Consider the following 1,115,822-nt stretch of genomic DNA (forward strand, 5'->3'; position numbering starts at 1 on the left):
TCTAGTTGCTCTTATAATATAAGTTATGGCGGTAACTGTTGAGATTGACTGATAGAGGAACAAGTGAATGAATTTGTAATAGAAAAATATATTGAAATAAGTAGAGGTATAAGTATAAGTACAGGTATAGTGTATGCTGATCCAGATCCTTACTCTTACAGTGTTACAATACAATGAGGAGAAGAATGATAGGGAGCACGTTCATATATTTATAGCAAAGGACATTACCAAAAAGTTAACCTTGGTGTGTAGCTCTAGCTAAGGGCTAAAAGAAACAGCAATAGAAATCTACCTATAGCTTTTTTATTTCTAGATCTTGTAATCCAAAACAAAATTTATATTCAAGGGCACAATAATATGGACCTCTCTTTATTTTCAATTTCTTCACTAAATTCTATTTTCTTCGTAATAGCGGTCTCCAGGTCACGGATATACAAAAGAAAAGGTGTAGAAATTTTCTTGAAGTAATTACTTCAACAATAACTATTTTTAATACACCTCATTCGTATCCCACAATGAATTGTTACAAAATATATTATGTACATAGAAAATAGTTTTTATTACAACTGTTGTTTATTTTTTCGTTTAATATCTTTCGTGAACTTTAAAAATATTTTATAACATGTGACTTACTAATATTAGAGAAATAAGAATCAGATTATGTTGTATTATTGATATTATTTGAACAGTATTATTTATATATAATTACAGCCGTAACCTACTGCTTCAAGATTTAATATAATTACTTAATTGTATAAAACATCATTTATTAATAGTAAGTATACTTAATGTTAATGCATTTTTTATTTCATACATTTCTTGCAATGAACATTGCAAATATTGCTATCTTGAACGCTTCAATCTTGAAAATCTTCAAGTTACCGACCTCTAATAGTACCTGTTTTCCTTTATCTAGTTTATTCTTTGGTATCGACTACAAGACAAGTTATGCCGGTGGTAATATTTTCACAGTAGGTATTATTTGAATTTGATAATGTGACACCGTTAATGGAATTCCATCGTTCTGTGTTTCATCAAACCAGTTGTTTGCTCTTTAGCTTATTAGGTATACTTGAGATTACTTAAACTAGTAGTAATTTTCCTCTTACCACGATGTTGGTTCAAACGAACTAGCATTCCAGTAAAACGAATCGCATAAGGATATCAATATCTGAATGCAACGGAAGATCCAGAGGTCCTGAACGCTTTTGGCAAACATAGCGATAAGAAAATTGATGGTGATCATTTTCATTAGTTTTATAGTAAAATATGCAAATATGCATGTTTATAAAAATTCATATTGTATAAGTTTTTGTTCTTGTAATAGAAATATATATTATTAGAGGAATAAAGGCATTCTTTGTGTGAATGAGGAATACAAAATAATCAATTTACTGGTGTAATAAAAGTAACTATATATATAGTGTAAGGTACCTCATAAAAGGGATAGTTATGCGAAATCATAAAATGAAAAGGAATATAAAGTTTTTAAATATAACTGCTGACTGTGAATACAGTAGAACCTTGTGTATCCAAAATCTTCATTATTTTATTGCTTTGATATGTATTCTATTATTCGAACAGAGTGTCTGGTAGTTACAGATACTTTCGTCTGTTATTAATATCAATATTTGATATTATCATATGCATTGGAGAATAAACAGCAAGTAAAAATAATGAAAACGTATCTTACGCCAAAAATTTATATAGTTCAGCGGCCAACAAAATAAACATACTTCGTTATTAAAACAAACACGTTCCTTGATCTCTATTTGAGCAAATAAAATTTAATATTAGAAAGGTATAATATCAGAATTCTTCTATTATCTCAAAATTCGATTGCCCGAATAATTTTCTCCTGTAATTTTCCCTCTATGAGTTCGGATATGGAAGACTTTATTGTATTACTATAATATTTAGTGATAGTGCAAGTATGTACTTGATATTATCACTGATAACGTTACAAGATTATTACTAAAATTATACTTATAGATACAGATAATCTGTAATATTTATAAATATGTGTAATATTATCATTTATATAAAAGGATAAAAAAGTTTAATTTTCATAATGCTTTTCTGATTTACTTTTTTTCATAATTTCTTGAGCATAAACTACACTTCAATTTAATTCTGCTCTAACGTAATCTTGTTTATTTATTGTTAAAAAATTGTTTAACTTTGAAAAAGATATGCAAGACTAAAGTACTAAAAATCTTATTGTTTATTGAAACCAGAACCATACTGAGACATGAACCATATAGATAATCAATGTTTGTAGTAGATTTCAAAGAGTTAGTTTCAACGAATCGAGTGAACTAGAAATTTTTTTCTAAAAGATACGTTTAACATCGTCTTCATCATACTTCTCAACGGTTTTAATCGTTCGCTTCATTTTAGTTCAACTTTGTTGCGGGAGTGCTTATTAGTGTAAAGTGTAGCCTGAAGCAAAATTGTCATGTTAAACGGAGCTGAAACAAGAAACGAGAATACATGTAATTTCTCCCCAGATGCACGCCTTTCGGTTTTTTCAATTTCACAGTACCTCCAGCTTGTTTCGCAAAATTGCAATCATATATATGTATATGTAATGAATGTGTGTTATTTTTGTATTTCGTTCATCCGGTGAGCAGCGAAATCGGGTCGATAAAAAGATGTATAATCTTGTTGGATATCGTGACGTGTAATTTTTTTAATTCCATTTTACACGATTCCTGCAAATTCTTGGACGCGCTTTAATTTCTGCGCGCGATAAGTCGCTCCGTGTAGTCCATGATGGAAAGTATGCGATACCTGTTTGCTGAAGTTTCAACCCAATATGAGATACCTACTCCGAGTGTTCCAAAAATAAGTAGGTAGACTACTTTAATATCGTATGCAATCTCTACTGATAAGAAATGTTGACTTTCTTCAAATATACTTCATTGTGTTTAATCTGTGATAAAATATTAATGACTATTATAAATATTCTATATGTTTCTAAATATCTCCAACTCAATTTACTAATACTTTAAATAAAAAACTAAATTTTTTGATAAGACATTTCGAAATAATCCTAGACGACCAAAAAATATTTCGATTAGTAAAAAAGATTTGGTAGAACTTCATAATTCTACAAAAGGATAGATGTAATTGCTCATCTGAAATAGACCTCATATAAAAATTCGAATGTTCAATAAGAGAGAATTGAAAATACCACAAGTAAACCGCGGATGTTTTTGCAATTTTATGTCCTTATGGATATAATTAGATATAGATAATATTAGTTAAATAATAATTAGAGAAAAATTTACACCTTGAAATTTTCCAAAAATGCATAAACATCCGCGGTTCGATAATAGGAATTTAAGGGCGGTCCTATTCGAAAACAAATAATTTTTATGTTTTATTGCCAGATTCTGTATATTTCCATAATGCTAGGAATGTTTTTTCGTGGAAGGCTGCAATCGAAAGTGTTTACAAAGAATGATCGATATGTTAATTGGAACGATAGTGTAATTTATTCCAGTTCGTTTCAACATTATTTTACTCATCATTTATCTCAAAAGTGAGATTTTAGCCGAGTGCCAGGTCAAAAGGAACGAGTCTATAATATATTCCGCATCGTCCGCTCTTCCCTCCTGCGGTTCAGTCTTCTTTCCTTCACCCTTTCGCAATCACGTTTCGCTGCGCCGCCAACGTGTACGCGATGCACGCCTGCATGCCCGTTAACTACACCCAGTCGAATAATTAAAAGCAAGTTCTCCGTTTTAAAACTTTTGAAGTTCTATCTGTACCTCGTGCAATTTCTACCGTTAGGTCAGAAATTACGATCAGGGAGAATAGAAAAATGAGGTATATATTAGCTTTGATATTGACTACAAGTTCTAAAGAATTAATATTAACGTAAGATTAAAAATATTAGATGTTTGCAGTCGAAATTTTATTTTGAGCTTTGCTCACTTCTTCAATTTTGCTAATGTAAAAGTAAAGACCGAGATAAATTATTATGTATGACTCAAAATATTCTTATCATATGTGATCTGTAATAAAGTGTCATAACTTGTTATATAGCATAGGAGAACTTCATTTTAAATAATCTTAAAATAAACAGAACAAGTTACTCAAGGATGAACGTTATAGGATAAATGTCTTCATATGCACTATATATTATAACGATGTCGGACAATTATTTTGTTCATATCTTATTAATTACATACATATTAACTTTAAAATTAACATGTAGATTGAAAGTGCTTATTAGAATGTAGGAAGTAGCAAGGATCTGTTGTAATGTATATTGTTATTATATTTGTGGCAATTAAGTTTATATACAATCAAATTATAAGTTTGTAAGATACATTACAAATTGTAGAAGTTAATGAGTATAAATGAATTCTAGTAAGTATGAGTATCAACATAAATAATTTGTTTTAATTTTTTCTGACATTACAAAGAATGATTATTTTCAAAATGTGTTTAAATTACTGAATTCCGACAATCAATAGAATTATTTCTGTTAGCACTTCCTTGTCTAATAAATTACCTTTCATTTAGAACAATGTTTTCTTCAAAACCATTAATAAGATTATAAAAGTACTCGTGTTTGATAATAGTAATCGAAGGAATCAATAATTTTTCAAGATATCGCAAATTATTTGGTATAAAATAGTTAAAAGAAGTAATATATTTAAAAAATGTAAAGAAGAGATAAGTATTGGAAATTTTATATAAATTAACCAAATTTATAAAATGAATATAAATCAATATAAAGAAATTAAATATGCATTATATCAAAATTACTACGTTTTTCTTCGGTTAATACGTTATTTTAATATATTTATATTAAAATATTATTACTCATCACTCATCATGATATTATCACTCAAATAATATTATATGTCGGAGATGAAAGGACACCGGAGCCTCCCCTCTGGAATTCCGGGAAAATCCATAAAATTGTAATTAAAGTCTAAGCTGTAATTAAACAACTTGTCGTCATTCTACCCAATTGTATTTATTTGAGATTTGTGACAATGAGCTTGGGCTCAAGGCGACAATCAGTCGCCGAAAGTAGCCGCGGTCAACGGGACGAACGCTCCGTCTAACAAAGTATAGAGTAATAATATATCATTAAAAGAAATACCCGTAGAAGTACTCGACAGTAAACATTTCAACGGTTCAAACGGACAAGCAGTCTTTGTCCCAAACTGACCAATTAACAGCAGCGTCAATTTCCCTCACTTCCCGAATGAAGACATCTCTCCACGAATCCGAGGATTTCGTGCTCTTAGACACACCCCATCATAGTTTTCCTCGACAGCGTCACCGTGACGGAAAGTCACTCTCGCTGGTGTACGAGCTCTTGGACTAGTTAACTAACGTCCTGCTATCTCCACGCTAGGTATCAATTCCAACTTAGACTTCGACGAAGGAATAAGCCTACTAACCCGTTGACCGCGGATTCGTTGTTGGACCTAGGATCATTGTCATTAGTTTCTCGAGTGTCTGATTACCGCGGTTACTTGTCAAATTCTGTATTAGTCGTATTTGCACTATTCAATGTATTCTCCATTGTATAGCAACCATGTGTAGTTCAAATGAGGATTCGTTTCACGCCCCTAACCCTAATCATAATGAGAATTATATTATTTGTCTCAACAATCTTCTTTCTTATCTTTGACTGGACTTCATAGATTTTTCCTACTTTCAAATGTATTGTATTAAAATATTTTTCTTACCCATAATGTAACGTTAAAATAAAAAAATTATCAAAACTGATCTTGTCATGTTTTTCCTTTAATCTTCAATTCTGTACTTAAATTCCATTTTCATAATCACATTTTTAAAAATATGAATTTTCGTAAATATCCGCAACCTGTTTATAACAGTTTAATTTCATTAAAACAAAACATTCTTTTTATTATTATTTTGCTTATATTAACAAATAATAAGTTTCACATTTATTGCACTATAAAATTGAGGAATTAAAGTAGTATAAAAATTCAAAACGAATTCACGAATAATTCTTGAAAATTCACTCTTTATTTTTCATTCGTCATTCGAAATAAAATTTTGCCAACTCTACCTATTCAGTGCAGATATCGCGCCGCACTACAATGCAATAAACCCATCGTCGCACACCTTATGCACCGTATGGTTCGGGTTAATAAAATCGTCATCTCGACGGCCGGAAGCGATTGTGAAAAGCATCCCTCAGAGATGTATAAAGAAAATCGTGACACACAACGTTTTATAAGCGGCCCTCGCGGGCGGTCGTCATTCCTTTCCACTACGATACCATTTAGTGAACTCGCAGCAGCGACGAGTTTTCCGAGAGTTGAATGGAAAGCGGGAGGGAGAAAGAAGACGGAGCGATTCGAGAATAGAAGGGATACAGCCCATGCTTGTACGTTTTACAAATTCGCTACGTGTATCGTGGGTGGTCACGATGAAACGGCTTCCTCAGGGAACACGCCGGAATCCCTCTGGTTTCGGAAGGAATTCGACGCGCGACTGCGAGAGATGCCGATCGAAGATACAATCGAGATGCTGACGATCACCGGGAATACCGGGATCGCCGTTGGCGAACTTGACCAGTCGTTTCACTGGCAGGAAGACATTTACGAGCTTGAGACAATGTACTATGGATTCCCTTACTACAATTTTTGACCGATTTAATTATTACACATTGTTCGAATTAACAAAGAACCAGACAAATTCAATTTAATACAGTGTCTTGTACTTTGGACGAATTGCATCATTAAAGGTGGCATTTTCTTTATCCTACTTGTCTTCGTTCATGTTAGTTGTACAGAGAAATGTGCCAGAAGTAAATTATTCAATTATTTTGGACGAATGTGTAAATATTTCATAACTGTAGGGAATAATATTATCTAATTTTTGTAGCTACTTGTGTTTTTTCATATTACATAATATATATATATATATATATATATATATATATATATATATATATATCAAAAGATCTATATATATATATATATATATATATATATATATATTTGATATATATATATATATATATATATATATATATATATATATATATATCAAAAGATCTATATATATATATATATATATATATATATATATATATTTGATATATATATATATATATATATATATCAAAAGATCCTTTCCCACATACTTTCTCGTACAAGCCTAAATATAGTCATTCTAAAATGTAAAAGCAAGCAAAATAAACGAAATACTTTGTATGATATGACGTTATAAATTAGCATCCTATACAATTTCTTTTTCTTTTATTTTGAAGAAGAAAAACTGTAACGAGAAGGAAAGCTGTCAAGTTATTTCTATCGATACATAATGGCATCAACATTGAAGATATTTTAAATTGATACATATACACTATCAATCAAAAATATTGGACCACTTGTTTTTGATAGAATGTAATTTAATTACAAAAGTTACAAATGGGTGGATCTGCAATGATTTCAAAATTTGTATCCTTCATTGTTATACCTTGTAGAATAAGTTTTATACTAGAAAAAAGTTTTATCCTCAAATTAATTAGTTGTTAAATTATATGTCAGATAGATTTTGGTATTAAATAAATAAACATATTTTAGCATAAATACATTCAAGTCTTGATTTCTAAAATAGGTAATTCGATGAATATTTGATTTTGATATACTTTTGTATGTATCATAAGTGTTTTTAATAAACAATTTACATTTATAGAGGCAGTAAAGTTAGTAAATAGGTATATGCAGTTCCTAATCATTAACTTGTACTATTTAGTAAAATTCAGAACATACTTTTGTTTCTACAAATTAATCAAAGTATTTGAATACGTGCAAACAGTAGTATATATAGTCGATCGTACAATTACGTGTACTTCAATAATTATTTCATCTAACGTCTCAATTCCAAACTTCAGAAAATATTCCAACACTATTTCTTATCTCTTATTATGAAACATAGTACCTACGGAGTACTTTGCCCATAGTACTTTACCCTACGGGAAAAATATTTGCAATACAAGTTCATATAGAGTTAAAGCAACAACCTTGATTCGACCATAATTAAAAAAAATGACTTTTTGGTAAAAATTAGACAAGTACTTCCGTGCTTGAAAACTACATTTTAATATGGTAAACTTCATTGATTCATATTTACTTAAACTATATTTTTTTCTCCATAATCAACTATATATGTTTACTTATCTCTTCCATTACAAAACAATGTATCAATATATACGTGTATGAAAGTCTGCATCTGGTATAAGAAATTGAAGTAAGACATCACACAAAAACGTCTGACCACATTTCCACATTGAAGATTAGAGATAGGCTCCACAATACAAAGTGAAAGATAACAAGATCGATACTCTAGTTTCTGCTGTACAACTAGATGAAGAATCTCCCGCGGTGACCACCTCTCACGTAAGACTCACACGCGCCTCCGCCAGTAGATGAGATCGAGTAGCCTCGACCATTTTCTCTCAAACAAGAGACAAAGGTAAAGCTTTGTAAATAACGTCCTACTGCGGTCGATCGAATTTCATGAGATGACCGATGACCCATTCGCTCGACATCAGCCATGGAGGGTTTCCAAGACTTGAGGCAGTACCCGGATAAAATCTTTGAAACGACATCTTTCTAACCCTGCCGGGTTACGAGCAGAGCTAGCGTTGCTGGTTGGATTGTGGTGATAGTGATTTAAGTGACGAAGATGGAGATTATCGCCAGTATATCTGTCTTGGCTAACGATAAATGTCGTGTTCGCAATGTTATAGTCTGTTACTAAACTTAGGGACACATCTGATAAATATGATCCGATGTTCTCATATTGGTATTACTGTTCTACATACACTCCTCGTCAAAAGGATAACCCAGGTGAGTTATCTTTAATTTCTCAATGACGCGTGCAAAGTTTTTCGTCTGTAACGTATGATATTAAAACATTATGTGCTCAGGATATGTGGTTCGTTGAAATAATTAAAAATCTTGAGGTTCAGTGTATAACAAAAAAGAATTGTTTCATTTTAAGAACGAAATGATAACACATGTACAATAAGAAAATAGTAATCAACATAAATTGTAACTAACAATAATTACTTATCAAACATATATACTTATTTAATAATAGGTACATCCCCCTTTATTTTCTATTACATTTATTGTACGATTTGGTATCGATTTATATAGTTTCTGGATATAATTTTGACTTAACGTGTCCCATTCGCGTACAATTGCATTTTTTAATTTTTGTACGTGTCGATACTGCTTTCCATTCGCGTATACGCCGTGAACAAGTTCTGTCCAGCAATTTTCAATAATATTATGGTCCGGGCAGCGTGTAGGCCAAGGCAAAATAGATATATTATTTTCATTAAAATATGATTGGACCAATCTTGATGTGTGTACAGATGCATTATCTTGTTGAAAGATGTAATCAGGTCCAGAAAAGCGTACTGCATGATTATTTATTTGTTCTTTAATTAAATTTATGTATCGGACACTATTCATTCTCTCATTGATAAACTTGATACTTGTCTTGCCGAAATAACCGATGCCGACCCAAACCATCACGCTGTCTCCTCCCATTTGTCGTTGAATTGCTGACATTGTCTCTTTTCTTATGTCATGAAAATAATATTGGAATCCATCAGGACCATCCAAGTTGAATCTTTTTCGTCTGAAGATAGTACCCTTCTCCATTTCTTTTTCCAATGCATTCTTTCTTTTGCAAAGCGTAAACGTTCTGCTTTGTGTTTCGTTATTAACGAAGATTTCTTTTTCAATTTTAGCCTCTTAATACCTTTGCAGGATAGTAGAACTCGACGAACACTTGAAACACTGGCAGTAACACTAGATTTTTCCATTATTTGCTTCGTTGTTAACTGCGAGTTGGAAGCTACACGTAAAATTGCTCGCTTATCACGATCGGATAACGATGACAGGCGACCAGTACTTTTCTCTTTGCCATAATCTTCAACATTTTTAAAGAAATTATGTATTACTCTACGACTTCTTCTTATTACTTTCAATATTTTTGCTACTGATAACTGTTGCTGTTTTAGTTCAAGAATTTGCTTTTTTTCAGACTCGTTTAATTTTTTTCCGCATCCCACATAGTTACAAATTTATATAATACTGTACTGTAATCTTTACTCGTTGATAGATCATGAGCTACTGAACAATTTCTGAACATATAAACAGAGTGTGTTATCATTCCGACCTTAGTATGGAACAGTTTTTCTTTGTTGTATACAAACATCTACGACATTGTGACTTAATTCTAGCAAGCCGCACATCCTGAGCTCATAATGATTTGATAGTATACGTTACAGACGAAAAACTTAACATGCGTCATTGAGAAATTAAAGATAACACATCTGGGTTATCTTTTTGACGAGGAGTGTAGTTCTATATGTAATATATGTCTATATGTAGTTCCAATATATTATTTCTTGCGAAATTATTCGTAACCGCGCCTTAATTGTTCATTTTCGAATACTTTGTGTATTGTGTATATGAAATATACATAAATATGTTGATGAAATGATACAACGACGATGATGAAATTTTTGTGGTGGGACACGTTACGACGAAAATCTACAGTAATATTAATTATACTTTTCGCACTTAAACTTATAAGTGAACGTAAAAGTATAAAGTATATATTATTTGTAGGTAATATCTTGAGTGGTTCGCTTAATTTTATTCAGTGCGTTGGTAAATGCTTAGAAAATATTACAAAACACAGGAACATCTTTTTATAGTAAATTATATTTGTATATTTCATTTTTCTATCGCACGTCACATACACATATAGGACGCTTACAACGTGAAGTTATACTATCATCCATAAATATTTGAATGTATGAAATATTTAAATATGGAAAATATACTTAAATAAATAAAACTCTTTAATTTAATACATATACAGTCGGTCGTTGATTGTATTTTGCTTGGTAAATACGAATGTTTGCTGCTTTAAATTACACCGAGAGAAATAGATAGGAAGGTTTCAGTAAAATGAACGAGGGACTTAAGCAAAGTTGTGGTTGTGGCGACGTGAATGAATCGAGGAACGACAAGCGATTTTGTAAACGGAATAGGGAAACGATGGTGTAGAGTCTGCGGATTTCTCGTAGAAAAATGCCAGGATGACTACGGTATGACGACATAACTCTTCGACACGGTATAAACTCCAGCAGAGCCATTGTCTGTCGCCCGAGGCAACCGTTCAACGAAGAGCGAGCTTCATTGTCATGATCCCGTAACCCATGAATGGCTGGCTATCTCGTTTAACTTCAATTACCATGGCTTCCCTTTCATTTCATTGCTAGTACCGTCAGTAGAGTGGGGACACGGCATGAATGTTCTGTCTTCCTTCTCTTTTTCCTCTTTCTTTTTTCTCTGTAACCTAGACTTTTGTTGCGGAAAACCATCTTATGCGTCGCATTACCTGGGCTCGTTAAATTCTCCTTTAGACAGATCTCGTTCTAGTCTAGTTCAATGCACAACAACAGAAACAAGACTCCATTATAATACAGTTTTTCTAAGTAATCATGTGTAGGTATCGGTTCTTGTACGCTATCCATACAATAACAAATAAAATGTCATCGTTTGTTGTGCTGTGAAATGAATCATTGGAAATTTGTAATTATTCCACGAGAATATTTTGCACGTTCCTGTAGAAATGAATATTATTATTTTGAAGACAAACATTCGATTCAAATTCGAACTTTAAGAATTTGGCGTTTCAGCTTAATATTTTTTATATTGACTTCGGAAAAAAACAAAAGTATCTGAATTCAACATGTATATCTTTCTCTTGTTTCTTGACATTAGAAAAATTTTTTGGTCATCCAAAACTATTTTTTTTTTCAAAAAGCTAATAATTTTATGGCTTGACCAATCAAGATAATTCCTTTTCGCGTCTCGTAGAGTGTATTCTCCCGCTGACCCAACTACAAATTCTTTGCATTTGTTTTTTATAAACTGTCTTTTTTGCAAAAATCCAATTTTTATGTACGTTCATCGACTAGTCAAGTTTGGATTGAGCTATCAGTACGGAACCCTTTGCATTTTCTAGAGATAGTAAGTCACCGATCGGTTATGCTTGCAAAATTTCCCCTATTTGTTCATTGTTAACAATCATTATTGCAAGGAATTTGTTGTTCATCAATTTTATTTACGTGTGTTCAATGATTGCTCTGCAATTTTTGGATTGATATTGAGGTGATTTCAAGGCAGCAGCTTTGGCCAACGCTTTAAAATTGCGTTTCTCAAACTTCAACTCGTATTTCCGTCGCAGAAAACATTGTTCTGCGAATTCGTTTTCGAGCATAAATCTACTTTCATTGCGAAATGATATGTGATACACTATTAATTATAGAAATATCCTTCTCTATCTTATTCTTACCTATAGTATCGGTAACGGAGTATAACTGGTTTATTCCTTATTCGCATGAGGGATTGGACAGCCCATACAATTTTTTATTCACTAATAAGAACTAAGAATTGACATAAATAATAAATAGATGGAAATAAGTTACCGCCTTATTAAATACATTGAGTGCAATTTGTATCCGCACGGATACAAGCGGCGTTTTTCAATTTGGTCACTATTAAGTCATGTTATTGGTAATTTTGTTATAATATATTGCAATTAAATGCAATGAAATATGAATTCGTTGAAATTTTTTTCTGTATTACAAGCATTTTACGAGATTTTGCGCCGCCACTGAAAAAGTTGCAATATATTTAGTACGCCATTTAATAAGTAAGTGGGTGATCTATGTATGTATGTGTGTCTAAATAAAATATAAATAAAATAAATATTGTTCCATAATTTTTTGCGCTTTTTGATGTCGATAATATTTTTTTTTTCAAAAAATCTTTTATTACTTACATTCTAATTGCCTGAAACACCTGTTTAAAGCTTTGCTTCGTTAAATGTTTAACATAAAAAATCTCACAAATTTTTGTTTAATGAATGCAGTGACATAAATTTAACACAAAATATTACCAATGTATTTTAATTATTCTAATAATTTTGTCACTTTATTCATATGACTTTACTTGCTTAGATATAACCGATCGTATCTCAAAAAGTTTGAGCAAAACCATTGATAGACATTTGTTGTAGTAAAGGAATAGATTCAAAGTAGATTTCTAATGCGTTCTTTATGAGATTCGGTGTATGCATAGATACGTTTTGGCATAAATATATATGCATATTACATATTTTTAGAAATTTCCATAATTTTAAGAAGTATGAGATTCTCAGCATTGAAGATAGCATTATGGAAACGTATTAATGTTAATATCGATTGAGATTCTAAAGAGAAGTGTTTACTTTGCATGCAATTTCCAGGGTCAAGAATGGCATGTGAAATTATTACAAAAATTAAACGCATAAAAGTCAATAAATAGTAAAAGACAACAAATATGATAAAAATTTGTGATTAATGGGGTGTTTTTCTCCGTACGATTAGAATTAAAATCGTTATTATGGTGTAATATAAATTTTAATGAGAAATTTGATGAGGATTAATGTCGAACAATTCCAACGCTTATAAATATGCAGAACTTTGCTAAAAGTGATGTTTATAAGAAATGTTAAATTTAGTTCCATTATACGCCTAGTTTATTTTTGATGTAATGATAGGAAAGATAGAATAATCTCGCTCAAAACGTTCATTCTTGTCATTCCTTTTAAACCTTCCTTTTACTATTAGTTGGCAAACTCAAGTGTAACATAAACTGGTTTCAAATAGGTCTATCATCGTGCAACAGTTTTATTTCGATAATAAACATTACGCTGAATATAATTTTACTTTATAGTTGCTCACGTACACATACGTATAATAACACTATAATCTAATGCAAAGCAGTAATTCAATAGGCATTATTCTAATTATGTAAATCTAGTCTTAAAGGATTCGTGAAGTTATAACATAACTTATTTATAACCAAACCATACATAGTATTCCTAAACGTTACTAATCTCTTATTTTTATAATATAGGTATTTCAATCCAAAAAGAAAAAAGAAAGCTATGATATAAGCAATAAGAAACGATAAAAAAGTAAGCTAACGTCGTTTAGAAAACAAACGATGTATACTATGTTAACCCTGGAAATTATTTTTTAAACGGTTCCTGGGCAATTCATATTTCTTCCACACAAATATGTCAGAATTATTAACGAGATTCGTTTACCTTCGATCGTGAGAAAGCAATTCAAGGAAAACAATAGGATCTCCGGTGGAATATAGGTAGTGACCGCAGGGGGTCCAATTTAACGATCTACAATCGATTGAGGCGTTAATTGCTTCCTAATCGTTATATTCGAGGTCCGTATAAAAAAGAAAGAACAAAAGAAAATAAAAGGAGGAAAGTCTAACTCCGTTGAAAATAACGTTTTTCATCTTACCTTTTCTCGTTCTATCGGCCGCTCGATCTCGATTATCATTTTTGCCGATATGAAACCGGCATATCACTGTACCGGATGGAAGAAAGTCAACCTCGAGACATACGGACCACCTGGGTATCTTCCTGGGAGGTCGCAAAAACTGGATATATTAAACAACCAGAAAAAAATAAAAAAGGCTTCGAGTGAAAAGAATCGTAACTTTCGGAACCAGGAAATAAACAATTAAAATAAGGAATCTTATCTTTTTAACGATTTGTGATGTTGTAACGATAAAACTCTTAAGTGGTGTTTTATACACCATTATATTATGTTACATTATATTTGATTGTCTGAATGTTGATACTCGGTGAATTCTTTTAATTAGAGGTAGATAAGTACTTCATACTTATGATAGCAATGTACAGGATGTTCGAAAATGATTTGTCGCAATCACTATATCGTTATTTTACAGCTCTGAATCGGTGAAGATTTGCAAAAAATGTAGGCGCAAAATTGGCCTTGACGTTAAAATTGGAGGTCAAATTTTTTTTATTGATCATCGTATGAGATTCATCGTAGGGTTAAAAAGTCTCATAGAAACCATGTATCGCGACTCAATCGTCTTCTTGGGAAAAAATATTAAGGTTTCGCTAGTTTTCGAACTCACTTTATTTGCAATGTACTTTCATTTTACAGTCAGATACAGGTAAAATAGCATCTATTATCGCATATAAATAATTCACTCAAATCCATTATATTGGTATATCACATATCTTGCTTTCTATCTTTCTTGTCTCTATTCAATTATTCTTATTTTTTATTTCATTTTTGTATTTAATTATCTTTTTATCTTTCTTCTATTTGAGCAACCTCATATTGGCATTTCTGCGTTCCGACCAAGTTTCTTCCCAAGAATACACATTCAGTTTAGGAGACAAAAACCATATTCAATCCGATGTTTTAATTATTCAACGGATGTAATATATTTACCCGAACTATGAACAATCTCTTTTTATTGCTGCGTTCTTATTGCGTTATTATCGTGTTATTTTTGACTCGTGTTTTACTACTTTAATACAATTTCTTGAGTTCAAAAAATATAGAAAAGAATCGTTGTTAATATGCAAGATTTCTCTCTTCAATCCTATACTGAAGGCTTTTTTTAAATATTAAGATCTTGTCATTTGTTGAAACAAGAGCGAGATTGGGACATAAAGATTCATGAATAAAATCAGATATAAATTTTTTTAATAAATATTTCATTTGTTTTAGAGTTACAGGATGAAGCTTATGATGCTGATCAAATTTCGCTTTTTTCATAGGTCTTCCACGGTAAAAACGATTTACCGTGCGTTGATCTTTCAAGATCATTTTCCTACGTCTATATGCCGGAATCCCACGCCTGTGAGAAACTTCCAAGGCAGGAAGTGACTATAAATATTTGCCTAGCTAGCCGTCTTTTACGATTACAACGCGATTCAGCTTGACTGGAGCTCGATTGTACTCATGTGACGCAATGTTCCGTTTTGCCCTGTGGTCGGCATTTACAAGTTAAAGAAGAACGATTTGAAGTCGCAAAACGATCACAAAGAAAGCTTTATCAGTGTCACTTTTATATTTGAAATTATTGTTATGGATAAATGTAATTTTGCATTTATTAACTATGGTTACTGTCTATATTTCACCAACTTGTTTTTAAACTATGTAAGACCTTAAGTATTTCGTGAAAGTTATTGACAGCTCGTTATTAATATTTTAATTAAACTCTTCAGTAATTGAATATATATAAACGAATAAAATAAAGAGTAAGATAAATTAAAGCATTATATATATGGAATTATAGCATTTTTAATTTCTGTTCAAATACATTTCAAAAATAAAATATTTATCATATATGACACCTGTAGTTACACAGCAGAAGAACTGTATCTAATTGATTCATGAAATTATAAATGTTTCATTTCATAAGTCAACGCACAGATCATTATAATAATAAATTATATTTTAGTATTTATAGGGAACTTTCACTAATAAATTATTTTCCAATATAATTTTCTGTATTTTTTAAATACAGGAAAGCTACTTTTTACAGGAATTATTTTTATACCTTTCTTATATCAAGAATCATTTATTATATCTTTTCATAGATGAATAATTTCCATAATGTATTAATAAAATTTCTACTGGAACCTGCTTATTTTATAAAAAGTAACTCGACATGTACAAAATTATAAATATGCATATTCTTTTTGAACTTTTTAGAAAGCTCTATATAGATTGTAATTTTATACGTGTTATTTTATTTTAAATTTTAACAACGATATCTGTTTTGGATTGTTAAAGATCATAAATATGGAAAATATGGAAACCTATAAAGGTAATCTAATATCGGATCTGATAAAATTGCAACTACGATTCCTCAACTACCTACAAGTATATAAGAAATTCTTGCGAAAAAGATCAACATTAGCAACCGGAACCATAATAATTATCCTATCAATCCTGTATAGCATGAAGAAATTAGTCATGCTTCTGAAACCATTAAAGGTACCAGGAGAAAAAGATAGCCCATGGTAAACGCAGAGGCTCCAGTTGTTAGTTGCATTACGAAAGCAATATATTCAAGTGGCGTTAATAAGCAACCGTATAGAAGTTGGCAAGACCTAATACCAGCCTAAATATACACGTCGGCATGGAAGTTTAGGAGGGGTCTTGAAAAGGCTGTGCGAATTAAAAGAAAGCAACAAAGCCTACTAATCTGCCTGCAAGAATTAAAAAGATATACTTCATACTGCAGCAAAGTCGAATCTACCCATCTTTTATCGATTTCTTATACATTTTACATCCTCATCTTTTCTTATTTTTTTCTAACGTTTATGGTCTGCTTAATGTGTTGGAACATCAGCAGGATTTTCGCGATCAATAGCGATATCAAGAACATCACATCGTTACTCGTTCATTCTTAGAGGATATATGCGTGAAATTTAATTCTTTAACGGTTCTCTTAATTAAAAAACTATCCAATTATTAAGTATACGCATATACCTGTGTCTATGAAAATGTGTCATCGACAGACTACATATTTTTATACAATTTCATATTTTTATTAACGTAACTAAAAAAGTGGAACTTATATAAAGGTTTGTTTTACTCATTAAATCTTACAACATATATCACACCTTGAACATTTTTTATATTTCTGCATATTACGTGGATTTTTCAGGTACATTTTTGCAGGTTTAATTTAATATTCCCACAAATATATGAGATGGTATTAACGTGTTAGTTTATTAAAGAGACGAGTAAAAATGTAATAGTCAGTGTATATTAAAATCACTTTAAATATAAGTACAGAGATAGTATATGTCAGTCGTAACTGTCGCTCACTCAACTCTACCGTATAACTCGCTATAATAATTCGCTATGATGATCGCTATACTGACTCGCTATGCTGCTCTAAAGACTCTCCTTCCTAAAGAGAATGTTCGTCTATTTATATCGACTAGTGGACTTACAAAAAGTTCAAATGTGATTCTGGTTGACGATTATTCATAACGGCGATAATGTTTTTGTACGGAGTTCGTTTATTCTTGAACTTCATAAATCAAAACAGCGTTGACACTCTAAGGCACAGTCCGATGACTCATGTGGCGCTACATATATAAAAATCCGCAGGCTGGTTATCAACGATCATTTTCATGACATAATACTACCAAAAATCTAAAATTCGTATTCTTTCTTTACTCCGTCACAAAGATCGAAAGATTTTCTCGTTCTACAAATTCTACAATGCCAATCTCTTATTCGATTATCAAAGAAAGTTCAAGTGATTCTTTGTTCAAATATAGGCAAGACCCGACCGATGCTTCTGAATAGAGCTAATAGAATTAGCTCCTGAAAATATTTATTTTTACGAAATTACCTTAAGAGAGGGGCTGCATACTTCGACGCATGATCGACGCACGAGAGGAAAGGGAGTATGATCGAGGCTCACGAGGGTCGGGTCATCGTAACAGTTAATCCGCCGATGAAAGAATCTAAAAATGCTCGGGATACGCAGCAAGGAAAACGAGATCACAGGACGAATCCCCAGAATCCATACGAACGTATCGAGTTTTCATAGGCTCCTAGGAAAATATTATCACAGTAGTGGTAGAAGAAGGGGAGGCGGCGCAATTTCCAAGCGAGGAACATTTTTACGGCGACGCGACGTCTCGACCTCATCCCCGTCCATTTTTCCTCGGGAATCTCTCCGTTCCCTTCCACAGGTACCCTTAGGTCGACTAACTTTGCCTCGTTTGGAGCCCATTCTTTCCCATTCACCTCTCTGTCGTTTTCTCTCGAGGACAATCCACGGTGTCCTGGGGTCTCACGCCTCGGCATTGACCGCTACCATTCACTGCTTCATTCTCTTCCTTCGACAGCGACTCTTTGTCACCCCCCTCAGAGATACGGAGCGCATCGGAGGGGGAAAGAGTGTCGGAGAAACCGTGAAAAATAAAGGAAGCCGAGTTTGCGGTGGAAAAATGGGGGAGATGGCTCGAGCCGCGGAATTATGGACCGTGGAGACGGGCTTCTCTGCGGTATTCTATTGAAATCACGCAGAATACTGCTGCGATTCGAGCTATTCTTGCTGTCGATGCTACAGCCACTTTGCCGAAATCACGCCCTCCTTCTCACAATGACATCAAGATTTATCGGAAACCTGGTGGTTCCGTATCGTGATTTTTGCGCTCGTGTTTCCATTCTTCCCTTCCTGCGATTCTTCCAAACACAATACTTAGACCTGATTGTGTTTTATTAAATCGACTTACCGTCGTTATTATCAGTGAATGCTGAAAATCAAGCTGCTATAGCGTTGTATATCGAAGTATCTTTTAACCAGAAGGACCAAACAATAAGAAATTATAAATAACAAGCAATAGTTCCTCATCGATAATATCGCATCTGATATAAAATATATAATGAAATTTGTATAGAAATGAAAAATATACGTAGAAATTTTTCTTAATGTTAATGTCTAATTGTTAAATATCAAGCAGATCAGTTTGAACAAATTCAAGCAAATCGTGTTTTGCTAAACATTCAAAAGAAAGATTGAAATATTCCAAAATTGAAATTTTCCAATAAAAGCTACGAATATATCTCAATACTTATGACCGACAGTATAGATACATAATTTTCAAATAATTCTTTAATGGTAAAAGTATTTCGTTATTTTATTTATTTTATATGTTATTGTATTAGTTTCGAAAAAGATGTGAGACTTATTTTAGATATACCGTATTTTATAGTTATAATTTACATAACCCTAATCATCAATCTTGGCTACTATGTCAGACTCTACTAATAGCAATATTGAACGAAAAAAGTTATGCAAACAGCTTAATGTAGCGTGAAAGACAAGAATAGAACAGCGAGTTAATATTTATGAATAGTCAGATATTCCTAATCGAGAAAGGATATCTGTATTATTCAAAATACTCCAGTCATCCCATCGGTGATAAAACTCATCATCCCAGCAATTAAACTCGAATGCAACAGCACTTAGTCACTCTACTTCGGACTATCGATTTACGATACTGTTCCTACCAATTGTGAAAGTATAAATGATAAAATTAGCATCTGTTAAAATATTGTGATCTGAAGTTTGAATCAAAGGTGGCAGTTTTCGATGTCATTATTTAAATCGATAAAATTGTATCATTACCTATATTTATTGTCGCAAATATCATTTTTAGAGTTCACAAGGCTTTGTAAAAATTAAAACTATAATTGTAATTCTTTGTAACTTCTGAAATGAAATCACGATATTAAGTAACATGTATATTTCTTTTATTTCCAATTACATTGTAAATACATTCACATGTATTGAAGGATAAAACGCTTCGATGTCCGTCATAAATCATGATCATGATATCTCGTCTTTAAAAAAACTTTCAATGTGTCTTTAGTATGTATTTCATAATTTAGCTTGCAGATTTGTGCCAACATCATAATATCAGAATATGAGAAAATTCATATTTCAACAAACACATTTTCATTTAAATTTTATAGTCCATCAGCGAATATCATAGGACAACATTCAGTACAAGATTCAAATATTTAAAAAGAAAATAAAAGATTAAACAGACAAATAAAATTCGTGTACTTTGTGAGAGTTTCACATTTTTAATCAATTGTTGTCGTAACCAAAGAAAAATGTTATCTCTAAAACTGTAAAACATAAAGTTATGTAGCTTTTTCATTCACAAAATTAAAGAAACTATAGAATTTGAGAAACAAATAATTTAACAGCCAGAAAAACCAATTTTATAAATATCTCTCATGTTTTGCCTAAATATAAAGGTTCTTTGTAAAAGTTTATTCGTAAACATAATGCTAAAAAAGAAACAACTGCAGTTATCTTTTTTTTTTATATAGTATCAACTGCGCATATGTACGTGTTAACGATAATAGTGAGGATTGAAAATATTATGAGGATCAGATTTTGTTATATAACGTCATATCTTTTTTTAGTAGAGGTTCTTTGATCTGAAATTTAGAACGAGACTCTTTATATTTAAGCCAATCCAAAAAAATGTATTTAACGTTAATTTGACAATTGCAAATATCACAAGTTGTTGAGTTAGATTTAAAAATTAGATGTGCACGTGTAAATGTAATGTAGCCAATTCTAAATCGCCGTTTTAAATTAACCAACCACCTAATCGTTCTAAATTATTTCTTGATTATAGTTGAGATCTACAAAGGTCCGATCATTATTGAGAAATTACAATTATTGTTTTTAATCAATCCAGAATATTCATTCTACGCCACTGGTGCCACGTTCGTTGTCATAAAAAGCACGTGCTCGATTTTCAGTTGGAACGAGGGAGAGAAGCGAATTCCGTGTGTAAAGCCGTAGTATATTTGTGTGGTATTCAGCGAGTGGATCCAAAGAGAGGCTCCGACAATTACGAGTACCTGGACGAGCAGCCTGTTGCTCCTCCCGGCGTACTCTGCGCGAGTATATACCGGACAGGTTTCGGCGGCGTAATTATTAATATAAGAGAGAGAGAATGCTCAAGGTGGTCCCGCTGCTAGAAGGGCACGGGGCAGCTTTTTTTAATCGAGTCCTCGCGTGTAGGATCGTCCGCGCCTGCATACACGCGTGCACGCACACGCGCGTGCGACGCGCCGTGCCGAGCCGGGTGCGATACGCGACGTATCATAATTACTGGAGGACCAATTAATGGGTGACTGGACGTCCTCGGTAATTTCGACAGGAAGCGATTTGTCAATTACTTATCTAATCCCGTCCATTTCTGCCTGTTTAGCTATCTACTTTTTTACCTTGGCGAAACATGATTATTCTTTCTGTGTCGTTTAGTTTCTGGAATCCAAAGAACCGTATAGGTATTTCAGTTAGGTGAAAAATTCGATGCATCGAAAGGAAAAGAAACTATACTTTGTGGAGGATTAATTGAAATATGAATACTTTCGATTCGAAATAATTATACATTCTCTGCTTCATAACGTATTTCGCACTAAACAAGAAATTGTAATAATAAAGTCAACAGGTACTTTAATGTATCTTTTGTGAGAAATACGAATATTTGCGTTATTCTCATTACAAAATAATTAAATAATAATATTTATAATTAGCGATAATAATATTTTTATTTGAAAATTAGTTAATGATCGACGAATATGAATACAGGGGTAGTTAGACTTTTTAACAATTCTAGGTAAGTAGATTTATCAAATAAAAATTGAATATATATAATATTGCTAGAATCGTGATTTGCAGTGAAATTTACATAAATACAGTAGTTAATGTAAACCTATACAGCTGACAAGTTATTACAGGTACGATTTTTAATAATTTACCAATCAGTATCTTACATTTTGAAATGTGAGGAAAAAATGGTCCACATCTATATACTGACACTAAATTAATTAGAAGTCCTGAATTTTATCTTCATTTAAATATATGAACTACTGTATTTATTGTCAGGCATAAAATACAAACATATTATACAGTAACAATATAATTTGTATTTTTTATATTAGCGTTTCCAAGCACATAATTTCTTTAAGCAATCAAATGCTACATTATTAACACTCACAGCGCCATGTATATAATGTCATATACGTGCATGTAAAATAGACGAATAGAATATGAAATTGACCTCCCCAAACCAACGATTAAGATTAAGAGAATTAATTACTACGTTCGCACCAAGTCGTATAAAAGTTCCATATAACTGGCAATTAAGGAATACATGTTTAAACAAGACGACACCAAAAAGATATTCAGTTATCTGCTGGCAAGAACGAAATTAGAAATTCAAATTGACATCCGATGAGCGTCCTCGGTGGTCGATATATATAAAAGACGAAGAATAGAGAGGTGAGATAATATCGTTCGAAACGTTCCTCGAAGGAACACAGTGAATTTGCCGAATACGAGTCAGATAACATTGCAAGATCTAACCGACGGTTTGTGCATGCAATTTGTGCGAGTGGATTAACGTGTAAACTCACACGAGAGCCTGTGGGTATGGTCGGAACGTGCGCGTGTTCATGAGTGCACGCATACTTTCCACGTAAAGGAGCCTACTGGCCCCGTGGCACACGAACCTACAAACCGAAGCCAGCGCTCCCGATCATTTTGGGTCTGACCAGAACAAACCGTCAAAAACCTGTAGCTCCCTTTTTCGTGGTTATACGTGTGCACGAGCGTATGCATTGCGAGAATAAACAATACCTCCGCTCTACTACCCAGCGATTCCATAACGAGCCTTTTGAAATATTCAGTGCATCGTAAGCGTCAGTCGAAAATTAAAAGTCGGTTCTGTACCAATCGTGCCGCCACGACGAATCGAAAGCAACGCTCTTCGTGCTTCGAACGATTCTCCCCTTTCATTTTTTTTCTTTTTTTTTTACTAACTGTTAAGAAGCGGATACCATTATACGCAGTTCGATGTAATTTCCGTATTTCAGCAGGTTCTCGTGAAAGTCAGTAATCTTGGCTGGTAAGAACATATCTTGAAATTTTCTTCATTCTTCGGACACCTTACACAATTAATTCTTCATCGTGCACACGATGGATGCACGCTCGTAATGCACGGAACGACTATAATGTTCTTCACGATCGAGTGAAGTCAAGCTCGATGACACCGAGCAACACCTGTTCAACGATAAGTGTATGTGTGTACGCGTGTGCATACACTTAATTCGGGCAGGCTTTTTGCGCGACTTCTTCGAGTTTCAAGGAGCGCACGAGCGTGCGCGCACTCTCAAGGCCCATAGGCGCGCGCGCGGCTGACGAGTTGTCGATGCAGCGTGGTAACAGTTACCGAACATGGTATATACCGGTTCTTCATCGTTTTCACCGCGTTCCAGTGGCTTCAATGTAGCCACAAGGCGATATACAGGAGCCGTAGTACTCTCGGTACCGTTGTAATCGTTACAAGTAGGAGCAAGCGACTCGTTTCGAACCTGCCGCCAAGTACGGTAGCGTTTCCTCGATACTTTTTTGCAATCCCCCAGAGAATGCTGTAACGCGCGTGCCACTGTCCCTCTTCAGCGGCTACGCTTCTGGGTCGTCCAGGCCCTTTCGTTTCACTCGTCTTTCTTGCGAGCATCGTCCCGCCGAAACGTTTCTCCAATAGACCTTATTATTCGGGGACGTTTACCCTCCACGCGGCACTTTCTTCCAAGTAAAAAAGACGTGTAAAGGTGGACAAGTACTTTTTTGCCACGTAACCAAGGTCCTTTGAAAAGATTAGTTTGTGCTTAGAGTCTTTGTTAATTCTGTGATGCAAATAATATGAGATAAAAGGTAAGGAACGATCGCGAAATATTTCATCTTATATAGAATAATGTAGTAAAATAAATTGATGTCGTAATCGAACATGTATAAAAGGATATGTTTTAATTGCTGCATTATACGAGAAACGTGTAGCAAAAAATAGCAATAATATCAGAACTACAATAATATTAAGTTGAAATATTTTATAGATGCGATGCTATTAACTAGAAATATGAATTAGAAGTATCAATGAGGTGCTAAAATAAATTTATCGATTCTTACATCGTTTCGTGTTCCGATCACCGTGCGTTCTATATTGCCTACAGGAAGAATACTTTAAAATAATTGTTCTATATCATTATGTACGTTTCCAAAAATACATAAATGGTACTCCAGGAACAATATACGTGAAATTTTACATACATATTAATTTTCTTTAAATTTGATCCTGATATTGCACCTTATATTCTTTAATAAGTTCTTGAAACGTTAGGTGTATTATTCTTAAATTTCATTCACTAGATTAGATTTCATTTATTAGATTTAAAAAAATCTTTTGTTACTTTGTGCGAGAAATATTTTAGTTCCTAGTAAAATTACATGTTTCGTTTTGGAAAATGAGCATTCGACATACGAATGTATTCCAAAAAATTAATTGTTCGATTATACAACGTACGAAATTAGCATGCGATTAATCCGTTGATAAGGGCGATAAACCGCGACTGACCATGACGATAGTATACGCGCATGCGCAGTTGCTTACTCGCCACGCGACCGCCACGCTCGCTATCTTAAAATTTTATCTCACTTCCTCCTACTTTCGTTCTCACCAATTTTCTCTGTCCCCCTTCCGCTTGCTATCAAGAAATACCGATTAGTATCTCGGTTCATCTCCACCCTCTCGTAGAAAGAACATCTCTTCTTCCCTTCCTTTATTTTCTTTTATATTTTCTTAGCTCTCCTTCTCCTTCCCTGTCTTCTTCTTGTTCTTCTTGATCTTCTTCCTCTTCCTCTTCTCCTTCTCTTCTCTCGGGCGCCGTCAGATTTACTCGCCTTCTCGAGTTGCTTCTTTCAGTCTCAAGCGCTTGTAGTAGGTACTTACTCGAGGCAACGTGCACTCACACTGCGTGGCTGCATTCTATTCATGTTGTCTTCTCTGTTGTTCTCTGCCAGTGATGGACTACGTGTGTACTAGAACGATTTACATAGTTTGAATTGTATTTATTGGCAGACGTTAAAAGATTTACATGCGTATAGTCGAGGGTAAATCGATGCTATTGAGTAACGTTTAAGTTTTGACGCAATGAGTGAAATAGGAAATGTTAGGTGGAAGAAAAAAAAAGAACCATTACTTCCTCTTTTATTTTACGTTCTTCCCTCGATTTATTAGATCTTTATTATGATCGTTCGATTATTTTAATTTTAGAATCTTAAGTTTCAGAAATATTGAAAGTAAGATAACTAGATTTATATATTTAGATAGTATCGAATAATCTCGAGAACAATTTAATAATAACAAATGCTACTAAATCGTACAGACATAAAGTTGCAATAGAAACAATGAGAGAATTATACAATCCCACTGAAAGAGAAACAACTCTAAAGCATTTTGTATAACATTACAAATATGACTTCATCAGCAGCATGAAAAATTATATTAGACAAGATAGAAGACAAGAAAGATATCAAAGGATCATCGAGAGAAAAGTACCTTTTAATTCGCCATTTAGCTCTTAATAGCAGTTATTTGTTGCTAACATAAACACTTTTCAAATTGCTATTCCTTAAGTAACATAGAAAATTTCCTACAAAATTTCTTTTTATTCGAGATTTCGCCTAAAATGCGAAATAAAATGAAGGCCAAGGCAACGCAAACAAGTAGTATCATGGAATCCATTGGAACGTCAGACAATGAACGAACGCGGTGAGTTTGAAACGTTTCGAGGGCGATCGGTGGCCATCGCTAGAGCGACGATGGGAGCGGGAGCGGCAGCAACTTCTCGGGTTCCCACCGAACCCGGGTTCTTCGTCTCTGTCTGACCCGCCGCGTGGCTGATCCTTTTCTCCAACGATGAGCCGGTGTATCGTGAAACGCGCTCCCGAGGCGGCTGCCTTTTATTTTCTCGGCGTGCGTGCACCCTCCGTTCAGCGACTGAAACACTGTTGCCTCGTGAAAATAAACGAGCTGGAGGTGGAATCGGCACTAAGAGAAGCTACAGAAAAACAAAATAGACGAAGACATACACGTAACTCATTTCGCGCAACGCCCCCTTTCGCGTACCTTCCACAAACTGACCGCAAACAAAAACGATTTAATAATAATTTAATCAGCTTCGCGACAACCGATTACTATTGCTGTTCGCGTATCGAACTTCCATTTTATTTATTCCATTTATTTATCTGTTTTGTTTAAGTCACTTTCGTTTAACTCAATCAAATTAATGAGATTAGTAGAATACCGTTAATAAAAGTCGTTGGTATTCGCGTAATCTAGTTTCAAGAGGATATCCAATGGAAGATAATAAGGAAGTACTTACTTAGTTACGTATATATATGCTCGTATGCATGTATGTACATGAAATGTTAACTATAATAATTTCAATAGAAATATTATGTAAACGATCGAAATATGACTAAATATACGGTTCAAGAAAAGTTCAGTTGATTTAGAGCTTCGATGTCAGTAAGTACGAAACTGGAAATAACATTTGAAGATAACGTTACCTAGCAACTGCTACTTCCTTTCAAATCAACGAATAATTAAAAGGATGACTACATTTGAAACTCGAAAACATATTTCAACTCAAGTAAATGACCATTTCTGTTTCGATCTATTTTTTTACGGAGAATCTTACCCTGCTTGATTGTGTTATACTTCACGAAACACTCTAATTATTCCTATAGTATGATGTTTCACTCTGTTGCATTTTGTTATTTAATATATAATATATTTGCGAACGTCGTACAATTTTCGCAAAACTTTTGTGCATTGAACGAAATTAGTTAAATTATTGATATTCCTTGTGAAATTAATAAAAATAATAAAACGTATGCGAAGATGCGTTATACAAGGTTCTGATATATGTATGAGCGCATTTCTAACGTATTTAATTTAGTAAAAATTCTAATTAAAATAACTAGTTTAAATTCGTTAAAGTTGTTGTAGTGATATTTAGATCGTAATCAACAAAAAGAACTCTGAACCATGAAAGTATAGACATTTTTAAAATGACTTTTGATGATAACCTACATGTGTGTATTATGCATTCATTATTTACGCGAGTAAGATAAAATATATGAAATGACAGTGGTATTCTCGGAATAAGACGCCTTTATAAAGACTGTTCTGCACAACAATCACCTGTCTCCGAAGAATACCGCTGCATTCAGCCCCTATTTTCAGGAAGTTCATGTACCTTTCAATTGCCAATTGAATTATTGTCGCGTGATGAAAATAAGTTGGCGTTGAAATAAGCGGGAAAGTAGTTATGCATAAGGAAAGTAAAGTTAACTTCGTCTTTTTTGAAATTCAACCTCGAAAGTTAAAAAAAGAAATACATACATTCATATTATTACATACGTTATATATGTAAATTGGTATAATTTAGAAATATAAGAAAATATTGAAATTGACATATTATAAATAACATAAAATACATAAATATTACGTTGAATATAACTGTGGAAAGTATGTACATTATATTCACATAATTTCTCAAGCTTTCCAATAATTTCGTTTTTCGACTTAATATCCACTTTCACTATGCAATTTATATTTTATGTTTTATTCTGAATATAATTTATGTATTTACGGAATTGATAATGCAATTATTAATACACTATAAATATAGTAATCCTTTAATTAAGTTTTAGTAAATAATTTATGTTTCAAGTAATCCTTTTCTTATAACACGTTCTTCATCGTGCAAGAATTAAAATTCTACTAAATTATCAATAGCCATTAATGAAATGTCAGAAAATAAACAGTAAAAATCTGTATTCTGTATTCTGTATTCAAGTTACAAAAATTGCAGGGAATATCTAATTAGTTTTTTATTAGTTATTTTATGAAAAATACAAAAATGAATATACTGTTCTTACAGTAAAAATTTGCTGTAAAATTTCATAAGATTATTCGATATCGTTGATTAAATAGTACATGCTTGGAAATTGTTAAATTACATAAATAAATAACAATGTTTATTCATTCTTAAAAGTATATTTCATTTGAAACTCTTGCGTAAATGAAATTAATTTTAAATGAAAAATACAAAATTACGCTATTACTATAATTAATAGTTATTCATCTATATCAATGAGTTATTGTTATCGTATCAGTCAATCACGTGTAATACATTAAATACATATGTAACCGGTAAAAAATTGAGTTCACTAAAGCATCGAAAATTTCTTGTCACTGTAAAAAATTACGCAATGGTAGTTCGTATTTTTTTTAGTACAATTCTCTTATTGCTCCAGGAATGAGAAAGGAAAAGATAAAAAAACCGGGTCCTGCCTGCAGGCGATTTCACCGATACTTTTCGAAAGAGCTTTCGCGAACAGCGAATGGATATTTATCAATCGATCGGTAATTTGGATCGATGATCACGGAACTTTGTGTTCTGTACGGGAAGAATATGTAAGCAAAGTTATGACGTATATTAAAAGGCACTTTCCAAATTGTTTATGGCGATGTATGCAGGAATTCATTAATCCTTTCCAGGAAATTCTTGCTTTTGAAATATATTCCTTTATTTATATTTTCAATAATTAATGGTACTATATAAATGTCATTGCATCGACAAAATGTTACCATTATGTCTTGTCTTATTAAAAATTATCAAATAATTTAATAAATGTAAAGTATACAGTTACGTTGGTATATTTGGATATATTTAATAAGATAGAAAACATTTTTGTTTTTATTTCTATATTTCAACTAATGAATATTTCTGTCATTTACTGTGACTATAAATTTCTTTATATTTGTAGATTCGTATTCAGTAGTTTTGCGGATATTATCAAACAAGTAAGGAAAATAAGATAAGTGTGCCCATGCAAGCGATTCACGCAACATTATACATTTATAATTATTGGACAATTAATAAAGAAAATATAAGTCTCCTAAACAAAATAATACACGAACAAAAATAATTATTAAATGTCTCTTAACATTAAAATAGCTGAAGAAAGGCCTTATCGAAAAGAGATATTTATTATGCAACACTCAAATACTACGATATTTTATTTGTTTTGATCAATTTTTCTTTAATATTATTTTAACGTCAAATAAAGGCTAAAGCATTTCTATACATTTCTATATCGACTACCGAAACATTCAATAACATTAAAATGGTAAAAATAATACAAGTAATCGCCGCAATATAATACATATGGTGGAACATTTATAATTTCTAGTAGAGTAATAAAAGAATTCGAATTTCAAAAGTCGTGACAATACAAGTCAGTTATATTATATCATGTACTTTCAATACTTGATACAAAATATGCAAAAGCCATAGAAATAAGTTTTCTAACTATATTGCGGAGTACATTTGAAAGATTCACTATATGATTTTCTTTGTAATAAATGTACAACTAACAAACTATAATTCCGCGTTAAGACAGCTTAGAAGACAACTTCATTAGCTGAAAAAGTAGTTAGTCCAAGATAATAAATGCCCAAATAATTGAGTTTCCATGAAAAATGAAAGGTTACTGAATCTTTCTGGAAGTTACTGAATCTTCTGGAGGATTTATTTATGGAATGCCGTAGGTAGACGTGCATTATAACCTGCATGGAAAATGCGCCGAATTTTATTTAAGGATTATATATTAAAATAACTAAAACCTGTATAAAAGGTACCAAAAAATTGTGATATAGAAAATATTTAAAAATTTGAATAAAATAGTACCCAAAACTAACTTGTTCAGAAATATTTACATGTACAAATATTCTCTGCCACATTGAAGTATCTTTCTTTAATATTTGTACTATCTATAATTTGTATCTTTTTTCCTGGCTATAAGAATGTGTAGTTAACTAGGCATGAAAAATATATTTCTTATTCTACTTTCAGTTTAAATTTTGCTAAAATATCTCTATAGAAAGCGTTGAAATCGTCAGAATGCTGGAATTCCAAAATTTATATGTGATTGGAGTGTATTAATTTTAAGATATAAATTTAAATATGTTTGATTAATTATTTATATAATTGTTTCAATTTTACACGTTGAATTTTATTTACATAGAAAATACCAGATAACGTCATTTAAAACATTAAATTATCTTTGGGAAATAAACTTTCCTTACTGTATTTCATTCATAAATATTTAAAACGAACTACATATGCCTAATTTATTGTATTATAAAAAATTTTAATTGTATTATATAAATATACATAGTGTCGCATACGTCATAGTGAAACTTACACAAGTGTCCTGAATTTCGAAGACGTATATTAATTATTTTGGCACTATCATAAACATTAACTGGCGAAATTTGGAAAACCGTGAGCGTCGTTCCCAAGCTGAAACACGCAGCCATACAATTACGTATTGGAATTGGCGAGCGGTGTTCGTAAGAAACGAGATGGAAAGTGAACTTCTGTTGAGACAACCGGCCAAATAATAATATTCTACTTATACGAATAAGTGGTTTGAAGGAGAATACACAACGAGACAAGGTTGTCGCCCCGGTTGATTGAATTTTCGGCAGCAGTCGAAGGATCGATTTTGCGGCATAATTTGTAATGAGCCGTAGTCACGTTTTCGGGAGAGACGGGCGAGTTGGCGTCGTCGATGCAATTCCGCGCGAGAGTGTCCACTTGTTTTTACCAGCAGGACCAGGCAGGCCTGTTCGCTGGATGGTGTATCATTATGGATTCGCGTGCGCTGCCCCCCGGTCATTCTCGTCTCATCTTGAGCAGGTTTTCCTCTTCTTCTATCCGCCAGAACCGCCACCCTACCTCGTCACTTCCTGTGCGAGCGTGTGCGTGCGCGCACGCGTACACGGACCGACGAATCTCCTCTTTTTTCGCCGCTCACGGAGAATTGACCTAACGTCCACCGAGAATCCAGTCAGGTATCAAACACCATCTGATCATACGAGAACTTTGCAAACCCATTCAAGAACGGGCCACCATGTCACACTTTCGTTTGGAATACCGTAAAATGAGGTGAATAGCAATAGTTGATACATTTTACATACATTACATATAAAAGTAAATAATTTATTAAAAGTTATTTGACAGATACCATCTTTAGAAAATCTTTATACAAAATTTGTAATAAAGTTGGATGTGGATATTTTATTTGATCTTTAGGCATATAGGTGTTATTTATTTCATACATCTTGTATACTTAACAAGCTTTGTATGCTTTGTTAAGAATGTGCAAAAACGTATTGTATAAAGCATGATATAATAAAAAATATATTAATATAGGTTTACAACACTTATAAAATTCAATACTATTTACTATAAACTGCAAGTACACACGTGTGTGTACACATATCGCGTATGTTACCAAATAATTGTTATTAACCAATTATAATATATATATATTATATATATATAATATATATAATTATTATATATTAAACATATATTAAACATATAATTATTATATAATTATTATATATATAATATATTATATATATAATATATATAATATATATAGTATATATATACTATAATTATTAAATAATATAAAAAAAATGAATAAGTTAATAATACGTATTATAGGAAATAGTAAAAAATATACTTACTACAATTCAGAAAATATTTCATATTCTGTGCACATTTTAGTATATTTATATATTTCTGCATATGTTCATATGTAAGCTGTGAATATTTACACATTTCAAATATATTAAAATGTAAAATACGTGAAATGTGAAAATATTCACAGTTTGATTAGCTATTTTTATATCTTTTTGAGATAAAACAAAATTTCACATTTCTATATCAAAACAAAGGGGATAAATTGAAGCTTAACGTGAATTTTGTTTATTTCAGCAGTTGAAGGTTTTACTGTAAACTGAAAAACCGTAGCAGCAAGTGCAGTTCTTGAAAACCAGAATTGCGAATACCGGTTTTATCATCAAAAAGAGTGATGAGAGTTTCTATAATTGATTTGTAAAAATCAGTACATTGTCGATATCATAAAATGTGTACAATCATTGCTAGGTTTTTGCAAGACTAAATTCACCTAAAAACTTCAGGCGAAGATTAAAACATTGAACACTGATATATTCTTTGACCGAAATTACTTTCTGCAATGATTTCATGATATTTTGTTCTCTGTTGGATAAAGTTCCATTTTTGAAGTTAAAAAATAGTTTTTCCCAAAACATTCTATCACTGTAAATATAACTATATGATATACCGTTAACTGTTTCTATTCACTCCACAAGATATATTAATAGACCTAATAGCTATTTTTGTTGTAATATGTATTTTGTTTCATTTTTAAATGCAAAGATAAATTAGAAAAGGGATGGTATTAAAATCTAATAAAATTAAAATTAAAACATAACAGAATCAACCAAAAATCAGGTTTTAGCATCCACAGTACAATTTTGTTTTTTAATTGATATATGTATATGAATAATTTGTATAGGAAAAATTATTTTTTGTAGAAAAGAGATTTGTTCACACTTCGCATTTTACATTTTGAACGAATAAATGAATTTATAATGAACGAATAACGCGAGAGGTAATTATCGAAATTAGATCCATCGATGCATTTTCTTTTAAATAATTTTTTCACTTTCCACGCATTCAATTCGTCACATTGTAATGACAAATGCGATACGCAAGATGTAACCTATAACGAAGCTTTTAACACTAAATAGAAACCGATATGTTTATTGTGATGAATTTAATTTCCTTTCCATTTACTGCTGGTGAATTTCAGATGAACTGTGTGATAATAATCAGGAACGTGTAACGTGAGAAGCAATTACTGAAAGTAGATCGACGAAACGGCTTGTTTCAAATAATTACACCATCTCTGGTAGAATGTTATTTCTTGGTTCGTGTATTCGACCTCGACCATTCAAGGTGTTATGTGAATTTCGATGTAGCTTTTAATCAACTTTCCGTAATTTGACTCCTAATGAGATCTTGTTGTCAATTTTTTAAGTATACATAGTTTGAGTATACATAAAGTATTAAAAGTAATACACGTATTAAATTTTCGTTTCTCTCATTCTTTCGTTTTTTGAAATAAGATGTAACTTTATATATGTGCGAATAACATGATATAACTACCTATAATTATCGGAGGGAAATGAAGGATCAAATCGTTTGTTTTATGTAACCACTTTTTCCCTCTTTCTTCTTTTATTGAACCTAAAAGGAAACAAACTCCTCAAGAAGAATTATTTTAGCTTTATATTAGCTTTTGCATAAATTCTTACATTATAATTTACTATTTCTCAATATACATAAGGTTTTAAACTCCAATTGTAGAAAATTTCAAAGAAATTACATCACTTAAGAAACCGGTAAGTATACATGAAAACACGTTTCAATATCTGATTCATAAAGTAAAAAGCTCGTGTTCACTGGCGCGTACAGTTTATGTTTCCTTAAATTTTTTAATAGATTAATCCTATGGGTATTAAACAAAAAACGTTACATTTTGCATCACTTATAATTTCAATACGTAAAGAAGATGCAAGAAAATATTGGAACGATCTTATCAGCAATTAATGCATAGGCACCATTATATTGCAAGAGAAAATTCATCTCTGTGCTTTAATTCCTTGTACTATTATTATTGCTCAAAATCAAATTTAAATCTGAACATATTTTCAAAAAATGAAATCTATTAAATTTTGACTGAAAGATTGTAACTCGAAGAAAAAGAATCCGTAACACGACTTATCGTAAAAAGAAAAAGTGATTTTATCTGAATCCGCGAATAATAGGTTCTTTCTGAAAAGAGTGGGATCGGCGGAGAAACGGCGGGCGCAAGGTACCAAATTCAAAAGGCTCGTTTGGATAGAAAATAATGGGGGGTTGTTCCATTCCTTTATGTAGCTTCATTTATTAAATTCACCGTTGTGTCTTTCTCTGGCTAGACGAAAATCACAACGATTGGTTGATCCTTTTTTAACCGGAGATCTTCAACTTCGATAAATCCTGTATGATCTACGAAGTCGTCGATCTTCCTTTACAATTTACAGACTACTTTCTGTTTCTGTCGTTGATTCAAAACTTAATCTCTCCGAAAGTTTGTGGATCAATCTTAGAAATGATCGATCATTTAATCGTGGCTGTTATCAAAGTATCGCATTGTTGCTCCTGATATATTTGTAACTACTTATTCAAATATACGAGTATGTATATGTCTTAGTCCGTATCAGTACTAGCAAATTATACATGTTTAAATATTTATATCGTAACTTTGCCCACTTACTTCCTCTGTTGATTTATTACTTACGATTTAGCATAAAATGTATTCCTTAACTGTGAATCTTCATGCATTTATGCGGAATTTAAAAATATAGCAATGCACAGAACGTATATATTATTCAAAAGCGCATAAAATATCCAAAGCATAGTAGATATTCGTCATAGTTTTTAACAAATAAAACAAGTCTATTTAAGTTCGATTTCTTTAATTGTCGTCTGTAATTCATCTTATTTTGAAATTTAATCGATTCAACTATATCGTAACAAAACAGCTCGAATGAATGTAGGAGTCAGGTTTTGTTAACATAAAATTAATATATTATTATGTAAATAATATAAGTTTCTAACAAAGTGTCTGCCGTTAATTAATTTATACGTCAACGAAAACTGATACAAATAACATGTGCGAGTATACACTTAGTAACAGTCTGAGTAGCAGAATTAATCTTGAGAAACAATAGAAGAACAATGTGGAAGACAAATTTTCCTTTCCATTCGCTGGCAGCCCTCAAATAGCGCTATACTCCGGTAGGAAGCACATGAACATAGCGAAGATCCCTTTCAGTGATAAATCGAACACACTTTCAGTATGTACGCTGAGGAAAGATGAGTGTAGGCCCAACCAATAGGGTTCCAACAACACCATCTTGATAATAATACCCTGCTGTTAAACAATTTAACAACGAATTTGTCTTCGGGGAACATACTGGTCAGCTAGCCACTATTTTTCAATTGTTAGCTAGTGTCTAGTTTTTCTAACGAAAATAATGTTAAAAGAAAGAACTTCCTTGTAAAAAATGTAAAGTAGTCAATTTGTGTTTTATTAGTAATCGTTCTGTTATTTTTTTATTTATTATATTATTTTGAGCATTATTTAAAATGATACGACTTTTATCTGACATTGTTCCATTACAACATTTTGATAAAGTTATTATTGTAAAATTAATTAAAACTAAGTATTGCAAAGTAAGTAAAACTTTCATACCTTTCTGTGAATAGTATTGAAATGCGTTTTGTTATTAAATATTTGTATTAAATATACGTTTAAATTGTCTCAGATACTATTGTAAAATGTATTATCTAAATGTTTGGCACGTGGCATTATAATTTCATTTCGCGATTATTAGATGTATTTTATTATCATATTTTAAAGAACATTTAATAAGTTACTACAAATTTTCATAATATAAACTGTATATTTTATTTTAAGATTAGATTAAAATTTGTTATATTCAAGATAAATTTCGTATTCATGTATGGAAATAGAGCAATCCTAAATCAACATTCATGTTTGAGGGAATTGAAATGTGTACTGATATATCTATACTTAGTACGGCATTTGTATACATGTAGTTGACTTTTATTTATTCATAAGTTGTTTTAAACCACATGTGGTTTATGTAGCAAATACAACATGGAGTAACTTTCTGTTGCTTTTCCTGTTTCTTGAAAAAATCTCCACTTGTGACCAAATGTTGTTCCAACATGGATAAAATATTTGTATAAGTGTTTGGTAAAGATATTTTGGAACATGCAAAAAGAAGCTAAAAGTTGCTTCAGTGAAGATGAGAAATACCATCTTCACTTTTGTTGTATTCGTTGATATGTTTAACTGAACCCATTTGTAATCAGAAGCATTCATGTCTTCGAGTTATCCTCAGATAAGGCCTCTTTGGTCACTAGCGGCTATCGTCACTGTCCTTAATGGAATTGATTTGTATATATATCCAAACAACTATATATTCGTGCCACTAAACTACATAAATTGGAAAAGAACAATGTTTAGTTTACAGAAACATCAGAGTGGCTCGACGGTTCGATTTATTTATAAGACGCATAATTGTATTAATTTTTAAATATTTTGTTAAAAAAATAAGAAGAGTATTAAATAACTTTATACTTTAAATAATATACTTTATATACTTTATATAATATATTTTATATAATAACTTAACCAAGAAATTAAATAACTAAATAAATAAGTTAAAAATATTTCATTGATTTTGCATTTTGAGTTACTCATTAAGTAAAATGAAATGAATAATTGACATTGTTATTTTCTATTATCTCACGGGATTACTTAAACGGAATAAAAGATAAATAGATAATAAAATAAAGAATATAAAAACTTTCTGTTGAAAGCGTAATATACGTTATTAGTTAATATTATATAAGTATGTTAACAAATAAGCGAATACATCGATTCTGATCTCAAATATTGTGTAAAAATATTTACATTAAAAAATTCTAACATGAAAAATAGATATACAAAAGGGTACGTAACGCCTGCGATATAGGCGCGCCCATTTCTTTGGTGTGTAGCGGTGCAATCATCATTCCGGCGTCGATAACTTTCTACAAGTTTGAAGCAAATGTTGCCCAAACCAGTTTTCATACGAAATAAAATTTATTATGATCAAGTGATATTATCGCTCTGTCTATATATTATCCTTTCTTTTCTTAACTCCCCACAGTATCGTCATCTGTGACTGCATGTATTACAATTAACATACGAGTATCGACATGGTTGTCTTATACACATAAACGTTAGATGTAATGGCAATGTCTCGTATATAGCAGTGTGACATTATTAATTTAATAATCTGCCTGTTTATGTTATTAGTATTACTAGGTAAATTGTTTCAAAATAATAACCTAAAATTACTTTCAAAATTGGACGAAATATTGTCTCATAGAAGGTTAATGAATTGTATAGAATTATAATTTCTACGAATCTGACATTTAAGGAGTAGAATATACAATAAGACATAAAAAATACTAGAAATTTATTACAAATGCAACAAACAGCTAATTAATTAATTTGATAATTTAGCAAAGTAAAACATTAGAAATATATTACGAACGCAATAAATAGCTATTAATTACGAAATATATAACAATACAATTACAAATTTGGTCATTATGGTAGAAACAATAAAAAATTAATGACATTAACATGATTCGGAATATCAAAAATTTACTATGATGGAAGTTTTATAAATTAACACTACCTGGAAATGCATATGGCAGAAATGGAGACCGCAAACAGGACATCGTATTGACAACAATAAAATAATGATAGTAATGGCAGCTTATTAAACGTAGAATATAGTAAAAGAAAAATTGTGTTAGTAAAGTAATTTCAACGATTTCTCGGGAAGGCCACAATTCCCCAAGGCATCTGCATATCGTGCAGGTCGCAAGAGCAATTCAAACGATTATTTCGGTGCCACGTGCCTCGGACCTCTTCGTCGTATGGTTGTTGCTCTTCGTCGGCCGTTCGTTCTCGTTATCGGACCGGTGGACAAGGATGGCTGGACTTCACACGTGATACGTGAAACAAGGACAAAAGTACGAGATGCACCTGTCTGTCGCGAAGGCAAGGTGCCAGGCCGAAGGCAACACTCGCTCGCGCCAACCGCGATAGCGAGCTAATGAGCCACAGCGAAACCGCTATACGTTTTCTGCCAGCACCGACTTATGTATGCGGCGTACTTTAGGCACCACGATGGATTGGCACACCATCGAGATAAAGACGGAAACCGCGAAAGTGATCCTCCAGTTTTATCTTTTTTAATTACGAGTGGCCAATGGGTAGGAGCGAACAAGAGGACCAGAGACTGGGTAGTTCGTTTTCTCGGTTTTTATCCATAATGGCTTAACAGCCAAACCTGCTATTAACTGAGGTAAGTTCTCACAATATTGGTCTTTAATTGTCCCGTGGACTGCCGCAATTATCGGGCAAACGTGCTGATTTAGGTAAATGCCGTGGACTAAAGAACGAATTAAAGTTATTGGATTTTCGTTAATACGGCCGATTTTTAATTTCGAGGAATTTCATACCTTGACGCTTTAATACGATGAAGATATAAATTGCGAATTCCTGCGTATGCTCTTTTTAAATGTTTCCAATTGATTTCCATCCTTTTTTTTTTATATATTTTGAAATGAATATGAATTCGTAAAATCCATTGTGATTATGTATATAATGAATTTCTTGACTACTTAAGTGACATAAACCGGGTTTCGAAGCAACAACGGAGTTATATTATGTATAATTTGTTTTAATTTGCGAGTTTTTAATTTTAGGCTTTATTATTACATCAAAAAGTTACTTTATTCAGTGCAAGTGTCTATCAGATATGTAGCTTGCTAGCTATCAAATTTAATTCTTCATGATCATAGCCAATGCTTGTCCATCAATCATCATGATGCATTTGAATTATGTAACCTGTTTATTTTTCTCCTCTCGTTATCTTCTATCGTCGTTTATCTTATTATTAACGTTGACTGATTGAGAAATACGTCATGCTAACCTTTATTATGAATGATCTAGCGCAATAGGAAGGATTTAATTATAATGGGATGTAATGGCTCTAATATCACATCCTGTCATTTTCGGCAAATAACAAGCAGCTCATGTCATGAATCACCCTTCTATATAATGAAATTGCATAGCATTATATCTGAAGAAATGAGATTACTTTTATCTTCAGGATAAACGCTGTTGTTGTTTCCCTGCATCCTAATTCCTTTATGCCTTTATGAGCTTATCATTATCTGTTATTTGACATGTTATGTTACTATGACAACTTTTTAAATTAATAAAAGACTGCAATAATGTTTTACCAGATCTTTCATTCCGATCTTGTTTTATCAGATGTTTTGAGCCATTAATATATATTAGCGATTTTAGTATGAAGGCAGAATCGCATCCGTTGCAATTACATAATGTAAGAATCCTTAAAATGGAACCATTAAAAGACTCTTTACATGTACCAGCTTACAGAGTCCATATGAAAACCAAATTACAACTTCGAAGGGATTATTTGACAGGGCTGCAATCTTGTTATGAAAATCAAACAGAAAGCAAGCCATTTAATTTTTTAAAAAAATCATTTTAAGGCAGTACAAACAATTAAAAATACCAGAACTATCCAAAGTTTTGTACCTTAATATCAATATAATTATCATTGCCGTATCTCATTACACTGCTAGAGAAAAGTTCTTCCTCAAAAAGTTTTGTATTACACACGTAATATATTCATAAAAAGTTTGTATAAGTGTTTAAATAGTTCCCTGAGACACTATATAATATTATGTTATATTAATTATTATATTGCAATATAATATACAGGGTGGTTGGTAACTGGTGATATAAGCGGAAAGGGGGTGATTCTACGCGAAAAAAGAAGTCGAAAATATAGAATAAAAATTTTTCGTTCGAGGCTTTGTTTTCGAGAAAATCGACTTTGAATTTTCGCTCGGTACGCGTGCACTTTATCACGTCTCGTTATAATGGATCTCACTGTAGATCGTTGTCTCGATGGAAAAATTAAAACAAAAAATTTTTATTCCATATTTTCGACTTCTTTTTTCGCGTAGAATCACCCGCTTGTACCACCAGTTACCAACCACCGTGTATAATATAATTATAATATTAACTATAAACGATTATGTACAATTTCATATGGCAATAATGAAATACCTTCCTCAAACTGACAGCTTCATTTAACATCTTATCAAAATTAAGAGAGTCGAACATTTCTAAAAAATTTACTGCAGCTGACTACAACTGGCAAAACTCCGATCAGTTTTTATTGCCGGAAGTATATGTATATTATTATATTGTATGGTGCGAAACGATAGAATTAAGTCATCGGTATTAAATTCCTGCTGAAATCCCAGGCAATCATGCACGGCACGAGAGTACGAATTTACCTGTGCCGTAATAACAATCATCGACCTTAAAAAGCCGGTAAGTATGAACGCAGCCTGATATTGGGGTAATTCACAAGCGGATTGCTGTATCGAACAACGATTCCGTCTAGATTGAGCGTCTTTTCATACTTAGTGATTCAACTATTACAAATTAGTAAATTCTTTTGCAAGACAATACCGAATGTGGTAAAACAGGCGAAGTTTTGCAAGTAAACTTTGCAAATTACAAGATACCTGATTGCCTTATTTGACACGAAATCGTAAAAACTATCCGTACAATAGAAGTCTGTACTTGTTACCTGTTAACTGTTAACTAGGAATTCAATACTAATTAATCCAAATATTAAAGATTAAATCGTCCTTAAAAATATCACTATGGCTTCTTTAATTTTTTTGGGAAGCTGAGATTTGCCGTTAATTACGACGGAACTCGAATGGGGTTGACACGAGAATAATGGGTCGACAAGAACGATCATCCATGAAAAAAGAAACCAATAGTGGAACGAGGAGGAAAGAGGAGGAAGAAAGAAGTTGGAGAAGCGACGGTTTTCATGAAGAGGTCGTACACCTGCTGTTCGCACGCCACCGACTTCGTTCTTCTTCCTTCTTTCTGTCTTATCCCACCCTTCATCTTCCTCTGTGCGTTCGCCCCGTGCACGTGCTACCACAGTCACTTTCGTCCATCCTTTCCTCCTTCCCGTAAGAGAAAAACCAAACAAGTGGTAGGAGATCTGGATTAATCTACGATGTCGCATCGTTTAGGGCAATAAACGAGTGGAACGAGTCGCTGTACAGAACTGCTACTATGTTGACTCTGATTGAACTTAGAGTTCTTTCGGTGATGTTTCATTCACCTTAATTGACTCTTCGAAGATTAGCAGTGTCTCGGTCATCGGTTCAACTTCCCTTTTTACTTCGTTACTTGTTTTTCTCACAGTTAAGCGGGTCATTCAATTCGTTTTTACCTTAAAACACGCGAACATTTTTATGAACGAAATATTTTGGCATTTTTGTGTTGTACAAAATGTACGTAATAAAATTTTGATACGAACAAAATATTCTGAATATTCGTAAACATGTTTCAAAATATTGTATGATTTTATAATTATGCCAAAATGCAAGTAATTTCTGGTTAAGCAATTTTGAACAAATCTTTTTCTTTTATGCAAGAAGATACATATGAATTATTCATCTATTTAATATTCTTTCATTTGATAAATTTGTAAAAGGATGTATGTTAGACCAACTAATGTAATAATTAATTAATTGATTAAATATTTCACCATTGAACTTTCATACACGTGTTAAGAAGAAGAGCGTACCAATATGTGATATAGTTATTGAACCTTTCGGGTATCCTGTAATCAATAACCGACCAAGCAAAACCTATTATTAATAGATACTATAAACATAATCTTTTATAATAACGAAATATCAATTTTGATCACGTTTGTAGAGACTGGTGTCAGTGAAGGATGCGAGCGAGGAAGAAAGTAGAATGTTGCAAAGTAGGGAGCCGAACGATTAAAGAAAGGGAAGGAGAGGCAGGGCGCGTGCCGTGCTTATTAACTTTTTTCCTTTCTGACGTATATATTGGGTCTTTTTATTCGTTTGTCTCCTTTTATCAATGCTTTCGCAACGCTTTTTCGAAAGGAGAGAAGACAAGTTGGGTAAATTCGTTTTCTTGCAGGTCGACGCATCCGACCGTTGGAATTCTTGTTACAAGGACGTTTAATGAAAATTTATATTATCTTATAAAACGTATGTGTAGCAGTTGAAACGACTAAATGGTTTTGTTCGTTCAACCACGAACGTTCAGCAAACTTAATAAGGTACGTTAATAATTCGATTTGTTTATTTTTGCTCCGTTTCTTTTTATGGGATGTACGGTTGATTGTATACAAGTGTTTTCTGTTCTTACGTAAACTTTCTACCTTGCACTGCTTCACCAGAGAAATTCACTTCTATCTGAAGCAAAAATTTCACCTTCTCCTGTTTTATGACGGTTACGTTATACATTAAAGTTTATGTTTCGCGTCTCACCTTGTAATAGGTATTCTACGTTCTACATTTTACATTACGTGTTTCATACAGCGTTAAATAATTGCGGAGTTTCGGCCGGTATTCCGTGCACTCAATACTTTTTTTATGAATCCATACTCATATATTTCGATATAGTACATGTTTAAACCGCACGCATTTATGTCCGTATGACTTAACAGTTATGCCTCTTCATTGAAGTATCTCTAAACAGAAAAAGTAGAAATTCGTACTACATAGTTATCACCTTCGAAACTCAACGATGTTTTATCTTTTTTCTAATGACTTCACTGGATTCCACAATTTTTGCAGTTTTTATGTAGTCACGCTTTATATAGCACGCGTGAAAGAGATATTAAGCCTTGTACTTTACCGTGCAGTGAAACTTTTACAGTGAAACATTTTGCAACCAAGAATCGTGTTTCGAAAAGAAAGACGTTACAAATGTTTATAAATTCATTTATATAGTTTCCTTGTTCGCTTTTCCATTTCGTGTTAATTACTGCTTCCTCGGTTTATATTATATTGTAAGATTATGGTATTTTTTCATACCGCTTATTTTTTTAAGTTTTCTTTTCTTATAAATATATAATTTTTTTAAATTAATTCGCGAATGAAACGGAATTTATATTGAAAATTCTTGGAAATATTCAAACTTTGAAAACATGTAATAGTAAAAATAGTAAAAATAATGAGATAATAGAAAAAATAGTGAGATAGTAAAAATAAAATATAAATAAAATAGGATTGCTTGCTTTGCTATATTGTATTTACTTTCCCCGCGTTGTTGCCCACCATGTTTATCATTATTCGCAGTGTACACGCTTATTTTTCTTCATTTAGTTCGGTTCTTTCAGCGGGTAGTTGTCTCCCTCTCCGTTCCTCTGCTTTTCCTACTCTGTGTACGTACGTGCGCGCGCGCCTGCGGACTTTTTTCATGTTTTTATGCACTGCTCGTTTTTCCCTTCCGAAATATAATTGGCGGTGCGATGCACCTGTCTTCCCCTCTCTCTCAACCCCCCGCCCCCCGCCCCCCTTCCGACCGTCTTCTGACCACTTCTTGTAGTGCAACTTCTCTCCAGCTTATCCCATGATACCGACTTCCACGTATTCCGGCGCGTGCCACACTTACTCGAAATACGCTTCACAAGGTTGTACGGTGCGTGGAGGCACGCTAACAGAAAATTAACATGATAGAAAAACCTCGAAAGAGTCATTAAGACCGCGGTCTCGATCAATACCGATGCTCCCACTAATTATGTTAATCTTTTATCACATTCAAATCACACGATTCTACAAATTTAAGAAAGGCTTCATCGAACGAAATTAAGCTGAATTACATATTCCTGTTCACATGATTTTGTTTATACATTTTATTATAAGTTGTACAGTGTGAAACGATCTTTTATTAGTTTGATCACGTTTACATTGGCGAGCGAATCACTTTTTATTTCTATAGTGATAAATTTATTATTTTAACTTGGGTATATTCGGTCTTGAAGAATCTCGCATACGTTCTTCTGGATTAAATCGAATTTCATTCGTTTGTTATTATAACGTTGGATGCTACTGAAGTAATAATATTAAGCTTCAAATTGAATTTGCTAAGAATAATTTGCTAAGATATCGAATTGTAAAGGAAGTGTTTTGGTAGAAACGTACTAACACGTTATAGTACCTATAAAAATTTGATAAAGTAGGGAATTTCATGAACTATGCAGTCCACACATACAATTATAAACTAATTCTCCTGATAATTTCTTAATAATTAAATATCAAACAATTTTTTAAACCTCTATTTAGTCATCTAGACTCTGTTGCATAATTAAATTAGTTATTAACTAATGTTAGTGGTGAAATTTAACAAATTACAAATTAAGAGTTAATTATAGAAATAAAGTTTCTTACATAATAACAAATAAACTGTACAAATTACAAATTAGCTGAATGTCCTATTTAACATGAAATTGGAAGAATTCTTTATGCATTAGAATCAATATTGAAGCCTTTAACTTGCAACCTGTCACTTGTCCAATCACTAAATTGTACAGCAGGTATTTTCTCAGACGGCACTTTTTCACTATAAGATTAATGAATCACTAGAAAAGCTTTATTGAAGTTTTCATTTGCTTGAAGTGCATTAAAAAGAGACATAATACATTAAAAGTAACAGAGATGTTAATATTCTACAAAAATAAAGTTCAAAAATTTCTAACTTGTTAACTTAAATACCTGCTAAACAGAATCTTACTACTCTTCAAATTATGAGTAATTCGAGTTTCAGTGCAAAGAACAAACGATGTATTCGCCTGAAATTTATATACCGTCGTCCGAGTTAACTAGTATCTGACTTGGCAACACAGTATAAGTTTTACTACCTAATAGATTTTGTGTGCGATAGCTTTCAAGAAACGAAATCAAAGGCAAAGGAAAGAGAAGCGTACGAATATAAATTGTTATTTTATGTTACAATAAAATCCGGACAGCAGCGATATCGACTTTTGGACGATTGAAAATTTTTATGCCAACGGACAGCTGGACGTTTAAAATTGCAACCAGTTCAAATAAGGAAAGTAAAATTGATACCTATAATCTTGTTTCTCAACACTCGATTCTCTCGTAAGATTGGTAGCTAAACTTGACAAATCACGGCCGAAGAATATCTAGACGGCAACGGAAGTTGATTCAGCTAAGCAAGCATCGTCCTTGCGGATTAGATCGAATGAAAGAAACGAATCGACCTGCGCGAACTTCTTCGATCCCTTCCTCCCGCCCCAGTAAATCTCAAGTTCAAACATATGCTTCAGAGCTCGTTTGGTAAATAACGAGGTCGATATATTATTTTGTAGCAATGATTAATTATTTGAATACTTATTATAAAAATCTTTTATGAATATATGATATATAAAGTATTTTGAAGTTTTATTAGCACTATAATGAAATACGACTGCAATGACTAAATTTTTTAGTAAAGATTGAAACTAGTTCAACAATGTATATAGGAGTTATAAAATAATTATTGCACATGTGAATAGACTTTTCAGAGGTCACAGAAGCATTTGGACAGAGAACAATTCATTATAGGATTGTAGTAAACTTCTATATGTTTTTGTAAGACAACCTGTATTTCTAGTTTTAAATTGACTGTTCACATTATATTATATTCTATAGCAATAAACCTTATTTTATATTATTAATATTCATATCATAAATTACTTCTATGATCTTTACGAAATGTATGCACTTCTACATTTTACAGCATTTTTCAAACTTTATCGATATAATGATGCTAGTTGTACCTTATTATAATGCTGACTAAGTTGAAATTTAAGAATCATCTACTATCCCTAGTATATCACATATGTACGATATATCCACAACATTTTTCTATAATAATATGCTTTGACCCTGCCATCAATTTCCTTATAGCGCTTACGGTATCAATCGAATGGCAGCCGAATTGAACAATATTTTCTTCTTTTCCTTCGAAGCAGAGAGAAGAGAAACGCCGAAGGGAGTTCAGAACGGGCATCGGCCTCGTAGAGAGTTCCTCTTCTTCTCCTTCGAGGGAACTTCTTTGAACAGACGGATTCGAGACGACCCCTGTGCTACGAAGAACGAATCGCTACTTCCAGTAGTTTCCTCCTCTTTTTCTGCCAGCCTATCTTCTCTTTTTCCCTCGCTCTGTCGTTTCATTTTCTACCCTCAACGGCTCGTGCAGGATTTCTTTTATAGCGAAGTAGAAATCATTGGGTTCCTTTTTCCTTCAACCCGGCCTTATCCCCTCCACCCTTCTTTCTCTTTTCGTTTCTATCACCCTTCGTCCCCCTCTCTGGTTCCATAACATGAAAGAGTATTCTTCCATGGTTTTTCCATAGAAGAACGTCGATCTATTCCGCCTCGTGTCAGATATGGAGATTTATTTTCACGATTGGGACGTCTTTCTCTTTCAGTTTCCCTAGTTCTTGGTCGCTCGTCGGATAGTGAGGGACGTGAGATTTTATTGTTCAGATTCGATCGTGTCATGCCGATATCCATTTCTTACGGGAAATCTCCTACCTTTCGTCGAATTTTGACAGCGAGATTTCGCTTTCTTTCATTCGGGTGCTTGGTATACAATCTTTCTGGTGTTTTTCGGTACGAATATTTCCAGGACTGTTTGCACCCAATATCTGCACTTTGCATGTATTTACAGATATATAGCACAAATGTCGGGTGACAGTGAGAAAACAAGCAGAAGGATAAGTGCTGTTAATGAAACTTAACAGAGTTTAATAAAGTTCATCATTGTGTAATGGTTTCTATTTAACAATTTTAATTAGCTCTAATTTGTGAGCAAATTTTGTATTATCAATTTTAAACATATACTCGTGTTTAATCCTTTAAACTCTATAGCGCAGTTTACGATGCAATACGGAGAACCTTGCTAATTTCTATCGCGACTGACACAGAACAAGAAACATAAATAGTTGTTTCAAAATACTTATAAAAATTCTTTCTTTTTATTTTTATTAAAAATTATTCTTTTTTATCGTGAGTTACATTATTAAGAATGAAAAATAATTGGAAAATAAACATGACATTTGTCGATGGAACAAATTAATTTAGCAATTCTAAAACTGCGATAATTCTCGAATGATTTCACGGCATGTACATATACCTACTTTAACACTTTTTGGTAAAAGTCTGGAAATTACATGTATCAATTAACGTAACCAAACATATCAGGTTTAGAATAAAGTTACGATGTATTTTTTATATGCGTCGACGCATGAAAATACATAAAATTAATTCCAGAGTATACTTCATTTTATATTATTTTCCTTTGCCTTGTGACATTTTTCTTATCTTTAATGATTTTAAAAACAGAACTTGCCTCTGTTGTGGAAGCTTTCCTATAAACAGAGTGTTACTGAATAATTAATTCGAGCAATAAAGAAATAAGTAACAGTAAGAGAAAAATCGTATAGTAACTGTAAAATGAAACCACATTTGACTATATATTCTTATTTTTTTATACCTTGTACAAATTAGTATCTTATATCGTATTATTCCATTTCACTTATTTATCTATTATGGGCCTACTTATTCCTTCATGCGCAAAGTTGAACTTACTATTTTCAAGATAATTGTGGGTTCAATACATTTTAACAGAAATAATATTCGCGACCAATTAGTATCTTTCACTCAAATATAGGTCATCGAAAGGGAATTAAAATACTGAATTTAAAGATAGATGTAATAAATATGGTGAACAGTCATTGCTATTATTTTTGGTGATACGATCAACATAACATTCGGTTGAAGCAGACCGCAGGCCCTTTTCCCATATCCACCAACAAAACCGTGAATTATGTATGCGTGCGCACGTTCAAACGGCCGCCTGCATATAGTTATTTAATATTTCCATTAATTCAGTCCTGACACAGTCGAGCACATGTGTATCCCTTTTCTGATATGTTTATGATTTTACATTTTCTATTTTACATTTTAAAATGTAATTCGTAAATCTTACAAAGTATCTAACTCATAACGGATATTAATATTCAATGTACACAACGTTTTTAGTGAGTTCAGAACATTATAAATGTGCTAAATCTAATTTAGCGATATAATAAATTTAATTTATTGGATATTTGTGTGATAAGTAATAAAGAACCAATAATTTAAAATACAGTTTCGTTCGCCAACTAAAGTGATAAATTAACGATATATCATAGTTTGACATTTGTAAAATACTAAAGGCGCTATACTTCTCTGTTATTTTTGTCTCAATTCTTTTTTTTCTAACGTTAAAAATTGTTATTAGTGTCTATGATCCACGTTTCAATTTTATGTTAGACATAGATCTCCTTGGGATATTAAAAGCTTTATTTGTTTATGAAAATGAAAGTAAAATTGGAATATATAAAATCGAAAGTCAGAACAAGACTAAGTAAAAAATTAGCATAGATACTTTCTGGTGCTATAATATAAAATTAATAAAATATAATATTTTACACATACTAATAAATTTATCGTTACCAGACGTCATAATTCTTGTAAAATATTTACTAAATTAGAAAAATTGAAATTTTGTGAATTCTATTTTGTATGAAAATGCATATTATTCAATGAATGAAACTTATCACAATTACAAGTCTCGATATCAATATTTAATTCTAATGTCAATGTCATACATGAGTATATATGTACACATTGGATAAATTGATACAATCTCTTACATATTAAATGAAAAATCGAATAACACAGCGAATCTTTACTTTGGTATTACTCTTTTGAAAAATTTTTCATTTTCAACTTGTAAACATTTTCTGATTATTAATTTGATAAACGAATAAAATTGATGTTTCTCCGACTTCATGGTTACATTTGATATAAAACATTAAAATAAGATGATACAAAAAGTAAAAACACGTCTCACAACGAGCTGTAAGTACGTTACTTTACGAACGGAAAATAACTCATCGCGACAGGATATTTCATACTGGAAAGCAAGAGATACTGGAAATACATCATTTTATATACACTTCACCTATACTTATACATACTCTGTTGCACGTAAATAGCATATGTACCTACGTGTACAGACGGTTGTACTATTGAACAAACCATCAAGTCTGGACGAAAATAAAAAAGGAACAAGAAATCCTTTCAGTCGTATCGGCGCATAAAATGATAAATTAGATATGCATACGCGACTAATGCATACGCACGCAATATGCAGGCATATCTGGGCGAACCGGCATGGTATCGGCAAGGGCTAATCCCAATTTGCATCCCCGAACTTCGACTTGATCCAGAAACCTGACTGCTCCCCTGATTTTCGGCATTCAGGTGGCATATGTCGCCCCTACCAGAACTTACGGCCGAAACGTATGCCGATACGAGAACCGTGATCCGGCATAACTGCACTGATCTCATGTGGTGATACAGTGATCCTCAATCGAATTAACTGCGTTTTATCTTTCGTCGATATATTTTTTATTAAATGACGGTAACGTCAAGATACTTTCACACAAATTTTAAAAACGGGAGCAACAACAAAATGTCTAACTTTGCACTTTATTTCTATTTCAATTATCGCTTTTAATTATTTATCGAAACATGTTAAAGACGATTCTTCGCGTTTTATAAATTTTTCATCTGCTACGAATGCAATTTCGTCGCGTGTTTCCGTATAAAGTTGTTAGTTTACGAGCGTCTGACATGCACGATTCCACCCAAAGGAGAATAACGCGTAGTCAATCAAAAAGTTTGATACGGCATAAAGAAACTGCTATATTCAATTTACATAAAAAGACGGTTCTCAGCTAAATCTACGGGATCAGGGGTTATAATTCAGCTACGGTGAACAATGCCAAGCACGAACGGCATCGCTAATGACGGAGGAACGTTCGCAGGAGCGACGATCAGATTTCGTCGTGCAAAAATCATTCCGCCTTGAATGGAGTATCATTAGGCAATCACGTAATGCCAGGATTTAAAAAATCACAGACATTTCTCTAACCGTTAATTGCTTGAAAACCACTGGCCTCGTGCGAACACGCATGTGCAGGCACTCGCCGAGATAAATGGAGGGTTGCGTGGCACCCCTGACGCACGAGCGTGCTAAACAGAGGAGGACAGACGCGGGGAAAGAAAGAAATATGAAGTGGAATAGAGAGAGCGAAAGTGAGAAAGAGAGTGAGTTGGTGGAAAAGGGGAGATAGAGCAAAAGAGTAAGGAGAATGGCGCTGGTGCGAACGCACGGGGTCGAAGACACAAAAGAATAACGTCGCATGCCACGGGGCTGAATCCACCCCTAAAATTCACTCTCCTGCGCTTCTCTCACGTGTGCAAGGTTGCCTTAACATTGCAATGCACGATTCTAGTCAGCGACTGCAAGTAGACATGCAGCGGAAAGAAAAGAAAGGAACTCGTTTACAGACAACTTATTGATTTTTCATATCGGTAAAATTGTTGGTGTGTTAGAAGTTTAAATTCCATTCGTCAAGGATACGTTCAAAATGTATTGCCTTCGAGGTGTATCGATATCATTTGAAATAGATACAATGTTTGTTATATTAGGAAAATGTTATTGAATGTACGTGACAATCAAATATGTTGTCAACTTCATTATCAGCTTGTTAATGATATATAATTTGACTACAAAGCTAGAATTTTTCTACAAAAAAATCTATTGCGCTATGAATTACTGCATCCTAGAAATAGTGCAATTAAGAAAGAAGTGGAATCTATTAAGTTATATATTGTTTACTTTCAATTGCTATACAAATATCGCTATGTCTATCAAGTACTGAAATATTTTTTGATATTCTTCGACAAAAATATATAGTACTACTATAAGTATACAAATACGTATAAATGACCGCGAGAATAGTGCAACAGTCTCCAAACATTATAAAAGTTTCTGATAAAAAAAAACCATTTTCTAATTGGGTTTCGTCATAGCGACACTTAACTTCCATAGAAATACAAAAGTTAACCAAAATGATTGGAATGGTCAACGATATGATAATGTTAATCACCGCATCGCCGGAAATCCACGTAGTATCAGAGATGCGACAATACGCGAAGATATATATAAAAAGCGAGACTCTACGACTCTACAAGTGGTTGTCAGCGAAGGAGAGAACCACTGTGCACGTGGCTGATGGGTGCACAGGGTGGTTGGATGAGTCTTGGGATATTTTTGGGGTGGGCAACAGGCAAGAGCACTCTACGTAGAGGGTGCCCCGGGCTTTTTTGGATCGGGTCGCTGCGCGTACGATTGAACGAAGGGAGACAGGAGGAGGGAAGCAGAGAAAGAAAGAGCGCGGCAAAGAGAAATAAGAGAGAAGGAAAGGCCAAAATCGAATGTGGCCAGGTTTGGTAGAAGGGGGGGGGGGAATGGAAGAGGGCAGAAACCATCTGCCCGCATATGTTATGCTCCATGGATATTGGACGCAAACCATAAGAAACAACCGTTCATTGGAAACCAGGAACCGACTATCTGTCCGGCTAGCAGAGGAAGTCGGAAGCCGCGAACCTTCCCCCTCCCCTTTACGGACACTAGGAAACGGGTGTTTTCTTAATTAAGAAACGTGGTTCGAAGAAAAATTGGGGATTTTACACGCCTCCAAGGAAGGCTGGTTCCGTTTAGGTTTCAGTGATTTTTAGTTCACGCTCACTCAGATTTCACATAATACCGGAACAAGATTATATCATTATATTGATCATAATGTGAAACAGAAGGCGTTTAAACATTAAAATTGAGAGGGAAAAGGATAGTAACTTCTAATTCTTTCTGTATTACACGAAAAAGTCGCGAACTATGTTAATTATTTTCGATTGATTCGATCATGCGCTAATAAATGAATTATATAAATCGTGTGTCAAGTAACAAAATCTGTTACGACAAGAAACGCGATTATTTAATTATTTAATTCTTTTGGCCGATTGCATTTTCGATAGAACGTCGATTCGATTGTTGCTCGGTATTGGTTAATTTCGATGTATCCAGGTGCAAGTAGCTCTCACCTGCATCGCGCTGAGGTACCTGCAAGTCACCGGCTATGAAAGTGCACATCGCTATCGACGATGCTGATGAGTAAACCGCCTTCAAATCAGTGCAAAATAAGTCGAACGTTAATGAGTATTGCGTAAGGTGGAACATATTTATAGCTGGTTCTTTCATTGTTTGCGTACGATGCTTTAATGCTTGTTTTTTTTACGGGATTACATTTTTTAACTCGCACACTAATTTAAAAATTTTGCTTGTAAGTAAATTCTCTTTTGTAATTAATACATTATTATTAGTTAAAAACCAATAATATAAAATAGAGATTTTAATGTAAGCGTGACGATGTGGAGGATTAAATTATTTAAAGCGTAATGGAATAACGAAATCGCGTTATTTTCGTTAATAAATATATTTGCGATAAGTGACTTGTTATAGAGTATACACAGTCCACAGGTACAAAATATAAATACGATTCAATGATCTCTCCGAGAAACTTCGCTTATCTCCGTAATCTTCTATTGCGTATCCTAAACTCCGTCCGTCGTGACTGCGTCTGCTTATTTATATCGGTCGGGGGGACAGCCGGAAAATTTGAACTCGGCTGCGTTTGACGGTTGTATGTAGCGGCGACATTGTTTTGTTCGGAGTTCGTTACTTTTTACAATACTTGTGACCTAACGGTCTTGCTACTCCGAAGCAAAACAACAACACGATTTGAATTGTCCTGTTCGCGTTCCGCTACATTACCCCCCTTCCAGTGATAACGTTTAATAATTTATTTGTTTTTCGTTTATTGCATGTAGGTACTAAGGTAAAGAAATGTATATAAATGTAACCTTAAATTTAAAAAATATCTACGATGTATAAACATCGTTTAGAGAAGGAAAGACATATGTAGTTATATTTCTATATTAGACGTATTTTCTGTCTATGAGATTCGCAGATATTTTATTCGGTCCAATTCAACTCCGTTCGTACAACCAATCCACATTGAATGCATGGAACTGTTGTATCATGTTCTTTAGTCATGTTCTTTAATCGTACTGCAACTTACATTTATCTCGATTATCAGTCATATCTCCTTAACGAGGGCGCATGTGTCTTCCGTGAGCTGTAACCGCAAAGTTAATTGAAGTGAACGTAATCTGTCGGTACGGTAGCAATTTCGTGAAGCGAGACGTTACACACAGCTTTCTCGCTTAAACAATTCAGAAAACAGCGTATTGTCGATCAGATGTTTCCTGAATGACCAAGACCAGCACACCTTGATCTCGACATCTCGTTCCCTTTAAACTCCCGAAGAGGAGGACGATCATCGTATTGTCGTGAAGCAAACGAGATTCCGTTTGGTCGAAACAGCACGCCAAAGGGCAGCTGGTCTCACGTCAGACGTTTCAGGCACACGAACGAAGCGTGTCTGAAACGTCTGTCTCTCTTTCTCCCTTTCCCTCCTCCTTTTCCTCCGACGTCTGGTCGCGTATCCTACTCGAACATACAACACACGGCGGCCGTTCCTTGTTTCACTTTCTTGTTCAAGCGGCACGAAGCATACGCCATTGAAGGAAGAGGGATGATATGCCACGCTTCGGCCACGCGACTCCAATCGATACGGGAGTCTCTCTTTCTTGTACCGTGCGGTTATAAGTCGTCAGTGGACCCTGCGGCACTAGGCGATTCTCGATAACAGTTGACCCAAACCTTCGTGATAATAAACCGGATGAAATACCGTTCCTTTAATATACGTTAAAGTACAAATACGCGTGCGTGTGGTCACAAGTCTGCGGACTTTATAGGTGACGTACATATTTCAGTTATCCAGTAATGAAACAAACTTTTTCATGTACATATACTTTTCTCTTCGGGTCGAATTGCCTTGCAATTTATATTCCGTAATATCTATTTATGCACTGTCTATTTTCATACATATATAAAGGTACAATACGTATAAAAGAAGAAACACGATTGATATGGTATATAGATATATAAGTATGTGGGTGAGGTATTCACACTTTGAATTTCATTTTGAAATGCGAACGATTAAGCATGCACAAGCAGACATTTTAAAAGTTTAATTACATTAAATAAACGAGATTTTAACTACAATTTATTTATCATATCACCTACAAAAGTTAAATAAATGGTAGTTAGCACATAGTAACATCTCTAATTTTTATATTATAACAGATATGAAAGCATTAATAATTACAACAATTTTCACAGAAGTTTTATATCTAAAGCAAAGAGTAAAATAAAATTTTTATGTATAAAATAACTGATCTTTATTATCATTGCTGTAATTTTTACGTTCATTTTAAACAAAAATTTTGCCTTTGTAAATATCATTTATATGAAAAAGATTGTGTGTAGAATAAATTATCAATTATATAAATTTGTAACATTCCCGCGTATGAAATTGAAAACGATCTACATTAAAAGTAGCTTGAATGATTTCCAGTGGTGCGACTTTAGACTGGAACTCTTGATTATTATCATTAGTCACGTACCCTTGCAGAATTTTGTCGCACATGCGTCATGGCTCTTCGTAGAACTCCAACTTCTGCTTCGCGGTGGTATTTTCGCTGGAGGTGTAAAAAACTCGCGTTAGATCCGTTGGTGCGGATTAAACCGTATAGCTCCGACTGCATCGAGCAAAAACGAAAATTTCTTCTGCTCCTTTTGCGGTCCAACAAATTCTGAGACGGGAAACGCCTCAGATTTTTAACTTCTGCGTGTTCAAATTGTTCGAACAAATTATTTCGTTAAAATAAAGTATCATATACTTGTGCGCGTTAAAGCCGTACCTACACATTTCATCAGTTTCTGTAATACAATATTACTAAGTATAAGGATAAAAAACAAAACTTATAATTCTGTTTTCGTCTTCATAACGTACGTGTTCATAAAATTAACTTCTTACTGATATCATGTACTATATTGTGATATAATAAGTTCACTTATATTTTCCAAGCTAAAATATTTTAAAATTTTATTGCTTATAAGGAGATAATATATGTAATTTAGAAAGTTTATATCATGAAGAAAGTAGAATTGATGAATAAAAACATAAAAATTATGAAATATATAAATTTAAATATACATTTATCTCAGTAAAGTTTTCATAAAAGGGGTTTTTATACAAATAATATCGTTATACAATATAGCAGTTGAATTTATTATAGGTATATATTTACTGTCTTTGAGTTATTATTATTTTTTTAATTGTATTATAATTATAATCTAAATTGACGGTGGAAACAATAATTACCTTTTATAATTACCTACAGCTGTAACGATATGTCATAACAAAATTTAATCAAACTGAATTTCATGTAATTGTTTATAAATTTATTAGTTATATTATTTACTACTTTTACAATATATATGTAATGCATTGTCTGAAACATAGATTTTTTGAAATCCATTCTGGTGTCCATTAATCCGTCCCTGATTCGCAACGTACTTACACACAATTGTCTGCAATTCGTCCTACGTACCTACGTAGGTGGGTTCTATTCAACTAGAAAAATGTAATTCTAGTCTCCCCTTTGAACTGCGAACCCTGAATAGCTTTTACACATTGCACAAAATTATACGATCACCCTGCTCAGCTTACGTTCTTCTATCTGCGAAACTAATCCATTCCCTTTGATTTTCAGCTCAGATTTTCTATTGTAAACGATATCGTTCTATTTTTTCTTCCCGAAACAACAAAAAGGATACCTACATAGAATTTGTGAAAGGAAATTATTAAAATACTGGATCGAAAAATTTCATAAATAATTTATCATATATTTCTTTCGAACAAAATTTTGTTTCAAATTATGAAAAACATAAATGATTTATTAAAGTAAAATTTTTTAATGCGGTGGGAAAGATAAAACAGAAATTTCAATTATAAGCTTTTTATTTTATAAGATTTTCCTGGCATTTGCTTTGATCTCTTAAACTTGAAGTATAGTTTGAATATATTCATTTATCCGTATGTTTTAAAATATACATTCTATATTAGTACAATGAATATTTTAAAAGATAAACGAAATATATTATTAACTAAGATATATAGTTATATTATTAACTGTAAAAATTATAATACTACAACTTCGAAATAATAACGACAGACGAATATCTAAATATATTAAGACGTTTAATTGTAAATAATAGGTACTATAAATTCGATTAAATGATAAACATCATCTTCCAATTAAATGAAATTTATGCTATCATAACTAAATGATATGCTATTCGAATCATTTTTGATTAGTTAAGAATTTATTTTTAAAAAAATCGTATAATATTCGTTAATATAAAGTAAGTATATTAATCGTCGGGTGATTAAAGGTTCGGTGATCGGACGAAATCCAATGCCGGATCACGTTTGATCCAATATAAGATTTCTTTTTCTATGCATCAAAGAATCAATTTTCTCATCAACCTTCTAGTCACGCAAACAATACGGATCAAATAAGATTCAGCTTCGTCGATGAACTATTATACATAATCTAAAGGAAATCATTTCGTTTTCTATTTTTGGAAAAGATTAATTTTTACCTGCATGTCCTACTACTTCACTAAAATGAGTATTATTTTTTACTTCATTTTCATAGGATAACTTATCATCTTGTTATACCGAATCATTTTTGCGAAAAAGATTTTTATAGACAACCGATATCCGTTTTTCCATCCCGTGAAATACTTGTTGCTCGCGTACAGAAGCGAAGTTTCGCAGCGGTGGCAGCGGCGATTTGGAAAATTTATGGCTTCGAAATCCGCCCCTGCATCATGGCACAGTGCGTAACAGAAGTGCGTAGGCATTGGCCGTGTACACGTGCAAGGGCACGCGTCCTAACAAAGGGCCCGCACCGGCCCACCCCCTTTCTGCCCCACTTTATCCATCCCTTTTTCCCTCTCATACGTGCCTAGGACCCTGTCGACTACTCGCGTCGGCCGCTTGACACGTTGTTAGTTGGAACTACTCGTTGCGTTATTACGGCTTTTTCATCGTTCAGCCTCCCGCGGCGCTTTCCATCGCGACCATTTTCGTAGTAAAGGAGGCGCAAATTACGCTACTGGTAAGTCGCCGTTCAATCCTTAACAATTACACAAAATGATCTTGAAAATACTTTACCGATATTTACAGGATTATCCTTTGCGTTAAGAGATTGCCGCCTCAATGTTACATCGATAAAATTTATTTCATGCAGATGATAAAAGACAGAATTTTAAATGAGATTATTTGATGGTATACGCAAGTGATGTTTGAATTTTATGAGTGACTGAAATTAAGTTTCATGTAGTAGTGATTTCATTAATTTTAAGATAATCAGTGATGATTCATTTTAAGCTAATTTTTCTTCTTCCAATATTTCTTAAATTTTTTATTAATTACTAATTAATTATGAAACGAACATTTAAATACTTCCATTCATGTATATTCTTGTTACCGATCTAATAGTTTCAGTAAATTATTATTTCGAAGGACATAAATCACTTTATATCTCTCATCAATACCTAAAAAAGTTATAGAAACCTTTTGAATGTGTCAATGTTTGGAATTATGACATGAAGTTTGTTCATTTCTATTTTTGTATTGTTGCGTACTTAAGTTGCATATAATTAAGCTGTCGTGTAAAAAGTTAAAAAAGTTATTTTCATTACAAATTTCATACTTATCGATCATGTTTCTATCATCTTTTCTATAATGATATAGTATTCCAATAAAAATTAAATTTAATGATAATTGAAAATTGCATTATAGATACATACAGTTTGAATGATAAAACATTTTTATTCTAAATAAGTTAGTATAACTGCGTGTGTGACACCTTTATAGAAAAAGTTCATAATTTTAGGACCATATTGGATTCATTCATGTAAAACGTCTTCCATATGGTATTTGTTAACGGAACACTTTAATGTTCGTAGTGATAGTGATTTATGAATAAACGGTCGCAACAGTGATCTTCCTACTTCCGCTTACTGTTACTTTTCTAAAAACTTTAGTTGATCCCTACATGAAGAATGTTGACTTCATTAATATTAACTAAGGGGCACGCCACTCATCTATATACAACCTTGATTATAAGAAATAATCATGATACACGTTGTTCAGACAACCAAATTATTTGTTTTCATATTTTAAACACTACTTAAATGTTAATATTAGACGGAAACAAAAACTTGTAAAAATAAATGTAAAAATAATTTCTTGCAGTTCCAACATTGTCGATTTTTAATTTCTGGTACAGGAAATTGTCTTGAAATTTTCGATTAACCAATCGATATTTGATAATCTATCATCAACCGATATTTCGAAGGTCTACTATAATTACATTCCAGATATTATAATTTCTAATATCCTTGCCGTTATTGTTCGAGTAATTGGTGCTTATGTAATCGCCTCAAAGTTTTATGCTCGTTCAATCACATCTTTGATTAGTCTGTCAAGCATCCTAAACTACCCAACGATTATGGAAATTTCTTACTTAGCGAATCAACAAGGAATTTGCGAATTACATGTGCCGAAGGTCGTACTACCGCAATACTAATAAAGCTACATAATATGTTGATCCGGCGTTGTAGATCCAACAAACAAACAAACTGAAAAGTTTTTAAAGGAGAAACCGACTAATTCTTGCCACCGTAGATGTCGAACGTCTGGCAATGGAGAAAAGATTCTCAGAAGGCAACAAGCAGTCATGCAAAAAAGGGTCTTTCAATAAATTATTATCATCCGGATTTACGTATCCAAACAAACGAAATCGAGAATCCGATCGGCGTTTCACGGCTAAGATCTCGTTCACACCACGTATATATTACGGAATTTCGGTATTATACACGATACGAGTATCGATACGATTATTTGACCATTTCGAGTTTGATAACTTTATATGTTTATGCCATTCCTGGTGCAACCAAGCTTCCATGAAAGTATACGCGGAGCCCCACGAAGCTGTTGTGGTTCAGCTAACAATGCCAACTAAGGATTTTAAAATTTGTCGGTGTGCATAATCCTTGAACGATGCAACGTCGTTTCTCGTACGCTCGTTTCTCTCGAGCGGAGATTAAAGATTTTCTTGTGAGGGTCTATTGGACCCGAGTCTATATATTTTGTATTATATATTCGCCGAGCTCCCCATTTTCGTCGTAGAATCTATTTAGTCTCCCTAGTTTAGATTCGCAGGGCATAAGACTAGATACAGAATCTAGATCAAATCTCTGCGGAGATCTCTAAGTGCTTTGGGTGCTTTGAAAAAGAAACTTGCTGGCTATTTTACAAAATTTGCAGGGGAGATGTATTATTATGTAACATCCTGCAAAATGCAAAATTGGCATGGTAATATATTCTAAAAGAATGTATTGTAATGGTAGTTATATCTATCATTTATCATTCTTTCAGATTACTTTACTATGAAAAGTTATATTTTAGAGATTCCTTAATAGAAACATGATTAACAATATGTAATTGTTGTTAATAATTTAGGTTGCAGTAAGAAAATAAATTGTTGTTTAACATTTATTTTATTTTAATGAAACATTTTATTTTACATATTTATTTTAATAAAATTAAATATAGTGTTAATATAACAAATAGTGTTGCATTAATGCTATAAGCGGTAGGCTACTTTGAGATTTAAGAATTAGACAGAAAATAAAGTTTTGCCCCGATTCGCCCAATACCTTTCTCTCTATAATATAAAGCTTGCAATTTAAATATACAATTCTAGAAAAATATACAACAGAATGAGTTTAACTGGTTGTCATTTTTCAACACATAAATAATAAATGATGGTAATAAATTCAATTTTGGTTTCAGTTTTTCAATATCTTTGTTTTACAGTATTTTGTTCATTACTCTTCAATTAGAACATTAATGTGGAGTTTTTATAAAAACAAAGGAAGTTTCGTTTTTGTCATATAACTTCTTTCTTAAATATGTTTACATTATCAGAAGTGTTCTAGAAATATCCTGTATCGTGGATTATAATTAAAAAGACTCAGTTTGGCATAGGAATAATTATTTCAATTTCATCTATGGGACAAAGGATCTATTTTCAAATACACGAGCTGAATACACATAAATTCTAATGCTTAACCCAGTCGCAAATTATTATTATAATCAGAGATCCGTAAGGGATTGCACGTCGTCCGTATGTTTCACACTATAAATTGAACCGTGCCCCCCATTATACGGGGTTGGCCTGCGTTCTCAGGCCTAGGTATACAGAATATAAACTGGATCTAGGCCAAATCCCTCTGGACCTTTCGTTCCTGCGATACAATCACGAACCCATGGATGAATTGTGAGAAAATTTATTTGGAGTTTCGTTTTTTGTTCATATTACAATTTACGAGCAGGAAATGCCGTTACACTGTACTCTTGTGTAAGAGTCACTTGTGTATAATTGTTTTAATCGTTATGGTGACCGAAAAATAATTTACCTTCTAATTTATCTTCCGTGTGCTTCAACTCAAAATTTTATTAGTGAAATTCAAAATCAAATTTTTACGGTACAAAAAGGCATATGCTATGATTATCTTTTTATTTGAACAATATTGACATTATTCTTGAATAATGTTTAAATATTAATACAGTGTTATGTAAATAATCTTGACGACATTATACTAACAAATAATTTAAAGTGCTTTTGTATATAATTGAATATTATTATCTATTGCATTCACTATTTTACTTGTGCACACTATTTATTTTAAATTTGAAATTTATTAATTACTTAGAGATTTTTTAAATTACATTTAAAAAACTTTAACATTATTGAAATACAACATGGGATTATGATATTAATAAGCGAGTATACTATAAAGAATTATAAAATGTGAATTATAAAAACATATAATATACACATAACATACATGTATAATATTATATGTATGTTATTACATATAATAATACCATAAAATTATATAGTATAAAACTATAAACTAAGATATAACTTTTACACAGATACATGTTCCTTATATACACAAAATAAATACATACGCGTAATTTACTAGCTTTAAATATATCATACGTATGTACTTTATTAAATTCACTTCTGTACTATAACAATATAGGTTATTATTTATCGTTTGTTTAGTTATTACTATGTGTTATGTTAAGTTAAAATCACGATATCACGGAAAATTAAAATTTCCTCGAATATGGTCAAACTTTTAAACATCGTAATGGAAATTCTATTTTAAGCTTGGAACATTACCGGCCTTCGCGAGTGCACCGCCCCGAAACACGAAACTTCCGTGGCAAACCGAATGTCGTGCTTCCTGTTTTGCACCGTGCAACACTTAGCGCAGGAAAATGAATTAATTCATTCAGTGGACCTTTAATTACGAAGCTTTCACAATCTCACATAAGATTGTTTGAAATATATCTAAACTCGTTTCAGTGGAAATAAAAGAATTTAATCTGTAAGCGAAGCTACAAAGATATCTTTCGGTTCGTTTTGATTGTGAAACTATCGACCATCTGCAGATGCACTGAAAAATTGTTTTCATTTCGTTATATACAACCGACGTTGATACACAAAGGGATGGAGGAAATCGGATCAGCGAAATAATCCTTTCTCTCGTCTGAAATCTTTTTGAGGACGGAAACTTGATATGTAAACTCGGCTAAGTGTAGTCAGCTTCACTACTCGGAAACATAGATCACAAAATCTGCTTCCATAGCTTAAATATCTTTTCGGAAGATTTACATAATCCACGATGAACAGAAAAACCAGATTACGTCAAAGCATATTTTTCAATGTGATTAGCCCAAGTGTGTAATTTTGTAGATAATGATTTTTGCAAGATAAATCAGTAAATATTAGTAAGGCTGCAGTTGCATCGTCTTATAATAATAAATACTATAAAGGAATTTGAAGGTGTGCAAATAAGGTACTTTAAATTCGATTTTACGTATACATATTCTATATTTTTGTTTCTAACATGCGTGTATGCACATTTGAAATGAAACAATATTAATAGGAATACATCTATGTGCATCTAATTAAACAAGCTTTCCACGTAATTGTTAGCATTATCTGTCGTGAAGACTGTTTTAAAGTAAGTACATATATAAAACGTAAGGTCAGCTCTATCTTTAAGGACGTAACTTAAATATTCATTTGTGACTAAATCTAGATATCTACTTGCTTAAAACCAACAACTGAGGAATAATATAGTTTTAATGTTAGCACCCGAATGAAGCATACTTAAAAATTAAGTTAGAATAAATAAGAAGATCCCAGGCAAAGTATTTTTTTAATAGACTACTAAATAGACTACTAAAAAAAACCACGCATGTATACAAACAATAATGTTGTTGAACACGATATAAGTAATGATTTTTATTTTTGCTTCGTAACTGATCCTATTGAAATATATTTAATTGTATGAAGTTATTGCATCATTTCATTCTTTTTCTAAAGCCGAAATGGTTGAAAATCCTAAAAAGCGGCAATATTCTATGTTATTATTCAAAGAACATTTGATATCGTGTAAATATAGTCCAGTTTTGAATGAAGAAGATTTATAGGTTTAAAATATATGAAAATCATTCTTTTACATGTTATGGTATATAAGTCATCAAGATCAACGTTTTCATTATTAATCATAACATACTTTCGATATGTCTATAATTTAATGTTATCCAAAGCATAATATTCATTTAAAAGGCTCTACGAGTTCAAGACATATAATTATTTTAATGTATTCACTGTTTTATTATAGAAAATAAATTAATGGTATAATATTTTTACTGTAATCATATCTGTAACAATTTCGTTTAAATAAATTATATCATACAATAATGTCATCGAGTTAATAATATGTACATATTACCGTTAACATTGGGTAAACTCATTTACTCAAAATTCTTACGAACGAGCAACATAGATGGTATTAAATTCGCTATACTGATTCGTCGAACCACCCTCGCAAATTTCCGGAACATTTCTTTTACAGTAGGTGCCCTCGGATTCACTTTCGCGTAGCTCTCGAAATAACAGGGTCCATAGTAGCTGTAGTCAAGGATCAACGGGCATGAATGTATGGCGCGCGCGCTTTCGTTCTCATTGCTCGCCAATAGATTCCTCGAGCGCGACGCCCGTTTACGCACAGTCTCATAGACACAGACCCATACGTGCATAAAGTACGCAACTGGCACACGCGCTCCCCCCGGCATATGGCGCGTACGGTCCCCCTTTTCAGTTCCGGGGGAGAAGAAACGAGGGGGCTGCGGCGCGTGCTCAAAATCCCCACTACCTCTTCCTCTTTGCACAACACGCGTTTCCCTCGCGTGCTTCTTGCTCGCTCTTTCGCCTTCTTTCTGTCCCTCGTAAACCCTAATTCCCCTCGCCCCCTGCACAGCGTCTCCCCAGAAACCAGCCCTCGGTCTCACTCTATGGTGCAGCAAAATGCTGAAACCTAACCCATCTATCGGATGTCCGCGTTCATTCTCAACGCAGACGCCATGCGGTGCGTAGCACGGAGGTCTGATCAGAAACGAGAACTGCCATTCGCCGGGAAGAGCTCTGTGAAAAAGTGACCGCTGACGAATGCCGAGAAATCATCGGCCACAGTGTCAACGAAATCTTGATAACCCGAAGGAATTTCGGACTGAGCTCTCGCGTGATTGTTTCTTTCGATCGGTTCGATGGGATCGAATGGTTTTAACGAGGAACCTCATCGCGAGTGAGTTCGAACGTGAGTTCGTGTTGGTAGAAATTCGCCATTCAGTGTGAGTTCAATATTTTTACAAGTTGAAGGTTGAATCGAATTTTGTAAGTGTGAAGAAAACGGGAACGTTTGTAAAATCCTGTCGTAATTGACGTTCGAGATTATTAAGTTGGTTTCTTTGATTAGACCGGCATTGGCTACGGCGCGTGCTTACAAAACCCCCCACCACCTGGTCCCTTTGCTACCCCTTTTTCTCCCGTGCGCGCTACTGTACATAAGTACGTCCATGTCATTCCGTGGCGTAGTAAAATATTAGACGGGATCTAACCTCTTGTCGAAGAGGTTTCCACGCTCATTTTGTAGTTAAACGCTATGCAGTCCGCGACGCGGTTTTGTTTAAAACGATGCTACTCTGATCGGTAGCGAACGCTCGGTGACAGTTTTATCGCCTGAATGGAGTTATATTTGTGTAACGTATGTGAATTTCGACCACTTTCAAGGAAGCAGAATTGCGACTGTAACGTTCGTCTTGAAAAACGTAATCGACCAAAAGAATTGTTAATGTTGAAATTACGCCAAAGAAGAAAATTTGTATGGTGCTCGAAAAGTATTAACGACCTATACCGAAATATTGATCTCAGGATTCTTGACCATTTGAATTACTTAATGGATTTGTGCCTTAAATTTTTAGTAGCAAGTGACCTTAGTCCTACAGATAGAGGAACGAAAATTGGTTACAAGTGCCTTAATAGCCGAAATAGATAAATCGATTCGTAATAAGTGTTGAAACACGAACAATGGTTATTTGTACCGTTATAAATCATTAAGATCGTTTCAATGCTCTATTTGAAGTTATTAAAGTGCTTTCCTTCTAAATAAGAGCATTTAACTGGTGCTATACAATTCCTTCACTCATATTGTGATAATACGATTCAAAGATCTCGATTCTAATTGAGACGTCACGCGACGTTTGAATGATATTCTACAATTTCAAAAGTTACTGTTTCGTAGCAAGAGATACGCGAATGAAGAGTTGAACGTTGACAATTGTTTTTGATATTATTAATGTTTTTGAAAAGTAACGAATTTAGATTCCGAAGAATAATTTCCGAGGAGTCGACGACCGTCGTGGAGAAGAATAGACGGTGACCTCATGCTTTACTTAAGCCGTTGTGACCGACAACGAGACAATTGGATCTTGGTTCGGGTCATCAGCTTCATCATTTGGTAGAAAAAAGGCCTATGGCCTATCGAAAACTTTGGCAAAATCGCTCGTTTAGCAGAGATCGTAACAATAACAGCGTTTTATTAAATATCTGTTTATGCTTACCAATTTTTCAACAAGAAAGTATACGCTCTCGTACCTGTTATGTTATAAGAATCATAAATAATTTCAATCATTTTTTTGTATAAAAAGGATATATAATCTGTCGTTACTCATTGATACATAAAACGAAAGAAATGTCTTAGAAATAAATGGTACTGTTATTCTTGTAAAATAAAAAGTGCAAATTAGAAACTCTTAAAACAAAACCGAATGATACACAGGAGTATACCTTTATGCTGGAGTGATATTTTTTAGTATTAAGGAAGATATAATTCTAAAAAGAATCATTGTCAGGCAACTTTGATAATCTTCAAGATTTTAGTCGTCAAAAGATATTCTGATCCAAATTTAAGTATCAAATCGAATAGTCGTCTAACCGTCTGTATCGATAAACATCTTTGTCTTCGAAGGGAGAGCGTGGTTTATTTATAAGTCTATCAATTACACTCGTCCTCGAAAGGCATTAGAGTCGATAAGTTACTCGTTCTCTTCGCTATTCTCACAATATAAGCTCGTTCTGCAATCGCCACGATTCGAGCTTGTTATTTTTAAGAAAGAGCATTCTGTATTAAAATTACATTGAACGATTTTGCGTTCATGCACTTGAAAAAGACTGATGATAACAGACTTTACCAACGATTGTTTCGACCACGTTGTAACGTTGTATGTATTCGCCCAGTGAATCAAACTTTTTGGCTTGGCTATTAAAGCAGAAAAGTGATCAAAATGACGACTATGGGAGTTACTGTATTTTGTAATAGGGTACAAATAAATGGAAATGATCAAGAGCAACTAATGTTGCTAAGAACGTTGCAAGATAACGAAAGCAACATAATCGGCAATCAAACTCATCTGATAGTCCCCAAAAATAATAATAATACTAACGCAACCGCTTCTGCAACCGTGTTGCCGCCCTACGATCCCTCTAGATTGAAGAAACACGGAAAAAACGGACAGCCGCCGCCAGTTGCGGTTGCACGAAGAAATGCACGCGAAAGGAATCGGGTTAAACAGGTGAACAATGGATTCGCAACTTTAAGACAACACATTCCGAGTCACATCGCTGCAGGTTATGGCGATAGAGGCAAGAAATTGTCGAAAGTAGAAACCTTGCGAATGGCCGTGGAGTACATTAGGGGACTTCAAAGGTTGCTCGCCGAAGCTGATGGGGTTGAATACGATTCGAATGTTGGTGCTACGCAGTGTATGCCTTCGCCCACCAGCAGCGTTGTTTCATCGAGTCACAACGGTTCTGGGGAGAGACTCGTCTTGGAAGACGATGTTCTTGCTGCCGAAGACGATGATGGCGAACAGCTAGATGAAGATGAAGAAATTGGGAAACAGAAAACTACATCCAAGTAATTCTTTTGTTTTACATTTTATATTCTTATGTTGATCAATATAGCAATTTATTTAAAATGGCCCAACTTAAAATTTAAAGTAAAAGTAAAGTATTGCCAGTAAAACGGATTGAAGTAATAACAATGTTTATATTAATGATTTTCAGATTGTCACCAAATCGAACTGCAGTTACATCGCCTCGTGATTACTACTCATCCTCGATAGGGGATGAAGAGAATCTCGAACCAAGGACTCTATCAAACACGCAGAATTTTTCCCGACTCTCGCCTAATTCGGTAGCATCTCCACCTTCGGAATATTATGGGCAAAATGAAGAGAACCTCGAGCCTCAAATTCTATCGCCGTATAGTGGCGCCGGAGATAGCGAAGAGGGTGCAGCCACCGTTTATGCGGCAAGTCCGGAAACCTTTTCTGGAGCCCTGTATTATAAGCAGGAGATCACCGAATCCGGTGAATTCATGGACGTCGTAAGCTGGTGGGAACAAGAGCAGGGTAGGCTAGTACATCAGCAACATAATCAACGCCTCACACACGTGTAGTAGGAAGGTTCGTACTTTACGTTTTTTTATAAAATCTTTCCCATTTACTTTACCTCCCATTTCTAATAGAGAGTTTATGAATTTCATAACTGATTATAATTATTAGATTGCGGATACTTATGTAAATTCGTATTTTTATGGACGTAATTGAAGAAATGGAATCTCAACAGAGATTTATTTTACTTCATAAATATTATAAATACTATATTTTGTATATATTTATATATTTTTTCAGTTTTGCAAATTGTTTTACCTTTCAATTTCCCATACATAAAAATCCGTAGTCTACTGATTACACGATTACGTATTTACTAAAGTAAAGAAATCCAAAATACATATTTTGCATTCCTTATTTACAATGTGGAATGATTACAAATTATCGATCTTTAAGTGTATATAATTATATGTTCAACAGAATATATGTACTAATAAGTGTTTGATACCTATACTATTTTAAACAAAAGATATACAAAACAAACAAGCATAAACCAAGATTTAATTTTATATAAATCATTCATAAATAAAATTATATTTGGTTAAAAGAATTACAATTATACATAACGAGGCACGACAAAATTATATTTGAAACATGTTTCTTCTTGAATCTTATGTCACAAATTATTCACGAGTTTAATAGACATCTTATTAGGATATAAATAATTACATCCTTCAATATCTATATTGAGCTATAACATATGTTAAAAATATCATTTGATCGTGAGAAGCATTGATGAACAACGAGCGTGAAGTAAAGCTGCATCATTATCAAAATTCAGAAAAGTTACACGTGCGTTATAGTCATGCATCAACGAACCGGATGAGCGACAATAGAGAGCCGCGTAATATTGTTTTACGTTCGTAAAACTCGCATGGTCCGAGTAGAAGAGTGCTCATTGAAGTACTTTAAGTGGCTTGAACCGACAGGGCTGTTGATCGGCGCCGCGCACGTGACAATTACTCCGAGGAAGCGTCGCCAAGTGGAAACTCGTGTACTGCGTTTCCTTTCGAACACGTGCTCGAGCGTCGATGCTCCCAAAAATAAACTTTACACGTTATAACCACTTTGCGAAGTATGTGACGACGTGACATTCGAGTACACCCTATATGCACTCCAATTTCGAAACAATAAAAAAAGAATGTTGAGTAAAAATTTATTTACAAACGACGATATGATATTCTGTTTTAAAGTTTATTGCATTTATATAGTGGGCTCTTTGAATTGTTTATATTGAACGTAATCATGCATATTAAGGAAAAATGGAAAATAGTAGATAAAGAATCAGCAAAACTATTGATTTGAATCAAAGTCTCATAGCTTGGATTAAGATTAAATAAAACTACATAATTATTTCCTTCAGAAAAAGGTAGTACAAGAACATACATTTAAATGAATCGATATTTTATGAAATGTTGATACATTGAGCATTCTTATATGCTTTAGTTGGTGTATAATATTCACGATTAATGTTCTACTATATTACATTAATGTTCTATTAAATTATACATATATAATTTTTCTTCGTGAAATTATGATTTCCTTTGAAACAGCACTTGCAAAAAATTAGTATTTAAAGAGTGATAGATTTTTAATATATACATATTACAATACATACACTTTATATAAAATATTAGATTATAACACTCCAAAAATTACTTTCTTCAGTTGAAGTAAATACAAAATAATCTGAATAAACATCACAAGCTAATTTTTCAGACACCATTGCATGGAACCAATTTATTTCTTTTGAATTATATTTCCAAGGGAATTGTTAAATTTATTTTAAACGGAAAGAAATTAATTTCTCTTTTTTAATATTAATATAGAATCGGATAACATTTAGATGGAGCTTGTTCTTTTATTCTGTGTAGTTCAATAGTTATGACGGAAACTCTAAAGTACTTTTGGAAACGTACAGGTATTTTATTATTGTTTTTACAAAGATAATCTTTTAATATCGTCATAATTCTATACAAAATAAAAAAGTATTTCCCCATTAAAGTGCATGGGAAATATATGTGTAGTTGACTTTTAAAGTACACCTTGAAATTAGAAATAAATATTTCTAATCTCATTCAATAAAATATTTAAATGATTTACAAAATATTCAGAGTTAAGGTGTTTCAGTTGTCAGGTTCATTATTTGATTAAACATATACGTATCTCTTATAAGTTATTTACAAATTGCAATTCTTTAATATGCTTGGTTATTATATACTGCGCTTTTTATAGAAAATTATAAATTTCATACATTGCATATCAATCGGGGATAATTCCACAATTAAGAGGCACATTATCTTGCGATAAAAACGACCCACTTTGTCACTTAATTTTATACTATGTAGTATATCTATTACTTCGTTCATTTACTTTTTCTTCAGTTTATGTAAAATATATATTTAGGTTATTACTAGAACAAGATAAATCAAGAAATACTTTTGTGTTTACATTATTCTATTTTTCTTCGTATTTATCAACAATTTGACCTGTTTGCTTATAATGTAACGTATCGCATATCTTTAAGAACTTATTAAGTTATTAATCGATGAATGTATTTGCTTTCGATAATAATGGTGTTAAATTTTAATGCATTGTGTCTCTTCTCTAAAACTACCAGAAAAAATATGTTCCTATTATTAGTACTCTATTATTAATAATTGGTAAAGAAAATATTTTTTCTACAGCACAAAGTAATTTAATCTTAAAAGGATTAAAACATGCCAAAGTTTTCCTACTCTTTAGTGTACAATATTTTGTAATTTTTTGTTCATGATAGTTACACACCTTCCACTTTTCTCATATTTTTGCTACGTTAACACACATATTTTATTTTTTGTTCTTTTCTGTTTTTAGGAGAACAGAAGAAAATTGCATGCTTTAATGATTTTAGTTGGTTCAACAAAGTGAAGTAAATAACATTCATTTGTATTCTATTTCGTTTCTTCGTTTCGTTCATTTCATAAATGCACAGTACTACATAGTAACTTATATCTCGTGATAAGATTACGCTAAAGTGTACTTACGCCAATACCATGAAGGCAACTCTTTTGCTGTATAGACGTATCAGGTATACGAACAAACGCGCGTCAAGGAAATTTCAAGTTCATATCAGCTTATTCGACTGGTCGGCTCGTACGTTTCGAAACCCTGCTGCCACTGTGGCATGTAACATCAAAAGTGCGCTCCCATAAACGGAAGTAGTTTACCATTTTACCATATGTTAGCTATCCTCCTCGAAAATATCTCTCGACCAGACCTTTCTCAATCTTCGTGGTTTCCAATTGCTCGACATTGATCCGTTTCTCTTCGCGTCGCTCACGCATATGCTCGCCTTCCTAAGTTAAATCGTATTTTATGTTTTTAGTTTGTTTCAAAGATGTAAGACTTTTGTCGTGTAATGAATTTGTTAATAGAAATTTCATGTTACGCGATGGAATAGAATTTTACAGTTAATGTATACGTGCATTACATAAGCAAATATTTAACTAAGAAAAGTATTATTGTTTATCAGGTGTTGCTAGTTTTTGTAGGTATTGATTAGTTGTATTAAATAAGTTGTTCTTTGTCATCACTCTATAACAATTTGTTACGGAATTACATTTAATGTTAATACTGTAGAATATCCCGTACAATAATTCCGACTTTTCAGATAATTACTAATGATTAACATTAGTTCTAATTTCAAATATGCAAAGATTGATTACAAAATTTAAGTTACATGAGTTATTTATCTTTCCTTAGTAATTAGATGAATGATTACCGATTTTATGTGTTAATAAATGACATTTAAATAAGATAATTATTATTAACTAAGATAAGATATTGAAACGTTGACTGTTTTATTAAAATGTGTTACTTAGTATAACGTAAAATCCTGGAACAAACGATAGAAATATTTTTGTATAAACAGATGTTTCCAGGCAATCTAACTTTCTAACACAAAAATTAAATTTTATAATAGGATAAAAGTTAAAAAGGAATTGATGCAGTTATATAACATATTAAAAAGGGGGTTAATTATCATGGAAATAAATTAAAAACATTTTTCAATTTTTTCGCATCTCGGTATTAATGAAATAAGCGTCGATGGAGATGCAATGCAGAAATCGAGTTATAGAGAAAAGAAATCAGCTTGCTGTGCAGTCGAGTTATAAATAGAAATCATGATTTCCTTAAAAACATTCGTAACCCACGTGCCATATACTAAGTCTGATATAATTTTTGATACATGTGCACATATCGGTACTCAAGGCGGCCATAAGGCGACAGAAGCTCTTCGTATTTTTAACATATGGGTGGCAAGAGGACAGTCGTTAAGTAAGGAATACGGGAGATAATTTGGAAACTAAAATTCGAGTTTAAAAACCGGAACAAATATTTATTTGTTTTTTCGATTCCTTTTTTTGGATAAAAATACCATATTTCTAAATTTGTTTTTTAAATTTTGCACAATTAATATGTATAAAATAATTCTATATATAGCTAATTGAAATAATCTTAAAATATTATAATAATTTTATTAATCGACTGGTGGAAAGTTATATAATAATTATGATATAAGTAAATTTTTTTATTTCAACTCTTAAGTTTCATAGACAACTATGTTAGTTTTTATATATTATTATAGTTGTTTTTTACTTTCTCTCGATAGGAACATGTTTTAGTAACTTCGAAAAATATATAAGGCTTTTTATACGTAAAATATCATTTTATTACAAAATAGTATTAGAAAATGATATGATTCTTAGTTCACCAATCGTAAATGGAATATTTAAACATAAGATTTGTAGTGTAGACGGGATTTTATACAATAATATAAATATTGTAGATGTTAAATGTACTGTAACTATTGTGGGTATTTTTGAGGGTGTAAAACAAACAAATATTGTTCTTATAATTAACAATTTCTCAAAACAAGTAAAATATGCCTTCTTATTGAATAAAAAATATTAAATTAGGTCAACAGTAACTAGTTACGCAAAAATATACTCACACGTGTGTACACATATGTATCTGCATTTACTTGCAGTTATCGGTATATAATTATTGCACGTATAAGGATTGTTCTAATAATTAAAATTTGTAGTTGAATAGTAGAAATATACTAACCTTTTAAAACAAAATTTAATATGTGTCTATGTTAGCAGTTAACAAGTATGAATAACGTTGTAAGATATTTATAAAAAAATATAACATTCATGTTTTATAATGTCATTATTATTTATAACATTGATCTGTTATTTTTAACTTACTTGAAAAGTGCCTATTTGAAACTGCTCATCATATCTAAATACATTTTTTGAAGATTATTTTTCTTAATAACGTAAAATAATGGAATCTATTTTGGAAATGTAAATGGAGAAATCTTTCATATAATATACTAATTTCAAAACGTATCATATATTTACTGATTACAGAAGAACAACTAAAACGTTTCCCTTAATCCTTTGTATTGTGACATTATTATCTACTGTGAGAAAATACATTAAATGTTTATAAATATGAATTCTCTTATACTTAACTTAAACACTGAAACCCTCGAGTTTCAGTGCCATATGGGTAATAGCACTGCGATTAAGAAGCTTTAGCGAAACGACTACCATATGTCAAGTAATATATTTGTGCATACCCGCCTTCTTTCCAATTTCTCATTTTGAGATTGCCAGTATTGAATCAACTTCTAAAACGTATCATTATTGAAAGATCATATCGATTCTGTAAGCATTGTAACCTTGCTACGTGCAAGGTACAATGTCGAAATTTTTTGATAATTATTAGCGACTTTAGCGAAATGACCGATATTAACTTTCACGTTATACGCAATTTAATTTCCACTCGTCCTACTGGCCAAAGCTTTTTTCACAAGGTTCACCTTTAAAAGAAATCATTAACGTGTTTGCGTTCTTACGGTCCTTATAAAGTCTCTTTTTCGTTTCTTACGTCGTTCAATTACCTTGGCCTTAAAACGAATTCCCCGCGTCAATCATACAAATTAAAATGATCCGCTTCTGGCAATAAGCAGTCCACCAGTTTCGATTTTTCTTTTTTCTTTCCGGTTTTTACGATACTCGACGCGGAGGCCTGGTTCACGAGAAATTTCTGAATACCGGAGGCGTAGTTCTCGATGAAAGTAGCAATAAAATGTGTATCCTAGGGAGTAAGAAGTTCCACGCGAGAGTCGGGCCGAACGAGTGGACAACCAAGCAAGTAATTCTCGACAATTATAAAGTGAGGTCATCTACGAAATTTACGAGATGCGTCGCCGCGGCAAATTAATTTAATAAATTCCTTCCTTGGCTCCCGGTCACGTTGATATCGTCCCGTTGCGCGCGAGCCCATCGGCCTTCTTTCGGCTTCTCCATTTTACTCTGCTCCGCACTACTCTCTTTTGACCTCTCCTTTCTTCTCTTTCATTCTTTTCTTTTGTTTTGTTTCGTTCTCCTCTGTCTGCACTGTTGTGCTCGTAACGAGCACGCCGAAACTTTAACCTTGCTATAATCGCGACTATTTTTCTCCGGCGACCGTACGAAAAGCCGGAAGCTGTTCGATGAAATTTCTTCTTTAACTAATGATTATGCATCCTCATACGCCGACCGAAATTTCTTATGGTGGGTAAAGGTACGCCGACATCGGTAGCGTTTTAATCCCGCTGTTAATCGAGAGAATTTTTCTTCGGGGCGCGTGACATACAACGTGCGATTACGTTTAGTCGTAAGTGATAGGTACAAATGTTATTCTTGCGAACGTAAAGGATGTTATTGCTGGAAAGTGTAGTGGAATAGCGACAGTCTGTTAATCTTTGTCCATCGTGATCACAAGAAAAATATGTTCGATTAAATTTCACGATTGGGCAATAATCAAGCTAATTTATATTTCGGAGTTTTATGTTGCTGAATACATTATCGTTGTAAAAATATATTAATTTATATTTATAATTGGGAGAATATATGACTTATGTGCAGAATTAATATATTTACGTAATAGGACTTTTTAAAAAATAAATAGTTAGGAAGAATTACCTATAAGATATTAATTATAAAAGAAGTTACAGGAAGGGCAAGCAGATGATTTCTTTGAATTATTTAGTATTTGCTGAAGCCAACTTAATAGTGTACGTATCCAGTATTTCCATTTAAAAAACAAACGTAGTAAGACGTGCGCAACTGCGTCATAAAATAAAATGGTAGTAACATTTATGCAAGCCTGCTGTTGTTCTTCTCCTTCGACTTGGTGCGCCAAGAACAAAAGAATTTAAAGGTTTGCCATGCTGGTAACCCGCATGTTACCTATCTTATCAATAAACATTACCAGCATGACAATGTGACGGCGTTCGTATCGGCGACGGTTTGCAGCCGATTATGCTGTTTAGAAATTAAACCTTTTCCGCGAACGAGATCCGTGTTTTTAAAAATTGGAATTGTTTTATTTATCTTTTAGAAACATTTTAATATATGTGTCTAGTATTACATATATATACCATTAATTACAAGTCACATTGTAACATCAAAATAATTTTTTTTACTGATTTTTGCGACTGTGATATTTTCACATATAATAAAACACTGATATTACTAATTTATCATGTACATTATATATTTATAGTGTATCAAAACAATGAAAAAATAATTTTCAAAATTATTTTTTTATTTTGTTACCGAATGTCCGCAATAGACATACATTATATATAATTAATTCCCAGATTAATTATTGTAACTAGACTGTTTCCTTATTATTGTGAAAATATTAATTACGTACCTTATTCACTGTGTACTGTAATTATCTACAGAAGTTTAGAGTAAGTTAAATATAAAAAGAGACAATAGAGTTACAATTAAAACACACATTTGGAACATAGAGATATATAATAAGATAATAGAATAAAAGATAGATTATTCTTCGTCTTATTATATCTATTTTTTACACATTAAACGATTTTTATTTAGAATTAGTAATACGAATATTCGAAGTTTAAAAATTTAAACAGATCATATTGTCTACTTAGTACATACATACACTTATCTGCATACTAACTACATATTAAGAAATATATTATTAAAATTATGTATTTAAGAACTAGAGAGAACTTAAACAAATATAGAATAAATTAATGCGATTATTGTTATCTGAATAGTTACAGTAGGAAAATAAGTATTAGTCTAACAAAGAAGATATATTATTTATTATACTATATTGAATTCCACAATACTGTTAAATTCCTGATTATGAATATGCCAATAAATTTGAATAAATTTGATACGAAAAAATTAAGTCAATCAAATAGGCACATAACTTTCATAATACAAATAATAATAGTACATAATGAAATTTATGCACCGAGTATTAAAAAATTACTTATCATGGCTTTGACAGGTGATTCTACACCTTTGGATCGGCACTGTGAAGATTTATTTAAAAAAGTATCCGCAAAATTAACTTTGATATCGGATTTTAAAGTTAAATTATTTTTCATTACATTATGTGGAATTTGTTGCCAGATATAAAAGTCGCAAAGGGACCATGAGTCCCTCAACTCAATCGTTCTCTTGGAAAGAAAATGTTAAATTTTCATTAATTATATATACTAGCTAAAACTAATTTTCTTTATAACATATTTGTTTAAAAGTAATATATTTGCCTTACAGTTAGATGTAGGGTAAACCTCATCTATTGTCGCACGTGGATGCTCGGATACATCATTCGATATTCCATGTTTTCCTTTTTGTCCTGTCGTATCTGTGTAATGTTCATGTCTACGTGGCAACTTCTACATGGTCACTACTGTCGTTTAAGCAACCTCGGACACGCATTTCCATATTCTGCCTAAGTCCCCCCAAGGTATTATGTGAAATGATTATACATGATGGAAGGTATATTTAATCTGATGTTCGAATTGTTCAACGGATGTAATCCATCCCACCGAACTGAAATCCATTGAATGGTCCAATCGTTGAAAATCACAACGATCTGAAATTTTTTCTGAACCGCAGCGGTTTTCCATTGTTGTTTGCCGATTGTCGATGTATTTCACGTATCAAAGAATAAGTGTTACTAGCTTCATCAATAGCACGCTATGTAAATTCTACCTGACTGCGAGATTTAACGTATTATAACCAAACTCAGTTCTATGTGTTCTACGTCCCTTGTGACATGACTTACACGATGTAATAAAAAAATTTGAAATTTAAGATCAAGATCAATTTCGCCGTTGCTTCTTTAGCTCTCTACTACGCCTACGTTTTCCACTAATGCGATAAAATATGATGTGCGATAAAATGAAAATGTTCCAGACGCTTTTCGGTCAAAGAACCACTTTCTGTGGTTCTTTAACATTTCAAAGTGTTCCTCTTAAAAGCAATTTCAAGTCGCGCCCTGCTACTGATAAGCAAATGTCCTTGCAGTGTCTTTCTCGTTTTTTTTTTGGTTTTATCTGGAAGCGATACTCTTCAAGGATCGCGACTTTATATATAATTAATGTAATTTATTTGTTAGTGGTAATATAGCATGTGAAATTTTCCAGTAGAAGTGCTATTGATGCTTTTATTCTAACTTCACTGCATTTATGCCATTTACATGAACAATATAGCGATATGTTCCCTAAATATTCTTTTTTACTATGAGTTTCCGTGAAATGTAACACATTAGGAAATTATTAAGACTCATAAAACTATTATAGAAATAATATTTTTTTGAACATATAAAATTTTTAGTATCAGGTAATTAGTTGAAATCAATAATGTTATTCCTGTAAATAAATTGTTTAACCATAATAATCGAAATTGTCATAAGATAAAGAGTACCATAATATATATTATATAATCTTAGATTATTTACGGAGAGACTGTACATCTTGTCTAATATTGCATAGTTTTTGTAAAAGATCATATAGAATGATTTATTAAATAAAAAACATACTGCATTCTCTAAGAAGCACTTTCATTAGTTAATCATGTTTTAATTAATATTTGGCAATTTTTATGGAGATTCGAGTAGATTATGATTGATTATGAATGAAGTTAGCGAAATGAAACAATTGCTAATTGGTACTATGTAAATATTGATTTGTAAAATTAACTTAATTCTCTCCATGAATCATACAATACAAATTTTGGCGAAGAAAAGTATAAGTTCCTTTTGTCATCAAGTGATGGGTACTTCCGTGAATTCTCTCCCAAATGCGTATACTTTTCCCACGATCTCTGAAGTTACAACAGGGTGTCTCTAAAATCCGTCTGTTCGTTTCCGTACTTAATTCTCGTTGATCCAGGTAAATAAGGATCTTCACGATCGAGCTGAAAGAAATACAATGGCCAGGTGGGATAGTATCCCGAGGTTATATAGGAGTCTTCTTCCTCTTCCCGTAGAAACTTTTAAACCATTTGGGGAAAATATAGAAACTGATTTCTGAAATAAATCACTCAGGAAGAATTTGAGGGGTTCCATTAAAATAACGGTTTCTCACGAGAAAAAATTATCTTAATAATATGGCTATAGCTAATCACTGTCGTATTGTTTCTTTTTCCATGTCCACGATGGCATATAATAAGTAATTATGTAGTTCATGGTAAATCATAATGAAGGAAAACGTTTTCATGTAGACCTGTATACCGGAAGGAAATTAAATTACAAGTCAAATATATATCATATTAAAAATCACATTGATTTCATGACTATAACATAATAAGTAGCATAATAAAATATAGTAAATAATAGAATTTCAATCTAATTTAATTGTTTGTTTTTTAAAAAATATCCGTTCTATGCTATGTTAAACATTAGAAAGTACCAATAGTTCCTTGTTATACTGGAATAAAAAGATTATACATCTCTTAAATTATTTTATGTATAATATATTTTCTACTGCTATAAATAAATACTTTTTCCTTAATTTTTAATCTTTTTGTAATTTTGTCTCTAAATTTTAATCTTTTGTAATATTGCTGTTCCATCATAGTTTCATCATAATTCGTATTAGTAATTTTTTTATTTCTTGTATGTTACAGGTCTCATAGAAAGTCTTAGACACACAACTCGTTTGAGTGATCTCACGAACAGTTGCTTCGGAACCAAATTCCAATCGATTTTAATGTGGCAGTAAGAATAACGACAAAACCTGTACTTACCGCACAAAGTACTTCCACAAAGACACCACTGCCTATGATGTCTTTCCGCCTCGGTTTTATCATTTTTATTTGATAATACATATAGAATATGTGTGATCCAATTCGATAGCAAAACGTTTCTCGCTCGAGTGCCTTAATACAATTGTTTCAACTATGAGCAAAGTGATTTCTGCATTAATTAGAGTAATTCCTTAATTCGTAATATGTGTGTTTGAATTACGAGGAAAGATTGACAAATTTATTAAATTTTTATAAATTTAAGTATGAGTAAATAAGTTTTTGAACGACCATAGTGAATATTTAAATTTTTTTAAAAATTCAGTGTATCTAAGTAGATACGTAAATACTGTGCAGAGGTAAGAAATTGATTAGCAGAAGAAATTTTTGTTACTACCATATTTCTAAACTGCGGATGTATTTTGCATTCTTAGATTTCCCGTAAATACATAAACATCCCGATTCTACATACTTCAAATCAAATAATGTATGACATCGCGTGACGAAGAGGACAAGTAGGACTTTTTGAGATCGAATAAGATACAAACTTCAGAGTATTCTGTGGATCCAAAGTAATTATCGTTAATACAAGGTAAAGAACAAATCAACAAGGTGGAATATAATTATCCCTATCTATCTCTGTGCTGTTGAAAATAAAATAATGAGACTTTCAAATGTACTTTATTTTGCTTGTGTGCCATTTCACTAACCATCTTCTCACTTCTGCATAGTACTTGCATTTATACATTTTGTTGTCTTTCAACGTGATTCAGATATAAAGATACAGCTGACGAAAATTTATATCTTATTTATAAAACAACTGTATGTATACTAAATTTCAAATTTCTAAAATATTGCATAAGTACACGTTCTATGGTTTGCATAAGACATAATAGTTATATACATATGATATTTTAACGAATTTTTAATTATGCTTTTCTCGTCACTCAATACCAATAAATATACGATACCATTTAAGATCTCGCAAGCAAAAAATTTAAGTATTTGTAAACCATAAGCAAGAAATAACAGAGAAATTTCTGTTTCTTCTTTCTTTTTTTGCCATTTAATAAGATTTTAAGATATCTACGAACAAGAAATTTTGTAGATATCGTGAAATATAAATGGTAATGAATTAGTTTTAACAAATACTGTTGTCCATGTTATTTATACAGGCTAATTGTGAAATCGTGGTACAATGGAAGTGAAGATGACTTCTCACGTAAAACGATGTCATAAATATAAATTAAAATTGTTTCATATAAAGTTTCATTTTCGAGAAAATCAAATTTGAATTTCGTTAAATACGGTTCCACTTTACTGCTAAATGCAATCTGCTTCCTTTACTCAATTGGACTAGTCGTCACCAATCATGTTTGCGTTAACAAACAATATCAGACATTCAAAAATTAATAAACAGCAATATCTTTTTTATTTCATTTACATTTTCCATCCTGATAGTCAATTTTGGCTATAAATAAAAATCCTCGCTGTTCATTATTCTCTACAGTCCTATTAACTTCTGACTGATTCGATATTATTCTGTAAACGGAATATAGTGATAACAAGCAAAATTGAGAGAACGAAACAAGATGGAACAGGTGTAGGTACTTAGCGAACGTTTGAATTAGGAAAATGAAAAATATGAAATTTTATTTTACTTTCAAGTTAATTCTGCGTGAGAAATCAACTTCCGGTTATGATTATATTACGATTTTACGAACATTCTGTATATGCGAAACATATTTTTGTTAAATAAACATATTTTTAGAGAAATACTGAAACTTCAACAACAGAATATTATAGTAAATTAGAAATATGATTCACAAACGAGAGGCGGTACTCTTATTACTCATAAAATAAAAATTCTTATTAAAGCTGATTTATTACCACCAAACTTTGACGCAATGTTAGGCAAAGCAATAAATTTTCCGAAAAGGTGATGTAGTTTCACGTCCAGGATGTTATGTTTGACCTCGTACTAGTATTATGCGAATTATCATTAGACTAAAGACAATATAAGAATGAAAAGCGGTACAGTAAAATCGAAGAATGTGTAAATACGGAAGTGCCTTAAATGAAATTGAGGGGAATTGTATTTTTTCTACTTTAACTTTTTAACGAGTATTTAAGAAACGTTTTAATATTTATATTTACAACGTTGTCCACTCATTAGGAATTAATTATAATACATAAGGCAATACGCTTCGAAAAAGGGAAAAAAAAAGTAATTTCGCGTGCCAAAAATGGAAAATGTTACTCCCACGATATTATTTAATTACTATTAAGTCTTGGTCAGTATCTGTTATGTTAAGAAAAAGGAAAATTTAAACGAATTATTATACAAATTATACTGGTTCTTGATCGTTCGGTATTAGGAGTACATAATATTAATCAATTAAATGAAAATTGCATATCTTTATAAAACCTAACTGCGAGTTTACGATCGGATCCATTGTAATTAGTTTATTCTTATACAAGAATGTTACGTGAGTTACAAAATCATTGGAATAATTACAGTAAAAGTATTGAATATATGAAAAATTAATCTGAAATTTTTATAGTTACATATATTCAGATAATAAAGATTATATTTAAATAAAATTTGGAAATATCTATTATATAAATATAAATATACAATATTTATGTAACATTTACCATAGAAATTTATTCAATTGATAAATTGTTAATATATTAATTATTATTAATTGAAATTTCGTTGATATAAAATTCGCATTTGATACCAAATATATTACTTTTTCATGATTATCGTAGCTAGATACATAAAATCATATATTAAAGTTCATGAGAATGCTTTTCTAGAAACTTTTTATACAAAACATTTTGAAATTTCATCAAAATTTTACTATTATAATCACGGTAGTCGTATTTTATTAGAGTGCTAACTAAATTTCAAAAAGTACGTAATATATTCATAAAAAAATTCTATGGTAAGTGTTCAAATATTTCCCTGAGCTGCTGTAAAGTAGTAAAAAATTTACCAATGAAATTTTAGGATCCTACCAGATCCATTAACATATTTTATTACAGGACAATGAGATAATTCAATCTTTTATTAAAGGCTAGAACCCTATTATATTCAAACGTATATTCGAATGTCTTTGTAATTCACTGTGTATCATAAACTTTTTTTTTTGTATACTATATGTATGTATTTCATTGGCACATTTTTCACTATGATGAAAAATATCGATTTGTTGTAAATTCTGCATTAGCCTAAAGTACTTGTTTATTTCTATTAATTTAATCAAATGCGAACTTAAGTTAATAACGATGTAGCAATTTCTCCCAACTTAATTATAAAACGCACAGTATGTACGTCCAATTATATAGAAGGGAGGAAGTTTGCACAGAAGTCTTAAATTATTTTGCGTTCGTACGATACGATAAAAAAATCTTTGTAAATACAAGTGCCTTAAATATAACTACAGTGGTAGGAATTTTACTGGTAAGCTGTCTTCGATATGACGAAAAGCTGGGATTTTCGGTTGAGTTAGTTCCACGCATAAATTCATATAAAAATGTAAAGATATTATAATAGAATAATTCTTATACAATGAGATTTGACAATACAAAAAGATTTTTGCTCTCAATTCCAGTCAACGACTGTCCTGCGTGTAATTTTTTCTTATTATTATGAGCGAAATATTCTGTACTGAGTGGCGTATTTTCACTTCATTGCGTGTATTAGAAAAATTATAATGTAAAGTGTATGTATCCCTCTGATGTTGGACCTGTAGGACAGTGGAGCAAGGAAAGAATTTTTAAAACAGAAAAATTCCATATTTTCCACACAATATATACTGAAACTTGCACTTTTTCTATTTTACTACCACTGTCACTCAGCCCAATCTATGTAAATATTCCCAGAACACATTTGATCACGTTCACGATCTTGGGTGATTGATCATCTGACCATACATGTTAAATTCGTAGTCTAATTTCAAGTAATCGGTATCTTCCTCGCATTTTTATCGTTCGAAACTCAGCTACTCGCTATAAACATTTATATTAAATTCCCAGTCCCGTACTGTAAGGATTTTTTAATTTGTATCTCCTGTAACAGTTTTTATGAAATATTTAAAATACATTTTATTATTTATACAATTCGATTGTTATTTATTTATTATACCTTCATAAATGATCGTGGAAGATTCGTTAAAGTTCGTACGATTATAATAATGTTGTTTGTTTAATTAATCTTCAACGTAATGAAAGAATTTATTTATACTCTCTTTCCTTAGAATTTATAAATCAGATTTTATAGTAAATAGAATCTCGTACATTTCATTATTAAGCAATAATTTCCAATCTTATTATTACCTGTTAGGCAGATAAGAACTATAATTCTAAAATTTTGAGAATAATTACCGATATTGATTGGTGTTTAATACCTATACATGTGGATATATGTGTAAGTATCATAAATATTTTCAATTCTCTCTATTCTTAATCCATTCATATATCATATAGTATAGAAACACTTTGTTATTTCTCTTTTTTAATTTATTTCATTTTTTATTCGCGTTACAATGGAAACTCAAATACAAAATTCTGCAAATATCATTTTCAAGATTATAAGATGATAATTTCTAGAAGATGCACTAACCAACACAAATAGTACTTTTATTCACGACATTTGTAAAGTATCGTTTTTTCATAAGAAAACTAACTAAACTAACCAAACATTAACCGGAACATTTTATAACACATACATATGTATGTATACCGCAAAAGAGGAAAAGAAATTATTTTTCATTATAAATGATATATGTGACATAAATGACATATGTGATAGAAACATATGACGTCTGGTATTCATTATAGTTTCAATACGTTTACATTCAAACTGAAATTCAAATACAGTATTTGCCGATTATGTCCGCGTTGAATAATAAATATTGTTCACCTGCAATTAAAATAAATGACTCACGTTTATATATTTATACATGTACATAAAATTTTATTTTTATTTACATTACTGACATTTTCCTTTAAATGATCTCTTTATGTCTTTCGTATCTTTTATTTATTATATTTTTTAAATATAGATTTTAGTAAAAATATAATTTGTGTAACTTTCCTAAAAGTATCGGTTATGATATCGAATATTAATTGAAAGGTGTTTAGATATAATGACAGAATAAGATTAAAAATGTCTGAATTTTATGTTACTATAGACATATCTCTAATCATCAAATATTTTTAATTTTCGTATATATATATAGAAGTATTTAATGATATTCTGTATCTAATAACCATAATTTTACAAATTTACATAAATGTATAATAATAAAAAAAAGCGATTATTTTCTATAGATACATAGATATGCATAGTCGACTATTATGACGTGATAAAATTAATTTTTACAAATGAATACACATGTAATAAAAAAATTAACATCTGCCGATAGTTAATCTTATAAGGTTGTTTACATGTTTCATTATTATTTATTATTACTATTACTATACTATACTATACTATTAACAAGCTTTTTTGATACATAATTTAAATCCGTAATACGTGATAATCGATTATATCATTGGTATGTTATTATTCTATATATTCTAACTCCATTGGTGTGTTATTGCTACAATTCAACCAAAGTATCTAAATATTTGTAAACAATACTATTTAATTAATGTAACAAATATCGTATGACTAGATTATACGAGTATGAATACAATACAATAATTCTATAATTTTTATTTCTAATCGACATCGTTTATTTGCAACCCACATCGTATTTATTTTTATTTTGAAAAAATAATTTCAAAGAATATATTGTGCATTTGATGGGTTACAAACGTATTTTCATCGAGGCGTGTCAGTCGCCTGGTTGTGAACAATTCGGTTGGTCAGGAAGTAGCGCCGGTAGTAGTAATAAAGGGTGGTTGATTTGGCGTCCATCGATAATTTTGTAATTTCGTGAAATTGGTCCCGCTTAACCGAACTCGACGAGGGAAAGTTCCTTCTTCTCGCCCCCCTATTTCGTACCTTTTCTATCTATACAACCCTCCTCGTTGTTTTTTTATTATCTTACAGGGTCGATTTCCGGACACGTACCATGTAGGGGGTGATCGGCAAGTTGCTACGTCATTTCCGGAAGTACTTGTTTCCACATCAACGGTCTAGCGGTTATTGTTATAATCGTCTTTTCATTTTAAGGTACGTGTATACGTGTATGTATAGCATATTACTTACTTACACGTAATGTAATAGTTAAAAATGACTATACCTTTCAAGATTAGCATTTTTTTGATTTTTCACCTTTTAAAATATAACAAACTATAGCTCAATTTGTTGAAATTAATCTTTGTTTCGCACATCTGTATTCACGTCTTATTTAAACATTAAAAGTAAACAAACGAAATAAAAAGAAATAAACGTGTTGCAGAAGGATGGCGCAAATGTAAATGAAAAGTATAAAAATCTTCCAAAAATGCATTATGTTAGAGATGATTTAGACGATATCGATGAAAATGATATTGGTGAAAAGAAAAGATTTGCTCTCCTGGATCTTTTATTGGAGCTTTCAAGAAATGGTGCGAAACTGACCGATCAAGAAATTCGAAAAGAAGTAGATACTATAATGTTTGAGGTAATAGAAGTAATCCTACATTCCTTCCAAAAGTTCTTAAAATAAAGTATATATATTTAAATAAACTACGGTTTAACGAAAGTTTCATATGTAAAGCAGTTCAATTGATAATTATTTATTTATAATATATATAGAAAACCACGTCGCTTAATTTTATGCTAAACTAAGCTAAGTGAATTCGAAACATGCTTTCGATTGTATGTTACTTTCAATTGTCCGGAAAATCATGTAAATAATTAATCTTTTATACTTCGTATGTAATATGTCATAAGAAAATGTTTAAACTAAATTTATTCTATAAATTTTATGCAGAAAAAACATTTTAAATTGAAAATGACACTATTTTACAATGTTTAGTACAAAGTTATAGCTTTTTGTTTTAAAAATAGAAGCTTATAAATTTTTAGATGTTACATAATCTCCTTTTATCAAAAAATTTCTTTCGAATAAAACAGAAAATAAATATAAAAATGCTTTTTTCGTATAATGAAAGGACGTTACATACATTTTAGGGTCATGACACTACCGCTGCAGGTTCTAGCTTCGTTCTTTGCGTGCTTGGAATTCATCAAAACATCCAGGTGAGTAGAGTATTAAAATATGGTGCATTAAAATATGGGCAACAAATCTAACGAGTCATTTTTTTCTAATTTTGTTAATTTATTATTTATTTTATTTGTTTATTTTCATCGAACTAACGCTAAGAATACCTTATTTTGGTCACTGTACAAAATATTTCACATAAGTAGATGCAATTTTTCGAATTTTCATTTCAACGTTGCTAAGAAAGCGATTATATCTCTACGATCTTCCGCTTTTTTAATACCATTGAACATCATTTTCGTGCCAGGGATAAATTGCTTCGGAAATTGTAAATATTCGTTTAAAGTGTTCTCGTCCCATACAACACCTTTTTTCTTCATCGCTTCGGTAGATTTAAATCCAGGTACAGCTAAATTTATAATTTTTTATAAATGATTTTACATGAACTTTTAGCAAATATGATACTTATAAAGCGATAAATTAAATAAAAGGAGGTTTTTTGCTCTCTTAGGTATTTTTTTACATTTTGTTAAACAAACATTTTATTATTTATGACATATGTATTAATAAATGTACCTATCGTCTGAATGTGTGTGTCGATATAATTTAGGTATACGAAGATAACGAAAAAACAAATAGGAAAGAATTTTTTCATAATGAGAAAGATGGAAGATACTCCTATTTTCTTAATTTAATTTAATTGGAAACTAAGAGAAACATATATGTGTAGCATAGTAACATTTGTATATTCATGATCCACATATGGTTATATTAAGTTAAATGTATATTTTAGAAATAAAAGTTAATAAAAATGGGATAGTGTATTGTGAGAATGGAATTTGAATAAATGATATTTATAAGTAAAATTATCATATGAAATTAAATATTACGTCGGTATGTTTGGAATATAGATTGAAGACATAGTTTCTTATATTGTACTTATATATAATGTTAAATACGAAACGAAAATAGTATTTAGTTACCATTCATATATTATATATGATTGTTTTGTATATGTCCCTACATAAATCATATGTATATTTACTCGTATCCTATATGTACGTAATATACATATAACATACACAAAACATATTTTTTCGTATTTCAGTGTAAAAATTAATTAATATACAAAGATAATATATACATACTGCCACATGTTTTGCCAAATATTCCAAAAAGGTTAGGACCTATCTTATGTCGCTCGTTTTTATTACACGTATGACACATGCCACACATTCTGAGAAATAAAGTTTTCCCATGTACTGGATCTCCCATTCTCGCACAAAAATTTCCTCTCGGTGAAAAAGGTTACATCGATTATCTGTGTAATAATTGAAGGTTAATGTTTTATCATTCCTCTAAGTCCTAAGTTGATGTTGATCGATTACAATATAACTTGAAGTTTTCAAGTAAGGGATATCTTGATGAATTTAGTTTTTTATGGACATGAATCTATTTGTCTTTCTCAGATCATCTATAGTTTTATTTTAAACCTACCATTAGACGATCGTACAGATCGTAAGAAAAATTGCAGTTGAGTTAATCAGTTCATGAAACTAATCGATAATTACAGATACTGGTAATTAACTTGACGCTGATTAAAAACATTAATTATCAATTACAATTTAATTAAAACTTTATTTGTTGCTAAAGGACTAAATTACTAATTTAATTTTTGATTTAATTGATGATTACTTAGTAAACTATTTCAGTTGTAATTAAAAATTGTTAAACGTATTAAATATTATTCAATCGTGTAAAACATATATGATTAATTGTTAATATATATCTTCGCTTATTTTAATAAGAATGTATTGCTTTTTACAACAAGTTCTTCTTTTATTGCTTTTAACAATCATCGTTACTAATTTCAAATAATTTATTTTATATGAAAATAGGTTATAAGAGCAAACTATTAATCTTTCATTTATTATATTTCATTTAATTATCTATCTTGTAAAGCTTAATATTTTCTGTATTTTTATTATCTGTAAAATACAATAATTATTACAGGAACGAGTATTCGAAGAACTAAACGAGATTTTCGGGGAATCAAATAGGCCTTGCACCTTCCAAGATACTCTAGAAATGAAATATCTCGAAAGAGTAATTTACGAAACATTAAGACTTTTGCCACCAGTTCCCGCCATTGCAAGACATCTTAACAACCACGTCAAAATAGGTCAGTTTTGTATTTTATCTAACAAACGAATATTATTTGTTATTTATTTTTCCATAATACACAATACATACAACTAGAAGTTAAAATCTTGCTGCCACATTTCCAGAATTAATAAACATTAAATAATAATTATTTTACTATACTCTTCATTATTGCAAAATAGATATTATTATAAACTGGCATATTTCTATTATCACTTAAAATAATTTTTCGAAATGTCCCCATTGGTTTAAAATCAGATTAAAAATATTAAAACGTACAGATTAATTACTTTGCAATTTTAATTTATATAAATGATATTAATGTAAATAATATAATCGACTACATTTTTAATATGAGAGATACCACTTGGATATTGGTTGCTGATAGTTTATGAAATTTGTACAGAAATTAGTTTTTTGGAAAATATTACGCCTTCTTCTATCAAAAATCATTCATAATTAAATCCGTTACAAATGAACAGGTTTTGTCCCACGAACAATTCTGTCAATGAATTAACATTGCCTGAAAATGTATAATATTTATTCAGGTTACTCGAATGTCTTTGTAAAAATTAATTCTATCAAAATTCTCAGTATCAATGATTGCTAGTTAAAATATTGTTTAAAGTTCGACTCTGTATTATCGATAGTTTATTGGTTAAAACCGTATTAAATAGAATTCATTTGATGTATCTTACGATTCTTTTACAGTGACGGAATTATTTATTACCAAAAGGTTGTACGATTTTGATTCTAGAGTTCACCGATTGAAGGAATTCTATCCAAACCCTGATGTGTTTGATCCTGATAACTTTTTGCCGGAAGAAATGCAGAACAGACATTATTGCTCGTTCATTCCTTTTAGCGCAGGGCCAAGGTATTTCTTTTCTTCATTTTCGCATCAATTCATTAATCTTATCGTTATGTTTATCATTATTCTTATCCTTATATTTTATATAATTGTATAGGCATAATGTGAATTAAGTAATTAAAGTATGTATACAAAGTTGCCTTTGTCCATATAATGTCAGCATTACGTACCATTGCCTGACAAAGTCCGACGAAATAGTTGAATAGCGAACATGGGAGATTTATAGTGGATACATTGTAGATAATGATAAATTCATACGGCCACCGTCGCGCTAAGTTGTTCCTGTTTCATTCGTTTCAGTCATACCGTTCCTTTTATAACGAAGTATCGATATTGGGTTATGCATATAAATATTTCTTCTAAAATTTATACGAAGTAATGTTATTGAATAATAAACATCAGTCTCTAGAAATGAATAAAATAGGAACAACCTATCACTCACTGACCGCACATTTTTATATACCTATCGAAACTCACATGACTCTAATCTGATCTATTTCTGCGCTTAATGACAATATTATTTGTCGGTGATTTTCTAAATTTTCATCTAGTATTACCAACCTTAAAAGCTGCAAAAGTTTTATAAAATTCAAAACAACGATGTTTTCCGAAAATATATAATGATAAAAACAACAGAAATAATAAAAATATAATAAAAGTAAAAGATGTACAGATACTAACTTCCATTAATAAATTTACTTTGATGGAAAGCGATAACGTATTTATGTTAACACTTTACCGACCGATAGCCTATTAATCGGTTTTTGTCGCCGACGTTCACCAACCGATAGCCTATTAATCGGCTTTTTGTCGCTGACAATCTTTCTCATTGTTTGAGCAATAATTTGTTATTTAGTACTAAGGTACCTTACTCAGTTGCGTCGATTGCGTTGCTTTGTAAGCTCCCACAGTTTTATACCAATTTGAAAAATTTATCGTTCGCGATGAACGAAAAGAATGGTATTGGAGAGTCTAAACCGAAACAAAGCCGGCGCCAGTGAGAATCTGCGCCTGAGATGCCGGTCGGATGTGCGTATGCTGTTGAATCGCTAGCGGTTGGTAAAGTGTTAATTAAAGAAAACGTTTCATATGTCAGAAGTAGACTGTGAATATTTATGCATTTATGGAAAATTTAAAGCTATAAAAATGTACAGAATGCATGTAATACGCAAAGGTATATAAAATACTCAAAATATGACACTTGTTATGATACTTATTGAGTAAAACAAACCTCTGCGAGGTTTCATTTCCGCTTTTTATAAATGTGATCGTGTCTTATGTTATTATATTGCGTTTTTTTTTTTTAGGTGATGCGTGGGAAGGAAGTACGCGATATTGAAGTTAAAGGTTTTATTGTCGACGATCCTGCGGAACTACAAGATCCTGTCGGATCTCACAGAAAAGGGCTTCCGGCTGAAGGTTGACATTATTCTCAAAAGAGTAGACGGCTTCTGAATAAAAATCGAGCCACGAAACAAAAGCAATCAGGAGGTTCTTGTTTAAATGAAGTTCTCATAGATGATTCGTACTACATTATTAATGTTAATAGTAATAACATGTTCAAAATATCTGCACACATTTTTGTGATGCACTTATATCGTAATGTGTGCACACATTATGATATAAGTAAACATTATATTAGGTATATATAGATATGTATAGGTATATTATAAGAAAAGCATTCAGGGCTTCTTATATGTGTGAATAAATTATATTTATATACAATGATTGCATATACTATAAATGGCACAAGTGTTAAAATTATATCTAGGTTTAGTAATAAAACTTTGCATAACATTTTTTGTTTTTTGAACTCTTGAAAAGACGTAGAATACTTAAAAAGGACCTATTTATAGCATGTTGCATAGAAATACAATTCCGAGATAATAAAATATTAAAGTAATAAAAATTCATTTTAAGGAACTACCGGTTCACGGTTATTTTAATCTTATACTGGCAATCATCATCTACTGACCATGTTATCAAATTACCTGTTGTCCCTGTAGACGTGAACAATATTATACAAAACTGTATAAAAATATGTGTAATATTAAATAAAGAAGTAACTGTCATTAAATACCACATTCTAAATTCATCTTTCGTTTTTTATAGTGACTATCGCTATATATATATATATACTTACATATATGCTATATAAGATATATTATTATATATATATCATATATTATCCTCCAATTTTTCTTATTATTTTTCATGAACCACATTTAATCGAATTTAACAAATTATGAATTAATATATAATTAAAAAAATTAAAAACAAATTGTTTTTAAAAGTCATACACAAAGATTATTATACAATGTTCTCTTCATTTATTTCTTATTTTTACATTTAATAATAATTGTCACGATAAGTACAACAACTTGAATATAAAATATTCGTTTTAGTGTCATTCGCGACAGACTTAGAATTGGATACAAGATTTGTCTATGTACACCCGATATGATATTATGGCTTATACTTAACAAATTTAAATTAATTGAAATTTGTGGTTTTCCCGATTGTTCGTAAAGCATTTTACGATAGGATATGTGAAAAGTTTAACTGATATGTATGATCTGAAAAATATAAATGACTACATATCGTTGTAAAGATCTGTACATTGTATCTCACACTGCAATAATTAGCGCTATGAGTAGTAACTCCCAATTCACAACAATTTCCATTTTACGAACAAATACATTTTGTAAAAAAATATTTTTAATTGCCGTAAAAAAATATCTAAATTTATTTTTGTACAAAAGAGTTTCTACTATCAAATAGTAAAGACGTGTGTTACACACAAGGCCTTTCTCCCTCTCTCTCTCTCCTTTTGCATCAATCTGTAGAAAAGGAACCGGAAGTTTGGGCAGCAATTTTATCCATCCGTTCCTTCCTCCTCTTTGGTAGATCTACTGAAAGGAACTGTACTGCCCATGGAATAACGAACAGGACGTTCATTAATATAAGGGCAAGCTGGCAGACTACGAAACTGTTGGTCCAGTCTTTCAGGAATCCTGAAAGAGATCATTTATATTTCAAAATTCGCTTTCATCTCCTTATAGTAAATACATATGCTTTTTACATTTCGTTCGTCATTAATATTTGAGTAAAACATTGATTTTGAGTAAAAGTGATTAATAGTGATAAAACATTTGTATTTACAATATTTTTATTTTTACGACCGAATCGTATTTTTCTATTACTAGAAAATTTTTTAAGTTTGAGGGAAATAGAAAAGAAACGTTATCGCGCGTTTCAATTTTACGTTAAAGATCTTTTTAAAACATTAAAAGTCTTCCTCTCGACTGAAGCGGAAACGAAACTGAGACGTAAGAACGTCGGAAATCGCAACAAAGTAGTGTAACTAAAGTTACCATTCATTTTTAAGATATTGTTTTCAGCAGATTATGGTAATTTTACTTACCAACAATTGGACCAAATAATATAGAGATCACTCCGTTAATAGCGCCAGCAATTCCGTATGCTGAAGCAAATTTATCAATACTGATATCTTCTATAATGGCCAATGGCTGAGGAACCAATAACCATGATCTAACCATTCCTATAACTGTTATCATCACAAATGTACCGATCAAGGTATCATTGTACAACAAGTATCCTGAAAAATAAATTCAGACTTTTAGAGGTATACATGTTTTTATGCAACGCGATAATAGCTTGAACCGAAACAAAAAATTCTTTATAATTTTGAGAATATGTAGTAAATTTCCAATCTATGTTTACTAAGATTTAGCAAATATGATTTACTTTCAAAATTTCGAAACACTTTCTTGCAGCAACTTTATAATTGGTCCTTTTGTGATTTACAATATGTAATTGTTGTATTATATTAAAATTTAATGCATATAATTTACTGACCAACTTTTGCGAACGCCATGCAGATCATAGCGACGAAGAACATGTACTTCGCTTTGACTTTTACCAACAAGATGAAAATTGTGAGTAAAATCTTGGATACCAATTCCGCGGTTGCGGAGATAGTAATCGCTTGGGCTGCTTGGCTCTTCGTGTAACCATTATTAGTTATCATCAGTGGCAAAAGATAAGTAAACGTGAAATCGCTCGACATAACGAAACTAGTGCCCAGACAAATGTTTAGGAAACCACAATTTTTTAAAAGTGAGATTTCCAAAAGTTCACCCAATATTTCTCTACAATGTTAAAAATTTTCTTATTGATCTTCGATATTTTTTAAATAAATTAGATATTATAAGAAATTTAATAAAATATGGAAAGTCATATTCAGTAATTGAGTTATTATAAAGAAATTAGAAAGGAATAGAGAGTTGAGAATGATAATGGTGTAAGTCAGTTCATTGCTCGTTTCTATAAAATAATATTCTGCATATGTTACTGCAAAAAATTCATGATATTTTCTTAAATCATGGGATCATTACGACTGAGAACATAGTTACTTAATTATAAAACTTAATTCTAAAACGAAATGTATAGTAGTTTCGAAAATTGAAATGTATGAATAAATTCAAATTTCTAAAAACTTAACTTACACCATTATGATTTTCATAATTAACAAATGCAAGAGATGTTGCAGAGTGTTTAAAGGCTAACAATAAAGAAAAGTATGTAAGAATAATTCACGTACTCTAATTGACCTTTACCGATATCCTTTTCTTCCTGCATAGAAACTTGAATTCCTTTCTCTGTTCGTTTTTCTTTAGTTTTCTCAGGATGGTGTTGCCTAGTGTCTCCGAAACTGCCAATACCTGTCACCAAATTCACTAAACTTGATGATGACAAGGTCGATAGTCGTCGTGTTAGCAACTCGCGCATTGATCCAGATCTTATTCGGTTGCATATTCTGCCCTCTAACTCCGATATCGAAGCTACCCTTTTTGCGGGTGACTGTATTTAACAGAATATGTAAATTTAATAAATAAAGTATGAAATTGAGACCTTTATTAAAAATAATTGTTCTAATGTACTTAAATAGTTGAAAAACTTATAATAGAAATGACTCGTTTCCATATCTGCATTTTTCCAGGACAACAAAAGAATACTTTGGGAACTTTAATTTTCGTTCAATACATTTCAATTTTTTAAACATAATATTCACGATATTACACAGGGTGTCCCAGTAGAATACAATCGTTTAAATATCTGCCTTCTCCATAGTTGTATGAAAAAAACTTTTTAAGACAACTGCTTTCTCTCATATGTCTTTCTTAATACGTATTTCTTCCTTCAAAGTAACAATATCAGAACAACGTATAAAATTTACTTTCAATGTTTCAATTAAAAGCGGAACCTGTTTTCCGCTTTCGCCCTTGAGACTCGTTAAGCTGCTCCATCTGGTTTTTGCAGGAGTTCGTATAACTTCACTGTAACGACGATTTGAGAATACTATACCGCGCAACTTCCGTTCTTCTCTCTCGCGCATCTTTTCCGCGCGAACTTCTTCCGGTTTCTTCGCATGCCATTCGACAGGGTGCATCATTGTCATACCGACGATGCAGTTCAAACTCATGGCACCCGTCATCAATGCTGTTCCTATAACACAGTAAAGGTTAGCGATCAAATACTCAAAATCTCAATATGTCGAAACTTTCTGTTATAGCTGCGATCAAGAATTCTCAAACCCCAGATAATGCTTGATGTAGCGGCATATGAAAATCTACTGGTCGATTAAGTGGCGAATTTTCTATTTGGAAATGTATGAGTTGTGGATTTATAAACTGGTCGAATGGTTGAAGAATTGTAGACTGAGGAGGAGAAAGTGTGGCTAAAGTTACAATGTGTCATTCGATTATATTGTAAGTGCGACAAATCGTTTCTGTTGTTAAAATGTGAAACATTCTGTATCTTGATGTGTACCAGCATCGGGGATACATATGGCTCATTGATCAATTCGTTTATACAGATTAAAGCAATTTAAAAGTCATTATGCTCATTTTCAGATTCCAAGGACGAATTAATAGAGTACTATAGTATTAGTTAACTATTATATTATTTAGAAAATAAAGTATTTAAATATCGATAGCGAATAAATTCTAACATTTTCGAATGAATGTTTCTTGAAAATGAAACCTCCAATGCAATTGTGTTGTTCTTGATTTTTGTCTTATTTTGAATGGCAGAATCTCCCTCAATTAATTTATACCACGATTAAACCTAAAAACCAAAAATGTTTAATGAGCAAAATAAGACAGATTTAGACAGCTGTGTTTGTTGCAGTGAGCGCAACATTTTTAATAGTGATGCTTCATATTTTGCATGATTGTTATGATCGAGCAAATGCAGCTTGACATGTTGGCATATGTAATTATATAGTTTAATATTAATATTGTATTAATATTATAAACATATGTTATCAATATAGAAAGAAATTTACCTCGAAACCCATACATCCTCATCATTTTTTCAATACATATAGGATAGGCGATTCCTCCTAAGCCGACGATAACTTGGGCCGCGCTCATTACCTATATAGCAAGAATTTCTCTAAAAAACTAAGAATATAAGTATGTTAACAATTATATCGGCCAGCGGCCCTGCATTTACGTACTGGTGCCCTTTTCTTTACGAAGTAAGCATTGAAGTTCGTGTTGCAAATGGTAACAATAAGACCAAGACCCATTCCTTGGAGAAAATTTAAGAAGGCCATTTCGTAGACATTTGTAACGAAAGCCAGACAGACATTTGGTAACGAGAAGAGCACCGCACCAAATACCCCCACTGGCCTCATAGAATATCTCTTTATTAGCGAGTTGGTCATTAAACCTGAAATTTAAGTTACAATTATTATATTTTATCTTCTAACTGTTGAAATCCGTGATATATTCCTTCCATAATTGTGAGATACTTTTGTTTAAAATAATTTTATATTTTTCAATAAAATTTGAAGTAGGTGTTGCAATAAGGAAATAGTTCTATTTTCTAGTAATTTCAATAAATCAACAAGAACTAACCAGGAATCAAATACTTTCTCAAACATATAAATATTAATAGTTAAATAATATTCATATTAATAAAGTTTTGCAACTTTGTATATAAAACTTCTAAATATTGAAAACTATACTAACTACTATCTACACTATCTAACTATCTACACTATCTAACTATCTACACTAACAACAAATATAACAATCACACCACCGTAAGCACTATACTTATTCATAAATCTTTAAATCACTTTTATGTGATTTACAGATTTACAGATAGGCATCGTAGCGTATTATAAAGAACGTTCAAATAAAATGTAAATTACATTAAAGTTGTCAACCGGTTTAATTATTCTACAGATAATCAAATGATTAAGTGGATGCAATAATTAGAATCTGCTGATTCATCCATTAAGTATTGAAATCCCAGTTCTGCAAATAGTCTATAGCTTCGACACGAATTCTTTATCAACATTGTTTTTTGATAACAATGAATGAAATAAAAATTTGTTTTAAATGTAGAAGTTATCAATACGAGAAATTAGATCCATAGTACAATCAAAACAGTTCATAGCATTCTGAGCTCTGGTTGAAGAATCAGTTCCACTTCAGACTAGAATCATTGTAAGAGCTATATTAGAAAACAAAATACGTTTTCCTAAACTCCTTTACACTTTTTAGCTTTATCGTATTTTTCGCTTCCTTTCTTGTTATTCAATGCAAATATTATTCAGTATAATTCAAAATATTGAGTTTGAAGGAAAATTTTATTTTAAACTTTAACATTTTAATAAGTCTTTCATAGGAAGGCAAAGAACTACTGGATTAATATATTCAAACTTCAATTTTTTATTTTGTGCAAACATTAAATAATTAATTACTTGTCTATTGTTTTGACTGCTTAACTTATTACTTGGAAGTACCCAAAATTATTGTGTTGCGTATGTAAATAAATTATATTAATAAATTATATGACATATCCAATGCAAATATTAGCAATAGAAACAAAAATGTAGTATACTTATTATTAAATTATATTGTTATTTTGCCATAAAATCGTAAACTATAATTGTTTCACAATTTCGCTTTTATCTAATAGCCGTAAAGCTATAAAAGATTTACATAACAATTCGTGAGCCGCCGTCATACGCTTATCGGTAGTGTTTTCAGTATTTAATAGTATTTAGTAGGAAACACACGATAGTCTTTGTGATAATCTAATTGCACTTATAATTATATTAGGTAACTCTACACACTACATAACATCTTAGTACTAAAATACACAGAAAGATATATAATTTGTAATGTAATACAGATTTATTTTCTAATATAAACAATCACGTTTTATTAAACAAATTTCGTTTTATTTGAAACAATTTGATAATATATAGTGAATAATGAAATTATTGAAAATTATATATCCTAATTTAATTTTGATGAGAATATTATTTTTATTTACAAGGATGATGACACCATCGATTATGAATAAATTAATGTTAAATATAATTTATATATTCGAAGGAAGAAAGAATAGTAACCATAAAAAGTACAACTTACAACATCATGGAAATAAATATTGTATAATGTGTACCTATTTTATGTTTCTTTAATTAATTATTCGATCAACTATTATCGTTATATAAACTATTATTATCATGAGATGGCATTATCAATTCAATCACTAACAACGAGAATTACACGTGAGTCTAAAAATATATTGTATCAACACGTCAGGATTTCCAAGCATAAAGTCTAAAATTATTCAGTGACGTTTATCACTTTTATGTTCTTTTGTAACAAAGCATATCAAAAAGTAAATATATCTAACTATAAAATGTAATTGTAAAGTAGATATGATTAGCTTTGTAATAGTTATTTTCCATTAGTATTTCCAATTTCGTCTGTTTTAATATTTCAAAATCAATTATTGAAAGACACATTGTTTAATATATTTCTTTTCTCGTTAAATTTCAAATCCTTATTTTTATGTTTTTATTTTAATATCTTGCAGTAACTGAAAAACTTTTAATTATACTATAATCATAATTCAATTATCTCTTTATGTTCCTTTATTTTATTGAAGTATTATATTAAAAAATAATCTTTTTTATAGAAAATTTGTCTCTGTAATCATGAATATTATGGATATCTATTATTGAACGCGTGTATTAAAGCTGTAAATTAAGGCAAGGCACATTATTTGTACGGACAGACACGATTTTCACTTCCTGGTGTCTAGACATGTTCTTTCCACATAGATAAACGTAAAATACATGTGATCAAATTGGACGAGTAATAATGTTACATCTCTTACAGTTTGAAAAGAATTCATGCATACATGTACATGTATACAGAGCGAATCATAAATATATGTCCTGTTCATGTCCATATTTCAGGGAGTGAATCTACACAAAAAAATAAGTAAGAAGGGTTTTGAGAACATATGTCCTACATATTTTAGTTTTCAAGTTATGGATAATTAAAGAAATCGTGCCTAGGCATACAGTATTACACGACATTGAGTATTCTTCTTGAGTATTCACGGAATCTCAAATCCATTTTTCATCTGTTCTGTTAAGTTGCTGTTAAGGAATATTTTTACTGTAAAAAGGAAAGAAGGAAAATTTTAAAGATTTTTTGTAATCATCCACAACTCGAAAACTAAAGATACGTGGGATATATGGTCATGCTTTTTACTTATTTTAATGCATAGATTCACCGCTTGAAGTATGGAGACATGGATATATTCATGACTCACCCTGTATATTGCACCTACCGATTCCATTGCAATGATAGATAGAATAAAAAGTGGGACAGGCTGCTTACCAGCAATTGAAAATGTAATCATAAAAACAGAATTGAAAAGTGTCATTGTTGTGCCAGCTTGACCAGTTGCTTCAAGAAAGTCTCCAAATATTATTGCAAATGATGTAGTTGGTCCAAATGTTGTAATCTAAAAAAGAAAAAATTAATTGCATATTATAAGAGTAATCATAGAAAAAAAGATGACTCTTATACAATATTCTATCAATTTGATCATTTTTAAATGTTATAAGAAATACTTATGTCATGATAAAATTTCTGACGAATGAAATAATTATTGTTCTGCATTATTTTTACTATACTATCTTAATATATGAATTACAATTACGTCTTTAATGCCTTATTGTCCCAAAGTACTAAACGCCATTTTATTCGTAAGTTAAAATTCACACAGTTAATGACATTGCAAAAATAAAATTTAAAGAATTGTTAATAATTGAAGAACAATATAATCGGCTATTAATAAAAAGATACTTTTGAAATATATCTACTCTAAATAATTTTGTATTTTCGCTATTCTTTTGACTAATAAAAAATATATATACATATTAAGTATAAAATGCGAAATATTTGCAAAAGTAATGACTTTACTGAATGGTGTACTGATATATTTTATGGTTATACATACGAAATGATACCGATATTGTTTCTTAATTGTTATAAGAAATGTGAATCAATAAATGAAATTAAACGATGAAAGATGAACCAAAAGAGAAAAATTGCAAAATTTATGTTTAATACTAATTGAACATAAATACTAACAAATACTACTATCATAGCAAAAGCTACCATCCACCCCCAGCCACCATCTGGAGCCAAGTCTTCTAACGTAATTTCATCATCATCGTCGTCATCTTCTCCTCCCTTGTAGGCTAACAAAGCGTTACTTTGAAGTTTCTTTTCATTCTCGGTAAAGACGGTCGAGGTTGGATCCATTGTGGTCGTTCCATTACTCGTAACTACCGTCATATTCTTATCAAATCTACATATAATAGAAAATATTTGTTAATTAACTGCTTTGATTATTCACTATCATATTAAGAATTGCTTTAATATCTCTCAATCTTTCTCTAACACAAACCAACAAAATTCTTTAAAACTTAAAAGGAACGTTTTTAGAATTTTACATTTTAATCCTCATCAGTTTTATATGCAAACACAATTTTAATTAACAAGTAAATAACTAAGTTGAAAACAATAAGTTAAAAATTACTGTCTTAGTATCGGTATTAAGTATTTTTAAGGATTATAAATGGAATCTAACAATATAAGGCGTCCCTGGAAAAGATATTCTTCTTAAATGAAACGAGGGAAAAGCTATCTTATACACATATGCACAACGGCATAATTAAATGAATATTATAATACATTTTCGGTATAGTTACTATCTTCGTTGTTACAGAACTGAAATCATCACAAAAGCGATCCAAACGTCTGTTGAGATACATCTAACACTTTTACTTATCATTGAATTTTACGATCTCTCTTAATATTTTCGAATGTGTTTGTTTAACCTCTCCACAATTCTATTTAATAATTCGTTAAACACTATTTATTTAATCGGATTTACATTTTTAATATTACATCGATAAGACAGCTTTTATTTTATTTTTTCAGTTTCTTTAAGTAATCTTTCTCAAGGACAACCTGTATATGCCTACATATATTTAAGCATGATACTGCAATAGTACTATATTCATAAATTCTGCGTCACTCAAAACTTTCTAAAAATTGCACATACATATAAATTAAAAAATAAGAGGAAAGACAAAATTTCTTGAATCCACTAATACCTAAAACTTGTTTACAAAAACAGTATCCATATTTTGTGCACTGATAACAATCGCAGAAGATATTTTTGAATGAATGAAAGATAATTATTTTATATATTGACACAATCGAGTGGGAAAGTATGGTACAAGACAAAGTTGAATACATAAACAAGGATCTTACCAGCTGAAAGTCTTCAATTTCTTCCAATTGATAGATAGAGGAACTGTGGTTATAATTAATAAATTTTATACAGTATATGACAGTCGGCTGGATGGTTTTTGACTGAACGAAACAGGGTACAAACGATTTCGAAGACTTTCTTATCTATGTACACAATGTCACCGTACTAAATACCTATCCTTAATAAGAATGAAATATTGCTACCGTAGCATCTGGAATTAGGAAATCATTTGAGGAAAAAATCAGATTGTAAATGAAATTTTGCAATACTACGTGCAAAACTGATTAAATCGCGAGATAATAATAAGGAAATAATAACAATACAGTAATATGTTTTCATACACATATACGGTGCTCTGCTTTTGTATTCCGCTTCTCTTATGCTTTTACTTTAGTTTATAATAAATAATTATTTCATAGTACAAGGCATAATATAAAGAAGTATTTAGGATACAAATATGTATTTACAATGATATATAAGAAGAAAATATAATGTCTCTATTAAATATATCTGTGATTTGACAATATGTATTTTAATTGTTTCAAAAGATATGTAATCATAAAAATGAAAATAACCGATGATATATTTTTTTTAGTAATTTTTTGTACATTTTAATAACATGCAACATGTGTACATTATAAACTGTAATTTTAATTAATGATTGTAATAAATTAATTTATAATTGTGGTAAAAGATACATAAAATTTTATAATTATCATGTATTATTTATGATCAAATGATTTAAACAATAATTCTATTAAAATCAAAAATATAACACATTCTCTGAAATATAAAAGTGAAATACAGATAACAAAACATGTAAGTTCGAAGCATATTACGCGTTTCAACTTCATATCTGTGCCTAAATGTGTACAAACATTTTGAAAATTTCGTTAAAGGTTTGAAATGCTAAATTGTAAATAGTAGTAAATTTTGTTCGCTCAGAATTTTTTAAAAATTACTTATTTTATTCACACATACACACTACTTTTAGACATAATTTCATTATGTACCTGCATGTTTCGACTGTTTACACGTTTATTTGATCACCGATTTTTCTGATATTCACAGTTGATCCCTGTTAAAAATATTTCATCTTTCACATCGTTAGAAATATTTCAAAAATTTTACTTTACATTTGAACCATTTTACTCCACAAATAACAACCATTATTTTTTCATGATACTTTCCCTAATAAGTTTAAAAACTTTGTTTCACTAAATGAAATCATTAACCAAAAATTCATTTCCATGTAATTTAAAATGTAATACAATGCGTTAAACTTTAAACGGTACTTCTTTTTGATCCTAACATATGCACTACAGTTTCCACTGTATAGATATGGTTGCAGGAGATAAGGCGTACGCAGACTGTAAGCTCTACGCATTGGAAGATTTGTAAAATACCAAAGAAAATCGATGATACATCACTACAATATTTACGTATTATAAGTGTTCCACCATATATCATGTGTCTTATCGCCCACATATGATACGAATATCCCCTCCAGGATAGATATAGTATATCTATCTATTTTAGAGATTTATATTCCGAAAGGAAACAATTTTGTAAGTTTATAGAAATATTATAACTAGACTACAGATATTTATATAGATCCATATTTTCATAACCATAACTAAAGAAACGGAATCCAAATAATTTGTTCTGCCTAGCAAATGTAATTTTTCATTTTATTTATATCTTTGTTTAAATTTTGTTTTGTTTAAAAAAATGAAAGAAAAAGAATGAACACATAGCAATAAAAGCTATTGAATGATTTAAAAGACAAAAAACTAAAATGGACTTAAACAATCCTATATGCAGACAATGTTATTAAAAATGAGGTGATAGACGGAGGGTTATATTTCTTGCACATTGTATATCTATGTATTACTGCACCTTCAAATTTTCTATAAATACATAAGCATACACAATCTTTTTATAGTAATCAATTGATGCTTTATCGTTTAGTTATTTTCTTATCTTGCTTCCTTAAATTTTCGTATTTTTAATCTTCAAATACTTCACAGAATTATATTTGATGTCAATAAGGATGATATAAGTAATTGAATAACGATGTATCATACTCTACTTTCTTATCGCAACATTTCAAAGCCGTTGTAGCAGTTGCAATACATTATGGATATTTAAATAGAAATGAAAGTCTAAAATATAAGTCAAATTAAAATATAAATTAAATTAAATATAATTAGAATGTTAACTCTATACGCCAATACACAGTTATTGTTTATACGTGTCTATTTTTATTCTTTTATAATTTAGTGCTCCAAATATATCGATGTATTAAAAATCATATTTTTAGTCAATAACTTCATATGCTAGATATGATAGCAGTAAAATTGCGTTTCTTGGCGCTTTAAGTAACATAATTAACGCGTTCCGAATACGTTTATCACGTTTCAACGTGATAAACTACAATACATACAGTCTTCGCACGTGATAGATCGTTTGTATGAGAAATATTATGTACACGTTGACATTATTAATATAATTCATGTATATGTACATGCCTTTCTATGTTTAACCGTATAGATAATATACCTACTGATATTTTTACTAACCAATAAATAATTTTTTGTAGCCTTTCGTAAATTTATCACCAATTATTTGAATTGACGACAAAAAATGAATTTCGATAAATCTCCTCTCATCATTTAGTTTAATTAATCTTTAAGTTCAGGGTGAATAATATTATAAATGTTGAAACACTGATTGCGATCAAAGTATATTTGCGGTGCAAAAATAAATTTGCTTTTAAACCGCAGCTAGTTCATACCGCAAGTAATTTAAACCGTTGGTAAAAAATATTCTTAGTGGTCATGTTAATTAATCCATGTAACATACAGTTACTACTGAAGCTAATAATGAATAATTTAACTGATTTAAATAACTCTTTAATGATTAATCACATTGACATTGTTGTCTATAAAATTCTGTTTATATTATTATATTTTTATAACTTTTGTATAAAAATAAATTTGTTGTTATTCAGTTTCTCCTTGCTATATATTTTATTTTTAATTTGTTGTATACATTAGAGGAATAAATTTAGCTTACACATTTATTTAACTTAACATGAATAATCGTAACAATGAAGTCATGAAAAATGCGTGACTTGTCAATATAAAGCACCTCACATTTTAAAAGTGGAGAAATTTTTTAATGTACAAACGGGGTGTTATTCGCTTGTGTTATCAATCTTATTGTAACATGTACATATGGACTTCGCGAGACATAATATGATAAGAATAATAAATAATAAGAAGATAATTGAGAAATTCTTGAAATTAGATCAGAATACAATTTTTCTTTCGTGTAACATGATAGAATAAAATAATTTTTATCATTAAAAATTCAACTAGCAAATGTAAGTATTTTCAGTACGTATGCATCCATAGTGGTTTATGTATTGAATATTCATGTTAGTTATGCTAGCTATGTTCCTCTTTTAAATATTGCCACCAGACTATAAAAATAATACTAGATTTGTATCGAAAATGTTTTATATGTAACTGTATCTATGGTTTACTCTTTGAATAAAACAAAGGTGTAAAATTCACATACTTGAATTGTTTTGAATTGTGCAATCAAAGTGTAATGGCAGTAACAAATAAAGAAATTAGAATAGTATTGATAATAGCAATAATGTCAACTGTGAAAGTGATAAAGCTATCTATTTCTGAAATATTTCATTTTGAACCATTAAATCAACATGTATTTCATTTTATTTGAGCATACCTGTTGAAAGATATAGCAATGTAAATATATTCGATATAAAATAGGCATTATCACACACACCCACACACAAATAAACAACCGGCGAATTTATATAAAAAAAAAAAGGAGAATATGAAAAACGATGTCCATTTCTTCACTTTACTCGTTCTCGTTCGAGAGAACGAAAAAAGTTAGAAAGGAGGAGGAAGAAAGAAATGATTCATGATTATGAAGAAGAAGGATCATTAGTAATCAATCCATCATTGTTATCACCGTTCCAAGCAATATGCGTGTATCTTCATTTCAGCCTAAATCGATTTAGTTTTTGATTTAAATTCCCTGGTGTGTAAATGACCGCTACGAGAAGCGTGTTTCTATTAAATGCAAAATGAAACAATATCGCGCGGCGATATTGACGCGGATGTTCGAACGTAAAGCTTTGTCAACGTCAATGCACATTCCGCCGGTAATGCTGCGAAAATCGATCTCACCACGCGCGGACAGTGTCGCACTCGGACGAAGTTCACGTAATAGAACGAGGTGTGCACGATGCAACGAGACAGTCAGTTCCGAGACCGAGTATAATAAAAATCGGCTGCGATTCGGGAAACGGAGAACAACGAAGTGACACTCGGGAAAACCAAGGTTGGATCGACTGATCGCCTGCACACTAGCCGCGAAACGCAACGAAACGAACGCGAGGCAGCAGTGATCGTGGTCAAACGAGAATAACGAGATATCGGTAATCTCTTGTGTCTGCTCCGCTTCGGGCTTTCGTTCCTCCTCGTTGTCGAACGATCTTCCTCCAGTGTATTCACTTAACACGAACTACGATAAACATAGCAGTGGAAAAGGACGTGTGTGACATTACGAAGACTTTTCAGTACGCGACATTCGATGTTCACCATCCTGGATGGCATCTGTTCATGATCATTCATAGTGAACGCGATCCGTAAAACGGGAAGACGAGATTTGTGTGCGAAAAATATACAATTCTGTGGTGAAATATGGACAATAGGACGAACTGCTTCTTTCGTCCGACTCTGGTTATATTTTTAATGGAAACACGAGTTTTTGAGACCGAATACGATTATCGATATATATCTGTTCTATATTCTGAACTGTCGTTGTAAGTACGCGTTTTCTTTTAGCTTAATTTATGCTTTTTGGACAATTGACTTCATATTACGTTATAATAGTGAAAATGTTATAATAAAATTGCGGATATGTGTTTAATACGGTGTACAATTTGCACATTTTCTTGGATTATTATTTTACGTAATATTTGGCCCTCAGAGATTCACTGAATTAATTCATTGAATCAACGTTAATTCTATGTGACGTAAACTGGCATACTTTATACAGTACATTAAGAGAAATATGGTCCTTTTAAAACGATCTTGAATTTTGTAAGATAATGAGAATAGTTTGTTTAAATAAGAGAGATAAAGAAATAAATTTCTAATTTTAAGATCATATTATAAAGTAAATTAAGAGAAGGGAAGACATCATATTCTTGTACTATCTACATTGACATTCGTTTGATATTAATATTACTTATAGGAGATATTATTGCCAAAAGGTAACAAAAATTATATTTAAATTCTTGTAAAAGTTTTAATATTTTTAAAGATTGAAAAATTCCAGAGAATCTATTTAACATTTTCGTACATCCGATCTCGACTGTTATTGTACGAAAGGTACATTGAATATTGAAAGAAAGATAATTCATCATATTCAAAATACCCTTTTTTAACTTGCATATTTTTCATAGGAAATAATTAAAAACCTTTTAATATTATTTAACAAATTTTCGATAAACATTTATGAAGTAAATTTTTCATTAATTACAAACATTACAATAGTAATTATCTTATTGAATCTATTTTATTCTTCCAATATTTTTTAATATCATTCAACATTTATCATAGTAAACATAATGATCATGTTGGAACTTTCTATTTTATTCGACATCATTTGTTTGCTTATATTTAAGTGCAAGAGAATCGTTACTAAGAGATTGACGTTTCTTATTTTACATTAATTAAACACAAAGATTAACGAAAATATTGGATTCAGAAATGTTAATTAACAAAATGCATACATTATGTGATTACTTTTATTTTTGTTTCATTTTTTTTTTTTTTTAACATACTGCCTGGTTGTATTGTTTAATTAACATACTCAAGTCTAATTGTGTGCATGGTTAAAGATCAAAAAGTTGTGTATTTAAAGCTATAGGATAAAGCTATAATTTTAAAATACATAAGTAAGTTAATTCATAACGTATATTAATATTCTATATAAGTACTAATTTTTGTAATAAATGAATGATATTAATACGACAAATTTTATAGTAAGCGTATTTTATGTTTCGAAACATTCGATCATTCTTCAATTAAAATTTTGGATAAAGATATATTGTGGTAATTTTGAAATATCAGTATATTTATAAAGCTATCAGAACTAGGTAGGACAATTATCAGTATTATATTGGTACAATTTAAAATTAACGTTTATAAAATGTTAACCTTAAAGATACATCAAAATTATCACTAATGAATGCACATTATATATTGCCAATTTGCATATGCATTAAAGATGGTGCAATTATATAACGTAATATGCGTATTATGAGTATATTTGTAATTGCTACTCTTAAATAATTCATGTTTATAACAAATAATTTGTACTATGTACAATAATTGTGTTATTGCTGTAGATAATATTGCATTTTCTTCAAATTCTGATAACATCAGTTTGATGCTAGTTCTTTAAACTTATTGTTAGAAATTGTATATAAATTAAAAATTTAATTTTTTACTTTACACATTCAAATATATTTATGTTTCCGGCTGGAACTTTGATATTCACCAAAAATTCTTTCTACTAATAGTATAACCATTCTATGCTTGAAATCCTCTGGATATCCGTTTTATATTTCGCGATCGATTTCCTGCGGTTACATGTCATTGGAGGAATACTGTGTCTCTTTCAAAATACTTCAAGTTACTTAAAAAACCTTTATTATTCTTGTTCTCGTTTAATTGTTTGCGATATTAAAGATCATTCGTTGTTTTTCTTCTTCTTCTGTCATCTTGAACTGTTAAAATGATGGGAAACGAATATGAAAAATATAAAATGTAAATAAAACGGAAATTGAGATAGAGAACTCTGCGCATTTACATATTAACAATCAACGTCATGTGCCTATGTTCGTACGCATCAACGTTTCAATGAATCTATGAGTTTCTATAATGACGTTCGTTTCTTTCGTGCTGTTTAGAAATTGATGTATGTAACTTAGTTATAATTGTACACAGTACATTTCAGATATTTAAGCAGCCAATTACTATAGATAAGAGATCTAACCTTTTTACTTGTCGTGCTCCCAATTTACTTTCAAGTTTCATTTTTGGAACACCTGTGATCTATGGAGTTTTATAAGAGATATAAAACCTAAACTGTTACGCATGATCGAAACTTAAATTCAAAATATGATATGTCAAATTTTATGTCTATAAAAAATATATATAAATTCAGTTCAACTCGTCTAAGAAGAAATAAGGGTGTTATTTTCTGTCTGCTGACTAGTACTTTCCCGCGAAGGAGCAAAATGTCCAACTTACGTAACACGTAATTATATTTATTAGACTGAAATTTCCATAATTGTTTTGATAGCAATTATAGTATAAAATGTAAGTATCACGAGTTATAATTATCTTATGATAACTTGCTGTGTAACAAGAGTGTCTCATTTGCATTTGTACACGTGTGTACAGTATAAAATGTGACTTGAAAGATGAAATAAATGAAAGTTACAAAAATATGAACGTGTACACGAAGGAGTATAATTGTAGTAATGGACTTTACAATTGTACGGATCATTACCGATCATAAGATAACTATTATATATGTATATTCTCATATGTGATTATATGTGAATATGTGATTATTTGTATAGCTGCTCAAATGAACAATTAATCATATTGTTAGGAATGATATAGTCATAGCGAAAGAAATAGAAGGTGTTATTCGATATTTTAAGTATGCATAACACGTTATCGAACAAATAATTTACTCTCACCTCTGCTTTATATTTACTTTAGTTCTATACATCACTCCACACTTCTTTTACATACATTTACATAATATAATAAAATAATAATGAAATAAAAAATAAATAAGAATAAGATGAAATAATAAAAATTTACGTAGATTAAGCAATTGAAGAAATAACATTAGTATTGCGAATGCATTCTTGAAGAATGTACCTGTAAAAAAATTTCCTCCCCACATAAGTAATGATAGCTATATACTCGCAATATTTTTCATTCCTTGAATCGCATGAGACACCAATCCATATTAATACCGTTTCATGTGAAATTATTTTCTTGTTATGAGTCCTACAAAAGGATGTAACTCGTATTTTTCCATGGCCTGATAGAACAAAGAGGGGCAAACGTGAAACGAATCGGTTCGAGATGGCATTGCAGTAACTTGCCAGTACTTAATCGAAGCAAGAAGTGATAGAAACATCGAGCCGGCCTACCAGACTACGTGTCGGATCATTGAGCAGTGAATAAAGAGGCGGTGACTAAACTATTCTGGGACATGGAATAATCAGCGTACGATCGCGACAAGTTCATTTTATTACACGTATTGCACGATATCGGTTAGATTCCTGACAGTTCATGCATGTAACTCGTTCATATGTGGGAAAATAGTTGGAACCAAACGCGATGAATTCTGGTGACAAGAAGAAGAAAGGGCTTGATGGCGGATGGGGATGGCTCGTTTGCCTTGGCAGTAGTCTCATCACGGTAATAATATTTACTTATAATTGTTCCTTGTGTTTCAGTATCAAAGATTTCTATGGATATATTATGCGTGTTCTACAAAACTTTTTGAGATTTTACCTGTATTGTAATGAAACACAACTATCATAATTATATCGATAAAATATAAAAATATAAAACAAATCTGAAAATGTATGTGGAAATTACGAAGTGTTTGTTGCAAATGTATATTTCCATTTAGTGAAAAATTAGTATGTAGTATAAACGATGGCCTTAAACATATAATTGATGCTAAAGATATTCTCAGTACATATTACGGGTTACTAATATGATTAATTGTTCAAACACTTTGACGATCTTTATGAAATGCATGTTCGTATAAGTCGTTGTATGAATATATGTTATATACATTTTCAGATTCGTTTCTACCAATATGTATAGTTATAAATGTCGTGTCTCATTACACCGCGAATGAAATTTCAAAATATGTTATGTTACATAATATATTCTTATCATAAGGCATTACATAAGAATATTACATAATATATTGATAAAAATTTACTATATATGTATTTATGAACATAAATATGCACACTATACATAAATATATTTGTAAGCCGCTGTGCATGAACTTTCCGTTTTAATTGTATATATATATACATACATTGTATATATATATATTGTATATATATATATATATATATATATATATATATATATATATATATATATATATATATATATATATGTTTGAAGTCTTAGTAACCTATTTTTTCTAGATTCTGATATCTGCTAATTCTGATATCATTATATCTTTGTTATCAAATCGATTTGCTTTTTCAGCCAGCACCTCTGCAAATCGATTTATTCGTAGTTATATGTGTTTATTTCAGCGCGACCTCTGGTGGTTCGGGACCCACCTTAACCTGTAAATCTCACGTGTCTTGCGATTGTACCAAAATCCATTACTGCTCTGCGAGTACGCATTAAGACGTTAGACTAGTAGTGTCGAAAAACAGATATTCATGTGCCCCAGAGTACTAGAGCTTTTGTACGCGAATACCACAATGTATAACTCACACAACAACTGTGTGCTGTATAAATCAAAGTAGTCGCTAATGAGCTCGCAGTTTATGCGATTAAAATAAGTAACGCAAACAAATCAACTTACCACCTTTGTGCTTTTAGTTTCGCAAATCTCATTGATAGGTAACTTCAGGGCCGGCGCAAGGTAGGTTTAGCGCGTTCGCCGGAACCCGGCCCCGTGTTTTGAGAGACCCCGCGGTCTACAAAAATTACCCAATTAAAAAACATCAATTTTGATTAACTTTTTACAGAATGATACCATTAATAGATGCAACACATTTTTTTTAGTAGCGTTGATTCAGTTTAAAGGAGTGAGAAAAATCATAAGGTTTCGGTGTAACTCCATAAAGACCTCATATCCTGGAAACTACTTTAGATAAAAAAAATCCAGGCGGTTTCAGAGAAATGTATTTTTTGGAGAAATTAAACTACATCAATAGTTTGTTGCACAAATCATACATGATTACAGATTTTCTACTTTCATTGAATTTTTTGCCCCTTGAAAACGAATTATGCATGCGAAAAAATATTACTTGGATTTGTTTAAAAAACTGCTTATAAAAAATATATAATATGTAACAGAAATTGTAAATAAATAATTCCTCGTTGTAAAATTTAAGTGTAAGGTTTGAATGTGTATTCAGGCCTCGCAAAATTTTTGAACCCGGCTCCGCAAAATGTCACGCCAGCCCTGGGTAACTTCGTGCAATTTTGTTGCATTAATGTTACATGGTATTGGCTTTAGTACCATATGAAGATACATTTACTAGCTATTATATACTATGTTGTTTAATATACATATATTATGTATGTACTAAATATTTAATTATTAATTAGTATGTACTAATTATTTAAAACTATGTATTTACAGTAAGTTACGGAAATATTCGAACATTTCTAAAAGCTATTTATGTATACATACATATGTTACACAAAAAATCTTGAAATGTCATTAAAACTATAACGAGACACAACTGTTGTAATTATATTGGAAAAATTTGAAATGGATTTGATAATACATATATAGAAAATATGTAGAAGTTGCAAAATATTTAATTAGAAGCATATATTTCACAAAGATGACCGAAGTACTTGTATAGTCAGTTATTCAGTATATCAGTAAACTACAACATGTAGTGAGATCATTTATAGCACTAATTGTATACTTAAAATTACTATTTACGCAGCGCATCAATCTTCCACTAAATGTGCATATATATATATTTGTCATAAATGTCTTGTAATTTCTATATATATTTGCGAATTGGTTTCAAATTTTACTATTCTAATCACGACAGTGGTATCTCATTATAATGCCAATAAAATATCAACGAGTTCCGTATAACGCTCATAATAATGTATCCACAAAAAAGTTTTGTAGTAAATGTTCGAATACCTTTGAGAGCTGTTGTATATTTGGCTATCTTGCTTATTTTAAAAACATCTGTATCAACAATATGATCGACTTTTCATTTGCAAATATGATTTGGATATTATACGATTGTGTATCTTTCCAGCTTTCTAGTTAAGAATGAGTACATCTTAATAATGGCGTAAAAGTTATCGTACAAATTTGAATAAATAAATTAGGAATCTCAATATTTCGGAGTATAAGTATAAATAATAATAGTAAGAAAAATTATTCTTTTTATTTTGAATATTTATTTTCCTCCATTAAAATATATTTATGTTACATAATATAATCGCGCCAAATCACTCTAAAAATATTAATAAAAGTGCGCATGCACTAGTAGTACTGAAAATGTATAAAAAAAACTCCCAATATGCATGGAAGATGATAGTTATTCAAAAGTGATGAATATTTACATGTACATTTTTATTCAAATCTACAAAACTAAAGTTACGTTTTTATGATAATTACCTTAACACAGAAAATATGTAATACATAATTTTACAAATTTGGTTTTCAGCTTTCTTTAAGATCTTTGGATCCCTCGTTTGGACTCCTTTTCCACGACCTCTTTATAGAACTTGAAATTGACTCCACAGGAGCGTCGTTCATAATGAGCATTCTTGATGCTATTGTTAATTTCTCAGGTATTAAGGAAATACGCAAATAAATCTAAATACAATATAACTTGTTTACATATAACGCCAATTGTTGTTTTATAATTACGAGTAATTATAAAATATATATAGTGTTATTTTCTACATTAGAAAACATAAATTTTTTCATTAATAATTCATAAATAATTGTCATTAGAGTGATTTCTGATATTTAATTATACCGTATGTTGATCTATAAAACAATTATATTTTATTTATTTTTTATTTAAATCAAGTTTACCATAATAAATTTAATTTATTTTATTGTAATTCTTCTTTGTTTGATTATAATTTAGGTCTCTTAATAGGACCGTTATTGAAAAAGTATTCTTATCGACAAGTGGCTTTCTTTGGATCTCTTTTAAGCTGTACTGGACTGATATTGACGTCGAGAGCTAATAGCATGTTCCATATTGTTTGCACTTATAGTGTTTTAGGAGGTATGAAAACAAGATAAGCCTTTGGATTCTAATATGCTAATTACATGTTTTTGCACGTAAATTTTATATTTACATTATATATATTTTCCTGGATTGGTCTCTCGTGTATATACATATGTATAACCATTTACATAACGTTAATGCATATGAAATACGGTTGTTTTTCAGATAAAACATCATAACAACATAAAAATTATACGTAGTTTTTTTAAAACATCATATATTTCATCAAAATGATTTTTATTTTATTATGTGCAGACTTTCCAACAATCAATTAATTTCATTATCCCGACTTTCTAAAAATTATAATTCTAAAATCCAACAATTTTTCTATTGCTACTTTTACAATTCTTTTACTTGAAAATAATGTAAGTTTAAGCAAGATTTCAAGATTCTAGTTGATTTTTATTTGTTTATTAAATGAGAGTTGTTTTATTAATAATTTTACATGTACTTCATCGATTTATTTCTAATATGTTTCTGCCGTAATTGTAGTTTTAGATTGCAGAGAATGATAATAAATAAAGAATAGTATATGACTCTCTACAAAGGAAGCGACAGTTTTGGCATACATTTTGCTTCTTCATCTTTGTCAAAATCTTATCTTAAATGTTTTCAATTGTGACACATGGTAATTTGTTTTAAAACTCGATGCTATTTATTTCTTTCAAGTTTGGTGATTACATCCATTCTGTTCAGTTTCTGTACATTAATTAACACATCTGTTTACCTTTTCTACTTTATCCTTAGTTTTTTTTATTTGAACCATATGAGGAATATCAATGGAATGACCTACTTTCATTTTATACACTTATAATACCTTGCTGTTTCATGAACTATTCCCTTATAATATGTAATTAATAATACATATAATATAATATTATATTATATTACCATTGCCTGTATAAATAATATTTCCGTAATATGCCTTATTTTCAAACGAAAAATCACTCATTTCCAATTTCAAGAATCATTGTACTAACATTATTATTATATAACAATTGTATTAACATTTATATCCATCTGCAAATCAAAAATTCTCATTTTTTACAAATTGTACGATTGTTTTCCCAATTTTAATTTCATATAAATTTAATCGTTTCTTAAAGATCGCTTATAATTAGATTCTGGTATTTCTTCTAGAAATTTTATTCGTATTTGGTATATGTATATTATGAAAAATTTTTCCCTTAATGTAGTTAATAACTTTTTAAACAATTTAAACATTTTAATCTTTTAAACTCAATATATCTAACATTTTAATGCAATTATTTATAAGGAATGATAATCAATGTTTTTATTCATAACAAATAATGGACAAATATATCTCGTTATGTTCATTTGTTGTTAAGCATTACTGTATTTACTTAATTTATTTTCATATACTTATGACAGGCTTAGGAACTGGACTGGCCATTGCATCAGCATTCGTGGCGTTGAATACATTTTTTGAGAAAAAAAGAGGACAAGCTGTTGGCTTTTCTATGGCTGGAACAACTTTGGCCATGATGATAGTACCTCAGGTACTATCATTTTTAATATATTTTCTTTACACCATATTTTATATCACATAATAGTTTTAGCCAAATTTGAAATACGACATATCCCTACAGACTTTTCTGTAATCTTTCTAAATACATAATACGATAAGTTATCTTCTATAAGAATGATTTCAATAGATGTATGATTCAGATAATTATAAAAATTATATTCATCGATGGTTTCTTTCTCTTCTTATAGTTAATTCATCTTCTTTTGAATTCATATGGATTTCGTGGAGCGATGTTAGTGGTTGGAGGATGGGCGTTGCATTCCACTATCGGCGCTTGTTTATTACGTCCATTTGAACCTGAAATTAAAAGTACAAATGCCGATACAAAGGTAAGATTATATTACTATTGAAATTTAATATTATGTTAGATCTCATTGAAAATTCAACGTAATTTGTGATGCAAATATGTACATATAAAAACAGGAAGTTTTGCACTATAAAATAAATCAGAATTGCAAAATTCCGATTCTTTTTTTTTTAAAGTATGAAAGTTTTTTTTCTTTCGAAAATACCTTAAAGTTTTGGGAGACTTAGAAATTTACTAAGCTAAATTAGATTTGATCAAAAAGATTTAGAGATATCAATCTGTTTGATTACTATAATAACACTCGAATAAGCATTCACGAAATAGGTTCACTTGAAATCGTTTAACTGAAATAGAATTCCCGTGTCATTTTTATTTTTTGATCCTATTATATCTTTCAATTCACCGTTTTGTATTTCGAGTAATTCTACTATACGAAGATTGAATGAAAGAAAAGAACAGATTAGTTGACAATGGCTTGAAAGGAGTTTTAGTGCTGAATAAATAATTCATCAAAATCACCTTTGTACTCTTTATAACATTTCCATGGAACTGTTACCGATGAATCTTTCTGCAAACAGAAATAAGTTCAAATATAATTTCGTTTAAATAGTATTTTGTTTTACGCCAATTTGAATTACTATTTCTTCATTCTTTTAATAATATTTACTTTATAAAATAATTCTTGAGAAAATTTTTATAGTTGTTAAATTACATGTTAACGATAATTAATTATTAAATCATTTTAAAGTAGTGTTGTATTTTTCCATTTCATCTCAAAATGTTGGAAAGTGAAATATATCATATTTATTAATAAGTTATATAATATTATTAATATTAAGTTTAATTTTAAGTTTAATTTTTCTCTTAGGAGTTTGTTATAATTTTGACAATTGATCAGTTATCGTTTTTTCATTGTGTTAAATTTTTTTACACTTTATATCATCTTATGGCAATCAAAATGAATAAAAATTTGTCGAGGCTGTTTAATAAATAAAGTGACTGATGTAATAGCTTCTAATAATATTTATTGTCACAAATATTTTTTTATTCTATGTAATATTTTCAACGTGCGCGACCAAATATTATCATAAATTGAAACATGAATGTCCAGTTTATTAATATGAATTACTTCCTTGCTGATGCTATTTGTCACTTCCTTAATTTCTGTTTCTAAATTGCAGCGATTACCATTCAAAGTACAAAATAAGAAATGATATAAATTATCGAATAATTGGATGATTGAACAAAATTGTATTTAAATTTCTTTTTATCAGAGAAATTTTAGGAATCCAACAACATTAGCTTCATAGATTTAGAAACACATATAAAACTTCAAAATTCTATTATCCAATGATAATTGAATATTAAATTAATATTTCACTGTCATCGACTAATTATTCGAATATGAAATATCATTTGTCGTTGTTCGTGTTAATTCATACAGTAAAGATATGGTGGGTTGACTACACGTTAAACGGAAATAAATATATATTTAATCATTTATCTAGAAACCATCGTCAGGCATTTACTCTTACCATTTTACACAGTTAATTCATCAAAGTGAAGGATCCGTGTCATCTAAGATTGACTCATATCATGATGACTCAATTATTAATGAATTCTAACTTCACGTTTGTTCTAACTCATTTCTATTCTAATTCAATTCTATTCTAACTTCTGTTCAAATTCCATTTTTCAAAAAAAATTCAATCCACGTATATTTTATTGGTATAAAGAGTACAAATTTATGAAAATATGAACCATGAAAATTCTATTTAGAAATTAACAAATATTCAACTCTAACTTCAGGCAATAATATTAAACTTCATAAACTTTGAACTCAGTATTCCCAGTTTACAAACTAATGGAGATAGAAAACAATTAAGAACTAGAGTGACGGCATATACACATATTTCATCTTATTGTTAGAAAAACTTTATTAATTGAATTATTGATTTTTTTACAATGAAAACGATATAATTATATTTAAATGATATTGGAAAAATAAAGAGCACCTTATGTATCATCGATCTGCTGGAAGCGTGACACAACTGCGAAAGGTAAATTATTATTATTGTATATTATCTTTATTCGTATTGTTTATTGCATTCTCACTTCCCCACAATAGATAGTTTGAAACATAAAATTGTTAACATTTCAATATCATACTTCCGTAATATTATGTTTGGTCAAAATTACATACGTAAAATTACGTAAAGCATTTCTTTTTCACACATTTTTCTAAAAATCAATTAGCCCTAAAGGAGCAATATATGAGATTAATATATTATCTAATATTAATATTGGGAATTTAGCAATGAAAAAATTTGTTTACTTTTAGAATTCAGATAATAATCTTTGAATCATAAAGGTCTGCAGTTATATTGTTCCTGTATTATATATATTGTTTATTATTAAAAAAGGAGTTAAAATAATTTTCCACTTGTAACATCTTTTTTGTTAAATATGTATAATTTTATTAAACATGATAATGACACTCTCATTTTGGGAAATAAATCACTTTTAGAATTAATTTTTGCAGGTATCTTAAGATTGTCAATTTTTTAATTGTGCCATTCTCCTAGCAAATTGACGATACCTTTCATTCAGTGTTCATTGAAATAAACAAATGGGGCAAAAAACTTCCTATTTTAGTGGAAATTTGTTGGAACGGATTACGTTTAGTTTCTAATATCTAGTCTTATCATTCGTAATTTTGTATTATGATCCTGAATAATATTCTCATTTGATAAATATCGATGACCTAGGCAAAAAAAGAAAAAGGAAATTAATGGACAATTATTACTTATAACAGCATAGAAATAATTCAACTAGAAGTGACATGTTATTACAAATAGAAAACAATGGAATGGTGAAGGAGGTTAAATGTGATACAAGTGATTCCGAGAATAATATGCTGGAGTATAATAAAACGGCGAAGATAAAAAAGAAATCTCAAAACAAATACCTTAGGAAGATAAAGGAAACCTTTGATTTGGACTTACTTAAAGATGGCATCTATCTAAATATAGTTATTGGCTTGAGTTTATATTATGTTGCTGAATCAAACTTCAAACTAATGACACCATTTTTTTTAACTAGCATACGTAAGTAATTCTTTAAAGATGAACTTAAGTATGATTGGTACCGTAGCAGAGGATGTTGTTAAAAACTATTGAAATTTATATAAAATGTTTTAATATCGCATTCGTTTAAATATTTAATTTTTGTACAAATAAGTTAATAAAGTAATAGATATATTAAATATTTAATATAAAGACTAGAAATATTGTATTGATAAAAATAGTAACAATAATATTGCAATATATAACACAGTAGGAAAACGTTTATGCTTCATGTAACATCCTAGCTACGGTACACAGTGGAGCGAAACCCGAAAAAACGCGACAAATGGTCAAAAACTTGATTATAGAATTTCTAATAAAATATTATTAATCTAACGGCATCATGTGTTGCGAGTATAACATACTACATATCTAATATATGTATGTTATAGTTTAAGGACTATAAAGTAATATACTATAAATAAATAAATAAATAAAAGAAAATGATATTATGAATAGAAAAGTTTCATAAAACGACTTTCATCCAAATATTATAATGAATATACCTAATCTTAGTAGTAAATGAATTAAATAATAGAGTGGGTTTAAAAAAAAAAACTGTGAAACGCCGAAATCAATTTTTCGATCGTTTATCGCGTTTTTCGGGTTTCGTTCCACTGTGCTCCATTTTTTAGGATATCGGTAGACTTTTCGAAGGAACTTGGTCGACAGGAATGAGCAAAGCGGAAGTTGCCTCTTGTTTGTCGATATCTGCATTCACCGACATCCTTGCCCGCCTTTTACTACCAACCATTTTCGATAAATTGGGATTGAAGAACAGAACCATCTTCTGGATTTTCTGTATTCTAGTTGGAATTGGACGATCTAGTATGTACTTTGCATTTATATCTACCATGTTCGTTCCACATACAAATACTCTATACGCATATAAAGTTTCTACGTTGCCATTAATAATACTTTGTATGTCAAAGGAACTCAATATCGAGAAGCATGAGAACAATAATTAGTAATGCAGTAGTAGCAAATATAATTAAATCGATATATTTTCAATAGTCAGAAAGAATAGCAACATGCCTTTTGATAAATTACATTTATGTAAAATTACGTAGTAGGTATTGGTAATGATTAGCATACTTCTTTATATATATTTTGCACATTTAAATTTTTCATAAATGCGTAGAAATTATCAATCTAATAATAATCTATCGTTAATTTTGATGCGAATTCTCAACTAAATAGAGATCGGTCAGGTTCAACCGATCGGTTGATATCGCGAATTTCGAATCAGTTAACACTCAAGGTGGAAGTAAATTGAATATATCGAGTGTTAGTATGATTTGGTACTTTATTTGCACTTTTAGTATACACGAGGAGTTTGACGTTCTGATCACGACGGTTGTACGATCTTGTTGAAACTGAATACGATGTAGTATCACACGAACGGTACGACGCTCTGATGAATAGTGTTCTAGGATGTTGTTGCTCTCTCCACCAGAAGCTTCGTCTCGTTCGTACATTCTGACTTTCCGTCCCGAGTTTTCTATGCTTTATTGTCCTTTTGTGGGCGTATATCGTCTGGTATTGCCAGCTGTTTATCTATGTCCTGATCCATCGGCACTTAAGGTGTTTTTTAGCCTCTTAATAATGTCCGCATCATAAGGTTTTGCAGCTTGGGGAAGTAAGCAATTCGGACTTTCTCAAAAAAGGGATATGTATCGTCCGAGTCATAAAGTGACGGCCACTCCAAATCCCAAACAAACTTAAAGCAATAAATAACAAATCGCTCGTTCTGTGAAACTCAATATTCTAATTAAAGGATACATATCAAAAGTGGCTCCTTCAAATTTTTTAACTTTTCAGATAGTAACACATACCGCTTTTATCAGAAGCTATATAAGCTCACAGCATGGTGGAATTGATATTACAAAAAAGATGATCTATATCTTGATTCCTTGTCATATTAAAATTATGCAATTCTAGAAAATGCTTTGGCGTGAGGTCCACATGATTTAATTAGATATAATTCTTTTGTGGTACAATTTCAGATACACTCATAAGAATTATGTAATATAATGAATAAAATTAAAATTCATTAACAATAGGTAAAAATTAAAGATACTAGAGTATCCCTTGGTTCTTTTATAGAAAAATAAACGTGAACAAACACCTTTTTTTGTTATAAGTCTTTCAATTTTCTTATAGTTCTTCTAGTATTTAGATAATTTTCTTATAGTAGAATCTTTCTTTTTATACAACTTCTTGTTACTGAAACTACATGCATATTTTGAATAGATATTTACTATTAAAAGTATTAATATTGTTCCTTCATTTTTTCTAATTTCTGTTTATTATACTTTTCAGTTATGGCAGCGCAATCTAAAGGAATACTTTTGATAATAACATTCGTGATAATAGGGTTTTTACGTGGCGCTACTTTGGTAAATTTAAACCTTACCGTTTCCGAATATTGTCCTTTAAACAAGCTGCCAAATGCCTTTGGGATGTTTATGGTATTTAAAGGTTTATTCGTTGTAATGCTGAGTCCTTTAATTGGTAGGTTTTTAATAATTTAATTTAATTGAATCCTATACGATACAGGATTTTAATTTTATACGTAATATATATATTATCTTTTACTAACCTACTATATATATATATATATATATATATAGTAGGTTAGTAAAAGAATATAAGTCGAATTTTGGATAAAATATTGTAGAATATGTACACTAATATACTAATCATTCCCTTCATAATTGAAATCAATTATAACATCTTATATGAAATCAGGGGTTTTAATACTTATAAAGGGGCATGCATAAAATCATATATTCATGAAGGAATAGAGCAAAATGTAGAGATGTAAAATTAGTTCATGACATTATTTAATATTGTAAAAAAGATATATTATATGATAATATATTATACTATTAAATATGATGGAAACTTTTTATGTTAATCAATTTTTATTTTTTTCTTAGGATACATCAGAGATGTCAGCGAAAGTTATGCTCTTTGTATACATGTTATGACACTAATGATAAGCATCACGTTCATTACATGGAGTATCGAGTGTATGTATAGGACATTTAAAAACAGGAAATCTGTTTTAGCTAAACAAGCACAAGACGTCGTGATAGAATAATTATCATTTAGGATTTAATATCTAGCATTTTCATAAGAACAGGTAGAACACAATTTTAATGAAATTCAGACAAAACTTCATCTAAATAGGTAATGGATATTTATTACGATTTGACTGGCAAATGAATACTGCTTCAACAAAATATTCTATTATTTATATATTTGAATATAATAATATTTTATCGAGCGATGAATATTCGATTACTGACGCATTATTTATTATGAAGATTTATATTAATATGTTAATTAACTTGTAAAAAATATTTCACAATACTGTCTGCAGCTTATAACTGCTTGCAACATTTGCAGACATGAATATTGTATTCAATAATTCCGTCTCTTATATTTTTTTTACTTTTAGCAGTTTAGATTGCAAGCCTTGAAATACTTTTATAAGTAATTTTACAAAAGTAAACATTGAGTACTAGGTAATGTTTTAGTGGAGATAGATGAATTTTTCGTTTACGTTACATAATCACTAATATACATCACATAGTTTCGATCTAATGCAATATTATTTTTTTAATAAGAAGCTATTTTTAACAAACGTAACTGCTTCCTTTTTATTTTTATCTTTTTTTTTCTTTTTGCTTAAGATCGCATTCACCTGTAAGTGTTATTATTATTATTAATGTATTATAATATCATTAGTATCATAGTACCTACACAGTTGCATTATATAGGCTTGCATTATACTATATTAAGTTCGTATGTCCTTAGACTATCGTAGATATGTACAATATTTACATTGTTATAACGAATATTTATGTATAATAGATGCCAATTAGGGGTGAGTGGCGTAATACCGATCGTTCTAAGTTCTTTTTGTTACATCTTGGGCTAGAGTCGGTAAAAAGCAACATTTTTCAAATGAGTTTACGGTACAAGTGGTATTTAATGAAGGGAAAGAAAAATTAATTTTATGGAATTCAATAATAAGAATAAATAATTTGCAAGAGTAAAAATGTTATGATTTGTAAAAAACGAAAAATTGTCATCCAGTACCGAACAATTATTTAATCAGTAGATTTTTCGGTCTAAATGATTAATAATATTAAAAGAAAGCATTTATATGTTAGAATACACATTTTTATTCAAATATTATCTTTACATATATCAAAAGTAAAATAATTAATATTTTTTTGGTCTGTGCATTCGACGTGTGCCCAGCCTTCACATTCGTCGTTTTTTGGAACATTGAAAGCCTCAGCGGCTTGTTTCTGGATCATTTTATTTTTGACGCTTCAAAGCATCATTCATATTCTCTTCTGTATATTTTCCTTTTCCCTACTTTGAAATATCAGACATTTTTCTGCGGGAGAACGTACAAGAAAGATTAAATGAATATCTTTTAATTTAATTTCAGTTGCTAACAAATTGAACTTACAGATAGATAAAATTTGGACCGTATTGGTCTATGGCTGATTCGTTGGTACAGGATGACAAACACGTGGAAACGTTTTAGATCATAATGTATATTTATACGTTACATAGAATTGTTATATTCATTTGTTTATACAAATAAAAGTGCTAATATCTGGTAAAAAAGGTCAATACTAATTTTGATCGCTGTATGCCGGTCGATACTACACGACTCTCCTCTACAGATTAGTTGAAGAAGGTTTGTGTCTTTTAGAAACCTGTCAGTATTGCAACTTCTACACGTGTATTCATTGTTATATAACATGCAAGCTAGTTTATCTTTGTGATATTTTAAATGTTGATATCCTTAAATTTAGTTTCGCTATATTATACAGGATACTCCACTTAGCATGGTCAGCTGAAAATTATGTTGTTGCTAAATTTATCTACATTAGCCAAATTTTGAAACTGATCTAACTATTTATATATTTTGTGAACCTCAACATAATCTCACAAAACTAATTTTTGTATCACTTAAAATAATAGGTATATTTCAGATGATCATATTAAGTGAGGTAGGCTATTCATTAATTTTTGTCATATGTTTTATATGAAATTTTCTAATATAATGTATAATTTATGTTACTTACAATATGACAATCGAATTTAAATTTTTAAACTTTATTTAATTCGTTTATTGAAATCTTATTAAAAAAATATGTGTATATGTATATTACTAACTATTTATATATCAGTAAACACGTGTAAATATTGTAACTTATCATAGTGAATTTAAAGATTAGATATTTCTTTATTCGAAATAGCCAAACAAGTCGAAAGGAAGTGCAATGAAAATCGAAAACTGATGTGATCTTTGTATTTACAACTAATTTCAAATTAAATATATTAAAGTATAACGAACACAATTAATAATGTTTATATAAATGCTATGATGTTAATCATAGATTTCATGTTATTATTCTCATAATGAGATGTACCTGACATTTTGTATATCGTAGGGATCTTTCATGTACCTAGCTTTGGAGCACTTTTGATGAGAATTTAAAGTAAAAGAATTAAGAAAAATTGTCGCAATCTATTATAATATTATGACGAAAATTAACTGCTAGTCGAAGTATTGTATCTATACATATCTTCCTACCTCTTTAGACAAAAACAGTATGTTGAATTTAAATTGTTATTGTAGTTAAAATTATACAAACTTCCTAATAAAGAAAATAAATATGAAACACACTCAGAACAAAATTTATTTGTATAAAATATTAATATTGTTTGCATAAATAAAATAACATATTCTTCGTAGATTTAAAAATACATACAATGCATACAACATAATAATATATATATATATATATATATATATATATATATACACACATAAGTACAAATACATACAGAATTATAGAAAATAATATTTCTTTTCATTCAAAATGAAAATAAAAATTCACATTTAAATATAAAGTTCTTAAATGACAATTAAAAACTCTACTTAATTGAAAAAGTCTGAGGAAGAGTATTTCTTATTACAATTAAAATGTTTTAATCTCTTAAATTTGTAAATATTTCCGGGGACACGTTTATTCAATACATTTGTATGTAAGAACTTTGAAAAATCTTACTGCAATAAAGCTCAAACTATCTTGCAATCTCTTATTAGAAATTATTCACTAAATATTTATATCAACAACATATTTATGAATATATATACATACATTCCGAAAATATTTTCTGGCACATAACAAACATGTATAATGTATTCGTCTTTGCTCTTTTAAAATATTTCTATTTATCTGTTATAATATTAGCGTAAATAATATCAAAGCTAAGCATTGGCTTGTCACATATAAAATTATTGCTTTTTCTGTTTGTCATTTAAGAGTTTTAGACATATAAAATCCTAAAATGTAAGTCTTAACTTTAGGAATCCAGCGGTTCAAAAGTTACACGTATGTAAAGCTGAGAGTTTTTAGCACGTTTTACACATTACTTTGATGCCTCTGAATTTGAATGGAGTTACTAGCGTGTATAAGTGCACGTGGCTGGTGGCCATATATGTAGGATAAGTCAAATGTTTCTATGTATTTGCATGTGTTTTGCAGATGTTTGGCTTGTTGGCCTAATATGATTAAATAATATGATTCAGTTGTCTTGCAGAAAGCAGGTAACAGCTTCTTTCAGTTTATGCAATACGTTCGGAGTGTCTACATGTGTTTTCTAAATTCTTTTGCGTTTGTTCTCATTTTATTTTCTCTCTTTTAGCTTGTTTTCCTTCTGTTATTTTTGTTGTTGTATGTTTTTATATAATACGGGATATGTAAAGTGGAATTTGTGTAATTTGCAACTTCAAAGGGAGCGACTATTATTTGAATAAACGGATATGGCCTTTTACGCACAAGAAAAAATTGATGGGTTCATGGAAAACCGATGAAATTGTATAATCGATCAGAAAGCGAAGGCGGAATTGGACGTTTTTACTTCCGTACGTTTGTAATTCCGGCTACAGTTGATTCAGTTTCCAAGAACGCGCGGTTGCCTTTAGATAAAATCATCAAGAGATTCCTCTGCTTTATCAAGTAAAACAATCGCCGCATGGTTTCACTACCGTCGAGAGATGATAGTGGACCATTTTTAATTAGGGAAATTAGGGGGAATTTCAGAATCAAGCTGTACGATTTATGCTCAAGTAAGTTATGTAACAGTTCGACATTTTCCTATTTTTGTGTTACTTATTTTTCCACCTGAATGTTGCTATTTTTATATGATTTAAGAGTCAGGAAAATTTGCTTTCTTGTTTCAATTTGGGAATATATGCTGACTCCACCTCTGCTTTGACCGATGTATATTATGGATTATAAATATTTCGAACTCATAATTTTCTCCCACCCTTTCCCCTTACACCTATCTCTACATTCACATTCTAGATTCTGCTACATTCTCAAACCCGCATGCATACCCCATTCTCTCCTCACGTTCCGTCTCTCTAATTCCCACTTTGATCGTTCCATATTTCCCTTATCAGTATTGTTCCTAATTTCTCGTGAATACAGTATCTTAAGTTAATAGTAAAGAAATTATATATTTCAAAATTAAAATAGACTGCATAAATAAGCTTAATTACTTTTTAAGAGAGATTGTACAGAGAATTACATAAATTGGATAACTGTAATCTCGACTTCAACTTTATAACAGTTGCAAATATACAATGGTGTAATAAATAATATAATATAATCGTATTACAGATTATCATATTATGGATAATATATTTCTATGCTCTACACCCTATCTCAACTAACGTAATAATTTTATTGCGTAATAATATGATTAACGATAATCACTGTTTTGGAACTTATATTTTCTTCTAAGTCTTAAGCATTTACAATATACGTGACAATGGAAAAAATTACTTGCTAATTATTCCGAATATCATTTCGCGTTTATACTTTGATTGTTCGTGCGGTAAAACACGTAGAACCGCACTTAATGCCAGCTTCAAGACGAGCGGTTTGTGACAAATCGGCAGCGTTGGAAGAACGGAGATATAAAGTTCTTCTGTCTCACAAAAGAAAGACACATACATATGTATTTCTCTGTTCTTCCAGCTCGCCATTGTTGCGGCAATTTGCCGCAAGCCTCCCGTCTGAAGCTGGCATAATGATGCACGTAAATGAAGCCACAAGTCAAAGACCAGGCTCGGCTTAGAGTCGAGTCACGAAGCCGGTTTTTATCGGTTGACTTCCCTTCATCGAGCCAGTCACAAATAGTCCGCAGCTCTGTTCGGAGTATATGTTACTTATTTTTGTGCCTCACTCGAGCCAGGACGCGACGCAGCAGCCACCGGTGAAAAGTTTCCAAGAATGCGTTCGACCAGGAAATACGGTAATTTCCAATGAATGAATACAATAGGAAATTGTATTCGTTGTAGTTTCAGTTATCTTAGTTGGTAGTTACGTTCATGAAACGCGTTTTTAACAGTGATAATAATCTAAGTGCGAATTACGATGTAATCGCTTGATGTATCGTCATAATTCAAGCAATGCAACGAGAAATGAGAAACTACGTTTTATTTCAAAGAAATTGTAAGTCTATTCTCCTTTCCATTTTCTCTGATTTCCGTTTTCTGTCATAAATTTTGTTATGTTTCTCTATAAATGGTGAGTCACAACCCAGTTTTTTCATAAATTCATGTATGCTCAAATGTTCGTGCATATACAAAATTTGTTTCTCTTTCTTTTCATTTTTGTACTGTATTGTTACTGCATCACTTGTACTGTACCGTTAAGAACACTTCTATGCGTTCACAGCAAAGTAAGTAATGATAATTTCGATTATTCCTGTTTTCCGAAAATCGAAAATTATTTTGTATATTCCTAGCTAAAATCAGTTTATTTAATTTCAGACATCTTTTTGTGTATTGTTGTTGTGTTTGTATATTATTTTATTATTGTATTGTATATATATACACAAAGTAAAATAAGGATTACGAATTTACTAATTTATTTTACATTTGTTTCAAAACTACACTGAGTCAAACATTTTACCTTATTAACAAATTAATAAATCACAAAAACTGTAATAATTTTATATACGAAATATATATTATTGCTATACATTGTTACACTTTTGATTATAAATAATTAATTTATCTTGGTTTATCTTCTTAGCTAAATAATCTTTACTTTTTAAATTTCATTTATCATTGTTTATTTATTTTATTATAATTATTATTAGTCATTATTTAAAAGAATAATGTCACGAATTATCAAGAGAATCGGACACATCTAAATGTAAGAAAGATATTAATATCAATAATAAAATATAAAACAAAAATATCAATAATAAAATATAAAACAAAAATATCAATAATAAAATATAAAACAAAAATATCAATAATCAGCGAGTCAGGAGATCCTATATGACTTTTTACAACTGACATGTCCATAACTTCCTTTCTATATGACCAGAATCTTTTATCTATTAATAATAAAATTTCATACATCGTAATATCATCGAATTTCTATAAACAAAATATGTTTAAATAATTTAAAAATTAGTATACATCTCGTTATTTCATCTTACCAATAATTTCCATAAAAATGATATACACTCGAATTTCATTTTCTTTGAAATAATTTAATTATCAATTACTTCTCAGTAATCCGTATATGAATTATACTTTTTATTGTTACTTATTCTGAAATAATTCATAATATTTGTTAAGAATTAATTATTTTTAATATCTGTTATATCATAGATTACTAACGTAAACAAAATTTTAAAAATATTTTAAACGTTCCCTTAAAATGATTAAATCTTGAACTCAATTCCTAGTAATAATGCAATTACATATTACATATCGTACGTTTTGAATTAAAAGGCCGTTCCTAAATCAACATTTATTAAATATGTTGCTAAAGAATAAAACGCATAATCCAATTCAATCCAATTGAACGCTTGAAGCTAAGGAAAAGTATTATCAAGTGGCCATTTTCACTTGGGTCAAATGCTTACCTAGTTGGACAAACTAGTAGTAACGGGGCCATCAAACCATTATTAAACAATAGGCTAAAGTAGGATACATGATGAAGAATTTTATTCTTTGTAATTGAAGCACTTGTCATTAATATCATCTTATCGCGTTTAAAAGCTTGCGTTTCAGATTTTTTCACTCCACGCATAAGTACCTATCAACTAATATATGTATAACTGTCTAATATCTATCTTATCTAATATCTATTTTAGAGATTCTGAATTTATTTAAGAAACAAAAGATATTTATTGGATCATAATGTTCTATTTTAAAATTAATAGTAAATTAAAAATTAATTTTTTAAAATACGAAGTTAAATAAATCGTATAACCAGGTTCAAGTACTAATGTTCATCAGAATTTTTTCCAATTATATTTTGTGATTATACTATTATAGACTCATAAATTTTATTTGTATAAAATAATACACTACTGCTAATGCGAAATATGCTTATATCAATGCAAATACTTTAAGAGTGTATTAATAATCTTTTTAGTACAATATAACTTTCTAGTATGTTTTCTTACATCTTTTTACTCGTCTTTACATTCTTTTTTTTGATATTACAAAGTCATACAACAATTAAGATAATAGTAAAGATTTCTTACTGCACTTATCAATTACCAAGTACTATTCTATCGTATCATCATTATCAGTATTAAAATATACATATATACTCTCAATCCCCTTGATAATTTTCTTGAGAGGCAATATTTTTTGGTATCTAATATAAGTTGTGTAAAAAGTGTTGAACTATTTCATATCTCATAAAGATCAGTGAAATACGTATTAAAAATATCATCATATACGAATAATCATATTAACTCGTATATAGAAATGTGTTTAATAAACTAATCACTTTCTACTTTGATTGTTGAATTATAAATAATGTTAAGAAGAACCATACATCTGAAGTGTTCTAAAATATAAATATAACTTCTCACAAACTTTTCCGTTATTCTGTTATCTACTATAATTTGTAGACCTTACGTTTTACAATGTCATACGAAGTATTCTATCTGTAATCAAGAAAACAATATTTTATGAATATCAAACAAAACGTTGGAGCCGAACTTTAAGACAAGTAAAAGATAAAGTATATAATATACTGTTCCTCAAACAGATACATCGTTTAATATTGTTCTTAAAAAAAAAAAAAGAAGAATAATTTGATTTTCTCGTTTTACGCTTTACAATTATACATTTTATTCGAAATTAACAATTATTTAGACAGATAAAATTTTATCAAAATGAATTTTAGTAAGCATGAAATGCAACAAAAATATTTGTTTGTTATTATAAATAATTTTTGGTTATCCAATCCTATAACGTATTTAAGTAAATATAAATTACATAAAACAAAAGAAATAAATTTAAAACATTAATTTAAATATAGTGCTTAAATTAGTGCTCGGTATATAAAGTACGCATTATAAGAAAATAACATAGATTGGACATTATAATTATTTATAGTCAGTGTTTTATTATTTTCTTGATTACAAAAAAAATACAATATTAAAACAGACATATTTCCCTCAATAATATTTAATATTTAATATTATATCGTATAGGGGAACACACACTAATCTGAGTCTCATCACAGATCACAGATTATGTATGATATGTAAAGTATTTAAGATACTTATTGTTATTATATTTGATCTCTACTTTGATTAGATTTTAAATAAAATCCGATTAATCCGGTTAGGTGTCTATACATTTTTCATTTAATAAATTTTAAAAGATCGAAACGGAATCGATCCAGAAATGGACATTACTCTTGCTGCGCGTGAATTAATGTGTATCATTTTGTACGAATATACATACTTTATTCATCGTTTGAAATAATATAAATTTTGTCCTTGTATGCTGTGTTTTTCTTTTTTAGAGTCATAAATACGAAAACTAAGTTACATGAGAGATAAAGTAAATTATTTTAAATTATGTGAAAGATTAAGATACGTACAATCACGGTAAAAAGTATTCGTACAACAATGAAATTCAACAAAAGATATCGTTCGTTAAGGAAATTTTAATAAATGAAGGATATTTACATATCCTTATGAATCTGCAGAATAATTTTCATGAAAGAAAAGACGGGATATCTATATCCTATATGAAAATATTAACAAATATGTAAAAAAATGGCAAAAATATATGCGGAATAAGTATTCCTACAGTTACGGTTTAATGTGAAAAACTAATAAGACTCATTTATTGCTCATATATTTCTACCATTTTTTAAATATTTGTTAATATTTTGACAAAGAATATAGATATCCCATCTTTTCTTTCATGAAAATTATTCTGCAGATTCGTAAGGATATGTAGATATCCTTTATTTATTAAAATTTTCTTAATGATATTCTACAATATTTTTTTTTTTTAAATAAATTACTGTACGAATACTTTTTACGCTAATTGTATGTGGATTTTATAAGTGCATATATTTAATTGTATTTATGTCTGCTTTCATCAAATAAATTCCTTAATAGAGAAACCCATCTTTTGCTCTAACGAAATAACAGAAAGGTTTCTCCAATAAGTAAAGTAAAATAATAATAGGATTAATTAAATTTGTAACTGCCTTGTTATTGAAACTTAATTTCACAATTATATCTAGAAACAATTTATATATTTTACTGATTTCAACAATTAAGATATTGATTAAAGAGATGCAGATCGACTCTTCTAAAAACATTTTTAATTAGAAACAATGAACACGTAATTACGAATACAAAACCGAGCATCACTGACTGTTCAAACAACAGTACGGTTCGATTTCTCTGTGGTTATGGAAGTTATGGAACTGTAAACAGTTGGTATATATACACATGTCTCTGGGTAGACGTCTAATACTTATCCAAGCTAGCGCGTATCTTATCATTTACCCAATCCGTCTTGTATTTGGCGACACGTTAAGTTTGCAGTCTGCGATCGACTCCAAGGCACGAAAGAAACAAAGGATCGACGCCGTACGCTTGTCATTCCTATAGGAATCGTAACGTGAAAGTGGAAGCAGTATCTCGATGATGATCGATAAAATGTCACGTGGTGAAACTGATAGAGGTTGGGCGTGGATAATCGTCGTCGGCGTGACAATCATTAATGTGAGTTTCCCCAGTGAGTTTTCTGTTTTCCAGTCTCTTATACAAGCTATAGGCATAGAGACATCACGTGCTCTGAATTGACTTACAAGATACATACATATGTACTTACTATGAGATATATTCCATACGCATGTGCTTTTGTTTAATTTTCAAAATATAAAACTTAAATGAAACAATATTATGGTTCATCCTATGTAATAATATTGATTTTGAAATTATACACTACCAACGTATCTACATTTACGGCTACATTTCATTCTATGCAAAATGATGATCATTATAAAAAGGATGTCAGATTCATTACAGCATCAATTCGAAGTGTAATGACATTAGTAATTTTACCTGGAAACCGTTGGAAATTAAAAAAATATCACCATTTTGTCAAAAATCAATTATTTTTGAATGTATGTTACAAAGCTCGATATTTTGAACAACTTTTTTTATACATATAACCGGTGCAATAAATAATAAAATGTATATATGCAAAAATATTTCACCGCTTGGCTCTAGTTTTCAAACTAGATTGAGTTAGTAAGTTAATATAGTAGTGGTTAACCCGGTGTTGCAGCGCGCCATGAAGCGATCAGCCAGCGTTGTTTATATAAATGCCAATAAGGGAATTCACTGCGCTCGGCCGCCCCGTCATGTCGTTAAATAACCGATTTGTATTATAATACTAACTCAATCCAGAACTGAATTTGAAGACTTAGGCCGGGCAGCAGAATATTTTTCCGCATAAACCGAAAACTAAGACCTTGTATGGAAAACAAACTTGACCGACTTGAAAGATTATACTAAAAGCAATTGTTTTGTCACTTCCTTTCTCTTGTGTGTTTATTTATATATTAGATGTCAATAGCGAGGATTAGTATGGAAGTATTGTACATATTGTATTGTATCGAAATATCTATATGATATAAAGTAGAAATACAGCATAAAATACATTATATAAATATTCCGTGAAGTAGATTCATAAATTATTTATGATTATTTCCCCTCAAAAATTGTAATACATAAAATATTGATACATCTATGAAAAATTCATGATTTACGGTGATATTTCTTAAATAAATGAAATAGCTTTTATAATTAAATAAAATTTAATTCAATTAAAATAATATTTAATAAATTGTAAACAATATAGTTATATGTAGAAAAATTTATGTTTGGTTTGAACTATGTTCAACTATATTCTTCATAAACACTCCAAATAACATATTCTGTTACAATATGTCAAATATGTCAATAATGTCAATAATGTCAATATAAGCTCAGCCAAAACATAACATTACTAAAATAAATTTATGACATATGAGGTGGATAAACTATTCAAGAACATTAAACAAGAAGAAGTATATACTGTTTTTACACTTGAAGCCTCAAATTATTCAATTATTTAATTAGTCAATTTATTGTTTGTACTGTACAACTCAGCTTATTCTCCTTTTCTTTTTACTGTATCACACTAAATCATGTTATTAATGCGAGAGAATATAAATGTATTTATCAATATTTAATTTGATATTAAATAAATTATATGCACACATTACATTGTTAAATAATATCTAAGTATCAAGCTTCAACATTTATTAAACTGAGATATTGGTAGAACCGAATCTAGTCCGTATTTATCAAACACGTGCAACAATTGTTATAAAAACCTGCTAAATTAACAGATTTTTGCATTTAATGTAAAGATTATACTGTTATATTATAAAATAATTTTAAATGGCTTGAAACTATTTTATTTTACTACATATGTATGTGGGAGCACGGATACATTTCTAACTACTCGGTAAAAATGAATATGTTATAGCTGGCGATACTTCCAATACAGCAAAGCTTCGGTCTAATCTTTAGGGAACGTTTTTTTTCACTCAATATAAGCGCAACACAGACATCGTTAATTGTCCATTTGAATGGTACCATTACAAGCAGTCTAGGTCTGATAAGCGGTCTAATGATGAAGAAATTCACGTTTCGAAAAGTTGCCTTTCTTGGTGGTCTTACCGTTGCCATTGGAATCTGTGCGACTGCGTTCGCAGTCTCTCTCCCCGCCATTATTATCACTTATTGTATTATCGTCGGTGAGTAATCTCTACCGGATGTTTGCTTCTTTTTTAATCCTCATAAAACAGCACATTATTCTCGTGGTGTACTTGACTTTATATCTATGACGTTGTATGTGAGAAATGAAAATGCAAGTAGATTAAAATAACATATTTCTCTCGTATTATATGTTTGCAAAGAATAGAAACTATGTACATAATTAATATCAAAATTCTGTGAAAATCAATATGATGGTGAATTTGCTAGATAATAAGTAGTCAGAGATAGTAGTAATAGATAAGAAATATCTTACAATAAATACATCTTGAAGAGTATTTAAGTTGAAACACTGTTGCAATGGACTCTAACATAATCATCTCTCTAACATAACTAAATTAGGTCTTTGAAACAAAAACTCATTAGTCTTTCCATTAACTTGTGAGAGAAATTAATGATGACTGATAGAAAAACACTTTGGGATAGTTTCTTAAAGAAGATACATTTGTAGTAAAATTTGAGATTAGTTTAACCGGAAGATATATACGAATATATCTATCTTTTTAGTTTGAGTTTAGTTAAAATACAATGTTGCTTATACGCAATATCGAATGTGAAAAGATTAACATTTTTGTAGATGTTAAACGTTATTTTATTAAGCTGGAAGGTTCTGCCGAGAAACATAAACATTGATATTAAATCGTAATTTATAGGTATCGGTCATGGTATCATGTTTCCAGCCACGAATCTCGCGATGAACACTTATTTTCGGAAAAAACGAAATGTGGCTATGGGATTGTCAGTAACTTTAACTGGTCTTGGGCCTATTTTGATGCCACTTCTAATAGCAAAATTATTGGAAAATTATGCTACCACTGGGACTCTTTTGATTATCGCAGGTATAGCGATGCATTCATTGATCGGGGCAGCGCTATTGAAACCATTTAAGGAAAGAAAAGTGAGTTTAATAAGCGTATAGAAGGATAATGTGTATGTGTTAAGAGGACATTGAACGATGTATTTAGTACTTGAAACTAGATTGTAATTTCTTAGCAATTATAGTAATTCGCCTTTCACAATTAATTGAAATTTATATCGACTATTCACTTCCTTTAAACCTATTTTTTAGTTTACTTATTTGACAAAAGGTAGCTTAATATATAGTTAAATTAGATTATTCAAAAACATTAATAAAACGCTTGATATGAACTTTGTATATAAATTTAGGAATGACTTCTGGCATGCAAATATATCTACTTTATTATATCTGCTTATCTACTTTATTATATTAGTATTGTGTATGCACTATCATTATTTAGTTGATACGAAATTTCATTTGATTTTATTGGGACTTTATATTATTATATATGTACACTGAATATTTTTTTCTAAAAGGACTGCAGAAATGACAGTAAATATAGGTACAAAACAAATAGGAAATAAAATTAAATAAATGATACATCATTGAATTATCATTTTGTTAACATATACATATACGTTTCTATATACGTATATTTTTGCATAAATCTTTTCTACTTCTTTATACAATTACATTATCAAACAGCAATACTGCGTTCATAGCAATTTTAATACAATAAATTAAAAGCCTAATCTCCGCAGTCAGACGAATAAACATGAATTATTTGTAAAGTTACAAATAGTATTCATAACTTTATGTACTAATTTCGTACGTCCAACAGTTGTGTAAATAATAATCATGTACACATGTTTTTACGAACTAATAAGTTAAGTAATACATAACAATAATATATTGATAGACAAGTAAAAAGATACTGACTATAGGTATGTATGTATATTCTATAAAAAATATTTTACGAAAATACTGGAGAATAGGTACAGAATAGTATTTTAATCTAGCTGTGTAAGATGTTATCTCTATGTATAATTGAAATCTAAAATTCTTATTTCTAACAAAATCTATTTAATAGTAGGCATATAGGCAAAGAAAAAGGGTTGGTTTTTGTTTAAGTATATATCTTTCTGCAAACATTTTTATATGCATAATATATTTAAAATGAAACTTTATAATTTTGATCGAGTTTACGAGAATATTTTATTATTCATGATTATCAAATAAAATTCATTGATTATGATTGCTAGTAATTATTAAATTATGAATGTTTATGTAAGTTCTATTTTTATATACATAATTATAAAAATGTAATTTATATGAATATTTATTGCACACAATAAATATATATTATAATCAGTACTTTACTACTTTTCGTATAATAATTTAATATAGCCATAATACATCCTTTATTGTTCACTGTCTTCTTATTACATAGAGATAACAATGATTAACGTTCACGGTCAAGTTTAATTTGTAATAGATTACAAGTATAACAAAGGACAATGACATCACGGCATCTTCCGCAGAGAGCAATGAAAACAGTATAATGAGAGAAGTCAAAAGATTAAAAATTGAAAACGTAACTGATGTCAAAAACGACGGTGCTAATTCTGAATTATTGGAAGAACGATTGGAACAAAATACGAGCAATTTTGAGCAGAATTTATCAGAAAATGTGAATAGCGAAAATAGCAAACGAGAAAAGAAGTCGATTTTGGGAAAAATAACACAGCATATGGATCTTGACCTTTTAAAGGATAGTCGTTATGTCGCCGTCATCCTAGGTAATACTGCATAAAAAATTATTTGATAAATGTGGCATTTTATCATTTATTAATTATTTTACAAGCTCATTCAATGCAATATGCAATAAGATAACATAAGAATTAAAAAAATAATTATTTCTTCCTCTTAAAGATTTCTTGTAGGTTTCCATATTTCGTGAAGCTATCTTTCTAATACGAAACATATAAAATATTATATTTTCAGCTCTCAATGAATAATATATTTTAATAATTTTTTAATGTATAATAACATTTAAGATATGAAATTTTCATCTTTTACTACATTGTGAAAGAGTTATATATCATTAAAGTTAATTTTTTCTTAAAGTTTTGATATTTTCTACAAATTTATATTATTCTCGATTATATGGAATTCGGGCAAAATATTAGAGGATGAATTTATATAAAAATTGATCCGAAAATATAGAGTAGTATCTTTTCGCACAAAGCTTTATTTTTTAATAAATCAATGTTGAAGATTGATCAAGTACGCGTATGCTTAGGTACGTACTTATATATCATCTCACAGATCAGGATTAAGGGAAGGGATATTTGGGGGACTATAGCTCCAGCTATCGGCATTCAAGAATCCTTATTTTCCAAACCGTTAATAAAAGCTGTCCAATCACGAAAAAAATTTTTAAATCAGTAACTAGTTTTAAATATAATTTATTACAAAATAAATTTTATTTCATATTTTTTTAATTTAGTTCATTTTTATCTCCATCATTTTACATTTATTTTTCTATGAATGGGATCTTCGTTGTAACTGAGTCGATAATCTCAGACTACAAAAAGGTTTAATTCGGCCCTGATCTCACTTATATCTACGTTTAACAAACATTATCGCAATTCTCCTGACTCATTGCAATACATAGTAAGAGATAAAAGACCGAACAAAAATTTTTGTTCAAGAATTTTTTATTCTTATTCCACAGTCCTTTCTATTTTCTTACTTTTCTTTCTATAAATATTTGTCCAGTTCTTGTAGTAGGAAGATGACAATTCATTATCGATTGTTTTACGCAGTCACAACGATAGAATGACAAAGACGCGGAGTGTGAATTGGGAACGATAACAAGTTATAAGACTGTTGATGTTTATAAATGTAAACGTAACTAGCACAAGTCTATAGCATATTCAAATGTAAGCATATTCGATAAATCTTTAACATTAATCTAATCAGAAATAAGGCTGTCGTTCCGTAATTTATATTTTTAATTACACCGGTTCGGAAACATCCTGTACACGCGTATTATACAAATCTTCAAAATCGATTTTCTTGAAAAATAAAAGCAACAGAATTTTATCTTAATCTGCTCATTTATCTTCGCTAATTTATCTTCTCTGCACGTAAGAACATAATCTAGTCGATTGGCCACGCTATGCGGGACTCTTTGTATATAAATAATATAAAATATACATGCATAATAAATATTTATAAAAGCAAATTTTATAAAAACATTAATATAATTTAATGAAACGTCAGGTCCTATAATTATAATAATTTGCTTATTTCTCTACCATTATCGCATTTTATTTACGACAGGTATGGGAGTGTCTTTAGTTGCTGAAACAAACTTCAACACGATGATTCCTTTCGTCCTAACCGAACTTTCTGGTCTTGAAAGGGATTCGATCGCAACCGTGATGTCTATCCAAGCTGTGTCAGATATTACCGGACGTCTTTGCATTCCACTCCTTGCGCACAAAGCTGGTTGGACATCCAGGAACCTTTACGTGTTGTCTTTAATAGGATCCACCATTGGAAGGACCAGTACGTACAGCAACGTAAAATATTCGAAAATGAGAAATCGACCCCTTCATGGCAACGAATATACGATCTGCTGGGTGGGTTGATTTCAGCTTTTTGGTAATCTGCATAGAACCAATAGAAGTTACGAATATTGGTTCTACTGAAGCATTTATGAACGAATTATTTTATTTTTCTGATGATAAGATTTTAATAATATTTTATTGATGTTTTTACTGATGTTATATATGATGTTATATATATATATATATAATATTTTATATATGTTTCTTCTTGTACTATATATAAAAATTTTATTTCATAAATCTCTATGACATTAGAACTTACATCTTGTTGGTCAGTTCATACGGAGGGTGTCTCAACTTTTTTTGCAAAACAGTGTCAGCTTATTCTATGAGTAAAAATATAATAAGTAACAAATATCGTATAAACATAGATTCATAAGTGCTTTAGTAAAACGTTATAATGAAAATACCAAATGACAATGAATCGATCTTTCATTTAGATATAATGGTTAAATGGGCATTATCCACAATAGATATCATTTTATGAAATTCATTTTCTTATTTCGTCCTATGCCAATAAATAAATCACTTATTCTTATCGGTTTAATATGTCCATTTTGTTAAGCTCTTATATAAAAGTCTGCTAATTTCAGTAAGTAACTTTCCTTTTTGTTTTAGTGCTGTTATATTGTTTTATCTTTTTTTTTTATCTTCCTTTTACTTTTTTCTATTTAATCTAGTTTCAGACGATCTACATACGTAGGTATGCTCATACAATACGTTTTTTCTTACTTTATATATAAAACATATTTACCATGTTTGACCGTAAAAAACTGCGTCAGCATATATATAACAAAAAAGATAAAGCAGAATAAAATATTTATGACTGCCAACATACGAATAAAATTCAATATTTGCAAAGAATAGATATTAATTTACAAAAAATATTAATATTAATTTAAGGCAAATTTATAAGTTAAAATAGATAAATAATAGTCGTATAAATGTACAAAATATTTACATATACCAATCTGTATATGTAAACACATAAATAAGTAAGACAAATAAATAAATAGTACATTAATAAAATTTGATTAATTAGCAGATAACATTTTATAAAAGAAATTCAGAACTAATATCGTTAATTTCAGTATTATCAACGTGGGGCAGTACGTACATAGTGGTAATCGGCGTTGCATTAATTATTGGAATCGCTAAAGGAACGAAAGCTGTCTTCCAAACGCTAATAATTCCTGACTATGTATCTCTTGACAGACTTCCAGCTGCATATGGGATGCAAATGGTTTGCAATGGTATACTATCTATTGCCATAGGCCCATTAATAGGTAAAGAACTGTGTTCAATTTCCTTATTTTATATTTATTTTTTAATACTTCTTTATTGTTCACAATCGCATCAACTATTACAATAAGCTGTTAGCGACTTTGTCCATTCCTACCTTTATTAATTAATTTGCTTTTCACAGATTCATTTTTTTGTCTGATTAAAAATTATAATTGCTACTATTCCCTGGTAATTTTTTATGCATATCGCTGCTCTTTAGAAACTTGTTTTGTTATTTTGTTACTATTTCAACTATTACTTTTCGTTATCATCAGAGATCTTTCTTTTGTGCAATAATATTATCTGTACGCGACTACCATATAAATAAACAAATTGTAGCTTCATTCATAATGAAAGTAAACGAAACTTACGAAATTAATTTTAATTTTAGACAGAAAATAAACGGAATAAAACTGGCAAATAAGTTTACACCGAGTCTTGTCTCACCTGATTTCATTCTTCTTGTGCTTTTCTTTCGCATTTTCTCATTTTGACCCACATTTTATGCCTCACCTCGATTCGCTTAGCGCGTTTTCAGTGTGTAAATCTCAATGTACTAAATACTTTTGCTTTGCTGTGTGTATAAAAATATAAAAAGGATTATTAAATTTTTACATCTTAAATATGTAGAGTATTTTCCTTATTGGTTATTCTTCGTACGATGGAAAGTTCAGAAATGCTTCACACATGAATAAAAATATAAATAAATATATCAAAGAGTAACATATGAATACTTATACAACTCGGCTACACAAAATGCTTGACTTCCAATTTCAATCAACTATTATCCCGTACGTACATTTTCCATACGATATAAATATGTAGTTTGACAAATGTTTTCGTAAATACAAAAGGCAACCCATATTTTTCAACTAAACGATATTATGTGCACCTTTTTTCTCATTTTCGCGTATTGCATGTAACCAATAGTGATTGAAAATATTTAGATTTCCATAGTTCCATGCTCCTGTATATGAAACGCAAACTATATATATATTTATAATTATCGAATCATTATCAAAAATAAAATGCACAATCTTTGCAATATATTATACGATACATTGCACAATTACTTTCATTATAAAATATTGATACATTTTTTATTAAAAATTATTAAAAATTAATTTTTTATAAAAATTTTATTAAAAATGTGAAATACAAAGCAAAGTACATCGTGTAATACAGTTTATTATATTATTAAACTTTTAAAGCTAGATACAGTATGTGACCGATGGAATGGATAGAATTTATTGAATAGAATACATATGTACAAATATTAGTATCATACTGCATCTAGAATACTTATTAATGCAACTAGAAAAATAACCTTCTGAATTATTATTAATTTTTTTGTTTTAATATTTAAGGTTTAGTACATGATCAAATGAGGAGCTACGTAGGCGCACTCCATTTCACATCAATTTTAAGTTTATCTTGTGTTGTTTTATGGTACATGGGAGGATTTTGGACATTTAATAAAAGCATTAAAAAACATAGCGCAAAAGAAGAAATGTCTCAAGCACAAGAAAATAGCCCTGAATGTAATGCATAAGCATTTACTACATACAATTGAATCGATTATAAACAGAATTTCAATCGGGAGAAAAAGTTTAACAAAATTTAACAGAAGAAATATTTAGTATAGTATTAATAAAATAAAATGGTTAAGTATCTTCCACGAATATGATGTAAAATTAAGGCTTCGTGATTTCGAAGCATAATATGGAACATTGGAATCGGAATAATATTGCAAGGTTTAAAAAGAGAATATTATTAGTATTAAATGTTTATGTTCAACGACGTGCTATTTAATATTAAGTTATTAAATCAAGCTATCTACGACTGATTCTTATATAATGTTAAGGACTCCTCAAGTGATGAAAAACTTAAATTATTTAATAGAGTATATTTGTAAAATATAGTTTTATGGTATATTACAGTTTTTTAATGAAGCCATATAAGAGACAAATTGATTAACTCTGTTAGTTTGATTTCTGAAAAATTGGACGTTAACCATCTGATAAAATCTAATACTAAAATTGAAGGTCTTTCGGAAAACGATATTTATTACTTTGTCTTTTGAATGGCTGAATTAATAATATCACATAAAGTTGTCATAAAATAGTTATTTTATTTTGCTATCAAATTTTATGCTGTACGGAGCTACATAAAAGCTCAAAAGAAGAAAAAGATAAACAGTACAATTTATCTACTAATTTAATTAGAATCTGATTTCACAAGAATAACAAACATGAAAAATTAAACTTAGAATTTTTAAAAGAATAAGAAGATCGTTCCCTTTAATATTATTGAATGTTTAAGTATAAGTATAGGATACAGAAAAAACTATGTTAATCGCGATGTAATTACTATTTTAAAAGATTTTTTCTGTATTACATAAATCTTCTATTAAAAAAGATTACCACATTATTATTAATTTGTGATTACCATTTGAAATATTTACACCGAATTTAAAAATAAAATAAAATGATGGAATAGGAGAGCTGTACTTTAAAGTTATACGCGCGGTTTTCTTAATTAAGATTAGTCAGAAAATATTTATTTTTATTATCTATAGTCTGTAATATTTTTGTTGCATTAGAAAATCTGTAATTTTTTTCATATATTAAAAATAACTTTCCTAAATTAATGATTTTAAATCATAGCCATTCCGCTTTTTAAAAACAACAATTATAAATTATAATTAAAATTTTGCTAAATTATGTTTATCCTCAACATCTAAATTCCTGTTTCGAAATGATACAAACCAATATCGAAATCTTTCATTTCAACGCTTATTATAATTTATAGGAAAGGATCTTAAGGTGATTCTTTTATTTAGTTTATATACAAGAAAGCTATAACGAAATAAATATTATGTTGATGATTATCATTGTGGTTCACAAATTTCAGACATAAAATTTTTGTGCTATTTTAAACGTTAGCACTTAAAGAAAGAAGGGCAATGATTTGTAATTGACAAATATATTTTTTACCCATTTATTTAAAGAAGCTTTATGTAATTATGTAAATAATATAGCTTATGTAAATAATATATCATGATAATAGTAATTATCATCGGCTAGATTTATACATAACAATAAATTTGCGAACTAGTATATGTAACATTCTTACTTTGATATTTCTACTTGATACTGTTTAAATTAAACATATAATGTTATGATTCGTAATGATTCGTTCGATTATTTAACAATAAATACTTTAAATTATAAGTTGAAATTATATCAATAAAACTGATATGACATCAAAGGTAAACCTGTGTTGTTTCGGAATTTATGATTTTCGATATTGAGTTTTCCACGATTACAGTTATTTTATTAGCGCGCGTTTCTGCCGAGTTCATGTAATACCGCTAATGAGACTTCATAGCGTTATCAGAAATCGTAACGTAATCAGAAATCGCTGAAGTCCGTGCATGTTCGTATGTGTACGCGACGAGCAGCTTTCTTTTCTACTGCTAGGTGAAGATGCAAGAACCAGTATCTGCGTTCACTAGCGACCGCGGCAAACTGGTATTTTGCCAACTAGTAATCGGGCGAAACGATGCTCCAATAATCCAATGCTATCCACCTAACGGAATAGTACAGTATAATACTATTACCTTAAGGCTATCGAAGGCATTAAAGATGCATCTTTTAACAGTAAAAAGTAGGAACGTGAGCAAGTAAGCAAGTGAGCATACGTAAAACATTTATGCTGGAGTTGCATGGTATCCGTGGAAAATCTATGAGTACATACGGTTCATGATTTTTTGCTTAACAAATTGCTACAAATTACATATTATTTCGTATACTCAGTTATCATGCTGTTGACAAACATGAGTTTAATCTTGAAGGAATAATTTTAGAGTTATACTTCATAGTTTTTCAGGGAAAATATATACTCCTGTATGCTATATAATATAACTACATACCTTTCATTTTTTTATAATCGCCGAATATAGTTGTGGAAAATATAGAAGTAAAAGATGTCCCATTTTAACACTATTTTATCACGATTACTATATATTATACCACGCTGTTTGTAAGACTTACTTATTTTTCTTACTATTGCAAATAAATATTTATATCTATGATTTATTATAAATATAAAAAATGTAACGAATACATTTCTTTATTTATTACAAAGATGTTTGTTTGCCAAATTAGTCATTTTAGTAAATTACAATAATAAATAGTATTTAAGAACTTGTTAAATCTATATGACTTTTCCATATGATTAAATCCACAAACAGTAAGATACTATAGAAGAACCACTAAATTATACAAAATTGTCTAAATTGTATGATAACATAGAATCGCAGTTTTTCATTTTTTTTTTTTTGAGTTGTTCTCAGCTTAAATAAAAATAAATAATGTAAAAAAAGAAATAGAAATCTATTCGTTATATTAATGTAAAACATAAGAGTTTACTAAAAGAATGCTGCTAATATCAGTTACAACTGCTTATGTTGTGTATGTTTCTTGAAATCGAATACAAGTTATCGAGTGGATATCGTGACACATACATACATACATATATATACATATGCGGTAACGAAAGCGTTGCATCTTTAGTTGCGTCTTTGAATGGTCGGTGCCTCCGCATCACACAAAAGCAAAAAAATGCAGTGAAAGAGATTCCAAGTGACAGTGGTTACGAGGTCAGTGGAACACGCAGAAAGTTTCGTTGGAAGCGTTAAACAGCATTTACGACCATACTCCGCAGATTTTTTTTCCTTGTAAATAAACAAAATGAACAAGGAATAACCACGAAATGACAGAAATTCCAAACAGAACTTTTTTACAGGTGCAGCAATTGTGCAGCATTATCTTTTATACTTTTTCATTATACATGTTAGTACTTTGTTTTATTGTTAGAGGATAGTATATTTTACATGTAAAAATTAAATAAGATTTCTATCAATTTCAAATAAACTCTGATATAATGTTACTTTAATTTCATATAACAAAATAAGATATAACAAATAAGACTGAAGCGTTAAGTTTAATAAGCATTAATTACTTAATTATTATCAATAAATAACATTGGTATAAGGGGAGCTATCCATTTCTCTGTAAGTAATCATGGACTGGATCAGTATAAACAAACAAAAATGTAAATATTCAAATTATTTATCATTATGAATATACAATTAACTATCTAACGTACCAATCAATATAAACGAGCTGGAGTAATAATCGTTATTAATTAAAGGCGAAGAAAATATAATTAGTATACTGCAATAAAATTAATTATCAGTAAAGTTGACCTATGTAGTACTTTTTGATTCTTTTAGAAAGCTGTTAACTGTTTTCATAACAAACGTTAATTGTCAATTTTACCAAACAAACGAGCATCGTAATGTTTTATGTGAGAAACGAATTAGCAAGATTTTAACCAAGCTCTAACATGGGCAATATGATAAGTAGGTTAAAATAAGTAAATACCTAGTTGTCTATATGATCTTTTTTAAAAAATAAATATGTATGTTAGGAATATTTACGATACTATTTTATTTCCTTGATAGTTACTTTTCGTCTTTCACGTATTGAGCAAACATAATTTGTTGGATTCTTTTCTCTATTACACATTTCGCATCTACTTAAACTTTAATATTTCCACCAAGCATTTCAAAATGGTGCGATCAAGTCATATCGACAAAAGACGAATCCGTGAATTTTACGAACTGACTAATACTGAGCTCTACTTTAATTACGTGCATTTCACCTATACGAATGTTACACATAGTTGTATGTACAGTTGAAATGAATCTCGCGTAAGGTTTGAAATACTTAATAAAGGAAGAAACAATTGTCATAGGGGAAAAGGCGTTTAGAAATAGAAAAAATGTCTGGAATCTCAAATTAGAAATTCGAGAAAAGAAGAGATGCGAGGTCAGAGAGGGACGCACGATAGCACGATCCATTAACCTTCCTCAAACAACTGATCGCGAGCCAAAAGATAATGCTAAAGAGAAAGGATATAGCGACATGTCCGAAATCCCACGCAAACGGTGGCCCAGAGCGAAAGAAAGAAAAACCTAATAGTACCATAGATTCGCAATATCGGTTAAGTAGCCGATATTGCGCCAGATTTCACCAGTTTCGAACAATATACATAGCTATTTCTGATGATCGCCTAAAACAATATTCCTCGATGTGAAGCGAACAATCCACGAGAGAGCAATTTTTAATATCTTTGGATCAATTAGAAAATTATGTTGCATTCGTGACCTGCATCAGTGATAGAAAGTTAAAAGATCATCATTGTTTTATACGCTAACAGGTGCTTCATTCAATACAACATCTTTATATGCTATTAGTTTTCTAACTACCTAAAGGATGCGCTATTATTAATTAAATAAAATGAACATTTTGTCACAATTCTATTAGGTCCATATAACAATTTGGGACATAAACGACCTTTTGTATTCTCCAAATTTATATTTATTGAAAGCAGTCAAATTAAAAACGATTTAACCCTATGCTCCTTTCTTTCTTTTTTACTTGACCTATCAACATTATACGCAGATACTTTTGTAGAATTTGGTTGACTGTTATATTATGGGTGGGATGAAAGCCTTTGAGGTATTGCGGTGGTGCATAATTAAGAACGATTGGGAAGAAGCACTGCGCTAAGGCTAAAGGCACGAGATACGCGCTATTAGCTACCTTTCTCCTAATTGACCGAGCAAGAAGAGGTCTGTTGCGCCAGCGCCTAGGAGGGCCCTTGCTACGTCACTGCGGGGCCCCGTGACACACATCAATGGGCCGAAATGTAACGGTACCCTCCGCGGTGACCTACTCACCGGGTGACGCGTGCTCTCTCTTCCCCGTTCCTTCCTCCTTCCTTCTCGTGTCTTCTCTCTTCCTTGCACCCTTTCTCTGTTCGCCTCTATCTCAGTTGCTTCTCGGTCAAGCGAGCGTCGAACGCGAGCGGTTCGCTGTTCTCTGCTTCCCTGCCGCTCTGTACTTTTACCGAGCGTACCCGAACCCCTGGCATTGCACGCGACGCCGGCTGATTACACGGTCAGTAATGAAAGCGTCTTTCTCGCGCGCGGAGGTGCTGTCATGTAGCCGCGAACCACCGTACCGCCTGTCCCTGTCCTTTTTTACGCCGGCAAACGTTCCTGTCAGTGAAAACGGTTTACGTCTGCGGACTAGTAGCGTGATCGCCGATTAATACTCTTGGACCTCGCTCGCCGGTCCAAAGCTTCGAATTAACATCAAACGCGAGTTATGAATGTGATTGTGCATCTCGTCCTCCAGGTGAGCGTTACTATATGTTTCACGTTTTAAACTCCTATGTTCGTCGCAAGGTTTTACTAAGTCCAGTAATAAGTATGCAGATCCCGCGTGTTTATTCATTTATTTGTAAACGTATGTTACGGTAACTTTATACCCTTAAGCTATGTAAACGTGTATTACCGATGTCCAGTACGCCTTCCTATAAGTAAAAGCTTTCTTTTAAAGAGCTTGAGAAACCTTATATAACTTCATTTGAACATTCATAACATAGAAATTATAATAATAGATTGGAAACATGTATTATCACCGCAAATCTGTGAAGTGAAATGATTAAGATATATTGTCATGATTAAAGCATTCTAAGTATTCTTTATACAAATTGTCGTAAAGGAAAAAGAACACCGACACTGTAATCGGAATGATTAAATTTACATTAATTGTACATGTTACTAACAGATTTTTCAGAATGTGACACGATATTTTTGTATCTTATTACTCTTGGGAAGGGGGTGATCGCCTCCCTGGATCGGATTATCTTGAATACAAATATGTATCTTGTAGATTTTTTTAAATCAATATATCTTTTGTAATTGTTATAGATAATTTATAATTGCGTTTCAAAAGTACCTATTGAATGAAAGAATAATTTCGCGATTGATATATATCATAAATGTATAAAGAAATATGAAAAAAGATGTAAAATAACTATTCAGAGAATTATATCAATTTTAACATTTTTCTATTTTATCAAAGAAATGAGAAGGTCAACATTATCAAAATATTTCAGACCTGTAAATGAATAGAAGATACAACATTTGAAAAATAATAAAGGATAGATTTAAAATTATCCTTATGGTAATTTTTTCCTACATATCAAAATATTACTTAGAATGTTATAAAATGTATTCTACTGGATTTCTGCTGTAGATAAACTTTCAGAGCAAAAATTTATGTAAAGAAAGTATTGTACCTAATTGTCTTTATCCAAATGGTTATCGGAGAGTAAGTTCTATTATATTTACTATGCGTTTATTTACTCTCTACAATACGTAAGTATTACGTACAATACAATAGCATACGTAAGTGTATCTAACATTAATTCGATCTTTGCGTAGGTGATCACATATCAGCTTGTAAGATGTCAAGGAGGTGGACCAAGCACCTTTGGATATGACGCATCCTCGGCTTGCAGTAAACCATATTCTAGAGCTGGCCGCGCAAGATTGGTAAATCTTCCTTGTGATTTTCGACAGCAAAACTGGTGTACAGTAGCTGGTAGCTCTTATCCCTGGTAAGCCAATAAAATCATTTGTCCAATGAAATGCTTAAATAAACCGATGTTAGCTTCTAAATAGTTCTTTGTGCAATATTACCGGCTTACTGACAAATATAGAGAACTGAAGATTTCCAATTCAGATATAACTTTCAGAGGTATATTATATTTAATATATTTCATGTATTAATTATAATACACTTAACGTGTGATACTAAATGTATTTTATTTTGGAAATGGAAGTGATGTTATGTACTTTATATATTGAACGAAAAATTTTATTTATATTATCATGATTTGTGGAAGAGGATAAAGGATCTTGAAGAAGAAAATCATGAATCATGATATTCATCGTTTTGAACTAATTAACCTTGTTCTGACGCAAGTTTTCGTATCGATAAAAGTAGCTAAGATATTAAACAATCTGAGATAAACGAAACACAAAAAATTCAAATTCGAGAATCTGCAATAATGTCCAGAAATTAAATAATCAAACACCAAGAATTTTAGCGTACTAATTAATTGAATCACAAACTGATAATATCAAGAAATGAATATCAATAAAAAGTTACGCTGAATTTGTTAGGTAGATGATACATTTACACTGTACATGTAAATGTGTGTGTAAGCGTCACAGGACGTTCAGGTCTTAGTTGAGACAAAAGACTGTTGGTAGCTGTTAGAAGCATTTAGAATAGTCTGTTGACAACCAGCGTGCGTACAAGGTTATCGAGGTCTTCAGAGTGTAATATATATATGTATAGCTGTTATGTGTGAATAAATTAAAGTATTTATTATTCCGAATCCTCTGTATAGCTCAACAGAATTCATTGACAGTAGAAAGTTAATTGACAATACAGCCAGAGACATATTCTGGGAGTTTCACTATTTAAAGGTATCATTGCTGATCTGAATTTTAAGCAGGACATTGAAGCTTCAATTATTAAAATCCTACGTGACTAAACTGTGAGAGTATTGAAGAAACGACGTACTTTTACTCTCGACAATGCGTACACAAACTTGACATGCTATAATTTCGATGGTACAAAAGGCTCCAAGTGATGACAACTGCATGAAATAATATTCATTTCATTTCACATTTCATTCCTGATTTAATAAATTTGTTATATATATTCAACCTTATTGACACAAATAGTTAATATTGTTTGTTGTAACTATGTGCATCGTTTAACTGAATTTTAGTTCAATTGAACAGATTTATTAAACGATGATAAATTATTCGTAAATTTAAACTAAAGAAATTAGAAAAATCAAAAATTAAATTTAAGATTAAAAGAATAAAGAATTTTGTTTGGTAAAAAGCAGTGGAAATACACCAGGTGTTTCAAATATAAATAAAGAAATTTAAATAGAACTTTTTTAAATAATAAATGATTTAAATGAGATAGAGATACTTAGGTTTCCAGTTTAGCAACTTTCACTGAATATACACATGTATATGTACCTCAAGGTTTAGACATTTTTATAACTAAATATACATATTTATATCTATAATAGAACTAAATATTGATAAAATACTTATAAGAAAATAAAAGTTTGCGTTGCGCTTGAACATCGTTTGTTTAACATGTTAGGTTTAAAGACGTTAAAGATTACATATTGAGCTATAGTACAATTATGCATACTTTGTATGAGTATAGTCGAAAATTAAAAATACATTTACGAAGATAGATCCACGAAAATACATCAACATATTTTGAAATAAATATTTAGACGCGTAACTGAATTATTTGAAAATATTTGATAATTACAGAACTTTTTCTTTAGATAAACCATCATATGTATATAGATAAAAGAAAAGAAAATTTGTGTTCTATTCTATAAAGCCAATAAAGAAACTATTTTTATAATGTCATTTCTCTATTTAAGAATGTTCCCAGAATATTTTGTAATTTTTAGTAAATACTTTAAATTAATAATATATTAAATTAACAATAATAATAATATTTTTTAAATATTTTATTATCTATTAATTTTAAATCACACGTTCAGTAATACATATGTACATACATGTTAGAAATTTAAGATTACCATACATTTCATATATTACTCGACGTGAAAGCAAAAGATATTGCTTTAATATTATTAACGAATAACACACTTAGATCGAATATTTTAGTAGCAAGAGAATTGAAATTTCAGTATGAGTTTAGACTACAAAATATCCGTATGAATTATAATATACCCTAAATTTATCAAGCATCAAGATGATAGAAATTCTTCTAAAAGTTATCACCGAAATCAATATATTAGAAGGAACTATCTGAAGATATTTATTATGTAATTTTAGGCATGCGGTTCGTCGTTTCGTGCAAGAAAACAAAGGATTAATGAGGCGCATGTATGGCGATGAAAGGCATATCAATGTATTAAGAGCCGAATTCGAGAGAAATGACATCGAGTTAAACTACGACGATTATTACCAGCATCTTGTTGACGATCATAGGTAAGTTTTTGAAATAAAATAAGTAGTGGTAATGAATATTATGTAATTAGGTACAACAGTCTTTAATAGAGTAAACGAATGGCCAGACGAATGTGTATTCCAGACTTAACACATTTTAACAAATTCCTTTCTTATTACATTGTTTTCTTATACAATGCGTAACCTATTCACGAACAATATTTTAGAAAATATCAGTACATGCATGACTACGAGTACTTCGAGTCCGAAGACGATTTGAAATTAAACGGCAACGAGTTCGAGGGACGAAGCTTTACGAGCAGATCCTTTAATGACAATGCCGCGAAGCGGGTAAACAAATTTCCAAAATTAAGCGAATACACGAGGCCTCATTTCCGACCAACCGAGAAGACTACTACTTCAACTTCGACAACGACCACTAGCACAACCACAGCATCGACGACTGCCGCCTCTTTCACCAAGGAAAAGACATCATCGACGATAACGTCAACTACTTCGCCTACCCGTGAAACAACCACTCAATCCACGCCTTCGATAACGAGTTTAATAGTAAATAGGACAAATGAAGAAAAAGGAAACTCCGCGGACGAAGCGACGACAAGCTCTTACGCCGTGAAAGAGCAAAATTTCAGCATCAACGAAATTCTCGAGCAGATAGACAGAGTCGACGAGGTGGTGGGAGAAGCTGGCGAAATCGTAGAGATCTCTGAATCCAGCCTCGATGAAACGTCGACGGTAAATTTGTCGGACACCACCGAATTTCCGGATGAAGTTGATGGCAGCGAGAGTCTATTTGCGACGCCGAAAGGAACAACTGTTCAGGATGAGACGTTGAGTTCGATCGACGAACAAGAGTTCAGGCCACGACCGGAATATCGACCTGCCATTAAGCCGGAAGCTTCGACTATGGGAGGACAGTTGTATCAGGACGCCGCCGCGAAAGATCAACAGGAACAACCGGTTTTGAAGCTTCGAGGAGTGTAAGTGTCTCTCGGTTTGTTTGCATTAGTTGTGAATTTATCGAAGGTGTTTCACTCTTGTTCAACACACTCTTAATACTTCCTCAACACTTGCCTATGATTAAAACAATAGAACGACATATGCTGAAAACGCGAAATTATTTTTTAAGATGATAGAAGAGCGACAAAATAGACAGGAAAAGGAGGAGCGGTAAATCAATGAATAAATTTCTTTTATGTAAGAACACGGTGTTCGAGAACTATTTGTGACGTGCATCGTAGCCTTATTCTACACCTCGCATCGGTAAAAATCTGTAAAAGAAAGTAGACGCAAAATTGTCCTTGAGCTAGAAATTCAAAGTGAAATTTTGTTGTTGCGTCGTATTCTACTCATGACGAGGACGAAAAGTCTCAAAGGAAGCGTAGGTCGCAACTTCTTAACCGTTCTCCTGAAAAAAAATATTGAAGTTCCATTAATTTCCCAGCTTGCTTTAATTGTAACGTGTTTACGTCTTGTAGTTAGATGCTGGGAAAATATCATCTACTTTCGTACGTAGTTACCCTAGATCCACCATTACATATCCCGTATCTTCATTTCTTTCTTTTTCTTCTTTTCTTCCTCGCTGTATAAGCAGCCATTTAAGCGGACTCACAATTTTATATTCCGGTCGTGTTTCTTCCTAAAACTACGCACCAATTTTAAACGACGAAAACATTGGCGAATCGGTCGATGATGGTGCTCTATCTCACACTGGTGAAATGAAATGTTTGGGTCGCGATGGGCGGTATGCAAATCTCTGCTCGCTTATGGCCTCCTCGTCGACCAGTTTTGACCAATGGATTTCTTCCTTTGGGTACGAATTTACGTAAAATTGTTTGAAAGAAATTGTTTATCGTTTGAATGAATGGGTTATATGAGTTGAACAATTGAAACATTGGATCGAATATCGTTATCATCATCTAAAGTCAATGCACGATCGTGGAGAGAAACTTGATTGGAATGTAGAAATGCGAGTTTGAGACTGCTTAAATAGCGAGAAGGAAAGGAAGAAAAAAGAAAGAAAGATATTGGATACATAATGATAGATACCTGGATTAGATACTATTTTCCCAGCATGTAACTACAAAATGTAAACACATTATAACTAAAGCGAGCTGGGAAACTAATGCCACTTTAACATTTTTTTTTCTAGGAGAATGGTTGAGTACGAGAGAATGATTGAGTACCACGGTTCCTTTGAGACCTTTGATCCTCACGATGTGTAGAATACGATGCAACCAAAAATTCAACCTTGAATTTCAAGGTCAAGATCAATTTTACGGCTACTTTCTTTTACAGATTTTCACCGATGTAGAGCTATAGAATAAGGCTATGATGCTCTTGACAAATAATTTCTAAACGCCCTATATATATATATATATATATATATATATATATATATATATATATATATATATATATATATATATATATATATATATTGATATGATCATTTATGTATTAGTTTATGTGATTAAGAAGTTATACTTATTAAAATCGAATTCTGTTACATCTTTATTTGCATTGCTATGAGTACAGTTATATTCAATACATTTCATATCATAGCATACTTATGTAGGTCATACCTACATCGATGTAAGAGTTTTCTGCATAATGTATACCTAATCGATATTGTTTTAAAATGCATATAAAATATTTCTTACCTATTTATGGTAATATTTCTTTACTTATTTATAATTAATATGTAACAGTAAATTTATATTTTATTTTAAGAAATCACTAGGACGATTAAGGTTTCTTTCCTCAAACAGTAAAATCTCATTAATGATATTCATACTTTGTAAGAGGTTTTATTAAAAAAAAAAATAAGAATAGAGAAATAAGTGTAGAGAAATGAAATTAAAAAATGCGCTGTAAAATTGCACAATTATAGTCTGTTACGATTTACCTCTTGAACTTCGCGTATATAAGTGTATATGTAACAGATATAATCTAATCTGACAGTTATAATTTATCTTCTACATATACTAAAAATATTTCAGAAATGCTTGTCCCGTAAAAGAGGAAGTGGTTGCGCCATTTTGGGCGAATAATACCAGGGGCGAGGTATTGGCACTTTTGAATCTTTATCCGTTCGAGCAATACGTTCACTGGGAAAAATGCACGTGAGTATTATAATATTTTAACTACTTTATCACTTCAAATTGTACATTCTAATTCATGCTTTTGTAAAATATTTGAAATATTTGTTAGTATAAGATAACACTAATTAAATACTTGTTGATATTATAGTATTACACATTACATCAACAATATTATACAATATCAGCACTGTAACACTTTTAAACAGGTTTTCTAAAAATGTCATGAAAAATAAGTAATTATGGAACTGTGGATATTTATGCAAATTCATATTTTTATAAAAACATATAAAGAAATAGAACTTAAACAGTTTGGTTTATCTATTAACTATTATAATAGATAAGTGTAAAACTTTGCATATTTTATATATTTTTACGTATTATATGCATTTTTAAATTTCCCATAAATGCATAAGAATCCGTGGTCTAGTAATTATAATATATATTTCCATCTGTTAGTTTATTATCATATTGTGTCGCTTTGAAAAAGAACTGTTTTGAAATCAAAGCTGTCCAATTTATTTATATTTATATGCATTTCATTCCTTTAAGTGTATCAATACATTTATACAAGTATTTCAATAAATATTTTTCAGTTTTTCAGTTTTAATTAGTTCTTAAAACACTTGTAAAAGAAAACAGTAAAATGCCGATAAAATAAACTCCATAGATCTCTTACAAAAACCTTGAAGAAAATGCTTCAAATAAGATATGTACCGCTTTAAGATTCTCATCTTCAGTAGCTTGAACAATTACGTGGTATTATTGACTATCATTTTGTTTGTTTAAAGACACGAAAACAAGCAGATGTACTGTCGAGATGGATGCAGATGCGAACAACAATACAGACTTCATCGGTTGTTAGCTTACGATCCGAACAACGAGTGTCGTGGTATCTTCAGCGATTGGTTTAAGTTCCCGAGTTGCTGTGTTTGTCGCTGCTACGACTTACCTCTTGAATTTCGCGTAACATCGCGTTCGCCTCGCACGCAGAAACAACGAATTAAGGTACGACCGCCGCAAACTCGTTAGATATATTCAAAGAAACAAATTTTGTTTCGTCGATATAATCCATTCTCGGTGTAATGCGAAAATACAGCCTGTCACTCTCTTTGATACATGTCAAAGAGAGTATTGCAAATTTTACTTCTTCTAATTACAATACCGTTATATATAAAGGAATTATCAAAATTTATTTGCTAAAAAAAGTAAAATGTATGATGTCACAAATCTTAAAAGACCTTGACAACAAAAAGATAATTACTTTCTAAGTCACTTGTTCCGAATACTTCGTTATTTTATTACATCGTAAAAGGGTTAAAGCAATTTAAGTAAAAACGGCGGCCTATTAAATATTAGGAAAGAACTTTTCACTATTTCCATCACTAGTTTAATATGAATATTGAACATTTTGTACATAATTCCATTATCAAATTTCATACCTTATTTTGATGAAGGATTTCAACGCATAGGATGAGATATAATTTGTTAATGCGATTAAAAGGGAGATAATCTTTCATGCAGAAAGAAATAAAGTTTTAATAAAAAGATGAGTAATTGCAGCTACAACGAATATTGCTAATATGAAAATTATCTTTGTATATTTCTCACGACAAATTGGGAAAGGAAATCAATATACAAATTAATTTGCAAATATTTATAACATTTTTCTTCACGAAATGTGATCCTTGACTCCAAAAAGCTTTGTTATAGAAGTACTGGGCTTTCTAGTCGATTATATCATAAAAATTTTTGCAGTGCGAAGAGTTAAATTAAAATACGTCAAATCGTATGTGTATCAAGTAAATTTTCAAAATATTTTTTCGTAAAAACGAAACAGTACAAAACAGTACATATGTTCTCTTTGCATGAAGAATTTCGTTCTTTTTCGTCTTACTATGATTTACGAAATTTTAAATTTACGAAAATTTACGAAAATTTAATGGCTCCAGGCTAGTCAAGAAATTTAGTCTTTGTTATTGTTATTTATCACAAGGAAGAAATTCTCTCCCATACAATTCATTTGCCATAGCCATTTAATGTTACGTTACTTGAAATATATGTAGTTTAATGTAAATATAAACGATTGAAATGAAAAAGTGTAATCCACGAAAAAAACATTATCAACACAATATATACTATCATTCCTTTTAATCGTTTTACAATAAAACTCAATTGTCGCAAATACCAATTGACACGATTGATAGATGTATTACATTATGTTTCTATAGATATTTACACGTAAAAGTCACTAAAGCTCGCTTAAGCAACGATAATTTATAAGAAGATACGATACTTATACAATGAAACGTCTTTGTCTTGGTATTATACACTTGAAACTAAATTTTCTTTTAAACGTCTTAAGAAAATACAATATTTATATTAGGTTTCTATTAAATTGGTAATATTATGTTTTTAAAGATTCTTCTTATACGTGACACGAAAGTTTAATTGTATTTATATTTCTTACAATAACGTGTATATACAACTTGGAAAGAAATTAGTAGATTCTTTCTATCAACATTTTACTGAACATTATTCTTCAGAAGTAACGAAAAAAATACCTTTAAAGGTTTTGCAAGATATGTATGTATTATTATTATTAATCAATATTTAGAAACTATATATCTATTACTTGTTACCGTTAATTTTATCATTACTTAATCATTTTAAAAAGTACTTTCAGATCGAACACGAATATTTAAGAAAAATTTCTTTACCGATAATTTATAAACCACCTCTTCCCATATCTTATTTTATAAAATATACATGCAACAGTGATTGTTTTCATAAGTAAGAATCAAAATTTATGTTAATGTTTCATCATTTATAGATTGTAATGTAATCTTAAAATTCCTGTAATGTTTCGAAAACTTTGAAAATTAATGTAATACTACTGAAAACTGTCGGCCATCTAAAATACTATGTTAAAATGCATAAATTTTAAAACATTTTCACGTAAGTAAAGTAACAAATAACGTGGATTAGAACACACATATGTTCGAATTAAATTCATATTGCCATAGTTAAACAGCGCTCTAAACGTTAATATGTAACATCCTGGTTAAAATATCAAAATTGTTTATGGTAAAAATAATTAAAGAATAACAAGTGAAATACAAATTAGCATAACACGAATAATACATTGATATAAGTATTATGATACTTTATGTTTCAATATTACAAAAAGTGGACGAAAGCAGATTATCATTAAGTGAAATGTTTTATTATTCTATGAATTAGTTTTTCATTCAGTTGATTCTGTAACAATTCTTTTATTAAAATTGTATATGTTCAGTATAATGTTTTTTCTTCATAGTATCGTTTATAGCATTTTCGTCCCAATGAGAAAAGATAATTAATTACATAAAAACACTTCGAGATACAAGCAAATACACATAAACACATTTATCTAATATGTATACATAGTATCATATTTAATTAATTTATTCGTTATTATAATTGTATCGGTTTTAATGCCTATATTATAGCAACTTTAAGGCTTGTTTATGATGTTTGTTAGATAATTTGTTGCAAGATACTATAAAAAGATAAGGCTCGTGAATAAAGCTATATAAGCCATGTTTTCGTTGCGTTTGTCGTTAATTAATTTCGAGTACTAGATATTACATACCTGATCTTAGATTATACACATTAGTAACATGTAGCAGACAATGGTAATGGAGCTTTGAAATGCAAAAGTTTTGTAATACTAAATCATATAACATTGTTACCCGTAATTGTTAACATCCAGTTAAGAATGTAACTATTTATTTAGCAAGTAATTACATGTTTTATGCCAAAAGATTAATGTAAAAAGCTTTTCATTCGTTGATTTTGTAACCATCGTAAGAAATCTGGGTCGACGTGATTATATATGTATCAATGTTAATTTACAATAAAGAATAAATACATTATAGTATGAGCAATTTACTTCAGCATGCTACAATTACAATTTCTTGTATAAGTAACAATCGAAAATTAGAATTTTCCCAATGGAGTAAAAGCAAACCAGGACTAACGATAACAGTAGTTTCTAAAATTTGCATGAAAGAAGTTATTAACAAAAGGATAATTTTTACTTAAATGAAAGAAAGTGATCACTAAATCTTAAAGAAACTCTTAAAAAGTTAAATGATTAAAAAATATTAGTTTTTAAATGTTCTGATTACGAATAACCATTATAAATGATCAAATATTTTTGGTTACTAGCAACCATTATCGATGAAAGACTTCTGTTTGATTACCAATAATCATTATCGATGACGAAATTTGTTTTGGTTCTGTACTTCCTCTGTCGTTTTGATCCCCAATCATCATTATCGATGACAGAATTCTTTTTTGTTACTGATAACCGTTATCGACGATGGTATTCTCTAACTTACCTTCAACCACTGTCAGTTTTTATTGATATTAATGATAAGCAGTACCTACCTACTCTTTTGTGTACGTATAAGGCCCTTACGTAATTTCACACAAAAGCTTTGAAATATTTTGATTATAATGTTATAGATAATAAGAAAATTTCAAATACAATAAAATTTTGTTAAATTTCGCATACATGTATATAAATATATGTATATGTAAAATAGTAATTGAAATAGTTCATAAAATACAAAGTAATACTTTGTGAATCAGAAGACGCTTCTGTAGAAGTTCAAACAATAGACAAGTTCTCAGAGCATTAATATTACGATCGATTTGTATAATATCATTAAATTTTATTATATGTCACATCACTGTTCTGAAATTGTTTTTAATTACGTTGAAGTTTGTTTGTATTATAACTCGTAGAAATAGTTTCTACACAAATGATTATAATTGATAATATTTACTGATAATTTGATTTATACTATAATTAGGCTTTTAGATTTATTCGTTCATATAATTTGTTTACGATGCACAAACTAAATCGAACAGTTTGGCTACACTTCGAAAATAATTAAAAATTTGATGTATTACTACCTTTTAGCTGGTTCAGAAACTTCACTTGTTAAAAATAAAACTGTTGCGTTCGATGTAATTTTCATGCTCTATAAAAAGAGGATCATAATTCTACTACTACACTATAGTAGTTCAGACTACTATTATAAGTAGTTCAGAAATTATTACAAGTTTACATTCTATTCACATTCTGTAAACTTATTATCTTAAATTAACAACCTTATTTTATTTTATAATATTCTTATCACAATCAATAATATCGATTATATGACCTACTGAGGACCTCAAGACCTCGAGTTTAAAAAACATTGCTGTTCAACACAATATTTACATGCACGAATAAAAATAACATCACGTATCGTTCGTCCATACTAATTGCTTTAAAAAAGTGCTACAAAAGACAGATACAATTATAATAATAAATTAATTAATCAAACACAATACTATACGTATATACCTATAAGATAAACATTCTTTTCGTAAAACAAATTACTAACAAATGAAAAGAATAAAAATATTTCAATGCGACTAAATAAGATAAATTACAAATTATATCTTGCAAAATAAAATTACACCGGTTTTTTTAAATAATTTAAAATTAAAAATTCTGCATTTTCATATTACGACAATATTTGAGCACTAAAAATTCGAATCATAAAATTGCAATAGGTTTTTATAACAAAATTTTAACATGTATTGGGTTATATATACCTTACGTTTTAAACAGTTTGGTATATCACAAATTATTTTATGTAAATAACGAATGTTAATTTTTTGTCATTTGTTTGCCAAACAATTTTTTAATTCCTCTTTAGTGTTTATTACGTTTACGTATTTATCTAAACTATAAAGCTTACCAGTAAAAATTGGACATTAGTTTGAATATTTTTATAATCAATCGCATGTTATAGGTCGGAAGAGAATTTTGAATATTGGCAGAAAAGCTATTCAAAATTATTTCCATACGAAACAAAAATCATCCATAAAAATTTCTTCAAGAAAAAATAAAAATTTGATTTCTCTAGAGATAAAACAGAAGAAATAAAATATTAAAGATAAGTACCCCAAAAAAACAAACTTCCGATGAAACGTGATATCAGTGACGTACGGGTGTTATATAAAACGTTATGTATATAACGTATATGCGTTAGAAATAATGATATATGTAAAACAATCACTCTCCTCTATTAATTTCTTATTTGAATAAAAGAAAATTGATGAGAGAAGCTTTCGTTACAATCGACTTTATTTCCTTGCTCTCCTACATAAGACAACTTGTACGTTTTACAAGAAAGAAGGCTTACAAAGAATAACGAACGTCGATACGTTAATATTTATTATATGGGCGTTCGTGTGTTGCTGGAACAGTCTCACAGCAATACCGATACATCCCTTATATTATACATATTAATCAGAGTGTCACATATACATATATATTATAATATTACAAAGGTCGCGTTGCAAATATATGTATGTACATATCATATAACGCATATATATATACACACACATATATTCAATATATGTATTTATATGTATATAAAGGAAATGCTTATATAAATAGAAGTATACGTATTTATAAATTACGGGCTATAACATTTGGTATCAAAACCATTGCAAAAGAAACGGAGGAAATTGAATGATACAATACAGTTTTTTATATATTGTTATCGTAACCAAGGAATCCTACGGTGATCGATAAATTAGTCGCATGAAAAACAAAGAAAACATGTTCCATGTTCATTATTCTGCTAGTAATTATAAATAGATTACGAATTACATAGTAGATTGTTTAAGAATTTTCATTCTCAATATACTGTAGTCTTGTGTTTATTATTAATTTTGATATTTTGTTGTCGTTTACAAGAGATCAATTCAAATTACGATGTCAATTATTATTACCGTATGCAAACCTATAAGAAAACTTTCTGTCGTTATTCATGAATTCATATCTTTAAGAAGCTCGTTTTGCTTTCTCATTGAGTTTCTGCAAAACTCGAATTCTATTAAGTAGTGTTTAATTGTGCCTTTTCTTCAAATTTCTTAATCATTTAGATTTCCAAAGGCCTACGAATCCATATTGTATATTCGAAATTTTTTAATAAAATTTAATTTATTATATCGGTTTCATACACTGTACGAAACTTTACCATACAAATCGTTCTGATCTTAAGGAATTGACAGTTTTATTCATACCATGTGATTTTTATTGTAATTTTTATCGTATTTGATAATTGCGGTATTTCTTTTTTCGTTATTAGGTACAATCGGATAATACTAACTGGCATCAATATGGTATTTAGTTGTTACGGTTAATAAAAGATTTTAAAAATAATTTTCACTAACCATGAAAGTAATGTTGCAGTTATAATCGTATACATTAGCATTCAAATGTGATGAAAAATCGTGAAGGTTTGGTAAAAAATATTTTCAGGGCAGTCAACGCGTGGCAGGAATAGACACAGGAAGACTTATTTTCTTTCAAGGGAACGGTGTAAAATTGGACATTTGAAGCATGTACTTAGTAGTTGTATCAGCTATAAATATTGAGCTGCAGCTTGAATTTTAAACAAAATTCAAGCAAAACTCCCGCTGTAAATCGGATTCTTTTCAACACGTAAAATCAATGTATCATCTATTTGTGAAATTGGTATAAGATGTTACGACAACATATCGGATGTGTTGCCAGATGATAACGTAAACGTATAAAATAATTGATCTCCGAAAATGTTGAATTGTTTCCTCATTACAGAATCGCACTTTTTATAAGATTATGTTACGTTTTCGTATTGTACGTAATATGTGATGCCAACAATTTTTCAAGAAATTTAAAGTCGACTATAAGAAATAGAGAAATAAAATTAATCACGTTCCATTCTTATGTATAATATTCACTTCATATTCGTAACGAATAATTAACTCCAATAACAACGAACAACCGTTCCAATAAATATTGCATAAAAATCTTGCAATTTACTGTCATAAAACGTTTTGATATTCGGAAAATTTGTCGAACCATGTACTAAGTTCTACCACTAATTTCGTCTCTCGGTACATTAAATACGATCGGCTACCGTCTGAGCATATACACCAATTCGTATAAAAAATATTTGCATCTTAGTATAATCGCAAATTTCATGCTGCTTATACGTGTCGATATATATTGATCACAGATTCTGAAATATCCTATCCGTTCGATCCTGATAACAAAAAAAAAAAAAAAGAGAAAAAGAGAAAAAGAGAGAAAAAAAGATGCTACAATCGCATAATTGTATTACACTGTTAGTTATCAAGCGCGATAAAAATATTATATTAATAATTGTGCACGCATTCACTGTTAAAGCTTACGCATACAAAGCACATTGGTGGGAAAGATCGAATGACGAATACTTAAAGGATTTATACAAATGTACATTACGTTGTATTAGTTTATCAGTAGTGTAAGTATTGGACGTCTTGATTACAACCTTCGTGATTAGAATTAAAATGCGAGAAATATTTTGAGTGATTGATAAATACTCTCAATAAAATATCTCTTCCTCCTTTCATTTAGTTTGTTAACCATTCTCCATCTATACGATATAAGTATGAGTAAATCATATAAAATTCAATAGAAATATAAAATGTAAAAATATATAAAATCTTTGTATTTTACGTGCAATAAACAAAACGATTCAAACATGCTGGATAATTACTGAGATAACAAGAAAACACGTACTCTGAAAATAAACAGACAAGTTTATTGCTGACTATGTAAGAATTTAACTATAAATAATAAATAGTTGAAGATGTAATAACTTAATAAGGGCACTTGTTGTGCGGAGTTTCGTGTGAGTAAATAAGATTTCGGTATTTTCTTTATGGAAGCATATGGAAAACTGCGTTACCAATCAAAATTAAAATGATCCTTAAAGCTCACTTAAAGTAATACGAAAACTTTCTCTTTATACAATCCATGATACATTACGCACAAATATGCTACATATGTATATACAATACATTTATAAAACATAATATTATATCACTATAATATTACTAAATAATATCATTTAACATTATTTCAATAATATTGCATTAATATAATATTATTTAACAAAAAATCATTTACAATCAAATCTCTTGAGTTTCTTCTTAACTCAAACATCCGTTTATGAACAATAAGTTTTTACAAGACGATTTTCCCACCACGATGCAAGTTATTTATCTATCTTTTCTCCATAACACGTTTCATACGTATATTTTTATTGCATTGCAAATATTTAACCTTCTCTATGCATTAGCAGTATAAAGAAACAAAAGTTAAATAAATATTTGGCAGTGAATGCGTTTATAAACAAACGATACAACCATATATTCCGATTTTTTCTTGTAAATGGAGACTTCAACAACCTATGAAGCACAACGTTTTCTTCTTTTAGTTATTCAAATTGGTAAATTGATCAATGTGTCATAATTCTATCACCGACAAAATAGACACAAATTTGATGATTGATTATTTTATAAATCAGTCTAGGTTTATCTGCACTTAGTAACTATGTATACAATTCCATTTCAATAATGCACTCTGTGTGTGTAAAAACGTAGAAATGTGATTATCAAAAAACTAGAAACGTCATTCTGTAATCTAACTTTTATAAAATTTGATTTAATCTGAATTTCTTGCATCCTGATATTATGTAGTCATTCATTTTGTAATTGATTAACGCATTTCTTTTTAACAGCCATGAGTAGTACATTTTAAGAGTCAGTATTGTTTGTTTAGTTTTTCTTAACTCTCTGATCGCTGAACATTTCACTGTTTTCCTCTTGAAAAGTCATTTCTTCAAAAACGTTTTCAAACAATGGAAAAGATCAAAAATTTATACCATGAAAAATATAATAATATAATCTATAAGTATTTCAAAATTTACAAAAACTTTATCTGTACACAATCAAAGAGTTAAATATAAAAATTAAACGTTATTATCGATAAATACTCTTCACTGAAAAATACTCAAATCTAATTTATCTACGCTCGCAACATTGTTACATTTGTATTTATACATATTATACGTTTCCTTAGTCAAAAGAAGAATAAATTTTACTACTGATAAGGTAATACTCTGATTCAAAGACGGTTCTACCGATGAGGAGAGACGAATAAGACACTTTGCATGCCCAATTAATAAACTTTTCTGTTGTTCATCAATGAATTCTCTTTAGATTCTCTTCGAATTTACCGAAATCGTAATAATCTTCATTATCTCAATAAGAATCAAAATACATACGTATGTTAACAAAAGATGTGAATACACATACAGATATAAAAATTTCAAACCATCCAATATCATAGTTCCAGGATATGCACAAGTGCTTACGATCGCATTGACTGATAAGAGAATATTCTTAATATATGTGTATAAAAACTAGTGTAAGAAATGTGTAAGAACAAACAGCACCAAGTTGATATTATTACATTATACATTCGCGAGCTCTATTCGCTAATTTTTCAATAAGTATAAGAATTTTATTGTTTCAAAAAATATGCTGATTAAGAGGAAAGGCTACAGACAAATTAAGTGTATTTGATTAGACAATAGATTTAGATCTATTAAAAATTTTGGTATTTGTTTTGATAGCTATAATCACTTTTGTAACAAGATAAAAGATTCGTAGAATACTTGAAAAATATACAGATATGGTAGAAGTTTAATTAGAATCGTTAATATAATAGACTCATATGTTCTCATAAATTACAAATTTAAGATAAGTAATTTGTTTTTTGATATTCATCAAATTTATATAACCATATTGATTGGGTGATAACGATTTACAATTGTGGAAATTTGGAAGACAGAAGCAAACAATGACAATACTTCTTATTATAGTAAGTCGTTTCTCTATATTTCAGCATTTTGCGTTTCAAAAGTAACATTTTTAATTGAATCTGAATTAAAATTGAGATTTAATTGAAATTGAATTTTTAAATAAAAAAAGAGATAATTAGAGTTTTTCATTTTTAGGAACTTTTATATGATAAAACATCTAAATTTGTTAACTTCGAGTTTAATAGAAAATATTTGAAACAAAATAAAATCAGAGAAACGAAAGAAATAAAACATAAAGTCAAACGTGCTTTTAGTTAAGTTTAGAATAAACTCTTTTCAGTGATGATGCGCAGTGTAATTGTTACGTACATCGTTATTGGTTAAACAAATAGTGCGATACAAATAGAATAGGAAACCTATGGGGAAATAGCGAATATAATGTCGGACACAATGATATCAAGACGATAAAATTTCAGCTGGAGCATACAAGTTATACTGCGAGGAGAAATTCGTTATAGAAAATAGAATACTATTGAAGACTAGTCGCAATTGTCGTTTGAACAAATCGCTATTAGAATCATAAATCATCGATCTATATCGCGCATTTTTCAAACCCAATCGTCAGGCTTTGCTTCTTGTCTAAGTAATATATCACCATAAACGCTTCAATGATTGCCAGTAATTAATGCTTCTATTATCGTACATTTAATTGTTTGTTAGTGCACCACTCAGCACGTGTGTCAATTACGTCTCAAATATTTTTAGAAACATTTCGAGTGAATAATACTTACAAACATATTTAATTTATTTCCTTAATTAGACAAATTCAATTACGCTCTTTTAAAAATACATTAAACAACAAATGAATAAATGAATAGTAACAATAAATAATAATAAATTTCTTTGTTTCATAAGTTCAATGATCATTAGAAATAAGTAATTTGTAATCTGAGATAAATAAAAAGATATTGCATTCTAGTTTCATTTTAGTCCGTTAAAAAGTAATAAATTTAAATTTTTCATGAAAAACATACTTTTATAAGTTTTATCCTTATACATTTTTAGATAATATATCGAAAATATCTAGAATTTTTCATTCAAATTCAATCCACTCGAAATTCTATCGAAAAAAGTGTACATCATACATCCTTCGTTTATTACGGATGTATTTGCGCGCACTAGTGCTATGTATGTGGGTATTGAATGGTTCAGAATCACGTGCTTATGAAAAATAGTAAAAGTGCGTAGTTAAATATATATAACATTTATGTATATGTAAGTATTGCCCAAAATATGTATGTATATTTGTAATAGTAATGTAGAAGGATTGTGAAATTGATATGTTATCAAAGCTGTAATGTTATATGTATCACAGTGCTGTGATTGAGAATAATCATAATACAAAATTAATCTTTTCTCCCTCCTCTTTCGATACTGTTTTCTTTTTTTTTCTTTCTCTTTTTGTTATTTTTGGCATTTCACTTCGCCCTCGACCTATCTTAATTTTTCCTCTTGCACCGCACAGAAATTATGTTTAATTTAAATATCAATAGTTTCTGCTTTTTAAAATAGGATAGTTGTAGATGTATCAAGCTATGGGAGAAAACAAACCTTTTAACTCTCCACAAACGAATCTTGCCCGTTATACAAGATTCTTATGTAAGGTGAGAGTTTTATTGTTTCGTTTCATTTAAAAGATTATTCAATACGACACAATTGCAATAATTAACAAAATTTTATGAAGTTACGGTTTACTCTTCAGTTACATTATACTTAATTTTAATTAAGAAATATATTACTCAAGGCGCGACTTATGATTTGGATATTTTTTTAGAGTTAATATCCATTGTAGTTTTATCTTTAATATAAATTAAATAACGACGCGTGCTGTTTTCATAACATACCGAGTCTTATGTTATATTTTGCACTACATTTGTCGTAGATACTATACATATATTAAAAAAAATATCTATACATTAATATTTTGCTATTTTCTTTTTAGAATTAAGTATCTCAATCGTGTTCTCGTCAATCCAACATTGAAAAGAAAATTACTGCCTTTCTTACAAAAAGTAAGCAGATTTGTTGTATTTTTCAATTAGAACAATGCCAAAATAAATTAGGAACAATAAAATCGTTATAAAAAAAAATATAATGTATTACTCTCATAAGTATTGTACGTTTGTAATATCATCATGTAAAATATAAATAAAATTGTCGATTTAAATAATTTACTTCACCCCACACATGTATAACGTTCAAGATTCATATGTGTGTACAAATATATGCAATATATAAACGTACACACACATATATTATCATATCCTCTCTACTTATTAAAAGAATAAGAATTAAATATTCTTTCCCGAAAATATTTTGTTATATTAGTTCGCTAGTAAATTCCTAATTTTAACGCCTAGATTGTCCACGATAGCCTTTTAAAGAGTATTTACCTTGGGTGCGAAATACAATAATTCCTTGTTATTATAAGCTGCCAAGTGTGTACGGCACTTTTTATAATTTATAATTTTTTCCCTTTTTCTTTCTTTTTGAGCCTTTTTTATTACGAAATTCGTACCGATGATTTCGCAACGTATCAAAAAGTATATATCTACACTTCCGCATTAAGCATATCGACGCTAACGATACGAATAAATTTAATTGTAATCCTTATGAATTAGCATAATATTCTTTTAATTTTTGGTCTCACTTTGATAACTTACGCCTAAATATTGTCTTGTTAGAAAACTAAATTTCTGTTTTACAAAAAGCAATGTTTAACTTCATTTGTTTGTCTTCCACTCTTACTGGATTCTTTCTGTACGTACAAATTGTTATTAAACTTGATATTCGATATTCATCGATATTATTAAAGAACGTAAGCCTCTTTTGAAATTAGAAAGGCTTCGTTTCGAACAAAAAAAAAAAGATTATGTATTTAAGTATCGAAGCATCGTTACTAGACTTTTACGATAACTATTTCTTTTAGCTATTTCATTTAATGTACTCTTAATTTTTTCTGATAATATGTATATACGAAACTTGTATCTACATCCAGATATTGAAAACAATATAAAAGATCCCGCTATATTTATCAAAATGTTTAAGAAGAAAGTAAGAAATGGGGCAATTTAAATATAATTTTTAAGATAATAACAGTAAAAATTATTTAAAAAATGTATGTCGTCCTTATATTTAAAAATGTAATAAGAAATATGTACTGAATTCTGAATGTAGATACATAATGATACGTACTCGCATTTTAAATGTGTTCAAAAATATGACTGCACCTTACAAAGCGTCTTAAACTCGATTTAAAAACATTACAGTATAAATTCGTAAAATAATTCGAACTACAGAAGTAAAAAAAGCAGTAACATACTCCATCATACATTTCGTTACGAGCGCTTTATATTGAGTTTCTCTGTGTTGCGGATATCTACTGCTTATTATCATTTCAGATATTTACAAATTTAAAAAATGGCAAAAACAATCCATTTTTTGTCAATTCCGTATTCAATTTTTCTACATTTTTTAATTCCTCGACATACAACATTAAAATTTTAACCCCTCAAACCAATTGCTACGCAACAAATGGATTATAAACAGTTTTATGAAACAATGACTAAAGTATCACTTAAATTTAAACATACAATTAAAGGATTCATCTAAACTAAAAATTAATAAACATATAATCCATAAGTTTCATAAGTAAATTATATACAAATAAGTAACCTCCTTTAATTTATAACATCCTCTGTACAATAATACTAATCACGCAAAATTATTCTGTACAACGAAGTGATCTGAGGGGTTAATAACATCAGCCAAGAACTGAATGGCTGAGACTTATTCACTAACTAATGAACTTTACATTTATCCACCAAATCTTTTATGGGCCACAATACGATGAATATTTTTACTTGCTACATTAATTCATTTATGGTCTCACGCCAATTGTAATAGATAATTTTCACATTGTTGCATACCTTATTGGGAAATTATGATCGATCGAGGTTCGAAGCAGCAAGCAAAGTTTTCAACTTTTATGAAGCATGAAGAATAATTCTTGCACATGTCTGTTGATTTAAGGGAAATTAAAGTTGAAAGTATAAGATAGAATTCGTATAAAACGTACTGTTTGTTTCTCTTCTTTTTTAATATGAATGTTGACTGCATGATATGTTTAAATATTAAGATTTTTATATGAAGTCTTGTTTATCTCATAATATTTTATAGGAAATGTCAGTGTTGTTTAAATAGCATCAAATATTTGCTGAAATAGTGAAATACTTATTAAAATACTTATGACAAAGCTTATTAAAATAAATTGCATAATTTGTATCAGACTTCAAAGTAAAAAATAAATGAAAAAAGGAAGAAAGACAAAAAAAATATTAAAAACTTTGCATAATTGCATTACAATAAGGAAATAAATAAAAATAATTAAAAAGATCGTACTAATGGAACCATGAAAAGAAAACCCGAAATTCCTGCATACTGTCGTGACAAATAAGAGACCATAAATAAAAAAAATTGTAACAATTTTACAATCGTACGACGTAAGGGCCCCCTGGTGGAATTTAGATTGATTTCCACTGTGGTTTGTGGGGACCCCCCCTTAAATGTCAGGGAGGTCCTCTAGGAACCCACAGCGCTTTGCTTTGTTCTTCATCTACTGCAGCTTTTACTTGAGTACATATGTACGCGACATTTACTCCAGCTGGAATTACAGCTGAAATGCGTGAAAGTCGTATCAACAATAATGCAACAAATTCGCAGTAAGACATAAAGTTGCATTTTTATTTTATACATATTCTTACCAGAAATATAGTGTTTATACTCAGCTTCCAATTTTAATGCTTGTTCATACATCTCCTTGGCCGCTTTCGCACTAACTTTATCGCTTGGGTATCTGGAATCCTTGACTTCCTTTATTTGTTTGGTACTTTTAAATTTAATCAACAAAACTATAGGATAGATCTGATGTCGATGAAGTCGCTCGATCGACGCAATTGATACATCCAATATGCAATGAGTATTCTATAAATAAATATGTATCAACAAAGTTTTAATAAAAGGTAAAAAAGAAATAAAAATAAATTCGCAGAATTATATAAATTTTAAATGATCTACTTTTAGGTATTTAACCTAGTGTTTATACGCTTACTATAAATAACGTTATCAATATTGTATAGGCATTGGATAAAAAAAGATACCTTCTCACAGATGTCCTTGACAGCTTGTACTGTGGTACACTCGAAATAGCTTCCTTTTTTTCTATAGTCCACATAAAGCGAATCGCGCAAACCTTGTTCGAGCGTCGCTTGAGAACAGTGCATAGCTTCTGCGAGACACCTAGTGAACTGTCCTGGAAATTCTTGTAATAGTTTTGTCACTACACATTCGCTTAACGGTCCAATGATCAACACAGGTCTTAAAGCTGGATCTGCATGAAAAAAAAAAAGTATAAAAACGAATTTAATATTTCGATAGGATGAATTAAATAATGGTTAATGATAAGTAGTAATAACTGCGTATTAAATAAATATTTGATGTAACAAATATTTACAATCCAATCTTTCAACACGTTGATAACTTGCTGGAAGAGTTTCTTCATTTAGTGTTCCACTATCACTATACCAACCCAAATTTACTCCCGTAAGATGTGATAATTCTTTACTATCCCTACTAGAAGAACGTTGATGTTTCTTTCGACGAAAAAAGCTTCTTCTTGCGCTTGTGCTACCTCTTCTAGTAGTATCTGTTTCTAAATCGCCTAATGAACGTCGTAAAAGCAGTTCTTCTTCGACCCTAACGATATTATGGATATATATGAGATATAATAGAAATATAAAACATAATCTTAAAAGAGATTAATTCAATATTTGATTTACCCAACATACTTGAATTTGCTCGGAATTATACCACAAGTTTGTCTTCTTCCAGCTTGATCAACTATCCAAGCTCTCCAATGACCCGGAGTACCATTAAACATTGTATTATCGACGTATAAAATATCATCTTTACTAAACCTAAGTTGTAGGCTATCTCCAACTTCGCCTACTCGATCGAACATTGCCTTCACATAAAAACTGTCTCCAGGTTTATCCTTTACTTCGTTATACCTTTCAGGTACATATTGAGCAATCAGCGTTACTTTATCTGCTGGTCTAGCCAATTCTAAAGCAGCTTGTTCTGCGGTTGCTTGTCTGAGATCAACACCATTATATTCCAGGATACGGTCACCGGGACGTAATCCTGCATCTTCCGCGAGGCAACCTGGTTGTACCGAGTGTACGAATATTCCGACACCATTACCACCAACAAGGGAAATACCTAAATTCGAACACTTCCTTGTTTCGATAAAAAGATACCTCGGTTCACTCGGTGGTGGGCTTTTACGATTTTGTTCTTCTTGTGTCGGACTTCTTACAGTTGCATTTTGTCGTTGCAACGTGGTCGCTGCATTAAGCTGTGCGCGTGTAAGAGTATTAGCAGTACCACGTAATGTATCAAGAGTTGCGGAATTACGCATATTATCTAATGTAGCTGAACTACGAAGTTCCGGCTTTCTGATATTAATATCCAAAGATGCTGATGCTCTAATTTCTCGTTCTCTCTGTTGCGTACTTGGTACTTCCAATGAAGCAGAATTTCTGATATCTCTTTCTCGAATTGTACGAGGTGGTTCTAAAGTATTTGAAGTTTCGCGCATAATAGTCAAGGTATTGGAAGTATCGCGTATTGTACTTAAACTAGTAGAAGCGTCACGTTCAGGTTCTGAGCTTTCCAATGATTCAATAGTTGTTTTTCTAGGAGCTTCAGGGCTATTACATGGAGTGGGTGATCCACTACGACTACCTCCTTCAGCACCACCAGCTTCTGATGAACTCGAAGAAGCAGAGCCTTCTTCTAACTCATTGTATTCTAGCAAAAAGAAGTGACATATAAGGGTGATGTTATATCAAAATAAGAACCATGCAATAATGATAAATAATGATCACGTTTAATAAGAAAGGTGCAAGAAGATTTGTATAAAGTGCAGCTTGTGATAGGGATATTCTACTTTTTCTAACAAAACACTGTACTCACTGTCTGGACTGTACTGCACCAGCATCGTAATGGAATTACCGCACTGACGTAACACATTGGCAGCAAGTTGATAAGTAGCACTCCTCATATTGATACCACAGACTTCAAGCAACTGGTCACCGATTTGAAGACCGACTTGAGATGCTAAGCTGTGCTCGCTAACGGTGGAAACGAATACACCGCCGCTCTCTAAGCAAGAAATCTGGATACCTAAAGGTTCGACTGACTTGTCTATGTGAACTCTGCGAAGTTCTCCAGGTGCTGGCCTAGGTTGAGAGTAGCAATAGTCCGGCATGCTGGACCGTTTATTGCCACTACTTCCTCTGACAGTTCCACCAGAGCTATTTCCGCTACCGCTACCAGGACTAAGTACTTCCACGTGGAATGTTGGCATCGGACTGCCTCTTTCTGAAGTTCTTTCTATACTGCCCGTAGATAATTTACCCACGCTGCTTTTTGAAGTCACACTAGGATTTGATGGTATTCGAAAACGTTGATTTTCCTTTTTTCTTGGAAAAGTTCCACCTTCGTAGCCATGTGTGTACGCTGGTACGTCGTATGTAGTGCCAATCGGTGGAGCGCGAGATTTGTGGTAATGCAAATCTACAGAGGGTGTGTGCAAATGCCCGAATCCTGTTTGCGGTCCGGGGCTATATGAAGGTTCGAAACAATAAGATCGTGCATCGGGTAGTCCTATTGACTCCCCGGACTGTGCAGACGGCAAAGACGGCGGGGAAGGGTATCTCGAAGGTAAAGAATTTTGTTGATGGGGATGCGGATGCGAATGCGTATAGGGAGGAAATGAAAAATTACCAGTCAACTGCTGTCTCGTGCCGCTAGTCGACGAAGTTGATGATCCAGCCCCGGAATAAAGTTGAGATTGCACTCTATTATGCTGTAGTGTGTCTACTTGACTCTCGTTGCTAGGAGTATACTTTTGTGTTCTTTTCTTCGAGAAATATTCTACATCTTTTCCCGTATTTCCAGACTTCACGGAAAAATCGATGCTAGTTTCAGATGGTGTCAGCGTAGAACTGAGTCTATTTTCCGTGTTCTCGAATTCGGTTGCTGGTTTCTTATCTATCGGGATATCTTTGAACTGCACCACTGGAGTAAAGGATTTCTGACTAAATAACGGTCCAGTTTTAAGGAAATTTGGTAATGGTTTTTCTACAGGTTTATAAACCGTATGCCGATTGTTCATATTGGAAAAATTGGTTAAGGGTATAGGATTAGAAATACGATTATAATTATAACTTTCATACTTTGGTGGTTGATTAAGGAGTACACTTAAGGGCAACCTTTCTTTTGTCTTACGTGGATGTAAAATAGTACCAGTACCATTTTGAATCAGAGGTCCACCTCTGGCTTTCGGCCACGTACCTCCATTTTTCTCAACCTTTTCGGTTCCGCGTCGCTTACTTCGTTTCAGTACTCCATTATTCGCTTTCTTGTGGTAGCTCTCTATTACTGAATCTAATTCCGCTATTGCATCTTGCTCTTGCTCAAAGGTATTTGGACTCGAGTTGCGGTGTCGTTTCTTCTTCTCCTCCCGATCTTTGCTATGTTTACGTCCTCGTACTATATCAATCTTCTCTCGTATATTGTCCCAAGCATTGCTAATTCCACTTGGTTTTTCACCACTAACGGATTTTGAAACTTTGTAAACACTTCTATCACCAAAGTTCGAAGCAACGTGTCTTCTTTCATAATCGTCCGATGGAATCTTTAACAATATTCTTTCTTGTTCTGTTTGAGAACAACTATTCACCATTTTTTGTTTCTCAGTACCAAAGCTACCATCAATGGTCATAGTTTCAGAACTAGTTGCCGAAGGCAATGGTATTCCTTTCAGGGTCGTAATAGTTAACACATCCGTACTTGTATCATTCAAAGTTGCCATCGCTTCGTGACTGGAATTAATGCCTTCCATTGGTTTACTGTTAATCTATAGAAAAAAGAACTATATTAATATTCAAGATGAATAAATAAATAAAATCAATACAAAATATGTATAAGACATACATTTAAAACTCTATCTCCAACAGCGAGGTTGCCATCTTTAGCAGATAAACTACCCGGTGAAATCTTCGAAATGTATACTCCAAGCTCCAAAGAAATACCATGAGGAACTGAACCAACAGGCAATTGTGTTGTCCTTAATGACCTTCTAGTTAAACGCCGTCTTCTTATCGTTAATGTAGCTGATCCCACCGAACAGGTACGTAAAGTTTCCATAATTACACGCGTAAAAACAGATGTACAATCTACATTGTTTACTCGCATAATGCAGTCATTCACTCTTAATTTACCATCAACAGCACTTCCTGATGTTACTTGAGCAACATAAATTCCTGTATCGTTTGGATAATATGGATTATCACGACCTCCAACTAATGTCAATCCCAAATCACGATCAGAATCTAAGCAAACTCGACTAAGATCCAAGTGAATAGTAAGAATTTCCCAGTCACTAACATCAGTATCGATCGCCGAATCATGTGCATGCGCTAAGCTTTGTGCAAATTGACTTGCTCTTAACGCATGATCACCAGATTCTATCTTTTCTTTGAGATCCTTTAATTCTTTCGATGCTTCGTTCCGTTGCTTTTTAATATCATCAGAATCACGTAAAGCACCCGCTAGTTCCGAAACAGCACGATCACGCTCTTTTCTTAATCTATCGCAGAGAGTTCTAATACTTTCCCTTTCTAAAACTATTTTATCCCTTTCACTGAAAGCCCAATCTCTTCTTCGTTTTGATACTTCTGCTTCTTGGAGAGCTTCTTCGAGTTCTGCTTGCAATTTATCGACAGATTTTCTAAGTTTATCCAATTCCAAGTTAGCTTGATCCAAGTTATCCATACGTTCCTTATCCCGTTTAGTGTAATCTGTAGTGTTATTTTCTCTTTCAGCTTCTTTGTTCGAATTATCTCGTTCACGATTATATGAGTGTAATTCCATACGATTTTTATAATCCCTGTTTGAGCCTTCAGAATAATCACCAAACTTTTGGCGTAATTCGTTACATTGTTTTAAAGCATCGTCTCGATCTTGTAAAGCGGATGAAATTTCTCTTCTTAAAGTTTCAATTTGATAGGATAAAGCTTTTTTCTAAAAATAAAGAAAACAGATATTAAAATACAGAACATTAATTTAAAAATAGTACACGTAGTAGCAAGTAATGTGCAGTGTATAAATAACTAAAACCAATACAAAATCTATGAGAAGAAAGTAATAATGAGCCGATTATTGTACTTAGTAATTTCTAATTATATTATACTGATATTGATATCATGTTTTATAGCACATTTAAATGGTTAAGTAATAAATAAAGATATATATATATATACATATTATTATTATTATTATTAAATTTAATAAAGATAAATTTATCATTGAGTTATTTACATGAACAAATTAATTGTTTTTTAATGACTAATTTAAGAAAATTTACCTCTTCCATAAATTGTTTATTCTGATTCTCTAAATGTGTGATTTTTGTATATGCTTGTGTAAGATCATCACCAAGTTTTTCCATTTCTTTATGCACTGTATCGCGCTCGCCCATAATTAAACTGTATTCTTGTAATGCAGCATTTCTTTCTTCTGTTAATCGTTTCATATCCTTACTAGCTTTCATGCGTAGTACCATTGCATGATTAATTTCCTTCACTGCTTCTTCGTGTTGTTGCTGTACTTTGGCTAAGGCTTCACGATATTCATTTCTTTCCCTTAATGCAATATCCCACTGTCTAATGGCAGCAGTACACTGTTGTTTTAAACCATTACGCTCACGAACTGCGCTATTACGTTCTTGAACAATTTCATCATATTGTTTTTTTAACCTGGCAGCCTCTTCTTGAGATAATTCCAACTATATCAAACCGAATATATAAAATTTGCATTACAAATAACTCTTAATATGTGCATATATGTTTCAACGTTCTGTAAATTAATATTTTGTACATACCTTATTAACGGCCGATGAATGCGATGATATTAAATCATCGTACCGTTTCCTAAGGGCATCGTACTCGTCTTTAACGGCTTCATATTTTCGAAGCGCAGATAGATAGTGCTGATTCATAGTGTCACTATTACTAGCATCAGAAACAAGAACTTCTTGATTTTGACACCTTAATTCAGACACTTCCTTTTGCAACGCTTGGACTTCCCGATCTAAGCGTTGCTTGTCATTTACTAAATCTCCATATTTGCCCCGCAGTGCGGAACTTTCTTGTGACGTTGCCTCTAATTGATTCATGACTGCTATATGTTGTCCCCTGTAGTATTCCAATTCCTTCATAGTATGTTCACACCTGCATTTTAAAGTACTTCATTAAATAAATGTATAATTATTTAAATTATATTTGCTTTGTACAAAACATCAAACACAATATCACAAACAATTAAGCAATACCACATTAAACAAAACCAAGACAAACCGTCTTATAGTATCGGAGTGCTTATGCCTAAGTAGCTGAAGCTGATGCATGGCTTGATCACATTGAGCTTGCAAACCATCATAATCACTACGACATTCAGGCCCACCAACAGGACTGCCAACACTGCCATAGCCTCCACTATCTCTTTCTGCATGCCATACACCCAAGTTATATCCAATAATGCAAATTGCAAAACAATAGATACAATGCAATTAAATATAATTTGTGTATTTCTACATATAAAAGTAATATCAGTGCAACAAAGTGTGCATTAAATTGAAAATAGCTTATATTAAATGCTTTTGTGTCAAAATTTATTGTATGTAAGGATATAATTTTAATTTGCTTCACATAAAGGTATAATCTGGATTAAACACACATCTTAACAGAATACATAAAAAAATAGTAATATAACTTGAATACTACAGTAAATGAATAGTTTGCACATTTTAGATAAATTCTCTTGATACAAAATAATTTGTTACACAACACAATTTGATTGACATTAATTTGCACTTTCTTCACATATTAATCTTACCCATATTGAGTGCTCCATCTGCAAAAAAACAATGAATAAAAATGTAAGTAATTGTAAGTATAATATATGATCCACTATAAATATAAAAGTGAAATGACTATATTTATACAAGTATACACTGTGTTGTTACAATTGGTAGAACAATATAATCAGCGGTCTAGCTAGCTTTCACCAGGAAAGAAACTCTATGTCACGCATGTAAGCATCATGATTCACTGTTTTTTGCAAGGTGAAATTATAAATACTCTAAGTATCACACACCTACAATGCTCCATTTATTCAAGAACTATAAAACTATGTATTTAAATTATATATTATGTTATTTGTCCAAAATAAAATTTGGTACTACTTTCTGGCAATGAATTTTTGTAAAATGATATAAATATATCAAATATTATATTATATGAATGTTTACATAAGACTGTCTTTTTTCCATACTTAGATATGAATAGAATATTGTTGCTTCCATTATTGTTTCTTTTGATGTAGAGTTTAAAAATAAAATAAATCATTTTTTAATAGCATTGAAATTATTAGATCAAACTTTCCATTTAAATCTGTACCTATAAGAGTGGACAACTAATACAAACATATATTAACATGTAACATAGAAAACTAAAAACTATACTCACCACTACTTCCAGCACTATCCAAGGAAGACGCACCAGAAGCCATACTCTTGATTCATCGAGGATCTACCACAAATATTTCTCTAGCAAGGTACGTGCTAGGTATTGCCTGGAAAGTATCCATGCGCTGTACTTCACGGAAGAGTGAACCCTTTGTGAATTACTAAGAAGTAGCCTTCGGGATGACATTATGGCTATGGTCTAAACGGTGCATGGCTCTCATCAGAGGGATGCAACAGTGCACCTGGCACACATACACACAGAGTAGCTCTTACTCCAATACAGACACGTGCCTGGTAATATCGAGACTTTTCATGCATCACTTTTTTCCGCGCGGTTACTGATACGGGAGAAACAACGGGTAGACGTATGTTTTCTGAATGGACGTAATAAATTAATCTACGTTTTGCTGATGTGTCTCAATCTTTTGAGACCGCGTCGTATCCGTTTCTTTTTTTCCTGTCAACTGCGAGGTTATTGATTCTCGTACGCAAGCGAGTCCAGACAAGTATCGATCACCGGCTAGCTCATATCTAACAAACTGAAAACTTGTTATCACTGTAGAAAAAAAAGGAGCCAACAAGCCTTTCAGCAGTAATCTCGATCGCGCACCTCTTCAGATAATCCATTAAGCCGCTCGACAACACTAAAATCGACACAATTTTCACTGATTTCGACTGTTCAGATCGCTACAAACTGCGCACCGTTCATCCCAAAGCGACTAATGTCTTGATATTAACGATAATTGATCGCTCACCTGCTACACCAACGAACCTGACAATTAGCCATTTTCATTCCGCCACTACAGTCTGTTTCGCATTGTCGATAATAAACATACTTTGTGGACGAGCTTGTTACTTGTGGCGCTAGTATCCACATGAAATCAGTCGATTATGTCGTTTAAAAAGGCTCATTCTAGAATACTCATTCTATTAATGCATTCCTAAATAATTTTATTCAAGACATGCAATATGATGCAGTACTTTATTCATTTTATTCACGAAATGATTAATTCATTTATATAAAATATCACTTTTATTATACCACTATTGTTGTTGTTAAAACTAAGTTATCTTAGGAGAGAAAATTTTTATTTTCACTTATATGTATTCACTTATAATTAGAAGAAAAATAAATATCTATGTATTATTTTGAGATTTTGAAAATATAACTAATTAAAAAAATTTTTTTAGCAAAATTAATATGAAATTAATTAATTAATACGAATTTCAGATGTTATATATTTAAAGCAATACATATATGATAATATTTACTCCGATATCAATAAAATGGAATTTGTAAAATATGTATGTATATCCATACGTACATACATAGTTACTGTATAACACCATATTAACCATCGATCACCTCATTTTCTTCTGTAGCACATTCTCAGCCGAAAGAAAGAATTGCGACGTCGATTATTGTATGCAGAAAAGCATCAGTGACAAAAAGGAGATACAAAAGCTACTGAGATTTTAAAAAAATACAACCTATCTTCTTCAAAAACTATAAATATTGTCTCTATAGATTAAGTGATTGATACGACTTAAAATAAATAGATGACAGAAAATTAATAAAAAAAACCATATAAAAATAACTTTCTGATTATTTAAATATGTTTTATCATAACAAAAATATCATAAACGATTGAAAAATTTTAATTAAATTTATCGGCAAAAATTATATTTATCGGTTTTATATTCTACTAAAATATTTTATCTATTTTTATATGATAACGATAACTGATAGAAAATCAGTAATAGATATATTTAATCCTATATTAAGAAGTATTTTATATACATGTAATAATTACAAACAATTGGTTTAAATTATTTTATTTATTGGCGAACATCATTACCACTGATTTTCAAGTTGACAGTTGTGCATAGAAAAGAAAAAAATATTATGCGAATACTTACACCAGTCATAAGAAATATATACTTTCGTGTCATAGTGTCAGAGAATAATAGTATTCGCAGTTTTGTTAGATAGATTTGGGCGATTAATATTAAATACAAAATATATATTTATAGCAGTAATATTTTATCTCTCTCTCGTTCGCACTCACACTCTCTCTAGTAATATAATAACACATATCTCTTTGTAATATAGATAATCTTTCTTTGATTTTGCAAGGCCAGCATAGAAATCACACTAGAGAATGGTAAACACAGTTTTTTTCCTAAATTTTAGACAAAGAGACGCTCTCATCAGATTATTTAAACGCAATTCACGTTATGTACATACATTTGTAAAAGTAATCTCGATTAATTCCGAGCTCTTCATACGTAAATATCAAATTTAATACGCAGTAATAAAAGTTTTTGAGTACCTGCACTGATCTTTGACAGTGAAATACATTCTATTAAAATCGCTTTTATGTCCTGTAGCTTCAGATTTATTTATCGTATGTATATGTGTATGTATGTGCGTGCTTTCTTCAAATTATTGAATGTTTATGGTTTATAAAGAGATATTCTAAGATTCAAAATAATTGTAATGCACAGTTTCTGATATTTGAGATGTTTTGAATATTTTGCTCTATAAATTTCACAAAACCAAATATTCGGCTGACCTACTTCACGCTCATTCTAAAAGAACTTTGTAAAAATACATTGATCGTAAACCGTATAAAATATACCGTGTGTGCTCATCTTTACGACAGTTAAAAATAGTACTACTGGAAAGTGTTCGCAGCGATTGCTATTTCTTGTGTATCTTTTTGGAAGCTTCATTTTCCTGAAGATCTCAGCCGGCATTACAAAGATCATCATTTCAAGTAAATTCGAACGTAAATCATCATAAAATATGTTTGGAGACGTAGTTTGCTCTTTATAGTGACGATTTATCGATGAGAAATCTTCATTTATATACCACGGTTCTCTTACATATGGGATAGAGATTTTCGTGGATAGAAGTTTTCCGAGATAAGCAATGTAAGTAATTGAAAAAATCGTATCGTACCGCGTAAATTGCAAACCAGAAATTTCGTTTAAAATGGAAAAATGTGATACACTCCAAAACGACATTATACAGGCAGTGATAATCGTAATATGTCTGCAAAGTATTTGTAAAGACATACAAAGATTCATTGAAATTCAGAAGAAAACTTGTACTTGTAGAAAAAACGTTTGCTTGAGGAAAGTATATGCTATTTTTATACGCAGGTTTTAGAGGCAAATATCGTATGAAAAGGAATGTAGAAAACTAAGAGAAGTAGATTTTACTATGATAAACTTTGGTATTATATATGAGTGAACTTTCATGTCCCTCTGTCCTTTCTTTCACAACACCCTCGATCTTTCTGTGTAGAAAGATAGTCAATTATTTACAAAAGAAGAAAGAATGCTATAAAGTAAAACGAGATTAATAGTAATAATAATAATGATAATAATAATAATAATAATAATAATAATAATAATAATGTAATAATAATATAGTAGTTGCAATAATAATAATAATAATAATAATAATAATAATAATAATAATAATAATAATAATAATAAATCATACTAATACCATTGGTGAAAGATAATGAAGAAAAGGGTGCATAACTAAGCAAATGAAATACACTTAGTTTACTTTGCGTATTTTAACAATGAATGATACGTGTCTTACTCGCATGTTACTGACACATCGATACATCATGTGTTATTAAACAATTTGGTGCATTTAAATCATTATAACCGTTAAAACGGCTAGAAAACCTAATCTTATTCTAAGTCGGCTAATGATGCCGTAAGATTAACTAACGAGGTGTTCTCATGTTTCCTAAAGTTGTTTTGAACTAATACTAAAAAACTAGTAATGGTTTCGGCAAATTCACCGCGACGAATACTGTAACTAGCGATACATATCCTTGTTTCAATGTGAGACGTCAGAAATATATCGATAAAACACATATTTCTATAGCCCATAAGCGTGTGGACACTTATACCAGTCACTTTAGATCGTTTTATGGGACAATACGCAGTTGTCTCATTTGAAGACGGTACGAGAACTGTAACTGCTGCTTTATATATACATACACACACACATATATATATATATATATATATATATATATATATATATATATATATATATATATATATATATATGTATATATATACATATATCATATATATTATATATATCGATCTCGATTTATGCACATTTAATTATTACAGATAAAATATGTTATATTAATTTCTGTATATTTACTCTTGATTTCGGAAACTAAGTCTAAAGGCCATTTTACTTTTTATTCTAATCTATCTATTATATAATGACAAGATGTACCTACTTTTTTAAACATTCCTATTGATATTTATGTGTTGCGTGTGCTTGTGTGATCATTTATTTGTATCTATATTGACTATTAGAGATTAACTTACACCTACTAATAAATTAATAGATAAATAATATTGTTAAAAGTCAAACAAATATTTCTACAAGTAACAATTAGCGTCTACATTGCTAATATTTCGAAAGACGCATCACTATAGTTATATCGCAAAACATTTCCTCTAAATATTCTTCACTGACCCGTCCTTTTGTAATATACAGCGTTTGTATCAATTTCTACCTAAAGAAGTTCAACCACAATGTTACAACATAACATAAAGCATTTCTCAACTGCGAGTTTCAAACTCTTTGCAAACTACTTCGGAAAAATTTCTTTAGAAGAAGCAATTCCGAAAAAGTACGATGTATAGAGTTTTCAACTACTGCACCTAACTAATTATTAAAATCTAATAATTGCAACGGGAAGTTTTATTCGCCGACAAAGGCGTATTAAACGTATCTCAAAGAGATCTTTAAACGGTAGACGTTTGCTGATTATTGTTATCCAATGGAATACTCGTCGAACATTCTTTCAACATTGCTCGCAATCGAAGAATTTCTTTTGAAGCAGCTGCAAGGTCGGATTGCAACTGAAGTTCCTTTTCTCGTAGACGTTTTATATCACGTTGGCAAGTCTATAAAATAAAATTATACTTAAATCATCGCAAAAAAACATAGAAAATTTTATATCTTAACATACGTACCACATTTTGCCTCAGTAAATCTAACTTATCGCATTTAAGCCTAGTGACTTCCATTCGTAAATTTTCATTTTCTAAAGCGCCATCCTTAGTGGTACATCTTGCTGTATCATGAGTTTCAGCTGAACTCATTGATTCGAGGCCTGTATCGCTGTCGGGATATACAGCTTGGTCTAGCTCCAGCTCGCTATTTAATGAGCTATCGTCACTTTCCGAAATAACACGCTGTGTTGTTTCTGTTTTCTCGGATCGCTCTTGTTTTCGTAAATTTTCGTGAGTCAGTCTTTGAACAGACGATACAGAAGTTTTGTCCACCAACGTCGTGTCATTGCTAGCACAAATTGAAGTAGTGGATTCTCTACGATCAACTTCATCTTGTTGTAAGGTGGCCAAACTACTATCTTGATTGTCTGTATTGGATAAACTACTGTCCTGACTTCCTAAGCTAGGGCTTCCACGTTCTGAATCTCTTCTAAGGGTTAAATCCGGAGAACCTAAGGGACTCGAAGGTTCTACCGAACGTTTGCTACTAATTTTCGTGGTCGATTGTCGATTGCTCGGTGGACTAGGCTCTGACTGGCCCTTTTTCGATAGTTGTTGTGGTACGCTCTCCGTCGAGGCATTTCTAACACGCGATATCAGCGCCTTTCGAACGGTATCAATAAATCTAGAACCACTTCCACCGCTACCAGATCCTGATGCATCACTTGCTGTTGGACTTACTGGGCAATTTCCTCCAAACCCCATACCGGTAGCTCCTAAGCCGATCGCTCCACCGAGAAATTCTGCAGTCTTTGCTTGTAATTCTTCCGTTAAAGATTCTAACAGAGCTGACCTCGTTCTTAGCTGTATGTTGAAAAATTCTATTATTAGTGTTTGATTTTCACTATTTAATAATTTATAGCTATCATCAAAGCTATTTTTTTTATATTATCATAATTATTCTACTATGGCTAAGAATATACTTAATAATTTTGTAAACGTGTGATAATTACCTCAAGTTTTGAAAATTTCTCAGCTTTATACGCCGCATTCTCAGCGTTCACTAATTTCGTCAAAAGGAATTCCTTGAAATCGACTCCCCGCAAAAATACAGCTGGTGTTGGCAAAGCTGGACCAAACCAGGGAACATCGTTTCGTGCCGTTATACTGACCTTGTACCTACATACGGAATTTAAATGAGTGTCTACAAATTATTTACCACTATAAAAATTTAATATATGAACGTGTTAGAACTTTGATTAATACTAGATCATTAGATTAATACTTTATTAATTGATAAAAAAGAAAACCTATCTTCTGTACCTGAGAAAACGCAACATTTAGCGAACTAATTTAACCGGATGTTTGTTCAAAGTTAGGAATAGCGATTTCGTAACTGACGCACCCGGACTTTATACGACCTTACTACATAGACATGGTTCATACAAATCTAAGAATATACCTTGTATTAGGAGTGCAGGGGTCAACGACTTGTACCACGATGAATGCATGTAAGAAGTGACTGGCGATCATATCTGGACTGAAAGGGGTTGGCTCCTCTTGGAATATTATCGCGACGATGTCATTGCCGATGTGTCTTTTACGCTGCAATTGCTGAGAGTCTCCTGGACTGTATGGCAACAGAGAAGCCACATGAAACAGCACTTCTCGACCTCGAAATACTTCGTATACCGCGGAATCTCCGGTCTGTCCATGTCGAGTATCCAAACCTCCGCGGTATCTATAAACATTGATACACATATTTGACCATACAGTAACGTAATTGCTTTCAAAAGAGGCGAAAAATAAAATTAAGGACTGATATTAGACTATATATATAATATGGTGATTATTACCTATATATAATATTTAATTTTATACCTGAATTACATTTTTAATTAATGAATTTCTTGTTAAAGTGAAAATATTTTTTAGTGAAGTGAATTCTTCAGTAGATGTAAAATTACAGGATATTTAATTCCAAATTTCATTAAATTCACTAAATTTGTTAAATGGGAAACAAAATACGTAATGATAATTATTAGAAATGTTAACCCGCAATGTGTAACTAGAACACTAATAGTAGAATATAGTTTCTTTAAAAGAATTGTTCGAGCTTGTTTTAAAATTAAATCAAAATGGATTGCATTATTACTATTTAAATATAAAAATGATTTTGAAACTTTTGTGTCGATGTATTTTTAACAATTATTTATGCAAACATTACATAATGTTACCCAACTTATATACAGTAACAGATTTTGTATCGCAATTTTTCATTCGGGCTGCGTTTGTAGCAATAGTGTCTACATTTATTCTATACATTATATATATATATTTTACAACTGGGTACGATATATGTCTTAAGAATAATGCATTTTTTCTTTTTCAATATACAAAATGCAAAGTAACGAAACAAGTAGAAATACAAATATATAAAACATTACAAAATTTATCAAATTCATAGATAGTCTTATTTCGGCTTTTTTAAAAATATGTCTAAGTTAAGATCTTCGTTTTAATAAATATATAATAATAAATATAATTCTTTATTAATAATAAATAATAATTTTATTTAATAATATAATATAATAATAAAAATAATAAAATAAGATAAAATAATAATATTTTATAATAATAATTTTTTATGATAAATCATATATAAATCATGGAAAAAGACGTTATTAAATATATAATGCAAGAAAATAAAATTCAATGTCTAGACATATGTACACATAGCGACTAAAGCTTGATTACTATACTACCCTCTTACATAATAATTATGTATCTATTAGTAATATTACGAAATGTTTTATGATTATGTACCTTGTCAATATATCAAATAGTCTGATTGAAAATCGGTCTATTACCGATAGCACATGCAACACAAAACGTGTTAACCATATGAAACATTTTATAAAAATATAGGTTCTTATATTAAATAAACAAGTTTCATTTATTTGTCAGCCATAAAATCGCATAATTTCATATTAAACAATGTATGTATTACCGCTCAGAAGTATCCGGATACATTGATCAATTTGTCTTAATAGTATTGAATTTTAGCGAAGTCTAGAAGTTAATGATGAATTGGTAACTGGAAGTAACATTTGATACTTTTTTACGGAATCATTGACATACCTATTAGAACACATAACAATAATATATTTTACTATTTACTGTATACAATACTATTACGTGCATTTACTATTTAAATATCATTGACATTATTAAATATCATTGATATTATTAACATTGGCAGTGTATCAGTTTAGGTATTTAGAAGATCCTTATTAATCTGACTTCTAATTTAGAAATTAAAAGATCTATGGACAAAAAGCATGTTAAATAATAAAATAGTTTTATAAGGTTTGTCAATTACAAATACCGATCTTATCATTGCATATTGTCCTTTAAGAACTATATTAATGATTAAAAAGGACTATAATGATTATAAAGAATAAAATCGTTGCAGTTTGGATTATCCATAATTATATAAATGACATACATCATGTAGAAAATAAACAAGTGTCCGGATACTTTTGAGCGGTTGTGTATGGGTATTTATTATTTTGTGTGTTATACTATTTTTGAAAATATTTTTAATCAAATATCTTGTAACAAATGCTACTAACCCTTTGTGATCTTTCAAGTCGATTTTCTGACCCAATAAGTCAAGAAACTCTTGGAAAGCTGGTGTAATTTGTCTATTTCCAAAGAGTTGTTCTTCGGTAACTTGGCCGGCACGTTGGTGAAGAACACCGAATTTAAACCTCGATACCAAGGCATGTTCGTCATACCGTGCTATCAGTGTACCAGCACCGGAACAGACAACCGGCATCAGCGTGCTCACGTTCAGGGATTCGTTGATCGCCTGTAAAAAGAAACTACGTCATGCTCCACCGTGCTGATAGATTACGGTCTTTTTCTTTTACTTTGGGAATGTACATATTTGCAATCATTTTCTCGCATGGAATTATAAATAAATCTGTTAATATTATATCTTGAAACTTTAAGTAACTTCGAGAGAAAGTTCGAAAGAAAAATAAAAAATAATTTGTACCGGACTTTTCATGTGATACATGTGGCAATGATTCAGCTTATGATTAAAAGTTAGCATCTGGTTCTCTTTTATTGACCATGACAGTTTTAAGCAAAATCGTTGATAGTATTAAACCGTTTTATTCAAGACTTATCTGCTGTGCATTCCAGTCCTATGCATTGGCGTGAAATAGTTAACAGATAGAATTTTAAACCTTTGCATATGTTATTAATAGGAATGATATAGTAACTTGCAAAAAACTGGAAATCTAAAAATAAGTAATATAAAATTAACGGATTCTCTATTTAAATCTGTTTAATTGAAATGGAATTTATAAAGTATTTATGTAAAATCGGAAAGTTAATTTTAATTTAATGAAAATATAGATCATCTAGAAATTAATATAGTAAACACTGATTAATAAATCGGCGATATAATAATATTTAATATGATAGAGATATTTTTATATTAAAAAGATTAAACAAAAGTAAATTAAAATTTTTTGTATTAAAAAAATCAAACAAAAATGGGTACCTAACATATTTATTTCCCCAACTAACTTTTATTAAAATTACAAGCAAATAACATTGAATTCACAACTTGAGTGTTACTTCTTTTTTCAAAACGAAAAAAGCTTTCGCAACACTTGCTCATATGAAATGTAAATTTATGAAAAATCATTTGAATTGAAAATAAGTAACAAAATTATAAACAGTAACATTTTTCAAGCGATATGCATAAAATATGTACATATATGTACATATTTGCATAATGTAACATACAGCCTTGCAAATCTCGACAATTGTTGCAAATACCAGGAAGCAGAGACTAGAATTGCTACTTTATGGGTTTAAATTAAGGACAATTAGAAGCCCACAATTAAAACGCAGATTCGAATCAAGTTCTTGCAGTAAACTATTGAAACATTTATAAACAATTTCTATCGTAAAAAAAGAAACAAGAGATTTTTAAAATTCATAAGAAACATTATTATACTGCATTAAACAATCTTTTCATTACTATATGAAAATCTACTTTCAAAATGTTTACTAAGATACAAGACCTGTTGCATTATTGATGTGACAATAAATAATAATATAAATTTATATATATGTGTGTTATTACAATAACAAAGTTTCTTTCGGCTTTTCATACTTTTCTGATTGCGTCAATTCTCAAAGTGAATTTACTGTCTGGGTGCGTCAGCTTTTGTTTCAGTTTTAACGATTTTCAAAACAATAACTGTTTGAAAGTTTAAAACCCATAAACCCCTGTCTGAAATTTTCCATGATCAATTTATAAAACAGTTTTAAAATACCTCTAATTTCTATTCCTTATTTTCTTTGGAACTGGCACTAGTCCAAGTACATAATCATGAGAAAAGAAAATGCCAGACACACTGCTGTCGAATTAGTATCTGATTATCCTCACAGATAAAAACAAAAGCATTGTGCTCGAAAAATTAAATAATGCAAATTTCTTTTTGCTGTTGATAAAAATTTTTCAGATTAAACAGCTAATTGCAAAGGATACATATTTATCATGCAGAGTAATGTAAAAGCATGCTTAATATTTTTTTATTTGTACGTTCATGTGATTAATAAATTATATGTATTAGAAATTCTGTCATACATAATTATTGTCCTTCTTTATTCGTAAAAAATGAATGTTACAAATTTATTCGACCTGAAAACTCACTCGTTTCGATATCGATATGCAAAATGAGTTTCCTTAAATCTCATCTTATCACTCTTGTTATAATCTTTATAAATTTTTATTACAAAGTTTATTTACAATTTTCAAAGATATTCCGATATGCTCATTAATAACTTCCTACGCATTTTATACATACTTTTTAAAAATATATGACGTAGAATGTTAAAACAATATCTATCTTATTACTCATAATAATCGCTTACTGTCAGCATTTCTCTCGGTTACTTGACCTTCCATCACAGGCTCCTAATCACGAAAGGGTAAACAGTGCAATTTATCTGCTCGATAGATTCTAACAAGCGTAGGGAAACTCTGTATAATGGTAAATACTCTAAAAGGAGAAATTCGCGCTCGGTGAAAGCATTAGACCAAAAGGGGTATTCGAAATTCCGAGTTTTGCTAAGGAGCGGGTTACTAAAAAGAGATGAGAAACTTCACCTTGACCATTTTCGCAGGTGATGGATTCGGGCCGAGATTCGCGGCCGGTACCAATTCGTGAGTCGAACCCGCTCGCAATCGCAACAAGACCCTCCAATGCTCCTGTCCAGCAACCGTCTCGGCCTTCACCGAGACGAGGACCGGCCCGTTCTCTCCGTCCCTTCCCACCAGATTCACGTGCTCCTGTAAAAGAAAAAAGTTCAAGTTGGTTGAAACGAAGCGGGTCTTTTTACGATCGAGGCCGACCATCGAAAGTCGCAGCAACTCGTGCGAAATGCACCAACCGCTGCTTTTGTCGGCCGGCTTTGATGCCCTTCTACGCCGAGTACGTACACCGGTGAAAGGTGCAACATTTTCGTGGTGGCCCAAACGGCGCACTTAAGGGTGCACGTGTCTTGAAAAGTCGAGAGAGTTACGATCAACGTATCGATTCCTTCACTTCGCTTCGGTATCCTTGTATAAAAGATTCTGCCACACCGTGAAAAGCATGGTACGATATATGAAGAACAGAAGAGAAAACACAGAAAAATGATAATACAGAAAGATATATAAAATATCGAGAGCACAGTACTCATTATGATATTTAGTAGATATTTGAAGCCAATATTTATCTAAGCTTCTACTTCAGTGTTCAAAGAAATAAAATTTCGCATAAAAAACTGCGGTCATTACACAATATTTTAGTATGACATAATTCAAAATGAAAACAACGTGTGACGTTCAAAAGGGAGAGTTTTTTAAAAATAGATAAGTGGATGATGTTTTTTAGAAGCTAAACTAAAAATAAACAATGTTTTAAACATTTTTAAGGGGATTATAAACACACGTTTAACTCCAAAATTAAATAGAAAATCAATTTTGATGACATAGGATTGATTGACAAATATATTAAATTTTAAAACTGCGTCTCTGTCGAAAATGGGAAATTTGATTTATCATGTCTTCCCCCTAGCCTTCTCATGCATTTATTGAAAGTATAAAGAGAATTTACAATTGTCAAGATTGAAGTAGATGTTATAAACAAAAATTAGTCAGTACTTTAATAAAAACTCAGACTCGCCTTTACTTTTTAAATGGTAGCACGTAATTCTTTTATCCAGTATTGTAGGCTGCATCATTATAAATTTAGCAATGTCTTATGTTTCTTTTAGAGTACTTTGACGAGGAAGGCATTTTGAAATATAATAAAACTCCTTACTAAGACGTAAGTCACATATGAACTTATAAGATATCAAATGCATTGAGAGAGACAGAGAGAGATAAGAAACCTTAAGGAACCTTATATTTTCAAATGATCTTCTAAGCAGCTTATTCAAAGAAAGCGACTAAATGAGGCATCCTTGAAATTAGCCCGATATTACCTAAAAGAAGCCATACATATTTGACTCCCCATTGAACAAATTTGATGGTATTATAGTATTTTGATTTATTGTTGATTATAATATATATTTGTTAGATTACTGATTGAAAAAGCGTAGTGACTGTTACAAAATATATACAGTGATCTGGCAATAAACCGATCAACTTCTTCAGCATATTTCAGAAACTATTCTAAACAAAAAATATTATATAAGCGATGAATCATATTAATTCCTCTAGCGGGTTATGATTCAAAATACTAATATGTACTATTACATACTACTTTGAAATCGTTGTACTATATCCTCATTCTGATTGAAATGAGCTATTTCCTAGAGTATTTATAGTTTGTATTGATAAGAGTAAAACATTGGTTTAGTTGATGACATCCAGTTAGAAGACAATGATGTTAACACATAATAGCATTGCTTTGTTAAGGCTTGTTGCTTGATGGATAGGCAGCGGCCGAGCTGAAACATAACTCCCACGGTTAACTATCCTATTCTTCTTAAATTTTATTGTGATGATGCAAGATATTTTTATATTATACGAAGTTTGGATTATCTTTATTGAGTTACTTTGATAATTGAAAAAGTTGATATTTGACAACCAGCGTGGAATAATTAAATCAACGTATATCGCGACAGAAAAATAAAAGACGATCAGTTTTTATCGATATTCCAGATATTGATTAAAGAAAAAATATTAATTATAGAATAGTCAGACGTTACCGAAACTTTTTACAAAGTGGACTGAATTATCTGAATAATTATTGCGTAGTGATATATTGTAAATAAGAAGAATATGAATGAAAACGAGGTTCGATCCCGTAAGAATATTTTTAAATGTAACATATGTATAATATGTAACTGGCAATTTGTTAAACACGTGCAGCATTTTTTGACCAAAATAGTCCGGTAAAGAAAGAAAGAAAGATATCTGAAAAATTTTTCAATGATGGTGTAAAATTTAAAGAAGCGTAGAAATTAATGATTGATAAAATATTATTCGACGAGCATTTACATATATTATAAGAGAAGAAGTAGGAATTCTAATAACTCAAGACGTAATTATGTGCTTGGATATATAAGATGTATGTTAGATGATATGATGCACCGTGTGTTTTGCGTTACATAATATGCACTACGGCGTAACACGTTGCAGTATCTCATTATCGTACGTTAGGGTAGCGCGTTACATTATATTACAGCACTTGAAGAGATACCTATGTCACTGTATCACGAGATAATAGAACCTATTAATAAAGATAGACTAATTAATTCTCTATATTCTCATATAGCTTAAGACCTATATTTTTTATATACTGTTTTATCTATTCACTATTATACCACTATATTTTAATATTATATTATTATATTGTTAAAAAGCGATCTGTTTATAGCAATTATTAGTTTCTAGCTTTTTATATTAAATGGAGGAATTTTAAGATTAAATTATAAATTGAACTTCCTTACTCAATTTAATGGTATACTATTCATTTCTGGTTTATTTACATTATTAGTATACTACTATAAATTAATGTAAGTAATGTCATTAATGTAATTTATTTCATGTATCTTCAAGTATCCTGGTCCTACTTTCGACTGTCTTCAAAAATGTACCAGCTATAGTACTTTTGGTTATCAGTTGGTAAGTTATAATGAAATATATTAACAACATCTATTTATATTATCTCTTAACTGGTATGATACCAGTTAAGGTTGAATCACTGGAGACCATAATAATTTAGGGTTAGATTACTTAATTTTTGAATTTTTAATTAAACTAATATATTAGTATTGATCTCTACCATAGAGAATGTAAGATACAAAATCAAATTAAATATCCTACATTTCCATACTCTAATGTAAATTATGATAATCATCTATAAGTCAATAATATTATTTGAGGATTACATGTATATTTGGAAAATCATTATCGGTATGATACTTACAGCTCTACGAGATGAAACCAGCATAGTTCATAAACTATTGTTTAATTTTATTATAGTAACATTTAAAAAATAAAAATCAACAAACCAAAATTCAAAGCAAATGAATCTAGAAAAAACAATAATAGTGATAATCTTTGTGTATGTCGTCACGAAAAATATAGCGTGAGCTGCTTGAGTGAAGGTTGAGTATAGTGTATAAGATGTGGTGGATAAGCACACAAAGGGTACACCATCTGGAGATCCCAATAAACTAATAATTCTCAATGTTACCCTTGTCAACTTAGATATCGTGCAGTGTATAGGGTTTTACTCACTCCACGTGGCAAAATCAGTAAAAGAAAAGATTTCCTTTTATCGTCCATTTTTCTTTTTTATTTTTATTAAGTCTTTTAAATCATTTTTAAATATTAGTTTTGTTATTTGATATTCATTATAAAAGAATTTGGTAAATATAATTTATCTGATAAAGTGTGAAGTTATAAACATATATAGAACCTTAAATATATTGTATTTTGTATATTTTCTTATTTTCTTCTGTATACCTTACACTGTATACAGTTTCTCATAATTCCTTGTTATAATTTCTGTTATATCGTATAATCGATATTTTTCTCATGTATCTTAAACAGCAGATTGACATACAATGCATTATATTGAATAATGTACATAAGAAAGTACTAACATCAGAATCTCATGGGAGATCTAAAAACTTAAAAGGAAAAAACGATTCTTGAACCAATATTAGCTATTGTGATAGAAGACATCAAACAGGTTATTTTCAAAGTGAAATTCTATTTAATTTCTAAACAAAGACCTGCTGCATTGATGTACGTTTTGAAAAGATGTCTCACGACTTCGAATTTTTTCCTAAGACCGATTTGCGACTCATGAAAGCGTTTCACCGTAAATATATTGTGTACTCTTGCAACGAGAACAGGATGCGTGCACGCATGCACGCACAATGAGCCCACAAATCTACGCAGTGACGCAACCATCAAGGAACTCCTATTGCATGTATAAAACGATAAAAATACTTAGTTACTTATACGTAATTCGATCCAGTCGTCACTCGTGATTACTTTGCATAGAATATTCGAAGAATTCATAATTTTAATTTGGACGCACGTCTAATCAAATATCTAGTGTCGGAAATATTTGATAACAGAATGCAACCCATTAAATTTGTGTTGCGTAAATATTATATTATAATAAATATTAAATATTAATAAAAATAGTTTCATAAGTATCGTTAATTCTTTATAAGCAGAATTTTGTTTGCTTACAAAGAAAGAGATTGTAATTGGCTAGGAGAATATGCATGTTTATGTATTTGTTAGAAACTTAAGAGTGATGTGACATGATATTATAGTATTGTAATGTGGTAAGTAAGAAATATATTTTTATTTATGTTCTTTTGCTTTGGTTGCCCCTCACGAAAATACAAATTTGCACAAATGTACACAATCTGTTGATTAACAATTTTTAATCAAATTTGAAATTTAGATACCAATAAATAAATCGTTTAACGCTAATATGGTATATTAATGAAATAGGATAATATCTATATAGATGAAATAAAATAAAATTATTAAAATACATATGGATATATACATGTAGTTAGCGTTACAAAATCAAATCATACAGCTACTATAGCGTTCATAGATTGTTATGTATCTAAAATATTTTAGGAATTTTGACAAAAATGTCTTTATATTAAATTATATTCCAATTCTATAGAATATCCGTCTTTTATTCATAAATTTACTTATATTTATTTGCAATATAAATTTGTATTATAATAGCTGTAAAATCAATAATTTAGAAAAAATAATGTCAAAGGAAAGAGACAGAGTAATCATAATGCACAAAAAATAAGATAATATAATGAAATATACCATATGAATGTTAATTAAATACAATTATACATAATTGCTTGTTTGCATTTCTATAATTTTCTATATAAATGTAATAGGTGCTGTACGCAAGATACCAAAGATAATTGTAAACTTTACTATTGTGTAATTGTTATACAAACAGCAATAAAATAAACTTCTATATTAAAATGTGCGAAGTTTACAAAGATGGAGTTATATTTAAGAATAATTAAGCGGTTGTTGAGAAAAGCTTTTATGTTCAAACATGGAACTACTGATAACGCTATCTTTAGCCACGATAATATCGACAAGGTACTGCGTTTCCTTTTTCACATAATTAACTATATTCAATCGAATTCTATTGACATTCACCTGTATGTTTCTTTCGTTTCTGTTATTTTTAGCAATTTTATTACGCAGATAGAGAACGAATTTGATATCAAAAGACAGAATAAATAAGAACAGTAATCGACTTTTGAGGGAATTAATTTTCATCCACATCAAAATATTACATAATTTGATTTCTATAAATAAAATTCAAGATTAACTATTTAGTTGAACTATTTATTTATTTCTATTTATATGATATTTCTCTGCAAATTTGATCGTTTATAGAATGTAAAGAAATTTTATGGTAAGAATAACATTACTTCTATTTCTACAATTGCTTCGTATCATATTTTGCATAATATGTTACAAAGAAATAGTAACAAATAATTTTTATACAGCGCAAATTATACTTAAGAGTGCAGATCAGCAAACATGTTCGTCAATAAACTATTTCACAAACTTCATTCCTTCCTTCATTTTCAGATCTTATCACAAATGTTACTTGTAACAAATATATGACCATTCCTCTCTCGCGTGATTTTTCAACCTCTACATGAGCGACGTATAAATATAAACAATGCGTTAATGAACTTGAATGACTAATACATTGTTTAAATGTATTACTGTGAAAGTGTATTACTGTGTATATTTACACCATTTAAGTATGTTTAAGGGCGTCTCTTGTATTTGAATGATATCTACTAATGAATGTTGGAGAATTTCTGTGTTTGATATTTACTCCTCGAGAGTTGGAAAATGTCTGTTTATGTCTTTTACTGAGAGCGTCCCGAACCTTGCTTTGTATATTCAGGATGCGTGCTGATTGATTGTCGTTAAAAAAGTAATTTTCCAATCAATAGCACCCTAAGTGACGTGATCGCTCTCCACGTGTTCTTACTACGCCTTCTACTATGAGTGGAGCTTTATCTAAACTGATGCAAGACGTTCAGTTTTTCAGAAAGGTTCCAGGTCAGAAACTTCAGCAACTGCTACCGTTATGTATAAGTACATATGTGTTTCTAAATTTCCCTCCGGAAATACCAAGTATATAACACATCCCTTACTACTAAGTACGAAAGAAACTAACGATAAGATTCTAAAGAATATGCGGTTTATTACTCTATAATATATGTATATATTAAGATTAAATTAAAAAATGAGCATTTTTTACGAGCACGCTACAGTATTTACTAACGAGACTTCACGTGTTTCTTTCGTGTGTTCCGGACGGAATAATAAATTTTCGAAACTGGCAAAAACTGGCAAAAGTTTTGGTGAGAATGCTTCAGAGAACTATATTTCAAGGAACATGCTCACGTACATTATGCAAAAAGTATTCGTTAAAGTCAAGTAATGCGTAAAATGAACAAATAGAAGTATATATGTAAATAAATAGATACTATACAGTGTTTCAAGGAAGTGGACCAAGTTATAGTTTTAAATCAGTAGAAGATAAAAAAGATTTTGCTAGCCAACACGAAGATCAAAACAATGGATTCGAATATGTCAGCTTTGGAAATGGATACGTTTCAATCAATTTGTAGGTCGCTTGTATTTCTTTAAATGTAACTACATATTTTTAATGCACTGATACGTTTCCTCATTCTTTATAAAAAAATGTTAAAGTACTTATGTATCTTAAAACGATTACACAGTTCAAAAAATATATGGGTATGTTAATTTTAATTTAGCAAAGTAGTATCTGAATTAATAAGCACCTTTTCAATTAATGACTGAATTTGTTAATAGAACTTAATGTCTTCTTACAAAGAAAAGCCCATCAAAATTCACGTTGCTTCATGGGAAATTCCCTATCTTTTATCGTTTTGGAAGTATGACTTGATCCAATTACATGGGATAATCTGTAACTATATACATATATGTATACAAATGACATGAAAATATTTAGCTTCATAAAGATTAGTAGCATTAAAACATACGGAAAAGAAGTATTACAGAAAGAGACACGTTTGTATCGAATTAATCATTCGTAATTACAATATCTACTTCCACGAGTTCAACAACCGTAAACACTCAAGGCAAACCAAGGTTACGTACGATATTTCTACAACTCTTATCAACAGCAAAGCGTACAAAAATTTAACGTTAATACTAGCTAACTTATATGCACATTCTGTTCTTAATCAATATTGCTTCGTCTCGCTATCAACGAGTTTAAACATGAGCAAAATTTCACCGCATTCCAGTTCGTAATAAATAATTTCGGAAAGAAGTTCATACGTATAATAGTTGAATAAACTCCATGGCAAACGGGATGCCTTAATAATTTGCGTTATAATACGCGTCGCATTCGAGCGAAAGAGTTAATTAGGTGAACGATATTTTATACAACGGATGTATGTACATACATTATTAACGGATTGGTTGGCGGGTAGAGCATTCTAACCGACATTGTCCTAGGTCTTTCCTATATGAAAGAAGAAGAATATGTGGCATGTTCTTAGATTCGAGCTAATGCAATAGCACGAAATATTCCAGGAAGTAGAATAATAGCAATCTTTTTAATTATACTTTTAATTGAATTAATCAGATTTATCACGAACAAAGTCCATGCTGTGTGGTTTCTTTTCTTTCACTCCTAGTATCGTGTATCACGTAGCTTTGAAGGATTATGCTATCACTCATTTCTTTGCATCGTGATGTTAGTGTCTTCGTAGATTCGAGTATAATCTCCTTTATGCGTTAAAAAGTTGCATACATATTTTTTCTTTCTTTCTTTTTGCCACTTGAATGTGGAATTGGAGCGTTATAAGAGAAGTTAAAGTACGTACATACTCCATAAAATATACCAGAGAATGTCTACACTTTTCGAGAATGTATTTTGCTTTCTGTTCTTCTATATACAAGTTTATTTAATAATATGTAGCACGAGGAAATATACGAGAAATACTTTTTAGATTCTGGCAAAATTGTATTTTGTATTTTAAATGGTACTGAATTCGCAAGAGAACATAAATATTTATATTTCTCTATTATTTATTACATCCGCTAGAGTTAATTGCCAATAAAGCTTACAACATACAAAAACGAGTCGTATTACACTATGCGCTCATTTTCCTGTAACTAGATACAAGAATGATTTACTTTTCATAATTTCCTTATTATACGTAAAAATACACCTTGTATTTAAATCAAATAACTTTTTTGATACATATACCTAATACTCTTACATAAGTTTTTGATTATTTTGCTACGCAATAATGGAAAAGCATTTGTGTAAAGAAAACATATATATATGATGCAACCGTTAAAACCGTTAAAATAGAATATAATTCCCTATAAGGTAAAAGTTATAAAGTTAAAATTGTATAAGATGTTAGTACTACTGTATTTGAAATGAATAATACACAATATCAAACAATTTCTTTGCTGTTACTCTTAACTCATCTGTCAATTTTTGAATTAAAGCCATGTTAAAATTTAAACACCAAATAAGCATTTAAATTAATATATATCATGATATAATATCTTCTGTAAAGCTAAATAACTGTCATTAAGTAAATTGTTTTCAAAGTTTCATAACTCTAAAAATATCCGAATGTTAGTAGTTATCAAACCTGTTTACGTAATAGGATGCTAGCAAACATGCATATCAATGACGAATTAGTAAAAATAAAACCGAATATTATACTCAATGCTAAGTCGTGATTAGAATAAAAATTGAACTGTGGTTGTCCTTTTTTCTCTTAAAATTTTTTCACAATATATGATCATTAACATTATTTTCTTATCTTTCCGGTGTTAATAATTGACCTACCCGATATGATTCGGCCATTACTGATAGAAGCTACTTTGTCAACATGCATAAAAAAATATCTCTTACTCCCCATTTTCTCTCTCGCATGTGCCCCTTCGATTCGGTTATCCGAGTAAACTACGGTTATCGTATGTGGCTGATATATTTATGATGATTCTCCAAGCGCTTTACTATTAGCTATCGAGACCCGGATACTCGAGGAAGATAGATAATGGGAGTAAGTAATTGAAGAAAGTCTTAATAATCCTAATGCTTTTAGGATTTTTTAAAAGAATCTTCGTTGCTTCATTAACAATACGACAAATTATGATCTAAGAATCTCTTGCAAGATAATTTTATTAATTGCTTTCATTGCTTTATTGAATTTAAAAAATATTTAAATACGATGTGCTTCAGGAAACGGTAGAAAAGTCGATAAATATATCCTATAGAATACATGCGAAGTATTCAATGAAACAAATAATGTTTGACTTTGTCAGATACTGTATTAAAGTTGAAGAAATTATTACCAATTACTATTTTTGTATCTTCCCTTTCCCATCATACAGACATATATTTTTCTTGAACGTTTCAATTTTAATCATAATTAGACAATTTTGCGTCACCAAATGTAGAAAGCAAGATATTAAAAATAAATAAGATAAATACAAAATCGTTGCATCAGATGTGCATTGAAAGAGATGATAGTAAATGAATGGTTGGATAAAACGGAATGGAAGGAATAGCGTTCATTATTTCCTAGAAGAGTAGAACAGTAAAACTGGGAAAGAAATAAACATACCAGTAGCTACAATGCACCATTTCGTGTACTAATTGGAGAAGAAAATTGATCTAACCATTCTCCTAACAGTTCTTTATTCATCACAATTCGAAGTAATTTCCGCGTTACTTTATGGCAATTACAGGCAAATATTATTATATTGATATAATTGTGTAAAATTATAACTGGATATGTTAATTAGTAAAAATTAAAGTGACTATAAATGCATTTAATAAGAAAAATTAGTATATTTCTTATTAAGAAATTGAATTTAAGCAATGTTGTAGCTGTTGTTTTCAATTAAAAGACAGTTTTTGGTTAAGCACAAAGTGAATTAATTAAACAATTAAACTAAATGGTATAACGTACTCACTGATTCGGCAAACAGATAAAAACAATTTCATTTCATTAAAAAGAAAGGAATGTACTTTAAGGTAATTCCTGAAAACACTTCCCAAAAGCACAAAGTTGTTTCCTCATGAATTCCGTCTTCACGACTCTATGAAATTTACAATAGCTTAGAAACTTTTCCTCTTCCTTTGTCCGCTAAATTTATGTATGAAAACTTTGCCTCCCTTTATTTTTAAAAACGAGACACTTGAGAGATAAAGTATGCTACTTTATTTATTTTTATGAATTTTAATATCAAACTTTCAATCTATGTTTCCCTGCGTGGCAAGCGAAAGTAATATTGTAATTAATACTTCGATCACTTCTAGAATAATTACATTAATGTAATGAATAATTAAAAACTGCTTTTTAATTTGAATTTATATTAAGAATTATTTTTCTAGAAAAATGTCCTTATGTAAGAATAACCCACAAATAATAAATCTAAATAATTAAACCGTTTGTATATAATACATCAACTTTCATTCTACTAAATATCAATTTAATAATTCGAAATATGTATGATGCGGAAAATATCTATATTATTCGAACAATAAACTATTTTAATAGATGCACGATTAGGATTATGAGTGAAAATACTCGGTTATATAAATTATTGCAATAACAGTTTCAGTGATCTACAATCAACGAGAATACAATTATGTGTACTGTACAAAAAATAAACGAGAGATCTAGTAGTACAATTTGTAATAGATCGGAAATTTGATAATCGAAACTAGCATTAACTCCAACTTCGAAATAAACATGTTTCTCATTAATTTGTAACAGTAAAGATAAATCACTATACACGCATGAGTCTCTCGGTATTCTACAAACAGAAACGCCCAACACTTAATTATACTTTATTAATTCCTCATTATACCTTATTAAATAGAACGTTTACTCGCGATTTCCGATATTCTCACGTCACAGAGGAACGATCGGCGCACGAAAGCCCATTGGAAAGGTAAAGAGAAAGCGAGCAGTTATATCCTTCAGAATTCCGCGCGGTCTCCCGACATTTCAATGAAAACCGCACAAAGCTATAAAAGAAAAACCCCGGAAGAAGCGGACAAAAACAACGCAACTGAAAGAGCCTGACCGTAGCGTAGCCAACGCAGAGTTAGTATCTACACAAATAATTCTGCGTTGGAAAATGAAGGACGAGGGAGGAGGATGACGAGCAAGAGAGCAAGCGGAAGAAAAGCGAAGGCACCTTAAAAGCAGTTAAGGATGAAAATCAGGGATGTCGAAGAGAGGAGGCGAGGTGAGTTTCTTCTTATATAGGTATTGCTTGTAGACTATGAGAACGTTCCCACTCCCACGCCCGGAGTACTCTTTTCCTTTACCTGCACCTCTTTCCTTCTCCTTTTCTTTCTATCTCGCTTCATCTTCCTTTTCTATCCACCTTCATGATTCCTACGTGTGTAGAACGCTCGCATTCGCAAGCCGTACTACAGGGTGATTGTAAAGTAATCTCGCGTTTTCTTATATTGCGCAGGAATAAGATCGAGATTGTAAGCCAACATAATAAATCCATAAAAGAAATCAAATCCGTAAGATATTTATGCAAAATCCGTAAATACGTAAATGCCCGGATATTTGTGTAGTGTAGATATATAAGAAGACGAATGAAAGTTGGTTCTATGTTAAGGTCGATGATACTTATCCCAGACTGGTACACTGCAGCTGTCTTTTATCAAGATGAGACACTTCTTACGATACGGAGTATATCTTTTATTTTTTGTGTGGAATGAAAACGAGAAGTTTCAGATACTCACTAGAGTAACTCACAACAGCATTCCTGTACAAGTTTATTTGTCTGCTTTTTAGCTTAACCCTCTTTCTCTCTTCATTAATTATGTAATTTTATTAACGTTGTTATTTAAATAAAATATGAACAAACTAATTTCAGTGATTTAAGCTTGCATATATTTTGTAACAGAGATACATTTATACTCTCTATGTTTACTTTATCAATATTGTATTACAGGAAAATAGAGTGAAATAAAACAAAGTTAAATACAACGAAATATGCAATATCACACACAAAAAATAGATTAATATCGTTACGTTATCATTACGTTGTAAAAAAATGATGCGAGTAGATGTATTTTTTTATCTAAGGATCGAATTTATTTTCTAATCACCCTGTATTTACCGAGAGCCATCATGCTTTGCAGCACGCATAGTGTTTTACATATGCATGTCTTGCCCATTAACCGTGCTTGGAGCAGTTGCAGGAGAAACGGCAGAAATTAGTTCTTCGCGTGATATTTTTCAAAATGCGTGCAAATTTTGCAATAAAATTAGAATTATTCGGTTCAGCGATCGACGTTATCAGTTTTTCCAATTTATCTTTAACGACTTTATAACCAAAGGAATTAAACAGATTTAATAACTTTGGAATGTTAATTTTAATGAATGAATAGTGTCGTAACACGACCGAGATAATTAGCACTTAAAATAATTCGCTTAATTGTTATTCAAATAAGTTAACTGGAACTTAAAATCTCGGTTAAACGAACTGTGAAACGATCACTCGGTGAAACGATATCAGTCGAATATATTTTTCACGTAAAATCTAATTTAATTTAATTTATATATTTTATTTTCCATTTCTATCGGAAAATGTCAAAGATGCTATGCTATTTTTATATGTTTTTTATTGATTAGGCTTAGTAATGTAATATGTAGTAGAAAATCATCTTGCAAAATCACCGCGAGCCGTATGAAAGCCGTGCTGCTCATTGAATTTCAAATTTTCCATTTTACAATTTTTCAATCGGGCTGCTTCTTCGGAATAAATTTCGATACTCGTTTCCGTAAGTTTGATATACTCGTACATACAAGTATTTCAATGATTTTCCCATTGTATATGCATCTTTGATCAACATTCGCCTCTTTTTAATCAAACTATGTAGATATATTGTTCGTTCCCTCAACTGTATTGGGTGCATTTACGCTCATAAATATAAGAACGTGTTTCCATGATTCTGTTTAAATAACGCCATTACTCTTGGGTACAATGAAGTAATTAGCAAAAGGATACAGACGGTGATGTTCACAATCATCAGTGCTTGCTTCAACCTGCATATCTAGGCATTGTTTCAGAGTAGAATGACTAATCGGCTCAAGGTACACTGGCTAATCGTTATAATCTTATAATTTCTTCTCAACACTGCCCAATCATTATGGATTTACAATTTTAGTAGCTACTCCAAAGCGATTTCGTACAACGTGTAACCATAAAATGGTAGTAAAACATACACGATGGAATTTATATTCGACTAGTTAAACTAAGGGGCTAATTAATCTACAAGATCGAGCATCTATCGAAAGACATATACAAATTAATGCAAATTATTGGACAACGAAGCTTTATCGGTTCGTAATTCCAACGAGATACGAAACTTTCAGGAAATCGGTATATCTTGATACATTTGAACACCATAGGCATCAATCGATAACCAATATTGAATTCATGTACGCAATACAGTTTATGGAAACCTAAACACGTTTCAATTTTGCATTATTCGCGTATCGTAGTATTAATTAACTTCTGTAACGTTTAAAGTTACTGTAACTTTACGGAAAGAGAAATTTATTTTTTAGGTATGCAGATGCATATATTCGCTATAATTTTACGAAAAAATACAACAATATACGACAGTATAATTATAACTTCTAAAGCCTCCGTATTTTAGGGGATGCTTTGCGAGGAATAAATATGTATAATAAATAATGAAATACATTAAAAAATTAGAATTTTATTGCAAAAAGAAATTATTATATTTAAAGCAATTTATGATTAAAATAAATTACCTATGATAAGCGTTCGAGTTCTGTTAAAGTATAATATAATAGCAAATATCAACTAATATGTTATGTAAGTTTATTTGAAATTATCGGATATTTTAAGGAAACTAAGTGATATTTTTATATTTTACATTTGCAGATATCACATGAGAATTAAGTATAACGACTAATCTTTTTATTGATCAATGTTTCGTAAGAGTGCTCGTGAAAATTGTGCGTTTCTTAACGCCACAGATTGGAGTCGTTGCTATTAAAATTCTTAAATTTATTTTTGATTTAATAGTATAAATAAAATATGATTCTATTAAAAAAATAAAATAAGATACCTTTGGCAATTTATATTTATGAATAAATATTATAAGCATTCTTCTTAATACATTATATGTATGATAGTTAAGAAACTTCAAAACACATTATGTTTCAATGAAATTGTATAAGAAAGCTCTATTTTCGTAAAAAATGCGATTAAATAATGTCATAATTGTAGTTTAAACAAGAAACCTTTCAGATGTTTTATATATAAATTAATCTCGTTGTACTTCCTTTACTGAAACCTATTCAAATTCGTCATGTGACGAAACATAAAATGAATATGCATAATGAAAGTAATGCATATAAAATTGTGAACATTGTACTCCGAACGAAAAATAATTTCATAAGACCAATTTTCAATTCATATTTCGTTAAAGTAATGTTCAATTAATACTTTATAAGACTTTAATTTTCAGTTGTAATTTCATAAAAATAGTTTCCTACGCTCGCACTTTCGACAACAGTGTAGTTAAAGTGTCATTTTTAATTTTCTATCAATAATTTATTTCAAAAACAATTAATTTGGTCTGTTATATATCGTACAAAAAAATATAAAAAAATTGTAATACTTATTACACAATACTAGCAGATTCTACACAATCTGAATGAAAGTTCAAACGGACGATGAAATACTATAACGCAACTGAAAAATTGAAATTAAAAACATTTTTTTTGTACGTAACATAATCATATTATATAAGAAAACATTTATATTTACAAAATTGTTTACATTTCCCTTTCTAAATTTTATACCATAAAAATGAATAATTGATGAGCTAATATTATTTTCAATATAATTAAAATTTAACTGGTTTTGCTTGTTTGCAAAACTTACGTACATATTCCAACACGAAAGTGGTAGTAAATTACAACTTACGCTAGAAGTCGTTAGTAATAAGCATGTAGCGTAGTCTGGAAACCTGTATCTTATTAAATAGTGAAAGAAGTATTTGAGTACATACATATATAAGTATACTCAACATCTGATATTTAAGCAACGCCTAGCATTTAAGTTTCATAAAAATAAAAGTGAAATGATATATAATAAAATTATTATAAGTCTATAATCACATTTTCTCTCTCAGAAGATCAGAGAGTTAAAAAATTATTTTCCTGAATCCTGAATTAATAATAACATATATCTTTCAGTACCTAAAAAAAGCAGATATTTACTTTATATCTTTACAAATACTAAATAAACACCTAAACAAACATTGAATATCTCTGTAAAATGTAATTTTACGAAAAATTAATTTAATTTATACTTGAAAATCTAAACACCAATTCACCACGTACAAATTGTTTTTGTCTTCGTGTTTAGTTCATTGAAAATCATTTTCTTACATTTATACATTAAAATTATTTTAAAATCCTCGACTTTTTAACACGGGCATTAAATGGAATTACTCTCTATATTTCATACTTTTCATTGTTTACGTTGAGCTTTTAAAGGTATTAATGGTGTTTTAGTAATTCCTCCAAGAATGAAAAGAATTTCTAAATATAGGAAAAAAGCTCCATAATTCACATTAGAAGAAGCTCCACATCAGTCCTAAATTTAATATTTAGAAAATGAAATAGGTTAAAGTTTTGTAACTGATATATTCATTTCAATTAATATGCATACTCTACTTTATTCAAAGTAAGTATTGTTAAGTAATATTATTAAATATAATATTACTAAATTTATTATCATTTTTTAATTTATTTTTTAATTTATTAGAAGCCTGACTTGTGGTCTGTAAAATTTCACTAATAATGGTTCAATCGTGCAAGTCAGCCCAGGAAGTATTTCAAAACAGTATGAACAAAACAGAATCTGATAAAATGGATATAAAAATAAAATTCACGATTACTATGTTAAATGTCGAAGAACATATTAGAGAATATACTCGTACATAATTTACATACCCTTCCAACGAAGAATCGCCTATAACATTTGGCTGTATCATCTTGGTCTATCCTGGGTTGCCATGCAGGCTGCGCCGGAAGTAACGCCCTGCCAGCTGAGTCCAGGGCGTGTCGATGATCGGTACCGTCGACCCAGTATCCAGGCGGTGTCACCACAAGAGGTGGCTGAGTTCCGGAAGTGGCTTGCTGAAGCGCAGCCTCCATAAGAGCCCTGCCAGCGGGTGCATCGCCAACTGGTGACGGGGATGGCGTGGGTGTGTGATTATTCTGATTACCAGGACTCGACGCTGCCCTGTCCTCCCTCGGGGTCTGTAATCACGGCAGGCCAGTTCGATATGAGCTCAAATTCACCTCCAATGTAGTCTATCTTTTAAAAGCCCTTTCAGAATTTTAAATTGAATCGTTAAGAGATCTAGAACTTTCCACAATTTAAGCCACTCTAATAATTGTCATTTTAGCATTTCGCTATCTTTAATAATACCCCGAAGAAAAGATTAATGGTGCAACGACTAAAAAAGCTTTTATACCAGAATATCACAAATATAGAATCAAATATATATGAAGCATTTTTTAACTTGCGGTAGTTCTTATATCAAAATTCTTATTATTTGTGTTATTTAAATTATGTTGGACATTGTGACTTATTAAAGAAACGCATGTGAGCAATTTTTCGCGTTCTTTCTCCTACCATTCTTATTAAATCTATGAAGAGAATCGTTTAATTTATGAAACCAATTAACCAATTAAAGCGCATAATACAATTCCGCGCATTGTATTATAAGATACAGACATACAAGACCTTAAATAAGGTATTAAAGATATTAAATAATTTCAATTATGGTATTCGTTTATTCTTCTTATACATATGGCTGCAGAGGCTCACAAAAGTATTTGAGCACTAACCATAAAAAAATTTATATACATTTTTAAATAAATTTTATTTATATGTGTGTTGTGTAAACACCGTCTTCAATATATCATAAATTTTTTAAATGATCTAAATACTCCAGTTTATTAATATTAACAGTATTTAATTAATATAATGTTTTATACTACATACATGTAGTTAATATGACTGATCGTTTAAATACTTTTGTAATCTTTGGAAAACATACACTTGCGCTAAATATCCTGTTGCTTCTATATATATATTTAGACTTGTTCCAAACTTTATTAATAGTTTAAAATGTTAAAAATGTTTCGTATAATATAAGTACATAATATATCCATAACAGGTTTCTACAAGTGTTCGAATCGGTTCATAAGCAAATATATATGTATGTACGCACAAATATGCAGTTCTAAATATGTATTCAATCGACATTGAAGAAGAATATTCATTTATTTTAGGATATACGACGTAAACTAACTGTACATTACGTGTACTTGCCATAAAATATTGCTGAACGGTTTTGTTGGCCGCGGGGGAAGCAAGCAATTATTTTTCTTTCTTCTCGCTTTCTTTTTAACTATTATTATTAGAGTACCGTGGCTGGCGCTTATACTTCTTTATTACATATGCGCTTTTTAATGAATTTCATTTGGCATTGTTACCAGCAATACATGTTGGTCCTGTACCATTAACGTATGGAACTTCTACACTCGCTTTCTATGTTTCTTTATCGTGCCACCCCTTTTACGGAACTTTGAATAGTTTCAGTTACATAAAGAACCAGAATAGGATGCAGTCAATTAATGCCAACTACATATTCAGTGTAACAGACGCGAGCAAATGATGTAACAAACTAATTAAAAACAAATTGATGAAACTCCATTTTATGCTGTTCTGGATTCATTAGTGAATAACATTCGCTTGATACGTGTACCGTGTAGTAAATATATTACATATATTACATTTTGCCGAATGAAATTTTATCGTGTTGCTCGTTTTATAATGTTTTTGACAGTCGATACGTTCTGTTCTGTATATGGTGAGAATAGAGAAGAATTATTTGTTATGTACTTTTGTCAAATAACGTTGAAATTGAAACACTGAATTTGGACAAATGCTACGTTAAGTTGGATATATTAAACGTAGTAAAGAAAAAATTAAAGAAAAAATCCGGAATTAGTCAACAAGTACTATTTTTTAATAAGACAATATTAGACTTTGTCTTATCGACAAAGTGCAAGCAGACAATTCTAGGTCTTAACTGGGATGTTCAATCTTAATTGCCTTACTCATCGCGTATTTTTGCATCTACGAATCTTTTATCATGACAAGAAATCAGATACTCTAGAAGTCTGTAAAAGCTTCAAAGAAACCGCTAACGGAAAAGATAAGTTAAGTGCAAAATATAAATAAAAAACATTGATACTCGTTGTACTATTATTTCGAACCAAATTATGTTCTACGTACAGTGACTCAAGTTAATAATATTTTTAAAATCGAGTAATACGATTATGACTGAAGTGTAAACAAAGAGAGTTTACATATCTTACTATATAAAACAATTTTTTTTATTAATCCTAGTCTAATTCACAGCGAGCAGAAGCGATAGTAAGTAACAGTAGGAAACAAGAGAAACTTGGGTTGAATGTAATTTCACAGCAATTACTCAACTTTTACTCAACTATGTAATCGCTTTAAATTCCTAACGTATGCAGGGGCTCGCGTTACTATCTAGTATCCTGTTTCATTCTGCTTTAGCTGGTGCGTTACATAAATAAAAGTGCACTTTCATACAATTTCAATCATGTCGCAACGCTGGCACTGAAGCGATCGATCGATCCACCGGAAGGGAAGAGGCAAAAGAAATGGTCGTATTGCAGGAAATCGGAATGTCTTCGACAATTCCGCATGTTCATGAAACCAGAACGACTGAATGGTTTCTCGGATTGAAAAAGGAAGCGAAGTAACTGCATCGATGAATGTCAGTTAACATAAATGTCGAATACATAATGCAAGGTGTGGATGAAAGTATTGTTCAAACAAACAGAAGGTGATTCGTTATGAAAAAATAAATCAAAAATGTGAAATAAACATTTATCATTCGACGTTTAGTTTTCCAGAGAAGCAATTCTAAAAAACCGTTGCGTATGTACACACTAATAGTTCTATTTCTCCTCTTTTAAATCCGATAATTCATGAAAGTCATGTAAACGTTGCATTAAAAAATTTAGATATTATATTAGAAGTATAATAGATATATTATTTGAATTACAGAATTGCTCAGCGAGCCTTACTTTGGCTATATATACACTACTGAAAATATTTATTGTACGATTCGATTGTATGATACTAAAAGTGCAATAATCTCATACGAAATTCGTTTTCTGGCCGCTTGTACATTTGCCTGTTGAACAATCTGACCCCAATCATACGCAGATTTCCTCCTTGAAGTATTTCTGATCGATTAAAAAATGTCGTATTTATTTCGAATTAAGAAAAAATTGATCGATCAAACAGATTTTCCTTTTTATAATTTTCTTACTAACATTTTTTTGTTCTGCTCTATTTTGGTACAAATACATTGTGATAGCTAAACTATGGATGTTTATCGCAAAGGATATAAGCATTATATACGCAAAAATGTACAAAATTCATCAAATATGAAAAGATATATAAATATTCAAAGCCAGCTACTTCTCATAGTATGAACCGATGAAATTAATTTTCATTTAGATTCCTATCTTTTTTTTCTTGGTTAGGTATACCTGTCCACAAAAATATGAATCTGCATAAATATACGCAGTTTAGTGGCAACGTATATGTATAGCATATAAAATATGGCTTCCAGTCGACAGTAAGTTATTGTTGTTAAGTTTATGGAGAAATTATACGCGGATTTTCAATTACGTCGTCTCAGATCTTTGTGTCGTTCAAGGGTCTGCTGTACCATATTTTCAACCACACTCGGTACAAATATTCGGTCTGTATGTAGTTTGTAGAGCAGTTATGCTGTTATTTAGAATGTTATAAACTATTTCTAATTCTAAGGCAAGATAAAGACTACTGTTATATGACAAGATAAAACGAGTTATAGTATAACGCTTGTATTGTAACGCTATAGAACGAGGCTATATAACACTACAGTATGCTCCATTTACAAACGATACACTTTTAGTTTTACCCTCAATTAGATTTAATAAGTAACGTTCTGTTAGACTTGTTACACGTATGTATTCCTTTGTTGTATTCTTTTCATGAAAAATAAAACCATTAAATGACCTTATAATTACATATGTGAAATTAAGGTCGATATTAAGGTAGATGTAATTCCTATACGTTCTTCTCATTATGATATAATTGGCGATATGAAAATTGTAAATAAGAGAAAACGAATAATCGAGTAAAATGCGTAGCGATACCTTGCGAAAAAATATTTGATGAAGCAAATAACAAGTTATTGTGTAAGTACGTAGTATCGCACAATTCCGTAATGCACAAACAGCTAAATACATTGTCCTAAATTGGTTATATACATGTGTCTCGGTATACAAAATGTTATTCGACGTAATTACCCCATCTTAATGCAATATGCAAGTTTACTTTGATATGGAAACAAAAAAAGGTGTTTATCAAAACTATGCTTTGTTTTTCAGCAAAAATATTCCTTTCGTGCCAACTATTTGTTAATATCTAGGACAATTTTTCAAGTAGCTATAAAATAATCAGTATCATTTGAAAAAATTAACGACACCAACGTCGTAAATAATACATTCAGAAGCAATATCGTAACGTTATGAATCACAGATGGTCTCGTCGCGATCATAATCGTAAATTTTCATCTTTCGATCTGCTAATTCCAATTAATTGCGCCATCTAGCAGAACCTATAGTGCGAAAACGACAGTATACATCTCTACCAAGCAAATTGGATCTTAACTATTTATGAATCTTCTGTTCAAGTCATTCTCAACGCGCAATAGAGCTTTATAGGTTTATTCTTTAAAAAGTCAGAACATTTTGCCCTTCTCGTTTCACACATACATACATATATAATACTTCAAAACCATGCTTTTTGCAATTCTTCTTTATGATATAATATATTATATTGTGTCAATATAATACAATACAATACAATATAATGTAATGTAATGTAATATATGTATATTATATTCAGTCGGTCATAAAGTCTGAACATTTTGATTGATTTGTAATAAGAGTGAATTTAACAAAATCGCAGATATTGATGACAAATTAATAATCATGAGTAATATTGATTATTTTCTAATGAAATCAACAGAGCATAGATTATAATTATCCATATACAGTCCTACTAGTAGTATATTACAATTATTAAATAAGCAATTCACGTTGATGTATGCATACCTACTAATCTTATCTAAATTATACATAGTTTGAAATTGAATAATCTGAAGATAAGAAGCTTCCTATAGTTTCAGTTCCAACAATAGCTTTACAATATTTAAAAATTACAAAAGCTAAATTCCCTGTTACATACATGTTAGCATTTAAAATTCAATCGTATTGTATCATAATATTCTACTATAAACGGCTGTAATCACTATGAAGTATAAACTGGTTGAAAACCTTTTATTCGCAATTTTGTAATTAAATTGTACAGTACAAAAAATGAGAAAGTACCTGAGTATTTTTTAATTATAGCATATACATATGTGTATGTAAATTAACACTATATTATGTATCAAGATAAATGATATATAGAACTACATTAATCGAGGAAGCACAGATAAATACAAAATTGAAAAATACTTAATATATGCTCCTTGTAATATGAAAATGCAGTACACATACACATGTACATAGATATGTCTAGTATGTGTCTCTGTTTAGTGAAAAGTCTTAAGTTTACTTTCGATATTTACTGAAAACTAATTGTGAATAAAATGTAGTTTGGAGAATACTTGGAGCTATTAAAGTTTGAACGTATATATACAATAACAATTCAATCAACAATATAACAACAATAGCAATTCAATCAACCTTTGTTTCTAGAACGATGCCAAAAGGAATAACAAATTTATTAGACTTTTCAGTCGGAATATTTTCGAATTGAAATAGGAATAGAAAGTGTGGATCGAAACAAATTGAAATACCGCATGAGAATTCTCTAAAATTTTCATTTGTACTTCAAAAAGAAAATAAAAGAAAGTCTTGAAAGCGACAAATAATAGAATTTTAGGAATATAGATAATAGATGAAAATGAATTTATCAAATACTGCATAAGTAATTTTTATATTTAATAAAGCAACATTATGTTTCAAAAAGGAATTTATACACACGTCACACGCTTATAGAAAATTCTTCCATTTTCACGTGCAGTAGATTATAAAACGAAGTATTAACAATAAGCACTGCAATGAAAGCAATGCAAATTCATCATTTTAGGAAATAAACGAGTAGTACGATCGTTGAGTATCAGCTTTTGAAAGAGAAATATACCTATATGAAAGTATTTACGTAACAGTCTTCCGCCGATTCAATGAGAATTTAAACAGTTCCCGTAGGCACAGAAATTCAAATTGGAATATATTCACATGTCAAAACGGACGGTGTGTACACACATCTACAGTTAACAGCGTTCAGGATGCTCTAACGTACATATACGTACATATATGGTAATAGATACGGACAACCGATAGAAATACCGGTAGTTTACTTATCAGACATCACATTGAAACATCGACTCGTTTGTCGAAGTACTTAGCATTTGCGTAATAATATTCCAACATGATCAAATATTTCCTCCTTCGCCCCCTTTCTCTCTCTCGTAAAACTGTTGTTATTATTTAAAGCTGAAATAAACTTGGCTCTCCAGCACCTGCACATCAAATTTATATAGTCTACCAAAAGTTTTCTTTTATTCTTTTACTAATATCACTCCTCAAACTGTTATACTTATATTATCTTAAACGGATGCGCATAAATTATAGAATGACTCTTACGCAAAGTTATATAACATTTAAATTCCAGAGATTTAATCACAGTATCCAGAATTTTAAGTTATCTAAAGTATTATAATATTTTCCATCTCATATTTACAATGATATGTATGTATTTTATATATATGTGACATATGTATTATAATATTTTGCTTATTTTCCTTTTTAACTTAGGAAATATTTAGGAAATTATTAATCGTATCACGTTAAGCACGATTTCAAATTAAAACTACATTTAACTAGTAATTTATTTTAAGTACCTGGATAAAAAACTAGGAAACATTTTTCAAAAATAACATGAAGATCATGTAAATACTATAGGCAGAAAAGAATTTGGATGTCTTTGTGGGAAATATAAAAATGCGAAGATTCAGAGAATGCATACTATGCATATATATAATGCAAAGATATATATACCAAATACATATATCACTTGTTATAATATTTAATGAATAAAACAAATCTTTGCTTAGGTTTTATCTCTTTACTCGTGTTCAAAAATATGAATTTGTATAAATATCCGCGATGTAAAAATTATATTATATGTTAAAAGGATTAAATATCAGTATTGACATGACATGTTTAAAATACTAATATTTTATATTTTAATATTTTAAAGACTATAATGATTAAATTATGCCTGTTGGTCAGTGTTATAAGCTCTTGAAGTTTCATTATTTTTTTTAAATAACTAATAACTTCAAATTAGTACGTATGAATGAATATATTAATTTTAATTGAATACATATGTATGTTAATATATCTCAATAAAGATATTGATATGAAACATTTTTATTAACTACTGATAATACCTTCTATAAAAAATAAGCGAGGATAAATGTTCCTGATAAATTATATTACACAGCTGACAAAATACGTACATGTACAACGGGTATAGCGGAAGGCATACGTAATGTAGCACATACGTTGGAAAATGCATCGAATACATAGCGTTGCAAGCAGGTGGCATGTGCTGCCGAAATATCAGCGGTTGAACGTTATCATGTGTCACACGAAATATCGATTATTGGAGACCGATTTTCAATGCAAGATGCGCCTTCGATAATTTCTCTCATTGTTTCTCAATACTCGATTAACTGTTAGTGAACTAGTTATTCATAAAGATAACTACCTATTGATTTTAGTACTTATAAGTATAAATCCAACATATTATTTTAAGTAATAATTTTTCGCCTGTTTTTAAAACTGATAGTATTGCAAAACATTAATTGGTTTTAATTTGCAAGTTATCGGAATGTATTCAGGTTCTATTTTAAAATATCATTATCTTTTAACCTAACATTAATGTTGATAAATTATCTACAACCTTCACCTTAGAAACTTCTAATTAATATAAAACATAAAATTATTAAGGAAATAAAGAATTATGCAATGGGCAACATATAGAGCTTTACAATAACATATTTTGTTACAGAACATAAATACTTGTTATCTTTGTGTCCTATTAGTGCTAGGAATATAATACGAAATTACACCAAAATATTTCCTATTTATGTTTATATAATGTCTTTTTCATAAAGCTAAAATTTTAGTTATGATTGAATATCGCAATTCGACTAAATTTTCCATTAAATAGAATGAAAATATCAGGAACAGATTACGCATGAAATGATAATACAGTAAAGAATGTTCAAAATAATTTAATATTTCCTTTCCATTGTAAAATTAATCAAGCAATTGGATTTGATTATCGCGTATGAAACGATTTTAATAAAACCGGCTGGTTAAAATAACCTAAAGCCTATGGTTGTAATTGTGAATCGACTGTGACTCGAATAATTTGATAAAACTTTATTTTTTCCATGAGAACTGAAATTTTTCGTATTATTTATAGCGTGTAAACAATTCATAATTATAAATTGCAATGCTGAGCACGTTGCAGGTAATACATGACATCGTTGTATCGTAATATTCCGAACAAATGTAAACGGGTGCGGAGCAATAAAATATCCAGTCGCTGCCTTATTCTAATCGTTAATTTAAACGACTTAAATTTCAGAAAAGTTATCCTTGTCCTCCACCAATCTATCAGAAAATCGGTATCTATATAGTATATAATGAACATTTTCACGCACACACTTACAATGAGAGTGCAAACGTTTCCTATGAAAATCTTCCAAATTCAAATTTTAATTTAATAACGTGTATGTTAGACCAATTAGTTTTATAAATTTAATGAATTCTATACCATTTCGACTGTAAATTGAAAAAATTAATATTAAAAAATCCTTTACGCGCTTGATTTCTGGATGTGCAAAAATAGGAGAGAAAAGATTTTCAATTTCGTAGCAGAATGGGCTGCGTAGCAGAAGCTGACTTCTCGTTCTAGAAAGAGGGAGTTTTGTTATTTCGTACAACGATGTAAGCACGATTTTCTTTTTTCTCATACACGTATACCCGGACAGAGATCCTAAGAATAATGAAAATTCATAATATCCAAAATAAAGTATATAAATACTTCGATGGATTACATTATCCCAGTAAATTAATTTAATCGGTCTTAGGTCTATTCGCGCAAGTATTGTAAGAAAAACCGAAATATTCCAAATTTAACTAAATTTATTTCGAAAAATATGCAGATCATTTTATTTTTTTATCTTTATACATCTGTAGGCTACACTTGGTATATTTATAAAACATTGATATAATTGAATTTCCTAATAATGCAACTAGACATTTGGAATATTGTGGAGGATATAGCTCATCAAAAAATTGATTTTGATACAGAGTATAGAGAATTTGTGTGCCGGGATTTGCCCACTCAATGGATTGGTTGTACAGTGGATCTCTAGACTATTACAACGTGAAACGTTGAAAGGAAGCGATTAAGAATTAAGAGAAATTAAGTTTGTTAAATCATTCGTATTGAACGACACTTCGAAGCCCTTTTCCAGCGAAGTAAGTTGATTATGCGACTTCGCCTCTCGTTCGATGGAAAATAAACTAACCGAGAATAGCAATGTTAACGTTATTTCAGGGAACTAAATTTCGACCATTCTATCGAAAGTACAAATAAAATGTATTCGACGATCAGGTAATAAAAACGACATGTACTGACCATAAAGAATAGTGAACGCTAATAATAGGAACATATGGTGTTGCGGCAGGTGATGCTATAATATGAACGACTACTCGTGAATATCAGTATTCGCACGATATCGAGCAAGCAATCAGTTATTTCAGTTTCCAGCTGGCTTCTCGCGCACCAAAGCGACGTGCTGGCCTTTTCTCGTTTAAAACATTTCGTAAGCAAAAGGAACGATTTCGTTCCTGGTCTCGGAGAATGGCACTTCCATTTGGATCTCGGGTCTAGACGTGCAAGTGAACGTCGTCCCTATTTCGATTTTACATACATGATTCTTATTTCTCACGTATTCGTTATTTTGTCAAGTTCTACGACAATAAATTGGTTCTTCATTGTTGTGAAATATTTATAAGCTTGTAATTCTTAAGTGAAAAACGGAGAGATACAAACATACTTTTGTATACAATTCATTCACATAAAAATTTCTAATGGTATAATTTCATATAAATTATTTGTATAATTACATATGTTTAACTTAATATGTTTTAGTCAATTTTAGCTTTGACACGCGTAAATATAACCTACAGTTAATTTTTAAAGAATAGGGTAGCTATAAATATAAAAAGTATATGTTACATCCAAGAAATTAACAATCCGAGTGACCAGTTAATTTCTCTTTCCCGGTTAACGGGTCGACCCTAGTCCGTTATTAAATTGACAACATTTCCACGGTAAATCCTTCCTACATAATCTTCTAATTTCTACGTTAGGTACTAAAAACAAGTTGGATCTCAAAATTAGATACCAAAAAGAACCAGTTTAAAGGAAAATTATTTCAATATAACACAATTTTTTATTCATATATGTAACGTGTGTCTACTCGTTAACTGGCTCATTTTTGCTATTTTGTTAATAAATTAATAGCATTTAATGATATGTAAGCAGATATTGATTTTGTTCTTGATAGAGAATGAAAAATATGTTAATTACGAAACTGGCAGTAAAATAATACAATAACATATGATTAAATATCTCGCGTTAATATTTTATCATTTCTCCCTTCAAATCCAAGCTGTATAAAGTAGATGTGTAAAATAAATAATTAAACGATTATTCAAGCATGTGTCGGAAACACATTTGCTCCCGTTAATTAAACAGTCGTCGCCTGTTCCTGGCCGACACTTTAACAGGCCAAGTATTCGCTTCGACCTTGCTGCTATTCATTTCGTTTCCAATTATACGTAACAAGATTGCATTCTCGTTAATACACATCTGAATAATTTGGTTTCCTGTTTGAAGTTACGTCGATTAGTTACCGATCAACCCCGACTTATGCCAGCCAATAGTTGACAAATATACAACTAACCAAAGAAGTTTGCCTTTAAATAGAGTAAGAATATCTACACTGTAGTAATACCATATCCTAATAATCGTAAATATATTTCTGAACACTGCCCATAATTTATAGGTGTACATGTCAGGAATATAATCCAATTTTAATGTAATGTACAATTTCCTTTATTCCAAATACTCGAATCTATTGCACTGTTTTAGTGTAACTTATTCGAAAGCATAGTACAAATGCAATTTCTCTTGTTCTCCCGGACATTGACGAACTTCGCGAGGTTGATTAACTAACAATTAATTCATAAGTTAATCTCGATAAGTTTTCGAATTTTTAAGAGGTAATTTTTTCCAATTTTACCTTCTTTTAATCCTAATTATATCTTATGATAATTAGGCACGTCGAATTGTATGAAATAATAATTACCAAAACGATAATAAATTCCTTTGAATAAAACTTTCATTGATAACAATAAACGAAATTAAGAATTAATAATACAAATATTTGAGGCCTTTAGAACTAAAAAGAATTCAGTCCTTAAACTAATTAACAGCAAAATTAATTCCCCTAATATAAAAACATTTACATGGAAAATAATACAAAAACGATCAATGATTTTCTGTTGAACAATACCACAAGCTATTTCCCGTCTAATAACTTAATATTTATAAATAGGTATGTTTTCCATTCCTCGTGTTTATGCTTTCAGAGCATATACATAGGTCAACCTACTTCAAATTTTGCAAATGCTTCGATTATCTCAAGCAACGGGATTCCCCTGTGGAATCGGCCGATCTAAAGATAGTTGAATAGAAGTCGCGATGGAGTTGCTGTCACTGTTTAACTTTTTGTTCCACTTCCACGATCCTTTCCCCCTGGTAGCATTGCTTCTTCTTCCCCAAAGCTTCGAACGGCTCCGGTTTATATTTGGCAGTGAAGGAAAGGGAGCGAAGAAGCGTAGAATGACGGCGAACCAAAAGATCATCGTCTCTTTCTTTTCGTTTTTCCACTAGACCATCTCGTATATGGTTCATCCTTTTTCTTTTTGTTGCTCGTTCCCTGTCGTACACGAATTTAGAGCCACTTAAATTAGTGGTCGAAGGATAGGGGGAAACGGGCAACGAGTTCTTCGACAACGAATGGCACACGACTCGGCATCAGAAACTACAGGAAGTTAAAACCAGACGAAGACTTTGAAACGTAATCCGAGTACCCACATCCGCATTACTTTTAAACTCCACCGTGTCTTTGCCCCTCCTTTTCATTGTCCCTATGAAACCGGCTACACTTCACTTTCTTTTCCTTCAATATAATATTTTCCTTCTTTTCCAATACCTTTCGTTTCTCCCCCCCCCCACCTCCATTTTCAGCCGTGTTCCACCACTCAGTCTTGTTAAAATCCTATTCATTCTTGAAATCCGTTGAGATGGAACCGCACAGAACGAGAAAGTTTCGCGTCTACGTGCTTGCACGCGCATTAATACACAACTGAACTAACGGTAACTTTTAAAACGCTCTTCAACCAACAGATTAACCGTAAGAACGAATTTTCCACTGTACGAAATTTCGATTTTCCAGAACGAAGATTGTATGTCGCGTATAAATACGCATGACGCTTTTTTACTTATTGTTTAATTTGTTTTTGTAACTATTGAGTAATTCATTTTTAAATTTCTGTCTAACGTATAGTAACGAACAATGCGAATAATACGAAACAAGACGAGCGATGAATGCTTAATAATTTCGTAAAATATCGTCGAATTTACATAACTTTCGTATATTATACAAGATATGAGCCATAAATCATCGGAAAGGAATTTCTGTATGTCGTCGACATACATATTTTAGGATAAAAGTATATTTGTTCGGCTAACTATATTCTGACACGCTAACGTTATTGAAATAATAAAAATTAATTAATGTTCCTACTACGTAACTTTGATTATAGAATATTCCAAAAATAATATTTGGCGAACTAATTAACTTTCGCTTTGCATTCATTCGAAAGTGCCTTATCGTTTTAAATAGAAGTGCTTTGAACGCTTTATTTCTTTCTTCATTAAAACTATTCCTAATGTGCGTTTCTCGGTGGATAGGCGATGGAAACGGGCATGAAATGGGCAGCTCAATTACGAAATTTCGTTTTTGCATTTAATTAATGCTCGGAACGAGTATTCAACACACGTTGGTGGTCCTATACAGTATACGCAAATAACATTAGTATACCTATAAACCGCATAATATTTCGCAAGCAATTGGATAATTTTGCGATGCGTTGCATTCGACGGTAAGCAAGCAAACGCAAATATATATGTGTGTATGATTAGAGAAAGGGCCGAAGTGAAAGAATTTCTAGCGGCAGCTTTCTTTTTTGTGGAAACTGCGCCGTGGGAAGACCGAAGAAAAAGACGTTCCACTTGCGTTTAACGGGTTAGAAATTATAACATTCGTGTTCTGTTCTGGGAGTTCAAGAACGATGAAAAACAATTGCTATTATGGCTGCTTTTCCTGGCGATTTTCAACGTGGTAGAGTAGATAGGAGAAACAAACGAGATGGCCTTAATCACGATTTAAATATTTAAACATGACGCCACGCGCTATGTATACCTACAAAAGTACGATTTCACGATGATACGATAGAGAACTACCACTTTGTATGCACATCCAGCGATGTTGTATTCGTGAGAATCCGAGTGGCGAGTTCTAGAAGTCAACTTTCACAAATTTTCAGAATTTTTTCAAATCCTCTTTGACCAGCTAAGTGTCAAAATGAATTAGATGAATTATTAAATACTATTAAATAAATGAGAAATACACCGTGTCCCATAGCTATGAAGTAACTAAGAAGAAAAAATTTTATAACAGGAAGGAATAATACCGAAATACATACAGAAAAATATAGCTTTATTTATTAAAATAATTACTCTTCTTTTAATAATTGATTTTTACATTTTTTGCGTTGCATTTCTACATTCTTTCTTTTCGTCTATAAAAAACTACAGAACTAATGTAAAACCTAATATGTTATGTTATACCTATATTTTTATATGTTAACGTGATAAGGTACGAAGTATGTCGTGTCTGACATCATACTGAGAAACAATTTATCCTCTTCTCCTCAAAAAGGAATAAATTATATTCACTGATAAAAAGAAAAACTAGTATATTCCTTTTGTAAGTACAGATAAAACGTAACAGAATATTTCGTTACACAAAAATTGAATTCAGACTACAATGAAGTAAAATTGGAATGATAACCCTTATAACTTTAACTGTTGGGTTGTACATTCTTCAAGTCAGTATTTATCATGTTACATCTTGTACTCTGTATATATAAATTGAAAATTTTTAAATGACTTTACAGTTATCAGTCGCAGTGTGTCATCAGATTCTCCTTGTTTCTATTTATATTAATCAATGATTATTTACTTATGGTATTACACCATTTATTTATATTAAAATTACTCTATAAAACTGTATACATAGTACAAAATTATACTTGAGTACATATACATGTGTATCACAAAATTTTCAGTATTAAGATGAGGCTTAAAAGTTGATACAACCTTCCTATCGAACGGAACGGGTCTCGCTGCAAATATCAAGCTAGTATTTAAGTAAATATCACCTATCATCGGTTCTGTGTTACTAGGTAAAAGCTATTTCCGTATAGTGTGACGTAATGATGCACAATTTGTCGAAAATGTCTAGAGGTGAACGCAATTTATAACCCGCTCATATTTACATGTAGTTATTATCAAATCGCAAGGATATTTGAATTTGAAACATATACATATTCTCTGTGTATTGAAAAATTGTTTCTAATTAATAATAAAAATCAGTTATAAAAGGTACAGTGAATTTTCACTCTACGACATTAAAAGAAAAAGAGAGTTCACGTGCTATTAAAAAATTTCTTTTTTAATTGGAGCTTTTGAAGAAAGAATAATTTGGAGAATAGAAAAGATTAATTTCACGACGTAGAAGTTAAATGTCAGTCTATTTAAAGGAACATTTAATTCAATTTTATGTAACTAATTAATATATGGCTAATAAATAACTATATTAGCTTTTACACGTACCAGCTTCGGTTCATTATTCACAGCCAGCTACAATTTTCACGATTATATCGTTAAGCAAAATGGTAAATGGTAGTGTTTGAACGAAATGATCTACACGGAGAGAGCAACTGATAAATTGTCGGCAATTACAAACTAAGCATCGAATGTATCGGCTTCCCAATTTACATTCGTTCATACAAATGTTACGGGTTAAAAAATAATGTTTATCGTCGTGTCAGCGCACAAACATATGTTTACTTCACACGCTACGATGCAGAATAAATCGGTCACATCGTACAGTCTGTAAAGCATATGTACGTGTATATTTCATTGCAAATGAACGTTTGATCATTGACATGTTTTATTTGAACCAAACAACCAGGCAAACCAAATAAATGCTCTCATGTGAGCAATTTTTCCATAACACTGTGCCTAAAGTCAAAATCTGAACAAACTATCCCTATTTAAATAAGTCTTAAAAGATTTTAAAGGATAAAAAATAGCTTCAAGTATCTTTATATTAATTCAAGAAAACAAACCATTTGCGTTTTGTGAATGATTTAAGACTCTTGCACAATACCGTATATTATTAATATATTCCAGTTTACAAGAATTTCAATATTCCACCAACTCTTTTGTAAATACCTTTTACGTAGGTATTATATTAAATGTACTCTAACAAAACTTTAATATGTCTATCCAGAATATTTGTACAAACATTAATATCCCTCTTTTTCTATTATATACATTTAAGTTAAAATTACAATTTCAGAGATAACTGTATCAAAGAAAGCAAGAAAAACAATTGCGTTTATTTTAACTCTCATTAAATTTAAATTTCCCTCTTTTCGATTTTAATTACCTGCCATTTCAAAGTGACGACGCTTCAATTATGTTCTCCAGTTTTCAATAAATCGACTTTCTGGCAGAATTAATTATGCAATGGATATCAACACCACAATTGGAAAATATGTTTCCTTCGACTGGTGACATTGAAAAACTGTTGTCAATCGCGTTTATGCAACTTCAGGTCGACTTCGTTGGTCTGTTTCGTTGCGTAATATTCGCTTTAAAATATCCAGAGCGATAGACGTGGCCACATTTTTCATAGATATACGTCGAGTTAACTGTCTATCTGCTTAGTTGTACGGCTGTTTCGTAACAAAACTTTAAGGGAATTTGAAAGGCAACGTATTTTTAAAGCACCAGTATTTCATTAAATAATACATGTACTTCCTCTTTCTTTGTATTTTTTGCTATTTATCGACTAGCTCCGCAATTATTTTTTCGAAAAACGCTCGTTCTCAGCAATACATTTTTTTTAATAATTACAAATGGAATAGTTAATTTTAAAAACGCACGAAATTTTTTAGAACTTAGTGGCTGATCTTATTGTTTGTACTTCGGCTTAGAGCTTTAAGCTTGTTAAATATATTACGACTATTCTATTATAAACTGGAAAATTGGATATTAAAGCGAAGCATAAAGTAAAAGTAAATTTTTAAATACGCTTTTATGTTTATACCCTTAAACATAATGGTGCAAAGGCCGATCGTAATATCGATACAGATCAATTCAGAAAAGCTACAAAATAAATAATCTATCATTGCTGAGAAAAATCTAGATTGTAAAATGCAAAGATCAAGGATAAAAACCTTAACTGTAATGATCATAAGCTCATCTTGTATTCAAGATGTATGAGAATTAATTATTATATTATGACAAAATATTTTACCATGAATTCGATTATTCTTATATAACGTAACATAAAAAGCTTTAAAATAAACTTCCAACGTTAATACATCTTCAAGCAAATGTTGTATACGTGACAATCCTTACGTTTGAAAGATCGTCACGTGTCCGTCGGGTAATTTTTTAATGCGATAATGCTAGTTCCTGTTCCGACCACTATGTCGATAATGAACACATAATTAACCAACTTACTGCGATGTAAAACGTTGACCGTGCGCAAGCGATAGCGGCGATTACGCGCGTGAACGTTGATTACTCTCCTTGCATAATCGCGACCGCGAATTTTCTATATGTTAATTGTGATACTTATGCTAGCTCATATGCATGAGGCCATTCTTAGAATTCTAACGATGCGATATTAATCAAACGACAGACGAGAGCAACAGATTGTGCTAGACGATTATCTTAAAATAATTGCTATTCGAGTATCGTTCACAGACAACAACCTGACTTAATTTCTAAACAGGAAATCTGCAAATCGCTGAACTGAAGAAAGCTCCTGGCTGAGACTTCATAACCGGGGAATTTTCTCTCTAAGGGAATTTTCAAAGAAAGCCATTACCCTTCTAACCGCCATCTATAACGCAATACTGAAAGTTAGCTACATACCTATCTCTTGGAAAATTGCCCAGATTATATTAGTTCCAAAACCAGTTAAACTTACGGAAAACGTTCAATCTCACCACCAATAGCCTTGCTACCAACTACATCAAAAGTATTTGAAAAACTGCTTCTGACAAGACTTTTACCCACACACTGAAGCAACAACGATTAATACCGGAACATTAATTCGGGTTTAGGCATAAACACGCCACTACTGAACGAAATCACAGAATATCCGACAAAAATCGTGAAAGATCTAAATGATAGGAAGTATTATTCAGCTGCTTCTATCGACGTATCGCAAGCTTTCGATGAAGCATGGCGCATGGCTCTGCTAATTAAAATTAAACAGCAACTTCCCTATCCATATTACCTCTTTTCGAAATCGTATTCCACCGACAGACTTCTCGAAGTAAAAATTCAGTACACCATTTCCAACCTGTATTTTATATACTCTGATGTTCCACGAGAGAGAGTGCTCGGCCCAGTACTCTACACTCTCTTTACCGCCAATCTACCGACAAAAAGCAATACGGTAATTGCAACATATACTCACGATACAGCAATCTTAGCCACTGACGTTAATCCAGATGAAGCCCCGGAGAAATTACAGTCACAACCCAACGAAATCGCAGTCTGGTTGAAAACATGGAAGATGGAAACTAATGTCGCCAAGTTAATACATATTACTTTTATAACGAGAACTAAAACTTGTCCGGCAGTCAGTTTAAATGCCGGCACGGCATCGCAACAGGATACGGTTAAATACTTGGACGCACACCTCGACAGACTCACATGAGAAATAAACATACAAAAACCTATGGTGAGAAAAAGTCACATCTTAATACTACAAATTATTATCACAAAAAATGATTATGAAACCAATCTGGATATATCTATTTGAAGCAAATTGATATTGCTTGTTTAATAAAATTATCCGTAGATTTTAATATTTTACAATTTCCAGAAGTACATATGTATCAAGATTGTAAAAAACTCATCTTGAAAGTTTATGGATCATGTAAACGAATTTAAACTTATGAAAATATACAATCATGTATGATTTGACGTTCAAAAGAAACAAAATTTTATAGCGGAAGATAAATCAAATTATTTCGATAAATTTTAATTCTAAATTTTCTTTCTACTAAAGACTTACAAATACAAGAACGAAATAAGCGCCGAATAAATCTACTTAAATGATCTAAATTCTTTTTATTTAAACATAGTTTGAGTGCTCATGTCAACTTAACCGGTGTTCCTTAAGATATGAAACTTTCTTTCATAATCTTAAAGAATTACTCAGCGTCTGTTTGCTTTAAACAGTAATTTATGCTTTCAAAGTGTCAAACTATTTTCCCAACACTTTGCATTACCATTTACGTCCGGCAATGTGTTTACTTTTTCATCATAGCCCTATTATGTCGCTTAAAAATGTTAACAGAAAACTGTTAAACACCTGTGAATGGGAGTTAGGTATCTAGGACAGGTTGGCCAGAGTTTAGAGTCTTTAAAGATTAAATTCTGACGAGGACGTGTCTCTCGAGGCAATAGCTTTCGTAACATACGTACACGTACATACACATACTTAGATATATATTTTATAAAAAAAGAGAGGAAGGTAGAACCACAGGAAATACTTTGCTTTCATGTAGGCAGAACCAAGAATGAAATCGCAATGTGAGCATCGCTCTAACAGGTCATAAAAGCGGAACTATAATACCACACTATCCGATTGTTACCAACCTGCATTTTCAATGAGAACAATGCTCCTCGACGTACTTTGTTAACGTATTCTGAACTGATACATGTTATTTGCATTTCTAGATATTTTTACCGCACGCTAAACATATACTCCTGATGTAGAAAAGTGTTGCATCATTTTCCAAAGTGAATTACATGCAGTGCTATTTATTTTCTTGTAATGAGTGCCTTAATGCACTGATAGATAATCAAAGATATGCAAAAAAGTAATTGTCCTGTAAAGCATAATGGCAAGTGTATCTCAGAATATCCGGAAAAAACCATTATGTATTTCAGTGTAGAAAGAAAAGAAAATGTTGCAAGATAAGTTTCCGGTAATGCTACCAAAATTAAGAAAAATGATTATTAGAAAATAATTATTAATTATAACATACCTTCATATATTATATGTACATAATATGCCTATTTTTAAATAATACAAGAAGAATAAATAAATAATAGTAGTTGATTAACAAGTTACTAGTTGTAGGTTTTAGGCTTCTTTAGAATCTCATAATTTTTCCTCAAATGGATAACATACAATTTGTAAAATTTACTTATAAAATTCAATTTACTTCATTTGTTTTACTACCAAACTTGTTAGTGTCATGTAAAAATATTTATTAATGGCGAGAACTTGTAACTTGTAATATTTCTCTAATAATATTAATCAATTTAGGGATAAAATAGATAGAACATATACATTTAACTTCATAAAAATGTCCAATGACATTAGACGCGACACTGTTCTGAAATGCTGAATAATCATTTATTAATAAAGTTGAGCAATTGTTCTTCAATTACTTCAAGCTGCAAGGAAATTACATGGAATTTTACACGGTTTGGTCAAAAAGGCCGAATGCAGTAAAAAATCATAGCTTAACTGTGTTTCGGATAAAAGTACGACAGGTCTAACGATTCATTGATTATAGAGATTGATGGGGGTAGTATTCAAGGTTGTAAATTGAAATTTGATTTGATTTCGCAACTGAAATTTATGATTCATCTATTGTATAACTGTCGCCCAAACGAGTTAAATAAATAGCAGTAACTCAACACAGAAAATGACAGATTTTTAGTAAGGCTTCTGCAAAAAGAGAGTTAGGTAATGTTATTTTGAATTTTTAGATAGAAGATATTTTGAAACAAACATTAGTTTAATAGCACTTTAATGAATCTATGAAGATAAAACATGCTTGTTTGCAAAAGTGTTACATTTCATAGAATTTTCATCATTGCTGAGAAGGGTAAACGAAACTTTAGTATAAAACTTTACTTCTTTATTATGAGACAAAAAATTAGATTGCGTTAATTTCGCATTTGAAGCTTCTCAAACTTGGATGATAGACCTATTGCATTACATAATTACGGTGTTTCATGGATCATCAAATGCCATATTATAAAGACTAAAAGTGCAGCTTTAGATACCTCAGCTTTAGAAAAATATCAATGCATTTTATGGCCTTAAAAAGTTCAGAGGGAATAGAGGTTACTGTATAGTTCAGGATATTTTCAAAACCAACGCGCTTTAATAATAATGTTTTCCAATAAAATTAAAGAGCGCACGAATTTGTCTTATGAAATCCAACGTACACTAGTAGATCGATAAGCGTGCTTTTAATATTATTTTTTTAATATCGTATTAAATGTTACTACTTTCATATAAAATTTACAATATCAGAACAGACTGTATTTCTTTTTATTCTATTTTATAATTGTTTGTAAGCGTATTAAGCAACTTGTTTATTTTACCTCTGTAAAATGTTGTCTTTTTATCGAACAATTGTGATACGTTTAATTATACAATCCTAAAATTATTCAACGATTTCGCTGGAAAACCATTTTTTAGATTTTGGAAAATTAAAAAATTAAATGAAGGAAGTTTCGATAAATGTTTTGGTATTTCTATGTATCGTAAATTCAGACCGAATTTTTATAATTTCGTCATGGAAGGAATATGCTCAATAGTGACTGGACATATCATTTCTACAATCCTTTATAAACTTCACGCCTATAAGTTCGTTTTAAAGGTATGTAGGTATATTTCGGCGATCACTTTGACGAAAGTTTGTTCGATCGATGATCGGTGAGCCTTAACGTCTTTTTGTGACATTTTACACATGCCAGAAAAATTAGGAAACCTTTATCCCTACCACGCTTTCCTACAATTGAAAAAGTTCAAACACATTATAAAATTGTGTAATACCTATTGAATTAACGTTTGTCCCGTTTTTATATCCTTCACACAATATTCACAATCTTGCGGCATGTTTTTGGTCTTTTGGTACTAAAAAAGCAAAAAAAAGGTAGTAATATGACAAAAATGTTCTCTATTTCTTGGCACATTTAAAAATTTCATAAGCAACAAACATAGACAACAGATTTTGATCATTATGTCCGCTAGGATGTAACTTTAAAAATTGTATATAATATTTGTAGGCGTGAGGTTGGTAAAGGATCATGAAAACGATGCGAAAGCATCAAGCGGAGAAAATAGGACGCATATTACAACTTAATATTATGTATCACAGTTAATTATTTTAAAAAAGAAACTTCTGTCCAGTAGAAATTCTTTTCAAGTAATCCTTGTAAAACATACATTTTACGTATGTACACCGCATACTTGGAAATTTGGAAATTATTTGAAATTTTTTAAATTTAGTCTTCAGTATATTTATCCACTATAGTAGTAATATCTTTGTATTATTCCTTCAAATGTGTACATTAACGAAATATGAACATGTTATTCTTCAACTTATGAAACAATCCATATTGTTTCATTTGTCTCACGAAAATATTCGAACATTTTTAAGAGCTTCACATGTTGTATTATATAAAAGATTTTGAAATTCGCAAACACTATAGAGAGACACGGCTATGAAAGTTACCAAATATTTATTGGAAGCATATATATACTTCGCAAAGATCACGGAAATATTTAAACAATCCATTATTTGCTATATATATCAATAAGCCACAATATTTAGTCCGTCCAATTTTAGTATTAACTGTATGCTTAAGATTACTGTTCATGTTGTATACTAATTCTCCTCTAAGAGTATGTTTGTAATAAATATCTTGTAACTTCTACATATATTTTCGAACTAGTTTTAAATTTTACTATTATAATCGTGATAGTCACGTCTCGTTACAGTGGTAACCAAATGTCAAAAAGTATCGTATAATGCACACAATGTATTCGTACACATTTTCTACGGGCTACTGTATATAATATTTTAATATCCAATATCACCCAACTTATACAATATTACGAAGCTTCAGAAAACTTTAAATTCTTAATTTCGATAGGATGTTATCGCATAATTTAATATTTTCATTAGATTCTGCTCGAAAGAACTCGAGCAAAAGTCATGAGAAAATTAATCAAACACTCTTTCGTTCAACATTCTTTGGCTTTCACGTTATTATCTCCTTTCTGTTTATGGAAAATAATGAAATTGAATTGCAACAATGAGTGAAAATGCATGGTTGAACGATAATGTAGAGTAAAACAAAAATATTTAAAATATACATGTGTAATACACATTTTGAACCAATATGTTGTCAGAAGACCATTTTACCTAGAAAAAATTGTATTGTGTGACTTCAAGTTTTATCATTATCAACACCCTATATACCAGAGAACTGGTTGTAAAGAGTGAAGACATTAGTTACAACTTACAATAAGACACCTATGACATTTATTAGCTTGAAAACACAATGTAGTTTTATTTGAATCTCTCAATTTGTTTTGCATGATTTTATGGAGGAATGTGATACTATTTAAATACCTTTAGTATTTCTTAATGCTATTATCATTGTATGATAATTTACTAACATAATATAGATACAATCAATGTTTTATAACATTATTATTATTACTACTTTTATTATCTAAAATTGTTCTAGTTCGATACTTTCTGAACATGTTCAAGTACGTGCAATTATCAACAAAGTAATAATTCATTTCAATGAATTATTTGTACTTGTTATTATAGTGTATTAAATATTCAACGTATTATTAAATTAATACTATAAATTAACATGAAAGAATATAATTAATAAATATATATAAATACCTGGCACATTTAAATGGAAGAAAATATAGTAAAAAGTTGAAAATTGGTAAATACAGCAAAAAATAGAAAAGAGATATTAAAAAGGATAACAATAAAAGTTGATAAGAAAAAGCAAATAAAGAATTTCTCTGAACAAATTGTAAAAATTGGCACATAGTACTTCTTCGAATAAAGATAAGTCGAGAACGGCAGGAATACAATTTTTTTTGTTTCAGACTTCATTTCCGAGAACATCGACTTTGAAGAACCGTGGGGTATCTGTACAATATACATGCACTCAACTATTTCATGATTGGACACATTCGGCGTAGCTGTCGATAGTCAACAGTGTCCACGACTCGTATTTTAAACTTGATTTTCTCGAAAACCAGACCTAAAAGAAAAGGTTTTATTTTACGCTTTCGACTTATCTTTAAATGCAGAGTAACATTCTACACAATCCTTAGTTATTGACAGTTGGGAGTTATAGACGCATGCTGTACTATATGTACAGTAGCGTGCAAAAGTTTCCAGTCGGATATTTCTCTACTTTATTTTTTTAAAGCGATACGTGAGAGAAATTTAACTAATATTGGGTAAACATTTGTAACAAATGAAAGAAAATAGCATGACAAATAAACAGTACTCCTTATGAATTTTTTTACAAAAATATCAAAAGTACGCGTTCAAAAGTTTTCAGCCACGCCATTTTACAAAAGAAATTCGAATTTTAACTTATTTTATTTTAATTTTTAATTCTCATCGTTATGCTTTTTGCTTTTATGACTGCAGGACAGCGGTGAGGCATGGATTTGATTAATGTTGAAATATAGTCTGAAAAAATTGTATTCCATTCTCTTTTAAGATTCTCGAATAATTCTTTCTTGTTGGAATGTTTAAATTTTGTTAACTTGTCGTTTTACCTATCTCCATAAATTCTTCATTGGGTTTAGAATTATGCTGGCCGGTCTAAGTCCTTTATTTTTCGGGCGATAACTACGGCTCAACAAGCTTTGAGGTATGCTTGGACTCATTATCATGTTGAAATACCCACTCCCTTGGCATCTATCTTTCTGTGTAGTCTAATAAATGTCTGTCTAAGATATCTTAGTACACGACACTGTTCATTCCCTTGATTTCCACAAATCATTTGATGTCCACAAGCGGACCAACCACTTGAGCAGAAAATACCCTCCAAACCATTGCATTTTCTCTATCGTGTTTTAATCTTGATATCCAATGTAAGTGTTCATTCGCGAATCTTCTATTCAGGCCTTCTGATTCTTTTTACTAATGAAAGATCTTCTTGTACCTGATCTACCGAAAGGACCTACTTCGTGTAGATGTCTTATCATAGTCAAGTGACTAATATTAGCAAGTCCTTCCTCGTGTAATTCGTGGGCTATTTCAGAAGCAGTCTTTTTTATATCTACTGCAGATTTTCTTTTTATTAATTGGCCAATTCTTCTAGTAGTTTTTCACGGTCTCCCACTTCGTAGCTGGTCTTCCAGACCTTTTTCAGAACGATATCTTTTTATAAAATCATTTACCATGGATTTCTCGATTGTTAATATTAGCGATCTCGCGAGTAAACTTCCTAGTTTTTGACAAATCAACTATTCTCTCTCGACGATCGATGGAAGTATGTCGACCTGTGTTAGAGCTTTGGCGAAGCATCAGTAACTAATTCTGATATGTTGGCATTCATATGCAACATAACTAGAGCGTAATAGACTTTGAATACATTGGGAGACACGACCGACCGGAGACTTTTGCCCCCATCGTATTAACAATTTTGCAAATATCTATATAAAGGGATAACAAAACGTTGTTATTTTGTGGTTCTGTTTTCTTTTAGTTGCCATACCTGTAACAATTAATATAGTAATAGTTAGTATTGATCTACATATCGCTTTTGGGAAATAATATGAAAAATATATCTGGTCAGGAACTTTTGCACACTACTGTATACGTATATTATATCTATAAATTTTCGAACCTAACTTTCTTGGCAGCGAGACCTTAAAAGGCTTTATTCTTTACTTTCGACTTATTTATGTAGGATCTTTGATTTATGTAGGATAAATGATCTTTGGTCTGGTTGTATTAACTTTTCTGAGACACACTATACGTATGGCGACAAATATTATGTGATAATATTATATAATATAATTGATTTACTAGAAATATTTACTCGCACTTGATTATAAATATATCCAAAGGCCTACGGCAAAAAGAAGTAATTCTGGTAAAATTAACTGAAAAATCGATCAAAAGAGTACAAAAAAGCAGACTCAGTAAGCTGGCCGAACGACAAGCCCGAGGCGAACGAGAGATGCGACGGGCTGATAGATACAGATAAAAATGAAATAGAGATGATGTATAGAAATATACGTACGAACTTCGATATAGATAAAAGCAGAATTGAACACCGAAATCTACGTAGAGATAAAAAGCGATATACATACAGATATATACATAGAAGGATTAGTATTAAACTCGATAGCGGCTAAAGATTCTTCTTATGAAGCAAAAATAGGAAACATAACAATAAAATATAAAATAAGAATGAAAATTATTTTCATATTCTTTTAGGTAGTAAATTTGAAATATTTTCAACTGTCTGAATATCAATATTTATCTATTAATAATATTCACAATTTATATTTGTTTTTCAGGCAATGTTTATGATTTCTAGGAAATAACTGGAACAGTTGCTGTTTTTTCGCGTGTTACGTTAAGAAGGAACAGGACTCATCGTAGAGCTATACGCAAATCTTTCTATACAACATCGTTTTTTAGAAACATGAAAAATTCAGGGATTTTTCAGCATTTTGTTGCGACGTACATTCAGAATCGTCGCGACGCGTCAGCGTGAACCTTATCGCGATAATTTACAAGCACCTAGACTTATTCACAATAACTCCATTATTTCCTTGTTTATATTCAGGGAGCATAATGCAGCGAATGCGTGTCATATTGAATGTATGCCACCCTATACACCAATGAGGAGGCGTATCCACTTGAATTATAAATAATGACGTGTGACTGACAAAAATATACGCATTGGTCGTACTCTAGACGCGATGGCTGAGCTAGGAAATTGAAAGAAATATGGAGGAACAGGCGAGAGGAGGAGGGAGGTGAGAAGACGACAAGTAGGAAAACGAGGAAAAAGAAACGAACCAGGCATCGGAATCGAGACCAAGAACAGAGAGGGGACGAAGGAAAGAAAACGAGGGAATAAGACTTCAGCAAGAGGCGCGACGCATAACCATGGTGTACGACGTGACTCATCGAGTGGCAACCGTAGAAAACCCTCGATTGCATCGACAAGGAGGAATACGAGAACGCTATAACTCGACGGAGGACTGCATGAACTTACGGAATGGATGGCAGAGCGGGAAGCAGGATCGAGAGCAAATGTGGGAGCATTTGTGTTTAGGAGAAAGTTCCCTCCACAAGTTCAGAGATATATCACTCGTTCCAATACATGTGTACACAGTGTCTTCAACGAAGATACCCTCTCACCAACTAGTTTATAGTTCGCGATCTAATTTACCCAACAGTTTGAATGACTTCGAAATTGCTATACTAGTCGGTCAATGCAGAATCGGTTGACTCAGCTAATTGATTCGTTGAATAATTAAATATATCGTATAGCTCCCTGATGATAGTACGACTCAAAAAGTGAAAATGTATAGGATACACGTATTTAAAAAATTTATATGCTAGTAGAGCAAGGCTACTCAAACTTTTATGGACCGAGATCCACTTTCGTAAATGGCGATCTTCTGCGACCCATTCGAAGATTACATAATGTATAACTGCTGTCAAGAGTTTATTGATAAAGATTAGAAAATTTATTTGATATAGATCTGTGAACTGGCAGAGATTAGATAGAAATATTAATTCTCATGATCTTTAATCGAACCGACTTTGAATTGTTTATCAGACGATTCTCGATGAGTAAACTCCTCCACACTTTAGGAATTAATGTTATAGAGTGTGAAGCATTGAACTTTTTATAACTTTTAAATCTATTAGTTTAACATAGCATACAATAAATGGTATATGTGTAAATATATGTCACTAACTTTGTAAGTTCTGTCACTTGCATATTATGCTATTACGAAATTACGTGATTTTACAATCACTTCATTACGGTTACTCTTTGGCGTGAAAGAATATGTATCTATTTGTAGATTCTATGTCTTATTTGTAGATATTGATATTAATACAAAAAGCAAATATGATTAAATTTAATACGATTAACTTTATTATGATCTTCGAATTATGTCTCAATCTCGCACCCATTTCAACAAGCAAGAAGATCTTTAAGAAAAATTGTAACATGAAACATTCTTTCATATTTCCCTCGAGCTTAAAAAATTGTTATTGGTTGAAAATAACGAATAAGTAGAAAATATCTGAAAAAATGTAGCGTGGTTAAACGCACCTTTTTGTCGATTCGACGTTTAAACTATAATCTTTCTCTATACGAGAATGAAAATATTTTTATATAAAAGTATATGAAAATAAAAATACTTTAAAAATAGAAATTCGAGGGTCACGCGAATTCAATCCGACATTGTTTTCTTTTAACCAATCAAATATGTATTGAAAGTTTGAAATATAATTTGTACGCTGAAATATTATTTCATATAAATATATTATGATAATGAATATTTACTACATTCATATAAAAATTTAAATATGCAAACGAAATGTAAAATATTTATGAAAGCGATTAAATCTTTTTTTATTAAATTATTTTAAGTTTGCAACTGACACACAATAAGTCATTTAGTAAACGTGATCTACGTCAGCATGGCGTGTGAAAAGGTACACGCAGATTAATAGTCCTTCAGGAATAGACTTACTGTAATTAATTATTTCACATTAGATCCTTGGGCTTTGTTCTATTTATCAAATATAAATTTAAATTATGTAAATTATAAATTATATCTATTAAATATAAATCCTTGCGACTATCTTGAACATTTCAAAAATAATTGTCATAACATTATGCTATAGTTTTGTTATAAAATTGCGTACGTTCATCATCTACCTCTAAAAAGCTTATTTTTTTTTTTTTAATTTAATAACTGTGTAGGTACCTGTTATTAGTAGTATATTTACTATATTATTTACTATATTAAAGTACTCTCTTAACTCTTTCCCCGTGGGATTCTTAATTAATATAATTTATATAACAACAACTATAACATTTGAATTAACGTGAACAAAAACTGTAACTTTATTATTGTATTGTATGTCTATACAAGCAAAATCACTTAATTAGTCGATCTTTTTCTACAAAATCTAGATTGAGAGTATCAAATACGAATGGTTGCGTCATTGGTAACGAAGCAAACATAGCAAAGGGAGAGATACCCTTGGCTACATCTTAGTCATATCTCTGTTCCTGGAATTTTAGGGGAGAATGCAAACGACCGTAAGGGGAGAAAAAAAAAGAAAAGTTTCGTAGGCAAGGACAAGTATTAGACGGCTCCACCCACCCTTCGATACGGTTCTTATATGCCAAAGAAACGAAAGAAGAGACTAGCAGCTCCACGAATCGATTGAACCACGGGTAGTCACGATAAGAAGCCAATTTCGTGTCTGACTCATGTATTGCTTGCAATACCGATGTCGAATTTATTGAAGGAGCATAATACTTTGATAAAGGCCGATCGCCCCGATCACAGAAATGTGTTCCGTGCGAAACTCAACTGAACAAACCTATCTCCAATGCTGTTGTTTAACTTGTTAGAGACCCAATGAATTCTTATCTCTATCAGAGCTATTTTTCACAAGACGTGTCATGAAAGACCATAGAAGAAAAGCAGTATATATACTGTCTTATTGATTTTCCTTTCACTTGTCTAACCTTGTAGTTTTTTTGTCACGTTGTAATCTACAGTTTCAAATATTGAAATTTCCATTGAAACCATGCGTACACCGCGATTTAAAAGCTTGGACTGAATTATTTGATGAGAAGGAAAGCTGGAGTTTTTAATGTGAAAAAGAACGAATACACGCCCCAATTGTTCTATAGTTTAAATTGATACGTTTAACAACATACAGTAAAAACGTTATTTTATAATTATCAGTTCATACAAAATGTTTTAACCATTCGATTCTTGAAACGACGTGTATTGTCAATTCTTTCATATTTAACGTTGCTTAGTTTAAAATATTGAGTATCGTAAAAAGTTAATTATCTAACGAGGACACGAAGTGCCATAGATTTCTCTTACAATGTATTAAAATAATTTCGAATTGGAGAATTCGAGGTACATGAAATAAACAAAAATATAGTAAAATATTATTATATACTCGCAAAATTAATACATATGACAATACAAGAAAAGCTACAATAATTTATTAAAGACAATAAATAATGAATTATGTTAGTTTAGATTTCATTTTCTTTCATGAACCGTGAAAATTAAAAGTTATTCCAAGGTTTCGAACAATAATATTTTGAATTTCATGTTAAAATATAAGGCACTCACTCAGAAAGACACACGGGAATTTAGGAGTGAATGTACATATTAATAAAACATCTGAAACAAACATTCAGACAAAGTTAAGGAAATTAAAATCGAATGCAAAGAAAAGCAATTCTAATGTGACAGAATAAAATAAGGTTTTCCGTTTCAGAATTGAAAGTACCGAGCTACTTTTAACCGTCGCATGCTACGTGAAAACAAAGGCTTGTCATTATCAGCGCAACCACTCTTATTACCCTTTTATCTGTATTTTTATAATAAGATACTTTACACGCTGTCGTGCCGTTCTATTTTAATACAGCTTTGAGAAAAGGTCCAGTTTCAATGAGTTTCGTATTATGAAAAATTACTCCTTAAATTAAGTTTACTAAATTTTTTGTTACGATCAAAACCTTCCTTTTTGTTACGAGTAATGATTAATCTGCACTTTCTTCGTGATTATAAGTCTTTCATCTATTTATCTATTTTATCTATTTGTGTATTTATATTATATTATTAGTATTGTTACTACTATATATCAGTATATACATTATATGTATTATATTATATTTCTATCTATAAATATTGATTTTAGAATAATGAATATTTTACAAAGGAATCTGTCAAACATGGTTTATGAAAAGTGAAAGATTTTTTCAGACACCAGAAGATTATAACAATGAGATAATAGTGCTTTAAGCTTATTACTTACATCCTTCTTAATTGCAAGTTAGGAGGTAGAAGCTCTTAAGTAGGAAATGTGACGCAATCAATCGTAATTGCAAAGTATATCACAGCGAGGAAAAGGATCGAAGTTAATAATATTCTATCGTACAAGAAATAATATTTGCAATTTAATGTTACAAATGAAGTGTAACGTGTTTATCAAAATATAAAGCGTGAAAAATTACATCGACATAATGCATAACATCTAAATCTACATTATTTTTACTGTACATAGTACCTGCAATATTTGTTCAATTTGTTTTGAGTAACATGAACTATTTAACATTTTCAACAGCATCTACGATTATATGCGTTAAACCCCGTTCTCTTGGTCTGTGAACATGTACTCTATCACTCATAACCATCCGAGAATTTTGATTGATATGTAGTAACAGCATGGAAGTTTTATCAAATTATACATATTAATCACTAAAAGTAGCATTTACTACCTTGTGATAGACTCAGCAGTTTTAAACTATCGAACTGTCTATATAATTTAACCCTGCAATGTTCTTCAATAAACTTTCATGTTCTAATCTTGTTCTTCTTCGACCAGTAAAGATTTTTAAAGTTTCGAAAAAAACATTAACATAAATCTCAAATAACAACTGGATAACTATTTTGCCATATTTTCCTCAAATTTAGTGAAAAATTTCCTTAATAATCGAAACACGTAATTTAAAATAACGTTAGAGCGGAAATGAGCAAAAGGTTATCCTATAAGTGCAAGAAGACGTGATATTTATATAAAATATAATATATAATTAATATAGTTGTTTCTATTATTTGAAAATAAAAAATTACTTGTTGGTATTTGACCACCAATGCATTTTCGCTTATCATTTTGCAATTATTCATCTTTCTCTATTAAGTTCTCTATTCAAATTTCATCACGAGTTGCATTAGACTAAATTCATCTCTTAGAAAAACGACATTATTTATGCCATGACTTAATCCAATACATCAGAAGAAATGCCATTGACATAAATATAGCCTATGAATCATTCTGTGTGTTATAGTATTGATGCTTGTTTTGCATTATTTATTTACAGTTTTCATTAAAAAAACCAAAAATGTATCCAATTCACAAGCATGGCATAAAAAGTAATCCATGACGAAGGGACAAACACTGCTTTACGAAATATTGCCAGTTGATATTAATCAAAGGCTTCTTAATAAGTAGTTGCCGTGAATTGTCTCCGAGTATACTCATCCTTAAATAATGCAGGACTTTCTAATGCGTAGGCGGAGAAGGCAGTGGGTATATGACATGCTTCGAGCACGTCTTCCACATCTATGATCGTCATAGAATTTCAAATGTTTCTTTTAATGAAAAAACATTCGTTAGACGAGTTAAAATAACGTATATCCGAACGTTGGTATTCGACGTAGACGAATCGGTAGGTCGAATGAGTTTCGCGCAGTGTGCCGTTGCGGGCAGAGTTGAAGCTAACCGAGGAACGACAAGAGTAAACAAGAGCGTAAAAGAAAGAAAAAGGGATGAAAGAGAGAGAAAAAAACGGAGAAGAGAGGGATAGGTAGAAAGGCGGGAAGGAAAAGGCTGAACGCAACTCGCGTATTAATAACGCAAGTCGTGAGGGCGAGACGGAAAATCGGCAAAAAGAGAGGCCTTTTTAACCCCTGACAAACCGGGGAGTTTGCTGCATTATCCCTCGACCCTAAGCAAACTGCGTGAGTGCAGATTCATCGTTCTTCCTTCGTTTCCTCTTTCTTCCCCGTTCCCTTTTCTCATCGTGTGTGCGTACCATCGCTCATCTATGTGGTCGCATAAACGCTACGGCGCACGGTGTGACTCGTATTTACGTACCTTTATGCCAGCCACTTCTGTAAACGTAGCTGCACACCCCCGATTTGCACAAATCTGCGATTCTCCGAGAAAAGTCAAAGACTAAATCACGCCCAGAATATAATGCAATACCGATCGGCGAATGCGATGGGCGCGCCATCGACTTTGCATAGCATCGCCTTTGTGGGTATACTCAAGTCAAACATTTCTACACGTATTAGTGACAAAATTAAACTTTATCTGGTCTTAACCGGTTCAAAGGATCGAGAGAAACGTCGTTTTCTTACCTTTACCTCACTTCGTCAACAGAATTAACAGACACTTAATGCTTTCAGAATGGATATTTTGTTCGCTATTATTTTTCAATCCAGTAGCCCAGTGCGTTTTTTTATTTGTTGATAAACCTTTTTCTCAATATCAAAAGGATTAGCTAACAAACGTAAAGGATTAAATAATGGAGATCAATCAATTACCTAATTTAATAGAAGTAACAATCTTATAGATCGCTGAATGTTATATACTGATAGAAATGAAGATTGTTATTTAATGGAGAACTTGCAGACTTACTCAGAAAACAAAATTACCTATGACTTGATATAATATATGAAAACGTACTCCGTGAAATCCTGGTTGAAAGGATACTCGAATAACTGTAAAATTTCAATCTGTTCCAGAAATATTCATATATAATTAAGTGAAGTACGCTCATGCTGATTAAACAATTTTACTAAGCAACAAATGGCAGTCATCTTTAAAATACATTAGTAGCGTTAAAAAAATAATGATATTTAATTTACAACGTTTATTATATCGTGCATTGCCGATACCGTGTTATCAATTTTTTTGTGACAGACAACTTACGATTAATTATACTCTATACTCAGACAATTTATGAGCATTCGTATAACGAAACGGAAAATTCAATATGTCGCGTGTCATATAAATTTAATAAACCTCGGTGAAATCAGTTTTATTGGATTTTGATAGATGATTTGTAGTCTCGAATAAAAAAACGAAAGTGTATGTCAGAGGTTGATTCGTTGGCACGTGTGAGTGACACCGTACAATGGACGTAAATGCGTCTGCAAATATCCTCGTGATGCTCCGTGATACCGACGTACATACGTGTTGCATATGCAAAGTCACACCCATCCGAGCAAACGCGACGCTGTACACTGTACACATATATAAGTGGTTACCTATGGGGATTGTGGTATAAAATGACAGAAACAGGTAGGCAGACGGAAACACGGACAGAAACTGTCAGACGGAGGGGATATTTATCATTAGAATACGAACCGCGGAAGAATAAGTACTAATGGTCGTTTCAGAACACGCGCGGTTACTGAAATAGGTACGGTACTTGTACACAAATGCTCGCGAATAGTATTACAAAGCAACCTATAAGAGCGAAAAAATTACTTGAAGATTATACAAAACTTGCTAAAGCATAACGTATCCCATTTTGTCGGAACACTTATTACACGCTTTACACCAACCTTACTATTTTCCTTCTACGCACCGTTAGAAGGAAATTTAATTTCCATAAAACGACTGAATGGGAATGAAAAAATATGCCGCCTAAACCCGTAGATTTGGAATTAACAGGAAAAAGCAAATGGAGGCAAAAACGAGAGACAGTCAGAGATGAAAATAGTGAAATACAACAAATGTTAAAATGTTAATTCATAAGCTCTCATGGAAATAATAATGTGCATAAGTACAGTAAAATGCCCTAGAACACATACATCCCAGATATATTCTGCGTTATACGGCACTTATAGCATAAAAACTAAGATAAATTCTTTTTCTGTAGTAGTAACACAACTAATTCTGTACTAATTGTGTACTAATTCTATGCAGAGACAACTGTCACATAATACGTAAAAATCTCCTTGTCATACAAAAGTTAATTCATGACCACGATCTTCGAGTCAATTCAAAAACGCACACACTTGCATGAAACGAATGAATCAAGCTTGCAACAGCAACAGAAGGCAAGCGCAACAGATCCATTACAAATATATACCGTCGTTGTTTACTTTGTATATTCCAAGCAATCATTTTGCACTTTTAAAATTTACTGTCACATGCATAAAATTTTTTTAAGCAATTTTGCAATAGCGTTATACAAGGTCACGGTAACAATTTTCTGATCCTGTTGTACGAGTACCGCGTTCTACGGGTTCCTACTGTATGTATATATATACACGTGGCTCGAAAAATATCCATGCGCTTACATGCATGTCCAGTTACAACTGTAAAAACCTAGTCATAGAATATACATATGTATGCGTGTACACGTTACATACCAAAGAATGCTGCAGCTTAAACCAGTCGTAAGCGATGATGTAACAAGGGGAAACGAAGCAATTATGTCGCGTTGGTAACTCGCGTGAGATTCATCGTCACCAGGATTTTGAACAGTCCCGAATATAATTGCGCAAAAAGAGAAAAATTAACAGAAAGATAAAACTTCTTGCGTATCTACGTTAATTGCGTCAGTGATTGACTACGTACCGATCACGCGCGATAATTAATTCCACTGTAGTAACTACACGGTGCTGCATCATCGATCGGTAATTAATCTTATAGGTTCTCGGATAATTAGTATCGCCGATCTCTGTCTCTTATTCTCACTTTCATGGCAAAGTTTAACGCCATTAAACAACATCGTCTATCGCATAGGGAGGATTTTAAAATTAAATATCGATTTATGATATTTTATTTCACGTACCTGTTGTTTCAAATAGCATCGAGTGTTCTTTAGTGTTTGGTATAATGAATACGCGTGATATTCGAAACATCTTCTTTCATTTTAAACTGAGTTGTTTCACGAGCATATTAACTATAATATTATTAACGTAGTTTATGAAGAGATTTCTATTCAAAAGTCTGTCATCGCTTGTTGGCTTCCTTAATTCTCTTTTAGCGATAGCAAATAAAATCTCGCAACCAGTCTCAAGCAACCTCGAAAGAAAAGAACAAGATTGGTGTGCACAGATTTCATAAAATTCAGTGGGACAATATTTTTCGGGAATAGCAGCTGTCAAAAATATCGTAGGTATACACCTTCACGGTAAAAGTGTATCAATTCTAGTACAGTATCTACTTGAATTTAACAAATTTACTATGATGAAAGGGAAAATTACATTTACTTTAACCAAAGGAAATAATTATTTCGCATATACGATCTAGTATTTATTTAATCCAATATCTGGATTATTATATAGATAAATATACATTGTTTATTTCTCGACTAGATTTTATTTTTCTGGTATTCTATTTATTAAGAAAGATAAATAAACGAATTCAGAGAAGGATAAATAAAAAGCGTTCTTCCACAGAATGATAAAAAAATTTCAGCCACACCGCTATAATGGCCAGTATCTTCGTTACTTTCTTTGGTAACAGAGTTGCAGCAAACAAAAAACATAAATTGACTGCATTCACAGAAGAAGACGTCACGTCGCGTCAGTCCTACAGTATACCTATATACAAAATCGCTTTCCTACCTCGCAAAAAATGTTTATGAAGGCAGCGATATCCGCGATTACACTAAACGGTGCAATGTCCACATTTCATGCTCGTTTAAGTGTTAGAATTTTCTGTCATAAAAATTTATTAAGTCACCGCACAATTCCTCAATATCTTCGACGAAAGACGCTTACGTACGACGGAAAATTTTATGAACTCATTATAGCGACATTGCAAGTCACTTCTTCTCAATTCAGAAGAGCGAGCATTACGAACAAAAAATTGGAAATATGTTTTGCATAAATAACAATAGAGGTGGGATCAACATAAAATTGAAAACCGTGCTTGATGGAGGTACTTAGTATTTACTGCGCATACGAATGCAATAGAATATTGAATATGCACATATATTAAACATTTGATATTCTGAGCTTTAGCAACGTCATTTATCATTTTATGAATGGACGAAGCTATGCTGAACTACGCGAAAACTGCAAATATCGTTCGATTTTGTTAAATCGTAAAAATTATGAATTTAAAAAATACAATTAGGAATATAAATATTTTAACGCTTCGCACAGTTAAAATTTCATTTTCTGGTTCATTTCGGTCAGGTATGTTATACCAATTTTAAAAAGCTTTTAACTATGTTAAATGGACGAAGAAAATTTATCATTTCTTTTAAAAGTCAAGAAACGTATCTCTCGATTGTGACAAGAAAGTAAAGGAATTTGGATGCAATAACGCTTTCGAGTGAAACGTATCTTTTCGAATCGGTTATCTTGACACGAAAAGGTAAGAAAGCGTTCTTTTCTTCGGGAATTTCCTGGGAATTTGGTAGGAAAGAAAACAAAACAGCTTCGACAAATAGAAATTCCAGCCGAGAAATCCGTTGTTTGACGGAGAAGATTCGCGAGGAAAATCAAAAAAGTGATTCTGCTCGAAGAATTTCCAGAATATTTCGCCAACTAAACGGCCGGATTTCCTCTTGGCCAGATTGTACGTCCGAAAAAAATGTAGATAGAAGAAAAGAAAGGAGGAAAGTCGGGGAAAAAGGAGCCCTCTTCTCTCGTCCGATACGGCAGAGAAGGAGAAAGAAACAAGAGAAACGCTGTCTCCCGCGGGAATGAATAATTCAGTACGGGCGCGCATAGTTGGACGCGCCCATGTACAGTCTCGTATATACATAAAGCAGAAGGTGTGCCAGGAATGAAATTGTCGTCGTGAACCACGGTCATTTCCACTAACAACATCCAATCTATACCTATCCGTGCGTACCACCGAATGTCACCAAGTCGAAGATGCTCTCTATCTTTACAAGTTACAGCTTATGCTTTTCATTTGCAAAATGAACCACTTCCGTCCTGCGTGTAAACTACGTGTCGTTTACGCCTTCTGTTCCGTCTCATCGATAAACAGCGGAGGAAATGTTACTTCCTTTAATCATCGTATACCGTTGGCAAAACAAAACCTTCCTGCCTACAGCTTGATCATGATCGAGTATCCATCTGTTGCAGGCATGAATCATCTTTGTATTAAGTTCAGAATTTATTTTAATTCGCTTGTGTAATAAGGTCATTCGCATTTCTTTGAAGAAGCGTCTAATATCGTTACTCCTAAATAAGATCCATTTAATTGACTTCAACTTCCTTAAGTGGATTAATGCTTAACTAAATTATTTAGCTTATGTTTTCAAAGTATCTCGTTCTTTTATCAAAATGTGTTCCAGTAAGAATATTTTATCAAAAATGTCCAATACAATAAAGTAAGAATAACAAGAATAAATGATTACCTGCTTGTGAGCAAAATATCCCAAATATTAAAACAATTGATGTTTCAATGTTAATAGTAGAGCAAATAATCTCAATTATGAGTAGTCAGAACGACAATGTAATAATTTTTGTTGTGTCATAAAAGAAATTTGTAATCTGATCTATATATCCATAGTAACAAACAATTTTTTTACTAAACATTTATAATATTTAGCTTTATTTCATCGTTGACGTTAGGTTATTAAGTTACAAGCAATATTTATCCATGCGTCTTGTTATAAGCGATGTCTTTTCATTATTTCTTAATAATGTAACACTGCAAGACGAACGATCTTATTACATGATATAATAGAACGAAAAATAGAACGTAAACGATAAATTGCAGCTTTAATAAAAAGATTTACTTCTTAGTTTAAAAGCTATCTACAATATCAGCAAGCTAAAGATGTTTCCCTTTCCCACAAGCTCCTATAACTCTCATAAAGTTGTAATTTACTATTCTCTTAATATGATCTCAATTTTGTAGTAAAAAGTTATATGGCGGCATTTTTATAGCAAAGTTTCATTGAAGGAACTATTACTTTCTAAGAATATAGTTTAATTGTCTATCTATAATACTGTCATTCACTAACATCTAATTCCATTTGAACTGTACATATATATCTATGTGTCTCAATTTAATGTTGTACACTATGTTTCTGATAGTATGAGAGAAATATTAATAGCAATTCTTTTCTATACATAACAACGAAAATATGTGCTTTATAAATCAAAAAGGATAATATAAACAATAATATAAAAATATATAAAATATGACGCGTACAATAAATGTTTGTTTATCATTAAACTTGGAAACTGAGAAAAAAATTTAACGGCAAAAAATCCATAAAATGCTATAAGAAGTGGTTAATACGTAAAATGATAAAATTTGACAAATAAATTAAAAAAGAAATTAAATTAAACAACGTATTTGAAACATACGTGCTTGCATAATGTCTAATTTTATGCGATTATTAATAATGCCGCGTAAACGATACGCGATAAAACAAGCATGTTTCGCGATATGAATTTGAAATAAAGATTTACTAAAGAAATAGAAGTTTCATGCCCACCATGAGTCATTCTCCGACAAAGCGAACTATCAGTTTGATGTTATATAATACTATTTTCATATTACGTTTCGAATCGCTCTGAATGCAGACCTATAAACAGAATGAGCAGAGAAGAATACTCTTGAATTTCGTGAATGCAATTGATTATTTTCAAATTGTCTTTCTGTTTTAAAAATACAATGTTTTCAGTTACAGGAATTTTTATAATACCAAACAAGACCAAAACAATTTTCTAGTATATCACGTAACATATTTTTAAGTTCAAAATTTATATACTGCAAAATTAACATTAAATAATTCTTAAGATTTGTGTTTTCAAGTTATATAATATTTATAAAGATAGATACATTTAGCTCGAATAATTGATAAACATTTTGTCGAATAATATGTATGCAAGAATTATAGAGGAAGCTGTGATTATGATTGTTTCTCAAGAACATCCGCTAGGAATCTGGAATGATTAATTATGTTATTACAATTTGTTACACATTCTACAACAATATTTATATATTTTTGTCTTTTATTAATTGTAAAATGTTAGCATTTCTATTATTAAACAGAGAAAAATTAAGTTCTTAAATATCGCAATAAATAAATTTAACAATAGAAACCAACAAAAGGTATTAATAAACTTGCGAAATGTAGACAACGGGAATTTTCATAATAATTTCCTAGAATATTCCATAGTCCCTTCTGAACTTAATCATTATTTAATAAACTAATTCTCTCTGGAACTAAAAATATATCGTCTGAAACTATCCCCGATGGAAAATTTACGGGAGAATATCTTGAATGCAGCTATTCTCTGCACGGCGGACGATGAAATTTGTATTATCCTCATGTGAACTCTAAAGTCGTGAGATTTACTTGTTCCCTTGATATCGACGCTTAATGTTCTCAAGCAAAAAGATCAAAATGATAAACCTAATGCTTAATAGGGCACCAATCAAACGCGTATAATACCAATTAACGCTTCAGTGTTCGTTAGTCATTAGAGATTAATGAGCTCACTATCGAGCGAGTGGCATTTAGAATTATAAAACCACCATCTGTCCGACTATCCCAACTAATTATGGTGCAAATATAATATGGTACTATATAGTTTGATCATTTACGAAATACCTACTAAATAATAGGTTTTTTTCTGTTGTTCCTATTTCGATGAGTTACATACTTGATGCTGATAAATTATTTTATTACGAACTTCGTAATTTTTACATTTAATTTGATATTTTTGCATTTTTCGTGAGTTTATTCTTCAAACTTATGCGCTTAAAAGCTTGTTAGATTTCCTACTAAAAACCTAATTTGCCCAAGATGTATTTTGACTGCGGAGAAGCAGTTTCTTACGTCCAAATACTTATTCGAAAATGATATCTTTATTTATGTATAATTAGAAAATTTATCATGAATCATTATAATATAAAGCTTAATATATTCATAATAAACGTTCAATTAATTAAAGCCTTGATCTTAATACTTACTTGGTGGCTGTTTGAATATACAAAGTTGATATTTTTTAAGTCTCTGCCCAATATAGATAAAAAAACTCATTAAAAAACAATTTCAACTTCTTTTTCGATAAGCACGAACTTACATCATAACGAACATAACTCTGATATCCTTGAAAATTATAAAAATTGGAAAAAGTATGAAGGAGCCATAGATTCAAAAAGCTTGACACACATTTACGAAAACTTCAAGGTTAAAAAGTCATTAGGATATTATCACGTTAGACTATAAAGAATCTATATTTAATATTAGAATAATGTTTTCATAAACTTGATATATATAATAGAATTATATACTTTTCTCTTTTGTTTACATCTATCTACTATTTTGATGACATCATATTATTAACATTCATATTAGTATTGTATTTGTTGTAATTCGGTTGTATGCATACCATAAGTGATTTTGCAACACATTTTTAAATTTTAGGTATACTTTTGAAAGTTTCGTATTCAATGCAACTCAAATTTTTGCAATAGAATTTATGTTAGAAAACTAACACGTAATTATTATATTTTACTATGTTTGGCAAACAGTTTTAACAAATTAATTGTTTCCTTGATAATTTAGATTATTTATCATCGATTTATTTTACATGAAACCAACAGTTGTCCTAATACTTATAAACGGTAGTATACATGTATAATGAACAAAAAGGAGATACATATAAAAGAAACTCCGTTTATTCGAATTTCTCCCACTAACCTAATTAATTCTATCTGACGCCGGATGAAAATTTGTATTGCGTTTATTGTCCTTTGTTTTGAAGGAGACAAACGTGTCGTATACTCGTTTCGAAAGGAGGTGAAGGTCGATAACGTGAAATTAGTGGCTACACAAACGATCACACGATCCATCGTAAACATGGTTACATTGTATTAGAACATCAAGCTGTTTTCATGTCAGTGAATGAAACGTTCAATACCAGATTGCACGTATTCACTTGCTTTTTAAGCTAATTCGAGCGTATTATCTTTCGATCCAACTACGATAACCTTTCGCGAAGCTCTCAACGTTCATTTGAATTCCACGATAAGATCGATAATTACACCGATGTTATACATCATCGTGTCACTAAAGAAAAGAAAGGCATCGAAAGAAAGAAGTAATTGGGTCGCTAGAACAATTTTTTGTTTATAGAAACATGTAACTCTGACCAAAGCAAAAATAATAATGTAGCAACTAACAATTTCCTTTTAATATTTGCAATTCATTAGTGAATATAGAATTTAATTCCGGTATTAACTTTTGTCCATTCACATTAACCTTTCAAATAAATCCAAATATTCGAAGAATACGTTCGTTTGATGTAAAGAGGAATTTATATTTATGTTTCATTAATTTTAAGCCTGTGACCCATGAGGAATATTGAGCTGAGACAACATATGAGAGAACTGACTTGCAAGGATGCAACGTCAACATTCCATTTCAAATAAAGAAACTTTCAATTACGTGAAGGTTGACAATTCTTTATGAGCTAAGAAAGGAATGTATCGAGTGCTTGAAAATTTACAATTAATTTATTGTACAATTGCTTTTATACTATTATCAACTAATTGTTAATTATTAATTGACAAATGCCAAATTTTAATATTTCAAATACCATATATGTATGTAATTTAGAGAAAATATATTTTTTGTATTGTGGAATGATGTACTGTACTGCTAATGTATCATTGCACAATTAATAAAATGAATCTGTCTTAACGAATGATGATTGTATGTCGCATACTAATTCTTAATATTATCAGTGTGTATTAGTGTGTAATAATATTTGTTTTGTGAAATTCATTTTTATTTAATAACAAACGCTGGTATATTGCAAAATTCTATTCTTTGTTCCAATTTTGATTTATTTTTTACATTACAATGAACCGTATGATATCAGAAACTAGATTAATATTGACTCTGCCAACATTTTCCAAATGACAGCATAAACAGCAATTCAGACTATAGTAAACGTCTTTCAATTAATAATATAGTCTGTAGTAATGTCTTCTTTTTTTGCATCACTGATAATTCAAGCGATTTTCAAATCTACTGTTTTTCAATTCTTCTTCATGTATCACTTCATATGCCTTCAGATATCTTCTTCTCAAATTTTCAAATACTTTATTCATGAAAAGTGTAAAATGCACCAAAACTAGTAAAATATAAATCTATTGAATACTAAAAGCAAATATTTAAATCTCGAGTCCTTGAGAAAAATAATAGGATGGAAAAAATTGAAAAATGTAATGAAATTTAAAAAGGTGAACATCTTTAATTAACTGATTATCAAGCATATACTTATGGCGTGTGTGAAAATGTGTTTATTTCTATTCTAAGCACCAACAGGCAATTTCTTCCACTGACGAAATTCGTGTATGCGTGTATGCGTCACATCAGGGAGGATATTGACGTTGCATATGGGTTAAAGGGTAATTTAGCGTATCGATTTTCTGGCCGCTCAGTGGACTGCACATACGCTAGGCGAAAGCTCGATTCCGGTCTAGGATGGATCGATTTTTCGCCGTTTCGTTAGTCAGTAAGCAGACGGTGTATGGCAGCTGCGATACCCTTTGCACCTGGCTATCTATATGGCGACCGAGCAAACGTGTCGTTACGATGATGGCGACTCACTAAATCTCTCTCTCTCTCTCTCTCTCTCTCTCCCTCTCTCTCCTTCTCTCTCTTCTGAAGCAGCCATAGCCTGCGTATACGCGAATCTCCACCTTGGCTTCGGACCTTATACGTCAAAATAGGGAAAAAAGAGGAGAGAAGGAGCCGTACGAACAGCTGTGCGGCCCCTTTTGCGAAGCGCCTTTTAAAACGAAACTGAGCTACTCGTACGACCGACCGGCTTTTACGGTTCAACTACACACACTTCTTCCATGCTCGTATTTTGCTTCGAAGAATGCAGCGGTTAATATGTTGATTACAAATGAGATCTTTGCCCTCTCTTAACGTAATCGATTATTTCCATGCATCGATTATTTAAACTTTTTCTTAAATGTTTAAGGTGGAATGTGAAGCCATGAAATTTCTGCACAGCTTGAAATAATGAGTAATAATATAGTAAATCTTGTTTTTTTTCATTCTGTTACGTTCTTTGGCTTACTTTCGTCCTACTAACCGCATTTCTGTATTTTTAATAAACTAAGTTCAAGAAAAATATAAAGGAACGGCTCTGAATACGTGGGATTTCTCATTTTCTTTTTCTTTGAGGTGTTTCTCTTAAAACGTTACAAATCTTTTTATTTGTTTGAACCGAAATGTGACTGAAGGACAAAAACTCAAGAGTTAAATCAAGATTAATTTTTTTTCAGTATTTTTTGTCAAATAACCTTCCTAATTAAACTTTTTAGTTTAGTCAAATGAATAAATTTCTGCATCTTTGAAAAGATTTCCGAATAACAAATTCAAATTAAGGAACTGTAAAGGAGACAGGAGAATATGTAAGTATGTACATACTTTGCTATTCCAACATCGCTGGAGTTAATTTTGCGTAACTCTATTTCCTCATTTAAATGTAAATAATTATCAACGAATAAAGTTGCATCATTTACTTAAAGACGACCAAAGAAGAGAACTGCATATAGATAATTTAATATAGGAATATCCACTCGTTACATTTATTTTATTTTATTTAATATTTTGCATAACAAGGTACGTATGATGTCAGTGAAATAATTATAATAAACTAACTAGAAAATAGATACAAGTAGAGGAAAGCATTCAATTTACACTAAATATCAGTAAGAATTTTAACACTTATGGTTGATAGTGTATACATATGGAAATTGAAAGAAAATGTTTATACAAAATTTCACAACATGAAGTTCAAATGTAATCGTTTAAATTTTAAGTATAAAAGCTTTTAAACCATTCTGTATGTTCAGTGTCGTTTTTCTAAAAGAATCTCTATGTAGACTAAAACAGTGGTGACGGAGAGAATATAAAAAAGGCTCAGCGCTGCTTTTTAAAAATGCATTCGATATACATAGTATGTATGCCCGCATTTGTAGTCACGGAAAGTTTTCTCTTCTAGAGTTCCGTTTATCTTACAATACTTCCGGGAACAATATTTTTACGCATTACACACGGTTGTAAATTTTGAAATTCTTTCAAGAAAACTTAAACATTACACCTGTATCATGATGGGTCTTCGTATTTTCTAGTTTAACGTTAAAATTATGTATACGGTTCCATCTCTTTCAGTAAATTATTTATTTATGAATGTAAACACATAGCTATTAAAAACACTGTACCTATGTGTTCACAAAATGAAAGTTTTTATTTCATTTGTTGAATGATCGATCATAAAAGAATGATCGATTCTAAAAATTTCTGATTTTATCTAAATTGTCTTTATCTTCATTAAAAAAAAATATTATGTTATATTTTTATTGTGTTAAACTTATGTTCTAATTTAAAACATTTTTAATTATACAATCTTCAATTAATTTTTCATTAATGCGCTATAACACTACGCGACTTGACAGTTACACGCCTATATACCTATATTTCCGAAATTTTATTTTATTTACTCAAGATTATGATTTTTAAATTATTAACAGCTGGATTTCAGGAAAACTAAGAAACTTATAATGATTTATAATCTTTTTTATCATAAACGGACAAGAAGTTATGGAGACTTCTAGATGTATATACATCAGAAAAATTCTTTAAAATATTCTTGAATAAACTTAGTTTTACTGGACAAATTCTAAATGAATTATTTGTCTCAAATGGTATGTGTTATATGTATATATATTTATTTCCTTTAAATCACATAGAATGACACTGAGCTCGATGTTTTCCATCGACTTCAAATCCATTTCAACTCCATTTCAAATATGGTACAAGTCCGCCGGGAGTAGGTACTGTCATACTTATTTCGTGATCGGTAAATCGATAAGTCACGTGTATCGATACAACGAAGGCCGTAATAACACAGTAACCGTTTCGAAATATTCACCATACGAATTTATGTCAAGAAAATTGATACACGTAGCTCATGGTGTTTTTACTAGATGAAATTATATGTAATTATGATAAACCGTTAGTTACACGTAACTGAGATTAAAACAATTTATTTCGTATGTTTTGCACAGGATGTCTCTATTATATCGAAACCAAATTCACCCGTAAAAACAGATATTTGTAGAAAAACGCTAGCAATTTTTTTCACGATATTTCTCTTCGAACTTCGTATGAAGAACAGCGTTACGTACTATTGTAATAAACCGTTAGCTGCTTGTAATCGCTTGTAGAATATATTTCACGCTTGCAAAATATTATTCCTACCATAGGCAGTCAGTATAACGAAAAGAATTCGAGGAAACGAACTAAAAAATTTTCTGCAGCATTTACTTTTTCAACGATGCCTAACTTTTAGATGATTATTAATGTAGAAATACGAACTTCTACTGGCTCAGATATATACGTATAAGATGTTCCCTAAAAAATTTAAGCATGAAATAGTGGGCTAAAAACATGGTAATTTACGTCGGTCTTCGTACTACTTTTCATAACATTAACTGTAAGATATTCATATGTTTGCAGCACGAAACGTAGATCAGTAGAGAGTATTAAAACCTAAATTGATTATGAAACTAAATGGATATACGCTTACAAATTCAAAAAACATTAACTCAAATTCCTTCGAGTTAACCTTTGCATGGTACCACTACGCTTGATAGTATTACATGTTCGCGGATTGGTTACAATTTTTTAACGAAGCTTCAAATAACCTATGTTTATATAACACATTTCTTTAACTCATATTCAGAGAATATATCAATAAAGTTCAGCTAAGAAAAACTAAAACATAAAAACTCATTTAAGCGAGCAGAAAATGATATAGAACCTTATTATTTTCAATATCTTTAAAAATTTGCACGTTTTAAAATACGAACGAGGATTTCTCAACGCTGGATTTCGTATCATTCGGGATAATAACGTCCCCCTATAACAAAACATTGAAAATTATACGATTCCCGAACGTGTAATTCTTAATTCAGAGAACGCGATAATAAAACTCAATGTGGAAAAAAAGATGCATGTAAAACCGGAGTATATACGATTCCTTTTAAAGTTAGTCCTCGCTTTCATGGCTGCAACAAACGTTCTCTTCGTTGGCCACGTTTCTGCCCGCCGATACAACGCGGAATTTTATCTTTTGTAACTCTAACATTCCTCACCAGTGTCTTACAATATTTTCTCTTAATATTTATCACGTCTAAAAAGTGGAAAGAAAATATGGAAAAATATGGAAGCCAACGTTTTCCTACAGGGAAATGCAAATGGAATATTTGATATCGTACGAGAATATGAGAAGTTACAAAAACTACAGGATAACCTTATTTGCTCACTGTATCACGATTACTGTGGTACAAGGTTCCACAATTAAACTACAACTTTTTATGAGAACATAAGTAAAAAATTATACTTGATACGTTTGAAACACTTTTCTAAAGGAATATTACGACATAATGAATAAATAATAGAGTTTCTACTTATTAATCAAATAGTTTTGTTTCTGTATGCATTCTGTATGATATCTGAGGCATTGATAAAGATATTTCTAAATATGAATATCTTATAAGTACGATTTTACTCTAAAAGTAACCGCAACAAATGTATTACTATAACAGGTTTTTCTTGTTTTCTTATCTTAATTCTAGCATAAAAAAGTAAGAACTATTCACAAATTATTTATATTTTGCAACTCCAATTCTTTTCATTTAGATAAGAAATATAAGTTTCGGCAAAACGTATTTTTCTCCCTCTTAAATGGAAAAATAATATTCAAATAATACATAATATCCTAATTTCCAAATATTTATAACAAGATTTTATAATATATTTCATTCTTATGAAATATGTATTCTTAGCTAAATACTCGAACTTCAATAGAGAATTTAATGAGATATACGAATTAAACAATACATATAAACATTAAATTAATTAATCCCGTTATTTCAGTCAGCTTAACGAATTCAAAGAAAATGATTAATAATGAGGGGAAAATATAAAATATTACTTTCAATACTATAATCTTCAAATTAACGTGAATGTAAGTATGACAATTTATCCACAGCGTCTATAAGTAACTATTATCGCTTAATTTAGTACCATACATACATTTACATATATCATTCACACCAACTACCGAAAATATATATATATACCCTTATTTTGCAATGAAACAATTTTTTATCAAGTTCTATGCATTTCATCTTCGTAGTATAAAGTTATTTTAGTTATATGAAAGTACTGCAAAACAATACGAAATTTGATAATATTTATATCTAATTAATTAGTAGTATGTGTTATAATACAATGGTATGCAAATATTTTTTGGAAACACTGTTTTTTCCTTCTGTTATAATGAATAAATCAATAAATTTGTATTAAATTCCAACATTGTTTCCTTCTATATATTAATCGTATATTAATTTCACAGAACTAAATATAAAAAATTAGTTTAAATACTACTCAATTTTTCGAATGTTCTTGAAGTATTAATAAAGTATAATAAGAAGTATTAGTATTTTATACAAATATTTGATGATATTTCATTACCACAAATATAAAAAATCTTTTAATTTTAATTTTATGTGTATTGTGTAGCTAGTAACAACGTACTCTCACTTCTTCTGAATGTTTGTTTTACTTATAAATTTTTATTTATATTTATTTGGAATATAAACGTGCGCCATAATAGGTATAAAATGTAAGCAAAATCACATCAAAGGAAGAAGACAAAGCAAATGCGATACACAAAACATAACACAAATAATATTCAAACATATCATATAAACGTTAATCAAACAATATGATATGTACTATTTGTAATTAGTTGTTTGAACTTCTACAAAATAATAGCTTTCTCGGCAAATCTGGCGCCGGTCGAAATGTCACCATGACAGTCAACACATTAATATACATGTATGCGTATTACTGAACAACGCATTTCTTTTATATCAACTGTAAACGATGATGTTTTCGTAAAACCCGAAACAATTACAACTAACCAAGCAACCACTTCCATAATGAAACCAGTCGTTTTGCAATATAAGTTACGACGACAATTTTTTAATAGGCTGTTGAGAAACGGCGAAGTATGAATAACAGTTTCACAGGCGACGTCCGGGCCTCAATCTTTTACCACGCACATGCAAATGAAGAAATTTCAACGGGCGAATCCAGTCGTAGCTATTTATGAGTCACAACTGTTTTTTCGCGAGGCATTGAAGGCTACTCCGGGGTTACGAGAGATGAAAGCAACCCGCGGTTTTCAAAAGGAAATTTGAAAGTGAATGGAACGTCGATACAAAATGCAGCTACGTGGGGCGTCGAGAGTGCACGCGAGAAAATGGAGGATTTCATAGAAAATCGAATGAGCCGAGGTTCGAGTGGAGCGTGTTTTACCTGCAAATTGTACCCATCGCTTTCGCAACGGAATAAACTATTGGATTAACAGTTTAATCATTCGAGAACACGTTTGTGTATCTTTCGAAAGATTTAAGTGGACGCGAATGTCATTAACACTGCCACGCGAGTTGGAACGAGGCAACTAGGGAGATATAAAAATAGAAATTTCTTTATGTAGGAGATTAGTCGTAAAGTGCTAACGAGCGACATAACAGAAGATCGTTCTTACTAGTTAACTAAAAAGGAAACCAGAAAATGCTGGCAACACTTAAGACGTATGTATTCGCATACGAAATGCGACCAGACAAAGGTAGACACGATTTAAATCACTAACGCGTACAGGCTGCGAGGGAAGATTGTTAGCTAAATTACAGCCAGTCTATTACGTAAATTATTATCGATCTCAATGTCATACTAATGCGAAGTGGGTAGAACCAATGAATCATATCGAGGGAATCGACTATTTCGAAGGCATGACGAGTTCTTTGTCACGAACCTTCCAGCGTTGAAAGCTTGCTCATTTATTATGCAAAATTCAAGAATTTATCTTAGGTCATGTTCTAGTTTCCCTAAGAAAGAAACCTGCATGCTTCATCGATCACGTGCCAGAAAGTGCTTAAATAATTCATGAATTAAAAAGTCTTAGCGTTATGAATAACAATTATCTTCTATACTTATTAATCGTTCAATTAAAATAAAACATGGCTAAACCACGAGAGAAAATTTGATAAAATGGACAAATTTCACGGTACTCGAACTTCACATTAATATGTACATTATTCTCGATGATATTAGGATAAAGATATATCAAGCTTAAACCGTCGATAAAGTGATTATCAATGTATTACCTGCAACACTTAGTAAACGTCCTCTATCAGTAAGTGACGTCATCGTCGAACGAAACGACGTGCCAAGATCTTACATTCGAATCGTATTCAGTTATTAAGCGCTGAACGAGAGATCCTTGCCAATGAAACTAGTCTCAATTTCGTTCTTGTCAGGACAGAAATACAATCTGCTGATGAACATGTGCTGTTCTACTGTCACACGTGTTATACCGCCAGGTTCGTGTTTAATATAATACATTAAAACAGGAAGATCAAATTACTCATTAAGAAAAGTGAAATTTAAAATGTTCGAAAAATAACATTCGTGAAAAATTGATTTTAATTATGTTCGACACATGTGTAGTGTACCGAGAATTGTTTCTTCACAAACAATTTCTCAATAATTCTTGCGTTACGGCAACGTCGTTTTCAGTTTGCATAAATTGCAAACACAATCGAATGCAACAAAACAGTGTATTAAGAGAACCGAGAAATGGAATGTGTATAACAGAAAGCGACTAAATGAATTTTAGTTGTTTTAGATAAACCCCACTGGTTTTTGTGGCAAACCATTTTGCATCGAAATACATATGTACATTCGATGTTATTTGTCGAAACTGTTGATTCTCTTTTGGCTTTTCGTAAAGTCCCAAAATTTGTAGCAAAGAATATTATTTTAGATAGACATTTTTCTCTCAGTATTAGATAAGTATTTAAAGCAATTTTCAATTTTACAGGCAAAAAATAAAATAAGATAAGGTTTTGATTAAGAAGATGGAAAATTTGTTTATTTATCCCAAAACATGAATAAAGTCATATAACCAGTTGCTATTACAAAGTTTATAATAGCATTATGTGTTATATAAAGAAATCATGCCAATCTCTTGTTGTGAAGAAAAGGAAATAAAAAGAAAACGAGAAATGTTATATGCTGTATATTTACTCGTTCATTTTCAGAATTAGGAGGTAATAAAGAATGATGGATCCTGACGTACCCTGATGTTTGCCGATAAATTACGAAAAGCAATTAGATTACCTATTCAAACAATGTTATCGCCCGATAAAGAATACATCTAAAAAGTCTTAACATGTCATATAAAATGTTCCAACTTCTTTTGGAATAACTTATATCTATTAACGGGTGTTTTAAAAAAACAATAATAATGAAAATAAATGTTTCTTTTTATAACACAAAAGCCTGCAATAATAAGTCATTTAAAACAGATGAAGTATATCAACATTGCAAAGAAAATATGTTTCAATCTTTCGGTATTAGTACACACGTGTATAGGCATATATATGTAGAACCGAAATCCTTGAAGATGTAAATTCCTTTTTAATATTCAATATTATTTTCAGTATATTAATAGGAAATTATTTAAATCTCCAATATAAATACTAAATTCTGTTTAGTAGTCAAATCAAATATTTCTTTTTTGAAAGGTAGTATAATTTCGAAAAGAAAACCTAAATATTGTATAATCTTTACTTTGCAACGTGTTTCCATTTTGCGCTACAAATATATCTTTGGTTCTTCTCGTGGCACAGATTTATCTCTCGAAACGTATACGTACAATCAACATTTTACTTTCTCCTATGTAAATTTGTCAAAAAGTTATTAGTACAACGAATTCATAACGCTGGCCCCGAAACATTTGGCTTTAAATCAAATTATATTGGCACGTTACACAATTTCGAATTTACACAATACTAAATTGCGTTATTCGCATGCACTCAAACAAGCAGAACCAAACAAATACCCGTAGTTACAAGATGGTAGGAACAAATGCAGAGAGCTAGGCATATTTTACAATCGGAATTTGCCAATTACCCGAGCAAACCTAAGCAACTCAGCAATGCGTACATGGTTAAAGGGTAGATGGCAGGTAGAAGAATTCCTGTATTCGACCCTATGCATAATAGGACTATCGGTGAGATCAAACACAACGAAACAACCAGCAAGTACCGTGCACGTCATTAATAAGTCTCGCTTTCGTGATCTTTAAACAAACTTTAATTCGCTTTAGACGACGACAAGTGTAATTCTTGCCAATCAGGGCCAGTTCGTCTTCGGCAAGAATTAAAGTGCCTGTCGTCGAGAGCACGTGCTGGCAAGTCGTTAAAAGCGAGCCTTTAACTCGTCGGGCAGTCGTGCCGAGGCCCGTCGAGTAATTACGCGAACGTATAGGTTTTCACGTGTAGGCGCACAAAGCGTAGAAACTCATATACACGCGTATTAAGACTGATTCAGACAGTTGTTTAGTTAAGTAACAGGTAAAGCCGAATTTACACTGTTCACTTTAATTCTATTCACTAAACGAGGATGAAAGCGACGTTTTTCGATGAATCAACAGCGTAAATTCGGTTTAATTTGCTATTTGACTAAACTAATGGCCGTGTTTGAACCAGTCTTTACTGTCAAAACGTATCTTGAACGGCATCTAACTGTCTAAAATTGTTCGCAAGAGAAGCAGCAGCGTGATGCTACAAGTTGTGAACAGTTTATAAGTAAAATATAATTGATTATAGAATTATTACAATGTCCATATATAAAATTATTGTAACTTTCAATTGATATCATTTAGCCATCAATGACTACAGTAGTTTGGATTAGGTTACTGAATATTTTTCAAATATTATATATTCAATTAATTAATTATTTATTTAATGAATATATTTCAAATATTTATAATATGTATCTTTATCTTTATCTCTATCAAATAAGGTACAAAATATAAATTGAAATTAGAAATAAGTGAATTGAGATATAATATATGTATATATCTAATATATAATATTCGTTCGATATTGATGAGTGGTTGTTGTTAAACAAATTAAATTTTGGTATTTAACCTTTCAAATAAAATTCCATTCTTGAGTTTCTTTCCTTTAGATTTTTACTTGAAAATTTGATTGTACAGCGAAGTAAAGATATTAGTAAGTATTCTAGAATTTCTTCAGGATTTAAAAAATGTAGAACAGTAAAAGATTAGACTTGAACAGAAACGACTCAGTTTATCTGCGAAGCGTGAAAAATAAATTTGCTCTACACAGAGTCAAAGGAGTGTATAAACAAAAATTCTTGCCCGTATCAGCTATATACACAATAATATAGATATAGCGTCGGATGAAAAAGAGAACATCCTAACAGAAGAAATATACTGACAGAGAAAAGAGTTCAAACGAAGAAATATATATTTCTGATAGAAACTAACACAGCAATGTTCATTTTATAACCAACCACCAATCACAGATCGAATATAAATTGCAAATTGACAAGACAATAACGTGTTGCATCGTATGTTACACACGTTCTAATAATGATCTCGCAAACTCTTGAGCGAATATGTAGTCGCTGGCAAGTTTATAAGCTGTTCACGAAAGTGACCACATTGCTGGCAAACAAACTTCAGAATCTGTTTGCGAGCTGATTGTGAACTTCAGTATGAACTACAGATGCTGCTAACAATTATCGATACATTATCGATAACTTCTACATACATATTAAGATATCGATAATATCGTTAATTATATCGACTAAAGTAAAATGTGACATATAGATAATATATTTATTACTCCCTTATCCCCTTTTGTCTTATTCAAACTGATTGTTGGCATACCGTAACAGTTGCCTTATTCTCGCCTTAAAACGAATTTGTCCTATTTTTAAGAAATAATTTGTTAATTGGAATAGCTATATCTATTAGCAGTATACATAAATATTTAAAATACAATCATAAGTAAACTACAAATATTTATATACATTCAGACTTTTGTGAATATACCACCAATTAAACAAATGGAATCCAGATAGAAAATTATTTTATGTATTAAATATTATTATAAGTACTCTACTTTGGACACTTTTGCATAAGATATGCATCCTATGCAATTTATATCTTCAAACTTCCCACAAATGAATAAAAATCTGCAAACTAAAAATAAGCTTGAGAAATTTTTAACTTCTTTCGTATTTCATTATGTCATTCGATCATATACATTTGGATAATCATATCATATAGATCATATAGATCATATCGTCTTGACAATACAAGTTTTCAAACAAGGGACACACCTCGTTTGAAATTACTACGCGTGCACGTAGTCAGTTATCGATATCGTTAGGATATTATCAATATATCGAGTTATCTTAATACGTCGAGATAACTTTTCGATACTATCGATATTTATCGATAAGGTTATAACAGCATCTCTAACATTACGCACACATAACCAATCAGTCGGCCGGTCATGGGAAAATAGGACTTTTTAAAGCGTCTCGTAGCGCAGAACGATGGAGTAACGGGTTGTTAGAGGAAAATTACCGCGAAGCTGATCTTTGTGGTTACAGTTACCGGGCTCGTTTCTCGCTGCTGCTCCTTTTCTTTCCTTTCCATCTCCCTCCACCTTGGAACCTTTCTTTTGTCTGGACGCCGCCGTTACAGCGCTGCAGCTAAAGTTTTCTGCTACTTTTCCTTCCGACTGGTTCAAAGCTCGTCAAGCTTGCGCGCAAAAAGCGTAACAACGGTGTTATATACGTTTTCTCTGTGGCCCGGCGTGGACGTACCACGGCATTGCTCAACGTATGAAAACGAAATACGCGGAAGCGTACTTGGCATGCGCGACCAAAAGGAATTAAGATCGCGAACGGATCATCCGGGAATGTGCGAACCACGCATCGAGCTGTTACGCGTTCCTACCGCTTCGGCCATCATTGCGTTTACCGGTTCGATCGACGATTCTCTACATCACAAGACAATGACAATCGGTTGGTATAATTACTGCTTGGTGGATTCAAGTATATACATCGCAAATAGATTCGAACATCGGTCGAATTCTAGATTCGAATTCTCTATGAAAGTTATAGAGAGTACACTTTCACAAGTGTATTATCAAGTACGCTCGAATCTAAACGCAACAGATCCAAGACTCTACGAATACTTTGCCAAATAAAAAATGCATTCCTAAATAGAATTGGACGCTGCTCGAATTTACACAATATTTCACAAATTTATCGTTCTTAAACAGACGCAAGTGCAGACGTTCAAATAAATTTTTAGGTATCTCGTTTATTGTCTATGGATCTATGGAATTTTATAAATGATTATGCCTTTCTAACTGTTGCAATTCGATTGCTATTTGCAAGAGATTCGATTCTTTCGAATATCGAAATAGATAGTTACAAGTAGATTTTCGAAAGTTGCGAGTGTTCGCGAAACTAACCATTAAACTAACGAACCATTATATCTCACAAGTAATATTCGTACCCTATGAGGCGAAACTTGGATATTGGATTTGATTCGGATTTATAAGTTACATATTGAACTTGATCCTATCACTAGTAATTACTTCAAAGCATCCGTGGAAGCACGTCCGTCGTGGAATTTCCTCGTTATTTGTGAAACGCGACGAGTTATTTCGGTCAGATCGTTTAGATTTCGTGGATAGGTTTATATCCAACTGCTACGCTTGTACCTCTGCCAAACGGCCGAAAGTTTGGGTGAGTTTAATTTTGCCAGATGCTTATTTCGTGTCTTTGTTAGAATTCTCGAAATTCCAATTCTATATTGTTTACGAAAACTAACCGGGTAAACAATATGTTATCCAATGGTTAAAGAAAATATGTCGTAATTGTAATTGTATTGCATTTGCAACTATAACTTACTTTGTAATTTATAAGGTATGATGTACCGCAAAATAATCTCTTTATGGAGGTTTAAATCATAATAATAAAGGAAAGAATAATCACTAAATCATTGTAAATTATTGTGAAAATTGTAAATAGGAATTATTCGATAATTTGTTAAATAGAAAATTACAAAATGTTTAGCAATTATATTTTATCTGGCTTTTGAATCGATTGTACGCATACATCCAATTCGATAATAACCTAAAATAAGAGATTTGCAACTTCCTATCTTCTTTTTCTAACATCTTAATGTAAGTAACTTGTTGAACAAAAGCTAAATTAAAATAGATAATCAAATAGAAAGGTACTAGAAAGTACCATTTCACAATGATAGATCTTACAAAAGATCTTCTCATGGAACATATGTTCCATTCATAAAACGAAAGGATGCCAGTAAGCCGTATATTTTCCTTTCATAGATCGACATCTGTCGACGATAAAAACTCGGCCCCATCAGATCTGATCAAACTGATAACCAATCCCTTGATTTTAAAGAAAATCCATCTTATTTCTAAACCTCTGGGGTAACGGGATAATGGGAAGAGAAAAATAGAAAAAGTACAGAAGTTCGTAAATTAGTTCCTGTCCGTTCGATCGGATCTAAGCTCGATACTTAGAAAAAATTCTCGCGAAATAGCAAAACGACTAATGAAATAATCGAGTGATCGCAGTGAATTTCCGTGAGCGCGGGAAAAACTCACCTGTGATATAAGTTTCGGCAGTGTGTGTGTATGCGCGTGCGCATGATTATTGTGTCCTGTCGAAGACCGTTCGCTGTTGGGCCGTTGCTGCTGCTGTTGGCCGGCATCCGATCTAAGATCGTGCCTCCATCTCAATACACCCATCATAACCGCCTACTGTATCCTCTATTACGTTTCAAGACTCTACCAAACGCGTATCGTATCAACGTCCGCACTAGGGGAACCAGTTCGATCTCGACGCTTCGACCTAACCTAACGCGAGTGTCCTGTTGCACCCTTTACGAGGCTATGCTGATCCTCGAAACGCCAGACACCTTGACGTCGACGTACTGTAGCAGAAATACGACTCTATAGAAGTTGACGTACGCTGCACCAAAATTCGAGTGAAACATACGTGATATGTTTCGCACACTCGTTTTTTTCTTTAATTGAGAAACGCGCGGGAAAGATTTTCCGAAATATGCGTAGGTAAATTCTTTTGTCACGTATTCACCGATAAAAATCAGGATTTCAACAACACCAGACTACACTCTATCTTTTAGTAATTTCCGATTAAGGCGTAGGTAACTCAGCACTGCGTACCTGCTGACATTATTTTCGTTTATATCATATATACGCTCACCAGAAAACTAAGAACCCACTCGATCCTTCACTACGAATTTGATCGTGTGATTGTTCGTTTGGTCACTGAAGTTCACTGTCATTTTCATACTTCGATCTCGTAATCGTACGATGGATCAAACGCGCAGGATATCACTTAACGGTGCGTGTCACTTTTTCCTGGCTATTCTAGCTTTGTTCGTCGCCCACGTTTCGATCAACTAAGCGAGGTCAGAGTAGAAAGTGTTTACACCGTGGGCGCGTTCGGCAGACAGGATCGTGTACACACATACATACATACATACGTACATACGAACGAAGAAACACGTAAACGTGCCAGAACGAACGCGTACTAACTCAGTTCGGTAGCGTAGAAGTGCAGGAGCGCGACTGGCACTGGCATCGAGACCGTACGGTTCGAGGCTTGCCTCGTCTGCCGTCTCTACTTCCCCACCGCCACCTCCTCTCGCTCCTCTACGCCCCGCGGTGCTCGTAGCTTGAACGTCCTGCTGTTCTTAAAACTCCCACCACCCTACTATCGTACCGTGAACAAACGTTGCCATGGTCGCCATCAAACGCGTAAACTTGGTTTCACGCAAACTTCCATCATTCTCTTTCCTCGAGATTAACGATCGATCGATTCAATCGAAGCATTTTCAAATTGTCTTTCTTAGCTAACGCCATGTCACTTTTACAACAGCTGCGAAAACGATATACGTTATTTAATAAATATTTCTTTTGGTCTAATGTTTTAACGTAACCATCGAACGATTTTCTTTTGAAGTATTCATCTTAGTTTGTTGCCTGTTGTTTGACTATTGCCAAATTTAAGATTTTACAAATTTATTTAATTGCTTTTTGTTTATTAGAACGTAGATCAACGTAAAATATAAAATGGCTACAGAAAGTATTGGTATATGTGTGAATATAAGGGTACGCCCTTATATTCCAATGAAGTATTTCTTCTATCAGGATCTGCGATATGTAAATGATACGTAACTTAATATATTTGGACTTAATTAGTTAGAATATAATGTTTGTGGCCATTTTATGTATGTACCTATGTACACTTCGATTAATATTTAGCTGATTCCTGTTTTAAGTTCTTCGTGTTTAACCTCTACAGCTAAGTAAAGCTTCAAATTTCTCTGCAACGATAATCATATATTTTTTCGAAACGTTCGAATCGAGAGTAAACTTTCAATTAATGTGCATTGTAGCCTTCGGTATTAACCCTTTGTTAGTATAAAGTTCTCATGGTGAGAGATAGTTTTGAAGTGTACTTGTTGATTCTTGCAACTTAATTATTAACAACCAAGTACATAATCCCGTCAGATGTTTGTACATGTAATACCAAAAATTAAAGGAAATGATTCTATGATAACAGGAATATTTTTAACGATCGAAAAATTGTAAACCTTTTAATGATTACTATTAATCGCCTAAGACTCCATATAATTTGGAAGTTATATATCTAAGTACTTACATATTTAAATTTTTTAAATTTTATTTTGTTCATCTATTACTATAATATACTATTGTATTTTATTATATATATTAATTAGATATTTCCAACGCATATTTTTTAATATGCAGCTATACGTATAATCGAAAACTTTGTTAGTAAGCGATACACGAACATATTAGAAATAAGTAATTAACGATTGGTTAATTCAACAGGCTGTGGAATATTTCAAAATATTTGTATTATCCTACATCCAAATACTGTAAGAATTACGTAAATCCAGGCATTGTACGCATGAGCGATATGCATAAATTTTTCGATATTCCTGATAATTTTATTACATTCGTTAACTGTTTGCTTTTTATCGACAATGTTCAGCGTTTTAATTTTTTCCGATGGAAACACTGAATATTAGAATAAAATCAAAAAAATAAAACACCGAGCAAAAACAAAATATCGGGACGATATCTGATGCGTTTCGAAACATTAATTATTAATTTTGTAATTGTGCGCTAATACTCTTGTTAGAATCGCTGAAATTTGCTTGGATTGGATAAAAAGAACATTGTTGTTTTTATTTAGCTATTATACGATCCTATAATATATTTAAAACGTATAAAGGCAAGTGATAAATTATCAGTAACTACACCGATGATCAATCCATGATATGTTTTTTTAAGTATTTGCTCACTGTTCACATAATTAAATATAACTCTTTAATTGTTGGATAATATCAAGCATCGTGAATCAGATATAATAACTTACGATAATCGTATTTTAGAATTCAATTTTCAAGCAACAAAAGTTGGCCAACTCAGTATCATAATTAAGTTACATATTACAATAAATTAGTTCCCAATAATTATATTTCGTTCGTTTAATTCTGAGAATGCTTACTGTTTAATTTCAATAAAAAATTTTGTTTCTTAAATCACGTTACTAATCACTGACGTTTCTAATTTTGAAGAAAAGAAATTATTTCATAAATACATATTTCCTATATAAATATTTCATAAGAAACAAATACAAGAGCTTAAAACTGTTTATAGAAAGCAAAAGCTATTTAAGCGGTAGGAAAAGTTAATAACATAATTTCGCGAAAACATTTTTTCACAATGACTGTGTTGATGTTGCTAATATGTAATTTATTGTCTTATTGCGATTCTGTGATATATCATCATCCATGACTGTATGAATATTATAAATTATGGTACATTTTAAATTATGATGAACTTACACTGTTTCTCCCCTGTATTATAAATTACAGAATGTCATCGGAATTAATGATACTAGATTTGTTTCTCTGTGTAACAAGCTTACTGAACTTTATTTGCTCGACCTATTTTGTAGCGGGGGATCATGTTAAAAAGTATCATTAATATCGAAAAGACTATTTTCGAATGAAATGACGATATAGTGCCGTGTGCATAGAATGTTATTGATTTAAATTAAAACTGTACCTCATCTTTCTTTTTAAACGATTTTATATTGGAAAATATGTTTTGGTTTGTCAATAAGACACCCACGCTTTTCATAAAACGAAACATTAATCCTTAAATAGCATCGTTAGATGACTATAATGATTTGTGATAGTTTATTAAAATTTGGAGTACTTCATTTCATTTCATACATCACATTCTTCGTGATAGAGATCAATACAAAATTAAAATAAATTAAAAATTCTAAAATTAAGTAGGTAATTTAAATTATCATGGTCCTCGGTAGCTCAAAGGTACCAGTTAAGAGTTAATACGTTTAATATTGAAATGATTAAAATTGATACGACGATGGAAACTTTGTAAATCAATTCCTTCGAACGTTTGCTCCGACAACTCTAACAAAGAACAACTTAATACTAAAAACATGACGTTCCTTCATTCGTAGAATGGGGAGCAAGGTGTCCGCAATCTGATTTAAATAATCGGAACGATGCTCGACGAGAAGAAGTTCTCAAGCAGTGACGATGATCAACTCTAAAGGAGCAAACCGCAATTCAATCCTGTCCGAGTCAATTCGTTCGAAATGTATTCGGTCCAATTGTAGCAATTTGCAAGCATGGACGGAGAATAAGTCTTACATGGCGAAAAGAACGCGATCACATGGTAAAGCCGCACGCTTCCGTTAAACCGAAGAAATCAAGAGACAAATTCTTTGGTATTCGAGAAGAAGTTAACGACAGGTGGAGGGAAGTTGGGGGGAAGGTGAAACCAAAAGGAAGCAGACTGCCATGGCAGCGAGAGACTGGCAGCAGAGCGGATGTCATTTCGTGGTCGACTTATTTCGTTACCGGTAGGTAGATAGTACCAAGGCTTCCCATTCCTTTGTGTCCACCTCTTTCATTATTTTACCCAACTTCCTGCGTCCGAAAGCGACAGAAGACACAACAACGCGCTCCTCGGTTACGAGCATGGATCGTCTCGCGATGCGGTCCCCCTCTTCGCCACTTCCTCTTTCGATCCGTGGCCCGTCGTCTCTCCTTTCCTTCACGGTCGGCCCATCCTTTCCCCCTTTCACCGTTTCTTCCCGCGTATCTTCTTCCACGTCGCGCGACTCTTTGAAAATGCTAACCTTGTTCCATTCTTAACGACTGCTCTTCAAGTCAAAGACATTGGGCAATAAGCGTCGACCGAACTCCAACTCGAACTCAGACCCGCTGTCTCGATGCGTGGGTAGACGTTATTTTCTATATTCTTCTCGAACGTCGAAGTTTCTCTCTGAGAGAATAACTGGTCATAGGGTAACGGTGAAGCTTACTTTACGCGTGAAAATTTGTGCTATGATTTACGGCGATAGGCTGAGCTGCAGAAGTCTCGGAGAGGAAAGACTGCGACTGTGCTCGACTCAATGAAAATTATATCGGACAAAGCGAATAGATAGCGATATCGGCTTCCTTTTACCCGTTTCTTTCTGTTTATACAGAACTAGATTCGAATTTAAGATAACAAACAGGTGCGCTCCGGTTAAATTACAATTGTTGAGGAGCAACGTGTCGAATCACACGTATCTGTCGATACACGGATATTTTATTTCGGCTATGTTTGACTAACCGGATGTCTGTACTTTCTCTTTTTCAATCACAGGCTTCTTTAGTAACTTTCATGAAGAGAGAAGAAACTCGTTTCAAAAAAACGATGTTCTTCCGTTCAGAATATCAGAATTTTAATGCTCGGAAAGAATTATCGATAATAACTGGAACGTTGAAGTTTTATTAGATACGGAAAATTGCAATTTAATTCGACGAAGATAAAAGATGTAGTTAATGATGCACGATGCCACGTGGGCACGAAATGTATTACGCAAATAAATGCCACTTTACAATGTTTCTTTGTGTCAAATTAAGAGGGTATTCTATTGTTGACACAGAGACAATTAAAATTAGGTAACAGAAACGAGAATTGTTGATTATCACGACAATACTTATTCACACGTCTCACTTTTAGCACCGATGAAAACTGAACGACCTCGATTAAAAAATTTCCTCATATCTCTCTTCCCTCTCTTTCTGCAAACACTACAGGCTTCCTTCTGCTTTCCACCATTTAAATACTGATTTTAAGAAAGATATCCTTACATCAACATCAATACTAGAGACTAGTAGAATTTTACGATTCTATAGATTTATCTTGTTTCATCAAATTCGTTTATATGAATATTTATAACATCGAATATATTATAGCATATTAAAATTAAAATTATTTTTATATTACGAAGGACAATTCTTTACTGCGATTTCCTCTATTTGGTAGAAATTTTCTTTACAGTATTCGTAACACGGTCCAATAACATTTATTTAACAATAAGCCTCTACTTTCAGCAATAATCTTCGTATAACGACGAGTTATACATATGTATTGTACATACCTAATTATCTTTTTAATTAAAAAAAATTACTTTGAGCTATCTTTTCAAGTATAAGAAAGAGGAATAGCTTAACCTTTATTTATGGTGTTAAACTAATTAATTCACTAGTCATGTGTTTTATGCATCACTTACAAATAAGAGTTTAATACACACGTAATATAATAAACACGTAGTATATCGTGTTACAAACAAACGAAACTATAAAATGCAGAAAACCTGATGATTATACTAGACGCAGAAACGTTTTCATAAAGTGCTCAAAGCGTAACGATGTCAAGTTCGGGCTCTGTTTGCGCTAGTTTCGGGGTCATTCCCACGTGAAACCAGCGGATACAATAACCTGTTGTATACTGTGAACGTCGCCAAACTTGGATCTCTGATCTTCACGGGTTGCGAGCAGACAGAAATCAGAAAATCTTCCCGGCCATTTGGTTAAAGCCACACCATGACGACCGGTCGTGGTGGTTCAACCGACACTTCCGGTGTGCGTACCTGCACGGCCGGAAGCGCGCTCCTCCCCCTTACATCCTGAGAGGATCATATATGCACCTTGCTTTACCAATAACAACAACCCGCATTTCGAACATTTCGGCCGATGCCTATACCATTTCCAGTAAAACATAAAACCGATTTACAGCCTGTAACTTTTATGTACCTGCTCCTTTGTCGAACGAACGTAGAATTTTAAAGGTTTCAACGCTTCGAGTGATTCAAAGAAAGAATGATGAAAATGTGTCGAATTAGTGCCCTTCTGAGCAAGTAAAATTTTCATAACCGCAATATAATATAATATATAGGTATCCTAATATAATATAATGTAATAGATATCCTAAAATACCGCAAAAGTACAATTACTTATGGCAAATGTAATGGGAGAAAAAAATGTAGAAGTTGGTGAGTGCTCCGAAAGACGAATTGGAACTTTCTGATTTCAAATGATCGTAACTTCGGAATGAATGCATGAAATTCACATTAGAACAATAAACATTCGAACGCTATTTCGTAAAGGAAAATCGATATTTATGTAGTATGTGAAAACATATCGTTCAACTCGTTAATAACAATAAAACGCGACAAGTTAAGGCAAGGTACGATACAAATTTATTCTGTGAAATATGTTCGTTATTATAGCATAACTCACTTCCAAAAGAAGATGAAATGCATTGAATACAAAGAATTATTGTTATATTTCATCCTTTTCTTTCTTGAGCAGTTTTTTAACAAAAGCATCACTAACCACAAATTATGCAATATTTTTAACTTTAATGGAATTTTAGATGCATAAATTAGGTACAAATTTGATACTTTTTGATCATCCTTTTGTCTCATTTTTAACTCTTTAAAAAACTACGTTTTTATGTAAATTCGGCTTATGTAAATTCTGTTGTAAAATTTATAAAGTTAATTCTCGTTTTTTCTCGCTACCGACTACAAATTTTATATAATTATTTTTAAATGTTTATTAATTTGTTTTCAATAGCCTTAAAATCTCTTAATTGAAATTCACAGAATAGAGTCAGTTTAGAACTTAAGATAAATTCAAATAATAAAATAAATTTTTCTTTGATAAAAATTCATCTAGAAAAGTATAAATACTCGTACTTTGAAAATTAATTCAATATTCGTATACTTGTTTGATGCTTGCAATTAATCTAATTTATTATGACCTATATTTCACTGCAGAAAATGTGGATGGTATGTTTGATGATGTGAATAATTTGTTCATTATCAATAGTCATCCGTATTGCCATCATTGCTATGAATTTATATCCGACAACATGTACGACAAAAAAGAATAACGGGCAATGCAGACAGGCATCTCCCTTGCGAAAAGTCAAATTTATCTAAATATGTTTAATAAACGAAATTCATTTCTTTATATGTCTTTAAATTATTTTAACTTATAAATAATAAGCAAATCATTCCGAATGTTCATAGTAAAATACAATACACGGAGTAGCTATAATACTACGTACACACGGAGACTTATAAAATAAAATTAATCATTTTAAACCCTTGTCCTCCTTGTTTATCATAAATTCCCTTACGAAATAATTATGTGCTTATTTGTTTCTTTAATACTTAATAACATCAAGGATTGTATTGCTTATATTAATTTGAGTTGTCATTATTGCCTTTTTTATGTATTATTTTATTAATATGTGTAAATATGTATACATAAGACAAATTAACATCCTGTAATTTTTTCGATTTGGCTAATTGGATATGGCATTAACATATCGATAAGAATATTGATACATTGTTCTGCTCTAAGTTTATCTGCTATAATTTACTATTATCTGTTCGTAAATTCTTTATATATTATATTTTATTGTTAAAAAAATATTTAAACCTGTTGTTCAAAAACTAGGAAAACATTGCTTTGTTTTATTAAAATCGGATAATTTTTATCTACTACTTTTTATTTATAAGTAAAATTTCCTATGCTTTCTAATTTTCGCGGAAAATAAAACAGATTTCAAACAAGTAAACCTGAATTGATCACAGCGAACAAAAAAGGTTTTATACTAACCAATTGAAAGTGTATCAACTGTCGGTAAGTTACCTTTACTTGTTGCACGTACTTATCATACGTCGCTTTCTCCGTGACAAAAGAAAACTACTATACCGATACACGGTATAGTAATTGGTCAATCGAATAAATTTTTTCAATACTCAGAAGCAGGAAAGATTAAAAGCTCTTGCGAATCCAAGTTTCTCACGACATCATTGTCACACGTGTTATACACATGACTACGGGCTATTGCATTTGGAAGCCATATGAAGTAGAGATACAAAAAGGCAGATGGGATGTACTTGTCATTTTTATTTTAACCTGTGTAAATGAGAAAAAATTTAGATTCTTAACATAAGGTAAGCACACTTAAACCTCTATAATATACATATAGTTTTATAGTTTCATATTTATATGTCTACATTATAGAAATTTTTATTTTACTATCATACTATTGCATTGCCGCCAAATTATTTTGTGTATGTTTTATAATTTTTCCACACTTCATTTACAAGATTCATTAGTATCAATCGCTCAACTATTCCTGTCAGTTTCCAACACGTTGCAAACGTGAAAAAGGGTAGACTTCCTTATTTTTCACAAACCTGTGTCAACAATTTCTAGCCAGAAAAGATACCCAGTTCTTCTTGCCTCGTCATTATATATGTCGAAGATGAAAGGACATCGGAGCCTCCCTATTACACTACGATGCCAAAAATTTGTCAACCTTTATCTTCGTAAACTCACGTTAATCTCCCATCAAAGTTTTAGTTTCGTTGTTAAACAAAGAAATAGTCTTGTCGTTGGGTTTCATTAGATAATCGCGGTTCAAAACGCCCCAATGAACGAGTTCCATGATCATTTTCGTTCGCGCGGAGTCTCCAGTTGGAACGGTTTAACACGTGACTAGCAAGATCCTCCCCTAGGAATCGACAGACCGAAAATTTTATAGGCACTAGAAGGACTAGAAAGGCCGGCAGACAATCCTGATTGAAATTCAAGCAGCGCGTGACCAAACGATTCGTCCTAAAGCTTTTTGCTACTCGCACCGTGGATGATGACGTTCATTTATCTTCGAGTCATTCGTGGCAGACAGATTGAGATTCCGGCTGCACGTGGATACTGACCAGACAAGTAAGCAAGCGCACCGTTCCAAACCGATTCTGCATACGAACAGATTTTTCAACCACAATAGCGTCTTAACTACTTGGGCCCCTTGCCAAAGCCTTTGGTCGTGTGTTTCTTCTCTTTCTACCGGATAAGATATACATTTGATTCTTTCAGCTAAACAACGGCAGAATGGATCTCTGATTAAACAAGGTAAACTAAATGGATTGAAATCGAGGTACATGATTGGTCTTTCGATGAAAATCATGAAAGTGTGCTTACCATTATTAGTCATTATTTACTTTTATTAATTCCTTTCGATTATTTCTCGATGCATACGATTAAATGACGACCGTTCAATAAAATTTTCTATTTAATTCAATTGAAATTTTTAATTTGATAAAGTTTTATAAAATTGAAAGCTACGAGTATTATTTTAACATTAATTTATAAATGTGTAAAGTATAATAATATAATAAATGAATTTAATTAAATATAGAAAGTTCTAGATCTACCTCGTAAATAAAATAGTTAATTACATAAATTCGTATTATTTCATAGAGATTATAAATATACATTTAGAACTTAAATGTTATTCATTATCTTATTGCTACGTGTTTTAAATGAATTTAATTCATGTGTAATATTTAATAAATTTAAGATTTTTATACTGAAAATGTATCAAATATATAGACTGGAAACTCCCCTAATTATATTGGTTGTTATCATTAGCTGTTATTCTCGTTATTAGTATCGTATTGTTTTCAATTTTTTGACTTCAATATTAAGAATATTTTCTTTCATACTTTTATTATTTAGAAAAATATTAACCTCTAGAAGAGATCACATAAAATAAAAGGAATATATATCTCCCTACAGAAGTTTCATTATTTAAACAATACAACATGAGTCCAATGAGAAATCGCCAGACAGTTGCTAATTTAAGAAATAATGTTTATTAAAATAAACCTTATTATGTATTTAATTTTCTACCAAAACCAGTGAAAATGACTGGTCTTTAAAAAATACGTAATAATAGAATATTTTTATATTTATTGATTTATTACCTTTTTACAGAAAGAATTCCATGTTATGTAGTACATTCTTGGTATTATTAATCCATCTGGGACCATGACCCCTAAACGAGAGCTGACATATTTAGAAAATTGTACAAGCAGTCATTTTGACTGGTGTGGTATTTCTAGTATTAACGCGTGTCACTTTCAATTTGTTTTGTAAAACAAAAAGTTTTATTACGTACATTTATTTACATCCTAGATGTACTAAATGCCCAATAAATTGTGCAGCAGCATCAGGAAGAAAATGTATGATACTAACTGTCAGGACGAATGGGAAAAATACTTTCAAAGTTAGAAAACGATAAAAGGATCGTGAAAGTGGCAAAAATATACAACGTTGAGGGCATTTTCATGGTATTTGACAAATTATTTCCGGTATTAGAGAAGAACACGATTAACACGTAAATAAAATGCTGTTCAAGTTGGCATCATAAAATTTGTGTAATTTGTTTCATAACAAAAGATATGGGACTGATAATGAATTAAACAAATATATTACGTTACCTTACTTTTTCCTAGTACGTGTTTGCTACTATGCCATTATTTTTTTTTTTTTTGTTGTAGATAAATATTTCTCTATCAGGAAATACCCTTATGCGAACGACGATGCTGCTATGCTAATCCGTAGACTGGGATTTCCACTAGAGTGCTTATACTAACTACGCCTAGTATTATATTTGGATCATGAGTGGAAACGTTAGATATTCATATCGTGGATAACTTAATCCAATTGTGGTTATACGATGTATCAATTAATTAGAATTTATGCATTGATATTGATAGTAACATGTATCGGAGTGAAATAATTTGTGTCTGATTAAGCTATTCGTCTCTTACAAGCATTAGAAAACTAGTAGCTATATTTCTAAAGAAAGTATCCCATTACGGTACATAAATATATGTATTTTTTAAAGCTAAACAGTAATTTGAAATAGTTTTCATACGATGTAATTTAGTTATAGACTATGGATATAAGGAGTTGTAATAATTTTATTCTATATTGTCATTGCAAAATACTATAATATAAGGAAATAAATTTTGAAATTAAAAAGTTAATTCCTAGTAATATAGGATAATGTAATTTTTAAGTTGTAGATCACAGACAAAAAGCGAAGATTTTTTCAAGCTTCATTAAATTTATAACAGTTTTCATTTCACTTGATTATTTTACTCTCTACTAATTATTAGTTACTGTTATAATAATGTACAATTAAAATGATAATTATATGTCTGACGGATATTTTATTAATACCTATCTTGTTGTTGAAAGTGGATATAAATAGCCTTGCTCCACTTGAAATCCGATCAGATCATAAAATTTAATCATTTGATATAATGAGCAGTTCGATTATATTTTTGTCTTTACAATTCTCATTGTGGGAATTTTTAATTACGATGAAAATCATATATGTGAAAGGCAAAGCAACTTGTTACACGAAAAGTAGATTATATAATCCTTGAATTTCAACTAGTTATATATCGACAGCAATAAAAGTACCTAAGTCCCTTAACGAACTTTAAGAAAGTCGAAGTTGAACAAAATAAAATATTTCAATGTATCTGGTAGGACGATTACAGATTATAATGATTATTAGCGAAAGATATTAGCCTTCGTAAACTTCTTAATGGAGCATTTTAATCCAGCCAATCTTTCTAGAACCAAAGCTTCTGGAAAGCATGGATTCGACTCAGCAGAATGGAACATGAATAAGCATCTTAATGTGTCTCTTACCTGAGAGAAGTACGGTGGCAAAACGCATCGTTGATCATCAAGACGCGAACACTGCACTCTTTCCAGCAATTCGAATAAATCTTGCGTAGTACCCTACAGAAACAGAAAACCATAACGTTGACACGGCTAGTTCGAACGAGTTTCCATCGCAAAATCAGTCGCGACATTTTGGAATTTTTGGTAGAAATTGTTAAATCTACAGTAAGCAGAAGAAGTGTTCATACAGTAGTTAATTTCAACGGAACGAATTTTGTAAAACTACTCATATTTGGGACATTTTAACTAATAAGAAATGTGTACATATTGTTAAGAATTTGGAAAATGGACTTCATTAAAAAAAAATATTATTTCTCGTTTATTTCGAGCACAGCCTTACCTTTATCTTTTCCTGGTTGGCACCTTGAATATCTTGTCTTTCATCTTCGACAGCGGTACGCCGGGATTCAGCCTCACAATACACCGATTGTTCAAGCTGTTGTCTCCTAGAAAAAAAAGATTAAACGTTTATATAGAGATTTCGTATATTAAATTGTAATGTTATACTATTATTTATTATTGCATATTATTATATACTAATGATATACAATATCAAATACTACAAATGTGATTCGCAAAGCGTAACATCGATATTCTTGTTATTTTAAATTATTTTAAATTTCCACTGTGTGTTATACTGCATTAAGATTCAAATTAAGCTTTCTGTAGAAAATATCTCTTTGGACGAAAGTGCTTAAAAACTTCAAAGAGAGAATCTTTCTTCTCAAAGATTATTAATCTACAGCCGCAAGTAACAATTAACGTACAGAGTATTAGAAAATACGAATTTAACGAAATAACAGATGACGAATCTTTATTAAATCTTGTTAGGATTTTATATAAATTATCAACATCGTATTTTACTTCTATATGTATCCTTTCGTGTTACACTCCGGTTTACAAACTGCTCTAATCGAGTTCCGTTCTATTTTTGATACCATCCATCACTCTTTATCGTATCGAACGGTTAAGACACTAGGCTATTTAGAAGTGAAATATCAAGAAGCAGATGGGCCAGAACATGGAGTTGTTAATGGCTACTCTCGACGTTCCCGAAAAAGTCGTGAAGATCACCTAATTCGAGCCTCTCCTACGAAGATTCTCCGAAACAACCGCGCATCTGGTAACAGCTGCTGATTTTTAAGCCATCGCTTTATGTCTCACTATCGAATCTTTCTGTCCGTTTAATTTGTTCTCACATTCTTCTAATTGCAATTACCAGGAAAAAAATAACGTTGATCGACTCGTATCGGCGAAGAAAAGAATTGATTTTTTAAAAAATGCAAAGAAATATTTCTGAACGTAACAACGCACCACTTTGTCGATGAAATTTGGCAGCAAAAAGAACGATGCTCATAAAACGCTATATTTGATGTAGTTCGTAATTAGCGAAAACTAATTTCAAATTACGATGCTAAGCGTATATTAGGAAAAAATTGTTTGGTTAAAAATAAACCCAAACTTTCACTTTCTTTTTTTTTACACTTTGTAATTTGTTTATGTTGTATGAACACATAATATTATAAATACATGATCACCGATAACCTTTAAGCACTATGCTTAATGAGTAAAGGGCAGTCATTTGATTCTACTAAAATTTTATATCATAATATTGCCAAGCACGGCTGATTGGTTGGCTTTTATTAGTTACATTTTTACGCATCCTGAGCATCTAAGTAAAAAACAGATTTTAGCTGCCTCTGTTTCAAATTATTTTAAAATTTTGTTTAAAATAATCGATACTTTGAAAATATCTAATATAAGCATTTTGTGAAATTTAGAATGCGCAAACGTTGGATTTGTCTTATCATAATCGATCATTTCATATTTGTCATTATTTGTTTGCCAAGTATTTGTGTTTAAATTCAATTATTACAATTTTAGAAAATTTATAAATATATGAAGCAAATTTAATGTATATTTAATATATATTATAAATTTTATATTTATATATCTTATATACATATACGTATATTTTATATAAAATGATACATTGTATACATATATATATATATATATATATAATATATAAAACAAAATAACAACTTACGAGTAATGGTATTTAGTTTGAAAATAATAATATATACATGGAATCATACACTCATGTATCTATATTTTTTAAATTTTTATTGACCGTTGTTCTGTATTTAATTTAATTAGTATATATACTAAAACTAAGCGCTATCTTTGTCACAATTATTATTTTTAAAAATTAAGACAAATATGAAAAAGTATAATCTTTTTCTCGTAAATAAATAATTATAGTGGGCTATTTCGAATAAAAGAGGTTTACGTGTTTGTCAAGCAATAACGAAAAATATGAAAATTTATCGTAAAGAAACGAAGAGTTTCTGGTTATAAACTATTAACGAAGAACTTGTAACTCCTGAGGAAATTTTCAACATTGCTTCGTGCTAAACAAATTAATTTCCATTAAATTCATTGTAATCTGCAATAAATTTCAAATAACCTTGCACCGCAGCGTTAATCTACTCAAGTATATAGAAGTATAATTACGTTGTAGACGAGAGAGAAAATTTACTTCCATTTACAAATAAATTCCATTGCAAAGTAGAAAAGTGCATTTCTTGCTATTGAATTCCTTCTAATATAATAATTTATTCTCTTGATGTTAGAAATGTTGTTTTAGAAATTTCTTTAGAAAACATTAATATTTTCTACGATTTGTCACTATTTTCTCTTATCTCTACTTTCCTGTGTTACTAGACACAAATGCACGCATCTATTTACAATAGGTCGCGAACAACCAATTTAAGTGTGAATTCAAGCTGATATATTATGCAAATTCAACATCGTCGGCGTCGACCTCGCTTTCAACCAATTCTGCCTTCGAAAAATTCGATAGTACAGCTCAAACGTACAAAAGCAAGAACGTTCGAATCTCTTGTTGTAAACCCTGCGAAGTATTGATTCGGAGGTTCCAATCTTTTCGACAATCTAGTTTAGCTGTGAAAAATGGAAAAGTTACAGAATCGCTTAAAGGTAACTGGGTTATGTTACGTTGAACAGGATACATATATTTTACGTGGTTCAAGTATAATATTACCAATAAGAGAATTTGCAATCATTTTATCCTTTAACAAATATATTTATAAACATATATTTATCCCGTACCCTTAAATATAGCTACATATATAGTAGAATATTGTAGAATGATAAAATTGGGTTTTGAAAATGTACAATATATAGTGACGATATTGGTATCTGTAATTGTCAAGAGCTACTTGAATATCTAAGAAAGCGTTAATCTTTAAGACGTTTAATTTCTAAGCTACATATAAGTAAGTTAAAAAAGATTTTTCTTAACTAACAAAAAGGTTATTATGATTATTTTAGCAGTGATATTTACAACTAATGGACATACATATCAATGTATAGTTGCTAACTGTTTTATTAATCCCAAATTAGTGTTACAAGAACTGACTTCCTTTTATTTTTATAAATTTTTATTGAGAAAGATTTCGGAGATAACAGACTCTTTAGCTGATTTCACAATTTCATTCTTCTTTTATATCCTTCCAGATTTTTTTAATTCTTGCGAAATTAATACACAGAAATGGATGACTCAATGATCGTAAAATTCGACTGGTAATGTAATTTAAATGTATTATCTACTAATTCCATGACAAAGATAGTACGTGGTATTGATTTATTATTGCACAAGTTATTAATTTATTATTATATGTTGTATACTTTGGTAAAATTCAGATGTTGTTACTGCAAATCGATCGAAATACTTGGATACGAGCGGTAGCATTTAAGTAGTATTCCTTAATTTAAGTTAAACAATGAAATGAAATATCAGAGGCTTCGTAAATTTACTCGGGCAGAGAATTTAACTGTTTGGGATGCAAAAATCTCGTATTGCACTCGGCGACCGTAATATGGAAACTACCGTTAAAATTGTATTTAAGCGAGAAAGGAAATCAGAGCTCGATGCGAGACGAATAATGTAATTTTCGCGTTGTAGTTGAAATTCTGGGGAAGAAAGGCATATTTATTTCACAAAGCTGTAATGCGCTCGACGATGCTAAACTCGATTAGGAGAAACGAAGCGCTGGTGTTCGTTCCAATCTCGGTTTCACAGTTTTAGCAGAGAATTGTTCCATTTTGATGAATAAATTAAAATACCAAACCAGACTGGCTTTATAACTTTAAACAAAACAACCTAAACACACTTTACTTCTTTCTCGATTTTTGAATTGCAACAAATATTTTATCGTTCTGATATTATTCTACAGGAACAAACTGAAAGGATTGCGACAATAGGAAAATAGTCCTACTTTATACATATATCGTATATTAAATATCTTATCTTGTAAATAAAATATGATCATTCGCTTAATTATATGTATATCTCATCTTGTGAAGAAAGATAATAAAGATCAAGATCTTTCATTTGGTGTAAAAGGAGCACGCTTCGAGCGATAATTGAGACTTGGTAGCAAAAGAATAATTATAAAACCGTTTTCAGATATAAATTACAAATTATAAATTATTAAATTATAAATCGATTATATAATTGAACAAAGCGATATGTGGTTTTGTAATAAATGAATTAGAAGGTACAGATAACTTGAGATAGTGTAATTTAGGCAACATGGGATGTAATTTGTTGCGACAATTATATAATGCATTTTAAAGGTGACTTTACTCTTTAAATTTTTTATTTCATTACTAAATTTCCTTCGCGACTTAGTGCGTGTAGAGCTGGAGAAAACTGATATTTTTCCTATTTTTTTGTTTGATATTATAATACTTCTATATAAACTACAAACTTTAGTTCTATTACTGGTAAGAATTGATATTGATTTTTTAAATTTCTTTTATAAACTTAAAAATAAACCGATTACGTATAATTACCGGTAAGAAAAATATTCTTTTCTTAGGTTGGGCCTAATTGAGACAGACGTTATTGTGTGATTAAGCCGTTGATGGAATCAACCACTTGCGAATAATTTTTTATTCGTCGCTTGTCACCATACATTCTCAATGAATAACCAAGTTTAAACTAGCTCTCGTTTTTATTTTCTACCATAGGATGAGCCCCAAAAATGTTGTCTCTACGACGTCGTTTTCTTCGACGTAATAATAGAAGCAAACAACAACCTTTTCTCTTCGAAATTCATTATGTTCTTAGGCTTGTAGTGTGGTTGTTTGTCGTCGGTACGGTCTTCAAGCGACCAATAAAAAATGGTTTGTGAGTGGTTGATTCCACCGACAGCCCAACCACATAATAACTACAAGCAACCACCGTTTTGTGGTTGTGACGTGTTCTAAAGTGGTTCGCCTGAGTTAGATCTTAGACCTATACCCACATACCACTCGACTATCAGTCGAGTGAGGTGCAATCGTGCGGTGGAAACCAGGCTGCGTTAATTCAACTTGAGTCGCATTCATGCTCACGATTCGGTTTTCTGAGTAATAAAATAATGTCTACCTGAAGGAAATGTACTTTCGCTTCTAATTGTGTGGTGAGAGAATTATGCAAATTCGTTGAATAGTTTCTGAGATTATCTCCAACATACATACATACCTTTTCTCTTTATAATATTAATGATATCATATATAATATATTAATATTTCTAAATACACACACACAAAATACAATTACAATCATTTTGAGCGTTATTACTAGATCAACTTAAAATTGACTTGCAAGAACAATTTAACTGCCAATAGACATTTATCATTTTCTTCCAAATTGTTTTTTCATCTCGTTCAATTTTAACTTCGCCTGCTTTATGCTTTGTTATAAAATGTATACATTACCCAAACGTCTGTAATAATTATCGGGCATTATAGGATAACATCAGCAGTTGCAACGTAAGCGCAAGCATCATAATACTAACAGAACTTTCACGGTCGAAAGTGTTAACTGCAGTACTCTTAACTGTTCGAATGCTCCAAATTGCTCGAGCAGATGTGCGTTCCGATTTGAAGTGTCCGCGGCCAAAGGCCAAGATATTTCCGGCAATATGCTCTAACATACGGTGCCTTCGATGTAACTCTAACCTTGCTTTGTGACACTTTAGATGACTGTCCTCGAAATCGACCGAGTGGGAGCGGTACCCTTCCATTGATGGAAGAGTCGATCAACTGACTGATCTTGAAAATTTGTTTAAAGAGAACTTTAATATTCAATATTATTGTTGTAGAACAATAACTGAAAAAATTGTACAGTATCACATCCGATTGTCGTATGAAGTAAAATAAAATAACATAAATAAATCGGTTAAACTCACGAAACTTACACATTCGTGTAAGTCTATCTACAGTCAAATCATTGTGAAGTAAATACATTCTTTGAAGCTCCTATAATGTCACATGGATTGAAAGCTACATATTGTATCTATATCTATGATTTATAAGTATTATTTTATACGTTTATTACTGTACAATTTTGTCTTATTACTATATCATTGCTGTTGAGCAATCTGTTTATCTCTTTAAAATCAAGTCTTCCATTTGTAACACGTATAATTGCCAAATAACCCTCTTTAGCATCATGTGATTTGAAAATCACCTACGTACGTTACATGCCTATGTACGTTTATACTTTGTTATTCCGCTTCGTCGCTATATTATTGCTATTAAGCATTCTGTTTATAACGATTATTAGTTTCCGTTAATCATAAACGGAAACAACAGAAATAATGCTAATAACTCTAACAAAATAGACGTAATAAATAAAAGTCACATTAAACTCACGTATTCACACCTACTTTCTAAGACCGAATGTCTCATTTGCAACGTGTATAATTGCCAAATAGATCTCTATAATCTACAGCATGACATGATTTGAAAATTACATACTTATGTGTATCTATTATACCTTTTAAGTATTAGTTTGTACGTTTATTACCTACTCTACACTATTTCCTTTTATTACTATATCGTTACATCGCAATTACGCAATGTAGATGTAAGAGTTACTAGTTTCTATTCCTTGCCTCAGAATGAAAATGTAATCAACCGTAATAGTAGCTGCCTAGAAGCGCGGAAAAATTCGATTACAGAGTTTAAATTGCTCAAAGTAGATGTACTAATTATATACTTCGTTGTGTACCTGTTCTACTTTCCAAATTAATAAAACTTCCAATGAAAATTTCAGAGTTCATAAGCAATTATTAAGAGTATTCTCTATCTTAAGAGATTTAATATTTTATATACTTATAGCTTGAGTTCCTCTAACTCGTGATGCTTTTAAGTGAAAATTTTCAATCTTTATTCATTTTAATAGAGCTACACTATCGTATTAAATAAAGATAGATTAACATACTTTATTAAAAATTGTTTACATACGCGTATTAAAAAATATTCTATAGGAAAATTTAAGTTCTCATACAACCGTGTTAATGGATAAAAACATTTAAAGATCACGGGAAATACGCGGGATAAGTTCATTTTTATGGACTTTTCTGATTTTAATATCACTCCATAATTCAAAAGAAAAATGGCATATTGAATCCAAGAAAGGAGAAATTTTTAAATAGTTACAGGCTCACGAAATTTTTCAAGAGATCAGCGTATTTCTCATATTACGGCAAACAATATTTCTGAGATATAATAAATAAACAAAAATAAGCAGTATCTTGTTTGTTTTGTAATTGTCGCTTTTTTTCAATTACTTGAAAATCTCCAATAAGAAAGAAACGTATATCATCTTCTTTATTATCATCTAGTCTTTATTTGTTTTGATCCTAATACTCATCAAAATGAAAAAGATAGAAAAAGGTCTACAATTAATTGGTTTTTGAAATTAATCAAATAAAATATACGACGTATAATACGATTTCGTGTGACACCTCGATGCAAAGGAAATCGTAACTGTTATGGGCCAAATAAATGACGCGATCTTATCGTTAGCAGCGGCTGTTCGTCACCTCGTGGCGAGCAAAAGACATGGGGGAAAAATAACAACGACGAGTCGCTGGATTTCTGCAACTCATCCAGTTGATCATCCATTCGATCGCGATTGACCGAGTCGTATTCTGCGAGAATCGTGGATCGAGGATCTCTCGCGGCGCATCTTGCCGGTATTTCGTAACACCATCGCAAGAGATAAAGAAAGAGCTGTCCTTTCAATCGCAGAGAAAGGAAGACTGTGTGACGTGACAGTAATTTAAATAACCTAACTCTAAAGAAGCACCGTATCGACGTATCCCGTGATTGCTTCTTATTTTTCTGTCATTTTGATTACGATATAAAACGACCGGGTCAAATAAGACCCTGGCAATTCTGTCTTATTATTTTACGTTCTATTGCCTGCATTCTGTTTGTGTTTCGTTGCGATTACATTGTATTCGTCTGTAATGCGTCGTTATTAAAAAAAAATCGGAACATATTTCTTTGAGATTTGATCGTCTGTTTACTAACAGATGCAGTTTAAATTTAAATTAAATTAAAACAAATATATGATTGCGATTATTAAGCCGCGGATATCTAAGTAAATCCAAATTTTTGCGAATATAACTAAAAAGAAGACCTAAACAGAGATTTGTTTTATTCGCTAAATATTATAATGATTACTATACTCTGGACATTTGACGTATTTCTGTATTATTAGGCGTATTAAATGCATAAACATCCATAGTATAATGACGATTTAAAACTTCTAATTAAGAAATGTACCTAACGTATTGAAATAAATTTTTATTACAGATTTTGTTTCATTTTTACAAGATAATTGTTTCTTCTTTTTTTTGCAACGTTAGTGTTAATTTTTAAGCAAAATCCATTATGTTCCTGCTCAATTATAATTTGCTATTTTTCGTTCCTTTTCTCGATTCATCAAAATCACTTTTACTGTGACGATCATTTCTAGAAAGAGAATGAACCAGAATTACTACACTCAATGCTAAGCTCTTTTTAGAAGAGCTTACACAATCGCGAGCAAAAGCTCGTAAAACTGTCCATTCGACCAATCGATGAAACATTAAGTCCTATCTGAAGTATAAATTTACATGTTATTAAATCCGTTCGATTCATGCCACTCATCAGCTTTCATAATAAATCCATCACCTTGATCAACGATATTTGGATCATGGGCGAATCTGGATTATCTTCAACGCATCCCTGGGCAAGATGAAAGGACGATTCGTTCCTGTCGAAACGCTATGAAAAGCGTTCGAAAATTCCACGTGCAACCAGCATGAAATCGCGAAATCTCGTTCAATAAGGAAACGTACACAGTTGTTGCCGAGATTTTCACGCAGGATTTAGAGATTCAATAACAACGCGTGCACGTAGCCGACGATTGAACGTTGCGAAAGAAGGTCGAACGAGCGAGAAAGCGGACAGCCAGGCCGGTCTGCCTCGACAAGGCAAATCGGCGAGCTTCTAAAACGAACTGCAATCATTCTGCGACTGGCATTTATCGTCGTATCTGTCGATAATCGCGCATTCCGCCTCGTCGAGTGCCATAAAGGAGCAGTGGCATAGCTCGAGTCGCGGGGTGTCCTACCATAGCTGGCTCTCGCCACTCGAAATCGGCACAGACTAAGAAAAAACTACGGGAAAAGTAAATGTCCCGGTAGTTATTTCACCGTGATAGGAATAGCTTTCCGTTTTCTTTGCAACGTTTAAAGTGTTTCGGATAGCTCGAGCTTTTCCCCTTCTCGCTCATCTTACTCCTTTGAAACAAGTTTTCATGTATAAATTGCTTTGAAACGAAACGGTATTGTCACCGATTATTCCAGTCTTTTTAGTGTGCACTGAACACAGACTGAGACCAAGCTTATGTTATTATGTCATTTCACAAATTCTGTCGCCTTTCCATTAATAATTTTTAATGAGGTATTGATCGAAGTCTGTTGAAATCATGTTGTTTTGCAATTGTATGCTCTTTCTTAACTAGTATTTATTTTTTAGCAGATGTAAATAGGTAAAATTGGTAGAGGAAAGAATGAGAACCGAAAGTCGAAATCGAAATTATTTGCAATAACACTGTATCCTTTATCAATTTCGTAAAAGGACGGAGCAGCGGTGGAAATCGAAAATGTTGATTCAATTTATCCGCAAACGTATAAGAACACACTGAAGATGGTATCCGAAGTTTCAGAAAGGAAATTTTTAGTACAATATTTTGAGCAAATTCTGAATTACGAAGATTTTATAAGTTAGAGATCAAAAGTTAGATTTTAAATGGAAAAGGATAAGGGAAAATGCATCGGTAACTGAACTGGATTCTTTCTTCTAATCTCATGTTAAACTTTGATTAAAACTTATTAAGTGATCTAACGTAAAGAACGAATAACACGAATATCACAAATCCGAGTAAATTTCAGTATCTAAATTTCTTTCGATAGATTTGAAATATTACTTGATGCAGTAACGTTTCAATGATTATGTGTACATACTTGCAGTGAATTGTTAGATTTATAACTGGTTGAATAGGATTGAAAAATTTCGAATCTTATATATAGATATCTACCTTAAAAAAAAGTGGACATCTTTAAACAGACTCGAGATAACTTAACGATTTGTAAGTACTTCGAGAAATGTAAAAAATAAACAGATAAGTACTTTTACTAAGCTTCTTATAAGCACTTCATCCATTTTATTTTATACAAATATGTAAATAGTACAGACTACGGTACTCTTGTGACAATTTACTGATAACAACATTGAATTCGAACGAAATCAAATTGTAAGTGCATAACACTTACGATATGTAGTTTCTTGTCTTCCAGAGCACTAGTTTCATGAAATTAGATTTTTTCAAATATCATAGTAAAATACTCTTTCCATTTGCCAAAATAGATTCGTATAATTCGAGTACTTTCTAATAATAATAAGTACAAAAAATGAAACATTGATTCTCGTGAGTAGAGATCGAATCGTATGAAGCAAAACATTTATATTAGAAGAGATTTGAACTTGTAAGTTCATATTGAAATTGACCTCATCCCTAGTAAGGAGTTATTTCACATTGGTAATTGGTCGTTATGACAAGAAAACGAAAGGAAAATTACTTTGCTTATTCTGTTATTTAAAAATAACAAAGAGAAGAGTATTTATTCCTGATAGTATAATTAGCGCATATTCTACATAAACGAGTTTAAGATAATAAATACTTAATTGTGTGGCAGCAGACCAGTATGATAGCGACCTTAAGCTGTGTTATTTAAATTATGAAGGACATGGTATCGCTGGTTAACTTTTGCTGCAACGTGGTTACGAAAGGATCGAACCTAATTTGTAAAAGGTATAAAAAACGTTCGATGTTTGCAACACGAATGCAGCCCGTAGATATACTGTTAAAATGATCATTTAGCGATGTTGATATCTTTTTATAGGTATTAATTACGAGTTAAACGACTAGTCAATCATCACAAGCTTATCAGAGATAATGTAATTGCAGCTTTCACAAATTATCTTCGTATTTTTTGAATAGTACAAGTTTCATATACTTGACACTTTGAATGGTTTCATAGTTAATTTTCATGTTGTTTTTAGAAAAAGCATTCAGTTATTATATACTAAACTTCGAATCCCTTCTATTTATATAAATAGAAAGATAGCACGCTTTACATTTTACTCCATTGTAATATGTAATTTTAATACCTTATTTAATTCTCAACTATTTAGTATCACCGGGTCATAAATAATTACAATAGTCAACATTAGAATATTTAATTCTTTTCGTAACTATTCTTTGTGAATAAAACACGCGTATAAAAAGTAGCCGATTTTAATCTATAAATGCGAATTATTAGTAAATTATCTGCTGTACGAAAAAAAAATTCAGACAGAAGTTGAATGATTTTAAGAGTGACATAATTTGGCGTAATTAGTTTTTCTGTAGCTAAACGCCTATCTAGCTGAACGAGCTCATATGAAGGTGACATATATATGTTCTTAAATGGAATCATATAATTTTCAATGTACTAGCCGATCAGTCTTGACATTTTCTATAAAAATTATTAACCTATTCATGTCGAAGAAGTATTTAGCTTAGCAGGTACTTTAATCTTTTTGAAATTAATGATTATTTATGTAACAATATTTAGAATACCTCCAAAAGTGTCACTCTGCTTATTAGCACGAATCAACAAATACTTAAAACATAAATCGAAACAAAATAAAAAGCATTATACGAGTAGAAAGCAAGGAATCTCTAACGTACTGTACTCTTTCTTGTTCAAGGATATAAATGTTTGATTGTTGAAAAAGAATTTTTCAAAAAGTGGTCCCTGAGAAATGATATTTTCATTCTTCTATTAATAACAATTTCTCAAATATCTTTAATATGCAACGATAAAAACTAGAAAATACGAAGAACGTAGATCAAACTTTTAGAGGGTACATTTAATGCTAAAAATTTTCTATTGTTTACGAAAGCAAAACGGCACACATATTTCAGCTTTACTATGTAACTTTAGAACCTATCGTCACATTTGAGGGAATTGATACAAAATTATGCGTTTCGTCAAAGCAAGCGGTAATGGCCACAAACTGTCGGAAGCGATTATTTGCCTTTAAAAAAGCATAGTCGCCCTTGATATTGCATTAACTAAATCTTCCAGTTTACAATGTCAGATAAACACAGACTCGAGCCTAGAACAAGATCGAGCGCAAAAGAAAAGCTATAACGCGTATCCTCTGTCGTAACACGGATAATGTGTACGCTATCTCGGAGTAAAAATGTACTCGATAATGAAAAATACTTGCTTCTCGATTCTTGTAAACGCGAAGCTTCCTATATTTAACTAAAAAAGAAGAGGAGAAGGGGTAAATGAAAAGAGAAAGAAAGGAAGAAACGTGAAACGAAAGCAAAGAACAAAAAGACGAAAACATCAGGGAGAACGCGATGATGACTTAATTTCTGGAATTATCCCGATCATAACGGACGAATGATACGCATCGACGCATAATGCTTGCATCCTATCGATGTAGAAGAGGGCTGTCGGCAATTAGTTTGGAATTACGGTGTACCACTTATGCGAGACGGATGAGCGGCAATGAGCGCGTTTTCGATGTACCTCGTCCAACTCATTGCCAGCGACATCGATCAAAACGAACAGCAAGTAATAACAGTCGTTAGATGGATACTAAAACTAATCAAAGCGCGACATGGGATACAGTTACACTACCTATCCAATCGATTTAGCACAGATCGATCGGCCCAGATCGCCGTCGCTACAACCGACTCGGTCGTTCATATGCTTTGTGTACACACTGACTATCGAGAATTTCTGCTTTCAGCATCTGGGAGGAGACTAGTAGCGGTCCATTCGGAAGAATTTCATATTCAGCACCGTTCTGCCACTGCTGTTACTGCATGATACTCAGCTCGTATCGCTGGCAACGGAATATAGAGGTAGCGGATAAAGTACAATCGCCGACCTAAATAGCTATGATTTTTGTAAATTTGACAGTTGCTTCGTGCTCGGGAACTTGGAGTCGGCTGATTACGGCGATGAATTTCTTCGTAACATACAGCAACCATACGAACCACACGGACGTAAAGAGAGAGTTACATAAAGGTTTCATATCTGTTGTTTACTCTCCAGCTAATACTCGGTACTTTCACTGCATGCAGGAAATGCTTCATTGAAGTACAAGTACTGTAAATCTGGTCGTCTATTTGAAAAAAGTGACATTTACTTTTTATTGTTAATCTCAATTCATTTCTTGAATAGAAGGATGTATCGAAATGATGTTAATATATGTAGCTGGACATAAAAATGTATTGTCTGAAATTATAAATCGTTACTTTTGTAAGGAAATCTATTTTCTTTGTGTAGCAGATGAAAAGAAAAATCTTTCGACATAATACAATTCGTATTACGATCGGTAATATTCGGTAGCTTTTTTCTTGTCCTTTATATATGATAATCCATTCAAATAAAGACGCCCTAAAGTTTCCCTATTAGGCTGTTTTTAGAAAGAAACTTCATTAATAGCGCATATGTAAGTAATTAATTTTTCGAACAAACCTGTACCTTTTCAAATTCATAAATAAATCATACGAATATGTATTTCTTTCTAAATCAAGATATTGTGACAAACTTTCCATTTTTCCCAAAAGTAATATAAACTTATTCCTAATACTAATGCAAGATCTTTTCGTTGTATTTATAATTGATACAAGATTCGTTAATTTAACATTAATAGTAAATTTTATAATAAACAGAAAAAATTAAAACTCCAAATATTTTTTGAAAACGAGAAACCCATTTACAATTTGCAGAGAATGTAACTTACCAATTTTTAATTTGTTGTAGAATTCGTTTAAAAAATGGATTTAACAAATTATAATACATAAAATATTTAGCAACAGCATTAAATATATGCATTAAAATTATAAGTAGCAGATTTTAATCAAATATATTGCTTTAAGGATACAATTATGTGAAACCATAGGTATTAAAAAGAAGATAGATTATAGTAATTATACTTTTTAAATGACTAGTTATTTACAACTTAGTTAGCTCTCCTTAATTCCGACTACTATGCTATTATTATACCTTTACACATTTCCACTTGAAATATATTATTTGTCACTGTAATTTCACGTAAGAGTAGATTCTCATTCCAATTTAATGCTCGTTAATTTTATAAGTGATATACTGAAGACGACAGTATTACATGATCGTTTAAAGATAAACCCTATTCAAGCCTATTTATTTAATTACGAAATAAGATGTTAGAAGAAGTAAATCACATTTCATTTAGAAAAATTGTCTTTATGTGATATTACCTCCATATTGTCTATCTTCTCATTTATTAAACTAGACAAGAAATGTAAATATAGAGACTACAAATTATTTTAATTAGCATACTTGTCAAATAGAAATCTAAAAGACTTTATAAATGAGAATTAATCTTCATTCACGTGAAAAGTTGCATTTGAGAAAAACTCAAAATAAGATTTTTGCTATTTTTTTTCCGAATTCACCAACCATAATATAATGTATGTTTCGTACAACCTTACAATTATTTCACTAATTACACATTAGAAAGCGGAAAATTCTTGTGTAAATAAGACATTCGTCTGAAACAATAGCAATCTAGTAACGAGTAAACTCGTCTTAACAGATAAAATAATCTAATTGTCTTCTTTTATATCTTACAGTGGTTTTGTTTGTAATTATGAGTTATTTTATATATTGAAATAACAAGAAAAATTGATACACTTTGTTTCAAAGAAGATAATTCGTTAATTCGAACATGATTCGGAATTCCAAGTAGCTTGGTCGTTATGGTCCTTCCTATCGATAATCACGCATTCCTTTTCGTCGGCTACCGTAAAAGATCGGCGTGCTTGAGTGTCACGGTATGTATTTCGTGCACGTTATCGTCTTACGTGGTTGTAAATTGAATTATACTACACTAAATACTGAATCTTATCTCGAGTGCATTCTCACCTCAGTTTTAACGAGTTTTACTCTGCGTTTCCGATACACACTCACGCGTGAAATTTGAAATTCTCTCGTTTTTTACGTTGTATTTCTCCTTACTTCGATTTACAAGTATATTGTAAACTTATAATGTAAGTCATTTAAAGAATTTTATTACACCTTGTTCGACTAATATTATAATCAACCGTAAATTATTCTCGTATGTTTTCTATGACTATAATTATGTAATGTATCTCGTCTTCAAAATTTTTACGTTTTTATAATAAACGCAAAAGTACTTTTATAAAAATTATATTTATTATGTAATGCTAGGTAACATTACTAGGTATCACAATCGTAATTTCGATATTATCAATCTTTATATTCGGTAGTGCTTGACTTTAATCAGTACTACTTTCAAAATATGTTAAACGGCAATAAATAAATCCTTTGAACTCAATTTATTAGAAATTTCTTAGAAAACTTTCCACAAGACATCATTTCTCGTTTTCTAAACAGGGCAACCATAAAGATAAGTTTTTCCTAAAACAAGCATTATGTAAGAATCTTGAATGCGATAATAAAATATAGTCTTCCCATTAAACGTATTTATTCGAAACAAAATACTTAGAATTCTAATTGTATTAAATGTTTAAAACATGTTTAAAGCTAATATTTATAGTATTCTACAAATCCAATGAATCAATTTTATCAAAATAATATGCAAACTTCTGTTTGAATAATCTAATACAAATAACTGAAATGGTATTTTTTTTTCTTGTTGTAGCATGCAGAGTTAAAGCTTGTTAAATAAAAAATTGATTAAAACGATTCTTTCCAAACCACGTTAATACAATATTTCACTTGCAATATTTTTAGTCAATTTACGTTATTGGATTCTTTTCTTTAATACTGCGATTAGAAAAGGTAACTGCAAGAATTTGTTTAATATTTTTGTTGCTTGATATTTCTTGTTCTACCTAAATCTTACAATTATATACAATTATGTTGTATACGTATATATGTTGTATATGTATATATACGTACAATTATATACAATTATTAATAGTATACAATTTTATGAAGTTTACGTTCACGCGACTTTTACGCATTACATATTTTCTTGCTTTGTCTTTAATGAATGAAATGTATCTTATCTTAAAAGTCAAACCATTTCAGCATGAACGTTTGAATTCTAAAAACGTGCTACGTATTTTGTCAATCTATCGTAAAACGTGTCCATACCGTGTGACTGGCAAAACTAGCAAGCTGTTCTTCAACGAAGCAACTCGCATTTGGAAGTTGGAAATAGTTCTAGCTTCGTTCGAGGTAGTAAAAGAAAGAAGGGTAGCACATAGGAGACACGAGGAAACTATGGAACGACGTTCGTTCTCATAGGAATCAGGTTTCTACGGGAGCTGCACGTGCGGTCGCTTGGTGAAATAAAAGGACGGGTCCAATTAAACGAGTTAATTTAATAAGCGCTCGTGACGAGGCGTACGAGAGAATAGGCGCGGTTAGGCCGCTAGGACAACGAACAAAAAGACCATTTACGCACGCCAGGTTGAACTTCCTAATAGATTTCTTATTTTCGAACACATCGTGGCGACAATTGCAGTAACACTAAACGCCGCTTCTCATTTTACAGATCATTTCATGAATTTATGCCATGATTGGTTCATATACTTCACGATATGTTTTATTATCTTTACCTCCACGTAATGCAAAACAACTAGTATTAAAGGTAATCGGAAATGAGAAGAAGATTTAATGCGACAACCGCAGAAGAAATCGATAATGGATCAAAAAAGAAAAAGATCTCTTACAATAATGAACAAAACTCAGCCTATATACCTGTCAAGTTCTTTCTATTTGATGGAAATTTCAAGTTAAGTATTTTTCACGATATTATACTATTCAATTGCTTGTACTTTATTAGCAATTAATATTTACTATTAAACATTTAATTTTGGAGAATATTTTAAAATTATTTGTTTTTAGCTTCCGAAAATGTTCCAAGTTTGATTGCATGTTGTTTGTTGATTTCTTTACAATTATAATTATCAATAATATCACTTGAAAAGTCGTCCATTTTATCTACAACTGTTTCTTATATTTTTAGTAATGTGATATTAGTTTGGTGCATTTTGAAAATCGTATTATCCCCACAAATATCCATATTTTCATCGTCACTTATTGTCCCAGATAACTAATACACAAATTATTCTGTAATATCACTAATCTCTTTGGCTCATTCTACATATAAATATATTTAGAACATTAAATTCTAATAACTATTGTCGATCAATAAAAAGAAAATACAAGATACCTATCTCGTTACCCATCCATTATAAATTAAGAGGAGCAGGATTATATTTCTTCGTAGTACTTATCTTTCTCATATATTTACAACTCCCTAAAGTTTGTTTTCGTATATAACAATGTTATAACTTGTTAAATACCTGCTTGTTTACATGGTAATTCTAAGTCTTACTCAGTGTATGCAAGCATCTAATTGAAAATTATTACTGTCCATGTACGCAGAGTACATTGAAAACATTGTATTTCAAGTACTTGTACATACATGACATTAATAAATTACGGAATAATATTCCAAATGCACGGCCCTAAACGACAGAATAAATGCTAAGAATTGTTGAAAAAGAATCTAAAAATCACATAACTAAGAAATATATTATTTGGAGTAATGGAAAACCTGTGGTTGGAACATTTAAATAAGAATTTATTGATTAATTGATAAATTCTATGAGGCAAATGAGAAGGTTAAAATATGTATATATCCAATGTTGAGTCAAATATGAGTATAATATACAATAATTGATATGATCGGTCTTAGGGCGAAGTGATATATGTCGAAGTGATATTGTCGAATTGCGTAACTATTTTATCTTACGAAAGTTATCACACCGGCCGTTTAGATCTAGTGGACTGAACAAGTTTATTAGTTTCGGGGAAAGTTCTTTTGGGTTAACGTGACCTCTGCTATTGAACAAGGTACGCAAACGCTCTGATCCGCCTTAGTTTCTGACTGCGCGGACCTTTCAGCTCTCGATTGAAAACCGACCAATTCGAACGCGGTGGTCTCGCGCATATTTCACGTACTCGAAATACAATCGCGTTTCTCGTTTTTCTCATAAAACACTCGTATTGAAAAATAACTATCGTGCATGAAATGCTTAATGCTACTGGTTTTCTTTGTACATTTATTTTCCCTTATCCTCTTGATCCTACATTTTTATGATATAGTATTGTCTTAGTATAATGAAATTATTACAGTAGCATTGTTATTTATATTATCAAATATCGAAAAACCTATTATAAATACTATAAACAATTTTGTAAATAACAATAAATAATTATGTGTACCATTTTTAATTAAATACTGTATCAATATCTTAATATTTTACTATATGTGGAGAAAATATGTGAATATAAAATATCTTTTTTAAGTCATATTATCTATATTTTTAAATATAACTTATGCCAAAAATTAGTTTTGAAGAGATTTAGAACATTTATTTGTGTATCTTTACTAAGGATTAGACACATAAAATTCAGCTGAGTAATAGACACGGAGGAGACATTTTAAGTTAGTCCGTGACAGGCGTAATATTAGAAAAATACAAAAAAAATACGTAAAATTAGAAAAATAATGCTACAATTATCAAATTTTTACGAACAAAATCACCGCCAGCGAAGGTAATTTTGAAATTATATTCAAAAACAACAAGACTTTGTTTGTATTGAAATTAAAACTGTGTTAACTAGTGCTCCAAGTTTATACGTACAGAAACTAATGAAATTTTACAGGAATGTGAAACAACTACAGCAGCATACGTAATCTAACGTAATGTAATATGTATCTAACCCCTAATAAATTCTTAATTAAATTCCGGATGAAGCTTAAAATTAAATTCTGTTGCATGATAGGAATCTTAAAGTAGAGATATGAATATTTAAAATCTAAAATAAGAATTAAACGTAAATATGTATAAAGTAATGGAAACTAAAGTAACAATACGTTGGAATAGATTATTGAATGTATGGAGCTATTCTAAGTACATAACTTTAACGCTGTAATTTTATTTTCGACATTAATGCTAATTTTCCTTTAAATACTTATTTTTCTGGTAATTTGCAACTCACTTTACTTAATCCCTCGCTAAACAACATAATTAGCTTGCCATTTACTACAGCTCGTTATCGTAATTATTAACAACACTTTTACACGCATATATATGAAATATGAAAGCGTAACATAATTTCTGTAACATTCTTCACTTTTTCCCAAGCTAAATACCAAGCATCACTGAAACAAAACTAATAAAAAATAAACACATATCTATTCCATTGTCAGTTAAACAAAAGGTTAAATAAAATTTAGACCCTCATCTCGTGTAAATTCCAATCTACTCAGGCTGGTTGTCAGTGCTAATTTTCTTATTTAAAATCATCAATAGTCGTATTAGTGACCCCTCTATTTCAAGACTGATAAATTGCAACCGTAATTTGTAAGTAACGTCATGATGTTCCTCACCGTCCATACCGGAGTTCGCAAACAGGTTCGCAAATAGTGCAAGCTACGAATCCTCTATTCGTGAAACTGTTCGCGAACAGTATGCGAACTGGACCCAAGCGTTTAATTACATATTTCGACATATCCTATGATGTCCTTGGTTTGTTCGAAAGCTATTCGTAGTCAGTTCGCTTTCAGGGCGAACTTTCCGCGTACACTTAACGAACACAAGAGAAAAATACATTTGGGTATCCTGGTTACAATATGTCTACAATAGAGTAAAAGAATTTACTATATTTTTTAATATATTAAAGTGGATATTGTAATTGGTAAAAACATTTACTTTATCCATTTAATTACTTCAAAACATTAAAAAGCACAATCAATTCTTTTACACTATTATAAACAGGTATATTCAATAATAATAATATCTTGTACACCACGGTACCGAAAATTAATGTGTATCACTATATATTTTTGGCTATTTATTGAAACCAGTTATGAAATGATCGTACAGGATAAGGATTTTGGGGTAGGTATAACGTCTCCTTTGTTGATTTCATATTATCGATGACAATTACTTTATATAGATAAAGGTTTTAGACTTTTGTGCGCCGTTCTTGATGCTTTAATGACAAATTATAAACCAGAGAGGCCCTGAAGCATTTCTCCAACGTACGATGCACAGTATTCTCGAATTCCGCTTTTCATGTCAAATAGCCAATGTCATTGCCAAAAGTCAATTTTTCAAATTTAATATTTTCTAAGAAGCTGCAACAGAGTGTACAATAATGGTGCCCGTTTAGTTAATAATGCATAGGTCCGAAAGATCATAACCGAAAAATATAATTATTTTATATTTTTTATTATATCACTACGAAGTGGCCTTCTATTGTAGTTGGATTCATGAGATTCGTAAGAAATGACCTGACTTTGTCGTATTTTATTTCACTTCGCCTATTCTGCTTCACTCGCACTGTCGAGGTACTTCTCGCCCCGAGTGTACGCACGGCGTTTGAAAATCTAAGGAGGTACTTGGACAGGTCCTTAGAGATACATACCTCTGTTTGTATACCTTGGTGTTCGGTAACTATTCGTCATCTTGAACAAGCATGTTCGCGAGAAATCGACTAGCGGCTGTAACAACATATTTGCGAACTGCTCGCAAACATGTCTTCTAACGTGACCCCCATTTTAATCACCTCGTACACTTATCAATTCAGAACTAATCTCATACGCATATTCTACTACTACTAAAATTTGTTCAACTAACAACTTATTATCCTACTTTTACTCAACTCACTTTTATTGGTCTTTATACAAATTATAGCCAATTATATACAAGCTCTCCAACTATTTAAATAGTTTTATGTTATTAATAATTAATATTAACGATATATTGTTCACTATAGTAATGTAAAATATCTAAGATTAACATGATAGAAATTCCTAGAAATCCAAAAAAATAAGTGTACTTTTAGAAGCAAGAATTCAATAATTTTAAATTTGCAAGATTTTCGTACTGTCAATATATTGCACGATATTACTATGTTTATCTTCTGTATTTCATTACTGAGTTCATAATAAGTTATAAATAATGATATTATTTGCAAAACAAATAAATTTATGATTACTCATTTGATATTAGAATGTACGCGTATGCGTAGTGCATAAATTCCAGTTCCAATTATCAAGGAAACCGTAACGATAAGAAAGTGTATCAGCAAAAGTACCATAAAAATCCAAACACAAATATAGCCAGTCTTCCGTCACAATCATGTCAGTAATTATAGAAATAATTTGAACTATACAGGGTGTTTGCAATATATTGAACTGGCATTTTTATCGAAAATAGCAAGTTTGTGAAAAGAAAGTGGCGGAGGGAAAAGTGTAATGTCTTTTATGGGGAACATGATAGCCTGCATGATTTTTTTCATATTTGCAAAATGATTTCATCGTCACGGAAATGAATTGGAAAAGCCATTGTCGATTCGTCCGAGATTTCGTTCCGGTATAGCGGTTTCCATTTAAAAAACACGTAACAGAGAACAGAAGGGTGCAAGTTAGAAATTGACGGACAGACAGATGCGTCCAGAGAGCATGTATCCTCGCAATGTCACGCATGAATATGTTAATGCATATCAGCCATTGCTACATGACCGACAAGCTTACTCGATGATGGATTACAAAGCTCAACCGTGCACGCACTTTCTCTTTCGTCGTTCCTCTCATTTTCCATGGTTCTCTCCCGACCCTTTTTCTCGCTGACTGTTAGTTACGAGAACGAGCACAACAAGGGAACACACCCGACTCACATTGTTGCCTCCGATTACTGAATTTCACCTGATCGATCGATCGATCGATCGATTCGCGGCCTCGTCTCCAGCACCGTAATACACCCGACAGCGACTGCTCGATGATAAATGCATCGCGTTTCTCTCCGTGATCACTTTATTACGGGGTACGGTTCATGTACACGCGTCGATATTTAACATCGACCAATGACGCTTTGATGTTGGTTCAACACGAGAGAGAGAGAGAAAGAGAGAGAGAGAGAAAGAAAGGGAAAATCGAAGAGACTATCAGTTAAGAGGAATGAGCCGACTCCAGCAACGTACATCACGACCATGAAATTATTAGCGAGTTTGGGCTTTGTGTAACAAGAGTGGATCAAGAGTAGAAAGTTCCGAAATGTACAAAGCGGAACGACAGTTCCTCGCAAACTTTCAACCAATTTTGGTAATTTTATCATGCTATTAATTAACGATCTACCTGCTCCTCTGTCTGCTGCTCCTCTTCGTATCACGTTTCTTTCGATATCGTTTTTCACACTCGCTTTATTTGTATATTTATTTAAAATCGTAAACTAGGAGGTTACTTTCATGGGAATTACAAAGGATAGAAAGAAAACCAGCTGTCCTGCTTATTTTTATTCGAATCGCATATTTTTATCGATGTGATATGCAATATGGCTAGTAATTGTGTTATGTTCCAAAGCTTTTTATTAATACTATTATAAAAGTGTACAATGATTGAAACGATGCAATATATAGTCCCATAAATGGTCCAATAAAAACACATCGATGTACAAGATATTTAGAATATATAAAATATAATTTATCATTTGATTGAGACTAAGAAAAAACAAAATAAATATCAAATATTTCTTGTAAAAGCAATATACGTACAACAAGAATGCATACATTTTGAAGAAAGCATATTTTTTAAATATTCACTATCCCTAACTAAACAAAGGAGATTGTCAAATAATTAAAGCTGATAAACAAATCTACGAATAATTTCTTTTGTTCTAACATGTATCGTGATTTAGATTTCACACACTTATTTCTAAAAAAAATATATAATTACTTCTAAATTTTAGTTATTTGTACATTACAGTAATAAATACAAATTGATAAAAATGTTTAACCTCTGAGCAGTAAAATTTTAAATCGTTAAAAAATAAATAAACTTGATGTGAAAAAGTAAGGCAAAAAATCTTGCATTTCTTAAATTATCCGATAGCATAAAATACAATATCATATACGAGAATAAAGGAAATTAGGAAATATTATACCGCAGTTTACGACGCGTAGTCAAGCCTCGATTACATTATGAAGCAATATCCTGTTGCGCTTATGCGTTTCATCCCGGAAACCACTACTGTATCGCACGTAAAACTCCGCGACGCCAAAGAAATTTTTACGATCCGCCTCGCAAATCAAATTCCAGCAGAACTCGCCGAAAGAGTGCAATTAATTGCCGTTGACAAATTTGAAAACACTCAGGAAAATACTTAGTTCGTGCGTGCAGTCGAGTTGCTTCTCAAAGGGATCGATATTTGTCCGGATTCGACACCACGCAAATATTTGCCAGGCACGAGATGCATTGGTGTCGATCAATCACCGAAACACGGTACTCCTTCGCAAACTACAATGATCGGCGCGACAACTTCATTACGATGCATGGAAAATCAACGAATCGATAGGACGATGCGTCAACGCCAACGGGCGTTACCCCATTGTGATTTATGGCAGGCAAGTTTGCCAATATTAACGACACTGTCTCCGCAGACGAGGGGCTTCTGAATAGCTCCGACGATTCGTCCCGGTTGACCCCTGGTCTCTTTCGTTCAACGATCGAAAGGGACCGATTGTTCCGTGAAAACCGCGCGATACTTGCGTAATTTTCTCAACGCCCACGTGCTTTACGTCGAAGAACCTCGTGAAAACACGCTCAAGTTCTGGACACATGCTACTTCTCTTTTCCATTTACCGATGCCAAATCGAATAAACTGGCGAATATATTGACCCGTACGCTGGACGTTTCCAAAGGTTTAGCCGATCTTTCTCGATCCTCCCGTGAATTTAAATACATGAACATTCCATGATTATATTTCTAATGTATTCAAATTTCGCTGGCTGGCGCGCGAAATGTACGTCCAGGCGAACACGCCTGCGCGGTTTATTCGAACAGTTGGGCACGAGCAAAGCCAGTTTATTGTATAACAGATTCTTGAATTAAAATTATAAGCATCAAGCCTAAATATTTTAGTCAAATATTCTATTGTGCTTAAAATTACAGTTGTGAGAGTTTATCACGTTTTGTGGCTGGAGGAAACTTTATAGCCGAATTTGAAATTCTAATAAACATTAAAGTATTGAATTTAAAGAAGTAGCATTTGTAACATATATTTTGATCTTCTGTCATTTCTATCTTTTTTAAGCAATATCTTTATTCGTTTAATGAAAATTTTATTTTCTCTAATTTGAACTACTGGAAACCCACAGAGCAAAGAATTCATTAAATGTTTAGATATCATATAAAACTTTATTTATTTTTATTTTATTTTGCATATATATAATGAACTAAATTATCCATATCTCGCAGCACAAATTGTCTTTATTTACAACATAGTAAAAATCGACTAATTTTATTTAAATGCACAAATTTAAATAAATTTGAATTTTATTATTCATCTAACTGAGAGAATGATCAATTATAAGAGCACGTTAGATCATTGACAAAAATGCAAACTGCGAGACTTAATATGGTATTAACGCAATAGCATACACAGTGATTACGCTGTTTCTTAAATGTGCAGCACTCTATATGTTACATAAATCAAGGGTTAAATCAAAGTACAACAGTGTATCAAGTGCACGGGCATTTATCAAAACAAGGCGCCCCAATTATTTTGCGCGGCATATCGGTTATTCGTGCTGACAAATACGGACGCGACCTGCTTTTAACCTTGATTCGAAACAAGCTCTACAATTTTTTTCCGAACGTACCCTATAATTTGTCACGTAAGTGACCATGCAACGCACCACTTAAACATCGTCCGATATCAACATCGTTGATATCCTTGCCCATGTCCTTATACATGTCCTTCGTGTTTGCTCATTGGCAACAACTGGCACGCAGCTCGTTTATAACCAAGCAGCAAAACAATTAAACCTCTCGAACGGATACGCGTGACACGAGGAGAAATAAAAGAAAGACCGGAGGCGTCGAAAAATAGTGTTACCATAGGACGCCGTGCGGAAGGATTTGTTTATCTTGAGACGATTAAACAAGAATTAACATGGAGCCGCGAAAACATCGGTCGAAAGATGCATCGACATCGCGCGCGCCGTATGTTTAGACAGAGGGTACCGACCAAGGAGATGAAAGAAATAATAAACAGTGGCCCCGTAATTTCGGGGGTTCGGCCGCTCGAGGGGTTGACAACCACGTGATATATGCGCAACCCTACGTCGAGCATATGTCGCCTCTACCCATAGCCGCATGCCTTTAATCTACACGAGAAAAATATGAGACTGCTTTCCCTCTCTCTCGTCCTCGTTCTTCCTCGTTTTCACTTTCGCTTTATCTCTCTATCGCGCTACTGTCACCGAGCTTCTCTACCATGTCCTGTCTCTGCAGACTCGTCCTTGCATTTGCATAGCCCATATTTCTTTCTTCATTACCATTATTATGAGTATTTCGGTATTGTGCATCGAACATAATGCGGCCTGCCGTTCTCTCCCGGTGACATTTGCATCCCGACAAAGAGAGCATTCACGCCTCTTGATGGCACCCTCGAAATTCTCTGCTCGAGAGACTTCTGGATCCTTGATATCGCTCCTCGTCGAAACACATTATCGAACGTTTACGCTTATGCGATACGAGCCCCTGTTCAATGCGATCCGACAAAGCATATCGATCATGGAACGCGGCGTGTCTGCCAGAGACGTAGGAGGAACGATGACTTCCGTCTATAGAACAGGCGCTGTAGTCGTACTGCATACGAATTTACACGCGTTAAAGATAGTTTTTAAACACGAGGAGGTGTGAGGTATTGAATTTGTCATGGGAAATTTGTCATGGGAAATTTGTCATAGTTTAAAATCTAGTACAGGAACAGAAAGCTTTGATTTTTACATCGAGTCTTTTACTTTGTTACTATATCATATGGAGATAATTATCTGTATTTTTATATACAGCGGTATGTTATTTATTACTTGAAATAGCTTTGTAATCTTGAAAAAGACGTAGAAATTCAAGTACGTACTAAGTTAATTATTCCAAGCTATTAGGAAATTCAAGAATAATTAACTGTGACACTAAAGACAACAACAAGAAAAATAATAGTATTAAAACATTTTTATTATTGAAAATCGTTTAATAGAGTTCAATATAATTTAAAACATTTCGATCCAAATGTCTATATATATATATATGTATATATATTGACAATAATATAATGGATATGTGTGAACGTATAAAAAAAGCAATTATTTAAATAATTTTTAATTAATACAGTTATGAAGAATATTCTTAATATGTGTTTAATTTACGTTTACATATTTCAGTCCAATCAGAGAGAATTAATGAATTCTTCAATACAATAATTATACTATGTCATTGTATCGTATTAATTTTGATCAAACTAATTTAAATAATATGAGAATTGCTTCTATGTAAGCTTGTGATACATGTGTCCATACTCATTTGAATACCACATATGGTTGTTATATACACTATAAAATTTACATTTAACTGGCAACCGCTCTCACAATTGGTTCCATTATTGCCTAAACGTATAATAAAATGATATTTAATTACACATAATTTCCCTTTGTATCACAAAGCGTAAATTATTACTTTCAGCCGTTTTTTAAATTCTTGATATACTCAAAGAACCTGTGTTTTAATTACAAAAAAAAACCTTCCAACGTTTCTCCACGGCAAACACGGAAAGCGCATAAAATGAGACTCGCAGCTGCTACTAAGATTTCCCTCCGGAACATCCACAATCCACAGAGTAATAAGTATAGGAAAGGAAAAGAATTCGAATTCTCGCAGGAGACTATAACGCGAGCCTAATTAAAAGAGAAAATATCATAACAAAAAGAGACGACTGTTCTAGGTCCACACTCTCGTGAGCTCGGTCTATTATGACGACGGTCATAAACGAGGGACGACCGCGCTATTATAGAATTCATTTGTATGCATCTCGATGCAATGACACGAGCGTTCAGATCTAAATCTTATTAGGCTAGTTTCCAAAGCAGATGACGGTCGAAATACGAAGGTCGTGACGATTGCACACGGTGTGGATTACGTATCTCTATCCTGTATCGAGATAGAATCGCAATCGTGTCGTGTACACGCGTGCTCGATGCATGAGGCATTTACAGGCCCACGTGCTCGAGGGCCTTGGCTGGCGTTTTCATTTGGCCGACCACGACGCGGCACGCGATTCCAGCGATTGCTTCGACACCAGTTCCGATCGGCCAACACGCAACGATCGGCGTGCCAACGGAACGTCCATATGCCGAGAGACCATGATTCAACCTAGAATATATTATTGCGCGCCGAGGAATTTCATGTAATAACGCTGTGTACGATATCGTGTTGTGTCTGCCTCATGTTCCGTCAGTAATTACCTGAAAGTCTCGAAAGCCTGACAACAGTGCGCTGGAGCCGTGCATGAGAAACGATGGAACTACACATCCAACCTCAAAGTTCTATTGCATTAAACCAGGATACTGTCAAAACTGTACAACAATTTAAATCCTTCATAGAAGTAAAGTGTAATAAATTGGATATTATTGTAAAAATGTTTCTTATGCAGTAAAATTATGTATGTAATAGAACTCAGTATCTGCATAAAATTCCAATCTTATGTAGATTCTATCCAAAATTACATAACGATTTTAATTCTCCGTATAAATAAAGTATAAAAAATTGTGTATTACATTGCGAAGTTCTCTACTGGACTAAAATAATTCGATGCACATTGAAATACGAAGTTCATTATATTTCTTCGACAAATTTTTAAGATTTTTAATATAATAATTTTTTAATATTTGTGATGGAGTTGGTTTATTTGAAAATGGCTTATGATGAATGCAATAGAAATGGATATACAATTTTCTAGGTAATTTATCTGTTGCATTAACTAGTTTCAAGCAACAGATAGTGGTAATTGTTATAAGAGTCACTGGTCAGTTGATTACCAATATTGGTTTTTATATTGACGTCATGGAGGTCATTGATAACAGGCGATACCGGAAGTAATTATAACATTTAAATGAATGGTTATAATACAATTTTCAATATGTTTAATATCACAGTGGCAAAGTAATAACAGGCTAGATGTACCATAAATTGCTTAAACACTATTAATGCGAAATTAATGTTCTCACAATACGTAATCTTTACTTGTGATTCTTTCATTAAATTATGTACTGTCAAGAATAAGCAAGTGTCCATACACATTTGAGCGATAGTACTATGTACGGTATATGTTGCGCCCTGTTTAAGCTAAGAAATATGGTGTCTGAACCTCTGCGTACTTTGAAATGTCGCACATAATTCTACATGGTAAATACTTTACACGCGAAGGAAAAACTGTTTGATGTGGCGATGATTCGACATGCACCTTATTATTTTACAGAGCATTTATGTTGCTGGTTTCGCGATGCTAATTCGCCTTATTACTCGAATACGTTTCACGGGGCGTGCCCGATTGACACGCTAAAATTCTCTGTTCCGTCCAAACGCGACAGAAGCGACCGTCGCTGTTATTAACGGTTGCCACGTGTGTAATCCCAAGTTATTTACGCCCCGTTATCCCCATATGTTAAATTACAATATCAGTTTACCGAATGGTATTTAATAAATACACCGTGACATGGATATGACAGTTTGGATAACGTTGCAGAACTCGACAACTAAAAAGATGCTAATACCCATTGCTTTTAATTAACCAATGTCTTCGTTCTGTATGCCTCCACAGTCCACACACGCTTATCATCAACGTTTATTAACGCGTGTCATCTCGAGGATAATGGATACAGCACGGTGTTTAAAATGCGTGAAATTCCTGCAAATCGATCAGACAAATTTGTAATTTAGAACGACAAAGGAAAATAGATAAAAAAATAGCGATAAAACGCGTGAAAGTCTTGTAAATCAGGCAGATAAATTTGTAATTTAGAACGATAAAGCAGATACCTAAAGAAACAACAATAAATTGTAAAAGGATACGGCATCTACATGCAACATTATGTTCGTGTTTAAAAATATGTTTTTATGAAAGTTTATTATTAGTATATACCTGTTAATATGCCAAAAAATTAATTCGAAGCTTTTCTCACATTTTATTTTTAGAAATTAAAGAGTAAAAAATATGTCACTTTTGGTTAATCCATTATTGTTTTGTCCTTTAAATTACAGCATATGATTTTCCATTCATATATTATATATAATTGAATACGTATTACATTCTGCATATCTGCTGTTCGGATCTGATATTTCGCGTGACCTCTTCAATTTACTGCGAAATACGGATTTCAATTTTGCGGCTTGAAATGCTTGATTATAAATTGCACAAATATTCCGTAACTGGATACCTTCGATTTGTCAGATATTATTAATTAACATGTCAACGAGACGTGTTTCGATTGCTTAAGTTTGTTTATAGGTGACACAAAATTTGATTTAAAAAAAGCAATCGAAGAAAATTCATCTGTCTTAAACTAATTTCTGAAAATTTGAATAAAAGACAGTATTATTTTTGTACGTATGTCTTGGCAATTAATTTGTTCCAATTTATATGTCTCGAAATTTTTGCATTATAATTATTTCCTGCGTGATAATTCATTTAAGGATGGTCTAGATAGGTATAATATTTTTCAAATTACATAATTATTAAGTACGCATTAAATGCTGTTTTATTACAGTGAATGTAATCGAGCGCGTCTGTGAATTTTTCATCATATTTCGATAACGTTTTAACAAAAATCAATGCTTTTTAGTATAGTATATAGTAGAGAATATATCTTTTACATACATATTTATTAAAGCTTATTTCATAAGAATGCTGTCCGCACAGCGCAATGATATTTATAACCATAAATATTGCAAATAAATTAAAAGATATAGAATGCATATATACGTAATATAAAGTGCTGCAAGATCTTGACAAATAACCAATAACTAACGATACAGCTATATTGGCTTTTGAAGTGCAGAAAAACAATCAGACGTTAAAAGAGAAATATTTTTATTTTCGAGAGCATCTAAAAATTTCGAAAATACGAGGAAAGTTATTACACCTTTTAGTAGAATTGAATTCAAAAATATTTTTTTCGTACGATCTTTATCACGAAAAAAGATATACAGATACATATTTATTTTTTATTGCGAATTACTTATTACAAACTTTTTAAAAATAATCTAGCAAGGTGTATAATAATAATTACAGGTATACTTAGTAAAAAGTTTAATTTAATAAAAGGTTTTAGAAAAAGTTTGAAGAAAAAAAAATGAAATTTCAACTTTGATCAAAGATACACCATAAAGTAATTTATCTTTACAACTTATTTTTTTAACTTCCCGCGTTTGCTTACCTTCATTCTAAACTAAAACAAGTTCAATGTAGTATATATAGTACAGTACCAATATAGAAACTGCTATCAACGTTCACGGTATCGTTTCAGTGACTGGTTTATCGGTTTACTAGCCATCACCTTTCTCAATTATTCCATCGTGTTCACGCTGCAACCAAATTTACGACGTGAAAATTCAACGCGTGTATATAAACCAGCGCTTGGCAGTTAATCATTTTTAATTGCTTGTCGATAAAAGGGGCTGCTTTCAACGATCGAGAAATTCCTCGGTTGAAAGGGAAAATAACGCGCCCCCGCGTAGCGTCCAACGTCTGTTATGCATCGCTGCGTAACCACGGACGAGCATTTCGTGAATTCTTTTCGATTGTCTGTGGAAGATTAATTCCTCGCGTGGCTTTCGATATTATCGATGAAACCATCAGTAACGCACCGCTGCCTCATCGTAACCTCTGCTTACAATAAAGAGTGGTTATGAATATCTACGCTACTCTGTTATTTGGATGCAAGGTATACCAACAATTTAATACCGGCAATAATTCTCGATCGCAACTGCTCGGCAAATTTTCTTCTGCGGCTTACTCGTGGCCAACTAAATAGACGCGCACGACTCGATCGTATACGATGCATGCGTGCGTATATATCTCTTGTTTTTCCCGCAACCTGCTACGAATCGAAGTCTCAATAAAATACGAACGCGTTTCATGCTCGTACCAACCATGCAGAGTTAATGTATTCACTGTACATTAGATTTTTATTACCTATAAATAATTTTCCTAGTATTAGTAAAGCCTCAATATTAGAGTGCGGATTTGTATGAATTTATGGGAAACTTAAGGATGCAACAAATATTTGTTACATCTAGTAGATAGAACAATTCTTTACCTAAGTTTCATATTTTTTGATTATATTTATAGAAATATGAATTTGCATGAGAATCGTATATCATATGTGCTTTACATATTTTGATATATATAAAATATGCAATATATTAAAAGCATTAATACGTATGTTGAACAGATACAAAAAGTTGATTGATTGAGAAATGAAAAAATGGAAGAGACTGGCTGATTAAGATGGAAAATCGAACTAGTAACATAGAAAATGCAAAAAAAGTTGAAGATTAAATAATGTTATTCTAAAATTTACACCTTTAAGTAAAATTAGTCACACAATATCAAGGTCAAGGTCATATACAAGGTCAAGTGAAACTATTTTTGTTATTCAAAAATTATTACATATTTCAAGATGCGTTCAGCGAAGTTTATGAAGCCTATGCGAGGATGATAATTTATCGGATATCTCTGTGCATAGATGAACATCAACAGTGCAGTCAGGCGAAGTAACGGAGTACCCATCTTACCCCTATGTTGCAGTACCATCTCAATTTCTCATCTGTGCACAGTACCCGAACTTGATATTAGCCTCCGATGTTTATAAAAATATCCAATAAATCATTTTTTAGACCTATACTTCGTACAAATTCAGGATAATAGAAATATGTATGCATAGGCAAAAAGACGATATTGAAATCTCAATATAAAGGATTAAACAAATTCGAAAATTTCAAATATTAAGTTTCTTTTGCTAAAGTAAATAATTTCATATGAAAATTTTTAGTAAATATTATTACATTATTCTATATAAGTATTTAATAAGTCTCGTTGCAATGGCAGTTTTAGGGGAGATGAATAAAAAACTATTTGGTATATATACAAAATCTAAAAATTCACTTCTATGTATATAATACTATGAGAAAATATTTCTTAGGGATATAATACTACGTGAAAATATTTCTTGACGATATGACTAGATTGCTATCTCGGTTGACCTAAGACTTTTACGTAGTACTACTGTATACATATGCATGTCTTATATATAGGAATGTAAAAACACCAAGAATACGAATGATGTATGAGTGTATAGAAAACAAAAGAAGGAAGGTTGGAGGTTACTACAAGAAGATATATACGCGCAGGAAAGAAAGTTCGTCTGACAGCGAAAATGCGTGTTGTACGATCACATGTTTTATATCCAACATATATAATATTTCATCTTTAACAAATACAGTATTAACATTTTTCTTGTTTTCTTGGGTGTACTCTAGGTTGGACATTCAACAATTACTGTTGAACTTAATTAGTAAATCTAAATATTTACTAAATATTTAATAATACCGTGTACGTGTAAAATTATACCGGGTTTATGCTGCCAATGATCAGAATTTCATCGTTATCTCGAAAGCATCAAATTTCATGAAACTTCTAGTCGTGACGTAGCATAGCTAACAGAATAAGTCCAATTAGAAAGCACGGCCACATTAATGAAAATAGAACATCATTAAATCAATTTTGTTATTACCGTGAGATTATTTTAAAATAACTTTTAATTAGTTTCAACACGATAGTTGCTTCTTGCATGTCTATAATAATATACTTAAATGATATGTTCAACAAATTTTACATATTTTCACAGATAATCTTTTATTATATATTTATGAACATGTGATACTTTTTAATAGGCTTTAACGTCGCACCAATTGCACATATGTGATTATTAGCGACAACTTTAATATATAACATTAAAGTTTTTGTTATGTAATATCACGTCTTTCAGAAAAGTCATAACTTCTTTGTATTACTGACTTGTTTTATGTGACTGAGATTTCTACTTAATTTTCTTATCGCAATTCACAATTCTTTTGTTGTATATTAAATTTTCTTACCTGCAAATATAATATATAAATTCTTGTGTGTCGATCACAAATTTCATGATACAGGAGTTACTGCATACAAAAATATGCTTATTATTTTCATACGAAAGTTTTACGAAAGATATAAAACATATCGTGTTTTGATTATGTTACATATAGCTAATGTAGTGTAATGTAATAATTTTCATATATACGTTATGTACATAATAATTACTTTTAAGGGTCTCTTTTCTACTTTCTATTATTGGGCCATTCAAAAAGACGATGGCTAAGTTTTAGTTAAATAAAGAAATTACTTTTATGCTAATCAAGCTTGTAAATAACAGCTTTTAATATTTTTAGCATTTTTGCTAATTCTCGTTCAGTACGTTGTAGATTATTTATAATTAATATCTTGATTTTACCATGATGAATAAAGGACGATCTTCCAGAGTGTTCTTGATCTTTAACATCCAAGTTGCTGTCCCTAAACTTCGTAAACCATTTATGAACAGTTCCATCAGATATTACACCTTTCTCGCAAACATCATTTACTGTTTCACTGACACACTTTCCACTTTCTGATCAAAGAAAAGCACTAAATATGTCAAATGTATTATATCTTTCCTTATCTTTAAAATATTATAACTTCTAGAGAAACGAACCAAGTTTAGAGAACCAAAACCAAGTTTGAAACTTTGGCAAAGGAAATGTTACACGATAACTTTTAAAACTATACCTATATGCATATCATACGCCCATTCGTTTTCATTTATTTCGACTCAGTCAATTGTTATACATTAAATATATTGATACGAACTTTTCAAACAATAGGTACATCATAAAATATTAAAAGTTATTAAAGCAATAATATTTATTGTATTAATTAAAAATCTGTTTGTATTATATTTTATCTGAGACTTAACTAGAAATAAATTAAAAATTATTCGCAGAAATATGACAGCATATAATGAAAAAGAAATTCTATATTTCTACAATTTTATGTAATTGGTGTAAAATTTGTTATTACAACGAAATTTAAATAGTTATTTAGCAAAATTACAATTATTAAATCGCGAAATAAAATTTAGCAACGAAAATTGGTATATCAACGTTCCTCGGTGCACTGCGACCATCAACATTTGCTAAAATCAATGTTTCCGATTCAATGAATTCTCTTTACACAAAAATTGATAAGTATATAATTCAGTTTCTAATAGACTTATCCGCTAATCGATTACAGGCTCAACAAGCCAAAAGAAAGAAACAAGAAAAAAATGAATCGCGTAAACTGAATTGCCGACAATGATGATCCCTAGGGCTGTTGCAGCGGATGATGATGCATGACTCACAAAGTGCCCACTGTGCCGTACACATTGTCGATTATCATTACCGTACGACTACAATGGGTCCAATGACCAGTTTCTACCATTCGTTGCGTAATAGAACTCATATTTCACGTATGAAAACGTAATAACGTAAATAAATCAGCGATATTTGGCCTAACGCGGGTACTGTTGTATGCCCTCTGTTCACATTATTCAACAAAAGTGATGGGAATATATAGTTAGAATAGAATAGAACAATTTAGAATATAGTTAGTTATAGTTATAGAAAATTAAAAATATTGTTGGAACGTTATAAAGAAATAGTTATAAATAGACTAAATATTTATGCAGGTTACAACTACGTAAAATTTTAAAAATGTGGAACTCAAATAAAAATTTTCTTCGTTTGCCAAATATTATAACATTTACTTAAATTTACTTTGGATTGGATTTAAAATTTACTTTGGATATTCTATATATTTTTGCATATTATATGCATTCTATACAGTTTTGTATATTCAAAATATCCCACAAATACATAAACACCTACTCTCTAGATACAAAATAATTGTATATTAAAAATAACTCAAAGGTAATAACATAAAAATAAAAATCTCGCAAATATCTCGATTTATTAATAAACATAATACTAATTTCTGCTTACTTCGTTCGTTCTAATATGAACGCACTGCAAATGTTAAATTATGACATATGGCGATACAAGCTCGTTGCTCCACCCATTTCCATTATTGAATTCATTTTATCAAAGTCTATCAACCGCATTTCAAACGCCTGCCTGTCCAAAACGATTCGACAGCTAGCGAGCGCGTTAAAAACGAGATAAAAGCGAGATAAAAACGAGACAGAAAAGAAAAGAAAACCGAGGCTGTGCGCCTGACATAAGCTACCAGCATCCCATATCATGAATCGTATTTAAATAACAATCGGTCACTCTCGAGTTTGTATACGACAGAGCGAAGTGCACGGAGAAAGAAGAACAAATTTCACATATAACTGGCCAAGATAGAATAAATACGAAAATGATAGGAAAGGATATGAAAGAATAGGATGATAGAAAAAGAGAAAAGTATCGAACGCTTCCCGCAGGGGTCGTCGATGATGATCTCGGGAGGGGTGCATCAGTGGATGACGCGTGACTCACAAAGTGCCCACTGTCCCGCACACCCTACCGATCTCGTGGTATTGTCGGAGCCCTGACCGAGCAAAGGGATATACGCAGTCCCTCCTCGGTATTATAACCACGCTTCCGTATACGCCGGAATTGCGGTTACGCTCGACGACTCCATTCACCAAGATTACGTGCTCGATAACGTCTGTTTTGTGCAAACATGACTCCCTGGTCCGGTATAATCGGATTGATTTAATAAAACGTTGATGCGAGGCGCGGAATGTCGATGGCACGTTAGCGATGATTACGTCTGCGACTTTAAGGCAACGGTTTTCTATTATATATGGTAGGACCATAGGATGCTGTACATATTCGTATAACGCGATTAGAAAATTGCTATCGTATTTTCGTGATCATAAAATCCCTTAGAAACTTTATATATGTATATGTAACAGCAAATTTAAAAAATGCAAGAGCATATTATTGCCTTAAATATACAAGGTAAATGAACCAGAACAATATTTGTAATAATTTGGTATACTCCCCTTCTGTGTTTTCTTGCGACTTACTCATTTCTGGCAGACGAATGTATATATTTTTTAATCGTTTCGAAGATCATAGTTGCGCATGAACTTTTGTACAATAAGAAGGACTTTATGCATTGTGCGACAGTTATTTGTACACATAATTAGTTTTGGTAATTTGGAAGAGAATTTATCTCAGTTTTTACTTCGTAGATCTTCTATAACACAAAATCTCCTACTGTAGTTTATAGAAAATTACATTTATAGAAAAACTACAAGAAGTATTGCACAATTGTACTTATTTTAGCATTTACATGCTAATTAATTAGGCAGGATAATATTAAATTTCATATCACGTAGTTATACATGTAACATTCTCATATAACTACAAAAATTTGATATTATAAAAATGAAATGTAAAACCTGATAAAAAAATGTTTCATTGGAAAATGAAGATATGTGGTAAATACTTTTTGTAGTGAGTAAAGATGTAGTGATTGTATTGTTCGATATGCAGAACTGTGTGAAAGCGAACTCTAGGTACGCCACAGCTGTCAAGTATCGTATGGTCATTCGGTTAATGGCTCTGTGTTTGAGAGCTGTGCGTGCTTCCTTCTAATACCGTGTCATCTACGTGGGATGTGTCTTAATCCCATTTTGCTACTACAAGCAATGACTCTCGATACTTTTGGTTTGCTTTTATACTCTAGACGTAAAATAAGTTTAATATGTTTTGTCGAAACGTTTAATGAATGCTGAATTAAAAAAATATTGTATTATAACATTTTCTTATATGTTTATGTATATATAATGAAAATAAAATTAATGTAATAATATATATATATAAATAATTATTATAATTTATTGTAATTATTAAGAATGTAATAAAATTATTATAATAATATATATTAGTATAATTTATCTAATCTCAGATAATGGTATAATAATGAGATATAATTATTAAGTAACGAACAAGTAAAATAAAGTTTTAAATATAATAGTACATGACTATGAAAGTACCAAGTTACATGTAATTATAGAAAATGAAACAAAAAATCTATTTCATATGTATTCAGATATAATAAATTCAATTAATTTATCATTATAACAAATTTTGTATATAATCGTCGTATTGTAAAAATAATAAAAGTACCGCTATAATATAAATACAAATGAAGAGTTTAAAATAATTTAAATAGTTTTAAAGAATTTTAAAGTTCTCTACCAGAAATTTCTAAGCATTTACAACTTAAACCAAAAATAATTATGTTTAATAAAAAAACGTATTTCACGTCACAACAGAATAATTTTATGTTATTTCTACTTGATTTAAGGATTCATCGACCAGTGGGTTTACGTAATTCAATCTGTTTATCTTGGTTAGATCTCGCAGATATGGAATCTCCTGGAACAGATTTTCCGTAATTCCACCGGATTAGATGGTTTTATCGTTCCGTTGCCGATCGTTAGTTCTGCCTCGTTCACTAAATTGCGATTGATTTTCATGCATTGACAATCACGTTTGCTTAGACCATGGATGAAGTAATGTGATTTGTCAGAAGGAATTTACCGCATAGTAATCCGAAAATACCGACATTTAATTACTGATAATGAGTGATAGAAATAATTGAGTTCAGCGACGACATTGGAATTAATTTCTGCATATAGGGGATTCTTGACGTTTTAAATGCTACTAATGTGATGGCAATTATTTTCGTTTAATTACATAAATGTATCTTTATTTAAGACGTTTTATTTAAAATGTGTCAACACTGATAATAAATACTTTAAATGTATATTTATAACTTCATTAATGCATTTAACTTTTTCATTTAATATACTCGCTTTTGTATACAATATATATTCATTATCATCTATATTTATTATTACCTAATTTGTTTATATAAATAAATTATTCTCAAATATTATAATTCTAATAATTCTATTTTCTCTACGTAATTGTAGTAGCAGTCTTTATTTCGAAGAAACAGTTTATTAAAAATTATGTAATGAATAAAAAATCTAAAAACGTTAGATAAAATACATTTTGCGCAATTTCTTAAACATGTTATATTTGTCATGCTACTTTTTATTTTTCGTACAGTCAAGTTCGTATGATTGAAAATCTTCTTCTTCTGACTTCTGACACAATTGTAGGACAGTCAATATAATGTAAAAATAAATAGTAAAATTTGCAAAACCTTTTTTGGGGTATAAAATACATTGTTTACAGATAACAGAAAAGTTATATATATATATATATACAACATATAAACTTTTTACGTTCAATATATCGTGCCAAATTGGCGCAATAAATGGATGAAGGTTAAAAACAATTTACTATCTGGAATTAAACACAAACAAACTTTTTATCTACAATTCAATCGAATCTTACTCGAATCCCGTGTAATTGTATCACTCAATGAATCAGAGCCAATTGAAAACTCGAAATTCCGATTGTTTGCTCTGTTTGTCTAGAAATATCGCTGGCCTCGTCTATCGCTATTCAAGAAATTCTGGTTTCTTAACGACACAAATGTTAGCCTGTGTTTCACGAGCAAAGTACCGTGACACGTTCGACGCACCGCGTAAAATACAAGCGCACGACCTGGCTAGTGGCGCGAAATTTGTTGCAAACATAAAATCAATGCTAGACAGATTTATCATTGACACCCGGTGCGAGCAGGGACAAAGAACGCAGAGCAAGAGAGAAAGAGAAAGAAGAGAAAGGGGGAGAAAATTCTTACGGCAGCCAATAAACGGCCCTTGGAAATTCAAAACCGGGACGCAAGAAAATTTCTTATCTCGTGCAAGCGATCTACGTGGTAAATCAATTTTACACATCTTCGATTATTCGATTTCTCCCGGTGCACAGCTCCAACTAAATCACCGATTTTATTGCACCTGGATCGGAGAGGGTCCGTAAGCATAGTCAGAGATCGGCTCTTATGGCATTCCAATCACGATCGTTTTACAGAGAGCTCGTGCTCGCTCGCGCACACCACACGGTCTCGCGCCAATTCGTGGACGAGTTTACGACCTCCTTTTTCTTTTTCTCTTTCCCTCGCTTTGTCCTTCCTCTTTGCTCCTAGCTACCCTTTGCCAGCCGAGGGCCAAGCTGCTGCCTTGCATGCTACTTCGTCTCTTGTGTGAGATAAGCTTGCTCTGGCCACTTAATTGCTCGTTTCCTGTCCAGAAGCGAAACCAACTGAACGCCTTTCCTGCACCGGAGTCGGAACTACGAGACCCGGCACCTCTCATCGGAACCACCTCGCGATACATCGACCAATTAACACGGGAATCGACTCGCCTTTCGCGAGATTCTTCGACCGTTTCTCTGATTCTAATCAGATTACAAACGCATCGCGTCGTTACAGGCCGACCCTGTAACATGTCCAATCCTCCCGCCGCGCCGCAAGATCAACATCTGTGATCGCGTTCCAATCAAGGTGGTGTAATAACCACTGTTATCAATGCTAAACGTTCTGCGATATACAACACGTTCTGAAGCAGAAAAACTCGAAATATCATTCGCGTTTTCTATTTGTCAATCGAGAACAGTTATTACTCAGTATCGAGTTAGACGTTGTTCGATGATTTATTACAGCAATCAGTCTTCGTTAAAAACCAATTAAACATGGAGATTGGTAACAAGATTGATCAAATTATAGAAACATATGCAGACAATTTTTTTGAAAATACCATGATGACGTCGATGATAAAATTTTTGAGAATAATTGACTTTTACAGTTTAGAAAGTAATAACACGGTTATACAATAAAGAAATTTTGAACAGTTTGAAAGAAAATAGTCGACGTTCCAAATGATATTGATGATGATTGTAGTTGCGATAAAATCAATATAAATAAATAAAATGTGATAGAACTAAGAACATTTTTAAAATAACGGATAAGAAAAATAAAAGCATGTACTATAATTTTGAACTATTTCTCTGAATTAATATTTGACATGTCGATAATGTTTAGCAACTGTCAAACCATAAGAGATTTAAAAATATTTGACGCAGAAAAATAATTAATCACCGAACGCAATTACTGGAACAATGAAATAGACCGCAATGTATATATATTATGTATTAGTATACAGTGTCGTAAGTTAATGAAAATGCAATTAACAGTGAATGCGTTAATATTCAAATTAAACGAACGATAAATTTGGAATTTTATTAAAGAATATAATGACTATATTTAAATACAGATCTATAGTTAGAAAGCAATGTTGTGTAAATTAAGCTATAACAATTTGTCACTGGTACATTGGGACTTGAAAAAGAATGTCAATAATATTTGTGTTTATCTATTTGTCCAGTTGATTGCAGAGGACGTTAAAGATAATATATGGAACTTGCATCAGAAGGAACTTACATATAGGTAATTACTTGATCTTTCATGCACGAAACATATTCATACATTGAAATGGAATGGTAAAAGTTATTTTTTAAAAGTCTATTATTGTACATATATTATTATAGAAGCGTGTGCAAACTTACGGGCATTGCAAGTAATCTACATACATTGTCCACGGATATCATATGTGGGCTATTACACTGAATTATATGTATATCCTGTGTCGCATAGTACGTATGTATGTAGGTACATACTTGTTTTGTGTTCATATTTTACAGAATTCTGTAGTCTGGACAGTTTATTGATATCCTTATATGTAATACGAATATGTATCTGCAATGTCTGTAACTCCATGCACGTCTTAAATGAAGGGTATTTTTAATTGTTTATAACTTACTTTGTGTAGTTTGAAAGTGACAAATCCACGATGAACTATACTTTTTAAATACGTTTAAAATACGTACTTTATTTTGTTCTTGCGTTATTGCTTTATCACTAAGCAATTTGTTTATATCAGCCATTAGCTCTTACTTAATTTTTTTCACTTGATATATATACTTATTTCATATATATATAAATCTTAAAATATTCCTATAAAATTCAAAATGATCTGTGTACTAAAGAACAAATCTTTCAATGATTCTTAATATTCAAACTTTGTACAAATTCCTAGAGATATTTCGATAATATGCATACTGAGCATATGAATTATTTAATTCCATTACCCTCTCATATATATAGTACAATTTCATGAATAGTGCAACAAGTTTCAAATATAGTAAACGCATAATAATTGAACTCCTCAACTGGCGAGAGGCGTAAGTCAATGTAATCGCGTAAGACTTAACTCACTTGTCAATTAAGGAGCTCGATATTCCCGCATTAGGAAGCTCAAGTTATCTTTCAGAATCTTTCTTTTTTCCTTCTATAACGAAACCATAATTAATAAAAATCTCTTTGACAGAATTACATATATACTTATTTATTATACTTTAAATATATTTTTTAAATCTTTTGAATATTAATATACTATAGGACAGTTGAAATATTCAAATGTTTTAATCTATATATGTGCCTATGGTTGATAATTGTACTTGAGAGGTTTGTCTAAATAATGTTTAATCCAGATTATATTTATTTACATATTTTGTTATATTTCGCGACGAAACTATTCGCCAGTATAATTCTTTAATTAGTAAAAAGATATTTTAATAAATTTATTTAAATAAAAAACAATTAGCATACATCATTCTATGCAAAATCCAAATTTATCTGAATGTAAAATTTATTTTCAGAATTCTGAATGAAATACATTATTTGTGAAAATACTGTGTTATGAATAGCTAAACTTGGAATCAGTGCTATTTGTAAATGAATACATTCGCCATTGTACTTTTTTCCGTATATTGTTATCATAGGAACAAGAGGAGTCAGAAAAAAATTACTGTCAAATAAAAAGCCCAATATTACGTTCTTCCTTTGTTATCTCGCTCTTGGAACAATGCATGAGATATAATAGTAAGAACAGCCTGTTTTATTCAGGAGTATGACATGGGCAGCATTGCCTTAAATGAGTGAATACTTGGATGTCGTCCAACAGTGGATCAAGTAAATAGTGCTATTTAGGCTAATATGTACAAAGTTCCTATTATAAATATTCTCCAAAGTAAAAGTAGTCTCCTGAATATGGCACGAGGAAATGCTAATTTCTCTACCTCATCAGGTGGCTCCGTCATTCTAAATGACGACAGTAATATCAAAAAAAAGCTTGCATACTTATACTAACTGTAAACTACACGTACTTTCACATTAATTTGTTCACAAGAGCCGCTGTACGTCCCACGTACTTTTAATTTGTACTTTGAATATTTGATCTTTCACATCATATTATATTAATTATACCGTTATTATATTTTAACATTTCTAAGGCAGGTTTATTTGAATCAAGGTAGTTAATTTAGCTTGTAAATGATGAAAACAGGCTGTTTAACTCATTATTAACGTGGCATGGTGAACGATGAAATACATCGTACATTATAGTACGTAGAAATACAAATACATAGTCTTGTACGAGAATATAATTTCTACTCATCAACGTAAAGAAGATTATTCAGCTATGTTAATACTCTCAATTGTAATTATCATAATTCAGTAGCGCGTGTTATTGCTTCATTTCTAAAAGTTATTTTTTTATTTATTTTATTAGATTTTAAGTAATACCTTCTCACTGACTTAAATATCCTTAACACACGGTTGTTAAGATCATTTTCTCGTTTTTGATATTTTTTTCTTACGTTTTTTTTTTTTTTTTTTTGACCTGAAGTATACGATATTTTCTTATCTTTTCGTTATTATATTAAAGACTAATAGTGTCATAATATACAATAAATTTAATTATTCTATGTGATGTTCCATCTTAAATTTTAAGATGATGAAGTTAGCTGACTAAAATAACTCCGTTTTACTATATGTATCATTTTTAATTTTATTTACAGTAATGAAGATACGAATGTATTTAGCATATTTTTACAATCCTATTTGATTTCTGAACTCGTTAAGCCATTAATGTAAAAAGCCTTGTTTATTCGAAGCTACAATGACAGTTCTATATGCAAAACGAATACAAGCTGTCTACATTCATTTTCTCATTTCAAACCATATATAATTATATTTCGTCAAATTAACTTCATCCTCACTACTGAATGTGTCTCCACTATAAAAAAATATACATTGCCATTACATAAAAAATATGCCAAAAATACGTTGACATAAATCAACTCATGCGAATTATATTGTTTAAAAAGCGCAACTTCTACAAGTGTTAATAGAAAAGAACTGTATAATGGAATTTTTGAAGATTTTTCATGTTATTCACGCGGTAAACTACATCAACGAAAATTCCTGTGGTTGATTGCGTTTAATCTTGTAATACAAATAAATTAAACAGTACTTTTAGTGACAAAAAATTCTATGAGAACGAAGTTAGTATATTCAGAATGACGAACATTGTGATTCACGACATTTTCTCCTTAATGGTTTTTCTTCGAATTTTCAAGATCATCGACATTTTCTTTCAAGCAAGCTACATATCTTTTCGTACATCAACCGATGTCTATAAAAGAATGTTTCATTTTCAACTCCAAAGAACTTCGTAATTTTCTTTGCAAGTTCCACACATTCCATCGACATTTTCCACGCAAAACGAACATCTACGATGCAACTTACACAGCGTTAGTGTTACGAGAGAGGAAGCAGATGCTTAATTAATTCCTCACTGCTCTTAATGGTAAAATACGTTTCGTCTGATCCGGCAAGTGGTGACGCAATACTTTGAAAAACGTTCTTTTTCCCGCGATCAACGAGTCCTCGTCTGTCTGGATCTTTGACCCGGCTTAATTTCGTTCAATTTTCAGAAGCGTTCCACATTCCTGTCGGATCGTGTCACTTCTTCCGGTCTGTGTCACGAACGATGATGCAGCAAAACAAAAGTGAAACTTTTCTGGGAAACTTTTCGCTCTTCCACTAGCCATTATAAACGTGACTTCTCTGCATTATAACCTGCTTTCAGTTCTTTCGAATGTCTTGAATATTAAGATAGGCAAAATGCGAGTTAGTTGGAAAGCGCGTTGATACAAGTTGTGCGTTGTGGAAAGTTTCTAAATAGATAGGAAAAAGAATATAGTAGGTACGCATCTGCCTATACATATATTATTCTTAACGAAAATTTCGATACGTGTATCAAGTACTTTTATACAAATTTTATAGAATCTAATTTCAAATACAATAAAATATTATTGTGGCTTAAATAAAGATAATATTACGGCGTCTTTTTATAAATGTACAATTGAATTTAATCCTTTGTATTGAAAACTTTTTCGAATATTTCCTTTTTGGACTTTCACCATAATTTAATTTTACGATATTCCTGGAACGTAATGTACCTATTTGCCAGCTGTCAGCTGCTTTTTTGTATTTTGTCTACTGTTTTATGGAAAGTGTTGTAAAAAAGAAAACCTATTTCATTTTTGAACAATACAAAATGGAAAACACTGTAATAATTGTAACTGTAATAAAACGCTGTATAATTTTCTACAATATCTTCTCAGTGTGTGTAAGACGAGCGCATATGATAAACTGATCACAAAATTTGGATACATGAAAAAAAATAGCAGAAAGCATGAATAATAAAAGGTCGAAAGAAAGTACAGAGCAAGAACATGTGTTCTTTCGTTTCGGCCTAACAATTTCGAAAAATTGCCCATGAAATCGAGAAGACCCGACTAAATTTGTGTGTAATTTCCCATAACCAAAAACCTAGGACTAAATTTAGAGCAAATGCCAACGTCACGTAATAACTTATACCTCGTAACCGTATCAATAGTTTTAAGAAAAAAATGAATGCGACAATCCGGAATTTTTTTTTTTTTTATTAAACTGGATCTTGTCAGTCTATGATTTCTAATTACGAAGCAAAACATATAGTGTATATAAACTGAACATCTGTCATTTATGAATTATTTAAAACATAACTAATTAAAAATGAGATGTTGATATATTTTAAAGAAGACAGTTACATTCAAAATTATTATCTTCAAACTTATTATCAACGAAAATCGCGTTTATGTTCCCCAAGGTGCAACTCCATACATTTTCCTTTTTACTTTAGATATCGATAAACTCGAATGTACGCGATTAAACGTTTTATTATTATTCGATATTAAGTAAAGAATAAGAAAGTAATTGCTTGCAAATGATTATAGATACATTAAATAACATCATTACGAGCCGATAATATTAAAGTAGAATTAACATAGGCTAAGATTTCACTAACAATCGCCGTTAAAATTTAATAACTGTTAATTACATTCGACATACACGTATAATTATTCTAAATATAGCTGAAGTACTCTCACAGTACTAATGTTGATAAATCGCTCTAAAGCAGAAATGCAAATCCTATGAAAAGTTGATCGTAGTTTGAATTCGAAAATAGAATGGCGACATTGACTAAATGTGGATCGAGCAAAATCCCGAGAAATCAATAAATATGCGTCAGCTAAATATACAAGGTTGTAATTTGAGCGCGTAGGATGTAAGTAGGAACATGGAGACTAAAGTGCATACATTAGAACGCGGTGTGATGAATCCGACAGAGCGCAGCCGGCTTCATGAAAATGTTGGGGCTTCGTCACCCCAGTCCGGTGACTTAAGCGCGTGCTAATCCTCCCTCGTGATCCGGATTTTCGAATCAAGGGTCGAACGAAACCTCCTGCCGTAGACGTGGGGACTCTTGGTCGAAGAATGATTTAGTGTTTGGTCCTCTTTTAAGGGGAACGAGCACTTCTGCCTTCAACCGTGTGACGAAATCACTAAAATTGAATCGTTATTCACGATGTTTGTTCTAATTAGGATTCATTCTAAGAAAAGTTTCCACTTTTTTGAGGCGAAGGTCGAACAAAACGTAATGCCCTCAATTTTATAATTAATTGATTATTTAACACGTTCTAAATATCCACTTTGCTGTTGACATACCTATAGTAGAAGAAAGACACAAGGGATTATACAGCTGTAGTTCATCGATCGAATAGGAGAACTTTGATCATGGTATCTTATCCTATTTTCTAATTAATTATACAATTGTGCTATAATCTGATTTTTTAATTCGATCGTTTTGTGATGGCTTTTTAAAACTTGTCTACCATTGGAAAAAATGTGGGATAAAAACAATCAATTATTATAATTACGTCCACTATGAAAGCATCTGAAGACCAAACTGGAAAAATATCCTAAGCCCATTCTTGTTAATTTTCGGGCTTCTGTGTCGCTTGATGGTTGAGAAGAAGTATTTTAATATGAAATAATTGAAGAAGAGAAATAATCCGATCGATTCGAAGATATACCTACATCTTTTGAGAAAATTAATAAATGATATTTTGTAAGAGACGAGTAACATTAGTTTATATGTGACGTTAATTTAACTTAATTAATATTAATCTACAAACCTTTAATATTATTAATATTTTTTTATAGAATTAAAAAATTACTCTTCTATAAAGGTACTTACTTACCATGTTTCTTAACCCTTTTATTTGATAAATACAGTTTTAATTGCACGTAAATTAGAATCTTAAGCACCTATACTATTTTGTACGGGTTTCCCCCATATACAGACTTGCTTAATGATTGTTCATTAAAATACGAAATAGCTGCAGCATGGCTGAACTTTGGTGATCGGAGGAAAGCTATTGTGAATAACTTCGCACTGTAGCATGAAAATTCCCAATGAAGAGTAACACACAGGAATAGCGGGTATAAAGTGTAATAGCTCCTATCGAGACTATCCCAAGCATTAATGCTCCATTAAATGACTTTATACTGTAGCTGTAAAGTGAATGATACTGATTGCGTTTAATAGAAATAATCAACGCGATGTGTTTCTAGAGATGCTACGAAGAAACCAAGACACATTGTGAGACCGAATAAAAGCTCAATTATACCACACCACAGACATCCGTAACAGCAGTTGAATACATTTCATACGGCGGGGGATTTATTCAATGGCATACGGAACAATTAATTGATTGTATTTCTAAACATCTCGAGAGAATAAATTATATCGCATAGAAGGCATTTGTTTTCAATTTTGATAGCGGTATATTATTCCTTATTAAGGGTAATATTCTATAATGAAATACTACTACGCAGATAGATTAATATTTTAATGAATAGATATGTTCATTATAACGATGATATTCTACTTCAATATGAAATTATATATTAATTTTTATACACTGACATTAAAACTTGATTCATTGTTGCTTTACTTGTAATACTAGCAACGTCTAATATGAAACAATTTGCAATAAACTGGGCCACCCTTTCACTGCTTATAAAATTCAATTTCTTTCAGCTCTTCATAAAGAACGTACTTTGATTGTTCCATACAAATAGTATACGTATAAATTACATAGCCCACCGTAAAAATCTTTATAAAACGTAATCTTTGGCATTTTAAAAACGCGAATTTAAAACTGACCCAAAGGCGGTTTAAGGCGGATTCTACAAAATAAATTTTAGTGTCTCAACTGTTTGCTTGCTCTATCCAAATCCTATTTCACATATTTCATAAATCTTCTATACGTGTAGACATCGTAAAATATTTATGAAATACTGAAAAATAACGCACACACATAAAGTTAGACAAGCGTGTAAATTGAACGAAGTAAAAGGCGTAATCTATAGCTGGATGATCTAAGGATTACTTTCTGTAAAGGGAATATTGCAGCGCGGTTTTTCCATCCTATAGAAGAATTACTCACTTTTGCTGTACGAATATTATAAGCTGGAAATCACATACTTAATTGGATTCGTAATTCTGGGAATCAGGCTTGAGGAATCGTCACTGCCATTACACAATGAACCATTCTATTCCATTATTCCTCGTTTCCGCGAAAACCACCGAGAGATACGGATATCGTCGCAATGCAATAAAGTTAAGAACGAGGCGCCTGCACGCATGCCTCGAATTAATGAATGTAAAATAGGCCAACGTTCCGGACGTCTTCCGGCTTTTATGCAAAATCAAACTTCTACAACTATGACATCACTCTTTCTTCTACACTTTTTTTACTATAATAATACACTCATCTTGTGACGTACAAAAAATTCTCAAGTATGTATCTCTACTATAGCATATACTTTAAGGGTTTGCTTGTTAAATTGTTGAAAATCGCAAGACAATCAAACAATTATAGATGTACTTACATTAAAAAATAAAGTAAAAATTAAATTATATAGAAAACTAACTTTTACATTACAAAATAAAATAAAAATATATTAGGATTGAGTGTTAAATAATTTTATAGGAATACCAATGGAGCGCTATGAAGTACTGTAGGAAATTAGTTGATCAGCTTATATAATTGTCGCATGTTAGATTTTCTTTCTCTATTCTTAGCTTCAAAATACACGTTCCTTATATTTGGCATTGCACTTTATTCAACCGTATCACGGAGGTGACCTAAACTGTGCTTGCAAGATATAATTTTGAATTTCAAACGACCATGTACTCGGACGGACTAACAAAGAACGTTGATAACATTTTAGCATAGATAAAAATCGACTACATTTGAAACTCGTTTCTTATCGTTAATTGTAAATATGTAGTATGAAAACGTATTATCTAAATGCCCCGCCAAATGGACAAACCGAATATTACACTGATCTACGTATTGTAAAATAAAACGTTTTGAAAAAAAACATATATCGCTATTATTTCTACAGCTTTTACAGGATGGTGAGTTAGAAAAGAGCTAAAAATATATTATTCGCATAGATGAGGATCGAAGAAGTAGTTTCAGTGAACTTTAACTATAGACAATAAAATTGATAGTAATTATTTTTATATCATGGCATACTTTACCAATTTTAATGATCTTGAAATATGTTGTCAAAGTTATTCTGAACAATTTTCCTCAATACATGTTACCGGCCTTAGTTTTTGCGATATTCACCAAGATCTTCAACTAAATCTAGTTCCATTACACTTCATTCTGGTATATATAAAAATGCATCCGGCTACTCCAAAATAAAATGTAATCGTAAATTAAATTCTATTGAGGTTTTTTGTGAATACTTTGAAAATTAAGAACAGGGGCGGTAACATGTATCGGGAAAAATTGTTCAGAACGATGATCTTGACAACATACTTCAAGATCGTTAAAATCGATGAAGCACGCCCTGAAATAAATAATTAACCAAGCTTAATGTTCAAATTGTTCAGATAATGTATCTAATAATTTAGAGAATGAAAAAATTAATTTCTAATTTTTAACAATGGAATTATTATGATTTATGTATTTAATTTCCCAGTTGTCAAATAAAATACTAGTTTTGAAATAAAAATAAAGAAAATATGTAAAATTGCAGCATAAACAACGTAACGCAGACAATAAATCCAATTTCTTCGGGCTATTAAACATCCAACGAGATTAAAGGCAGGAAATGCGAAGTTTTATGCAGATGAGTTTTGCGATAAATCAGCCGGACTCGGGCTGTCCTTCTTTTCTAATTGCCGCTCGAAAGTCTTCGATCTCTAGAGAAAAAGTGGGAAAGAAGAACAGGAATAGTCGATTTGTTTTCAGCTTGGGTCACCGGGTCACGTTTTATATTCGACGTGAAATAAGAAATTTATGAAATAAGCGAGAAAGAAGGGAAAACGCCGATAGTTCGTGATTTTCTTCGAGAAAAATTTCACTCCGACCTTCACGAGGCTTTCAGAATCGATACAATCCGCGCAATGTCGATGATGCTAATAAACCAATTAGTCAACTACTTACAACGTCATTACGTCAAATCGAGTAAACGCGATAACGCAATGCACACAAAATTTAATTATAATATTATCCTCTCTTACTCATTTAGCTGAAAAAAATATGAAGACTATATTTCTTACGTAATTAATTGGCGTCATTTCTTTCATTTCTCTTCTTTCTTTTTCTTAGTTTCTTTGAACAACATACGCTAGCAAGCAATTTGTGTAATTTCTTATCATTTTATGTAGTTTTTGTATTGTAAAGTAATTTCTTCTTTTAACTTCAAGAAAATAATCAATATAATAAACAATCCTTAAGTATAACGTTCGTATTTCTGTCATTACCAGAGTCATGTATAAAATGACAGAAACGTTAGAACTTCTAAATTTCTGCATTAATTGCAAGTTGTGGTAGTGAAGTAAAAATTTTAATTCTTCTTAAAATCGAGTGTTTTGTACTTAGTGTCAATATAAACAACAAATTAGTAATCAACATCGTACTCCACCGTGTCCATTTAGATCATCTCCAATTTTTTCATTAAAATATATCATTATTATATTCTCAAGAAAAAGGCTACATGTATCTGTATTATAATTAAAACTTACTGAAACTCAAAAGGGCGGCAAAAAAGAAAAGATAAGTAACTTCTTGCGAATAAATTTTATTCCAATTTTTATCCAAGATATCCTGGATATTTTAATTAAAATATGCCAATTATCACATTCTCTAGAAAGAAACTGCGTTGGTATCTTATTGTCACTGTAATTTGATCTCGCTGAAATTTAAAAGCGGGGAAAAAAGGAGGAGATAGGTAACTTTGTACAATGAAACTTCCCTCGCGAGAATCGAGTGCCACAACTAGCCACAGTTTAACGTTTGCCGATATACCAAGGAACTGTCACGAACAGCTCTCAGTGTTCGGAGAAAGTTCCGATTCGACGAGTTTAACAACGCACGGTTTCCTTCGTGCGACTGCTCGACCGATTGAAAATTCGCTGAATACCGTACGAGTCACAGTGGTTCGATTCATCCTGGAGGATTGAGGGACGGAAAGGGGTGAATAAACGAAACAGACTTCGCACGAGACGGGAAAAAGGAACGACAGGCGTAGAGACGGAACTCTGGCAGCTGCGACCGCGAAGAAAAGGAAGGATCGAGGAGAGAAGCTGGTGAAGATATCACGAACATACGGTCACTTGTTCTCTCGACTTACATGTTAATTTATATCTGTGTCCCAGCCTTCGCGACTTGTACTACGGGTCCATACAGATATTCTCGCGAACGATCGCGAATATACAAAAATGTGTCCAACATTTCTTAAGTCTAGTGTCCCTCCGCAGTACGCGCCACGTGTAAATCATCTATTGTCATCGAGGTAAGCGCGTTCGAATATCTGCTGGAAGATCTCTTACCTACGGTTAAAAGTGCGATCATTCATCTTAGTTAGCTTCTTCTACTTGTCTCGGGATAAAACTTTTCAATATAATATGTACTGCGTGATCTTTGCTGTTTCTTGAGTTATGTGTGCTATAGTCATCGAATCTGATATATGAAGTACAGTAACGAAGTAAAATGTAAGAGTAAAATGAAGAAAAAAAGAAATTATTCATTTTACATAAGAAATACAAAAAGCTTCTTTTGTTTAGGTATATATTTATTAAAAGATTTATGAAAAGATGTTCCAGGTTTCAGGATTACCATATCAATATATTTATTCTATCCATTGTTGCAGAAAGGGAGATTAAATGGAAATCTTTACCTAATACAAATTACAGCTCCTCGCGTTAAATTTATGTTTGCATTTTTTCAAACTTTAGTTCGTAATGTTTACATGTGTGAATTTCATCTCACTTTATATTCAAATGGTTTTACACGTTTTATGTTAAGCTTGCGTTATTTTCCTAGTAATAGGATATTTATACTCGATTGTAGATAGGTATCGAGCAATGCATGAATTGGTTGATATCAGATCATATCTTTTTCGCCATATAAAAAAATATTATCTTTTATTCAAAAGCTATAAAGAATTAAATTATTCAATGTTACGTTTGATATTTGTAAGGCAGAACACTAAAGTTCTTGTAAGTGAATTTGAGATCATATAATATATTAATAAAGTAAATGTTTATTTTAACATAAAAGAATAGAAATTAATTTAATAATAAAGATTTTGCATAATTGGGAATTCGATAATATTAAAGATATGATATTAAGATTTCAACGAAATAATACAATCGTTTAATGATTAAGAATAAGATATGTTTTAAATGGTTACATATATACGTACAAACTTCATATGAAAATTTTGGCAAAATTTAAAAATAATAAGGTAACGTTTACTTTAGATCTATGACATTATCATAATATTTAATATGTACAAAAGTATTAAGATTCTACGTTTTACAAAATTAATTACCAATAAAATAGCCGCATAGTTGGAACAAAATATGTAAAATGGATAATCTTAACATAATTCACTTTAGTTTCAATCAACATATTTTGTGTATATGTAATTTTCTATGAATCTATCGTGTCCTATAATTTCATGTAAAATTATAGCATTTTGTCTGCTGTATAGTGTATAAGCAATGAGCTTATAGTGTATAACCAATTACCCGCAGCACAATTTTTTCAACATGGATGAGTCGTATTATCCCTTTTACTTGAGCAAACTAACATTTCCTATGAGATTCTTGATATATCGTATACCCTTGACCAACCAATAGATCTCCGCTGATGATAAAACTTGTTGCGGGTTCTGCAGATGAAAACGATGATGAAATCCAATAAGGCGATCTCAATAACAACGATGATTGAAAGGATAACGAAATGGTTGGAGACATTAAGGTCGATATATCCTTCTCGGCCGTACATATATATAAAAAAAAAAATACTAATCAAAAGCACGTATGAATTTATAAATCGTATAGAATTTCTATATAAATCTAAGTACTAAGTAACTATGTTAAAACTTTTTTACAAGACTTTTTTTATAACAAAAAAAAATAAATGTACTGAACTGAAATCAATTTACTTCTAGAAATTTCAAATAGCGATAAATGCACACTGGCCAAATGAATGAAGTATCAGTGAACAATAAACTTGAAAAAGATACTTTAGAAAATAATTCCTCATTCCTATCACATCAACTGATTCTCAAATTTGACGTTATATTTGACAATATTCTGACATTGATTGAAACGTAAATTCCATTGTTGTAAAATACCAAACGTATACAAAGTAACAGTAATAGAAAATGTCAATGTAAAAATAAAAAGAAATTCCAGTTTCGAATTTTTTTATATAAATGATTTTCCTCGATGCAAAATATGATATCTACAACTTACGTAGATCTAAGTAATTTCCGTAAATACAAAAATTTATGAAGTTTCTTGAAAAATGCTGCTGTGATATATACTTTTCCACTTCCTTCGGAAAAAAAGCTTTCAAACGTTTCAGTCGAATTATTCGATATATGTATACGAATTAATACATTTGTAGACGTAACTCCTTCATATTCTTGCATATAAGGAAACAAGTAAAGTCGACGAATTCATATCCATCCTTCCGTTACAGTTCATCTATACGTTCAATTCCTGACGATCTCGGCGCACATTCAATTGGAGACCTTAAATAATGTCTGGTGTGTGGCTACTGTTACCCACAAAACGTTTTATTCGTGGAAACAATTGTGTACATAAAATATATGCCGCAATTGTGTATTACAGTTTGGTACACTAAACTTTAACATTAACTCAACATCGAACTTTTATTTCAAATTTATAAATTCCAACTTTTACCAAAAATTAAAATCTGGCTGATAATTAGCTAAAAATTTCGTTTTTTCTTCGCTAGTAAACGCTTTTGTCCTATCGATAATTGTAATATCGATAATATCAAATTAATAATATTTAACAAGAAATTAAGAGACGTTACAAAAAGTGTATTTTATAAAAATCTACGATAGAAGGAAGAAACAGACCGGGCGTATAAAGAAACATATAAATATCTACATACTACGGAATTATAATAGATCCATTACGAGAAGCGGAATAAATAATATTTCGGAATCAAGGATAAATGCATCGGTAATATATTTGTAAGAGTATGCTGTACGTAGGTACATGAGATATTTCGTGTTAAATAGAACTTCAAAGGGCACTCGCGTTGCCGCGATGTGCATTCGTAACGAAAGAAAAGGGTCAGGATTTATTGGTTCACCGTCGACTTAACGCTGACCGGCTTAACAGACTTTTCAATGAGTAGACACGCGTTACCGAAGGAACATGTATTACATAAAAGGGGTGCACGGACGATATGTATTTGCCGTTCATACCTGCACGCGCCCCAACTATCCCTTTTCGTCTCCTTTCAACTAAATCTGTATTAATGTCAATAATTCCCGGGGGTTTAACCGCTCCATCTGATGTCATAATTTTCATGACGATGTAACGTGTCGGTTAATTTACATCAACGATATATTTCCCTTGTACGTTGCTCAAAGGAAAATTCAAGTCATCGAATCGGTTAGCGTGTTCGAATAAAACCGAACACATCGGCTTGATAAAGGGACCTTTATATTTGCTAACCGTCATGAAGCACGTGTATGTTAGGAATAGAGAAATGCAGAATCATAATAGGACCATCGATATTCATACTAATTGACATATTCGACTGTTCTTCAAAGGGAACTTTCATGCAATATAAAACTTGATCGTTTAATATCAATTTGATATGATCTTCAAAATATTGTACAGTATATGTACATACATAATAGATACTATTGTAGTATTTGAAAAGAGTTCTTTAAATTGTCTTTTTGCGTGGAGAAATTTGAATGAAAATACGTATCTTTGCTTTTTAGTTAAAAATGCTTTCCAACGAGGAGCTAACACGTCATTTATGTATTTACTTGTAACGAAAATTCATGTTCATTGATAAAACCACACTTTTTATATTTCTGTCATTTGTGAAATACTTGTTTCCTAAAAAGTTGTTTAGATCTCTAAATAAATGAAAATCGGTTAAACAAGTTTTATGAAGGAAAGCAGTATTTTCTCACTATAAACATCGACTACAATTTTTTCAAAAGGCAAAAAACAACCAGTTCATAGCCCAGACGAGTCCAAATAGTTATCAGCCGAAACCAGGGCTCTTCAAGATCTCCCGCTCTTACCTTCTATGAAAAGAACCAACCCAACAATACGAAGAGTGTAATACACAAATAACAATAGACCACCTGATTTTGAACTACCCAAAGTACAATATGCTGTGCGAGAAACACAGATCGAAAACCTTTCTCTAAACGAGGGAAGGTTTTCCCACCATCCCAAAGATAACTTGAAACGCGAAAAAAGTCATGACTTATTAAGGTTTATCACGGGAGCTGGGCTATTCAACGAAATAGCGTAATGTAAAGTACCATACCATCTCTCTCCATGGTTTGGTTTGTAACTGCGCAGTTGATGCGACTGTAAATCTTAATTTAAAAAAAAGTTCTATCTTAGAAATGTTTCATGGTTGAATGAAATTTTGTAAACCAATTTCTGACTGAGCTACCAGAAATGGTTTTTTCTTCTAATTGATCTTTAAGCTAACTTTACTGTTTCAATTGTATTGATTCCACTGTTGAAACCACAAAATGTACATAAGTAATTATTTTATTTTGATGCTAATCTATCTGTTCAAGAGTAAAGAGAATAATAAGATTGTATGTAATATCTCTTACTTGACTCTATTTCTTTCCTATGATTCTTTTATGGTTCTTGAAAGGCAGTTATTCTTCTTGATAATTGTTATTATATACTTTCTAACTAACTACCACTTCAAACTGAAAGACTTACGTATACACTGCTCATTCAATACGAAGAGATTTTGTAGCTTTCCTACGGATAAATCATGTACTACCGATGTATTTAACAAGAGAGAAATAATTTTGCACACGACATTGAATAAGAGTGTTCGAAAGCGAAAACAAATATGTATGACATAATTCCTATCTCTAAAGTGCACTTCTGTACATCCATTGCAGAGACACTTTCTTACAACAAGGTTTTAATATTTCCAATTTGGAAGTAGCATTATTACGCTAATCTTACTGCGAATAAACTTACTATGAATAATATATTGTTTCATTGTTGAGTCAAGCATAATAATGCATAGAATATTACTTTAGTAATCACTGCTGTCCAAATGGTTTATTCGCACAGTCATGTGGATAGATTTATACTAACAATAAGTTATGCAGGTACTTACGCAGGTCTCATAAACGGAATGTTGTAGAATGTTTGTGATTTAGAATAGGTAGAACATAATATTACGAAAGAAGAAGGAGCGTTTAAATCGAGTATTGTTCGAATAACGAAAGTCCTTGTTCACCCATAAATTTCGACGTTTAAATTTTCCACCTTGCTATTTTTAATCGGATTTTAGTATCTTGATGATTCCATGCAAAGCACCTTATTTTTTACTGCTTGTCTCCGGTTTACTCCCTACGTTAATGGCGACGTAAAATTTCCGAAACTGTAGTCGAAGGAAAACCGCGCGCGCATGTTGACGTTTTATATATTTTAAAGCTTTGTACACTTTTTAATGTTATTTGCATCTCATGCCAAGAGAACAAAACAAGTGGAGTTAAAACGTAAAAAAGATAAAAATACACGACAGAGTGTTTTTAATCGGTGCGTATATAATTTGAAGATAAGTATATAAATATTTTTGATTTTCATTACTTTCTATTCTTTCCGGAAAACTGAAACAGCAATTTTATTTGTTGCAGTATTTAATAATTTCTTTAATTACATAAATCTCTTTGTACATGTAATTGAAGGAAAATGAAAATAAATTTGAAAATTATTGTTGATATATGTACATATTGTAAATATTAGCATTAAGTCAATAATTGCATTACGTTTTACAATCGTAACTTGTCAGTAGTAATAATTGCATCAATTGGAATATTTGTTATATCCTATATACCTCGTGCATTAATGCATCAGTTTAATATAAGCTTAACGTAAGCTACTAAGTTTTAATTAAAACAGGCCTTTTACCCGGGAGAAAAATAAATAATTCTATTTGAGAAAATGCTTATTTTAATGAGGACATTGTTTGCAGGCCTCATTTACACCAAGAAACTATTCACCTTTTGTTTCGAATATCTTTTAAGTTTCTAACGATAAAGGAAATAATTTTATGTATTCCTTTTTCTTAAGTACATATCCGCTAATTTCTAGGAATAACATGACACCTTCCGTCAGTGTGGACATTTCAATTACATCGTATACAGGAAAGAAATATAATTCAAAAAGGACATTTAGCGAAAAACGAGCAACCATTCAGCAAGTTTGTAATAATTCGTGGCTTCTATTACCAACTTCAATAAGTATATTTAATTTGAAGAAATTAATTTGTAGGCTAACTTATATTAAGATAAACTAAATATACTAAGATATATAAATGCTGCTTTTCCCAAGTTTTCTGTACATATACACAGGTAAACAGCAGAAACAAAAATAATGTGAATCATTTGAATATTATATTACATGCATTTATCACTATTATTACCACTGTATACATTTATGCTCTAATTGTAACAAATATTTATACTTAAAATATGTTATTTGAACAATATTCAAATAGAGCAAGGATTGTGATAAAGAGTTACCACAACATACTTGTTTCTTTTTGCTTTAACTACAATCTTAAAAAATTCACAATATGTTGCATCTTCTTTAAGGTTTGAATTCATCTTCACGATATTTCTTACTCATTACAAAACGACAAAACCTGTGTATATTTACCATTTTCTGGATTCAACTATGGATTTCAATAGCGCATTAAAGGAACATCAGACAAATATTCTCCGTGGAATATTTACCGAACCATCTGTAATTAATTACTCGACAATTTTCGATGCAACCACACCGATTCATTCGCAGGGCGCGTTTATATTTTTGCCCATTTCCAGTGAAAAGGATCCTCGAGTCATCAAGGTGGTTATCATATTCAGTCGTAATCGGATACGAAAAATTTTCACCAAGAACCATTCGGAATTCTCAATTCGCTCGTATCCGCATCTATGTAAATAGTTTAACTGCCTGGTTCTGCATATGGATGAATATTTATGGCAACGGTACACCGGATCTTGGTCCTCGAAATACCATAATTTTACCCACGATGGTCGTTGTAATATTTCATATGTCTGTTTCTTAATTTTAATGAACGTTTTATGTAAAATCACAGGACTGGAAAATTCAAAATAACATTATTTGTATATTTTGTGTATAAGTATGTATAATACCATTCATAGGTACTATATACTCTAGCGATGGACATTAACAATAAACAGAGCTTACACCGATCAATGTAATTAGTAAAACGTTAGGAACACTTTCTAAATTTTAGCACCTTATGTCAAAGTAAGAATAAACCAAGAACCGATCCTGACTGTAGACGAACAATATCAAGTTTAAATATACCGTTGCCTTTGTAAAAAGTTGGGTTGATTTAAGCAACAACTATGTATGAAATTTTATAAAAGATTTGTTTAAATATTTTTAAATAAATACAGGAATAGACAGAATAATAGATCTAAATCTAGAGAAGTTAAAATATAAAAAGGTCACATTAACCCTATTCCATTTTATGAACTTAGTAAAGAAGGCGTTAATCGGGCGATTGTAAAATGGATACTGTAAAAGTGAAACTTGTCGATAATTCTTATGGCTCCTGAGACATAATTTATTCGCGACGATTCGTCAGTGAATTTTTTCGCGGTTGTGAAGACACGTTATTGCGAAACCGAAAACTAACGGGTAGATCAATCTGGCGAGAGCACGGGCGGATATGTCTGGAGTTATATTACTGGTATCCCTCTGTGTGGTTTCTTTTTTTAGTTCCGGTGATGGTGTGCAAGGATGAAATATAGAGCCCTGCATTTGACTCAGAACGGGTCACGCTAACGAATATTCGATAAAAATGTCACACGTTTCGAGAGACCGGGATTTAACGTTAAACAATATTAATCAATGCTTAAATAAAAGATGTCTAAATGAAATTGCACGGGATAGATTTATTGCGCTGTACGGAAAGTTCTTGCATTTTTTATCATATTAGATCCCGCTATATTTTATACGTAACACGTGAAAGTTACGTTTGAATACTTTTAAATACATTAGATTTTTTATGTTATCAAGAAATATATCGTTTCTATGCAGCATAATTTACATAAAATTGAATTTTTCTCTCTTTTTTAATATTGATAAAAATGTCATTAATACTTATTAGTGCAAGTAATATAATAGATACGAAAATTATATAACACCGAAAAACCACCGTTGTGATATTCACTGAATTAATGAACTATGCATATCCAGATCAACTCACAACAAATGATAATTTAGTGGGTCATTATTGGTATAATATATCATAATTCTTTAAAGTAAAAAGGAATTTTACTTCCAAGAACTGATGGAAAAACTACATAAAATATTTCCAAATTCAGGCAACATAACATACGTTGTCTGATTCTATAAAACACAAAATAATACTTTCTAAAAGTATTGTTTATTTAAAAGTATTTATTTTATTTAAGTATTATTTTATATATAATTCGGACGCATTATATTTCGAATATGAAAGTGTGTCATTTACAGTGGCACGTACTTGCTTCAAGTAACAAACTTAACCTGGTGAAAAATAAAAGCACATTTATATTTAGAATCGAAAACAAATTTTGTTTTTCATATACATGTGTGCTACAATCTAACATTATGATCTATAATGTAATCTACATATGTTAGCCTCTATTGTTACTTTTTAATGTTTCACTATCTCTTTGTTTTCTTCTGCATAGATATTTCTTTGCTTGGGCATAAGACAATTAATTTTGAACAGCGATATTGACTTTCGCGTACACTTTGAATTTTTTCAATTCAAATGATTCTTTAACTATTTGCATGAATAATAATCAAATAACGCTTAGAGTGAATAATCAATTTAGTTCTATTATCTTCTTGAATTGTGAGCCATAAAATTCGCATATACTCGATCCTTATGCCGATAGAGGACGACTTCTTCTACGTTAACGAGATTTTCAGAATACAATCACAGCACGTAATAGAATACTAGATAAGGTTATGAAAACAAAACAATAACTACGAACGGATTATTTATAGTAGCATCCCATACAAAATGCAACGAACTTTCGTTCAGCTAGATATAATTCGTTTCATAGTATTCATTACAATACTATTCTTCAAGTATGAATTTTTTATTTTTCTCCATAGGTAGTATATACACATATAATCGATATAACATTAATAACAATAGTAAATAACAATAATCATTAACTAATAACAACTACCACTTTATTCGAATTGCAATTAATATTTTATCTCAGTTGGTTTATAATTCAATAAACTATGTTGGTACTCTTCATGATCTGGCTGTATTTTCGTATGTTCGTCGGTCGTAAGCATTGGTGTATATATATATCATATATTTCAATTAACATTAGAACTATCGACCTCTAACACGTACCTACATTACACATAGCTAATTAGAATTAATCCAATATGCAAGAATGAATAAGTATGTATATGTAGTCATGTTTATGTTTCAGTAAGAGCAAAAAGCAATGTTACCAGAAGTACTTGCATCTTGTTGTTAATTACGAAAAGAAAAAATCTGTTATCAATCATTTTAATTGGTTTGGCAGTTCTAGAGTTAAATTATATTACAACGTAAAGAAGTGATATTTTGTATGTTATAATTAAAAGAATCGAACAGACTAAAATATCGTCTCTCTTCAGTCTTCGACATACGACCAAATAAGTAATATAACCACTACCAATCAATATTATTTTGAATAATTTTAACTAAAATGGTGTCAAAATGATGAAATTCAAGTTAACGATTTTGCAACAAAAAGCTGCACCGTTTAAAAATGATGAACGAGACTAACCACTCAACCCAAATTTCCAATGTACAAGAATTAATGCGGATATTAATATGAACAATTTTATCATTCTTGACGTTCAATTTATTCTCCAGAATCGGATACTTAATTTCTCTCCGAAACGCGAGATCCTTTAATTACTTCAACAAGCGTAATTATAGCTATATCCATTACTCCGGCCGAATTGATATTTAAAACGACGCATAACAGTGATATATGTATACCTCATTTCCATTTAAATGAATTGCCCAAGAAATCGCATTTTTTCCTGGCTGAATCTTACGCGAAATCTCATGGCCGCCGAGTGAATCCTTTTAACCCGATAATGTGAAAATTAGACGCTAGAATATGCATCTGTTGATATTCAAATGGTTGCAAACGCGCATTTATCGTCGACGATAAAAGTTGCAAAAGTCAAGTTATTTAACTGAAACATGGAATATAGTTGTAAACTTTTTCTGTACATCGAATCGTCGTGTCTTGAAAGAATGTTCAATTTAGGACATTTACCGTAGTATTCTACTGTTGTGGTTAGATTGCGGATTCTTATGCATTTATAATAGATCTAAACACGCAAAAATGTATTAGGTTGTCCGAAAAGTTTCTTTCGTTTTATAAGGAAATAATAGATGAACAATGTTTTTTGTTTTATATTAGTTTATTGAATTATGCATGAACGTAATAGTAGAAATACAACGAAATGGATCATACCTAATTCAATAAAATAATATAAAACAGAAATTGTTGTTCATCTATTATCACCTTATGAAACAAAAGAAACTTTTCGGACAACCTAATACCTACAGAATGCACAGAATATTCACAAAAGTGTATAAAATAACGAAAGCAACGTACTTGTAATATTTAAAGACTGAAACAAATTTCGATCTATGCTCCATTACTTTAGTGGTATTCACAAAAATATGAATTTAGATAAAAATCCACAGTCTAAATGCGATATTCGTAAGCTTTGTAATATCTGTATTTATAGAAACTAATTGATTGTAATCTTTACTTTTGGCTTCGTATGTTTCTTCTGAGAATTCATCAATTCTCACAAGTCATTTATAGTAGTATGTACCTAATATGATTGTGGTAACATTTATACTCTTTGATACGCTGTTCATACGCCGTGTAGTGCCACTTGACAGTAACTATAATACTTCAACTGAGTGAAATCTGATTATTTGAGCTGAGAAATTACACAAGTGACGAACTACTTATAAATGCCTAGAATGACTAAATAGAAGGATGTAAATAGAAAGATGACTGTAAGTTGTGTGTATGTTTTTGACGATTGTAAACTTTACTTTTCGTCCTAAATTTTTGTCAAATTTTCTTATTTATATGTATCAATAATAAATTTAATCTAAATTACTGTTAAATCCCTAGCTTTTTCTGAATGAATTGCTTTCTTGAGAAACATTGAGTGCAAGTAACGTATTTATATCTACTGATACCCGCATGAGATAAAGAAATCGTAAAACAAGATAGAGATCAATCCAATTGCCAGTTTCTTGGAAACTAGCATAAAGTAGAATTGTTTGTGGCTTTAGGAGAGGAAAATTCCTTCTTTCGTATATGCTATCAATTACACCCACCACAAATGATTACAATTTTTTTTTTAATTAGCATAAAGTTGAAATTTTTATTACAAACTATGTTGTCCAGATAAATACTGTTATTATTTTATATTATAATATTAATATAATAATATTAAAAGGATCGTTAACATGACATTATGGATTTAATAGGATTTATATTTATATACAATAAACTGTGTGATTACTTTAAAAAAATATTATATCTCCCAAAATAAAAATAAATTCGAAGTGCGAGAATCATGGTATAAGCTCATAATAAGCGTTTAAGTGTTGCGATGTTTTGACTCTTCCGACTTTGAATTAAAAGCGAATATTACAAAATACAGTTTATCATGTTATTATCATATACCATTTACCGTATCTCAACATTGAGATATTCTTTAACGTTAAAAAAATACTACTGAATCAACCGAATTAACGATACGTTTAATCACTGATATTTCTGCGTTTGTAAAATTAATCATTTCTTAGATGTAATTTTCTCTCAAAAAATATAACCGCTCAAATTTCCAACATTACGGAAATCAAGTTTTGATTACCGCTGGTTTGTTTTATCCGAATGTATTTTATGGTGAAACAAAGAGACAGCTTGATCGGCAAGCATTCGAAGACAATCGCTGTTGTAACGTAATGCGTCGCCATAAAAAATCGCTCGTGTCCGCGCAGCGCATCGAAAAACAAACACGTTTCCGGGGAACGTGGTGCATCCGCATGTATCGCGTTACAGCGTGCATTCCGATTTTCTGAAACGCCGCCGAGCCGAGAGAGTCCTCCTCGTCCCCGGAATTCAACGCGACTCGCGTACCACGTATACACACGTACTTAACGTATGTACGTACGTACGTACATAAAACGTGAACAGTGATTACAGTTAAGAAAGGGGGCGAGGAGCGTCAAGACAAAAAAACGCCGAGTCGATCAAACCTGTAATCACAATTTACCAACGAAATATTTATGGACTGTCATTTTGTAAATTACCGCGAGATTACGGCTCGTTACGTGGCTTCATGCAAACTTCACGGTGCTCGTACGCTCCCGTCCAGGATGTAACGGACATGCTCTAAACTCTTAACGACATACACCGTAGGGGAAGAATACTTGCATCATGCTACCCTAATTCGCATCCCGAGTTGGGTGCTGGATGCGCAGGATAGCCAAACTGAAGTGTTATCCTGAGGACATCGCGCGTCGTTTTAAATAGGCTAACGTGATCACTCAGCGTAAGAGTAGATCGGACAGTGATAGTCATAGCGTGTGCTTTTGAATTAAAAGCAATGTACAAATGAAATATTGATGATAATTATTAATATAATGATAATCTTAACGAGTCGGGCAGATAACTGTGAAACATAGCGAAGTACTAGGAACTAGAAAAAAGTTTTATCGCGGAGAACACTATCCAAAACTTAATGGATACTTCTTGTTACAGGTAAATAAAGAAATATTCGAAATATTAAAAAATTAAAAACTATTAATGTTATTAATTTTCGTCCTTTCTTTTTTTTTTGATATTTATTGTTTGCAACAATAAACAACGATTAATATGAAATCTATCGTTACTGATTCAATTGTACTCTTTACTGGCGATACCCAATTCGATATAATTTTTATCATAATCAAAAAGGTATCTTTTATTAGTAGCACGTATTTTTGTGATATCAAATAAACAGAAATGAACATAAGTTTCGTTTCCATGAAACGTTTAAGATTTTCAAGAGAATCATAAAATTTATACTTGGAAGTTCTCGAGATTTATTTCGATAATTCAAGTGAACTATTTAATGTTTATATTCTAAATTTGAGCAAATAAATACAACAGCAGCGTTCTATGATAATCTTGAATTTACTGTTAAATCATATTATTTTCAGAATGTTAATACCAAATAAGGACAATTATTAAATCTTTAAAAACTCTCGTGTAATGCGTGATGTATTATTGGAATTCAAGCTCCTGAAATGATACGTTTTTAGGATAATACGTATAATTTATTGCACCAAATTGAGCAAATTATAACTCTATATTTGGAAGCTATGAACAGTAGTATTATGTTAGTATACATTGAGGAAACTGTCATCCCTTAGCACTTTATAACAGAAGATTTAAGGCCACTTCAAATTCATGTAATTTACATACATTTTTCGTAAACACGATTCGAAGATCAAAAGAACATATATTACTTAAATTCGCTCACAAGCACTGTATATTACTAAATAAACATTTATATTTATAATATTAACTCAGAAGTATTAAAATGTGCAATTTACTATTTCATATAAAATGTCTATGCATATACCGTATGTATTTTGCAAATACTGTGAGTTAAATCTGTGTTAGATGTTGTCATTTTAAATTGCTATTATTTTTTATATTATCATATTATTATTATTTATATGCAGAACGATATAAAGAAGGAACATTGTTATGATTATTAAAAAAACAATCATAAAGAAATACAAGTTACATCATAAGAAAACATATATGTCATGAAATGCTAATTACGAAGAAGAACAAGTTCTTTAAAATTGCAATGTAATAAATTATAAAAATTTTCTAAAAAGTCATTTTATCTGACCTTTTCCATTTCACTGTAGATTTAATATATGAATCAGAACAGATGTTATAGAAAGAGATTTTTATAAAAAAAAGTTATGACGAAACTTGGTGTTGTCTACATTTTTGTTCCGCGATATTAAATAGTCAGACATCGATAAATTACAGAACTGCTTAAACGGGGACAGCGAATACATTCATCGCAACAAGGCTAATATGTGGTAAATTGAGTAAATCTATTTGCTGCCATTCAAAAACCAAATGTATCAGGTGTAACCCATTAATTTAAGCATTTACATTATATCTTTCCACATTATGTGTCATCATACTATATCAAAAGTTTCCGGAATTAATACTGGTAGCAATGACTCATTGTAATTAGAAAAAAATTAAAAAGTAGGCCTCAGTTATTTATTAGCTTGTCCGAAAAGTGTCTTTCTTTCGCAAACGTGTTTTTTACAACAGTGCACCTTTATACAAACGTGAAATCAAGTCTGTGAAATGTCGCGGTGTTTATCTCGACAGAACAAAATGTATCGTACGTAATTCGACAAAATGATATAAAACAAAAAACGTTATGCGTCTATTATTTCCTTATAAAACGAAAGAAACTTTTCGGACAACCTAATATATCGGTAGTTTTGTCTTTGAGACAATAACAGTTTTTAGACCTTCAGGTTCCCAAGGTTATAATTTACTTTTCAATATACTTGAGCGAGGGAGTCGTAAGTCATGCAAAAATGTAATAGATTATTACGATATTAACAAAATAGTATGTATGTATATCGTAAAATATCATTCTCGCTTAGCGGACAATACGCGAAACTTCTTTTCTCGTTTAAGATTCAAGATTTATAAAAATTAAAATATACATATACCCATGTATTTGAATTAAAGACTCCTAATTTGTAATATTAGGATTGGCTCAAAATTTTTATTGCTTTAAAACACGTTCCACGTGTTTCGTCTAAGTAGACGTATCTGTTTAATACACGTTCACAACTAATAGAAACGCAGTTAACCTATCGATGTGTAACACCCTCTGCGATTTCTATGATTTCAAAGTTTCTATGATTGCACAGCTCAACATTCTGAACAACTGTTTCTTGTACATATAACCGGCGATCGGCCTTAGTTTCCAATGTTTTCAATCTGGTATGTAACATTAATCGGGCCGCCGCGCCGCACGGTCGGCCCCATGAATCTCCTTATCAATATATCGCCTCTTGGCATTGATAGTGGCGCAACTTAAAAAATGTAAACTCTAGAGGAGAGGCTTTATTGATATAACTGCCTTCTGACGGAAAACTGATAGAATTATAAATATGCCGTTTTACATGATAAAAATAGAAACACAGCGTAGACCTTGTATGCAATAAAAGCATATACGAAATTTGTTGAGCTGTGTCACCATCATTGTCAAGCAGCGATATTACTATAAACAGTGCGTAGCGACCGGATATTACTACATACTACATACTAACCCAATTTAGCTTGAAAACTAATGCCGAGCGGAGGAATAGTCTTGTATATAACTGGAAAACTATAGCCGATCGCCGGTTATACGCATCGGAAAAAGTTGTTCAGAATGTTGAACTTTACGACATATTTGAAAATCATGGAGGTCGGGGAAGGCGCCACATATCGATAGGTTGACCAAAAACAAACTATTACAACTACAAATGGAGGAAGAAGTATGATAAATTACCGTTTCTTGGATAGGAGCGTGTACGACTCCTTGGAGCCGGTGCAAAGTCTCATCCGCATTTTGCGAGCTGCCCTATCGACACTTCGCTTCTTAGCTACACCACCCTCTAAAACTGGCATCCAGACCAATTCGACGCGCGTCTACAAACAACAAGATGCAGAACAACACTACAATGATCATTGAACACCGCCCACGACACACAAGATACGCACCACTCCCACGCACCTTGCGCCCTGTGCTTTCGCTTAGTGTTTTTAAAACTGACCGATTCACAGGGTCCGGCCGGGAATAACCGAAGGTACGATTAATCGTTTTCCACTCTCCACGCACTAGGTAATTATTTCGTCGGTGATTTTTCCTAGCCAACAGTAATATAATTTACTGCTGATAATTCTTGCTTGTTGCTGGCCTTATCGAGAAAAGAGCTCTTGCTTCTCCACCCACGATTCTCTTCGATACGTACTTGCACCACCTCCTCTTTCTCAATCCTTTACTTCCTTTTCTCTCTTTTCCTCTCTCCCTTTCTCTCTCGTTCTTCTAAACAACTATTACCGCGATAAGTGAACGCCGCTTCCAGCCAAAAGCCTATATACTCTTCATCGATAGATACTCACTCGTGACACGTTTCTGTTCTCACAACCGTAGCGAGAATCGATTTTCAGATCGCAGCTAATGCACCGCGCGAAACCTATCTGCCAGTCTACACGGCCGCGCAGAAAAAAGCGTGGACCTCATAAGTGGCCTTTTTGTTCGACGATCGAGGCAGAGGCTAGATAAGCATAAGTGCAGTGGCAAGAACTCGCTCGCTTCCCGTTTCCTGCCGAGATCAAAAGCAGCCTTGACAGTAATGTCTTTCGGTTGACACCGCGTGGAATTGTATCGCGTGCCTTCGATATTTTTCTTGCCGCGTCACTGTCCCGTTGAAACGCTCTCTGTTTACTCTTTCGGCTTAAATTTTCTTCTTCTCTCGCGACCTTACTGCTCAATCCGCCGGAAACGAACACGCCGCACCACAACCAACGATCACTTTCGAGAGTTCAGGTACTTGTCGAGCGTTCACCGCGAAAACGATAACGTTGTCCGCTTAAAGGATGTTTGACACGCTCAAGAATACTCTCGGTACGGGTAGTCATTCCTCTCGCAACGCGAGAAATAAACGATAGCGACGATACGTGAGTGCACAAGCAATTCATCACCGCGTCCCCGGCACAAAGAACCGCTCACGCGCTTTATCGCATCGACGAGGATGCCTCGTGTCCGCGATTAAACACAATCCACAACAGACGGCGCTATATACTTATTTTCCGAACGAGCCGGCGACAACGCAACGACAACGACACGCACGTTCTCGCACTTATCGCGCTCAAGATGTTACACGCGGTCGAGTTCCGATTTGTGAATGAAACCGACGACACCGTCAACTGTTCGAGATCGTTAAATTTCAGTCCGGTCGAGTCACGCTCCGTTCCGCTTGAAAACTGTGTCGCTCTCTTCCAGTCAAGAGTCCTTTCAAGAAACACAATCATGCACGAAATGCAGCTTCCGAATGTTCGCGAAGGAACAAGACGCTTGTAACTTGTGGATCTTGTAATTAGGGATATAGTTGGAAACGCTTTGAGTCGCATAAAAGCGGAAAACTTCGAACGAGAATACTTTCTATTTAGAACATTTCGCTGGATGAATTGACAAATTAAAAAAAAATTAAATTTAACATATATCGCTAATGTTTAACAACAAATTTTCCGTTTAAGCTATAAACATTCTTTATAAGTATATAAAATATATAACGTAAAGCAGAGATAGTATAGGCAATTTTAATGGAATTTCACGACACGATATTAACCTTCTGCGGTCTGAGCCACATTCTACGTTTTATTGCGATCGTTTCATATTTAATATATTAAATTCGATGGTATATTCGAAATTTAACTATAATTACAAGTGTTTATAACTAATAGTATCTGTACGTTAATTTATTTTTATTGAATCCAGTTTTGTTCGATTTATGATTTGGAAATCGTGAAAGGTTTAACTTAGTTCACAATTCACGCAAACGTCTTAAACTTATCTTCCTCTTCGAACGGAACGATACTCCTGTCGGGTTAACTATTTTTACACGAACAGTCCGATTAAAATATACACGTAACGCGAGAAACACGTGAACTACTATAAACAGCAACTGTGAAACGAACGCGATGCTTGCATCGCTACGTATGGCGTGCCAATTGCAGATTGTTGGACGATCGTGGGGCAGAGTATGTCAGCAAAAAGAGGGGAGCCAAGAGTCCTCTAAGAGCCCGATGGCAAAAGTCAACAAGAGTTCTCGTAGGCGGCCGCGAAAAAACTTGAAGACGTTGATAGATACCGCGATGTTCCACACCCGCAACCTCTGATACGCGTGTAAATATTGCGTGAATATCAGTGAGTCGTTCTCTGTGTGACGTCACGTGCCGCCGTAAGCAGACCAGGGAAACTCGTCAGCGTTTCTTGCTGTATTCGTCTGTTTTATTCGAACCGAATTAACAGTTTGAATTTTCTAACCATCTCGAGTTCAAAGAACTTCACACGTGAGATGTGCGCGATGAATCCACCCGTATCGTCTTCGCTCGGACGTGAAACGCAATCTGCACGTGTGCGCGAGAAACGGAACAAACACAAAGGCAGCAGGGTAATCGTTAGACCATATTATCACGAACGAAGTTGGAAAACGAGATTCGAAGGTGTACTTCCAACAAGCAGAATTCTACGATTTGTTATGTTGATAGTCAACAATGCCGGTCGAAATAGCAACGGAGAAAAAGTATTCCCGCTTATCGTTCAATGTCTTCTTCGAACACTTCCACTTCCACGAACAATGTAACGTCTTGACAAACACGCACGTGCCACGTTGTCCTTCACACTCGCGAACCCATATCCGGCCGATTCGTTCGCTGTAATTTTCGATTACGTGAAAAATACATACAAGAAGGCGGTATGTTCACAGCAGGGATGAGAAACAACTGAAAAACCGAGCTTCGTATCAGCCGGCGCAGATTCTCGGACAAACGCACAGCCTAGGCTAAGGAAGGATTCCCGCACGTACACTTGAATGGGCCTCGGTAAAGAACGCACGTGCGTACGCGCAGCCCGACGAAGCGAGTATGAAACAAGAAGGCATGCGTCACGCTCTCGTAAGGCCCCGATCCTAGTGGCAGTGGCACAACTGCACCGGAGGGGGCACGGCGCTCACTAGGGGAACGAGAGGAAGGGAAAATCGACGAGTAGGCCCCCGGGGAGGAAATATCTCTCCCCCTCCCGGCTTTTGCTTCTCTCTTTCTCACTTCTGTGGCCTTGCGATCTTGCTACTTGCTATCTCGTTTACGCGATTATCTGTTTCGTATTTCTACTGCTGTATGTTCCCCGTCTTTCTCCATCTGCTGCTTGGAGCTGTTTCTCATTTACTCGTGTCGTCTGTTTCCGCCCTCATGATTCTTGCGAACATAGTACCATCGATTTTTCTTGACTTTCTCTCGACTTTCTTAAACACGTTTAGTGTTTGTCATTCAGCTTTATATGCTGGCACGCTGATTCACACGCGTTAATAAGATTCATCCATTTTTGTCAATATGCGTGGTTGCGTAGCTATGTATGGATATTACGCTCGTATATGCATATTCGTTCTTAGATCTTCGTTATATCGATTTATCTTTGGAATCGAGCAACGAACGCTATTACATCAAAATAGAATGCGTAAGGCAATTGGTAGTACAAGAAACCAAAAATCGATGTCTTACGTACCACACATGTATTCCATTTCACTGGAAAATTCAATTGTGTAATTTTACTTATTTCTTCCTCACATCTAATCTGAGTAGTATTAGCTTGTATTATTAGACAATCAAGTTAATATTATTAGTGAGATTTTATAAGTTGTAAATTACCAACTGATTGCCCTACTTGATGAAAAATTGTAAGGTTATCGGGACAATAGAATAGAACCACACCTTGTTATTTATTAATGTTATTGATCATTCGTAAATTATTACGTGAGACTTTATTGCTCAGCATGAAACTAATACAGGAAGAAATACACAATTTCACATGACAAAAGATCTGCATTTATGAAGCTCGTGTTTACAATAAATATAAAATAGATTTTTTTAGTTTATACTATACATGATAATCAATATAAATTTACTATAAGTCAAGTTCAGTATAAATCAATTTAGTACAAATTAAATGTACAAATTTTAGTACAAATTTTCTTTGTTCGCTTATTTTATCATAAATTCATATTTTCATAAAAACAGCTAGAAGAGTAGACCGCAGGCAGAAATTTCTTATATTTAATATTATTAAAACGAATGCCGTAGTTCGTATTTATATATTTTTCCATATTATATACAGTTTTTTGGATTTTTGCACCTTCGTATGTTCCATAAATGCATCAACAACCGCAATCTAATTATAAACTCGCTATTTTACTCGCATCATAAATATGTGCCTTATCATGTAAAATACTGAATAGGGTAAAAGTCTTTTTCCAGTAACGAGTACATAGATGTTTTAATATTTATGACTGGCAGTGTATCTTCTCATTTCGTGCTCCGGAATTTCGTCCGCTTCTTTAGGATTCGTTTCTCTCCGTTTTCCGTGACCTCTGCTCGTCTATTACTCTCTGTAGGTTAACTCCATGTCACGCGCTCTCTGCAAGCACTGTGTGTGCCGTTATGTGTTAAATATGCGCGTGCATATGTTTCCGTGGCTGTTGGCAGCGAGGTTCAAGACTGTAGGTGGTAATCACCGATGATGTAAATCGAGGAGACTTATGACCACCCACGACCTCTTTTCCCATCTCGATGTCGTGACGGTGTGTCCTGCTACTTTTAGGTGATATCCGAGATAATTGGTTTTACTTGTAAGGAAATTGCGAATAATTCACTTCTTTTTATAATTCGATTCATTCGTCAGCAATTATTTAATAATTGCATGCTTATTTCAATGCTGTCAATAGCAATTATTGTAATTTGTATTTCAAACGACAGACTTTCTGTGCATATCATTATGAATATATATGATAATTTATTCCTTCGAGCAAATACACTTTATTTATTGTATTTCATTTATATAAACGAGTATTATGATCTTTTTCGTTATATTTCCCTCGTGGGACATTATTTAAATTAGTATAAATAAATAACGCTTAACGAATTTAGATATAATAAAATCATTCAATTTCATGGAAACATCTATGAAAAGAATATATCGGACAATTTAATTTAATGAGTTGTAATTGCATGTAGGACGCTATCAAATAAAATTTAGAAGAGCGATGTTATGAAAATATATAAAATGTAAAAATGTAAAAATACATTACGTTATTTGCTTAAAGCGAAAGATTGGAAATACATTTTTCTACACTTCTTTCACTCTTTTACGATTTTTATTAACGGAATATATGTCATTCGTTCGTCATTTACTAGTTTATTAAGCGCGTTATAATTTAATTTTAAAATATTCATGACTAATAATCTAAAATGTCAAACGATACTTGTTTCTGTTTTCGTTATAATGACAAATTTACGCGGACAAACATAATTGCAATGTTTTCACAGGATTAATAATTTAGATATCACCACATAATTATCTGTTTAACGCAATTCTCATATTGAACAAATGTGCAAAGCATCGTAGTATAAACTCATTACGAATGTTTTGCTTTCCATAAATACCTATTTCGTTTATATTTTATAGAATCGATTATTATTGCAAAATACGATAAGCTCTTGTCTGAATATCCGGATTAAGCGAAGGTAAAACTTGAAGTGACATGTATAATATTGATTACTCTTAATATTATTACTATCACTGTTGTAGCGAATAAGAATTAATTAAAGGCATTAAATGACGATAATCTTCAAATCATTTTAGCATCAGAAAAACAAACACGCAACGTGCATAACGAACATGGATTTAAATGCTAATAGCAAACCGCCGTTTAATTTTCTTTCATTGCTTCTTATTACAGTTATTCAATAACACGCGCGATAAGAAGCACGGTTTAGCTTGAAAACAGGGTCATATTAATTATACCGTTTCGGCAGTAGCAAATCAAAGGAAGCACGCGTCTCGTACAATTACCTGAACAAATTTCCATTTATGTAAATGAACGGCGAGAACAGGTGCTAATGTAAATTATCATAGCTTTCACAGACTCGACTTTTCATGCGTTCCAGCGTGTACGCGCGCATCATGCCGTTAAAATCCTCTCGAGATGGTCGCAAAAGGGAATGGCTGCATAGGCAGACTCATTTTTCCACTGCTCTGAAATTCAATGACGTTTTGGCTACGCTCCATTATCCACGATCCATAAACTTCCACATAAGTGGAAAAATGTGCTGCGTTTCATGAACCCCTTCTTCCATTTGACGAAGGTAACCATTCTCACGGGAATTCGATGATGGCACGCGACATATGCACGCCACGGTCATTCGATCCCGCCAATTTTCGGGGGAAATTGATGGGAAAGCGGACCCGGCCGCCGCGAAACCGCGTAGGAATGAAAATTAAACGCACGCCCATTGTTATCGATAATCGACGATTCGCCGAGCCGTAAGTGATTCTGATTCGAGCTCGTCGAACGTTTCGGTCAGAAATCATTATGCGTCAATAGGTCTAATTCGTCGGCGAATTGAATCGTTACCACGCTTAATTATTCAAGCGCGTTTTACCTGCGGCTACCGTTTCGGTCCTTTATGCTGGCTGTTCATTTGCGGGATCATGGGCTGCGTAATTTCCGTTCGTTCTACCAAACTGGATTCCTTTATTAACTTGAATCTTTTTCTTATTCTCTTCTTTTCAAAGCCATTTCTCATTTCTCATCAAAAATTAATACTCAAATATTTCCGCGAATTACTGTATAAATAAATAGAAATAAAGCGCTGTATAGCGAAAATAAATAAATTATATGTATGTAATCATATTTCTATCTCAAATAAAAATTAACATTACTTTTTTCAAAAATACTTATATATGGTATTCTTAACAATTACAAAAACAAAAAATTCGATACATATTATTTTGATAGTTTTGCTAATTCCAGAGTTAAGTAATAATTGATAAACTGTCTGCATGTAGGTACAATAGTGATAAAATGGAACAATGCCTGTATATTGATTAAATTCAATACTGTATTTATTTTGATTTGATAATATTGACTTTGTACATATGTTATCGGAGAATAAACGGTTTCTGATATAATGTTATACAGATGATTGCGTAAATTAATTATGATTATACAGTTTCTGTTGACCAATCTTTCCTATTTTGTGCTAAGAAATATATTAACGCTTAGCTATTATAATGAAATAGATATACAATAACTCTTTACTAAGATTTGAGGTATCACAACAATGAATTTTATTGAAATCTGGACCTACAATGTATACATAACAATAAGTTATCATCACAGATTCAACGATATTATCTCGATACTTTCGAACGATAGTGTAAATGTTAATAAAAAATCATGTGATAGAGCTAAGAATAGTACAAAGTAACAATAAGTAAAGATAAAGAGAAAACGAAAGGAACAGAACTATCGATGCTTGTAACTAACGAAAGAAAAGTGGATTGCTGGAATTGACACCAATGTCACGATGATGATTTACAGGTTCTTTCACAGCTGACGTCGAACAGTGTCCCAATGTGGAAAACACGAACCAGTAACATACAGGGCAGCATCGAAGCATATGTGCGGCACTCGTAAATTACACAAGCACAATACTAGTCTTTTGGTCTGATTACTATTGTTCCAAACGTGAACAAACAGAATGAAAGTCAGCGATCCTATAGCATTTGATAGTTATACCGCGAGAATATTGTTTATGTAGGAAATGCATCGTCGGGAATACTTTTGTACCTTGCTTACTTGTAAATCGATTCATTCAAGTGCACGCAGAAGTTTTGACACGATGACTTTTACAACTTCAGAAAGCTACAGACTTTTCCGTGTCGCAGTGTTTCATTGTTATTTCGTTTATAAATATTTTATTTCTTCATCGCTTTTGTTTCAACAAAATTTAATATGTTTTATGAAATCACGATTTTGGAGTTTCATCGTACAATTTTTTCTTTAGATATAATATCTTTAAGGAAAGAAATATTGTTTATTTCTCCAAATTAATGTTAAATCTATTTGTTTAAATAGTTTAAAAATTGTCTCATATCGATTATGGTAACCTTGTGAAGTAAGACAGTAATAATATATTTGACTATATTCATCGAAAATAATTAAATCAAACGCAGGAATAATTTTATATAAATTTTCAGCTGGTAAATTAACTCTCAAGCTTTAATTATTAAACTGTTAACAACATATACATATTTTACAATCGTGATCGGAAAATATTATTCTTCAATCAAATATAATACAATTAGACAGAAAATATAGTTTCACGAAATGCGCAAGGTACATTCTACAGAACGATGTATATTTATTCAAACGTGGAACTTTCTGAATAAACGCACGATCATTACTTTCGTGTACAAAAAAATGCAGGTACACGAAAAAATCAACACTAAACAAAGGATCGGGCGTATCAGACAAAAGATCACTTTTTAAACTGATAATAACTGATATTATGGTATGGATGTCTATTATTCGACTCGGTAGCTGCATCCTGTGCATTCATTTCAATCTCCGGGGTGGCACGTGTGCGTCAATGTGCGCAAACGTTCCCTCTACCTACACGATGACAACCGCTTGCCCCAGCTATCTGCCTACCTACCTACCTACTCACCTACTCGTACATATCCATTCACCCAACCTGTCCCGTTTCTGCAACGCTTTGCTCTCGCTTAATGCGAGCAAACTATGCGAGTGTAGTATCATAGTATCCCGTCTGTGGTAGTACGCACTAAACGGGCAAGAACTTTAAAAGCGGCTTACATACTGATAACATTTCCGATACCGCGATTAATTCGGATAAGCTCGAATTTTTTCACATTTTTCGAAGTAATGTCATTTTGTTTTTATTCGAGATTTAAATCGAATCTGTCTAAATATATCAAACTTGACTTTTATCAATAAGTTTGATATAAGCTATTTATTAAAAATTTATGAAAAATTTGATCTGAATACAACGCTGCTTATTCTGAATATTACATAGGAATTATGAAAGTCGTTACCACACGTTTGTTACAATTGCAGAGATAAGGGTGATAATAAAAGAATGCTGATGTAAGAGGATCATTTAGAAACTGAATGTAAATGAATATCTAAATGGAATTAAATTAAACGTGAATTTAAATTCACGAGGTGACTATAATTCCAAATGTATTTTACGCTTTAATTAATGTCATTCCGTTCGCTTCTCGACATTTTCAGCGCATAGCTATTTAAGCGTCGGTCAAGGTACTATAATTTGAAAATCAATTCGATATTAAACGCTCTCGTATTCGTATAAAACGAAAATTTCAATAGCGTTTGATATGAACGTGCTAGGGACGCTTCTACCGCGTTATTGTCGCAGAATATTTCCCTTAAAATTGCTCGATAGTGCCAGGCTCAAATTTCCAAACTTAACGCCAGAACAAGCTCAATTTAAATATTAATTTCAATATAAACTTTAAAGTGTATCTTGTACATTGACGTCTCAATACCTTGTAACTCTAATTTATGAAAATCTTTTAAAAGCTCTTCTTTGCGATAAGTATAATGCATATTATACTGGTAAAAAATTGAACTAGAAGCAAAGCAAATGTTTAGTAAAGTGAAATAGCGAATGAAATAGCAAATGTAGGTAAATGTTAGAAATTTTCCTTATACCTTATCTCAAGATATCAAAATCATTTTCTAGAATATTAGACAATGGCACATTAATATTATATTAACAGAATTGCTTGCTGACTATGAGTACAGTTGTCTGTTCATTTACAAACAATGCAGTTAGATCTCCAATTATTTTACCTTCATTAAAATTTCGTGCTCAGAAGGGATAAACAACGATATATAAACTTTCGAGCCTATTGAATGATTAAAGATATATGTATACAACGGGAAGGAACGGAAATTCTGAAGTAAAGAATTGCACTTAGAAAGGAACATCTAATCGAACATCAAGATCGCTACGAGGGGTGACGCTCGAGCCCATTGTTACAAGACCGGAAGTCAGGAAACCCGTAAAAATCAGAATAACACGAATCAAGATAAATGTTAGGATAAAATTGTACGAACTAAGAAAAAAATTAAAAATATGTTAAAATTTTGTTTCCTTTCGTTGATGATGTCATTAATCGTTTAATTTTTAAACTTTTTATAGGTGTTTTCATAACATTGTTTGTATCTTTATCTAAAACGTTTGGAACAATTCCTATAGCTGTTTAACGTGTTTTTAAGTGCACAATCAGCGCTTATACAAGTATGTGTTTTACTTTCCTTTTACTAATATATAAATGTTGTTCGTAAATTTGTTTTATTACAACATCGAGTACATATTTGACAAATCTTTAAAACCAACATACTTTCTTTTTTAATATTCCTTTCTTCAATAATCCTTTTTATTGCCTGACGGCTATCGAGATTATTGAGAATAGATCAAATAAAATATTTCAATTAGAATTAAGCAGTCCATTATACTTGCCTATAAATGTAATATGTCGTGCATCATAGGTATAAACATGTTGTAACCGTAAGAAGAAGTCCCATTGCTATGATCTACGTAATAATCGTCTTTCATTAAAAATGTATAATATACTTGAAATCTCTTTGTAATCATTCTTGTATACATATATCATTCTTGATCACACTTTTAATAACTTCTATATTATTTATTTACAGCCTATTTAGTGTTCAGGAATATATTCAGACAACGAACACGCCTTACCATCTTAAACATTGTATCAATGTCGATGTATATGATATAAAACACAATTTATACATATACATATATACAGGGTGGTTGGTAACTGGTGGTACAAGCGGAAAGGGGATGATTCTACGCGAAAAGGAAGTCGGAAATATAGAATAAAAATTTTTTTTTTAATTTTTTTTTTTTTTTTTTAATTTTTCCATCGAGACAACGATCTACAGTGAGATCCGTTATAACGAGACGTGATAAAGTGCACGCGTACCGAGCGAAAATTCAAAGTCGATTTTCTCGAAAACAAAGCCTCGAACGAAAAATCACCCCCTTTCCGCTTGTACCACCAGTTACCAACCACCCTGTATATATGTATGCATATACCTATACTATCGTCAGTATAAATCATGAGACACTTATAACAATTAGTACCTACGCTTAAGATAGGCATACATATATATTGCAATTACACATTTATTTTAATTATTATAATATTAATATTTTTCATAAGGAAACTATGTTTTGCAAATTTTATCCCTGGAATTTCATTTTATTGAAGCTTATGTTTACAATTAAGATGAGAATGTGTACAAGTACTTAATAACATTTGTTTGTTATATGATTTTGTTATTTAGAGATAGAGTAGTTGTCTGTTTCTTTAGCTATCGAATGACGTAATAGAATTTCTTCTCGTTAACTTTAATTTTTGATTTCATAAATAAATTTCGAAGAACGTTTAAAATAAAACGTAAATTAAAACTTATGCTAATAATCGTGCGTCATATATTACAATTCTTGATTTTTCGCTGGTTCTGTTACGGTCTCATGCAATTCCATTGCACAATATAACCAATATAACCGCCCGTAGCGTAACTGCCTTTGCTTTCTCACAAACGTGCAATAAAAGAAAGGGACAAAGTTGCAAGCCAGTACGTTGTAACGAACGTGCAGTGGATTTCGTAAACAACGAGATTAGTTACCGACACGACGCAATAGTGATAAACGAAGAGGCGTGGACGCGACTACGCTCGCCACGATAACGTAGATGCCGTAGGCGATAACCTGTATTATGAATCACAGCGTTCATTAATATGAAAATTGTATTCGTTATTCCTCTGCGATTCCTTTATCGCGCAAGAAAGGACAATGCACTCAGCCGAAGAACCTCGGAACCTGTCTGCGGAAAATGCGCTTGTTCCACGCGGGAAAGGAATAAGCACAGTTACGTAATGAGTCGCATGCGCCGAAACATGTTGCACGGGCGTGCGTTAAGAAAGACTAAGATAAGGTTCAATATAAAAAGACTAAGATAAATAACGTGTCGGTGCAAGATGTAGTAACGTAGGATTATTTGAGCCATCTAGGCCTAGACATCTCAAAATTCAATTTTGAACTTTGCATAGAATAATGAAACTTGTTGTATATCACAAGACGCTGTTACTCTGTAATATAATAACGGAAGAATGAGGCAATATCGCGTACTTTACGTTCAGCAAGAAAATATATCAAAAATGAGAAAATAAGTATAATGTCATACGGTTATTCGAGTCAGCGAGAAGATATCGTATAAGAAATTTTCAAATAAACAACAAAGTAACTTCCAGAAATATTATAATTATATAAAAAATATTAATATTAGCTGAACAGACTTTCCTTTTCATGAATAAAAGTTATGTTCTGGTAGAAAACTATGGCCATCGATCTAGGTGTTACTCACTGTTTATCACACCAATAATAATCCATTTTCAAATATAAATTGGTTAAAAATTGTTCATAATCGGATTTGACGAAACACAAGGCAAATTACTTAGCTTGACTTAAATATTCTTCAGAACATATCCTATCTTACCCTACTGCACGATTAGTTTCACGTTTTCCGTCTTCCGAAAGCGTACGGAGTTCGAGTTGCCGTTAAATCTGCTACGATGTTCGAGTTTTTATCTTTCAGTGTTATTTTTGTTTTAATAAGAAAGTTTTAAATGTTCTATGAACCTATTTATATTTATTCTTTCATATTTTCTTCAAAATTAGATTTCTGAACAGTAACATTAGTGAAGGTATTTAACTGATTAGTCTTCATAAATACCTTCATTCATTGACTTAACAAAATACTCTGATGAAAAATTGACACTGACTCGTTATAAGCCTATGAATATCTTGTACATTGTGAGAAATTAAAAGGGAAAGTCTTTAGTTAAAGAACTTTTTACCTTCTCTTTCTCGATTTTGGATCGTTTTATTATACTAACTGTAACTCATTGTTTTTAAAGAAAAATATTGCTGATTTCAATAACAGTAAGTTTATTGCAAACCATTAGTTCCATCTTAACTCATTCTTTATGTATATATATTAAAACTAATTGTAGAACATGTGTTCACACTATCTTTTTTATTTCTGCAATTAGATGCTAATTAAATAAGTGGGTTGAATTGCCAATTTTCATGTAACTATATTTTCGCAAATAAATTTCCTCGTAACTAACTTACTTTACGTTGATTACTTTTTAACGCGATACAAAGAAGGTTGAAAATAGATCTAACTAAAAGAAAAATATAGTGTACACAGATAATAATTTGCGTATGCATTGCACATAACTTTCTTCATAAACTCTATTTAGTATATCCATAATAACAGCTCGGAACTTTCAATTTGGCTTACTACGTACTCTATCTATTAAAATTTCTCGATAATGCGGGTTCGGTTAATTCTAAGATTAGGTAGCTGTGCTATTTCGCGAGAATAACTTCGAACTGCGAGCCAGCAAAACCGAATACCAACAGGAAAACAAATAACGACGGCGGTGAGTCGTTGCAAACGGAACTTTGAGAGGAACTAGATTTTCCCTTGTAAATCGAATCTGGAATAAACGAACGGGATAATGGTAAAAAAAAGGAGGAAAAAAAACGTGATGCGACGCTAGAAAAACGGGAAAACAAAAGGCGGGTGGAAGGGGTAGAAGCCCCTTTGGCATGAACATCATCGTTTTGACAGGCCTTGACGAATTTTGACAGGAGCCACCACATGGCTGCTCGGTTTCGAAAAGCCTCGCCAATGGTATCCTGTGGAGGAAAGAAGGGGGCACGAAGCGTAGCGAACAAACAAACGAAATAATAATGTAACGCACACTCGATCGTTTTCGCTTCACCGTTGCATCGTATCGCGTCGTTTCGTAACAAATGGAGCAACTGGAGTTACTGGAGCAACGACATTTGGGATGTGCAATCGTATTTAGATAAACGATTCCCAGTGCGCTTCATAATTCACGGTTCTGCATGGGCTGCGAACTCGAGATAGCAAAATATTATCAAATTTTGTAGAACACCTGGATGGTGTAGAACAGCAGCAAAGGAAAATGCAAGGCCGCGAAGAGAATACGGAAGAATAAATAATAATAATGGCGTTATTATTTCAGAAAATGTATAATTTAGGAGAATAATTTTATGTTTATTGATTAAGCAACGAGTAAGGTATCTGTTTCTAATTTTCAACTTCAAGTATCTATCCCATCAATTTACTGATAAAAGGCTTCAGAATACACCAGTCGAATTATTCGATTATTAAATGGGTATTCGTGTCATATGCTTTTGTAAAATAGATGTATCTTCAGTGATATACTTATTATTACTATTTTAGGTAATTATTACAGTTTTATGTAATATTAAGGTCCATCTATGTACATTGGAGAGCTGCGAAATAAGATTCAGTATTTTATTTTCTAGGATTAAAATATCGTTGAAATAATCTTTTGAATATTAAAACGAACATTATTTGATTCGTTTGAAGCGTTATTGCTATTGCTGTTTGTTGTAGGTTGGTTTTAGTGATATTTCTTGAAAATATTTTAGATTTATTTTCAGTAATACTTTTTATTTTATCTATATAAATCCCCTATTTTAAAAAAGGTCATTCGATGAAAAATTAGAAAGGAACTAGCAAAGAGAAGAAAGACTTTGTAATATAAGAAGAATATTGTATGCTAAAGGTAGATAAAAAAACTAAAGAAAATAAAAGAATGATAATCTTCTAACACATAGATAATAAATGTAGTCAATTCAATAACAGATATAAATTATGAAAAATTATAATGAAGATAGCGATAATGATACGGAATATTAATTTTTCAACGGCAACTATAAACATGATAATAAAGTAGAAAAGTGTGCACAACATGTTGTTGTATTTCTTGTTTTCATTAGAGATACGAAGAATTACATACGTCCAATGTGTACAAAAGATAGTAGAACAAAATAAATTTTATAAAATGAAAACTATTCGTTTATTGGTCTGTTTTATGTAAATAAATATTAATTTTTAGTAAGAAAAATAAAGCTTTTGAATTTTCTTTACAAATTTTCTATCCACTTTCTTTACCGTAATTTCAAAAAATTTGCAACTTTATATATTTTATTAGCTAAATATGAATATCTATTAATTTTGTCGGCTTATAGTATTTTGTTTCTTCGGTTATTTATGATCGTATTAATTACCTGAATTATGATTATTAGTGACCCAAAAAAAAAAAAAAATTGAAAAAATAGGATTATATATTACATAATACTAATAATAATAATTTGTATATTGATTTATGATCTTTTAGATTGTATCGTTTCAATTAGAAAGAAATATTTCTTTATCTTTGTGTAAACTTTCACAATCAGATATTTCATATTATGTATTTACCCTGCTTAAAGGAATATCACACACCATTAATACCTTAATATTCGAATCTCAAAATACCGATAAAAATGCGAGCATTTCCATAAATGACACGTGCGCGTATGTACAGCACCCAACAAGGGATACAAAATAATTGGAACGCGTGCTTTGAAAATAGGGTCACACTGGAGGGGAACACTAGCCATGCGGTGGAAGGAAGACGAAGGGTGTCCTATAGAAACCTGTTACAGCCATGGAACCTATTTCTGTGCCGTTTATCCGACCGTCACACGCGTACGAGCCAGCACCAGTAAAGATCATCAGACAAAATGATGCGCGTGCGACAGGCAGACGTATTGCGTTATTGATGACGACGAAGGGCCAGTTGTTTCCGAACAAAACTTCTATGGCAGAAAAATTTTCTCGCATGTACTCCTGTCACCCTCTTTCATTGGGCTTTGCATGTTTCCGCGCGCTCGTGCCCCATGCTGAGTGTCAGAGTTCATTTTTTGGCGAAATTACTCTCAATCCCATCGTATCAGGAATAGGGCGTTTTCCCTGGAGTTCCGAATTACCACCATTTATTTTCGTACTGCGTAAAAAGATGAATTTGAACGTGACCATCAATGCCCCAATCACCACTGCAAATGTATCCGACATCAGTGAATAGCCATTCATTTCATTCACCGTTTCAGGTTGACAGCTAATTTATTTAAACGAAACATCGTGCATGATAAGCATTGGATATAATTGTTGGTAAATTTTTATTTCGAACATTTTGTTTTATTCATACGATGCAGAAATGAAATTGTCTCTGTTCCTCTCTCTCGTGAAATGTACGTGATAACATAGTGGTTATAGAGAAATTTCAACTATGGTATTTTTCACGTAATTTTATGTAAAAATCAAGTTACATTTAAATTAATGAACAGAACGAACTGATTGCATATGTATTCTATGTGTAGATTATGCTTATATAGATAAAATCTCAATATTATTGAATACCGATAATGGTTAAATAAACTCTAGCAATTATATAATAATCGTAAATGCTATTTGTTGCTTTCACGGTATGAATGATTCGTTTAATTAAATTTATCAGCTAAGTGCTGATTGCAAATTGATTATTCATAGTTTAACATACTTGCGTTAATGAATTAACAAGTAAGCAACAAAGTATATAATAACTTTTGTCTCATTCCCAAATCATCGATGGTGACGTGCAATGATAATTTAAGCATATTATTATCTTATGATAATTTAGTTAACGCGATGTTTCGCGTTTTTGCGTACCATCTGTCAATTCGTATTTGTTTCTATGAATCTTTATTATTTAAAACAGTTGTAATCGCGTGAGCGCAAACAAAAATGGATATAAAATTAAATCGATATTTTTATTTAATTTATTATGTAATTTATTAAATTTATTACTTAATTGACGGCATTTAATTTAAGAACTGATTCTAATTACATAATCGACATGATGATAATTTACTAAGCAAATGTATATCATAGACTAGAGGCGATCTTACAAATTTGATAAATAGAACTAATTAAATAGAAATATTAACTAAGCGTAAAGCGTAATTAAAAATTATTAATTGATAATGCACACAATGCAAACCACGTTTGTATTTTAGAAATTGCGTTTAAACACAAACAAAATTAAAATATAATTAAGTATAATCTATTTATTGCATTTTAATGTTACTCAAATTTATAAGAACATATTAAGTTATTTATAAAGGCAAATAAATTCATATTTTCTGTCTGTGCCTTAAATGATTTTTACTATGAATTTCTTTAATTATAAATAATATTTATAAGTATAGATATTTGTTAAATTGTACCATGTTAAATTTTATGTAATAACATGTTCTCAAATGTAACGTATTTACAAAATTAATTATTGTAATGTAATTGTTATTATCATAGATATATTTCTTAACGAAAAAATTGCCAGTATGTATATAATTATTAATCTAATAACATAATTTAATAAATTATTTTAATAATTTATTATTATTATATATAATTATCGTGTTTCTACATATGTAAGTTATTAATTTAGTATTGTTATCATATCCATAATAAAGATAGTTTCGAATAATTTTGTGTAAAATTTAAATATTTGTTCCAATATAATTAGTTTATTATATATAGTATAGGCACATTTTTTTCTCCCACTAAAGAATCCTACGTCTTGATATAAATTAATTTATATGCGTAATCTACCTGACAACAGTTAACACGACTGTAGTTCAATGAAACGTGTTCCCTCTATAGCTAATGTTTAATTTCGTTTCTCCCAACGATGTTGCTGGCGACGCGACGTGCAATACAGGCATAACGAGGGTCAACTGGTGTGACACTAGAACGACACCATCATTCGAATCACGTTTCGCCATCGGCATTTGCCCGCTCTCGTTTCCGACATACGGTTTCCGGTAAATTAAATCTGCGTTAGCGTGCGCATCGAGATCTTCGGGCACCACGAAATTTCTTTCCTGTGCGACGTAAAGGGCACTTGCATCGAAAGGCGGAAGCGGAAACGATTTCCTAGATTCGAAATCTGCTTTCTTGACGGCCATTTCTTCCTTTCATTCCACTCTTTTACATTAAACGGTAATCATGATTCGGAAAGTGATTGCAGGAGCTTACGATTTCTATCGGTGAGGAAATGAATCGAAAGTCCAAATTAAGATGTAATGATAGCGCCATATAATTGCAGGTTGCCGTACGTTAGAATCTTGTTGTGATATTCTTCTAGAGTAGTAGCTAGTTAATTAGTATCGGACATGCTCGAAGGAATTTTGAAAAAATGTGAAATAATAAAAAAAGAGTCATAATTATTTCGAGTGATTATTTCAGAATTTATTATTAATGAAATGTAATGTTGATGTTGAATATACTAAAATTTTATGCGCAATACCATAAAATAATACCATACACCATATAACATACATACATAGGGAACATACATATACAATATAATAATAACTATATACAGTATAATAATAACTTATACAATATGCATATTTTTATTTATTATATATGTATATATATTATTTAGTATATTTATTTATATACTAGATTTACTTTCCAGAATTCATAGCTAAAAAATGTACATCAATCATACACGAAATTATGAAGATGATCAAGTACGAAATATTTTATTAACTGTTTCATTATAAGATGACACGTTTTGTGTCAAAGAGAATTGAGGAACTAAGAGGGACCGCAAATGTAGATACCTAAAAAGGTATAAAAAGATTTAAATTTCACGCGGATTATAAGCACCACAAAGTGTCGCCTATGGTTGAAAGAAATGAAAGTATAACGTAAAATAAGTGAGTTTAATTAATCCGACATATTTTATTCTCCTTCTGAATCTATAAAGATAATAAACGCTGAAGCTCTATATTGTTCAAGTAATAAATTATGTATGTATGTATTAGATCGTCCAAAAGTTTCTTTCGGGACAAAAGTTCTTATAGGGAAATAATGGATGCACAACATTTTCCGTTTTATATTATTTTATCGAATTACGTATGATCCATTTTGTTCTATCAAAATAAAGATCACAACGTCTGACAGATTAGATTTCATGTTTGTATAAAGATACATCGTTGTAAAAGACACATCTGTAAAAGAAAGACACTTTTCGGACAACCTAATATATGATGAAAATACGTCTTTTGTACTTTTTCTACTCAGAATCTTTGATTCAGAAACTTCTAATATTTGTTCAAAACTGAATTGTTTATTAGTGTTTAGTGCATTTTTAGTGCAATTGTTTATTAGTGTGCGTGGCGTAACAAAAGTTACTGGTAACATTAAGAAAAGAAGAAACGACCTTCTAAAGTTAGTATAGAGGATTTAAATAAAAATGAATCACCTGGGTAAGAAATAGAAATGATTGATAATGATCAATTAAAGACTTTAATCGAGTTGAATACACATCAAAGCGTATCTAGCAGAAATTGCAGATAAATTACGTATGCATTATGCAACAGTTTCTCGTCACCTTTATAAGCCATACAGAATACTAAACAGTTAGACAAATGTGTTCTCAACGATCAAATGGATGTACAGAAGCAATGATGGCTAGTTCTAGCACGAAATCAAACTCTTTTCTTATATAAGATCATCATTTACGATGACAAGTCTATTATGCTTTCCAGAATTTAGATCACATCTTAGTCGAACAAAAATTTAGCAACGAATAGTATAAAATACTTCCAAAGACTTTCTCGTATTTGGAAACGTAAAGTTATTAAGTAAAACTATTTAAAAAGCCTTGTTTTACGAATATCAGAAGCCGGCATATTAAACGAGCATGTTAAACAGATAGTGTTGTTAGTAAATATTTTCAGTGAAATAATAACTTTAAACATTTTTTTTAAATTTTGATTACTTAATTTGCAACAAACCAATTTTTAAAAATATTATGTCCCTTTAGGAACTATGAAAAGTTTCATAACAGATATTTTTCTGTGTAAGTCCGCTACAATCTGCATTATCTTAGTGCAGAATATAAGCTAAAGTTCGTTTAATCATAATCTGTGTTAGACAGGTAACTACAACAAGAAGTCGCTGTTCAGCTCAAAGAAAGTTCAGCTTGTAATACAGGGCCAGAGGCAGTTAAGCTGTAACTCATTCTGTAGCCAGATCGGAGGTTAATAATAGTTTATTGAATTAACGCTTAACAGACACACGTAAATATAACTTGGAGTAATACTTGAAAGAAAACTAATCAATTAGTGTGTGTTGCATAGTGATTTTTATTTTGCAAAAATCACGAGTCTTCGGATCTCTTTTATGAACTGATGGAAGTACATACGATTTTAAATGAATAAAACAAAAACAAATTAATCAATAATGCCACGTTCTAAACAACAATAGCTTTAATCTCAAATAAAAAAAAATAGAGAAATTATTACTGAAAATAGAAACTTTCACTTGATATAATTGATGTAATGAACATATTACATACTCGTAAGTATTCGCGCTTATTTTAATAATAGTTTCTAACGTTATATAAAAAGTAGTTCATGGTTCATTTAGAATACATAATAATAATAATTTCTAGTAAAGAGACTTATACCTTTCGATTTATTGGTGTGTTCCAATAATAAGAAAGTAGTAGAATAAATATAGGTTTGAAAATATTTTATTATAAAATCGTATTAAAATTACCAATATACCTACGTATTTCGCTCGATATAATACAGTAAAACTCCGTTTATCTGACACCGTTTATCTGTTTATCTGTTGGGGGACAAGACGTGTTGGATAACTGGATCAGTCGGATAATAGGAGTCGGATAATAGTTCTCCCTTCCCTTGCTGTTTATCATTTGAAGTTAATCGGAGTTAATTTTCATGTAACTGGCTTTTGCTAAGCTGAAATTTGTAAATGCTGAGGCAAAAACCTTTATTTGCCTAGAATCAGATAATAGGTAACATTTTGATATATAAATACAATAGGTATACCGAACTGATATCATTATAATACTCGATTTACCGAATATATTCCTGAAGTTTTATTATCTTATTTTTAAATAGTGATTTGATATTAATGAAAAACTGAAATATTACAAATTTTTGTTGATTATCCTTCGTTTCAACGAATCCATTATCAATTGTTTATATTAATATTAAGCCATTATGTAAGTTATTTTGTCTCAACGTTGATCTCAGAAGTAATAATATCGAATTAAGTTCAGTTAAACATATTTATAGTATATAATTAGTTACGACAGAAATTTTAATAATACATTACAAGCACGGACTTGCATTCTTTTTTACCAAAATCTCAGGGCTGTAGTAACTGAAAATTTTCACGACTAAAGTATCGATCCCATTCGATTTTATCTCTGACAATGTTTATCAAAATATTGCGCTAAAGGAAACCACTTCATTCTTATTTCGTATGCATATACTGTGTATATGTTTTTTAACAGAGTATTTATAAGTCGACGTTTGTAAAATTTTGTTTCGTATTTTCCCTCGTACAATAACGGACGTCATTTGACAAGAAAGAACCTAAAACATCATGTATACCATTTATACACAGTAGGAAAATAATATTACAATAAAACATTCCTTATAATTGATGAATGAACAAGAATGTTTAATTAAATAGACTCGTTAAGAGCGAATTCACACCTTCGCTTACATGGTATCGCGCGAACTGGTTACACATTCTTCATACTATGTTTTCAGAGTTCGTTTAGAGGTCCATCAATCCTTTGATAAGTCTCTTGAAAAAATACTAGACAGAATGACACGCGATTGGAAAGGCCGTGCGAGCGGTACATTATTTCCCGCCTTCGCTCGCACTTGTGGATAAAACGAATGAGTATACTTGATCCAGGATGGAAATCCTTCTTCCTGTCGGCGGATCGTAAATCGACCTGACGTCCGTTTTCTCCGAGACAGTGACTAACGAGGTGTAAAGACACTTGCCGAGGCCCCGTGTAAGTGGGATATGATGATGGAAAGGAACGCGAATCGGAATTGGAGAATGACGCTCGCTTCGTCGCTCTATTTGCTATTTTTCCTCCTTTCCCTTAATTTGTTATGCTATGCTAATGATCATTGATAATTTCAAACAAATTGATTTGTCTAACGCGATAATAAAAATCACGTTTAATCTTACACGGCGTTGAGATGTATTTTAAGTAGCGACGAGACGATCGAAGCTTCGAAACACTCAAGCTTCGAAGCACTCAAGCTTCGAGATTTAAAAAAGTTTTGAAATCTCGTCGTGTCATCTAAACATTCAAAACTTCGTTCTACGATTACAAGTTTCACAGATCCAGTACTGGTACGTTATACATTTGTAAGCATTATCATTTGTGATATTAATACGTTCATTTATTAATATTAGTGCGTTGAATGTAAATGGCAAATTAGGTTTTTCAACATGCCCGGAATCTAATGATTCCTCTTACTGAGTAATAGGTATCATTTATGTTTTGTCCTCGAACGTTTTATATAAAAAATGTAAAAATTTTGCAAAAAGGGTGCGACAGATGGCCTACTTTATAATACAATCAAAAATAGATTTCATTTTCTACATATAAAATAACAAACTGCGAGTAATATTTCTCTATCACTATATATCTTTTGCGAACAAGCAAAAGGATTTTCAATATTTTAAGAAACACTTTAGCATACACTTACAACGAGAAACCACACATATCAATAACGTTTTTTCATACTTTCCTCTAGCTTAAAAAATTAATTAAGAATAGAGAAGTATTTCTGATTGAGTGTAAAACAATCCAAATTTCTAAGAGTAATTTGTTAAGGATATAAAAAGTACCCAAAACATGTAAAAAAATGTCTAAAATGATGCAAAGAATGCAACAAGGTTAATAAAACGATTTTCGAAAAGGTATCTCTTTCACAAAGAAAGCGATTCTTAAGTATTTTCCGATTGAGATTCGTCGCGAAACGATTTAATGGCATGCAGATAAAAAAAAACGTATATACATACACGATGTTTTATTGCTTCAATATGTTGTACGTCGTATCGTTGTGGTTTATCAAAAGATGCGAAAACGACGGAACGGAGGAATAGCCGTATCGTTGTACGAGAAAAATCGCACAATACGCGCAGCAGAACAACACACCTGTTGCACGCACGCTGACGGTAAATCAATCGAGCTGGCAGTAATGCGGTTTGCGGGAAAGCCGTAAAAGCTCAGTTACGTCTTGGACCTTCTTTCGTTTGATCATTTCGCCTATACGTACGTTGCGTATACCTCGGTCGTTTTGCGTAATATAACCTGACTCGTTACGCGTAACAATTGTCACTGTCATGCGACACCGCGTGTAACATCTTATCGCGCAATCTCGCGCCTTTTGTACCGGTTTATAACAGATAAATCGCTTTCACTTCTAAACTCGTGTTGTCCGATTTTTGCTCGTCGCTGCGAACGCTCGGTGGAAGCACAGACATAAGACTTATGCGAGAAACCGGTGGAATTCGGTCGTTAATTGTCAAATTTATTTATGCATTACCGCTTACTGTATTTACCACTGCCAGTGGTAAATGATCAAAATATATGATGACGGACCATCTTATTTAATGAAACACAAGTATGTAATCTTCGTATAATGTAGTAGTTATAGAATGCGGTTCCGATATAACGCGTGTAATATGAAATCGTCTATTTTACGTTAATCTAACAAATAGCCAACGGATATTTGGGCAATTTCATATTTTTATGAATATAACTGAAGAACCTAGATAAAGGAATCTAAATAGAAGTTTGTTTCAAATATTATGATACCTTAGTTTGAGCAGTGCGCACATTCTATACATTTTTTGCACATTTAAATTTCCTATAAATACATAAAAATTCGCAGTCCACTCATAAATTTTCTTTCAAGCAGTATGACGTGTCTCTCGCTTGTAGAATACACGTGTACAGTTACACATCACCAGCAGCGAATTTTATGTATCGGAAATTCTCTTTTTGCATAGACCTTAATAATAGCATAAGTCGCAATTGCGTTTTTCAAAATAGCGCTTAGTTAATTAAACAATTACCTCTTCCCGATTCGATAGCTAAAGTTTATTCAAAAGAATCGTTCTTCCAGTGTAAACTCATTCTTTATATATCTTTGTACTTTTTTTATGTCCACTTTTCATACTTTTGTATGTTATATATTCTGAGATAACGATAATTGGTCTTTAACATATTGTAGAACGTTGAAAGCTTAGGTGACTCAAATAACCCTATCTTGCTATACACATATGTATATAATTATGTACAAGTGTCTCCTGCTATAAAATCTCATTATTAAGATTTTTGTTTTACCGTTTTTGAGATCCTGTATACACGAAGTACGGTTCAAGACGCAACAAACACTGCTTTCGTTTCTTTCCACAGAAATGGTGCGCCTATTTGTATTGGGTTGCCTGGTTTTACATATGCGGCCAAGTATATACAGCAACAGTGTTTCTGCATATGTTTCCAGATTCAACGATCATTTCTGCGCGCACCGGTGAAAAGTAAATTCTTGCGGGCAGTTCGCGCACAACTCGATATACCATAACGCGGGCGTACGATATAAGGAAAGAGAAAGAGAGAGAGAGAGAGAAAGAAAAAGAAAGAGAGAGAGAGAGAGAGAGAGACGCTGGTGCGTGAAGCTAACAGCCGAAGCGCTTGTGTATTGGTGGCCGACGTTCTCGTTGCTGGTGTCAAGGGATTATTGCTCGAACTCACGAGCACGTCGGGTCACTGTACACTTCATAGATATAGCCTCATTCACAAGAGGCCGCTCACTTGTTAGTGGCTTTGTTCGAGAAATTGTGGTCTGTACGTGCACGTTTGCAGTTGCGCCCCGTGGTAATAGCCTAACGATATTTCGTCGTGCAAAAGGAAAGGATGCTCCCTTGCTGCGCAAGGCATCCGTGAACCATCTTCGAGAGATCCTACTATGGAAATTAACTGCTGCATTGTATTATACAAATTGACTTTTTGTTTACCTTGAGATTCTTCGGCTTTAAAAGAATCTCAGGCGCGCGTTCAATACACGTGTTAAAGCGCCTGTAATAATTTCTTTGAATATGATAATAGCGCGTTAAGGAATTATCCAATGAATGAACAGAACGGTACAGTGTAATTGCATATTTTAAACTTCCAAATGCACGCTTTACAATGTATAAATTATTTTTATTTAACGAAGTTTGAATTTATGAGAATCTGTAAAGATTTCCGCTAGGCTGATATGACTAAAATTTTGTGACACGCGACAATTCGCACAGCAGGATAAACAAATGAAACTAGTTTTTGTCAGATAGTCTTTACTTCATTTGTTTGTTCAGAGATATTAAATTTGACGTTAGGTACGTTGAAATTGTTCAACGACAATTCTCTGGCTTTTAATCGGCGATATCACAGCCTATAGACACGTTGAATTTATAAACCGAGTTATTGTGTTCTAAAAGAATAATAACCCACCCTTAAACGAGTGAACTTCCTACTTTTACAAAATTGTTGAATACGTAATACGACAAAGCTTTTTTCTATTATGATCATATCGTAAAGATCTGTGTTATTGTGTAACTTTCTGTTATTGTGACGCGTTATTGTCTTAAACAAACCTTGCAGAGTTATAATTAATGATTCTGTAATTAATTCAATATAAGTATTCCACTGTAAAAAATGCATTTCTTATTTGTATTAAATAAAGCAAATAAATTCGCTACATCTATTCTACAGGGTGTTTGAAAATGATTTGTCACGGGCATCGTAGCGTTCACCAAATCTGGAATAAAATATTTGGATCATGGTAGATAAGATGCAGACCTGCCCTGCACTTGTGGTCTCCTCTTTCACTAGTTTTAGCACAAGTGGATTTCTACCTCTGGAGAGTTATAAAAGAAATTTATAATTCGGGTGAACAGATTACATCCGTAGAACAATTTGAAACTTCGGATTAAATGTGGTTTTCGTCATCTATTTCAGTGAGTAATCTTGGGGAGAAACTTGACCGGAATGTAGAAATGCGAGTCCTCGGTCGCTTAATTAGCGAGAAAGAAAGAAAAAAAGAAAGATACAGGATATATAATGGTGGATTTCGAGTATTCACGTGCGACATTAGATGCTATTTTCCCAGTATCTGACTGCATAATATAGGCACATTATAAATAAAGTTAATTCAAAAACTAATGGCACTTTAACATTTTTTTTTAAGAGAATGGTACAGTTGTGACCTACGGTTTCCTTCAGGCTTTTGATCCTTCTAACGAGTAGAATATGCTGGAAGAAAACAAAATTTGATCTTGAATTTCAAAGTTACAATTTGTACATTTTTCTGATACAATTTGTAGCAAATCTTCGCCGATTCAGAAATATAGAACAACTATGCTACAACACCCCTGACAAATCATTTTTCAATCTTAATGTTCAATATTGTATTTTATCATTTATATATAATTCTTAAGTTTCTCTGATATTTTTTGTTATAATTAAATTCTTGATATTGAATGAAAGGAAACTTTAAACTTAAAACTATTCGACATTTTCCTAAACGTTATATATTGAATCATAGAAATTTGACCATCGAGCACAAACTTTTAAGATGTTTACCATGATTACATACACAATACATGCATCGTTGGCTATAAATACTAGGGTACTTAGCCGTTGCACATTTATTAGCAATTTTTATCATATTTTAGTTAATTTAGAATCTTATATCGTAAGATACATATGATGTGACTGAAGTAAAAAATTTATGATAAAATAATAACGAAATAAGAACAGTAAAAATCCTTCAATTTGTACTAACTGTAAACTGTAATTAATTGTTAAAATTATAATAAATATAAATTGTATTCAAACACATCAGATATCTTGGTATTTACGGCTAACAGTATACATGCACACATTCGTACTCTACGTTTATATGTATATGTACTCTATACAATTTATACATTATCCAAAAATTATTTTTAAGTAAATGTTTATATCGGTTACTCTTGCTTTGACTTTATTGGTACAAACTAACGAAAAAACTGAAATTAAGAATTGAAATTGTTAAAGTCAATACCTGCACAAAATTCTTACTTTATTCCTATTATAATAATCACACAAATTTTGGCATTAGGTATCTTACGATCTACATACACTGTTTTGAAAATGTTTCCCTCGTTTTCTTGGCAATATCACGCACGATCTCGGATAATAAAATATCCCCTGCGTTATTGCTCAATATAGCATTTGATATATCCGTCCTTTCTACGGAAAGCGCGTAAAGGAAAAAGGAAACGCACGATTTGCTTCGATGAATAAATTACTGTTTGCACGGAACTGAAAGCCGATCGTAGCGGCACATTAGACTTTTCACAGAGGGGAAACGATACGAGAGTGACACTGGGAAAAATAACATGACGAAATCACTGGGACGTATTATCTAATTCCATCTTATCTCCGGTCTTTTACTTTTCGTCATGACTGGTTTCAGGACTTTAGTGGACACTGCGTGCAGATTCGTGCCACGTCAACCTCTGTAATTATCTTGACACAGTTTAATTCAGTGTTTCCCAACCATTTTCTGATCGTGCCTCAATGTCTCGAAGATTTCGATGCCTCCTTGCTACTACTTAGTATAATAATTAAACAAATTCTAAAAAAAGTACGATATAAATGGATAATTCAAATAGAAAAGGAGCAGGAACATAATAGGTAAACTGTTTTTAATTTGACTGCCTTTGATGAATAGAAATCTTTAAAATATGAAAGATTGTGCTTATGTTTTCAACTGTTAAATGAACCTAATATAATTGTAGCAAAGTGTTCATTTTATTTAAATTAATAGTAGCGCAACTTCTAGGTAATCCAACATCTAATAACATATAGAAATGTTACATAAAAAGAAAACGCTTGCTGGTATAAAAACAAATTCTTTACTATGTCGCTGGTGAAGGTGATGAATGTAACATAATTTTCTAAGTGTCCCTGAAATATTAAAAATTCGGGTTTACGCGCCATGTTGGGAAACACTGATTTAACCGAACACTGTGATCCATAAGCTTTTTCCCTGTGCAATTGTGCCTATACGTTTAAACGTGATTCCAAATTACTATCCTTTACTCGATACGTCTAGTAAAAAGTGACGCGGTTGAAAAGGGGTACGCGTAATTGTACATTTCAAACACGGGGCAATTGAACGTGTGTACAGAGCCTGGTGTAAGTAATATTAATAGGTCAATTATACTGAAATCTTGAAGTGGTTGGAGAATCGATTACGCGTTGCACGATTTCATAATATGCGTTGCTTTTATTTTCTGCGAATTAAACGTGTCAATGTATTCTAATCAATTGATATATCGTACCCGGGTCCTTGTGCACAACAATTTACTAACTAATAACGTTATCGAATTGATGGTGACAGACAATGACAGGTGATAATGTGTCATTTATAAACTTCAGTGGGTTAAATGGTTTTGTACGGTTTTGTGAGTTTTATTTGTTTCAATAACGTGCTTATTGCTGTTACGCATGAGAATTTATTGGAATTAGCATTACCCAAATATTTGAAATACTTGTTACACATCGGTTTAATGTAATCTAAATATTAATCGATTCATTTACATATGGAATTTAATCAAAATTAATATTAAAAATATCGGCTTAATCGTATCAATTATTATCAGATTAATTTTCCACTTCTACATTTCATCGTTCGTATTATATTTTTTTAAATTATACAGATATACTGATACTTGTATAGAATTATTTTTACCATATTTGCAACTTTATTAATTTATTAATATAAATAAAATGTTAAGCAAACACGAAGAGGTAAAATTCTGTGAAACTAATGGTTTCCTAAATCAATAAGAATTAACATCTGTTCTTAATTAATACAAAAATATCTCTAGATATAGAAAACTATTTTGTAGAGCTTTTATCGTAAGTTATTATATCTTATTGTAAGGATTATAATATAGTGGAACAGAAGAACAGCGAATACGTTTCTCGGTTAAAATCAATTTCTTTTGCTTCTCAAAAGAATTTTTTGATTAAGCTTCTCAAAGAGAAACTTTTGTACTTTAATACAATACAAAAATAGAATACAGTTTTTAAATAATGTTATACGCACACACAGCACATATGTCAACATTTTATATTATATTTGTCTAAATACGTGTAACAAATACACTTTTATAGTATAATAAAAATTTATTAATCGTAATCATAATCATAGCTTAAACTTTGTCCAAACTTTTTTCTCATCAAAGTCCAAGCGTACTTACGAGACACAAGTTTTTTAAGATCAAATTGAAAGGAGCATCCCCTTTTAATCTTCTTCATATTGAAGTAGCGAAATGATCAAAGTGTAACCGTCCCATCGGAGATCGCTGCGATTCTTTCAAAAGATTTCCCTTACCAAACGAAACTGGTCGCCGGATGTAATACGCCTCCTTCTTCGTTGCAACTTCCTTTTTAACCGGGCATAGATCGTGCACGAACAAAGAACAGCAGGTTCAGCAGGTAAAGGGCCAGTTTGTACCCCATTTTCATCGCTGTCTACGATACGGTGAATGTATTAGATTCAGCCGAGTACCTGGCAAGTACACATTAATTCGTGTGGACCGTTTCAACGGGAGGCCTCTTTTCAACCAGGATGTAAGGCGAGAAGAGCGCAAAAATGAAGTGGGCGTGCATGAAAATATCGGTAGGGCTTCTGCGCTAAGAGAGAACACACCATGAGAGCTCGCTGCTTAATATTCCAGAGGTGGAGAACTTTTTATGACCAGGTGAGTGACGGTTGAACAGATTTCGCATCTCTGCACGTCATTCGAACTACAATGTTCACGATTACATGAGAAAAAAATGCGACAAGGTTATTAAACCACGATAATATCGCCGGTGTGACGCTATTAAATCTTGTTCCGACCTCGAGCTCCTTCCGTATCCATTCAAAAAAGAAACGGCGCAGCGAATCGATATTTCCCTTTACGCATAACGTGTCGATGTAATTCCTCTCACGTGTTTGTACACGTGAATTACGTAAATACACGCGTATTTCGTAAATTGAATTAATGCGAGAACACAGCAATTCAAATAATCGCAAATTCCAAAAATAAAAGATCGTAACATCGATACCTCAATTTTGTGCTCGTGTCATCACAATGGAGATGATCAGCGTGGCTAATCCGCTTCTGAACTCAAATGTTTCTCTTGAGTTTAAATTTATCGGTCCGTTAAATTATATAACATTAAGTCGATTGTTAGCAAACCCGTTAATGAAGGAAAATTTTACCGAAATACATGCGTATTAAATACTAACAAGGAGAAGTAATGTTAGAGCCTCATTATCAACCGTTAGGGATAATTAGAATATTTATGTGATTTTTTAATATGAGTTAAAACTTTTGACAAATATCGTTTGTTGGAAACATAAATTTAACATTCGGAGAAAGTTATAAAAATGTTACAATAGTCGCGTGTTACTTGGTAATGCTTCGTTAGAAAATGAACCAAGAAGAATGCCAGAAAATATCATCGAGAATACTGTTTTGAAACAAATATTAGCGAAAATGATCCATGACATACAAGAAAAGAATTTCCAAAATGAAAGTAAGCTCTTCTACTATTATTTGTTGCTTGATTTAAGCAGAAAAAACAAAGAAAATGGAAGAGCTTAGATGAGTAGTTATGATAATCATTCTTCAAAGAAAGAAACAGTACCCGCTTCTTAAATGTGTTGTCACTTATGGTGAAAATTTTATCTACATGCATACATAATAACTAAACTTTTCTCTTTAAACGATGACATACATTTTTTAATACTTTCTTTTGTATATGGCGAGAAAATTCGATTTATACAAAAAACACATTTTCGTAACAAAGATAATACAATTATTAAATATACATCGATCATTGTGCTTACAAAGAAAATAATTTTACAAATGTAGTATTCTTCGAACCATTCATCTTTCTTGTTTAATACTATTTTCCAATTGAACTGTGAACTAACCTACTCTCGTGCAATTTTTATACTGCAATGTTGTTTCTTTATCTTACATGGCGATATAACGAAATCCAATTTATACTAAAAAACTAAAATAAAGAAATTACGTTTAAAAAGAAATTGGCAACTTTCACTATAAAATTCAAAATAGCAGCGTAAGATTTAGTAACAAAAGTAACAATTTCGGACGTGATAATAGTATTGCGATTTAACAGCAAGTACATAGCAATTTGGAGAGAAAAAAAATACAATTAATTACATCACTCAATTTTATCATCCATATAATCGATATCCATAACATGTATATACGATATATAAATTTTGAGTATAATTTGAAATATATATTTAGAGTGTAATAATTTCGAACATATAAGATAAAAGAAATAGCGTTATATGCTCATCAACGTAAGAACCCCATTATACTTTGTATCGAGGAGAATTTATATCCATAATCGAGTTAATGAGATCGTAACGATACCGAGTTTCTCAGCGCAACGTGTTATTTCGTTAATATTCCGCATAATAGCGTAATTGTTTCGCATACAATCGCGATATCTTCGTAATATTTCAACTTTGTATCCGGCTGACCGACGCGACGGTTAAATTGAAATCTCGTCTTTACGCTGCCGCGAGGATTTACATAGTTGCACCATGCGGCGGGATCACGCTGAGAAAATTGCATTCAGGTTATTAATAAGCAGAATATCGAAAAAACAATCGATTTTTAGCTTCTCTTCCGAGTGTTTCCGCACAGGTGTATCACGAACGATAAATTGCGCGAAACCGGCGTCGATGCAATAAATAATCGACAAAAGGTGTTGAGTCAAACATTAATTTCGATCGTGCAAAAGTTTCACCTTGTAAATTGTCATCTATTATCGCTAATTGCAAGCGCACCGGGACCACTTTCGAATTGTTAATCGTGTAAACGATTATGATACATGGTCGGTTATCAATCTTCGTAAACTAATAATAATTAACATCGTACTACATCGTACTACATCGTAGACATCGATCATTAACAAACGATAGTCGTACTCGAACTTCCCTCCTACAATCTTTACCTCGAATAAACGCGCACATTGATATCCAGAAAATGCCGGCATTCTGGCGAAAAGAAACTATTGAACAGCCAGACAAACTTCATATGCGAACCATCTCTGTGCATCTGCGTCGGCCGGTCATAATGCGAAATTGCGCGTTTGAGAAGCTAGAGACGAGGTTATTAAAGAGGATAATATCGGCGGCGTGGCGCGGCTGTGCAACGAAATCGAGTTTCATACGATGCATGAAATTCAATTGGAAAACGTACTTCGGACGGAGACTAACTGCGATCCAATTACCATAGTATATAAGTAACTAAGAAACGGACCTGCAAATTGATTTTACTCGGAAACTCGTATCGCGTAACGACTCTTCGCAGTTTCACCGTGGGGGGAGGATACCTGGCCGTGAGCGACTGTTCATCAGATTTCGCGGCTGCTCCCTGTTACACGAACCATCGAACAACCGTACGATTACACGTGTGAAAAGATTGCAACAAGGTTATTAAGAACGATAATATCAGGGGTGTCATGCCATTTGCATACCTTGCCGATCAACCGACGTCACTGATGTCGTGCCTCATAACGAGCGTATACATACACGTACGCATGAGAATGCCTAACAAATTGTTGCATACAATATAATCTTCTGCGGTAGAAGATGTTGTTCGTTCATCTTCTTGCTCTCGTTATACCTAATAAATCGTACCATTCGAGCGTCGAGATGAACGTGATTATTAGAGCGTCTCGGTATTTTGAAGGTCTAGTTTATTGACACAGAACGTGCAATGGAAATGCAAGCGATTGAAACAGACATCGCGACTTTAGTTTGAATGTGACAGAGTACAAAAGGATTAATTTTTCATTAAAAAAAAAATATAATGTTATTGATAAATATGAATAACTGACATGTTCTTTCGTTAAGGTACAAAAATGTGTCAGAACAATAGATGCTTTACGCAAACGTATTGTATGGATTGAGGGCATACCCGAAAATGAAAGAAACAAATTGTTAGGTATAATGCTAGTTTATTATAGCAAATATTTTAATTTTTTAATAAAATCATAGGATCTAAATGGGAGAAAATATATTAAGCAGGTCTCTCGAATTCCCCTTTATAATAGCGAACGAAATGTTCTAACGCAATATTGGTCCTTAATCAACCAAAGGAACAATGCTCATAAAATAGAATCAAATATCGATTTCGTCGTTTTATTATTATAACCTCAAAGAATCATAAAAAAACGTTTCCGTGTAACGATAAATGAAAAAAATTTTATTAACATTGCTTTATTTTTGTAACAGTGCGATACCATTATAATCAGTCTATTGTAATCGAAAGGTTTTTTAAACGGTTTAATAATGAGCTCTGTTACGATGGAAAAGTTAATATATTACTATAGAATGTTTCAGATATAGATATATACATTTTTGTATAATGTAAAAGTAGTTGTATGATGTCATTAATTATTCATTTCTTTAAATATTTAACTATAGATGTATTATAAGCAGTTAAATTCGGTTTGCATGATTACTTCGATGCAGTTATTGACGTAATTGCGAGAATACAATGTTTGAGAAGCAAAGACAATTGCTGAGTTAAGAATAGGAACATTGAAAACAGCAAAGCAGATTCATACGTATCGTCATAACTTACAATATTTCAATTCCGTCGAAATAAAGCAATTTTTTTCATTTGCAAGTATTTTTACACAAGATAATTCGTATCACGATGATGTCGGAATTTATGTGTTGTGTTTATTCATAACAAACATGACAATGGTTAATAAATATAAATATAAATTTAACATCGATTAGAACTTCCTTCGTAGCAGCAAAATTCAGTTAGAACTGAAAAATCAGGAGAGATGGACCATGTGAATGTATGCATATTTTTCAAACTACTATTACTGTCTACTACTACTGAACTACTATTACTGCGTAATATGCCAATGTTATTTTAATGAATGTATTCGCAAATTTTTATTTCTAACAAATCAACATTTTAGTTTCTAATAAAAAATCATAGGAATTTACAACTTCTATTTAAGTGATCCTCCTTAATCGCAATAATAATGGAGAAACCATAACCGATGTAACCAATTCTTTAACGAATCATAGATATATAGCGTGGCGATATATTTCATTGGACGGTTATAATTTCAATACTTTCAATTGAAATAAATCTAATCCGAAATTTCAAATGCTGAATAAAGAAGAAAACTTTTTAAAATCTAAGTTCATCTCTCTTCATCTCTGAATTATTGTATATTATGCGTATAATACCCGAAACGTCGAAAGGAAAGAACAAACTTGTGCGTCGTAATATGTATGCTCAAGCAACTGTTCATTATGCAAATATATTGTATTTAATGTTTCCCTTTGACGAACAAGTAATCAGCGCAAGTTTTGAAGATTGATTGAGGAGAGAAGGGTGTTGCATAAAATTTTGCGTTTCACGAAGGCAGCAGTCGGTCTGTTCTTTTTAATATGTGTCAAAAGAAGAGAAGTCGTGTGTGATTAAACGAGTAACGGTTATACAGATTACTTACATTGTAAGCATGCACTTGCATATAAACAGAAATTAACACGAAGCACGGAAGATAATATTTGGGATGGGAAGAGATCCAAATTTATTTCGTGCACGAAATGATGTTTGAAATTGCGTCATAAAGCCAAGTGGAAACCTCTCGAATATATGTAATAACATACAGAAAGATTCAAACTTATGACGGCTTGGCATCAAGCGATTTTCGGCTGGAAAACAGTAATCTGCCTCTGTTTGACTATCGATTATTAATTTCTTTAAATTACTGAGCCTGTGTTCTGAGAATATGCATAAAACGAGTGTGAATAATTTTATGCGTTGTATAATGTACTTTTTATATACACGTCGGAGATGAAAGGACATAGGGGCCTTCCCTTTGGAACTCTTGAGAAAATCCCCAATACTTTGGTCTTTACGATTTAACCCGATTATAATTGTCCAAGATTTGTGATAATGAGCTTAGGCTCGAAGTGACAATTAGTCGCTGAACGTAGCCGCGGTCACGGGATGAACGTTTTTACCTAACAGAGGTATAGAGTAATTGTATAGCTCTCTTTAAAGAGGAATAGTTGTAGCGGCACTCGACAGTAAACATTACAACGGTTTCTGTCTCGTGGCTCGCCATACACCCTATTCTTCGGGCAAGATGATTACCAGATGTCGATGCATCTCCACACTATATGTTCAGCTAGCCTGAGGACGCGCTATAAATCTTAAGATTTTGTTAACTAAGGTCCTCCAAACGGACAAACGGTCTTTATCCTAACAGTCCCTAAATGTATCAGCTACTGCGGGAAGATAGGGGAAATCTGCGTTTCACACGAACGACGCTTCCCGCTAGCAACTTTCTCCCAAGGGCGGTTAGCATCCTTCTTCAACCACCAACATAGAAATTAACCAACCAACAGGAACGCCCATTTCCCTGACTTTCCGAACGAAAGCTTTTCTCGACGAATCCGATGATCTCGTGTCCTTAGATACACCCCATCATAGTTTTCCTCTGCTGCATCATCGTGACAGAAAGACACTCTCTCGTGCGATTTCAACAGCGAGTAAAACGTCTACGATCAGTGAATATTTCACGTTTTTAACAAAGGATCAGACTTGGACTTTGGAGGAAAGTACATTTGCTATCCCGTTGATCGCGTATTCGTTATTGAACCTAAGATCATTGCCATTAGCATCTCGAGTATCTAATTACCACGGTTACTTGTCAAATTCTGTATTAATCATATTTGTACTAGTAAATATCTTCTCTATTGCATAACAACAATGTCTAATCCAAATGAAGATTCGTTACACGCCCCTAATTCTAATCATAAAGACAACCCGACATATATAAATGTGTTTTTTAGTATTTAATATTCCACTACAATTTACATGGAATATGAAAGCACTGAATAATGAAAAAGTACATCGGTATCAAATTTAATTTAAACATAGATATGTATTTCGGGCATCAATTTATTTTATACGATTACATTTTAATAATTCTTTACCAGATACTAAATATACCCCCATTGATGAATATTTCGTGATCTACAATCGAAATACTGTGACAATTCACTTGTATCACGTACTAGATATTTCAATTCTATTATACTAGATGTATCGCAAAATTCAATAAATTTATTTCGAATGATTTCACGTAGGGGAAGAAAAATATTGCATTTGTATCACGACCCATAACAAAAATAACCATTATATTTTATACATTCGCAATCTATTAACACAAATTGAAGCGATTTCGCTAATTGGAATGCCATGAATTAAATTGAATCAAATTTACATTTATATCATTATCAAATGAATTACATGTATCTTTAAAGAAACATCGTACTTACAATACGTTGTATTATCTATATTAATGAATTTTGAAATTATCAATTTTATTAATTCAGTAAATAAATATCAATGAAGATATCTCATTAAGTTTACATTCTTTATCTCCACGTGATCTGATGAAAAATTTTCGAAATGAAAGTTGTATAATTTGACTAAATATTTGCATGATTAAAAGGTATAGTTTTCGTTGTCTTGTTTCTTACAACTGTTCTTTTAAATCTTAGCTTACATTCTTGGAAATTTCACTGCACTTCAACTGTTCGATACAGTAATACCTAAAAGGAACGGCTGTGATTCTCTTCGCTTTTTATGGCGCTGCCAAAGAGCTTTTACATATTTGTACGTGTACCTATATACATAGAGCGTCTTCTTTTCAACAAAGAACCGAGCCTTTCAGATATTCTCCCTGTTCTCCATGCTTACTTGTCATCATCACGCTCCGAGATACGGAACACGTGATGTATACTGACATCTTTGAACATCATTTTCTGTGTTACTCAAATTTTTTTGATGTACGTACACATTCACATTATTTGTCGTAACGTTGCTTCAAGGGATTTTAATATACATTTTTAAAACGCGTCGTTATACATTCCCGTCTATTTTGCTTTTAAATTTTATCTCAAGTTATCTTTGTATGAGAAGAAATTTAAAAATATACTATTTTCTACTACATTTTCCCAAGCCAAAAGTAGAAATATTAATTCTTACACACCATATCATCGTTATCTAGCGTTTAACTACCAAATCATCATTAATTAAAGATTTTACAAACGTAATAAATATCGCAAAATTCCGTTATCAAAAGAAAATTAATTCTATTCTCTTAAGATAAAAATAATTTGACTGAAAACTAGACATAATTTAAAACAATATACTTTATTTGGAAATACTAGGAAGTAAAACTTTTCTACTAAATTTAACATAAATAATTCTATAACGATGGAGAAGAGAATTCCTGCACGAACCGGAATGATGAATGTAAAGATAACTTTTGTCTTTTTTTTTTGGCGAAATTACCCTTGCTGTTGAATTCCTTTTGCAAGGACATATGTAATTACTCGGGAAGTTAGGCGTTAATTAACGTTCCTTTTAAATAGGAAAACCAAAACGGACGCGTAACGTAACCTTGGCGGAATAAGGGTTCACATCACTGTCTTTCGAATATCATTAGCGTTGACAGATTCATTGGCTCAATTGGAACCCAATCGATCGAATTGCGCCAGGCAATTACACATTCATCTATTCATTAGAACGTGCAAGGACGACCAGAGCTACGAATAGATGATCACGTAGCAAATCAATTTATGTCGATTAAATTATAATTACTTGATGAAGTTTCGAACTGTTCAATCGATCAACGATGCGTTGTATTATCGTAGTTAAAACCACTCTCCAATTTCCTCGCCGATATATTAAATGGCGCTACAAGTTTAATTTAATTCGAAAGTTTCGCACAATCAGCGAAATATCCAGTTACTTATCAGATCTTAATTGAAAGACACTGAAAAGAACTTTGTTTGCACTCTGTACGGTACAGCATAATACAGAAACAGGTATTTAAAATGCGTTTTGTCCTTTGATTTAAGTGGCGTGAATGTTTGTGGAGCAAATTACTTACATGGCTATCTGTTAACTGTCTATGTGATAATACTTTATGTAAAAATTAATTTTGTTTAATCGTTTGTTCTGTACTTTGTGATTTAGCTTTTTAATGAAATTACATGTAGCTATTCTTCCCTTTTATTCTTTTCTAGAAATATACGTAATTTAATTTTCATGAAATATAATATTTTAGGTAAATGTAGTGTACTTGTAAAAGATGAAATGCATTTCTTTAAATCTATAATAACTAGAAATTCAGAAAAGCAAAGCTTGAAATTCAAAATTTTCCGGTATGTTAACGTGAAAAACAGGTAACCGTTCAATCTACAACAAGGTGCTGCTTGTATAATTTATACGTGTAATAATTAATACTTAGCGGTAACATATACTATACTCATATCTAATTCACTGTAGATACTAAATGTTGAAGAATATGAAATTCAAAATACTGATTTTGCTAACAGCCATAACGGTATGTTTATCTAGTATGGAAAGTATACAATTTCATAGGTGTAAAACAATTTCCACAACCAAAAAGAAAATAAAAGAGCTGAGCAATTAGACAAATGAAACATCGAATCAAAGATAAAAGTAATAACGTATGCTAATTTATATGTACGTTACAGTAATGCATAATAGTAAATGCAATCGTTTTAATAAAACAATCTGTTTGCTTCAACATTGAATTCGATATTATGTCGGATAGCGAAGCTCAAAGAAAACAAAATCCAAGAGAAAGAAATTGAAACGAATAACAGAATAATGTAATTAAAAAATCTAATATTTACTTAAAGAAAATAAAGCTGAAGAAAGGAGAAAACTATGATTAATAACAGAATAACGTAATTAAAAAATTTAATATTTGAAAATAATTCTTGCTTTTTTATTTTTAATTTTCTGTGTTAATATTTACGATATACCTTACCACGAGAGATATGATACGATAATCTCCATCAATTGTAAAAGCTAACGAATTAATTATCTTACTATAAAAATATAAAAGAAGAACATTTTTTTATCTTATTCAGATTTTATTGCAATAACAGACATCGCCGCTCAAGCAAATAAGAATTACTTCTAAAAATTAATATACGGAACATGTATTAAGTAAGTATACAGTATGTGTTAGTATGTGTACAGAAAAATAAAAAAAAAAGCTATACATACAAACGTATGCTCATAAATGCCTGCTAAAGAATTATAGAAAAAATACTATGTAGCTTATTCTTACAAATAAGATAAAAAGTAAAATCTGTCATATTTTGAATTCTTTGTTGATTTCCTTTCATTTCAACGGACTGATTATAAACTTCTTATTGCATTCTTAAGGCTTATCAATTTTTAATAAACTTTATAATAACCTCCGATATTCTATCTTTCAAAGTTTTCCACGAATAAAAATTCAATACCGTGATATTCAGTAATCTCGGTACGCGAAGAATCCATCTTCTACGACCTGGCCATCGTCGAGAATTATCGCTTCTTTAACCATTATATTGAACCAGAAAAACCAGTCTGTTGTTATTTCATATTTTTACTGTAACTTTCTAATAAAACATTTACAAGCCTACATTTATATAACATTTTCTCCATATTTTTATTCGTAAAACACACTTGCACTGTTTGTCAAGCGACACGCTATATATAATAATATGCTGTTTGACAATAGCAATAATTTCGAAGGAATACATTAAACAATGCTGCGAAGTATAAGCATTAATTACAGAAGATTAAAAAAAGATGAGTTAAGACGTAAATAATTTAAAGTGAAATTGCAATGAATTTAATAAGAAAAGATCACAGAGATAATTTTATTTGCCAAATCAGATCGAAAACAAGTATATCATAAATCATGCTCGGTGAAACAAAATGAGGTTTATAAAGCTGAAAAAATGAACATGTTATAAAAATTGCAAATCAAAGCAACGTGAAAATATTGCTTCTAGAATAATTTGTAGATTTGATAGCAGTACGTTACAAGTATAATACAAGTATATATACAAGTATAAATATATGAAACGTCAGAGATTTGTTCTTTTAGCTGTCCTCCTGTTTTAAAACATTCTGTATACCTGCGTATATAGAAACGTAGGTAGTACCTAACGTAGTTATACGAACTGGACAACCTTGCCCGCGAAGTATCATTTTCACGAATACCAACGTATCCATATGCTTACAGGCTACATATTGGTGAACAAAATAAAGGGAGTAAGGAAGAGGTATACCGCGATAGCGTGATATTTTGCGCGAACATACGCGCTACTAACCACCGATAAGTAATTAAAGCTTTAGAATCGCGCTTTTCACTTCACTTTTTAAATGTAAATTTTACTAGAACGATATTTTAATTTATCTACGATGCAAATTTTATTACGCGAGAAACTTAATTACTTGCGTAAAAAATGACGATGATGATGTCTGAAAAAGAAATCTACTATAAAATGTAATAAGAAAAGTTCTCCGCTCGACTTTTTAAATTTTACTTTTACGGAAACAATATTTTAAATCTATTACGTTGTCCGAAAAGTTTCTTTCGTTTTATAAGGAAATAATAAACGCACAATGTCTTTTGTTTTATATTAGTTTATTGAATTATGCACGAACATAATAATAGAAATATAACGAAATGGATCATATCTAATTCAATAAAATAATATAAAACAGAAATTGTTGTTCATCTATTATCGCCTTAAGAAACAAAAGAAACTTTTTGGACAACTGGTACAAATGGTAATAAGTGCCAGATGAGAACTTTTATTCCCAAGTAATAAACGACGACAATAATCGTTCTGATGTTTGAAAAAGGATAGAATATTGGGATGAATTCGAAAAAATTATTATACTTTGCGTGAGAATAAAATAGGAAAAGTAAAGTTTATATAAATGAACTTCGTTTCTTTGTATCATACGTGAAACCGTAAGCTTAAAATGCCATTAAAAAAGTCTATGTAAACGAACCTTTTTACGATTTCGTACATGATACAATGAAACGAAGTGTGAGTCGATCAAAGTTTATACATTTTACAATCGAGCAATTGAAGGTATTGATCTTTTTGCTACGTATAAACCTGGTTATCGAACGATGACCTACAATTGATATCTGTAGAACGATAAATCGAATCGTACAATTACACGCATGTACAGCAGATGTTCCATTAGAATCAATTTCCTCAAAAACAAAGCTTCCTTCTATACGATCAAGCTGTTTTATTGTTTCATAATCTTATCTTATTTTTATATAAAGTATAACTACAGAAAATTAATATGATATACGTTGTACCTGTCTTTATTATAATAAAAGTTATCACTTTTGTCGCTAAATTATTAGAAGAATATTAAAAATTTTTCCACAGCTGTTTCTAAGGTTCGATAGTAAATAAGGTCAAACTTTTTTATTATAAACAGATCTTGCAGTACACGCGAATAGAGAGTCAAACTCAACTCCATGTAAGTACAGTTCGAGCGATATGTGGTTTGAATGCGCAACGAACGACAGCCTGAATATATAACGAGTGAATTAATAATCATGAATACACTTTAATTATATTTCAAAAAGTGACTCATTCGATATACAACGACGAATATAGTAAGAGGCCGACCTACGCATCGAGAGTGTAGTCTTGCTATTGAAATACAACCGCAACTGTTATCTGAATGCTCAGCGTGTTAACAACTAATAATTTCCAGCATATTTCGCTCTCAATTAAAAGCTTGTCCACTTTATCTGAAACGTGTACAATTGCCCGACACTGATTACTATGTATCTCAGTTTCTCATTATCCGTTCATTTTTGCCAGACCGATGCCTTTCAGTTGAATGATCATTTTTCAACCTCGCTCATTTAAATAATTCTGTAACTGAATGACTATTTTGGACACTTCTTAGAAGAGAAAGTTCTTTACAGGATATTTTTGAAACTGTTAAGTCCCGTTTGCATTAATCAGGTTGTTCAAATTCTATAAACATTGAATTCTTAGTGACTTCGGTTCATACAAATCGAGTTGCTCGATTCAAAGTCGTTTCATTTTAAGTATTTAACTAATTTAATTGCAAGTGGATTACCCAGTGAACGAACGCGAAATTACAGGTAACATTATATTCTCTAGCGACTGTTGTCCGTTTTATGCAAAAGGTAATTGAACAGATTTCAGTGTCATTTGAAACTTGAAAGTTTATTTCAAGCCATATGTATCTGGAAAGGTAATTTCACATTGCTTCGATTCGGCAACTATATAATATAACCGAAACTATAATCCAGTTATTTGACTTCAAGTCGCTTGAACTGAAGCGACTGTTCCTTGCCACGAAATACGTTTTAAATGGTATAAATAATAATATATTATTTAGTACATGTATTAATACACATATAAGTGAAACAACGAAAAATTTCTAAATTTTTAAAAACTTACGAAGACTATGACATTTCATAGAATAGACAGATGCATATACGCAATATGTGTAGTGTCAAGTACCTCAGCTTGTGTGAACAGGAACCTGAAGTCTGCAAGAAGTAAACTATATACCTCAATTCAAATAGTTTCATCAACTTAAAAAGTATACTAAATGCGAAACGTGATAGAAAGATTTTGAAAGCTGTAAGAAAATGAGGAAATGTGATGATAATTAGATTCATGAAAATGTAACGCGTCTTCTTTTCATTTTTTTCAGATAATGATTCTTTGTTTAAAAAATAAGAATGAAAGAAATACCTGCTGACAAGTAGAGCGAGACTAAAATATATAGAACGACTATACTTTCCCAATTCCTCAAAACGTACATAGTATTAGTTACTAATAGATAGTACTTATTTATTAGATAATACTCGTAGATGCATAGACAAACTGCATTTCATAATATTTTTTAGGTATATCAATTCCATTTACCATATTGGTTTACGAAGAATATAAATTATCTATCTAACAATAAGCATACATATCTAAAGAATATCTGCCTAATATCAATCACTAGCAACATCATCAGGAAGATGCGTAAATTGCAAAGGATATAAGATTTCGAGTAATATCGTAGATTGAGTAATGTAGAATAAGGCTAGGTTGCCAACTGTATTTTACTCTAAATTGCTTTCTGAAGAAATCAAGAATACGAATTCTGCAATCTTGTATCCCATCTCATAACTTCCTATAGGATGTCATAGCGTTCGCCACATATCCACGATGGAACAACCGCCACGCCGCGCTTGGTCTGGATGCGCAATCGAATTTGCGAGCTTCGGCTGGTAATCGTCGAACATACATAGTCAGCGCAGACAATGTGGACAGTCCGCAAAACCGCACTCTAAAAGCCTGCACCCACTTTGTTCACTGAAAATCCGGCACAACGTATTGTCGTTTGAAAAATGGAATTTTCGTGCTGTGCCGTTTATATATATATATATATGTGTATGCATTTAAACGTAATTTAAAATTACTCGTATCTTCTATGCCTTGGATATATGCGAAATAGTTTATTTATTTATTTATTAGTTGATGTAAACCAGATACATGTACGAAATATGTCTTATTTCCTCTGAATATTATTATTTTCCAATGTTCCTATGGAATATAAACATCTGAATATTAAAGACAATACTAATATACTTATTAAGTTAAAAACATTTTACTTCTGTAATTTTAATCGTTTTAAAAAATAATTTGAAGTTTAGTTAAGTAAATAACTTCTGATTAAACAGTAGATATTGAAATATTAATTTTAAATATACGAATCGCCTTCTACCTTTTTCCGACTATAAAAACAATTCTCAATAATAAATTAACGATTTTCATTTAAAACTAAGCAAGCTGAGTGAGTATGACATTTCGAACTACTTCCTGGATATAAATGTGAATATATGATTAATAGTAATGAATCATTCTTCACAGTCCTTTCTTTCGAATAAAATTTAATGAATCTGAATATAATCTTGTATATTCTCTCTTGTATCTTCTATATCTCCTATATTCTAAAAAAAATTAAGCATTAAATTGCAGAAACGTTATTAATTTTCTAAAAATAGAATTTATGACAACGGTTGACATGTTTCATGTGAAGTACGAGGCGAGATATAAAATAGTATTTTATAATTATTTCATTTATTTCCATATCTGTTAACATTCTCTCGACGAGATGCTCTTATCATAAACAATAATATGTCATCAAGGATATTTTTAGAAAATTGAAAGAAAGATCCATCGTTTTCTTTGAATCGTATTTTATAAAAATTAATTACGATCTCACTCCTCGTAAATAATATAAGAATTGCTTAGGAAATTAATTGGCGTACCTCCGTCGTTAAAATGTTAAGGTGTTTTACGAACTTTCTGAAAAGTATTTGTTTCTGAATTTTGTTCGTATGTTAGTACAGATTAATTAGTATAAGTAATTAGACTTGTGTTAGTATTTCTACATATAATATAATTATATCGGGTGGTATGTAGCAAATACATCAACTATTATCTGACATTTAATATTTCATTTTATAATTAATAATTGTATTTTTATTCTATTGAAACACACGCAAAAACACAATTTAAGTACCATTAGATGCGAATAGAAATTCGTTGGTCTAGAATTTGCCTTTGTTTTTAATTCTGCATTTAAAATACAAACGTAGAAATCGACACTTTCCAACTATAATACGATTCTTTTAATTATATCAGGAAACTTTTGACCAACGTATAAATTATAAAGGCTAGAGCGGCTTAAAAATAACGCGTCACGAAGCGAGTGCTCTCGTTCTTGCCGCTTGAAAAAGTTTCACCGAGTGAAACCTTCTGACGCCTCTTTGCCTTCCTGTTCGAGCATCGGCGACCTCATTAGATCAATTTGCCAACATTTTGCACCCACAAACCGGCCTTTATTATATCGCGGATAAATTGACGGTGTGGGTCGTGATGAATAAACAGGAAATTAGAAACGTATTCTCGCGGATTCGCGCTTTGACCATTCCATTAACTACCATTGGAGAATTACGCCCCAAAATTAGTTCCATAGAAAGGACAATAATTGATTTCAAATGGATAGAAATATACTGTTTCAATGAACAAGTAATCACGCTTTCAGATAATTTCAATAAGCAAATTTGAGTATCGAGTACCTAATAAATATTTCTATAATTATGTGTTAATCTCATGAATGTTTCATTTATAAAGGATGACATACATGGACCTGTGTGATTTGTATGGGAACAGGTATTTTTGAAAGAGATAAACACGTGCAAATTGAAACTTAATTGATTGCATATATTTAACAGAAGCTACAAAAAAATGGAACTTAAAAAATAACTACATATTGTGTTAGCAAAATTACACTGTACATTGATAAAAGTAATATAGCTTTTTGCGATTTATAGAAAACACAGGTAACTAACAGTTGTGTTCGAGGAAACGTTTTTCGATTGTGCGTATTCACAATCATGACAAAATCGATTGAATAATTTATAACTTTCAAAAAAGCACTAATGATATAGAAAATGAATTAATAAACGAAAAAATATGTTTAACCAACTGGCACCTAATTAACAATATCTACACTAAACAAATTAAATGAAATTTTGCGAAATAAAGAATGTACTCGGTAAACTCCACATTTAAGAAAGATACCACGAACTAGTATAATAATAAATGCTTAAATCATGTGATAAATAATATCTTTCAAGATTTGTTACCTTAAAGTTAGCAATAAAAAAGCGTTGTATAACTTTAATTCTATAAGAATGATAATAATCCCTCAACTATTATACTCAATCCAATATAATGTTGGAAAGTTCTACGTCTATATTTACGCAATATAAATCTTTCTACATGTGCTACCTTCTATTCGTCATATTTCAACTACGACATACGTATGTAGATCTCAAATAACTAGACGTAAATATATCTCTTCGATTGACAAGCGTGAGTAATAACCTAACAATCATTACTCCATAAAATGTGTCTGTCCTATATAAATTGCAGTAAAAAGAACAATTTGAAGTGCCATTAAATTATTTCTTTTTGCATACCATAAACTCAAGTTCATGAGCCTTATTATGATTCCTTAAAATAAAACTTCAAAAGTATTTTCTTTTCTTTTTACTTAAATATGAAAGCTATGCTGAAATAAATTTCTAGATCATTTATACAATCGATTCAGTGAAATAAATTTATGGATTATTTATACAATAATATAACGCAACAGTACTCCAAAAATCGTTAAACAAACCGATCTTCAAAAATTTTTCTAGTATTCTTAAAGGGAGATATAAGTTCTTGGATTTCCTGGTACAATACATCTACATTCACTAGGTATATTGCATACAGATAACTGTCTAGAAGTTCTCGCAATTGCGTAAAAGGATCTTGCATTCTCTCGATAATTCAGATTTGAGTCGCTTTTCCATTTGAATATTGTAAATTCCGATACCATTGTATCGAACGACCAGGAGACCAATTAAAATTGCAAGCTCGCGAAATTAAACGATTTCCAAAAATTCTCCTAGCAATTACATCGTGAGTCTGGCTGCATGAGTAGTTACCCCATCTCGTTACCACCGAGTCTCAGATACACTGTAGTGAACTCCTTGAAAGTCGAAGTTAGCGAGAACGTCTTCGAATGGATGTTCCAGGTTCTTCATGAACGCTCTCCTGGGAACGTTCAATATTTTCCTCCATACGTACTGAACGTGGTCACCGACAGAACCCTGTTGCTGGAAACGCTGCACCAAATGACGTATCGCTAGTTTTGTCGGTTTTATCGTTAAAATAACAAGTATATGCTCTCTGCGTTCGAATAATGGAGCACTCGTTTCGAAAATAAAATTCAATTATCTTTGCTCGTTGCCCCGTTGTACATTTTTCCATTATAAATTTCCAAAAAAGAAAAACAGATTTAAAAAATCGAGAAGGAAAATCTAAAAATACACCTATAATAAAAAGAAGGTTATGCACTTCTCAGATGGGAAAGCGACTTATGGACCACTCTGTACAAACGGCAAATGTATCGACGAAGCGCCATTCGATAGCTCTTGACAAATATTTAAACGATAATGGTGCAATTACGTACGAAACAGCGTATCGTAAATTTCAGAGATTTAAGGTTATCTGGCCGTAGCGAACCTTTTTGACAAAATGAGGTCTCTGCTCGTTCTAATTTCGTCTTAAATTTTATCTACGTTAAGTACGTTGCAGAGCCGTCGTTATATTCGAAGAGAAAAAGAATATCGGTCTTGTTCTCAAGCGTGTTCATTAGTATTCCGGACGATACATTTCTAGTGGTCGGCAGCGAGACGAGTAAAATGGGTTCCCCAATCATAATTTCATTCCAAATGCAAATACCTGGTCTGTTCTTAAAAGCATGTCATGACAAAAAAGTACACCTACTACTGTGGGATTTAAGGCGTCGAAATATGCTGGCCCTCCTACTCGTTCGTTTAATTGCCCTCAGGTTAAGTAAATCGCGTTCCGCACGAATGAAAAATAATTGGGAAACGCGAGACACGACCAATGTTATATACCAACGTACCGATAGAAAATAACGAGAGGCTGTTATATGTAATTTTGACCATTTTTAGACGATTTTATCTCGCGTACAACCAGTTTTCACACTCCAAAAATCGAAAAAACCAGTTTCCCGTCGACCTTACTGCCAAATGCAACTTTCAAATTGTTTTGTAAAAGTGCATGGATATCCCCGCAGTATGGCAATGTTAAAGCAGAACTGTACATTCCATTTTTTTTCCTACCTCTTTTCGGTCACACATTTTCATTGCAGAAATAATACGTTTTTCTACTAAATTCTAGAATCTCTAATGCTTAAGTATTCTAGTATTTTGGTGCTCAAGTAATTAATTTAGAATTCAAGTATTCCACACGTAAGTAAAGATACTTTGTATGTTATAGTTTTGATGTCACGTTAAAAAATTTGTTAAACAATTTAATTAACTGTTTAATAAAATTAAACCATTAAAATAGACTATTAACGACTAAATCGATCATATAATGAGTTTTATAATTTGTTGGAAAGGATTTGCTCGTTTTAAAAATTATAATAATTCTAATACCTGATTAAAATTTGTTGTCTTTTATGAAGAACTTAATCGTCCATTTTTAAAGGAAATCATCGCGTGAAAATATGTTAATCTGAATAGTTTTCAGGAATTTCATATTCCAACAAACATTTTAAACATTTTAAATAATTATTACTTTTTCATCAAACAATTTCTCTCTAAAAAATGTCAACCAACGACATTTAACAAAATTAATTAAAACACGTGAACACAGTCGATATTTTGCGTCTTTCGCAAAATCGCCTAGGGATTACCAATTCAATCTAGGCCAAATATCAGTCTCCTTTATTAACATAAAGTAATCACCTACACGCGCAAATGAACGTTATTGCGCATGCCGAGCGACCTAAAACGAAGAATCTACGCTTCAACCCATCATTTCGCGACTGGACTATGAATGAGTCTGTTCACGCGCTCACAAAGCTACGCGAAGGTAAAGGCATCGTCGCTATAAATGCATATGCTACTTTACGTTACCGTACAGAAAGCGTAGCTAAGAGCTTAGTAAAGTAAATGCCTGCTAGTAAAAGTTCATTCTTTATGAAGATTCGAAAAGGATATTAATCTTCTCGTCTTTATGCGATCGTATCATTAACTCTTTTATCGTAAGAAGGACTAATAAATGAGTAATATACTTGATTATTTGATAATTAACCAAGATGAAAAAAAGATTAATAAACGTTGGAATAGAATTTTCAAGATAAATATAAAAATACAATTAATTGAACAGCTTTCTAAAATAGGCTTATATTAGCTATGTATAGGGAGTGTGAATTTTAATGGAAAATAATGGAATAGTAGTTTTGTATTATTAGGAACTATGAATCTTTCATAATTTTCAACGAATATGGTTTCAGGATTTGTAAATCATATATGTCTATTGAAGATAATAAAGTACTCCGTGATTTTAATTTGCAATGAAGATAGGAAATATGTAAAATATGAAAATTTATTGTTGTACAAATATACTAAAATATTGCAACGAATACGTAACGTATGCAATAAATAGTTTCGTATATTGAGAAAACGATATGATAAATATTTTGTCTATATTAGTAACAGTTAATCAATAAGTATTGTCAGTTAAAGTTATTTTATACTAATTCGATATATATTCATAGTAGATATCTAAATTTATTTCTCTTGAAATATATTTCCACAATTTTTAAATTTCATTAATTCGTGACAGAGTTCCTTGAAGTTGGATTTCTCTTCAAAATCGTATTTTACTGCGACATAATTTCTCCAACATCTTTAGCTCATCGTTAGATTTCTCATTAGATTTTTCTCGATATGTTTGTATGTGACCTTGCACTTAGAGTTTGTTCAAAGTTCTAATAAACAATATTGAATTGGATTTAATAAAAACAAATATGATAAACATATATGTGAAAAATAATAACATAATGTTAGTGAACTACTAAATAACAGATAATATAATCTTGCATAATTCCCTAAGAGACATGTACAACACGTACGAAATATGCAACATTTGCAAAATAAAAAATATACGATTAATATCTTCTAAAAGGAAAACAAATCACTATACAAGTTCCACTTCATTAACAATTTTTTATAAAAATTGTAGTCTTGCAATGAACAAGGGAACATTTTAAAACTAACGAAATTGACTAATGAAATAAAAACCATTATGTCTTAATCAATATTTTAAAAGGTTTCCGAATAGGTTTAGTTTCGTTAAACCCTTTTATAAGACAGTATGAGTATCAGAAATAATTAAAGAAGCATTATTGTTATAAAGAAGAATAATTGTCAAAGTAAAATCGAGATTCGTTATCGTTTAAATAATTACAAGCGACACTCCGGGCAATGGAACCTCGCTTTTGCTTAATGCATGCATTTTCACGCACGTCAACATAAATAGCGAAACGATAATTATTACGCAACGCACCGATTAGGAGCGCGCGTCAGGGACATAACGCTAGTTCACGACTTTTGATCTATCAAGATCAAAGCTCGCAATTATGCGTTGAAATATTAAACAAAATGACAACTATTAACTGTCGCAAGAACACTTACCCAGTGTCCCCGATGTAATCCAACATGCGTATCTTCAGCATCTCAGGGCGAGTCGCACACGAGGCAATTCCAAGGAAAATCGAATGGAAGTTGCGGCGTGAAGCAGCTCGTGGGAATCGCGAAATTCCCGGTCGTCGAGGAACGTGGACCGTGGAACGACCGGAAGGTGGCCGATATCGACAGAGTCTAACACGAAGAATCAAACGGTACCACGTCCCCGAAGCCTCGAATCGAACACGCGTGTAAATACGTGATGCTCGATACGCTCGGCACGTGTGTATGCACTCAGGATCTTTCAATTGCGTTATCGAACACTTAGATTCGACGGCAACCAGTTCGAAAAGTTCGGAAAAATCCTTTGCAGATTAACAGACGTCCAAAGTAAATCTTTCTCGTTTGCTCTCTTTCTTGATTCCTTCAAATATGTACCGAAGAACACGCAAAATGTTTATTTCATTTGCTCTTCGCGTGTATGTTTTATGCGCGATCCACTCAGCAACCTGGTGCAGTACACTTACGACGTGTAACTACGATATCCGATGATTGATTTTGAATCGTAATATCGAACGTCGTAAGAGAAGCAAATGCGTGTTCTTACGAGTGGCGTTTAATTAGACAGCGTTCTGTTCGATCAGGCCAATCGTCCTTTCGAAAATCGGCAACGTACGATTTCCGCGTTTCTCGTAACTTCTGTCGGCCTCGTGTGCGACGCTCGGCATTCGGTCGACAATCCCCTCGAGTGTTTAATCAGAGCCCTGTGTCGGATAGCAGAAAAAAGCGAACTGAGTCAGAGCGTTTCCGCTAGCCATTTGTGGCAACGAGTCGCACGATATATATCCTCATGTTCAAACGTCGTCGTGAAACTTTGATGAAGTTGCAGCATCTTTTACGGAAACGACAATCCAGTACAAGATTCATTTCGCTCGGTAGTCGATCTCTCGTTCGACGCTCGCTCGTTCCACGTCGTTCGTCGCGCTCGGACAGCACGATGAGGTTAAATCTTCCAGAAAGAACTTGTAATTTACTTTAAAGCGTAGATAAAAGCGTGCGCATCGAGAACGTTTCGCCGGCATTATCGGAAACCGGAGGCAACTTCGCCGTGCGTAATCGGTTCGCGAGCGAGAAGAGGGAGCAAGGAAAATCTGTACGTACAACTTCGAACCCCGGCGAGATTTCTATTGCAACATTTACATTTAACGAATGATCCACTTAAAGGAGTCGATCGGACGGCTGTGATTTATGCGGGAATATTCCGAACAGAATCTCAGCCTCGAGACATTTCAATTACGTTATCGTGCCACGCAGAAACGGATACCTGACCAAAGAAATTCTCGCGCTTTCGACAATTTTCTCTTGCCTCTTCGGTCACTCGGTATTTATCGGTTAACGAACGATCCTCACGAACGGTTCGAACGACAAAAAGGAACACTCTCGGGCTTCATCTTTCGGACGTTTCAATTATATTATCAACAACGTCCGAGGCTATACATCTCCGGTGGATATAAATTTCCATGCACGATATCCTTGCACCTTAATTATTCGTTGAAATTTAATTCATACGCATAATAACCGAACGTTGAATATCGAAGCACGAACCGCCGAATCGAAAGTGACTCGTTTACACGATGAGTTATTAAAAGCGAGCGTCGAACGTGTGGCGATTAAATTATTATTTTTTGAGATGACGATAATTTATTCTGCCATGATTTATTTATCTGTTGCGCGATGCATCCGACGCGCACGACCGGATTAACGTCATTTTATCGACAAAAACATCCGTTGAATTTTCGATGTGTATAACAACGCAGACTTTAACTTTGAGATCATTCCTTTTTATAGTGTAGGTGTATTTTATCGTGTAGTGTCGATGTCACATTGTTCTTGTCAATAATTTCAGAAAATACGGGACGATACTAGCAACTGTGTTGGATTATATCTCCATTCTGTAAGAGAAGTTAGAAAAATGTCGTAGAGGAAAAGTTTGCCCTGTTTAACAAGCCCTATCATCCTGTCGCGTGATGTTTCTTACAAGTGCATCGGTGAACAAGACAAGAACATTAAATACTGTATTCACGAGATATTTTATTTTTATCCGTTTCAACGTAATAATATAAAGAAGTACATGAAAAAGTTTCTCTATATTTTCCATTACATTGTTTAATTATCTTCACAACAGACACATTTCAACGATTAGAATGTTAGAATATTAACGTGAAATCAACAATTGTTATCGTGTTTTCTTCGTAACTATTGTAAAAGTATTTAAATACTTGGTTATCTTTGAATGCAAATTTAATTACAAAATTATAAATAGAAAATTTATCCAAGACAATTTTGTCCTTTGTTAGAACTTATATTCTGACACAATAAAATTTACATGACTACTTTTAATATGCAATAAAAGAATTGGAATTTATAATTGTCAGACAGTATCGAATAGTATGATTATTTAAAGAATTCATTATCCTTTGTTCGTATGGTTATCATTCTATAAATAAAATATAGAGAGACTATCACGATTATACGATATAATTCTAACAATAACATTTACGATCATATACAACACTGTCGCGTCTTTCATTTCAATCCACTACCATTTATATTCCATATGATATACATATATACAGGGTGGTTGGTAACTGGTGGTATAAGCGGAAAGGGGGTGATTCTACGCGAAAAAAGAAGTCGAAAATATACAATAAAAATTTTTCGTTTGTGGCTTTGTTTTCGAGAAAATCGACTTTGAATTTTTGCTCGGTACACGTGCGGTGCGTTATAACGGATCTCACTGTAAATCGTTGTCTCGATGGAAAAACTAAAAAAAAATTTTTATTCTATATTTTCGACTTCTTTTTTCGTGTAGAATCACCCCCTTTCCGCTTGTACCACCAGTTACCAACCACCCTGTATATATATATATATGTATACTATTCATTTTACAAAAACATGATAAGTATAATCATTAATCATTAACATTTCATTAATTCATTTAGTTTTTAGTTATTAATATAACTTTTTCAAAATACTTATATATTTGCATATGATTATGAGCGACGATATACGTACTACTTATGTTACTTTATATTTACATCTACATTTAATATAATCTTAATATGTTAGTAACCGTATGATAAAGAAAATGACGATGGCATATATAATGGGAAATGTCAAGAAACAATATCAAGGAACAAAAAACTAATCTGACTTTATAGCTTTAGAGCTTTAGTTGGAACAACTCGAAGAATTAATTTATACAGAAAAGGTTTGTATAGTTCCACAAGAATCAGATATGAAAAAAAGGTTGTGGTATAAGATGTTACAGCTCGTTGAATAGTACAGAATTTTTTCCTACCACCTTTGTCTAACTTTACTTCAAATACAGATAGAGCTTGTTCAGTTGTTAGGGTCGTTCAGTATACAGACCTGAATGTTTTATGCATTTTCGTACAATGCATTTTTGAGAAGGCGTTGCCATTTGTAGGGATCTATTTCTAAAGAATCGCCTACTTTGTCTGGTGAAAACAACATATGGTTCTGACCTGGGCAGAACAATTTAAAAGAAGAAATAAAACTAATTAATAAGTTCTGGAGTTACAGAAAATTAGAGGCGCAAGTTGTAAAGATAGTTGTTGATGATCAAAAATATTTGTAGTAATGTGCAATGTTGAAAATTCATAAAAATTGAAATGCAAGTCCTACTTTAAGGTCGCCAGGCTGGAATAAAACTATCTATCTATCTAATAAGTTCTCGTAACTCGTAACAAGCAATATTGATGAAGAAACTTGAACGCGAAGGTGTGTTTGGTTAATTTAAGAAAGACGAACAGTAAATATGCAACAATTGAAAGTTTCATTAAAAAAGATCGTTGAAAGTTAACATCCGATATCTCAGTTAGAATGAAATAAAAAATGTTACAAGAGGATACGAAGCGTTTTCTTCGTTTAACCAAAAATGTAATGTTTAAGTAAACCTTATAAATCTCGTACGTAGGATGCAACAAATTGTCGATGGAAGTTTCCAATAAATAAATTTGTACATAATTTACTGGGAATGATCTCAAGTTTATTGTCGAACGTAGATTCTGAAAACTCGATACGTTTCACTTTTCAAAGTTTCACATGGAACTTTAACACTTTCTCAATCACACATTAGAAAGTGAATGTAATTCCGACTAATTAAATTTATTATGTGTGTAACGATATACCTATTAAGACAAGCGAATATTAAACCATTAACTTTGTACCTAATCTAGATTAGAATCAACTGGTCCCTAATATTCAATCGAAATTTTTATTGAAATTATCATTTTCTAGAGAATTGTATGTTATCAAGTGCATTAAAAACTGAAATAATGGTATTGATGATTGATAACTTTTACACGAAAAAAACGCAACAGTAATGGATGATAACGATTTCGAATGTGTTAAAATTCCTTGATATTTTCTATCGCGTTGAGGATGAAATTTCAGTGTAAAATTTATTGTACGATATTTCACGTTAATTACCTTTCTCAGCAGCACGCTTTGCTGTATAAACGTAGTATCCAGCGAATGTTTAATATTCACAGTACTTGACAAGGTATATACTGCTAGTATCGTTCAAATTTAATCAATGCTTCCGCTTGGTCTCCTTTAAAATAGGATTATACTTTGCAACTTGTTCTCGATCTTCCTTTAGAAATGACACGATTCCGATAAAAGTCGCTTCTTATGCTGTCTACGGCGAAATCTGTTTTAAAGACTCGTCGAAGCTATATCTCATCGTCACGAAATTCTAACATAACGAAATGTTGAACTTGAGACTTTTCTATCGAATAATTTATTCTAACAATTATAGAAATTTAAATATCCACGAGATATTCGTCCGTGTCTTTCAACGTTTGATAATAAACGTTTAACACATTGGAGAAATTGAATTCTGGTCGAAGAGACCTAATGTATGTCAATATATGCAGGCCTCATTTTCTTTCCATCCCACAGCCTGAACTTAAGCGGCGATCCATCTTAAACCCTCGTTCGAAACTTGCTTAAACGTTGAATATACCTTTGATCCTTCTTCTCAGGATAAGCTTAAGCTCAAAGAAATTCTGTTGGCCGGGTGTTCATTCAAATTAAGCTATCCAGAAGAATACAGTTTAATTGCATAGACGATAGAAATAGCCGCTGCTCACTGGAAACTTCGCAATCTGAATTTAAACAATAATTAAATTCTCTTCTTCAAGAAGTTCCCGTTCTAATCGAGTTTACGCAAAAATGCAGTAACAATTTTCTCCGGATACGTCTTCAACTTCGCTAAGAAGAACGTAGCAATAATGATAGATTTAAGTGGAATCGTAACAGCAAACGTTACGATCTTCCAACCGGTCAGTTAATTGAAGCGTCGTAGTCCGTCGATCACTTCATAATTTTCCAGGCGAAATTTTTCTTGGATCGTCGACTATCGTGGATTTCGCTGCAGTCAACTCGTCAACATCTCAGTGACAGGAATTCCTGTTCGGCCGTTAGACGTATCAATCGGCTCGAAGTCTCAGCACGAACACACGTTGCCACAGAATCACGTTATAACAGTTTTTGTTGATCGCAAAGACGAAAGAAGAGCGTGTTTCGAGATCGATGCTCGTTACTGGAATACAATCTAGGGGGTAGGTTTACCGTTCGACTTGGTTACGTTGCTCGTTACCCGTTTCGCCGAATCACGTCTCCGCGATTACACGTCCTAAGATACACCGAGATCCCGTTATCGTTTGCGATCGATTAATTCCCTTGGTATGTTTCTTCGTCGGCATGACAGATCAAGCAGATCCACCGATCTTGGACAGGGTACGAGCGATTTCGTTTTTCTACACTATCGTATCCGCCAATGCATCACTGAGGAATAATCTTTAGTCACCGAAAAATATGAACTAACACTTGCTTGCGATCCGTTCGCTTCCCCAACTGGAGTTTGCGTACTCCACTTCCGTTCCTTCTTCTTCTTGTTTTTCTTCTTCTTCTTTTTCGTTTAATCGAATGCGCGCTTAACGGCAACGTCTTTGTTCAAATCCCGCCGGAAGAACCCACGACCCGTCCGCGACGAAGCAGCGATATAATGGTACGATACGTCTACACGAAAGGCTTTTTCACATTCTCAACGTCAGCACACTATCAAACTTGATGACACATTTTTCCCCTTTTATCTCGCACTGCGCTTGCCATCGCGAAAAAGATGTGCTCAATCAAGCACAGGGCCCCTCCCCTTATTTATCCTTCTTTCCTTTTCGTGTGCAACTCATCCAGCTTTCGAAGAAACCTCATTCACCGAATCGATAACTTCTTCGATAATTCTTGAGAAACGGCGATAAAGATATCGCGATAATAGAAGACAAGAAGAAATTAACCTACGATGTCGCCGATGTTTTTAATCACCAAAAAGCACACGAACGATTCCAGGCACGCGTTACTTTACACCTTGCAAATTAGCGCGCGGACAGAGCAAGAATAATTACCGTTAGCGATGCGGTAATTACTGCGAGCCAAGTGACTCGTTATGGTCAAGTAAAATGCGATTTTTCCGGTCCGCGGCAACCGGACGGATACGTTCAACTATCTCGCCGTTTCTGTAGATTAACCTAGTACGCTACATCAGCCGACGCTAATTAGTTGTCGTTGCAGCAATTGCGAGCAACAGGCAGATAACATTGTTTGCCAACTAGCAAACTGCTCCAAAGCAATTGCCTCGATACTTCGCCACCGTGCTAGCTCGTTTGCATAGACAACAACTAATTTTATTGGGCGCGCACGCGAACCCCGTGCATGAGCAACTCTGACCGATACTTTCTCGTTTAATAGCCATGAAAAGCTTCGTACATTTTTCTTACGAATAGATTAAATTCAATTCGTTTCTAATTGATTTGTTCAACGTCCGCAGTACTCACTGTTTATCCCAAAATCTTTGTTTCTGTGCGTGAAACGATCGTGATACGATTGGACTATTTCGCGCATTTACCGCCGTTTTCAAGAACTCGGTGAAACTTCGTCGAGAAGATGATATCGATCGCTGGTTTCCGGTGATTCGAGGGCGTCGCGCGTGGAATCGAGCAGCCACGCGATAACCTTTCTATCCGTGCACACCGAGAGACAGAAACGGGAAGGAACACGAGGTAGCGAGCGTTCGATCGATCTTGATCGTCTGATCGAGGAAAGGCAGCTTGTGCTCGGTCGGCACGCGCTACTCGACCTGACAACGGATCGAAGTGCCGGAGGACTGTTTTAGTGGCTGCTCAATGCATCGCCACTGGCAGTCACTCCCTTCTCTCGATCTCCAACATCGTTCTCTTCTCTCTTTCTCTCTTGCCTGTGGACGCCACCTCCACCTCCGCAACCACCTCCAGTCTGACAACCGGAGGCTTATATGAGAGTAAGCCGCCGGTGGAGGGAACGTTGCGCGAAACGTGCATCGGTTTAACCGCTTGTAAACCCTCAGCGCGTCACACGTATCTATACTTCTTGTTGCACGGCTTATCGTACGATCATGTCGTCGAGAATTTCGCAAGTACGCCCCAGTGAAAATGTTATTTTCATCAAGATCGAACTGCTTTCTCAGTAAATGCTACGAATTTAATTTGTCTTGTTTCGAACTTCAGTTGCACAGTAGCAAACAATAGCATTCAAAATATTATTATTAAACATAAAATGAAGATTATTTGCGCTAGGTACTGATCTTAACTAATTTTTCTTAAATCATTTACTGCATGTAACTGTTAAAAAATAACAAGTAATGTAACGTTTTAACAAGATCGTGTATGATTAACAGCCAACGAATTAGATATAAGGACATGGAAATTATTTATTTCGTTTGATATTTTCTATAGTCGATTGAATCGACTCTTGCTGGCTTAATTACGTAAACTAGTTTTTAAAAGAGTAAGCCACCTTTCGAATAGATTCCAAAAATACTCGCGAAATTTTGAAAGTTGATTACTGTTTTCCTAGTTTTCACCGTAAATCATACGTTTCACAAGAGAGCGTTATGCTTTCTGTGCGTGCTTAATTCAAGCGGAAGCAAAAATTTCTAACAGACCGTTTTGTAATACTTTTTCTAGGTGAAAAGTAAAAGATAGATAGAAGTGTTATACGCACGTGATATGTACTGTTCTAATAAACGATGTACCAATAACGAGGAATTTTGTTTGCAACATAATATTTATTATCTTTATCTATTTATAATAATATTCATAATACGACTAAAATATATTTATTGTCGTCTATTGACCCTCTATTTAATAAATTTTGATATGTTAAGTACTATTTACTATGTTTAATTACGATTTAATTTTAATTGATTATTGCATTCAGAAAACAAATTTCGATGTTCCATGTGAATTAAACTATGTATAACCTTATCTGACTCAATAATATATTTAAAAAACAATGACACTCTACATACTTTATTTCGATTGATATTGTGTTTAACAATTTCGCTAAGAAGTTAAAATATTTCAAAAGTTCTTAGGATAACGTGAAAAAATAACAATTGAAATGGAGAAACAAGTACATCGTTACATCCAACGTGCGATTATTTTTTTACTTCCAACTTCCGACAAACCCCTTCGCCGTTTCTCTTTCTCCATTATCCTCCCTCGTAAAGCGTCAGCTCTACTTTCACTTTCATTCTGATGGGAGATTCACGAGACGAGTAGGAGCATCGGTGTACGCAAGCATAAAATACAGGTTGATACATAGCTGCCGAGCGTCTGCTCCATATTATTCATTTTTCATCTTTACAGGAAAGAAGTGGTACTTCTCGCTTTTCTGCAATTCTGCAATTCTCAGTTGGTATGAAATATCGTTTTTTTTTCGTTTATAATTCCTAAGTTCCGAGAAAAGCTCGCAATAAAGAATTTTATATGAAGCTCGGTTTCCCGACTCCTCCGCACGTAATGTAATTTATATTTCGAAATGTTTATGTACGATAAATATGGTAGCTCACGAAAATATCCTAAAGCTTTTATAAATATATTATGCATGTTATGTGAAACATTTAGAAATTATCAGCGCTATAATAAATTTCGACTATCATCATTATATTGATAAAGTTTGAAACAAGTTTGAAAATACATACGGTTATACAAAATAAAAATTATTAATAAACCTCGATATTCGGTGGGACCACTTTTGACATTTGTTACATGTTTAAAATGGCCACTCATGCTGTATACTGATTTTTTACTAAATACATATATGTTTGCAATAAATATCTCGCAAAAAATAAATAATTTTTGTATACATTCCAAGATTTCAGATTTTACATACGTAACACATACACACACAATTCATATAAAAGTTTTCTAAATGTTCAAATACTTTCGTGATCCAGGGTATGTTTAAACATAACACGTTGAAAAATATAATATATGAAATTTTAGAAAATATCCTTAATTTTGAAGATGTAGTGAAATATTTAATAAAGTAAACGAGTTTAATACAAATATACAAAATGTAGTTGTAATTTTGAAAATACAGTGTTGCTGCTTCATAGTTCATAGAAAATAGTAATAAAAAAGAAGAAAAGCTTCTTTCACAAATGTTCTAGGCGAATATTGCGTGTGTAGTCTACAAACGGATGTTGTATGAATTCCACATCGTTCAACCTACAAAATTACGGAGAACGGTTTCATACGCTTTTTTCACATGAAAAGTAGTGCAGCTTGTGTAACATTGAGATTATACATTCTTTGTACAGTAATCAACTACTTGGGCAATCTGTCCAACTGTACGCTATTCACACGCAAAAAAAAGTCATTCTGCCGATAAAGAACAAGTTCTGCAGTTTTATTGCATACACGTGCGTTCTTATTTGAAAAACGTAAAATATAATCAGGAACAGTAACACGAAGAAAAGAGGAGGATTCGTTTTCTTTCATATCATATACATTTTTCTAATAGTACGAATACTTTACGGCAATATAATTTTAATTACGTTTTTTACAACACAAACAGCGTTCAATATCTCTGCAATTAAAAATTTCCGACTTTTATTACAGGATTATATTAATTTAATACACATACATATTCAGATGTATGTATAGATGTATGTACACGTGGACCGATAAAATAATCCTTTAACATTTAAAATCATGTGCAGTTTTATCATCGTTTATGTTTTCCATTTATTTTTCACATGGTTAAATTATTTTTCAACTTATAAAGCTTTAAACTAATTTTAAAAAATTATTAATTAATGTTTCTCGGTTCAAGAATCTTTGATTATCGATCTGTAAATAACAAAGTTGTATTTGCAAACTTGAAGGTATAAAACAAAATTAAAAATGTACTTTATATTTAATTAATAATTGCTTTTCATTCCTCTTTTTAAAGAACATATTTAAGATATCGTATAACTGTAATTAAATGTAACAGAAATAAATGTAATATATTACAATATACATACTTTCTGTTTTAATGACGATATAATTACAATACAGTAGAAATTATACTACAAATACCTTTTTATAAAATCCTTTCTTTCTCTCAATCTAGGTTTAAGTAATTCGCTTTGGATTAAAACACACGGTTTAGTTAACTGCACCCCGTAATTAGCAGCTATTATTACTTGATACGTTAACAACTTGCAATTAACTATGATTACCCCACATTGGTAATATACGATACACAATGGCAGGCAAAAGAAAGTTTATAAAATAAGAAGCATAAAAGGATATCATAATTTAACGAGAACAATGAATAAATATAATAAATGAATAGATATATATCACAGAGTAGATGACTATTATCAACATCGTAAAAAATTGTTAATATAAAAGTTACTAAGATTCATAGTGTACCAATTTTTATACTTTTTTTTATCCGCCACTGTGTAATTAGATACATAGCGTTATAATTACATACATTGGTATTTATACCATATATTGTTCATTATTTTCAAAATCTCTGTTTCAAGAAAAGGAACGAGAAATAAACAATTTTGATAGTAGAGACACGTAACAAGAACGAATGTTGCATCTTCATTTATGTTAAACTATAAGTTGAAAATAAACATTACTTACTCAAGTTATCAATATTTTAAATTCAGTCATTTTTTTAGGCTGTGAATTACAATCTTTTTAATGTATTAAAAATACTACGATTGTCACATTTCCATTTGAAAATAATAGAACAACTTAATTCGTTCCTATTAACTTTCAATCGCATGTGTAAAAACATTTCAGATTAAAACATGACCCAGTTAACGCACGAAATGCTCAAACAGTACTATCAGTATCATTTTATTCCGTTTCAAGTAATTTGTATGCTTGCACACCATGTATATATCATCAACATAAAATTTCCATGCAAGAAAATGACCCGATTAAAAGCAAAAAACAAATCACAATTCTTGGTATCTGGAGGATTATTATATCTACCTAACCCGTTTGCAGACAACACGTTACTTTCGCGTGAAGACAGCATGGAATGTCGAATATACGATTCAACAATATGAAAACGACAAATGAAAAACGTTAAGGTAAATATTGCATAAACTCATATATCACAACAATAATAAAATCTATTTCAATGTATCACATACCGCTATATTACAACAACAATAAGTCATATACAATTAATCTGAATCAGCTTAGCAATCAATTATCCAATGCACAATAAAAGCTCGACGGTGAAGAAATTAGAGTGAAGAAATAAGAGAAGATCCAAACATCGCTATAGTACACGAAGAAACAACTAGATCAATCAATAGATACAAAAGAGAATCGACGCACGATCAAATCACTAGCCAACAAAATGCAGGTACAGATAATTAGTAGGTACACGTAATATATAGTTCTCCTTTGAAAATTTCAAAGAACACACGCTGCACGTACTACACATAAACGTATATACATACAGGTAAATTGAATCGACAGATCTCACCAGTGCAAATGTTATCTCAATGGAGAAAGTGTCTACGAAATACTCTTTAACAAAAGATGTAACAATTTACCTCGTGTCTATACTAACAAATTGCAAAGAATACCGAAGATGAAAGAAGAGGAAAGAGAAATATTTGCAGACGCACACTAGCTGAAGGATTTCGGTTCTCGTCGAATTCATCGCCAGTGGCAATGACTCTCCTTTCAGCCCTCAAGCTGTGTATGCCTCTTTCTCGACGATCTTTCTCTTTATCCCCCCGACTCTTTCCATCTTGTTCCTGGAGAACCTCGTGAGACCGAAACGAGGCGAGGGCTCGGTAGCGTGTACACACGTATAATCGAGAGCATACACGGTGACCGGAGGTACCGCATATTTATGGTGAACATAGGACCCACACGACTAACAGCGGAATCTGTACTAACCACGTCAACGTTCATTGAATATAAGTGGCCTGCTCTCAGCGATTAACCATGCTGTATTCTATGGTCCGCTTTAGTTCATGGCAAGTAGCCGATACCAGTTTAGGAATTTATTCACTAGCCGAACTCGAGTTTTTGGAATTAATGTTACGCGGAAGGACGATCAAGTAATGATCATTCTGGAATATTTATGATATTAGCTGCCGACTTTTTTGGAGCAATTTGGTTCTATGTATTATTTCTTCGATGTATAACTCGTTTTTCTTTTCTTCTTCCTTTTAGTTCCTCGACTTAATGATGCTGTTCTTTTGATGAATTAATTAGCCGTTCCTATTTAGATTTTAATCTATGTCTGTTTCAGAAGAAATGTTAAATGGTAATTTAACCTTTACATATGATATTTCCGTGTATTATTCATTAGTAATGGAGCGTTGAGTGTTTTAATTTCTGATACAAGGTACTTTCTTTGTTCCTTCTGAAACTTCTAAATGAAGGTTATGAATATGTTTAAAAGTAATTCCTAACGATACTTAACATTTTTCATTCATAAGATCTGTGTGTAATTACAGACCTAGTTGCGAAACTTGTTACAAATTATACAAAGTAGAAGTTGCCTAAATTTCATCAAATATTTACAAACGAATAAGTATATGGATACAAAAAAGAAAACAAGACTGTAATAATATGTAGCGAAGATACAGAAATCTGTATTTTCTACTTTTTATATTGTGGATTTATATTTTAATATTTAATATGTACATATACTTCATATACTACTTCTGTTATTGTAAAAGATGCATTTATAATACCTTTTACTTTGTTATAAAAGTCACAATCGCAATCTCTCTCTCTCTCCTTTCTGATTGAAAAATTTAAATATTTATGTTGAATAAATCAAAATAGTATGCAAGGGAAATCATAAAAAATATTTCAATTAACTGGGAAAAGAAAAAAAATTTTGTATTCTAATTTGCAGACGATAAATAATAATTATTTATTAGTTAACTAAAAGATATCCATACTTTATTTTATATATATTCCACGAAAGTTTTCGAACTGCCTTATTACCAAAACCAGTCAATATCTGGCCTCATCATTGACGAATTCGAAGAAAAATCTAGTTGCCATGCACTGAAACTGCCAATATACTGCTGAACAGCCGTAATCATAAAGCCATAAACATTTCGCTTATATCGATTGCCTTGGTATGATTGCTTTGGTATGTATACGCCACAGAATAAGACGAATTCCTTCGAGGTAATATTTTTCAGATAATATAGAAGCAATTAAAAAAATAATAATAATGATAAGAATATAATTCAAAATATCTTATTTTGTAAGAAAAAGATATTGATAAAAATAGATTAATTTTAGAATAACTTTTTATTAATATTTGTAACAGAACAGAAGTAAAGCAACTATTAATAAAAATGTTATCAATTGTTTCCAATAAAAATAATATAAATAATAATATTTTTAAAGCTCATTGATAGAAAAAATGTATATCTATTTTCTTCAGTAAGTCATCAGTTGCCAAATAGAAAATTGTAATGTAATAATAATAATAATAAACGTCCTAGAAATCGATATAAATAAATATTTTATTTATGTACGATAATTATTGTTTTTTTTTTTTTTTGAAATCTCAACTTTATTATACCTGTTGGTGCGCGCCTAGTAGTATGCAATATGTATCACACATCACTGTAATACGAATGAAAGTAAATACATAGGTACATAAGTAGTCTAAGGCCTAACTCATCACTTCAAACATTTCTATTTGTGCATAACTGTCAAATTATTAAATATTTAATTTATTAACGTCATTATTATAATTACTGAAGTTGTATAATAATTTTAGTTACCCGTTAATTAATCATTTCTTTAATTTTATCAATAAAAAAATTTATAACATGGTCCAATATCCAGAATAGGATTTGACAAGTAAGTAAATTTTCTGTTAATAACTCGATCTTTTTGTTGCAGGTACATATTACAACTGTGTTGAAGATTCATCGTGGTGAATTTCAGAATGAAAGAATGTCCATTATCTATAGTTATATGTATATAATTCCAGGAAATACCCAGATTAATTGGCCGTCACGTTCGCCCGACCTTTCAGCTCCCGATTACGTCCTGCGCGGATACCTGAAGGAGTGGGTGTACTTGAACAAACGGAGTACGCTTGAGCAGCTCGTGGACAATATCCGTGCAGAAATTCGAGAGCTAAAGCTTAAACATTAACCAATGCTATCAAGAATGCAATTGAATGGCCCCGAATTTGTGAATTGGCTACTGGAACTCGTTTAAAAAATGTCATCTATCATAACATCTTTCATAGTCAAACAAATTTTCACGCGTTAAGCATTTATTGTATGTAATATCACTGAAATTAATTTATTAATAAAAAAATTATTGACTTCTCAAACTCTAATTAAATAATATAGAAAATATTTGTGATTTTCATTAGGATCAACATTTCAGGCACTTTAATAAGTGGTAAATCTCATTATGTACTTATATGTAGATAAAGGTATTCAGAACTATTGCAAATCGTAATCATAAATAATACCATTACGTTCATAATAATTAATTACTATCAATACTACCATAATACATATGTAATTGCATTACTTATAATGTATTGCAAATAAGAGCTTGTTAAATGGGCCATACTTTTTACATACGTTTTTATGTTATTGTAGTCTAACTCAATATTACAGTCATCAAAATGTTGAAAAAACAATAGGTTTTAATTATAATATATGAATATACATATATAGATATAAGTTTAATAATGAAAATATAAAGTTCGAAATTATTTACATAGAAACCTACCACCAAGGTTTTATAACCGAATTTAATACGAACAAGTGATATTTAATTGACAGTCAATTACATCAATGAAATGATAAGTCTAGATTATTCATCGATTTTTAAGTTCAGCTTTACAATCGTGCCTTAAGTGGTTCACTTATGTACCGTGTTGACCTGTGATTATCTAGCGCGTTGATGTGCAATAAATATGTGCCACTTTCTCATGCTTTCAATAAGCTCATATCTATATATACATTATACAAAGTATCCCCTTCGTGAAGTATTAAAAATGTGAAATTACATATTTAAAGTATACTACAATGTAAACAAACATTTGACACTTCAAACGATAGTGATTGTATCTAATTTGGAAATTTTAAGTAAATTAAGCATTACATATTTGATTATTTGTATGAATAACCAAAAGAGAAATTTTAAATAGTATTTTTGAAAAAGAATAAAATTATTACAAAAGAATCTATTATAACTTTACTATTAAATACATAATTCTACATGAAATTTTCAACAACATGTATAATGTTTATAAACTAGAGATTTAGAGCAGTAAGTAGGTACACAACTTCTTAATTAAAGTAAACAAGCACTGCACTACAACAAGTACTAATTACACATAATTCGCTCTCGATCGTGTTATTTTTTTTTTTTTTTCACACATTCATTTCCGCTCATTCTCTTTCTTTGGAACATTTTCGTTATTTCATTGTAATTCTATTTCCGCACTAACGATTTTCATTTGAACTCAACAAAAATTCTAAATAACACTCCTGAAATCTTTAATCAATTTTCAGAGGAAGTTACACGTATGAAAAAGGGTATTAAGCAAAATTTAAAAATCAAATCTAGCATATAAATTATTACAAGTAATATACGTCAGAAATTTTAGAACAGAATTATTAAAAAGTGTAAATTAAGCGTATGTGTGAGCGAAAATCAATAAAGGCGCAAAGGAAATTCTATCTAGGAACATTGTTCTAAGCGAAAATTTTTGTAAAACTTCATTACGTTCTAGAAGCACATTATACAGAAGCTGTTACAGCAGCGTGAACTTTTTAATTTTAGCAATCTGTGCAGCAGACCGGTTGAACTACCTTTAGTCAGGAAATAGTATTTTCTATACGATGAAAGTCGAAGAAAAATGAACTTCTGCAAGGCACAGAATTCAGCCAAACTACGTAGAACATTTTTCCAATTAATGTTCTGTCTTATATTCCAATATAGTACAGGTAGTTCTATTACAAAATGGAAAAACATTAAGGAATTCATAGAATTTTTAATTATTGAATAAGATATTAAGCTGAGAGCTAAACATTAAATAAAATAGAACAATAAATTGTTTCGATGATAAGTTGATATTTTATAAAATAATACCGATGGTATTTGTGATGATAATACGAAATGAGTTTATATGTATAGCTTGATATTTAGAGAACGGAAGGTCACACGAAATATTAATTATTTCGAGAATTAATCAAAATATTCTGGACAAATTATCAACAATTCTTTAACTAAACACTTCTCAAGAGATACAAATTTAAAATAATATCAGAATTCTCTTGTATAATGATTTATTAACTAATAATATAAATGAATTGAAAAACGATAAATTACAGGTTATAGATACCTATCGAATAACGTTATTATTTTATACTTTATTCCTATTAAAATAACACAATTACGTGGTATGTAATTTCTAAAATTGATACGCACAATATCATTTCTTTTATCACCAAACTCGTTATTGTTATATTATACAATAGAATTTCTTAGCCCTGGTAATTTGCAACCTAATAATTTAATATACAATTTAATAATTTGCAACCTGTAATTTATACAATTTTGCTAATGATATATTGATTCATTTGTGCAACCAGAGCAAGATATCGCTATATTAATTCATAAGAACGACACATTTTTGTTTAGTAAATGTTTTAAGATTTTTTGTATAGTACTGTATAAAAATAAAAATAGAAAACTACTCGTACGAAGGGTGTTGATTCAAATTATCCAGTACCGTTTCAAGAAAATATTACCGTTGACATTCGATCAATAGAAGAACTCACCACCAATCAGTCAGTCATTTCCCTTTGCTAAAAAAGATAATTTATGCGGTCATCTCGAGTCGAGTGGAATGGAGTCGAGTTCAGTATACGAGGCAAGTTATACAATTCATACTTAATGCAGTCAGCCAAAGCAATCATCTTCGAAGCATGGAGCAGAGTGTTACTCAGGTTCGGTAACACAGCCTGTTGTTTCCGTGAGTCCCGTGCCCTCTTCTCTGTGTTATTATCCCACTCGAAAATGATCGGCTTTGCCAATGTAATAATAGCTTGACCCGGAGAACTGTGGAAAAACGGGCAGTCGCGGTCGCCACGAAAAAGAAAGAAACTCGTGATCGACTCTTTGGCTATCCGCTGCGACGTTACACGAGTGTTATACGAGATTCAATTATCGCGTACATCTCGTTTGCATCTCACTACAGAATCACACGCGGTCGGGAGTCTTGTAATTAATATGTACGAGACGCGATATACACGTTGAGAAATAAATGCTAACGCAATCGGAGATCGGTACGAGACGATACAACTCTCGGTACAATCGTTTGATTGGAAGTAACGAATCCCTTTCGGTGGTGCGCGCACCGAGATGTCTTCCATATCTTACTATTTTTACTACGAGATGTATAGGGTGATTCTAGTAATTAGGCCAGACTATACTGTCGACCATAAGTATCAGGGTATTAGAACACACACCTGTTTATAGTAAGAACTCATATAACGCGGAAGATAACGCGTTATACCAGATCCACGACTCAAAATCCAAAATAAATTCTTTGTTTGAAGTGACACAACTACCTCTGTATAGAAATAAGTATCGTACAATGCGTGAAGTCTTCGTTATTATACAGAAGCTTGTGCATATCTACGGTTTTCAATCAATTCAGTAACATACATTTGCATGTCACGAATGAATCAAGTCTGCGGCAAAGCTCAAAAGAAAAGCTCAACAAATGAATTGCTCTGGTTTGTTTGCTTGTGTGTTTATAGGAATAATATGTTTTTACACCCTTAACAAATATTGTAACGTACATGTATTGTAGTCTTTTTAAAAATGTTTGTAATCGCGTTATACGAGCACTACATTATATGAGAACCTATATTTTTGGAAAAAACTCCAACAAATTTTATTTTATTTTATTTAGTGCTTTACGTACGACGCGAATGAAATAGCAGGTTTTTTTATTATAATAACTAGAAAATAAGTATGTACGAGTGTAGATTTTGCACTATTTAACAAGGTCGTAAGGAGTAGCTTATTCTTTCAAAAAGGTATAGCAATATTTCATCGTTATTTTACATTATTTAGCTATTTAGTAGTCATATGTAGAAATAAATTGCCATGTTAATATTGAATCATGATATATACATATTAATATCATATTTGTATCGTAAATATTAAAATTTTATGGAAACTCTCGTGCTCCTACATACTGTTTATGTCATTGTAAATTTGAATGAATATTAAATTCAATTAGGGATCATACGGTAACAATTAAATCACGTAGTCGAAAATAGTTTAAAAAATACAGAAAATTGCACAGAATGTAATGTTGAGATATTTAGAAAAATGAAATATCTCATAAAATACAGACTTTTTAATTGTTTACCTTTCATTCGTATAATAACTCGAAAAATGTATGCAAAAGGTTCATTTGATCTCACTTAAAACATTTATGACAAGAATCATGCCGCATAATGATATAGTTTATAAAACAATATAAAATTTTGCACTACAACTTTCCAGCTTCACTTATAATAGAAATATAATTTGCTCCAAGTGTTAGGATCATCCTGTATAAATCCGTTTGTACGTACGTATCATAGGTAAAGAACCATCGGAGATAAAGTTACTTAAGGTCATCCGGTTTCTTGTATTACTGATTCTAATGTCTTTTAAAGATTACACTAAGTATGCTGAAACTTGCAGTATCCAAATTAATGAGAAATTATGATGATATTGCATAGGATAATATCTTTATATGATATTATACATTACTTTTATATCGTTATACCTACGTTGAGGAAAAAATAACAGCGATAACATCAGTAAGCAAAGAACATAAGATGTAGTATAAATGTAACATGTCTTCTATTATTTATAGATTACACAGCTTTTTTTACTGCGAAATCGTACAAAAATTTTAATATGTTAGGTTGTGTTGTACTATGTTCCATTTATGGCTTAAACTAATGTAAATGTCCCTTTTCCAATATTATAAACGTTTCGAAATGCAGATATCCTCAACGTTATATATTTTTATGACTTTCCCCATGCTTTTACCATTTCTTCGTCTTTAAGATATCTCTCGTTTCGCTGCAACAGTTAGTATAATATCATACGTTGCTTCTCTGATGCCATTGCATATTATGGCACAACACGCTGGTAGTGCTGATACGTACAATACCAACTTCGTATTAAAATGATGAAAAAAATGTACTGTTTACATAATAGAACTTTTGATAGGGGCACATTAGAATAATACAAGACTTTGGATAGTAAATATTCAAATAATGATGGTCCTACTACATGCATTAGGTATTTAAATAAATATATTCATGCCTTTTGGTATGTTATATAGTTTACTATTGGCATGTTTTCAACTAATATTTTTATATGTTAAAAAGTGAACGATACTCGTGCAATATTTTTAAAAACGAGGTAACAAACATCCTGCATCAAATATTTTTATTATTTTCTATTTTTCAGAAAATGTATGATGTTAATGGAAATATAATCTATTACAATCTATGTTAAATGTGAGATATTTCTAAAAGATAAGACTATTAATAGTAATATACGGAGTAAATATCGTTTTTATAAACCTTTTATAAATCTTCTGAATTATTTAGTACAATTATTTATATTTCTTTTTAGCTGGACATATTCAACGTGTTGATTTCGGTATACAGTAAAAATACCTCAAAGAAGTATTCTTTCTCTCTCGATCCCTCTTGCTGGGTAATAAAATATCCGTACTGTTTTATATTATTTGTAAAATATATTTTATACGACCTCAGTTTATTGCAAACATCCATCAAGTTAAATTACAGAAAAAAGCTACGTGATAAAAGATCCGCGTACTGTTAGTCATAAGATACTTTTTACGAACTAAGTCAGTTTGCTACAAAGTTCTGTAATACTAAATTACAGAAAATTACTTCCTCGAATTAAAAGCATCAAATACTATTGCAGTATGTAATACATATAAATTGTCGCACACTACACCTAAACCACGAAAATAAATATACTTCATATTTTCAATTTTACTGTAGCACTTATATTAATATTCTGTATATTATATAAACTGTACTAAAAGTATAGTTTAGAAATAAATAAAATTGCAAAAAATTTATGATGCCACTGATCTTATTACTCAAAAAATTATAAGTTACGTTCTCTAATAAAGACACAAACAAGCAGCTGAATTACACACACACACCTTACAAAGAATTTAAAAATAAATAACACACTTTTTATTATTATTTTATTTATTACTATTACTTTAATAATTAATTAAATTTTATTAATAAAAATTTTATCAAATTTTTATTTTATATTATATATAATTGTATTAAATTCTTATTTTATTACATATAAAATTTTATTATATTATAATTTTATTATATATAGAAATTAATAACATTTATTTTAATAATTAATTAAATTTATTAATGCACACTTATTATCCCTTGTTCACTTATGTATAATAGTTATTGATAGAGCCTGTTGTGAAATAATGGCTATATATTTTTCAGAGATAGCAGAAAGACAATGATGAAACTTCAATTTTCTCGGACGTTTTGAAATTTGAGATAGAACATTTTATAGTAGTCTAATAATAAACTTGTGTTTATTCTCTCTAGTTATTCTCCGTATTAAAAAATATTAAATTATAAAATAATCCGATTTCAGAACAAACATGACGTAAACAATAACCATCGTTGCTTGACCTCTACCCCATATGGAAACATATACAACTCAGATCCCAAGCTATTTCTCAACTGTTACAAAACAGATCAAGATGAAACATAACCCATTTTCTTTCCCCGACACTAAGCTATACAACAGAGAACCCCATCAAAATCCGTTCAGTAGTTTTTACGTGATACTCATATCAAGCGATTCGATACGAGAGACAAACAAACAGACGGACAAAAGCTCAAAAAGTTAGTTTTTTCGATTCCATACCGTACAAGTTGTTCCTTGGTGATTCGTTTTTTTATTTTGTTTTGTTTTATTTATTTGTTTTTATCGTATGTACGGACACAATTCTTCTACCGTTTTATTACATGCATGCGATATAGAGACACAATCCTTCTAATTTTCTATTATGTGTATAGATAAGTCAAAAGCAAATAGCTGAATCAAACTTCAAAACGTAACGAACAATGAGCTTCTTTAATTTAAAAAGGACGCGTCTCAGTTGGTGATCATAGTCTATACGACTCAGAGGAGGGGGATAAGAAAAAAAACAAACTAACGGTCTTTCGTAACGTGTGTACCACGTTTTTCCAATCTTCAGGTCGACACAAACGAAGATACGAATGTATTTGTTTGCGGTAGATTCTCTTGGGAAGCCACCCAGAGATAACAACTCCAGTACTGCAGGAAGTTCCACTAGCCGCATGCAGGCGACATTTCTTTGCTACAACTAGACGAGCAGATAAAGCAGCCGTATACTACAGAAAAATGTTAGAAAATTACAATAGCTTTCTTTTTCCAAGCTTCATATAACGACGAGTTGTTACAAAAATTACAGTTATCCATAATTCGTATCTTATTAAATTCTTGGCCGAAATGGAGCGCCATTCTAGTCACGACACGATCGTGAGCTGAAGTAAATTGAAATTAAATGTTTCTATCCCTTTTGTATCTTCCCCTATTACACAAATGCACGCGACTTCAAAAGAGACACGCTTCGCTCTGTAACAACATTGTTCTCGAAATATCGCGTTCAAATATATTTTCATTTTGCAGCTGTGCACTCTGGTTGTTTCCATAGAACAAGAGATACAAACGTATTTTTACGTAGTGTAAATGCTTTTGTAAAATCGTCTGCTTATTTTTTTATGATTACCCACAAAGGAAAAACGCACGTAGTTTAAGGTCATTTTACTAGAAATATAAAGATATCATCGTAAAGAGTATGTATTTATATTTCGTTATTCTGTTAATTAAAACAGAGCTTTGAAGTAATTTCTTTATTTAATCACATTGTATCTGTACAACACAAAGGATCAACTAATTTTTGGAAAGTTGTGACTCGATATGAAAAATTAAAACAGAACTGTTTTATACGATTGGATGGGGGGGGGGGGTAATTCTATGTGAAAAATAATTCGAAAATATACGACAAATTTGTTTCTTACGACGCTTTCATTCCGGGAAACTCGAGTTTGAAAATTTAACAAGTATATTTATACTTCTAGTTCTGGATTGAGCAAGAGTACATAATCGATAGGAGGTTATACTGCACCTAAGAATAAGTCAAAAATGTAGAATAAAATTTTTTCATAAAATGCTTTGTCTTCGAAAAAAAAATAAATTTGAAAATGTATCGTGCGTGTGCGCTAGATCAATTTTTAACCAAACATGTTCAAACTTTATCCTCTTGAAAATGGGGCCTTAAATGGAAAAATATTATTTTACACCTTTGATTTATTTTCGCATGTAGAATAACCGCCTGCTGATTATTTACTCATACCTAACCGATACTTAGCCAAGTTTAAGTATACTCGACAAATTTCCAAACTTGATTTTCTCGAAAACGAAGCGTTATACGAAAAAATTTCGTTTGTCGTTTGGAATTATTTAAATTATTCGATGAAATGTAGTCGTTGGTACAGTAAATCTGTAGATATCTGTAGATGTAAATCTGTGGATAGATAAAATCTGTTTATAAATTAAAATACTTGAGACATATACAAAATAGTTTAGACATACGTAAACAAAAAGAAAGATCAGGTCAAGTCTTGGATAGATTTGAAATTATCGATCGATAATTGCTCGAGCGGTTCGATCAAATCAAAGCATAAAACTAGAATTGGTAATGTTACTTTTTATGCGTTTCGTTTTTGAACGTGAATCGTTGAATGTTTCTGATCACTACATACGTGTTCACATGTAATAACGACGATTTTAAGACCAGTCAACGAGAGAGGAAAATGGGAAAACATGTCTTGTTGATCACGATCAGGGATGAAACCCAAACGAACATCGTTCCTTTCAATCGCTGTTGTATTGGGTTGCCGCAAAAGTTTCTTTGTTCTATTACTACAAAATGGATCATCATAAAACGAAAGAAACTTTTGCGACAACCTAATATTTTCTACATATTTTTCCACATAGAATCATTCCTTACGGGTTGTAGCACCAGTTTCAGGACACCCTGTATAACGTATTGAAAGTTTTATAAAACGACATTTTTCTAGATGAACTTGATGTGTAAAATCACATTATATAAATGTGCTCCCACTTTTTCACAATTCCTTGATTCCATTACGTAAGTACACGATTAATGTTCAATTCTCAGAAAATGACTTACTGCTATAAGTTGGTTTATTGCAACGAGATGACATAAAAAATAGTGGATTTTACGATAAATTTGAAAAATAATCTTTGTAACATCACTGTTTCCCTCTTCTTTACAATTTACGAAGTCGTTCGATGCTTCTGAACGCTGAAAAATAGTGCATATCTTTCAACACCTTGTACAAGGCACGGTGAAACAAGAGAACAACGGTTGTACAAAACGAGAACGCGAGATATGTTCCATCACGTGGTGGTTTCGTGAAAAAAGAAGCAATTAAATCAACCGAGGAGGATAATCGTGCGAGTACTTCTAGGTAACTCACTGTTTCTTATCTGATGAGCACCTAGGGGTCTTCGCGCCTTCACCAGACCCCTACAAGGGTATTATCGGGAGAAGCCATAAACGGTTACCTCCCACCTCGTACAAATCTCTACGTTTAACCCTCTTTCTGATTTGCGCAACATGGTGAGTACGGTTTTTTCCGACGGGCACGAGGCTCCCTCGTGCGTTCGAATCACGTCCCACTCGGAGATCACTATCTCGATCTGTGGATTGAAAAATCCCATACGGTCTAATGTTGTGACACACGCTCTTGTGTACGTAAAAGTCTACGTACACCGTTAAAGTATACAATTTTGAAGTAAAACCGTTAATTCTACGAATGGCACGCCAAGACACATATTGTTAAAATGTAATACACATGATTCGTTCTCCTTCATCTTTATTAAGGAGAAAGAAGTAAAAAGAAAATATATATAAAATGCGATGTTACAAAAATTACATGAACCTGTTGTACATACGCTTAGGTACACCTGTTGTACCTGCGTGAAATCATAAAAATAGTAGTCTTAATATGATTTTATATTGTTCTCTTTACAGGTTCCTTTCTTCATCCGTCTGTAAGCATCAGTAATGACCTACAATAGTATCTCCTTGATATTGATAAAATTGAAAATTTTGTAATTTCTGATGTAATTTTAGCTCCAAATATTTGTTGGTTAAGTATTTTTATTATTTTAATGCCCTTTAGAAATGCATTAATAATTATTATATCGATTTGCAAGTGCGGGTAATTTTGTAACAGCATATTTTGTTTTGTTTCTTTGGTAGCTTAGATGCACGAAATCCAATAGGCGTATGTAGACTTTCGTCATTGACTGTACGCAAGTATTGCAAGTTTAAATAGGAAAAATGATTTTATGAGCGTGTTTAAATGTTTTTAGATTATTATTGTGAAATAGTCGAGTTAATTTAATTTAATATACGAGAAATAATCAAGAGATAGATGTACAAGTAATCACGTACGAAGTCATAAAGCAATGAGAGAAAAGAAGGAGCAGAAGTGGAAAAGTATAGAGTAAACTAAGAATATCCTGACAAAAAGATCATGCCATTCAAATTGAGCTGAACAACGCACAAAACTTATATATTTCTTTCTCTTTCATCGAAGAATGAGAGACCGAAAAATTAAATAATTCTATAGTCGACGTCAACGAATACGCGTATATTTTATTTTGAGATTGGAAACGTCGTCGAGTAGAAAATAAGCAATCGTACGTAGGATAAAAAATTGACAGCTGTTAAAATACTCGTAAGATGGGTTTTATTTTAAACCACGCACCATTAAATAGCATCGATCGTGAGGAAGTTCCATGATGGAATTAATCGCTGGAGTTGAACAAGAAGATTGATTGAACTCAGTGCTTTCATACACTGCCATCGAATTGGAAATATCAGGATTTATTTAAGAAATTTCTCGTATTCGCCTGTCAACATTAATAACACGGTAAAATTCCTTTATAGTATGTCTTTATGTATACAGCAGTTTTCATCCACATAAATTGTTCGCTATATCATATATCGCTGTATATTCCAAAAGCGATATCTAAAAGGATTTTAATTAGTGTTAGGTATAAGAGTATAACAGATAAAGCAAAATAATGCAACAAACAGACAATGTTATAGAATTAAACGATATTAGTCAAAATTCTTTAGGATATCGCATTTGGAATGTCTATCTGATCGAAAGGGGTACTGTTGCGCACTACTGTATGCACAACTTCCTTTTATTTCCATTTTTAATATATTTTCCAAACATATTATATTCCAGGTATATTCCAGGTTTTGAGATCGTTATCTTGAAACGTAAGAGAAAAATTGCAATATAAGACGAGTCATATAAAAGATTCTTAATCCAAAGTTCTTTATATTCGGTACACGGAAATGCTTGTATAAAAATGACACGGATAATAAAAGTTATAATGTCATTAGAAACACCACTGATGTTTATAACTGTCAAGTATCTACAAATAACACGGAACTTCCAAGTACCGAAAGTCTCTTCAAGTAGAGAAAAAAATGTCAGAAATTGTATAATTTCAATCCTTTAGATTTCAAAGTTTAAGTTTACCTTCTGTAAACCTATAAAGACTGTACTATGCACTGGAAAATTGCTAAAGCGTTATGTAATAATTAATATTCCAAGAAAAGTTAATAAAGATAGAAATTAAGCTTTACTTTGCAGTTTATTTTCTGTACCGTTAGTGATAAGCAAAATTTTCTTTCATTTACTTGCAAATCGGCTAGTTATCTCGTCTTCTGGAATAGAAACATCTCAAACGTAAATTATCTGTTTCGGTATTTCTTGCTCTTTAATGTACCATTTTACTTCTATCAAGAATAAGTTACATTTCATATTCCAAGAACCAAACCAATCTAATGGAAATCTGGCTTAATCAACTTTTAATTCCCTAAGTAAAGAAGCTTTCGAGAGGTAATATGTTACGATGTTACGTTATTGTTATTTTCATAAACTTTATTCAATTTACAAAAATAACATTACGATTTATATACGATGAATAACAATATTCTAAACAAAAATGCAATGATATATCGTCGACTATCATCTAACGATGCAAAGCTCTGATACAATTTAACGCAGCTTCGATCTGTTTTATTTTTCCAGTCAACGCGAATGCATCGCAAAACAGCATAACATCCCTTAATAATCCCTCGCAATAAATGAATTACGGTTAATACCTCGACGTATCTGGATCATTAATTAAACTGATCCGAAGCTTACCCGTGACAACGTTCTATCGCTGTGTTAGCCCCCGTTTCAAGCACGGACAACGATCCCCTGGATCAAAAGGGGTTTCGTGGTCAAAATCGAACGCCCTGCAACCCCTTGCTCTAATCGAAAGGATAGAAGAGAATAGAATCCTTTCGGACGATTCAATTACGGCAACTCGAGCAGGGGTTGTGATCTGTAGCCAGTATACGAGGCGAAAAAAGGGACAGGGAAGGATGGGATGCGCATTTCGGGGTGCATTTCGACTAGAATAGTCAATTACGGTTGCGTGGCGCGTGCTTTTTTCGCGAGCAATCTCATGGCATTGTGAAGGTGAAATTTAGCGGAATTATCTGGCTCCCTCCACGTTAGCCGACGCCGATCATTAATCTTTGTCGAAAGTTGCTAGTGTCCTTGAACCTTATGCCCCGCTGCGTTCATCAATTCTCAATGCAAAAATTGACGGCTGCAGCAGTGTACCCTGGCCGCGGAAACTTGGTCGGAACAAACGATATCGATTTCGAGACCGGATCGGACAGACGACGTTGATCCACTCTTTTTTGCGGCGAACCTGATAAAAGTAGAAGTGGATAATCTAGTTGCGATGTGGGCTCACGTACCGACGTGAATAGAGAAAAGAGAAGCTATATACCCTGTAGGCTGTAGGTATCGTGTTCAAGAGCTCCAGAGGCTCTTCAGAACGGAGGAACAGAAGAGACGAGATAGATCAAAGGAAAATTATACGATGAAAAGCTTGCGTTCGGTTTAATGAAGCAAAACGATTCGAAAAACGATTCGGAACACGAATCGAATATTGTTCTACGGGATTTCTAAACCATACAGATTGGCATAATAAGCTCGTAATAACTGTTCGTTAAACAATTGCAATTATGATAATAAATTGTGGTTCAGGCTGGGTTGTGCATAATAGGGTTATTAAACGAAATGTGTCCTTTTTATATGTCATACGCCGGGATATGCGCTGTTTGTGTATTGCAACATTATGTACGAAACAAAGTAAACACCGGTAGTTATCTAGATTTATAGACAAAATGTTATTTTGACAAAAAGTTACGAAAGTATTATATGAATTTTAAATCGTAAATGTAGCGGATTTATAATTAGACAATTTGGAATTAGATAACTCAATTAATATACATATAGTGTAATATTGACTGAGCTATATTCTTATACTTTCAGTATTTTTTAAAACCATTGCACACGTTCTTACTAATCATATTAATTACTATTTCAATAGTTGTATTTCAAATAACATTTACTGAGAATGAAGAGAAAGATATGTTTAGTATACAGTAAAAAAGTTTATTACCGTAAACATTAACTCCTAATATACTCACACACAACATACTTATCTATTATACTTGACTACTACTACGTAAAATGCTTGAAAAAAGACTTGATTTTTAGTTTATTCTATACTTGCAAGAATTATTAATTTTTCTATCTTGAAAGAGAACCTTAAAAAAACTTTCTTGCAATTTTTTATTTGTATTTTTAGATGCGACTTCTCTTGGATAGGTTTTAATTTTATAGCCCGTTCGACAACGATTTTAATAAGTTTTAATAAGCAATTTTAATAAACAAAAACATCTGTTCAATTTTATCATCGTGAGCGACCCAGCTTTTACGTGAATTAATATTTAATTTCCATTTCCCGCGCAATATCGACATGGAAGACGGCATCGAAGCGTCGCTTATAATGTCGCGTTACTTCGAAACCCCCTAACAAAAGCTTTAATTAAAATTCTTATAGCGCTACCGTCAATAGATTCGATTCCATCGACGAAGCGGAGCCAGTAGAAAGAGAGAGACGTGCGTTATTTCTTATTAATAAACTTCATTTATCTATAATTAGTCCTGAACCGCGTACTAATTACAAAACACAAAGCGGTCCCCATCTAACTGTATCACGGTTTCTTACATTGAGAATGAAATTCCCGAGAAACTACTTCCTGATTCGGCACGTTACCATCTACGAAGCGAAATCCTACGGACTGAAGTTGAAACGATCCTCCTCGGGATTCTCGGACGATTTCTCGAGCATGCAATTCCTGAAAGAGAGAAAACGAGATCTCCTCACGGTATCTGCTTCGAGGCGGAAACACGAGGCACCAATACAGAGAAAAAGCAGCAGGGAATGACTGGACACGCGAATGGACATAGCACATTTACCTATGTAGGAGATCAAAGGTATCGTGGAGCACGCGTGCAACCTGCTACAACCGATCCTGCTCCCCATGGAGTCGCCTTCTTTTCACCGAAGTACCGGGAAGTACGCGACATGAATAGAGGTTCAAATTACCGCTTAATCGTAACGAACGACTAAACACGATGGACTTTTGGTTTAATTCTTCTTGGCCTAGTTTAAAGTTCGAAGAGAAAGATTTCTATCCTGAACACATCCGATACGCACTCATAGTAGCAACGCAAATATTTTCAGTAGAAACTAGTTCTTTTGACAATCTATTTGACCGAGGAATTTAGTCGAATTTTATTGTCGCGTAATCATGGTACTGTTTTCGGAAGTTTTTTTAATTAAAAAAGATTACAGCAGAAGAACACGATAAATAAAATTTTATTATATAGTTTATTTTATATTTGTACGATAACAATTTTAAGATTCAGCACGTTGTCAGTCAAACCTTATGCTATAGAAATTATCCTTTTATTTGGATTTAATTAATTTTTTTAATTTGGATAATATTAAAATATTGAAGATAGTAGAATGCTACTTAAAATAATTAGATGATCGACTTTCGAAAACTTCGTCAATCTATTAGCTACTTTTAAAGCACTAACATTTTTGGATCTAACAGGTTGTTTTCTTTCTCAGTAGTGTGATATTAAAATCCTCCTGTTTGCTCATCAAGTGACTTTAAAATCAGAAAATAAAAAGAATATGATCTTCAATCGATATCGTTCGATATGATTATAGATGGAAAAAAATGTTTAACTTTTAATGTTTTAACTTTAAAGTTCTTCATGCGTTATTTGTTTGCCTCTAGATACAGCTTTGCAGTCTTATGACAAGGAATATCTACATAATTAAACAGTTTCTGAGAAAAGTGAATTTCCTTGACATTAAAATCATTTAACTATTAAAACTTCTGCCGCTTGTATCTTTCGCAAACTTAACGCAACTTTATTATTGCAAATGAATAACGTGATGAAAATGCTAGAGGTCTCTAGGATAAGCTAGATTTAAAAAATGTTTAGCATTTTAATCGTCGATATAACGATAAATCGCTTCATAGCTATATGGCTTCAGCGACGCCATAAAATTCTAATAAAATCCTATTTTTTATAGAGAAACTTTGTTCTCCTTCCAAGAAAAACTTGCTTTGCGGAATTCTTTGACTTTAGATTTAATCATTTCCGAATTTCGACGAATAAATAAATATTCACAATGATATCAGACTGATTGAATTAAACGAAAGTAAAGCTACAATTTTTATCTTTTTTTTACAAAACTTATATTTTGTATTGACAAAAGAACATGTTATGTCTATACAGGGTTATAAAAAGAGACTCTAAGACTTTACGAGTCTATATGGTCACCAGGAGGAATAAGAAACGTCGATGTTTTCCATCAATTTGGATATAAAACCGATATACCATATGTGACATTTACCTTTTTTCCAAGTGTTATATTACACGATATACATTTTCTACCCTTTATCATCAATCTACCATAATAATCGATGGATGATAAATAAACGAAAATCTGTAAGCGTCTCTGCGAAAAGAAATTCAACGAATAAAAATTGGGAAATTACGAAGTTCATTCTCATTTTGTCACCACCAGAGGTTCTATAAACTATTCTTTTTTTTAATAAACTCGTATAATTACTTAATCCTCCATCTGCATGCTGAGTCGTTTTCGGCCAGTATTTTAAGTGACTTTTCATTTTCCCCATATTTTTGTTTATATCTTGCTTTGCTTAAAAAAATAACACGTAACAATAAAAAACTATCAGATGTTATTCTAGAAACTTGGAAGAGTATTTAAGGATTTTGGGGGATTTTCTCAAACACAAAAACCTAAAAAAACAACTGCATGATTATAAACGACCCAGTATACAGAAAAAGTAAGTATGTCGGAAAAAGTAAGATTGCAGATGGAGTGTTAACTACTTAATTCACGTCGTGAATTTAAGATAATAAAACAAAGGCTATAATACTAAAATATCGAATGAAGTTAAGCAACTGGAACAAGTTCGAAGATGTCGACGCTACTCGATCTTGAGACTCCTAAATTCTGTTATTGCCTACCAATAACAATGGAAACCTTGTTCGCAAGTCGTCTGCCAGACGAAATCCGCTAGAACCGTACGATCTAAGACTGCGACATTTACGTCAAATGTATTGAAAGAGGAAAAGTAAGTGGGACGGGATGTACGAGTAGCTTGGAACAAAACGAGCAAACCGTCTCGTTCAGGCTTCCGTTTCCGACATTTCCGGACCGTAGTCAAGGTCATCTCCGTTCTTCCATCAGATCGTCCCACTTATTGGCACCGATTGCATAATCTCCCGTGTTACCTCCTGGCAAAACTAATTTATTACTCAACGATCATCTCCGCTCATCCGATCGACTATCGCCGGTGGAATGAGGATGTCCTCTATACTCTATACCCTTCCCTGGTATTTCGCTATACACGACCCCCTTGATTATGTAAAAGAACAGTTTGTGTATGTCACGCTAAATATTATACGTATACACACGTGGACCTGAACCATGTTACATCGAGAGAGCGATCATCAGACACCCGACGCGTTGTAAACGCGGCTGTGCTTGACAGCCAATTTCAAACCATTTCCATGGTCAACTAATCCAACATCAAATAGGGTCAAGTTATTTTACACTCCGTTATTCATAGTTGAAAATTATTCATCGCTTGGACCATGTTGGTGAACGTTTTAAAGTTTGTCTTAACGGAACTGGGTTAATTTTATATACTATATTATACCATATTATATTATATATTAGGTTGTCTGAAAAGTTTTTTTCGTTCTATAAGGAAATAATGAATGCACAACATTTTCCGTTTTACATTATTTTATCGAATTACGTATGATCCATTTTGTTCTATCAAAATAAAAATCACAACGTTCGACAGATTAGGTTTCACGTTTGTATAAAGATGCATCGTTGTAAACGACGAGTCTGTAAAAGGAAGACACTTTTCGGACAACCTAATACTATAGCGTGGAAGGTAATGCAAGGTGTTAATTATGATCAAAGAATCGTAAGTTATTTTACGATTCATTGTGTGTTGAAGTAATTTTTATTTTACGGTATGCGTAGAGAAAAAGAAATTCGATTTCTTTACATCGCGGTCGTAGAATTTTAGTGTGTGATTAAACGTTACGTGTTACGATTTTGTTGAAATATTTCAGATATTCGAATTAAATTTATAATTTCTGATCGAGAGATTGGGTAATAGTTACTTTGTTATAAATTGTTCAGGTTATTTCGTAATAGTATTCACATTCGAGAATTACTCGCCGTAGGTTGCAAATATTCCTGAATTAGTTATCATCCAATCTCCACCATTCCATTGTATTTATCGTTTGGAGTACACGATTTGCGGCTTTTGAGTAAATCTAGTTAAAATCTTGCTCGACTAGCAAACAACGAAGACAAATAATAAATACCTAATGGTCTTCAAACTACTAAATACAAGTTTAAACAATAATATGTTAAAACAAGGAAATTCACTCAGAGTTTCCTAAAAATTAAATATTCTACATATTCAATTCATTATTTATATAATTTATATAATTAATAATATGAATAATTTCAAATAGGAAATTAACTGCTATTTTGCTAATTATTGATTAAATTTAGTTTGTATTCTAACGAATATGTAAACGAAACTGATAGGACATTAAATCAATTAAAACTGATTAAACAATTGTACTACTATGTTTAATACGTAATTAACGCTACATATATTTAAAAGAGTTAATCGTAATAACGAGACGAGGATATAGGAATTGTTACTTTTACTAAACATCATAATCAAGAATAAATAATGAAAAACATGTATGTTCACACGCATTTTAATAATTCTGCCATTATTCTAATAAGCACATTAACAAGGTGTACCAATTAATTAGATTTTGTCGTGATAATGAAATCAGAAAGGTTAAACTGAAATGAACCTATGTGAACAAAGCAGCATTGTTTAGAAGCTATTATCACGCACAGATGACTTGATATCAGTCTTATAATCAGAATATTATTTTAGCTTTTAACTATAGGCTGCATTCCCATGTAACGAATAAGTGCTAGTTTTTACTTCACTTCCATGTGCGAACGCTGCGTTTCCTTAAGAAGCAGCAATTATTATTAAAACTTCAAACGCAGGTTTGTGAAAAGAAATCATTGTTTATAAAATCATCTATTTATCAGCATTCGTTATGTAAACTGTATCATTAATGATAGTTTTACCTCACGCTTATTGCTTTTAATTTGAGAACTCTGTCAAATCTGACATTAACATTACATTAAACAAGCAAGTATCACATATCTTAGCAGCTTTGTTTAGATATTGGAAAAAAGAGAACAAATAACAAAATATAAAAAATTGGAAATGTCCTTTCCAGACATATATTAATATCTTATTTCAATAAATGACTTGAAAATGATCGGTGGTAGTGTCTAAAGTGGAGCAATATTTTACGAAACATCCTAGAAATTTCGAAGCAACTATTATATTTTTTAAAGCTATTGTTATTTTTCTTGAAATCATTCAAAATATAGCCAATGAAAAACTGAAATCTTTAAGAAAAGTTTGTTACCTGTTCATTTCATCTACCTTTTACACATACATATATATAGCGAAATAAGAACAAGTCACTAATTCTTAATGGAACATGAATTTTATCACAATAATATATATACATAACATGTAATATACAATAATAATATATAATACTAAATATTTTGGAAACGAAAATAACGAATAAAAATAATTGAGACTACTAAAATGACTATGTTATAGAAAACATTTTCTGAATTCGATCAATCATCAACAACGCATCTGTTTCACTAGGCGGATAAAATTGCTTCTACATCACAGATACGAGAATTTTTGATTACATAGACACATAATCGAAAGTCAGGTGATTGTACTTTGTGATTATCAGATTCTCGATAAAAAGTGTCGCTTCACCATAGCCAAAATCAATAAAAGAATTTCTCAAACATATCAACCGCGCTTTTATCGAAGTTTTAATAAATGAATGCATCGTGTGTTCTCCTGATACCATCCTTATCAGGTTATCAGTAATCAAATACGCCTGATGCGTTAACATATGAAGGATCTCAAGAAATTCTAGCGGCTGAACAAATGTGACTTAAAAGGGCACAATTTTTATAATGCATCCGGCTTGGAGAAGCATTTTGGTACTTCCGCTCGAAAAAATCAGTAAAAGGAACCTTGCATTTTTCACGTTTTTAGTCAGCTTTTTATTTCCAGACAATCTTCTTGAAGAAGCCAGCAATGAAATACGATCGTGGCCGAACTGCTTCTTTTCAGCCTCATATTTATTCAACAGGTTAAACGGAACGAGTATAAAAGTGTTTACACTTGTTGAATAAGACACAAAATTAATGTAGCTTATATTTTCCGCACTTCGTCTACTTCCTTCAAGAATCAACTTCTGCAAGTAAACTTCTCTTACGTAAAAATATATAAGCATATCCATCAAATATGTACAGAATCGTTTAAACATATTATTTCTCCATGAAATTTAAATAATAAAATTAATAAAATAAAAATTATCATATGAATTAAACTTTGTTCAAACCTTTTAAGGGAATTACAGTAGTTTCTTCCATATTCGAATCTCTATATTAATTTCCTATGCTTCCAAATAGCTTTTCACTTTTTCTGGAAACCTTGTCTAAGTTGTATCTAGAATTGTATCTGAATTGTACTTTTGAAATACATGTAGGATATGTATGATATGTTTTTCATATTTGCAGAATGATCCTTACTAAAATGCAGAATCAATACTTGCGAAGATTGATCAAACATATAAGAAATTATATTTAATTTCGCAATGAGTCAACGCTTCGTTTACAAGCAACGAAAATTACATACACGTAAGTTTTACACAAATTGAAATTGCAAACGAAAATAATCAAAACGTACCTTCTTACACTAAATCATCCGAAAAACTCAGAAAAAGGCTTTTGAGGTACAAAAGAACGATTTATATTAAAAAATGTATGTAATCAAACAGCCGAAAAAAATAAAATTCTTAAATATTGAAGCTAACAATTTTCTTAAGATCAGAAATATGCTTGTTCCATTATTCGAAAAGTTTCATTATCCGGACATTTTTGTCCAACTATCAAATCAAATATGAGATGCTTTACTGCATTTATAATAGAAATATAAATTACAATGCAACAGGTTAATATTGGCAGAGCAAGCATAAGTGTTTACGCTTGTTGAATTACATATATATAAAACTATAATTCTTAAATACATGTATACATCGAAATTTGCAATCTCGTTTTAAATTATTACCATGTAACTTGCAAAATACATTTCTCTAAAATTGTTATTTTGTATAATAATATATAGTTTAAGGAAAAACTAAATGACACAGTTTCGATAAAAATTAGAAATTGTGATTTTAAATATTGTTGTTTCAAACGAATTAATATAGATATTTAAACATTTCTGTACGAGCATTTGCTTGAAATAAGAAATTGGAGGAAAAACATAACGAGTGATTTCTTTTGTAGAGAAAGAACTTTTTTTCAGTTAGAGAATAAGATTAATGGGATTTTTACTTTCCAATTTTATCCTGTTTTTCTTCCTGCAGCTTTTCTTTCTAAAATTGTGGGCAATTGTGCCTGCATGATGGATTATATCGATTCGAATGCAGCAAGCGATAAACCAGGTTCTTTCCTTAGATTCTATATTACGAAATCAATCATAGATGAAGGGTTACGCGTATCATCGAAAGTAAATAACATTGCCTTACGTCAAATGTCCCCATCGTTTAATTAAATCGTCATATATTCTCGACATTCTAATAACAGCCAATAAATTTCTGAGATATTGAAGGATATTGAAAGATGAATGGCTGATTCTACGTATAAGAAATCGTAAATGAAATTTCTGACATTCTACCTCACAGATTCCACTACAAACAACCTCGAGCTTGTTGAGTCATATATAGAACTCGTTATGTCATAAAATCTACATACTACGTAATTTTTTTTTTTTCAAGAATTAATCTATTATAACCATGATCTGTAGGAAGATCTCCTTATATGAAAAATCAACTTCCTAAGATTATAGAATAACATTTGAATATATAGGTATACTAACACGATAGATCTCATCATGTATGAATTCTGCTTCGCTTCCCTCGCATATTCGATAACATTCCGCGCAAAATTTTTGACCTTGGTCTCGTTCTAAAATCAAAAAGGATTATTTTCATCGTACATTTGTCGCTGACCTATTTCAACTCGAATTATTTACCGTTTTCGTTCATGGTACGAGTGCAAACTAGCAACAAACTTCTACGACTTTGCCTGTAGTCGTAGAGACTAGCCGAACCGGAGACACGTTATTTTCCTCAAATAATTCCAATCGTTATTGTGACAACTTGACGACGCAATAAACATTTCCACGAGACGTTCGTTCTGTCGACAAATGGTACCAACTCGAGCACCCCGCGTCATTTAGAAAATGCACCTTCCTCGGATATGACCCAAGAGGATTTGGGTCACGAAATATAGAACGCAGCCTTAATTCATGCATAAAAATATGTGCCCAAGAAAATATTCAGCTTTTTTATATTTACATTTTCGCCTCGATATGGCTCGAGATGCCACTCGTTCCCTAGGGTAATTTAATTCGTACTTGAGCACCAGATGAATTTGTGAAAAAGAAATCTAATTACATGGACTTTATACACGCTATCTAAGACATTTTATTACATTACATAAATATTAGACACAATAATATGCGTTTCTTACTATTAGTATTAGGAAACATTACATAACTGAGCAATACAACAGAATTGCAACGAACTATCTGTAAGGTGTGATTTGAAGAAATTTCTACAGATTTAACTCAGAAATTGTTTCGTAATAGTTTTCTTTCCTAAAACTCGTGTAAGTTCGTGGCCAAAGCCAAAGTATTTAAATAAAATGGAAAAGTATAAAATATTAATATTATTGTTTATCAATTCCGTTTATATTTTATCGTATATTTTTTGTTCGTAAACAAATACTCATGACATGACACAATGCTATTTCGAGTAATTTGATAAATTTGCTATACTTATCTATAAAAACATAGTTTTGCGCCTATTCAAAATTAATTGAAGAAACAGTTATATAAAATATATAGCTTATTATCTTGACTAAAATAAATATTACTATGAAAATTGTACCTAAATTTAAATTATCTAATGAATTTTATAAATGTAAGAGTGATACAAGAAATAAGTCCAAGGCCCTCTTTCACAACTGGATTAACATTAGCGAAATATCCCAAGTTATAAGTTACAATTCATCAGTATTAATAAATACACTTACGTAAAATAATAAATTTTGTAATAGAACAAATGAAATTTTACAAGTAAATTTTACAAATTATAGGTAAATTATCCGATTATCCTATTTGATGAAAAATTATAAAATCACAAAAACAGTCTGTAATCTATAATTTGAAACCTGTTAATTCAAGAGAACCCAAGAATATATATACCTCGTACGTGTCGTGAATAACGTAATTCTCCTAAATATGAAATTATTCCTGTGACAGAAGAGTGTACTAATATGTTGTTTAGTAAAGAGTGTTGAAATGGGCTAAAGTTGAAATTTATAGAGCCAGTTTTAAACTCGACGTTTGTTTCCATACATTTGATTCGTCTTTATTTGTAGACTGTAGGGCACGTTTATTTGTTTGTACGTGTATGTTTAGATGTACAGTCGGTCACAAAAAGATTCGGACGCCGTGCAATCTTAATCTCTAAGTTCTATATTTTCAGTAAATGTGCAAGGATAACAAAAATGTATTACATTGTATTATTTACTCTATATAAATAACAGTAAAAAAGGAATTTTTGAGTTAATATTTATAGTTGTTTAAATATTAAACGAAACACTGAAAAGGTATGACTTTTTATGTCACAAAAAATTTCGGACACTAATACTAATTATACACATAAAACTAAATAATTAAATTATAGCACGCTAACAACTAAAACTGATAATGGTTAGTCACAAATGTTTAATATCTAGTCGGTTATCCCATATGTTCGATCGCATGATATACCTAAACATAGGTTTTGGTACAGTGAAAATAAATTCTTTTAAATAATCAACGCTGATTTATTTCCATTCTACTTCCTAATGTTTTCTTAATTGTTTCTTAACATACACTAGGTATCATGAATTGACTTTTCCTTTTCCTAGTGAAATACATATTATACAATTTGTTCGGGACATACGGGATATGCAATGTGAAAACCCATATTATACAATACAAATATATATATATATACAAGGTGGTTGGTAACTAGTGATACAAGCGGAAAGGGGGTGATTCTACGCGAAAAAAGAAGTCGAAAATATAGAATAAAAATTTTTTTTTTATTTTTTTTTTAATTTTTCCATCGAGACAACGATCTACAGTGAGATCCGTTATAACGAGACGTGATAAAGTGCACGCATACCGAGCGAAAATTCAAAGTCGATTTTCTCGAAAACAAAGTCTCAAACGAAAAATTGTTATTCCATATTTCCGACTTCTTTTTTCGCATAGAATCACCCCCTTTCCGCTTGTACCACCAGTTACCAACCACTCTGTATATATGTATATATATATATATATATATGTATTCAAAACTCGTATCTCGACTTTTGCAACTTTTGGTTCATTGTGAAGCATTCTTTACAAACATTGTATACAAACACTGGCACTACTTAATGGCGAATTAAACTAAGAAATTTCTGAATGTTTTTTGTAAAAAATAATTTTTTGTAAAAAAATAAATAATAAATAGTCGCTCTTTATCAGTATTTCGATTAATGTTTAGATTAATGCAATACAATTTTGTTGATCCTCGTACATTTACTGAAAATATGGAGCTTAGAAATTAAAATTGTGCAGTGTCCGCATTTTTTTGTGTCCGACTGTATGTATGTAGTATACAATCTGTGGAAATGTTCAAGGTATTTGAAAGGTCGGTTTGCCTACAGGATTAGAAGATATGCAGAAATATGTGAACAATCGATATGGGACACTGATTTGGAAAAACTAAATCGTTCTAATATTTGTAGGTTGCTGTTATATATAGATTATATTCAGGTAGAAAATCAGTGAAGATAACTACATTGACAATTCAATAATTTATGAGAGAATTAAATTCAAAATAATGTAACCCTCATTTCTGTCTTTCCCTTATTCATTGCACCGATTTTCCGTTTTTAGATGAAAAATTGAGATTATCACATGTATTTTAGGATATAAATTCATCCGGCTCTATCTGCTAATCCTTAAATAAATTAAGAAAAAATTATCGGGTTTGTGAAATTTTTGTCAAAATATTTTAACAATATCATGAAATACAAGGAATGTAAAATGCCAAATGTTTGAAAGTAATTCTTGAAAAGAAGAACAAACTCATCAATTGTTCCATACAGAATTATATACATTTTTAAGAATAGCAGCTTTGCAGTAAATTCAGATATAATATACAATTACTTCATTATGAATGATTCAATTTTTACAAACATTCATTTTGTAACAAATCTTGCAACGAATATGGAAAGAAGCAGATATTTTACAATATATTAATAATTACTGTAATCTGACAAATAAATATAATTTTTGCCAGTTCTGCAACATATATATGCATACATTTAAAAAAAAAATCATCACTTATTAAGTATCCTATTGTATAAATTATAATGTTTATTACATTCATTAAAGATAAAGAACATTGTTATGAATTAGAATCCAATCATATTATGAATTAAGATCTAAAATTACTCTGAAATTATACTTTGAAACAGAAACTCAAACAAAACAGAAGCATCTAAAAGCGATATGTTTTATTACCCATTATGTATAAACCTAATCTATAATAAATATTTCTTAGTATTTTTTGCTCAAATAAATAAAACAAAACAAATAAGTAAATAAAACCCTAATACAAAGTCAAATATTTAAGTATCAAAATTTCAAAATTAATATATATCATAACTAAAGTTAATACATATTGCGTACGTCATAATACCAATTATACAAGGCGATGACTACCATAAAATTTCAACATTTAGCTCATTTAAAAACAGCCCAATATATAAGACCTATGAATTTCACTCTTATCATTTTAACAAATCACATATCATAATTTTTTCCAAAATTAACCTTTTTTTTAAACTTTGAAGAAACAAAAGGTTCCCTGAACGATTCTTTTCTTAACCACAGCTAAGTCAGTGCGCGAGCGCGGTTACCCAGAATGAGCCCCCGAAGGATGCACTGACCCGGACAATTCCGGAGCTAACCTCCCCTACCAACATAAAACGCGACTACTGCTGATCGAAATCGGCCTACCTGTGGATCGCCATTCGTGGTTCCGGTGACGTGGTATGCCCACGACATCCGAGGGCTGTCGGAACCTTGAGAAGGTCGCAGGAAGACAGATGATGCCCATATTCACGACAATTCCAGGTGTAACTGCCACGATCGTCTTCCTTTACGGATTGCTGCCTCCTGGGACCGGCATTGTCACCTGTACCGCCACCACCCTCTGAGAGATAGCGAATTAGGGGACGACGCATCGCATGAGGATTCTATTTCACCGGCACATTCGAAATACTGCCGCGCGAAATAACAAATGCCTCGATCTCTTCGTATTCGAACGAATCGACAGATATCACGTGACTATGACAATAACCTGAAGTAGTTTGTCCAACAGATCGTTCAACAGGAAAAATCCGTAGCAATTTCTGTCAAGTGTTTCTGATTTACACGGCCGTTTCGCTTGAACACTACACGTCGATCACGTTCATATTCCGGAACGACGTAATCGCGGCACGAGTCCTCGCGAGACTATGTACGTACTTCTTGCGCGAGTGTTTACGACCATACACCCCCCACCCTCCTGCCCTACCACTATTTGTCTTACCTGCCACCCACAGTCCTGAACCGTACCGAGCATCAAACGTTAGCCGGTAAGGTGGATAGCTTTAGGGGGTTGATAGTCGTATTCTGTATTATCGACTGCTTTTGTAGATGTCATTACTAGTCTTTGTTTTAATGTTTCTAATAGTATAGATAAGTGCAATATACCTATTGCGTTACTATTAAATTAATTGTGTAATAGGCGTAGAAAAGATGTTGTATAATAATATAATAATAAGTATCCATTATCTTGTAATTATTTAATGAACTATATACATAAATGCAACTTCTATATTTTGGAGTAATTTTGATTAATTTATGAAGTTAGAAAAGAAAATATGGTATTTTATATTTCAATCGTGTACTTCTTTATTTTATATTATACGTTATATATTATAGGTTACGTGAACCATGCAGTATTGATTAAGGTTTTCAAATACAGTACCTTAAATGCAAAGACTATGTTTATCACAATTGAAGCAATAGGAAATTGAAAGCAGACGCTCAGCCATTAACCTAAAAAAATTTTCATAAATAACTATTGAAAAATATACATATTAGATGAAAATTACTCTATCTTTATTTCCTTGATATTTATTTAACATTTAACATTTTCATATAAAATATTTAGCCATAAAAGTAACAATTTATATATCTATTTAGTACTTGTATATTTACCAAATTCTCCTTGTTCAGCAAATGTTTCTAATGAAAGTATATGCATACAAAATAACCAACTCTGATAAGAAAACCCACATCCGGTATACTAGAATTCACAAACTGCTTTACAAGCAGTAGATAACGAGATAAGATTTGCATTATGCTAACAAAGTATCCATATAAATAATTTTACATCGAAACAAAAGATATATTACTAACGTTATTAGAAGTATCAACATTCCATTGTTCTAAATACACTTTGATAATGGTTATGCACCTATGACATTTACGTCATAGGTTTAAAATAAGTATGTACTGCAGATGATATTACACAATGACTTGTGACATTACTTGGTAGGTAGAATGCAATAGAAGAAACATCTTATGATTTTGTTTGATACCACATTCACTTTTACGAGTATACATTTATTGCTACGCTGGTCAATAATTTAAATAACAGGAAAACTTTTAACATTATCAAAGCTGCGTTGAAAGTTAAAGGTTTTTAAACCGAATTAAAAATTCGATAGCGGAATAAATAGACTAAATCAAAGAATCACTGTCTGGTGTGTTCCAACAATAATTAGCATAATCAGTCATATATTCTTAGCGATGAAAAACAAAAATATTTATTATTTTATTTTAATTTTAATTATTTAAATTTAAGAATAAATTTCAAACCCACTACTGTAAGGAAATTACAAACAAGTTCTTCCTTTCAAACGTATCTATCTGCGAACGCGATTTAAAGATTTCAAGGACAACTAAGGCATAGATCATTACAAAGTCAATTGCAAAAATATCTTCAACGAACACATGTATTATGAAATATGTATATACATATGTATATTACCCACGTAATCGATTTTTAATTACAATGCATATAAGTGCAATAAAAAGATCAATTGCGTAGTCTATAATTAAAGCTTCATTATCATTAGATGATAACATTCTTAAAAATTAGAGCAATTATATATGGCAAAATTGTAAAATACAAAAAATATATTATTGCCATCATAATTTTTTTATTGAGAGGAAGAAGCAAGAAACATATTTCAAAAGCGAAAGGAATTAATTTTAAAATAAAGAATAAAATGTCAAAAATAATAGTATTGATCCACATTAAGCTGGTAATTTGAAATACTTTCCCCTTCTTGTTGTAAAAATTATTTTAAGATGAGATACTAAAAAATATTTATACTAATTACTTTTATTTCCACAAAGTTCCAATATTTCAAGGTTTTTATACAAAATATATAATTTAAAAAATATATATGACCATTACGAAAATGTTATGACACTCTTACCTTGGTCTATATTAAATAATTAATGTTTATAGTAGGCGTAAATTTAATTTTAGTATTCACTTTTGAGTTCAATTAAGTACTCACTAGTATATTTCTTTTTTTTTCAAACGTATACTTTTCATTATCATTCGTAAAAATATACCACGATACATCAATCATGATGGATTTTACTTGAGTTTAATTTAAAAAATAACTCATTATTTTGTGTTAGTTATCTTTGAAAATAAAAATAAAATCAATATCTGTGTTATATGTTACATCTATATAAACTGATCAAGAGAAGTGTGTTATTTTTCTCAACCCGCTTCAAGTTGAAACTTGAAACCTTCCAAACTTTCGTAATCAATGTTATTTTTAAGGTAAATATTCATAAACTTAAATGTCATTCATAGTATAACATGTTTTTTTTTTTGTAATAGAATTAAACTATTTTAATTATCAAATTAATTACGTATAAGAAGTTTAGGATAAACTATATTTAATAATCACTGGTTGTGTAATAACTTATATATTAGGAAGAAAGAAGAGACCTTCATTTAAAATGTGTTACATAAAGAAAATGGTCCTTGAGAACAGAGAGCTAACAATATGAGATCATTGACGTACGTATACATATAGACTTACAAACTTCAATCATTGTCATGCACGAATTGATGACCTCAGTGGCTCATAATCGCGTGGAAGTTATATATATATGTACATATGTTAAATTATAATTTTTAATCGAGGTCCTTAATAGCTCTCTAATGGACTTCATTAAAAATTAATAAATACTTAGCAGTCTATTGTTTTGTACTCGATATATCACACACCTTGTAAAGAATCATATCTATTCTTAACCCACAAGTGTGACTCACTTTCGTTTATTATTTCTCTGCCTCCGTATGCTCCACAAATGGTTCGTGGTTGTTAATCAATTACACTTCTTTCAGTGACTTAACTTGAACTACGCATAGTATTGCGTAGGTGGTTAAAGAAAAAAGATTCCATTTCGTCAAACTTGAAAATCAATTACAGAGTTTTCCAAGGATAGAAACGAAAGTTCGCTATAAAAACTAGTATTCTATACTAGTTGTATAGTGCAAACGAGTTCTGTGCTTTATTGGCTGGATATAAATCAATAAACACTATCTTTTGACAGAACAACGTTTTATTATTCAAAGATAAACGTACTTCTAAAAGTTCTGGTCGCAGTTCCACCACAGTTTCGCAGTAACGGAGATCTTTTCCTGGGATGTCTGTAGGATTGGCGCATAAAATAGTGAATCGCGCGTTAAAGCAAATATTGAATTTATTTGTCGATTTGCGTAGTCATAAAATATATCGATCGATATTAACAACATTGACAGATTTTCTTAACAATTGCATAAGAATAAATCGAGGAGGGGATGAAATCGGATGTAAATTAGTGATCGTAGATACCTGAAGCGCGCGCGATATTATATGCTTCAATAGGAGTAATTTTTAAGAAATAAATGTAAAATGTAAAGTTATACCAATTTCAATACGCTTTTCAGTTCTTCAGATAGAATGAAATTTAATAAATTTCAGATCGAACTAATCCATAACGAAAACATAGGAGGTAGTACGATTATTTATGTTCGTACAAAAATAGTTAATATTCACCGGTGTTAGATTGTCCTTATCCGCAAAAAAATCGATACTGTAAGAATAGAGATATAGACAGAGAAATGGAGAGAGAAAGGGGTAAAAACAGAGGAAGAAACAGACAAGTTAAAATAAAGCAACGAAAGACAGTTTGACAATGAAGGAATGTTTTGAACATAGCACCACGTTATATCCTTATCACTATTCACGTACAAGCTAAAAAACCGTATTTACTATGGCAGGTATTCGTACACGCGTGCACATGTAACCCGTAACTCCAAAGGTAAGTGAACTGAAGAAGGGGGAGAAGAGAACGTTGAGAGGATATATCTGGAATGGATCACCAGCGACGTGTTGCGACAAATTACCTCCGATTTCGAAGCTTACGCGCTAATTGATGGTTCGCAAATGACCAATTGATTAACTGGAACCCGGGACTGCGCTCTATGTGCAACGATGCACACGCGTGTATACGCACTTACAAAAACGTTTACCGCTATGCGCGTATACGTGAGAACGCGCGTATATGTAATTTCGTCTCTACATAAGTAGGCGTAACGTAACCAGTACGACGCCCGTGGCTGTTAACGTGGCTGTTATTGCGTAACGCACTATAGTTGAGCTAACGTCGGCCGTCCCTACGTTACGAACCGATCACCCTATGGATAGGTAATTCACGACCAAGAGGAAAGGGTCGTCGAATGCACCTGTACACGTGTGACCATGCGTGCAGATACGCAAACGAGCCGGGTTGCATAAGTGTAGGCGCAGGCTATGCGCTCTTATGGACACTTGACACGCAAGCGCTCACACACATACATACACACGTGTACACGATCTTTTAAAATTTTTAATTCGTTAAATACATCTATGAGTTGCGGCAAGAGGTGCTCGCTTTCCATATACTCGGCTCTAGCAGCCGATCTGGTGAAGCATCGAGGCGAGGCGGAATACACGCATCCAGGCGAACATCCCCGTCGACGGCGAACGACAGATCGCGCTCCTCGTCGACGAGCTTGACAAATTTTTGCACTCCGTCGATGTCGAGTGACACCGCGCTCCTCGATTCGGTGTCGCCGCGTCGATCGAGCAAATGTCGCTCTCCGACTTCCTTTCCTTTTGCTGCTGCTGTTGCGGCGAGTACTTCATCACTGTATCATCATTGGAACAATTAATCAGCATTGTATTTTCTCATGGTTTCCCACCTAATTCGATCATAATGATGTAACTATGGGAATCACGCGCGCGTTTCATGCAAAAATTCTATATACGCGGAAGCATTGAAGGAAGGAAGCGTTTCACCCGTCACAGTCACAGTTTCAAAGAGCTACGCTACGTGTGCTAATTATTGTAATTTATCTGCGACTTGCTTTCATTGCGTGTTTATTATCTTTGAGAGTTAATTGATCAGACCTCGCGTGCGTCTATGATGTTCGCAGTTTGTTTGATAATATAACATTCAGTTATATTTTATAAGATTTGTTACATTGTTTAAAAACAATCCAAGCATGTACCACCTCCAATTTTGACATAATTTGATAAAATAAATTTAAATAAATAGTTATTTATTAAAAGTATATGCCATTATTTCTTAATGATGCTATAAAAAAGAAAAATTTGGTATGTCAAATGAAAAAAATGTCTATAAATTAGTTTATTTGTGAAGCTGATTCGTATACAGTATAATAAAATAGAAGACACGGAGCTTGAAAATAGACTAACGATTTTATGGCCGCAGAATATAAGTTAACTATAGTATATGGTTAAGTAATGAGATTTTCCTGTATGTCACTGCACTACTTTTTTTCTCACGACTAATAATGAAATTCCTTTCACTAGCAAATCTTCTTTTGTTTAAGAAAGCCGTTTTATGCAACAGAGAGAGCGTGGCGGTGATACGAATGAGCTGCATATATGAAAACGAAACCATTCTTCTTATTATTAGATGTATTTATTTTACATCATAAAGTGGATGCGGGATGGATGAAATACAGTTTCAAAATTTCACGGCTTTTTACGCAAATGTCAGCCTTGACTATGTTTATTTGCGCTAAACTCTCACTCGGCCATGGCCAAAGATCCGTTACGTGTCATTGCAATGTGCGCTGATATGACAGCTAAATACGTGGATTACGTTGAAATTAAAAATCTCTTTTCTATAAATGAAGAAACAGAAAATAGAATTAGAGAACAAAGTATGAAGATACAATTGTTTTGAGTATAATAAAATTCTATTTTTGAACTCAAACTTTTATCTATTATATGATAAATTATTCTGTTTTATTACACCTTTTTATGTTGAGAGAGGAAGTACATATAATACTTTTATACTTTTATACTTTTTATACTTTGATTCGTGTTACTAGTGTGATATACATATATATGAACTACTATGTGAATCAAATATGCATGGCCTATATTTCTAAATATAAAATATCACTTATGTCTTATGTGGACGCACATGTACATGTAGTCAGAGATTGATTAAACGAAAGTTTTTGTAGGTTTATCAGTATCCGCGTTTCGAGAACTCTTTTTTTCTAGGATTCCAAGAGTAGGTGTATAGTGGGCGTTTCAAATGTGTTCTGCTTTTAGTGAAGCGCACGCGCCTCTTTCGGTCAGCTGATTCCCTAGACCTACTTTTTGTCCGATGATGCAGGCTACAAATAGATATAGTTACGAACACTCGTGTGTGTAAATGAACGTGTATGTACTTCTTGTTCTACTGTGTACGTATGTGTACCTACATACTTTAGGAAACACTATGTCCTAAATCATACTCTTTGCTCGAGGCCATTCTCAGACTCTCGAAAGACTGAAAGTATAAAATGCGTTTTGCTCTGTGATCACAAAGTTTTCCGAACATCACATAGAGTTCTCGCAAACGTTATATTAAAATTTATTTCAAATCAAAATTGCTTGCAAAGTGATTGAAAATAATTTCTTAGATAAACAAACAAATGATAATGATATATGAAAAAATAAAATATGTTTAGCTTCAAATAATAAAACAATTTTGAATCAGGATACATGTAATATATAGCATTATTCTGAATAATAATATTCGTGCACGTACGTACACTGGAATTTCTGTTAACAATAGTATGTGGAAAATATAGCTTTGACCATAAATAGATGGTTTGTATTTATGAAACGGATAAATTACAAATTACAATAGGTTTTCATCGCGGCACTTGAAAGAAACCGTTACATGGATGAATAAATCGTTAATGAATAAATCGTTCATGAATAACTCTAAGAATAACTCACACAATAGTTACGGCACTAGTGTTTTGATAATGCATGAATAAATAGGTAAAACCTGAAAACGAAACTACGGATTTTTAAAGCCATGAAAAAATACGTTTCGCGATTTTTCTACAGTGCTTGCATATTTGGAAGAGTCCAAGCAAGGTTTTCAATGATCCATGTTTGTATGTGCTTTGCGATACGCGCGCGCGATCACTTTGCACGATAATTTTTAGGAAATGACTTTGTATATTCTATGCTATGCAAAAGCGCGGCAATTTAATTGTCACTATTATCATTATATATTTTAACATTATAAAATACAACATATACAAAGAATTGCAATTGTGAAGTATCATATTCGAAAAAAATAATCGACTGCATAAACAGGCTACGATTGAAGGCGCAATCAGTATGAGTTTAATACATACCTGTATTTTATTCAATTCCTAATTCCCCGCGAGGAGGTAAACGCGACAACGGCCCTACTTTACTGCAAACCGTTCTACACTGGTTCGAGGCGCTTCGTGTAGTGTTCTGCGGAGCACAACGAGGTGCATTCGTGCGACAAGAAACAGAGACGAGGAGCGAGGAGGAAAGAGAACAAGAGATAGAGAAGTAGAGAGACTCTTTTCCTCTCACTCTGTCTTGCACACTGGATGGAGAAGAGGGTACACGTCGACGCGATCGTTTTTACGATGAAGAGGATTGGTGGGGATATTCGTCTTCTTGGTTATCTTCTGCAGCGCCGGCGCTGCATCGACCCATTCGCATTTTGCTACCGATGTCTGTTCGTTTCAACTTTCAACGTACCTTCAAAGTACCTATTTACTTTTTCCCATTTTTACGCTTCATGTTCACATAGATTTCTTTGTCTAATAATTCATCGAAAGCTATTTAATTTTCATTCACTTATCTGATACAAAAATTAAGATTATGTAAACGTTTGCATTTACGTACGTTAGTTTCTTGATTTGATAAGACATTGTTGACACACGACTCTTCTCTAAATAATATTTGAAAACACTATTGCGATCATAGCAATGTGTTCTTTTATTGAGATAAAAAAACTAACATTGAATGTTACTAAAACATCATCTATATCATGATATATAAAATATATATATCTGTCAAAACTATATACATGTGTCCTTACTTATAAATATTCATGCTGAGAATAGAAAGCTTTTAATAAAAGTAATCTTTAAATAAATAATATTTTTGCTTATTTGTATTTGAATTAACGTTTAAATCAGTTCGATTGTGTTTAACATTATTTATACTCATCAATTTATAAGGAACTTACCTTTCGTTGATATACCACGTTGAATAAGGAGAATGCGGCGAGGATGAACTAGTTGGCGAATTTGTAGGACTAGTATTTATAGCTGATTTTGAAGATGTATCATTTTCGAATGCACGTAACGTAGAATACTCCTTACTAAGTGAGGATAAATTCCACGAATATCTCGCTTTCATACACGGACTATCGTAACTAGGACTCGAACATTGAGAGCTCGAAATACTTAATGGACTTTTTGGACTCTTTAAAGTTCCAGAACTAAATACACGAACTAATTTAAGCCTTAATGAATTTTCTTTGTTTTTCACTATACGATGATTAGTATCACTCAATACCTTTTGCTCTTTGCAACAATCGGAATTATTTTCCATTATAACTTCAAAATTAGTGGAAGGAACGTAATTTCACGACTTGTCGAACTGAAATGCAGTAGTTCTTACTGGAAGACTGCACAAAGTCTCGAATAAGGCATTTCCTGGCGTTTTTAACCGCATCCTTCCTGGTTCTTATCAAATACAAAGACTAATCTAGATTAATACTTTTAGAGTGGATTTTAGTGTTTAAAATATTACAATTAAATGTTTGTAATTATTTAATTTATTTTACTTCCATTCATTTGTTTTGAATAGGGTTCTCAATATTTTACTATAGATACTATTTGCTCCTCCTTTGTATAATTAATACAATTCTTTTAATATCAAATAAATTTAGATTCAAATTATTGACAGGGCGTATCACTTTAGTGCTATTTTGTACTTTACCATATTTTTGACATTGATATACTTATTGTTTGTTAATATAGCAAAAATGAACATTACAAATTCATTGTTGAATCTGTATTTTCAGACTCTTGCATTACAGTTTAATAGTTCATAGAACAATTTCAACAATGTACAATCACAAATAAATAATAGTGCACAATCTACGGATGGCTCAACCACCGTGAGAGAGCACCAAAATATCTTTAGCGATGAAGCAGAGTCAGATCTAGTCCAACTCCTGTCAATGTACATAAGTTACATGCATGACACACCTACTTATAATTAACAACAATAGTTTGTCACTATTCAGACTTTGTAAACGTTCGAGTACCATACGGAGAAAAATCAATGAATGAGTTGAGTGAAATGTAGCGGGATGTTCATGAGGTTTGAGATGATATTAGTACTAAATTCCTCTATACCCGCCAAACACGTCTAGCGTGCTTTATAAGTTTTCCTAGGTATCAAGCTTACTTAGATGCTTGTTCAATATATGCAATTAGATCAGCACGTTCTTGTGGCTTTTTCAAACCAGCGAACACCATTTTTGTACCAGGAATGTACTTCTTTGGATTCTCAAGATATTCGAATAAAGTGTCCTTATTCCAAGTGATACCTACAATAGTATGTATACAATGTGAGCTTTTTTCAAACATTTAGTATTGTATTAAAAACATTTTAATAAAAGGTATACCTTTAGATTTGTTTGCATCCGTGTAACTGTAACCAGGAGCTTGGCCAGTTTTCCTACCCATTACTCCATGAAGATTAGGTCCTACTTTGTGTTTACCACCAGCTTCAATTGTATGGCATTGTGCACATTTTTGTACAAAAAGCTAACAAAAAAGATTACTTTTACAGATATATATATATATATATATATATATATATATATATATATATTCAATAACTATTAATAATTTGATAAAAATTTTATTTGAGATGTGAACAAAAATTGCATAATTATTTAATGTAATAAAACGATAAATCCATATTACCGATGAAGTCAAAATTATCGTGACGTGTAGTCACGTGTATACGTATCAACGTTTCCATACGTCATGAGAGATTAAATTATGTGTGCATTTTTCGACATAAATTTCAACTAACGAAAATTTTTAATATGTTTTAAATTGAATAACAAATCAAACAATCATTAAAATTTTATATTTTTAATTTTTACCTTTTTGCCTTTCTCTGGATCACCAGCAGGAACACCCATAGCTTTATAATCTGGGCAAAATTGTTAAAATATAATTTTTTAAGCTATCGATGACATACACATATCAACATTTTTTTGTCAATCTACTGTGCATAGAAGGTAAATTTTTAATAACTTTGACTTTCGATTCGTTTCTTGTTCGTTACGTAAGTACGAAGCATGTGAACAAGTCTTAGATTTCATAATATTCTTACATGAGAAATTTGTATATAATTTACATATTACAAATTTAATCATCGAATAGAAAGACGTAACATTTTTCTGCTGCATTGAAAAAAGACATTAAAAGACATTTCTGTCAAGAGTCAAAACGTTACGTTACATTTTCTGTTCAGCACGTGTCATTCCCAAGATGATAAGAAAGAACGTGATAATTGAATATTGTTACATAGATAATAAAATTCACTTTAAAATCCATAAGATAACAATAAAATATAATATCTTATATAGATTATAAGAACATTCGATTTAAAAAAAAATGACATTGTGACATTGACGTAAGTAGTTTGTCTAAAGGTCAAATAAGTTACATTTATATATGGGTATATGCCTAGGTGCAGCATCGCCCAGAATTCAATCTAATCTAATCGGAGTAAGAATTTTATAAATTAATACTCTAACGATTAATGAAATTCTTCATGAAATTGCACTTCGCGTTTTAGTTTTGCGATACTGAATGCCTAAGCACATTTTTATACTGACGAAATGAACACTAATGTTAAATCTCACGGAAATTTATAAAACGAAGTTTTATAAGAGAATGATATAAGTACACATTTACTTCCCAATAGCTTATAATATAATTTATAAACCCTAATTCTTTTATATTCTTGCGAATATTAGTTATTTGTGATAAGAAGACTAAATTATATTACAAGATTTAGAATTTTTTATTAATGGAAATGCAATAATAGAGTAGCAGCTCGGTAATAACCACGTTACGTAACATTAATTTTATACTTGATTAAAACAACCGAAAATTATTGCTACAGTAGAACAAAAATTTCACGATTTCGATAGCTATGGGATTTCAAGGATTCAATTACACGTGTTGTAAACGCCATGCATATAAAATTGTTGTTTAAGTTATTTAGCAACTTATACAATTTCTTAATAATTTCAATGAAAAATATTAATAAAAATAATAATTATATTCGATAATACTTTTGAACACTTAAAAAAAAAATGAGAATCGAACTTACTTTAAGTGACTAACACTCACGCGAACAAAATTTCACAAGCGTCTGAGGTCTGACCGTGAATAGAAGCTTTGATCAATGTATGTATAACTACTGATTTCCTCTGGGCTTCAATTCGGGGTATTTTAATGGCTGATGCAATAGTTCATGGACATTCGAAATGTTCTACCAGAGGGCGCTCAGGTAAAATATTATTAAAATTCTTGCTATGATTGGTAAAACATTTTGTGCAAAATTTAAACTTGCTGCATAAATTCTTTTTCTTATTGGAATGAACATAAATAAATACTGAATTTTAAATACTTATAAATAATATATTACTGCATTTGGTAATGAATATAAATAAAATATATTGCTTTATATGATATTATAATTTTACTGAATAATATAGAAGAAGTACTATTATGAATTTATTATAATCCTGTTTTCTTCATTTACGTATATGTAATATGATCTGTGAAAATATTGTTAATTTATAAATAAAATATATTTATATCAGGTTATATAAAATGTCGTTATCAACGCCTCTGTTGACGCTTGTTATGTACTAAACGAAATAATTTGAATCATACTGATTTTCTCATCTAATACTTGGAGACGAATATACTCAATGACTTGTAGTTATACCTATAAGTTCATATCTATGCTTATAATTTATAATAGTACTTTGTACTACACATGCGTGCAGACGTAAGGCAATTATGAAAAATCTAGATATCTGATCATTTTTGTGGAAGATAAAAAAGAAAAAGTCATGGTAAATGTTACGAAAGGGATTTTAGTTGAATGGTATGTATAAAAAATAAAAATTGGTTTAAATTTCAAATGTCTTTATTCTTTGTAATCTAAGTCATCAGGAATATTGAATTGTTTATTGAGACATTCTACAGATATGTCAAATTTGTTTTTACACCAACTTTGAATAGCAAAAATGTTATCTGTCCATGTATTTGTAACTTCTTTATATTTCTAAAAGATAAGAAAATTTGTATTAATTTAATGTAAATTTAAACCTTTTAATACTCTTATACCTGTACTTTTTCTCCAAGTTTAGCTATAACTTCTGGATCAGCATCACTGAATTTAGCAATTTGTTTATTTAATTGATTCTCTTTGGCTTTTAATTCTTCTAGTTCACGTAATAAAATTTGTCTTTCCTCTGTATCTTCTTTTCCTATCTATATATTTTATACCAATAAATATATAGAAAAAAACATAACCTAAGTTTTGTAATTATATATCAACTAATTTCCTGTAACAATATTACCTTTTCTTTTTCGCAAGTATCTTTCAGTTTTTGAAGTTTAAATTCTGCTTCTACTATGTTTTTTGATGCTTCGGAGATCCTTTGTTCTATCCTAGCAATATTTTCTCTGCACAACATATTTATTTATTATTACTTTTAATGTAATATTATTTTTATATAAAACAGAATTATATACTTTGTTCCTACCCTGGAAAAATCCAAAAATATACAGAAGTACCAATCTTTTCTGATCTTACTAATCCATCATCTACTAGTGTTTGAAGTACATCTTTTACTGCCTGTGCAACAATCCCTTTTTCTTTAGCTGCGATTTTTTCTAATTCTTTTAAAGTAAAAAATTCTTTTCTTTCATAAAACAGTTGAAGCAGTCTTATACGTTTTTCTTCGAAAGAAACTCCTTTACGTTTAGACATTTTAGTTAAGTGACTGTAATGAAGTAATAAATTTTAATGGAAATTATTTATTATGTTTATAGCGATGCAGCTATGAAGCAATTTCTTTTGCATTTAGACGAGACATTTGCTTTAGGACGAAAATTTATTATTCAAGATCTAGATGAGAGGCATTTATTTATCTCTGCCGATATTTTAGACACCTTACAAACAAAAGTGGATGACCTTATGGATCAAATATCATTTCCTCTAGCTGAGAAAGGAATATAAAAACTATCAAAGAATGTCTTATTTATAACCTATTATAAAATAGATTAAAAGATTGTGAATTACTATAAATTAATCAAATATGGCTGCTCGAGAATCTGGTAGAATAAAAGATGCATATCAAAAGAGAGTGCTTGATGAAGCTGCTCGTAAACGTAGACAAAAGAAAGCATTGGAGGCTTTGGAGCAAGATAATTTTCATGATGATCCGCATGCAGATTTGGGTATGTAAATACATTGCACAATTCTATTTGTTTAACAATTCAAATATAATTTTTTTATAGCATTGTGGGCGTAACAATTTATAACATTTTACAAATACTATAATTGTTTCAGTAATGAGCAAGAAAGTTCCAAAGTTTCAAGAGACTCTAGATAATAGAGGTGGTAGAAGAAAAAAGACCAGATCAGCAGAGTATTATAAACAACGATTTCGTAAAACTTTTGCTCAGTTAGTGGAAGAAGATCTAAATATTAATCCAAATCCACCTAATTATGCATCTGCTCAAGCACAACCATCCCGATTTCCAGAACGACAATTTTGTGCAGTTTGTGGTTTCCCTAGTAATTATACTTGTATTCCTTGTGGAGCTAGATATTGCAGTATGAAGTGTCTAGGTACTCATCTTGACACAAGATGTTTAAAATGGACAGCTTAATAAGTATGTGGTTATCATAAAGCTTATAGTTCAATATTATAAATAAAACATATTTTTCTTATTGTAAACATAATAAGACTAATATATGTAAGAAGAAAGTATTCAATAAAATTGTGTATTTTTATATTAATATTTGGTACTCTTTTCTCCTTTTATGATGCAATAAACTAATATAATAAATTAAAAATTTTTAATAAGTTTTAAATATATAGTAATTTTATATAATAATGGTAATTTTAAATATATTTATTGATATATAATTATGAAGAATTTGTATTTTTTCATGTACTAAAATTGTATTACATATACAACATTATGTAAAACATTATTTATTATTTCAAGAAACTACTGTTATCGATTGTTTTAAAACTTATCTCAATAGTATGTATTGTCAGATAGAAAAAATGTTTATACTTTTTCATGCATTATTAAAAAACACAGTATACATACTTATTGCTTTGTACTTTGTTTATTGTTTACAATATTACTTACGTTTTAAAGGATTATAAACAGTAATATTGCACGTCTGTACTATAATATTACGTAAATATTAACTTCTACACAAATTATTTGGATTATAATATAGCCAAAGGAAAGAGCGAAATAAAAAACACGTGTAAAATGAGCTGTTGAAACGTAGTTTCAGCTAACGTATTAACTGACTAATATAAATCTCTGAGAACAAGGCGGGAACGATTTTCATTTTATAAAAACAATGGCCCTCTGGTGGAATCTAGAAGAATCTTTGTACTGTGACGAAAGAGGCAGCAATAGAAAAGTAGAAAAACGTCTAGTGGTAGGACATATAATCGTTTATAATTATGTGAAGTTTAAATTCGTGAATGTAATCTTTGTTCCGCCTAATATACGGACGGATTCGAACGAAATTGTCTATGTGAAAGTGTTACGTATTCGAGCATACTATAGTGTTGTGGACTGGTTATTGTATAGGTTATAATAATACATAGGCATGTAAAATGTCATAGATATAACAATTGTAAAAGAAGAGTGGCTAATAAATTATTCTCCTGTTATTTCCAATAAATGTACGTATGCTTTATATGAGTTGTATTTTATGATTCTTTCGAATGCTCAAAATGTCGATTCCTAAAATGTTACAAGTTTCCTCGTATTAATTAATGAATGTACGTGTTCATACCTTGTAGAAGTAGTTAATCAGATAGAAAATTGTTCGAATTTAATTTAATTTTATAAATACTGTTTTTGCTAATATTGCAGTTTCAAAAGACGAACGAATATCACGATTTGTTGGTAAAAGCGCGAATTTAAAACATTCAGTTTTCGCAAACACATTCTGCCCTCTACCGATCTAGATGAGTACCTTAATACGATGTTTTAAGCGTCGCGCGAAATGTTTGTTCTAACTTATTTTGGTTTTCGATCATTTGAAAGAGCATCGAGAGACTGCACCTTATATATTATTCAGTGTGATGTGAATTTACCTGTGATACGCTTAATCAAAAATTTTAAATTGTGGATTTTCGAGTGAGAAAGAATAATCGAAGGTAACATCTATTTTAAGAATGAAATTATCGATATTGTAGCACGATAGAATTTTCGTTTTGTCAAACGAAAAATACGAGACATGGAAATTCTTTTAAACAATGTATGTACATGCGTAATTTTTATGTAATAATTTATTTTTATTCTTTAGGAACTTTGATATTAATTATGTTAGATCATGAATGCTAATATTAAAATTTGATATCAAAAATGTAAATGAAAATAATATATTATTTTGATATCATTTTTTAAGAGTTATTTTTGCAGGCTTGTATGCTTAATTTATAACTGTAAATCATATAGAAAAGTTCCAAATTTTTATGAGGAAAATACGAATTTTATTCGCGTTTTCTTTTATTTGAACAACGAATAATATAACGTATTGCAAAATATTATGTTGAAGCGTAAAAACGTTTGACTTTTAAAAATCATTCAGTCAGTTTAATAGTATTGCAATCTATAAGTACATATAATTATACCTAAGTAACTGGTCTGTTGAACTTCCTCATCAACTGAAATTTGTATTTATAGACGGAAGTAAGACAGCTGAAGATAATTAGAATAAGCTTCGATGACTAACGGCTGGTGGCTAAGGTGGATTTTGCAGCGAAGATAAGACCTTTGCAAATCGTGCAACCCTTTAATTGCAGAAGTAATTACTGTGTACCACTCATTGCAATAACACGATGACGACATTAGACTCTCAGACCGATAAAAGTTTATGCCATCTTGATAAGCTTTCGAACACGGACTTAGCTGAAATTCCATCCAACTATGGACTTCCTGTTGGAATAAGCCCGTTGGAATCTCGGGTAGCCGGACATCCGTCGTTAGATATCGAACGACAGACTATTGGTAAGCATCTGATCGAATTAAATGCCGCGGAAGATGAAATGCGAAGAAAACAGATTTATTGAATCGTCTCGATACTTAGTTATTTGATAAAGGAAAGTAGCAACTTCAAATGCGTCTTGGTTCTTACCTTCTCAAAGAAATAATGTTTTTCTTTATAAATCTCCCTTATTCATGCATCAATTTTACTATTTGTAGACTTTTTACACGATTTATACTTATCTTACTAACATTCAGTCGATCCATTCATTCGTTCCACTTATTCTTTCTACATTCGTTCGTATTTGTACCTCTCACTTTCACTAGTGTTCCAGCAGAGGTATTGGGCATTTGTCCAACAGATGCGATCTGCGTAGTCTCCTTAGTAGGGATTACGTTTAAGTCTAAGAAACTGACACCGATACCGAGTTCACCGATAATGTTTATTTGTTGACACGCTGAAGTCATCGACAATCACCTCATCGACATTCACTCTTGCTGGCAGTTCATTGTTATCAAATATTACATTTTCCGTATATATATGTTATCACTAATTATGTATTTATATCTAAATATTCATTTTTGCGCATAAAAAAGATGAAGGGAAAAGGAAAATGATACAAGTTATATAGATAAATATTTATAAAAACTTGGTAACCTTCGATTTCTGTAATTTTTAATACGCTGTCAAGATCATTACCCCGAATCGTGTTGGGAAGGTTTTAATGGAGGATATATGTAGTAAATCAAATGCATGGGCGGAGAAGGAAATATCTACCTTCACTTACATTCATTTCTATTTAAAATAAAATTAGATTTGGATTAGCTTAAATCCTTTCAGAATGTTGATCCAGGGGGAGGGATTCCATCCTCCGTCCACTTTTTTAATTCACTACTATTTGTGAATCATCTCTTCTACGGAAAGTCATAAGAACTCAGTTCTGCCAATCATAAGAAGTATCATTAACATAGATTTCAGTAAGAAACAGGAGCGAATGTAGATAAAGGTGCATAATCAACGATAACATATGATGGTACGTATAATAATTACCGGTAAAAAACAATGTCAGTGAAGTGATAGTTGGTGATTTCAACATATCGGCAAATAGATATTGTGGGCGAACTCGGTGTCAGTGAAATTGTGTCGATGATTTAGAGATAACCCCCTTGGTGGTGGTATCACGCAGTCTTTTACTGTCGGATTTTGAAAAGAATGATTCGCATGTCTTGTATGAGAATTATGCGTTTCTCATTCGTTTTATTTTAATAAACATCTTCTTCATACTAGAAATATGATTTAATGCGACTTTGAGTTAGTTTGAACTGTTTAATCTGGTAATAAAGATATTTTTTCCATAAATTGTATTACTTCTCCTTTATTTTGAGAATTCAACCATAAAATTGCACTGTATACCTATATAATGTCTCTTACATGTAAAAATATAGGAAAATATTATATAGATGTACATATAGGTTCAAGGGAGCTTAATCGTGATTTTAACAAAATGAGACAAATAATAATTTGTTGTTATAACTTAGGTTTGATGAAAATAATTTTTATTATTTTGTTGTGAATTTCATATTTATTTGATATAAACTCTATATAAGTGAAAGTTAAATCGTGAGAATTCTTCACGATAACATATACAGTTGTGCTACCCAAAAAAGTAAATATTGAATAATCATTTTTCCTAGTATATGTAATCTAGCGGAATATTGTGTTACGAGTTTCGTTGATAACGGTTGTGAAAAGAGTTCCAACGAGCGAGTTGCATAAATACTTTCAACTGCAATTCATGAACGACAAGTTCATACGTGATATTTATTTCATACTTATTGCTATTTATTTAATACATTATTGTAAATTTCTCGTTAAGTATTTGTGAATCTATATTTACATGGTACTTTGTTATTTTTGTTTATGAAATAGGAAACAAAAATTATTTAATTTTTATTATGTAATCAATGATGTTATAAAAGGTTAATAAATGTTGTAGGCATGTTACGTAGGTCGGACGGCCGTGTGTTTAAACCTGTTGTTAAACCGTTACTTGGGAAAAGAGAAATTTCCTTCTATGAAAACTTACAAACATCTCAAGACCCTATTATGTTACAATTGAAGAATTATGTTCCACGATATTACGGCACAACAGAGTTACAAATTTTTGGCAGACGTAAGATATCAAAAGTATCGAATTTTTAATTTGTTTCTTACATTTCTTCTTATTCCCTTAATTTCGTTCTCCATATGTTTTTCATTGTCACAATTGTATTTAAAAGTCATTTTAAGTAAATTAATATAAAATAGGCGATATTATACAACACTATTTTTTAAAACAAAATATGTAATTATTTTTTTCGCAGTTAAATTCGATAAAATATTCGAGAGAAAAGAATGTTCTTCTTTTTTATTACAGTCACTGTCACTGCTATTTTATGAGAATACATGAATATTTTACTACATTCGGTGTTGTCATATCTTTTATTTGAAAAAGATAAATGTTATTATCTATGGTTGTTATAAAATACTGTAGAATTAGAAAAATACATATCTATTGTTTCTTTGTAAAGCTGTTAGTGGTTCTAATTAATTTTAAAAGAGAATTTTACTTAATTTACGATAACAAGTCATTGGATGTTTTTTAAAATAATTTCTTTTTTATCTTTAACAATAAAGAAAATAAATAGATCTTTTGCTTCTTATGGACAATTTTGCGTAAAATAGAAGATGAGTTGTGGTTACATTGATATATATTCGATGCTTAGTATGTTATTTATTTACCATGCATGTATTAGTAATTATTAAAGAATTTACCCCAAGATTCTGTACCTACACTTAATTGCTGAAAAATCTTGGTACAGTTTAACACAATATGATTAATCGTTTTCGTAAAATATTAGGAGTAACATTCCTTACGCTGAAAGATATTACTGATGGTATGGCGGAACCGTGCGTGATGGATATAAAAATAGGTAGACGAACGTGGGATCCTTTAGCTACGCCAGAGAAAAAAGCAACGGAAGAGTTAAAGTACGCCGAATCTAAACGCACTTATGGATTCTGTATAACCGGCTTTCAAGTATATTGCGTTTCTTCCGGGAAATTAAGACAGTTTGGCAAACATTATGGCAAGACTCTTGATGCTAATGGTGTCGTGGAAGGTATATCATTAACTTCAATTATTTTATAGGGAATTATACACAGCATTATGAATTTACGAGCTATCGCTAGCTGTTATAATTCAAATGTCTTTTAATGTTTCATTAGTCACGTACGTATAGTTGTATAAGTGGTATACATATCACTATTGGATCATATGAGGAACGATTGTAACGAAACGCTGGAAGCCGTTTCCAGAACACTTTAAACAATTTACTTTTTTTATTCAAACTATTCCAAATGGTGCCTTTTCTTTCCTGCGCAGCGCTGAAAATCTTCCTGAATATAAGTCCAGAAAGACCGCCCTGTCGTCAATTGATTGTGATGCTGCTCTCTTTCTTGTGGAAGATCTTACTATTCTTTCGTATGCAGCGGTTGTTCCGCTTTTATTCTAGTTCCTTATTGGTGGCATATGATGCAAAAAGGTTGCGGCATTATCTTCGCCTAAATAACACGAACGTCAATAAATTACCTAGCCACGTATCCACGTCATTTTCCTCCACAAGTAATTATGCAACCACATCGAATGTGTTCAAACACACGAATGACGCGACGAGTAATTCAGTTTCAAGTATCGAAAGCAACAGGAATCGGACGATGGAGAAGGCACATTTTATTAAGAGGAGCATCAGCTTGAGTGGCGAGAATGATTCTTCGAGCAAAGAAAAGACTTTGAATAGAAGTGGATCGTGTAGCCCGGACTTTAAAGTGGATCGACTCTGCCGTACACATTCGTACGTCAACAACTTCGACGACGACATTAGAAGAATGAAAGAAGATTACGATGATTTGCTGAACGAACTTACCAGTTCGATGAAAGAGAAACAGAACTGGGTTAGAATTAACATGATCGATTTCACGCACGTCTTCCCAGCAGAGGATCAAAATGCTCTTGATCTAAATTATCTAGAAGGAATCGAAAATCTGATTAAACTCGTGGAGATGTTCCTAGTCTCCAAGGATACCACTGCATGAACCATATTTATTACAATATAAGAAGTTGTTACATTTTTTCTTTCAAATTGCAATACGAGATGTTACATAACTGTATTTTATATTGTTTAATAAAATTAGATTAATTTTTGACGGTAGGTTAGAGAAATCGTAAACCGGAAGTTGTAAATCGTGACAATGTATGCACATTACCGCATAAATAAAATACGAGGTCAAGAATGTTCCGTGAAAGCTTATTGGGTATGTAACACGATCGAACAGTAAAATATTTATTGTTTTAGAGCTTTCATGGAACGCTTTTTTGTACCTATAGTTGGTCATAATGAAAGCACTGAATACTGAATCTTAATTGTTTCGCACCGGATGTAACAACATTTCTAACATTCACATTCTTCGATGCACCCTCACTTGTCGATATTCCATGTTACTAAAGACCATATTTGTTGGTTTTATATACCTGGTCATACATATGTATTCGTCATTCTTACAACAATTGTTGTAATCATTGATTCCTCATACTATTTCTTTACTTATATTTTTATCGTACAAATAAGATTGTGTAATCATACCTATTAAATACGAAAATTGTTATGTTAATATAAATACAAAACATCCAAGTGTTAATGTAAAGTTCTAATATCTTTATTCCTACCCTTTTGAATAAATTTAGGATTCTGATAAAAAAAAGATATTGTGTCTTATAATCCTTTCAAATAGAAACAACGTATTGTATTTCAATGTATGGAAATACATATGTATATGCGTATGGAGAGGAACCGATCTCTTCTTCAAGAGATCAATTTTACTACCATGCTATTTACTTTTGTATTTATTTTTAATTCTAGTGTATTAAGTTAATTCGTATGTTTGTAAATATTTTATTAACGAGAATACAAAAATAAAGATAAGAATAAGAAAGCAGTTATGTGTATCTGATTAATTAATTTTTCTGTAACAATCAGATGTAATGTACGCAGTTTTTAATTTTTTGCGTTTTCTATTTTTGAAATTCAATAATGCAATAATTTACAAAGTTATAAAGATATGAAAAGTTGTCATAATCAATACTTGCAAATATGTTAACTAGCAAATGCAGATATTTGATATGAGAAGTTATTTTAAAGATATTAAAGTAATCGTATTAATTACTTTTATCACTTAAAAATTAGAAACGTATGATACGTTTTATTAATATAATTAGTAAAGTTTTGTCTTCTGAGTGCAAAATTGAAAACAACATTTCATTCACTTTGAGAAAAGTTTAATCACAGGAAATAACAAGTTATTGTTATAATAACGAGTTCAGTTATGCCCAGATAATAAGAAATTAGAAATTATTTTTCATTAATATTTAATTGTCAAGATTATGAGTATATAAAAAAATTAATTATTCATACATCTGGTAGGATAAATATAAAACAATTCATTTTTCAGATTTTTGTAATTGAAGTATAAAATTATCATGTGAACAAAATGAGAGATTTGCTAGAAAAAAATGAAAGAGAAATTAGCAGAAAAGTAAAAATACAAGATAAATTCGCTATGAAATAATATTATTTACTTGGTATTAACAGCTATTAATAATTGGAAATTATACTACATACATACTTTATTTCAATGTAGATATTACTAGAAGCAATTATAATTCTTTTGTAGATTTCGAAACTAATAATTTCGAAATTAATGTAGATTTCTAAACGAAGATAACGTTTAAATAAATTTAATATATAATTAATTTCATAAAAGTTTTGTCCAATGTCACATTCCGTCTGTGATTCCTTTTTAAATTTTTGTATAAACTATTTATTTATTTATTTAGAAAACAAGATCGATCTGTTAAAAAAAATTGTTTACAATTCCTTTTTGCAATCGTTGCTGCTTAATATTATCGATAACTTTAATAATTCTTTAAATTCAAAGGCAGATTCAAATTAGAAGAAATAATTATTAATTATAATTATTTAATAATAACTCAGTTAAGTGGTAGGTTATTAAAAAAACTTTTCGTTATTGTATATTTTATTCGCCATTCACTCGTAAACAGTTTTTACATTGTCGCTCGAATCGTCGAATCAGCGTACCGGCACGACATGTCAACTGATAATAGTTCATAATTTGCTTAATCTCTCGTAACATTTATAATAATATTTATATAGAATATTTATATTTGTATTTATATTCATATTTATATTATACATATATTATGTATAGATTGCTTGCTGATCATCGGCTGTATTTACGTGGCACATCATTTACCATAGTATATCTGCTTATACATTTCAGCGTTGTATACATCACACGTCTTACTCTTTCTCATTCTTACGTACTTACACTTTCAAGAGTTCGGTCATCTCTCGCTCGCGAGCTACAGTCTACACTGTTTACGGCATCCGATGATTTATAGGATTACAGGTCAGTCAGCTTTTCCATTTTAATGTTTCTTTTTACGCGTTCTCTGGACGAAGATAGACATAAATAGGAATTGTGTGACAAAGTGTAACAAAGACCGGAAGTATAAACGCCGGTTAATAGAAATCGAACGTGAAGAACGACTCGACTTCGTGCGATCTTTTTCATCGGTAATCGGTATCCGACACACGTGATATGTACCTACGTATGTTCGGGTATGTTCGGATTTCAATCCGTTCACCAAATATCGTCGAAGATGATATCCTAGTGCTATAAATTCTAAATCTTATAACGAAACGCCATTGGAATTGCGAGCTCGATAAATTCATGACGATTATTAGTGCCTGAACAGAGGAAACCTTCGAGGGTATCGGTACCTAATGTAATTACATACTGGGAGCGCGATTAATGGTGAGGGGTTCTGTTAATCAACCCGCAAACGCGATTACCACGGTTCAAATTGAATTACGTGTTCCGAATAGCAGGAAAGTCTCTGATAGCCAATGCGCGACAGAAACGATCGCAATGTACTACATTCGTTTATGTCACTGTACGTTATGCGACGTGTGCTACAAAGGAAATTTGATTATCGATTATACTTAAATATAACGATATATAACAAAGTAATAATGTAGTGATGACACCTACGTTAATGATAATGATATTAATATTAATAAGAAACAATGATATTCTATACCACATAGTGAACGTAGATGTAACAATAAACAAAATAAAACTATTAAATACTTATAAACTTAATATATATATATTGAACGTAGTAAAATAAAATTTAATTCCTGATTGATATAGATGTATAGGTTTGTTAGATCATACGTGTTCAATTTTTTGCTTTATACATTTGCATGAGTGTTTCATTATTCAGTCACATCTGTGGATCTTTCGCAAAATAGAAATTTTGTTTCAAAAGTAACTAGATTCAAAATTTCGTTGATTATTTGGTTAAAGAATTGGCAAGTGCGCATTATATCAAGAAACCATAAAGATTTCCTCTAACGCGATAATTTCTTCTGTTGTTGTTGCGACCTCTCAACAGGTGGTGATCAGTTAAATTGCAACTCCTCGGTTGGGGTCGCGAACCTTGAACGATATTAACGCTCAAGGTGGAGGGAGATTAAAGATGCTTGTAATTTGTATGTTTATTTGAAGTATCTTGTATGAACGTAAGTCTGGTTTAAACGTAAATGAGAGTCTTTAAACGTAAGGTGGAGCGTATTGAACACAAATTCTTATTCTCGAAGCGCCTGATGTTCATATTGTAGGTGTCAGTCTAGGGGGTGGGTTTTCGTCGACGTTTACTGTGAGGTGGGAATCTGTGTCTGTCCAATCCTGTAACTGTCGAACTGTCTTGAGCGTTTCGCAAGTGGTGCGTCTTGTGCGTACCTGGTTAAGGATGCGTAACGTAACGTCCCGTTAGTGACATCGTCTAGTGGTCTATTGTCAAGTTCTCATCTGATGTCGAAGTTTATGACACGTCGTTTGCTATTGAGCGGATCCGTCGAGCGCTTAAGATGCTAATTAAGTTGTCGACGTAGTACGAGTTGTAATTTTATAATTTGCAATGTGAGAAATTTCAACTTCTCAAAAATGACAGATGTGCTGTCCGTATCGTAAACTGAGGATAATTTTATATCCTTAACATTTGTTGACAGATTTTAAATTATTAAAAATAATTAACACAAATTATATTTATTTACAATAATTTAAAAAGATAATTCAAATGTTAAACAATACCTATATGTAATAATAATATTTTTAGGGGAATATTTCCATGGCCTATAAAGGATTCTTTTCTTAAATCATTTTCATCTTTTTATCTACAACTTTAAACAATAAGTTTAGAACAATAATTACAACAATTGTGTATACTTATAGAAATTAATTTTTTCTGTAACGAATCTCAATTTTTCAACATTTTTAGTTATTAGGTATTTCTCCTCTTTCAATTTAATTCATACATACCGTTTTTTAAACAATACGCCAAATAACAATGACAAATTCTCTGTTTTACCTAATGTCGATAATACAATTTATACAAACTAATTTTCGCTTCAATGTTTATGCTTTCGCTCAAAGTGCGTTAATGTACTCAATTGCTCAAACTCGATTTAAAAAAGTAATCAAATTTTCTAAATCTACAAGAAAAATACAAAATCGTGCAGTTACGTCTTCTTCTCCAAAAATTATACACAGCGATACGTGTAACGCAATAAAGATTGGTTTCACAACAAATTTCAACCGAATGACCGCGACAGAGATCGCGTGATAAATTTAGCATCTCGATTGCGGAAATGGAAGACGAGGAAACGTGCACCCGCGCACCCATTTGAATTCTGCGGTTGTTAACCGCATGAGAACGCGAGTTCCGTTCTTCCCCGGTCCATTCTATTGAGAACATTAACTAAAAAATTTGTTTCACGTTCCTCACTCGTTTTGCATCGTTTAACTAATTTGTCTTCATTACGTGTCTGAAGTGCCCCCTTTTTTCTTTTGAAACTTTCGATTTTGCAAAGTGGAAGGTCACGGTTTCGAATATTTTACGCTTAACTCTTCCTCGTAGTCTCGAATTGTTTTCAACTCGTCAACAGCTTTTTATACCATCGTACATATCATTTATGCATCACGTGTCATATCATAACATTGTTATTATAACGAAATGAATAAAAAGGGCATATTACAAATATCATATTTTAATAATAATATATTATAATAATAATATATAAATGATAACATAAAATTTGTGTATTCAACAAATTTGTGATTAATTCCAAATATTGCGAAACCACGTTAAGATTCTATTCATATATCGTCAGTTTTTTGTATTTTTATAAGTCTTTTGGTTCCATTGGCTACTTAGTAGCTGGTTTTGAATATTTTTGTGTTGTAACAAATTACAACATTTAACGTTTACTGCATATCATCGGTTGCTTCAGGATGAATGCGAGACATTTACGAAAAATGTTTTAAACGAATAGTATACGTAATTTAGGACTTGTTACTGATACATACGTTCAAACAATTCTTTAATTTATAATTCAGTAAATGAATTATGAGCATGTTAAATTCGATACTATTAATTTCAGAAGCTACATTATCATTCTTAATATATCTACAAATAATTAATTTCTTTTAAATGCATATTAGAAATGCTTATATTTTCAAGTAAATCAGTTTCTTTGATTTCTGTAACGTTATGAAATAAGTTTACATGTAGAAGGTTATGCAGAATATAAATTTTACGTGACACTAGTAACATGTATTAATTAGTATTAATAAAACGTTCCATATTAATTCTTGCAGTACAATCTTTTTTTGTTCGACGATATTCAATACAAGTCATACATGATAATAAAACAAATATAATCTCCAACAAATAGTATAAAAAATTTAATTTTACAAAACATGATACGTACACATAGTACATTTTCTTTTTATATATTTTTATATATTTAACAAAATAAAATATATAAATAAATAAACGCGATGATATAGTATAAGCGTGTATAATATTAATTTTGTGAGTAAATTTTGAAGAAAAGGATAACATACAGACAAATATATAAATGTCTGTTAGTCAAGAAAAATTTTCACTGATGTGGCTTTTACAAGGAAATGACTGACAATTTTGTAATCATAATTTATAATTTGTAATGAATTCAGAATGTTACGGAAATATAAATACATTCTCCTAATAATATTTTCTTTTAAAAACTGTCTTTTGAACTGAGCCATTCATTTAATCAGATAACTTTAGGAACTCCAATATAAAATTTCGATTTCGAATGTACACGTTTATCTCTTTACTATAACAAAACGTTATATATGGCAAGATCATGTGATTTATTTTTTTCCAAATATGTCGGAGCTTAATTTCCATCGAAATTGGATAAGTTTTAATGAACTTACTTAAAGTTAAATAAATTGAAATTCTATAAGTTCAGTGAAAAGGACGTATTCACAAAGTTAAATCAGTCTGCAGAAAGTCATTTACTAATTTCATATAATCGAATAACGTCGTATCCGTTGCGTATCGTATATATATGCAAATGTATCGTAAATTAATAATTCAATCGATAACTATAAATTTATTTTCTTATAAAAACATAACTTAATAACAAGCATAATGTTTTCACTAAACATAATTTAATTATTAACGAACGGTTAATGCGTAAATTATTAATCAAATATATTTCATGTATATTGTTTTAATTTAAGTCTCTAACTAATGAGTATAAATCAATGGAACATCATGTTCTAATAAATAAATTACATTTAAATATAAGCGCAAACTTAACTCATCCTTTTTCTCCAAAATATGCATAGATAATATTTATGAATAGAATAGTCATGAATTGATCAATTTATTTTGCGAGAATTTTAACTTCGTTCGGCAGCGAGTACCGTATTACAATTGCATAATATTAAATTTCGCTCATCGATCATATGTAACTTCAATCAGTATACTATAGATAAGTGAACATGTAAGATAACTAATTAGTTACACGTGTTCATTAACAATTGTAATTCGATACGTTTCTAATTCTACCAAAGCTCGCTATTTAACATAATAATACAAATACTGCCAATTCTTACAATTATCGACATTTGGAAATAATAACAAAAAATCTATTGTAAGATAATAAAGATTAGCATTAAAAGCAATTGTCAACAATAAATCTAGTATTTTGCCTTTTCTTGAACATAATATAATATGTAGGGATAAGGAGAGGAGCGATGACAATGTACGAAACCAACGAAGATGGAAAAGTCGGTAAAGGGGCCATTTACGACATTCGTGACAAAGATTAAAATTAATGAACACGCGTATAGAGCATGCTGGTCTGTTCAATGCCACGTAATAATTTTTTCTCCACGGCCAGCCAATGGACCATGTCGAGGACAGCGGCCAACGTTCAATCGAAACGATTGATCATGTAATTACGTTCAACAGAATTCTCTATTCGCGTACAAACATCGTCCAAGAAATTTACCTCGACTCTTTAAACGACCGCCAATTAACGATAAAAGATCGACGTAAATGTTGCAATTATGAGAATTTGTTTCAAAATTAACGTCTTAACGAATCAAAATTAGTTATGAGATCGATACAATACATATATTTTTATTCGTATTGAATAAAAAATTATAAGAATTTTGTTATATTTATTTCTTTTCTCTCACTTTTGGAAACAGTAATTTTCTACTGAATGCAGAATAAGCGTTTGTCGAAGCAAAACATGCGTTCGCTAAAATCAGAATACTTCAAGCGAAACACTCTATATCGTTTATATACATTTACGTAATATATACATACACAAATTTAACAATATATTATAATAAAATGAACATAATCTTTTACAACTAAATATGTTAAAAAATTTATTCCATTACTTAATGACTGTTATTCATTTAAAATATACCTATCTGATTTCTTATTCTTCGAAATAAGGTGATAGTAAACCAATTACATATTTCAAACATCAGAAAGTTTTGCACATTTTAACATTAGAAAATTTCATTATCTAATTATCTATATTTTTGTTTATTATTTAGACAGTAGAAATGCTATCTTTTCCTTTTTATAAAATTTGTTCTTTCCTAATCCAAACCCAATTCTATCCTAATCCAAACATCCACGTTATACATCCTACTATGCAGATGTACTTACATATGTACCTCGTACTCTTCTATAACAAGTGTATGTTTCACAGAGATTACAAAGGTATTTCAACGACGAATTATCCGTTATATTAGTAAGCCTCGATATTCAATTGGACTATTTTTAGCGTGATTCGATACAGTGTTAACGAAATATCAAATTCTTTTATATGACACACACAATATTCCATGTACATATATGTACAAATCTTCTGTGATAGGTGTTTAAATACTATCGTGAGCCTGTGTACCTTTCAACATCGGAATTTCCCGTAAAATTTTGGCGAAATCAGCGTCTACAGAAAACAAATGTTGCACGATGTGACTTCGATTCACTGGAACGAAATTAGCCGTGGTTCGGTGAATTCGTTCGCATAATCATAATTTTCGAGCATAGCCACGAGAACGAAGCGCGACATTTCAACCTTCGTTTTTTTGCTTATTTATTGCGGTCTACGCGGCAAATTGAAAACGGATGCGGGCTAGGTGGCAATCGATAATTTCAGGCTGTTTTCGCATCACGCTTCTCGTACGAACGACAATTTTGAAATATATATTGACCAGACGGCGAGTAACCGCTTCGATGCCATGGAAGCGTATGATGTTTGCGGCGAGTTAACACGATCGCTGTAGCAAGATGTATTGCTGGTTGCTGTGGTTCTGATCACATAGCGACGCGCCAATGCTCGTCAATCGTCGCTATTCAACCAGTAAAATTGTCTGGACCGTTCCGTCAGAACACTAGCAGATTTTTGTTTGCACCGCCTGGATGAAGCTACGGTTTCAAAGAGCTAACCATTCTACGTTTCTTTTTTGATTTGTTGATTATTTCATTCGTAATTATACCGTGAAAAATGGCCACGGTTTTGGTAGTGTACGTTGTTATATAAATACTTCCCCAATGGTCTTGTGCTTTTTTTACGTTTGTAATAGTTTTGAATATCCATATTTATCTTAGCAGTGTTCCATAATTTTTTATCCGCCATTGAACCTCATTTCGCGAAATGAAAGGCTCCGTTTGACTAGTGAACGACGTTTTATAGATGTGTAGAACGAGTGGGAAGATCAACTTCCGATTTATCTACCAAGTAACTACTCGGTATAACATAATTACGCAAGATTAATAAAGTTTTAATAGATAATGGTTGATTTCCTTCAAGAAAGTCTATATGTTAAAGAGTACAAAATTTGTAGCGATGATCCAGACCAATAAAAAGTATTTGATCGTCATAAATCATAAAATCAATATTTTGAAAATGTAAAATATAATTTTTATATCTCCTTGTAAGAATATTCGATGGAGTGGAAATACAATAATGAATAAAGAATTTGTGTATGTTAGACAATGTGTAACAATGTAATTCCATACACATATGAATGCATTCTCTATTTACCCATATCTGTGAATGTATATATTTCAATGCAACACAGGGCAAGACGCATTAAACGACACTTATAAACAGGGAAATAATATATTGCAAATATGTTGACAAATATCTATTTACATATATCGCAAACAAAAAGGTTAATTGATAAATTTTGTTCGTTATAGCAATGAAATTTCTATTCAATTTAACACTTTCATGATTGTTATTTGTTATTCATATCTGTATAAGTTATCCTATATTTTTATATTCTGTAAAATCATTATTATATTTATTTATCCTATTATTTTATTTGATAGGTAGTATAGATACTCAATATTCTTGTATACCTGTCTTATTTTTTTCGATCGATTATGGAGAAATAATTCCATAATATGCAAAATAATAAAAATTACGATAAAAACATATACAGTGAAAAAGAAGGCACAGATCTGTTTTAACGAGGCATTTTACATAATAGCAGACAATGACGATTATAACGATATAAATGTACAGCGTGTACTTTCATGTAATTATAAAAATGTTTCACGTATGTACTAAGGGAAGTGAATCATTGGAATGTACTACGCAATCATGTTGTATCCATGATCGACCTCTCGTTAAAATAAGCTCGGCAAAGATGAATCTTTTCAAACGAAGTGTGTCATCAAAGTGTTAAGAAGACAGACATTTTGTACATTTTGTACACTTTTAAAATAAAAGATCTCGTTCAGACTAATCATGTTACCTGACTATAATCAACTTGATATCACCTTATCGATATAAAACTTTTTATTTACTTAATTCGACGTATCCTTTCAAGTTTCAAATAGAGCTAAGGTAAATAATTCCTTAATTCCTTAATCTTGTATTTCGTTTTTCGCGCATCATTTTTTTCGACGTCTTTTTAGTCTATCCATATTTTTTATCAGATATCCACGAAAAATCAGATTATTTGGATTCAAGGAACTTATCAGAGAGGTTCAAAACTTGAATTCAAATAATCAATCTGACCGAGTTTGATACAGATGTAACGTTAAAAATAAGCAACAAAGCAATCTTTTATTTCACCATAATAGAGAATGTTTCGATTTCATTCCTGTGAGGACGTGAATGTTTTGCGTTCACGAAATCTTTCGCAAGACAGACGTATCGCGATAGAACGAAACGTTTCGGCGTAAGTAAATGAGACGAAATGTAATTTGACGGTATCATTTCGAGCGTCTGTGACACAGACCAGACATACAGAGAGAAAAACAACAGAATAAATGGCACGACGTTCTTCTGTGTATCGAATAGTACGGATCGATCCATGTAATTACATAGAGAACCGTGGTATTACAAATAGTAAACTTCGAAATGGCGAACGTAAAAGCGACTGTTTTATCGAGATTTTATTACGTCACAAAGAGACGCGATCGTATCGCGCAGACGATTCCTAATTTCTTTATTTCTGTGGATCCGTTTCCTGCGATCTCGAACCAGTGTCATTGCGACGCAATTAGCGTTTTTGCTTGTAGTTGGAGAGCTCGGATTAGTTTTTACGAATATTACGTGAAAATAGTTATTTGTGCATCCTATTTTAGTCGATTTTATTTTTGTATACTAAAAACATTGTCAATTGTTTGATATTGTTAAATTAAATATTTTTTGATTTTTATATATGATTTTGAAAAATTTTATTCTGAAATAGCAAAATTCATGAATTTTATTTTCAAATATTATTCGTCAGTAATCTTTGTAACAAAGAATTGTGAAATTCCTTAGGAATTATTTTAGAAATATTTAGTTATGTGTAATTCGTTGATAACGTACGTGTTATGTTAGTTGAAGGATTCGTTACAAAAATAACTCTTGTCAAACTTTTCGACTTTTTAGATAATAACGCGTTCTGTTGTATTGAGTAACATGGTGGTATCGACATTATAAAAAATCATTTGTATCTTATTGTTGAATGAAAATTAATCGTTTCTATAAAACAAATTATTGCCACGAGATCTATAATTTCATAATTTAGTTAAATGGTTAGTTAGTAACATGAACAGTTACGATGATGCATAAACATTAGGGAAATTGAAATATATATTGAACATCATTAAAGATGTTAGAGTATTGTTTTAATTTTCTACAAGAGAATAAACATGGATAAAAGTCGTTCTTTAATTTATACGTTGTAACTTTGAAGCGAAGCCTTAAGAGACGTTGAAAAAAGTAAGTGCTACGTATTTAGTCGTAATAATTGATCGGTCAAGTTTCCTAACAAACTCCTGACGGAATTTAAGATCAGAAATTAATTGTTGATGATTATAAGACGTCGATAAGATCCGTGCATTATTTAAATCTAAGCCGGGTATGTTGCATGAAAATGTATTATTACTCACAAAACAACGTAAGTAGTGATCGAAGATGATGAAGAATGCAATACGATTTATTTGATTTATGAGTTATAAAAATAAAGGGGACGAAACACGCTTTAATTTCACCTTTCAACGGCAGAGGTGATTCTTAATCAAAAGAGTCCGCAAAAAATGAATAAAAATGCGTCGATAAATGTACTTTACCTTGTTCAGCGAGGCATGATTTCTTGTCAATGACGAGAACATATACAATGACTTAAACGACGAAACATTTCTAAACTCTACGTTTTCTGATAATCTACATATACGATTTATTAAAAGTAATAATATTTTTTGAGATTGATATCAGGAACATTGTGTTCTAATGACGAAACTGTGTCGATTTCAGTACTTCGATCGATAAATTTATTTTGATCAAAGATAAATGCATATTTAATATTAACTGACGAAAACGGCCATTTCATATATTACGATCTAACGAGTAGATAACGTTATCATTGCGATGGAAAACCTGCGTATCTCTTTTGGAAATTACCTTGACGACCTTCGATTGCTTCCCAAGGAAAATATTTCAAGAAAGAATGATGCAATTTTAAAGGAGAAACTGAAGACAATTATGTACAGTTAAGTAAGTTAGCAAAGAAAATAATATACAATTTTGCGAGGAAAAGGAAACTCAAAATTGCTACTTGTACATATGACTATACGAGTATTACGTAATAACTTTCGTACTAGAAAAGTTTTCACTGAAACGTTTTACTATTGGTAAGTCATCCATTCTGCCGTATACATCACGTTTATTCATAGTTCTTGTCAAATATAATACAGTGTTGTAAAATTATAATGTCTTTTATATCGTTTACCTATCTAAACATTTTCTGTCCGTTACTGTAGGTACGTTTAGAGCTATGAAAACCAACAAACCTTTCCGACAGACATAATATTTAAGCAAGTAAACTGTAATTGCCGTGACTATTTTTACTTTTAATCGAAACTTTAATCAAACGTGTGAAGAAAGAAGAGCGGGGAGGAAGCGTGAAATTTAATGGCCGAGCTTTTTCTTCTAACGCGTGCCGTGAGAATGACTCTTTCGTTACAACGTATACGAGTATCTCCGAAAATGATAGTTCAATCAAATTCAGTCTACGTACACACACGCACACGCGCAGAGAATCCAGTTTTCAATTTTGTTTTATTATTGTCCATTCGTGTATATGTACAAACGCGAGGAGATAGACTCGAAACCTCTTGAACATGAAACGAAACACTTGTGAACTCGTTTCATCGAATTCATTGATGCCCGCTAACGCCATTGTTCCAGTTAATCATTCCAAGATTGATTTGCACTTTCTCTTTGTTAAATTTCGTTTCTCTTTCCTTACATCGTTTGAAATTACGATTGCAGCGGAATAATCGTGCTGTTGCGAAAAGAAACGAGGCAGGCAAATCGTTCAAAAGGGTGAAAGATCGAGGAGGACCGATTTTTCGTTTCAAAGCGAAACGAATTCGGCCGCGATATCGCAAGGAGCAGCCGCGTTGGAAAATGTTGCGATTATGAAGCGAGTTTCGAGTTCCATTTTGAAACAATTGGCACGATCTAGCGAACGAACAGTAGCGACGAATCGTTCATCTTCGCTTCTACGTTGCTTGTCGCGTATTGTGTCAATGTCAAAAGACAGCTACACGAGTTAACCCAATGCCTTATAATGTTCAATGACATCCATTGCGCGAATTAACAGTCCAAATACAACGATTTCAGACTGTATTTGCATCGAAGTATAACTTTTAGTTTAATTAAAGTTTAATTAAATTTCCAGATTATCGAAACGTCTAATATTATTGGGTTGTTTGGAAAATTCGTAGAGAAATTAAAAAAATATTTAGAGGTAATGTATCTACATCAAACCACCATTTTATCGAATAACGCATGCATCGTGCTTTCCAATAATTTTTGGTTATCGAGTAGCTTCATTGTTTTGGACAACAGTTAATTTTTCAACTACTTTCTGCAATATTTTGTGAACACCAGAACTTATGTAATATAATATACTGCTAGTAAATTATTATTCTCTTTATATTCGGTGTTACATACGCAACGTTATACTTCGACAAGTTATTAATTAAGCAATCATTAATGTACTTGTTTTTGGCGAAACTAAAACATCAGAGAAAATATGTGCCGATTATTAATAACTAGTACATTGGAAAGCAAAACTATTCCTATTAATCGATACCGGATATTTCTCTATAATGTTTGCATTTATTCTTCAACTTGGAAACAGAATTCCAGTCGTTCGAAATTTACAATAAAATAATATATTGATTGTCAGAAACACTGCAAACTTTCCAGATAACGTAATGGTAAAAATTATATGTATGTATTACAGTAGAACTTCATTTATTTTAACTCATCAATAGCAAACAGTATAACAATCTGTATAATAGAAGTTCATTAATTATTATATTATCTGCGATTTTTCGTTCACAGAATAAAAATTCGCATTCTACGGTAGGCTCTCTTGTACAATAATTTATCAACTAATAATATTAGTGAATTGACAAGTTACAAGCTGTAGGCTATTAGCTACGGTTTTATAACATCACAGTTTTACGTCAAATCGCTTACAATGATTCATTCCTAAAGTTTACTCGTTATTTCATATGTGTTTGCTTTATTACTGAACGTGTTACCGTTTCGCAGAAGGATTCATTGGTTCCAATAACTTGTGACTGATGACTTGTAAAATTTTCTTAATAATATTAGTTCAATCGTGCAAGAGGGCCCAAATAAGTGGATTTAATTGATATTAACCAAAATATCATTTCAATAAATGGAGTTCTGAAATGGATCATATAATTCAATTTTTCGCATCGAACGTAGCGTTAGAATAGCAAAAGGCTGACAGAATCGAAAGGCAACGGGTTGAATTACCTTGCTTACGGCATCATTATTTGCACGGTAAATTAGCGTGATAATTACGTTACGATTAATTGGTTACCTGATCGAAAATGCGTTACTTTCTCCATTGTTGTTACAATTGCTCTTAGGTCGATGGTATTAATATATATATATATGTATGTATACGTATATGTATATGTTTCTATATATATATATATATTATATTATATATATAATATATATATGTATATGTATATTACGCGTATAACATATAAATACAACACGCATTCACTATTATATACAGGCTCCCTCAGCTTCATTCTCACTCTTACTTGTTCATATACATTTTCTTTTCCCTCTCTTTTCCTCCCTGTTTGCTCACCGTAATCCTCGGAAAGAGTCCAGACTGCGCGTTCGTTCCGCGATTTATTTGTCTTACGCGTGGAAAAATTACAGGAAAGCTGCGCTGTGCAAGAAACTTCAGACGAATCCATAGAGCAGGACGTTTGGCTGTTGCGCAACGTTCGAGCTTAAATTTTAAATCGGGAAGAAATTGTTTCTTTTTCTTCCATGTGGATCAAGACGCAATCGATTATCGTGTTTCTGTAAGATACACGTAGTACGGTGAGTCATACGACGAACATCGTTTTACACGGATTAGAAATATTTAGACATTGAAGGCGATCGAGAAATGGTAATTATTTCGAAGATATAGTTTATTTTGCATTAAATTTTTAATAGTATTTTTAATTCCTTCTATATCGTCCGTTTCTTCTTGGTTATTCGCGGATTTGCTAGATATATCAGTTAACGAAAAAATATGAACGAAGAATATTTTACGGTTTTCAAATTATTATAATTCGTGTGATAAGTTATATTAACTGATTTGGAGAAAATTAGACAGATAGTTATATGATTTATACGGTAATTGATATAAATATCGGATGATGAAGACGGTTAAAGCATATAAATGGTAGATTATTAGTAAACTATTGTACATATACTCGTTAGTTGGGTCACATTTAACGTCAGTTATGTGCGTATAAGGCAGTGTTATATGTTTTATTATATTAACGTATTAACATATTTTTATATTAAATGCATCATACTTGGTAGATAAGATTATAACACTTTAATTTCAGTGGCTTTTATTTCGGTATCGTTTGGTATACTATTTAAATAGATTATTTTATTCAAATAAAGTATTTTAATAAATTATTCCGGAATAATTGAATATAGAAATGTGTTTCCCACGAATGTGAGAAATGATTTGTAAGATGTGGATTATAGGTAAGTACGTTTCGTGAAAACAAATTGAATGTTACGCAATATTTTGATGTGCTTGGTAAAAGTATAATAATAAAACATCTTATATTACATTTTATATCAAAAAGATTGTTTATAATCAATGAATGTTGTATTGAATTTATTTGTACAAAATCTATAAAATTTAACGTGTAACAATAGAAAAGTAATGAATAATTAAATTTTGTGTAATATATTCTAGAAAAATGATTCTTCTAAATATGTTAATATCATACGAAGCTATTTACGATTTGAGGCGCTTTAATATTTTCACAAGAAAACATTTTCATTGTGACATTTTTACATAAGGTGAAAATCCATTTTATTGTGGTATTTGTTATTATCCATTCGTACATATTTGGTTATCTTGCACGTTAATTTTTCAAGGAAATCGAAACCATTACTGACAATTCTCAATATGAACATCGCCGTCAAAATAAGTAAATGTGTTTCAAGAAGCAGTTTTGTAAATCACTTCTTTTTTTCTCAGAAACATAATTACTTTTGAGAAGTCTATTTGATTTAAATTAAATGTTGCCTCACTGCTTCGAAAGATATTGCTCGTTTTCAAAATTTTTCAACGTGCCTCGAATAATTGTATACTTGTGCGTAGATTGTAATTGCGCTGCTACTTTACGTATTTTCATGTGTCTCGTAAATCATACTCATAATTTCATATCGATATCAACGAAGAAGAAGAAGAAGAAGAAGAAAGAAGAAAAAGAAGAAGGAAAGTGGAATATATTATTTGATAGAAGCGATAATTGCTAAGTATCTGCAAGCAAAATGTCAACGGTTGTAAACTCGATTACTGAAAATTAAAAACGTTAACGCCCTGTATTTTTTAAATTTCTCGAATTATCTCACAGATATTCTAAATGCTGGATGATATAAAGTTTCGTTAAGACGCAAAATTATCACGTTTGCAAAACAGGATGTCTGGAAACTGAAAGCGCAATTCTCGGTTAAGCACCGGCGTTACGGGTTTCACGATGTTTTTAATGTACGTACGCAGTTTCGCATGGAATGTTGAATGATATTTGCTAATAACGTTTTAACCACGCAACATTAATAAATGTCTCGCCGTGTCGTAAATGTCATCGTATAATTAAGAGTAACCACGATGAAATTGAAGTTTTAATCGCGCGACATTTCCTCTTTACCATCGATCGTGCCGCAAATATCGGACGAAATGTAAATTAAAAACCTGAACTATTTCTGGTAATTTTAATCCATATCCGATATTTATATGTAAAATTATTTCTCGCTAAAAGACGATAGTTTGATGTTTCTATTTTCAGTCTTTATTTCTTTTTCAACTGTACGAATCGAGATGTTTATTTGAAAAAAAGAAGCATTTACGATGGTTAGCTAGAGCAGATTAAAAAGCAGAAGGTCCTTTATATCGTTTGATGGTTATTTAGCATGATGACCCAAACTAGCTATTAAAATCAGTTATTAAAATACAAAAGGTTAAAGAGTGACGGCGCGACGAGTCAATTGATCAGCGTTTGTTAAAATGAGGGATGTGACCGCTTCCGAAGCCTTAGCTGGAATGTTCCTCGAGTAATAAATTGCCGGTCGCGCGTATTTAATCCGGTTAATTAAGCTCTACTTTCGAGCAAACTCGTTAACGCTTTCACACGAGTAAACGCGTCCCTATGGCTGTATATGTAAATCACATTATACGGATACGATTTAATGTAAATTACTTCTTCATAAAAGCATTTCTATTTTTAATTCCGCTCTCGTTACGGGCGCGTTGTGGTGCGTTTAACGGTTTAGCAAATCTTATTTTCATAGCGCGAAATAGGCGCGTTTCAGACAGTGTGTGTACGTTTTATTTTTCTTTTATTCCACTTACATATGCAGTCTCGCAAAGTGTAACATGCATTTGCTGTTTTACCGTGATTAACGTAATACGAGAAACATTGAATTAGGCCTTAAATTTGTGCGATTTACGCGGTTTGCTTGTTCTGGAGTCGTGACAGTGGCGCGTTACTTTAATAGAAACACAGACACAACACAGCGCGACGACACGTAATTAGAGGGTGAGAAATTGTCTGTGCGTATTAAGTACGGATTCTGTGCGTTTCTTGCGTTTCTGTTTCGCCTCTAATTTCTACGCTTTATACTTTGTATCTGGGCGACATGCAGCTGGACGCTTGTAGCTAGACGGCTAATGTGTATCGCTTTAATTAAATTCGCCATCGGAGCTATTCAACGTTCAACGAGCCAATTTAAACGAGTACAATAAGTTCATTCAATGATCCAACCGTTCGTCTGATTCCACGTGTACTTGCTATTCGCAAGAAATAAATTTTTCTAAATTTCGTTTGCGACGATGACGACATCGACCGGTCGTGTAGATCGCGGTCAAGAAGAAGCGAGACCGTCGCATTCCAAGTATTAACACAGTTCGTTTGTTTTAAATATATCACTTTTATTTAATCGCAATTTTTTTTTATTCAGTGTAGCACCACAAAACATGTATAACAAAGAGCATTATAAATAGGTGATCGATTTCATAGTGTTTCAACGATGCTTTGATAATTGAAGCGAAACAACACGAATCGAAGGAATCGAATGTAAGGCCACTTCCTTCGTCATCGTATGTCGTGTTAAAACGACTCCATACAATTTACAGGAGGCGTGTGCCGTCAAAAGAGATATATATTAATATCTCCGCAATCAAAAGGGTCACGCAGCCGTACACGAGCAACGAGGCGAGTTTTTAGGGATCAGTTATCTCGCTCGTTGCCTAAATTCGCCCGACAAGCAGAATAATAACAATTATTCATCGAATAATTACAATTATAAATTCTAACAGTTATGTCCGAGTCGTACTAAATTGGGCTCCTCCATCGTCGCGTCGAACGTCGACTGTATAATTAATTGGACTTTAAAAGAGTGCGTGTATCGGTTCCTCAAATTCAAACGCTCTTCCTCTATATCTTTCGTGGCTGCGTTGCGTCGTAAAAATATCTTCGTTCGCTCGGAAGATACATCATCGAATTTACTTTCAATTATCACGATTTACTTTTAATCAAATTTCGTTATAATCACGTATCTTTAAAACGATTCTACGGCTTTTGAGATAACAAAGGCTCGTTGAATATAAAACGATGTTCTCGAATACCAAGCTAATTCATTCATTATTTATTTAATTATTATTAATACCTAGAACGAGTCGGATTCGCCAGCCGATTCGTCAAATTAATAATAATCCTTAGTGGACGTTCTTCCTTATTCGGTTGTTTATATAGATCAAATAATAAAAAGTGAAACGTCAATCGATAAGCGGTTTTATCTCCTGGTAGGACGTGCAAGAGTATCGATAGAACAGTTCGTGTGAAAAAATTCGCCCGATCTGTGAAGATCTCGTTTTAGCGTTTAGCAAATAATTTAATTTTATCCGCGCTGGTCGATAGACTAGTTTCTTCCGCGTATCGTACTTATCGTTCATATAGTTAACTTTATAGAAGTAAACTACGCGGCGATTGATAATAGAAAAAAAAGCCTTTCGGTCCAAAAGTCTACTTGTTACAAAGTTCGCGTCGATTTAAGTTGAAACACAGTCTGGACCCTATCTAAGACGGCGATTAGTCAATATCTTTAAGTTGACAAGGAAATTTTTCTTCTTGGCTGTTCGAACTAACGCGAAATTCCAAAAGCGTTAGTTGTTTCTTACGTTACACTAGCGGATATTTCGATCACCCCAGATTAAATCGAATTACTTTCTTTCTTTCTTTCTTTCTTTCCTTTCTTTTCTTGTCAGAGAAGAAAGAAATTACAAAAGGAGGAAAAGAAGGTCGCACGCGCACACATCGTTCTCTTCAGCATGAATGCCCTGTACAGTCGTATTTATATCGATGGCTTTCTCATTCCTTCTGTCGGGCGTGAGATGATAACACGACGTCACGGCTAGGGATATTCAAAAAGGCACTAACCCTCAAAGATCCGAAAAATCAAATGTACAAAATCAGTGCGGCCGCATACGAGTCGACGCATACGAGGTTACACCGACAGGCTCTTGTCTCCTTAGCTCTTCCTACTTCCTTACACTAGCCTAAGACGATTTTTTTTTCATTTTTCCTTTTTTTTGTTTTTAGTTGGAAAGCAAACCGCCAAAATCTAGGTCCGCCTCGAAGCTTACGATTAGACGTCTAAAGCGTTTTCGCGTCGAGGAACTTGCTCTCGCTTCGGATCGCGAATCAATTTTTATAGTTAGCGCTCTACTTCGCGTTCTTTTTTTTTCTTCTTGCTTTTTGGCACTTGACGATATCTAAATGTATAATATAGTAGAAATAGAATGAACGAAAAACGATACATCGAATTTTAGACAACTGAGTCAAAGAATACGGATGATCTTTTGCGTTTCTATGAAATAATAGGAAAAATTATGGCACTGGACAGGTGGCTACAAACAATTTTAGTACCTCAAGGACTAAAAACACAATGCTCGATAACAACGTCTACACGTTTTACTTTCTCAAATACTATCGTATCACGCTTTATCGTTATTTTCGTCGGGGTCTCGATAAGTCCACGCTTTCACTCGGCAATTTTAATTCGAATCATTCGAGATCGGGTTCCGAGTTCCTTTCCAACGATTAGACGTCCAAGAAGGAATCGCTGATTCGCTCGACTATATTCAATCGATCGTACGATCTTTTATACGCTCTTGTACGATTAATCACAGCGTATCAAGCACTCCGTACGTATCCTACTCAAAAAGTTATAAAAAGTCGAAACGATCCTCCACGAATGCTCCATCTGCGAAGAAGGAACGCACGTTAGTGGCGATTAATGGCTGGAGTGGGGATTACGGTGGCGCGGAAACGTCGCATTTGTAAAGATAGAATTAACGTCGAACTTCTCGTGACTATCCTTGGAAACGACCGTCTCGAGACGATGCAAGCGGAAGGCGACGCTCGTTTCGCGTGAAATTCGAAGTACGACCACCGGATCGCTTGACGAGAAAGCAGCTTCGGCTGCGTAACTGGCGTTTTGGCAGTTGGCTTTGATATATGGCATGCACGCGCGATATCACCGACGGGGATGACCCCGTGATTAGTCTGTGTATCGACGTCGACGACAAAAAGCGTCGCCGCGAACGAGAGGCAATTCATGCGTGACGAAGAACAGCGCAAAACGCGAGGCACAAGGGTCGGAGTCTCGTTGTTCGGCTCTGTGACTTGGTCGGATCGTTTAAAAGCCGGAACCGCTGCTACTGCTGTTGATGCTGCTACAACTGTCGTCTGATATTTTCAAAAAGGAAAGACACTTTTGATTTTCCCCCGTGCGACACAAACGCCGTACATTTTGCCTAACGGCGATTCCTCGTTGTTCGGAAAGTATTCACAGCAAAGTGAAGTATCAACGACGACGATTATTGCTTGTGATTGTAGCTTGCTCGTTCTTTCCGCGTTCGTCTCGTTCGATCTTCCGGTGAAAAAGAACATTTCCAAAGCGTAGCGTATATGTATACGTAGGTGAATAAATACGAATAACTTTTTGAACGACGAATCACGCATTTTGCACAACAATTCGAATGCATGAGAATCGTCAGAATGAGTCGTGTCTGTCTGTTTACACGGTGTCTGCCTTATTTCACTGTACAGAAAGTTTCCTGTAGATTTTTAAATACTGCAATTTCCTATGAATCACTTTTAATAGCATAAATAAATGACAAAACTTTTTACTCTCCATTCGTCCGAAAGCGCGGTATTGTTCTTTTTCACCATTCGTCGCTTTGCGTTATTATCAAATCTGATTCCCCGCAGATGTAACGCGATATTCTGCGAAGATTATCGCTGGAATTTTTTCGTCTGGCTCTAATTTCGTACAAATAGGTCTCTCTTTTTCCCTTCAATTTTCCAATTCTTCGGCAAAAAGAAGATGCGCTGCACAGAAAAGCAACCTTCCATCGTTTCGTGAAATCGCAGTGCAGTCAGTTTCGCCGGATGGCCATCGTGCTTGTTATTATGTTCCTGTAAAACAGGAAGGGACCATTTTTACATGCACGTTGCTTTTGACCTTCTGTCTCGCTTGACTATTCTCTCAACGCTCTTTTCTCACACAAGCAACTCGGCTAACTCGGCTTCTTAATTCTTTCCGACACAGTTTCACCTCGTTAAATATAATTCTTTCCGTGGTCGTTTGCGAGCAACATGACACGCGACAGATGAGAATCGGTTTTCTCGTTGTTCTTCCATGTTCAGTGCACCATTTCCAATCGTTCAAGTATTCCCTCGATCCTCGTACCAGCCATACGGTTCCGTGGCTCGATTCTTGGCAAATCGTTAAAGGCAGGACACGCCATTGCTGGTGATTTCCGCTAGCAGATACTCGACCAAGAGTCCAACTCTTTTCTTACACTTTTGTTTCCGGCCATTCGACATCAGATAATCAGATCCTATCCTAGCCTACGACGATTTCCATGCGTGGAACGATCTTCCGGAAAAATGTCTATTCAGCTTTGTATCGACACTCGTCGAATATTCAATCGCGTCGGCCAACGAGCCCAGAATGATTATTCGAACGCGAACGATTTTCAGAACCTTGCTCTCGAACTTCGAATACGAAACACAGTCTTCGTTCGATCGATCGACGCACATCGATTCTCAGCCACGAACAATAAAACAGATTCTCCGTTGTTTCCGGACATTCCTCTCAGCTGTTCCGTTTAGGCGGCACGATAAATATCTATAAAGCAGATTCGTAAGTTCCGGAATTAGATCGATCCCTCGTGTCGAGCAGGATCATCCTGTTCGCCGACGCGGGCACCAAAATCGTTTGTCTACATCCATGTCTAGGTCGTCGAAACGTCGTCCCCTTCTTTCACGCCGGCTTCCATTCAACTTAAGCGATCAGCGATGCGCAGACGATCGCCATTGTCACGGATGACAGGAGAATGCTTGATGCCCCTGCCGTGGTTGGATTCTCACGATTCGTCTTCAACATTGGATCTGCAACAATGATTAGTTTCGATTAATTTGGTGGATTAATCCGTAATTAAAATTTAGTGGCAATATAAATGGAAAATATTCGTGGTAGTGAAACCGTACGACGTCGTATTTGTTTCTTTGTATGCTGCCATTGTTTTCAAGAAGATAGAGCGTATGTTTTGTACAGAAAAATTGGAAACAATTCTAAAGATGAAGATTACAATTCACCAACATTGCGATCGTTGTAGTTGATTTATCAGATTCTTATCTGCAAAATTTACTGCATATCTGCATAATAAACTACCATACCAGATTTTGTTTCGGGTGTTTTAAAATCGTAAAAGATTTCACAATTATTTTCTCCTGTATATTATTTAATTCAGAAAATTTTAGTTTATCATACAGTTTAGTAGTAGTTTGATTATTTTCTTAAAGCAACAATGCTTTACCTTTTTAAAAGTATGATTTTTTAACTATTTTTCTTTACGAATACAAAACTTTTCATCCAATTTGTCGAGAATAACAACGAATCCTGTAAGTTCTTACCTTATTTCCATTTTACAAATTTTTATTTCAAAGCAAATTATAACCGGAACCTTTTATCTTGAAAATTACATTTATTATGTAATAACTTAACGACGTTCTGTCAAAATCATTAAAAAGAAGAAAAAAAATGCTATTTGTAGACAGAATAGCAGTATGAAGCCATACAGGATAACAGGACAAAACCATAATAATGGGTAATATAAATTCGAAAAATCTCGAATCTGTACCTGGTGTACTAGGGCCCATTCCTGATCCAGATGCCTCTTCATCTTCGTGACCATAACCACCATGTTCATCTTCATCATCGTTATCGGCATCTTCTCCTCTGCCTTTCTTCCTCCATATTGGCCTGTCACCGCTTCCTGAACCATCCAGAGCTTCGTCGGCTAGCAGCATTCCACTATCCGGTGCCGACGCCAACTGAGACTGCAAGATCTACGAAAAAGGAAAGGGAACGTTTACACATGATTGTCATCTTGGATACTAACTAAATAAGCTCAGGAAGCAGAGAGAAATTCATCGACAACTTGGATCGTTCGATCGACCAACGTTAGCGATGGCATCAAGCTCAATATGTACATATACATCCAAAGTAAATCCAATATTTAAGACTTCATAGGAATCAAACGGTACTCATAAAGGCACGTACTTACAGTCTAACAGTTCACAAACACTGTCCGCGAATAACATAACGTTTGCAACATGTTCATAAACATTTCATGTCTACTCTGTGACACGACTATGTTTGCGAACAGTATACAAACGAATGAAAAATAGAAGACCAGCTGCTCGTGAACTGTTTGCAAAAATCAGCGAGGACGCACCTTGCGATAGAGTGAATCGAAATTCGTTCATTTTACACTTGCCAAGTATTTGATCTTCAGAAACTATTTTCGCACCTCGCAATCAGTACTCGCAAGTTTCGAGAATCTACTGATAACTATTTCGAACGAATTGAATTCTTATTGTGATCTACGAAGGTTTACTAGATACGTTTTCTTCTAAATAGAAGTACATTTCTTTATGGATTGAACGATGCATGTCGAATATCGATATGAGAGTATTAAGTTGCTTATGCCGAAAGCTAGCTCAGGAAATATTATTGCTATTCGTATGTTCTCTACTTATTCACCTGCGAAAAAGTTAATGGCATCAAATCGTGCCCGCTTCGATGCAATTCAACTGTTGCTCGAAAGATTATTTTTACATAGTACGTAACTTTTTAATAATTTGAGATTATGAAATTAGATGCTTTAATGCTATACAGGATGGACTGTCTCACGCGCTAAGAAATAATTTCCAGTTTCTTTATAAATATGACGTTATTTACTTTCTATCTGACTGCAAGATGCAAATATATTATAAATAATGTCAGTGGAGCCAATGGAAATTTAACATCATTATTCAAGAGATTGGCCGGTTGCAACTTGTGGTTGCTTTGACAAATTTGGTCCTCGTGACGAATAGAATACGACGCAAGTAAAAAACATTTGCTCTTGAAATTCAAGGTAAAGATCAATTTTCCTTGGACCTCTTTTTATAAATGTCCATCAATGCAAAGGTATAGAAGCTCGCTGTGGTGGTCTTTACATTTACTTTTTATGCACTCTTCATGTGTTATTCCAAGATTGGACCCTGTGTAACAGTTACCCAGAAATGATAGATTTATAAATATATTTAAATTAGACACATTATATATTAGATCGCCCGGAAATTTTCCATGGTTTTATAAGGAAATAATGGATGCACAACATTTTCCATTTTATATTATTTTATCGAATTACGTATGATCCATTTTGTTCTATCAAAATAAAGAAAAAAACGTTCGACAGATTAGGTTTCATGTTTGTACAGAGATGCGTTGTAGAAGACGTGTCTGTAAAAGAAAGACACTTTTCGGACAACCTAATATATCATCAACGTCATAGGGAACTCCATATGCCTAACTATCTTTTTCTTTTCCATACATTTCCACGAAGAATTTTACGCCGGAATTTTTTCTGTTCACCGAAATTAACTTCAGTTTAATTGGAATTTACAGTATTCCCTTTCCGGACGGTTCCACAATGTTAATAACGTTGTTGAAAATTCCGATCTAGTTGAATTGTTTAATTAAAATCCAGCACGTTCGATGTTACGTTAAGCAATATGCAACATGCACGAATTATATGTATGTAAATCGCAACTGGGTAAACGTTTATCCCACCGGAGGAAAATAGAAGAAATAGACGATCGACCCCCGAGTATTCATACTCGACGCTGTCGCATGAACTCGCTTATAAATGATTCATGAGTTCGCACATTGTCATACGTATCGTTACGCGCCCGTCACCTTCTTCTGGCTCTGTATAATTTCAAATTGGATTACACAGGTGCGATATGCCGCAGTTGATGGGTGTGCAGGTGTCATACACGCAACGAGCGCAATCACCTGCCTGATTTCTAGACATGCGAATTAACGTGTGCTTAAGTGTTGGAAGATGCCTTGTCAAATGACGGATAACCGATGATGGACATCGAACGATTTAAAATGTTGCGTTGCACGTCACAATTGGCTGGGCTTTTCTTCAGAATTCGAGATCTTTTACGATCTCGCGACAGCATCTGTTATAGGTGAGTCGCGTTCATCAATTCTATAAATTAAAATCTATAGTACAATGCAATTGTACATAGTACAATTGCAAAAATTATATTATAATTATTTATCCTATCTCTACGTAATAATAAGTTTTACGAAAATAAAACGTTTTTTTGAAATGTTAAATACCAATTATGTATCTGGATAATATGAAGTACAGTTGATCGATTTGGCTTCTCAGATCCAATTATGGTTCGCATAAATACACAGGTACAATCGAATCAATCGTATACAGTGTTCGGAAACAGATTGCAAAATAATGTAAAATAGATGGATAACTATAGATCAACTATAGCTATGCGTAGGTGTGTATCGTTCCTTGTTGGTTTTGATAAGGTCTGATGCTGCAACTATTACATAGTTTTAAATTAACGAAGGTGGATATATTTAGTGTAGATATTTTATAGTGTATTTCCTAGTTTTAATCCTGAACATTTTGAAAAACCTAATATTTCAATATCAACACGAGAACGAATCCAGATTATGTTCTTCACTTTCTCAAGAAAGAAAACCAACCGTTTCATAAACTGTGCAACGCTATGCTCACACAATCACAGATACATCCTTCCATGCAAAAAATATTCTACCTATAGACAGCAATACAACGTGAAAGCAACAATAAAGGATAATTAAAAAAATTCTAAATACGTACAAGAGTTACTAAATTATCTAGAATGTTCTAAATTATATAGTAGATTTATAATCATAACTTTTTGTTCTTTTGCTGATTTCGTTTCATTGCTGTTAATTATAAATAATAAAAAGGAAAAAGGAACCTAATACTGAATAATTTAACGAATTATTATTCCAATGAAACTACCCATTCCAACCATGATTACAATCGCGTATCTACATTCCTTATTAATCATTCAAACGTGTATTTCGTAAACGCACGTCTCACAATTGGACGCATAAAACCCTCACTCGAGACACTCGATCGCGGCGCATTCACGAGAGAGACTCGACGCGTCGGCGTTGTCGATTTCCTACATATCAGATACCTGCCGCTTGCACCTGTTCGCCAATCACGAACAATCAGAACCGACTCGCAGCACCAATCTCACCCACGCACCTTTTAGACGGATCTTTCGCACCTTCCTCCTGTGCTCGACGTCCACGCGCCAGACGCACACCGGCTACACAACTCGCGGCTCGTATGAATAATTCCAGATTAGAAGGTAATTTATGGGTGTCTGGTGACTGTGTGTTCATGTACACGACGGTTAAAGCGACTACTTACTCGTTCGCGAGAGTATTTCCTGTGTTGTATTTAATTTTGAGACGAGCACGAATACAAATGAAACGACACACGTGTTTAACGTGACACTTAAGGGAAGTGGAGTCACGACAATGCAAGTGAAACGACACGAAATTTAAGTGTCTTTAGAGCTTAATTGAACTTTAACTATGATAAGTAGTGTTTATTAAGATAAATGTGAAGAGGGTGTTTTAATGTCTTATTAATATTAGGTCTGGCGGAAAGCTTTGTCGCTGTTATTATACAATAATATATTTAATAGAATGTTACTAGCATCGTGACGGTACCACAAAGAGAAGTTAGATTTCGCATTCCAATATGTCACTTGCAAATTGAAGAATCATCTGAAGGTAACGAAGTGAAGAGGGTGTTTCAATATCTTATTAATATTAGATCTAGCAGAAAACTTTGTCGCTGTTATTATATACAGTAATATATTCAATAGAATATTACTAGCATCGTGACGATACCACAAAGAGAAGTTAGATTTCGCATTCCAATATGTCACCTGCCAAATTGAAGAAACATCTGAAAGTAACGAAGCTGCTTAGAAATTATACGTTCCCTGAATAATGATCTGTGTTCTTGTTTCACTGATCCAATTAGCTAAGACATAGAAAAAATAAAACGCGAGTAACGTGAAAATTTATACAGATAAGAGGGATTTCAACATTTGTTGAAATGCTATCAGCCTTAAACGGACGTTGATATATTTCATCTAGCAAATCACGTTGAGACAAGTTTCCGTTCCACGAAATCAGTAATTAATGAAATCCTTATTACGTATATACGTCTTACGCATGGTTACGCGGACTAATCTAACTTTGAAACTAATTGCAACCCTTTCCTGTCCGGAAATGCGCTGAAATGTCTGTCTCCATTAGCATGCGATAAATATCTTACTAACGCTTTGCCGTCCTTTTGTTTCACACAATGGCTTGTCAGCGGATCCGGTTTACGTTAACGATTATGAATTCGCCACCGCGGATGACTGTCTTCATAAACATATAATATTTCATATAATATAAAAGGGTAGGGAAAAAGGACAAAGAATGTCACAGAAGAGCTTTATAGAGAAAATGAAGTTTTAATATCTTAGTCCATCATAAGGAAAAAGTTCAATGAATTTAAATATAGAAGCTCACGAAAATATTTGAATATTTATAGAAACTTTTTATGAATATATATTATTATCATTTGTTTTATGTAGGATATATGTATCCTAAAATTTCATTTGTAGTGGGAGACAAGATTCAATTATCATTTTTCGCATTTGAGACAAATTTGAGATTGTAAATAATATATAAATAATATCTGTTTACAAAGTAAAAGAATGTTGTCTTTCGAAATATATACATATAATGTATTTTTATATTTTGTTCCATAATTATTATGTTTTTACAGAATTAGTTAATAAAAATATGTAAATAGCGATCAACTGCCATTATGTTGTGACACCTTTATGAGGAAGAATTGACTTAAATATTAAAAATATTAATTTCTGTATTCAGAGCTGAAATTTGTGGAAAGTTATTGTAGATGTTGTAGAAATAGATACATGTTGTTGGCCAGAGTTTATCGAAAGTAATAGAATGTCAGAATATCGTATTTATTCAGCGTATTTATTCAGAGATTGCTACCAGTTTCGTTGGTGTTTTATATTTTCTGACATAATTTGGTCGTACTAATGCTATAGAACAATCAATTATATTTGCAAGAAATTCTCATAAGGAAGAAATTAAAATTAGAAAGTCGATGAGGTCATAACCTTAGTATTTTACTTAAAGTATTTATTTATTTACAATTATAGTATTATTATTCACTAAGTATTTATTTATTATTATATTGTTTTTGATGCGAAAATGAGAGCGGTAAATGTAGAAAACCTCCTGTAATCCCAAAAGAAAGAAATGATAATCTCACAATCAGTAAAATAGCTTTCAGAGAGAGCATGTCATTCGCGTTAATGGAAACGAAAAATTGTTTACTAAGACATTTTTTTCTGCATATGACGAGTGCTGTTTTTAAAATTTTCATCTCTTTTCTTTGTTGTTAGTTAAATTATTAATTTATTTGCAATGCTTAATTATTGATTATTAAATGTAATGACGGAGGGAAAACAAGTTGATTTGAGGGTTTACAGAGTAATCATGACAATGTATATAAATAAATTTGGAGTGTAGAAACAAAGAGGGAGAAAAAGCTACAATATTGTGACCATTTAATTGTTAAACATTTGTTCTCCATTATTTAAATTACCAAAATGTTATTTCTTATAATATCGATAATAATATGAATTTACTATTGCTATTTACTTGTACAAATAATTGAAATCTTCTTCAAAGATTGATTTCGCGGAAAGAGAGAGAGCGAATATCTATGATATTCTGATAATATTTAAATAAATGTTTCTTTCCGGTTATGAATATCTACTACAATATTTACAATATATATTTTGTATAATATCAATATACAGAATATTCGACGTAACCAGGACAAGCTATAGCTTTGAAACAGTAGAAGATAGAAATAAATTTCATGAAGTAAAATCAATCGAATAATACATGCAATATACGAATATGCGAATAATACGATATATCCATTCTGGAACTGATAGTACTTCGAAGATTTTAAGATCATCTATATTTTTAAAAATAGATTGATAATTTTTTTTTTAACCAGAGGTGATTTTGAAAACATTGAGAAGATGTTTAATTACTTAAAACGTTACAGCTTTCGGAACAAATACCCTATACCAGATTATAATCTATCAATCGGAACAATTCAATTTCGCATAACGAAATTTTTTTCTATCTCCTATAAGAGCTATAACTTGTTTCAGTTGCGTGAGATACCCTGTATGATATAACGTAAAAATTATTCCAGGGAATAGCGTGTACTTTCTTATATCCTGCAGCTTGTTATAAAATGTTATACATAATCTGCGAGTAATGTTAGTCTAAACTTTCACGTGTCTCAGAAGCACACTTGAACCACAACGCTTGACGTTGTCTGTGCCCGGAAGGTACATTTGGATTGCGAAGGATTAAACGCTGCTATCCGCATTTGCTTAAAGCGATTTTCGCGTTTAGCTAATAATCACGAACAAGATTACGCGAAGCTAAAGTGCAGAGAAATGCCCTGTTTCGTTCGTAATTACAACCGCGAGGCTACTATTGTATTATACCGAAGCATAAAGGCATCTTGGAGAAGGATTAAGAATGTTGGTTCGCCAACTGTCTCTTTAGAAATTGCTATACCGGACGCTGTGTTTAACGTTCTACATTTTACGGTCTTAATTTTAAATAGCTGGCTCTTCGATTCTTTTCATTGCAACTATAATTGAGATATTAAGTTTAGCGAAGTTCCTCAGTTATTTCATATATTTAGTACGAAAATTGTAACTTATATTAACATATTGCCTGTCTGTTAAATTTTGTATCTAATATTGCTTATACTGTTTAATACGATCACAAAACATTTATTGTGTAATTATTAATTAAATAATATAATTTTTATTTGACTTAATTTAATAGCAGTTAGCATTATTTAATTTATTATTGAACATTTTATAATTAGTTAATTAATTATTTAAAATATTGTATTAAGTAATAGTAACTTCTCTTAAGTGCTTTAAATAATTCCATTACTATCAGAGGTCAAACCTCGAGAATAAATAAATATTGCTGTAGTAACTATTATACCTTCTAGTTTCTTTATAACAAATTATTCTTTCATTTCAGTAATCTTTTATTGAGCGTTATTAAATATAAATACTCTTTAAAATATGAAAAACTTATTAATTTCTTTTTTAATATTACGTGTAAATAAAATTTAATAATAAATATATCAAAGAAATAAATAATAAGAAATAACAAAACATTAAAAAAATTAAATAATACTTTCTTCGTTTTGTCCGTCATTATAAGCATTTAATAAATTAATTACAACAAAAGTCGTCACTTAATTTATATAATTGATAATAATTTAATAATGTGATTTTATTTGTTTTACCGGAATTAATATTTGTTTTATGAATACATAATTTCAAGATTTGTTAAACTATAAAAAAATTTGTTTTAAAATAGATTAATATACGAACACTTTCTAGACTTATTGTACGTATAATTTGATTACACGTATTCTCTGAAAGTTCAAAAACTGGTAATATAATGTCATCAATAGACTATGAATATTTATAAATTTTCATATTTTTATATTCGTACAATTCAGATCTTTATAAATAAGAGAAAAGATATAGAGCCTAAGTAGATATTTGTTGTACATTTTAAACAACCAATACTTCCATTTATGTATTTCATATGTTTTTGTATATTATATATATATCTTTATTTCTTTAAACCCATAAATGTATAAAAATCTACAAGTTTAATTATAAAGTTGACGACCATGTCGAACCGGCAATAGACAAAGTAAGCGCATCTCGTCTACTTGGCAATCCGAAGTCGCAAGTCGAAAACAGGATGTGAACGAGAGACAATTCAATCGGAAACACGGTCAGCCAAGGCTGAGTCGAGGAACACATTACGATTGAGCGTGGACTCACCTGATTAATGTGCCTCAATTGGTCAATGAGCACGCTGGTGTTCGCGTTGCCATAGGAAGTTGTTGTCGGCGACATTGTCGTTATGGTGAACTCAGGATTGTACCTCTGCGCCATCAAACTCGAATCTGCTACCGTCTTTGTGTATCTGCGAATAACGAGAAAATATGCGAAATTAAATGGCTTGCTAATGATGATATGCACGTACATACACAGGCTCACAAAAATATTCCCACACTTGCATATGCTTTACGTGTGTCACACAAAACGTTTTGAAGTTTTATTAACGATATTATGATACTCATCTATCACGATTATAAAAGCTTGAAACAAATCTGAAAGTATATGTATGTATACATATTTAGAACAAGTATACATACATGTATATTTCACAGAGATCATGAAAATATAATAAGCAACCAATTATTCGTTACATATAACATTACGTCGTACAAAAAAATAAAAAAAGAAGAGAATTGTGCACCAGAATCTGAAAATTTCTTAGCTCTGATGATAATTTCGAAGAACCATGTATCTTTATTTTCTGTGTTATAAAAATAATACAATGTTGGCGCGACATATATTCTCCGATACGACGAAATAATTCCATAGGCTAATCCATAATACGAATAATGTGCTCGATAAGTAGGTTAAACGGAAATTTACTATTCAATGAGATATGTAACGTCGAAAGACACGTCAACGTTACATTGTTATCGCAGCGCATTTTCTCCGGAGAGAGTAGACGATGGGAACCGTTGATTGATCGCGGTGTAATTGAATAAATATCAAGCATCGGCCGTATCCGCGCGATCAAAACGTTTTGACGGCAGATAGAATCGCGGCCTTTTGCATTTTAAGCGACTGTAAATTCCGCGCGGCGACGCACCGCGTTTTCCGGAAACGTAAATCCGATTTCGCGATTTCCGTTGAGTACGATGGTAATTGGATAAATATCGAATGGTAGCCACTTCGATATCGAACGTTCCCTCTATCTCCACCCCTAGCTTTCTGTCTGCCGATAAATTCATCGGTTTAGCCGGACGTCGTGTAGATACGTTGCACGCGAATACATTTGTTGCAATCTTAATGAGGTGTTCATAGAAGACGAACCAACTCCGATTCGTTGGTCGACCGCAACAATCTCCCACCGCGAATTGGTCGACAAAAGGAATCAATGATTACGTTCGTTCTGCCACGTTTCTTTGAATGGAAAACGGGACGATTTAATTTTTAAGGTAATCGGTGAATGATTGTACTCCTATTATCGAATCATCGAATTTTTATACCCAGCACTTTGCCTTGGTTCAACAGGCAAGAAAAGGCTGAGTATTTTAGAAATGTTTTCAGTATAAAATTGTAAAGAAATTACGCATATTGATAGTAATTTTTTAATATATTATATATAAGTTAAAGTTAACTTTTTAAAGGATGAACCAGGCTAGGGAAGATTTTATTTAAAATAAAGATGAAAAATAACAATTTTAACTGTTTTATTATTTTTTGAAATAATGGAAAAAGTAATTTTGGTGCTTGTCCAAAATCAAATAAAATATTAAATTAAATTTTAAATATTGTATTTTGAATGGATAGAATCAAAGCCTATTTAAGAGGTTATTTCAGGAAACATTTACTGAAACGTGAGATATCAAATAAAATAACAAATTGTTTCACTTAACAGTTAAATAATTCAGAGAAAAATCAGTCGTTTGTTCAAATAAAATACTACAATTATTTCAAAATAACATCTATCTAACAGTCAAATAAAACAACATATTCAAATAATCATTTTTCGTTCCGAATTTTATTCAAACAATGCCGAAATTTAGGTTGAATGAAGCTTTTTTTTTATAGTAGCCTTCCTGTGATATATCACTGATTCATTTGCAACATTTTGCAGTTTGTATAATTTTGTGATTTACTATTGCGTTACTCGTTCCATTAAATGCTTCGGATTAACATATTAATGGAGTACTAATTCACGTATTTTTCCTATTAATCTATATTCTTTGTATTAGTTAAAAAAATAAATTAACATATTCAAATTAATTAGCACTTGATCGAAAAGGTCGATTTGTTTATCTTCTAGGAAATCGGTTACAAAGATCAACATCTTTTTATTAAAATTACTGACACAACGATCCGATCTATTTATATATCAATGCTCTGTGAATATCAATGCGGAAATACATAATTATATTATGGCTCTCAAATAGCTGTAACGAAATACCGTTTATAGCTTGCTGGCAATAGAAAATTAATTCGCAACGGTCACGGATTAAGATGAAGTTCTCCCGAGATTGCTTCAAGTTAAAAAGCCAAATTAAGAAAATTAGTTTATAGAGCGGATCGAACCCCCTGGGAATTGCTGACATAAACCGTGGCTCGTTAAGGAAACTGTTCGGATAATCTTAAAGACGGAACTTACGATATGATCGTGCGTCCTAAAGAAATTCAAAAACTTTCAGATGGAGTTTCAGTTTCTAATAATCTCCTATCAACGTCACATATAAAAAGAAGTTGATATTCAAAATAGTCGACGATAAAAAGTAGTTTAACATGTATGCTTAATCGTTAATTGATATCGTCCAGTTGATCCACATGCCTTTAAGAGATAAGTTACTTAATTTCAAAATACTTCAGTCCAATTTCTATTGTATATTTTACATCATAAAGACCATCCATAATATTTATCGAGAATATAAAAAACAAATATAAAAGAAAAATTAAAATTAGATACTTTAGGACTAAATATAACCAAACTCAAAATCCAGCGATAGTGATCGAGGTTTAACGACACAAAAATGTTATAATGCATATTTTTGATGTGAATGTTAGTAAGTTCGGCAAACAGCTATCACAAAGTAATAGGACAACAAACAATTAATATTATTTGACTAAATTATAATCATTTGACTAAAAGAAACAAGTCATCTGTCTTTCAAAACTTATTGCACCAGAATGACTTTTTAATAAGAAAAATTTTTTCATAGATATAAAATCATCTCATAATAAGTAGGAACAAATTTATTTTCCCCATTATGCATTTTTACTCGCCAAATAACCATAACAGAAATAAAAAGTAATACTACAGCGTATGAATGGAAGACACTATAAAGTAAAACAAATAACAAATAATAACGCATAATCCCATAAAAGTTAACCAATATTAAACCAAAAGATTGGTATATGTGCATAAATAACAGTGTTATAAATATACCTGTAGACAAAGCGTTTAATTACACACGAATAATGACAAATGTCAATATTGCCATTTTGAATTGAATTATTAAATCATCAATGCGTCGAGCTAAACTAACATCACGTCAATCGAACGTTCCCTTCCAAAATGACGCTTGGAGCAAGTGTCACGGCTAAACTGTAATTCTATTAGTACATATCATTCTGCCACAAAAACCGTTGGTCGTGATCAGTCAAATGATGCGAAATCAAGGCATTCAATGTTTTCGACATTTACGCTACGGAAATCGAGCATACGCTGGCGGCACTGAATTAATCCATTCGCGGTGTAAGTAGGATTTTAATAATGTAATTTCGTTGCGCGTTCAATGCATACTTAATTAATAACTTTGCAAACATGGAGATATAATGAAATTAAGGAGATCTATACGCGTTTCGTGCAATAATTTCGTGATATTGAACTCGTATCGGTTGTATGAGATTTCATTTACAAATTTGCGTAACAAATTTATGTGAAAAATTCTCGGTGACTGTTTCATTTGGGAATCATGAAATGGTGATAAGATGAAATCTAAAAATATATATTTGCTGTATATAATGCTTAATTATATAAAATATTATTTTATATCCAATAGGATGGATTTAGCTGTTTGCATCATTGTCATCTTTGAGTACCATTATAAAATATCTCTTTTTTTCGCTATATGTACATATATAATTATATAAAAAATGAAACTATTTGATTTCGTAATAAGATATATTTTGGTATTCGAGTTTTTGACATAGAACAAAGTCAGAATCCAGTCACTTAGTTTTGCAACTATATATTTAAAGATGACAGAACGCTTCCACAATATGTGTTTGAGGAACATTAAACTTCATCGCGAGTTGTCTAGTAGTAATGCGACGATTTATGGTAATCGTCGACTGTAAATTATTCCAACATATCGCTTTTGATCGACCAGAATGTGACACATTATCTAAATAAAAATCTCTTGATAAGAATTTATGGAACCATCTGACAAGTTTGAACCTTTGTTCTTCTCCACATATTCTACAAATGTTCTTTACTGTTTCCATGATCGCAGAGTGTTAGTCTCTTCGGTCTTTGTAAACCAGTATGAGTCGAATAAGCAGTTACCAACAGGCATTTTGTATTTAAGTATTTATTTTGAAAGGAAAATTCTAAACTCTAAAGTCTTAACCAAATATCATTAACAAAATTACAGCTATATACATATAGTGAGGGACGTTATATATACGTATATACAATGTACATGCACAATACAAGATGTACATATGTATATATATATAATACATCTGTAGTATGTTAAAAAATGAATTTCTGTAAAATAATAATTTATTTTGTTACTTTAATTAAATGTAGCTGTAAATTCTACATCATATTTCGAAAAAATGTTAACAGAAATCATTTCAATTTTTGGTAATAATAATGATATGTTATATATTCATAAGTAGACAGCGGATTTTTATGCATTTATAGGAAATTTGAAGGTGCAAAATTTCATAGAATGTACATAATACGAAAATATATGTAAAATATCAAAAGTATAGTACTCTCTATAATACTTAGTAGGAGAAACAATTTTCTACCGAGCCTGTACTTTTTAGATTATATTCCGAAAAATATAATTTTACAATATAAATACCTGCAATTGAGTCATAAGAATTAATATAAATGTCTGTATCATTTTCATAAAATGAACTCTTCTAACATGTAGCTATAATATAATTTTAACTTACAACAGTTAATTCGAATCCAATATAATAAATAAATTAATTTAATAATACAATACAACTGTTGTTAAGGTGGACCAGTAAGAATAAGGGAGAGAATGGTAATAATTAAAATTATTTAATAATTCATTATCCATTACATATAACAATTACATGGTATAGAAAATATACAGTTTGCTATAAAAACGAGTAAGCATGATATGTAATATTATAATATAATATTACAAGCATAATATTTAATATTACCAAATACTAAAATATTTAAATTTAACATATTTAAAAACAGAATCATCTTTTTCACTATCAGAGTTACCCTACTAAAAGTATCACCGAATAGATTATAAAAATCGAGCACGGAATAAATCCTTGCCAGCTTTGCGAAATGGATTTAGCTCGTTTCACGAAACTTCGCAGTTTCATGGGAAGCACGCGCTCAGCTTATGAGCTGAAAGTATCATTGAATACCGTCGCTTTATGCGAGGACGGAACGAGATGTGCTATCTTCGATGCAATAATAGCTGGCAGGGGATACGAGGAGGGGAAAATCGCGGGACTTTTTGCAATAGGGTAGCCAGGACTCGCGAAGTTCGGACAAGCGGTGCTTTGGGCGATCGTTCGCTGGCCATCATGTTCCTGCACTTATGCATGCAAATAGGGGTTAATAATGCAGCACAGCCGCGAATAATAGCACGATAATAATTACGCGAAAGCTAGGCCAGCTGTTTGGCCGGTTAAGAAAATGTTGCTATAATTGCAACAAGCTCATTACGGAAGTTGACGATGAGACATGTGCGATCGATTCACTAGTTTGTTTCCATGAAAATGTTGTTTAAGCCCTTCAACATGGATCACTGTTTACGTCACACATCAGTATCGATAGAATATCTAAAGCGCTAAAACATGTTTCACATCTGAATATATTTTTGGTTTTTTAAAAAAGTCGTGAGCAAAGTATAGGATACCGTAATACGATAATTGTATAAACTATACAATAATAATGTCATGTGGTAATAAAATAATGTAGTAGGTAATTCACCGTGGGAAAGACTATTTTGCTCTGGTGTAATAAATATGTATGCTACCGTTCTGGATAAAAAAATTTAATAAAATAATTTCACTCTGCAACTATTATAACTGCGCGTAATAGAATATTGTGGCGTGATTAAATTGATTTCTGGAAGATTTTTAACAGACAGTAATAAAATTAGTGTTTGTAATTGTCAAACTTTAATTTCTGAATTAGATATTAGATAAAAAATAATCTTCTAAACTGATAGAAAAACTTTGGAAGTTAATACAAGCAATGCTATTTAAATATTAAACATATGTAGAGAGAAATTATCTATGTAATATATTATTTAATATATAATATAATATAATATAATATATATTATAATATTATGATATAATAATATTATATTATATTATATAACGATATGTAATATATAGATATAGAGAGATACCTATATAATATATAGTAAAGTATATTATCGCTATGGTTTTAGGAAGTTGCTTCAGGTTTATATGTTGTCCGGAAAGTGTCTTTCTTTTACAGTCACGTCTTTTACAACAATGCATCTTTATACAAACATGAAACCTAATCTGTCGAACATTGTAATCTTTATCTTGATAAAATAAAATCGATCATACGTAATTCGATAAAATAATATAGAACGGAAAATGTTGTGCATCCATTATTTCCTTATAAAACGAAATAAACTTTTCGGACGACCTAATAGATTGCTGACTTCATAGGAAACGGAGCATGTGCTGCTTCTAATTATTCATTTACATTGTCAAAATTATGTGAATAAATTATATGGGTTAAAATAAAACGCATCAGTTAAAAAGTACTCCGTTTTCATATATAACACATTCGTACGAAATATGTACCGTACTGTGACCGATGTAGGCACAAATTACCATATAAATCCGTTAATTGCAGAAGGTATTGAATTTTCTAACTGAAAACTATACGAGAAAACTACGATAAGTTTACTTTGTTGATTTTCGGACTATTATGTCATTTGTTAAAAAAAACATTTTACAGTGGTTGAAAAAAAATAATCCAAAATAAATTCAAATATACATATAAACTTTATGTGCCTGCTTTATTTAATTATTATGTTTGTTAATTTAATATTCTACATAACTCCCCAATATTAACATTCTTCAAATGTTGAACAGGGTGATAGAATGTATATTTCATACTTTTATTGGATTTAAAAATTGTTGTTCTATAAAAGACATGAAACGTGAGTTAATCATATTTTTCACGTATGGCCTTCAATTGCACAAGGTGTTTGCTTCAACGCATATTTTTGCTCAAAGGAAACGATTACAGACTCTGTTGCACGCACATAAACGTTTATAGGTTACACCGATGGAATTTTTATTGATGCTTACATATAGGAATGTGATTATAGGCCAAAAGAATGGATTTTAACGTATATATGTAGGCGTTTATAGGGTCAAAAGGTTTAGAAAGAAACAGCTTATCGATCAGTTTTGGATAATTTTGTCGCTCGTTCGATAGGATCGTATGAAAACCCCGGAACTTGTGACCATGACGTGCTATAACTCCTTCCATGTTACCTTAAGCTAACTTGGTATAAAGGGAAGATTGAAAACGATATAAAGGAATATCTTGTACTTTGATATTGTACAAGATGTTTCATAAAAGTTCGCATAAATTTTGCTATCGTGTTCCAGAGTTAAAAATATATAAGAATGTGGTATAAGCAGAAGCTTTTAAAAGCATCGTTAAAAAATTGTAATAAAAATATGGGACGAGAGAAGCATGATAGTATGGTTACTCTTTGTATAATGCAAGGCAAAAGTAGGTAAGTGATGTTTGCGTTACACGTTAACAAAAAATAGAATTATCGAATTAATATTTCACTAGTCGAATAATTTTAACGATTTTAAGCTTAACTTCATATTATACATCGCATATACAGGGTGGTTGGTAACTGGTGGCACAAGCGGAAAGGGGGTGATTCTACGTGAAAAAAGAAGTCGGAAATATGGAATAAAAATTTTTTTTTAATTTTTTTTTTTTGAAAAATTTTTCCATCGAGACAGCGATCTATAGTGAGATCCGTTATAATGTACCGCACGCGTACTGAGCAAAAATTCAAAATCGATTTTCTCAAAAACAAAGTCTCAAATGAAAAATTTTTATTCTACATTTTCGACTTCTTTTTCCGCTTGTACCACCAGTTACCAACCACCCTGTATATCAATACAAGATGTTCACATTCGTTTATTTATTTTATGTGTCGCAAATCCATCGTCGTTCATATTTTTATTGTGATCTTCTAATGAAATATTTATTTGTCTGAGTTTATATGACATATAAATCGCGTTTAATTTATTTTCTTCAAATCTGAATGTATCAGTCTTTATGAATACATTACTGTGTTCATTATTAAAAGAAAAGTTCATCTTAAATGATTTAATGCTAGTAATATTGACTTTTTTCTGCAAATACCGATTCATGGATAACTATATGAATAATTTATGATATTGAAATTTAAAGATAATTAACTAATAATCATTATAAACATAATTAACTAATAATCATTATAAACATAATTAACTAATAATAACTAATGGTCATCGTAAAGCGACTGTATAATGAATATGTTGAACGAGGCACCTACAACATATGATAATAATCCATAAAAACTACAAGTATATTAGCAAAATTAGTAAAAAAAGTGTATTAGCAATTAATCTTAAATCGACTCATGAACAATTAAGTATAATTTACTGTTATAATCTTGTACCTGTTATGGTACTAAACAATTTACAGTAAATGCAAATGAAAATAAAATTTCGTCAGCTAATGGACACCACGATCTCCCATTATCTTCAAGTATTCTTCGTTCGTTTCGCTTTTACCTAATATATACAATAGATTATCGCTTAATCGCATAAGAGCATGCCATCATCCGACAACAAACTTCAAAAACTCGCAACAACATCGGAACCGTATTTTCTCAAAGAATCCCACTGAACTTTTCAACTGCATAAAGCCAGTTTCTTTTCTCCCATTCCCTCAGTCCTCTCTCTTTCTCTTTCTCTTTCTCTCTCTCTCTCTCTCTCTCTCTCTCTCACTTGAACGCTTTATCAGCCGGCGTTGTTTAACGACTCCGCTAGAGCAGTAAATAACAGCGAGCAGTTAATTAACCGTGAAACGTTCTAAAGTTGCAGGTTGCCAAGCAACAAGTCACAATTCGCGGGTATTCGGGTTCAAACGTCTGGGAAAGCAGAAACTGTACGTACGGTATTCGCCGTATCTCGTCCCTGGCAGCGCACCGTTTGATATTCCCTTGTTCGTTCGCTCGTCGAGAAGCGCGAGGAAAGAATTATCCGCGAAAGAGATAGGGTAGAGAAGGAGGAGCGACCGTTCTATTTGCGTTAGCTATTCTCAGATCATCACTTTTGAAGCGCACGCTCCCACAGAAGGCATCGCGTGCCATTCATTAACCAACCCACCACGCCGCAAATACTACCAGGGTTCCGTCTGTGTGCATCCTTTCTCCGTTTATCGTCGACTAATCACGACTTTCCACTTTTTTCGTTCTTTTTCTTCTTTTCCTTTTTTGATCCTATCGTGTCTCAACGATCCTTGGACAAACCTATCTTGCGTGTTCGATCTATCAAACGAACCAACCTTCCCCTAAATTTTCCGTAAGATTCTCGCGGAATTTTCAGATAAGAGTACGAGAAACTTCCTGCCAGGTCCCTATCCAAATGAGAAGATAAACATTATTTATCTTTGCTCCGTCATTCCCAATACGGCATCCAGTCGTTCGGAATCCACCGCGTTTAAATATAATTAGTATAAATATAGAATCCAAAAGATGGAACGGTTCAGTACGATAAATCGATTTATGAAATCATTTGCGCATTACGTGCAATCGCATTGCGTGCAATCGCGTTACTTGCGGATTACGTGGCAGTCGCTTGTTCGAAGGTTTAAGTTCGGCGATGAGAATTGAAGAGTAAAAATTGCACGAGCGTTTGATTCGGAGAAAACTGTGCTTTTGAAATCTATTGGCGAATGTGAATGACGCGTGTCTCAGAACTCAGAACGTGTCGCAGAATTCGTGAAAAGTGGTTTGCAGTAGAGTTTCCAGGCCTCGTACGCTTCCTTCCATTACGTCCTCAACGCGTTATGTCTCTGAAAGAAGTACATTGGATCTGTGTGATGTGGAGGTGACTGACACGGACGACCCTGCAGAATATTCCTCTCACACTGAATGTGCAAGCGTTAGGCGATCGATGATCAATAGCTTGATCTTTTGAAAAGTCCGTCTTTTTATTCTTGTTGTATATACTAAGTGTCTGTTTCGTTTGGGAACACGAGACAAAGAAGTTCAAAGAAGTAAAACATTAAGCTAACGATTTTTGTATCGTTTTCCAATAAAACTTTGTACGGAAAAACCTGCAATCTATATTTTCAAATTCCTTCGCTTTGCTAACATCTTGATAACAATTCGCTTATATTCTCCTCCTTCCTTACTCCTTTCTCTGTTTTGCGTGTCTCGCTGATTCGTATCTTTCGGTATGCCTATGGTAATCATAAGTCCTTATTCAACACTCGGTTTGTTGTCCCTTTCGTTCTTTCGCTCGATTTTTCTTAGGTTCGTTCCACCTTCCCCTTCTCTGTCTCTTTCTTCTATTTTTTATCTTTCTCCTTCTCGGTATGTTTCTTTTCCTTTTTCGCTCGATCTTCTCGTGTTCCGTTTCGTGAGCGAAGAAAGCTCCTGGCGACATTTTGATCGATCGCTCTTGCGGTCGGATTCGTTCCCTAGCACGCTACACGCGTGCAAATTAATATCGAATCGGCGGATGATCGATTACACTTTTCGCGCAAATCGAACAAGAAATTTTATTAACCTCGCGCGCCTCATTAGTGTTCATGGTTCGCTCGTTGGCAGGATACGATTATATATATACACGTCATTTGTTTATCCGTTATGTACTTTGTATTGATGTTCAAATAATATCGAATAACTTTACCTAAAAACGGTATGCGACACGGCATTGCACAAACATTATCTTTGTCAGTAATGAATGCATGGATACTTTTAATTCCTCACTGTACTTAAATTAAATATTAAATACATACTCTCTGAATGTAGATATATTATTGTTTTGTGAGTGTATATTATAAATATTAAAATACTTGAACGAACTTATGCAAAACCTGATAATAATTACGCGGCAAGTTATAATATGCAATATATGTAATATTGTATTATATATAGTATGTAATATATAAGATATAATATACATATATAAAATATGTTTTTATATATGTGAAGTATTTTGCAAAGAATATCAGATATGTGTATATGTTAGTTAGATATGTTAGTCATAATTAATCGAGAACCTTCGTCGATCAATTTAACATACATTTATAGTTTGATATCGTAAAATATGATGGGAATATATTTTAATATTTTGCATTCAACTTCGTAATATTTTTTCGATTCGTAATATGGAAACTGAAATGTCTTAACAAATTTGCATTTTATTTCAATATATCTTTTTCTTCAATATTTCTAGTTATACATGTATATATAATATATGGGTTCATTAGGTATTTTTCGATATCATTTCATAATTATTATGAATCGTTTAATAGGAATGGGTAATAATATTTGGATACAAAAATGGTTAAAATAATGATCGAAGTACGTAATGAATTTTATACGATTGATGATTATTCTAACACTAAACATATGAGTTCTTTACAATCTAAGGTTCCAGAAAAGACATAATAGCTCTTAAAGATTTTTACAATTTTGCAGTAATTTTTCAAAATTATTTCATTTTTTGGTAAATGTGTTGAAAATATCTATTTATGAACAGCTTAGTTTTTATCTTACAAGCAATTAGCACAGAAGCTTAAAAACTAATTGACTTTACTTATACTTTTTTATACCATCTTTTATATCTTTTTTTCTGTCTTATTATTGGAAGCTTCGATTAAACAAAATGACGGAATTCTTCTCAACTTTGAGAAATTCGTCCCTGTGAAACTGGAATAAAATATATGAGAGACGAAAATTTCTGTTAGTGAAGGGAACTTAAATCTTCACAACCTCGTCGACAGTTCATTTTAATCCAGGTCATTTTTCTAAGACAAATACAACCAGGTGTAATATAATTTGCGTGTGAAGGAACAGCTTGATAATAATTTTGAACGTTAACGTCGTGGATGTATTTGACAAGAAGAAAAAACGAACAAGGAAAAACGGAAACGTGCTGAAAAATTATAAAGATTCAGTAGGATACGTATCAACGACGAAAAATTTTCTGCAAGTATTGCGTTGCAGCTGCGCTTCTTGACGCTTCTCAATGCCAGCCATTCACGTGCACATACTCACAAACCTTTCCTGTCCTGTATTTCTTTACTGTTCTGTCTTATACCTACATTTCGTTCGTTTCTTCCAGCTCGTATTTCACTTCACGCTTTCTTTTTTTGCTTTGGAAGTAATTTTCCCATATACTTCTCCGTTGTTATTTTCTCTCTGCCACTAGTCTTTGTCTACGATTCCGCTTTTTAATTTACTTTCTTATTAATCATGTTTTACCTTTCGTCTCCTCTTGTTCTTTCACCTTAGTCTATACACAGCGTGTACAGTCTATACTCTATACAAATGCTTTCACTGGTATACATTTCCGTACTCCTTTTTTACCCGTCATCCGTCTCGTCTGAAAGCATGCTAATCAAATGTAAGGAGATCTAATTTAATTTCGAAATTTAATTACGCGCAGTCGTCGGTACGCGTTTCATTTTACGCTTTACGTCGTTCAAATATTGCTCGCTAACGTCGTTCGAGTAATGAACAGTATAAGATTATATGTACGTAGAAAATGTTGGACTTTATGAATACATATGCCGCCGATTTGCTAGACGAGTAATAAAACTAAGAAAATAAATTTGCTAGGAAATCAGTTTAAAATAGAAGATCTGAAGAAAAGAATTACCAGTTTTTCAACGATGTAGCCATTTAAAAAATTATTTTTTTAACTTTAAGCTATTGGTAACCAAAGCTGCGTTAAAACAGTATTTTATTTCCAACTTTTACTTTAGGTATGTCCATTCATACCGCGTAAAACAGATGAAAAATTACATTAATGGACAGAATTATTACCCGATATCGGTTCGCTCGGGATCTTAAAAGACTTGGTTGAATCTCGTTGGATAAAAGGCAACCACTGGGCAAATGCCGTTCGTTTTTCCCGTTATTCAGCCACACGTCGTCCTCGATGATTCTACTCGCTAATTAAGTCAATCTCCGTATATTTGAAGGATCCTCGGGAATCCCGTGGCCGCGTAAAACGAGATCCGCGCACGTCCCTCAGACTATCATGCCCGCTGTCTGTGAAGGTTTCGGGTTCGGTAAGCATTCGTTCTACTCTTTGTCTCCGTACTTTCCTATTATTTTCCTTTTCCGTTCTCGTGTCAATTCCAGTTCAACGATCGTAGTTCACGAACGAATCCACGAACCTTCCATCCATTGCACCACCGTGCTCGAGCCGTTTTTTCTCGGCCCTTTCTCAATTTCTCTGGCGGTCCTCAATTCGATTCCCTGCCGTTCGATCACCGAGGTGTCGGAGCTTCGGCCTCCGCAACGATTTCTCGCATTCTTCTGCTTGTTAACGATCATAATTCCCCGTTGATGCAATTTCGACCGTCCAGAATCGAGGACGTACGAGAAGAGAAGCGGTTCGACAAAAACTGGTTCGCTGCGATCGAAAGCTATCAAGAGTCCAGTCTCCACCTTGCTCTTTCGGTATGTGTTAGGTTTTCCTTCGTACGGTTTCCTATGGGACAGGGACTTTTGCGTACAGAGTCTTCTTTCTTAGTTTCAACGGTCAACTTATTTTTCACGTCGCGTCAAGAGATTCATCCTCCCGAGTTCTTGTCAATCGGCGCACACGTGTAAATTTCACCGAGCTCGAACGATCATACAGATCAACCAATAGTAGAAATAATATTTAGCTGGATCAACGCGTCTCTGCTTTGTCGCGTAATAAGATCTCGGTAGGCGAATTCATGGCAGGAAATTCATACGCAGCATTTGAAGTGACGAATGTTCGCTAGACAGCTTGTGAATGTATGAATTGTGGTTTTGGTACGTGTCAAACGCTTTTGTTCCTCTTTATTTGGTTTTGGTTGATAAGGGATGTGACGTCGCTAAACCGCGGATATCTAGGGAAATTTACATTTTTACGAATAAGAGAAAATCAGAACCTAAGCATAACTTTGTTTTACCAACAATATATTAGAACGCGTACTATGCGCTACGCTCTAAGGCACATTTCATTTTTGTATTTTGTTTCAATTTTCGTCAAGTAAACCAATATCCGTAAGATAATTGTGTTTCCGCGTTACTTGTCATTTTTCGCCGGTCACGCAGTTTATACGCTGTTATATGCTCGTCTATCTTCAGTTTCAGTTCGAACTTATAATAAATAAATCAGCAACTCCACCTATACACCAGATTTTAAAAAATTTTTCCTGGTTTCAGTCGATCCTGTAGCTGTCCTTAATGAAGTCATTTGTCTCAGAACCTTACGCAGCTTAAACTATAGAAGAGTTTACACTCTACAATCAACGATCTACTCCGCCTAAGGAAAGAAACCTAGTTTTAGTCCGAACTATACTTTGTAATAAAAGGAAAGTCAGTATATTTTATTCTCAACCTTTGAAAACTCTAGAATCAATCAAACATACTAAAGTTCGAAGTTATGTAATAAATAACGTAAAAATTTAGTTTTATATCTAAAATGTGATTTTAATTATTCATTACAATGTGACGCTGTTGAATGAACTCTGTAACTGCGTCTTTGTAACAGCATAAATACCGTATCATTTGATTATGTTTTTTTGCAGCTTATAGATTATAATATTAATTCTGTAATAGAGTAGCTTTATGTTACTTTTAAGAGAATTAAAAGTAAGACTGCACTTCAAATGTTCACAAGTTGAAATAAATTTTAATTAGCTGCATAATAAGTCAGATACGCGTCGTTCATAAAGCGAAGTAATTAAAATTTTAATCGAAAGGAAAGGAAAGAATGAACATTAATGTAAAATGATATTTGTAATACAGTATTTAAAAGAAAATAAATAGTAGTCAATAGTTTCATCGTTATTTCTCTTTCCATATCTCTTTATAACAATATATATATTTTTAAATATATATTTTTTTAAATACGTTTATATTTCTTTCATTTTATATAATTTGACTACAGAATTTGACGCAAGTTATTTAACAAAAGATACCTAAAATGTGGAATTGTCAAAAGAATTTCGGTACTTATTTTTATATATTTAATTTTATTAACTTTGATATTAAAACTATTTATTTTATGCTGTACCTATGGTGTAATTTATGTAATGTGCAGAATAACATTTCGAAACACATAAATATTTCGTAACAACAATGTAACATATTTTATAAATAACTTTTGTTTAATATTTCTGTATTTTGCAATATACATATGTATAATTATAATTTTTCTTATTTCATAAGACACTTCATATAAGTATAAATTAATATCATAAAGATTTATATTTTTTGTCTGCATTTGGCATATAATTCCGCGGTTAAAATATGTCGAATTTATCAGCCATTAAAATCATGTCGACGATTACGAGATTAATGTTTTTTACGTGGTCTCTCGAGAGTCGAGTTGTAAGACATGTTCAAAGTGATATGAATCTAATTGACGTGGAAAAAGAAAAATGGATGGCTTTCACGTAAAAGTTATAAGAGACGGTATACGATAATTTAATATTCATAAAAATATAAGTAGGTTAAATTACGTTAAATAAAACTTTCACCTTAAAAAACTGAATGTGTATATTTTTTTCTCCGACATTAAATAATCTTTATTAATATACATAAATGGTTGTTAGTTAAAATTACTGATATTATTATCTTCTTTTCTATCTTTTGGATTAATTTAATTTTAAATATATATTTATTTAATCGTCAAATTTGTTTCATTTATTAATAGTTAATAAACTATCAATTAAGGATTACAAAGGTCTTTCTATGCTCATAATTGTGACAATATTATACTTTAAAGTTGATTTGTTTGAGAACTCTATTATTTACAATTTCCATAGATTACAAAAATGCGAAACTGATCTTAGCAACGATATATTTAAAATTTTAATAATCGATAATTGTTGAACAAGAAAAAAATGTTACTTTTGCTATACTTTTCATTAAATTAATATTTTTTATTCATGTTATAGCAACGTAATATAATACGATACAGAAGAATATTTTAAATTATAGTCATAGTAAATAAATTGAAATTTAATATCCCTGTAATAAACTCGTGTTTTCTAATGGTAAAAGTGTAACATATTCATATTTAAATCTCTCATCTTTTAATCTATTAATTTATATTTTAATTAGAATCTATTACCTTTTAATTAGAAATTTTTATAATTATAAAATTAAAAGTTTACAAAGACAAATTAATTTCACACAAATAAGGCGATTGTAATTCTTCTAAATATAATTTACTCCGAGTACAAATGGAACACCTCGCATTAAAATATAAGGGATCCATAAATATAGGAATTATTGTATCTGAAAAATTAAAATCAATTAAGATCAATTAAAATTAAGATCAATTTTATCGTCAAGTTAATTCACCCCTTTGGATAATAGATTAAAAATCTAACTTAAATTCACATATCTGCGACTTGCATTCGATGTATTGAAAACTGGACGTACTATGCAACTTTGTACAAATGCATACACGACGATCGATTTGTCGAGGAAGTTAGAATAGCACATGCTTTACGTCGGATTAATATTTCACTGGCGTCAGTGGCGAGGCTCAGACACGTTATTTGAGCCACTTTGAAAACCCTGGATCTCCGTCTTCGTGTATAATTCAAAAGCCCTTCATTGGTTGTGGATCACAGATCCGAGCACCTCTGTGCCGGAATATTCGTGAATTAAAGCCAATGAAATTACCTTTATATGTCGATATGACATTGTGTGTCTCTCTGTTAATTGATAATCTCATAAATGTTGCGATCGATTCCATCCCTTTCAGATACGCAAAGCTACTGAAGAATTCGTTTCCTTAATGGTGTAATTTAATCAGGTATGTTTCAAATTTAATATACTTTAACGATCTTTGACATGTTTGTCTCAATCGAATAATTATTGGAGACTGTGTTTTCAAATGAATTACATCTCTAAGCAACGCATATAAGTGATAGACGTTTTTATCACACGAACGTATAGAGTTTATTTAATTTTCACGAAATTATTTTAATAAATAATATCGAACGATGTTTATCAGGAAGATACATTAATATGCATTAAAATTACGCGAAATGGTTCAGATTAAATAGCTAGAATAAAACATTAAGAATTACATTAAGGCTTAAAAGTATACAAATTTATATACCTTGTATAAGTATTCTTACTTAGCGTAACTATGAAGTCCAACTTATTGTACAGTAAATTTATTTATCTTCGAAATTAACATTTACATTTTATAAGTGTATAGATACATATCTATAATATTTAACACACAAATGAATTTATCTGAAGCCTTACCGAAAGAAGCTTGAAATAAAGATTTTATATATGTATCAGATAAAATTCAAAGAATACATCTTTAAGATCGTATATTTCTAGAAAATTTAAGATAGTTTGTCAAATATTACCGCATTATAAATTTCTTTTCTGAGATAGTTGAATAATTTAGAATATATCCGTGTTTTATTATGAAATTAAATATATCTTGATAATGGAAATATTTATGAAATTACACTTCAATACCTATGTATTTATTTTCTCTATATTTAAAAGGTATTAAATATATTACTGTAGTAGTATTAAAAATTTTATAATACATGTCTCTTCCATATTAATAATAATAAACAAGGTATTTATATACTCCATTTATAAGAAACCTGTATTTTTAGTGCAGATATTACACATAAATCTTTATATTCCTATATTTTTTTGTACTCAAAATTTTAATTGTAAGATTTAATTGAAAAACAAATATTTGACGAATCATGTTTTGCATACAAATTGAAGCACGAGATTGGTACCATTTTGATAACTTCATAAATAACGATTTTCATGATGACTTGCTACAGGTTTGGACAGATTTTTAATTTCGTTTTTTCTACGTACATGCGTATTGTATAATTCTTTTATATTTTGTAAATTATCGCTCGATATAACAGTATTGATTACCGAAACTGCAAAATTTTTTTAATATATACAGTATACAGGCAGGACTAATAATTTCTTTTTCTATTGAATAATTCAAGAATATCCATCAGTTTCGAAACAGAACTGAAAATAACCAGAAATTTCAGAGAGAAGTTAATCCACGATGTTACGGGAAATTCGATAAAATCGTTTATACATTACGATCGTACGATGCAAATACATGCATCGACATAATTCACACACCGTACTTTCTATTATTGTGCATACTGACAAATATCGAAATAAATATCGCAACACACCATTTCAACGTAAATAAATCGGTTCGTACTTTGCTCTATTAATTACCAGAGTGCTAACTGAAGTACTAAAACTGTCTTACTTAAAATCATTTACGCAAAATTATAGTTATCGAATCCTCTACATTTTCCATGCTTTTATCGGCTCAATTTTACGTCCATTTAACTTTCTAATATAATTACAGATTGTTCGTCTCTGAAATTTTATATCATTATTACGATTTAATAGAAAATTTTAGATCTTCCCGTATTTAAGTATTAATGTTTAATTATGGAAACTTTAACAAACAAAGATACGTACATTACATCAAAAATATTTTTAACATAACAAAAATATTTTTAAAACATATTTAATACGCTTTAAATATGTTTGTTCAGATATATGTATCATAGAATTATATAATTGCGGATAAATCAAACTGCAATGATTTTACTTTTTATAATCACCACAAATACGAGTAGCGATATATTAAAACTAAAATCTTATAGAAGTATTCTATTACTTGACAAACTCCTACCTACAGACAAAGAATCTTTAATTACTAAATTATTGTATACACATACGTATAAGTTAGAAATAAAAAAAATCTTCTAACATAATAAAAGACTTCCTATGTTAATAAAAGACCCAATTTTTAATAGATAATTTACATCATTATAAAATAATAGTAAACGTTGCATCCAATTATTAATTCATTATTAATTTATACACTTTGGCAAAATTCTTTTATTGTTACTACAAATCGATCAAAGTATCTGGATGCTTATGTAGTTTGTAGTTATTAAATAAAATAGTTATATCAGATTAATTGCACAATGATTTAGTAAATAAACAATATAGATACTAAATGTCTGCGATAGTTGAAAAAATACGAGCGTCTGCAATTAGAAGTTAAGAATATACGCATACAAAAACAAAAACATTAATGAAATAGATATGTATATATGAAACTCAGATTGATTATTTAATTAGCACTCGAACGTATGCCTTCCATCTGTCATTCCACACGATAGATAACAACGGATGCTGATAGAATTCGTAAATGATATTAAAATTTCTCGGTTGAATTCAAGCAGTGGTTTCCTTTAGATATAGATACATATAATATGCAAATTGCAAGTTACTTTGAAGTGTTTGATAAAACTCTCTTTAAAACATGTTGTTTATTGTGAAGTTTGAGATACTTTGCCGTGTACTTAATTCCATGGTAGTTTTATCTTCTTATTTGCACGAACAACTCGTATTAAACTTGTTCCCTCCTTAAGGGAATGCGAAGCGAATAATTGGTTTATCGAAATGCAGAGTGTCGTTGGTATTTAACTTCGTTTCAATTTTGCTCTCGTCTTTGTACGTTACCACTGATATAATCTTTCTTTCCTAACGATACTTCGTAACAATGGTTATGATTACTCTTACTCTTTTGTTAAACTTTTTACAAGAATTTATATTTTATAAGTAAGTATAAAATGTATATTGTCTTTTTTATTTTGATAATCGGATAATTAAATTTTTTCTATGATCTATGAATGGAAGTTATTTTGATATAACTGCAATAACAAACAGGAATTGATTAATAGAACAGTTTATCTAACAACGTAAGTATCAGAGCAGGTGCAATGTATCTTTTGTTAGTCTATAAGCTTCTAAACCTTTTATTGATTAAACATTGAAAGTATCTTCACTTATCTTTTAATAACTGATAGATTCTATCGATTAGGAGCTTCCATGTAAATAATAGACTTTTACTGAAAAAGAATTTTATTTAGAACATATTACCACAATAAAATAGAATATTATTTTGCAAAAATGTTTCTATCAATTTTTTCTTTTTTAATTCATTTCATATCACTGTGTTGGAGATATTCCTCATAGATAACTGAAATCCATATATTCAATACGGTATACAAACGTATTTAATTCAAGTTATAGGCTTAAAGATTATGACTCAATAGAACTCAAATAGTAAAATTTTATAAATAAATTAAAACAGATATACTTTTGTGATATTAGTCTATATGATACAAAGGCATTAAACATATATTTTTTACAGGATATCCAAAGAAAGAATCTAAGATTCTAAAGGCTCGTAGTACCTACGTACCAAGAAAAGTAAAAAAGAAATCACAAAGACAGTATACATTCTAAAAACAGTACTTTTAATACGAAAGTTGCAACAAGTATACGCATATTTTGTATACATACATATGTGCATTTTCTTGTAAAAATATTTAAAATAACGTAATTGAATTACAGCAATAACGAGAGGAAGGTGTATATAAATTAATAACAAAATGATTTGTTGATGAAAATAATTTAGGCTACCGAATAGTTTTCTTACTTATTGCACTCGTGTATTTTGCCCATACACGTGACTTCATATTTTATAGTTAGAGAAAAATATACAAAAATTTACTTTATTTGTCCGACTGTTACGCTTCTATAGATATTACAATGATTATTATTGGAAATAAATGTTTAATTTCTAATTTCCATTTCGTTTATTTCTACATATAACAAATTACAGCAAAAGTTACTCTATGTAAATAATGCAAATACGTAAATAATACATACACAATAATATATTTTTAATATCTAACTTCCCTCTTGTTATTCTATATATCTAAGTTAATCCAAAAATCAACAGAAGCCACGTATTCACAACTTATCAACATTCGCATTACAACGAAAGCTTACAAACAAACCGAAGGTCGAATTTTCAATGTCAATTTTTATCTCTCCATTAAAATAATTAGGCCGAAGCGTGGAATTAGCTTCCGTTATTTTTGGAATTAATTACCTCCCGCTCGCTTGACCCGGAAATTTCGTTTGCCCTGACTAAATTTGCATTTAAATTTTCTGCCAAAAGCCGCAGAAGCGGTATTGCCTGACCCGAGACAGTTGGAGAAAGCCAGTTCTTTCTTCGGCGTGGCCAGCCTTCAATCATTGAGATGAAAGGCATCGCCGTTGCATTTGCAACGATTGCAAAAGGATTACGGTGGGATTAGGATGCAGCATGAAAGGCTAAATCTTGGTAATGCGTTATAATAGACAGAGGAATCGAATTCACGTTCGCATAAAAGGAACATATGTTAGCTGATACGTGCTATGTACGAGATTCTCATAATGTAATAAGAAATTCAATTCGGCCAGAGTTTCGAGGTGAATCGCAGCGATGAGAGCGATTTTTCCACGACTGCCAATGTTTCGACGTAAATTTCATATTCCATAATTGAATAAAAAGATACACATTTACATAAGTACATTTAGATAAATTTACTTCACTCGTGATGAATATATTGATGATGAAAATGGATTCATTTGTTCGTAATTTATTATGTTTTGTTTATATCAGACATAGTATCTTGTATAGGATATCGTGCAAAGATTTTATATTATCGAAGTTACGATAGCAATATGTCACCTATATGTGTAATGGCTATGAAATTACTTTCATAGAAAACATTTGTGAAAGTGTTTTTATTTATTAAATTAGGATAGGTATGACATTAAGTTGAACGTTATAGGACACATGTAACTAACGGGACTACATTTTTAGAATACTGATTAAAGAATAACGGTAAATACGAAACGAGTTTATTGAAAAATTATTCCATAGATATTCAAAATATCGCTTATTTTAAATTCCAGAAGCTAATTATTAATTCTTGAACTAAACAGTTTTTAGAAAGTACTGACAAAATTAAAATAATATCAAGCACTGTTACGTCCAATAGTGAAAACAAAATACATTTTTTGCTCCTGTTTCTACATTTCGGATATCTAAAGATTCAACCATCTGTTACAGAAATGGTTGGCTAATTTAATTTTAAAAATCATATTTCAGGTAACATTTTGGCTGAAAGCTGCTTCAGTTTTAATCCACGCTCTATAGATATACATATGTATGAATCTTCACTCATTAGCGCTACATATTGTTACTTTGACTGTATTCACATATTGCACTAGTTTCACTAGATATGTTTGTCATTCAATATTACGGTAATGACATTTAATATTATTTATTTATTTGTTCATTTAAAAATCTATCGCGAGCGCATGGATTTTTTAAGTAATTCCTGATTTCTCGTATTGTTAGCGTAAAATAACGATTAATGCGTATGAATACATTAAACGCTACTGTACATCATAAACGATTTTAATTCACCTTTTGTTATCAATTTTACTCGCTGAAAATTGAAATAAATTTCCTTCGAAAGAGCAAAAATTTCCATAGCTATTCAACGGTGAATATTGAGACGTATGCATGGAAAATTTAGTTGATAACTTCGTTTAAGACGATTAACGGGCGATTTAATCTCTTTCGTGGGGCATTAAACAAATCGAACATTAATAATATGACGTAACCATTGTAATTGAAGAAGTAGCCGGAAGCAAGAGGCTGAGGCACGTTTAGCAACAGACGAGCCGATGCAATTACGCTTTCTAAGGTTCATGCAATTTCTATAGATTCGTTCAATGGAACAAAAAGTAGTAAAGGTATACGACACATGAAACATTTGTGCCTCGAGTGGCTCGAGCTTGTTTAACCTCTTGTTTAAAACTTTTGTCCGAACTTCCGTCTCTCTAATACAATTACTCGGAACAAAGAAGAGAGGAAACTGGGTATGTACGTAGGAAACTGTCGATGTATAACTTTTATTAACTATCCACTGTTAAAATTTTCCGTCGAGATAATTCTTAAAGTGGTGCTTCTTCTTCTACGTCTTACAGTATTTCTGGTATCGAAGGAATTTATTAAGAAATATAAAGCTATATTGGTTTTTTCTTTCTGTTTCTAAATATGAGTTTTTTTTAAATCGGAAAAATGTGTTGCGAATTCTTACAAAGAAATTCATGGAATAAATAAATAAATGTTATTTTGATAATAATAACGTAATAAGTGTGTCGTTTTCTAACGAGGCCTCGTTTCAGTCATATTGAAATCATCAAATATTGGACAATTGTTTCCTTTTGTGTGCTATATTATTGGAAACATCAGTTTCATTCTTTTATTCACTGGTTTAAACTTTAAATATGTATATACTTCTTTCAATTGCAACATTCTTGCAAGAAACTTGTTTTTCTGACCATTTCGAATAAACTTGATCGAAGTATACCGATACGGCAAGAGTTTTACTAGAGTTTTACGAAACTGAAATTGGCAAATTTATACAATAGTAAAAGGAATGTATCGTATAAAATCGTTCTTTTTCTGACTAAAAATTTGCATTTTAAAACATATTAGGTATATATTATTTATTGAGTTGTTTTTATCGAAATCGCTTTTATTATGCAACTAATTTAGTATTTTCAAAACGAGATGTTCCGAGACTAAATATGTCTTAATAAAGAGTATAAAAGTGCATCAATTGTGCATAAAAAAAATATGTAGTCCCTTTAAAAAAAAGAAACGAATGACTTTCAAATCTTTAGAAGACCTCCACTTTCAAAGCGGACACAAACGGGATGTTATACAAGTTGCATCATGCGACCATTGCGCCTGATGAAACTATTCTTCCTTTTGTTATTCTCTAAACGTATGGATTAACTCGTGGAATACTCTGTACATATATAGAATAGGCAATGAATGAATACTTCATTTTGCACAACCACAAAATACATGGAATAAAAACTCCGCGCGTATTTCCAATTTTATCAATCAATATGCAGGCAGTTACGTGGTGACAACAAATGTGAATTATAGGACGAATGAACAGATATAAATTCTAAATTGATATAAAGATAGGAGAGATATAAAAAAAAGGGCAGGGTATTTGGACTATACAATTCGCTAATTGAAATTTTATGCTACTTAACACGTAATGCGTATGGAAATAAAGCTGATTTTAATAATTTCTCGTTTAACGCAACGTTAACATTACAAAAGCATTAATAATTCTTGACACACAATCGCGATAACTAGCATCGTTAGCCAGTAAACGTTACACGATTCGGCATATTTTTCATTCACGTTTTCACACTTTTCCACGTATTCCCCGACTCGCCGGATAAAGCAGATTTTTCTTGAAACGGTTAATGTAATTTTAACGGCTAATATAAATTTCGTGATAAGGAATTGACAGTTCATTAGGGGGATGGCCGTTAGCTAAGAGAGCCGGAAATTCAGGTGGTTCTTCTGCTGATGCATATTTCGATGAGAATTTCTCGGTGTTGCTCGAATTCAATGCGCTTATTATATGATCGGTCCATTTCAAGAACGTTATTAATGTATTACATATATCATCATGCACAGATTCGATAAGGCACATGATCGAGCGAATTTAAAACGAATTATTCGTATCAAGTCGTTAAACCTCGTGATTGAAACTTCGCGATACGAAAACGGGGAAAATTCAACCTTATAGTATTTTAAGTTGGATCATGTAATTTTGTTCTCTTACGATTTTCGAGATGAAGCGGGGCTGTATCAGCATTTATTAAATCTTATCAACATAGATATTTGGTTGTGTACGATCTGAGAGATTGAAGAACTCCCTTGCTATTACGGAGATTATAAATATTCGTGAAGTATATTGAGTAGACATTCGATAGATTCGGAAGAGGATTTTTATGATACAGGGTGTTTTCTCCAGTTGATCCGTTACAGTGTTTATTGATGGGAAACAGTTATTCAAAAATATCAATATGAAAGTTGCAGTTCCGTTGTCATTTTGTATTTTAAAGTAATAAAATTGGAGAATATTTATAACTTTATAATTGTGAGTTACCGTCAATCGTAACTTTACCTGTAATTATAATTTCAACTTTATTATCAATTATAATTTTATCATGAATTTTGCTAATATATGTATACTACTTTCGCTACTTGCAGCTATATTTATTATAAAATATAAAAAATTTAACTAGATTGTACTACGTTATTTAACTCTGTATAAAATTTTTGAGGCGGATACTTTGTCTATTGTTGGTCTTTTCTCTCTCGTTGTTTCAAATCTGCCTTAGTCTTAGAACTAAATATTAGTACTTTGAAACTTAATGATTTTTTTATTAAAATAAAAGTACTCGTAGTTTCATGAATCTCAATTTACATAAAATGTGACAGATCATGTATAAAAAGAAATCATTTCATCTATATATTCTGTTCAGATAAATTCCGTTAGTAACTACTCAAAATTTGCTATTTTATAATAATTTGTTATTGATTCAATAACTAATTTCTTAATTATTTCAGCAGTGAAAAAGATCAATGGAAGACTATTCAATAACTTTATAAAAATTATGATACAAATAAAAAATCTCATGTATGATTAAATTAATTGCCTGAAGGGTTCTAGGTAGGATGAAACTTTAACATTCTACTATTAAATATTTAATAGTTCGTAAAATATATATAATACATTTTCACATACGAACATAATTTGTGTTCTAAGATGAAAATATCTAATCAAAACCATCTAATATGATAGATATATTTTTTATAATTATATAAGCCTGTTGATTTCATTTGATTTTTCGAGGCAGTTTGAATCAGTTTGCACATTTGAAATGATCCTAAAACCGCATGTTGCATTCTGAAAGAAGTAGAATGTACGTGCTTGCTTTAAAAGTATTGCGAAACCAATCAAGGGAATTATAAGACTGAAGAAAGACTGTAAAGAATATGTAATATAAAAAAACAAAAACAATTGTCCAGTATTAGGCGATTTTAAAGTAACTAAAATAATTGAAAAGCTCGTTAGTAAACGATATTTGTTATACAATAACAGAATAGCTTTTATTGCGGAAGTATTTCCATGCGGAGAGTGCAGGAAATTAGCTATTTAATTTTCGATCTGATTTTTAGAACTCTTACTTGAGGATGCAATTAAATTTAAATTTCCTTTGAGCGGAAACTAGACTTATTTTTAAAGACTGATCGAAAGCAGAGCACAAAGTCTCAAGTTTCGTAGAATCTGCATAGATGATGGATTCATAAATACATAATGAATGTTTTCTACTTCGAAAAAGTTGAAATTCATGAAATAGAACGTGGTTACGCCTTGCTACTTTTGAACGTGCGTGCAAGGAGTGTTTATCGCGAGCGCAGTGATTAATCTGCAAAGTAATACCTTCATTTTTGCACCAATTATAATGGAACGTGTTTACTTTTCACGTCGCTTCCTGAATTAAACGCTTTACATTAAAATGCGCCAGACGGTTTCCATCGACGCATGTTAAGCTTTATAATACCATATAAGAACCTAATTCCAAGTTATAAACTCGAAATTTTAGGCATTGATCTTCCATAAACTCGAATGGAAGATATATTTGAATTGCTAAACAACTTAGAGGGTGTAAATATTTGATGGGATTCATATGGGATTTTTGCAGGACTGATATGAAATTTTAAACGAAAATAAGAGATGTATGTACACGTTGTCGGTCCAAAAGACAATTCAGGTTTCAAAAGATAAAGAAAATTAATTTGCACTCATGTTTGATATTGAGAATAAAACAATTATTAGCACGTTTTAGTTACTTTCAGTTACTACTTAGATGTTGCAAAATGTTATTAATAAGATAAATCGTTATCACAATATTATAATAAAAATATTATTACACCGTAAAAAAGATAAAACATGTTTCTGCAATTACGTAATTGTTATATTAAAAGAATTTCCAAGATCGAGGGCTACAGTTTTCCCACACTAACGATTACATCATAATTCGTTCCTTATATTGTTCCGTTTCTGTGCTATTTACTTAATGAAAGGTTTCACATCTTCATTTCTTCGTAATCCTTCCCAAAATGTACATAACAATTGACAAAAAGAAAGAAGCATATATATATATATACTCGTAAACAATAGATTTCTACACCATTTCCGAATTCCGAGCACACATCGATACTATCCTCGTCTCACTAAGCACCCTATCTTCGAAAAACCAATTTCGCAATAACTACAGATTGCGTTAAACCGTTTCCGGGCCATTTGCAGACGAGTTGCCGTCATTTCGCCAGAACGTATCGAACCCAACACACTTCCAATGCCACCCAAGCGCGAAGACAGATCCCCTCGACCGACGGCTAGAAATAAGTGCCTGAATTCCTTTCCGTCATAATTAACGACACTCCGCGTAATTAACTGTTCGTCTTCGATCCCGATGACCCGCGCCCGGCGTCCTCCAACAGAATCCTGGCCAATGAACGAGCTCCTATACTAGTACGTGCGGACTTACGGACTACAGCCACGAGTGCCGATGGAACAGGAAAAGAGGGAGGAGGTTTGAAAGAGGAACGAGAGAAAAAAAAGAAGTGAAAGGGATGAACGAGAGAAGGGAGGAAGAAGAGAAAGAGAAAAAGAAAGAGAGAGAGAGAGAGAGAGAGAGAGAGAGAGGGAAAGGGGTGGAGGAAAGAGGGAAAAAGCGGATAGAAGAAAGTGAAACAAAGAAAACCACGGGAAAGAGGATAGATCTAGGAGGAAAAGGGCCAACCAATGAAAGAGAAGAAGACAGAGGAGAATAAAGAAAAGAGAGGGGAGCACTGTGTGAAGGCAGCTTGCGCCAGCGGGATTATTAATCAACGAGCAGGCGGCGGCTCTTTAAGCCACCGTCACACCGAAACCAACGTGCTCAGCTACGATGATTACTCTTTCTACCTCTCACGATCTTCTTTTTATTCCTTCCTACCGAGCCAATCACCCGGTGACTTGCAAGAAATTAGCCCTGCAACGCGATCGATAAGGAATGCGTTTAACTGCCGGCCCGAAAGCTATATCCGTATTTTGTTTGAATACTGATCGATAATCTCACCGTTCGGACGAGAAAGCCAGAAATACGTTGGAATTACGAACGTCGAGATTTATCTCCCGGTTACGTTCCTATCTCGATATTTGCATAGTACTTAGTGCGTCACGATAAGTCGTTGCCGATTATTTATTGAATATTGGTGCGTTCAGTAAGTGTCACTTAATCGAAGTTGTATACCATTTTTATTTATGGAAATAACATATAGGGGCAGTTTCTAATGAAAATAACTTTGAAATGAACGATTCAATATATTTTAATTTAATGTTTGATAATTTGCAAGCTGCAAGTTTAATTTAAAAATGGCAAATTAAACGCGTTTAATAAAAACGTGTTAAATATCAGGTAGAAGCAAAGCTGTAATAATTGAAAAGAGAACTTATTTCTTGCTGTTTAATGGTTGGTCATCCTTCGTCTGCTTTCTTATACGTTTTATGTAATTACAAACGTTGCTTTAATTTTATCCAGACTAATTAGTATCGAAGAACGCGAGCTAGTATTTTATCACTATAAAAACTGTAAGAGGTACAATGACGTTGCAGGAATTGTTAGTAGAAGCAGGATGGGAAACGTACTTTGAAAAAGATTCGATGCAATATATTCTATAAAATGTATGATTTTGTATTCAATAAAATAGAAAGAAAATCAAAAAAGATATAAACACTTAGAAGCATAATCCTTCTACACATTAGCAAACTAGCGCAGTTGAGATAGAAAACTATTAAAAATTCGCATGTCGAGAAATTCACAAAAATATTTTTAGTATCCTTTTAGTATTCGAAAATCTCATCCCGTTTAAGGGAAAAGTTACAGAAAGTCTGAGTATGCATTTCTGATTGGTAATACTGAAAATATAGTATCTATAAACAAAACAAATATATTAAAAAATTAGGCATAATAAATTTATACTTAAATCATTTTTTTAAATTATTTTTTTTATAGAGTTTAACGCCACATCGACTGCGCACTCTCGTACATATGCAATTATCAGAAACAATAACGAGAATTGAAAATATTATGGAGATTTATGAACAACGTTTTTATATATATGAATTATTATAAACATATTATGGAGACAATTTATACGGAAATACCTTGCAAGTAATATATGATTTTAAGTGACATTTGCTATATTTATTTTCGTGGACATGGTGAATTGATATTCCAGGATGAAAGGAAATATGTATATAATATATGCTTTTAGAACGAGGCAATTTGTTTGTATAAAGCCTTGTCTCTGGTGGTTCAATTAATGATAAATTATACAATTCGACAGTCTCTCGACAGAAGGATAATTTATGTTCGAAGTTTATTATAAATTGAATTTATTCATTGTAATAGCATTCAGTATATAAGCGCTCCCTTGAAACCGCTGGAAGCATTATATTTGTGAAGCTTTTAATGCGACGAAAATATCGTAAATGGATGAGAAATACTGTAAGTTTGAAAGGACATGTTCTACGAGCATCTACAATGTACATAAATAACGTTATTTATTTTGATATTGTAGTAGTATTCAATATCCATTAAATTATGAAAAAATTTAAAAGCTTACAATAAAAGATGTAGTTAAATTGTATAATTCAAAATGAAACTTCTATAATGATCATAAAGTGGTATAAAACTTCAAATAAAACTTAAATTTGTAGATCTTTACCTTAATGTATCTTAATGTATCTTAATGCACCTTAATGCATCTTAATGTAAAATATCTCAAGGATTATACGTAAGTTATATTAATACATCTAATGTATCTATGTATTAGATTTATTTTATATATGTATTTCAATCTTTCTTGTAGCAGTTGGAATATATTTTACTAGTATAGATTCTGAATATATATGAAAGGAATATAATTTTAGTAGATATAATAAAATTTAACATATCATACTACGTGTTTATACAAATTAATTAATTTTTCTACTTTAAACATTAAGTAATATTTTATGTTATTAATGCAAAGACCACATTCGTATTTCTGTATCTTTGAAAAATATGAATATAGTATCACAGATTAATATTGCGAGTATTGCAAAGGTAAAATTAAAAAAGAAGTGATAAATTCCTGAACTTTAATAGGAAACTCTAATAGGAAAAATGACGTTACAGTAATCAATGTTCATTTGCAAAATATTTATATGCTCATATTAGAAATACATTATAGATAGAATCATGAAAATATAAATCTCTTCTTATCGTTAAGAATTATTCCCTATCGTTTTAAATAAAAGGCACGACGAATAGAGTAAACTAATAATTTACATATTTTGCTTAAAATATAAATCTATATCTTTGGTGACATATAATTTGCGATAAATAATGTTTATTTTACATTTACCAATAAGAAAATAGTGAAATTTTAAATGCTAGTATATCGTAAAATACAGTATACAATAGCTATTGGAAGTTTCTGGAGAAAATGTAATTTTATTATGAAAGTATAAATTGATTTCTGCAAATTAAGATTTAATACGTGAGCGAAAAAGGTTTCCTGCTGTTGTTGCTTTTCTTTTGTTGACCCTTTTCTGCCGGTGGTCTGCCCCTTTTTCTTTGCTCCCACTTTGATATACATTCTAGCTTGTCTTCTATTAACCTGTCACCCATTGTCGACTTCATTTTTTGATCCATATCATTTTCTTCCTCGTTTTCCCATGTTTTGTATACAACTTATACACCCCAATTATTCTACCCACCACAAACTTACCTCTTAATCTATTACCTACTATGTGCTGTCCACCCTATTCTTATTCTTTTGTTCTTAATTTCTTTCTTCCCTATTTTTGTTTCCTATCATTATTCTTCTATCCACCTATTCCCTACCTCTTTGTCCACTTCTGACTCTGCTTCCCTTGAGTAAAGGATATATTTTAACTTAAGGATTAGATTGCAGATTTTTATGCATTTATGAGAAATATAGAGATGTAAAAATACACAGAATATATAAAATAAATTTGGATTAAAATATTTGTTATAACATTTAGTAAGTGAAATGAATCCTTTTCTTTTACGTTCCATATTTTTAGTTCTGTTCATAAAAATATGAATTTGCATAAATATTCGCAGCCTACTTATAACAAATATTACAACTATGTCAGACATTTTCTTAAAATACAACAATTTAAATTGAGAATTAATGTTTTGAAAAGATGTAAGATAACGGAATATGTTAACTAATATTAGCTTCCGTAAGTAACGATTGAACCTTATAATATCGTGAGTTGTGTAAAGATTGAATACAAAGACCGTGTAAAAATGAAGAAGAAAAGAGATATTGCGTAAAAATGTATATATTGCATACATTTCTTTAATAACATATTCCACCTCCTCGAGAAGTATTTGATAAGGCAAAAATCAGCAGTCTATTCATCAGAAACTCGATATTTCAACGCGCGAACAATTAGGAACACATTCACCGCGTTTGGTGGCTAGCCCGGTGCAGCGTAAGAATAAAATCGTTAGCCGAGAACTTTTCCAATTAATTTTTATCAAGAGGCAACTTTATCGTCTGCGTCGTGGCTTTTCCTTTTCACGCGATTATTATCTCCCTAAAATATCGAACAAATTGATGCTAAGAGCTCCAGTCGTTCGAACTGAGGGCTAAAACTGTCGTTCACGGCATTAAGCCAGCAATGTTCAATTATTCACGTATCAATGCTTTTTACTGTATATCTAATGTATCAACGTCAATGTCAATACGACGTCAATGTTATATCACCAGGATAGGAACGAGCAAGAGTCAACAATATAAAAATAAGTGGCAAACTCTATCAAGTTTTCATCAGCCATTATCCTGAAAAGAACACTGCAACGCGTTTGCATTGTAGATGGTTATTAAATAATCTTTTAAATATTATTAAATTAATTTATCTTAATTAATAATTATCTTATTATATTTTATCATACTCTAATACTTAACTATATCATCTAAAATAAATTTCCGTTGTTTTGTCGTACGTAAAACACAATAGGCAATTAGTCTGTTATTGTCGCCTGATCGGTAAGACATTTATATCGAGAATTTTCTTGCTGTCAAGGCAATGCAATGAGTGTCATTGTCGTCGTTATCGATAAGTGCACGCAGTTATATCTAAGTTATATACATACATAGTTCTGTCACAATTTTTTTACGCAATGCAAATATTATTATCTCCGACAGAGAGACGATAGTTATACTGCTATAAACATAAATAACAATAATCACTTTTGATTATATTTATCTTCTGTACAATAATAATAGAGGTAGATGTAAGAAAAAATCGCGTCAGCGGAAACAGTATCGCAGACTATCTTGTTGTAAAATGTTATAATGTTCTTATGAATGGAAAACAGACTTAAATAATATTGTGTGCGAAAGAAAATTTAGATAAAACGTTCAATTACTTTTAGATATCGTTTGTATCGCGATATTTAGACGGTCGATCTGTTTCTAAACTCACGTCAAAGTAAAGAGTAATTTCGAATAACACATAGTATTATACATATTAATAAATTCTAGTTTAGGTTCTTAACACATAAATTTTTCATTGGCTTATCGATAAAAATGATTAAGATTTTTCTATAATAGAAACCATGAACAAGAAAAATGAGTGATATACGTTTTATGAAATATAAATTCTGATGCAAGACATTACAGCTTGAATTCGTAAAATGGCTAAAACAAACAAATTATCAAACATTTGTCAATTGTCAAGGCTATGCTTGTATATATCACAAACATGTAACTAACTCATGCAAATATCTGAACACTTACCACAAAATACTTTTTGTATGAATATATCATATGCCTTATACGAAACTTTTTGAAACTTCGTTGGCATAGAAATGAAACACGATTACCGTGATTATAATAGTAAAATGAAACCGATCCGTAGATGTATATAAAAGTTACAAGATATTATCGCAAATATTCACTCAGTGAAAAATTAGTACACAGTATGAATAGTGGCCACAAACATAGAATTAGTGCTAAAGATGGTCTCACTAAATATTATGGCTTATTAATGTAGCGAATTGTATGCTATTAAATGGACGCCTGCCTTTATTCAGAAAAAAGAGAATCGATGCACCTCTTCGTGTAGTACTCGCTACATAAAGTTTCGTATTCTTTTATTATTTAGCTCGTTCATTTGTACAGTTAAATTGCGCTTTGTAATTACCATCCCGCACGAACCGCGCCGGATAAAATTTGGTCACGAGAGAATGCACATAAATCATTGAAATTACCGAACAAGACAATGGCAAGCAGACGTTATATGTGAATGTTCGTCGCGATACAAAGAAAACGTGCCATTTCAACGTTGTGAATGCTTTACGCGCCGACAACTAATGAAAATTCCAGTATCGTTTGGGAATATTATAATGAAAATATGTCAATTGGCATTCGTGTATCGCATAAATGGAAATTTCCACGCAATCGAATCAGTTGATCGAGTATATCGATTGATTAATATTGCGTTTACGTAATTACGTTCTGAATGATTCGTATGAGTTTAATGAGGTATTAATAATTTCAGTGCGATAATAAGGTTAATTACAATGCGGTATAATGTATAATTTTGAGTCTTACTAAACTTATGGTTTTACTTGACCTACATATCTCTACATATACGTGTGCACGTACATACACGTTCATACGTCGCCGGATATTTAGTTCATTCAGAGCAAGAACAAACTTTTTTTTTGTATTCAGTATCTGAAACCTAAGAAAAAGCTTATTTCAACTATATATAGATAAGTATATATTACGTATGCAAGAATTTTCTTTTAAATCGTAATTTTATAGTTTTTAAAGTTTCGTAACGTACATATCCTCAGATGTTACGTACAACTTTCCATAAAGATAAATTAACCTTACAATTATAGAACGTAATTGAAATTTATTAATTGTTCAAAGAAACAAATTTATATTGTGTTTCTGATAAATCTATCTTATAAATCCATTTTAATAAATATCCCAATAATTTCAAATTGATCGACGACATATATACGTATATGATGTGTGCAGGCAAATAACTTATTGTGGTTAAAATGTTTAAACAATTTTTACATAAAAATCTAAAACTAATTTTGTTAAAACTAAATATTAAAAAACGGTAAAATTATAATAATATATGCAATTATAAAAATAAATATCGAAACATAAATAGATAATTATAATAGTAATTACTATATCTCCTAGTATTCTTCCATTTTTGTGAAGAAAGAATATAATTTACTAAAGCAAAAGGACTTTCTATCGATTGCTTTTAGAAGTAAAATAGTATTGTTGCAAACATGCATAAATATACCTGTTTTAAGTGTATAATGTTTGGAAAACTTTTGCCTATTATTTATATGTATAAATAAATGTAATGTAAATTGATTGCGAATAAGCGATTGATTAAACACAGGATGTCAAGAGAAAAGATGGAAAGCGGCCTTTCAAGGCTCCTTCAAGGAGTAATTTTACATATTCTTTAATGAAATCAATTTTCCAGATAATAAAACACCGTAATCATAGTAATTCGCATGAAAAAATATGATATAACATTTTTACACATTAATAAATATATTAAATGTAGAAATTATTCAGATTACGCTATACGTATATAAGATGTGAGTTCTTATGCAAAAATAAATACATAAGAAACATGGAATACGATTTATTGTATACGTACGGAATAGTTTCTTAAAATCAATTTTTTTCGGAAGTTAATTAAATGTCAGATGACAAAATTTTATTCTGCAGTCTTAATTTATTTCTACATAGGAAATCACTCCTGATTCACTTGTATATAAGCAAATATCTTCTCATAAATAAGCTAATCTATATCAATTGGAATATTGAAAGTACATTTACAATTTTTGCAAACGTACATACTTAATGTATAAACACGAAGTCATAAAGTACGATCAATTAAAGTATATGAATTCTATTCTGAAATCGTAATAATAGTATCAAAGTAGTCAAATATTTGTTGAATACTTTTTATTCCCTAATACCTATATAAAATAATATCTATAAGTCATGGTCGCTATCATTTTAATATGCAATACTGAAAAGATTTCGTTGAATTACCTATATGATAAAATCGACTCATTACTGCATACGCATATAGGAATTACACACGAGCATAATCCATTTTATCACGCTATTAGCATATTTCAAAATTTTCGAACATACTCCAAATATTCACTATTCAAATTTATTCGCAAATATCGGTTTTCAAATAACAAAAGGGACATGTATAATCAAAGAACGTTCGATAATCCTAAAGAACATTCAGCGATATGTGTGGTTTCATTGAAATTTAATCGTAAGAAAAAGGAAGGTAGTATTACAGAAGACAGGAAAAAGAGACATCAGGGAGAGACCAGAGGAGCATGTAGCCACGTATATGTAAAGTCGCATTAACGGCATTAATGCATCGTGTCTAATTGAGCAAGAAACCGGCTGACAAAATGTGCGAGTCCCTTGGAGACTCGGCGGAGAGAAACGGCGGCTGTCGGAGGGGCAGAAAAAAGGAAACGCCACCTGTTCCACGGAGGTTGGCTGGCAAGAGAGAAACTAGTCCGAGAGATTCGAAAAGCTGGACTGGACAGTGTCGTATAAATCGCGGACGATTACCGCGCAGACAGGAATGCCGTTCGCATGCCGTCGAACTCAAGAGAGAGAACCTCGGAACCGACGTCTAGTATCTCACGATGGAAATCTAAATGAGATTCGATCCGTCCAGGAAGCCTCGAGCTTCCACGATTCAATCCTCGTAGCCAATCGAGGGAAAAGTGAAACCGCCTTTCTCGCCCTCCACGGTAATTCGATTCGATCTTCCGCAGGGCTGTCTTCCTCCTCCCTTCTCCTCCCTTTTCCTCCCAAACTCTTCCTCTCCTCGGTTCTTGCCAGGCTGAATGTGTGCGTTCTCTCCTTCCTTTTACCAGTTTTAGCTCTCCTTTGGTCGCGCGCAGCCTTCTTTCACGCAAAAACATTCTGGGAATATAATTGTCGACGAGCAAAACAGCCTATAAGACATTCACCAGGTGCCTGGTGGAAAACATTCTTTGCGTTGGTCAACAGCGGTGTCGCAAATTGAATGGAGAAGACGCGTCGTTTGCTGAACGAGCCTCACAATCTCGAGAAATCGTTAAAAGACAAGCCTTCGAGGAAACTGCCCCTTTCAGTCATTTTTTTTGAAATATCTATAGATTCGTTGTGAAAGTTCGATCATTTATGCAAGACGGTTTTTCCAGCTGTACATTTAATTGTTTGGGAAGTTCGCGGCGAAATTTAGAAGAGATATTCTTTTAAAGGTCTTTTTAACACGTTTTTACGAATAGTATGCTAAAAGCTTAGAACTTCCTCGGCCGGTATTCTTCATAATTATCCATGTCTCAGTCGCGTTCAGGAATTTTCCCAAAGAGAAGTAAACAAAATTGGCGTTAGTGCCAATCTTTGAATGCACTCTTTGAAAAAAGAAAACATTCTCGAAGTTTCGAAGAATGAAGAATCAAGATCATCTTTGATTAAGATAAGTTTGACTTTAAAAGTATGAAGAACAAGCTTAAATATTTTCTAATTTCGATTATTACAGAAAGTGTATAGAAATGTTTCGTTCAGTTCAATAGGAACTATCATATTTTGAAATTGTAACTATCTCAGTCAGTTTATTACGTCTATCATTACAATCGATACGGATTCACAAGAAATGAAAAATATTTAAATAATAAATAATATACTGCTGGTTGTGCTCCGTAAACAATTGCATAATACTATGCCAACAAAGCAGATTACAATACCCGCTCTGAATTCATCCTTTCGTCGTTACCCACCGTTATTCGTCTATTTGCATTTTCGTCGATAATTAGATCGAGGAACATTAGCTATCGATGGTAAATAATTATCGCGTAGCGAATGGATTGGTAACACGTTCAAGGAACGGCATTATGCACGCGAACGTTCTACAAATAATCCGACGGATTAATTCAGCTAGCAGAAATCAGGGATTGCACAGTTAACGTGACGATAGGCCATGTTTCTTCTCCATTCAACAGTTCCACTTTCTGTTATCGTCGACACTTTCCTTTTGTATAGGACGATCTCTGCATAATCTTCGAACAACCAAGCCTGTCTAAGAGATTTATCGAACGAATTGGATGGCATTGCACTCTTGCCATCGAGGAGGAAAAATATTGCGAATCGGGGCTGAGCACTAAACTAAGGGTGAGCGAGAACCTGAATAAAAGCAGGGGTGTGTCGCCTTGTATATATGTCATACATGTTAATGTGCTTCTTTTGCTAGCATGTCACTCTGCTTCTTTTTTCTTTTTACTAATGTAATTCACTTTGATAACGTTGATTGGAATGTAGTGATATAACGAAAATATTAGAAGTATAATGGTTATAAAAAGTATTTACACATACCGTTATTTTGTAATGAAGCATTTTTAAACAGGTTCTAGGTACATTTTATGCTCATAGTATTAAATTTTTATAGTCGTATTACCGCTTACAATAGTACTAAATTATACGAAATTTAATATACTTGAATTTCATTTATTTAATATGTAAATGATAAATACAATATTGTGGAACTACTTTCTGTTGCCATTGTACGCTACCACTTGAAATCGTGTGGATATTTGCTTATCTTCGACAAAACGTAATTTAATTATAAGATTAGAATTATATAATAATTTTAAGCGATTTTATCGTTTATCACACGTGCTGTTAAAATTTTGTAGCATGATAAAATTTTTTTTGAAAGTTAATATTGTAATATCATATAGGAGTATCATAAAGTGTAATATCATAAAGGAGTGTAATTTTAGATCGGTCGAAAATAGAAAAAACCGTGTATGTCGTCTTTCTGTGTTTCATTTACATTTAAGAGTGCCTATGTGACCAAAGGCACCTAGTTCTTGCAGAGGTATGAGAAAAACGATAAATAGCGTTAGAACAAAAGGACGGTTTCGGTTTTCAAGGAGAGGTGACCGAGAGGTCACAGTATGCGAGTCGAAAAGCGAGTGTGTTGCGAAGATCAGAGCTAATCGAGTCGTCGAAGAGTAGAGTCGTGAGAGTTGATCGAGTTGTTAGTTGTTAGTTGTAGAGTTGTTAGAGTTGCTGGTGAGAGAGAGAGAGAGAGAGAGAGAGAGAGAGAGAGAGAGAGAGAGAGAGAGAGTATCAGATTCGTTGTGACGAGTATCGATTTAGTTTCAATTAAACAAACGTCGTTTTCTGTCCTATTAATATTTGTATATTTAATTTGCTATTAATAAATTGTAAGTAATCGGGAAAATTTATATCTTAATTTTCCGATACTACAATATGCAATGAAGAAATTAACATCTGTACCGTCATTCTAAGTTAAAAATGCTCTATTTTTATATTTTTTCAAATAGCTTAAAATACTTAAATTTCACCATGTTTCTTATGTTTTAAGCAACAAGAGATTTAAGTGCAGCTTTCAAATGAAAAACGTACAACTTTTCGTACAAAATGTGCAATTAGATTAGAAAATGCAAGTTAAACTTTCGTCCACAAGCAAAAAGTTTATAGCTCTATAATTGTGTAGATATTACTTTAAAAAACACAGATAATTATTGATGATAATAGAAACTGTTCCAAAATTAGAATTTCCTTTCGTTCGTTCATAGAAGAAAAATTTTCCTTGTAGGTATTGAATATAATGTAAGCTAATTTCATATGAAAATCAGTATTGCTAATCTCCAAGAAAAAGGTGCACGTGTACGTATGAACATATCAAAATGTAATATTGGAATTTTACCCTCGCGACCCTAGCAAGTCAAGAGTCATAAGCCATAAAATCAGCCTGCCATTCTATTTACATATTCGTGTCAGTCATAAAAAAATACAGGCTTTCAAAGTACATTGTATTTGCTTTCAGCGAATTGTATAAATAATGTAAAAATAATCTACGATGGCTACAAAATGTATGTGCACATCAGGTTCCACATATCATTTTCGATATTAAATTTTTGTAGCTATGTCAAAGTACTAACAGAAAAAAAATGATATGAAGCTTAATATAATATAGCATTATAAATAACGAAAATCTTCCAGTGAATATGTCAAAATCAAATATCTACCTAAGTAACTCTATCTATGCTATATATTATGCTATATATATATCGTCTTTTACTTTTATATATCGTTTATTATTTAGTTTTATTAATCTTATTAACTTTCCAATCCCTAAACACATACATATATAATTTTTTATTTGTTATATAACAAGAGCCAATTTACAGCCTATAAATTCTAATGCAATTTAACAACCAGACTAGTATCCATTTTAATATGTTAATTCATAATATAATGCCATTGGCTGAATTTTTGGTTTCATTTTCTTAAAATAATTTTAGCAGATTTACCATTCATATATATATTGTGTCGTTTGATTATATTGATACTCCAGTAGTTATATACATCTAAAAACTTTCGACGCTATCTGAACACATTATACATATACTGATACGATATTGATATCTTAAATATAGTATCTCAAATATGATAATGAAAATAAACTTCTGAAACCTATCATTTTAGATGGAAAGCTATAAAGTTCCAAAATTTTATTATAATCTGAATTATGGTAATTAAGTAGTTGAATTTTAATGATAAGATAAAAACGAAACATCAAAAATGCTGCGTGACCGCTAGGAAACGCAAGAATATCTCTTAGCAAAGTTGTGAACGACACAATATTGCCTGAAGTAAAATATCGTTGCAATGATTCACGCTTACAAGCAGCAATTATTAGGCTATTAAACAAGACCGTGGGGCAGTACTCCTCGCCATCCACGTTGTTTTATCATCCCCTATCTTTCTTTTCCGCGTCGAGCTATTGCACAGGGAGATTCGAACATAATCTCTGGGACGGACGGTGTGGCTATAAGGATTTATGGAACGAATCGAAATGTGGAACGCTTCTTATATAGCAAAGAAAGGTATCGTGGAACGAGATTGAACAGCGATAAAGAAGGGAGAAAGAAAGGGATAGAGAGGAAGATCGTGAAACTCGAAAAGGATAAAGGAGAAAAAAGAAGAAAAGGAGGAAGGGAAACTGAGGACCGTGTCAGCTGATACTGATGTCAGGATGTATGGTCCGAGAATATGTTCTTGCAGAAATGCGTGACACGCTTCGGAATGTTCGTATATTTATGTGAACGAATAAAAGAAAGTTGTTGCCTGAAACACAACGTATAGGCAGTGTACGTTTCCATTTCGCGTGCTATTCTTTTTTCCCTTCCTTTTCCGGAACAGTTTTGATTCCTTCTTTTATTTTAGTAACAGTGCAATAACTTAAGGATATAAATAGTTGATGTCAATGTTTCTATGCATATGTTTCTGCATACTCAACTATATAAATTACCAAGATGCATATCAACTGGTTTTTTAGAAAAATATAGTTTTGCCCGATGCATTTAAAAAATATAAGAAATATGCATGTTATGATCATATGTTTAGAGAAATAGAAATAGTTGTAAATAAGTTGATAACTGTCGATCTGCGTCGTGTATTTTTTAACATTCCAACAATAAACATTTAATCTCTTTAGTTTTAGGTATAGGTGCGTATTAATTAATTATTTGTAGGAACACTTTTTCCGTATAAATCTATTTAAGCATAAAATGGGCTGTAGTTAATAAAAATTTATATTAGTATATCATATATGTATAAATTATTGTAAATAAATATCAATTTGCTATGAACTATTGTTAAAATTACTTTGATTGCATTTGTTAAAAATATTGCATAAAAAAGTGAAACATTGAAAATTGCAAAATGAAATTTCCATCGGTGCTTCTATCAATTCCGTCAATCATTTATATTATTTGTCTCATTATTAACCATGTTGTGGTTTTCGAGTCACTTTCCATCCAATCGTATTTTTCTATCACCAAAAATGCGTTTAACTTTGGGAAGAAATGCAATAATCGTAATAATACCAAAAAAAAAAAAAAAAAAAAAAATACTTAGAAATATAAGAGAAACTAAAAGAATATATTGGAAGTGCTTTTATCATTTTATTACTAACAGTTTAGAGATGGAAAAAGATATTCAGGGACGCGACGCCCCGCGAGTTGTTGACATCAAAATACGTCAGCGTGAAAAATAAGCCGTAAATTTTGCGAGAGAAATGAAAAGAATTTTGACGCGCCATTTTTCACATTTCACTCCTCTTTCGTATGATACATAAAGGTGTATCCGTTCCAAGCATTCGCTTATCATGTAAATTTCCACTCGTACACAATGCTTTCCGTGAAATGGAAATTAACTTATCTCTTAAAACTAAATACTGGCTTTACATGTACATAGCACAAAAGAATTGATTTTTTTTTTTTTTTTGATAATAGTAACCGTTTGTGATTTGGCTTATAAAGATAAACGTATGAAATATTGTTGATTAAATGCAATGTTACTGCTCGATAATAAGTATAAAGAAGATATACAAGAAAGATTGGTTAAAAAATTGTATAAATATGATAAGATTAGGGATTATTTATTTCCGAATTATCGAGAATTTTTCTTTACTCATATACGTGTATGGTAAGTATCATTTAAAAACATGATATTCGGTGTGCAAAATTAAAAAAATTGAAACAGTAAGTAAAAAACTGTTTAAAAGATCGAAGAAACCTATTTAATTATATATTGAGATATGAACTACATCTTTAATGAACATTTTGCATATAATCCGTTTATCTATTAGTTGAAAATAAATAATTTTGAGTAAATTATAGATTCAGTCTTTTTCGTAGATTCATAGATCTTATTTCATAGATTTTTGATAGATTTACCGAGCATCCTTGAGATTCAATAATTCTTTTAATATTAGGAATTTAACGAAAATAAAATTGTCTTGGTCTATAAATTCATTGCACTTTATAACAATCGAATAGTTACTAAATTGAATAAAGTGCTGTATAATAATTAAATTTATCGGGAAGCTATATAAAAAAAGTATAAAAGTTATAAATATTTTTACATTTATATTTTTAATGTTATTGCTTTATTGAATGATATCGGATATATACATAATTGAAGTGCTTTGCATTGAAAAAGTGTTTTAAACTTTTACAATATTTTACCGTATACATTATTATACGACAACTGAAAAAACTGCAGCAGAAAGAGAAAATATGAACTTCTAAAAAACCTTTGAATAGTTTTCTCTTTTAATGTTTTTGAATTGTACCCAGCTATGTTAAAGCTATGCTTATTGATTCTCAGCTAGTAACTGCGTTTTCGATCAATACCTAAAATGTTTGCGGTTATCTTTCTTTATCCATTATCGGATTTGGAAAGATTTTGGAAATTACATTAGAAAATTAGGTAAACATGTAAACAAATAAATATATTGAAACTAATGCTCTATTTTTAATTTAAGTAACTTGTAAAAAATAGAAAATTATATTTGATATTTATTTGATACAATTACTATTTGTATGGAACATACGAAATATTTAATTAAGCAGTCTGATAAGTATGAAAATTTTCTGCAAACATCTAAGAACATATTTTTCCTTGTTAATGTGTTGCATCAGTCATGTGTGTTAAGTACAAGAGTATCGCTTCAACAAATTATTTATTTATAATAGCGATAATAAATATATCATAATGAATGTTAGATTATTAATAGTATTTTATCATTGCTGTCATTTCTTTATGCGTACAGGAAGTGAGAAACGTTTCTACAATGCATAAAGCATAAAATTGCTTCAAACGTTTAAAGAATTACGCGTCAGTATAAATATGAAAATTTTAAAAATAGTTACAGCATTTATTATAACATTGGACGATGCAGTAAAAGCATCAGAAAAAATAAAAAGAGAAATACTACGTCGAAGTCGTTTAAAAAACCACTCTTCGCAAATTACATCAATCTATCGCAAATTTCCTGTTCTCAGAATTCGTTATAGATATTACGAGCCATCATTTACCGTATGTAATTAGATTTCCAAACGATTTTACATAATGCTATCTCCTAAATGAAATTTCTTGCAAAACGAAGAACAAACCAATCGATTATACACTATCAGGTTAAGCCAAGCAAGACTGTCGAACATTACAAGAATCGCTATCCGCGTATCATTTTTCTAGTATAAATGATACAAAACGAATAAGAAAAGTTCGATCTGCGCTTAGCATGGGATCGATCGGTTCGCCACCATTAGCTTTTGAGGAAGTTATCTATAAAATGTTAAAGGAAGTTGTAGATCTTGTTTGATGCAAATCACTTAGATAGGTTTGATACTCAAGTACGATATAGTTTGGCGCCAACGACAATTATTATCGATAATCGACGTACCATTGGCGTGGTTGGTGATTTGCATAAAAAAATGTTAACCGGCAGGTTCGTTCGATTGCCAACATTTTGATCGGGCGAAAGTTATATCGTTAAGATGCACGGTCCCATTAAATCGTCCGTCCGATCTGGCTTCAATTAAAGACTTACAATGTCGTTCTTATAATCGGGCGTAAGGGGCTGGAAAGTCCATGGAAGAACCGGCGACAAGAAAACGAGGCAGCAAGGATATACGTGTCGACTGGACGCCGTATGTACAGGTTTTTAATGGGAAAGATTCAGAAAGTGAGGATGAGTAATGGCGCTGAAGATGAGAGAGCGGATAAAAGCAAACGGTGAAATAGACTGTGGAAAAGGGGCGTGAAGAGCAAAACGTGGACGAAGCAAGAAGATAGGACGGAAAAGTTCTGTAGGCGCGGTGACTAGTTTCTTCTTACGGGAAGCCGGTCGATAAAATTAATTCCATTGATTATATTTATTTTATTGCAAGGCGACGCGACACGTTGTCACACGGATTAATCTCTGTAAGGAAATTTCGACTGGAAAATTCGCATTACGATTGTTTGCATAATGCACCTGCACTTTGATGAATAACGAAAGGTAAATAGAACGAGTAATTTATGATATGTGTGCAGAATATTTCCCCCGAACGATTCAAGTATATTAATTCTCAATATACTTAGAGGAATTCAAATTGCGTAAGTTGTTCTTTAATTCAAGTAAATAGGTCATAAATAAACATTAATTAACGTGTTAAGCTGTTCGTCCGTACAGTACTCGTGTGCATGTCTATAATTATGAAATTAAATACTATTCACACTGGAATTACAATTTCGTATAAGAATAATCAAATGAATTTTATTTCATTTGTAGTTCTACGTTGCGCTTATTTACCAAATAATAGAATCTTAGAGAAATATGTATTCGCAACTAAAAATAATTTAGGAACGAAAGAATTCAATAATCAACGGCCGGTTACTTTTTTATTAATTAAGAATTCTAATAATTAAGCAACACATCTTATCAAGTTTCTCTTATAAGAAACACGAGAATTCTAAACGATACAAAAATCTTACAGTGGCGACTTATCGATATAGATGGACATGAATAATGAAAGACAAATAAGGGAAACTGCATTGCGGAGGTCAGGATTTGACGCAATAGTAACACAGGCGAAAAAAGGTCATCAATAACTACAGTATGTAGGACGATGGATCAGACAGTCTGGCAACGAGGTCAACGAAAGTGAGCAAATAGAGCAATAAGATGCGCAAAATAGGTGACCATGCAGTGAGCTACGGAACTAGGAATCTTGAAGGCTGCATCGTGCATGCCATTATTATTAGCACGTATTTTCTACAGGCTGCTGTATCTTTCGAACTAGTACAGGTCTCATCTGTGGATGTAATGTCAGGAAGTTTGATATTTTAATGCGAGTGCAGATAAGTTTAGTAATATAATGATAAGTAAATGATAAGGTTCCATATTATGATTAAATATTCTTTCATTTATCATACGTTATTAACCATAGCAGCAACTGATAATTTTGTATACGATTTTTTTATCTTATCATTGCCTGGAAACGTGGTTAGGGTACGTACATAATTGGAAAAAGAAATATGTACTGTGTATTTACTAGAATTTTGTACCAAATATCAAACAGCTATTGCAAAACAGCTATTGCAAAATAACAAGTAATTACAAGACATAGGACCTTTTTCGGCGAGACAACAGCAGCGGCAACACACTATAACATATAACGTAATTTTCCCTGTAAAAAACTTCTATGCAGTTGACATTTGCAAGTACCATGCGGGTATCGCGACATACGTAGCTACACGTCATCCTCAAACAAGCAAATATCAAAATCGGGCTGAACGATTCCCAGGGGCGATCAAACAGTCCACAAAAGGAATGCCAACGTTAATAGCGTAATAACGAGGTTGACGCGAGGGTAACATAGTCGGAGTGCGTGTACGATCAACGAGGAAGGTAATCGCGTATCGTGATAGCATCGCGAATTAAACTTTACCCTTCGCCCTTGTGGACGAAAGGAACGCACGTCGTGGATCGATGTTATCCCCCCAACGTGTATCGCGATGACAAATGATCGCGGGAATCGAACGAGGACCGAAGGACTGTCCATCGAACGACTATCCTCTCTTCGATGGTGGTGATCGCGAGACATCGCGTGTGTGGGAAAGAACGAACAGTGAAGAGAAGAACAAACAGAGAGTTAAAACGCGACGCGGCGTCGCGGACGTTGCAGTTAGAGGCGATAAGAAATAACAAACTAGTGGTGGGAGAACTGTACGGAACGGGAGATGCGAGAGAGAGAAAATCGGAGTAGCCTGTGGGACGCCAAGCCGCCAAAGAGTCTGGCAACGAGAGCAAACGGGCGCCAGGACGCGACGACGTCGCCTACTTTTCTCTTTCTGTGTGTTACATATGCAATGCATACACGTGTACATATAATCATCCGTACGTACGGAAAGAGGAACGAAACCGAATCAAAGGAACTAACAGGGACGAAGCAACGCGATGCGGCCTGATGCGTTCGCCACGAACGTGGCAAAACGCCTCGGCTACGAGGTCACAATGTTGCAACGTTCTCCGTGCTATTTTTCGCTTCTCCAACCTTCTCGTTGCTCCTTCAGTCTATTGCTTCTCTCTTCCATTTTCTCTCCTTTTCACACCCCTGCTTTCCTCTCTCGTCATTGCATTTTACGTTATGTTCTTATGAACTCTTAAATCGATTTTGTTCCTGCTACCTCTTTGCTGGCTGACAAGGAGGTATATCGAGGGGAACGTGAACTTTCCTCAAGGAGAAAATAGATTATCGCGTTATTTTCACGGAGATGTGGGTACGGGATATAGTTTCAACGAATGGCTCGTACGCTTGTTAGAAATCAAACTTTGGAAATTATAATGACAGATCAGGGCTCTCTCGATTTTTCGCACGATTGAATTAAAATTATTATTGAAATCCTGTGAGTTGTAAATTTCCAATTGCTAGTGAAGCAAATTTTCTTGAACGTGGTGGTAACAAGCTTGGTAATAAAACGAGTTAACTTTTATAAATGAACTTTATAAATTACAGACGATTATCTTACTCGTCGTAAGAATAGGCAATTGGAAAAATTACTTGCGTAACAGAAATCTGTGTAATCTACAACATGATAGTTTTCAATTAGCTTCTTGCATAATTAAATTAGTACCAAGTATCAGGGAAATTGTACAAGTTGCAAATTCACAGTAGCAACAAGATTGATAATAGAATACTAATACAAATCTCACGTCAATTGATTGCTTTATTTGATAGTCATAATGATATACAATTATGAACAACTGTTCATTTTGCAATTATCTTGTATTATTAGCAATTTAATTCGTTGCTTACAAAATCATAAGGATTGTTTATTTAGCAGAATTCTACCTATAACTTGTGTGTATCTTCAAAAGTTATCAATATGATAGATAATGCTAATTGGAAAAAACCAAAAAAATGCAAAAAAGTATATATATAGGAGATTCATTTTTGTTTATAATATGTGTCTAATTTCTGAATAAAAGCACATAATAAAATGAATTTTCTTTTCGGTTATTAGACGTCTTCAATTTTTACATAGTTTGTAATTACTAATCAAAAACCATGGAACATATCGGTAGGTAAAAAAGTTCCGTAAGTAGATTAACCTTTTTTTGGCTGATCCAATGTAGTCGTCTGTAATTTCACTACTCCGACCGAATACATTTGCATGATTTAACAATTTGAGTCGCTTTCCGCGTAGATGTAAAACGACGCCAGTACGCTACTGCGATTCGTTAAAATACGAAATGTATCCTCTGGGTACTGGTTTAGAATTTACAACTGCTTTATCAAGACACGTACTGTGAGAGTACATACTCATCTAAAATTTGCGCAATTTGTATAGTCTGTATACTTAAAGATAATTAAGAATTAAAAAGGTATCTATAATATCTTAAAGATCATTCTGATTAAATCGTGTAATAAATTCGTTCACCTATCAGTGTTATATTTTGGGGAATAATACAAAAATATCACTTATGTTAGTTGCAGTGACGAGTAATAATAATTGAACCATTTAATCATAACGATGAAAGAAAACCGAACATTATGATTGTTTAATATAAAAATTGTTTATTACAATGCATATAAAATTATACACTTCTTTTATGACACAGCAGAAATTATTCAGTTTCGTTCTGGTTTGCGATATTACAGATTTATTGTACTATTAATGATAAAACGAATTGTTTAATCGTTTCGATATTTGGGAAATATTGTTCATAAGCGATCGCTAAATAATGTAAAATACACGTATCAGAATGTTTTGATAAAAGAAGCAAACGTCTTTGAAAGAACATCGTAATGTATTAGATAACCTAATAGTATTTACCATTACGTCAGAAGTGATATACATACGTACTGCTTGTGATAACATACTACTGCATTAAAAAAATATATGATTCCATTAAAAAAAAAAGCCAAGTTGATCTTCGTAGGTTCTCTAAACGTCCTCATGGGGAAAACTTACATCAGATAATGTGCCCCCTGAAACCATTCAATTTTTGTCTGACGCATCTTTTAGTATCGTCAACAGTTTCGACGAAATTCGAGTGTGTCGATTTAAATGGGTCCACCTATATAGTTCTATCTTTATGCTAATGAGCGGGGCTTCTTTTTAATCAAATAAAAAAAAGGCTATATACAACTTTCGTTTAAATGTTTAAGACAGACTCTCGAGTAATGTGAATAACAAAAATGCGACTTTTATTCATATATATGAATATGAATTTACTATTGTCGGTCTTAATGCTCTCTATACAATAGACAATTTTATCGTATTATTTGTATGTATCGTAAATATTAAACGGGATTTATCCCAGTAGCAGACGTTCATTCAACTTTTCATTATCTGAAATATGATGTCAACACCGTAATAAATATTTCATTTCTCTTTTTCGTTCCCGTTAAAATATGCACAATAGATCGTAAAAACGATCGAATATTTATAGAATGTGAGTATCTATATGTTAATGATATCGCGATATTATATAACGTAACATGTGGTTGAAAACGTATATCATTTATACACATTAAATACATATGTTTTATTTTGAATTTAAAGGTTTATTTTTTTAATAAAATTTATATTTTTTAGAAAATCGATGTTGCCAAGTTAATAATTGACGTAGAAACGATCAAGAAATTTCATCGGTGATACAACGATTGTTTCTCATTTATATTTGGAAAATACATTATAATTCTATCTATTATAATTGTATTTCGACTTCGACCTTACCTTGAAATGAATAACGTGACAAGTTCTCAAGTTAAAATAAAAGTGGTGAGACAAAAAATGTAAATATTTGTAGAAACAAATAGGAACGTTTAATGAAGAAAAATAAAAATAAGAATAACGATCAATAAAAGTGTTTATTAAGATTTACGTTACTGCGTTCGTAATCTCTTTGCATTTTGCAATTAACAAAAATAAATCTTTTGTAACCGTTACACGGGTTGCCAAATTTTTCTCAAATCTTGCCAGTACCTATAATGTGACGAACGACTATTTGCAACTGTCATATGTAACAATATAAATGTTTGAATTAAGCAGAGCTCGTCATTGTAATCTTTGGTAAATATTTTATGCATTTACAAATTTCTTCATTCAATATCTTGAGCAATTTCTTAATTTGCTCTCTTATATCCCGAACAATTTTAATAATTTTACAGGATAGTTTTTGTTAATTGATTTCTCTTATTGATTTATCGATTTTTTAGGAAACAGAAAATTGGATACATTTTAAAAAGAGACTTTAGAGATTATTTATAACAAGATTAATTAATATGTGCTCACTTCTGCTATGGCATTCAATTTCAGAATAAAAATGTATACTCTTCCAGTTTTTCGATAATAGTGTGTAATAAAATGCACCTTCTAATAAAATTCTAACACGGTAAAGCTCAAAATTCCTACTTTTATATCTTTCTACCAGTTCATACAGTGATTCGTGAAAATATTTGAAACCTGTTCTTTGCTTATAGGAATTTTGTTTTAATATACTATGTGTATTATGGAAACATACACATCGCAAAATCACACAATTGAAACAATCAAGTACTTATTATATTGATAATCTTTCATATTTAATGAGACCACCTTCAACATTAATTATCGTATTTCTAAGATAGCTATTCATGCCCTATGCTCTATATTAATTTTTTATTAAGTGTATGTTTGCAAAAAAACGTTTTGTAACTTTTACATGCATTTTATATGCTATAATCATGATAATCGCGTCTCGGTGAAAATGACACCTGAAAACGTTTTGTATAACATGCATATATGATAAGTGTCCGAATTATAAGCATGGATGATAAAATGGGCTGTAACCGCAGTCACAATGTCCGTCAAAATTCGACATCGCGTCCGTCAAAACATTTGTAACAAAAACGCTCATGTGACCGAGCTCTTATATTTAGCTTCCAATTCGCTTAGGTTTCCCTCTCGCGATATTTTATTAAGTATTAAGTACATCGTACAATAAGAAATCGCACGCAATGTGAGTCATTGCATTCCAAATGTCCTTGTTTAATAAACAAATAACGGTCACGTCCCGTTTTCAACTCAGCTTTCGAATCTTTTTTTATTCGTTCATTAAACACGTTTAAAATAAAGCAGTCCACATTTGCCTTTTTATTTCACCTCGTTAATTGCAGTGCTTGTATTGGAAGTTCTCACAGATACGAAGCGTACGTGATAAACGTTTCTCTTTATTTATTTATCTTCGCTGCTGAGCCACTCTTTCTTTGCTGGTCAGTTGTCAGAACGGTTTTCCTCCGCTACAAAACTTTCTACATTGTAGTTGTAAATGTTTCGATTTTCGTTCCATGTTCCTCGTTTTTCTTCCACAATTTTATTACACGTGACAGGAGCAAGTATTTCGGACCCGAGAACGAAATCTAACGTTTTCTTTCAACAACTGTGCTATTTATGTTTATCTCTGACAGTTGAGTGTCAATATTATGTTGGCTTGCAGCGTTTTAACGTTTGAGTCTCCAATTTTGAAAATGCAGAGCTCAAACATGTAACAGTTTGTCGTGCATCAAGTGTTAACATTGGCAATAGTCCACGCAAGCACAGGGAAATAAAGATGACTCGTACGAAACTGTTTTTAAGAAATTCTGCATTACTGACAAGCGAGTACACATACATCATAAATACTTAATTTTCATTACGAAACTTGAAAGCTTTTGACAGATGGATGTGCATGTAGTCAAATGAAATACTTCAGTGTAAAATAATTTTATGGATTTTTGCCTCGTTTCGTATGAGATTGTTTAAGAATGCCATTTGAAAACGCCAAACTAATGCTCTTCAAACTGATTAAATTGTATTAATTGACACGTTAGAATGCGTGATATTTCTTCTGACAAATTATAGTTGGCAAAATGCCGTTGTTCGATGATATTTTTCATTGCGATTACAAATTTAATTTCAAAATTAATTTCAATGATATCTACCGTATCATTCGGTAATTAGGGCCCGGTTTTTCGATTATGATTTCACATGCGGACTCACGAGTCACCGAACATCGCGACGATGAATAATTCATCGAAACTAAATATATCGAAAATCTTTGATATCGCTATTTTACAACGCGTTCGATGTGTTCGTTGCATTCGTTACAATCACAGAATAATAACAATATTAATTTTTATTGCGACGCTGACCACACGACCACGCTATCTCGCGTATTAATATTCGAAATAAAACCATTGGTTCGAATGATTTGCATTAATCACAGGAGAATTTGCATGCAGTTGTTGTGGACCCCTCACGAATATGCACGACTCGCGTTACATACACGGTTACGAGGTGTGCCGGATTTGACAAATTTTTTACGCATCAGTTCCCACGGTTATTATTCCGTTCACGTTTCCTTTTCGCCCGCATATTAATTGAAACGTTACATTAAAATGCGCTCACATTACTTCCCTCACCTCTTTTTTCTCCCCCACCCCAACTTTTTTTACTCTTTCTTTTCTGTTGTAATTTCGTTTTATTCTTCGGTGCAACGTATACCGGAGCACAACAAAAAATTTGCTTTGTCGATGGTGAAACATTGTAGCAGTTTCTCCTCTTCTCTCACGCTTCTCTCTGCATTCGGTTGACAGCTTCCTGTTCCGAATTTGCACATGTTTGATATTCATGCTTGTCACTCGTGATATCCGGATTGGTGTTCCTCTAAATGACTTTGACATGATACATCAAAATTTCTTCTTTTTTAATTTCCTTTTTTGTTTTTTATTTATTCTTTTATGAACATATTTCCTTACGCGTACGATACACATGATCAGAAAAAGTTGATATTCTGGTAAATTGTATGAATTAAACTGGATAGGCTGCTGGGTTAAAATTATTTTAACGATATAAAAGCAGAGACTGATTTATTCAAAAATATGTTATGAGGCTACGTTTATTATCTATTTCTCATTTATTTTCCTCTTTCTTTCATAATTTGTTTAAATTAGTTTAAAATAAGTTACGATGAATTCTTTCTTCAAGAAGCATGAAATTTTATAAACTTTCTTATAGCGACTATTAAAGGTACTAAATTTGATTAAATGAAGTTACTTTACAAACTTTCTGGATAATCTCGCTGCGGTAATTTAATTTGAAGCGACGACAAGAATTCTTTTTAAAGTGAGGTTATTCTAAAAGGATTAAGTTCTGATCTGAACATAATATTTAATCAAATGCCATTTATAATACGATATTTTATTTTTTATTAGATTAAAAATTTACTTAAATTCTATGTAGAATATTTGCTTCTAAGTTTCAAAGTCAGTATGCAATTAATAGCAGAATTTATTTACAAATTTTGATTTAAATCGAGACTCAAATTTTCGTCTCTAAATTTCCGTTTAAGACCGAAAAGTGTAAAAACCGAAAATGAACTGTCCCTGTGGTAGAAGAACATCAAAACTGTCAAGGGAGCATTGTAAGGCCTGAGAATGGAAAATTACAAAAATAATATTGGATTCTAGTTTTCTAAAATCAAGAACAGTAAACAGTTTGTAAGTAAATAATTTACAGAATTTTTCTACTTATCTCGCAGGACTTTTTGTCTTCAGACCTTCATATTAATAATTATTTATTTATTATTACTAATTATTATACTAATACTTTATAATAATTTGATACTAACTATTGCTGCATAGATTCTGCCCGCTTCTTTGCTCATATAAGTAAGACATCGATGTTACAATCGACATAATAGTCGATATAAACTGTGCTTCTAAAATTTACACGATACGATAGGCTTTTGTAATGACAAATTTGAGATTAATAAATTTTCATTTTTTAGGTATTAAAAGTTTAGACAGTGACGATTAGATACTTTTGAGGTCGTAAAAGATATTGTAAGTCTCTCTTTTTAATGATGAATTCAAGATTTCGTATAAAAAAAAATGTCACAATGTCGACGTTTGTGGAAGGTATACTCTGAACGAGAAAACTTACACAGCAATATAAGGCTTTATACTCACTGAAGAAACAATGAGCAACTTTTCGTCGTATCTTGTTGCTGTATCTACTAGCAATAAACATACACAGAAGGAACGTTAGTTTCTGTTGCTACGCATTGTCGCGTGTTTCCTATTTTTCTTTGATCTTTACTGTTCCGGATGAGAACAAGGAACATGCGACGACATTTGTTTCCGGCAACAGAAACACGAAGAAACTTGGAGAAACATTCGGTAACAAACGGCGACTTTTCCAAGATACACGGAACATCAACGAAAAGGTCCTCATTGTCGCTTCGGTGAATACGCGGCTTTAGTTATGATTTATGGCATATTCAGTAGTAACTTCGTCTTTAATTTCCTCTATTCCTAGGTCTCGATAAATATGTATGTTGGTACAGATATTTCGTACGATGGTGAACAGGCGATTGTTCGTAGCGTTTTATCTTTGAACCTTTGCGCTATTTTGAGGTTCAACTTTGTGCAGCCTCGTAATCCTATGACCCACGCGTTGTAAATCCATATGGGTCTTAATGTTATTTGAAAATTCCTACATGTTAAAGACCGGATAGAGCTACTCTCCGGTATGCATAATAGCTGTTGGACTTGACCTTATCCACCCTTATACAAATTCCAACCCTCGGAAAGGAAAAGTCAGGATAGAGAGAGGAATGAAACATTATACAGAGAAAGAAAGACTGTCGCGTAAACGTAAAAAGAAGTAGAACTGGACAAACTCGATTTAAAGATTAGCATTCCAGCTAGAGAGTTAGGTTTAAAGGCTTAGTCGATACTATGAATCGGCTTCGTTGTCCCGGGGAAACTAGGAAGGAACAGTCGAGAAAAGGTCGTTTAAAATCTGAAGTCTGGTCACGAGATGCAAATGTCGTCGCTTCTCCTCTTTGCACTTCTGACGCAGCTCATTTTTGCCTGATGTGTCTACGAAGCTGATTCTATCGCGGGTCTAAAACCGTATATCGGCACGCCACTGATAGAGAGAGGATCGAGAGAGAAACCGAGAATAGAGTAAAGGGGCAAAGAGGAGAACCGTGTACGTGCTTGGAAATCGTTTCTCAACGATGACTCGATCATTGACGAACATGTTCCACGCATACTCTCAGCCAACACACGCTTTCTTACCAATCCTTTCCGGTCCCAAACCATTTACTAACACAATCGTTCACAGTCGTGCACCTGTTCGCCGCGAATGCAAGTGCAATCGGAACAATCGATTTTTATTTTACTTGACAGTAGATAGTGTTATTGTTGCACGTATCGTACAATTCGAGATGATCAATGAAATAAAACGTTTCTAGTACGATTTCGTGTAGTAGAAATAGCTTTTCTCCAATGGCTTGTTTGAAATTTTTAGGAAACTGTTCGTACAAGTACTGTTATGTTGTAAAAAATTTAATATTTAGTTTGTTTTTTAGTATCGAGCTTCCCGAAATTACACTTAAAAAAGTGATGAACGAAATGGAACACCGTATTAGTAATACGATAGACAAAGTCACAACTATGTCTTGATGTTTCTAATTACCGATATGTTTGAAGTTTATTAAATTTTCAAAATAGTAGTATCTCAGGTAAGATAAATCAAACATAGAGATTTTGAAAAAAGAATGTGAAATTTGAATTTAAAAAATTGATCAATGACAGTTAACCAATAGCTAAATTTAACAAGTCAGATATTTTTTTTATCATTTCTATTATATCTTCACGAAGATTTTCAATTTTATTCGTTAATCGTCATGAATTGAAGCTATGATATACTAAACTAAAGTATTTTAATATACATATCTTACAAAGAATATACAGGGTGGTTGGTAACTGGTGGTACAAGCGGAAAGGGGGTGATTCTACGCGAAAAAAGAAGTCGAAAATATAGAATAAAAATTTTTCGTTCGAGGCTTTGTTTTCGAGAAAATCGACTTTGAACTTTCGCTCGGTACGCGTGCACTTTATCACGTCTCGTTATAACGGATCTCACTGTAGATCGTTGTCTCGATGTAAAAATTTAAAAAAAAAGAAAAAGAAATTTTTCGCGTAGGATCACCCCCTTTCCGCTTGTACCACCAGTTACTAACTACCCTGTATATTATAACTAATTTTCAGTGTTATTTGTTTCCTTTTCTTTTATAAAGTTTAATCAAAATTAGCGCATTAGGGAAATGAATAATATTTGTGGCAAAATCTATGGAAAATTGACAAATTCCAAGTATCAAAGCTCTAAAGATAAAGAAGAATTATCAAGCAAATTCAAAAGTTATAATAGTCCTTTTTCAAATTCCACCATTTCATGCTTTTAAACTCACTATTATCGTTCTTTTTGTGTGTCAATAAACTATGTACCTACTTATACCTGGCAAAACCATACTTCTAAAAAATGGAACCTAATATCGTTCAGTCACGAATATCCAGCCGTTTCACGGAGAATCAACGACAATAAAAGCTTCGCGGCTCGTAAAATCGTGCGAGTACTGATTCAAATATGATTTTAATGGTTTCACTGGTGAACACATAAACTTCAAGCGTGAGTCGCGGCAGAGGCGTGTCCTTTGTTAACAATTTACGGATCTCGCCAGTGTACAGTGTGCTGAAGCTAAAATGGTCGTCTGACCGCGCAAAAGTCATGGGACGCCGTGCAAACTAACATCATGCAGCGCTTAACTATTCAAGTTACTATGTACATATATTAATTCTTTTATTTATTTCTCTTTTACAGTCCATAATAATAACCCGCAGATACGGTATAGGATAGCAATTGACATAAACAAAGTACAAGCGATGTTCGTATGTAGAGTATTTGTAGCGTTCGTGAATTTCAAGATTAAAAAGCTGACAAAATAGTGCGCTTGATGTTTGAAGAAACTAAAAAACGAAATCTCTCGCCATTGTAAAGCAGCAGTGAAATTTTAACCAATCGTATCGATCCATACAATTTTACCTAAAGAACCAAGTTATACGTATTTTTTAGTGCATGTTCTTTAAAGTTATTTATCTTTTAGGTTTCTCGGAAATGTTGTCTTTGCGTAATCTTTTTTACTGTGGAACTTAGATACGTAATCTTTTTTACTATGGAACTTAGATACGTAATCTTTTACCATAGGTTTATTTTAAACGTTACCTTTTACAAACGACAAAACGTTGGTCGCAATTGTTTCAGGCAACAAAGACTACTAACGCCCGAAGCCATTTTTATAGGAAAATAATATTCTAACCGGGGATCCCCGAGAATTTAGAAAATCGAAGAAAAACAAAAGTTAGATAATCAAAGTTATGACATTTTCCTGGTTAGATGGTGGTTTTAACATACTGTGTAGCGTGGCGCGGCGTCTGGTTGAAGACGCGGTAACAAAATGGCAAATGTACTCACTCTCCGATGCGTTCGCCATTCCAACATCGTTTGTCCGGATACTCTTCGCAGATCGTGTCGGCCAGAGTGCCATAGAAGGTCCGAGACCTGACGACACTGGCCAAGAAATTACCCAGCTGCGTGTGCAACTGCGTCGGTAATGTTCGATGCGTGGTAGTCGGCGCAGCTGCGTGCATCTCCAGCCCGGTTGACGTCGACTTCTCAGTTGCAGCTGCATCCGTAACGGTCCCTTGATTCGATGGCTGTAGTTCCGAACGGCCGCACACTTTTCTCACCTGAAACACATCGCCGTCGTTTCTTTAGTTTCTTTATCCTCCATCCGCATCCGTTCATCGTTCTACTAAAAACCATGGGACCGAACGTCCCTCGAATAAAGTTTTATTTTATCGCCAGTGCCCTTGATGCGCTACGACTTTCCTCTATCGCGTCTCCACAGATGATATTGCAACATGGAAGAGGGTGTTTTTCTTGAAACGATGTCCTCGTACACAGAGAATGAGATCGCATCGTGTGTTATGTAACGGGGTTATCGATAGGTTCTTACATTTGCAAATTATCACATATATAATGAAATATATTTCTCTGTGACCTAATTTTGGCTACCGATCCAATGGTAGTACAGACAACTGTACGAATATTATAAGAGAAACATATGATAAATTAATTATGAAAGTATGGAAGAAGAAAAAACAATAAATTCAGAAATAATTGAATTAATTGAAAAGGAGATTCTGTACAGTAAATATAAAATTGTTGAAAATAAATGAATTGTTGTGTTTCTAAAGAATAGGTATTCTTATCCTATGTACGAATATACATAACTTGTTAAAATTATTGAAAATTACATGCTTTATCGGATATCGAATTGTCTGACTGAACAAGTTAATTACTCGAAAAAGCACAGAATATGAACTGAAAGAGGGAAAGAATTCATAAGGGACAATGGAATAAAATATGTAGTTGTTAAATTGATCAAGTACACGGTACGGTATAAAGTAGGATGAAAAAGATATAAAGATTTCAGTATAACATAGAATGTCGCTTATATAATTTTCCGCCACTTTGCGTTTATTCCGTTAAAAAAAAAAAAAAAAAAAAAAGAGCAAGAAAACAAAAGTACAGAGTTCACATCCGTTGTTTTTCGAAAAGTCAAACGTTTTTCATTTCAAGCATTTTCTATTCGTCATTGAAGTCCCGTTTTTGGTTGTAATAAAAACGGCCAAAGCCACGGACAGTTGAATTCGCAAAAAGCCGGTGAAAAATTGCTGCTGGAATAGATTGAACCCCTCCGCGATGAGAAATGAATATATTTATCATGTGCGAAGTTTCGTCCCCGCTTTCGCAGCGGGTACTTCATTTTTCTCAATAACAGGGTAAAATTTCGCATTCGTCGATCCGGCGCGGACAGGAAGCCGCAATTAACTTTTCCCCGCATTCGTCCAATTCGAAAAATTCCGCCGTTTCACCGGGATTTTTACATTTCTCGTGGGTGGATGTGTTGCACGCGGGTCCCTTATTTTCCGGAAATTACGGCTGCCTCGTGTTCGCCGCGAAATCGTTCATCCGTCACGAGGCCGACGTTAACGCGGCCGTTTGAAAGGAACGCCGGGGATGGCCCCGATGGAAAAGAGTTATCGCCGCCAATATCAGCCTCACAATTTCCATGTGGCCGGTGTTGCGCGCGTTTATCTCGAAGCAACGCTTTCGTATACGCGGACGTTTGCATACACGATCGTCATTAAGGTTATCGTTCGTATCTGCCAACGTACTTCTCCACGGTTTTTCGTCCTAATTACTTTTTAACGCTGACTATAAAAGGAAGTAAGCCGGCGGTCGAGCTTCTCGAACCGGCATAATCGTAAAACCAGCCGCCAGGCCTGGGCGTAATTAAGACGGCACGCGTGGGCGTGCAAACGTCGCTCTCCTCATCTTCGCCGATTTTCTTTTTATCTTTCGTGCTATCTCTCGTCCTTCTGTCCTTTACCCTTCTTTCTCAGTCTTTCGTCGATATTGCACAGCACCGTAATCCTAGTGTTCGTTTGCTTTTTAATAGTCGACTTGTAATTTTGCCTTCCACACGATGTTTTGTTCGTTCTTTATCACGGATTAATCTCGCAACAATCTTCCTTTTAGGTTCACGATACGAACGATTGAGTTTTATCGTATGATACTAGAAGGTGAAAATGTTGTTACAAATTGCTTTTAAATGAAGCATTGATGGGGAAGATACTACTTCAATGTCAATGGTTATGTTGAAATTATTATGTAAAAATACATAAAAGTAAACAGGAGAAAGAAATTTTTCAGATAAGAAAAAAATAATTGGAGAAATTGACTATTATAGAAAAATCAGAATTGTAACTGTGTATTCTATGTTATAGCCTCGATAGCTTCTAATAAATAAAATCTTTGTGAAACTGAATTCATAAATCAATAATGGTGAGAAAATGTGAAAATGAAATAAAATGTAAAATAAAGAGAAAATGTTACCACAAGATAATAAAAACTATAATTTTCTATTTGATATTAGTTTATTATCTGCAATAGAGATAATAATATCTATTTTATATAAAATATAGGTTTTTTGGAATAAAATATTATAAAATGTATTAGTTATTTCAATAACGTAGAAGAGATGATTCAGTAATGGCCAACAAGTAACTAAATATCATATGCTTTAGTTATTCTATATCCAAAAATAATTAACCGATGAAAGCGAATTCCTCGAAAGTAACGTCATAAATGACTCCTGTTATAGTTTTGAATGCGATCTGACTGTTACTTGATATACCAAACTGAAACATGCGAATTTGCTTTCACTATATCTTTAAAACAGCGATAAGATGGAGCAAACACAGAGAAAAGTAATAAGAGATGTGATGAATAACTAAACAGTATGGTTCGATATACTTTTCAGTGACCTTCTATGCTCAATGTTCACACGTCAGAAAGTTTCTACATGAATCTATGGAGTTTACTGAGTTTTTTACAGAATTAAAGTGTCTTTTTTTCAAAAATAATTATTTTGACAAACAAAATATGCGCTTATAATATTGTTCGCCATTTAGAATAATTTGTCGAATGCTGGATTTAAAAAGAAAATCTCTATTCCTAGTCTAGATAACTATATCAGTAGAGTAGTCGACCGACAAATAAAACAGTACAAAGATTTAAATTTTACCTACATTGGATGGATTAATATTTTTCCGTACTGGCAAATCAAAATTTGAAATTTTACAAGAAACGTTACAAGAAGATGTTTGTTTTATGAAATGTAATAAATTTTACAGACAGTACTTTAATTTAAATTTAAAAATTAGTATATATAGTAAAATAAGATCGATAAGATTTTACTACTATTCCTATTAATCTTTTAATTTACATTTACAGAATATTTACAATCCAATTACAGACTTGATCTCGTCTCATCTTATACGTACATCAATTTTATTCGTCTTTTCAACTTTCTCAATTGTCGTAACAGATAGACAATTTGCTATCATTTCTTGTTTCGTAATGTTCTTATCTTTACGGGTGATTAGCGCGTAGAATAGTGAAGAGTGTTGAAAGTGAAGGTATTAAAACCAGGGAATCGAGTCCAAACTAATAAAGATATTTAAAGTCGCTTAGACTTTACATCCAAGGTAACGTCTAAGATGATAATTGGAATATGCTATAGTTTGATCAAACGGAAAAGCTGATGTTACAATCCAGGGACATTGCTTAAGTGCTAAACGACGTTTAACAGTCGGGATATGTGTGTATGCTAATTTGCTCGGAATAAGAACGAATGAAAAGTATTGCATGATATTGAAATGAAGTGTGGCAGTTTCCTTTGGTTGAACGCAATAAGCACACCGCTTTTATGACGCATCATAAAAGCAATATTGTTATTGTCAGGTATATATTGCGAAGCAGATGGAAATAATTATGTTTCTATAATTGGGTTCACCTTCTGATTTGTTCGGAAAGTGAGGCATTTAAAAATCGCGCGATTCTAAAATATCTGCAAGAACTAATTCGGAGGGTGTGCTATTTATTAGGAGAGGACAATGTCTAAGAAAGAGAGAGAGAGAGAGACAGAGAGAGAGAGAGCAATTACTTAATAAAATTGTGATATTTAACAAGAACGATATCGCAATTTGAAATAAAGCCTTCATCCTCTTTCTAATATGTAGTAAGAAATACACAAAAAGAATATTTTATTAGAAATTCTTAAAATTAAAATGATCTTAATTATTTAAATTATAAACGAAAGATTTTCCACACAGATTTTCAAATAGCCGAATAATTAATAATTTTCTATTACAAAGTGACTTCTTAAAACAGTTTTGAGTCTAAATTTGGTTAATAATACAACAGTAAGTTTAAGTTTATATTACAAATTCGGAGTTGCTTTGAACCATATCCAATTTGAGGTATGATATTGCTGGTGTTAAATAAATTCTATTCTTAATGGAACTTTGTTGTAATTATCTTGTTTTATGAATGAATCACTTAGAGCTGAGTGCCTATATACATCTCTTTTATAAATAACCTGCTCTTAACTAACTTCTTCTTCTTGCATCTCGAAAATGAAGTACCCTGTTTTCCCTTATGGTCTTCATATATGATATATAAAAAATGTATTATGGATGTACTTAACATCAAACATCCCTTTTCCAATATTAACTTACATTACATATAAGTTAGTTCCAAATTTAGAATTTTGAACTGATTTAGTTTTTTTGTATTTTTACAATATAAATTTATTACATAGATATCTGTTTGCTTATTATTATAGCTTATTATTACAGCTTATAGCTTGTAATTATGTTGTTAAGAAATTAGCGTCGGCTTTCGAGTTTTTAAACTTTAACGCTTAGTATCAAGCTAATAATTCATTTCATTCTCTTTATTTTACAATATCATTTTACAGTGCAGATGCTCTTCTACATGCTTCTAACTATACTTTTGTTTTTACCATTAATTTGTTATTATTACTCACTTTACTCAAATTACTCTCAAATTACTTCGAGATGGACAGAACCTATCGACAACCGACAACCATTTTTTTCGAACACAGCTACCATTACTTACTCTACAAAGCTCTTCTTCGCTAACCAAGCTGCTGCTGAAGATTCGTCAATTCTAGCACACCGGAATTTTACGCTATTGCAATTAGAAGACTTATTTCTTGTTGGCAAAAATGTATGCGTTGCGATGCATATTATTTTGATTGGAAAAGTTTATTCTGAGTCGAGACGAGATCTGTGGTTTTGAAAATAGTTTAAAAACTGACATTAATTTCTTATCAACCTAATGTATTTTCTGAATTTTACTATCAAGAAATTTTTGTACTTATTCCGATGCGATACAATAAAATCGCCCGAATAGAGTCATCGACTGACTAGAGGAGAGAATCGTATTTGACCAAATTTTTTCCACTTTATGACGCATTAGTTTCAGTTAAGTCAAAGTAGAGCAAAGAAATATACCGCGTGTACTTTTGCAACGGCAATTACACCAACCAAACGACGAGTAATGGCTCGAGAACGATAAATGGTGACCTGTTTTTTTCCCTTCTACAGAAGACCAGCTATCCACCACGAAAATGAGATCCTGTCATTTCTCTTTGACACCCGTTTCCTCTTCAATATTTTCGATACCGGCCGCAACGCTGCAACTCGATCGATATTTGCACGCAAGTTTCACCCGCGTTTTTTTATGCAATCGACGCAATAAATTTCTATAGATCAGGTAATTTTGGAGGAAGTTAATGCGAATGAGGAATTAAACAAGAAACAACATGAAGATTTTACTAATTTCGCGTTACTATCGACCTATATTTTCGAAGCTCCAACATCTGCCAGAAAGTGGCTGCACTATTTTTTTTTTTTTAATTTGTTCGTTTTTCTGCCGAGCAAATACTTTTAAAAAATATAATCTTCAAAATATCGGCTCATTAAAAAAGTGATATAACCAAGAAGTTATCGAATCAATTTCCTGTTCAAGGTTGTAGCAATTTCGCGTTACCACTAACATAGAATATTCAATGCTTCGACGGGAGAAACATATTTCAACATCCGTCCGAAAGAACGTGTGTTAGTTACGGTTGACTTTTCGTTCTCCTCCCACGTCGACGTTGGCGTGCAAAGATGACGAAGACGCAGGCGACTCAGGACGATCTTCCGCCTCCTCCGCGTGCTCTAACTCGCGTTTACCTTCGCTTCATGCCGAAGGAAGAAAGGAGGCGGCCGAGTAGACGCGTCACCCTTGACCCGGAATATAAACGATAATAATGTGTTCCGTTTCTGCGCCGCGATTCAAATGAAGAAGATTAGAAGATTGGCGGATTATCTCGTGATAAGCGCGCACGCATACCAAGCGTCCTGCGAGCTCTTCGAGCCGCCGGTAATAATGTATGATAATGGACCGCGTGGTCGGGGACTTGAAACGATTTTGTATCTCGATAGAGTGATGTTTCGTGACACGAAGCCGCGTGGGAGAAGAATCGTTGACCATGATCGTCGTACCGTGCGAGAGATTCTCTATTCCTCTTCTTTTGTTCGTTCGAACCTTGTCTGATTGTAAGAATTTCATCCTGAGAATGAAAATTTCGTGGCATTTTGAATTTCCTTTACGTTGTATCTCTTTTCTTATCTCGCATTTTGTTGCAATTTGGAAAATAACCATCCCGAGGCAGAGTAATTTTTGCCAACAATATTTATATATTTACATTTACGACGAGTTGAAAAATATAATTCGCGAGACATTGTGTCAAATCCTAAAAATCATTGTGTCAAAATATCCTGATTACTATTTTTCGAAACTGAATAAAATGGAAGTTTTATCATTTTCCTCGAGACATCCTTGTTTTTTTGATAACAGTCTATAATATATATAGGGATTACAAAAAGTATTCGCACGTAACCTTTCATTTTTTAACGAGGCATTTTTCGACCAGTTTATGTGTATACACGTGCGTATAAATATTTCAGTTTTATAATATCAAATTTTAGTAGCCGTATGAAGGTATTTACTATTAAATGATAGGAAATTTAATACATTTGGATCCCATTAATTAATCACGGTGTGTAGATACTCGTCGTAGCCACTGTAACTGTACTTAAAAAGCAAAAAAACACGGGGGACTTGAAACAACTCGACAAAACACGGTAGACAGAAAATTGTAACCAAGCGGAGCATACCAATTGCTTAAAATATTTAATTGCTTGATAATAATTGATTATAAATAAATAATAATTGCTTGAAATAGTTAATTCATAAGCAATTAAAATCGCACGTGAGTACGCTGATGAGAACTACAAAATGATTAACGTTGATAAAACGAGCTGAGGATACAAAAATCTCTGAACAGAAGGAAAAATAAATTGCGACATTAAACGATGGAGTAAATGCCATTTCTACACAGTGTTGAACGGTTAAATGTCGAGAACACAGTCAAGTCTGTGTGGAAATAATTATTCCCCATAGTTCTCTACGTGGCAGCTCGTTCGCGATAATCGCTATTGCCACGAAATCAGAACTTTCTCGTTACGTGATCGTCGACGTGAGAAGAAAAATACAACCGAACTACTCCGGGAAATCCTGTCTAACGCGATATATGTGTAGTATATCCCCTTCGTGTATGCATACATTCATTCCATCGTCGCGTCAGGGTGGCCCCGGTGAACGATCGATAGATGGGTCGATGTTACCACGAAATCAGGCTGACGACGGGGTATCGATGTCGGATGATAACGCGATATCGACAACGAGACGAGGGGGTGAACGAACCAGATCGTCGTTTCGAGAGGCATAGCAATGTCATTAACGAGGATACTGACATGAAATCTTACTGTTCGACGGTAACGCGATATTTCTTACATGTTGCACAGGTGATTCGTTCGGAGCCTCTTCTTTACTTCCTTCCTCCCCTTCTTCCGCCTTCCTGCCCTTCGTCTTCCGTCCCTTTCTCTCTCGACTCGGTTGCCACCTACACCGACGATCCCCTCTCGCAAGTGAGTCATAGCTAAATGGTAATCGAAGATACGAATTCGACTCCGTACGAGAGCCGTGGTTGAAGAGCTTCCAGGAAAAACGATTTGGATGAACCATTTTTTTTTTTTTTTTATTTGGAAGTAGTTTACAATCAATTCTCATTGAGAATTATAAGTAAATTATTCTGGCGAGATACTATAACGTGAATAATAAGTGATTATCGTATGCTTGATTCTAGCTGAATCTAATGTTTAAATCTAGATGGTAATGTCTTTTTAGCCTGCGGATCTGATCCGTTGTGTCAAGTAATTGAGTAACTAGTGGGTTTTGGTAATTGTTAATTCCTATGTTATATCTATTAGTGAATTTGGATATTTCTTCTTTAACTGTAGGTATCTTAAGGTAGCGATGTATTGTTTCGTTGGTAACATACCAAGGTGCATCTATGAAGGATCTTAGAGTTTTTGATTGGTGATAAACTATGACAACGAAGGTACAGAACGCGCCTTACATGTAATGAAATTCTTTGTAAGGAAGTTGCTCAGGTGTTCAGTTATTAAAATGTTAATAATTCGAGATTATTGAGGCGATTAAACATTTTTAAGCTTCACAATTGGAATCGAAATTTATACGTTTGTTTGGTTTCAGTTGTTTCACTTGTGTGTATAGTAATACGTGTAAAAATATAAATTCGTACGCTGAAGAGAGGCGCAAAAATTATGTGGCGAAATAAAGTCACTTTCGGGGCCGCTTATTACGAGTTTTGATGCTGTTTTTCTGGCCGATGTCAAATTATTGACATCGTTTTATAATTAATATATGTAATTTGTAGTAACACATATTTAAACATAAATAAATATTAAAACATAATAAAATATAATTAAAATATAAATAATTTCTAGTCTTTATTATTCCTTCTAACTATTGTAACTGAACATTTCTTGATTCATCATTTTGGTAAAATACTGGAAAAATTGTTGAACAGATAAGCGTTTATAAAAAATTATGTAAATCTTAGCATAGCTTGACTTTGATTCAAGATATTCTAGGTTGGTAATTTTTCATTAGAAAATTAAATAAAACAGAAGAAGGTAAATCAGAAAATATCGTTGATAAGAATGTTTCAAGAGACATTACCTACTGCCATTATTTGCTATTACTCGTTACCTGGTTTAGATAGAGAAAATAGAGGCAATAAATTACCAAATTTGTATAAATTAAACGATACACAAACGTAGAGTTATAATACATAAACGCAAGTAGATTATAGATGAATGCAGATAGTCACGCCAAAGTATTAAATATCCATTTTTTAAATTGTACTGTAATGTGTTTATACTGCAAACGAAATTCTATATGATAATCGAAACAGTACAGAATAATGATTTAATAAAGGTAAACATGCAAAATATGGGAAAAATATGACAATGACAAATATTATAAGATTATAAATTGTTTGTAAATTTTATTCGTTATCATTTTCTATAATCTGAGAATATAGTTATAATACAGTATAATTATATTATTAAGAAATAAACGAAATACATATGGAATCAACGAAGGAGCAATTCACATTGCTGCATAAATGAAAATTAGATCGATTTTGTTTCACGATAACGTGATACTTCGTAGGCTGATAATATATTTTTGAAACTTTGAAATATTATACATCTAGTTAGATATATACATATATCAAATTATAAAGTAAAAGATATGCTCTGATACTTCTTACGTTACATAATTTGATGAATCTTGAAATTCCGTAGGATCTTATATACTACTGAGACTTTATGAATTAGAATATCAGATTTTATCACGTTCCCTCAATTTTCCTGATCCTACAATTGTGAATTTTCAATTTTTTAATTTCTTACGCAATCTTTATTTTAATCCCTCTAAACCATCAATCGTTTCGGAGTGAATGAAAAACTTGTGAATTCAGAAATTAATAACTTCATAAATAAATTATTTTTGATAAAATGATGAAATCAGTTAATCCTTGGGAAAAATTCATACGATTATGTGAGAATTATTTTAATTGAATATGTACATATTTATTTATGCATTTCGAATATATCGCAGTTCAAGTTTTCTGTGAGAAAACGACATTTTAAATGCAGCTACTTGATACTTTAAAAATATCAATCATCACTGATATAAAGATTTTTATAATTGTTATCAAAGAACACCAGCTTCTCCTGCTTATGATTATTGGATGAATAAAGTATAAAAGTTCTTACATATCTATATAATATATAACAAATATAACAATATATAAATATAACATATCAGCAATATGTAACAATATTTACATACATATACATATATTCGTTTATATCTTTTAAAATAAAATTATCATTATAGTGAATTACGATTTTTTGACTGTAAATATTAAAAGTATTGAGTTAGTTACTGAAATTTGTAGTATGAACCAAGACAATTTTCTATAAAAGTTAATGTCACGTATGTACATATACGTACTTAGATTTCCATACTCATTTTCTTTAAAAAGCGAAGGTCGTTACAGAGAATAACAAAGTAACATATATTTTGTAAAATGATAATTAAATTTACCTAGATAAGAAATTTAAGGCGTTAGAAATACTAGAAATAAATTCATCGCTTTGAAGAATAAATATTTGTTAAATATTTTCATGTGTAAATCGAATTCCAGAAATTTTATTTGTATTTAATTCGATTAACAATTAGCGGAACGATAAAAACGGAGAGATACAAATGGTATTAAGAGTATGAAAGGCTGGGTAGAGGATATGTACATATTCAATATTGAATGAAGGCTTTATGGCTTTTATAGAATTGAGGAGGATGAATAACACTTGCGGATGTAGAAATATTCAACGTTGAATAGAAAAGAACCTTCTAACCATTTTCTTAAACGAAAGATTAAATTTAGTTGAATATCTCTCAGTTGGAAAAGTATTCTCTTTTTATATTTTTATGAGTGAAAAACGTGTTAGAAAGATACATGGTAACGTGTTGAAGTACTTGTATTAAATATACGATTGATAAATTATTATATATGTTTTACTTTAAATGTATTTTAGACATTCACCATTTTTTACTGACCAGGTAAGTTTTTTATCGGCAATGATTGATTATAATACACAAAAAACTTGTAACGAAGAAAGATAAATTTATATTTTCATTCCTCACAGGCATCCTAAAAAGTTTCCAAAAGAAAAATGTTGCTTAATCTTGCATTACAAAATTGTAATTCGCAATAAAAATAATGATTAGGAATGGTTTTTTCTATTAAAAACTGTAACTAAATATTCTGCGACTCCGTGTAAAACCTTTATTTTAAAGCCAAAAGAAAGAAATTAATGACACGCAGACTAATGATATAAAATATTACAACTTTATAATATTATAACGTCACTTTTCACTATTAATTTCATATTTTCCTATATCTAAATTAAAGATGTATGTTAAAAGTGGAATTTCTTTTACAGAAAATATTTAATTCTATAAAATTTCTATTTGAAAATACTCGGAGAACATTCAGCATAGTATTTTTCAATTAATTAACAAATCTTGATATTTAATGAGATCATATTTAACACCTATTATGAATATATTTAACACTTAAGATGGCTATTCATACTGTATACTAATTTACATTATATATTATTTATACATTTATTTATATTATTATATGTTATCTATATTACTAAATACATGTTTTACTAAATAAATAACTTGTATCTTCAATATACATTTTCAGATTGGTTTCATATTTGACCAGTATAATCATGATACACACAAATGCGAATAAAAGTTTTCTATAGCAAATGTTGAAATACCTTGTTGTCAGTGTACAGCGTACACTCTAAGTTCCTTCTCCTCTGTGCTTTGAAATATACGAGGATCATTACTTTGCACAACTGGAATTTCGCCGATTGGAAAACGGTATCAGAAGATTCATCCCCTTCCGGAAACTTTCGCATGGAAAATAATTGAGGAAAATGTACATTGTTGTTCGAGTGATATAACGTGATTCCGTTCTGTTCGAGTTTATGCTTGTGGATGTTGAACGTACCTGAGAGCAACGAGGAATCCTAATGCGGATAAAAGATGTGCTCGATGCTGAAAACTTTCCCAGTAAGTATGAATCACGTCATTTCGTGGTGTCTTCTTCACCGCTCGGAGTTTTCGCTGTCTCAGTGAGATCGATTACAAAACTCTCACCAGCTTGTGATAAAATTCAGAAAATTTTTCCGCTCGAAGTTTATTCGGTTCAAGCTTGTTTGTTCTGTCTTCTATGTTTGCCTCAGTGTTAAGGTAAAAGTTTCGAGTAAAATCGTAGCCAAGTTTAATTATTTTTCTAAGAAAAAAACATTCGGAAACTGCTTCCAACTTCTTTTTTCCTTTGAAAGAATAAATCAATTGTTGGAGTACAATTTTTCGTTCATGTAACTAATTATCGATATTTGTAAAATGACAATTTAATTAGATATAATAGAGGGACTAGATTATAATATATATCAATAATTAACCATAAACAAATAAAATAACTTCAGTTTAATTATTATTATACGTCCACTATATTTTTTAAATAGCGATAAAGCGCCATTCGATCTAGTGAAGAAGAAATTTTTTTTTTAATTGTAATTACATGCATCGACTATATTCGTAATTATATTGAGATAATTACGAACATCTTATGAACTTTAACTATCTAAAATTGGTAGAAGGTTAATTAATACAAATATGTTTAAATGAAAATAATTATTACAGAGGTAAAATATAAATAACTAACTTTGTAACAATATCAACAACTGTAATTATTGTTACTCTTCGCTAAATTCGTCGATAATTAAAGTAATTAACAGAATAGTGTATACAATTTCGTTCCAAAAAAATTCTGCTTCGTTTCATGAAAAAAGAAAAAACGTACGACCATTATCATGTAGTAAACATGATGAAACCGAAACGAAATTTGTCCTGGGAATTGTATTTGAATTCCTTCCGTCAACAAGTGGAAGTCGGAATTTGAAAGATTCATACCGCTATGACAGGCATTCAAAAAACTTGTGCAGAGAGTGCAAGGCTTGTCCTCAAATACTGATGAATAACGCATCCTGCCCTACCTACGAGACAATACCATTCCGAGGGTCCTCAACTATCCACACACACGACGCCTCTATGTCCTGTCCAGACAGCTCGAGTCATGGCGAAGAATATAAAATACCATATCTATCGGAGACCATGCCTTCTACGATACGCCATATACATAACTCGTCAAACGCAGTGTTCTCTGCGCCTATGTATGCACATGCACTTACACCAGTGCCAGACCTTCTACGACTAATATGAATTTCGTCTTACAACTTGTTAGAACTGTAACCGAGGTATACTACAAAAAACCTTTTCAGTGTTTACATAGCCTTTTAGAATCATTCATAGTAAGAAGCTTAGTTGACTTATGGAAATTAGTTATAAAAAAGATCGTTAATTAGACTCAAAATATACAGTGAGCCACGAAAGTCTATGTATGTACGTCTCTCATATCAAATATTACAGGAAGAACATTAGCTGCACGTATTTTGTCGACACGTAAAAATACATATTGTTAGAATGTAACACAATTTATTCGCTTTCACCATTATCGAGGAAAGAAGTAACAAAATATAAAATTCTAAGAATTACGTACATCTGTCATATCTCCGTGAGATCAGAAAGATCATAAAAGATAAAGATTGTATTAATTTCTCGTAAATGACTTACGTAAGCATCAATAATATTCTGCTATTTTTTTGGCAATTTTGAAAAATTGATAAAGGATTTGTAATCCTTAATGTAATTTTATCCCAAAATCTTTATGAGTTAAATTTTTCAATTTTTGTAACTCCTTTTAGAAATAAATTAATAATAGTTTATTACAGTATTGAATATTTAGTATAGTATATTAATAAATTTGTAGGTAAGGTATAAATAATTTTGTCAGATATATATTATAAATTGCATTTTTAGTTTCTTTGGTAAGTCAGATCTATAAAATTTGATAGATGTAGAATTCCATGACTGAATGTACGAATAGCCTTTGGTGTGGTGTGTGTATTATGAATGGCTACGAAGATGGAGTGAAGTATAAAAGATGAGAGATGAAATGAGAATTTCAAAGTTTCGCCAATGAATTTTCTCTGGGAGTTTCGAGTGGTAGACAATTATGTATTTTTAAAGGATTTTAAGGATTTTTTATATGAGACTAACAATAAGATGTATAATCTCCAAAGAAATTCGATTAATACGTTGAGTATAAATTGTTGTACAATTATTGTACTAATTGCAAGTATTCATTTATTATATGAATAGTTCCATTTTCTGTATTCAACAATGGTTTAAACTTTGTATTTTTATACCTATATATTTCTTTAAATTACCTACCTAGATATGTTTGTTACAAAATTTGATCTTGATTTTTAAAAATTTTATTTAATCGAGCAAAATATGATTCCACCAAACATGATATACCTTACATCAAATACGTCTTATATCAAAATTATATGAGATGTTCAGTAACTATTTAGTAGGATAATCGGGAAGGGCTAATTCTATATGAAAGAATAAGTTGGTTATTTTAATTTGAAACCTACATGCTAATAATTATTAGAAAGAGATTAGTTAATAATAAGAAAATTGTCTACCAATAGAACGCAACAATAGAAATTTAAAAATGATTTAAATAAGATTTAAAAGAATGTTTAATGCGTGAGTACGTAGATACTTAACTTCTAAGTTATATGGTGTTATTAAGGGACAAAAATATAGAAAATTCACCAGAATTAAGTAATGAGGAAGTTTTAAATACAATATTAAATATTACCGATATTTTACCATAAAACACGTATCAATGCATACTAAAGTTAACAATGTAGTAGATATCTATATTCAAATTGTATAGATATATTTATGCACAACATACATAATTATCCATTTCGGACAAACCAAACGAAAAAAATAAACTAGTGAAAATATTTGCAAATCCAATAAACTGCAAGAATCGCGCAGTTCAATATCACCGTTTGCATATTGCTTCGACGCTTTAGGGTGTACAGATTGTATGTATCTATGCAAATTTTGACACGGCTAGAATCCAAGGAAATTTTGCTATATGTATGGTACATGCTGCAAAGCTGATAACTGAATTATTGTCTGAATGCCTTGGTCACTATAACTTTGTTGTAAAACAGCATATACATACATTAATTGTATGTACACATCAAAATGGCAAACTACTCTCAAAATATGCATTTTTTTTTAAATTTTAAAACGAATTAAAAGATGTATCGTTACTTTTTGATTCATTCAATTGTTTAAGTCAGGTACTCGAACAACATTTTACAAGTTGCTTACGTAAATGAATTTTTGTCAGTCAACGATCGAATTGCGAATCATTTTTCATTTCAGTTTTAATATAAACTTTTTTCAAATACTTGAATAGGATTAATGATTAGGAAGTTACATATAGAGTACCATTTATAATTCATCATTTATAATAATCACTTATTTATAACGAGCATTTGTACGAAATCTAAATTGATAATTCTTATATCGTCCAACCGACAAAGTCACAAATTTCCACTTTGTTTTATGTCGAGGTCGAGCATGAAAAGTGTTAGTTTCTCACAAAATATTCTACGACGAAGTGCAGCCGATTCAATGCAGTATAACCTTGTAAAGTAGCAGCTGCGCTGATACAATAATTTAAGTGTTTCCTACAACGTTATTTTAAATACAAATACAGCTCATACATCTATCATTACATTTAGTATGTCGTAAATTTATCATTTTAATAAATTTACATACCTACAAATGCACGTATCTACTGCATATACCTACAAATATTATACATTGCACATGCATATCTACAAATTCAACTTTTTTTAGTCCATCTCAATTATCTTCATTTCCATTCTGGTATATACACAGCCCTTTAATATTTGCATAAGTAAACAGTGCGATGCGAAAATATTAATAAATGGTAACAAGAGGGTGACTCGTTTGCGCTGTTCGCGCACGAATTCCTCAAGTGAACTGGATTAAAGCTGGAATTTGAAGGATTCCCATCGCGGCATACCGGACGTTTATTAAGGCCATGTACATGTCCTGCCCATGCCAGCAATGTTAATGCATAATACCTTCTGCCTTCTTGAAGGTGCCGTTGCGTGTTCATAAGTAGAGACAAGTTTACTTCATGACAAACTTCCATTAGCTCGATCGTTTCAACGCGAAAGGAGACAGGGAGAGTAACGCAAAAGAATCGCATAACATATTGCTCTTTCTACGATACATAGATATCTTTTCCCCTTTTTTAATTTAAACTTTTATATCTTGTACAGATACGTAGACAGGTGTTATACTTTATTCCTGTCTTACAAGGTGGAGTATTAGCTTGGCAACAACGAGAGCTTTTACGAGGATCGTCTACTGTGATAACGATGGGCTTAATTCGATTATCCTATGCAAACTTTCGATCGGCTCGAGTTCCAGAAATTAATCACTCGGTGATTGACGAATAATCGAAGTGCTGATAATACAGTCCTTTGAGTTTCGTGAAAATGAAGATAATTAAGAAAATCCGAGATCGTAAAATAAAGCGGTGTATATTTTTAAAATGTTCAGTTTAGTACATTGTTTAACTCTTTGTCCCTTATTTTCCAATCTTAATTTCCTTCTTGGTGTGGTGATAAAACTCGATGTACATAATTTCTGCATGTATTCAGACATAAAATTGGTAGTATCGTTCAGAAATAATAAAGACAATTTTTAACAAACTTCATTCTACTACACTGAAACAACAAAAATTAGAATCAATAATTATGCAATTATATAATATTATATAATGTACTATTTTACAAGTATTAAAAAAGAGGGAACAATTCAAATTGTTCTCAGTTTGATTCACAAGTGGTTTCTATTAATACCATTTATCTCGAATCGATTATATTGAATCGATTTATTATACAACAATCTATTAACTACAATTACTAAAAGAAAAAAGGGAATATATTGATTCATGTGATTCTTATTCTGATAAAGGATGTTCGTATTAGTATTAATAGCTTAGTATAATAGTAGTAAGTTACACTTATTGATCCATAGCAAAACTATATATTTGTTATGTAATAATCTAACACTATTTATCCTATCTTACATAATATACAGTCATACATTCAGTCCTCTTTATAAGACATACGCCATTTAAATTTTTCAACCATATTAACAATATTGATCAATTTTATTTCGTTCAATATAATATTAAAAAATTTCATTCTCTGCTATCATCATCAAAATCTTGATATCCCAATACAATTTCAAACGTGATATGATCGTAATGAATGTTTTTCTCAGAAATGCAAATTTAAAATTCTCCTACCTTGTTTATGGTACTTCGGTCTTTAATTCATTTGAATTCTACATATAGAAAAACGTATGATTAATTTCCTTCTATTTGCCGCAGTTGAGCTGATTCTATTATCGAGCTTAGATTTTGTTCACGTATCTTAATAGAATGTAAATGTAACGCAATAAAACTCGAGGTTCAGATACCCTCGTGCACACGAGCTAATGTTGCGGCATTTGCCCTGCGTTGCTGTACTCCAATCCTACTTTAAGCCTATTTTATTTTCTCCACCCAACTCGTAGCCTGTCTCAGAATAACACGCGGAAACCGCTGCTACGACTAATTCGGTTACCGTATATAAACTTTCCTCCGATGCACACTCAAGCGTTCGCGTTAAATTATTATTCCACCGTGCTGAACGATAATTGAAATAAGAAAATAGGTTATCCTGTACTTTTTACTGGATGGAAACGAATGTACTCGCGTGCGTTTGCACGCTGTACGTAATTGGATTACTTCGATGTAAATCGTAATGATCGTTATAATACCTATAACTTACGAGGAACAATACATAATTCATAAGTAAATTATTAACGATCGTATGAAAACATAGTATGCAAACACCTTAAGAACTTGTTAGATTCAGGGATGCTGTTGATAATTTACGTGGAAAAGGACGTATCCACTTGTTCGTAAGATCCGCACCATTCGATATCGTGATAATCGGTACAATGTTCTGTTATTACATTTGACTAGAAGGAAAGATTGTTTGTTATAAACAGACTGCGAATGTTTATTCTTTTGAAAGAGGACGGATGAAATTTATATATGCAAATATGTATAAAATGTGCATATTAGAATGCAAGAATACTCATGGAATATATGTGTATAGACATGCACAAAATACTCAAAACAAAATAACTTTATCATAACATTTAGCGGGTGCAGCAAATCTCCATCTCAATTCTATTTTTGTGTTGTATTTGTAAGAATTTAAATGCACATGGATATCCGCGGTACGATTAAGAATTTCTGTTATATAATAAAATATCAAATTTAAACAAATATCTTTCTTACTGGGATATTAAATGTAGCAATTAATACATACTCGGATGCGATTTTTTTTTTTATAATTTGATATTATTATATCACGATTCACTACGCGTTGTTAGATAAAACGATTATAATAGATACAGTATAGTATTACAATATTATATTAAGTACAGAGTACATTATTAAATACAAATGTTAAACTTTAGCTGGAATGTTCTATTTTTTTAATTTATTGGACACGGTCATTGCAGGTATCATTTACTTTTGACAAAAGTCTTTAATCGTAAAGGAATATACTAGAAAATTGAAGGAATTCATTGTTGAAAAAGGCGAAAAATTTTTCCAAAAGCGGTTCGTGAAATTATACGCCAAATGGTCAAACTACTATTTTAAAAAATGATATATATTAATTATGCGAACATACGTTGCTATTAAAATTTTCTTAAACTTTTCAATCAATCGAATATTTTCGGTTTTTAGTTTTCAACTATTACGTAACTACGATTACCTTATGTCTGGCAGAATTGGAAAAAAGTTTTCCAATAATTATCGTTAAATAATATCGGTGTCATTCACAAGATTTAGTCTCAATATAAAATCAAAATTAGTGGTATCATAATATTCATAGACTTTTACTAAAAAAAAAATATAATGTCAGTCATCATACGAAATTAAAAAGTAAATTATTTCTGTCTCGAATAAAAATGCTTTTCTGGTGCAGAAAACACATCTATTCGTCCTATTCATAGCTTCATTTAGAAAGGTAATAATTAACCGACACGGAAAGTCAAATTTATTAAGATGATGAGGGATAATGTGGAGGCGGCGGTGTTGGTTTGTCTGTCTTCGACGCGTGATTAATCCGCATGGAAAGAGCTTTACGTGGAAACGGATGAGCCATAAACGAGTTAATCTGGAACGAATTTTGTTCAAAGGAGAGTTTCAAATTCTCTCTGCGTTATAATAAACTCGATATTTCGAAATTAGTTTCGGTTGATTGCAACTTTGTGTTTGTATTACGTTATAATTGGTGATTATCTACTAATTCTATACACGCCTCGAGAAACCGTGTCCTCTATGTTTATCAAAATTATTTATTAAAATATTTATTTAAATTTATTTTCATTTTCTTCTTATTACACAGCCATTACATTATTACTTCGGACAGAAACAATTAATTCAATTTTATAGAACCGAGTACAGCTACATACATATATAGCACCGAATTCTTTCAAATTTGCAATAGTATGATATTAAACTTCACATGATCAAGAAAACTTATCGTTTGGTTTTTGTTTAATTGGTATTACATTTACAACAACTTTCGATATTTTTTATTAACTATGTCATCTCCATGGTCAGTCATATAGCAACATAATAAAGCAAAATGTTAAATTTTATCATAAATTAATCATAAAATTATAAAAAAAGTCATACTCTATTTGTGAATAATTTTCATCTTAACATTCCTAAAGATTAAAATCCTTTGTATAATTTGCTTATTTATTGTGTAATAGGAAACATGCTTTATAAATTTTGTGACTATAAATAATTTAGATTTAAATTATATATATAATATTTACTTCCTTTTTATAATCAAGTATTTGAAGGATTAAGCAATACAACAATGAATGGCTAATGTTTATCGCAAGTAAGAGAGAAAGATATTACAACTAAATATTTATTGTAAAATACAAAACCATGAATAGCAAGAACGCAAACTGTTTTGTTTCTACTTGATAATCATTAAGCAGTTGCCATCACTGAAGCATACGTTATGTCGAAGCAATTAATACCAAATAATAGCTGCTACTAATGCAACTGTTACATTTCTATATTCAGCATGTTTCGATAAAATGACCTAAAAAGTAAAATAAAGCAGTGGACAAATTATTGGAACAATCATTATCATTTAACCTCTGAAGGCTGTCAGGAATGAAAATCCCACACGAATTCTCTTTTAATATCATAGTTCCGTAATAATATCATGTGTAAACGATCATTTTTCTACCTTTTGTTTAATACTGAAGAGTAATAAAACACTTAATTCCATGTAAATTACTGATTTTTCAAACAAGGAAAAAGTCTATCCTCCTGTATAATTGAACTAATATTATTAGTTGAAAATTTTACGAGTCACAGTTTATATGTTGCTAGTATCAATAAATTTAATTGCATAACATCAAAAGTTTGGCAATAAAACAAATTAAATTCTACTAGTAAATTTTACCAATTATAAATTATCTGATTATACTATTCGATGGAACGTTAGAAAATTATGAGAAAGAAATCTGTCAGCTGCGATTTCTTACTTACCAACTTGTTATTTGTTACTTCGCTACTATTGCATATTAGCCGATATATCATCGTGCAAGAATAACCCTGATTGAAATTTCACATGATTTCCTTAACGCGATAACTTTGTAGGATTAAAATGAAGAACTGGGAAAAAATATTATATATATAATTTACTGAACTCTATTATATCTAAATTATTTATAGTCATTAAATTTATAAATCATGTCTAACAGGATGATAACCGTATTTCCATACTAACAAATATATCAAACGGGGAATGACAACTTTCTGACAAGAAATGTCAATCACTGTACAAAACGAAATTGTTCAAGGATTCTATTCAGAAATTGTAAACTACGTTCCACTGTTCGATAAACGAAGGTACAAGATAGAGGTAATACTAAGCGCGTCATGAATGCGCGTCGAAACTCGATAAGGAGAACGGAACCTAGTTTCAACGTGAAATTAATTTGTCTGTTTTAGCCCGGGCCGGGCATAGTCAAAAGGCTCATTTATCAACGTGACGTTGTTTAAACCCATTTGATTTGTGCAGGTACAAACGAGGCCGGTCCCTCCGACCAGAGGGGGATTTCAATGCGAACCGCCCGCACAAAAGCATTGCCTAAGCAGGAACTACAGATTATCCCCATTTGCAGAGGTCTGTCTCTATGTATGCATAGTGATCCAGTTAAGATTTCCCATACGTCCCGCGCAACTCGTAGGCTCTCGTATTATCCAATAATCGCAATGCCATTGTTATGTTCGGGCCAATTCCCGATTGTCGACTAACATTCCTCATCATCACTTTCGCGATTTCGCTAATTTCCTGTAGATCGCGGATACGATATTATTATTGTACTCTAAACCACAAATAACTTAAGCGTATAAAGTTAAGTTAATAGGCAGTTGCAATTGTGTATTTAATTCTGTATTTTCGCATCGTGATATATATATTTGTATTTTTCGCTAAGGACACGCGACACGGCGTGTAAGATATCAACCGTCTACGTGTACCTACGATATTGCTTCGTGTTAGCTACTCGAGCTCTGATTAGGTGTCGGTATTAGTGTCGGTGTCTGATTAGGTTCTAGCTCACGAAAATGATATTTTAATTATCTACCAATAAGAGTTGCCGCACTAGTGACAATTTGTCATGCAAAAGTTTCGTCGAGCAACAGTTTTGTGGCGCAACAGTTTCGTCGCGCAACAGTTTTGTCGCTCACGAAAAGGGCATTCATCTGTACGAACGTACGCACATTTGACGACGCGACGTGACTGCAGAACGAATTTTTTGTTTTCAAGACCTGGCATCTGGTTAACGATTGATCTATTTCCATGTCGTCGCCGGTCTGGTAAAATTAATAAATGCGCGTGCACTAGCAACGAAGCTGTCTCTCTAATACCAGTGATATATGACGTTGGAAGAAGAGATTGAATTTCTGATTGATGCATATTAATGTTACAGCCAATCTTCCGATAGTATAGCCAATCGAAATGTTGTTAACAACTCTATTGGAACAAATAACATACTCAGTTCTGCAGTTTCAATATACATATATCACAATTGTGTTGGAACAGGCATGAATTTAAAATCAATTCAAGCGAAGACCACAGTTAATATATATATAATACTGATTATTAAATTGACTATATTTATATACCCATGGTAGAGACTTTTCAAAAAGATATTGGGACAGATACAATTTTTGGAGCCCTTAGATCCTAGATCCTAGACCTTGATCCCTTAGATCTGGTTCATTGCAAATCAAGGGACAAATTGCAGTTTTATTTATTCCATAAGGATAAGGAATATATATTTTTTAAGAAAACTTCTTTGAGAATTTACTTGTATTCCAGTCTACGTTATCATAAATAGAGATTTTGAAATTTGTATTTAAAAATACAAAGATTAGAAACCCTTACAAATGATTTCAATCGTTCAAAGTCGACGATATTTACCTGACTTGCTGTAGGTATAATTTTCTCGAAAAAAAAAAAAAAAAAATGAAACCCAATTTTTACATGCTATTGCGTCATCAACTACACGATAGACCTATAATTTAATTATCCGTTACATTTTTTTTGTCTCTGGTAACGTCAGATAACGTCAGCAGTAATTAACTGAAATGCGAAAACATGAAAAGTTTGCAGAGCGTTTAGTTTGAAGGGGACTAAAGTTACGAGATAATTAATCATCTCTGGGTAACGTTTTTTTGCCCATTTACTAGGATGGCACTCGAGCCGATCAAATTCGAGCCAACGAGCATGAATAAACTTTAACACGGTCACTCGGAGTTGGCATGTGTTGGTTCCGATAATCGAACTTTCCCGTCGACTTTCTCCAAGGATGGTGTTTCGCGATTTTTCGAAGAAGCAGAAGTGCAGGGAATAGTATTTGTAAGTCACGTCACTGGTTGACGTGGTTCGAGAGAAGAGAAGAAAAGAAAAGAAGAGTTCTTTCGCAGGCTGTCGTGTAGTCGTCCCTCGACTTCGACCAACTGGATAAAGAACGAAATGCGAGAAACGACGACAGGCCGATTACTCACAAGTTCAAAGTTCAGCCAATTTAACCGAGTTGACGTCAGAGGCACTCGTTCACCAGTTGGCACACGTTCCACGGCGTAATGCAAACTGAAGGGAAAGATATCGACCAACGGGATGCGTTTCCGGAGAAACTGATGCTCGTTATTAACGATTCCATTAACCCTCGAACAATAGACACTCGCGGCTATTTCACGCCACTATGCTTTTCGTTTCTACGGCAGAGCTTCATATCGAAGACAGTTTGCTTTATCCAACTTTCTCAAAAGAATTTCTCTTTCGGAAAGATCTAAATCACGTTTGTCGTTTCGTCTCAAGTAAGCCGTTTAATCAAGTAGTTTCGAAGTTACGTATGGTCTTGTTACATACATTTTCGTCCTCATCACGTTGGACGAGATTATTCAAATTTTTAAGAACTAAGTTTTTCAAGTAGTTATCTTGTTTGGGAATCGCATCTGTAAAATTAATATAATCTGTAGGTAATCTTTGCTAGATAATATAATACTATATATAATTTATGATCTTCCAATCATTCCGTTTATTGTTATTGCATGCTGCGAATTATTCCACAAGTCAGATTTAGATACTAAATAAACTTTCTAGAGTTTTTCAATTTATCGCAAACTTTTTCGGTTAATGGGATTCAAATGATATTTTCTAATTTAGAAATCACATTGATCTCTATTAATTTGTAAGAAATAAAAAATTTATTGATGCATGATATCAATTAGAGAAAACAAAAAAAAAAAAAACAGGAGCAGGAAATAATTTTCATTATAGCATTTTAAGAGATTCTTATGTGCTGATAAAAATACAATGAATTATTCAAATGATAACGAGTAATTCAAAAGTGATAACGGGAAAGAAAACCCAATGATAACGAAAAATATGAAGGTTTTTAGAAAATTCTTCTGTACAAGAAGACACATAAAAAGCGTAAAATTCATAATGAATATATAAGTTAATAAAATTCAAGTGAATATTACATATTAAAATATTAATATTTTACATTGTATATGTGTATATTAAAAACACGATGCAGTTTGTTATATAATTGTATTAACATACAAAATTAATGTTCTTTACGATTGAACTATACTAACTTCTCCTTATTTTGCTCAAATTGGTTGATAATATTATGTTAAATTGTCTTTATTCTCAATATTTCATTATGTTTTCTTTTATCTAGAAAGAAATGGAAATCGACATATCGTTATCTACTTCATTTTTCAATCGTCGCGTCGTACGAACATTAATCTCATAAAACGATTGCTAATTCCATTTATATTACCATTATATTCTCCAGAAAAGCAAATTTCAAATGAAGTCATTGAGTTATTTGATTCAGCTGAAATTGCTTTTATGCAAATTCGTTTGGATACAACGAGAGGAGATAAATGGACGATTCGCATCATCGTTTAAATTATAATTATCATCAACAATGAAATCAGTATACAACGCCAATACCAAATAGTTATGCAAATAATAGGTATACTTTTATGATTGCAATTAAAAAAATGAAATCTTAATGAAAATCTGTATCACCTATTAAATATTATAATGAATTCTTTACTTCAGGTATCTATTATATATACTTTTATAATTTACATGCATTCTGAATACATAAGATCCGCAGTCTATTAATATATAGCAACAAAATTATCGTTTGTAAGCGTGGTTATGAAACTGTTTTATTGTTTAAAAAATTCTTCATCCTTAGATCGTTCAGATTCTAAGTTTTTCATTTGACGAAGAAACATCTTTTAAAATTGACAGTCATCATTGACTCAAGCAATAATATTCTACAATAGTCAGTACGCTAGTAAGATAATTTCGATACGTTATTAGTAATAAATGTTTCGAATCTACAATTTGTATATTAATTCCTAATCTTATAATCTATTCGTTCAAGCAGACGACACGTATTGTTTTTAATCACTAGTTTATCGTGAAATGTATACATTTTACTGACATTTACATATTGTTGTTATTACACAAATTAACCGCGGACGGTAATGTAAATGCTAATGTTAAACAGCAACAGAGCGATCGTCGGATTTAACGCGACGATACCCATAAATCTTGACAACGTTTATTCCGTCGTGTAATTAACCGCTTAATCAATTTAATGAAAACCCGGCGAATTAGATTTAACCAATTTACAAGAATCAGATGCGAGCATGCCGCCAGCGCCGGCTAGACCGAGATCATGCAAAACCTCCCGGCAGAATTAACCGCGGCCGCGAAACTTAACCGTGCGAATGATCGTCAAAGTAGTCGAGCAACTAACTTAATTCGTCTTCTTAGCGTTGAGCGGGCGAAAAGGCAAGGGGCGTCCAAGACAGGAAGAATTCCTAGGATGTAGTAGTGTTCTTGTCGAAATTTTGCTGCAGGCCACGCGGCGAATCTCCTACCCTTTACGTGAAACGACGGTGGCCCGCGAAAGGCAGTATTTATTACGCTCCAGGGACAACCCTTTATAAACAACGTAATTATGCGCGCAGTACGCGTAACGATACAAATGGTGGCTACGTGTACCTCCGTGATAACCAGAACCGTGGAGCACGGAACAGAAAGGGGAATAAAAGCGGCGGAGACGACGTTGATACAGACATATAAAGGTGATGAAAGTGAAAGTGTTTGTATTTCGTATGGGGATGTGTATGTGCATATTGAGAATGGATGCTAGCACAGGGGTGAACATGTTGGCTCCTGTATATGGGCGAGTTAGTGACTTTGAATTAATACACGCTTCATTATTGATTATTGATCTGAAGACTAAAGGGGAAGTCCAGGAGTGAAATTTCATATTTTTTACAGGGAAACAGTTTTAAAATTCACTTATCTGGTCAATCAATTTTGAAATAAAGGTGTCTTATACTCCTGAAAACTTTTAAAATGTTGCTCGATATAATATTAAAATATCGATTATATCGATAACTGTACCTTTGATTCCCATAAAATTTTCTTAACTTATCAACTGTTTTGAAAGAACTTACATCCGTGGACCTAATACGTAAAGTGCTTTCGATTTTAACTATGTGGTATTAAAATCTTCCTGCTCGAAAACAAAAGTAACATTAAAATCAAAGAATCAACGGAAATATAAATATAATGTTCTTCTCCTGTGTTCTTCATACAATATCATGCGTATTGCATGGATTACAGATTCAATTTCCTCAATTAAGAATTTAATTTCAATCATAATTGGGGAGTCGTTTGAGCAAACAGGGAGCTCCACTTTCCAGTAATTTGAATAAGCTAAGAGAAATCAGCTAAATCTAACTTTTTCAAACGTATTATGAATCTATAGTCAATTAAAATTCATAGTAATAAATTTAGGTATAGCTTTCATATTCGAAAGTATAGAAGCATAAAAGAAAGTATAAAAAGTACAAGTTATATTTTGCAGCTTCCTCATTAGAGCTGTAAATCTTTCTGTCGTAGTCTTAATTCATCAGGTTTCCCTTCTTGCCTAAGATTATTAAATACAATTATGTATAATAGCGAATAGTTAAAGCTTATTTAAATGTTATAGAAAAATTGTAAGACGAAAGAGTAAACACATGTAGTTAAATTTGGTTCGTATGAACGTGATAATTCATCAATATAAATTTAATATAAGTTAATTTACATTTAATATAAGATATATTCGCATGATGATGAAGATTAGTAACTGAATATAGAATAATTTATATTATTTATTTATATAATTATAGAATTATTTATAATTAATGTAATAATTTATAATTTAATTATTTCTGATTTATTTCAAATAGACATTGTAGCATAGAAACACTGCTATGTTTTACCTTACTTTTTAAGTAGTTATTACGATTATAAAATAGTTTACTTATTTATTTCATTTTCAGTTGTTACTCACATATGATAATATTGCAATAAAATAAGGTAGTAAAATAAACTAATAGTACAGAGGAAGATTTTCAATTGTTGCGAAGATTGTTGGAAAAATAGAGACAAAAACATAATTCAAATCTTTTACGATAAGTCACATGACTAACAAAATATAAATAGAAATAATAATTACAATAATGTATATTTTAAATTAATATAAAATTACACCTAACGATAAAAACAAAATACACAAAATAATATTTTTAAAAATCTATATGAGCGTAAAATATAATATTTATAAAATTACCGTATATTCGTAAATGCAAATTTAAATAAAAATGTTATATGGTAAATTATCATAAAACTTCGTTTTATATTATTTAATTATATCGTCGGTGATATCTAACGATAATATGAATAATCTGAAAATTTATGAATCAGGGGGTAGTGTTGTTTTTCGGATGAAATTGCATATGAGAAATTGTTATTTTGCTTCGCACTCACAATCGCATGAGAGAGCATTCATTTTTTACTGCATTACATATCGCTCTGTGCATCGCGTGTTCAATTAAAACGGAAGTTCCAAACTCAAACCATAAACATTCAAATTAGATTAGCTACGTGTATGCACAATCTGCGACAAATTGCATAGGGGATAAAAACCGTCGTCACGTATAAACGGCAAAAGCTCTACTTTTATTAGCTTTTGATCACCTCTGCACAGATTCTCTGCCCTCTTTGTTCGTAGCGTAATTTCGCGATTTTGCATTGAATCAATATCGCGTGTGCTTCAGCTGAATAAGTAGATTGCAATTTATCGGAAATAGTAAAATAAAATTGAAATAACAAATTTGCTCATATTCAAGCGACCAGGTTTTTTAATCGAACACTAGAGTGAGAAGGAAAAATATGATGGTAGAAGTATGTATATTTACTATGTATGATACGACGAAACACACTGCGAGACAGAGAGGAAGAACGGCCAGAAGAAACGAAGGAAGAAGAATTGCAGACGAGGAGCGAGGAAGATAAAAGGGGAAAAGGGAGTGAAAGGGAAAAGTATAGAAGAGAAGAAAGGAGGAGAGAGAGGATATAGAGAGAGGTAAAGGGTGGAGGAAAGAACATCACCCCGTGGCGCGCCCATTGCATTCCACACATCCTTCGCCGCTGCAAACCGCTTTGACTCGCCGACCGTAGTCGAGGATCAAACTCGAACGCTATCGATTGTACTTCGGTATTTTGCGGGACCAATGCTTCTACTCCGGTTTAACCCGCTCCTACTTTACTTCGCGATTGGGCCTCGAGGTCGAGACGATCGCCGCGCCGCGCCAGTTATACATATACCTCTCGAGCTTCATTTCCCCATCGCAGTCTCTCTCTTTCTCTCTCATCAAACGGACCGCATTCTTTCCAGATTTGCCTTTCGATCAACGTTCTCCGTGAAATCGTTAACCTTTTACGTTCTTCGATACAGTATCCTCTTTACGAGAATTTAGCTTATCATCATGCTCGAATATTAATTGGAGATTACTCGTGTCTTCTACTTACGCGTGCAGTCAACGATTGTTTGAATACGATTTGAATGATAAGCGAATGTAGTGATTCCGGAGTGATTTTTTTTCAGAATTTTAAATCAGATTCTTACCTCGAATACGAAAGATATATCTTCTTAAGTAGTGTATAGAATAATCAATTTGAAACACAACTAGAGATACTTGTGTGAAATTAATTGAGGCTGGTTGGAAATAAACTTCTTCAAACTATGATTTTCTTAGCATTTTATATGTATCAATGCTTTTTTTACGTAACATATACTGTGTTAGATTTGGCGTTTACTTTGGAATTACATTCGTTAATATTAATACGCAATATTAATATCATATACTACGATACTAATATAATATATTCGATAGTACAGTCTTTTTCCCTAATTAATTTCCGAATTCAATTATGAAAAACATGATTTAGGTTTCGATATGATGAAGTCATTATCGAATTTCCGTACGTTTAATAGTATTTTATAATAATCCTCTAATGATAGCAATTATAATAAAAAATATGATATAAAAGAAAAATAAAATTATTTGACAATTTTTCGACTTTGTTTTGAATTAATTAATAAAATTCGACAAAATATAAATATTTTTTTGTTTCATTTCTATATGTGAAAAATATCCTACATAGTACAATAGGAAATGACAAAGTGTATTTATTATTGTATGAGTATGGGTATTTGTTAACAGTTGACACATTGACATGTTGATTTTGTAACATTTCACGAGACTCGCTCGAAAAATATGAAATGGATTCCATGTGTACACATGAATTTATGCATTTAATGGAAAGAGGTACCTCGGTGTATTTTCGTTCAGTAAATTAGAGAACATAACGTTAATCTTTCTCCATTTTTCCAACCGATATATGTAATCCCATCAAAGTGTTCTATTTCATATTTGTGTATGGGTAGATGTAAAACGTAGTAGTAAAACGTAGACGCGATATAGCGAAAGCCTTTGATCAAGTATTATAAAAGTTTGCAAATAATTTAATGCAACAATGTTTATTTTATACAACGTTTCAATTCGGTGGATTTGTTCCAAACTGAGAGAAGAGAAGAATTATGTAAAAAATATAAAAATACAGTATTTACGCATACCCATATTTTTTGATGGAATATTTTTCTAGATCTTTTGTTTCTATAACATTGAACTTATTTATTCAAATAAAAGTACTATTTGACTACTTAACTGAGGTTAATTAATTAATATGCAATAGTCGTGTGCAATCACCTTTCCCACCTATAACTGTTGTATCAGTAAGTTATAAGTTGACAATGTAAGAGTTACTTCATATTGAAGAAACTATAAAAAAACATAAAAGCAGTATTCGAATAATTTAATTGTTAATTATTATTTATTTAACTTATAAGAAATTAATGACTTTTATACGTTTGGAATATTAAAACTAATTAACTGCTGTTACATAAAGATGTTCAAATAAAAATTATTTTGATTAAACATGCGCTGTGAAGAAATTGTACGTGGTTAAAGTTCTCTTTGAAAAAACCACACTTCATATGCCTAATATGCATATCCAGTTCGAGACGAAAATTCCGCTCAGTTCACGAAAGGATAGATAGCGAAGTTCAAAATTAGATGGAGAGTAGTATCATAGATGACAGAAACTAAGAGAGTTTAATCTCCTTAACATATTGTCAGTTTTACTACAGTTTATGTAATTTTATCTGAGTTGTTTTTCTTTAGATTTTAGAACGTGGAATTAGAGATCACACGAAAAAACACGTGATAAGTATATTTTTTAATTTTCGATTTCTTAATTTTGATATCATATTATGACAAAAGAAGAATATTTTATTATAAAATAATTAAAAGTACAAGAGCCAAGGACTTAGCCGACGAAGTTTTGTAGAATCAAAGGTATAATTGTTAAAACAAACGATAATTTAATATTTTTTTATCATTTTAATATTACGATAATCAATATTTCGAAAGATGGAAAGATGAAAGAAGATGGAAAAATACATGTTTCAAAATCAAACAATTTAGAAACATGGGATTAATTGAAAACATACTCAACTTTAAAACTATTAACTTTTCTTTACACAAATGGAAAATATTCTTTATCTTCTCCTCCACTGTTGAATTAGTACTTACATCGAAGTAAACTGAAATTTTCGTAACTTTACTCTGCATTTTTGCAAACATGGAAACTTGGAACAACTACAATCGCGTGGTATCGTCGCTGTTTTGCTCGAATGATCGTGCTGCAAGTTTCTTGGCTAATTGTGAGTCCGGTGAGTTGATGCAACTCGAAATAAGTCTATAGAACTGGAACAACCGTACATCGAGTTGACGAGGACAATGAAAAAATTACAAGCGGACAGTTACAGTGGCGAACTACAGAGTATAGCTTCCGTAGAGGCGGAGACGAGAATCGAATTCGAACAAGCAGAATCCTAGCAGTGTGTATCTCTGAATCGATCGTAGTCCATTGGACTCTGCCTCGTTTCCTCGCTATATTTCGCGAGTAAACCTCTTATTCAGTGTAGGTTGGTACGTTGAACTCTCATAATCGATTCTTAGAACACTTTCCACGATGATATTCCCGAGATAGGTATTCTATAGACGTTCACGATCAACTTCGTGTGTCTTGGGATAGCCATCGATCGAGCATACTAGTTTAATTTCATTTCCGAGTATGCCTGCTACGGCCTTGTTCAAATTAGTTCACGTAACATTCGTTTGATGTTAATCGACTACCATTTCAGGGACCTGTCTTTTTTCGCTCTTATGTAAATCAATCATAGTTTGAAGTTTATAATACCGAAGAACAAGAAGAACAACAAACTAATTATATAAGCGTGCATTCGTAATTTATTTTTTCATGTAGCATCGGGTTAATGGTAAATTGGCTATCAATAATCGTAAATTATTATACTGGTCTTAAAATATCGTAAATTCATTTTCTTTGATAATAATCTGTCGTAAATATAGATTTTAATGAAATTAATAGACCCATACGATGTAAATTCTGTATCAAGAAAACACGCGTTTCTAAGTAAGTTACGACTATTCAATAAGAAAAGCTGTTGCTACTTTCGTGATTCAGTACAATAAGATATGCTCTTCAGCAACATCCAATTTCGTAGCGATTTATCGTCCGTTGCGATCGCGTTAATTATATGCAAAAATAATTCGTGTAAAGTAATTAGACAATTAAAATGTTAAATGTAAATGGAAGGAATACGTGGCGAAGGATGAGTTGCAGTCGAGCAACATTGTTTCCAGAATCGATATAGCATAATTGAAGCAGCGCTGTTCGTCACTGTGGTCTACACGTAAACTGCATATAAAATAATTACATTAAGTACATGGTTATATGCGGCTACATCTCGCAGATACGAGAGATAGATAATAACTGGGCGAGTTATTACTCGTGTTAGATGTTGTTAAGCATATCGTTTGCATAGCCCCCGATACCCGTACATAATGCCATTAACAAGATACGTATTCGAATAATGGCAAAAAGGAATTGCAAAATTACTTGCCTGCCAATACACTTCGCGGTTTAAACCTTGATACTTTTATGAATGAACGACGAAACACGAAAGCGTTAGTCATAGATATGCAAAATAATCGAAGATCGTATTGTCATAAAAATTGTTTTCTTTTGAATTTTGAATGATCATACAGTATCAGAGGTGGTTAAACATAAGTCATTACAGCTCTTTCAGTTTATTTTCTTCAATTTCGATTTTATAGCTTATATTTATATTTCCCAGTTTATAATTAACTCGAATTTGCAAGAGTCATTTCTTCAATGTCTACATTATGAAATGATTTTATTGTTTTTTGCTAATAATTATACGGAATGTTTGAGAAATTTTTGATATATAGTGACTCTACTAATATATGGAAATCACGGTGTCCGAGTGATTGTTGCTTTACATATTGATTTATAATAGTGTTATTGAATTGTTTTTTTTTGTTATATTAGAACATGTATTGTACTAATATTTATTGTAATTATGAAAAATTTAAGGTCGTGAAAATATTCGTATAATGAACAAGTTATATTAAATTTATATGGTATATATTGTGTATTTTGTATACAAGGTGGTTGGTAACTGGTGGTACAAGCGAAAAGGGGGTGATTCTACGCGAAAAAAGAAGTCGAAAATATAGAATAAAAATTTTTTTTTTATTTTTTTTTTTAATTTTTCCATCGAGACAACGATCTACAGTGAGATCCGTTATAACGAGACGTGATAAAGTACCGAGCGAAAATTCAAAGTCGATTTTCTCGCAACAAAGTTTCACAAACAAAGCCTCAAACGAAAAATTTTTATCCTATATTTTCGACTTCCTTTTTCGCGTAGAATCACCCCTTTTCCGCTTGTACCATCAGTTACCAACCACCCTGTATATACTTCATATAAAATTAATATAACTTACTGGTTACTCAGATATTTTTACGGCATTAAACTTCTCCCTTATTTACTTGATCGCTTATTATGCAAAAAGCTGCGTGCATGAAATAAGTTAAATCTATGTTGCTACTAACTACGATAAGAATAGTATTGTATTAAAAAACAATCAACTCAATAATACAAACACTATTATAAACAAATATATAGAATGTAATAATCTGTCACTGCAGTGTTGCAATATTAATAAAAATCGATACATGTGTTACTGGTTTCCTTTTAAAATAAAATATACCTTTTATAACTTATAATTTCTCAATTATACATGTTACGGATAATCGAAAACTGAATTATTTTCGTACTTACTCTGAGAAATCGTTACCTAGAAAATTCGACAAAAATATTCGCTCACCTGAAACAAAGAAAATCATACACTTGAATATAAATTTCAAATACATGTAAATTCGGAAAGATTCTTATGATTATATTGCGGATGTTTGTGCACTTTTATGTACATGTGAATGCAACGAAAATAATAAAACCTGTACAAAGAACTGTTCCACTTACTAGATACTGAATACTCTATTTTGCATATGTTACATGTTATTATGTATATTCTGTACACTTTTGTATTTTTTAAATTTCCATAGATGCATGAACATCCGCAGTTTGAACATTACAATTGCTAATATTTCTAAAAGAAACTAAGCCTTTCCAAACAGTATAAAAACTCAATCTATAATTTCGATTGAGTCTTGATAATCTCTTATAGTAGTCGATTCGATTGTAAACAATCAATAAGGGAACACTTTCTTTCATTTTACGCACACACAAAATTCTTGGAATGGAACGACATACTACGTGAAACTTCCAAGGCTATGAAGGCCAAAAGAATTACCATGCAATCTTCGGTAATGGGAATCGCAATTCTAGGAAAACAAACTTCTAAGAACAATTAATTCCTGTGAAAGAATTATGTTTGCTTTGTTAATCATACATTTTTTACATAATTCTCGTTTGATGTTAAAATGAATAGTAATTAAAAGCAATTAAAGGAAATTATAAAATTAAAAATAATAGGATAATTGAATGAAGTAGTTTAATTTAATCATCAGAAGAAATGTTAATTTATCTCTTACTTAGTAATATTATAAGAGAAATGTAATATGCTATTAAAGCACGCAATACTAATTGGACAAAGTGATTTAGTTCGGAAGAAATAAGACACCTAATTATTTTCCTCAATATTAAAGGCATGGAGCAATATTCAAGATTAAGTTAAATGGTTGTAAACGATTTTTAATGTAGATAGTATCTCTTTAAATAAATCAACGCTATTCATATTTTCCAAACCAGAAAATAAATTTCTTAAGTGTAATATTTTATGTAAATGTAATCGGTATTATTACACATATAAAATTAATGTTATTCTGTTGATTTTTGTTTAGACTATTTAATTAGAAGTGTCTTCTATCAAAGAAGTCAAACTGTTCTTCGCTACAATGTTACATATTTGTTACAGCTACCAAAAGGTGTAATTCAAAGCCATTTTTATGGTTTATCCTTTACATGTGCATACATTTTTTTTTAAAGATGTACTTGAATTTTCTTATCGAATTATTATAATACTAAAACAGAAAGTAAAAAATTTTTAACAAGTACTATAAAAATATAAATAGGTACAAGTAAAGTAGCCCATAATTATTTAAAACAATAACGAGCTCTAATTTCAAGCTACATAAGTGTTACAACTCAAAAATTGTACAAATTAAATATTGACTACTAACTTTGTTATAACTATATACTTGCTTATATTCTAGTATTCGTTGGACATAAAAATTTAAAATAAGTCACTGGTTATATAAATTAAGATAAACCTGAATTTAATCTAAAAATACTTGAACTGTTCCAAAATCCTGTTCATTTCATTATGCTTCTTAATGAACAAAAGCATATCAATTAATTCAAGAAATAATTCTATAAAAATCTTTTCAAAATTCAATCATTAAGAAGTATTAATCGGTAAATCATACGAATTTGGAATTTAGTATAGAATTTTTCTTAGTATTCGGAAATTATAAATCAGTTTTTATTTCGTAGTTCTCCTCTGTCGCAGAAAAATTGTATGTTTAAAAGTCTAAAGATAATGCGTTTATATATCAATTTCTATTCAGAATTCCCCCCTTAGATCAGATGTTAAATGTTTGTATATGCAGATAGATACATATCTGTGGCTTTTATATACTAAAAATAATTATCTCACTTTATAAAGCGCAAACATTATGAAGAAATTATTGTACTGAAGAAATTATTACAGTAAAGAGATGAAATTCCTGAAGTTGTGGAGTTTTCAACAAAATTTACGACAACACGTTGTAGAATATTTAGATGCTAGTAATATTTGAAAAATATTGATAATGAAAACCAATAAATTAATCAGTGAATCACGCAATGGGTTTCAATATATCGTCGAAACCAAATAACTAAATTTTCCTTATGATTTGTTGACTATAAAAAGATAATAAGTATTGCTTTTAACCACTAATTTCTCATTAATTTATATTCATGTAGTGTTGCTACTCGACTAAAACGTACGGATATTTATGAGCGATGGTGTATGTAGGCTCTCGTTTATAAGTAATAAGTACTAGAACACCTGCTGCTTTCATACGGAACGTGGCGATTAATCTCAAATATCAAGGAACCGATTAATCAACCAGAATTTTATATTCACGCAATATCCCGTATAATATCGTGGTCCAATATATGTAAAAAATAAAAATTTGTTAAAACTGAAAGACACAATAATATAGTAAATTATAATAATTATGTGTTGGCGCCTCGACAGTTTCCTAATCTAAATCCTGTTGATAATGAATTAGATAGAACGTTTCGAAAAATCTGGTAAAAATTCGAATCTGTATGGTGAAATTAATCTATAGCATGAATGCATCCAGATAACAAGAAATAGTAATAATGTGGATGTCAAAATCGATGAAATCGGTTCAAAACAGCAGATATACATACATAGTCATACATGCATACATAGACAAGGATAGAATTCATTTTCTTATACCAAAGTGATAATATCACTGATATCGAATATATGGTTTTCTTATAGTCTACCATTTCGAATGAAACGGCCATTCGTAAAAGTTTTGATAATTTCCTAACGATTTTTCGGGTTTACCTAAGAAGTATGTCTTAATATTTAGGAAAAGGGGTGTACACTTATACAGACAATTTCAACATTACTATATAATACTATATGATGAGAATAGAAAATTTATTTGAATTTTACGTTACACGTTTGACGAACGACAAATACGGCACTTGGCTTTTTCATCATTGCCGATCAACTTTGTATTAAATTTAGCTAGACGAACGAGCTGCGTGCGTTTAGCAACAGCCCATTCGGCATCTCTTTAAGCCACGTTAAACTTTACTCGCGTTTACTCTCATTTTCCTTCCACCTCTCGTCTCCCATTCCTTCGCGACTATGAGAGCGATTGGAATCGATTGAAAATCCACTCTGCAGAATATCTCGAGTCGAGTACGTCGAAACGGCTAGAAATCGATTCTTTTTGCTCGATGAGTGTTAAGTCTCTTTTCCAAAGGACGACCAACAGGTCTGACCTTTTTTTACGTATACATAGAAGTGTCTCTATAGGCTGCACAGTACTATACACTGTACACGCGAGTAAACGAGTCATCGACCTGACCCGCGATTTTGTTCACCGTAACTGAACGAACGGATCAACGATCCAATCTGGATTAGCCGGGCGAAAAAAAAGACCGGTTTAAAGTTGACTAATATTATCCGTTCAGACACGAAATGGTAACGGGATGATTTCGTTCTGACAAAGACAGTCAGTGTTTATGGCATCAGTACATGTCCAGAGGCTCGCGAAAGTATTCGAACAGTTGTACACATATTTATGAATATATTATGAAATTAATATATTATGAACATAGGAAACATTTTGAAATTTCATTAACATTCTTATGAGACTCGATTATCATGATTATACATCGCTGAGCTCTGTAATTAATCTGAAAATATATATAGAAACTACAACATTATAAGATATTTAGTACATGTGTATATTTCACAGGAATCACAAAAATACTTATAAACATTCGACATTACAAAACCTCGATATACAGTGAGATTATAATTATTACTATGGGGTTAAAATCGCTATTCATGCTGCATACTAATTTTTTACTAAATATATATTTGCAATCAATATCTTGTAATTTCTACATACTTTCCCAAATTGCCTACTTCTTTTTGTACTAAAAATATGTAAATATGTTTATTTACATTCAAATTCTCCCCGAAGAGATGACTTTGAAACAAAAATATTCTTTGTAACGTATTCATCCCCTGATATCATTCATGTGGTATGTCATATTACATATTACATATTTTTTGTATTATCACAGTTGAGAAAAATATTTAAATGGCTATCTTTACGTTTATTGTCAAAGTCCTTAGGTAATTAGTATTATAAATAAATAATTAATCCGACTCCTGGTAACGTTTACAATTTAGTTGTTATTTACTTTTTAATGCAATGGTTCGTACACTCGTAGTTGCAGGACTAGTTTACAGAACTTATTTAGAGTAATTACAATTAATACTTATTAATAATTAATTTATACATAGCAGTATTACAATAAATGACTATCTTTAAGTTAAACATTTTGTATATAAGGAGACAGATTTAATAATATACGACAATATTTGTCGGAACGGAATCATCTCGTTACCATTCCGTGTCTGAATTGATAATATAAACCTTTATATGGTTGCTAATCCGAAGATCTAGCAAGGCAAGCTATGTCAACGGAGTTACTGCACTTGTCAATGTAATATGACAGCGTGATCGGAGACGTGATAGTGCACGCTTGGCTATCACGAGATTGAAATCGAATTGCGATAGTTAAATGTGCAGGTATCGCACCTGGAATTGCTCCCTGCTTCAGATAAGCTAGCCAAGAGTTTAGTGGGCAACCAGGTTCAGAAATGAAAATGGACGACATACAGCGAAATACTGTTAGATAGATATCGATTCTATACCGTTGCTGTCGAGGCACTAAAGTACAATTTCAGATACAAAATTTCATCTTAAATTATTTGCGAAATTCTTGAACCTCATTGACGGACTGAAGATAGCATAGTGTAAGCAAGATTTGAAGAGTTTAAATTTAATCATACATTTAGATTCTTGCAAGTATCGTTCCATAAGTTTCATAGTTAATGATGTTACACTTTTACTTCCTGCTATGACGTTTTTTCGTAATTTCAACAAATATAACGAATTTCTTATAACAATAGATATAGAACACGATTTTGTGAAAAATAATAAATTTTCATTAGAATTTATTTCACGTCAGGGAGATTCTCGTTGGAGTATTTCTCTATTGTTAGAAGGTTTTTTTAGTCTGAGAAAAATAAGAAAGGACTGGTATGCATTTTTTCATTTCGATTCTACGCTGAAGGTTCTCTGAAAACATTCCTTTATTCGAACGGTTGAAACGAAATTCAAATTGAGACATAAAAACTTCGAGGATTCTGGTTAATGTCCACTTTATAGCATTTTCTGGTTTATCGCTACTTAACTCTCGTCTAGTTATGGTTGAATCGTTTGAGACCAGAGCGTTAAACGAAACTAAAGAATGCAATTTGATAGTCTAGTACTTGGAAAAGAAAGGACGCACATATTATGCAGCATAGTTTTAGTAAATTTACAGAAACCATAATTTTTGTTACATAACATAATATGTTTAATGCTTTATGGTACTACTAGTAGTTTAAATTGAACATTTATAGTTTTATAATCTTCATATATTAGATTGTCCAAAAAGTTTCTTTCGTTTTATAAGGAAATAATAGACGCACAGTTTATTGAATTATGCACGAACGTAATAGTAGAAATATAACGAAATAGATCATATCCAATTCAATAAAATAATATAAAACAGAAATTGTTGTTCATCTATTATTACCTTATGAAACGAAAGAAACTTTTCGGATAACCTAATAACTCCATAATTATCATAGTTTTACGTCAAGGATGGAATAGTTACGATAAATAAATGTATTTTGTAAATAAAATTTCCAACTGTAATTTATTGTCCTTGTATTTTATGTAATGTAGCATAGAAGTACTTTGAAGAATAAAATAATAATATAATACACCATATAACCCTTAATAAAATAATAAGACAAACTCGTTCGGAAGAGGTAAAAAGTGGGCTAAAAACGACCCAGTCATCGTTGCTCACGATCTGTTTTCTCAAGGCTAAATACTTATTCCTTTGTTAACTCTACATTTTCCAAGAAACTTTACACCTTAAAAAGTGAATATGAACTTTTTTGCAAGTTTCGCTGACCGAGGTAAAAGAAGCTTGAAAGGAAAAGTGGTTAAAACGTTGAACGCTCGTGTCTATAACGAATGAAAAATGTCGATAACTGTATAGCGTAAAGAAAACTTTTTCGTTCAAAGAAATACAGGAGCAAATTCTATTCCAGTCTTCGACAGCTTCTTTGTATTTCATAGTTATTTCGTACAATTCAAATATCAAATGCTCTTAAAGAGAAAATAATTTTATGCTTTATACCATTTTCGTCTTAAAATCTCCCATAATCCGAATTTTCCTTCGATCAAATAAGAATGCAATTTAAATAAATAACAATGATAAAAACTGTATTTTTCCATTTTAACATTGATTAATAAATGACTCATTGTTAATCATGAGTCTTAAGTACTCAGAAGGCTTATTCCAGCAACTAAAGTGGATAACTCCACGACAATTAAGCGTGCAGTATTGTATTCTGGTACCGTGAGTCTTCAATTAGCCAACAGACCAAGCTACGATTTGCGAAACATCGAATGCCATTTTATTATCTTTTCATTGGCCAATACCATACTCCACTGATTGTCCATTGTTACGTTGCTATTAATTTTCAAAAATGATTAAGCAAGCACACATGGATCATACATATCGGGAATAATGGTCTATCGACGATTTTATAGCATACATTCAGCTCCTCTGTCTTTCATTATACTCACATAAACGATTAAATGTATTCCTCGGCGCTACCGATGACGTTCGTTCCGCGATTTAATTAATCGCACATATATTAATCACGCTATTAATTCGAAACATTTATCCGATGTTACCGACATGGCAAATGTCCTCTGTCGTTATGCGTATCATGATCCTTGCGTTTCAGAAATTAGATAATGGAAAGCAAAGAATTAAAAATGATTACAGCCGTAAGAAGTAAAATTCTCAGTAGGTGTTGGACAAAATTTTACGAACGTCGTGAAATTTGATATTTCTTTTTGCAATGGTTTTCCGAATCTTTTTACGAACTTTAAATGTCTTGTAATGTCATTCTCTGTTATTCGCAGCTATTATCTCTTGTTATATTTAATACACCAAATTACTTTGTATCTTATACAATCAAGATTAACAATTAATTGTATTTCTGTAATAATTAGTTTACACATGTTTGTGCATATACAAATTTTTCATACATGGTGTCCCAACATTGATGGTACGCCCATGGAGTTGTTAACACTGATGGAACACAAAAGAGGGAATTTTAAACGCGAAAATGTAAGTGAAAAATGTAGAGTAATATTCTTCCATTTAAGGCCTCATTTTCAAGAAAATAGAGTCTGAACGTATTTAGTTAAGAACTGGACCAATACAGACGCATGATAAATTTTCAAATTTATTTCTCTCGAAGAAATGTTATTCTACATTTTTTACTTATTTTCATATGCAGAATAACCTGCTACCGATTATCATTTACCCCTGTTCAGTCCGCAATTAACCAAGTTCAGGTACATTTAGCAAATTTTCAAATTCAATTTTCTTGAAAATAAAGCGTCATACGAAATGTTATTACATATTTCCGGCTTGTTTCTTTTGATTACGTAGAATCACCCTACTATCGATTGTATCACTATTGCTGATACACCCTATACAATTGTGGCAAGCATTCGTCGTACAGTTAAGCGTATAATTCTCCGGAGACAAAATGATTTCATCAATTTTATTAGAAATAACTCGTTCGTAAGATTGTGCGTCGTCGCGTAAATCAGGAATAATTGTCGTTCGTTGGCAAATCTATAAGTGCATCATTTAAGAAGTCTCATGTTTCAAGATTATGTTCGTTATGTTCTAAATCTCAAGTTGCTTCGATTCAAAGAACGCGCACACGGACTGATGATATTTGCTACGTGAAACGTGACTAACGCTTTAACAAGACGTTAAGAACTCGCTGTCAAGGTGCAAAGAACAGGAACGACGCAGGGATGGAGCAAAAGAACGAACGCAGAAGAAGAAATCGTTCCGGTGCAAGTGCGTCGATTGGCTGGAAAAATCGTCGTCGTCGATGTGTCCGCAGTCACATGGCAACAGCAATCTCTCGTTTGCCATTCTCCCACCTTTCGCCAACCCTCTCCCATTCAACTATTCCATATCCCATCCTGGTTTCTCTCGGTTGTTCGTCCGACCAACCAACAAAACGGACGAGGACGAAATGCTTCGTCGAACCACCGCCAAGATAAAGAACGAGTATCACGAAAAGGGAGTCTCTAATAGGGGAAAAGAGACGAACGATTTAAAAAGAAAAAAGGGAAAAAAAGAAAAAAAACGGAGACTTTCATGAGACAAGGTAAAGAGGTACGAAGAAGAGAGGAATGATAAAGACAACGGGAAGCTCCACCGGGAAGAAAAGAGAAACAAAGCTAACCGTAAAGAGAGAGGGAACACTTAGATGCGTGCAAGGTTCCTTCTGGTGTAACTAGCGATGGGCTAAAGTACGTCGCAAACTCGAAGGTAGATTCCAACATTGGCCGATATATATAGAGTCAAACCGTCTAAATATTTCGATATAAAGAAGCAGTGCTTTCAAGTGCAAGTAGACGCGAACACTCCTTATGTACTTCGATAAATGAAAAATGTACACTCGAGTAGAATCGAACACAGCTGTCGAATAAGTGGAAAATTTTTCGTTCGCTTAAAATTATTATTCATGACTATCATTTTTTAATACTTGCATAGCTGCAAACCTTCAAATAAAATTTGTTAGAATTCAGTTTATTGTCTATAACTTTGTCGAATTTTCTGAAATTTGTCTGAAGAATTCAGTGAATTAATGATGCCCTTCTGACTCTCGTGATTCCATCGCTACTTGCAAGATGTTCGATCTGTTCGAACATCGAAATACACACGTAGCCATAAATGAATTTTCGGAACTTAAGACTATCCGATCCAAGGTTCGAAATCAACTTGTGAAGATAAAATACTTGGCAAGTATAATACAATGAACGAATCATTACATATCATGTTACGAGTATTTAAATTTTGTAAAACCCAGCTTGGGAAATTTGGGTTTGACAGGAATTTATAAATACATAGATATCGAGCTTGGTCCCATCACTAGGTATAACAGGTTCGCTCAGGCTCCCTTTTTAAGAAAGGCTGTCTCTCTTTCCCTTTATATCACTGCACGCGAATGTCTCTCTCTCTCCATGCACGCGTACTTACACGCGAACCTACGCCTGTACGTGTTCCTCCTTCCTCTCTTTTTCTTCCTCTGTCCCACCGTTTGACTTTCCTTCCTTCAAGTTTCGGCGTGCCAACGACCAGGATTGGGCCCGACCCCCGACTCATCGAGACTTAATACGTGTCCTTCGGGAATTCCAGCCGCGAAGAAGCCGAGAACAGACTGGCTTCCTCGCCGGTATTCGTAACACCGGGAGTTTGTTATCGAATCAAGTCGATTTTTTATTATCAGTCCGCATACCGTGCCAATTAAGACGATCGCTAAGTGGTCCACGCGATTATTTATCGTCAACGTGGAAACTTTGTCGGTTTTCTTTGATCGAGGCTTCGATCTAGTCGCGCCGATTGAGCGATTTCATGCTTTAATATACCGGGAATCCTGATGTTTTCAAGCGTATTCGAAATAACTGATAGTCAGTGAATAACGATGCGTAATCACGGGTTCCGAATAATTCTCATACAGTAGATGAGCTCCTTTTTAACTGCGATCAGTTCGCGTGGCCATTACACTCATGTTAGCTATTATATAGGATGTCTCATTAACTATGTTACAGGATGATATCTTCGTCGCTTTTAATGATGTGAGGAAACGCATAATGAACGAACTGTTTGGTTCAAAGAGACACATATGTTGCGAAACATTTTTTTTTTTGTTATGGTCATATGTTTCGAGATTTCGATGCTTTTTTGAGGGGGAGGATTTTGAGAGAAATGGAACCTCTTATTTTTTTATAAGCTAATCAGTGCGCTTTTTTAATTCCTGTATAAGAATATTAAGGTATTTGTGTTGGAATTAATTTAAACTTGTGTCCGCTTAATTTAATAATTCAACTTTACCTTTTGTAAATCTTTTGCACATGAAAAACAAGGAACGACGTACATACATAGCAGTACCGTTGTATTTATGTTTTCCTTCCATATAGAAAGTATAGTAAATTTGCTCCCTCTTTTAGTCTTTCATATAGTAAATTTTATGAAATTTAAATTGAAATATCTTTTAAACCAAGCAGTTTCGGATCTTAGTATTTTCATTCTGACAATAAAAAAGCATATCGAATTATATATAAAAATGTACGTATAAGGTTCGATTTAAAAAAGATTTCAGAAACATCTAAATCTTGAAAAATTTTGCTACGAAAAAATAATAATTCGCATCATAATATATGTTCCTTCGAGCCAAATAATTCATTCCTTAAGCATTTATCGTTAAAATCGCATCGTATCATCAAAAGTAACGAGGATATCGCGTTGTAACAAAGTTACTGAGACACCCTGTACGTATGCGTAACGTAGAATTACATTATTACAGAACATCAGGTACAACGAAGCCTGATCTCTAGTCTATCCAAGGATGATGCGAACATTTCAATCTGAAAATGTAATAAGTTGTACAATCTTAACGTGTTTCTCCATATTATCCGACGTGCTTTCGTCGAAGCCATTTACTACAGTCGTAAAAACGATGTAAAAAAAGATCTTTAATTATCATGATTCATTAGAGTAACTTCGACCACTATGTAGTTTTCGTAATGAACGTTAGTTGGAGTGATTCAGAGGTAGGAAGTCTTATTAGAATGTTCTAGCTAAGGTAATCCAGATAGAAATGAGACGTTGGAAGAGGCGGGCCAAATCAGTTTCAGGTCATTCCTCTAATAATCTGGTCTAGTATTATGTACTTTGAATTTCTAAGACTAAATCAAACGATAAGTGCCAAATTTTGCAGTTAACTGTGTTAGAAATGTTATAAATAGAATTAATACAGAAATGATAGATATCAATGAATTCCAAGTATCTCTCTTTTTTCCACTTTACTAGAATATGCAATTGTTATAGGTAATTACTGAACTGCGAATGTTTATGCGTTTATGGAGAATGTGATATAAAAAGTCATATGACTTGGAAAGATATACAAAATATTCGAAATAAGGCATTTGTTACACCTAATATTTAGAGAATGAAAGGAATATACATATGTATATCCTATTTATGATTTATTGTCTTAATTGCATTCGTACAAATTTGAATTTGCATAGACATACACGGACTAATCATATTAGAGAAAAATTGTATTAAAATAACATAAATAACTGCGGAAATAAGTTTATTATATGATCTATCTATTAAATATTTTATAATAAATCTATTATATAATAAATCTATTAAATCTATATACATTAATTTATTAATGCATTAATTTATCGAGTTATTAATTATTTATTCATTACATATCAAGTAAGTTTGTCAACATCACATTTTTTGTGTTCATTAATAAATAATTTCTTGAATTATGTTTCATATTTATGGTATTTTCTGAGTTGCTCTTTCGCAAAATTGTTAAGAGTTAAACACAAAATGTTGTTAAATTAAGTTACTCTTTCGAGATAAAAATTTTCTAAACCACGCATCAATATGTATAGTTTATTTTGGAAAGAGATTTACAAATGAGTGGAGACAGTAAACAAGACAGCGAAATATTTTCCAAAATCCAGCGACCCGACTTCGTATATCGTTTGAAGTTTATTTGTCAGTGACAATGGTATTTTTTCAATATATTGACCAAACTATTCGATCATGAATGTTTTTTTAAAAATCAGAGTTGTTAAAACACTTGCAAATTTTATGTTTTGAAATATCATCATAGAGCTAACATATAATGTTATTTACATAAAATAAGTAACAAGTATAATCGTATAATTGAATGTTCAATTTATCTTTGAATTACGCTCATGGCAGATCAAGTTAAACGGTATTTAATTAATCCAAACACGTATATATATAATCATTTTATACAAATTAACACAAAATTCAGTAATAAAATCATTAATATTAAATATAGTGTATATATATGTGTTAGCAATATTTATGGATTATGAAATTGAATGCACCTATTAGATAATATATATATAGTACAAGCATAGTATAGTACAAGTATATAGTACAAGCATGAAATTGAATGCACCTATTAGATAATATATATATAGTACAAGCATTAGGAAATTCCTATAAGAGAAAATATTCTATCGATTTTCATTTTTGTCTGCATTCTGAGTTGCAATTAATATTAATAATTATTTTGATACATATAAAACGTTATTTCTGCACAGCTTAAAATTAATAATTAGACATTAACCAATTTTGTTTGATATATAAATCACATTGATTTATACACATTATTGATGATCACAAAGATATTTATAATAGTACACGAATTTTAGAATAACTATATTCTTAAATTTGTTAAGATTTTCGAGGTATTAGAGTAACTTTGTTATAAGCTTAAAGTTGAAAAGCGTATTGTAAAAGTTGCTTAAGGTATAAATTTGGTATTTGAAGAAACTTCTGTAAATGTAGGCATTGTCAATGTTGATTTCTGGAATTCAAGACGGATGATCTTTTGTTGGAGAACAAGCGAAGAGAAGGTCAGAAAATGTCATCGACGACAGACTTTTAAACAAAATTAGGTATCGAATGAAACTAAGCTATCTACGCTCGTTATACCGGATGTTCTGATGGACAAATTGTAAATTATCTCAAGCAAAATAAAAAAAATTTTATTCCACGCTTGACGTAAATAACTGAATTAAAGTTGAAATACGAAGAAAACCGATAAACGTGTTTTGCATAAGTTTAGTCATATCAAGAAACCGATACAGGTAGAGATAGCAACCTCGTCGTTATTTGAAAGTAATAACGGGATTCATTTTACAATCGTATTGTCATTTTGAATGAAAAATGAATTCTATGTCTAATCAAAGACATACAAAATATATATCAAAGTCATATTTATTGTTATATCTTATCATTTGAAATTACACAGCAAAAATATATTGTAAACGAATAAATAAAATGTACAAAGAAATAATAAAGAGAGATCACTCGTCGTACCATTGATGAATGAACCAATGTCAATTTTGTTGCATGATAATGCAAAGTTTCGTGTGTAATAAGGTTCGATGATTAGAATAAAATTTAGTCCTTCGATCTTTTATTTATAGATTAACATTTTGTCAATCGATGTGACGTCTAAGAGCTAACAACCAAAGAAATTGTAAAAGCAGCGTTCAAAGAATTTTTTAATTCTGTGACCGATGACTTTTACTCATATGAAGTAATAAAAATAAGTAATCAGTGAACAGAGTATATAAAATCGTGTAGAAATTATTTGAATTAAGAACATTAATACGTGAGTACATAATATGAAACATTAATTACACAGTATTACAAATCAAACTATTAATTTGAAAATTTAAAGCGCTAAGATTTTCTGCTTTTATAATAGAGATATGTATATGAATAGATAATTAAGCGGTTATTCTGGTCTAGAAATTTGAAAAAATCGAAAAAATTTTTTTTTTATATTTCCAAAGTTTAGACATTTAAGAATATATCCTTAAAAGGATTTTTTAAAATTTCAATTATTTTATGAGTTACAGCCATTTTTGTGACGCAGCATCTGCTCCGGTCTGATCGGGACCAATGTGCAATAAACGGTAGACGCTGCCCGAGTACCTACGTTTCAAAACTTTAAACGCGTTTTTCTCGAAACTACTTTTTTTGAGTTGGCGTGCACGATGTCTTAAGTTCTAATGAACCGATTTATTTTAAATTTGGTCTGAATATTCCTTATATACTCCTCTATCGTCCGAATTGCGCTCAGCTCAAAATCTTTAATATTACTATTTTTTAAACGTTCGGAATTGTAAAAAAAAACGTGCGAAATAAGAAATTTTTTTTCAAACGGCCGTCATTTTGTGAAAAAATGTTGTATTGATTTTTCCAAGGTTCAGATGATTGCGGCATCCATATTAATTAAGAATCCGTTCGCATTTTTTGTTTCAAATGACCAGAAGGGTTGATATCATGCACGCCACTACACCCCATTTTTTTGGCAGCACCCACTTTGACAGCTCATAACTTTTTAAATATTGAGTTTTTTTCAGTGAATTTTTTATATAATCTCGAAATATCAATAAACAAATGCTAAAAAGAAGGATAGCAAAAATATTTTTTGTTTCGCTTGTACAGAGCTTCAAAAATCGCCCGAAATTCATGCCTCTAGACCAGAATACCCCCTTAAACAAGCACACAACGAGTTTCAAGTCTTTTAATCGATAAAATAAAATATTAATCGTTGACAAATTTTTTCTCTGTACTATTTTTAATCTAATAATAACTCATAAGAATATAGACATTGTATATAGATTGTACATATTGTGACATAACTCAACGAACCCTATCTTACCACCAGTTACATACATAAGTACATGTATGCAAATAACAAAATTTAAAAATCAATCTTTTCGAAAGTAAGGCTCAGATGACAAAATTTTATTGCATATTTCTAGTTTACTTTTGTGTAAGTTTCCACTTTGTGCTCAGTTATAGCAATTTGGTGCTGAAAAGTCACATTATCCTTTGTGTACAAGGAAATAGTTTTAAAATTCAATATGTTGTCAATCAATTTCTTATTGCCAAAACTATTGAAATTCTTCCATTCTATTTATAACTTTAAAAATAATATTGCTTATCATAATACATATTAAAATATCGAGGGCATTATTTCCTTCAACAATTATAAATATCTTCGGCTTCTGTAAAGTTTCGCCAACTATATCTTCGAATGTTAGAGATTCTTTCTATTTCTATCTATTTTATGCTAATATTCTTTTTTAGTCATGAGGTGATATTAGAATTAAAAGAATAGCTAAAACCTACTTATTATGTAATTTTTAATTTATTTTGCGATCACCGCATATGATGATAATGTTTTATTACAAATAAAAAAAAAAAGGAAGCGAATAACCTACATGTTATGCGCATCAATCTAATAGATGCAATCTAAAACACTTCGAAGTTCAAAATCACAAAATTGTAATCTGGTACGTCATGGTAGCGCAATAATGAAATGCAAGCGAGCCTTATAATATGCAGATACGAATGTATTATCCATTCGCCACTTCGTTGTTATTAAACGTTATCATACATCATCGTTACACGGCTTTTGATCATATTACATTGTATGCCTTGCCGCATCTCCGGCCAGGTTTAACGAGCAATTGTATCATTACAAAGAATTGTGCCACGATAAATCGCGTAGGCAAACCGATATCCAAGAATCGCATTATGAAGTCGATAATAATTTTTTAAATAAAGTTACCACCGTATCGTTTCGTGAAATCATAGGCAAAAACATATTTGCCGGTGTTTCCACGATGATCGACCAGCTCAACCACATATCGATTGATATGTACATGGAAATTAGTGATCACGGTATGTGCTTCGAATCTAGACTATGCGATACACATGTATATGTGTATTTGGTGGTATTGTTTCTCTCAGATATCCGTGAGATCGTTTCATTAAACGAATTCTTGTGATGTAGAATGTAATAAGAGCAAACCAATTTTGAAAATGATAGATTGCAGCATTTAGTTTGTGAGCGGAGCATCAATAAAATTAGATCGAAGGATTAATAATTTCTATCTCTTCTTGTAGTATTTTTCATTTTAATTTATTTGTCCAAAAATGTTGTTTGAATTACCTTATTCGTTGTATTTCCAATTTTCGTGAAATCCGGTCAATGATATCAACAGAACAAATGAACAATGATCATGAAATCACAATGGAATGAACCAAAATATTGGAACGAAATTATTGGGGAGAACCGTATGAGAATATTTATAGACCCAATCTTTATCATATTTTTCTATCTAAAAGAAACAGAAAGGTCCGCAAATTTGGTATCTCCAAATCCCTCTCAAATCCTCGATACTTCTCCTAATAACGATAAAATACCTTTTTCGTATTTTAGTAGCAATAAATTATAAACGGAATGGATATCTTCATCGTATAATGAATTTTAGAAGTGCTCATTGTAATCGATCTAGTTTCTGTAATAAAAATAGCGATTTCATACATTCTGTTACTTTTATTTGTAAACCTATATTCTCCCTATCTACAGTTAGAGATACCTTCGTCATCTTTCTAACATATGCGCATATCTCCCATATTGTATCTCCCATATTCTCTGTATAAAAGCACCGAAAAAGGATTTCTCTTTGACACGTTCCATAGTTTCCTTCCTATTTCCCGTTTGAATAAAAGAACTCTTTCAAAGAGATCTTTATAATTATACGTAGGAAACGCGCGATAACTAAATGCAGCAGTCACAAAGATTTCGTAATTGCGCCCCCTTAATTCCAGGATCTCAAATTTGGTAAATTAAGGAAATACCGTAACGCGTGTAGGATATATCGTAATCCGTACAGACCGAGCATATCTAGATGAATTAATTCCAGGACACGATGCTCGGTACGTATTACCCGTGCGATGCAAATAGAACACCGTTCTCTTTACTCCAAATAGACCTTAAATAGGTTGAAGCCAACGACTGAAAGGATTGAAGGTATTCAATTCTGCATCGAGACGCTCTATATATTAGATATATCGTATAATGTGAAGGATATTTGCAGAAATTGAGTCGATACTTTGACATCTGTGTCGTTGCTCCTTCTGGTCTCACCTTCCTATCGAGAAGTTCCTTCGACTTGAGTGTTTCGGGTTTCTAACATAATCGATCTGCAATGTACTTTGAATTCCGACGTAAATCGGGGACATGTAAACGCTCATAAACTGTGTCGGCTTGTTTGCTCGAATTTTCTAGTTTGCACAACTTCTACGTACGCGCAAAGACGTTCACGCGAAAACAGTTTAACTTTGTACGATATTTGTACGTAATAATGTTTACGGCGCTACGTTTCTACTTTGACGGTTCTTAAAGGACCAACATATAAGTTGCACGTAGCTCTGTCGAAGGAACAAATTACCTTTACGCGTCTGCCTGGGTGACCAACGTGTGGAATTATTGCACTTTAACAGCTGTAAATATAATGGAATCCCTTTTTTCGTGTTTTAAATTGAAAGTTAAAAGTGTTCAATGTACCTTTTAGTAGTGGTATTCGTATCAATGGTAGTTTGTAAAAACAATGTAGAAGGGCTATAAAAATATTCGAAAATGTATATGTATGTAGATATTTGCTTTCAATGGCTGATATAAACGTATATGGGCGTACATTATGAGATAGGAAAATCTCCTCGGTGAAGCTTATAATCTGCAACTTGTTATATTATAAAAAATCTCTTACAAATAAACTTCCGTAAAAGTGAAACAAAGAATATAAGCGCTATTATTCATGAAATAAAAAAAAGTCCGGATACATTAACTTTAAAATTTGCAAGGTTGCTTGCCAATGTATGTGAAACACTTTCTTATCCAAGATTCTATCAAACTCATATGACAGAATAATTTTCACGCCAGACGTATCTTCAAGACAACGATCGCATGTTAGTGCGATAGATAAGAAAAAAAAGCTACATTTTACAAAAGACAAATTTCAGGATGTAATTACATTCTCGAATGAAAGCGAAAATATTTTTAGGTATTTGAGTACTTACGCAAATCATTGTAGATATTTAATGGACTTTTACAAATCTTGGATCCTGATATATTTATTACTTTGTGGTACCAACAAAAATAGTAAAAATAATTACAGAGAGGATAAATACAAAATAAACTAATTAATTACAAAAATTAATGATAAATTATCGAAGTTGTAATAACAATTGATATTCATACGAAATATAGCTGATTTTTAGATTATTATCTTTTTACATTTATCAGTACTACTTCTTTCATTGTGATTCCTTTACGTTCTGTTTTATTCTTTCAAAATGCCTATCCTTTTCAATGTCAAATAAGTAACAATTAGACGTGTTATGAGGTCAATATAGAAGAGAAGAAAATCATTCGTTATAAACTAATGTCGTGAAAAATATTCTATACTCTGTAACATTTAAGTAACTTTTACATAAAAAATACGATTGAAAAAAAATAAATTATACGTTATTATTATTTATTTATACGTTCCGCAGATAACAAAGAATAATAACCATATCAAAGCAACAAAGTTCCCTCGTAAAACAGAAGTTGCAATTCATGTTTGCCTCCCTTAGTCCTCATGAAATTTTACGATTGCACGAAATACACCGTTTCATACCCTGTTTCAGCTGTAAGCTCTTTTTTATGATAAGAACTACTCCATCAGGGAGCGCCGCCACCCTCCTTCTTCCTGACATTCTCATCTCGCTCTATTTACATTTTATTAAATCATAACCTACTCTGTTCCTGAAATTCCAGCATCCATATGCCCCTACTCGACACGTTTCCAGCAACTCAAAAACTCCCAAGTAGCTGACTAAAGCCGAGGACTCCATCATCCAACGATCTCGTGCGACGTTAAAGCAATTCCCAGAAATCCCAAAACTCCGATATAACCGGGTTCTAAGTCGGGCAGGACGTTCGACAGAAATTCCAGTGAGAAATTCCCGCGAAAGACGAGGGGGGGGGGGGGTGAGGAAGGAAAGCACGATCTCGGTGAGATTCGTGGCGATCAACGAGGATGTCGAGGTATCCGGTTGACGAGCCGGTTGGAAAGAGTGTAGAGTTGCGAATTTGTCGCGTATTCGCGACCGTAGCACGCAATTATTCGAAGTAGGCACCGAAAATACCGATGGAGGAATGGGTCATTGATTCCTCGGCCGGCATCGTGCCAGTATTTCTTCTTCCACTGGCTCGTTCGCCTCTTCCGTCTCGTCTTCCTTCTTTTCTTTTTTTTCGGCGGTCTCCACGCATCGTTCTTCGTGGGTCGTAGATGCCGGATGATTATATCGACCGCGTAGGAGGCTGGAGCGAAGCCAGCAAAGTCGCGGCTAAGTTCGCTATATATCTGCTCCGGCGAGCGAACCGACCGACACACGCACACCCACAACGAAAAAATATTTATTACTTGCTCGGGGATCTGGTCCCCTGATACCGTTTCACCGGAGCTACAGCAAATTCTCCCTACATCCCCGTATCGGCGACTCGGGTAATAAGTCCCGCTTGGATTTTCGAGGGCTCCGACTTTCCAGAAAAATTACGTTCAAACAAATTACCGAAACTAATTTCGATGCACGAGTATGCGTATATAAAGCAAGAACGTTCTACACATAGGCGGTTTTTATTTAAATCTGTGTTTGTCTGATCCAGATTAGTGTGAGAAATATCGGTTTCCGATGTTTCCGATGTTACGGTTGAGTGTTAGGTAGATTTGATTGGATTCGATTAGATTTAGCTTCAAAATTTGACGACGGTTTGTAGTTATTTTTAGTTCAAAGAGTTTCAAAATGTAGACTATAGGTGAAGAAGAATATGGTAAGTCACAGTTCCTGTCCTTTATAGGAAAACAATTCCTAAACTCTGTTTTATTTATATATTGTCAAGCAATTCTACGTCAAAATTATCTTTCCATTTAATTTTAGGAGGTGTTTTTAATTAAGATAATTTTTAAATTAAAATAATTATTAAAGGCAATTTTTAAACTAACATAAAAGGTAAGCTAATGTTATTCGTTTTCTTCGTTCTTTCATTCAGTTGAGTGACATAAAAATCAGAAAATTAACAAAAATACACTTATCATGTTCTCCCATATACCTAGTTTTTAAATTCACACGTTCGTACATTACGAGATAACAAAACTGTTATGGAGATTATTCAATTTCTAATTGAATGAACTACTACATGAATACTGAATGATCGTAATGATCTCTTAATAATAATCGTTCGATGATGTGAAAAAGATATTGAAAAAGGATGAAACATTTTGTATTGAACATGAAACTGATCACAAAAGTATCTGCAATTTTGCACTCAGTTCTTAACATAACTCTTCACTATACATTCTTTTTTTACTAATATAGTACCTATAGTTTTATACATATAACATATTGTGCAAAAATATCTAAGAACTAAAGAACTAAACTAATTAACTAAACTAAGAACTAAAGAAAAACTTTTGTACTTAATTGTACTTCACACAAGACAGTTAGTTTTCTTCCGTTTAAATGTCTCCACGACAAAGAAAGATTATTTTTTAATAGTTAATTGTCATTAAACTTTTACACATAGAGTGTAAATCGTCTATGAAATAATAAATAGTTCAAACTGAGTTTAGATTAAAATTCTCCACACCAGAAAATTAAACAGATGCATTTTAATATAAATTCTGACTGGAAACTCAAATAACTAATATAGAGATGTATGGTTAATCCAATTAAAAGTGTCAACGGAAATATGGTCATCACTAGTGAGGCAAAAAGAAGAAATCGTCTTTCGTTACGACAACGTTTTATTCCATCCTTTATAATAGGAACTGAACTTTATTTCAAGTTTTATTAAAGATCCCTAATGGAAAAAGGTACGAGTTGGAAAATCAGAGAAATCGAAAGTACAATCTACTTTCTCGGTTCCTTTTTATAAATGCTACAGAATATAACCAATTTTAACTCTAAACATATCTTCCAATTTCAACTATGTACTCCAAATCGTAAAAATTTTAATTAAGGAAGTTGGAAACTAGATCTGAAGAATGAGTCTACCTTTTAATTCTGATATAGAACCGTACGATTGGTAAAGACAATCCTAACGAAATTAGCTTTCTTATGGAAGAGCACGAGCTCTGTTAGGACATCGACCGAAGTTAAACGATCGAATTCAGCGAGAAAAGAAGTGGAAAAATTAGAGAAACGAGAACAACGGAGAACGAAATCGAGGCTTCCTCTTTACAGTGACTTGAACGTCGGCATCGACATTTTCCAAGAGAAGCTTGGTTATGACGTACGTCATCGAGACGCTAAAACCAAGAAGCGGGCACAGGGTCTGGACAATTTGCCAGAAGTGTAGATTATATATGGCGCCGATAAATTGTTTGCTCGGATGATTTACGGTATCCACGTAGAAGGAAAATTCGCTTGAACGGAATATCTATTTTGCATGCATTTTCTTGCCAGCCTTTCGAACCGATCACCTTTTTCTTTCCCTCGATATCGCGTGAAGAAAATATCCGATGAAAACAATAACGTTCGGTTAACTTCCTCATGGATAAATTTATCGAAGCCAGAAAGGAGTAAAATTTGAATTTTTATTTTTTCATTATAGTTACTTATAATGTAATTTAAAAATATTATTCCTCGTTTATATTATTTACATTTATTGTAATCTTTACATGCTTTTTGTTTTTGCGAACTGACAAATTACACATTTTCTTTGAAATTACTAGTTTCACAAAATTACCTTCCTTTCCTGTTTCATACCTTCTATTGATTATTATATACTATAAATTATAATATATATATTATAATATATTGTTTCATAAATGCTTCTGAACGCATTATGTATATTATACATATATACTGTATACATATTATACATATTATACTACATATTATACAATATGTATATTATACATATATACTGAATGCTTTCTATATACTATACTTTATATATATTATACTGAATGCTTTCAATAATTTCCTCGTCACGTATAAGTCTAATTATTAATGACGAATGGAGAATCGATAGCCTGATAACTAGAAAGAGTGTAATATAGTTGAGTATACTATACGATGAGTATATTTATTTTGTATAATTATAAAAAACACTACTAAATTTATTATTAATATATACAGATTTTTAGTGTTTTACAGTATACAATACATTTCAGTTTTTAATTAAATATGATTTAAAATACTATTTAAGAAAGAACGTAGTTAAAATATATTTGTAAGGAAGGTGAAAAACCAACGAAAGAACAAAGAACTAAAAACCAAACGTTGACTCGTATTTTATGAAAGCGAGAAAAAAAATAATTAATTGGAGCGGAAGCTGTTGAAAGCCTAAGTTTAGATTTTCGTAGAGATGTAGTTTCTTAAGAATGTAAAAGAAATGAAGAAAAACTAGTTCTGTGTTTCATTATTTATAACGAACTTTTGCCCTAGAAAAATATAACATGTGCTAAACAAAGAATTACAATATATAGTCTTACTTTCCCATTTCCATTTCCAACCCAAATCCGTTCGAACGGAGAATATGTAAACATCATAATAACTAGTTCGCAATCAATATAAATTTATCTTTAATATAGATGCACATTACTTAAAATTTTATTTATCAATACCACAGTCAAAGCCACGAGGCGAACACTTCGAATGTTTCCTTTAAACACCCGTAACTCGAAAACTCAGGTATGTAAAATATATATGTTTATAGTATTCTTTTTACATATTTTCGTGCATAGATTTATCCCCTGAAGACGTGCATTTATGAATAATCCTGTATATGCTGTATATACGGGGTATTACTCTGTTACTTGTAATGATAGGAAGCAATGCTTAAGAAGTGGTGTCTGGTTTGAAGGAACACATTATGGAACGAAACATTTTTCTTTCATAATCATATTTTTCGAGATTTAGGTGCTTACGTAATTTTTTCAAACGAAACTTTATATTTTCTTATATACCAGTCGATATGTTCTTCTTTTTTTTTATTCCTTGTACAAAAGTATTAAGATATTTGTGTCTGAAACAGTATGTAACGTATATATATACCGTACTTATAATTATAAAATATTAAATATTTATAATTGTAATTATAAAATATTAAATAATGCTTTCATGTTAACACAAGCACTGTCGTAAATACGTGCTACCCCTAACTAACTAAATGAGTTAATTGACTTTGTAATTTTCTACCAGCCATGTATCCGCATTAATTATTGGAATCGAATATCGTAAAGGCATTAGATATCCATTTCGAAATAGGTTTATAATTAAGTTATTGCTGCACGGAGCATGTCTGTCGAAGTGCACGAGCAAATGAATCAACAACTCCTAAAGGAATCGACTGTTTATCCGCGCATCTACCAGGCAACTAAATTGCAGTACACACGATTATCCGAGAGTATACGAGCCAGACGTATTACGTTTCACGTTTAATTAACCAATTGACTCTACGCCATGTAAATGCGCGTATGCAAATTAAGCAATAATCTCTTGACTATCGAGTTTCAATTAATTAATGAACGTTCAAGTGAGAATTGCACCGACTCGCTGATTCCTCCGCTCGATTCGGTACAGTTACTTTGATTCACTTCGATCGATTTAGCTTTTACGAACGAATTGAAAAATCGTGTTACTCTCGAGAACAAAATATCGTCCGTAATTTAGACGCTCACACGTATGTAGATCTATTATGTAAGTGCGTTATCGTCTGAAAATTACGAAACTCGAGTTTCTGTCAAGTCGAATCGAATATAAAATTTTTGCTTAGCTTCTGTGGGTACTTCTGATAAACGATCGCAAGTATTTGTACGATTTACGATCACTAAAATCACACTGCGATTCGATGTAGAGTTGCGACAATTGTTCTCTTACTTTTGGTATTCTGACATGTATTCGCTAGTGAAGATTACCTGCCAGAGGAAAATAAAGAATGTCGAGGAAATCGAGAATTTCTCACTGCTCACAGCTTTTCTGCGCTTTCTCAATATCGTTTTATTCTCTACATTTCGGGAAAAAATAAATTTCTTTGCAATACGTTTACATATCCTTTGTGGGTAGAGTAATATATTTGTTTAATCCAACATTTGATACCAAATATACTTGAAAAAACCTGATACGAGATTTATTCCAGCGGTGCAGATATTTACAATGATGATATATCGTAATACAGAAATGTAAGAAATTGGATTTGTTTAGAATTCTAAATTCTAAAACACATATCCTACTGCATTAATAGAATATTTATTAGAAAATATTGTAGGTGTTATTCGTACAAAACAATTTATCATGTAATTACGAGAAATCCTCTATATTAAATATATTTCAATACCTACGATTTTGTCTGTATTTTGGCTGTATTTTGTCTATTTCCATTTAAAATATTTTCCAAATCCAAGAAAATGTTTTTTTTTTTTATTCTGAAATTTATATTCTCTTCTTCAGTACTATAAATATAAAAATCATGACAATATTTATGACGCTAGCGATAACTGTAAGTAATTGGGAAACATAATTTGTATTTACATCACGTAAGAGCTTTAGAAAGAAATAATTCAAAAACTTTTAAGTATCTGTTCCTATATAGAGGTGATTTGTATAGAACAAGAAGTCCAATAGAAGACGACTCGGAGACATGAAAGTTGTATTACAATCGACGATCTTCTTAAAGTCTTCTTACAAGAATAATTGAGTTCGATCTTCTTTATTTGTACTATTACAAATGTTACAAAACGAATTTTTACATTTGAAGATCACACAGGAAAATCTGCAAAGCCCATTTTCATTGATTTCTTAATTCTTATTTAGTGGCCAAAAAAAAGTATTTGAATATGAAATATTGGGTTGGCAACTAAGTAATCGTGAATTTTGTCGTTACCGCCTAATGACAAATAATTGAAGGTGATAACATGACAGATACTTATTTACATGTAAGCTTTCCCAAAATGGATGGTAAATTCACAATGTGTTGTAGGAAAGAAATAATATTAATTTAGTTATTATGTCAGCACAATTCAATTAATATCAGTCTATGTGACTAATGTTATTAATCTTTTTTACACGTTCAAGGAGAGAGTAAAATATACTTATATTAAGCACAAAATCAAACGAGGAACTGATTGACAACATATCGAATTTTAAAATTGTTCTATAAAAGACAAGAAATTTGACTTGTTCACTTCACGTCTTTTATCTATAACCTTTAGCTAAATTTCGATTATGCGTGAAATAAAGATTCACAATTTTGCAAAATTATTTATTTAAATTTATTTTAATGCCACATAAGAATTACCAACATCGGAGTCACTTAATAAAACGCCTATGTTTGAAAATGCGTATCGAGAAGATGTCTTATCTAAAAGAAGATTGATACAATTGCATCGCGATTGGATTAACTTTATCTCTGATATTCATAATGATCACCAATCGTTCGTTCGCCAATCTATATTTCGCAGCTGCTTAAACGCGTTATATTTCGCCTCTATTAAATTCCGTGGAAAAGAGGACACGAGTTAAAATTACTCATCACTCACGTATAGCCTGCACGACCACTTGCACGATTACCGCTTGGAAACAGAGCTCTTTCTAGATATCGAACGAATACCTGCGGGAACAAGTTATAATTCCGCTGCTTAAGTGCAACACATTTCTCCATCTATGAATTAGCGAACGTAAAAGGATTCCGCGAGTATCAATCGATCGAAAAAGCCCACTCGACGAACATTTCTCTTCCTCTTTCTTTGCTTCTTGTTCTATCAGGGCTCGTCATCTCGTTATCGTTTGAACGAACTATGCCCTAGGCAGTTTTCTGGTAATGGTCCCTGTGTTTCACCTGTGATAAACGAGTCCGAATTTCAATCTGTGTAATTTTTAGTACACGGGTATCCGTGTATTTCTGTTTCACAGCAACCTATTTATTTCTATTACACGTGCACCTAAATGTACGTGTATAACCGTTAAACGGTTAAACGTGTAGCGGCCCCAAACGTGATTGAAAATTTATTGCTTTCTAGAAATTGCCGAGACGATAATCGAAAAACGTGTGAGTTCGATCAATTGATTTCACGATTTCGTTAATTATACGTACGCGTAAATAACCGCGTATATACGCGTTTATGGAAACATAAGATTCAGGTAAAATTATAAATCTAGAGTATAGTCAGTTAGGTAATATAGGAAAAGCAAATATTCGCTCAAAACGCCGTTCCTCGTCGTATATAAATAAGTATATATCAATGTACCAATATCCATGAACATGAGTATTTGTAATTCATACAAACGTGTATTAAGAACATAAATCTTTAATTGATTTCTAATTTTTAGGCGAATAGTCTAACTCCGATACACGCGCGCATTTTCGTATTCAATTTACCTCTGCTTCGTTCTTCTCTCGACAGTATCAGAATCGTCGATGACGACGTGACGGAATGCAGATTTTTATGTATTCGTAGAAAATTTGAAAATGCAAACACAGCATGCGCGTAATACGCAAAGATATATAAAATATTCAAAGTATAATACACGTTAGTTTATTTAGTGGATGATCCAAATTTCTACGTTCGGTCTATTTCTTTAGTCTTACTGATAAAAATATAAATTTGTATAAACATCCGCAGTCTAGAGATAACCAAACTCAAAGATAAATCTTCGTCGTGTGTACGTCTGATACATTTATTGTTGCGAAATATATTTATCTTTTGTGTTAAGCAATTGCTTTCCGCAGATGTATTTTTTATTTGGGTGCGACTCAGGTGAATGTTCGCTGATAACGCGTATATGTTTTTTGCTATGGCAAAATTCAACAAGTTATTACTTAAATCTTATAATAAGATGCCTATGCTTTTTGTTTAACACTGTGAGATCAATTTATTCGTGGAATAAAGTGACACATTATTGATTTTTCAATTATTCTATATTCATCGTTCCAATTAGTGTTATTGGATTATTGATAGCTCATAATGATTGGAATTAGATTAATCATTTGCTCTACATCCATCAGTGTTAATGTTCAATTAGTGCTATTGAATTACATATACATTTATATATACATATATAATTGGAATTAGAGTATTCAGTTTTAAAGTACTTAATTTCTATTTGTATTGTATGTTTTACGTGATAAACACTATTGCTGATCCAAAATGTGTAATATAAATTATAATTGAATATCCTAATAAAACTAAGTGATTTAAGTTAAATTTCTAACATATATATGTTGAAATATCTAACATATTTATACTAAAATTAATACCATTTATCGGATATTGTTTTCTCAAATGAAATTAAAAGAGTCGATGCTGATTTGAAAATACACCTTGAAATGCTGTAAAAAATAAATTATTCCTTTAATGTATCGGTATAAATAAATTATTCTCTTGTAAATATCAAATAATTATCCTATGAAATTATGAAATTTTCTCTGTTTTATGTATCATATAGTCGAACGTTACGATTCAATGTTAATACACATGGTTGTATGTTAATACAATGTTAATACAACGGTAATACACATAGCCACCTCTAGTTTCTGTTGATTTCATTAAAGTACGTATGTATTCTACATTCATTTTAACTTCAAGTTTTGTTTACTATAAAGCGTTCGGAAAAGCTTCATCGAATAAACTTCTTCCGTCTTCTTGCTGCACTTTATTTGCATTTTTCATATAACGAAAACTTTTATAAACTCTGATCTTTACAAGGAAAACAATTATAACAATTAATATAAAACGATTATAAATGTAACTGTAACTTTTCTCTGATTTTCAAGAAAAATTTGAAACTTTATCATCTCCTCCATAAGCTCGTTTATAACATTCTGAAAAATTATAAATTTAAAACTTACTTATTTGCCCATTTGTAACACGAAAATTTATGTATATAATTATATTGATAAATATTGTATCAAAAGATACTAAAAATATGACAGCAATTATTATCTGTGAACATAAAATCGAATTACTAAATTTAATATTACATACATATTTATTTCAATAATTTAATTATCTGATTCTATGCGTAATTTTAATTTACATTTTATAGAACTATTTGATAACATTAATTAAAAGTCTACATATATGTTCGACAAGTTATATAGAGAACAAAAGCATGTCTGTATCCCATACGCCATACGCAATACTTCTTCGCAGAATACTCTGGCAGCGTAACGCGCTAATTATTTTGTGCAGTAGAGAACATGGCAAAAAAGGAATTCAAACAGAGCACTTTGCAATATTGCCCCATTTATGCATCGAATAAAAGAGGGGAGCTAAAACGAGGAACGCCGTGTCCGAGTTATGAATGCAAAAAGCAATACAATACACGCATAAGTGTTTCACGTTACAAACAAAAGTGAAGAATGAACATTTTTTCGTACGTTCACTTCCTAGTTGAAACGTCGTAAAAATTAATCAGACAAATGAACCACATATCCAATACTTACGTTAGTGTGCTAATCACACGTAAGAAAATCATGTCCTTTGACAAACTGCAATTTACGGATATTTCGTTTTGACAATATAACTTAAATTATACATCAGGGAATTCGTAACTATTTTATTATTATGAAAATCGTTGTTATTCTAATACGATAAAAACCGATTTTTATGTATGAATTATTGAATTAATACGTAATAACGGAATTATAATTTGTAAATGTCGAACTTAATAAAACTGTTCCCTTCCCTGAGAATGTCCTTATCTTCAGATTGTTTGATAGTCGAGTCAGCAATCGACTAACAACAATTTTTCCGGGCCGACAATTTTTTCGAACCAACATCGATTCAAGTACAAATAGTATCCGTGAATGTGGAGGTTACATAAACAATTGCAAATTTCGAACTAATTTGTTCCTTGGTCTGAAATTAACAGAGCAGTAAAAGATTTATACAATGTAATGATAAATAGCCAAATATATGAACACTTCCATCGAAGTAATTTTTATCGAAATAATTTTTATTGAAATAAAAGAATGAAATTTTGGTACATTCAGACGTATAGTTACTCGTATTATCTACAATTAATAAAGCGACGTAGAGAGCATCATTGTTTCACTACATTTATTGCAACGTGTCATAAACTGAAACAAGGAACGAAATAGAATTAATATCCTACCACTGACTTTCGTAATAAGCTGTATAAACTCGTAAGCTGCAGATTATAGCATTGCTTTCGGTAATTAATTTGTCATTAATTCCTATATTTAATGTTTACGTACCGTTAATAGAACTCGAGCAAAGTGTCCGGGTACTTATGAGCGGCAGTATATCTGTTTGACATAACTAAACTTGAGGAACGTTTGTTCGTGCAAGCTATGAATATTCCAGCGCATCCAAAAGTCTCCTCTGGGAAATACAAATGTTTGCGAACGTTCTGAACCATTTCGCGTGTTCCCTATCGACGTGCACAGGATTCTGCTCCTACATTCATAATTCCTACAAGCGAATCACAGTTCCGACTCATCAAGAATAATCTATTTTCGATTATCTTCAACTTACCTTTCGTTTAACCGCATATTTTTCACGTTTTCTCTTCCCCCTCACGTTTGCGGGCTGCTTTTAAAAACATTAAAACGCGTGACCCCGTTCAAACAATGCAGATTCTACGTCATCGTCATTTCGATTCCACGATATTCTCGGCTCCTGAGCCATTCGTCACTATGAACCAGCCAACCGGAAAATCAAATCATGAAGAAATCTCGTGTCTCCTGCCATTATGAAACAATTGCCCATTCTTTTATTCCTCTACAATGTGGCATGCGCGTGACATTTGGATATCTCTGGCCTGACCCAGAAAACAGGAACAAAATATCAGAATTTCGGGATAAGACGAGCATTATAAATAGAAAGAAGATCGAAACGACGAATAGGAGGAGCGTTGCTAAAAATTCAAAAGACCCTCGCTGTGTAGCTAAGAGGACAACGAGGGTGTATCCTGCCAAAGTCCTCCACGGATTCAGATATTCTTTTCCGCGCACGTATGACGACGACACGACGTTCGTGCACCAAATTGAATTCGACTGTGGATTTCTTGACGGTTCACCGGGCAGTTCACGTTCTCGCGGAATAAAATGTCGACAACGGTGACACCGTGCCAGAACGATCAAAAGAGCTTTTGCAAAATTTGGTATAGGTCAGTCTTGAATTGCCTACAATTTTGAAACATCGTTTAAATTATATCAAGCGAGTAATGCGAGCTGAATTATTTGAGTATTATTTACTTGGTTTAAAATATCCTTTCAAATTTTTGATCTCATCAAAGGATATATTAGCCGACTTCGTGAAAATTTGCGGTTAATTTTCCCTTCAAAGTGTTCCAAAAAAGTGAAAAATTAAAATTTCGAAAAACCCTCCCAGCGTTACCTGGGGAAAACTGTTACCTAACGAATGAACTTTGATTTTTTGATTTCAGATGATCCAGCACCAAGTTATGAGCAATTCTACTTTTTTCCGAAACACGTCCGAATAATTGCTGCCACTGCCGTATTTTTTAATATTTCTCCGTGAAAATTTCATACAATGTTCTTCGAATGTCACACTTTAATGTACTATTGGTTTTAATAAAGAGATTTTAACTGTGTCGTCACAAATAATTCACAAAAACATGCCTTATTTTTGTACGAATTAACCTTAGCCCCCCCTTAATTCACTTCAAATGTCTGTATTTCAAAGTTTCAAGCAAAGTCAAGATCCTTTCAATTATTCCACGATTTGGACGGAACGACAGTTGCTACGTAGCACAGTGTTATTTCTAGATTATGCTGGTATCGATTCTTTAAACCGAGACAACCTTATGTAGACATCAATTTACGCCTGAATTTTTCATTTGCAACTTCCATTTGCAATAAGATAATTTGACTTGTATGAACGAAGTTTAAGCGATTTGAATCGAACTTCACGAAGGAAGCTTAACGAGCACAGACAACGAACCACTCATGAGGAAGATGACGCGAAATATCATGGAATATCGTGGAATAATAACAAAGAGCTTTAATTGTCACGTTTCGAACAAGAGATAAGCAAGGATACGTAGTGCGTGGGAACCGCACCACTTGGCGTGACTCTAATCGAAAGGCATCCCTTTTGAACGTGATCCGATGTCTCCGCGATTCTTCCATCAAAATACTTGGAAGCCGTTGGAACTTTATAAATAATTCATTTCCTTTTAACGATCCTTTGAGATCTAACTCGCTAATTGCACGCCAGTGAGCCTGTCTCTTTTTCTCCGACGACTTATCTCGACATAAATGAAACCTGTCCACGTCGAGATTTCGAACCGACGCTAGAATTCAAGATTCATTCATAGATGAATTTTTGTCTCTGAAAATTGATAGGAAAGATAATTTATACATGCTACTACTCGTGTGAAAATATTTCCACATTTTAAACGATTTGTAGCAATAGTATATGAATACTATATACCAGTAGTGGAACGTACCAAATTAATAATGAAAAATTCGCTAATTTCATATTGATAACTTTTATATCATAAGTCATTGTTCGAATCAACTATGGTAATTTTTTTACCACTTCAGGAGAATCTTTCTCGTTTAACATATACTTAAAAACTTTTTTAAACAACCATATGATTCCATAGAGTTCAATAAATTTGATTAATGCTTATTACGTTTATGAAATCATTTTTACTAATTTCATTATCCCATTGACTACATATGATCGATATAAAGAATCCAAAAGAAATTCAGGAGTTTTTTATACATGTGTCATTTTCTCGCAAAATTATTAAAATCGAAATCGTTGAATCAGTCAAAGATGAAAAATATCAAAGTGTGAACGGTCGTAACCGTCATGTTATGCTTATTTTTCGAAAATTGGAAATGCGCCAACGTTACCCACGCGTTACGTACTTTTCTTCCCTCCCTTTTTCGCACATGTTCACAGCCCGCAATGGGTTATCCAGCTTCCCTCGTGGATCCCTTTTCGTCTGCCGTACGAAACATTTTACAGTATAATTTTGGTACACGCTTCTAGCGAACGAGCATCAAATTTTTCCATTTTCATACACTCTCCTTGCAAACAATACCCTCGCAATTATTTCCAACTATTACAGCGAGAGCTGGTCGTGCCGTTGGAAATAGATGCAAAGCATTTCGAGGTAGCTCTTGCGCGACGCAATTAAAGCATCTTTGTTATTTGTAAAAACGCACCGCGGTGCTTAACGCTGAAAGCATATAATTAAAACGACTTATTGAAGCTGCATGCGTATGTGTAAATTGAAGCAGATTTTTCAGGGAAACATCCTAGAAAAAAGTAGGCACGTATAAATTAAAAAGGATTTCAGGCAACCGTTATTTTAATTTTAGATAACGTTCGTTCTTTGGACATACGATGCAATTATGTAGTATCTCACGGACGAGGTATACTAAACAGCACTGTTAACGAGTGGTAACAAATTTTTGCAAAACGACATTGGAAATTAATGCTATTACTATACTTTTACTAACTGTGTTTTATTGTTATCTTTTTTTTTTTTGCTAATTGTATGTTTAATGAATGATAGTTTGTAATTACTATATATTTTTTCAAATTGATTTCAAACTTTTCCAGTATAATCACAATAGTCGTGTCGCATTGCGGTGCTAATGAAGTTTAAAGAAACGTCGCTTACAATTTTTCTGTTATTCATGTACACACTGTACCTAATTATCCTCGTTACAAATGTCGACGATCTGAACGATCTTACCTGAATGAAGAAAGGTAGGTATAATAATATTATCATACAGGAGTTCGTGTGGGTTGAAGATAAATCAACTCAATCCAATTATCCAAGGTATCAATTTCAAGACATTATAACAGGTTCACAGCCATAACCGTCATTTGTTATAGCGTTAGTGGGCTTGTCTACGATCTACTACGAAAATGTAGTTAGAAAAGTATAATACAATGAGAAGCACGATTGCAAAACGTAAATGTGAAAACATTTTCAACGTTCAAGACCAGTGAGTAATCGATCGTTACTTGACAAAACTATATTTCCCTCGAGAGAATTCACCGAATCTTTTTTAGAACTTTCCTAGGAAGCGATCATTTATAACTCAGCGTTAACTCGACTTACACACCCGATATTAGTCTGCTCTAATTCGAACGCGTTTAAAGGAAACTGAATTAAACGCGTCACAATATAGGTATAACGAACGAAACTAGCTATTGCCGTATAATTGCGCAGTGAAACAAAAGGTAAGATTTCACGAGACATTAGCACGAAGGATATCGTTTCAAGAAAAATTAACTAAAACAAACGTTCCTTAATTCTTGAACAAACGAACCGCTAAGCGTTTACGAGTTTCTCGAATTTCACGATCCAGATTCATTATTATCTTGGTCGATAAATTCACCGACGCTGATAGAAACTCCAGACGACGTAGACGACGACGACGGTGGAGGAGAAGAAGAACAAGCAAAAGTCTGAGGGTACGGCTCGCGGCCGAGGGAGCAAGGTAACGCGGAGGACCTTCGCATTGTATGGAGATAAGAGCGGACGAAGAAAGAAGAAGGAAGAAGCATCGGGACAAAGGGGGAAAGGAGAAACACTAGGAATAATAATGAGGGATTATGATTCCTTTGCTGCAACCGTGGATGAAGAAAGACAATGGCTTCTTTTTCGCTCGTCCAATTACCGGAACGCTTGAGAAAAGCGCCTATAGAAGTCACTGGGCGCGATCGAGAGTACAGGAAATGAGGTCTATAGGCGATGCTGTTCCTACATAACAATGCTTTGCATGCTGTTCGAAACGGCAGTCGATCGTTGAATAACTGTTGTTGCAATCAAAGATAATTTCGCGCTGCAAGCACCGAATAAAAAAACAGATTAAAGCTTTTGCGGAATAATAACCGCCTTCCGGGATCGATTGGTCGCTCTGCACCCTGTCTCCAAATCAAACGAGATATTCTTCCGATCTCTTCAGATTCTGACTCGAGGGGTTGCATCGTCGAGCTAAATCTTCTCCTCCCGGTGGATCGTGTCTTTAAACGTGCATGATTGAGAGAAGAAATAATCTAGAAATCGCTTGCTGAGTGTACGAAACATGGTTTTGGAAAATTATTCGAACAGGAGATAGAGGAAAAAGGCAAGCAGCGCATGCTGGATGAAAAAGATAGATTTATTATAATTTTAATGAATAATCGTGAATAAATATTAATGATATTCGGTATGGCGATGATGCAGTGGTTTAATTTTCATATAGATCTATCTTACGTAGGTACTGTAATTTCATATGTTTATTTAACGAACTTTAACTTTGTTGCCAGGAATTCTAGATTCATTTAACGTGTATAGTATTATGTTTTAATCTCGCCAGTTATAAGAATTATTTCAAAACAAATCGCGAAACTTGTTGACGTGTTTTTGGATGCCGCAGAAATGATAGTTGAAGCTATGAAACTTATGAAACAAATAGATATTCATATGGGAATTATTAAGGAGAAATGAAGCCCGTATATTTCCTTCAAAAATAATAAAAATAAAGATATATTAATATTCCAAAAATAAATTAAGTTATTATTGATACTATATTAATTGTATCCTTCTTCTTTGTGTATGTATAATAAAATATATTTGAGACATCTGCTGAAAAAAGTTATAAATAACCGTATTGTTTCACAGAGATTTAGAAACAATTGAATACGATTTGTAACAAACGAAATAAATCTAAATGTTACCTTTTCTTTCACTAAAGGCACAACAAAATTAAACATAATACAATCAGTTTTTGATACTGTTTCATAAATAATTTCATATCTTGTATTTTATCAAACTATATTAAAATATCATTCAATGATATTCCAATCCTGTTCGTCAATTTTGTTAGCTTGGACAACCGGATTACATTCAGAGAATATCACGCAAAGAAGATGAGTCAAAATGTTCCCGCGGTAATATCGACATAATAATAATTCCACTTAATAATAATATTATTCAATAGAAAATGTAATGATGGTTCAAAATTGATAAGAACGTTCTCTATAAATACATTGATGAATAAAACTGCAGCAGTCTTAATATAATAACGTTTCTCGAAATTAATTTAGATAATACACTTTGACTTATATGAAATCGTGCCGATCAATTTGAGAAACGTAATTTCAAGGAAATCGTATTTTTAATTTTTCATAAAATTTATTAATATATAATAACTACTGTACTTGAAATCGTTCGAAAAAAAATCTCCTTCTACAACTTAACACCAACAAAACGAAATCTACTAAAATATCGTTGGAGAGTGAGGTCTCAAATATTTTCTTAGGTAGATTGAATTTTCATGCGAATCAACAGCAGCGACAGTCTCAAGCACGCAAGAAATAAACAAGAACGAAGAAAGAGAGGAGGAGACAGGCTCTTAAACAAGTATGCAATTATATAGAGAATTTTCAGAATTTAATATTATCCAACGTCCATACAATTTTCTGTTATATCTTCGTTTGCGTTATTAAATAAATATATATTATGTATAACAATATTTTACAACAAATATAAAGATGGAATTCTATCGATATGCATCATTATATAATCGGATAGTTTAAGTTTCAATTTACGAAACTCGAAATTCTCGAATTTCGGAATATTCATTTTTGTCATATTTTTTTAAACATATCTATATTTTAAACAAGGTTACGATCTAAATAGAAACTCAATTAAATTGCTGCTTAAATAAAAATAAATTTATATCGTGACAATATAATTAATTATACAAATTAAATTACAATTACATAATTATTTTTTATTAAATAATTAATTATTTTTATTTATTAACTAGTTATTTAATTATACAAATTTCGAACTATGAAAACGGCATAAGGTTTCGAGTTTCAAAGAATTTTAAGCGTTCCAGCTGTATATGAAATTAAATTTGAAAAATTGCTGCAACTTGCAATTTTGAAATCTATAAATTGAATCAAGTTAACAAGGAGCTAATTTGTAGCAAAAATTAAAAGTATGCAATACTTAACAATATGCGATTTTTCGTCCTTGCTAAAATATTATGCAGAGAATCATCACTAATTATGTCTAATTGCCTTACTTTACGTACTCTCGTTCTATGAGAAGTAGTCCATATCTTCCACCACTAACCTTCTCTAATGAATTAAATTATCGCTATAAATATTTTAATTACATACTGAATATCGTGATAGAATATTATTATTGTTATATTACACGTACTAACATTATTATATTCTTTTATCGGGAATCTAATTCGAAAGTGATGTTTTAGATATACTTAATTTGCAAACAAGTTGTTATTAACCACCAAGCCATTATGATACCTTATACATGTATAGAGTGCTTTTTTAAATTTGCTTAATAGACTAATTTTATAAATACAAAGATATAACACTGATAGAAAAGGAATTTTTACATTATAACTTTGTAAACTTTTCTAACAAGTACGTTATAAGAATACGTTCAAAGACATTTAATAAATAAAAATTGATATTTTTTCTTTTTCCTATTATCTTTTACACATTAGCCAATCATATTTTATTCATACCTGACAGCCTTCTCAAATCCACAAATGTTTCCTTAAATATCTTATGTTCATTAGATTTTATCTATAATCAATTAAAATGTATCGATTTTAAACATTAAATTTTTTGTGTATAGACTTAACTGAAAACTAGGAATAAAAGAACCGTAAGTTAATTTAATGAGTTCTTAGCTCGTCAAAATTCATGCATTTTTTTTAATGAACTCGGGACAACGTGAAAGAATCAGATCGAAATTTAATATGAAATTTAATTAAAAATATGATAAAGTGCTTATGTGTATTCTTTCTTTTGCGTTTTGTGTATTTGACCTCATTTTTTAATGTTATGTTGTGGATTTCAATCGAAAATCGAATAGGTATTTTGAAATTAAAGTTTTTGAAATTTTTCACAAACAAGTTAGTAACATAATTTGTTCGATTTGCGATTTACTTTTTACTTTACGTCTACGTATATTTCGCTTTCCTCCGCTAACAGAGTAAGACCGTACAAGAGGAATATTGTATAAAAGTTTTTAAATGCTTTATCACATTTAAAAGCGACAGGACTTTATGAATTTTAGAAAATATATAACACGATTGTAACATATAAAAATGTATGCTTGTTTCTAATATTTTTGTAACTCTTGTGTGTTATTACATATCACTTTGACATTTTTCATCTTCTATTTCATTTTGTCATCGTGTCATCGGATGACCTATTTGCGATAATTCCTACTTCTTTCGTCTTTATTCACGACAAAACCCATAATCAATCTCATCTATTTCGCTTTTTACTATCCGAATTTTAGAGGAACTCATTGACAACTCAATAAAATTTCCAATTACGATAGAAACATATATATTTCTCTCACGTTTCAGATTAATATACTTTTATATATGGTAAAAGAAAACATGTTTTATATGCACCTTTTTAATTACACCATGTTATTAAACGCGACAGATTTGACTGTCAACGTTATTCCGATTCCAAAATTAAATCATTTCTTTTTTTTCTTTACGTAATAATAAATTATATAATATATGCTATGTAATTAGAGTATAACTAATATAACATATAGTATATAACATATATACAATAAAACTAATATAAGGAATTATTTGGCACTTGACGTTTTCTTGAAGATATCTACTCTTCAGACAAACTGTCAATAGCCTGAAAGTGAAAGTAAAGGATGAGTAATCCACATTCAGGGTCGTCGAGACACATAATGTATCAGTACCTGAAAAAAGCCTAGTCAAAATCGACCTCGAACGTTGAGGTCAGACTTATCCTTTAGACATTATAGCTACATATATGCACATGTCCAGTGAATGTCATAAACCAATTATTATATACGATTATATCTATGAGTCTGATGAAATATCACAAATATATATCAGTAATATACTTGGAGTATATAGAAAAAAAAGTATACTTCACCCATTTTGCGTAATTTTAATAAAAAGTCAGAACAATAACTTAAGTATGTTACACACGCAACATGTGATTGATACAGTACAGTATGCGAATTATTGTGCTTGCAGTGATGATCATAGGAAATCGAATATGTGTATATAGAAAGCATTCATATCCAAACATACATATTTAGTATTCAAATTCATAACTGATATCTAGCCTGATAATCATTTCAGCACATCGTAGTACGATAACGTCTACAAGAACCTAGAGAAATGCTCGAAATTTTGCAAATAAAGTAAATTTTACTGTAGTTAATATTTCGCATCGTGAAGCGCATGTAGTACGAATGAGAGAAATGACCATGTGATGGCGAAGTAACTAGAAAATAAAAAGAGTAAAATGTATTGAATTTGCATTAAGTGTTAACCTTTTACCACACACTGTGTTTGTAAACGCTACTAAATGCAGTTCCTTGTAACGGCTACACAGCCGTAATTTGCGGCCATGTATTAAATATGAACAGATAATCTGACGCGTATGAAGCGTACTTATTATTTTGTTTAGAAAGTAATCAAGTTCTGCGCTGATTAACACGTACAAGCTAAAAACAACGCCTGGAGACTGATATCCCTCGTACTTTCCAAATTACTACAAAACAAAATCTTGCTAATAAACTCGAGCGTAGATGCCGGTCGCGCATAAATTAAATAAACTTTGCCCAAAACTCCAAGCGACAGAATGATCCAGAAAAGAAGAAATTCAAAAGAAAATATCTGCGTGGGAAACAGTACGGTAAAAAATTGCTGAAGATCGGTGTGGCCGTGGATGGTGGCAAGCGCAGGCTGATTGAATTTTCGCGCGAATTAACAAGAACGAACGTCTGCCGCGGTCGGCGAGAAGGGTCTCGAGTAACGACAGGAACCGCGAGCAGGAACGAGCAAGCACCGGAGCCATTTGCAGACAGGTAAACGCGTACGCACACATCGTCGGCAGCCAGCACACAAAGAGACGCGGTCGGTGGACGCGGGGTGAATAATAATGAGGGACGGCGGCCCGCGAGAACACCACCTCGGGCGTCTTTTCGTAAAAGGGCCGTTAAGGTGCTACCTTAACGATCCCTGAGGCCCCGCGCCGAGGTGGGGCCAAAGGCCACGTGGAATGCAGACACGTAATGCAAGCAGAATGCGCGCTCACGGCTGGCCGGCCCGGGGAATTATTACTGGATTCAAGGGGACCCATGGGACCCCCTGGGCGTGGGTTCGGAACAGGTACAGGGACGCCTGGATAGAATTCGTAGCCGCTTTCTGCGATCCACGCCAGGAAAAAAAAGTGCACATCCTGCCACGTTCATATTGCGAGAGCTGGCGTGTTGGTTGTTTGGCTTAATTAAGGGAATCACGATCGTCTATTTCTTTTTGGGTGCATCTAATGTGGACCGATTGAGATTCTAAGATGAAATATTCCAGATAGATTAATTTATTACATGTAGTAAGGAATTCTGTGCTTTAATCTTATGGTTTATCCCGGTAATTATCTATAGTATTCATATACTACTCATGCGAGTGTCTCTAATGTGAACTGATTGAGATTTTAATAAATTTGAAGTAATTTTCCTTGCTAGGTACATTTATTTATTAAAACTGTTATCTGGAATTTTACTGTGCAAAAATTTACAAGGTCACAGAAACAAACCTGAGAAGTACATTTCCGTTGATGTTTTTATTTAAACGTTACTTTATGACTAGAAGGGAATACTTTAAAGTGGAAAGGAGCTGATAGGCCCAATTATGTAAAAGGATATTTTTTAATACCTGACAGTTTGACAAATATTTTTAAGAAGAAGCGCAGAGAAACAAATATGTAGCTTGGAAGCCAAATAAAAGAATTTTGGAAGTCTATTTAAAAAAATCTTATAAAGCCTTTCCAAACCCTATTAAAAAAAGAATCCTATAAAGAACGGAAAATGTAACTTATCAGATACTTGCCCTGTACTTTTCAAATTTTAATTAAAAATTGATAGGTAAAAGCAAGACGAGGAATTACTCGTTTAATTTCGTGAATTAAAGTCAACGAGACGAGCATCCATCGCAGACAGGTTTAACGAAGCCGTTGGAGCGTGTCGCGCTAGGACGTGAATTTCCATACACGCGTTCGTTCCCGTGTGCAACGAGAAAGGGGTCGCACGAGAATGTTCGTACGAGTATAAACTTGCATCAACAGAAGAATGAGTCCCCAGGTACGAACAGGTACGCCAACTCCCAGTTCCACTTCATCCCCTGGACCGAGCAAAAAGTAGCGCTATCATCCTCTTTTCTCCAGCGTACGCAACACATGCACACACCCACGTGGTCATTCGGCTACGCCTTTGTCCCCGATTCGAAACGAACAGATCGATTCGTATCGATTACATTTGCAATCGTTACGCCGGCGCATCGGAAACGCCCGGAATTCCGAAACAATCCCGACCCGCCGGAATCTCCGCTGCATGCCCAGAAATTGTTTTCTTGCATGGAGGGTCCTTCGGCTACGACATCGTTACCGATGGAAAAAATGCCGGCTGTACAGCGTATTCCAGAATCGAAATTGAATGTCGACAAACGAAACCAGTTGAAAACAAAGTTGTCTATTTGTAGTAAGAAATATATATTTTAATAGTAGATTCATTACTCTCGATCAAAATGTAATAATCAATCGATTAAATATGTAGTAGCACGGAGCAATGGATTATTTTTATTTTAGAAATTATAGGCGAGGAAGTTATTCTAGTTTGTGTTAGGATTGAATAAAGTGTAGTCTGGCGTTAAATTAAATCAAGTAACAAATAATATAACGTAACGTAAGTAACGCAAACTATAGTTAGTTTACAATATAACATCATTTTTTTTTTTTTTTTTTTATTTGGATGAATTTTATCAATTGAATCAATTCTCATTGAGAATTGTAAGTAAATAATATAACATCATTTGCTCTCAAAATTGTTTCAATTGCAATTATTCTTGAATTGTTTGTGCGTATAAAACAATTTACAATACATATTAATGTAATATTACCTGTACCTAATAGAAACTTATGATTAGAACTTGTTTGATTTGAAAATGAAGGTATGGTTTATTCGAACAACCGTATAAAATTTTATAATTTTATACAACATTTTTTATGATAATAATATTTAAAAATGTCTAAAAATATTACTAATATATTCTTTATAATTATATTCAAATTATTATTCAAAAATAACAATTAGATTTTTTATGATATATTTTTTATAATATATCATAAAAATATTTTATATAATTTTATATATTTTATAATAATTACATTTATATTGTTTTGAAGTTGTATTTTATATATTCAGTCGTTGATAGTCACTGAAATTTATCGAGCAACTAAATTATGTACTACCGTTAATAATTACCAATTATCTGACTGGTTGATCGTCCCGTCAAAGTCATCAATTCCCTTATTGGAATTTTAAATTTTTGCATCAGAATTTTAAATTTCCACACATTTCCGATCCCGCGACGAGAATCTTATCAGAAGTCACATTATCAACTTAGTGTTGAAACTATCGTAAATTGGACCTTACGGTCTTTCAACGGTTTTCAAACTTTAAGCTTCTATATTGTCTCAAACTAGTTTTAATATTTGCATATATTTCGTTAAAAAACAAGATTAATTTTATTTTTATCGTATTCCATGTTCTGAATAATTTTTAATCTAATAATCACGAATACGATGAATCCATTTCAAAGAAATATATTTTTGAAACACGTCGAATAATTTGACATTTTTACAAGTGTTTTGATCCATAGTAAACGTAACAAATTATTAAAAATGTATATCAAAACAGTGAGAATGTAAGCACGAGCTTGATGCGATGCTTACTGAAAACAAGATTGCTTTCTAAACGATGTTTTTGCATTCAGACATGCATATTCATATCTTCTATTACATCAAGGATATTCAAGAAGCAAGATGGGGTGAAACTTGTAATACTAATAAATTAACAGGCGTGAAAGTTGTTTCAAACGGTAGTTAGATTTTTCTCATTTGAAGCGTGTGCTTTTTCTGTTAACGAACAAGAATATTGGGAAAAGTCAATAATCTTACTTCTTGATCTAAGTAAATTGCAGAGATAAGCATTATTAATAATTTAAATTCCGCATAAACGCGTTTCATAATTAAACTTTGACTATGAGATCCATAATTCATATATGATTTACAACTAAACCAGTTACTACCAGCAAAATAATTATTTTTATAAACACCATACAAAATAATTGCAGCATTACATATCGTAAATTTAAATTTGACGTAGATAGCGATATTAAAGATGAAAAAGTTTGAATCGTAAAATAAATTATATCAAATGATAATTGTGTAGTTTTATCTGAAAATATAATAATTTTGTTTAAAATTTTAATACGACTGTGGAGTACACAAAGTTTGATTTATTACAATCAAATTAGATATCTACATCAAAACGTACAGAGCGTTACAAACGAGAGAAATAAAAAACGTACAATTAACATAGAGTCTATAAAATTTAGTATACAGCATGAATACTTATCTTAAACGTTAAGTGTTAATGATAGTTCTACTAAATATTGAGATTTATTGGTAGAATGAATAATTAACTGTTTAAATACTTTGGTGATCTTTGCGAAATATATACTTGCACTAAATATTTTGTAAATTCTATGTGCATTTTCAGATTCATTTCCAATCTTCGTTCTTACGTATCTGAAGCCAATTGGATCATCTTTAACTTCGTTATATACTTAAGATGATTTTTTTATGCTCTATATTAACCTTTTACTAATTGTATGATTGCAATAAGCATTGAAACTTCTATATACATATGTTTTTGGATTGATTCTAAATTTTACCAATATAGTCATGATACACACATATGTAATACATTCATAAAACATTTCTATAAGTTTTCAAATATTTTCGTAAACCATTGTACATTGGTTAGTAGACATTTCTTACTCTTCTCGGCGAATATAATACAACAGCCTACGTAATGACGTACTTAATTATTAAACTTACTCGAAGCTCTAGTCAATCTATTCCTAAGCGTACAACACTACATCTATCAATATCAAAAAAATAATCAAAAAAAAGAAATTCTTAATAATTAAGACGAAACGCTAAAAACAAACAGAGAGATACGAACATTACGTATACGTGAAAGCCAAAAGGCATGTGATTCAACAGATTATGGCAAATGCAAAAGCGGTTTTCAACGTCTGTCTCGATGAGGTGCTCGTAGGAGTAATCTCTTGTTAACGAGCAGAGAAATTGAAATCGTGGAAATTGATTCAGCGTTTAATCGATCCGACATTATGCGCGAATATTCCAAGAACACTATTGTCGTGAAAACGGGAATCACTGTTCGTGTCATTTAAACTTTATGTTACTTGGACTAATTTACCTTCATCATCGTTTACAATGTAGAATCACGTTAGAAATAATTTTTCTCTCTCTTCCACTTACATTTTAGTAAAAGTTATTATTTTACGGCATGACAATTTGCGTTGTCCGATCGAATTATTTATGATGAAAGTTAGCAAAGCTCTTTCATGCCTGGCTAACGAAAGCGGCGTGAGTATCTTTCACGATTGAAAGTGCGTTAAACGAATAATCTGCGCTCCATGTGCCTCGCGACGCTTTAATGGGAAATTTTACTCTGCACGTGTATGAAACCTGTTACGTATTTGCAAAATGTTAAAAGCGTACGCGATAGAAAAAAGAAGGGAACTATGGAGTATCCTCTAAAAGCCATATGCAGAGTGGGGAAAGTAAAGCACGATAAGTGAATCTCTTCGAAATTATCGACAGAGAAAGTTTCATGCAATTTATTTTAGACATATATGGAACATTTTACCGAGACGTTTTAAAATTAAAAATTCTAGTATTTTTAGACATATATTGCGGTATAAAAACTCTTTTTTGTACAATTTTCATTCATTTTTATACGTATACCAAAACATTTTCGATATCGTTAATAGGGTTTTATAAGGCTTTTTCGCATTCGCTCTGTGTATAAGTTTAAAAGGATGTAAATGAAATATACGATTTTAAATTTTATGTAGAACAATGGTTGATTTGAAGCTTTATGTATATAGAACATAACTGAATACGTATTTCATAAAAACATTTCTATTTTGTACGCGTAGTTGAATTAATAAGCTCGCATGCACTGTCATTATTTTATTTGTTTAGTTTTGTAGTTAAAAGTTTTATTTGGACATGTAGTAATATATAATTCTCACCAGAATAGATCAATAGAACATAGAAACAAATTAATGTTTTACAGATAAGTACAATATTATCTCAAATGATTTTTAATTAAACAAGACAATGAAATTTAGACAATGTAGAATTTTTATTAAATAATTCGTAATTCAGCGTAGAAACGGATAGAATAGATTGTAATGCAAATTTATCGAAAAAGATAGTAACATTATCAATGTTTAACATCTAACGAAAGAATCATAACGCACAGAAATATCCAAATCGTTAATAGCAATATTCGTAGCAGACAAAAGCAAATGTAAGAGCGCTTATTACTTCTTTTAACGACCTATAATATTTCAATGTTAAAATTCTTCTTACAAACCAATCGTTCTTGAATGTAATATCGTGCGTTGACTGATAAATGCAAATTAATTGTAGTATTATGCAGCTTTATATCGAAACTAACGCAACTTCTCATTTACCGCCAGTCAATATATTTGCAAGCAATCGAGAAGAAATGAATTATTAACTACATTCGAAGCAAATTAATTTAAGAAACATATCTTCTGACTTGTAACAATAAGTAAATAACGCGTATTAAATAGCCATGTTCCACGTTTTCCTATTATTATTCGCTTGTAATTGAAAAATGATGTGCAAGAATTTCGGGAAGAGAGATAATTTCTAACAAAAAAGGACATGATCAATGCCAGTAACGATATCTGTGCCGTATATGTACCATTTTTAATCCTTTGACACGTTTGGACGGAATATCTTGCACATCTTTCGCGTTGCGGACGAATAACGAGATATCTCGCGTTTCGTATTCTACTGTCACAGACCTCTGACGAGATACCATTTTATACGTATCAATCAAAAGCAATCGTAACTCAACAGCACGTAGCAACAGTTGGCAATACCTCGAAAATGTTTTACACGAAAAGATAGCTAGTTATCGGATACGGTTGTGTACTAATAAAATGATCGATTCGCAATATAATGACATTTCGTACACAGATTCTCGGATAAAAATTACTTCGCAGATACGAGGAAATTAACGATACTACACTTACACGAAACATATTACATATTAAAAAATAAATTTTGTTTGCTTTTTTCCTTTACATAAAACAAAATTTAGTTTCAAATATTTAAAAATAGACACGCAGGGTACTTTATCGAAAGCATTGCAATACGCAAGATATCTCTGGCTGCGAAAGTCTCAATCCTGTCGCATTCTTTCGCTCATTTTTAGTCCTATCATATTTCCTTTTATCGGTAAAAAATGTCTCAAATCTGAAGATAAGCTTTACGTATAAAGATTTTTCCAAAACATAAGAAGATTTTCCGTTTGTTTTTTTTTTCTTTTTTTTTTTTTTTTTTTTTTTTTTTTTGAAACGAAAATTAGATGGAGGCACGAAAATTCAACGAGCGCGGCAGTTAACATATAAATTTCCAATCTCTGTCGTGCTCATTACGAATCGATCCGTCACCGTTAGCTCTACCTGCGCTCAATCGAGCGTAAGTTAATAACACGTAAAATATAGAATGGTGAAAAAAGGGAGAAAAAAAAGAAGGAGACTCGACTGGATGGCTCTATCGCGTAAACGGGATGCGCTTTCCATAAAGCAAACTCGAATCAAAAAGGCTGGCTACGGAATAATGCACGTATCCCGCCGTTAAAAGCCATTCCGAATAATCGTCGCAATTAAAAATGCATTGGCCGCGTAATCCCCTTTTAAACGACCGGAGAAGATATAACCGGAACGGTTGATCCATTGTGAATCGATCCAGCACTGTGCCCGTGGGATGCACGATGAGAAAAGAAATCTCTCGAAAGGGGATCGATCCTGTCGTCGTCATTTCTGCAACGCCGTTCTCTGAGAAACTTTTAATTGCGTTCCACGCGCTGCCGTCTCGTTCGACCGGTGGGAATGAGAAGGGTAAACAGAGACAGCAGGGAGAAACAGAGAGAAGAAAGTGATCAGGGATCAGGAAGATCGAGACGAAGAAATGGAGTTGCCGGAGAAAGCCAGTCAGGGGAAGCAAGTGGCCGGAGAAACGGAAAACGAGAAGGTTTGCTGGCCTTGATACTTATGCTGCACCCCCGTGACCGTGAAACGATATTGTCTCGGCAAATAAAATCGTTTCCCGCGGCGTTCGGCGTTCAATCGGTAACGCGAGTCGCAGCCAAGGGAAACGGGACAAGTGCCTTAAATCGGAAACGCTTCGAATGCACAACCACTTCGTTTCGAAGAGTCGCGTTCTAAATGTATGTGAACGTGACTGACGTGTGAAGTAGCTAAACAGATACTTATTTGTGCCAAAGTGGAATTGTTCGCGGAATTTAGCGACAAGTCTTGGGATACCCGGCCAAACTTCGCTAACACGCTCCAGTTACTTTACGATCCTTCCAACAGAGATATAGGAATCTTGTTCTTTTTAGGGTAGGTGCAGTTTTGATTTGGTGCCGTGACAGTATATGGTATTATGGGTTGCACGTAAGCAAAAGTACGTTCCGAATTGACGTTTTGAAAATTATTCGAAGCAGTTGATGTATATTTTATAATAATTATATTGATAATAATCGACAGTTATAATTAGTTTATGATGACAACTGTATGACATTTCATAATCACGATAATAATCGCATTTTTTACGATTTATTTTAGTCTTTAATTAGTAATTACGATAAAATATGATTGCGCTGTATTTTGTTATGACATCGGAAATATTGTACACTTAAGTTTGCGATTAAGGATATAGCACGTTTATTAGATATTTTTACAAACCGTGATCTAGGAAGGTTAAGTTGGTAAATAGCATGTATTAGGTTGTCCGAAAAATGTCTTTCTTTTGCAAACGTATTTTTTACAACAGTGCACCTTCATACAAACATGAAACCAAGTCTGTGAAATGTCGCGGTGCTTATCTCAACAAAACAAAATGGATCGTACGTAATTCGATAAAATAATATAAAGCAAAAAACATTGTGCGTCTATTATTTCCTCATAAAACGAAAAAAACTTTTCGGACAACCCAATATATTTAAAAATACTTAGTGTTTCCTTTTTTAATATGTATCATTTAAAAAGATACGTTCTACTTTTACGTGAAAAGTAAATAACATTTGCAAAACTTTATTCATCTACTTCTACTTAGTAAACATTTATTCGACAAATAAAACATATAATATTACGTGGCTAGTTTTATTTTACATATAGGTATATGGTAGGTATGGTACAGGTAAGTATATACATCTAATTGCATAGATATTTCTAAAGTTTTTCAAGCGCTATCTTAATTCTTTCAACCTTAACAATGCATTTAAACACAAACCTTTGGATTTTAATTATTGGTTTCATCCCGATCTTCAGTTTCAGAACGTTCCTTCAACTCATAGCAAATATTATGATCCCGTATAAGTAATCCTAATATGTACAGTAGAGTCTCGATTATCCGATGTAGAGATGAACCGAACCTTACCTCGCATAATCGAGTACTACAGAAGGGTCCATGGCTGTTAATAAATCGTGAAATAAAATTGTAAAAAATATTTTGATAATGTAATATTGTACATGTACTTAAGTTTAATTAACTACTCAATTTATTGGAAGTTTGATTAACTGTCTTAACAATACCTGACCATTTAGGGAATTCTCGTACATTTTATGTTAAATCTTTTAAAATGAACGAAGTTATGGTAAAGTTCAAAGCACCTCGCATAACACGAAACTTCGGTTAAACGGGACTCTGACTTCGTATGGTAGATAAGTTTCTAACAATAACTTCCTTATAACGTTATATGAGAGTAGGGTTATCGTTATATAAAATTCACGAAGTGATTAAAAATATAGAAATCGATAAATGGAGAAAAGAAAGGACTAGTTGGGAGACTAATTCGTATAGAGACGTAGAGACAATAATCCAAAGAGTCGATGAAAGACTATAGGACGTTTATATCATAATGAACGTAATAGAACGGAACAGAAGAGAATAGATCAATTTATTATGCGTTGAGAACGAATCGTGTACTATGATGAAATTGGATACTATCGTAACATTTAAAATGCAAATTACTAAAATATGAGTTGTAGAAATGAAAAAGAATTTATATCCTCTACCGCGTAAATTTTTCTTCACTTTGTTGATACAACGATTAAGTGTTTCTATAATAAAAAGATTTATGATAATGGATGCAATGTATTCTATCACCTTATCTTGAATCAGTAAGAATCAGTGGCTAGAATAAATAAACTTCCAAACAAATGCATCGATTATACTTATACATAGTAATCCATGCAATTGTTATAGGCCATTAATAAAGATAGTTTTCTATCATTTTACTCCAATATTCTCATACATAAAACGACGAATCGATTCGGTCCATCCAGAACGAAATATACATCTCCATTTAAGAAGATAATGCAATTGATGAATGCATGTGTTTCACTCTTTAAACCATCTGTCTCTTTTCTACCATTTTTTTTTCTACATACACCGAGGAAAGAATTATGCTTCCAACAGTTGCATGAACCATTTCGTAAGTATGTATATCAAGCGGTTAATTTTAATTCTGAGACTACATACATAAAGTAAGTGTATAATTAAAAACATATTACTTTACGGTAAGTGCAACATTCGCTAAGGATATAGTTTTCAAAGACATAATACATAGCATTTCTATCGTAAGAGATAAGCTCCTTCTTTACTGTAACAGACAGAATTTTTCGCTAAATCTTATGCAACTCGTGCTGAACCGTAAAAGAGGGATGAAAGAAAGAATAAACAATATGCTTGCTTTCAGCAGAACTTCTAAACAAGACTTTTCACTCCGAGACAGAAATTTATAAGCCCCAATTGCAAACGAGACGATTAAAGAAATAATAATACTGGAAAATGTTTCAGTAAGGATTAAAATGCCGAATGAAGAGAAGGAAAGGAAACACGAGCAAAGAATCCAATATCAACTATGAAAGAGCAAACAGCTTAACAAAGAGGTAGGAACAGGCATACGCAAATACGGGAAGAAGGGGAAAAGAAAACGATAACAGAAGGGAGAAGGTAAAGGAGTGTGTGCTGATATTCGCTCCGAAAACATACTTCTACCGAGGTATTCCAATTTAATCAACTGCCGAAAAGCTTCTAATATCGCAGAAATGCCTTTACCTATGCTGGCTAAAGCCGTTGGAAAGAAGTACGGAAAACGTAGAGGGTTGAAGAAGATAACCCGTGCCAGAGGTAAATAACATTCGGGCTAGAGGCGAATAACGGTAGCAGAAGAAGAAACGACTAAACGGAAGAAATACAGGATTTGCGGCACGATTACGCAGCGGTCTGATGAGTTTCTAAGCGCTGGCCATCGATGAAAATGCTAATCCGTCGTTAGTCCCGCTCCACGAAGCGTGTAAGTTGTTCGAGTTGTAAAATTCCCCGAGCGACCTGGATGACGCTATTCCATCGGTCGCTCCTTTGGAATAAATCACACCCGCGTGTCAATGCTGTTCCTTATGCAATACGGTGCAGGCGTTCCGCTTTGAATCGCTCTAGTCACTGGTATCTTGAGATTTTATCAATTTCTATCGGACGTGTTCGACATGAAATGTTGATTTTTATCTTGTGGCGTGGTTAAAAGCAGATCGACGCGACGTACAAAACTATCGGACTGGAGCTACGAAAAGCTAACTTTTCCAGCATATAATTTTGACTTCGTGTAATCGCTTACAAAGGATCTCGTTCGAACGTGACACATCGATTTTGATGAAATTTTACAGATACATAATATAGTCAGAAATATTCCATTTCTTCATCAGTCATCGTTGCGCTCGAAGTCGCATTTTTTTGGAATATTTCGGAAACTATTTAAGATAGAGATATGGTGTAAACGAACGAGTTTTGTATTTGGGGAATATGACTGTAAAGACTGATTTTTAAAAAGTCCATTTATTTAAGTAATGCATTGTTATCTTTTCGTTAATATCTTTCGCAAATATTTCTCGATTTTCATGTGAAGTTTTGTTTGCAGATTACACACCTACTCAAACTACGGATAAATCAGTTTTGATTTTTTACAAATTGACAAATACAATTTTCATTGGAATTTTCTTAAATGAAGTATTTTTCTACGAGCAAATAAAACTTTGCAAGTTTGTTTAGAGTGTTATCCTGCATGAAAGATATCTAATAAGCGTTTTGTTACTTCTACCGTACTAAAAATTGCTTCTACTCTGTTAAAAATGTTCATTCCAGGTGCAAAGTGCCCGTAACGCTCGTTGCCATTGCAAGCGGTGCGCGAGGTAATCATTTGTCCTAATTATTTTGTATTCATAGAAAATTTCTATGTATAATTGATTTAATGGCATTGATTTCAAATTCGCACTTAATGGTACCTGATCGACGTAATTGTGCTCTAGACCAAGGAATATCCACGCGTAATATTAAAAGACTGCAGTTAAGTCTGTCGTCCAAAGGAATTGTATAATCATTTTTCTTTGGATCGAATATCACAGGTGGTGTCTATTTAACAGTATTACGAGACGACGTCATACGAGCTCTTGCTGGCCTATTTTCAAACGAAGAGTACATATTGCTTTTAATAGAATATGGTGTACCTCAACATTATCAACTCGATATGAGACATTTTTTAATGTCACTTTATCCGGAAGATAAATGGTTCGAAGAGGAAACGTGGAAGTATACAGCTCGATCTCCTGTTTTAACACCAATAGATCGTTACCTATAGCGTACTAAAGAACGTCGTGTACGTCACCAAGAACATGGCAGAACCTGAAAAACCTAATTGAAAATACCTGTGCTGCTTTTCGGATGGAAACAGAGTAAAAGGAAAAGAAAGTAGTTCTGTTATACACAGCTGCCAGTGATGCGTTAGCGTTGTTCACATTCATTTTCCACATTTGTAATTTTCATGCAAACAATTGTAAAAGTCAGGAAAGATTAACATTTACCCATTTTACTTATTAAAATAACTACTATGACTAATGACTGAAAACTGAAAGACGCTATAAAATTGTTTACTTCTGTTCAATATATTTCTCTTAATAAGATTTTCATCATATTGCATAATTGTGGTAAGTTTATTTATAGTTATCCATAGAAGACGTTAAGTTAAATGCCGTATGTTTAATTAAATCAGGATATTATAAAATCTTGATAAAGGTTATGTTTATACTCTATCATATGGTGAATCTCGCTTTTGACTTTTGGGATAAAAGTATTATCTGAAAAATTGAAAAATTTAACAAGGACGGTCTTTGTTATGAGCTCTTCAATTGAAATAACATTCTTTTTAAAGCAGCCACAAATAGCAGTCACATATCAACTAAAATAAGAATCATCTTGTACATGCATCATACTTATATAAAACAACTTGTACAAAATCTACAAAAGTAAAATTATCTTATTTGTATAATTTAATCTTTTCATAAACTGTGACAACAATTCAAAATAGATAAGCATATGTAATAATAGTATAAAAATTGACAAATACATGTGGAACGCACTTTTTATTTTTGTTAGCAAACTATACTTTACACCTTTTACGATGTCATTCTTTTTACCATTGGTAAAGTTGGTACAGATTTGTGCGTTTAAACAAGATATAAAATTATTTGTATATATTCACTTCTTTATATGAGACTTCTATATGAGACATACATATATATGTACTCATAGTTACCTACATGTTTATATCAGAACTTTTAAACGACTTTCATTATGTTTTATTATAATAAATATTAGAAATATACGGAAACTATGTCCATACGGAAACCTTGTATTCATATAAAGAGCTCGATACGTCGCTAAGCGAAGATCTCTACGATCGATCGGTAGTATGTGAATTGAAAGATTCAGTGGAGAAGTAGTACAAGTATATTATATTTTTTCAGAAAACGAGATAAATAAAATAAATATATAAGAGCTATAAATGATCTTATCGTACATTTCTTCAAACATTTAATAAATATAATATAATATGGCGTACATAGGTGAATAAATATAATATTATAATTATGTGGGATGGTGTGACGTCAGGGAAGGACGTGGCGTGAGGGGTAATTGTTTATAAACGTTGTCAACATATGTTAATGTTGTCAAGGAGTGTTGTGAGCGTTACCAAGGTTTGTTAAGGGAAAAATGAGCGTGGAAAACGCTGTCAGAGTTGAATTTATCGTGGTCGAGTGAAGTTCGTTGTGTTGTTGTGTCGTAGAATTAGTGAGAAACGAATACGCGAAACGCGGTATTATATTCGATTTCGTGTGGGTGCAACGATATTGTATTCATCATACTGTTTTCTATTAACTTATAATGTAAACATTCCTACAATTATAATAGAATAGGTGAATAATAATAAAGTGTTTGAATGCTTAAAAGCATGGTAGTCTTTCTATGAAAGATTAACTTACAATTTTTTCAAATGAAATATATTTATCATTTGTACCACATTTCCGCTGAAGCCGTGAATCATCAGGTAAGTTATAACATAAGAAACAGTGGTATAAGTGAATTTTTTTCTAGAAACAAAAGAGATACAAAGGAAACGATATGAAGAATGTGAACTATGCGAAGGATCTATATTTATCTCGAAGATTTTAACATAAATTTCTTGAAACCTTTATGAATACAAAATAATATACTTTAGTATTTGAAACCATATCAACTTTGTTCAAAGTTGTTGTCATGTTACATCAATATTTAATCTTATTTGCAGTTTTGTCAAACTAAAGCTATTTGTCACTTATATCATATTTTTTCGAACCTCTGAGTTACAGAATACTAAGTTATAATAAGATGGAATAATTTTAGCCTAAAATTCCAGCAAAACACTCACCAGAGCATTTAATTCTATTGTTATTGATTTATCTCGAATAATTCCAATCTATCTCGCAAATTTTCTCATTAACAATAGATTGCACGCGTCAAGCACATCTGGCGCGAATAAAACGATCTACGAACTATACTTACGTATTCGACACAACGCGGGTGCAGTTATTGTATATATATATAAATGTATATACATTACGTATTCTTTTTCAAGCATGTTTTAAACCGTTTCTTCTTACCACCTCCTCGGTACTCGTCGTTCAAAGTGCATTGTTACGACGCCCTTGGTGTCATTCGCCTATCACGCGTGTAATACAGCACGGCGTGGCACGGATCGGCGTGAAGTCGGATGATCGGCCGCCGTGAAATTTATAGCGCGCATCAGAATTTATAGCGTCTATTCATTTCGTTTCTATCCGTTCCTCTTCGCCGGCTGATTTTTTCTCCGATCGGACTAGCATGCATTTCCCATTTCGACGCCGACGTGTCGATCATCCAGACAAAAAGAGTCGATGCACAGGATTGATCGACGCGTCTAACGACCGATGCGCCTGATACATTCTATCGTGAAAATGCGAAGAACCCGAGATAAGATCGCTCTATTCGTCGCTTTTCCTCGTCTGTGTTCAACAAAATCAGACGATACGAACAAACCTTGAAAAAGATACTCAAAGATCACAGTTGCTCCAAAAATTTCTTTTTAGCGCTGTTCCCTTTTCTTTCGATTAAGCAAGTTAGACCTCGCGAGAAGTTTATTTCAACAATATATTTGTATAGACTAAAAAAGTACATAACCAGATAAGTTGTTATTGTCTTAGATTTTTTCTTAACAGTTAACTTGTATAGATTTAAGAACTATACTTCAAAGTAAAAGATTATTTGGGATTAAAGCATTAATATGAATAAATGTATACAAGTTCATGATCATTTTTATGTGAAAATGTGGAATTTTAATATATTGTGAATTAATATATTGAAGTAAATAATAAACTGGTCATTAAAACGCTTTAGAATCTGTAAACTACTAATTTCAATTTTTCTAATCGTATGTAAAATTTGTAATATATTGTTTAACCTTGTCAGAAATATGAATCTTTTAATCTTGTTAAAAATTTATAAATTTGTGAACTTCCTTCACCTCTATTCATCAAAATTTCAAACTGAAACAACGATGTGAGCATTTTGCCGAATATCTACGATATTATACAAATTGATTAAATTATTGGTTTAAATATTTTCATGGGAAGTGGTTTCGATGGAACGAATGAGATATGAATTTAACAAATTTCAGTACGGACAAATGGGATTTATGAATGCAAGATTCGTATTAAACAAAATATAATATTGCAGAAACAAGAAATACAACCCAGAACCGAGCTGCTATTGATTTATGTTTTTATTTTTGAACAGGATAATCTTGTAATAGAGGCAGAGTGATTAAAGTAATAAGTATAACAAGTATGGTCAATATAATCTGTTTGTGAATTTGAAAAAGTGACAACCAATTTTATAGTATCAAGTTAGGCTTTGATAATATCAGGTGAGTTTGAAGTGACGTATTCATTATTCTACTGTTTTATTTCCTTCAGTTTTATTATTTTTTATTTGTTTTATTTTATTTTATTTTACTTTACTTTACTTTCCTTTACTTTACTTTATTTCATTTTATTTCATTTTATTCTATTTTATTTTATTTTATTTTATTTCATTTTACTTCATTTTATTTCATTTTATTATCTCACTAGCACCCAGAAATTTATAGCAAAAGTTAACCCTTTTGCTGGGATATCTTCAGAGCTATAAGCGTTTTTAATAATACGGAAAAAATAAATCATGAACATTTATACATGCTGTATATAATTAATTATCGTATAACACATAAAGATGGAGATAGAAATAATAGAAGATATACATGTACGGTTTGAACAAATAATTGCCCGATATTTGGGGACGTGCATGAAAGTACAACACATATGTATATGTGTGTGTGTATGTATGTATATATATATCTTTATAGCAAGAGGATTAGATTTTAGTTTGCAGTTTTCTACTTGAAATAAAAGCAAGCTTCTCTTGCATAAAAGAAGAGTGCAGGGGAAAACGCGATAAGTCACATTTTCCACTCTTTACAAGAGAACAATTTTTAAATTCCGTATGTTGACAATCAATTTCACGTTACTAAAATTATCTTTCTTTGGTTTTTACGTTCTCTCAATAAGTTTAAGAATATTGCTTGCCATAATATCAAAATGTTGCTTGTGATTAGCTTCTTCACTAAATTTTCTCAATCTATAAACTATTTTTAAAAACATCATCTTTGGTCCTAAACGATTCTTTTCATTGTCAACCATGCCATATTGAAACACTTCTTAGTCACATCGACACACTGAAATACAAAAATCAGAGAAAATGTACGTAGAAAAATATAAGACTCGTCAGTGAGACATTCGCCCTCTTCTTTTTTCTCCATTCTTCTCCATCGCATGTTTGCAGCTCTACAACTGGTAACCCCGATGTGATCGCGACATTATCATTACTACGCAATAGCCTCATCATTACCTGCAAATGTTGTATGGCGCATTTCTAGTAAATTATCTGCAACCATACACACAGAACAATAGCGAAGCTACTGCATAGGTGTCGGCACGCCGTGAACCTTTGGTAGCGGAGTGACCCTACAATGCATTTATCATTTTCTCCTACGATCTTCAAATATTTCATGAAGCATTAAATGAAGTAAATTCTAACATTTTCGTTGTATATTTATTCTAATTACGTATATGTATTATTTAATATCACAGCTCTCGTGCCCTTTGTAAATTCTCGTCATAATAATTTTATACGAATAATTCTTTCCACTTTCGAAATGAGATTACTTACTTACTTGGTTCCTGCTGCAATTAATCTATTCCATATACGATGAATGTACAATGTACTTATGTATAAGCTACGTAACAAAGGATATGAAAGGAAATAACGATGCGACAAATAACCAGGAGGTATATTACGTACAACTATCATGTGATACGTTTCACACGCCTTCAGACTATATGTATAACATACGACATTCCTGTTCAAACGAAACTACACTGCTAAAGAATTTCAGAAATGTTATACGCGTCGAACATGCCTCACGGCCTTTCTTTTCTTCCGTGTCGAGCACGACAAACGTTTGAGTAAGTTGTCTCTGTTTCTTACCCATATCTCTTGATTACCAAAATTGCCTTCATTTTTTAAATTGAAATATACTATATCCTTGATATATTCTTATTGTACAAATCAAACGCTTATTCGTAAAACATCTTTCCTTTGTGTTTTACTTACACGAATGTGTATTTTCATTCATAAATATTAGTACAGTTACGAGAAACTAGATGAAGTGGAATAATCATTATAAAATTATTATCATTTGAAGTTTTATAATTGTATTATAAAAAGATTGTACATTCGATATTAACTCTTCAAAACTATAGAACATTTTTTTTTTTAAAGAATATATTTCTCGATTTTGTACAAGGGAGTAGTATTAAAAATTTAGTATTTTTCTACTCTCTTCGGAATTTTAAAAATATTACTTATCATAATATTTGATTATCAAAGATATTAAAATGTCGTTTATCTTAAAAGTTACACCTTTGGTTTTTAATTCTAAGTGGAATACTTCATTAGCTATGTATATTTTTGGACCTAATTATTTTCAGTTATTTTATACTACAATATTCCTTTTCAGTTATAAAGTGACATTAAATTTGAACATCACAAAATATCTACTTATCATATTTTCTTCTCTGACCAATTATTTTTAATTAAATTAAATTCTTTACTCGTATCTTGATAACTATTTCAATCAATCTCGATATTGGTATCATTAATTATTATTATATGGTTATGAATTATTATAACTTATGATGTATATAATTCTAAGTAAAAAGTAAATAATATCTGCAGATGTAAACTTTGACATAAATCTCGTACCTAATTCACCATGATCAATTAATTCAAATTTTCTCCATGATCTTTAGATCAGGAGATTATAATATTAACACATAATCGTTAATCCATTATTTTTTTACAACCTATGTACACAATTTTTGCTACCTTTTGTTATATTGTATTTTGCATCATCGTCTTATATAATGTAATATAATAAAAAATTCTGATTGATAAATCATTAGCGATTTCGAACGATTATTATATTTCATACGAGATGATAATTTGAAATTCAGTTATACCTTCCATCTTTATTTTTGAATTATAAAAATGTGCTATCGAAGATACTTTCACAGAAGTAGCTTACAGACTAATGACATAATTTCAAAGCCAAATAACATTTACTTTCAAAACAGCTTGTGTAAAGTACACTACATGCTTTCGACGAGATATTAGTAGGTAAGTGGTTTGTGTATAAATTAAATATTACAAAATAGTTGGCACAAATCTTGCAGAAACGTGGAAGTTTTAACATATGTGATACAATTTATGTAATTTTGAATAAAACACTCGGAGATGCTTGTGAAGTGGCGTAATTGTTAAATTAACGAAATAGTATGTAACTAATGCAAAACTACTAATTCCTAAAACTTGTTAAAATTGTTATAATATCATCGACTATGTTTTCCACTGTTTTATAAAGCGATTATTCTCTTATTAGGTCATTCTATAAGTAATTTCGACTCTTAATGTGTATCTATCTCGAATTTCTAAAGTAAAATCATATGGTAGCTGTCAGAACTTATAATTAGCAATTGGAAAGATTACTAATAACATCGACACATAAATTATCGATGACAATGACTCGGAAAAGAATAACATTTCATTGCGTCAATGTTCGATCGTACGCAGCAAATAACATTAAATAACATGAGAGAGTATAATTAACAATTACTATGTCATTCACTCTATTCTCTAAATTTATCGTGAACAGATTTTTATTTATTTAAATCGCTACAAAGTTCTATAAAAAATAAAAAATTTAACGTAACGAAAAACCTGACAACAGTAACCGAATATTTTGCGACCAGATCTTAACAATCTTTCGAGAAGTGAATTAGAAAATTGCCAAAAAGATGAAACATAGTCTTGGGAAACAACGGATAACGGATTAACTGTGAATAAATACGATATTTTTAGATTTTAATATTGCATAAGTAAACATAATGTAATCACACAAACATTCCAAGTTGTGAAAATTTATGTTGCAAGTTGTACCAGCAGATAAAGATATTAGTAACGATATGAATCGTACAGAAAATATTTATTGCATGTTATTCTTTAAATACTGTTCTCAATGAATCTATTTAAAACTTTGCACGTGAAATATCAAACAAGGCATACAGCGTTACATACTTCCATAATCACATTAGTATTCAACTTATTTTCAACTTGTCTTATCTGCACCAGTAACGATTATTTTATTTTCTGCAATTATCTGTTTCTACTGTCAATAATCGTAGACATTTTTAATCAGTGGCAATGATTCATAAGTCATATTCCTCGATTATGTATACATATTAATACGCTCTGTAACGAAAATATACGTTCTAATTAATTAGCACGTTATCACTGAATTGCGGATTTTTATGCAAATTTATATTTTTATAAACGCTGCTAAACAAATAGAATGGAAATAGGTACAAGGCAACCAGTAGGATAATGCCTGATAAGAATTTTTCGCAATACGAAAGAAACATGAGAATTAATGATACAATGGTTCAAAGTTTCCAGTATCCTTAGCTATGGAGGCAATGAGGCGATTTTTTAAACTTTTGACTATGTGGCCGTTTTATTATACAGATATACATTTTGATCAGATCAATTCTTCAAGAGGAATAATTCTTACTTTTATTAGATATCGCCATATGGTTTACTCTGAATATTTTGTACATTTTTGCATATTGTGTGTCTTTTATGTTGTACATTTATACACATTGATATTTCCTATAAATACTTAAATATCCGTAGTCCGATGATCATTTATTCACGTTTATATTTATATTTCTGTATAAACGATCATACCACGTTTGGAATATTTTGAAAATAGATAACGTCAACTGGCACAATATGAAAAATCAAACTACGAAGTATCGTAAAAGTTGTTAGCATGGTTTGTTTTTTAATAATTTTTAAAACAAACCAAGGATTGCCGGTGCTTTTATATATACAATGCTTCAACAAGCTTGGGAAAAAATTTGGTAGAAACTCTATGTGTCGAAACAACAAAAAGAGTTCATAGAAATACATGTCCGTATATTATGTCCCGAAACGCGACTTTATCGAGTTAGAATTTCATAAAGCATTAACGTCTGGATTTGTATCATGTATACCAAAATAATATATATGTATATATATATATTATAATAATGCAATATATATCAGGTCTGTAAGTATGAAACCGGAATTTGCCTATAGATGGCCCTAGCTGATAATGTAGTTATCACTAAACTGCGTCATTGATGCCAAAAGTCTTTGTTGACATCTCACAAACATTTTCGACTGAGAACAATACAAGTTTCATACAACAGCATAGTTTGTAATAGCGTCGAACATGTCAAATTTTGTGCCTGGAAACTACGATTTGCGGACAGCAATCATTTTCTCTTACCATTTGAAGAAAACTGCTGCTGAATCGCATCGAATGCTTGTCGAAGCTTACGGTGAGCATGCTCTTGGTAAATCACAGTGCTTTGAGTGCTTTAAAAAATTCAAAAGTGTCAATTTTGACGCGAGGAACGAAGAACGTGGAAGACCACCGAAAAAGACCACCGAGCTGTTAAAACCTGGCGAAACCATTAATACTGAGCACTACCGACAACAAATGATCGTTTTGAATCAAGCTTTGCGTGAAAAACGACCAGAATATCAAAAAAGGCAACACAAAGTAATTTTGCTTCGTAATAATGCACCATCGCATACAACAAAACCGGTGAAGGAAACGATCGAAGCGTTCAGTTGGGAAATACTTTCGCACGCGGCTTACTCACCAGACTTGGCTCCGTCCGATTACTATTTATTTGCATCGATGGGACTTTCTGACCAGCACTTCGCTTCTTACGAAAATGTACGAAAATGGCTCGATGACTGGTTTGCCTCAAAAGAGCGACAGTTTTTTTGGCGTGGCATCCACCAATTGCCAGACAGGTGGGAAAAATGTATTAGCTAGCGATGGGCAATACTTCGAATAAAATATTTTTAATCATTTTCATGCAATAAACGTGTATTTTCTATACAAAAATTCCGGTTTCATGTTTATATACCTGGTATATTATTATAAAAATGCTGTCCGATATTTTTGAACGAGTTCGACAGTCTATAGTGAAACATGTTTATGCGTGCATTGAATTTCGTGGAAGATATTTCGGGCATTTGTTTTACGAATTCATGTCTGTGAATTTTTTCCCTTGTTTTCACATGTGGAATTTATACCTAATACTCTATTTATTAGAGTTTATATATTAAACATAAAAAGACGATCTCCTTTCTTTAAATTACGAATTTGACCTTTTTTTCTTCAGAAAAATGTTATTAATTTTTTAACGAATATTCTGTCAATTGATTTATCGGAGTAATTCTCAACCATTAAAAAACTCAAGAAGAGAAAAACAGAAAAAAGAAGAAATTAGTGGCACTGTCATTCGACGACCTGGGCGGGCAATTGATGTCACCGGTTTCGGACATTAAGATAACCTGAAAGCAAGTCTCTCGAAAGTTACATAAAGTTCGACTCGACCTTATCGCTTGACACAATTAATTTAACGGAGTTAAGGAAATTAAGTTAATGAGCTTCTATCGCTATTTAAAGAAAAACATACAAATCAATTAGGCACCAATTCCAATTTAGCCAGACCGATCGAAGATGACCAGAATGTGGTCTATCTACCAAGTATCAAGCAGGCGGGAATTCTCAGTCAAACACTTAATTATTTTATGGCTAGTCATATAATTTTAGTTTCGTATTTAATTAATAACTTTCTTCTGTTAAATCTGCGATAAATATACATATTTTAGAAGTATTGGGCAGTTTCTTACTTTTAATACAATATAATTTAATTATAGATTAGGAATTTAATTATGAATATAAATCAATCTGCAATGATTTTATCCGTAATAATTTAATAATAAAATATTATAACACAATTAAATTAATTTTTAAAAGTCAGATAGTAGACACATTCAGACGTATATGTAATAATTAGTAAAATATATTACTTCTAGCTTTGGTAATTAATTTGTTTAATTTATAGTACACTATTTCAATTTCCATTTTACGATAATGATAAAATTCATACTTATAGATACTGTAAGTAAAATCCAAATTCTTATGAAACAGTGTATATTCTTCAGTTGTACAGTGTTCCATGGCAAATCTCCTACGTGTCTCTCTATTTGCAACAGCTAAATAACGAATGATTCTATCAAAGTTGTATCATGTGAGAATGAAACCCAATTAAAGTAATGGAACTGCTTCTCAGGACATCCTGTATTTTAAAAGTATCAAAAAAGAGAAAGTCTGGTGGTAATGATATGACATTAATCATTATTTTTAATAAAAAAAAATATTTCAATGCTCTTTTTCTTTTGTTTATTTTTACTAGCGTAAAATTTTATTTTCTGGACACTGTGTCGATTTAAGAACACCTTTAGTAAGACATTTGACCAGTTGACGGGTTCAGGCTTCCAAGACATCACTAAATCTTGGCAAAATATGGTCTAGTAACATGTAAAGTCATCGAACGGCATATCAAGCGCAAACTAGCGTTGCATGTCGCACGTTGCACGCTCGTTGAATATGTCCAAACGAGCGTTCACGACGGACTGCTTTCCCTTACGTGATACCTTACGAACTAGGACATTTTAATCAGCTTTTCCTTACGTTTCTTACACGATAACATGCCACTCCCTGGTTGCGCATATCAACTTTTATCGGGATTTTTTAAATTTAGATCGCATTTATTTCCGTAGAAAGAACATCACGACATCGAGAACGATATCGGTTTAAACATCGTTTCGATCATTGATTTAATTTTAATCACGTTCTGTATTGACTTTTTGTTCATACATGATATTGGCACGTATATAATATAAAATAAAAATAACGGCTTTTGCGAATTTATGGAGTTTTGTTAACAGTTTTCCATAAGTCAGATAATTGAATGCAGTATAAATCTACCGTTTGTTTGAATAATTTAACAGCTCGACGTTTAAATATTTCCTTTATGTTGTCTACTTATCCTACTTTTTTATAAATGCTCTTAATGTAAAACAAGATTTTTATATTAATGCAATAATTATATATAATAAGATGAAATATCGAAATATGGTTATTTCAGTTATATCTGTATTATTTTTTCAAAAATATCTAAAAGCTTTCTGCAATGTATTAAAAGATCGCACATGCCACTGTACAACTTTTAATGGCAAACACTTGAAAAATAAAAACAATTTGAAATATCAAAACGATTTTAGTGAATCTTCTATAAAATAACTAGCCAAAAAAATGGATCTAAAATTATTAACATGTTTATTATCCACAAGTACATGGAAAGTTGCAAAATAATTTTATAAAATGTACCGTCTCCTCAATATATACATATACTTTATTCATTATACGTATATTATATAAAGAAATTAAACAAAAGATATTTTATATAAATATGCATAAAATTTTACAAAACAAGTTGTCGTCCGTACCAACACTTTTACCCATCAGCGCATATTCGCAGAAATTAACATTAAAATTGATATCAGCGTATTCACATTCGCAAAACCTCGTGAAAAAAATGTGTACATCTCTTTTATGTTTTATTTTCTGTATTTTTTGTTTCTTTTATTTCGTTCATTTTTTATAGCGCTTGCACCTTTTTATGTATTTTACAGCAATCTTTTGCACGCTAATAGAGGTTTGTTCCAGTAAGAGGAATAAATAATGATAAAAAGAAGAAAAAACGTTTTAAATGCACTTGCCGGAACAAATACTTTCTAAAGCCGAATGCCCTTTTGTATAGAATTTCGCAAACGGTGGAATTCCTTTAAAACGAACAACACGAACTCGAAAATTCGCATAAATTATAGGGTAAGTACCGCGTGAGTCAACAATAATGACCGTTCGAAACGCATCCTTTGGAAAGTTCGGCCTGCGACACGCATACACATAGTGCAAGTATATGCGTAGATCGGTTGGTCTGTTCCTAAATTCGAAATTAAACGAGCGAGAGTGTAGTTTCCTGAAAGTTCTCGCGATCATTTATATGAACAGCCCCTAATCCGCGACAGATTTGATATATATGGAGGCCGCAAATTGGTTCCGTCCGTTTCTCTCCTAAATAAAAAGCAAATTTATGGAAATGCATACAATGACGGCACGGTGAGCATATAATGCTCGTTCCTCGCGTTCCTTCGCCTGCCGGCGCTAATATCAATAACAATGAAAACAAAAATATAGCACGCACATGTCTGCACGCAGGTAGACGCCGTGCCACCGTAGCGATTCGAATCGGGGACTGACAAAACGATCAAAAGAATCGAAAGAATGTCTGCGCCGGTGCTCGAGAAATCGTCTGGAATGGTCCCCACAAGCGGGGACCATTCGTTTATTTTACCAAGTAAACCCGAAAAATTTCTCCAGTTTACCGCTGAGTGGTTTTACAGAATTTCATTTTTCTTGTACTATTACAACGATTAAAAATATGTCGAATCAACGTAGAAGATAAATATGAATGTTACACTTTCTGATTAAAAGGCATGATCTTACGGAAAGATCTTTCTATTTCAAATACGTATTTTTCATTCAATCTGATTGCTCTGGCACGTAAAATAAAATAGAGAGAAATAGTCGATTTTTCGTTTAAAATGAAAAGAAGTATAACAGATTTTTATATTTTTTGTCATTTTTCCTTTAAACTTTACAAATAGGTTTTAGGCACTCGAATTATCGAAAGATAATATTGCGCGCATATTTCCATTACGTAATAGATAAGGAAATTATATTATTATTAATATATAATTTCATAAGCTGATAGGGAGAACATCTGTTGCATAAACTTTTGAATATCACGTGGTAAATTATAATACATATAAGAAACTTTTTGTAAAAGTTTAAAAAATATGCTTCGTTTCAATATATTCGGTTGGCAACTAAGTGATTGCGGATTTTGCCAATATCACCTAATGACAAAATCCGCAACCACTTAGTTGCCAATCCAATACTATCCAACAAAGCAAACCGTTCAAAGTATTTTTTGTCCACGCCTTCTATCGGACCTAGTTATATCGTCATAATTAAGCAATTAGCTCTAGCTACAAAGTGACAAGAGGAAGACATCGAAAACGTGTAAGTACTTATTTGTTTTATGGCTTTTCCGTACGTGGAAACGGTTTGTAAAAGGTGAATGTTCTATCGATCGGCGTGATTGTTACAACGGTTATCAACTAAACGTGATCGCACACGGAAACTCTCGTAATAATAGAGTATCAAGAACCAAAGATCGCTATCTTCAAAATGATAATTTATCAGCATGACTGAACGAACGTTTGCAAACTACGATACAAATAATAACAAATTTCCCGGTAAACAATTCGTCAAACACGTCGTACCTGTACTATCGTGCATTGAATCAATCTCCTTCAACACTTTGCCTTATAATATCAGCCGATATGCATAGATAAGTGGCACGAATTATAATTCTGATTCAACAAAGATAGTCTGCGTTGAAGGGCTTGAGAAAAAAATGGTACAATGGACAAAATCTTTGATACGATACCTGTAGGTAAAGTTAAAGTTTAACAAAGAAATCTGTATACGTACTTTCACGCGTTAAGATATTGTGCGATACAACTACTCATGTGTTGATAAATTAATTGGAAATAATTCACAAAATTCTTTGGATTGATATGGATCTTATCTTTCACTGTATTTACTCGAATATTGGTTTTGAGAAAAATGAAATTGTACCATATTTTTAAAACAGTTTGAATTTTAATATTAATGTCAATTCTTCAGAAAAATGCACTTTTACTACTTTTCTGGTTTAGTTCGAGTTCTAACATTAATTTCAATCCTTTAGGCTAGAAATGAATAATTATAAAATATATATAATTTGTTCATATTTTCTGTCTGACTCACTGACTAAATAGCTGGCTGTATAATAAATTATAAAGCAGAAGGTAATGATGACAAAATATTAAAATAAAGTCAGCGATACACATACGAATTTAAAAAGAGGAATATAACGTCAAGGATAAGGATGATGCAAACGTACATTCATTATACGCCCGAGAGAGAAGATTCACCCTGTATATTGGATGAAGATTATACAAGTGTTCGAGTTCTTTTGGCGGATACTCACCTTCTCCTCGAGTGCAGGTCCGTTCTCCATCGCGTGCATAATGGCGTCCGAAATGCGGGTGTCCAATTGTCTGACAGCCCTCTCGGCATTCAGACCCAACGGATCCATACGACCGTCGACCGCTACAACGAGCCTCTCCACCGTTTCCACGTACCCGGACCATGCGAGGTCCAGTTCAGATGCTGGCTCTGTCAGACAACCTCTGCAATCAGATTATATATTTTCAGCTCCGATTTTCGTTTCGTTCCCTCTGAGAACGATATTTTATTTGTCGACTTTTTCCTACGACTCTTCTCGTCACTCTTTACGTTTAACAATAATATACGGCCGGCCACGAAAGTACTTATTTGAATATTTATGATAAAAAGCTTTTATATGAATGTAATATATGTAGTGTGTGTTACATAAAAGATTCTCAAATTTCAGTAGCACCAAATGAGACACGATTGTCACGATTATATTGATATTTAAAAGTAATCTGAAAATGTATAGCTGTTTACTGCTATGAACATATATTTAGTAAAAAAATAATACAAGGCACGGACAGTCACCTTATGTATGGGTCAACGTGTAATAACCGCGTATTAAAGATGTTCGCGCTGATTATTAAGGTTTATTAATATAATGGATAATTATTGTGTAAATATTTTGTCATCTCTGTAAAATATATACTCGCAGTAAATATCTTGTAATCTTTTTAACTCGACATTTGAACAATATTGTTGAGTTTTAGGAATAGTTTGGGTTTTGTTCTCAACATATAATGAGCAGACGTTATGATTTACCGCAATTTTACGTATTAACAGAGCTAATATCTTACTCTATTCGCGTTACGGTTATTTTTTCTCTTTTCTATTTACCTACATTTATCTATCGATTAATCTACCATGTAAGATAGATATCTGTGATGAAGAAAAATAAGTGCGATATGTATTGCTTATAAACATGAAATATCACCAATGGTGAAAAAGATAAGTACGTAGAGTTTCTATCATTTATAAAAATATAAATAATCTGGAACAATTATTTGTACAAACAAATGTTATGTAATGATGTTATCGATAGTTATTACTTAGAATATTACTTTAACGGAGCAACCGATCGAGTATACAATTTTATATAAAAACTGACGACACAAACTGATAGAGAAATAAAAATCGCCGGTGCAATTTATTAACAATATATTCGTTAATTATTTTCATATATGAAAAATTTCCTATACAGAGTGGTTGGTAACTGGTGGTACAAGCGGAAAGGGGGTGATTCAATGCGAAAAAAGAAGTCGAAAATATAGAATAAAAATTTTTCGTTTGAGGCTTTGTTTTCGAGAAAATCGACTTTGAATTTTCGCTCGGTACGCGTGCACTTTATCACGTCTCGTTATAACGGATCTCACTGTAGATCGCTGTCTCGATGGAAAAATTAAAAAAAAAAAAAATTAAAAAAAGAAAATTTTTATTCTATATTTTCAACTTCTTTTTTCGCGTAGAATCACCCCCTTTCCGCTTGTACCACCAGTTACCAACCACCCTGTATAATATCACGTATTTATGTTTTTTCAAATCTTGCATTTCATTTAGTTATTAATGTTTCATTGTAGTTTATTAGCATATTATTCTCCTGACATTAAACATTTATTTATCGTGGCCCCTAGATTTCAAATTAAAATCAATTACATCAATACACGGAAAAAGATCGCATCTTTTTTTCATATAATCAAGCAACATTCCGATTATAAGAAATTAAGGCAATAAACTTTACCAACTATAATTTTGTAAACTAGGATTTTATATACTTATGTGCAGAATATTACACAATGATATTAGTTTTCGGAAGTATGCGATAGACATATGTAAAACTTTGACAAAAAGTATTGTACTCGGATGAATATAGTCAAGCATACCTTTCTTTGAAAAGTGTGTTTGCTTGCATAACCAACTACTCTTCAAAGTTCCAAGTAAAGCAATTACAAGTTTCCGCATGTCTGCATCTAGTTATACCAATATGTCACGGAGAAATATTACTTCAAGAACGCTGTGACATCTTGTTTAATAGTACAAATCATTTCTTATCATCATCATGGTCATCGTTTGCCTATATTCGACGAGGAAAATGAGGCTTTTTATTTTAAGCTAATCAAATGTACATACTCGAATGATTTACGAATTCACGAAACAGATGTTATTTATTAGTAGACTGCTGACATTTGTACAAATTCTTACGTTTTAAAAATTGAAATTAAAAATCCTTTGCCTTCGATGTTCGAGCGTACGTAGAACATTACATATTTCGCAACTTTTGTTACCATAATTAACATTTATTTCGAATTTAGATATGTTCTCATATTAAAAACAGGCTACTCCATCGATGAATTTCATAAAATCGAGAAATACGAAAATTAGTATGAAAATTAGCCATAACGCAATTTCCCAAATCGGAAAGGGACACAATGAAATCATCTTCGACACAATTTCAAAACGCATTTTAATTCACACCCACGTGACCTGCGTATATTTAGATCTCGAGTGAGCGATTTCAGTGGTTTCCTCAGACGTGGATGGCAAAAGAATCACCACAATCCCAGTAATCCGGAAGCTGATCGATCAAACTAATTACCTTTATTTACAATTAACATCTACGATTTTAAACAAATTTATTTCCTCTTCTTTGTATAGCAAAAATTTCTAGTTTATCTATTTATCGGTCTGGCACTATTTTTCAGATATTTTATACTCGTTTTCTTGTTTACTTACAATATATTTGTATTAACAATGATTAAATTACAAATTAAATTAAATTGATTTATATAAATAAATTAATAATAAAATAAATAAATATAATTAATAAATAATAATATAAAATTTGTAATTATAATAAAAATAATTAATAAAATTTGTAAATTAATTTATAAATTAAATTAAAGTATAATGAATTATTTTGCGTATTTTTATTGCTATAATTTATTTAAATATACTACTTTGAATTTTACAAGATCAAATAAAAAGACTCTAAATAAAACATTTTTTATTGGATTATATAGATTCGTCCTGTTTTTATATTTCTTATATAAACAAGAAAACTAGGCAAATATATGTTACGATTTAACATCTGTTTACAATGGAATAAATTACCACGATGAAATATTTTATAAAATACGAGATTATAAATATCCGCGGAAACTACGATTTTGCAAAAACAAATTGAACCTCAACTCGATAAATTTAGATACTGAATATTTCACGTTTAATATCTAATCGAACGCTGTGAAATATCGCGAGATGAATTGCTTTGAACGTCAAAATTTTTATTTCGTTGTTTAAACAAAGTTAAAGGTTTCAGTGTTGCATATATTCGTTCTACGGATACGTGTAAGGAAATGTACAACTAAAATGCACAAAAGTGTAAAGCGCGAGAACTTAAAATTAACCTTGAAGTTAAATTGGCCAGACAACTCAAGGTATTTCTACAAATATCAGTCCATACACGAGGAAACGGCTCATCAAAGGTGATAAAAGAAAGCGAAAGTAACCGATGTCAACGTAGAATATAGAGTGAGTCGTTAAGGTTAAAAGAGACGCGTAAAAGAAAGAGTCTATATTCATTTTTTTCATAAATCTTCATTCGCGAATTTAATAAAAATCTGTATCACGAATGGTTAGTAGAGTTAAATAAAATAAAATAACGGTACTAAGATAATAAACAGAAAAATTACATAATTACAAAAATATTAAAAAATCACGTTTTTAAACATTCTAATTCTCATTATAATCCTAATCCTAGGTAAATTGTCATAAAACGAAAGAATCAACACCGGAAAATAAAATTTTAAACTTCAAACTTTGTTAAAGAAGAGTATGGCATACTTATTAATTAATTGAAAATAGATTAAGATATTAAAATATAACTAAATAAGCAATTCATCCGCCAATACTTTTCCGCAATAATTTTTTTTTTTTTTTTTTTTTTGTAACAAGCGTAAAATTTTATAACATTAAATGGCAGGTAAGAAAATCTTTAAAACAAAATAAAGAGTCTCTAGACATCGTCCAGATATTTCATATACAAATTAGAGCTTCACCATCTCAGATTTAAAAAGTTCTTATTAAGCTGCTTCGAAGCTCCCGAGCTTTGCACGATTTCATAAAACTCCGGATGTGTTACATGTACGATCATTTTATGCAACAAATTAAACGTACAGGAGACATTTTATTCCACGCTCGAATAAACTTTGAATGGATTTCGCCGTGAATAGCAGAGTTCATTTCCGAGTTTAGATGGTTTGACTTGTTAAACGCGATCCCACGATGATTACGCGAAATTTCAATAATCATTAATCGAGTGTAGGCAGATTAGAATCAACATGTTTAACTGATGTTTACGTTGCATCAAGCGGTTGTCAACATTTATATTATTACAAGTACACAATTCGAAATTGCAACAACAAGCGTTTCACCTAATTTAGAATTTGAAAAATAGTCGTGTTTGAACTACAACTTCGAAAACGATAATTTCGTATATATCAAGTTGTTTCATAGGTAATGTTACGTCTATATATGTACAATGACTTATGAAAATATTCGAACACTGACCACAGGAAATTTTTATAGCGATTACATTGGAAAAATTTGAAATGAATCCGGAAGAAATATTTAAAAATTACAAGATACTTGTTGCAAATATACACTTGGTAAAAACTTGATATTCAGCGCGAACAGTGCTTTTAAACATATGATTAATGCCAAGGACTGAAGCTTACTAGCATAATGAATAACTGACTGTTCTAATATTAGATATAGTTTGATGATCTACGCGAAGTACGCGCAATAAATATCTTACAACTTCTATACATTATCTGTATATATTTTCAAACTCGTTTTAAATTTTATTAGTAGAATCAGGATAGTAGTCGTGTATCACTAGAGCGCTGATAAAATTTCAAAATACTTTATATAACATTGAATTTTATAGAACATAGAAGAAATAATAATATAGCTTTCCAGTTTTATATTTCTTCTTAAAATCTAATTCATAACTTAAATTCATAACTTTAAATTTTTGCATAAAATGTACATAAACTGATAGTGTTATCTGTGACAAAAGGTAAATATAAGAGAAAAACAATTTAATTGAATTTAACATGTATTACGAAAATAAGTCATTTCTAGAATCAAAAAAGAGTCATTTCTTGGTAACACTTTGAGATCAAAGGCAAATAGATAAAGCAAATTCTTCTGTTTATGTACAAAAATCGCTCATATACATATATATATATATTTTTTTTTTACGTTTGTGTACTCGCTATGTACCCGTTGTGAGAACAGAAAATAATGCGCGAAACATTCGTATTGCTCCAGAAATTCACGGTCATCCGACGCAATTCTCGCCACCATAGGCGTCCTGAGTTTTTAAAGTCGTACACATTGAAACGATTCCCACAGGGCCGCAGCTACGTGACAATGACTGATGCGATTGAAAATTAACAAAGGCCGCGGTGAATAGGCCGACCTATAAGGCTTAGATAATTACCAGAGTTGGAAACACGGTGCTTACCTCATGACATTAGTGCAGAATCCGCTGCAGGGCCTGACAGAGGGACCAATGCCCTGGCACCTGGGACAATAGGTCATCCTGAGCAGTGCACCATAGCAGGCTTCCTGCTGAGGACTGGTACCGGAAAACAGCACGCTATCGGTTCTATCCAAGACCGTTTTGCCAAGAGTCAACGCCTGCACGAGCACCCGCGTCGCTTCCAAGCTTTTGCTCACCGATTTCGCCACCTGTTTCGGTATGTCTCCGAATGGTTGAATTTCATCCATAGTCTCATACAAACAGGTCTTGAATTTTTCTGTGAAATCTTGCTCGTATTGGTGAGGATTCACCGCGTTGTGATACGCGATGGGGAACAGTTTGGTGAAGAATTCGATGAACCGTTCCTGAAGCATATCGCGGGTCAGCGGTTGCTGCAAGGTGTCCGGCGTGTTACTCGGTGACACGTAATCGACCATCGCCTGGTACAACGCTTTTATCGAGGGCCTGCTCAACACCGCCATCGTGCGATACACTTGATCGAACAAGGTTAAGGTTTTGTTCTCCGACTGTCTCGCCAACATCGTCACCGTTTCTGCAAAACAAAAACATCCGAGATTAAAGCAGACCTGCATCGTAGCCTAAGAAACAAATTTATAGCCTCGTTCAGATTATTGTGCTGAGTCGTACAAAATGTTTGTGGCGAAATTTTACAAAAAATTCCTGGTAATCTTTTTGTGGAATTAGTATTTAAAGACCGCATGGAGAAAATACAATAGATTTGTTCTTGTTAATTTTTTTCCTTCTATTATATATGCGGTGACTAAAAAAAAAATACTTCAACATGAAACTGTTGAAAAAGGAAATAGTCTGAGCGAGTTGGAGATATAAATCTTTCGAATATAGGCAACAAATGTATAATGTTTTGTTTCCTTTGAAAAAGGAAATGCATTAGTTTACTTGATATATTAATTGAACTGATTTGATATTCTACATTAATATACAAAACTGCATAATTGATTCTATTAATATTTTTTAATGCTTAGGAGATTAATAACATATTAAAGTTTTAAATTACTTTTCTATTAAAGACAACAAATATGACTTATCATGTTCTCCACCTGTAACCTTCGTTTTATATCGTTATACTGATGAATTTAATAAATCTTGTAATTAAAAATATTTAGTGGTAAATTCAGTAATGAATTTTTCCACGTTGTATTTGTAGGTTTTTGAAGTATTCAATCTTATAGCAATAAAGTAACTTTTGTACGGAATAAATGATGATCAGATGATGATTGCACAGTAAATGTAATCAAATAGAATGTTCCAGCAAAGGTTTCACATTTTTCTAAATATCTAAACGTTTTCCTTTGATTGCTGTATTTAATGTCCTAGCAATAATATTTATCTGAAATTACATTACGGTGTAACTCTATAGGTACTCGTATTATTCATGGCGAATAAACTGTCTAAAAGACAGATATTTATCAAAAAAAAAAAAAAAAAGAAACTGATGGATGTTAATTAATAATACCGTGTAAATACTTTTGTCTCGATGAACGTATAATTATGTGTTGTAATAATTATGTTGTAAACAAAGTGTTACGTGAATGTTGTTTACTTTTGTAAGTTATGAAATAATTGCGTTATCGTTTGTTCGTGCATTTATTACTGTAAGCTTCACTATACAATATTCAGTTACATATACATAGATATATTTAAATATATTTAATAACATAAGAAATATTTCTCTTTCTATCTTTACGTTCCAATTGTACGAATACTTTCGTCTCCCACGGTACGTGCACGCAGGAACGTTTAGTGTGAAAAAGCTAGTATGTCAATGGATTAATATGCCGCGACAAAAGATAATAAATTTCTTTCTAACGAAGATATAATAGGTGGAACGAGGTAGTGCTTATTCTCGGATTTTCTATAGTCGTTTTCTCGTTACTGTGTGTTCGCCGATAAGGATTCAGAAAAATGTGTATACGTATGTACATTGGATATTAATGACGTAGTTACAACGTATAGAGAAAAATACACTGTGATATTACAGGAAGGAAGAAAAATCGCGAACGAGGCGCAGCAATTTCGCACAGAAGAAAATCTCGCATTTATCGGTAGGGTACATCGATCGTAAAAGTATGGCAATAGCAGTAACAAGTTCCTTGAAGCTGGGAATTACAAGGGTGAGAAGATTTTATAGTTAGCGCAACAGCGTGTACATCGTAAAGATGAGGTAATAACGTTAACGAGAACGTTTACCGAAGTAATCGGAATTTATTGAGAGGAAATAACTCTTGTAATTGCTAGTACATTATACAATAGGATCTAAAGACATTGTAACGACAATAACTGAGGTTCCTAAAACAAGATACTACTCTTTAGTTCCGATGAATGAGCTTTATATTTTGACGCGTTCATCGTTATTCCTGATAATTGAGGTATCGTTCGTTGGAAAGATTCTGTTTTCCCCGTCAGATTATATGTTTTTCTCATAAACGCAGTTGTAAGAACTTTCTATTCTCCTGCTCAAAAAGCACAGAACATCTTCTATGATTAATAAAATTTTTATACTTAGTATGGATTATAAATTTTGAATTGTATGCATTTTCTATTAAACATATTAATAACAAACTAAATATACAGGGTGGTTGGTAACTGGTGGTACAAGCGGAAAGGGGGCGATTCTATGCGAAAAAAGAAGTCGAAAATATAGAATAAGAATTTTTTTTTTAATTTTTTGTTTTTTTCTTTAAATTTTTCCATCGAGACAACGATCTACAGTGAGATCCGTTATAACGAGACGTGATAAAGTGCACGCGTACCGAGCGAAAATTCAAAGTCGATTTTCTCGAAAACAAAGCCTCAAGCGAAAAATTTTTATTCTATATTTTCGACTTCTTTTTTCGCGTAGAATCACCCCCTTTCCGCTTGTACCACCAGTTACCAACCACCCTGTATAATGGTAAACTTGATCTTGTAGCGAACGAAGTTAAATGAATTATTACGCCAATTTATCGGTAATTATTTTTAATTTTGGAGCGAATATAATAGTTGCTCTAATACTTTCGTACAATACTTTCGTTATTCTGAACTATCAAATATATCATAATGAAATCTTTCGGATTCAATGAAAAGTATTTCAATGAAAAGAAAAGTATTAAAAAGTTCATATTTAATTTATTGTTTTTACAATACGAAAATCCATGTAAATTTTCAATGTTAAAACCGCATCTTCGATCATTTCATATATCGCGCATAAATAAATTAAGTAAGTAAACAAACTTGCACTTTCGGTTTATTATTTCTATAGCATCTCTTTGAAGATACATTAACAGAGAAAATAATGTTCAAAAAGCCTTGAAAATATAATCCTATTCTAAGCGACAGAAGATACAGCGCAGACGTTCGTTGTGCATAGCGCTGCAGGAAAGCGGAATATAATTATAGAAAATGACAGAATTATCGATGGGCTTAAAATAAAAATTGTACACCGAAACGTTATTTTATTTAAATAAAATAGAAATTCACAGACTTCGTATGTATAAGAATAATAAATATGCAAATTATTTTTCGGCCATATTTCGTGTCTAGTCGAACAAAAGAAAAGTTAATTTAAAAATGCTGTATACAAATTTTTTCGCGTGTGAACAAATTCGATTAGACGCAGACATTACAAACAACAACTCCAAACAACTAACTTTCAACGAATCCATCGCTAACAAGATTTTTTCGACGTACGATTGTTTGGATTTCGATCGGTTTTCCGATACAGTAGACTCGCAGACGCGACACGACGTTCGTGTGCGCTAGTTGGTGAGCAAATCCAGTGAAAATACTGTCCAAACATCAAACAAGCAGACGTTGGAAAACTCTATGGATACCTATGAATTTGCTCGCGTCTAGAGTCACGGGTAGCGAAAACAAATATCAGGCTATTACAGCAACCATCAAAGAATAATGGACTTGATCCGCGCGATGTAAACCAGGGAGGACCATCTCGTAGCCTTCGGACGATGACTAACGTAAGAACAAATTGCCGACGCACAGACCTGGGACCTAGTAACATTCCTTTCGTCTTCTTTCTCCTGCTCCTTCGCCGCAATCGGCTCGCGATCTAGTCCTCGAAATACCTCGCGAAGAAGGAAATCGCCGGTAAAAGGAGAATAATGGAACAGGAGGAAGAACGCAAAAGAAGAAACAGAAGCGACAGAAGGAAGAAGTGATGAGAAGGGAAAGCAGGAGAAACGAACGATTGAAGGAACGGAACACGTCGGAAGGAAAAAGGAAAAGAATACAGGGGAAAAGAGAATCGTCGCGATGTCTACTATCCTGGTTCGACTCGAGCATCACTACCCAGTTCTTCCAGCACCTCATCGTCTTCCTCTGTCTCTTCTACTCTTTCTTCCGAAAGGCTTCTTTTACCTACGTACGATTTCAGCGCTTCTCTCCTCCATCTCCTACTCCTGATCCGCTTGGTCGCTACGGCGCGTCTCGTCCTGAGGCACTTGAGGCCATTCCGCGGCACAGAGGAGAGAGCTTCGGCATTCCTCTCGCCGGTCATTTTATTTTAGCGCCACCGTGTGGGAGAGAGCCCTTTTATCTCTATCTTTCTTACTCTCTATCTCTCTCTCTCTCTTTCTTTTTCTTTGTCTCTGTCTCTCCTTTTTTTCTTTGTGCTTCTCTTTCTTTCGCATACTCTCGGTTCACAGAGCTTCGCTCGGCGTCCTTCTCTTTTGTCCCACACTGTCTGTCTACTCTCGCTTCTCTTCTCTTTGGATTCTACATCCACGCCGAAGTCTCTCCTACCCTCCGGTTTGGAGGCTCGTTCGTGCGAGGCCGATGGACGGCGATGCTGGTGTGCTTGCATGGTATCCGATGGTGGCCATGTTGCGGAGCACGGAGGGGGTGCAAAAGGTACGTGGGAACTGTACCACGCAACTTGGTCGTTGCCGGACCAGCCTCAGACCGAACAAAATTTTAACCGCTTTATGTCCGAACCCGAGGAACTGCCCGTCGTTTCGGACACGTTCGTTCACGATAGCCAGGAATGATTTATCACTTTATTTCAGGAATTCTCGGCACAAATTGCGCGTACACGTACAGATAAAAAGCGGATATTTTTTAAGTAAGGGAATTTTTAATTTCTGTCGTGCAAAATGACACGTGAGATCGTAGTTCTCGATTTGATCGTTAAACGTTACTAGAATTTGTTTTTGTTGACGAAAGGTACCACTTAAGATGTAGAAACTTGTTTCTAGGAGTGTCTTTTATAATATACAGCAGTCGTAAATGGAGAAAGGCTTTGTTATTTAATATGGCAATACATAATAGATTTTCCCTTCGTTTCTATTTACTTTTATGTTTACTGTAAACACATTTATTGTAGTTTAAATGTAAAAAATAGATTTTGGTCATTTTCATAATGCGATAGATGGTTGGTTTAGCTAGAATCACTGTAAAATTACAGGCTTTGTCAAGCAACTGACAAGTCTTTAGAATAACTAAACGTACAAAAATCTGGAAATACATATAATTAAAATTATTCAACACTGTCTATGATATTATACTTTTTTGTAATGTCGTTTACTTATTTTACGTATAATTTATTTACATTTTTATTACCAATATATCATCAGGCAATATCTATTTGTATTCATATCGAATTACTTCTTCTGCTTTCAAAATTTAATCTATTAGACTTATCTTATTAATATTCAGTATTTTCGAACTACTTCTTACACGTGGAACAAAAATATTAGAATACATAGCATAAACCTCAACCATAACGCTCGATTTATTCTTTAGACTGACCCCCTATTTGAATAGTTTTGGACGTTACCGCTTATTCTATTCTTATTCATGCTATCCAGCGAATTCCGCCTGTGTTGTTATACGTGCATTTCTAAAGAACAAATGTGGAACGGACGCAACGTAGATATGTGTAAATCGACTCTAATTGTAACATTACTGCATGCATATGTATATGCTTGTAATACAAGAGTCTCGAGTTTATTAGGGTATACGTAATATATATGTATAATGAATATGAGTACACTGGCCCACGGAAGTATTTGAACACTTGCCATAGACAATTTTTAGGTCCATACTGCATACACTACATAAAACGCTTAGAAATTTCATTAGTTTCACAATGAAACACAACTGTGACATTTATACTAATCAATTTGGGAAACTAATCTGACAATACGTAGATAGGAATATACAAACGTATATTTCATAAAAAATTAGTACAAGCTTGAGTAGTCATCTTAAACATGTAATAAGCATCAAGTATAGTCCTACTGAATGTTGAGATTTACTAATACGTATAATGAATGTTGGGCGAAATGATTTGACTGTTTAAATACTTTTGTCATTTCTGGGAAATATATATAAATATATACCTGTAATAAATATCTTACTCATTAAATATTTGGATATCTAACACCTGCACTATCTATTTGCAGACTAATATTCTAACTTTGCCGATACAATCCTGATAGATGGTTCTCATAACAGTGCCAATGAAATTTCAAAACGTTTCACATATCTAATATTTATGATATATTCATAAAAGTTGTCTACCAGAGTGCTTTCGCGAGCCTGTGTATATGTACATTATTATGTAGATGAAGATAGAGCAGGTGCATGTTGCGAGTATGCAGCGCACGGGTACTGTAGACTAGCGTAGGCCGTAGATTGTGAGAAATGACATTTTTCTGAAGTAGATGAGCGGCACGGCTGAGCTTAATTACGATGCGTAAAATAGACAGAAAGAAAGAAGAGCCGCTTCGAGAGTTCGACAAGGTGCTCTTATCCGTTTCAAGTGGAGTTAAAGAGTGGCGAACACGTCCTCTACTCGATGACAAGAGGGAATAATTATTGCTGAGATACTTATCTGTGGTATTCTAACAGCATGCTCAATAACGATTATTATTAGGCTAATTAATTATCCATTATCAAAGCCTGGCGAAAATCTAATTTTCGTTGCCATTAGGCTCCGCTCTTTGCACTGTACTCGATAAGATTAAAATTAATAGGATTACTCGCGAATTACATACAATTAGAGCATTTTCATTCGCTTGGTGTATCTCGGCATCTTAGGATCGAACAGCGTTAAACATTAGTCAAAAAACTGCTCTAACAGTTACCATGTGTAAATACTCATATATTGCGTGTTAATATTGCTAATACATAGACAAATCTTGATATTCAGAATATAACAGATTTCCTTCGAATAATAGTAACTTTAATTCTTAAGATCTTTTCTCTATCATAAACAAAACCAATGGTTCTGGATGTTGATCGATTATACCACTAAGTTCTCTCGAAAGGATCCTTCTAATATAAAAAACACAAAAAGTCATTCAATTTGTACTAAATATCAGCAAGCGACTTATAGCCAGCAGTATCCACCAGCGAAGACGTCGATATATTCGTAAACTTGCCTCGAACAAAACACAAAGCAAAAACATGTAAGCGCATGTATACAACGTTGTATACCCGGCGCGAGTCTCGGACATCTGGCCACCAGACGAGAAGTTGGCGCGTTAAAGTTGACGGAACCGATGTTAATTAATTCATTGATCCGTCGGTGAAACCTGTTCCGCCGAACGTGAACAACCACGAACGAATCGTAACGCCCACGCAAGACTAGGTGGGCGCGGCGCACAGCGTCGCGTCAAACGCGAACGCTTCGACGCCGAGGGAATCGAAAACGCGTGACCCGCGCGCGCCACGTCGCGATAAACATCTCGAACTCGCGGTAGAAACGCGTTTTCCGCGAGTATCGGAAATAGAACGGGCCAGAGACGAAAGCTTAGAGACTAGTAGGTTGCCGAGGCAACGACACGCGCGTACATGACTTTCGTGTCCTCTTCCTCTATGCTCTCGCTTTTCTTTCTTTCGCTTTCTTCTTCGCAGTGTCTCTCTGCCTTTACGCTGAGAGCCACCTCCTCTATTTTTCTACCGTGTGAAATTACTATACGTCGCGGCGAATATACTCAACCGACGACCATATGTCCGACTGTGAAGTCATGCGCCACGAAAATCACGGAGATACGCGAAATAACGAGTCTAGGTGCGCGTCGCGGCTTCTCCCTGCTTTCCTAGTTTTCCTTTTTGCTCTTTCTCTTTCTCACTAACCTTCTATCTCTCTCTCTTTCTCTGTCGTTCTTTTGCAGTGCTAAAGAAATTCAACTAGTCGCTGTATAAACATGCACGCATATGCACGTATGTAAGTACGAGCCCGAGCTCGTCGTCAGCTCCGCAATTCACCGTGCGATTTTCTCCGAGATGCCGACTCCGAAACCGAGGTCGGAGCTCTGACTTCCAACCAGACCGCGCGTTGTGGTTTACTAAATATATTTTCTCTTCATTTTATCGTGAACCGTATATGTTGCATGTCCGGTGTATATTTCACTTTCTTTCCTTACCTCTTTTTTTCTCCTTCCTCTCCTTTTTCTTTGTTTTTTGGCATTTTTATGTTTCGTTGCTTCTGTAAACCGTCAAGAAGCATATGTCGTGGAAAGTTTATTGCACGCGTTTGAAAAGATACAGCGAAATCAATGACTCTGCTCTTTGTTGATACATTGTTTCGTTTGTGTTATGGCTTCGTCATCTTCACGCGTTTTAATTTGTTAACACCTTTGACCTTATCCTACACGAGCCAAACAAAATTCATTCGTTTGATCTATAAACGTACTATATATATGTCGAAAGAAATTCCATCGTTGTGTTCTGTAAACGCTTATATGTGTTCGATGAAATTTATATCCTGTTACATTTTTTAGACGCGAAATTTATAATATACATGTTATATTCGATTTTTTCCTGGAATTTCGAATAAAGAGAGTTCAAGACTTTACGTGGTATTAAACTCAACCCTGGCAAGCTTTATCTACTTCTATAATGGGAAAACTTCTGCTAGAAAAAGTCTCATTTTTCGAGTCGCGCCTATACTCAAAAGGAACGCCGAAAATTCTGAGTTTAATGAAACTTGGTGTATACATAGCGCAGATTGAGGTATGCAAAGAACAGATTTTTGTGCTGCGAAAAATCACTTTCAGCAGGTAAAATCCACCCAAAAGTTTCTACATTTTTTCATTTTACGAACAACGGTACAAGACAGAACAAAGTTTTAATATAAATTGTTAAACTTTTTCTACTCCATGTATGTAACTGCAGAAATTTCTCTACAATACGTAATTTTAAAATAAGTAGCTTCTCGTATCATTTTAAATAGAAATTCTTACGTTTTAGGAAAATATCTTCGAACATACTAATACATAAATACAAACTGAGCTTTTTCAGAATACGTACAGGAGAAATACCATAGTTCTTATTTTAGTTACAAGAAAATCTTTATCCTCCAACATAATTTTTAAACAGTAGGCAAAACTCGTGCTCTGGCCAACAGTAATTATCTCACTTTTTGATTACGCTGACGCAGTACATTTTATTCGAACGTCATTTACGCTTGCATTCAGAGAATACAAATTGCTTGCCTTCGATTCTCTTTCGACATCCATAAATTCGATCACGTCTCCACTTATGTATTTCCATACATCCGGTTGACTAACTATGCAACAATGTTTTATCTATCATCTTTGTTACATAACATTTAAGAAATGTAAGATTTTGTGCAAAAGACTGAGTATTACCTAAATAATGTTTAATGAATGTATATAAGGGTATTTGGTATTATTTTAACATTTCTTCTATTTGTTAAAAAATATTTGATCTGCGAATTTAATATCCATTCGTTAAATATCTAATTGTAATTAGCGTTTTAAATAATTCTCAACTTTGTGTCACCTTTTATCTTTTCCACGCACGCACACAATGCTGTCAGGTAATTTTTCAATAAACCCGTTCCCATGAATCGATCTCTTCGATTATTTTGTGTATAAAAGTATAAGTGATAGACGATTAAGAATTAAATAGTTCACGAGATATTTCAACTTTCTTCATAATCTTTTATCCATACTTTCAATTTCGATCTCTAACACCCTACATTCTCTACGTTTTAATATATTTTGAAAATTTACTTCAAAGATACAATTTACCCAAATTATATGCCGAGGTTCTCAAAATAAAAATCGGTGAACATATTCTTTTCTAATCATACGATATGTCACCTTTTCAAAAATATTCCACCAAGAAACTTGTAATAGCAACAATAAGTAAGTACGTACCACGATTTTATTGCATGCACATGAAAAAGACTAATCAGAGCAGTGTATACGCTTTGAAAGGAAAATCGGAGACCATAAGTTCATTCGAAGTACCAATGAAACAGTTTCCGAAAGCGATATGTAAAATCTGTGATGTGATCATAGTTTCAAACTACTAGTTGGTGGTAGCTTGGAAACATAGTGCTACAATTGGAAGTCCACCGAACGACAGAATTGCAACGTATAATTTAAACTGATCACATGCAAACATCTGCGCATCGTAACAGATCATTAACTTGCATACACATTTGTTCACGTCGAGGAAAGTTTCTTTGTAAGATTCTCCATAAAGCGAGCAATTGTCTGAAGAACAAAAAACCATGGAACATCGAGGTAATTTTATTCGTGTTGTCATGCAAAGGATTATCCACCTTTGACTTAGAGTGCTCCACAGAATTTCTCGTAATTTATGGTTTCGTGTTACAACGTTTCGCGTACCTACGCGTAGTTCTTGTCTACGCTTTTCAGAATCAAGCGGAAACTCGCTTTTCATAACTGTGGGTATGCACATACAGTCACAATAGTCTATATACATCCCTTAAACTTCAAAGCTATAACTTCAGGCAAATTTTCTATTAATTGAACTTGGCTACGTGTTTAACAAATTTCTTGTACATATTAAGGAGAAGCGAAAAGAACTGTTTTAAAGGATTATATCAATTTGTTATATTCTTCTTAGTATTGATAAAGTTGAAGACTTTACAAGTTTCCGGAATAATTTCATCGCAGGACCTTCGCGAGCTAAACGTTTACATAATTTTCAAATTAGAGATACGTTAGTGTACTGAGAAAAATTAAAATCATTTCCTGTCGATATGTAAATGTGAACAATTGTATTATAAAGTGCAATTTCTAGTTTCTTCCGATACAGCGGATATACAAAATTCGTGAAGCGTATACACAGACCTTATGAAGTATTAGACTTTCGTTGCTGACTGTACTATATACATCGACGAAAATTTTCTTCCTGAAACCCTCGCACCCCACTAGCTTCAAAGATTACATCAACGCTGAACAAAAAAGGAGAAAGGAAAGAAGAAAGAACGGGGGGATAAACGGTTGATTAATAGACGTGTATGTAGCATATTCCGCAATACGCGAGGCCCTCTTCACGCAGAAATTAATTGTACATGTAAAAACAGTGAAAAAAGTTGATGTAAACATATGTATTATTTATCCTTGTTCGTGAGATATGGGTTTTGTGTTCTGTCATTTTAGGATCACAAGGAAGCATCATGATAAATTATGATTTGTTGATTTTCTAATTTGAAAACTAATTCGGCCGAGGAGCCAGATTAATGACAAGGCGTCTACAAACTTGTCTTGAAATGCAAGGTGATCATTTTGAACATCTTCCGTAAGGCTAACCACTTAACAAACAAAGAACACAGGAGAAAAATATGATAGGTCATATTTTTTGTCTATTGCAGGAAAGTAATTTAGGATATCGTTAATCAATCTTGCTCTCCTTCAAGTAGAAACTTGATCGTGGGATGAAACGTAAGTTTCTCTCATCCTCTGAATATCTACAAGATATCGATAATAAAGACATTAGTCAAGTCCTTGATCTTTTTAAAAAGAAACATGGTGGATTTATTAGTCATTTTTAAACTACTTATAGTTCTCAGGAAATTATTTCCTTTCCCAATTATGTGTATATATTGAATTGTGTATATATGTTGAAGCACATCTCTTTAGCTACAAATTATTGCGTATCAAAATTAGATACTCAACAAGCTATAACTTCTCACGCTGTTTCCATGCGGTCTTCGTGTGACAAAACCCAAGGCTCGTTACGTCTTAAAACGGGAAGGAATGGAAGAAGTGAACAGTTCGGAAGAAACGTTTATTAACCTGGTAAATTGAAGAATTACGAAAAATGGTGATGTCGCAAACACTGTTTCTTAAATTTATCTTAATATCTTATTCTATGAACCAATTTACAGGCGTCACTTGTTTCTCGACAGCTGAATATTAATCGCGTACTTGTGTAATGTAATTGAGAAATTAGTAGAAAATGGAGTTAATCTAGTTTCTGAGAAACTATAATCTTTATATATAAACGTTCTTCGTTGTTTTCGGGTGTGTGCAATCAATTGCTGAAACGGTTCCCAACATAGCCCGAGACACCGTGTATATTTTGCAGAGAATTTCGCAGGATTTTCTTGTAATTTATAGTTGCACGGTTCGCGGTATCGTTTATCTAAATATAGATAAGGCTTATTCTCTGTCGTTCTCTCTCTCTTGGTGGGCAAAGTCACGCGGCGCGAAACTCACGGAGAAACGCGACATAATAAGGCCGGAGGTGCATGTGCGAAGCTAGTGCAGCCACTAGTATTCCCAAGTACGCCTATATATTCGCGGGACTAACTTTATCGGTCGACCGAGCCCCCCTTCGCTCTTTGCCGATGCAAATCCGAAAATCCTCGGTTAGTATTTTACCTTCCCACCAATTCTCGAACGAGCGCGGCGAATACGAGGGTGTAACGGAAAAATGCAAGGGGTAGCACGCGGCTTGCGAAATGCGGATTCGCGTTTAACCGCATTATCATACGTTTAAATAAATTCCGGCGAACGTACGGCGTGTCGCATCGCCGGCATAGCCACCGTAAAATAGCTCAGGGATAACCGACCGTGTAAGGAAAATTCACGGGAAAATTTAGCTTACAGATTTCGGTTCAACGTTTTCGTTTCACTATCCTTCGAAACTCGTGAGAACGTGAACGCGTGAAGGTATATGCAAACACCTGCGGCATTTCCATTTGAAACCGCAGGAGCAGAGTTTTAATTTCAACGATGTGAACTTTTAACAAGTACTGCTTCGTGTAATGAAATAAATAATTCGTATATAATGATATAATGATATTGTAACGTACATAATGACATGCAATAATATTATGTAACAATATAATAATAGTAATGTATAATAATAGCAATCGGTTAGTTTAATGAGATAATTACTATTTATTCGTATTATATAATTCTTTCACAACATTCTGTAAATAACAGGTTGTTGTATCATTATTATGTATGATCTAACAGTAGATGACTTATTTAATATAGTAAATAATATAATTATTTAATGTAATAAATATTAGCTTTCGAGGTAGATGTTCCTATAAATTTATAATACAAAATTCAAATAGGGAAGCACGAAAGGAAACGTAACAGTTATTGAAATCTTCTATAAATGGAAATTAGATTTTCGATTGTAACCGGAGCCACGGAAATAGAAAAAAACCTAATAATCCGTCGATCAAATTCTGCAAAAACTGCGATGCGAATACATTTCTAATAAGATAAATTTCATAAGCTTTGTACAATATTTAATATGAAAAAAGTACACATAAGTATATCAAAGCAAGTGTTTCTTTAGAGTAAAAAATAATTTAAGAAGGTATAAAAAATTGTACAACCTTTCGGATAATGGTTTAAAATATTTAAATTATTGAATTTTTATATATGAACTAACTTACAAATAATTTGTTGGGTAGATTATTTTTATAATGCGTACATGTGTTTAAATATTACTTAATATTTAGAATAATCTGTTCCAATCGCTCATCGTTGTATTTTTGTATTTTATTAATCTATCATTATAATAGAACTAAATGATCTTTTTGTAGTAATTATTAGTGTCGAAATTTCAGATACAAGTAAGAAGCTATAATTAGTTATGATGTTTCCTCCTATAAATAAACAAAATTCTAATTTCAACGCGTTGAACATGATATTTTTTTAAATGGATCAACTAAATTTTCATTCTCTCTGTCATCTACTGAAACAACTGATATTGATTAATAAAAATAGTGGTTTATCTTTTGTTACGAAAGATTGCTGCTGTATATCTTATCCTTGATGTCATAAATCCAAGTGACCTCAAGCATAAAATTCTGCTATATTCATTTCTCTTATTAGCTATCGTCACTTTTTCCATCACTGAAATTATTTCTGAAGAAGATCGCTTCTGTTGATAAAAATATAGTAAAATCCCTCGTATATAGACTTTGAATTTACTACTACACATCAATTTAGTAATTTTCAATATATTAAAGTAATGAGTAACAAAGAAGGAATGTTTCTATTACAAGCTTGAAAATAAAAAAAAGCAGAGAACTGATAATCCATACAACAAAGTATAATAAAAGAATAACCGTAATTGGAGGGTTCTTTTTATTAAGAAAGCAAGATAAGTTGACTTGAGTCAGCTAAACTCCAACATCTTAAAATTCAACCTTGAACTTTGCACAGAATAATCAAACTGACATATTATGAGACATTATTAGTCTTCAATATATGATAACGAAAAAAGCAAGAAGACATTGTGTACTTCACATTCAGCAAAAAAAAAGATAAAATAAATATTATTTTACAATAAGAAAAATTCTCAATAATGGAATTGATCAATTTTTACATCGATTTATCAACTCATCGATAAATGTCAAACTTTACGAATAATACCAGATCGAACCACGATGTATAGGAACATTCACGGTGAAATAAAAGTTTGGAGCGGCTCGTTAGAATTTTTGCGAATTGTCATTCCGAATGAACGTTTTCATGCGCGCCAGGCTAATTCTCGCGACACTTCGCGGTGCGAATAATGATTAGCGGGACGGTCCAGAAACAAGAGAAATGCAGGTAGTTCTCACTTTATGAATTTTTCCCGCTTTACGAATTTCTATTTTTACGATCTTTCTTTCCCTTTTTTTTCTTTTTACAGAGGAATTTTTATTTTAAATTGAGCACGACCAATGCGATTGAAGGCGTTCTTTCCCCTTTTTCTTTCTATTTTTTTTAACGATGCACCGAAGTTTGCTAGTACATATATCTCCTACTACATCGACGGTTCCCTTCATCCGATGATGAAGAAACGAACAAACTTTTTCAAAGAATCTTTTTTAATTAAAAAGTTTCCTTATATCATTTTCTCTGAAGTATGTAAATCTTCGTCGGGTAAAATCTCTACCGATCATTTAACATTCGTATAAGATTTTATACATATTCTCTCTTACGAACATAACTCTCGCTTATAACATTACAACATTATTTCTAAGACAAATAAACTGCCGCTTTACGACTTCGATTTGCGATACCGATTTACGAACAATCACCAGGAATCAATTATATGTGTAATTCGCAAAGGCGGAAGTACTGTAGGGAGATGAGACGTTAGCTAGCAAGATAGTACAGGGGCAAGGCAGGTATTGCTCTTTATTGCTCACCAGTATATGTCGCTATATTGTCTTATTTGTATAGTGTGACACTCTCAGCCAATACTTACGTTTACGATTGTATTGAACCTATCGGAAATAACCAATCAGACTCGTATTCCTTTACCTAATCACTATTTCAGTATCGTTCTCTATTATACTCTATTACTACGTATACAAAGATGAAAAGTTGGCTAGGACAGCACAACAGCAACGGAAGTATCGTTCTCTATAGCTCACCGTTACGTATCGCTATATGATTTTATTTGCGTATGTGATACCTTCGATCAAGCACGCAGCTTATCTTTACAATTGTACGAAGTTTATCACAAATAACCGATCAAACCCGCATTCCTTTGCCTAGCCATTATCTCAAATACGGTAAAGGATGAAGTCGCGGATACGAATTTCGCGGGGAAACGTGATACAACAAAGTTAGGTACATGCGAAAATTCCCCTTTGGCTCGTCTATATGCTCGCGTATAACTATATGTATGCGTATATATGCGATGGGCCAAGTTTGACGGTGCTTCGTCGAGCCCTGAGGGCCCCGATGATGTAAATGCGGAAATCTGATACTATTCTTCTTTCTTCTTCAAGCGCGAAATTTCGAATGTACATCGAGCGAAATTGACGAGATAGCGAGAGATGAAGGGAGAGACAAAGAGAGGAAGTCTCGCGGACTGTGATGGCGCAGGTTCAGGGACGAGAATTTTGAAAGTTCTTGCCACGGTTGGCTTGAGTTCTTGTTCGAGCAGAATACCGATTTGTGGGATATCGATCGATTCGGGATTAAATTCGTATGCTACATCGATCAATTTCAATGGCTGGCTACTACGATCGTCGCAGAGTTTATAACAAAAACTAGTTCCTATAATATTCAGTTGGTAGGCAAGTATTGTCGACTTTTGATGGTACTAAGAAGCACAGTTTCCAGTGGCTCATATTTTACAGTTTCGAATAAATTCACTTTATGGGGTTGTTCGAGAAGTCCGTAACGTTTTTATTATGAATTTATATCAAATAATGGGACGTTTGTTTTAATTGTAGTTGAGATTATCATTTCTATCGGATAAAACGTAATATAGTCTCGTTGCTATTTATTGAGATCTTGACATAACTTATTCAATAGACATAAATATGACATGAGATAATCTGGAGCCCACTGAAGCTATTTGAAGGAATTCTTTATCGAAAAAGGTGAAACATTTTTCAAAAAAGCTTCGTTTCGTGAAGCTATAAACTTTTTTAACGATATAAAGTTGACATTCTGTATTTATACATAAAATACCGTTGATGCATATTTGATATTTCATGTATAATGAGTTAAAATATCTGAAAGATGCACGAATGCTCCCAAAGAAGATTTATTTGTGAAAATAACGAACGGAAATAGTCGTACATATCCAAGGTATCCCATAATCGGTGGTATAACCGAATAGGGACTGATTCTAGGCGAAGGAATAAGTTGAAAACGTACAATAAAAATTGTTCGTCTAACGCTTCGTTTCTGAGAAAATCGAGTTTAAAAATTTTGCAAGTATATTTAAAATTGGTTACGTACTGTCTGGTAAGAACAAACAATTAGGAGATTATTCTGCATGCGAAAAGAAGTAAAAAGTGTAAAATAAAATTTTTCCATTTAAGAAAAAATTATTTTCAAGAAAGTTTGAACATGCTTAGTTAAAAACTGGTCTAGTGTACATACACGTTACATTTTCAAATTTACTTTCCGCGAAAACAAAACATTTTATGGACAAACAATTTTATTCTACATTTTTTATCTATGTTCATATGTAGTTCTTCATGTACATATGTAATACATATGTAGTTCATATGTAGTTCTCTAACTTCTTGTCGATTATTTGCTCCTGTTCAATCGGTTAATTACGTACAATACTGCATAATTAAGTTATAATCGTAACAAAAATTCTACTCTTTCTGATATTCCTGAATCAAAATTTCTTCTACACAAGTTACTGCTTTTCTTTGATGATACCCAGCGATCAAAATAGTTTTCCATTAAGATTCCAATAGCTGTTTGAAATACATTTCAAATAAAGTTTTGAACGATTGGGTTGCCCGATCAGCTTCCGTGTTTCTTCCACATTTCGAAAATTTTTACTAAGGAATTTTTTTACTGATCAAAATATTTACTGATCAAACATTAAAAAATATAACATAACAGAAGTACTGTCAAACGAAGAGCAATGTATATCGTCGCAATGTTACCATGGTTAACATTACTCTTTCTCCTTCCGGTAAATAGCGTCTGTTGATGTCACGTAAATATTTGGATCGGCTGCCGCATGATACCAGTACGACAGTGTAATGATAATAGAGAATATCGTAATAGAAAACGTCTTAGTCAAACCAGCTTACAAACATTCTTTTCCACGCGATCACTTTCACGCGCTGTCATAGACATTCGAAGATTTACCGACGTCTTCTTTTTGTTTGTCTGTTCTCATAGAACGTATGCAATTTGTTTCCTACTGTCGGTTACAACTTCTCATAAATTGTTACTCAACATACAATACCATTAAACATTGCCACTGTAATTGATATTATTGTACGCTACAGAATACTTCAGGAATAATGCAAATGTATTATTGTTATAATTATAACTACAGTATTATAATTGTACAAATATAGTGGGATGAAATTTCCATTCGATAACATTCTCGAAAAAATTATGCCATCTTAATAGATGACTCCAATGCCGGTCCTAAAAGATTAAAATTATGGAAAAGACAAATACAGATGTAAAATTACGTTTCTGCAAGATTTTAGATTCTGTATTGACGAAGAATTCTTTTCTCCTCTCAGCGAATACCACAAGTCCGTATGATTCTTATTTTTTAACACCCTGAATACCGGTATACCGGTCGGTTAAGTAAAGAAAGAGAAAAAGAAAAAAATAATTGCAGAGAGTCGCAAGATATTTTCTCAGTAAGCTGTGGGTGAGTATTACAACTTCGCAGCCGCGGTCGTGAAGGGAGGAGGACGAGTCGCAGAAAGAAACCACGCTTGACCCGACGAGACGACGATAAAGATAGAAGCAACCGAATGAAAAAGTAGCGTTGCCATTGTAAGGACAGAGAAATAAGAGAAAGATGGCCCCGTAAGCTACCGACGACACGGGTCATCTCGCTTATCTCTGGCTTAACCAGCCGTTTAGCTTGGTTACACACGTACACGCAGGAACAAACAAAGGTAATGCACAGGCAAGCTTACATCGACGATTTTACTATGCTTGTACGTGTTACCTGATCACTCGACCCACCCACATAAAGCGACTAGTGCCTTGTAGAATTGTACCGGTATCGGAGATTATCTTTGGCAGAAGGGAATTGAAAAGGAGCCACGCTTCTCCAGCGCATAGCACGTTTCCAACCTTATGGAATATAATTACGCAGAGGCAACTCGCTCAACGCTCTTCTTCCACGGTTTTTTTCCACGCGATTTCTTTTGCGCCTCACGTATTTCTCTTTTGCAACGATCCAATAACATGTGTTTCGAGTCGCAGTACCATTTGATAAATTATCGTAGGACCAATTAGAACGCCGCTCGATAGGCTAGATCGACATTCTAAGAAATAGGTGATATTGTTGATTAATTTAACTTCCTTTCTTTCTGTTCAAAGATACTTTTAAGCTGTAATCGTAGAATATTGTTGAATTTCAATAGCAAAGTAAACAAATAAAACAGGAGAAACGATCGAAGACGAAGACTGATACAAGTATGGTAGATATTATTAATCGTCTACAACACAGTTAGTTAAAATTTTAGTATAATTTTCGATTTATTTGCTTATTAAAGTCAACATTTGGATTTATAAACTTTAAAAGAGGATATCTATAGAGCCCCGCGAAATCCCATCATGAAATTCATACACGAATTCTACATGTATTTAGTATTAAGTAAACTGAAAATTCAAGTGCTGCTACTGAACTTGATACACTTTATTTTTAGATCGTTTATGCGTTTGTTGTGGTCAAATTTGACATAAAAAATACTAGTGATGTGTCCGAATTAGAAATTTAAAAAACTTAGGTCTTCTAAAAATAAAAAAAGAGATCTAAAAAATCGTAGATCTATCTAAGATCTAAAAAAATTTGCTGAACGCGACAATAAAGCAAAAAGGAAGATCAAAGTTTTCTATTTTGTTCGTACGTGTTTCAATAGTATTTGTTGTTTTCATATTTATATCTATTCCACAATTTATATTAAAGTTTATGCTGTTTCAAGCCCAATCGAATTTATTTTATAATTACGTTCATAAATGGCTTGATCACTTTAGAAATAATAATTTGTTACTTGAAGCTCTTTGTATTTTAAATAAACAAATTTAAACGGTCTTCGATCTTTTTCCATCTAGAATGTCAATCAGGTCCACTATGCGCCGTACTGGTGTAACACGATCGGAAAATACCAACCGCGTTCTCGTGTAACGTGATTACAAATTTTTTTAAAAACGACTCGTGTATATGTAAACATGTACGTGACAGTAAATGTTAGAGGTACACAAGCATATTATTGTGTTAAACATACAAGGTAAACAAACAAGGGTGAGAATATTTCTAATTGTCTCGCTGCACTTGCCTTCCTGCGCTTTGTTGCGAGCTTGACTCATTCGTGCTACGCAAATGAACACATTTTTGAATTGCATTATGTGACAGTTGTTTCTATGCAGAATTGATTGTGTTAGTTCAAAAAAAAGAATTTACTTTACTTATTCAGTTCTGGATACCGTACAACACGAAATTCGTATAATGCGAAACGTATTTCTCGCGTTATAAGAGCTTCTCCTCTAATTACGCCGAGAAGACTCGTCCAACGCTCTTATTCCACGTTTTTTTCCACCCGATTTCTTTTGCATCTCACGTATTTCTGTTTTGCAACGATCCCATGAGACGCATTTCGAGTCGCAGCTTCATTCGGCAAATGTCTAGTTTTAACCATCTTCGCTTCTGTTAACAACGTAGAATCTTGTAAGACGGAATCTGTATTCAAGCTACCGAATCGATAACTACGTCTTCTAAACTGCAGATGCTTACGTAAATCTATGTTTTTCTGAAAACTACTGGAGATATAGGAGTACAAAGAGGAGACGAACATTCCGCGTACCAAATATTATGAGTTTCTACTTTGGATATTTTACAGCTGAGCTTTCCAAACTTTTACGAATCGAGACCCACTTACGAAAACGGTAATCTTTCGCGACCCACTTGAAAATTACACAAAGTGTAATTACCGTCGAGAGTTGTTTGATAGGCAATTTAAAATTGATTTGATATACACAAATCTGTGAACTGGGAGAAAGCATCGATAGATACCTATATCCATACAAATAGTAATTCTCATATGATCTTTAATTGAATCAACTTTTATTTGACGATGAGTAAAACTCCCCTAAAAAGCATATACGTTCAAGATCATATGTCTCATATAGAAATCATAGGAAAAAAACATGATAAATATAATCTTGTTCACTTTCTTTTATTTAGTATTGCTTTACGACCAAAAAGAAATATTTATACCAAAAAGAAATTTTAATATAAAGCAGCTAAAAATGGTAAGAACCCCTCAAATCCAAAAATATAGTTAACAAAATTTTTCACAAGCCAATGAAAGTTATTTCATAATGGTTTTATTAAAACAATATTATTCCAACCATATATTCCAAATATATATATTTCTAGACTTTATCGATATTTTCTCCAGCAGATTTTTCAGTTCAAAATTATAACACATGGAATATTAGTGATAGAAGAAAATAATTTCTTTGACAGTTATACGCATTGGAAAGTATTTCATTGTATCTATTTTCTCTGTAAATGGTCTTCTTCGCTATTCTCGGATTGTTTCTTCGGTTATCATTTCTTCGTGCTCAATTTCCTGAATGATATAGGTAACGACTTTTCTTTGTCATCCGTTTTTAATACACAAGAAGTTCTTCGGGTATCAAGTAAATCTTATTGCAAAACTAAAGAAGAAACTTCAATTTCACGTAAGTGTGAAGAAAGCTCATCAAAGCCAGTCTTACGTGCTCGGTGATAAACAGAACGTTAGAAAAACTGAAAGTGCAAGGAAGTTATTCAGATGAGAACAAAAGAAATTAAATCGGTATACAGTATCGCTTATCGATATCCACTTTGGTATTGTAGTAACAGTTGTAGTAACAATACATGAATGTTAATAAAGCAAATACGTTGATTGTAAATTAATAGCTAAAAATTATATTTATTATCTTCTTATGAAATTAACGAGAGTTATCTAAATTTAAACTATTTATTTAAAAGCTTAGATATAATGAAATGTTGACACCGGTTTTTAAATATTATCACTCACATTAATCATCATAGTTGTCCTATCCTAGTTGAGAAGAACCTTTCATACATGATCCATAATTTAGGAACTAGATAATCCGTGGATAAAAAACACCTAAATTAACACAATTGTTTTACAACATTTGATACTTACCTACAAATGCTAATTTTGTTAAACACATAATATATGTTTTTATAAATTAAATTCAATATTATACGATATATGTGTATATATAAATAATAAATAATAAAGTCATTGTTGATCTTTTCATTCTTGGTTCTGTAATTAGATTAAATAAAACTTCCTGTTAAAAATAAACAAATTGCTTCGAGCAGTAGTGTATCTATTAAATAAGCGAGAAAGTTCCGCCGTTTTTTATGGTAGAAAAGAAAAATACAAAGAATGTAAAAGGAAACATTCTATTCGCACATGTAATTAATCCAACGCGCAATTATCTTTTCTCAATAGGAAACAAGCTTATAAATACCGGTTTAATGAAAGTCACGATTTTGTGAAATAAAAAACCTTCTCAATCTCGCTTTTCTGTATACCCCTCTCGTCTTTGAACTGTGTTATTTACTACTGCGTATAATTGTTCAGATTTAAAAAGAGATAACAATCCGACAGACCCAGGAGAATAAAAGAAATACATAATAAGTTTCTATCTACGAGCTAAATCTTGTCACAGATAACTCAACAACGTGCATTATTATGTAGGAACACAATTGCATTATTATGTAGGTACAGAATTGCATTATTACGTAAACCTTGCGATTCATTAACGCTAGTTATGTTTTCACGAGTGCTTCGCAAACCGGTTATGATTAGACATTCTATGATTAGAAATTCTATTACTTTTACAAATTGCTAAAAATCTTATTATTTCTCACAAAATTCTGCATCCGCAAAAATAAACAATTCTATCTATGTCGTTCGATGTTTTCGAATTTCTAGCTATAGCCTGTAGCGCAGTTCTTTTAATTTAAACAGTATTTTGCAAAAGCAATAATTTAAAAATGAAACGGCTGCCGAAGAAGAAGGGATAACAGTCTCTTTATTTTCCAAAAATCGTCACTTTATAAAACTGATATTTATAATCATGTTCGTTATTGAAAAAAAGTAATTGCGCGAAAATAACTATTTTAACGAATAAAGTATTCGTTTCTATGCCTTAAAAAAACCACAGAACTTTCTTTGTTGCTTGATAGATAAGCATCGCATAACCATAAAAATGTCAGAGATCCTTGTCGTAAATTAATTCACCCGTTGCCGACGATTCTATTATTCACGCGATTTTAATTTTAAACCGTTTAAACAGCTCCACATTTTATTCAAACTCGACAAAGAGTCTGTTAAGTTCGTTTACTTTCATCGACCACTGCTTCTCGTTTCTCAAGACTCGATAACGTTGAACGAAAGCCGGAAACGCGCACATTTTTCAATGCTTTTAATAGCACGCCGCGCCGTTTTCGATTCATTCCCATTAATGGAGAAACGCGCATCGCTGCGAGATAAAACTTAATCATTGTTTCCTCGACGGCCCGACTCGGATTCTCCCTGCTCGTTACATTAATTACGCAAATGTCTTGATTATCGTACGGTCAATAACGTCAATATTGGTTGTTCGCCGGTTCAGCATGGTACGTACACGTGCATTAATATCTGCTTTTAGAGAGGGATTTCCAGCTGAAACGCGCGAGTTTACGAGCGATCCATGATAACGTTCTTCCACGAGGACGATTAATTATACGTGACGTATCATCACCTTTTTACGCATCTTTTTAACCATCTAGTACAATGGTTCTCAATCTGGAATACGCGGAAAGACTTTTAGAGATACATAACGTGACCACTTCATTGACTGCTTATCAACGTTATTTTAATTTTATAATATTTGTTCAACGTTTATGTCATTCTTTTATTCATCGATACATGTAATTGAAATATATAAAGCTTAATGAGTATGTACGGGTATGATTTATTTTAATGCCATTGCCATATTATATATGTAGCATGTATATTTTTATAAATATATATTTCATTCAAGAATCAAATGAAAAGATAGTTTTGAATTGATTAATAACACATTGAATTTTAATATCGTTCGTCTATAAAAGACAGGAAATGTAACTTATTACGTTTTTTCACACGTGGCATTCAATTACAAAATCATGGATAACTGCAATGATTTTCTGTTTGAAGTATGTTAATCGAACTGATTTTTAACGGCCAATATGCAATAATAAAATTGGTGTACGATTGACGTATCTCATAGAAATATTTTATTACTTAAAGCTTTTCATCTTCAGATTCTCTAACCTTCGAATTGTGACTCAGATTAAGAACATTTTTCTAAACTGATACAGACACTTCTAACGTTACTACAAGGAGTGATACTTCAATAGTATTTCTGTTTATGTATTATTACTTTACTTTAAACTTACTGTACCTTTTGATTATTAAGGATTAATTATATATAACAAGGTACAGAAAGTTTCTAATTATTAAATTTATATATTTTATTTCAACTCGACTAATCTCTGTACATATTTATTCTCTTTAATTCTACTTTATTCGAATATCAATAATAATGAACATTTTCTAAATTTCGGATTTATAAGAAGGATCGTAGTGAATTACAATTTTTCTTTCTCACAGGCAAATGGAACTAGTTATAAAGGCAACGTAGATAGAGAAAATTGAAACGCAGCTTTATACACGGTGTAGCTTAACGTTGAAGCTTCTGCAACTGACATTTTAAGTAAACGACGTAAAGATGGAAGCTACGTTGAATAATTTATACAGGATTAAATTAGTGTGGTTACTCACGTGATAAAATTTAATTGATGCTGAGAATAACAAGCGCTGTTAAGAACAGCAATAACGATCGTCTATAGCGACACGTGTTTAGAACGAGAGAATTTCCGCAATTGTGAAACTGTATGTACTTATATATAGAAGCAAAATTGCATCCCAAATATCGCAAAGGCTAATTCAATATAAATATTTTCTACTTTCCACTGTATTTTATTTTCTTATTACTATAATACAGATCATGTTATTTTCTTTATCCCGGCTATTTCATTAACATTAACATCAACTGTCACTCACAAATAAATCGCTTCGTAAATATCGTTATTTCATTTATATATCGTGAAATTTGATTTAAAAATAGAAAAAACGATAGAGAAATATTTCAAGGAGATATTCAGTGTTTAAAGGCAATAGAAAAGAAACAATAATGGATATTTTTCTTGTATCTTTTTTAAACATTCAAAATAGTACAATTAACTTATACAAACTGCTAACTAACAGATGGCATTTTATTTTCACGTCTAATGTAACAACTTAGTATGTTGTTAAAGACTTAGAAACACTTAATTTTAGTCGAGTCTCCAGGTTACATAGCCTTTAGACTATATATATATAGATAGACTATAAAATTTTAAAAACTTTAAAAGTTTTAAAAACATGTTTATAATAAAAAGATATTTACTTAAATGTAAGAAGATTAGACAAAATAGAGAAGACATTCAATTTACAACGTATTTACTAGCACCTATATAGTAATTATGTAGACATATATAGTTAACAGACTTGTATCGATAAACGTTGAATGACTACAAACATGTACACAAACAATGAATACAAACAATGACAAACATGTATATGCAGCATACGTGTAGTGTTTAATTTACGTTTCACATTTCTGTTGTATCTTTTTAATAAAGCATTTACAGAATTTGTCAGATAACATTTTTGTCCTATTTTTACCTATAGCATATACTAACGAATTTTGTCCAAGAAACTTCCAGAATCATAATATATGCAATCATTATTTTATTGCCTTGAAACGTTGAATTCCCATTCCTGTATCGTTTATCAAGTATTAACTTATGCCCTGTGCATTATCGAAGCTGCTTAAAGGCTGTCACTTTTGGCATGCGCGAGCAAAACACGAGAATGCGTGCTTTCGATCGTTAGCACCTGGTCTCATGAATTTATGAATTGTTTTTGTTAGCATCTGTTACGTTAGCGCACGGGCATCGTGATGACAGTTACGTGCCCGCGATATATCTTCTACAGATAATGTAATTTATAATCGTACAGCGTTTCATCCTTCTATGACCTGAAACAATAGTTACCCGATTGCGTTATTCATACGCGGAATTATACGCGATCGAACGTGAAATTGGTTACGGTTATTTTAATGGAATTAATTAAAGGGTATGTGACATGGTATCTCACCGTGATTCGTCAATGCTATTAATCTCTGTTACGGGCTAATGTAAATTCATTGATAAAATAAGCATACGCGCGGTGTTACCTGTGCTTAAGCGATAGGCCAGAATTAAAACGATTCGCGATACGATCTCCGAGCTTTCGCATTTACTGTCATACCGATGGATATCTGCGCGAGATCTCGCGTGTTTTATTTTCAACACTTGTGTCGAGCTTCAAAAGTAGACAAAAATCAAAATAACATTTTACACGTGCTTACGTATTACGCGCCACGTAACGATTCCTTCAAGGAAATAAATGAAACAACATTTTGCACAAACAAACTTATGAATGTCTAAGAGATGAATTTTACATATGAATATCAGAAGTAACCGAAACAAGTAGTAAGATTAGTGTAATAATACACATGTAGCTACCGGAATATTTAGGCTGTAGAATGTCGCTGCTGAGACCGCTGTATGAGAATGTACGACCGCTTTTCTTCTCATTTTTTGTATCGTGGAAGAAAAATCGGACTCCGGTCGCCGGGATTCGAACCCGGGTTCCGAAACGTTCGTAACCTAAGGCGCTAACCACTGCTTTTTTTTTAAAGTTTATTTAAACCAAGATACAATTTTTAATACATATTGGGTATTCACAATAAACTATGAATTTCGATAAGATGTGTTAGGCAAAAGTACCGATACGCGACGGTACGACGTAGCTATACTATATTATATGTCGGCGTTTTACATTTTTTGTGTTTTAAATCTATTCTTTGGATTTAAGCCGCTGGGGAGCGGAGCTTTCATGTAATTTTGTTTTTGGTTGGTTTTTCTGTCCTGAAAACTTGGTCGCAAAACAGGACGCTTCGGTAGTCTACTAGGCGCTAACCACTGCTCTGCCGTCGTCCAACACTAGTTAGTGTCGAGTGGTGGTGTTTGCTATCGAGTGCCGCCACGGGCCTTTTTTCCACGATACTATACACATTTAATAGTTTTGTCATCTACAACTATCTCAGTATTTTTTAATCAACGTAATAACATATTTCGTTTATTCGTGATTGTTTTACGTACTTTTCATTATTTTCCGATACATTTAATTTTCGTTCAGAAATGGTTACTGAATAGCCTCAACTAATTTATGAAAATCGTTTCTTCGACTTCAAATACACGATGCCATGTAACTTTATCTTACAACTTTAATATAAAATATACATGCAAACAGTGATGCGCAACAATTTCCGATCAGATAGATCGTTTACTTCATATTCTGCGAGAAACGATATTTAAACAAATTTTAATCAATATTGCGTAACTACGTAACAATGTCTATTCGTTGTACAGTTTTCTTTTATGCTCAATATTGATTAAAATTCTTTTAGATATTGCTTTTGGAATATAAAATGAATATATCTGACAGCAAAATTTTGCACATCAATGTTCAATATGTACGCATATCGAATAATGTAACAATTATGTAATTTTGAGATGAATCTTAATTGTTTCAATTCGAAACAATTTCTACAATTTTACCGATTAATAAAAGTAATTAACGTAACATTACACTGGATATGATTTTGTTATTTAAAATTTCACATTGATGTAATTCAAAATTGAAATAAATATATGTATATACATGAGTACTTAATTGAGCTGAAATTGAACCAGCGCTATCAGTTTATTTAACAAGCTTTATATCCTACCTGTTGAGAGTTAAGTGGTTGACTGGTGTTTCGTGTTGCGGAATAAGTGGCTCGTGACGTGGGAAAGAAGGAAAACCTTGGCGCAACAAAGCTTGAGGAAAATTAGAAAAATATTTGATGTACGACGTGTAATTTTCGGAGAAACCATATTTTCAACAAAAATATTGTTTCTACGTCGTATCGTGTATTACTCCTAGAATTTTGATCGTTTTATAAAACAATGAGAAATTGTGGCGGGATTATAATATTATAATATTATAAATAATATCCGAATTATTAGTAGCGATTTAATCTTTTCCCTTACATATTAATAAATTATACATTGTAAACAGATTGATTGATGTCAAATGATACAAAATAACACTTTTTTAAAATCCAAGCCAATTTCTTCCCATGGGAAGAAACCCTCAAAACCTTCAAAATGATAAAAAATCACAGAAAACGATAGATATTATATAACTGAATAAATAAAGCAAAATTGATCGGTTTTTGTCGCGGCTAAAGTACAGAAATTTTATATCCACAAAATCGACATTACTTTCTCATCTACCCGATATTGCATTATGGTAAATGGTTAAAAAATCATCATTTTATTACTGCATGGCGGAGTGTACATAAATATTGTATGATATATAAGATATTATATTTCTTTAATGTGAAAATAGTTGCAGAGAAGCGTGTGGATTAGCGAATAAAAAAGGAAATAAAAAAGCTTAAATTAAAAGACTGAACATTCCTTATATTAATACGTTACGTTCACCCAGAGGGCTGTTTAAAAATAATGTTCTTCCGTGAGTTGATCGCGACAAATACTAACGGTTCCGTAGCGATCGAGTGGAATTTTCGCGGTGGCACTCCCGGAGCGTTCTTTTGAACGGCACGGCATTAAAATTACGGCGCAAAACGGGCTCCTCTCTCTCTCTCTCTCTCTCTCTCTCTCCTTCTCTCTCGAAGAGGGATTTATCGAGATTTCGAAGAGCCCTGGGAAGCCCGGCTTTCTAGAGATATTTATCCGCGCCTTCGAGCGCCGCGGATCGCTTCAATAGATACTTTTTTTCCGCGCTGGGGACAACAGATCCGCGAGGATCATTAGAGATAAGAGAGGACCATTGTCCGCTTACAAACGTGACTCGTATGAGATAGCAGAATAGGCAGGGCCGGGACAAAGGCAGAGGAGCCGGAAAAGAAGGCAGGAGCCTCGATTCTTTTCTCCATTCCTTTCCGTCGCGGCAATTAATGGCCCGCCAACGTTAATTGTCACCTGCGGTTTAATACCATAAGTTACGAACACGGCATTTTGCACATTTTCTACGTCCACCGGTTTCTCCGCCCTTGAGCCTTTCCTTCCTCGAGATAACTCGCGGCTGTCCAGACTCGAGACTCCATATTCGCTTCTCTCTCCGTTTACCGAGAGCTTCGTTGTAGGTGTAAATACATTTCAAGCTTAGTTACGTATTTCGTACTCTTTTTCCTATTTTCTTCTCTTTATTCTTTCTTGACAGAAGCGTTCTAAATGGTGCGTGAAGGCACAGACTATAAGAAGCAAAGTATTTCCGTTTTTCTTCCAATATCGAAAAACATATTTCTTGCTAACTAGGCTATATATTTTTGTAATATCGTTGGAAAACAATAAATTTAATGTTAGCGTGTCAAGTAAGTCTATAAGTTTAGAATTTAAAACTTCGGTGTATTTATGCAGTCGAATTGTTTTTATGGCATGCACCTTCCATGGTAGTTCAGAATTTCAATTATCCGAAATGGGACATTACGCGCACATTATAGAATTATGCTTGTTTCGTTGTGTTGTAGTTAACCGTCACTTGTATAATCATTTTCTGCTAAATGCGTTCGCATTATATTAACAGTCATCTCGCTGCTCTTACTAAGTCCACACTTACGCAAGAAATGAAAGAGATAAACGATTTAGGGCACAGTGCTCCAATGAGCAATTGAAAAATGCGAACAATATACTCGAATAACATTTTGCTGCGATAATTATAGTCTATGAATTTCACGATGTAGCTTAACAACATTGTTGTACGTACGTTAAATGTAAGTAGCAATTAAAAGTATATGTACAAGAAATTACTTCATAAACAGTTTCTAATTGTTACGTAGAGTGAAACGAGAACATGTTTACGGTTAATAAATCGCTTTTGATCTTTGACTACACAGGCTAACAGCACTGCACACACTACGACTACGGCTTTTAACCTTCTTGCGTATTTACACATTCGCATTATTTTCGACCGAATCGTACCTATTTTTCTTAGAAAATTTAATAAGTTGGAGAGTAATAAGAAATTGTCGTTATTGATATGCGTTATTTCTTCGTATCAATTTCATATTAGGTATTTGAATAACTAAATAATATTAGATAATTTAGATATATAAATAACTAAAAGCAATAGTTCACATCCCATACGTAAAGTCCATACATTATACATTATGTAAAGTGAAATTATTTTTTAGTTAGTTTTCGGTAATAGGTACGCTAAAATTAAATACGCGATTCACCATTCTCTTTCTCTGTCTACCAATATACCCATCTGTTTGAAATATTATCACCTGAATTAATTACAACAACCTGTTTTATTAATTTAACATTTTTTTACTTCCTACGAATGTTTCAAATGACGTAATAATTTCTTAATGTTTAACACCCACGAACACCATTTACGTTACTGCATATTAATTTTCAGGAGTCAGCTTTTTCACGTTATTATATTCTAGAATCAATTATAGTATTAATTATAGTGTAAAACAATTAATTAAAAAAATCATTGCGAGTCTTTTTATCTATAATTTTGTAATTAAATTGTATTCTGTCAATACGAAACAAATATTCTGATTTTTTTGATATATTTAATGACGTTTAAAATGTAGAATTCTATTCTTCTTACGAAAAAAAATTAATAAGAAAAATAAGAGAAAGAAATCAATACCAGTTATAATTAAAATTCTGTGTATAATGAAAATAAAATAACACGTGAACAAAATAAACAGTGAAATAATACAGGAAAGCATATAAAAATTACGATTGCTACTAATTGAAAATTAAAGAAAAAAATGAGCAATTTTCAAGCGTGTTTGTCGGGACATTTAAAATACGCCGCCTCTTGGGAGTCGTATTATAATCAGATCCGACCTCGAACGCATAATATGTACTTGCTAACATTTCCAGAGGATAGTAAATGGTGGAAATAATCTTCCCAGCATAAATTTTGCGTAGAAGTGATTTATAACTTTCATTCTTCCCGCTAATTGTATGTAATTCATTGAAATAACTTTAGATTTTAAATCTTTACATCGTAATATGTAAATTTATTCATAAAAACAGGTAGCGATCATGATTTAAAATAGAAACTTCGCTACGTTTTTGTTATTCAAATAGAAGCAAACATGAAAATAACATAGAAAACAGATGAGCGAAATTATAAAACTGTCATAATAGATTTATTATTCGCTAATTACTTATTATAATAGTCGATACAGTCACAAATAATCAAGAAACAAAATTACTAATAATTTATTGATTATTTATTAATTATAAAATGTTTAAAAATATTCATCAAATTTGTCGAATTGCTTAAAATGATAAAGGAAGTAATTAGATATCCTGTTTTTCTTCAATTCTTGATTGATTATTTGTTTGACTTTTATAGTATTTACTTAATAATATCATAAACCATTTTTAACGTGTATTTCAAACTATTTCTGTTAAAATAGGTTTCACATAATTTAAACATCTTTGTTTCGCCTGTGAAATACATAATTTTTACTTGATATATCAGTAAGTTACGAACAACAGTTTAGATTATTTCTATTTTATCCAAAATTTCTACATAGTTACACACTTTGATAGAAGAATAAATACTTTAAAGTATTTTGTTTAATTCAAGTCTTTAAAGTAAGAATAAAATTTAAATTTAACGTTAAAAAAATTATAGGAAGAAAGCTTTTCTATTTTGTTGCGCATGCTTCTCCAAAAAGTTATATATTAATAATTATCCGTATTATTTAAAAATTACTTATTCCGAGAAATTATTATTTTTACTATTTACTACATTGATTCGTAGAAATTCAATCAGATTCATATAAATTCAATTGACGACGGCTGGAACATCTGTGTAGAATTCTATATTTTGGTCAATTTTTTAAAGATTTCCAGTCTTTGTAAATGCTTGAATAAAATGTATTTAGCCTTCTTGCTGATTCATTTGTAGGGAAAATCACTACAAAGTGAAAAATCCATAGTTTCCAATTACATTTCGTTTTGATTAATAATTAGTGAGTTGCAAAGCTACATTTTTCCCAACATAATTTTACTTCCCATAGCGTAATGAAAACGACGCGTGTACTCTAGTTAATAGTTACGTACATGGAAGATAAGCATGTAAAAACAAGAGAATCTAAACATTTTATCTCTTCAGAAATGAAAATATCAGGCAATATGAAATCGTATTATCGGTACGATCTTCGATTACGAATTCAACAAACGACTAAATAAATCGTCATGCCGAGCATGCATTCCTATAGTCGTGATACGCATCGAATTATACGCATGCAGTGATGTGCGCGGAATCGCCGCCTGTTGGATACTTTGATTTCTGTCTTTCCACTAAAAAAGAAAGCGGCGATAATACAACTTGACATCATCGACTCTACCGTCTCCAGATCCAAAGAATTCTGACACGACTCTCGAAATTTAAATAATAAAAAGAATACACGTGTGTGTGTATGTGTGTGTGTGTGTGCAATAGTGTCCATTCAGTGGCTAATCAAGATCCTATCCGAATAAAATTGATCGCGCATTACGTCACGCGATGATATATTTTCACTTACACCACTATTCATAAATATTTAAACACCTGCCTGGTACAATCAAACAAAAAAAGCGTTTGCAATTTTTTTACTTATGTTTTCAAAGTTATCGTTGAAGAAGTTTTTATACTGTCAATTCTTTACTTCTTACGACAACTGCGATAGAATACACTGCTAAATTTTAATTGAAACGCATACCTGCCGTCGCTTACACACGCGCGTTCACGTCCATCTATAACGAATAGTTGAGGTTTCGTAAAATCTATGTAAATTTTTAGAACGCAGCTAATTTCAGTTGCTCTAAGATCCCAACATTAAATAGACACGCTTGAAATCAATTAAGTTAGGTGTTTCCGCCCTCCTGTTTCATCCTCCTTTCATTGTTGTATGGGAAAATCAATTATTGCGTGGGAAAAATATGATAAATACATATTGTTATTATATTTTGTTATCTAACGATCGCAAGAGTGTTGTTTAAATCGATCTAAAAACATAAGCTTTTTAGATAATAGATGACAGGTCCAATTAAGTTTTATGAACAAACTAACGACGTACCTAATGATTAAAATATCATGACCATAAATATTTTGTCATAAATATGGAATAATAATAGAGTGGAAATCGATATTTTTTATGTAAATATTCTTCGTGAAAATCCCATAACCAAATTTAGAACAAAGGCAATTTTGGTAACATGTGATTGGTTTAATGGAATTGTCAAATTACTCTCATATGAAAAACACAAATCTGAAGTATCGTGTCTTTCCCTTGTAGCCTTCATTTATAATAATTAATATCAATTATTGCTTTTATCAATACATGTCTACTAACTGTATATGGTAACTTAAGGCAAAATCAGGGCATAAAATTAAACAGTTTCATCTATAAAGTAGATATAGTAGATATCACAGAAGAGAGAAAATTCTGGTTAATATAAAAACAAATAACAACTTAAAATCATAGTTCATGAAAACGATCGATTGATACATTTAATCTATATTAGTAAATATTGAGCATTATCAAGTTATGCAAGGTAACGATGGAAAATATTTGCAGTTACACGTGAAAATATTTTAACACTTGTAGACACCCATTATATATATATATATTGTGCGTGTTATACAATTTTGAGATTTCATTAACACTTATTATATCCATAAAATGACTGCTCGTAATTATACTAATTTTTTATTGAATGTATGTTTGCAATAAATATCTTGTAATTTCTACCTACATTTTTAAATTGACTTCAAACTTCAAATCATGGCAGTCGTGTCTCATTACAGTGCTAATGAAGTTTCAAAATGTTTTACAGCTATAATAGATAAACGTTTTCTATCGATAAAAGTGTTCAAATACAATATATACAATACCCTTTTACGATAATACAACCAGTTCTTGCACTGTAAAATATTTCAGCAACTACCACTCTACTTTTCCTCTTTCCGTAGCTTATCCCCCAATATTGATACCCTTTTCCTCGTAAAATATATTCTGTCGCCTGTATGTACAATTCATAGAAGGTTTCAAGGGTCGACAGCCTATATTATATGAGAAAGTAACTTTCTGACAGTAAATTTTCTGTCGGAAGCAGAGGACGTTTATGTTTAGTCGATGGAAGCTCGTTCGAAAAATGTAGCACAGAGACTCTACAAATATTAGGTTAAGTAAAAAGTTCTGAGCGTTTTTCGCTAGATGTCTTTAGTGAGCCATATCTCACGATGTGCACATCGCATCGAGTCATAGTATACACCGATTTCAAGGTGATATTACGCATCAAAAAGGTTCTTTGTCAGTTTTGTGTTCGGTGAAGCCAGTTGTGTGTTACAGCGTTCGAAAATGGAGATAAAAAAAGAGAAAATTCGATACATTCTTCAGTACCACTACGACCAAGGTGAAAAGGCGGAGCAGGCGGCCAAAAAAATTTGTGCTGTTTATGGACCCAGTACAGTATCGAATGCAACAGCAAAGCGGTGGTTCCAACGATTCCGTTCTGGTAATATGGACGTCGAAGATGAGGCACGCTCTGGTAGGCCAATCGTCGAAAATGTGGATAAAATCATGGAAATCGTCGAGTCGGACCGGCATGTGAGCACTTATTCCATTGCCCAGGAACTGAAGATTAGCCAGAAAACCGTTTGGAACCATTTGCATAAGGCTGGTCTCAAGAAGAAGCTCGACGTATGGGTGCCACATGAATTGACGCAAAAGAACCTTTTGGACCGAATTGATGCCTGCGATTCTTTGTTGAGACGTAACGAAATCGACCCATTTTTGAAGCGGATGGTGACTGGCGATGAAAAATGGGTCACATACGAGAACAACAGCCGAAAAAGATCGTGGTCCAATCGCGGTGGGCCGGCCCAAACGATCGCCAAGCGTGGATTAACGGCCAAGAAGGTTTTATTGTGTGTTTGGTGGGATTGGAAGGGAATCATCCATTATGAGCTGCTCCCATCGGGGCAAACACTTAATTCGGACCTCTATTGTCAACAACTGACCAGACTGAAGCAGGCGATCGACCAGAAGCGGCCAGAATTGGCCAATAGGAAAGGTGTTGTGTTCCATCAAGACAACGCCAGGCCGCACACATCTTTAACGACGCGTCAGAAGCTCCGAGAGCTTGGCTGGGAGGTTCTATCGCATCCGCCGTACAGTCCAGACCTGGCACCAAGCGATTATCACCTTTTTAAGTTTTTGCAAAATTTTCTTGATGGTACAAAACTGGCCTCAAGAGAGGCTTGTGAAAATGAGCTGGTCAAGTTTTTTACCAATAGGGACGAGGACTTCTTCAACCGCGGAATTATGAAATTGCCTTCAAAATGGACAAAAGTAATCGAACAAAACGGCGCATATTTAATCTAAATCGAATAATCTTGACTATGTTAATTTCATCGTCGAAATAAAGCGAAAAAGCGCTCAGAACTTTTTACTTCACCTAATATCTATAAATATGCGCTTAAGATATCCTGTGCGCTCTACATTCGTATAACAAAGAGAGCTGTCAAATTCTTCTTTTCTATACAACAGAGATACGTATAAAATTGTAAGTCACGTTTCACAAACAAACATTTTGAAATACGAATTACGTTTGATTAAAGGATGAAACTATTCAATTTATATCATGATGCACATATCATAGAAGAGAGAAAATTCTGGTTAAGATAAAAATAAATAACAACTTAAAATCATAATTCATGAAAACGATCGAATGATGCGTTCATTTTCACGTTAGAAGAAACAGATAAATTGAAACTTTTAGTACCATACATCACATATAACATGTATTATATTTAAATTACAAACAATAAAACCACGAATTATTTTAATCGTCTTTCTCTGACGCAATAACAAGATCATAAATTATTTGAACGACTACCTCGAAATATAAAAAATATTTCATATTTTCGAGGAAAATTTCATTTTCTTTTTCAAATTCACAAGCAGTACAATGTGATGTCGGAATTAAAGTTTCTCTGTCTTTCTATAATTTTTTGTTAATATTAATAATAATCCTTGCGTATGATACAAAATTTCGTCTCATATATATTCGCTCATAAATACAAAATTACATTTTCTCCGAAAAAATTATTTGTGCTATGTATGTAAATATTTGCCGTATAACTTGCCAATATATAATTGGTTTCAAATTTTGTCAATACAATCGCCATAGGCGTGTCTCACTATATACTGCGCACGTTTATGCAAATCTATACTTTTATAAATACAAACATAAACGGAACCTGCACAAAGATTTCTTTTACCGACTATATAAACATTGTAACGAGCGTTATACTTTAAATATTTTCTGTATTTTCACGTATAACAGTGTTAAATTCTATGCAATGTTGCACCTTCGAATATTTTATAAATAGATAGACATCCACGCAATTATTCACAACGCTAATGAAATTTCAAAAAGTTTCGTATAACATAACAGCACATAATACGTTCGTGTAAATTTTGTATTGTTCGTAATATTGTGTGTGAATGTTCGAATATTTTCGTGAACCGTTGTATATCAGTCCCACAATTTTCAGATAACAATTTCGAACTTTAGGGCAGGTGTTAAAGCGTGAACGAGACGACAAAAGTTACGAAAGAGAACAAGAATGGGAGCAAGTGCGTAGAGAAGCGTTGGATATTGAGATAGGAGGTTCGAGATTCTCTGTACGAGAACCTCAGTCGTGTAGGCGGCTCGTTCCGGATTCCTCGTCCACCTCCACCTCCTTTGACCGTTGTTTAGTCAGTCAGTTTCGTCCTCCGCCTTCGCTGCTCTCCTCGTTTCGTCGCACAGTGGGTGCGTGCCTTTGTGAAATCGTCACTGCGCCGACCCTGAGACGTCTCGAGGGTGGACGACTACATCGACTTCTCCACTTTTCAGACTACTACGACTACGTGCAATACGCGTTACGACCGCTAATTTGCCATGTTCCTTTATATCTCACCTTGCTGCTGGATCGTGCATTCGCCTGCTCGCCGAAAGTCACCGCGTGAATCGCTTTCTCGATTCTCACGACTCCAGTTCATATTCAACGTGTGTTTAACCCTTTGTATTATGAGGTCACCGTTGGCGACTATTTTTCCCCAAAATTCGTGAGTCACCGCGGGCGTCACGCGTTATTCAGCTCGTAAAACACATCAGCAGAAGATTTTATTCAAAAGTTACTTTAGAAATATACATGTGTATGCGTACACCGCGTAAACTTCTGGTCATTCTTCTGAATTACGGCAAACATATAAAATATATTACAAATGGAATTCTTTAATATAATTTTAGCCTCTGATCCTATCTCGGGCAATCGCGCAGCTGGTAGATGCTGATAAAAACAATAGCTGATATTACTCGCAATATTTTATACAATAATGATTTCCAGAAAAATAAATACAAAAGTAGTGGCTTATGTCTTTCCTTGTTTTTCATATGGCAGCTTTTAGGAAATAAAAATTAGAATATCTACTAAACTAGTAGCTTTTTGACATAAGTAAATTCATAACATTTTTTATAGTGAATATTGAGCTGCATCGACTAATATCTTAAGGAATATATAAATTTTACCAGATTTTATATTAATATTTATTAATAGAATTCCATGCTTCCTCGAGGCCCGTTCTCATCTAGAACACTTTCGCTAAGGATAATAATAGTGACGTAAATCACGATGTCAATATCAGGTGAGACATCCTGTATACAGTATGGAGTTACGCAGTAATAAATCTTTAGACATTTGATTAAAAGTATAAAATAATTTTTATCTGATATATCACACTACGAATAATGATTTAATTTACTTTAAAACGATGTACGGAAAATCAAGATATCTTTCTAATCGAAATTATAGTAAAACATATGTTCCAGTATTCGCTGTCTGTATCGGGACAGAGTGAAACTAACTCTGCAGGTTGCATATTCTAAAAGTATCGCAAGTATATCAAAATGGCAAGGCAAATTCCATGTGAAGATAAAATAGTGCAAAATATAGAGCTCGAAGAGTTGAAAGCCTCGTAAAATAAGCAACCATTCTGCAGGGAAATCTCGGATATTTTGATATATAAAATGTAGTAACTATTCATAAACGAGAAAGGATCGAATAAAAGAGCGAAATTGCGCATAAAAATTCAGTAAAAGTAAAAGAAAAATTTCACTGCCCGATTTAAGAAAGTGTAACACGTATCCTACATCTTGCATTATCATCTATTAAAATAGAGTAAAATTATAATTGCGCATCGCAAGTCCGTTAAAACTGAAAAATTACCGTTTACAATGGTATAAAATCATCAGTAATAAATGTAGGAATTTATGCAGAAAAAAAGGACACATTCGATTCTCTTTCTCTTTAGAATTGGAATATTAAATGTAGAATTAGAGAATTAATATTAATATATTAATAATAAATACTATATTTAGAATTTCAGAAGTAAAATACCATAAATTATTACAACATTGTTTAGCAATTTTTCGCATTTATTTTGCCATTGTTTTACATTAACTTTTTCGTAACGAATAGATTTGTGAGAGAAGTAGAAAAGAATAAAATTTTTAAAGTTGGTGAATTTTTTGTTTAGTGACAAGACCATAAGTATTTTTAAACTGACAGCTATAATAATTTTCCATATTCAATAAAAGCGATTGATAAGACAACTTCAGTAAGTTACAGAATAGTATTCTGTTAGTTCTAAAGTATAAAGGTGAAGGAATTTGACAAAATGTTATAAAATTTCAATAATACCTACTTAATTGTTAATTGTTGTATGCTGTTGTCTATGCTGTTGTAGATCCTTGAGCTCATCCTAATAGCTTTCATATAACAAAGATATTACATATGTACAACTATAAATCTAAAAATGAATTTATGTATCTACTTTTTAAGTCATTTGTGAAACAGTTGTTAGTAGCATGAACGCCGCGTATGCTCTCGAATTATTCTGTTTTCAGTTTTCACTTTGTATTCACTTAATTAGCCATACGCTCACACGTAAACTGAATTCAATTACTTATAATATTTGATAATTAAATATGCAAATAAATGACTAACTAATAAATACAAAAAGTGCATAACCGTATGCACAGTACAACAACATATGATTATTCCTATATACACGTACTCGTATGTTAATTTGAAAGATTCGTTAATATGCCCTAAATTGTAAATACGAAGTAGCAAAAAGCCGTTTGCCTCGAGTTGCTGAACAACTCTATCTTTGTTTGCATTAAATTACGAGCGTTCTTGCAAACTTGGTCATATTTGAAAATATGCCAAAAGTAGAACTTTCAACTAAGTTGTTAATTGACCTCTCTACTCCGTCAGAAATGAAGATGTGTGTGATAACTTTATAAACGTAAAGCACAGCGTTATAAAGTTTATAATCTTTTTGAAAGATGATCTTTACGTTAGGTCGTATTTTTTTTATATTAAATATGTATTTGTATTAAGTCGAAGATGTAGTATAAAAAATTGATAGATATACTTTTTGATTACTACAAAAATAATTTAAAGTAACAGAGCACATAAATTTCAAATACACGTGCATTTTGAAAAAAACGAGTACTAACGATAAAATTTTATTACACATTGTACGTTGCACGATTAATACACATAAATCTAATCCGATAAATAATTATATTTATACAAACACTGTTGTTTTAATTATTATTAATGCTACGTTTATCTGTGTAAAAAAAAAAATTTTCGTTCCATCTCGTATTTAAGGTTTTATCTTATGTATACTTCGTTCAATTTCGTGCTCGCTGATATATGTATGTGCAGTGAGATCAGATTACACATAACTTAAAACATGTGCCACACCTTTTGTGTGCCCAATTTGTCTTTCCACATCGTTCGTAAGGATCGTAGTCTCCGTCGCTATTATGTTGTTAGATTACTCATCTATCATGTATGTATCTTATAATTACAAAACCATTAGTCAACACTTGAGTAGTGACATTGACTCGAAAAACCTGCGATATGTATACGCGTGAACTTTCTAAACGGGCTTAAGAAACAATATTAGTATTCTTTTGCAGCTGTCACGCCCATTTATTTATTACTTTTATATCAAATACCCAATTGAAATTCAACAAAATAACTACGTATCTACTAATCGATCTATTATTTAATAATCTAACGTTTACAGTAAAACAGATGTAAGAAATTATAAATAAGAAAAGAATAATTCGAAAACCTATAGAAGAGAAAGAAATGGATTCGTATGCAAGCAATGGAATACTTAGATATAATTACATATCAATTTCGCCAATTTATTGTCGTAATTAATAATTTATTGTTGTTACAAAATTCTAAGTATTAAATTGTGAATAGTAAAACAAAAATTACAACCCAAAGAGACACACTTCTGAAGATGTAAATAATATAAATGAACTTTTTCGATAATGTTCCATTTAATTGGGAATGCATATTTAATTTTAAATGATCAAAGTAGCATATTAATCGAGGTTCTACGATACTTGGGATTCTCGAATTTTAAGATTTGTTTAGTTTATAATCACCTAGTGAAATTTGGGAATATTTCCTTCGTTCTTTACGAAGGTAATTCGCTATTCGAAGCTATGATTCACTATGAAAAAAAAATATTTCTGATATAATTAAAAAATAATTTCTTCCCTTTTTTAAAGAATTGCTCTTAAAAACTTCGTTCTAAAAGGATCGATACCCGGTGGTGATGTTATATTATGCATATGAGCACATGAGTATCAATCCTCTTGGAACGAAGTCTTTATGAAGTATTCTTCCAAAATGTTCCTAGAGTTGTAGAGAATGTGACCTGAAAAGCTCACGGATTCCACTACAATTTTAATCTCTTTGAATTAAATCTCTACAGCTATATTCTGATGTTTTTCTACGGACGACTGCACACACTACACTTTGATAGAGCTCTGTTGCTCTATAAAAGGCGTATTCGTATTTCTCCTAGTTTCGCTAATGTAAATTTGTCTGTACGAACTCGGTATCTTACAAATACTTGATAAGCTCGATCTTCAGGAAAGAGATATTTACTCAACCTTTATGTACAGTCTGAATTCTTTTTTTTTGTGTGTGTTTCGTTACCTCAACGTTTTACGGTTGATATATGCACGGAAGATGTATTACGAACCAATTACTTGGTTCCGGTGTTCGTAATTAACTTTCTCACATTTGCAGGTGCTTAATTGGTTCGAATTACTTCGTCCATTTTTCATGCATTACAATTATTGATACCTAATTAATTCTGATAATTTTTATTTTAATTAGGATTTTGCATTTTCTCTAATGATAGATTCGCGATACATCCTGAGACCGAGAAAGGAAACTGAATAAACAGTTACGGTTAATTAACTTTTATGAGCGTATTATTTTATATAATAAATGTTTAGGTTAAAATTTTTATTTGAATACGACAACAGTTGTATCTTTTCTTCTGTAGCTTCTTTTCTATTAACGTCATAATTTTTTCAATTCAACACGCAAAAAAAACAGTTACGTGTAGTTAACTTTACAGAGTGGAAATTATATGTTTCAATATACATATATATAACAATTCAACGCCACAGTTACTTGTATTTTAAATAAGTTCAAAGTGCTTTTTAAAACAAAGTTCGCTTTTCCCGGAATTATCTTACATTCGAATATTGCACGCAGATTTCTTCGTTCAATTTTACAATACCTCCTATCGCCGGGTTCCGCTACAAACTAGGAAGGTAGTAAACGAAATCGAGTAACTAATATATATCCAGCAGCATAAAAAACTCGACCATTACCACCATCATATAGATATATACCTACATATATGTCTTTCGAGCGAGGAGCTCATCCGCCGTGACGAAATGGCCACTCCACCACTGTCGGAGATCCTTGATGTTGGTCAAGACGGTACTTAAAGCCAGGGGTTCGTTTTAAGGTTACGACTTGAGACTTGCCAAGATACGTAAGCGCACGCCACTACCGATTGCTATTCGAGAAAGAGTCATTGCGATTCCTCTTTTCTCGACAATTCAAACGTAGTTTTGTACTGCAACCTGGTCACGCAGCAATTGCATTTACAATTTATAATACAGGACATCTGCAAAGCTTTGCTCCAGTTTCAGTTTCAGCTTGTCCTTGTCAATTGGTACTAAAGACGGTAATAAAGCAACGCTTTTACGAACCCTGCTACATAAAAGTATATAAAATTTATAGAAATTTTCTTGAGATAATACGTACTTCTCGCATCCTAAGTTTTAAAACGACGAATACATAATTAACTACATGTACTATAACTTTTGTTCGTAGTTTTCGATGTGTCTGTATAGCAGAGTTAAGTAACAGATAACTCTATTGAAGAATTAAGAATTAAGAATTAAGAAGAATTAAGTAAAATATAACGCCGATTATCCCAGAATAAGGAAGAAAAAGATTTGCACTATGTTCTAAAAAGTAGATTCACTCGGCGGAAAATAAATATTGAATGAACATTGGTTTAGAAATAATAGATCATTCCACTTTCCATTTTCTTGAAGATTGAGACGAAAATACTTCTCATCCGTGTCAAATTCGAGGAAAAATTACTTCTGAATCGAATTATTATGATGCCTGAGAAATACACGAAGAAAGACTTGAAGCGATGATGCAAAATATACTTTGGGTTAAAATTGAAACAATCAAATTTTATTTTCTCTCATGCATCTAAGATATTTATGATTATTGTACGATTTCTAAAAATATTTACAAAATATCTGCTTCTCTGATTTTAATAGACATTTAGATATTTCTTCACGAATATACAATACAGATTCTGTTACTTAGTTATACCTCACTGTTGCAACGACTGTTTGTAAAGTAATTTGTAAAAGCTGATAACGTATCAGTCTTAAGTCGTTACTCGATACATTTTAAACAGGTACGCAATATAGAACATAATTCTACAGTGACTAAGAAAATATTTGTACACGCCCTTACTTCGTTTCCTACGAGTCGTTATCGTAGAAGATTCTATATCTCATTTTAACAGGATACGGTAGAATTTCATTTAGTTGAATGACATTGTATTGAACGCTTAATTAAATGAACTCCTGCTGGTTGAATCTACGTACACTTGCTCGCGAAACACTTCATTCGAACACTTGTAGAAACCTTTTACGAATATATTATATTCTAAATACGTTGCATTCTACACATTCTAGAATTTCATTAGCATTGTTGTGTGATTCGACCAACATGATTATGTTAATAAAGCTTCAGGAAAATTTGAAAATCTACTACTACGTAGAAGCTATATAGAAGTATATACTGTATTATTTTTCACAGATATATTTAAACAATCCATTATATCGATGAAGTCTAAATATTCAGTGGAACTATTCTTAACATTTATTACGTGTTTAAAAAGGCAATCCGCGCTGTATATTATTTTGTTTACTAATATATATTTGTAGTAAATATCTTGTAGCTTCTATATACATTTTCAGATCAGTTTCAAACGTTATCGATATAATCAGAGCAACCGTGTTTGATCATTGCGAGGACAAAATTTTCAAATATTTCACTAAATATATTATGCTCTTCGCGGGCTGCTCTCAGACAGCATCGTAAACAAATTTTCATATGCGATTGATTAACGTATTTTACAAATTTGAAAATTGTACTTTTACGAAAAACTGACTTAACGTGTCTTTTACCTGTGTCATTCGCTTTGAGCTTCTCAGGGCGTAACAATTTTTCTACTCGAAGATATCAAAGAACTCGTCGATTGAAGAATGGATAAAGCGTATGGATTGGAATGGATGCATTTTGATTTAAAAGTAATAATCATAATAATCAAATAAATAATAATAAATAATAATAAATAAATAATAATAATAAATAAATAAATAAATCATATGTATTTACATACTAAATATTGTCCATTTATTTCCTACCAATCTCGTTAGCTAACATTTAGTAAAGAAACGATGTGTAAGTAATTACAGAATGTATCAAAGGAATGTATGAAGGGATTTTATGTGTTTAGAAGAATTCTCGGTGAATCAATTTGTCTTGATACAGATAGCACTGACAAATGAATCCAGGAGTTGTGTGTACGATTAGCTATACGCGAATGATAAATGCTTGCTCGTTTATTTTGATCTTTTCATCAAATGATACTCATCTAAGAAAATGCAAATTATTTTGTATGGTAAAAACAATTCGATAATAATGCTACCTTTGACATTCTCTTAGAGAACAAGAGAAAAGAAGGGCATCAAGATCGTTCGTAGGTTGCATTTTGCAAGAAAGCTTGAAGAAAATGGAAACTTGAGTTATTCGTAAAGATGCAAGTTGACAGGAAGAAATTAATTATCCTTTTCACTAGATAGCTGTTCGGAGTTATAGTTACGTTAACTAACATCCAAGATCGTTAGATAGACGATTCGTGCAGAAAGTAATATTTCAGAAGCGCATTCTCGTATGTCGAAGAAGCAAAATGTAAATTTCTGATACGACGATAAATTACGTAGCTTACAAATTGACAGAGCCGTGTGTTTCTAGAACGATAAATATACAGTTACGAACGTAAATTTCATTTGGAATAAAGCAATAAACCTCCCGTAATTTATCACGGCGCGTAATAAATTACTAGTTGCTCCAAGCCAAAATCATTTGATGTATTACTTTTTTGCTACGAACGCGAATTATACGCAGCTTAAGACGTAATGATATTGAGAAAATAATAGGACGATAGGTTTGTTTCATGAGCGATAAGTGATCAAAAATTGTCAGAGCGAACAAAAGGTATAAATGTCCTTGATAGGATTTAAAGGATTTCCTTGATAATCTTCATTAAAACAGAGAAAAGATTCTTTATATGGGTAGATTGAAAAACTGTCGTTTTAATATTTGAGATATATACAGGGTGGTTGGTAATTGGTGGTACAAGCGGGAAGGGGGTGATTCTACGCGAAAAAAGAAGTCGAAAATATAGAATAAAAATTTTTTTTTTATTTTTTTTTCAAATTTTTCCATCGAGACAACAATCTACGGTGAGATCCGTTATAACGTACATTATTCTATATTTTCGACTTCTTTTTTCGCGTAGAATCACCCCCTTTCCGCTTGTACCACCAGTTACCAACCACCCTGTATATTGAGAATATTTAAAAAATTTGTCGTTTTAAATATTGAAAATTAAATTTATTAAATCGTTCAGAATGTACGTAGGACGCGACAAAATGTTATATTCTATATCTTATATTTTCGTTCTTTAGCTATTATAGCAAAATAATTAAACGACACGATTGACAATAATCCCGAAATTTGTATGTATATGTGTACATGCTATTAATACATTTCTTCGTGTACTACATTCCTTCGTATATCTGCTGATTATTACCAGAACGTCATAGTACCCTCTTGAGATTAGTTGAAAATAGAGCTAAGACATTTAAAAACAAAATGAATTTGTTAAGTTATTGAAACATGTGTATTTCATGACAGATAACTAATAGATACGTTTATTAATATTCTACATATATATACTACATTTATACAGAAAATGATTATTATCGAATAGTCGTGAGATCTTTTGAATTCATTATACGGAAATAAATCAGTGACTTGTAGAAATATTGCTCGTCCACATCTTGTGAAATCTAAGTTTTTGTAAATGCTACAAATGGTCCTTGACTTTTTCTTTATACAATATAAAAATCACATTTATATCTAATTTGTTTTCTACATCGTTTGTATTTACATCATATTTACATCCACTTTATAAATTCGTCAAAAGGAATATCCTTGTTTATTGTATTTAGCATATACAGAGACATTTTCAAGAAATATAATTCACCTTTATCATTTTATGTTCTTGAAAGAGACCAATGTACAATTTGCAACCAATTTTATAATAGTTGTTGATTGAGACAAATACGATACAAAAATAATTATTAACAGTAAACTTTGAATTTATCTGATTTTCTACGTCATTTATTTACGTACTAAGAGGATAAAAATCGATTGAAAAGTTAGCAGGCTTCTTCGCAAAGAAATACGAATACGAATTGGAATATAATGGAAAAAGCAATCTACGAGATTTTTCCGATATAATTTTCCACAGACCTTGTACAGTTGTCTGGCAAGTCGAAGGCGACAACTACAAACGTATAATACAGGAAAATCAACAAGAGAGTAATAAAGAATGCCGTACCGTTACGTTTCACGCCATTATTCAATCTTTCAGATATTCAGAAATATGATTTATGTTCTCTGCCTTAGGAATCTGCGCTGTATTTCCCAGTTGCGATGGCTACGATTTATCGCCTCGCTACCAAACTTGTATTTTCATTCCCTTCTTTCGCAAAAAGATCTACTTCAGAAGTTTAATGCAACTGCGCGTAACCTGTGTCCATACATATTCAGCTTTGTTAATTTAATGTATGGAAATGTCACGTTGAAAGAAGTAGTCGATCGTGAAACGACATCTTTCGAGCACTTTATTCATCGGTATGGTGATTTTATATCGCTTACCTTCTTTTTTCTTTTTTCTCCCACAGAAATAGGAATATTATGATCGTAACTTCCATTTTTAAATATGATTAATTCTAGCTTAAATACTGTAACGGAATAATATTATGAATGAAATATTTATTTACTTAAGGAAGTCATTATTCCTTTTTTTTTTTTTTTTTTTTTTTTAAATCCTAATCCGCACTTGGTGGTGTACACATCCGCTTAAAAGTATATGAACGTTTATTTACTTTTTACAGAATGCAATTTAGTTACGGTATTACAAACAAAAAGAACCACAATTTCATCCTCTAGTGGTAAGCTAATGATCCGTATATACTTGAGCGCTTATTATTCGCCAATTTAAAATCATATTCTGTTCCGAAAAAAAATAATTTTAAATTCTACGTTGATTAAAGATAGTTTTCTCTCTTTGGTATTATAAACCACTTGAAGAAGAGAGCTGTACATAAAATTAATTTGTTTTCTGCATTTGAATCTTGTCCAATGTTAACAATTTTACTACGATAATTAAATATCGCAAAATAAACAAGATTATGTTCCAAACACTCGATCATCAAATACTACTCTTCCTTAACCCTCTGAGTGTTCAGTTTGTACATCGTTTATGAGTGTTTATCGGTTCACGAAAGTATTCAATCACTTACGATAGCAAACTGTTTTGTACATATTATACGTGTTATATAGAATAATTTGAAATTTTTTTACGCTATAATGAAGTATGTTATCACATATATATTGATGAAAGTTATCTAAAAATACATATGAAAGTTAGAAAATATTTATTGCGAATATGCAGTTACTGAAAGATTAGCATACAGTATGAATAACTGTGTTGTAAACATATAATTAATACTAAAAGCAATCCAACTAAATATCGAGACTTATTAATGTAATAAGTAACTGGCAAGTATGATTATATTAGTCATATCATGTCGCATCACTTGCAAAATTTGTTGTATAAGTGTTCAAATATTTCCACAGTATATATTATAAACAAATTAACGACGAATAATCACGAATTAACAGACTATATGTATAAATTTAGATTATTTATCTGAGAAAACTGAATACTATTTTGAAATTAAGTACATCCCGATGCTCCTAGATGTTTGGTTATTTTAGTGAACACTCAAAGAGTTAAACACAGTCTACAAGAGGATCTTAGACTTTCTGATCCTTATTAATCGTATTTCACATACATGCATATATGTAATATAAATCGAGTATGGATATTAATCGAACGTCAATGCGATATTAGAGTGCAAAAGTTTCAAAAACCTGTTAATACGATTATAGCTCTATAGTTGCCTAATACGCATTTATAATTAGTAATGCGAGATATTTGCAGTGAACGTAAGGAAACTGAACGCGCGAAGCAATTGAAATGAAATATTCTTATCCAGGCGCCGATTTTACTAATTGGTCACGAGAGAACGATAAACACACGACAGAGACAACCGAAACTGACGGCGTTGCGCAACGCCGAGAGAAATTTTGTCCGACGTTCTGTCATGAGTTTAAAATAAATTACTGCGATGCAGGCCGATGACCTGGCCCGCCCAACACGTGCAAAAATCTTTTTCTCCCTCCAGCAGCTCGCCACACGCGGAGCCGAAAACGTGCTCGGAAGAACACGATCCAAGAACGAAGATTCTTAATTGAGAATGCTATCGCTAAGTAGCGATTTCTGTTTGATACTTCGTTCCATGTCCTTCGAGGTTTTCTAATACTGTAAGAATTCAAATCATTTCGAATGTGATTCGATATTTTAGCCACTGCATGCTAAATATGAGTCCGAGTTGTGATTTGTCGAATAGTTGAGAATATAAATTATATGTTAACACATTGTTTATTTCAAAGGCTGTTTGCTTTTTATGATCTCCTAATTTAATCTAAGAGTACTCTTTTTAATTAGATTGCTGATTAATTTAGACATAGGTACCACGTGAAAAGTGAAATAAATCAGTTTTACATTATTTGTACATTTATATTTCTCATTTCTTATTAACGTTTTTTTTTTTAATCTCTAGATACATGCTTTTAAACGTTAAACATATCCCATTACGCACTACTACCACAAATCTATCAAATATTCTGAATAGCATTTAAATTCCCATTAATTCATATTAATTTAAAAATTCGACTGAATATATTCATATACTTTTCACACAAATTTATTAAATTAACTGATCAATTGTTGATAGATCGCGGATATTCATATTTATATTTATGAATAAAGTCAGAAGTACAAAAAAAATGCTTATAATATGCAAAGACGTACAAAATATTCGAAATATCCTACTCGATATAATATTTAATGGGCGAAACAAATCTCCCCTTAAGTCTATTTCTTCAATTACATTGATAAAAATATATACAAATCTACGAAATCTAATTGTAAAACTAGCGTACCTAAAAATCTAAAACTATAGCGTATGCGTATAAATTCGAAGAAATTTAAATTATTTCAAATCACGTCACTAGCCGCAATCTTCTTTTAGCAAAGTCAAAGGTAAAATTTCGGGATTCGCTATCGTCTCGAGCGATCTATCGTAACTTTTCGCACTGAAATTATGCACGGAAATTCGACCCGACATAATTGAATCGTACAATTAAAAATATTACAAGCTCCGCGGCACTTAAGCTCGTAACTCTATCAACGATACCCTTTGCAGACACACGTAAAACACGAATGCATAATGCTTGCTCCGAGGACGTTGTCACGTTCGCTGGCAACTTTTAATCGTGCATTTAACCCTTTCCCATCCACGGATAAGATATTTCGTGACGCAACCTGTCTTTCGTGCGACACTTTCGACGAGATATCAGGCGTGTCTTTTCATTAACATATCCCAGACAAACTTGAGATATGTTGTCTTTCGAATTTTACTGCCAGAGGCAGTTCGAAAGATATCTGGCATTTTCTATATATTAGTCACCAAAGTTAATCCGACGATTCCAACGAAGGAAACTTCGCTTGCCTCTCATCGTAAATATAAGAACTATGATCGTCCAACCTAGACATTCGAAAGACTATCGAAAAAATTTACGTAGTCTTACCATCTTTTCTTTTCTTTTTTCTTAATTAAAAGTTTAAGGTCACGTGCACCTTGCAAGATCATTAGCGAGCAGAGTGAGATAAACACACTTTGTCTATACGACTATTATAAATATTTGTACAAGTGAAATGGAAATGGAATTAATTATTACTATTTAGTTGCAACATTAATTTCTTACAGAGCTTTGCTGAAGAAAATTATGAATATGTTTCAGACTTTAGACCGTCGATATCAGGGTCACATAAGAAGTAACACAGAGAGCGGAGAAACAGGGCTATCTGATTTAAAAGAATAAATAAATACATAAAATATTTAAATACTGAATAAAAGAAGAGGAATTATTACCCAATAACAAGACTACAATATTTAGAACCCTTGTACTGCTTTGTCATGTGAGTTACCTTCTAATGTAGATATCTCGTCTGTGGATACAATGGGTTTAACAAAGACCATCGATTTTAACAGAAAATCAAGATCATCTTGTATTAACGGTAGACAGTCTGATGTTCAATTTAACAATACATACGTTTTACATCACAATGTACTTCAAACAAACGCGATACAAATTAACTGCCACGGCATCCATTAAATATGCCCAAAACCGAACGAGCCGATCTCCGCTGCTCGATAGTCTTGATCCCAAATACTCGTTAAAATTTCGTTGAAAATGCGAGGGAATCGAATGCAACTGACGTGCACAAGCCGTAAATAGTCCGGAATGGAAACATTAATGTAATTCGATCTCGAGATAATTTTCCATATAGCCGGGCAAGAGTCCATTGTTCGGCATTGTCCGCGCGAAACGTGTCTCACGCGTGTCGAGGCTCATGAATGCACCAGCAACAATAATAGCAACGCTCTCCTGCTGGGTGGAACTGCGAGTGCACTTAGAATCGCAGCGGTCGTACTTGTTGATGTTTTAACAACCCCACGTGCGAAAACGGAATGTAGAAGGCAACACTTTTAACCCCACTGATACCATCGACATTCTGCCTTTTAAAGGAATACATACCTGAAACGTGGGGTTCGCTCGATTTGCTCCAAGTCCGGATCGTTTTGCGGTTCGACCGCGACTTGCCAGCTAATTGCCCGTGTAATCGTATTGTTTGCGGTAGAAATATTAGTTACAGAAATGGATCGACTCGTTTTGAATCGATGTCGTGGACCGTGTTCCGAGCTGAGATAGCTGCATCGAACCGTAAAGCGAAGGCAAGAATCAATCGAGCCTTTTAAAAGCCCGTTACCGATCGATTCCACTTTCTGTAAATTTCTCAATTTTGTTACCAAGCTGCACGATTAACGTTCAATTTCGAAACAACAAACGATTTATTTCCATAAATTCGTTCATCGCAATGGTATGATATACCTAAATAATAGCGAACTTTTCGTCCTCGGCAACTGTCTTAAAACACTAACATTCTCAAGTCTTAACAGGTCACGATCATGTTGAGGCAACCGTGAGTTTCATAGCAATCGAGGTAAAGAAGATACACAACGTTCTCAACTTTTATATCAACAGCGTTAATCCTCACTAAAAAGGTAACTCCGATCCGGTAGGTAGCTCGAAGGCAGTTATCGGCGACAAACGAGGACAAATGAAGACATTGTTAGAGAGCGTGTCTCGATACGAAACTCGCACCTTGCAAAGAAATAAATTTCTCGGCGTATTGTCGACGCGTAGCTAATCTCATTACGGCAAACAGAGTTACGGTACAGCTCGACAAAAGACACCCATACCCGCATGAACATTAGAATTGAATACGGCTAAAGTCTAGCCGCTTCTCTAGAGTTTTGTTAATTGAATAACACCTAGCAAGGCATCAACGCGTCCGTGATGCATCCACGATGCATCCGCTTTGCAACGGAGAAGCATGGCCGCAGGGTGAAACAACCTTCTCGCGATAATTACTACTAGCACATTGCGTGGCCGAATGGGCTGGCCAGTCTCAAATTCGTGGCCCGGAGGTTTCGTGCAAGCTGTACTTTCCATAAAGGGAGGAAGAGAGAAAGAGAGAGGAGGAGGAGGAGGAGAGAGCACCGAACAGCATAGCAAGTTGCAATGCACGCACAACCTTATACGGATGCGAGAAAGCGAGCTCTGCCTCTCCCTCTTTCCCCTCCCGCCTCAGCTGTTAACCCTCCTGATCCGGACCGTGGAACCCGGTCCTGGACATCAAACAGGACCAGATATGCTGTGTTGCGGCGCCAAACTGGTGTATGTGCGACTACGCTCCACTCTCTGGACCAGGTGCAATCGACAGGTCGCTGCCGTTGCAACCGCAGGATAACGTTCGTTTATCGATCGTCGTGGGATCGGAAACGAATACGGCTGTTCAAAATCTTCTCGAGATCATTTCCCATCTCGCGTTACAACGTGTCTAATTTCGAAAATCTCTTGGCTCGCGATATTGCATTTTTTAATATTTTCTCTGTTTTATTTCTTTTCTTTCCTTTTCTATGGAATGTTAATCTTTTCTTTACGTGGGTATACGTATACCATATATATATGGACGTTCTTAAATTATTGCCAATATACAAGATATAATTTAAATGAAACTCTTTACTCTAACTTTTGCTTTTGATCTTATTATAAATATTTTATTGCCTGTTTATGTAACACAGTGATATTATATAAATTAATATCGCGTAATAGTAAATAATATTAGGTAAAATATATTAATATGAAGTGAATAATATTTTTCAAATATACGAAATGATACGAAGATATCGATGTATGATATTATATAACGTGTTATAATACACTATATCGTAAATTGCATTGATAGCAGAGTAAAACGTGCATATTTATAATTAGAGAAACAATTTTTAAAGTTTTTAAATTAACCGTGTTCTAGGTTTGTTTCACAAAGAAATGACTACCACCCTTGCAGTGTCTTTTTACACAAAACTAAGATTCATTCAAATAATAAAATCTAAATCAATATTATATTTCTCGTCAATAATCGTTCTGAACACTAACGATATCAAAGAACTGCAATTTTATAATTTATCATTTCGTATAAAAAAGGTAGATAATATATCTTGTTAATGCGTTTTACTCTTGAAAACGTAAAAACGCACGTCTTTACGCTTACACTAGCCATAGATACTTGCAATGGCTAAATCCTCTTAAGCCCAACGAACTGTAACAAAAGCATTACAGAACAATAAAGGAATCCGAAGTCAAAGAGACAATGGCGAACGAAGTTACTAAATAGATCGTCTTCGCTCCGCAAAGCTTTTCTATTCTTACGATGGAACGTCAAGAGAGAGAACCTACGCAAGAACTTCGCCAGGATTAGAAACCGACTATTTTCAGTTTATTTCTCATACTTCGCTTCCTATTCTTTTTCCTTCCACCTTTCTCTATTTTCTCCGCTTTTGGTTACTATTATTTTCCAAGCTACTAATATTTATTTTCTTACTCGTGGCATTCATAAACGATTTAAACTTTTTTTTTTTTTTTTTGTTTAACGTGGAGGAAATCCGCGCGGACACCAGGTCGCTTCTGGGGAAAAGCGGCGTGGTAGTGCCGGACTCCAACCGACTAAAACCTCCACGATGACCGTCACGGCTGCGATCGAGAGGGGCCCGGGAACCGGTGTAAGCGATACACCGGGCCCCATAAACGATTTAAACTAGCAATTAAATTTCGAAATATCTTGAAAGATATCAAAACTAAAAGATAAATAATATATTTAGATCGAAACTTAATAAATGATTCTCAATTATCGTTTGGATAATTAAGCTTTCAACGTTTGGGTAGAAAAGTCTCGGATTATCAAGCTAAAGTAACAGACTGGAATATCACAATGATCAATTCTAACGTAACAATGTTTCCGATATGTCAAATTTTGATGTAATATTTATTTCCTAGGGAACAGAAAATTTTGTATAAATAAATCATTTTTCACTGAAATTGTTGTTCAAATAATACAAGGTTGCATGTAAAATTCATGGATTAAACAATTTTAAAGTGATCTACCAATCCTTTACTCAAAAATAGCCAAATTAATAATTTCGATAGACAGTTTCATCGAAAAATGAATAAGCTAAAACGAATATATTATGAAACATAGAATCACAAAAGCTTCGATAAATCATATTTGTGCCAATGACTATGAAAGCCACCTGAGTCATATATTTTTTGTTTCGAGATATTTAAAGTTTCGCGAATTGTGAATTCTGTTAACGACGTAACAACCGACTCAGTGAAACGGTATCATCAATTGCTACTGCTTTGCAAAGATATTTTCAGATTGTTACAACGTTAATAAACGTAACTCAAAATGAATAATAAATTTATTTTTTTAAGATCCTCGATTTAGGTCACTTTCATAATCAGCGACATACTTATACAAATTATTACGCGCGTATATGTTACATCTAACAAACTTGATAAGCGCGCAAATTTAAAAAATTGAAACGCGTGACGCGAGACATTTTTATAAAAACTTTGCGAAACGATATTGTTTAGCATGTATTCAATATGCGATCACATACAGGGTTTCTTATACTTCTGAGAAGAATTCTCAGCTTTCTCCCCGCATCGGTATCGAATCGGGGAACTTCGCGGAAGACAATAGCCAAGTTTCGAGAGTTCGGCATTGCTCGCGTTTCTTATTCCAACGATCGCGTAGTTTTAGCTACGCTATTTCCCAGTTCCTGCTTACGAATTTAAATTTACCTCGACCACGCGTTTACAGAGACCATTCCGTGAAATTCAACCGGAGACCCGTACCATTTTTACGTCATATCGCGAAGCGAATCGAGCAGCGAAGGAAAAAAGTCACCGGCAGAGGAATAGAGGGGTGAAAATGGAAAAGAGTAACGAAAAGGGACCGAACGAGGGTGTGGAACGCGTAGAAAGAGACGAGGGAAAGTAAAAAAATTTCGAAAGCTGCAACGCGAGCTGAACGTGTCTAGAAAGAAGACAGAATAGACGAGGGAAAGCTGAAGGGCACGCGCCAGGAAGAGAAACTGAAAGAAAAGCTAGGAAAACCACCACCACCACAACCACTAGTACCGCTACCGGCATCGGCGGTACATCTATAGAGTATTGCTATCGAGAGCTCAATTCATATTTAGTCGCGCTCGTTCGTTTCCCGCCAAGACTTTTTCAAGCGGTTACGGTTTTTGCTTTTCCAGAAATTTTCCAACGATGCTGCTGGTAGGCATACTTTAACAAATGCACAATTTAAGAGGAAGGAAATATTCGGGATTTACAAAAACTCGATGGATCATGAGCCTTTACAGTTGAAAGACATTTTAGTATCTCGTTCCACCAATCCTTAACAATTAAAAACTAGATTCGTGAGAAACGAATTTATTTTACTGTCACTAAGAAATAAATATATCGATATACATTTATATTTTATGTCTTGAATATCTTTTGAAATAGTTGAACGATTACCTTTTTTTTTATTCGCACTCTAAACTCTAATTGAACAATCGGTGCATTTTTTTCTGGAATGAAACATCCCATGATTTTTTTATTAAAAGATATCAAAGTAATCGCCAGATTGTCTAGATCGTTGTCATCATATCATTTTGTATATTTCATATATATATTTAAGTATGTATTTCTTTTTAATAAAGTTTAATAAATTTCTTTTTATAAAGTTTACACGAATTGATCGTATTAGAATATTTTCTAAAAGAAAGAAAATATTTTTGAATACAAAGTAAAGTCGACAAATTTACAAAACTCATATGCTGACTACGGATAAATATGTACGGATAGGTACAACAATATGCAAGGATGAGCACAAGTGTAAAGATAATGTAAAATATCAAACATAAGATATATTTCATAACGTTTCGAAGATAAAACATACTTTTATTCAAGTTTCGCTTCTTTGTCCGTATCAAACATAAAGTATAAATGTCCTTGCCCTATTCACATGACACAAAAAGAACTGTGCCAAGAGAATTGTCGTTTCGAGCACAAAGGATTAAAATTCTTCCGCTTTCCTCCGTGATAAAAATTTTTTCAATTTTACGACGCGAACGTTTAATTAAGATATTATGAATCGACGATGGACAATTATCTACATATTATAAAGTGAAGTATCAGATAATTTATTTAAACACAGGTAAATTACTTTTACACAGTTTCGTCCATAGAGAGCTCTATAATTTTTAACTGTGACAACAATATGCTTTTTATTTTAAGATATCATTCTGTAAATATTAAGTTTGAATTTAAAAATTTCGCATAGCTTTTCCTTCAGTCCTTTAATAATAATAATAAAATAAGTCCCAAATTTTTATCTTTAAGATGAATTTTCTCCGTCTTCGTTTTTCTTCCAACATGAATATGTAACACGATATCTAATATTATGTATCTGCTACTAAATAGACACATTTACGGTAGCAATGAAATTGATTAATTTACACAGGAATACGATTCACAGTACGTCCGATCACGAATATGGTGATAACAAAGGAAAGAAGAAGAATTCCTAGCAAACAACTTGAAAGAAGAATATTCCGACGAGGATGAATTTAGTAAATCACCAACTGCGGTACTTATCCAAAGTCGTGGAGAAATGCTAGATCTAGATGGAAAACAAGAAGAAACAATGGAGAAAGATAAGATGATAGGAGCGGTGAAAGGGATAAAGGAAGATAGACAGAGAAAGTGCGAGATAGGAGCGAGAAAGGGAGAGAAGAAGAAAGAGAATGTGCGCACGTTCCAGTTGGCACGTAAAAATAGTTACCTCGGTTTGGTTTTGCCAATTTAAGAAACTGTTTCGCTCAATCCCATTTCTGGAACTTTCAGCAAGGCTACAAAATGCCCCATTCGAACGAACTGTCGTTACTATGCTGTTTCTCTCCTTCCCACCCATCAACAAAGAGAAGACAGATAGATCAACCTCGTGGTTATGGCAATCGCTCACTGCTGTCTGTTAATTTCACCTCACAAGAAACCTACTTGTTATCTTATGCCATTATTCCAATAGAAATTGTATATCGCTACAAGACAATGAGGGAACCAGGTTCGTGCATAATTCGAAAAAAAAAAACAAATTTTGGAGATGAGAAATATTTCGCTATCAGGTGTAATAATTAAATTAAATATTATTCGCACATATAACAGTTACTTGTTCGGGCAAAGCACCTAACATTGTCAATGGCGAATTTAATGCATCGATAAGAAAATAATAAAAATAAAGAAAAATTGATAATGGTGTTAATGATTTGTAACAGTATCTCACATTTCCTCTTGAGATATTTTGGCTATCAGATTAAAAGATAAAAGCATACTCTGGTACATAATTAGCTACGTTATGAAACAAAACCAATTAAAAATTATAGTTGTTAATTCTAAAATAAATACAATATTGGTATTGACAAAATACGTTTCCAATGTTTATAACGATGTCTCGTTTTTTTATCTTGGAGTACTTTAGATATTAGACTCAAGAGTGTCTATAGCAAATTAGATCCTTAAATAGTAATATATTGTAGCTCGTTTACGTCCTTTCGTCTTGAAACATATTCCATTAGAAGATATCTTTTACAAAAAATATAACGAAAGAATATTTCCATTTTTTACTCGCTTGTTGAAAGGTTTTAATTACTCCATTTATAGTAGAATATGTTGAACTTACCCCTTAGTGCATCCGCCGTTATTGCCAGAAGACCTTGCAAACTTCTGCTGTGGTGATGGATCAAGTCATGAAAATCTGCCCTGGCTTGATGTCTTAACTGTTCCTCAGTCTCCCGGTTGCAGCACATGCCATCACAAGTTGCTGAAATAAAATTTGATGTTTGAGTTTATACCCAAAGTTCTTGAATACTTCGTCCAAGATACATATACATATAAGTAAGTTATAGGTTATAATTATATAACTTATATAATTACAAAATTTTCTAAATTATTTTATTAATAGCAAATATTCTAGTGGTATTATTATGTTCTTACTTATGCAACGACTAACTTACATGGTAATTAAAATAGCAAGATTAAGCGTTATTTCTTTGCTAAAAATAATTACTAAAATTATTTTTTGTTGTAATAAACAATACCAAAATATGATTCAATTTAATGTTATTTACGCGTTATAGTTTTATAGTACATTGTAGCTCCTATTAAAGCTATATTCAATTTCTATTATCAAAAATTTCAACAATTTTTTAAACTATTCTTATTCTACCTTTCTGAGGGTAACATATGTATAGCATTAATTATGTGATTGTCATAGAGTAAAAAGGGTGGAAAAGTGTGTATGTCGGGGCTGAGAATGTGCGACAGAGATACATGAAGTTTGCATATGGTAATTAAGAAAAAATTGTAAACCAAGTCCAATAAGTAATATATATGTATATATTCTACTCCTTTACATGATAAAAAGCCTCTTCTGAAAATATTATATCAAGAATGTTAATTTACATTAATTTCTTGAAAGTATTGTTTCGTAGAATATTGCACGGATATATTTATTGACAATAACTTTCTCAAATGAACGATATGTAGGATAAGTCACTGTTTGTAAAATTTTATAAACATTAATTTGGAAAATTTAGAAAAATAAAAAGTAATTTTTATCGTCTAATTAAAAAATGTTATAATGATTCGCAAAAATGATTTTAATTTCGAACTTTTCTAACTTAAAAAAAATGTAGGTGTATAATTATAACATCTTTTTAAAACATTGCATAAATTACGCATGCATTAAAAAAATAAAAAACTGTACAAGCTTGTAAAATAATGTGTGTGCAGGTATATTATAAATTACAATCAAATGTGTATGAAAGAAGAAACAGACGCTTGTTTACAAATGAAAGAACAAATTAAGAATGTTTTCGTCGCGCCTTATCTTTTCTTATAATGATCAAGATTATCTTCGTATTTCTTTTTTTCACTTCATTAGCAAACCAAAGTTTTTATCTACTTTCATTAATCATACCAAAATGTGTTACTATCTAATGTTAAAAAATTTGTATCTTGTACTACAAATTAAATAATCTAATATTTAGAAAAAAATATCCTGTTTCTAACTGTTAACAATTCAAATTATTAAATTTAAGAAAACCTAGATTGGCCATGACTATCTGCTATTATTAACGAAGAAATAAAAAGATCAGAATTGCACTTTTAAATATATAAATACGTAGTAAATATGTTTACAAATTTTACAACAGTGAAAATTATAAAATATATTCTATTTAGTTAAATCTAAGTAATATTTTGAGAACTTTTATTTACTTCACATATGGAAATATATTCTATTTCTAATATGGAAATTGTAAAAATAAAATATGATTTAATATTTGATAATATTTATGGTAATATCTAAAATAACACAGAACAAAAATTATAAGCAATATTGAAACATTAAAAAATTAGAAATTATGAATTGTTCCTTCAAAAAATATGTTTCCCCTACAATATAATATTCTATTTTTGCGTGCAAATTACGACATTACAAACAAGTACAATGTATACGTATTAGTCAAAGTGTCGATAACGAAAGAACGAAATAAGTATAGGGAACAAATGTTTAAGTTCGGTATACGGTCGTCTTCGAAACACATAGTAATTCTCACTGGGGAATTATTCAGGAAGTCACGGTAATGATAATACATTTCAAAAGAAAAGTGTGTAGCAAATAGCAATTTACCTCGTGGCAAATAGTACCTACACCAGCTTATACGCCAATTTAAAAGAGATCGAAGCACCATTAAAGCTTAACAAACGACGCGTCATCGAGGTAAATAGAGTTCGCTGCTTTATGGAGCACGTAGTAGACAGGATTGGTCGTTGAACGTTTCAACGTTAATCGATCGAGCAAAGGTGAAAAACGATTTCAATAATCGTTCGACGGTTCTTTCTACAGCCCAATTTACCGTGACACGAAAACGCGAAGTGGACGTCTTGCATCCCGTGGCGTCTCCTCGTGCAATTACAGCACGACGACGATTGCTCGATAAAATACGATAGACTTGCATCTATGTCGCAAGGGTCGTGAACGGACAAATAGAACGAGGCTAACGGGATCCTCAAGAGATCCTGGCTCGTTCGAATAGGTCCTTCTGGCCTCATTCTACTTTTCACATCATCCTACCCGCCACCAATTGTTCGTCCTTACTGCAAACCTACATACGTGCGCCCCATTTTACCCAACGTGCGCCAACATCCATGCATATAATTCCATCCCTCATGGTCATTGCGTGAAAGTTTTTACACGATCACGTGGTGTGCCTTAAAACGAAGCGAAATATCAAGAGAAACGTTTAAAGCTACATAAAATAAAATAGCTTTAGCAGTGTGTGTCAATTTTCTATAATTTTAAATTTAAAACAATACGTTTATAAAGATTGTTTGACGTTTGAAATACTTTCGGAATTTTTTATTGTTTACAACAGAAAAATGCATTCTTTATTTATCGTTTGAAATATCAAATCAATGTTCAAATTAATACTCGAATGTCCTTGTACTTATTGAGATTATCACTTGTTTGTGATCAGTTAGTTTTAGGTTTTAGCTCTAATATTGTTTATAAATAAATTAGCTCTAATATTGTTTATAAATAATTTATTACGTTCTTATTAAACATCGAAACGAACAATGAACGGGATATTTTTTTAAACTTACACAAATTAGAAGTAATGCAAGTATGAAAAGTAGGAATTCCAGACGCGTTTCAAATGCTTGGTGACTTTGAAACAAAACGAGAGATTCTAAGAATATTAATCGAGAAAGACGTACAGTGTGTCTGTACCACGATTTGAAAATACATCGCAAATAGAAACACGAATATCTATCTTCTACTGTTGTATCTTAGAATATAACATTTTATAATTGGTCGAAGGTAATCTTATAACTGATAGTAAGTACATCAATCATTAATGTTTCTTTTTAAAGAGAATAGTACGATCATAATTATGATTTGATAAAGTGATGATTTATTGCTATCTTTTAACAAGAAATAACGTTCAATATAGGCTATTAAGGCAAAATTAAATACGTTGATAATTAAAAAAGGAAATTATCTCTTTCCTTTTGTATAATATATAAGAATATTTTGTAATCTTAAAGCAAAGTTGCAATATTATAAAAATAAACATTACACTTTATCAGTCTAAATGAATGATTTAAAATTCGGCTAAAACCTAGTTTTATAGTTAGGAACTAAATATAAATAATTCTGAAAATATTCAGATAAATATTTGATTTAGAAAACTTATGATCACATACACACAAAATAGGAAAGAATTTTGAAGTTAAAAAATTCGAAGAAATGTATAATAATCATTTTATGTGTAACCTAATTGGACAAAATACCGCGTAATAGGAACTATAAAACCAAATTAGCTTTCATAATTGCTGTACACTCACAGAGTTAAAAAAATGAGTTATTGTTCAACTGTTAGTAAATTCGAGAATGACGGCGAATTTAATATATTGTGTATATAAAATAAATTACATTTTACTAACCTTATAAACAGTCAAATTATAACAGAAATACAACGATGCAAAATTTAAATTTTAAATTTAGTTTAATATTCTATAAAAACTTCTCTAAACATTATTTCTATATTTTCGGCTATATTAAAACCATTTGAAGGAAGTAACGAAAGTGAAACGTATTAAACACAAAATGCTTCCAACCAACAAACCAAAACGCTAATTGTCTCTTATCGTGTTCCCGATATAAAGTATATCGTATAAGAAAATTTTTCATAACGTCCTAAAATTGACATCTTTAATAAAATTGAAAGAAAATTAAAAATGCTAAAAATTTCATCAATTTACGTACTAAACAATTAGGTCCAATAATACATTATTAAATTTCGTATCATTTAGTAGTATCTTCGTGTGAGAAAAGTGAAATGCAGAACCTGATAAGAAAACGCTTCATTGGAAAGTAAACATATGTGTAAATATTTTTTCTAGTCACTTTTAAGGACACTTAACGAATCAAAATTCTGCGACGTAACGTAGCAATATAACATGCATACACATTTTGTTACAACACTCACAAGGATGAGCATCAGACGATTCCCTCAATTTAATTTCATTTAGGACCACTTAAACGGTCACAGTGCAACAACCGCCAAAATACCAGAAGGCGACCGAGCACACCATTTGGGAAATTTAAAAGACTTAAATGTACGCTACAAATTACTTTTGCCAGCGATATTAATCCAACCTTGAAACACTACGTAACTTAAAATCATTTCAGCGTCTTTACTAATCTCTAGATACTTATTGTCCACATAAATAATAATAAAAACTTGGCCAAATATAAAAAGCACCAATCTTGTACAGTACATTGAATCGCATATCTTGCTTCTACTATTATACAATTTTTTATTTTTTATATGTCATATATATGGTTATTTGTGAAATTTAATGTCAATTTATTTATTTATTATATTTGTTATATTATAGTTATTTATTTGGGACTTTTACACTACGCGCAATATGATTTCATAAAATATTAAATAATTTAAAATATATCTAAGAAATCATAACTAGCAAAATACAATTTTCGAGCTAGACATTTCATACAATATCAGCGTTACTCTTCAATTTGCTATCTCACTATAAGTAAATATATGTATATTACAGTTATATGAAAGAGGAAATAATGAAAAAAAATGTGTGTTCATTATAGCTTTAATTATATAATTGATAAAAATTCATGCTAAAAGGGTACATTACATCCAGTATGCAATTTTAGCATGTAATTAGCATTACATTTAAAAAATTCAAATTAATGAAAGAATGCAGATCCCAATATACTTCGAGTAATTATCTTTAACGTGAACCATCTTCGTTTAATAGATATCGATCTAAAATTCCATTATAAAAGAACAATAGCGAAGTATTTATTTATAAAATCTTATCGAACTCGAAAACTACAATTGTTTGAAAATGACGGTTCTGAGTATTAATAAATACTTTTTTAATACTCTTATAAATGATTTTGTTAGCAGCATTGTATAAGATACCTTATCAACTGCGTAAATTATTTCTGATTAAGTAGAACATTTGTATAGAACAATTAAGATACATTTGTAACAACGTCCAAACGAATATATAACAAATCTTGAATTATAAGGATAAATAATAAAAAATGTTTAAATCTTGTTTTCATTTTTAAATGGAATACTACACATAATTTAATTTTTAATTTCATCATAAATATCATAAATGGTGGTATAGAATTTTATACATCTACCTAAACACTCTTAATTACATATTAAGAAAAATCTTTCACAGCTGGATTAAAAACTTGAAACGAATGAAACATAAGAATATTGCTTTGCGTCTTCCTTTCATACAATAAAATTTGCAACAGTAGAATTAAAACATCTTCAAAACTAATGGTTTCTCTAAATAAATAAATTCCCTTTTTGTAGAACAATACCGTAGATTAACTAATTACATCGTTATATTTTTTAATTGTGTTAAAAATAAAATAACTAAAAAATATATGGTACCATTTAAAAAAATAAATTTAACATTCATATGCCCTTTCTGCATCTACCTACAAACCATGTAATTATATTAAATTACATCCTCCTTGAAACAGAACAAGTCTCATTTGAAACATTTTTCGAATAACGAACATTCAGAAGATAATTTCAGATTAAATTTGAAGCATTTATAGAGTAAAATTGATCATCCTCTGTATTCTACTATTTATTATATGTACATACTCCTACATATATCTACTTTTTAAATATTGCTACTTGTATTAACATCCGAAATCTTTCCATCAACATAAAAGTTCCTTTTCGATCTAATTCCTAATTCATAAAACAAGGAATCTAAAAATGAGGAATTTTTCAAGTAACAAAATAATTGTACATATAAGATTTGATAGTTACAAATTTATTTTATTATTGCACATTGTCTTCGCAAAACCAATTTAATCGCGTCAGAATATTCTACTACAAGTAATTGCAACGATTATAGAGCATAAAGCCACTGCAGTTCGATTTATTCGTAATTTTGTAATTAAATTAAATCTCGTAAAAGATAAACAAATGCCGCATACTTGACAATAACTCCAAAACTGTTGCAACATCCTTTGAAATTGAACAACTTTTTTAAGATTGATCAAAACGACTTGCGTTTTTCTGAGAAATTAGGAGAACAAACTTACTAGATGGCGTAGAAAAAAATTGGAATCGCCAAGAAAAAAAGTAAAGGTCGTATTTTTCAACCTTTTTACCTGGACTTGTAACAAAAACTTAAACAACACATTTTAAACATATATATCGGTTATATATATGCTAAACATTTTATTGAAATTAATTAACGTTGCCATTTCAACATTTCAACAAAATTTTCAACGCGTACATATCTAATATAAATGTTCAAAACGTGTTGTTTAAATTTTCGTTACATTCCAAGATAAATAAATTGAGAAATGCGATCTTTACTTTTTTCATCCCGACCAATTTCAATTTATTCAAACTTCTTTTTATACGTCATCTAGCGAACTAATCCTTCTAACTTGGCGAAAAGGTCCAAGTGATTTGGTCCAATATTAAGAAAGTTATTCAGTTTGAAAGGACGTTGCAACAATTTCGAAAGTCGCTGTATCTCTCGCAATCAGATTTAAAAACATTACTCACAGATTAAATTACATCCTATGGACATACACCGTAACGATGAGAAATAGATTCAAACATTTGAAAGAAACACGAAAAGCATTGAAAACGGTGCAGCCAGCCCCATTATTCATCCCTGCTGACGAATCATTCGCGCGCAAACTGAAAACGATAAATTGGTGTGCGTGTGTTCGGAAGGTATAACCCGTCAAAAGAGTCAAACAATAGAAGGCGGACGATGAATCATGAAAAATCGTAACGGAAAAACAGGAGAAGATTTTTTCTGCATACCTGGCTATTCTGTGTGGCGCTACCTAGATCGGTCAAGGTATTCCTAGTAGCGAATACAAAAGGACCGAAGCAGGAATGAAAAAGAGAAAGAAAAAAGGGAAGGACACCGGAACAGTGTCTCTCGTGACAGGGAACTTTACGATTCCACGCCGATTTTATGGAATGCTCTAGGACGGTATCGAAGAGGAAACGAAGACGTTCCGATTCTTCGGACGGACAGGAGAGCTCAGTGTTTGCTTACCTAAAAATAACCCGGCTAGGGATAAACGGACGAACAATACGACAAATTATATTTTCCCGCAAGAATATCGATTTATCGATCGACTTTCGTACAGTTTTCGCAACAATTCCGATAACACGCTTGCTTTATTTCATCGTTACAATTACATGACCAAAACCACACAACGCATTATATCGTATACAGGATATTTCTCGCAATACGATCAAGCCATAACTAGACCGCGGATTCTTCTGCATTTTTGGTAAATTTAAAGATGCAAAACTCTACAGAATCTACATAATATGTAGAAATATACAAAATACGGAAAGAATAATATTCATTATAATATTAAACGAGGAAACCAACCTCTGCTTAAATTCCATTGCTTCATTCGCGTTCATGGATATATAAATTTGCATAAATATCTGCGGTCTAGCCATAATGTTCAGATGGCAGAGGATAGACGAGGATATCGTTAAAAGTAAACGTTCCGAGTGCAAGGTAGTTTATATGTTTGTTTTGGGCGTTTCGAAGTTGTCAACGTTATCCTTATTCTCGTCATTTTGCAAAAACCATGGTAAATTTAAAAAATGGCCAAACTAGCTCCTCTTCTCTATCTTTTTCATGGATTCTACCATTTATGAGAAAAGCGTTGAGAACTATCTATGCATACGTAATAGCATAAACGGTTTGTAAAGAAAAATACTCGATCTTATTACAAAATTGAACTATATATTCCATAACAAACTATTATTTTTTATATTAATAATATAATGACTAAGTTATCTAAAACAAGGGATTTTTGAAGCAAATAATCTTTCAATTAACACGAATTATCCAAGTCTCATCATACATATATATATATCACATATACACATACATATATCTTGCTCATTGTTTACAAAGAACAGACCTTGCATACGAAAACACATGAAAATAAAATAAACACTATCCGAGACTGGGTTGAATAATTCCTGCAATTAATTTCAATGTGTTTTAACGCAGTTATCTTGTCAGTTTCATCGAATCAACGTTAATTATCAAACGGTAATGTTCGGCTGAAAATTAAAATAAACCGCAATATCGTGAATATTGTTGTGCTTCTAAACATTTTTTCTTCTAGGTACTAACAAACATAATACTGAATTTCAGTAGTCTAAAATTTCATTTGCCATAAATCCTGTTGTATGCACTGATAAATGCATATGAAAGAGAAACCAACAACAAGAAGATTAACACACCTGAAAGTAAAACTTTTAATACCTGCGTTTACTACTCATTTTTATTAATACTCAAATGTTCGTAATCGTTTCCCTAACGAGCAGTCCTTTTCATTACTAAATCGTATCGCCTGCAAAAGCATGAAAACCGCGAGCTCGAAAAAAACGTAATAAAAATTTCTATTCATCGATACGAACACATTCCACGTAAACATTCTGTTCAAATATTTCCCTTCGTAAAAAATCTAAAGAATTTTTAATATTTATAAAAACGTTACTAGCAGCTCGTAAAAGTATTCTTCAAAACATGTTTCATAACCTAGCCATACATGTTAGCCACCACCTCTTAATCGACACTCTTTAATTATTTGAAAATTATCTTTTAATTTATTACGCATAATGTTAGACCTAATGTTGCGTCCAGTGAAGAAAATAGCATAAGTGTAACTAGTTTAAGCGGATCTTAATCAAACGATTTACCAAAAAGGAGAAACATGTCCAATTAATACCGATTCGATGCTAACCTGTTATAAGTACCAGTTTCACACGATATTGACTATGCAAGGTGTATCATAATCATAATTGCTGGTATAACCAGGATAAGAGTAATTCGTTTTCGAACTTTGTTTTCGAGAATACATATAGATTTTACATATGTAACCCTTGGATCTTTTTATATATTTTGACCTTGCTATAAGCTATGTTTTTATTTTACATTTATTGTTTATTTATTTATTACATTAGATATACTTCATATTAAAAAAGGTCCATTTCATACGAAGAAAAATTTCATTAGTACGATAAGCAGAATTGTAGGTATATTCAACAAGACAAAAAAAATATTTTTGACAATTTTTAAAATAAGAAAGTTTACGTACGAATGGTCTGTTTCAGTGCATTCTCTATTTCTGCAATAGAATAAAGCAAGCATATGAAATACCTACTAGCAAGATCATTATGTCAAGCAGTGTTGAACACATTTTATTTTCTATGAAAATAATAAATAAAGAATAAATAAATTTATTTGAAATTACCAAATATTTGATTACTTCAAGTAATAACAGAAAATAATGAATAACAAATCATTTTTTTCTTGATCACGTAACTTCTGTGCCAGATAAGTTTCCTCCAAAATTCTAACATGTAAGTCTACGCATACGTCCAGATATGTAAATACACTTCTTTTCATACTTCTTAACTTTTTTCGCGCTGCTTAATTCAATGAAATGTTTGAGTGACGTTTGAGTGCATTTCGTACCAATAGATATATATACACGTTTTTTCTACACGAAAAGGACAATTTTTCTTATCCTTGATCTTTTATCATTATGTGAAATGATCAAATATTCGACAAGTAAATTAGCTGGAAATAATTTACTTCTCAAATAAGATTTTGAAATTTAGTTACAATCAACTTTATTCTGAAAAATATTTATTTGTTACTTTATTTGTACTTTTTATTTATTACATTTACATCAAATAAGAAGTGGCTAATCCTGTCCCAGGTTTTACCACTGGTTACAGGACACGCTGGTATATGTACAGTATACATCAATCCTGTATCCTGTTAATGTCGTGAGGTCAAGAATCCTTGTACCTGTGCGACGAGTTCCATCTTGAATCGTTCGAAATGGCGGAGGCGCCACGAATAGAGATAGAAAAGAAGGAAAAAAGGGAATAAAAGGGACCGACAGTGAGAATGTCTCTCGAATGGTTTACGATGCGTTGTCGTTGTCGTTGTCGTTGTCGTTGTCGGGGTGTGGTGCGGCTCATCGCGAGGCTATGAAACGGCTTCGTTCTCACGGCAAATGCCATACGCTTTTTCCCAGTTTTTCTTTTTACGATACATCTACTTCCTTACGTGTCAAACGCAAAATAACATTCCAACTATGTATGTATATGTTTCTAAGTATTCGGTTTTCAAATTCTCTAATTGGCGGACTGAAAATCACAACATGTAATGTAAATCAATGTGTTACTATGTTTCATAAAACGTTTTGTATTTGTTATCGTGCGAGTCGAAAGTTTAATATATTTTTTGACTTTATGAAAATATGTCTTCATACATAATGAAGCTATAATGTAATTAACTGTGAGAAAAACGACTGATATTTTTGAGAATTGAAATGCCTGACATTTGCAGTATTTACCTCTAACGAAACTTTTATTTGTCGAGTATAATATATTTAATTTTTTTCATCAATCAATATTGTAATATAAACATAATTAACAATAATTAATAACCTTGTGACCCGCATGAAAGGATGCAATTGGCCATAAATTAGTCGAAGACACGCAACAGGATTTAATATATAATAATATATAATAATGGTAACACATAGTTTATCATGTAACCGATATATGTACATTAAAATAATTCGTATTAATTATGATATAAATTGTAAGTTCGGATCGATAGGTACATTTGATATAATTCAAAATAATTAACAGATCAACCTACAAAATTAATGAACGTGACGCTATTATTCATCGGCATTTAATGTTTTACAAGCTTTAATTTGTTGAAAAAAATAAGTATGCGGTAGTCACGTTACTTCAATATGCTGCGTGCGTAGATATGTGGTAATAATATTAATATTAATATGATATATTTAATTCTTGACTTAAACAATTCTGATTTTTAAATTGTATAAAAATAATTTCGCTGATTGCGATTCAAAAATAAAGAAAAATCGGAAAATAGAATAAAACTTATCAATCAAAAATCGCGAAAAATGCGTTAGTTGCACGCTCCGAATGGTTTTAATCAAGAAACGTTCGTTGAAGCTGAATCCTGATTGTGCCATTAATCCGATCAGAGTAAAAGTTTCATAGATTTTTCATACTACATAGGATAACGTGAATTATAATAAATATGACATAAAAGAGACTTGATAACTCAGGATTAAAAATAAATAAAAAAATATCAAGATATTTAACCCTTTCGACCGATTGTTTTCTACTTGGATTTTATTATACTTCCTTGTGAAAATCGACTGTTAGAAAGAAATTGAATTATTCATAGCTACGAATGGGTACAGATCAGTACTTTAAGAGTCATGAATGCACCAATGCTCGACGGACAATAACGTAACTCGATCCGGGATCGGATGTCAGTGTAAGACAATGCTGATGAGATTCTTTTACTTTTACTTTTTACGTTCTTTCTTTATGAAACTTATATCAACGCGCTAGTGATATGCCCGATTAAAATAAGACTAAACAGAAATGACAATGTCGACAGTATTCAGGAATAAGAATGAAAACATCTAATGGGATATGTGTGTCCAGTATAGGCACTTCTATGCTCAATAATATAAATAAAAAGATAACAATTTAAAAACTTTTTTAATGAAAACAGTTACATTATGCTATATATTGAAATACTGCTATAATAAATTTCAGAGAATTGTTCAATTACGTGTGTAAAAAAAAAATAAGATTTCATTCATTGCGACTCTGCAACCACATATTCTACCAAAATAAGAATTATCCAGCACGTTACTACGTTGCTTGTTCTCATGATTACCAATCAAATATAATAATATATAGTCAGTCAAATTAAGTAATGAAGAATGAAACAACGCACATATGTGGCACATATTGTTCCACAGAGGATTGCAAAAATTCACTGGAACGTACATATGCGTCCCAACAGGGTCGAAAGGGTTAATGCAGGACAATTTTAATCTGTGAACAAGCGAAAATGAGTTGACTCGTCAGTTATTATCTGATCAATATCTTGGATAGACTAAATTATTTATTTAGGAAACCTCTTATTTACTGATGCATTGCTTCATTTCTATCAAAAACATATTTTATCCTAGTTATTGGATATATAAAACCGATCCAAATAAAATTGAATCACATTAATTTATTTAGGCATATTTGATTACAGCAGAAATTTCGAGCTACGAATCAACGCAATTAACAGACTAAAAATCGTTGAAAAATTATAAACATATATAGAAAAGTTCAAAATATTTCATATTTATGTACAATTAATTATATTGAAATGTAATCGTTTGATTATTTAAAAATAATGATAAATTTTAAAGGCAGGAACTCTTTCGATTAACTCAAATTATCAAAGTTTCATCTCATGTTATTTGCGTACATCGTATTGCGTACATCCTTAACAAAATCGTTAAAGTCAAATAAAAATCAGTATCCGAGATTTGAACCGTTAAATAAATAATTCCTATATCTAATCGTTTCTATTTTCATCATAAAGTTGGCTGTGGTTAAGTGTATAATTTTCTGAATACTAACTACTTTTATATTCACTGCAAAGCATGTCATTATAACCCTTTCCAATTAATTTCTTTTTTTACTGCTTGTGCTTGTTTAGAGAATGGAAAAATATAAAAAAGAAATTCAAGTATAGTCCTATTTATACTTTTTACAATTTATATAATAGTTTTTTAATAACGGTTTAATAATTCTGTTATGTTTCATATGTAACTATTATAACTGATGATTTTACACTGACTGTTAAATTTAAACGTGGGCCATGTGTTTTAAAAGTAACCTGAAAATGTATAGAGGTTACAAGGTATTTACTGTAGATATATATATATATTTGAAAAATTAGTTACACTATAAATAACTATCTTCAATATAATGTATAATAAGTGTTAAAGATAATATCAGTGAATACCAAGACTTGATAATTAAAAACTTTTATAATCTCTACGAAATATATATATATATACACTTGCATTAAATATTTTGTAATTTATATTGTGCATTTTCAAACTGGTTTCAATTTAGGTTAGTTCAAGTTCAGGTTTATTTCATTCTGGTTTAGGTTAGTTTTAAGCACAGATCAGTTTTAATTTCATTAGTTTATCAATATAAGCATGATCGTGACGAAGTCGTGTCTTATTACTATGTTTATGGAATTTCAAAATGTCTCGTATAACAAGATTTACACATCAGAGCATTTAAATACTTTCACGGGCTATAGCAGTCCAATAAGTACATAAAGGAGACCAGATGCAAGAAAACTACACCGTTTCCAAATATCTTAATCTCCACGTGCGATATATGCATCGTTGTAATTAAATTAACCACCGAAAAAGCGGCGAAGTGATTTCGTAAGCGATTTATCGATTTAAATTAAGAACATTAGCGTCATAGCACTCGAATCGGCTACTCTACGCGTGGACGATTATCTCTCTCCATTTTCTCCGGTAGGTGTGATGTACGGCACTTGATGCAGGGAAGTGCATAAAACCGGAAGCTACATCAGCGACCCTTCGGCCTCGATTCGACGAGTGGCTACAGTCGTGTAAAGTGGGTTAGGATACGATAGTCCAGAGAGAGTAATTCGTTCATTCAGCCCTCCGATCGAACAACGTAACACAACGTATCGGAAATCGGCACGCGATCCTTTCCCTAGGTAATATCGTACACGACTTCGCGATCTACTCGTAACACCGGTACACAATTTTCTCCAAATATAGTCCGTACCTCAGCCAACACCAATTTACCTCGTGTTAACAATTAACAGTCCACTTCCGGTCTGCTTAAGATTATTCGGGAGAATCTAGATGAATAAACGAGATCCTTAACCACTCACCGCATACTGCGGTATCGGTTTGGTTTACCTTGAATATGGTACGTGCGATTGCGGGATTTGCGTCGATTATGGCCGGAGGTTACTAGCACCTAAATTTTCCAAGTTTATCGGAATTGAATATACTTTTATAATTAAGAAAGCTCACGAAAGGATTCGGACACTTATAGAAATCTTTCATGAATATCTTATATGTGTCGTACAAAACATTTTGAAAAACTGGCTTAATAACCCAAATGTTATGGTTATATTCATCAGGTTTAAAATATATTTAAATATATATGTATATAGGTATTACAAGATATTTAGTATAAGTACATATGTAAGTACTTCATAGAAATCACAAAATATTCAAACTTATCTATTATTATTTTATATACTATTATCCATTATATCAATAAATTCCGATATTCAGTGGTCATCTTTAACACTTATTATGCACTTAAAATGGTTATTCATACTGTGTACTAACTATATCTATACATTTTCAGATTGGTTCCAAATACCAATATAACAGAAATGATGAATACTGATGAATCAAAAAAGAATTCTTTTTTCCCTCTCTCTTAGCTACTTTTCACACAACGAAGAGTTAGATAAAATAAAAAGAGTATAACTTGAAATTATCACGTTATCCATTTTATTCTCTAGACTTCTAGTTAAATTTTAGTTTGTACCGTTCATTACAAAACAGTATGATGAATAAAAAATTTAACACAGCAGAGAAAATATATATTTTACGTTAACATCTTAAAAAGAATAATTCAAAAATTATCAAACAGTCGACAATTCTAAAAAAAATATACAACAGTTATGAAATAATCTGACAGAAAAAATGCCATTTAATGAAACTTTTAACCGCTATATTTTGAAAAATGTTTGCGTTTATTAAATCGGTCATCAATAACCGAATATTTCATTAAATTTAAAAATAAATTGGCATTTATAGTAAATTTTATAATATTAAAAAATATAATATGGAACTTCTTTCTATTTAAACAAAGAAAACAGAAGTTTCTTAAATAACCTAAATATCAACGTGACTTTTAAGAAAGCTGTAAATAGTCGCGCCAAAATCTTCTTTATGAACGGACGTTATTTATCAGGCATATGTCGGTAAAAAAATTAGGATAAAAAATATTTATGATATAAGATTTATTGCTCTCACGACAATTGAAACAGGTTTTTACAAGAAGTACTCGAGTGGTATTTGATGTAACAACGTTAAGTGCCGTTTAATATAATGACTTCTCGAGAACTATTAAATAAAACTTCGTAATTAGAGTCAACCGACTATAATCAAGTCTTTCAGTTCATTTCCTTCAACGAATGGCGAAACACCTGCCACTCCATGTTTCGCCCATTCCCGAAATTTCTAGTCAATAGGAACTAATGTAATTCATCGGTGCAACAAGGTTAGCTAATTTAAAACGAATATAGTTCATTTTCGTACGACTCGACTCAGCTCGATTCGACTCGATTAGATTCAATATTTCAGTCTCGATAAGATTTTGGCGCGATAAAATTACCAAATCGTAAAGAGAAATTTTAACGCATGGAAATTATCATGAAAGACTAGTTATTATAGCAACTGATTAAACAACATTGAAACCGATCACTTACTTTTCGCACTATTCTCCGTTGCAGGTTCCTTCGTAATCACGAGTGTGATATTCTTGCTCTCGAAGAAGGGCTTTACACGCTCACAATCGGTAGACGCGAAGTCGGTATCGTTTTTTGACATTTCACCGAAATACCGTGATCGAGATGACACGAGATCGGTGCAACCGCATAATAATATCACGATCGACACAGGTGCCAGAATCGCACGACGATGCCTCTGAATTATTTTCATTTTGACAAAATGGCCAAATCGGCAGAACAAACCGGTGAAAAAGAGGGAAGAAAGCGAAAGAAAGAGAAACTGAGCGGAAACACAGTGGCGTACAGGGGTTGGTGGTAAGTTCCGTAAATCGTGCTTAAGAGCGTGAAAAGAAGAGAGAAAAGGAGACGAAGCACGAGCAACGAGACAATTCAATTTCTCCTTCTCCTCGTTCGTGGTCGTCGTCGTCGTCGTCGTCGCGTATTTGGTACGATGTGATCGTTCGAAGAGTCATCAACCGCGGAACGAGACGCGGTGGCTTCCCCTTTCCTCTTGGTTCTTCGAATCGGCCGCGCGCTATCAAACGGCACGGCAACAATCACGGGTGTTACTGCGAGATCTCGAGACGCGCGAGACGTGCATTTGGTGTGATCGCGCGATGGACGGACAGACGAGACGATGGCTATAGTAATCACGACATCCACTGTCGAGATCGCGCAACAACGTGTTACGGCCCGCACACATACACACGCGACCACTCCGGGTACACCACAATAATAAGCACACACATGTACGCACGTTTAACCGCACGCAAGCATGCATGCATGCACTACGCGACACGCTTTCCACGAGTAGCTCGATGCGACTGAACTGAAGTGCCGAGTGTGCCGAGAACCGAGAGCGGCACCGCGTATTCACAATTCGACCGACCGGCACTCTCCCACTACCCACCACACTACATTCCCTCCGATTCGTTCGCTGCTCGCTACCCTCTATGCTCTCTCCCACCTAACTTTCAATCCACACCGAACTACTTGGCCACCTACTTGCTTACTTACCTACCCAAATGGCACTCCTGATACCTTCCGAAGACGTTACGGGCCGCCACCGACTATTGTCTTTGCTCGCCTTATTTTTACCAAATACATACACATCATGCAAAATAGACTATTATATTGATACATATGTTTTAGGTGATGTATAATTAAAAGAATTCATGAATATATAAATAAAATTTATGCCATTAACATACAAAGTTTCCTTATAATGATGAGTGGAAATATATAAGAGTACTTTTCAAAATATAAAAGTATAAAAATAATGTTTAGCGGCATATTAAATCCACACGAAACGAAAATTTAAATAAACGTAATTTGTGTTCTTGTCTGATTTACTTGCCACACATTCAATGCCTCATATTCTTCGATACAATCGTTAATTTGGTCGGGTTTAAATCCTTTAGTAGTACATCGTTCCAATATATCTGATACTTTAACAGTTTTCGTATTGCTTGCTAGTTCTTTAATAAGGTAGAAAATTCGGCTCATTGGGTTTTCTTGGACATTTGTTGATAACGTTTCAGAATAGTTAATAGAATATTTAGACATCTCTATTAATCTATTCGCCTCAATAACATCCGCCTTTTCAACGACATCTGATAATCTTAGACGCGCCAGTGCAGTCGATAGACGTAAAAGCGCTAATAAATTACGTGCAGATGTAAAAGTTTTGTCCTGGCTATTACGAGCTGCTTTCCTCATTTCCACGTAGGACTCTGGAAATGGCAATTGTTTAAAAATATAATTATGCGTACTGTGATAAGTATCACATTAGAGAAATTTAATAAAATTCTCACCAACTATATAATCAGTCAATTCTTCTGGAACAACAGGCTGTTTCGTTTTACATACAGTAATATATCTTCTAATTAAATTCATATCCAAAGCTTGCGATTCCATAGGTGGTTGTATGCAATGCTGATGAACGTAAGTTATGTGTTGAGCCATTCTGAAAAAATATATTGATTAAATTATTGTATATTCTCACACTTTTCTACTAGTTGAATAGTAAATCCGTGGAAATTCTGTATATGTAAATAAAAAAATATATTTGTACAAATACTAACTTCAAGTCATTACCGCGATCTGCACGATCCTGAATTAACCATAATAAATCAAATCGTGATAATAAAGCAGCAGGTAATTGAATATTCTGCTCAATTGTTCTTTTTGGGTTATATCTACCATAAGCAGGATTTGCCGCAGCTAATATCGAAACTCTTGCGTTCAAACGAGTTGTAATTCCTGCTTTGGCAATCGATATAGTTTGTTGTTCCATCACCTCATGAATAGCAGTTCGATCAGCATCTGCCATCTTATCAAATTCGTCGATGCAACAAACACCTTCGTCAGCTAGTACCAAAGCTCCTCCTTCGAGCATCATTTGGCCAGTTAAATTATCTTTCATAACTGAAGCAGTTAGACCTACTCCAGAAGATCCTCTACCAGTTGTATATTGAGATCGAGGAGCTAATCTCGTTATAAACGAAAGTAACTGAGACTTGGCAACTCCAGGATCACCCATTAAACAAATATTAATATTACCTACAAATGATAGATATAATAAAGCGAAAAGAAAAAAATATGTATATAAACAATAATCTTAAATGTTAAACAACCTCTAATTTTAATATCCTCTCTTTGTTTATCTGTACCACCAACTAGCAGTAATAACAGCGCTTTTTTAACATCTTCAAGTCCATAAATTTCTGGAGCGATAGAACGAGCTAATTTACCATAAAAATCTTCCTCCACTATTAAGGATAATTCATCGTTTGTTAATACTGCGTTACTATCATCAGCAGTTTGTGAATTAGTGAGACAGACAATTCTCTAAACCATAAAAAATATATATATTTAAGTATGTTAGATATATTACGATATTATAAAATTATTAAAACAATCGATTACATACATGTGCATCTAAATAAGTTTCATTTAGAAGAGCTGCACCCACTCGAACGCTAAAACCAGATTTTATAATAGGTAAAAAAATACCCGTGATAAGTACATGATCCCCAGGTAAACATTTTCTTGTTGTTTCACCTCTGCAGTATATTGTTAATGTTCTTGGAATATGACCCACTGGAACTTGATCGCTCTTAGAATTATTAAAATATGATTACTACAATTATAAAAATTATTACCAAATATTTATGAATATAAAAAACTTATACACATATACAAAACTTACATGTTCTTGTATTTTTATTTCCTGAAATTTCACAAATTTTGATCCTCTTGTTTGCATATCTAACACACCACCAGCTTTATTTATACGACAATCATCACTGGGACATTGTCGTAATGGCATATATTTGAGAGATTGAACCTAAAAGTTTCAATTTTATTAAATTTTCGTTCCATCCTGTAACATAAAAGAATCATTCATTTCTTACTGGTTGGAATGTCTCAGCACCACATTGATCGCATGTATATGTAGCAACAACAAGAAGGGGCATTACATCACTGCATCTTGTTACTATACCTCTCACTGTAACTAGTTTTCCTATTTTGTCAGCTTTTATATCTCTCACAGAATATGCTTTTGCTGTCTCAAAATCCTTGAAATACACTTCACTGAAATGTTCATAAAATTTGTTTGTATTATATAATATTATATATTTATATATAAAGACAAAAATGAATATTAAAATGATATACAAGCGTCTCATAAGTTCTGGGGCATATTTATTTCTCGGATCTCGTTGCTCTCCATCATGTCTGTTACGACTTTCCATTAATAATCTATGTTCAATATATACATCCAAAGCATCTTTTGGTGGTACAGGTCTTTCTTTTAACTCAGGTAGCATCTCTTGAATAAGCTACATAAATGTAAATACATCTTTTCAATCAATGTAATAAATAACTTCTTAATGCCATATTAAAAAATAAATATATTAACATGTTCACAATGTCCATATGTGACTTATGATATTCCTTAATCAAATATAATAACAGACGATATAATAAACCTGAGACAGGTCCACTCTTTATAAAATAATTTATGAATGAATGACTGAATTATAAGCATTATACACATGTAAGAAATAATTCAATTGAACATTATAATTTAGCAGAATAAAATAAAACATAATTGATTCAATAACAATATAAGGAACATAATATTCTTTCTGCAAGTTCACCAATATATTCTTCTTTATCTTAAATTCCTAAATTCCCAATCATGTTTGTTGATGAATGAACAAGATATGTATCATATTTGGGTATAAGAGAGAAGTATGTTTCTGTCTTGCATTATGAACATATTAAGATCCCTATATATTATATCCATATTATAAATATAAACTTACCTCCAAAAGTAAATTGACATATCTTCTAGTATTGTTTGCAATAGATATTGCTAATTCATCATCGAAGTCATGTATATCATCTAATTCTATTAGTAAATCTACTTGTTCACGGTGAGCAATATTACTGAGTTGTGTCTTATATTTAAGTGCTTTCTTGCCAGTTTCATTATCTATTGCTACAAAGCTCGTCAAAAAGATCTTTAATTGTTCTAAAATAACAGAGAAATTAACCAACTTATTAGATGTGTCTAAATTACGATATATTCTTTTGTAGTGGTTAGTTTATAACATAAATACTCACCCCTAACTTTTGCATAATCCATTGATATTTTTGGTGGCATTGTTCTAAATTTATTATTACAATTATTTTAAAATATAATGTAAATATTATCTTTACTTGAACAACTTAGGTTCTGTTAATGCAGTACAAAAACACACGCTATTCTTGAAGTAATCTTCCCGCCTAAACCGAACCGAATATTTACTTGACTGTAATATCCACAATTTTCGATATTCGACTGTAACACCGGTAATTTTTTAGAATTCTAAAATATACAAATCTACAACCTCATAATTAAATACGGAATATAACTGCAAATCATTCTTTTACTTAAAAAGTTTTTAACATTTAATCTCTTAAAATTTTATCTTTATAATATATCTTTATGATTATAATTATCTGAAAGTTTAACAAAGCTTTATATTTTTGCTTATATTGCTGTTCACAAAGTTTTCTTTCAAAATTTTGCGTAAAGCTTACTAAATATTTAAATTGCATTAATATATTATATCTGAGAGGAAATTTCTCTGATTATATAAAGAATTTAATTAATAACATTTAAAATATTTAAAATGTTCTGTTAGGTATAATTTAGATTTTACAGCTTGGATCAAATTTACAATATGGATATTACAGATAAGACCAACATGAAAAATTCAAATCTCCCCTTGGCAAATCTCTCCACCACGAGCACTACATAAAACAATCTGTTAAAATAGATAAATAATAAAATAGATATATAAATCATATAAAAATAGGATAGAAACCAGAGTTACAAATATAGTATGTACATTAATATCACAAGTGAAGTTAAATCTCTTTATCTTTAGTAACGATGTAATTTTATTAAAAATAAAAATTTATTTATTATTCACATACAATAAAATAATGTTTTAGATTATGGTCACGGGATACTTGGGGCCGCATTGATCATTGGTCACTGATTCAATAACTTATATCAGAAAGAAAAAATAAACCAATTATCCAATTTTACTGATTCACTCTTATTCGATCAAAATAAGATTGCGTTTGCGCGATCATAACCAATCACCGATGTGGCTCCAAAATATCACATTTCCCGCTCCTCGGAAATGACTTCAGTTATTGCTTGGTTCCTATTCTTTATATTTCTATGTTTATGATTTGTGTCACATGTTTTTCTTGATTGTATGAAGTATTGTAAAATAATAAGATGGGCAAAGCAAAAAGAATAAAGGTTTCTAAACAACCTAAAACAGCTTTAGGTGATCAAATAGAAGAAGAAAAAGCTGTAAAATCGAACAACAGGCGAAAGGTCAGAATTCGCCACGAAGATGATGATAAGGTTAGATTTATATATCTTCATTTTTTTAATGCAAAAATGATTTTGATTAATATTTTATTATTGAGTGTGTTATTCTTAAAACACAGTAGCAATTCTGATTGATAAAGTTTAGTCTTTTAGTATAATTTGTCATGGAATAAAATATAATATTTTTAAAATTAATTTACATTTACATCACTTATACTATAATAAATCATTCTAGATATTTAGTATAAATTAATTTTTAATATATAACTTTGATTGCAACTGTATAGTTTGTGGACCCTGCTCTTACAAAACGAATCCTATCTCAAGCCAGACGACAACAAATGGAAATTGAAGAAGAAAGTGGAATTGGACAGAGTACAAGATCTATAAAGAAACCATTAATAAAACTTGACACTAATGCTGAATTTAGTGATTCAGAGGAAGTATCAAGTGAAGATGAACAGGATACTGCACTGCATTATGAACATTTTGAAATAAATGAAGAAGATGAAAGAGCTATACAAATGTTCATGCCTAAGGATGCTGCCCCTATAAAGACATTAGCTGATATAATATTAGAAAAGTTAACAGAAAAGAAAACAGAAATTGAAACTCAATTTTCAGATGCAGGCTCAATTCAAATGCAAGAATTAGACCCAAGAGTGAAAGCAATGTATGAAGGTGTTAGAGATGTATTAACAAAATATCGCAGTGGAAAATTACCTAAAGCATTCAAAATTGTTCCTAGTTTAAAAAATTGGGAACAAATATTATATATTACTGATCCAACAAAATGGTCAGCTGCAGCAATGTATCAAGCTACTCGACTATTTGCCTCTAATCTCAAAGAAAAAATGGCGCAAAGATTTTATAATTTAATATTATTACCACGAATTAGAGATGACTTAGCAGAATATAAAAGATTAAATTTTCATTTATATGAAGCATTACGGAAAGCACTGTATAAACCTGCTGGTTTCATGAAAGGAATTTTACTTCCACTTTTAGAATCTGGAACCTGTACATTAAGAGAAGCTGTTATTATTGGATCTGTGCTTGCTAAAAATTCAATACCAACTTTACATTCTTCAGCAGCAATATTAAAAATTGCAGAAATGGATTACACTGGAGCTAATAGCATTTTTCTTAGAATATTTTTAGATAAAAAATATGCTCTTCCATATAGAGTTATTGATGCAGTGGTATTTCATTTTCTTAGGTAAAAATTTAAAATTGAGATATAATTTTAGTAATGTTTCAATTTCAGTAATAACATTTATTTTTAGATTCGAAAGAGATTCTAGAGAGCTTCCAGTTTTATGGCATCAGGCATTATTAACTTTTGTACAACGTTATAAGGGTGATATTAGTTCTGAACAAAAAGAAGCTTTATTAGGATTATTAAGGAAACAATCTCATCATACAATTACACCTGAAATAAGAAGAGAATTGCAACATGCTAAATGCAGAGACATAGAAATCACAGAACCTAAATTAGAACCTATGGTTTGCTAGATATTTGTACTTTATTAATTTTGTAAATTAAAACATTAATAGTTATAAAATGAAATTCATCTTTTTTATCATATGTTTCAATCTAACTTCTATCTACTGTTACTATACTTGATACTTGATCCATGAATCTGTACTCTGCTGAAAACAGAGTGCAATAACATGTAAATTATTAATCCTTTCTAAGTTACTTCAGGCAATAAATAAATAAATTTTAGTGCAATCAAATTTTAAGAATCAGAAAAATTTCTAGACAATATATGGTACGTTGCAAATTTAATGACGATAATGGAACTATTGTATATCAAAACAATTGAACATAACAATTATATACATATAATAAAAATGTCAGCTAGTTTGCTATATTATTATATTATGCTATATTAAGCTATGTTCGACTAGAATTACAGAAATACAAAATTTTAGCAACTAATCACGATTACTTTTGATAAACATAGAGTACTCAATAATTATATTGAATTGGGTAATTATAACCATTCTTGATAACAAAAAGTTTATATAATTTACAATATTCCTTGTAAATAAATGTTACATACATAGATATATAAATTCAAACATTTGTAAATAATTAAAAAAATAAATAATTTTTCTTACAGATGAATATTTATAATAAGTTATTGAAGATTTTGATATAAATGAAATATTCCGTTATTTTGCTAAATTTTTTATAAAGATGTTCTATAAGTATAAGAAAAGCTACTAAAAAGTTGTAAGAAAAATACAAGATATAAAAGGAATGGTAATGGACTTGCAATTAGTACAAAATAAGAAGAGTTTCATAATTAATGTGATTTATAAAGTGTTAATACCTGATGTCAAAACGTTCATCACTGCTATTAATAAAAAACTAATAATGATTAAAATATGTATTTATTATCTCACAAAGTTTATTTTAATGTGGCTTCACTTTAATGAATCAGTCTAAGTATTTTCAATCTCCTAATTTAAGTACTAAGTATCAGTTCATTATGCATATTCATATCTGATTTATCTTTTTTTCAAAATACTTAAAAACTCATGTGTGCAAAATAGAACAATACTAATTTCCTAAATATTGTTCACTCCATATTCTTTCTATTTTGACTCTTCAATATTACTTTAAATATCATCTTAACAAAGTTTAGTTTGAGACAAGTTAGTATATTAACAAATTAAATTATATCACTTTGTATTAACATATAGCTTCTAAATACTATTATTCAAATTAGTATTTATTATTTGAATTTATTGAAATGTTTCTTTTCTTAAAATTTTATGTATTTTCTTAGTAACTACAAAATACATGTTAAAATTTTTATTCATTTTTTTATGATGGAACTTGAAATATCTACATTAATATTAGGTTTTTAATAGAAACAAAAATTGATAATTACATCACATTAACAATATTTTAAATACATATACGATACATTTAATTTTTTAATATTTTACCTTTTTATTAAAAATGACTGATTGATTACAATTATTTTGAGCAGTAAAAATATGCCAAACAAATACAAATACTTTCAAATATTGACATATTTGACTGTATATGGATATACAAAATATATACAAAAATATTGAACTTTGAGATGTTAAAATCAGATGTTATTTTTGTGCTTGTACTATTAGATTAGTTTTCGAAATTACATGTAGAAACATTCAATAATACAAATTGATGAATGTTGAACAATATTGTACAATTAGATTTTTCAATTATACACAATCTCAAATACGGATTTAAAAATTTAAATAAAAGTTCTGATATTTTGTTATCAATAATGGTAATTAGTACATTTGCTGTAATAACTAATAGATTTTGTTATATTTAAGGCCACCTTCGTGATCCTTGGTAATTGATTCTTCCAGGTTGTTTAAGATATTTTACAATGAATTTTTTTCCAATGCGTCATGAGTTAGATATCATATAAGTTTAATATTAAATTATCTATTTAGAAGTAATCCATTTTAAATTACTTTTTAATATATTTTTCAATTTAAAAATAATGTATTGTGAACACGACCAATTCTTTTACATGTTCAAACTTGCTATTTTCAAAATTTTTATGTTTTTTACAATATATTTTACGTACATCCAAAATTATAATAAGTACTTAAATATTCTATTCCCCAGTGTAGAGAGATTGCAACATATATATTAAAAAATATTTAAGAAATTGCTTATTGATTAGAGTTGTCTATTGGTTAAACAACTATTTAAAATATTTCAAGATATTTTTACAATGTTGTGATCCTGGTTCTGAATAACAGTGCTACAACTTGAGTGTATACATATTGCAATATTCGAGATTTCAAAAATTTTTATATATTTAGATTTCTCAAATTACCTAAAATTTATTTTTTCTTAAAGAAGCTAGTAATGCTCTTGGATCCAGCTGCTGCTTTTTGTCTAGCTAATTCTTTCTTACCAATTGTAGCTTTTTGAGGCTATATAAAAAGATATATCATGAAAACCTATGTTATAAAAATGCATTGTAAGACACAAGTACCCTTTTTTAAATTACCTTTTCTAATTTAGTTGACTCAGGTGTTTTTGGTTTTAATACTGATTCATTTTCAGTTGTATCTTTCTTAGGTTTCTTTTCTTCAACAGTATCTTTAGGACTATTTAATTTTCGTTTCTTATTTTCTGATTCATCTGCTAAATTTAAATGTTGTGCTAATTTTTTTGATAAATCTTCTTGAAGATACTCTGATACAATGCCATGTGCATACTTTAAATATTCTAAACAAAAAATGAGTATATTAATACCTTTTTCCTAATCCCAACATAAATAGACATTGTTTTATCTCTGAATGTTTATTGAAACAATAATTGAATTTGCTATTTACTAAAATTTTTCATGCATGAAATTTATTTCATATCTTACCCACTTCTGAAGCAGTTTCAAGTTTAGTACTTTTAACATAAGTAGCACTAATAGCACCCTGTGATACATGAATGCCCTTCTGTTTTAATACTTCAATTACTCTTTCCACTTTCTTATGTAACCAGATTAATGCTTTTTCTTCATTAAATTTATAAGCTTGTAAAGATTCATCTCCCTTGCGGTCAGCGACTAGAGTCAGTTTTAAATTCTGACATTGAGTAAGACGAGTCGTTTCTATAAAATCTTCATCCCAAAGACATTGTTCTAATGGTTGTGCTTGTTGTGACTACGAGTGTAATATTTTTACTAGTACTTAGAATATTAAACCCATAACAGTCAATTAAATCCCTACATTATGTCATAATAGATTAACATATATAATAATAAGTAAAATATAATAATGGAAATTTACCTTTCTTAAATAAGGTAATATTAAAAATATTGGATCAATAGGAGTAGATAAATGTAACTTTCCATCAGATTTTACATTATCATCTATAAACCATGACCTTTTATTTTCATCAAATGTCAGAACTTCTTGTACTGTTACATTGCCTGGACTAAATACAAACATTGCAGGTTGATTTGTAGCTGGATGTCTTAATTTAATAACATCAGGTACACCACCATCTGTATTATTTAAACTATCACCTGGAAGACATAGAGATTATGTTGATCTATTTTATGAATATATTATTAAGAAATATAGTTTAACTAATGAAACAGTAAGAAATAGGAAAATATTTAAAATTAATAAATAATAGGAAAATATTTATAATTATTAATAAGTTTAATCATCTTGGGTAATACTGGTATATGTCTAACGGTTATAAATAATATATAATAGAGAAATTTAAATGCGAAATAATTTTTATTTATGCACCTTTCATTAGGAAAACCCATGTATTTGTGCCTGGATGTGAATTTGTTGTTTTAACACATTTTTTTGGTGATGCTTTGGTACGCGGCATATTTACGCGCGTTTTACACAAATCGATATTACGTTAGGTTATTTATTCCTTTCACAGAATTTTCCCCTTGTATTAATGCACATACACACAACAAATTTAGCGATCAGCCATTTTTCGTAGAACCCTCAAATTGTAACGTCTTATTACTAGATAATTGAAATATATTATATTGTGTATCTCTTTTAATAAATAAACAGGTTAAACGCGACATGCCGCCAATGTTGTAGGAAACAACATTTGAAATCTCGATGCGTAGTCGAACATCAGTGAATGGTCGATGATCGGAGTATTAGCAGAAAAGAGGCGTTACCGCGCTAATGAGCCATCTTTTAAAAAAGAAAGATACATGAAAATCGTACTCTAGTGTGAAAGATTTAAACTACACATATGTCATTTTTACTGATATGATGTATGTATGTTTAATTCCCATGTAATTTTGTATAAAACACATTTTAATGTTTACATACATAAAAAAATATTGCTAGTTTAAAAATATAATTTCAATCTATTTTAATTCAATAGCATGATTAACACTATATATTTTATTACGCTTATTATTTCTTCGTATTTGTATGCCTGTATGCATATGTATATTAAATTTTACGTACATAGGAATATAACAATTATAAATATCTTCTATCCTATTATGTACATTTCTTTCACAATAGACATACAATAGACAGTAAATATATCTGTATAAAAATATCCAAACTTAACTAACATAATTTTAATAAATTTAACATTATATAAAAATAATTAAATCAGCGGTTTTCGTTATATTTTATATAAATGATCCGATTAAATTTTTAAATCTTATGTAATACATCAATATTATATTATATAAATACCAAGAAAATAGTTTAATTATTTGGATGTATAAAATTTAAATTTTTGCAATAAGTAAACTATAAAAAATATAAATTTGAATATTTTACACTTATAACTTGATACTGGAAATCCTTCTTTGTTGATATTCCCTTATACAGGCAAAAACAATATTTAACTGCAAATAAAAATAAAGAAATTTATTAAAATAAATTACATTGCATTCTTCTTTTTGTAAGAGTTGCTAATATAGAATGTACTAAACAAAAAAATTGTAAAAGTCGAATAACCTTTTAAAAATTATCCAAAGAAGTTCTTATAAAATTTCCAATTGAACTACAGTTATTCTATTATTATATGAGTATAAAGAAAATACAACAATATAATTTCAAACTTAAAAATCCACGTATGGTGAAACACAAATTTAGTAAACATAAGAGGACATACAAAATACATTAACTGATGACATTCCCGAATCTTGATTTCATAATGATTAAGTAAATATGTAAGTATAAGTATATACGTTTATACATATAGTATCCGTTATGATGTCATTGGAAGCATTGTGGCCTTTTTTCTCTTACTCATTACTCACTCTCTAGTTAGTAAGCACCTTGAAAGAACTATGTACGTATGTACATGACGTGATGCGAAAGTGGGTGTGCCCATCATTGGTTAGCCGGCTATCAAACGTAAAGCTCCTCTCCGTTTTTATTTTTCGGAAACAGTTTATTGGTAAATTTTTAAAGATATTTTTATTGTAAATACATTTTCATGCATATAAGCATAAATTAACATAAAAAATAATATTATAGACTATATTGCAATGTACAATACAGATATTTATATTATTCTTTGGTATTGATCAATTTAATTAACAATTATCTTTATTTATTTTAGGCAGTTTCCTGCGTAGTCAAAAATGTCACAACAACAGTATTATCCGTTTAAAGTAAGTATCTCTTAATTATTTATTAGAAGCTTAAAAACATTCTTTAAGTGACTGCTTTTAAGATTAGTCTATTTTTGGTATGAGCATTGATCGACCGTATTTTTATCGCTGCTTCGCTTGAGCTAATCAATCAGCGTTCAACTTCTCTTCTTATTATGAATATATATTTATAAAACAGTTTATGCTTTATTAGAAATTTAATATTATTAGTGTTATAAATTCTTTATATCATAATAATTTGCAATAAAGTACTTATGTCCTTAGCACGAATTATTGGAATATAGAAAATTAATTTAAATGGAAAAGAGTTTACTTCAAAAAAGATCTACACACACACTTTAGATATAAGTTCCATATTATGTTAATATAAAAAAGCTCTTTAATTTTAAGTATATATTTAAATATATGTTTTTTGCTTTAATTTACTAAATATCGTTTTACTAAAATATATATATTAGAAAAAAAATTGCATATTATTTAATGACAACAAACATTTTTTTTAATATTAATAAATCATATTTTTTTAAATTTCTTACATATCATAGTATCAACTTGTTGATAGCTTATAATAATGATTTAAGTAAAAAGATAATTATTATTCATATATGAATTGTATAATATAAAGACATATAAATATATAAATATTTTAATTTATTTAAAATGATATAAAAGAAATAATCCTCTATAGTGTACTCCAACGGTATATCCTGCGGAACCATTTGATGCAAATGCAGATGCTACAATGTTGCGTAAAGCAATGAAAGGTTTTGGTACTGATGAAAAAACTATTATTGATGTACTTACAAGGAGAGGAATTGTTCAGAGATTAGAAATTGCTGAAACATATAAAACTTTATTTGGAAAAGATCTGGTTAGTGATTTGAAAAGTGAATTAACAGGAAAATTGGAAGATGTTATAATTGCTCTTATGACACCGTTACCTCATTATTATGCTAAAGAACTACATGATGCAGTTAGTGGATTAGGAACTGATGAAGAAGCAATTGTAGAAATTTTATGTACATTGAGTAATTACGGTATACGTACTATTGCAGTATTTTATGAGAACTGTAAGTCTAGAAATTATTTATTTTAATTAAATTTTAGAAAAATAAGTTTAATATAAGTTTATATAGGACTATTATATAAAACATTTGTATTTATTTGTAATTCAAAAATATTTTGTTCTTAACAGTATATGGAAAATCTCTTGAAAGTGAATTAAAGGGGGATACTTCAGGACATTTCAAAAGATTATTAGTTTCTCTTGTTCAAGCAAACAGGGATGAAAATCAAGGAATAGATCAAGCACAAGCTATAGCAGATGCTCAGGCACTTTATGAAGCTGGTATTTATAATAATACAAACTATTTTTAATAAAAGAGGATTATATGATTATTTTTAATAATTATTAATAAAATAAAAGAAATCTGTGTTTTGTTTTGATATAAGAATTATTAGTCATAAGTAATATAATATAAGTAATATAATATATTTATTTGAAACATAATTATTTATTTTGGTATAGGTGAGAAACAATGGGGCACAGATGAATCACAGTTTAATGCTATTTTAGTAACACGTAGCTATCAGCAATTAAGACAGACTTTTATTGAATATGAAAAAATATCTGGTCATGACATTGAAGTTGCTATTAAGAAAGAGTTTTCTGGAAGCCTTGAGAAGGGTCTTCTTGGAATAGGTCAGTATTTTGTTTATAGAAATGCCTAATACAGTGTTCCCTGGATCATTGTAACAGTCATATTCTCAATACACCCTCATCATATTTTGCTAGATCAGGTCCTCAGAGTCATGTGACTGATTATTAAAAAAAACAGAGCAAAAAGTGCATAACAGAAATAAAAATTTCTATCTCTTTCTTATGAGAATATTATCAATAGATGGATGAAGTCTTTCTAATTAAAATGAGTACAAATATGATCTTACTTAGACTCACTTTCATTGGGAAAACCTTATCTGTACGTTTGTAGTATGTTCGTTAATGTCTAATAAACACTAGAAAATTTATTTTTGCTGTAGGAAATCTGAACAATGCTCTATCTATTTGTAACTTCTTGATTTTGAATATAATTACAATGATGTGTGGGAAACACTGTTCAATGAAATTGTAGCATTGACATTATTGAACTATATACTATATATTTATATTTTAATTTAAGAACTGTGTTTTATATAATTTAATATAAATGCTATGATTTTTATACAACAGTAAAATGTGTAAAATCAAAAGTTGGTTTCTTTGCTGAGCGATTGTATGCCAGTATGCATGGTATTGGTACAAAAGATCGAACATTGATCCGCATCATTGTTTCTCGAAGTGAAATTGATTTAGGTGATATTAAAAAAGCTTTTGAAGAACGTTATGGAAAATCATTGGAAAGCTGGATTGCGGTATGTATTCATATTGCTCTTTCTTCAATATTTTATGATATATTATTAGTTAGTAAAGTATTGTAGTATGTTATTAAAATATATTTCTAGCAATACACTGTATATATAGTTCTATAATAAAATTGTTTTTAAAAAAACATAGAATAGAAGTAAAGCTTGATTTTAACTAATTAAGTAATGCAATGCTCGGATGATACCCATACTCATGAGATACGTATTACATTATCGATCAACCATTTAGTTCAGTATGTTCGGATTTATATCTTATTCATTAAGATAAATAATCTCATAGATGTATAATGGGCTATTCGTGTATCTAAAGAATTAAAGATAACTATATATGATTTCAAAAATTTTGCTCATAGTACTAAAATTAGAAAGTAGTAAAAATTTCATTCTAATAAAAATTTCTAACTGCAGATTACATCACATGCAATTGAATACTAATGTTCAAATTAATACCTAAATTTTCTGTTCTAGGGTGATACATCTGGAGATTACAAAAAGGCTTTACTCTCACTTGTTTCTACTTAATTAAGAGAAAATATTTCATGATAAATTCCAAAGCTTTAATAAATATTTATGGCTCAAATAAAAGATGAGTGTCTTGCACACTTTTGCTTATACTTTTGCTTTACATCAATCTATTAATTAAATATATGGGTATAAAGGATTGTGCATTTTACTATATTTTTTACACAATTTTGGAATCTCTGAAGAATCTTTATGGTGCTATACTGTGCTTTTTATGATATACTAAAATTTATTTTTTATGAAGTATACTAGTTTACTAAATTGCATAGTTTATACTATTTTTTATTAAAAATGTTTATATATATATATATATATATGTATATTTGGCGATGAAAACCTACTATTTGTACAAATTGTTATAAAAAAAATCTTTATGAATATAAATATATTAAAATGTTAAACATTATATATTTAGTACGTTGTATATTTAGTGGCTAGCCGTGTTTTATAAATATATAAGTCTTAAAATATGTGTAAGTTATATCAGGAAGGAAATTTCCTCTCTGGTTTTATATATTTATCAAACATACTTTTATATAACATTTAATTTCAATATTTATAAATTTTACACATGACATTATTATAACATAATTTACTTTTAATAGTATTTATTTTATACATTTAAAAAATTATTTTATATTTATTTAAAAAAAGACAATACTTTTATTTTTATATACACGCAAAAGATACGATAAATATTTATTTTTTTATGTACACTTAACTTGTTAAATATACAAACTTTACAGCATCTAACACAATGCAAATACTCAAATAAAAACCAATAATAAAAAAACATACAGAGAACATAGTAAGGGGAGATAGCATAAGTTCAATTCTCTTTTCACTATCCTATCTTACCTTAAGAAACCTTAGAAAATGTATACGACTGATAATTAAGATACTAGAACTGAAATCAAATCTGAAATATACTACACTACAGTTTTATCTCAAAATAAGTTTTGCCTATAATAACTGGTTTCTGACTTAAAATAAGCAACTCGCTATCCCCTCTTCTTCATTTGAATTCGCCGACAGAGTGAGAGATTCGAAACGAGTAAGAAGTCTGTGAAAGCGATCGAATGAATAGTGACATCATTTAATAGAAAACGAATAGCATATATATAATGCTTTCTCATTCTAATATTAGCGATCCTGACGTGTTATATACTGCTCGGCTGATCACTTTATGAAATTGCCGTTATCTCAAGCCTCTCATTCCTTCTCCGTGTTCTTTTTTGTCTCATTCGAGAATAAAATTAAGCCAAATAGTACTGCTATAGTCTCGAATGTATTGCTTATTTCGATCCGAAACTGTATATTACGATATATTATTTGTTATTCCATAATATATCATAGATTGTATTATATTCTGCTATATTTTATTATATTACGTAGTCACACAAGATACAGAAGATTATACAGATGCAATAGCAATTTATTATAGTTGAAGTTAAAAAACAATTAAAATTACATCAAATGTATACATTTGTAACACAGATTGTATCAGACTTTAATCTTACTGTAATAAACAAATAATAATGGTAGCATACAAAATTTAAAATTTGTGTTTGTATATTAAGTAGAGAAATAAAACCAATAGAAAAAGCTAATTTGTTAAAGAAATGTATTTCTCCACTTATGTTGATATTGAGTACTGATCATTTTTTCTTGTTATTTCTTAAACTTCTACGTACAACTCCTAAGGAAATATTAATAATATTAATTATAGCTATCTTCATAATCATAATTATATAGTATTGTATACCTGTATTAGATTTGGTGCGTTTTTTATTAACAAAAGATGTTTTATTATTCGATGGATAAAACAAAGCTGGCATTCTTTCAAAACACTTAAGCATTGGAGTTGGTAAGGTTTTGTCTAATGGAATCCAAGGTGAACTAGGTAAAGTGTGAAATATCTCATCATAAATTGTATGAATATCAAGATTATTTTTTCTGCAAATAGATAATGGGACAATAAAATTAAATAATACATTATTTTACATTCACTTACCCTGAACTATCTGCTAATTTAAAAACAGCAGCAAATGCTCCATTTCTTACTGTATGTCTCAAAATATAACGTCCTGGAGATAAATTTGCAAGAGATTGAATAACATTATGTAAAATTATCAAAGTATCTTCAACTTTCGTGTTATAAAGTCTTTTAATTTCATTATTTATAGATATTGCTGTACGATGTTCTATTTGTAATATTTCTGATGTTTCACTTGATATTCGAACTAAAATAAATATACATACATTGCATTACTTTTGGGTGTATTATTGTAACATATTTCTATGCAAATATAATACAACTAATTTATTATACCGATATTGTTGATTGCAAATAATTTACCTCGAGCTAGAAATGTATGAGGCCTAAATATCAAAGATACCCATTGTTTCAATGCTTCTTCTAATGTTACAGCTTCAGCACCAAGATCAGGCTGATGCTCTAATTTTGGTGTTAACAATAATAATCTTTGTACTTCATTCTCTAAAATCTGTAAAAATAAGGTAAATAATTAACTCAACACTATATTATTAATTTTAACTGTTTTTCTCAGACTACCTTTTAGAAACATTTCAATAAATTAAAAGGATATTAAATTTTACATAGCAAACACAAACCTCAAACCCATGTGTTTTTGTTCGAACTAACATTTTATATTCTTTAATAACATCTTTCATTAATTCATTCTGTTCTGAAAGTAGTGGTCCAATCGTAAACAAGTTATATGATACACAATTTTCCATCACTTCAGAGTTTCCATTTTGTATATCTATTAATTCATAAAATTGATTACTTTCAATGCTTTTATTACTTGTTCTTTTTTCAGTTTTTATAGCTTATATAACTAGTAATTTTCATCAAGACATAACTTAGGAGACATATATCTATATAAATATTAAATATATTTTTACCTTTATTACTTGTAGAACTAAAGGAATTACAAAAATTAGGAGCAGTTGTATGCAAAGATTCTTCACAGTTTGTCAGATTCTGTTGAGTTAAAATTTCTTCAAAACTTTTATCCTCTTCTGGTGCATTTGAAGATAACTTATTGTTAATTTTTGTTGAAGCATTTTCATATTCTTCTTCTAATTTTAATAGTTTTTCACAATTAACATCATCAAATATATTATCATCTTCATTACTATTATTATGTAGTCAAAAGTGTAAATTGTAATATTATTCATAATTAATTAAAAAGAGAAATACAATTTAAATAAAAATATGTGGAAAGAATAAGTTTCTATCTTACCTCTCTAAAGTTAAATGTTTGGCACCAATAAAAAAATATTTCAGAATATATTTATACACCCAAGTATTTTTTTCTGGTATAGTACTTGCAACTGGGGGTGCTGGCTTATCTATGTAGATAACATTTTTATCATTGTGCCTTTTAATGACTATGGGTAAAATCCACGAATTTGAATATGTTGGACCAATATTATTTACTAAACAATTAAGACCACTGGATGAAATTACCAAATCTACATTATTATCTTCAGCCAATTTTTGACAATTTGCATCTTCACTTACAGGTAGCTTAAAAAACATCAGTGATTCTTTGACATTATCTTTTTCAGGAAGAAATCGTTTTTGTAATTGTTCTGAATTTATATGTAGCATACATGGTCCACTAAAAGTTGGCAACACTATTTTTTGTAATTCACCCTTCAAAAAAGAAAAAAAAGATTTGTAAGGCAATAAAACATAATATATTGTTTTTATTAGCTACATCTTTAATTATATACATTATTTATAACTACTTATAAATAATATCTGTATTACTCACCAGTTGTAAACAATTAGAAAGAAATTTTACTTGAATATTTTTATCTGCTACAAATGGAATGCTCGTTATTTCCGTGTAATACCTAGGTAATTTATAAATACATTGTAACTTTAATTTCCAACGTAAATTTATATAATCTTCACATGTGATTTTAAATGATCTTTCATGCCATTTACTTTTTGCAAACTCCAAAAATTCATCTTGTTCTTGAGATATTATTTGTTGTAAGTCCTACAATAACAGACATAATATATATTATATATATTATATTATATATAGTATATTATAGAAAATAATTTAAAATTACACATATATAACTTCTTTATTAAGAGAGCAATTTCAATAATTTTTTATGACATTATGCTTTAAGTACCATATATACTTTTAATTCTTTTCTCTCTATTTGTGTTAGCTTCGGTTTATCAGATTTTGAAAATCTTAACAAGACTCTTAAACACATTGCTTGTTGTTCCTTGCTTAGTTTGGACTTCTTAAGACTTTTAAACATTGGTTTAACAATACCAGGTATATAACATTTGATCTTTTTTGTGTGCTTAGGTTCATATTCTTTTTCCATTTTATTTAAGTCTGGATCAGCATCCTTCATTAGATTGATTTTAACATTCTTATAATCTTCTTCAATATCTTTAAATGGATCTTTGAAATTCCCAGTCATAATTCGATACATCACACTTTCTTTCTCTAATCTTCCTTCATTAACAAAAGTATTATCTATTAGGTCTTCCAATGCATTATTCCTATTAAATTTGATACATAATATTAAAATTTTTATTTATTATAGTTTAGAAATTTACAATTATTTTATAACAATTTCAATAATCAATATTTAGATAATAATAAATGTATTTAACATGTACATACATTTTTTTATGGCAAAGTATCTTAAACAACTCAAATATGTAATTAAGAATAGAAACTTTCATAATAATATAACAGATTACATATTTTTAATAAAGAATAAAAGAAAATATTTCTTAAAAATATTTTCTTCAAATATTTTTTATAAATTATTACATAAACATATGGAAAATAATTTATTTTATTAGTAAAATATAATTCATAATAAGGTTGAAAAAAATACGAAAATTAAGTAAAAAATACAAAATTTCTGTTTTGCATAAATAAAATTTATGGTTATCCATCTCAAAGTATGAATCATAAATTTCATTAAAATGATAAATATCATCTATTTTCTGCTAAAGTAAAAAAATGGCAATAATCTTGGTGGCTTCTGCTGATTAAAATATATACTAATTCTTAATAAGTTAAGATATTTAAAAATGATTCTTCGTACTTACCAATCAATACTTGAAAATCTATCCATGATTAATAAATTAAAATAAACTATTCATGAACTGCATGTGCTCAAATTATCTTTTTATATCATATTATTCTTATAGAACTTTTTCGTTTCTGTTGTAACAAAAATTTGTTTAAATTGTATAATTTAGGTTATCATACATAAGTCGCTAGCGTTTACTTTCTAAATTTATAGATTTAAAGTTCGCAACACTCTCTGATAACCCCTTGATGACAGGTATGACAATAACAGATAAGACATAACTATCATAGTCATTGACATGCACAAAATTTATTATGCTTTCCGTTTTACAAATTTACTATCATAAACATCGTATTCTATTTACTCTAATTACATTTGTGGTCGAAGTAAAGAATTCATAATTGCTTTACGATGTTCTCTTTCAGTAAGCTATTGGTGAATGGTGCAGTTTTAACCCCTTTATCTTGCTATACCCCTTACTAATGTAACTATTTAAAAAATACATGATGTATAAAAAGGTTTCCACGTATAAAAAGAAACAATCCGTAATGATTTTAAAGAAAAAAGTTTGTAATGGGAAATGTAGGTATTAAAAATGTAAGAATTGATAGTTATGTTTTCAAAAATAAATATGTTTCTTTCTTCTGAATAAATACAAGTAAAAACTTCATAAATTTGTACAAAAGTAACAGCCAAGATTGCACGATTGTACATTTCTCCTCTCGCCGTGCATATGTACGTTTTTCCCACGTGTACCGGTGACGAGACGTGCTGATAGTGCAGCCATTGACCGCGAGAGGCCCTCAGTGTCCATTTTGTAGCAAAATTTCGCCGATAAGCATTGATGATCTCTACTTATTTCTGGTCATACTTTTGGCTATATTTCATCGTGCCATGGTTAAATCAATTAATTTAACCTATATATAAGTGATGTATAGTGACAATAAATAATGTTCGATATATATTGATTATTATGGTGTGTACAAGCTATCGGTAAGATTCACGATTGACAATAAATAAACGTAAACATTTCTTCATATGCAAAATAATTATAAAAATATGTTTTACATTTAGTATTTGCCTTCAATATGAATACATATATATATTATTCGCAAAATTTTACACAATATGTTGAGTCCAAATTTTTTAATAACATATTTCATAAAATATAATTAAACAAAATGTATAATCAGATATAATACAAAAACGTATTATTATTTACCTAGTGTCCACTTTCTTTCACCATTATTAAGAAAACAGTAAGTACAAACTTGTAATGTGAAATAGAAGTAAATTTTTTTTTTAATATATTCATTAGTAAATTGTATTTAATCAAATGAATAATGTATTGTAATAAATGGCATTGCTATATTTTGACATTTGTATTAGAAATGTCAACTTTAATATTACTAACTATTACAAAATAATTGTAATTTAAAATATTTTCAAAAAATTATATGTTGTTCATTTTTGTGTCTATTGAAGAAAATGAGTATATTGTAAATGTATATGCAGTTATAAAATACATTATAGAACAATATTGTTATATAGTAGGTTATTAATATAAATCTTTCAAGCAGGCCAAAGCTATTTTGAGCATACATGCCTTGAAGGTTGGTTGCCAACCTCAGAAATTCAGAATCTACTTCTTCAATTTTATGTATGAAAACAATTTTGATTAAACTTATTTAAAAATGGACTCAGATTCTACAGAAATGGTGAAAGAAATCAAAAATAAGGTAATATTACATTGGAATTGTCGAGGTCTTGTGGAATTTCCTGAAGCGATAAGGGTCTATGGCGGCCACATTCAAGAAATATATTTGAAATGGAATAAACTTACTACCTTACCTCCATGGATTATAGAACTCTTTAATGTAACTAATTTATATATCTATGGAAACTTAATCAAAGAAGTACCTCCAGAACTTTGTCAAATGACTCAATTAACAGTTCTTGATTTAAGTGCTAATAAATTAGAGCAAATATCTCCTTCTATAGGAAACTTAGTTAGCCTAAAATCTTTGCTATTAAATGATAATTCTATTAACAAATTACCATGTGGTAAGTTGTTTGATGCCATAAGAAATATTAAATGTATAACTTCATTTAACTTGAATTTGTATATAATCCTTATAGAAATGAATCAAATGCATAACTTAGAAATTTTGTCTATTTCTGGAAATAAATTTGTTGCATTACCAGAATGGATTGGTTCCTTACCGAAATTAAAAGAATTAAGTGCTGATAACAATTGTTTGAAAGAACTTCCAAATAGATTGACTCTATCTCCACAACTATCAATAATTTCAGTATGCTCTAACAGGTTGTTATATTAAATAATTATTACATTAAATTATAGTTTATTATCGATAGATTTTTGTTAACGTTTCAAATGCTTTTATTTTATGCAGAATAATTTTTATGTAGGCTAAGATATTTACCATTAAATGGATTTGTATCATCTCCTTGCATTAGATTTGATGCAAATATATATTTGAATTATTTGTCTTATCCACTTCTTCATCAGTTAACATCTCAAATTCAAGATTCATATATTCAAAGTCAAAGAAATATCTTGGGCTATAGGTATGTACATTTTATAGAGTATATACAATTTAAAAATAATATAATGATAAATGTAACCTTAAAGTATGTTAAAATCCTTTAAAACAAATTTATTTGCATTTGTTATTGAATCTATAAATATATATAATCACAGATGTTTTACAACCCATTGTGAGAACAATACATTATATACAAATATAAAATTAAAGATAAAAATAGATGCTTTACATGAAAAAGATACTGATTTCATGATTGATTTACCACGCCAGCTTTTGAAAGTTCATAATATACATGAAAATAAAGTTATTTCTTTATGGGAGTTAGCTTTAAGAAAAGTTTATACTGAAAGGTAATTGCTTATTTTTACCAAACTTAGACTTCTAATATCATTTGGTATTCTATGAATACATTGTCTGATTGATACTGAATTTTAGATATAAACATACACTTAATATTTCTGTATCACCTATAAGCATAAATGTTCAATATGAACCAATTGCAATAAAAAATTATCAGAAACTTGATTTTAATGTTTCATGTAATTTGCTAATGAATGGTCCAATTAGTATTTGTGTGAATTTTCAATGTCAACAACCAATATTTACAGAAGCTTGGATCATTGTTGGTGTTAGCCATTACACAGAGTCTATAACAACAGTTGCATTGTGTTGTTGTAAAAGGTAAGATAAGTATTATATATAGATCCATGTATGATAATGGCTTTAATTTTTCAGATGTGCAGCTGAATTTTCTAAACATTCCAATATGACCATCAGGCATACTTGGCATTGTATAAATTAATGATATTTTATTAAATAATCCTGTAAATAAATTGCATTAAAAAAATAAAAGTTTAATGTTTTAAATCAGAGTAAAAAGCTTTGTATCAATCTTCCAATATCAAAACATTTACATATTATTTTATCTTATAATGGCTAGTACTTTGCACTCCCACCATACGAAAAAATTAGTTATTTTATTTATTATATAATTGTTTTTAAAATAATATAATATTTTTTTAGGATTTTAATTTTTAATTATTTTACATGTTAAATTTTTACTTTTTGTGAAGTAAAAAATTTGTTTAGACCATTCTAATAATTATTTTTTATAAAATTCTATATTTACGCTATTAGGAAATCTAAAGCTCTATCGCGGTCAATATTACATTTTAAAAGTGCAGTAGATGCCTTTTCTTCAGGGAAACCTAAATCTCGTAAGACACATAGATTTTCATAATAAACTTTGGCTTTTTCTTGATTGTATTCTGTAAGAGCAAGAGCTTTTTCAGCATCTTCTCCGGAAATTCCGATTTCTTCTAAAGCTTGCACAGCCAATAAATATTCTACAATTTTTTTATTATCTTGACCACCTAATTCACGTATAGCACGGGCAGCTCTCGATAAAGGAAATCCCATGTCGCTCAAATGCCGAGCTAATTTTTTATCTTCCTCTGTTAAATCCAATAATAAATTCATAATAGCAACTTGATTTGTTAACATAGGTTCTTCTTGCTTTAATGTTTCATGAGTGCTAGTGTCGGGACTTTCTAAATTTGGCCAAGGTTTCCAATCCTATTATACATATAATGGATAAGTAATTTAAAAATTGAAATCATTCAAAAGTATACTACATTTTATAAAAAATACTGTTACCTCCATGAGTGGTCTTTTTAAATCTCTTTGAAGTTCTTGTACAATCGCAGATACACTACGATGTTTGATATTCTCTTGTTCATTAACTTGTTCTTGGTCAATCGTTTCATTTTTGACATTATCATTTTTTTCTTGTGCATGAATTTTCGACTTATCATTAACACTTAAATCATTCAATAAACTCTCCAATTTTGCTGGTGGTATCCATTGAGATGTAGGCTGTAATACCTAAAATGTGAACAATATATGTGTTAAGATTATGATTCACTTCTTGATTATAATAATTAAGAGATATTTTATTAACCTGAGCAAGTTCTTCCATTTCATTAATTGTTTTTAATTCCATATTATCAAATGGACTGCTTGTATCATTATCAAAATCAGCATAGTCAAGACCATTTGCTTTCACATGATCTTGAAGATCATTGGCAGGTGGAGATAAAGGCTGTGGAGTAAGAATTGTTGTTTCAGGCACAGGTGCATTTATAGGCTTTGTAGTATCAGGTAATGGAGGTGGTGGTGGCGGTGAAAATTCACTTTTTTGTTTCTTCCTTTTCTCATCTAATCGTGCATGCCGTGCTTTGTTATTTACTTGCCTAACATTACGCCATTCTGTCATCTATAAATTAAGTTATTGCAAATTATAGTTCATTTATTTCATTGACTAACATACAAGTTTATATTTGAAACCAAATTTACATTAATAATTGTAAAATAATTGTAATAATTGTAATTGTAAACTGCAAATTATTTTCAGATAAATGTATATCACGAGTTTATGTAAAGTAATACTCAACCTTCTCAAGTACTGATCGTTCCAAATTGAAATCATAAGTTAATTTGGATACATCTGGTAGTTTATTATTATATGCAGCTGGTAAACATATTTTTCTTGGAGGTTTATAGGCCTCTGCAATTTTAACATGTACTCCATCCATGTATGATGCAATTAAGTCACATTGTGCTGATACTGAAGAACGGGCCATATCTCAGCATTAGAAGTTCGGTATTTTTAAAAAATAGTCAAAATTTTAGTCACTACTATTAATCTTGTATCATAACCTCATATCGTATTATTGTAGTTATATTTGTGTAGTCAAACTACTTTTCACTACTAATAATGCATATTTTTAGGAAGATACACAAAAAATCACATGTTTCTTATTATGTTATTTGTTAATTATACTAAGTTGCATTTGACAACTTACGATGATTTGAATTTCTGATCTTCAATGAAGCCATATTGAATTCGCTACACACTTAAAATCGATAGAAAAACGAGAGAGAGAATCGATAAAACATTAGTCTTTTAGATTTTTAAGTAAAATACATAATTTAAAACTAAAATATGAAAATTTATTTTGACGATGGTTGTTTAACAATCATTTATTTTTTATTATTTATTAACAATAAATAAGTTATTATCAACAGTGTCACAATAAATATCATCGAAAATTTAACAATAAAATTATGTCTTTCATACCTTCATGATTTTGAACTGTTATCAATTTTTAACTATACCTATTATAATACAAACATATTATCTACATATATATATATATATATGCATAATTAAATCTTCTAGTTCATTTTGTACTGTAGACAACAGGTATTGTAATTGACCTCGTTGTGCAGTATAATTTGTTATACAGATATATTTACATGTACATATTGTATACATATACATGTATGTAAGTTAATCAATTGTGCTAAATAACTGTCATATAAATCTTTATCGCATAATGGATAACCTTTCATTTTTATCTTCTTTTTGATCAACATTGATACTTTTTTGACTTTTGTGTTTTGAATTATTGTCACTTTTTAAATCCTGTAATTTCTTTGCTTCCAAAGCTTTCATATATGCAAGGAAAGATGTCCAGATTAAACTACAAAAACTTACATAAATTACACGATTATGTTCTGGGACAAAAAAAAAGTTGATTGTTTGTAAAATGGGCCACACACAAACACCGACCTAAAAAATAATAGTTACTTATAATTTTTTGTTTATTTGTAGTGAGTGTATTTTATATTAATTACATATGTATATATTTTACTTTGTAAGTAGGCCAGAATTTATGTTTGACTTCTTCAATACATTCATCCACTGGTTTCATTTCAAGTAAGTTCATACCAAAAAAGAAGCAACACATTGCAGTAGGACCATATGTGACTTGTTCTACTAAAGCCTAAAAAATAAATATTATTAACCTTTAACGTTATATCTTGTGAATACTAATTGTTTCAATTAATTTTAATATACTTTGGTAATTGCAGACTTCAGGTCTGACTTTGGCCAAAAGTATGAAGAGCACCGCATCCAACAATATAGTGTTGGAGCTACAAAAAACCCACCGTATAAACTAAATCTTAATGCTTGCATATAATTTAATTCGTCGTGTCCTGTTAATTTTTGTTGTATTAAACTTCCAGTCGGCCATATGACAGCATAAGAAACCATTCCTCTTACAATCGGATATTTTTTCGATACCTCGCGGATTTTTATAAAAATAAGACGCATTTTTGCAGTAATCACTGAAATATAAAACATTTTGATTATTAATAAAATATAATATTACAATATTATTAAATAGTCTTCGTTATAAACAACTATAAAATCGATGAAACAACGCATAGGCAAACTAAATGAAGTTTGAAACCTGAAAAATTAAATAAAAAACTGAAGCTACTGTTGTCTAGAATATGTATTTGTGTTAGCATATGTACTGTATCATTGTGTAATTTATATTCGTATTAGTTCGTTCCAAAGGATTTGATAAATTTCATGATTTCTTTGTTCACGGCACGTGACAAACTAATTCAGAATGAATGATGCTACGCGCCAAACAAAAGAGTGCGTGCAATGTTCAGAGATAGAATTGTATTTTCTATATATGTATATATTATACGTATACACCTACTTTCATGTACATCCAGAAAAAATTTTTCTTGGAAATTATGTCAATGCAAGTTATTGTATCTAACTATCATCTAAACTGTACTGTTTACTTTTTTTAAATATTCCGATAAGTTATCAAATATGATAATGACAATACCATATAGCACCATAAGACTTACAAATGACAAAATTATGATATGTAAATTATCTGCTTATTCATACTTCTTTTTTATGCGTACCTTTTTTTGATAAGAAGTTGAAAAGTTGATAATGTTACCGCGGTTTGTTTGAATGTGACGCGAGAAAGCTCGCTGCACCGCGGACTTGTATGAAACAACAATTCTATAAGGTCGATACATCTGGAAATGATTCACTACTAGGGAAACACGCGCATACTGGCAATCGCCGGGACGAGACTTATATTCGACACGCGCAAAAGTACCAGCGATGACGAAACTGTTCGATCCATTCTTATCTGTCCTTGGTAATTTCGCGTCTTTCGAGTACAGTTTTCCAATAGTTTCATATATCGTATAAGTGACTACACATCACAGTTTGATTACGTATGAATAGATGATGTCGATAACAATACGTAATGAGAGCAAAACAATATTGGAATGCCTGACGTCAGAGAAATTTGAAGTAAGAAGTAGATGTAGGTCTAATTATTGAGATTTAATCTATTCAAAATGGATGCAAAAAAGTTTTAAATAAAACATTTATAGATAAATTGTTTTCCTATAATTATATAGCATATATATAACAGTATTGAAAAACATGACTTCATTATAAAGTAAATTATGGGTTCTTGGTTTCCTTAGTTAAACTTTGTTTCCATTTAAATTTATTTTTCTTAAATAACTATAATATTCACAAACTTAATTAGTGTCATTGAATGCAGTAACAAACGTACAATATACAACATGGGAAGTATATTATAAAGAGAGTACGGATACACATGTACTCATTTACAATAAATCATGATGATCTTATACATGGTCTAAGAGAACAAATTCATACAATTATACAGAGAATGTACATTTTATATTATCTCAAATAATTGTTATCTAAACAAATACGTAAAAAAAATCATACGTAATTCAATAAAACATGTACAAAGCTTATAAAAACAATGCTAATCGGATATAATATATCATTCATAAAAATATTTATCTTTTTGATACTTTCCTTGTATGTAATAACTATAAATAAAAACACATTTTTTCATTTTGAATGCATACAAGGATAAAGTTTGTAAACAAACTTATAGAAATAAATCATGCGTCATAGATTATAAGGAATCTGTTAATATTTGGAGCTTTTGTTACTTAATTAAACACAGTTGCAACAAAATTGATTGTTATAAACATTTTTCTTTATAACTTGTATTATTTTTTTATTTCTACTAATAAAAAAATACTGCATGTATTCAATGATCATTATCCATATCCATTCTTTAAAATTATATACACAGAACAGCCTTCAGAAATTGTCAACAAATTTTTCTGCAATTTTGCACATTATTGGCACAGTCTGAACCATTCAATCATTTAAACTATATAACTTGTTACTCATTTTGCTGTAATATCAAACAAGTCACAAATTCCTTCATTTTCACTAAGATTAAAGTGGTAATCTTTTTCACTGGGTGGAGGACTTAATCTTACTAATGGTCCATAAACTGAAAATAAAGTTTAGAAAATTATGTGAATATTATGACTTATTCAATTGTCCAATCCGGATATTGTTATTAACTTTTTACTTACTGTCAGAATAAATTTGATCAAATAAATCTAAGTCCTTTTGAGCAATATCTAAAATTATATCAATCAATTCAATAATATTATTTACTATATTTATATCAGATAAATATTTACTATATTTACCTGAAGTGCTAACATCCCGAAGTACTATCTTTGCTTCTATTAATTCTGCATCATCCTCTTCATCTTCATCAGATATAACAGGGTCAGGTTTACTGGTTCCTTTTGGGGGCCTAAGATTTAAAGTGATATTTGTAATTAAATTATAATTGATAATTGATTTTTTAAAGGATTGATACTGAAGCATATTGCAAATGTAAGATCTATACCAATAGAATAGATTTTTCCTTAATATCTATTCACCCCTATAAAGATCATTTTACTCTATGCTCTTTGCAGATCAAAAATAATATCTTACTATTTTTGATGCGAATAGAGCAAACTTTTTTACATTTATAAAGCTACTTTTACCTTCCAACTCTTCTCTTTGGTTTAACATTAACTTCCTCCTTTTTCTCTTCTTCCTCTTTCCCTCTTTTTGTACCTTTTGCTTCTTCTTGTAGTCTCATTTCTAATATTTTATTATCATATGTTTTAGCTAGTTCTGGTTGAATCATGTACACCTTAATTTCTCCAGAACTACTTTTTAGAAACATTTCATAATTTAGTTTCTCATCATCTTCAGATGTCTAGCAATAATGATATACAATCAAATGTACTTATATTAATACACTTAAGATTATCCACAAGTATATATTTCTTTAAAAGTAAATTAATACCTGTGTTATATATTTTGGTACGCTTAATTCTGTATCAGGTGGAGCTTGAATTCCTAATACAAAATCATCAGGAAAATTTTCTTTAACATCCTCATAAGTAATATATGCATATTTCCTATTAATTAAATCATTCTCTATATTTTTAATACTTTGTTGAATCCATTGAGTATGCATATCTAATAATTGTTCATGATCTTCTAATTTTTTTATTTCATCTTTCAAATCGGTTAATTTTTCACCAACTTCTTGAGTATTACAACCTGGACCTGCTCCTCTGATAATATATTTAGAGCATTATATTAGACATGAGATATACAAAAATGTAGTTGTGACATGTTAAAGGACATATAAAGTATTTTATAAAGGATGAACATAAGTGAAACATACTTCCATTGGATGCTATTTTTGCTTTTCTTTTCAATGAGTCCAATACCTTCAAGAACGTTAGTAATATCATAAATTCGTCGTTTTTGTCGAACTTCTAAGATATCAGCTGCCTAGAACATTATAAAATTGCTATCATACGTTATCAAATACAATCGTAAATTGTGTTCTATCTTTTAGGTTATGTAGGAGAGCACGTTGAGATATTAAAACTAGCAACATTTTTACTGTGTAATGTTAAATAAAATTAATTTGCTACATAGAAATTATCTACGATAAAAACATATCGCGAATGAATATGAAATATTGGCTTCAGTGAAACTTATTTCAAAATTCCCGCAAGCTAGAAATGGCGTGTACGCCCGCGACAACTTAACCTAGCAAGTAGGTTAACTTTTTATACTTAAGCGTTTATGAAAGCACTTACTACTTTTAAATCAAGAACACCATCTTTTGCTTTCTGTAATAAAGTGACAAAACGAGTCGTTAATAGACCAAGGGACTTTTCAAATCTACTTTGTTGATTATCTGCCATCCTCGAGGTCGTTGTCAAAATTTTCAAAACTCACTATTCCCTTCGAAATTGCCGCAACACCACAGACGCCATCCTAGTTAATGCGCAAGAAGTATTTAAATATAAGCGCGTCTCTAGTGTCGACATACCGTTAAGAATGTTGCTTTATTATCTAAACTACTGCTTTATCAAATGATATTTTCACTTAAAATGTTTTTTAATTTTAAGCAATATAACATAGCAATTTTTATTTAGACATATATTTTTAAATAAGTTTACAAAGTTTTATTTGGATCAGTTTTATTTAGTTTCAGTGTCTATGCTCTATAATTTGTTACCAATATTCTCTTATATTACAAGGATGGTTGTTAGTCCAGTCATAATAAAATATATATAAAGAAAACAGTTTTAATTTTTAGTTATTTTATTTAACAAAATAAATGAAAATAGTTTTTGTATAATATATTTAAAAATGCGTATTTACAATTTCTTATACTTGTTGTTCTCATTTATAATACATTAGAATGTATCTAAATCATGTTAAAATTATATAAGATGTAAACAATGTACTGCTTTAAAAGCTTATGGTATGTTTATTTAGAAATTACTATGGAAAAATAAATTCGTTAGTAACAGTTGTCGCATCTGGACTGAGACTAGAACTTGCTGAGCTTAAAGTTTCTTCTTTGATCTTTAAATTTGAAGAATCTTTAGTCTTATCTTTTTCTTTCTCCTTTTCCTTCTCTTTAACTTTGTCCTTGTCCTTTTTCTCTTTATCTTTGCCGTGTTTATGATCATGTTTATGTTTATGTTTGTGCTTGTGCTTCTTTTTGTCCTTTTTCTTCTTTTTGTTCTACGAGATAAATAATATAAATAAACACAAAAGCATATAAAATATATATACGAAATAAGAATATTAATAAAGAGAATTTTTAACATGATTTACCTTGTTAACAGAATCACTTTTTTGTTTATGCTCTTCTCCCTCTTTTTTAAACATTCCTGGTTCGAAACCTACTGGTCCTGGTGTTCCCATAATACCAGGTAATGATGCAGAATTATCACTATAATACTCTGATTTTACTTTTCCATCACCAGTTACAGAAGGTGTACGATCATCCTTTTTAATAGACAAATACAAACAATAAATATAATTTTATAACTGCATTTCTAAAACATTGCCTAATTTTATTTTTTTTATTGATTACCTGTTTCTGTCGCTTTACCTCTGGAATATAATCTACTAAATTAGAAGAACCTGAAATATCTCTATTTGGAGAAGGTTTTCTTTTGCCTGCTCCACTTGTATTTTCAATTTCTACTATCGATGATTCGTGTTTTATATGCGATACATTTGGTTTTATCTAAACGTCAAAAGCCAAAATTAATGACGTGTTTTGTAATTACCTAAAACAGGATCTCCTTAAGGGGGTATTCTGGTCTAGAGGCATGAATTTCGGGCGATTTTTGAAGCTCTGTACAAGCGAAACGAAAAATATTTTTGCTATCCTTCTTTTTAGCATTTGTTTATTGATATTTCGAGATTACCTAAAAAATTCACTGAAAAAAAACTCAATATTTAAAGAGTTATGAGCTGGCAAAGTGGGTGCTCCCAAAAAAATGGGGTGTCGTGGCGTGCATGATATCAACCCTTCTGTTCATCCGAAACAAAAAATGCGAACGGATTCTTCATTAGTATGGATGCCACTATCGTCTGAAATTTGGAAAAGTCAATGCAACATTTTTTCACAAAATAACGGCGGTTTGAAAAAAAGTTTCTTATTTCGCACGTTTTTTTGACCATTCTGAACGTTTAAAAAATAGTAATATTAAAGATTTTGAGCTGAGCGCAATTTGGACGATAGAGGAGTATATAAGGAATATTCAGACCAAATTTAAAATAAATCGGTTCATTAGAACTTAAGATATCGTGCACGCCAACTCAAAAAAAGTAGTTTCGAGAAAAACGCGTTTAAAGTTTTGAGACGTAGGTACTCGGGCAGCGTCTACCGTTTATTGCACATTGGTCCCGGTCGGACCGGAGCAGATGCTGCGTCACAAAAATGGCTGTAACTCATAAAATAATTGAAATTTTAAAAAATCCTTTCAAGGGCATATTCTTGAATGTCTAAACTTTGGAAATATAAAAAAAAAAAATTTTCGATTTTTTCAAATTTCTAGACCAGAATACCCCCTTAAGCATAACTTACATCTTGTTCTGGACTTGGAGGTCCTGCTTTTTTTGGTTTAGTAATAGCAGCAAGCTCAGGAATAGGAAGACAAAGTGGTCGCTTTGATCCATATAAAGTGTAATATAAATCAACTAGATCACATCGGATTTTAGGATCATGAGAGAGCATGCCACTGTAAGAATAATTTTATACTGAACGCCTTAAGGAAAAAATTGAAATAAATAACAATTAAAGTTCAACATACTTAATTAAATTCCATATACGGTCAACCAATTCAGAACGGTCTAAACGATGTTTATGTGCCCTTTCAAACGGTGGGTTTTCAACCATAAGCCTCACTAATCTATGTTGTATTCCAGGATGAGGATCCATTTCTATCATATCTAACAAAAATTCTAAATCTTCCCACTTACCATCTACTCTGGTAAAGTCTACTAATGCCTCTAAAGCTGCAATCCTAACATCTAAAGCAATTATGATAAGCTATGAATTTCGGCATTATTAATATGTTTGATATAAAATATAAAACACCTTATATACCTATGAATTGTCCATATGTAGCATATGCTCTAAAAAGGTGAGGATTACTTGGAAGATGGCCAAATTTTTGCAAAATTCTTATGACTTTAAGACAAGCAACACTGACTGTGTATTTATAGCAAGGCAGTAATTTTTCCAAATTTAAATTTCTGGTGACTTCCTCTAATATAGCTCTAGTATCAACTGATAGAGATTCAGCGGTAATAGCTGTCCTAAAGAAAGATTAATATATACATAATCACAAAAGTATAATAGATGTTATTTTTTTAATGTTTATTATACCCTTGTTGCACACTAATTACAGGCGTAACAGTAGCTCCAAGTGCTTCAATTAATGCAGCTCGATAATAATTATCCGAATATCTATTTTTACTGTTGTCATTGTATTTAAATAAATCCATCAAAAAAGCCAAAACTTCTGGCGGACATATACCGTGAGCATTACGTAAGCCAGCCATCGCTACAGGTATAGTCTAAAATCATAAAAGAAACTATAGATTACAGATTACAATATAAAATAATAGCCCGTTTATCATAGAAAACATTAGTTAAACCTTTTGTAAAAAATAATGTTGGAAATTTGAGAAATTATTCTGTTTAATTATTCGTCTGCATGAAGCCGAACCAAACAATTTCCGAAATATAGCTAACATTGCTGGTGGGCCAGCCCATGTCGCAACCATTGCATTAGCTACCTAAATAATTATTAATATAAGAGAATTGTATGTAAAAAAGTAATTTTAAATCATGAATATTTAAAATATAGATAACCTTAGTTAAACAATGTGCTGCTCGTAATCTAACTTTATAATAACAGTGTTCATTTTCTATAGTATCAGTTAATGCTAATCGTGTAGCAGGTGTGGCATGATTTTGTAAAGCTTCAATAGCTTCCAATTGCGCAGTAACGTCTCTTTCATGTCTTAATTGATACTGCCACTGATAATCTGGCTGTTCAATTTGAACAGCACGTAGAAGCGTCATTTCGGGATCTAATCTTATCCATAATACAGGTGAATCACTGCAAAAGAAATACAAATTTATAAAGATTTGTTTTTCTATATGTAATTACTACTATAATTTTTAGTTTAAAACAAGAAAAAAAAATAATTTTAATAATATTAGAATATGCATCACGTATTGAAATAGTACTTACTCCATAGCAGAAAGGTCCATATCTACTTCTTCTCCAGTACATAGTGGGATCTTCTTCTTTTTATTTCTACGGCTTTTACTGTGACATGTTATATCTGCTTTTGCCACGGTACCCTCAATTTGTAGAGTATGTTTAAAAGTACCATCTAATTCTTGAATATTAACTAGGAGTGGACCAACGTATTTTCTAATCCCTCTTTGGTTTGTAGTATCTTGTCGAATTTCTAATTCTACAGTATTTCTATACAATATGTTTTAGCTTGATAAATAACTAAATTTTATACAAACTTAAACTAAATTTAAAATAAAATTTACTAACATAAGTACCTTTTCCTATTAAATACAAAACTTAAACTAAATTTTGCATGACCACCAGTTCTAACCCACTGGTCTATAAAAACTGCCATATCTTTACCAGTTACAGTAAAAATTGCTTTTGTAAATACATTTGTACTAATTAACATATGGGACCAAAGTCCAGAATCAATTTTTTGTTGTGCAGCATTAGCAGCAAGAGATAATTGTTTGTTGAAAACCTGAAAAATAATAAAATAAGTTTTAACTTATTTGAAATTAAGAATGATGTAGTATTTGCCAGAGTATATACTTGTAGAAGTAATTCTTGACCAATCCGATGTTCTAGCATTCTAATAACTAAATGTGCTTTTTTACGAAGTACTTCAATATACTTTGGAGACATTGTGTGTAAATTTCTTATTGGAAAATAAAATCCAGGGTCTGGAGCTCTAGGTGTAGGTGCTGGCGTATTAGCTGCAATAGGTAATGGAGCTGGTGGTTGCGAAGGATCTAATATTATACCCCCGAATTGCTCTTCATATTTTACCACTTCTTGCAGTTCCTAAAAATATCAGTGGTATCAAATTTTCAGAAAACTACTTTAATACATGGCAGCAAGAAATATTTATTTACGGATTGTATCCACTCTCTGTATTCGTTATTTCCAAAACATTTCTTTGCATATAAACCAGTTAGATAAGTTGAAACACCTTTAGGTAACCATGTATCAGACCAGTTTTGCATAGATATAAAACAACCAAAAAATTGTTCTGCAACAGCTTGGGCCATAGCTTTTTTTGTAATATAAACTTGATCAATGATGGCAGTTGAATGTAATAAATTTGTACTATAAGTAAACAAACATTTAATGTACAGTTATTATGGAAATATTTAATGTTAAAATTATTTAGTTTAATCTCTTACTTTAAGATACTCATAGTAGCATATGCATTTATATCTTCATCTAACTCATCTACAAAAACCTGTTTATAGCAAGAATAAGGATATCTGTTTGACAATGTTTCTTCATAAAATTCAAATGCCTCATGCATATATTTTGCAGAAACTTTTAATGATGGTAGTAATTGTGGTAAACAAAAATGTGTTACTTCATGCATATATGGGTCCACAAATATTTCAAATGGTCTGAAAAAAATATATTAAAAATATAAAATTTGTTTACTACATATAAAATTAAAATATATATATAACTTACCCAACTGCAAGTGCAATATTCGGTGCACATGCTGGTGTATTAAGAACATAATGAAAAGTTTTTCTACGCATATCTGGAGTATATACTACTTCTAAAAGATCACCACAAGATACAGCTGTCATAGAATCATCAACAGTAAATTCTAATTTCCATGTACATGGTTCTGCAAAACTATCAATGCATGGAAACCACAATCTTGAAGAATTTTCATAACTATATGTATACATATGTGCACCTCTCTACAAGAAATCCTTCAATTGTAAATTTTACATAAAATTAAAATTAATTTTTGCATGCAACAAATTTATTATACCTCCGCTAATGTTCCTTCACAATTTGGTACAACAAAATGGACTCCACCCTGAGGCTGTTCTAGAGAGAACTCAATGCTAATTCTTAATGTTCTACCTTCTGCAACTACATGTGCAGCATCTGGTGGAATTTGCACAACTAATTCTCCTGCATTATTATCTGGATCAACTCTTTGTGCTGCTGCTAAATGCATATTAGAAAAGAACTCCAACGATCGTCTAAAAAAATATCAGATAAATGTATTATATAGTTTCAACCAAGTTTTTGTTGTATAAACATTTTTTAATCGATTTCAAATACTTACTGCTTGCCATCTCCTTGACAAATATCTAAAAATGGATCAAAATATTGAAACGGTGCTTCATAAGTATCATTTAAACACACTCTATAAATCCTACATTGTTTTGCATTTAGTTTCACGAGTCTCAATGTATCCCTAAGTGGAACTATTGTTAGCTCTACAAATCCCTGCACATGAAATAGATTTTTTAAATAAGTTAAAATTAAGATAATTTCAATTAACTGCAATTATTATGCTTACGATAATGCTTTTCCTTTGGAAGCTTATACCTGTAAGGCTCAATATTTGATGAGCTGTGGAATGAAAAGAAAATGTTAAACAATAGTTAATATAATTAATAAAAAAGACAAAAATAAATAAATTTGTTTATAATTACAAGGAGGTTACAATTTAATGTTATGAAATTGTAAAAATTGTAGTTATAAAGTTTTGTAAACGTAATCTTAATATAATAGTATAAGAATAGACTTAAATATCATGTTAATGAAATAAATTAGCAAAAATACGTGAAACTTTGCTTATTAGAACTTTAACTATAATTAATACTTTTGTTTACATTACAGACTCTTGGAGATACTTATAATTTATATGGTCGGCTATTATCGGCCGTTCTTTCTTTCTTCATATTTTAACATTTATATAATTCTACTACTTCGTTTTAGTAACATATATTTATTTATATATTTTCTCGAATTTAACTTCTTTAATATTTAAATAGATATTTTTTACACTTTCATGTATTAAAATCAGTAAAAGTGAAATAAAGCCCTCTTTTCATGTTAATACTATAGGAATATATAAACGTGCATGATAGGAAAGCGTTAGTTGATTTTTCTGTACCGTTATTGGTTAGTAACTGTCGGTAAGTATTTTAAGTTTTACCAGAGATAGTTTTACTTAAGAGAGAGCTGTTACTTTTTAGTTTAAGTTTAGTATTTTATGGCGAAATTAATGCATTATAATAGAAAAGGATCAGTGACTGTGAAGTATTAAAAATTTATAATTTGTAATTGTTCTCTTAATAAGAAGTTACTTCAATTTTTTTTATTCCATAAAACAAAGAAATAGTATATAAGATGTACAGTTTCTGTTACAATTTCAAATATAGTGAATGTTCTACCTGAAATTATATCTTGACAATTTTCCTTAAAGTTCTTAAATATTAAAGAATTGAAGCATATATTACTATGCTATATTCTTAAGATTCTTCTAACAATTTCCCTTCTACTGACTTCACTGAAGGTCGTCAATTATGGTTATAAATGACTGATATCTTTAAGTAATTTATAAATAAATAAATATATTTAGATCTTACAAATGGACAATATTCAATCTGAAAAAATGTAAGTTTTTGAATAAACAACATTCTTCAAGTTGTTATTTATATATGAAAATATATTTATATGTATTTTATCAATTTTTAATAATTGAATGTTTTGTCAATATTTGTGTATTTGAGAATTTTAATTGAGATAAATTGTTTAGAAATTTCTTTTAGATAAACAATTTAATACAGTTTATCAAAAAGTAAATTATTGTAAATGCAAATTATATTTTTCAGAAAAGATGTACATAACATAGTCGATAGTAATTTACCTGAAGTTATGGCAGGCTTAGAAATGCTTACAGTAAATGCAAATTTATCGCCTTCAGAAAACAAGCAAAGACTTAGAAAAAGAATATCTGCAACTGAATCTAATGAGAATCTTAATAGAAGGTAATAATATATACAACACAATATCATAATTTTGATAAGTTAATTGTAATTACATTGCATAATATATATATATTATTAGATGCAGTTTAAGACCAAGGAAAAGAACATGCTCAGAAATGGAAGCTAGTAACAGAAAAAATAAATGTCAGACAGAAGAAATTGATTGTAAAGAATATTATTTAAATAAAAATTTAAAAAGAAGATTAAATAATTTGGAAACAATTTATGAAGAAAAAGATGAAACAAGTGAATGTATTACATACATGAGTGTGAAGAGGTACAAACGTATGATCCAGTTTCAAGAACAACCTACAGATAATAAGTTAAAGAAAAGAAGGGCAAAAATTAAAAAAGTATTTGGGTCAAAAATCAATTTCAAACGAAGACGTGCATCTATGCAGATGTTGCTTGATAAATTAAATGGTATTAAAGTAGAATCACCTGCAAAAGTTGAAAATGAGATAAAGTAAGAAGATCTACAGATAATAACTTAAAGAAAAGAAGGGCAAAAGTTAAAAAAGTATTTGCGACAAAAATCAATTTCAAACGAAGACGTGCATCTATGCAGATATTGCTTGATAAATTAAATGGTATTAGAGTAGAATCACCTGCAAAAGTTGAAAATGAGAAAAAGTAAGAAGATGTAAAAACATTAAGTTGTATAAGAAATTTTTTTACAATTAAAATAGAACAGTAGAAAAAGAAATTATCTTTCTTCTTAATGATACTTTATGATTTGTTTATAACATTTTATCCATTCTTTACGTGAATACTGTATATGATAAAGTAAACACTAATAAGAAAGTTATGTATTCCTAAAAACAAATTTTTCCATGAAAACAATAATTAAAGCTTACACGTAATTTTATCTTAAAAACAATATAATTTGTAAATTTATATTAATTTCAAAATTTTTTTTTAGTTATATACATATTTACTAAATTTTGATTATTTAGTGTATTTACATCATAACATCTTTATGTATATAAAGTAGTTTATATTTATATATGAATGTCTGGATATTTATCATTTATCTTTTACACGTTCATCAATAAAATGTACGGAATAAATACATATATGTTTAATAAAATTAAATAATAATTGAATAATAATAAAAAGTTCTATGAATTTTAAAATCAGTATACAATAAAAGACTGTATATATTAAAAAATAATATGAATATTTATTTTTAAAAAATCGTTTTTTAACGATAAAAATAATAACTATTATATTCTTCGTGATAAATATACTATATTTTGTATTACAAATTATTTACAATTGTAAGAATGCTACAGAAGATATAAAAATGATTAGTTTCAATCAGAAAGAATAGTTTCATAGATGTAAGAAACAATCAAATTAAATAAATATTTACATATAATTGTAAATGTCAACATTAAAATTTATAATATGTCTTTATTTTTTATTAGTATTCTGTTTTCACGGCACATTTTGTTGAAGATTTTGGACACTGAGAATATTCTCTCAACATGCCTTTGGTCTCTTCATATTCTTTACTATCAAGTTTTGTGCAAGCACATCTATATTCCTTAGAATTTGGAGATTCAAATAACATTCTTGGTACACCAATCCAATCTCTTTCTATTCCTCCACTAGAAATAAAAGATAGTATTGATTTCAATAAAATTCTAGATTTTTACACATTGCGGCTACCTTTTTTTAGTACACCATACTACAGTTCCAGAATCTGACTTCCATTCTATGTTACATGGGGGAAACATTTTCTTTTTATGTGCTTCTTCAAATTGTTTCTCCTTTGCATCTATTAATATTTTTTGTACATTATGAGATTCCTCAGTCGGGGAACCATCTTCATTATAATATCTACCATTTAATTTTCCTATTTAAAAAGAGTAAGGTAATAAAATAATTGTGAAATAAACACTTAGTTTCTAGGTACCTTTATAAATATAGTTTTTATTGTAAAATTGGACCCAATCATTTAGTGCTTTAACTTGGTGTACAGATAATGAGGAGATGTCATCTGTTAAGCCCTTATCATTAAATTCTCCAGTAATAAATGCTAAAGATGCATCACGACCTGCAAATACATAAATACATATACATATATATATGTGTGTGATTTGTAAATACATTGACACATGTAATCTTATAAAAGATTATACCAGTGAATACATGATAAGTTGCACCAGGACCATAATGTTTTGCACCTTTTGTGACATCAAAAATTTGACCTAGTATTGAAATGTATAAACCATCTTTCAAATTTGTATATTTCTTAAGCTCAGTTGATGTAAATACTTTCTGATTTGTGTCTTTGTTTAACTTTATATTTGATTTTTTAAAACCAGAGTACACACTTTTAATAATATTTAACCATTTGTCCAAGAAATTAAATTTGATGCTATTCAAATAATCATTTGAGTATAATAAAATAGATGCAAATAATGGTAATAACCAAACATACTTAGGTAACATAATTCTTTTAACAAAATTTTAAGCAGATTCGTTAATAAATTAATAGTGTTTGGAATGTAGATGCTATGCACGCTGTAAATAAAAAATTTAATAATGAAGAAAATGAGAAATTAAAAAATTAACGTAAATGTTTATGTTTCCCTTCATGTAATAAAATATTAAAATGAATTTGAGGTAATGATCATAATCTAAACATAAAAAGTATTTAATTATTAAATCTAATATAATTTGTTGCCATACTTTTTACATAATTTTTTGTGGAAAAAAACAAATAAAGAGATGTACTATATCAGAATATGTGAACATATTTTTGGGACAACTTCTTATTTAGTACTTACTGCCTTATGATGCATCAGTGGTAGATGTCCTTAAATAAATCGGCGGGCTATATAAATTTTTCTTTGATGAATTAAATAATCTTTATTTTAATAATTTAGTACATATTATATTTTATTACATTTTATGAAAGTACGTATATAGTGATGCGTATTTAAATAAATGTTTGTTTTTCTATATGGTAAACAAGTATACTAAATTGTTTTAAGAAGGTATTACGCTTAATCAAAATATTGTTAATCATATTGATATTTTTATTTAATAAACTATACGTATCATAGTATTTCGAACTTGTAAATTACTAGGTAGAAAATGATAAATAAAATCATTAAATGCAATTAAATTAGGAATTATATCTATTGACAGATAATTTTAATAGAAAAATACGAAGATTCCATGTTATTGTGTGAATAAACACAAAAATTATGTGGAGATGACAGATACACTTAAACATACCATTTAACCAAATCTACTTAAACATCCCAAGAAAAGAATTGTATATGGGAGAAACGTTAGGAATGATTTATGATTACTTAGATGTACTAGTGGAAAATGTCCTTGAGCGACCAATGCACATGATCTCTACTATACGATCTCTTTAGAATAAGGATAAGATGACGCACAGAGAGGGAAGCGGGACAATGCACGCAGGGCGGAAGTGAGAAACCACTCGTTGCAAATGGCAGACGTATGATAGTGTCTACTTATTTTTCTGGTATAGTTGTGCCAGTAGATTACAATTATTCGTGGTCGTATATCGTAACGGGCTTCAAGATTGAATATTGTCGGATTGATAATTGTTATTAATAGAAGAATTCAACAGTGATGGCGAAGTTAGTGGATGTTTGGCGGGACGATGACCCGGTCGATTTGACACGAAGACAAATGCCGTTCATTGTCGATGAGAATCTTACGGTGAATATAATCTTCTTCTATCATTTGTTTCTTAATTACAGTTTGTGGTTACTAAAAGCTTAAAGTTCAATAGGACTTACGTAATGGCATCCCATGATATTTCTGACTTAACCTAAACGTGGCAATGAATGCATGCTTATACCATAATTAATTCGGTGTGTTATGTTTGATATCAGTGCCTTGCTTAATATTTACTGATTACTGCCACTTCATAAAATTGAAATTTTCGTAATCATTTCCAATCTTTATTTGAACACACGCGTGTATCTTGATTTTAAAGTTATTCGTTTTCTTTTTGAAAAAAAGAATGTCAAAATGATTTGTTTTTTTCACTCTTTGATTAAATACCATTGAACAAATGGAAATAAACATGAAAATATGAATTATAAATTCATCGATAAAAATGTTGATGATATACTATATTTTTATTTCATATATAGGAAAGACTAAAATAAATACAAATATATAATTTTAATAAAATATCCTATATATATTTCATTTGTTAATTGTAATTTTTTTAATTACTCAATTTAATTTTTTTCTAATTACACAAATTACCCAATTGCACTAAACAATTATTAATTGTTTAATAATTACATAAAGTTTATATTTTCCATGTAAAATGTACATACAGTGTTGTGAATAATTATAAACTCAAACACTTTTTCTGTTTTCTTTGTCTAAGATTTCTGACTGATCATGTTTGGATATGTTTATAATTAGATAAAACTTTTGTATGTAAATAATTTTTTGTATTTTATCTGTAAATACAAACTGGTTGTTCAATATTATAAAGCTAGACTCACATATTATTATATTATAAATTATATGTTTAGAATACATTATAAATTAAATATATAATTAGAGTACATTATAAAAAGAATATTTTTTTTTCATAAGTATAATTTAGCTTTAATGTTCAAGAAAGAATAAAATTAAATTTAATCTTATAATGTAGTATTTAATTTTCTGTAGATGGTTATGGATATAAATGGTTTAGGAGCAATCTGTGATAGTCCATTAGTTTGTGGTAAAGAACTGGATGAATTTACGAGAAAACTTAATATGCTTACAAAAGAAGAAATTAAGGCCTCATTTGAAGTAACATGCAAGGATATGCTTGCAATCTTAGGCCAAGCTGTACCATGTGTTGGTTGCAGAAGAAGGTATAATAAAACATTTAAATAAAATATACATATTGAATGTGTTAATTTTTTATATTAATTGGTATTGTATACATTTAGTGTTGAGAGATTATTCTATGATCTCATGAAATCAGGACATCCAGCATTAGATCCACTAGTGATTACACCTGAAGGTTTATTATCAATAAAAGATGATGTTTTAGAATCACCACAGTTGCTCTGTACAATGTTGCAAGGACACAGGTAATACAATATATATGAATATATATTGTTTGAATATATTAGAGATATTCAATAATTCTAATATTTACTATAGCACTAGGTTAAACAGTTTAGTTGAAGGCCAACCTAGAAATAAAAAATCACGGAGATGTGTATTACATTCATTAGAAATTCAGCGTATGAGACCTCCTCCAAGTGCATGGAAAGAAGTATGGGATTGCATGGATCATTCATGTCGTTTAGCACTTTCATTGATTGAAAGTAATAGCCTAGAGGCTACTTTGGATACGTATTTACGTAAACATCGGTAAGTTCATAAATTTTTATGATTGTCTACAAAAATTTTTGTATCATATCTACAATTATAGATTTTGTGGCGAATGTCGGACGAAGGTATTGCTGGCATTTTCTCTGTTAACAACAGAGCCTGAACCAGAGAAAGAAAAAGGCTATGTTGCTTCTTTATATTATGGGATCAGACGTTGCATACGTGATAGACATGTACATATACCTACAAATCCATATTTTATGGATAATCTTATGGGACGTATACAGCCAGAATTGATGGGAAGGTATAGAACTACAAGATATTGTCATTTATAGTTATATTTTGTAATTCAATTGTGAAGTAACCTTTAAATTACAGGGAACGACATGCAAAAACGTTAGAAATTGCTCAAGAAGAAGTACTTACATGTCTAGCAATGTGTGTTGCTGAACGCTTGCATAGAATTCATAGACGATTAAGAGAAGAGGAAACTGTATGCAAAGTATTAGCTGCTGTTGCAGTAGATGCATTATCTAGGAATTTTCAAGTATAATTGATAATGAAATTTTATATTACTGAATTAATAGAATTACTTGTAAATGATTATGTGATTCTTCACAGATGGCTGTAGAAGTCAAACAAGGTATTTCTCAACTAGAACTTCTCTATGAAGAATTAACAAGAGAAGAAATAGCAAAACAACAAAGACGAGAAAAGTTACGTTTAAAACGCAAAAAGAAGAAAGAACGACGATATGAGATAGAAGAAAAAGAAAATACATGTGATGTATGCTATTATCTGTAAATTTAGACTTCCCAAATTTATGTATTTAATATTCTGACATAAATTAATTATTATTAGTGTTCAAGCAAAAAGCAAAGTGGTAGTAGCGATACGCCTTGTGTTTGTGGGGATTCAAAACCCACAACGCAAAACATAGATCAACATAAGGTAGATAGACTATTATTATATTTCTTTACTTAATTATAAGTGTATGTATCTATTATTAATAACCATTGTTTGTCTATTGCAGTTACAAGTATTAGATCCAAAAAATAAGGGACCACCTACATGTAAATGCCCAGACTGTGTAAAAAAATCGAAGTCTGGTATATCACGATCACAAAGTCAAACACAATTAGCATTCCCCAAAAAATCATCAAATATGCAAAAAAATACGATTAAAAAACATTCTGAATTAAAGACCAAAATTTCTGCAAATCAAACAAAGAAAAGTAATATACCTGTCAAAAACCTTTCTGAAGAAGAATTATTTGATGCGTGTGAATCGTGTAAGGTAATAATTTAATGTGTCAGTACATGTTCTAAATATCGTTTATCGTGCGTTATAAGATTTAAATATCTTTTATTGTACAGGATCTTTCAGAAAAGATTGAAAATGATCATTGGCATAATCTAGGAGATTATAAAGATTCAATGACTAAAGGAATAGTAGATGCTTGGATCGGAAAACCAAGCAAGAGATGTAATATGTGGATAGAAATGAAGAAACGTTTTGAATTGTCAATCTCAGAAAGGAAAAGTCGTTCTTCAAGTGAACAATCGTCGCAAGATTGTGGTTATTCGTCGGAGCATAACATTAGCAGTTCTTCCCTTCCTAGTACTCCAGAAGGATCGGAAGTAGCTTGTAACGATGGATGTTGTAACCATGAGAGGGACTGTCATGATATAAGACCATCTGAAAAACTTGTTCATTCCAGTTCTAGTATCTCGTTGTTAAAGGAAAGGGGTGGGGGTTTAACACTTACACAAATGTTAGAAGTAAGTGCGTAATTTGTTCTAATTCAAAACTTCATCTAGGACTTTGTTTTTATCTCCAATATGATTTGTTTCTTTTTAGGATTCTTATTTATCAGGCGACGAAGAAAAAGAAAGTTATATTCCAGCTGAGGAAGTATTGGAATTTAAATCTCGAATGTGCCAAGTCCTTGAAAAGCGACAAGAACTGCGTCAAACACTGAGAAGACGTTTTGCTATTTTATGCAGTCATCACAAACCCTTTACCATTCCTAATTAAGAATTCCTACTAGGTACAGTTACTTAATAGGATACAATCTTTCTTTTTTATATTGATTTACTGCCAGTAGATAAACAGGAGTGCAATAGATGTATTTCATATAACTGTTATCATTGGATGTCAAACTTCCTATGTGAATAAGATATTGTTGAAGATATACATCGTACGAACATCGTATGGTATGGTTTATCTGTAAGCAAAGAATTGCATCTAATAAACTAGAGGTACCAAGAAACAATTATGCCTTGAATTCTGTTGTTTTCTATGTAGCTGAATTTATAAAACTAAAAGACATTTGTAGATCAAAAATGTAATTGTAAATGAATGAAAGCAAAGTTTATAGTCAAATATTAATTCTGAAAACTGGATTAAAAGAAATACATATGAATTGTCGCATTAATGCACAAATCTTTGTCAGTGATCAGAATTATGAGACTGATTTCTACATGCTTGTATGTATGATTAAATATTATATGATAATTTTTGTGAGCATGTATCGGTCATAAAATATGGCGAATAATGATCAACTGCACGTAGTAAATAATTGTATAAATTACTATGTACTTTTAAGAGGATTTTATTTTTTTGGATTTGTTTTCTTGCAAAATGAATGTAAATGTTGTAATAATAAAATGGCCAAGAAATATTAAATATTAATACAAAATAAATATTGTATTCTATTATGTATTATATTATTTCAAGTTATGTCTTTTTTGTACAATTTTCTATAATAATATAAAATATTTTGCTTTCTTCTCAGATAATATATTACAAGAGTTTCATATTATACATTAGATAAAAGTATTAAATATATTTAAACTCCAATCTCAAATGTATTTTCTTATAAAAAAGTAAAATTATGCATATATATCGTTTTTCAGATACGATCTATGCCGTATGGAGCATTTAAATGGGAACACAGAAATATCTCCATTATTAATGGTCATATGAAAAAATTCAAGAGTTAAAAATTATACTGCTTAGTAATGGTAGATAAAATTTTTCCTGGAAGTCATTCTTTTATGAGATTTCAATATCATCGTCGTCGTCTGTTTTATTGGGACCATCTATTTTAATAGATTAATCAATCCATCTCGGTATTTCTTATAAAAAGGTAAAAGGTATTTATGTTTATGTATAAACTAACTATTGTTTAGTTCTAGTTTTATCTTTAATTTTGTCAATTATAATATATGAAAGACAAGGGAAGAAACGAAGTGGTATTCTCGTGTTTACATTGTCTTTATCTTTTATACATTTGACAAAATTAAGGTTAAAACTAAAACTAAACTAAACTAATAGCTTTTGACATAAATAAGATAATATATTTTTATAGAGAATTAAGAGATGAATTGATTAATATATTAAAAAATATATGCTTCTATTAAAAAAGATGATAACCTTAAAATCTAATAAAAAAAAAATGATTTTCAGAAGAAATTTTATTCACTATTGTATGTGCCCTTCTAAATAATATAACTTTGTGCTTTGGAGATTTTTCAGACAACTGCTAGTAACAGAAATATTTTAGTGTTTCTATCTAAATGCCCCACCATCTATATACGTATTAATTAATGTACATTGAGGAATGACTAGTTTAGATTACGTCGTGTATTATGCTTCTTTTCAAACTAGTTTTAGTTTAATGATCAACTTATTCATTATATTGTGCAAAGCATAAGCATGCATTTGTTCCACCAAAACCAAAAGCATTTTTTAATGCCACGCGTCTAGATGTTGTATTCCAATTTTTCTTTATATTAGGAGCAAAATTTAAAGATGTTTCTGTATCCAAATTATGCAAATTTAATGTTGGTGGAATTACACTCTCTTTTATTGCCAGAATAGTAAAAACAGCTTCTAAGTTTCCTGCTGCACCTAACAAATGACCGTGTGCACCTTTTGTACTAGAGACAGTTACGTTTTTACTATGTTGTCCCATAAATGATTCTATAGCTTTCAGTTCAATACCATCACCTAAAGGGGTTGAAGTTGCATGTGCATTAATAAAAGTTATTTCTACAGTTTCTATACCAGCATCTTTCACTGCTCTGTCCATGGCTAATATAGCACCTGTACCATCTTCACTAGGTGCAGTCAAATGTGTTGCATCACCAGATAAACCATACCCTAACACTTCCGCATAAATATTAGCATTTCTTTCAAGTGCATGATTTAATTCTTCCAACACTAGTATCGCAGCACCTTCTCCCATAACAAATCCATCCCTATCCTTATCAAATGGCCTTGATGCTTCATATGGAAAATCATTTTTGTTAGTACTCAATGCTCGAAGTCTACAAAAAGCAGCTATAGCAAGAGGACTGATGCATGCTTCTGCCCCACCACATATCATTACACTTGTTTCTCCCCCACGAATAAAACGAAATGCATCACCTAGAAATTAGTTATATTACATAATCATAGTAAACAGAAAATATTTTTGGTCTTTGTTCAAACTTATAATACCAATTGCATGTGCTCCAGTTGCACATGCTGTTGACACAGAATGATTCGGGCCACGAAGACCATATTTAATACTAATTTGTCCTGCAGCCATATTTGTTAATATTCTTGGCACAAAATAAGGACTAACTTTGTTATATCCTTTTTTTAAGGCTTCATATGTTGTGCATACATCAATTAAATCTATCATTCCAATTCCTACTGCTACTCCTGTATCTCGTTTATCAGTTTCATTGTTTGGTTTCCAATTTGCATCATTCAATGCTTCTTCTGTAGCTATCAAAGCATAAGGAGTAGCTGGGCACATTGTACGTAACTCACTTTTTGTAAAATATGAATCGATATCCAATTCATTAGGACCATTTCCTTTAGGTACTAATGCAGCTATCAAAATATTATTGTATTATATATAGGATAATTCACAAATGCATACTTTAGATGTTGAATGTACACATTAAAATAAATAAGAAACATGATATAAACATGCATTCTACATAATTGCTTACTTTAGCATTGAATGTATATATTGCAGAAGCTTGTCATGTCTCGAATCAGATAGAATTTTAGAGAATCAATATTATGTCCTTGCAAGTTCATTATTCATGTATTGTAGAAGTAGAAATAAGAAAAATTATAAACTTTACACAGATCAAAATATGTTTCAATTGTGTATACAACAATATTAAGACTTGTAATGTATATATTGAGATACAGGACAGACTTTGAACATTTTCCTTGATCATCCATAACTCAAAAACTAAAGTACATAAGACATGTGTTCATATGATGTCTTTTAGTTATTTCAATGTATAGATTCATTCCCTGAAGTATGGATATGTATTTATGAATCACCCTATATATTAGAAATTTATTATAGAATGTAAAAATTTGAAATATTTATACAAATTTATTTAGAACACATAAAGATATATAAAACACTTACCAACTTTGCAAGGTAGCTTGTCATATTCCGGATTAGTCAATTTGGTGATACCTGATTTAGAATTAATAAGTGCTTGCCAAGCATTTTGTACACCAATTCCCAGAGGACATACTATACCCATTCCTGTAACAACAACTCGCCGTTTGCATCTTGCAGCGGTTGTTAATCTACGATTAATAATAACAAGCGGAGTAAACATTTGACCGATAAGAATAAGTATTTGAAAGAAATATATAGTTTAACTTCGGTTTAGGGAATATAAAATTGTTGACTTGTTTTTTGTTATTTAATATTTTTCGCCGCGGAGAATTAAAAAATGCTAGCCTTAACTCTAGAAATTTAGCGGTTCAGGAATTATGTGTATATAAAACCGAGCATTTTTAGCGTATTGTACAGGTTAGTATGACACCATATTGTTTCTATCCATCATGTGATTGGTCCGTACAGATGAGCATTGAATTGAACTTCACCGAATATCAATTTGTATAGGTTTGTATATACAAATGTAATCGGTCACCTCATGGCGCGATGTCCGGAGAATAAAACGTAACTCAAACCTGTCCAAATGTATAAAAGTCTACGTGCCCAAACCTAATCCAATACTCACAATTTAAAATCCCGCCACCCACGTGCATTTGTTTACAGTCAGCGACTCCACTCATTGGACGAATCATGGATAGAAGCCAACATGGCGTCAAAGTAACGTGTAAAATACGCTAAACTTCTGTGCTAAAAACGCTAAACTTTACATATGCATAACTTTCGAATCGCTAGATTCCTAATGTTAAGACTTGCATTTTCGGATTCTATGCGTCAAAAACTGTTATAATACATACAAAAAAAGAGACAATAATTTTACGTCCCCTAAACTGAAATACAGCTAAATATATTAAGGTTATATATTATTATATCATTACTTTTTACTAGGAAAAACTCAATATTTTACATTTTACAGAAATCTCTTTTATGTTCATTTTAATAATTAGTAACAAATATAATGTAAATACCAAGTAATTCTTAAAATATATGCAATAAGAATATTTTTGTAGAATACAATAGATATATAACTAAATATGACGCTAAAATCTATAATCCCTAGTATTTATTTAATCTTAATTTTATAAAATTGATTTTATATATTTAATACCAAAATGAAATTTTGTTACTGTTATCTATAGTTAACTTTTTATGAATGTGAAATAAATTGTTTTATATGCATAATACTGAAATATATGCATGTACGTACAATATGTATATTTGTATATATATCGTTAAATATGATTTATCTTTTATGATTATTTATAGTGTTATTGGATGGGTATTACGTTACTATTATAAGCATTATATTAATTTATTTAATTATTATGTTCTTATCAAATATCATAGAAAATGTTTTAGTCGAGTGCGATAAATTTTAAGAAGATCGTCTTATTCTGTTTAAATAAACAGTTGTAAAAATTACTTTAATGTGCAATATATAAACTGTACTATTGCATTTTTTTAACTAAAATCATATTTTACAATTAAATAATATATTTGTTCACAATTATTTTTAGTAATAATAAAATATTTAAATAAACAATAAAATAGTTTATTAATTTATTGAGTAGTATGTAAAATCTATTTCTGCTAACATTTTTTATTGTTTATTGAAATTAATTAGTAATTAATTCTAGAGCTTTTGTATCAACCGAATATATGATTGGAAGTAAATTCTGATTTTAAAAAATTTGGATGTGATTGTACTTCAATATGGCGAACCGCGACAAAGGACGCAAAAAGTGGGGAGAATTTTTACAAGGTACCTTGAAAAAAATTATTTCGCTGAATAATATAAATATCTTAATTTGTAATCCCGTGATTATATTTTGTGTGTACGTAATAAACACACATGCCCCTTTTCAATTCTATTGGGTGCATTTACAGAGCTAACCTCACCAAACAAGCTAACCTAAAAATACAGCGGGAATTATGCTGTGATATGTTGTGAAATTTAACCAGTGTAAGAAGTAAATTTAGCATATATTATAATTTGTATTAGACTTTTCTAGAAATTGCAAATTTATCTTGAGCAGTTAAGGATTATATAACTTTTATTCCTAATTCTTGTAAATTGATAACCAGTTACTGTCAAGAGTGTCAACAATCACTATTAGTTATTGCACTTAGCAAAGTGTTATATTTAACTAATAGCAATACTTAATTATCGTATATGAACGAACTTCTGTCATCTAATATGCTAAAAATATTGGAAAAGACTATTACAGTTATAGATACATTATACATATACCTCCAACCATAATTTAATAAATTTTAGAGCAATCATTTATGACTGAAATATATAACTTATATATGGAATATTAATGCTTTCGTAAACAAGAATATTGTAATTTATTCCTTATTCAATTTGTGATATGAATTATTTTTTTTTTCATAATATTCAGTATACATTACTATCGTGTAAGATCTAGCACTTTTAGTATGTTTTTTCTTTAGATATATCTTTAAGTTTAATCTTTCAGCTTAAACAGTGATAGTGTTTAAACATTGATTATGAACATATTATCATTTATTAAATTTCATTTATTATAATGCTATACATATTAATGAATAGTTAATAACTTCAAACACAATTTCATTTATATTTAATTTATTCATCATATTATTTTTAATTTTCTACTTCAAATTAAACTAAACTATAATGTAAAGATAAATATAATATATTAGATAATTAAGATATACATACTTTACTTAGAAGATGTGAAATTTTATATTTCCAGATAATTCAAAATTAGAAGAGGATAGGTCAATAGGAATGAAAGGGGGAGGAAATAGAGCACCTCAAGCTTTATATAGGCCAGGAAGTGGACCTCTTCGAAAGTCAGGAAGATCTACAGATGATTTAGATAATGAAAATATTTCACGGGAAAAACCTAAATCCAGCTCCGTCCAACATCGTTTAAAACAGTCACAACTCAATAAATCCAACCAAAATCAAAATAATCCACCATCATCTAAAGTTGAAAATGTAACAGAAAAATTGAACGATCTAAATATTAATTACAGAAGCATTACAAACATTGAACAGGCACAAGGTTCTTCTCAAAATAGTAATTCTGGAGATTCAAGAAGGAAAACTAAGAAACCAGAACAGCTATTATATGTACCTAAAAAAGTAAAAGAAGCATTGGCTGAACAAGATGTAACAAATAGGTGAATTCCATAGAAAATAATTTTGTTTTATTATTAATGGGTTGAATAAAAATATAATTCTTATCTCTTAGATCTCCCAATCAAGGAGGTTGGGGTCAGGATCAAGAGAGAGAGCATAGTGAAGATCGTGATTCTCATTCCAATCGTAGTCATAAAAGTGATAGTCAACGTAATCGGTTAAGTGGTCATGGTAGAAGAGATAGCGAAAGTGGAAGTAAAAACCGAGATGAGCATGATAAAAGATATTCAGGTAATCGAAGAACTCGGCATGGTAATGAAAATGAAGAGCGTTGGCGATCTGATTCTCCTTTATCTAGCAGAGGTTATGGAAATAGGAAAGATAGTTCTCGTGAAGTTAGACAGGTCTGAAATAATAAGTTGATATTTTACATTGTCCAAAGAATTCCTTCATAAAACTAATTTACAATATTTATTTGTTTAGGGTTCAGAACCTCTTTTTGCAACAACGAATCACTTAAATGATTTCAATCGTACTAGAGATACACGTAGCGTAGAACCTGCTGGACATCAAGAAAAGTTTCAAGGCAAACCACCATCAGGCAAATGGGGTGGTACTAAAGATAGTTTGCCAAAAAATATAAAAATAGAACACTTACCACCTAGATTTCAGAAAAAATACCTTTTGGATAATGGTTTGCCCTTACCACCAAGTTCCTCACCATCTGAAGATACATGGAATAGCAATAGTGCTTCATTTCAGGTAAAATTAATATTATCTCATAAAATTTGATTAAACTTTGTTAAATTTTTTGTTAAATATAAATTATCTTTTTAAAGGCACCATCAAACTATAATTTTCCACCTGCAATGCAACATTCACAAACGATGCAAAGTTTACCTCCATCTGGTCCATTACCTCCACAAACTAGCTGGTCTAATACAGCACCACCACGAGCTAGAGGTAGAGGTAGACTTAGACCAGAAGATTTAGAAAGTTCAACAAACGTTTTTAGGTGTGTTACACCTGATCAGTATTCAGCTCCAAGTTCCAGATCTCATACACCAAGCCAAGAATTTATGCAAAGGTATATTTCTGCAGAAACATAATTTATAAATGTGTATTATATTTTGTGATATTCTTAACATTGTATTTTATTATATGGACAATAGCAATTTAATATAATTTTCGTATCTTTTAAAAGTAGATCTTACGATCGTCGTGGCAGTAATAGTACTATGTATACTAGTATGGAAAGTTTAAGTCGAGTAGATAGTTCAACGATACCACCGCCATCATCAGCATCACCCGTTACTTCAATGTCCAGTGTAAACAAACGTCAAATATCGCCAGAGAGTCATCGTCGAGGAATATCTCCATCTCCAGCTTTTCACCGCACTCAAACGTAATGATTATTTATAAATAAATATTTATCTTTCTAATATCTTTATTAATTATGTTTTGATTTCTTTAAGGCAACGGTGTAGCAATACATCTGAGCGTAATACAATACAAGAAAAAAAGAACGGTCAACAAAATTCAGGTGTCAGTTCATCAAAAAGTGAATCTATCAACACTGCATTAAATATATCTGCTGAACATCCATTTGTAAGTATTTCATTTTAAATACGTTTATCATTGTGCAGAAACATATAATCGTATTTGGATACATATATTATACATAGGATTGGAGTGAAGACGTTGAATTAAGTGAGAAGCTAGAAGCTGAGCGTGCAAGTCGTAGTTCATCTGTATTGAGTTTACGTGAAAATGTTAATGTGTCAGGAAATGAAACTACAACAAGTAGTCATAGTCGACGTAAAAAAAAAAAGAAGAAACATGCGGCAGATCGAGGGAGGTAAGAATTGCCAAAATTTATAGCTATTATTTATATACTTTACAATTTACATATTAAGAATAGGAATTTATTTTATAGTAAATTTATTTTCCTATATTTTTTAAGGAGTAATAGCAGAGATAAAGCTCGTGTTAATAGTCGTGATCGGCAAAATAATCAACAAAATAGAGAAAATGATAACTATAACAATAATCAAAAAAACAATAACAGTAGTAGGAGATATGACCACAAAAGACACCGTAATATTATACAACGTAGTCGAGAATCTAGCAAAGATAGAAGTTATCGTGGTGGTAATCGAAACTTTGATGACCTTCATCGACATAGGTATGTATATGCGAGGGACGTCCAGAAAGTAATATCCGTTTTAAAATTACAACAATATAAATGCATTTTAAAATGTTTTCTTCATTTATAACTTTAGTATTATATAATACTTAGCTATTTTTCAATACAACCACCGCCTCTCCGTCACACACATCCGCCATGAGTTCAGATAACTAGTGTTTCACGTCCTTTAAATCAGTGTTTCCTACAAGGCGTTTTATTCACCCAAAAACTCTTTCAATTTTGCTCGTCTTTTTTTTAAATCAGAAACTATTGTAATTTGGCGGTACATTTCTTTTGGACGAACGTTTTCAGCATTCGAAAGGTGTAAAGGTATGACAGTCCATCATTGGCGTGATTTTCAATTCGCATCGCCATTTTAAACGTATGAAACAAAGACAGTACTAGTTATTTAAATATGAAATTTCATATGGAAATTTCATATGCCAGCATATGAATAAATCCTTCTATAAGCACATTCCATTGTTTTTTATAGCTTTCATACATAAACAGGTATTACGTTCTGGGCCAGCCTCATATAAATTGTTTTAAAAAGCATATATTTGATGTTGTCTAAGTTAGGAATTAAAATCATTATTTTATTGATACATGACTTTCAGAGCGTCCGATCGATATCTAGATGAAAATTGGAGAACAGGTAGAAAAATGTCAGTTTGTGATTCTGACGATGGTCGACAAACACCTAGTGTTTCTTCACATTCTGTCCCGTTAGCAAATACTTTGACAGCACATCAAACATCACCTACTGGATATACCAGTTCTCAACCACCGGGTGTTTTAGTGTTACCTGATACTAGCCAATCTCCGCCTAATCATCAAACTTCGAGGCAACAAGGAGTGCAACAACAAAGAACGTTATTTGATCCCAATAATCCTAATAAACCAATCGTTATTACCTCTCCTAGTAGTAGAGCAGCAGTACAAAGGTATAAATATATAAAAAAAGTTTTCTGTACTTCTTAATTCTTCATTAAGTTAATTAATTTCTTTACAATAGAGTTAATCGATTTATTGAATGTTTTACATTCAGAGACAGTGAAACTACATCTCAAGGTTCAAGTATACCAGTGTTTCAATCCCATGGGGGTATTAGCTCTACTCATCATAACTTCCAGGGAACGCATTTGGATGGAGTGCCACCACCATACATGACAAATGACCAATTTGGAAATATAAGACCTTCATGGTATGATCCTTACTCCGATAGGTATGTAAAATCAATAAATATATTGCAAATCATGAATAAAAATAAGTATAATTATCCTAATAATAATTTATAATTCTTCATTTGACAGTTTTCGAGTAGCTAAAAATCCTTACTTACTCTTGGATATAGAACGTGCTGATTTAGAATTGCAGTGGATACTAAGTTCTGGTGGTTTTACATCAAATTGGGAGAGGGTTTTGTACATACGACACTTTCTACAAGAAAGTTTAAAAACTTTGCTCGAGACTGATATCAAATTTTGTCAAGCTGAGAACGTTGAACAACATTTTTGGAAAATACTTTTTTATAATATGATCGAAATGCTGCGAAAAGGCATGCCTAAAGAAAGTTCTGAAGGTCGAGAACATTATAAAAAAATTATGTTAAAAATTATTGACGATGGTACCGTATATTTAGAGAGTTTGTTGACTGTTCTTGAAACGAAATACGAATTTAAATTGGATACATTTCTTGCATCGTCGACTTTGCCTAAGGGTCTTGGAATCTTAGGTTTAGCCTTAGTAAGTGCGCAAAAAATATATCTATTTTTGGGTGATTTGGCGAGATATAGAGAACAGGCAAATGAAACAAATAATTATGGAAAGTCTCGGCAGTAAGTAGGAAATAGACACATTATTATTACGTCCTATAAAGATGACATTATTTTATGCAAAATTTTATTCTCTTTTAGGTGGTATTTGAAAGCGCAACAACTTAATCCAAAGAATGGAAGACCTTACAACCAGCTTGCATTACTAGCACATTATGCTGTACGTATTTTCACTTTGTGTACAATGAATGAAAAAGGAAATAAATAAAATTAAACAAATTAAATATGAATTTTGATTCTAGAGGCGAAAGTTGGATGCGGTCTATTATTATATGCGATCTCTTATGGCATCTAATCCTTTCCATTCTGCAAGGGAGAGTTTAATAGCACTTTTTGATGAAAACAGGAAGAAGGTAAGACAAAAATTTAAGTACTTTCTTATATGTTTGTATTAATACTAACGTTAATAATATTTTGATTTTGTTTTGCTGCCAGTATCTACATTATGTAAGTAAATTTCGATACTTGGTGTGATATCTCTAAGTACCGGTTATCTTAACTAAAGCTTGAAGTAGTCCTCTTTATTTTTGAACCGTTTAATATACCTTTGTTTTATTTGCATTGGATTTTTCTTATAAATTTTCTTTGCGCATCATATGCCTCCTCGCACGCTTTCGACTATTAATAGTTCAATGTATAAAAGTCAATATTTTTCGCACAATCATAATTACTTGAAAGCAAATCATTCTCTGCTTAAATATAACTGATAGCGTAATTAGTGATTTGAGACGGTAGTATTTACGGAGAATAGAAACATATAGTTTGAACATTTTTTAAGTATAGTCTGCTGCATTTTGCTGAATTATTTTTTATAAATAAAAGCACCATTTCTGTTAGTTACTAGCACTATTTCGCACATGATACTAGCATGCATATTTTTTAAATAGGTGCAATCGAAAGATACAAACATTTAAAGAGCCTTTTACGCTTTACACATATGATGCTTGTATCTTTCATTAGTATTTGAGAGAATTTAGGTGTAATAGGATAATTGATAGGACTCCTATAAAGACAATGAACTCTCATTTACGCTATGCCCTATGCTGTCCTTAATTTCATAACAAGCTACGTATAGGATTCAATTGTAATGTATTCTAATAGTATGAATCGACGGAACGGAAACGGAAAGAGGAGAGAGAATGGAAAGAACGAGCCAGGATGAAAGAGAAAGAGGGAGCGAACAATATTGGTGGAGGACTAAGAAGAGAAATTTGGATTCATCCTGGTGGAAGACGAGTTCATCGTACAACTACTGCAGCCACTGCCAACGAAGCGAGATTATCTCATAGCGATTTAGAAGAATTGGCACAATTAAGCAGCGTTGAGGTAAAATGGCATAAACAAACTTACTTCTCTTTTTAATCGTAGAACACAATATCTATATCATAGAACACAATATAGTATAGTTTCAGCAGCATATTTTTAAATACATTTTTAGATATATATCTCTAAATAAATCATGCCATTAAATCGTATTTTAATATAAATTGTGAATCTTGCATGTTTTAGGTAAATAAACGGTTCGTCACATCCTACCTTCACGTTCATGGAAAGCTGATCAATAAGATAGGGTGAGTGATTTTATTGTTTATAATTCGTAGTATTTATTATTTTTAAAATAATTTAAAAAGCTATATGTATCTTCAAAAGTAAAAGACGCGAAATACATCTCGTTGATCATATACGAGATAATACTTCGTACGATAAACTTTGGAATAGATGAACGCTGGGGATATAAATATATTTAAAACAGAAAAGAGAAATTTTCGCTGTTTCATCTCTGTTTAAACGCATAACCGGTAAGCTAATATGATTCGAAGAAACAACGTGTAACTTTTTGTCGTGTTTTTCACCGAAGTACGTTTTTGCATACTTGGTAACTGTTATGTTTTCTTCTATAAATACACGGTGGAGAGTTAACTGCGGGTTTGCTGTGTTTGTTCTGCATATTTCCGTGAAATGTTGGCTCGTTTAACCGACTATTGTACGTTTCGAAAGAAAGGATTTTAGAATTATATTTGAACTATTTCATTCTTTTTTCGTTGTTTTTATTCCATGAAATTTACGCGATATTACGTGTTTGAATTCATGTAAGAAAATATATGTACATCATGTGTTCTCGTTAGGCTGTGATATTAACCCGTGTACCGTCGTTTGTTTCGTGAACATAGTTTTAATGGCTCCCAGAAGAGCTATAACGAAGAGTTCTCGCTCAGCAAAGGGCTTACTGTGTATAACTTTGATCACCATACGGTCCGTTATTAATTGCACCGTAGAGATTCCAAGTTCCAATGCCGTCGATAAGTCGCTATTAATTTAGGGGAGTTACGGCGTAGATTAAAATTTAATATTTATGTTTTGAGAAATATTATTAAATGTTTTTCAAGTCTTTTAATTTTGTACATTTTGAATATTCCATTCTTGTGTTATTTTCTTAAAAAATTAAATATTTAAAGAATAAGGCCAAGTGTTGTACTTTAGATTACTATCGATTTGGACTTTCTTATTCCAAGAAAATCTACAAAATATTTAAAGAAATATATGAATCAGTATTACATGGTGCCGAAACGCCCTAACAATACACGTAGAAGAGCTTTCTCAATCATAAAATTATTTGACTAGGTGATCATCTAACTGTCTCGAACGGTGCACATATTTATCAGCATTAAGAGGTCTTTAACCGTGTTCTCGCTTTTATTTGTGGTCTTGTTTAGAGATTCTCGTCGTTTTCTTCTGCCTTTATTAGTCGTCTTGAAAAATGAGAAAAGCAGAAGCGTTCTGGATCCCTAAGTAACATTAACTATTGGCTAGTTATGCATAAAATGCTGACAGAAGAAAAGTAGCCTGTTTTATGGCAGTTAATATTAAATGAGCACCGTATGAAGTCGTGCCGTGCTCTTGAATTCATGGAATTGCATATTAGACGGTAATTCCATTGGTATGTGTAATTGTCGGGTTGTAACATCGAAAACTGATAATGGTATACCTTAAGGTGCGCGTTAGTGGCAACGTATGAGAAATTTCTCATAGCGTATACGTGGTAAGCGTGGCTTTAAAACGAGACACGAAACATTGAAATGAAAAGTGAAAAAGTTGCCTCATTAAAATAGGTGCTCGAAACATGTTCGAGTAAAATTGGCCGTAAATGATAAGGTGTTAAACGATATAGTTATAAAGTTGTTGACTCGCCCGTGTTAAAAAAATATTCATGCAAGAAACCGTAAATATCTTCTTTTTTTAATTATACCTGTTTGCTTTGGTATTTTCAGTCAGAGATATAAATAACTTCCTTTATATTGTATATAGTTTGAGGTATAGATAGGTCGAAATTGATATAAAATACAAGCTCGAAATACCTTTTGAAGATGTGACATATCGTTAGAAACTTCATTAAGTTCAACAACTTATAATTAAAATCATTTAGCTCTTATCATAGGCTCGTTTAACGATCCATCGTATTCGAACACACCCATTTCGTTATTCTCGCGAGGTTAACAAAAATCTGGTCCGCATTCGCCTGGCCGGTAATCAAGTTCTTGCGTGTTGCGCGCCTTGCTCACGCTTACAATTCGCATTAATTATTTACGTGCTCGCAATTCGAAGTACCGGTTTCCCAGGCGAAAAAGTAGCGTCCCTCGAAACCCTCCTCTTCTCTCCTGTCCGTTTACGTTTCTGTTTCACGGAGGCTACTGGGCGCGGTGGCCATAGCGGCCGCGGCGTTCCGTTCGCTCGTGAGATGGATCTCGCCTGTGCAGGTTTGCGGCGTTGAGATCACCGATCGACGCACGGCATTGTCACAAGCGAAGCAGTGAAACGTTTGGTCGTAATACATACAATATGTTAGCAATCGCTATTCGTGGCTGAAAGGAAGGCTTGCGAAGGAAATTCAGATCTAATTGATTTATAATCTAATAAAACTACCGGGTTTCCCTTAATACAATATAATCGTATCTACAAATTTGTCGCACACATATCTTTCCGTTAATAAATTATCTTCCAAGTCCACTTGTGATCGGAAAGTTACAATAATCTGAGGTAATGGAAGTTGTCATCACTTTCATAAGCACGCCTCTTAAAATAAAGCCAAGCATTTTTCGTTTATTCAAGTATTTTACGGATACCAGAGCAATTAGGTTCCTCAGATACCCAAAATCTTTAAATTAAATTACGGAGTATCTTTCCTGTTCCTGAGTTGTCTCGCTCTGTTTTATTGTTAGCTTTGAAGATTACTATATAAACGCTGCACGTTACAATCTTATATCTTCGGATATCTCATGAATAATAGTGCGAGTAAGCTTCTTTTTCGAATATTTCGTGGGTATCAGGGTATCCAGATATCTCAGTTACCCAAAATTATCGCTTTATATACCATGTAGTTAGCGATATTTTGTCCAACGATCCGAATTGTGGATCGACAGGTCGTCTCGTAGGCAGTAGGTAACTTGGAACTCTGCGGTTTGCGGGGCTGTTCGCCACGGGTGTCCCAGACGCATTCTACAAAGTCACAGATGAAGAGGGACACGCTCGGCACAGTTCACCGGTAGCCGAGTTGATGGTGCGGTTGACTGGCTGTCCGACTGCCCGATATTTGCATCTCGTAAAACGCCGCACACCCTTCTCTGCACGGGCATATCGTGTAACACGCGGGGCAACGAACGCCGATACGGTTCGATGGTGCCACCGACGGCAACAGCGACCCAACACGCCCTTTGTTTCGCCTTTCTTTTTAAAGATCTTGTTATGTTCCCTATAAATTATCATTTTGAAAGATTAGGTATACTGGCACTCGCTTCTTGCGAGTACATAAATTGTTTTATAAAGGCATTTATTTGCCGTGTTTTAAATACTTTGTCGTCATCGGCTCTTCATTATCTTTTTTTTGTATTTGGTTGACAGAATAGTATTTGAATAGTATTACATGTATTGAGAAAATAAGGAGACTATAATTGGTCTTGATTGTGTTCCTTTTTATAAATATATATTTTATTCAGACATTTATTTGCTGCGTCGTAGGTAATTTCTTGTCATTCTTTCTTCGATTTCTTTTTTCTTCGTTCTCTCTTTTTCTTATTCGTTTCGTAAGATACTTGAGTGGGATTAAGAAGTTCAACGACCTACAACTTGTAATTTGTCAGTTCATTAATATCATTAATAATTGATAAATTATTGTGCAAGATGACCTTGATTACGTAAACCGATAAATCTTATTCAAAGTCGTGCGTCGTCCGTTGGTCATACCGTTCGAAAGAGAGTTAAAGAAAAAAAAGGCGGGCCGTCAAAAAATTTCATCGTGTAATATTCCGTGTAATAGAGAGCGAAACCGATACCAGCTTATTAAATGTAATATTCGAAGCTATCGCAGCTTCTCGCAACGTAATATTACGAGCTCTATAAGAGCGTCGTTGAATGTAATAAAGAGCGAGTAATCTGGAGATACCGACTCATTTTCCAGCAGTATGTATCGATAGCTGAATTCTTGCCACGGAAAGCTAACCATAGACGGAAGGTAACAAGATTCATTGATAAAATCAGCGACAAAAGTCCATAAATGTAAAAAGAGATATACAATAAATTCCTCGGACGAAAAGATCAAGCAATAAAAAGAAAATGAACCATATAGTGCATGCTAATAATACTAATAGAGTCTCTCGAATCCTTCCTCGAGCATTTTGCGTGGAAAAGTTCTCCGTTCCCACGTGTGAAAAACGAGCCTCACAGGTTTCTATGCAAGTGATAGCGTCCGGTGCTGGGTTTGCTGTAGGGGCGCGGTCTGGAGGCGCTTACGATTAGCAATCCATTGCGCGCATAATCGTAATGAAATGTATCCTTACGATTCTTTCTTTTTTCCCTTTCTACCCTCGCTGCTCCTCTTTTTCTTGGTCTCTTCTCCTCCAGCCAGACATAATCCTCTTTCTTCGTTGTAAGTTAGTCCATCGAATGGAATACGGTCTTGTTCCTCGTGGAGTCTTTGCTTTCTCCGTTTCTCTTCGGGCTCCATGATCTCTGGAACCCTGTCGAGCTCACCGTGTGCCGTGTGTGGTGGCCACGTACGCCGGCACGTAACTTCGTGTTTTCTTGCACGGCGGTAAAAATGTTAATTGACAATTGCGTGGCGCCACTGACCACCGCCCCACCTCTCTCCCAGGCTGTTGCATCTCTCTGTATTCTGTATATATCCAGTCGTGCCATCCTCCACCCGTTTCTACGCGTCTGTGTCTATATACTTACGCTCGTACACCCTCGTTCAAAATTCAAGATTACAGGGGAAAAACATAACAAACCATATTTCCACTTTTTATAGGCATATAAATTTTTGAATTTTGTTACGCTGTTGACTAATCCAACGATTGTCTCTTTATTTGGTTTTAGGTTTAAGTTAAGTTAGCTTTTTTTGTCAGTATCTTGAATTTTTCAAAGATACTAAACTTTATAAAGTTAAGTTTACAATAATAATGTACAATATTCATGCCGGTTATACATGTCGTTCTCACGAAAATTCATAGATTTGTCTCCATTTCGACTGTTTCATATCAAAATACAAGCCATTTACTCTCTTTTTATACATCAAGTAACTTCGAAATCAGAAAATCAATAAAAATAGACTTATCGTTTCTTTTTCCTGTGATCTTCATTTATGAAGACTCTTGCATCTTAGCTACTAAATAATAAAAGGGTCAGAAAATTAACAAGTATGGACTTATAATATCTTCCCCGTGCGATTTTCACTTATTATATGAAATCGTAAATGAATTTTGAGTGTACAAAGTATTCGTACGATGAAATTCATAAATTTGTCAAAAAAAAGCAATGATTTAACTGACTTTGCGCTTTTAAAATTAAACATCTGCAGTCTAATGATTGAAAATCGTAAGTGCCTGCGTACTTTTGAACGGGGGTGTACCTATATAAGTGCATATATACATGGACACACCTGTGTGTCTGTGTATATCCGGTGTTTCGTAGTTGTAACGACCTTGCGGGTACCTTGCCGGTCGTTTAATTGTAGCGACGGGTAGGATGGAGCACGTCATACGTGATAGTCGTAAAATCGCTGTCGATATTCAGCGGCGGATCCGCTGCGCTGGCGCGATTTATGTCGTCCCTCGCGGTAAAAAGGTGTTCCCTTATAGTTCGCGCGGGGATTTATTCGCGCCGGACGGCCGGTTTCTTCGTGGAATTTATCGACGACCGGTCGTTTTGCTTCAGCTGGACACACGTCCAACCTTTCTGGAAAACCGTACGCGAATCGCTCCTTGGCTCAGCTTTGTTCTCGAGGTTAAAGGGGCTCGTGCGACGAGGGTGCTTCTTCTTTATGATTATTTCTTTCTTTTTATGGATAGATTTCTTTGTGAGATCTTTCCAGAGATACGATTAACGGACCGTTTTTATTTTAATTGGTTTGATATATCAAAGGTTCGGTTAGAGGGTTGGTTTCTCAATGGAGAGTGCATGTTTCTACATGTCTATATATTCATCGATAAAGCCACGATATTTCCTTCTGATAAGTGGTCTAAAGTTGTTTCGTACAACACTATATATATATCCTCTTCTCGTTAGCAGTTTCGTTGAAGCATCACCTGATAGATTCCGCCATCGGTTGGGGGCGTGAGCCAGAAGTTTTCAATTTGGTGCTGCACGATTCTGTGCATAATTGGTTTGGCGGCGATCAGGAAGCGAAAAGGGGAAGAGATCGATGGGCGGAACGGCGGGATAGAGGACGTGCAGGGTGGAATGACGACAGTTCGGCTCCGTGGAATATACTTACGATCTATAATTGGAATTGCCTAGCGAACCGGTGCCATTGGTTAGGTGGTTGTTACCGCGCGATACGTGCGTGGCATAGATACACGCGTGTATGCCGTGCTTCTCTCTTTTATTTCTCTGTCTCTCCTCTCCTCTCGTAGACTAAAGAATAGGGTAGGGGAAAAGGCTTGCAGCCAGAGAGTCCCGAGGCTGTCTTACGGTGTGTTGCTATGTTGCGTTGTTGCTGCCTAGTGCCGTAATGGATTTGGCTCATTACCGGCCGAGCATCGTCCTGCACCTCACCTGTGTGTTATATGCCCTCAAGGACGGCTTCCATGCACCGCGCGCCCTTTCTCGAACTGTTTCCTCTCCGCGTCGAGATGTACGCGCCGCTCGTCATATCTCGCGGGCCGCATTTATCACGAGCCACGATGCGTCTCTATCTGCCGCGTTCGTACATTGAACCCTGCAAGAGTGAGCTAAAAGTGACGAAGTATGACAGAAAAATATATAGTCCGGACCATAATCGTGAGCATAAAATCAGGAGTCAGGAGTCAAAAAGAAATATGCTCTGGGTATCGGGACAATGGAGTTAATAATACAAAATATAAACAGGCACGGAAAGAAAAGTATCTACTTGGTAAGATCTTTATCGCAATGTTGAGTATACAAGTTCCATATGATCCAGGTTCGGTAGGTACCAAACGAGATTTAGTAGGTTTCTAATGATATATAAAGTTTGACCATGTTGCCTTACGAGCGCGCTAATACTTACTCGCCAGGATGTACGTACATACTACCGAACAACTAAATGTTATTGATTGAAATCATTCTCCAATGACTCGTTTTCCACTCGTTCTACGGCGATCCTAAGCGATCGTCGACGTGTATAAAGACGCGATAATTAAATCTATAAATCGGTATCATGAGAGGGAGAAGGGGGATGGAGGCAGGGTGAAGGAAGGTTCGCCGTTTCATAACACTTGTAAAGTAAGAGCTGAGGCAGTAGCCTCTTTTATTTCACGAGCACGGGGCAGAAGTAAAGAGAAAGAGAGACGAATGAGAAGCGCATGGGCGCAGGAAGGATGGAAGGGGAGGGAGAAAGAAGGAAGGAGGCAGAACAACGTCACATATACAGATGCAGAAAGTTAAGTAGTATCAGTGTAAGATACGTTATAAGGCCTCGGCTGCCTAACACACATGGATCCTGATGGTCGTTTACCCGCAGCCCTCGAGTGACGACCCCGCCCGCTTCAAGGACACCCTTGGTCACCGCAGCCTCGGACCAGAACCCGACCATCTTCAACGACCGAGTGCACGTATGCATCGTGCCATGACTATCTGGATTCCTGTTGCCTGTCGATAGCCTCTGACAGACGTTTCGAGTTCTACGCTTGGCTGATGAATCTGTGACGAATCCTACCATGATTTTGATTCGCGCAATAGGTTTCTAATTACATCCCTTCTTTTCTTCAACCTCGTCGTGTTTTTTCAAATCTGGTTGAACTTGAGGGTAAATTATGGGTTTGATTGATTTTGTCATTCTAGTACGGTATGGAAGTATAGGCTGACGGAGTTGTTGAGGGATGTTTGTTGGTTTGTACGATCGAGTAGACCTAATCGTATTTGCCTATCATTATAAAAATAATCATTATTCATAGGTGTATGTTACTTTTTGTTCCAACCTTTTACTATAAATTTTGTTAAACCATTAAATATCTGTTTGTTTGTTGAAATAAGAGCGAGATTTAGACATAAAAATTTGAGGACTGCAGCAGGCGTAAAAGGAAAAAGAAATATAAGCTCCAAATCGACTAACTAAGTGTCTAATTTATTATTCGAACAGATTCGCTAATGCAACAAATAATTCTGATAAATTTCCAAATCCTAATCCGTCTGGAAGATTAACGCGACAGTAGAATACTTTCCCCGGCAGCTTCTTATTCAAAACAAGATCCCTAGCTCCCAACCTTTCTGACAGAACCATCATCTGCTTCTTTCACCCAAGTAGGATGCGCATTTTGATACATCATCCCTCCACTTCTTGACTTCGTTCCCTCCATAATGGATGTCGATGCTGCTTACCCTCTTAGAACTGAATATTTGTCTCGTCTCAGATAATTGAAAAGTCGCTTCTTTATCCAAGAATCCACTTAATCCGACCCCCTGGCTATTTTTAGGCCACATGATATTTTGCCCCGTCTCCTTGCGAAATCTTCTCAATTTCTGTTATTTTTTGGCTACAAAGGTATAAGTTCCACTCAAAGGTTTCATATTCAAAAGTGTAAAAATTTATCACTGCGAATATTAACTGATTATAAATTTACATTTATGAATAAAGGCACACGTGATTTGATTTTGATTGATTTTGAGCTTGGAAAGGGGCGTCAAACGATATTTTTGTACGTGAACTTCCTTCGCTGTTTCGATGCCTAGGATCACGCTATAAATATCGTCCACTTTTTCAACGTTCTATGCGTAGGACCATGGCACCATTAAATTTCATTGAAATCAGCGGTAACAATGTTTAAAATAACTCTACTTAACTTTGTAATCGAACTGAAGGTGTCTTTGTCGATGAAAGGCTGACTGCACTCTATCACTGGTTTCCGACGTAGTGGATAATGTGCTTGGTAGTAATAATGCCTGGTCTTAACTCTGATTTATGGCGGTCAATAAAGAGATCATCTATAATACCGCGAGCTGCTTATTAAGCCTTGGCTGCTGATGTGTTTACGAACTCTGTTTGCTCGTCCAGCCCTCCTAGTCTTCGGTTCTTCCCCGTTGAGATTTCCTAACTGGGTTTTACTTAGTATCAGTTTTCTGGCGCACGCACGCCACGGAGCCGACTCGCAGCCGTTGATTAGAGTCCGTAGCGATCGTTGCCCTGCAACAACACCTTTCCAGTGCATCCGTTCCAACCCTGTAATCTTGAGTTCTAGCTAAAATGGCATGGTCACGGGTGGCGCCTTCTCTTTGTTGCGTGCAGCGGTTGTTCATCGGCACGTCGATGTTCGATGATCGTTTTTCACGATCTTGTTTAGAATGGGATATTCTAATGTTCATAATACAGACGAGAACATTTAAAGACCATACGGAAAAACATGATATATCTATTTTTCTTGATTTCGTGACTATTATGTTATTTGGTGGTTGAAAACAAGTATTTGAATATGAAATAGTTGAATTCTCTTAAGAATGGATAATAAACGTTGTTTTGTAAGAAAAAGTTGTTATGTTAATTTAACCAAACTAATATTCTTAATATTTTTTAAACGTTCAAGAAAACGACAAAAACACTTGATAAAACCAATAGAAATTGTAATAAATGTTCTTGTATGTTCAACGGCATAAAATCATAGATACCTTCTACTTAGAAGGAGGTTTGTTTCACGGAATTGAAAGGCATCTCCTAAGGCTCCCCGTAAGGTGTAACAACGTGCACGATGTATCAATCATATAAGAACCTCGATATTGGCGCTGTGGGCGATGGTAATAAGGCTTTAAGCTTGACACCTTATTACAGACCGCCTGGATCTTCTCGCGTTGATGTCGAGATTGATTTAGATGTAATACGTGTCATTCGAGATCCACTTCCTATTATTTTAAGTGTTTTGATCCTTTCACATTGAAATTGTGCCGTAATGGTCGTGCTGAGACTAGCGGTATTTTGAAAACATCTCATTCTTTGGTTTCCTTTTTTGTCCGAGTATTTTATGGTGTCGTTATTTGAAAATCTATATAGAATAGTTATTTATATAACAAAGAAATTATTTAAGCCTCGAATTTCGACTTATTTAATAATTCTTTAGTTTCGTTTAAGCTATTGTAGGGATAAGAAAGAAAACAATATAAAAAATATAATAATATGAATATAATAAATATGAGAAAGAGATGTGAGAAACAGAAAAAAATGCAAGAAAGGAGATCTTAAAAAGGTCTTTAGATCATGTATTAACATGTTTAACGAGAAAAATAAGGGAAGTAATAATTAAAACATTCTAATTGTTGCGATAGCACTACGATACCATATTTCTCACGCATTAATGAATGCTTTATTTAATTATAAACGCAGAAATTCATATTACTAGGATTCCTTTTGCTTAAGCCAACTAACGAACGCGTTAAATAATATAGCATCTTGTGAATATATATGAAACTTCTGATTGTGAGTTTTCACTTTTTTCACATCCTTGGAAAAAATTCTTGGCATATACAGGATATTCCTACCTTTTTCCGCAAAACGACGTCAGTTTATCTCACAAGTAAAAAATTTCCTAAAAAAATTATAACAAGAATTCGAGATATCAAGTTTTTGTTTGATATAATATAAGAACTACCTGGCGATATTTATGCGTGTTAGTTCCATTTCAGTGTTTGCTACTTTCGCCCGTTCTTACAAATACGGAACAGGCAATTGTCATTGAAATGGAATTAACGCATACAAATATCGCCGATCTGTTCTTACATTATACACGAATGCTAGCTAGTCCGCTGTTATTTCAAATTCTTTGTTGTAACTTTTTAACAAAGCATTATCGAGCCTATATTTATATGATATTTTCCCCTCAATTTTATTCATAGAATAAGCTGGCATCTTCTTGCAGAAAAAATAGGGGCACTCGTACACAAATATATTTGGTACAATTTCTGATTTTTTACGTTTCTAACTCATTTAACTCAAAAGATGTACAAAGTATAAATAGAAAGTAAGTACAATGAGCCACATTTGGATCAGCAGACTGTGAACGTGTTAATAATTATGATCATAAAAAGATATGAGGCTAGATGATCTCGATCTCGATCTGGTGTGATACATTGATGGCGGTGACCGGGCCATTTAGATCTTGTAATCGAGATAATATCCAGTCGCATTATATTTCTATCGCGGCAGTTTGATATTAATAGCCAATTAATCGTCACCCGTAATCACGTTACATCGATCCAATGGGCGTATAGAACGTGACGGTGGAATTGGAGAAAGTGAGGATAATTTGTTTGCGTTCGATGGCTGCTCGTGTTTCTTTCCTCCTTGCGAGATAAACGCTTATATTATATTCTTTTTGGAAAACGAAGCTAAATCATTGGTGGATTATGCGTACGTCGTAGTCTCTTGATTTATCGATTTGATCTTGTGGAGGGTGGTTCGAGAAGATCCGAACGCGTGTTTCTTCGCGATGAGTTATCATTCAAATTGTAGGTTCCAGTGAGTCGTTTAAGCGGTAATCTCCTTTACTGGCTGATCTTGTCGTGTTCGAAAACGTAATGGAGGATTGGTTATAGCTACGTTTCTGTTAAGTGGTTCTCGTGTTATGAACTTTGCTTTTCATTAAACTTTTATGTGTTGTGCAACCTTGTTGCATAAATCATACCCTTTAATACGTGTAATTTCAGATCGCTGTTTTATGCAGGTAAATTTACTACGGAATTATCGCATCGATATAAAGAGTTGACCGGTTGATTTTAAATGTTACAGTATTTCGTAATTTTTCGAATATTTTGTTGTGTTATTTCTATTTAACACAGCTTCATATAATGAAGCATTATTACGTAATAAAATTTATTGTTAAGGGCTGATATGCTGTAACATAATTGACGTTCGTAATTCCGAGCCCTTTTGCTCCTCTTTTGTTACTTAAGAACCTCTTCACCCTTAGATTATTTAATTCTAAATTACGCTCAGACGAAGGCTTCTCTAAACTCATAATTTAAGTGGATACATCAACGAAACACATATTTAGTCGTAACGTACTGTGCTAAGCTTCCTAATAGATAATTTAAATTTATAGTCTGGTGATTCCATAAGAAGTAAGTAAGCACTGCTTCTAGTCATTAATTTGCCATTAATTTCACACTTTGGTAAAATTTCACATACTGTTACTATAAATTAATCAAACTGTCTACCTGCTATCTGTATATGTTATATTTATGAACGGTATTACAAATACATATCCTCAAGTTATGAGACATAGTAAAGAATCAATTTTGATAACATACCGCGTTTCATAACTGCATAGAAATATATAATACGACATATAAAAATAGAAAATTGATCAATTTTATAATTGTGAAACGCAAAGTAGGCACAGATATCATTTCTCAACAGCATTTAAAAGAGCATCGTTATCTCTATTGCCAATAGAGTCTCACATTGTTCCATTCGTCGTAATCAAGGTATCGTTGCCAGCATTTTTCTCTCGAAAGATTCGATTCGGTTTGTTAAGTATCAATGATGCAAGGTGGCTCGTTACAGCGAAGCATGAGGTCTCTCCGTGTGGGGCAACGCGCAGTAGCGTTGGCATCCTGACCTTAGCCTCTTACTTACACGACGACCTTACCGCGCTGAGGTGATTTCCTGATGTACGCCTTCCTCTGACGTTACCAGTTACTTATTGAGAGAACTGGGCAATCGCGACGGGACCCGGCGATTTATGGCATTCTTCGAACGGGCATAAATTTGAAGGAACGCAACTGCGTGCCGCGACGCACGCGACGATAACCCCTGACCTCGGAAAAGTATTTTCTGGTTTTTCTGTAATTTGCTGATGATGACTATGAGTGGATACGTAGTTACTTGGGAAATATCGTTGTGTTAATGGAGGATAAAAGGACGCGTTCCCCGCTTCTGATAGTTAAGTGGAGACTTCAGTATTTCTAAAAATACGTTTTTGTTTTTTTTTATTTTCTCGATGAGGAGTACGAATATAGCTGAAATTCCTCGAAAAATAACATTGCGTTAATGGGGTATAGAAGGCCACGTCTTTTTCTCTTGATAGCAAAGTGGAGGGTTAGGAATTTTTAAAACATATTTTTCTCTTTTCGGTATTTTCTTGATGAAGAGCATGAGAGCAGATATGTTGAAGTTACTTGGGAATTATCATTCTGTTAATGGAGGATAGAAGACTGTTTTCTGTTCTCCGATAAATGTAAAAAGTAAACGGGTGATCGAAATAGTTTTAAAGAAATTAGAATGTCATCGAGAACACAAATTACAGTGAAACAAACTTCACTTTCATCTCACAAATTATCATTATTTTTCACCACTTATCTCCGATTGTAATATTTTTTCCTTTCTACATCCCTTTACCTAAACCTGATCAAAACGAAAGCTAAGCTACAGATCTAATTTACATTTCAAATTCCTAGTCTCTCTTTTCCTCACTGTCCCAAATCCCAGTCAATAATCAAATCCTCTATGTACCACAACCATCCATTATCGTATTCGATCTTAACCTTCGAACCATACTTCCCACGAGAAACTTCCACTAACAAGAAAAAGAACACTGAGAAGAAGCAGACGAAGAAAAAGAAAAAGCTTCGTTCCAAATTCAAACGGTCAGGAAGAGAAAGAATATGAGAGAGAGAGAGAGAGAGAGAGAGAGAGCCATAATGGGAACAGGTATATAGCAGCACACGATCTCCGATCAGGTTTAAGAAAAATGGCGATCCCTGCGCTGCGCTGGGGAAGTTCGAGGATAATCCGTTAGCGCGATTATCCGGTGATCAAAAGCAGTGAAGTCGGTCTACGTCCCGCGATAGAGGGAAGTCCGTACCTACACTATCGCTCAAAAGTATTCAGATACTTGCGTGTGCTCTGACTTCGAAATTTATTGTCGTTCATGCGATTTCCCTGTGGTAAACAGATCTACAGAAGTAAATCATCCGTTTCTCGAGAACCGAACGTTAATTACGTTATCTCTAAAATGAAACTGAGAAATTTACGAAGAGTCGAGTTGATCATTTTGGTTTTTGGAAGGCTCGGTTACTATTTCCTTACTAATTTGTACACTTTGGTAAAATTCACATACTGCTGTTACAAATTTACCAAGGTGATCGAATACTTCTGAACGATAATGTACATGACAAGGAGGATAGATAAAACCTTATGAAGAGCAAGGAGAAAAGAATTATTCGTGAGACGTAGAGAAAGGGGCGATCGTAGAGGTGGAGGAAGACGAAGAAGCTGGAAACTTAATGCTCGTGGTACCGTGGCCACGCCGTCGCTATATCGGCGAGGAATGGTTATGGTGCCCGGCCCACGCAATCCGTGGGTCATGGACCATGAGCTATGAAACACGCCGGAATACCCCGTTATGCGCTAAAGTGCAAACTTGTTAGTCATAGAGTTGCTTGGTGTCGATGGGACATTGGGGCCTTAGCTTGCTGCTCTCTCGACGCCGCGGCATCGACGCAACGAGCTCGTGCTCGAGGAACGTGCTCGTGTTGTAGGTGTAGTTGAGACTGCCCCTGGTACTCTTTCTTTCTTTCTCCTCTACCTCTTCGTCCGTTCTGCCGTGGTCTTTGTGCAAGTATTACCGTGGTTCTTTGCACTACGACACAGAAACTCCGACCGCATCTCCGTGACACGGCGACCGTGGGTCGTGGGGATGCCGTTATGCCCTAAAGTGCCATTCTCCCTCTTCCTCCAGCCTCTCTAATCCTCGTTCTCTATCTGTCGGCTTTCCTGTTCCTTTCAGTCCCCACGCGCTCGAGGGTTCATCGGGTTCCCTCGTGATTCCGCGCACCGCGTGAGCTCATTGTGTGTTGCTAAGTGGAATCGCGAAGGCAGGCGCGGGCTTTTGGTAATTCCGATGTCAGAGGTCGGGGCTTGAGGAATATGTAATGGTGGCTTCAATAGTTCGATTGGCAGGGTGATTCGTAGATTGCGAATGTCTATGCAAATTCATATTTTTTCTTTTATAAATATCACATATGAAAGATGGAATTTAAATAAAGATTTATTCCAGTTTGTAGATATTCTAACGAGTACTTTACTTTCGATATTTTCTATATTTTTTCCTTGTGTTTCGAAAGTTTCGGATCTCAAGAATAGTACGAAGATTCGAATTTTGGGGGATTTCGAATATCCCATTCCTACTTAAACACGGCAAACTTGAAATATTTCAATGTATCTTGTAAAAAGAAAAAATGCAAAATAAACTTCTTCCATTTTTCTCCGGATTGAGTAAATCTCGGCGAGACTGGACGACTGTCCTCGTGTCAAGTAGCGGAAGAAGCTTATCGCATGGAGACGCGGCGCATAACAATTCGAGCAACAACCTGGTCGCTCTACCATAGCTCGTATCTCTTTGTCGAGCTAATGGTGAATCACGGAGGTAGCGGGATGGCCGTGAGCGACAGTTTCACTGTCGTGAGAATGGTCCGTGTTCCATTGGTGGCGAAGGCGCCTCGAAACGGTCGTTGACGGTCTTGTTGACAGTCGGTCGGCGGCGCCAGGAACGTGAAAGCAGTGCGCGTTTATCGCGGCCTACGTGGTTCACCGATAGTCAACCAATTCTTATTAAGCCGTTGTTACCCAACCCTGTATGTATGCTAATCACGTTTTTAAAATGTCGTAAAGCTAATCAAGTATTGTATACTCGAAAATCCATCAAACTTTTAATCTTGACCAACTGTTATCAGCCGTTCGTTTTGCTATCATAATTTTAACGAAATGATTTCGTTAAACAAGTTTTTTTCTGAATTAACTCTCAAGGAATCGAGTCTCGAGAAAGGGTAGTTTCACCTCTTAAATTTGAATTACCGCAGTTAAAAAAAGATACGTATCGTAAAATTTAGGCTGTTTTTCGAGTCTACGATATTTCGTCCAAATTAAAGCCGGATTGTTCGCGTCCTTTTCTTTTAAGATCAGTCCAGGCTAGCGGAGAAACTCTTGTTCCTCGTGCAAAGTACGAGCCAGCAGCGGAATAATAAAGCTTTGCTAATGAACAGCCACCGGTACGCGGCATGAAGAATACCGTCCGGTGTTAATAATTACAGCGTGTTTACGCTGCTAACACGTGCGTATTCGAGCTGGCTGAAAACTCGAGGCAACAGAAGTCTCTGGCAGGATTTGCGTGCCAGAAGCGTCTGCCGGAGCCAGTCGAGTTGCCATACCGCGTAACATTATGTACCCCCGTGTAATTACAAACTGTGGATGTGCACGGCTGCGTGCTAGTTCGCAATTCTCTGGGAGGTTAGTTGAAAATCGAGTGGCGATCACCGGCTCGGCGAGCAGAACGATCGAAGTTAACGAGTGAACGCGACGATATCGTTGTTTCGATCACGGGAAGTTGAATTTCAAATGCTCGTCAAGTATTAGGATATCGCATTCGTTGACTTCAGTGATGAATTTTCTCATATTTTTCGTCATTCTTTTCCTATTAAGTCATTTATTCTGATATTATGAAACTTCGATAGTAATAATTTCTATTAAGCTGAAAAGAATAAAGAAACTTAAGTAGAAGCGGCATTTTATGGAGAGGGTATTTTATGCACTTATAGACGATTTAAAAGTGCAAAAATCTGTAAGATGCTCGTAATATTAAAAAATGTATTTGATATCCAAAGTAAAGTATGTGTTATAATATTTAATACATAAAAAAAATTTGTATTCAAGTTCTATTTCTTTTTTCTACTTTTTTATTCTATGCGATGAACGTACATAAGTGATATATTATGTTTAAAGCACGATTCAAGTTTTCAGTATAACATCGTATCTTCAAATATATATAAAAAAATAAATTAAAAATTGCAGTACTTCAAAATTAATAGAGATTTCTCTGTTGAGATTTGTCTACTCTTTCTGTTCAAAATACATATTTTAAATTGAATATTACTACAAATTTCTAGTTTTATATTTATGGTGAACAGCCTTGTAGCCAAATTTTCAATATTTGGAGCTATCTTTTAAAGTATGTAAGTAACTTCCGTGGGTTAGTCTGTAAAGCTGATAGAATCGCGAATCTTCCTCTTGTATGAGGTAATAGAATGAAGGTATCGTTCGATTCTCGTGTAAATGGTCAAGCGAAACGGTCGAAAGGATGTTCGAGTATCGAGAATCCGTTGAACGTTGAGATAAAGTTATTGCTATAAAATTTTCTAAGTGTGTAACTGGATCTCATATTGGATCTGTTACATGGATCCACAAAATGGCTTCAGGTCGAAATAAACAAGCTATTTGACGAAGTCTAGCATCATGAAATTGGAATTCTGTCTACGGAAGTGTAGGTTCTTAATAAAGAAGCGGATTTTATGGCTGTTTCCAGGCAAGCTGAAGTCCATTCTGGATGGTTTCAGATACCTACCTGCTTGGTCTTAACCACAGAACACGTGTATACATATTTCTTTGCATTTGCAATCAATTCTGGTGGAATAGTATGGAATATCTAATACATTCCTATGATTCTTGTGATCTTTTAAATCTCTAACTAAATGTATTTAATTTTTGGTTGATTGGGAATTTTAGTATTTATTGATCGTAAAATACTTCTCATAATGAAAACAGTAGTATGTTATCTTGATCATTTCGCACTAACTGGATAGAAATAATATCGTAACACAGATATCTGGGTATCTAAAATTAATTTTCCTGTGTAATAACAGATCTTAATCACTTTAACGATATGATGGATTAGCTATTCTCGTTGAGTGATTGTAAATTAGGGTTGCACTTGGTTATGTTGCTTTAAAACCTACAATAAGACCTAAATTGCCTGGCTAATACTTAAGTTGAACGGACAATATTATTATAATTATCAGAGTAATGACGGTTTCATTATTCTTGAAATAATAACGAGATCGTTAACGGCTTGCTAACGAATAATAATGAATTGTTTGGTAATTATTATTGCTAGTGTAACGAAGTGCATTCAAGTTAGCCTGGTTCAGATATTTCCCATGTATTAATCCTTAACGATAGTTCCCATGTATTAATCCTTAATATGAGTATGTCATCTGTGACGTGACACTTCTCCGTATCGGATGTATGTCTAAAAACTAAAAAACCTCAAGTCATATTGAATTATAATAGGCTTATAGATGGTATATATCGCGCAAATCATTGAAATGGCGGTGCAAATATTTTTTGAGACGAAGAAAGACAACTACGTTTGCCTTTGTGAAACGTGTAACAAAAAACTATTCCTGCATGTTGGCAAGTGTTTTAAAAAATATTACACGTTATATATCAAACGTTGCGTAACATGTATGAATAAACATGTACGTTGTGATAGAAAAATATTAAAACAAGTGTTTCACGTGAAATAATGTTATTGCAACACTTTTCACGCAAGCATCGAGTAAAGTGAGGACCTAACAGCAAGTCATATGCTATTTTAATATAAATATATATAATTGGTAATATATCATTTTATAGAATGTAGAATTACAAATGAACGTCGTAGTTCAAATATTTTGTATATTCTCGTGAATTATACGTATTCCGTATATTTTTATATCTTTAAATTTCCTACAAATGCATAAACATTTGCAATTTATTCATATAATGTCCTCAGTCTTTTGAAGGTTAATAAAAGATTCTATCTTTAAAAATCTACAGCTTAACATCAAACATCACACTATATTTTCCGCTCCGCCAACCGTCTAAAAGTTACAAGATTGCCAATTAAAAAGCGTAAATAAATCAGCCATCGAAGCGACTTAGTTGATCGCATCCCTACAGGAATGAATCTACCGATCAAGCTAAAAGACATCTTTACGTTACGAATTCTCTAGTTTGTGAGCCCAGGGGAGATCGAGATCGAGACGTTACTAGCGTAAATTCGCGATAAAGGTAGCACACGGTGCAGCGCGGCGCGGCACGGCGCCACGAAAGAGAGAACGAGGTTGTGGGAAAGATACCACCTAGCTACGTGAGATCTCGTCGTTCCTTCGTGGCCGTGTTTACGAGAGGATACGGGCTGTTCAGTAGGTCTCACGGGAGCATCGCGACGATCCGCTTTATCATTCGAATTCAACGGAGCGAGATTAACGTTGGCTCGGAGGACCGTTCGCGTCGGTGTTAATTCGCTTCCTCTCGTTTCTCGCGTCCTTCCCCTTGATCCTCGTCAAAATCAACCGGATCTCGGTGATCTAGGTATTTTAATTCGACGATCTTGAGGTTTTTAATTACTCGCAAGATTATTTTCACGTCTCGTCTTTATCTCTTGGTTTGGTGGAAGGTTTGGTTCTTGGTGGAAGGAAGTCTTGCTTTGTTTATTTTATTCGCATATAGCAGAGTGTTTGCGCTATTAATTCTCAACATACTTCTTGTAAGTAGCAAAATTTGGAGATAAGATAGAGGATATCAAAATTTTACTATTTTTAGTTTAGTAAATTTTACTACAATGTCTTGAATAGATTTTCAAGTTTGATATAGCCTTTGCGTAATGATAATATTATTTCATTAAAAGAATATAATATTCTATTTTATTAAAAAAATCTATTTTTATACGGCGCGACGTACGAAGAATAATGAAACTTCGACCTTTTCTATTTTTCTTAAAAACAGATATAGTTCATACGAAGAAAACATTGAAAACTGGTAGTGCAAACACTCTATAATATGTTAGTACATATTTTAAAGCAACGTCTGGAAATAGTAATTGGCTGAATTAGCCGGGCTGATATTAATGTTAGTCTTGAAAATCTTCATGTAATTGGTAGCAGTCAGTGGTTTTTTTTTACGAGCGTGTAGAATAAGACATCGAAGTTAGTGTATCAGTGTCAATAAACGATAAATATCCCGAACAGCATTTTAATTACCTTGTGGTGCAGCAGGTAACATGGTGCAGCTCAGTTTCGGTTTATTCCATCGAACGGTCATTTGGATGTTGTATTTCATATTAGAAGAGGTGCTAGGGTATATACGGACGCATGAAATCGTGCTTACCGCGAAGGTAATCGTAAATTTACGGCGATCTGCTTGCTCAACGTGATTATCTTGAATTTTATGAGGTTAAGCGCTTCTTAAGACCAATTCGTATGCGATCATTTGGACATTTGGAGAAATTACGAGCTTAGAGTATTAGAGAATTATTACGTTCATTACATAAATTGTTACGTATTCACCGTAAGGTTATTTGATGTTTCAAACATTTTTCTGATGATCTCAAAATTTGTAGAAATTTCGGGCAATTTTAAATTTCGGAAATTCGAAAGTTTGAGACTCGAAACATTGGGAACTATTATTAATACCATCTTAATTACCAGATCCTACATATTTTACCTTTTGTAACATTTATAATTAGACATTAGGTATATTTATTACTATTTACACACTCACATCAATATATACGAATTCATAAATCCTTCTTCCTTCTCTACCTCCACTCTAGCATATATTTCAAATCCACATCACCTACAAACTACTTACATACATGTAACAGTATCCATCATTAAATCAGAACATTTTACAGCAGTCTTCCTCTCGAAAAGTAACACCATTTCAACGCAAGATTCGTGCGAAGAATATCATCTAAATTGATCAGATACTTTACTCAATGTTCCTTCTTAGCAACAATTCACAAGAACCTGTCTGTTGAATAATTTTCGTGAAAAGAGGAACAGTCGTCGGCTCTTTTGAAGTTCTTCCAGCGTCCATTGCGAAGATCGTGCTGGAGCCGCATTCTGGCAAGTCTGAATCTCGCAAGTTCCGGTATATCAGATGATGTACGGGGTGTTAAAAAAGTGGTCTATATTTATCAAGTATGATTCTAGACGGCAAGACAATGAGAAAGTTCGTATACAAAAATGTCGTCTGAGGCTTATTTTTTGATCCTATCACTGGTTATGAAACGCACTTGAACTCGAGGAACTTTCTTATCGCGAGTCACACCCACGTCGACGAATTTCCGGTGATGATCACTTGGCGAACGCTTTTAGAATAGATTACGGAAGGGCTGTCCTCGTTAATGAGAGCGCTCGTGTTCCAGTAATTAGCCATAACTCGCATTATCGTTGGCCCGAAGTTATCACAACCCGTCCAATACCGGCGCGGGCGTTCGCCATTTTCTTGCGGACGACGTGTCCAATAAATTCCTCACATCCTCAACCATCCGATTAACGGGCGGACGAGAATCAGCCCACTTTAATTAGAGTATCCGATTATTTATTTGCGAATTCCACTATAAGTTGCGGCCAGCGAAAACACGCACGAGACCCGAGCGGGAACGCGCCTCGATGTCGAGCGCGCGCCGATTTAATTAACCATACCGTCGTTTTTCCGGCACCGGCAGAATTTATTTCGCCTTCGTAACGGTTCCTCGACGACGTCGTTCCTTCCTCTTCTTCTTCGCTCTTGTAATTACGATGATTTTAACTAGATGGATATGCTAGTTAATATCATGACCGTTGCGTAAGAGGATGACAGAGTCCTTGGTTAACTAGACGAATTGCTTAAACAGTAAGAGTTAAGTAGTGTCTAAAAGTTCTTCGATTTTTTGATGTTTTTTTAGAGCGCCATAAACTCAGTATCATTCATTAATATCATTCATTCATTCTCAGTATCAATCATTAAGGATTAAGGAATTTACTTATTGTCATTTTCTGTTCTTATAAAATATTACGCTGGAACAGTACTTATTTTCTTTAACAAGTCATGTGATTTGATCACTTAACTTACGCAATTTGATCACTTAATCGCGTGATTATCTTTGCAAATAATCGTTTAAAATAACGAATGACGATGTACGACGCGTTTTAATGTTACGTTTACAGCGCTGAATCGAGAAGAGGATCTGCCTATCTTTTTTGCATTTGCGCGATGTTATACGATGATATTGCTATTGCTTAGTGTGCTATCTTGATCATCAGCTTCACTGAGAATTACAGATACAGGTTTCCTATCTATGTATTAACATGAGGTAGTAGGATGAGGAGGATGTAACAGGTTAACGATCTTTGACGTTCTTTTAAAGAAACGCGAACGAACTCATTACACAATTTAATACTATATTACCAATACAATGATCACCAGATTTGAACTAAAATTCGACGCCGTTACAAACATCTGCAAACTCATCTTACTTTATTCCGTTCATCTTCATTACCAAAGCTTCGCACGAATCACGTGACTTAATACATAACTCTTACGAATACGGTACACTTAAATTAATCACTATACTTGAGCAAAAATTGCAACCTACTAGAACCGTTTGCAAATTCACAAAGGCTCTTTTCGCACGAACGAAATTGCTCAGCATCCCACGGTAGATACACTCGTCGAGTATATCTACTTTTATGAAAGTTTCACGAAAGTTTCTCAGATATTCGGGGAAGAAAACAGGAAATATTAGGCGAACGTAGTCCGCCCTTCTTCCATTGTTTTAAAGTTTGCAAGTTGCGGGTCGATGTCCTTATCCAGACCAGTATGCTTAAAATATGCACGATCTTGCCAGTTGATTGATACGTGCCACGGCTGCCTTTTCATTTATTCATTCACCCTTACCATCGCGGTCGATTTTCTGTCGTTCGTGACTGATTTCGCGATGCAACTTCAGAAATAGAACCGTTGGTGCAATTACCTACCCCTCGTATTTTTTCTTGATTCCCTTTCGAAAATTTTATTGCTTGTTCTACTTGTTCTCTGAGACCCTTTTATGCAATATACGGTAGAATGGAACTAAAATTTGAATTTGATCGATTAATTTTTTGAAGCATTGCGAACCACTCAGGAGCTATTTTTATCGCTTTTATTTATTTTATCGTGATTTATATAACGTTTCCTAATTTCTAGTGTAATCTATAACTTTGTTTCAGAATGGAGACGTTCCAAGAAGCTGGTGTTCAGATGTTAAAGGAGTTCAGGGCGCTTCTTCAGCATTCGCCGCTGCCTCTTCCGGGGACGCGACTTCTTCAGCTCCTGGCGTTAAACATGTTCGCCATCGAATCGACGCAGTTAAAGGGTAAGTCGCCATATTTTTCCGCGTGTTTATTTGATCTCCTCTCGTGTTGCTCTTTTCTGTCACGATTCGCGAAACGTGACGTGGAAAAAGGAAGGCAGAAATTTCTCTTCTCTCGTGAAATGTCGAAGATGGAATCGGAAGTTTCCAATTCGCGACTATTATCGTGGAATTATTCATGCAGGGGTCACGTGTGAATTATGTAGGTACGGATGGAATCGATACGTTTGCTGGTTCGCGATTCGAATTTAGATGGATTTGTATAGCACGGTATACAGAATTTCTGAGAAATGGCAAACAGTGTTTTTGAACTTTGAGAATGGATTTTATTGATTATTATTTGATTATCAAAATATAAAAAGTATTATAAATTAATTTCATCAAATATTGGTTTCTAATAGGATAACACAAAAGATAATCTGAACGTATTAATTTTACCAGCATCTTTTCTCAGCAAGAAAAAAGCTTATTAATAATTTCATAAACTTCAACTTGGTTTCTACACCTTTTCAATTTCTAAATTGTTAATGTTGATCAAAATTCAAGTAATCCCCAATTGTATTTATTAATATATCTCTTCTTCTATTAGTGGCAAACTATTATCTTGATTTGATCATTGTATATGGGGGCTGTTGCTCTTTTATGAATCGTTTACCTGTTTCCTCCAACATAGTTCCCTAATTGCAACCATAAGAAAGGCATGACTTGTTCAAGTTACGCGAACCACCGTACACGTTACAAGGATATTGCTATCATTTCTTATATATTGGCATGACTTCCTACATCGAGTTATGCTCAATTTTTCGCGCATATATTCGTTTCTATGATAAACAACATGTAATGTAAATCAAGAAATTCGTAATTTCAATAAACTGTAAGGACATCTCTCGAGGAGTACCTAGTCTCGTCGTCATTCTTAATTCTCAAACTCTCGCGTCCTCGAGACTACTAACGGGTTCGTAAATCGAAATACCACACCTAATGGCGGTCGTTCTTCAAACATCCTCTTAGCCGCCGAAAGTGAATATTTCTTACTTTGTTAACACTTTACTGGCCACTAGCGGTTCAACAGTATACGCACGTCCGACCGGCAGCTCAGGTGCGGATTCTCCCTGGCGCCGGCTCTGTTTTGGTTTAGAATCCCTAATACCATTCTTTTCGTTCATCGCGAACGGTAAGTTTTTCAGATTGGTATAAAACTGTGGAAGCTTACAAAGCAACGCAACTGATGCAACTGAGCAAGGTACCTTAGTACTAAATAACAAATTACTGCTCAAATAATGAGAAAAATTGCTAACGACCAAAAGCCGATTAATAGGCTATCGGTCGGTAAGTGTCGGCGACAAAAACCGATTAATTGGCTATCGGTCGGTAAAGTGTTAATTAACACGCAGAATCGCCACTCGGTAAGCGATAGAAAATATTCTATCTAATTTCTCTGTTATACTCATAGTAGAAAGGAAGGAACCTCTTAAAAATTCTTTTCCAGGATGAAAGCGATGTAGAGTGGGAAAAGCTAGGCTGATGATATAAGATAGTCGCATATTGTATGCTTTTCTCTTGTAGTGTTCGTGTATAAAAAAGAGGAAAGGAACCAATGAATAGGATAAAAGAATGTATAAAAAATACGATTAATATGGTGAGAAGCGAAACGACTGATCGAAATTACGTCTCCACGAGGAAGGCAATCGAAGCAAGGAAAAAGCTTGGCTGATGATACGACATGGTTAGACGTTGCAGTGATAGATCGATAAAAGACACGGGTTCGCGCTTGTTCGCGAGAGGATAAGTCGGCACTGTTGGAAGGCGGAGAAGAAAGTTGTTACGACAACGTTGTAACCGGCACTTTAGATCGAATCTCTTTCACGGTCACGTCCGTCTCTCGTTATTTAACGTTGGTACGTAAGCCCCGCTCCGTGGCCCGTGGCTTTATTGTTTCACGTCGTTCTGTCGGTGCTTGGCAGTGGCGGACGGCCGCGATAAATCAGAATAACGACTACGCCTGCTGCCAAAACCCATTCGAATTCAATTCGACGTATCGTCCCCGAGGATCTTTTCGTTTTCAGACGTATGTATACGCTCTGTCGATACAAACTGCTTTGTCTTGTCTTTGCCCCGTATATCAAAGTCTCTTTATCGAATCAGAGCATAAAACGCATTCCTGTACTTTCTTGTCGGATTCTCTGTGATGGTTTCGCGAGTGTAATGATTTTTATTTTGTTAGCGTTTCACGTTACGTATAATCGTACGAGTTATTGTGTCATTAACTGTGAATTAATCGTCAGCATCTGTTTTTTTTATTTAGAGGATGATTCGTTGTGAGATGTTAGTTTACGTGGACTTTATAGTTTTCGATTTTACGATTAATCGTTGAATTCATCGTTTGATGTGTTAAGTGGGGTTTTCAAAGTGGTTCTGTAGAAGAACAATGGCTGATACATGGGGTTCAAGCTTTTAATAAGTTTAATCTCTTCAATGTTATAATAAATAGAGGAAATGAAAGATAAAAGATTCTTACAAGGAAGATTTATATATCAAAATTAATCATTTTGTTGTCAGTATTTTCATTTTGAACTGAACTTTCGTTTGTGTAATTGTTTCTGTTACATAAATGTTAGAACATTCATTGAAAGCAAGATAAGCTCAAAATAATGGAACGAAATCTTTTTCTTTTCCTTCAATATTCACGAATGTTGATTGTTTCTTGGCTCTATGTATCTCATAAATGATTCTACAGATAAAAAATAAATATTTCTCGATAATTTACAAAGCACTATTCAACGTTTCAGTCAAAGGCATGTGTACCCAACGCGTAATATTCCTCGGTATCGTTCTTTATTTCGAATATTATTTACGGCTGGAAGCCTTTCGTGTCTTCGATCTTCAAAAAATTCGTAGGAGTGTCGTGGGCGTGAAATGGTGGTCTGACGTTCCATTCGGTTGTATTTATACTCTTTCAAAATGCGACGTTCGTAAATTTCTATGGCAACGCAGCTAGTTTACGACTCAATACCCAGAAGAAATTCTCGACGACGTAAAATCGAAGGGGATGAATGCGGGGGCTCCGCACTGCCCAGTCCGATGCTCACGTTTCCACCATTTTTTGTTTTACGTGCTATCCGCTCCCTAGATTACGTTTCGCGCTCGAGTTTTCCGATTTCGAGATGTATGTTCGATTTATGGTCGTTTTATTCCATTCTGTAAGTGCTCCGACTTTGTTCGAAAGAACGTCGAGAGAATTTGCTTGCCCGTGTAGGTGTAATATTAACATTTTTGGAAAGAAATTTTTGGTTTGATTCGGACGTTGATTATTTCCGTACGTAATTTAAAGGTGTATAGAGTTTGCTATAAGAATCTAAAAAATTATTAGCGGTGATTGGGTTTATGAATAATTTCAATAGGCGTTTCAAAACATTTTTTAATATCTTCAATTCATTTAGAGAAGTCTTAATTTACAGATTTTTTTTCTACCATATATTTTATAATATCGGTAAAGTCTGCTAGCAAAAACTAGATAGGAAACGGAAATTAATTACGTTTTGGTAACTAAAACGAAAAGAAAGAATTCCTCTACCATTCTTTAATATTCTCAATCCTGCGAAACGAACGTTTCTTACGATTTCCTGTAATTCCTTTAGATTTCAACCGGATTACCGCGTCCAGGTAACTTTGTTTAATGTCCCTTTGAGTCATCCTCAGAGCGACGTGACTCAACGCCGCTGGAGCGGTGTACAAAAGCAACAGAAGCAGCCAGGGCATTCCAGGTTTTTGCGGCCGCTTGCAGGTGCTAGCCCCATATAATTATCGCTAATTCCTACACGAGAGCGAAACCCTGGTCAAGGACTCCTGTTTGTTCTCTTTCTCTTTCATTCGAAGACGAAAGCCACACTGAGTCATCAGCGGGGTTTGAACTCTTGCTGCTCTATTTCCGATGTAAAACCGTCTGCGCGGATCTTTTGCACCTGCGCCCTCTTCTTTTTTTCCGCTGGCCATTTAACTGCGTAGTTTCGTTGCAGAAGAACACGTTCCTCCGGCGAAAACTCTTCATCCACACATCTCCGACTCGTTTCCACGGAAACCCTTTAGCGTTCTTTCATTAAAGCCATTTCCGCGTATACCAAACGTGTCTTCATCCTTGTTTCCTTCCTCTTCTCGTATCCTAATATTTTTTGCAGAGTTCCTTCTTGCAGCATAGTAATAGAATCGTCTAGCGTATTCAGGATTCTAGAAATTTGTAGAACAGCTTGTTCAAGTTTTCTTGAATGACCAGGATTCACGAGATGGATTTGGAGTTGTAGAAATCCACACGAGACTCGATAGGTTCTGGTTTTATTGGGATAATTCTTATTAAATGGTCCATTGTCTGAGAGTTAACACTACCGCATCCTTAAAACCATAATTATCGAACTATTTTTTTTACACTTTCTTATCTTCACCAAGAAATAATGTAGATCTTACATACAATGTCGATAATACACTTCTTCTCAAATCGTACGTATTTGAACATCTATGCAACACGATTGGTTCGAATCAAATCATCGATCTTACTGCGCCTAACGGATCAGTTTATGGCTTTCTTGACCTGGTGATAGGCTATAGTACGCTTTAATTATCTGGCAGCTCGTATGATCAAACATAGAGAAGTACTTCCTGATCATTGGACGTGGTAGAAACCGATCGAGGGTGACAGAGATACAGCCTGACACTTGCCAATGAATAACCTCATCTTTGACACGCTGATGGCCGTGCAATCGGCCAGCCAGTAATTGAAATCATAAACACCGCTAGTAATGGGCCATTGGGTTTATGGACTCGTGTCGACACTGTCTGCGGTCGGATGTTCGCGGACCACCAGGGTCCTGACTTCATCATCCTTAAACCGCCACGGCGCATCCTTGTGGTCTGCTCTATCGATTTTCAGTCGGCCCTTTCGCCTCTTCCGAGTTACGAACACTATCTTAATGCCCAGTGATAATTACGCTTGGTGCACAATCTTTTATTGCCTTACGTTTGCAGATTTAGGCGATGTGTCTATTATATCTTCTGGTATCATTCTTGAATCAAAGAAAAATTAAACATACACACGCATTCCTCAAGAAGTTAACATTCGAGAAGATCTTGATCACGTACAGATGAATCGTAGAAACGACAAAAAAACATGAAATCTTAAAATCTTTTATATTCGTCTCGAACGCTTCTTCACGAAGATTTGTAATTATTTCAATAAATTTTGTATTGTACGATTTGGTATTGAAGCTGCTCCCTGAATAGAAGACCAGACAGAAAAGCGTAAAATCACATTCACAATTACTTTTTACGAGGCAACGAGAGAGAGAGAGGGAGAGAGAGAGAGAGAGAGAGAGAGAGAGAGAGAGAGAATCTTAAATCTGCAAAAAAGCGAATCGAATCCCACCGGTACAAGACGTCGTTCGCATTCGTCCTCGGTGCAGGACTATATTTTTCAACGATTTTAATCTCCTATTCGCCGCGAACGTAACTTTTTCATACACGTGTTTCACCCTGTAAAAACGAAACATCCGTTTTCTCGGGTCGAAGCATCGAGTCATCCTTGAGACATCCATCAGATCCACTTTGTCATCGATGGAATTGAAAGCACTCGAGGAGTCGTCTTTATAGCCGAGTGGTAGCCGAAGATATTGCACACGGGGCAAGATAATCCACGTCTTGGCCGTGGCTACTTGATGATGAAGAGATTCCTCTGCGGAAAAGGGTAAACGACCTTCCACGGCACCTAGCCGCGAATATACTTTGCTGCTTTCGAACCACCGGGTTCGGTTGTTACCAATCAAGTCAGGATCTAAGAAAGGCAGCGTCCAGATTACAGGATAGCCATCGCTAGAATCGTAGTTTTCGTCGTTTGATTCGCCTTTTGATTCCATTTGGCTGCCATAGTTCAGGCTCTACTTTGTCCAATATCGCAGTACAATGTGTGTATTTAGCATAATTTCTACGTCTACTTTTTGCTTAGATACATAGCTTATTACGTGGAATTTATTGAGCCGTTCACCGCGTGGATCATCATTTATTTTATTCCTCTTCTTTAGTTTATTTTTGTTTTAATTTCGTCGAGTTATTTTAAGACGAGGATGTGGATACATATTCTTTCTGAAGGATCGTTTTCTAGGTTGAGGTTAAACATTATTAATTGATTTCAAGGAGCTAAGGATCTTCAGATTTTTATTGATCTTTCGTCTTCTTCTCTACGTTTCTTTATCTTCTCTATTAACCCTTTAGAATAAGGGTAATAAAACTATGAGAAACGATTTAATAAATATTCATTCCTTCTTCTTTTTATGAATTATTTACATTGAGAAAAGTAAATTCTACAGAGTACGATATAGAGAAAATAATACAAAGTGTATTTAATACAAATTATAATATCCACAGTTAAAGTTCATCATCGGGAAGATTTTGGTTTATTGATCATCCATTTTTGTCTATAACCAAATACTAAAATGAACTTGATAAGAATGTGACAAAAATTCACGTACGTGAAATATATTAACGTAAAATTAATTACTCTTTTCAGTATCTCGTCAAAATCGTTAAATCAGTATAAAAAATCGCATTAAAGAGTGGAAATGTATATCGGTTTTCCATTTCCTGGAACAATTTACGATAAACCTGTCAGTCGTTCAAATGGGGTTGGAGCGCGAAACGACAAACGAGTCGCTTGATGAAAATTGGCACGTACGAGCGGCTAATTCGAAATGGAAATACGATCGATATGGATGCAGTAAAAATCGTGATAATATAGTGTACTAGACGTGTTCGTATAAATATAACGTCGCTAATGTTCCATTCGTATCGTTACCTTCGCGACCACTCGGATTCAGTTTTCCTTCAACGCGATTACGTTGATAACAGCACAAGATCGATGCTGATTTGAACGTGTACCGTCGCATTGTACATGAGTTATTCGACAAGGAATCTCCCCTTTCCCTTATAAATAGCGTTCGTCTGAGCGGTTCTTCTCGTATCTTTCTTAAGCCAAGTTCATACTTAACAAAACGACATCGAAGAACATGATTTACAGCTTGTTGATACATCGAAGGAAAAGGAATTGTAGCGCTTTACGTTTTTTCTTTTTATACTATCTTTTTTCTTTCGTTTATCATTTGTAGCGATTGTATTAGGAATACGATTATGATTGTATTGTTCTCTGTCAAACTATTTTCTTTGGTATAAATTTCGTAGTACGATTGTGGATAGCAGATAAAGTAATAATTGTTTCATCTCTACAATATTGTAGTAGTACATTGGTATAGAAATAATGTATTATATCATCTCAGTACTTCATTCATGCTCTCCGTCTCTGCAAGCTTCTTCATCAGGTATAAACCCGGCTTTATCCCTGTCCCGTTCGTCCATTCATTTTGTCTGCTCGTTTTACCTCGAAGCACCTTGCAAGCTATAGCCTCCACGGTAATCGGATCTTCGAAGGAGATAACTGAATTGGAAAAGATGGTCAATCCAGGGACCAAAAATCGTATCACGAATGAAATTCAATCGGGGGTTGTACGAGGACAGTCATCCCGCTTCACTTGGTCGATCCATGTCAGCTCTGTGATTCGACGTTTGGGAAAGGAAAAATCGTAACCGAGATATTTATATCCTCGGCAGCTGCATCTAGTCCCGAAAAGTCGAAGAACTCGAGTACAGTTCAAGCGTATGAAAGAAAACTTACTTTATTTTCGATTGATTTTCAACGTAAAATCACCGCCTTGTTGATTGTATCCTGATTACTGGGACACCCTGTATTGTTGTCTACCGGAAAGGAAGATTATGTATTGTAGAAAAACAGAAGCATATTTATAGCCATTGTACCGATATACAATGCGTCTGAAGCTTATAAGAAATCTCGCCATAAGACAGAGCATCTTCACGTTAGAGTTTATCTAATTACGTCTAACTGTACCGGATATCAGACGAGTATTATTTGCGATAATACGATAGACATAGCTAGCTAATTCCCTCATCATTTTGTGGGTAATTCCTTCGAATCCCCTCTCGTTATCTTCATCGTACCGTTGCGTTGTATACTTCGTCTCGTGCGAGGAGACTATCAGCCGATTTCCTACGTTGTAACTTTATTCTCATATATCAGAAGGATTGAAGGTATCTTGGCGATTCGCTGATAGAAATAAGGGAAGATAAAGTGAAGATAAGAGGCAGAGATCGGGCGTAGTATAGTGAATTCAGTTATTCAATTATTGTTTCGGTGGAAGAAATACCGTCGCAGATTAGTAGCGTGCGAAGGATTTTTGTACTGTTGATTTCAATGGCTTAGAAGACGGAAGTCGAAGAAGTTTTACCTGGTAATTGAGAAAAACGATCAGTTTGATTGCAATTTCATCTGAGCGATCTAGCGAAGTTTTAGATCGGTTGAAAGATGAAGATGAGAAATTGTAATGAATCGAAAGTGATAAATAAATAGAAATTGATGTTTACAGAAGAAGATCGATGAAGATTTTATGGGATAGTTTGAAGTACATACAAATACTCGATATAATTCGATGAAATAGACCAAAATATTCATAAATTGTATTTTTATTCAGAAGTAACGCTGTGCGCAGTTAAATGTATGCTTAATTATAATAATACTATAGTAAATCGTGATACTTTAAATCCCGAAAACCTCGCGTTTCTTTTTTGGGCGCCGAACGCACCTACGTGGTTACCAAAAGCTGATTAAAATAGTCCGCAATATATATCTATGTCCAAGGATTACATTACCAAGGAAAGTAACTGGAAGTGTACAACTGGGAGGAAGATAATTCTACATAAAAGAAGGAATCGAAAATATACAATTTTACTTTTTCTACGCGAGACTTTGTTTTTAAGATGTTTATTATTTTTGAACATATTCACCTAATGCTATATATAAATGGAAATATACTATAATATACAATATATAATCCCATCATATAGATGATAATCAAAGTGATACGACGAAGATAAATAAATTTGATAAAAGTCGACATTCATGTTTCCAAAAGCTTCCGCGTGTAAGTAGTTGCAAAAGGTAGAAATGAAATTTATCCCGTTATTTTATCGGTTTTGGTAGAATTCTAAGATTAAATAAGACTAAGAAGTTATAAGGCGAGAAGTAAAAAAAAAAAAAAAGAGAGAATTTATCATTCCTCTATCAACACAAAAATGGACGACCTCTTGATCTCTATGAAAGTAGCCCGTGGGGCTAGCATGAAACGCGTGCAAGGGCGTCGCGCTCCATTAATAACCGCGACAGCAGGCCCCGTGACTTACTACGTTGGCGGCAGTGAAATTCGCAAATTACGCGGTTCGAATCACTTACTCGCTGCGAAGGGTGCATATTAAGCGGCGACGACGATCTCCTTGGCGGGAAGCAGAGCAAAATGCCCACGCGTGAGGTACGCACCACCGCGGGCTAGGCAACGAACAATCATACCTACCGACGTCCAGACTTAATGTACCTAATGTCTATAATCTCAGATCATCTGCATCCAACCGTGTATATCCGTGCGCAGCTCTTTTCCACATACTCGATTTCTCGATGTCGACGTTCTTCTTCCATGCAACTCTACGACCGCTAACTTATTACATAGGATGTTTCAAAAAGTTGAGGTCAAACTTTAGGAATGCATGATACTCATCAAAACGGATACATTTGTTTTAATAAGCGTGAGTCTAAATATTATTAGCTTTGAAGCTACAATTGTCTGTAGGAGTTTTGTTCCTATTGCTAAGTGATATCGGAACAACTACTTAATATGCGTGTATTTTATTAATTTTCGATTTCCGGATACTAAATGGATTTTTATAACTTTCTATCTTCCGTATCATTGTTTCTCTTTTTCCTTGCCCTTCCTTATATTCCTTTTTCCATAAGTCGATATATATATATATATGTCGGAGATGAAAGGACATCGGAGCCTTCCCTTTGGAACCCCGGGAAAATCCCTTAACACCGTAATCTAGATTCTATCATAGGCGTAATGAAACAATTGTCGTCTTTCGTTCCGATTATATTTGTTCAAGATTTGTGATAATGAGCTTGGGCTCGAGGCGATAGCCAGTCGCCGAACGTAGCCGCGGTACGGGATGAACGCTTTGCCTAACAAAGGTATGAAGTAATTCTGTAGCTCTCCTTAAAAGAAATATCTCTGGCGACACGCGACAGTAAACATTTCAACGGTCTCTGTCCCGTGGCTCGCCACACGCAGTCCCTATTCTTCGAGTAAGATGATTGCCAGATGTCGATGAGTCTCCACAGTACGCGATCAGCTAGCCCGAGGGCCGTTATAAACACTAAGATCTAGTTACCTAAAGTTCTTCAAACAAATAAACAGTCTTTGTCCCAACTACGGGAAGATAGGGGAGATCTATTTCTTTCAACGAACGGCGTCTCCCACTAGCAACTTTCCCTCGAGGGTGGCTAGCATCTTTTCTAACCACCGATATGGAGATTGACCAATTAGCAGCAACGTTAATTTCCCTTACTTTCTGAACGAAGACTATCCTCGACGAATCCGATGATCTCGTGTCCTTAGACACACCCCATCATAGTTTTCCTCTGCAGCATCATCGCGACGAAAAGTCATTCTCTCGCGAGATCGTATTAGCGACTTAGCGTCTGTACGCTCGGTGGATATTCCCCGTTTTAACAAAGAGTCCGACTTAGATTTTGCGGGCACGTTCATCCATCACCCCGTCGACCGCGGATTCGTTATTGAACCTAAAATCATTATCATTAGTTTCTCGAGTGTCTAATTGCCACGGTTACTTGTCCAATTCTATAATAATCGTATCTTGCACTAGTCAATGTCTTCTCTATTGCTTATCGACAATGCGTAAACCAAACGACGATTCGTTTCACGCCCCTAATCCTAATTCCAATGTAAACCCGACATCAAAAGTGGGATAAGTGCCGGTTATAACAGTGCAAGAGCTTACGACCATCGTGCGCGAGTTAATTCTGTCGCTAGTGCAAAAATCGAGTGTGGAACCTAACAATTTTTCGCCGCCGCGTTTTAACCCTGAAACCGCGGGCTTCGACTTCGCTGCATGATGCGCAGCTGTCAATTTGGTCATGGAGGAAAATCCTTACGTACGGATTTATCCCACTTCTTATGTCGGGTTTACATTGGAATTAGGATTAGGGGCGTGAAACGAATCGTCGTTTGGTTTACGCATTGTCGATAAGCAATAGGGAAGACATTGACTAGTGCAAGATACGATTATTATAGAATTGGACAAGCAACCGTGGCAATTAGACACTCGAGAAACTAATGATAATGATCCTAGGTTCAATAACGAATCCGCGGTCGACGGGGTGATGGATGAACGTGCCCGCAAAATCTAAGTCGGACTCTTTGTTAAAACGGGGAATATCCACCGAGCGTACAGACGCTAAGTAAGTCGCTAATACGATCTCGCGAGAGTATGACTTTTCGTCGCGATGATGCTGCAGAGGAAAACTATGATGGGGTGTGTCTAAGGACACGAGATCATCGGATTCGTCGAGGATAGTCTTCGTTCAGAAAGTAAGGGAAATTAACGTTGCTGCTAATTGGTCAATCTCCATATCGGTGGTTAGAAAAGATGCTAGCCGCCCTCGAGGGAAAGTTGCTAGTGGGAGACGCCGTTCGTTGAAAGAAATAGATCTCCCCTATCTTCCCGTAGTTGGGACAAAGACTGTTTATCTGTTTGAAGGACTTTAGGTGACTAGATCTTAGTGTTTATAACGGCCCTCGGGCTAGCTGATCACGTACTGTGGAGACACATCGACATCTGGCAATCATCTTACTCGAAGAATAGGGACTGCGTGTGGCGAGCCACGGGACAGAGACCGTTGGAATGTTTACTGTCGCGTGTCGCCAGAGATATTTCTTTTAAGGAGAGCTACAGAATTACTTCATACCTTTGTTAGGCAAAGCGTTCATCTCGTACCGCGGCTACGTTCGGCGACTGGCTATCGCCTCGAGCCCAAGCTCATTATCACAAATCTTGAACAAATACAATCGGATCGAAAGACGACAATTGTTTAATTACGCCTATGATAGAATCTAGATTACGGTGTCAAGGGATTTTCCCGGGGTTCCAAAGGGAAGGCTCCGATGTCCTTTCATCTCCGACATATATATATAGTATAATTAACTATATTAACTAAATCGATATACAAGTGTAATCAACAAATGCATATCGTATTGATTATGCTTAATCTAACAACAAATCTACATGATTTACTCGATAAGTTAGATATATATATACAATAAAGTTTCTTATGCTGTTACTCGTTACAGCCCCAAGATTAACGATATGTATTCGAGTCCATTTTTATCAAGACCTTTTTACTTATTTGGTTGACTATTATGTGCTCCTAAAGTTTGACCCGACACTTTTGAAACATCTTGTACTTTCAGACAAACTGTTTCTTTCGTTGTTTTCCTCTGTTGATCTCGTTTGATTTTCGAAGGGGTTTATCATGGCGTCAGTTGAATGAACGTCCGGCTGTTTCGCGGTTAACCGCACGTATCGCTGTTATTAAATTGCCTCATTGTTTTTACCTTTGTTTCCTCACGGTCGCTCCTGTTTTTATCGGATACGGTCCCCCGGCAATCATTCAAGAATACTCCTCTTCTACTCTGCACCTTCGACGGCCGTTGATTAAGTCGTTCAGGCCTCTGTTAAATTTAGGGTTTCCGGTTAGGCAGTAGACGCTGGAAAACGATGGTCGATAGAGTGGGAGTGGATAATGATCGCGGTTAGTTCTTTGTGGTTGCGTTTTCCTTTTTTGGGGCGGTTTGAATTTTGATATCGACAGGAAGAATTCTTGTTAGTTTTGGGCTATACTTTTGATAGAATTTGATATGTTTATTTTAGTAATTTCGGGTTTGCAGTAATTGGGGTTGAATGTTAGAAATTTGAAAAGAAAACAGAATATCGTCAGTAACAAGTATATTGAATTAATTATTTTAATTTTAAAATCCTATACAAGCCGCTCTAACTAGGTTTAGGGAAAGATTGCAAGTCTTTCGAAACTATTTCTAACTATTAATTCGCTATTAATTTGAAAAATTCAAAACTCAAAGTCGGATATGTTCACAACATATAAACCGAAGGGTTTGCATACTTATGAACTGCAGCCTATATTGCTTGAAAGTGATAGTTACTTAAAAATGGTTTGGCAGGACCCACGTCAAAATTGCTCGAGCTTCGGGTATATTCACTTGAGAAGATTACACGAAGGTAGCAGCTTGGGCTAAAATTTCAGCTAAAAGAAGTGTCTCCCGTATGCTGCTCACGTGCGCGAATCCGAAGTTATATTACCGATCGAGGCTGGCAGAGGCGAAGAGAAGCGCGCCAGGAATCGGTTCCGAGAAACTCGCGGCGAGACCTCGTTGGCATAAATTATCGAAAAGTACAGCCCTCGAAAAATCCACTGTTCGTGTGCGTGCGTACTCGGTTCGAAATTGCCTCTCTAAAACACGAGAATTATTGCCCTCCGTTCTCCGGTTCGTTCTTCGTTGGATTCGTTGGTTGGTTTCGGCCTGTTTCAATCCGCGCCCCGTTTCCCCTCGCGGGTTCCTTTTCGCGCGTGCTCTCCCACACGCGCGCTTTGCCTTTGTAAGAATGTCCCGGCACTCGCTGGCAGCGGCCATGTAATTTCATTTCACGACACTCCGCTGAACAAACGAAAAGGGAAGAAGCTTTCTCGAGCCGTCCCGTTCAGCCTCGAGCCCCGTTGTTCGACGCGCTGAAAAGAATCGATGTGTATAGAGGTTGTAAAAGGTTGGAGGTGTAACTGTTGCATGAGATGGATGGGAGAATTCTCTTTTCAGAATGGTTGCTTCGGGTGATGTTTGGTTAAGGTTTGTTTTATTGCATCGGTATTTTGAAAAATTACGCAATAAAATACGATTACGTTTGCAAGTAACGAGTTTGCAAGTAAGTTATTCTATTGTTGCGTTATTTTAAAATGTGATGTAATAAATATGCATTTATAAGTATCGGGACAAGTTATTCCGTTGTTTGTCTATTTTTTTTTCCAAGGATACAATCAAGGAAACGATCAGATTGACTTTATTTAAGACTTAATCTGTTATTGAAAATTGATCGATCGTAGATTAATAGCTTTTTTAAGGAATAGGATAAAACTTGTAATCGAATCAATTAGGGATTACTAGGATTACTGAAAATTCAGTAAAATATTATATTTTCCTCAAAGAAAATCATAATATTACATTTTTTTATTTATATCTTTTTTCAAAAATTATGCATATTATATGATCGTATTTGTTTTTTAAATAGCACCACACATGAAAAATTTATTTCTATATTTGATACATTTGAAAACACAAAACTGGTCGTTAAGCGGTTGTCTACGTTTCTCTAGTGCATTTTCCATTTCCTCCTCCCACTTCGTCTGGATTGTCCGGACTATACGCTGTTCATCTATATGTGTGACCCGTTCGCATGATTGCGGTACAGTGACCTTTGAACTTTGCATCCGCCCAGACACGGCTACATCCGAATATTAGGAGGGATCATTAGGAGGGATGCGAATCCTGCTGGATTACCGCAGATTAAATTAATCCAGTCTGTCTCTCGGACCGGTGCCTATTATTCCACGTGACATTTGCACGCGGTGAATGTAATGTTACTGGATTTGCAGCTTCATTATTAAATCTTAAATTTGCATGAATATCTTTAATTAACATTTCATGTCTATACATGAATAATAAAATTTAATCTTTTTGCAAATTAACATTTATTATCTTGATAATAATATTTGGATAATAAAAAAGTATACTACTTCCCACGATTTTTAGATTAATTGATATAGTCTTATCTAGTAAAATAGGATCTCTATTTTTGTAAAAATAGGCCAAGGACATGGTTAAAAAAATAGAACAATCTAAGACATTGCTTTTATCGTTGTTTTCATTAGAACTTTTTTACTCGTTCATAAAGTGACATTAAAAGCAAAAAATACGAAGGAAAATATATTTATCAGGTTCCTTCCCTCTGATCTCCATATTCACTCAGTTAGTAAACTCAAATAGGTATACCAGGATAATATAAAGGACAATATAAGGGATAATATAAAGGATAATATAAAGGGTAATATAAAGGACACTATAAAGGATAATATAAAAGATAACGTACCAGAATGTACATAAGAGCTTAACCACGAAAGTTTACGCGAAAGGACACGTTCATTCGGTTGAAACTGGGGAAGGAATAGCATAAAGAATAGTAAGATAGGAAAGGGCTAGAAAAATAGGCAAAGTCGATGAAACAGTCGACGCCAATGGATACGCATCTCTGGATGCATCGTCGTGACTCAAAGGTCTCCGAAAGATGTTATCAAAGCGACGAGAAGACGGGTCACGAGCGGGTTTTTGCACGTAACAAGAGGGAATTTCGTAGGATCTTGCGGAAGGAGCGAAACGTATGCAACACTTTGCACGGGTCATTAACACCTCGGTCAAGGCTTTAAACGAATCTGATTGGAGGGTCGCGCGCGAGCTCGTAAAAACCAGGACGGTGCTCATGGGGGAAAGAATAGGCTTCCTGAGATTGTCCGTGGATAAACCTTTGGAACGAGTAAATTGCGCGTCAAGCGGAATTACGTAAGGGAAGAACCCGAGAGAACAGAGATCGCGTTCCGATACGTAGCGACATTTACTGCTGGAGGTCTATATCCTTGTTAATTGCTTGTTCCACTTGATTCGTTGTTTCTCGTTAATATGAGACCAGATTGTCGCATGGTTCGCTTTATTGGTTAGACCACGTCCCTCTTCTACGATTGAGAATATTCTGAGAATATTGATCTTCCACATCGATAACTTAAAAATAATAAATCTAAACGTTTTGTACAATAATGTTATAACACGGTGACAATAGCGTAGAATGTTGAAGGGGTAAAGGAAGAAAAATCAAAATGCTAACAACGAGTTGTTTTTAAATTTATTAAGACTGCTATATTTTAGGGTGCTTTTATTTCCGAGTGCTATCGATTCTGAGAATATTAATTTTCCTCATTGATATGTCAAAAATAACGAATCTCGATATTTTATACAAGATGCTGTATTTGTCGCGATTTATCGGTGAAAGAGCAGAGGGAGAAGAATTAAACAAATGGAATCCCCGATGATGAATTATCGTTCTCCAATTAATTAGGATTGTCACACGGAATATCATCAGTTTTTATTACACTAATCTTCCTTATTGAAATCTCGATATATTATACAAAAAATTGATGGCTAATAGAGTAAAGAAAGAAAAACTGGACAAATATGGAATCCCTGACGATAAGTTCGACTTGGATTGTAATTGTCACGTCTTTCGTGGGATCTTTTGCTCTCGGGTGCCACCGATTCCAAGAAGATGTCAGCCTTGACAAGGCCACTAAAAACTGACTCCAGTTTCTTTCGTAAATTCTTTCCATGGATGGGATTGGCAGGGAAGATGACGTCCTGGCTGATCCTTCTTCGTATCCGTCTGGCTGTGTGCTCGTTTCACGGGGAGGATGACGCTGTTTTTGCGATCCCGCTTCTCACGAATAATTCGCGGTTGGCAAGGGACAATTAGGGAAACGTTTAATAACACGATAGAAACTGATTTCTTCGCTTTTGCGATTTGGAACGCATGCAAAGATACATGTTCCTAACTTGTACTATACTGTGTCAGACTGCTTGTTAAACTAATCGCCCTTCCTACGGTTATTACGTTTACTTGATTCGATTTGAGGATACTATCATTCCGTCTGATGCTTTGATTATTTTAATATCCATCCTCAGAAGTAAGTTTCGTGGTCTTGTTTTCTTACGTGAGCTGAATTCAATAGTTCTTGCTTCTCATTTTATTGCTAACTAATTATTTAATAAGTTACTAGCTACTAGTTACTTACTTGGTGAAATTCAACTCTTCTGAATATCATATCTCATCCTTTCCATTAAGCTTCATTACTAGAAACCCTGATGCAACTATGTGGTTTATCATACAAATCGACAAATCAACGACATCCCTCAATCATGTTCATAACCTAAGAGGATGAATGTTACTCAACACATGTAGTATAAGCTAGGAGACTATTAGTAGGTATGAATTCTTATTTTAATAAGACCCTTACATCTTCTATAAGACATTCAAAGTTTTACCAATATTCCCTCAATATACGATAGGCATTTTAGAGGATCCAAAGGATTAAAATAATCGAACACATCATCGATACTCAGAAACATCAAACCGCTAGAATCACCCTCAGAAATTCTGTATTTCTATCTCTATCCACTTTCCGAATCTCCCGACGGAATTCTAAACAGCAATTTTTCAAGCGTCGACTCGCATGAGAAACGTTCGGGTCGTCACGGTATAGTAGCCAGCGCACGCTACTACCTCGAGATCACATAATCTCCGTTGCGGTGTACGCGGCGCCGTGCCTAATGTAGTGACATTCGTCATTTTCCCACCTGGCGTTCCTCCGGGCTTCTTCCCACAAGCAGTCTGTGCCCGCCGCTTTCAACCCACACGCGCGCGCGTTACGAAAGGACACGCGCGCCTCCTCTGCTCGCTCGTGTTCTCGTAGCCGCGTGTCGCCGGAGATAGATGAGGGACTCTATCTTCGGCACGGAACCAGTTACAGCTTGACGAGCTGTGTGTTTCGCGTAATGCCTCGCGATCTTATCGTCCTATTAATAATAAACCGCGAACGGCGTTACACGCTGCGAGAGGGAAATGTCTTTCAATGGTTGTCGTTTGTTTCCATGGATTACTAGCACGCGCCTAAAATTATGTCTTAGAAAGACGCCTGGTCTCTTTCTTTCCCTGTCTTTTCCAAGTACCCTGGCTCGCCAAAGAATTCGAACACTTGTAGAAACTTTTGAGAAATATACAGTGGTTATAAAAAATATCTGTACATACACTTGTCTTCAAAGCGTTAGTTTTTATTAGGTTCTACGTTTCATTTTTATAGTGTCAAGTTATAGTGATACGAAAATACTACTAAATAGTATGAAATTCAATATATTTGGATCCGATTAATTAGTATTTAAATGCTATAATAAATACAATAGTATGTAGTACTTGCTGTCGCCACTGTATCATGTGTGTTATACGAAACATTTAAAAATTTCATTAGCACTCTAATGAGAGCCGATTGTCACGATTGTTTATATTAGTAAAATATGAAACAAATCTATATGGAAATTGCAAGATATTTGGTATAAATATACGACTACATTTTGCAGAGATACCAAAAGTATTTCAACAGAAAATCAAAATTCAAAGTTACACGTTTTTCTTTAGCTTCTCTGGTTCTATCTGAAGATGAAATCGGAAGATTTTACAGTAGATGTCAGTTATGTGATTTCACTAGCGAACCCGCCAGGAAGATCGATTTGTATTCGCATTAGCGTCTAGTCACGGCATGGTCGCTTGAAAATTGGACTGTATTAGCCCGTTTAAACAGCATTGAATAACGTGGAACGAACCGTGACCGACTCGCTAGCGTAAATCAAACTTAATTAAGCAAAACGTAGTATCATATGAGCTGGGTTCGCTTTCTCCGTCTATCGCAACTATCAGGTTAATACGCACATATGTACATGCCTCGAACAGTTTTTAAGTAGAATCTCTCCGTGTATGTCGACCATGAACTCCTTCGTATAAACTCGAGATTCCCTTGCCGCTGTCATCTCCTTTCATCGATAATTTTATTAATGCGAGCGAGAAATATAGCTGCCTGTAATTCAATATCTTTGAATTTACATCAAGAAATTAAATTTTTATACATATGACATGAACAATAGAATATTGGGAATTACCCAATATATATATGGTATATATATAATTATTTATGTTATTTTTTTATAATTATTATATTTATAATTACTTATATTATTATTATAATTATTTATATATATATTATAATATATAATAATTATAATGTATAATTATAATGTAAAAAATTATGTTATTTTTTATAATTATTATATTTATAATTACTTATATTATTATTATAATTATTTATATATATTATAATATATAATAATTATAATATAATATACATATAATTATAAAAAAGGGCACACTTCACCGATTTCAATGAACTTGAAACATGTTAAGGCCAACATTCTAAACACCTTCTTCCTATAATACATGTAATCGTCGCGATTTCCGCTTCTGAGATATTAAAAAATCTTCGATTAAATTTAGTTTCCATTATACTTCATTCTGTCATATAGATGCTCGTATTTTCATATAGGCGTCTTAAACATTTTTTTATATACCACTCGATACTTTTTTTAATTATCTACAAAAAGTATTCAGATACTTGGATCGAAAAATGATAAGCTTAAAAGGTATTTTTATTACGAATATTACTTTATTACTTAGTAATCGTATAGAAGGCAAGGAATGACAATTTAGTATCTTTTTATTTATGTTTCCTTTTTTACAACGAATTAAAAAATGCATCAAATGGTGCACAAAAGAATGTTTCATTTAAAAAAACAAATCTGATATCGAAATTTTTGAAACATCTTAGTTTTTGGAGAAGGCACATACACCACGTGATGCTTCTCTCAAAACCATTTAATTTTGCTTAATGAAATCTTGTTTTATCTTCTATCCTTTTAACGCTATGACTTATTCCGGTTGTATGAGACACTCTGTATGTGATACGATCATATTTATAATAAATTGATGAGTATATCGATAGAGTATCGAAAACGATTTTAAAATAATTTTCTGTCGGAAAGTATTTTTACTCTCACTCCCGCGTACCTCTTCAACGTCTTGTTCAACCAGTTAATCGCACGTTATTTCACCCGGAAAAGATTCACCTGTGGTGTACGAGGTGTACCTTGACAAACGTTCATGAACTCGCGTTGTAATGTCTTTTTTCGTCTCGTCCAATGTGAATTAACGCATACTTTCGAAAACAGGACGTAATACGGGTTTTGAACGAGACGTTGCCCTAATGCTTTGATCAGAATGGCAAACAGAGTTGAAAGCTGCGTAAAAGGTATCATCAAGGGTTATTAAAATACAAGTGAAAAATACATTGGCTAGTCAATCATCTTCTACCGTTAATAACTGGATGCAATAACAATACAGACTAATACGTTCAAATTTGAAAAGATATAGATCATCGAATATAAATCATAATTTTTTAAATAGGATATGTAATTCAATTTATAATATGATCTTGTATCTCAATAGGTCTCAGTGGTGTCAGAAAAATTAGGACAGTCCACCTAGTTTTTTCAAAAGTTACTTTCAAACGTATTGTTTGCATTTTGGTACGAGCCGCGAAACGCTCGTTTCACAATCTGTTACTAATCAGTACGATTTCTTTCCCTCGTTTTCTACCCTCGTCGCTCTTTCCCCTCGAAGCATCTTTCGTAGCTGGAAAATGACTGACAATTACGCGTCGTTCGAACTTGAAGTTCGGAACCGAAGGAAGGGTCGAAATTTAATTGTTTCACGGACAAAAACCCCTGGTTCGGCTGGTTATACCGGCGATCGAGCTGGCAAAGTTTCGGGGCTGCAAATATTGCCACTCTGAGCATACAGAGCCCCAGGCTTCGCATGTTTGAAGAATAATTCGAAGAGGCGAACTGCATCGAGATTATTGACTCTCGAGCGTATTCGACGAGCAAATAATCACGAGCCAGCTGGTTCAGAGAGAAAAAGAGGGAGATTTACGGATACAAATACGCGGCTTGATGTTTGACAGAGCGTTATATTCAAATCGAGCACTTTCCAACTATATCGAGCCATTCGCGAGGATCATTTGGACTTTTATGGTGGTTTCTAGGAAAACGGATCTTTTATTGGAGTTGCAGTTCGTTAGGTTATCTGTCGGATATAACAATTTTTGTTTCAGTGACTTGTTTATAAACAACTGATTGTACTTAGTTATGAATTATGAGTGATCAACTTAGTAGTTTGGATATTGCATAATTATGTATTAGGAAATGTGAAAAACTTAAGGGAGATCCTTGTTTTCTCTTGATTTAGCGATAATTATATATTTAATATAATGGGCAAAAAATTACGGAAGATTACGTTTCCTAGAAGTTTTATGAAGTTTTCAACAATATTTTCATACCACGATACTTTCCTAATACCGAAAAGATATAAACACGCGGTAAGGTGGATATTATAGGACAAAACATAAAAATCGGACGAGTTTGTGTCGCAATTCAGTATATTCGAATCTTCATAAAATATCGACGAATTTGGAATCGTTTCTAAGATTCAGACTTCCGTCATTTCTCTTATGTCACAGTAGCGAGTCTTACGACTCTCTTTCTCTATGGATAACTAAGCACACGCGAGAAGATCCCTAAGAGCGTCAATAGTCGAGAGTCGATGAGTCGATCTCGTATCCGTGCTAGTGCCACTAAATAGTCGAGGAATAATTATCCCCCGAGTTCGTTCCCTTTCGTGGTAGCTTTAAATTAAACTACGGTTTATACACCGGTTTATCGCGCCATGCTAATTTAACGTTGTCACACAAATGAAGGCTTATATAGAGGTTGGCCGACTGTATAGCGAACCTTCCGGGCTACGAACGCCTCGGAGACAAGCTCGCGTGGACCATTAGCCGTGCATAAATTGATTCCACGCTCTATGATCCTCGTGTTCGTGCGCTGCTTCCTCCTTTGTACCCTGATTATTGGCCACTTATCGCGGCTATTAATTATTCGATGGAACTCTAACTGCTCCTGCCACCATGATCACGCTTCGCGTTTCTACGTTGAACGTTACGCCTCCGCTACGACGCCTCCTCCGTCTCTTTTGCGGGACCATGCTTTTGAATGGTAATCAGTAGGCTGAGATCTTTTTTGTATTTATTGCTGAAGATATAAATATACGCAAAATGCATACAGCGGATACCTATAAGGTGGAATTCCAGATATCAAATCGTTGAGAGAAATTCATGTATAAAGATATTGTTTGAGGTTTATCTTTCAAATTGTAAACATTTTTATTTTATGTTAAGAATCTTGCTTTATGTCTGAAATAATTGTTAAAGCAATAACGCCGGAAACAACCATTTCTTTTATTGATTTCGAAATGAAGTAAGTCGATTAAATTCATAATTAAATAACAAATCAATTCGATTACTAACTTTCAAGCCAACTTCCTCGCAATATCTCGTAACCTCTCTAATAATTTAAAATCTCTCGTATATAAAAGATACTTGACAATAAGAAAAACGAATGCAAAACTTAATATCAAATCCCACTAAAATCCTTATCGTACTTCGAACAAGTCCGTCCGTGAAATCCAAGCTCGACACCGCAAACCTCTCCTCATTCCCCAAGGTTCACCCCCCACGACAAATTGCTCGCATTCTATTCACGTCAGCGTGCCCATACGTGCCTATACCTTGCCCTAACTCTCCATCTCTGAACCGACTTTACACGTTTTCCCTCGAGTATTATCCCAAGACTGAGCCAAGAACCTAACATCTTTCAGTGTCTTACCATACACTATAGTCCACATGTATTTGGACACTTGGTTGTAATTTCGTCAAAAGATTTATATTTTTGTTATATCGTTAAATAAAGTCCCTGTATTATTAATTCTATTTTTTTTTTACCATAACTAGGATCAAATGCTTTGCTAAATTTATATCAAAACAAGTAACATGTTTGTATTATATTCCCTTAGTTCTACGTTTATTAATAACAAATAGCTGACACTTCATAAAATCTATATAAAGTTATAGAATATAGATCATGGAATGTGTGTAGAACTACATACTGGGTAAGTCAATGTGAAGAAAAAGATTTTAAACGAATTATGTTGCCTTTGAGGTTTATCTTATAATAAGGTAAAATGCAATTTACTTTGATTTTCTTTACAATCTTATATTATTTTTGATATAGATATCAAAGTGACCTTGAGTATTTTATAAACGACGAAAATTCTGAACAATATTACTAAAAGTAAGTGATATAATTACGCTTAATATTTTGTCTGATTTTGAGATCTAAGATCAAGTAGAAGTTACCTTATTGCAGAATGACATACAGATGAATTTGTTTTTTCATTAACTACAACGCGATATTAACAAAGATACATTAATCTTGAAATAGCTCAAGGTAACAACACTACTTTGATATCTAAATTAATAATATGACACGTAAACAAATCAAATTAGAACGTTTTTTGATACAATAGATAACAAGTTTTTATCATTTTTATTATTTATATAATTCTTGTTTTTCGGCTTTGAATGGCTTCCAGCTATCAGTCTTGCAACTGTACATAATCTCTACCCAATACAACAATAATATTTTCCCTTAATACCTTAATCTTTATTTTCATTTTTTATAACACTTCGTTATTTCTCTAGTTCTTATTCTCCTAGTTTTTATTCGGTGCAGTTTTTTCCAGTTGTTTTACATAATAGTTCTTATTGACTCACGCAGATAACTGTATTTCGTACAGATAAGCAAACAAACGCAAGTACGAAGTTAACAATATGAAATAATCCGAAAAAAAAGCAGACAGAGATACACCAAGAACGAGAATTTCCTGATAATTTTTCAGATTTGATTAATTTTCTGTAAGTGTTTTCATAGCTTTAAAGGGAAACTTTACACTCGAAAACGAGGGAAAGCAGCTCGTGTCTATCTATTTATGACTTATCGATGCTCGGTGAATTTCTCGCGTGTATATCAAGGATGCACAGGGTTTCAGAGAGGCGGGGGGATTAATACGATAGCAGGGCGAGCGGGGCAGGCACAAATTGCATGTTATAGGTAATTGGTAATTTCTGTAACGCGATTCAGCTACTATCCGTCCACGGGAAGGTTCGACGCGTCGCCACGTTTCGCCGCGACCTGCGCCCGGAAAAAAGAGTCGAGCCGGATCGGTATTCCCTCGACACACGTAATAATGCTAACACGTACAGACAGTGCCAGTAAATTTATGTAGGCACGCCGAGTGGCTGGCTGTAAGCCCTCGTGTACCTACGAGCTCACGGATATAACCGAGAGAGCGTTTCTTGCTGGTCGGTGAAAGGCGCGTAAGAATGTTCTTATTCTCTCTCCTTCTGTTTTCCTGCGAAGACGTGGGTTTGGTCGCGTCTGCGAAATCAATGTTTCAGTCGAAACGTACCTGTCAAGATGGCCGCTTTTCGATGGACGTGGGAAGGTCTTCGCTGCTCCAGGGAAATAGAGGGATGCCCTCCATGAGAGATTTGTGTGTCAGTGGAGCTTCGGGTTTAGGCTCTACGCCGTAGAACCTATTCTACGATGTTGCTCAGAGAAATTTGCTGCAGGTTTCTAGTGTTTGATTCTTTATCGTTCCTTCTTTTTCTTTTTTAACTCTTAGTTAGAATGTTTGAGAGAAGCGCGAATTTTTATTTTGTTAGTAGAATTTAGTGGAAGAAATTATGTATTTGATTAATTAACTGAAAGAGGTTGTGGTTTTTTTAACAAAGTTTCTGTAAAGGTTATTCTCTTATATTATCGGTAGACTACGAATATAATACGAATTCATATTTCTATGGATATAATTAAAAAAATGGAAGTTAGATAGGGAATTGATTTATCTACTGAACGTTGTAAAGAGTATTATATTTTAGATATTTTACATATTATCCCTTTTCACTCGAGAGGTAAGTCTCACTCACCATGTTGTGCGATGCCGCAACACGAGAGGTGAGTCTTTCTCACTACTTGGTTTCCTACATCCTGACTGAAGAATTATTAAAATTGAAATGCTACCTCACAGGAACTATTTTAACGAACAGAAAGCATATACCAGAACAAATAAAAAGAACAAAATTCGGAAAAAATCAACAGTAGCATACCGGAAAAGAAATACATTAGTTTTAGTATGAAAGGAGAAGAGGGTTGTCACATGCTTGACTAACTGGAATAATACAGGAATGACGCCTGTGAAACGAATTTTACGAGGTGGAGTAGAAGTGACCGTCAAGAAACCTAACGTAGTAATAGATTATATCAAACATATGGGCGGTGTCGATCGTGCAGATCAGTGTGCCTCAACGTACTGTTTCTTAAGAAAATCGCTAAAATGATGACGTAAACTGTTTTTTTGGGGTTTAGAAATTTGTTCAATAAATTCATATATTTTATATAAAGCTACTAAACAGCAGAGAAGCGAACAGATGCTTAATCACTTGCGATATTTGAAAACATTAGTCCACCAATTGACTGGAGATTTTCGCCAGCCACGCGATTGAGTCTCGACTTCAACCTCAGATTCCGAACATATCCGCTTGAATGGAAAGTTACACAATATTCTAACAGGAGTTACGAAGGACTGCAAAGTCTATTCTCAGAGAAATAAAACCGGAAAAAGGCATCAAACGACATATTATTGTAATACTTGCCCCGATAAGCCGGGCATGCATCTTGGGAATTGTTACATGAAATATTATACACAGAAAAATTACAGAGACTAATATTTAAGAAATTATGTTTATAAAGGTGTAAAGATATATAAAATATTAAAATATAAAAATTTTATACATTAATTTGTGTGTGTAATGATTTTAAGTTACTAATAAGAAATGCGCCAAAAAGGCTACGAAACGTCTCGAGTTGCTGGTGCGCCACGCGAAAAAGGTACCGAGTGCAAAGGGTTATTATGTAGTTTTGTAGCCTCAAATTTACCATAAACACGTAGAAATCTGTAGTCTATCTATAAATTTGTAAATTCTGCGTTCTCGGTGAATTATAGCAATAATTTGTTACAGTTTCACAAAACAAAGTATCCTTTCTTCATCGTCATGTTTATGATTATAAATATCAGCTATTTAATTAAATCCTGTTTTTGCTGTATCATTTAACCGTTTCGCTAATAGCTAACATATAAATTTCGACGTGAACTATTTATCTTAGACTTGGACTGGAAACTGAAGTTATGTTTTTAAATGAAGATTCAATTTAGCTTGTAGTTGCCTTAATAGCAAGCATAAATGGTAAATGAAACATAGTCCAAGATAGGTGACAAGTTAGATGCGCGTAATTCAAGGAATGTGTGCATAGATTACATTCATTAATGCCCCGTCATTAACACGACGAAGTTTATTCATCATTTAAAACAAAGCCCAACGGTGTTGTAAATTCTCTAAAACGTTTCTTTATACGAGACTTATGTTACATACGCAATTTAGAGAAATCTGTTATTAATCTCAAACCTCTTGCACAAAAGATTATGACTACACTACGAATGTTCGTACATCTATGGGAAATTTAAAAGTGTAGAAATGCATATAACACACACAGGCGTATATAAAACTTCCAAAGTATATGTTAGTTATAATGTACATAATTAGGTTCCCATTTATTTAATTATATAGGTACATAAGAATTTGAATTTGTCTAATTACATCCGCAGTCTAATTATGGCATATCTTTCTAAATTTTACATCATTCGACGTCCACAGCGAGTATCACCCTCAAACCTATGTTCTCCCTTCCATGATCTTCCTCCGTTTTAGAAGCATCGTAAACACTCTCGACCTTCTGCAATACTTTGCTAAAAGGGTTAATATTCAACGTAAAAAAATATAGTGGGACGTCCGTGCAAGAATTTATTCGGTCTGGGTTAGTGCACGGCCGATAAAGAAGCGGCGCGAACGAAGCGTATGGTCACCATTCTTTCCGGCCATCTAAGGCAGCCGGGCGATTTTTCAAGAGCGTTTGTCGATTTATGTACGGCTGTTGGTACTCGCGTAATCGTCGTGCAATTGGCGTACCATGGGGAGGACACGGCGGCGCACATCGCGATGCACAGCCTTAATGCACCGATATAAATGCGCGTCCGGTATCTGGTTCTCTGCTCGGTACCTCTTTCTCTTCTCTCCGCGCTTGTCTCGCTCTAGTGTCCCGAGCATCGCGTAATTTAGCGTTCCTGCTCGTCCAGTCGATATCGTCGGTCCCAGGAAACTCACTGACCGGCCTTAATGAACGGCTTTTGCTCCATTTCCGGCTAAGGCGTTCGCCGACGCTGTCCCTGACAGGGAAAAAATCCGTCGCGGCTGACATCGGACCTCGAAGTAGAAAATAAACGCGACTCGCTTTTCCATGACGGTATTCTCGTCGCTTAATGTGCCGTGAAGAATCAGTGGGTAACCCTGGTCACGTGTACGTTTGGTTGGATTCGTTAGTCCTCTCATATTTCTTTTTTTTTTCTGGCATTATAGTTTGATGTATAGGATGTGTCAAATGTTACTGAAATTATTGTGAAATTAGTAAATTATTCTGAAATTATTGGGATTACTGGTATTTTTGTTGTATTGTGCTTTTCCATGGTTAGAAAATTTCTTAAGTTTAAGGAAAATACGATTGCTCGTTTTAATTCGATGCTAATATTTTTAAGGACCGCCTCTAAATTGAAAATAAAGCAAGAATAAGATATACAAAAAACGTAGAAGTATATTAATTTTTACTCATCACTATCACAATAATTTGTCAATATCAATCAAATAAGAATGAAAAGAAATCAAACGCTACATAAGGAACAAAATTCTATTATTCTAAAAATGATAACTGATAATTGTTCGTATTAAGTTATTATTAATTATCTCTCACAAATCTACCAAAATGAACATCAACTTAATACAAAGTTCTTCATAAAAATACCGGCGAACATCACGATCGTCACCGTTAAGCCTCATTAACATACTCGCTGCTCCGTTTATTCGCAGTACTTTTACTCAGAACCGTCATCTTCGTGTGCATACGTCTGCACTGCAAAAAACATTAGCAAAAACCACTGAACATTAATTCATAAGAAATTAATCCCGTATTACCACGATCAAGCTGATAAAGCCAGATTGTGGAACGATACGGAATCGTCGCGAGAAGCGCGGAAGGCGATCAATTTACACGACAAAAAGCGTGTAACGCGTTACGAATGTTATAAGCTCTATGACAAAATGTAATGTCGAACGTCACTCAAGGTGAATGAATTAGTAATCTCAGTGAGAAGCGTGGGAAGCTTAATTACTGATACAACTAAGGATGTAAGAGTATGATACACATTGATGATATTTAAACAGTTTGATGCCTAAGAATCGAGTTGAATACAAAGTAATGTTGGACTTTTTAACAGTAAAGCTTTTTTTTCAATAATAGTCGTCGACAAATTGTATTTTCGAGCAAACATCAAGCAAACGTTTGTCAAGTACATGTTAATGAAAGCGTAAACGAACTTACGATTTAAAGAGGGCCTAAAAAATTTGTTATATAGGAGATAAAAAAATGGATAATCTTCGACAATGTAGCGAGAAGAAGATATTAAGAAGAACCAAGATCAGACGCATTAAAACTCTTTTTATGGTACAATCTTTAATTCTGTAGAAATTCGTATTGTTATACGCGCCCAGATTTTTTGCAGAAAACTATAGCAAATTTCAGAACTAAATTTCAAAACGTTTGATACAAATAACATTAAATTCGTAAACTGGTATTGGTAATTATCGATGGGGCATCAATCCCAACACTACTTGCCGCGTTGTCTTGCAGCCACCGTAGGAAATGTATACGACGAATAGAGAAGAGAAGAGAGAAGAGAGAGAGAGAGAGAGAGAGAGAGAGAGAGAGAGAGAGAGAGCCTAGCGAGAGGGTGTCGGGATAGAATCTCAGCGTGAGGAGAGGGCTATTATTAAAATTGATGTTGCAATGGTAATAAGCGGAATTGCCGGGTATTAAATTAAATTATTTTAATGCTGCGACCGGTCATGGTCCAGAGTGGGAGTGACGAGGACGAGGGGATGGTATATCTGTCGGAGGTGCGGCTTGTAATATACACCACGCGCGGATTGCCGAGATTGAACGGTGCGCGGATGAAACTGCAACAATTTTGTACATTCTGATACGAAATGACCTTCGCGACCTGGCGCCGCCGCTTTAACACGTTTCTCGTCGCGCGCGGATTTTCATCCCGAATCGAAGGACGCGCGAGAGGGGACGCCTGTTAACTTCGGATTCAATTTCGCTAGCGTGTAATTGATGGTGGTCTCATGGAGAGAAAGGAAAGTTGCGAGAACGAATTGTGGGAGGAAACTGTGAAGAAACTTTACGAGTGTTGAGGGTGTAGAATTTACACAGTACATCGTACACGATGCACGGCGGCTTGTAGATTTATGTATTTTATGATACGTTGATTGTATGCATGCGAATGAATGGATTAAATTAAAATTTGAAAGATGCAGATGTAGAATGAGCGATAAAAGTCCATGTACTTTAAAACGACGCTAGCCTACTTTTTGATAATTGGATGTAAGACAAACCTGTCTTTAATTATCAACATTGATTTGTAGTATCGGTGAATAATAACAAATACCAAGAAGCGAAGGTTCTACAAGAAAAATAAAATTACTCGTATTATTACTGGTATTAAAAATAATTCATTGTTCTCAAAAGAATTATTTATAATTCATGAAGAACGTACGAATTATCATTTAGTAGAGGTATTGCCATGTAAAATACATTTTCATTGTTCCTGAAAGAAATATCTCTCCATTCCTTCCTGTTCTTGTATACCCGCATAAATTTCAACCATTCATTTCGATTCATCTTTCATTTTCATTTTTCCCTTCAATATTGAACAATAAATATTCTTCACAAAAGAAATTCTATCCTTATCTGCATATAAAATCCAGTAAAATTGAACGTTCAACGTAAGAAACACGATTTATTCAAACACTAATTAATCGATTATTCCACAGTTACTTCCGGTTGCACATGGAAGGCGTCAGAATTGTCTAAGAATCTGTGAAAAATCATGAATTAATAGAACGCGTCGATTGCACGTAATCTCGCATTAAATAAGTTTTCTGATAGTGCTTGGGAATCTTTCTTGCATGCAATGTAGCTTTATACTTTCTCACACGAAAAAAATTAATAATCCTAGGTTGGTCTGTTATCGAGAATTGTAACAAAATAATTTCTTCTCGAAAAGGAAAGTTAAATACAATCCAAACAGCATTAAACACATAACAGGGCCTGAAACATCAAGCTTCAATTTCCAATATTAACTCACGTCCAACAGAAACTAATAGTTAATACCAGTGTGTATTTGGCAACTTTGCCTCACCGACAAAGTTCCGTATACACGATCGGTTCGATATGTCGTTTACCCGTTACATTAATTAATCTAACTTGCGGCAATCGTCGTTAACTTACTCGTATAACTTCGTTATTTCTGCCCCGATATCGTATTCACCGTCGACTGTATCGTGTTCCCCTAATTATTCGCCGAGCTTTCGAGCTCTCTATTAAAATCAGGGAGAGAAGTTAATTAACCCTTGAACAATTTTTTTGTACATACAATGTCGTCGTGTTTTCACTTAGCCTAACACTTTTTCGAGATTCCATTTTATCTAAACGTCCCTGTTACGGTCTCATTATCGTTGATACGCAATCGCGAGCTTATAATCCTTTTACACGGCTACTTAACGACAAACACACGCCAACAGGGTTTTCTCTTTCTCTCTCGCTATCTCTGTTCCTTTGGTTTCTCGGCCAATCCAAGGGCCAACGTATATCACGCATAGTAATTACTTCTAATTAGTAACGTATACAACGCTTTAACAAGACGCTCGTACACGCTTGTACCGCTTGTAACGCGCGATAACCGTGCTGCTAGCCCGGCCGCCGGCAAGATAGCAGTTTTTTAATTGCCACAGCATAATTAGCGGCCTGTGCGTAACCCTTGATCGTTCGTTAGTACCTGCCTATTTCCCGGAGATTCTACCGGGAGTTTCTTTCGCGTTCATCGTTGGTAAGCATGTCTAGAGCCGCAGTAACAGACGCCAGATTCTAGTAGAGTTCGGTTGTTCGTTCTTGCGGTTGTCTTGTTGAAATTTGTAGTCGGATCATTTCTGATAAAGGAAGTGTTATACAGATGCTAAATTAGTTTCAACTCTCGATTGATATCATTGGATCGTGATTCATAGAAATTGTTTAATTTTAGGGCACGTCATATCATTCGTATTCCAAATCTTATCGCCCATCGTAATAACATTTTTCTAAGATTTAATACATCAATTCCATTTTGCATTCATGCACAAAAACTTTACTCTACGACTTATTTATTTTCGACTTGTTCTTTCATGAAGTGTCACCCTTTGCACCGTTGTACCAGCGGTTACCGAACGCTCTGTATAAAGCCGGAGTATCAAAAAGGAAAAGAAGCGACGTTCGAACGTCGAAGTATCCGTACGTCCGGTTTCACGGCTCCTCTTCTGTCAGCTGGCGAATATTTGCGCCGGCTGTTCGCACTCCGTTGCAGGCGAAACGAAATCGCCCTTGAGGCGTGCAGGGCTCTTTTCACAGCCGACCAACGGGCACAGCCCTCTGTTTGTCCGCGAGGCGCGAATTACGACTCCCTTGTGTCAATATGTCAGCAAGGATATTTCGTTCTCGCTTTCGTTGGTTCACGCGGGACCGCTACTTTTATCGAAGCCGGCCCCGAGTCGTCTCGCATAAAGCTTATTTGCCGACTCGTGATGCACCTCGAGCTGTACTCTCGCGCTTCACCTCGCGTTTCTCTACGCTCCGTTGCGCTTCTCTCCGGCAAACATCGGGATTTGCTTTTCGACGCACGGCTACATGAACCGACGAGGAAGCGTTCCTTTTCTTCTTGACAGGTTTCCGAAGGTGCTCGAACCGGATTTAGAAAATTGAAAGATTAACCTTTTAATACCTCGATGGAAGATTATGTAAGGTGGAATGTTCCATCGGAGCCGAGCAATTTGTTGCAGCGATAAATTCCATATTTCGATACTGAGAGTTCCAATATCTCAATTGTATCGGAAGAGGAAAGTAAGGTGTAGATTTGGTATAGATAAGATATCCAATTTGAAAAAGTCAGTTAGCACGAATATTAGTTGACTGTGAATTTACAGCTCGTCCGAAAAAGTAGTTGATTTTTAGTTGGTTTTTATTGACTTCGACTTTTTGGTCGGCTTATTTATTTGTTATTATACTAAATCCTCTGCGAACACTGCGTTCGTGTTTATTTCACGCCTCTTCGTGTTTATCACTTCAGTCGAACGACCATTGTTCCCCTTTCGTGCGCCTTCAATTACATACTATAACGCATTGCAAACAGCGAGATTAATGCATGCAAGATGTCGAATTGACTTTTCCAATTTCACATTTAATCGTAATTCAATCATAGAAACGATCCATTGCAATTGAGGGATTCAAGCATAAAAATTCGGGAACCGTGGTAAAGTTAAAAGGTTAAAAAGAAAGGCAAATCTTTTTTATAGAAATACAATGTTCCTCCCTGCACCTAATAAATCGATAAATCTAACGTCTGATCGATAAATCTGTGTTCAGCGATACTCATGGACGATCGTTTAATCCAAAACACGGTTCATGAATCGGTGATTAGAGCGAATAGGCATCCGCTCACTGCGCGGAATTTATCGTTTGTGCAAATGTAGATATGTACCAGCAGCGATGCGATATTTATCGCGTGTACGCGCATTAAAATCGACAAGCAATCGACGGTCCTTAGTTATTTATCGCGTCGTTACCGGACATGCAGAACCGACCCGTGTCGGCGGTGCTCTCAGTGCAGCTACATCTTCGTTTTACGATTTCCTCGTTCGTATACACCGAATGTTACGACAAGGGTCCCACCACGCATCTACAGACGGTGCATCATCGACAAATCATTTCGAACGGCGATATCGTGCCGGCTGTCAGCACGTTCGTATGCGTTGCTGCCGATTAATATGGATCACTCCTTTGCTAATTTATACCGGCATACTTGTAATCATTCGAATCGGATGGTGCAACATCTGAACGCTCCTCCTATCGACGAATGAGCTACGGTGTCTCCATCGATTCGTTGGTCGTTTGATACAAATGCTAATGAAATGGGTTTTGGCCGCTTAGAATTTATTTTTAATTCTTAAATGAGAGGCTTGTAACTATTTAGATTGCGGATGTTTACGCGCTTATGGGAAATTTGGAGGTGTTAATATTATATGGATTATACTGTAACTATTTTGAATATTTAAAATATTTTTGCATGTTATGTGCATAAATAAACAAGTGCATACCTTAAGTGATCTCAGGTTATCAGTAATCAGTGCATTATATCAGTACAAGCAGAGGTCCTCAAAGAAGATTCCAATGTAATTATACAACATCCAATTATCGAACAAATTACTTCATTTAATCACATATCCTACAATTCCAAATTAAACTATTCCCAATCGAGTGATCAAGTTGAACTCAAGTTTATAATCACCTACTCATTTGTCTAAAAGATTAAAATCAAATATCGCTATACCTTAAAATCTAAGAAATCAGTGATGTAGCATTATGGATCTTTTCAAGTGTCCCACTCTCGTGCATCAAATATTTCTGCCTTCCGTCGAAAAAATGACGAAACACTGGTTATCAGTTCCCTCATTTCTCTTTGCCCTCCATTCCCAGGAGAAAAGTCGTAAGGGCCCGCATTTTATCGGTACGTGAATCGATTTCCGATCAGGCCTCTCAACCCCTATTCATCCTCCCTTGAGCCGCCCTCGCGATAAACTATTCTCGTGCGCGAGATCGCGACGTCATGAATTATTCCAACGACTTCTGGAGCCGGGCAACTCTCAGGGACGATTTCGTTGTCTCGTTGGAAGAAGGACGGAGCATGGCAACGGGGTGTAGAACAAGAAGAGGAGAAGGGGCAGCCATTCCGCTAGACAAAAGGCCTCCGCTGCAAAGAAGATACCGATCCACTGAAGATATCGATTGTCTCCGCTGCCTGTGTTTTCCAAGATAACTTGCTAACCGTCTACGAGCGAGCAAGAACCATGCATCTCAATACGATCGGTGCGTCGCGTCGACGTGCCATTTCGATGTATCGAAGGTTATTTAAGGTTAGTGGAGTTGGATAGTTATGATAGGTTTTTAAGCTTTTTTCCCTCATAATAGTTGGATTACGTTGATTTTTTGGTTATTATTTCATCGAAGTATCGGTGTAGTTTTTCCTAAGGTTGTTTTAGGTTACTGCAGTTTGATGGTTGTGACAGGCTTATCATATCGATGTTTAAGTCATTGTTTCTTTACGTAATGTACCACACCATACCAGCGACAGGCTTGTTGGAATCATTTTCTCCTTTTTGATATCATTTCTTCTTGCACCCATCTTGTTTCATTTTTTTCGCTACTATCTTAAAAGCTAGTGACGTCTCATAATATATAAAAAGCTTGATCATCCCGCTCAAAGTTCAAGATTGAATTTTAAGATCTCGAAATGCAAGTGACTCGAACTTAAGCCACTTAAGTGACTTACTTTACTATATTGTACTAAAGGACCGTAGAACGAATGTAACATCACTGTATCGAGAAACGACCGGCTCCGATATCCTGGCGCTCGTTCCGCGATTGTAATAGGGACATTTGTCGTTATACATATACGCGACTTACGGATGGGCGCGGTTGCAGGCATGGAAGTCCTCGTCGCGAGGATGATGCTGGCGGCCAGTCAAGGTGGAAGGAATAAAAAGAGGAGAATCTCCCTAGGGCAGTCGTCCTTGCCCTCGCCGGTCGGCCCACGTCAAGGCCACCTTGCTCCAGGCGCATTGCACCCGTTTCTCTTTCTTTCCTTCTCCGTTTCCTTTTTCCTTTCCCTCTTGCCACGTTCGTTCGTTCGCCCTTTCGCCCCCCTTCGCCTTTTTCTCCCTTCAACGTTCGTCTAACGCGTTGTATCGCTCCACATGAACTACCCCCGTGCAGTCCGCGACATCGCAGTGATCTAAAAGCATTCTGTGGACAAAATACAATTTTTGTGGATGTTTTCCTGTGAACTGATAACTCGCATGATAATGTTACGAAGACAAAATTAGGAAATTTTAAATGAAACTAGTTAAAAATCTATCTGCTTGTCTGATTTTCGAATCAACTGTATGTACTTGTCAGTAACTGCGTTTTCCTAAATAATTTGCAATAAAATCGCATTATATTATAGAAACCAGATTTATTTTGCAAAAAGTCAGCGTAAAGATGTTTTCAATTCTGGACTCCTTCCAGATCATTGTCGACTCGTAGACCACTTTCCGTTCTCCTATTTCCATAGCTGTTTGTCGCGGTTATAGGTTGCACACATTCGCAGCCATGTCTCTCGTTATTCCTCCCCCCCCTGTCATCCCTTTCTGTTCTATCCTCTTTTCTCTTGGTTTCACTCGATCCTCATCTTGCTTCATATCGTTTACGCTCCGTTCGTGCGACAGATATCGCCTCCGATCTGTTCGATGCTCCTACTGCTCTCTTCTTGGTTGTACCTGTTGTTTTTCAAACGTTTCCCTTCCTCTCTCTCCTCTGTCGCTATAAATATCCGGCAAGGTGTTATTTTTAACTCGGTATCGCGCGACACGCAGCAGCATGGTTACAGCAAGAGGAACACGATGAAGGAGGAAAGGGGAGGAGGTCGAAGGGTTCTCGATACGCGGAGGATCGACGAAAACGGGTTCCACCGGATACTGCGCTTGTTGCACCGACCGAGTGTACTCTTCGCGCTGAACCCCGACGCGACAACAAAGTAACGAGATCGAATGGGTTCCTTTTTGTATGAAATTTGTATAGTTGCAAGGTATTTTTAGTATTTTACTATTGGTTAGGATGGTTTTGTTGGAAGATTAAATTAAGAGTCTCATTTGGCTGACGATGATTGATATTGGTGGATCCCTTTCTACGCTATAGTAGAACTTTATTTGTATCATTAGAACTCGCTAGAGAGCAGATGTTTCGCATCTAACTGAAGTCTATATGATGGCAATTCATTCACCAATTTTTCTCGATATTTATTATTTTTCGTTCACGCAATAGGAATTCATATTCAGATAAGTGAATTCAATTAGATGGAACGGTTAATTAGTTATCAACTAAGATTTTGTTTAGTTTTTACGACTGAATTTTACGATCACAGGGTTCAAAGTTGTAACGGTATCGTTTTTGTAGATGTTAGGGTTTCAAGTTCAGTAACGAAGACAGTATTCGAATGTGATATTAATTGATTTTGATAATCGAAATTGATACGTACGTATTCATTGACACGAGATTGTAATGTAATAATATTATAAAATTTATTAACTCTTCAGAATTTTGTCAACATCTTCCACCCCGTATCCTCTAGCTTTTGTTATCTAAAGCGATTCTATTTCCTCATCCAACACTACTTCTTCTTCATCGATCTCGCACCTCATCCACCGCTTCTTCTTCACCAACGTTACACCTCCGATCTCTTCTCTGCTCGTTTTTTCCTCAGTGCAACCTGTCCCTCTCTCCCTTCCTCTTTCCGCCTTTCCTTCCTGCAGTGTTCTCTGGAGCATGACTCTGGGCGTTGATTAGACCCTACCTTTTCCTCTTCCTCCGCGAAACCTCTCTCCTCTGCTCTTCCCTCTTCCTCCCTACAGCTTTCCTTTTTTCATCCTAGCTCGGTGACCTTGCGAAGGTCGGGTGAACGAACAGTATTGAGGGAGAGAAAAAGAGAGAGAGAGAAAGAGAGAGCGAGAGAGAGAGAGAGAAAAGAGAGATACGCAGAGATACTAGCAAAAGCTAGCTTCTTCTTCTTCTTCTTCTTCTCCTCCTATTGCTTCGACGCGTTTGTACGCTGTAGTATACAGGGTGGATTATAAATTAAAATATGAAAGCAGTTAACAGTATATTAAATTTTCTTCACTGCTTTGGTTCACTAAATGTAATCGATCCGTTATCGTTTATTCCGATTTTTATAAAATTCTTTTAACGGCTAAAGGTTGAGTAGTCTAAAGAGTCACAAAAGATTGCATACTCTAAGAGTTACAAAAGCTATTTGAAGGAATGCTTTGATGAAGAATACGAAAAGATCGGAAAATATCTCGTAAAGATTACAAAAACTATCAAAAGGAACGATTCATATCTATGTGATATAACATTATTTTGAAATTTTTCTAAATTTTCCTTACCAAATCTTCAAATTAACCCATTATTTGTATGGTTTCCAAATGCATTTTTGTCCGATAACGAAGTTTCTTTCGCAATTTCTTTTTTCTTCACTTTTATCTCATTTTGAACCGTAGAATCTTTCCTATCCTATTGATACTACGATTTACGCTACTTGGTATCCATGTATGCGTGAAGAAGGAACTCCGCGCCGAAGGCAGCGCGCGATACCAGTGTAATAATAAGCTAGTGCACGGCCACGGGGGAGCTATCATTATTCCTGCCAGCTTTACGCAAGACCGGCGATACTCCGGGTCATTTGGTTATCTTTCGGATCGGACATGAATCTGAGCGTTTCGACGCGAGCCACGAAATTATTTTCATGCTCACGATCACCTGTACAAGGAAAATCTTTGTTGTATGTGTCACATGTACGAAGAAATTCCAAAACTCGTCTTTGATCATTTCGATCGAGCACTTAGACCAGCATTCTTGGTTCACGCGTTCCCTAGGATCCGAAGAAAACACGTGACTACGGCCTGGCAACGTTTATGCCCGCTAAACGACTCATTAGTGTTGCTAGTAACGAGTTGATGCACCGTTTTCTCCCTTGGTGCACGCTTTGCGGAAGAACACGGCAGTTATTACAGGAAATATCGTGCAAATAGCGATCTTCGATGCCGCCGCCGCCGCCGCGAAGACGGGTAAATCATTAGTCTTGACGTGTTTAGGAAGCCAATAACCGGCAGCAATCGTTCCCATCGCCGACCTACACGGCATCGCGTAGTCTTCATTGCCTCGGAATTGAATGTTACCGTAAGATAGATTAGCGTGGATAAGTACGTATGAAGTTTTCGATGTTTCCTATTCGTTCCGTTCATTTTTGATTGTTGTGTAAGAAGTTGATTCGATCCGCGGAATGTATATTCAACAATTTTTCAACAATTTTGTATTAATTTAAGAATTAAGCAGGGTTTGGCGATACTGTGAATTTTACGAATTGTTTTCTACTATACTTTTTTTTGTAAATTCCTAACTTTGAGGTTGAATTTCACCCACTGAAACTACTATTTTATTTTACTTCTCTCTAAGGATTCTCTAGGTTTAGAGCATAATTATTTCATTTATAAAAAATACTCTTCACTCGTAAAGTTCTCCCTTAAAATCACTTTAACAAGTCGAAATAAAATTTGTTCTACAGTTGTTGTACTGTTCCTGTATAGTTGGCCATGTTCTATGAGTATTCAACGAGTATTTCAATATTTTTTTATAAAATATTCGTCAACCCTGTAATCTCTAGTTGCACTTCTTATGTCTGGTCAATTGACTCGTGAACTACATTAACAACCCCCTTATTGAACATCTTAATCGCGTAAGTCGCACGTGTCGTTGGACAATCAAGGTACACGTTCGTCTCGTTGGTGCGCATATGGAATAATGATATCACAATTTTCTCAGTCCACGAGAACGCTCCTTTTGCGGAGGCTGCATGCTCCGCGGTTACGTGTTACGTTTAGTAACCGTCGGCTTTTCAAGATTAACCCAGGTCATTTGGGTCATCGTTAAGGGTAGATCGCCAAGTTTCCGACAGTCGTTTTATAAACGCTCGTTACGCGGTTATTCACGCACGTTTTACGAAATGTCAAGGCGTCTTCTGGTTATTTTGTTATTGCGATTTGTTACAAAGGAGCAATTTTAATAGTTTTACTTTTCCGGAGTGGATTTGAAAATTACTCTGTGATATTACAAATCTTTAGATGTTTATTATAGAATTTAGAACTAATAGATATTAATCTATTAGTTAATAATATTAATGATTATTGACAAATCACAAGTTGTGGGTTATAAATCTTTCGTTTACAATTTCACAACATTATCGCTGCAAGTGTTTATCTCTATTATTACTAGTTACATCTCGTTTTTTTAATCACCAAGTTTAACTAAATTTTTTTATATATTCAAATATAAAGCTTTTTGTACCCTAAATTTGACAAAAATATGAAAATATCATAATGGCTTTCAAGCAAGAAACGTGAGATTTAAAGAAGAGCAAATATTATTCATCTAAACATAGGCTTTCTTCTAGCGCTTTAAATTGATCTACAATTTTTTGTCGTTAAAATATTTCCATATGTATATTGGTTTCTTAATCTGTGAACGAATTGCCGTGAAAAGCAACGACAAATAGTCATTGACACGCAAAACCGTAGGAAATGATACAACCGCGAAATTGTGTTGCGTTTACCACATCGAATTACCAAAGCAACTCCACGCCAATTTACCTTCCATTTAATCCATTAAATTGCGATCGTATACGTCTTGCAACTGCATACATGCTACGTATAATCATTCGAGGGATCGAACAGGTATTAATCATCGGCAAAACATGACCAAATGGGTAATGACTGCTTGTTTCTGTCTGTTCTACGCCAATCTTCTGTTATGTACATTGTAACGTGCCTGTTTTATGTACATTGTAAATAAATTGGAAAAGTTGCCGCGTATCATACAGTGTCAATCTTTCTGCACCTGAAAGTCGTATCGAGGAGATCGTTGAAATTTCTTCACGAAATTTGTTGCTTTACAATTTTGTTATACACGAAGGTCGTTATATGATTAGTATGGTATGTTAATCCATATATTGTATAAAAATAAAAAATAAATCCTCCAGCTTGATATAACGTTTGGAGGATAAAACAAGTCTTTATTTTGTTTCTAGTTTCCTAGCTGTCTTCATAAAACTACGAATTTGCATAAAAATTTGTCATCTATTTATCGTTTCTATCCTCTCAACCGTAAAATCTGTATCTGCTTCTGAACATTATTTTTCTAAACACACCATCAGACAGCCATTCAAAACTGCACTTCAAACCTCATTGATCCTTGGACGTTTCTAAGAATCCGAAATCGGAATAAGCCGGTACGTTGAATGGTCGCGAAACCGCGGTGCTTTGTAACTAAAACGTCACATATATTTGTGTCGAAATAGGGCTGTAACAACGACACAGACGAGGAATAGGCTGGAAAAAGAGTAAGAGAATCCGCCAGCCATCGACGTCAGAACGGAAGTCTGGTCGTGACTGGTAATATCTACTTTCATCCTGTTCTATCTCTCCGCTGCTTCTCATTGCTTCAAAGAATAAACGAACCGCCACGTCTCGAAATAAGTCGTAATTCATTCTGTTAAAAATAATCGTGTTTGAGTACCCAGAACTCGAAACGTAAATTCTTCTTTCCTGCTTCTCGTCTACTTCACATGAGTTTCTCTCTTTCTATCGCTCTATCAGTTAGAATTAAACGATCTTCGAACAAGGATCGAGTGAAAACGCGGTGACGATTCGCTGGCTCGTCTGCAAGTCGTTTCTACTTTTACTATGACCAGTCGTAGTAAATCCATGGAAACGTCTCGATAACAGTCGAGGAGTTGAACAGTCGTTCTCTGTAGAATTTTCTATTACACGTTCTAACGAAATTGGTGTGTGCGGTGTGGGCACGAAACAGATAAAGAAAGAAGTTTTACATATTTTGTCTTGTGGTAAGACATGTCAATAGACGATAGACAATAAATGGTTTATAGTGAAATTTTGCTATTCTAATGAATTATAAACGATAATTATCAGAAAGATTAATAAGTTATTTCCACCAAATTTATTGTTATTTCCTCTATTTATAGTCCTTTCACACTTATTTTGCCACCCTCGTCGTATCTTCTCATTCCATTCTTTACCTCACAGCATCGCATCCAGTGACATTTCCTCGTGACAAGATGCGCGCGAAACCGCGGGAGCTCGTCGAAACACGCGTTTACCTTTGTATTTGCATGAGCGCTTATAGCAGTTATAGCCGGCAGGCAAATAGCCTCTACGAAGACTCGCGCGTCGGACCATTTACGACCGTTAAAATATAACTTGCCGCGAACACGTGGATAATAACTATGAATGCCTGCCATAAGGACTTGATCCGCCGTGGTGCCACGGTCGACGCATTAATGACGCATTCCATCCGCGTGGCAAACCACGCTGTTTCCGTGCCTTCTACTATCTTTCTTTTCCTTTTGATTCCTCTACTCTTGCTATAAACGTTTCTTCGTGTTTGTTTCTCGCGATTCTTCGATGATGAGTCGTAGTAATTGTTTCCATTGTGCAGGCGATGAAAGATATCGGAATAGACGGTGTCGTTGGTCGTGTGACATAAGAGAAAAATTGAATTGAAAGTATCTACTGATGCGTTTTCGAAGTATCGAAGGGACATCGTTTCTTTTTTTAATTTTGTCGAAATAACGACATAGTAAATATTAGGAGCAAAAAATTGATCGAGCGTAAGGGTCGTCCCTTACGAGAAAAATGTGTAATGTTGATCAGCATGCGTTAGTAATATTTAATCCAGAGAATCGAGCAAAAGGAAAAAGGAGAAGCTATACTATGGTCGATGAACGGACAGGTAATCTGCATGTGTAATAATCTCGTGGTCATCCTCGATGCAAATGTTCCCTACCGCGTTTATTTTGACACCCGTTCCTTCTAAGAAGTTAGACGAGAATACTTTGAAACATCGTGTTAGGAATTTTCTGTTGACGACGACATTGACAACGTTGGTTGTTCGCGTTTCAAATTGTAAATTTAGTACGTGACAGTAAATCTTATACGTAGCATGATTTGATTTATCAATGGCGCGAAACATGCTGGTTTCCCGATGGATTTGCCACGAACATGTTCTACTAAGCGTGAGTTTTTCTATCGTAAATTAATAAATTTCATGTATTAATAAATTTCATAATTATTTGACTAGAAAATATACTATATAGACACCTGTATATTTAATATAATCCACTAGATTCTTTTATCGAAAATCTCCTCAATTGGGACTGAAAATAAAAGAACCAATAATATTCGTCGTAGGATTACAATTCGTGTTTAATGGCGTAATAAACTCGTCCTCCACCCATCGGTCTCTGCCAATCGTTAGTCAAGGTTTGATCGACCAGAAACGATTTTGCTTCGGAACGTAAGGTTGCTCGTGCTTGCGTTTCTTTTCCAATGGCCGACAAAAATACGGCCATAAAGTATATCGCGCGCAAAAGTGGGCGATGGTACGTCGAAAATATATCCACGTGCCTGAAATTTACGTTATGTAAATACGCGTGCAAGCACGAGCTCTGTAAGAGAAAAGAGACAGAGGAAGGATAACAGGGACTGGTCGATACGTAACGTCGCGCATACCGTCGTGGTACGTGGCTGAAGTAAATTGGTGGTCTCTGTAAATTGATGTATGGCAGAGTGATGTTATGAACAGGACATCGACTCATGCATATTCATGCAATGCAGCCTACCTTGTAGCCCCTGGCCATGGGATTCGGAGCTTAAGCTCATTCACCGATGGATCTTTCGATCCTGTTCTTCTTTGAATGCCGTGTAAAGGGTATGAGATTCGGTGATCTTATATTTATGTGCATTTTGCTGAATATTTTCTACATGATAGATACATTATAACGCAAAGTTTTAGGATATTTTTTATAATTAATAATTTTTCGGTATTTGTTGTGCACTGTGAACTTTAAATTACATTCATCTTCTAGTCTAATAACATTTTCAATACGTTAATTATATTTTCGTCGTATAAATTATCAATTTTAATTATAGTTCGCTTCGTGTATTTTTAAAGAAATATGTTGCGAGCCGATAGAGCTATGTTGCGAGATGAAAAAATATTTAGAGCTTTTGTGCTGTAACTTTATATGTCTGTAGTTGTAGGATGTAAATTTGCTGGGTTTCAGGCGAAAATTTATGGAATCTTTATCACGGAGTATTATGTATTAACACGAATATTTTTAAGAATGGACTAAAATTATCTGTTACAAATTGACAATATATTATTCAGTCGTCATAAGGTAATAATACAGCCGGTAATTCGATTATACATATATCGAACGAGGAGAAGGGTGCATGAAAGAAAGAAAAAAGAAAGGTGATTTTAATCACGACCAATAGCGACGAGCTTATTGGAAGGAGAATCGCGTCTCGACGTACGTTTTGATGGAAAAGATTAATTGTATCGCATCTGACATTGATGAATCGCGCGGATTTTTCGTCAAGTGGAATTGGCGCACGTGAAATTGTAGACGCCGCTTTCATTAATCCTAACGAGGCTCTCGCTAACGATCCACTGTTAATATAGATAAGGTAATCGGAACAACGTGATCGCAAGCGATAATGCCAACGGGAGAACACTAAAGAATATAAGCTACTTTGTTAAGGGTTATGGTTAGGCCTTGGCATTCACCATGAAATATCGTTATATGAATAATTAATTAAACGAAAAATCAATTTCAGAGGATTAATAATAGTATTTGGTGAAATCCTTAAGAATTTGATACTATGAAAATGAAGAGTAGAATCTGATAAAAAGAAGGCTTTATTGGACAAGAAGTGTGTGGTTGCGTGCCAATATTTTTTGTAATATCATATACGCAGTGGACGCATGTAACATTCGAAGACGTTAATTAGAATGCCCATTCGATCTTTCTTTTTTTTTTACGTCTATTTCAAACTAGAAAGAAACCGATACTTCGACCTGCAACCGAACAACTATCAACTATAAATCTTGTTCGCACTGCACACCAACCACTTAGTTAGCCGCAAGAAATGACGGAAGCAAATGTCGCGTGAGAAAAAATCGCTCGAGTACAAAAGATAATATTAACCACAGGGTAATTTTCCACAAAGATGACCACGATCATCCAACGTGATGCGGTCGATTCTCGAGGCGTCTCGTTTGAAACAGTGTCTCTATATTGTCACCATTGTTATCCAACTGCGGTGATGCGTTTCGATTTGTGGTTTGTGTGCAATTAGTGAAATATTGTTTCGTCTCTCTTCTAGGTATACTCTGTTTCACCTTGTTTCTCTAGCTATCCGCTGCAGACGATGCTGCAGGTTGTTTCACGAAACCATTATGAGTCCAAACTCGAGACATGGCATGGCTGGCTGAGCCGTTCCTTCCTTTTTTCTTTCTTTCTTCACATAATATCTGTCCCTTGAGCGTATAGAAGCACGAAAAATGAATCAAACCACGCGCGTGAGATAGTTTCGATTGGTCACGTAGAGTCATCATGGTTTTCGCTCGTGCAGAAAAGCCTAGGATGGAGTGAGATGTTTCACGGGAGCCGCAATGCGGGTAAAAAGACGTAGAAAACGAAGGTTGGTTGCGTTTTTTTCTTGTCCTTTCGTGAGATTTCTCGTGTTATTTTCGTCGATAGAATGACAGGAACGATAATACAGCTGCTACAAGTTGTGATATATATTATTGTTCAAGGGTTTGCAAATGTTTAGGTTGAGAATTGAAGATCATAATAGTACAAGTGAAGATTTAGGGAATTTGAATTTAACAAAGTATTTCAATTTTTGCATGTTTCCTTCCATTAGTTTTATATTTAATTATAACTAAATTGCGAATCCAATAACGAATTTTTATAGACACAATTAAAGAAATGGTATTTAAAGTAGGAATTTGATTCATTAAATTGCTACGTTAATTCTACATTATCTGTCTATATGCTTATCTATAATAATTATATAGACTGTTATAAAGTAATGACTGAATATTTTCATTTGAACGAAGAAATGCTACATATGTGATAGAAATGGTAGATAGGACATTTTAACTAAAGACGACAGTGTTCTTCACTGATGGTACAGAACAATGAGGGAAGTTCTTTCGCGACCTTCGTCGAAGCTCATCGATCGATTGTCTTAGGCTCGTGTACATAGCGCAATAGGAATGCACATAGTCGGTGTAAGTAATCGGCCACCCGTACGAGCAACGCATCTTGTCGCAGATAGATAAACGTAATAGCTCCATTCATTCAGCAACGTCGATTATTGCTAGCGCGAGGCCGAAGAACGGGCTTATTACTCGTGCGACGTTCATCGAATTCCTTTGTGCCTCCCAGCTGTTCATTTTCTGCTTGACCATTCTCGTGCTGGCCAGACTAACGTGACTTTTACTTCCCAGGAATCAAGAAGCTTTTGCCTTGAGTTTAAGCTTTGTTGTAAGAAAGCGATACGTTGTTAATAAGTTAAAATTGAAATTCCTAACAAGTTGAAGGAGTTTATATTGTTTGATGAAAATTTCTAAAGTTACTTGACTATGTGCAATTCGAAATAGATAGTGACTTTTATCGCGTAAACCTGGATTTTGACTCGCTTGAAGCATAATCAGAATTTAATTGAAGATACAATCATGTGAAGTTAATTATTATATATCCGTCAGCATTAATATCGCATGAATGTTAATCAAAAGCATAAGCTTTACGCCGGTCGAAGTAATTGGTGGATCGTTACCATGGCATAAACATCACTGCAATTTAATTTAACCTACCATGAAGTTAAACCTCACTGGTAATGGTAATTCAAATCGTTATGATTACACCGTTCAAAATAATTGCAGGATACTGGTGAAACGATTTTGTATTTTAAACGGTCTGCTGAGCTACTGGTAGTTTCATCTTTGGCATCTTAAATGCCATGAACCATGGGCTACATTGTATTAAATTAAACCTAGCACGCGGTATAATATATTATTTGTGCTCAAATATCCATCACTACGTTTCTATCTTTTCCTTTGTTTATCTTCTGAAATAGTAAAAATTCACGCAAAAATCCACTTAAATATTTGGTTAGAATTTTATTTTAGTAAATCGAACGGTGCTCTCACCAGAATATACTACTCGTGCTAACACGTCCGTCACCACTTCTCTCTCCTTTGTTCATCTTGTGAAATGCAAACGGAGCGGCTAACCATCGGAACAGGCGCGTGTCGTTTATTGCTGTTCGCCCCACAAGGTATTCCAAATACTCTGAGGTATTCCAAAGATGCGAGGTATCTGTAGCTCCTTTATTTGTCCAGAGTTGCTCTTTATTTTTCAAGAAAACGATCAAAGTATTCGAGTAGATTTTGCAGTTGCTTCAGGGCATGGGCATAGTTTATTTCACGTTTTTGAAACGCGGTAACCGATGAAGATCCCTCGCTGAATAAGAGATTACACTAGAGTCTAGAGTCTCAGTGGATGCGTCTTTTGTCATACTTACTTTTTCACTAATAAGCGTTTATTAAATGAAATTTTGATATTTTGTTTACACCTATGTGAATTACTGCGATAATTACTAAAATTAATAAATATATGGTATAATAATATTACTTGCATGCATATTAATATTAATAATATTAGTAAGTATAATAAGTATAATATGATAAGACGTATTTTTCATCGTTGCTACGAATGAACAATAAGGGACATCGATATTATTCGTGTTGAATATGACATAGTGACATTTCATCACGTTGAAGTATAGATCAAAAGTACTAGTTAGTCAAGGCTACTTTTCTTCTAACGCTATTCCCTTTTATTCTTAGCGAGAACTATTGTGTAAAACAGACCGAATATAGTATCCTCGTAGGACATAGGGCATATTTGGCTCTGTAACTCATAGAGCGTATTAGCATAAGAAGAAAAGCAAGAACCGCGTTAAGAAATCTTTTATACTAGATTTAATGAAGAAAATATTCAGTCTCTGTACAAAGATTTCAATATGTGACAGGGAACGTATTAATTAGGGAATACGTGCAATGAAACTGTAAATTCTGAAAACTTCAAGTTAGGTAGATTCAGATGTTGGCCATCGCAGTGGCGAATAAAATGAGGTGAGGTCATTTTTGGGACATGTTACTTGTTCGTTGTGATGATCTATTAGCCTCATTACGGCTACACGGCTTAGTCCTCTTCTTTCTATTGATATTCGTCACCGTCTAAAATGAATAATGTACGTGTTCGACGAACACGAAGTTCTTGTTGAAAATTCTGCGCGTCCGGATAGGAATGTCCCTCGATCAGTCACCTGTTGGTGAACGCTGATTCTAGAAAGAGTGTCATTGATTTCTTGTGATCGATAGATCTTTGTACTGCCGTTGTTCGATGTTTTTTGATCGATGCGTAGAATGTTGAATACGTGTATCTATACGGTAAAACATGTTTCTTTTCAGTGAAGTTCGTTTTTTTTTTCATGATTATATTAGTGATGTTCGAAACAAATCTGAAGATACATATATGTATACATATATGGAAATTACAAGCTATGTATTTAGTATAAGTATGTATAGAAATTACATGTATGTACAAAATTACAAAAATATTTACATAATCAGTTATTTTTTAGATTAATAAGGCTAAATATTCAGTGGGATTATCTGTAACACTTATGTGCCTAAGACAGCTATTCGTGCTGTGTATTAATTTTTTAACAATTTTATGTTAGCGGTGAATGTTTTGTACTTTTTGTGAATGTTTTGTAAAATTGTAATAATCATCTCATTACAGCGCTAATGAAATTTCAAAATGTTTTATACAACACACACAATTTATATATGCGTGTAAAAGGTTTCTGTTGTAAGTGTTCAAATATTTCCGTGACTCGTTACACATACTTACATATATATCTGAAAATCATGCATCAAATTACCATATTCATAAAACACACGTCGACATACATGAAAGATTCCAGTTCAACACCTCAAGAACCTATCCAGTACGAGTGTTTTATTAGCACTAGAGTATAACACAATTTCCATGTTTTTACCATAATTTTCACGCTATGCGCGATAAAAAAGTGTCTACTACAGAGACTAACAAGAAAGAGCAAATTCCGTCGACGATGCAAAAATGGTGGTACACGACCCTTTAAAGCGGCTGAGGAATCCCATTAAAAACGCATCGCCACGCACGCTTTCTTCAGTTACTAGCGTTCGTTTCTCACAGACGTAAAGGCAGAGCAATTGGCTGTTGGACGCTTTAAGTCGGCAATAATTCGGTCGTTTCTTAGAATAGTGTCGGTAAGGACGAAAGGAATGAAGAGAATCGAATTCGATGTTCTCTTCTCAATAGTTGATCCTCTTGTTTGGCTGTATTTTAGAATTCTCGAATACTGCAATATTGTGAATTTTTTGCATTGTTTGGGAATATATATCCAAGAAATTTCGAATCGTAAGTTTCATTGTCTCATTTGCCGATCATAACATAGCCTTATTTACGCAAAACTTATTCAAATATCTAATTACGAAGTATTCTATTATTAAAATATCTAAATGCAAAATATTCGATCGTTAAATAATCCAATTTCAAGATACCCGGTATAAATATTAAAATAAAATATTCAATAAGAATGTGAGGTAAATCAGCACATCGTTGTAGCTGACAAAACGCTCTCACGCCATTGAATCGCTTCAAAATTACTCGGAAACTCGCGAGACCATTTAACGCAAAATAGGTAGATGATGCAAGTGCTCGAGTCGCGCATCGTCTCCACCGTTGTCGATATTGTCGGAAGCATCGACGTTAGTCGATAGAGCAGCTCGTTAGTTTCACGTAATATGCACGATCATTACTATGTATCGAAGTATCATTTCCAAGCATGATTATAGGAAGCTCGAGTCTTCCTGCCCCCGCTGCGTATCCGCGCGTATTAAAAGAGGAAAATTACGAGATACGAGTGAAGGGAAAGGGACGACACGACTCTCGAACAGGAGGACGTGCTCGCGTGGTTTGACGTCGATGCAAAATCGTTTCCTTTTCCCTTTTTCTGCCCCTTTTTCCTTTGGCCGACGTTAAACGTGTCCCAAGTATATAATTAAAGTCAAAATGAGATTGTTCGCCACACGAGACGACTCTGCCTCTTCTGCTGGCTTTTTTATCGTCGCGATCGTTGCGAAACGATGCTTCTTCTTCTACTTTAGAATGACGTTCATCTCGAGGTTACCTTTGTATGTTTCGGACCCTGGTTGAAGATAATTGAGTTTGTGATTTCGTAACGCTATTCGTCTCACTTAAGTGGATTTGTATATTTAAGGCAGGCAAATTAGTGTTTGGTCATCAAAGTGCTCGTTTTTGTCTAAGTTCATTAAAACTTGGAGGTATCTCATAAAGAAGAAGGTATAAATAATAATAAATTCTGAGGTAAAAATGACAAAAAATAATGTTTGTAACATCATCACTCAACTTTGAGTTGATCAATGTGGTTTTTCAATGTATGTAGGTATTCATATTCGTAAAAGAATTAAGCGATCTCTGTCTTTCTTCTCTTTGCTTTACCTTTTAGGATGCTCTCAATGTCGTTTTTTTTTCGCAATACACTCTCTCTTTTTCCTTCGTTACGCGGCAGATTGTCCCTTTCATCTTCCTTGGCCTAATCTCTAACCTCTCCTCGCCAGTTATCCTATGACAGGCGCACAAAACAGAACAGAATGGCGCCAAAGAAGAAACGGCTTTGTCCGTTTGATACATTTCGCCCATGCTACGATCCACTTAAGAAAAACTCGATAAAAATCTTGGTCCTCGCGAGTAGAGGACCGACCCACGTTCTGAACTCTGCTCAACACGAGAAGCTTGTCCACGTAAACAGGATTTCAAGGAACTCGTTAGAGAAGAACGAGCACGCACGCTCCGATCCATGACGTCTCTAGATTCACATAAATTACGTATCCTCTTTGCTGAAAAATAGCCCTAGCTTGGTGATTGCGCTGGAAGAGAGAAACATCATCGTATGGGAAACTTGTATAAGATCGACAGGCGTTCTAACATTTATGAACGAAGTTGTATACGTACAATACCGTGAGAAGTTTTAACAAACGAAAAATGTTTTGTTTTTATGAATGGATACAAGGATACTTGATATTATTTTGAATCAATTGTTACTTTCTGCGAAATATTTCGTTCAAGAATTATTGATAATACGTTCAACAAATATCGACTAATTCGAATTAATTAACGCTTCGAGTGATTCTTCTCTTGACAGTAAAAGTTCTTCGTAGATTTTGATAAATAATTCTTAATCTTTTTACATTTACGACGTACGTATTTTCGCGCGTGACATGATTTTCTGTTAATCCAGCCAGAGACGAGTGAAATACACGTCGCAAATGTTCAAAGTTAATTTTTTAAAAAATGACGTCTCTAAGTGAATTTTGTTCTTCTTAATTCTCGCCTTGTTTCGAGTCGTAGAATTTTCCTAACTTCAATTGTACCATGAATTTAGGTCTATGCCGTGTACATAGATAGAACGCGGAGGATGATAAGAGGTAGTAGTTTCTTCAGCCGTTTTCCTTCTCTCTCGTTCTATCTTGTACCTTTCTCCCTGCTTCTCTCCTAATCCCAAGCGATCTTTCGAGCTCGTGGACAGGACGGAATCATGTCAGCGACCTCGCAAGGCCTCGCCAAGGTCGTACGTTGAGCTCTCGGCCTGGCAGCAGGAGCTGTTCACCATCGCCAGCATCGCGGCCACCACCGTTCGTGGCAGCGCCACCACTATTCCTCGCTTTACCACTGCCACTCCGATCCGCCGACTTCGTGACTAATTTGCAGACGGATAAACCTCTCTTTCTAGCCTTCCTTCTTTTTCCTACCCCATGCTCTTTCTTGTCGGTGATGTTGTTGTTTCTGGATCGTCTTATTCTTCTTTTGAGGCTTCTTCTTCTTATTCCTCTACAGTTTGGCATGTCCAGACGAGATATACGCTGTTGATCGAATGTTAGGGATTACTAACTTGTTTTAAATGGCGACTATAGGCAAATGATAACGTCACCTGTTTGAGCATGTTCAAGTTGAAGAAGGTTTATTTTGTTGCTTCGATGTTTAACCATTAAGCCTTATCGCCACAGATACCCGCGATAATTTAGTATGTTCTAAATTTTATTTTATTCGCTTACCGAGATATCGGTACCATTATATTCTATTATATACATATATTTATATTTACAAGACAACGAACGAGGGTACAGACTGATTTTAATTGTTTCAAATTTCGGATTGAATTCAGATTTTATTTTTGGGCCTCGGTTCTGTCTACGCGTTTTAATCACATCAATGTCCAATGGAAGCAAGAATTTTTGGTTTCTATCGAGATCAGAGCTAATATACCTAATTATGATAGTCGACTCTCATAACGGTGTTAATGAAATGTCAAAGTGCTTCGTGTAATACACTGATATATTCATAAAGAGTATCTAAATGTAAGAATACTCACGAAAAGAATCAGTTCGAACACATACGTGAGCTTGCGTAGCTGCTTAACACTTCCAAAAATCACTCAGTACGATCGAAAGACATCATCACCGGCGAACAACGAGCTTCGTGATTTGTAAGAGAAGGGGTGCTATTGATAACTTTTGAAAGCGGTTTTGTACGATTAGCGGTAGCGTAGAAGGGCATGTTAACTCGCCGTGTCCAGGGTTATCGACACGCGACCCACCGTTTCTCGCGGAATTTATCAGCAGCCCGATGCCGGCGCTGTGTATATCGTAATCGGATATCCAGCTAGGCTGGCGCCATTTTATTAAATCGTCCTCGCAATCCGCGCGCCATTCCCCCAACCCCAAGCAAACCAGTTTACGATAACTTAACTCGCGTATACGATCAGCGGGCATAACGACCACGGTTTACCTCTTCCTCGTCGTTTCTTTTCCTCGTGGCCCGCGTGCACGCGTTGCCCTCCTTCTTTCTGGGGACCGTGATCGCGTTCGCCTCTATCCATGGTGAAAAAGACCACGCCAAGGACGCCTCGCATTATCCACTTCGACCGATGTGTACAGAGCCGTATGATACATTACCGGCCAAAAATATCTGGATACTTCCTTGATCTTCGTAGCGATTTACTTTGATTTAAAATGTTTGAGATACCTAAAGCATTTGTGGTGATCGAGCTGTGGATATCTATGGAAGTTCATATTTTTTTTTATCGTACAAGATCGAGGGCTAATATCGCGTTTAATTTATGTAATAATTTAAGGTTATTGATTTCTGTTTCTGAACATCGTGATTATTGGTAGAAATTCCATTTGTTTAATATCTCTTTCATCGCAGCTTCTTCTTTTACTTTTATCGTGCAATGGCGGTTCTGAACATTTTGTTTACCACGGATCGCTTTTAAATAATCTTTTGTCGTTCAAAATTCAACTCAAAATTGAAGTCCTTGAATGTAGCAAATATGTATATTTAAAACACTTATCAACTGCTCGCCAAGAACCTTTGCGGAGAGATGCGATTCGTTGTAAATGAATAAATACGCGTTCTAAGTATTTTTTGTTTGAATGATGTAATAATGACTTGCGTGTGCGAGGACTTCGTTGCCCTTCGAAGTTCGTGGAGCGTGGGTTAAGAATCCCACTGTCCAATAACATTAGCACATTTCATTTATGAGTTTTTTTAAAAGTCAATTTACATTATAAAATTTGAATAATGTCTACGAGTATCAAGTTCTAAGCGTTTGTACCTTTTTTTTCTTCTACTATCAAGATTCGTCAATTTTATAAAGTTTGAAAAAAATTGAGATATTTATCATAATAACATCATATTTTCAGCTTGAGTAAAAATTTGTTATTTGTATTTTACCTGCCCAATGATCATCTATAAAGCATCTATTATTCCGACATACTTCCTATATCTCAAAAAAAGAAAAAAAAGAAGGAAGAAGAAGAAAAAGAAAAAAAAGAGCACGTAACTCACTTTATTTACATTCTCCGCTAATATTACGTTCGCTGCTTTAATCTTAATGGGTTAATTGATAGTCTGCCTTCGTAAAAGGATAGCAAATGACGTTCCTAATCATTCATTTGCCGCTAATTCCTACACTTTTGTAAAATTCATCTACTGTTAGTGCAAATCGACTAAAGTGTCGGCATAGTTGTGAGTGGTCGGTTCATACGGCGCCGGAGGCATGGCGTCCTGAGCGTCTGGAGGCGAGCTGTCTTGGCGCCAGGCGCCTTTAGGCGATCAGCTTCTTTGCGTGCCACCGTCACTCCTCCCGTTTCACTCAATTGATGCCTCTCGTTATACCATATACCTTGCCAGTCCATAGAGACACTGAAATCATCAATTTTCACGATAATAGGGAATACATATGCGGATGTTGAGCTGTTTCGATATGGTAATAGGGATTAGTTGTCGACGATGACGACGTTCGCGTGCGAGCCTTGTTTTACTTCTGCTTGCTGAAAAATTTCCCCTGTTGATCATGCTTTGATTGTTCTTCTTGCTTCTAACGTCTTTATGGCGGCGTTGAGCGAACATGTTTGGCCACTGAAAGATTTCAGGGATTAGATTGTTGCGAAAAAATATTTTCGAGGGTATTTGCTTGAATTGGAAGTTGCGAGAAAATGTTTGCTCATATTAGGAGTTGTAAAGAAGCGTTTATTTTTACTATCAAACGTTTCCACTATCCTTTCATAAAACACTCTGTAGAATCAGAAGCAATAAACTTCCAAGTCTCTTGTAGATATCACCAAACCCTTAGGTACAAAAACCGTTCTATACATCATTCGAAACATCAAAGAAATCAATAAGCTCTGCTCTCGCGTATTTCTAGTATCTCATAGCACCTAACATAATTGCAGTGAATGAAATTTATGCATATTTATGAGAGGTATCATCCACTGATGACCGCCACCCCCATAAAATTCTGCGACGTCCAATTATATATTCCCAAGCAACGGGTTGAACACCCATCATCGCAGTCATCTCTCTAGGAGATCCGCCATGAGTGAAACACGCCGTTTCGTCTCGATGTTCCAGCCGATCAATCTGCAGTTGTAACATTGTATATCCGTTGGCGTCACGGTTCCAGGACGGACGCGATAAGTATCTGGATCCACGACTGATGCTGTCCTCCCCTTCGTATTCTCGTCGTCTTTTCTTATTCTTTTTCTTTTATTTTCTGTTTTATTCTCTTTTTAGCCTGATGGTATTCCCCGCTATTCTTTTGCTATGAAACACGTTGTGCAGAAAATAATAACGGCACGAGCGAAAATACGCGGCGAAGCTTTGGTGCACTGCAGGAACGATGAAAAATTTTCCTTGAAATTATACATCGATTGGACCGATCAGCTTTGCATTTTTTAACGAGCTTATAAAATTGTATTCTATGTGATTAAATAGAGATCTATATACAGGGTACATCCTCTAAGATTAACTACCATTTGTCAGGCATTTTCAATAATGTGTCAAAAAATGTTTTGTAAAAAGATTAGTCTGTTTTCAGTCCGCTATATATTTGGATATTAAGAATTTCCAAAAAGTTTTTTTTCAATAAAATTGTCAAGGTCAGCTTGAGTTGCGCATATATACAAATGTTGTAGCTGACGTCGAAACGAATTTAACGACCTACTATATTATGATTTTGATGACCCCGAAAGATATTTTTGGGGAAATTTTTAATATTCGAATGTACAGGGAACCGAAAATTAACCAACTTTGTTTAAAATATTTCTTCGACAAATTATTGGAAATACTTGAGAAATGGTGGGTAATCGCAGAGTTATGCTTTCTATGCGGTAGTTAAAACAGGAATTAAAGTAATTTTATGTTATAAGGCAATGAATACAAAAAATCATGTACAAACCGAACAGATTGCAATCTAAAGGTAGATAATTTAATTACAAAGAAACAATTTTAACCACGAGTTAAGATCTATAGTTGTCTTTTCAAGGAAATAAGTAAAATGTGTCACAGGAATTATTATTAATCTTCTTACTTGAATTTCAAGGTTTTCGAAAAATTGAAATTCTAAGTTGAGTCTCAAAGCCCCAACCTGAAAATATTGGAAAAATTTGAACTTCATATAAAGTTAATCTTAAAAATGTAATGTTTAAAATGTAAATGTTTAAGATGTATCGTTAAAGCTTCTAAGTCTGAAGTTTTATTCACCACTGCCGTTCGAAACGATATTCATGCTCTTTATAAAATCGTAAAATAATCGAGTCAACAGTCATTCCTCTTAATAACGATAATTATGATCGTAATCATTCGTTCATGCAACCAGTAGCCAAGATTATTTCCGCACGAGAAAATGGCGCGCACACGCCTGCATTTGCGATCTTTTCCCTTGGGACGAGTGTTAAATCATAAATCCAGCAAATTAGCCGTTGGCTACGATGTAAAGCCTTGTTCGCACCTACGTGTAATGCGAGTATCTACACCGAGAATTTCGTCACGGCCTTCACTGGATTTCCACACACGGACACCCGTTTTCCCGCGTTGTCACGGCTTGTCCCATGGCCCTTTCTGTCCTCGACAAATCCCCCGTTGTTTTCTTTAACCTTGTGATATTACTAGTGGCGACTTGTCTTTTTCTCTCTCAAGGATTAACACTAGAACTACCACACCAGTCAAATTGACTGGTTTGACAATTTTATTATAAAATTCCTACTTCATGTTGTATCTTTTTTCCGCAATGATGCAATGACTTTTGCAACGATAACTAAAAGAATAATATAATGAATTTTATTTTGTTTTTTATGTATTCAAACTGAAAATAATTTTGTATCAATGCTACTTATACCGATACCAATCAAAATTACTGGTACTTGTCAAAGTGTAAAAGGGTCCTGCAATGTGTTTATCGAACTCCAATTAACCAGTTTCCTCGTTTGGTACAACTTCCCACACGTTTTTGAAATTTTTACTGCGTATCATTCAATGTGATGATATCAGTTGTCAGGAAAAATCTGGATCGATCGCTAGATCGCTAGATGCTAACATTAAAAATACCACACCAATCAAAATGACTGGTTCTACAATTTTATAAATGTGCCAACACTCGTTTAGGGATCATGATCCCAGATGGATTAATAATATCAAAAATGTACTACATATTGTGGAATTCCTTCTGTACGAAAGTAATAACTCAATAAATATAAAAATGTTCTATTATTATGTATTTTTTTAAAAGACCAGTCATTTTGACTGGTTTTTGTAGAAATAGCTTCGTGTTAACTATCGATAGTTCTAGTGTTAAATATATAGGGTTATAAAATAACACATGAAATTGTTTTGGAGAGTTTGGTGCAATGTCTGTCAAAGAATTTAAATCGGATTAGATCAAGTATACTAATATTCCTTACCATATTAGTAATAGTTTATTTAATGGAATGGCAGATAACGAAATTTTAAGTAGAAAGTAGCACGAGAAAAACAATATAATTTTAGAAAATGGAATTATATTATACAAGAGCAATAGATAGATGTAACATGAATCTTAGAATAAGTGATCATCTTGTTATTAGTATGGCGAATAATTAGTACAAAAGTTACTATATCAATATATATATATATATATACACACAAGTATAGTACAATTCTATGTACTGATATGTATTTATCCGAACCGGCCAAGGTACAGTTTATACGTATAATATATACTAATATATCATTTTATTATATCAAATTTTAATTAGCATTCGATTAAATGAAATCGTATTTCTACGTTCAGAAATTAGTTAATTTTTGTAACAGAAAAATTAGCTACTTCTAAGACTAGCGACGCATTTAACACAAAATTTGCATTGTTTTTAATTATGTTATTATTCCATCGGATGGACGATATAGTATTCTCTTTCTTCCACGACATTCACTTCATCCACCATTGCAGCATTGGTAGGCAGCATTAATTTGACAACGAAGAGACTTCATTCTCGACGTCGCGTCGGCGAATTAAACGTCTCGTGAAAATTCATTATTGCTGTGGAACGACGGCCCCGCGTTGCAAATACGGCGAATCAGTCGGCCGCTAGAATCGATGCTAATGGAATTATCCGCGCAGCTGGGCTAACTCGATTCTCCGTCCGTTTTCGCGTGGTAATCGCGTTAATATCGGTCCTGGAAACAGAAAGGTTGACCTCGGTACCTCGCCGACTTCGTTAGACGGCACACGCGTTTGCACGCTGCTTTTCGCCAGAGACGATGCGCTCAGAGTTCGTTAGGAGAAAAATGACGGGTTTCCTCGTTGCGCTCTTGTTCCGCGCATCAATCGAATTACCAGAGTCGTCCTCCGCAAACTGTTGCAACTTTCGGCTTTGATACTTTGCGAGTTTGGTAGTTTGGAGCGTAGGTCGAGGTTTGAGAGTCGGGGAAGTTGTTGAGTGGCAATCAAATCTCTCGTCGACGGTTAATTGCTTGTGAGTTGATCTCTGCATCGTTTGTGTTTGGATCTCCTGGTTCTCAGTATAGTTTGTGGAATGAAAGTTTTAGTAAAGAAAATGTAAGGTGAGAGAAGGAAGAAGTCGGTGGAAGTTTTTTTTTTTTTTAAGAAAATGTATGAATTTGATTAGATTATTAATATAAATATTTGTTAGTAAATTAAACATGGAATTAGAATTAGAAAAATGAGAAACGGTTTCTAAACGACAATAAAAATTATTTCACGAAACCGGAGGCCTTCGGTTCTCGCAATATCTAGTGACTAACAACTAATAACACCCCGTCAATCATACACACTACCTCGATCACCCCACGTCCGACCGTTTTCGCCTCCTTTACTCGGGGTTAATTCCCAGTTAAATGCTTGGTACTCGCGAAACAGAGAAGCCAGTCGAGTAATTAATTGCCAGCTCGTAGAGGGACGATGGCCTCGCTCTTCGTTGAACGATAACGATTGATAAGTTATACAGTTATCCTTATATATAGTGAACTACGTCTTTCCTTATTTTCCATACGTAGAACGAGCTTTACAAAATTGAGATTTAAATATTCCGTGTGAAAAACTTTCATGTATACAGGATGTTCGGTTATGGATGTCAGGAAGTTTAAGGGGTGATTTTTGAAGCTGAAATAAGACGAAAATCAGGAATAAAAAATTGCGTTTTCGGCTTTGTCTTTTAGTTATTGGCAATTAAAAACCGGCCAAAATATCCCTGCACGCGAGCAAACCTCCTTACACGAACGAAAGTAGGTCAGTCTAAGCAACGGGGTACACAGTGATCCTCCAATCGAACGATACATGGGCAGCAGCTTACCTCGTAAGAAAAATCGCACATTAAACAGATTAAAATCCATAACAGCATATCAAAAACCGACTCATAGAATTTTCGAGTAGAGAGGATTAATGTTACCTCTAATCCTTCGTCCCCATAAATAATTAATAAATAATAGCGCACATAAACAATGTTTATATAAACTTCATATACACACCGAAATCGTCCCGTCTGCGGGTGTCCACAGAAAAATTACATACGCATTAAGTATTTTGGAGGTGCTGCTGAGTGTGACCGAACGCTGTCTTATATGAGCCACACACATTTTCCACACAAATTACTGATCACTGCATGTTACAATATTCACATACATACACATAAAATAAAAAAATAAAAGAACCAGAAGAAACTACAAATTTTCTGACACCCGTAGCCGAACACGTTGTATCTATACATCATGTTTGCAGTAAATGTGTTGTAACTTCTATGTATATATATTTTCAGATTGATTTCATTTTTGTCCAATGAGGACAGTCGTGTCTCTTTACGGTGCAACCGAAATTTCAGTATTTTTTCATAAAAGATTTCTATGAGTATTGGGACAGCTTGGCGAATAACTAAAAATTGTTAAAAACAGTTGTTATAAATGTTTTGAACTTTTCATCGAATTTGATTGCATCACTAGCTATCCTGCTCGTGATAGGTACGCGTAACGTATTCGTGCGTTCGTGGAATAGTAAGAACGACCTAGGGTTGAAGAAGGAGGGGATGGAAATCGAAGAGGAAGTCGACAGAACGATACGCGTAATTTTCGCTAATGATCGTATTGGTAATTAGTCGAGGCCTTTCTATAAATCTTCCTAACTAATTACCCTTTACACTCCCAACTCTGGAAGAAGACCACACGGGTCGCGTGGTTCGAGTGAACCTCGAAGCTAAACACTAATTATTATCCTCGTACGCGATAAATTAAACTGCCAGACGCCATGGGTATCGTTGGGAGAGTACGTTTCGCGTACTTATAGCTCGCCACGGACCGCGTTACAAGAGAAGGGACACCGAACACATTCGCCCGGTTGCCCTTAGCAAATTCAATTTACTCTATTGCTGTACTACGTCTCTCCCTCGCCACAGGACGCTGAATACGTATATTCCTTTGTATGTCTTTATTTAGAGTGAAGAACGTGTTCTGGGAATATTCGAGTGATTTGCTGAAATCACTGATGGATTTTGTAGTACAGTTTGGTTTTGTAACATCGGTAGCGTTATATCTCTCAGGAGAGGATGCTTGATGCTAGATTTACTATTTGTACGTGAAATGTTCAATGGCATTAACGAGCGATTATTATTCAATTAATTAAGGCTTTTCTATTTGCAATTTACGTTGAATTGTACTAATTGTATTAATTTGTTCCAAGAAGAAACAATATTTGATAGGGTAATTTGAGAGATATCGTTGTATGTTAAAATTTCCTCTACTTTCGATTCTGTATTTTTAAATTATTATCACGATTGTAAACATCATCATCGATAAAAGAACGAAAGATATTCTGAGAGTATTGAAGTAGTTTGGTGAAATTGTTAATGAAAAATCTGCGATGTTTATTTTTCTTTTTTAATTTGTAACGTTACATTGAGAAATGATAGTTTTATAGCGTTTATTGCAGATCAGGTTAGTATCATAAAGTAGATTTTTAGCTAATTATGCCATAAAACATAAAAATAACAATATTACAGTGAAAAAGTGTACGAAAAGCGGAAGGTTCTAGCGATGGGAATTCAAACCCGCGATCTTCGGGTTCATAGCTTCACTGGTCAGCCGCTTTAACCATCTATAATCAAATTTTTCTTGACTCGCAAGAAAAAAGGATTGATTACAGTTTTTCATTCTGATGTGAGAGATAGGAACTAATAACTAGTATAAATTGCTTCCTGGCAAAGTAATGATACAATGATAAAATAAGGTGGTACGGTAATAAGCGTGCAAAATAATATTGAAAAAAATGCGGATACATAGATCATTACGTTCGAGTCACACGAGGTTATAAAAGGTTAACTACAGTACAATTTAACCTCGAATTTTCAAATTTTATTTTCGTATCTATTAAATTACGAATAATAAATTAGTTGACTCTTGAACGACATGCGGTTTATGGACATTATCTTTACAGTAAAGGTCCGTGCATAAAATCCTTGATTGACCAAAAACTTGCTATAATCTATTAATGACAAAAAAAAAAAAAAAAAAAAAAAAGAAAATCGTCTTTAGCGACGAGAAGTTTGAAAACTAAAATCAATTTCTAAATTAGCGACGTAACTGTCCCCTAGCGTCCAGTAATATTCGAAAAATTATAAAATTCGTGTAATGGAAAAATTAGATATTTCCAAGACTAGCGATGTGTATGATTAAACATATTTGCAGCTATACATTTTTCTCGACAGTTGAACTATCGCCATTAGCAAGAAACCTTTTAAAAGCGATTAGTTGATGTCCGTGTTGCTAACGGTCCTATCTTTCCGTTTGTTGTTTCAGATTCCCAAATGGAGCAAGGGTACCGGTCCGAGGTCCAAGAAAGGGCACTGGTTGTATCCTTGCAGATGTTCAATCTGATTTTAGAACGTGGCGTGTCCTTGCTCAAGTCTCAGTTGGACAGCGGCGAAGAGTCGAGGATGGTTGTTAGCGAGGACATGCAAGTCCTTTTACCAGCTATCAAGGTATTTCCGTTATCTCTGGCATATCTAATGGGCCTCTATCAAGATCTCTTTTTCCGAGAAACTTTCACCGTACGGGGAAAACCACGCGTCATTCTAATTGCACAGATTTTAATCAACGTGTCTAATCTCGAGAAAAACGGCAAGAATAAAAAGAAATAGAAACATAAAACCACGTGTATTTATACGAGAGGTTCAGATAGTTATTTTGATTTTTTACCGCGTTTCGTGCAAATATGGCGTGTAATGTATGCGGCCGAAGATTCCTTCGCGCGTTATCCCGTGCATCGATCATCGATCGATCGATCAGAAGAATCTTGACTCGAGAAAGTCAGCCTCCGTCGAGGATGATGAACAATCGTCGTTATGAGTCAACTTGGATTGTCGTATCAGCGAGGTCTAAAAATAACGTGGAATGACTTAGCGGTCAATCAACAGCGATGTTGTAAATTGAATTTTGATTAATCATTTTAGTTGGATAAACGGTATAATGAGTGTCGAGAAAATCGATGCGTAAATTGATAATATATACAGGATGAAGAGTGTTAAACGAGGTTTAGAACTAACAATCGTGTAAATCCGTGCTTCATCTATTAGCTTTTATTGTAAACTAAGAATACGAGTAAAAGATAGAAAGTTATTTTTAAATTCATTTTATTATTTTCCAAAAAAAAAAAAAAAAAAAAAAAAAAAAAAAACAATAAGTTTTTCCTCTTCTTATTCTTCTATTTTGATTGTATCTCATTTTCATTGATCTATTCGATATGAGTCGAGTGTCACAATTTGTGAACTTCAAAGATCCCGTTAAGATAAGTTTATACAACGGTCAAGAATAAGCGCTTTTTTCGCGAGATAGGATTTGAGCGCTTTGGTCATTTGGGTGCCAACACTCAAATGGTACGTGACTCAGGGCTAATTTTAGGATATTGAATAGCACGGCTGTTCGTATTATACTATTTCTTCACCCATCTACTAACAACGTCGGATTTCTGTCCGTTTTCCACTATCGCTAATCGATCGATTAAAAATGATAATAAATTATGTCGAACGTGGTTGCATTGTCAAGAATGATTTGTATAGTAGATTAGTATAATCATTTTTAATCGACACGCTTTAAGCCAATCACGTGATTCACAAGCTTCCGTATGAACGTATATCAATTTTTCGTTGAACTCGATCCGATCGTAGCTTGTCGACATTCTTGTCATCGTTATAATCCCGAGCCGTGAACGTGTATGCGCACGCGCGAGCGCATAAGCGGTCGAAGATTTATGAAGCAACGGTTGGTTCGCACCCACGCAAGATTCGTCCGTCGCGCCGGTGGCCGTTGTCAGGCCCAGGACCTGGTTCGTTCGTGTCTCGACTTATTATGCAACCTGGCGTTCGCGATTAATGCACCTATCGCACGTAAGCTATGCACGCACGCTCCATCGATAAAGGTCAACCGTATGACAAACCATTGGAACCGCGACATCACCCGTTTCTTCCTGGTTCTCGAGCTGGTGTAGCCTTCGAGGATGCGCACCGATTCGCGATATCGTCGTTGTTAAGGATTTCGTGATGAGCTATGTCTCTGAAATGGGTTCCAATAAAAAAGATATCCTTCACATGCGTGTATAACGATGGATTTGTAATTTTTCACAGAGAAAGAGTTTTAATAGAAAAAAAGGTTCTTGTAGACTTATTACGGTGCACAATGTTTCACAAGTCTATTAGATTTATTACAGTGCATTCGACTGCTAATCCAAGTACATCGCGTACGAAGAACTTCCGTTACTAAAGTCATCGCATAATTGAGAGTGGATCTTCCTGGAAAGAATTTCGATCGCTATCGTAACACAGGAATAATAACAACAGTTTCGCTCTCGTCTCACGTAAGACCATTAATATTAGCGATAAAGTAGACGTGATACACGACTGCTGTTATACGATTCACTTTCCGGAGGATGGATGAAGTAAAATGTCTCCTAGATATTCTATAAATAGAAACAGTTTCCAACATTCCAACATAGTTTCCTTTCACGTTGAATCTTTTTGTTCTAGATCTGGTGCGACTGGATGCTTTGTCACAGCACCGTTTGGAATCCACCACCATCTTGCACGGACTATAGAGTCGGGTAAGTCATTTAACAATCTTTTTTCATTTCCTTCTTTTTCTATATGATGACTCGCGAAAGTATTTGAACGCTTATTCTAGCAAACTTTTACGTGTATATTGTATGGGTTCTATAAAATATATCGAAATTCCATTAACGATATAACAGACGCGATTGTCACGGTTATATGTATTGGTAAAACTTGGAGCCAATCTAAGAGTGTAGATAGAAGTTCCAAAACATTTGCTGCAAACATAAATTCGACCGAAGCTCGAAAATCCACAACTCCCAACATTTACGACCGAAGTTACACATAATAGGGGAAGTTCTGGCGTTTTAGTCGGTTTTCGTCGTTTAAACGCGAATAATTCTCGCATGTACGGCTATTCGAAACTTTCTCGTTATCATCATGCAGCTGGCACGCTACCATTAAATGCCATCAAGGGATAGAAATTTCTCTAGGCTTGGCTGTACGTACTAGGATCAGCCGGTTGTAGAAAGAACATGTGATATATCTTGAACTTGCTGATCCTGTGGTTTTGCGGTTTTGTGGTCCGAATCCTCGCTCTCTTCGAATGAAAGAGAGGAAGAGAGTCCAGTCGGTAAGCGCGCGATGCATACGCTCGCCAGCAGATTACGCCACGGCCACAAATTATTCATTGCAAGAGATTCAATTTATTTATTTATTTCCTTTTTTAAATCTTTGTTGTATTTTTTTTATTATTCACGATTGAGCCTATCGATACGATTGTTTAAGAGCGTAAAAGGAGCAAGTATCTAATCCGAGAACCAAATAAAAATATGGTATCGCTGATATAAAATTATATTTAAAAATTGTATTTTAAAATTTTCCCTTATAAAATTCGCAAAGTATGACTTATCATGCTTCTTTCCGTGATATTTAACTAAAATTTCATCGATTCTCGATCTGGGATAACGCGAAGCTTCAACAGCCTTCTCTCGCATAGCAAAGACCAAGTCGCCCTTAATTCGATGAGGAACACGCATGCAACGACGTCTTTATACGCTGCATTTGTCAAACCGATTAATCTCTCGAAATTCTAGCGCCTGAAAAAGAGAGGAATAGAGAGACAGAAAGATATTCGTAGCTTATAGCGCGCTCGACTATGAATTCATGTTGACACTTCAGGTGTTGTGAATTATGGCTGTTGTGTTGGACTATTAATTCTCTTCGTGGTGCATCAATTTCTCAGACCAAGGAAGTTCAGGATGCTAGAGACATCACGCGCGACGACGAACGCTATCATGGTCTGTGCTCGTGATTTATCGCGAGTGACAGCACGAGAAATTTCGATGAAAACCGCTTAATTGTTCGAATGAACTTATCTTCGTGGGGGTCTCGTCTTCTGGGATGCTTGATCGTTCGTGCGTGTCGGTGGTTCAAAATAATTAATGATGATTTCGTTACTGTTTTGTGACGAAGCATCATCATTTGGACGAATGAGATCATTATAAATATCATCATGATCAGAAAACCAACACAAATAGACCTATCGTGTTTCTTCTTGCGGTCTTTGAACGTAAAGCAAATCCACAGGTGTAAAATATGATATACCACACTTTTTATTTGTTGCACGTGAGCAATTTTTAGACCTAATCAATCAAATATTAGCAAGACTGTCTTAATGATTATCATATTAATGGATATCAGGTGTATAATTATCGTTTTCATGAAAATTCATGAATTTCTAAAAGACGTATTATATATCTTCAGACCGTATAAGTTATTTCCATTTTTAACTAAGCTAAATCACATTAGAATAAAACAATGTAATCTTCACTTATGATAAAATGTCGAATTTGACTCCTATCCGACAAATCTTTCTTCGACATCGTCCTTCGACTGAGAAAGGAAAATGTGCAGCTGGGTAGAGTAGCAAACGTCCGTTAAAGTATCTTAGCTAGTGAACCTGTTCCGTTCTCGAAACGTCGAGCGTGGGAGTGACTCATCGAAATAAAAGTACACAGGATACCGATGCGGTGGCAATGGAAAACACGGCCAGGTTCGAGGAAACGCCGATCAACGTGTAATTATTTTTTTGCGTTCTCCCTCTCGATGGCTGACAAAGGAAAGCCATACCATGGAATCGCCGGCGAGGATCGACGCGACAGGTTGTTAGCGATCACGGTCCAGCTTAAAGGAACGAGGGTCTCGTCAGTGCGCACGTGGAACGACAACGTGTCTCGTTTCGACGGTCATTGAAATTCGATGTTGTCGAGAAAGGAGCAAGCGATTAAAAAAAAAATCAATCCGAGGAAATAAATGAGTTCGCAAAAGTAAGAAATCGCGTCAAAAACCGCAGTCTAATTATGGTTGATTGTGATTACAAACGAGTCGAAGATTATAAAAAGAGAGGAGGACCGTTTTAGACGTGCGTCGGACATCTTTTCGTCGATGATTCGAGCACGATCGGAGACAAGGCTTTTTATTCAGGATCGAGCGGGGACCGAGGGAATGTATCGATCCTCAGGATCTTTCTAACGAGACGAAAGAAAAAAGACCGGTCTAAAAGAGAGAAAACAGTCGTGCTTGGCCGACTGATGCGATCTATCGTCCATTAAACGAGTTTCAAGGCCCCTTTAGTCCCGTAACTGCGCGAACACTCGCGATCCAAGACTCAGCCTCTTTGCGCAACCAACCCAACCAACCAACTCGACCAGCCCAACCAACCTAACTTACCATACTATACTATGTCCGCCTGGATAAGTTAATTATTGTTGCTCGTTAGCGATTAACAATTATGCGAGCGAAGCGTTTCCTTGGCAAGGACGCGATCGTAACATCGTCGATCGTCTTCCATGTCCTCTTCGATCCTCTTCTTAGCTCGTTGAATAACGTGAATTTGCTCTACGATGTTATTTATAGAACTCGGATCGCAATTAATCTGCCGTCGAATCGCGACTCCGTCGATCCCCTTGCCGCTCTTTTTCCTTTTCTTTCTCTCTCTCTCTCTCTCTCTCCTTCCCTCCCTCTCCTTCTTTCTTTCTATCTCTTTCCCTCTCCTTTTTTCACCTTTTCCTCTTTTTTTTTTATCTTCTTCTTCTTTTCACCTCCATTCATCGAGGATAGCAACTTTGATCTTCCCACCGCGCGTGCCTGAGAGCGTGTAATTGCGAGATCAATCACTGTCACCGTTTTTTTCATGTCCTCCCACTATTCCCTTCTTCCACTCAAACTTCTCTATTTATGTTCTATGGCGTTGTCTGCCTTTTTTATGCTGGAAGGTTGGTCCAGTTTGAGGTTCCAGTGTTTGATGGTGCTCTTGAGCGTCTTGCGAGGTAGAAAAGGATGTAGGGAATATTTATTGGAGGGAAGCCATCGATAAAAATGTGATATTTACGGTTTAATCCACTGGGAATGTTGTGTTAATGCAACATTTCATTTCTAATTCTTATCGGTCAATATACAATATATTTTGAGTTCTGTTTTTTTAACATCTGAGTATGAAAGAGAATTCCAGAGATCCGTTTAATATTCTTTCCTATCTTAAGACGTAAGTTTTGTAAAATTGTGAAAAGAAGCTCTATATACCTATGATTTACAACTTGTCAATTTACTAATACAGGGTAACTGCATCCTGGAATATGGAACACTTGATTGTAAAAGCTCCCCGGAAAAGCGAAACATGCTTTTCTCTTCAATGGTACTAACGTTAAAACATGACAAAATTAATAATTAATTACTGAGAATTAGTTATTGAATTTGTTAAATATAAGAGACATAATATTATTAAAAGTTTAGGTCTTGAAGTCGTGGTAAAAAATGTGAAAAAGATCAAATGGAACGAGTTAAAAAAGATGGTACGTAATATGGAACACTTTGGAGATTTCTAAAGAAATCTGAGATACTTTTATTTTTACTGTGAGAAATGAATATTTATTTAAACAAAAAAAGATAAACAAAACAATTGTTCTCTATTTTTGTTATTTATGTTACATTATATTCATTTTCTTCGTGTTCTACATATTGATATCGTGAATGACGCATGCAAAGTACATTTTTTGTGACCTCAATGAAAACAACGATTACATTGAACTCCTCTTACTCTGGACTTACTCTTCGCTATTATTATCTCTTTTGTAATTTCCGCTGTAAAATAAGTGTAATTCTGTATCATCATCATCAGTAGCAGCATCATTGACAAGTTCTATATTGCATATGCATCGCTAAACGTGTTCCGTATTGGCTACATACGTATTTCGACAGAAAGAAGGTAATTGTACTAAGAAGAAAATAAATTTAACTATAAATTTCTTTCGAACACTTAAAAACAAACGTGTTAAATGATAAATCATGCAAAAGTAATACCTTACCTTCGCTAAAAAAATTTCACTATTTTTAACTCGCCTTTCAAAAAGTTTTACACGTTTTCAAATACAAGAATCAACTGTATTCAATGACAGATTTCCTAGCGAAGCGCAAATGTGGATAAGCTTGTCTTTTGCTTTTATCGAAATATTTTACTCTGTTATCGACTGACTTTTTAATTACTTGCTGAGATATTCCTATGTTCCACGTTAGATTAGACACAGTAACTCTAGCGGTCCTGGTTTTAAACACACAACTTATCCCAATCACGATATGTACACAAAGTAGCCTATAATAACTTTCAATTCGCAACGAACATGCTACTGTATCTCTTCTCTACGCGTTAATCGCAGGCATGCAGTAACCGTAGCATTTGCTAGTCAGCCATTCACGGCACCTCGTCTCCGTAATTCAAGTATTTTTCCGAGGAACGCGTTAATTTTCAATAAAGCCGCCGCAGAAGCGGTCGATAATAATTTAGCGATAAAGAGGTTCGCCGATTGGACGACGAACGGAAACGTGTGCAGCACGCGGAGAGAGCGCAATTAACGAATGACCTTTCATGACGGCAATCGATTAATCCCGGCTTGGAGCCAAGCGTCGTGCGCGTTTCTTTTACATCCGCTTCTTCTTCTTCTACTACTTCTTCTTCTTCTTCTTCTGCTTCTTCCTCCTCTTGTTTTTCTCCTTCCTCCTTGTCTTTCTGCTTGCGCGTTTCTTTATCGCTGCCTCCAGGGCTGTGCACGATAGCATCGAATGATCGATAGCTTGGAAAATGATCCCCCGCGCACTGCCATTCATCGCGGTGAAAATAATTAAACGGACGACTTTGGATTTACAGTAACACGGAAGTGGCCGATGGATACGCGCTCTCTCGCGAGAACGTTCGCGCGATCGTCAGAGAAACACCGGTGGACCGACATTTCGTACATTTAACAATGTCACCGATACGTGCTGTTCGACAAACGCGAAGATCGTGAAATTCTGATGAAAACTTTCTTGTACAATTGAGCTAATATTATTAGTGAAATTTTACGAGTCACAGGTTACAAATTATCCGTGCTACAAATTCTTTTGCACAATAGCAGTAAGCTAGTAGTAACGAAACGAGTAAAGTCGCTTTTACAAAGCACAAGCTGTTTAATTGTCTTATTCGATGTGATGTAGTTGGTTCGTTGTTCTGGCAGCTTATTGAATCACTGCTGGAATATTTATCGCAATAGGGAAGTATCATCCGCGGTTGAATCCTTCCGGTTTCTAGTTACGCGATTTCAACCGATAGCTAGACACCTCTAACGATGGGAATTTGACTCGTTCCTTATTTACGTTGAACGAAACCTCTGGTCTGGTTGCAGGCCACCTGGGGACGCCTGGAGCAGGCTGGCCATGATGGTGAACCTACTGGAAAAATTGAATTACTCCAGAACGATTCTTATCCAGGCCAAGGACGCGGAGGGTCGAGAAGACGGTGAGTGAATTTATAAACTGATATCCCCGAGGGATGCTGTAAAACACGCTTTTGAGATCGCTTTAATCCATTTTCGTACCTAGGATAGCTTGCCCTTTTTTAAATTCTCTGCCTTTGTATGTACGAAACATTTAGAATTTTAACTAAATAAAGCTTCCGATTTTTCTATCATTATCCCTGTTATTCCTTAATCATTTCGCAAGACAATCAGATTTTGCGCAATCTTACATCCACTATAAAAATACAATTATAACTAGTATCTAATAAAAAAAGGAGACGGTAGAAAAAATTCCATCTACACATAATAGGCTGATATAATTCAAATGTTTTTCACTTGCAAATAAAATTTCTCGTAAACTGATGCATTTCCTTTCATAAATAGCTAAACGCTGTTGATTTCTTCAACATTAAAAATTCTCAACAAAAACATCTTCTTAGTAGAACATCCCAGGACCGATTTAGTTCGATCATCGTTAATACACGCTCAACTAAACCAGGTGATTCTAGAAAACAAAGTGTAGGTTAGAAATCCATCAACGAACCAATTCAAGCCTACCACTTTCGATTCGATCACAGTAATTCAGACACCATTCCTACCATCCGTTCAGCATTCTTAAAACATCATTGACACGCCTTGACATGACGATGATTGGCACAAACAGAGCAGATAACGATCAGATGTTCTGTTAAATAATGATCTTGCTGACGGCTGGATCTGCCGTTAGTTGGCATTGTTTTTCATTACACGGCCACGAAATTAAAATGCTATCTTAATTAGGATTGTCTAGACTTGAGTTTGGTATATCGACTGCCAAATGTTTCCGGATAAATTGTAATGTCTTACGTGGTTAAGACGAAGAATAATTGAAATTTACATAAAAAAACAAGATTTTTAGTAGTCAAGGAGTTGCTCTAACGAAGCAATGCGATGATTATTGTTTATTATACTGTTCCTTTTATTTCACAAAAGAATTTAATAAATGATCGTGTTTTTTTTACAAATTCGCACAATCTTACAAGAGAAGCTGGTCTGTTCCAATACTTTTATCAGCATGTTTGATCCTAAATATTGGTCACGATAACATGTGAGTGGTTCAGAACCTACATCGATTAACAACTATATTATTATTAATAAATTGAAAAGCAGAAAAGGGTGATAATATTGAAAAGGAACTTCGAAATTTACCCTGGAGTTTTCTATTATTTATATCATCTCCTTTTAATAAACATTCTCAAGAAAGTCAATGATCTTGTTTTTTAATTGAACATTAATCGTGTGCTTATATAATGAAATTGAGAAAAAGCGGATTCGACCAGTTTGGCTTCTGAGAGACTCGTGCATTGAAATCACTGAAATCGAGCTGTATCCTCTGCCACATAATTATCAAGAAATTTCCTTTCAAAGAAAAATGAATCTTAAATATTTTATCTACTCAAATAACAAAACGTATACTTTACTTAAGCATTTGTTATCTAAATCAAAGACATCTATCGATTCGGTACCGATCGATAGCGTTATTCCTTAATGCCCGATCACGCCTATACGGACATACTCTGTAATAATAATCCGTGGCTCTGAATACATATATCGAACACGAAGTATAAGATAGGTTGATGCTCTTATTTCAAATCCACAATTTTAATAGAACTTTACTATCTGTGAGCTTTACTGTAATGATACGGCATGCACGCCATTATAAATGTGAGTACGAGCAAAGCAAGTGGAGTAACCGTATTATAATTGCACGCCTAATGACCATAGGAATGCAATCAGAGATTCAGGAACTCGGTTTTTGTCGAACGGATTTTACTGATATCGCCAGTCATACGTGTATTACTAATGTCACGTCAATAATTCGCCGACTAATAGTATCACGCGAATGCACACAGAGGAATCGAGCTTTTTGTTTGTTCTCGTTTCGCATTGGTGCTAAATTAATATTCCGGCAGTGATTTGCATGGTGAACGTTACACAGGAATGCGTATCGTAACAATAGTAATCTTGGACAGGGTTGATAAGAGGTTGCGTGTGTAACCGTGCTGCACTTTTCATTTACGAAGAACGTGACTGGAGTGATCGAAGAGAAGAGAGAGTTCTTTTTGGGAAGAATAAATGGGGGATTCTGTCAAGTATGGAGAGTGTTGATTAGTTTGTTTTATGGATAGAATATACAGTGTACTACGCAGTTAAACAGAGTACTGGACGCTGAATAAATAACTTATTATAGTTTGTGAATACGAAGCATAGTTTGTGACGAAAGAAATAAAATTTCCGAAAGAAAGGAATACATATTTTTGAAAATAAAGAACTTGTTCAACGATTATCTGACTAATACGAAACGCCTGAGGATAGTTTGACACAACTACGATGGGAATGTAGTTTGGAAAATAGAGAAAGTAAACTCAGCTTGACCGGTTTACCGGATCGTTAGTCATGAGATTCTGTTTGACATGAAATTTGAAGTGATTAAAAGCGAATTGATTTTCGCTCGATCTTTAGTTAGATTTAGTAGTGATCAATTCGAAGATGGAATGAAGTAGCAGCTGGATGAGATTATAATTTTAAGTGTAAAACAGGATGAAAATAGTACAAGTGGAAAGTAATTAGTAATTATTGAACGGAGTTCTCAGACGTGTAGATAGTTTTATACTCGAGGAGTTAACTAATGGTTGTACACAGGAAGTCCACAAAAGTGTATTAATTTCCAAAGATAAAAATATGATTACGAAAGATTTTTTGAATCAACAGACCTCGACGATTCTTCCTACAAGAATCGTTATTCTTCTTAAATTTAACCCAAATTTACACCAGAAATATCTTCAACCAAAAAAATCTGTCCAACTTGATCGAAATCAAAAGAATCTTCGACTTAAAATATCTGGGAACTAGTTGAAACCATTACGCAACTTTCTCAAATATATCGAATTGTTTCTCCAAGCATTTTATTGTCGAGAGAGAAATTGTCGGTTCGATCGGTCTGCCATCGTTCTCCCTTAGCCTCAAAAATCTCCCTTCGCGACTTAGCAAACGTCACCCACGTCATTCTGATGTTCATTACGCGTTCTGACCATTCCGATGCCGCAATTCCCGAGCGAACGTTCATGTGCCAGTGACGCGACGATATCCCGCGATAACGCGTCTCTCTCGAAGTCCCCTCTGGACCAGTCGTTTAATCGAAAAACCTAAGTTCCTCGAACGGTGAAGCCTCTGGCCGTGTGTTGACCCGCGGATAGCCGCCGGTTACGTAACGGTGAATCCGTTCGATGTGACCACTGCAGTGCCATATACACTCAAAGTCTTGGCCGACCGATTACGAGTCGCCAGCCAATCGTTTTCCAGCATTTGCTCTACAGGAATACGCCAAGTTACCTAGTCTGTTCTTTTGAGTTTGCTTTGCTCCCTTTTTCTATTCGTTTACGCCACTTTAATTCTTTTTGTAATGTATTTTAGATTATAGTAGACTTCGTAGCAGATTATAGATTTTATAGGTGCATGTTTAAGTTATGATTTTTGAGTTCGCGTTGGATCTCAATCTTTTTTCGAAGATGTTTGAGACATAGTTTCTTGAATTTATTTCTAAATTTACAGATTCCAAAAGTTTCCAGGATATTCAAATAATTGTCATTGTTGAGCACATTCGTACTGGATTTCAAAATTTTTAAAGATATTTAAACGATAGTTTTTTAGCTCATTTGTGACATATTAAAGTACATTTGAAGATATTTAAAATATAGTATTCGGGCATTAAACAGTTTTTCTTCGTTTCCCTTAGTTACGTCGTTTTTCTAGCAAATCGATGATATGATTTGTATGAAAAACTTCAGATATTCTTTGGAACGGATTGTCAAATCGTCGAAAAGTAGATGTCAGTAATATAAAAATTTCATTGTTCAGTAAGATATTATTATTAGTTAAAAAATTCGGATATTTTTCGAACAAATGATATCAAACAATATTCGAATTGTGCAAATACAAGGATATTTAGGCATTAGGAAGGAAGTTCGTGTTACGAGTTAATGAAACAGGTGTGTTGATGCGTTGGATGTATTTCGTATGCAGCATGATTTATGAATGCACGGTAATGTTTCATAGGGTGAAGTTACACGCTAATACACAGGTCGTGTTGAATTGACGCTTCTAAAGATGGAGAATTAAGGGGGATTTTGGGTTAATTGATTCCTTGGCTCAAATTCCGCGGATTTTTCTAGGTTTGTCGCGGAGGTTACAACTACAAAGATTGATGGTAGTAACGGTCCTTATAAAAAAATGCGAAATGAATTTTGAATAAATGGGAAAATAAATTTTAAAGTAATCCTGCTGACCTCCCATAGCTGACTGTGGGAACTGTGGCGTGTTGAACTTGTATCTATAGTACTTCTTCAATTCGTTAAGTATTATGAGGTATTTATGTGGATTACTATACTGGAGAAGAAACTGATAGTCAAACATTAAACATAATACAAAGTTACGAAATTAAATGCAAAATCAAAATCTATCGCGTTGGTTATAAAATATTTCACAAAAATGAACAAGGGCTAATAATAAATATACCACCACATTACAGATGAAATACTATTTCTAAATTTAATCTCTATTTGTTACAACTTTAATATTTTACAATACTTCATATAGTTCTTTCGTATTCATGGCAATACTTTATTATATAATTTTCCACTTCTCTAACTTTCATTGTGATTCGAGAAATAAACAGGTCTACCAGTGACGAGTCAGTGATTCAAGCGAAAATTCATAATCGATGACAAACCTTCGGGATAATTATGATCGACGCGTTAATGTATTTACCGGCTCAACGAGCATCCATTACAAACAATCGCAACGATATCTAGCGGCGTTTGAATTTTTTCACGCATTATCCCGTACTACAATGGCAAATCATACGAATTGCCGATTACTTGTGCGATCTTAAGAAGCATTCATCGCTGTCAATCGAAAGTTTTTCGATATGCCATCATTTTCACTAATTCGCATCGCCTCGATGATATAATGAAAAATGGCAACTTAAAGGCTTTGTAGCTTCATCGTTGCCGACGATATTAAATCACAGTGTTACGAACTTTTCTTCGTAATTCCATGTAGAATCGAGTCTTCCAGAGTTAGAACTAGGTCTACCCTAACGGATCTAGACTGCTGGGAAAGAGCGTTCCAGTTTCAAGGCGCGTCCTTGGTCGTGTTATACTTACTTTTGAGACAGGTTTACACGCGATAACAGTACATAATTCATAGATCGTATCGTGGTACGTATCGACGGTACAAGGTGGACCGTTGTTAATTCATTAAATCACGGTTGTTCTCCTTTGAAAAGTGGACGAAAAAGTGTTTAGCACAACGTCCGACAGTGTTCTGTTATCCGCCATGGATTATCCATCTCGAGTCGACGGAGTCGGTTAGATGGGAAGTTTATGGCTTGATACGGCGACTCGATTGCATTATGTTAAGCAGTGCATGGTTACGTGCTTTGAATAGAGCTATAGTTGTTACTCGAATTTTTGATAAAATGTTTAGATCTATCGTATATGGTATAGCATACAGTATAATAGAATAGTATATACTGTATAGAAAAATGAACGTAAGTATTCCAAATAATATTACTGTGCTCAATGTTCGATTAAGTGAACTTGTAGCGGTTAAATCCATCATATAATAGTGGACTTCTATTATATGAACGAAAAATAATAGGTAGTAAGAAAAATTGAGCAGTTATTATACGAACTCTAGTTCTATGAAATGTTAAATGAAATGAAAATATTAATACAGACAATTCGATCAGTTCTCGTTCTTTATTGGGTCATCAAATTTTTCCCTCGTAACTTAGTACAATTTTATATTACTGTCTCAAAAGGTTTTTACAAGCGTTCGAATACTTTGTGAGTTCCAATTTAATCGACTTTAATCGACTAATCGATACAGTTCAACTACGAGTGAAGTAGCAAATACCAAAAGATTCTTTCTCTTCCAAAAAGGCAACCAATCATACGCGAATGCATCAACTATCAAGCAGTCATCTATTCCGCTTTCAGTTAGCACGAGAACTCTCGATCCTCCTACGAATACCACACCACATACGCGCGCATACCAAGACGACAAATCCATTCTTCCCGGTTGAAAAGGAACAAAACCAAATCCCCAGAGAAAAATCACGAAACATCGAAAGGCTAAGCAGCAGGAACGTCCGGTTCTGCTGGATCGCGTGCAAGCGAGAACGCAGCCGGCGATACGATTCGAAAAAGGAACTGAGACAGTAACGGTACATCCAGTAACGTGTGCCGTAATGCCAATTTGTTGGCTCGGATGGTTTCTTGCGTTCTCTTGTATTCCTCTCTTTTCCCTCTTTCCATCCTTCGTTGTCCACTCGACGATCTCGATACGTTTTCTCTCTTCTCTCTCGATTTACCCGCGCGTTACACCCGAGGCACAATGGATAAATTGGACAAAAGGTACAAGAGGAGAAAAGGATGGTGGCTGCTGCGTTGGGCGGGCCAATGCGTTGCGAACGTGCCCACCGGACCCGAGAAAGAATGTTATTGTGAAGATCATCCAAGATGTTTCTTCCTCTCTTTCCACTCTTCTTTTTTCTCTCCCTGTTTCATGAGTTCTTTTTTTCTCTTACTTTCCTTCTGCTTTTTCTTTTTGTGTTGGGCAATGCTGGTCTTCGACCGGCTCGAGAAGATAGGTTCTCGCGGACTCAAGCAGAGATGCTGTTCAGACGTTCGATGGAGGAAAGAGTAACGCTGCGTCATGTTACTAGTGGTTGTTGTTTGATGGCAGAGTTTCGTGTGAGATTATGATGTTTCAAGGGCTGGTTGGATGGTATACCTACCGGGCTCCGAGTTAAGCTTTTTTTTAAAAAAAGCTAAGTTAAAAAAAGTTAAGTTTTTTTCCTCAGAGGTTTGGGATCGTTTGATGAATGAGGGAACTTGGATTTTTTAACTGAAAAAATAAGAATGGATCTTTGAAATTTCATGTATGAGTTAAGTTAGTAGATAAAATTGCAACAAAGAAGTTAGGTCATTTACAACTCATATACAACCCAGAATAGTACTGAAAACTTTACATCTTAGATTCTATTACACACAGCATAATTATTAAAAACAATTGCAAGATATAAGCAAGATAAAAGTACATCTATTTTTTAAACTTCCTATTGTCTTTATATCTCTATGAACTTGTCCCCTTGTTTTTATATTTCAATATCTTCTTTTCATTCATCCCTAAAGTCATGCCACGCGGTTTAGAATACTCTGTTCACGAAAGTATGTAACCTCCGCGTCGTTAGCACGAATGATACGGGTTTCGCATGATCGTGAATGCCACGACACCTATTTGGAATTCGCATTAACAAGGCGAGCACGCTCTCTATTTCGCCTGCGCGATTAGGTTTCTATATTTCCTTGCACCAGGCTCGGGACGAGAGCCAGGCTTTAATCTACCTCGCGCGAGGTCCTCCGGATGATCGATTGCGAAGGCTGCCACGCTGATCCTCCTAACTCGATCCTCCTCACGTTCCGCGCGAGTTCCCGGCCACGCTGACCATGAACTTCGTGTAATATTCGCGATAAATGCAGCCTGTGTAAAGCGATTCAAGCCGCGGTCAGCCGAATATTAATGGCGGCTGGCGCGTTGCATTCGAAATTGCTGGTAGTCGCAACATCGTCCTGGGGATGTCGAACACGAGCGAATCATGAATTTGACAATACGATGCAAGGTATCTATCACGGTTCCATCAGATTTTGGACATTGTTATAATAGATAGGTTTGGGTACATATATGGCTGGGGTATTTCGAGAGTTGCTAGGCGTTCGAGTATCAGATATTGAAATTTTAGATAGGCATATTAAATATTGAAATTTTGCGGGATCGTATTTAGGGAGTTTGATTCGACGGAAAAGGGGAAGTTTGTTAAGACAACTATGTAAAATTTTGCTGCATGAAAACTGCTGTCTAGAAAGCCGTATAATGTAATTCCATCTTCTTTCAAACATTGCGAATTAATAAATTGTATATTGTAAAATTTATTACATAAAACAAATACATATAATCAAATTCAATAGCTGTGTAAGATATTGCTCTATTAAGTACCGATTATGTTAAACTTCATAATTCAATTTTGGCTGTAAAATCTGAGCTACCTTTAATAAAATGTACAAAAGCTTTTGCAGTTGACTGTATATAAACTAGGCTTTTCCTCAGTAAAGTTACGTTATACTACGCCCACGTCTTTTTTGTTTCTTTTTTTAAATCTATATTATACATATACAAGGACTACCATAATTTTCGTAGCATACCATGGGTACGAAAAAGCATGCCTTCAAAGTACCATCTTGTACATACAGGAACGATTACATATACCTGTTCCGGACAGTCTCGAGGCAGGGCTGTTCCTCCCGTCGTTAAATCGTTCCATTATCGGCGATCAATGACGCGAGGTATGCGCAGCTACAATGTAACTCGAAGGAACGGATCGATCTGTACACGTAGACCGTGTCATCGGACAGGTTGAATATTCTTAAGCCCCTTTCATCCGTGGTTGGGACCAACCGGAACGCCCTGCCACTCCCCGATAGTTGTTGACCAATGTTTATCGTTGGTGCACTCGCTCGATATTTGCATGATAACAGACTGCCGATCGTTATTATCTGTCGCTTCGATTCAGCGGCATAATTTTCGGGAAACCGTCTGGCTGCAATACCTAACTGCTGTTCGTAACTATTTATTTCGATATTTATATCGTAAATTTTCGCGTAACGGTACTAACGTTGTATGCGCAGACTGTTCTACTGGTAATCGTGTTCACAGGGTGTAAGCGTTCTAACTGTAGTTACGTTTTCTGTTAGGTTTTCGAGTGCATTTTTGGTGGAACGTGACCGAAGAGTGGCAATCGTGGTTGTTGGAATTTTTTTAATGATACGTGATACCGTGGTATTGGTGTTCGAAGGGAGTTAATGTAGGGTATTATTCGTAATGTTTCCAGGAGATTGGTGATAAGATGACTTTTTTATCGTTTGTGGAATAGAAGAGTTTTATTTCTGTTTTGAATGGCACTTGTTTACCGTTGGATGTGTAACGAATAATTTGATTAAGAATGTTTTGAAGTTATGATATGCATAAGAACGATCTTGATTCCTTGTGGGACGTACGTTTGATTCCTTTATAAATTTTATAATTGGAATTGGGTGCTAGAGATTTTTCTATTTTGTGGAAAAGGAGTGACTTTATTATACAAAAATAGTTCGACCCCTTAAGATTCATATTTATTGTGCACTAACATATCCTCTCGATTGTAATTCTTGGATTGTCTTTTGTGTATAAAACCTATATTGATCAATCCTTTGAGTGTAAACGTATTGTGCATTAAAGCTGAAATAGTCTTTAGACAATCTCAGAATTATTAAGCGCCTGAACTGTGTTATCCCAAAATTTTTCAAGATTAAAATGAATATCGTGTTAATTTACTATGAAAAGGCACTCAATTTTCTTAAAAATCTAATACCCAAAGTACAAGAAGTGTTTAATTAACAATCTTTCGCGATTGCGATTTAATCTATGACATGAAGTTGAAAAACGGTACTTTACTGGTGAACTACGCTCATGCATATTTAAGCGACTTCCAAGTTGGAGAAGCTGCTGCGACAGGGTGTGCGATTAATTTTGTTCTTTAAGCGTGAAATTCGTGAAATTAGCGATCGTTGATTGTAAATTTGCGATTTATTAAAGAATTTTCGACTAACTGTTTGTTTCAGAACTTGAATTGGTAAAACTGCCGGAAGATATGACCTTGGCAGGATTCACGCCGCTGATGTCGAATCCGCAAGATCCTTGCTACGCCGAAAAAACCGAAGATATGGTAGGTCATTTGTTATGTATAAATATATTACATACAGATGTAAGTAATAATAAAATATTCTTGCGGTATTTTCATTAAAAGCCTTATAAAAAATTGTTCATATGGTGAAGTATCTAAAACGTTAATAAGTACATTATAACATAGTATTTTTCAACTTACTTGTAAATTATCTTTAAATAAATATTGTTCAAAATATTCTAAAATTTCCATCATACTTAATAGGGACGTAGATATCGTCCCCCGTAGCTTATTTGTAATAAACTTCGAACAAAGGTCGATCTCTCTCGTGATTGAAATTTCAAAACAGACTTGCGTCCTCCGTTCTCTCTTCCGTCCACGCTAAGTCTTGGCTCATGTTGTATTCCAGGAAGTTGCTCAAGTGTGCCTCAGGATAAACAAGATTCTGTTCTTCGGCCAAGTGTTCCTGTGCGGCCTCGAGACGCCGGTATTGAAGTTGCAGAAGAGCGAAACTGGCATTAGCGAGTACGTCTCCGTGGTGGAGGCATCGAGCACGAGCACGCCGAGTTCACCACCAGAGCAGGTAACTAACTTGCAAAAAGAAAAAGGAAAAGTTAATTAACCTCCTATGATCGGAATTTTATTTACTTATGAAGAAATTGCAGATTTTATGCGTTGTTGATATAGGAAGACCAGATATTCAGTTTCCCATTATGTTGAAGAGATTTTAAGGATATAGCAATTTCATTATTTATACATTTCGTGTCTTTTAATTCATTGTATCATCTCTATTAAAAATAAATTACATCATATTTAGACTTGCAGACTCAAGACCTCAAGAAATTTGTCATTATTAATAATTAATTTTATAACTATATAAGTTTTTGGTTAAGTAATACCTTGATTAACATGTTGGTCCAAGATCTAATAATTGTTATAAATAATTTTTCTGTATAATCGTGTATACATAAAGTTCAATAATCTGATAATAAGTTCAATATAAAAAATAAAAATTTCAAAACTTGTATATTGTTGCACTCGAATTACGCGCGTTTAACGTTAGCGCTCACCGATACTGTAACAGTGGGCGCCACTGATGCGCCGAAAATCGCGCTGCACTCCCACGCATGCGCGACGTCACTTTGCTTTCGCGTTTGTTAGTTTCATAAATTTACGCGATATTCTCTTTTTTCGTCAATATTTGCATTAAAGTTGATAAACTTACTTGATGCATAATAATTGTCAGCGTGAAGTTTATTTTGTGCTCTATATCAGCTTCTAATAACGAACATATTGATATGTAAATTTTACAAGTAATTTAGTAATTTCTAATAGCATGTACAAGGTTATGAAAGGTTATCACGTTACACTACAGTTATAGTGGATGCGTGATCTAATGATTGAAATATTTGAAGATCGAAATGCGTAGGTATGCTCATAAGAATTTATATACATATTTCATAGTTTTGACGTATTCCTCGGAAAACAGTAAACTAACTTTATTAAGGACGATAGTCATACGACAGTGCTTATTTAAATTCCAATAGATCAGGGTTTCGGATTGGAACAGGCATAGGGATTTTATTCCAGGAATATTCTCAAGAATTTGATCAACGAAATACAGTATATCAAAAAGCAAAAGGATACAATATTTCTCACATTGCCAATAGGTTAGTTTTAATTTAACCAACTGATTATTTTTATTTACTCATAATCAGTAAAGTAAAGAAAATTTGTTTATTAAGAGGATAAAACTTTACTATGCTGAGCTTGAGACATTGAGTAAGGGGAAGTTTAGTGAATCTAAATCATTTGAATCTAGGGATCCTCTTTTCAAATTTACCTTATTAGGATCTAAAGAAGCATGACTATATTTCACATTTCCTAGGAAAGCTAAATTCTCTCGTCAGCTTTCATTTTTCCGCGACACGAAATGTATTAAACACGGTAGCAAAGTTACTTAGCGGATCTTCTTCGTTGAAAATTTTCATTTGGCGAGGAAAAAGAATTTTGTTTAAGGACGATGGCAACGATCTTTATTCTTCGTTCCCCCTTTGTGAATTATTCATTCGTTCATTCGCGTTCGTTCAGGGGCAGATGGAATTTTGATGAAAGGGGATTAACGTGTCGTTTAGGGAAATTGAAGGGAAGGGGTAAATGTGGTAAGAAGAAGAAGGGAGTAGCTGTTTAGCGATATCGTTATGGAGGATTTTCATTATTGAATGTCGATATTGGGAAATGATAGATAATTCGGAAGGGTAACGTGAACTGTGAAATTGGAGCCACTCAAAATTATTCTTGTAATTCAAAAAACGACATTACCTTTCCATCAATGCAATAAACAAACAAACAAACACAATTTATACGAAACACTCTAATCATTTTCATCAAAGGAATTTAATTTCACGAAACACATCTAAAAAGATCAATAAGAATAAAAAACTGAGATGAAACAATGTAATTTATGGAGAAAATTAGTTCCAGCTCCCTTTTCTCATACTTGTCGTCCCGAGTAATGAATTCAAACGGAATCCTTGATTCGCTTTCAGAGCGACTCGGAGCTCCTGGTGGAAAGTTACAGCGAGGGTGAAGACGAGCCAGTTTCCACCCTCAAGAGATTACCCTCGTGCACAGACGTACCTGACGATAGCATCGCGCCCGTAGCCGCAGTTGAGATAAGGTCGTTGATTGAGAGAAAAGAAGAATTGGAGAGGCGGCAGCGGAAACAGGATCGTCATAGACAGCGAGTGCAGGTGAGTGGTAAACACCTAATACCTCCAGACTGTATCGTTGCTCGTTAAACGCATAGATAAATGATCTATCGAGCTGTCCGATCGATATCGAGTATCGATTGATCATTGTTCGCTATGTTGTTGTAGACGATGTATTTGGTCGAAGCTCGATGTTGAAACGAACTGTGAGCAGGATGAAAGCGAGGAAATATTTGTTTAATTGATCTGTTGAATTGCGTTCTTCGTAAAATATTTAATATATCATCATTTTTACTTCATTTTACGAAATAAGTTTTTCTTATTGTTATTTATGGGGAGGACATGCGAAATATTAGATAAAACGAAATATTAGATACGATTGATAAAATTGTTATTTTGGGTGAGAGGGGGATTGGAAGTATATTGAATATCTTTTGTAAAATCACGTTGCAACGCAATTTTACATTTTCAACTATTCGTTCTGTGATCAAACATTCTTGGCCAACCGATCAAACTGGAAGAAACCGAAATTTCCAAATTCACACCGACCAACTGGAAACTTCTATAAATAAAGATGTCAGCTCGATATCGCGGGGTTCGATGATTCCAAGTTCAAGATACATCCACCGGTTGTTTCTCGTATCTTCATCGTTCGTTCGCGAAGGTAGCCGACAAAGTGGCCAAGGGAACACGTACCATGGGCCCTAAGTCAAACTAAATCAAGAGATTACCAGGACACGCTGGTTGCGTACAGTTGCCTGGTCGTTTCTTTCGTTCGTTCCTTCGTTTCTTTTCTGCTCGTATTCTCTCTTCTCGATTCGATCTCGTCCTTTTATTTCGGGCCTCTTTTTCTTCTTCTTCGTCTTCTTCTTTTACGCGCAGTGATCGCAGCACGCAAACCCGCCATTTTTATTTACGGCATCGATGCTCCTCCTTTTTGCATATTTATTATTGAACCCCTGACCGAGGCTGGATTATGCGTGAACTATGTGGTCTTTGGGTCTCCGTTTTGCTTCTCTGCTTAGCTAGAGCATATTTATCTGGGTGAGACGTAAAAAGAAGTATATCGATTGTAAATTCGTTTACGCCTGCGAGTACATAAATTTTTGTATTTCGATGATTGATACATTTATGAATATATTATTGGTTTTATTAATTTATTAATTTACAGGGAACTCCTTTCAGAGTAAAGTAAAGTCTTTTATGGTAAAGTAAGTCTCTGGCAATAATGTCACGTCAAGTCTGCCGTCAATCATTTAGGCATATCTGCAGTTTAAGATGAACTAACTTCGTATTATATTACAAATAAAACTGATCTAATTAAGGAATTTATAGACAATAAAAAGATTTAACAAAGCTATACAAAGAACGTTTTAATAATTAATAGAACTTCGGAGTAATTAAGAATTTTATGTAATTATATAAAATTAAATATTTAGTAGTATTACCAATTATGGGGTTATATGTGATACGAACATCTTTCTTGAGATGTCGAATTTAAGGATGATATATATATGTTGATTTTATCTTTACAATGAGTATCCTGTATCTTAAGTAATGTGTAATACCGAATTAATGTTTCTACTTTGTTTCGTGGATCGTGTGAAATTTTTAGATATTGGGTAATTAGATACGTGTTAGACGGTTTGTAGAACTCTAACTGATTATTTCCTGTTCGCATTTAAAATGATATTCCATTTGTATTCATGAAACAAACGTAACAACATTTTCCAATTTGTTTCAAGTTTTACGAGGATAATCATGATTGTCGTGTCCCATTGCGGTGCTGATAAAATTTCAAAATGTTTTATATATGTTCATAAAAATCTCCTGTAAATATCCAAATATTTTTCTGAGCCACTGTAGCAACTGCGAATCATATTGCATCGTTGATATAATATACACTTTATGATTCTTTTAAAACTGGCCATGAATTACAAGTGCTATAATTCAAATCTCGACGGAATTACAACAACAAAAACCATTTAATACACATTCTTTTTCCACCCAATACCACCAGAGACTCGTAATTATCCACACTGCTTTCACTGTAATATCTTTTCTGCCGACATCAACCTTTCAACTTTAATACCCGTCCGTTTCTCATTCTCTCTCGCTATACACACTTTTAATTCTTCACACTACATCAAAATTCTCTTTCCACTCGGCCAACCAACGAAATCCCCTTCAAGAGTATCTACCGAATTCGTTTCGCCTTGCTCGCATTATCTTCATCCGCGCCCTGTCGACTTTTTTCGTCCTTATGCGGGGAGGTAAAATAAATTCGCCTGTATCTGCTGAATTTTTGCCAAGCCGCTGGTCTTATCGCAGTTACAGTTTCGCCATGGAACAGGGAATATCATGGTAGAATATAAAGTTAGCTTGGTTGGACGTGGAACGATAAAGGGACTCGGTGACAAGCGCGCCGAAATAAAGGACACCTTTTGATATCCGAATGGTACACGGCTCGGTAGTCTGTTCGATCGGATCCTGGTTGTTGTATCGCTGCTCGTTCTTCTTTCCTGAAGTATCCCAACCCTCGCTTTCGTTGTCCGAAACGTTCCGTTTTTATGAATACCGTGTGGCTGATAAGTTGGCGTTGTGTTTCAATTGCATTATAGTAGGATGTTGGTATTGGTCATTGACAAGAGATTTTTAGGTAATGTTTTGCTTGAAAAATTGAGCAAGTTTTGAGAATGGTTTTCTGAGATTGGAAATTTTAGAGTTTCTGATCTATAGCCTATTTAGATAATTCCATAAATAACACGAATAACTCGTTACGATGAAACTCGTTTCATAAGGGAAACTTAGCAGAAGGATGACAGAGTTGCAGAATTGCAGAAAGCACCTTCTCTAAAACAGCATAAGATAAAAGAAACCACTTCGTCTTCTAAAATGTACTTATCGTATTTTTCTCCTGTTATCTTCATGCATGAATAGATTAAAAAAAATGTTTATGTCATAAATTGTTATATCACTTACGTTTTAGTACAAGCGAGCTATTATACTTTAATGTGTCACTGGTTGCAGTAATTTTCGCAAGTAGGTTCACTTAAATGCATGTTCTATTTGCATAGCCACACAATTGAATGTATAATTGGGCCGGTTTTTATTCGTGTCAGACTAACTGTTGATTTGTCAGATTCTCAGGGATCACAGTGGGAACGAAATTGTATCTGCTACGACCCGTGCCGGTATTCGCGTTATCTTGTTCTGTAAATAGGTACACTTAATGTTGAAGTCGCGTGCGCCAATTATCTCTGAACCGAAAGCAGCAACCTGTTCGCGTATATCTGGAACAATTTCCACGTCAAGTGGAACCTGTTCCACCTGTGTCGACGTCCAATTATGTCATTCGTCAAGGGGATGCTCCGAATTCGTTCGTGTCCCTACCGGCCAAATGTAAATTGCGAATAAAAACATCGTGTATTTAATTAGCTTAAAATTTCGTAAAAATAATGTCGGTCTTCATTTGCATCAAAAGCATTTGCATGAAATTAAGCAACATTTCAGGTTTTGTAACTGTTTCTGGTATACAAGATTAAAGGGGTAAAGCAAAATATGGAAGTAAAAGTAAGGTATGCGAACATAGCTGTTCTTGCTGCTTAAAGAACAGTTCAAATGAAACTGTTTGGCAATTAGTATTTTTTATTGCATTTCTGTTACTTTTTCGAACGTTGAAAATAACGAAAAGCCAATAGCTTTTGACTGACAAAATTAACTGCGCTTTCTAATTATTCTTTCGTTTACTTTCTTGCTCGTGTAATTATTGCATCTAAAAGATTATAAAAAGTGATTTAAAAATAGCAACTTCTCGTCTAAAAAATCAAACGGCATTTCTTGATTATTATCTTCCCATCATCTTACTCTCCTCCGATCGTTTCAAATCTAAAGTTTCAAAAGGCGAAATAAAAAGCAGCCGTATCGAACACAGTCATAAATCTTCATTTTTTCCAAGATCCAAAAACAACAGTCGCCCCTATCATCCTTCGAGCCAGAATACACTCGAGACACGTTGCAATTACTTGGTCGGGCATCAAATAATCACGCACCGAAAGCAAACTAGTGCCGTGGGTACGTCCGAAATTAACTTGGTGTTCCGAACCCGTTCCACCATTAGCGACGTCCAATCGTTTCGGTCATCAGGGTGGCAGGGGGTTTACTCTAAATCTCCGCGATACTCATCCTGATAGATTGCGCTTGTTACTTTTTTTCTTCTTATCTCTCCCGCCGAAAATTCATTCGCCACGAGGGATATAAATCTTGACGGAAATAAAGGCGTGTCCCGCGCGCATCCAGTCAAAATCTCGCGTGTTCTCTCGGAGCACGTTCAACTACCAGTTGGATAATGTTGCCTGTTTAATTCACTTTTAATCCGAACAACGATGCAACCACTGTATTTTCAGCGACATCAACGCGAGCTGCTAGGTGCCATTCCGCACGCGATTTCGCGCCGGAACGTTGTGGCGTTTAGTGCTGGAGAAAGCTATGATTTTTCTCATTTTCTATTATCTGATACCTGTCTTTTTCCGAGTTTTTATATCCTTAAGAAATCTTAATCAATAATCTCAATATATACTTTCAACTTTCAGCACTTTCTACCTGAGTTTTTACAGAATTATTCTAAATTCGATATTTCTATATATAAATAGTAAGAAACAATTCTTTTATGAAATACTCATAACGTTTAGTTTTCATCAAGAATCGCCTTTCATCGTGTGTTTTCGCGACAAAAAAATCACGAAACAATTTCAAACGAAGGATAACAAAGTTCTGATTATAGCAAGTGCCCGAGTGACCCTCGATTTTACACATGAAAAGAGCCAGTACCACGGCCATGTCCATGAATATGTTAATTTCATTTGAAAATATTTGGCAAACAACTCAGGCATAAAGAACCATATTCTATTGGATCAAGACGCTATAACGGACGCGTGAGAACGAAGGCCCGAAAATGCAAATTTGATTGCTCGAAAGAAGCGACGTAAAAAGTGGTTCTGGGTAACGTGGCCGCGGGAATTAAAGACGGCCCAAGAAGCGTTGTTTCGGATCCGAGGATAAAACGAACGATGAACGGAACCGTTAATTCGGACGGGAATATTGTTGTTCGTGGGATTCAACGATATTGCGAAACTTTCGGTATGGAATCCTGCTAATCTGTTAGTAAATATCGGGTTGTTTTGCAGCGATTACAGGCTACGTATAACACTTTACGCGATGATTTGATGTTCCATGTGAATTCATCTTCGAAAACACGAATGATTGCTATTTATTGTTTCTTTTTTTAAATCTTGGTGATTGATCGGTTTGATCATTTTACGGACATTGCGTAATATAAATTCAGTCATAATATGAATTCATGCTACGTGTTCATATTTATTACTTTGCGATTAGTTTGAATTTGTTTTATATCAATTTACATTACAATTTATGTTTATATTTACGACATCCGACAATGTCCTAGCGGAACTAGTAGAAATCTTGGACGCTGTCCGCATCCATTGCGAAATGTGACCAATTAATTTCTCGCTTAAAATATCCCTCGTTCGCAGTACAATCTCGAACGGTTCCTCTTTTTTCCCTTTATTTGTAGCTAAACCGTCATGGTTGGTCGATGAACCTTGGATCGACGATCTAGAACGTAGCCGGGAGGTCTGTTGAGAACCTTTGCCGCTCTGGAAATATTTCACGTGCGGCGTTTCGTGAGGAAACGCGACCAACCGATAGGCTCCTAATTACGCGTACCGTTAAGAAAAGGCCATTTATTTCGGACGAAATCGGCGACTGGTTCGAGGATAACGCGTTAGATTCGGTAATCTTGTTCGCCGGAGTTTCGAAGAGGTGCGTTACCCGAAGAAGTTGATGTCCGTGAATTGATGAGATTACGTGTTACGTAGGAGTGTAATTAGGATGTAGGATCAATTATGTCCGAATTGCCATGTAGTAAATTTGTTCGAACGTTGGTTTGTTACGTATTATCGTTCGATCTGGACGTTTGTTTATTTTCGGCAAAATATATTTCAATTACGTAACTATTATCACAGTAATACTGATAAAGTTTCAGACAGATTTGAAAATATATAATAGATATTACAATATTTATTCTTAAATTCTTATATCCTTCTTCACAAACGTTTTCAAAATTCTTGTAGCTTTTTACATCGACATTTCTATATTTGTTTTCTATATCTATACGCGAATGTTTTAAATCTTCCATTCTCTTTTTGCGAAGGTACTTTAAAAATGTTATCTTTACATTCTAAATCCATTTTACGATATTTTCCACGACTTTTTCTGCAACCTTTCTACCAGACGTTCGTAGCGAGTAAATTCAAGATTCTTGGGTTGCGAAGAATCCGTTGTCAGATGAAAGTGGTCCCCTTTCTCTCCTCGGAAACGACGTTGGTCATTTTGCAGCCTGGTGCTAATTTATCCCGCGGTGCAAGCTCGAGATCTTCTAAAGCAATAGTCGTGGAAGTCACTTGAACCGCGGAGGTCGGCGAACTTTTCGTCGCTAATTAGAAATAATTGCTAGAATAAAGACTGTCGCTCTCTCGGGCCACGATCATCTGCTTGCCTATCGATTAGACCCGCTCGTATTATGGAATTTCTTCTAGGTAGACGTTGGTGTCGTTCATAATCGGACAAAGGTCAATTTATCACGTCGGAAGGCCAATCAACGTGTTGTTGAAAGATCGAAGATGGAATTTGCTGGAACATAGCTTGAGCTTTTTTAAGCTCCTGTTTCTTCTTCTACAGATTAATGTACTAGTTTTCGTCGAGACATACTTAGAAAAAATAAATTTAGTGATGTTTTAGGCTTCGTTATGAAATTAGTGGAAAGAACTAGGTGAACTGCTATTATGTTAATGATCATGTCACATAAACGGGGTTCTATGGTAATATTATTAATAATATTATTTCACAAAATTATTCAACACGTATTACATTGCTGCTAATGTAACAATTTCATTTATATATTACAAATTCCATTCGAACACTTGGCCACCATAGCAGTCCATGAAATTTCGTCTCCCTTGCGAAAAGTAAATTCTCCAACTTGTGCAGCAACCGACGGAGATCTATTTACATAAAACAACGCAGGTCCCCTTCTCTCTTGAAAGAGAAGTTCAACAGCCGGGCTGTAAATTAACTCAAGACATTGTATTTAATTAAACGTCCGGGAATAAAGACGTTAATTAAAGCCGGGCTCTATTATTTCCGGAAAAGCGCCCGAACCTCATTCTGTCATGTGAATCTGGAACGTATTTTTAACTAGTTCTGTGAATCTAATCGTAATAACATACATAGTCCACTTTCCTAACTAACTTGGCAACGGTAATCTATTTTCTCAAAGTTTGAGTTACAAAGTTGAAGTTAGAACAAAAAAGAATTAAATTAAGTATGAAACCGTTTGAGCTGGAAAGAAAATAAATTACACGAACTGCTTAAACGATCAAACAAATAGGAACAATACCGACTACAAATTGATTATACGAACAATGCCATTAACAGAACCTCTGTAACCGATCGTTTAAAGCCAAACAAGTACACACGAACCTTTCCAAAATGCTTGTGTCTGCGATGTTTAAGCAGATTCCTCATTAAAATCGTTTGGAGGTTGTGAAGCCAAGGGTGCACGCGAAGTTCTCTCGGTTCTGTGTCAATAGCCACGGTATCGTGTTATTAAAGGACAAAAAAAGCACAGAACAATTACTTTTTACTATCACGAGCGCGTTCACTTTCGACGGCGGGGAAAAAGCAGAACAGATGGAACGCGAGGGCAACGAAGAAAAGAAAAAAGCGGGGAGAAGTGAAACAGCTAATTACTCTAAACTAATTACCTTTTGTTAGCACCGCACCGCATCAACGAAGTATCTTGAGACCCTTCAGCTCGTGAACCTTGAGCGACAACGCTGGATGAATCGTTCGATCGTTGTTCTTTGTCTTTCTGCGATTGTGTGTGCACGTTCGTATGTATATGCTTATGCGTGTGTCGTGTAATAAACGACGGAGTCGACTCGGTAGAAATCGTTATTTTTTGAGCAATTACAACGATGGGCCTTTTAAGGGGAGTTCGTGACGAGAAGAGACGAGAAAACGAAAGGCAGACGTTGAAAAAGCTTCGTGGCCGAGAATGGCTTTGATTTAACCCTTCGTAATTGGATTGTTTTGCGGTTATACAGGTTATACAGTTCTACTTGTTATGTTTCCGTTTTTAGTTAAAATGTCCCATCAACCATTTCGAAACATCCGAAAAAATTGCTTCCGATTAAAAGATTTATTATATATTATAATTATTCTCGGTATATTGATAAAGTTATAATAAAAGATCTCTCTACTGTTAATTCTTTACCAATAACTGAGATCAAATGCTCTGTTAAATATAAATTAAAACAAGGAATATGCCTGCAGGTAAATAACATACTTTAACTATGAATAATACTGTAACCCATTCACCTCCTACCTTTCACCTTTAAGATATTCAAACCCACAAATATTTGCACAACAAACATCGAGAAATTAATTAAACAGCACGTAGAATGTGTCCATCCGTAAATTCTCCCTATCAAACGTGACCATTATTACACCACCGCCGTCACCAACTGGTCAAATATAGCACTAGAAACCCATGCAATTCCAATTTCTCTAACTTTCGACCCCATTCGTGGTCGAATCTGTTCGCAAATTCCCTGCGACACGCTTCGTCAACCACTTGTACAGGAAGAACGCGATGCAAAGGGGGACAACGGTAGGAGTTGGAACAGCAACTCGCTGAACGACTCTAATTGCATATATTTGTCGCGTATTTATATGGCCATTCTATTCAAATGCAGGTTGCACGAAGGCTGGTCCGGGTGTTACGATCTCGTTTAAAATGGCTCGCGCCGCTGCGGCATTCAACGATGGTAACAATTGCGATTCGTGCTTTAGCCACGTAATACTTGGTTGAAACACGGTGAAATAATGGGAAAATCGTATACAATGACCGTTTTCCTCCTTTCTCCTTTCCCTCGTTTATCGCGAAAAAGCTTAGCATTGGTTTTGTTTAGTCGGAATCGATGAATAGTGTTTGGATAAGGATGCGTTCCGTTTTTTCTTAACACGTGTAATATCGCTCGAAACACGGAGAATTTGTGTTTAAATGGCGTGAGAATGAAATGATGCAGCGGATTTTGCATTGAATTTAGTCGCTTGATAGCGCAACCATTCTATAACACAATGCTCAGCAGCACAACGTTCCGTAAGAAACAAATAATAGGATAACAAAAATACATATTTAATCTCAGAATCAAACAGAAAAATGATTTCGATATATATTTGAACATCGCAGTGAATATGAAAATTGCTCTCCTGTAAAGTACAAGGAATATCGCTTATAATGTTTTTCACCCGTGATCTTCGTATGAAATGGCTGCTTTCAGAAAAGGATAAAATCATTCGCAAATAATGTCATGAAAGTATGGTTTATTAATATTTATTAGACGTTAACAAACAGTCGCTGATTGTCGATTCAGTGAAAACGTATCTCAACCAAGCCACCTTTGCGAAGAAGGGTGTTTCGTCATTGGCGCGAGTACGAGCGACCGGTTGAGCGCGTAAATCACAATAAAGCGTATCGTTTATTAACGATCTCATTTATGCCGGGCGGCGAAGCAACGGCCGCCTGGAGCGGGGTTGCACGCGCGCATGCATTCTGCATGGGAATCGGCCGCACGCCGCCATTTATATTCCGACCGGTGCGGTGGCCGGGCCTGCCTAAACGATCGCGCGGAAACGCCGAACGCGCAATAAATTATCCATCGTCGCCGGGCATCGGTTGTAAGTATACATATATCGGTACACCGCGACTTCGCGCGGACAGCCACCGGCTACTGGCGATCCGCACCGCTCGCACCGCTAATAATAACGAGGATCACGCACCAGGATAGCGTGCAAGGTATTGCTATCACTTGCGACAAAGATAGTGTCGTAATTGTCGCGCGCGATCCGCTCGATCACAATCGATTCGTCGTGGTGTTGGTTGCACGTGGATTGGGTTCTTTATACGGTAGATTCGAGCGTTCCAATATCCTGGGAGAGGGTGAACAGAGCGTGGGAGTCGGTCGTGCTTGTGACCAGTTAACGGGTGGGAAGAGCGGAGGATTTGAAATAGAAGCGAGTCGCGGTGGTTAGGTTGTTAAAAGAGCCATCGGTGTCCTTGGTAATACAAATGCTCGATAACATGACTGCAACCTGCTGTCTTCGGCTAGGTTGTACGAGTTAATTTTATCGATGTAACAGTCGGTAGAACATCGCCCATGCTACCTTGACTTGTTGTTCCTTTGAAAGTAGCAGATGTCATGGTGTTATCGCATCCCGAGTAGAAATTTATACGAGTAGATAGGTGACATTTTCATTAGCCACGGATAGAAACGTTACTAACGAATATTAACCAGTTATTAATGAATCGCACAGTGTTGACAATTTTCACGTTTAAGTATTACTTAACGAAAGGGGAGCAATCGAGCTTTCGATTCGCAAACTAGTTTGTCTTTTAATGCTCGATCGACTTCGTGGAATCACGAGCAGCGTAGATAACGCGTGTAATTCATTAAGGCAGGTTGAGATAATCGTTTTTACGCGCGATTAAATAACAGCTACCGGAATTTATTAATTTATTCGACTGGTTGTCAGTGAGAAATGGAGAATTATACGTTGAAGATTATTATTAGACTGTACTGATATAATATTAAAATATTGGAAATTATTTTAAAATATGGAATATATTGAAATATTGCTTATTTTGATAGCTGCACCGTTGGTCTGCAGAATTTCATCTGATTATATGTTACTTTTAGAAGGCTTATAGCTGTAGACTTAATAACTTGTTCTCATTTTCAACAATATTGCTAGAGATTAACTTCTCATTTCTCGATACCATAGTACCCGGAAAAATATCGTTTCATTTAGAGAGAACCAAATCCCTATTACAGCGTTGTAACGATTTCCCATTTCCACGTGGAAAAACCGCTATGTATTATTCGAAATGCTCCAGTACATTAGTCGAGAATATTTCCCGTTCATCTGGTTCACAAAAGAGTTGATCATCGTTTCCCCAAAACACCGTCGCTCGTTACACCTTTGGATCTCCAAAAAGCGGAAAAAGATAATCCTTGATCCTTCCAGTTAATTTTATCCGATAGTCTGCGCGTTTCGTCCTGTCCACTTTTCCGCAACGCAGAGTCCATATAGGGCCTTTAAAAAAAAATCCCATAGCGGCGAACCCTATGAAACCGAGCGTTCTCTCGATTCGCCGCGCATTCACCCTCGGCTCGCCGGCACCCTCGCACGTTTCGCAAAAAGGAAAAGCACGGCAACACGGTGATATTCAAACATTTATGGTCGAAATATTACGGGGCGGACGATCCCGTGGGAGGCGATCTCGCATCCTCGTGTTCACCCTTGCGTCATCTGCGCCAGCGAGATAACGTTTTCCGGCGTGTCAACCCCGACGTAAGGGTAGGCCTCTGAGCAGAAGGATATTGTGCTGGTTGTTCCCCAACGCAGTCATGGCTAATGGTCTCACCCCTCTGCGGAACGAGAGAAATCTTTAATTTCCACGACATTAAGAGACACTCGTTCTCCCTGGGGCCTCGTACGGAGAAACGCGCCCCCGTAGAGTAATCTGGCCGCACGCTTGATTCATGGAGCACACGGCGGCTTAGATCGGACTGCACGGTCTTTTCTTCCCAATGCTTTACGCTCTAACGTTCTGACAGATGGGTTATAGAGTGCGTTCCTCTTTTGTGTCGAAACGTGAGGAATGGGAATGGGTTCGGGAGGAGGCTGTCTCATTCTTGGAATTTTTTCGTGCGTGGTTCTCTTGAACTATGGTTACGATGGATATGCGTAAAGGTGGAAAAGTTAGGTATTATGTAGAAAGGCACTCTTCGCGAATTTCATTATTTCGTAGAATTTCATATATATGTACGTACAACCCCTACTTGGCTATAGTTACCAAGATGTATTCACAAGTATTTTTTCTAAACAGTAATCTCTAAGTGTATAATACTTTCTCAAGTATAAACCAGTCTTTTATTTGTCTTGCTAGCGGATGTAATTGCTCCCGTGGATTTTAGATTGAGTTTCACGACATTTTGAACGATGCACGTTTCATGCGTATTCGGTTCAGTGATTCTTATTCTGCGAGTGCAATCGATTTAAAAGCTCGACATGGAAGCACCGAGGGAATTGAAGAATTCTGGATTCATCAGACGAGATAATAGAATCAGAAGAACGAAATTGGCTTTGTGTACCTTCAACTCGTAAAACAAATACTGTTTTAAGATCATTGCTTGATAAAGATACATTTTTTCACTTCTTCGTTGCAATAAGTTCATGATAGTTTTTATTGATATGTTTAAGTACCTATATTATGCCATTTATTTTGACGTATCACAAATATAAGTAACAATAGAAATTTGAACAATGGAAGACCATCTCAAGAAAATATACATTTAAATATTTATTAATATTAATATTGCTTTCACAATGGATTAATATAAATGATAACAATTAAACATAAGTATAAAAACTAAGAATTATTAATAATATATTCTATATAAAATAACTTTAAATTTTATACATTCCATCATTCACATAAAAAAGACAAATATGTATATATAGACGAAAAAATGCAATAATATATACAACAATTTAGGAAACTCTATAAAAATATCTTGAGATATACGAAAAAGATTCAGTAACTTCGAACCAAACTAAAACCGTGCACGAAAATATTCTTCGTCCATTTCTACATTATTCATCTTTCCATTAGCATTAAGATTTGATTCTGATCTCGACGTATCCATCATTTAAACTCAACTAACATTCCCGACAGACACTTTCGTTAACGGCCATAGAATTTCTCTGAAACAGTTTTCCATCAGACGTCCTGATTTTTCTGTCTCTCTCGTTTCGAGTTAAAGAGAGCTCATCTCTTCGAATCAGAAGCATAACCTTTCTTGGAAGGAGAGCCGGCTGGCTGTGATGCGTTCGACAAGCAACCTTTTCTTCTCGATAGATTTTTCCTCAGACTGTTGAAGCACCCTTCACTCATCTCGCCATCTAGTCGCCTGTGTACATAGGTGACGATTTACTTTTTCCCGACGTGTCACAGTCGAAGGCGTGATTTCCTTTCCAATTCGGCGAAAACTCCTCTCCTAGGTCAATATTCCGCTATCTCAGGGACAGGCGTGTCGCCATGTTGTATCGACCACTCACTTCGCCCTTTGTATACACGTCGAGGGTGGTGCGAACGCTTTCTACACGGGATTCAGGATGAAACGTAGGGTTCAGGGTAAACGAATCGTTTAAGAAAGCACCAGGTAAATTTTAAACATTTCCAATTGACTGACTGAGAATTAGAATGATATAAGCCAGTTCATATAAGCCAATATTAATTTTTGCAATAAAATAGAATATAACAAACAATTTACAAATGGTTTAAGAAGAAAAGTTAATATAGAAATATGTAGAAAATGTGTTGAGATTTTATTACTTGACTTATCAAATCGTATGAAGATATACTTTATTTGATTATTAGTGTCATTTTTAAATTCTTGTTCAGAAATTGGGGCTATAAATCTCATACGTCGAATCCTGATTTCTACTACGATCTTTCGATTCATTTATTCTTATCATCCCAATAAAGAGTAGATTTGAAGCCATCTACACTCGAGCTTCCACCAAACTGTATAAAATAAGAACTTAGAAAGAAACGTTCGCCTGGAAGAATTCGTGTTCCTGGATGGGGAAAAGCATTTACGGAATGCACGGTTCCTAGCGTGGAAAATCTATCCCACTCGTCGACACCTGGCGAACATTCCTGGCTTTGGTGGCCAGTCGTGGCGAGAAGAGGGTACACGCGAGAAGGATCGTACCGCGTCGTTTCTATTAGTTCAGTCATCGACAGTGCAAACACTCCTTTGTGTTGCGCGTGGTACGTTGTTCGAGTCGGGATGCACTTGAGACTGCGGATGCTTCCCGCCGGGTGCTAGCGCGCGATTCCAAGCCGCGAAGGGAGGAAGATTGAGCGTGACGAGGAGAAATCCCTGGTTCACGAACGGGGTGAAAGGAACGGAGAAAAGAGAGAGCGAGAGAAAGGGAGAGGGAGAGAAGTAGAGAGATAGAGAGAGAGTGTGGTATGGCTCGTGACAATGTCAATGTTTGCGTCGTTGCACCGAAGCACTCTCAGGACGGCCGGAGACTGAGTGTCTTCAGGTTGTACAGGAAGAATGGATTCGTGTCGAGGGTACGTAGAACTAGTCGCTCTTTGCGGGGACTACCTCAATGAACCTCCATTAATTTCCAAGCTTTTCCCCGTGACTTGGTATCTCTCCTTTCCGTCTTACGAGTCTCTGTTGCTCTTGGTCTGCCTTCTTCCTGCCGTGGAAACGTCAACGGTGCCTGCTTATCCGCGCCTTCTCTCTGCGATCCTTCTTTATGCCTCTAAGTACGTTTATCAGACGTACCGTTCGATGTTGGAACGTTGGCTAGCGGAAGGAATTCAGGTCTTATTGATTCAGCCCACATGGAACTAATGACGCGATACGTTCCATGGTACGTTTCAGAAAAATTAATCGACTGTTATAATTTTTCGAACACAAGCGAGACATATTGAAATATAAAATCACGTTATTGAATTATATATCACCTTAAAAAGTAATGATCATCTAATATTTGTTCAAACTTGTCTGTATTATACTTTATACTGTTATATCATTGCGATGGTGCGAGCTCCGAATAGAAACTACAGAAGGTATTTTTTAAATGTCAAATGAATACGGTTTTGAGAGCTCCGTTGGATAGTGACAGTAAGCTCTCGGCAAGTTTTCTACCGCGTATCTCATAGTAAAAATTCTTGAAATTATTCTATGTAGATACACAATTTGTAGCGTAACTATTGCACGAAAATCGTGTAAAATGCACAGCTGTCCTTAGGCTGAGTACAAGCGGTTAGATTAAGCGATTGATTGGCGAGAAATTTTTGTAAGTTGCTCTGTGTGGAAGCAAAAATTTAATCGACTAACTTTGTCGGTGATCGACTAACCGACTCGACCAAGTTTAGTCGACCGATCTAGTCGACCCGTATATAGTCGCCCTTAAACATTTCACGCTCGTCTTCCGCTTGTCGTTCTCGATATTCGAAAAGTTCAAGCCAGCAGAGATGTCAGTGCATAAATTACGGGTCGCTGGGAAGCGTACACGGTTCGAGCTTTCCGCGAGGCCGCTTTGCAAACGTACGGCCCCGGGGGATTACACTTTGACACGGCGGGATACTTGTTCGGCGTGTAACAGGTCCTCGCGGAGGTGGCGTCAGCCATCAGCTGGCCCCTCCAGGTGTTCCGGTATTTGTCGTCGAGAGCCGATCTCAGCGTGGGCGTACTTTACGACTGCGGGGAGAAGAGACGATCGAGAGGTGGGTGCGCATGAAGATCTGATTTGCGAGCGCCATTACACGCGGTCCGATCGTTGTAGCCGCAACTGTTGCATTTATGAATGCGATTACCCTTAATATATCGCGCGTGTAACTCTGCCTGCTAATTCAACGGCCGGGTGGAGCGGCCAATAAAGTCTAGACGGACTTACGAGAGGTGCTTTTTTTAATACTTGTTAGTTCTTCGTCGGTGGTTTGCTTCCTTCCTTTCTTTCTCTTTTATGTTCTCGCCGTTTGCTATTTTCAGGAAGGTTTATCGTTATTCCGTGCAGGGCATGGGATTTGGGATGACGTATGAATGGCTTTTTGGAGAATCGAGTAAGTTGATTGATGTGATGGTAGAAATGAAGTAGAATGTTATGATAGGTACATTGACACACGAAAGTCTACTTGAACACTCGCTGCGGGAAACTTTTATATCTATATGTGTTATATAAATTTGCAAATGAATATTAATGAGACGCAAATGTGGTAATTATATTGGTATCTACGATTCGAAACTACTCTAATGGCGTACGTAGAAATTACAAGATATAGAAAGTACAAGTAAAGGTAATAAAAAATAAAATAAAATGACATAACATAAAATGAAATAAGATAAAATAAAATAGTTTCTATACTTGAAAACTTCAGAGAATGCGCCACAATTAATCAAGTCCGAATCTCGTTGCGGCCGTGAACGAGCTGCCGTCGCATCTCGTTCCATGATCCCAGTTGCACGAGGCTCGTCATCCCAATTACCGTGTCCCATCGAATCACGCAAAGCTGATCGCATGTTCGCGTCTCGGTTATTTACACGCTTCCTCGAGAAAGGAGCACGGATAGACTCTCCACTCTTTTCCATGTTCGTCCGTTCGCTGATCGCGCGCGGAGGATGTCCACGCGCGCACGCGCAGGTGTAGCTCATCCGCTCGCGTTCTTGTGCGCGCTATCTCTGAGAGGTTAAGGCGTTTCAGATAAGAGAGACTGCGGAGGACGTACAGATACGATCTTACTCGCACGAGTTAGCGCACGGAACATGACGCGTACACGAGCTGATCGGAGGAATTCCAGGCGATAATGCAACGGATGACGCGATCTGAAGCTTGGTCAGGCGAATTTATGTGGCTCGGTAATGGATGTTACGGGGATGGTGTTACTGTTGCTTGTTGCACACGTTTGATTATACACTTGAGTATATATGGTTGATTACGTAAGAAGATGGTATATATTGGATGAAGCTTTGGGTTGTTTATATAGAGATGTAATAGAGCGGAGTTGTGGGAAAGAGAGGATAATAATGACGATAACGATTTGCGATGAGCAAGTGTGCAATAAGATTAGTAAGGATTCTTTAAATTTAATGTTATTAGTATCTGGATTACATATATTCTTTAACGTTCGTATCTTTCGATAATTCTCCAAAAAATGTGTAACGAAATACACTCGCAATATGGAATAAAAAATATAACCTTACCATAGCAAGGGTTTAAAAGAGGTCAAAGATGCGCTGAATTTTACAATTTTGTTACAATCATTGGCAATACACCATAAATGAAATTTAAGAGTTCAGCAACCTGAAAAAATATTTGATTCAAAATTCGGAAAAATAATGAATATTGGTTTCTACATTACTTGGAGCTACATATCTTTATAATAGCGAGCTTTATAATAACGATTCCGTTCGACGAAACATACTTTTTACTCGGCTAGTATACACGTTCGATTCAGACGATCGTGTATAATCCTATGCACTACAAATTCGAACGATTTTTCTTCCATCCAACCGGTAGAATGGTTATGTCATTTCCGGTCTGCAATTTATAATTACGAGACAGCCGAGAATGTGCGGTGAGTCCTGGCAACTATTGCGAGTAATCGTGTTCGAACGTAATCGCTGCTCGGCACTTCATTTATTCGCTGCTCAATCGGAAGTCCATCGGAATCCATACGCTTTCTGTCCTAGTTACCAATTCCACCACACAGATCGGCTATGTTTTTAATTATGGTACACCTTATCATTTATGGTAGGTGTAGTGTCGTTTCGCTGGAATGTGATACCGTTAATTGATTCTCATCCCGTGGTAGTTGAATGAAATTTCTTACGGGCGCGGGAATACGCCATGAACGCGTTCCCATCGCGCTTATGCTAATTCGAGACCAGCAGGTGTCGTGTGTGTAACATTGAAGAAAAGAAGAGTAATGTTGTCGGGATTGCGTAATCGGTAATTTTAATCCTTCGCACTATCAGCAAGGCATTTTAGCGTCTCTTTCTAATTAATTCGATGAACTAATTTCATGACCGTTTTGTTTCCACAAACAATAGGAGCTAACTAATCAAGTACTTTAAATTTCTGAGCAAGCTCTACTAAAAAGAAGAAAATCCGAGAGCCAACATTTCCAAAGAGAGATTAAATCAATTAGTCAATCAACGAGTACCTGATTCCACTCTCGAGATACTTCATTTTATCAGTCAATCGTCGATCCCAGTTACGATCCACCGCACCTAACCGCACGAACTCGCCCAACTTCTCAGAACGCCTCGCCATACAGGTTGTCCGGTAAAATTGGCGCGATCGGCCAGTGTCTGGTGTTCTACGCTTCTCTCTCTCTCTCTTTCTCTCTCTTTCTCTTGAACCGTGAACCTGTCCTTAACGTGACGCGAGTAGGTTTCCGCGTCAACGTGGACGTGGAACATTTACAATGTGGCTAGAGGCGCGCTTAATATGCGTGGGTGTTGGAGCCGCGGTGCGTGATTCAAGGCGGGTTCTCACGCGCCACTCGTGCTCGAGGGACGGCGTGGGGTACGGGGACGATCGAAACGAAGGAAAAGTGACGAAGACGCGGACGGAGGCGACGGGCACAACGGTACGTGCTCGATCGTTTAGGAATTCGCGAATGCTTTAAACGGGAGTAAAAGCGCGACCGGTACTCCGCTTCGACTTTCGTCGCGTGCTATCACGAACGCCAAGGAACAAAGGCAAAACGCAAGCAATTCGCGCCGCGTATCACAATGTTCTGGGAAGCGGCACTCTCATGGTATATATTTATCGACTATTTAAAAGTTGAAAAATGGAATTTGGCCAGGAAATTCCGCTTGGTTAAATCTTTGCACATGGAACTCCAGTTATGCTGGCACGATCTTTCCCATTTCATATGAATCGTTGAAACGTGCCGTGAATTTATAAAATTATCAAGTGCGAACTTTGTATTCAAGAATATCTTCATTCTTTTTAAAGATATTCTTACGTGGTTAATTTATATAAATATCATAGATGTTAGATTTCGAGAAAGATGAAACATCAAGTATTGGTATATATCATACGAAAATGATATGATAACAGGGATACGAACAATTGGCTGCTATGTTGATTTTTCCAATTCATGAAATATTTTACTCTAAAAAAAAATTTACATGATGGATATACAATGACGTACAGAAATATTGGCGATGGTAATCTTTATTTTGCGTACGATTCATATAAAAAGAATTTATTATTCTTAGTTCAGTTTTCTCGAGATAAATAAACAGCATATAGCGTTTACGCGTACAAATATGCAAGCAACATGTTCGATATATGATAAGTTTTACCCTTTATAACATTTTGGCATTTGATATTGCGATTGTGTCACGCGAAACGAACGACTCATCTCTTACGTTTCGATAAGACGTTCAGTTCCGCGCTTAATTATCATGTATTGTGCGTTCGTTGCGAGCTCGTGGAAAGCTAACATTCCGGAATTCACTGCCATTCGAAATACCTACGAATTCGTAATATCACCGCCGCGAGACGATTTTCAACGACGTTCGTTCATTATGCATCGTCATGCAGACGCCATTCCTTGCCGCAGTGAATATTTTTGATTTTTACGATCGACAAAACGCTGGAGTAACAGTTCATAGGAATGCGTTAATTTTATAACTGAAAATAGTCAAGTAAAATGTTCTATAATAATTCTTGTATCGTTTGTTCCAAATGACAGGTCTGTGACCGTTCGACTGTTAGATCCTCGATTTTTGCCTGATTTGGAATTGTATTTCTTGAGTTGGTGTAGGTACACGTGGCTTTGTCTCTGGGCACGTGACGTCATCCTTTGTTCTAAACAAATGCGCGTGTACATCATCACGTGCAATTTGCACGTGGAGATCGTACGTGCAGGAATATTTACCTCTTTGGGAGGCATTCTTGGAAGCCAAGGCACCTCTGCCCATCACAACTAAAAAGTATTAACTTTCAAGCGGTCCGGTTTGAATAACTATTATAAGGGATGAAAATATTTTTTAATTATTACCAACAGTTATCGATAGGGAAAATTTGTTTTGATTACTTTAGAAAGATACATTGGCTACATTCTATTATACCCAGGCTGATAGATCCCCATAAAAAAGATATCATTCGTTAGAGCATCAATAAACAAGTATAACAACACTAGTGATCAAATTTATTTCTACTCATTTCTACTGATCCAATTCTTTGAACGGAGTATAATCTATATTATCACTAATTTATTTGTCAAATAATCGGATTCATATTTTTCGATCTGTTTATTTTCCAAGAATTCTTTCCTTATTAATTTCTCAGAAATTTATCGGTTCGAAATCCATCTCATTAGAATTTTCTTATCGCTGGTCGCGATTACTTTCTGTAACCGTCAGTTGCAACCGTAAGTGTAAACAAGAACGCCATAGAAAGCTATATATACGTAGTTAGAAATGGAAACAGTTGTCTGAAAGTCGCGCGCTAATCATCAGGTAGTCGACACTAGAGAAGTGTGAGAAAATCGTTTAAGAGTTGATGAAGAATAATCTCGAAAAGACGTTCTAATTACTGAAAAGTATCATGAAAAGTGTTATATCTATATCATTTCACGAAGCAAGGGTAACATTAGAGGGCCATTATCTTCGTTTCCCTCGGTATAACAATGGCTACTTGGCATTCGCGTTATGCCTCTGGCTCAATATTATTCTACGCGATGGTTTCACTGACAATGAGGACATGCGTGGGATTCAATCGATGGTCAATGCGTCTTCCATTACATCCCGCCTCCTTCTCGATCCTTAAACAAATAGTACAAGATTCGTATGGATCGAACTGAGAGAAGAAGGAGATCAGATGTCTCATTTTTTAGTTTCTCGCGTTTCTCCCTTTTCCCTTCAATAATTTTAATGTATTCGAAGAGATGTGTTTATTATATTATATTATTCTTTCTTCTTCTACGGAAATCATTTGCGCTAAGAATCAACCATCGCTTCCGCGGCGCCGCGAAAGTAACTTAAAGTCATCTTTTCGTATTGAATACTAAACAGTCTAGTCAATATTATAATCATATCTAATTTAAGTGTAGCGTATAATAACTTGTTTCGTTAAAATATTTCATCCTATTTTTCTTACAATCGGTGTAACATTGGTTTAAAGCATTTTGGATGTATTTGAAATCTTTACGAAAGGTAAGTACAACAAATATGGCATAGAAAAAAGACTCATGTATTGAATTTTTGTGTTTTAGCAAATCTTGCAAAAGTCTTCAGTTTCGGTGGAAATCGAAGTGAGACCTAGACAATTGGTGCCGGATACTAACTGCTTTATCGACTATCTACCGCAATTACAAAATATCGCGAAAGCAATTGCTGGTGCTCAACCGATTTACACGCTTATGGTGCCACTTGTAGGTAAGTGTGTAGACTCCTCTTAATTGCTTTTTAGACCAAGTATGCCAAGTACAATTTGTGCTTAGTAAATTTCTTACTTCTGGTATTATCAATCTTTCAGAATTTCTTAAGACTGTAAAATTTAATATCCACCGTAACTTTTACCATTTTTAATATTCATGTCAATAATTGGTGTCGCTAATATCGAATATAAAACATAATTTACGTAATTTGAGCTACGAGAAAGAGACGAAATAATTCTCCTTCAAGAACATCTCTGAACCGGTTGATTTCGGCTTTCGCGATGGGCGAATTTTTTTTTGAGGAAAATCGACGATTATCATATGCGAGGTGGAGGTGTGTAATACCATGCGAAATAAGTCGCGAAAGGAAGAAAAAATAGAACGTATGAAATAATCGTCGATAAATAACGAGCGGGAGGTCGTGACTCGTGCCCGAGCACGCGTGTCCCAAGGTCTGTGTTCGCGGATCGGAAATAAAAGGCGGCCCGATGCGAATCGATCGGATCGAATATCGTAATCTCGACGTGTTTCTTATCTTTTTATTGCACTCTTTTTACCTTTTTTTTGTCCCATGCAATTTTCTTTTTTCGTCGATGAAGGTTTGGAAGATATTTTGGAATGAAAATTCTTGACACATAATTTATGATATTGTAAGATTATATTTTCTATTTATATTCGAACTACGGTAATTCCTATCGTATTTTTTTCTCTGATTCCTGTTACGCGCGTCTTAACACTCTGGGAACCGGAGACGCGAATTCGCATCTTTTATGCATCATGCGGTATCCTATAAAAATTTTAACTGTTGTTAAATAAAACAGTAAAAAAAAACAGTAAAACGGTAAAAAAAAGCAACGGATGCTACGAATGAAAGTGTTTTTTTATTACGTGTTCATACGAAACAATACGAAACCGTTATCAATATATTAGATATAATATTGATTGCCTGGAAAGTTCTTTTTCGTTCCAAAAAACACGCAGGAATTTAGGCTATATGCTTGTCAGAGCAGGCGGTCCCCAAAGTGTAAAGAAGTATACGTGTTCTTCGCAATCACTTCAATTGTTGAAATCTGATTAACATAAATAAGTGTACAAATATTTGAGAGAGATAAATGTTAATTCAGTTTTTATGTCATGAGAGTAGTTTTAATATGTTCTGCTTTGTTTTACCTACTGACTGTTGTAACTTCTTCCTCTCAAAAGAAAGAGTAGAACATTTTTCTGTATAAGGCTAACATAACGAAAATTGAATCTTCAAGCGAAAATAACAGGAGTAATCAGTCTCTTTACTATTATTCAATTTCTAATATAAGCAAAAGCCATATTAAATCGTGTCAATTTCTGAAATATATCTTCCTCAAAATTTTCAACAGATTTTTATATTATCGATATTGAAGAGATCGCCAGAGGTTGTTCATGCAATATGTCAAAATAATTATGGGGCCCGGTGTATCGTTCACACCGGTTTCCGGGCCCCTCTCGATCGCAGCCGGGACGGTCATCGTGGAGGTCATTTGAGTCGGTTGGAGTCCGACACTACCACGCCGCTTTTCTCCGGAAGCGACCTGGAGTCCGTGCGGATTTTCTCCACGTTAATAATAATAAAAAAAAAAAATCACCTCAATCGATTATTATACTAACTTCCGTGAAACGGCAGCAATAGTGGGTCATTCTTCTGAGATAAAATATACGCAGGAGATTTCAAGGTTATCTATAATGGAAGGCTCACCAATCACTGTTACACGATCACAAATTAGTGATAATTGGCTCGATAATTCAGGCGAATCAATTTCGAGACATCGCGCAGTTATTATTACGAACTATTCTGTGTTTCGCCAGTAGTAGCGTTAATGTCCATTACGTAATCCTATCTAAGGAATGTTTTATAAAATTTGGTTTGATATTCTCTGTTGTATTTTTAACGAATTTCAAATTATTATCGAAATATTCATCCCATATGAATGGTGGGTATCATAGACTTAAATCTTTGTTGACTATTTTTAACACTTTAGTCAATATTTTATCTTATTATCCACCCCATAGATTGCCACGAACTGCGTAATACAAATTTCAAGGTACATTCACAGGTACAAGCGTTTTCATTATCTGTTTCGTTGCATTTGTAATTTAACCGATCCGCCGATGAATCGAGGGAATTGTTGCGAATCCATATCGAATTTTACACTTATATCATAGCAAGTGAATGGCGAGGATAGTCTAACGCATAGCAAATGTCGTTGAATCTCCAATTGAAAATGTTTCGAATGGGTGGCGTCGTATTTGCCGTTGAAACCACGTCTCGGTACTTTCCTCCCTCGTCTTCTGTGTATACGCCAGTAGATTATTGGATTTGAAGGGGTTCCGCTTGTTCCAAGGGGATGGTCCGGACCAGAAGAGAAGGAAACACATAGAGGCAACGGGTCGTGACAAAAAGACACGTTTGCTTGTAGATTCTCCGAAACTTTTTGGCGGCCGAACGTCGCAGACAACAGTTTATTCGAGTAATCCAGAAGGTTCAGTTCGACCCTCGTTCACTCTTTTCCCCTGATTTTTCATGAATATGGATGAAAGTTTGCTTCCTTCCTGTCGTTCCAGTCTACTCCGACAGTGGGTTAATTTATTTGGGCTTGTGGAAAAAAATGTTTCTTTGACTCGTCTTGGCGAGAGGGGGATCATTGGTTGTTGAAACTCCATTCGTGATGTTGAGGCCGCATCGGAATGGGGAAAGTATCGTAAGTGGAGCAATTTACTGGTGTCGTTACGATCTCAGAATCACATCAAGAGGTCCACAAAATCAAAGAAATTCTTCTCATTCACTTGATAATATCATCCAATTTCCAATAAAACACTCCGCGTATCAACATACATACTTACATTAAAAAATTCTTGGGGACGCTTCTCCGAACAGTCTCTGTCAGAAGATTGTCTAAGGGGCGTCATCTAAAAAATTCTTCAGAAATCTTCTTTCAGAAATTATTGCTAAAAGAACGTTCTAGAGATGCATTGCAGAAATCTCGTTGAAAGATTTTGCCGAAAGAATTTGTTTAAAGATGTTCCTTAGGAGCTTCTCCTGCAGCGTCGTCGGAGAAAAGAAGAAGACAGAATCTATTTCGAGAAAATTCCTCCGAGAGGCGGATCGGAAGAAAGAAATAAGTCGATGGTGTCCGAATGAATATTTTAATCATTCTCGTGCTCGCCTTCAAAGGCGACAGTTCTCTTGCTAGTTTCTCTCTTTGGTCTTCTTTTGCCACCCGGGTGGCACGGAAAAACGAAAGTGCGCGTTCATGCAAAATCGACTGGCGCTGCCCTTTGACCCTGTCGCGCATCGCGGACAGCCACGATCCGTCTGGCCCCAACAACGGACTGCGTTCACAGTTAGGTTCTCACGGCTCATACATGAATGCATGTGTATACTGGCTGAAACAGTCGGCGATTGGCCCGACGCGACACGGCCACGTTGTTCAGCCACGATCCGTACGTGGGCGATGGCTCGTGGTCGCCGACCGATGGAGAATGCTTTTTCGATCTTTGTCCTTCCTATTGCTCTATTTGTGCTATAAATAGGGTCGTGAGAGTGACAAATGATCTGAACATCGTTATCAGAAAATAATTTTATTGAAACAGAACACGTGCTACTGAAATATAGAATATAGCCTTCTTTTTCGTTCAAGATTCCTTGCACAACATTAGCACCCTTAAACGCCGTTCATCGAGCCCGATTCTTCATGGCAATTCGCCTCAACGAAAATAACTAGCAATGTCAATCGATACCATCAGCTTTCCTATTTTCTCGTTTTCATGGTTAGCAGCGATCAACCCTTACATCGCTGAAGAAATGAATTGATTAATTGGAGATAGAATAAAAGTCGTTAATTGTTAATTGGCAATGGAAGAAAAATTTTCATAATTGAGAAAGGACAGAAAAGAAAATTAGTTTATTATAATGTTATAAATACTTCAATCTTCTGGAAGAAGAGATTAATGATGAAAAAGATATTCAGGAAATTCTTGAAATTCACAGCTACGACGTTAGAAGAATAAAATTCAATAATACAAAATGATTGGGGAAAAAATTTGACCAAATTAATGGATTTATTTTATATGATTTATTTTATATTTATCTTCATTCTTGAAGTTGCGATGTGGTCGTACTTCTCGCGAGAATTACAGACTAATTACAGATTAATTAACTTATTTTCGTAAAAATTATCTTTTATAGTCAGTTGTTAGCGCAGGCGCTGCAGGTTTCCATCTTTTATTAATCAAGTAAACATTTCCAACTTTATTAGGCGAATAAACCTGTTTGTCATTAAATGCTATTTTGATGGAAATGTATAGAAATATGTATAGATCCTCCTATGTCGTCGGCTCCATCGTTGTTAGTTATCTAGTAACAATCGGTTGCTTTTCGTTAAATTTTTTTACAGTGTATCGAAACATTGTTGCGTTGCAGAATTTACGAAGACGTTTCTTTCTTTCATTGTTTTCATATTTTGTCGAAACAGGTCGAGAAAACAGAACGGTAATCTGATTTCGTAAAATTACTCGGAATAAGCGGAGTTGAACAAAACAGAATTTTTGACAAAATTATGATACAACAAATTCTGGCACAACAGAAGATACCTAAGATCGCGAAGGATGAGGATCACGAGGTTGAACGTCTATGGAGCAAAGGACCTTATTATTCCAATTCCTTTTTTCCGCGTATGTCTAGCCATAATTTGGATTTTTCGACATTTTCCTCTATTGTTGAAATGCGTATACAATGATCTTACGGTTTTGGTCCCTTCTATCAAAGACGCATTTCAGCACCTGTACAGTAGCATATTGAATGCTGTGTTACTTGGTCGTACCTTCATCGTGGATAAGGTCATAACAAAGAAATCTCCGCTCAATCTGATTCCTATGGACATGATAATTCCAAAACCAATTGCAATGTATTATGAGTTGATTGCTGACTTGATTTTGCCCAATGATGACGTGATTTGTGTTAACGTACCCGAAGGTGGCATCCCTAAACATCAGGTATCGCTAGAAGATACGTTTATACCTCCAGACAGTTTTGATATGGTAATTGTCGAAAGTCATAATGCATACGAATGTTATGTTACCTCACCGTGTGTTACCTCGCGGCTGATCGAAGCAACACTTCAGCAAAATCGGGACAAGACGTTTGGACCTTGGGATCCACTACCCAATAGTCCAATTATTTCAGTTATGTTTCGGCAAATAGGAATCTTGTTGGATATTGTGATGTCGGGAAATTCAGCGATGCAGGACTTAATGCTATTTTTGGGCTGATTTTCCCCCATCTCAATGATATGTTGGGGTGTTTACAATGGTGTCCAAAACTGGTTATACAAGTCCCCACTTATTTGGAAAAATTAAGAGACAAATAGAGTATAAAAATCGGAAGACCGTTAAATTACATTGTATTTTATTTTGTATATAAAATATATATTTCATTTAATTCAGTAAAAGAAATCGCTGACAATGAGTCGTTTGTATAGTCTACCTCATTTCTTCTATATATATATATATATATATATATATATATATATATATATATATATATATATGTCGGGTTATGGTTGGAATTTTGGGCGCGTAACAATTCTTCACGTGAATTAACCATTGTTTTACACAACCGAGATTATATTTACACGTATACACAAGTCTACTACAAAGATTAACAAATAATAAGTCTAGTGAATAATAAGCTTAACAAATAATAAAGTTAGTGGATAATAAGTTTAACGAATAGTAAGTTCAATGAATAGTATGATTTACGAACAATAAGTTTAATGAACGCTATTAACAATATTTTTGAGTTCAAACGAATCCACGGCCAACAGGATAACTCTTTACTAAGCGTAGACTGATCTTAAGCACAGAAATACGATGGTTGAAAACTCGACGTGTCACTCTCCAAAGCAGTCGCAAGAATGCCAGCCTCGTCGAGATTTTTCTCGCTGTACGATTGCATTTGTTTTTCTATGCCCGTTTGGAAGCATCGAGAAGGTTTCAAACGCCGTTGCTAGGCAGACTCGTTGGAAGCATCGAGAAAGTTCCAAACGCCGTTGTTAGGCGGTTTCTGCCTGGAGTTTGATTAGTAATACAATGTATGACCCACTGTATCACACGTGGCTAAGCCCGCTCCCGAGGCCGCATGCCGCCACAACCACATTTCTCGGAAAACCCATACAACCACTCCAGACCTCCGTTAGGCAAAACGTACATCCCGTGACCGTGGCTACGTTCGGCGACCAATTGCCACCTCGAACCCAATCTCGCTATCACAAATCTCGAACAATTACAGCTATGATAAAATCCAGGCTAGAGTACTAGAGGATGTTCCCAAAATTTCCAAGGAACGGCTTCGGCTTTCCTTTCATCTCCGACATATATATATACATATATATATATATGTCGGAGATGAAAGGACATCGGAGCCTTCCCTTTGGAACCCCGGGAAAATCCCTTAACACCGTAATCTAGATTCTATCATAGGCGTAATTAAACAATTGTCGTCTTTCGATTCGATTGTATTTGTTCAAGATTTGTGATAATGAGCTTGGGCTCGAGGCGATAGCCAGTCGCCGAACGTAGCCGCGGTCGCGGGATGAACGCTTTGCCTAACAAAGGTATGAAGTAATTCTATAGCTCTCCTTAAAAGAAATATCTCTGACGACACGCGACAATAAACATTGCAACGGTCTCTGTCCCGTAGCTCACCACACACAGACCCTATTCTTCGAGTAAGATGATTGCTAGATGTCGATGCGTCTCCGCAGTACGTGTTCAGCTAGCCTGAGGGCCCGTTATAAATCTTAAGTTAGTTAACTTAGTTAACTAAAGTTCTACAAACAGACAAACAGTCTTTGTCCCAATTACGGGAAGATAGGGGAAACCTACTTTTTCACGAACGGCGCTTCCCGCCAGCAACTTCCCCTTGAGGGCGGCTAGCATCTTTTTCTAACCACCGATATGGAGATTGACCAATTAGCAGCAACGCCAATTTCCCTCACCTTCCAAAAGAAGGCTTTCCTCGACGAATCCGAGGATCTCGTGTCCTTAGACACACCCCATATAGTTTTTCCTCTGTGACATCATCGGGACAGGAAGCCTATCTCTTGCGATCTCATCGACTAAACGAGTAACGTCTTTACGATCAGTGTTAATTTCAGGTTTTGCTAACTAAGAGTCAGACTTAGATTTTGTGAGAACGTACATCTATCATCCCGTTGACCGCGGATTCGTTATCGAACCTGAGGCCATTGTCACCAGCGTCGCGAGTGCCTAATCGCCGTGATTAATTGTCAAGACTATAACAACCTCATTATTGTAATAAACTACACCTGTGTTGTATCGCATCAATGGCTAATTCCCGTGAAGATTCATTTGACGCCCACAACTCTACTCCCAGTGTTAACCGGACATCAGAAGTGGGATTAGAACAGCTTAAAGTGATGCAAGAGCAGATTACTGTCATGCGCGAGCTAATTCAGACGCTAGCGCAAAAGTCGAAAGAGCAAACACCGAGTGCTGTACCCGAAAAATTATCGCTACCACGTTTCAATCCCGAAATCGCGGGCGCCGACCCAGCTGCGTGGTGTGCGACTGTTAGTGTGATTATGGAAAAAAGGCATCTACCAGACGACGAGTTATATTTTGCTATAAGTCGTGCTCTGGAGGGTACTGCAGCACAGTGGTTTACGCAAGTTCCGGTCCGTGGTCTTACTTGGACGATGTTTACGGAACATTTTCTTGTGCATTATGGACGGGGACGGCAACCTCAGCGCTAATTAGGATGCTCAACGAACCACCACTGGAGGACGAAACCACGGGGGCTTTTGGTAGTTGTCTCCACTCCCTTCTGTCAGCGAAATGGGAAGATCTAACCAGCGTCGAACTAATCAACGCCGTCGTCCTTCTACGACTGATCTCGCATGACCAGCGTGTCGAAAGGATAGCACTCACGGACGATATTCGGACACGAGATCAATTCCTTAAGGAAATGCGAGTTTTCTCTCACGCGAAGAAGAGGCCAGTACCTTCGTCGAATAGTCCATCGGCGGAACCTGAAGCCAAACGACACAAGTCACCTGCCCGCCACGTGAGGTGCCTTTACTGTGGTAAACATGGACATAAACTCGTGGAGTGCACGAGGAGGATACGTAACCAACAGCGGAAGGGTACACAACGCCAGGAAGGAAGCCGACCAGCCACATCGTCCAAGGTGATTTGCTTCAAGTGTCAGACGGAGGGCCATATCGCACCTGATTGTCCGCTACAACAGGACAGAAAACCTGGCCCCAAGAACAAACTCTGAGTCGACTCCTGCGTGGTGAAGCCTCCAGCTGGTAGTTTAAGTCATCTGGGTGAGTCGTTCCCGTTTTACTTCGATTCCGGAGCCGAGTGCTCATTAATTAAGGAATCCGTAGCCTCGAAATTCTCCGGTAAAAGAACGACCGATATAGTAGTAATGCAAGGAATCGGGAATACTTGCGTTAAAAGTACGTCTCAGATTTTGTCCGTTGTACGTATTAACAGTTTTGCATTGGAGATAACTTTTCACGTCCTTGCCGATAGTTATTTAAAGTATGATATTATGATTGGTCGCGAAATTTTATGCCAAGGATTCGATGTAAATATTACGCACAATAGCCTCGATATTTGTAAAACGAAGATAGTTAATGCTTGCAATAAAACCGCCGAAAATGAGATCGATCTTAATGAAGTAGACACAGGTATTTGGTAATGATAAAAGCCGATTGATTTCTATTCTCCAAAATTTTAAAGAGTCATTTATTACGGGTTTCCCGCGTACTCGTGTAAATACGGGCCAGTTAGAAATTCGATAAATTGATCCCAACATCACCGTACAAAGAAGTCCTTATAGACGAGGAAGAGCGGAGAATAGGCGAGAGAGAATCAGCGAACTAATTAGAGCAAAAATCATAAGGCCTAGTAGTTCACCATTCATGAGCCCTATGTTACTCGTTAAGAAAAAGGACGGCTCAGATAGACTGTGTGTAGATTTTCGAGCGTTAAATAAAAATACGGTCGCGGATCGGTATCCCTACCCCTTATCGCGGATAAAATCGCGAGATTGCAAAAGGCGAGATACTTCATTAGCCTGGACATGGCCAGCGGGTTTCATCAAATTCCCATTCATCCTAATTCGACAGAGTATACAGCGTTCGTTACACCCGACGAACAGTACGAGTACATAACGATGCCGTTCGGATTGAAAAATGCACTGTCCGTTTTTCAGAGGGCCATTTTCAATGCCTTAGGCAACCTGTTGTTTACTTGTATGACGTCCTAATTATTGCCAACTCGAGGGATCAAGCCCTAGAAAGATTGAACACCGTATTAGATACCTTCGTAAAAGCCGGATTCTCTTTTAACTTTTCAAAATGTTCTTTTCTAAAGACATCGGTACTCCATTTGGGATATGTAATTCATGACGGAGGAGTCCGTCCCAACCCGGGTAAAATATACGCCTTGAGTTCTTTATCTGCGCCAACGACCGTCACACAGCTCAGGCAATTCATAGGTTTAGCCTCTTACTTCCGAAAATTCGTCCCTAAATTCTCACAGGTAATGAAACCCTTGTATGCACTTACTTCTGGTAATAAAAACATAACTTGGACGGATAGACATGAAAAAATAAGGCAAAAGGTAATCTCCGTCCTGACCGACGCGCCGGAGTTAATGATATTCGACCCAAATTATCCGATAGAACTACATACCGACGCTAGTTCTGAGGGATATGGGGCTATTTTAATGCATAAGGTTGAAGGTAAAAATAAAGTAGTTCAATATTACAGCAAAGGAACTAGCCCTGCGGAATCTAGGTATCATTCGTATGAACTAGAGACGTTAGACTTGAAGGCATCTAGTAATAAGGTACACTTAAATGACAGGGTTCACAGGTGGTGGGCTTACCTACAAACTTTTACCTTTGACATTATGTATCGGGAAGGTAAACAAATGACCCACGTAGATTTCTTTTCGCTAAACTCCGTAGACTTGAATCACCGTACGATCAACAAAGTTACAGAGAAAGAAATCAATCTGACCGAAATCTCCGAAGATTGGCTATTAGCGGAACAACGTCGCGATCCCCAAATTACAGAAATCGCTAACAAATTGTAAAACGATGAGCTCGCGGACGACATCGCGAATACGTACGAACTACGATCCGGTACCCTTTATCGTAAAATACAGGGAAAAGGCAGAAATCTCTGCTTGCCCATTGTTCCAAGAGGCTTTAGATGGTCCGTTATCAACCATGTGCATCAGTCAATTATGCACTTAGGTTGTGATAAAACGCTTGAGAAACTGTACGAGTATTACTGATTCGAAGGAATGGCGAAGTATGTTCGTAAATTCGTTGAGAACTGTCATGCTTGTCGAGTTTCGAAGACTAGTTCAGGTACAAAATACAAGCTGAACTATCATCCTATACCTAAGACCAGCATACCGTGGCATACAGTGCACATGGACATAACGGGCAAGCTAAGCGGCAAAAATGACTCCAAAGAATACGTCATTGTTTTGGTCGATGCCTTCACGAAATTCGTATACTTGTATCACACGCGCAAATTAGATTCTCTTAGCACTATCAGAGCACTTAAGTCCGTTATATTTTTATTCGGCAGTCTCTGTCGGATAATAGCGGATCTAGGAAGATGTTTTACGGGCAGGGAATTCCAAGAGTTCTGTGAAAGTAAACAGATTAAAGTTCATCTGATTGCGACCGGTGCGAGTAGGGCCAATGGACAGGTAGAGCGTATTATGAGTACCCTAAAGAACATGTTTACAACGGTAGAAACGACCGGGCGCTCATGGCAAGACGCGATTGGGGAGATACAATTAGTCTTGAATTGCACCACCAACCGTGTGACTAGATCGAGTTCTCTAGAATTATTAATTGTCAAGGCAGCAAGGCCCTACGGCTTATCGTTGCCTGATAATATCAAGGAAAAAGATATAGACATCTCCAATGTAAAGCAACAGGCGATACAGAACATAAAGATTTGCGCTAGTTATGACAAAGACAGATTCGACAAAACGAAAGCTAAAATAGTTAGGTTTAATCTCGGTGATTTTGTATTACGCAAAAACGAGGAAAGAAACCAAACTAAGTTAGATCCGAAATTTAAGGGTCCATTCGTGATAGCAGAGATTTTGGAAGGAGATAGGTATACTTTAAAAGCCTTAGACGGCAAACGATCATATAAAGACAGACATGCCAGATTGAGAAAAATGCCAGATAGTTGCGTTCCTGCTGAGTTGGACGTCTGCGGTGATGACAACGACGGTGATAATAACGATGCGAGTACACTGACATCAGAGGATCATTAACACCACGTTGTGGTCATAGTAATACACCCAGTGTAGCGTCTGCGCTTTCGTAATACGCCTAATGTAGTATCCTGCGCTTTCGTAATACGTCCAGTGTGGTATCCTGCGCTTTCGTAATACGCCCAGTGTGGTATCCTGCGCTTTCGTAATACGCCCAGTGTGGTGTTCTGCGCTTTCGTAATACGCCCAGTGTGGTGTTCTGCGCTTTCGTAATACGCCCAGTGTGGTGTTCCGCACTTTCGTAATACGCCCAGTGTGGTGTCCTGCGCATAGATTTTGACATAGATTTTGTGAGCACGTACATCTATCATCCCGTTGACCGCGGATTCGTTATCGAACCTAAGGCCATTGTCACTAGTGTTGCGAGCGCCTAATCCCCGTGGTTGATTGTCAAGTCTGTGGTATCCATACTTGTGTTAATAAACGGTACCTTGTTATAGCATAACGATGGCAATTCCAATGAAGATTCATCAAAGACCCACAACCCTATTCACAACGCTACCCCGACATGTATAATATATAAATTATTCCAAAATAAACTTGAAAATAAACTGAGTGAACAAATAATAATTAAGTAATAAATACCAATTCTTAACATATTTGTATCTTTCTTTATGACGGAAAGATAGGTAAAAAGATTAGTAGGAAAATAACCCAGTCGTAAAAATAACCCAGAACCGTATCATGACATTTTTTTTACAGAAATATTTGATTCTTTACTTCTTGAGTCTTCTTTTTTGCATCGCGCTGCGAGAAACTGATTCCTTTCTCCTATTTGAGAGATCCAAATTGCTTTTCCGCGAGTTTATCAATAATTTGCGACGAGGTCATTCTGTTGTTGTGACCTTTGCGTCTTTACTTCGAAAGAAATCGAGAAATTCTCTCAATATTTATACACGATGTTTTCTACTAGCGGTACAACTGAAAAGGGGATGAATCTAAGTCAATATTTTTGCCTACGAATACCTGATTAATTGGATATTGCCAATTCATGAGGTATGCACACTCTTGACTATATTAACATTTTCTCCATCTTTTAATCTTTGCCATTATATCGATGCATTGTTAAAAAAGGCACTCTTAAAGATCTCTAAAATTTTTAAATTGTTAAATAAAATTTTCTGAGTAAAAAAAGTAAAAAAATATTTCATTGTCCATCCCTACTATTCAATAAATCTGGTTAGTAATACGAGCGGCACTGTGATATCTGTTTTCTATCTTACTTAGGTAAAGTATTTTATCTATCATTTCTTCATTTTTCGTGATATATTAAAATATTTCAAGTTCTCCGTGTTTTTTATCTTCTAAGCAAAGTTCTGAAATTTTTTTGTAGAAATCTAGAGATAGTCTTCGATCCAATTGTTTATTAGATGATTTTAATAGTTTGTAATGTCGCATATATCATGTATTAAGTTAGATAATCTTAGTTTAGATGCAGATAGAACATTTGTTAGTGCAGCAGATAAGTCACTAAGTCTTTGCCACTCTTTAACTTTTTAATGAATTTTTCTTGCTTTCACTTCTATTTTCTTTTTCTTTTTGCTACCTTTGTCACAGTTGCGCGCGGTGGGATTTTCTTCAAAAAGAGAAGCAAATATCGTTGGTTTCAATGATTTTAAATGTCTCTCATCTGTAATTTAGTGATGTTCTGTATAATATTATTATGAATGTAGATTATTCCTCTACCTCTTCCTAAAATTTATTTTATCTCACTTCTTTACTTATTTATTTCGCGATACAATCAACCATTCAGAACTATTATTTAGCAGAATGAATCGTTATTTCTTCAGCAGTCTCACACATATCCGCGTCATTCAACAGCCAAGTTACCCTCGCATGACTCGACAGGAAGTTCGTTAGGGGCGTTTTCACGCAGCGGGGGTTGGGCAAGCGAAGTCCGAGTAAACACTATTAAGGTTCCTTCGTTGAAATTCTGCGTTGACGCTTGTTTTCCCTGGGCAACAGCGTCGATGAAAAAACTTTTCCCACTTGCCACGAATAGATTCATCCCTCTGTTATTCCGTCCTCCCTTTCTCGATTTTATTTATCTTGCAGCCCCCCCCCCCCTAAAGACAGAGAAACTTATAGAAACAATTGAACATAATAAAAAAAATATTGCTTTAAGATTAAGGAAATTAATCTTATAACTTTTCTCTATTTTCTTCGTTTCTTTATACAAATGCTATTATTTCTCTAACTATACAAAAACTCAAAAATATTTTGTTTGTTGGCCGAGAACGAGAGAGGTTCAATGGAATATTTAAATCGCTATTTTTTTTTTATTGTTATTTATACAGATGTCGATACCAACAAATTTTTTCTGACGATATAGTTTTATTATTTTTATATAGAGTGAATTACCAAAATGTTTGTACATATATTGAGCAATATACACAGAAACTTTTATAAAAAAAGGAAAAAATATAAAAGATATGAATTTATATAAACATCTGCTGTGTAGCAATGATCAAACGTTTCCATTGTTGTTGCAGTTCTGAACGAGCTCGAGGGCCTGGCAAGGGGTGCAGACGCCAGAGATTGTCCTCCAGCTTCGAGGGCGACTTTGGATCCAGAACACGTGGCCAGGGTGGCTGAGAGCGCAAAGGTAGCTCTGGCTTTCGCGAGAAGCAGAAATCCGGCGATTCGGTGCTTGACCACCAGAGGAACTGTGCTGACGTCCAGCACGTTTACGGTAGAAGAGGATGTTGACAAGGTGAGCGAATCAGCTTGGTTTATGCAGATGAATATGAGACTGCGGATGTTTATTCATTTATGGAAAACTTCAAATATAGAAAATGCAAATAATACATAGTATAATAAATAATAAAGTAAAAAAGCAACTAATAGTTTTGTACAGATCATAATAAATAATAATGATGTTATACCATATTCGGTGAATGAGGCAGATAGAGATAAGCATTCCAATTAAAGTTCCAAATTTCTTAGATATATGATGCTCAACGTTGTCTCATTCAAAGAAGAAATTTGTTTTAGTAACGAATTTTTTATGTTTCTCTTCAATTTTTTTTTATTATAATATACAACTAAGAACAGTATTTTTTCGAACGCTTTATTACTATTTAATACAAATTTATAATGAAGATGCAACCGAACTTTTCGAACAATCCAATCCATATCTGACTCATGAAGTCACGTGCCGTTATAAAAGGTTAAAATTCTGAAACTAACAAGAAGAATCTTTTGAAGGTACAGAAGCGCCGCCAATTTAAATTCCCGCGATGCTGAGTCGCGTGTCATTTTATAAAAATAATAAGCGAAACATCTGTAATTCTGTTGCAGGACGGGTTGACAAGAAACGATGACAGAATACTGGCTACGTGCTTGAGCCTCTGCAAGGCGGGTAACAAAGATCAAGTAAATGCAGGTACGTACATACACGGTGCCACCGCGCATATTTCTCTCAGAGGGTACTCTGAACACGTTTCAAGCGTTTCCCGACGCTTTGATGGTGATTAATACCGCCTCTGGCCGATTGTAATGCTCGTTCCGCTCGCGGATAAACCGTTATCGGCGTTGACAGTACATATGGTCTCGTGATCGACCTATTCGTTACTTTTGTTCGCCTTTATCGGAATAGAATTTATTAATTGATAGGATGTTGCTTATTCGTCTCAATTTGTAATATTGATAATTTGCTATTACGTAATTTTTGTTTTATCTTCGAATTTCTGAATCTCGGAAGTTTCTTCATTGGAAAAACGTTCAAGAACATGGTATGATTGTGCAAGACATACCGAAACTACATCGCTACCTTCTTTAGTTAAAATGTCCTGCCTAATATCTATTCGTTCTTTATAATACTCTACAAGTATCCAAATACATTCGTGAGCTACTGTATATTAAAACATTTGGATTGTGGTTTTACATTTATATTATATAGATTGTGTTACGAAATAATGGATAAATATTCTAAATTGACGCCAGGAAGAGTAATAAAACTTCAGTTTTCCTGGATATTTCGAGATGGTAGGTAGGACGTTTTAACTAAGAAGGATAGATCAAACGAAATGCGTATCTGGATAAAAGGTATTCGTTTCCATGATCTAACAAAAACACCCACCATCTCAACCTGAATGTAACACTCTCCATCCAACCATCGAACCAACAGCTCCTCCGGAAAGCTAAACAATCCCGGAATTTTCGTTTCAACAGAAGAGGGTCAGCCACGACGACTTAGGAGGGAAGTTGTCCTACTAACGGATGACAGGAACTTGAGGGTGAAGGCGCTAGCAAGGGATGTTCCCGTAAGAGAGGTGCCCGATTTCATGCAATGGGCCGGCCTTGGTTGAGACGCTTTTCCGACCAAACATACCCGCTAACGAAAAATCTTCCGTTACCACCCCCGCCGAGTAAACTTGAACAACAGCAGCAGCAGAAATAGCAGCAGCAACCATCAACAGCAACAGCAGCAGCAAGACAAAGAAAAGGAAAGAAAGCGTGGAAGAAAGAGCATGGAGGAAAAAAGGGGAAACAAAGAAAAGAGGATATCTCGCATCGTGCTCCCTCAATCGTGGCCGATCAGCCGTCGCGCGCGTGCGACGGATCTTCCGTTCCCACACGTAAGTTCGTTCTGATTGTCGAGGTCGTGCCTATACCCGTGGTGATGCATTCATCGTGTCGGCAAGGATGTCAAAGAGATCGGCAAAGAATGTGTGTGTGTGTGTATGAGAGAGTGAGTATGAGTGAGTGAGTGAATGAACGAGCGAGCGAGTGAGAGTGAAATTGAGAGTGAGAGTAAGTGAGTGAGTGAGTGTGTTAGTGAGAGAAAGAGAGAAAGAGAGAAAGAAAGAGAGAATATGACTGGTCATTTTCCATGGCGACATTGCTCGATGTAGATCGAGTTTTTAGGAGCGACCGAGACTAAGAGAAACACAGGGAGAACGGTAGTTTGTTTCGAGTAGGATCAGAAATAGAGGGATAAGAGAGAGGGAAATAGATATAATTAGATAGAAACGACGATGCGTGATCGCGACGCTTTCCATCGTTGATTTCTTTTTCTTTTTTACTTGTTTTTAATATATTATATTTAATAGTTATATTTAGAGAAATATAGATTTCTGTTTTCTTCAATACGATTAACAGCTACTATGAAGATTTTCTTACATGTAAGGAGAAAAGGGGATGTAAAGCGGCGCGAGAACGTTGATAGCTGAATCGTATCGGGGCAAAGTAATTTGTCCGAGAACGGAGACAGGAAAGTATGCTACTCAATCTGAGAGAAACGTACGAGAAAATAAAGCAAGAAAATGAATGAAGCGAGAAACGAAACGAAACGAAACGAGACAAGAGGGGTCGATATTTTTTACACACGAGAATATCTTTTTTGGTTGATTTTTATCGGTGACGACCGCTCTGCGGCCGGCTTCATTTTTCTCTATCTTTTATCATGTTTGTAACGGTCTATACACGCGTATATATGCATATATATATGTATATTTGTACGCACTTTTGAATATTGTATACACCGTATGCGGTCGTTGGAGGATGCGTTCGGAATCCGCGTACATCCCGCCTCGCGTGTGTGTGTCGCTTGTCTTTCTTTTTATTCTCTTTTCTTATGCTGTCTTTTTTAGCAAGCTCCCTCCTTCGTACCGGATCTTTCTGGAATTAATTTTCTCTTTTTCTTCTCTTTTCTGTTTTTCCTCTCCCTTTCGGCTGTCCCTTCGTTTCTTTTCCTACTCTTTTTCTTTCTCGTTGTACGCGTAACGAAAAAGTTATCCTTGCACGCCGTGTATTATTATTATTATTATTTTTTTATGCAATTTTCGATATTTGTATCGTACTTTTTCACTTTTCTTCACTTTTTTCTTTAACGATTTCATGGTTTTTTCGTACGATTTCGATGCCTTTATTTTTACTCGTTGTTAGCTTCTTTTTCCTTTTTACGAGTCTCGTAATGCCTTATGGACTTTATCGAAGTTTTTCCAGGCGTAATTTCCATTGTAGTCTCGAGCAGAGAAAGATGTGTTTGATATATATATAAATACATATAAATTTGTTAGATTGGCGGAGGAGAGGTAGATATGATCAACTGAGAAACAGGAGTAATTACTGAGTAGTGCAAATTACGTAAAATGAAATTTAATACGAGTCTTCAGATTCTTGTATCCGTAGATTTCATCGTAAAGTATTTCAGTTTACCGGAGATATTCTCTATCTTTCGTATTAATATTTTTCAATTAATTACTTTGTTAATATTGCTTTTAAAAAACCACCGCGTACTAACTTAATTGCTAACATATTTTGTTTGCTAATATTCGTTAATCGTCAAAATAAAGAAGAGTGATGTTTAGCTTTAGTGTTCAATTACACAGAATTCGAATAATTAGGCACTAAGTAAAATCTTGTTCATGTAAACTACTATACTTGCTTATCCATTCAATCTATCATAGCTGAATCTAGCACACCTGTGGTCCGTAAGACATTACGAGAAGAATTTTATTTTTTTTTATGTAGCAATTTACGCACTCGATGTTGGCGCAGCGAGAACGAGTGCGATTTTTACAACACAAAAAAGGTGACCGTGTTTTAAGCCGGATATAATCACGAGAGACGCTCCCCATTTGCATTCCCACTAAAACAAAGTTTTCCAGAGTGACGGCGTAGAGGTCCCGAATCCTCGTCGTTTTCCAACGACTGCTCGCGTGTCATTGTCGAGAATGTCATGTGAATTTTTTAATCGAGACAATTTGCTCGCGTCAAAATGCCACAGACACGAAATTGAAACGTCATTTGTTTCGCTTATAACTGCCGTCAGAGACGGCTCCTTTTGTTGGCGGATGCCATTTTGTCGACTAACTTTGCTACCATTTCCGTGTGCCAATGAATTCGTGAAATTTCGTCAGGGGAATCAAGAATGTTAATTTGTAAATTAAATGGATTTTGTTTTGTTGGATTAAATGGTATTACTTTTTTGATTAAATGCTCATCATTTTGTTCGTCAATACTACTGTGGTGTTAAAATTTTTACGCTCCGATCTTATTTTTGATTTAAGTACCAAAAATGTTCTTAATATTTTATGAACTTTGGCATAAAATAAAGTCTTGAATCTTTCGAGGTTTCTTCAAGTTTAGAAAATTTCTGGAGCTTCCGTTCAAAATTACTTAAAGGGCGTAGCAAATAATATAACATAAAAGATTTTTTTTCAAGTTTGTATTTCGTGAATCGACTTGATATTATTTGATTAATTTAGGAATATTATTTGTTGATCAAGTAAATGCCATTGTTTATTTTATCAGGCGAATGATTACATTATTTTATAAACTAATTTGTAATGTATTTGAATAAATGTAGTATAATAATAATGTCTTGAAACGCTTTGTTTGTTAAACAAGATTTAATAATTTTGTCGACAAAGTGGTTGTTATTTTATCAACGAAGTAAATATCATTTAATGAAGCAATATTATGTAATTCTTTTGAAAACGTAAACTACATCAAGTTATTCGTATTATTAATAATATTAGTGAAACTCGAATTATTTTGTTATCAAAGTTGGCATTGTCTTACTCTTTAGACGGAAATGGCGTCCTTTCATTCCATCAAGATCACGTGTATGTGGAGCAATGAGCAATCTTACGGGAAATGTAATATCTTAATATTTAAATTGTAAGAAAATTAATAGAATGTACACGGTAGATTTGATCGGTAGGTTTCGCCACTCTTTTGTGATACACTACTCTACATCATGTTTTTTTACTATCTTTACTCATTTCTACCATCTTAAATGATGAATTAATCTTATAGAAATTTAATGGACCGAGTAAATTGTTAAAACACCGGTGAAATATATTATAAATCTGAATTCTTTTTCAATTTATATGTATGTATATACATATATATACATAAAAGGCCAAGCTGAAAAAAGATAAAAAAAGAAGAAAGAAAGAGGAAATATTAATCATATGTGAAACAGTTAAACTGATCATATAGCGTTGCAAAGGGTCATCGTAAATCGTACGTCAGCATAACAAATTAATATCAATATTTGACAGTTCTGCAAGACATAAAATTGCTATTGCGTTGTAAAATCATCGATCAAAGAAGAAACTATCGATCGTAACGTTGCATCGTGATCCACCGTACGTGAGCGGATAGAAATCGAACAGAAGAAAAAGAATATTTACGCGTACGTGAACAAAGCAGAAAGCAGCGGAAGGAAATGTAGAGGAAACACTAATTCGTGTATACGCGCTTGCGCTTTTTCTTCTTGCCTGTGTCGATGAACTTTCTGAGCTCTCGAACAGTATAGAGACTAGGAAAAAATAACAGAAATCTATTGTCGCATGTAGTCGTTGATTTCGGGAGGTCTTGAATGTCCTAACACGATCGTATGACTTTTGCTCGATTGCATATCAATGATTAACCCCTTGCGGGAGATTAAGCTTATAGAAAAAAACATATAATAAATAAATAAATAAATATATATATATATATATATCTATACATAGAAAGAAATATTGTACAGTGTATCAAGGAATAAGGATAAAAATTTAAAGTGCTTATAGTATTCATCAAGAATAAGTATACAATTCTTAATCGATATAGAATTTAGAAAGTCTATATTTTTTGTAGTAAAATGTAATTTTGTATTTGCTAATATGCAATAACTGAAAAGTAACATACATATCTATCCATTGCATCTTAAAACTTATATATTTGATATAGTTTCCATTAATTATTATTTCCTATGGATGAGGCAAATTATAATAGTATAAAATTAATTATCCTTGCAAAATATACATACAAAATCACATTTTACACTAAAGGTATCGGCTTTTCAACTTAAGTTAATCAAACATTTTTTTTATTCCATTTGACACTATATAAGTCTACAAATTCTTAATTCCTTTTCCAATAGTACTCTGTATATTTGCCGCGATTTTTCATGTGATAGAAATTTTCATCGCTAGGTCTCCAATGTCTACGATACTTCTCTACAGTACACGCTGTATTTATTTTTCTAGAACACACTCGCCATTCGAACGAATCTATAATCATCGTAAATGTGTACATTAAATGAGGAATCGTGAGTAATTTATACACACATACATAGAAAATGATCGACCACAAAGGGTTAATCGACTCGAATCAAACGCGTCTAAAATGTATTTTAGGATTCGGTACGATCGAGATCACGAACATTCCGAATAGAAGGATTGATATCGAACCGGTTGAACGTGTTGATCGTGAATAATTTTGGTATCGTGATGTTTTTCCACGGAATTCGATGATCATGTCATGGTGGGACGATCGCACGCGACGTGATGAATCGGGAAATTATCGTTCAGCTTTATTCCGATTTATTACTTGGACGAGATTCGTCCGTTAATTGTTATCTACCGAACTTGCGTTTTTTTAAGCTGAATTCATTAGTAAATTATTCGTTGATCTATTGATTCTCGGTCATTGTTACCGAGTAGAACAATTGATAATGAATTTTTTGTAATGAATTTTTTAATCTATAAGATAAATATCGTCCTTCAAACTTACAGAGTTTCAAATAAAAAAATCTGTTCAAAGATTTCTTTAACTACATGTGTATTTAGGGAAGTTTTTCAGGCCCTATATGGTCTTATTTCCAAGATTGTTCCAAACTGTTTCATAAAAATGAAAAGAAACAAAAAATGGCAATGATAATTGAGAGTCAGCAAAGTAATCGAGAACAATTGTATCCGTTCGTATTTAACGTTTTAGCCGCCACAATTCATATGTATTGAGAGAGAAAGAGAGAAAGAGAGAAAGAGAGAGTGAGAGAGAGAGAGGGAGAGAGAGAGGAAGAGAGAGAGAGAGAGAGAGAGAGAGAGAGGCAGAGAATGAATGAAACCGATAAACAAGGGACCGTGAGAGATGAGAACGCGACGTGTCCTATTTTTCGACGAAAACTCTAGTTACTTAACGATCCGTAGCGATTAATTCTGCAAGAAGAGAGCGAGTGCAAGGAAACGAGTGAAAGAGAAAGCGATCAAGAGACACGAAGAGGAAATAAGAGCATTCGTAATCGACTGGAACTCCTCTTGATCGTATCTTTTCGACTGGTTCACTTTTATTTTTTCTTTTTAAGATAGTTGTACACATCGTCGATATTAATGTTACTCTTTTCCTCTTTTCATCATGTAGAACATATGCATTAAATGGTAGAGACGATCAGCTCGGTGCTGCACCATTTTCGAAGCTTCTTTATAAACTGTTAACATAATTATCCTTTGACACTAGAAATACCACCACAGTTGAAGAATAATTTGTTATTGTCTTAGATAAAACACGTATTTCTAAACTTTCATTATTCTAGCTCTTATCTCCAGTTACTGTGCAATATGAACATTTTCTCAATATCTATCTCTATTAATGTAAAACGGCAAAGTTACAAGTAAACTATTCTGCTTCGTATTTTATTACGAATTGCAATCCTTTTATCATATTTTATTGTTTTGGCAAAAAAGTTGGAAACCAGCTAAAAAATAAACTAAAACTGCAGATACTATTACGAGTTAAAACACCTTCAGTGACCCAAACAAAACAACAAAAGCACAAAATTTACGAATAGTTATACTTGTCAGTGGGAATAATACCTGACACAATTCTGTTCATTAGTGAAACCGACTCTATTGGTCTTTCTAGCGTTAATGGCGATAAACAGAATCAGTCAAAAAGTCCTACCACCGATTGTAATCATTATATCACGTTGATTCCTCCGCAATAGCCGAATAGTGCAATAACAGGTGGCAAACTGGTAACACGTTTCCGGTCGATCCGCGCGAGTCCTCGGTGTTGTGATCGACGAATTCGATTCGACCAACTGGATAGTCGAATATCTACATATACTGCAGAAATTATAAGAGATTTTATCTAGAAAATTTCAAATCGTTTCTTCGACACATTGACGAAGATGAAGTTACAAAAAAGAAAAGAAAAAAAAGAAAAAAAAAAAAAAAGAAAAAAAAATGCTCGTTTCAGTTGAGAGATCTTCTTGATGGATAGATTGAAACGCGCGTTTTCTTTTTATCGCATCGTATATCGATTGTTGTATTCTTACAAATGTAAAGCTGCCGAATCCCACAGCGTCACTGATGCAAAATCGCGTGGACATCGCATCGTTCCAGACGAGCTCAATGCTCGTTGAATCGTGCGTCGAATAAATTCAGAAAATTTGTCGCGACTTTTCCTTTGGCAAATATCGAGGAACGCAGCGTGTCGAACCTCCGCAACTTGCCGTCAGTTCCTTTGCTTTTCGAGATGCGCCGACGCCAAGCTCAAGAACGTCTTAAAGCGTCTATTTTTCTACTGAATCTCTTCTGCAATTAAAGTCATGGCGTCCTTTAATCTTGCTGTGCTCCGTGGGTCATTTTCGATCGGATCGTAATTTTTATCACCAAGAAAATTTCTTAAATTTGAGGAAATTATAGGGCAATCGTTTTTGATTTCTCGTTTGAATCGTATGTTAATGATTTTTTTCGAAAAGACTGAAGGATCGCAGTAGGGTTAATTACGAGCGGTTATCGAATAACATTCGCAATAAAGTAACTGTATTTCCTGTTAAAACCGAAATTTTACATTCCATTCAGCCACCACGTCAGGCTTTCTTGATGAGAATGACATTTTTTTGTATCAGCTTGCGGAGGATCGAGATCTTCTGTTTCCTTTTTTTTTTTTTTTTTTTTTGCCTTGATTGATTTTACTGGCTGGCTGTAAAAATTTGGTGAGATTTAAATAAGAAAAGAGAAGGAGGAAGAGTGGAGAGATAGACGATGGTTAGAGACAAGTGGAAATAGATTTAAATATGGTGTCGACCAATACGATCGATCTGTGCAACTTGTTGACGTCGCGATTTTTATGGCACGTTTTATATACGTGCCGAAAGTTGTGGTCTCTATCCCATCCCGGGACGATTTACACCATAAGTGTACCTATGAATGCATATAAGATATACGTTATATATAAAATACGAATACACGCGAACACAAATATACCGATCACACACCACTGGCCATCGATTTTAATTCAAAATTGTCACAATACCAATTATATGCGTATAGTAATTAAATATCTAAAAGAACGGTGTTAAATGGTACGTTTATATTTTGACTCGGAAAGAGGATTTTCTTTTTTCTTTTTGAATAATGTGACGAATAATTGTCGACGATAACAATGATTATGGCGACGATAAGAACGACGACGACGACGATGATGATGATAATCACTACGATGCAGCGGTAGAATTTTTAGGCTAATCATTTATTACACTTATGAAGAATGTCAGTACTATAGTGTTACCACTTTGGTTATTCAATAAAACGTGAAGTTGACGGAATCGCTGTTACATATTCACGTGTAAGGTGTATTATTTACTCTTCTGATCCCATTTCTTATAACCATCAAAATTTATTTCAAGAATTTCGAATTGATTTTCAATAATTTTGAATTGAATTCTTGAAATGAATTTTGATGGTGTTCTAGGATTATACAGTATTTATACACTTCACATTATATCACATTGTATTTATATACTGATGCAACATTTACTTCTACATAAGTTGGTTATCGTTTTGTCCTTTCTTTATTATTAGAAACAATACAAGAAAACATTTTTGTATTATCAATATCCCCATATATAAAGGCGCCAGTAGGGTACAAAGAGTTAAGAAACTTGATCTCAACTAAAATTCCTCTTGCCCTTATACGAGCATTACGTATCCATAAGCATGGCAATACTTCGAACAGGCAAAGCCTCCATTATCATTCTTCACCGTTTATGAGATCGAAGAATCTCGCGCAGCGATTAGTGCGCGCTTCCGAGTAATTGCTCGGCCTTTTCCCGGCTCGATTCGACCCCGATGGCCCCGCGTCATTGGGATCGTTTGCTCGCATGCTCTTTACCCACTTCGCGATATTTAGGTCTATAAAGCACGCGAACTCGAGTATTGAAAGCCGATCGAACACGCTCGGCCTCGTTACAAAGCTTCGCTGAGCGCTGGACAGTTTGAGAACGAGTGTTTGACCGGAGAAAAGTTGCGATTTTTATAATTTTTTACACGTTATCGGATCTTTGTCTTTTTTTAAGTTTTTAAATTCTTGAAGATGCTCAATTATTATGTTATTTGGCAATAAAAATTGTTTAAATAGCACAGTACACGCAACTTTATTGATTATAATCGTTACATACATGTGATTTTTGGTTCAGTTAATAGGATTTTCCGTGTATATAATTGAGTTCCATTAAATATCTGCTCGCAAATATTGTATGTATATAATAATGTTTCGAACTTGAAGCATTTGGGAATGAATTTGAGAGCACAGTGATCGTGTAGTGCTCAACGAATTAATAATTCTTTATTTATTTTATACCATGTATACAAGACAATAACTATGCACTACTGATGCAACGTATTATTATTATATTAATTGTATACTTTATGGAGTATAGAATGATAAATGATCTGTATTGTAAAATTTCACTCATATAAATGAAGTTTATATAAGCAGAGTTTTACAGTATACCAAAAGCAAACTCTTGTTTGCTTTAATATGAGTTGAGGCATTTGAATTGTGGCCAGCTAGATGATTAGATAGAGCAGCTGAAATTAAATACTTCACCGTGGCGTCGTTCAGGCCGAGTCCAGAGAGTAAGCTATGTCTGTGCGGTCAGCTCGTGTTATTAAATTTATTCTTGGGTATTGTCCTGGCACGGGATGTCGATAACGTTTTTCATGTTACGAACAATTACCGCGTATAATATGCATTTTCGACGCGAAGTTATTGGCTATTCGTGAACAACAAATTACGGCGCTTGTTGTTGACGTTGGTGACAATGGTTGGGGCATAAAGTTGGGGTAGATTAAATTAAATCCCTTATTGCAAGGTTGATTAAATTTAGTAACGATAAAATAGGTAGCTTGGAGTGGTGATCGTAAAATGTATTTGATGGTGTAGAGAATTATTGAGACAAGGGTTGGTAGTTGGGTATTGAGGTGAAATAAATTTATTAATAATAATATAGGTAGGTTATCGTCGGGGCTAAAAAAATATGACGATATTTAGAATTATTGAGATAATAGGATCAGTAATTTACAGGCTGTTGGAGAAATTTGAGGAATTGAAACGTACAAACAATACGAAAAATAAAGGATAGGTTGGATAAATATAGATTGGATTAGATTAGAAGAATTATAGAATGTTTCGATAATATTTGAAATTATTGAACTTGATTAATGAACTGAGATGAGTTAAATTTATTTCTAATGAACTAGATATCGTAGAGTTAAATTATACGTTTAAAATTGTTAAGATAAATGTATAATGATTGCTTCAAATATAAGTACCAGAGGTAGTAGTGAAATTGTGATAAATCTATTCGCAGTTAAAAAAGCATACTCATCCTAAAAATGATTAAAATTAGAATAACTTTAGAATCTTTAACGTTCGTTTTAACTCAAAGAAAATTGCTCCAATTTTCATTGATTAAAATATGATAGATTCTGCAATTTTCTCGATTATTAATATTCACCTGGTCGAGTCCGCGCTATAACTAGCAAGAAATTAACGAACACATGGGAAAGATGTTGGAATGTTGTTGGAATCTATAATTTATAGTCCCCTTAATAATTAAGGAAAATTCGAAATTTATTCATATATAGATAATGAAAAAATATCAAACGGAAATACCAATTTTATAATGATACTATACATGCTACACGAAGAACACATCGCTACATAGCTATGGAACAGTAATTGCATTAGTTTTAAACGAAGAAGCGCCGTTAGAGGTAATGAACCATTAGGCTGGGTCATGCATGTGTCTCGACGGTAATTAGTAACTAGATACTTCGAAATTAAACGAACGCGCTCGAAATAAACGTAACAACCGTGCGTGTTCGATAATAAAATAGAGTGCGTACACGTGTAATAACGTTTCTCGAGATTATCTTTTCCTAGAGAAGAAAAAGATCTCTGAGTACAACATAACATATGCAAAGTGATAAAAAACGATAAAAATGTGTATTTACTGTAACGTAATATTAACAGTTAGGCTGTATGGAATGTTTAACATATCAAGCGAATAGCAGTCCTAATCGTGAAAAATGATACATCCTTTATTCGCGTCGTTTGAACACATTATATCGTACACACAGTCTTTCTCGTAAAATTATATCGTCATATTATTCCGAAGTTTACGTCGACGTGTACGTATATCGACCAGGTTACAATATCGGTAATTAGATAAACAGTTATGTCATAACACGTTGGGCTAACGTGCGTTCCAGTATGCTGAAAACTCCATAAATGGTTTTCCCACTGACGAAGGAAAAGCAATTCCTCTTGGACGTATCGACGTACCGTTACAGAGTTCATCGACGAGCCTTATCGATCATTTAGTTTTCTTTATTCGTACAGCCATCCGAGCTACGTATCGGAACATTTGTTCGAAAGCATGTTGTCTCCTATCTGGACGATTTTTGGATAATACACCGTGCATCATAACTACACTCCAAATGCTTATACATTTTTAGGAAATTAAAATCCATACAAATTTACGTAATGCATATAATACGTTTATATTTAAGTTACTTCGGTTATTCTCGATCAAAATCGTTTAAATTAAGATACTAATTCTTATACAGTAACATTTTCAATTTGAGTTACGATTGTTATAATCCCTGTAGAAGGATTATCTGTACTACTTTCAACATTAATTCTACTCCGATCATCCACCGAATCCATCTGCGCAATACAAATCTACCAACTTACTTTCACGAGGACGATCGTCAAGCGGCGTTCGTTCGTTCGAATAATCACCGTCTCTCTGTCGGGAAGCCACGTAGGGGAGCTGGAAACTCGGTTCACCGTCGGACAGTAGATTTCCGGTCGAGTTTATCCAACGGAGGGAACGGCAGCAGCAGTTCTGTGGCGAGCGAGAGTCCGCCAGGCTGGTTATTTTTAACCAGCCAACCTTGAACTTGCTGTGCTGCTCCTGCTCCTACTGCTCCTGCTGCTGCTGCTGCTGCTGTGATCCGATCACCAATAAAGGGACTTATCTAATTCTGAGAAAGGCGATCGGCTCTCTCGGCTAAAGGTAAGTACCCACGCTGTATTCCCAGCAGCAGCCTACCACGGACGTACGTTATACTACATCCTGGCCTCGGTACCGTGGCTCGGGGACACGCTCGAAAGGGACCTCTTAACATTCGCCAGTATATGTCCCACGACGTAGCTTGCACCGCCGGGGTTATGTTTAAAGATGTGCCTTCCCCATGGAACAATCGAACCGAGATATTTGTTTGATCTTTCCTGGGTTCGACGTTGCTTCAACTATTTCAGTTCTTTTAACAAAAATTTTCACGCTCGTTTGCTAACCGGAGCATATAGGTATCTTGAACGTATCATTTTCATATACCAAATATACATGCAACAATAATCTCATTTTCATTATAGCTGTAATCTAGGTAATAGCGCTTAAAGATTTTAATAATTCTAATATTTACAGATGAACTTTCAACAAATAGATGCCGTTTGAGTATTGTCGAAAGTAAGATCAGGATGTTTGAAACAGTAGGAACTTAATAATTTACCGTAATATACGTGTTTTGGGATCAATTTCTATTGGTAGTTGCTTGTATATGGCAAAAAGTAACTGCCAAATGTGATCATCATTAAAAATGTTCAATTACTTGTAGAAATAAGTATAATATAAGCTTTACCCTAGCATACGATTTCATATAGACTTCCTTACTGAATGGTACGAAAGAGTATCAAAGAGTACCGAAAGAATACTTAAAGGTAGACAAAAATACCAAAGAAAAGGGTGTTCTTTAAAATTGGAAGTGAGATGTCAAGTAAAACGAAGATAAGGATCAAGGATCGTGCCATTTCGCCGGAAACCCGCGTGGTCAAATGGTTTTCCCGACACACTGTGCAGATCCAAGGGCCGCTAATCGGAGTTATCAGTCCACGTAGTTGCACGTGTTCCGTGCACGCCGTTTTTCATGAGGAAGCGCAACAAAAGTGACTGTCGCGGCTGGTAGGTGCAACACACGCGTAAGACACGCTCACACCGCGGTGTGTGCACACGGTTGTACGTCAGGAACGCCGGCATGTCCGTCTATGGTTCCCCCCTAGGTGGATGCTCATGATAACTCCCGCGAGAGTTATGCGGTAGCCACCGCGAGATAACATAAACTCGCGCGTTATCTGATCAGACAATGCATCCGGTGATTTGTGGACTCACGAATGGGGTGACCTGCATACCGAGATACCTGGTGTTGCGCTCTTGGGCCCCCGGCCGTGCTCTTGGTCACCTGGAACGTCGAATCAGCCCGTGGAACCTCGTCTTGAACGTCGATCTTCTGGTATATATGATCATTTCATTTGTCATATGTACGCCTACCATAGAAAATTTTAATATCTATACTGTATGTGTTGTGTAAGATGTTTTGAAATTTTATGAGCACTGTAATGAGACACGATAGTTATGAATATATTGAAACACTTTGAAAAATATTTATTGCAAATATATGTCTAACAAAAATCTAGTATATTACAGCATGTGCCATTGGAAGCACATAGTAAGCGTTAAATATGGTTCTACCGAATATATCGTGGTTTATTAATATATCCAACTTAAAACGAATTTACATAAATAACCCGAGTCTGATTATTATTAATTGCATATGAAAATCTATTGGTACTAGTTAAGTATTTCACAACATGGCAATATCTATCGTAATCGATCATTAAAGTTAGATTCATCATCAACCCTTTTTCTTACTCGTGAAAACGACGTTTAAAGAATCAAAGGGTTAAATCCCCACGAGCAAACCTGTCAAAACAAATTCCATTTTCACTCATTGTCAGACGTATTTCTCTCTTGTTATATGTAAATAGTTACATAGTAGAACTGTGGCCAGAAACGGTTGTCCAGGAATTACGTTTATAGGAACACGTAATCGCGAGAGGCCTGCACTTGACCGACAGGAGCATAAAGAGAATGGTCGGCGTGCGCCGGCATAAAAGGATCCCGGTGTCCTCCCGTGAATCTAAAATCTCTTCTATGCCGTACGGCCAGTTTTCGAGCGGAGCTAGGAGGAGAGGAAAAGACACCACCGAAGCGGAGCTGTTGCGCGTAGATCCGGCCAGATTCTGACACGCACGACGGACCGCATGTGTTGTTCGCGTCGTGTTTCCTGGTAGCAATTAAAATTGCGCGCCTCCTTCTCTGTCCCTTTACCCATTTCCACGGTGAAGAACGAGCCTTCTCTCTTCTCCTTTGTTCCGTTTGCACGTTCGACTCTTCCTTTATTCTTCCCCTTTTCTCTTCGTTGTGATTGCATTTAAAATTCCTAAATTCTTGCGAATGTTTCCTAGGGCTAGGTTATAGTTGGATCTTTTCATAATTTGTATTGGATTGTAACATAAAATTGTCCTGTTTTTATTACGTGCCTTTCTTTAGTAGGAAAATAAAATTTTTGACATTTTATCAAAGCTTCAAAGTAATAAGGTGATATTGCATACTACAAAAATCAATTTATACGATGAAGATATATTATAAAATTAATAAAGCTAACGATCATATAGAGGAATAAAACACAATATCTCTATTTGAAAGATCGATGTTCAAAATTCACTGCATGAATATTCGTGGAAGACAAAAACTTTCTGCATAAATTGAGCAGCGACTTATCACTCATTCCAGCACTCGACTCCTCGTAGAACGTCTTCATCTCCCATCCCCTAAATAAAAAGAAGTCTCGACAAAAACTCACCCTTTCATCTTTCGTGTCCCATCCCTCGAAATCTCCACAACTCCGTTCCTCGAGAAAAGGGACACAATTACCGTCGGGAAGGCCACCCGCGAGGGTCGAAAGTCGTTCGGCTCGCGCTGGTCCCAGCGCATCTGGCTCGTGGCCAGCTGACTCCGCGATAAAGCACGACTACACCTCCGCTCTCAAGAGCACGTGCAACGACCCCGTGATCTTGAACTTGTCGTAATTCTTCGCTCGACGGACTGCTTCAACGAAATAATCGTGTGAACAGGGAGAAAAAACGCCTCGTAAAGCTTTCAGAGACAAAGAAGATCAAAATCTAATCTAACAAAATCCCGTTTATATTTTATAAAGAACGAAATACTTAGTGTCTAATCACTTGAATTCTAGTTGAGTTCTGAACAACTACTGAGTATCACACCAATTAGACGAATCTGACTGACTTTTTTCCATACTTTTATTATTCATATTTTACTTTATGGTTAAGTTGTACAATACAGATCATTTAATATTCTATTTTCCACAAAGCATTCGATTAATCTCATTTTAATACATCGCATCGATTGTCTAAATTCATTGCCCGGTACTGTGTCTTTATACGAGTGTCTCCGTATAAAATAAGTTAACAATTAATAGTAATTAAATAGAATCTAGAATTTAGAACTTGTATGAACGTGAATTTCTATTAACTGGATTAATGGTAAAATTATGTTTAAAAAGTCGTTAATGAACGAAAGAATTAAGTGGACTTCTATTGTATGATCAATTCGATCATACGAACCTGCTTGTCTCTCAGTTCAGATAAACGTAACTTTACTGTACTTCTATCTACCTGAAAAAATAAATACAGTAACTGGAATAGTTAAGCGCCAGGCCAAGGTTCGTCCACTTTTTCGCAGTCAGACAGTCGTTTTAACACACGGCGATGTCTGTCTCTCTCAGTTCGTTCGCGGTCGAATCCCACGCGTTCCGTTTCCGAAGTGTTGCGTAAGAGTCGGCGACGCGGACAGGCATCGCGACGCACGCCGATTCCCGGACGAGGTTCCTAACCCTCCGGTCACTCGGATGCGTTTTCTGTATTCGTCGGAGGCGCTCCAGCCTCGTCTGGGTTACGAAATGCAGAAGACGTACTGCGCGAATGCGGTAATCGCATTCCCCTCGTCGCGTCGATTCGTGCTGAAAGCTCCGCTCTTTCGGGGAACATGTCCGTTCGCGGAGACGAGCCGTTCGATCTACGGGGTGGTCGAAATGTCTAGAGAAACGTCTCCACACTGGGCTAGAATAGAAATTTAGCGACTTAGCTCTTCAATGACTACAAAAAATATTTGGGTATATATATATATATATATATGTAAAATACATATCGCACCTTTTCATAGTATTAAACTTTTCTAGCTTTCTTTCTATGGAAATATTGTATTATTAAAGGATACGAAATATGCTTAGATCTAGTTAATTGACATACAAATTCTACAATAGATGCAATAACGTGAAGATTTCTTTTTGTAGCCATCGTATCTGAAATAATTAAGAATCTTTGTACTAATAAATTGCAGTGTGTTAGAAACAGATACGAAGATACGTTAAAAGAAATACATCCGTCATTTACTCAATTAATGATTTACTGAAGTATAATTTTGCGTACATGCAACATTAAGCATGAAAGAGTTATTTATTTCAGTTCAAGATACTTTCTCAATTAAAAATCACGTCCAACTAATTTCTACTACATACAATCATCGATATCAAACGTATCGTGTATTACACAATTAGTCGTAAAAGAGTGAACAAAATACTACCTATTTACATTACAGCGAATCTTTTCTTAGTTTCTATAAGGCATGCACCGTGTGATAAGACATAAAGTTAACTAGCTGCCACGAGCACCACAGGATCACACAGTCGTGGTCGTGGTCGTAACTCAGGCTTATTATATTTTGCAATTCGTAGTATTACCAGTCTTTTTTTACCATTATTTCGCTTTATCTCTTCCATCCCTCCAACTCTCAAGTTTTCCCTCATTTTCACTGCTTGTAGTTGTTGCTGATTTGCTCGCGGGATGAGAACAATTTCATATCGTATCCCCCTTGGCAGAATTTATACCACGCACGGTAATTTTCCGATAGCCGATGTATTTATACGTAAAAAGTATGCGAAACCCGGTATACATTTCCCTGGTTGGTTGATAAACGATGTACGCGTCTAACCTGTATTGGGTATCAGGGAGGATGAAAGTTTCGATCGGTTTACTGGAGTCGGAGTTGATCCAGGTATCGTGGGTGCAATTTCACGATACGAAAATTCGAGTTTAGGGTAATATTAGCTGTGGAATATTGGTTGGAAGAAAGCTAATCCTAAGCTAAATTTGTTTAGTATATAAATGGGGAGGTTCGATGGGATTTGGATCGAAAGTTAGGAAGATGGTGATAGGACTGTTATAGAAAATTGATATTTTTAGAGACACTGATAAACGAATGAAACTTGCACAGAGATATATCTTATGTTCCAAATGTTATAAAGTATATGTTATATGTATCAATACTTATATAGTATTGTTATATTATTATATTGTATTATTATATTATTATATGATGTATTATTATATTGTACTTTGATATTTTATATACCTTTGAATTCTAGTATCTTAAATATTTTACAACTTTTGAATTTTATTCTTATTATTTTATGTTCATTAGAAAGACAATTAATAAACACAGTTTCGATCACAAAATTTGTTCCATAAGTGAAAAAATTATAGACGCAGAATCCCAAGCGCACATATGATTCTGTACGGATTTTCTCTATATCAAGGTCAATGAAATCAATGAGTTAAAAGTCCTGTCCTTTTCTGTGTAATTACGATAAAATCTACTGTTATATATAATTGTAGAATTATAGTAATATAATTACTATAAAATTGTTTTAATCGAATAAAATAATCTTGCTCTCATTCCTTCCATGAACTATCAAACAGCACATATAACCCACATAAAGTAAGCTCTATCGTTTCTAATTCATTGACGCCAAGTAACCAGACAGCCAATCAGCTAACCAACCTACTCAACTGCTCCACGAAGTATCCTGAGCGATTGACGAGCGGATCGCAGGCATGTCGACAGGACAACAGGTACACCGTCCCGCGAAAGACGAGCAGGACATCGATACACGTCCGTATGAATTCACGGAATAACGTAATGGCGGATATACTACAGGAGAGCAGAGAAAGAGTAAAAGAGAGAGAAAGAGAGAGAGAGAGAGAGAGAGAGAGAAGCGGCGACCTCGTCGTTTAAAGAGGATACTCGTCCGTGGTGATTCTTATCTATGTAGGAAGTCATCCAGGCGCGTCCTCTTCTCTTTCTTCTCTGTGTGTCTGCGTAAAGGAGATATAATCTTAAGGCGTGCGTTAGGTAATACCACTGGCGACCAACTAAATGCATATTGTCATGCCGTTGACTTCTTCGTTCGCGCGGTGCTTTACCTAAGTTCCGAGCGACGGAAGCTGGCTACGGGTCTCGTCAACGGGAAACTGGTCTTCCGCTCGGAACACCGCGCCGGTTCACGCACCGGCTGACACGTGAATACGTCCATATGGCGACTGCTTTCTTAAACACTGGAACTAACAAACTGATTGTAACAATCAATTTGTTATTATTCATAGCAATGTTACATTTATATTTGCGCCGATGTATCATATCTTGCGATTCTGAATGATTTTTCGTCAAATGTAGAGATAAGATTCCTTTTCTGACAAACATAATCCGTATTATTGAGACACGTGCTTAAGGTAACTTACATATATTACGTTCCTAAAGTACAAAAGGTATATTTAATATAATAAATATACGATAAATGTATCCCTTTATAATAGATACTTTACCATGACTCAAAAACGCCAGAAAGATTATCATGACTTAACAAAAAACAAAATATCATAGTAGTTGTTGTAATTAATCCAATTTCTTCTAATATCATAAAATTCTAAGATCCAGATACGATAAAAGATATAGTGACGAGCACAACATTAAGCAAATCCCTCTTTCTTTCAACGATAGAAGCTGAGCAGCGCAAATAAAAACTGAAAGAATCAAATAACACTGCCTTAACGAATGATCAAACCTTTATCTAACACTACGATGCCATATCTGACACTTCATCTAACAGAGGAAGATTTTCCGCCACTCTGTTCGTACATCATATTAATATACGCGAATCCACGATGGGATTCATATCTGTCTAACAGAAAGGAACAGAAAAAAAAAAAGAAAGGAAGGAGTCTGGTCCCCTCGGTGGAAGTTGGAAGTCGTTTAACGAAGTTCCGCTTGGATCGCTTACGCATGACCGGAAGAACGACGTCTGCCTGACTAGCTGACGTTGGTATCTCTGCGCTTGTGGTCGGTGTAACAGGGGACCAAGGGCCCAGGATCGAAGTGGAGGAAGAAAAAGGAGGAAAAAGGCGCGCGCCGCGGCACATTGTTCATTCAGGAGGCGAGCGCCGCGGCCATAAGTCATAGATTAGATTCAGATCGCTTTGAACCATTGTATGCGTATCGTCGTCGGAGACAATGCCCCAGTGAATCAAGCCTACGATCGCGGGGACTCTGGGGAATCCCTGTCTCTGCAGTGGCCGGCTGTGGCCGGCCCTCGGGTTCACAAGTAATTGTCCACCGGAGGACGAAAGCTTTGAAAGAGACGGCAAGAATTCCAGCGCCAGCGTCTATCTCGAAGAGATACGCGCGCCGGCAAAGGCGATTCTATTACCCTGACCGACGAATGGGAACGTACACCAAGGGTGGCTTTTTTCCCCCTTTCTTTTTCCTTTTCGCGAGGAAAGCATGGCACGTGAAGAAACATTCGCAAACGCTGACATGAAATTTCGTCAGTTTATAATGGAACAGAGGGATGCAGAACATAGGGATGCATACCATAGGGGAAAAATATGGCAAATATACTTTTGTTGGGGTTCTGGTTTTGATGTTATTTGGCGCTGGAAATAGAGTATTAAGTGTATATACAGTAGCATACGTTGGAGCAAATAATATTACAATGAGGGTGTCCTATAGGTAGACTATGGATTTTTATGGAATTTAGGGAAAGTTGAAGGTAAAATATATGTAAACACATAAAATTCATATCATATGTAAAAAAATATAAAATTTGCAAAGGGTAGTACTCTTTGTAATATTTAATATGTAAAACAAATCTTTTTCTGGGTCTCATTCATTCAATTGTATCTATGAGAACATAAACTTGCATAAAAATTCGTAGCCCAACTATCAGTAGTGGTTGTTATCAATAAAGTGAAGATGCTGAAACAAAAACAGATACTGCGATGATCGAGGTTTACATTTTTCACGTATGTTAAATTATTTATTCTTTTTATTTTTATCCGAATTCGCGCATTTTCTTTTTCTTTAAGAATTTACATCGCCCTGAGGCGGGCGTAATTTCCTTTTCGAAACATTTGCATCTCTGTGAACAGCATAAAAACGTACTTCTGATTCTTCGTTAAAAGGAACCGTACGTGATGTAAATATTTTCTCTTACTTCAAAGCAACGAGTTTTTACCTTTGCTCTTCACAATGCACTTTCTCGAGTGTATCGACAAAGAAAGTTTCGTAAAATGTTACAAAAGATCCTTTGGCACCGAAAACATTTCTTCACACTTATCAACGTGATAATGTCGCTTTAACGTGAGTTTGATTGTATTAAGACTAGAAGTAGGAAACAAGTCAAAATGACTACTACCAGAGTTTGCAATTATTGAAAACACGTATTTTTGATAATATTAATGTTCGTCTTTAATGTGACAGAGACACGATTACGTACATTTACTAATAGACTGTAGATCTTTATGCCAATGTAAAAAATATATAAAATATCCAAAGTATAATGTTTTCTGCAATACTTGGTGGATAAAATAATTTTCTACCGAGGTTCTTCTTTTCATATAACATTTCGTATAACATATGTATTTATGGACATGTATTAAAAGTGACTACTTGATTACAATTTTTTATTTTAATATGGAACTCGGAAACTAACAATCGTTATAAATAAATCATTTGGTGTTAGTACAATTGCGTATTAGTGAAAGATAGAGGAAACGCTTTTAAAAAAAGAACTGAATGGTAAAGAATGCGTTATCCAGTCGAGTCCGATACTTGACTTTCATGTAATTAATCGTCGTTACATTGACGCCACTATGAACGTCGTCGAATTCGATCGACGAACAGACATTGACACATTCCATCGGAATGTAGCAATTTGGGGAACACGTGTTTCGTTTCTTCAATGGATTCCAAAGTTTTAACGAATTCGCTTAGGAATTGTTTTACCAGTGATTATGTCTGTTTTAAATCCGTGAACGCGTTTAACGCGTTTCTAGGAAGGTGACGCGTGTTCGCCCGCAACGGAAGTGAAGAATCTGCGCTCCCTTTGACGTCTGATGAGGAAGGATGACCGCACGCGACGAGCGGATGCGGAATTTTCGAGGACCGGTTGCGGCAATTTGCGTACTATGATATACGCAGAACGGCCGAGCAAAAAGATAAAAAATAAACAAGTTGTAATAGGAAAAAAAATTGGAACGAGCGAAAATGCTTCGTTTCGCTCCCTAATTGTAATTTTCACTTTGCATTTATGTGTGTTAGAAGACACATAAAATCGGTGTAATTGCGACACCTGTTGTTACCACGAGCGTATCATTGTTACGTATTGTGCCATAATCGCGAGAGGTCGACGTTACAGCTATTATTCTTTCTTATCTCGACCGCCAAGCGATTCAGACGTATAAGAGTGAAATGCAAAATACAGAACGATTCAGATTAACCGTACGAAGCATTCCTTTCAACCTGCTAAAATACAACAATATGTGAAATTATATTTAACTTTATGTTGAAAATATTGGTTAAATGTGCAAATTACGGATTGAAAGTTTCAATATGAAATTGAAACTTCAAAATTCAATATGAAAGATATTTTACATATTTAGGAAAGGTTTGTAAAGCTGATATTTGCTTCGTAATTTCAAAGTTTTGCGCATTGAAGAAAGACATAATTTAGAAAATAATTGCAAGGTTTGTTAAAAATATGAGATTTAAAGAAAAATATGGAACATACTATGTAGGATGACTGCAGCACTCTCAGGTTTATCGCTCGATGGAGTCACTCGTCCGATACAGGTTAACGCAATTCCCCACGACGATCTCGAAAGCCCAGGGACCGAAAGAGAAGGGAGGAAAGAAAGAATGAAAGACAAAAAAGGAACGAAATGAAAGAAGAAAGACACGAGAGAAAGAGAACGGAGGAGGAGCAATTCTAGCAGGTGCTCGCGATTCCCATGGCCCTGGTAGACGATTACGGCCGATTACCGCCTACACGTAGAGGAACGACGCCCGCGTTCGACGATCGATCACGTAAGCGGTTTGCTCGCGTCCCGCATACCAATAGGCATTATTTATTTATATTGACCAGCTGGTCAATTCGTTCACACGTGATGGAATTGCTCGCGCGACTCAGCGAACGCCTGACCGGACTCGATGACTATCCGTGACTCTAGCTGGAACTGATGTCTCGTCGGTAGAGGTGTCTCTGTTCGAGCTCGTACTATTTAACGCTATTGCTCGTTCGTCCATTCAGCAGGCGATGCGTATATGTATAGACGGATGCAGCTACTTTACATCCATCGAAACGCGCGCGCGAATGGATTCCGGTGTACGAGCTCCGTTGTAGTACATCACTTAGCGGTCGCATTACGGACAGACGCCGGGCTTAATGGCTGTATCAGTGTCCACGCGCGAGCTAGGGTCGATGTCGATTTTAGTCTAATAATGAACGATTCTGGAATAACCGAAATACGGTAGACTCATTTATTTGAGCCGATAGTAGAACTTTTCTTTTTTTTTTTATTAACGTGGAGGAAATCCGCACGGACACCAGGTCGCTTCTGGGGAAAAGCGGCGTGGTAGTGCCGGATTCCAACCGACTAAAACCTCCACGATGACCGTCCCGGCTGCGATCGAGGGGGGCCCGGGAACCGGTGTAAGCGATACACCGCCCCCCCCCCCGCGAAAAATTTTTATTTTATATTTTCGACTTCTTTTTTCGCGTAGAATTACCCCCTTTCCGCTTGTACCAGCAGTTACCAACCACTCTATTTATACATTAAACTTGTCTCTAACTTAAGATAACCTATAGTAGAACTGCGTTTATGTGAACCTATCGAGAAGGTAACAGATTCATCTAATCAGATTGTTTTATATAACAAGAGAGCATTTAATTCTTCCCACTGCTTATGACTTTTGAGTTCGTATAAACGAATTCGATCAAAGATTTGCTCGGAAATCCATAGTAGTGTTCCGAATTTTAAGAATTTGTATTTAAAAGATAAGGAAGTGGAGGAGAACCTTCTTTAAAGAAAAAATGTTTCTTTTTCACTGAAAGGTATTACTTTTGAAAATCTGTAAATTTTGATTAAATTTAGATATAAGAGAAGTTTGTACGAAATAATAAGAGGTCAATAGAAGTCAATAAATCAGGTGTTATATAAGATTTTGAGCTATTTTAATTAAGCAATGTTATATTCACAGTAGATATATGTAAGTACTTGGTTACATAGTAGGGTAAATTTTATTCAGTTAAGGTAACTCGTAAAGTGTCTGATAGCCTTCTCCACATTATTCTGAATGAAAAATCTCGTATTCACTGTCGGTATAGTTCACTACGTTGTTAGAATAAATGCTATTCGCTCGAAATATTCCATGAAATATCCAATAGATTACTTCAAACCAATATGAATTTACTTCGTTCCATTTCTCTGTCAAGATTCTTCCGATCACTATGTTCTCTAATCCATAAAGAATATGAAGGATATTATCCAAAATTATATATTGCAGAATGATAAACCGTGATCTTCTTATCTTTAAAATCGTTCAATCTAAATTGAATTACGTTGTGAAGGGACTAAAATCCAAGAAGCTCCATAGGAAAGGTCCCCTTCAAAGCATTTCCTATCAATTCCCCTCACTCATATTACATCAAAACTATTCTAAACCTAATCCACTATCGCCTAACATTCTATTCCCCATCACCACTACGATCAAACTTTCACCGCGTACTTAACCTCACCGATTTTTTCGAAACTGTAAAACGCACCCATCGAGAGGTATCATCCTAACCTCGGCAAAGTCCGAACCGTGACAGAAGAACTCGTTCGGCTCGTGTTTTAACCGTGTCTCATTGGCCAACGAACCGCACGAAGCTATACAGTTACGAAGGCATAAATTTGTCGAGGGATTACAGTATATCAGTCGACGTTGAACTTATCAATGATCCCGGCTAATGGTGCATTCGTTAGACGTGTCAGGAGTATGGTGGCTGACGCGCGCGAGCGCACGCGATCTGGGAAACCGATCAACATGGTAGAAAAGCTCGGCTACGATCTACCGCTACCTCGAGCTCTTATCGCAATTTCGAATCGGCTTTATCGGCGGCGATCGACGGTTTGCCGACACTCATCCTCTGCCGGGTACGTAATCCAACCGTTTGACCGACTAGAGCGATTCGAAACGCCATTTATACTCATATTGCGTATTCTCATATCGCGAGCGGAACACTCGTCACACATGTTGCTCGATTTACACGTGCATCGGTGGAACTGTTCTTTGGATGTATTATTCGATTGGTAAGATGAACTGTTTTATTTGCTGGTACTATAGATTGTGATATCTTTCGAAAGAGTGGTTGATGGGAGAAATATAGGGGAGGCTTGGATTGAAGCGTCAAGTAGCGGTGCTGATAATCACAGGCGATCATGAAAGTCGTGATACGTATATAATGATGTTGTTTTTTTGAAGTAATTTTGTTAGAATCTTATCAAATTCTGTGGTAATGTTGATATATTCTGTGCTAGGGAGATTGGTTGAAAATTAGTTTCGCGGCGAAACAACGTTTCTATAAAATATTGAATCCGAATAATTGGTTAAGGTAATGGGATTACGGAAACCAAGTCTTTTCCTATTTATCCGTTCAAAGACTTTTGCAGAATTACAAATATCAATTCATTTTAGTGGGTGATTTATTTATTAACACTGATTTAAGATTTATTGTAACAAAGATAGTTACTTTTATCGGATATACGATGACTTCTGTGAACAAAGTGACGTTGTAGAGTCTTTGATAGGGGTTGGTGAGGTTCCACATGTATTAGGATTTATGACAAGTGTCTCATCTTGATATATACGTAAATATATTTTATTTATTTTTTCACTTTACAGCCAGGAAAAAGGACTTAGCTTACGTATTTCTAACTCTCATTCATTTCCACTGTCTCATCCTAATATTCGAACTGGTAAATCTTCTTCTACTGATTATAGTTTGCAAGATTGCCAATATTATTTTGTCATTTAAATGTTGGAAATTTTTTGACGAATCCAAAGTTAAAATTATATTAGGTAACTGTGTTATTAAGAAGCGAGTACTTAACCATTCTACCAGGCTGAAAGATACAAAAGGCAACAGGAGACACAGGATTATTGATATAATGGCCACGTAGTACCGCGGGATTTACAGTTTCAGTCGATCGGTCAACCGATCGGGGAGCACATTTTCCTTTATTCCCATGCACTCGGTTCTCCAACTCGGTTGGTATCCTTGGACAATGGTATATGCGACGAGCAGCACGGAAATTTGTCGCGTTCCTTCTCTTCCCTTGCGTCCCTCTGCCTGTTCGTCTTCTCGCACGCTCGGTAAGTTTGCAGCGTGGCGCCAATAGAATCGAGAGAACGCACGAGCGTTGTTCTCACGAGGCGTGCGTGCGTGCGTGCCTGAGTAAGCGTGCGTGAGCGTGTCTCGCGAGTTCCTCTCGTGGGTGGACGCCGAGGTAAGGCGACCACTGGTAGTGATGGTCGTTCAATTCTTCTTCCTCCGAGTTTTCGAACAATTTCAGCTAAGGCAGTAACATTACACGATCGCAATGTTTTATTTGCAGCTTTGTTTTCAATTGATTTATACCAACAAATCGTGTTTTCTAATTATAGTTATGAAAAAAGATTTCAAAGACTCGAGGGACATTGATATGTTTTTCGTTACTATTTTTTTTTTTTTTTTTACCCAGATTCTACAATTTTATAAAATTAAAAAACAAAGTATTTGTAACATTATGATAAATCGTTGCTTGATGAGTTAAACTTGAAGTAATGTTTAACCTGTTAACTAGGTTATTTCGTATATTCTATCTGACAAATTTATAGATACTTTCAATCTCTCTTTTAAAATATAATTTTTTCTTTCAAAGGGTTTTACTGTGAAACATGTAAAACGATTTGAAGCGTTTTGAGGCTGTTGCTAGTTGCGGGGAAGTCACGCGTAAAGCCATGAGCCTACGGGGTCCGCATGACAATGGGCATGGAGTCTGCACTCGTTTAGATCGGTCGATTATGCCGATTCCGTAGACGTCTTCCGTACAGTGTCTACTCAGCTGGAATTAGGAAGAAGCAAAAGTTTGCTGCAGTGAATTAGAAGGTGCAACGACATGTTAATGAATTGCAAGTGTCAGTAAATAGAAAGTAGGAAAGATATAATTATATCTAAAAAAAGAAAGATATAGATATATATATATATATAGAAATAATACAATAACGGTGGATCTTATTCAACAGCTGATCGCCAATATGATATCTTATATTTTAACTTATATTTTATCTTCTCGGTTCTTTTCAAAGAATAACAATACTAAACAATATATTCTTGCAGGCTACTATCTCTATTTACTAGTAGAAGCGGGAAAGTACATATGTTAATCGGTATAAGCTACGGGTACTTTATTCTTGGATACAGTTACTTTATTTCAGCTGGCGATGCACAGTAGTTACTCTGATCTCTTAAAAGCAGAAGTTCCATGACTTCGTTACCATAAACCCATAAATATGAAATCTCGTTACTATCCATAACTCTTGAGACAATTATTATTCATCTTGTGTACTCGGCCAACGATATATCATTTCCCTTCAAAGAACACGTCAAAGTTCTGTAATCGCGACATTGTCAAAATTTACAAGCTTCCTCGTTTATGAACTAGAAATTAGTTGTAAGCAGTTTTATACTTGATTCATGAGCAAACCTATACTTTTCTGGAAGTTTGTTTCGTCCATTTTGTAATTAAAGTACATTTTAGCAAAGTAAATAAGTATCCAGACATCTTTGAGCGGTATTATACGTAATAAATATTGAACGTTTCATAAAAAAGATATAATTGATTCTCACGTCTGTTACATCGATCAAGGTAGATATTTTAGACACGACTTACCCTTTCATAGCATAACCCTCGTCCTTTTCAACCATGTTTGTTCCTCTAAACAGAAATTCCAATTTATAACGGTTTTGAAATCACGACGAAGTCAAGCGGCTGAATTCACTTCGGCGTTCTTCATCTTCCATTGGTATTCACTGAAGTACGTTGCGCACACGTAGGAAGTCGAACTTCGACAGCCATTTTTGTCTCTTGACATTTCTTTAAAGTTTTACTTGACGTTTCCAAGCCTTTCTACCAATTGAATTTTTACGAAATTCTTCTCTTTTGTTCAACAGTGACAACGCGGTTCAACTACGTAAGATACGCTTGCAAAAGGAAATTCAAAGAACTGCATCTCGCGACTTAATCGAGTTCATTCGATTCCACGGTTAAAACCCATGGAAACGTCCTTCTGTATGAGGGACCACCTACGGGCACCTCTTCTTATTAATGTTAATAGATGTTTCGTCCTCGACTGGCAAAACTCGCCGGGTTAACGGTACACAGCCGCTGTGAGAGAATGGCGGCCTTGTAGATGGCCCGGAAGATGTTGCTTCGTGAACAGAAACTGCATGTTCAAGGATACTTATGATGCTGTAACTTATACGAATCCGTGGGCTTGTACTGGCGGCCGATATTTTCGAGTATGTGTTACACGACGATGGCATGTACGTTCTTTGGACAAATGAGGACGGTCGTGGTGAGATAATGGGGAATTAACAGCGAGAGAAGATAACTGGAGAATTGACGCTGAAACTAAGTATTAGATCTGTCGAAATGATAGATTTTAGCTTTTTCGTTTCTGTATAGAAGCATTCTTTTGACAAAACTAATTCTGATTTTTATCATTTAAAGGAAGGTATAATTATATATTTATCTATTTGAAGATCACAGGGAAGAAACATGATAGGTATACATACTTATACAAACATGGTGATTTGTTTATTTTAGTGTCATTTTAGTGTCTTATCTGAACGTGAACTCCTACTGTATGTACACCAATTATCCAGTAAAATATTTATCTCGGGTCAAGTTTATATGAAATTACCGTAATAGAGTTCTACTGCGCTACATAATGTACACATTTACACAGATAAAAAGACTTATGAACGAACATAATACTATTATTACATTCCAATTATGTAGACGTTTCTTTATTTTATTATTCGTATCAGGAGATGTTACTTACATTCGTATGAATAGAGATACGATCAAACTAACGCACAAACCTCATTCATCAACTACCATCGTTTGTTCTTCAAAACTACACCGACTGAACACAAGAATACAAACGTCCTCATTCGCGCACTGGCCATTGTACAATACATTCACTCTAACTATTCTCTTCAACATTCAACTCGCGTCTCTAAATCCATCTATTCGAATCAAATTCATCAATTAACTCCCTACTCCATATAGTATCAAACATATCTTTCCCACAATCAACACACTGTCCTAAGAACTGATAATATATAGTAAATATATAATTTATAGAGCACGTTCAATATATATATATATATATATATATATATATATAATAAATGTCGAATCAATTATTTTTTCCAAAACAAAATGGCTACTCGTATTACGTTCTTTTCTACCTGTATATAATCGGTGATATATGTACATATACACAATTTTCTCAATTCTTCCAACTCAGAAATAATCATTTCAATCAGAGAGCTCTTCTTCGGTCCCTAATATCGTCGAACCGCTGTTAACGCGGAAAGATAAACCCAAAGTCGATTATCTCGTTAAGGGTGACATCCCCTATTTCCGCCACCGATAAGATCCTTGAAGATGAATCACGAGACGAGAAATACGGAGGTGTATTAAGATTCAATTTGGCTGTCGCGGGACGAGGAGGCTCGTCATTGTATCGTAAACGACCAACCAGACAGAAATGGATACATATTCATTCCCCTCCGGCGAGATTCTTCGCGCGGCCCTAGCTTGAGGGTCGATTCGATCCCTCGAGCAGGAGAAGCGTCTTCGAGGGGAAGCTACGGCCTTGATAATGTCTAGGGGCGAACTGGCTCGAAGGAACGAACGTCCCTTCGAAATCTCTGGCATGTTCCTTTTTAGTTGATTTAGTTGGCATCGAGAGGGAAATGCTTGCCGTCGTCTCGCTGAAAATTTCGTAGGCGCGATTTAACGGCGCGTAAACAACCCTGTTACGGAGAGCAAACAATTTACTGATTTATCGGGTAGGAATCGAGTTGTTTACGTCTGTCTTAGTCGATTATTAGGGCTGAGGGTTGTAAAGGTTATTGCGGAAAATTTGAGAATATCGTGAATATCTTTTGTACATTCTCGTTCAAAACTTTTAGAACACATCTATCTTTAACGGGATTATGAATTTTAAATTCCACGCATGTTTTAACAAAATTGTTAATACATCAGTAGCGGATAAGTGAAACGAACATTTATTTAAATTCCAATTCTTTATGCCCAGAAGAATACAAAGTACAAAAATCCACTCGTAATCTTCCAAAAAAATTTATCGTTACAGAGTACATAAAAAGCCGAATCAAAGTAATAAATCTCTGAATCGTTGCCATCTATACTTTTCATTTACGCGAACAAAACTCTTCAAATCATATCTTCAACAGCACCTCGATATTTCCACTAATTCGCGTTAATATCCCACGTTAATCTTTGCCTATCGTCTTTTCTTCTTTAACAATTCAGATCAACTCGCCCGAAGAAAATCCAGTCTCTCTATCCAATTACGCTCGCTTAGATATGTAAGTACGTTCGGTGATGATCGGCTCGGTTAGTTATCGGTGCGTTCGATAGACGATCATCACGCAACTTAGATCCCGCCAATCATGCAAATACGACATGGAATAGACAGAGACTCGAACAAGAAACGAGGCAGTCGAAGAAAGAGGGAAAACATAACAAGCTGCGGGCTCTCTGGAAAACCTATGACCGCGGCTTCCCATGTACCACATAGGATAATGACGTATGATTCGTGGCATCGTAAACCAATAACCGTGGTCGGCTAGAGGCCTTGCCTCGTGCATCTTGTTCACCAGGGTTCAGGCCACGAAGCTGGTGCTACGTGCCACGGGAGGAGTTCGATTCCTTGTCGAACTCGCCGATTTTTCGTGCTCGAACAAAAGAAAGAAACAAAGACACATAGTTGGAACCAATAGGCGAGCGGGGCGGAGAGAGAGAGAGAGAGAGAGAGAGGGAGGGAGGGAGAGAGACAAAAAATCAATGGGAATAACGGTGACACGCATGGGTCAGTGCGTTTGTAACCTTTAGGCCTGTTCGTTGGTTAGAAGAAGAAAGAAACAAAGTGGAGGGAAAGAAAGAAGAGAGAGTCGAACGCGAAACGGTAAACGCGGCAAGAGTAGGATGTTTCCCTTGACGTAATTCCATTCGACATTCTCGCGCGGTGATACCAAGCAACGCCAAGCACCTTTTGCTGTATAAGGTTCAAAGACCTCCGCGCCGCGGGAAAAGTCCACCTATTTTCGGATTATTACTGGATTAATTGCCGACAACCAAATCCTTCGTCGCTGAATCGCCCGTTAAGGAGCTATACGGGCAGCGTTCGATCATACGCATGTTGAAAATCGAAGATTATGGTTGAAATGTTTCGTTGACCCGTGGATCGAGCAGCTTTTGCAACTGTGGAAACTTCAATTTTTGAACGATTATTTAATTTTTATTAGTATGATTTGACTAAATAGAGTTTTAAGACATTTATTATAATTTAATAAAATTTTGTTAGTAAAAGCATATTGAACGACATGGAGATTATTTTGACTAAGTATACTATTTGTTGGTTGTAAGATAATAAATAAGTTCGGCCAAATAAAGAAAAATATCGAGTTTAATCGAACTTATTTATGTTACAACTCAATATTTAGCAAAAGTTCAATATTTTTCAGGAAGCTCTGTGACTCAGAAACGAACTACGTAAAATTAAAGTTTTATATTTCGTAAAACTAGATTTGATATACAGCAATCTAATAGTCACAGCCTGACCTAATAAACGAGTTAAAGAAGTTCTAATAGAGTTTACAGAAATACGAAGGATAAAACAAAGTTAAATTTCGTATGCTTGCAACTTTTGACTTCGATTTCGTATACTCGTCCATGAATAGCTTTCGATCTTCCCGATAAGTGACAAGATCGTAACGACGAGACCGTGGAACACACGAATCGAAGGAAATCGAAGGATCGTGACCAAACTTCGATTCGAGTATCCGCGAAGAATTTTCGACCGAATCCAGACGATCCAACGGTCGTTCATTCTCGGCGATTCCTTTCATTAAGTATGTGCCAGGGAATACGTTATGTTATGTGATCGCGCGAAAGAGAGGAGAAAAGAGATAACTTGCGGAACGTAAGAGAGAGATAGGCTAGGTGACATCAATGTTTCGTGGGACATTGGTTCGACACGCTGTTCACCTCGTTTCGCGAATTCGTTCGCCGATCACGATCGACGACACGTCTCCGTCGAATTATCGAAATACCTCGCACGATTGCCGGATGGAATGTTAATCCGCGCTATCGTTCGGTCGCTGTAATCCCGCTATTTCTGCTCACTCCGTGAAATTTGAATGTTTCTAACCAAAAATGTGGCCGTGCACCGACGTGCCGTGATTTGCCAACTAGGGATGAAAGTAGGAAGAGCTGGAACAGAAATAAAACGCGCTCTGGCCAATGGCCAATCCACGATAATTTTGTATAAAGTAAAATATTTTTATTATTATTATTCTTATTTTTTAGTGGCGAACTTCCTGTGAAATATCGAGTTTCGTATCTGTAATTTTTACTTAAAAACGCGTTTGCCTAAAAAATAGTTTGAATCTTAGTGTCTTCATGGTATAATATGATTCAAGAAATAAACAAATATTTTTTGACATAACATTTTATAACAACTCTTTAACGATAGATGAATGAATCTCCTTTTACATAATACTTTAGAATGACTCTTCTCGATTTGGCTTTTATGACGTCTAATCAATATTTGCCCCTCTTGTTTTTATCGCCTCTCTTTCTCAGTGACGATCTCGTGTTATCTTCAAATCGATAATACTAGAAATACTCTAAACTCTTTTCAACTTGGAAGTACTTCAAATTAAATTAAATATCAAACACCGATACGGCTATCCTGACTGAACCGGCATTCCCGATAAATTTACCAAAGACTTAATCTGTAACACATAATGAGGTGTAAGTTTCTCTTTTTTATGTCTTTAATCTAAACCTTTAGTTTTAGTATACTATCGATATCCTGACTTATATGATAATAGGTCGAATGATTTATTATAGAGAATAATTATTTTTTCACTGTTGAGATTTCTTCTATATCTAATGTTACTCGTGTGCAATAAATGCTAGTACTTAATCACATTGTGTATAGGAACTAAACTGAAGATGTTTATGAGATATTGAAACTTAATCCTGTTGTCTTCTCTCGGGCATCGTCGACCCAATTGTAACTTCCCAACGTTAACAAATATTTCGGGTTTGAACAAGATATGAAAAAGTTCTTATCGGTTTGCGTGATTCTTTGCTTCATAAATATCTTCATAAAAGATAACGAATCATTCTTGTTTGTTAAAGTAAAAGAAGTATTGAAATATAAAAATTGTACAATCGTAATAAGATCAATTAATTCAAACAACAGCTACCTCTAATTCTAAAATAGAAAACGACAACAGCCATATTCTCCTATCACACGCCATATCTCGCAAAATTCTATCGTTCTCGATAAACAGACACAAGAAATTTTCATTCCCAGAGACATAATCACCAAACGTTTAACAACCCATTTAACAACGCGTCCGTTTTTCCACTCTTGACCCCCTCTTTCGCGTCTTACATTCCCAAAGCATACATCTTCGTTATCCGAGCGAGCCGCGAGGATGAATAATTTCGATGCGGCGCAGCTCGTTCGTTAGCTATGCGGCAGCGGGTCAGTTTTTCACGGGCGCACGCGACGCGACAAAATAAGCGTCGAGGAGAACCGGCTGATTGCGTTTCTTGTGATCCCCTGCACGCATTATCGGCGAACGTTCGGGCATAATATAGAAGCTCCTAAACAACGACGACGACGACGACGACGACGTCCAAAACGATGGCAAACGGGAGAGAGAGAGAGAGAGAGAGAGAGAGAGAGAGAGAGAGAGAGAGAGTGTGTGTGTGTGTGTGTGTGTGTGTGTGAGAGAGAGATACAGAGAAAGCGACTGGATCAAGTATCCCGTTCATTTTTCACTACGATCCAATTTAACATGGTGCTGGAAGGCCGCGTGAACGGGGCGAGGATGCAACCGCGAGGCTTGTACCCCCATTATTAACCGTCGAACCCTGCGGAGGCTCGAAGGTGCATCAATTATTTGGTGAATCAAGGAGGGACCCCTAATCCTTCTTATCCTCTTCGCTCGTTCGTTGTTTTCTTTTTTTTACTTTCTTCCTTTCTTCTCATTTCTTAGCTTTTCTCTCCTTTTTATACAGGGTGTTCCAGTAAATGTAACACAATTGGCAAAGAGGTGGTTTATAGCGTGAAAAAATAAGTCGCAAATGTCCTTAGATTAGGGATGTTTGATAAAACCGAATGTGGAAATTTCTTTCATATAATTATGCTAATTATATTTGGCTAATTTAAGGCCTCCGTTCAAGGCCTCGTATTCGAGACATAAAGTTTGAATATATTTAGTTAAGAATTTGTCTGGTACATGCGTATTTGGTACATTTTTACGTTTCATTTTTTTTGTTTTTTGGAAACGAAGCATCCTATGCAAAAATTGTGTAGCAGCACATGAGTCAGAGGACGATGCGAATCAAGAGCGACTCATGTTGTTGTTTTGCCTTGGGACATTGACACCGTTTTGACGTACAAAACGTAACGATAAACAAACTCCCGGCAAAACAATGTCGCCGTTACGTGCAACCGTCAACCGAAGTTGAATTTAAACTTTCCGGTACTCCAGTATAAATAAACGAACACGATCGTTAAGACAGTCAGTTAGTATCGAGCATTCTTATAGCGAATTAGTATCGAGCGAACGTAAGCCTTACCTTGTATACGCATATCGAACAACATTAAGCAAACGACGATCAACTCTGTATTGCGAATAGTTTTAAATTCATTTGACTACACCAAGTATCAATTCGTCTCATCACTATATACACCAACACGTTTAATCGTAGCTCCACAATTGTATCCCACATTTTTGATTTATTTTGAACAACCTCCTGTCGATTATTCACACCTGCCTAGTCCGGAATTAGGCAAGTTTAAGTATACTTGACAAATTTTCAAACTCAATTTTCTTCAGAATAAGACGTCATGTGGAAAAATTTTATTTTATATATTCGACTTACCTTTACACGTAGAATCGCTTCCCTGCCGACCGTACCTCGATTGTCGAGACACCCTGTACCTGATTTCGTTCGCTTCTTTTAGAGAAGTAAGTTCGTTCGTTCGAGTTCTACACCGAGCGAGCAACTGCGGCCATACATCAGCCTCGCGCAATATTCGCTAATATAATGGGGAGTTAGACATGTCAGCCTCTTTTTCGTCTCTTATTGTTCCTTTTTGTCCGTCTTTTGGCTTTCTTTCCGTACAGGCTGCTTCTTTCAAACTCGTTCCAGCGTCGCGTCAACAACGCGGATTTTTCTATTTTCTCCCGTGAACGGTTAAGCAGGAATGTTTTAATTGCCGGGGTGCACTAAGCGCGAGAGAAAGCGGAGAAACGAGATGTTGTACGATCTGGCTGTGCCGTGATTCGAATATTCGAGATGATTGCAGGTTTAAATGATTTTCGGGAAGGGTTGAATGGACCCTGGATAGGTTCAACCCGTTCTGGATGAGTTTAGGTTGAGATTCTTGTGATTGAACCCGTTCAATGTTTAATATGATGGAATGAAATGTAGAGACTTTTGGTTATGCTGTTTTAAATTTTAAAATTTTTGATACGTGTATAAAATGGTGAACATTTAAAGTCAGCACTGCCTGTTTAGTTATTAGAGGTTAAAATCTGATTAAAGGTCACAAATTATTGCACAATTTCTTTAATTGAACGATCTGCTATGAAAACGAGTCAAATAATTATTTTGTAAACGCACCAGACTTCGTTTAAACGCATAAAATAGTTTCTTTCATCTTCATCATACCAATATTCCATAGTACATTTTTTACAATAGTAATCAGTTAGAATCATTTTACCAGAAAATCTATATCTAAGAATCTCACAGGAAAATCGGTTCATACCTGTTCACAAAAGCTGCGGACAGCTCTCCCTCTAACCACTACGAAAAGAGTTCCTTTTTACGTCAAAAAATCGCCTCGGATGGAGTATCCATGTAGCTTGACTTTCAGATATTCGAAAAATGCGAAGGATTCGCGTGAGATCTCGTTTCTAAGGCGCGATGACAAGACGCCCGATGTGAAATTCAATGAAGCCAGGCGATTCCAGGGTGCTTAAGTTACTCTCGCGCAGGAATGCGTGTTTCGTTAATGCGAAAGCAAACGAGAAGAGTCGGAGCGCATCGCGTGCCGCATTATGCGCATACGAGCAACTCGAGCTCTTTCCCTAGAGCCACGTTCTCGCTCGACCGAGTCCTGCCACCGCTGAAATATTTTCATTACCCACCCTACCCTCGTCGAGGTGTGGTTATTGCACAAGTTTTGTGGTATCGAGGGAGATTTAACATGGGAGCAGCTTCCTTGTGGCCTCAGACTTCGGCCAATTTTAAATCCTTCGTGTTTTTCATTCTCTCGTTTGCTTCCTTTTTCTTTCCTTTTTCCTTTTTTTTTATGATGCGTCGATGTAATGCAGATTGAGAGGCAAGGTTTTGCGTTGAGAAACTGTAAGGAGCTGGTTTTTTAAAATTCGTGTACGGCAAGGTGTGGCGTTATTGACGATGGAAGTCTCAGTTCTGCGGGTAAGGCTGAAATTATCATTCATATTATATTATGCTATTATATCGTAAATATATGCATCGTGTTATACATGTATAGATTTGTTTCTTAACGATATGCCAAGTGAAAAAAGACTATTCTTATAGCATAAGTTTTCAAATTATTGGAATTTAATCAATTTTTCATAAACGTTCCAAAGTTTATGCACCGGGATGTAAATTTAAAAGTTTCTATTATCCGCTTTCGCATGATATAAAGAAATATTATTTATTATCGTAAATATACGAGTTTTAAGCACAGTCGTGTTGTCAAGTCTCTCAATTTTCCACTCGTACTTGCTGCACGAAAAATCATATCTTGGACGATCGCGGTGGCAATAGCGGCGGAGACTTCAATGCTTGCATAGAAAATAACGCAGCGCGTCGCCGCTTAGAAATAATAAAATACCGTGGCCGCAAAGAACATCCGTTACGTGAACGCGCGTTGGATAGAATAAATTTCAAGGTCACCGAAAGCATAACGGATATAGGTGAAAATAAAACGTACTATTATGCAAATGACTGCGAGATGCAAGTTGCACTAGGAAATGCGTTACGAAATAAATTACAAATGATCGTCATTCGATTTAACGCGGCTCGATGAATCGCGGAATCACCAGTACGGATAACGTGGGTTGTTTCCTTGGGGGAATGTAACAAACGGTGAAATTGCAGGGTGTTCGTTTAGCTTGAAAAGAAACTCGAGTGTCAAGAATACTGTTGTAGTTGAGTAAAATGAAAGATGCACGGATACTGTTTTTATAGCACCCTATATTTTCTTCACTATTTAATCAACTATTATGGAGAATTTCACTCGTTCTTTAAATTAGTACCTATACTTAGTACTTATTTTTAAATAACCTATTATGTAAAAATGCATACTTCTATTCATTACAGAAGTTTAGCGTCGTGAAAACGAATCTTGAAGTTTTATTGATATGTTTCTCATCGTGTTGGTTCTGTATTCATTGTGTAGTTAACATATGTATGCATCAATATGTCGATACAAACTAATCAGTGATATAAATCTACCATCTGTTTATATCGTCATACATCTAAAATGACCATTATCTACTTTCATATAAAAACATCTCGATATAAAGAATTATCCGTTAGAAAAAGTTTTTCAAAAGTCATAGTTCGTTATGTGTCTTCTTTGTTCATTGGAAAGATTATTAATAACGTTATTAATAATTCATCGATCGATCGTAGAAGTCATTGGCGTTGAAGACGTTGGTAAACATAGGTAAAAAGAGAGAAACGAAAGGGGCCTGATCGAGGCGATGCGGTGGAGTCGACGTAAGGCGCGGACAACGATTATGCGTTTCAAGGCCGTCGTGTTGTATAACAACGTGCGTTTCACCTTAGCCGATCGCGATATCGACCTCGTCTGGAATGTCGACACTGTACCATTCGCGACTGAAAAGGAATTCGCGTGTCTGGATTTCTTCCTTTTTTCAAATTATTCCCTTTATTTTTCGTTTTCTGCGATTTGTATCACAAGGAGATTCGGTTTATGCTGTCATCAGAGTGCCTCTGTAATATATCAGATTTACAACTTGAATAAGAAAGTTAATTATTACGATAATCTGTGAGAAATATAACATTTATCAAAAGATTGATTTAAAAAAACAGGAATATCTTAAATCGTATTTCTTTTTTTCTTTTTTTTTCTAATAAACGCATATTTCATTGATGTTCAATCGAAATCATTAGTAATTTATTTATGTCTGAAATTTTGTTTAGCCTTCGTTTATTTTTTGTATTTCGTTATCTATACCTAGATACATCGATGATAATTGAAAAAATGTTTCATCATTCTTTTATGTATCTTTTTATCGATATTTATGCCGATTCCAAAAATATAAGGAGATATCGGTTTTTTTAAATTATCAGCGGATTACTTTATGATTAAAAATTTGTACGCACGATTTTGTCCATTTCATGGAAAGAAGATGAATCAGGGGCAATAAAGCGATAAATATTCATGAACGGTTAATTCATCCCATAAATAAGGCTAAATGCTGCTATAAACAGCTAACATAAACTTTTTGATAGAAATAATAGCAGTATTTAATAAAATGAAACAAAAAAATAGAATTAAGAAAGAAAAATATAACGTTCTAGCTTGATTACCAAAATATAAAAAAATACAAGATTCAGGCGACTATAGAGCTCTTATACCTATCGTTCAAGTGTACACCGTGGTCTTAAACTTGTGTTGTAAGTAAAGTCATGGAGATTTTATGATTTAAAATAAAAAAAATATAATCTTGATCTTTTAAACGCTTAAATATTTTCGTGAGTCATTGTATCAATTATCTGTCAATTATCTATTTTTACCAATTTATTACTTGCTACTTGGACATACTTGACAAGGTTTTAAACTCGAATTTCTAAAAAATGGAGCCTCCAACGCAATTCTGTTATTCCTGACTTTCGTCATATTTCAAGCCATAGAATCTCTCTCATTTCGCTTGTATTACGAACTTTGGACCACGGTGTATAATATAATCCGGGATTTATTTATTTTTTCGATAGTATTCTTCCAGCTATCACATTCAGCGAGTGTTACTACTTAATACCAGGATTCTTCAGCCGGTATATTTATACGTGTCAAGCAATTCGAAACGCTCTTATCCCAGTCGAAAAAACGACCGATCTAATGTACGATCCATGGCGTTACGGTCGAAAATTTCGAGCATCTTTCATCGTGTCTGATCGGGCAGACATCGACCTCGAAACAGATTAACCGTAATCGAGCAAAATAGTTGAACCTTCGTCCAAGGATTCGCAAGGATGTCGACCTCACCGTCGGTTCTTTCGTGAACCTCCATTACCTCCTCTTCCTTTCTTCATCCTGGCATCTCGGCTCGAGCCACGTTTTTGTTCGCTTCTTTTTGTCTTCCTATTTTTTTTTCTATCTTTGTCAGCGATGTTTAATTGCTTTGTTCGACTAGATCCCGTTCCTCGATCAAGTTATGTCGTCCACGTTCCGACAGAGCTCGATTAACGTCAATTAAAAGAACGAATGGAAGAAATCCGTATGTGGGCGATACGTTCTACCGCGTGACCCTTTCGAACGATCTGTCGGGATCTCGTGTTGTCGCCTATGGGCGATCCACGTTACACGTTCGATCATCGTAGAAATTGTCGAGATACGATCATACACTGTCGATCAAAATGTTGGAATTGCTTTGTCGGGTGTAAAGCAAGAATACAAATTACTGTGTAGCGGTGAAAACATCAAGAGATTATATCGTTTGACTGCGACTGTATAATATAGGTAAATACATCAAATGGATAAGATGTATGGAATATAAGAATTGGGTATATGAAGATTGACACGTTTGAAGATCACAGGGAAAAACGTGATAAATATATTTTTGAGAATTATTTAATTGCAACGCTACTTGCTAATCAGTAGCTAATATTCTGATATACTTATACTCACAAGAAGATTCGTTAAATCTAAAGATACAAGCTTTTTAATAGCTGTCAGATGTACCAAATTTCGTAACAAAAATATTACGACAATCAACACTTTTACAATGTTGACGAAAGTCGTAAAGATATATGTATATACTTAAAACTAGAAGCAAGTGAAACAAGAAAAATGAACTGTAAAACATAAACAATTTTAGCTTAATATGTTTTTCTTCTATAATACTTCTTTCTCCTTGACTAATAACATTTCGGTCTTGAATGCATTAAGCAGAATTCTAAATTGACCTTTTATAAATTCTCAGGCTTTATGAAGTACTTAGTGATTTGAAATTTTTGATATATAGTGTACATATAGATATATACGACAGTTCAGTTGCTCTATTTAGTTCTCTTGTGATTGAGTATCCGCAGTAATTATGGGTGAAATGATTGACGCTTTGTCGTGTAACGGGATCGGGATGTGGACTTTGATGTAATAATATAATAGTTTGGAGGGACTATCGTTTTGGAGGAGATCGTTACCGGCGCGTTTCGAAATTTTGTCGGAGAATAGGACGAACGTGAGGAATCAGTTTTTTTCCTCGATGTTCTTTGACGTTCTTTAAATGATTAGAATGTATCGATTGATTACATCTAGCTTTTGTTATGAACGCTTTTAATCATTGTATTTAAATTGTCAGAGATTCATGATATACATATGTATCCTGAAATTAATGTTTGTTGTAAGAACAGTCATTAGACAAGTATCTTATAATGTGTACTCTAAACACTTGTTATTCATAAAAGAAAAAGATACAAGTAATCTATGTTCTTGGGTAATAATATTTCACTATCGTTGCAATTCAACATCGAATATTCCGATTTTCATTTTTATTCTTTTGTTATACGTATTATTTTTTCATTAAAATTTTAAGTAATACTTGTTACAGTAATATTTTTGAGGAATTTTTGAGTATCCTTTTTAATCCTTTTTTAACGTATCTATCTTTCTTAGAAAGTTAAATAGAACCTTATTCATTAATGAATTTAAATCAAATAGAATAAAATGAAAAAAGAGAGAAAAATTATTCTTCCTATTTTTTAAATAAACGTATTAATATTCATCTAATTCACTGATTAATCGCCTAATCACCTTAAACCGCCTCACTTAACTACCTCTAAGTAACTTCACAAGCAAATCTGCATTGATCCGTATCCACCTACCTCTAATCACAGGATAGAAATTAACGGGAATCTTTATTGCATTTTTCATAAAGAAAGCAGTAGGGAAAACTGTTTCGCAACGGTGTTCCTAAGGTGGAAAATCGAGAGGTCTGACGATGTGAGTCCGATCGCGGCCAGAGATTCATAACTTTCACAGCTCATAAGATTCAGCTTTTGTATTTAGATTGTTGTTGCGTTGTTTCGCGGAGGAAAAACGGTGCGACTTCGTACCGTTCTGCGAAGAATTCCGCTTTTATTTCACGTTGTTCGTTTTTAATATGATCCTGTAACGGAATCTGAATGAATTGTTAACCACGAGCAGGATGTTTGACCTATCGTAACATTTCCAAAACCTGTCCCTCTTAATAAGGTATGTTAATTAAGTTGTGTCGCAACGATCTGCTGGCTTCCCCTTAATTCGAATCTCGAATTACTTGATCGAATTATAAGAGCTTCTCTCTGTTTCTGTCTTCGCCTTCATGTAGCTATAATGAAACGAAGGAAACAGGTGATGTAATTAATGTTATTCAACGTGTCTCGAGAGACTGTGGAATTCAACTTTAATTGAGTTCGTTGTTCGGGTCAAAGACATAGTATTTTATTCGAACTCGTTTTTACGTCATTGTATTTGTTGTACATTTCGATATATTAATTAAATAATATAATTAAAAAGTTTTCATTCTACTAGCTAATTATTTCAACTATTTTTGAATGATCTTGATTTTACGAGAAAATCTGCATTATGCAATTTTTAACTATTTTTGCATTTTTTATGTACGACTCGTGCAATGAATAAATTTTAATAGTGAATAAACAGAGAATAAGTATATTTTAATAGCAAGTGCATTAACGTGGATTAAGAGGGTAAGTTTTTAATTTATATCAAAACATTATCTAACTCGCACATAAATGACGGAAAACGGTTTAATAAATTTTTCAAGCTCTAATATATATTTTGTTGAACCAAACACACTTCAAAAAAATCAATTAAAAAAATACATAACCGTAGATATATCTATATACATACAGCACCTCAAAATTTAAGTCGGTCGATAAAAAATAAAGAAAAATATCTATTCTCTTCTCAAATCGAACACTGACATCAATAAATTTCGTTCGTCGTTAAAACGAGTGGCTGTCCGATTTTTCGAGTCAAATTTCTGCACCCCCAACCGATGGATCACCCTCTTCCCTTTTGTTCCAGGAGCCAACAACGGAACCAGGGATATTATTCCTTCTCAGCAGGATTTCTCCAGCCATTATCGTTTAATGGCCCTGCCGTTAGCAAAATCTATTAACAAGACGGCCGTTTCGAGAACGTTTAGCGTCAGACAAACGCCTCAAACTTTTGGCTAAGCCTTCACCTGCTGATCGTCTCACGGTCACAAGCATAACGCAAATGCTTGTTACGTGCATAGACATTTTAAACGGTTCCTTGATGATATTCAATTATTTTTGCATATTTAGAATATATTATAAACGATTTGATTATTATGATTTTACGATCTTTACTAATTAGTCTATATTTGATACTAAATGTAACGAATCAATGTTTTTTGTTTTATATTTTCATTTTCTGTACGTGGTATTTAATATTATAAGAAATGTCTACCATACAAAAATCTAAAATATTTTATAGTATATCCTCTACTATTATTCCACTCAAACATTTTAACTAATGCAAGTTTTATTGGTTCTATATCTGATGGTTTGATCGGTGAACCAAGTAATAAAACATTGTCAGGAATGAATTATTTATCATCGTCAGATAGTTACGATTCATCACATCCGTGTTAATTTGTAAGCACCCATAAACAGACCCGGGTATCTTTCATTTATTCATCGTTCCAATATCTTAGCCTGAACTCCTTTGCTACTATTTAAATCGCGATCATCTTCAAGTTCTCGACACATTTTCCCAGTTGTTGTTTCACATCTCCAGAATTAATTAACAGTAACACTGAAAACTTGCTATTGGTCTCACTTGCTCCCGATATTATCACCATATACCTATGCCGTATAAATAAATTATTCCATAAACATCATAACGATTGAGAGCAGCACAATTACGATAATAACGCGTTTTATTACACACTAATGTATACGTATGTATATATTTTTACCAAATTTTTATCACACGGATCATAAACGGTAATATAATGGAAGAAAACGAGCTCGAATCCGCGCACGGTGACTAAATTTAAATCCACGTTCCGCCATTAACGCAACACACTCGAGAGCCTAAGGAATTCCCGGGGTTTAAACGCGCTATTTGTCGAAGATTTAACTGGTCGATTTCTCAAGCTGTTCCTTTGGATAACGCAATGATTTCGTCCCCGTGCTCTCCGCCACAGTCACGATAAAGTAACATAAAGAAACACGGTCGAAATACATTATTTAGCAAGGATCCAATTTGTATAATTTGCGACGGCCGTTGTTAAAATATTGTCTCGAATAAATTTCGCGGAGATCTGCTTTCATGATTACGGCGTGGCTGTCTTCCCCTCCTTGCTATGCGTTGATCGGTTCCATCGTCGACCAACTATTTACCTGGTCCCCAGCAGGATGCCAGAGATCATTATATGATACTTAACGATAGTCATTAACCACTTTCGTGCACGGTGGCGCGTACGTTTCGGGATGTTATCGTACCTTTAACCGAATCGTTACCTCGCGCTGCTGGAATGTTGCTCGTTCTCGATTCTTGCGATTTTTATTCCTTGCCAACGGCGAGAATCGCGTGTTGCGAATGCCTGGTAGCTAGCGTTACATTGCCAATACTCTCTCATTTTCGAAGGGATGTGATTTGTAATGCATTGAAGCAGTTGGACTTTGTTTGAAGCAATTACGCCTCGGACGTGATTCTGAATGTTTGGTGGATTGGTCAGTGGATGCAAAAATTGCCTTATTCTTCTGTTTCGATCTGTGTCTTTTGGGTCCTTGCGTGTTGCGCTTGCCTTAGTACTTTTCGTGTGTTAGTTGCGATTTAGAGTATTGGGGATTGTATGGAGTAAAGGTTTCATTTGGAATAATTTATTTTGTTTAAGGAACGTTAGCTGATTTAGTATGAGAATGATTTCTTGTGAAAATTTAATTATTAATAGCCCGTTAATATTTTATCTTATTTCATAACTAAATATGATGATCTTGGGAAATAACACTACTAGGAAGTCTATAACAAATACAATTTTCATACCATTATATGATACAAAGCTTTACCATTATACGCTCAGAAAAATCTATAAATATTCAGATACTTTCCCGAGCCACTGTACATTGCTCGCAACAAAGTACCCAAAAATTGAAAAAGGCGCAAAGCAACCAATGACTCAAATTAAGCAAATTACCCCATCGCATCGTTTGGCTAATAACAGTGGCAAACTGGCTCTCTCTTACAATTACCCCTCGCATACTCTCAGTCACTCACGAGTTCAACCATACATCATCATTCCACCAAAAATCCACCATCAAAGCCTCTTAAAAAACCATCCAGCCTCGTCTCGTTCGGACCACCGGTACTACGATCCTTTCTCTTTCCCTCTCTCACCATAAATTCCGCGTCGTGTATCTTTCGTTCCTCCCCTTCGTGCACGACCTCCCGTCGAATTTCTCGATGACCCTGGCAAGGATAGGTGGGTGAAGCTCGCCTGTATCGAGAACGATCTCTCGCCCCCATCTCCTGTCGGTTTCACCTTCCCCCCCACTGTGTGTCTGTTCAGAGCAATCTAAGAGGGCGATCGCGGGGGTGGAGGGCGAAGGGCCGGGTCACCTAAACGCGTAGGCCTCGCGTGGGCCGCCCTCCAAGGGTTCGATAACCGAAGATTCGCGGCGCGAAATTACCGAAATTGCAGCTCGACCTGGCTCGAGTACTTGACCTCACGTGGCCCTCCGACGTTCAAGGGTGAAGTACCTCTGAAAGAAGCTGCACGGTTTTATCCGGCTCACCGTGGGATACCTTCCGTACGCTGGAATTATTGGAGAATCGAGAGGAATGAAGTCATAAAAACAGGCGCATTTCCTCCAGTCATTTTTCCGCAGATCGAACGTTGTTCCGGATTCTTTTTCTCGAAAGATATCTTTCGGGTTCTTTAAGCGGATTTTTTAAGTGGTTCGGTTAAAAGACGATGTACTTATTTTTTAATGTATGTACATTTCAATCAAAGATCCACTCAATATTCTCTAACTGGAATTTTGTTTCGTTATGAGAAGAGAAGTGTTAATTGATTGTAACTTTTGCATATCTATTTTTCTATTCTGTCTCCGATATTCGTTATAATATTGCCTTAATCGAAACAAATTGTTAAGAATATCTACTTTGTAGGAAAAGTTAAAAAATTATATAAAAAATTTACTAAATTTATAAAATATTCCGATATTTCATTGATTCTGTCTCCAAGTAACAGCCTCAGTTTGAGCAAAAAAATAAATATTTTCTATAAAATTACAATTACAATTTGCACACTAGCATCTTCTATTAATTGATATATTTCTTTTCCTACAGAAAAACAGAATTCAATTAGCTAATTATGCGTGCGAGAATTAAGGAAAAGATAACATGTTTTAATTCATCAGTTCTCTTTATCTTCTTTTTATTTTCCTTCCGCCTGGATAATTGTAATCGTATCTCAGTCATATATTTCCGGTACATTTACTACCCTCGTAAAGGAGGCGTTGCGATCGTATAAATCAATCGGACTTTTACAACATTTATGAGGGATCGTTCTATCAGTTTTTACTGCTTGGGTTGCGTGAATTCGTATTGTCTTATCGTGTTTCGAATTCTATCGCCGGTGGAGTTCAATGATCCTCTTACGTTTAAAACCGCTTAAGGATAATTACATGCATCTATCGTTCGCGTTTTATCGACGCTGGAACGAATCGTCTAACGGACTCGGGTCATTGTGTCGAATATTTCTAACAGCTTCCATGAGACCTGCTTACTTTACGCGGTGCCGTTTCCCGGATTCTTTACACGCTTCGGGAGATCGTAAATTATTTTGTGAATGTTTCTACGACTTGATGATCCTCCGTGAAACGTTGTTTCGTATCAAACAGTAACAAACTAATTATATGTATTATTCTATCGTATTATCGAGGTTACTATAAATTCTTTGAAAGTTGAAAGAATTCTTTGAGAAAAAACTATTTATTATAAATACTTAATTCTTTCATTAAATTTAAATGGTACTCGTATTTACAGTATTTATTAGTTATTATAAATATAGAAAAGATATTTCAATAATAAACAAGCATCTTTGATTAGATATTTCCTATCTTTTTTATTATCATAATATCTGTAAAAATAAAGTATTTTGAAATTGTTGTTCTCGTACTTAAAGTAGTATACGCTTTCTCTTACAAAAATTACTTCACGTAATCTCATTCCGTACGAGCTCTGATATAATATAAATTTAGTATAAGAACCGTAAGACACATAAACAAGCTAAAATATGGCAGGAAACAAAAATGTTCCGAGTTCTGTATGAAATATACCTGCGGATCTGACGCGTGATTCCGCCAGGAGAATAAATGCAAATGTCCGTGGGATCGAAGTGTAGTACGCGTCATCTTCCGGTGGCAGACGAAACGCGAGTTCCGGAACACGGATGTACCGTTAAATCGTTAATTAAGTCATCCAATTAAAACAGATTCAGTTGTAGATAGAACGTTACCTGCGGAAATAAATTATGATGTAATTTTATTTTCGAAAGAGATAAAAGAATTATTGATGATCGAAGACGTTCGATTATAATTGCCAAAAATTCTTTTTGATACGTTAATTCGTTCGGAATCGCGCATCGTTTAAAATTCATCGTGTGTACTGCAGATTATTCTGCCAATATCTTTCGATATTTTAATTAAAAACGATTGATTTAAGTTTATTGGCTTGTCGAGGAAAAGTTCAGTTAGGATAATCTAATTAATTTTTTCATAAGTAATCCTCCGCCTCGGTAAAACCGGAATTAAAATGATGGTATTATAATAAAATAATATCGTCGATTAAAAACAACCCGATGGCATAACACAAAATGTTATGTATCTATAAGATCGCGAAGAGTCATATTAATAATCACGTTATTATTATTAAAGAAGATCCGTTTCTAAAATGACGTTAATTTCTAAGAATTCTTAGAAACGATTCACATAACCATGATCGCTATAGAACCATAACTAAGAATCGTATAATCAGCCGCTTATTCAGCAAACGCTAGAAAGTGAAACAGCACGTAATTTTTATTCTCTTACTGATAGAGAACAGTTGATCGAAAGTACTAGACTAAAAACCTAAACATTAAAATATTAAAATATAAAAATGAAAAAGTATATAACGTATAATAATACATATTTTATATTTCATACTTCACGTTTGATTTCATTTCTCCGCAAGGTTCGACAATCCTCGTGATTTACAAACAAAACAAAAAATAAAAAGCGAAAGAATCAAACGAATAAAACATCATAGAAACTCGCTAGAAATAATTAAGGACAGAATAGTTTAACATGAATTTATCGTTCGTAAAACAGGTCACCGATATTTCAATCGATTCCTTTCTATTCATGCAATATTGATGAACCTCATGGTTCATAGGAAGGAAGAGGATCAAATCAGTGGCTGCAGACGCCACGATCTCGAGCATCCCCTAATTCTGCTACAATATCGTCCGTTTAATGACTAATATAAATGCAAATGGCGGAGGTGGATCGGTAGATGGGTGCAGGATCGAGTTTTGATGCGAAGCTGACGATACTTAAAGATCATGGCGCGTGCAAGTAGCTGTTCGCCAGTTGGATAACGGGGCGAGACCATTTGAATATTCACCTATTTGAATAATCAATAATATCGCGAGAATGGTACTCGCGCGAGTGTACGCTTGCAAATATACTTGCCATCCATTGGACAGATTAATCTAAATGTAAATGTCTGTAATAGTCGGCGTAAAATTTAAAATTACACCGTCTCTCGGCTTGGTCGGAACGCGAGGCAACGAACGAACGGCTCTCTCGGTTAACCGAACCTCTGGACCTTTTTACATCGTGTTCGACCGTGCACGTGCTTTGAATTATCGTGATTTCGAGCACGTGCTTGAAATTGGACCGCGCCACCGCTCTCTGCCACTGTTTCCTGGACATCGAGATACATCGTAAAGCATCTGGTATGAACTAGATATCGTCACAATATTAAAAGAGAATACTATTTTTATGTACATTGCCATACATTATGTGATACATTATGTTACATTACACTAAATTATTTTTATTTTAAATATACGTTGGCTAATAGTATTATAACATTTATGTACTAATCAGTCAGATTCAAATATATTGAATTTTATACTATTTTGGAACACTCTTAGGTGACCAGAAAAATTTGATACTATGAAAATGAGACGTAGAACTTGATAGAAAAATTGACTTTCATTAGAAAATAAGGATGCGTGCAAATAATTTTTGTGCTCACTGTATAAAATATACCTTTCAAATGAAACCTTTTAACTTAATTGCAATCTCTGATTTCATCTCAAGTAATCATATACAGTTAATAGATATTATCTAATAAAGCGATAGTGAATGTTAATTAGTATAAATAAAGAAGTATTAATTGAAAATTGCCTCACACGATTTACGTGGCTTTAAGTAGGTCTATTCAATTTTTGGATGTTGCAGCAATCGAAATATGTATTTCTAGTCACGTTCTAAAATTTTATACAGGTTTTATGAAGTGTTAATTATTTATTAGAGGTAAATACGGAACTCGAATGAACGCAGATCTATTTATAGTTTCAGTTTGAATATAAACCGACCAGAAATTAATTATGTCTATAGTTATATCCGCATTATGTCTTTCTTTATGCCGTGAAAACATTTGAATTCCTTAAAGTGTTATAATTCCAGGAATACGGGTTTTATGTAACTTAGCTTCTCGCTTTAAAATATAAGATATTTTCAGGGGACTCGTCTAAGGAAGATATCAGATCGTCAGGGTCAGACCTCATTCGCGAAGAACTCATAGAATTTACATTATTCTTCACTAGTCTCGACGATTCTGAAAATAAAATGGCGAGCACCTTAAAATAGAAATCTAAATTTAGAAACGTAGAAGATTAAAAACTGTGTTATGGAGAACATTACGGTACATGTATTCAGGTTACTTACACGCGAATCAGACCAACATCCTTGTATCTTGTTTTATATGTGCTATTTAAAATCTTTCTTCTATCTTAATATTTAATGAGAGAGAATTTTTTATAAAGTTTCACGTGTCAAGGAAATTAAAAATTGAATTTCTCTTCTTCTATATATTAATTCAAAACTGGACATTATATACACATATATTTTAAAATATTTAAATAATCCAACAACCAAGATAAAACTAAAATATTTCCAACAGTTCGTAGCATTCAAATAAATTAAAAGCTAGATTAAATAATCCCCATTGAAAAGATAAAACGTTTTCCGCCATTCATCCGATAATATTGAATGAACACGCTTCAACATAAATTATTACGATCATTATCTTCGCCAAGAGTATTTTGTAATGTTTCGACACGTCATACAGCCGGTTTCCTGGTGACAAGAATCTCGTATAAATGCATTCGTGCAATTAAACTGTTTTTTTTTTGCGAGTTATCGCTCGAAGTGGCTATTGTTACGTTTGTATTATAGCCAGAGCGGAGATTCTCAATGTTGTAACTACTATCGAGGAGATACGATCCGAAACGGCGACGGAATAGCAACATGTTAACAATAACTAATCATTCGACGATTCTAATAATCAGTAATTAGAATGTTAATGGACAATTTTCCTCGTTGAATAAGTGTTAATCAAGGAACAATTAGATTTCGATGATGAATTACAGAAAAAATAATTATCACGTATGATTTCAATTTCGATTTCGTCGTATTTGTCCCGGCTGAACTGAGTAATTATGTTGTTTTGCAATTTACGCTTTATTGCGAATATCCTCTCCGTTATTGCTTCTGACAAATCTGTGTTTTCGAAAGATTGAAGTTTCCAGATTTCGAAAGATTTAAGGTTATTAAAGTTAAATAAATATATGATTTTTTTTTTAATGTTTTGAAACTTGTCTTACATAATACATTATATGCGATTTTGTGCGAATTGCAAGAAAATATTGACTGTATTGTAGTGTTTATAAAAAGGAATTGTTTTCTGTAGAAGATTGATGAAGATATTTGTGTTTTGTAATATAGCATTATCTGTATGTTTGGTGTATAATGGCTGAATTATTTATTTTTGTGCATTATATGAATTTTATGCATTTTTTGCGGCATTAAATTTTCTATAGCTTAAAAACAATAAATAGCTTAAAATTCCATTATTGAAAACTCCTGGAAATTCAAGACCTAATGGATCACGTCTTAATAAATGTCAGGTATAATTTTGGCAAATCAATTTGAGAATCTGAATAAAAATAGCTGAATATTTCGTGTGCAAAGATACTACGGCAATTAAATTATCGGTTGGATTCACCTTCGTGTAGCTTTAGCTCATTGTTTTATTTTATTACGTCATAAAAACAGAGGCCAGCGCACGTGGTTTTTTAAATATCTTACTTCCTTTATTTTCACGGACTAGTAAGAAATAAAAAAGAAGCATAAAAAGAAAAAGAAAGAGAAAGAAATCATTAACCTTCGCAGTTCAGATGGCCTTCCTACGCTACGTAAAGCGTAATTAAGGAGTCTAATGTTGGACCGTGACTATAGTGCAGACGTTAAGAAACACATAAGTGTCATAATTTTGCGTAATTTAAGGCTGTCTTCGAGAGAAAAGAGGGATGTGCTTAATTTCACTTATTTGTTCTACGACAAAGATATAAATAACATTCGAAAAAATGCAGAAATTAGGACGATATATTTTTGCCCATACTACTGAAAGTTATAAGAAATAATATAACATTTAAGTACAAAAATTAAAAATAAAGGTAAGTAAATAGTAAAATAAATAAACATATTCACCTATTATTTACCAAATCAATTAAACCCTGCTACATCCAGACAAACTTACCAAATCCAAATTCTCCATATTCTCATCCGATCCAAGTTGCTCAATCAAAAAATTAATCAAGATCGTGCACCTCGATATTTCTCCGTCGTTTACACTTCAATCTTCGAGATGAGATCACCAGTAATCACAACAACGATGGTTCGTTCGGAATCACGTTGTTTTAACCCGCATTGATCGCTGAATCATCATTGATGATTTGAATCGATTAATAATCCCATTTCGAGTTCCAAACGCAAATCGAAAGCCCTCCATAATGTTCACAGTCCTTTCACATCATGCGTACACGATGATAATCGATAGAAATAAAAATTATCTGACGTGAAAAGAGAGAGATAGGAAGAGAAAAAATAAACTGTTACGTAAAACGGAGGGGTCAGCCGGGGAAAAACGTGGTTGGATCGACGATCGAGTAGCGATAAACGTCGATTCTGCGCACTTACTTGACCGGGGACGATGATAGTCGAGGTACATAAATAATCCGGCATAAATCATCCTCTCTTTCTATTCTTGGATCATCAGCCTCGCTCGATTCCTGGCACGTTCTTTCTCTTCTCGCATCATCTGTAACCTAATGCTGTAACTTAACGTCCTCGTTAAGTTACATACATACTTTACGATAATGAACACATGTTATTCCTTTACCCCTTTGGGGTAAGTGAGATGAAATGTTGACTTCAGGAATTTTTCTTTAATACTAAAACCAACACACCAGTCAAATTGACTGGTATTACAATTTTATCTTAAAATTCCTATTTCATGTTATATTTTTTCCCCGCTATGATATAATGACTTTTGCAACGATAACTAAAAGAATAATATAATGAATTTTATTTTGTTTTTTATGTATTCAAATTTAAAATAATTTTGTATCAAGGCTACTTATACCAATACCAGTCAAAATAATCGGCACTTGTCAAAGTGTAAAAGGGTCTTGTAATTTGTTTATCGAACCCCAATTAACCAGTTTCCTCGTTTTGTACAACTTTCCACACGTTATTGAAATTTTTATTGCGTATCATTCAATATGGTGATATCAGTTACCAGAAAAATTTCGGATCGATTGCTAGATCGCTAAATGCTAACATTAAAAATACCACACCAATCAAAATGACTGGTTCTACAATTTTATAAATGTGTCAACCCTTGTTTAGGGATCTTGGTCCCAGATGGATTAATAATACCAAAAATGTACTACATAACATGGAATTCCTTCTGTAAGAAAGTGATAAAGCAATAAATATAAAAATATTCTATTATTACGCATTTTTTAAAGACCAATCATTTTGACTGATTGGGGTAGAAATCAGTCAAAGGCGTGTTAACTATCGGTAGTTGTAGTGTTAATACTTTTATTTATTTCTTTGGAAAACTTAGTTGTAAACGTATGATTTTCTTGTCAATGCGCTTGCCACGTAGAATATTTAATACAAACTGGAATATTTTTTCAATTATTACAAAAAGGAAGAATTACAAAAATTATATTTATGTTATCAGTCTATACATATCAGTAGACGAAATAGTCTCTTTGTTATTGCATATATCAAGAAATAATGAATTCCGGTAATATAATATTATATCATTAATAGAGATACTATTAAGTATGTCACCCTTTAAATATCAATTAATTTTCTCACTTTATTTGCTGTCGTTCGTTCAACAACTTATCAATCTAATCGAAAAATCCTGAATAACAATTATTATAAATATTTCCATAAAATATTTCTCATAAATTCATAGCGAGGTACGAAAAGCAACAACTTTATATTTTTTCATCAAGCTTAAAATCTATTATTTATTTCAATTTGGTTCCCTATCGGTTAACCAATTTAGCACTTTATAATCTTCGTCATTACAAGTAATCGTTAACAGGTTTATCAGGTAGAAATTACACATCCTTTTACTGGCACGAAACCCGTCGACATTGATCAGCAGCCCTTCATGTACGATAGCCGACGTCAACTCGTCGACAATCATCGAACAACGAGTAATGAATGACAACACGAAACCCGTTGACGATTTACGAGCTCGTTTAAAAGCCAGCCCGATCCACCACTTAAAGAGTCTTTTCCTTCGCGTGTCCCGCGTGCGTATTCGTAATTCAATATTTGAATTGCAATTAAAACCGATGACTTCACAGTTGAACCGTCAATTTTATCCTTCGACAGACACCTAGGATACTTATATGAATAAAGCTGAATCCACCCCTTTACTTTTAGTACCCTATGCATGAAATAAATTGTTTTTTAAATTTATAAATTAATTTATACAGGGTGCGGCCGAATAACATATAACAAGTGAGAGTAAGATGATTCTTTATGAAAGCGTAAGAAGATGTAAGATAAAACTTTTTCATATAATTCTTCATTTTCAAGACGATCGAGTATACTTGAACATGATTGATTTCGGACTAGATAGGAGTAAATAATCGATAGATGTTTATTCTACATGTGGAAGTAAATCGAAAATGTGGAATAAAATCTGTCTACCAGATGCTTTGTTTTTGAGAAAAATGAAGAAAATTTATCGAAAGCATATACCAGTCCAATTCTTAACAAAACGTGATCAAACTCAATTTTCTTGAAAAAATGTAGAATAAAATAGTTTTACTAATTTTAATTTATTTACTAATTTTTTTTACACATGTACAAGTTATTTGGCCGTACGCTATATATTATTAGATTTCTACTTCTATCGTCTCCTTAATTAGATTCATATCAAAAATATTTGCAAATTTGTTCAAGGTAAACCAGTACATAAAGTATACAATCTTCAAAATTGAAATTTAAGGAAGCGATTAAAAATCGATAAAACGGCACTCGCGTACAATAAACTACTGCTATATGTAATAAAATAGTACAAGTAAGAAATCAGTATTTGTTCTTATTGTTAGTAAAAGAAAAAGTAATCAACTCGAAAGTTCCAAGAAGCCACTCGCGGCTTCCTTTCAGGCGGGACAGAGAGAAGGAGGTATTTGAAATTCAAATCGAAGGACCAATCGCGACCTCCGGCACGCACCGTGCAAATTCACCTCGCTTTCGACAAACACGCCGAGCTTTCGAACGACGCTTAATGAACACGTCGCAGCCTCTCTACCGCGTTATTACGCGGTCTGCGATCAAAGAACGCCGGGGAATCGAGCTTCCGATATAGGAAGGGCGTACTCGATTTTTGTTTGTCGCTCACGGGACCCTTCGCGCCATTTCACGTGAAATCGTTGCCGACTGTGGCTGGAAACGAAGGTACTTATTTTTCGCTTCGACGCTTCATCGACGATTATTTCATTTTGTGTAGTAAATCGTGTTATTTCACGATTTAACATTTATCGTTTTGCATGCGTTTTTATAAATATATTAGTAGATATTTAATATCTGTGTGAAATGCTTGTATCATAATATATGTACAGGTTGAAGAAATATTTGTATTTCTAAAAGATTTTTAATTATCGCATTTACGTCAGATGTAACTGACGGTTATTGGAAATTCCACTATAAATAATGTCGCAAGCATCGCGCTTTTATGATGATGCAATAAGTAACGTGTTACAATAAACATTATTGAAGTAGAAACCTCTTTCTAACAAAAAAGCACATACAACTTCTGTAAAATTTTAGTAGCATCGAATTCCTTGAACGAAGTTATCCATTTCTTTCTTTCCTTATTCCTTAAGTTCTCCAGTAAACAAACCCACAAATTTAACGTCTTGCCACTCGAAGATCCTTGAATATCAATCCCTCCGAAATAACATTTCTGCAGAGGAATTTGAAGGATAATTTTATACCAAACCAGCAATTAATAGTATGCTAAAACGAAAGAAATCGTCATCGATTGGCGAACGATGTTAAATTAGAAGGCAAAATCGATAAACCGAAGTAAACTTGTGAAACGAATCATTCCGTGGTCGTCGTTAACACCTGGCATGGTCGACTACTGTCAAGGTGAAGGGTCGTTCAGGCGATTTTCGATGATCGAGCCACCATTCCGCTACCCTCGAGGCGACCAAAAAGAAGAGAGAAGAAGAGAAGAGACGAGTGAACGGGAGGAAATTACGAAGAAGACGCAGGTGTCCCCGCGATTTCTATATATAGAGATTACGGCGCGCAATCGCCAGCCAGATAGAAGCGGCAATAAATTCGATAAATCGATCTGCTCAACGGTGACGACGTGGTGGCGCGAATCCGCGGCCATTACGCTTTTCAGTATCGTACAAAGCGATTCAGGGATGCAAGAAATTTTTAAAATACAGCACGTATTAATATATAATTATATTCTGATAATATCGTGATATAAATCACGATACAAATTTTATATGCAGAAATAAATCGAAAATATAGAATAAACTTTTCTATGACGCTCGGTTTTCCAATAAATTGGCTTTAAAAATTTGTCAACTGTACTTTAACTTGCCCAATTCAGAACTAGACATTTTTAAGAGTGACATTTCATATGTCACAACACAAGCAATAATTTTTGCAGAAAGGAAAGAAAAAAATCAAAGGAAACACGTCCATTAATAAACCACCACGAAATTACATTTCAATCTAATTTAGATACATTTCAACTGCAACAAGACAAACGCAACGTAAAATTCCATTTTAACAAGATATCTAAAACTGAATTGCAACATAGGCACAACAACCAACGAAACGTCCAATTAGAATTTCGTTGCATTTGAGCGAGCCTGTATTCCCGTGTGCACGCAGCCTGATGCATATATTCATGTGGTTGCCGAGGCTGGACCGAGGAGGATTCCTGAGGATGATCTAAGTGCCTGAGATTAATTATTTCGTCGCGTCTAATTAATGTCCGTCGCTCGGTACGTAATTGCCGTGGCGCGTTGTGTATGGAACGCATCGGTCCGGCTGCTTCGGTCCAATCTCGATCGATTATCGAACCATAGTTAGGATTAAAATCTCAAATGTCGAATAAACTAAACGGTGGTGAAGATTTAGGAGACAGGACTACTGGTAAGCGGAAAAATATAGTCGACAATAAGTTGGTTCAATTGAGATAAGAACGGGAAACTCTTATAAAACCGTATACTTATCATTAGACTGCGGATATTTATGCAAATCCATATCCTTATAAACATAATTAAACAAATGGAACATTGGTAGAAAATTGTTCTACTCGCTAAACATTATACAGAGTTAAACACTATACTTTTGATATACTATGTATTCTTATAAATTATGTGCATTCTATGCATTTTTGCAGCTTCAATTATCCTGGGAATGCGTAAGTATTCCGTAGCCTACCTATTACTTTGCCATCATTCCACTTCGAAAGCCATTAAAAATTCCTTTTTTACCACTGCACCGTCATTCTTTAAAAATCCAGCAAAAAACCCACCCTGTTCGTAATGACCTTCAACCAAACAACATACCGAAAAAGGAGTATAATTAAGTTTCCTAATTTCGAGTATGCTGAAAAACTGTAATGCAGTTACTAAAGCATAACCATGTAGCCGACGAACTCAGGGTGTCCCGTGTGGGTAATTAACCCACGGGGTTAATGCTCTGGTGCCGCTTGAAGGAAGTTGGTTCGATAACGAACTCGCGGAGCGGCGTCAGAGGCGGCGCGCGAAATTGAGTTCCGTCCGGCGCGTCTGATATTCCTGTAAATGGGAATTGGTACAAGGCAGGGCGTAATGATCGCCACGAATCGCCATATGTAGCCGATCGGATCGATCGTTGGGTTCGCAGCTGCGAGCGGGAGGCCTCTCGGTCCACGAACGTAATTAATCGGATGCTGGCAATCGAGCAATTTAGTGAAATCAATCTGAGGGCTGGTGCTTTCATGTGATCTACGAGAGCCTTCAGACGCTGAATAAAGATTTAGACGTTGCTTGTTATACGTTAATATAGATGGTTTTATGGTGGATTATAGTAATTTGTAAGAATCTCACAGAAGGTGTCTACGATTAAATGTCTTGATCGAGTTATGGTAAAACAGGCTTTCTTTCCTTCTCTTGTTGTCTCTTCTTTGTTCTCTCATTTCTTCTCGTTTATTCGTCTCTTTTCTCTTATAATTTTATAACGAAATAACAGGCAAGAAAATTATTGTAACATCTAATTTGAATTTCGTTGAGATGAAACGTTTCATTAAACGAGTAGATACGATATTTCTCAATTCCGCTGGTTTAGCTGGTAAAGTCGATAGCTGTGATTCAAATCGACAGGTTGGCAAATGGAGCTTAGGCAGATGTGAAATATTAGGCATTCACCTAGGCATCCTCTTGGCGGAAGTGAATAGAACGAAATAAATTGCCGTCTCGAGGACTGTTTATTGCTTGGACAAATTAGAATTCTGTTAAGGCAACAGTCATAGTCGAACAGACATCACAGTTACTTATGTTGCCATAAGTCACGACGCTCAACGGCATTCTCTTAGCCATTTTTGATCGACATCCCTTCGAGGCGCGTTTGTAAATCTGCAAATTTCTTCTAACTAAGACCGCGTGAATAAATTTTGCGACAATTGTAATCAGACTCGTCTGATCGATCAAAGAAACGTTAAAGTACTCTTATTGTCATTTATAAATATCTACGCGTACAAAAAAGGTCCTTTCTACCAAATTTTTACAATTAAACATTGTATCTGCGTAAAAGCATGACAACTACCATTTTATGGTATTGCAGACTATCTATCAGAGAAAAGATATTTTACTTCTTAAATACGGTGTAATGGAGTTTAATAGCAACCTGTCGAGAAAAAAGTTGATTTGTATTGGTATCGTGAACGAATCGTGCAGGTGTCGTTGGAAGGACAATACAATATAGCAGAGGAAATTATGTATAAAGAAACGGCCAGGATCCCCTGTCGATCGAGTTCGTTTTTTCCAGTACCGTTTTAATTGAACCGATGGCGATCGGAAGCCGTTGATTGAACGTGTCAAACTAGAGACTCGCGTCTTATTGCCATCGAAGAAGATCGAATCAGATAGCTGAGATTTCGATCGATAGAACCTTCCTTCCTTTATATTAAATTCTTTCTCTCTCTTCCTTTTTTCTGTTTTTTTTTTTATATAATACGCTCTAATCAACGTTTTCTTGTGTCTGATATTTCATTTTGGTATTTTATAAATGTTCAATGAGATTCTATGTATTATTTTGTGATGTTCCTCTTCATATGATAATTAGATACGTAATGTTTGCTGTACAATTTGGATCTTTCATTGCGAACGTCATTTTATTTATGATTATTAGGGACCATTATGTGAATGAAATTCTAGTTTGTTTAGCGTTATTTAACCCTTACGATGTTCCTTAAGGCTCTGCATTTTTTATTAATTTTAATTAATATCCTACCTTCCTTACCTATCTTATCTTTTAAATAACGTTTAGTTCTTCCCATTTCCTCTAATTCTTTCCGAGCGTCGCATAATCTTAACATTTTCAGAATTTCTTTTCCTTCACTCGATTTATGATAATATATCTCCAGTTTTCACGGTATCAATCATACTAAGTGTTTTCTCATTTCCTATATTTAACGCAATCCCGTTTCACCAGTTCATTATCCTTCTCATTTAATATTCCCACATCGCTCAACAGATGATTATCCCACGCAACGCATTATACTTGCTTCTTTCGTTTAACATCTCGACTCTTGATACCTTTCCAACAGTTTTCTCTTGTTTATTACAAATTGGATCTTTTTAACATATATCAAAGTTACGTACTAACGATGCGATTAGCGAACATTTCATTGATAGATAGCAAGACCTCCTAAACGACGATTAAATTTTCCTCGTGCAAGTAATCAATTTAGTTTTCGTTTATTAATAACTGGTGTCAGTATTAACGGTGTATGGTATAATTCATCTGTCGTTGAAACAAGCTTATCGTTTGTAAAGAGCTTCGATCGACAGATGAAAAGGTGTTGAAACAATGCAACGCGAGAATTCGTATTTCACATTGTAGTTTTATTAATTGTTTATGTATGCAGTTTTAATCATTTCATTATTACAAATTCGCGCATGTACTCTGATAAAACGTTTACTGTGATCTAGAGACTCATACACGTGTTTGAGTAAAATTCTGCGTTACAAGCAATATATCCACGTTTGTGTTCGATACCAGTATGTAGAGTGTTGTATGTAGAGAAATATATTGACGATTCAAAACGAGATTTCTCGATTTTCAAACATTTTATATTTTACTATTAATTATAAAATTGTATTCGTGTTCTTTCATTAAATTCTTTATTGTAAAACATTTAAACTTTATATCTTGAACGCTCGTTCATCATTGTTCAACACGTAGCAAAATTTCAATAAAATTCCACCTGTTAACAATGTGTGAAGCACGTATTATCAAATAACAACGTGTATTCAATAAATCTGGTAATGGAAATGTAAAAGGAAAAAGAAAAATTCGTGGCACTTTATTAAACCTCATCCGATGTCTGATTATATGGGCTCCTATTCTACTTAAAATACATTCGACTCGTACTTAAAAATATATAATAGATATTTCAAGTTAATTGATGGTAGAGAGAAGTTTTATAAATAGACGGTGTGATTCTAAGGATTGAAATAAACTATACAATTGTCACTTTCTTCTTAACATTAATCTAACTATCTTCCAATGCACCATAAATGCATCAAAATTTCATAGAACATATATAGGATGAAGCTATACGATTCAAATTTAGTTGTATTTCCCTTCAAATTATCAAGGTATCTGCACGTTTAGCTTCTTCCACCAGCAATTATCGCAATTATATCGTACGGTCGATTACGGTAATCGACGGCCAGCAACTTTACCAACTCTCTGTTGATCTACGTTTCTCGCTTGTTCTCCGATCCTTTTTTCTCGACCAATAAAACAAAGTTATCATTAAAGTCTTTCATCTGTTGCCACTGCAGGCTGTGAGATGACGAACGACCATGCTATAGAGTAGCAATTGCGTTTCTTCGATACGTGGAACGAAGTTCATTAGGAATCGCGAAGAAATGAGCGAACTTCGTAGTTGAATTGCGGAAGTCGCGTATAAAGAAGTAAAAAGATTCTGGTAAACATCGACCACTCGCAGTTTCTTCCTTATTCCACACTCTTCTCGTTGGGATGGTTCTTTTCAATTGTAGGGACGAAGTTGGTGTTAAAGTATACGATTTATCTAAGCTCATTTTCTTCTTTCCAATCTTAATGAAGAATGATATTTTTTTAGATATACATAGCGATCTATCTGTTATCGATCAAGTCATAAATTCTACGATTTAAATAATAATAAGCTTGGAGTGGTTTTTGTTGATCAGCATGAGATTTCATATTATCTTCCTGGTTAATAAAGATTGTTGAATTTTTTGCAACTTTTGGAATATAAGAACCATTTTTTAATTTCTCAACATTTTACGTATTTAATGATACCTATTGAGATTCGTCTATTTTTCTACGTTTCTTTCATTACAGGTTTAAATTACCTAGGTTTACCTCATCCAACTTAATAATTAATCTCGCTGAGTTTCATCAACTTCGTTTGGTTAATGCCAGTTATAAAATCAATGCTCGAGGCCCGGGTGAAAATTACCAAACTCAGCCAGTAAACTCGTTTCTAACACGGAAACTCGAATCTGAAACGGACTCACGCAAATGTTAATTACATCCCACGTAAACAGTCAGGTAAAATGAAACTTTCGATCTGCAATTTGTCGGTGTTGCTGTCTACGTATACTGGAGATACTTTTGCAAACGCGTAGAAATTCATTTCCGGACGTACACAATTACTATGTTTCAAATTTTAACCTAATGATTTTAATTGTATTGCACGATCATGTAATTATAAATTAAGTCAACATGGATACATTAACTTTCTTTATTCATATAATATACATATTACAATTTCTGTAACTACTTTTCTTGTACTAAAATATTTTTCAGTGTTTCTGTGAGTTTCATTTACAGTGAGATTTATAGTACTTAACATTTCATTTGTGAAAAATTCTTATAAAAATTTAAATCACACAATCTCTGAAAGAAGCTGTGAAAGTTGTTTTTTAATTTTTGTTTGATAAAACAACGGATATCAGATTTTTCTTTTTTACAATTACTAAAGATATATAGGTGCTTTTGTCAAAATTAATACCGATTTTTATGTAACTAGAGACAATAGAGTTCTATTTACTTTAATTAATGTCACTTGAATTATAATGATTTACATATAAAATTTAAGTAGATGAGACAAAGCGGTAGTTTTAGTGCTAATTGCAACATAGAGGCATTGAACTAACACGTGTGTTAATTTATGCGTAATAGTACTCCATTTTCCATTATTGTTTCTCTAGCAGACAAGTAAACGTTTTCATTGCAAGCAGCTCTAATACACTCTTCTCTCAAGATTTATAAACCATCGTCAACTTAATACTATTTACGCTTATACTACGCTTGGAAACGCTATTACAAGATTCTTTTCGGCTGTTTCAACTATAACAGCCATATGCATACAGGTTTGCTTGTAAATCGCAGGTAAATCTGTTATTGAAGTCTACAACGAATCAAAATTGCAGCTGCCTATCAATATGTTAGAAAACTTGGCGGACAAATTATACTAAACAAATCCATCATCGATAACATTGAATATGTGGAAAGTAATTGGAATTGGATCGCATATGCATGCAAAAATACGTCATTTCATTTTGTGTTTTAGATAAAAGATACTAATACCAATATACCTAGAAATATTAATAGGAAATACTAAATGTTTTAAATAAAAATATTAAATTAACGAAATCAAACTAAAAGTCAGAAATTATTCGCAGCCTGTAAGTGGCTAACCACTCGCACGATTCGATCGCCACTCAATAATGCCAATTTCTACTAGCTTTTGTTTCCCCAGGGTCTTTTCCTTTTTACAGAAAGGTATATAAGGTTTTAGTCGTGTTTGGTAAATAAGGGTTAACGAGCAGTCAAAGGAACAGTTAGCCGGGCATAATTAACGAGTTTTTCGCGCGAACAGCCGCGAACGTGCGGCATACAACGCTGATTAGGCAGCGGCGCAAAGAAGGCTAATTAAACGTTCGCTTACGATGCCGTTAACCCGGTCTTTATTAACCCCTTCGGTGATTAATCCGCTCACCACGCTTTCCAGTTAGATTTCAAGCGACACGGCGCTCCAGCTTTTTCCCTCGGCAAATTCGCCTTTTCCGCGCTGGGTAGTTTGTTCACGCTGATTTCACGGACTGATAGATAATAAGGGGTCTGATGGGTCGCGTTGATCTTGTCGCATTTTTCTTTGTGCCGGAGAAGATGACGTACTGTTTAAGCAATTAGTTAGAAATGTGCTTTGGTAACGGTAGCGACGATTAGCTCGGGTGTAATCTTCTGTTAAAGTAATGATGGGTTCTCTTTATTTTTTAAAGGGTTCGCTAACTTTGCACGTGGACGCTCGATGTTTTGTGTTTTGTAGGCGATGAAGATTTCAGAAATTGTTGAGTAATGATCATCGAGGAAATAGATATATATATGATATATATATAAATAGGAATATCTGATGTTTCGTTAAATACGGCTTGTGTACACAAACATGTAAATATTAATTGCAATTCTTTGCCGATAAATAACTTATGTACTATAGAAATATAGAATAATTAAAACTTAAATATAGAACTACTACTACACAGTTTGATTAAACTGATATCTATTGATTAAATCGATATGAACAGTGTCGTGGAAAAAATTCCACTGAATAAATTTACATTAACTATCTATTAGAGATACGGTATTTTAAAGAATTTGAATTAATTACAACTATATAACAGTATATTTGCGTATTACGTTATTTTCCTTTATTAATCATATTCTTACGCAGAATATTATTCAATGTTACTTTATTGTATTCTATTAGATGTCCGGAACAATATTCTAGTTGCAAATTTTTCCACGTCTCTGTACTTCCATTATCTGTCCACTTATTTTTGCTCAAGACTGTATATTAACTCTGAAAATATTAGTAGATATTGCAATAGCTTCCACGTTGGATAAAGATCACTAGGAGAGTGCATCGGCTAATGTAAGAGGAAGGATTCTTCCTGGGTACTGGAGGTCGAGTTAAATCGAGTGTCTGGCGATGACTTATCGATCGAGCACCGATGATCGGCGACAGGTTATTGTTCCACGGTGTGGGCAGAGTCGCGAGCCACGAGAGCGTCTTGTGGGTCGCGTCGCGCGATTTGTCATCGTTCTCGTCCTCTTCCCCGCTTTCCAACTGGAAAACACGGGACAGGGATGATGCTCGATTAATCACGATCGATCGCCCTTACGAGGAACGGAAACGAATATTCATCGAGGGATAAAATAGACGCGGATGCTAGTCCGTAGTCATGAGTTTTTGCCATCTGTCTTTATTGGTATTGAATCTGCGGAAAGTTTTCAATCAGGAGCGTATCACTCGTTTGAGCCATTCGCCATTCAGGCGGTGAGCTATTGTTGGTGGATGTGTTGCGCAAACTTTGAAATGGGACTTTTGAGACACTGTCGATGATATAAAAATTTTGACCGAATGGAGACAGTATGGAGATCGGTATTCAAATGTTGAGCAGTATTTAATGCAATTAACGAATAATGATTAAAATCATTTTGTTAATTTTCTTGTTTTAATGTTACCTTATGATTAAACGGGATGATTTTAATTTGACGTAACTGAAAATAAGGACAAACATAAATGCAGAATTACGTATAATCATTGGAAAGGCAGGAAATGAACAGAAGTTTAAGTTACAATGTCAATATTTGTAAGATGAATAGCAGGTGATTGCACCTCCCCGTCGCTTTCGCCATCGATTGAGTATTTGAAGCTTCCTTGATCGTAAAGATTATTCGAAATTCCCACATCTTCGGCCGCAAGCCACCTTCTTTCGTAGCAACTTCCGACTTGTAGCCAGCGTTATCAAGATCCAAGATGATATCGATACGGTACGGTGAGAAAGGAGTCATACATCTTACCAGTAACAGTTAGAAAAAATCTGCTGCTAAAATCATGTTTTCCTATCAAACGCCTGGAACCCATAAGAAGAAGATAAAGCAAAAGTGTCTAACGAAATTCTTCACATTTTACTCATACTCAATTATCCACCAAGCTAATACCAATTAACAGAGTATATTGAGAAAAAGAAAAACATTAATCAATCGATTTATCGATTACCATTATTCCGTTTCTTGAAAAATGACCAAGGTGATTTTACTTAGATTCTCGAGAATTCTCGTATGACGTTGTAATAACTTCTTGTCATAAAAATCAATCACTGTTTCATAGTTTTAACATACCAATATGAGTATAATGATACATTGTGAAACTGATAATATCTTGGAGAATAGGACACTTACCGGATTTCTACGTTCGGTATATTTTTCGAAGGAAACATTTAGTAAAAGATGGAAATGAAATGAAATAAAGTAAAAATAGAAATTAAATAAATAATCAGACAAATCTGTTTTGTTTCTAGTAAGCGTTTGAAACCTCGGTCGAAGTATATTTCGATTAATATTCGAGAGAAAGACAAATCACGAGTATGTTATTTTTAAAATATCTTATAATCTCAGTTACAAGTGATAAACAACAAATGTTTCTAAATTTTATCAAGATGCTTCAAAGTACAGCGATATAGCTTTAGTGCAAACGCGAGCTTATCTTCAACGCGAGTTTATCTTCTGGCTGATTTAGTACTAGTCATTTTTCACTACATATTACTCAGTTAACAAAACGATAAATTTTCCATTTCAATCTCGAAATTGTTAGAACGAATGATCGACACGATGACAACGAAATCTTCCCGAGTAATCTTCCGCTAAATGATCGAGCCAACTGGAATCGATTTCTTCGTCTGTCAACGTAACCAAACCATCATCGCTCTCGTCCTTCCTTTTTCTCGTATTTTGAGACCATCCTCGAGGAGATCGACAATCGAATGAAATTAATGCTGCTTGACAAGCAGCTTGTCATCGATGTCGATGTTCGATGATAAGAGCTTCTCGCGACTGGTCGATCGAAATTGGCTGATAATTAAACACTCGCGGCTCGAGCGATAATTAAATAGTAATTATTCTTTTCCTCTCTTTTCCTTCGCTCGATCTCCGACGCGGCTGCAACGCGTTAGGCATTTTTCATCCGTTGAGTCATATTTACTTAGCATAGAAATTAACGCATTATATAAATGGGTGAACATAATCGACGATACATAAGCAAAAGAAGAAGAAGATGAAGTGTATGGCGCAAATCAAAGACAGAGAAAGATAGGCGAAGGGGAGGAAAGGAGAAAACTTATTTGCCAGATAATCTCGTTGTGAAAGACAAACGTTTTTAACGTGGCAAGAATGAAGCTGTCAACGAGGTTTGTCAAATAAACATCTTTGCAAACCGCGTCGAGTGGCCGTGGAAATGCACGCTTGATTTACGTCCTTGTTTTCTGAATATGGCGTGAGTTAATGTATAAGTGTTTTATTCTGCGTTGAGTACTATTATAGATATAGCGGAGATTCGTTCGTCTTATTTTGTTTCTTCTCTTTTTTATTGGGATATTTTATTTTCCATACTTTGCAATTTTATTCTTTATGCTACCGAACGTATGCAAAGGTCTTTAATATGGAGAAATTGGAGATTTTATTATGCATATTGTTTTGATATGTTATCTTTATAATTTTTTATTTTCTTAAATATTAAACACTTTGACAGATTTTGGAAATGGGAATATTTTGAATCATCATTCTTTTAAAGGGATTTTCTCCTGTCTCTACGTTCCATTTGATTTCTGCTTTAGATAAAAGATCTCTGTCAAGGTTAATTTTTTAAATGCGCAAATAAAAATGATGATGCGACGTACAATATTTTTAAAAGTTCTTTTATTCAGGGATATTAATATAGAACCACATAATTTCTTTTTTGTACCTTGGAAAGGTAAACGGACGATTCAAAATTGCATGGATTAAAAGGCTACCTACATACGATGACATAAAAACTTTTTGTTGCTACCTTATACCGAAGACTCAAATAAAATTCCATTTTAAGGGGAATCACATAATTTTTTTTCTTATATGAGGTAATTAGGTGGAATATTCCCAGGTAAATTTTACTTAAATCACAAATAATTTAGTTATAGAGGCTCTAAAGTTGCAAGACGAAAACGTATTAATGTCAGAGGTCAGGAAATAAGATGATCTAAACAGCGCGCGATTATATGTCAGAGAATTCATCTTTCTATTTTCTACAAGGACATACGAAGGAGACTTGCGATCCATCACTATTACAGAAGAAAAGGTTCTCCTTCGTTTTCAGGATCCCGAAAGGGCAAAGGTAGTGGGGAAAAATTTTTGTTTAATTACGTAGAATTTTATTCTTGACCTATTCTGTAGAAGGGATTTAAAGAATTATCCTCCCTGTCATAACTTTTTAAGTATCATCATTATTTCTGCTAATAGTACTTCTTTCATTTCCCGCTATAAGAATTATAATAATATCATAATTTTACTATTAAGACCTCAAAAGGGCAGAGATAATGGAGAATAATTTTTGTTTCTTTATGCAGAATTTCTTTTCGAACTTTTTCTTCAACAAAGTTTATATAATTATTCCTTTCGTTTGTTCTTTCGTCTCTGCTCTAAGAATCATAATAGCATGGTAATTTTATTACGATTATCGTTACTTCTTCTATTATCCTTAATACTATTCCACACCTACTATCGTTACTTTTTTTTGCTGTTTCTATTAGTTTTATTACTGTGAATATTTTTATTACGTTTGATATTGCTATGAATATTGCTGTCACTTTTACCACAGCTAACACTATCGCCTTTATTACTATACCACCGTCATCGCAACTTCAATTACTGTTATTAATATTACTGTCATCAACCTAATCTCATACTCTACCGCCGTTGCTAGTCCTCCTCATCTTTTATTATTTTTCTTACCATTATCACTATCGCTGCTAACACCCTGCTATCATTACGATTTTCATTATGTCTACCGCTATAATTTCTGCCACTCTGATCGTCATTAACATTAGCCTTTATCACTGCTAATATTATTAGGATTTCTTTCTCTTCTCACAATGGCTGTAATCTACTAAAATCTAGTCTCATAGAACAGGGATTGCTTGATTTCGCTAGAAAATAAAGTTTCTTTAAGAATCCTTTTTACGGAAAATTGCTAAAGTTAATTATAACATTATCTTTTGTATTTTTTAAGATTATCATCTACTTACGAAAAATTCGTTTCATCCACTAATTAACATAAAAGTAAAATAAACTTGAAAAAAGCTAGAAAAAATGAACTTCTCGTATCTTTCTCTTGTAACGTTTCCATTGCAAGCATTCGTCAAGTCAAATCTGTGTATAAAATCCTTTTCCAATAAAATAAAGATTTGAAGGAACAGAAAGGGTAGAATTTCGTTTTGGTTATTAATGAGCCGCATCGTCTACGAAGGTTGAACCCACCTAAAATACGTGTCAAACTTTCACAACTCCTTCCAATCAACTTCTAAGTTCGCAATCTTTGATTCATCCAAAACAGAAAAAACGTCACACGAGATTAATTCACGAAGAAATGAATCAAAGTCGGCTGTAATGAAGTTTTCGTCTTCACGACCTTGATACCGAAGGTTCCAACATTAGCGTGTGCACATTTAACGTTTCGTCGCGTTAGACGACGAGAACGCGGACGAAACGTGGATCGATAGATCGTTAGACGTTTGGCAGGCACGAGGACGAACAGACACCTCAAGGCTTCGTGTTCCACGATGATTATCATCCGCGCGGGTGACGTCACTTTCGCTGACCTCGGCCATCCCGACGTTTTGTAATTCCGATTTCAATAAAATACCACGACACGGCGCGTTTTATCGTCTGCCGTGCTTTAACCGCGCTGGAAAACATCGTTCCCAGAGGCTATGTCACCGGTGGCAAAGTCGTCAAAAGCATTCGTTATCGATATCGTAAAATTTTGGACGCCTCCTTCGGGGTTTTAATATTGCTTCGTGATCGTAGACACGACGAGTTTGTTTAGCTGTTAGCCGTTTTTAATCTGTTATTAGCGATTCGCCTGCTGAGCTCTCATCTTTGATGAAATGCATGAGTAGAATAATAAAGTTTGAGGAAAAATTAATATGGTAATACCTTGGTATTTATATGATTGTGATTGTAAGGTAGAGTTTGATTTGTAGAAAAATTTTATCAACCTATTGATCGGTCAATTTATTTATGTTGATTATTTATGTTGATGATTGATTATTGTCACAAAAAGGGGTGCGCTATAATTACGTATCGGATGATTTTTAATTTTGAAACTAATATTTGAAAATTAACTAATTTTAAAGTTGTCATAAATTTTAAACAACAAAAATCACATCAGGTCTACTAAGAAATATTCAGTAATTGCGTCCAGCTAACAACTCCAAATACGTCACAGACCAAACCGGTACAGATACAAGACAATTAAACAATTGCTACAGGCCCTATGAATAAAACATGGAACAGTCGCATTAACTTGCTTGCCATATCGTTCGGTAATTCCGAAAATGTTACAGAACAAATCAATAAAGTCATAGAGAAGTTAATTAAAACCGCGCAACATGACAATCTCATCAATAACAGAGTTCTATCAAATCCACAGACCCAGTCCTTCGACGCCCATAAAATCCGATAGATTCATGATACTCATTAGAAATCTCCTAGAATCGCAAGAATCGCATTAGAAGATCCGACAAGCGAGTGGAGCTGGAATTAGACTTACTAGAAGTCGTAGGTATCGAGGCAAAACCCAATTAAGTCGTTGCCGTGACGACCAAATAAGATCAGAACTAAATGGAGACATCTCTCGAATGAAATTCAATGAAATCACAGTTGCACACAGGTTTTGATTCGATTGAGACGTTTCTGTTAGCGAAAACCTCCAGCTTTCCGGAATCTCGTGATCGATCCGAGACTATTTTCCCTTTTCGAGGCGTCGTGACAGCTCGTTACCAATCGATACAGGAACCGTGATTAACGAGCGCATGTGACAGCGATTCGCTGGCGATTTGTCATTGAATTTAATGAAACGAGAAGGAGAAGGATTCGCAGAACGTTTGCATTCTCAGCTGCATCACAGGTGTCCATCGTCTTCTTTAAGCTGCAAATTTCGAGGCTGATTCGGGGAATCACTCGAGGCGTTTTCGCATACTTCCTGGTGCGATCAAGGACGAACACCGTCGTTTCGTGAAGCCATCATGAAACGAGGCACGGTTTAATCGTACTGAAATGAACGTAACGTTGCTCACGTAGGATGGAGGATTGCGAAACTCGACGAAAATTCGCGTCATTGGCGTTATTACGACAGATGGGAGCGTATTTGATCTCCCAAGGCAGATGATCTGTTCGGCGTTTCCTAATGCGTGGCCTCTGCCGTGTTTGATGGGACTTTGCTCGAGGAAGTGGTCTGTCACGCTTGCCAGTTTGTGCACGACGACTGTGAAAATAAAGATTGACCGATGGGGTTCGAGGGTCGAGGAGTCGATGATCCTCTGGCAGGTTCTAATTCGTTCCTTAAAACCAGCGTGAAAGTGGAATCGACTATCGAAATGTTTCTTCGTTTGCCTTGTTTCTTCTGCAAGACACTCGTACACAATAATTTTTCAATTAATTGTATTGCTTATGTATATAATCGTTTGCAATTTTATAATTTTTTGGCTAATGGAATGATCGGATAACGTAAAATTAATTGGAAAATGCATTTAATACGTACATTGTAAAATAAAACTTCGTTTTATCACGAACCTTGTCGATGTTATTCGATGATATCTATTAATATTGGTTACTCGTAATTTGTTATTTTCAATAATTTTTCTCGCTAGAAATATCGTTTTTTATCTTCTAGAATTTACTTCTCAGTAGAGAACCTACTCCAAATACTTTTAACTCGACTTCCAAATCCAAAGCAGCCCAATTTTATCTTAACGATCATTTAAAAAGCTATCAAAGCCTACACCACATCAATCTAGCCAGTTTCTATTCCAATTCTTCTTATGCACCGCAACGCAGCCAAGACACCATCGATATCCCGTGTGGACGATAAATCCTGCAACCCGTATCCCTTTAAAAACCCACTCCAGACAAAGAATATACCACAGCGGTGCATTCCAGCAGCGTCAAGGAAAGAATCGTGCTTATCAGATCGCATTCAACGTCCGATGACAAACGTCCGCCAAGTCGAGCCAAGCGAACCAAAACCAACGAAACAGCAGAGAAAACGACTCTCTGGTCTTCTTCACTGACGAAGAATTCCGTAGCCTCTCGCGGTGAAACGGTCGTCTTCTCGTTCCGGATCGCTCATCCTTGCAAGGACGTTCGCGTCCCTCTCCATGGCGGCTCGACTCGACCGTAATTGCTGCCGTTTAATAGCGCATAATCGTTACTAATCGACCGCGAACGCGATTGCGGCATCCGCCGCTTTATTATTACGACAGCCAGAGGATAAGGTCCCCTTGTTCATTTGTTACGGGCTGATTGTGTCGAGGCTCGCAATGGCCACATACCAAACGCACCATCTTCTTCGTCTGTTCGTCTGTATGTAGTGATCTGGAACATCTGGACTCACATATAAGGCGTTTCCTATTTTTCTAAACTCACCAGGTTGTAGCAGGATAATGTACAAGTAAAAATAAAGAAAAGTAAGTTATACGAAAACGCTTTATTTCAAAAGCTAATATCAAATGGAGCGTAAAATAGATATGTGCGCAGGAAGAAAAAGTTTGTTATCGCAATATATAATGGCAAGAAAAATATAGTTCGTTAGAAACAAAAGGGAAATTACTGAAATTACGAAAAATTCTTACGCTACTGGATACTTCAAAGAATTTATTAGTCAAATTGTCATCGATTATTCACGTTTACTAGATTTTGTAAATTTCATGGACTAAAAAGTTTTCAACAATGTGAATGACTTGAATAACATTGTCAAAAAGAAGTGCGTAAATACATTGGATTATACTGCAATAGATAAAATATTATGTTATGTATTATATTGATATTGTAAATGTAATATGTAATAATATAATAAATAATATATAATATAATATTTTATCCATTGCAATACAACTCAATATGATGTATTTACGCTCTTCTTTCTGACAATGTTATCCAAATATTTTTTCACTTACAGCATCTACGATATAAATATAGTACATAATATAATATTTTATCCACATAGCAATAGCTGCCAGGCCAAGTATATAAAATTCGTGTGGCAGTCTTGTTAAATACTACTATAGAAAGCAACTTTTGTTTACTATCCAATGTCCGCTGCATCTTCTGTCCTATCGACTGTGCTGGCTTCAACTGGAGCCACCAGTGGTGAACCAGTGGAAACCGTGCAAAAATCTATATCAATTAATTTTCTCACGGCGGGGCGTGACTGCCGCTCGTGACTCGTTGCACCAAGGACCTGGCCTTCGAGCTATCGTCTGCCTTAATTCCCGCCGCCATTGCGCGACATCGCGGCATTCTTTCTTTCTCTTTCTCTCTCTATATTTCTCTTTGTGTCGTCTCTGTGTATACCTGTTCCCTTATGGTGAGAAAGAAGATTCTCGTAGCCCTTCAGGGACGTTTGTTCGAAGCTTCAGTCTCCTTCTTTTCAGTTTCTTTCTACGCTAAGGCTATCTTTTGACGTGCCATGGCCAGTTCAACCTTCCGCGCCACCGTCTGCTCTCAATGGGGTGTCGCGTGTTTTTACAGTACAGCGTTCGAGGGATACCGCGACTGAATCCTACGAATGGAAGGAACGACCTTGAAGATTTGCGGGAATTCGTTCGTTCAAGAGGGACACGCTGGAGGAAACTGTCGCGCGCTGTGTGTTGATTTTATGGCGATTACGGTGGTGGATGTAGGGCTTTGAAAGTACTCGTTTAACTTGAGCGATGCTGACTTGGAATTTGTCGGTGTTTAAAAAACTGTTCCGGAAATTTTTAGTCGAATTATTTTCACTTTTAGACTAGAAACTTAAAATTAATCGTCGAATTTTTCGTACTTTTGATTATTTTATTTTCAGCTATTATCTGAAGAATTTTCACGATATTCTTTCGAAAATTTTACGATCCAAGAATCAAATTCTTATTAAATAATCTAAAGAATTGCAAAACTAACTTTTTTTACTTAATTACTTCATTTCTGATAATTCTTCCCTCATTTCCACAATTATGTAACTTTCCTCAGTCCACCAAACACCAAAATTTGCATGAATAAAATGCACGCGCTACTAACAGTTATCCCTCTACATTCTCTAAAAAATTCAACGAATCGAGTATCATTTTGAAATTTAATTTCCAGAATTCCAAAACGAAACGATTCCTCGCGATTCGATTACAATGCTCCATCCTTTTCCCTAAACCCTGGAACCAAGCTTCTCCAGTTCACCAAACATCAAAACCTCAACTTCGTGCGCAACATAAACCAGCAGTTGGTTTCCTCCTACATTTTTCCAAAAATTCAGCATACCGAGAACCAGCATTCGGACAAATTGGCCGAGCAATTACCAGCAACACATAACTCGTCAGTCCCCTGGAACATCAACCGAAGAAACGAGCGAGCAAAGGGCTGGCTACGAATGCATTTCTCACGATCCGCGTTGCGTCCAGCAGCGAGTGTCCGGTATCTGTCGGCTGTGGAGCTCGTCGTGCACAGCGAAGCGAGCGAAAGGTTCGATTTTTCCCTCGGCTTGGACTAGGCCACGGTGGTTCGTGGTAACGGAAGGCGGGCCCGTTCTCCTCGCTCTGACGACTCAATCGCGGTTCCAAGCCAACGAAGAAAATGATGAAGGCCGCCGATAAAATTCATGAGCCGCTCGCGGGGCCCCGAAGTAAGAGAGCACGCGAGCGATTAGCATAAAGGAGTCTCATTAGCAGCGGCACTCGCCGAAATGTCAATGCCTAGGCCGTCTCTCGACGTCCACCCGGAACCGTGTGTAACGTCCCTGTGGCGTTCCAACGGAAAAGGGCCCCGTTCGTGGCCACTCGAACGAGTAATCGACGAAGACCATCGTCCCGGTCCCGTCTTCCGACGTGCAGCGCACGGAACCTACATAATCGCGGCAACCTTTGCTCCTCGCGCGAATTCCCATTCCACGGATGCTTCTTTCTATGATTTTAGATCGGCATTCAGATTGATGGGCCTGATTGCATGAGATTGGAGCTTATTGAACGATGAACGAGGCTGATGCAGTGATTCAAAGAATACTTGTGATTTGGGGTGTTTGGTAGAGAGTGGAGGAGGATATGGTTGTCGACGAGTTCTGAGACGAGTTGTTCGGTAGCTACGCTGATAGAGAGGGGTAAATTGAAATGCAGCGGAGAACGATGATTACTGGTGTAATGTTTCAAATTTACATTGATTGCGATTATTCGTACTATCTTTTTCTGATGAATAAATTGGTGAAAGAGAGTTGTTTTTTGATATGTAGAATATTAATTATGTATTTAAGTAATGAAATCGAGAAGTTCATAAAATGTGAAGTTGATCGCTTTGCCTCTTAAGAGGCGCATACGGGAATTGAGGTTATTTCGTACATTATTTGAAGGCCGTATTACTAAAACAGGAAACAAGCATAAAAAGGCGAAATACATGTGAAAGGAAATAATAATATCGAGGAGTGGTAAAAAAGCGAAATGTCCCTTGGTTAAAGAAATTCTGCCACCTGAAAAGGTCACCGGGCGAAGCTGCACTGGTGGAATAACCCGTTTCCGTTCCGCGTGTCGAAGAGAGCGCATGCATGCGGCCGCGCGCGCGTTCATAGCGATGTTCGAGGGTGAAAAAGTCACGCGAGTACCGTAACAATGAGTCGTCATGGGAAAAGGTGGCCTTAAGACGGCGTCGAATGGACACTAATCGCAAATACCCGGCGGCGTAATCCTGATGAGGCTGTTGTTTGATTCATCGCCGTAGCCGGCACGTTGCTCGCCTCTCGCCGAACGATCGAACCTTTGTCCTCTGTCCCAGTTAATTTTACATAATTCATAATCTAAATTGCCGTTCACCGTAGCCATCGTGCGATTCACGTGAACGTTCGTCCGATGCTACAGGAAGTTCCAGGATGTTTAATGTTGAAAAGAAAGGATAATCGTTGAATTGAAAGGTATTATATGTGGGAAAAAAGTTCTTGACTTTGTGTTTTCTGATCTGCCGCACTGTATACTTCAGCTGAGATAGCTAACCGGTCTTTAAAGTGTTTATGTCGTTGAGGTTGAATTATTTGAATACGGTGTCGTTTGTTATTTTGTTCCTGATTACAAATATTAAAAAAGCATTCGAATATTTAAGTATTTACATTGGGTACAAGTTGTATTTCCTTTAAATATTTAAATATCTTTATCTTTGTAGATATATCATTTTAAAGTAGAGAATTTCTTTTTATATGTTTTCTGTGTAAAATCTAGCGAAGCATAAATCCTTAAAAGTTGAATGTTTCATAAGATGCGTCTTAATACTATGACAGCTTCTAAAGTGCGTATTCTCGTGAGTATCGTTGAGTTATTTGCTGTCTTTTATATTATTTCGTTCGGTAGAAACGAATTTAGAAAAATGGAAAGAAGAAGAATGGCGAGCGTAATATAAAGTTGTATCGATTAGCATAATATAATTAGCTACCGTGAAGGAACAAGCTCCAGCATACAGCCTGGAGGAATTATCGGCGAAGATAATGGATAGTTAGTTACAACAATATAACGATGTAATATAAATGTATCGCGCAATTAGCTATAGCATGAAGTTGTTAAAAGAGGCATTGTATACATGTAGCTATCGCAGCTTGATAATACCAACTAGCTCCGCGAAAAATTCAATTACTTTCTGCTCATAAACAACTCAAGCTGAACGTTAAAAAAGGAACAAATTGAAAACTTCGATACTTCGTTTGCCATATTTTAAACGCAAGTAGAGCTACTCCTTCACAAAACGAAGATGAATTATTAACTTTTGCAATCCTCCAGATTTTAAATTAAAAGTTATCTAGCCTACTAAAAAGGAATTTTAATTGCATATTAATAACTATAATTATCAGTAAAATAAAGTGTCAAGGTATTTTACCTAATCATGTTAAAAAATACAAACGATTTACCTATTTATTATTACAAGAGTGAACATAATAATATACGTTTACTAAATATTTAAATATATTTGCCGTAAATACCTTGTAATTTCTGTATACATCTCTGAATTCATTTCACATTTTACCAATATGAACATGACAGTCGTGTCTCATTAAATGTTAATGAATTTTTGAAATGTTTTACCTAGCACATACTTGGACTTAAAATTTTTCTATAGTATAGATTACGGACATACAAGTTCCTATAGTAAATGTTCGAATACTTTCATTAGGCAGCGTATATATCAGGATTCGTCCATGATTCGTCAAACAGCGTGATGCGTCAGTATTATTGAGAATTAACCCTACCTTTCTGCGGTAACACAGCGGCGGCAACGATCGTCGCAGGAGTCCTGGGTTTCAAGCTTATTTTTATTATCGCCTGCCGCGACACCCGCATATCCGGCGGCGCGCGGTCGTTCTTTCGTTTCGTTCGGATAATCCCCCTTTTCTCGGCGATTCAGTCGGCGAGATTCCCTACGTACCACGGCGGGAGCCTCAACCAGGCTATAATGACGCGAGATTTCCGATAATTTAACAATGTTCTTGTTATTGCAGGCGCTGGCGTCGCCGGCAGCGATCGTTCGATTGCCTATCGCGGAAATTCCAGCGTCTACGCTCTTGCGGGTGTACAAGAAAATGCAGCTGCGTGAGAAGAAGTGTATATTTTTCCGTGGGTACAGAAGATACCTGAGTGTTTAATTATGTGAGCAGAATGAAATTTTGACACGTCCGATTATGATCGAGAAAAAATTATGGTTAGACTTACAATCAAATTATAATGTAAATTTAATATATATATTTATTATATATAAATATGCAAATATATTATATATTATATATTATATATAAAATTATTTAAAATAAAATCATAATTAGAATGCGGATTTTTATGCATTTATGGAAAATTTAAAATATATATGTGGAAAATATATAAAGCATCTAAATCATATTCTCAAATCATCATATCATAAATCTATCATAGCCTCAAAGATATAAGTATGTGTTAAAAATCCGCAGTCTAAGCTTGGAATTGAGATAGATGGTTTAGAAATATTATTTTTATCATCTTTTTATTTACATCAATATGTATACAATGAAGGGCGTGCGTGTACAGTATGGAATTTTCTTTTGCAATTTCGAAAATTCCTAGCTACTATTCAGCTTGTAATTAAGCGGTGAGGCATTAAGTGATGTATCATTGATAGAAGCAATAAAATCCTCGCAATTTAGAAAATGCTTCTGCTCTTAGCCACAATCAGATTCGTTCTCATCAGCTTTTGTAATTAGTGATAATATATGCACGACTGATACAACTGAATACATGAACAGTTACTTTAATTCTTTAATTATCTTATCTACGCTTCGTTTAGACTTGTTCCTAATTAGACATTGATACATCGATAGCACGAAGTATTCGAACTGTTATGTTTCATTATCGGAACGCTACTTTTGCTTAACCTTGTTTGATCAATCGAATAAAATGTCTGAAGAATCGTGTCCATTTGCTTATTTTATTTGATCGCAATCCTAAGAATGTGGCTACTGTTCTACTTTGTTGGCAAAAAGTGTAGAATCATCGCTTTTGCAATACTTTCAATATAGTTTTCAAGTAAATACTGTTTGATGGGAGATAAATATTAAAAAATACTTATGATACATTGAAAGAGTATTTTAATAACAGGAATAAAAAGAAAGTAAATGACTTATAAGAAGTAAATAAATCGTTGGAAAATTGCTACTCATATAAGTTATAATGAACATTACATTAAACTTAAATTGATACAGACTTCGTTAAAGTAGTTAATTTCTTTCCTTTGGATCAGGAGAAGCTTCGCAACTTTTCGATCAATTTAAGTGAATCTGAAAGGCAATCGTTCTCATAAATCAATTTTCTCGCGAACTAGAAAGCACCTTATACTATTCTATAAAAATCTCATAAAATCAATTTTTAGTTGGAGAAATATCGTTGGAAAAATAGTAGAAGAAATCAACTATACAACTGATTCACTGACACGATAAAAACATACCAACTCAGCATCCGCGTAAATCAACGAATCGCCCGTGAATGACGATTATCCAACTCTACCATCATTCCCAATGACTCAAACTCGCAATTTCCTTAGCAATCGATCACCACGGGATTGATGGCATTCCACAACCAGCAGATCTAAACAAAATAAATTCGTGCACCTTTACACCCAACATACGCGCATGTCATCGCTATAAACGAGAGACTCGCGATCACGATTTATTCGCGATTGCGCGTCTTTCGAAGAAAGGGTTAAGGTCGACGCCGTTGGAATGTATCGTAATCGTAGAAATATTCGCGCCGTTATTGTTACGTCATCGATACGCGAAATTCTGTGCCGGTAACATTTGCTGATACAATCGAACGATTCTCTTCTCTGTGAATTGTGAAGCATGCCACGGCGAATTCTTGCTACAGCATTCGAAACTTACTGCGATCGAATTAAATCCCGACTCGTGTGGTCGCGTTCTGCTTATCCACGGAACTCGGAAATTCCTCAATGTTTGGATGTCTTGAGATTCCACTCGTGAATTCTTGGAAAATTCTGTTAGTAAATTAGTAGTTGCAAGAGAGGATTGATCGATATTAGTTTCTTTAAGCTTATTTGTTTTTTGGAAAATAATCTGAACATTTGTTTTTTTCTTTGGAGATTGTTACAAGTGAATAGTGCAATATGCACCATTTTTTTGAAACGTTTTGTTTTAACAAGAGAAATTACTGAAATATGTTGTGTTAATTTTATTTACATAGCGTTTTATATTATTTCTGCATTTTATCATTTTAAGGAAATTGCTGTTTTTTATGTGATTATATTAAGTTATGAGATTATATAGTAAATATTATATTTAACCTGAGTGAAGTTAATATAAACTTCACTAGAAATGGAAAAGAAAGTCACAATGAATGAAAATTTTAAATAATCAAAAGTATTTATACGTTAGATTCAATTTTCGAAAATTAAATAAATTTAGTCGACATCTGCATCTAAATATGCCAATGTTTCGGCGTCAATTTGGAATGCTTCCAGATCTTAAACAACACGAACACCAAGAAAAAGGAACAAATAAAAGGGAGAGAGGAACGAAGGTGTAAGAAGTTTCGATTTTCTCGGCGCGCATTGAATCACAGTTAAATCAAAGGGACGAGTAAATAGCCGATGCGGCGGGGCCCGCGTAGCAGGTCGGTGTTGATCCACTGATCCTTGGACAGGACCTCCAAGCGCGTTGGATTCCCTGCACGCGATCCCTCGCAGCGATGCGCCGCGTAACGTGTCGTTCGCTCGCGCCCTTCTCTTCTTTCGCTTCCACGAAAGACGAACATATGTAAGTTTAACGATCCGATAAACGTCACCGAGATAAACGCGGCTATTTTGGTTGGCCGTCCAGTTGTCTCGCATTTGCATTTGTTTCATAGGACCAAAGGAAAAGGAATCGAATGAGCACGATCGTCATTTAGATCTAAATTGTAATTTTTATAGATTACCACGATAATTACAACCAAAGCTAACGCGTGAATCTACTTGGTACAATGGCTCACGTAAGTATTGGAACTCTTACCTCAGACAATTTTCATGTATTTTATAAGAACTATAATTACTGGATACGAAATAGATTTTTCGAATAAGAATAATATGTTGACAAATATAAGTATGATCTGATCTGTCTATTATTAAATGGAATTAAGGTAGGTTAATTTGAGTGTAAATCAGACATTTTTCTTAGAAATTTTGATTGATAATTAGAGATGTAAGAGAGATGAGAGAGAGAAGTAAGTTTAAAATAAGTACGGTAAAAAGAATGTTTTCCAAAATAATTCAGCTCAAGAAGTAAAACATAAATTTGTATAGATCGGTTTTATTTATGACATGAACTTACTGCCAACCTACTTTCGACAAATAAGAAATAAATTTAGAACCATGGTTTCGCATCAATCCACGATCCAGTTTCTATTTATTTTAAGCTTTTATTATTTTGAGGGGCTAAAATAAATATTTAACTAGTAAAATGGATCGTATTAATGCATCTTCGGAAAATAGAACACTGGATACGTCCTCCTCAATCATTAAGTGCCTTCTCTTCGACTTCTAAACTTGTCCTCCTCGAAAGTTAAACGTGTAAGCACTCTCGTGCTCATCTTGCACACAGTACAGAGACAAACAATGTCATAACATAAAATGAATACGTTATGAATTTTTAAATTATTCGACGTACAACAACCACGTATAATGCTTAAAATTCAAGCACAGCTAATGGAGTTATAAGACTGAACGTTTATTACTAGGTATCGCAAGATCTGTGAACATTACGAAATTCAAAAGTTTGGATTTACAAGGGGAGCAAATTGGAAATACTATAACAAATCACATTTTATCAATATCTAATTGGTTATTCGTGATTCCCTATTAAATTCAATACGGTAATTTACACTGGATGTATATATGTTCTTTTTTAAAGAAAGTTATAGATGAACTATTCATCATCACGTTTAAAATCATCCTAGCTTGAGAATATCTTATACAGAATATGATTGCATGATTATCAAGTACCGCGAGTTCAAAGGTTGTCAGAGGCAGTTTTCCTTTATCTTGCAACCTCTTGCTACGTTGCATATTGCTGTCTTCCGTTCTTTCATTCTCCTTCTTTTACTTAGAACTATTACATTATATTATACACCATAGCGTGGTATAGAACGAGCGTAAAGCTTTGTCCTCAGTGAAGTTGAAAGTGAAACAATAACTGGTAAAAAAGAAAGGAGAAACCAAGATGAATGCATGAATGCAATATTTGTACAAAAAATATCTTTTAAGAAAGGAAAGGTATAATACATAAAAATGTACATTTATTTTATTTAAAACAGACTACTAATACTATTTACTGCTGAACCAAATCATCCATAGTTTACCAATCATGCTCCAAAATTACTTCCATCGATGAACTAAAAATTTTGAACCATTATTTATAACATGCATACATTTATAAGTAGCTGCCTTTGTAATTTCCAACAAATGATTCGGTTAAATTATCATCGTCGAATCGAGGTCTCCCTATCGAGGGTTTTCAATGTATTTCGTACTTTCTCAAACGTATTACATTACGGTGATATTCTAAAGCTCGCATATTCTAAAGGACAGGCGAACCGTACGTGGATACCGTTAAATCAGCAATATCGTAACTGAAAAAAAATTAAAAGCCAGTGCATATTCATTGAATAGGATGAAGTTTTACAGGAAGGGCCTTGCTTTATAGGCAGCGAGTGCCGATGTCGATCAGGGCCTCGTTGCGTGAACCTAATTTCCTTTATGCGTTACAGCACAGTGTTCGCCTACGCAACCGTGGGTGTTCGAAGTGTTGAATAATGCTTGTCCGGTGCACTCGTTACCACATACGCAGATATTCGGATAAGCACTCGGTAAGAAACGGCATTGTACAAAGGGAGATTGAAATCTGTGAGCATCAATCTCTAGATGAGAGTTCTTGGTTTGTGGAAGACTTTTTATGTAGCAATACTTTGAGATTTTTGTTTTATCTTTAACATTTTGATATTTCTTTTACAAAAAGTGGCATATACTCTCGCTTAAAAAAAAACTTTGATCTGTTTTAAAATATTCAAGCATTTTCTTATTAATTAATAACTGTATCGCACTTATTCTTTTTATACTAGAAAATCCAGTAGAATGAAAAGTCTCATTCTCGCGCAATTTCTCCAATAACCTGCAGCAAAGGATAAAATTAAAAAGAAAGATCAGAACTCTGATCCCCACGCCTCTCAATGATCCCTAGGTACCTTCGTTACTGTCGTTCAAGTCCAAGAAACTAAGATTAAGGAAGAAAAGCAGATCTTCGATTGCTGCCTTCACCTTCAAATTCAAACGTCAATCAACATTTTTCCAAACTAGCAATTACATACATAAGTACGTCACCAATCAAGTTTTCTCGAATTCCACGAGATGAACGATCGAGGAGTATGGTTTGCTCGCGTCTACAATCCGTTTTCGAGAGGTCACGGTCGCGCGTGTTCTCCAAGCGGACGCTGCTCGCACGATGAGTTCTCGATGTATGTAAGGCGGATGGCACCAATAATGGATGAACAGCGGCGGCTTGTAAATCCTTGGCCAAGCAGCGGCGACTACTCCGCGCTGACACGGGAGACTTCAACGTGGCTCGTTCTTCTTTGCCATTCAACTTCAGCCCGACGACGCGACGCGGCCATAAGAGCGACCAGATCCAAGATAGAGGCGATCTACAACCCAACGGAATAGTAAACACTCGGCTAGACTGGGATCCTAGCTCGTCCGACTTTCTTCTTTCTGCCTACACAATTTTACCTATTTGTTTATTTATTTAAAGCCGTATCCGCCTCAGTTTAGATTAATAGCGACTATTAATCATTAAAATTTTTGCCATATATAATCCATATTTTCGTTAGATGAAACAGTTATACTAATTTTTCTAGTTGAAAAACTTCTTTTCTAATTTATATCAAATAATTTGTATATTCGTTTTATAGAAATGTTCTCTTTTCAGTAAACATTACTATTATTACGCTATTTATTTTAATCGATCTTTTACCTTGAACGACTAAAATATTATATAATACTTAATATAAAACATTAGAGTTCCTATCTTAGAAAACATCGTTTAATATAAAATTAGTAATAAAATATAGGCAAATAAACGTACAGAAGAATAAGCTCGTAAACTTTCTAATTTCCGGAGAAAAAAATTCACAAATTCTTTTAACTTTCCAGTTATTTCTCGGAGAATAGCTATCTCTCTAACCATACTTGAATACCTATTCTGCCAATTTTCGTTCGATCGATAGCCAGGTTAAGTGAACTCGAATGTATAATCGGATGAATAACGCGACTGCAATGCGAAAGCAGAGGCAGAAGAAGAAGAAGAACAGGAAGGGACACAGTGGCAGAAAAGATCGAGTACAATCGGCGGCGGAGCGACAAGTGGCTGACGACTTTATTTTTAGTGGCGCCGCTGCAGCACCGCCGCGATTATTTCGTTGGCAAAAAGCTGCCGTGATTATTGTCGAAATGCGGCAGGAACGTTATTGCGAGCGATTATCTCTTTGGGCGCGGTGACAATTTGCTTTCAAGCGCGCATCAATGCAGTTCTCGTTTGCGATATTGCGAAGGTAAATTTCTTTCGTTTCATAGAGATGTAATGTCTTTGATCAGCGCCGAAAAACGGAATTTAAAAGACGGTATTGATATAATTTTGGAGGCAATGCTTCATAGATAAAAAGAAAAAGTGGTAACCCTATTGCTTTTATATGCCTAGTGTTAAATTTATTTAATTAATTACTTAATTTTATTTTAATGTATTGAACTTTAATGTACATTTGTATCTTAATATACCTTTATACCTTTATATCCTATATAGCTTTAAAAATTACAAAATACAATCTAAGATAAAATGCAGTAAGTTAATCCAAACTATCGTGTCACAATGCAAAGTCATGAGATTGATTGAATTTTAAATTTCTCATAAATATATAAATATCTGCAGTTTAATCATAATGTCGTCGATGAGAGAAGAATCTGACGAAGGTGTATAAATAAAGCTTTTACTATCGAATATATCGATTCCATGCACCGTTGCACTCGGGCAAGAATTTAATTCAATCAAAAAAGGCGTGGAACTGAATTCGATTGAAGGCAAGGATAAAGAGAAGAAAATTCATTTTGCCTGCATTCTAAGCCGCGCCATGTCCATCTCTGACAATCCTTCTTCCTTCTTCTGTCTCTCAGCTGACGCTTTCAGAAATATTTGCTGGCAATTACTCCCGAGGCCTTTAAGTGCCACGGAAGAAAGAGGAGCAAGAAAAGGAGCAAGGAATCCGCGTGCATAACGTCGACAAGATTTATTGTCACGCGACCAGATTACGAGATTCCGGTCCACGGAATACATCGAATGCCCCGTTAACGTTGGCCAAAAAACAGCCGTAAAAATTTTTCTGTTCTTCCGTATATTTGCTCATATACGATTTGTTTGCAATATCTATCAAGTCTAATTAACCGGAAAATTTGATTAAAGCGATCTTAAATTTCTACGTGTTTTTCCTTTTTTTGATCCTCCAATTCATTGTACTGTAATTTCACTTTCGTTATGATCGAACAAAGTCGTTTTATAACGACTTTAGAAAATTCTGAGCATAACGTTGAAACAAAAAGTTATGTATGTACGATTAATGATTCTTTCTTATTTTCCAAATTTTAACAAGTTTTCTAACGATAGAGAAATACAATTCGGTCAAAAATAATCCAAAGAACAGCAGTAGGTTCTAGAAGAAAATTTTAGAAAATTTAATTTTCGTTTTAATCAACAAAAAGAATCGATGGCGAGAAAATTTCAATTTATTCTACGACAGTGTGCAAACCTTAATTAGAGGGATTCGCAATTAGAAGACGTTCCAGCGACTAAAGGAGCTGGCGGTTTCACCCTTGCCCCGTGTCAGAGTGTCTGAATTCTACCGAACGATCTCTGGATTCTTCGCTAATTGTACCCGCGAACCGGAATGCTCATTGTTCGGTGAAAGCAAAAAGGGAGGACACGTTACGTTTGGACGATAGCCCTTTCTGCGTCTCGGTTTCATTATTTCTCTTTCACTATCGCGCATATGTCGCATACCGATCCGATCGCCGCTCGACTCCAATTTCCCGCAAATTTCTGTGGAATACTGCGTGCACGGGATGAGATAAAGGAAGCCAGAAGAGAAATGGTTCTTCAGGACAATGGTGGACCATTGTATGCGATGCAATTAATCGAAACGACCGCATTTTTCATTCTTTTACTTTTCTCATAATATTTTCTTTCGTAAATCGGTTATTAATGTAAGAGATGACTTGTGATAAAATTGTGCGAACTGTTTAAAGTAGTATTTAAAATCAATCAAAAAACAAATCTATAAAGAATTACAAGAACTTTCCTCACAAAGTATATTAGTTTCTAAAATAAGTTTTCGTATATTAGAGGAAAATCACTAAATCTTCGACACGATATTACGTAAACTTAGATCATCAAATTAAAGAAAGACACGAAAAGATCAATCTATTAACTTTTAACTCAAAAAACAAAAAAACTTCTATTAACAACACACATACTCATCATCTTTAATAAATACCGATATATATATAAACAAAAAGCCCATGTTAAAATATATACTTATCTTCCCCTTAAAATTCCACAAATTTCTTACGTTAACTAAAAAAATTCGTTCGATCAACCCATTACGCCACTTGCAGTATCTTCCGGCGCTCTACCAGTCTTCTCACAATCATCCCATTCCCGCGGATGACTCAATGCATCTCCAATAGTTGGACTAACGTTGGTAGTACCTTCGTTCGTATAGCCGGGAACGGGTCACGGCGATTCCTATCGTTCCAGAAGAATTTAAATTACTTCGACCGCCTAACGCGTCCGTCGCGTAAACTCTCGATCGAGCCTCACCCTCTCTGTCTCCTTCCCTCCCCTTTGGTTCTCGAGCCACTTCCGGCTTCACGCTTCTTTCAACACCGTGTTTATCACGCGGAATGTGACGGAGGCACTCGAAATGCACGTAAACTGGCTTCCAGGATAGCCCATGCTGGAGCATTGACTCGGTAAATAAAACCACAGAGAGCTCGGCTTTGGATTCTGGCTCCCGTTATCTCTTATCGACTGCATGGCCACCCTCTAGTTCGTAGTTTTGCGAAAAAGATTGAGCAGTAAAGATAACGGGTCTGCTCTCTACCTATTTCGTTGTCCTCTTGTAACGATTACGAGTCATTCGAATCGTTATCGTATATTTGCTGGAAGAATTCACAGCCTCCGCCCGATGTTTTGTGAAATGTCACTCGGCACGAAGAACCAACGCGATACGACGCCGGAAACCGACATCGACCACTGAATATCGACCTTCAGTTCCCACTGAAACACGCTATAAAATGTTGTTTAGATGGTTTCGAATTTCGAATGATTTTGTATGGGTGAGGTAGAGTGGTATATTTAGGAGAAATAGACTTTAAAATGAAGTTTCAGCGAGAAATTGAAATGGCAAACGATGTACAATCGGACACCATTTATTGGAACAGAATTGTAGGTAATGTTCGATTAACTGAACTCATGCTGGTTAAATTTATTTATCTGAACGTGAGTTTCTATTGAGATATAAAAGAGAAATATTAGCGGAAAAGATTGGTGAACTCCTATATAATAATGAGGTGCAATTATATAAACTATTTATACCTGGGTAAGTTCAGGTAAATGAAGTTCTACCACAAGTGTAAATTTTCAGTTAGAAACTAAAACAAATTTTAATAGAAACTTTCCAGATGTAAATATTTTCGATATAAATGGAAAAACGTATTTCTATTAATTTTGACATTTTTTAACGCTAGCCAACAGTTTAACGTTAATAGACGTCACATGACAGCCGGAAAAGGAAAGAACACAGGACTGAGGCAAATAAGATTTTTTATTTCCTTGAAGTTCAGTAATTTCTTTGTGTACCACATTTCCGTCCTATCGCGCCTTTATCGCCGGTACTTCCGTCACGGTAACGACCTCCAAATTACACGCGTTCGCTCTGAACAATTCCGTGTGAATACGGTCTAACGCAAGAAAAGCCAGTCGACAAATTTTCTCTACTTTTCAATAAAGTTCAACACGTGAAATTGACAAATGACGAGGATAAAAAGAAGAGATAATTATGCCACTGTCTTATGATGCCATATGCACCTTCAACTTAGAAACGCAAAAAAATTATTCACTGTGTTCACTTTGTTTGTGATAGTAACTGAAAACGTATTTAACTTAATGATGCACATTAACCATTTCCCAGATTACCGTAGAATTGCGCAACATAGATTGCTTCACACGTAATTATTAACGTAGATTGGATTTAAGATAGAATTGTACATTAACATAGAATATTCAACATAGATTGCTTCAACGTAATTAATAAGATTTATTACGTATAAATATTTTAATTCATATGTTTCGATACACGTAGGCCAAAAAATGAAAGATACTGTAATATCTTTCATGTAGATATGCGCCGAAAATTTTCACATATCAAGTATGATTGATGTATATCTCTCGATGATTCATCCATACAGGATGTCTTAGGATTTGAATCCAGCTAATGATGATCTTGTCGCTTTCGTTATTGATACACGCCAATGAACATTTCATTCGAAGAGCTTGTCAGTAGTGTTGGAGCTAACTAATCGTCCATTAAACACTTTTATGACATTTATATCTTTTGTGCTACCATATTTCTAGTCGAATAATGTTTTACTTTAATATGTAAACAATCTTTTTAATTAAACGTTTTAAAATTTAATGCGTTAGTATATTTAATGACCACATTCATCGCTGAGAAGATCATTCCTTATAATATTGGTAAAATACTAAATTAAAATAATAAATTTATTAACATATTGCGAAGAATATGAACAATTCAAACAGTGCAGTAATCACACGACGTAATAAAGGTTCATGGTCCTTTTTATTAAAGTTTCTTTGAGATATTCTATGACCATTCTTTTTCCTTTCTTTACCTTCGGAAGTATAATTCATTCTCGTGCCTGCACATTGCGTCCTTGGATTACTTAGAGTTCTCGACGTGATCGAAAACGGTCGCATTTGTCAGGATAACGGAGCTGTAGACGGCAGCCATTTGGAATATTAGATCGAGGAAGAAAGAATCAGTTGGCAGCTGAGGTAGTTCAATCTGCTAGAAAAGTTGTCCAAAGAAAACTGTTATTCTTCTCTGCTGAATTCTACAACTTTTCTAGTTACTGAAATAGGATTCATTTTTCTTAGAATCATTCCATATTTCACACCTGCAGATGATTTAAATTTGATGGAAACGAGAAATGTAGGACAGACATTTTGAACACAGCAGTGGCAGACATCTGCACAAATAATGGGGCAAATTATTTTTCCTAGTTCATATTACATTACCAAATGCTAATCAATCATTATTTTTGAATCAACACATTCGAATCAGTACCTGTAAACCCTATAAATAAATTCCTTTAATATCCATATGAATAAACTTTCTTTAACTCTTTCTTTCAATTGGACTGTAACATCTACCTAATTATTATCAACTTCTAACCGTATACTTAATTAAAGTCTAACTAAATTTTCTGTAATAAATAAATAACTTCTCTTCACAGTCTCCTCAACTTTTCTCTTAACCATTCAACGTTTAACTAATTATATATACTTCACGTCTAACCATATATTTAACTTCAACTTCTAATCTCCAAACTTGCGCAAACCATCAATTAACCATCATATTAACGACCAAGAGAATTAAAAAAATCGAAGCTCGATTCGAAGGCAAACACGTGATTATAGCCATGGCGGTTCGGGAACAAGGCGCAACAGATGTTCGGGCGGCGCAACTATAATGGAGATTTCACCGTGATAATGACTTATTGTCGTCTATTGGCATAACGGTGCCGGGTGTTCGTCCGCGACTACAAGGGACTTGACTTTTCACCCTGAAAGGGGACGAAAGGCTCGGGAGCGCGATTATCAAAGGTCAGCCGGATCGTTAGCCGCGACTCCCGTAAATCGGCGTAGGTCAGTGAATCGCGAATCAGCGGCAACCGCGCCGCTCGTGCGAACGCCGTTGACCCGATTTAAGGGAGTTTAGAACGCGATCCTTCGAACAGAGATCGCCGATCGGTGATCATCAACCACAGGATCCATTCTATCGATATCCTCCGGCTGTTCTCACGCTGCGACGATTATCCAACGACAGCAACGAAATCCTGTCTTCGACTTCGCTTTCTAGGTAGCCTCGAATCTGCATCCATTCTTTTCGTGACATTTTTGTCAGAAAAGGAGAGGAGATCAAACGTTATAGGAGAGGATGTAATTAGTGAACAGAGAATATCTATGTGTTTACAGATAATACATTTATAAAGTTACTCATGAAAAATTTGTTCGTTTTCAAAAATTTTCGAGAAGAAACTTTTTTCTAAAGAAAGATAATTTGAAACTGATGTTATTTAAAACGCTATCCTTTAAGATTCACCAATTTGTATAATTATTCTTACTAATTATTAAATTATCTTTACTGCATTCGAAATATTTTCAAACTAAGGAATATTTTCCGAAATTTTCATCTTTTATAGGGCATTTAATCATTCAAAATGGTTTTCGAATGAATATCATACGCAATGCGGTAGACAGAGTTCAAAACCATTTCGAGCAGACAGATTAGATTAACGCACCTTCTATCCGAACGTTCCCATTGTTCTTCTTTTCCTGTACCTTCGTTATTTAAACGTTTGATTGATGGATTGGTATATTTGTCGCTTGGAATGGTGTCGTGGTTTTTCTTTATCAGCAATAAATTGCGACCTGCTGTCAAACTGACGAATTGATTCTCGTTTTGACGAATATTGAACGTGTCCTTCAAAACGACTGACATGAAGAATCCGATTCAGTTTGTTATGGAAACGAACGGACATTTAATACCAAATTCTGGACATATCAATAGAAACTATGTTTTTCCAATGTTTTAATCAAATTGAAAATATTGAATTTGTACAAAGATATTATATTGCACAAAGACACTAACACAATTTTTTCTTCAATTTAACTCTTTCTCCATTTTTGATTCTTCGTCCATTTTTAACGTAGTTTCCAAAATTGTATTTACTACTTGTAAAAACTCGCAGTATCCAAAATCACAGAAAATTTAAAAGTTACTTCTGCAAGCTAATTCTTCAAGCAAGTTGACAAACTTAATTTCTTTCGCTCAAACTAAACAATCTCCACCGATCCGATTCTCCATCACCCTCTTTCTCCTATTCCCATCGATCAAGTGTTTCGCTATTTCCCATCAGCGAGCAATCAGCCGTCTCTTCTTTCGATCTTCCGTTCAACCTGCTCGTCCAATTGGCAGCGTCTCGAAAACTGCATCGGAAACCGGCCGGTCAAAAATCGCGATTAGCAAGTATCGCATATGAAAACCGTCCGCGGACCCATTCAAGCTTCCTGCCGATCTAACAACCGCTCCAAACCTCAACCGTAACAACGTCGCGTACATTATACTTAACGGACGATCGATCTACGTGTCTCGATAGCCAGTCATCCATCCAAGACGAAACAAAACGTGGTCGGTCGGTCAGCCCTTCCTACGATCCTAGACAACGTCGTAAAACGGTCGGTTTCCTGCGACAACGAGATCCTGGCTGAAAACCCATAAATGGACCCCATTGCTATGCCGAAAACCGCTCGTTTCTCGATCATCTTTCACCGATTCAGGTTCTACAAGTCGACGTTGCTTCTCTTAGCCGTAAGATCGGATGTTATCGAAGACGATCGATCGTACAACATGCGTGCGCAACACACGCGTCCCGCAAACTGCTCTTTACGACCTGCCAAGACCTCGCCTCGCCTCCCCTTGCCTCACCTTGCCACGCCTCACCTCAATCATCCGGTAATTACGATCGCCGGTCGTCCGGAACCAATTACCCCGCGGATTTTTATCGATATAGCTGGACTTTCGCATCGCAAATAACGTAACCTGTAACCGATAAACCGGCACGATGTCGCGTTGCGATGCCAGATAGCTAAATTTTCGCAGTTCCTTTTTAACCTTTTCGCAGGAAACGGAGTACTGTATGATACGACGCGATGCTTAACGTAGACATCGTAATGTAACCGATTTCGCACGGATTGAAAACTCAATCCATTGCAATGAGTTTTTTTTTAAATTATTGAACTAGTCTAGTTTTCGTTGCCATATGTTGTAGTATGCACCTTTTTATACCAGCAATTCGTAAAAATTCGATATTTTATCCAAATTTCATATCTGTTCACTTTCTGTCTGATTAAAAAATTGAATATCGACATTTGTTTCACTTCGCCTATAACAATTTTCAGAATGATAACTGTAACTTAAAACGAATTTTAATGAGCAAAATATTACTTATGTATGTAGGATGGATTATGTAAAAATTTATGTAAATTATGATTGTGCTTTAGTAAAATATACGAAAATATTGTAACTGATAAATTAAATTCCAGTAAATTTGTCTAAGAAATTAATTTTTCTAAACTTGATGTTTCATAACAATTTCTAAAAACGTAATAATTATTAAATAGAAATAATTTTCAACGAAAGCTATATCTATTAAAATATTGTGACATTTTTCGAGCTTTAGTAATAAATTGAACTTTCCGATTGAATGATACTCCGATGGACTTTCATTGCTTAGGTTTCTGCGCAATCAGTTGACCAGCTTTTAATGATTTCGTCATACCATTATTTCAACATTGTTCAATTCGTGGAATGATTGCGAATAAAAAAAAGAATCGTCTTGTCATGGTCGGATTATGAGTTTTGCTTTTTACGACGCTCGATTGACGATGTTTAAAGGGAATTTCGAGGACGAGTGGGCCATGGCCCACATGTTCTTGTAAATATTGGCTTTTTCGTGCATAAATGACTACGTGTGAACAACACGTACGATTTTTTTCGTTCTAAGTTTCAATTCATTCTTTTCTACGATTAATGAATTTCTATAGAAATTGTGAGATATCATTATTTGATTGTAACTAAATGTTATAGATATTATTAGATTAATTGTAAGATGTTATTATTAGACTGTAACGTATAAGATGTTTAATTCAATCGTGTTTCACCAAGTCAATTGATTTAAAAAAAATGTATTTCTAATTAGAAAAGTTTAAAAATTGGAATCGTATATAAAGTTAAAAATATCGTTATTATTATTACAAAGAATGATTTATAATGTCAAATAAATTGGCGGGTGACGTGTCTTATGCTTCTAAAAAAAAAAAAAGAAATAGGAAAATTACGCACAGATATTAGGAGTACCGAGAAGTCCTTGTGTCACTTTCGATATTAAGTAAACGTCGATTGAATAAAGCAATTAAACGTTAATAAAAGTCAAACATTACATCAGGGTGAAATACAAATATCAGGGCAAAATTCATCAAATGTAGTGAATATAAATTTCAATATACATATTTGCAAAATCTTGCACAGAAACCTGAGTTCTAAATTATATAGACATTTATGAATTCTAAATACGACCCAGTGAAATCAAACATTCGGAAGTTAGATTAAATATTTAAAACTCCATTATCTATATTAAAACTTCATCAAAACCTATTCGTTCTCCTAGAATATTTAGATAATCGTTTTTGTCCTTCTCTTGAAAAGTTAACTTACCTAGAAGCACTCTAGCTACCTATTATCAAACAGAAATTGCTCGAATATTTTTCTAGTCGAAGTACTAAAAATCTATAAAGAATTTACTTATGCAAGAATTTTTGAAAAAGTCTATTTAAGCTCAGAAATCAGCTAAATTTCGTTACAAGAAATTAAAAGATAATACTGAAGTTGGTATTTTTAGGATAAAAATGATAGAGATGTGATTTTTAAATTAAATAAAAAGATCTATTATTTGTCGTAATTAACTTAAAATATACTGGTTCCTTTGTGATTTTCTATGATGAAGGTAAAAAATGTAATAAAAGTTGGATAATTTCGTGCAGAATAATTCTACAAAATTTCAGTGAAATTTATCTTACAAATTTTTGAAATATTTTTCTTTACAATAAAGAAATCTTGATATAAACTTTTATACAAATATTCAAAAACTGTGATATTCCAATATTTCCAGCGTAAATATTCCAGAATGTTGTACTTTCAAATAAGAAAGTATTCCCAAACAAATGTCACAACAGAAATTTCGACTTTCCCAGTAGATGTAACTATCCTCTTAAGTAACACGAACAATTCCACGATATTACGTACTACATAAAATTGGGATTAAAACTATTAAAACATTCTATTAACCTACGCAGTCATGACTCGTTATGCATATTCAGCTTTTAACATCCATCAAGCTTCTTATATCTTATAAACCAGCGTAGTACAAGCATACAAGCTACATAGTAGCCAACTTTAGCCATTATCGAGTCGCCGGCTCGTTCAATTTCGCGCCATTGATGAGGCCCCGTTGATGAACTTTTATTGATGAGTTATACCGTACAGAGCAAAAACCATCGAAAGAACTTGCTACTTTTCATCGATCGTTCTTTCATCGCACCTGCCGTTCATACGTCGCCATTATTCTCACTACAGTGGTGATTTCACGCGACCATGGTGCACATGGTTCATCGATGAAAAAACACCGCAGACATCGTCGAGACTGTGCTCGCTATTAATCTAGAAAACTAGCAAAAACCGGGCTACGAGACGTCCTCGTCGATGGAATTGTTCACGACGTGGAGCAACCCGCCGCGCTGAGGAAACGGAAAAAGGAGATTCGTCTCGCGCGTCAATCGCTTTTTCTGACACGAGACACGATTCTTTCAGGCCACTTTGTAAGTCAGCAGGAACTTCACTCGAAAAATAGGGCGCGAACGTACGTATGATATAGAAAAATTATCATTCTTCTGCGAAAAATTTGTTAATTCCTTAACGGATAGGAAACCTTTCAATAAATATAAGTAAAAATAAGAAAGGTGTTAGATATACGGCGAAGAAAAATTATTTTTCTCATGGAAATAATTATTTTATACGTATCTTACTAATGTATAATGTATCTCGTAGTATATTTTGTGTAAACGATTTCTTCGTGACTATTTCGTAAATCTACAATTCTATTTATATATAAAGATAGAAAATAAAAGATATACATAATGGAGACAGTGATATATAATAAAGAAGAATTAGTTTTTCGTGGAACATTTTTTTTATATTGTATTGTAATAATATTAGATTCATAACTGTTTCATAATACAAAGATGGGAAGAAAGGAAGTTCTCTATCTTTTTGATGCAAGATATATTTTTATCGTGCGCGTAAGATAGATTCGCGCGTAGATTTCGTGGAATTGAATTCGGAATATTGCTTGATACTGCCTCTTAGCTTTCCCTTTTCTTGTTTTGTCTAGTTTCTTTTTTCGAAGGCTATAGTCGATGGTATATTACTGGTTATAGGTAAAAGACAAGGGACTCGTTAAAGAATCTTCACCTTCGACGCTTCAGGCGAAAACAGGTAGAAACGGTGGTTTATGACTGGCCTAGATGTTCTCGGGGAAAACCTGTGATTGGTCAGAATAGCAGGTACTTCTGTAAATTACTTAATTTCGCCTCCAAGATTCTGTAAGGAAGTGGAAATTGTATCGAGGTTCCTCGTCTCTCGGTTCTCTGGTATTTCAGAACAAAGTGAGAACAAATTACAGTCGTATCTATTTTTCTCTTTTCTTTTTATCTCTATACACATATTGTATTTATCACAAAATCTAATGTTATCTAAGGCGCTATCCAAGAATATCTAAAAGTATAAAACTACCAATCTCGCTTATTTAAAAAAAAATCAATAAAGTTAAAAAGTAATATAAATATTTTATTATCCATACAAGATCTTTAATCTTATTCAGTCCAAAAAGGATCAAACGAACTTTTCCAGTCTTCTTCTCTTTTTAATTACTGTCTATTAAGACTGACACGACGTAAAACAAACATCTAGATTGTTTATGTGAACTCATACTTTTATGCTACTAAATTATTTACTAAGTATTATAATGAGTATCACATTTCGAATATTTTATGTCTTTGCATATTACCCGTACTCTGTACATTTTTGCATCTTTAAATTTTCCATAAATGCATAGAAATCCGCAATCTATTAACTGTTCTAAAAATTGCGACTTTTTTGTGAAACCTTCTTAACATTTTTAATGTAGTTGAACATCAATTTTCCGGATCCACGAAACAAGGCAGAAAGAAGCATCGGTATATATACAGTTTGAGCGTCACAAGGAGCGCGCTGTCTTTCCTCTTGAGGTGTACAAAGAACAAACAGAGAGCGGGTCGCGTGGTACATGCCGGATTCCCAAACGTGATGAAACACAGCCAGGACATTGACATCGCGCCGGATGACGAACTTCTAACCGAGAGGAGCTCCAGGAAGTGGACAGGTTCGTTCGTTTGATGTTCGAGAAAGGTTGAAAAGCAGCTTGTCGATAGGTTGAGGCGGAAAATTTTAGACAAAAAAAGAGATGAAAGAGGGAAGATGTTGGAGCACGAAATTAGAATAAACACGATATCTGTGGTTATGATTAATATTCACTATCGTACTATAATCACGAACACGATGAATCACATTTTATTTCGTTCGTAGAAGAACAATTTTAAAATTCAACATGGTCTTAACCAAATTCATATGAAAACCATCTTTCTATTAAAAACATTAGTAACTTTACCTATGCGAACTAATATTAGTTAAATGAAATTAACAGGACAGCTAAACTAAAATTATTCATTTCTTATGAAATATTGTGGACTTATCACTGTTTATCTGTAAAAGGTTTGTATATTCGAATCTATCGAGTTACTTTCTTCTGCAACTATTTTAGGTAAAAATATTTCTTTTTATCTATCAACTAACGTAAAAGCCGAAAAATTAAGAAAAATAGGCACATCATACTTAATTATATTATGGGACTATTTCTATTGTGTAGAAATTCTAACGGTGGAAGAAAAGAAAAGGAAAATGTTTCGGGTGATGGTCGAAGAACGAGTTGAAGGCACCGGAAACACTTCACGTGGAAGTACGAGTTCAATTATCAGCGAACTCGAGAGCCACGAGCACCGCGGTTAATTAAGGCTTGTTGTACAATCTCGTAAATTTAGAGTAACGAACTGAAGGAAGAAGAGGGAAGGATGGGAATGGGGAGACAAACGTTGCTGGTTAATCCTGCGGGAACATTTCGTTGGGCGTTCATTGGAAAATTGCTACTGGCTCATCGAGTGGTTCAGGTGTGCGGTAAAAATATTTCAGTGGTAGCTGGTTTATTGGTGGAATTGTTTTTTATCGCGCTGGTTTATCTTTTAATTCAATTAGTATGGAGTTTATTTCGAGGTTGTTGACTTTTATGTTTCTTCTTTTCGAGGAAGATATCGAGGAACAACGTATATATATAGTAGATAGTGCGCTACACTAATTATCCTTTGCAGTAGTAATTGAAAAAAATCCGAAAATATTTTGAGAGTAAATTTTAAATATTATATATTAACTTCAATTGTGTGTTTGTGTCTACGTTAACAGTTAATAATAAAAATAACGTCAAGATGAAGCAATTTTATAAAAATACTAAGAGATGTACTTTTCATTAGTTCCTGTGTTTCAGAGATTCAACGTTAGATAAAATTGCCCACAGAGCGTCGTAGTTAAAAAATCGTGACTAAATCTTACTGTCTCATCCGTGTCTGATAAATTGTGTTACGTAATTTACAAGATGTATAAATTTTGAGACATGCGTCTACCTACACACCAAGGTATATCAAATACATATAAATGTTCAACATAAAGATCTTACTATATTTTTTTACTTCTATATTCGTTTCAGTATTTCAACAAATAAAAATTCATTGAAGTTCACATTAATTTTCCAAAAGCACCTCTATTTTGTTCATTTTCGCATCTTTATATTTCCTAAAAATACACAAACATCTCCATTTAGGTAACAGACTCGAAGCTAGCACTCTCGATCACGAGGGCAGCGAATCGAGCCGGCGACAGCGGCGTCTATTCCTGTTCCGTGAATTATCGATCACATAGTTCTTCTATTTCAGAAACGCAGGCTCGTGCGAGAGGTCTAGGCCCTCCTCTATCCGATACATTCGCCCGTTTACTCTCCATTGTATCGGCGACGCATATCGCGATATGGTTATCATTCATCGGTGGCTAACAGTACCCCGAGGACTGTTGCCAGGATAGGAGCGTCTGAGCTCTACCACGCTTATATACCTGCCTCCTCTCTCGATCGTATCGCGGCCATACTGACTGGTACCTGCTGATATTTTACTGTCAACCGATGCTTCCGAACCGTTGTCCTGGGATCAGATTGTTTACCGACACCGGCTACCGAGAATTGCGAATGATACGTGCCCTCCTCTCCTGTCCACCATCTTTTCTTGGCCCAGTTCCACTCTGTTGGTCACCTCTTTTCACTGTTGCTTATTGGGTTATTGGACAAGAATCGAGACAGCATTGTTGGAAGAAATACAGCGAGGTCGTAAACTGTATAATCACTAACATGAAACGGAAAAATTATGTAGGTATGTAGAAAATTAGCATCTATTCATCTGGATCGAGTATGCAAATGTTTCTTTCCTTAAAAGGAATTTTTAAGATGACGCAAGGATTTCGTTTGAAAGGAAGAAACCGTGTGAGATAAATATTCTAATTATTTATGAGATTTCGACTTTTCGAATTATTTATGAGGTTTCATCATTCTTATTTTTGATGACGTTCACAACGTCAACTAAAATAAACTAAAATCAATCAGAAAAAGGAAAGAGGTAACAAACATTTCAAGTAACTAAAATAAAAGGCAACAATTCCTAAATGGAAAATATTAAAAGAAATATTTAAAAGTTACTATTAATGACTCATAATCGACGAATGCTCGCCTGAAACGGAATAAACAAGAGGGAAGCAGAATAAAAACTGCGAAGAGGGAGACAGTTTGTCTACGGGCCGCGCATAATTACGAGATCACGTCTATGCGAGGCGTCTTTGTCGTGTCTGGAGTCTGTTAATGTTACCTAAGGGCTCTCAGGTTCATTGTCATATTCTGTGTGAGAACTCTCCTTTGTTTACTCCCGAGTAGAGTGTACTGAAACGTCAGCGCACTTATCACCGTCGATCTGTACTATGTCTCCTCTACGTCGTCTGTCTAACGATCTGAATTCCGTTGCTCTTGATGAGCGTCATTTTCTGTTCTTACCGAAACGGTACTACGAATCAACGTCTTGCAATTAGAACGATCCTCTAACGATCGAAACGTGAGGATTACTTTGTCCTCGTATTGTTTAGTCTGTCGTACAGTTAGTTATCTCTCTATCTGTCTCCAATTGTTTGTAGAATGTAACGTTATTAGGCAAATAATATATCTTACCGTTAATATAAAGAAATTGTGGAAATACAAACTTGATATCTTATAATTATAATGCTTAACAAGAATTATTTGCTAGGATTTTTGTAATGTACCAGTGAGAACAATAACAAGGAATTGATAATAACAAAGATTTTTTTTATGAAAGACCAGAAAATAATCAAAATATTCTTTTAATTACATACTGCTAATTTTTGGAGCGTGGAAAATTGGAAGTTGAGCGTTGCGTAAAATAATTCGAGTTTAAAACATCAATTACTTAACTCAAAGTATCGATCAAAAAAAAAAAAAAAAAAGAAAAAAGAAAATATGTTAAAAACTCCGTATCTACAAATAGTTAAGAAATGTCCAGTTTAATATAACATTCTGTGCAAACACAAAAATCGACTTCTATGATAAATGTTCAAATACTTTCGTCTGTGATTCCATCACAGTTCACATGCTAACTATCCGATTAATTCCAACTATTCCTTCTCGATTTTCAAAATACCCACGTTCTTACGGACACACGGCGTTCTCGCGAAAAATTCGGAGGTTCGAGGTCAAGATTAGTATGAAGGTCGAGCGCATCTCGAACGCTGCTCCTAATGTCAAATCGTTTTAGAAATGCGCGTAACGACCTAGATCCGATCTAACGGAGCGACCAGCGTGTCCCTCCTCTCGCTCTCTTTATTCTTCCCTCCCGTTCTTTCACCTTCACCTTGTCTTTGTCAAATTCAACCAGGCTCGTAATATCTAACGGGTCGAACGTATAGATCGTATATACCAACGGGATTATAATTTTGTGCACCTTTCAATCTCGACTTACGTCGATGGCGAAGCTAGTCCATCAATCGAGTGAACCGAACATGCTGCGAACTCCGAAGAAGATAGTTGCGCGTTCTAGAGTCATGTTGATGGTAATTAGACGACGTAATGGAATATTAGTATTTGATGGATTGCTACATATGTCAAACATGTTCCCTCGAGCGTGCAACAGGTGTTTCTATAAGTAGCGAAGCCTTAAAAGGTGTTTGAGATGTACATGCAGAACATGTCATCGTTTGTTATGATTTCTTACTGTTCTTTGATAACATGCGCTGTAATCTATAATTCTATGCATTGCATGTAGTATTTATGATAAAAGTCATAGTAATATTGTAGAGATATTCTAGCGTAGAATGGTGCTTTTTAGACTTATTTTGTGTAGAATACGAAAGGGGATGAAGGGATAAAAACGCATTAAAACCTTGATAATTCCATTATTTTAACGAATTAGAAAAGATCTTTTTGTAGACATAGTTTTAGGAACTTACATTTTCGGAACATGTAAATTTTTCTTGAAAGTTCTAGTCTATAATACTCTCTTATGAAAAGAGAGAAGTAATCGAAAGTAAAATTGTTAACTGAGAAATAACTATTCAATTATTTAAATACATTTGGAATACATGATGCATGAAATTCAGCAATTTCTACATAAATGGAAGAACAAAGGTTCTATGAGAGTACAGATATTAATGAATTATTTAAAACTTTCATTTTCATAAGTATTACTCTATCTACTACCTATAAGTATTACTCTATCTACTTTATTTTCAGATATAGATCAGGTTCCTTTGAGAAGTGTCGTCAATTGGAAAATTCAACAGAACGAAATCAATATTTTTTGATTATTTAATAACTGTAGAAAATTTACGTATAATTTCAATTATTATTAATACGAAAGTAAACAATTAATTAGCCAAATGATGCTTGAGCATAAATGCATCGTTCAATTTACAGAAATACAATCTCGAAATTGAACGGCTGTCGAATAAATGACCCATATCTTCCTTGCAACTCTCAAACATATAAAATTTAACGATCAATGAATGAGTTAAATTGCTCTTTTCAATCTGCCTTGTTGCTGCGGTGCTCGATATACTAGACATAGTAAAACGTATTGGAAAGATATATCAATATGAAATGAGATTTTATTTACCCGGTCGGGACGTGGATTATTTATGCCGAACCATTAAACAATTACTGGATAAAAAGGGTAAACACTTTTTTTATTCCAGCTTGTAACGAGAGCCATCAGTAAACTTAATGCTCTGTTGGAATGAGTCGTTTTCTAAATGTGTCCTTTATCAGGAGGATTTCCTTAATTACCTAGAACCAGAACGATGCAATTAAAAACGAACGTTAACGGAAGATGGTTCGTTAAAGAGGAACGTTCCTTAATTGATACTTTACTGTGCCCAAGAAACGACGGTTTAACTACCAGCACCCGAGAGAATCTTAATGCTTTATCCTCTAATATTAATAGTTGCAAATATTAATAATAAATCACTGATTTTTAATCTTCGATAGAAATATACTTTACTTCAATCCTTTATAGTTGCAAGGAATTTCAAAATTTATTCCCAACGAATCTGTCTTAAATATTGAAATAAACTGACAATTTTCTGTTGTCGTTCTTGTATCTAAAAATTTCCAGACATTTTTATCTGTCTATTCTGGAACGATCTACTCTATATCGATTCTTCCATCAAAAAGCAAAACAAATCTAAATCTAAACTATTTATACCTCTACGTCAACAATCGTATTATTCTTATAAACGTACTAATCACTCAATAAATTAATCCATCCCTCTAACATCCTCCACGATCTTCTATCAAACCCATAAGTAACCAAAAGCTTCGTTCATTTATATTCGTCGTATGTCTACGTAACATCCATCAGCAATTCAAACGACATAATTTAGCAGTTATCAACACAGCGGGTGGACAAATGAAAACGTTAACACCAATTAACACGTACTCATCCACGTCTGATTCGTACGTCTCTGTCGCGATACCCGCATACTCGGCCGCCATTACACTTCGATAAGGTGACTTTTCATCGTTCACTCCATAACCTTCCATCGCGATTAACCGCGGTTCCGCCAAATTAATTACCAGCAGCCAGCCTTATTGATTTTTCGAATCGCGGATAATTCATCGTCCGAGCTCGACCGCGATTAATCTTGCACGGCTAATTCATCGCATTACCGTGAGCGCATTAATCTTGTACGTTACATTCGACGGCGATTCCGCGAACGTAAGAGAGCGGGGCTCCCAACAGGCATCTGTGCAGGCGAATCAGATCACCACAATACGCGCGTAATCGCGTGCCGCATTAATTAGCGGCGAGAGAAGTTGAATGCTCGATATTTAAAGCTCCGCGCGGATTATCGCGGCACAGATAGCTGACTCACGCGGATAATATGTATCTTAAAGGTATTTATCTTTTCAAAAGGATATCTATTCAATGTCGTATTAAGAACGAATGATATTTTTTAGCCTTTTTTTTGAAAAGAAAGACAGGAAGGGTTTTAATCTGCATTTTTGACAGTATACCCAGATGTATTTAAAGAAGATTTACAATTTCTTTTGTGAATGAATAATAAAGGAAAGGTGTAATTTATGTGTAGAAGTAAATTCTTCTTTTGGTACTATATGGTGTTCATATTTTTAAGAAAAAAAATATTTTTAATAAATTATGTATTTAAGAATCTTCAACGTTTTTCCTATTTTATGAAACAGCTAATTAGCTCTCTGTAAATATATTATTTGAAATATATATGTATAGGTATGTTTGTATATAGTCAATCACGTTAATGTTCGAACACACTGTAAAACGGAACAACTTTTTTAAATTTGGACCAAAAAACTTGAGTTATTTTCAAAGGAAAAGAGGATTAATTTACTAGATGACGCGTAAGAAAGTTTTGAAAAAATTGCAAGTAGTCGGAATCACAAAGAAGATAGTAAAGTTTACTTTTTGCACCTTCTTTATTCGAGTCTGTAATGACGATTTAAGCAGTACGTTTTGTAGATTTGTACCAGCTACCTTACACGGTGAAAATTTCACCGAAATCGATTGATACAGAAACATACAACAGGCGTTAAAAGATGGAAGATTCTTTAGATTTAGTATAGGTCGAAAGTTGTGGAAAATTGCGATTCTCACTATTTTTAACCGTTTATAGCTCGTAGCAACATTAACCTATTTCTATGAAATTTTCAGTATGCATATACAGAGTGGTTGGTAACTGGTGGTACAAGCGGAAGGAAGGTGATTCTACGCGAAAACAGAAGTCGAAAATATAGAATAAAAATCTTTTGTAATTTTTTTTTTTTTTTAATTTTTCCATCGAGACAACGATCTACAGTGAGATCCGTTATAATGTACCGCACGCGTACCGAGCGAAAATTCAAAGTCGATTTTCTTGAAAACAAAGCCTCAAATGAAAAATTTTTATTCTATATTTTCGACTTCTTTTTTCGCGTAGAATCACCCCCTTTCCGCTTGTACCACCAGTTACCAACCACCCTGTATAACTGTATATAAGTATAAAAAAAATATTGTTTAAATTTTTATTACAGGCTCAGACAAAAAATTTTGTAAAATGTAACAAACTTTTCTTCGCGGTTCCGACCAATTGCAATTTTCCCGAATTTTTCTCATATACATTGTTCTTTCCCATCATCACATATTGTACAATATTTCACTAAATTTACAATTTTATAGTCATACTATATTTTAGTTGGCTAATTTTCTTAATTTATCTTATAAACAATAGGAAAGGGAGTTAAAGATATTAACCCTGTTTACTCAAACATTCCATAGTTTTCCGCTTATTCTTCTAACCCGACATACATACCACACCTTTGACAAACTAGCCATTAATGTTTAACGAAATAATTACAAGAAACCGCATCCACCGCGGAATTTATGGAGTCGTACCGAGTGAAACAAGACTTCGAAATGAATTGCAACGCGGTCACCATAGGAGGACCAGGGAAGGAGACCCGGTTTTTGCGACCGACCGAACGGCACGATTCAGTGTTTCAAATCCGCGATACGGATTTAGCCGATGCCGTGGTATATTTAGCATGGGAAAGATGTTATCGGGACTGGTTAAACCAGCGTGTCCGATGTAATGATTATGCGCCGTCGCTGCTGGAAAAAAAATCGATTCGGACGCCTCATAAACCGGCTTTGATAAGTCCGTAAACGAGCCGTTTTAACGGGGATGCGAAGAACCATCCTGCGTTAAGGCTAGCCGCCACGGCTGTGGGATTTCGCTGGATAGTCTCTTTCTTGCATTTACCATTCCTTTCGTGCCGCTAACATCCTTTCGCTGTTGGATAGTGTTAATCGTCTTCTTTTCATATTAATTCCGATGAAAAGCGACAAGCGTGAATTTTTCTTTCGGTAACAATATTTTTATGGCTATGAAAGTAAATTATTTGGCACAGTAGAACAAGCATGCGCGCAGAAAGTATTAGGTTGTTCGGAAAGTGTCTTTCTTTCGCAAACGTGATTTTTACAACAATGCACCTTCATACAAACGTGAAACCAAGTCTGTGAAATGTCGCGGTATTCATCTCAACAGAACAAGGTGGATAGTACGTAATTCGACAAAATAATATAAAACAAAAAACGTTGTGCGTCTATTATTTCCTCATAAAACGAAAGAAACTTTCTGGACAACCTATTAGAAGAATTCTCACGTGAGAGACAAATGTAAGTATACATACTTACAAGAACGAGGTATAACATTGACTTGCCTAGAGATTTACCTATGTGTTTTTACAACTAATTTGTATTCATACATATTTTACATCTTCTCAATCAATATTCAGTTTATTACCAACGTATGTGTTAGAGTTTTTGAATAAATGTCGTACTTTCAAGGTGTACACACATTTTTGACTATCAAAGGAGTACTTAATCATAAAAGAAGTAATAGTAAAGAACGGATATACTATCACTTACAATTAGATATATTAAAGCTATGTGTAGTAAAAGTACGTATGTATGCGAAAAGTTGTCCGATTATATCTGAAATTGTATCAGCACAGCTTCGACAGCGTTGCGTGTAGTCGTTTAGAACGAGTGATCAGCAATGCCAGGAAGTACAACGACAATCATTTCTTCGTGATAACTACGAACCATGGATTGCTCTCCAGACGATAAAGTGTATCCTGACAATTCCTGTTTCTCACGTTTCTGCTTAAGGACACCGTGGGGATTTGAGCAAGTACCGTGCACGGACGTCGTACTTTACGCGTTTCCGAGTACTTGATCACGATTACGTGCGTTACGCTTATGGCGCATCAAGCTGGTATCTATGAAGAGTGAACGCTGTGTATTGAGGGATCCATTAATCGAATCTTTTCTTATATCTGATGCAATGTTTGAAAGTGAATAATATTGACGAAAAAGAATCGGCTTTTCTTTTATAAGTATTTACAAATAACTTCTACTCTTATCTAAAAACCTTAAGAACACATTTTTTATTTTGAATAAGTAGACTGTGGATATTTATACGTTTATGAGGAACTTAAACGTATACAGATTTACAAAGTGCATATAGTATGCGAAAATATACTGTTATAATTAGTATTATACGAGTATTTGTGTATATAGTTATATATAGACAAATCGAATCAATTAATGTTGGATAAAAATAAGTTTTTAGGAGCCGATGACAAATGTGATATGTTGCTAAGTAGAGATTCCTATATGGCGACTAGTTGACAGTTGTGGGGAAGATATAAGAAGTGAAATGAAGTGATTGTAATGTAATTAATTCCTGAGTTTGATAATTACGATTTAATAACTGTAATTCGAGGTTGTTTACTTAATAATGATTGGAAATTCAGGACGTATATTTTAAACATTCCACCGTGATTAATCGTAGGATTGAAATTGTCATTATCAAATCGTATCTGTGAAACCGTTGTATCTCATTTGTCACGCAGGCAATTATCAAACCATAAGAATGCCATACATTTATAAAGGCACTGACAAATTGGTAATGCAGCGATTAGGATTCTAACACGTGTTAGAAGTGCAAGTATCGGTTAATCAATCCTTTTTTCCCCTCTAATATAAACTTCATAATAAGCTAAACTAACTGTGATTCTAAGGCATTAATGTTAAAACATGGCTACTTCGATATCCATTAAAATTTGTTGTATAAAATTCCTAGAATGGTCAAATTATTTTAATAAGTTTAAAGCGAAAATTATTCACAGGCAAATCTTCTTAACATCTTCCTTTATTAATTGAATTTTATTCCGAATTATTTTATCCTTACTTTTTATTACTATTCTTATGCTAAACACTTAAATGTGGTTCATATAGCAAGGTATATTATACCTGTTCGCTGCCCTTCCCAATTGAAATTTCGCTTTGTAAAATTATGGTGTTTCTTTTCCGTTTCATCCTTCGTGATCTGTATAATACGAAGGTATATACGAGTATATTATATATATTCTACGGAAGGAATATTTATAAGTACCATCAGAGCTCTAAATATATTCATGGTACTATCCTAATGACAGTGGTACACTTACTTTAAAATACCTCGAAGATGAAAAAAGATAAAGCAACATTAAAACTCGTACAGAGATTATAATCACATAGTTGTCAGAATTTCCTGAGGAAGACTTCGCATTGAGATCTGAGACCGACTGACAAGTGAGTTGAACTACGATAATAATCAGCTTCCTCGCCTCAACCACAAGAAACAAGTTCCGAAACATCCTCGATCGAACTTAATCGAAGGCCTGAAGGGCTAAGAGACTCGAAAACTTTTGTCCTCCTATCTCTGCCGACTAAATATCTGTTCCTTTTTTCGTCGACCTCGCTCATTCGTCACGAAGACCGCGCTAACCGGAGTAAGGTGAACTACTACAGGACCTTACTGTCACGTGATACGGTTAACGTGACAGATTAACGATTACACAATTACCCGAGGCTAATTGATTTTAATTTCAATCTCACCTCCGTCGTTGGAGTCGATCGTCCCTTCGGGGTCCCAAGGCGTTCCACGTTCTCCAGAAGCTTCCAACTTAGACTCTCGACCCTCTCTCTTGTCTCTTCTCTTTTCATCCACTTTATTCTTTTTTTCTCTGCATCCACCCTGTGCCCTCCTTCGGTTGTCCCTTTTTTCTTCGATGGCCTCTTTATTTTTCGACTTCATGCACGCACGCTCGTTAAGCGTCCGTTCTCTTGAGTCCGCGCGTCTCGAAAGGTGACTGGAAAATCGTCTCATTAAAGCGCGTTTAATTCGTTGTTGGTGGCCAGAAAGAGGCGAGCGAGAGGCGGATGAAGAGGAAAGCGAGAGAGCCGCTAAATTGCGGCAGCGTGACGAGCAGAGAGCAGGCCAGCCAACCGAGCGACGCAGCCCCGCGTTATTTCTGACAATGATAATTGCACTCGTTACGTCCCTCGTGCCGTGGAACATCAATTTACCGGATAATCGAGCAGAAACGGGGCCCAACGACGAGACATCAGCTTCTGAGGAGGGAAGATTCTCGCCTTCTCCCAGCCTCCCACTTCGATGAAACCCAACGACGTTTCGTCGATGTTCCGTCGAATATTAAGTATCCTGTCGGTGAGATTAATTTCTCGGTTGATCGAGAATACCTTTCATGCGAATAACGCGAAATAATTCGGGTTGAAGATCCGAAAGGAGATTCAATGAAAATATTCTCTCAATATTTTAGCATTTTAGTATTATTATATGAAGAGCGTGGAAAAATGTATATTTAACCCCAAAGTGAAGTAAAGAGACAATTTTCATAATATAGACAAATTAAATGGTAATCATGATACAAAATTTTGATTAGTGTTTCTGTAAAAAATGTTCAAGCATTCGTTAGGTTCATGGGCCAAAATATGCGAGGGCGTATATGTACTTTAACACTTTTCTTCAACGATGATCGTATTGCAACAAAAAAAGAAGATACAGCGCCTTAGAAATTGCAGTCTGTTCAAGATCGAACAACTGGCGATCGATACACGTTTTTGCCATACATATATTTCTTCTTCATCTATGAAAATTCCTCGACGCGATTGTAAACGGAATTGTGGCTTCTAATTTTTTTTCCTCTTCTCCTTCTTTTTCCCAGTTTTTTCTTTTAGTTTTTCCATGCTGGGTATTTCTTCTCACGGCTCGGGGTTGATTCAACGTTCACGGTTGTGAGAAACAGGAAGAGCTTATTTCTATTCGGAGAGAACGGGCAATCAGACAGGCTCGGGGAGGATTAATGCGGTATTCTTGGATAGACAGACGCGGGATTATTTTCGTCTCTAAACATGTTTCATCTGTTATCTGTGTGTTGTGATTGTGAAACGATTTTAATGTAATTTAACGCACTCGTATCTCTCTGTTTTTCAATTTCCTCTTCCCCTTGTGGTTCTTGTTTTATCGCGATTATCCCTATAATGTGTCATTCTTGGATGTCTGTTACACAGTTTTTTGACTGTATGGTTGCATTCAGCATTCGTTTATACTCGGTGTAGTTTGTCAAAGTATAGAAAGGAATGAAAAGGACATAACGATGATATAGGATCCTAACTTCATTCTGATGGATTATACGACTATGTAGATTCAACTGAAATAGGTTTATATATGTTGATCGTGTTTCTTATTAATGAATTACGTACTGCAGGATATATTTAATAATATCAATAAGAATTTTTTTTTCAGTTTATTGCTTGCTTCAGGATATATTTAATCGGATAAATAAATTCTATTGTAGCTGAGGAAAATGTTACTTTTATGTCTTTTCTTCCAAATATCACGATAAACCTATTCAACTCTATGATGATGTGGGAAGCCTCCTTATAAAATCAAAATTGGCACACAAAAGAATTATCGTTTCGCATTTACAAAATACCATGTTAAGGTAACCCTAGGATAAGGACTGCCACAAATTATTTTCGAAGCTAGCATTTTCACCTATCCTCCCTTAAAAAGGAACAACAGCGCATACCATCTTCCAAGATCACCCCCCACACTTAACCCGAGCTATACTACTGCGCCGTGCGCCATAAACCCTCGGAGAAGGCCGACATTCTAACCTCAAATTTTCCCCCCCATCGCGTAATGATCCCCCGGTACTGATTTTTCAACCGATTCCGCATCTAATTCCATCTGTGAAATCCTTCTAAGACAAGTATCCGGTAGCTGATTACCCTTCGCGAACCATAACACGCACATCATACCAAGGTAGAACTCGTTTTCTGAATGCCTTGCCTTGGTCGGTACGAAAAAGGAGGAACGTATCGGTGGACGTAGAAAGAGGTAAAAAGGGTAGGGAAAAGGCGTAGTAGCGCGAGCTAGCCGAGGAGGAAGAGCAAGAAACAACGATGAAGAAAAGGCCGAGGCGGTCATGGTCCGATAAGCGGGAATCCACGCACGCAGAAGACACTTTACACGAGGCAATCTGGGCTAAATATAGCTCGGCTAGCTTCTAAAATTATTACGTTATCCTAGTTACCTGCCATCTCGTCATACCTTGGCTTGCTCTGTTTTCGTATCGAAGGATTTTAAGTTGACTGATACTGGTTGAACGAGAAAGGATAGAGGAAGTTATATGCTTATTTTAGAGCAATTTTGTATATTATATTTTATATTGTATACGGAATGCGGCCGAGTAACACGTAGATAGAAGCAACCATGAAATGGCTCCTTACGGAAAAGGAAGAAAATTTGCACGATGCTTCGTTCTCGACGCAATCGAGTTCGATAATTTTTTACTTCATACTTGCACTTGGTTAATTATTAATTGACAATGAGCAAACAATCAACAGAAGGTTATTCTTCGTGCGAAAATATGTCAAAAATGTAGAAGAAAGTTTCTCCGTTTAAGGCTTCGTTAAAAAATACAAATAGAGTTTGAACATGTTCAGTTAAAAATTGGACTGGTACGAGAGTACGATAAATTTTCAAATTTATTCTTCTCGGAAACAAAGCGTCTTGCGAAAAGAATATTCTTAAGAGACTTCTTCTAAAGAATTTTCTTAAGAAATCAGATCACCCAGTGGCTACAGAAAATATTTGCACATTATTGTACTTACTGTAACATTTATATACCAATTAATTAAGTTCAAGTATGTTATATAGCATTTACAACAGTTTGATACTATGAAAATAAAATGGGTGGAACTTTTTATAATCACTGTAAAAGTAATTTTCATTCTTATTGAGATTCCTACTAGGAAAGGATCTAATTATATGACAATTTTTTTCCTTCTTTTCTCTACAAGGATGAGATCAGTGTGTGTGTATTGTTAATTAGCTAAAATAAATACATTTCGTTAAACCCAACTTTTTATACCTATCCCTCTTCCAAGAAGCTATTTTTTTCTCCAACTTCAAATTCCCAGGCAGCGGGATCGTTACCTGGAAATCGAAGGGCATCACGGCTGTTTAATTTATCGATAATGGGACTAGATCGCCGGAACCTGGTTTAATTGGCTTTTGAAATTACTGTGCGCTTTGTTTTTATAACCAGGAAGGAGGTATCCAGATAGTTTTAACGTATTAGTGCGCGCAAAAAGCTGCACGCGTTACTTGACACGGTTTCTGTTCAAACCTTCTATTTGCTTAAACGTTTCTGTTTATTGCTTTTAAAATCTGAATGAGATTTTTAATACGTTTAACTGTAAAGATACAAATTATTTAATTTTATAGCAATATTATCTTAAATGTACCTTGTAATTATTATTATGTTATTTTATAGGATACGTACATTTTCATTAATGAAATTTTTATTCCAATTTCATTTAAATTTAGGTTTTTAATTATTTCATATCTTTATTTTAATTCTTCGTGTATTCTTCCGCGAAGACTCTGTTGATATATTCTAAGATAAAAAGTTATGAATCAAAGTTATTAATTTCATAATGTTACCATTCAATTTTGCTGTAGAATATTACTACGATAATATTGCGTGCAAATAAATAAACATCTAATAGTATTTATGTAGTTGCTTGAAGTGTAAAAGTCGTTTGGTTATTGATTTATTCATTGAAAGAGAGTACTAACCACATATAGTTATCCATATACAATTTCCAATTACACAGTTGCAAGATAAAAACTAGACACATTTCGAAACGCAAGAATATAATTAAATAGCACCTACAGTTTCAAAGACTGTTTGTGATTATAAATTCATAATCATATATGTACATACTACTACATATGTATTCGAATGCTTTAGCTGATTTATACTAACAGTACATGGATTCTACCAAAGGGTATAAGTCATTGGCGAGTTAATCAATAGATGTAGCTTCTGCTTCCTTATAGAATCAGAACTATAGATTGTAAATTTAAAGTATCTATTAGGAAGCTTAGTACACATTAATACATCACAATTAAATTAATTCAGTTCTAACTATGGTTAAATTATTACTAAGTCAATTCTAAAACTAGTTTTTCTATTAGTCAAGTAGCCTTTACTTTTTTTTATAGCCTTTGAATTAACAATAGCGTCTAACAAAATTACCAACGTCAATGTCGTTATTGCCTATTAATATTCATAAATCAATGTTATCATCATAATACTCTATCATAATATCTATCTTTCTATTAAAAAATGAACAAAAACCTACTTACCACAGTTACATTTAATTTCCAATCTTTAACTTTTAAATATTCTTACCCCTCGACCGTCAGAATGAATTTCTTCCACAAGATAAGAATTAAAGTCCTTTCAATCCTTATCTTGTAACCATAATTTATCAGTTATAAAGTTGATATAAAAGAAGGATGAACTGGGTACGCCTCCCCTCGCGAATCCCACGATCAAGTAGCAAATAAGTCGCAACATCGTTCACTGTCATCCGCGAAGCTGTAAATGGTGCCCGTGAGCCGGAACCCTAATTAACATACGGTAGTCGTTCCATAAAATGTACAATGTCTAAAGATAAATACACCCGGGAAACGTTATCAGTCTTCTAACGGTACGAAATAAACAGATTTTCACAGTGGCAGCGCGCCTTTAATTATGATACCGCCACCACCGCAGCCTCTTCTCCGCCGCGTTTTTCGCCGATAAGGAAACATGTACCCGCCATTTATCACCGATTACGTCGCGATCAGTAAATCACTCTATTCCCTGGTTGGCGGTTTTCTTTCGGGTCACGACTACTTCATGAAGCGGACGACAATTACTTATTCCGACGCGTCAACCACCGGGTAATTAATCGCTGTCCCCCACCCGAGTCTCTGCGAGTCAATCGACGTTCCATCTTTCTCTATCTCTCTTAACGCGGTGCACCTAATTGCACCAAGGATAATTATCCACATAGCCATCGGCATGTACGTGAATCACGTTGCCCGGGAACGAGTAAGTCATCGAGAGGATCTCGCGGGATCGAGGCGAAAGATTTACGTTCACCATACTGGAAACGATAAAACTATGCGACTTCGGCTCGTTTAAGTTAGATTTTCACGATACGAGAATCAGGGGGATGGTTTTGATACAAAAGTACAGCAACTGGATTATTATTCTTTAATGGGGAATAAGATAGAGAAATGAGAAATGGAATTGAGTAATAGGGGTAAGTATGGGGTAGTAATATCATTATTATTATTATTCAAATAACTAACTTTTGCAAAAATCTAACATCTATCCTTCAGTATGACACATTATAAAAGTCTGAGGCACAAAGTCTCATAATTTTCTTTTTGCTATAGAAAATATTTATACATATATCCTTTGTCTCCATCGTGTAATAAAATTGGAGTATACTGTGATTTTGTTAGAAGTGCGCTGAGATACAATATAATTATATAATTCTTTTGACGACGGTAAAAATGATATGGAAGAGAAAAGAATTGATGATTATATATTTTATTGCAATCAGAAAATATCTAATACACATTATTGAACATGATTTTATTTTATAGTAGGATACCGATATAAAATGTACATTTGCGCTTTGCGAAGATTGTTTAGTATTATTAAAGACATTAATTTGTTCACACGTCGTCGAGAAGCACGGTATTACTTAACGAGTGCTTTCAATCTCGTCTCCTCTAGATCATTAATCCTGCTATCTCTTTTATTGTTAATCATATCTACCACAGCTCAGCCGTGTAATATAACGTAGTCAACGATAAAACTTGTACAATCCAAAAAGAACAAAGAGATTAAGCAAAGAATAAAAATTCCACAAAGTGTAGTTTACTCATCACGATTATCAATCAATAATTCTTCGTCAAACCTATCGACAAGAAATTAATTCAATCCCTGTCTTGTACAATAAATTACCTGAAATAAAGCATAAAAAAAAGAAAAAAATAGAAAAATACGATAACATGTTTCGAGTTAAGGGAAAAGAAAATAGAACATACTATATTTAGAAGCTGTACCAGATTGATACATTAATGAAGCAATTTTCCAAAGTCACTTGATTTTATTAAATAAAATATCTATTCTAGGAAAAAAAAATTTGATAAAAGCGTAACGAGGAAAATAGGGGAGGTGACAGTTTGATGGAAATGAGGTACCATAGATACGAATCGTGTATCACGGCGTAATTGCATTATCAACCATTAATCATGTTAGTAATACGCTCGATGAGCGTCCAGCTCGATGAAACGCATTACACTGGATTTCACCCTGAAGGCCGCCCTTCTTCGTTTACCTTTTAGCCTGGCGCCGGGTTGTCGATGTTCTTTCAGCCAGACGAAAGAAAATTCAGGGACATAATCGTAACGAAACGACGGAACGCCGCGAGCAAATGGCAAACGTTAGGGAGAAGCAAAGGGTGCGCGGAAACGAAATTGAAGGGACGCTTTTTCTCCTTTATTTAATGGCAGGAATTGCGTTGAATTTTTCCTCGTGCCCTGCCTCTGTTCGTTCCCCTGTCCCGAAAGTTCATTGTTGGAATTTCCGCTTTATCGAAACGGCTCTAGTGCACCTTAATTTAATTATTCCAACTTTTAGATTCGTACAAATAAAGAATTGTTGATTTAATACAGGGTTCTTAAACAAGAATAGAATAATGTATTGCCTGTAGTAGGAGCTTTATTATTTTGAAGTAGAAAGCCGATTTTCATGGTATATGCATAATTGTTGATTGTGGAGTTTATTCGTAAAATTGTGAAGGATAGTCAATGCAGATTTGTACTTAATTTAGTAAATAACTTGTTAATTGAAATTTATTGATAATTTGTATTATCCTTATCGAAGGATATCTGGTGTTAGAAGTGTCACATTCTTGAATTAATGGTCGACAGGAGAAAGTAAAAAATTAAGCATGCTTTGAGTAAGAAATCTGTACAATTCCCTAATGAATCCTAACGAGAATTGCGTGGAAAAATTTCTCAATAAATTATCTTGCCTTTCTAAAATATTCTTTTCTTACAGACATCGCATTCCTTTAAGGGTTATAAAGTTGGAAAGAAACGTGAAAAATGAAAAATGAAAAGACGACGAGTTCATTATACAGCTCCAAGTTTAATTTCTCTTTGTCGATGTTTCCACGGTTATAGTGCATAATTAATATGCATACTCTGTAGGAAACAATTCAAAGAATAGGGTGGTACTTTCTTGCAACGATGCAATGCAAAGGGCAAGTTGAACAATAACGATGAATAATGAATAAGATGAGAAAACAACTGTCAGAGAAGAGTTATCGACCGACTATTTAATGACTCATAACTAATAACAGACTAATCACACAATAGTATGATAAATCTTGAAAATGCGCGAAACGTAGATTCCGGACAAAAATTAATTGCTTATCCAAAGGATCCTCTATTCACTATCGATCTTTAACACTGAAACAATAGAATGAGATTCACGGGATCTCATAGAAATATAGGAGAAATTGTGAAGTACATAAAAGAATACAAGAAATATACTTATCACTAGATTAAGGACGTTTAGACAAATATACGATATATTTTTATGAACACAATTAGAGAAATGGTATCTAAACAGAGATTTGTTTTGTTCCTTAAATAATATTATTAATATATTTCGGATATTTTATAATTTTTGTATATCATATCTATTTATTATATTATCTAAAAATTAATGAAACCGCGATTAAAACACATTATAAACACTTTACAAATCACACAATTAAGCTTTTCTCCGAACACAAAACGTGTTAACCTTCCTTGGATCGATTTCTACGATACCAATTTCATCTTCAGCTTCTTTGTCTTATGTCAGAGACAAAGACAGAACCGATCCTATCTGCACAATGTCTGACACAAAAATTGGAAGGGATTACAGGTGTTTAGCCGGCACCGATGAGTTGTGCCGATTATTTATATCCGTTGCGTAGTCTCGACGAATCCGAGTAAAAGCCAGCTAGAGATAACGCAGATCGGCTATTAATGTGTTAACGTATCGAGCGATGAAAAATGACGCGCCATATCGTTGGTTATAATGATTCACGTGTATCTGGTTTGCAGGAGCGCAGATTCCGGATCCGGTTGTCTTTTCGAGCCAATGAATTCGAGATTATACTCGATTAAATCTCCGTTGCATATATTCATTGAACACTGATATAAAATGGGATATGTAGAAGGAAAAGTGACGAATAAGGGAACACCGGCAATGGAGTCGATGATCATCTCTTATCTAAATATCTTGGATACAAGTAGATTAGAGATTATAAAGTGTTGCCACCTTGGACGTTTGTTTATAATTTATGCAACCTGTGAAAAGATTTTATGAGTTTGTGATATTTCTGTACAAGTAGATTCCGGATATTTATGTATATTCATATTTTTATGAGTTTTGAAAAAAAAAAAAAATAGAATCTACATGAAAGTTTTATCCTCTAAATATTATAACGAACTAGATATCTACTTCGGATATTTTGTTTACTTTTGTGCATTTGAATTTTTGAGAAATACGAAAATGTTTGCATTCCATTTACGAATGTTTGTTATAGAATATAATACTGCGCCAATGAAATAACAAGCTATCATTTATAATCTTCTATATTCGTAAAATAAAATAAAAAAGGTAAGAAAAGATTATATAAATATTCAAATATTCTAGATCATCTATCTACAGAAATTCCATAAAATTCTTTTATTAACACGATAAGCTTGTTCCCTGTACAAACAAGGCTCAAATTATGTAAAATTTTGAAAACAGTTCGCGAGATAAGTAGACGATCTAATATAAAGGATAGCGTTTGATTAAAACATTAAATAAGGAGTAACAAAAAAAAAAAAAGCGATGATATGAGTTTATACAATTTATACAGGAAGTTACAATAGTTCACTGAAATAGGCACATTACCCTCGTACTGCTGTTAAGGCCTTGAAAATTTGCCGTTTTTCAACCATAGTTTATTTAAACTAATGAGATTTAATATAAGAAGCTAATCTATCGTGGAAAGAATCTCGGTGCGTACAAAATTGATAATAGTATAATTATCCTGGTACTTTAAACGCGCGCGAAACTAGAAATAAACTACCAGGAAAGTTGAACTCGGCAGTCGCTGACTCTCCGGCCGATATTAACATTTTCGCCATAAAATGTAACGTTATACATAATGCAGCGTATAAAATAATATTACGCTTACGGCCTTTCGTTTTATGTCTCATCGTGAGTAATTAAGCTTCTTTTATCTGGCAGACCGATTTATTTTATAGTGCGACGTTCGATCCAGACTTCCTCTCTTTCTCGTCTGTCCACGACGAAGTTATAATCAATAACCGATAATATATTAGGTTAGTTCGTAAGCTCATGTGGTTTTCATACCGCATTGAAAGTAATAATATAAGTTATAACACATTGTCTATGGCCTATGTATTACAGTATTCCAGCTATTATTTCCTAACTTTTATATATTTCCTTCTCTTAATGTTAAAATATAAAATTTTATGTCGACGTCTGGATATTGCAATCCGAAAAATCGTTTAAATTGGCACGATAACGCAAGACCTCACGTTGCAAATTTAACCTTTTCGCAGTGTAAACACAGTTTTATTATTATTACAATTATTTACATCTTCTTCTTATGTTGAAAAGTGCAAAATTCTTGATAACGAAAACGCAAAGAATATTCGTTTTAAAAATTATTATTTTCTTAACCATTCCCTTTTAATTCACAAAATCTTTGATATAATAGATTATATTGCTAAATGGTCAACAAAAATGGCTTTTTAAGACTTTGGATAAAGTTCTTCAGCATCCGTTTTACTCGTGGAACTTCAGTCCCAAGCTTTATCATCTTCTTCATTTCTTTCAAAATATTTTTAGTGAAATTTCCTTCAACAACGCTGTAGGACTGCGAGAAGATCGACTTCTTTACTTACATAGAATATGAATTTCTTCATATTTGCAATCTAGTAATTAATTTCAAACAAATAAATCTTTGTTTAAGATTTTACCCGAAATATTGTTCGTGTTGATTTCGCGTAACTTGAAATGAATGTTACATATAAATATTGTTCGTTATTCAGGAAATTATTGGAACCAAGGTGATAATGTGTTGATTTACAAGGGTAATAAGCGATAACGATTTGATGAGGCAATTCTGAGTGAACGAGTTTCATTTAAGGGAATGGTATGTAGGATGTACATGTGTGTCGACGATAATGATGATTATTTACCAGATTACGTGTTGTAATAATGGGATTGGTGTATCCGTGGCTAGATGCGAACACTTTTCGTATAATTCATAACTGGCAGGGAAAATTATAAATCCCTGAAGACTGGCAGTTAGAGCATTTTCATTTGCTCGACTGAAATGGAATGGCCGTGAAATTTTACAGTTTTCAACGTAATGCGCGAGTAATACCGGATTACTGGACGACTTAATACCATTTCAAGTTCAAAACTCCGTACTACCATCGTACACGTTCTTTGAATCCACTTGATATTTTTACCATTTCTGGCAATTCCAAAGTTTATTTCATATTAGATCGCATCATATGAAATTGACATTGTCGTAAGTTGATATTTATTTTAAAATAATAATTATAATTATCAAATAATTATAAAAATAAATTTATTTTTAGATAATAATTTTTATTCAATCAATACATTCACACCGTTAACGTTAATGGTTCTCTCTTAACACTATAGCAATTTAGATGTTCCATTGTTAAAAGAAAAAAGAATTAATAATTAGATAATTAGAGTAGATAGATTCTTTAAATGCTGCTATTAGCCTTATCGAATATGAAACATTTTACTTTTTAGAAACAGCTACGAGTGGCTTTCTAAAAGAATCTGCTAATTAAAAAATTTATTTATACGTCTATCTTTTAATTCGTCTCTCGTGTGAAACTCTCTGGAAGCGAAGTTTACAGAAAAATTCCCAGCGATCAAAGATAGAAGAACGAAGCGAAGATTCCGTGACAGAAAGGAGTACTGGGTCAATTCCTGCTGCGATAGCGAAATAACCCCGATGACCAGGGAAGTATAGACTCTCGTTAACCCCCGTGCTCCGCGAACGGTAACGACGCTTCAACGATCGACACTAATCATTCCGATGACGACGATCGAGCGTGGATCGGGCTAATGACTGGATTCATCATCGGGCATAGAAATGGATGCCTGGGAAGCAACCTGTCTACGATAGACACGGTCAAGAGGTGTTCAAAGAGGAGATTACCTCAAAGGCAAAGGATGCTAATATTTTTCTCGCTTCTTTCTCTTCATAAACTACCATAAACTACAATCGTTCGCCATTTTGATCGGAAAAAGAAACAAGTTGCTAGGCTAATTGTTACTTCTTTGTACGGGGCTGCTTGTCTTGTTGACTAACGGTCACCGGTTATCGCGAGTGGAAGTAATTTAGTTATAAAATTATCTTCCCGTCGGAGGACGCCGACAGAGATCGCTTTACGGTGGGAATTCGCCTTTAATGCCTGATCGTGACCGGCTGCTTGTATGTGGGGCACTCGTGAATACATATTTCGATGATTGAGCGGAAATGGAGGAACTCCGGTTGAACTTGAGACTGTGGTATGATTAGTTACTCGAAGAGATTGTGGAGAATTTAGTTAGAAATATGGAAATATTATTATTTATTATTGTCAATTATTGTTATTTGATAACGTTATATTATTTAATGTCTAATAACGAATTTAATATTGAACGATTTTAATAATTCGTTTGAATATTATATCAAATGGATATTCATCGATTTTAAGGCAGTTAATGCATTGAGGATTGATTAATCTTCAAGATTGTCTTTTTCGAAATCAAAGTCTCACACGTAACTTTTTCACAAGAAATCATCTAATTTTCAATCGTATCACGATTTCCACGCCTTCCTGTGTAAGCTTGGAGCGGAAAAGGAGAAGAAACGCATATCTTTCACTATATAGAACAGTATACCTAAATCATTCGAAAGGAAAAAGTCATCACACCATTATCGATACATTGATTTCTCGAGGCGATGCGATGGTTCGCTCGATCGACGAAAGAACTCGCATACTTATGACGGCGACGTGACTATCTTATTTATCAACGTGTCAACTCCAAACACGTCCAGGAAACACTTCTCTACGTTACATCGTTTCGAGAGATCGATACCAGAGTTCTTTCCACCGGGTCTCGACTTCTGGAAGTCCGGAGTGTGGGATCGCGATGCTCCTGGCTGTCAGCCAGGAATCAGCAGGCGCCTACTTTCTGCAAGTCGCGATTTTCAGAATCGTCCGGCGAATGATAATCGTGCACAGCCCATTTCACGCACGTCTTTATGTAACCGCGATACACCGCTGGAAATATCGACCAGTTCCAAGAGTTCGATGTTTCCCTCGAAAGCAACGGAACGTTTGTCACGATTTATATTATACTGCCGTGAGCTAAAAGGGCATGGAAGCATAGTTGGCGACTGTATAAATCACGCGCTGTCGGATAGGAAGCAGGATTGCTTGTAACATATTATGAGCGGAGAAATTGTTTTTTATCGTGGTTCAAAGAGTTAGTAGTTTAAGTTTGAATTAATTTACTATCTTCTTCTTGAATTATTGAGAGATTCTATTGTTCGTTTTTGACAGTTGATGGAGAATTGGTTGAATGAACTTATCGATCCTAGAAAAATTCGGAATATTGTATCGATATTGTAATGATGTACAAATTTTACAGATACAGATTTCCCTCGATTCTAAATTCCATACCTAGATTTTACAAATATTTGTCTCGGCTCTAATTTTCGTATCTATCGCAATTGCCCTCGATAGAGAAAACGAAAAAGTTCACGAAAAACGAACAGACATCGATCAAACACATTTGTTCTACCGCCTACTGTACCCAAATACCGAATCCTTGCCAATCAATACAACACATGGAGCGTCGAATAAATCACCGAAGCCTCGTAAATCGATGATTTTTCCAGTCTTAATGAAAACCATGATTCTAGCATTTCTCGTTCCACATACCCGACGAGATGTATGATGAAGCGATTGAACGAAGAAACTGACGGTGATTGTGAGACAAATTTTTCCCCGGGGGCGAAAAACTTGAGAGCTTGTACAAAAGTAAAATGTGCGAATCCCCCCTTCGTATTGGTGTACAGGTCCCCCCAGATTTACTGTGGCGGTGGCGCAACTCTAACGGGACACGTATTTAAGTCTCCATTCACAGGACGGTTGTCCTTTCAACGGAACAAGCGTCAACTCTTCGTGGCTTTAACCTCTACGCGGCTATACCCATTAGATTCTACTAGATTTACCGAACCTTCCTGGAATTCGCGTACACCACTGCGAACCTGCGCACCGGCGCAGCTTCTATCGACTTCTTCACGGTAATTAGAAAGAACTCCCTCTCTTCTTGAAGCCGCTGTTAACGGCTCGTTTCGCGTTTATATGCTTGAAATAAATCGTGGTTGGACAACCGAGCCATTATTCGGCGAGACTCCTACGAGAAATTGGTGACTTTGAAGCAGCGCGATGCCCTCCTCGCGACCCCCGATAAATTGTAACGAGGTGCGTCTTCCAGAAGATCGTCACGTTGGTAACTGGTGAACAGGAATCTGAGACCATTTCTTCCTTCCCTTTCTCCCTCTTGTATTCACATGTCACTTCACCATCATATCGCTTGACTATTATCGTCGAGCAGACGAAAGATATTTATATCTTATCAAAAGAATTAGGTATTTCTAGGATTAATCGTATACGTTAAAATGTTTCAAAATGTCTCAATTTCGCACTCGTATGTTATTCTCCTTCTTTAACTGTGATGTTTTCCGAATAAAAAAGATCACTTAATCGCCGCAAACCAAATTTCATACACTCTATTTAATCCGTCAAATCTATCCTCCACAAAACGCGTTCAAAAACGAAACCGAACATACTGAAACAATCGTTAAACCAGCATAATTTCCCATCGGTGCTCTCAACAGTCAAGTAGCCCTCGAACGGTAGGTCATCCGATCAAACAGCAATAAAGCGTTCCACTCGAAACTTCTCCTCTCTGTTCCCGACAGCGAGTTCTCCAACATTTATTACAACCCCTTCTGAGCCGGCTCGATATCGATACATCCAATCGTCGAGAGACACTTTTACCACGGAGATCGAACATCGTAACGGGACGCTCGTCCCCCTGCAGTACTTATCAATAGGAACGCGATTCAGAGGGCAGAAAAGACAAAAACGGATACGATCTACGGATTCTGTGGAGAACGAAGGACTATGAGACCTGAAGCTATAACCATTAGCTTCCATTAAATTCCACCAATCCCCCTTGGAAACGTACACGGACTACCGTAGTTAGAAGGTTTGCTCGGTACCGGCATTCCTCGTCGAACATCGCCGTACATCGAGCGCCGTACGTTTCGTCGATCCGTCTTCCCGTGTCCGCGATCCTCCGACTCTTGATCGGCTGCGTTCCGCGCGGAATCACGCGACGGATTTATGGAATCGAGCGTGAACGCCGTGCGTAATCCCCTTTCGATCGATCGCCGGTTCAGAGATTGACTTAGGGATCGTTTGATAACAGCGTACGACGATCGTTGAAGAGGGGCTTCTCTTGTTCGATTGATACTAGGAATTACGAGCACTCGTTCGTTCGTGATTGCTTGATTTATCCGTGAACATGGCATCTAGTAGAATTGAAATCTATCGGCGAATTTGTACTACGTAGAATTGGAAAGTTAGCTTGAGACATGGTATACGAATGGCAGGTATGTAGATTTTACAGATGGGATGGAATATATCGTAAATCGGTTTGAACGTATCTAATTGAGAAACTTCGAACATTTCATTAGTATTCCGAGAAGAAAAAATATCGTTTTGTAGATTCGGTCTTACTGTTACATAAAATAGGCTCGAATCCTTTATTAGTATATGTGATCTTTGAGAAATATAAATGGTGTTTCACGTGATTAAGTTGTTGCATAGAAGTAGAAATGTAGGTAAATTCTAACTCAGATTATGAAAGATGGACATATTCTAGACTGGAATTCTATAATGGATATAATCGAAGAAGTTTATTAGGTCGTCCGAAAAGTTTCTTTCGTTTTATAAGGAAATAATGGATGCACAACATTTTTCGTTTTATATTATTTTATCGAATTATGTACGTATGATCCATTTTGTCCTATCAAACTAAAGATCACAGCGTTCGACAGATTAGATTTCAAGTTTGTATAAAGATGCGTTGTTGTAAAAGACGCGTCTGTAAAGGAAAGACGCTTCCCGGACAACCTAATACATTTATTTACTAAAAAGTGTTTGTTGGCATAGCGAAGAATTCTGTTTACGTTTTGCATCAATAAGTATTGTCATTGTACGATACAATGTAAAATGAATATAGAAATTTGTTGTGAACGTTGGAAGACACTTCAATTAGTTTCTAAATGGAGAACGTTGAAAATCAATTTCTGTCCTATATTCATGGATTGCGATTTATGTCAGGAATTTCATATTCGCAGTCAGGGTTCTATACTAAAACTTGATTAGACAGTTGCTCCGATATTCTGAAACTATGGTATACGAGACACGACAAAAGGGATACTGTTATGGGAATCCAAGAGTTAATTTCCTCGGTATACCTCGGAGAATGGAGCTAATATCGTCTGTAAGCCCCGTCATTTTGAGGAGTATTATATATTTTGCCAATATCACGCGTAGCTTCATTAGGAGCTTGACGAAGAACCTCGTCGTTCGCCATCTGATTAAAATATTCTCCTCCGGTTACAAGTTATACCTTTGTTTTAAGCAACCAATCATAAAACCACCATTATTATATGAAAACATCTTGAATTATAATGTTAACACGTTTCTAAAGAAAATATTATAAACTTTAAATGTTAAGGGGGTGTCCTGAATTAGAATGTTCTAAAACAGCGTTTTTTTGTGATATTTTTTAGAAGGGAATGAAGGAAATTTTGAGGTATGGTTTTATATATATTTAACGAATGCAACAAAATTCTTTTTAAAGTAAAAAGAAAATTATAACAGATTTCTAAGACTATTTCATGGGTTACAGTATTCAATCGGCGGGAAAGTTCCATCTCGTAATTCTTGACTGAAACAAAAAACCAAAAAAAAGTTTAAATTCTTATATATTTTTCTTCTGGATGAACTAAATAAAGGTGGAAAAAAGTTTATTTAAATAATTGTTATAGCACCTTAAATTTTATTTTCTTTTTTTAAAAAAACACATTTTTTTTAAACCCGCCAAAATTCTTACTTTCACATTTTTTTTCTGCTGTTGTTTAGTTCACCCAGAAGAAAAATATATAAGAATTTAAACCTTTTTTGGTTTTTTGTTTCAGTCAAGAATTACGAGGTGGATCTTTCCCGCCGATTGAATACTGCAGCCCATGAAATAGCCTTAGAAATCTGTTATAATTTTCTTTTTACTTTAAAAAGAATTTTGTTGTATTCGTTAAATATATATAAAACCATACCTCAAAATTCCCTTCAAAAAAATCACAAAAAACGCTGTTTTAGAACATTCCAATTCAGGACACCCCCTTAATAAAGATATTATACATATGTATACTTAAGTGGAGATTATAAGACGAAATTGAAGATTGTTTTAAATAGCAATAAAATATATAATTTGAACAGAGTGCGTAAGGGTATTGTTTATGTGATATTTTTAAAAAGTCTTGAAAACTTCCTACCGATTGTAAATGAAGGCAGATTTCGTGATTGACTGGGCGCTCACAGCTTGTAATTCGATAATCGATAGGCTGACCGGTGCTTTCATTATGCATTCGTAAGCAACGTCCGGCTGGGCGTACTTACAAATTATGTACTCCGTACGGATTTTCCCTTTTGCGTTGAGCCGCACGCGACGACGCTAGGCCAATCTCGATCAGGAAGTGGAAACTGGTTTGGCGTGGGCGGATACACGCAACAGTTGGGCCAGTTATGCGAGGAATTGGTCGTGGCCGAACCGGTAAAATAGAACGACAAGCCATGGATTATTCCTTTACGTGCGGGGGATGAACGAACGCGACGCGCCCTTTCTGAACACGCGTCACAAGTTCACCAGCAGTTTGTCCATTCAGGAAGCTACTTATTCTTATTGCTATCTTATTCTATTTAGATAGAAAACATTCGAAGAAATTTCGGGATACAACACTATTGTAGGAGGAAAATATACAAAGAAAGTTTAAGATTGGCACAGTGGTTCACGAAAGTATTGAAACAGCTCCAGTAAACTTTTATGCATTATATAATAACATTTTGAAACGTCATTGGCACTGTAACGGGGATACCGCGATTACGGTAAAGATTGAAAAATGTTCAATGATGGTAAAATTTGAAACGGACTTGGAAATGTGTATACAAGTTACAAGCTATGTGTAGGAAGCATAAGGTTCTCAAAGATCACCAAAGTATTTGAACAGTCAATTACTCGGTCTATTAATAAACCACAATGTATATTTGTTTAATGAACCCATTTTCACCATTCATTGTATGTTTAAGACTACTGCCCATGCTGTATGCTAATTGTTCACTAAGTGTATGTTTGCGACGTTTTGTAAATGTTTTGTAAATTCTATATACATTTTCGGGCTGGTTTCAAATTTTACTGTTATAATCACGACTCATTATAGTGCCAATGAAATTTCAAGAAGCATAATGCACGTGCATAATGCACTTAACATATTTATAAAAAAAATTCTATATGATAAGTGTTCAAATACTTTCGTGAGTCACTGTATATAAATATTAATAGTTACTGCGCTGGACAGAACTTAGCATATTGGTAATCAAGTATATTATAATCTCTGTTTAAAATATCTATCCAAATTCTCTAGACAACTAAAGAACGTCGCAAACGATTGAGAACCTCTAATTCAAAGCAAAAGCCAACTGCCACTGACCACATTCGCAATAATTCATCAGGCAATAACATTTTTTGCGTGGGCAATTAAGGATCGACGTTAATGTCTAGTCGTTGGGGACATTCGGATTCCGTGGACGTATGATTAATGCACGCGCTCAAGAAGCAACTTCATCGAGGCAGGATATCCCGATTCCCGTGGACTTTTCCAGTCGCACAACTTCATCGGGACAACCGCGATTATCCTCCTTGAACAGCATTATCTAAAGGCAATCTCCTGGAACCGTTATCGACGAGCAACATCGTCGGCGTTTTCAATAACAGTGCCGCACATCGTGACACTGAGTTGTCATTAAACTTTGGAATCCTGTTCCTAGCGTGGCTGTGAGCCTTTAGCTTTTAACCTTCGCCGAGATCCTGGAACTCTTTTCAGCTGATGTAAAATGAAAAATATAGTTCGCTTTATTAAAACACTTTATCAACGACAACTGATAAAACGGATATAAAACTCGATATTTCAAGTTTTATCTAATTACGAAAAAAATGTATCACATAAATTATTTGTGTATGAACCGTTCAAAGGCCAAAATGATTAATTTTACTTAATGAAATTTTCGAAATTTTAGTGCCAAAGCACTTGATTCTGCATTTTCTTATTTTATGTAATTTCATCAATTTTTTCTACTTTTTACTGCGCGAAAGTTAATCGTTTTGGTAAATAAGCCGCTCATATGTGAAAAGTGAATACAAACAGAATTGACTCACCGTCGTATTCATTAAAAACATTTAATTACTAATTAGTTACATCCAGCTATACTCAATTTCGTATCACTTAGTAGTACTTTCATATCACTATAGAAGCTTGTTACTATAAAAATGGAACGTAGAGCCTGATAAAAAAACGTTTCATTGGAAAATAAGTCTAGGTGCGAATATTTTGAGTAGTCGCATTTTGCTCTAACTAGTGAGCTCTATCGTATTAATTTTAATCCATAATAGGTATAGTGTTTTATTATTTGTTACGTTATACGCTATAAGCATTCAATTTATAACTGGCTGCTAACAACAACCATTAATGACGATTCGTAAAATTTAACGTCACTCGATCGGAAATATGAGTGAAGCTGGATTCCGCAACCTGAATGAACATTCATTCCTTTAAACGACTGGAAACAAGTGTCGTCGGACGAAATGGTTCCTGGGATCAATTGAAGCCACTACGTAAATTTTGACGGGCGAAGAAAGAACATGACTTGGGATACTATTTCGTAGCGATATCCAATGGCCGTTCGTTTGCATCGTTATTGCGACAGGTACCTGTTTACACGAGTACGAGTGATTGGGTGAGGTGGAATGATAACCAGGAAACGGATCGTGGATATACGAGCGTATTATCAATGTAAATGGTCCTGCGGGCGTTACTTTAGCTGAAAGTATTCCAAGATTTATGATTTTAAGTGACATTAATAATTGACGATCGTTTCTCCATTTTATCGATTTTATTACTCGTAAGAAATGTGTTCCATTGGCGATTTAAAATTTACAAAGTAAATGTTCACGAAACAAAATATTCAACGGACGCAACACCAAAATTCAGGAAATGATACTTTTAATTAGTACAAAATCAACATTTATAAAATGCAATCATATTCAAATAAAACAAAATATAGGAAACAAAGAAGTAAACCGACAGTATCTCAAAAGGAATTTAAAATTTTTGCGGTGATTAACGTACACGATAACTTCCCACGGGTTTATCCGCAACTGATATCTCCCGACTCGATTAAAATTCTGAAAACGATATCACCAGCTAAACGACACTCAAAACTAACAACCGAAACAAAGATAAAAGCAAGCATTCGACTCTTCAATAACCACGTATGCGCTCTTAAAGCCCTATATGCGCCGAAAACCCATTCAGCCTATTTCTCATTCCGCGCAACAGACACGGACCCCGTACAGTGTACAGAGTCTCATTCGCCGCCACTTCCTGAATTTCATCCCACTACCTTTAACCACTTTAACATTCTGCATCTCCGAACTCGGGCAGCCAGGGGTCGGTGAGTGCGTTTTTACGATTTTCCCCGAAAATATTAACGAAACGAGGGAACATCGCTGCAGTGGAGACGGTAGGCGCCGTTTGAATTCAGCCGGGTTGCGTGGCGTAAAAAGAAATTGGCCGCGGCGACGTCCATTTTGTGACGAGAAAGGAATCGTCCGTGTCGTTTCCATGCGGCCACGCGGCCGCGGAAAGGGACGAGTTCCGCGGATTACGAGGCGCATCTTGATGCGTTTCCATGGGCGGTAGCAGAACGCCACCGCTTTTTGGATGCACGCGCCGCCGTGCCAGCATCGATATTTTAGTCGAAAAAGAGCAGGGGAAAAAGGAAGAAAACGAGGAGAGCACGGGTCTCGCGTCTTGTCGCAGGCCGTGCACGAACCACGCGGAATGGACCGTTAGCAAAAATATAAATATAATTGAACGACGTCGTTTAGCGCGACTTGTCTCGTGAATCAGCGAGATTGCTACGCGGTTTGTAACCAAATACGTGGGCACGAAATGCGTAACCACCGGAGAGAGAGATATATATCGTTATGACGAACGGTATTTAATGTCCCCTCGCTTCGTCCGTTCGGGGTAAAAGCGTTGTCCATAGGTTCAACGTGTTCGTGAAAATATTTTTTGCCCAAGTTTGTTGGACCAAGCTTCTACTTTTTGGTTAGTGTGTGGGAGTTTTTATGGTTGCGGTTGCTCGCCGAGGGTAGGTTTGTTACGGAGTGGATAGGAGTGAGACGGAATTAGGTAGAATTGGCCGAGTGTTTCGGTGGTTAGGTACTAACCCTCTGTAATGGTTTATACGTCCCTCGAAAGTGATGTACGCTTATGTACTTGTGTTTTTTAATTCTTGTTTCATTACATTCACTTATTTATCATTATTATACTAATAAAATGTTACCGTATTATAGTTAATCTCAAAGTTTTAGATGATACGTGATTGAATAATTCTCCAAGTTTCACTCGCATCACTATGATTCAACTCCGACAGTTATTACGATGAAAGATAACAAATTCTCACAAAGTCTCAAATACAGCAAGGAGACTCTCAGAAGCTAAATAAATATTAACCTGACGTTTTCCCTACTTTTTCTCTGACTTCCTTTAATTTCCATTTGCCGCCCAAGCTAACCATTCCTGATCAAACAGTACGCCATCTACAAGACCAACAAATATCGTATTCCATCGACAGAGAAGACTCATTTTCCGAGTTTATGGGCACATGGAAGTCTGTTTGGAAAGGGGGGGCCTAAAAATAACCAGGAAACAGAAGGAGAAAAATCGAAGATCATGTTGATCCCTATATCTTCTATCTTAGGCCGGACGTTTATGTTACGGATGTCTACATTTGTAGAAAAAATACTTTAAGCAGTTTGTAGAAAAACTGTTTTATGGAAGATTCATGAAAAAGTTGTGTTCAATTCAATTTCTCTAACGCTGTCGGTAGAATATTCAATCAATATTCAATTGCATTCGTTCCAATGATTTAGGAAAAAATGGAACACAAATGGTTCGACACCTTCATATATATAGACAGAATTCAGTGGTGGATTTTCTTGATACGAACATTTTATAGGTAATTATAATCGTTATTACTAATGAAAAGATTCGGGTTCATAAAAAGCAGACGCCGATTTTGAAGTTCGTGTGAGCCCAACCTTAATCCGGAGCAATGTAAACACAGGAGGACCAGGGGACCAGAGGACCAGAGTCTTCGTTTCCTCTCGGTGGGTGGTTCGCGGTGACTTCAGCAGACCTTGACATCACGTGTCACGGCGGCAAGAAAGTTTACGAGCCTTCGCCAATCCGTCAAAGGCGGTAACCCGACACTGATTACCGTTTCACGAACCGAACTACGTAGTACGGAGCTGTTCGACTGATCCACATGGCATCGAGCCAGTCACTTTCCTCTGGAAGACTCGTGTCGCTTGTTTGACAAACGTTTCGTGCCCTGCCGCACGAACACCATTTGTCATAAGGCGATTAGAGAGTTGAGGGTTGAAACGTTTTGCAAGAAACGATGCTAAGTGTATTATACAATTGAAACAGGACAGAAGTTTGAAATGATTTTGCTGTTTTATGGTGAATGTGTCTGTTCCAATAAAGAAGATATTTGAAAGATGTAAAGGTCACATTTTAAAGAATTAGAGTTAGTAGATTACTTCATTTGGAATAACGAGGTTTAAAGTATATGATACAAAATAATTGAGCTTGTTCCACTAGAATACGGTTCTACTAATTCTCTCGCCTCGCCAGATATCGTTATAAATAATTATAGCACAAATATGTATAAGAGTACAAAAAACATAGTCCTCCGAGGAATGTGACTCAAAAAGAGCTTTAACTGCATAAAGTATGACAATTCTACAGAATAATTATAATTCTCTGAAATTCCTACCAGCATCAAACGTAAAGAGAACGTAAAGTTTGTAGACATTTTCATGAATTATAAACCATTCTTGGAAAGAAATACCGGAGATTTCGAAGAATATTGCAAAAGTGTAATAAATAAACGATTACCAAAAGGGATCATAAATTGTATCGGACTCTTCTCTTTAAAAGAAAATATCTACTAAAATCCTTGATTCCTTGAGTTTCCACGAAATATATTTCCCCAGAAAGGGTCGGTCGAAAAATAAATCCTGTTGCTTATACATAACCGTTAAAAAACACACAAGAAACCATAAAGCAAACCATCTCGTGTCCATTTCGCGCGCCAACGATTAACACGTAACCCAAGAAAACCACTAGAAGCTCATCGAATGACCAGAGAACATATGATTAATTTCGCCATGCAACTCCTCCATAAAGGCCGCCTTTCGTGGTTGTGTTCGAGGATTTTTCTCCGCTCGAGCTTTCTTGTCGAACCATAATTTAGAAGGAAACACCTCTTTAGGTGTTCAATAATTCTTTGCCCGGCAGAATTACGAAGTAGAAGCATCAAAAAGTAGCATGTAAATCTCCTCCTTAGGTGTTCAATAATTCCCCTCATCGCAGAACCATCCTGGCCCATTGGTGCTCGCATCAAAGTTGCATGTAAGCCGCTCTTTAACCGTCCGGTAATCCTTCGTCTCGTTTAAAAGCTACGACCTCGTACGAAGCATCAAAAACCCGTTTCCCTCTTGTCTCGAGACAATTAACCTTTGCATTTTGTACAATCATTGAATCAAATCGTAACATTGATGATTTCTCGATAATTTCTAATAATTTTTAGCCGAGAATATATGCTAAAACAAAACGATCAGTTAAATATTACCATAAATCTCTATTGAAATTTTATGGTTCCGAAATTTTAATGTCTCACTAACACGTCCGATATTATTGACGCATATGTTGCGTCGTTTTAATTATCTCAACGTAGCTGTCGTATTCTTAGTAATAATTTCCGATTCAACCGCTGAATTTTTACTTTCCTGAATTTTAACAAACAGCAAGCAATTAAGCTAAAGCAAAAAGTATTAGTTAAATTAAACAAATAAATATCCTTCGAAAAAGGATAGCCATATTCTGATAGCAACGGAAATGTTACTATTATAAATTCCTGTCGATTATCATTATCGTCCGAAAAATAATACATTAAGATAGAATAAAGCTTAGATTAAATTAAAACATAGATTAAATTTAATAAAGAGGATGTCCATCGTAAGGTTTCGTTCAACTTCATTTACACGAACTATTCATCTCGCGACAAGTTCAGATAAATTCAGTCCTACCTATAGCCAAACTACAACTACAACTAAACCACGAGCCCAATTCCCATTTGTAAACTCTGTGCTACAATACGCACCACAAACGCATACATAACTTGTGTCATTTACATTCGGTCTATAAACTATATCGCGAGTATCACCCGACACTATGAGCCAAGGGATTAATACGCAGTTAACAAGATGAAATCGCAACGAATGAAAACCGCGGAGAACTTGGTACATGTATTTACTTACGAGCAGCTAATCCAACGTCCTATAAATCGATCCTTTTCCCCCGATCGACCATAACGCGGGAAAGAACGGGTGGTAAACAGCGAATAATACAACTCGGTTATTACACCGTTCGCGAAGCCGGCGGAACGATAAAGTATTCACTTGCAACGGTGTACATTAGCCTCGTGGCGCGGTTGAACAACGTCCTGAGCCAGGATGTTCAACGGCCAACGGAGGTTAATAAATAAAAGCAAAGGCCGACCGGCGGAGAGAGGTGTCCACGTTTCCCGTGGGCTTCTCCATAATTCATCGACCGATAAATAAGCGGCGCGGATAGTCGTGGAACGACCAAACCGAGCGACAAGAAATATTTCAATTACGATTATGATTAACTTATTCCGCGACGATGCTCAGTCCTCCACGCGAGATCCTCTGTCGCTGAAACTACGATGGACGTTCACCACGGGAAGATTCTCTTTGGCGTGTACCACGGAGTCTGGCGACGAACGTAAATCAGACACAGCGAGCCATCGATTCCGCGAGCTAACGGTTAATTTCCTTAGAGACAATCGCGATCCGATCTAAAGGACAACCGCGGGAATCGTTCGATCCAGCGATGACATCAGCAGACGGGGATGCCGATTCCGATCCGGCGGCGAAAATTCAAGTTTTACGTATACTATAGTAATTTACAAAAGTATCTGAACGTTCACCGTAAGTTTTGGAGTCTTCCTGAAACTTTTTAAGACTACATTAGCATCGTGATAAACTTTGGAACCAATCTGAATGCGATCATAGAAGCTACAACTTATATATTGCGAATATTAATTTCTTAAAAAGTTATTATACAGCATAAATAACGGTCTTGAAAATTGAATATAACAAAATATTATAACTTATTAATATAATAGTTAATTTACTGTTCAAATACTTTGATGATTTTTGCGAAGTAAATAATTTGTAAAAAACAAAATGAAGATAAAGAAAGATCGAAATTAGGAAAATATATGGGATACTTGTTTTAAAGTGTGTTTTGAAAATAAGACAATTCGAACATAGCGTTTTAAAATGTGCGAAGAAATATTTTTGGGCGCACCTAATAACGCACTACTTCCTTAATGAAAATTAACAAGGAGAATGAGCTTCGTAAAACAAAATCAAGCGCTGTTTATGTCTTTCTTAAACAAAAGGTATATTTATATCCTAAACATATATTATGTCATTTATAATCTTAAATAATTCTAAACAATATTCTGATTCATACTAATAATCCGAAAAACGTTAATTCTCGCAAGATTAACAGGTAATTTCGACCAAATTGGTCTGGCCGAAACTATCCAAAACAATAGTAAACAAAAAATAAAATATACCCTTGGAGCAAATCAACAAGGAACATTACAGAATTGAAGGTCGTGAAAGACTATATGCTCCTTTAGAAAAGACAAGCATTAGGGTAATCAGCATTCTTCTTGGCCGAACACTTGCAAGCAGCAAGGTGGTTGACCCTTTTCCCTACCCTCGAGGCGAGTTCAACGCGACGCACGTTACGGCCACGCACTGGTCCTTTCGATTTCTTTCTACCCGTGCATGTACCTAGAACGTTCTGGACTTCCCTCCTGTCGCATGTCGGCCAGAAACGGACGGGAATCTCGCTGCTGGGATTACTTAATCGTTCCCCGAGGTCGACGACACTTCCTGCTAGAAATCGAGCCGAGAGGAAGAGGTATTCCGGGAATCGATCGTTCGAGAGAAAGCATATTGGTACAACGGTTCTTCCGTCACGTCGTTGACCTTCTATTTTCGGATCAAGTGCATGGCTGCGTCATATACAGGAAGATTTGTGGAGAAATGCGTTATGGTTTTATAAAATAGATAATGAAGAATTATCTTTTTCTTGTTGCATATAGTCAAAATTTGGACAATTTTTAACGTCAATTTTTTGGTGAATTAGACACGTACCATTATAGCGAAATTTATTTAGAGAAAAGATTTGATAAACTTTTTTGTATTGAGAGATACCAATGCATAAAAGGCGAATTAAAAGTATATTATGACTTTATATATATGTATTTTTTTTTAATAATAATGATTGTCACATTCAACTGTATAAAGCTAGATACAACTAATCGTAGATTACGGCAATATGTTTACTATGCTTTATGATGTAACAGTAAACGAAGGAAATTATATCTAACAAATTGTATCAATTATTTAACGCGTTTTTCTATAACCAATTACTTTCGTCTTCCTCATTAAATCAACACCCTTGTCTGGTGAGTGCATTGAGAATTATCGGTACAGTCTGTTATTACACCGCCTGCAGCAGTACGTAATAATATTTGCCAAGTCCATACGTTTTCATTTTCACCGAAATGAAACACGTGTAACCACGGCAGTTCATGTACATTCTGATTATAATTGATGGTATGGGGACGTAGAAGTGAACGAACTTTATCGCGGAAAAAGCCGTCGTTGATACGTTAACGAACTAATATTTGACTTAAAATCATCTGCTAGTTTTTAGGATCCTATCCGACTAGCCGTGTTTGTAAAACTTCGAGGTGTTAACATTGCCAAGGGAAAAGATAGAATGAAACTGTACGCGTAACCGGAATACACGTGGTCGTACCTCATTATTTTTAGAATCCGTTGAACTTCGTTTCGTTAGTGCTAAAATTCAAAATGAGCCATGAATGAATATCGGTTGTTATGATAAGTGTGTAATCTGTACGAATATAAATTCCTACTTTATCTGAAAATTATTTATTATAACTTTTCTTCGGATATCTGACAGGATCTAGTTTTAATTTATATATTTAATTTGGAATTTAATTTCATATTATAGAACTATTAGAAAAAATTAACTTTAATTCCTATATCAAATTTTAAATAATCTCGTATTTTACAAAAATATTACAGACCTACATATCATAGAAATATATTTGCTAATGAAACTAATTTTAATTCCAACATTTAATATTGGTTCAATATTAAATCTATTATAAAAGTCTTATTGACAGAACTTTAATTATTTAAAATTAAATAATTTCCTATTATAAAAACATTAATCATTCGTAACAGTACAATTTTCGCTGTATTACTTGATTCCAATAATAATCGTATGTTATAGAAGATCGCAGATCAATCGTGTATCGTACGTCTATTATAGAAGTACGTTACCATGATCCCTAAGTTCAAATATTAACCTCTCCTGTAACGGAAAATGCGAAAGCGGAACTTCATCCCTAACCAAGAATAATTCGTGATCTTAATCAACACAGCGCGTCAACAAATTGTCAACAAATTATAATTAATGTGTCAATGATTAATTGGGTGAGAACTTCTTTAGTGGGAAAATGATAAATCGTTGGATACTCATGATTAGTCCCTGGTAACGAAGGAAGCTTATAATCTAGTCGCTACTTCGTACACTATTCGTGTTCCAACATTGCAACTCCCTAACATTGTAGGCAGAGAATGTCAGATGAATAGATTTCGCGTCGTGGATGACATTAATCTTCACCGTTGTGGCGTTGTGCAACTTGTACTACTCTTGAATCGCGTGCAACTGTACGTAGAGATGAGAGAGATTCACAGAGACTTTGGTAACGGAAAACCTTACAATCTTGCGATTAGATTTAACTTTCAGGTACAATGTTAGATGGTTTTATTGTGATGAACGTTGAACGTGGAAGATTAAAGCGCACTCGAAGTTGGAACAGATGAATCAGATTCCTTCGTCTGCGAGCGTGGAGGAATGAAGCTGTCGGAAGCGGGCTTGAAATAAGAAAGTTGAAGATTCTCCTTCCAACGAAGAAAGCTTCGACAGAAGTTTGAATTTATATTTTCATATCGTAGAATGTATTCTCCGCTATTGAGTTTTAAGAGAAAATGATAAATAAAACTGTGAAAAGAAGTTATAGAATTCTTATTGGCCTTAGAAGATGTTTCAATTTACACAGATATTTTGATATTTTAGTTACAATATATTCCGCGTTATCAACTTTTAAGTGTGAATATTGTAAACGAAGATATACATTCATAGATTCATGGGTTCATTGAAAATTTTTAAATGGGAAAATTAAAAAATCGAAGATTAGATTAAAAAATCAGTTAACGATTAACAAATTTCTTAAGTGAGAAAAATTCTCAAAAGTCGTTCAACTTTTAATATTTCTACCAGAAGAGCCATCTATTGAACGCATATACGAAATTAAAAATTAGAAATTTTAAATAATGTTTTAGCATATAATATCTATACAAAATAAAAATCCAATCATGAGTGAACATGTTAATGGACAGAAATTATAGCAAAAACATTCTCTTCATTAGTTCTCAATTCATTCAGTGAATAATGCCAATAAAGCTATTTACTAATAAAGCCACCAGATTAGGCTTACACCATCAAGTAGCTGTATCTCGTTTTTGCACTCTAATTAACCCGCAATCCTTCATTCGTTTTCTTATACCATTCACTCTATTAGCTTACATTGTACCCACCCATGAAGCAATAAAAACTCGCCGTCATTATCACAGTGGTAATTCCTAATTTGACAAGTCTGTCTAAAGTATCGTTCCTATGAAACTCTCTAACAGAAGAAGATGAACGTCATTGAACCTCGACAAGTGTACATAAACCTTGATCGCGACTTTCCAACCGTTTCGACATCCTCTTTTCGCACTTAGGTATTACATTTTCGCCAGACGGTCGGCGGCCGAACATTTAACATAGTAATCGCCACGGGGATTTTATGTAGCTTGCCTTGGAAGTCGCAATAGATTGAAATATACTACATCAAATATTATATTATATTTGTGCACTTTTTCCCGACGACGTCATCTAACTGATTCACATTGTTGAAAATTTGTTAGTCCATAGAGTTTATCTTATTTTAATTATCCTAAAATCAAAGTGGCAGTCAACGTATCAGAGATGTCGCATAGATGAGCAAACATCTAACCGAGAATAACAGAATTCAATGGTTGTATCACAATAGGATTTTTCTCTTTCGAGTCATAGATTTCAGAGACAGGGAGGAAGAAGAAGGTTAGCGAAGAGAGAACCGAGCTCGAGGTCTCTCAAGGATGTATTTATTAGGCCGGTAAGGTATCGATTATGCCAATAAACGACTGCCTTCCTGTAACTCAGTCATCGATTAATCGATCTTTAGCTTCCTTCAACGTCTTCCCGTTCGTTTTTCTCAATTACGCTCGACCGATGGTCGAAGGGATTTAATGGTATTTGTATCCGTTTTCTGCTATTTCACAGCTTTTGAGAATAAATAGATTTTACGATACTACAATAATTTACGCCATTCTGCGTTTCTTTCTATGAGAGAATTTAAGAGTGTCGATATGAATCGAGAATTAGTTTCTGATTAATTTCTTTCATATAAGAAATTACAACCAAACAATAATTTATGAGAATTAACAAAGAAATATTTGACTGAAGTAATTTCAACCTATATTTCTTAGAAATGACATTTAGCTTCAGTTAGGTATTAATAATATTCTTCTTGCAAATTGTTCAACTATTGAAAATATTTGACCAAAGTGATGTGTAGTTTCAGTAATATATTATATTAACAAAATTCTTCTGGCTGAGATAATTCTTTAATGAAGTGAGATTTTAGAAACTAAAATGATCTATGTATTGTGTTAGCGTAATGGGCTTTTGGGCTTCATCTCACAAGGTAATAAAATTACGGTCTACCCAAAATTTGTTGGCAGACGCATTACAGAAACTTTCTGATTTTGGTCAATCAATCAAAGCAATAAAAGTGTTAATTATATTACAATTAATCACAGGCTTCAAGTAGTTATGTCTTCGGAGAAATAATATTTTACGCCTCCGCCTGATTTTGTGGTTATTAATCGATTTAAAATGAGTATTGCATTGTGTAATCGCATCGAGGAAAAAATTTGAACTTTGACTCGTTTTTTTAAATCTGAACAGGTTAGTGTATATCGAGGTAGGTTGTTGGGTCTAAAAGATATGAGAAATTTTCGAAAGGTACAATTCTATTACAGGTTAAGAAATTTTATTCGAACGAGAACATAGTTACAAGATTAAACATTATATTAAAATGTTATGTTGAAGATTAAAATTTAAGAATAAAAAGATTAAAAATTATAAAGGAAATATAACTATAAGTTTTTATACATATTTCAAAATTCTACTCATCTCTATGAATAAAAACCTAACTTGGACCTGCTATTGAATTCATTCAATAGATGTACGTAATATTTATTCACTTTATCTATTTTATATCAACATAAAATGTTTTACTTCACTCATTTATTATTTCCTTAAGAAATTTTTTAAACAAAGCATTCACTATTGTAACTCTCAGATGACACAATATTGAAATATCATAATTTGCTATTCAATTCGAAGAATTGAGAAGTTCTTTTTCTGAATCGAAATTATAATTCGTGTCATAACTGTAACTTGATATCGCAGACCAAGAGCCTCAAGTGTAATTCAAGCTAATATTAAATCACATTAAATCTAACTATTTCTTCCTTTACTTTATATACATTTATCATATATTCCTAACAAAAATTTAATTTAAATACTTAAGAAGTTTATAATAAATTGTTAATAGAAATTTTCCTTTGCTTTCTATGTTCTATATTTAATCCATGTTTAAATAATTAGTTTTATTTCGTATATAATAAATAATTTTATGCACTTTCGTAATATTTTCTATATTCCGTATTTATTCTATATCTAAATAATGAAAAAGTTTTAATAAATTCTTGAAAGAAATTTTTCTTTATTAAAATTTCATTCTACTATCCATAAAGCGTGTTAACCGAGTTAACAGTAAAAACTGGGAAACACCCGTATTACATGGACATTATACAAAAATCAAAACATGACCGTTTCCAATATCTTCTGTAATGTTCACGATATCGCGGCAATAGGCTGCCGTTAGCACAAACGCATTTGAATAGCAATAATTAGCATCTGTGTTCGACCGGGAACGATCATCCAGTGGCAATAAAAGATCCGAGACGTCCTGCTGTGAGAGAGCGTATCGGCGTGTAGAAAGTGAGGCTCGCAACTCCGCGTTGTTGTTGCCGAGTAAAACATAGTCGACGAGTTACGTCAGCGATAATAAGCGACGGTAGTAATCGTTCTAAGTAATTCACAGATTTACTTCGACGATTCCGAGTGCAGGCTCGCGTATTTTTTCGCCCCTCATTTATCGATCCTGCGATTTCATTTAATTACTTTAATGGTATTTACGGTAAAAAGCATCAAACGTGTAATCCATGAGCAAGGAAATGTTTCGTGGATCTGCATAGTATGCACATTGCACAGCATACAATTAACGTTCTTGGTGGAATCGTTCTTAAATCGTTGATACCATTCAGGTAGGATGTCTTTTATGAAATGCGGAAATGTAGATTATTTGTAACGTTGTTCCTCGACTCGATTGATTCTCTCTGTGGTCTTCTTGATAAAATCTCTGTTCGTGGAATGTTTATTTAATCGATTAAGGACCAATGGTATGAACGCACTATATTATCCGCAATCATTTTGCAGTCAAGTCATATCATTAAATTATGTTTTTTTTTTTTTTAATATTGAGGTTACGAAAGAGAACCTCAGAGATTTCTTTATTGTTTGTTATATTACGATAAACTATTTTGTTTCTAAATCGTGAGAAGCTAGCTACATACTGCAATTAAAATTTAGAAGAATGCGAAAAGCATTTCAATACTGAACAATCCTCTATCATTTACGTCAAAACTCAGTTAATCTGTTCCTTTAATCTACTAGGAAGGAGTTTACAAATTCACACGCAATCGCGAATACGTGCTACTCGTGTTAAACACTTCACTGCAATCAATTCATCAAGAACTATCTGACGACCATCTCATTAACTCTTTTCGATTCTTTGTTGGATCTTTTCCAACGCTTCAATTTCTACCAGAGCAACTCCAACTTGTTTAGCATTCTAAGGAATACGTACTTTGCATGCATATTCCAAGGAAATCTATTATCAAATCCATTATCTATATATAACGTTCATCGTTCAAAAACTAAACCAATTATTAAGCATTCAGCTAGTTCGTTTCTCAACTTGGAAATTTCTTTAATCACGGAATTGAAAAATAATACAAATCAATTAATTTTCATTCTATATAAGTACTGATATATTATGGTAGACACTGATTATAAATTCTTATAATAATTATATATTAAGAACAATATATACATATATTTAAAACCAATAAAATATCATCTAGACATCTACTGTCGAATACAATCAGGATATATAAGAGAATTTTCTTTTTTATTTATTGAAATTTACAATTAATTCTCGCATTCAGAATTTTCAGTAATTTTTCTGACGTGGCGCAGTGACATGGCTAATTATATAAGAGAATATCTACAAAATTTATGGTCGGCTAAAATAAAAACTCAGGCGAAATGATTTATATCCAGGTTCTAACTAAAATAATATTCCCAGAGATTTTTATATGTTCCTAATGATCTGTTAGATTTATCTGATTTTCTGTAAATAATCTAATACTCATGGACGAATGTCTAAAACGAATGACGCAAACCTATACATTTCTAAGAATCATCCACGGCTAAAAAGATTAAACCAAACCGGTCCACATCCATGTAGCCAAATAAATCTACTCGACAGAAACAAATCTATCTCATTCAGGATCCCATCGTTCCACGATCACCAACGGAAACCGTATCGCCGGAATTGACCCGTTACTCCTCGATCTACGGTTGAATCTCGAGGCCGACCACGGATCCTTCCGCTCTTTCACTCGCGATATAACACGATACTTTCCAGGACTCATTATCCGTGGATAATACCGTGCCGCAGCCTGTTCGTACATCGAGATTTTAAAATCCTCGGGGTAATACCCTTCATTACCAAGAGGCCTCGAGATATCCCTCTTCTGGTACAGGAGAAGACACTAATTAGCTGAGGGCCGGCGTCCGATTGGCGTGCGTCGATCCACTCGAGGAGGTCAGCACCGTCGTCGTGAGCCACGATCGTCTAGGATCATCCTCCGTAACCAACGACGTCCTTGCCCGAGGCTACGCGAGTATTTATAGGCGATGATACCCTAGACTCTTTCCACCTCGGTCGTCGTGCTCATCGGCATCGTCATCGACGCCGCATCCGCTCCTCGCCGCCTCTAGGCTGTCCTCGCGTAGCCGCGTGTCTTCCACCTATCGTTCCACCTGCGTCGTATACACGCGTGAATCATCGCGAACCAACGTCGTCCGTCGTATTGTAAGTGCGATGCGTGTGTCGTAGACGCGTCACGCGACACCTTCTTGGTGCCCTTTCATTCAAGTACCACGTTTCAAGTATTCTTACCACTCAAAGTGGATCACGCCGGATAATACGAGATTACGAGCAGTACGATGGCTGATAGATTATGGACCGTCGAGATCCGATCATGATGGTTACACGAAAATATTTTGTTGCTATTGTGAGGGTTTTTTTAGATGTTCGAGAACTGAATATTAAGAAGTAAGGGTTTTCGTGTGGAAAATACAGTAACGTTACAATTTGTTGATTTGGACGAAGAACATTAAGATTAAAGCACTTTTATATATTCGTATCATTCGTTGTTTATAAATACCGGAACTCAAAATAGCAGAAAATGAGATACGCTTGAAAGATTATTAGCGATTGGCACTTGTATTAGTGAATTTTCCATTGTACACATTTGTTATTCTTTGTATTATGAGCCTCATGGTATAGAAGATAATTGGAAGCTTCGAGTTCTCTTACAAAGAATCCCTTTATTTTCTCTTTTTTTCTTTCTTCTTATTTTCGTTCTCCGAGCCTCTTTCGTTTCTTTAGAATCTTACTGTGGGGTGGAGCAAACGTGGCTTACACGATAGAGGCTTGAATTATCGGCGCGCTTGATGCGTATGCATTTAGATTATGATTAATAGAGGGGGTGTACGTGAGGATGAAGTGTGAGGTACGTTGTGTTTAGGAGGATGCGAGGTCTTGTATTGATGATGCGGATATGCAACATGTTTTTTTTTTATTGGTCGAGAGTAGACGTTATGTAATTTGAGAGTGGTCTAACGAAGCGAATGACGTACACTATACGTTTGTAATTGATTGCTGGTTACTTAAGAAGTAATGTCATGGATGTCCAGGATTCCTGCGATATGTCCAAGTCTGATATCTCTGACTTTTATTTATTTGTAGTACTTTGTATTTGATTGAGTTTGATGTTGAATCGGGAATTTAATCTTGACGATGAAACGTTTATAAAATTGATGAAAATTTGAGATCAATGACAGTATAAATAGTAAATATTTCTAAGGTATTATATATTTACCGTTTGATTGATAAAACAACTTTTCTGGAGTTTACTCTGTTAAAAATTGTAATTTACATTTATACAATATAATTATACAATAATTATACAATAAAAATTACAATTATACAATACAATTTTTATGAAACGCTACGAATTATCCTGGCTACAATTACAATTCCAATATTGATTCTTATACAGTTTCTTACGTAGAAACATAGTTGCGTTAAGAGCTGTTCAACATAAAAGAATTCGCTGGAACTTTCATTATGGAACCTATCGGTCACGTATGTAGTCGAAGAACAAAAAACCAAATAAGAACTCCTTCCTGCATTGTTCAGCGTGCAAGAATTTTTACGGTCCGCACCAGCGATCCTTTCAAGAAGCGATATATTCTCAGTTAGTTCAAGAATATCCTAATATTTGAACAATGATATCATCAATTGCAAATAATCATTGAAACACCGACAAACGATGCAACAGATACCACCGTATTGTTTTTGCCACACGTGTCTGCATTTTAATGCCAAAATGAAACACTCGTGTTATCTGAGTGATGAAGACGTGCTCGGTGTATGCAACTCGACTATTTCTTATCTAGAAATAATTCAAGCATGAAACAAAATTGAAGATTCTTCAGAATGATTGCTAGCAAATACTCCGATCGGGTTTTGTCTATTTATCGGGTTATTTCTATTTATAGTACTACGAGTTTTCATCGACATTGGCTCATTATTAAATAAAAAGAGCTATATAACTAGAAGAAATAAATTGTTTAGGAAAATTTTCAAACAGCGAACTTAAAATAGAAAATTATTAATAAATGGTCCATTCTGATAAAAGTTTTTTCCTTTATAATTTGAGTAATAGTTTTTATTGGACTTTATATTTCCTTCTAGCATTCTTTTTACTCCAAATGAAAATAAACGAGCAGAAACCGCAATTTCAGAAACTTCCATAATTCCCCCATTTGCATAAAGTATCCACCTAACACTGGCAAAAACTAACCAGAATAAATCAACAAGAAATCTAATACGAAAAAATTATTCCAAACTAATTTTCATATAATTTTCTAACATACAAACTCCTACAAACTCCTCTTTTATTTCCGCCAGTCAGCCACGTAACACGTTCACTTTTACCATTGTCACAATGTGATCATTCTGATCTCTATCGACACCAACCAGATATCGTCATAATAAATATCTCGATGAAATTAATCAAGCGTCCAGCAGATAGGTGCAATGCCGTGTAAAAACGTGCCGAGCTAAAAAAAGGATCGTTGTTTACGCGCGAATGAACCGATCAACTATAAATGACTCGATCGATCGCGATCAACGTGACGCGATCGCGACTTGCTATCATGCCGAGTGTTTCACCGTGTTTCCTCTCGCGTGGAAAACGCTCCATTAATGTCAATGACGAGCCTTGGCATTGCTACGCGGCAGGCAATGTCCTCGCCTGTCTTTCGCCTCGACCCGTCAACCGAAGAGGAAACAAAGGGAGTGAGACGACATCCGGTCCCGGCGCGCTTCTGTGTCGTTCAACTCGCAAGTTATCTCACAAGAAAGCGTCCGGCCATCGTGTACCTATCGTCTTGCTGACTGCACTGTGACTAATTGAAATTGGCAACTTTGTTTTCTCAATGGAGAATTAGTGGAAGAAGGAAGGGCTTAAAAATCTTCAGGATTCTACTGTTTAGAGAAACAAAGAGAATCGTATTGAAGATATCGATGATATAATCGATGGCAATAAGAGGAGAAAATACAGGATAATTGATGACGTAATCGACGACGAGGTTAAAATATAAAAATCTGCGGCATAAAGTATCCTGTTCTTCCCAATTCTATTGTTTTAAAGATGGAAAGGATCACATTGAAAATCAATGATGTAATCGATGACAATGGGAGAAAATATGTATAGAGGATGATTGATGATGTAATCAATGACGATATTAAAATATGAAATATAAAATATAAGAAACTGAGTCATAAAGTCTCCTGGTTTTCCGATCATAAATCCAACGATCAAAAAGACGAGTTTATCATTTCTTAGAAGAGGTTTAATATTTCAACGAGATTGATCAAGCCTCACATTAAACCGCCACGTCGCCCAAGCCAGAAACACTCTTCAAACCTGATCGGCGACTAAAAACCGCGTCTCAGGAACAATTACGTCACCCAGCACGTATAGCATTTTAATACACGCCTGCTGGAATTACCAGCATCCAACCGCCCCATAAATTTCCCCGAAACGCACTCCCTTATCTTGGACGATCTTGAACGTCTCCCTGCTAATTGCATTCGACTACTCGGCTACCTGTAAGCCGAAACAAGCTCGTGGAAAACAGAAAAACACGATGGCTACATGTTTCAACAACGTCGCTGGGGGTGAGAGCTTGTTGACGTCATCCACAGGGACATTCGTATTCTTCGAAAACGGAAATATTGAGTGACATCACCAACCGGTCGCGAGCTAGCTTGAGCTCGAGTTCCGTCGAGATTCGTCGACGATGTCGTGGCCTGTCGGCCCGATTGCGATCTTTGCTGCTTCTTTTCTTCTTCTTCTTCTTCGTCTGCTGTTGCATCGGGTTCGTGTTCTTCCTCTTCCTTCGAGGATGCGCATAGCCGCCGGCTGGATGACTAAACGCGAGAAGGATCCTCTTCTCGGGCGCGAACGGTCAGGGCCGATGAAGCCTGCATATCTCGGTGAATCGATGCCCAACCTCCCATCCAGAGCGAAGAAAGGTTCCTACAATGTTGCTAAGTGATTGTGTATTTCTGACAGGATGTTTAGCATCTTGGTGTTGTTGCGTGGGAGTATTGATAAATTTGTGCAGTAGAATCTTCCATCATATTTTAATTAATACGTTTCAAGTTTGTTCCAATGTTTGAAGAATGATATTTTTCTAATTGTTAAATTATACACATGATATTTGTTAATGCAAACAACTCTGTAGCGCGATATTCTTTTTGTGCCTCAAACAATGCTGAGGTTGAAGGTCGGATTTGTTACATTGTGGTGACGCGGAATCTTTGTGAGACCGTGGTAGATTTTTAGATGAATTTCAAAATGTACTAAATATTAAGTGATACAATAACGAGACTTGCAGCCTTCCTGCGTTTGTTTATTGTCATATAAGTTGGATAATGCCGACGATCAATGACGTTTGTAAGAATATTAGATAGTAATTTTCTAACTTTAGATTAATTGATCTTTGGACATTAATTGATCTTGGAAATGATAATCATATCAAATTGAGGGGGATAAGATGCTATTTATATCTTGTAATTATTCAATATAGTCATTTAATTTCCATGCTAATAAAAACATCCTATATAATTTAATTTTTAATTATAGTCTGTCATATTTTTTACCTAAGCACTTATCTGAATAGATCTCGTATATCAAATGTTACGAGGTTAATAGACTTATTTGATCATATTGTAATTTGCGTTTGATCTATAGATTTTCTTCGTTCATCTTTATAAATATCATATAGCGTTACATCTTTAATATCACTGCATGTATATGTATACCTAAATAGACGATTACGATATAAACGAGAATTAATCCAAACTTTGTAATAAAGTTTTGGAATTAAAAGTTCGAACTTCAAATCTCAAAGGATTGAAACTTTTAAATTTATACTTGAAGATCGGCCACAACTATGATATCGACAAAATTATCGTGGGACCTACGATTATCTGCCTACATGGAATCGTCTAGCAACAAAGACCACAAGATATATCTGGAATTCTAGAAATAATGAAGCCCCTGCGCGAATAATTAAACGTTACATAAAACATTACAAAGACCTAAATACCAGTACGTACTCAGCAAATATCCAGTACGTTGCAAAAATATTACGTGTTTTACGACGAATCGACGTATCCGTTCCAATCATTTTCCACTTTACTCAGCTTTTAAGCGATCTAAGAGATTCCGATACTCCGGCAAACTTCTTGGTAACCATAAGTAAACTGTTAGAAGTAAGTTGTCACATGTTCTTTCATGCCTTCAGGCTATAACAGTCATTTCGCGAGACGACAAATACCGTTGATGGATTGTCCGTTGCGAATCCATTGAAATTATACCCTTCGGCGGTTTCTTTCCGCGATTTTCACAACAATAATCGTGGAACATATACAGCCATCGTAGAGTGTAATTAATGATTGGGTTAATAGAGTCGGTTCAAGGAAAAACTGTGTCTTTTCCACGTTTCAGTATCTTCGGATTTATTTACTGTACGCTGTGATTTAATTTCATGACAATGGCTGATGCGTTCTACGAACGGTTGTAAAACTCATCGAATGTGCACGTACGTATAATATTATTGATATATTGATGCAGTGTGTGCAGTGAGATTGGAGGAATAATATTTGTGATACAAACCTATGCAACTCGAAATTTGAAAGATTTATATTAGGTTGTTCCGAAAGTCTTTTTCTTTTTATACGGAATTAGTAAGTGCATAACATGTTTTGTTTTATATTATTTTATTGAATTATGTATGGTCCATTTTGTAGTAATAGAACAAAGTGGGTCATATACAATTCAATAAAATAATATAAAAAGAAAAATGCAGTGCATCTATTATTTCCTCATAAAACGGAAGGAACTTTTCGGACAATCTAATACATATAAAAGATTATCGAATACCTACACTACGTCAGCCAATATAAAATTTCAAATAATATGAACCCTAAAAAAATTGTCTGCTATAATTACACTACCCAGGTACGCTCCAAGTTCTTTTACTTTTTCTAAAGGCGTTACTACACGTAATTCAATAAGAACATCTCTCCCCTAAATTGATAAGTCGTAGGATTTCACCACAGGGATTCACGATCCTCGCACGCTATCTCTTTTCTTCCTTTGTCCCTGGTCGAAATTAGCCATTTCTTTCAGCTCACAACTGATCCTGCTCTTTCCGTGGATCATGCCCACTCCACATTTTTCTTTCCTTTCATTTTATTTTTTATTCTCCTTACTCGGTCTGCCTGCATATTGATGAGAAATTTTAGTCGGCCGCGCGTGAGATCCTGGAGATGAAAGGCGCTGTAAAAAATGCAATAAACTGTAAGCTAATTTCCAGGATCAAAGGGGCCCCGAGGAGGTCCCTCGTTGCACACCCTTCCACGATTTCTTTTCTTTTTTTTTCTCCTGAATTCGTACGAAACGCAGCCGCGTCGGCTCTCTAAGTGCCGTAAAAACTGCTGCCGCCCGCTTCTCTCTCGTTGGACCGTCCATTTTCTCTGTCTTCTTCAAACTTCGCTTTTATCTCAACGCACTGTCGGGATACCGCCGCGACAAAACGCTCTCACAAACGTTCTCGGACATTTCTCCGAGCGATGAAAGGATCAAGACTTGGTTTTTTACTCTTGGAATTGAAAAGGAGTTAGTTCAAGTTATGAAACAAAGTTCACTCATTCATACTTTTCATTCGGTTTTAATGGAATTGGGACTAATCTGAAGTCAGCGCCTAGAAAGTTAATCTCGAATTTAGAATCATTATCAATTAGCAATTTTCTATACGAAACGAAAAAAACGGGGCCGTAATGTTTCATATTTTTACATCCTGCAATGCCGTAATACTCAAATGTTTCCCTGTATGGAAAATTGATTATATGGTACTTGATTATATTTAACAAATTCTTTGTATTTTACACTGGAAAAATCGGCTTGTAATAAGATGTACAGGGGCCTTTGTGGCTAACTATACGTAAAGACCCTCTTTCTCATATGGTAAAATAAAAGAGCTGCCATGATAAGACAAACAGTGTGTACCAATTCCAACAGGTACATGTTCTTCGAAAAAAGAAAAAAAGGATGAAAACGATACAAGCATATTTTCTGGATCGTGAAAACGTATCAAAATTTCAAAGATACGCTATTTGATAATTAGCTAATTACGACTGTACATTCTGGGAACGAGGTTGTCTTCTGTGACTCGTTTTCCCACGGAAAGTAGGAAAGATAAAAAAAAGGAGACAATAGGATACCTGTGTACGCGTTGACGTGGGCCAAACGTTTCGAGGGAATAAGACTTTGTATAATATCAGAAGCCGTCAGGTTAGGGATGTGAACGAACGAAAGGAATTCGCCAGCGGAGGAAAACGAATTAAATCTGACGAAATTGCTCGAGGCACGGTTTCGTGGCTCGAAAAATGAATTTACGATTAATTGTTTACGTGGATCTTGAGAGCTGCGAGATAGATACTCGCACGATACGGTGGTTTACAGATTTTCGAGCTAAGTTGGTAGTTCAACGCGGAAATTGCGTGGTCTCTAACTTGATAGCAAGGGAGAATGGGTTTGTACTTTCTGGGTATGATTAGAAATATTATGGGACATTATGGGACAAGGAATATTACGAGAGAAAATTAAACGGTACGAAAAAAAAAAAAAAATAATCTCTGAAAAGATATATGGAAGAAAAGGAGTTCTTGAATAATCGATCTACTTAGATTGCAAATTTCCTTTGAAAGAAGACTTCCGTTACATTTTCGCTTTACTTCATTGTGTATTAAAATTGTATGCAAAGGAGCTTCTAAAGTATTAAATTCTCTAACTTTAAGAATCCCGTTAACTTCCCTAAGAATTTTTAAGAAAGGGCAACATTTTCTGTTAGTATAAATAAAATTTACATTGATCAACCCTTCATAATAAAACGTATCATCCGCTACATTTTAAAGTTTATGAGAAAAATGTTCCTCTAATTCCAAAATTTATAAGATGTTGTATAATATGAGTATATAAATATGTTTTAATTGAACGATATGTTTCGACTATCTAAGTAGAGATAACGATATCAGATATAATTTGGAGTTAAGGATAAGCCGTAAGTTCGACGATTCCATGGAAATGTCGGAACAGTGGGTCTCTGTAGGAAAGTTTCCAGAAAGCCCATATGTCGGGCGAAGATTCCAACGAAGTTGAATTTGGTGAATCGTAGAACTGCAATTAGGACCATGTGTTTGTTAATGGTGCATATCACAGCATCCTAATGGGATATTTGTTCAAGAAGACTCTCTTCGCTGCAACGTGCATTTCTTACTCCTACGAATTAGTTTTTGCAGCGAAACATTCATCGATTTCATCAAATACACCTAACAGGGCAACATTGTGTTTTTCAATCCAGAAATAATATAAAAATATTAAAAAGCATTTAATGGATTTATATATGGATTCCAGAGCCAGAATGTACTAAGTTTCACTTAAGTAATTTAAATTTCTCAGGCTTTGAAAGAAATCAAAATTGCAAAAATTCGGGACAAGATATAAATGGCACAGAATGGCAAAAATTTTACCATTGGGAAGAGAGAAAAATATGATTCAAAAAACATATAAAATGTCTTTCTTTTTTAAATAATGCACCTAATACCCTCTGGCTTTGGGGTCCAAACATAAAATTAGTTTCTAACAATTGAAGGACTCAGGTAGAAAACATAATTCAAATTTCCTATGTTTTATAGAAGTTCATTTAGTGCAAAAATATACTAAAGAAAAAACATACAAAAATAATATTGTTCATCAATTTCACTTTCTGCTACGTAATAGAAAATATCAATGTTCCCGGAAATATCAGATTGCAGTCTTTCAATACAAAAAATTAGTATCTATTCCCATCACGTCGTAAGCAACCCTAGCCTACTCTATTACTGCTCCATCTCAGTTCTGATACGTTTGAACGAACGATAGGCCTCCGATGGATGCTTTCTTTTCCCTCGGGACGAGAATCAATTAACTAAGCCGGCGATGGAATTTCCACGATAATGATAACAATTTCGTCGGGCCCTCGTTCGACCTGTTATCGAGGCGAGGATGAAGAAGAATCGGATTATACCTCGTAACGAGATTAATCCGTGCCGCGTGGACCAAGGGACACGGGGAGATGAAAGTATCGTTCGATACGGAGCTCTGAACCCTGAAACACGGCCGAGGGGGAAGTTTGTTATCGCGACGCGAAAATGGATAAATTAATTCGATTAGAAAGGATCGACACGTGGGTGGGAGTTTGCACGAGAGTTCAGCATAGGCGTGCTATCTGATTCGTTGGGAATTTTATAATTAACGGATACGTCGATCTCGAGCTTCCGGCGATAATCAACAAGACTTGAAAATTGACGGTAATAAGAGATTAATATGACCGTGGAACTGGCTTTATTAATCAGTGGAAATTTATGTACAGAATTATATTTATAAAATATGGGAGGTTATATTAATAGAAAATAGATGATTACAATTTTAGATCTGTGAGAGAACCTGTCCTTTTATATCATGTCTGGATCTAAAAATTCTATAGCAGTAAGAATAAACGTAAAGCAAATTTACGAATAAACGTAAAAGCAAAATATAGGTAGAAAGTAAGATTGTCTAAAATTATTAACTTCTTAGAATTCTATTTCTTTATCTTCTTTTCACTTATAATTGAAAATTGTTAGACCTGCAATGGGAAGATTGGAGATACGTTCGTTTATTTCGCCGAACAATAATGTTCGTATTTTATTCGCCATTACGAGACATCGATGGAACGCCACTTTTCTCACGTGGTATCGCTGGAATTTCTCCATAGTATAAAGCAGACATTCCAGTTGAACATTGGCGAAAAAAGAAATAATAACGGTGAAACACGGTTTTACGCGAATTATCTTATCTTCCAGTTTTACGGAATTATATCGCTTTGTGCGTTCCGCGAAGGGTTTCGTGTCCTATACGAACGGTCGTGTAAAACCTGTTTGACCCCATAATTAGGAATTTATTCCAAATAACCGGCGCATTTTGATAACAGAACCTGATGACTCTTGAACCACCACGCCTGCATGCGACCCTACCAACCGTTCGCGTTCCTATATATAAATCGGGACGAATCTATAGGAGATATTCTTTTCCACGAACTTGAAACGATAAGCAGCCATTGAGTCTATTAGGCTGGTGCATATGGAATGCCGTTTCTTCGAAGTTTCAACTAGTTCCATTTACTAAATCTGGTCATATCGTTATTTATCAATCACATTAAAGAAGAAGAAATTTATTATAATACGCAAGATATGTCCGACACTAAAAAATGAACAATATATACATATCGACAAAGATATTTTAATTTATGTGAAATGAACTATATGAGCTGAAATTATAGAAGGAAGATGAGAAATTGGCTAACGGGTCGGCACAGAGACAATGGAAGTAAGTTGCTATATTGTCTTATTTGTATATGTGACGATCGTGGATTTTCGCAATTACCCACATTTATCTTTACGATTGTATTGGGTCAGAGATAACCAATCAGTCCCCAACTTCTCTTCCTAACAATACCATCATCTATATATATAATCATCCGGTTCATAAAAAATAGGATATTAATTACGTATTCTGATACGAGGATAGAAAAATAGAATTGTCAGAAAATGGAGTCGATCGAAAATGGCTTCTGTGTGTTTTATACACGTATGAATGAAAATTTAATCGAAGTTAGATACTACTTATACGGATCTATTTCTTAATCGTGTCAAGAAGTTTTATTTTATTTTAAGAAGAAGAAGAAGTCTTATCATTTTTCATTCAGTTTCCTTGCATTCTTTTTCGGTACGATCAAACAAAACAAACCGATCTCCAATATATGCGACGTTAACGTTCTTAAGTAACTTCAAAGTTGTAAAGTAACGACGCGCGTTAAGTAACATTCTCTATTTTCGAAGCTCACATTTCCTAACCTGTGCGTATTCCTCGACCCCCTATTAGGTGACTAAGAAATTTACTGCAACGAGCCATCACAAAGATAACAGGTTTCCTACCGTAATACCATTCGGCGGTTTTTTCATTTGCAATTGCAACGTCGCGGCGTCGTCAGATAAAATCGATTTCAATAAACTGACCTCGACTTTACACCGTGCATATGGCGCTAAATGTCTTCACTAAAGCATTTGTTCCAATCGTAACAAATAACTAAGTAACAGGTTTTCAACCTGCGGGGCTCGCCGTTGAATGTTCCCCATTCCTCTCTTTTTTTTTTCCTTTCGTCGTGTAAAATTGATTCCGCGTAGTAAGCTGAATGTGAAGCCGACATATGGCGGTAACACTAATATCTTCACTGTCGCATGCGTAATATCAAACAATTTATTATTATCTACCTTCGAATGTTTCGTCGCGTAAATTTTCGATTTCAATACGTTTCTTGAAGTAAGACTTCGCGTGCAACTACATCAATTTGAATTATTTTATTTCATATACATTTTTAATACTTTTGTCGATGTCAGAAAAATTAGAACAATCTAGCGACCTTTGTAAAAGTTATCAATCTCTGCCGTCAATTGCAGAAGCGTCTCAACAATGACACAGCTATTCCAATCCGACAAAAGAGAATCTCAGACCGAAGCTTCGGAGCCTTCATCGTCGACTTAAATTTATCTACCTCCTACTGTGATCCAGTTTATTCGATCAAACTGTATAAAAAATTCAAATTGAAGTCACAGCTGATAGACAAAGTAACGCAATTTGAAAAAGTACTCTTGCCTACAAGTAAGAAACCGCCTAAACAACCATTTCCACCATTACCTAAACAACCTAAATACCATCTATTGCCAACCGCGATCCTTTCGCACCCCATTTCGAGGGTCCACAAGCTTCCTCGCCGAAATTTCCTCATCCACTTCCCCATGAAACGTATTCCCGAATGGACTGTCGTTCATCCTTTATAGCCGCAATTCGCCAGCGAAACCACTGTTCATGCCAAAAACACCAGCAGCGTGGATATCCCTCGAGCGAAAGGGGGAGAGTCGTTGAAATTTGCCAAGTTCGTCCATGTATGGAAGCCGGTTTCCACAGTGGAACATCGCGGCTCGATAACCCTAGCCGACCACACCCACGCGTCAAGCCTCGACGGACAATTATCGTCCCCTCGGCTTAGCTAGGGGCTGACCTTGACCGTGAGAGCGCCGCGTTCGAGGTTAGAAGCGTACATGCGGCACAGCGAGCGTAACCGGAAGTGCGGGTGACACGCTGCACTGGAATAGAGCGGGCAGGCAGAACGTACGCCACGCGCGCCGGTTCAACCTTGCCAGCTTACTCGCTCGGTTTGTTCGGTCAGACGGTAATCTTGCGTGGAATCTGGCGAACGGTCCGTTCGAAAATGATGTACCAGTTAGATAGGGGGCCACCGGTCTAGCGGTTTCTTTTTTTGAAGCGTTATGGACTAGGTAAGCGCGTGCCAGCGGTACACGGCCGCCTGATAGACCAGGCTAGCGTTTTAAAGGCGTACAGAGGCCACGGCCGAGCCTTGTCAACCATATACCTGTCCTCGTTGTCGTTGGACATCGTTATTGTTGCGTATATACGTGCATCGGTCCGACAGTGTTTCCAGGAAACTAGGTAAATGGATCTGGATCATTGGAGCAAGTGTTATCGAGCCGGGGAGCGGCGAGACACGTCCTAGATGCTGAGGGCTGGAAGGTTGTCACGTTCACGGCCGCGCCGGATGTTTTATGGAGTTAATTTATTATTCGCTTGTTTAGACTGTGGACCGTAGCGGAGCCGATGGTTAATGGGAGGAGAACTTGGTAGGTTGATGTTGGCTTTTGTTGCTTTATATGACACGATGTGGGTTTCAGGAAGGTCTTCGACTAGATTCTTTTTGACGGCGTGATTGAGCGTTTTTGAGAGATATACGGGCGCTCTTTGGTCATTTTTCATGTGGGAATTTTCCGTGGGAAACGTGTTCATGAATACATTGATCATTTATCACATTCGTAGTCGGAAGTGCACACAACCGGACGTGTACATTAAAACATAAACAAATATAAATAATTTCACATAAAATACAGATATTAATACAGTATAATATAAACTTGTGCAAGCGGCAATTTATCCGGTTTGCACAACGATATTTCGGAAAATATGATTCTCGTAATCGTTAAGAATACAAAAGTATCTTGTTACTTGTTTCTCTTTACTCATCGTTCCTTCGATAGCCGATATCGTTAAGATCGCATACAGTTATTCTAACTTTTAAAAAAATCTTTTAAAGCGCAAACGTGGAAACGGCGCAAAAATGCTTAAAGGCCAGAGAAGAATTTTCATCGCGGAGTCATCGTCGTCGTAGCGCGAACGCACACCATACAATTATCGTACGTTTGCCAATAACTGCTTCTAATAACATGCTCCGCAGCAATCGTAAAAAAAGGTTCGATGAAGTAAGAAAAAAACAATCGACACACGTTGCGCCTCTTTACAATCACTTTCTTAATTTCCACTCATCGCGAGTATTAATTACGTATCATTATCGATCGACGCGTCCGTACGATCGTCGAAAAGTCGATGAAGGAAACTTGGAAAAATTCTGGATCGCTCTTTATCCCAGCTGATTCTAATGATTTGCTTCAATTAAACCGTGGCGTCTAGCTTTTAAACCGCAACAACCGTCCAGCTATTCAATAGACTTTCATGGACCATATTAAATAAGCGTTGCAGAGAAAATTGCAGTGTTCAAGACTGTAAGAATACCCTGTCAGCTGACGCCGCGTCAAATCGAATCTTTCTTCGCGCCTTCCGCAACGCGGAAAACCAACGGTTGTTGTTCTGCACGATATGTAAATCTATCTAGCCGGCGGTAAACTTCGAACCGCGCATTAAAATGCCAATAACGTTAACTTACAATCGGGAATTTGTCGAAACGAGAATAAATCTTGCTATCTTACGGAAGATTTCGAGAAATTGAGAGAAAAAGGATAGTTTGAGTTTTTCGTGAATTTATGTCAGTCGTAATTTCATTTATTACAGGTTGTAAATTTAAGGTGTAGATAGTTTTAACGATGTAATGTTTAAAGATAAAATGTAATATATCGATTAGTTCTATAAAATTGACGTTTTTGTACGAATGGATAATTATATTAGACGTTAATATGCATTGCTTAAACAAACTTGAGTTAAAATAGTAGGACTGTATAGATATATTTGATTTATGGCAGACATTAAACGTTTCATCGTCGGTTAAACATATAAAAGATTTCAACTTTTTAAGTATTAAATATTTTTAGTTTCAAAACGTACAATTAGTGGAACGATACATAACTTAGAATAGAATACGTTCAAATTCTAGCTGTGAGACATGAGTATTCTACTAATGATTTATATCGGTTGTATTTTTCTTTACAATTAGTATCTTTATAGCCCTACGTTAATGACCAAAAGATGAAATTATAAACAGCTTTTACCTCCTGTTACCAAGAAACTGACCACAATTACTTATCTCAATTCGTCTGAAAATGCCAAGGTACGTCCACGAAAATGATCATTTGGACCTCTTCCACAACCTACCGTCACTGTACCAACATTTCAAACTCGTTTTTTCTCCATATGCACTCGCGTAAATCTTCCTTAATGCGATTCTTCGGCTCGTTCTCCAAGGTATCAATTTCTCCTTGGATCGGACGGAGAAACTTCCAAGCAAACCGAATCGAAATGTTGCGCGGCGCCCGGTGTTCGTCGTGGCTCTCTGAGCGGCGCGGATCGTCGAAACCGTTAGCCTGCATCCCGGTTACGCCGCATCCGGCCGGCACGTGGGTCAAACTGGGGATTAATCAGGTCTCTTTGTCTTAGTGTATAGTCAGAGAGTGCAGATAACATCGTCGATAGGCCGATGGGAAAAGCATACCGACTACAGCTCACCGCCTATCATCCGATTTTATCCCCCGTCACGTGACGGTAGTTCACCCAGAAGAGAGTCTTGTACGCCGATCCATTTACTACGATAATATACCTACAAGTCGGCGTGTGTACAGCTGGATTAACGAGGCATGCGCCGCCCCGAATGAAGACGGTCAACCGGCTTGTAAATTCTCTACGATCGAGACGCGCTAAGGGTAACGATGTCGATACTCCGATCGATCCTTGAACCATGTTTATTGTTACAATTGATGTATGAATTGAATGACACTGCCATGGAACTAAGTATTAATATAAAATATTATGAAACGTTGAATTACGCGTCGTTTGCTTAGATTCACAAAAGGACTCGAGTATGTGTGCATGCATTGAGATTAAATCAGTAATGATTACTATGTATGATTGAGTAGCTAATGTTTGTCATATTTAGATGGAGGAATTATTAACAGTCAATTGCTACTGTAAGCTCCTGAAATATCTCAGAATCTTACGAAACTACACTTAGATTAAGCTTTCTAATTGTAACCTATAAAATAAGATTTCAGTTTTTCATTGAGATATCTCTGAATTATTATATTTCCATTTCAGCGCAACAATTAAGGGATAAATGTTATAAATTATGTATTAATTATTATAATTATATTATTATTATAAATGACAGATATTATTTCTTTAACATTTTGTCCGTTTCTTTATTTGTAGATCTATAAGTTATCGTACATTTTCTTCTAGAGAAGAACGGGCCGGTTTCTAATTCCAGTTTCTGTTTAAGGGTTCGTAACATAGTAAATTTCCCTTTCGTATCGCTACTCGATTTTTGGGATCGAAGCGGGCGGGTTCGGAAAATCCTACCGCGCGTTCCACGAAATTTTCGTCGACACGGTTGGAGCTCATCGGGAATGCGTCCCGCGTGCCAGAATATAGGGATTCCTGGTCTGTCCGAAACGAGAATTCCGTGAATTACGTCTAGAATCAGAGCTACTCAGAGAGGTGCTCGTGGAATACCAATGACGAAAGACGTGCTTTCCTCGTGCGACAAACTCGAATTCTTGTGCACCGATAAAAGGGGCTATCCTCGGGATCGTGTCCTTCTCGTCGAACTACAGCTTCACTTCTGGAAGGCGATGATCCACAGAATGAAATTTGAAATGGAATATTTCGAACATAGGCGAGATTCCATTTGAGTAAACGATATATTTAACGATACAATGTTCTCAACAATTTCCTCTTTTATATTTTATTTGAAATAGAGGTTGTTCTATATAAACCTGTAATCCAAGTTTCGTGTATCTTTGCAAATGAAGTTGTCTTCGAAACTTATCTTTTTGGCAAGACTATAGGAATACATATCAGGGTTACTTGAAGTCATGATACTTCCCAAAAGTATTGACAACAGTTTAAATGTTTGTCACGTTTGAGTACATACACTAACAACTTTTGTCAAAGATTATAAGAAAAAAGGAAAGAATAACCAATTCTATATATTTTGCAGGTTTTACGTGCATAATAAAACTCTCATACCAACATTATATCAGCGATAAATTCTGTTAATCCTCTGGCTGGTTATTTTACGAGCTATTTACGGCGCCAGTATTCCTATGGATGAATAATATTGGAATATATGTATATAACCTGCGTGCGATTTCGTACATGGCTACAAGATTAAAATCTATAATTACATTTTATCTGAAATATAATTTATTCCATGTGAACTTACCATCCAAGTTTCCTGTATCGTTTCCACTAATACCCATAAAAATTCAATTTCTATTGCTATTTAATTTCTCTTAATTTCATTCAAGCTTAACAATCGAAAGTAAATCGAAGGTAAAATTATCAAAATATTTCGAACGTTGGCCGATCGTCGTGCAGTGGTTTGGCAATGCAACGTTTCCCATGGATGACTCTGTTTCAACGAACACGCACCATCTCGTTGTTAATTAAGATTCAGAGAATGAACAATTTCTCGATCAGTAGCCAGCGTATAAATTTAATTACGATAAAGCAGCGGTGCACACGATGTTTATCTGACTAAATAAATCCCCGTTAAGTGGATTTATTAATCAGCCACGCACATACAACGGCGTGACCGTTAGCCGTGCTCTTGCCACTGCTCGTTTTGCGTTGTTCCGCCGCTCCAAGCAAGCCGGCAAAACCGCCGCGAATAATTGTCGTTTTAGTCAATATTTATGTAGCCTATAGCGCGACATTAAAATAATTGCAACGCTCATTATTGGCAATCGTGTTTCGCCGCGAGGTCACGAACGCGATGACCAACGGAAAACCGATCTACGGTTACTTCGATCGTCTGTTACCACGATTTCGAGGAATGCCACTTCAATAAAGAACTGATGATTCGGAGCCTTTCCTTTTGTATATTAAAGCTGAAGATATATAGCATCCACTGATACAACAAATTATTGAAGAAGTTCATAAACTGAAATTAAAATTATTTAAATCACTATTTTTTCTGAAGATTTTCAAATTGATTTGAAACAATGATTAAGAAATAGAGAAAATGATCTTTTGAAACATCTGCCTGGATCTAATATACTTTTTAACAGAATACACTTTTTTTTTGTAATATACTTTTCAATAGAAGAGATCAGATGACCCACGAAACTGAAAATTGAGCACAGTGTAACACACTCGCACTAACTGATCGAAGATGATCCAAAAACGCACAATCATCGTAATTGCATTATATACGTTACAGAAATGTTTTGCAAAATAGAACCAAATCTAATGTCTCACCTGAGTTTTATGTAACTCTTAATGAAACATTATGTAAAAATACATATACTTTCGCAAAGATACCTATAGTACGATAAGTTGTAATATTATAAATTGAGTTCGCTATGTGTGTGCGAGTATGTTTCATGTGTACTGCTGTATCGATGTATTTAGTTATATTGTGTATAGAATATTTATATACTATGATATGTGTAATACATATTATGTATGATATATATTATATTATGTATAATATGTATAATACGCTATGTATTTATATCATATATTGTGTGCAATGTGTTATATATCGTTTAATGGTAATTATCACTAATGAACGTAAGATCGACACGGCATTAAATAAATAGACTAATAATAATAATAAAGAATCGTTGCTTGAATGTTTCGTGCAAATCAGGAGATTGTAAAGATTTAGAAATAGCGAGAAAAATACTTATCGAAAATGGAACTAAAAGAATTTGTTCTTCGCGAAAGGATGTTACGCGCGACACTAATTTCTCGTTATGCAAATTTTCTTTCGCTTATTGATAGTCACACCATAAAGATACATGTCTCGCCGCGTAGTCACTAATGCCAAAAATTGCCATCATCGGTAAGGATGGTGAACACATCGAACCATTATACCATTAACTGTGAAATGTCTTTGTATTTAAAAAAAAGCCAAATTATTTCTGTTCATTTTCTAGTTGTTAATTTCTCCATCCGTCAATTCATTGTATACAGCCTAAAGCTTAAGGCTTCGAACAGCAGATACTACCAACCCCTAAAATTCCTCAGTAATAACCGATCAATTCGCCAATCCCTCTTAACGCATCTCAACGCTGGACAATCCATCCATAAAACCAACAATCAATTCCTTTTTGTAAAATCCTATACTGGTCGTCACACCTATCAACAGTAACCATCCTAAGGAACAGAGTCGAGCATTGTTCAAAGGACCACTTCTCGGCCGCCTTAGTTCGATGAACGGTCCGACAACGACGTCCAACTCCTATCAAAACGCGATTGTTCACGGCAAATTGAGCTAATCTTCTAGGAATACCGCACGGACGAGACGGTCCGGACTTGAAAAGGAACAGGAGGAGGCGCTTGGTCCGCGCGTCGCTTCTGACTTTTCATCGGGCTGCCGCGCGTTTATAGCCGAGAAAGAAGACGTACGTGGCGCTGGCGATCCTGTCTAATTGTGAAAGGTTCGTCGTGTGACAGATGCTACGAACAGGCAGCTTCACCATTCTTCTGAAAAGAAGGAGTCGCATAGTAGGTGGAAACGATTATGCGAGATCATAAATTAAAATATTGAACGTCGACAACGATTGATATAGTCGCATTCAGACGCAGTTCAGAGATGCACGTCTTCTGGTGCATGAGGAATGTTTCTATGATATTTGAATTGGAGGGTTTAATTAGACACATTAAGAAGTCTGTCCTATCGACAGTTTGTTACAGATTTATCTTTATATCCTCTCTATGAAATTACTTGTTTTTAGAACCCGTTTCTCAAACTGTATGCTATATTAAATATTTTTTAATGTATTCCAACAGAAAATGTGTTGAGAATTATCGTACAATCATCATACATACGTTTTGAACGAGACTCAAACTGTTCTGAAAAGAGAAAAGCGGAAAGAATTAGGAACAAAAGGTAGCAGAGTCTTTTACAATGTAAGGCAATTGTATCAATGAAAGGAAATGGGGGAGCTTCGATTTCAACCGAAAGTTCTACACGAGACCATAGATCACAAGCGACAAGTTATTATAGATCCGTAATTCTCTCAGGGGACTTCTTTTCAGCTCTGCACAATAAACCCCAACGCCTAATTTCAGGAACCCATAATGTCGCTTCCATCGACTATACTCGATCCTATATCGCGAGGAGCAAGCAAGGCCCGGTTGGCGGATGGGCGAGCGACGCGGACGAGAAGCCACGGGCAAAAGGAACTTCGATATTTATAGTGCCGTGGGGCGGGAGACCCGCAAAAACTGCCGGCGATTCGCAGTCCTGAAATAACAGGTTAGCTCGAGTCGGTCGACGGGGAGAGACTCGGGTGCTGCGCTCGCGCGTAAGAAGAACCCTAAGCGCGAAGAGGACGAGCAACGTGGACGAAGGACCTGGAGAACAGGAGGAACAAGTGGGAAATGAAGAAGAAAGAGGCAGTTGGTAAAAGGGTGGGGAAGATGAAGAGAGCAGAAGACCAAGAGAAAGGCGAGGAATGTGGAAGACGATGCGGGGAAAGATGAATAAGACCACAACGACCGCCGAGGACGAGGACGATGAAGAAGAAGAAGAAGAAGAGAAATAAGAGGAGAAAGATGAGCAAAGAAAAGGGTGGAAGATGGAGAGAGGGAGAGTGGTTCGGCTTGTAGAGGCAGCGGGTTTCTATTTATACCGCGTCACCGTGGATCAAAGATCCTGCGAGTACGTATAGGGCCCTGTCCAGAAGCTTTTTCTTGGGGTGATGATTCTTACTCGTTCTGGCCCTACTCTGCGTCATTCGTTGGCTTTCTTCGATTGAATCACTTTCCTCTTGAAATTTGTTATGTGAATTGGTGATATTTGATATTTAGTTTCTGATCTTCTTCTTCTTCTTCTTCGTTTGGAATGATTCCGACTGAATCATGCTGTTTGCGCCCTCGAAAATTTTTAAACAAATCTTTTGTGTCTGAGGAATTTTTCCAAGTTCTTCTTTGTCTAATAACGATCTTCCCTCGATTTTGTCCTCCTCCGTTCGTTTTAAAAAATTACTGAATGACTCGTTGGTATCCGGCATTTTGTCTCCGACAAATTTCTTCCAATTCTTCTTCTTTTCTTTCCTGATGATAATTCTGGTTCTCCTTTGTTTCTTATTGTTCGTTCACTTTTTCCGATGGAACCTTGTTATCCTCTCAAGAATTGCTAAATAAGCCCTTGGCATTCGGTATTTGGTCTCTGACCAATTTCTTCAGATTCTTCTTTTTCGATTTATTTCCACGCGGCTCGTGTCGAGTTTCAAGGGAATTCTTACCATCGTCCATTCCTGATATTCACTTTCTCTCCGTTTTTCTCGATTTCATATTCCTTTTCTTCCTTTGATGGTTGATTTCTCGATGTTTTTATTCGCGAATCGACTACCTGTTTCACGACACGAAGAGTTAACGAGTGCGACAGGTTTCGAAGCTTTACACCGGTAACTCAAAACCGGAAGCGACAGACCGCGGCTCTGGGTCTCCTGAGAGCCGCTCTCTGCAGCAGAATCGCGTGTGAGAAAATGGAATTCGGATCGATTAAGTTATTCGGACGAAGCAGATACTTCTCTGACAGGACATCCTTATTCGGAGGATATGTTCCTTACTTTTTACTGATCATTCTCGTTCAAAATAAATGATGTTACATGTTTCGCAAGATGTGTGGGAATGGAGTAACCTGTTCGAAGGTTTCTCAGCGATTAATTTTAGATGCAGCATAAATCGTTCACTGGAATATCGAATGAAATATCGGGGATTTTAACAACTTAATCATTATTTACATATATCGCTCTTTTTTTTTAACGTCTTAATCATTATTTGAGAAAAATTTCTCCTCATTATTTATTTACTTATCGATGAAGACACTGGCCTTTAATTTTCTGATTATAAAAGTTTGTCTCCACTGAAGCTGCAATCGAGCAACTCTTTGTCGCCTCTTGTTGTTGTGTATTCGAAAATATTTCCAACAAAGAGCAACTTGTACAAACACTTTATTCACACTGAAGCAACATTTGGCAACTAGCGGTCACATTTCCCAGAAACACAAACAGGAACAAAATGTTATTCAACGGTATTAGAATTATGATATCATTCAAACTCAAGCAACGATTATGAAAGCGATTCGAAACTTTTGACTGGCAGTGCTCGATCTTCTTATTAAACTGTTATCTCGAAAAATAATAACAATCCTCATCGCGAGGAAAGACAACTCGAAGAATCATCGTTTGGTCTGACAACGTCATCATTATCTTCGACGATGCATCGAATCGCGGTGCGAAAGACAAATTGAAAGAGGCAACTGCCCGGCAATAAATCGATGACAACAAAAGGGATAGCCGAACGAGCGATCTGACGCGCGGCGTTGTCCCTCTTGCGAGTTCCGCTTAATAGAAGCACGAAATCGGAAGGAACTGTTAACGAGAGGCACGATCCGCCACGAGAGCCGATAGAACCGCCGCGACACGACCCAAGAAACAAGTGGTTTGTCGTTATTTGCACACAATGAGCACGGGCAACCATGGCTGGTCCGTGAGTGAAAGACGAATGGCTGGAAGCTGGAGATCGCCACGGTTGCCGTGATTTTCAGAGACTTATTGCCCTGCAGTTTTGACAGCCGTGAGATGAAACCTCCAGAGAAACCTCAGTGGATTGAGACACCCGATCGAAGATGGATGGATCGCGATGGACATTGAGTTTCGTCTTCGTTTCGATTCGTTCGTCCGCGACAGGAGGAAGGAGAATTCTTTTCTCTGAGAAAGGCTCTGTTGAAATCTCATTGAAGGAAAGGATGCTGAATATTAGAGTGTGGATATTTATAGAAATTCATATTTTTATGGAAGTAAGGCTGAAATTTGTTTCGTCTATTAAATATCGTAATTACATTGCGGGATTTTATGCATTTATAGATCATTTGAAAATACAAAATTGCAGAGAATGCACATAATATGAAAAAAATATATAAAATATCTAAAGTATAGTGCTTCCTATGGTACTTGATAAGTACAACAATTTTCTATTTTTTTAATTAAACAGATATAGTCTGAAAAATATGAATTTGCATAGAAATCTGCAGTTTGATCATATAAAATATTATACTTTGGATATTTCATTTACGTAGTGTGTGCATTTTCGAACTTCTAAATTTCCTACGGACGCATAAAAATCCGCAGTCTGCGATTATGTATACGTTTCATACTGTAATACAATATATTGTATCAATACAACATGGAAAGGAAACAAAGAACATAAGCAAAAAAAAATAAATCTTCTAGAAACCAGGTGATTCGTGAGGGAATGGAATGAGAAGAAACGCGACGTGTCGTGAAGTATGCTCGAGTATGTAAGTACATACGTGGCTGAAAAGCACGAAGAATCGTGGAAACCTTCTTCGTGGTTACAGTTAGCCTATTGTTAACAGCGTGGGTCTACGTGTTAACACTTGGAATGGCGCTGACTCGTTAACCGACGCGCCAGCTCCGTGCTCTGTGCCAATGTCACGTTCTCGCGATTAGAAAATCTTAATAATTAGCCTACTGGGAGAATTACACCATACATAACATACTAGCAAATTCGATGTGTAATCATGTTTCTTATCTATTACACGATATATTTTGTTCCTTTGACTATAGGAATTCTCGAACCATTTCTAAAGAAAAACTTTTCATGGCAATTTGTCTTTCAGTACATTTGTACAAAAGATTCCGACTAAATTTTATCACACAACTACATCAAAGAAGGAAAAAATGGCTGTAAATGATGTATTTATTTTATGTACGATGATTTTTCTAAGCAATTGTATATAATTAAATGATATTTGATACTTCTATCGAAGAAGAAAGATTAGTATTATGAGGTTATTTTGGAATTATCGTACCTTTGTATAAACTTGCATTCTTATTGAAATTTTATAGAAACAGAAGTAAACGATACGGGTATCCCATGCTTCTGTTCATAAAACGCGGAACAAATAGGTAGATATTGTGGTAGAGTAAATGCATGGGGATAGATAAAAAGACATAGAGAAGATACGGAAATACATGGAAAGAATGCAGGAAAACTGTGGTTTGTAATATCGGACTGCAATATCGAATCGATAATGTCGTAATATCTTCTAACATTCAGCGACAATCGGTTGACTTGTAATGCTTCTTCCATCCATAGAAGATAGAATGTTCTCCGAATTGAATGTCATCAGGGGTCACATGACGCGACACCGATCTCCGAGAAAGACAAATCTAAATTAAAGTTTATCGAGCGACGGTTCCGGTACATCCGATTAGATTTGTGGCAGACAGAGATTGCATCAACGGCCACCTCGACCGCGGAAATTCCATTTCCAACCGAGTCACTTCGATAAAATGTCACCGGAGGAAGCGTGTTAATGAACCTTCGGCTGACTTTTAACGAGTAATGTGGCACCATCACTGTCCCAGGCAATCCGTCGTAATGAACAATTTATCGGTCAACGATCGTCCATCGTTTAATTACTTATTCAAAGCAAACATCTCGCGCGAGATCAAAGTAACGTTACGTCGAACTGTTTGCATTACACGGTATGAACCGGCTGGAAATTACGCTGACGTCGTTCCACAAGTTTCATATTTATTCGTTCAATTCCCGTTAATTTATTCTTCATTTGTATGCGTGCTACGCCTTTTACCGTACGATTTTCCTCTCTTCGACGAGCCAAGAGGTTAATTCCCAGGAATATATTCGTTTCACCCCATCGAGAAACTGTTTTCAGAAGATGTTACAACGTCAATCTGTCGAATCATAAGTGATTATATGTATGTACATATTTTACGGGAACATTTTATGGCTTTTAAATAGTAGAATAATTATCGTCAAATGATTCAATTAGTTAATAGATACGTGCTTATCGTGTACTAGAAATGTAAAGATGAAATTCCTTTTCAGGAGTATGAAATATGCATGCATGTATTTTAGATCCCAATGATTGGTGGAATTTATGTGTATGCATGGAATAAACCTGTTTTTGCGTTGAACGAAAGATAGTTGCATTTAATATCTTGTCTGATCGATTAAATCGTAGCTGAATTTGAAGTTAATATATTAACTCGTAAATTTTAAATATTTATATGTACCTATAACTGAGTTAATAAACCGACAATTTTAAGCAGAAAACGTTCGTTCACTTCATTTGAATTCGATGTAGATATATATATATATATTATCCCTATATATATTCAGACGAAATGTTCGAACGTTCTCTGCTAAAAATTATCGGTTTATTGACTCAGTTATAGCTATGCATAGATATTTAAAATTTATATATATAAATAACTAATTCAGTAAAATGATAACATTAACCGGTTTTATCTTAATTCATTCATAATTATCGCATTTGAGTTATCAGTCGTTGAAATCTCTGTTCTAAAACCTCTCTTTACATTTTTGTTCCTTTTCTTGATGGTTATCTTAATAGGTATACGAATCTCTTAAAAGGTCTCTACTACGCACATGCTGAATACATGAATTAAGCATATTCATGGTGATTTGAGTTGCGAAAAGAATTTGCCAAAATCCGCAGAGCCATTTGACATTATCAAATTTTTAAGAAGAAGTCCGCTTTCGCGTTCTTACCTTTTCTCGTAGTGTACAACAAAAATTAGCTTAAAATTAGCGAAGCAAAAATGAAACACTTCGCTTTCTAAAATAAGCCCAATTTAATTATTATGCAGTCACTGTTTAGGCAATAAAAACGGTATAAAAATCGACGAGTGGTTCTTTAATTTCACTACCAACTTACCAATTTTTAAATAATACGAATAAAAGATAAGCGAATTGCATATCGCTGTGCTCTGTTTACAACAAAGTGCAGATTCGTATGTTAACTGTTCCATATAATGACAGTACACTACCAATCCTACCATGGTCAGAGGGTTAATCAAGCAGAGTGGTCAGAGAAGCAATCAAGTTGATCCTCAAAAGATCCTAAGGAAATTCATTTGCAGGCCACACATGCGTATTATTCTAGTTAACTTCTTCTACATCTGTTCATTTGGCCCTTTTTTCCATATCTATTGTATCGATCATTCAAGCCGATTAATCGACGATAAAGGGGAATGGGCACACGAGGAGAACACGAAACGGTGAACTGTGAATCGTACGTGCTCAAGGTACTTTAGGGCCGTTACTGTTCTCCGGAGGATCTATTGTCAGTAAAAGTCGGCACGACCGGAATGTCATTATGTCCGTTTTGAAATCATTATCCTAACGGATGGGTCGGGTTAACCAAGGAATGCTTAAAAATGGGCGAAAGCACGCTCACGCGTTTTCCATGTTAATCGAAGCAACTGAGAGCACGCGCGTTTTTTGTCTTTTACGAAACCTACGAAACGATTCAATTTCAACGTATTTTACATCAATGACGTGTTTTTTGAATAAATGTCAGTGATATGTTTAATGAATATAGAATTTAGATTTATATTTTCGTTATTTCTGTTCTTAATTAGTGATTGAAAATATTAAATTAACACTGTGGCTGCTTTGTGAGAAACGAAATTTACTATGTATATATCTTCTGACATATAGAAAATATATTTCACCAAAGTGACAAAGCTTGGAGCTCCGTTGAATATGTTCTTTCGGAAAGGATTAAGCAAAGATACTTACATACATATACATCTTGGCGAAGTTCAAGCGTGAAGTTCACAATTTATCATCACCACATGTGTGTGTTCTTTTATAATTCATAATACTACGAAGTTTTTTAAAGCTAATATGATTAATAGTTTCAAGTATCGTCTGGTTTTATGACAGTGAACATTCTCGCGTGAATGTATCGCTTACAGCGAGATTTACGGACGCCCTCCGCGATTCTAGACCACGTGATGCGTGACATTTCACCCGATGGACCAGCATACCGGAAATGTATTCTATACGCACGCGATATATTTTACTCTTAACGTTATTCAACCACTCGTAAAGGTTGATCGAGGTGGCACCGGTTTGCCGGTTGAAAAATGTTACGAAATACTGCGTCTCTCCCGACGCGTGGAAACATTAACATTCGCATATTTTTGCGCTCGCGTTTAACGGTCACTATCCACGGAACGATAAATCTCGTTGGAATTCATTATAACTGTCAGACGATAAAATTTGATGCCGAAACAAATGGTTTCTCTCTCTCCCTCGAAACGTTCTTGGAGCAGAACGAGCATCGATTTTTCAAGAATCAGAAAACCAATAATTCTTTCATCCGTTTCCTCTTGTTCGAATTGGATGACGAGCGAAATCGATTAGTTCGAATCTAATAGGAATTCCGTATGAATGGCTTTTCTCAAAGTGCCATCGACTATCGTGAGATAACCTGAATTACTCGAAACTCTGCCAGAGAACAGCCTGGCGAATTAACAAACCTCGTTTTGGTCCAGTACACTCAAATACCGAACGTCTTTAGAAAGACACTTCTTTTGAACTGATTGCTTTCCGAGATACGAGTCAGAGGATTTAGAAAGATTCTCGACTCTATCTACGTTTTTCGATTGGTCGTTATTCTTGTTTTGTGGACGTTTTTCCACTAGCTCTACTGTGATAATTATCTTTTACATTGTTAGAAGTTTAACAGATATGAGATAAAAGACAATAGTGTAGTATCGTAAATTATTATGATTAGTTTATTTATAATAAATGGATTAAACAGATGTCAATTAAACAGGAAACGATGGTTATTTAACATGAACTAATCACAACAACGTATTATAATTAAGACAACTAAATAATTAATTAACAACTCTCGTCACCACAGATTCAGCTCTCTCTCAACAACGCTAACGACTCTATCTCGACAACGCAATCCGCACTGTCTGGCTTCTCAACTCATACTCCTGTTAATTCGTTTATCTCCCTTAGCAACCCCTTGTCTTTTGTCTTAACCTTATATTTTTTGTTTATAATTCGCACGACATCCCCCAGGCCCCTACGATACTACATAGACAAAACTTTTTACTTCCTACGATAGAAGATTATTTAAGTAAAATATCGATTGGAAGAAATGTTTCCGATTCAAAGGAAGTGAAGAACTTTTAATATCAATGAAAACGTAACGATACATTTTTTACTTTAGAATACACTCTAAATTTATTCTAAAGTTCCATTTTGAAATCATCTTTATCGAATACTGCCTCGTATATCTTTAGACGATCTATACGATAATACAAAAATGTAAATATCGTAGAAAACGTTAGAGCTCCCGCCCTTCTCATTTATAATGTACTTTTGTTAAATGAATGTCGCAGAAAGAGAACAGGAGAATGAATTGCACTTGATACGTTGAATGAAACTTAATTTCTTCTGGCAAGATTGTCCTCCTTGCTACTGAACTGTTCGTTCAGAAAAGATCTGAAGAGCAATTAAAGTTTCTGAAGCTTGATCCTTCTAAACGCATCGTAACTTCGTCTTCGAGATCGAAGTAAGTACATGCATATATACTAGCACAAGGCCGAGTGTAATGGGTTCCTGGATTAGCGGACTGGTTTTTCCTTAATTAGAATCTGTCGTTATGATCTTGCATCGCATATATGATCAGCCAAGAGAACAAGTTCTTCCTGTACGTGAGCAGTGCATCACAAACACCTCAAGAATCCGAAATTAGCATCGACGAACTATTCATACTTACTGCATATCTACTTCGATGGTCTTAAGCTCTAAAAATTGCCATCATAAATATAACATCAATGAAGAGGGCATATTAAATTTTTAAACGATTGTTACAGAAATTTGCATGAAGATCGTATCATCTTATTCTAAGAAGATAAATATTACTTGCGATACTTAAATTATCGTCAAACATAAAGTATAATTATTTTGATATTCCAAGATATAAAACTCCTTTCATAAGCATGAGAAGTCCAATAACAAAGATCTGTAGCAAAGATAATATCATAAATATGAGCATATAAATAAAATACGAAATAATATAAAAAATTTAACATAAAAAAAAATGAAATAAGCAAGACACCATCGGTAAATGACTTAAACGGTCGATGTTGTAGATGAAACTGGAGAAAAAGATGAATATATCCTACAAAATCTTGATAAACTGACCTGAGAGATTTAAACATAACCAGAAATTAAAAGTTTCATCATAATTTCGATATAAACCATCACATCGTACAAAAACGAATTTCCTCATTTTCTATCAAAGCTCGCGAACAAACCATTGAAATCTAAACGCTCGTTCGACCACCCCAGCCAACAGAAACACGAAGAAACGGAAGAACACCAGAGAAATACTCGGGAGACGGAGAATCGAATGGCCTAGGGGCCTCGAAACCGTATCCGGGCATTTGGATCGACCACCTTCCGCGCTCGATTCACTTGCACGAGTCCGTTGACCGAAACGGCGCATATGCAAAGTGTACAACGAGTTACCGTGGCGGATACGGTAGGTGGACTGTGCCAGTAGTGGGCCCTGTGGGAACACGCAGGCCCCGACCAGGAACAAACTGCGATTTTATTATAATCGCGGCAGACCTGTCCTTACGTCCTTCCTTTTTCTTCCTGCTGGAGCACCGCCGCGAGGTCCTTGCCTGTTTAATGGCGACCCATCGGTACCGCCCTAGAACGCGTCGCGCATCGCGATGTCGTTACGTTATCGGAAACTCGACCAGGTCTAACTACACGAGGACACACAACGGTCGGTAAAACCAATTTTTCCTCGATCCATGATCCCTTCTCTCCGATCTCTGGTTTCGTGAATCATCCGAATATGCAGGCTCTACGTGGGTGATTCAACCGGTACGAGGGATTTTTTGCTGTGATTTTGTTCCTCGAAGGCTGCGGGAGGATGCTGGCCCATTGGAACGTGGCCGTGTTTTCCCTGACGTGACTAATTTCATTTTGTCGCAGATGACGAGGCATGAGCTCTTATGGCCGATTCTTCGGACCCAATAGTATTAGATAGGAAGCGAAGAGATAGGGTAATCTTTATTAATGTCCTGCGGTTTAGCCTATCTTGCGGTAGGCTATGTCAGAGTTATTCTCGAAACGCTGTTGTACGGAGAATTATGCTTCGGGGTAGGATGATTTGAAAGTAACGATAAGCAGTAAACTTTGGAACTGACTGTGACAAAGTTATACGTATCGTGGAGCAGATGGAGAAGAAGGGAAGTTGGTCTTGTTTTACGAAGAACAGTCTAGGATTATCGACAAATTTTGGGGAATAAAAAACGAATTTTTTACTTCCTGTCAGTGTTTATAATAACATTTATAATATTTATAGAATATTTATAATATTTATAGAATACCGTTATCGCCAAAAATCCTTGCATTTTTCGTATCGGATGCACAAGATATCTACTTTCAACTTTTTGTGGGAAATAAATATAAATACCGCTCAAATGAAATTATTAAGATTCAAAAGAACCTAAATACGCTCATATCATTTTTCAGCTTTACGACTCGTTTCTAGTTCGGATCAGACAGATCCTGATCCAGAATCAAGCCAACAAGCAAATTAAATGGGATGTCCCAGAAACTCGAAAACTACGGAATACACGACTACAGAAGATAGAAGATAAACTGTTAATCGACTATAGAATGTAGATGGTTCATCGATCGAATGGCTCGCGAGCAATTTCTTGAAGAAGATGCAGTCGAAACCTCTCGTTCGACATCGAGATTAAATTATAGAGGCGAACATTTAAACGGCCGACAATTCGTAGGGTATAAATGCCAAAGTCCTCGAGGGCTGAACAACGTGCAATCGGCAGCCGTAAAACCAGTCGCTGTAACTAAATCTTCCGTGACGTTATCCGGTGCACGTAACGTTTCGGTATCATTCGTCCAACACCTGTTCGTCCGTAAACGAACGGCACCGAACGACAAAAACGGAATTGGAGGAAAGAGACTCCTCGACCGTGACGATCGACAATCGACAATCGACGTTTCGACTTCGGCCTTCACTAGGACATCGAGAGAGATCGTCCAATTCACGGAACCCTGACATTACATTCTATGGAATTCCTCCTTTTTCTATCAAGGTCTTGTAATGGAGATCCGATTTGTATAGATCGATAGCTAATCTCGTTCTGATAAACGTGATCGAACAGTTTTTCTAGAGGAGACCGTACGTGGAGATATTTTCCTTAAAATTTCCTTTGTTGAGGAGAGTGACTCTTCTTAGTGATAATTTGAGCGATTTGAAAAAAAGATTGATGAAATAGAAAGACTTCCGAATTAAATGTAAACTTTAAATATGTTTTAGAAGCGTATCAAAATGAAAATTACGATTAATCTACCCGAAGTAGGATTTTTAATAAAAAGTTTCAATTAGTAGTACCTGAAATACTCGTTTTTGTAAAATGGACTCAAAACTTAATAATACTTCAAAATTGATATTCTTCGTATCGATATAACTTTTTATATTTCAATTTAGATCATTTAGTCGCTGTTATTTCCGTTCTAAATAGTCGTACAATATCACAGGTATCATAGATGTAGATCACGATATGTATATTCATATGAAAATTGCTCAAAAATGTTAATACGCTCTCAAAATATTCCAGTTACTAAATATGCTATGATACAGTTACTATAATATATGCCCGAAATTTTTTCCTCGAAAAACGTACATACCTGTTCTACGGTGTGATTCATCATAGCCTTAAAAATCAAAGCGTTTTCCTTGTTATTCTTCAGGATACATTGAAATATTTAAAATTCTCCGTGCTTTTACCTCTTAAGAAAAGTTAAATTACGGAAGCTCTTACGAACTAGTGATCAAATACTTTTAATTGAATGAAAAAAGACAATGACAACGCAGGAAGGAATTTCAATCTTCTCTGATATTTCAAGATAGTAGATAGGATATTCTATCCAGGAACCAAAAATATAGCAGTCATTTACAACGAAAAAATCTCACTAAAATCATTTAAGCTAAGATATGGATTCTTATACTGTACAAATTTGGGTTACGACAGTTATAGTCCCCGATTTTAACAAACCGGGTATCATATAAAATAGCCTACCCTGTAAGATAGTTACTATGAATCAATATGTACATATCATGTATTATCGTTGATTGACTTTATAGCAGTTAACGATTATTATTCATTCTCCATGGAAATAAATCACCTTAATGGTGAGCTGTATAGCCATTTATTCAAAGTCGATCGGGAGAAGCGTTATCGTGTTGTTGGTTCGCGACGACTCTCGATCCCTCCGTGATGTTCAGCGACGAAATCGAGCACGGTCATTTCGTGAATACCGGTACTCTCAGTCCCCGTGTAGAATCATAACGGTGCTTCTTAAAGAGAGAAAGAAAAAGGGAAAAAAGTGGCCGACTGTTGGAAAAAGCGAAGCGTCACTCATTACCTGGAACGCTCGTGCTTCCACAAAAACGTAGGATCAAATTGCCTCACGTAGACGTATGGTACCCAGGATGCTGAGTGTCTTTCGTTTTTTGCCCTTCCGCTAGCGGTATGGAATGTTTCGATACAATGTAGCGGCTGCTTTTCAAGATGACTCCAATGGAACCTGGAAACGGGAGAATCCACGGGGACCCCTTTGTCTCCAGCTTCGACGACGAAAGTAATTTTACGTTTGGATGTTCTTGTTTGGACTTTTCTGACCAGCATTGTACTTGGCATATCTGTAACTTTTACAGGCTAGTTATCAATTAGACAATGAAATAAAACAGTTGATGTATATACATACGTATGCACATATGTGATTAGTAAGTAGCGTATTAGGTTCCTGTTAGATTAATATTTGATGAACGTTCTTTATTAGAAGATTTGGAGTACTGAAATATTAGAAGATTTGGAGTACTGAAATATTAGAAGATTTTGATTTGACAGAAATGTGGAGTGGAAAGGGAAAAACGTAGGAAAGAATATTCGATAAGTATACAGAATTTTGAAGATGAAATGTTAATTAAAACAATATTTATTATAAAATGTATAATGTATAACTGAACGCTACTTAAATCAAAGATCATCTTGAAATTTCAAAAACACACCTGCTTAGACAAAATTTATGCCTCTTATCAGAATAAAAATAAAGTGATGTTCACGAGATAACTGTATGGATAGACTAATTTCTAAATTAGTAGAGATATCCTGTATACAAATAAAGTAGTAGAAATATAAACGAAGATATTAATATAAAATTGTGAAATAAACAAAGAATATCGAATATCGGATGCCAGTGTAACTTTAAATAAACTTTCGAGAAATCGATTTTGGTTCATAAGATTCTCACGAAAATTACTTATATCATCATGAAATAACCTAGAAAATCGATATTAGACAAGGTGTAAAAAATCCAATAACCTGCAAGCAAGTAAAAAGCTACTATAATTCATCCTTAAAGAAGCTACCGTCACCGCGTGCAACGTCTCCCCAGGTACCAAACAACCACTGTAAAAGCCATATTTTCTCAACTTCTAGACCATCAAGAATATTCCAGCCAGACAAATTACCCCATCTCACACGCACTACACAAAACCATGCAGCGCACTTGCGCCAAACTTTCCCTCGCATTTTCAAGCAATGCTGAGGAACTTTATATTCACTCGATCACAAACTTCTTCATATACCTTTCATTCTGATTTCTTTGATGCAGTCTTTATATTCTAGTAGTCGATGAGTGTTAAATTTATCTAACGTGCTACATTTAGTACTTGATATAACTACTACCACAATTTTTTCACCATATTATTGTGGAATACATTATATAAGAGACACTGTATAGTGACGGCTAAACAAATTTTTTAAAGTAAAACGGAGAAACACTATATATAATAATAATTCGACAAAACCGAATTACAATTGACAAAAGAAATGAATTTACAATATAATTATAATGTAATTATAGGACATATTATGTATAGAATAGGCAAGTATTTAATGCAGAGTAAATGTTTAATATAAATTTTACTTAAAATTTTACTGTATTTTATACTTCCTTCTGTCTGTCACTGTATTTCTGAGATGTAAGTGTTGTCCGTGATAATTGTAGCTGCTGGCTGTAACCGAGCGACAATCAACCAATCAAATGATAAAATCCCTTAAAGCATATAAGGGAAAGCAGACCACCTCTTCTTCTCTTTACAGATGGCATTTTCATCCGGCGGTTCTCCATATCTCAGTAAGTAGGAGTATTGATAACCATGAAGAAAAATCGGACTACCGTCGCTGGGATTTGAAACTCGGATCCCGGACGTTCGTAACCTAAGGCGCTAACCACTGCGCTGCCGTCGTCCGGTACTAGTTTGTGTCAAGTGGTGGTATTTGTACTGTGTCGAGTGCCGTCACATTTCAATCATTGCACTCTCTTCAACGATGACCAATTTTCCCGAACAAACCAATAGTGGAAGTAATCTTTCAGTATAGCGTAACACTGCGTAATAAAATTTTCATTGGCCACGTATTTCGACCGAGTTCGTTATCGGAGAATTAACAACAGAAGAGTGGTGCGGCGGTTCGTTTGAATTCCCATGGTTCGTTATCAGCGGATTCAACTTTTGTATCCTTTTTCTTGCTTAATCGAAAAAATTGTTATCGAACCAGATCCTACCACCGGGGCAGGGCGACAAAAAGACGGAAAGGGCTGAGGGAATGGTTCAAATGGACAAGAAGAACAGAGGAAGACGGAGAACACCGGCTGGCGCCACAGAGGCACAGGATCGGCCGAGCGTGACGGAAATATGCGAGACACATTGCGCTCGCCAACGGTGCGTCTAATCCGATCGGGATTGCCGTGGAACGTGTGAGGCCATGCAAAAGCGTTCCGCCGATTCGGGCCAACTTTACGACCGTTCCACCAGAGGTGCTTTTCTGTCGATGAAGCACGCACGATCTCCTTGAGTTCGCTACGTGATACGAACTTTATTTTTGGAGAGTTGCATCGAATATAGGTGAAGTTTATATTTTGTACACTTACAGATGATACGATAAAAATAAATGTTTTATGTACTTTATAATATAAGCAAATTTTTCTTTCTGTTGAATTACGCGCGAGGTCTATGTTGCCCCCTCAGTCAAAATATCTTATCTACAATTTCAAGATATCTAAAAATATTGAAGTTGAGAGAACAATTAACGAAATCTGAGAGTATCGAATTGAAATTACTTCCTCTACGCTGTGTTTGATTTTCTTCGCTCGATTTACAAAATTTAGTTACTACGTCACAGGCTGCACAATATATCACTATATTACAGACTGTATATATTATGTATAAAGGATTAAGAAATACCGAGTAACTTAAAATAATCGATATATCTTGAAAGATGATAAATGATTAAACTACGTAAACTCGAAATCAAAGTGAAACTTATAGATAAGATATAAATATTATGAAACAAAGGATTAAATAGAATCGAATCCCTGTACATAGAAAAATTAAGAAATCAGTTATTATCTAAAAAGTCACAGTATAAAAGACTACATTTTATTTCACCGACTTATCTTTCATACACAATATGTGACACCCCACCATAAAAGTTAATGAAACATGTCTGCCTTCCTTTTTTCACTTGCAAACTTACCGACATGCACGGAAAAAGAGCTGTAAAAAGTGGTCACCCTTAAATTAACGGTGGCCCATAAAATCAATAAAACACCGGACAAAAAGAATCTACCAAACAGCACGTACCGTTAATGCGGGCACAAAACAGGCGGCGTTCTCGGCGCGCTTCGTCCTGAAACACGGAAGGCCATCCGAACGCGATTACAACGCGGTGTGTTGAAGCCGAAGGAAGTGCTTTGCCGTGCTCGAGGCGACGCGATCTTTTTTCTTATTACGGACGCAATGAATTCTCCCGGGTGGACGCAATGGATGACGACGTCGGACATTGCCGGGTACACGATTACACGCCGCGTGGCGTTTGCCAAATGTCGGGGTCAACCGAACTGCTGGGACAATAATGCAAAATTCCAGCGAGGTTCCCCTCGAAAATGCGTTGTGGGGCGCCACTTGGCAATTTTTCTTTTGTACGTGCCAAGTCGCGGAGCGGCGAACGCGGTTGAATTGTTGAAACAAAGTCTCGATGGATCATGGCGCGAACGATAAAAATAGCAAAGCAGGAAGAATGCGAAAGATCTTTATATCGCTGGCACGATTCCGTGAGCACGTCGATCAACCGTCGCCTCGTGATCTGGATGATCGTCGATCGCGGACCGCGATGCTTTCTGGCAATCGCTACTACTATGTGGTACTACTTGATGCTACTTCGTGACTGTAATGATCACCTGACTTTTCGTGGAAACGGTTTCGTTAATTCTATTTGTGTTTATCTTGCTTATTCTTGGAAATACGAAGTTTGGCGAGGGAGACAGAGTAATTGGAATTCTGCAGTTTTAGACGTGTGAGTGTGTTTAGAGAAACGCGAAAATGAAATAAATATGAAAATATCGTTGGGTGAAGAGCTCTGTGAACCTTTCTGCTTGAGATTTGAAAGCAGATATAAGAATATTACGTACGTGATTATGTAAGATAGCATAAGTTATTATTTCGTCCACTCTTGTCCTAAATTGTAAACTTTATTTTATTCATTAAATTTAATTACACCAAACATTTAATTATTTGTCTAAAACATTCTGATAATCAAGTAAGTTCGTCGTGCCGTTTCTACGTTCATCTCTATCGATTAACGTGACACAAACTTTCTTCGTTATTTAACAGATACTGGCATTTATTGCTAGTTATTCACTTTCGACGAAAATTGATTAAATATTATTGCAATAATTTGTAAACTATAAGTCGTCTCATTCTTTCTTAAATTGCAATAATTTTGTATTGTACGTTTAATATCGTACATTGGATACAACGTACCTATAATAAGACATCTTTATCCAATATAGAAACCTGTGGCTGTCGTGACGACTGGCAACAAATTTTCCAGAACCGTTCCTGAAACATTCGCCGCTGTAAACACTCGAATGAAATCGACGACATTCGCATAGAATTTCCATGCGTATCGCAGATATTTTACAGTTTCAAAGATATGGATTTCTATAAATTGAGGGTGGAATTTCTCGGGAGTATTACCTCTCACGTCCATAAATACAAATACTCCGGCTGCGTCTCGAATTCGATTACCATTCGTGTCAGCGGCATTTCTTTGACGGATGTTGCACGACTTGCCTTAAAATCGACCCGACTGGTGACGAATGTCCTCGATGCGACATCGTCGCCGCTGGTCCCATCTGAACAGGGGTGGAGAATTTCGGTGGTTGCTGGAGAGAGCGGAACCCCTGCTAAAATCAATACTCGCATACCCTCACCCTCGTTGTCATAGGTCCAGACTAGGATTATCGTTTATTTCGGTATTTAACGTGGCTCGACAAAATAACGGACCAGTCCTTTTGTTCAGGGATTAAGCAGGAGCCGAACATTTATTAGGCGGCAAATTAACGTTCGTTAAATATTTTCGAGATTTCACTTAATTCCGCCTCATCGATGAGTCGTTGCTACGATAATTTTATTCCATCGGATATTTGGCGAGTGGATTGTGGAATGTTCGCTAATTTACGTTAAATAATTTTAGGAATTCCATGTTCTGATTATTTATTATAGTATATTATTAGTTATTAGCTCGACTATGCGTTTTAGTTTTTATCAATTTATTTAAGTTTTAAATAAATTGATAATGCACAGATCTTATATTCTTTTAGTGAGTTCTGAGTGATAAAAATTCGTGAAAGGATTGAATACGTGACGTTCTTCCGAGACATCTCCAAAGCTTTTGATTTGCAGATTCGACATTTCTTCAAATTAACAATACAACGATTTATATAAATATAAATTCCTACATTAAAATTATACAGAAACGGTAACGTAAACTGTGTTAGAATCACTTATGTATTATTCAATACATGAGTTTCTATTTACCATTAATTTACAATTTGCTTCATAAATGGTAATTATGAATTTGAAGTCTTTTCAAATAGTTTAACCCGTAACGCAAACCGCATTCGAGCTATTCGTGTCTTTGTTTTCCACATTTTTTTCTTGAAGAATTCTTCCACATTGTCACGGTTGGTAATTACTTCTTGTAAGAAATTTTATAGAAATTATGTTTTTTTTTTTTAAAGGAAACGGATGAGTGAGAAGAGTAACGAAGATGAGAACCTTGGCAATTGCCATACTTATGATTATTTCCATACTTAATTAAATTGCAATTATTTAGCGGTGATACTTGAGAAAATGCATATTTTTTCCGAGAAAAATTTTTCGATGCTATTTATTCCAAATGAAAATACATTTTCACCTATCTACTCAGCATCGTGACACTTGCGTTCCTAATTTAATGATTTCATTATGCTATGGTAACAACATTCACAAAATTATTAGAAACATGAAGATAGAAATTTCACATGAATACGCAAGGTTCAACAAGTGTCATTTATTGCAGCCACAAGTAGGAATAATCAAAACCTTTAATGACAAACCTACTAAATAACCCACCTTTTTAATATTCTATTCGAATTCAATTCTTAGGGATTTTGTTCACTGTCAATATCGGCATATAAACCGAACCTAAGGAGATGAAAACACATCAATGGAAAATCAACTAGGAATATTATCCGTCCGATTTTAACACCTTATTTACCAAAAGTTCGAAATAAATAATCCTCTTCCAATCTCATCGAATACATAAATTGTCAAAAATGTCCCAACCTTCTCAATTCAATAAAATATATAGAATATCAAAAGCATTTTTTCAAGTAACTCAATATGTACCATCCTAGACTACTAGACTACTGGACATATATTCTTCAATATATTCAGTGCCAGTTTAATACATTCAGCTGCAATTTAATACCAAAATCCAATCAGCCAGCGATATACCTACTAAACATAAGAATCTCAAGACTCAACAACGACGCTCCATCTTCTCTCAAATCTCAAAAGGAGCGTCGAAGGAACACCACGAGAGGAGGCGAGACTCTATGAAACTCGATAGGCTTTATGTTCGTTAATTTCTCCATGAGACCTGACAGAGCAGCATAAAGGAATCCAGCACAGAGACCGTGCAACCTGAGTTTAATTACGCCACCTTCAGCATCCATGGCAGACGCGGAGCAGCTTTGCTATCCATATTTTCACGGCTTGCCGACCACGTCCTTCGTTCCGTTCCAGTACACGTCACTAGGAGACGATCGAATCTTTCACGAGCTTTAGCGTTCGAGTTCTCCCTCCGAGGCTTTGCCTCGCGTTTTCCGCGAGAGTCCGCAGCCAGTCGAGGAATTCATTGCACCTGAAATAATCCGACCGCGCGTTACGCCGCCGCGCGAATGAATATTCCGCGCGGAACGAATAATTCAATGGCTAATTATTTCACCGTGTTATCGCATATCTATGTCCCAATGAACGCGGTACACGAGCCGCGCGATGAATAATAATAATCCGCGATGGCACTACTGTTACCATCGTCTTATGCGTTTGTCAATTATCGTAGCCACAACTGTGTCATTGTTATTTTTTGGGGTGACGGGAGTCGCGAATTGACAGACGTTCGATGGAAATTAGAAAGAAATAGCGTGAAATGTTTAAATGTGGAAATGAATTCCGTGATTAGGAAAGTTTTGAATAGTGTACTTTGAGAATACAGACGTGATGTACTCTCCTATAGACTGTAACCTTCAAATACTATTACCATAAGTATGGAAGAGAAGTATAAAAGAATAGGTAAATGTTGACGAACTGACGTTTCATCGTCAATGGAAGTTATAAGTTCCATAAGCAAATTAGTGTAGGCTAATTTCAAAAATCGAAGAATGAGGCGTTGATTGCGTGCGATCAATGGAGGCTAGGAAACAAGCTTTGATAGATGAATCTGATAGATGTGTGATTAATATTAGGGGCCAAAAGATAGGTAAATATAAACGTACCAATAGCACATGATTAATGGAAATCTTTGGTAACTTTGGTAAATGTATTTGATGAATAAATAAACATAGACCAATCAATGATCGCTAGAAACCACTATACTGTTCTTATTAGTTAATGTAAGAAAAGTTAATGAATCAAAGATGAAATAAAGCGTATACTTCCATTATAAGGATATCTTCACAATATCGTAAATATTTCGTTATGTGAAGGATTTGAAGGTTTTTGAAATTGTCTGGTATACTCCACGTTCAAACTACAGGTGTCCACGTCGCAACTGATCGTAGATGTCCTAGTCATAACGTATTTCTTTGAGTTTTTCCCGGGTTTTATAGCTCAGCTTCCTCACTACGGTTGCATGAATGTTCGAAACTGTTTGTATGCAAACATACTGCAAGTATACTGCTTTCTTATCGCTTACTATACAACAACGTGAGCCAATAAAAACATTGAGTGAGCGACACAAACCGATAACGAACAAGTTTAGGCTCTTAACTTAATAGACTGATAATATATACATTCTATAAGCCATTTTGTGACAGAAATGGAATACGGTGGACTGTTAAGAAAATCATCGACGAACCAATCCACCATTACATCATCTCTGGAAACCCATTGGGTTAGGTTGATGGACCTCGTAAGCCTGTTATCAAATGATATATCTTAAGTGGTTAAAGCATATCCTCGTGGAATACCCGTTAGTTTTGCTACTAAATAAGAGTTCAGACGTGGATTGAAATGGATTACATAAATTAAACCATGGAAAATATGTTTTATAGGATACTGCTGGAATATTGAGTCGCAGACAGAATTTATATTGTGCAGTGTTAAACAAAGCGATGAAAACTATGTTTAATAATAAAATAATAACAGTTATATGTATATGCTCAATATTAATTTTTAATCTCTCTAATATAATCTCTCCATTCTCTCTAAATTCTCTAAGTTTGAAGTTTCGACGTTTGGTTCTTACTTTAATTTTGACTAACAAGTACCGTTAATTTCATCTACGATTCATCTACGTAAAGAAACGCAAATTTTTCAGACAAAACTCAAATTCAAGAAAAAAGAAGTTATGGTATGCCCAACTCATTCACATATTAAAGTTATTAATACAATTAATTTAATATTCTAATTAAACATTAGAATACTAAAAATAGCACTTGTGTTACGTTTTCTATACCTTGATTTTCTTTTATATCTAGTATTTTGCCCGACCACTATAATGAAGAATACTTTGTTCCCCTAATAAGCTATCGCGTACCTACTAACTTGCCGTGAGCTGCTGTCGTTACTTTTCAATTAATCCTCCAACACGAAGAAAGGGAACATAATACTTGTTATCTGATACAATTTTGATGTCAAATTCTATATATTAAACTCCTAAAATGTATCACTTTAAAGACTACATCATCTTCTCAACACGTTCTAATTACGAGAAGCAATTACATAAAATACGATGTAAAAACGAAGTACTAAATTGCTTTGCATTATTGAAAACAGCTAGTAAAGCTACTTAGTATACTACAGGGACATCGAAGTACATATAATCACGCTTTGGTTATTCATTACCATCACGACCGGTTGCCCTCGATAGCGGTAAATTAACGTAATCGCAACAATAACAGGCTTGTTAAGTCGCCTTTTGCTTCGTTCTGCCTCGCTACAACTATACTTTAAGGTACAGCTGACCTGGCTTCGTAAATTCGTATGACAAACCATAATGATATACTAGTCATCCTACATATCGCGAGAAACTAACTGAAACTACTATTAACAATTTCCCTTCTGATAAATTTTCTTTCTCGCGAATAAATATATTACATAATAATAAGTTTCACTTTCATCAGATCATAAATTTTCTAATAATAATTTCTTCTTAAAATCAAAAGAAAGTTGCACGTAGAATCTCTGCAAGACTGTGGATGTTTATTATATAAATCTTTCAGTTATCAACAAGCGAAAAGTAAATTGGTACACCGGAAAACATTTCAGAATAAAACGAACAACAAACTTCGACTATGTGCAGCAATCATTTTATATATTTCATATACATATTAGAATTTGAATTATTTAATATTTTACGAAATAAATATCCGTACAGTTGGAGATCGTCATTTCTGGAAAATCTCTGTTTAAAAGCAATATCTGAATCCATGAACGGCGCAATATCGTCTGAAATATGCAATCGTTTATCCATGGATCGTTTGGAGCGTAAGAAGCAGCGTTATCAAATCCAGGCAGCGACTCGGAAAATAGCAGATCGCGAAAATATGATCCTCGAGGGTACGTAACTCCTTATTCGAATCTCTGTGCAAGGTCGTATACCTTCGAAGATAGTGAGAAACCGTTCCGTGAACTTCTTAAAACGAACGGGCTGTGTGATTGGATTGATAATCTATGGAGACCCCATGGGGCACCAAATATAATGGCTTAATTCATGTAACGGATGCTGGAGCGATCCGGTACTGGTATTGAATCCCACTATCCGGGATAATAAAGTAGAGTAGTATCTTGCCAAAACGATACCGTTAGAAGTCGTTTTGTTTGTAACAATTGTCAAATTTATCCGCTTGATGTTTTGAATAACATATAATTGGATCCGCCGAGATAAAATGTTTCTGCTACAATTAATCTGCCGTCGATTAAAAATAAAATTGTCCGATATATTGATTTTACTATTCGTAGTTCTTCTTCGTTTAAGTTAACAATAATGGCAATTGACAATTAGCAATTGACAATTGACAATTCTTCTTTCTTTTTTCTTTTTTGTTCTTAACTCTTTCAACCTGATCTTTTTCTACCTAATCTTTGTTCCTTTTTTCGAGAAGAAACCCACAATACCAACTTACGGATGAATTTAAAATTTTAAACTTAGAAAGCTCGTTACGCGATTAACGAAAAAATCTAATGGAAGATTAGATATATCTCCGCGTTTGGAATATTTGCAATTTACATTCCACGCTGAAACTTACGTACACGGTTATGCAGCATTTTCAAAATCACGTGGAACGTTAATCTTTATTTTTTAAAGAAATCTGACATCAGGATCGAAAATCTGACCATCCAAGGACTTGGGATCACGACGGAGCACGTTCCATGGTTTTATCGTGCAGGTGCGATCCTCTAACGAGAGGATCGAGTTAGATGCGGTAAAATGAGTCATTGAGGATTGATCGAAGGAAATGAGGTTTGAATGTGTGAAAGAGTGTGGTCAAGGCACGTGGAATTTCAACAGAGATAGGAATCGTCATGTAAGTAGAGACGCGTGGTACGTGTATATTATTCAAGTCGCGCTGCGTTTAAACGGCGTGATTGGAAAAAGACAGGCGATTATTTTTGCGCCGTTCCGTGTACTATGAGACTATGCCTGTTAATGATAATCTATCGTTACCGAGAAAAAGAGTATTTAGAAAAAAATACTCGCTTTCAATGGCACGCCGTTTCAACGCGCTTGAGCAAAACGCTGCTGTTAAGAAGATTCGTGCAAATGCTTGGAGTCTGACATATTTTCAAATCCTCCTTCGTATTTTATGGACGATTTAACGTTCGTTACCGAGAAGTATTTCTAATTTGTTTTTGAAAGAGTGATAAAAAGTTTTTCCACGAAAACTGAAAGTAGGATTCTGGTAAAAATTTTTCCGAAAATACAATTTTATTTCAGGTTTAACCTTCAAACGATATTTATTATTTTCTTGTGAATTTCGGTGGTTACTAACTTAATTTTGTAGATACTTTATTTTAACTTTTATTCGTTTTATGCATTTCACATGATTTGTGATATGTAGAAAATCGAAAGTATTTTCGATATTTATGCTTGGTTATTTCAGCAAATACTTGCAACCTGATGTTTCATATAATAAAATTCTGTAAATATATTTGCAAGTAATAACTTCCTACCTAACATTATTAGATTTTAGATATGCAACCAATTTTTAGTGCGGAATGCTAATATCCCTAAACAACCTCCAACTAACTATTCAGGAAATTCGATCAAGAGAACATATTGCTCCATTCCTACCATATTTCAGCATGGATTCTTCTACAAGCCCAAACACAATAAGAAGGAATCCCCAGTACTATCGGAAGAGAGACCTCTCAGTGTAACGAAACCTTTCATCTCTTCCATATTTGCTTCTCCATTCTTCGCCAACCCATCAACAAAATAAAAAAAAGTGAAAGAATCCTCAATTCTATCTCAGAACTTAACTCACAATCGAAAGAAATTTCACTCGAATGTACAGGTCATCCCGAACGAGTTTCCGGTTTTTCCATCATATCTAGCCTGGAGGGTAGCACCAAAGGACGGCCACTGAAAACTCGCATGAGCGGCACATCGAGAAACAAATCGCTTCTGTTCATCGTACACGCTCGGGGCGTTCTCTCAACCTTCCTCTCCGTCTTTCTCGTGTCTCTGCTAGCCAGCAGAAGATTCGTATCTACGATCCTTTCTCGAAGCGAGCATCTCAAACATAACCGCAGATGTCCATAAATACGCGGCTGGAAGCGTGCGCATTGAGATTCGTCGGTGTTTGCGGCAGGTTTGCGCACACAGTGCCACCGAGGCGAGAGGGCCTCGATGCACACGAATCGGTGCAAGAATCGTGTGTTTCCAGGGTGTTTCCGTGCGCCTGGAGCGCGCGCGCTGGAAAAACTACTGGCAATTTCGCTCGGGCCGGGATCGTGTTTCTCGTAATGACGTTACAGCCATGTCGGGGTCCCTGAACTCTTTCCTTGCGATCGATACGACCGAGGAAAATCGGCCCCGGGAATTTCTCATTTATCAGCGCACCGCGCCGCCCGCACCCGCGAGGAACGCCGGAACACGGCTGTCAGCGATTCAAACCACAACAGGAAGCGATGAAACCAATGGGTCTCACGATTCGCGAGAACTCCTCCCTTTCCTTGAATTTTATTCTATTTTTATTTCCTTCTATTTTATCATATAGTATTCATTCTTTATTAGAGAAAGACAGAGAGAGAGAGAGAGAGAGAGAGAACGAGAGTCTATGAATTTTCTCAAGTAGATATGAATATTTAATGAGTGGAGAGGAATTATTATATCTCATTGGTTGTGTAAATTGTGTACATGGCAGAGGAAAGAGGTAATGAGACTTTTAGTCTCTAAGTACCTGCGATACCACGAAATTGGACCCATCGGTAATAAACGATAATTACTAGGGTGACCGATGGTCCTTTGACACATTTGATGGTCATCTGCCCAATATTCAATAACCAAAGTTAAATTACAAGACTGTTCAATGTATTCTGTTGTATACTGCAAGTGTGTTCTCATCACATTTATCCTGTCTTATTATTACCAAATTATTCTGTCTCTACAAAATTTCTTCAAGCATATGCATTTCCTTTGATAAGAAATCAATTTTATTTAAAAGTATTATCGATTCAAACTGTTCAGTTCTTCGAGATTATACATTGCTCGAGAGAATGAGAGGATCCTTTTCTGCCTTTGTGATTTTTAAACTCATTACTTGTCTCTCTATATCTCTTGTAATAGGTAATTATCTTAAAGCCAATTTTTATTACAATGTTATCTGAATAACATGCCAATTTATCAAACTTTTAAAACTCCTTTACTTCTGTTTGTTTATTTATTACTTTCTTTGAATCAAATATTTTACGTAACAATTAACAAATTAATACTAGTTTGTCCATGTCAACTCCATTCCTTTATTTTCTTCTTTATTTTACTTCGCCTTTTTTTTATCGTTTTGTGTCCTCGAGACTACCACGCATACGCGAATTCGCGTAAAATTCAAGTACCCCTCATTAACGCTCATCATCGGAAGCCCCTGCTCGTTCTAATCGTCGCGCTCGGTAACCGAAACGTTTCCTAGAAATGTAGAATTATCCTTCGAGCATGGAGGGACGAGGTGAGAGAGCGTCAAGGTTCCTCGGGACAGAAGCCGCGAATTCATCTCCACCATTCGTTTCACGGGATCCGCGATCTCTTCTCGTCGATGATACCAGCCGCCGCTAGTACGATCATTTGTGATGGCCCCCTTGGCGCCTGCGTGATTCAGGATCATTATCCTGGACGGTGAAGCCGCGATTTGCATGAACCGTGCGAATTTTCAGACATCCGCGCCGGGTCACTACTACAACTGCAATTTGGTATGTCGAAGAATCGAAAATTTTCTTCTATTAATCATTTTGTGCTTGTAATGGATTTGGTTATCAGTAATATCTTGCCACATTTTGTATTACTTCCACGATATGTAATACATTTTTCTCTTTTTTTTTTTTTTTTTTTTTTGACACGACTACATGTATAACACTTCAACTAGGCATGTTACTTCTGAGTATAATATCTCTTGATAAGGAAAAATTCTTTTCAACGTTAATGCAAATTCTGTACTTTTATAAAAGACACGATAATTCAAGTAAATAATGCAGAATTCAATTTCTTATATATTTTTGATGTATTTTTATGTAGTTTTACAAAGGAAGGGATCGATAGTTTTGTTTGGTATGTATCATAATGATTAATACAAATCAATTCATCGTAATCTTATAAATGAAAACTGCTGGTTATCTGCATATATATCTAATGACATTGAATATTCCATCCGATGATATGATCGATTGTTAAAATTCCGACAATGCATAAAACAACGGATGAAGTTGTTCGAAAGCAACAATATGTATATAAACTTCAATTATGTAAATATAGAATGGTAATCTAACATGAATTTCCAATAAGCCTGTTCGAACGCATCTAAAGAACATAATCATTTCCATGTTTAGATAATCATCTAATTAAATATAATCTATAATATTAAAGGTTTTTTGTACATTGCACACGCATCAAAGTATAATTCGAGTTTACAAAGTACTAACTAGCTAGCTTAACGAACTTTTTCACCGTACAAAGATAAAGTTAATTAGTTAATCAAAGATACTCGATGAAATCACGATCGATCATTTTTCCCAGGGGCAATTTAACAGTTCATACCCAATCATTGGAGGAAGGGGACAAAGGGAAGCCAATTAGGCGAAATTATATTAATTTCGAGAAATAACAGGCGAAGATTAGTTAGTTGCTTCGAGGAACGGAACAATGAGCGCTACTGTGAACCGCGATAAAACGAACGCCAGTGTTTTCGATCGTCTGTACACATGTACGTATGTACGAAGACAGGATGTTATGGTTAATGGTGGTCGGACGCGAAAATGAATATGCGGTATTTAATCTTCTTTTCGCCGGAGGCGCGTAAACAAGAAAAACAGTGAAACACGCGCATTCGCTTCGCACACCTCTCAAACATTAACTGTTTGAATAACAGTTTGAGCGTCGTGCGCGGTGTGAAAAGTGCCGGTAAACGCGATCGAGGAGCTCGTTTCTACACTTCGGAAATTTCACGATGCACGTACACCTTGAGTATTCCTTCTCTTTTTGCCTGGCCAATCAAACAGGACGCTCCATTGAAAATCGAGTTGTTATATATCTTTCTTGTTTCGACGATTATCTGCACACCTTCGTGATTTAATTAGATGCAGCTCTTTACGTAATCCTAACAGTAATTATATAATTAATAAATACGATCGATATCTTCTTAGAAAAGATTGGAATCAGAAATGAACATCATTTTGAAGAATGATAAAAAACCATAAGTATAGGTTTTGCTTTAAAACTTTCAATTATTAGAATTACAATTTTTCGCACATTTGAATGCGATAGTATATTTATGTATACTACATGCCAATTTAATTTAATTAAGTACGTGAACGGGTGTAACACCTTTTTATCGTGATCGGTAGATTTTCAATCTTTTCGAAGTAAAACAAATATTTGATTTGACACGAGAGATAAGTGGAGTGTGGTTTATTCGCAGGGAATCTGATTCACCCAGGCGTACATAATAAGGCTAAATTATGTTGTTTGGTATAATTGTCAGAGGCGAAACCCGGCAGTTTAACGGTCATTAACCTTGTAAATTGTATTTATCGTCGACTTGCAATTTGCACCTGTAAACACCCCAGGATGTTCTGTTCCCGTGCCTTCGCAGGTCTTCTTATCGTTGACAATCAAATTGCTCAGACAATTTACGATAATGAATCGTGCACAATGGAAACTATCGACCATTGCATCGTGATGACTGGAAATTAGTCTGAATTATTTCCTGGAATAAAGATCTGACAACAATAATTTGTAAGCTCAATGATATCTGATCTCGAAAATAGACACGACCAAATAAATATATAGAAATAAAATTATTGAAAAATAAATTTCATAAAGGTAAGTAATAAATATTGAATATGTTTTTAATACAAAAATTTTTGCGAGTTATAAGAAAATCGGTTTGCAAAATTACGATTAGTTAAGTTTAAAAAAATTAGCTATTAACAGATCAGCGTTGCAGCTCTTCGAAGCCGTAAATTATATACAATAGAACAATCTCAAGGCAGTAGAATTTTCTTTTGAGTTCCATCAACCTATAATTGTGAGGTCGTGAGATACTGAACTTCATGAAGTCAGAGTCGTGGGATCAGCACGGACTCTGAGTGATGGAACTGCAAAGTGTATCATTCAAAGATGTAAGATGAACCATAATTTATTGCAAGGAATTGGAATATCGAACTGCACAAGACATGAGGCAGATTGTAGATCGTTTCCAGATCGTACGATCACATCATAGTCCTACGCTCATTATAGAGATATGCACCAATGGCACAATTCTCAAGTCTTCAGTTACACAGAACTCGTCTTCCCTGGTTAACACGTTAAAAAGAAACATGTTTATCCCAATTATTTTGCATCTCACAACAATGACGCTTCATTCAACAATCCTTAACTATCATAAATTTTCACGATCGATATGCAGTATCAAACTACAGATCCATCGTTCTCGAGCCACGACATGACAAACGGGACTAGGCGCGTTAAATTCTCATCACCGCTCGTTTTGGTTGATTTATTTTATAACCCAGAGAAATTTCCGAGATTGAACGATTCGAGCAAAAAGAAAAAGATAGGAATCCAGAGATGGAGGAGGATTATTTATAACGATCAAACGGTACCCACGAGTATTGTCCCGCGAGCATATCCTCCGTGTATACACGCAACGTAATCTGTCGAAACTCGTCCAAGATCAATTTCTGATCCGATTGAACTAAATAAATAAAAAGTTAACGTTCTGGCAAAGAAACAGCGGCTAATTACGAGAAGTCTATTGCCTCGTCGGCCGTTAGAACGTCTCGTAAATCTCCTTGGCAATGAATGAAACTGTTGGTAATACAGTTTCGTTCGAGGCAACGGTACCTCACGAACATCTATCTACTTTTTTGCCGCGTTTCTTTTTATTACTGCTGGTTGCTCCACTTCCGTAGCTCCGTAGATATTAAATGAATAATTACAGGGTACGCCGCCAACTCGTTCGTCGCGTTTTACGAAAGCTGACGCCGAATGGTATTTTACACCTTCGACTTTTTATACACGCCGATGCACAGCAATGCCACGAACTTTTTCGAACAGCTGCTTACACCGATCGTTTATCTCGATCTGTATTCTTCCTTTTGTTTTTCGTGTGTTTCTTTTAGACTCTATGCTAACTACTATTAATAATTGTCAGTTGTCTCAGGTGATGAGAGATGCGCGGTTTTTATACGTCGAACGCGAGGATATTGTTTTACGATTCAACATTGACGAATATTTTTTCAAGTTTATTCAATACATACAAAGCTCACGTAACTTTGATTCTAGTAAATAACATTAACCCATTGTGAACCAAACAGTAAAATAACGAGCGAAAGTTATTACTTTTTTCTTTCTACAGATCTATAAATCTGTAGGAAAATCTTTTAATGAAGATCATCTTTTTCTAAGTGATTTCACTGTCAATATCCATCCCTCCTTCTATAAAATATGGACCAAATTCTTGCTCATTTTCGGATATCGTGTATACAAGTCAAGATACAACGTAATATTCTCAGAAGGATAAAAAGGTATAGGTTTCATTGTCACTAAGATATCGCTTCAAACACGTCTAGAGTACATAAATAACTGCAAACTGCTACCAAACGAGTTTAAAATTCTCCTATCGTCAAGAAGTTTCATACAGAATATAATACCTTTACTATGGACCGAATGAAATATGACTGAAAAAATAGTAAGGCGGAACATCCCTCGACCCCCGGCGAACCACGGCCGCACAATAAACTCGCTTTGAATAGGGGTGAGTATCCGTGTGAGGGAGGACATTCGAGTCCATTGGCCTAAGTCGAGCGGAAACTCGGTGCTCCCTCTTTCGCAATTTAATACCTCCTCGTATCAATAACCTCGTATCGTGGTAAAATATTTCCCTCACCCTCGTAAATAGAACGTTCATAAAACTGCCGAAAAACTTCCTGGCGGAGGTCGTCGAGCTGGCGAGCTCTGAACAGGCTCGAGTTCCAGTCAAATTTTAATTAAATCCGTCGACGTAACCTCGGTACTTTCTCTCGAGAGCAAAGGTCACGCGCAGATCTTGCTGGAAAGGGCTCCACTCGAAACGTCACTCGCACACACAGAACTTTAGAGATCCAGGCGACCAACTACCTTCGTAATGTCCCAATGGTGATTGTTAAACGGCGAGTTCGAGAGGGTAACGGAGAAAAGGAGACAGATAGAGAGACGGAAGGATAAAGCGAAACAGCAAGAAGCCAGAGAGACAGAGAGAGAGAATCCTTTCCCTCGTCACGGTCGACATGCACAAAGGCTTAAACGGTAACAGAGCGGAAACGCGTCGAAATCAAACGGCAACCTGCACCGAGGAGAAGAGGGTGACGCGAGCAATTGGAAAAACGAGCAGGCAAGCCACGTGGACTCCGGACGCCTCCTCGAGGATCCACTTCACGTCAAAGGGCCTGCTTTTCTTCGCTTCTGCGAATCTCCACTCCCTCTATTCCGTAATCAACCTTTGCCTCCTCTTTCCAATCCGTACTGTCCTTGTAAACAGAATCACCCTCTCTGAAAGACGAATCAATTTCTCGACGGTGAAACAGCGGTAAGAAAATCAGGGTGGTAGCCACTCTAAATTGGACTCGACGTCTGCTTCACGGTATATATGAAATACACGCGAAGCACGAGAAGTTGTCGAGAGACGTGGGTAGATTAGGATAGAGTGAATATAAGTCTGTCTGCGTGACGATGGAAGGGGTGAAGCATGTGGGTTGATGGGTAATGCTCTGCTTGAAGTAATTACGGAATTCGCTTGATCTTGGAGGAGTTTATTACATGAAGAGGTGCTTGATGCTTTAAGGGATGTAACACGCATCATGGACTTCATTAACGGTCGGTTCCTTTTCCTTGAGACTGTGCAAACGTTTAATTTGTTATTTTGTAATAGAATTCAGCACTTTTAGATATCGCTAGTTCTATCTATCATATATGAAATCATTTCGTTCTCGTATGAGGTTAATTAATAGACCACGGATATTTATACATGTGGTGAGACGTGTTGTTGGTTAAATTAATAACGAGACGAGTTAATTTCGTTAACTATATTTACAGATGTTCTAAAATGTAGAATACAAAGTTAATCGCAAGCGTTGCTCGCTCGATGATATTCCTTATAAGATTACGCAATACTGCGATACCGATACTAATTGTTATGCTGTTTCGTTAGACTGATTCGTTATACTTATTCGCTCGACTGATGATCTCGATAACTCGATACTGATATTGATTCGTGCGACTGACTATGTCTCGAGAACATGGTCGTCTATTTATACTGGTCGGGGGGGGGGGGGTGCCGGAAGGTTTGAACTTGGCACCGGTTGACGGTTGCACGTAGCCGCAGTTTGTTTATTACTTTATGTGCGTCGTACAGTGTTAATCCTCTGTGGAAAAACAACTAGGTGAGGCATCTTGAAATCGAAACGCCCTGTGACACATGTGCCGCTACATACATTTTTAGGAAATTTGAAAGTGCGAAACTTCATAGAATGTACTTGATATGAAGAAATATGTAAAATATCCAAGATAAAGTGGTTTCTATAGCACTTGTTGAATGAAACCTACAATAAACCTGTACTGGATGAAACAATTTTCTACCGAGATTCTACCTTTTTTAATTATGTTCTCAAAAATATGAATATGCATAAAAATCTACAGTTTATCAATCAAGTATAAAAATGTAAATTATCCTTCAGTGGAGGATATGACTTAAATTTTAGTAGGTGAAATTATGTGCATTCGGATGCACATCGTTAAATCGACCATAATGCACCTATATCAGTAGAGATATAAACTGACAACCATAAATTCTTCATAAATTCATCGTGACACGCACGTGTCGTCGCGAAATTAACATTTTACTTGAGAAGCTTTTTACATGTTTTCGACAACATTAACTTTCGCCACCCCGTATAAATAACTCTCGTATATTCAAATCGTGGCGTTTTAGATCCTGTCCACGACGCGCGTATATCATCCCGCCGGTTTTGCCCTAACCTTCGGTAGACACGAACGCCAACAAATCCGAATCGATAAACGGCAAACAGCGGCGAAGGAGTTAAGGGCGAACAAACTCGTGGTACGATAAATCAGCCGGTGGCCAAGCGAGGGTTAGCTCATCGTGCGATTCCCATAGAGCTCCTCTTTTATGGTAAGATTGTAAAATGACGCGAAATTACCAGGAGTCTGGCGTTACCTGAAGTAATTCCCTCGTAAACGTCGAAATGAAATAGTTACACTTGGTGGAGCATCTAAACTCGAGCCTTGAGACCAGGTAAATACACCTAATTCCAAACGTTCACCATTCGGGATAACTATGACGATCGTTCCTGGTAATTTACGAGTCGGGTTCAGGGCTACGCTCCAGAAGGCGTTGAAAAGTAAAACAGTAAATTTTTTAGCATTCTGTCCAGTCGAGTACGAATGTATAGCCGATAAGGTTGAATTTCTACATTCCAAGATTCTACGAAAACTTTGTTACTATTGTAGAATATACTAAAAGAGATGAAAAAGATTAAGATAGAGGAATTCTACATTGGAGCATCAAATTAACCTACATTCATTTTCTTAAACGTGGTTATTAGACATGGTTGATATAATTGTAATACTTAAAATTATAGAACATGTTTATAGTGAAAAATTCGTAAAATGTAGACGGACGAAGATAGGGGATAAAAGTTACACGTTAGTTAGGTTTCTATCCTATGTTAACATATTATAAACTCAAATAATCATAACCTACTAATAATACACTGATATTAAATTTGCGATTTATTAATATTTTCGTTGATTTAAAATACTACTATATAAATTACTACTAATAATTCCTGTGTTATTTCAGGAGAAATCTCTATTAGTTTTAAAAAACCTATCGTTGCAATCCTCTTCCGTTCACAACTACCTATATAAGTGCATCGTTTATTCCATCAACCCAATAACATATGTATAGCAATCGAATCCGAATAGCCCTCCAGCTATCAGAAAAAAAGAGAGAATTTATTTCCTGAAATATGCAAATCCCTTGATTCTGCAATGGAAACCACGCAAATCACATGAATCCAACATACGTAAATCTATCTTTGCAATGTGAAACGCTTTCATCCAATTCGCATGAACGAAGGTACATATCACGGGCCGGTACACGCAGACAGATGGAATTAATCCATCCCGAACGATAGAATTAATGAGTACAACGCGCAATTAATGCGTAACGAAACCCGGACTTCCCCTAAAATCTGACGCATTGTCTGCTGGGAAAACCTAGCCGCACGATCGCGAGTCGTACAGTCATTCAATCGCGAAATCGTATTGAATCAACTGTATGACAAGGGAAGTTACCCAGATGTTGCAATCAGTTGTGAAGAAATAATGGGAATTGTTGAAATCTATTTATTGTTATTACACGACAGGAACAAGTCGATTTCCTTGGTTATATCCTATCTTTCTTTTATTATGATAAATCCAAGAAAAGATTATGATACCAAAAAGATATTGTTTCCTAGCAAAGCTACCTTTGTTGCTAAAGATGCTACTTCCTTCTAGATACGTATTTTTTAATTGTGTCTTTCATGGAGATTTAAAGTGTCAATCTGTTAATATACACAAAATACGCATATCTCTGTACGTACAAAGTACCTTTTAACCTTCTACTTATCTATAGACTGTCGATATCGATTGAAGGTTCCACGAGAAAAAGAGAGAATGTCAATTTTAACGAATTTTGATTTTAACATTTTTTCGTGCTCCTGTGTGTGCACTCTATCCCTGGCTATGTCGCATAGCGAATTGAAATTTTTTTAGTTTTATAATAACTAAAAGAAATGGACGTATACAATGGAAAAGTGGAAAACGTCAAAGAAAAACAACGCAAGAAAGGGAAATCTTTCGTAACTCGCTAAAGTTAAAAATAATGCAGAATAAAATGAAATATAAAATGATGTCTTATCTTGTTATATGAGAAAATGTGAAGTTATGACATTTCACGTTATACATATATTGAAACATAAATTTTCATTCATTGGGGAATGCTAAAGCTTGATATTCTCTCTTTTCTCCCCTTTGGACCCTCCAATTGCAAACATACCGTCTAACACAACTAACGCTAAAACATTTATTAAACCAACCAACGCTATTTTCACAGGAAAAACATGAAAATGTCATTCAAGCACTATTCATCGATCACAGCCAATGATGAATCGAACGTTCATACGACCCCAGTAATCTGAAGATTTCTGTCATCCCCTCGACCTCTCGAAATGAATGCAGCAGCCTGACGTCATCTTATTTCGTGCACACATGTCCCAACCACCCCCGCGAAGGGGCATCCAGGATCCTTTGTGATCTCGGTTCGTTCGCAGATTAATCGGGATCAATGAGCTGATGAGACAGCTGCGAGGCTAAATGGGATCGAACGTCGCGGTCGGAATCAAAATTTGAGCACGGGTGCACGTGGCATTCGCGAACGAATACGGCAAACATTTCCCGGGAATTATCGACGGAACGGCCACGCAGCTGTTCGAAACGAGATTTTTGCAAAGGACCGAGCTTCCGGCATCGCACACATCAGCAGCCTCTAATAATCGTGCACAGAGAACACGGTCCTGGGATCCAACTCGCCGCTGACGCGACGTTTGTTTGATGTCTGTTTTGTAATTTTCAGGGATTTTGATATAGCTATGGTTTTGTGGAAATTGAATGGACGATACGAGTGTAGTTGTGGAAGCTTTGTTGTCTTGCAATGTTGACTCACTGTTACGATATAGATCCCGTATTTTGGTACAATGTTACGTTGGAATGGTACGTAGGAAGCTTACGGAATTATTTCGTGAGAACTCGATGCGTGTAATTAATATATCACATGGAATGTTATTGTTGGTAGAATAAATTGTTTGGCATGTGCAGGATGGTTTATGAAAATTTGTCGATATACAAATTTCAGAAAATGCTCATTGTTTGGAAAAGTTGTGTTTTTAAAGGGATTCATTAGTTCAAAGAAGACGTGTATGGAATGTACGCAGAGATTCAGATTCAAAGGGAAGAATATAGCAGCGGGGATATTTCTTGTTAAATTTTGAAAGACTAAAGGGAGGAAATAGGTGTCTGGTCCGGGAGTCGAGTTATTTTCCGACGGATCGTAAATTATCGAAAATCTCGTAGTTTTATTGTCATCGCGCGTTCGAGTCTCGATTCCCTTCCCTTTCGTTCACCCTCGCGCACATGACACACGAGCCACCCCTTAAATCGACGGCTCAGCTTGAGATTAAAGTCGTTTTTCATTTCGAGGGTGTTGTTTTGGTTGGTGACACTTCAAAAATGAGGAATGTCATCGAGGGTGAGCGCGGGAAAAACAGGTGGGGACGATTTCCCAATTACAATGATAATTGTGGCGCGGAATTGTGCGTGGCTAATTACCATAAATCGTTGGAAATCCTATCGTAAAGGGCTCAATTCGTTTCTTTCTGTCTGCTAATCTAATCAAATCTGCATGGAATCAGGTATATGACGGTACTTAAATACACCAGAATGATTCGTATTTATATACACATACATTTATTAATTTAAATAACTTTTCGTGTAAACATCACCGCTTATCTATTTATTTCTCTTTCCTCTTAAAGTATTAGGTTGTCCGAAAAGTGTCTTTCTTTCGCAAACGTGTTTTTTACAACAGTGTACCTTCACACAAACGTGAAACCAAGCCTGTGAAATGTCGCGGTGTTTATCTCAACAGAACAAAATGGGTCGTATGTAATTCGACAAAATAATATAAAACAAAAATCGTTGCATATCTATTATTTCCTCATAAAAGGAAATAAACTTTTCGGACAACCTGATAATATAGGTATGAATCTCTCAAACCACTATTGGACAATATTAATCATTCTCTTCTTCGCTTCTTTCAAATATTAAATATCAAATGGTAAATGTACCGCGATATTTCCCTTACTAACCAATAAAACTATCTGTTTAAATAGCATCGAATAAAGCAACCATAACGATATTAATTTCGAGCATTTCGTTTTATTACACGTATTAAGATTACATACGCCTTTTTGATGTATTCAGTTAGAATTTTAGAATTCACATATTTTCCCCAAAAAAGGGGAAAAAGACATAAAAAGAAAATGAACGCGGTAATTCTCGAAATCCCCAAATGGGGGAGGGGAGGTGGGGGTGGGGTGACAGTAATCCGACGGAACGGAAAAATTCAACGGCGGAACGCGAGGTCGCTGATTAAGGCCGATTTTATGGAGTTACATTTCCTAAATGGAATATTTGAAAGGAGACATCCGACGAGAGCGTGTGTTAAGAGCATTCTACGTACACAGGGCTCCGGATGCTTGGGCTTTAAAAGCATCATCGTCCCATACTCTCCGACCAGCCCTAGCAACGCTATTGATTTCCTTCGTCCCCCTTGCGAGAACTATCTCGCAGAATTTACCCTCTTTCGTGGAAAAGCGTCCTGAAAGTCCATGAAACTCCGTCATGTCAGGGGACAAGACATTCGCCGTGCGCCACCCTTCAGCCCAGAGAAAACTGACAGAGGTTAAGGGGAAATAATACGAATGAAATGGAAAAAAAGCGCAGAGTAATAAAGCGAGAAAACGAAAGAAAGGAAAAAATAAGGGCAAAATATGCGTAGTCAAAGATGAAGGCGGACATTGCCGGCAGGACATGCATTTATTTCACGCAAATGAAATTAAGAATCACTTAAGATTTACCGAGGCAAACGTTGTAACTGCGTGTCATTTATCTTGTTACGAATGGGATTAAGAATTGCTCACGATTTACAACCGTACCGGGGGCCGGCGTGATGAATACTTGAAAATATGAACTGTAGAAAATTGGTATTCCGCAGATTGCGCGCTGTCCATTATGTTTTTAACATCGTCGCGTCGCGTCGGTGCGAAGAGTTCGAACGATGATTTCTTCTCTCGCGACCACATTACGAGAGGCTTACGAACGTCTTGTATTTATCATTGGAAGCTCTCCTCGGGTTATTCTCAGAATTTTGGAGTAATTTTCGGGTTACCAATTTTTGCAGATCATGGTTTCTGGATGAAGAGCAACATATTCTTTTAACTTTTTTTAGTTACATGTATATAAAGAATTTTGTTTATTTGGAGGGGGGAGAGATCATAATCGAGGTTTTCAGAAATCTTACAAAATATGTAATTAGAGGAAATACAGGTAAATATGAACCTTAATGCAAAAATCTGAATGCTTCCAGATATTAAAATACACTGCTATAATTATCGTTCTATTAAAAGTTTACAAATAAAAATCGTCCAACTACACAGTGAACATTATGTTCATTATGAATTGCTTTCGTATCTGCGGAAAGTGACAGAAACTAGAAACATTTCTATTATACACTCCATAGTCCTGTTTAAGTGGAAGGCAAACTAAACACGTAGTTTGCACTCGAAATGCGCACAAATGGATACACGTTGTACGATTAACGAACACTACTCCAATCTCTATGCACTAAATCGCGGTTTCTCTGCGATAGGGCGCCTTACAATGAGTTATCTACGACGTATTAGGACCTCACGGGCATTAGAACCCGAAGTAATATCCGATAATCAGAGGAATTAGTAATTCCAAGCTCTACTCTGTCCTTCTCTCTTTCTCTTTCCCCTCTGTGTTTCTCCATCTAAATCGTAAATGGAGCTCTTTAATGCAAACTCATTGAAGCAAACCAAAAATAAAGAAATAACGTCCGGATAATAATTTCCAACTTTGTACTTCATTAGAAGATTTTTTGCCCGAATAGTTCTTTATCTTCTTTCTTTTCCTTTTTCTATATCTCATTTATTCGCAATTTACGGTGTAACAGCTAGAGTACAGTTATGGTTATTATTAGATCGCGACGATGAACTTAATTACCTCGCCTTGGCAAGTGAGAAAGTTCTCAGAATTTAGCGGAGTTATTGATTTAATCAGCATAGAGATTGGGGAACGCCACGGCTTCGTTCGTTTGACCCGACCGCACAAATAAACGATTCAATGGAATTAAGGAAGATCTCTCTCAATATGAACTCTGGTATTTACGATTTATTCAACAACAAGCGTGCTAATTATAGTCTCGGACCACTCTCCGTAATGGTGATATCTGGTTACGTACGTTTGGGTTTTCTGTAATTGAGAAATTTATTAGTCTTCTAAACCATAACTCATTTATTTCCTTGATTGTCACTAATGAATATAAATGAAATCTTGTGCCAAAAATATTAAATAAATGAATAGTAAAAGATGAAGACAAGATATCTATATTCTATCTATTCCCGTATCTATATTCCCAGATTGTCATTAACTGGTATAAATAAAATTTTATAGCGAGACAAAGATGTATAAAAGATAACAAGTACGATATAAGAATACGATCTATAAGAAACTAATTTGATCTTGGCAGAAGATTGACTATATAATAATAGGTTTCTTAAACATCAACTATTATGACATACGACGTTAATTTATAAACATGTTAATGGCAAATAAAAGACATAAATGGTACAATTAGGCAACTCTCCTCTCTATCGTACAAATTAATTCTTACTATACCATGATCAATTTTCTAATATCAGCTCACTTGATGTCACACTACGAACGAGATTGTATCCAATTTAACGATTCATCCTCTATTAATCAAGATACCGTTTACTTTGAGATCACAGGAATTGAACGAGATCGTAGTCGTATCGTATCGATTGGACGTGCAGCCTTGAACTCTAGTTGTCGGAGCAAATGTCAATGGCATTTCCGGTTAGGTATGGGCGCGTATACCTTCCAGCATAGCACAGGCAGAGCATATTTCCTCTAGTTTACACGTTCCGCGATGTGGTATAATAACCTTCGGATCGGAAGACTGCTGCTGCTGCACATTTCCATTCGAAACAGCGCGAAATATAAACGACTCGGTTGGAACAATAATTTCTCCATGCAACAATACAACCGTCGAACCGATATCGTATCAGATATAATCCTTAAGGATAAATTGTGCCATAATATTGCAATAATTCTCACGTAAGTTGGTATCTACTGAAAGGGAAAGATTGGTCTTTCTCGGATGAAACTTTCGATCGTTCGACCAACAACCAACCCAACGAAACTTTGGGTTTTGATCAACGAAAGACCAAATTTGGGTTTAAAGATATGAAGACTGTTCTCATTTGAAGACAACAGGAGCAACACATGACAAGTACATTTCCTCGACGATTTTCTGATTTTAATGTCACTTTATTATTAAACAGTAGAATTGTAATATGACATATTTGAAAATGAAGATAACGTGTTAGGTTCAAAGATATCTTGCAAGATACTGTCTTGGAAGAAACCTTTTGAAGATATCTAACTGATCGATTGGGAAATCTTTATGAAGGGCGAAGGTATAATTATTAATACAAGCAGTGTTCTAATTTTATATTACGATGAGCAATACTTTTATATTACTGATCGATTGGGAAATCTTTATGAAGGGGGAAGGTATAATTATTAATACAAGCAATGTTCTAATTTTATATTACGATGAGCAATATTAGTAAAAATTTGGAAAGGAGTGAAAGAATATAATTTTTAGCTCAAAAGCTAAATATAGAAAATTTTGGTAACATTAGATCCACCAACAACTTCAATAAGCCTGCTTTCCTATAAAAAATATAAAATGTAAGTTATCTAATTCTATAATCTTCATCTACATTTTATCCGAAATGTACAACGAAAGAACATTTACAAAATTAGTATAGTAAAATAGTATAGTAAAATGAATTCAATTGTTAAACTGAGTACAATAAAGTTTTCTATTTTCTACATTTTTCGTCTTTCGCATTCACGATGGATGAATCATCCGTGATGGACGTCCAAAGTGTAAGAGTGTAAATTCGTCTTAATCTATAATAAAATCGATGCAAAATAATTACACTCTCTGAACGTAATGTTCTTTTGTAGGGCGGCTGGAAAGATGGTTTCCGCGATGCCCGCAGCATGCTTCCTCGAGTTCGTTGCCGCGATGTCGGATCGATATTTCATCGAATAACAGTAAACGATGTTTCGTCGCGATGGAATGCAGCCGGGAAGCGGTGGAAACGTCGCAAGGTCGGTCGTCGACATGCCCGATCGCTGTTACGTCTGTGCAGAGAGTACGGTGGAGAAAAGTGGCGTACACGAGGGCCGCCACTTGCACTTGTTTCGATTACGTTCACAGTTGCTTAACCGCCCATGCGTTTCGGTTATATCGTTATATTGCAGCCACGTTGTGTTTACCCTGGCCGATAAGACTCGAGATTAGATCTTGTGAAATTGTATATTGCATGTATATGAGTGTTGTTGTTTTAGTAGAAGACTGACATATTTTTAAAAATTGTCAATTCTATCCATAAAGGATATTTATAAAGTTAAGTCTAAGAGTGTGATAGTTATTACACAATTAGATATCGTCTAATAAAATTGTAGAATTTGATAAGGGAATGTCAGAATAGAAAATAGAACTGTTTTAATTACCTATTTACCTAAATGTCTATATAATAATACTTTATAATAAGATCTTTTTCGTTTTATGTTGCATCATTAATAAGCTTGTTAGTGACATCGTTTGAGAACATGCTATAATTACATTAGATTATATAATTAGATGTAATTACATTAGATTAATTTATTTTCTTGTCTACATTAGTCCCATTAATTTAGTTTTATTATTTACTATTTTATTGCGCAATTTTCTTCCTCTGGTAAATTTCAGAAAATCATGTGGTTTGTAAATAAAGATTACAGCAGATATTATTTCCAATAAACAACCGGGAGACAGGCAATTTATATTAAAAGAAAATTACATTGAATTATCTTGGTTCGATAAATATTTTCTTCCATTTTGAATTTCCTCAATGTCTGTCGAACAGTTCCATGAAACGATAATGTGATAATAATGCTTTGTATCAAGATCTTAGATAAAAATTCCAATATTAATTCCAATGAATAATCGGTATTAGTATTCAATTACTATGAAAAATGTTTTCCTAGATTCTCGAACTTCCTCGATTCTTATACCACTAATTCTTCGATTAATATTACGAACTGCTTCGCAGTACGGTCTTCATCTTATTATTTCCTACAGAGATCACGAAGGCAGGGCTCTTCCTTTCCGCAATATCATTCGATAAAACAATAGGGAACAATGGAACATTGCATCGCAAACTTTATGAAACATCATACAATAAGCTCCACGTGAACTCGTACGAGCCAATATAAAAATCGACGAATTAAATGCCTGGAGCTATCCAACCTACGCCTGTGTTCTATCGAAAATCTTGCCTCCCCTTTTAAAGGGGCATACACACGATTAAATAATATCGTCAATTAGCTTCAATTTGCTTGAGACTGCAAACGATCGATAATATCACTAATACCTTGCAATATTGTCAATATTATTCTCGTGTGCGGGTTCCTTAAGACTCGATCAACATTCTCAGCGAAGATTCTCTCTTCCGAAAGTCAAATTAAAGTTGAATCAGAGAGACGAAATAGAACCGATCCGATTGAAAGTCACCCAGAAAATCAATCGATTGTGAATTTGCCGCAAGGCCGGGGTCATCGAAGGTGCGGCCTTGACCTGCGGAAGAGTCACGTAACGACAGGCTGACCATGGCAGAGGAGGAAGGAAGCGGCGACGACGACCTCGCCGAGGCAGACACGAGGGAGAAAGTGTAACCGATCCCAAGAGTTCGAAATCGAAAGTAATTTCCTCCATCCCGCTCTTTCTCTCCTTTCTCCAGTTCCACGGTGCCCACGACGATGATTCTTTCTCCCAGCCCGTAGATTCAGGTCAAGTTCACCGACTGTCTGTCCCGACTGCCTGTCCTCTCCTCTCTTTCTCTCGTCTCACTTTCTCCAGAACGTTTTCCCCCGATATCGCCACGATTCTCTCTTTTTCTCCTGTTTTCTACCTGATATGATTGATAAAAAAAGTACCAGACTTTTAGATCATTGGCTTGAGCTACTAGCCGGGGGAGATATGTTAAGTCATCGCTCGAATTTCTGATCTCTTCAATGTAATAATTTTTTTTATTTATAGATCTATTACTTTTTAGACAGTGATATGTATATAATATTTGTAACATCAATATTTCTGTGCTTCTTCTAATTTATAGAGTTAACCACAATAGCTTTCGAGTTTGGTTCACGTGACTGTATATGGTTCATCATAAAAAATGGGAAGTTCGTAAGAATAGTGGTAGGAATGATAAAATCATCAATCAGAGAAATTTGCAAAGTTAAATTTTGACAGAGATATCTGTACATCTCTGAACATTAAAACACATTACTATACAGTGACGTGCAAATATTTTCGGCCACAATGAATTTTTAATTTTATATTCGAAAAGCAATAAAAAAATATTACATAACACGGGACATAATGCTATAATAAATATAATAAAGATATGAAATGATAGAAAGATATAAAGAAAGAAATATTATGTAATAGTATGGTATGATAAGTAAAAGAAGATAATATAATACACAAACACTGTTGTATGGTTAAATAATATCGTTTAAAATTCATTAAAAATCACTTTCAAGCTTTCAAAAGTCATAACAAAATTCCTTAATAAATGGAAATGATACATGCCGTGTTGAATCTAACACGAAAGCGTCGATTTCACCGGTTACACCAGCCAGTCGTAACTGACGGCCGCGTTTATTACGTCAGTGTCAATGGCACTGCGATCCGCGGAAGCACGACGGAGTTGGAGGCTCGTGAGCACAGGTAAGAGTCGCGTCGTGTCCGCGGTTCGCTGAACCGAATTCCCCCCTGGTTGGCGAAGAAACGCGAAGCGAGGTGAACCCAACTGGAAACGCCGTGTCTCGGGTGTCCCCGGCGTGCTCCAGAGGGGACCAACGACTGCTTTACGACAGCTTCTATACACTGGCCGGGATGAACTTCCTCGCGTCGCGAATACATTAGGGGACGGACACGCACGTATCCAGTACTTTCGGACGTGGCACTGCGTCACGCTGCGTCCAATCGAGAAAACGCGACATTAGGTGTCGAATGCCTTCTTCAACAACGTAGAAACGACTGATAAAGCGACATTTACATTAACTTCCTTGTCCTATCAATTTTTCTATATAAATTCGTGCTATTGCATTATTTAAAAGCTTCCAGCTTCGTTACTATTCCTATTTTTCCTAAATGTCAATGGGTGGTTGCTTTCTAAATATCCAAGAATTTGGATGTCTTTTGCATTGATAAGTTTCTTACTTCATCCAGCAAATTACGAATTCTGCCTTCATCTATCTGAGATGGATGTGTAGAATGTGACTGATCTTCGAAATCAAACTTATGTCTTCGGAAGCGATTGGATCACTTTGCGCAAGTATAAAATAGCCAAATATCTCTGTCTGATTAATTATAATCTGTGTGTCGATCTTATGTTGTTTAATTAAAAAGTTTATAATAAAATCTCGTCTTGTTGCAGTTTTATCGTCCAGAGTAATTAGTACGCTGCTTAAAATAATGTATTTATTGTTTTGTCTCGTCATCAAAATTACTTACT

The 1,115,822-nt window shown here is 33.4% G+C and overlaps 28 protein-coding genes, 3 long non-coding RNA genes and 1 pseudogene across 78 annotated transcripts; 15 read left to right on the forward strand and 17 right to left on the reverse strand.

Moving 5' to 3' along the window:
- Positions 1-63,446: 63,446 nt before the first annotated feature.
- On the forward strand, positions 63,447-78,313 carry LOC138179882 (uncharacterized). Its single transcript, XM_069113109.1, has 3 exons — positions 63,447-66,242; positions 66,392-66,792; positions 77,784-78,313. The coding sequence occupies exons 1-2, from the start codon at positions 65,611-65,613 to the stop codon at positions 66,783-66,785; spliced, it is 1,026 nt and encodes a 341-aa protein (XP_068969210.1). The 5' UTR covers positions 63,447-65,610; the 3' UTR covers positions 66,786-66,792; positions 77,784-78,313.
- A 6,051-nt stretch (positions 78,314-84,364) lies between these two features.
- LOC138179584 (cytochrome P450 4g15-like) lies at positions 84,365-89,555 on the forward strand (annotated as a pseudogene).
- On the reverse strand, positions 85,291-86,341 carry LOC138179585 (cytochrome c iso-1/iso-2). The gene is made up of 3 exons (XM_069112516.1): positions 86,211-86,341; positions 85,508-85,512; positions 85,291-85,475 (listed from the first exon to the last, which is right to left on the reverse strand). Exons 1-3 carry the CDS (start codon positions 86,339-86,341, stop codon positions 85,291-85,293), a joined length of 321 nt encoding a protein of 106 aa, XP_068968617.1.
- Positions 89,556-90,374: 819 nt separating the features above from the next.
- Positions 90,375-100,003, reverse strand: LOC138179941 (monocarboxylate transporter 9). Its single transcript, XM_069113219.1, has 10 exons — positions 99,797-100,003; positions 98,606-98,825; positions 97,847-97,973; positions 94,645-94,859; positions 94,471-94,561; positions 93,361-93,629; positions 92,725-92,984; positions 91,980-92,272; positions 91,525-91,719; positions 90,375-91,114 (listed from the first exon to the last, which is right to left on the reverse strand). The coding sequence occupies exons 2-10, from the start codon at positions 98,810-98,812 to the stop codon at positions 90,936-90,938; spliced, it is 1,836 nt and encodes a 611-aa protein (XP_068969320.1). The 5' UTR covers positions 98,813-98,825; positions 99,797-100,003; the 3' UTR covers positions 90,375-90,935.
- Positions 100,004-104,064: 4,061 nt separating this feature from the next.
- Positions 104,065-122,623, forward strand: LOC138179830 (monocarboxylate transporter 12). 2 transcript variants are annotated; one of them, XM_069112990.1, is made up of 11 exons: positions 104,065-104,664; positions 107,983-108,163; positions 108,263-108,358; positions 111,352-111,478; positions 111,784-111,927; positions 113,323-113,450; positions 113,668-113,808; positions 116,602-116,893; positions 117,584-117,739; positions 119,234-119,425; positions 119,854-122,623. In XM_069112990.1, the coding sequence occupies exons 3-11, from the start codon at positions 108,278-108,280 to the stop codon at positions 120,015-120,017; spliced, it is 1,425 nt and encodes a 474-aa protein (XP_068969091.1). In that variant the 5' UTR covers positions 104,065-104,664; positions 107,983-108,163; positions 108,263-108,277; the 3' UTR covers positions 120,018-122,623. The 2 variants fall into 2 exon arrangements, with proteins under 2 accessions (XP_068969091.1, XP_068969092.1); XM_069112991.1 differs by lacking the exons at positions 107,983-108,163; positions 108,263-108,358 and having other exon boundaries at positions 104,066-104,664.
- A 2,456-nt stretch (positions 122,624-125,079) lies between these two features.
- Positions 125,080-153,404, forward strand: spz4 (Spaetzle domain-containing protein 4). Of its 7 annotated transcripts, XM_069112898.1 has the most exons (9): positions 125,261-125,275; positions 125,372-125,475; positions 129,850-130,036; positions 131,853-132,123; positions 132,796-133,040; positions 134,437-134,740; positions 136,290-136,517; positions 137,671-137,865; positions 139,231-140,062. In XM_069112898.1, the coding sequence occupies exons 3-9, from the start codon at positions 129,956-129,958 to the stop codon at positions 139,413-139,415; spliced, it is 1,509 nt and encodes a 502-aa protein (XP_068968999.1). In that variant the 5' UTR covers positions 125,261-125,275; positions 125,372-125,475; positions 129,850-129,955; the 3' UTR covers positions 139,416-140,062. The 7 variants fall into 7 exon arrangements, with proteins under 7 accessions (XP_068968998.1, XP_068968999.1, XP_068969004.1 ...); XM_069112897.1 differs by lacking the exons at positions 125,372-125,475; positions 129,850-130,036; positions 131,853-132,123; ... (3 more) ...; positions 137,671-137,865; positions 139,231-140,062 and adding exons at positions 146,229-146,404; positions 148,698-148,853; positions 149,039-149,812; positions 151,835-151,957; positions 152,725-153,404 and having other exon boundaries at positions 125,080-125,275; XM_069112903.1 differs by lacking the exons at positions 125,261-125,275; positions 129,850-130,036; positions 131,853-132,123; ... (3 more) ...; positions 137,671-137,865; positions 139,231-140,062 and adding exons at positions 146,229-146,404; positions 148,698-148,853; positions 149,039-149,812; positions 151,835-151,957; positions 152,725-153,404 and having other exon boundaries at positions 125,284-125,475.
- Positions 153,405-166,780: 13,376 nt separating this feature from the next.
- Dlg5 (MAGUK family member discs large 5) lies at positions 166,781-176,244 on the reverse strand. 9 transcript variants are annotated; one of them, XM_069114370.1, is made up of 14 exons: positions 176,152-176,244; positions 175,398-175,503; positions 174,766-174,783; positions 174,228-174,375; positions 173,753-174,101; positions 173,237-173,656; positions 171,805-172,893; positions 171,163-171,727; positions 169,780-170,886; positions 168,591-169,614; positions 168,257-168,498; positions 167,904-168,133; positions 167,508-167,727; positions 166,781-167,419 (listed from the first exon to the last, which is right to left on the reverse strand). In XM_069114370.1, the coding sequence occupies exons 2-14, from the start codon at positions 175,438-175,440 to the stop codon at positions 167,313-167,315; spliced, it is 5,562 nt and encodes a 1,853-aa protein (XP_068970471.1). In that variant the 5' UTR covers positions 175,441-175,503; positions 176,152-176,244; the 3' UTR covers positions 166,781-167,312. The 9 variants fall into 9 exon arrangements, with proteins under 9 accessions (XP_068970471.1, XP_068970470.1, XP_068970472.1 ...); XM_069114369.1 differs by having other exon boundaries at positions 171,121-171,727; XM_069114371.1 differs by having other exon boundaries at positions 170,593-171,727.
- A 3,240-nt stretch (positions 176,245-179,484) lies between these two features.
- LOC138179966 (rap1 GTPase-activating protein 1) lies at positions 179,485-429,554 on the reverse strand. Of its 5 annotated transcripts, XM_069113267.1 has the most exons (11): positions 393,121-395,865; positions 388,615-389,369; positions 271,844-271,949; positions 271,468-271,560; positions 203,090-203,398; positions 186,603-186,785; positions 184,042-184,280; positions 181,869-182,147; positions 181,420-181,585; positions 180,428-181,270; positions 179,486-180,358 (listed from the first exon to the last, which is right to left on the reverse strand). In XM_069113267.1, exons 2-11 carry the CDS (start codon positions 388,653-388,655, stop codon positions 180,197-180,199), a joined length of 2,421 nt encoding a protein of 806 aa, XP_068969368.1. In that variant the 5' UTR covers positions 388,656-389,369; positions 393,121-395,865; the 3' UTR covers positions 179,486-180,196. The 5 variants fall into 5 exon arrangements, with proteins under 5 accessions (XP_068969365.1, XP_068969368.1, XP_068969367.1 ...); XM_069113264.1 differs by lacking the exons at positions 388,615-389,369; positions 393,121-395,865 and adding an exon at positions 429,064-429,554 and having other exon boundaries at positions 179,485-180,358; XM_069113266.1 differs by lacking the exons at positions 388,615-389,369; positions 393,121-395,865 and adding an exon at positions 338,487-340,230.
- Positions 429,555-438,339: 8,785 nt separating this feature from the next.
- On the reverse strand, positions 438,340-441,100 carry CytC (mitochondrial cytochrome C). The gene is made up of 4 exons (XM_069113344.1): positions 440,946-441,100; positions 439,705-439,754; positions 439,216-439,357; positions 438,340-439,137 (listed from the first exon to the last, which is right to left on the reverse strand). Exons 2-4 carry the CDS (start codon positions 439,741-439,743, stop codon positions 438,992-438,994), a joined length of 327 nt encoding a protein of 108 aa, XP_068969445.1. The 5' UTR covers positions 439,744-439,754; positions 440,946-441,100; the 3' UTR covers positions 438,340-438,991.
- A 475-nt stretch (positions 441,101-441,575) lies between these two features.
- Tfb5 (transcription factor B5) lies at positions 441,576-442,871 on the forward strand. The gene is made up of 2 exons (XM_069113345.1): positions 441,576-441,731; positions 442,685-442,871. Exons 1-2 carry the CDS (start codon positions 441,697-441,699, stop codon positions 442,869-442,871), a joined length of 222 nt encoding a protein of 73 aa, XP_068969446.1. The 5' UTR covers positions 441,576-441,696.
- On the reverse strand, positions 441,756-446,292 carry LOC138179993 (meiotic nuclear division protein 1 homolog). 3 transcript variants are annotated; one of them, XM_069113339.1, is made up of 5 exons: positions 446,034-446,292; positions 442,396-442,635; positions 442,210-442,315; positions 441,974-442,120; positions 441,756-441,911 (listed from the first exon to the last, which is right to left on the reverse strand). In XM_069113339.1, the coding sequence occupies exons 2-5, from the start codon at positions 442,620-442,622 to the stop codon at positions 441,774-441,776; spliced, it is 618 nt and encodes a 205-aa protein (XP_068969440.1). In that variant the 5' UTR covers positions 442,623-442,635; positions 446,034-446,292; the 3' UTR covers positions 441,756-441,773. The 3 variants fall into 3 exon arrangements, with proteins under 3 accessions (XP_068969440.1, XP_068969439.1, XP_068969438.1); XM_069113338.1 differs by lacking the exon at positions 446,034-446,292 and adding an exon at positions 444,687-444,807; XM_069113337.1 differs by lacking the exon at positions 446,034-446,292 and adding an exon at positions 444,020-444,234.
- LOC138179995 (zinc finger HIT domain-containing protein 1) lies at positions 442,951-443,657 on the forward strand. Its single transcript, XM_069113342.1, has 2 exons — positions 442,951-443,092; positions 443,205-443,657. Exons 1-2 carry the CDS (start codon positions 442,951-442,953, stop codon positions 443,525-443,527), a joined length of 465 nt encoding a protein of 154 aa, XP_068969443.1. The 3' UTR covers positions 443,528-443,657.
- Positions 444,278-450,720, forward strand: Ipk2 (Inositol phosphate kinase 2). Of its 2 annotated transcripts, none has more exons than XM_069113300.1 (5): positions 444,278-444,573; positions 445,583-445,906; positions 447,880-448,056; positions 448,784-449,044; positions 449,308-450,720. In XM_069113300.1, the coding sequence occupies exons 2-5, from the start codon at positions 445,738-445,740 to the stop codon at positions 450,015-450,017; spliced, it is 1,317 nt and encodes a 438-aa protein (XP_068969401.1). In that variant the 5' UTR covers positions 444,278-444,573; positions 445,583-445,737; the 3' UTR covers positions 450,018-450,720. The 2 variants fall into 2 exon arrangements, with proteins under 2 accessions (XP_068969401.1, XP_068969402.1); XM_069113301.1 differs by lacking the exon at positions 444,278-444,573 and adding an exon at positions 444,913-445,053.
- Positions 450,721-462,975: 12,255 nt separating this feature from the next.
- dally (division abnormally delayed protein) lies at positions 462,976-716,401 on the reverse strand. The gene is made up of 8 exons (XM_069113291.1): positions 715,473-716,401; positions 699,577-699,717; positions 642,404-642,974; positions 636,854-637,055; positions 538,459-538,733; positions 481,966-482,110; positions 473,730-473,937; positions 462,976-472,977 (listed from the first exon to the last, which is right to left on the reverse strand). Exons 1-8 carry the CDS (start codon positions 715,702-715,704, stop codon positions 472,871-472,873), a joined length of 1,881 nt encoding a protein of 626 aa, XP_068969392.1. The 5' UTR covers positions 715,705-716,401; the 3' UTR covers positions 462,976-472,870.
- Positions 491,984-520,397, forward strand: LOC138180262 (uncharacterized). The gene is made up of 3 exons (XR_011173243.1): positions 491,984-491,994; positions 520,234-520,292; positions 520,362-520,397. It is a non-coding gene; the product is annotated as an uncharacterized LOC138180262 (long non-coding RNA).
- A 264-nt stretch (positions 716,402-716,665) lies between the features above and the next one.
- Mcm7 (minichromosome maintenance 7) lies at positions 716,666-721,059 on the reverse strand. The gene is made up of 11 exons (XM_069113278.1): positions 720,987-721,059; positions 720,129-720,387; positions 719,828-720,036; positions 719,175-719,338; positions 718,910-719,090; positions 718,705-718,842; positions 718,426-718,611; positions 718,130-718,343; positions 717,578-718,055; positions 717,308-717,459; positions 716,666-717,226 (listed from the first exon to the last, which is right to left on the reverse strand). The coding sequence occupies exons 2-11, from the start codon at positions 720,166-720,168 to the stop codon at positions 716,811-716,813; spliced, it is 2,178 nt and encodes a 725-aa protein (XP_068969379.1). The 5' UTR covers positions 720,169-720,387; positions 720,987-721,059; the 3' UTR covers positions 716,666-716,810.
- A 140-nt stretch (positions 721,060-721,199) lies between these two features.
- bys (Bystin) lies at positions 721,200-722,981 on the forward strand. The gene is made up of 3 exons (XM_069113302.1): positions 721,200-721,431; positions 721,686-722,617; positions 722,685-722,981. The coding sequence occupies exons 1-3, from the start codon at positions 721,300-721,302 to the stop codon at positions 722,911-722,913; spliced, it is 1,293 nt and encodes a 430-aa protein (XP_068969403.1). The 5' UTR covers positions 721,200-721,299; the 3' UTR covers positions 722,914-722,981.
- Positions 722,982-723,582: 601 nt separating this feature from the next.
- Positions 723,583-732,489, reverse strand: LOC138179989 (ribonuclease H2 subunit B). 2 transcript variants are annotated; one of them, XM_069113329.1, is made up of 5 exons: positions 732,354-732,489; positions 726,214-726,452; positions 725,802-726,087; positions 725,436-725,656; positions 723,583-725,358 (listed from the first exon to the last, which is right to left on the reverse strand). In XM_069113329.1, the coding sequence occupies exons 2-5, from the start codon at positions 726,373-726,375 to the stop codon at positions 725,266-725,268; spliced, it is 762 nt and encodes a 253-aa protein (XP_068969430.1). In that variant the 5' UTR covers positions 726,376-726,452; positions 732,354-732,489; the 3' UTR covers positions 723,583-725,265. The 2 variants fall into 2 exon arrangements, with proteins under 2 accessions (XP_068969430.1, XP_068969429.1); XM_069113328.1 differs by lacking the exon at positions 732,354-732,489 and adding an exon at positions 726,685-727,143.
- Positions 728,185-731,901, forward strand: LOC138179988 (annexin B9). Of its 2 annotated transcripts, none has more exons than XM_069113325.1 (7): positions 728,185-728,332; positions 728,502-728,549; positions 729,238-729,619; positions 729,745-729,897; positions 730,078-730,251; positions 730,780-730,961; positions 731,442-731,901. In XM_069113325.1, the coding sequence occupies exons 2-7, from the start codon at positions 728,520-728,522 to the stop codon at positions 731,493-731,495; spliced, it is 975 nt and encodes a 324-aa protein (XP_068969426.1). In that variant the 5' UTR covers positions 728,185-728,332; positions 728,502-728,519; the 3' UTR covers positions 731,496-731,901. The 2 variants fall into 2 exon arrangements, with proteins under 2 accessions (XP_068969426.1, XP_068969428.1); XM_069113327.1 differs by having other exon boundaries at positions 728,209-728,332; positions 728,498-728,549.
- Positions 732,490-732,568: 79 nt separating the features above from the next.
- Positions 732,569-737,024, reverse strand: LOC138179970 (little elongation complex subunit 2). 2 transcript variants are annotated; one of them, XM_069113281.1, is made up of 10 exons: positions 736,621-737,024; positions 735,675-736,059; positions 735,302-735,532; positions 734,765-735,180; positions 734,424-734,656; positions 734,130-734,281; positions 733,855-734,002; positions 733,510-733,738; positions 733,261-733,451; positions 732,569-733,194 (listed from the first exon to the last, which is right to left on the reverse strand). In XM_069113281.1, the coding sequence occupies exons 1-10, from the start codon at positions 736,644-736,646 to the stop codon at positions 733,154-733,156; spliced, it is 2,052 nt and encodes a 683-aa protein (XP_068969382.1). In that variant the 5' UTR covers positions 736,647-737,024; the 3' UTR covers positions 732,569-733,153. The 2 variants fall into 2 exon arrangements, with proteins under 2 accessions (XP_068969382.1, XP_068969383.1); XM_069113282.1 differs by having other exon boundaries at positions 735,684-736,059; positions 736,621-736,859.
- Positions 737,025-737,450: 426 nt separating this feature from the next.
- LOC138179980 (leucine-rich repeat-containing protein 28) lies at positions 737,451-740,050 on the forward strand. Of its 11 annotated transcripts, none has more exons than XM_069113305.1 (8): positions 737,454-737,597; positions 737,679-737,863; positions 738,185-738,668; positions 738,744-738,930; positions 739,035-739,193; positions 739,327-739,521; positions 739,607-739,852; positions 739,907-740,050. In XM_069113305.1, exons 3-8 carry the CDS (start codon positions 738,299-738,301, stop codon positions 739,971-739,973), a joined length of 1,224 nt encoding a protein of 407 aa, XP_068969406.1. In that variant the 5' UTR covers positions 737,454-737,597; positions 737,679-737,863; positions 738,185-738,298; the 3' UTR covers positions 739,974-740,050. The 11 variants fall into 11 exon arrangements, with proteins under 11 accessions (XP_068969413.1, XP_068969405.1, XP_068969404.1 ...); XM_069113311.1 differs by having other exon boundaries at positions 737,831-737,863; positions 738,309-738,668; XM_069113315.1 differs by having other exon boundaries at positions 737,455-737,597; positions 737,831-737,863; positions 738,369-738,668.
- Positions 740,036-742,450, reverse strand: LOC138179984 (ubiquitin-associated protein 1). Of its 2 annotated transcripts, none has more exons than XM_069113321.1 (5): positions 742,311-742,450; positions 741,625-741,797; positions 741,132-741,446; positions 740,828-741,055; positions 740,036-740,746 (listed from the first exon to the last, which is right to left on the reverse strand). In XM_069113321.1, exons 2-5 carry the CDS (start codon positions 741,763-741,765, stop codon positions 740,297-740,299), a joined length of 1,134 nt encoding a protein of 377 aa, XP_068969422.1. In that variant the 5' UTR covers positions 741,766-741,797; positions 742,311-742,450; the 3' UTR covers positions 740,036-740,296. The 2 variants fall into 2 exon arrangements, with proteins under 2 accessions (XP_068969422.1, XP_068969421.1); XM_069113320.1 differs by lacking the exon at positions 742,311-742,450 and adding an exon at positions 742,036-742,216.
- A 108-nt stretch (positions 742,451-742,558) lies between these two features.
- Positions 742,559-744,326, reverse strand: LOC138179992 (mpv17-like protein). Of its 2 annotated transcripts, none has more exons than XM_069113336.1 (4): positions 743,969-744,326; positions 743,094-743,365; positions 742,888-743,019; positions 742,559-742,805 (listed from the first exon to the last, which is right to left on the reverse strand). In XM_069113336.1, the coding sequence occupies exons 2-4, from the start codon at positions 743,349-743,351 to the stop codon at positions 742,560-742,562; spliced, it is 636 nt and encodes a 211-aa protein (XP_068969437.1). In that variant the 5' UTR covers positions 743,352-743,365; positions 743,969-744,326; the 3' UTR covers position 742,559. The 2 variants fall into 2 exon arrangements, with proteins under 2 accessions (XP_068969437.1, XP_068969436.1); XM_069113335.1 differs by lacking the exon at positions 743,969-744,326 and adding an exon at positions 743,752-743,906.
- A 200-nt stretch (positions 744,327-744,526) lies between these two features.
- On the reverse strand, positions 744,527-747,280 carry LOC138179987 (transcription factor E2F5). The gene is made up of 7 exons (XM_069113324.1): positions 747,083-747,280; positions 746,659-746,768; positions 746,272-746,545; positions 745,964-746,181; positions 745,616-745,725; positions 745,496-745,543; positions 744,527-745,410 (listed from the first exon to the last, which is right to left on the reverse strand). The coding sequence occupies exons 1-7, from the start codon at positions 747,188-747,190 to the stop codon at positions 745,301-745,303; spliced, it is 978 nt and encodes a 325-aa protein (XP_068969425.1). The 5' UTR covers positions 747,191-747,280; the 3' UTR covers positions 744,527-745,300.
- Positions 747,281-747,447: 167 nt separating this feature from the next.
- Positions 747,448-753,958, reverse strand: Taf2 (TATA-box binding protein associated factor 2). 3 transcript variants are annotated; one of them, XM_069113262.1, is made up of 19 exons: positions 753,763-753,956; positions 753,423-753,476; positions 753,186-753,349; positions 752,883-753,099; positions 752,570-752,808; positions 752,278-752,499; positions 751,987-752,200; positions 751,664-751,915; positions 751,384-751,592; positions 751,058-751,297; positions 750,673-750,922; positions 750,456-750,596; positions 750,184-750,374; positions 749,902-750,113; positions 749,606-749,825; positions 749,380-749,533; positions 748,396-748,533; positions 748,116-748,289; positions 747,448-748,022 (listed from the first exon to the last, which is right to left on the reverse strand). In XM_069113262.1, exons 1-19 carry the CDS (start codon positions 753,805-753,807, stop codon positions 747,777-747,779), a joined length of 3,582 nt encoding a protein of 1,193 aa, XP_068969363.1. In that variant the 5' UTR covers positions 753,808-753,956; the 3' UTR covers positions 747,448-747,776. The 3 variants fall into 3 exon arrangements, with proteins under 3 accessions (XP_068969363.1, XP_068969362.1, XP_068969364.1); XM_069113261.1 differs by having other exon boundaries at positions 747,449-748,022; positions 748,378-748,533; XM_069113263.1 differs by lacking the exons at positions 747,448-748,022; positions 748,116-748,289 and having other exon boundaries at positions 748,472-748,588; positions 749,361-749,533; positions 753,763-753,958.
- A 298-nt stretch (positions 753,959-754,256) lies between these two features.
- On the forward strand, positions 754,257-755,558 carry LOC138179994 (uncharacterized). Its single transcript, XM_069113341.1, has 3 exons — positions 754,257-754,525; positions 754,744-754,899; positions 754,979-755,558. The coding sequence occupies exons 1-3, from the start codon at positions 754,500-754,502 to the stop codon at positions 755,367-755,369; spliced, it is 573 nt and encodes a 190-aa protein (XP_068969442.1). The 5' UTR covers positions 754,257-754,499; the 3' UTR covers positions 755,370-755,558.
- A 737-nt stretch (positions 755,559-756,295) lies between these two features.
- On the reverse strand, positions 756,296-758,286 carry LOC138179991 (neuferricin). 3 transcript variants are annotated; one of them, XM_069113332.1, is made up of 6 exons: positions 758,152-758,286; positions 757,698-757,744; positions 757,047-757,431; positions 756,821-756,961; positions 756,574-756,760; positions 756,296-756,512 (listed from the first exon to the last, which is right to left on the reverse strand). In XM_069113332.1, exons 3-6 carry the CDS (start codon positions 757,357-757,359, stop codon positions 756,326-756,328), a joined length of 828 nt encoding a protein of 275 aa, XP_068969433.1. In that variant the 5' UTR covers positions 757,360-757,431; positions 757,698-757,744; positions 758,152-758,286; the 3' UTR covers positions 756,296-756,325. The 3 variants fall into 3 exon arrangements, with proteins under 3 accessions (XP_068969433.1, XP_068969434.1, XP_068969435.1); XM_069113333.1 differs by having other exon boundaries at positions 757,698-757,726; positions 758,152-758,280; XM_069113334.1 differs by lacking the exons at positions 757,698-757,744; positions 758,152-758,286 and adding an exon at positions 757,600-757,686.
- Positions 758,287-758,359: 73 nt separating this feature from the next.
- Positions 758,360-762,966, forward strand: LOC138179969 (gametogenetin-binding protein 2-like). Of its 2 annotated transcripts, none has more exons than XM_069113279.1 (11): positions 758,360-758,610; positions 759,586-759,776; positions 759,855-759,998; positions 760,072-760,284; positions 760,346-760,549; positions 760,624-760,792; positions 760,867-761,031; positions 761,107-761,196; positions 761,279-761,542; positions 761,623-762,027; positions 762,107-762,966. In XM_069113279.1, the coding sequence occupies exons 1-11, from the start codon at positions 758,521-758,523 to the stop codon at positions 762,281-762,283; spliced, it is 2,112 nt and encodes a 703-aa protein (XP_068969380.1). In that variant the 5' UTR covers positions 758,360-758,520; the 3' UTR covers positions 762,284-762,966. The 2 variants fall into 2 exon arrangements, with proteins under 2 accessions (XP_068969380.1, XP_068969381.1); XM_069113280.1 differs by having other exon boundaries at positions 758,362-758,610; positions 759,569-759,776.
- Positions 762,952-766,381, reverse strand: LOC138179977 (3-oxoacyl-[acyl-carrier-protein] synthase, mitochondrial). Of its 4 annotated transcripts, none has more exons than XM_069113296.1 (4): positions 766,300-766,381; positions 765,693-765,859; positions 764,753-765,133; positions 762,952-764,680 (listed from the first exon to the last, which is right to left on the reverse strand). In XM_069113296.1, the coding sequence occupies exons 2-4, from the start codon at positions 765,811-765,813 to the stop codon at positions 763,938-763,940; spliced, it is 1,245 nt and encodes a 414-aa protein (XP_068969397.1). In that variant the 5' UTR covers positions 765,814-765,859; positions 766,300-766,381; the 3' UTR covers positions 762,952-763,937. The 4 variants fall into 4 exon arrangements, with proteins under 4 accessions (XP_068969397.1, XP_068969398.1, XP_068969400.1 ...); XM_069113297.1 differs by lacking the exon at positions 766,300-766,381 and adding an exon at positions 766,102-766,253; XM_069113299.1 differs by lacking the exon at positions 766,300-766,381 and having other exon boundaries at positions 764,753-765,025; positions 765,693-766,095.
- A 1,002-nt stretch (positions 766,382-767,383) lies between these two features.
- On the forward strand, positions 767,384-918,282 carry LOC138179963 (telomerase-binding protein EST1A). Of its 3 annotated transcripts, none has more exons than XM_069113249.1 (27): positions 767,384-767,493; positions 768,473-768,905; positions 768,977-769,268; positions 769,348-769,626; positions 769,704-769,951; positions 770,069-770,269; positions 770,340-770,472; positions 770,550-770,722; positions 770,828-771,049; positions 771,670-771,996; positions 772,101-772,277; positions 772,366-772,890; positions 772,969-773,047; positions 773,130-773,240; positions 773,989-774,213; positions 774,397-774,458; positions 797,170-797,315; positions 857,583-857,764; positions 859,805-859,878; positions 865,543-865,655; positions 875,415-875,518; positions 875,886-876,059; positions 878,026-878,229; positions 899,156-899,318; positions 913,189-913,409; positions 913,997-914,081; positions 914,870-918,282. In XM_069113249.1, exons 1-27 carry the CDS (start codon positions 767,445-767,447, stop codon positions 915,004-915,006), a joined length of 5,139 nt encoding a protein of 1,712 aa, XP_068969350.1. In that variant the 5' UTR covers positions 767,384-767,444; the 3' UTR covers positions 915,007-918,282. The 3 variants fall into 3 exon arrangements, with proteins under 3 accessions (XP_068969350.1, XP_068969351.1, XP_068969352.1); XM_069113250.1 differs by having other exon boundaries at positions 770,072-770,269; XM_069113251.1 differs by lacking the exon at positions 767,384-767,493 and adding an exon at positions 767,557-767,694.
- A 71,289-nt stretch (positions 918,283-989,571) lies between these two features.
- Positions 989,572-1,010,151, forward strand: LOC138180006 (uncharacterized). Its single transcript, XR_011173182.1, has 3 exons — positions 989,572-990,223; positions 1,008,245-1,008,478; positions 1,009,022-1,010,151. It is a non-coding gene; the product is annotated as an uncharacterized LOC138180006 (long non-coding RNA).
- Positions 1,010,152-1,083,651: 73,500 nt separating this feature from the next.
- Positions 1,083,652-1,087,816, reverse strand: LOC138180066 (uncharacterized). Its single transcript, XR_011173192.1, has 3 exons — positions 1,087,578-1,087,816; positions 1,084,295-1,084,571; positions 1,083,652-1,084,226 (listed from the first exon to the last, which is right to left on the reverse strand). It is a non-coding gene; the product is annotated as an uncharacterized LOC138180066 (long non-coding RNA).
- Positions 1,087,817-1,115,822: the final 28,006 nt, after the last annotated feature.

The sequence above is a fragment of the Bombus flavifrons genome, chromosome 5, assembly GCF_040668555.2.
Source record: "Bombus flavifrons isolate JBK064 chromosome 5, iyBomFlav1_principal, whole genome shotgun sequence".
Taxonomy (NCBI): domain Eukaryota; kingdom Metazoa; phylum Arthropoda; class Insecta; order Hymenoptera; family Apidae; genus Bombus; species Bombus flavifrons.

Bases quoted from the DNA above. Each gene is read 5' to 3' on its own strand.
- LOC138179970 (XM_069113281.1), bottom strand. From the start codon at position 736,646: ATGGATAGATTTTCAAGTATTGATTG. The intron at 734,657-734,764 runs GTAAGATAGAAA...ACATAATAATAG, and splicing joins AAACATTTAACTTTAGAGAG to TAATGAAGATGATAATATAT. The intron at 734,003-734,129 runs GTTTGTGTTTGC...TTATTTTTACAG, and splicing joins CAAAAACACATGGGTTTGAG to ATTTTAGAGAATGAAGTACA.
- LOC138179882 (XM_069113109.1), top strand. From the start codon at position 65,611: ATGACGACTATGGGAGTTACTGTATTTTGTAATAGGGTACAAATAAAT. The intron at 66,243-66,391 runs GTAATTCTTTTG...AATGATTTTCAG, and splicing joins AAACAGAAAACTACATCCAA to ATTGTCACCAAATCGAACTG.
- LOC138179991 (XM_069113332.1), bottom strand. From the start codon at position 757,359: ATGTTACCTAAGTATGTTTGGTTATTACCATTATTTGCATCTATTTTA. The intron at 756,761-756,820 runs GTACCTAGAAAC...CTTTTTAAATAG, and splicing joins TAAAAACTATATTTATAAAG to GAAAATTAAATGGTAGATAT. The intron at 756,513-756,573 runs GTAGCCGCAATG...TTTTATTTCTAG, and splicing joins GTATGGTGTACTAAAAAAAG to TGGAGGAATAGAAAGAGATT.
- spz4 (XM_069112897.1), top strand. From the start codon at position 125,183: ATGTTACTTATTTTTGTGCCTCACTCGAGCCAGGACGCGACGCAGCAG. The intron at 125,276-146,228 runs GTAATTTCCAAT...ATCTTTGCGTAG, and splicing joins GCGTTCGACCAGGAAATACG to GTGATCACATATCAGCTTGT. The intron at 146,405-148,697 runs GTAAGCCAATAA...ATGTAATTTTAG, and splicing joins GCTGGTAGCTCTTATCCCTG to GCATGCGGTTCGTCGTTTCG.
- LOC138179977 (XM_069113295.1), bottom strand. From the start codon at position 765,891: ATGTTTACTCCGCTTGTTATTATTAATCGTAGATTAACAACCGCTGCA. The intron at 765,134-765,692 runs GTAAGTGTTTTA...ATATTTTGATAG, and splicing joins CAAGCTACCTTGCAAAGTTG to CTGCATTAGTACCTAAAGGA. The intron at 764,681-764,752 runs GTATTATAAGTT...ACTAATTTCTAG, and splicing joins AACTGGAGCACATGCAATTG to GTGATGCATTTCGTTTTATT.
- LOC138179980 (XM_069113304.1), top strand. From the start codon at position 738,299: ATGGACTCAGATTCTACAGAAATGGTGAAAGAAATCAAAAATAAGGTA. The intron at 739,522-739,606 runs GTAATTGCTTAT...ACTGAATTTTAG, and splicing joins AGAAAAGTTTATACTGAAAG to ATATAAACATACACTTAATA. The intron at 739,853-739,906 runs GTAAGATAAGTA...TTAATTTTTCAG, and splicing joins GCATTGTGTTGTTGTAAAAG to ATGTGCAGCTGAATTTTCTA.
- Dlg5 (XM_069114362.1), bottom strand. From the start codon at position 175,440: ATGGCTTCTGGTGCGTCTTCCTTGGATAGTGCTGGAAGTAGTG. The intron at 172,894-173,236 runs GTAAATTTTCTT...CTTTATTTTTAG, and splicing joins ATAAACAATTTATGGAAGAG to AAAAAAGCTTTATCCTATCA. The intron at 167,420-167,507 runs GTAAGAATATGT...CACGCATTTCAG, and splicing joins GTATAAACACTATATTTCTG to CTGTAATTCCAGCTGGAGTA.
- bys (XM_069113302.1), top strand. From the start codon at position 721,300: ATGGGCAAAGCAAAAAGAATAAAGGTTTCTAAACAACCTAAAACAGCT. The intron at 721,432-721,685 runs GTTAGATTTATA...GCAACTGTATAG, and splicing joins GCCACGAAGATGATGATAAG to TTTGTGGACCCTGCTCTTAC. The intron at 722,618-722,684 runs GTAAAAATTTAA...ATTTATTTTTAG, and splicing joins GTGGTATTTCATTTTCTTAG to ATTCGAAAGAGATTCTAGAG.
- LOC138179989 (XM_069113328.1), bottom strand. From the start codon at position 726,772: ATGCCGCGTACCAAAGCATCACCAAAAAAATGTGTTAAAACAACAAAT. The intron at 725,657-725,801 runs GTAAGATATGAA...TTTTTTGTTTAG, and splicing joins TGAAACTGCTTCAGAAGTGG to AATATTTAAAGTATGCACAT. The intron at 725,359-725,435 runs GTAATTTAAAAA...CTTTTTATATAG, and splicing joins AGTCAACTAAATTAGAAAAG to CCTCAAAAAGCTACAATTGG.
- LOC138179988 (XM_069113325.1), top strand. From the start codon at position 728,520: ATGTCACAACAACAGTATTATCCGTTTAAA. The intron at 730,252-730,779 runs GTCAGTATTTTG...TTTATACAACAG, and splicing joins GAAGGGTCTTCTTGGAATAG to TAAAATGTGTAAAATCAAAA. The intron at 730,962-731,441 runs GTATGTATTCAT...TTTCTGTTCTAG, and splicing joins CATTGGAAAGCTGGATTGCG to GGTGATACATCTGGAGATTA.
- LOC138179994 (XM_069113341.1), top strand. From the start codon at position 754,500: ATGGACAATATTCAATCTGAAAAAAT. The intron at 754,526-754,743 runs GTAAGTTTTTGA...TATATTTTTCAG, and splicing joins AATATTCAATCTGAAAAAAT to AAAAGATGTACATAACATAG. The intron at 754,900-754,978 runs GTAATAATATAT...ATATATTATTAG, and splicing joins AATGAGAATCTTAATAGAAG to ATGCAGTTTAAGACCAAGGA.
- LOC138179966 (XM_069113264.1), bottom strand. From the start codon at position 429,290: ATGCGTCGTCCCCTAATTCGCTATCTCTCAGAGGGTGGTGGCGGTACA. The intron at 186,786-203,089 runs GTATGTAAATTA...TTTCTTTTACAG, and splicing joins GGCGATTCTTCGTTGGAAGG to GAGCACGTGAATCTGGTGGG. The intron at 180,359-180,427 runs GTACGTATGTTA...TTTATTTTATAG, and splicing joins ATTTACTGAGGCAAAATGTG to ACTTGCCAACGTGATATAAA.
- LOC138179992 (XM_069113335.1), bottom strand. The intron at 743,020-743,093 runs GTATATTAAAAT...TTTATTTTTTAG, and splicing joins TGAAGTCTGCAATTACCAAA to GCTTTAGTAGAACAAGTCAC. The intron at 742,806-742,887 runs GTAAAATATATA...ATTATTTTTTAG, and splicing joins AATTCTGGCCTACTTACAAA to GTCGGTGTTTGTGTGTGGCC.
- Ipk2 (XM_069113300.1), top strand. From the start codon at position 445,738: ATGACGACATTAGACTCTCAGACCGATAAAAGTTTATGCCATCTTGAT. The intron at 445,907-447,879 runs GTAAGCATCTGA...TAAATGTTGTAG, and splicing joins TATCGAACGACAGACTATTG to GCATGTTACGTAGGTCGGAC. The intron at 449,045-449,307 runs GTATATCATTAA...TTTCCTGCGCAG, and splicing joins TGCTAATGGTGTCGTGGAAG to CGCTGAAAATCTTCCTGAAT.
- LOC138179830 (XM_069112990.1), top strand. From the start codon at position 108,278: ATGAATTCTGGTGACAAGAAGAAGAAAGGGCTTGATGGCGGATGGGGA. The intron at 108,359-111,351 runs GTAATAATATTT...TTTGGTTTTCAG, and splicing joins TTGGCAGTAGTCTCATCACG to CTTTCTTTAAGATCTTTGGA. The intron at 119,426-119,853 runs GTAGGTTTTTAA...TTTTTTTCTTAG, and splicing joins AATGCTGAGTCCTTTAATTG to GATACATCAGAGATGTCAGC.
- LOC138179984 (XM_069113320.1), bottom strand. From the start codon at position 742,069: ATGGCTTCATTGAAGATCAGAAATTCAAATCATC. The intron at 741,056-741,131 runs GTTAATAAAATA...TTCACATTTTAG, and splicing joins AAATGGAAGAACTTGCTCAG to GTATTACAGCCTACATCTCA. The intron at 740,747-740,827 runs GTAACAGTATTT...TATGTATAATAG, and splicing joins TAAAAAGACCACTCATGGAG to GATTGGAAACCTTGGCCAAA.
- CytC (XM_069113344.1), bottom strand. From the start codon at position 439,743: ATGGGTGTTCCTGCTGGTGATCCAGAGAAAGGCAAAAAG. The intron at 439,358-439,704 runs GTAAAAATTAAA...CTTTTTTGTTAG, and splicing joins ATCCAGAGAAAGGCAAAAAG to CTTTTTGTACAAAAATGTGC. The intron at 439,138-439,215 runs GTATACCTTTTA...ATACTATTGTAG, and splicing joins GGATGCAAACAAATCTAAAG to GTATCACTTGGAATAAGGAC.
- LOC138179585 (XM_069112516.1), bottom strand. From the start codon at position 86,341: ATGGGAGATCCAGTACATGGGAAAACTTTATTTCTCAGAATGTGTGGC.
- dally (XM_069113291.1), bottom strand. From the start codon at position 715,704: ATGAAAATAATTCAGAGGCATCGTCGTGCGATTCTGGCACCTGTGTCG. The intron at 642,975-699,576 runs GTAAGTTCAACA...TTTGTTTTGCAG, and splicing joins AACGGCGGATGCACTAAGGG to AAACGGTGACGATGTTGGCG. The intron at 473,938-481,965 runs GTGAGTCCACGC...CCTTTTTCGTAG, and splicing joins AATTGAGGCACATTAATCAG to ATCTTGCAGTCTCAGTTGGC.
- LOC138179995 (XM_069113342.1), top strand. From the start codon at position 442,951: ATGGCTGCTCGAGAATCTGGTAGAATAAAAGATGCATATCAAAAGAGA. The intron at 443,093-443,204 runs GTATGTAAATAC...TAATTGTTTCAG, and splicing joins TGATCCGCATGCAGATTTGG to TAATGAGCAAGAAAGTTCCA.
- LOC138179987 (XM_069113324.1), bottom strand. From the start codon at position 747,190: ATGGCAGATAATCAACAAAGTAGATTTGAAAAGTCCCTTGGTCTATTA. The intron at 745,726-745,963 runs GTAAAAGTAGCT...TTTAAATCTTAG, and splicing joins CCAAAGAGAAGAGTTGGAAG to GCCCCCAAAAGGAACCAGTA. The intron at 745,544-745,615 runs GTAAATATAGTA...ATATAATTTTAG, and splicing joins TCGGGATGTTAGCACTTCAG to ATATTGCTCAAAAGGACTTA.
- LOC138179969 (XM_069113279.1), top strand. From the start codon at position 758,521: ATGGCGAAGTTAGTGGATGTTTGGCGGGACGATGACCCGGTCGATTTG. The intron at 760,793-760,866 runs GTATAATTGATA...GATTCTTCACAG, and splicing joins CATTATCTAGGAATTTTCAA to ATGGCTGTAGAAGTCAAACA. The intron at 762,028-762,106 runs GTAAGTGCGTAA...GTTTCTTTTTAG, and splicing joins CACTTACACAAATGTTAGAA to GATTCTTATTTATCAGGCGA.
- Taf2 (XM_069113261.1), bottom strand. From the start codon at position 753,807: ATGAAGAAAGAAAGAACGGCCGATAATAGCCGACCATATAAATTA. The intron at 752,500-752,569 runs GTAAGTTATATA...TATTTTTTTCAG, and splicing joins AATATTGCACTTGCAGTTGG to ACCATTTGAAATATTTGTGG. The intron at 751,916-751,986 runs GTAAATAAATAT...TGATATTTTTAG, and splicing joins ACAGAGAGTGGATACAATCC to GAACTGCAAGAAGTGGTAAA.
- LOC138179941 (XM_069113219.1), bottom strand. From the start codon at position 98,812: ATGACGGTAGTTACGAGTAATGGAACGACCACAATGGATCCAACCTCG. The intron at 94,860-97,846 runs GTAAGCAGCCTG...CTTAAATTTCAG, and splicing joins GATTACATTTTCAATTGCTG to GTTTAATGACCAACTCGCTA. The intron at 91,720-91,979 runs GTCAGTAAATTA...TTTATTTTTCAG, and splicing joins CATGGCGTTCGCAAAAGTTG to GATACTTGTTGTACAATGAT.
- LOC138179993 (XM_069113339.1), bottom strand. From the start codon at position 442,622: ATGTCTAAACGTAAAGGAGTTTCTTTCGAAGAAAAACGTATAAGACTG. The intron at 442,121-442,209 runs GTAATATTGTTA...TAAAATATATAG, and splicing joins ATACTTGCGAAAAAGAAAAG to ATAGGAAAAGAAGATACAGA. The intron at 441,912-441,973 runs GTATAAGAGTAT...CTTATCTTTTAG, and splicing joins AACTTGGAGAAAAAGTACAG to AAATATAAAGAAGTTACAAA.
- Tfb5 (XM_069113345.1), top strand. From the start codon at position 441,697: ATGGTAAATGTTACGAAAGGGATTTTAGTTGAATG. The intron at 441,732-442,684 runs GTATGTATAAAA...TTATGTTTATAG, and splicing joins AAAGGGATTTTAGTTGAATG to CGATGCAGCTATGAAGCAAT.
- LOC138179963 (XM_069113249.1), top strand. From the start codon at position 767,445: ATGGCGAACCGCGACAAAGGACGCAAAAAGTGGGGAGAATTTTTACAA. The intron at 773,241-773,988 runs GTAAGACAAAAA...GTATTCTAATAG, and splicing joins TTGATGAAAACAGGAAGAAG to TATGAATCGACGGAACGGAA. The intron at 857,765-859,804 runs GTATTTCCGTTA...TTTTTGTTCTAG, and splicing joins TCCTTTTACCAGCTATCAAG to ATCTGGTGCGACTGGATGCT.
- Mcm7 (XM_069113278.1), bottom strand. From the start codon at position 720,168: ATGCCACCAAAAATATCAATGGATTATGCAAAAGTTAGGG. The intron at 718,612-718,704 runs GTAAGTTTTGTA...AATAATTCTAAG, and splicing joins AAATAAAAATACAAGAACAT to AGCGATCAAGTTCCAGTGGG. The intron at 718,344-718,425 runs GTATGTAATCGA...TTTATGGTTTAG, and splicing joins AAACTTATTTAGATGCACAT to AGAATTGTCTGTCTCACTAA.